Source organism: Hyperolius riggenbachi, chromosome 7 (genome assembly GCF_040937935.1).
Source record: "Hyperolius riggenbachi isolate aHypRig1 chromosome 7, aHypRig1.pri, whole genome shotgun sequence".
Lineage (NCBI taxonomy): Eukaryota > Metazoa > Chordata > Amphibia > Anura > Hyperoliidae > Hyperolius > Hyperolius riggenbachi.
Window position 1 is genome coordinate 53,371,120 of NC_090652.1, and position 1,031,641 is coordinate 54,402,760.

Sequence of the window (1,031,641 nt, forward strand, 5' to 3'; positions counted from 1 at the left end):
AGTGGTAACAAAGAAATGTTTTTCTTTAAAGGTTACTCTGCTGTTTCATATCTTTTAGAGCAGAGAGGAAGTTCTGAGTTCAGGCCCACTTTAAGTGCACTTCCTCTAACACTGAAGACCAGGGTTTGAATCCTGATGAAAGACAGTACTAATTCAGTAAAGAGTCCTTGAGCAAGACTCCCTAACACTGGCAGGACTTGTGGAATCAAAAGAGACGACAGACACTGGGAACTCAGTCTGGCGTAATAGAGCCAGATCGTGTGTTACGTTATAGTAGCTGATCATAAGAGCATATGGGGAAGTAACATCCCCCCCTCAGCTTTTGGATAGGATGTGGTGGTCACTGCTCCAAAAAAAAGTTTCACTCCACAATAAACTTGAGGGTGAGTTCCCTCTACAGGGTCTATGGCACCCAGGCACCCCAAACCATTGACCACTGTCACGTATATTGACCTTATTGACCTTAATGAAGCAGTTTTAATTGGAAAACATATTGTCTTAGGTGCTAATAAACATAAAAGTTTTATACCTGTATCCTGAGAACCTCCTGATTCCAGGTAGGGTCTGTTTACTATTATGAGATGAAAAAGGGGTAGGAGGCGATGAATGAAGAAAAAGGTGGCAAGGTTTAATAATTTGAAGGATAAAAAAGTGACTCACAGGGAGAAAAAAAAAGGTTCCAATTTATTAAATTACATCAAGCAGAGTGACAACACGTTTCTTGGTGTAAGCCACTTCCTCAGGTCAAATACGTGCCGAAAGTGTATAGTTCCGGTCTGGAGCGCCTCTGCTTCATGTAATTTAATAAATTAGAACCTTTGTTTTTCTTAAACTCCCTGTGAGTCACTTTTTTATCCTTCACATTATTAAACCTTGCCACTTTTTTCTTCATTTGGGCACCTTCTACACTTTTTGCAGCTCACTCTTTATGTACCCTATGGCTGTAAGTAGTGTTGGGCGAACACCTAGATGTTCGGGTTCGAGAACGTTCGCCGAACATCGCCGCGATGTTCGGGTGTTCGCGCCGAACTCCGAACATAATGGAAGTCAATGGGGACCCGAACTTTCGTGCTTTGTAAAGCCTCCTTACATGCTACATACCCCAAATTTACAGGGTATGTGTACCTTGGGAGTGGGTACAAGAGGAAAAAAAAATTTAGCAAAAAGAGCTTATAGTTTTTGAGAAAATTGATTGTAAAGTTTCAAAGGAAAAACTGTCTTTTAAATGCTGAAAATGTCATGTTTCTTTGCACAGGTAACATGGTTTTTACCGCCAGGCAGTCATAAATGTAATAAAGAGAAGAGGTTCCATAAACAGGGACCGGTAACGCTAACCCAGCAGCAGCAGCAGAACACGTGATGGAACAGGAGGAGGCGCAGGAGGAGAAGGCCACGCTTTTTGAGACACAACAACCCAGGCCTTGCATGAGGACAAGAAGCGTGCGGATAGCATGCTTTTTACCGCCATGCAGTCATAAATGTAATAAAGATAAGAGGTTCAATAAACAGGGACCGGTAACGCTAACCCAGCAGCAGCAGCAGCACACGTGATGGAACAGGAGGAGGCGCAGGAGGAGAAGGCCACGCTTTTTGAGACACAACAACCCAGGCCTTGCATGAGGACAAGAAGCGTGCGGATATAGCAGCAATGCTTTTTGCCGCCATGCAGTCATAAATGTAATAAAGAGAAGAGGTTCCATAAACAGGGACCGGTAACGCTAACCCAGCAGCAGCAGTAGCACAGAGCACACGTGATGGAACAGGAGGAGGCGCAGGAGGAGAAGGCCACGCTTTGAGACACAACAACCCAGGCCTTGCATGAGGACAAAAAGCGTGCGGATATAGCAATGCTTTTTGCCGCCATGCAGTCATAAGTGTAATACAGATGAGAGGTTCCATAAACAGGGACCGGCAGGCGGCAACGCTAACCCAGCAGCAGCAGCACACGTGATGGAACAGGAGCAGGCGCAGGAGGAGAAGGCCATGCTTTTTGAGACACAACAACCCAGGCCTTGCATGAGGACAAAAAGCGTGCGGATATAGCAGCAATGCTTTTTGCCGCCATGCAGTCATAAATGTAATACAGAGGAGAGGTTCAATAAACAAAGACCGGAAACGCTAAACCATTTCACTTATCCTTACAGTACACGCTGACTGGCAGCAGTACAGTGGCAGTACAGAAATGCTATACAGTGGTGGGTGAGCGGTGTACCACTATTGCCAGCAGTGACACAGAGCACAATGCTATACAGTGGCGGGTGAGCGGTGTACTACTGTTCCCAGCAGACACAGAGTGGCAGTAAACACAATGCTATATAGTGTGGCTGAGCTGTGTACACAGAGTGGCAGTAAACACAATGCTATATAGTCTGCTATATAGTCACCCCGAACGGGGTGATGTTCTGCAGCACCCGAACAGTGGCGAACACTGTTCGCCCAACACTACTGGGAACGCAGATTTTAGTACCTAAACACACGATACAACATGTTTTCCGGGGTCGGACTCTGAGGCACATACAGATGGTCCCGATCATCATCCTCATCATACAACTCTTCTCCTGAGTCTGACCCACCCACCACCTCTGCCACCCCAACATCCTCAGACACAGTCACAGACCCCTCATCGTCCTCAACATTAACTTGGGATGCTGGCCTGAGCCCGACCTCCTCCTCCACATCAGGCCCCATCATCTCCTCAATGGCAGCCCTCATTAATCGCTCTGGCGCCGGACCGATGGACACAACGTTCTCCTCCGGGGAGGGCTGCTGCTGACCACTGGCTGCTGGGGTGGATGTTATAGCTTGCGTGGGGCGTTGGCTGTTGCTGTTGTTGGGAGTGCTGCTCACAGCGGAGGTCTCTAAAGGAACTCATGGTGAGCTCATATAGTGGTTGACGGTGAGTGGAGTATTACTGATCCCAGCAATATACACACTGACTGGCAGAGTACGCAATGCTATATAGTCTGGCTGAGCCGTGTACACAGAGTGGCAGTGAACAATGCTATATAGTCTGGCTGAGCGGTGTACACAGAGTGGCAGTACACACAATGCTATATAGTCTGGCTGAGCCATGTACACAGAGTGGCAGTAAACAATGCTATATAGTCTGGCTGAGCCGTGTACACAGAGTGGCAGTGAACAATGCTATATAGTCTGGCTGAGCGTGTACACACAGTGGCAGTAAACAATGCTATATAGTCTGGCTGAGCGGTGTACACACAGTGGCAGTACACAATGCTATATAGTCTGGCTGAGCGGTGTACACAGAGTGGCAGTACACACAATGCTATATAGTCTGGCTGAGCGGTGTACACACAGTGGCAGTAAACAATGCTATATAGTCTGGCTGAGCGGTGTACACACAGTGGCATTACACACAATGCTATATAGTCTGGCTGAGCGGTGTACACAGAGTGGCAGTACACACAATGCTATATAGTCTGGCTGAGCGGTGTACACACAGTGGCAGTAAACAATGCTATATAGTCTGGCTGAGCGGTGTACACAGAGTGACAGTACACACAATGCTATATAGTCTGGCTGAGCGGTGTACACACAGTGGCAGTACACAATGCTATATAGTCTGGCTGAGCCGTGTACACACAGTGGCAGTAAACAATGTTATATATAGCGTGGCTGAGCGAGGTACACAGTGGCAGTACACACAATGCTATATAGTCTGGCTGAGTGAGCGGTGTACTACTGTTCCCAGCAGCGACACACAATGACTGGGGGGACCCTGGCTAGCGTGGCTGGAGCGCGAACTACCCTGCCTGCCTACCCAAAGCTAAACCCACAGACAAATGGCGGAGATATGACGTGGTTCGGGTATTTATTTACCCGAACCACGTGACCGTTCGGCCAATCAGAGCGCGTTCGGGCCGAACCACGTGACCCGTTCGGCCAATCAGAGCGCGTTCGGGGTCCGAACCACGTGACCCGTTCGGCCAATCACAGCGCTAGCCGAACGTTCGGGGAACGTTCGGCCATGCGCTCTTAGTTCGGCCATGTGGCCGAACGGTTTGGCCGAGCACCATCAGGTGTTCGGCCGAACTCGAACATCACCCGAACAGGGTGATGTTCTGCAGAACCCGAACAGTGGCGAACACTGTTCGCCCAACACTAGCTGTAAGGCATTCACCTCGCAGGGTCTGTGGGTTGAATATTTTTTGGAGCAGCAACCAAAACCTTTTCTAAAAGTGGGGATGGTTTTTCCCTGCATGCACATATGAGTGGTTTCCTCACGGAGCAACCCATCTTTGTAAGTACATTTTTACATTTGCTTTATATCTGCTATATCAGGCGATATTACACCAGAACAGGCTCCCAGTGTTCATGTGTCCTCTTTTGTCTCACCAGTACTGGACTGTTTACTATTACACTGTTTTTAAAAGATTATTTTGGAAGATCCTTTTGGGCACCTCCAGCTATTTAACCTCCTGGGCGATACAATAATATCGCCAGGGGGCGGTGCAGCACATTTTTTTTTAATTTTTTTTAATCATGTAGCTAGCCTAGCGCTAGCTACATGATAGCCGCTGTGCAGCGGAATCCCCCCACCCCCTCCGAACGCCTCCGGCAATCAAAGCAAACAGGAAATCCCGTGCAGAACGGGATTTCCTGTTTGGCTTCCCCCGTCGCCATGGCGACGATCGGGATGACGTCATCGACGTCAACGACATTGTGACGTCAGAGGGAGTCCCGATCCACCCCTCAGCGCTGCCTGGCACTGATTGGCCAGGCTGTGCACAGGGTCTTGGGGGGGGAGCGGCGCGGCACGGCGGGTAGCGGCGAATCAGCGTGGAGCGGCGGCGATCGGTATATACACGCAGCTAGCAAAGTGCTAGCTGCGTGCAACAAAAAAAATTATGCGAATCGGCCCACCAGGGCCTGAGAAATCCTCTGTGGCGGCTTACCCCGATCTCAGCTCGGGATTATCCCCCAGAGGGTTAACTCCCTAATACTGCACTCCCTAAACTGGATTCCTGTCTTTGTCAAGCTAGGAATCCTGACTTGACAAAAACACACTGGTGTGTTGAAATGCATGGTCATTATCACATGGCATACAGAGCTCTTCTGGACTCCAGACCAACCCTTGTTGATGTCTCCTGCTGGCCGCGATTGACATCTGAGGAGTGAAACATGGGACATGTGAGATAGGCTTGCAAATGTTTGCTACTTTGATTTCTGTTGCGGTATGCAGACTGAATTAAAGGTATTACAAAATAGAAGCATTATCTCCTTTTTTTTAAGTATACACACAAAATTATATCAGCATGCCTGAGAATAATAATCTGAACATTTGTATAGTGCTTTTCTCCTATCGGACTCCGCTCAAGAGCTGCAGCCACTAGGGGCACACTCAAGAGGCCACCCTGCAGTGTTAGGGAGTCTTGTCTGGAACTCCTTACTGAATAGGTACTGACCTTTGCCATGATTCAAACCCTACACTATCCAGGTAGAGAAGAGATCAAGGCCAGGCATGGGGTATAAAAAAAAACACTTTTTCAAGAAATAATAAATCAGGTGAAAATTCACAGTGCAGTTTGAGAAAATCACTATTTTGACTCGTAAAAATGTAATTCTCAAAATTGTACATTAAAAATTATATTATGGAGTGGTGGTAAACAGGAAAACTTACTAAAGCCATGCCTCCCTAGTGACTGGTAGCCAATGTAGAGTCTGTCAATCAGTAGCGAGGCCTGGCTATTCCGAGGATCATAGTTCCTCCTACACGATGTCCCACATGTGACAGCCAGCTACAGGTGAGCTGACAGACTCCAGCGAGTTAGGAAAGGAGGCAGACATTGTAAATGTGCAGCAGGCTGTTGCTAGCAGATGCTACTACTGCTGACAGCTTTCAGCCTAAGCTGTAGATTTGTGCACATGGCATCATGGCACCTGGGGTTTTCAGTGCGGGGTGAACCAAATGATTGCTTAGAGTGGTGCCGCACAAATTCAGGGAGGTTTAAATACTATTCCCCCTCCGAGTCATAGCAACTTAGAGGAAGATGTAACTCGGTGTCTGGCAACTGCCGAAAAACCTTGCTTCAATAGATTTGGCATAAACTATCCTTAAAGAGACCCAGAGATGAACTAACTAACAGTTTTATACATACCTGGGGCTTCCTCCAGCCCCATAAGCCTGAATCGCTCCCACACCACCGTCCTCCGCTGCCTCTGTCCACCAGTACAGGGTCCCATCATTTCGGCCAGTCGACGCAAGCACAGTGCGCTCCCTCCGTACTGCGCAGGTGCATGCATACAGAGCCGGAGGGAGCCCCTGCGCATGCGGAAGACTGGTCGCATCCGGTGGAAGTGACGGGACCCGGTACTGGCGATAGAGGCAGCGGAGGACGGCGGCGTGGGAGCAATCCAGGCTTATGGGGCTGGAGGAAGCCCCAGGTATGTATAAAATCTTTTCCTATTTTTTCGGTAGCTCGTCTCTGGTTCCCTTTAAAGACCCCTAACTCCTGAGCAGGATCGTTTGGGCAGCCTCTGTGCAGACATACGATTGTTAGCTGAAACAGCCTTTTCTGCTGACAGTTATTGCATGGGTGTATGTAGCTTTATCTTTGGGCAAACAAGGTTTAAACATAACATCTGCAATTTATAACAGGATCACAGAGGTTAGTATCGTATGTGATACTGATGGGGACTGACAACTGGGACTCCAGCGCTGCATGGTAAGACTGCCAACCAGTCAGACATTACACCATTCATGATCCCAAGCTTACACTGCCATCAAACAGCAGACCACTGAGTTCAGGCCACATATTACCTATTTAGCTATGCTCTAAATGTGAGTAAAATATTTAGAAAAATGCCATTAACTACATTTCAGAATGCAACCCCCCCCCCCCCCAAAAAAAAAAACACTATAAACACTATACAAACAAAACTCTGGACTAAGACCAAAGTTTTGTCAGTATAGCAACTCTTTTAGAAACTATAAGTACTATATAGCTAAGGATATTATTGCACAGCCAGACAGAAAAAATGAAGCATGTAGCAAAGGTCAGTGTCAGATAGTCGAGGGAGAAGAGTAACTGAACAAGGAAAAGATTTTCAGAAAATGATTGTAAATTATAGTGATAAACCAAAGTACAGCCAAGTCCCGGCTACACTGAGTGCATTACGAGAAGCAGGAAGAGAAGAGATAAACCTGTCTGTGCATTACCTGTAAGGACAGAGCAGACAAACCCACCCTGGACTGCTCAGACACAAAGAAGAACTATTTTACTTACCATCACAGACATCAATAAGAGAGAAACCTCACCTGCTGTAAGACAGTAAGTGCTCATTTCTGGGAGGGCGGAGGTATCCCTGCTGCAGAACACATAGATATGTTGGGTCTTGATTAAAGTGTTTTCTCTAAGGAGGGATTCTTGCACATGTTTATCTTATTAGTGTATTATTGTTGTTGATTTTCTCCACCCAATACATGAAGTGAACACAATTGGAATGATTACAAAGGGTAAACCAGTAAACCTGGCCTGGAAATTTTACAAAAGTATTTTCTCTTAAACAATTCTGAAGCCAGATAAAAAAATAATGAAAAACAAAAAACAAACAAACAGTCAGATACTTACCTATGGAGAGGGAAAGTTCTGGATCTTATAGAGCCTTCCCCATCCTATGTCTTCATTCCAAAGCTGCCCCCATACAAATTAGCCGCCTCTGGAAGCCTTTGGAAGGCTTGGGAAGCACTAGTGTCCCTGTGTGCTTCCGAACATGAGTGGCTCCATGCACATGCATGTGTGTATGTAAGTGCATGTGAGTGTGCGCACATGCATGTGCTGTAAGGGTCCGCCTGTCTTCTGAAGCACTCAGGGACTCAAGTACTTCCAAAGCTTTCTTGGGATCTCTAAAGGTGTATTTGACCATTTGGTTGAATAGCAACAACCAGGGTCACAGCACTGAAACGAAGACACAGAGAGAGGAAGGCTCTATAGGATTCACAGCCTTCACTCTCCAAGTGTGAGTATCTGACTTTTTATAGTCACTTCAGTATCACTTTAAGTAGCAACCATTTGTAACTTTTATCTGTGTTATATCAGAATATAATTCCATATGATGCACATGACTAAATGTCATTTGTCATCTGCATAAGTACGTCAGGCACAACGGCAAAACTAAAAATCCCCGGGCCCCCCTGCAAAAACAGCCCACCACCCCCCGCCCTACTCAGGGCCTTTTTGGGGGGCAGGAGGGGTTGCAACATGAGGGGAGAGCTTTGTTCATCAGTGGGGTGCTCGGGCTCTCCCCTCTGCAATCCCCTCCTGCAATTATTAGCAGCAGCGGGCGGCGGCGGCAGGCTGAACACATACCTCTATCGCGCCGGAGGTCTCCGATCTCTAAGAGCTTCATGCTACTTCCTGTTTACACAGGAAGTAACATGAAGCACTTACAGAATGGAACCTCTAAAACGATGGAGGTATGTGTTCAGCCTGCCACCGCTGCCCGCTGCCACTAATAATTGCAGGAGGGGAGTGCAGAGAGGAGAGCTCGAGGTGAGGGAGGGGGGGCGCCCCCCCCTCCCCTCTGATGTGCAAAACTCTCCCCTTATGTTGCGACCCCTCCTGCCCCCTAAAAAGGTCCTGAGCTGGCCCTAGGGGGGACTACTATCTTTCTTCACAAAAATTAGTATGGTCGCCTACCCATATTCTCCGCACTCTAGATGCCGACCTTACTATGTGTATGCAACAACCATTTATGTGATGCCTCCTGTTATTCCATAGTCTGTCTTAGTCTATTTGCTCTGATCTTCTCATTACAATTTTAATGGATGAACAGGACCATAAGGGCAGTAGTTTTACCCAATTTCCTGAACAAAATACTCTCTATATAAACACCATCCAAGTATTTGTACCAAGGACTTTTCTTTGCTATATTATTATTACCTTCGCTATGAGCAACTCATATTTTCAAATAGAGGTCTTGACTGTGTTGTTAAAGTCAGTTTCGAATATTGATGCTTTACCTGTGTACTAATGTCCATAATATCTTTGTTATGAGAAACTTTATTCTTTAATAAACAATAGTAAAACAAAAAAAAATATAATCTATATACAATTGCACTATTTCTGTGAGATCTGATGCGCACTATTGTGCTATGAGAGAACTGTTCTCTCAGTTTTTATGTGAGTATGAGGTGCTGATAGGCCTGACATAAAGTTTCTGGACCTGCCTATTGGCTGGGGGACTTTTGCCCTTCCCCTCCCCCTTCTTTTGTGATGTGGTTGACCTTCTCTCACCGAAACAGCTCTTAACACATGGCACTGTTAAGACTTCAATGGTTCAATGGTCTCTATGGTTCAAATCTCTCTTTGACATGTAATTTATTTTGCAACTTTGTTTGGCTCTAAGCATGCATGTTAGCAGCTACCCTTGTTATCCTTAATATCCCTTGCCTTCCTCCCCACCCCCTTTCTTTTTCTTCTCCCTCCCCTCCCCACCACACAATCCCCTCTCCTCTTTTTTACCCAGCCTTCTCTCCCTCCCTCTCTTCCCCTCCATTCTGCTCCCCCCTCCTTTCTCTCCCTATTGCACATTCACTGCTCATATGGAGGTGCCAGTGTGCTCCCTCTAGTCCTGCCGAGGTGTACTTCGGGCCATAGCTATTCACTTTCCCCCAAAATGATGGTAGCAGCCATTGATGGACAGTTAAGGCTGCTGTTATGCTATGTTATGGCAGGGATGCTAGGCATGATTGATGTTCCCTTGCCATGGTTCTGGTTTATTTCTGTTTTCCTGTTCTTCCTGTCTCTCTCCCTCTCTTTCTATTATTTTACTATTCTTTGGCTCTACCCCAGTCAATGGCAGTTGCTGACATTAATAGGTCTGACATGGGCTCCTGGATTTGCTGTTTTTTTCTGCTTGTTGTATAGATAGTAACTAAGATCTGCTTGTTAATTGTCAATAGCTTCAACAAGCTAGGAAACACACACACACACACACACACACACACAAATATATATATATATATATATATATATATATATATATATATATATATATATATATATATATATATATACACACACACACACACATCATCTGTAATTATAATTGGGGAAGGCATTGGTTTTATTCTTGATCCTGTTGTAGATAGCCCCCATATCTCCTATAAGGCCCTTTAAAAAAAAAAAAAAAAAAAAATATATATATATATATATATATATATATATATATATATATATATATATATATAATACTTTTTGACATTCAGCTAATTGATGTAGGGAGGACGCTACACCATGGTGACAAAGACTACAGCTTTTTCTTAGTGCCACATCAAAGGTACAGTAAGGTCGATCTATCAGTTTTCTCTCACGCCATCCAATCCTGGGCTCCCAAATCTGAAATACGGATACAGACGAGGTCGGATCACTCTCCTGTTTATATGCAGATTTGTGAATACACAGCACATATTAAACCTCTAAACCTCACAAGGACTCATCTCATTGTGACAATGTTCTCCCACTCCTGCTCCTCAACGCTGACCAAAAATTTTAGCCAATAGACTGATTTTACTCCTACCAGTTATTTCAGTTGAGCTGGTTTTGTGCCAGAATGGGAACATAAAACACTATAAAAACTCTTCTCTTGACACAATGTATGAAGAGAAACAAGGCCCCTCCCCTTTTGCTGGCGTTCAACATCAAGAAGTCCTTTGACCGTTTGTCTTGGTATTTTCTGTTTCATTTGCTGGCAGGTAGACTCATGCCAGGCACCAGCTTCTTTGAGAAGGTTTACCTGTTGTATAAGAATCCTTAAGCTAGGTTCAAAATTAATGGCACTCTCTCTGAGGGCCCGTTTCCACTAAAGCGAATCTGCATGCGTTTCCTGCATGCAGATTCCCATAGACAATACAAGTGGATGGGCCTGTTTCCACTTGTCAGAATTTCTAAGCGTTTTTCTGTGCATAAAAAATCTGCACGGCAGAGCCCTCAGAATTCGCATACCGCACACCACTATGCGATTCGTATACAATGTAATTAATTGGAAAAACGCATGCGGTTTTGGCATGTGAATTTTACCGCAATTGTGCATGCAATTTTGCATGAAAACAATGTCAAAATCACACAGGCACTGACATGGTTAAAATCGCATATACACTAACCTATGCAAAATCGCATCCAAAATCGCGGTAAAATTCGCATGCGATTCCGCTCCCGCATGTGATTTCGTCAGCGGGGAATCTGCGGCGATTCCGCACCGCACAACTGGAAACAGGCCCTTAGCGATTGCCATTAAAACGTGCACATGGCAGGGTTGTTCCTTGTCACTCCTTCCTTACATACATAACTATTGAGCACCTAGTGTTAGCTAATAGCTATTCGAAGCTACAGTGATATTCAAGGCTTCCTGGTTCAAGGTAAACATTACAAGGCAGCCCTGTTTGCTGAAAATGTATTACTCTTTGTTACCAATCCCCTAATCTCCTGATATTCTGTAGGTTACTGATAAATGTGGACAGGTTAGTTAGCAACATTGTTAATCTATTATTTTCCCCTCACACTATAGGCTTGATTCACAAAGCAGTGCTAACAGCTACCACCCTGGTGAAAAGCCCCTTATCACGCCTAAACTCAGTTTAGGCATGATAAGTTTAGGCTTGATAAGTTTAGGTGTGATAAGGTTAGGTGTGATAAGGTTAGGTGTGATAAGGTTAGGTGTGATAAGTTTAGGTGTGATAAGTTTAGGCATGATAACTATAGCACCAACTGGGTTAGCACCGCAGTGCACAGCTGATCAAAAGTTTTGCGCTAGCAAAGTCTGGTGCACTTCGCATACAGTTTAATGGCGCTGCTTTGCGCGCGATCAAAACTTATCTAAACTTATCACTCCTAAACTTATCACGCCTAAACTTATCACACCTAAACTGGCTTTTCACCAGCGTGGTGCAATGGTTATCACGCCTAAAGTATTTTACTGGGTTAGCACCGCTTTGTGAATCGAGCCCAATGTCTGTAGTTAGGCAATCCTTCCCCTTCATTTGTTGTGGTGATACTATAGTTTACCTGGGAATTAAAATAACTAAAAACCCATACCTTTTGTTCAGAGAGAATTTTCTCATTTTGCTTACTCAGTTTGAGGCTGATATAGAGAGATGCGTTGCCTTGGCTCATTCTTGAATGGGCTGCATCAATGTGTTGAAAATGAATAGGATTCCAAGGCTTCCCTATCCACTTTGAACATTGCCCATTTCTATCTACTAAGGCCCCTTTTACACTTAGTCAGTGTGATGATTTGCTCAGCTGCCTGTGCAGGCAGGCAGCCTTTTGACCATTGTGTAGGTTTGCATGCTGCAGGACTCTGGAAAGAAGAGCTTCTGTCAGTTTTTCAGCTTGTGCTTGCTGAGGAATTTGCATACGTTGTCATGCAAATTGCCTGGCCACATTCATTGGAGGCGTGTACTATAAGTACTATGTGTGCCCCACAATGCTTTGCTGTTCATAAGGATTTTGTCCTGTGTAACACTCCTGCCGGGAGTGTCAGCCATGCTCTTTGTTTGAAGTTCAGCTTAGAGTAATTCCTGAATCTGCGCTAGGCAGGTTTTCCCTAGTGCAGTTAGGATTGTTTATCTGTTTGTTTGTTCTGTTGCTGTTGTCCTGTCCCAATGGTGGTCGACAGGAAATGGTTCTGATCTCTGTTCTTGGAGTATAGCTGGTGCAGCGGTTGCTACCAGCTATCTCTTCTGTTCTGTCTCCTGGGATCGCGCTAGCCACTTTTCGCTAGCGCTGGGGATCCTTCTGTTCTGTCTTCTGGGATCGCGCTAGCCACTTTTCGCTAGCGCTGGGGATCCTTCTGTTCTGTCTCCTGGGATCGCGCTAGCCACTTTTCGCTAGCGCTGGGGATCCTTCTGTTCTGTCTTCTGGGATCGCGCGAGCCACTTTTTGCTAGCGCTGGGGATCCTTCTGTTCTGTCTCCTGGGATCGCGCTAGCCACTTTTCGCTAGTGCTGTGGATCCTTCTGTTCTGCTACTCTGTACCTGGATCGCACTCGCTTCTCGCTAGTGCTGTGGATCCTATCTCTCGCTTGTCCCTGTTTTCGTGTGTCTGTCTTGTCTGCAACGGACGCTTGCTGGAGGCTCGGTGAGGTAACCGTTAAGCAAGTGTACGCGTCCTCTGTTTCATGTTTGTCTGTCAATGGTTAGTTAGGCGTGCTTGTCTCTATTGTGCTTATCACGTGGAGACCGCGCATAACCGCGTGCACTGTTGCGAATGAGTGCGGTGTCCGCGGTTAGCTAGCGTTTGTTATTTTCCTTGTTATTCTCATTGTATTATTTGCTGTGCCTTTGCTAACCTCGTATTCTGTTCTGATCTGCCTTGTGTCACGTCTGGCGATCGCACCTCTCACGATCGCGTTCCTATTTCATATCTGCTGTTGTGTGTGCGCGGTCGCGGGGTGGTGACTAGATTGGCGCACACACATACAATCTGTCCCTTTGCTCGTTCTCATTCGCAATCGCCTCGATTGCGTTCTGCGCTTCGTACAATTCCTGTCTGGCATTTGTGGAGGTACAGAGGATTGGTTCCTCTGCACTCCCCAGCGCCATCTGCCGACAGGAATTTTCCCTCTACGGGTGCGTAGCACCTTTTGCTGGGTGCCTGCAAATATACGTTTGTGGAGGATTTCCGCCGTATCAGCGCACGCGTTGTGCGCTGATCACGGAGAAAGTTCCACAATCGTTACAATCAGTTGGTGTGCGTTGGTACGAGTTTTTTCCATAGCAGTGCATTGGGAAGAAGATTTCAGTTAGAACGCGTTAAGTGTAAAAGAGGCCATAGGAAAACATGGGGATTACTTTGAAAATCAGTTTTCTTTCAGTTATAACCGAGAGCAACTGATTAAGTGTAAAAGGGCCCTACTCCTGTAGAAATGGTTTTGTTCCCTTTGAATGTCTTTTGTATAGGGGAATAAGAAATCATGGCTTGTGGTAACCACTCTTTACAAAAGACAAGGAAGATAGTAGCCTTGTCTTCCCCAATTCAAAAATATATCAACTAGCCACCCATGTGTCTAGAATTAAAGACTGGGTATCCATTCCTCCCTCAAAGCAGTGGCCCTCCTTGGAGAGAGCTCTCAATTCAAAATCTCTTAGCGCATTGCCGTGGATTTCTTCCTGCATACAACTATCCCTACTCCTTCCACACAGCCACTACTTTGAACCTATGGGACAAGCTGATTACTCATCATAGAGTGGCAATGTATTACAGTACCCTTACACTATGTGGGATAACACAGCTATTCCTCGTGGATTGAACAAAACTTTTAAGATAAGACAAGCCACGAGAGAGAACTTACAGCTGGGTGATCTTGCTGGCCCCTCAGGCTGTTTATCCCAAGAGGCTCTGGAGCAAAACCTGGGTGGCATCTCCATATCTTCCCTTCAAATTTCTACAGCTGTAGTACTTTATTAAAAGCACTTTTCCATATAGAGACACTGAAAGAGATCTGACAGATATGGAGGTAAACTGCTTTAAAGAGAATCTGTATTGTTAAAATTGCACAAAAGTAAACATACCAGTGCGTTAGGGGACATCTCCTATTACCCTCTGTCACAATTTCGCCGCTCCTCGACGCATTAAAAGTGGTTAAAAACAGTTTTAAAAAGTTTGTTTATAAACAAACAAAATGGCCACCACAACAGGAAGTAGGTTGATGTACAGTATGTCCACACATAGAAAATACATCCATATACAAGCAGGCTGTATACAGCCTTCCTTTTGAATCTCAAGAGATCATTTGTGTGTTTCTTTCCCCCTGCAGCTATCTTCCACTGAAGTGTCAGGCTGTTTCTTCCTGCAGAGTGCAGACAGCTCTGCCTGTATGTAATTCATTAGTATGTGAAAGCCCAGCCAGCTCAGATAAGGATTTATCCAGCTTGTAAAACATAAGAGAGACGCTGCACTAATCTAAATAATACACAGGCAGTGTGCAGAGAGGGGCCTGGAGGGGGAGATGCATCACAGAACCACAACACTGAAGAACTTGGCAGCCTTCCAGACACAGGCCTGACAAGTCTGACAAGAGAGAGATAAGTTGATTTATTACAGAGATGGTGATAGTAGAACATTCTGCAGTTAGCCAAAACACATTAGAATAGCTTTTGGAACTTGTAGGATGATAAAAAACAGGATGCAATTTTTGTTACGGAGTCTCTTTAAATCCCCCCCTGATAAAAGATCCATCTCTGTTTGTGATATGTTGGCACACTGGGCTGGGTACATAACTATTGCAAGAACAATGGTGGAATCTTTGCCACTAAATCTTCTCTGTCTGGTAAAGGAAATTCATACAAAATTCTATCCAGGTAGTATAGGACCCCCTAGGCCCTCCACAAAATCTTTCCAGATTGTTTGATTCTCTGTTGGAGATATAAGCAGCAGACCAGCACAATGGAGCTTATATGGGTCTGAAACTAACAACATTTTGGGATTTTTTTTATCTCATTGTGTTGAAATGCCTCTCATCCAGGAATCCCACAATAGACTCAATAATCACCAACATTCCTAGATCCTGTGGCATATTTTCTCTGAAGAGGGCTAACACATCTTGGGTCTGACTGAGTGGATTTTGTATGTCTACAGTCTACAGAGCAAACAACATGCACTTCCTGTTATTGGACTGTTGGATGACATAGCAGGTTATTTTATGATCCTCTAAGGGCCTGTTTCCACTACATGCTGTGCGATGTGCCTACATAGGCTGCCCACCTCCACGTCCCGTCTTCTCCATTCACGTCCGCATTGGGAGATGGGGAAGTGACGCAAATGCAAGCAGAGGTGATGCAATGTGGTGAGGTAGTCACATTTGCATCACTTTGCCAATGGAAAAGGGCCCTTACCCTTGTAGCGACTGGAGCCCAGCCTGTCCATGTATGACTTGTCATCTGCTGCCGATTGGGACCTCTCCCCCTAATGTAGCCCCTTCTCCCATTTTCCTCTTCTTTCCTGTTGTTTCTTCTTTATCCTTTCTTCTAATTAGTTCAAAGAGAACTAGATAAGATATATTGCAACATACTGTGATTTTTATAGTGTGCCCTTTTGTGCTGCACTGTAGAGGCCTGACCAATCCTGGGGTCAATGGCTGTTTACTATAAGCTTTACATGCCAAGATCAGCATGCTGGAGAGTAACCTGTTATTTTTATACTGCTGCTCATCTTATTGATCTTGATGATTCTCATGGAAATAGCATATTGTATTGACGCTAGCATATTTTTCTATGTTTACTTGTTGTTCTCTTTTCTTAATACAAATTTAGTAACTATTTAAACATGGCAAAAATATATATTAACCTATTTTGGTTCCTGGACATAGAAACTACGTCCAGGAACCATGCGCATTACCGCGCACTCCCGCGGCCGATCGCGCGCGTGCAAGCGCGCTCCCGGCCCGTGGTTCGTTAGCCAGGCAATCAGTGAATCGGGCTATGGTGCCCGATCACTGATTCCTCTCCCCCGCTGAAAAAGCGACAGCTTCTCTCGGAAGCTGTGCTTTTTCTGGCTGTTCCCTCCCCGATGCGTCACTCTAAGCGTGTGTTACGCTTAAGAGTGACATCATGTAAACAAACTCATGGCCGCCATCTTGTGGCCAAAAAGTAATACTACAACTGAAAATAAAAAAAAATGAAAATCAACACACATTTACATTACAAACCTATTGTTTACCTCCCACCCTCCCAAAACTACCCAAATAAAATGTTTACTATAAAAAAAAAAAAAACATTACAATAAAAAAAACAAAACATGTAAATATTTACCTAAGAGTCTAAACTTTTTAAATATCAATGTAAAGATGAAATATTTCTATATTTTTTTTATTTTAAACTTGTAAATAGTGATAGATGCAAAATGGAAAGAATGCACCTTTATTTCCAAATAAAATATTGTCGCCATACATTGTGATAGGGACATAATTTTAACGGTGTAATAACCGGGACATATGGGCAAATACAATACATGAGTTTTAATTATGGAGGCATGTATTATTTTAAAACTATAATGGCTGAAAACTGAGAAATAATGAATTTTTCCATTTTTTTCTTATTCTTCCTGTTAAAATGCATTTACAGTAAAGTGGCTCTTAGCAAAATGTACCCCCCAAAGAAAGCCTAATTGGTGGCGGAAAAAACAAGATATAGATCAGTTCATTGTGATAAGTAGTGATAAAGTTATAGGCTAATGAATGGGAGGTGAACATTTCTCACGTGAAAACGACGGAACCTGAATGGGTTAAGCAGTACTATGTTATCGGTTTTCCAAAGAGTTTGAAGCAGTTATGCTGGGCATACACGGCTCATTTGTGCGCCGGAATCGAGCTGCTGGCTTGATACCGGCGCGTCCCAGCTCGTCCCCGCGTGCGTGCGGATCGATTCCCGCTCGTCCCCGCAGGCACTTCCTTATCTGCGCTTCATTTCTTCCATTGTCTGCCTGCGGGGATCGAGCGCGGTATCGATCCGGCACGGTGATCGGACACGTCAGATATTATCAATCGAGCCATCAGCAGCTCGATTGATAATATAAAACGAGCCGTGTAGGCCCAGCATTAGACTCCAGCCTCAGTGGACTCAAAAGAGCAGGGCACACAAGCTGGAAAGTCCAACACAATACAAAAACATGGTGCTAATAAACAGTGTTAATACCGCCTCAGAATAACGATGCTCTCATCTTTGTTTGCTATGCCTTCTTTATTACACTGATGCAATGAGGAGGTGCCAAAAAATAAATAAATTAATAAATAAGAGGTGTGCTCAATGAGGATAATAGGTAAATGTTATTGTTTCAAATCACAAGGCCTTATTCAATTTACGTTTTCTCTGAGATGATATGTTCTCACATTATCAATAAAAAGCCTTTTTAAGCTATTTAAGCCAGAATAATTTTGACAGTACTTTTTCACCTAGTTTGTGGTACTTTTCCAGTTGCAGAGGGCTCCTAGGAGAACACTTAGGAGAAAAGTGTGTTTCTCAGGTACTAACCGAAGTATTTAGGTAAAATATAAGCCTACTAGCCGACCCGCGGTGTAGCATACGCCGCATAAGGGGGTAGAGGGCAGGAAGGGGGTATTGGGCACAGTGGCGGGGAGGGGGGTCGGACTCCCCCTCAACTGGATCCCCCATGTGTGCTCCCCCTCCAGCTTAAGCTCAGCAGGAACCCCCCCTCACCTGGGTCCCCCATGTGCACTCCCCCTCCAGCTTAAGCTCAGCAGGAACCCCCTCCCTCACCTGGGTCCCCCATGTGCGCTCCCCCTCCTCCTTAAGCTCAGCAGGAACCCCACCTCCCTCACCTGGGTCCCCCATGTGTGCTCCCCCTCCTGCTTAAGCTCAGCAGGAACCCCTCTCCCTCACCTGGGTCCCCCATGTGCACTCCCCCTCCCTCACCCGGGTCCTCCATGTGCGCTCCCCCTCCTGTTTAAGCACAGTAGCAGCCGCCAGTATTAGTAAGAGGCAGCGGGCGGGGATGCCTCACCTCTTCCGTGTTCCAGTGTGCGTTCCACTGTTGTCACTTCCTGCAATGCCCCCCACTGTATTGGTGTACTTTGCCTTTTTAAAACAGAAGGAAATCTGCAATAATTCAGCTATAAGTGAACATTTGTGGTTACCCATAATGCACTGCTACTAAATATGTCAATTACCTCTTTTTGCCCTTGGTAAGCCAAGCAAGCATCCAGAACCACTGGTGTATAGCAAGCCTATAGCTTTAAATTTTACACAGCCATATCAAAGCCACAGGTGACAGCCTGTTTCAGACTTTTGGTCCTCATCTGTTCATGGCAAGTATTGATGTGGCTGTATGAGATAGGGCTTGGACCAGTACAACAGAGTAACCAAGCAGCTCAGGGCAACCCAAACCACTCGGAATGTATAGGGGGATAGAAGGGACCAAAAATACCTTCTACTGAAAAAAATCAAAGCTTGGTGTAATTTGGCTTCTTAAAACAGAAGAAAATCTGCAATAATTCAGCTGTAAGTGAACATTTGTGGTTACCCACAATGCACCGCTACTAAATATGCAAATTATTCCTTTTCACCCTTGGTAAGTCAAGCAAGCCTTGATTCACAAAGCCTGATTCACAATGCAGTGCAAACTGTTTAGCACGGTGGTGCTAAACAGTTAGCACGTGAAGTGTCGTTCGCGGACTTTTGCGCGCGCAAAGTGCCGCTATTTGCCGCGTATTGAGGCACTTTGCGCACACAAAAATCTGCGATCGCGAGGATGACGGCAAACTGCGCGCGCAAAAGACCGGGATTGCGCGAATCACAGCACTTAGCGCGCGCAAAAGTCCGCGAATGGCACTTCACATGCTAAACAGTTTGCACTGCATTGTGAATCATGGCCTTATAGCTTTCAATTTTACACAGTCTTATCAAACCCATATGTGCCAGCCTATTTCAGACTTTTGATCCTCATCAGTACATAGCAGGAATTGATATGGCTGTATGAGATAGGGCTTGGACCAGTACAACAGAGTAACCAAGCAGCTCAGGGTGACCCAAACTACTAAGAATGTATAGGGGGATAAAAGGGACCAAAAAGCCCTCCTACTAAAAAAAAGCAAAGCTTGGTGTAATTTGCCTTCTTAAAACAGAAGCAAATCTGCAATAATTCAGCTATAAGTGAACATTTGTGGTTACCCACAATGCACTGCTACTGAATATGAAAATTATTCCTCTTTGCCCTTGGTTTGATATGACACTACTTCTTCTTCTTGCTTGGACCAGCCCATTCTTCTTGCTTGGATCGGCCCTGGGTAGTGTTGGGCGAACAGTGTTCGCCACTGTTCGGGTTCTGCAGAACATCACCCTGTTCGGGTGATGTTCGCGTTCGGCCGAACACCTGATGGTGTTCGGCCTTTTAAGTTCGGGTTCGCCCCGAACTTCTAATGGCCGCCGAACAGGGCCCTGTTTGGCCGAACAGGGCCCTGTTCGGCCGAATACTGCCCCCCTATGGGGTCGCAGGCATAAGGGGGGAGCATGCCCCGATCGCGGGGGGGGGGGGGTCGGAAATTCCCCCCACCCCCTCCGCTAGCGCTCCCCCCTCTGCCCGCTTCCCCATACAAAAGTTTAAGCAAAGTACCTGTAGTGGATGGCCTGGCAGTGGGCGGCACTGTGGAGTGAGGAGGAGGAGTCCGGAGAGTGACGAGTTGAGGGAGGCCGGGCAGCGGGCGTGAGGTCAGAGAAAGGGCGGAAGTACCACAAGGGTACTTCCGCTGAACCGCCCGCTGCCCGGCCTCCCTCAACTCGTCACTCTCCGGACTCCTCCTCCTCACTCCACAGTGCCGCCCACTGCCAGGCCATCCACTACAGGTACTTTGCTTAAACTTTTGTATGGGGAAGCGGGCAGAGGGGGGAGCGCTAGCGGAGGGGGGGGGGGGAATTTCCGACCCCCCCCCCCGCGATCGGGGCATGCTCCCCCCTTATGCCTGCGACCCCATATGGCCCCCAAAAGCTGGATGTTCGGAAAGTTCGGGGTTCGGCCCGAACATGCCGAACATCTCGGCCATGTTTGGCGAACTTTCCCGAACCCGAACATCCAGGTGTTCGCCCATCACTAGCCCTGGGGGCAGGGCACTACTTCTTCTTCTTGCTTGAAGGTTGAGGCACTTACTCTATTATATATATAGATAAATAAATAAATAAATACTAGTATAATCTCTAAGCTTGCCATTGGGGATGAACAAAATCATTGCTAGCAGTTTTGCAAAACTAGCATATCTGATTGGAAAATGATCGAAAATAGAAGTAAAAATGATTCTAATTACCTTAATTTGCGTCCATCACTATTTACAAGCTTATAATTTAAAAAAGTATATTAATATACTCTCTTCACATGCATATTCAAAAAGTTCAGACCATTTCAGAACATGTATGTTGTTGTTGTTTTTTTATTATTATTGTAATTCTTTAAAAACATTTTTTTTTATTAAAAATGTTATTTGGGTAATTTTTGGAGTGGGAGGTAAACAGCTAATTTTAAATGTAATATAATGTATTTATTTAATAGAAAAAATGTATGTGGGTGTAGTTTTACTATTTGGCCACAAGATGGTCACAGTCAAAAAGTCCTGGAAGCAAGCAATCTCTCTTCCAGGAAGCATTAAAAGGACAGGAAACTTTTTTTTCTGCATAAAGACCGCCGCGGCCTCTGATAAGAGGCCGTCGTTTTTTCTGCGGGGGACTTAGATCAATGAATCGTAACTATATACCCATTGATTGATCTCAGGGCTAACGGCAGTCGGCGGTGGCAGTGGCAGTCTATCTGGACGGATATATCCGTCCAGATAGACTTAAGTAGTTAAGTGGTGCAGACATCCTCCGTAGAGCTCTGCCCTCTCCAGTCCTAAGTTGCACACTTGATAGGGTATTCTCCCTGTGATAAAACAAGGTGATGTCTCTGTTTATTTTAGAATAATGATTGTCTCAAGCTTTATAAAATACTGAAATAGGTATTAAATCTGGAAAACTTAACATCTCAATAAAACCCTGTCTAAGTGTGTTATTGTTATGTCATTTCTAATATATTATGCACACAGTGACTCTGGGTTTGGGTCCAATGGGAGGAATGCACTTAATAAATGATCTGTTGTTATATGTATACTATATATATATATATATATATATATATATATATATATATATATACAGTGTATATATATATATATATATACAGTGTATATATATATATATATATATATATATATATATATATATATATATATATATATATATATAGTGTATATATATATATATATATATATATATATATATATATATATATATATATATACATATTTGTAGAATCTAAAGTTATGCTGTATATGTATATATATATATATATATATATATATATATATATATATATATATATATATATATACAGTACAGACCAAAAGTTTGGACACACCTTCTTATTCAAAGAGTTTTCTTTATTTTCATGACTATGAACATTGTAGATGCACACTGAAGGCATCCATACTATGAATTAACACATGTGGAAGTATAGTACATAACCAAAAAGTGTGAAACAAATGAAAATATGTCATATTCTATGTTCTTCAAAGTAGCCACCTTTTGCTTTGATTACTGCTTTGCACACTCTTGGCATTCTCTTGATGAGCTTCAAGAGGTAGTCACCTGAAATGGTTTTCATTTCAGTGCCCTGTCATGTATAATAAGTGGGATTTCTTGCCTTATAAATGGGGTTGGGACCATCAGTTGCATTGTGGAGAAGTCGTTTGATGATCGTTTGACTATGACAATGTTTACAGTCATGAGAATAAAGAAAACTCTTTGAATGAGAAGGTGTGTCCAAACTTTTGGTCTGTACTGTATATATATATATATACAGGATCGTCTCAAAAAATTAGCATATTGTGATAAAGTTCATTATTTTCTGTAATGTACTGATAAACATTAGACTTTCATATATTTTAGATTCATTACACACAACTGAAGTAGTTCAAGCCTTTTATTGTTTTAATATTGATGATTTTGGCATACAGCTCCTGAAAACACAAATTTCCTATCTCAAAAAATTAGCATATTTCATCCGACCAATAAAAGAAAAGTGTTTTTAAAACAAAAAAAGGTCAACCTTCAAATAATTATGTTCAGCTATGCACTCAATAAGTCGGAAATCCTTTTGCTGAAATGACTGCTTCAATGCGGCGTGGCATGGAGGCTAGAGATGTCGCGAACGGTTCGCCTGCGAACGGTTCCAGGCGAACTTTGGGGGTTCACTTTTGCGGAAGTTCGATTCGCCCCATAATGCTCTATTGAGCAAAACTTTGACCCTCCATATCACTGTCAGCAGACACATTATTGCCAAACACACTGGTCTCACTGCTGTAAGCCCGCCCACCCTCCCTCCTTCAAGCAAGGTCCTTATACCATTTGACTCAGTTGTCTGCCTACACTAATTAGTTATGGGACAGCTGGTACGGAGATTTTAATTAGTCTCTTGTGGGTCTCCTTCCTCCTCTCTTTTACCCTTTTACCTATTCCCTCCTCCCTCATCTGCCAGGGAATTATCCTATTTCAAAAACCAGTATACATCATACCATGGCTGGGAATCGAACCCAGATCTCACTGTGTGGTGGGCAAGCACACTAACCACTGTACCACTACAGTAGTAACTGAAGCTGGCCTAAAATTTACCATTTATGCTCAATGCAATAGAAACATTAGGTTGCTTAAAGGGAACCTTAAATGAGAGTGATATGGATGTTTCCTGTAAACAATACCAGTTGCCTGGCAGTCCAGCTGATCTTTGTGACTGCAATAGTGGCTGAATCACACCCTGAAACAAGCATGCAGCTAATCCATTCTGACTTCAGTCAGAGCACCTGATCTGCATGCTTGTTCAGGGACTGTGGCTAAAAGTATTATAGACACAGGATCAGCAGGCGATTCAGGCAACTGGTATTATTTTAAAAGGAAAAATCCATATCCGTCTCCGTTTAGGTTCCCTTTAAGGATTTTTAGCATAAAAGCCAACTCACATTGGCTGGGATTTGAACCTGGGTCTCACTGTGTGGTGGGCAAGCACACTAACCACTGTACCACTACAGTAGTAACTGAAGCTGGCCTAAAATTTCGAATCTCAGCTCTGTCTGTTCAGTAAGCTAGCACCTATTCAGTAGGAGACCTTAGTCTTCCTAACACTGCTACTGCCTATAGAGCATGCCCTAGTGGCTGCAGCTCTGGTGCTTTGAGTCCGTCAGGAGAAAAGTGTGATATAAATGTTATTTGTCTTGTCTACTTTTTCTCTTGTATTGAGCATAAATGGTAAATTTTAGGCCAGCTTCAGTTACTACTGTAGTGGTACCGTGGTTAGTGTGCTTGCCCACCACACAGTGAGATCTGGGTTCCATTCCCAGCCATGGTATGATGTATACTGGTTTTCGAAATAGGATAATTCCCTGGCAGATGAGACCCTCCTCCATCCGGTAGGAGCGAGGAGGGAATAGGTAGAAGGGGAGGAGGGAGGTGGGAGGAGACACACAAGAGGCTAATTAAAAACTCCCTAGCAGAGTGTGTAGCAGCTGTCCCATAACTTATTAGTGTAGGCAGACAACTGAGTCAAATGGTATAAGGACCTTGCTTGGAGGAGGGAGGGCGGGTCCTCCAGCAGTGATGTGTATTTCACTCAATCAGGTGTGCCTCCAGGTATTAGAGCTCTTGAAACATACTTTCTATCATTTTTCCAGCCGGTAGAATTTTTTAAAATTGTCAAAGTTCGCCTCCCCATTGAAGTCTATTGCGGTTCGCGAACTTTTTCGCGAACCGAACCTTTCGCGGAGGTTCAAATCGGAGGTTCGCAACATCTCTAATGGAGGCAATCAGCCTGTGGCACTGCTCAGGTGTTATGGAGGCCCAGGATGCTTCGATAGCGGCCTTAAGCTCATCCAGAGTGTTGGGTCTTGCGTCTCTCAACTTTCTCTTCACATCACATATCCCACAGATTCTCTATGGGGTTCAGGTCAGGAAAGTTGGCAGGCCAATTGAGCACAGTAATACCATGGTCAGTAAACCATTTTCCAGTGGTTTTGGCACTGTGAGCAGGTGCCAGGTCGTGCTGAAAAATGAAATCTTCATCTTCATAAAGCTTTTCAGCAGATGGAAGCATGAAGTGCTCCAAAATCTCCTGATAGCTAGCTGCATTGACCCTGCCCTTGACAAAACACAGTGGACAAACACCAGCAGCTGACATGGCACCCTAGACCATCACTGACTGTGGGTACTTGACACTGGACTTCAGGCATTTTGGCATTTCCCTCTCCCCAGTCTTCCTCCAGACTCTGGCACCTTGATTTCCGAATGACATGTAAAAGTTACGTTCATCCGAAAAAAGTACTTTGGACCACTGAGCAACAGTCCAGTGCTGCTTCTCTGTAGCCAAGGTCTGGCGCTTCTGCCGCTGATTCTGGTTCAAAAATGGGTTCATGCTTCCATCTGCTGAAAAGCTTTATGGAGATGAAGATTTCATTTTTCAGCACGACCTGGCACCTGCTCACAGTGCCAAAACTGGTAAATGGTTTACTGACCATGGTATTACTGTGCTCAATTGGCCTGCCAACTCTCCTGACCTGAACCCCATAGAGAATCTGTGGGATATTGTGAAGAGAAAGTTGAGAGACGCAAGACTCAACACTCTGGATGAGCTTAAGGCCGCTATCGAAGCATCCTGGGCCTCCATAACACCTGAGCAGTGCCACAGGCTGATTTCCTCCATGCCACGCCGCATTGAAGCAGTCATTTCTGCAAAAGGATTCCCGACTTATTGAGTGCATAACTGAACATAATTATTTGAAGGTTGACCTTTTTTTGTTTTAAAAACACTCTTCTTTTATTGGTCGGATGAAATATGCTAATTTTTTGAGATAGGAAATTTGGGTTTTCATGAGCTGTATGCCAAAATCATCAATATTAAAACAGTAAAAGGCTTGAACTACTTCAGTTGTGTGTAATGAATCTAAAATATATGAAAGTCTAATGTTTATCAGTACATTACAGAAAATAATGAACTTTATCACAATATGCTTATTTTTTGAGAAGATCCTGTATATATATATATATATATATATATATATATATATATATATGTATATATAATATATATATATATATATATCTATATATATATATATATATATATATATATATATATATATATATATATATATATATATTATAGAGAGAGAGAGAGAGAGAGAGAGAGGGGGAGAGAGAGAGAGAGAGAGAGAGAGAGAGAGAGAGAGAGAGAGAGAGAGAGAGAGAGAGGAAAATAGCCTATTTGTATAAGGATGAGTAAGAGGAAATATCTTCTTTTTTTCTTTCACTATATCGTTTAATTGCTGTGAACTCTTTACTCCTTACTGCTCATCCATAAAATGTGCTGTTAGTAGATTTTTTTAATCATCCAATTTACATGTTGGCTGAAGATCATATCCTTATAGAGGATATCTGTACATTATCTTCTCTGCAACTTTATCAGCAAATATTTACACTACATGGACTTACATTTGAGAGCACTGAAGATAACATAGACACACACACACCACCACCATAATAAAAAGGTGACTGAAACAGACAGTGTAAAAACTATGCATGGGCAAAAAATGTTAAACTTTACTGGAAAGTCTCTTTTAAAACTGCTTTTATTTTTGATAGGCAAAATTAAATGAACGTAATAGGGAAGCACAATAGGCAGTACAGTCATGTAGTGGATGGTACCAGGGGCGTTTCTAGGGTCCTTGGAGATCAGTGGCACCTGTGGGCACCAGGTGGGGAGGTGGCAAAAAATGGGCGTGGCCATGAGGTGAGTGGGCGTGGCCATGGGTGGGGCCAAATGTACATGAACTTAGCAGCGGTGTAAGCTACGGATAACGGGCCTGCCCATCGAAATATTGGACGGAGCCCCCTGTCCTTTATTTCCATCATTTACAATCAGTATAGGCATAGATCAAAGATGTATACGCACATACAATTTTGATTGGTCAATCACTGACCCCCAATTTTCCCACCCCCGTGCAGTAAGTGGGCCAACAGACAATGAATTTTATGAACAGAGCTAAAATTGGCTAATCAAAATTGTATGTGTGTACCAGGCTTTACAGCTAATACTGTACATACTGAAAGTAGCAGGGATCAGCATACAATACAGCTGGTTTACAATCAATAAAGGCACAGAGTAACACCTTACACTGTACACACTGGAGGTAAATCAGCACACAGTGCAAGCACTAGAGAACAGCGTATACTGTACATACTGTAGGCAGCAGAATTCAGCACACTGCAGCTAGCGTGCCAAAAATATGACGATCACGTTGTGCGGCGTGCTTATCGCGCCGCACCAAAAAATGTGTGGGCCATGGACCAGAATATAGGTGTGGTAACGGGTGGAGACAAATTTACATGAACCTAGCAATGGTGGGACATCAGATTAGGACAGTGGTGGCGAACCTTTTGGAGGCCGAGTGCCCAAACTGCAACCCAAAAGTCACTTATCTATCGCAAAGTGGCAACAGCAATTTAAACTAAATACTGTACAAACGTTTTAACTCATACATGAACATTATGGAAAATCCAAGTTGAAAATAAACTGTGAAGATAAACAATTTCATCCATCCTACTCCTGAAAAATGTATTCAATTTTTTAGAACCTCCCAGTTTTATTTTCTGTTTTAAAACGCTTAAAAAGTAGGTTTAATGCTATTGTCTCATATGATAAGGATTCAGCTTTTCCCATAGTCTCGCAGTTAGCAATCATGTGACCCCCAACAAGACATATTCAGCAATCATGAGGCCCCCAACAAATCATGAGGCCCCCAACAAGACAAATTTAGCAATCATGAGGCCTCCAACAAATCATGTGGCCCCCAACAAGACAAATTCAGCAATCATGAGGCCCCCAACAAATCATGAGGCCCCCAACAAGACAAATTAAGCAATCATGAGGCCCCCAACAAATCATGAGGCCCCCAACAAGACACATTCAGCAGTCATGAGGCACATAAATAGACAGCATTTCACATAAATAGGCAGAATGCCCCCTTAATATGGTAGCCCCCCAAGTTAGGTAGTGAGTGACAGGGACCCCCAGGTTAGCTAGTGAGTGACAGGCGCCTCCAGTTAGGTAGTGAGTGACAGGGACCCCGATAGTGAGTGACAGGGAGCACCTTTAGGTAGTGAGTGAGTGCCAGGGAGCCCCTTTAGGCAGTGAGTGAGTGACAGGAAGCCCCTTTAGGCAGTGAGTGAGTGCCAGGGAGCCCCTTTAGGCAGTGAGTGAGTGACAGGAAGCCCCTTTAGGCAGTGAGTGAGTGACAGGAAGCCCCTTTAGTGAGTGAGTGCGTGCCAGGGAGCCCCTTTAGGGAGTGAGTGAGTGACAGGGAGGCCCTTTAGGGAGTGAGTGCGTGCCAGGGAGGCCCTTTAGGGAGTGAGTGAGTGCCAGGGAGCCCCTTTAGGCAGTGAGTGAGTGCCAGGGAGCCCCTTTAGGGAGTGAGTGAGTGAGTGACAGGGGAGCCCCTTTAGGTAGTGATTGAGTGACAGGGAGCCCCATTAGGGAGTGAGTGCCAGGGAGCCCCTTTAGGGAGTGAGTGAGTGCCAGGGGAGCCCCTTTAGGGAGTGAGTGCGTGCCAGGGAGCCCCTTTAGGGAGTGAGTGCGTGCCAGGGAGCCCCTTTAGGGAGTGAGTGCGTGCCAGGGAGCCCCTTTAGGGAGTGAGTGAGTGACAGGGAGCCCCTTTAGGGAGTGAGTGAGTGACAGGGAGCCCCTTTAGGCAGTGAGTGAGTGACAGGGAGCCCCTTTAGGGAGTGAGTGACAGGGGAGCCCCTTTAGGTAGTGAGTGAGTGACAGGGAGCCCCATTAGGGAGTGAGTGCCAGGGAGCCCCTTTAGGGAGTGAGTGAGTGCCAGGGGAGCCCCTTTAGGGAGTGAGTGAGTGCCAGGGGAGCCCCTTTAGGGAGTGAGTGAGTGCCAGGGGAGCCCCTTTAGGGAGTGAGTGAGTGACAGGGAGCCCCTTTAGGGAGTGAGTGAGTGACAGGGAGCCCCTTTAGGGAGTGAGTGAGTGACAGGGGAGCCCCTTTAGGCAGTGAGTGAGTGACAGGGAGCCCCTTTAGGCAGTGAGTGAGTGACGGGGAGCCCCATTAGGGAGTGAGTGCCAGGGAGCCCCTTTAGGGAGTGAGTGAGTGCCAGGGGAGCCCCTTTAGGGAGTGAGTGCGTGCCAGGGGAGCCCCTTTAGGGAGTGAGTGCGTGCCAGGGAGCCCCTTTAGGGAGTGAGTGCGTGCCAGGGAGCCCCTTTAGGGAGTGAGTGAGTGACAGGGAGCCCCTTTAGGGAGTGAGTGAGTGACAGGGAGCCCCTTTAGGGAGTGAGTGACAGGGAGCCCCTTTAGGGAGTGAGTGAGTGACAGGGAGCCCCTTTAGGCAGTGAGTGAGTGACAGGGAGCCCCTTTAGGGAGTGAGTGACAGGGGAGCCCCTTTAGGTAGTGAGTGAGTGACAGGGAGCCCCATTAGGGAGTGAGTGCCAGGGAGCCCCTTTAGGGAGTGAGTGAGTGCCAGGGGAGCCCCTTTAGGGAGTGAGTGAGTGCCAGGGGAGCCCCTTTAGGGAGTGAGTGAGTGCCAGGGGAGCCCCTTTAGGGAGTGAGTGAGTGCCAGGGGAGCCCCTTTAGGGAGTGAGTGAGTGACAGGGAGCCCCTTTAGGGAGTGAGTGAGTGACAGGGAGCCCCTTTAGGGAGTGAGTGAGTGACAGGGGAGCCCCTTTAGGCAGTGAGTGAGTGACAGGGAGCCCCTTTAGGGAGTGAGTGAGTGACAGGGAGCCCCTTTAGGGAGTGAGTGAGTGACAGGGGAGCCCCTTTAGGCAGTGAGTGAGTGACAGGGAGCCCCTTTAGTGAGTGAGTGAGTGAGTGAGTGAGTGAGTGAGTGACAGGGAGGCCCCCCCTCTAGCCGCCGCTCCCCCCTACCTCTCAGCAGACCTCAGGATCAGCGGCGACCCGACCAGATGTACGAGCGGGCGCTGGACGCACCCGCTCGATATGCGGAAGTGATGTCACTTCCGCATATCAGTGCGGGCGCTGGGTCCTAGCGCCCGCACGATTGGTCGCCGGCTCGCCGCCTGATCCTGAGGTCTGAGACTGTCAGTGACGCGGCGGCTGTGGGGAGCCGCTGAGTCTTGACAGAGGGGGCGGCCGGGCGGAGATCCGTGGCACCCCAGGACAGATTGGGGGCACGTGCCCCCCTAAAACATTATTGATACAGCTCAAATGAATTGATGGGTCTGAATCAGGAAAGGTGTGGTCCATCAGATAGAACACATTCCTCTCTTTCTCAGTCCATCCTAAACACTGGCATGGATCTGGCCCTCCAGGCCTGGAGTTCGACATATGTGGGCTAAACTCTCTAAATACTTGCAGAGTGCATTTCTCTATGTTTTCCTTCTGTTCTGTGCAAGATAGCAGCAAGAGAACAGAGGCGCCAGCAGGATAAAAATGGATAAACTTTTAAAATTTGCTTGGTGGACTTACCTCCGGAAAGCAGACATGAAAGACTGTCTGTATAGTAATAAATACATTTATTGCAAAGTACCCCAAAAGTGCAACGCGTTTCACAGGTCAAACCTGCTTCATCAGGCAATATGGTGGGGACAAACTGTAGACAAGAGACAATAAACAATGCTAAAATGATTTCTGCAGTGAATATCATACAACATATATGCCACAATTAGTTTAAGTTTAAATACATAGAACAACGTGTCGTGCATGATGATGTCAGGATTATATGGTGACGCTATGGTGAATGAGCTAGTGCGCTACACATAGGTATGAGAGTAAAAAGAGACTAAAGTACTAATGCATTGTTGATGCATATATAAGCAAACCTGGTTATAGGGGGAGGTGAGTCAATTATAAGAGTGAGTAGATAGTGTACTATTTTCCAAGCCTTTCATTCAAACAAAGATGACATTCCCTTAAACAAGACCATCAGAAAAATTAGTTCATAGAGGGGCAAAACGTAGCATGCATCTAGAGTAGCCTATGAGCTGCACTAGAAGTAAAAAGTAGAGGAGCAGTGATTAAATCAATAGGGATCACAAAAAAACAACATACCAGAAATTCTGTGGTAGCAAGTATAGCGCCTCTGTAACCATATGAGGATGCTAAGTTCTTTACATTTAGTTGGCAGAAGTGAGAAGGGCCAATCAGGAGCGTAGGTGAGCGTGGGTGGGCTGGGTTGGGAGTCATGGTCAATAGGAGTCAATAGGCTGCCGCCAGCGGTTTTCCTAAGGTTGGTGTGCTGTTTTCGGCGCACTCTGTGGGATAATAATGGCGCATGCGCCGGAGGTACGTCAAGGTAGCATGGGGCTGGCGGCCAATGAGCCGCCGGTGGGCATGTCGCAAGGACTGGAGCACCGAAAAATGGCGCACCGCGGTAGGCCGGAAAGTGGGCGTGCGCCGATATAATCGCACCACGTGGGTAAACATGATGTGGGTAAACATGACGCTGCAGTATGAGGTCTGACCGCCCCGTCAGCATAGAGAACATGCGCAAGCGCAGTGGGATTATAGGGCTGACAAGCGCCCATGTTTCTTATGGGCAAACACTAATGTGGGAGACAGTGGTTTATTAGATAAAGCGGCCAGATGACAGGCGATAGGTAGAAGGAAATATAAAGGGGATAAAGAAGAGAGGGCGTCATTATCCCTTGTTTAATGGGAAAAATACGTGTGTTCGACCAGTGAACATGTGACACCGCTTTCCCGTTCCATTGTACTTCTGCTGTTACAGGGAATGCAACGCAACTCCCAGGCCCATAAGTATAGTACCCACATCCCTTGCAGTTGTGGGTAGCCCGGGAACTGGGGTGGTGGATCTGTTCAGTTTGCAAGTGTTGTGCAGCTGGCCAATCACCATTTGGCTTTAGGCTCCAGTCAATGGTTCATGGGGCTGTGGAAAACATGGGTGGCAAAGTATGTCCCCAAAGACCTTCTCCATACCATGTACAAGAAGCTCATCACTACCTCCATTTCCCAGGAAAAGGTAGATTACCTACCCCTACACCTGTGAGTGTAGGCCTGGGGTGATGGCATCTTGGATCCCCCTTTAAGAGATGGCCCCCAGATGCCTGCCCCACAGATGAAATGTGTATAGGGGTACTAATGCAAACTTTACCCATTTCCACAAAGAGTCAATGTGAAAAAAGAAAAACACAACACAGAAAAAAAAGTAGTTTAATATTTTTAATTAAGAGTAAATACCTTTAATGAATGATCCCATGCCAATATCCACTGGAGTTAGACTGAACAAATTAATTGTCTGCATCTGTAGGGTTTTAGACTAACCAGCAAGCTCATGGTGACCCAGAACTCATTGGAGTGTGTAAAGTCTGTAGGGTTTTGGGAGCCTTTGCCCATATATGGGCAGTGAAAACATCCAGATGGCTGGTAAGGACCTCCCCACTTGAATATGGACCAATCATGATCAACAGAAAGTTATTTTGATTGGTCCAGTTTCAAACTGCATACAATTTGTCAGAATTATTTGTATGTCATTGACTATCTAACAACTGGCTTGGAAACGCCAAGAAAACCGCACGTGAGATTTTTAAGCATTTAAATATGTACATGTTAATGAAGTCTAAAACTTCATATGAAATAAAATAAATAAAAGTTGAACTACATAAAATGCTCTGTTAATTAAGTCAGCGATTTCCTTCTCCACTGATTGTTAGTTAGTGGAATGATCTCCCATTGGTCAAGCATTGGACAAACTTTGCCTTTTTTTAACCATTTAAGGTACACATTAAAGATACAAAATGACATAGACCATCTTTTAGACGTCTTTATAACTAGGGATATTACTATTAGGCTTTTATTCATGGGCGTAACAATAGGGGATGCAGCCTCTGTGCCCGCGCCCCCCCCCCCTGGGGCCCGCTCAGGGCCGTTTTGGGGGGCTGGTGGGGTCGCAGCATGATGGGAAAGCTATGCTGCAGTTCAGTGGGGAGGGGGGATGGTCCCCCTCCCTCACCTTGGGTTTTCCCCTCTGCACTCCCCTCCAGCATCAATAGCTATATATGTGCAGCGGAGCGGCAGGCAGCGGCAGACAAACATACCTTCCATGCGTTCCAGCGTGGACGCTTCTCGATCTAGTGACTGATGCGACTTCCTGTATAAACAGGAAGTAGCGTCAGTCACTAGAGCGAGAAGCGTCCGGACGCATGGAAGGTATGTTTGTGGGGGGACCTGGTGGCTCTTAGTTACTCCCCTGCTTTTATTAATGGTTAATGTGAGCCTTTCTGAAGGGTAAGCATAATGTTAATTCAAGTCTACAATCTAGCGTTAGGCAAAGTTCACTGGAATCCAGTTAAAGCAATAAATTATATAATTAATTATATTTGTAGTACAGCTAAGAATGATAACATTAAAAGCAAAAAGATAAGTCTCATTTTCCAGTGCAGGAAGAGTTAAAAAACTTCAGTTGTTATCTATGCAAAAGAGCATCTCTGAGCTCTTCAATCCACTAGGTCGAATACAGTCCTGTTTTCTGAAGCACTTAAATAGCAAATAAATGACATAAACAGAGATGGACCCACTACTACCAACCACACAAATGTCAAAGGGAGTCAGGAATCCAGAGAACTCATGTAGACTGCAAAAGAAAGAGGGATTCCGCTACACCGATGGCTGGCTGAAAAAAAGTCTCCATTTATTGTAACATCAGTGGATACACAATGTTAAAAAAGCTCACGCGTATCGGAGCTCATGGCCCTTAATCATAGCTTACAAACTGTTGCTGAGCATCGGTTAAAATGGTATAGCATAGCCATGAGCTCCGATACGCGTGAGCTTTTTTAACATTGTGTATCCACTGATGTTACAATAAATGGAGACTTTTTTTCACCCAGCCATCGGTGTAGCGGAATCCCTCTTTCTTTTGCAGCAAATAAATGGTTAGAAACAGCTTGAGATAAGGTTTTAGACTTTGGTGAAATTATAAATTTCCAGCGCTATCGCAAGCACTTTTCTAAGCACTTTTGTTAGGCGATTAATTTACACACTTCCAGACTTCAGTCAGGAAGTGATCTCTTTGATCCGGAAATTAATAAATACAATGTATTTATTCATAAAAGTGCTGAGGAAATTGCAATACAAAGCACTTTTTCAAGCGCTTTGCAATTTCCCTATACCTTCCATTGAACCAAAATGCTCAGAAAATGGTAGGGGCTTGATTCTCAAAAGAGTGCTAAGTGTTAGCAGGCCAGTGAAAGCCCTTTGCACGTGCTAATATGCGCGCAATAGTTTGCACGTGCAATGTTTATTGCTGCGCGGTGTGCGTGAAACATCGCACCAGTGCGCACAAAACGTTCCACGTGCAAAATAGCCTGATAAGCATACTTTTCACGTGGACGGTGCGACGTTTCGCACGCACTGGTTCGACTTTTCCCGCGCACCAAATAGCGCGCGATCAATAACAGCTTTGCCCATGCAAACTACTTAGCAACCTAGTTTGCACATGCAAAGCTTTTAGGCGTGCTAACTGTGTTAGCACTCTTTAGTGAATCAAGCCCTACATGTAGCGCATTTGTGATTTTAATAAAATAGGAACACTCACATGTGAACACTCTCATAGAAAATCATTGCACAAGGGCCCTTTTCCACTAGAGGCGATTGTGATTGCTGAATCGCAAAATCGCAAATCGCTAATGATTTTAAAATCGCTAGGGTTTGTTAAATAACATAGGAATCGTGGTAGGTAATTTCCACTACCGCGATTTGATTTTTAGAGAAGTGAGATCGCGCCGCAGGGCATTCTTTGCCCCGATTTTGCTATGCTATGCAGTGCATAGCAAAATTGCAATCGCCAAGAAAAATTTGGACTATGCTGAATCGCAATCGCTAGCGTTTAGAGCAAACGCTAGCAATTGCTAGTGGAAAAGGGCCCTTAGGGAGATTTCTAAAATCGCCAGCACTATAGATCTGCAAACGCTCATAGGGCTTGATTCACTAAACCATGATAAGACAAATATCACGTTATCAAAGTTAACACATGCTAAAAAAGTTATCACACGCTATTAAAGTTATCACAAAGTTATCACACACTATCAAAGTTATCACAAAGTTATCGCACGCTATCAAAGTTATCACACACTATCAAACTTATCACATGTTATCAAAGTTATCACAAAGTTATCACACGCTATCAAAGTTATCACACGCTATCAAAGTTATCACAAAGTTATCACACGCTATCAAACTTATCACCCAGTTATCACACATTATCAAAGTTATCACACGCTATCAAAGTTATCACAAGGTTATCACACGCTATCAAACTTATCACACATTATCAAAGTTATCACAAAGTTATCACACACTATCAACGTTGTCACAAAGTTATCACACGCTATTAAAGTTCACACGCCTTATCAGAGTAGCATAGTGAGCGCTACGAACCCGCAGGGGCTCAAGGCATGACGATTAGCAGGCATAAGTTTGTAGCACTTGCTTTGCTACTCTGATAAGGGGCTTCATTCACTAAACCGTGATAACTGATATCACAGTCGCGGTAGCGTTTTGCGTCCGTTAAAACACATTTTTGCACAAAAATGTGCATCTGCGCGCGAAAATCCGCATTAGCACGCAAAGGGCTTGATTCATTAAACCATGCTAATTTACATCACGGATGTTTTCACAAATTTTTGCGCGAAAAGGGTTGCGTTTTGCATGAAAATTCGCAATTGCGTGCAAAAATGCATGTTTTTGCACAAAATTTGCAATCACGTGAAAACGCATGCAAAAACAGCCGTGATATGAGTTATCACGGTTCGGTGAATCAAGCCCTAAAAAGTTACACGCATTTTAATGCACACAAAATGCTAGTGCGACTGTGATATCAGTAATCACGTTTTAGTGAATCAAGCTCAAGGCCTGTTAACTTTGATAGCGTGTGATAACTTTGTGATAACTTTGATAACGTGTGATAACTTTGATAGCGTGTGATAACTTTGTGATAACTTTGATAGTGTGGGATAACTTTGTGATAACTTTGCTAGTGTGTGATAACTTTGTGATAACTTTGATAGTGTGTGATAACTTTGTGATAACTTTGATAACGTGTGATAACTTTGTGATAACTTTGATAGTGTGTAATAACATTGTGATAACTTTAATAGTGTGTGATAACTTTGTGATAACTTTGATAACGTGTGATAACTTTGATAGCGTGTGATAACTTTGTGATAACTAATAACGTGTAATAACTTTGATAGCGTGTGATAACTTTGTGATAACTTTGAAAGAGTGTGATAACTTTGTGATAACTTTGATAGAGTGTGATAACTTTGTGATAACTTTGATAGCATGTGATAACTTTGATAGCGTGTGATAACTTTGTGATAACTTTGATAGAGTGTGATAACTTTGTGATAACTTTGATAGCATGTGATAACTTTGATAGCGTGTGATAACTTTGTGATAACTTTGATAGCGTGTGATAACTTTGTAATAACTTTGATAGCATGTGATAACTTTGATAACCCGATCACATTAGGGGCATTTTCCGCCTTTTTTCAAGCGCGGGCGATTTTCAAAATCTCTCACAAAACGCTTGTGCAATAATTCTTTATGAGAGAGTTCACAGCTGAGCGGTTCATTTCCAATCCGCTCAGCAAAGCGGTGCCTGCACCATTTTTGAGGTGTTTTTGCTATAATAGAAGGTATAGGAAAAACGCAGCTTGCAGTGGGGCGCCGGGAGGGGGAAAAAAAGCAGTGCACAAACATTCAAAACGCTTGCGTTTGCGTTTTTAGGTGTGAATGAGGCCTCATAGTTTAAAAAACAAAGAGTGATTTTAAAACTTTAACTGTGACAGAATGATGTAATGTTTTATTCCTCATCCGTACTACACATACAATTCATTATATAGAGTTGTTTTCACTTCAGGTTTGCTTTAAACATCTTATATTATTTGTCCATATAACATTTTGCTTTTAAAATATGCAGATGTTCACATTCACAGCAATATTTTATTTTTATACACAAAACATACATTCAGTCATACAAAATCAGCATGAAAAGAGTGGAGCCAAGAGGACTTACATGATAATAAATGTAACAATTATATTTCTTGTTAATGCAAAATTCTGAGCAACAATACACTAAACTGATGAAAAAAAAAAAAAAAAACTACTGACAAAGACAACAATAATAATAATATACTTGGTAGAGGATCAATCAACTCCTTATTTTACTAAAAAACAAAAAGTTTGTGTTTGAAAATCAGGTGAATAGTTTTCCTAAATTCACTCTCTGTTTTTCTGTGATGTAGCTGTTGAAGGAGAAGCCCAGGGAAATCTGACAGAAAGGCTGAATCACTTTTTGTACAAACAACCGTCAGTAACATGATGGATGAGCTAGAGATTATAGCGAGGAAAGTGTTTGAAAAAATAACCAGGATTCAAAAATTCTTACAAGAAACACAAGGTGAGTACGGCAAGTATTAAAAACTGTAATAAGATACACATTACATTTACCTTCTTTTTTGTCATGTGCATGGATATGTTTAACCACTAACCAGTAGATTATATATATCAGTGGATCGGCTTGATTCACAAAGCCGTGATAAAACAAAAATCACACCTTATCAGACATATCACACCTTATCAAAGATATCACACCATATTGAAGATATCACGCCTTATCAGAGTAGCATAGCAAGCACTACAAACTTATGCCTGCTAATTGGCAATGGCACTCATCCTGCCCTGAGCCCCTGCATGTTCGTAGCGCTTGCTATGCTACTCTGATAAGGTATGTTAACTTTGATAAAGTGTGATATCTTTGATAAGGTGTAATATTTGTTTTTTCACAGCTTTGTGAATCAAGCCCAACATATTTAATAGGTGAATTCCCTAGTGATGAGCACAAATTTCGTGTAAACATAATTTTGCATCATAATTCACAATTATGGTGCAAAATTGTAATGTTAAATTTTGGGAAAAAACGTTATTAATTTTGCATGTAAATGTAATCCTTCCATAATTTTGCATATTTTGTGCCGATTTTGGCGGTTAATAGCAAAGCCCCCATAAATGCAATCATCACCAATATTGCTGCATATGGTAAAGGACATCCAAGGTGAAAATAAACTGATGAAATAACCTATTGCAACAATGGGGTAAGAAACACCCCATCTTCTGTCACTTTGGTGTTCATTTTCCTATACTTCATTTTGGTGATTGCTTTCTTTCTTGTTTTCACTTTTCAGCACTGCACATCACTATTTTTTCGTTGCATCACCTTTGCTGTGTTAATTTTAACTGTATATTTGTAATGATCTGCTCAGCTGTCTGCACGGGCAGACAGCTGTTTGTCCATTCCTTAGCTCTGAATGCTGCAGGTCTCTGGAAAAGAGACCTGTCTTCATCTTGCAACTTTCAGAGTTGCTTTGCTGAGGAATTTGCATACACTTGTCATGCAAATTGCCTAGCTGCCTCCTTTGATGGCTGGCAGTATAAAAGCCTTCTGCTCCCAGAATGCTTTGCTGGTCATGATGGTTTGTTACTGCTAAACACTCCTAGAGTGTCAGCCTTGCCTGTTTGTTAAAGATTATCAGTCGGATTGTATTATCTGTTTTGCCTTGTTCTGTCTCTCTGTCTCGATTGTCTTGTCGCCAGTGGTGGTCGACGGAAATCGTTCTGTCTGTCTGGGAGTGTAGGCCAGAGCTGCGGTTGCTACTGACTGCTCCATCTGTCTGGATCGCACTCGCCCTAGTGGTAGTGGCAGTGCCTCCTTCTGTGTTCTGTCTGGGAGTGTAGGCCAGAGCTGCAGTTGCTACTGGCTGCTCCATCTGTCTGGATCACACTCGCCCTAGTGGTAGTGGCAGTGCCTCCTTCTGTGTTCTGTCTGGGAGTGTAGACCAGAGCTGCAGTTGCTACTGGCTGCTCCATCTGTCTGGATCGCACTCGCCCTAGTGGTAGTGGCAGTGCCTCCTTCTGTGTTTTGTCTGGGAATTAGGCCAGAGCTGCAGTTGCCACTGGCTGCTCCATCTGTCTGGATCGCACTCGCTCTAGCGCTAGCAGCGGTGGTTCCTTCTGAACTCTGTCTGGGAGTGTAGGCCAGAGCTGCAGTTGCTGCTGGCAGCTCCACCTCTCTGCCTTGTCTTGTACGGACGCTTGCTGTAGGCTCGGTGAGGTAACCGTTAGCAAGCGTCCGCATTCTCTACTTTGTGTGTCATCGGTTAGTTAGGGTGGCACGCTTATCACTGGGCGCCTAACGTGCGGTGATCGTGCTTAAACGCGTTCACTGTTGCGAATGAGTGCGGTGTTCGCGTTTAGTTAGCGTTTGTTATTTTCTTTATTGTTCTGATTCTTGTTTGCTGTGCCTTTGCTACTCTCGTGCTCTGTTCTCCTCAGTCTGGTGTCTGTTGGTTCTCCAAATTACATGTTTGTGGAGGATTTCCGCAGTGTCAGCGCTGACCACGGAAACTATTCCGCAAACGTTACAATATTGTAATAGCATAGATTGGAGGTATTTTGCACCTTATATTGATTTTTACAGAGCGGTTTTGTATTCATTGTACTGTGGGTGCACTATGCACTTTAGGTGATTGGCACCTTTTCCCTCTTAAAGGGACCCCTTCCAGATATAGTTATTTGATGTAATTTGATATATAGCCCTACATTCTGTACAGTGGCGCTGCTACACTGGGGCTTGCCGGGGCTCAATCCCCAGATGACAAATGGTTAGCCCCCCCAAAAGCCCCTCAATCCTACTTAGTGCAGTCAAGGGGGACAGCGGCGGGGAAGGGGGGCTGCCCCCCCCTTCCCTCACCTTGGGGCAACCCCTTCCTTGCTCCCCCCTCCAGAATTGAGCAGCTAGCAGCGGGCAAAAAGTGGAACACTTCCTCTCTTCCCGGGAGATCTGTGACGTCACTGACTAGACCAGCGGCAGACAGATCTCCGTCCCGCGCTTGGAAGAGAAGAAGTAAGTTCCTGCCCGCTGCCAGCCACCCACAATTCTAAATTCCAGAGCAGGGAGCAAGGAAAGGGGAGTCCCAAGGTGAGGGAAGGGGGGAAGATGTCCCTCCTTCTCCGCCGCTGTGCCTGCTGCTCCCCCTTCACTGTGCTGCCACCCCTCCTGCTGCTAAGAACACCTATAGACCTGGCTATGACTACCTATTCTGGGGACACCTATAGACCTTGCTACCTAAAATAGGACGCCTATATACCTGGCTACCTTTTCTGGGGACCTGGCTACCTATTCTGGAGACACCTATAGACCTAGCTACTTATTCTGGGGACACCTATAGACCTGGCTACCTATTCTGGGGACCTGGCTACATATTCTTGGGACACCAATAGACCTAGCTACTTGTACTGGGGACACTTATAGACCTGGCTACCTCTTCTAGGAACCTGGCTACATATTCTTGGGACACCAATAGACCTGGCTACTTGTACTGGGGACACTTATAGACCTGGCTACCTATTCTGGGGACCTGGCTACTGATTCTGGGGACACCTATAGACCTAGCTACTTATATTGGGGACACCTATAGACCTTGCTACCTATTCTAGGGACACCTATAGACATAGCTACTTGTACTGGGGACACTTATAGACCTGGCTACCTATTCTGGGGACACCTATAGACCTGGCTACCTATACTGGGAAAACCTATAGACCTGGTTACGTCCACTGGGTATACCTATAGACCTGGTTACCTATACTGGGGGCAACAATTTTGGGGGAACTGCTGCCAGATTAACTGTATTTTTGGGGAACAGCTGCCAGATTATGTGTATGTTTGGGGAACCGCTGCTGCCAGATTATGTCTATTTTGGGGAACCACTGCCATATCATCTGTATTTTGGAGGAACCTCTGCCAAATTACATGTATTTTTGGTGAAATGCTGTCAGATTACATGTATCTTGCGAGGGAAACACTATGGCAAAGCTCAAACTTCCCTGGCAGACCTTTTACACTGCTGCTAAGGTCATGTATATTTGGCCCCACCTATGACCACACCCACATTATGTTGCATGGTCATGCCCTTTTTTTGCGTGAGCCCGGCCTGCCAGCCAGCCATTGAGCCCCTTCTGAGCCTCCCAAAAATCTGAAGTTGGAGCCACCACTGCTTCTGTATTGTGGATTTTAAGCGTTTTTAATTAGATGTTTCAATAAAGGATATATTGTGTTTTGCCTATAATGGTCTGGTGCAGATTTATTGAGGTGTTTCTTTCCCCATTGTTGCAGTTTTTTACACCATTCTGCACATTCTGATTAATTTAATAGGTCAGTTTATTATTATTACTATTATTATTATTATTATTATTATTATTATTATTATTATTATTATTATCTTGGTTCCCTATATATTGATTCTTATGGATGGTGCTTACCTATTCAATTGTTAGATAAACCATTGCATCTATCTACCTTCTCCTAAAAATGACTTTTTAAGATATCCCACAGTTTTATTTTATATTTAAATCTACTTTTTAAGTTTTCACTGTTGCTTTGTCGTTGCTCAATGACACCTGCATTGAAATATGCCAGAGCTCAATCAATTTTAAACTCAATTTTAAATATGCAAAAGAAACATGTTTTTTAAACTGTCATTTTTCTGAGTTTAAAAAACTTTTTTTTTGCATTTTTTTAAAATCGATTTTCTCAAAAACGACAAGGTCTTTTTTAAAAATTGACTTGCACCCACTATTCTCCTAAACATATGTGGACATTTTAGTGTCAATGGCATGTATGGCTTTTCTGTTCACAGCTAAAGTCGGCACAAAATTACGCAAATATTTATGTGAAATTACAAATGATTATACAAAATCAATTGAATGTCCAAATTGTAATTATGTATAGTTATAATTGCAAAAGTGTATGCAAAGTTTTGTGTCATTGTAATTAGCCGATTATGATCATCACTAGAATTCTCTAGCAATATGATAAAAACTGCAATTATGCTTGTTAATACATCATGTGCTGTTTATAAACTGGCCAAAATAATAATTGCAGAAGCACTTCTTTGTTTTATTTTTGTTTTTTTGTTTATTTTATTTTTCTCCGTTTTGGTCTTAATGATTGTCATGATTAGTCATGTTCAATTTAGCTACAATTCAAATTTAATTTCAAAAATTAAAAAAAAAGTCTTGATCAGTTAGAGACACATCTCTTGTTAGAACAAATAAGTGTAATGCCTGGCATATCTCCTGTTTTCCTTCAGCCACTATACCCCAATCTAGTGCTGTGGCTCTGAGCTCGGCCCATGGTCTTCACCTAAAGACAAGCCCCCACTTGAACAGGACACTGAATATGTCTCCTGACTTAAGTTGCCCCCAGGTCTTAATGTGCAAGGTATAGCGGCTGAGGCAGAGAAAACCAGAGTACCACCAGAGCATGCAAGACTATGCAGCTGGGTGATATTAGGTAATAGAGCAGAATGCTCTTGTGGAAGAGATTACACAGATCACACCAGGAGCTATGAACAAGGGAGTAAGATTGCTCAGAGCGACCAAAGCTCTGAGCTTCTGATAACCGCCAAAATAAACAAGACACAATGGTTGCTTAGTGTGACCGTAGCACTGAGCATTTGATGTCCACCACACTGAGTAATACGGACAGACAACAAACAGACAGATGGAATGCTTGCAGCTTTCGACAACCGCCACAATAAACAAGACACAATGGTTGCTCAGTGCGACCGCAGCACTGAGAATCGGATGTCCACCACACTGAGTAACAAGGACAGACAACAGACAGACAGACGGAATGCTTGCCAATCTAATCACTGCCCCAGCAATAGAAAACATCCACACTGGCACGGACAAGACAATCAAGTAGGAGCATAACTAGTAGCAACCGCAGCCTATAGTTACGTCCACAGGAACAGGACCGGCAGGAACAGACAGACAGAAGGATTGTTTGCCAATCTAATTGCTGTCTCAGCAATAGCAAACATTCACACAGGTTCAGACAAGACAAACAGGAAGGAACGTAACAAATAGCATCCACAGCTATAGTTATGTCCACAGGAACAGAACTAGCAAGAATACTACCAGTCACCAACGTGGTGAAGGCATTCTCCAAGCTATCAGGATAGCGAAAGACTTCACTGTACCCACGCGGGTCCAGTGAATGTCCAAACAGGCAGGGCAAGGTAATGCAATACAATTCACTGCAAACTTTACACTAGGAACCCAGAAGTCAACTAAGGCAAGCTGAGCGATAAGAAGGCACAAGGTGTGAGAGGAGAAGCAGGCTTTTCTATGGACATCAGCCAATGAGAGCAGACATGCAAATTCCCACACAGCTAAATGGTAATCACGCAATCCTGTGTTAGGCTGATTGAAGGCTGCATTACAAATGTATGCCAAATTATGCAACAACATGCATGTAATAAATCCATAGCTGCCTGGCTGCAGTTCAACTGCAGCAAGGCATAGGTGGATTCATGTCAACATCCTGAACTACTCTGAACTGCAGAGTGATTGCAGATGGCAATGACACTTATTGCGAATGCAATCAAAACTAAGCAACCAAATGCAAGCAGAAAAATCAAAACTGCTCGGTTGCAGGACATGCTAGATGAGGGATCCTTACAATAAGTCTAAATTCATTATCATTATTAAATTTTTGTAAAGCATTGACCAGTATGCTAGAAACCAAAAAATCTGAAGTAACTTGACGGTTATTTGCAAAAAACGTTTTTCAATAATTTAGGGTGCCACCAGATGATGCATTATCTTGGGTCCTGCAATGTAAACATGCTGCTTTATGTATCTAGGTGAGAGTTGTGTATCCCATTGCTCCAGGCACAGAGTGAGACAGAGAGGCACAGAGGGGACAATGGAGGCAAAGATGGGCACACAGGAGGTACAGGGGATAGAGGTGGAACAGTGTCCCAACTTAAGAACAGATTCAGGTTAAGAATGAACCTCCAGTCCCTATCTCGTTCGTTGACTGGGGACTACCTGTATATTATTTTCAGATTACATACCAGACCAGCTTTTATTTATTATACAGTACATAAACACATGCTCTTTCATAATTCTATCCTTATTGTTGTTTATACAAACAATAAATAAATGTTGCCATGTAATGAATAGTTACATACAATTTATTCAGGTTGAATACAATTTGACAATCTATCACTTAACTTACAGTTTTTGTTAACGTTTTTCTGAATTTTTCAATATGTTCAATCCTCAAAAATCAAGAAAAAGAAGAAATTTGATACAATTTCATTTTCATTAAATTGCAGAGAAATTGAACTCAAAGGGCCATATCCTATTCAAGGTGATAAGTAGCTTGCAGATGCGAGCTACTCATCACCTTGCCATCGCATGAGGATTACCGGCAAATCCTATTACCCATATCCTTCGCGCGATGGCCGATCGTTAGGGAGCATTACTCAGGCGAAAGCCTGAGCGATGCTCCCTTTTACCGAGCGATGGGGAGTGAGGTTTACGCTGTGGTGCTGTCCATCAGCACCACGGCCTCACTCCCCACACATGCGCATTCGCCCGCCGAACATCGCCGACATCTTCTGCCGCAGCATCTGGGGGTCTCCTTTAATAAGGAGACCCCCAGAGCTCCCCATCGGGTCGCCGCACAGTTTAGAAGCCCCCGCGCAGCTCTGCAAAGTCTCCCCTGTCATACATACCGCCGCCGATCACCCGCCGCTTCTCGCCGCAAAATCCGTCACGTAATTACAGTGTATCTGACACTGTAATTACTGTCCATATAGAAGGAGCCCGGGCAAAGCATCTTTAAATCTGCAGCCTGGGGTCCCCATTGGTCCGCTGTCTGAGCCATTTTATTGGTTCAGGCAGAGGACCAATGGGGAGCCCGGCTGCAGATTCAAAGATGCTTTGCCCGGGCTCCTTCTATGCGGACAGTAATTACAGTGTTAGATACACTGTAATTACGTGACGGATTTTGCGGCGAGAGGCGGCGGGTGATCGGCGGCGGTACGTATGACAGGGGAGCCTTTGCAGAGGGGGCTTCTAAACTGTGCGGCGACCCGACGGGGAGCTCTGGGGGTCTCCTTATTAAAGGAGACCCCCAGATGCTGCGGCGACGACGTGCGTTAGCTAGTTTAGACCTGCTTTTTGCAGGTCTAAGCTAACGCTCATGTCTGCGGGAAGCATCGCTTTCCGGAGACATGATAAGGGTAATTGGTGTCGGGCGTTTTGTCAATGTTTGTATAAATCGTTAAAAATAAATAAATATAAAATCAAAAATGTAATGCTCCTGAAAAAAATGGGAGGAGCTAAAAATACAAACATACGCCTAACTGTGTGAGCTCGTTTTTCGAGGTTTTTCCAAGTACTGGTTTGAACATGTAAACGTAGACCAATTTGTAAAAATATTAATTTAATATCAAATAAATATTACAATATCTCAAAACAATATGAAATTGCACTTTTGATTTAAAACAAAACTCGTAAGGTTATTCCTATAATGAGCAATGAGCTGGATAATGCAGTTTCAGTAAAACATCAAAATGTTATTATACTCATTTACCAATAACGAAAGGCTTAAACCATTTATCAGTTAACCTCCTTGGCGGTAATCCCGAGCTGAGCTCGGGGTATGCCGCCGGAGGTCGCCGCTCAGGCCCTGCTGGGCCGATTTCCGATCTGAAAAAAGCAGCACACGCAGCCGGCACTTTGCCAGCCGCGTGTGCTGCCCGATCGCCGCCGCTCCGCGGCGATCCGCCGTGTGCAGCGGCGAAAGAGGGTCCCCCCAGCCGCCCGAGCCCAGCGCAGCCGGAACAAACAGTTCCGACCGACGCTAGGGGCTGGATCGGGCGGCTCTGACGTCAGGACGTCGACTGACGTCCATGACGTCACTCCGCTCGTCGCCATGGCGACGAGGAAAGCGAAACAAGATAGGCCGCTCATTGCGGCCTATCTTGTTACTTTCGATTGCCGGAGGCGATCGAAAGTACGCTTCCGGAGCGCCCTCTAGTGGGCTTTCATGCAGCCAACTTTCAGTTGGCTGCATGAAATATTTTTTTTTTAATTTAAAAAAAACCCCATTTCAGCCTCCCTGGCAAAATAAATAGACCGCCAGGGAGGTTAATTCCAATATAGTACAGAGCTATGACTCATCAAATATGGCCACCGGCCATGTCAATCAATTTATCACAGGATTCCTGGAGACAAGATGGCTGAATCGATCAAAAACAAAATGGTGGCTACTAAAAACAAGATGGCGGCTATCAAAAACAAAATGGCGGCTATCAAAAACAAAATGGCTGCTATTAAAATCAAAATGGTGCTATCAAAAATCAAAATTGCGCAGTCAAAATCAAAAGTGCGCTATCCAAAATAAAATGGCTGATGTCAGCTATACCATTCAATATGACCAATTTAGGATGACTCAGTGGATATAACGACTGGGCATTGCCCCACAATTGATATGCAATCTACTATAAATGACAGGAATTTTACTTCTGTCTACACTTTAACCTCCGCTGGCCTGTGTTACTACACAGAGCGAGCGGGTAACATATATATATATATAATTTTGGTATGAAATATCTTATTGAGTCATCCTAAACTTTGCTAGGTGTGGCTTGCACCTGCTGCGGCAAAATATCAAAATATCAATACTTAGAGGAGGTAGCTTGAAATCTAGCTTTTATCCAAAACTGAGTTAAACAGCCAGTTATCAATGAACATATGGTAAATCCTATGGGAGTTGTTTCCAATTTGCAACTTTGGAAAAGCTCACCCCTTTCGGATAGTTATTTCTATCAAACAATGAAATTCAATCAATACCTCATATGTTCAGATATTCTGCGCTGTAATAAGCCATCTAACTAAAAAGAAAACAGAACTGGATTCAAGTATAGTCACCAAGATGGCCTCCGGGGCGTATTCCTTTAGGCGTGGCCGCTTGTGATCATTCAGATGGCATGGATTCCCTTGTGAGCCCTCTTCTGCTGGTGATCTGATGATCCCTCTCTCTTCTTATTCCCCTCACTACCTAATGTCCTGCCCAGGAGATTAAATCTTCCAGCCTATCACAAGGCAGTGGGAGTGATCAATGGGAGTCCTCTGTAACTAATCTTTAACCCAAGTGTAATACTGGCTTTCACCCTTTGTAGGTGCTGTTGGATAACTAATCGCACTCTTAATGGGATATTTGGCAAAACTAAAACATTTTGATTGTGTTCTATTAATTATAATTCACAGTGGATAACTCAATGCTATAAAAATTCATATCTATGGATAGCTGATCCGGATGGGATCACTGGTTATTATTCAAGATACAGTGACCTTTTCTACCATATTCCAGATAGATTGGATTTGATCCAAAATCATAGTGACATATTTAAAATCACCATGGATCTCTCCTTATATGAAACATTGTGCTTGTTAGCAGAGTTTTATACCATTAACATTATTGTCTAACATGCAACACGGGTAAACATATAGCATTTCCATACCATTTTGGATATTCATCCAAAGAATTTAGATATTAATACATATACATTTTCATATTATGACTGGTTCGTCCAGCTATAAGAAAAATAAAGGTAACATTCTCACTTGATATGTCACAATACATATATGTGCTGTCTACATTCTGAATCGATGGGGAATTATAAGATAGCTTTACGCTTCTTTAATATGAAAATTGCTGGCAGCAATCCAGTATATTTTTCCTAAGTCTTGTTTTTGTTTTAGGACTCAGTAACCTCTGGCAGCACAAACATTGTGAAAAAACCCCACTCAAGGCTTCTTATGCATTCAATACAGCCAGGTTTGAGCAATTGTACACAAATGCTAGTCCATCCCTAAACAATCTATTGTCACTCAGACTCCTCTGTTTGCTATCTTGCCAAGTGTTTTGGTCTAAAGCAATGGTTAAATTCTAAAATCTACAAGCCTTAAAGATTGTATTCAGCTTATGTTTGGGCAACTGTTGGTTTTTACACAAGGAATGGCCTAAATTCATTGTTCACACAAGTTAAATTGGATTATTCATTGCAAACATCACAGCAGCTGGCTGCCTGTTACTCATAGCTAACCTCACTTTAGAGACACAGACTGTGCAATTCAGCATTACAGGTTATATTAAAATATGCTCTGCATTTCTCAATCAATGCACCTATATAACTAGAATCACTATACATTAAAAAGTCTTTGTCTTCTGTTACCTAAGGGAAGGAAATATTAGATTTATTTCTATTTGATCATACACAGTTCAGTTTATCGGAAAAACGATATTCCGTCATATGGAAATCTCGACACATCCCCCTTTTTTCCAGAATGTTTCACAAAGTGTGAACTTTCTGGAAAGAACAACAAGGATTATTAAACGTTTTTCGTTGCTTCATTCCTGTGGGAACGCGTTGCGAACAAAACTTCATGTTATGTTTTTGTAATCCAAGTATGAAAGGGAAAAAATGGACTTTAAAACATTGTCTTCATCATATTGAAGTTCATGTTGATTCGAAAAGTTCCATCTTTATGTAGATACGACGCAAATTAATTATCACGGATCTTAATCTCGTGCTCTGACGCTTAAAGAAAGATAAATTTGGCAAATGATACTCCGGCTGTAAACAAACAGGTTTCCTCTTGCTGCAAAGGTGGCAAACAGCAACTGTAACAGCGATGAACTGCTTTGGCCTTTGGCTTAAACAAAAGGATTTTCCGGATTTTGCTCCAAGAGTTGAATAACTCACTCCTGTGAGTATCGGTGTGCAACAGGTATCAGACTTGCATCTCCATCAAATGGACCTCAGATACATCAGCTCGTCATTTAACGACACATTGCGGGTTTAGGCTCATCTGGACCCTCTGGGATAGGAACATCTATCTGGTCATGATGAACTCCGCTGTATCCGGTAACCTCAGGAATGCTAGACCTGGCACCACACTTGGCTCGGCACTCTTCCCCAAGATTAGGACTGCGTAAAGGATGGCAATCGTCAGGTGGGGCATCTTTGCGCCGGATTGGAATCTTTGTGTCTAGTGGAGATTAAATATATCATTAGGTATACCTGTCAGGAGAAAAATAATTTGTTAGCACACATTTCCAGATTGCTCAATTTTCCGTAGCTGTGAGCTAGGGTGACATATACGCAGTTGATTAATATGTACCCATCTTTCAACAAAATCATCCCCCTTAGGGATTTTAACCTTGTAAACCACAGGAGACAATTTATCGGTGATTGGATATGGACCTTTCCATGAAGGGAGGAACTTCTTTTCCTTTACCTGGTCTCTGGCAAAATTATACAGATAAACCTTATCGTCAACCTGGTACTCCTTTTGTGTAGTTTTGAGGTCATAGTATGTTTTCGTACTGACTGCGGCTTTCTCAATGTTTCTTTGAGCAAATGCAAAGGCATGCTGGAGGTGCTTTCGTAAGTTCTCCACATATTGATGTGCAGTAGTTGCATTCATCAAGTTATGATCTGTGGTTTTGTAAAGCAAATGCTGGGGTAACACCATCTTTCTACCTGTGAGCATCTCAAATGGAGAAAGTTTGGTTGCTGCGCTTGGAGTAGCTCTAATAGCCATAAGAACTAGTGGCAGCTTGACATCCCAGTCTTTACCTGATTCGCTAACAAATTTTTTCAGGATATTTACAATGGATTGATTGTAACGCTCCACTCCACCACTAGAGGCTGGTCGGTAAGCTATGTGTAGCTTCCGTTTTACCCCTAGGATTTCCCACATTTTGGTCATTACTTCACTGGTGAAGTGACTTCCGCGATCGGATTCGATACGCTGGGGAAGACCAAATCGGGAGAAAATGTGGTTAATGAGCAGTGATGCGCACACACTAGAACTGCATGTTTTACTCGGTAGACATTCTACCCATTTAGTGAACAGGCATGTTACGGTTAACATATACCGGTTTCCTTTTGAAGATATTGTTACTGGTCCTATGAAATCGATCTGGATGTCTGACCATGGCATAGCTATGCCTCTTTTCATCAGCGGTGCCCTGTGAGTGGGACCTTGTGGCTGGAATTGAGGGCATATCAAACACCCTTGGCAATATGTCCTGACATCCTGTAACATGTGTGGCCAGTAAGCGTAGTCTCTTAATAACTCATACGTTATTTTCTCTCCTCGATGACCAGCTGTCGGGGCATCATGAGCATGTTGCAACATTAGACCCCGATATGCTGTGGGTACTACCCATTGCGTAATACCATTTTTCGAGGTTCATATTAGCAATCCATCCTGTAATGAAAATTGTGACACACCTTTCATCAGAATTCGTAATTCCTCATTGTCACTGCAGTCTTCCACGGTGATGGGATAATCCTGTGGACTTTCAATATGTTTATAAAACAAACCAATAATGGGATCCCCCTTTTGGCTTTCAATGAGATCCTCACTAGGAGAATCTTGACACCACATTGCCACACTGGGTTGAGATTCCTTTTGGGCCTGCCCCCTAGTGGTGACATTTACTTCGATAGTTCCCATGAGGTCATTGATATCGAAGATTTCACCATCAATGGCTGCTTTCTTAGCAAGGGAATCTACTAAATCGTTCCCCTCTTTATCAGCGCCAGGGTGTTTTGAATGACCCCTTACCTTTTTCCAATAAATGGTAAGACCGTGGGTATTAACAAGCTCATCGATTTTACAGAACAATTTACCATGTTTGACTGGCTTTTTGTTACTCCTTGTCATGCTAGTTCTTTTCCAACTGGGAAAATATTCCACAAAACTGTTTCGAACATATTCAGAATCCGTTATCAAAACAAACTCCTTAAGGTCATGTTCGATAGCCATTTGTATAGCTTTTTACACGGCAGCAAGTTCTGCGACCTGGCTACTTTTGGGACCAATTTTGTATCCCGCAGATATCTCTGGAAATATGTTATTCCATACGATACCGATACCTGCAACCAGCATCTTTTCATCTCCTTCTGTGTGAAAAGAACAGCCATCAACATACGCACATGGTAGTGATTTGCAGTATTCTTCTTCATAGGATTTATATGGAGATAAAGATTGCTCTTCCAGAAAATCGTTTTCTGGTGGCTCATCTTTACGTTCCACATGGGTGCAATCATGGAGTTCAGCTAATCCTTGAGCAACTGGGTTTTTATTATCCTGTTTATATTTGATTTCCAATGGCCATCCCATTAGGGACATTGTCCATGCAGTGATCCTACTGTTTGACAGGTTACCTTCTTTTATTTGGTCACTTTGTAAATATTGTAGTGATTGGTGTGCAGTTTCTACAATGATCTTTTCCCCTTGAATAAAACTTCTGAAATATTGCAAAGCCCACACAGTTGCTAATAATGCCTTCTCGCAATTATTAAATTTGATTTCAACTGGTGATAATGATTTACTGGCATAAGCAATTATTTTATTCAGTCTTTCTTGCTTTTGGAAAAGAACTGCACTTACACTCTTGTCAGTAAAACCTGTTTCAACATAGAAGGGTTTACCACCTTCTGGATAAGCAAGGCATGGGGCCTGTATGAGTTTTGTTTTAAGCTCAGATACAGCTTGTTCATGGCACTCATTCCATTCCCATTGTACTCCTTTCTTTAGTAACTGCAATAGCGGTTTTGTAATCTCAGCATAGTTATCTATGAACTTGCGAGAATAATTCATCATCCCCAGGAATGATCTCAGTTCCTTGAGATTTGTGGGGGACCTCGTATTTTTGATTGCTTCCACTTTCTTTTTCTGTGGATTAATTCCTTCTGCAGTAATTTCATGTCCTAGAAAATTTACCTTAGATCGGCACCATTGAGCTTTCTGTAGGGAAAGTTTAACACCTGCTTCTCTTAGTTGATTTAATACATATCTCAACTCTGAAATATGTTCCTCAAAGATTGTACTTTTTATAAGGATATCATCGACGTAAGTTAGGGTACCTCGTTCTGCTGCATCAGGCATTGCTTTGTGCATGAACACAGCAAATTCGTGGCCTGCGTTTATGTATCCGAAAGGCGTACGGGTCCACGCAAATTGTCTGTTACCGAAGGTAAACGCCAGTTTGTATTGATCCCTTTCATCCACTTTAATTGTCCAATATCCTTGTGCGCAGTCAAGGGCTGTGAATATTTTAGACCCTTGGATTTGCGCCAAGCATTGGTCAATGTATGGTACAGGCCAACCAGACATGTAGACACGTTTGTTTAACTGTCTCAAGTCTGAGCATAAACGGAACTGACCATTCGGTTTGAGGACTCCGAGTACTGGATGATTGAAGGAACTGTGTACTGGTCGGATAATACCTTTCTTTTCCAGGTTCTTAACTATTTCCGATAGTGACTCGTAGGCTGCTAGCGGAAGTCGATATTGTTTGATAAACACAGGAGGTGCATCTGGATCAGTCAGGATCCTTGTAACATGCAGGTTAGTCTCCCCACAGTCATAAGAGTCCTTGGCAAACATATCCTGGAAATCCCAGAATATTTGCCTTAGCTGCTGTCGTTCTGATTCATTAGAACATCCATCAGCTATAGAGAGCTGTTCTTCCACCCGTTCCTGAAATTCTGGGAAAATCTCAGGTTGACCTACCTCATAAGCTTCTTCAAGCCTATTAGTTAAGTCATTTGGGGTGTAACATGCTTGACCCTTACCCTGCTGGAGTGATTGATACTCGCTTTCATTGATCTCATGGTTAAAAATCAATGATGTTCCCTCGACATGACATGTACCTTCCTCAGGACTGAAAGGATAAACAGAGTGTATGCTGAACAATCCTTCAGGTGATGAGAAATATTGTTGCTCCACTATCTGTTCTTCTGTCAAATATTCATCAGGTATTAATCCAATGACTTCATTTTGGAATCCAAAAGTATAATATTCTGAGTCAATGGCTAAGCCAATCATTGTATCCTCCTGTAACGTGATACTATGAGGGCTCACGTTTTGCGTGACCATGTATAATGGTTCCTGATGAATATTTATTAGGGGAATTGGTTTTACCTTCAACCCCAATTGTTGCATCCGATTGAATAAACAAATCAATGCATCTGCATTTCTCATCTTTTGCCCCTTCTTTACTCGAATGGGTAAAAGAAATGATTTACAACCTTCAGGGATTTTTACTTTTTCAGCGACAGTGATATCCACTGCATATGGTATTCGCTGTCCCCATCTCAGGGCTTGTTCTCTATCTTGGAATTCCTCTGGGTTTCCGGATAATCTGGACCACAGAACATTATTGACCAAATCAACCTGTATGGCGAATCGATGAATAATGTCGTTTCCTAAGTACATCTGGTACTGTGGCTCCTTTAACACACTGAAGACATGTTTTGCAGATTTGTTTCCTAGAGACACAGATAAAATGCATTTTGCAATCACATTATGACTCTGGTTATCATTATCCAGATCGTGGATCCATTCCTGTGTGGAAATGAATTTGATTACTTGAGGGTCTGTAACCTGCTTCAGCAGTCCTAGGCTTATGTAGCTGGCCTCAGATTTAAGGTCCAACTTGGCATATTTTAGCCGAGCAATATTATTTACCTGCACGGGAATCAGCACATTGTCATTGGTTTTCTCGATTTTAACCAATGCTTGTGTATGGCTGGTTATGCCTGCCACTTCCTGACTTCCCCCTTTAAGGGAAATAGTTAACACATCATCCTCCAGAATTATTTTATCAATTTTATCCTTTTGGATATTTATGATATGGAAAGATGTATCAATATTTTGTTCGGGTTTACCGTTTTCAGGATAGTGACTTCTGGTACCTGACTGTTCCGGAAGTGGATTTCAACAGAGTTAGGCCTTTCCTCAATCGTATGGCAGCTGCGTTGCGACTGTGCATTGCTGGAGCGCTCAAAATCAATTGGAGTATTGACTTGAGCCCATATTGCTTCATTTATGAAGTCAATTATGGAATTTAGTCGTTTGAGCAGATCAATTCCAATGATCAATCTATCATATGGAAGATCAACAATCAAAGTTGGATGTTTGATGACCTTTTTACCAATCTTGTATGTCAGCCAGGATGTGCCTTTTACTTGTAAACTATTACCACCAACGCTTATCAGCGCACCGTCAAAGGCTTTTAATCTTGGCTTCCTTTGTGATGAATCCAAGATCTGCTGGTAATAGTTAAAAGAGAGAATAGTGACCTGGGAACCGGTATCCAGTAAACCTGGGATCGGTCCGATACATCCATCTTGTAAATGGGTATCGATAAAATACCGGCCATCTACCTGTTCAAGATTGCAAAGAAAATTGGAATGTTTTTCCATTCGTTGCTTCAGAAAACGATTTCTCTGCAGTGTCAGGGTATTAGGAACTTGTTCCTCCTGATTCTGCCTGCAAGGCATTTGGGTTCCCATGGATTCTACCAATGGGACAATCTGAACAGAGGGTACTTCACGCTCTGGCTCAAATGACACAGTATCACACATTTGTGGTGAAATATCAAGAACATTAGACTTCCCTTCCTCGACCTGGGGTAGGTCGGTACATTGCAAATCATTTTCATTAATCGTATTTAGTACTGCCATATCCATTTCCGTACAGTGATCTATCTCAGGTTCCCTTAGTTGGCAGAGGTGGGCCCTGCCTCCCCAGCTAAAAAATTCTCAGGCTGTCTTCCTGCAGATCCCTGAGCCAACTTACCCATCATGTCACTTAGTTTGTTCACTTGATCGACAAGCTGATCAAACCTATTAGGTCGGCGAGGGTTCTGGTTCCGGGGATCATTTCTGTTCCCTGCGGGTGATTCACTCCTAGGTGAGTTAGGTGGTGATCTACCCCTAGGTGAATTAGGTGGGCCCTGTCTCCTTTCCCACTGCTGCCTGGGTCAGTTATCCCACCGTCTATATCCTTGGGGACGCCTGTACCCCTGGGGTTCTCTATATCCCTGGTAACCTCTGTACCCATGGTTACCCTGGTTTCCTTGGTAACCCTGGTATCCTTGATACCTGCGATTAAACCGAGGACGGTAGTCCTGGTTTCCAGAGCCTGAGCTATCCCTATCTGACCCTTTAGGATTTTGGGGCCTATTTTGATTAGGATTTTGTCGCTGTCTTTGGCCCTGCTGGATAGGTACTTTTGCAGGAGGTATTTTCATCTGCTGGGATTCAAGGTTTAGGTCCGCTTTCACTTTGGTTTCTTCTACTCTGCGTTCTGGGTACTTTCTGTTGTTTCTTCCACTTACGTTGGAACTCCCACTGATATTGAACAGCAGGGTTGCTGAGGTAACCATTTTCTCTAGGGGGTTTCCGAAGTCTAATTCATTGGCCATGCTTAACTTTATTTGGGTAGGCAATGCATCGTAATATGCCTGTTTAAAATCAAGAGACTCCCAGTTAGGATTCCGATATGCTAAACTGTAGGAGTTTTTCAGCACGGAAAGGAATTCTCGGGGGCTCTGATCGGGTCGACAAGTAAGTCGATACACATCTCGTTTAGCTTCTGAGTTAGTGCGATACGGCCCAAACTCAAGCTTCACTTCGTGTGAAACTGCTTGCCATCTAATGATACCCCGCTCCTTAAATGAGGTGAAATAGTGGCGGTATCTGTCATCAAAAACCCATGGGAGAAATCTGATCTTGTCTGCTTCAGACAGATTTAAAGAGTCCATAGTGGATTCATACAACTCTAGATGGGATGCTATTTGCGCTGAACCCTTTTTAGTGAACTTTGGCACAGCGGTGTTTAAGAATTTTATGATGCTGGCCGAGCTCTGTTTTTCTTGAGGGTATTGATTATTTCCCGTTTGAATCCCCTTTATACATACCTTTCCCCCTTCTTGGGATAGGGCTGGATTCACGCTTTCTCTCATCAGCCTCAAATTCATCTGAATCAATATCAGCAAGGGAGTCGTGACCTTTATGGGAATCGTCATACCTAGGGGCCCTCATTTGCATATCTCTCTCTGGAGAGGAATCCAAATGTCGATCTTTAGGGACCCTTGTACTGTCATCTATCATGGTATTCATAGTTTTACATACCGCCTCCATACGATCCAACATGCCTTGCCATTTTGGGTCATATGGAGTGAGTATTGGCGGGCAAGGGCTGGATGATCTATCGAGTCTACCTGCCTGTTTGATTTTGAAGTACTGCTGTTGTAGTTCTTCAAAATCCTGTTTAAGTCTGTGATGCGCTTCACGATTTCGTTCAGCGTCTTTTTCCAGACTTTTGATCACTGCTTCCCTGTCTGACATATCAATCATTAATTGGTCTCTATCAGCCCTCATAACCTGAATACTTGATTCCATATCATGTAACTGAGAGGTCAACGATTGGACGTTTTCCTCCGTTTCTTGCAATTGGGATCTCAACTGTACAATCTCTTTTTTTCTAGATTGTGAAAGTATATTTACTTCTAATAACCCATATAACACAGAAGGTAGGGCACCTAACAACCTTTTCTTCAGTTCGGAGTCTGAAGTTATTGTGGTCATACATGATAGATAATGATCAAACGTACCTTTAGATTGAAATATACAATCAACTTCCTGTTTTATACATTTTCTTATTCTGCCTATCCAGTCATCTACTTCCTCATTGTATTTTAGCTGTTTAAATACGAATTCAACAATCTTCCGGAACATCTGTTCCAAACGAAGTTCTGAATCACTACTTGCATCACTCATGATTCAATAGCCAATGCAATAAAACCAGCTCAATAAAACGTTTTTACACTGTTTAAACCAGTAAGGGAAAGTAAACGAATCTCGCTGGGGCCTCCAATCTTATGTCGGGCGTTTTGTCAATGTTTGTATAAATCGTTAAAAATAAATAAATATAAAATCAAAAATGTAATGCTCCTGAAAAAAAATGGGAGGAGCTAAAAATAAAAACATACACCTAACTGTGTGAGCTCGTTTTTCGAGGTTTTTCCAAGTACTGGTTTAACCTATTTTGGTTCCTGGACGTAGTTTCTACGTCCAGGAACCATGCGCGCTACCGCGCGCTCCCGCGGCCGATCGTGCGCGTGCACGCGCACTCCCGGCCATGGATTCGGTAGCCAAGGAATCAATGTATCGGGCTATGGAGCCCGATCACTGATTCCTCTCCCCCGCTGAAAAAGCGACAGCTTCTCTCGGAAGCTGGGCTTTTTCTGGCAGTCTCCTTCCCGATGCGCCACTCTACGCGCGTGCTACGCTTAGAGTGACGTCATGTAAACAAACTCATGGCCGCCATCTTGTGGCCAAAAAGTAATACTACACCTGAAAAAAAAAAAAAAGAAAGAATTAACACACATTTACGTTATAAATCTATGGTTTACCTCCCACCCTCCCAAAAGTACCCAAATAAAATGTTTAGTATAAAAAAAAAAAACCATTACAATTAAAAAAAAAAAACATGTAAATATTTACCTAAGGGTCTAAACTTTTTAAATATCAATGTAAAGATGAAATATTTCTATATTTTTTTTATTTTAAACTTGTTAATAGTGATAGATGCAAAATGGAAAAAATGCACCTTTATTTCCAAATAAAATATTGTCGCCATACATTGTGATAGGGACATAATTTTAACGGTGTAATAACCGGGACATATGGGCATATACAATACGTGAGTTTTAATTATGGAGGCATGTATTATTTTAAAACTATAATGGCTGAAAACTGAGAAATAATGAATTTTTCCATTTTTTTCTTATTCTTCCTGTTAAAATGCGTTTACAGTAAAGTGGCTCTTAGCAAAATGCACCCCCCAAAGAAAGCCTAATTGGTGGCGGAAAAAACAAGATATAGATCAGTGCATTGTGATAAGTAGTGATAAAGTTATAGGCTAATGAATGGGAGGTGAACATTTCTCTCGTGAAAACCACGGAACCTGAATGGGTTAAACATGTAAACGTAGACCAATTTGTAAAAATATTAATTTAATATCAAATAAATATTACAATATCTCAAAACAATATGAAATTGCACTTTTGATTTAAAACAAAACTCGTAAGGTTATTCCTATAATGAGCAATGAGCTGGATAATGCAGTTTCAGTAAAACATCAAAATGTTATTATACTCATTTACCAATAACGAAAGGCTTAAACCATTTATCAGTTAATTCCAATATAGTACAGAGCTATGACTCATCAAATATGGCCACCGGCCATGTCAATCAATTTATCACAGGATTCCTGGAGACAAGATGGCTGAATCGATCAAAAACAAAATGGTGGCTACTAAAAACAAGATGGCGGCTATCAAAAACAAAATGGCGGCTATCAAAAACAAAATGGCTGCTATTAAAATCAAAATGGTGCTATCAAAAATCAAAATTGCGCAGTCAAAATCAAAAGTGCGCTATCCAAAATAAAATGGCTGATGTCAGCTATACCATTCAATATGACCAATTTAGGATGACTCAGTGGATATAACGACTGGGCGTTGCCCCACAATTGATATGCAATCAACTATAAATGACAGGAATTTTACTTCTGTCTACACTTTAACCTCCGCTGGCCTGTGTTACTACACAGAGCGAGCGGGTAACATATATATATATATATATATAATTTTGGTATGAAATATCTTATTGAGTCATCCTAAACTTTGCTAGGTGTGGCTTGCACCTGCTGCGGCAAAATATCAAAATATCAATACTTAGAGGAGGTAGCTTGAAATCTAGCTTTTATCCAAAACTGAGTTAAACAGCCAGTTATCAATGAACATATGGTAAATCCTATGGGAGTTGTTTCCAATTTGCAACTTTGGAAAAGCTCACCCCTTTCGGATAGTTATTTCTATCAAACAATGAAATTCAATCAATACCTCATATGTTCAGATATTCTGCGCTGTAATAAGCCATCTAACTAAAAAGAAAACAGAACTGGATTCAAGTATAGTCACCAAGATGGCCTCCGGGGCGTATTCCTTTAGGCGTGGCCGCTTGTGATCATTCAGATGGCATGGATTCCCTTGTGAGCCCTCTTCTGCTGGTGATCTGATGATCCCTCTCTCTTCTTATTCCCCTCACTACCTAATGTCCTGCCCAGGAGATTAAATCTTCCAGCCTATCACAAGGCAGTGGGAGTGATCAATGGGAGTCCTCTGTAACTAATCTTTAACCCAAGTGTAATACTGGCTTTCACCCTTTGTAGGTGCTGTTGGATAACTAATCGCACTCTTAATGGGATATTTGGCAAAACTAAAACATTTTGATTGTGTTCTATTAATTATAATTCACAGTGGATAACTCAATGCTATAAAAATTCATATATATGGATAGCTGATCCGGATGGGATCACTGGTTATTATTCAGGATACAGTGACCTTTTCTACCATATTCCAGATAGATTGGATTTGATCCAAAATCATAGTGACATATTTAAAATCACCATGGATCTCTCCTTATATGAAACATTGTGCTTGTTAGCAGAGTTTTATACCATTAACATTATTGTCTAACATGCAACACGGGTAAACATATAGCATTTCCATACCATTTTGGATATTCATCCAAAGAATTTAGATATTAATACATATACATTTTCATATTATGACTGGTTCGTCCAGCTATAAGAAAAATAAAGGTAACATTCTCACTTGATATGTCACAATACATATATGTGCTGTCTGCATTCTGAATCGATGGGGAATTATAAGATAGCTTTACGCTTCTTTAATATGAAAATTGCTGGCAGCAATCCAATATATTTTTCCTAAGTCTTGTTTTTGTTTTAGGACTCAGTAACCTCTGGCAGCACAAACATTGTGAAAAACCCCCACTCAAGGCTTCTTATGCATTCAATACAGCCAGGTTTGAGCAATTGTACACAAATGCTAGTCCATCCCTAAACAATCTATTGTCACTCAGACTCCTCTGTTTGCTATCTTGCCAAGTGTTTTGGTCTAAAGCAATGGTTAAATTCTAAAATCTACAAGCCTTAAAGATTGTATTCAGCTTATGTTTGGGCAACTGTTGGTTTTTACACAAGGAATGGCCTAAATTCATTGTTCACACAAGTTAAATTGGATTATTCATTGCAAACATCACAGCAGCTGGCTGCCTGTTACTCATAGCTAACCTCACTTTAGAGACACAGACTGTGCAATTCAGCATTACAGGTTATATTAAAATATGCTCTGCATTTCTCAATCAATGCACCTATATAACTAGAATCACTATACATTAAAAAGTCTTTGTCTTCTGTAACCTAAGGGAAGGAAATATTAGATTTATTTCTATTTGATCATACACAGTTCAGTTTATCGGAAAAACGATATTCCGTCATATGGAAATCTCGACATTGGATTCGGTGTTAAGAACTCGCTGGGCGATTATATCGCCCAAGCGAGTTTTTTTCCACCTGGGGGGGTCTAAAGTTTAATTAGATTAGGCGATGTCCCCATCGCCTAAGTTAAGAACTCGCCAGTGCTTAGCGCTGGCAAGTTCAGCAATAGAATATGGCCCAAAAAGTCTAATGTGTGTGGCTATAACTATAGGCAGAAGTGTCTATGAAATTGCTTAAGGAACCCTAAAAGCATGTGAGAGTCACCTGGCTGCTATGCAACACTTAGAGCTTGAGTCATTAAGACAAATAGCATGCCTTATCAGAGATAACACGCCTTATCAAAGTTAACATATCATAATAATATAGAAAATGGCATACACACAAAATTACATTGGTACATAATACAGAATAGGTAGACATATTAATTACAGTGAAAAATGTAACATGATGATGTAATATGTAGCTGTATAGCAAATTCCAAGACACAAAAGGGTAAGAGAGCCCTGCCCTTGCCAGTTTACAAAGAGCACAACTTAACTAAAAGTTGAAGGGAATGACCTACGTCAGAGCAGATGCTTGTCTGAAAAAGTGAGTTTTGAAGGAACATTTTAAGATTTCAAAGGTTGGAAAGTGACACGTGTTGTGAAAAGGAATTCCAGAGCAGGAGTGAAGCTCTTAAAAAATCTTGTACATGTGAATGCGAAGAAGTGATTTTAGAGATGAACAGAAGATGGTCATGTACAGAGTGGAGATGGCAGCTAGGTTGGTATCTAGAAATTAGTTATATGTATGGGGGGAGAAAGATTATGCAGAGTGTTGCATGTAAGTGTAACAATTTGTGTCAGCAAGAAACAGAGTTCTGATTATTAGGTGATCTGCAGTATCACCTATAATACAGATATTTACCTGATTATATGGTGATCTGCAGAATCACCAATAATACAAGTATACCAGACAGCTGATGTGATAGCTATTAGCAAAGTGCAGTGCTTGGTGCAACAGTAGTACTGATAGGTTTAGCAATACGTCACCAGAGAAGCTGGTGGGTCCTAACAGTAAAGAGCCCTTCACCAGAGTCAGGGCCCTCTGGTGAGAGTAGAGTGGTCAGACTAATCGGGTTGGCAACAGACAGACAGATACAGTACAAAATCAGAAGCAAAGACAAGAAGGTTTAACAGGCAGAGTCGGCAGCAAGATCAGATGGGCAGAAGTACAGAATCAGAGGCAAAAGGATAATCAGAGTTCAGGCAAGGTTCATACACGTAGAGACAATAATATCAATTATAATTATAGCTATTAAACAATTCCTATCTTGTGTGAAATCCCTGGTTTCCTCCCAGGTCAAAGCACACCGGAACTATCTAAAGTCTGAGCGCTAACACGAAGTATTCGCAACAGCAGACAAGTTGCAAGTGATTCAGCTTGGCTTATGAAGCAGAGGAGACCCCTCCGGCATGCCTACTCCTCTCAGCCAATGAGGAGCGGCGAGTGTCTCCTCTGACATCAGCCGACCGGCCGGTCAGCTGACGCGCCTCCTCCCCACATAAAGGTCCTGTCTGTGCACGCGCACACACACGACAAGGCAACCTTATGTGCATCTGACAAACCCGTCCTCGGCGTGCTAGACGCCCAAGATGTGGGTAGACTACTAGGCAGGGAGACGGAGGCAGCTGCGGTGGTAGCGCTGTTCACCACAGCTGCCTCTCCAGTGTTCATTACAGTAAGTTAGTTTTAAGAGTTTGAAATTGACCAGGGTCAATTGGCATTTAATGAAGGACTTGACATAGAGGCTCAACAAATGAGAAGAAAGATGATGAATGCGTTGAGCAGTCAAGCTCAGTTTAGATTGGAGGTGTGCCAGTCTCTTAGTTGGTAGTCCACAAAGTAGAATACTACAATAATCCAAACAAAATACACCTGGGAGAAGGTCAACTCCCAGTATTTAATGATCACATCTGTTGTGGAATGTTGAGCTATGACTACTTGCCTGACGTGCATCAGCTTTTAATGTGATGTCTGGATTTTGAATAAAAATAGTAAGTGAATTTACCCTGGCTGGTTTGAGCTGTATGTCTACTGTATACATTGGAGTTTTGGCTTTTCCCTCAGCAGTGGGATGGTGGAGGGGTGAATCTCCTTGGATGTATCAGTCCAGGCAAGATATTATGAGAGTATGCACTAACATTTTAGCGGTGTCCTGGGTGAGAAAAGGTCAGATTTGAGACATGCCTAGAGAGTTAATTTACCTATTAACTAGGATTTTGGAGAATGTGTCTAATGGAGTCTGCTAGTATTGCAGGCACTGACAACTACATAACAAGTTTCGTCCTTTTCATCAAAAGCAAGGTTGTGCATTTTAATCACAAACAATATATGTAATCCTGTTAGGGGAGAAAAACTGCAGGTACAAAATCTGGAAGTCTTATGTAAGATTCACTAAATATGTCTCCTGAATTTAATCAGAGGAAATTATTCACACACTTTAGAAATAAAATATCTCATCAGTCCCAAGCAAGAAAAAGTACTTAAAAGTTATTGGTCGCCAATTTCCTTAAATTTTATGTTAAACTGCTTACCAACTTTTTTGTCTTTTTCTATCTTGCAACATGCTGAACAGATATTTTGTAGATGAGATAAGAAAGCATCTCAGAAAACTAACTTGGCAGAAAAGTTTATTGAATCAAGGCTATGATATTTATACTGGAACATCTTCCGATTTTTAGATGTAAAAACAATGGCATACCCGAAAACAATAAAATACCCTTTTTAATGAAATAAAATGTTTTTTTTTTGTTTTTTTGTTTTTTTGTTTAAAGAAACAGTAAGGGCTGGTTCACACTGCAAGACCTTTTTTAAAGACTAGTGATTGGAAAAGCTTTTGCTAATGCAATGCTATGGCAGATTTTTTTTTTACAAAATCATCTCGCTCCAGTGAGAACACACACATAGGATTACATTAGCAAGAGCTTTTAAAATCACAAAGCACATAGAAAAGCTCTTGTAGTGTGAACTAGCTCTAAAAGTCAAAACTTGAATACCTCCTTGCATGATAAAATAGATTAATTCAAAACTAATATTGTGAAAATGCACAGTTGTTATTTTTTTTATTTAATTTTAATGAACAACAGCATAATATTTTCTCTTTATTTCCCAGTTGTTTTCACTTATTAGTTTTTGTATTTGTATTTTGTATTTAATTTTAACAATTGTCTTCTATATCTCAGATCTCAAGAAGAAAAAAGGAAACAGAGACAAGGTAACAACTTTTTAGAAATGTTAGATGTTTTGCAAGTGTTAGAGGGGGGGGCAGCTTTAAAGTGTACCTTTAGCCATGAAAAAAGTTGCATCATTATCTCATTAGGGGGAAACATCTGAATAGTCCAAAGGCTTCTCCAGTCCTCTTCAATCTCTCCGTTCCTCAGCTGGGATCCACTTAATAATATTCAACAGTAATGTTGAATATTGCTTGTGGCCGCATTCCATTCCGTGTATGAGCATGGCCGCAATGGCACAAGCGTGAAGTAAAGCAGGGGAACAGTTGTACAAGGCTTTATCCTCCATGCACTACCAGCTCCATGATGCTACTGCAGAGACATGAACTCTAAAACTGCCTGCAAAGTGCAGCCATTCTCATAGAGCGAAGCATGGCCTCAAAGAGGAAGAGGGTCCCAGCCAGGAGAAGAGGGGTTGTAGAGGATCTGAGAAACATCTGGCACACCCAGTGGCTTCCTTCAATTGCCGCTCGGAGACTGAAGGCGGGGCGGAGCTCTGGCCCCCAAGCAGGAGATGCACGCGCAGCCTGCGCGCGATCTCCTGCTAGCCCCATAGATTACCGTTCACGCCAATGGGTGTGGAGAGGTCCTGGGGCTGCTGCACTGCTCACGCCAATTGCCGTGAAGCAGTCGGCAACTAGTTAAAGTGAAATTCCAACTTTGTTAAAGGTTGCTATGAAATGTATTACTGGTGAAAAGTGATTGTTTAGTTTAATGTTATTAAAAATAGTTATTCCAGTTTACAGCTCACTGCGCAGGTTACTCAAATAGCATTTTTTTCCAGGGAAAAATAATCAATGCTTTTTAGTGTTTAATGACTGGCTGAGCAGTGGCGCTGGGCGGATTATGTGGGTGGGGTCTTAGCATAACAACACTGAATCTTTATGGCTGTGGTTTTAGTTCTGATAACTAGGTGAAAAATGTATAGAATCACAATAGCTTGTGCACATTGACAACCCAACACAGAAAGTGGAGCCATATTGATTTTTTCCATCGGTATCAGCATTAAGAGGTGAGAGATACCTAAGCAAAGGAACAACAATACCTATTTAACATTTTATGGATTAAACTATATAAAAAAATGATTACTAAGGTCTGTAGAATTAACAATGTACCTCTTTTGCTGAACAATACACTCATGGGAAAATTAGAATAACAACTGTCTTTAATGTTTCCCCTTGTGATTTGTGATTTTTTTTTCCCTCTCTGTACAATGGCTGAGTTTTTTTTTTTTAAATGACAAACAAATTTGGAAGATAGTGGACAATAGAGGAAAAAGATCTGGGCCCCAGATATGTTGCAAATTCCACTGTTTATTTTATCCCAAGCTGACAGATACACAACTGAGCAGAGCCAATAGAAACAGCCCCTGTTCTCCTGCAAGTCCTGCTGATCAGATGTTGATAGGTTAAGCAGGCTTCTCAGGAGGAACATGCTTTTCTACTCCCCAGTCAGCGAGCAGAGGGAATAAAATAAAACAGGTTTCCCCTGCCTCCCTTCGGCCATTTAACCCCTAAGGTTCCTGTTTGAAGATGCAGAAGAGCTAATGGGGAAATCACCTAAGCCTGGCATGTGTAATGTCTCTTGGAGTTCATCTAAGCTGTGACAATTAAATAAAATGTTAAGAAAGATGAATAGACAGATTTAGAACAAGCAGAGACAGTATAACAAACATGTACATTCTAAAGGGATGTCGGGATGCCTCTTACTATTGTAATACCGTCACTGAATTGAACAGCATGTTTCAACAGAGACAAATACACACTCTTTCACTGTTACCAAACAGGTTTTTGTTTATTGGCTTTCAATGTGTAAATTACCTCACCTGTGAATGTATTGATGAATTAGCAAAAACAGTCTAAAATACTGAATGCAGTATTTTCCTTACTTGTTTATTTTTTTTTTTGTAATCAAACAGCCTTTGGTGAATTGACGCCAAAGTCCTGAATTGCAAAGCTTTCAAACTAAAAAGAGAGTATACTTTCTTTTTCTAATGACTGTACCTATTAACCATAATATTTTTGCAATGTGTGTGTTACCTAGAAAGTGATTTGAACCCTCTTATGCAGAAACAAAAGAGCCTTGGTGTGAAGGTTGGGATCTTCTACCTGGAGGGAACCGATGTTGAATGGTTACAAGAAGAGTTAAAATTTGAGCTTTGTAAGGATCTAGTGAAAAAAATCAAATCTGCTCATGCTGAAGAACAAAAGAAAATAAAGAAAGTCATGTCTAAGTGTGACTGCTGCATTTACCTCTCTAATCACTCCAACTGGAGAAACATTTTATTATATTACAAGAAACAGCAAGTGATAACAAAACTGGGTAAGAACCAATTATGTAATGGAGTATGCATTTCATTATAACAAAGTGATCAAAAATAACTTTGTTAAATTTCCATATAAGCTGCGTACAGTAACATCAGAAGGTCCAGAATATTGTGCTACATTCAGATATAAAAAAAGAAAAAAAATATTGAAATAGGAAGTTAAAGCATAACTGTCGGGCATAAAATCAAAAATCAATTCTTTATTTTTATCTGGTAAACAAGTAATATGAATGCTAACCAGGCAATCCAAAAGTTAAAAATCATTCTTGCTTTTCTTCTCCAAAAAATATCATTCCCCAGTTTCCCTGGCTCTTATTTGGTACATCTGCACCACAAAGGAAGTTGCAGAGCATGCTGGTTTTTTTTTTTCTTCACTTTCATCTCGGACATAGCTAATGCAGCCTGATTGGCTGAAGCCTCTTTTCCTTCCGTTTTCCCCTCCCACACCTCTGTTCCTCTCTGATTGGCCAATCTTTCTCATGCTGAAAAGCTGAAACCAGCTTTGCGGTCACACAATGACAATGCACTTTCTATTGCAGAGCTGAGTGGGAGTGTCAGGAGACTGGGAGGAGGACGGGCAAGGCATAGACAGAGTAAGGGAGGAATTATGTCAGGATTGGCTTCAAGAAAGACAGTCAAAATGGAAAATCCTAAGTAAGATTTTCTCTTTTTTTACCATAGACAAATCACTAAAATCAAAATGTGGACAGTGCAATACATATGTTATGTAAGTAGAGTAAGTATTTACCTACTTATATATGTGGGTTTTTTCCTGAGATAGTATGGCTGACAGCTCCTCTTTAACAGAGAACTACTTCATAATTTGCAGTATAAAGCTACACACATAATGGTCAATTATGGTGAATGTCTAATGTGCAAACAAATTTAGGTAGTAGTGATTGATCCTATCCTATCATGTTATTCCCCAGATCACAGTTATTTTCAGCAGAAATCTGATTGATAATTGGTCAATCCAAAAGAGTAGTATAGAGTAGTATTTTTAATGTAGTACAAAACTAGGTGGCCATCCATCTCCTTGTTCTGACATAATACAGTCATCAGATCTCCAGCAGGGGAATAAAAAACTGAGAGATTCCCATTAGTATAGCCAGCATTAGAACTTTAAGCAGAATACTTAAATATACATATTGATATCTGGTAACCCTTGTGTGCAGGGAGGGGTGGAAGGTCACCCTTGCTCAGCACAAAGGTGTTATTTGCTTCAAAGTATTACAAGTTGTGTGTTGGTGGATCTGGGATAATCCAGTTATAACCTAAGATAGTGATCTTAGGTTATCTCCTTGTAGGTGATGCATTTAAATTTATTTTAAAGATCCGGACAAGAAGTGCCACTAAAATGCTTCCCACACTGATGTGCAGCAAGCTATGTTGTGGACTTTTCCCCTATTCCCAATCAGCAATGACTTCCCATAAAAAACACACTTTATTGCATTTTACTCTTGCTTAGTGTTGTATAAGCACACACTACCGAATGAAAGGCGTACCAGGGAAATCTAAATACACACTAAGGCCTAGTGCACACCGGAGCGTTTCCGCTGCGGTTTGCGATCTGCTTGTGGGTGCGGATCCGCTAGGGTAATGTATTTCAATGGACTGGTGCACACCAGAGCGGGAGGCATTTTGCAGAAACGCATACTCCCGGGTTGCTGCAGATTTTGGATTGCGGATGCGTTTCTGCCTCAATGTTATAGGAAAACCGCAAACCGCTCTGAAAAACGGCACTTCAGAGCGGTTTGCCAGGCGTTTTTTGTTACAGTAGCTGTTCAGTAACAGTTTTACTGTAACAATACATGAAATCTACTACACCAAAAACGCTTCACAAAACCACAAAATGCTAGGTGAAACGCTACAGAAAAAGAACAAAAAGCGTTTCAAAATCTGCTAGCATTTTGCGGATCTGCTAGCGGTTTTTGGTGTGCACCAGGCCTAAGGCCTGGTGCACACCAGAGGAGTTTTTCTGAGCGTTTTGAGTTTTTAAATCTGCTGCTAATGTTATCCTATGTGTCTGTGCACACTGGAGCAATGAGGTTTTGTAAAAAAAACCCATAGCATTACATTGGGAAGAGCTTTTGAAACCTCTAAAAGCTCTTCCCAATGTAATGCTATGGTTTTTTTTTACAAAACCTCATTGCTCCAGTGTGCACAGACACATAGGATAACATTAGCAGCAGATTTAAAAACTCAAAACGCTCAGAAAAACTCCTCTGGTGTGCCCCAGGCCTAAGGCCTGGGGCACACCAGAGGAGTTTTTCTGAGTGTTTTGAGTTTTTAAATCTGCTGCTAATGTTATCCTATGTGTCTGTGCACACTGGAGCAATGAGGTTTTGTAAAAAAAAAACCATAGCATTACATTGGGAAGAGCTTTTAGAGGTTTCAAAAGCTCTTCCCAATGTAATGCTATGGGGTTTTTTACAAAACCTCATTGCTCCAGTGTGCACAGACACATAGGATAACATTAGCAGCAGATTTAAAAACTCAAAACGCTCAGAAAAACTCCTCTGGTGTGCCCCAGGCCTAAGTGTCCAGAAGGACATTACCCTATAGGTACATAGATAAAACGTGTTGTATAAAAAAGCAGTACTTTCAGTGCCAGCTGGGAACAGTTGTACCCATAAAAAAAACACTTTATTGCATTTTACAGTTGCTTATTGTTGCCAAAAAAGCAGTACTTTTAGTGCCAGCTGGGAACAGTTGTGCCCATAAAAAACACACTTTATTGCATTTTATGGTTGCTTATTGTTGAAAAAAAAGCAGTACTTTCAGTGCCAGCTGGGAACAGTTGTGCCCATAAAAAAACACACTTTATTGCATTTTACCCTTGCTTATTGTTGTATAAAAAAGCAGTACTTTCAGGGCTAGCTGGGAAAACTTGTACCCATAAAAAAAAATTGATTTAATTGTTCTTTGTGACGACAAGTAACGACTACTATGAAGAAATCCAGTGAAAGAGGGAGGGGCAGGGGAAGTGGTATCTCCCCCGACGGTTCACGTAGAGGCCGTGTTCGCTCACCAAAGAAAACCCACTCAATACTGCCCATCTTGTACGGGCAAAAAACAACCCTCAATAACCCACAAGAACGGGACCAGGTAAGTAATTGGTTGACCTCTAAAGCATCCAGCAGTGGGTTAAGCACCAGCCCATCCTTGTCAGGCATGAGGTCCTCTGCCAGTTGCAAGGAGCCAGTGGGCACAAACGTGACACAACCGGCAGCTACACCATGCACACAACGGCCACATACCGAGTCCGACCAATTCTTCCACGACACAATGGGATATTCACAGGACCTATTCTCCCCCCTTCCCCAGATGTGTAACCTTGCATCTGTGAAAGGTCAATGGAACAGCCACAAATGTGCCTTGATTCACATGCAGTGGATGCTGAAAATGCACCAATTACTGAAAGGCAAAGCGAGGACGAAGACACCCAAATCTCGCAATGTGCACAGGAATTGGAATCGCAGGAGGCCTGCCAAGATGAGGAAGAGATGGGATTGCAGTGCGCAGAGGTTGTTTTGAGGAGCTCTACTCCAGTGCACACACATGAGATGGAAGAGGAGGTTACGGACGATGAGTTCACAGACCCAACATGGGAAACAGGCCATCGCCGTCGGGATAGCACTACAGATGAGTCATCTGAAGAACCCACTGCTGCAAGAGTTCGCATTGTGCCACAAAGTATTCAGGGAATATCGACCACAACAAGCGCACAAGTGAGATGCTAAAGAGATATGTGCCAAACTCCCCAGCAAAGCAGTAGGTCTTCAAAAGTCTGGTCTTTTTTTGAAGACAGCAGGGAGGATGTAACCAGGGTGGTTTGCAAGGTGTGCAGGACCACAATGAGCAGGGGGAAAAATGTCAACAACCTCACCACCACCAGAATGCGCCGGCACATGGAAGCCAAACATCGCAATCTGTGGGCAGACACACAAGGCCAGGGTACCGGCTGGCTTCCAGCCCCCAGCAACACTGCCTCCATTTTGGACACCAGACCCTCCTCAGCAGCCCAGCCATTACGTGTTGGCCAACCATCAGTACACAATGTCAGTCGCAGCAGTAGTGCTCTTGACTGTTCCCAGCCATCGACGACAACAACCAACTGCCCTTCAGTGTGCGAGAATACTGTTCAGTTGTCTGTCCCGGAGATGTTGGAGTGCAAGAGAAAATTGCCAGCAAAGACCCCCGGGCCATGGCACTAACAGCCAGCATTGCCAAATTCTTGGCCTGCGAAATGCTGCCATATAGAGTGGTGGAGACAGAGAGCTTCAAATCCATGATGTCGATGGCCATACCATGTTACGTGGTTTCCAGCCGCCACTACTTTGCGCGCTGTGCCATGCCAGCATTACAGGAGCACGTGGTCGCAAACATCACCCGAAGCCTGAAAAATGCAGTTGCCTGCAAGGCTCATCTCACCATTGACACGTGGACGAGTGCGTTTGGCCAGGGTCGGTACATCTCCCTTACGGCGCACTGGGTGAACCTTGTGGAGCCTGGGAGCGACTCCTCACCTGCTATGGCACAGGTTTTGCAAACACCTCAAATAGCCGGACCTGCAGCCTTACGAGTTGCTGACAGCACCTACCTCTCTGGCTCCTTCTCCTCCACCTCCTCTCCAAATTCTACCTCATCTGGCAGCGCTAACTCAGCAATAGGTGCGTGGAAGCGGTGCAGTACAGCTGTTGCCATGCATCAGCAGGCCTTATTAAAGCTGATCTGCGTTGGAGATAAGCAGCACACAGGTGCTGAAATTTGGAAGGGAATACAGGAACAGACCCAGTTGTGGCTGGCACCGTTGGACCTTGAACCAGGCCTGGTTGTGTGTGATAATGGGAGCAATCTCATAAGCGCGTTACAGTTGGCAAAGCTGAGACACATCCCTTGCCTGGCCCACGTTCTGAACCTAGTGGTTCAGCGGTTCCTGAGGGCATACCCAAACGTGGCGGATCTTCTGCAGAAGGTGCGACGAGTGGCAAAGCATTTTTACAAATCCAGTACCGCTTCGGCCGCACTTACCAAGTTGCAGCAGCGATTCAGTCTACCCAATAATCGCTTGCTGTGTGATGTCCCCACGTGCTGGAATTTGACACTGCACATGCGTGAGTGCAGTAGTCCAGTACCTGATGGAGCAGTACCGAGGCTTATCCAGTCAGCTGCCAAACTTCTGTGGTTCAGAATGGGCCACCATGTTAGACCTCTGCCAAGTCCTCCACAATTTTGAGCAATCCACGTTGCTTGTAAGCGGTGATAACTCATTAGTCAGCATTACAATACCACTGCTGTGTTTACTGAAGAAATCAGTTTTGAAGATCAAGGAAGACGCAATCAGGATGGAAGAGGAGGAATTCAGAGAGGACACAGCACAGCGTGCTTTCCACATCAGGCAATCTGCCTCAGGAACTGCTGGTCCCTTGTATGATGAAGAGGACGAGGAACAGCTGGAGTTGGAGCAGGACATGGATGCCTCCACTGTCGAGGGACATGGCCGTGCATGTTTGACTTCCACAATTCAGTGGGAATGGGCAGGAGAAGACGAGGAAGAAGGTGGGCATGATGCTGGTGATGGTGCATCACAAGCAAGCACAGAACATGATGATGATGGTGAGCAACCTGTTGGGACTCTGGCACACGTGGCTCAGTTCATGTTAGGCTGCATTGAACGCGACCCGCGCATTGTCCGAATTCTGGTGGTGGATTACTGAGTTTATACCCTTCTGGATCCACGGTACAAAGAAAATTTCCCAACATTGATTGAAGAAAGTGTCAGACAGGTAAAAATGCAAGAATACCAGAAGGCCCTTGTGGAGAAATTGGTGAGGAGATTTGCATCCTCCTCCAGCCACGCCGACAGACTGACTTCCGCTAACCCAGGACTAGGAGGGGAGCAAAGAACAGCACAAGCTGCAGGTATCCCCATAAGGGAATGGTATCGGGAATGGTATTGGCTTATCCACCTCTCCACAGCAAATGAAGACCATCTGACACAAATAAAAATGAATAAATCGTGGATTGGAACCGACTTCACAACACCCCCCGACCAAGCACCATCAACATCTGTGCTGGGTTAGCGTTGCCGGTCCCAGATAGGAATAGGACTGCTTTTCATGAATATCTCCTTTGTATAATATTTATCAATGCATGGCGGCAAAATGCATTGGTTTAAAGTGAACCTGAGGTGAGAATGAGATGGAGGTTTCCATATTTATTTCCTTTTAAACTATACCAGATACCTGGCAGCCATAATGATCTATTTGGACGTAGTGGTGTGTGAATTAAACCAGAAAGAAGTATGCAGGTAATCTTGCCAGGTTGGACATCATTGTTAGAAACACCTGATCTGCTGCATGCTTGTTCAGGGTCTATGCCTGAATGTATTAGAGGCAGAGAATCTGCAGGACAACAAGGCAACTGGTGTTGCTTTAAAGGAAATAAATATGGCAGCCTCCATGTCACTCTCACCTCGGGTTCACTTTAAGCATGCATTTTGTCCTCATGCAAGGTCTGGGTTGTGTCACAAAGCATGGCCTTGTTCTCCTGTACCTCCTCTTCCATCCTGTGTGCTGGGTTAGCGTTGCCGGTCCCATTGGTAGGACTGATTTTCAGGAATATCTCATTTCTATTATATTTATCAATGCATGGCGACAAAATGCATTGCTTTACGCATCCATTTTGTCATCATGCAAGGCCTGGATTGTGTCACAAATCGTGGCCTTGTTCTCCTGTACCTCCTCTTCCATCATGGGTGCTGGGTTAGCGTTGCCAGTCCCATTGGTACTAGGACAGCTTTTCAGGATCTAATTTGTATAAAATTTATAAATGCATGGCGATAAACTGCATTGGCCTTAAGCGTGCAGTTTTTCCCCATACATGTATGCCTTTTTGGGGAGTTTTATTTGTTTTATTGGCAGTCAAGTATAATTGGTGCACTGCTCTGCAAACATGAGTACCTGCTTTTATTCTGACGGCAAAGGTGATCTAAGAAAGATGCATAGAGCGCTCCATAGTGTAAAACCATAAAAAAAAAATATTTGCGCAAGTATATATTATACTTACAGAATAAAAGAAACAATGTCGCATGTAGAAAGCCTGCAGACACTTCTATCCCTTCTATTGTGTGGGCACCACCAGGCTGTGGCCAGCAGCTCCGGGAAAGTCCTCTCACTGGTGGGGGCGTGTCTGCTTTCACAACATGCCTCTAGCGTGATGACGCGTTTCAGCATCCCTGCCTTCGTCAGATCATACTAGGGCACCAGGCACGGGAAGTTAAAAATGCAGGGGTCCGCCCTCAATTCTGTGATGTATGGTTGAGGGTGGGATGCGGAGTTGCGCCTACGTAGGGCGGAGTTCCGCCTGCATAATGGGGTGGGTTATGCACGTCAAAAGGAAAGACGCATCAGAGTAAGAGCTGTTTTGTCCCACCTCTGGTTACCATGGCAGCGGCCGGGACGCTACTATGCGGCTACGCCGCCAAGTACATATGCAGTTGTATGTGTGTATGCAAATATATGTTATGCCGGCGTTCTGCCTACAATGTCTAGCGCATGGCTAAGGAATTGGAATACTGTGCGCTTTCTCCAATGATCTGTGTGCTGTATAGCAAAAGGTTTTTCATAAAGGGAGGTGGACGCACTGTCCAGTGTGGAAACAATAAAAAGTAGAATGTAAAAAATATATATTAACTGACAATAAAAATCGAATGGAATTTATGGCATGAAATAAATGAATGGATGGATGAGATAGACAAAGGGGGGAGGGGGGAAGGGGAGGATAGGGGGAACATTGGGCAGTGTAGATGTGAAATCTGATGGTGACAAGCACAATGGGTGGGATCACTAGCTATACCTGATTTGTCCTTATGAATATATATATATGGGACATGTGATATATATATACACATGTCCCGGGGGACATGTGATATATATATATATACACATGTCGGGGGGTGACACACCAAAGATAATAAGGTCATTGCTTCATTGTGGACAGACCAAATTTGATCAGCTGGACAGTCACTGTTGTTCTATCATTGAGCTACCACAGCCCGGCGACCATATGGCCTTGAAAACCGCCACGGCCTGCACTCTGGCCATGGTGTGCACCAGTCCATCACGGCTGTCACTACGCAAACAGCAGTTTGCGGTGCGTTACACAGTGCGTTTGGTGTGTCAGTGTGAAGCAGTACTCTAATTTCACCTCCTGATTGATGTGTACCCATGCAAGATGTTTTAAAGCAAGTTTAGGCCTGCAATTTAGCATTCAATGTGATTTCTGCTCTTCAAACGCTGCCTTGCGTCAAATCCAGATTTTTCCCGGGGACTTTTGGCATGTATCCCAAACCGCCATGCCCCCTCCAGGTTTTAGACCCCTTTAAACATCTTTTCCATCACTTTTGTGGCCAGCATAATTTTTTTAGTTTTCAAAGTTCGCCTTCCCATTGAAGTCTACTGCGGTTCACAAAAGTTTACGCGAACCGAACCTTTCGCGGAAGTTTGCGAACTGAGTTCGCAAACCGAAAATCGGAGGTTCGGGCCATCTCTAATTTTAACACAGAATAAATCCTATATAGATTAGCAAACATTTCACTGAAAAGATGTCTGGAAGACATGACAATAGTGTTAGTCTGTAGATGGGTGAACAGTGAGTATGGTGTAATTTCCTAGTGGTGTGGACTGTGGGGAAAATGGGAGTCATTGGGGTAGATTCATAAAGCATTACTGCATTTAGTAATGCAGGAAACAGCTGACTTTACCGAGCACTTAGGAAAATGTCAATTCATAAAAGCTATTACCGCATGAAAAGCTGAATTTACCCTGCAATGAGGTAAATTACCGACTTGTGCGGTAAACTCCTCAACACATGTCAGTAAATGTCGGGAGACGGGAAGATGGCTAACGAGAACAGGTAGCTATATGCACACTTCACAACACTCTGCATTACATACACTCTGCTGAACATACATAAACTCATGTACTGCATCATCACATACATACACTCTGCTGAACATACATACACTTTGTCATGGCATACATACACTCTGCCTTCCATGCACCACACTTTGCACCACATAGAGGGGGAGGCACTATGCCCCACATACATGGGGACATTAGGGGGAGACACTGGGTTGGCTTATCTGTGAGTCACATTATTATTTTTTCAGGGGCAAAAGTTGGGGGGTTGCGTATACATGAGGTGGCTTATACATGAATATAAACGGTATATATATAATATATATAAATGTTTTTCTACTTTCCCTGGGATAGACTTGTGGGGTTTATACCATGTATGGAGGCTTTGCAATTTACTGCAGAAATAAGCCCCATGGACTTCAAGACAAATTTGCAAAATACTGAATTTTGGCATGCAATTTACAGATGAGCAAATAACTTTTTGAATTTAACTTGCTCATCCTTTTTGAGGTTTCCCATTGCTCAGTACATAGACCAATTGTAAACCCTGGTAGTGATTAAGAAATGCTTTCGCTGATGCTTCCTAAATTTTGGTCTTGGTACCTCTTCATCTTCAAATAAGATCCTTTTATGTTTTTTAACTGCCCTGACTACACATATGGATGTAGTATCGGCCTTACCAGGATAAGACAAGCCCTATGGGAAATTATAAACTGGTTGTGGAGTCTTTCAACAGCAATGGACACAGAAAAAAACATTTTTTTTCTCTAACTAGCCCCTGGCAAAACCCTTCATAATTTGTTAGCTGTCGGAATCTTTAAAGGGACTAACTTTAAATCAATGGCTACAAAACGAGCAGATCAGATGCTTTGACTCTGTTGTGACCCCATTGGCTGCATGCTTGTAGCAGGTGTGTGACTCAAAAACAAGTAAAACTAAAGACAAAAGCACAGCTAGGCATACAGTAAATTATAAACAGACAGAGAATAGTAAGCGCTCCCCTACACCTTCTGCTATCTAAACCCCAAGCATAATATGTTGGGCCTGCTGCACCTCACAAGTGTTACGTGTACACCTTCTAGTATTGTTGGTGGGCAATGATAGCTCCCAGGATGTTTATTTACTTTTTGCAAATATTTGTTTTAGCATTTTTTAAATAAATAGCCCTATTTTTTTTATTTTTATAATTCCTCCACCAGCCAATCAGTGCGATCGGCTGTCATAGGCTTCAGCCTATGACAGCGGATCGCCTTTGTGCCTGGAGGGGACAGCTGAGTGACACGGCTGTCCCCAGTACAGCCCTGCCTTAGATTGCAGCACTGTAGAATCTTATTGGACGGTCATTTCGCCGTCTAACAGTCTCAGAACTGTGATCGGCACTGGAAGGCTGATGGCGGAGCTCAGTCATTTTAGAGGGGATGTGCACACATCGGTGCGAGCGATCCCCTGCAATCTCCGCCCAGGGCCATTCACGCCAATCGGCGTGGAGTGGTCCTGGGGCTGCCAGTCGCGTGGAGCAGTCGCCGAGTGGTTACGGAAATTCCACTAGTGGTAGCGTTGTCCCACCCAGGTGTGGGCAGGAAGTGATAACTAAAGGGTTTCCAATGATTTCTCGCTAGAGATTATCAATGAGATGCTAATAATACCAGCTTGCATGCAAACGTAATGCAAATTGTGTGTGGCTGAGAGCCTCACCAATCAAATTGGCCAAGTTCTAAGCTACAAACAATTGGCTTTCAAGACAAGTTATTAGCATCACATTGACCATTTTCTACAGCTTAGCAATCTGCATACTCTTGTTGCTGCGGTTGTTCCCAAGCAAGTAGTTTCTATATACAAGAGGTCAACAAGCAACAAAGGATCTTCAGTGAGGATGAATCTTGTTGACACAGCTTCTGGAAGGATGAAAGATCTTCTGTAGGCTTCTTAACCCAGGGAAACAGGGAAAAGGTCTAAAGGCCTCATACTTTTTATGACTGGTGCAGCCAGGTGAGGGTGGATGTGCTGCGTGTGGAACACAAATATATTTCCAAGAGATGGTTACAGGCAATGGAAGTAGGGATAAGCACAAGAACTTGGCTGAATGAAATGGAGTATACAAGGAAGGATGGACTCTTGGGTGGGAGGCTGGATGTGTGAGGTGAATGGTAAGTAGGCCATATGGTCTTTGGCCCTAAATTTCTTGCCCCTCTGCTCTCCTGACCTAGCTGGGGTGGGCTTTATTGCCTGTTAGTCAATAAGCTTCCCTCTGTATTGAGGGACAGAATTTTCTGCAGCCCTATTAGAGCAACTCATATCCACTCTCCCCACCTTGCCACTTTTTTTAGCCACCTTTATGTTATTGCCGTATTTCTTAAATGGATGGATTAGATAGTAGTTTTTTTTGTTTTTTGTTTTTTATTACACTTAGTGCCTCAATAACTAAAGTAGCCATCCTGTGGCATATTTATGTTGTAAGAGTTTTCATCTATGTATGTTTTGTACAGGTGAGAAGCCCCTTTTAATGGTAATTGAGAATGATACAAAGGACAGCAGTGATGGAAAGAGGATACACATTTTTGAAGAGCTGGGAATTAATAAGACGAATGTCAAAGATGTCCTCCTCTTCAATAAAGAGGAGAAAAGATGTGACTACTGGCGGATCTTATACCCTAAATTGAATGACACAGGTGGGAGATCGCCCTGTTCAAATGGTTAGTTTTGCAATGCAAACTTACATGTTAGTAGTCATTAGAGGTGGTAATTGGAATGTTTATAATTCTGGCTTGCATTCAGATATAATGTAGAGTGTATGCATATCCAAGGACAATCAGATTCACTTCCTGCTGATTTTGAATGGGTTAGTTCAAAGTTTTGCTTTCATTTGTGAAAAACAAAAATTTGCTGTGTTCACGCATCTGCTCCATTGTAGTGTTTTGTGATTTATAAAGCTACTAGCCGACCCGCGGCGTACCATACGCCACATAAGAGGGTAGAGGGCAGGAAGGAGGTATTGGGCACAGCGACAGGGAGGGGGGTTGGACCCCCCCCTCAACTGGGTCCCCCATGTGTGCTCTACCTCCAGCCTAAGCTCACCTGGGTCCCCCATGTGCACTCCTCCTCCAGCTTAAGCTCAGCAGGAACCCCCCCTCACCTGGGTCCCCCATGTGTGCTCCTCCTCCTGCTTAAGCACAGTAGCAGCCGCCACTATTAGTAAGAGGCAGCGGGTGGGGATGACTCACCTCTTCCGTGTTCCATCGTGCGTTCCACTGTCGTCACTTCCTGCAATGCCGCACACTGTATTGGTGTAATTTGCCTTTTTAAAACAGAAGGAAATCTGCAATAATTCAGCTATAAGTGAACATTTGTGGTTACCCACAATGCACTGCAGCTGCTACTAAATATGCAAATTACCCCTTTTCCCCCTTGGTAAGCCAAGCAAGTATCCAGAGCCACTGGTGTATAGCAAGCATATAGCTTTAAATTTTACACAGTCATATCAAACCCACATGTAGACAGCCTGTTTCACACTTTTGGTCCTTATCAGTACATGGCAGGGATTGATACGGCTGTATGAGGTAGGGCTTGGACCAGTACAACAGAGTAACCAAGCAGCTCAGGGTGACCCAAACCACTCGGAATGTATAGGGGGATAAAAGGGACCAAAAAGACCTCCTACTAAAAAAAGCAAAGCTTGATGTAATTTGCCTTCCTAAAACAGAAGGAAATGTGCAATAATTCAGCTAAAAGCGAACATTGGTGATTACCCACAATGCACTGCTACTAAATATGCAAATAATTTCTTTTCACCCTTGATAAGTCAAGCAAGCCTATAGCTTTAAGTTTTACACAGTCATATCAAACCCACATGTGACAGCCTGTTTCAGACTTTTGGTCCTCATCAGTACATTGCTTGGTAAGCCAAGCAAGTATATAGCTTTTAATTTTACACAGTCATATCAATCCCACATGTAGACAGCCTGTTTCAGACTTTTGGTCCTCATCAGTACATGGCAGGGATTGATACGGCTGTATGAGATAGGGCTTGGACCAGTACAACAGAGTAACCAAGCAGCTCAGGGTGACCCAAACTACTAAGAATGTATAGGATGATAAAAGAGACCAAAAAGCCCTCCTACTAAAAAAAGCAAAGCTTGGTGTAATTTTCCTTCTTAAAACAGAAGCAAATCTGCAATAATTCAGCTATAAGTGAACATTTGTGGTTACCCACAATGCACTGCTACTGAATATGCAAATTATCCCTCTTTGCCCTTGGTTTGATATGACACTACTTCTTTCTTGGACCAGCCCCTTCTTCTTGCTTGGACCGGCCCTGGGGGCAGGGCACTACTTCTTCTTCTTGTTTGAAGGTTGAGGCACTTACTTTATTATATATATAGATGATCTGCTTTATAAAAGAGGTAATGACCACTTATTGCTGACATGTCTCCCGGGAAAGACCCTTATGAAAGCGAACTCCAAAAAAAAGTAAAAAAACAAAACAAAACAAAAAGCAAAACAAGGCTTTTTCTAGACATCAGCTGATTGCTATATTATTATACTTCTTAATAAGCCCAGGGGAAGGAGAAACAGCTTGTCTTTATCAGTATTACCTTATTTGCAGGAGTTGATAATACTTTGACTTGTCCTGTTTAACTAACATTTCCTTACCTAACTGAGTGTTCAGGAGTAAAGCCAAGTCAGGGGGAAGTCTGTGCACAAAAGAGTTCTTATTGAACTTTTTTATATAAAGTTACCTTCTGGTACCTATTATAATTTATTGGGCTGATATAGGGACACAGTGTTGGTGGTTCTATTGGGGTAACCTGAGCAATTGCCCTAGTGCTCTCAAGGTAGCCCCCAAGGTCTCTCTTCAACTTTATTTTTGCACCTGGGGCCCCTTCAGAGTTTTTGGCAGCATAGTGACTCACCTGTCCTGTCTGGAGTGAAGTGTGGTACGTTGTTAGTCGACGACCAGAAATGCATACACAACAAACCAACAAATGGTGGTTCCATTGATATCTTTAATGTCCTGTCTTGTGTGGTTCTCCATTACTCCAGACCAGGCTTGCTCAAATCCGAATCCGGGAGATACCCGGATAGTTCTATCCGGATATCTCCCAGTAAACCTGTGCGGGGGGGGGGGGGGGGGGGGGAGTTGAGCAAGCCTGCTCCAGACCATGATCCCCATCTCTTTCTTCACATCTTCATCTTGACTGCTGACAGGCGTTTTTATACGATACGGTCATATAAACTATAACCTGATGTGTAAAATCAAAAGCTAAGGCCTCCTACAAAAATAATGGAAGGAGTCTTACTATATTAAACGCCCAACCTTAAGTACTTATAGATAATTTCTCAAGATACTGGTACAAAGAGTGAAAAATCAGGACAACTATTTACTTTTAAAATAATTAATTTATTAAATACACAAGTTGTCAGAATAATTACAAATCAAATCATAGGAATCAAACAATAACCATCAGATATTAATAACCACAAGGTACTTCTCGGTATAAGCTGACTATACACTTCAGAGCAAAGTTGACCACAGATATTAACCGATAAAATCAAACAATCACAATAGGCTGTGTAACCGTAAGATGGCATACATTTTATCTTACTTGCAAGGCTTGATTGTAATGCACAATCTAACAAGGGAACAATATGGAAGCAGATCTAGCTGGTCTAAAAACCTCAATATATATAAAAGCAAGTTTAAATTTTACTGGGTTGTAAACCCTTAATTTATAAAGTAAGATCTAATTTTACAGTTTTTTACAATTACTTAAGCACAATTTTCAAACACTTCACACAATATTCACAACACCACACACAAGTAGCACAACACCTCAGATTATGTGCAAAATGGACCACATTATTCAAAACTTTATGTGCATATTTTACAGCAGTTTGATATACCTTTATTGTAAAAATTCATGAGCATAGACAGGCCCTTACTGTAATTTTTACAATGTATTTTATTTCCTTTTTTCATCATTTTTTACTGTAGATCCAAGTTTCTTTGCAGATTGCCTCCCCCCCCCCCTCCTTTCTCCTTCTACTGCTGACCCAAACATGTATATTACAGTAGAGAGAAGCCAGAGGACTAAAGCTAGATACACACATCAGAAAAAAGTCTTTGGAAAATGAAAGATCACAGACCAATCTTACCACCCTTCATGTAGTATGAGAGCATATCTACACAGTCTATTCTATGGAGCTGAACTCCCCATCAGATAGAAATCTTTGCAAGATGCTGTACACAAAGATCTACACATGCAAAAGATCAGTATCTGCAAAAGTTCAGTTCCTGCAAATTGCATTCATCATCTATGATATCTGCAGATCTCATACACACCTTGTTTACTGTAACTGACATTCATCTGCAGATCAGATGCACCAGGATGGATTTTCAGATCTGCAGAAGATTGTCTGATCTGCAGATGAATGTCTGTGTGTATGGGATTTGCAGATATCATAGAGTATGAATGCAATTTGCAGGAACTGATCTTTTGCAGGAACTGAGCTTTTGCATGTGTACAGCATCTTTGCGTACAACATCTTGCAAAGATTTCTATCTGATGGGGAGTTCAGCTCAATAGAATAGACTGTGTAGATATGGCTCTCATACTACATGGTAGGGAGTAAAATTGGTATGTGATGTTTAATTTTCCACAGACTTTTATCTGATGTGTGTACCCACCTTTACAGTAAAGACCTGGGTGGCGATGGGTTTCTTCAAAATCTAAAAATCCACTTGCAATTGGACAACCACCCAGTGTGAGTAGTATCGATTTATGTGAAGTGTTCACAAAAGGTTCAAACACACACTACTACACTGCTGACAGAAGATAGGTTCCTCACCTTTTCTCTTGACGAAATGCGTGAACTACTGATGCCACTGTGTACCTGCTTAGGTTAGGCTGAACTCTTAACACAGCCTCCCTCATTGTAAGTCCATGGTTTACTACATGGTCCACAAGCGTAGCAGGAATTTCATTCGAAAGATTTTGTTGCCTTCTTTGTCCACGTCTTATGCCTCCTCCGGGTCTTCCTTTCCCTCTCCCTCTTCCTCTTCCTCCACCTGCACCTTTTTCTGTCTGGATGCTTCCTCCCATCCGCACTCTCCCTCTTGCTCTGACACCATCCATTTTTGTTGAAGATTGGCATCTTGTTGCCTTTTTATAGTGTTTAAAAACCTGATTGGTGTGTGCATAATTATGCACTTGTGTGTGTGCACACACCTGGTGACTGTGTTTAACCAATTGGCTCATGTGAGTGTTTATTTGTGAACCTTTGCTTTGATATTGCAAGGAAGTGTCTATATGAATGATTTTTGAGTCAAATGTACACAAATTGTGTTAGTGTAAATAGTGTTTTGAAAATCACTGTGTAGAGTTTTGCAAAAAAGTGTGAAGCTGACAATGTGTTTATAGTTGTGCCTATTTGAGAATGTATTTTGCTCTTTGGGTGCTCTGTAAATTGTGGGAAAGTTGTAATTTTAGTGTGTAAGCATTCAAAAAAAACTGTAAAGACAAAAGGAAAAGATATGAAATTATGACCTGATCTGTAAATGAAACTTTTATATCAACCAATCTTTGATCTCCTTATAAGCTTGGAAATAAAATACATTAAAAAAAAATGTAGACAAAAATGAGCCCAAATCAAACACGGATATTCCTAGTTGCAATTCCAGGAAGGTTACATGTTCAGGGTATTCTATAGAAGGTATAGAATCATTAAAAAATCCAAGCCCCTAACTTAGTTGGCTTTGATATAATTAAAATTTATAATTACCAATAATATGACTTCTTAGGTGGGAGTGGCCTCAAGGCTGGTAGGGCGTGAGAGTCTGGGATCCCTTCTTTCCGTGCAGAGGATGAGAGTGTTCTTTAAAGAGTGTGTCCTTTCTTTCCAGAGTGTGTCTCTCGAGTGTCCCATGCACTCTTAATTTATGTTCCCTCTTATCAATAATCCAACCTCCACGGATTAACTAAGATCCAATTGGAGTTGGTGGGTGTATTCTTTCAAACTTCTAATTAACTAGCCCATTTAATATCAACTTAATATTAATCATGTGATTTCATTTCTGGATGTGTAATTTTCCAGCAGGGGGCACACTCATACTGCATTCTGAGCGTATATAAAAACCTTTAAACTTTGAACCCCTCCTAATCTGACAAGCATATTATTTGTTTTACAATTCATTTCTTTTAATTTTTTCCAATACTTGTAAATACACAGACTAGATGAAACTGACCATCTTCTAAGCATTTACAAATTTAGCTGGAATTTCCCAAGGTTTGGTCAACTCATGGTTTGTCAACTCAGTAAATTATGGTTCTTGGGTGTCTGGCCTAGGAGTTAAACGTTAAGATTAAAACATTGCAGCTCTGACCGTTTCTTGTGAAAAACAGTGGGAATTGAGCATAAACTGATATACAGTGGGTTGCAAACGTATTCGGCCCCCTTGAAGTTTTCCACATTTTGTCACATTACTGCCACAAACATGCATCAATTTTATTGGAATTCCACATGAAAGACCAATACAAAGTTGTGTACACAGGAGAAGTGGAACGAAAACCGTATATGATTCCAAACATTTTTTTACAAATCAATAACTGCAAAGTGGGGTGTGCGTAATTATTCAGCCCCCTGAGTCAATACTTTGTAGAACCACCTTTTGCTGCAATTACAGCTGCCAGTCTTTTAGGGTATATCTCTACCAGCTTTGTACATCTAGAGTGTAATGGATTGCGGAGACACCGCTGTGCGGTCTGGCAGCAGGGTGGCTGTCTCCGCGTTCAGACCGGCGGTTTCCGCACAGCAGCATGCGTCTGGTTTGTCTGAGCCTAGTAGTGCACACAGATGGAGAGTTACGCGCGCACGCGCTAGGAGGCAGGACCTTTATGCCAATAGGAGAGGGATCAGCTGATCAGGACAATCAGCTGATTCCCAGCGCAGTGGGTGATTAGCTGAGTGGGGCTGGGCAGCGCTGAGGAGCGCTGCTCTATATATACTTCTTGCCTGTCAGTTGCTGGTTGTCTGCCGTTGCGAATACTAACGTGTGAGCACTCAGACCAGTCAGATCCCACAGTGTGTTAGAACCAGGAGGACCTGGGAATTCACACTTAGCCAGATTACGTTTGTGTCATTGATGTGTTATACTTTAGACCAGTTCCAGGGTGTTGTGACCAAGGACCTCACACCCAAGCTTAGGGATACTGTGTCATTGCTGTGTTATACTTTAGACCAGTTCCAGGGTGTTGTGACCAAGGACCTCACACCCAAGCTTAGGGATACGGTGTCATTGCTGTGTTATCATTTAGACCAGTTCCAGGGTGTTGTGACCAAGGACCTCACACCCAAGCTTAGGAACACTGTACCAATACTGTGTTATACTCTAGACTAGTTCCAGGGTGTCGAGACCAAGGAACTCACACCTCAGTCTAGGATTTTGTTATACTGATATGTTATGACCATTTGCTCTGTCGACCTTGCTCTTGTCTTCTGATTCGGTATCTCTGCATATCTGCCTACCTGTTGCCAGACCCTGCCTGTACCTGGTTACCGAATCAGTCTCTCTCTCTGCACCTAATCTGCTCGTGTGTTGCCGACCTGGCCTGCCCGACCACTCAAGCTGTCACTCTCCCAGAGTGCTCAGTCTATCTGTACTAGCAGTAACACCATTCCACCAGGTGTTAGCTGCATACAGGACTCTCGCTCCTCAGAGAGTCCGGCCTGTTAGCAGCCAGTGGTCTCTTCCTCTGGCTGCAGTACAGTTTACCATCTGATCCCTGGTTACCAGGCCCTTGCTATCTAGGAGATAGTTTCTGCACTGCCCAGGGCCACCTGCCCCTCAGGTGGCTCTTGGCCGAGCCATTTATATCTCCCACTCCTCGGGAGCTAGCCTTCAGTTCATCTAGTACTTTATTTATTTGGTGTCCAGAGGTTAGTCATACTTGTATTATTGGTGATCCTGCAGATCATCCATAATCAAGTATACATCTGTATTGTTGATGATTCTGCAGATCATCAACAATCAGATTCTCTCTGTGTGCTGACACCAATCATTACATAGAGACTGATATCCTTGCCCATTCTTCTTTGCAAAACAGCTCCAGCTCAGTTCGATTAGATGGACAGAGTTTGTGAACAGCAGTTTTCAAATCTTGACACAGATTCTCGATTGGATTTAGATCTGGACTTTGACTGGGCCATTCTAACACATAGATATGTTTTGTTTTAAACCATTCCATTGTTGCCCTGGCTTTATGTTTAGGGTCAAGGTGAACCTCCGCCCCAGTCTCAAGTCTTTTGCAGTCTCCAAGAGGATTTCTTCCAAGTTTGCCCTGTATTTGGCTTCATCCATCTTCCCATCAACTCTGACCAGCTTCCCTGTCTCTGCTGAAGAGATGCACCCCCCGTGCATGATGCTGCCACCACCATATTTGACAGTGGGGATGGTGTGTTCAGAGTGATGTGCAGTGTTAGTTTTCTGCCACACATAGCGTTTTGCATTTTGGCCAAAAAGTTCCATTTTGGTCTCATCTGACCAGAGCACCTTCTTCCACATGGTTGCTGTGTCCCCCACATGGCTTGTGGCAAACTGCAAACGGGACTTCTTATGCTTTCTGTTAACAATGCCTTTCTTCTTGCCACTCTTCCATAAAGGCCAACTTTGTACAGTGCATGACTAATAGTTGTCCTATGGACAGAGTCTCCCACCTGAGTTGTAGATCTCTGCAGCTCGTCCAGAGTCACCATGGGCCTCTTGACTGCATTTCTGATCAGCGCTCTCCTTGTTCGGCCTGTGAGTTTAGGTGGATAGCCTTGTCTTGGTAGGTTTACAGTTGTGCCATACTCCTTCCATTTCTGAATGATCACTTGAACAGTGCTCCATGGGATGTTCAAGGCTTTGGAAATCTTTTTGTAGACTAAGCCTGCTTTAAATTTCTCAATAACTTGATCCCTGACCTGTCTTGTGTGTTCTTTGAACTTCACGGTGTTGTTGCTCCCAATATTCTCTTAGACAACCTCTGAGGCCCTCACAGAGCAGCTGTATTTGTACTGACATTAGATTACACACAGGTGCACTCTATTTAGTCATTAGCACTCATCAGGCAATGTCTATAGGAAATTGACTGCATTCAGACCAAAGGGGGCCGAATAATTATGCACACACCACTTTACAGTTATTTATTTGTAAAAAATGTTTGGAATGATGTATGATTTTCGTTCCACTTCTCATGTGTATACCACTTTATATTGGTCTTTCATGTGGAATTCCAATAAAATTGATTCATGCTTGTCGCAGTAATATGACAAAATGTGGAAAACTTCAAGGGGGCCGAATACTTTTGCAACCCACTGTATATGTCTTTATTCTAACTTGAAGCTGTCTTCACTTCTAACCTTTGGATCACAATTAGAGACACTGGGACTTCAATATTGTCCAAGGCAGAGTAAACTTTTAAGATTTGCCTAAAGATTAAGAATAGTCATGTATACCTGGATCAGCATTTTGTCAGTTAATCTAAACTTAGAGGAAAATAAACTCTTTGTCTTTCTTCTTGAGTCAGCATTACATTTGATATAAAACAGTATAAAGAAATCTATTTCTTGTAATCCATATGATATATCAAACATGCATGCATATATAATATAAATCAGGATATACTTGCTAATATCTATAATAAACCATACAATCCTATAAGGTTATATTTTTAAAGGACATTAATTATGTTTTTATTCAATCAATAAATCTCGATTAATTTTTTGATATCTGGAAACCTGACACTGCATCTTCTCAGTTATTATGTACTAACAATTGCCATTCTTCATCTTCACTGACTGCATCTTGTCAGTTACTTGGTACATGTTATTATATACAAACATGTGCCAGGTCACTAAAAAGTGGCCCCCCTGCTGGGCTGAAGATTGGTGTGCACAAAGTAGTGGAGGAGCGCAACAACTTTGACAAGTGAGTCACTACACTGCTGAAAACTCTGCAGGGGGGGGGGGGGCATGGCTAGCGGCGTGCGTGGATGGCAGCCTAATCCCACTGCTCCGTTCCCCAGCAGCAAAAAGCGGCACAAAACAGCCCTAATATGGCCTCACCGGCTTGCACATCAGACGAGGTAGAGCCCATGGACTCAGAGATGTCCCGAAAGCGGAAAAAGAGCAGCGGGCGACCACAGAAGCTGACTGATTTGTTCACGGAGAGCCGGGCGCGCTCTGTGAAACAGAATGAAAATGGCGCCGATCCGGCCCCTGCACTCGCAGCTCACAGCGGGGAAAGGCAGGAACCAAACAGCACAGGCTGCGACACGGAGAACACCACCGCAGAGGCTCCTGCGATCTCAGAAGAGGAATCCTCCTCCACCGGCAGCTCTCCCTCGGTGCGCAGCCTTGTGAAATCAAAGCAGCGACTGACAGGCAACCCTGCAACCACCACCCAGGTAGGCCTGAACCCTCTTCTTCACACATATGAAGCGACCCCCTGCCCGCTTGCGGACTATCCAATTTCTGACCAGCCAGTCACACAAGCTTTCATTAAGACCATGATGCTGACACTGCACCAGTCACTGGCATCAGAAATGCTTTCATTCTCCAGATCAGTACACTCAGCCATCTCAGACATGGAAGACAGAGTCGCAGCCACGGAAGATAGAGTCAATGCCCTCTCTTTAGAATATAATAAGATGGTGGATACTGTCGACACCAACACTGATGACATTTCCCTGATGAAACTAAAACTGATTGACATGGAAGACAGAAACAGGCGACAGAATTTAAAAGTCAGGGGCATTTCAGAAACAGTAACAGGAGAAGAATTAAAACCCTTCCTGACAAAACTTTTTAAAACTCTTGCACCCCAGTTACCTGACAGTTTTCAGACCCAATTGACAATCAGGGATGACCTAGAAATAATGCTCTGTGATTTCTGGCCGGTACCAGCGTTTGAACCTGAATCAACTACAATGAAGTCACAAAGGCAGGTTTGCAGTTGATAATCAGATTGATGTGTATTAAGGCAGGGTTTCTTTTATACACAAATTACATCGGTTGCGCAGACTCAATAGATAAGGAACCTTTCACCCAGTTACATATTTGTCCAAAAAGGACAGGAAAATCCTCACATAAACATGTGACATATCTTACAGGTGTCATGACAGTTAGGGCGAACGCCCAGAGTTATTCTCGGTTTCACGAAGCCAATGTAGTTAAGAATTTCCTTTATGCCCAGAGAGAGGCAGAAAAGCAGAAGTACATGTGAAGTGGTGCATGAAAGATACATTATTTAATCTGTAGCTAGAGACTTAGAAAGATTAGAAGCTCAGTATATTATACATGGATCTTAAGATGGCTACAGGAGACAAGATGGCTGACAGTGTATATACTTATGCTTAAAATTCCTTACAGGATCTACTAATGGACAGAGCACATAGGGTTCCTAAACCCAAACAGCTACCCAGCAATACACCCCGTGATGTGGTCCTTAAGCTCACCTTCTTCCATGCAAAGGAAGCAATCCTACAAGCAATGCGGAAAGCTCCAAGCTTACCAACAACAACAACAACAACAAATAACATTTGTAAAGCGCTTTTCTCCCGTGGGACTCAAAGCGCATAAGCATGGCTCCGACCATCGTGGTACAGGGGAAGAATTTTATAAATCTGGAAATGCCAGGCTAAACAGGTGGCTTTTCAGTCTGGATTTACATAGCTCCAGGGATGGTGCTGTCTTTACTGGGTGTGGTAGGGAGTTCCAAAGAGTAGGGGCAGCATGACAGAAGGCTCTGTCTCCAGATTTTTTGAGGTGCACTCTGGGAGTGACCAAGTTTATAGAACTTGCTGATCTGAGGTTGTGAGAGGTGTGGTGCAGCTTCAGCAAGTCCTTCATGTATCCAGGGCCCAGATTGTGCAGGGATTTGAATGTCAGCAGTCCAATCTTGAAGAGTATTCTCCATTCTACTGGTAGCCAGTGCAGTGAGCGAAGGATCGGTGTAATGTGACAGTGGCGAGGCTGGTTTGTTAGCAATCTGGCAGCAGCATTTTGCACTAATTGCAGGCGACGCAGGTCTTTTTTGGGGAGGCCAGCATAAAGGGCATTGCAGTAGTCCAGCCGTGATGTGATGAAGGCGTGGACTAGGGTTTGAAGATCCTCTGGGGGAATCAGATGTTTAATCTTTGCAATGTTCTTCAGATGAAAGAAGGAAGATTTAACTACAGATGAAATTTGGTTTCTGAAACTCAATTCCCCATCGATTAGTACGCCAAGGCTGCGCACAAGGTTGGAGCTGTTTATGTCTGAATTCCCAATCCTGATTGGTGTTGCTTTAGGATAGAGCTGTTTTGATGGCGAGCACTGGCTTTGGACAAACAGGACCTCAGTTTTGTCAGCATTCAGTTTCAACCAGTTATCATTCATCCATGCCTGAAGCTCAGCTAAGCAAGAGTTTATTTTTGGGGTAGGGTCTGTTCCACCAGGTTTGAAGGACAGGTATAGCTGTGTGTCATCGGCGTAGCAGTGGTACGTCAGGCCATGTCGTTGGATAAGTGTACCGAGTGGCAACATGTAGATTGCAAACAGCAGAGGGGATAGGATTGATCCTTGTGGCACTCCGAATTGTAGAGGTGCAGGTTTGGACATTATAGGTCCTAGGGATACTCTCTGTGTTCTGTCAGTCAGGAATGATCTGAACCACTGGAGGGCTGATCCACTGATGCCACAGTACTCCTGCAGTCTGTTAAGCAGGATTTCATGGTCAACTGTATCAAAAGCAGCTGAGAGATCCAACAGGATTAGGATGGAGCATTCCCCTCTGTCCCTTGCCATGAGCAGATCGTTGCAGACTTGGATGAGGGCTGTTTCACAGCTGTGGTGTTTCTTAAAGCCAGATTGTAGAGGGTCCAGGATGTTGTTTACTGACAGCCTGGTTTCAAGTTGCAGATAGACAGCCTTTTCAATAACTTTACCTAAGAAGGGGAGGTTGGAGACAGGTCTGTAGCTGCTCATAGCATCTGGATCCATGGAAGGTTTTTTGAGAAGGGGCTTGATGATTCCTTCTTTTAGAGAGGTAGGAAACCTCCCTGCTTGCAGAGAGCAATTTACTATTTTGTGAAATGCTGGACCAAGCAGGTCAGGGCATTTCAGCATATGTTTAGTTGGTCCAGGGTCCAGGTCGCAGGTTGTCTGGCGGAGACGACAGAGGATGTCTGAGATCTCTTCCTCACTAATACTTTTGAAATCAGTCCAGGGTGTTAGGTTGTTTTTGCAGCTATTTCCATTAGTTGCATGAGTCTTGGGTGCTGTGGACTGAATGAGAGACCGAATAGAAGATACTTTGTCAGCAAAGTAGCAGGCAAATTTCTCACATAGCTCCTTTGAGGGAGTTATAGTGGGTTTTAGACAGGATGGATTACATAGTCTATCAACTGTGCGGAATAGTTGGGCTGGTCTGTTGGCGGCCTTTGCGATCTCCTGTGATAGGTAGGAGGATTTTTTCTTGGTGATCGCATTTTGGTAGCTTTCCCGGTGAGAGACAAGGGTGTGTTTATCTTTTGAATTCTGAGATTTTCGCCACTTCCTTTCTAGTCTGCGCACTTCTTTCTTTAGGTCCTTTAGTGAGCTGTCAAACCACCGTGCATGGTGAAGTGGTGTAGATCGTTTGATGCGAACTGGAGCGAGGGCGTCATAGGCAGATGACACTGCATGGTTGTATATCAGGACCATGGAGTCTGGGTCTGCGCAATGATTGGTTAATGCGTCGAAGTTGAGGATATTCTGAACGTGCTGGGGTGAGACATCTTTCAGTGAACGGTATTTTATGAGTTCTTTCCCTCTGTGTTTTATCGCTGGTGCTGTCAGAGAGAAGTGGATGGTGTGGTGGTCTGACCATACCACTGGGTTTATATCCATGTGTGATATGAAAAGTCCGGAATGAAATATAAGATCCAGGGTGTGCCCTTTCGTATGGGTGGGGAGGTTGATAGCCTGAGAGAAACCCAGTTCATTCATTATGAGAAGTAGTTCACTTCCTAGCTGGGAGTCGTGATCATCCACCCATGCATTGAAGTCTCCCAGGATGATCCATCTAGGGTGTTCCACTGTTACGCAGGATAAGAGTTCAGATATTTCCTTAAGAAAGGCTGGACCATTTTTTGGGGGGCGGTATATGAGCAATATGTTGATGTTTACTTCTGCTGACAGTTGAGCTGCAATACATTCAAAGGTTTCAGTGGGGCCTATGGGCAGGGGCCTTATGTTCAAGGAGGATCTGAAGCATATGGCAACCCCCCCACCCTTGCCGACTTGTCTCTCACAGTGCAAGATTGAATAATTGGCCGGCACGGTTGCTTCAAGAGTTGGGCCTGCATGCTTCCCAAGCCAGGTCTCTGTCAAAAAGGTCAAATCAGAGAGCTCTATTAGGTCATGTATAGTTGCAGTCTTATTATTTATCGATCTGGCATTGCAGAGTGTAGCTGTGATTAAGCTTTTCTGAGGGCAAATATGTTTTTTATACTTGGATCCACTACCTCTCCGCCCCCTTCTGCATTTCCTGAGTATCCCAAAGGATTTTAGGAGGAGAGCCAGAGAGGTGTTAATTTGTAATTGATTCTTGGGAGGGCATGCAGAGAAAAGGTCCTTTGATGAGTATTTGTATGTTGACATTAGGGACAATAGACTTGTTCAGATAGCTTGTACTTCTGGAGTCCTGCTGGGATCAAAGGGGGTCTGTGCAAAATCCTTTCATTCCTACACAGAGTTGGATCATAGATTTATTTTAAGTAAAGTTCCTTGTTTTAGAAGATAAATGATAACATAAATGTGGAAAATAGTCACTTGGTGCATATGCCTTGGATAATGTATAAAGGATTACTCACAGGGTGGAGTGAGGGCAATCACAGGCAATCAAGTTTCCAGAGAGGTTGAAGGTCTTGTTTCAGGTCAGCTGTTAGAAGGCTTGGTGTGTTCAGCAGTGGTAAGCCTCATGGAGGATTTCAATCCAGTTTAAATCTCTGCCATCCAAAGTAATCCGATTGTTCTGGTTGGTTGTAGTTGTAGCCTTGGTCGTGGTGGGTGGAATTCCTCTGTATTTTGAGTCCAGTTTCAGCACAAATAGGTTTAAAGGTGTAGAAATCTGAGACAAGGTCTGGAGCAGCTTAACCACCCTGGCGTTCTGATTAAATCGCCAGGGTGGCTGCGGGAGGGTTTTTTTTAAATAAAAAAAAAACTATTTCATGCAGCCAACTGAAAGTTGGCTGCATGAAAGCCCACTAGAGGGCGCTCCGGAGGCGATCTTCCGATCGCCTCCGGCGCCCAGAATAAACAAGGAAGGCCGCAATGAGCGGCCTTCCTTGTTTTGCTTATATCGTCGCCATAGCGACGATCGGAGTGACGTCATCGACGTCAGCCGACGTCGTGACGTCAGCCGCCTCCGATCCAGCCCTTAGCGCTGGCCGGAACTTTTTGTTCCGGCTACGCTGGGCTCAGGCGGCTGGGGGGACCCTCTTTCGCCGCTGCTCGCGGCGAATCGCCGCAGAGCGGCGGCGATCAGGCAGCACACGCGGCTGGCAAAGTGCCGGCTGCGTGTGCTGCTTTTTATTTGGTGAAAATCGGCCCAGCAGGGCCTGAGCGGCAGCCGCTGGCGGTGTTGGACGAGCTGAGCTCGTCCAGACCGCTCAGCTGGTTAAGAGAGCTGCAGCCCGGCTGGGCGATCTTTATAAACACATCTTAATCTTCCCTGACCTATCGCAAGCAACCCTGCACTTCAGAAGAGATTTAAAAATAATAACTGCCACTCTATCTAACCACCAGATCAAATATAAATGGGGATTTCCCCTTAAGTTACTGATCCTTAAAGCCGGAACAACACATGTAATCACCACTGTAGAAGAGGGCCTACGCCTCTTTAGAAGCTGGAAGATCAAAGCTGACAAACCAACTTTCCCTGACAAAAAAGCGCCTCACAAAACCCAAAACCCATTTGACTGGCATAACAAAGGAAAAGACTAGCTGCATGGGAAACCTCTTTCCCTCCATTCGGAACTTTCACCTTCCTCCATCCATTTGACTCCACTTCGCCCAAAACGGGCTGATCCTTTCCCTGTGGGGCTCTCCCACATTTTCTCCCCGCAAAAATAGTGCCTCCAACATCATGAGCGACTACACTAATGACACTACTGTCAACATGTTTCACTGTCGTTATTCTGTTACTGTTATTAGCTCTTTCTATAAGCTATGCTTAAATGTCCTTTGGTATGTATTATTTCTGTCTAATGAGAAGTCTATTCGTATGCTACCGCTGATTATCATTCCGTATTGTATTAAATATGGCCACATATATGCTATCTCTAAACAGCTTTACTGGTACCCACCATGACTCTCACAATTACCTGTTTAAATCTCAATGGCATCAATTCCCCACAAAAACGATTTGCTTTAAGCAAGGAATTAGCACGTCTGAAAACAGACATATTACTGGCTGAAGAAACCCATCTGCTTAACTACACACAGCACTACTTTAAAATTAAAGAATTCCCAAACATTTCTTTTGCAAATTTCCACACAAAAAAGAGAGGTTTACTGATCGCCTTTCGCAACAACCTAGATACTGACATTAAAGACATAATCAGAGACCCATATGGTCGCTACCTGATCATAATATGCGAAATAAATAAGAAATTACTCACTTTAGTAAATGCCTACACCCCAAATTCTGGGCAGCTAAAATTTGTAAACTCCCTTACATGCAAATTTAAACACCTCATGAAGGGGACACTGGTGGTGGCGGGAGACTTCAACATATGTATTGACCTCAAAATAGACTCTACCCACCCACACAGAGTCAAAATACCATCCCTACAAAAAACTCTTCACCTGGAAGGCTTGTATGACCCTTGGAGAGTAATGCACGCCAGCGAGAGAGATTACATTACTCCAATGTTCATAAATCTTGGTCACGTATTGATTTCTTTTTGGTGGATAGCTCAACCCTTCAACTTGTAAGAGATACTCAAATTCATCAGATTACATGGTCAAATCATGCCCCCATCTCCTTAGTATTACAGCTTGATGACCAAAAACCCAGGTTTAACGCATGGAAACTAAACAACTCTTTGATCTCTACCCCTAACGATCAGCAACAACTAAAAGACACACTGAGGGAATTTTTTCAAATTAATAATAATGGTCTGGTAGGTCCCTCTACTTTCTGGGCTACCCATAAAGATTATACAAGGGGGATCCTTATCAGGCAGGGCACAATTAGAAAAAGAAACAGAAATGAAAAACTAACCTATCTATTGGGTGAAATAAAAAACTACGAACAACTTTCCAAATCCTCGCCTAACACTGAACACGATAAAAAGCTGTTTGAACTTAGGCATAAATTTAGGCTCTTACTACAAGACAATTACCAATACCTCCTCAACAAAGCTAAATTAAACTCATACTCACAAAGCAACAAGGCAGGAAAGAAATTAGCTAATATTATAAAAGCTCACCAAGCAAAAACTAGGATAAAGCAACTTATACATCCCTTTACTAAAGAAGAACTACAAAACCCCAAGCACATCATAGATGCATTTAGTGACTATTGTGGTGGCCTATATAACCTAGCTGATGACCCTAACACCCCACAACCCACTCCCCATACTATCAATAACTTTCTAGAATCCATAAAATTACCGGCAATAAATAAAGAACAATTGGACCTACTTAATTCCCCAATCACAATTACTGAGGTTCACTCAGCAATTAAAAGTCTAAAAAATAATAAAGCTCCAGGCCCGGACGGCTTCAGTAATTATTATTACAGAACCTTCTCAACTCTTCTAGCACCCCATCTATGCTTAATGTTTAATGAGATTATGCAAAAAGGATCTCCTCCAAAGGAATTTCTCGAAGCACAGATCTCCATAATCCCAAAGCAAGGGAAGGATGAGAGCAGCCCCGCAAATTACCGACCAATTTCGCTCCTTAATGGAGATACTAAATTATATGCAAAAATCATTGCTTCCAGACTTCTCCCAATCCTGCCTACCATTAAAGGCTTAGACCAAGTAGGCTTTACTAAAGGAAGGCAAGCCAGTGATGGCACAAGAAGATTCATTAATATTTTAAGGTTTATTGAGCTCAGAAAAATGCCTTCTCTGCTTCTTTCACTAGATGCAGAGAAGGCATTTGATAGGGTTCATTGGGGGTTTCTCTCTTGCACCCTAACCCATTTTGGCATAACGGGTCTAATACACAGAAGCATTATGGCCTTATACTCGGGTCCTACAGCAAAAGTAGTCTCCTCAGGTTTTACATCAAAGGCTTTCCAAATTACAAATGGAACACGGCAAGGATGCCCACTATCCCCCCTAATCTTCACACTAATAATGGAAACACATTTGCGGCGGCCATCCGACAAAACCCCAAAATCAAAGGTATACAAATACATGATTACCAGCACAAAATTGGATTATTTGCGGATGATACGATTTTAGCAATAACTGACCTTCTCAAATCACTTCCACCACTCATCGACAAGCTAACCAATTTCTCTAACACCTCTTACTACAAAATTAACCAATCTAAATCATTCATTCTAGGTACTATTATTCCCCATACCACCGCCCAATATATCAAACAACATTACCCCTTCCCCTGGGCAACAGAATCAATTCCCTATCTGGGTATTAAATTAACTACAAATTCCGCAGACCTCTATAAAACAAATTTCCTACCCCTTCTACGTAATATCAAAACTGAATTAAAAAACCTAGCTGCCCACCAGCTATGCTGGGCTGGGAGAATAGCAGCATTTAAAATGCAAACTCTGCCCAAAATCATATACATGCTGAGAACGATCAATATTCCAATCAAACGTAATTTCTTTACGGGAATGAACAAACTGATTACACACTACGTATGGCAAGGTAAAAGACATAGAACAGCCCTCAAAACCATTACAATTCCTAAAAATCTAGGGGGATTGGGGGTCCCCTGCATTTTGTCCTTATATCATGCTTGCAACGTGGACATTTCTAAATTCTGGTGGCAAAAGACTAATGAAGTACCCCTGTGGGCAGTAATAGAACAAAATATTGTACAAGGAGACCTGAGCGAATTCCTAGTGGCAAATCTAATTCATAACCGAAATATCCAACACCTGTACCCAACAATATCAATCACCATAGACTCCTGGAAATATCTTTTGAAAAAAAAAAAACACTGAATGATAACCTCACTCCTCCCATCCATTTGACAATAACAACCTTTTTAATAGAAAATATCAATCTCAGCAACTGGAATAAATATAAAAAAATAGACTATTCCTCCCTTCTACAAGAAGGCCAATTTAAACCCTTCTCTCAACTCCAAAAAGACCTCAAAACTCTGCCTACGGAATTCTTTACTTATCTCCAGCTAAAACACACCTGTGCGTCCATAAAAGGAACTCTTCCCAGTATACCTAAGACAATTCTCAACTTTGTCAGAGCTCCAATTCCGCTCAAAAAGGCATATCATTAAGCTACTCAGAATTACTCATGTCTTTTGAATATCGACTAATGAAATGTATTACATACTGGTCCCTTGAGCTCAACATTCACCTCACATTGGACCAAATCCAACAAGCCTCTGCTTCACTTCTCAGATACTCCCATTGCACCACACATTGGGAAACATTACAAAAAATCCTGCTACACTGGTATATCACCCCCCCCCGTCCGTCTAGCAAAATATAAAAAAGACCAAACCCCTGAGTGCTGGAGGAAATGTGGGGCTTTAGGATTCATATATTGTGGTACTGTAAACCTATCCTGTCATTATGGAAGGAAATCAACCTACATATTGCAGCCCATATCTGGGCGCCCTTTAAACTAACACCACAACTTGCTTTACTCCATGTGGGCTTGGAACAAATACCTTCACCAAACCGACTAGAAATATCACAGATTATATGTGCAACTCGACATCAAATTGTATCCAACTGGAATTCAATTGACCCTCCTCCTCTAGCCCATGTCCTTGCCTTAGCAAATGCTAACATCAGTCTAGAAGAGAAAATACGTCACACACCCGGTAACCATAGTGGGCCTATCTGATGCTATGATACACATGTTCTACCTGACTTCTCTCCCCTCAATACTAAAAAGTTTACATGCTTAACCAGCCGGGCGGTATAGACGAGCTCAGCTCATCCATCACTGCCGGAGGCTGCCGCTCAGGCCCTGCTGGGCCGATTTTCATCAAATAAAAAGCAGCACACACAGCCGGCACTTTGCCAGCCGCGTGTGCTGCCTGATCGCCACTGCAGCGCGGCGATCCGCCACGTGCAGCGGCGAAAGAGGGTCCCCCCAGCCGCCTGAGCCCAGCGTAGCCGGAACAAAAAGTTCCGGCCAGTGCTAAGGGCTGGATCGGAGGCGGCTGACGTCAGGACGTCGGCTGACGTCCATGACGTCACTCCGCTCGTCGCCATGGCGACGAGGTAAGCGAAACACGGAAGGCCGCTCATTGCGGCCTTCCGTGTTACTTCTGGCCGCCGGAGGCGATCAGAAGAACGCATCCGGAGCACCCTCTAGTGGGCTTTCATATGAAATAGTTTTTTTTTTTATTAAAAAAAAAACCTCCCGCAGCCGCCCTGGCGATCTTAATAGAATGCCAGGGTGGTTAATAAGTAAGTAGTTTATAGATGTTTTCACACACTCTTTGTGCTCAGTTCATGTTATACCTCTTATACCTGCACTTCCACAGGATTATTTTGATCTGTTTGGACTTGTTGTTAAAAATATATATGCCAACTGAATGCATACAAATTGTATCTACTGTAATGCTCTTTATGCTTTGGCAATAAAAAAACCCAAATGTTTAAAAAAAGAAAACTCTGCAGGGGCGCCATGGATAACACTATAGTTGTGGATAGAGATGTCACGATCATCAGATTTTGGATTCGCAAATTTTGAACGCAAATTTCCTAAAAATTTTTTGTAAATCGGCTGTTTGCAGGCGAATGGCCGCCGACTTTAATGTTTAATAACAAAGCCCCTTTGTATGCTAGAAATACCAAATTTGCAGGGTATATGGAGGGGGACAGTGGGTACAAGAGGAACATTTTTCAAAAAGACCCTATAGTTTTTGAGAAAGACAATTTTAAAGTTTCATACGAAAAAAGTATACATTTAAATGTGGTAAATGACAGATAATGTAGCAAACCTAACAGTAGTGTAAATTTACATATATCAAAAGAAAGAGCAATGAATTACATGACAGGGTTTCCAGGTGGTCCGTACACTTTGGCCAGGGATCGCTATACAGCCACAATATGGCTGCATAAAGATCCCTGGTCAGCCTTACCTATTTTTGGAAACTTTTTTTTTTACTGTCCAGAGTGTTGGAATTTTTTTTTAAATGACGTGAGGTTCCCCCCTCCCGAGCCTCTTTAACCCATTGTCCCCCATGCTGACTGGAATAGCCAGAATGTGGAACTCCGGCCATGTGAGGCTTCGCACCCTGAGCTATACCAGCCCACATGGTCCATGGTATGGGCAGCCAAGCCTTCCCCCCCCCCCCTTGGAAGCCTTGCCCAATCCCTGGACAAGGGGCTCTTCCCCTCCTCCAGTGCCAGAGGAGGAGGTGGGGGTTATGGTGGCATCTGGGAGTCCCCTTTAAAAAGGGGACCCCTAGATTCCCACACCTCTCCCAGGAGAAATGAGTATAGTGGTACAAAGTACCCCTTATCCATTTTCACAAAGATTTAAGTGAAATAAAAACACAACGAGAACAGTCTTTTATTTTTCTTAATTAACCAGAAATATTTACCTGTACCTTTAAAAAAATGTCCCCACACCAATATCCTCGGAAATGTCCCACGACAATATCCTCTATCTTGCAATCTTCAATTATATATTGATTGAAGATCTCTGCCGGCCACCGCCGCTCCCGCTGCCAGCTCTCAGCTATACTAAGTGTAGCTGAGAGCACATCCTATGCGGACGCTTTACCACCTGCTCCCGCTGCCCTCCCTGTCTTCCACGCCTGACCTGGGTGATAGGTGTGGGCAAGTGGGGAGGACAGCGGGAGCTGGTGGTAAAGCATCGCATAGGACGCGCTCTCAGCTACACTTGGTATAGCTGAGAGCAAAAGCATCTTTAAATTTCCCTCCAAGGTCCCCCCTTGGTTCCTCAACCAACCAATGGGGAGCCTCCTGATCCCCATTGTTCTGTTAAGGAACCAATGGGGAGCCTTGGAGGAAAATGTAACAATACTTTTGCTCTCAGCTATAGTATAGCTGAGAGCAGTGCGCGGGGGAGTGGCATGTGTGGTGGCGGTGCGCGAAGATCATCAATCAAGATGTAATTGAAGATCACAAGATTGTGGATAGTGGTGTGGGTTATTTCCGAGGATATTGGCATGGGAACTTTTTTAAAGGTACAGGTAAGTATTTCTGGATAATTAAGAAAAATAAAAAACTTTTAGACAAGGGCTCCAGGGGGGAAAAAGGCTTGGCCGCCCCTCCCACCTGACCCCCCCCCCCCATACCATGGACCATGCAGGCTGGTACAGCTCAGGGTGTGAAACCCCACTCGGCCGGGACTTTGCATTCTGGCTATCCCAGCCTGCATGGGGACAAGGGGTTAAAGAGGCTCAGGAGGGGGATCCCTTTTTTTATTTTCCACATTCTGAACCTTTAAAGAAAAAGTTTCCAAAAATAGAATAAAATTGCCAGGGGTCATTATACAGCCATATTGTGGCTGTATAACAATCCCTGGCAAAAGCGTTGTGACTCTGGAAGGGTTTTCAGGGGGTCCGTACGCATTGGTGTTTCTAGCATATAAGGGGGCTTTGCTATTAACTGTTAAAGTCGGTGGCTGTTCACCTTCCATTAAAGTGTATGGGAAAACTGCGAATGTGATTTTTTTTGACAAAAATTGTGTTCAACGTAAACGGTGAACAGCCCAATGTTCGCTGAATACTGCCCACCGGCGAACTGTTCGGGCCATCTCTAATTGGGGGGAGACCTGGAGTGGCCTGGCAGCTGCCTTGGGGGCCATGGAGAGCAATTTGCCAGAAACAAAGGGAGCCATAATGCAGCTTATGGTGAAACAGGTCACATTGGTGCAGGGGCACAGCCATATAGCACCAGATATCAGTGCAGCTATAGCTGCAATGCTGAAATCTGTGCCTGTAATGCGATTGCCAGCGATAGTGAAGAGAAATTTCCTTTTTTTAGAGAGGGAATCGTTTTTTATGCCACTGGAAATATCAGCAGCAGCAGGGTGAGCCATTATTCAGCTCATCCTGCTCCAAGCTGATCACTGACTAATGGCGTACTAACACATACGTGGCTATGGGGGGAACTGGCGCCATGGGGCAGGGGTGTATCTTGCACCTATGGCAAACACTGAAACTGCACCCCATATGCATTTGTGCACCATATCCAATTGTGCCCCATGTGCATACTGAAGGTGTCCCTCCAGTATTGATATCCAGAGGTGTCCACCCTAGTATTGATAGCCAGAGGTGCCCCCCAGTATAGGAAGTGAGAATTAGCTGCCCCCAGGATTTTTAATCAGAGGTTGCCCCCAGTGTAGGTCCCCAGAGTTAGCCCTCCATTATAAGTAGCCAGGTAGCCAGAGGTCACCCCTAGGATAAATAGCCAGATCCTTCCTGTATAGGTAGTCAATCAGTTTAGGTTGCCCTCCCAGCATAAGTAATTAGATGAGTGCCCCCCCTATAGGTAGGCTCCTCCAGAGGGGTCATAGCAAGACTTTGTTGGAAGTCGTTTGGTTTAAAGGCATGCCCATGAGAGGTGCTCGGAGTCCCTTTAAGAAACTACAAGTCCCACAATGCATTGCAGGAGTCTGACCGCCGCAGTCATTATTCATTAAGGCAAATGCATTGTAGGACTTGTAGTTTCTTAACAGCTAGAGAGCCAAGTTTGCAGATCACTGTCATTGACCATCGCTATTCGTCAGAATGAGTGTGTGTTTGTGTCATCAAACCAACAAACTTTGAATCGAGTAATACAAATATTGACAAACTGTACGTGGTTTATAACAAGCTTTTGAAATGTTACGTTTTTTTTCTGATCCAGTTCTGCATAATGCCTAAAGAGGAAACTTAATATTTCCAAATCTTGCAATAAACAATGTACAGTCAGCCATTAAAGATATTACTGGAATTAACATTTGTTGTTGATTTGATGTCAGCAGCATACCTGCTCCACCACTCATACCAGACCATATTTCATTTGTTTGTGTCTGTGTCTTTGTTTACCTGTCTACATGCATGTATGCAAACTCACCAGAGATGTCTGTGTGCCTATGTCTCTCCATGCGTGTGTCCATTTTTCTCTACATTTAACTTGGTGTGTCATTTTGTCTCTGGCTTGGCTTCTATTCACAAATCATTAGTGCTTGCTGTTAAACAGAAAACAACTGATTTTACTGAACATTTTGTTAAATGTCTATTCACTAAGGCTGTTGTTGAATAAAAACTGAAATTACTGACTACTGATGTAAATTACCTACTTGCAAGGTAAATAACGCAAAAATGCCAACAATTCACAAAGAATAGATGATGCAGTAAAACAAGTGAAGCCTTGTTCACATTGTGTTCCGTTCCCGTGTCTGTCCACATTCGCCCTTTTTTGAGGTGATCTTTCTTTATGATTTCCGGCGATTAACTGCTTTTCTAAGTGGTTTTGCCAAGCGATTGTGTTTTTGCACTTCTTGATGTCAGTCAGGAAGTGAAATCTTTGATACGGAAAAGAACAAATACAATTTATTTATATTTAAAAACGCAAACTCCTTCTCTGCACAAAGCAATTTTGTGAGCGTTTGCGTTTTCCCTATACCTTCCATTGAGGTAAAATCGCCTCAAAAATGGTCCATGCACCACTTATCTGAGCAGATCGGAAATGAATTGTCTCATAGAAAATAATGGTGTAAGCACTTTCAGGGCATTTTTGAAAAAACGTCCGTGCTTAAATTTGGACAAAAACACCTTTAGTGTGAATGAGCCCTCAGATGTTCGGTATTTTATCACGTGCTGTTGGTAACTAACAAACAGCCATTCGGAAGGTTGTAGAAGGGAGGAAACAGAGCAGAGAAAAATACAGATGAATTAAATTATTGAGGTAAAAAAAGAAGGGTCATAATAAAAACACATGGTAATAAGAAGCTAATGATTTTGAGCTGATCCAAATTCTTTGTTAAGTTTATGCACCTTGGACTTGCACTTTATTTGTAGTATAAAAAATAAAAATGTTAATTGTACCACGTTTAATTCATTTTCCATGCACTGCAAAAAATACCAAAAATAGGTCTTAGTGAATTGAAGCCATAGTGTGTTTCTGAAAACGTGATGCACAAGTGCTTTGCGCTTATTATGTAGTCTACATACTGATCCTACATTGCAGGTATTCCAATATAAATATAAATATGTCTGCTGTAATCAATCTTATCTTAGTCAGCCTGGCTCTTTTCTTGTAAAATGTCGGGGAGAGGAAAGCTTGTTATCTTCCCTTCTTCTCCTCCCACATTCCTCCTGCTTACTGATTGGCTGAGTGTAGTTCAGTGTGACAAGAGGCTAAGTAGCGAAACAAGATAAATCACCTCACCTCTCTGCAGAAGCAGCTAAAACATGATCTATGTTCTGCTCACATGTGTTTACAAGGCAAATGCAATTCGGCATACACCATTTCAGGCAGAGGAGAAAAAAAAAGAGTGGGGGCTCAGCCACACTATACGCACTTTTCTGAGCACTTTGTGATTGATTAGCACTTTTTTAAAAATCACTCCCATTTACTTTCATTAAAATTGCACAATTGCTGCGATTTTTACACAATTTTTATTGCGATCTTAATGAAAGTGAAGGGGAGCAATTTTTAAAAAGCATTTAGAAAGTGCATATCAATCGCAAAGCGCTCAGAAAAGTGCTTATAGTGTGGCTGAGCCCTAAGTGAGGAAATTACATCAGGATTGGTTCAGTCAGAAGCAGTAAAGATGGAACAGTCTTCTCTTTCTCTTTTACGTAAGTAAAACAACTTTTTGTCTACTTATATATGTGGGGGGTTTTTTTTAGGTTTTTTTTGTTTTTTTACTGGTATAGTATGGCTGACCCTCATGCTTTATGGAGAATAGTGGGAATAAGTGAAAAAAAACGTGTAAAAGAAACCCTGTAGTTTTTGAGAAAATCAGTTGAAAAAATTCAAAGGAAAAATGTGTTTTTGCACAGCAAAATGTAATTTTACTGTTTAAAACATATTTTTCTTAGAATTTTTTATTTTCTCAAAAACTACAAGGTCTTTTTGAAAAAAAATTTTTTCTTGTTCCCACTGTTCTCTTTAACTTATATAGTGATTTTGATGACAATAGCATGCTATTAACTACTAAAATCAGCACAAAATCATGCATAATTGTGAAATTATTGTTCCTTATTATGATTACAACTTAAATTAATTACATTTTTTTTCCAAAATTTTGCATTACGAATTTGCTAGCTATGATGCAAAACTATGATTATGTGAAATTTGTGCTCATAAGTGGAAATCATTTTTAATAAAAATATTGAGTACAGTTGATTGAGGCATTTTCTAATAATATTTTCCATTTATTCTAACTTCATTTGTCTATTTATTGTGTATTTGTTGGTATTTCAGAAGGCAATGCTGCAGCAGGATCACCAATCTCAGAAAAGACAAAGAAACGCAAAAAGAAGTCCTGGTCCTTGTCCTGGAGAAAAAAGACTCCTAAACAAGGTGTTTATTCTAAAAATATATTTCTGTACTCTAATAGTAAACTTTTTATACTTCTATGCTCTGAGATCATCAATCCTAAGGGCGTGTTTCCACTATGCAGTGCAGTGCGTTAGCATGGCTCTATGTTGCACATGACTCCCCCAAGGGCAGCAGTTGCAATCCCATTCATTATAATGAATGGGTTCGTGAGTGCAATCAACCCAAAATGCAGGAAACCATGTGCTTGCGATTCAGTGGTGAATCTGTATACTCTCTGATGTCCCTGCGATAGTGTTTCCATATGCGCGGCTAAAAGCTCACATATGGAAAACGAGCCCTTATACATATACATGCTTGCATGATTACCAACAAAATTATTTTATTAATCCTTTGGTCTGGTTGTTCTGTAGATTTATAGTACACTAGCAAATATATGCCTATTGGGTAATTGCGTAGGCTGTGGGATAGGTGTGACATTGAGTAGCATGTTCAGATGTTTTAAGTGTAAACATTAACACTTGAATAGAATTTTTACTCTATGGGACTCAAAGTGCTTGAGTTGCAACTTCTAAATGGACCCTCAGTAGTAGTATCTTAAAGTGAACCTCCAGACTAAAAATCTACTCAGCAGCACTGAAAAGGCTTGGTGTTTCTTTAACAGTTTCACAGAATCAGAACTTTGTTTTTCTTACCCAGCCCTCATTTTTAGCTGCACAGAAGAAAACTGCCCAGGCATTTTCCCCTGATGCTGTGCAAAGCATGATAGGATTTCTGATGTTGTTGTTCTCCTCCTGCTGTTTTGGTGCAAACATTTTTTCTAAATTTTGAATTTGAGATTTGAAGCCTAGCACGCGCAGCTGGGAGGGGTGATCAGGACATGGGACAGTTGGAACTGTGTCTCATGCTCCCTGTCACCTCCTTTCTACCAAAAAGATGGCTGCTCCCATGAAAAAGATGGCTGACCCCATGAAATCACAAACATTTGCCTGTTCTTTTAAACCAGGGTGGGTAAGAGATTACATTACCCATCTATTTTAATTAATACAACTAATGTAACTTAATGACAGTATGTTTATTTATTTAGACTGAAGTTCCCCTTTAAAGCTGAGTGGGGGTTAGCATGTGGCAGTGCAAAGGTTGCCAGGGTTGTCAAAGCAGGGTTTTTTGGGTGCCCTGGGTATACTCCCTTGTTAAAGAAGACCTTCAGATGCCACCATGAACTCCCCCTTCCCCGGGGGCCTACACCTACAGCAATGGGGATAGTTACCCCAACCCTCCTCCTGGGCACCAGAGGAGGGGATAAGCCCCTTTTCCATTGTATGGACAAGGGTTTTGGGGGGGAGAAGGGAGAGACTTTGCCACCCCTCTCTTCCAGAGCCCCCATATCATGGACCATGCAGGCTGGTATAGCTCATATATAATCTGTCTATACCAGCCTGCATGGGTGACAAGGGGTTAAAAAGGTTTTGGAGTGTGGAACTTCACATCATTAAGATATGCTTCCATTATTTCCACTGTTCTCCATAACATACCTAGAAAATGGGCTGATTCTAGCATGTATAGGCTTTTCTATTAACCGTTTAAGTTGCAATATTCTTAATGTATTTCCACCTCAAAAATTGACAGTGGATTTGCAGAAATGTGTCATGAGAAAAATGTACGTGAATGTACGCCATTATCATGAAAATCTGCGGCAAGGGAGAAAAGCCCAATTCACCACAAATCGAGCAGAAAAAATGTGATCATGTATCCCTAGTGAGGAGTACAAAGACAATTGTGTCTTGCTAAGAGCAAAGCATGATGGTGGGAGAGTCCTGGTTTGGGGCTGCATAAGTGCTGCTGGCACTGAGGAGCTACAGTTCATTGAGGGAACAATGCATACAGGCATGTACTGTGACATACTGAAGCAGAGAATTATTACCTCTCTTCAGAAACTGGGCCACAGGCTGGGCAGTATTACAACACAATAACGACTGCAAACACACCTCCAAGATGATAACTGCCTTGTCCAGAGTGCATATCTGTGGGGCATCCACAACTGAGATGGATGGAGGAGCACAAGGTCACTAACCTCCACCAGCTTCATCATGGAGGAGTAGAAGAGGATTCCAGTGGCAACCTGTGTGACGCGCTAATAAATTTAAAGCCCATGCCCCAGTCTTCTCTTTCTCTATAACAGCCATTTTCTCCCCATATAAAGTCAGTCACTCACTCGTTTCAGATCCACTAACAGCTAAGGAAGTTCCTTTTTATACCAGAGTGATTGGTTCCTAGATTTGCTGTTAGTGGGAAGAGACCATTGTGATTTGCCTGAATGCGATGCACAATGATTTTTTTTCCTTTATGCATAGAAAACCTAGTTTACATGGTCAATTTTTGATTAATTCTGGCAACTAATGTGGCATCATTTTATCTGCTGCTCATCTCTATGTTATTAGCTAAAACCTCTGAAGGAGTGACTAACCTGTGAAGGCACAGATAGAATTGTAAAGAGGCGCTTAATTTGAATCCTTGTGCAGATTGTTTGATACTCCTCCCTATATCGCCTGATGAAGCGGGGTTGAACCTGCGAAACGCGTTGCATTTCTTTTTGGAGTTCCTAATAAATGTGTTTGACTGTCTGAATCGCAGTCGTTGTCGTGTCTGCTTGAGGGAGGTAAGACCACTACTTCCTCCTTCAATTTTGCCATTTAAGTTGGTTTTTAAGCTCATTTAATCTAATCTTATACTTTTGGCGCCTCTGTTCATTGTATACAGATAGAATTGTGTGGATTTTTTGTATAACTTCAGATGTTTTATTATTTTTTTTTTTTTTAGGAAAAGAAAATCCTTAAGTATGAGGAATAGAGGCTGCCATTTCCATTCTATAATAGTCAATGTCTGTACTTCTGTGCTGGTGCTCTGCACTTTATTACTTGAAATCGCTGGCCCATATTGACCATGCAGATCAAATGCTTTGATGCCATTGTCTGCATGCTTGTTGCAGGCATGTTACTAAAAAACAATTAAAGTCCAAAACTTAACATGGCAGCCAGGCAACTGCAATGATGTGTAGGGGAATGATGATGGTTGCCTCTGTATACCAAGTTTATGAGTTTATGGGGTCTTTGGCATCAATAATTTGTATTTCCCATTAAAATGAAACAAACCTGATTGGCTGTTTGTGGCTCCACTCCCTTTTCTGAATATGAACCCCAGTCATTCAATGGCCAACTATACCAGGTTTGAGGCTTCAGCCATTAACAATGCAAGAATGGCAGCAATTTAAATATTCCCCTTGAAAAGCAATTGGTGACTTTTGATTGGCTTTTTCAGTCTTCACCCACTTTACTGAACATAAATCTCATTCACCCAGTGACCAACTGTGCAAAGTTTGAGAACCCTTCTATAAACAGTCTAAGAATGACTGTAGTTTACATTTCCCCATTGGAAATTAATAGCTGAAATTTGATTGGCTATTTAATGCTCTGTCCACTTTTCCTGGATTTGTAATCTCGGTCACCAAGTGACCAACTGTGCCAAGTGTGGGGACTTTCGCTTGATTACTGTGAGAATGGCAGCCTTTTAAATGTTTTCCTTTGACATGATTAGGTGAAATCTGATTGGCTATTGTAAGAATGGCTGCAGGTTACATTTTCCCAGCAATATTTGTATTTGCCTCTACCCACTTTGTGTAACCTTGACACACAGTCACTCAATGACCAAGTTTGTAAGCCTTCAGGTTGCTGGCATCAACATTGTGTGAATGGAAGCAGTTTATCCAGCAAAAAAATCTGATTGGCTGTTTGTGGCTCCACCCCCTTTAGTAAATTTGAACCCCAGTCACCCAATGACAGATTCACCTCTACCATTAACAGTGTAAGAATGTCAGCAGTTTAAATATTCCCCTTGAAAATCAATAGGTGAATTTTGATTGGCTGTTGTAGGCTTCACCCACTTATCTGAATATTAATCCCAGTCTCCCAGTGTCCAATGGTGTCAAGTTTGAGAACCCTGGCTTTAACAGTGTAAGAATTGCTGCAATTTATATTTTCCCATGTAAAAAGTAAATTGTTTTTGGTTCCGCCCACTGTTTCTAACCTTGACGTACAGTCCCTCAAGGACCAAGTTTATGAGCTTTGGGGTCCTTGGCATCAATAATTTGTATTTTCCCATTGAAATTTAACAAATCTGGCTGTTTGAGGTTCTGCCCCTTTTCAGAGCTTGAACCCAAGTCACCCAATAAAAAACAGTACCAGATTTGAGGCCTCTTCCATTAATAGTGTGAGAATGGCAGCAAAGTACATATTCCTCTTGAAAATAAATAGGTTAATTTTGATTGGCTCCACCCACCTTCCTTAATATTAATTCCAGTCACCCAGTGTATGAGTACCCTGCCATTAACAATGTAAAAATGGCTGCAGTTTATATTTTCCCATGAGAAAAATCTAGTTGTTTGTTTCGCCCACTTTTTTCTAACCTTGACATACAGCCACTCAATAACCAAGTGTGTAAGCATTGTGGTCCTTGGCATCAATAATTTAAATTTTCCCACTGAAATTAAACAAATCTGATTGGCTTGGCTGTTTGTGGCTCCCCCCCCCCCTTCCCCATCAGAATATGAACCCCAGTCACCCAATGACCGACTGAAACAGGTTTGAGGCCTCTGCCATTAATAGTGTAAGAATGGCAGCAGTTTAAATATTTTCCTTGAAAATCAATAGGTGCATTTTGATTGGCTGTTGTAGGCTCCACCCACTGTTCTGAATATTAATCCCTGTCACCCAGTGGCTAACTGTGCCAAGTTTGAAAACCCTGACATTAACAGTGTAAAAATGGCTGCAATTTTTATTTTCCCATATAAAAAGTTAGTTGCTTTAGGCTGCACCCACTGTTTCTAACCTTGACATTCAGTCAAAGTCCAAGTTTATGATCTTTGAGGTCCTTGTTTTGGTATCAATAATGTTTATATTCCCATAGAAATTAAACAAATCAGATTGGCTGTTTGTGACTTCAGCCGCTTCACCCCCTTTCCAGAATTTGATCCCCAGTAATCCAGTGACTGATTGTAGCAGGTATGAGGCATCTGCTATTAACAGTAGTGTAAAAAATGGCAGCAATTTAAATATTCCCCTTGAAAATCAACAGGTGAATTTTCATTGTCTATTGTAGGCTTCACCCCCTTCCCTGAATATTAATGTCAGGCCCTCAGTGACCAAGCATGCAAAGTTTGAGAACCCTGGCATTAACAGTGTAAGAATGGCTGCAGTTTATATTTTCCCAATGGAATTTGTTTTGGTTCTGCCCACTTTTTGTAACCTTGACACAGTCACTTAATGACCACATTTGTGAGCTTTTGGGTTCCTGGCATTGAAACTTTGTGAGTAGAAGCAATTTATCCAGCCAAAAAATCTGATTGGCTGTTTGTGGCTCCGCCTTTTAGTGAATTTAAACCCCAGTCACCCAATGACTGACTGAAACAGGTTTGAGGCCTCTGCCATTAAGAGTGTAAGCAGTTTAAATTTTCCCCTTGAAATCAATAGGAGAATTTTGATTAGCTTTTGTAGGCTCCACCCACTTTCCTGAATCTTAATCTCATTCACCCAGTGACCAAGTGTGCCAAGTTTGAGAACCCTGCGATTAACAGTCTAACAATGGCTGTTGTTTACATTTTCGAGTTTAATGCTCCACCCACTTTTCTGTATTTGTAACCTTGGTCGCCAAGTGACCAACTGTGCTAAGTTTGTAGACTCTGGCTTGATTTCTGTGAGAATGGCAGCCTTTTACATGTTTTACCTTGACATTAATGGGTGAAATCTGATTTGCTGTTTCTAGCTCCACCCAGATGTGCAAAGGGGGGGGGGCGCGAGACCCCCAGAATATATCATCCCAGGTAGTAAGGAATCTGTATACCAAGTTTTGTTCAAAACGGTCAAGGCATTTTCGAGTGATCGTGGCACATACATACCGTGTTTCCCCGAAAATAAAACAGTCTTATATTAATTTTTGCTCCAAAACATTTGCTAGGGCTTATTTTCAGGGGATGTCTTATTTTGGGAGAAACACACTAAGGAAGAACACATGGCTATTGGGAAAACTTAAACAGCAGTATTTGTGCACAATATGTGAGTTTTATACAACATCTGAATCTCACTTCACATTTGCTGATAAAAGACAAATGATAGAGTACAATGGCAAAGTCACTGTACTGTTTGCTGAGGTTCTGAATTCTACTCCCAGACTAAGGCCTGGAACCCACTGAAATCAGCAAACGCAAAACGCAACCGCTAGTGTTTTGTCTGAGCGGTTTGCAAGAGGATTCATGCGCGTTTTTGGTCGTGTTTTGCAACATTGTATTTTTTTCCCCAGCGGGTGCCTAGCGTTTTGCGTTTTGCGTTTTTATCCTGATTGGTCCTGTGAATTATTTTTAATTTTGTTACAGTGTGCTGAACCACAAAACGCTAGCAAAACCGCTCAGTTTAGGTTTTGCTGAGCGTTTCTGCTAGCGTTTCAATACTTTACATTGAAGCTCTAACGCTCCCAAAATGCTGCAGGTCCTGCGTTTGCGTTTCTGGGAAACGCAAACGCTCCTGTGGAAGTTGCCCCATCCATTAACATTAGCCCAGCGTTTTGGCAAACTGCTAGCATATCGCAGTGCTGCCAAAACGCTGCCAAAAGCACTCCTGTGGGTTCCAGCCCTCACACTCTTATCTAACTCAGATCTATGGCAAGGAGAGGACATGCACATGCTTGAGATTCCTGCCACTGCTGTCTCCTCCGAGGCACAAGCTGAGCAGAAGAGAGAGGACAACTAGCATATGTAGGTAAAGAAAGAGCACAATCACACATCTTTCTCCATACTAACGCTGCTGAGCCTATAATGGCAAAGTGGTGCTGGCAGAAACTCCCTCTCCATACAGTCCAAATTCAAACCCAGTCTCCTTCTTTCTCACACACCGCAGCTCTTTCTCACCCCCTCCCACTGTCCAGGAGCCAATAAAAGAGATGACAGTAGCCAGCACATCTCGCTCACCAGGGGGGCTTGCAGAGGGGAGGGGAGAGAGTTAAAACAACACTGGTGGATGGGAAGGGACAGAGACAGCCAAGGCTGACATTGTCCAGGGATCAGTCCATCCACACACTGCTTCCCAGGCTTCCTCTTCCTATTGCACAGCTGTGTCCCCTCCTCTCTGCCACTAGGGCTTATTTTCAGGGTAGGGCTCACATTTCCAGCCTGCTTGAAATCTGAGCTCGGTTTTACTTTGAGGGAGGTTTTACTTTCAGGGAAACACGGTACATACATACACATACACACATACATACATCCAATTTTATATATATAGATATTCATTTTTTTACATTATATTGGTACATTTTTGCTTGTTGATTGAATCAATTGTTTGAGATGGGTAAGATGAAAACCAGATAAGGGCCATGATTTACAAAAAAAAAAAAAAAAAAAAAAAAAAAGTTTTTCTCCCGGGATTTTTCCCAAGATATTTTTCCCACCATGTCATTACAAAATACCTCTTCACCCACCAACAAGCAAAACATTCTCAAATAAGGTTTACCAATTTTAATTAAGTATTTTTTTAACTACTTTTAATACTTTCTCACTTGCTATGAGTACAAAATGTATTTTAAAGTAGACCTGAAATCTTAAAATAATAAAAAAAATCCCAGAAAATTACCTCTGGAGAGGGAAGCCTCTGCATCCTAATGAGGCTTCCCTCATCCTCCTCTGCAGCCCCGTTCCAGTGCTTGCACCCTCCGAACAATCCTAAACAATAAGATTTATATTCGCATCTGTGCACATGCACACTAGCGGCTTTCAGCTCGAGCTCTGGCAGAAATTGCCAAGCCCAATCGTGTCAATTGTGTCCCCGCTACTGCACAGGCAGGGATGGCTTGTGCCTGCACAGCAGAGCAGACTCGATTGGGGTCAGCTAATTCCACCAGAGCCCGAGCGGAAAGACACTAGTGTGTAGCAGTGACACTGACAAGCACCAACAAAGGGATTTTGAGGGGAGCCAGCACAGGCTCTCCTCTGCTGGAAGACTCTATAGGATCCAGGGGATTCCCCTCCCAAGGAAAGTACCTCCCGGGGCAGTTTTTTCCCTATAGGTTTACTTTAAAGATAAGTTGGGAAAGTGCAGAAGGAAAGTTAATGGAATTATTTTTGTGAGACAACCCCAAATGTTACCCCTGTTAAAATGTACTTGTAAGGAATCGCTCCTCTCGGCCGCAGTATGGTCTGAGACGGCAACAGAGATAGAGTTAGCTGTCACTTAGGCAGAGGTTTATGTAATAAGTATGAACTGATGGATGCTGGCATTGAACCCTGGCCTTTCACGTCACTGGCAATGCTCTTGACCACTGTGCTGTGGCTGACACACAGTTAGGAGGTTTTGCTGGTTGGTGGTGGTTGCTCTGCTGACATGTATTGCCACCCGTGTCAGCTGATCTCGCTCTCAACTGATACTTAACCGAGGTTAATGCCTGCATGTGATTGGCTGTTGTGTGCTTGTGGCCGGCCACTGATTGGATGCTGTCAGTATTTAAACCTTGCTGTGACACTTGCATCTTGACCATGATGGCTTCTAGCTTGCTGGTTGTGCTGTTACCTGCTGTTTATATTGGATTATGTGGCCTTTGACCTTGGCTTTGATTACTGGACCTCCCTTGTCTGCTGCCTGACCTGACTTCTTGCCTGGATTACTGTTACAACTGTTTGCTGCTTGCCCTGATCTCGGCCTGTCTGACCACACATCAGTATTGACATTCAGCACCTTGATTACCTCAGCTCTATAGGTCTCAGGTGACTATTGCAAGTATACTGTATTGCATCCATGGTTGCCTTGGTGTGTTGCTATCTGGCCAGGTTATATGTGACATCTACCTGCAGGGATTTAGCTTGTTGTTAGGTAGGAGCTTTGCGCAGGTGTTAGGGCTGGATTAGGTGCCAGTCATATGGGCATATGGTCTGACCTATATCTAGTATCTGGCAAGCCTGACAGTACTTTGATTTCTGAAAGAATGTTTACAATAGATAACTATTATAGAATTGTTAGGTATTACTGCAGCCCTCTTTCATTCATCAATGAAAGTGTTTTACATGTTTTATTATCTGACCTTTTATTCTGTTCTGTATGATTGTGTTTCACGGACAGATGCACGGCTGCTGACAGGCTCAGGCAAGTTACCCCAGAGCAGACCACCACTCCCGTGGCCAACAACTTCTGACCAAGGTAAACATTCTATAAATGTCCCATGTAATTAGTAATAACATAGCTCCACCTTTCCATAAGGCAAGTACATCTAAGAATACATTGACAATATTTTCTGTCCTCCACAGAACATAAGCCTAGAATTTCTGCAGAGGTAAGAACTTTAACACTGTTCTGGTGTGATTCCAACATTTTTATTTCTGAGTGTAATATTAGGCTCCCTGCACACTGCAAATCCGTTTTCCGATTCCGATTCCGATTCCGTTTCCGATTCCGATTCCGTTTCCGATTTTCCCTGAATACATTCAACAGAAAAACGGATCAAAAAACGCAGCATGCAGTTAAGATTAAAAATCTGAATCGGAATCGGATGTAAAAACAGATTAAAAAGCGGAATCGGAATCTGAAATGCATGCAGTGTGCAAGGGGCCTTACTTTGATGTGCATTATTTACTATTTAAGGTATATAGCTTATCTTTTAATTAAAAAGTAAAATGTCACTTTGTATTTTAAGAAAACCATTAAAACTGTTGCACTTCTTTTTATGTTATGATAAGTTACAGCTAAGGTCGCTCTGCACCTTTAAGAATAACTTCCCCACCTTTTATGTGGCAAACCCTGCTCATGTGTATGGGCCACAAAAAAATTGTGTCATTGCTAGAAAGCCCAAGCCCCTCCTACTTAGGAGGGTGAACCCTATTTAAGCCTGCTGCACCTGCCCATTAATCACAGATATTTTGTTTACAGAGGAGGCATTGTCATGCAGAAAACTATATTGTCCTTTCACTGATGTGCCAGTGCCAAGTCACATGACTTTAGCAGCATGTAACCAGTTCTGACCAGTCATTTGACAGCAGCCAGCACAGCAGCATTGCTACTCATTGCCTCTACGCTTTCCTCCATGTATGGGGCTAGGTGAACCTCTACTAAAAAAAAAAAAAATATCTTAAATTATACTTTAAAAGGCCACTATTGTGAAAAATTGCAACATTGAAAATGCCTGTAAATACATACATATAAGATGTGTTTCTGTCATCGCAAAATGCACTAAGAATTATGTTTTCCTATGTCAATGTAACTTACAGTACAATAATATGTAGTAAAAATCTAAATGAAGCAGAGAGATGACTGGTACTGTTCAGCTATTTCTTCCAAATTATATTATTGATCACAAAGTCGTGTATAAGCATACATTTTGTTGGAAAAATATTTTATTGGCACAATAATTATTCAAATACTACATTCGATCATATAAATGTAATTAATAAAAAATATCACATCAGATTATTAATGTTTGAATTTAATCAGATTAACAAAAAGAAAAGCAAAAAAATAAATAAAAAAAAAGATAATAAACGAAAATAATTAGGTTGTTCCTTTCCATAGTGTGTGTGTGTGTGTGTGTGTGTGTGTGTATACAGGATCTTCTCAAAAAATTAGCATATTGTGATAAAGTTCATTATTTTCTGTAATGTACTGATAAACATTAGACTTTCATATATTTTAGATTCAAATACACACAACTGAAGTATTTCAAGCCTTTTATTGTTTTAATATTGATGATTTTGGCATATAGCTCATGAAAACCCAAAATTCCTATCTCAAAAAATTAGCATATTTCATCCGACCAATAAAAGAAAAGTGTTTTTAAAACAAAAAAAGTCAACCTTCAAATAATTATGTTCAGTTATGCACTCAATACTTGATTGGGAATCCTTTTGCAGAAATGACTGCTTCAATGGCATGGAGGCAATCAGCCTGTGGCACTGCTCAGGTGTTACGGAGGCCCAGGATGCTTCGATAGCAGCCTTAAGCTCATTCAGAGTGTTGGGTCTTGCGTCTCTCAACTTTCTCTTCACAATATCCCACAGATTCTCTATGGGGTTCAGGTCAGGAGAGTTGGCAGGCCAATTGAGCACAGTAATACCATGGTCAGTAAACCATTTATCAGTGGTTTTGGCACTGTTAGCAGGTGCCAGGTCGTGCTGAAAAATGAAATCTTCATCTCCATAAAGCTTTTCAGCAGATGGAAGCATGAACCCACTTTTGAACCAGAAACAGCGGCAGAAGCGCCTGACCTGGGCTACAGAGAAGCAGCACTGGACTGTTGCTCAGTGGTCCAAAGTACTTTCAGATGAAAGCAACTTTTACATGTCATTATGAAATCAAGGTGCCAGAGTCTGGAGGAAGACTGGGGAGAGGGAAATGTCAAAATGCCTGAAGTCCAGTGTCAAATACCCACAGTCAGTGATGGTCTGGGGTGCCATGTCAGCTGCTGTATTGGTCCACTGTGTTTTATCAAGGGCAGGGTCAATGCAGCTAGCTATGAGGAGATTTTGGAGCACTTCATGCTTCCATCTGCTGAAAAGCTTTATGGAGATGAAGATCTCATTTTTCAGCACGACCTGGCACCTGCTAACAGTGCCAAAACCACTGGTAAATGGTTTACTGACCATGGTATTACTGTGCTCAGTTGGCCTGCCAACTCTCCTGACCTGAACCCCATAGAGAATCTGTGGGATATTGTGAAGAGAAAGTTGAGAGACGCAAGACCCAACACTCTGGATGAGCTTAAGGCTGCAATCGAAGAATCCTGGGCCTTCCTAACACCTGAGAAGTGCCACAGGCTGATTGCCTCCATGCCATGCCGCATTGAAGCAGTCATTTCTGCAAAAGGATTCCCAACCAAGTATTGAGTGCATAACTGAACATAATTATTTGAAGGTTGACTTTTTTTGTTTTAAAAACACTTTTCTTTTATTGTCCGGATGAAATATGCTAATTTTTTGAGATAGGAATGTTGGGTTTTCATGAGCTGTATGCCAAAATCATCAATATTAAAACAATAAAAGGCTTGAACTACTTCAGTTGTGTGTATTTGAATCTAAAATATATGAAAGTCTAATGTTTATCAGTACATTACAGAAAATAATGAACGTTATCACAATATGCTAATTTTTTGAGAAGATCCTGTATATACACTGTATATGTATATAGGCATGGTGTCACAACAAGCTTAATGATGTATAATGAATAAATTATAATTACAAAGTCCACCTGATCCACAATAAACAACAATTATGCAAGTAGTAAAAAATGATTGTATGTGTAGTCATGTATAAGAAAGAATATTGGTGCTAGCAGCATAAATGAAAAAAGTGGCCAAATGGAGCAATGGAATCAAACAACTAATTAGAAAGACAACCAAAAATAATCAATCTATATTGCTCCCATATAGACCATAAGTGCAGATTGCTAGCAGCAATGGTAGGAGGGCGATCAGGTGCTAACATGCTAGAAGAAAGGACCAAGGAACAGGGATGACCAGGGGCCGCCAGCCGTCAGAAAGCCTTAACGCATCACACGGGCTAACTTCTGCTTCAGAAGAGTCTGGATTTATATTGTGCAGAGAGCCCTTATGTAATGGGGAACACCAAGAAAGCCGGAAGAGGAGCGCCACCCTTGAAGATCTGACGTGGACGCGTCATGACGCAATCGGCGTCGGTTACCATAGGAACCACATTTTGTTACCCTTAACACACCCTGTACCCCCCATATTTGTTCTGTTTATTCAGTTATTATGGCATGGTGATTGTCCGCTTCCCCTTTTTTGTGACATTTCCATAGAGCTACATTTCTTATAATACAGGTCCTTCTAAAAAAATTAGCATATTGTGATAAAGTTCATTATTTTCTGTAATGTACTGATAAACATTAGAATTTCATATAATTTAGATTCATTACACACAACTGAAGTAGTTCAAGCCTTTTATTGTTTTAATATTGATGATTTTGGCATACAGCTCATGAACACCCAAAATTCCTATCTCAAAAAATTAGCATATCACAAAAAGGTTCTCTAAACGAGCTATTAACCTAATCATCTGAATCAACTAATTAACTCTAAACACCTGCAAAAGATTCTTGTGGTTTTAAAAACTCACTTCATTACTCAAAACTGCAATCATGGGTAAGACTGCTGACCTGACTGCTGTCCAGAAGGCCATCATTGACACCCTCAAGCAAGAGGGTAAGACACAGAAAGAAATTTCTGAATGAATAGGCTGTTCCCAGAGTGCTGTATCAAGGCACCTCAGTGGGAAGTCTGTGGGAAGGAAAAAGTGTGGCATAAAACGCTGCACAACGAGAAGAGTTGACCAGACCCTGAGGAAGATTGTGGAGAAGGACCGATTCCAGACCTTGGGGGACCTGCAGAAGCAGTGAACTGAGTCTGGAGTAGAAACATCTAGAGCCACTGTGTACAGGCGTGTGCAGGAAATGGGCTACCGGTGCCGCATTCCCCAGGTCAATCCACTTTTGAACCAGAAACAGCGGCAGAAGCGCCTGACCTGGGCTACAGAGAAGCAGCACTAGACAGTTGCTCGGATGAAAGCAACTTTTGCATGTCATTCGGAAATCAAGGTGCCAGAGTCTGGAGGAAGACTGGGGAGAGAGGAATGCCAAAATGCCTGAAGTCCAGTGGCAAGCACCCACAGTCAGTGATGGTCTGGGGTGCCATGTTAGCTGCTGGTGTTGGTCCACTGTGTTTTATCAAGAGCAGGGTCAATGCAGCTAGCTATCAGGAGATTTTGGAGCACTTCATGCTTCCATCTGCTGAAAAGCTTTATGGAGCTGAAGATTTCATTTTTCAGCACGGCCTGGCCCCTGCTCACAGTGCCAAAACCACTGGTAAATGGTTTACTGACCATGGTATTACTGTGCTCAATTGGCCTGCCAACTCTCCTGACCTGAACCCCATAGAGAATCTGTGGGATATTGTGAAGAGAAAGTTGAGAGATGCAAGACCCAACACTCTGGATGAGCTTAAGGCCACTATTGAAGCATCCTGGGCCTCCATAACACCTGAGTAGTGCCACAGGCTGATTGCCTCCATGCCACGCCGCATTGAAGCAGTCATTTCTGCAAAAGGATTCCCGACCAAGTATTGAGTGCATAACTGAACATAATTATTTGAAGGTTGACTTTTTCTGTTTTAAAAACACTTTTTTCTTTTATTGGTCGGATGAAATATGCTAATTTTTTGAGATAGGAATTTGGGGTTTTCATGAGCTGTATGCCAAAATCATCAAAATCAGAATCAAATTTATTTTGCCAAGTACAACATGAGTTGTACCCGGAATTGGTTTTGGCACAACAGGGTCGGTGGTGGTACATACAGTGATAGGTACATACAGCATATGCAGGTACATACAGTAGATACATATAGTAAGAACAGTGCAAATCAGGCATAGAAAATAAAGCATGGACAGAAGCATACATTAAAGAGAATCTGTATTGTTAAAATCGCACAAAAGTAAACATACCAGTGCGTTAGGGGACATCTCCTATTACCCTCTGTCACAATTTCGCCGCTCCTCGCCGCATTAAAAGTGGTTAAAAACAGTTTTAAAAAGTTTGTTTATAAACAAACAAAATGGCCACCAAAACAGGAAGTAGGTTGATGTACAGTATGTCCACACATAGAAAATACATTCATACACAAGCAGGCTGTATACACCCTTCCTTTTGAATCTCAAGAGATCATTTGTGTGTTTCTTTCCCTCTGCAGCTATCTTCCACTGAAGTGTCAGGCTGTTTCTTCCTGCAGAGTGCAGACAGCTCTGACTGTATGTAATTCCTCAGTATGTGAAAGCCCAGCCAGCTCAGAGGATTTATCCAGCTTATAAAAGATAAGAGAGAAGCTGCTCTAATCTAAATAATACACAGGCAGTGTGCAGAGAGTGGCCTGGAGGGGGGAGATGCATCACAGAACCACAACACTGAAGAACTTGGCAGCCTTCCAGACACAGGCTGACAAGTCTGACAAGAGAGAGATAAGTTGATTTATTACAGAGATGGTGATAGTAGAACGTGCTGCAGTAAGCCAGAACACCTTAGAATAGCTTTTGGAACTTGTAGGATGATAAAAAACAGGATGCAATTTTTGTTACGGAGTCTCTTTAAAGACGAACCCAGAAGAAGGACCAGGGGGGTAATCCGCTGCCGTCGGAGGCACTCAAAACGCTTCTGCAGCGATACTTTGAATCAGATACCCCTTGGTCTAACCCTAGGAGAGAGACTGAGAGAGGAGAGGAAAGAAGAGGAAGAAAGAGAGAGAAGTTGAAAGGACAGTGATAAAAGAGAGTCCCTTTAGGATTGCTGCATAACCTGATCGATTAGTGACCGGTTAGTGTCCCTTTAGCTGGCTTTGTCTGGATTACACCTGCTGCTGAGTTTGGTGCCCGAAGTTAGGTAGTGTGCTGTCCGAAAAGTGACTGAGGTCGATGCATGGCTCCTGTGGTGCGCCTCCATGCGGGGCTGGGCCTGCGTTAGACCTGCAGCTAGGACTAGTCCTGTGCTGGATCTGTAGATGGCGGAGAGCATCTTAATGGAGTGCAGTGAGGCAGATGGTGGCAGCCGGGTCCTTGGCATGGGTAGCCTAGCCCAGAGGAAGGTGGTGGTTCCAGGCAGAGGGGGCCAGGGTGGTTAGCTGGGGAGGTGTGCAGGCAGCCGCATCTGATGGCCTGGGAGTGTGCAGGCAGCTGCCGTAGCATCAGATCTTCTGTAGCGGTCGAGCGGCCTCTGTTCCTTTAAATGCGGCGTCCTCCAGTTCCCTTGGCAGCAGCAGTGTGGCTGCCCACGTGGTTCATCCACATGGATGCAGGAGCCAGGAAGATCTGGAGTCCTTACTCCTGTTCTGCAGCCAACAGTGGAGCAAGTCGGCTTCGTCTCCCGGCAGCGACAGTGACTACCTGGCCGGTGGTGTCCTGTTCTCTGAGTCCTCCACGGAGCGGCGGCATTAGCGACAGACCCGCCGCATCTGTGGAGCGGCCCGGCCCCTGTGTGTGGTCCCTGGGCCGGCCGCGTGAGAGATGGCTGCAGCTCAGCGTCAGGCACCAGGAACCGTAGCCCAGCGTGCTCAGGCTCCCCAGGACAAGAAGAGCAAGGGGAGTCCCTCCTAATGTAGGTGAGCCATGAGGGTAAGGGGGGAGAGAGGAAAAAAGGGCCGGAGCCCTGTGTGCCGTGGCGACCTACACCAGCGCCATCTTTTCAACCACAGATATTAAAACAATAAAAGGCTTGAACTACTTCAGTTGTGTTTAATGCATCTAAAATATATGAAAGTCTAATGTTTATCAGTACATTACAGAAAATAATGAACTTTATCACAATATGCAAATTTTTTTGAGAAGGACCTGTATATTCTTAATATCCTGTTTAAAGTGAGATAGTTTACAACACTTATTTATACTTGGGGCTTCCTCCTGGCCCATGAGCACCGTGGTCCTCCTTGGCCACTCAGTTATGCTACTATGACTCCCGGTAATCCGGGCAGGCGTGGCCTTCTGCACATGCGCAGCACGGTTGCGTATGCCCCCCTCATCGTGTTTCCATCCCCTGGAGTATTCTGCACCTATGCAGTAGTTCTGCGCATACGCAGAAGCCCTATAACTGGTGGCGACTGACCGGATTACCGGGAGTCATAGCGCCAGAATGGAGGGGCTGAAGAGGACGGCGAAGGAAGCCATGATGCTCATGGGGCTGGAGGAAGCCCCAAATAAGTATAAATAAATGCCAGTGTACCATCTCTGGTAAACTTTCCTGTTCCTATGTTCCACGAAGTAGTGTACCATGAAACAGATGATCTATCTGTGAAGTGCAGTCAAAGTACCAAACAGTCGTTGAAGGAATTGGTGATGGTGCACACCGGCCTTGGAAGCAGCAAGTCACTGAAAATGGCTGTCAGTTCATGCACCCACTGCCACCTACCAAGCCTCATCCATCCCTTCAAGGACTGTTAATTACTTTGACTACACTTTATGGTTTGAGACAAATAACTCAAAATTGCAAGACCTCTCTCTGCTTCATTTCTGTCCTATCCACTGGTCTAGAGCCCGTAGAGCTATTACAGGTAGTAAGTGGCTTCACCTTGCTAATGCTAATTACACAAACTCTTATCTACTAAGTGCCTGCTTATTCCCTTTACACATGTTCTAAATCTGATAGATCTGACAGAACTGACCTATCTCCTCATGGGGATTCTCTTTATTTCCTTTATTCTCTCAAAGACTGCCCCTAGGAAGGATTTATAAAAACATGTCTGCCGACCTCCCTACTGGCTTGCCCATTTTTTGGCAGTTAGACTATGCCACTGCCACCCATGGGGTGCTTTTCAAAGTAAAGAAAACCTACAGAATACCTCATGAGGAGATGGACTAATGGACTAATCCAAAATCTGTCAGATCTGTAAGTAGGTAATAACTTCAAATTGTAACGATCGGTGAAGCACAGAGAGGATCTGATTACCGGTGATCTGCAGTATCACTGGGAATACAGATGTATACCAGATTATAAGTGATCTGCAGTATCACCGATAATCCGATATACCAGCTAACCTCTGTTCACCTGAGTAGAGTGTAGTGTTTTGGTGTAACAGTAACACTTTGAGGACCAGGCCTCAGTGCAGTCAGGAGTACTGCACGGATTCCTTCCGCAGACCTGGACTCTCCAAGACGGGAGGAGTCGGGCTGACAGCAGGAAGGATTGTCTGAAAGTAACCCTCTGGAGGAAGGGTCACTAACAGACCGAGGAACCGCCTCTAACAGTAAGGTTGGTTCTTGAGGTCGGACAAGCCAGGTCGTACACACACGGACAGATAAAGTACAAGATCAGGAGGCAAAGGCGGAGTCTAAGTACAGGCAGGGTTCGGCAACGGGGTATCAGATATATCGAGGTACAAAATCAGGAGGCAGAAGCAGAGTCTAGGAATGAGCCGGGGTTCGGCAACAGAGTATCAGAAATATCGAGGTGCAAGATCAGAGTTCAGGAGGATAGTCAGGCAGGCAAAGGGTTATAACAGATAATCACAATCAAACTAGTACTTTAGCTATCAACAGAATCTAGCTAAGTGTAGGATTACAGCTCCAGCTGGTCCTGGCACACTTGCGGATCTGACTACGGATCTGGGTGCTCCCACGTATGTGATCGCAACGCCAGACAAGGAACAAGTGAAAAGCCAACAAGGACCTTTCCAGGACCTCCCTAATTGCTGGACCAATGAGATTGGTGAAACATGTCAGCTGACCCGCCTGGTCAGCTGACTCCCTTCTGGCTGTTATTTAAGCTCTGCCTCTGTGCGCGCGTGCGTGTCACTCTGAATCCAGGTGGACTAGCAGTCCCAGCCACACCAGTACTGCCTTGCAATGTATCGAGTGTGGATTCCGCCGTTACCAACGCGGATTCCGCCGCTCTGCCTATGCGGCATGCAGTGTTTTTTCCGTGTTGTGACGCCATGCTGGACGCGGAAACAGCCGCCTCACCCTGAGAGGCAGCGGCTTTTCCGCGTTTCATCACACAAATGAAGCAAATTTATAATGAATTGTATTCTGGAACAAATGGACATCACTGGTTGCAGGTAAAATGGAGAATCCATTTTAGGATCTGCCTGCTGACATTCAAGGCTCTAAACCACATGGAACTCACTTCCACAATCAGTACGAGAGGCACCTTCTCTGGACAGCTTTTTTCCGCGTTGTGACGCCATGCTGGGCGCGGAAACAGCCGCCTCACCCTGAGAGGCAGCGGCTTTTCCGCGTTTCATCACAGTACCCCTCCCCCGAGGAGTGGACTCTGGACAACTCCTACCAGGTTTCTCTGGATGTAAAGCGTGAAATTCCCTTCTTAACTCATCCGCATGCATGCGAGTCCCCGGTACCCATTGTCTCTCCTCAATGCCATACCCCTTCCAATGCACTAGATATTGTACCGAGTTCTGAACAATGCGTGAGTCCAATATTTTTTCCACCTCGTACTCAGGTTGGTCCTCCACCATCACCGGAGGAGGAGGAGTAGGACCCACATGAACCGCAGGTTTGAGTAGGGACACATGAAATGACCTTACGCCCCGCATGCTGGCAGGAAGATCAATGGCGTAAGTGACGTTATTAATTCTTTTGGTCACGGAAAATGGACCCACAAACCTGGGACCCAGTTTGGCAGAAGGCTGCTTCAGGGTCAAGTGACGTGTGGACACCCAGACTAAATCCCCTGGCTGAAACTTCCATTCCACGGACCGTCTCTTGTCTGCTTGACCCTTCTGACTCTGGAACGCCTTCTGCAAGTTCCCCTTAACAATTCCCCAATTGTCCCTGAGTGACCTCTGCCAATCCTCTAGTGCTGGAAATGGAGAAGAGACAACTGGAAAAGGGGAGAATTTGGGTGACCTCCCTGTCACAATTTGGAATGGAGAGAACCCAGATGAGGAACTCTTCAAATTATTTTGTGCGAATTCCGCAAAGGGCAAAAATTTTACCCAGTCAGTCTGTGCCTCCGCAACGTAACATCTTAGGAATTGCTCCAAAGACTGGTTGATACGTTCCGTCTGCCCATTTGTCTGTGGGTGGTAGCCTGACGAGAAAGACAATTTCATGCCCATTTGGTGGCAAAATGCCCTCCAGAATCCAGACACAAATTGGACTCCCCTATCTGACACAATGTCTTCCGGAATGCCATGCAGCCGGAAGACGTGAATGATGAACAACTCGGCCAGTTCCTGAGCCGAGGGGAGTCCTTTCAGGGGCACAAAATGGGCCATTTTGCTAAAACGGTCGACTACCACCCAAATGACCGACATGCCTTCAGACCTGGGCAATTCTCCCACAAAATCCATGGACAAGTGGGTCCATGGCTCACTCGGGGTGGGCAAAGGCTGCAGCCTACCTACAGATGCCAGCCGGGAGGGTTTACTCTTGGCACAGACCACACACTCCCTGACATACTCCTTGCAATCTGTTGCCAAAGAAGGCCACCAAGCACACCTGGCAATCAGATCCTGCGTTCTGGCAGCTCCAGGATGACCAGCATTCTTATGGGCGTGAAAGAGATGCAGGACTTGTAAACGAAAAGGCAGTGGGATAAACATGACCCCTTCGGGTTTTCCCTCAGGAACATCCTGCTGAAAGGGGCCCAAAACCTCCGTCCAATCCTCCCAAGTCTCCGTGGCGGCTAACACTAGTTTCCGCGGGATGATGGACTCAGGAGCGGGAGGCTGTGCTGTCTCTGGTTCAAAACACCTGGAGAGGGCATCTGCCTTGACGTTTTTGCTGCCTGGAGTGTACGTGATTATAAACCTAAACCTCGTAAAAAATAAAGACCATCGGGCCTGACGGGGACTTAGCCTCTTCGCCCCCTCGATGTATTCCAAGTTCTTGTGGTCGGTGTAAACTGTGATTGTGTGTTCTGCCCCCTCTAACCAGTGGCGCCATTCCTCAAACGCCAACTTAATGGCCAGAAGTTCCCGGTTGCCTATATCGTAATTTTTTCTCTGCAGGTGAAAACCTACGGGAGAAGTAAGCGCACGGGTGTAATCTGCCCTGCAAGCCAGACCGTTGAGACAGCACCGCCCCCACCCCAACTTCTGAGGCATCAACCTCCACGATAAAGGGAAAGGACGTGTCCACATGCCTCAAAATTGGTGCTAAGCAAAATAATTTCTTCAAATGAGAAAATGCTGCCACGGCTTCAGGGGACCAGTGGTTGGTATCCGCCCCTTTTTTCGTGAGACTGGTAAGGGGGGCAACTAATGTAGAGTACCCCTTAATGAACCTCCTGTAATAGTTCGCAAAACCTAAAAATATTTGTAGGGCCTTTAACCCCACTGGCTGTGGCCACTCCAACACAGCTGTAACCTTGGCAGGATCCATTGAAAGGCCCGAGGTGGAAATTACGTACCCTAGGAACGTGACAGTGGTCACCTCGAAAATACACTTTTCCACCTTAGCATAGAGCCTATTTTGTCTTAATTTGTTCAAGACAAACTTCACGTGGACCCTGTGCTCGGAGAGGTTATTGGAATAGATTAGTATATCATCAAGGTATACCAGCACGAATCTACCCAATACCTCCCGGAATACCTCATTGATTAATTCTTGGAAGACGGCTGGCGCATTGCACAACCCGAAGGGCATCACTAAGTACTCGTAATGCCCGTCGGGTGTGTTGAAGGCCGTCTTCCACTCATCGCCCTTTCTAATGCGGATTAGGTTGTATGCCCCCCTCAGATCCAACTTAGAGAAGATTTTTGCGGCTGTGACCTGCGTGAATAAATCGTCTATCAAGGGTAACGGATAGCGATTTTTCACCGTGATTTTATTGAGGCCCCGATAATCAATTCAAGGTCGAAGACCACCGTCTTTTTCTTCTTAACAAAAAAGAAACAGGCCCCAGCAGGCGACCGGGAGGGCCGGATGAACCCCTTGGCCAAGTTATCAGGAATGTATTCCTGCATAGCCATCTTCTCTGGACCGGACAAGTTATACAGGTGTCCCCTAGGGGGCATACAACCAGCACGGAGATCAATGGGGCAATCGAACGGGCGATGAGGAGGTAATTGATCAGCAGCCTTGGGACAAAATGCATCAGAGAACTCAGAATACTCCTCGGGAACACCCTCCACACAAATCTTGGTCTGACCCAATGTCACCTTCCCTAAACACTGTTGGTGACAATGATCGGACCATCTGGTTACCTGACCAGTAGCCCAGTCTATTTGTGGAGAATGGACTTGTAACCACGGCATGCCTAGGATGATAGTGGAGGTTGACATATGCAATACAAAAAACTGTAGTTGTTCCCCATGCAGTACCCCTAACGTGACCTTCACCTGCGGGGTCTGTGACAGGGGACGATTCCGTTGCAGAGGGGAATCGTCTACTGCCGTGACCTGAATGGGGGGACTCACTGGAGTGAGAGGAATACCCAACTCCTGAGCAAATTCAACGTTCATAAAATTAGCCGCTGAGCCAGAATCAATAAAAGCCTCAGTGGCTACAGACTTATTATCCCATGTAATCGTACAGGGGAGAATCAATTTTTTTCTCTTTTTGGGGTGAGATTGGTGTGCCTAGGGTGTCACCCCCCACTACTCCTAGGCAGACTCATTTCCCGGCTTGTTAGGGCAGTTTCGCACTCTATGCCCCGCTTCTGCACAGTACAGGCACAATTGTTCAGTTATTCTCCGCCTTCGTTCCACCTTGGTCAGTTTTGATCGACCAATCTGCATTGGCTCGGGTGGAGGCAGGGCCGGAGAGGGAGAGACAGGCGGAGATGTCGTTACTAAGGGTGCAGCGGAAGGTGCCGCATAAGATGTCACCCTGACACGGTGACTGCCCCTAGTCTGCCTCTGATGGCGTAGCCTACGGTCGACTCGAATGGCTGATGAGATGGCCTCATCGACTGTCTTGGGCTCGGGTAAGGTTAACATTAGGTCGAAGACCTCCTCCGACAACCCAGACAGGAAGTAATCCATCAGGGCATAGGTGTCAAATCTGGCGGTAACTGACCACCTACGAAATTCTGCCGCGTAATCCTCGACCGAGCCTCTGCCTTGCTGCAAAAGTTTGAGCTTCCGCTCAGAGGTCGCAGCAAGGTCAGGGTCGTCGTATATCACTGCCATGGCCTTAAAAAATTCCTCTACCGAGGTCAGAGCTGTATCTGTGGGAGGCAGGTTGTATGCCCAGGACTGGGAGTCACCAGTTAACAAAGTTTTAATAAAAATGACCCGTTGGGTCTCAGTCCCCGAGGATCGGGGTCTCAACTCGAAATACGATAACACTCTACTCTTAAAATTCCGGAAGTCAGACTTGTGGCCGGAAAATTTATCAGGTACAGGCATACGTATGTCATCACTAGGAGGGGATCGCACTGAATCAACTGACGTCTGGAGGGTTCGCACAGAGCCTGATAGGGCATCAATTAAGGCTTTGTGCTGGCCCAGTGCTTGATGGATGCTATCCACCGAAGTGGCAAGCACAGTCAGAGGATCAGCGCGTGTTTCCATCTGTTTTTTGGTCTGGCGTTCTGTAACAATCGGTGAAGCACAGAGAGGATCTGATTACCGGTGATCTGCAGTATCACTGGGAATACAGATGTATACCAGATTATAAGTGATCTGCAGTATCACCGATAATCCGATATACCAGCTAACCTCTGTTCACCTGAGTAGAGTGTAGTGTTTTGGTGTAACAGTAACACTTTGAGGACCAGGCCTCAGTGCAGTCAGGAGTACTTCACGGATTCCTTCCGCAAACCCGGACTCTCCAAGACGGGAGGAGTCGGGCTGACAGCAGGAAGGATTGTCTGAAAGTAACCCTCTGGAGGAAGGGTCACTAACAGACCGAGGAACCGCCTCTAACAGTAAGGTCGGTTCTCAAGGTCGGACAAGCCAGGTCGTACACACACGGACAGATAAAGTACAAGATCAGGAGGCAAAGGTGGAGTCTAAGTACAGGCAGGGTTCGGCAACGGGGTATCAGATATATCGAGGTACAAAATCAGGAGGCAGAAGCAGAGTCTAGGAATGAGCCGGGTTTCGGCAACAGAGTATCAGAAATATCGAGGTGCAAGATCAGAGTTCAGGAGGATAGTCAGGCAGGAAAAGGGTCATAACAGTTAATCACAATCAAACTAGTACTTTAGCTATCAACAGAATCTAGCTAAGTGTAGGATTACAGCTCCAGCTGGTCCCGGCACACTTGCGGATCTGACTACGGATCTGGGTGCTCCCACGTATGTGATCGCAACGCCAGACAAGGAACAAGTGAACAGCCAGCAGTATATATACACAAGGACCTTTCCAGGACCTCCCTAATTGCTGGACCAATGAGATTGGTGAAACATGTCAGCTGACCCGCCTGGTCAGCCTTCTGGCTGTTATTTAAGCTCTGCCTCTGTGCGCGCGCGCGTGTCACTCTGAGTCCAGGTGGACTAGCAGTCCCAGCCACACCAGTACTGCCTTGCAATGTATCGAGTGCGGATTCCACCATTACCAATGCGGATTCCGCTGTTACCAACGCGGATTCTGCCACTCTGCCTATGCGGCATGCGGCGTTTTTTCCGTGTTGTGACGCCATGCTGGACACGGAAACAGCCGCCTAACCCTGAGAGGCAGCGGCTTTTCCGCGTTTCATCACACAAATGAAGCAAATTTATAATGAATTCTATTCTGGAACAAATGGACATCACTGGTTGCAGGTAAAATGGAGAATCCATTTTAGGATCTGCCTGCTGACATTCAAGGCTCTAAACCACATGGAACTCACTTCCACAATCAGTACGAGAGGCACCTTCTCTGGACAGAAAAGGCTAAAAACCCACATCTTTTCCCGAGCCTTTGAGACTGCATAATGCAGGGTCACAGCGCTTTGAGTCCCCAGGAAGAAAAGCACTATAAAAAGGTTATTGTTATATCTATGCATACATATCTTACCTAATAAAGTCCAAGAGTATCTGCGTCCACTGTCTGCATCCGTGTCAACCATACCACGCATGTGTAGGGCTGTGGCCATGACTGCATGACTGCACGCATGCATGACACTACAGCTTACACACATGCACTGTTTAGCTGGCCATACACTGACCCGATTTGCAGCCGTTTCGACAGCAGATTCGATCACTGGGATCAAATCTGCTGCGAATCGCTCGCGCTACACGCCGAATTTCGATCCATTTCGTCCGATCCTGTCGATCGCTCCGTGCAGAAAATTACCGTTGATCGTCCGCGGGTAGGGAGCGCGTCGCTAGCGGCGATCGAGTGCCCGACGACCGACGCAATAGAGCGGCAATACATTACCTGCTCCGCCGGCACGACTGCCCCCGGTCACCGCTGCTCAGTCTCCGCTCTGGTCTCCGGCATGCTTCAGTTCCTCCTGCCCGGCAGGAAGTTTAAACAGTAGAGTGCGCTCTACTGTTTAAACTTCCTGTCGGGCAGGAAGAAGTAAAGCATGCTGGAGACCAGAGCGGAGACGGAGCAGCGGTGACCGGGGGCAGTCCTGCTGGCGGAGCAGGTAATGTAGGCGGGCGGGAGTGGCGGCGGCAGCAGCAGCAGCACCACCACAACAGATTGTAAACAAATTGTTTCAGGCTGAAATCGGTTCACAATCTGTTTGCTGTAAAGGTAGCCATACGATCCCTCTCTGATCAGATTCGATCAGAGAGGGATCTATCTGTTGGTCGAATCTGATGGCAAATCGACCAGTGTATGGCTACCTTTTGGCTGAGTGGGCCGCATGTACCCCATTTTTTCTGCTTTGGGAGGATGATTGCTTTGCCTAAAATAAAAATGTATTGCCAGCCAAGCAAATATGAAAGGTACTGTGTGCCTTTTTTATCAGCTAGGGTAACAATAATGTAATAAAGGACACACATACACATATAGCATTAATGTAAATTAACTTTTAAATTAACTGTAAATACATTTATTTGCATAGATTTCAGCATGAATTCTTTTAAAAACCTAAGCTACATACCACCGCTACCTCCATGCCCTCTTTATTGCCCCCAGAAAGTATTGTCACTCGCGGCCCTAGAGAAGGCTAATGGGTCCCCCAGGCCTCTCCCCCCCCCCCCCATTAATGGTGGTCCACTGAGGGCTCTGCAGAGTACTCACTGCAGCAGAGCAAGCTTTGTCCTGAAATTGCTTAAGATTATGATCGGGCAATCCTAGAGTCAGAAGAAGATCCATCTGTTGAAAACGTACTCTTTAAAATTTTTAAAGTTAGCCAGAAAATGCTATCTGTAACGATCGGTGAAGCACAGAGAGGATCTGATTACCGGTGATCTGCAGTATCACTGGGAATACAGATGTATACCAGATTATAAGTGATCTGCAGTATCACCGATAATCCGATATACCAGCTAACCTCTGTTCACCTGAGTAGAGTGTAGTGTTTTGGTGTAACAGTAACACTTTGAGGACAAGCCTCAGCGCAGTCAGGAGTACTGCACGGATTCCTTCCGCAGACCTGGACTCTCCAAGATGGGAGGAGTCAGGCACACAGTAGGAAGGATTGTCTGAAAGTAACCCTCTGGAGGAAGTGTCACTAACAGAACGGGGAACCGCCTCTAACAGTAAGGTCGGTTCTCGAGGTTGGACAAGCCAGGTCGTACACACACGGACAGATAAAGTACAAAATCAGGAGGCAAAGGCGGAGTCTAAGTACAGGCAGGGTTCGGCAACAGGGTATCAGAAATATCGAGGTACAAGATCAGGAGGCAGAAGCAGGGTCTTAGAACGAGCCGGGGTTCGGCAACAGAGTATCAGAAATATCGAGGTACAAGATCAGAGTTCAGGAGGATAGTCAGGCAGGCAAAGGGTCATAACAAATAATCATAATCAAACTAGTACTTTAAGCTATCAACAGAATCTAGCTAAGTGTAGGATTACAGCTCCAGCTGGTCCCGGCACACCTGCGGATCTGACTACGGATCTGGGTGCTCCCACATATGTGATCACAACGCCAGACACCAGAGAAATGACCAGCTAGCAGTATATATACACAACCATCTTCTCAGCACCTCCCTAAGTGCTGGACCAATGAGGAGTGTAGCCAGAGTCAGCTGACCAGCCTGGTCAGCTGACTCACTTCTGGCTGCAATATATATCCTGCCTTTCCGCGCGCACGCGCGTCCTTCTGAACCTGAAGGGACTACGAGTCCCAGCCACAGCAGCCCCGCTCTGCAGTTATTCCGCACTCCGCCATGCCCTGCACGGGGACAGCCGCCTCAGACTGAGTGGAGGCGGCTGCCTCCCCGTGCTTAGCCCCATCGTGCGCAGAAAAAGCCGCCTGCCGCTGACTCCTGGCGGCGGCTCTTCCGCGAATTCTGACAGTACCCCCCCCCCCCCCCCCCCCCCGAGGAGTGGACTCCGGACAGCTCCTTCCAGGCTTTTCTGGATGTAAGGCATGAAACTCTTCCCTTAATTTGTTCGCATGCATGCGACTCCTAGGTACCCATTGTCTCTCCTCAATGCCATACCCTTTCCAATGCACTAAATATTGTACCGAGTTCTGTACAATGCGTGAATCTAATATTTTCTCCCCCTCGTACTCAGGTTGGTCCTCCACCATCACAGGAGGAGGAGGAGTAGGACCCACTTGAACCGCAGGTTTGAGTAGGGACACGTGAAACGACCTTACACCCCGCATGCTGGCAGGAAGATCAATGGCGTAAGTGACGTTGTTGATTCTTTTAGTAACGGAAAATGGAACCACAAACCTGGGGCCCAGTTTGGCAGATGGCTGCTTCAAGGTCAAGTGACGTGTGGACACCCAGACTAAATCCCCTGGCTGAAACTTTCATTCCACGGACCGTCTCTTGTCCGCTTGACCCTTCTGACTCTGGAACGCCTTCTGCAAGTTCCCCTTAACAATTCCCCAATTGTCCCTGAGTGACCTCTGCCAATCCTCCAGTGCTGGAAATGGAGAAGAGACAACTGGAAAAGGGGAGAATTTGGGTGACCTCCCTGTCACAATCTGGAATGGAGAGAAACCAGAAGAAGAATTCTTCAAATTATTTTGTGCGAATTCTGCGAAGGGCAGAAATTTTACCCAGTCGCTCTAACATCTTAGGAATTGCTCCAAAGACTGATCAATCCGTTCAGTCTGCCCATTTGTCTGTGGGTGGTAGCCTGACGAGAAAGACAATTTCATGCCCATTTGGTGGCAAAATGCCCTCCAGAATCCAGACACAAATTGGACTCCCCTATCTGACACAATGTCTTCCGGAATGCCATGCAGCCGGAAGACGTGAATGATGAACAATTCGGCCAGTTCCTGAGCCGAGGGGAGTCCTTTCAGGGGCACAAAATGGGCCATTTTGCTAAAACGGTCGACTACCACCCAAATGACCGACATGCCTTCAGACCTGGGCAATTCCCCCACAAAATCCATGGACAGGTGGGTCCATGGCTCACTCGGGGTGGGCAAAGGCTGCAACCTTCTTACAGATGCCAGCCGGGAGGGTTTACTCTTGGCACATACCACACACTCCCTGACACACTCCTTGCAATCTGTTGCCAAAGAAGGCCACCAAGCACACCTGGCAATCAGATCCTGCGTTCTGGCAGCTCCAGGATGACCAGCATTCTTATGGGCGTGAAAGAGTTGCAGAACTTGTAAACGAAATGGCAGTGGAATAAACATGACCCCTTCAGGTTTTCCCTCAGGAACAACCTGCTGAAAAGGACCCAAAACCTCTGTCCAGTCCTCCCAGGTCTCCGTGGCTGCTAACACCAGCCTCTGCGGGATGATGGACTCAGGAGTGGGGGACTATGCTGTCTCTGGTTCGAAACATCTGGAGAGGGCATCTGCCTTGATGTTTTTGCTGCCTGGAGTGTACGTAATTATAAACCTGAACCTCGTAAAGAATAAAGACCAACGGGCCTGACGGGGACTTAGTCTCTTAGCCCCCTCGATGTATTCCAAGTTCTTGTGGTCAGTGTAAACTGTGATCGTGTGTTCTGCCCCCTCTAACCAATGACGCCATTCCTCAAATGCCAATTTAATGGCCAGAAGTTCCCGGTTGCCTATATCAGATTTTTTTCTGCGGGTGAAAACCTGCGGGAAAAGTAAGCGCACGGATGTAATCTGCCCTGCAACCCAGACTGTTGAGACAGCTCCGCCCCCACCCCAACCTCCGAGGCGTCAACCTCCACAATAAAGGGAAAGGACGTGTCCACATGCCTCAAAATAGGCGCTGAGCAAAATAATTTCTTCAAATGAGAAAAGGCTGCCACGGCCTCAGGGGACCAGTGGTTGGCATCTGCCCCCTTTTTCGTGAGACTGGTAAGGGGGGCAACTATCGTGGAGTACCCCTTAATGAACCTCCTGTAGTAGTTCGTAAAACCTAAGAATCTCTGTAGGGCCTTCAACCCCACTGGCTGTGGCCATTCCAACACAGCTGTGACCTTGGCAGGATCCATTGACAGGCCCGAGGTGGAAATTACATACCCTAGGAACGTGACAGTGGTCACCTCGAAAATACATTTTTCCACTTTAGCATAGAGCATATTTTGTCCTAATTTGTTCAACACAAACTTAACATGGACCCTGTGCTCGGAGAGGTTATTGGAATAGATTAGTATATCATCAAGGTATACCAGCACGAATCTACCCAATACCTCCCTGAATACCTCATTGATTAATTTCTGGAAGACGGCTGGCGCATTGCACAACCCGAAGGGCATCACTAAGTACTCGTAATGCCCGTCGGGTGTGTTGAAGGCCGTCTTCCATTCATCGCCCTTTCTAATGCGGATCAGGTTGTATGCACCCCTCAGATCCAATTTAGAGAAGATCTTTGCGTTTGTGACCTGCGTGAATAAGTCGTCTATCAATGGTAACGGATAGCGATTTTTCACCGTGATTTTATTGAGACCCCGGTAATCGATACAAGGTCGAAGACCTCCGTCTTTTTTCTTAACAAAAAAGAAACCGGCCCCAGCAGGCGACCGGGAGGGCCAAATGAACCCCTTGGCCAAGTTGTCACGAATGTACTCCTGCATAGCCATCTTCTCTGGTCCGGACAAGTTATACAGGTGACCCCTAGGGGGCATACAACCAGCACAGAGATCAATGGGGCAATCGAAAGGGCGATGAGGAGGTAACTGATCAGCAGCCTTGGGACAAAATACATCTGAAAATTCAGAATATTCCTCGGGAACACCCTCCACGTGAATCTTGGTCTGACCTAATGTCACTTTCCCTAGACACTGCTGGGAACAAAAGTCCGACCAACTGGTTAATTGTCCTGTAGCCCAATTAATCTGTGGCGAATGGAGCTGCAGCCAGGGCATACCTAGGACAATTGTGGAGGTAGACATGTGTAACACAAAAAAACTTAAACCCTCCTTGTGCAGGACCCCAATACTGACCTCCACCTCTGGTGTCTGAGATAGTGGACGGTCCCTTTGTAGTGGGGAGTCGTCCACAGCAGTAACCTGGATAGGTGGTTTTACTGGGGTGAGTGGAATGCCCAACTTCTCTGCAAACTCTAAGCTCATAAAATTAGCCGCGGAGCCTGAGTCAACAAAGGCCTCCGTGGCTTCAGATTTGTCCCCCCATGTAATCGTACAAGGAAGGAGCAAACGTTTTTCTTTTAGGGGTGTGAGTTGGGTGCCCAGGGTGTCACCCCTTACAACTCCTAGGCGGTAGCGTTTCCCGGCTTATTCTTATCCGGCTTAATGGGGCAGTCTCGTGCCCTATGCCCCCCTTCACCACAGTACATACATAACTGTTCCGTCATTCTCCGTCGTCTTTCCACCTGGGTCAGCTTAGACCGACCGATCTGCATCGGTTCAGGTGGAGGCATGACTGGAGATGATGAGACCGAAGGAGATGGAGATACCAGGGGTGCTGCGGGAGGTGCTGCGTAAGATGTTACCCTGACCCGATGACTGCCCCTAGTCTGTCTTTGATGACGTAGCCTGCGGTCGATACGAATGGCCGATGAGATGGCCTCGTCGACTGTTTTGGGCTCGGGTTGGCTTAACATTAGGTCAGACACCTCATCCGACAGCCCAGACAGGAAATAATCCAACAAAGCATAGGTATCAAACCTGGCCGTAACTGACCACCGACAAAATTCTGCCGCGTAATCTTCGACCGAGCCTCTGCCTTACCGCAAAAGTTTGAGCTTCCGCTCAGAGGTCGCAGCAAGGTTTGGGTCGTCGTATATTACTGCCATGGCTTTAAAGAATTCCTCTACCGAGGTCAGAGCTGTATCTGTGGGGGGCAGGTTGTATGCCCAGGACTGGGAGTCACCAGTTAACAAAGTTTTAATAAATATGACCCGTTGGGTCTCAGTTCCCGAGGATCGGGGTCTCAACTCGAAATATGATAGCACTCTACTCTTAAAATTCCGAAAGTCAGACTTGTGGCCGGAAAATGTATCAGGTACTGGCATACGTATGTCATCACTAGGAGGGGATCGCACCGAATCAACTGACGTCTGGAGGGTTCGCACAGAGCCTGATAGGGCATCAATTAAAGCTTGGTGCTGGCCCAGTGCTTGATGAATGCTATCCACCGAAGTGGCAAGCACAGTCAGAGGGTCAGTGCGTGCATCCATCTGTTTTTTGGTCTGGCGTTCTGTAACGATCGGTGAAGCACAGAGAGGATCTGATTACCGGTGATCTGCAGTATCACTGGGAATACAGATGTATACCAGATTATAAGTGATCTGCAGTATCACCGATAATCCGATATACCAGCTAACCTCTGTTCACCTGAGTGTAGTGTTTTGGTGTAACAGTAACACTTTAAGGACAAGCCTCAGCGCAGTCAGGAGTACTGCACGGATTACTTCCGCAGACCTGGACTCTCCAAGACGGGAGGAGTCAGGCACACAGTAGGAAGGATTGTCTGAAAGTAACCCTCTGGAGGAAGTGTCACTAACAGAACGGGGAACCGCCTCTAACAGTAAGGTCGGTTCTCGAGGTCGGACAAGCCAGGTCGTACACACACGGACAGATAAAGTACAAAATCAGGAGGCAAAGGCGGAGTCTAAGTACAGGCAGGGTTCGGCAACAGGGTATCAGAAATATCGAGGTACAAGATCAGGAGGCAGAAGCAGGGTCTTAGAACGAGCCGGGGTTCGGCAACAGAGTATCAGAAATATCGAGGTACAAGATCAGAGTTCAGGAGGATAGTCAGGCAGGCAAAGGGTCATAACAAATAATCATAATCAAACTAGTACTTTAAGATATCAACAGAATCTAGCTAAGTGTAGGATTACAGCTCCAGCTGGTCCCGGCACACTTGCGGATCTGACTACGGATCTGGGTGCTCCCACATATGTGATCGCAACGCCAGACACCAGAGAAATGACCAGCTAGCAGTATATATACACAACCATCTTCTCAGCACCTCCCTAAGTGCTGGACCAATGAGGAGTGTAGCCAGAGTCAGCTGACCAGCCTGGTCAGCTGACTCACTTCTGGCTGCAATATATATCCTGCCTTTCCGCGCGCACACGCGTCCTTCTGAACCTGAAGGGACTACGAGTCCCAGCCACAGCAGCCCCGCTCTGCGGAGTCTCCGCAGCGGGGACATGCGCGCTAACCGCGGTTATTCTGCGCTCCGCCATGCCCTGCACGGGGACAGCCTCCTCAGACTGAGTGGAGGCGGCTGCCTCCCCGTGCTTAGCCCCATCGTGCGCGGAAAGAGCCGCCTGCCGCTGACTCCTGGCGGCGGCTCTTCCGCGAATTCTGACACTATCATGCTGAGTCAAAACTTGTGGCTGAATAGTGTACTGGTTAGGCGCTCTGCCCATGACCTACAAGAGGGTGAGACTCCATAACACTGCTGGATGACCTATTGAGTGTGCTTTAGGTGGCTACAGCTTTCAAGTGTTTTCAGTCCAACAGGAGGAAAGCACTGCTACTGTATGAATGTTGGCATATGGTACAATATAATACTGATAAATTAACCACTTTGCATCCTGGCCTGTTTATCCCTTTACTACCTGATCAGTTTTGATGTTTTAGCTATGCCCCTATTTACCTAAATAACTTTTTATATTACTGATGATGACACCTTAGTGATATATCGTTGTTTTTTTAAAACAACCCAGACTTACTTTTGGGTGCTTCTGAAGTTTCCTGTGTGTGCTCCCCAAGCCCCCCACCCCAATCGTGTGTGCTGCATGTCATCACGCTGGTGGTGTAAGAGTCCTGCGCATGTATTGTTCAGTCTTAGAAAACGGCGCATGCGCAGGACTCTTACACCGGCCGGCATGATGATGCGCAGTGTGGAGGGCAGCGGAGAGCATGGGCAACTTCAGCCAAAGTTGCCAGATTACTGGAGCCGGGACCAGGACCAGGGAAGGGACCAGGAGGATGCCGGGGAACCTTGTGGGCTGCAGAGCTCAGGGTCTCTTAAAGGACCACAATCGCAAAAAAAAGTAGGCATTTAAAATCTGACAGAACCGACAGGTTTTGGGACAATCCATCTCCTCATAGGTTATTTCAAGGGTTTGCTTTGTTTTCAACAGCATTTCCTGAACAGCAGTTTAACTGCCAAAATAGCAAGATACCAGCCGGCCTCCCTAATCACTTGCACACTATTATGTCAGTTAGATTTTGCAACTGTTGTTCAGGAAATGCTGTTGAAAACAAAGAAAGCCCTGAGAATCCCCCTTAAAAAGATGGACTGGCCCAAAACCTGTCATCTGTCAAATTTTAACTGCCTACTTTTTTCGCGATAGTGGTCCTTTAAGTATTTTCTTGTTTACTGCTGGTTTAAAAAGCATGTTCGTGACAAAGTGCAAACATATCATCTAGGAGAAAACTCAAGTGAAAGAGTTAATTGCATATAGGCCACAGTGTCTTCAACATACAGTAAATCAGACAGTGAATAGTTGAAGGATACCAATTTGTAAGGTCTGAATACTTTGTTGGAGGCGCCCAAAATAACTCTTTACAACTATATATATCTATAAGTATATATATATATATCTTACCTCCTTAAGAACAAACCTCAAAGGTAAGTATACTTTTTAATCATGCACATAAGGCTAATGTGGGCCACTTTATACTATTGGTCCGGAGATAGTTTAGTATCTGGTAAAACCTCCCAGTGTCAGTGTTGTTTGATGGAGGTTAGGTCAGTTGCATTTTGTCAAAGATGATTATCCCTTTAAAGAGAACCCGAGGTGGGTTCACACAATACCAAAAAACTAGGCTACCTGATCTGCGGGGCTGTGCAGATCAAGTGGCCGCAAAAAACGCAGCTCCCCGATGCTTCCTTGGGCTGCAGTAGCCCACTTTCACTTTTGTGACCCCTGGGTCATGTAGCTGCGCTGAGAGACTGTGTTGTCTCTCAACGCGTGCAGGGAGGTTGGGAAGCAGCAGGAGGCGCAGCCAGGGGAGACAGCTGCCCAATGGCAGCACAGGAAGCCCAGTAGTTCCTACTTTCCGCCCCTGGAAAGCGTTTTAAACAGGGAATTCCTCTCCCTTCTATTTACCTCCGAGTTAGCGACACATCTTGTCACTAAACTTGGGGGGCTATAGCATGGCGGTGAGGGGGGCAGAGAACAGCATTTGGGGGACACAGAGCCATGTCATTAGACAGAGGACATGGCTCTGTGTCCCATTTGCCCCCCATATCCCCACCTCGGGTTCTCTTCAAACAGGATTTTCTGAGAATGTAAATAGATATCTGTTTCCTTGGAAAGGTTAATACATGATGTGTTATGCTGATCTACGTAGAATACAGTAAGGTTGTGTGGTATAAATGTCATGATTAATTTAAATTCAGTTTTTCTTGAGCAGTGTTAATTGGTGCTAGTCCTTTGTCAAAAAATAGGTCTGTTATCCAAACAATACCACTTTTCTCTAATATGGTAATTCATTTTAATACTGTCATGATTAGTAAGTATGAAATAGATATTTATAATTTTCAAAGTTACTTGTTGAGGATGGAATATTCTTATATTCTAGATTCATGCTGCCACTCAGGAAATACTGTAAAAGGGGTGCCAGATTGAGGGCACAACTCTAACCATAGTGAACCATTGATAGGGTAAAGACCAAATTGTTATCCAGGGACTGATCTTGAGGTCAGTACACCACATTTTCCGCATATACCCATTATGTATGGAGATTGTGATTTGAATAGTGTATTAGAGGGTAGGTGCAGATACTGCATGTCAGCAGGATAGCCCCCATCTTGGACGATATTCTGTCCTTGAACCTGTATAACGAAATAGATACTGCATGTCAGCAGGATAGCCCCCATCTTGGACGATATTCTGTCCTTGAACCTGTATAATGAAATAGATACTGCATGTCAGCAGGATAGCCCCCATCTTGGGCGATATTCTGTCCTTGAACCTGTATAACGAAATAGATACTGCATGTCTGCAGGATAGCCCCCATCTTGGGCGATATTCTGTCCTTGAACCTGTATAACGAAATAGATACTGCATGTCAGCAGAATAGCCCCCATCTTGGGCGATATTCTGTCCTTGAACCTGTATAACGAAATAGATACTGCATGTCAGCAGGATAGCCCCCATCTTGAGCGATATTCTGTCCTTGAACCTGTATAACGAAATACAAGATGGCTGCCTGGTTGAAGTATTCTGATTGAGGTATTCTGGTTCATTCATTAAGCTGTATGCTAATTTGAACAGTATTGGTATCATTAATTTAATTAATTGTAACTTGTGCTTCCGAAAACAATATGAGCATTGCACAATATAAAACTGAATTGTTGAGAACTATTATGGAACAGTTAATTGGTCTTACAGTGACACCCCCAATGTCACTAAGCATTTTACAGTTGTCATGATGAAAACATGACCCATTTTACTTCCCAGGTTATAGAAATAGCCAGATTGAATTGTCAGGGAGATCATTACAAAGGAAACCCTTGGAAGGTGAAATACACTGGAGTCTGGAGAAGTATTTTGGGCACTAAGGAACAGAGTCTTTAATCATAGATGGGATTTTTTTTGTTAACCTGTATTCACTATCATGTGCTGTGATATGTAAATTTTTTGTTTATCATGCACTTTTTGACTAGTGACATGAATCTGTGTTTTTGCCCAAACCATTGCAGTGCCATTGTGAACATTGTTGCTGTTTTTATTTATTCAACTACAAAGTAGAAGGGACAGCACTTCAAGTGATGCAGATCCCGAAAGCGTGCAACAGATTCACCCGTGTACCACCGGGGCTTGCAATCCAACTTTTCCAAAGGAATCCAGCACAGCTCTTTTACAAAGTTGCTTTATTTAGATCTTCATAGGTACATACATAAAAGCTGCATGGTGGTCTAAATAAAGCAACTTGGTAAAAGAGCTGTGCTGAATTCCTTTGGAGAAGATGTTTTTATTTACCGTATATTCCGGCGTATAAAACGACTGGGCGTATAAGACGACCCCCCAACTTTTCCAGTTAAAATATAGAGTTTGGGATATACTCGCCGTATAAGACTACCCCTCTTCCAACGCACACCAAATAACAATAAAATAAAACATCATATACTGGTGCTATGTATGAACAGATACTGGGGCTGTACTGTATGTGGTACCCAGTATATAACAGTATATAGGAGATTGACTGGTTGGATTGGTGAACTCTCCCTCTGCCTAAGTGGATTGGTCAGCTCTCCTTGTCTACCTATTTATCAGAGCGGTATGGAAGAATAGTGTCCATAAAACACGCCCCTTTTACCCATCTGGCCCGCCCTTGTATCCTATTTATCTCCTTCTCTGCATATCAGGTCTCGCACATGTGCGCCTGCGCCGCTTCACTACAGTCCACAGCAGCGAGATCTGAGAGGCAATAACAGGATAGGGCGTATCACCCGGCATCAATGACAACCCCTGACTTTGCAGAAGATTTTCAAGGGCTAGAAAGCAGTCTTATACACTAGAATATACAGGATATATAACTGTATATTCCCCTCCCATTCTATAACTACTGTATATGCTATATGTAGTGTCCCTTTAAAAATCACTTATTAAATTGTGGGTGTAAAGGGAAGTGGGTATAGTTACAGCTATTATGTGTTACATATCCTGTGTTGGAATGGCTATGGCTTACAACCTAGAAGTCAAAAACGCGCCTGATGCATTTAGATTTTATGGGTGAGTGGGGACATTGTTTTTAAATATATGCAACAATTATTATGCTGAAATGTAAAAAAAAGATCACACAAAACAATTTTGTTGGGCTTTTAATTGTATTCCAGGAAAAAACTAAGAAAAAACACATTGTGGGGATCTTCTCCAGACAAGATGCAGCAGATTATTCCTGGTTGACTGCCCGTCTCAGATCAGAAGATTTCAGAGATTACATCCAGGAAGTCAGACCATATTACATCTCCAACAGAGATTGTCAGGAATTAGTAAAACATATGTGCAATTGCACATTTGGAATCCTCTATCACACCAAGAACCGAGGAAGAGTCAATATCACTGATGTCACTGACTCCCTTTATGACCAAGAGCTGCATGATCTCTGTAGGGTGCTTGGTAAGAGATACAGTATGGCTGAAGAGCTAACTTCTCATTTGTCAAGACAAAAATTATTAAAATGTTCCCTTCTATTAAAATGGACATATATAGGCAGGTCAGACCAATTATATTACTGTGAGAAGTCTTGTATACTGTCTTTTCTACATGCAAGCTATGCTGAGGCACCCACGAGGTAAACAATCCTTCAAACTCTGTCTATTATTACTAGTATTGATTTATAAAGTGACACCATATTCCATGGCACTGTACAAAGTAAGAAACAAACGTAGGGTACATAATAATACAGACAATGATATACACCAATTTACAAAATACAGAGTTGTTACAAAATACAGAAACAGTACAAAGTACAGAATAACAGTTATAGAATTAACATGAATAAATGTGTAACAAAATCCAGAACACAAAAGGGTGAGAGAGCCCTGCTCTTGCAAGCTTACACTGTAAAGGAATGGGGGGGGGGGGGTGACAAGAGGTGGGGTAGTATACAATATTCATACCTAGAGGTAATGTGTTTTAGGCAAGGCCGGTTCTAATAACAATGGGGCCCCCGGGCAAGATTAACCCTGGGGCCCCCAATAGACACCCCCCAATCAAAAATCGGCAGTAAGGACCCTTTGTTGCAGACAAATTTCCACCTAAGGACCCTGAGGCAGGGGCTGACACCATTTGGCCCAGCTGAAGACTCTGCAGGGACACTCGGGAACAACAGTTAAGTTGGGGAGAGACACCTTAGGGGCCCCTACAGGCTCTGAGGCCCTAGGGCAATTGCCCCCTTTCCCTCTATGGTAGCACCAGCCCTGGTTTTAGGCTATCTGGTAGGAAGTACAGCTTGGCCAGAGGTCTAAAAGTGAAGTGGCCTAAGGTAGCATGTATGCTTAACAAAACATATACCTAAATAAACAGACTGGGAAACCAACCAATTAATTTTAAATGTTCCATCTTTTGCCTTTCAGTCATGCCTATGAATACTTGATGACAATGACATGACTCAACATTCCAGCCAGGGCCATAACTATAACTGGGGGCCCACTCAGGGCCATTTTGGAGGGTAGGAGGGGTCAAAGCATGAGAGGAAAGCGTGGCCACGGTATTGACTTCCATTTCCACCAATGCAGATAAGAGCAATATAAATATAGGTGAATTACTTTAACAATGACTTTCCTCTATGTACTCAGGGAAGGCCAATGTGCTTGTGATGATAGATGATCTTCAGAATAGCAGTGATGAGGAGAAGAAAAGGATCCTGTGGAGTCAGTTCAGTATTGGAAAACAAGCCGAAGAGCTGCTCCTCATCTCAGAAGCAGAAAAAGCTGATAAGTTTGAACTTATGAAAAAGATGAGGATCATCAAGGAATTCCTCCACCCTCCAGGTAATTACTATCATGTGTGTCACAACATGTCGCTGAACAACTCAGAATAATTCTGTCCCTAAAACAGGAAATTTAGAACTGAGCAATAGAACTAACACTAAGTCAGGTCAGAGGGAGCACCATTTATAGATGTCTCTGTCCCCCATCTGACCTGCTTTTATAGTGATGAGCACAAATTTCGCATAATCGTAATTTTGCATCGTAATTCGCAATCATGATGGGAAATTGTAATGCAAATTTTCAGTAAAAAACGTAAATAATTTTGTTTGCAACTGCAATCTGAAACCATAATTTCCCAATTACGTATAATTTTGCATAATCTCATTTACCATACATGCTATAATCACTAAAATTGCTATGTATGTTAAAGAGAGTCTGAAGCGAGAATAAATCTCGCTTCAGACCTCATAAATAGCAGGGGCATGTGTGCCCCTGCTAAACCGCCGCTATCCCGCGGCTTAACGGGGGTCCCTGATCCTACTAATCCCCTCGGTACAGCCGGGGAGCGCTTCCTGGTTGGGGCAGGGCTAACCGCCACAGCCCTGTCCCACGCGCGTCTGTCAGCGCGTATCTCCGCCTCTCCCCCGCCCCTCTCAGTCTTCCTTCACTGAGAGGGGCGGGGGAGAGGCGGCGATGCGCCGCTGATAGACGCGACTGGAGGCAGGGCTGCGGCGGTTAGCCCTGCCTCCAGGAGCGACAAAATGTACGACCAAGTCGTGCGGGGGGGATTTGGGGGTGAAGGGACCCCCGTTGTGCGGCGTGATAGCGGCGGTTTAGCAGGGGCACACGTGCCCCTGCTAACTTTGAGCTCTGAAGTGAGATTTATTCTCGCTTCAGAGTCTCTTTAAGGGGAATAGTGGGAATAAGAAAAAAAAAAAAAAAACTTCATAGAAAAAAAATGTTTTTAAACTTGGCAAGATATCAATTTACCGAGTTTAAAGAGACTCTGAAGTCTCCAAAAAATGAGGTCTTTACTTTAAAGACCTCATTAACATTATTGCCCCTCTTAAATCGCCGCATCACCCCTAACTCGCCCAGCTAAATCCTCAACTTTCTTTGTCGTGGATTTTGCTGCCGCCTCTATGCGCGTCAATCAGCGCGTATCTCCGCCTCTCCCCCGCCCCTCTCAGTGAAGGAAGACTGAAAGGGGCAGGTGAGAGGCGGCGGCAATCCACGCTGATTGATGCGCATAGAGGCAGAGCTGCAACCAAATGCTCTGTGTAATGATTGGTTTCAGCACACAGTATTTCTGATTATTGGTGATCTGCAGTATCACCAATAATACAGATGCTATACCCGATTATGTGTGATCTGCAGAATCACCAATAATACCAGTATAGCTTGACACAGGACACCTGGGGCCTGATTCACAAAGCGGTGATAACTCAGTTATCACACCTAAAAGACTTTAGGCATGATAACCTTTGCACCACACTGGTGAAAAGCCAGTTTAGGTGTGATAAGTTTAGGTGTGATAAGTTTAGGTGTGATAAGTTTAGGCATGCTAAGTTTAGATAAGTGTAGATAGCGTGCAAAGTGCCGCACACAAAGCAGCGCCATTAAACTCTATGCGAAGTGCACCAGACTTTGCTTGCGCAAAACTTTTGATCAGCTGTGCACTGCGGTGCTAACGCAGTTGGTGCTTAAACTTATCATGCCTAAACTTATCACACCTAAACTTAACATGCCTAAACTTATCACACCTAAACTTATCAAGCCTAAACTGAGTTTAGGCGTGATAAAGGGCTTTTCACCAGGGTGCTAACTGTTAGCACCGCTTTGTGAATCAGGCCCCTAATGTGGTGAAGTGTTTGGTGCAACAGTAAGAAAGGTTATCTCCCGAGGAGCGGGAGATGCAGACTCTACTGCAGCCAGTGAACCCCTGAGGTGCAGGTGGTCACTGCCTGTACTCAAGCTGACCTCCTCAAGCGGAGGAGAGTCAGATTGTACTGCAGCCAAGGATTTCCTGATAGATTGGGAATCCTACTGTACTGCAGCCAAGGATTCCCTGATGAATTGGGAATCAGACTGTACTGCAGCCAGTGGACTCCTATGGGGTAGAGCCCCCTGACTGCACTGCAAGAAGGACTTCCGGAGGAGCCGGTAGCCCTTGCAGCTAATTGACACCTGGAGGGTTAGTGTCACGAGTGGTGCAGTAAGACTGATCACTCAAGGGATGAGTGACAGCCAGAAGGGTCAGACAGGCCAGGTCAGCAACACACGAGTAGGTAAGGTACAGAGACAGAAGGCTGATTCGATAACCGGGTACAGGCAAGGTTGGCAACTGGAAGAGAGATGGGCAGAGGTACCGAATCAGAAAGCAAGAGAGTGGTCAAATAGAGCCAGGGATCATAACAGATATCAATATACACAATCCTAGTCTGAGGTCTGAGGTCCTTGGTCTCGACACCCGGGAACTAGTCTAAGGAATAACACAGTATCCTATACTAAGGTGTGAGGTCCTTGGTCTCGACACCCTGGAACTGGTCTAAAGTATAACACAGTAAACTTCAAGAGTGGAATCTGGCTAAGTGTGAATTCCCAGTTCCAACTGGTTCTAACACACTGTAGGATCTGACTGAGGTCTTAGTGCTCACACGTAAGTATTCGCAACGGCAGACAACTAGCAACTGCCAAACAAGAACTATATATACTTGCGGCGCTCCGCAGCGCCGCCCCAGCCACTCATCCAATCATAAGTCCAGCTGGGATCAGCTGATCGGCCTGATCAGCTGATACCCCTCCTGCTGGCATAAAGGTCCTGTCTTCTGGCGCGCGCGCGCGCAAGCTCTCCATCTATGTGCACCAGAAGACCCAGGCAAACTATACACATGTTGCTGCGCCGAAACCGCCGGCCTGAACGCGGAGACAGCCGCCCTGCCGCTTGACCGTGCGGTGGCATCTCCGCCGTTCATTACACTCTGCCCTATGCGGAAGGAGCCCGCAATGTACCCCAGAGAGTTTGGGATGATTTAGGGTGTTAAAACGCGGGGATGCTGCGTTTTAAGGGGGCAATAATGTTAATGAGGTTTTTAAAGTAAAAACCTCATTTTTTGGAGACTTCAGAGTTTCTTTAAAAACATTTTTACTTTGAATTTTTAAAACTGATTTTTCTCAAAAACTACAAGGTCTTTTGAATAATTGTTGACTTGTTCCCACTATTCCTCTCAACATATGTAGCAATTTTTGTTACTATAGCATGTATAGGGGAGTTGCTATTAGCTGATAAAATTTGTGTAATCTTAATTAGCATATTACAATCATCATTAGTCTTCAAGGATCGATAAGAACTCTTTTGGTCATCAAGGCAGGAAATAAGTAACAGCAATAAAGTCTTGATGGAGGTCATAACTCTGCAAATAATAAAAAAAAAAAAAACTCCTACCCAGGGAGATATAAATCTAAAAATTAAAAATAAGGTATTTCTACACTGTCTGAAATTAAAATATAATTGAATAAATTATAATGAATATAAATATTACCATAAACCTCCTTATACTTTAACTGCTTGTAAAGGTTTCCATTCATGGAGAGAGTCAAGAATAGAGATGTCGCGAACCTTCGATTTTCGGTTCGCGGAAGGTTCGGTTCTCGCGAACTTTTGCGAACCGCAATAGACTTCAATGGGGAGGCGAACTTAAAGATTTAGAAAAATTTCTGCTGGCTAGAAAAATTATAGAAAAGATGTTTCAAAGGGTCTTATACCTGGAGGAATACATGGTTGAATGAAATACACATCAAAAGTCCCAGAAAAAAATCTGCATTTGACACAAAGCAGTGTTTTAAGGTCAGAAATCTCATTGAATGTTCAATTGCAGGCCTACACTGCTTTACAACATCAGGCAGTGTATCCCCCCCCCCTCCCTCCCTCCCAGAGGGAGGAGGGTCTTGTCTTCCAGGGAATTGTAGGATTTCAAACGCAAGCTTACATACCTTGGCCTGGAATTGAACCCAGGTCTGAGTGCTTGGTAGGCTGCTATCCTAACCATTATACCACCACCAACACTACATGCTAAAGCCAGACTAGCATGTACCATTATGACATATCTAAGAGAAAAATGAGCTTGCTTAAGGATTTGTAGTATGTCAAAAGCCAACTCACATTGGCCAGGAATAGAACCCAATGAGCTCTCTCTCTCTCTCTCTCTCTCTCTCTCTCTCTCTCTCTCTCTCTCTCTCTCTCTCTCTCGCTCTCTCTCTCATTGAAGTGAATTTCCAGCTTAAAACCATCAACGAATACCAAGAGCCTAACTAAGCTTTCCCTAGCAGAGTCTGTCAGCAGTTGTCCCTTAACTAATTACTGTAGGCAGACGCGTGAGTAAAATGACAGGAGAAGAAAATAATTCAGAATCAAAAGATGTGGTTTTATCATTCAAACCACACTGGTTCTCTCTATCATCAGTAGTTTTCCTTAACTTAAGGCTGCTTACACACCAAGACGTTACAGGCGCACGTCAGTGCGCCTGTAACGCTCCCCCAACGCACAGCAATGTAACACAAGTGGGCTGTTCACACAGCCCACGTTGCGTTACATGTAACGCTGCACGTTCTCGGCAAAGTGCAGCATGCTACGGCGTTGGAGCGGCTATAGCCGCGTTAGACTGTTTGCACATGCGCAGTGGGGGGTGGAGAGGAGGCGGGGAGAGCCAGCTACAGTAGCCGCGCACATGGCTACTTAATATTCACTGCACTGGCGGGCGCTGATTGGCCGGCGGGACCACGTGATGCGGAGTGTCTCACTCCGCATCACGTGGTCCCGCTGGCCAATCAGCGCCACTCTGGGAGACATTATAGGAATCGAGCCGCCTAACGCGGCTCACTCTACCGTCGGCTCTTGCAGCACCATACGTTGTGTTAGGTGCACGTTATGCGACCTTAACGTGGCATCTAACGCAACGTCTTGGTGTGCAAGAAGCCTTAACATTTGAAAATAAGAAATATATAAATTTAATTAACCGGATTAACATTTACGGACACACACACATTTAATCCTCTGTGAAAAAAAGACAGCTGTGAGGCTTGCACAATGCTAAACAACTCTCAATAAAAATTTTTCCCCTAAAGGCTCATACACACCTACCAAGCCCCATTCACACGCTCAACAGCGGTCTTTTATGCAGCACAATTGTCAAACAGCTTTTGTTGAGAAACAAGTTGAAACAACTAAAAAAAGTATTTTGCTATTGTTCAAAAAGCTAATAAGACTGATAAGAAGTCAATCCAACAGTTGGATTGACTTATCAGTCTTATCAACTGTTTGAACAGTAGAAAAATACTTTTTTTCAGTTGTTTCAACTTGTTTCACAGCAAAGGTTGTATGAGACTTAACAGACAAGTTTGGTAGATAGTTGGACAGATAGTTGGTAGGTGTGTATGAACCTTAAAAAGACTCTTTAACAAAATGTTCAGCCTTATTTCTTTTATCCTTTAAGTTCCTATACCTGTTCTAATGTGGTCTGTCTTACTGCAGCCTTTCCTAGTTGCACAGTGGCTGTATTATCTCTGTAATATAATCTAAGCTTCTTTCCTTTGTCAGCTTTGTTGGGCTCAGGCACTCAGGCAGGAATGTGCTGCTCCACTTGTGATAGGATAGAAGTTATACACACCCTCTCCACGCCCCCTGCAGGTTCTGTGTGAGTCATAAGCTGAGCTTGTAACAAACGTACCTGGTCTGGTCTCTGCAGGCTGCTCTGATAGTTTGGAGCAGCTGGAGGACGCTTTCTCTTCCTCTTCGATCAAAGGCATACCTGGCTTCCCTGTAGGAGTGAGTCAGAAAGTTGGCGTCCCCGGCTCCCATACAGATGTGGGTCAGCGTGTTGTTTCTGGCAGCACGTGCGCAGCTCAGAGCTTTCTTTATAGGCTTAGAAGGAGGGTCTAGCTGACATCAACAGTGATGTCACTAGGTGACATCACTAGGGGAGTGGTTCTTGGGAATTTTTGATTTCTTATATAAGGCCAGAGTTCTCAGTCTATTGTTGACTTGATACTAATCAGTTCGCTGGTTCCTGGCCTAGCTAGCTACTCTGAGCTACATTAATATATTGTGTAGACGCACAATATACATGTACTCCAGTTAGTAAGTTGTTTGTTATTTTTGTATTGATTATTATTATTGTAATTCATTCGTAATATCCTCCTGATATTATTGAAGTAACACCTTATTGCATATATTTACCTGTGTACTGACCTCTTGCTTGTTTCCTGACCTCACTCTAGTCTAGTCCTTCTGTACCACTGCCATCTGATTTACATTACTGACTCGGCCTGTCCCTGACTCTGTTACTGTCTGATCCTTGCAATACGACTGACATCTGATACACGTGTATGACCCTGCTCGAATTGACTACGATTTAGTTTATGACTTTGTACCTCGATATCACTAAACTTGTGCAAGTTCTGACCGGTCTAGACTACACATTGTACTATTATTGTGTATCTATCTGTACGTTATCCCGTCACGCACCAGCGTGATATTATCAAGGCCCAAAAAAGATGGACGAGCTGCGAAATCAGATCGCCTCGTTAGCGGGAGCTGTTAATCAATTCGCTGAGCAAGTGGCCACTCAGCAGACTCAGCTGCCTCAGTTAACTAACTCTTTTGCTCAGTTAAGTGCCTCCGTTAACGCTAATAACTCGCAGCCCAATGTTCCTATACAACCCATTATTGAACCTAAAATGCCGTTGCCAGAGAAATTTGCAGGGGTATGTTCTTATTTCAGTAACTTCCGTAATAGATGTATGTCTTATTTTGTGGTCAGGGCCAGCTCTTTGGAAACTGAGTCCCAGAAGATTACATTGGTTAAGACCTTATTGCAGGGTGATGCTCAGACCTGGGCCTATGGGTTGGGGGCAGATCATGAAGCTTTATCCTCAGTGGAAAAATTCTTTGAGGCCATGGCCATTATATATGAAGATCCTGATGTTTCAGTCACAGCTGCACGCAAATTACAGGGTTTACGGCAGGGTAAACATACCGTTGTGGATTATGTGGCTGAATTTAGGAAGTGGTCTGTATCAGTCAAATGGGGTGGGGCAGCACTCCTAGACCAATTCCTTTTCGGTTTAGCTGATTCAGTTAATGATGCATTGATCAGCCATCCTGAGCCCAAGAATCTAGAGGAGGCATTCTCTCTAGCCATAAAGGTTGACTGGCGGATTAGATACCAACATCAGGGTAGGGTCTATTCTGCCTCAGGGGACCTTAAGTCAGATAAAACAACTACAGATGATGGACCAATGCAACTAGGTTTCTCCTAACTGTCACCAGCGGAGAAACTTAGGAGGAGGCAGGAGGGATTGTGTATGTACTGTTCACACTTGCACTGCAAAGAAGGCTTTGGAAAAACTCCAGCGCCTAGATGAAGTTGGGAAACTTCATCTAGGCGAGTCGGTCTTTCCCCTTAAAACTAAGAACATTTTGGTTCCAGTTACCATACACTGGGGTGATAAGTCGCTTCAGTCTGAGGCCTTTATAGATTCTGGTGCGGCAGGAATTTTATTGATACTACCTTAGCCTCCGATCTGGGAATTCCTGCCATACCTCTGCAGAGCAAGTTATTTGTCACGGCTATTGATGATACGCCTTTACAGGCTAAAACATCTATCACTTTTACACCTGAAATTTCAGTCCAAGTGGGAGCGTTGCACTATGAAAGAATGCAATTATATATGCTTAAAATGCTGTCTAGTCCTATTGTATTAGGATTACCTTGGCTGCAACTACATAACCCTCACATAAACTGGTCCACAGGACAACTACTCACAAACTGGTCACTTCGCTAACAAGATGAGTGTTTGAGGGGTGTTCCTCTTTTCAGTCTTGAACTTAAACAGAATTTAATTCCACAACCCTACACAGATTTATCCAATGCATTTTCCACTCAGTCTGCTGACAAATTACCACCTCACAGACCCCATGATTGTCCCATTGAGCTTTTACCAGGAACTATGCCTCGTCAAGGTCATTTGTATAATCTCACAGGGCCTGAAAAGTAAGTTATGAAAGAGCATCCGGGAAAATCTGGAAAAGGGGTTCATTAGGCCATCCACATCGCCAGCCGGCACCAGCTTTTTCTTCGTGGAAAAAAAGATGGTGGGATTCGGCCATGTATAGATTACAGAGGGTTGAACAAAATTACGGTAAAGAACCAATATTCTCTGCCATTAATTGATGATTTATTTGCTCAGGTGTCAGGTGCTAGGATCTTCTCCAAGCTTGATTTATGGGGAGCATACAATTTAATCAGAATACAACAAGGGGATGAGTGGAAGACGGCTTTTAATACTCAAGACGGCCATTATGAGTATTTAGTTATGCCGTTTGTGCTCTGTAACGCACCTGCCGTCTTCCAAGATTTTGTAAACAATATTTTTAAAGATATTGTGAAGGATTGCGGAATAGCTGCCGCGTGCTACTGCCGCGTCTAGCCCAGTGGTCTACGTGTGGCGACATGTGTCTGATGTTGTACAGCCGTCCTGTGCACATAGGCTGAGGCATACACTCGCGCGCGCAGAAATACAGAAGCTTTATGGGAAGCAGAGAGGGATCAGCTGACTCCCCTGGTCAGCTGATCCCAAGGTGGATGCGGATTGGCTGGAAGGGACTGGGCGGCGCTGATCAGCGCTGCACTATATAACCTGTTGTCCCTCAGTCTCACGTTGTCTGCCATTGCGGATACTTAATGTGTTAGCACACAGACCTTAGTCAGATCCTACAGTGTGTTAGAACCAGGAAGGACCTGGGAATTCACACTGAGCCAGATTACTGTCTTTAGGCTATGTTATGCTTTAGACTAGTTCCAGGGTGTTGTGACTACGGACCTCACACCCAAGCCTAGGATACTGTCTCAATGCTATGTTATGCTTTAGACTAGTTCCAGGGTGTTGTGACTATGGACCTCACACCCAAGCCTAGGATACTGTCTTATGCTATGTTATGCTTTAGACTAGTTCCAGGGTGTTGTGACTACGGACCTCACACCCAAGCCTAGGACACTGTGTCAATGATATGTTATGCTTTAGACTAGTTCCAGGGTGTTGTGACTATGGACCTCACACCCTAGCCTAGGTTACTGTATCAATCTATGTTATGAGATATACTACTTCCAGGGTATTGTGAATACTTATCTCACACCCCAGGCAAGCACTGTGTACTTGCATTTCCTTAGCCCGCCACTAGGGTGTAGAGAGATAGGATCTCACATCTAGTGAAGGCGAGTTTGTTCATATTAGCAGCAGGGCATCCTGCAACCAGGCATAGGCCCCTCTCCTAGGGAGCCTTTAGCCTACAGGGATTCTCCCACAGTCTGGGGTGGAATCCCTTCTTCTTCTTACCTCCAGCTCCGCTGGTGGTTTTCGCTCAAAGTACTACTGTTACATCAAACACTCATATCTCAGGTGTCCAGAGGTTAGACATACCTGGATTATTGGTGATACTGCAGATCATCCATAATCTGGTGTATATCTGTATTACTGGTGATTCTGCAGATCACTAATAATCAGATTATCTCTGCGTGTTGACACCAATCGTTACAGATATGTTGGGAAAATTTGTTGTCGTTTACCTTGACAACATTCTAATCATTTCCAATTCTTTGCCCGAACACCGGGGTCATGTGAGAATTGTACTGCAGAAATTAAGAGAAAATTCTTTATTTGCTAAACTGGAGAGATGCCTGTTTCAAGTTACATGTGTTCCCTTCCGGGGGTATGTCATTTCCAATACCGGTTTGTCTATGGATGAGAAAAAATTGTCAGCTGTTCTAGATTGGTCTCCTCCAAAGGGACTTAAAGCTATTCAACGGTTCATTGGTTTTGCCAACTACTACTGCATATTTAATAAGAATTTATCTTCCTTGGTTGCCCCTCTAACTGATCTGACTAAAAAAGATGTGGATCCAGAAGGCTTTTTCTGATCTTAAAACAGCTTTTTGTTCTGCTCCCATCCTCACTCACCCAGATGTTACTTTACGTTTTATTGCTGAGGTTGATGCTTCAGAACTAGGGGTGGGAGCCATTCTTTCTCAGTATTCCAGCCGGCCAGAACGCCTACACCCCTGTGCCTTCTTTTCTAGGAAATTTACCTCAGCAGAGCGTAAATGTAGCCAGCTACAAAAAGAAAAAAGTTTTTTTTTTATCCTTTATATTAGCCAAGCCAGCGCTGCTGCTAAGGGCAGTGCTGGTGTTAGACTGCTAGGAAATAGAGTGAGTGGCCAGTAGTTAATATAGCCACTCTGCTCTCTAGAGAGGACTGTGATACAGGTGTGAGATGTACACGCCCCTCTCAACCGACAGGGAGCCACACAGCTTTTCTAGAAATTTCTCCTGTGTGCAGGTGGGGGAGTGGTTAGAGATAAACCAGTGATGACTGGTTTTCCTGTCAGAGAGCCACGGGCAGCAGAGAGGAAGGCCGAGGTAGAGATTTTTGCCCAGAGGTGACTGTGATATACTTTGGGGGACATGGAGAGCTGACAGGACCGAGTAGAGGCAAGAAGTGCTACATAACAGAGAGAAAGAAGATGTGTGAGAGAGGCTATGAAGATAAGTGACTTTGTTGCCGGGGAAACCAGAGAGCATTCTGTCAGAGCTTGTACAGACTGAGTAATCCAGTGAGTGATGTGGTAAAAGATATCTCAGATACACATTTAAAAGGAGAAATCAGAGCACACAAAGAGAGAAAGAGAACATTTTAAGTCAGTATCTGGAAAAGAAGCACATAGGAAAAAGTCAGATGATGAAATAACATAAGCAAAACTACAGTCAGCAAATGTGTTATTTAAAGAATAGTGTCCAGATAAGACTGAAAGTTGCTGTACAAAATTCCTGTCAAAACTGAGATGTGGAGCCGCTATAGGGCATTCTGCCCTATGATTGGTGTTTGTTTTCTACTGCTGTGCCTGAAATGATATGTACCTAGCAGATGTGTGTATTCTCTTGTAGTGGTTCTGGACTGATTAACTAGAAAAGTTAAGCTGATACTTACCTCAGTTATTGGTTCTTTGTTGCTGAAAAAGAAGCATAGAAGTGGTTATAAATACGTTCTTATCAGTTCAAAATGAGATAATTGAAAAATTACCTTTAGCTTTACTGATGATATTCAAACAGAAAGTCTTTAAAGAAAAGAGAACCCTGTTATCCTGGATGTACACCTTTGTTTCTGCAAATATAGTACATAAACTTTCCTTCTGAGTGTTAGTGAGAGAGAGAGAGTTTTCGTTTTCTTGACCTTAAGACATCTGAATGAAATATATTTGCATGTGTGCTTTTAAATTCTACAGCCCAGCACAAGAAGATAAGTTTCAGGACTAGTGGTAACCTGTGCTGGAGATTGATAAAACGAACCGGTACTCTACCGTGTCTTACTACTGCCACTGATCTAGCCACCATTACATCTTCAGCATTTCAGACAGGTTCCACCAACACAGTAAGCCCATTCAAAGGTCGATGGGTTCCGATGGGTAATGCCATGATGGTTTATGTTCTGGCTTGGATAGTAATCTTTGATCTAAATGAGGTTTTGATCACCCCCAAGCATCCTTGACATTCTTCAGCGGCCTTTAGCACTTGACAGGTTTTTATCAATCTTTGGAAAATCTGTTGTTCCACAGGATGTCTAGAGAGTTTCTTCCAATAACTCTTCCCGTATAAACTAAACCACTTCCCGTCAAATTATCTCAAAACATTCTAAATTTCCCACCCCTTCCTCATTAATGTCTACTGAATCCTCCTCAGTTAAAGCAGTGTTTACCTCCTCTTGTTCAAAATTTGGAATTCTCTCAGGAGAATCATAAGCAGTATCGGAACAGGAGGCGAAGCCACAGTTGACAGGCCCACCCTCTGGGGTGGAACACTCAGCACTCTTTGGGGGAATCCACCATGCTTCTAACATTTCCTCTGCTCGAGGTTCCTCAACTGTACATGAAGCAGTCTTATCATTTTCCTGTACTGCTCCATTTAACTGTATAGTAGATGGTATATGTTTTTTTTAATAGGCAACTCTATTGCTTAGTTTGTTTACTGATAAAAATAAAATTTTACTTTTATTTGATTAACAGAAAGACATTGTTTCCTCTATTTAATTAAATCTGAATGTTTTCAGACAAACCATTATAGTTCTTTGTAGTCCTCAACAGAATAATATCAATTAAACTGGTTACATTTTTGGCGTAGTCGGCAGGATCAACCTTCACGTGCCAATAAAATATGGAGTCAGATTCCAGCACTTCTAATCAATCTCCAATGGCGCAACAAGCAGAAACACGACCATCAATGGCTACTTCAGCCTTAACAATGACTCCAATAGGGATGCTGGCAGCATATCTTCCTAAATTTAATGGTCATAATATGATGTTGAGAGACTGGACTGATAGAATTCAGAGTGCCATCAAAGCCTATCAAGTGCCGATTGAAATGCATATGGAAATAGCTGTGATAGCTTTGGAAGGAGATGCAAGACGCACAGTGATTAACGCTAAACTGAAATCTCCAGTGTCAGTGGATCAGATAATCGAAACTCTGGAAGAGATTTATGGGGATCCAGCGGATCTGCATGTGATGAGAAAAAGATTTTTAGATAGAGTTCAAAAAGAAAATGAGAAGATCCCACAGTATGCCAATGCACTGCAAGAAATCCTTAGCGGATTGCTTAAGAAGGAAGAAAATGAAAGAGGCCATATGACTATCGAATCTCCAGTATGGCTAAGGGATCAATTTATCCTTGGACTCAAGAGCAATTTTATTAAAAGGTCATTAAAGATGAAATTGGAACACGAGCCGGATATTCAATTAAACTGGTTACATAATTACGATATTGGTAATCGTGAACTGCTGGCTGTTAAAATGGCATTTGAGGAATGGAGGCACTGGTTAGAAGGAGCAAATCATCCCATCACAGTTTATACAGACCACAAGAATCTGGAATATATTGAGGGGGCTAAAACACTTAACCCCAAGCAGGCACAATGAGCACTATTCTTTTCTCATTTCAACTTTGTAATCACATACAAACCTGAGTCCAATTATGTAAAAGCAGACACATTATCTAGAACCTTTGAATCTGAAACGTCTCAGGACGTTCCTCCTAAAAGTATTGTGCCCACACAATGTGTGTTGGCTGCCACCCACACACAACAATTTTCAGATTTGTAAGAGACATTACAACCCTTTCAACAGGATAGTCCTCCTGAGAAACCCCCTGGTGTTGAGTTTGTTCCATTGCATTTATGACTTCAAATACTTCAAGTGTTCCATGAGTCAAAATTGGCCGGACACCCGGGAGAGGTTAAAACTGTCGATCTTTTGTCCCGTCATGTATGGTGGCCTTCTATCAGCAAGGATTGTAAGGCTTTTGTAGCAGATTGTCCTACCTGTGCCAGAAGTAAGGTATCCCAGGCTGCCCCCCGGGGTCATCTTATGCCACTACCCATTCCATCGAAACCTTGGTCCCATTTCTCGATGGATTTTGGGGTAGATTTGCCCTCCTCTGGAGGAAAAACAGTTATTTGGGTCATAGTCGACCATTTCAGTAAAATGGCACATTTTGTGCCACTCTCTGGATTGCCCTCTGCGCAGGAATTAGCCAAACTCTTCATTATACACGTGTTTCAATTGCATGGCATTCCTGAAAACGTGGTATCAGACAGAGGGGTCGAGTTTGTTTCTCGTTTCTGGCGTGCATTCTGTGACCTTTTGGGAATTAAACTGTCCTTCTCTTCTGGTTTTCACCCAGAGACTAATGGACAGACAGAGAGAACTAACCAGTCCTTAGAGCAATATCTCCGCTGTTTCGTCTCTGACTATCAAGAGTCGTGGATAGAGTATTTACCATTTGCAGAGTTTGCATTTAACAAATTATCACCATTTTTGATAGTGACAGGTCAGAATCCCAAGTTTACTTTCTTCTACTTCTCCGTTTCCAGTGTTTAGAGGAGTGGAGCACACACATTCAGCGGATTTGGCCTCAGGTTCAGCAGAATTTGCAGAATGCCGTTTCTCACCAGAAATTCTATGCCGATGCCTGACGTTCACATGAGTTTAAATTTTCCTTCGAGACCTTGTGTGGGTTTCTACCCGTAATATTCCCCTACGCCAACCATCTGTGAAGTTGGGTCCCAGGTTTATTGGTCCATACCCCATTCAAGAGAAAATTAATGATGTGGTGTATAGGGTGACACTACCCCAGTCTATCAAGGGAGTTAATTCTTTTCATGTCTCTCTTTTGAAACCAGCTGCCAACACCATTTCACCTTCGGCTCCTCCTCCTCCTGTTGAGGTGGATGGTGAACCCGAAAATGAAATTGAGAGAATTCTGGACTCAAGAAAAGTTCATGGTTATTTACAGTATTTGGTGGATTGGAAGGGATATGGCCCTGAGGAAAGATGCTGGGTGCCTGTACGGCAAGTTCATGTCAATGAATTAATTCAGGAATTCCATTGTCAACATCCTGGTAAGCCAGGTGGGGAGTGTTCGGAGTCCACCACTCGAGGGGGGGTAGTGTAACAAACGTACCTGGTGTGGTCTCTGCACTGCAGGCTGCTCTGATAGTTTGGAGCAGCTGGAGGTAGCTTCCTCTTCCTTTTCGATCAAAGGCATCCCCGGCTTCCCTGTAGACGTGAGTCAGAAAGTTGGCATCCCCAGTTTCAATATAGATGTGGGTCAGCGTGTTGTTTCTGGCAGGACACGCGCAGCTCAGAGCTGTCTTTTATAGGTTTAGAAGGAGGGTCTAACTGACATCATCAGTGATGTCACTAGGTGACATCACTAGGGGAGTGGTTCTGGGGAATTGGGATTTTGTATATAAGGCCAGAGCTCTCAGTCTATCGTTGGCCTTGATACTAATCAGTTTGCTGGTTCTTAGCCTAGCTAGCTACTCTGAGCTACATTAATACAGTGGGTTGCAAAAGTATTCGCCCCCTTTGAAGTTTTCCACATTTTGTCACATTACTGCCACAAACATGAATCAATTTTATTGGAATTCCACATGAAAGACCAACACAAAGTGGTGTACACATGAGAAGTGGAACGAAAATCATACATGATTCCAAACAATTTTTACAAATAAATAACTGCAAAGCTGTGTGTGCATAATTATTCGGCCCCCTTTGATCTGGGTGCAGTCGGTTGCCTATAGACATTGCCTGATGAGTGCTAATGACTAAATAGAGTGCACCTGTGTGTAATCTAATGTCAGTACAAATACAGCTGCTCTGTGAGGGCCTCAGAGGTTGTCTAAGAGAATATTGGGAGCAACAACGCCGTGAAGTCCAAAGAACACACAAGACAGGTCAGGGATCAAGTTATTGAGAAATTTAAAGCAGGCTTAGGCTACAAAAAGATTTCCAAAGCCTTGAACACCCCAAGGAGCACTGTTCAAGCTATCATTCAGAAATGGAAGGAGTATGGCACAACTGTAAACTTACCAAGACAAGGCCATCCACCTAAACTCACAGGCCGAACAAGGAGAGCGCTGATCAGAAATTCAGTCAAGAGGCCCATGGTGACTCTGGACGAGCTGCAGAGATCTACAGCTCACGTGGGAGACTCTGTCCATAGGGCAACTATTAGTCATGCACTGTACGAAGTTGGCCTTTATGGAAGAGTGGCAAGAAGAAAGGCATTGTTAACAGAAAGCATAAGAAGTCCCGTTTGCAGTTTGCCACAAGCCATGTGTGGGACACAGCAACCATGGGGAAGAAGGTGCTCTGGTCAGATGAGACCAAAGTGGAACTTTTTGGCCAAAATGCAAAACGCTTTGTGCGGCAGAAAACGAACACTGCACATCACTCTGAACACACCACCCCCACTGTCAAATATGGTGGTGGCAGCAACTAGTGTTGGGCGAACAGTGTTCGCCACTGTTCGGGTTCTGCAGAACATCACCCTGTTCGGGTGATGTTCGAGTTCGGCCGAACACCTGGTGGTGTTCGGCCAAACTGTTCGGGGTTCGCCCGAACTGCAGAATGCATGGCCGAACATGGCCGAACAGGGCCCCTGTTCGGCCGAACAGGGCCCTGTTCGGCCGAATACTGCCCCCCTATGCCCCCTATGGGGTCGCAGGCATAAGGGGGGAGCATGCCCCGATCGCGGGGGGGGGTCGGAAATTCCCCCCACCCCCTCCGCTAGCGCTCCCCCCTCTGCCCGCTTCCCCATACAAAAAGTTTGAAACAAGTTCAATAGTACCTGGCTGGTGGCACTGGCTGGCAGTGGAGTGAGGAGGAGTCCGAGTAGCAGAGTGACGTTGAGGCCGGGCAGCGGGCGGTTCAGCGCTAGTACCCTTGTGGTACTTCCGCCCTTTCTCTGACCTCACGTCCTCTGCATACGAGGGTACGCATCACGCGTACCCTCGTATGCGTCATCACGCAGAGGACGTGAGGTCAGAGAAAGGGCGGAAGTACCACAAGGGTACTAGCGCTGAACCGCCCGCTGCCCGGCCTCAACGTCACTCTGCTACTCGGACTCCTCCTCCTCCTCACTCCACTGCCAGCCAGTGCCACCAGCCAGGTACTATTGAACTTGTTTCAAACTTTTTGTATGGAGAAGCGGGCAGAGGGGGGAGCGCTAGCGGAGGGGGTGGGGGGAATTTCCGACCCCCCCCGCGACCGGGGCATGCTCCCCCCTTATGCCTGCGACCCCATAGGGCCCCCAAAATGGGCATGTTCGGGGGTCCCATTGACTCCCATTGAGTTCGGCGTTCGGGCCGAACATGCCGAACATCTGGCCCATGTTCGGCCTGTTCGGCCCGAACCCGAACATCCAGGTGTTCGCCCAACACTAGCAGCAACATGCTCGGGGGGTGCATCTCTTCAGCAGGGACAGGGAAGCTGGTCAGAGTTGATGGGAAGATGGGTGGAGCCAAATACAGGGCAAACTTGGAAGAAAACCTCTTGGAGACTGCAAAAGCCAGGACAACAATGGAATGGTTTAAAACAAAACCTATCTATGTGTTAGAATGGCCCAGTCAAAGTCCAGATCTAAATCCAATCGAGAATCTGTGGCAAGATCTGAAAACTGCTGTTCACAAACGCTGTCCATCTAATCTGACTGAGCTGGAGCTGTTTTGCAAAGAAGAATGGGCAAGGATTTCAGTCTCTAGATGTGCAAAGCTGGTATAGACATACCCTAAAAGACTGGCAGCTGTAATTGCAGCAAAAGGTGGTTCTACAAAGTATTGACTCAGGGGGCCGAAAAATTACGCACACCCCACTTTGCAGTTATTTATTTGTAAAAAATGTTTGGAATGATGTATGATTTTCGATCTACTTCAGTTCTCACATGTACACCACTTTGTATTGGTCTTTCACATGGAATTCCAATAAAATTGATGCATGTTTGTGGCAGTAATGTGACAAAATGTGGAAAACTTCAAGGGGACAGAATACTTTTGCAACCCACTGTATATTGTGTAGACGCACAATATATATGTACTCCAGTTAGTCAGTCGTTTGTTATTTTCGTATTGATTATTATTATTGTAATTCATTCGTAATATCCTCCTGATATTATTGAAGTGACATCTTATTGCATATATTTACCTGTGTACTGACCTCTTGCTTGTTTCCTGACCTTGCTCTAGTCTAGTCCTTCTGTACCGCTGCCATCTGATTTACATTACTGACTCGGCCTGTCCCTGACTCTGTTACTATCTGATCCTTGCAATACGACTGACATCTGATACACGTGTATGGCCCTGCTCGAATTGACTACGATTTAGCTTATGACTTTGTACCTCAATATCACTAAACTTGTGCACAAGTTCTGACCGGTCTAGACTACACATTGTACTATTATTGTGTATCTATCTGTACGTTATCCCGTCACGCACCAGCATGATAGAGCTCCTCTCAGCCTATCACAGGCTGGTTAGCAGCCATGTCTTTTGTTTGTAAACACTGCCTAAAACTGGCAATTACAAGCCAGGATTGCAGCAGGGAGTGGCAGAAACAGCAGAGGGGCCCAGGAGAACATAATGAATAGAATGGTATGCTTTTTATTGTAAGAATTTTAGAGTACAGATTCTCTTTAACCCTTTACACTCGTATGTCCCGCATAGCAGGACATCGCGAATTTCGCGTTGCACTCGTATGTCCCGCTATGCGGGACATCCCTGCAGCGGTGGTTTGCAGCGCATCGCGACCGCCGCAAACCGCCGATCACCATGCGACCGTTCGTGGGAATGTGTTACTACATGCCCACACTGTCAGTGCCCCCCATCCCCATACCTGATGACCCCCATCAGCGGAATAAGGAAGTGACATTTAGATTTAAATGTCACTTCTGTTTCTTTCTTGTTTTTTTTTATAAAAAATAGCTGCTGACTCGTTTTTGCAGATTCCATTCTGCAAAACAAAAACGAAACAAAAAAAAATTGCAGATTAAATTTTATTTTTCATGCAGATTGCCTGCAAAGTTATAAAGATAATGAATGGCCTCCTATGGGATGGACTGGGGGAAGGTGTAAATAGTAGCCAGTATTTTATTGCTAATCTGCCCAATCGAAATACCAATGATTGCATTGTGTGTAGGGCACAGCCGTCTCAGCCACCAGGCAGCTATACATTTTTGCCTAGGGCGGCAGGAGGAGGGAAGAGCGCTGTTGCACTGAGTAGTGAGAGAAGAAATGCCTCTCAGCTCACCCAGGGGTCAGATTACAACAGCAGCTAAAAGCAGCGCCTGACTCCACTCATAGCTGATTCATTCAGTTCCTTCAGCTCAATGATTCAAAGAACCACAGCAATGAATGAGTCAGTGAGAGAAGGCACTTGTCCCTGCTCACTCAGTTCCAGCTCACTCAGTCAGGGATCCATCGGAGTACAGCATCAGCTCCTGAGTCCTGACTCTTCACTGATTAACTCAGTTCCTCTCTCTCTCTCTCTCTCTCTCTCTCTCTCTCTCTCTCTCTCTCTCTCTCTGCTACTGGTAACTACATGGATGTAGAGAGACTGAGTGTAGCAGCCAGGCATGGACTTCCCCCCCAGGCCGCCTTTCATTCAGTGATTTAGGGCTGGTCCAGTGCCTGGTTTATTCAGGTTTGTTGTTGTAAGGCAATGTCAAACACTGAGCTAGCAGATAAAAGTGCAATTAGAGGGCAGGCAAGCTGGTAAATATACACAGCACAATGCAGAGCTTGCCTGGAGGGTCTGTGGGAAAACATCTGTCTGGTCTCTCCCCATTGTTAAAATGACTGCATGTGCAGATAAGGTGTTAAACAAGTGGAAAAATGTTGACAGTCCCTAGACTCCAGGAGGGCTGCTTTCTGACTTGTGTTAGAGACCGGCAGGAACAGGAATCCTATTACAGGTAAGTAGTCTCTGTATAATGTAGGACTGCAATACAGATAAGCTCTCTGCTCCATCTCAGGCTATTCTCAATTTCTCCACTCCGCCTCTCTCTGGGCTAGTGCACGACAAAATCGTAATAGCAATCGCTAGCAGTTTGCGAATGCGACTTTGTGAAGTGATTTTTGAAATAATCGCTCCAAAAAATTTGAAAAAATCCCAACGCTGCTGTGGGAACACCGTCATAGGGTAACAATAGCCCAGCGCTTTTCAAATCGCTGTCGATTTGAAAAGCGCTCAGAAGCACTTTTGGTGTGCACCAGCCTCCTTCATTCACCTTTGTTTCCCTCTTTCCCTAGTGCTGGCTGGCTGTGTCTTCTTGACATACAGGAAAGCTAAATAAAAGTGCAATCCTGGTGAGGCAAATATCTTCTTCCCTCTCTTTCAGCTTTTCTCTCCTCATTATTTCTCTGCATAAGGGCTCAGACACACTATAAGGTAGCAAAAGCAGGGATTAGTAGAGATGGTGGTGAAGGGGAGGACATAGGTAGGTGTATGTGTGTGTGTGTATAGTGTAGTGTGCGTGCATGTGTATAGTGTGTGTGTACTGTGCGTGTGTATAGTGTGTGTGTATATAGTGTGTACTGTGTGTGTAAGTGTGTATAGTGTGTATGTGTGTATATAGTGTGTGTGTGTATAGTGTGTGTGTGTGTGTGTGTGTGTGTGTGTGTGTATAGTGTGTATAGTGTGTGTGTGAGTGTGTGTGTGTGTGTGGTGTGTGTGTGTGTGTGGTGTGTGTGTGTGTGTGTGTGTGTGTATAGTGTGTGTGTGTGGTGTGTGTGTGTGTGTGTGTGTGTGTATAGTGTGTGTGTGTGGTGTGTGTGTGTGTGTGTGTGTGTGTGTGTGTGTGTGTGTGTGTGTATAGTGTGTGTGTGAGTGCATGCCGCAATAAGGATATTTTATGGTGAAACACTCTGCTGCATTACAACTATTTTCTGGTGAACCCATGCCGCAATAAGTGTATTTTCTGATTTTCTGGTGAAACGCTGCTGCATTATGATTATTTTCAGGGGTTTTGGGGGTGGTGTTCACCACGGGGGTGGGGGGTATGGGGCTGGGGGGCAATCACGGGGGGGGGGAAGCCACAGGATTTCTCGACTGGAGTGACAAAATTGCTAGAGGCACCGCTGGTGTAGGGACAGTAAGACCCCGGGTGGCGGGCATAAAACCACCTATTATTGTGAAACTTTCTCACGCAGGCCCGGATTACACCCAGGAAACTGTTTTTCAATTTACCATAACTTGGCTTTCTCCTCTGCTACCAGCCAATAGAAGATGCCAAACTGTCCAAATAAGGTATCAAATTAAACGTTATAATGCGTTCTTTAAAATATGATATACCATGTTATGGTGTTATGTTCCATGTTAAAATGAGAGAGAGAGTAAGAGAGAGAGCGCATTTCTTTAAAAAAACAACAACTCTGAGCAGAAACGACTTCCTTTAGGAAAGAACTCCAAGTAGAAAGAGTTAAGGTGTCCATCTCCTCCTCTAGCCACACATTCATCAGATAAAGATTGCATCATACTTCACCAAAAAAATTACCTCAGCATGCAACAGTTCCAACAGGCAGCCGAGTCCACCAGTTTACCCTCACAATCTCCTCCTGTCTGCCCACTCACTCATCCATTCTAAACCTGTCCTTGTTATATGTCCAGTTAACTTCTTCCTTTCTAACAGGCTTCAATCAAATTTGTGAGTAGAAAACATGTTGGAGTTAGGCTACTCAGCGAGTCGATGGCCACTGTACATGCAACAACAAGCATATGAGTCATTTCTGGTGTCAGGGAGAAGTTTGTAAAGTATTATTTTTTCAGTATGTTTTCTAGAGCTTCCCATAAGAGTCTTATGAGATGGCATTCCTAAAGCATATTATTATTTAGTATTTTATATAGCACTGACATCTTCCACATCATTGTACAGAGTATAATGTCTTGCCACTAAACTGTCCCTCAGAGGGACTCACAATATAATCCCTACCATAGTCAAATATCTATGTATCATGTAGTGCAGGGGTGCCCTAGACTTTTCGACTCACAAGCTACTTTAAAATCTGCAGAGTCCAGGAGATCTACCAACTTTTAAAGTATAGGTAGCTAGGTATAGGTGCCTTCAGTATTGGTAGTTAGGTATAGGTGCCTTCACTATAGGTAGCCCGGTATAGGTAGTTAGGTATAGGTGCCTTCAGTATAGGTAGCCAGGTATAGGTGCCTTCAGTATAGGTAGCTAGATATAGGTGCCTTCAGTATAGGTAGCTAGGTATAGGTGCCTTCAGTAGGTAGCCAGGTATAGGTGATTTCAGTATAGGTAGCCAGGTATATGTGCCTTCAGTATAGGTAGCCAGGTAAAGGTAGTTAGGTATAGGTGCCTTCAGTATAGATATCTAGGTATAGGTGCCTTGAGTATAAATAGCTAGGTATAGTGGCTTTCAGTATAGGTAGCCAGGTATAGTATAGTTAGGTATAGGTGCCTTCAGTATAGATAGCTAGGTGTAGGTGCCTGGGTGCCACTTAAAGGGAAGGTCCAAGCAAAAAAAAAAAATGAGTTTCACTTACCTGGGGCTTCTACCAGCCCCATGCAGCCATCCTGTGCCCTCGTAGTCACTCACTGCTGCTCCAGTCTCCCGCTGGCAGCTTTCTGACCTCGGAGGTCAGGGCCGAATTGCGTACATTTTTACACATTCCCGCTAGTGCAGGAACATTAACACATACATTTTTACGCGTTAGTGGTGCAACGCATACATTTTTGTTCCTGCACTAGCTGGAATGCGTAAAAATGTATGCAATGCGGCCCTGACCTCCGAGGTCAGAAAGCTGCCAGCGGGGGACTGGAGCAGCAGTGAGTGACTACGAGGGCACAGGATGGCTACATGGGGCTGGTAGAAGCCCCAGGTAAGTGAAACTCATTTTTTTTTTTTGCTTGGACCTTCCCTTTAACTCCCTCCAGCTCCGGCGGCGCTGTCTGGGGCTTGTCCTGGTTTCCCCTTCTTCAGCCGTGGCTAACTGGAGGGCAAATTAGCAGTGGCGGCTGAGGGAATGCTCCGACAGGCGAAGGTGTGGCAGGGAACATGTGTAGATGCATTGTGCCTGGCGCCGCCCCCAGCCATGACGTTGCAGCTGCTCCTCTTCAGCGGCGTCGCCTCTCGACCTCCCCTGCCTTCCGATTGGTCAGCGGCCATATGGCAAAATTTAATGTGACGCGGCCATATGGCCGCGATCTACCGGTAGATCATGATCGACCTATTGAGCACCCTGGCTGTAGTGTATTAATTGTAGTGTAGGGCCAATTTTAGGATAAGCAAATTCACTTATCTGTATGTTTTTGGGATGTGGGAGGAGACCGGAGTTCCCAGAGGAAACCCTTGCAGGCACTGGGAGACAAAACAAACTCCATGCAGATAGCACCATGGCTGGGTTTCTAACCTGGGACCCAGCAGTGCAGGGCGAGGGTGCTAACCACTACTCCACTGTGCTGACCACTTATGCTTGAGTGCACCAATATTTTTGTTACATTTCCAACAGATATAGAAATGGTTGGATGAAAAAGAGGCAATTTTTCTGAGAGTTACATACTTCCAAATAAGAAGTTTCTGATTTTTTTTTTCCAGTGTTAGAAGGAATGGGAGTATTATTTATTAATCTATTAGCTGTTAGAATTTGGTGGGTGAAACTTCTATGTCAAGGTCATATAACCATATTTTGATGTATTTTAGCAAAGGTTTTGTTTGGTCTGGGAATAATTCAGAGTACTATGTGGAGATTCTACCCTTATACAGGCATTTGTAATTAAGCATCATTAGAAATTTCTGATACTAGATGGTTAATTCTGTGGTAAGGTAATTGATATTGCATAAGCTGGGGAATGATTTGAATTTGTTCCAGCAAGTCATTTAGAGATGGCTCTGTTGCCATCTGTTGGGTGTCTCGGTTGGGGTTCATTTGTTGAAGAACCTGGATAGGGACAGTCAAGGAAGTAAGGGTGGGATGCTTGTGAGCATATTTTATGTAGTTCTCCCGGGCCATAAGTATGGTGTTAATTGTGGGATAAGGGGATTTGGGGTGTTTATCCCCTACTAAGATGGTACAAATTATCTGATTATATACACCTGTTATGACAGTTTTCCTGATTTTGTTTCATCCAGCGAGAATGCTAAGCTTGAAATGTTTGATATGCATCTGATTTTGTTGTTATTGTCATATTCTATGCTTCTTTCTTTTTTGGCAAAACAACAAAAAATGAGACAAATGTGATTTTGCAAAACACATGCAAATTCAAATAAACTTTTAAGCGAACCTGAACTCAGAACTTCCTCTCTGCTGTAAAAGATAAGCAACAACATAATAACATTTAAAGAAAAACATTTCTTCATTACAACTAACAAAGATTCCACAGAGATGATGCAGTGTATGTACTCCCTGGTTTGTTGGGAGCACGGAAAGGGTTAACCTCCTGTAGTGATGGACGAACTTCACAGAAATCGGTTTGCGAACGGTCCAGTAATAATTCCATGTCCCTTTGAAAATTGGCAAACACGGCGGACCGCCATAGGCTTCAATGGGCAGGCGAACGCTAACACTTATAGGGACTATTTCTGACCACAAAACTTATTTTAAAGTTGTTTAAAGGGTCCTAACACCTGGACAGTAGCATGCCAAAGTGGAATACATGGCTAAATTTCCACTAAAACTATGTATTTTACTCAGAGTTGTGTTTTAACCTTATAAGGACAGAAATCACATTTCATTTTTAAATTTGTGGAATAAAGTGTGTTAAAATGTCCAGCGTGTACACGCTGATCAGGTAGCGTAAGGTTGTATTCACAGTGGGACGTTGCATTTTAAGTAGTGAGTTACCACAATGCAACATTTTTCAACGCAACTTTAACGTCGCACTGTGAATGTCCTATAGGATTATAATTGCAGTGCGGTAAGCTGTGTTTTAAGACTTTATAACGCAGCACCGCAACGTGGCTGTAACGATCGGTGTCAGCACGCAGAGAGAATCTGATTATTGGTGATCTGCAGTATCACCAAGAATGCAGATATATACCTGATTATTGATGATCTGCAGAATCACCAATAATACAGATATATTGCTAACCTCTGGACACCTAGGTAATGTGAGTGTTTGGTGTAACAGTAGTACTTTGAGTATAGCACAGGAAGTTTAGAGACAGTATGGGCAATACTGCTCTTGAGATAAGGAAACCTTCCAGTAGCCTGAGACTCCCCAAGGGGCGGAGTCAGGCTGGAAGAGGGAAGGTCCAGAGAGTGAGTGACACCAAAGGTAAATGTCACTGACTGATCTGGAGACTTAACCTCCTTGGCGGTAATCCCGAGCTGAGCTCGGGGTATGCCGCCGGAGGTCGCCGCTCAGGCCCTGCTGGGCCGATTTGAGTTCTGAAAAAAGCAGCACACGCAGCCGGCACTTTGCCAGCCGCGTGTGCTGCCCGATCGCCACCGCTCCGCGGCGATCCGCCGCGTGCAGCGGCGAAAGAGGGTCCCCCCAGCCGCCCGAGCCCAGCGCAGCCGGAACAAACAGTTCCGGCCGGCGCTAGGGGCTGGATCGGGCGGCTCTGACGTCAGGACGTCGACTGACGTCCATGACGTCACTCCGCTCGTCGCCATGGCGACGAGGAAAGCGAAACAAGATAGGCCGCTCATTGCGGCCTATCTTGTTACTTTCGATTGCCGGAGGCGATCGAAAGTACGCTTCCGGAGCGCCCTCTAGTGGGCTTTCATGCAGCCAACTTTCAGTTGGCTGCATGAAATATTTTTTTTTTAATTTAAAAAAAACCCTCCCGCAGCCTCCCTGGCAAAATAATTAAACCGCCAGGGAGGTTAATAGGAGAGATAGCTCTTGAGGTCGGGCAAGCCAGGTCGGCAACACACGGTCAGATAAGGTACATAGACAGAAGGCTGATTCGGTATCCAAGGCTAGCAGGGTTTGGCAACAGAGTATCAGATATGCGAGGTACCGAATCAGAGATCAGAGGAGTAGTCAGGAAAGCAATAGATCATAACAGATATTAAACAATGCCTAGACTTGGGCATGAGGTCCTTGGTCTCTACACTCTGGAACTAGTCTGACGTATAACAGATGATAACACAAGGTCCTTAGTCTGGGTGTGAGGTCCGTGGTCTCTACACCCTGGAACTAGTCTGAAGTATAAACAGATGATAACACAAGTTCCCTAGTCTGGGTGTGAGGTCCGTGGTCTCTACACCCTGGAACTAGTCTCAAGTATAAATACAATAGCAAGACAAGAATTCTGGCTCAGTGTGAATTCCCAGGTCCTCCTGGTTCTAACACACTGTAGGTTCTGACTAAGGTCTGAGTGCTTCCACGTAGTGTTTGCAACGGCAGACAACTTGTGACTAGCCAGCAGTAACTAAATATAGTGTAGCGCTCTCTGGCGCCACACCTAAGTGATGGACCAATAGAAACTTGTTCTAGCGTCAGCTGACCAGCCTGGTCAGCTGGTCCCCTCTTGGCCGTCATAAAAGTTCTGCCTCTCAGCGCGCGTGCGTGTATTCCTAAACCTGTGTGAACTAACAGACTCAGCCACACCAGACGCACGCTGCTGCATGCAAACTGCCGCACTGGACGCGGAACCAGCCGCCTCGCTGTCAGAACATGTGGCGGCTTTTCCGCGTTCTGCAGACGCATGCCTCCGTGTGCAAACCGCCACGTTGGATGCGGAATCAGCCGCCTTGCTGTCAGTACGCGCGGCGGCTTTTCCGCGTTTTCTCACAGTACAAACCCCCCCCGAGGGGTGGACTCCGGACAACTCCTACCCGGCTTTCCAGGATGTAAGTTATGGAGTTCCCTTTTTAACTCTTCTGCGTGCATACGACAGTCTGGCACCCAAGTTCTTTCCTCTATGCCATACCCCCAGTGGACTAAATACTGCACGGAGTTCTGCACAAGTCGTGAGTCTAAGATCTTCTCAACTTCATACTCAGGTTGGTCATCTACCAACACAGGGGGGGGGGAGCGGAATCCACACGCACTGCCGGCTTGAGCAAGGACACATGGAATGATCTCAAACCTCGCATGCTGGCAGGGAGATGAATGGCATAAGTGACATTATTGAGACTCAACAGACTCAGCCACACCAGACGCACGCTACTGCGAACAAACCGCCGCATTGGATTCGGAATCAGCCGCCTTGCTGTCAGTACGCGCGGCGGCTTTTCCGCATTTTCTCACAGTGGCACTGTGATTGCGACCTAAGGGTTAGGCCCGCTTCACACTGACAGATGAAATTCCACGTTCACCAAACCGCAAACAACCGCAAAGAGCTTTAGTGATAATGTCAGGTGAGCGAATAATTGTTTTTACTAGTTGACACCTCCGTAAATGTTAGTCATCTTGGTGTCAATATTTGTGTAGTGGTGAAGGTCAGTGCTGCTCGGATACCCTTTTTCAAAATCCGATATCCGATCCGGGTCATATATATGATTTCAACATTTTCTGATCCGAATCGGATAGCCAACCTCAGTATCTGGGGTATCCGGACAGATTCAGATATCTGGATAGAAAAACCGGAAGTGCCCTTTAATTTGCTTAAAAACTTTTTTTTAGGGTAAATGAGGCTTGTAGCATCATTGTTTTTTAATGGGGAACAATAATTGAAGATGTCAGGACTTAAAATCACAAAAAAAACAAACAAAAAAATGGCTGTCAATTAACATCAGGCCTAGGTTCCAGACAGTGGTCATGCAGCCCACATTGTGTCCAAAGTCCAACCGCAAAACTGGGATATGGCAGCTTTCAGCCAAGACACCTCCAAAAAATTACACAGCAATTGTGTTTTGGGTTAAATATAGGTGGTATCAGTGGCCTGTGGCACCCTGGCCTGGTGGTGGGAGCTGCACAGGCAGCAGGAGCAGGGCAATGCAGAAGCAGCAGGTGTAACTAGAGATGTCCAGAACGGTTCGCAGGCGAACGGTTCCAGGCGAACTTCGGGTGGTTCACCTTCGCTGGCGAAGGCGAACTTTCCCGGGAGTTCGATTCGCCCCCATAATGCTCCATTGAGCAGAACTTTGACCCTCTACATCACAGTCAGCAGGCACATTGTCACTAGTGTTGGGCGAACAGTGTTCGCCACTGTTCGGGTTCTGCAGAACATCACCCTGTTCGGGTGATGTTCGCGTTCGGCCGAACACCTGGTGGTGTTCGGCCAAACTGTTCGGGTTCGCCCGAACGGCTCATTGCCTGGCCGAACAGGGCCCCTGTTCGGCACGAACAGGGCCCTGTTCGCCCGAATACTGGCCCCCTATGGGGTCGCAGGCATAAGGGGGGAGCATGCCCCGATCGCGGGGGGGGTCGGAAATTCCCCCCACCCCCTCCGCTAGCGCTCCCCCCTCTGCCCGCTTCCCCATTCAAAAGTTAGGAAGTGAAACTGTACCTGTGCGGCCGGTAGTGGGTGACTGGCAGTGGGCGGCACTATGGAGAGACTGAGGAGGAGGAGGAGTCCGGAGAGTGACGCGTTGAGGGAGGCCGGGCAGTGGGCGGATCAGCAGTAGTACGGTACTACTGCTGATCCGCCCGCTGCCCGGCCTCCCTCAACGCGTCACTCTCCGGACTCCTCCTCCTCCTCAGTCTCTCCATAGTGCCGCCCACTGCCAGTCACCCACTACCGGCCGCACAGGTACAGTTTCACTTCCTAACTTTTGAATGGGGAAGCGGGCAGAGAGGGGAGCGCTAGCGGAGGGGGTGGGGGGAATTTCCGACCCCCCCGCTATCGGGGCATGCTCCCCCCTTATGCCTGCGACCCCATAGGGCCCCCAAAAGCGGGATGTTCGGGGAGTTCGGGGTTCGGCCCGAACATGCCGAACATTGCGGCCATGTTCGGCGAACTTTCCCGAACATCCAGGTGTTCGCCCAACACTAATTGTCACCAATCAAACTACACTCACTCCTAGAGCCCCACCCCCCTTATAAAAGGCAAGGTTCTCCTGTCGTTTTACTCACTCGTCTGCGTCTGAGTGCGTGGTAGGTAGCTCACTTCACCACTATACCACCACCAACACTACTTGCTGAAGCCAGCCTAGCATGTACCATTATGATATATCCAAGAGAAAAATGAGCTTGCTTAAGGATTTGTAGTATGTCAAAAGCCAGCTTACATACCTTGGCCAGGAGTTTAACCCAGGTCTGAGTGCGTGGTAGGTAGCTCACTTCACCACTATACCACCACCAACACTACATGCTGAAGCCAGCCTAGCATGTACCGTTATGATATATCCAAGAGAAAAATGAGCCTGCTTAAGGATTTGTAGTATGTCAAAAGCCAGCTTACATACCTTGGCCAGGAGTTGAACCCAGGTCTGAGTGCGTGGTAGGTAGCTCACTTGCCATTGTTGTGTTGGTGGTATAATGGTTAGGATAGCAGCCTACAGAGTGGTAGGCCTGGGTTCTATTCCTGGCTAATGTGAGTTGGCTTTTGACATACCACAAATCCTTAAGCAAGCTCATTTTTCTCTTAGATATATCATCATGGTACATGCTAGGCTGGCTTCAGCATGTAGTGTTGGTGGTGGTATAGTGGTGAAGTGAGCTACCTACCACGCACTCAGACCTGAGTTCAATTCCCAGCCAAGGTATGTAAGCTGGCTCTTGACATACTACAAATCCTTAAGCAAGTTCATTTTTCTCTTGGATATATCATAATGGTACATGCTAGGCTAGCTTCAGCATGTAGTGTTGGTGGTGGTATAGTGGTGAAGTGAGCTACCTACCACGCACTCAGACCTGGGTTCAATTCCCGGCCAAGGTATGTAAGCTGGCTTTTTAAATACTACAATTCCCTGGAAGACTAGACCCTCCTCCCTCTGGGAGGAGGGATTACACTTCCTGATGTTGTAAAGCAGTGTAGGCCTGCAATTGAACACTCAATGAGATTTCTGACCTTAAAGCACTGCTTTGTGTTAAATCCAGATTTTTTTCTGTGATTTTTGATGTGTATTTCACTCAACCATGTCTTCCTCCTGGTATTAGACCCCTTAAAACATCTTTTCTATCATTTTTCTAGTCAGCAGAAATGTTTCAAAATTTTTAAATTCGTCTCCCCATTGAAGTCTATTGCGGTTCGCGAAAGTTTGCGTGAACTGAACCTTCCGCGAAAGATCACGAACAGGGTTCGCGAACCGAAAATCGGAGGTTCACGACATCTCTAGGTGTAACGTGTGCCAGGAGCATGCCGGACATGGCACATGGCAATTGGCACGTGTCACTTGGCATGTGTCACGTGGCACTTGCCAAGTGTCACGTGGCACTTGGCACGTGTCAGGTGGCACTTGCCAAGTGTCATGTGGCATGTGTCATGTGGCACTTGCCACATGACACGTGCCAAGTGCGATGTGGCAAGTGCCATGTGACACATGCCAAGTGCCACGTGACACTTGGCAAGTGCCATGTGGCAAGTGACACGTGGCAAGTGACACGTGACACATGCCAAGTGCCATGTGACACGTGCCAAGTGCCACGTGACACAGCAGTTCTGTAGAGAGCTAACACGGTAGTACTACTACTCTAACAACTACTAGCAGTGCACTGACTGCAGTACTACACAATGACACAGTAATACTTCCTATCCCCTAAGGCTAAAAACACAGACACAGACACATAGCATCTGCCTGCAGCCCTGCAGCACAGCACACACTCTGACTGTCATACAATGACATCAATCAAGCTAATTAATGATTTAACAATAGTGTAGTGATAGTGAAGGGGATAATCACTGAACAACTTTATGTTTATACTGTGTACAGCCCTTGCAGTTGCAGCAGCACTAGAGCATGTCACTCAGTGTGCCTTCAGCAAGCCGGGACGATATGTCTCATCATGGCAGCCCTCCTTATTATGCAAGGGGGCTGGCCAGTGTTCCTTTCTGTGATTGAGTGCCAGGGCTTAGGCTGGGAGGCCTCTGATTGGCTCAATGAGGTCAGGTGGGGCTGGCCAGGGTTCCCCTCTGTGATTGGTTGCTATGGCTTCTGCTGGGAGCCCTCAGGACGTCATCTCCTTAGTTACAGTATTTCGTATCTGGATATCCACGGGTATCCGTGTTATGTGTCAAAATATCCACAGATAGCTATCCGGATTTTGGCCCAGGTATCCGGAATCCGAATCCGGTTGGATAGCTGAAAAATGGTCGGATATCCGGGTTACCCGGATATCTGGAATCTGGATGAACAGCACTGGTAATGGTCGCCGTGCTTCTGTGCACATTTGTGGGAGTGCAGCGATCGCAGTTTTCCAGCCCCAGGCATTTACATGTTTAAAAAAAAATAGTTTTGTTGCAGCCACTGTAGCAGAGGCCAGAATAATTTTGCATATACATTTTTGAAAAATTAATTTTTGTTGTACCAGCTGTTGCTGTGGCCAGAAGAATTTGGCATATACATAAAAAAAAATGTGTAGCAGCTGCTGTAGCAGAGGCCAGATGAATTTGGCATATACATTTTTGAAAATTTTTGTTGTATCTAGTGTTGGGCGAACATCTAGATGTTCGGGTTCGGGCCGAACAGGCCGAACATGGCCGCGATGTTCGGGTGTTCGACCCGAACTCCGAACATAATGGAAGTCAATGGGGACCCGAACTTTTGTGGTTTGTAAAGCCTCCTTACATGCTACATACCCCAAATTTACAGGGTATGTGCACCTTGGGAGTGGGTACAAGAGGAAAAAAAAATTTAGCAAAAAGAGCTTATAGTTTTTGAGAAAATCGATTTTAAAGTTTCAAAGGGAAAACTGTCTTTTAAATGCGGGAAATGTCTGTTTTCTTTGCACAGGTAACATGCTTTTTGTCGGCATGCAGTCATAAATGTAATACATATAAGAGGTTCCAGGAAAAGGGACCGGTAATGCTAACCCAGCAGCAGCACACGTGATGGAACAGGAGGAGGGTGGCGCAGGAGGAGAAGGCCACGCTTTGAGACACAACAACCCAGGCCTTGCATGAGGACAAGAAGCGTGCGGATAGCATGCTTTGTACCACCATGCAGTCATAAATGTAATAAAGATAAGTGGTTCAATAAACAGGGACCACGCGGCAACGCTAACCCAGCAGCAGCACACGTGATGGAACAGGAGGAGGCGCAGGAGGAGAAGGCCACGCTTTGTGAGACACAACAACCCAGGCCTTGCATGAGGACAAAAAGCGTGCGGATAGCATGCTTTGTACCGCCATGTAGTCATAAATGTAATAAAGATAAGAGGTTCAATAAACAGGGACCACGCGGCAACGCTAACCCAGCAGCAGCAGCAGCAGCAGCACACGTGATGGAACAGGAGGAGGCGCAGGAGGAGAAGGCCACGCTTTGTGAGACACAACAACCCAGGCCTTGCATGAGGACAAAAAGCGTGCGGATAGCATGCTTTGTACCGCCATGTAGTCATAAATGTAATAAAGATAAGAGGTTCAATAAACAGGGACCACGCGGCAACGGTAACCCAGCAGCAGCAGCAGCAGCAGCAGCACACGTGATGGAACAGGAGGAGGCGCAGGAGGAGAAGGCCACGCTTTGTGAGACACAACAACCCAGGCCTTGCATGAGGACAAAAAGCGTGCGGATAGCATGCTTTGTACCGCCATGTAGTCATAAATGTAATAAAGATAAGAGGTTCCATAAACAGGGACCGGCAACGGTAACCCAGCAGCAGCAGCAGCAGCAGCAGCACACGTGATGGAACAGGAGGAGGCGCAGGAGGAGAAGGCCACGCTTTGTGAGACACAACAACCCAGGCCTTGCATGAGGACAAAAAGCGTGCGGATATAGCAGCAATGCTTTTTGCCGCCATGCAGTCATAAATGTAATACAGATGAGAGGTTCAATAAACAGGGACCGGAAACGCTAAACCATCCCAGATGTTCATCGGTCAGGTTACTTGGTTGGGGTCCAGGAGTGTTGCGTAGTCGTTTCCAATCCAGGATTGATTCATTTTAATTTGAGTCAGACGGTCTGCATTTTCTGTGGAGAGGCGGATACGCCGATCTGTGATGATGCCTCCGGCAGCACTGAAACAGCGTTCCGACATAACGCTGGCTGCCGGGCAAGCCAGCACCTCTATTGCGTACATTGCCAGTTCGTGCCAGGTGTCTAGCTTCATGCCCGGTTTCAGGTCCAGCGGTGCCAGCCACAAATCCGTCTGTTCCTTTATTCCCCTCCAAATTTCCTCCCCTGTGTGCTGCTTATCCCCAAGGCAGATCAGCTTCAGCAACGCTTGCTGACGCATGCCAACAGCTGTGCTGCACTGCTTCCACGATCCTACTGCTGCTGGTGCTGGGTTAGCATTTCCGGATGAGGTACAGCTTTGAGATGCGTTGGAGGAGAAGGAGTCAGAGAGGTAGGTGCTGCTGTTGTTATCCAGCTGTTTGCGGCGTGGGCAACACCCGCGCCGTAGCAGGTGAGGAATCGCTGCCAGGCTCCACAAGGTTCACCCAGTGCGCGGTAAGGGAGATGTATCGACCCTGGCCGAACGAACTCGTCCAGGTGTCAGTGGTGAGGTGAACCTTGCAGGCAACGGCATTCTTCAAGCTTCGGGTTATTTAGCTGACCACGTGCTCATGCAACTCAGGCACTGCAGAGCGCGCAAAGTGGTAGCGGCTGGGAACAACGTAACGTGGGATGGCCACTGACATCATGCCCTTGAAGCTGTTTGTCTCCACCACTCGATATGGCAGCATTTCGCAGGCCAGAAGCTTGGCTATGCTGGCTGGCTGTTACTGCCACGGCCCGGGGGTCATTTGCTGGCAATTTCCTCTTGTGCTCAAACATCTCAGAGACAGACAACTCAACCGTAGCGCTGCACACCGAAGGGCTGTTGGTTGTTGTGTTTGATGAACACTGGGAGACCTCAAGAGCACTAGTCCGGAAAGTGACAGTGTCAGCATCGTCTGATGTTTGTGAATGTTGTGAACCACGCAATGGCTGGGCTACTGCTGCTGCTGAGGCGGGTCTGGTGGTGAGTCTGGTGAACCCAAGGGAGGCAGTGTTGCTGGTGGTACCCTGTCCTGCCGCGTTTGCCCACAGAGTGGGATGTTTGGATAGAATGTGGCGGCTCATGCTGGTGGTGGAGAGGTTGTTAATACTTTTCCCCCTGCTCAGGCGGGTCTTGCACACCTTGCAAATCGCCATGGTAACATCCTCAGTGCAGTCTTCAAAGAAAGCCCAGACTTTAACTGGCTGAGGACTCGGACCTCGTGCGTGATGTGCTGGTGCTGCTTAACCCACTGCTGGACGCTTGAGAGGTCATCCAAGTAATTATCTGGTCCTGTTCTTTTGGATCTGTGAGGGTTGTTGTCCTGGACAACATGGGCAGTATTGAGTGGGTTTTCTTGGGTGCTCCCCTGTGGCCTGTACGTGAACCGTCAGGGGAAACACCTCTTCCCTTGCCCCTCCCTCTTTCAACGGATTTCTTCCTCATTTCACTTATCCTTAAAGTACACGCTGACTGGCAGCAGTACAGTGGCAGTACAGAAATGCTATACAGTGGTGGGTGAGCGGTGTACCACTATTGTCAGCAGTGACACAGAGCACAATGCTATACAGTGGCGGGTGAGCGGTGTACTACTGTTCCCAGCAGACACAGAGTGGAAGTAAACACAATGCTATATAGTGTGGCTGAGCCGTGTACACAGAGTGGCATTAAACACAATGCTATATAGTCTGCTATATAGTCACCCCGAACAGGGTGATGTTCTGCAGAACCCGAACAGTGGCAAACACTGTTCGCCCAACACTACTGGGAGGGAACGCAGATTTTAGTACCTAAACACACGATACAACATGTTTTCCGGGGTCGGACTCTGAGGCACATACAGATGGTCCCGATCATCATCCTCATCATACAACTCTTCTCCTGAGTCTGACCCACCCACCACCTCTGCCACCCCAACATCCCCAGACACAGACCCCTCATCGTCCTCAACATTAACTTGGGATGCTGGCCTGAGCCAGACCTCCTCCTCCACATCAGGCCCCATCATCTCCTCAATGGCAGCCCTCATTAATCGCTCTGGCGACGGACTGATGGACACAACGTTCTCCTCCGGGGAGGGCTGCTGCTGACCACTGGCTGCTGGGGTGGATGTTATAGCTTGCGTGGGGCGTTGGCTGTTGCTGTTGTTGGGAGTGCTGCTCACAGCGGAGGTCTCTGGGGAACTCATGTTGAGCTCATATAGTGGTTGACGGTGAGTGGAGTATTACTGATCCCAGCAATATACACACTGACTGGCAGAGTACGCAATGCTATATAGTGTGGCTGAGCGGTGTACACAGAGTGGCAGTAAACACAATGCTATATAGTCTGGCTGAGCGAGCGGTGTACTACTGTTCCCAGCAGAATCAGAGTGGCAGTAAACAATGGTATATAGTCTGGCTGAGCGGTGTACACAGAGTGTCAGTAAACAATGGTATATAGTCTGGCTGAGCGAGCGGTGTACTACTGTTCCCAGCAGAATCAGAGTGGCAGTAAACAATGGTATATAGTCTGGCTGAGCGGTGTACACAGAGTGTCAGTAAACAATGGTATATAGTCTGGCTGAGCGGTGTACACAGAGTGTCAGTAAACAATGGTATATAGTCTGGCTGAGCGGTGTACACAGAGTGGCAGTAAACACAATGCTATATACTCTGGCTGAGCGAGCGGTGTACTACTGTTCCCAGCAGACACAGAACAGTGAACAGAATGCTATATAGTGTGGCTGAGCGAGCGGTGTACCACTATTCCCAGCAGACACAGAACAGTGAACAGAATGCTATATAGTGTGGCTGAGCGGGCGGTGTACCACTATTCCCAGCAGACACAGAACAGTGAACAGAATGCTATATAGTGTGGATGAGCGAGCGGTGTACCACTATTCCCAGCAGACACAGAACAGTAAACAGAATGCTATATAGTGTGGCTGAGCGAGCGGTGTACCACTATTCCCAGCAGACACAGAACAGTGAACAGAATGCTATATAGTGTGGCTGAGCGAGCGGTGTACCACTATTCCCAGCAGACACAGAACAGTGCACAGAATGCTATATAGTGTGGCTGAGCGAGCGGTGTACCACTATTCCCAGCAGACACAGAACAGTAAACAGAATGCTATATAGTGTGGCTGAGCGAGCGGTGTACCACTATTCCCAGCAGACACAGAACAGTAAACAGAATGCTATATAGTGTGGCTGAGCGAGCGGTGTACCACTATTCCAAGCAGACACAGAACAGTGAACAGAATGCTATATAGTGTGGCTGAGCGAGCGGTGTACCACTATTCCCAGCAGACACAGAGTGGCAGTAAACAGAATGCTATATAGTGTGGCTGAGCGAGGTACACAGAGTGGCAGTAAACAGAATGCTATATAGTGTGGCTGAGCAAGCGGTGTACTACTATTCCCAGCAGACACAGAGTGGCAGTAAACAGAATGCTATATAGTGTGGCTGAGCGAGGTACACAGAGTGGCAGTAAACAGAATGCTATATAGTGTGGCTGAGCAAGCGGTGTACTACTGTTCCCAGCAGTGACACAATGACAGGGGGGACCCTGGCTAGCGTGGCTGGAGCGCGAACTACCCTGCCTGCCTACCCAAAGCTAAACCCACAGACAAATGGCGGAGATATGACGTGGTTCGGGTATTTATTTACCCGAACCACGTGACCGTTCGGCCAATCAGAGCGCGTTCGGGTCCGAACCACGTGACCCGTTCGGCCAATCACAGCGCTAGCCGAACGTTCGGGGAACGTTCGGCCATGCGCTCTTAGTTCGGCCATATGGCCGAACGGTTTGGCCGAGCACCGTCAGGTGTTCGGCCGAACTCGAACATCACCCGAACAGGGTGATGTTCTGCAGAACCCGAACAGTGGCGAACACTGTTCGCCCAACACTAGTTGTATCCAGTGTAGAAGAGGCCAGAAGAATTTGGCACATCAATTGAAGGGTCTTTGGTGGTGGAGGAAGTGGTACGTGGGTTGCCCATATCAGAGGAGGATGAGGATGGTGCGGCAAGGTTCCTAATAGAAGTGGTAGAAGATGGGGTGTGCTGTGTAAACCAGTCAACTACGTCTTCAGCATTTTGTGAGTTCAAGATACATTCCTTCTGAACAGTGGGCAATATGCTACAGCCACAGGATGTCACAGCAGTGTGACCCCTACCACCTCTGCACTGCTGCCTGCCTCTGCCAGTCATGTTTTCTAAAACAATATTAATATAATAATGCACAATACTGGAAAGGTAACAGTAGGTCTGGACACACTGCTTTTTTTCAACTGAATATCACTTAACTCAGGTGACAGTTAGGTTTATGCAATGTGCAAAAATCAGCAAAATAAAGGCCCTGCCAGTGAGGTTTTATACAGGAAAGTGTTGGAAAGATAACAGTAGTGATGGACCCTAGAGGTACCTCATTGGCTGCCATGCATCTCCTAAATCTTGGGTGAGTGGTTAATTTTTGGTTTCATGTAAATGAATGGGGTGGATCAAACTGCAATCTGTTCCACAAAGAGTGAATGGGCGGACGGTCGATAATCGCTGGGAACAGTTTGTTGGAAAATGGTTTGTTCTGTCACTAGCCTCCAGTGTTTACATATTAGCTTTCAACTCGACAGAGTTGGCAGACAGTTGAAAGCTCAAATGGCACTGGCTCATTACTTGCTGAGAATGGAGAGTTAGACAGGTTGTTCTCTATAAACACACACAGGGTGGAATTCTCTGTGTTTTCCATCTCTCCTGTGTAAGAGTTTAGGTCCGCTTTAACAGCCACTAACAGTTACGTTTGTTAAAATAATAAAGGCTCTGAAAAACAAGAACAATGCTCTCTCATAGTGATCCCCTTTACCTGTACTGCTCTGCTCCTAGACCCGTTAATCTCTTTCTCTATCACAGCAACTTTTTCTCCCTATAAAAAGACATTGCTCCTTTCAGCTCCACTAACAGCTGACCCACACTGTGAGATAGGAAGTACCCTTTTATACCAGAGTGATTGGTTCCTAAATTTGTAATTAGTGAGAAGAGGCCCGTTGTGACTTCACTGCATGCTGAAAATACAGGAATTTTATTGCATGGAGAAACCATAATTTCAAGTGGTCAATAGTGGCTTTCAACATTTTAGATCATAAAATTGAATTGGCAATAAATTTATTGTATTTGCCAAACAAATCTCTTACAACTTTCTGAGCTTCTGAGGAAAAGACAAGCTTACATCATTGTGGTTTAGGCCAAATTTTGAAGGAATGTTTACTAACAAATTTATTCTTTGACTAAAATGTTGTAGGTTGTTCTTGTTTAACAGTGAAATGTTTTTACATGTTCTTCTGTTATGTAACTTCTATCTTTATAGTTTATGATTGTATTTTCTCAGAAAGGACAGAGGAACCCAAACCAAGATCTAGTACCCATCCAAAAATCAAGGGAATAAAGAATCTTGAAAAAGGTGACAATTCTAAAAACATTTTTTTGTTACAACGGGTTTGAGTCATAAAATGTAACTGAGATTTTTTACGAGATATTTTTCACACCTTGCAATTATAAAATACTTCTTCACTCATCAGCAAGCAAAATGTTCTCACGTTCTCAAGCGAGGTTTCCCAACTGTACTTAACCAGTTTACTACCCAACTACTAAATACAGTTGTGTTCAAAATAATAGCAATGTGTTTAATGTTTAAAAAGCGAATAAAGCTCAGAATCCTCGTTATAGCTTTTATAGCACAAATGCACTGGGAACACTACACATTCTCTTCCAAATCAAAACGTAAAGAAAAATATATCAAATTTGTGTTGTTCCTCTAAAGTAATTAAAGAAAAGTGAATATTAGACTATTCAAAAAATAAATGACACTTTGCATTCTTGTTTACAAACTCAAACATTCACTATATAAACTAAAGGTGTCCATACATGGTACAATTGTTTTTATTTTTTTTTCGATTAGATAATTTAGTTCGATTATTCTGTTAGATTGAATATAAAGATTTTTCCAGCATGTACGATCAGATTTTTCTCGAAAAAACAGGATAATCGTTTGAATTTCTTGATCGAAAAAAAAATATTTTCAGTTTCATTTGATTCGATCATTTAGATCGAATAAACAGGAAAATCAAATGTTTTTATTGTATCATGTATGGGCACCATAAAACATGGGCAGCACGGTGGCGTAGTGGTTAGCACTCTCGCCTTGCAGTGTTGGGTCCCCGGTTCGAATCCCAGCCAGATCAACATCTGCAAGGAGTTTGTATATTCTCCCCGTATCTGTGTGGGTTTCCTCCCACATCTCAAAAAAACATACAGATAAGTTAATTGGCTTCCCCAAAAATTGGCCCTAGACAATGATACATACACTACACAATATAGACATAAAACTATGGTAGGGAATAGATTGTGATCCCCTCTGAGGGACAGTTAGTGACAAGACTATATTCTCTGTACAGCACTGCATAAGATGTTGGTGCTATATAAATACTAAATAATAATAGTAATAATAATAAGATTCTGCTTTCCTTTGAATCAACAAACTGATATTTAGTTGTATAGCCACTGTTTCTGAGAACTGTTGTACATCTGTGTTGCATGGAGTCAACCAACTTCTGGCACCTGTGAACAGGTATTCCAGCCCAGGATGATTGGACTACAGTCCCCAGTTCTTCTATAATTCTTGGTTTTACCTCAGAAACTGCATTTTTGATGTCACCCCACAAATGTTCTATTGAAAAAAGGTCCATAGATTGGGCTTGTCACTCCATAATGTTAATCTTGTTAGTCTCGAACCAAGATGTTGCACATTTACTGGTGTGTTTCGGGTCATGGTCTTGATGAAACATCCATTTCAAGGGCATTTCCTCTTCAGCATAAAGCAGCTTGGCCTCTTCAATATTCTGATAAATTTACACTGATCCATGATCCCTGGTATGCAATAAATAGGAAACACCATAGTATGAGAAACATCCCCATATCATAATGCTTGCGCCACCATGCTTCACTGTCATTGCAGTGTACTGTGGTTTGAATTTACTGTTTGGGGGGGGGGGGGGGAGCAGTGACATCTGAAAAAATTGTCTCTGCCCACTAGACCCAAAAACATACTTCCGTCAGTCCACAAAACGTTTCCCCATTTTGCTTTAGGCCAGTCAATCTGCTTTTTTGGCAAATTGTAACCACTTCAGTACATGTTTTTTTTTTTTTTCAACAGTGGAATTTTGTGTGGGCTTCTTGCATAGCTTGGCTTCACATAGGTGTCTTTTAATTTTAACGGTACTCACAGGTAATTTTAGACCTTCTTTGATCTTCCTGGAGCTGATTGTTGGCTGCTGAGTCCTTGCCATTTTGGCTATTCTTCTATCCATACGAATGGTATTTTTTTGCTTTCTTCCATGTTTTTCAGTGTTTTTTTGCCATTTTAAAGCATTTGTGATCATTATAGCTGCGCTGACTATCATTTTTCCCCTCTCGCCAATCAACTTTTTACTCAAGGTGCGCTGTTACAATGTCTGTAACACATTTTCCTCAGAATTGCAGAGATTGCACTATAACTAACCAGCATGTACATTATTTGCTGCCTTCTTTCCTTAAATGAGGGAAATAATTGCCACCTGTTTCTCAAAGAATGAATGACCTCACTAATTGAACTCCTCACACTGCTATTATTTTTAACATGCCCATTTCAATCATTGATTCAATTACACAGAACCAGCTGCATGCATATCAGACTGTTGGGTCTGTTGGATTTTTATTACTTTACTACACCAGCTAGTAAATTACTTTGCCATGTAGAAATAACATTTCTATCAAAAATAGTGATTGATTAGGTTAGTGATTAATTTCGGTGTCATATGTAGGAATAAAGCTATTGCTAATTAAACAGGTTAAAGCAGTGCTGGTCGTAATGGAAAAATCTACGCTGACGGATCATTACGCGTAATTTTACGCTATTACGTATTACGGAATTACGCTTACGGCGTAGACATTTATCTACGGTTCATGTCTGTAATTACGCATGGCCTTTATGCAATTACGCGTAAGAATACCGTAATGCAGGTTGTTACGTTATTGCCTTACGCATAATTTCCTACTAGCAATTAATGCATAAGGCAATGCTCCCAAGCGGAAAAGTTGACGCATGGATCAATGTTAGGTAGCCGCCGACTTTAAGGGTTAATAGCAAAGCCCCCTTAATTGCTGAGAGCCTCAAATTTGGAGAATATATTAAGGAGATCAGAAGGAATAAGAGGAAATTTTTTTTTTCAAAAAGACCTTATAGTTTTTGAGAAAATCGATGTTAAAGTTTCAAAGGAAAAATATATACATTTAAAAACCCGCCGACTTTAACGGTTAATAGCAAAGCCTGCTTAAAATTTAGGAACACCAAATTCCCAGGGTATATTAAGGGGATCAGTGGGAATAAGAGGAAAAAAATTTTTCAAAAAGACCTTATAGTTTTTGAGAAAATCGATTTTTAAGTTTCAAGGGCAAAAATGTCTTTTAAATGCGGAAAATGTCAGGTTTTTTTGCACAGGTAACAATCTATATATATAATAGAGTAAGTGCCTCAACCTTCAAACAAGAAGAAGAAGTAGCGCCCTGCCCCCAGGGCCGGTCCAAGCAAGAAGAAGGGGCTGGTCCAAGCAAGAAGAAGAAGTAGTGCCATATCAAACCAAGGGCAAAGAGGGAGAATTTGCATATTCAGTAGCAGTGCATTGTGGGTACCCACAAATGTTCACTTATAGCTGAATTATTGCAGATTTGCTTCTGTTTTAAGAAGGAAAATTACACCAAGCTTTGCTTTTTGTTTTAGTAGGAGGGCTTTTTGGTCTCTTTTATCCTCCTATACATCCCCCTTAGTAGTTTGGGTCACCCTGAGCTGCTTGGTTACTATGTTGTACTGGTCCAAGCCCTATCTCATACAGCCTTATCAATCCCTGCTATGTACTGATGAGGACCAAACGTCTGAAACAGGCTGTCACATGTGGGTTTGATATGGCTGTGTAAAATGTAAAGCTATAGGCTTGCTATACACCAATGGTTCTGGATGCTTGCTTGGCTTATTAAGGGTGAAAAGGAATTATTTGCATAATTAGTAGCAGTGCGTTGTGGGTAGTGTTGGGCGAACAGTGTTCGCCACTGTTCGGGTTCTGCAGAACATCACCCTGTTCGGGTGATGTTCGAGTTCGGCCGAACACCTGATGGTGTTCGGCCAAACCGTTCGGCCACATGGCCGAACTAAGAGCGCATGGCCGAACGTTCCCCGAACGTTCGGCTAGCGCTGTGATTGGCCGAACGGGTCACGTGGTTCGGACCCGAACGCGCTCTGATTGGCCGAACTGTCACGTGGTTCGGGTAAATAAATACCCGAACCACGTCATATCTCCGCCATTTGTCTGTGGGTTTAGCTTTGGGTAGGCAGGCAGGGTAGTTCGCGCTCCAGCCACGCTAGCCAGGGTCCCCCCTGTCATTGTGTCGCTGCTGGGAACAGTAGTACACCGCTTGCTCAGCCACACTATATAGCATTCTGTTTACTGCCACTCTGTGTACCTCGCTCAGCCACATTATATAGCATTCTGTTCACTGTTCTGTGTCTGCTGGGAATAGTGGTACACCGCTCGCTCAGCCACACTATATAGCATTCTGTTTACTGTTCTGTGTCTGCTGGGAATAGTGGTACACCGCTCGCTCAGCCACACTATATAGCATTCTGTTCACTGTTCTGTGTCTGCTGGGAATAGTGGTACACCGCTCGCTCAGCCACACTATATAGCATTCTGTTTACTGTTCTGTGTCTGCTGGGAATAGTGGTACACCGCTCGCTCAGCCACACTATATAGCATTCTGTTTACTGTTCTGTGTCTGCTGGGAATAGTGGTACACCGCTCGCTCAGCCACACTATATAGCATTCTGTTTACTGTTCTGTGTCTGCTGGGAATAGTGGTACACCGCTCGCTCAGCCACACTATATAGCATTCTGTTCACTGTTCTGTGTCTGCTGGGAATAGTGGTACACCGCTCGCTCAGCCACACTATATAGCATTCTGTTTACTGTTCTGTGTCTGCTGGGAACAGTAGTACACCGCTCGCTCAGCCAGACTATATAGCATTGTGTTTACTGCCACTCTGTGTACACCGCTCAGCCAGACTATATACCATTGTTTACTGACACTCTGTGTACACTGCTCAGCCAGACTATATACCATTGTTTACTGACACTCTGTGTACACCGCTCAGCCAGACTATATACCATTGTTTACTGCCACTCTGATTCTGCTGGGAACAGTAGTACACCGCTCGCTCAGCCAGACTATATAGCATTGTGTTTACTGCCACTCTGTGTACACCGCTCAGCCAGACTATATACCATTGTTTACTGCCACGCTGTGTACACCGCTCAGCCAGACTATATACCATTGTTTACTGACACTCTGTGTACACCGCTCAGCCAGACTATATACCATTGTTTACTGCCACTCTGATTCTGCTGGGAACAGTAGTACACCGCTCGCTCAGCCAGACTATATAGCATTGTGTTTACTGCCACTCTGTGTACACCGCTCAGCCAGACTATATACCATTGTTTACTGACACTCTGTGTACACCGCTCAGCCAGACTATATACCATTGTTTACTGACACTCTGTGTACACCGCTCAGCCAGACTATATACCATTGTTTACTGCCACTCTGATTCTGCTGGGAACAGTAGTACACCGCTCGCTCAGCCAGACTATATACCATTGTTTACTGACACTCTGTGTACACCGCTCAGCCAGACTATATACCATTGTTTACTGCCACTCTGATTCTGCTGGGAACAGTAGTACACCGCTCGCTCAGCCAGACTATATAGCATTGTGTTTACTGCCACTCTGTGTACACCGCTCAGCCACACTATATAGCATTGCGTACTCTGCCAGTCAGTGTGTATATTGCTGGGATCAGTAATACTCCACTCACCGTCAACCACTATATGAGCTCAACATGAGTTCCCCAGAGACCTCCGCTGTGAGCAGCACTCCCAACAACAGCAACAGCCAACGCCCCACGCAAGCTATAACATCCACCCCAGCAGCCAGTGGTCAGCAGTAGCCCTCCCCGGAGGAGAACGTTGTGTCCATCAGTCCGTCGCCAGAGCGATTAATGAGGGCTGCCATTGAGGAGATGATGGGGCCTGATGTGGAGGAGGAGGTCTGGCTCAGGCCAGCATCCCAAGTTAATGTTGAGGACGATGAGGGGTCTGTGTCTGGGGATGTTGGGGTGGCAGAGGTGGTGGGTGGGTCAGACTCAGGAGAAGAGTTGTATGATGAGGATGATGATCGGGACCATCTGTATGTGCCTCAGAGTCCGACCCCGGAAAACATGTTGTATCGTGTGTTTAGGTACTAAAATCTGCGTTCCCTCCCAGTAGTGTTGGGCGAACAGTGTTTGCCACTGTTCGGGTTCTGCAGAACATCACCCTGTTCGGGGTGACTATATAGCAGACTATATAGCATTGTGTTTAATGCCACTCTGTGTACACGGCTCAGCCACACTATATAGCATTGTGTTTACTTCCACTCTGTGTCTGCTGGGAACAGTAGTACACCGCTCACCCGCCACTGTATAGCATTGTGCTCTGTGTCGCTGCTGACAATAGTGGTACACCGCTCACCCACCACTGTATAGCATTTCTGTACTGCCACTGTACTGCTGCCAGTCAGCGTGTACTTTAAGGATAAGTGAAATGAGGAAGAAATCCGGTGAAAGAGGGAGGGGCAAGGGAAGAGGTGTTTCCCCTGACGGTTCACGTACAGGCCACAGGGGAGCACCCAAGAAAACCCACTCAATACCGCCCATGTTGTCCAGGACAACAACCCTCACAGATCCAAAAGAACAGGACCAGATAATTACTTGGATGACCTCTCAAGCGTCCAGCAGTGGGTTAAGCAGCACCAGCACATCACGCACGAGGTCCGAGTCCTCAGCCAGTTAAAGTCTGGGCTTTCTTTGAAGACTGCACTGAGGATGTTACCATGGCGATTTGCAAGGTGTGCAAGACCCGCCTGAGCAGGGGGAAAAGTATTAACAACCTCTCCACCACCAGCATGAGCCGCCACATTCTATCCAAACATCCCACTCTGTGGGCAAACGCGGCAGGACAGGGTACCACCAGCAACACTGCCTCCCTTGGGTTCACCAGACTCACCACCAGACCCGCCTCAGCAGCAGCAGTAGCCCAGCCATTGCGTGGTTCACAACATTCACAAACATCAGACGATGCTGACACTGTCACTTTCCGGACTAGTGCTCTTGAGGTCTCCCAGTGTTCATCAAACACAACAACCAACAGCCCTTCGGTGTGCAGTGCTACGGTTGAGTTGTCTGTCTCTGAGATGTTTGAGCGCAAGAGGAAATTGCCAGCAAATGACCCCCGGGCCGTGGCAGTAACAGCCAGCCAGCATAGCCAAGCTTCTGGCCTGCGAAATGCTGCCATATCGAGTGGTGGAGACAAACAGCTTCAAGGGCATGATGTCAGTGGCCATCCCACGTTACGTGGTTCCCAGCCGCTACCACTTTGCGCGCTCTGCAGTGCCTGAGTTGCATGAGCACGTGGTCAGCTAAATAACCCGAAGCTTGAAGAATGCCGTTGCCTGCAAGGTTCACCTCACCACTGACACCTGGACGAGTGCGTTCGGCCAGGGTCGATACATCTCCCTTACCGCGCACTGGGTGAACCTTGTGGAGCCTGGCAGCGATTCCTCACCTGCTACGGCGCGGGTGTTGCCCATGCCGCAAACAGCTGGATAACAACAGCAGCACCTACCTCTCTGACTCCTTCTCCTCCAACGCATCTCAAAGCTGTACCTCATCCGGAAATGCTAACCCAGCACCAGCAGCAGTAGGATCGTGGAAGCAGTGCAGCACAGCTGTTGGCATGCGTCAGCAAGCGTTGCTGAAGCTGATCTGCCTTGGGGATAAGCAGCACACAGGGGAGGAAATTTGGAGGGGAATAAAGGAACAGACGGATTTGTGGCTGGCACCGCTGGACCTGAAACCGGGCATGAAGCTAGACACCTGGCACGAACTGGCAATGTACGCAATAGAGGTGCCGGCTTGCCCGGCAGCCAGCGTTATGTCGGAACGCTGTTTCAGTGCTGCCGGAGGCATCATCACAGATCGGCGTATCCGCCTCTCCACAGAAAATGCAGACCGTCTGACTCAAATTAAAATGAATCAATCCTGGATTGGAAACGACTACGCAACACTCCAGGACCCCAACCAAGTAACATGACCGATGAACATCTGGGATGGTTTAGCGTTTCCGGTCCCTGTTTATTGAACCTCTCATCTGTATTACATTTATGACTGCATGGCGGCAAAAAGCATTGCTGCTATATCCGCACGCTTTTTGTCCTCATGCAAGGCCTGGGTTGTTGTGTCTCACAAAGCGTGGCCTTCTCCTCCTGCGCCTCCTCCTGTTCCATCACGTGTGCTGCTGCTGCTGCTGCTGCTGGGTTACCGTTGCCGGTCCCTGTTTATGGAACCTCTTATCTTTATTACATTTATGACTACATGGCGGTACAAAGCATGCTATCCGCACGCTTTTTGTCCTCATGCAAGGCCTGGGTTGTTGTGTCTCACAAAGCATGGCCTTCTCCTCCTGCACCTCCTCCTGTTCCATCACGTGTGCTGCGGCTGCTGCTGCTGCTGGGTTAGCGTTGCCGGTCCCTGTTTATGGAACCTCTTATCTTTATTACATTTATGACTGCATGGCGGTACAAAGCATGCTATCCGCACGCTTTTTGTCCTCATGCAAGGCCTGGGTTGTTGTGTCTCACAAAGCGTGGCCTTCTCCTCCTGCGCCTCCTCCTGTTCCATCACGTGTGCTGCTGCTGGGTTAGCGTTGCCGTGTGGTCCCTGTTTATTGAACCACTTATCTTTATTACATTTATGACTGCATGGTGGTACAAAGCATGCTATCCGCACGCTTCTTGTCCTCATGCAAGGCCTGGGTTGTTGTGTCTCAAAGCGTGGCCTTCTCCTCCTGCGCCACCCTCCTCCTGTTCCATCACGTGTGCTGCTGCTGGGTTAGCATTACCGGTCCCTTTTCCTGGAACCTCTTATATGTATTACATTTATGACTGCATGCCGACAAAAAGCATGTTACCTGTGCAAAGAAAACAGACATTTCCCGCATTTAAAAGACAGTTTTCCCTTTGAAACTTTAAAATCGATTTTCTCAAAAACTATAAGCTCTTTTTGCTAATTTTTTTTTTCCTCTTGTACCCACTCCCAAGGTGCACATACCCTGTAAATTTGGGGTATGTAGCATGTAAGGAGGCTTTACAAACCACAAAAGTTCGGGTCCCCATTGACTTCCATTATGTTCGGAGTTCGGGTCGAACACCCGAACATCGCGGCCATGTTCGGCCTGTTCGGCCCGAACCCGAACATCTAGATGTTCGCCCAACACTAGTTGTGGGTAACCACAAATGTTCACTTATAGCTGAATTATTGCATATTTCATTCTGTTTTATGAAGGCAAATTACACCAAGCTTTGCTTTTTTTAGTAGGAGGTCTTTTTGGTCCCTTTTATCCCCCTATACATTCTGAGTGGTTTGGGTCACCCTGAGCTGCTTGGTTACTCTGTTGTACTGGTCCAAGCCCTATCTCATACAGCCATATCAAGCCTTGCCATGTACTGATGAGAACCAAAAGTCTGAAACAGGTTGTCTACATGTAGGATTGCTATGACTGTGTAAAATGTAAAGCTATATGCTTGCTATACACCAGCAGCTCTGAATGCTTGCTTGGCTTACCAAGGGGGAAAAGGAGTAATTTGCATATTTAGTAGCAGTGCATTGTGGGTAACCACAAATGTTCACTTAGGCCTGGTGCACACCAAAAACCGCTAGCAGATCTGCAAAATGCTAGCAGATTTTGAAACGCTTTTTCTTATTTTTCTGTAGCGTTTCACCTACCATTTTGCAATTTTGTGAAGCGTATTTGGTGTAGTAGATTTCATGTATTGTTACAGTAAAGTTGTTACTGAACAGCTACTGTAACAAAAAACGCCTGGCAAACCACTCTGAAGTGCCATTTTTCAGAGCGGTTTGCGTTTTTCCTATACTTAACATTGAGGCAGAAACGCCTCCATAATCCAAAATCTGCAGCAGCCCGGGAGTATGCGTTTCTGCAAAACGCCTCCCGCTCTGGTGTGCACCAGCCCATTGAAATACATTACCCAAGCGGATCCGCACCCGCAAGCGGATCGCAAACCGCAGCCGAACCGCTCTGGTGTGCACTAGGCCATATAGCTGAATTATTGCAGATTTCCTTCTGTTTTAAAAAGGCAAAATACACCAATACAGTGTGCGGCATTGCAGGAAGTGACGACAGTGGAATGCACGATGGAACACGGAAGAGGTGAGTCATCCCCGCCCGCTTCCTCTTACTAATAGTGGTGGCTGCTACTGTGCTTAAGCAGGAGGGGGAGCGCACATGGGGACCCAGGTGAGGGGGGGGGGTCCTGCTGAGCTTAAGCTGGAGGGGGAGTGCACATGGGGGACCCAGGTGAGGGGGGGTCCTGCTGAGCTTAAGCTGGAGGGGGAGTGCACATGGGGGACCCAGGTGAGGGGGGGGGGGGGTTCCTGCTGAGCTTAAGCTGGAGGGGGAGTGCACATGGGGGACCCAGGTGAGGGGGGGGTTCCTGCTGAGCTTAAGCTGGAGGGGGAGTGCACATGGGGGACCCAGGTGAGGGGGGGTTTCCTGCTGAGCTTAAGCTGGTGGTAGAGCACACATGGGGGACCCAGCTGAGGGGGTGTCCAACCCCCCTCCCCGCCTCTGTGCCCAATACCCCCTTCCTGCCCTCTACCCTCTTATGCGGCGTATGCTACGCCGCGGGTCAGCTAGTAGTGTATTATTTTCATAGATTCCCCCAAGTGGGAAGAGTTTTACTTACTTCGTTCTGAGTGTGGGAAATATAAAAAAAAAACGACGTGGGGTCCCCCCTCCGAGACCTCTTTAACCCCTTGTCCCCCATGCAGGCTGGGATAGCCAGAATGCGGAGCACTGGCCGCGTGGGGCTTCGCACCCTGACTATACCAGCCCGCATGGTCCATGGATTGGGGGGTCTCGGAAGGGGAGGGGCAGCCAAGCTTTCCCCTCCCCCTCCGAGCCCTTGTCCAATCCAAGGACAAGGGGCTCTTCTCCACCTCCGATGGGCGGTGGAGGTGGAGGCCGCGATTTCCTGGGGGGGGGGTTCATGGTGGCATCTGGGAGTCCCCTTTAAAAAGGGGTCCCCCAGATGCCCACCCCCCCTCCCAGGAGAAATGAGTATAGGGGTACTTGTACCTCTTACCCATTTCCTTTAAGAGTTAAAAGTAAATAAACACACAAACACTTAGAAAAAGTATTTTAATTGAACAAAAAACATAACCACAAAAAAAGTCCTTTAATATTCTTAATTAACCATTAATACTTACCTGTCCCTTTAAATAAATGACCCCTCGCAATAGCCTCGGAAATGTTCTATCAGTTACAATGTAACAAAGTTATTACAATGTAACAACTTTGTTACATTGTAACTACGCCGCACCCGACGTCACTCGCCGCTCAGCCGCCGCATACACTTACGCGTCCTTGCAGGACGCTAAGTCCCCGCCGGCTCCCGCTGTCCACCACGCCCACATCTGTCACCCACATGTCACCCACATGTGGGTGACATGTGGGTGACATGTGGGAGAGGCGGCGAGGGCAGCGGGAGCCGGCGGGGACTTAGCGTCCTGCACGGACCCGACAGAGCTCTGAGCTATATAGCTCAGAGCTCTCTAAGCATCTTTGAATTTGGGCTCCAAGGAGCCCCATTGGTCCTTAGCAGACCAATGGGGTTCCTTCTGATTTGATGCCACCATGAACCCCCCCCAGGAAATCGCGGCCTCCACCTCCACCGCCCATCGGAGGTGGAGAAGAGCCCCTTGTCCTTGGATTGGACAAGGGCTCGGAGGGGGAGGGGAAAGCTTGGCTGCCCCTCCCCTTCCAAGACCCCCCAATCCATGGACCATGCGGGCTGGTATAGTCAGGGTGCGGAGCCCCACGCGGCCGGTGATCCGCATTCTGGCTATCCCAGCCTGCATGGGGGACAAGGGGTTAAAGAGGTCTGGGAGGGGGGACCCCACGTTGTTTTTTTTTTATATTTCCCACACTCAGAACGAAGTAAGTAAAACTCTTCCCACTTGGGGGAATCTATGAAAATAATACACTATTGTTACCTGTGCAAAAAAAACTGACATTTTCCGCATTTAAAAGACATTTTTGCCCTTGAAACTTAAAATCGATTTTCTCAAAAACTATAAGGTCTTTTTGAAAAAAAATGTCCCTCTTATTCCCACTGATCCCCTTAATATACCCTGGGAATTTGGTGTTCCTAAATTTTAAGCAGGCTTTGCTATTAACCGTTAAAGTCGGCGGGTTTTTAAATGTATATATTTTTCCTTTGAAACTTTAACATCGATTTTCTCAAAAACTATAAGGTCTTTTTGAAAAACATTTTTTCCTCTTATTCCTTCTGATCTCCTTAATATATTCTCCAAATTTGAGGCCCTTAGCACTTAAGGGGGCTTTGCTATTAACCCTTAAAGTCGGCGGCTTTTTTATATTATGCGGGAGCATAATATTACGCGATTACGGCAGACTGTGTAATTTCAATAGGAGTTTACTGTCTTATGCATTATTTGTTACGTGTAATAACATAACCTACGGTCTACGCGTAATTAATTACGTGTAATACCGTAACCTTACACGTAATGCTTACGGTGCATTTGTAGTGAATTACGATGCGTAATTACGCTAATGCGTAATTTCGGCCCAGCACTGGGTTAAAGAGACTCTGTAACAAAATTTTCAGCCTTACTTCTTCTATCGTATAAGTTCCTATATGTGTTTTAATGTGGTCTGGATACTGCAGCCTTTTCTAGTTGCACTGTCTCTGTAATAAATCTAATCTTCTTTTCTTTGTCAAGCTTTGTCGACCCATGGAGGAATGGGCTGCCTCTGCTGTAATGAATACAAGCTATGCTACCCCCTCCAGGCTCTGTGTGCTTTGTTTATTCGTCACAGACAGCGTCTCTGCTCTCGGTTTCAGCTTGTCTGTGATGCAGTTTGTAAGGGGGGAGGGACCTGCCCGTCACATGCTGAGAAAGTAATAAAAACTGTTAGTATACTGTATCATGATTATATATATAATCTATCACTTCCTGGTTAGCGGCCATTTTTTGATTGTAAACACTGCCTAAAACTGGTGATTAAAAGCCAGGATCAGTCAGTTTAATGACTGCCGCCAGTAGTGATTGGATGGAATCACTAGGGCGAAAGTTTCAGCCCCAAAGCTCTACACATGTAACGGTCTGCCATTGCCTAGTGATGCATTTGTACAACACTCTGGCCCCCTTAACTGTCGCCCTAGGGAACGCATTTGATCGCCACAGACGCATAGACTGGAAATAACGGTCCGCAATATGCTCAGCTAGAAGTAAAATGTGGCATATGGGGTCTCATTTTAATCAGGAAGGGCCAAATCATTTATTTGTAAATGTCTTATAACTGTGGGATGCGTTATGTGAAAATTAGGACGGTGAAAATTGAAAAAAGTTTTGTTTTTTGCATTTACACCTAATTTTTCCCCATAAATGGAATATAAAACAAAATAGTTTTGGGGGAACAATATTATCCAAAGAAAGCCTAGATAGTACTTAAAAAACAAAATATGTATCACTAAGATGGCATAGATAATTAAAACGTTACTGCTGTATCAAAATGACACAGCTAAAGTGTAAAAAATGTCAGGACCCAGTTAAAGAGACACTGAAGCGAAAAAAAATATATGATATAATGAATTGGTTGTGTACTATGAATAATTACTAGAAGATTAGCAGCAAAGAAAATATTCTCATATTTTTATTTTCAGGTATATAGTGTTTTTTCTAACATTGCATCACTCTATAATATGTGCAGATTACACAACACTCAGCATTCAAAATGAGTCTTTCAGAGCAGTCCGTGAAGTAATGACATCTCCTCTAGCAGAGAAAAAGTAAACAGTTAAATTACAGTTGAGATAATAAAAGTCAGATAACAGCCCTCTCCACGACTAAGTTAGTCGGAGAGCTTAATAGCTTTTTTGCATAGAGATAACAACTGGAGTTTCTCAACTCTTCCTGTACTGGAAACAATTAAGGCAGCCATACACTGGTCGATGTGCCATCAGATCGACCAGCTGACAGATCCCTATCTGATCGAATCTGATCAGATAGGGATCGTATGGCTGCCTTTACTGCAAACAGATTGTGAATCGGTTTCAGCCTGAAACCGTTCACAATCTGTGGAGCCGCCGCTGCCGCCTGTCCCCCCCCCCGCGCATACATTACCTGATGCGGGCTCCCGGGCGTCTTCTCCGCATCTTCTCAGAGCTGCACCCGCTCCATCCCGGCGCTTCCTGTGTCACTCCGTGACCAGGAAGTTCAAATAGAGCGCCCTCTATTTGAACTTCCTGGGTCACTGCAGTGACCCAGGAAGCGCCGGGATGGAGCGGGTGCAGCGCTGAGAAGATGCGGAGAAGACGCCCGGGAGCCCGCATCAGATAATGTATTTTTCATCGGATCGGCCGCCGCTAGCGACGCGCACTTTACCCGTGGGCGATCGAGGGTAATTTCCCGCACGGCGCGATCGACGGACCGATCCGATTTCGGGAGGAAACCGGATCGTCGGCGGTGTTTACCGCGAACGATTGGCAGCAGATTCGATCCCAGGATCGAATCTGCTGTCGAAACGGCCGGGAATCGGGCCAGTGTATGGCCACCTTTAGACTGATGTATCTGATCTTAATGTTTTTTTTCTTAGCTGTACTACACATGCAAATCATAATATCATCATTTTTTTTTCGCTTCAGTGTCTCTTTAAGGAGAAAAAAATACACAGGCAAAAAAAAATACCTTTACTTCAGAATAAAATCTTTGTCATACGCCAGCAACATAATAAATAGATTCATAATATATGGAGTTTTTTTTCTACAATGGTGTTGTTTATTTTGAAACTGTATTAATGAAAACAGAGAAATACCTATTTTTTTCCCTTTAAAACGTATAGGAAAAAAAATAATTATTACTGAGGAAAAAAGCACCCAAAGTAAGTCTAGTTTGTCCCAAACAAAACAATGTATATGTCACTACGGTGTCATAAGTTGTAAAAATGTTATTGCTGATTAAATAAGGTATTGCTAAAATGTAAAAACTGCTTTGGTAGTTAAGGAAAAAACAGGCGTAGATGTGAAGTGGTTACAAATATGTTAGTACTGTACTCTTTTTAACTCATTTTTAGTACTTTCTCACAGACAATGGCCTCCATTCACTAACCGGTGCTAACTCAGCACGTCTTAAGGCTTTGGACGAGCAAACTAGGGTGCTAAGTAGTTTGCATGTCTAAAGCTGTTAGTGTTCGCGCGCAAACGTCGCACCGGTTCACGCAAAACGTTGCATGTGGTGCGCCCAAAACTATGTCGCACCTGTGCAACGTTTTGGGTGCACTAGTGCGATGTTTCGGGGGGACCATATGCAACGTTTTGGGCGCACCACATGCGACGTTTTGCACGCACCGCTAAACTTTGTGCGCGCAAATGTTTGCGCACACATTAGTGCGCAAAGTGCCCGTTTTCACATCCTAAGTGCCTTTTCACTAGCGTGCTAACACTTACCACCCTTTAGTGAATCGAGGCCAATGTGGTTTCAAGATAAATTGGGAAAACATATCCTGGAAGAAAAGGTAATCAGTAGTCAGGCTCTAGGTGAGATAACACAAAGGGATATTTTTTGTGAGTCAACCCAATATGGCTCCTGTTACATTATACTTTAATATTAGAAACAGGGTTTACAATACAAAACAATTATAGAATTGTTGGGTATTATTATTGTTCTCTCTCATTCATCAATGTAAGTGTTCTCATTCTTTTGCTATCTGATCTTTACCTCCACTGTGTATGATCGTATTTCAGGGACATCTACAGCAATGCCAGCCTTACACAAGATACCCAAGAGCAGACCAACACACCCGTGGCCAACAACTTCTGACCAAGGTAAACATTCTATAAATGCCCCATATAATTTGTAATAACATAGTTCTTCCTTTCCATTGTAAAGGCAACTACATCTAAGAATATTGTAGATTGACATTAATATTATTTTTTGTCCTCCACAGAACTCCAGCCTACAATTTCTCCAGAGGTAGGACATTTCACACTGTGTACTGGTCTAATCCCCAAACGTTCATTTTTAATATTACTTTGATGTGCATTATTTACTATTTGAATGTGTATTTATAGCTTATTTTTTAATTAGTTTGAAAAGGAAAAATGGCACTTTGCATTTTAAATAAATAACTGCACTGTTTATGTGGTCACGGTAAAACAGCTAGGGCATGTCTACATCTACAAAAGCAACTTCACCACCTTGCTATGTGGTAAATACTATTCATGTCTATGCAAAGATGGTTTTAGGCAAAATGGGGCCCTCAGGAAAAATTAATGTTGGGCCCCTTACATTTTTTTTTATAATATACTCCACCACGGCAGATCCCCTCCTAGAATCCCTCCACTGGCTTCCTATCCAGTCCAGAATCAGATTCAAGATACTGTCTGACCTACAAATCTGTCCACAAAACCTGTCCAACCTACATTTCCGATCTTACTCAGAGGTACACACCTAGCCACTCACTCTGCTCTTCCAATGAACTTCGCCTAACCGCCCCCACATCACCCAGTCCCATGCACGCCTCTAGGACTTCTCAAGAGCTGCTCCAACACTATGGAACTCCCTACCTCCACCCATTAGGGCAGCCCCCTCCTTCAACATCTTCAAGAAAGCCCTCAAAACTCACCTTTTCACTCTGGCCTACTACCCCTTACAAGTGCTCTAAACCTACAGCTGAACTCTGGTCCCCTACCATTTGTGTCCTTACCTCTCCCTCTAGATTGTAAGCCTTTGGGCAGGGTCCTCCTCCTTTTGTGTCCTACCTGATCATGCACCTCCATTACTGTGAACCCATGCTATGCATCTGAGTGAACCTAACTTGCCTAATCTCCATGCTCCATCCAGTGACTGACTAAGCATTACCTGGTACTTATACTATGGTGTGTGATCTGGTTTTCTTGTATCCTGTATTGTCATATTGTTGTATCTCACCCCTAAATATTGTCTGTAACCTAAATTAATGTTCAGCGCTGCGTAATATGTTGGCGCTTTATAAATACAATAAATAAATAAATAATACTGATATTCAACTTGTGTAAACTGCATCCATAGCATGCATAGTTAAATTACGCTGGGCTCAGAGAGTTTAAAGAGTTACACTTAACGAGCACTCCACTGAACCCACCCGGAGCACTGCAGGTCCAGTAGCTTCAAAGTACAATATTCCTGCACTTTGATTGGTCCAATTGCTTGATTGGTCCATGCACGCCTCCAGGACTTCTCAAGAGCTGCTCCAACACTATGGAACTCCCTACCTCCACCCATTAGGGCAGCCCCCTCCTTCAACATCTTCAAGAAAGCCCTCAAAACTCACCTTTTCACTCTGGCCTACTACCCCCCACAAGTGCTCTAAACCTACAGCTGAACTCTGGTCCCCTACCATTTGTGTCCTTACCTCTCCCTCTAGATTGTAAGCCTTTGGGCAGGGTCCTCCTCCTTTTGTGTCCTACCTGATCATGCACCTCCATTACTGTGAACCCATGCTATGCATCTGAGTGAACCTAACTTGCCTAATCTCCATGCTCCATCCAGTGACTGACTAAGCATTACCTGGTACTCATACTATGGTGTGTGATCTGGTTTTCTTGTATCCTGTATTGTCATATTGTTGTATCTCACCCCTAAATATTGTCTGTAACCTAAATTAATGTTCAGCGCTGCGTAATATGTTGGCGCTTTATAAATACAATAAATAAATAAATAAATAAATAATACTGATATTCAACTTGTGTAAACTGCATCCATAGCATGCATAGTTAAATTACGCTGGGCTCAGAGAGTTTAAAGAGTTACACTTAAAGGGGCACTATGGCGAAAAATTGTAAAATTGAAAATATGTGCTAACACATACAAATAAGAAGTACATTTCCTCCAGAGTAAAATGAGCCATAAATTACTTCTCACCTATGTTGCTGTCACTTACAGTAAGTAGTAGAAATCTGAAATTACTGACAGATTTTGGGCTAGCCCATCTTCTCATAGGGGGGTTCTCAGGGTTTTCTTTATTTTTAAAAGCACTTAGTGAATGGCAGTTGCTCCGTCCAACTGCCAACATAGTGTGCAGTGAGCAGGGAGACTGGCCAGTATCTTTGTATAAAGATTTTTCAGGGAATGTCTTTATAAAGAATAAAGGCCATGCTGAGAATCCCCTAAAGAGAGATGGACTAGCCCAAAATCTGTCGGTAATATCAGATTTCTACTACCTACTGTAAGTGACAGCAACATAGGAGAAAAGTAATTTATGGCTCATTTTACTCTGGAAGAAATGTACTTCTTATTTGTCTATGTTTGCACATATTTTAATTTTTACAATTTTTCGCCATAGTGCCCCTTTAACGAGCACTCCACTGAACCCACCCGGAGCACTGCAGGTCCAGTAGCTTCAAAGTACAATATTCCTGTTGGTCCAATTGCTTGACTGTAAAGTGACAGGCAGCCTACGGGGCCAATAAAAGTGCAGAAATCTCAGGTCCAGTGGAGTGCTCATTAAGTGTAACGATGCGCCCTTTACACTATCTGAGCACAGCGTAATTTTATGGCTGCGTAATGTGCACAGGGGATTATAACACTCGCTACTGTCATTAAGCTGCAGCTTAGTGAATCAACCCCATTGTCCCCACTAACTACTGTACACTAAGCTACACTCTCCCTACAAACTACACTAAGCTATACTGTGCCCCAAACTACACTACAGTACATTTACCGGCAGTTGCAAGGCTGAAGTGAGCTGGTCCAGAAAGATAGGGGAGCTGCCCTCAGGGAGATGGGTCTGAATCTCCCATCAGCAGTGGGTCTTATTAGCGGTAACTGCGGTGGTGGAGCTGAAGCCACTGCAGAATGGCCCACGTGGTGTGACCAGGAGAGAGGGAGACAGCTCATCTGTTTCAGTGTCAGCGACGGCAGAGGGGAAAGTTTACTCAGCCGTGCCAGTGGTGGAGCTGAAGCCGCGGCAGGATGGCCCATGTGGAGCGCCTGGCTGAGAGGGAGGCAGATCATCCATCCAGGAAAAACCTCATTGTTTTGGATAAAAATGATTTTAATCGCTTCCGGACCAGCACGGTTGAAATCTACGTCCTACTTGTGACTGCACAGCTCTGAAAGGATGTAGATTTCAAACATCGCCTCTGCACGCTCCCACCACTCCCGCTGAATGCGCTACTCTGCCCAGCAGCAACCCACTTGCAGCTCTGTTAGCCTGTCAGGAGCAGCTTTAATTGGCTCCTGACCTCGTCATCACTGTAAACTAATCCCTTTGGGTTACATTGATGTACAGGGTCAGCAGCCAATGAAAGCGGCTCATGACCGACTGACAGCGCTCTGCCTTCATAGAGACGGCAGAGAGAGGGGCGTGCAGTGATGTGAGAATGGCGTGACCGGCGAGAGCGATGGGTCTGTGTTGCGAATTGTCGGAAAACGCCTTTTTAAAGGGGACTCCCAGATTCCACCATGAACCTCCCCCCCAGGAAATCGCGGCCTCCACCTCCACCGCCCATCGGAGGTGGAGAAGAGCCCCTTGTCCTTGGATTGGACAAGGGCTCGGAGGGGGAGGGGAAAGCTTGGCTGCCCCTCCCCTTCCGAGACCCCCAAATCCATGGACCATGCGGGCTGGTATAGTCAGGGTGCGGAGCCCCACGCGGCCGGTGCTCCGCATTCTGGCTATCCCAGCCTGCATGGGGGACAAGGGGTTAAAGAGGTCTGGGACGGGGGACCCCACGTCGTTTTTTTTTAATATTTCCCACACTCAGAACGAAGTAAGTAAAACTCTTCCCACTTGGGGGAATCTATGAAAATAATACACTATTGTTACCTGTGCAAAAAAACCTGACATTTTCTGCATTTAAAAGACATTTTCGCCCTTGAAACTTAAAAATCGATTTTCTCAAAAACTATAAGGTCTTTTTGAAAAAAAAAATTTTCCTCTTATTCCCACTGATCCCCTTAATATACCCTGGGAATTTGGTGTTCCTAAACTTTAAGCAGGCTTTGCTATTAACCGTTAAAGTCGGCGGGTTTTTAAATGTTTACATTTTTCCTTTGAAACTTTAACATCGATTTTCTCAAAAACTATAAGGTCTTTTTGAAAAAAAAAATTTCCTCTTATTCCTCCTGATCTCCTTAATATATTCTCCAAATTTGAGGCTCTTAGCATTTAAGGGGGCTTTGCTATTAACCCTTAAAGTTGGCGGCTTTTTTATATTATACGGAGCGTTACGGTTTAACGCGAAATTACGGTAGCGTTTAATGCGAAATTACGGCATGAACGAACGCGAAATTACGCGTTGAAAATTACACTTACGGTATTTTCAATTACGATTTTAATGGCAATTACGCTACTGTAATTTCGCATCGTAATCGCAAATTTCGCATGCGTAATTTTAGTAATGCGAAATTTCGAAAATTTCAGCTCATCTCTAATATTGTTCTGATTTTATGTGTGTGTGACACTGATGCTGCATAGTTACAGCCCTGTCTGTTGCAGCTGGCCCTTACTGTACTACTGTGCCAGGCCCAGCACACTGTATTACCAGTGCATATCTTTTCACTGTATTTGTGATTTAACTTACTAAAGCATAGCACTCTTTGTGGGTAACACTGCATAGATACAGCCCACAGATAGTTCCTAGCTGGCTTTTGTAGTCCCACCACTGTCTGCTGGCACACTTTATTATACCAGTATATTTCTACTGTATCTGTGTGACAGCACACTGTATTACACCAGTGCATACCTTTCCACTGCATTTGTGATTTAACTTACTATACCATAGCTCTCTTTGTTGGGGGCACACCCAAGATAATAAGGTTGTTGCTTCATTGTGGACAGACCAAATTTGATCAACTGGACAGTCACTGTTCTGTCATTGAGGTACCTCAGCACGACCATATGAGCTGGAAAACCACCATTGCTTGCACTCTCGCCAATGTGCGCACCAGCACAGCCATCACTACACAAACAACTGTTTGCAGCTGTGCGTTAAACAGTGAGTTTGGTCTGTCAGTGTGAAGCAGTACACTCAGGGCCGGATTACCGACCAGGCAACAAAAGCAGTCGCTTGGGGCCCCATTCAGAGTCAAAGGGGCCCCATCAGCACATAAACCAGCCCTTGCCATCCTCTCAGCGGTGGCTGGATGGTATAATGGTTAAAGGGACTCTGAGCAGTGCAGTAACTATGGAAAGATGCATATCATTTTAAAGCTCTCTTTCTCCTCTTTCCAATGATATATAAACGGCTGCTCTATGCCTTTTAGTTTTCGATATTTTCGCAATCGAAATCGCGGCCACAGGACGACTTTTCTCCAAAGTCAGCGGTGGCTGGATGGTATAATGGTTAAAGGGACTCTGAGCAGTGCAGTAACTATGGAAAGATTCATATCATTTTAAAGCTCTCTTTCTCCTCTTTCCAATGATATATAAACAGCTGCTCTATGCCTTTTAGTTTTCGATATTTTCGCGATCGAAATTGCGGCCACAGGACGACTTTTCTCCAAAGTCAGCGGTGGCTGGATGGTATAATGGTTAAAGGGACTCTGAGCAGTGCAGTAACTATGGAAAGATGCATATCATTTTAAAGCTCTCTTTCTCCTCTTTCCAATGATATATAAACGGCTGCTCTATGCCTTTTAGTTTTCTATATTTTCGCGATCGAAATTGCGGCCACAGGACGACTTTTCTCTAAAGTCAGCGGTGGCTGGATGGTATAATGGTTAAAGGGACTCTGAGCAGTGCAGTAACTATGGAAAGATGCATATCATTTTAAAGCTCTCTTTTTCCTCTTTCCAATGATATATAAACGGCTGCTCTATGCCTTTTAGTTTTTGATATTTTCGCGATCGAAATTGCGGCCACAGGACGACTTTTCTCCAAAATCAGCGGTGGCTGGATGGTATAATGGTTAAAGGGACTCTGAGCAGTGCAGTAACTATGGAAAGATGCATATCATTTTAAAGCTCTTTTTCTCCTCTTTCCAATGATATATAAACGGCTGCTCTATGCCTTTTAGTTTTCGATATTTTCGTGATCGAAATCACGGCCACAGGACGACTTTTCTCCAAAGTTGGCAGCTAGATTCAGCACAATGCAATGAAATATAAGGAACCCAGGGGGATATAATTACAAACATCATGCTGGTAGGTGTGAGGATGTAATGAATTAGTTGTGGGTATGCTTAAAGGCATATCCACAGGCACTGCTTGGAGTCCCTTTAAGGGCTCTGCCGCTGACACAGGAGACCAGGGTTCGAATCTCAGCTCTGCCTGTGTGTTAGACCATAGAGACCGTAGGCAAGTCTCTCTAACACTGCTACTGCCTATAGGGTGCGTCCTAGTGGCTGCAGCTCTGGCGCTTTGAGTCCACCAGGAGAAAAGCGCAATATAAATGTTATTTGTCTTGTCTTGTCAAATGATGCCGTGCGCTGCTGATTGTCTTCAGAGCCAGGCTCTCCTCCTAGGTCCCCCTCCTGCTACTGTGCGCTCTGCCGCTGCCCACTCTACCCTCCCTTCCCACAGAGAACCACAGCTGCAGCAAGAATGATAGCAGCAGATGGCAAACGCTCACTCACCTATCCATGATCCAAGCGATAGAGATCCCGTCATCTGAAACCCATCTGTCTCTTCTACAGTGCAGCCGCTCGCTCTGAACTTCCTGATTCTCAGATCAGACAGGAAGTAGGAAGTAGTAATAGTAGTAGTAACAGAGCGGCAGCACTCTAGAGGAGACAGATGGGCTCCGGATGACGGGACCTCTATTGCTTGGATCGCAATAGGTGAATGTGATTCATCTGGTGCTGTCATTCTCCCTCACTACGGCTGCCTTCTCTGCTGGACTATCGTATTCACTGGGATGGAGGCTGCATGGTGGCTGTCTAGTTTGGGAGGAAATTGGTTGTTCGGTGGTGGGAGTGGTTATGTAATTCTGTCTGGGGAACGGCTTCCGGTTTGGCGGTGTCCAGAGCTTTCTGCTATTGCCAGGCTGGAGATGCAGGGGGAAAGTGCTGCTGCTGTGATATCTGGCGCCCTCTTCACAGGGGTGCCCCAGCCCCTGAGTGCAAATGTCCCAGCCATTCATCTCTCACTCTGCATTTTGCCGCTGCTATTCCCTGCATTGTGCCCCCACAGAGGAAAGCGTGCTTTTGCCCATAGCAACCAGTAGCTCGGCTGCCCGGTGTGTGCGGCATATTGCTGTGCAGCTGCATCTTCTGATTCTATTACGACATGATGGGGGGGCCCAAATCAGTTACTTTGCTTAGGGCCCCATTTAGCCTTAATCCGGCTCTGAGTACACTACTTACACTACCTGATCCATGTATACACATGCAAGATGTTTTAAAGCATTTTATGCCTCCAGTTTAGGAATGCAATGTAATTTCTGCCCTGTGACAAATGCTTTGGACGCGGAGCAGCACAGATTGGTGCTGATCCGTTTCCGTACTACGATGACAATTATGCGAGGGAAATCAATTTCAAAAGTACCAAAGCAGGTCTGTAACTGAGGGATCTCATAATTCTGAACTGTGCTGAGCTGTCCATCTGACACCCCCTGATCTCGGTACACCACAATCTTCTCTGGCAGTGCATGATTTACCTTGTGGAACTAGTGTGGAGAGAGATGCCACAAGGTGCAGCTTCCATCCAATCATACTATCCCTATGTAGAAGCTGAAATGCTCCCAAGTAGAAGCGGGTCAGAATAAATTTATGCTGGCCACAAAGCCTGTCACTGTCTGAACAGGAAAAGCACATGATGGACTTGAGGAACTAGTGGAGAAAGATGCCATGGTACAGCTTCCATCCATCCATAACATCCTGATGTAGAAGCTGAAATACTACTAAGTAGCAGCGGGTCAGAATTAATTTATGCTGGCCATAAAGCCTGTCACTGTCTGAACGGGAACAGTGTATGATTGACCTTGTGGCACTAGTAGAGAGAGACGCCACGGTACAGCTTCCATCCATCCATACTATCCTGATGTGGAAGCTGATGAAAGACTACACAGAAGTAGTAGCGGAACAGAATAAATTTGTTGGCCCCACACAACAAAGCCTGTCACTGAACGGGAACACCGCATGATTTACCTTGTAGTACTTCTGGACGGCCGTAACTACACAAATATTGCCACCGAGAGGACTGACATTTTATGTACTGAGAGTGTCAACTAATGACAACCCTTTGTGGCTGTTTGCGGCAGTGTGTTAAACAGTAAGTTTGGTGTGTCAGTGTGAAGCAGTACACTACTTACACTACCTGATCCATGTATACACAGGCAAGATGTTTTAAAGAACTTTATGCCTCCAATTTAGGAATGCAATGTGATTTCTTCCCTTTAGGGATTATATTCCTACTCTGCATCACCTATGTAATTTTCACAGGGACTTTTGGCACGTATCCCACTCCGGCATGCCCCCCTCCAGGTGTTAGACCCCTTGAAACAAGTTTTCCATCACTTGTTGTGGCCAGAAATAGTCCCTGTAGGTTTTAAAATTCACCTGCTTATTGAAGTGTATGGTGGTTCGCCTGTTCGCAAACTTTTATGGACGTTTATGTCCGCGGACTCAAAATCTGAGGTTCGAACCATCTCTATACTTTATGTATAAAGATGGCCCCTGAATAGCATCCAGGTCACTGCCATTCCTTCTGCACGGCCCACACACATCATAGCACGTCATCCTACTCCTTTGCCAATATGTTTATGGAGCTTAAAGTGAACCGAGCACCTTTTTTATCACTCAGCACATTTCTATAGCACATGAAAAATGCATGCCGACAATCTGTTTCATTATTAAAATAAACTTTGATTTTACCTTGTATTTTACATTCAAAGTAGTTTTAGTAGCCTGTTTCAGCAGGCCTGCCCGACCACCCCAACCGCAGAGACTTCAGGAACCTAATTGTTTTATTGAGCTAATTACCAAGAGGTAAACAATGCCTTTTCATCAGCATAGGAGGTGAGTAATTAGGACTGTTTCTTCAAAGCCATTGTGTGTGTCAATGTGTCAAGATAGCATCTCTGACTTCTGTAAATAAGGAATGTGGGGGGAACATGGCAGCTTCTATGCCAGGAGAGATTCCAGTGAAAGAGAATGTGCTCAGTTCCCTTTAAGGGCACACTAGGGTGTCCGCCCATGTGCATTGTCACTGTGCACTCTGCTGCTGCGAGACTGAGTATCAATGTGGCTAGTCTTACAGCCTTGGGAGTGTGCATGAGAGGCAGCATAATTAAAAGGGGGTGGAGATAGGCGGCCATTGACAATTGAAGAGGCAGAGCTAAGGTAAACAGCTCTACCTCTTTTGGGTAACATTTTCTGCAACCTACTGGGTCATGGAAGGTAAATAGGACATTTCTGGGGACAGGATTGCTCGTTTTGCCTTAGACAGGTGGCAGAACACAATGCAAGATATTGCTGAAGAGGACTGCAGTATAAAAATAGAAAAAAAGAAATGTGTCCCTTTAAAGTGTCCAACTTTCTTGCATTAGAAACATGCTTTATTCTCTTTTCTCCATGTGCTTTTGTGTCTGTAGCTTTGAGGCTGAGTGCAGTTTCAAAATTACTTTCTGCAGTTTTCTGTTCTTTTCTGTGTCTGTATTTGTCTATGAGTCTGATTTTAACAAATTCTAGTTTCAGTTCTTCTTTGGTCTTGTGTCCAGAGCATTAATCAGTGCATTGTATGATTCTGGCAAGCTACACAGCAATATGGCTGCCACGTGGCTGTCTTTTACATCCTCCCTGATTGCTCTGAGTTGTGCCACTACTTCTAGCATTGAATTGATATGCTCCTGCATGTCTGTCTCTTTGCTAATTCTCATTTGATACAGTTTTCTTAATAGGAATAGTTGTGGTTTGAACTGAATCTTTCATGCAGCTTTTTCCATGCATCCCACCTGTCGCCAGCTGTTTCCTGATTCCTTATGTGGATACACTGATCATATCCCACTAGAGAAGTTATGGTTGCCCTGGCCAGTCTGTTTTTCTTATCCCATTCCTGATGATTTTTATCTGGTCTATCTGTGATAATTAAATCCCACAGATTATCTCTAGATAGCAGCATTTTCACTTCAAAACTTTCATAACTGGTAGTTCCTGTTATTCAATATAGCCACTGCTAGTCTAAGTTCTGGGCTGCTAGCCATGTCTGCTTCTGCTATTTGCTTGTTATTGTAGATCAAAGTACCTTTGGGAGCTTCATTAGACAAGACAAGACAAATAACATTTATATCGCGCTTTTCTCCTGGCGGACTCAAAGCGCCAGAGCAGCAGCCACTAGGACGCGCTCTATAGGCAGTAGCAGTATTAGGGAGACTTGCCAAAGGTCTCCTACTGAATAGGTGCTGGCTTACTGAACAGGCAGAGCCGGGATTCGAACCCTGGTCTCCTGTGTCAGAGGCAGAGCCCTTAACCATTACACCATCCATTCATTAGATCACTGTTGGGTGTTCTTCTGGGCTGTCAGGCATTTTGCGATCTGTGTGTCCTGGTCTGGGCATCCGGTGACTGGACCTATAACCTGATGGAGCAGAGTGCGCTGTACATGCAGATATGCAGCCAGTATAACAAGTTAGAACTCTTTACTGGATTAAAACATGCAGAGATAAAACACACACAACCATCTGGTAATACAGCTTAATTGGCTCCCCCCAGGGGTGTAGCTAGAAATGACTGGGCCCCATAAAAAAAATTATGGGCCCCCCATCCCCCCACCGACCTTCCAACCCCATGGACCTCGGACCTCCCACCCAAACATTTTGTGGGGAAATCTGATTTCCCCACAAAATGCAACCAGATTGTCGGCAGATTTCCCTACAATATGCAACCAGATTGTCGGCAGATTTCCCAACAAAATGCAACCAGATTGTCGGCAGATTTCCCAACAAAATGCAACCAGATTGTCGGCAGATTTCCACACAATATGCAACCAGATTGTCGGCAGATTTCCACACAATATGCAACCAGATTGTCGGCAGATTTCCACACAATATGCAACCAGATTGTCGGCAGATTTCCACACAATATGCAACCAGATTGTCGGCAGATTTCCACACAATATGCAACCAGATTGTCGGCAGAATTCCACACAATATGCAACCAGATTGTCGGCAGATTTCCCCACAAGATGCAACCAGATCATTGGCAGATTTCCCCACAAAATGCAACCAGATTGTCAGCAGATTTCCCTACAATATGCAACCAGATAGTCGGCAGATTTCCACACAATATGCAACCAGATTGTCGGCTGATTTCCCAACAAAATGCAACCAGATTGGCGGCAGATTTCCCCACAAAATGCAACCAGATTGTTGGCAGATTTCCCCACAAATAGAAATCAGATTGTTGCCAAATTTCCCCACAAAATGCAATCAGATTGTCGCCAAATTTCCCCACAAAATACAGTATATGTAGTTAGGTCTATAGTGTGCTAACATTAATTACCCTGGAGGGAGGGTGGTTGGGCAGGCTGGTACACTATTTGCGGTGCAGGCGGCACTGCACTGGGTAGGCAGTTAGGTAGCTGGGTGGGAGGGTAGGCAGATAGGTAGATGGGTGGGCAGTTAGGTAGCCGGGTGGCAAGTTAGGTAGAAGGGTGGGCAGTTAGGTAGCCGGGTGGGGAGTTAGGTAGCTGGGTGGCAGGGTGGGCAGGTAGGTAGCTGGGTGGGCAGTTAGGTAGCCAGGTGGGAGGGTGGGCAGTTAGGTAGTGGGCAGCTAGGTAGCCGAGTGGGAGAGTGGGCAGTTAGGTAGACGGGTGGGAGGGCGAGCAATTAGGTAAACGGGTGGGAGGGTGGCCAATTAGGTAGCCGGGTGGTAGGGTGGCCAGTTAGGTAGTGGGCAGTTAGGTAGCCGGGTGGGAGAGTGGGCAGTTAGGTAGCCGGGTGGGAGGGTGGCCAGTTAGGTAGTGAGCAGTTAGGTAGCCGGGTGGGAGGGTGGGCAGTTAGGTAGTGGGCAGTTAGGTAGCCGGGTGGGAGGGTGGTCAGTTAGGTAGCTGGGTGGGAGGGTAGTGGGCAGTTAGGTAGCCGGGTGGGAGGGTGGGCAGTTAGGTAGCCGGGTGGGCAGTTAGGTAAACGGGTGGGAGGGTGGGCAATTAGGTAGTGGGCAGTTAGGTAGCCTGGTGGGAGGGTGGCCAGTTAGGTAGTGGGCAGTTAGGTAGCCGGGTGGGAGGGTGGCCAGTTAGGTAGCCGGGTGGGAGGGTGGGCAGTTAGGTAGCCGGGTGGGAGAGTGGGCAGTTAGGTTAGGTAGCCGGGTGGGAGAGTGGGCAGTTAGGTAGCCGGGTGGGAGGGTGGGCAGTTAGGTAGCCGGGTGGGAGGGTGGGCAGTTAGGTAGCCTGGTGGGAGGGTGGCCAGTTAGGTAGTGGGCAGTTAGGTAGCCGGGTGGGAGGGTGGCCAGTTAGGTAGCCGGGTGGGAGGGTGGCCAGTTAGGTAGCCGGGTGGGAGGGGAGGTAGCCGTGTAGTAAGTGGGATAGGAGCCCAACTTCTATCCCCCCAGCCTCACCTGGGGTCCCCCCTCCTTCCATTAGCGGCGAGAGAGCGGCATATACAGGAAGCTCCGGCGCCAGTGGGGTAATCAGCCGCTAGAGGCTCAGCTGCTTCCCGGGCTACGGTGTCTTCTCTGTATTGCTGCTCGCAATAAACCAGGAAGTGGTGCGAGCAGCAATACAGAGGAGACAGCGTAGCCCGGTGGCAGCTGAACCTCTAGCGGCTGATTACCCCCGCTGGAGCTTTCTGTATATGCCGCACTCTCGACGCTGATTAAAGGAGGGGGGACCCCAGGTGAGGCATGAGGGTGGGGGGGTGGGGGGGGGCGCCAAGGTGAGGGAGGGGGGGGGGGCGCCAAGGTGAGGGAGGGAGGGGGGCCCCGCCCGACCGGACAGCCGGCAAAAAAAAAAAAAAAGCAAAAACAAAAAAAAAGTCCTCTCAGGCAGCTGCGGGCCCCCTGTGACATAGCGCTGCCGTGGGGCCCCGTAGCAATGCTATGGCTGCTATCCCCAATGCTACGCCACTGGCTCCCCCTAAAATTGGCCCTAGACTACAGTACTTACACTACATAATATAGATATATGGCAATGGTAGGGATTAGATTGTGAGCTCCTTTGAGGGACAGTTAGTTACAAGATATATATATACACTGTACAGCGCTGCGTAATATGTCGGTGCTATATAAATACTAAAATAATAATAATAATAATAATGTTTGTGGCAGTAATGTGACAAAATGTGGAAAACTTCAAGGGGGCCGAATACTTTTGCAACCCACTGTATCTGGACAAGTATACTCGTCCAGATTGGCTGAAGAGGTTAAGGTGGCCATACATCAGGCAACTTGGCTGCCGATCAAACATTTGATTTGATTATTATAAGCGCATAGGATGAAAATCGGTGCTGCCAAGTGCATGCCTGAGCGACAATGCAACCAATTTCAAGCCAAAATTAGTTGTGAGAATCAGTTGGGCATACTGCAAGATGTAGGACCGACTTGTTCAATCAGGTGTGTGGCAATATCGCCGAGCGATAGAAGACAATTGCCAAACGTGTTGAAACCCCCGCCTCTGTTCTCACAGTGTGTTAATGTGGATGTATGTGTGCATTTATACATTACCTGTCCTGTATCGCGGTGCCCCTCAGTCTTCCGAATCCACCGCTGTTCCATTAGCCCCATATACATGCTGCCCGCACTAAGCACCCCAGCTCACGTATGATGTCACACATGCACCATGCCGGCAGCGTATACAGGGCTAATGATGGGTGGATTCGGAAGATGGATGGGAACCATGACACAGGACTGGTAATGTATAACCCCACACATACATGCACATTTTACACACTAGGGCAAAGAGGTGAGGCAGCTGTGAAGAAACGCGGAAGAGCCGCCGCTGAAAGCCAGCGGGAGGCGGCTCTTTCCGCGCATGGCATGGCGGAACGCGCAAAAACCGCCGCGTCTGACGCGGCGGTTAGCGCGCATGGGCCTGTTGCGAACAGTCTGACCCAGCGCGGGGAGGCCGCCGCCGGTGCTGATGGCGGTGCGACCAACCCTGCGCACAGGTCAGCGAGCACATTACAAGACAGTACTGGTGTGGCTGGGACTGATAGTCCACCAAAGTTCAGAATGACGCGCGTGCGCGCAGAACGGCAGAACTTATATGGCAGTCAGAAAAGAGTCAGCTGACCAAGCCGGTCAGCTGACAACCCTGCTTCATTTCATTGGTCCAGCACTTAGGGAGGGGCTGAAGAGTGTTTTAGTATATATACTGCTGGCTGTTCAGTTGCTGGTTGTCTGGCGTTGCGATCACTATGTGGTAGCACTCAGATCTGAGTCAGATCCTAAAGTGTGCCGGGACCAGCTGGGGCTGTAATCCTACACTTAGCTAGATTCTGTTGATAGTTTAAAGTACTAGTTTGATTGTGATTATCTGTTATGACCTTTTGCTTGCCTGACTATTCTTCTGAACTCTGATCCTGTACCTCGCTATCTGATACTCTGTTGCCGAACCCCGGCTCGCCCTAAGACTCCGCATCGGCCTCCTGATTCTGTACCTCGATATTTCTGATACCCTGTTGCCGAACCCTGCTTGTTTATTAGACTCCGCATCTGTCTTCTGAATCTGTACTGTATCTGTCTGTGTGATTACGACCTGGTTTGTCCGACCTCGAGAACCGACCTTACTGTTAGAGGCGGTTCCCAGTCCTGGTAGTGACACTCCCTCCTGAGTGTCGCTCTCGGTTTGTCCTTCCTACCCTCTGCCTGTCTCCTCCCCTCGGGAGAGTGCAGGTCTTTGGAAGGAATTTGTGCAGTACTCCTTACTGCTCTGAGGCCTAGTCCTCTAAGTATTACGGTTGCACCCAAACACTTCTACTCTACTCAGGTGTCCAGAGGTTAGCTTATATATCTGATTATCGGTGATACTGCAGATCATCAATAATCTGGTATATATCTGTATTCCCAGTGATACTGCAGATCACCGGTAATCAGATCCTCTCTGTGTTAAACCGATCTTTACAGCAGCCCATGCGACCGACATGGCAGACTCAGCCGATCCCCAAGAGATTTCATGCTGAAATTGATCGGGAAATGGCCTGTGGTGTATGGGCAGCTGACAGACAGGTGCATACACACGTCAGATTTTTGCAAACGACCGGTCGATTGGACGTCAAATCGGGCGTGTGTACATTCGGTCATTGACCTGATTGGCGGATCTTTAAAATGCAATCTTATCAGGTGAATGACCGACTGTACACACGCCCAATTTGACGTCAAAACGACTGGTCATTCAAACGTCCAAACGACTGGTCGTTTGCAAAAATCCGACGTGTGTATGCACCTTAAGAGAGAGATTTGTCTCGTGGTGGAATCTGCACCTTTGGGTCTGTCTGCACCTTGGAACAATTACAGGCTGCCCCCCACTGCTCTTAAAGGTGCATACACACGCCAGATTTTTGCAAACGACCGGTCGTTTGGAGGTTTGAACGTCTGGTCGTTTGGACGTCAAATCGGGCATGTGTACAGTCGGTTGTTCACCTGATAAGACTGGATTTGAACTATCCACCAAGCGGATCGTTCAAATCCAGTCTTATCAGTAGAGTTGGGCCGAACCTCCGATTTTAGGTTCGCGAACTGGGTTCGCGAACTTTCGCGGAACGTTCGGTTCGCGTTAAAGTTCGCGAACCGCAATAGACTTCAATGGGGAGGCGAACTTTGGAGAAAAAAAATTATGCTGGCCACAAAAGTGATGGAAAAGATGTTTCAAGGGGTCTAACACCTGGAGGGGGGCATGGCGGAGTGGGATAGATGCCAAAAGTCCCCGGGAAAAATCTGGATTTGACGCAAAGCAGCGTTTTAAGGGCAGAAATCACATTGAATGCTAAATGACAGGCCTAAAGTGCTTTAAAACATCTTGCATGTGTATACATCAATCAGGTAGTGTAATTAAGGAACTGCTTCACACTGACACACCAAACTCACCGTGTAACGCACCGCAAACAGCTGTTTGTGTAGTGACGGCCGTGCTGGACTGGTGCGCACCATGGCGAGAGTGCAGGTTTTGGTGGCTTTACAGCCCATATGGTCGGCCTGGCTGATGTAGCTGAATGACAGAACAGTGACTGTCCAGCTGATCAAATTTGGTCTGACCACAATGAAGCAACGACCTTATTATCTTTTGTGTGCCCCCCGAGACACTCATCTAGGCGCCGGTCATTGCTTCATTGTGATACGCAAGCCCCTTCACCACGGCAAGGTAATGATCACGAAGGGGAATGGGCGCATGTACATGCCTTTTCTTTTGTTGTTGCAGCTGCCCGCAGTGCAGCCAGAAAAATTAGGCAGTCATGTACACGCACCCGAAAAATTATTGCAGCGGCCGCTGCTAGCAGCGGCCTAAAAAATTCAGCAATCCGCCTGGAGTCCCGGACCCTGTTGGTGGTGGCGGAGAAGGTAGTGAAGCGGCCTGCAGGCAGACATGCTGTGTGGAGGGACTGGGAGCGACTTAGTCTTCTTGGGGCAGGCCAGGCAGCCAGTCACACGGCGTGCAGGCAGAGATGCTGTGTGTGCGGGGACTGACTTAGTCTTGGGGCGGGCAGCAGCCCTCCGGGATCCATGCCTCATTCATTTTGATAAAGGTGAGGTACTTAACACTTTTGTGACTTAGGCGACTTCTCTTCTCTGTGACAATGCCTCCAGCTGCGCTGAAGGTCCTTTCTGACAGGACGCTTGCGGCAGGGCAGGAGAGAAGTTGGATGGCAAATTGGGACAGCTCTGGCCACAGGTCAAGCCTGCGCACCCAGTAGTTCAAGGGTTCCTCATCGCTGTTCACAGCAGTGTCTACATCCACACTTAAAGCCAGGTAGTCGGCTACCTGCCGTTCCAGGTGTTGGTGGAGGGTGGATCCGGAAGGGCTACGACGAGGCGTTGGACTAAAGAACGTCCGCATGTCCGACATCACCATGAGATCGCTGGAGCGTCCTGTCTTTGACAGCGTGGACACGGGAGGAGGATTAGTGGCAGTGGTACCTTGCTGGCGTTGTGCTGTCACATCACCCTTAAAGGCATTGTAAAGCATAGTTGACAGCTGGTTCTGCATGTGCTGCATCCTTTCCACCTTCAGGTGAGTTGGTAACAGGTCCGCCACTTTGTGCCTGTACCGAGGGTCTAGTAGTGTGGCCACCCAGTACAGCTCATTCCCCTTGAGGTTTTTTATACAAGAGTCCCTCAACAGGCAGGACAGCATAAAAGACGACATCTGCACAAAGTCGGATCCAGTACCCTCCATCTCCTCTTGCTCTTCCTCAGTGACGTCACGTAAGTCAACCTCCTCCCCCCAGCCGCGAACAATACCACGGGAAGGTTGAGCAGCACAAGCCCCCTGCGACGCCTGCTGCGGTTGTTCTCCTGCCGCTGTCCCCTCCTCCTCCTCCCCCAAAGAAACACCTTGCTCATCATCCTCTGAGTCTGACTCGTCTTCTGCACACGACCTCTCTTCTTCCTCTTCCTCCCCCCTCTGTGCTGCCGCAGGTGTTGAGGAAACAGCTGGGTCTGATGAAAATTGGTCCCATGCCTGTTCCTGCCGTAACGGTTCCTGGTCACGCTCATTCGCAGCTTCATCCGCCACTCTACGCACAGCACGCTCCAAGAAGTAAGCATAGGGAATTAAGTCGCTGATGGTGCCCTCACTGCGGCTCACCAGGTTGGTCACCTCCTCAAACGGCCGCATGAGCCTGCATGCATTTTTCATCAGTGTCCAGTTGTCGGGCCAGAACATCCCCATCTTCCCAGACTGTTTCGTTCTACTCCAGTTGTAGAGGTACTGGGTGACGGCTTTCTTCTGTTCTAGCAGGCGGGAGAACATGAGCAGGGTCGAATTCCAGCGAGTCGGGCTATCGCAAATGAGGCGTCTCACCGGCATGTTGTTTTTCCGCTGAATTTCTGCAAATCGTGCCATGGCTGTGTAAGACCGCCTCAAATGCCCACATAACTTCCTGGCCTGCTTCAGGACATCCGCTAAGCCAGGGTACTTTGACACAAATCTTTGAACAACTAGATTCATGACATGTGCCATGCAGGGTATGTGTGTCAGCTTCCCCATATGCAAAGCGGCAAGCAGATTGCTGTCGTTGTCGCACACCACGTTGCCTATCTCCAGGTGGTGCGGGGTCAGCCACTCATCCACCTGTTTCTTAAGAGCAGCCAGGAGAGCTGCTCCAGTGTGACTCTCCACTTTGAGACAAGCCATGTCTAAGATGGCGTGACACCGTCGTACCTGGCATGCAGCATAGGCCCTGCGGAGCTGGGGCTGTGTAGCTGGAGAGGAGAACTGCCACTCAGCCAAGGAGGAGGAGGACAGCGAAGAGCATGTAGCAGGAGGAGAGGAGGTGGCAGGAGGCCTGCCTGCAAGCCGTGGAGGTGTCACAATTTGCTCCGCTGCGCCCTGCTTGCCATCGTTCACCACCAGGTTCACCCAATGGGCTGTGTACGTAATGTAGCGGCCCTGCCCGTGCTTGGCAGACCAGGCATCCGTGGTCAGGTGTACCCTTGACCCAACGCTCTTCGCAAGAGATGACACCACTTGCCTCTCAACTTCACGGTGCAGTTGGGGTATGGCCTTTCTCGAAAAATAAGTGCGGCCTGGCATCTTCCACTGCGGTGTTCCGATGGCCACAAATTTACGGAAGGCCTCAGAGTCCACCAACCGGTATGGTAACAGCTGGCGAGCTAACAGTTCCGCCACGCCAGCTGTCAGACGCCAGGCAAGGGGGTGACTGGCCAAAAGTGGCTTCTTCCGCTTAAACATTTCCTTCACGGACACCTGACTGCTGCTGTGGGCAGAGGAGCAGGAACCGCTCAAGGGCAGAGGCGGAGTGGAGGAGGGTGCCTGTGAAGGTGCAAGGGAGAAAGCGGCATAAGCAGATGATGCACCTGAAGGAGGAAGAGGAGAAGGAGGGTGACTTTTCTTTTGTGTGCTGCTGCTGCTTTTGCTCAGGTGGCCATCCCATTGCTGTTTGTGCCTTTTCTGCAGGTGCCTTCGTAAGGCACTTGTCCCTACGTGAGTGTTGACCTTTCCACGGCTCAATTTTTGTTGGCAGAGCGAACAGATGGCTTTGGTCCGATCTGAGGCACACACATAAAAAAATTTCCACACCGCTGAGCCACCCTGGGATGTGGGACCTCAGCAGCTGATGCTGAAGGGCAAGTTGGCTGGCTGTACATAGGTGGCGATACATGGTGCCGGACACTGCTACCAGCTGTTTCTGATGAAGAGCTGCCCCAGCTTCTTTCAGCAACTTCTCTCCTCCTACTACTCTCTTACTCCCCCTCTGAACTGTCCCCCTCTTCATCTCTTCTATTGGGAACATACAGAGGATCCCTATCATCGTCATCATCGTAATCATCCTGCCCAGCTTCGCTTGCCTCAGAAAAATCCAAACGTGTAGGTCCTTAATCCTCCTTACACGTTACATCCATAGTGTTGCCGCGTAACGCAGACATATGAGCTGGTGAAAATTCATCTGGCTGTAACAACAATGGCTGTGCATCAGTGATTTCACCACCACTAAATAATTCTTGCGAAGTGTCAAATGCAGCGGAAGTGGTGCTAGTAGTAGCACTGGTGGCTGAGCAAGATGAGTTGTTCTGTGTCGCTAAATACTCAACCACGTCCTGACAATCTTGGTAGGTGATGGGACGTGCCTTCTTCCGAGCACTGTACTGTGGGCCAGGTCCACACGAAATTACATTTACACGACCTCGCGCAGACCTGCCGGGTGGCCTTCCTCTGCCTCTGGCACTACCTCTTCCTCTACCTGTTTTGTCCATATCGGGTATGCACGGAGTGGTATATCACACTGCGTGCACTCACGTAGGTAGGTGGGTTCACTTAACTGCACAGGTATGCGCACTGATGCGGTGGGTTCACTGAACAGTACAGGTATACAGTGGCGGGTTCAATCACTGAACACAACAGGTATGCAGTGGCGGGTTCACTGAACAGGTATGCAGTGGCGGGTTCACTGAACAGGTATACAGTGGCGGGTCCACTGAACAGAACAGGTATACAGTGGCGGGTTCACAGAACAGGTATACAGTGGCGGGTCCACTGAACAGAACAGGTATACAGTGGCGGGTTCACAGAACAGGTATGCAGTGGCAGGTTCACTGAACACAACAGGTATGCAGTGGCGTGATCACTAAACAGGTATACAGTGGCGGGTCCACTGAACAGAACAGGTATACAGTGGCGGGTTCACAGAACAGGTATACAGTGGCGGGTCCACTGAACAGAACAGGTATACAGTGGCGGGTTCACAGAACAGGTATGCAGTGGCAGGTTCACTGAACACAACAGGTATGCAGTGGCGTGTTCACTAAACAGGTATACAGTGGCGGGTCCACTGAACAGAACAGGTATACAGTGGCGGGTTCACAGAACAGGTATACAGTGGTGGGTCCACTGAACAGAACAGGTATACAGTGGCGGGTTCACAGAACAGGTATGCAGTGGCAGGTTCACTGAACACAACAGGTATGCAGTGGCGTGTTCACTAAACAGGTATACAGTGGCGGGTCCACTGAACAGAACAGGTATACAGTGGCGGGTTCACAGAACAGGTATGCAGTGGCAGGTTCACTGAACACAACAGGTATGCAGTGGCGTGTTCACTAAACAGGTATACAGTGGCGGGTCCACTGAACAGAACAGGTACACAGTGGCGGGTTCACAGAACAGGTATACAGTGGCGGGTCCACTGAACAGAACAGGTATACAGTGGCGGGTTCACAGAACAGGTATGCAGTGGCAGGTTCACTGAACACAACAGGTATGCAGTGGCGTGTTCACTAAACAGGTATACAGTGGCGGGTCCACTGAACAGAACAGGTATACAGTGGCGGGTTCACAGAACAGGTATACAGTGGCGGGTCCACTGAACAGAACAGGTATACAGTGGCGGGTTCACAGAACAGGTATGCAGTGGCAGGTTCACTGAACAGGTATACAGTGGCGGGTCCACTGAACAGAACAGGTATACAGTGGCGGGTTCACAGAACAGGTATGCAGTGGCAGGATCACTGAACAGGTATGCAGTGGCAGGATCACTGAACAGGTATGCAGTGGCAGGATCACTGAACAGGTATGCAGTGGCAGGATCACTGAACAGGTATGCAGTGGCAGGATCACTGAACAGGTATGCAGTGGGCTCACTGAACAGAACAGGTATGCAGTGGCAGGATCACAGAACAGGTATGCAGTGGCAGGATCACTGAACAGGTATGCAGTGGCAGGATCACTGAACAGGTATGCAGTGGCAGGATCACTGAACAGGTATGCACTGGCAAGATCACTGAACAGGTATGCAGTGGCAGGATCACTGAACAGGTATGCAGTGGCAGGATCACTGAACAGGTATGCACTGGCAGGATCACTGAACAGGTATGCAGTGGCAGGATCACTGAACAGGTATGCAGTGGCAGGATCACAGAACAGGTATGCAGTGGCAGGATCACAGTACAGGTATGCAGTGGGCTGAGGGCTCACTGAACAGAACAGGTATGCAGCCAGGAAAAGCAAAACCTAACTAATCTTTCACAGTGGCTGGATAGTGTACTGGTTAAGGCCTCTGCCTTTGACATGGGAGACCAGGGTTCGAATCCTGGCTAGGTCAAGTACCTATTCAGTAAGGAGTTCAAGGCAAGACTCCCTAACACTGCAGGGTGGCCTCTTGAGCGTGTCCCTGTGGCTGCAGCTCTTGAGCGCTTTGAGTCCGACAGGAGAAAATGTTTGGATTATTATTATTATAGAGACAGACAGCAGCTCGCCCTACTCTCTCTAATGCAGGCACACGAGTGGCCGTAATGGCCGCCGCTGCCTGCCTTATATAAGGGGGGGGGGGTGGGGCTCCAGGGGCTAGTGTAGCCTAATTGGCTACACTGGGCCTGCTGACTGTGATGTAGAGGGTCAAAGTTGACCCTCAGGTGCATTATGGGGCGAACCGAACTTCCGCAAAATGTTCGCGTGCGGCACCCGCACGCGAACCACCTAAGTTCGCGCAAACCACGTTCGCCGGCGAACCGTTTGGCCCAACTCTACTTATCAGATGAATTACCCGCTTTGACGTCCAAACGACCAGACGTTTGTAAAAATCTGGCATGTGTATGCACATTAAGAATCACAGATTGCATAGCATGGACTGATTTGATTATTTTAGTGTTTGAACAGTGGACATATGGGGCTTGATTCACAAAACGGTGCTAACTGTTAGCACGGCTGTTAGCACTGCTTTTCGTGTTAAAACACATGTTTTCGCATGGAAAACGTGTTTCGTGCAAATTTTTCACGTGAAAACGGATTGTTAGTGTGCAAAAAATTTGCATTAACGCTCAAACGCAAATTTGTGCGCGTGATAACCATTATCACACAAAGTTTCGTGTGAAGCACTTTTCACAGCGTGCTAACAGTTAGCACCATTTTGTGAATCAAGCCCATGGTGTATGAGTGCCCCCTTCTATTGTATTTAAAAGATGCCTGTTTCACATGGTTGTCAGAAAGCAACAGCAGCCGTGGCTTATTTAGCTAATGTTAAATCCTTTTTACGCTGCAGAGCAGAAAAGCATTTGGCAGCCTTCTGCGGTGGTTCCAGTCATTTGTTCATAATATACGCTTTTGATTCCAGCAAGGGGATGAAGAACCGTCAAACATAGCCAATCCTGGACACTGCAGGTAGCATCCAGCAAAAGACAAGATGATAGATCCACTGCACTATATACGGGAATAATGGGAAACACCAGTACCATCTTTAGAAACAACTGCTTCCATTCATGTGAATGGAAGCGGTTGTTGATCCCTTTAAGTGTCGCTTTCATCACCTGACAGAAAAAACATATTTAGATATTGAAAGGGTATAGGCGCTCCTCCACTGTATGTATGTTATTTACAGAACTGTTAGGGGATCCTTATACAGAATGGGGTATCTTCTCCCCTAGAAATATGTGCGATTGTCTGTACAGCGCTCAGACCCCACAGTCACAGGAAAAAAAGTTCAATTAATAACAGTTCCACTGCCTGCAGCAATACACTCCACTGTCTGATTATAATATACACTCTCACCAGCGTTTAGTGGCTGATTTTATCATAGATCAACAGTATTCACTTTATGAGATAGATGTTCCCTCTTGTCGTCTTCCTTTGTCCTTTGTTGGCACTTGGGGAAAGCACAAACAACCAAACATAGCGTAATCAAGTTTTTAAAAGTTACATCTCCAATACCAGTCACCAGCTGTGTGCTCAGTGCTTTGAATAGATAAAATACAGGCTCACCAGATAGAGTGGCTGATTCCACCACAGATCAGCATATCAGGCTTAGAAAGAGTCTTAATACTCTGCTGAACACCCGTCTAGCTTCCACTTGTTCCTCAGGGTAGAAAATAGTAATGCAACATAGAGTAAACCTGTATAGATCTTATATTTCTTATTTCTTATACATGTGCAAACGTGTGTGCACCCCTGCACCTGACACTGTGCATATCATGCAGCCAGCTTGCAAAAACCAACTGTGCCTCCACACCACCAGGTGTTTCACAATTCCTTCACCATGCTCTTCACCAAGTAAAATAGAAACAATGCAGGCTCACCAGATTAATATACTGACCATTCAGGGACCAGCAAACAGCGCTTGCCGCTTAGGTAAGACTGATAGACTTCTATCAGCAGGCTGATGGATACCTACACAAACTGACAGTCGGCTTCCATAGCGTAATTCCGCATTTATTGAAATAAAACAACTTAAAATTGCACTCACATATTATAAAATCAGATGTGCATATAAAACTCCCATAGGACATCCTCACCGCCGCTTTACCAGCGTCTCCTTGTCTGCCGCCTTAGGCCACGCCCTATCGGTTTCGTCACTATGACCCATCAGGAGCTCGTTGGCCGGCGGTAGACTGAGACGCTATGAGCTGCGCTGTATGCAAATTACTTCCAGAAGCGGCTCCAAGTCTTGCGGTGTCCCCCTTAGACAGGAAATAGAAAGAGTTAAGCAGAAAGACAGAGATCTTCTTATTAGGGATAATCAGAAAATGCAAGAAAGTGGTCAATATGAATTTGCAATATGTCTGGATTATAACACACAACACAAGGAGGTAGAGAATGTCATCAGAAGGTATTGGGGATTACTATGCAAGGACCCCGTTCTGAAAACTAAGATCAGCAAAGTCTTAACAAAAAACAATTTCCACTTCTCATGCGGATGCAAATTTTGCATGCGGTTGTATGAGAATTTTCATGCGAATTTGCATATGATTTGCATGGATGACTATATATGCAAATTTAACCATGGCAGTGCCTGAATGCTTTTCCATTGTTTCTATGCAAAATTGTATGCGAATTTGAATGAAAATTCACATACAAAAAAAGCATGCAAATTTCCTATTAAATACATTGTATGCGAATCGCATAGCGGTATGCGGTATGCAAATACTGAGGGCTCTGCCGTGCAGATTTTTTCTGCACAGAAAAGCGCTCAGAAATCCTGACAAGTGGAAACAGGCCCATCCACTTGTATTGTCTATGGGAATCTGCATGCAGGAAACGCATGCAGATTAGCTCTAGTGGAAACGGGCCCTCAATCCTATGTTAGCAACCAGCTTCCTAGCTATCTCACCTATTCCAACCATTTTGTATAGGTCCCATTGTCAGGAACCGGCCCGCGGCACGCCTGCATATACGGTTCCCGACTGCGGGTTTGACCAGATCAAGCGGGGAGCAGCCTTATTTAAGCTACAAACAATGCTGTGACCCCCCCCCCCAGAACACTTCTCACCGCCACCACTAGCGGTTCGCTAGACACTTCCACTCTGCTGTCGAGTCCTCAGCGCGCAATCCGCGTTTTCGTATTCGGGTCAGCTTTGCGCTTAGGCCGAATACGGGAACGCCACGCACGCACACACACACACAGTTGCAATCTTACACTGTAGTGAAGCAAAACCACTAACAGTCGTTCCGAACGATACTGTTAGCCACTGTGCTGTCGCTACTCGCACTGGCGTTTTTGTACGTTGGGTCAGCTGCGCGCTTTAACGCCCCACACACAATGCAATTACAATTTCATATGGTAGTGTTGCTCAAGCATACAATTAGGCATGGATTTATACACACTTCAATCTCTTCTAGGCTATGAGTGTTAGTTTAGCACAGCAGAAGTCAAGCTTATTAAATAACGATTTAATATTCCATAAAAAAAAAATGGAACAATGCAGAACTTGATATATGCAAAAGATGTACAAAAACAAAGTAAAAAAGTTACAAAGATAAAAGTTACAAAAATACACACACGGATATTTGCGTAAAAATAAACGGGGGAAAAAGACCGTTACCAGCTTAGGTTAGAACGTTGTTTGACGGAAGGACGCCGTTTCGACCAGGAGTCGCGATCATCCCTAGCTAAAGCGCTACCTCCAAGAGAAGATTCTTTCTAGGCATCTGGCTCTGCTTTTTATACTGTGAGATACGCCTGGAGGCTGCAACTTCCTTGGGGAGGGGAGGAACTAGTTTTTAATTAAATCTCAGACATAATTCCATTTCCAGGTAAAAGTCTATACATCAAACGATTGTGAAGTAAGGCTTTCCAACTCCAGGTGAAAACTTGATTAAGGCTTCCTCCCATTCTTTCCTAGCATCAAAGCTTTCCTGTCTCAGCCCTTAAAGTCTGCAGAGTTTTCCAACCCCCTTCCAATAGATGTAATTTACATGGTATAAATGCACCTCCACCAATAATTCAATTTCCACAGGTAGAAAATGGTATCAAAAGGACATCACCCCTTCACCCATTTCCAGTAGGCTGTCAAGTACATTTCAAACATTCCTGTGTTAGTCTCCAGTCTCTGGTAGTCTTGCTTTGTGTATTGAGACAATGGGCCATCTCCTGAGTTCAAAAAGCCAGGCAGATAATCCCATTAGCAGGGAACCACTCTCAGAGGAACTGCATACAGAAACTCAAAGTACTTTAAATGGCCAAGACAATCACCCATTTCCTTGCCCCAAGCAACTCAAGGCAACAGCTCCCTTTTAGAAGACCTACACGGAACACAGGCAGAAAAATGAAAGAATATGTTCCTGTATTCCTAACATCATCAGCACCCCAATATATCACCACACCTCCCCTCTTTAGAATGGGGCAAGGCAGATGATCTTCCCAGATTATCCTGCCAGCGCCTACATTGTTGGTTCTGCTTGACGGGACAGCCCATCAGCATTCCCATGATTGCTCCCTTTCCTGTGTTGAATAGTGAAGCTACAGTGGTGTGAAAAACTATTTGCCCCTTCCTGATTTCTTATTCTTTTGCATGTTTGTCACACTTAAATGTTTATGCTCATCAAAAACCGTTAACTATTAGTCAAAGATAACATAATGGAACACAAAATGCAATTTTAAATGATGATTTTTATTATTTAGTGAGAAAAAAAACTCCAAATCTACATGGCCCTGTGTGAAAAAGTGATTGCCCCCCTTGTTAAAAAATAACTTAACTGTGGTTTATCACACCTGAGTTCAATTTCTGTAGTCACCCCCAGGCCTGATTAGTGCCACACCTGTTTCAATCAAGAAATCACTTAAATAGGAGCTATCTGACACAGAGAAGTAGACCAAAAGCACCTCAAAAGCTAGACATCATACCAAGATCCAAAGAAATTCAGGAACAAATGAGAACAAAAGTAATTGAGCTCTATCAGTCTGGTAAAGGTTATCAAGCCATTTCTAAAGCTTTGGGACTCCAGCGAACCACAGCGAGCCATTATCCACAAATGGCAAAAACATGGAACAGTGATGAACCTTCCCAGGAGTGGCCGGCCGACCAAAATTACCCCAAGAGCGCAGAGAAAACTCATCCGAGAGGCCACAAAAGACCCCAGGACAACATCTAAAGAACTGCAGGCTTCACTTGCCTCAATTAAGGTCAGTGTTCATGACTCCACCATAAGAGAGAGACTGGGCAAAAACGGCCTGCATGGCAGATATCCAAGGCGCAAACCAATTTTAAGCAAAAAGAACATTAAGACTTGTCTCAATTTTGCTAAAAAACATCTCAATGATTGCCAAGACTTTGGGAAAAATACCTTGTGGACCGACGAGACAAAAGTTGAACTTTTTGGAAGGTGCGTGTCCCGTTACATCTGGCATAGAAGTAACACAGCATTTCAGCAAAAGAACATCATACCAACAGTAAAATATGGTGGTGGTAGTGTGATGGGCTGGGGTTGTTTTGCTGCTTCAGGACCTGGAAGGCTTGCTGTGATAGATGGAACCATGAATTCTACTGTCTACCTAAATATCCTGAAGGAGAATGTCTGGCCATCTGTTCATCAACTCAAGCTGAAGCGATCTTGGGTGCTGCAGCAGGACAATGACCCAAAACACACCAGCAAATCCACCTCTGAATGGCTGAAGAAAAACAAAATGGAGACTTTGGAGTGGCCTAGTCAAAGTCCTGACCTGAATCCTATTGAGATGTTGTGGCATGACCCTAAAAAGGTGGTTCATGCTAGAAAACCCTCAAATAAAGCTGAATTACAACAATTCTGCAAAGATGAGTGGGCCAAAATTCCTCCAGAGCGCTGTAAAATACTCGTTGCAAGTTATCGCAAACGCTTGATTGCAGTTATTGCTGCTAAGGGTGGCCCAACCAGTTATTAGGTTCAGGGGGCAATTTCTTTTTCACACAGGGCCATGTAGGTTTTGAGTTTTTTTTTCTCACTAAATAATAAAAACCATCATTTAAAACTGCATTTTGTGTTAAATGTATGTTATCTTTGACTAATAGTTAACGGTTTTTGATGAGCAGAAACATTTAAGTGTGACAAACATGCAAAAGAATATGAAATCAGGAAGGGGGCAAATAGTTTTTCACACCACGGTATATTGTTGGAGAACTAAGCTCCATCTCAGCAATTTGCCATTGTCACCAGAAACCTGATGTAACCAACTAAGAGGGTTTTGGTCGGTTACGACTGTGAATACGCGACCGTAGATATAGTGCTGCAGCTTTTGTAGGGCCCATACAATTGCCAAGCACTCCTTCTCTATGGTGGCGTAAGCTACCTCCCAGGGGTAGCAGCTTCCGACTTAAATACAGAATCGGATGTTCTTCCCCAGTTTGGTTTACCTGGCTTAACACAGCACCTAGGCCAAAGGCTGAGGCGTCCGTCTGGACTACAAACCGTCGGCTGAAGTCTGGTGCTTGCAACACGGGAGGGCTGGCTAGGGCCCTCTTCAGAGCTGTGAATGACTGTTCGCATTTTGGCGTCCAGAGAATCTGCTTGGGCAGCTTCTTTTTGGTGAGATCTGTCAATGGCTTGGCGAGGGCACTGTAGTTGGGGACAAACTTTCTATAGTACCCAGCAGTCTGGACTGAATCTGCTTCTTCGTGTGGGGGGTGGGCCAGGACACAATGGCATCTACCTTCCCAGTATCTGGACGAAGCCCCCCCCCCCCACCACATGTCCCAGGTACTGTACCTGTTTCATGCCTATCTGACACTTGCTAGGCTTGACTGTTAGTCCTGCTGCAGTGATGGGCCCCAAAACCTGTGTCAGCTGCGCTAAGTGGTCGTTCAAGTTGGCGCTAAACATGGCGATGACATCTAGGTAGGCGACAGCGCAGTGTTCCAAACCTTCCAGGAGACCATTTACAACCCTTTGGAAGGTGGCCGGGGCGTTTTTCATTCCGAAAGGCATTACATTAAATTCAAACAGACCTGAGGGGGTGATAAAGGCAGACCTCTCCCGTGCCTCGGCTGTTAGAGGGACCTGCCAGTATCCCCGACTCAAATCCACGATTGTTAGATATTGCGCGCCAGCTAGCTTATCTAACAATTCATCGACCCTCGGCATTGGTTAAGCCTCTGACGCAGTTATCAAATTTAGTTTTCGATAATCTACACAGAACCGAGTGCTCTGGTCCCGTTTGGGTACTAGCACTACAGGTGATGCCCATGCGCTGTGCGACAGTTGGATCACCCCTAGTGACAGCATTACCTCAATCTCCTTGCTGATGTGGGCCTGAACCTCAGGGGAGACTCTATATGCTGACTGTCTAACCGGCTTGTTATTTCCGGTGTCAACATGGTGTACAGCCAGGCTGGTCAGACCAGGGCGGGCTGTAAAGGTACCACGGTAAAGGGTCAGCACATCAGATAGCCCAGCCTGCTGCTCTGCTGTCAACTCCGGATTGATCTGCACCTCGGTAACAGAGTCGGTTTCCTGGGTGGAGGCCAGGATGTCAACCAGGGCCTCTGCTTCACCGTCCGGTAGCAAACTGCAGACAGGGAGAGCGCCAGCGGTTCTATCATGATGTTCCTTTAACATATTGACATGGTACGTTTTCAGCTGCTTACCTCGGTCATCCAGCGTGACCACATAGGTCACATCACTAATCTTCCTATGTATGGTATAGGGCCCATCCCAAGCGGCCTGCAGCTTATTCTGTCGCATCGGGTTTAGGACCCATACCTTGCGACCTACCTCATAAACTCTCTTCCTAGCCCCGTGGTCATACCACTGCTTCTGGGTGGCCTGGGCTTGAGTAAGATTCTCTCGCACTAACTCCACCAGGGTGTCCATCTTTTCCCGGAACTTTAGAACGTACTCCACTATGGAGACCCCGAGACCCATATCCTGCCCCTCCCAGACCTCTCAAATGAGATTGAGGGGTCCACGTACCCTCCTCCCATATAAGAGCTCAAAGGGCGAGAACCCGGTGGATGCCTGGGGCACCTCACGATAAGCAAACAGTAAGTGGGGCAGGTATCGCTCCCAGTCTCTAGCTTGCGATTCAACAAACACCCTTAGCATCTGTTTCAGAGTACCATTGAATCGCTCACATAACCCATTTGTCTGGGGGTGGTAAGGGCTGGCCATGATGTGTTCTACCTGCACGGGGCTTGGAGTAGGCTCATACCGGGCCACTAACCGTCCCAGGTCAGTACCCAACAAAACGTTTGTGGGGATGGCATCCATTACCCCCACTTCTTTCATTCCGCTGCCGGCCCCCCAATCCAGGTGGACCAAGGAGGTGGGTATGGCGGGGGTGACACCCCCAACTCCTTTGACAGCCATAGTCTTGCCAGGAATGTACTCCTCGGGGTTCACAAGCTGGGGGTGCACTCGAGTCACCTCTGCTCCAGTGTCTCTCAGACCGGTGGTAACTGTATCCCCAACCGTGACAGGTTGCAGATTCTCTGCATAGCTACCTGCATTCCTGGTGGCACACAATGCATTCCAGGCCCCGCCAGAGTTTGGGGCTTCCTTCTTCTTTTCTGGGCACGTAGCACTGATGTGACCAGGTTTGTTACAGGCAAAACATCTCCGAGTGTCAACGGTGGCGGTTCTACCTCCAGGCGGCTACGGGACTTGGCTTCGCTGGGTGCTCAGAGGAGAAGGTCTCGTAGTCTTTTCTCCCTTCCAGCTGGGCGCCGTAGTCCTCCGAAAGTCAGATGCTCGATTGGACGTGTAGGCATCAGCAACTTTTGCGGCCTCATCCACGGTCTTCGGCTCTCGGTCCCGTACAAACTGCCGGACCTCAACAGGACAAGTGTGGAGGAACTGGTCTTTTATTATCAGTTCCTGCAGGGCATCAAAGGTTTCAACAGCCAGTCCTTTTACCCACTGCTGGAAGGCAGTGCGCAGGTTGCACGCATGATCCAGGTAATTGTCATTAGGACCTCGCTGCACTGTCCTGAAACGTTTTCGATACACCTCTGGCGTGAGGTGGTATCGCACAATGATGGCTTTCTTAATCGCCTCAAAGTCTGTTTCATCCTCCTGGGGGAGACTCTCAAAGGCCTTCAGGGCCTTGCCTTTCAGCCCTGGTGTGAGGTATCTTGCCCACTGCTCACGGGTAGAGTTGGGCCGAACGGTTCGCCGGCGAACGTGGTTCGCGCGAACTTAGGTGGTTCGCGTGCGGGTGCCGCACGCGAACGTTTTGCGGAAGAAGTTCGGTTCGCCCCATAATGCACCTGAGGGTCAACTTTGACCCTCTACATCACAGTCAGCAGGCCCAGTGTAGCCAATTAGGCTACACTAGCCCCTGGAGCCCCACCCCCCCTTATATAAGGCAGGCAGCGGCGGCCGTTATGGCCACTCGTGTGCCTGCATTAGTGAGAGTAGGGCGAGCTGCTGCAGTCTCTCATAGGGAAAGATTAGTTAGGCTTAACTTCTTCCTGGCTGCATACCTGTTCTGTTCAGTGAGCCCTCAGCCCACTGCATACCTGTACTGTGATCCTGCCACTGCATACCTGTTCAGTTATCCTGCCAGTGCATACCTGTTCATTGATCCTGCCACTGCATACCTGTTCAGTGATCCTGCCAGTGCATACCTGTTCATTGATCCAGCCACTGCATACCTGTTCAGTGATCCTGCCAGTGCATACCTGTTCATTGATCCTGCCACTGCATACCTGTTCATTGATCCTGCCACTGCATACCTGTTCAGTGATCCTGCCAGTGCATACCTGTTCATTGATCCTGCCACTGCATACCTGTTCAGTGATCCTGCCAGTGCATACCTGTTCATTGATCCTGCCACTGCATACCTGTTCAGTGATCCTGCCAGTGCATACCTGTTCAGTGATCCTGCCACTGCATACCTGTTCATTGATCCTGCCACTGCATACCTGTTCAGTGATCCTGCCACTGCATACCTGTTCAGTGATCCTGCCACTGCATACCTGTTCATTGATCCTGCCACTGCATACCTGTTCATTGATCCTGCCACTGCATACCTGTTCAGTGATCCTGCCACTGCATACCTGTTCAGTGATCCTGCCAGTGCATACCTGTTCATTGATCCTGCCACTGCATACCTGTTCAGTGATCCTGCCAGTGCATACCTGTTCAGTGATCCTGCCACTGCATACCTGTTCAGTGAACCTGCCACTGCATACCTGTTCTGTGAACCCGCCACTGCATACCTGTTCTGTTCAGTGAACAGTTTGGTGTGTCAGTGTGAAGCAGTACCTTAATTACACTACCTGATTGATGTATACACATGCAAGATGTTTTAAAGCACTTTAGGCCTGTCATTTAGCATTCAATGTGATTTCTGCCCTTATTACGCTGCTTTGCGTCAAATCCAGATTTTTCCCGGGGACTTTTGGCATCTATCCCACTCCGCCATGCCCCCCTCCAGGTGTTAGACCCCTTGAAACATCTTTTCCATCACTTTTGTGGCCAGCATAAATTTTTTTTTTTCAAAGTTCGCATCCCCATTGAAGTCTATTGCGGTTCGCGAACTTTAACGCGAACCGAACGTTCCGCGAAAGTTCGCGAACCCGGTTCGCGAACCTAAAATCGGAGGTTCGGCCCAACTCTACTCACGGGGCACCCCATACTGCCGACAAGTCCTTTCAAACCCCTGTAGGAAAGTGTCTATGTCAGAGTCCTTGTCCATAGCGGGGAACTTATCCAGGGGGATTATGTGGACTCGCTCACCTTCGCGTTCTGCGGGTCCAGCAGATTGGTAGTAGATCAGTGTGTAGCAAGCACCCACGGTGGGAAGTAGATGTGCTGTGACTTGTAGTGCCTCTGCACACTTCGACACCTCAACGTCTTCTCCACAGTCAAGTCAGCACCATCAAGATTATTCAAGCTCTTTTATTGATAAAAGGTAGCATAACAAGCATAACAGCGACAGCAGCGCTGTTTCGGTCAGAGACCTTTCTCAAGCTGTATCAAGCAGTGTTATACTTAATTGTACCCACAATGTGTTTAAATAAATTTATTTAAACACATTGTGGGTACAATTAAGTATAACACTGCTTGATACAGCTTGAGAAAGGTCTCTGACCGAAACAGCGCTGCTGTCGCTGTTATGCTTGTTATGCTACCTTTTATCAATAAAAGAGCTTGACTAATCTTGATGGTGCTGACTTGACTGTGGTCTGTGGAGAAGGTCCAGCAGATCGGTTCTGCTGCTGAAGTTTAGCCAGCTCCAGCTGGCTTCGCTGTGCAACTTGTTCCCTATGGGCTTGTCGTATTTCCCTCTCTGCTTGCCGATGTTCCATAATCAGCTTTAGGCGCAGTTCGGGCTCAGCCGAACCTAGTAGCTGTAAGTCGGCTTCCAGAGATGTCATCTCCGTGTTCGGTGGATCATCCAGGACATCATCTCCACTCGCATCCTGTGGCGGAAGCGATTCCTCCTCTGGCGTGTCGTGAGCTGCATCCGCTGACGTTGAAGCACGGGCTTGCTCTGCCTCATCATACTCCTCGAGGGCACGAACCAACTGCTCCTTCGTCTCGCCGCTCACCGTCTCGATGCCTCTGTGCTCACACAAGTTGAGTAGCATCTCTTTGTTTTGCCTTGCATAGCTGGATGCTTTCTGAGCCATCGTATTGCAAAATAAAAAGAAAAAAGGGGGGAAGGGAAAGCAAAATACCAAGTGTGTATCCTTGAACAAAAAAAAAACATATATAGATTCTGCACTGAGTAGACTTCTGTAGGCTAGTTGCTTCTAGCAAGCTTCCAGCCTTTAGTACTCAGAATAGCGAGCTAAACTGCGTACTAATGTACTAAACGATCCCACCACTGCCAGCCAATTATGACAGGAACCGGCCCGCGGCACGCCTGCGTATACGGTTCCCGACTGCGGGTTTGACCAGATCGCTTAGGCCGAATACGGGAACGCCACGCACCCACACACACATACACACAGTTGCAATCTTACACTGTAGTGAAGCAAACCCACTAACAGTCGTTCCGAACGATACTGTTAGCCACTCTGCTGTCGCTACTCGCACTGGCGTTTTCGTACGTTGGGTCAGCTGCGCGCTTTAGGCCAACGTATGACAAACGCCCCACACACAATGCAATTACAATTTCATATGGTAGTGTTGCTCAAGCATACAATTAGGCATGGACTTATACACACTTCAATCTCTTCTAGGCTATGAGTAAAAAAGTTACAAAGATAAAAGTTACAAAAATACACACACGGATATTCGCGTAAAAATAAACGGGGGAAAAAAGAACGTTACCAGCTTAGGTTAGAACGTTGTCTGACGGGAGGACGCCGTTTCGACCAGGAGTCGCGATCATCCCTAGCTAAAGCGCTACCTCCAAGAGAAGATTCTTTCTAGGCATCTGGCTCTGCTTTTTATACTGTGAGATACGCCTGGAGGCTGCAACTTCCTTGGGGAGGGGAGGAACTAGTTTTTAATTAAATCTCAGACATAATTCCATTTCCAGGTAAAAGTCTATACATCAAAAGATTGTGAAGTAAGGCTTTCCAACTCCAGGTGAAAACTTGATTAAGGCTTCCTCCCATTCTTTCCTAGCATCAAAGCTTTCCTGTCTCAGCCCTTAAAGTCTGCAGAGTTTTCCAACCCCCTTCCAATAGATGTAATTTACAGGGTATAGTTTGCACCTCCACCAATAATTCAATTTCCACAGGTAGAAAATGGTATCAAAAGGACTTCACCCCTTCACCCATTTCCAGTAGGCTGTCAAGTACATTTCAAACATTCCTGTGTTAGTCTCCAGTCTCTGGTAGTCTTGCTTTGTGTATTGAGACAATGGGCTGTCTCCTGAGTTCAAAAAGCCAGGCAGATAATCCCATTAGCAGGGAACCACTCTCAGAGGAACTGCATACAGAAACTCAAAGTACTTCATATGGCCAAGACAATCACCCATTTCCTTGCCCCAAGCAACTCAAGGCAACAGCTCCCTTCTAGCAGACCTACACGGAACACAGGCAGAAAAATGAAAGAATATGTTCCTGTATTCCTAACATCATCAGCACCCCAATATATCACCACACCCATAGCCTACACAACACCTCTGCGGCGCCAAAACCACCGCCATGGAACCACCCGCCAGGTCCCAAAGCTTACGCGACACCTCCTGCGGTGCCAAAACCACCGCCTTGGGACCACCCGCCAGGTCCCAAAGCTTACGCGACACCTCCTGCATCACCAAAACCATCACCCTGGAATCACCGCCAGGTCCAATAGCTTACGCTACACCTCCTGCGGTGCAAAACCACCGCCATGGAACCACCGCTAGGTCCCATAGCTTAAGTGACACCACTTGCGGCACCAAAATGACCATCATGGGACCACCGCTAGGTCCCATGGCTTAAGTGACACCTCCTGCGGCGCCAAAATGACCGCCATGGGACAACCGCTAGGTTCCATGGCGTAAGCAACACCTCCTGCCGCAAAAAAAAAAATTAAATTTTTTTAAAAATGACCGGGGGAACAGCCACTAGGTCCCATGGGCTACCATTTAGCATAAACAAGGTTTCATTTGCAATTACTTTAATTTTTCTGCTGAAATTAAATCCGCAAAATTCCGCGGAAATGTAATGGCGATGGAATTTAGTGCTGGTGGAATTCCGGAATTCCGGCGGAACGGAATTAGCTCTTTCCTGTCATCCCTAGGGAACATCTATTTCATAAAGTGAATACTGTTGATCTGTGATAAAATCAGCCACTAAACGCTGGTGAGAGTGTATATTATAATCAGACAGTGGAGTGTATTGCTGCAGACAGTGGAACTGTTATCAATTGAACTTTTTTCCTGTGATTGTGGGGTCTGAGCACTGTACGGACAATCGCACAGAAAAACACATTTACTGATCCGAAGCCCCATGTGTGAAAAATGTCACAGTTCTTATTCTATTGTTTACAGATACTGTATACTTTAAATGTTTGCAGAACGCACAACTGTTGTTGAGGATGGTATTATTTTCCTGAAGGAAATGTAAACACTTAAACCCATTTAGTAATTGGGATGCTTTATTTATTTTTTTTTCTTATTCATAAACATGCCAGCTCACTCCACCCCCCCCCCCCCCATCTTATTGTTTGTTTTGTCTTTCTTTGTGGCAGAAGAAAGGAAGCAACAAACATGTGGTTGGGATCTTCTCCAGATCAGACAGATCAGATTACTCCTGGCTGCAGAGGCTGCTCTCATCAGAACATTTCAGAGACCACATCCAGGATGTCAGAGGGTGTTACATCTCCAACAAAGGAGGCCAACAGTTCATAAATGATGTGTCTCAGTGCACTCTCGGCATCCTCTATCACACTAAGACCAGAGGGACTATCAATGTCACTGATGTCACCAACTCCCTATATGATGAAGAGCTGGACACTCTGAAAAACATGCTGGGTAAGACAGCACACAACAAAGATGGAAAGCTGAAACATTATTTATACTGTATACACAAAATATTTGACAAATGTCTTCACCAAAGCTGACTATACTTGGCATATTAAATTAGTGGGTTTTGTCAGATAAGATAAGGTTAATGTGTCAGCACAATTAGAAACAGAGTCAGAACAGCAGGACCGTGCACTCACATGGACACACACACTTTTCAGGCCAGGTGCACACATGGCAGAAATGCTGGCGGAGCGTAAAATGGAACTCTGTGAGCTGCAGGAAAAAATGCATGTAAAAAATATGTATGCGTTTTCCATGCATATTTACAGTAAGCATTCTGCAAATGATTGCAGTGTTGTTGTATAATATGCACGCTGGCTGCCAAAACTAACACAATGAAAGTCTATGGGAATGCATATGTGTTGCGTTTTTTATGCATTTTCTGCTGCGTTTTTAATTATAAACTAAAGACCTTTTTCTGCTTCCTGTTATCTTCCTAATGATATGCATATATTTTAAAGTAAAAACGCATACAAAACGCATATGCATTTTCAATTAGCCAACTGCAAATGAGTAAAAATGCACGCAATATGCATGAAAAACACACCAAAAACACAATATAAAAACACAAATGCACCTGCGGAAAGTGCCAGAACAAAAAAACACTATGTCATATATGAACCAAGCCTAAGACTATTAGGGTGATGTCTATTTTTTGGGATTTAGTCAACAGCACCAGGTTGTCTTTTGATGTTCAGCAAACCAGCATTGTAAAATGTACTATGAATGACTGTCCTCAAGCAGAAGTTTAACACAGCAGCATAGCGGAAAATCATTCTGCACCACTATTCAACTTATATAGTACAAAAGAAAGAAGTACTGTGCACAGGTAAGGCTAATCCACTGAGGGAGTGCAACTTGCCAATAGTAAGGTAGTAGATCCAACTGTTAGCTAAGAGCGGCCATGCACATCCCTTTAAAATATCACTTTTATTCAAAAAGTATTAAAAGGCATACATCACGTTTTCAGCAAATAATGGAGAGAGGTACAGGCAGCATAGGGAGGTCAAAAGAAGTTTTGCGCCGTTAAGTGTAGTTGCACATCATTCTGCACCACTATTCAACTTATATGCTGTTTGCCCATCTTTCTCCCCATTCCCTTACCATGCTCAGGTGTCAAAACCAGTGCTGTTCATCAGGATTCTAGATATCCGGGTAACCCGGATATCCAAACTTTTTTCAGCTATCCGACCGGATTCGGATTCTGGATATCTGGGCCAAAATCCAGATAGCAACCCGCGGATATTTGGTCGGATACCCGGATATCCGTGGATATTTGGCAGATATCCGGATCCTAATACTGTAACTAAGGAGATGACATCATTGAGCCAATCAGAGGGCTCCCAGCAGAAGCCCTAGCAACCAATCACAGAAGGGAACCCTGCCCAGTCCCACCTGACCTCATCAAGCCAATCAGAGGGGTATTTTAAGTCCCCACAGCATCAATTAGTGTTCCCCTTTAAAAAATAATGATGCTACATGCCTCATTTGTTTTAGAAGCAATTTAAAGGCCACTTCCGGTTTTCTATGCGGATTATCGAATCCGGCCAGATACCGGATTATCCAATTCGGATCGGAAAATTTGGAACTCGTATATCCGAAGCGCATCGGATATCTAGGTAAAAGGAGTATCCAAGCAGCACTGGTCAAAACAGCTAATATTGCTGTTGTGCCTTTTGCCCATGAACACAAAGCAAGATTGTAGGAGGACATTCAAGACTTTTTAAGCATGCATGTGAAGAAATAAAAGGAAAATGACTTTTATTCTTATCTGTGTCTGCAGGGCAGGACAAGGTGATTGTGGTGATTGATGATCTAGAGGACAGCAGTGATTGGGAGAAGGATAGGATCCTAAAGAATCAGCCCAGCATTGAACAGCTGGCCAGTGATCTTCTACTCTTCACATACAAAGAGAAAGCTGACAATGTACACCTTATCAGAAAACTAAGAAATATGAAACATTTTCAATATCACTCAGGTAAATTACCGTATTTTTCGGACCATAAGACGCACTTTTTCTCCCCCCAAAATGGGTGGAAAAAGTCACTGCGTCTTATGGTCCGGATACAGCAATTTTGGCCAAGTTTCTGTCCCCTGTTCTGAGTCCCCCATCCGCTACGTCATGCCCCGTGTGCTGTCCTGTGTCCCCTGCTATTTCCATGTGTCTCTAGGGGCCCCCGGGGTAATATGATGCTAAGGAGTTAGGGACAGGTTGTACCTGGGTGGAGAGAGAAGCGATCGTAGCCGCGCCGATCACAGCCCGCACCGATGAGAGAGGGCGGCAGAGCATCCCAGCTGACCTGCAGACCGGCGGCTTACAGCATAACGGGGCCACAGCGGCGAAATGAGTAGCGGTAACCGTCCATAGGAAAGCCGCTGGCTGGTCCGTGCACGCTGCTGAAGCCTATCTCTCGTCACTTCCGCTATGTCACTAATGCGGAAGTGACGAGAGATAGGCTTCAGCTGCGTGCACGGACCAGCTAGCGGCTTTCCTATGGACGATTACCGCTACTCATTTCCCCACTGTGTCCTCGTTATGCTGTAAGCCGCCGGTCTGCAGGTCAGCTGGGATGCTCTGCCGCCCTCTACCCTTTCACGGTGCGGGCTGTAATGGTGCGGGCTGCGATCGCTGAAGCAGTCGGATCCGGATGACTTCTACCTCCGCCGAGGTAAGCTGGGATGCTCTGCCACTCTCTCCCCTTTCTCAGTCCGGGCAGTAATGGTGCGGGCTGCGATCGCTGCAGCAGTCAGATCCGGATTACTTCTACCTCCGCCGAGGTCAGCTGGGATGCTCTGCCACTCTCTCCCCTTTCTCAGTCCGGGCAGTAATGGTGCGGGCTGCGATCGCTGCAGCAGTCAGATCCGGATTACTTCTACCTCCGCCGAGGTCAGCTGGGATGCTCTGCCACTCTCTCCCCTCTCTCGGTGCGGGCTTTGATGGTCCGGGCTGTAATCGCTACAGCTGTGGGATCGGGATGGCTTCTCCCTCTGCTCAGGTACAAACTGTCCCTCACTCCGGAGCTGCACATTACCCCGGGGGCCATGGGTGCTACATGCTTCTCCCAAGGATGACAACTTGCTGGGGGGAACTGGGGAGGGGTGTGCTGCTGGTTGGCAGAGTGTCATGTGGTGAGGGGATGAGGGACAGTCTGGGCAGGGGAGTCATTTGCTGTAGAGGGATGGGTGTCATGTGCTGGGGGGGATAAGTGCTGTTTTACAGAGGAAGGAATCTCTGACTGGTGGGGGTGGGGACAGGCACCATTTCAGTGTTTGCCATAAGTACCATATTTCCACATCACTGCACACAAAAATCAGGCCAGGGGACACTCAGGATAGGAAACACAGAGGACAAGGGGACACACAGTACTCAAGACAGAGGAGGACAGAAGACAAAGAGGGACACATATGAGGACACAGGGGGCACATATGAGGACACAGGGGGCACATATAAGGACACAGGGACATAATTGGGGGGGGGGGGAGAAGATACTGAAGATGCACTGCACCATGGACGCACCAGGTTCAGTATATTTTTTTTCCCCTGGTTTTTGTCCTCTAAACCTAGGTGCGTCTTATGGTCCGGAGCGTCTTATAGTCCGAAAAATACGGTATTACTGTTAAATGTATTTCTCCATTGTGCCTCCAGTTACGCATTTTTAACTTCTAACATGTAAGGATGAGCAGGTAAAATTCCTGAACTTGATTTTGCAGTAAATTAGGCTAATTTTGCTTAGTGAAAATTTTCCAAAATTACAGCCAAAATTTGTCATATTTTTCACATTTGCAATGAAGTCCAAGGAGCCCATTTTTGCATTCCATTATACAGCCCCCATACAATTTTTAAAAAGTACTTTACATTGTTTTGAGAAAATCTATTTTAAAATTTAAAGGAGAAAATGGATATAAAACTTGTGCAATGTTTGATTGCAGTACATTTGGCTGCATTCATTTCGCTATGATTTAAAGTGTAAAGACCTGCACACAAGATTTCTTCTGTCTGCTTTTCAGCAATCATCAATACTTTTTGCTGAAAGTGGATAAAAGTGGATGGGATTGCATTAGTGTGTTCTAGCCATAAGGCTGCCTTTACACTTATCCATGCAAATTCCACATGTGATTTTTTTTTTTTTTTGCATTTTTTCACATGCATGAATCTGCATATTGTGACTTTTCTGACCTTTGTTTTATCCTTTGTGGTTTTGTGATTGTTGTGCCTTTCTATATGCAAATTTTCAGATTGCATTTTTCCATGCATGCCAATGAGGTTCATTTAAGTGTATCTAAGGCCCAGTGCACACCAAAACCGCTAGCAGATCCTCAAAACGCTAGAGGTTTGTGAAGCAGATTTAAGAGCGATTCTAGGGATGTTTAGAGAGGTTTTCTAAACATGCCTAGCGTTTTTTGGAGCGTTTTTGTGTAGCAGATATCAGATATTGTTACAGTAAAGCTGTTACTGAACAGCTACCGTAACAAAAACGCCTGCTCTGATCTAGCGCTTTTCAGAGCGTTTTGCGTTTTTCCTATACTTAACATTGAAGGCAGAAACGCCTCAGGAATCCAAAAAATGCTGCAGCCCGGGAGTTTGCGTTTCTGGAAAAAACGAGCCTCTCTGGTGTGCACCATCCCATTCACTTTCATTAGCCAAGCGGTTTTCCCCCTGCAAGTGGATTAAAAAACGCTTCAGAACCGCTCTGGTGTGCACCAGCCCTAAAAGTGTAAATGGGGCCTAAAAGACTCCCCCCTGTCTCACTTGGTGAAAGCTTGGAAATTTGAAGTGACAGTACACATTTTTTCATTTTTTTAGGCTTGGAACACTGCCTCCGATGTATTTTTGTGGACTACACAAATCGCTGCAATTGTTCCCTTTTTTTGTTTCAGAAAACGTGAACAACTATTTAGAAAAATTTGCTCAATATTTGCTGGATCTCTTATGTTTTTTACTTTTCTTATTGAGCTTTGTAGTGTGTATTGTGAGGTAGAGGAAGAGTTAAAGAATAAGAGAGCAATAAGTGGAGGGACTGCTAGCAGAAAATAGTCAACATAGAGAAAGCGTAGGCGAACTAAGGGAAGGGTGTGAAGATGGAGGAAGAGAGGAGGTCTCATCTGTCAGCCAAGGGATTGCAAATAATAAATTATTGGCCTCATGGCTGCAATCACAATCTGGACATAAACATAATCATTCATCACATCCTATGTATGTACCAGGGAAAGGCTGCAATGTTCAGTAACTGTAGACTTCTATGGGAATGTGTACTCCAGGGGGCATTCCTGGCTCCATTGAAATGTACTGGGAGGGAAAAAAAGGATATTTTAGCAGACATTATACCCATTTACTGTAAACTCAACAAATCTTATTGGTGTACTAATATTTTATTTTCATCTTAATGTTTCAATGTTCCTAAAAGTTTTTTTTATTTTCTATTCTTTTCTTTTTTCGAGGTTTAGAACTCACATCTTGATCCATTATAGTTTCACCTTAATAGAAGACTTCTTGATTGAAGTGACTTGTCATATTGGTTATTTTTTTTCCATCAACCCCACGTTTACAGTATTTGTAGAATTGGCCATATGTCACAGGGGGATGCTTCTGAACCGTGTTAGTGGCTGCAGGAAATTATGAAAGCTCCTTGTTTTTATTTTTAATGTCCTACATCATCCATCAAAGACTATAAATGATGGAGTCAGCATTACATCAGTTGAGTGAAAGAGCTCAAAGAAAACAGACTTTGCTAGTAACATCTGTGCAGTCCAGACTTCGGGTACTTCAAATATCCAGGAAAAGACCTCAACACTCCTTGTCGTAACATTCAGAAATATTAAAATGCAACACCCTTGTGGTTTAATGAGTTCTTAGTAAAGAGGAACTGAAAGGTGTAAATGTGAAGCTGTTGCAAGTTTATCAGGGAAAACCCAGTTCTCAGAGGGGAAAAAAGCTCCTGCTGTCAATGGAAATACAGCTGAAAAAGTGAAACCCCTCCCACTCAGTGTAGGCCTAATTAAAAATCAGCCTTTTTTATGCACTTCCTTGTGGGTAGTAACATCTCTTATCTAATTTGCATAAGCTGATATTAAAAGCTCAATAGCCCAGCACTCATAGCTTCTACACACTACAGCATTCCCTCCACCCATGCTGCATGAGGCACTTTTCCTGCAAAATACTGACAGGGTAAGAGGATTTATTTTCTCTTTTGCTTGTCTCTTCTTATTCTCCTCATAACACACTCTTTTTCTTATGTTAAAGAAAAAAAATCTCTTTAATGCCTGATATAAATATGTAAGGTATCTATTTACCTGAATGGGCATGGCCATTTGGTCATTCTCCTCATAGGATAACACCAATAACAGTATAGGCTCCCTCACTGTGTTGCCCAACCTCCTTTCCTGACACACAGTGGGGGTATTCATAATACTCAGTCAAACATGTTGTCCAAGAAGGAAAAGATTCCTTTTGAGCAAGGTACCTTTCCTATTTTAAAGTTCCAGGACTGTGTTGGCTGGGTGTCAAACCTACCATCCTCCATGCCATTGGCCTGCTCATGCATGGCTTTGCGTGTTTTTACAGTATTATGCCCTATGCACATCTGTTGTGCCAGCGCCCAAAGTTTCCCACCAACCCACTCTGTCCTTCCCCAATGCCCATATGTAATAGATGGTGGAGATACCGCCGCAGAGGCAAGCGGCATGGCGGCTATCTCCGCGTATAAGCCGGCGGCCCCTGCCGCACAGTTACATGCTGCTGCTTTGCCTGATCCTTCTATTGCACATAGATTGAGGGTTACGCATGCGTGCCAGGCGACAGGACCTTTATGCAAGTAGAAGGGGAGTCAGCTGATCAGCCGGTCAGCTGACTCCAGTAGTGCTCCGGATTGGCTGAGTGACTGGGGCGGCGCTGTGGATCGCTCTGAGTATATATAGTTCCTGCCTGTCAGTTGCTCTTTGTCTGCTGTTGCAAATGCTAACGTGTTAGCGCTCAGACCCTAGTCAGATCCCAAAGTGTGCTAGAACCAGCAGGAGCTGGGGATCCACACTTTAGCCAGATTCTGTTGATAGCTTAAAGTACTAATTGCATTGTATTATCTGTTATGACCTTCTGCTTCCTTGACCACTCTCCTGCTTGCTGATTCTGTACCTCTGCCTATCTGATTACTGTTGCCGACTCTGCCTGAACCTTACACTGAATCAGCCTCCTGTCTTTGTACTTTGTCTGTCCGTACGTTGCCTACTCTGCTTGTCTGACCTTCCTGTCCTCACCAGTGGGCGTCGCCATTGGTGAGGAATCTGTAGTAGCTTTCACCTACTCCTTAAGTGAAGCTCATCTGCAGCACTGTCTGTAACACTTGCTCCTCAAGTGTCCGCTAACTGCAGTATAGTCTTAATCACCTGCTCCTCAGGTGATCAGCCTTTGCAGCACTGTCTGTAACACCTGCTCCTCAGGTGTCCACTGGCTGCAGTATAGTCTTAATCACCTGCTCCTCAGGTGATCATCCTTTGCAGCTCAGTCAGTGGTCCCTGCTCCTCAGGTGTCCACTGGCTGCAGTATAGTCTTAATCACCTGTTCCTCAGGTGATCATCCTTTGCAGCACAGTCAGTGGTCCCTGCTCCTCAGGTGTCCACTGGCTGCAGTATAGTCTTAATCATCTGTTCCTCAGGTGATCATCCTTTGCAGCACAGTCAGTGGTCCCTGCTCCACAGGTGTCCACTGGCTGCAGTATAGTCTTAATCACCTGCTCCTCAGGTGATCATCCTTTGCAGCACAGTCAGTGGTCCCTGCTTCTCAGGTGTCCACTGGCTGCAGTATAGTCTTAATCACCTGCTCCTCAGGTGATCATCCTTTGCAGCACAGTCAGTGGTCCCTGCTCCTCAGGTGTCAACTGGTTGCAGTACAGTCTGAATCCCCAGCTCCTCAGGGGATCCTTGGCTGCAGTACTGTCTAAATCTCCCGCTCCTCGGGAGATCTCCTCTTCTCATTACTGTTGCACCAAACACTATCTCACATGGTTGTCCTGTGTCTGGCTATACTAGTATTATTGGTGATTCTGCAGATCACCACATAATCAGGTATAGCATCTGTATTATTGGTGATACTGCAGATCATCAATAATCAGAAAATCTGTTTTGCTGACACCAATGGTTACACCATACAAAACTTCACTCAGCACTCAGTGCTGATTGTTCTGTCAGCTTTGATTAGCTTGACTTAATACCCTAGTGTCTCTGCCTATATTTATTTAAGCCTTGATTTGACCCTGGCTTGTGACCTTGTTTATACCTTATCTCCCCCTACCATTGACCTTGGCTTTTGATCCACCTACATTTGTCATTCACCTGACAGTGACTTTGGTACTGTTGTACTCCTTGGTGATCTTTTGACCTCCCAGAGGGGACAGGAAAAAAACAAAGAGACAACGGGAGCCTCTTATGGTGTGGTATGTTGGAAATGATACGTCAGTAATAAATGTAGCAATTGAATGATACTCACAAAAGAGTTGCAAGACCAGCAACCACGGTATAAAAGCATGTGAGGAAGTCCCCTCCTCACTTGGGGTTACAGATCACAGGTAGGCTGGGTTGTGATCCAGAAAAGAGGTAGTAGTCAACAAAGTTCAAAAGAATTTAGACTAAAAAACAACCCCGCTTCCCCACACATGGGACTCCAGTGTAATGTGGCAGCTATAACTGGAGGGGAGGAGACACTTCAAAAATAATGACAATGATATTGGCCACCAGTAATAAATAGTATACATACCTTAGGATAAAGCCTGCGTAATGTAATATTGTACTATTTATTAGAAATCAGACACAAGTGGGATAACACATTTCATGGAGTGTTCCTTGCTCCTACACCCATTTTTTAAGACAGTGTTGTCATTGATCTGATGAAGTGAACTGTGCTCCATAAAAACATGTTATCCGACTAGTGTCTGATTTCTAATAAATACTATTACCTTACGCAAGCTTTGTCCTCTTTAGGGGTAAGGTTTTTTTATACTATGTATTGCTGGCCAATACCAGTAAAAAGGGCACCTCCTCCCCTCCATTTATTGCCCCTGACCTTTTTTCACCTGACTATGCCTTCACATCAAAGCATCACCCAGGATTTTCAAGGGGGGGGGGGGGGGTTCCTGAAAGGTCTCCCTAGGCCACACACAATACAGTACAATGATATGGTAGGACATCATGCTGGGTACGCATAGTGCAATTTCCCATCCGACCGACCGACCACCAACTGGATTGATCAGGAGCAGTTTAGATGCAGATAATGAGGATAGCCGACATTAGTAATGAAGGGGGAAGTGAAGCATTCACACAGCAGGGGCACAGGGCTGTGCTTATACCTGGCTCTGTACTCTGTTAAGTTCCCCAGAGCTGCTCCATGCTCTGTATACACACACTTCTGCTCTATGCTCTGTACACACACTGCTGCTCCATGCTCTGTACACACACTGCTGCTCTATGCTCTGTACACACGCTGCTGCTATATCCAAAGTCAGCTGTAGCAGGGAAAGAAAGGGAGAGGTGCTGTGAGCTGAGCTGCAGGATGCCTGCTGATATTCTGGTGTCTCAACTTGTGCCTGTCCCCAGACACTGCACCTGCCCCAGTCTGAGGGGGGATTCTGGGCAGCTGTAGCCCCCCCCCCCCCCCCCTGCATTTGCCTATGCTGTTCTTTCTGGCTACAGACGGGTGGGGAAATCCCAGGGATTATCACCAAAGTAACCTATTACCTGCTAAGGTGTAGTGTCCATCATTCCTTGTGGGGTGCTCTGATGTAAACTAATAGCCACTTAGACTCTACACACCTGAAGAGCCCATACCTACCATTAATTGTGGGGTCAACAGACTCTGCTGTCCAGTTCATAACATTGAGAGATGGGGCATCACCTTAACCTGCATGGTAAATGAAAGGTTTCAGTAGACTTGGAATGGAGGGCAGTGGTCTCTATTTCATTTTGTTTTATTAATTTTTAAGAATAGCAATGAAAATATTTGTAGAACATCCCTGCATGTTTGTGACAATTTGAAAAGGCTGCATTGCTAACCACTAGTGATCATCATTACCAGGAGTATGGCAACAACTGGGAAAACACAGCAAATTCCTGATGTTAAAAAATAAAAATATACACAAGAACACTTATGCAGTATACACACAAACACAGCACATTCACAAGCAGCCGGTACAGACACAGTGCACACACTACAAAGACACATTCATACACACACTACATACACACGCATACACACACAGGGCTGCCATCAGAAATGTCGGGCCCCTCACACATCATCAAGCCTGGGCCCCTCCCTACCTGGGCGCACCCATTGGTTGCTGTGCCCGCCCACTAGTCACCCCACCCCCGTGTCCGTGCGGGAAGTGCGCTGCGGCGAAAAATGCGCATGGCTCTAACACTGAAGAAAGCGGCATGCACAGCGTAAGGCAGCAAAAAGTGGGCGTGGCAATGGCATGTTGTGGGTGGAGCTAAATACTAGCAAAATACAGGTAGTCTCTGGTTAACAAATGAGAGAGGGACTTGTAGGTCCGTTCTTAACCTTTATCCATTCTCTTTTCTTCTTCCTGTGCCTCTTTTGTCCCCCTCTGTCTCACCTCAGTTTGTGCCTCTTTTGTGTCCCTCTGTGTGACCTCATGTTCCCTTATCCTCTCTTTTCTCCCTGTGCCTCTTGTGTCTGCCTCTGTTCCCCCTGTGCCTCTTTTATCGCCCTATGTTGCCTCTTGTCCCATTCTGTCTCAGCTCATCCCCCTGCCCTAGCCACATATAGGTGCCTCCAGTATAGGTATCCAGGCATAAGTGCCCCCAGTATAGGTAGCTAGGTAGGTATAGGTTCCCCTATTATAAGCAGCCAGCTATAGGTGGTGCCCCACTATAGGTAGCCTGGTGTAGATGCCCCCAGTATAGGTGGCCTGGAATAGCTGGTGCCCCAGTATAGGCCAGCAAGATACAGGTGCCCCAGTATAGGTATTCAACTATAGGTAGTGCCCCAGTATAGGTAGCCTGGTATAGTTGCCCCCAGTATAGGTAGCATGTTATGGGTGGTGCACCAGTATAGGTAGCAAGCTATAGGCGCCCAAGTATAAGTAGCCAAGTATAGGTGGTACCCCAGTATAGGTAGCCAGGTACAGGCGGTGCCCTCAGTATAGGTAGCAAGGTATAGGTGGTTCCAGCCCCAGTATAGGTAGCCAGGTATAGGTGGTGGCCCAGTATAGGTAGCCTGTAGCCAGATATAGGTGGTGCCCCAGTATAGAAAGTCCACTGTAGCGGGCTCACTCATCTGCTCCCCATGTTCAAGCGCTGATGTCACTCTTCTCTCAGTGCTGGAACGCAGTGTGCTGGTTAGTGAGCCACAGGCCCGCAGCCAGCACATGCGGCCCTTCCAGCGCTTTGGGGTGGGGCCCAGGGCCCCCAGAAGCCCTGGGCCCCTCATTGCAATGTCAGTTGTCCCCCCCCCCCCTGATGGCTGCCCTGTACACACACACAGTACGTGCACACATGGCTCTTTGTCTTTGTGCAGTTTGACATGCTATTTAGTGGGCAGATCAGATTCTCTTGATCTCTTCATGCAGAATAGGCAGATGAGTACAGCCAGGCAGTTGTCGCTGTTCTCTTAACTCGCCATGTCTGAACTTCAAATTGTTTGCTGTAGTAACCGTTTTATATACTCAGTATATTAAATGGTAGAAAAGAATAAATATACGAAGGAAAAAATGTTTTTGTGCTTGCTGGACATTTCATGCCTTGAGTGAAATCTCTGTCACTATTGGATCACAGCATCATCTGCTGTTTCATTTATATGATATGATGCTGTTTCAGGAAAAGATAAACCAAAGCCAACATCCCCTGTCTTCTATCAGGACAGAACCAACTCTGACCTAGCACACTCCCAGGGAAAGCCTTTCCACCCAAGTGAGTATTTTATCAATTATTTTATATAGAGGCAAAAACCCAAATTGTGGGATACATTAAAGCTGTCATGTCATTCCAAGTCCAGGGGACACCTGAACATGAACAACAATCCCCTTTCGTTAGATTACACCATTCAAAAAGAGATAGCCATCTTGGGCAAAGTATAATTTATCAATAATATCTGCTGGATCGATTCTATTATGAAAAAACTTTTATTCTTTATTACAACAAGCTGGATACATTAAAAACAATTAAAAAACAATGTAGAAACTCCCAGAGGCTGCCATTTATAATGGAAATTAACCCCCACTGATGATGATTAATAATAATAATTATATCGTTTAATACTGTAATAATCAAGTCCCCACAGGCGCCACACGTGGCCAGAACAACCAATCAAAGTGCTGAAAGTGCTAATAATGAAAAAAGTGACAATGCCTAACACTAATAATTACATGTATAAAGTGCAAAGTGCCTGTGTGCATATCCACGCCCCCACCAAAAAATGCGGGCGTGCGCATACACACATATGTGCCGTACAATAATGAACAATGCCACAGAATTCCAGTCCACATATAACTACCAATAAATACTACTCAACTGTGTCCGGTAAGCAGGCGCTCCTAATCTTTGATAACACACTTGTGTTTTGTATGCTGGAAATTGATAGGACAATCAGTCCTCATTGCACTGTCAGCAATTGGTTTGCACCTATGTGTTTTCTATGCACTAATTTTTGAACTATGTATGTTCTTATGAATTTTGTTTGATTATGTACAGATTCAATTGATTTTTGGTTGTTTGCACTTGGGGTTCTGGGCACATGCGCGCACCCAGCTTTGTTTTTGGGCGGGGGTGGGCATGTGCGCACATACCCCATTTTTATGTGACACAGTTGAGTAGTATTTATTGGTAGTTATATGTGGACTGGAATTCTGTGGCATTGTTCATTATTGTACGGCACATATGTGTGTATGCGCACGCCCGCATTTTTTGGTGGGGGCGTGGATATGCACACAGGCACTTTGCACTTTATACATGTAATTATTAGTGTTAGGCATTGTCACTTTTTTCATTATTAACACTTTCAGCACTTTGATTGGTTGTTCTGGCCACGTGTGGCGCCTGTGGGGACTTGATTATTACAGTATTAAACGATATAATTATTATTATTAATCATCATCAGTGGGGGTTAATTTCCATTATAAATGGCAGCCTCTGGGAGTTTCTACATTGTTTTTTAATTGTTTTTAATGTATCCAGCTTGTTGAAATAAAGAATAAAAGTTTTTTCATAATAGAATCGATCCAGCAGATATTATTGATCAATTATACTTTGCCCAAGATGGCTATCTCTTTTTGAATGGTGTAATTAGCTTTAGATTGCTACGGGGCACAACAGTGGTGCATAGAGATGCACAATGATGATAGTGCTCATTTGTTTGTGTATACTTTCGTTAGATTACAACGCTATCTGCTTTTTCACCTATATGATATGATACTGTTTCAGGAGAAGTTCAACCAATGTCAACACCCTGTGACTTCTACCAGGACAGAACCAGCTCTGATCCAGCACACTCCCAGGGAAAGTCTTTCAATCTTAGTGAGTATTTTAATAATGAGGTATTTTTATTCTCAGGTAGAACCACAAGTTGTAAGATACATAAAAACTGACATAAGGCAATATAAAGCAGTAGGATGCAGTGCTGCTCGGATACCCCTTCTCAAATCTGAATTGAATTCGGATCCAGATACCCAGATATCCAGATCCGAATCAGATATCTGAATTCGAACTTTTTGGTATCCGAGTAGAATGGGATATCTGAACCCAATATCCGGGTTATCCGGTCAGATTTGGATATCCGGATAGAAAACCGGAAGTGGGCGTTAAATAGCTTAAAATGCTTCCAAATCTCTCTCTCTCTCTCTCTCTCTCTCTCTCTCTCTCTCTCTCTCTCTCTCTCTCTCTCTCTCTCTCTCTCTCTCTCTCTCTCTCTCTCTCTCTCGAACTGAATGCCTCCAAAGGGAATTTTGCCATTGAAAGCTCTATTCGGATATCCAACCTTATGAACCGGCCAGATTCCGGATTTTACATAGAAATCCGATGCAATCGGATTTAGACAGGTATCCGGAATCTGATTCAAAGATCGGATAGTGGAAAAAGTTTGGATTATCTGGGTAGTTCGGATACCCGAATATTGGATGAGCAGCACTGGTAGGATGTTGCAGCTGATTTATGTCAGCAGAACATCTTATTTGGGCACAATTTGCATTTCAAAATTGGGTGCCACCATAGGCATCAATGTTTATTTCTAGGACTTCTGGCTATAGTTGGTTATTTGGGTGCTGGAGGTACTAGAGAACTCTGGTTAGCAGTGGTAGCACCACTGCTGCAAAGGATAGCTGGAGTGATTGCACCAGAAGAGTTATAGTGCAGTGGATGGTTAGTGTCAGTAAAACCAGAGACCAGCTGAACTCCAGGTAGCGTTGGAATCTACAGTGCTGGATAGTGGCAGTGTTATTGTTAGGCATGGGTAGAGGGCAGTGGTGGGCAGATAATTTCCTTGATCACGGCATAGCCGTGGTTCACAAGATTTTTTTCACTATTCGGCTTCGGTATTTGATGCTGTGAAAAGATTTTGGACCACGGAAATTGCCCATGGCATGCCGTGATTAAAAATACTTGCAACGCATTCATGGTCATGATTGCGGTGGGTAAAGCCATGTAGGTCATGATTATCGGAAAAGGGGCGGAAATGACATCCTTTGGCCAATCAGAGGCCCCCAGCCAGGTTCTAGCAACCAATCATAGGAGGGGTGGCTCTGCCCTCCACTCCTGTATATAAAGCGGCGGCCATAGTGAAAAGCTCTGTCCTTGCTAGACTGTGGCACTGAGAGCATCATCTCCAGGCCATGTGTTGCTTCAGCAGGCATGTTTTTTTGTGAAAAACATAGCGTTTTTACTCTTAACATTGCTTTTATACTGTATTTGATACTTGTATTCAGCTAGCTAGTCAGTGAGTGATTACTTAAGTCAGTTGTAGTCAGTGTAGTCAGTGAGAAAGGGTACTGATTGCTGTGCTTAGTGCAGGCAGATTCACTGATTCTACTGCTCTATTAGTGATTGTATATCCTTGTATTTAGCTAGCAAGTGAGTGATTAACTTCCGTTAGCTGTAGTCAGTGTAGTCAGTGACAGTGTACTGATTTGCTATGCTTAGTGCAGGTAGGCAGGTTCACACTGATTGTTCTGCTCTATTACTGTATACTTTTTAGCTAGCTAAACCAGCCAGCCAGTGATCAACTTCAGTTAGCTGCAGTCACTGCCACTGGTCCATCACTAAGTTTAATCAGTGACATTGTACTGTGCTAGTAGCGTGCAGCTGCTTATTTTGCTGTGTGTGTGCATAGTGCAGGCAGAGCGCTGTCCACTAATTTTTGTGCTCTTTATAATTTTACTGAATCACTTGCATTCAGCTCATTAGCCAGTGATCAACTTCAATTAGTACTTGCAGTCACTGCCACTGGTCCATCACTTAGTTTAGTCAGTGACATTGTACTGTGCTAGTACCATGCAGCCGCTTATTTTGCTGTGCGTAGTGAAGGCAGACCGCTGTCCACTATTTTTTTTTCAGCTCTTTAGCCAGTGATCAACTTCAGTTAGTACTTGCAGTCACTGCCACTGTTGTTCAGTCACTAGGATTAGTCAGTGACCTTGTATTGTGCTACTAGCATACAGCCGGTTAGTTTGCTGTGCGCATAGTGCAGGCAGACCGCTGTCCACTACTTTTTGTGCTCTTTATTATTTTACTGTATCACTTGTATTCAGCTCATTAGCCAATGATTAACTTCAGTTAGTTGCAGTCACTGCCAGGGGTGCTCGGATACCCCTTTTTAAAATCCGAATTGATCCGGATCCGGATACCCAGATATCCGGATCTGAATTGGATATCCGAATCCAAACTTTGTGGTATCCGCGTACACGCAGATATCCGAACGCATTATCCGGGTGGATTCGGATATCCGGATAGAAAACCGGAAGTGGCCTTTAAATTGCTTTCAAAAGTTTTTTAGGGTAAATGAGGCATGTAACATCATGTTTTTTTTTAAAAAAGGGAAACACTAATTGATTATGTGTGGACTTAAAATGCAAAAAAAAAAATGGCTGTAAATTAACACCAGGACTAGGTTCCACATTGCAGCCCAAATTGTGTCCAAAGTCCAACTGCAGAACTGGGACATGACAGTTTTCAGCCCAGACACCTCCAAAAAAATTACGCAGCAATTGTGTTTTAGGTTCAATATAGGTGGTATCAGCACAGCAGCAGTGGCCTGTGGCACCCTGGTGGTGGAAGCAGCACAGGCAGCAGGAGCAGGGCAATGCAGCAGCAGATGTAACGTGTGCCAGGAGGAGCATTCCGGATGTGGCACGTGGCACATGTACGTGGCACATGTACATGCCACGTAGCGTTGGTACCATGGCTGTAAAAAAATTGTGAACCAGGTGGCTTAGTTAGTAATAGTTAACAATCAGGAGGAGCCAGGAGGTTGTGGTGGTGGTAAAGGGTGATAAGGCAGACATAGTGATTCCCAGCCACTTCATGTCCCCCCGTCCCCCTCTTGACAACAACAGGGAAAGACTCGCCCAACAGGGTCTGGCGGTGGTTTTTCCTTGCACAGCAAGTGGTTTAGGGAGCAGAGGAGGCCACTGAGGTCTGGCTGCCTGAACAGGTCTCAGTGTCGGCAGGGATGGCAGATACAGCACTTGCTAGGCCAGGCAGCAGCACTGGAGCATGTCTCTCAGTGAGTAGCCACACAAGCAAGGACGAGATTTCTCATCATGGCACCCGTTCTTATATATGGGGGGGATGGCCAGGGTTCCGTTCTGTTATTGGGTGCTAGGACTTAGGCTGGGAGCCCTCTGATTGGCTTAATGAGGTCAGGAGGGCTGGCCAGGGTTCCCCTCTGTGATTGGTTGCTAGGGCTTCTGCTGGGAGCCCTCTGATTGGCTCAATGATGTCATCTCCATGTTTACAGTATTCAGATTCGGATATATCCGCTGGATATCCGACCAGATATCCGGATTGCGTATAAATATCTGCGTTACCCGGATAGCGCTATTCGAATTTGCGATGAAATCCGGAATCCGAATCCGAAGTCGGAGAGCTGAAAAAGTTCGGATTATCTGGGTAGTTTGGATATCCGAAATCCGGATGAGCACCACTGGTCACTGCCACTGTTGTTTAGTCACTAAATTTAGTCAGTGACATTGTACTGTGCTACTAGCATGCAGCCGGTTAGTTTGCTGTGTGCATAGTGCAGGCAGACCGCTGTCCACTACTTTTTGTGTTCTTTATTATTTTACTGTATCACTTGTATTCAGCTCATTAGCCAGTGATCAACTTCAGTTAGTACTTGCAGTCACTGCCACTGGTCTGTCACTAAGTTTAGTCAGTGACCTTGTACTGTGCTAGTAGCGTGCAGCCGGATTGTTTGCTGTGTGCATAGTCAAGGCAGACCGCTGTCCACTACTTGTTGTGCTCTTTATTATTTTACTGTATGACTTATATTCAGCTTATTAGCCAGTGATCAACTTCAGTTAGTACTTGCAGTCACTGCCACTGTACTGTTGTTCAGTCACTAAGTTTAGTCAGTGACATTGTGCTGGGACACCCATTTTCAGACCTTTGGGTCCCCGTGTGGTGGTCATTAAGGAGAGTAACTTACAGGCATTAATGGACATGATGATAGAGGAGTGGCCCATTAGCTCTTCCCAGACCTCCTCTGTGAGAAGCACTCCCAGTAGCAGCCAACGCCCCACGCTTGATGTGACATCCACTCCAGCAGCCAGTGGTCATCAGCCCTCCCCAGATGAGAGCGTTCTGCCCCTCAGTTCGGCATCTGGAAACGTGTTGATGGATGAAGTTAAGGACATAATGGGGCCTGATGTGGAGGAGGTTGTGCTCGGGCCAGCATCACAAGTCTTTTTTGAGGATGAGGAAGGGTCTGCGTCTGGGAATGTTGGTGTGGAAAAGGAGGTGGGGGGTCAGAAGAAGAGATTTTTCTGATGAAAGGGATGATGATGATTATCTGGACCGTCCGTATGTGCCTGAGTCCCCGGAAGAAAGCTTGGAGGAGGATGAGTCACCTAGGCAATTGCATCGCCATATGTCAGGCAGGGGCAGGACCAGCAGTGGCCATGGAAGACAGGCCGCTGCTTCAGCCGGCACCACCACCAGTGGCAGCATCACCACCACCACGCCATAGAGGCTGGGCACCAGGTTCTTTACAACCCCAATATGGATTTTTTTGGAGGTGTCAAGCCAGAACAAAACCTGTGTGTAACTCATACAGAAAACTTTTGAGCCCTGGATGCAACCTGTCCAAGATGGGTACCTCATCCCTGGCCAGGATTGCAGAGGCGGTCCAGTTCCAGTTCAAAGGAGGACTTACAGATAGTGGAGGAGGAGGAGGAGTTGGAGGTCCCTAACCTGAATGCTGAGGAGAAGGAGGAGCAGAGCACCGCTGCCATTGTATGTGGATGGCGGCTTCAGGAGGAGGACACGGTGCAGGAAGAGCACAGGCATGTCCTATCGGATTATGACAAAGAGGTGGTTGCCAATGCTTGCCTGTTCCCCATGGCTGCACACATGTTGTGCTGCCTTCGCAGGGACCCCCGGGTGATCCAGATGCATGAAAGGGAGGACATCTGGATCACCTTGATGCTGGACCCGCGTCTGAAGGGGAAGCTGAGAAAGTTTATGTCGCCATCCACCACCAAGCAACGCACAAGGAAATTGCAGGAGGCCCTTGTGCGCAGACTCTTGGAAGCATTTCCCCAGCCTTCCACCCCCACTGTTGCTGTTCTGCCAACCCAGCAAAAGGTGCCTGTGACAGCACCAGCACCAGCAGCCTGCGCCCTGGAGACCTGCTAAGCCTAAGCAAGTGCCTATATGCAGTGCAGCTGCCCAGAGCAGAGGAGCCAGCAGACACAGTATCCTCCTCCATCCAGCAGCAGCAACTGACCAGCATGGTGTCTGACTACATGGGGTCATTCAGCGGGCTTGACACCGACAGCCCCATGGACCCCATGAAGTACTGGGTCAACAGACTGGACATCTGGAGGGAGCTTGCCCAGGATGCCCTGGAAGTCCTGTCCTGCCCCCCTTTCAGTGTCCTCTCCGAGAGATGCTTCAGTGTGGCCGGTGGCATGGTCACTGAGAAGCTCTCGGCTGTCCCACGCTTCTGTGGACAAACTCACCTTCCTGAAAATTAACCAGGTTTGGGTGGAAGGTGAGTTCCTGGCCCCTGCTGTCGGACACGGGGAAATGAAGTGGCTGCTGCTATTTTTCTTACAATGCCTGCCTTTCCAGCGCAAGTTAGAAGCTAGTACTCCTGGTTCATTTCATTTTTTGTTGTGGTGATACCCGTCCTGTCCCATGGCCTCCTAGGCTGCTGCTGCTGCTGACACACGCTGATCCTCCTGCTGCAGCATTTCACTACTAAAGTCTGCATTCTCACTGCCAGGGTTCACAAATGCATGTAATTTCTTGGCCAGCATTATCATGGGCGTTCTGTGTTGCCGCACTGCCCGATTTAGTCCTCCTCCTGCTGCCGCTGAGTTTCACCGCCAGGGTCCACAGATGCATGTAATTTTTGGGGGCAGCATTATCATGCTGTGGTACCACCAGTGAGGTGCCTTGGTCGTTCTGTGCTGCCGCACTGACCGCTTTAGTCCTCCCCCTGCTGTTGCTGAGGTTCTATTTCACTACTAAAGTCTGCGTTCCCACCACCTGGGTCCATGGACAACTCTGCTGCCATGGCATTGCTATCGCTGCAAGGAGGAAAAAAAAATTACAAAAACCTCTCTAGATGTTTTTGTGGCGTCGGACACTCATCCTCCTCCAGTGGTACCACTACCGCCAGGTGCCATTGGGACTCACCATTACCTCTGCGATTGCTTAAAGGGTATTTCCCTGTTTAAAACCAATTATTACTAATTAATATAAAAACAGGGAACACCAAGAACCCCAATAGTGTAATTCGTACTGGACAAGGTGGCAATAAGTTTGTATTGCTAAATACTCACAAGTCAGGGTCACCAGCAGGCAACCACTGTAAAGGCAGGTGGGGAGATTGTCCTGACCCCACTCAGGATTAAGAAGTCGCTCTCTGTAGACAGGAAGAAAGGGTAGCAACCCTCCACCAAGGGTGGAGTCAAAATTGTATACAATGAACAGAGGCACCAAAAGTATAAGATTAGATTAAATGAGCTTAAAAACCAACTTAAATGCAAAATTGAAGGAGGAAGTGGTGGTCTTACCTCTCTCAAGCAGACAAGACAACGACTACGATTCAGACAGTCAAACACATTTATTAGGAACTCCAAAAAGAAATACAACGCGTTTCGCAGGTTCAACCCCGCTTCATCAGGCAATATAGGGAGGAGTATCAAACAATCTGCACAAGGATTCAAATTAAGCGCCTCATTAGCCGCATTTAAAGTGTTGATTTAAAATTAAAATCCATTTTCTCAAAAACTAAAAGTTCTTTTTGATTTTTTTTTAAATTGTAGCCCCCTATCACCTTTATTATCTATGCAATTTTGGGGATTGTAGCATGTATGGGGGCATTGCTATTAACGTTAAAAGAAAATCTGGATCACGGCCATGATTGTCCATGATTGCCTCATTCACGGAAAAAATGTGGGTCAAATTTGTGAATCATTTTCAAATCCAGAAATTAATTAATTTTTTTTTTCAACCACGGACGAATAAGTTGAATCCGTGAATTGATGTATCTGCACACCACTGGGGGTAGATTAGCATTAGCATTAGGCATAGGATGAGAGTAGGTTTGTTTTTAGGTTAGAATTTGGTTCCAAGGCTTCCCATTGGTCTGCTAATAGACCAATGGGGAGCCTTGGAGCCAAAATCAAAGTTGCTTTAGCTCTGCTATACTAAGTATAGCAAAAGCTGCGTCTCTGCCCTCCATGGCTCCCGACTCTGCTTTCCTCCCTGCCCACCCACCGCACCTATAGAGCCCACCTATGCTTTCACCCTGGAGCACCCATAGCACATCAGGGTGCTATGGGTGCTTCAGGGTGACAGCATAGGTTGGCGCTATAGGTGCGGTATGTGGTTGGGGAGGAGAACAGAGCCAGGAGCTGTGAAGGACAGAGATGAAGCTCTGCTATACCTAATCTAGCAGAGCTGCCGGCGGAGATCTTCAATCAACATCTATCAGAAGGTTGCAAGATAGGGGATATTGGCGTGAGATCTTTTCCAAGGCGTTTGGCGTGGGAACCCATAGGTGCACTGGGTGCCAGCATGGGTGAGGTAGAGAGGACAGCAGGAGCTGGCGGCAAAGCGTCCACATAGGATGCACTTTCAGCTATACTTAGTATAGCTGAGAGCAAAGCATCTTTAAATTTCCCTCCAAGGCTCTCCATTGGTTCCTTAGCCGACCAATGGGGATCCTCCTGGATATTGGCGTGGGACCTTTACCTTGTACCTCTATACTCATTTCTCCTGGGAGGGGGGCAGGCATCTGCGGTCCCCTTCTTAAAAGGGACTCCCAGATGCCACCATGAACCCCCACCCATAGAGTAGTCGCCCCCACCTCCTTCTGGGGCACCGGAGGTGGGGTAGAGCCCTTTGTACATGGATTGGACAAGGGCTCAGGGAGGAAGAGAAGGCTTGGCCGCCACTCTCCCCCGGAGCCCCCCCGCCCACCATGGACCATGCGGGCTGGTATAGCTCAGGGTGTGAAGCCCTATTCGGCCAGGGATCCGCATTCTGGCTATTCAAGCCTGCATGGGAGACAAAGGGTCAAAGATGCTCCAAAGGGGAGACCCCACATAATTTTTTTTTTAATTCCCACCCTCTGAACATAAAAAAAGATTTAAAAAATAGGAAAAGATGCCAGGGATCTTTATACAGCCATATTGCGGCTGTATAACGATCCCTGGCTAAAGCGTTGCTCCTCTGGAGAGGTTTCCAGGGGGCCTGTATGCACTGCGTACGGACCCCCTGGAAACCCCTTCAGGAAATTCATTGCTCTTTCTTTTGATCTATGTACATTTACACTAGCGTTTGCTACATTAACTGTCATTTACCGCATTTAAATTTATACTTTTTTCCCTTTGAAACTTTAAAACTGATTTTCTCAAAAACTATAAGGTCATTTTGAAACTACTCCCCGACCGATCCCATTTTTCTTCTTAACATATCCTGCAAATTTGCTGTTTCTAGCACGTAACGGGGCTTTGCTATTAACCGCTAATTTGTGGGTGCAAGTCGGTGGATTTTTAATCACGAATACCGACTCGTGATTCATGATTACATGCGGTTATTCGACTTGAAACTGCACTTGAGTCAGGTATCCCTTTCTACTCGTGATCGCGATCACGAGTCAATTCGGAAGTGGGTGGAGTCATGCTCGAAATCACTCGTATTCGTGATCAGGGCTATCGAGCAACTCTGGATGCAGGGAATTATAAAATGCTCCTTATTTTGAATGTCCCATAATCCATCAGAGTCTGTAAATGTAGGAGAAATTAGCAGCATTACTGTGATGATCCGCTCAGCTGGCTGCACAGGCAGACAGCTGTTTGACCATTCCTCTAGTCTGAAGGTTACAGGTCTCTGGAAGAGAGACCTGTCTTTCCTTTGCAAGTTTCTGGTCTATTCTGCTGTTGAGGAATTTGCATACATTCATTATGCAAATCCCCTACCTGCCTCCTGTGATGACTGGCACTATAAAAAGCTATGTTTCCCAGAGTCCTTTGCTGGTAATTCCTTCAGGGTTTGTTGAAACACTCCTAGAGTGTCAGCCATGCTATTTCTTGTTAAAGTTATCTTAGAGTAATTCGTGGAACTGTACTAGGCAGTTTCCTAGTGCAGTTAGATTGCATATCTGTTTTGTCTGTCTGTTGCGATTGTCCTGTCCCAGCGGTGGTCGACAGGAAATCGTTCTGTTTGTCTGGGTGCTAACTGGGGCAGCAGTTGCTACCGGTAGCCCCTTCTGTTCTGTTTTCCTGGATCGCACTAGCCTCTAGCGGTAGTGCTGTGGATCCTTCTGATCTGTCTTGCCTGGATCGCACTAGCCTTGCGCTAGTGCTGTGGATCCTTCTGTTCTGTTTTCCTGGATTGCACTAGCCTCTAGCAGTAGTGCTGTGGATCCTTCTGATCTGTCTTGCCTGGATCACACTAGCCTCTAGCGGTAGTGCTGTGGATCCTTCTGATCTGTCTTGCCTGGATCGCACTAGCCTTGCGCTAGTGCTGTGGATCCTTCTGTTCTGTTTTCTTGGAGTTTAGCTGGAGCAGCGGTTGCTACCAGCTATCTCATCTGCCTGTTTTGCTTGGATTGCACTAGCCCCTAGCGGTAGCGGCTGTGGATCCTTCCTAGCTTATTCCTGTTTTCCGTTTGTCTGTCTTTTCTGATACGAATGCTTGCTGTAGGCTCGGTGAGGTAACCGTTAAGCAAGCGCTCGCGTTCTCTGTTTCGTGTTTGTCTGTCGGTGGTTAGTTAGGCGTGCTTGTCTCTGTTGTGCTTAACACGCGGAGACTGCGCTGTAAACGCGTTCGCTGTTGCGAATGAGTGCGGTGTTCGCGTTTAGTTAGCGTTTGTTATTTTCGTTACTTCTCATTGTCATTTTCTGTGCCTTTGCTCCTCTCGTGTTCTGTTCTGATCTGTCTTGTGTCACTTCTGGCGATCGCCCTTCTCGCGATCGCGTTCCTACTTTTTGTTTCTGCTGATGTGTGTTCACCATCGCAGGGTCGCGACTAGATTGGTGAACACACATTCATCCTGTTCCTGTGCTCTTTCTCTTTAAGGGCTGTTCAGCCCCGCATTGTCTTAATCTGTACAATCCCCATCTGGCATCTGTGGCCGTGCAGCGGTTGTACTCGTCTGCACTCCACAGCGCCATCTGCCGGTGGGAATTGCCCTCTACTGGTGCTTTCACCAAAGTTGGGTTCCCCCCTTCATACGCTTGTGGAGGATCTCCGCCGTGTCAGCGCATGCCTTGTGCGCTGAACACGGAGATATCCCACAATCGTTACAATTACACTAGTGGAAGAGTTCAAAGGAAACAGACTTTGCTGGTAGCATCTGTGCAGTCCAGACAGTCCAGTTGTCACTGTTCTCTTAGCGCACTGTTTCTCAACTTGAAATTGTGCAATGTAGTAACTGGGGGCATGCCTTGAATGGAAGTCAAATGGTGACCACTACTGGCCCAATTTTTTTCATTCAATGTTACCAAATCTATGCAATATGAGGGTTAATTGAATGAATATACCGAATGGATACTTTAGGACAGTGTTCCCTTCTATTTTATAAAAATGGTAAGATTGAATGAAAAAGATTGGATCATTGGTGGCCACCATCAGTTACTATTGGAACACAATGTTATCTGCTTTTTCATCTTTATGAGATGATGCCATTGCAGGAGATCAACCAAAGCAAATATCTCGTGCCTCCTCCCAGGACAGAACTCGCTCTGATTCAACACAACCCCAGGGAAAGTCATTAAACCAAAGTGAGTATTTTGATAATTAAGAATTTTTATACAGAGGCAGAACCACAAATCATGGGATACATATTAATTGTCATATGATCACGGGTCCAGGGGACATCTGAACTCCAATCCTCTCCTTCCATCTTTCTCTGCAGATACCGCATAAGGGTTTCTCTTCATTTAAATTAAAGATGCAATACTTTTTGAAATTCATCTTATTAAAAAAATGTATTATGTAATAGCTTTTATTTTCTCTAAAAGGGCCATATGCTATTCAGTTTTTAATCTAAATTTTCTCCTATGAGAAAATTTAATACGTTTTCAACACTCTGCAATTTAAAAAAAAAAATAATAAAAGTAGATGAAAAAGCACTGAAAAAAATTATTCTCGGTACCTCCTTGTTTGCTGGTGGCCTAGTATGGCTTAAACAGCATTTTATTTATAATAAGTGAAAATATTACCCAGGAGAAAACTAAAAATAAAGTTCACTGCATATTGGTCAAGATCTCCATTAATGGTGTGATTTTTAACAAATGATTGTATTTTTTTAAGATCATTCAGACTGAAATAAAATATTGTCTTTAATAATTTATCCACAGAATAAGGGCTGTGTCACACAGGCACTGATCTGGTGTTAAATGATGGCTGTAGTGCATGTTGCTCAGTCGCTGTCCACTCACATGAATGGACATGCTTGGTACCATTGTCTACCATTGCTCATGCAAACACCATGCTTGATCCCGTTGTTTCCAGTTGTCTCGTTTTCTCAGGATTGCTTTAATATGGCTCTTCTGTGTGTCCCTGCAGGGGGACTAAACACAGTGCATTTGCTAAGCAACAGGAAGCACCATCAAAGGTTGCCAAATGCTTTTCTGCTTTCTAGCAGAAAAGCATTTGAGAAAGATGCAACGCTGGTGGTTCAGCTCTTGAAGCATCCAAACTATTTCCAATTCTGAAAACATCTGTGGATGTATCAGTGAAAAAAATTGATCACACCTATTGAACAGTTTATAACCACTTTGCATTCCTGGGTTTTCACCCCTTAACCATTTAAAGATTGCTCCGTGCCAGTTGGCACCCCTTAACCATTTAAATACTGCTCCACGCCAGTTGGCATGGACGTGGCGGCAGCTCCAGGACCGCCTAACTCCGATCGGCATGCAATCCTGGGGGCAGAGTTTGCAGGTGATTGTGCGCGCCGCTGCACGCGCATCCCCGCTTGAATGACGGATCTCTGCTCCACTATCAGTCTTACAACGGTAATCGCCACTAGGAGACTGTTAGACAGCGAAACCGCCATCTAATAACCCTGTACAGCACTGCAATCTAAGCAGTGCTGTACTGGGGACAGCCGTGTGACACTAAAGCCTATGATAGCTAATCACGCTGATTGGCTGGCGAGGGGAGGGAGAGCGGGCTTGAAAAAAAATATAGACAGAAAGCTAAGATTTATTTAAAAAAATAATCATATAAATGTTTATATAAAGAAAATAAACATTGGAGGAGCAATCATTGCTCGCCAGTCGCCAACAGAGAGCTGTGTTGGTGGGCAGAAAAGGGCGGGGGGGAAATCACTTATGTGCGGACATGTACTGCCCTGCAGTGAGGCCTTAAAGCTGCAGTGGCCAATTTAGGGAAAAATGGCCTGGTCTTTAGGGGGGTTTAACACTGCGGCTGTGGTTAAGATTTCTAACAAGTTTGACTTTTCGGCTGTGTCACTATTAATACAGCAATAGCTTTTTATTACTTATGCCACTAAAGTAATACAAAAAAAAATAGTGTTTTGTTTTTTGTTTGTTTTTTTCAGGACAATCTAGGCTTTCTTTTGGGTAGTATTTTTTTCCAGGAATTGTTTTATTTTATGAATATTTTATTGGGGAAAATTAAATTCAAAGTAATCCACCACTGCTCCTTTACCAAACTGCTTTATTTTCAAAGTGCAAAAGTAGTTGGAAATAGCCCCCCCGTTCTTGTTCACACCACAGCTGTGTGGCATGAACAAGAGCCAAGGAGGCTCGAAACAGCTGGCTGTTGTTAGTTTACAGCATTTTTAATGTGACTTCTTTTGCATTTTGAAAATAAAGCAAATTGGTAAAATTTGTGTTGGATAACTTTGGATTTTGTTTGCTTAAGTCCCGTTGGTACCTGGGTTAAACCCTGCATGCACCTACACCCAGTCATTTGAGTGCTCCCCCCCCCCCCCGCCTCCCAAGGCAGGGCAGGTCAGATTGTCTTCATCTCTTCACCCAGAATAGGTAGATGAGCATGGCCAAGCAGTTGTCACTGTTCTCCTAATTCGCTATTTCTGAACTTGAATTACATGGAAAAGAATAAATATACAAAATAAAAATGTTTGTACATTAATGGACATTTTATGTCTTGAGGGAAGTCTTTGTCACTATTGGATCACAGCATCATCTGCTGTTTCATTTATATGATATGATGCTGTTTCAGGAGACCATCAACCAAAGCCAACATCCCCTGCCTTCTATCAGGACAGAACCAACTCTGACCTAGCACACTCCCAGGGAAAGCCTTTCCACCCAAGTGAGTATTTTATTAATCAATTATTTTTATATAGAGGAAGATCCCCAAATCATGGTATACATTAAAGCCATCATGTGATTCCAAGTCCAGGGACACCTGAACAACAATCTCCTTTTGTTATATTCCAACGTTTTCTGTGTTTTCATCTATATGATCTGATACTGTTTCAGGAGAAGTTCAAACAATGTCAACGCCCTGTGACTTCTACCAGGACAGAACCAACTCTGATCCAGCACACCCACAGGGAAAGTCTTTCAATAAAAGTGAGTATTTTAATAATGAAGTATTTTTATACTCAGGTAGAAACACAAATTATAAGACAAATAAAAACTGACATAAGGCAAGATAAGGCAGAACAGCTTATTTGGGCGCAATTTTCATGTCAAAAATTGGTGCCACTATAGGCATCAATGTTTATTTTTAGGATTTCTAGCTATAGTCAGTTATTTGAGTGCTGGAAGTATGAGAGAACTCTGGTTAGCAGTGGGAGCACCCCTGCTGCAATAGAGTTCTGGCACTGGTAGTTAGTGCGGGTAGAACCGGATATCAGCTGAACTCCAGGTAGTGGTGGAAACTACAGCATTGGTCATTTTTGCTGTGTTGGGTAGTGGCAGTGTTATTGTTAGGCATGGGTAGAGGGTGCATAGGATGAGAGTAGGTTAGCTTTTAGTGTTAGGTGTAAATGGGGGAAGATTTGTGTTAGGTAGGGGGTTAGTGTTAGGCATAGATTGGGTAAGGGTAGTGTTAGGCATAGGTAGGAGGGAGGTTAGTGTTAGGTGTAATTAGTGGAGTGTTAGTTGTAGGCCAGTGGTAGGTTAGTGTTAGACCTGGTAGGGAGTAGTTATTAATATGTGTAGGTAGAGAAGAGGTTAGCATTATGCATAGGTGTGTGTGTGTGTGTGTGTGTGTGTGTGTGTGTGTGTGTGTGTGTGTGTGTGTGTGTGTGTGTGTGTGTGTGTGTGTGTGTGTGTGTGTGTGTGTGTGTGTGTGTGTGTGTGTGTGTGTGTGTGTGTGTGTGGTGGTGGTGGTGGGGGGGGGGGGGTAGTGTTAGGCAAATATATGGTGGGAGATTAGTGTAAGAATTGGTAATATTATTTCTTTTGGGTTGACACTTTAAAGAAACCTGAAGCAAAAGAAAACAAAAAAAAAAAACAAATAAAAAAAAATAAAAATCCTTATGATATAATGAATTGTAAGTGTAGTATGGATGAGTTTTAGAACATTAGTAGAAAAGAGTCTCATATTTGTATTTTCAGTTATACAGCTTTTCTTTATAACATTGCATCATACTTGTCACACGCCCCCTAGTGGCCAGACCACACAATGCCTTCCAATCGGTTTCAGCACACAGATCACCCAATCTCTTGGACACAATCAATGCGCTGAAACCGTTGGAATTTTGGCAGCAGACAGACCAAAAGGAGGCGTGCAAAACTATAAAACCAAAATACTAGGCTGCCACCATCTTGTTTAAGTGGGACAGAGAAGCCCTTTCTGGCTGACTCTAAGACCTGCAGATAAATGCTTAAAGCAGAGGTCCAAGGTAAATTAAAAATCAAAATCCACTTACCTGGGGCTTCCTCCAGCCCCTGGCAGCCGTCCTGTGCCCTCGCCGCAGCTCCTCTCACTGCCGGTGTCCTGAGCTGAAGAAGCCAACCTCGCCAGGTCGGCTTCATGTGCGCTTCAAGGGCGCAGGTCACGTGGTGTCGTGGTAGCCGACGTCATCGGGTCTCTACTGCGCAGGCTACTTTTAGAAGTCTTATATTAGTAAATGCAATATATATAATTAATATATACAGAAAATCATTAAAATCAACAATTATAGAGACAATAGTGGCGCAGTATAAAAATAAAAAGGGAAGAGGTAAAAGAATACTTAAAGAGAATCTGTATTGTTAAAATCGCACAAAAGTAAACATACCAGTGCGTTAGGGGACATCTCCTATTACCCTCTGTCACAATTTCGCCGCTCCTCGCCGCATTAAAAGTGGTTAAAAACAGTTTTAAAAATTTTGTTTATAAACAAACAAAATGGCCACCAAAACAGGAAGTAGGTTGATGTACAGTATGTCCACACATAGAAAATACATTCATACACAAGCAGGCTGTATACACCCTTCCTTTTAAATCTCAAGAGATCATTTGTGTGTTTCTTTCCCCCTGCAGCTATCTTCCACTGAAGTGTCAGGCTGTTTCTTCCTGCCGAGTGCAGACAGCTCTGCCTGTATGTAATTCCTCAGTATGTGAAAGCCCAGCCAGCTCAGAGGAGGATTTATCCAGCTTGTAAAAGATAAGAGAGAAGAGAGAAGCTGCCCTAATCTAAATAATACACAGGCAGTGTGCAGAGAGGGGCCTGGAGGGGGGAGATGCATCACAGAACCACAACACTGAAGAACTTGGCAGCCTTCCAGACACAGGCTGACAAGTCTGACAAGAGAGAGATAAGTTGATTTATTACAGAGATGGTGATAGTAGAACGTGCTGCAGTAAGCCAGAACACATTAGAATAGCTTTTGGAACTTGTAGGATGATAAAAAACAGGATGCAATTTTTGTTACGGAGTCTCTTTAAGTTCAGGTGAAAATGTCAGTTTTTTGAAGAAGCAAGTTAATTTTCTTTGTTTCTGTTCCGGAAAATGGCCGCCAACCACATGGTCCCCTGGCTGGCCTGAGCAGGTGATGTTACACCGGGGGGACTGGGGAGGAGTCCCTGTCGAGTTCTTTTGAATGACCCACATTTTTGGGTGGGGTCTCAGGTTCAGCCCAGGGGCTGGACAGGGTGCGGTTATCCTTCTGAGTGGGACATTTGTGTCCACCAAATATGACATTTTTCATATTTCAGCTCATGCTTCCTGCACACACATAACAACCACAGATTCATATTCCTCAGAATATGACAGCTCATATATGACATCAAACTCTGTTGGTTTTACATGTTCTGGCACAAAGTAACTGAATACCTAGGGTTCTGGGGATGTCCGTGCCACCAATTTAATATTAAAATATTCACTAGACCCGGACTAGCAGAATGATATAATTTTCATACCTCGCATATAAACGGTATTCTTTAAACAAGCTAAAATCATATACTCCATGTATTTATAAGGGTGGTTGCACGGCTCCGTCGTGTCTACCGGAGACCATTCTCTATAGGCTCCCTGCTGTGGGCTTCCTGCGTTCTAAAGTAATTTAAGCCAAATTGTACTGAGTCACACTTTGCTGAGAGATAAGTTTCTTTGAACCAGGTAATTGAATGCAAACCCTGGTTTATCAGAGAGCAAATTAATCTCATGAAAAGAAGCTCTGCCAGCAGCTATGAAAGGGCAGAGACCCCAGGCTCGGCAGTCTGCTATCCCTAAACATAACATTTTGATTTGGGTTGGTAACAACAATCGGTGCAGATAACCGATTGCGATTGCATTTTCTAATGGCTCTTCTCTGACAATACTGTCACCATTGCAGTTTTAAAAGCACACTCTGTCATTTTTTAAAACATATTTTATTTCAAGATTTTGAAAAACAGATAAAACTCCCTGGAGCATAGAATGTAAGTCCATCATACAACAATATTTGACAGCATGTTATTAAAATGTTCAGGCCATCTAACCCTTCCCTATGCACCCTCCCCATCACCATCTCCACTCTGCCTTTTAAACTATAAAACAATGCAGAAATAATGAACCTTTGAACTTCTCTGCAGTAAAACTTTATCTCAAGCTGTCTCTCACTGTTTCTTTGTTGTTTAAGTGCTTCATAAAACAGGACTGTATTCGACCCAATGGGTGGAAAAGCTCAGAGAAGCTCTTTTGCATTAATAACAAGATAACAAGTGAAGTTTTTTACTCGTCCTGTACTTTAAAACAGTATGAGACTCTTTTGTATTTGCTACCAGGGATGAGCAGAAACTACGCCAGTGCGAATTCACGCATCATAGTTCACATCTACGCATCGTAGTTTGTAGGTGAAGTTTCAAAACTACGCTTACGAATTTACGCATAGCGAAGTACCGCTACGCATAGCTTACGCCCACTTTGTGTAGTTAACATGTGTATGGCGTAGTGAACTACGAATGCATTACTCGTGGCTAATTTTCCGCGTGCAATTGTATGCTTACAAATTTAAGCATTGGAAAGGGGAAAGTACGCATAGAAGAGTTCCCGGTTTAAGCATTTAACAGAGGAATTAATACGTAAAATTTTCCGCATACACTACGTTTCACACTACGCATATATGCATATTTTAACGCGTAGTCTACGAAATGCATACAAAGCGAATATTTGATTTCGAAGCCGTAGTTTGGTGAAGCGTAATTTCATAAAACGAATCATAGTTCCAGCGTACCGAAGTTGGCTGACTACGACCATCCCTGATAGGCAGCCAACAGATCACTCACTAATCAGATTTGATTAGAGAGAGATTTGTCTCTTTGTCAAATCTGCCCATCATTGCTATATGTATGGCTAGCTTTAGCTGTACCACACATACAATTCATTATCTCAGAAGATTTTTTTTTTTTAACTTCATGCTTGCTTTAAAAGATTTTAGAGGGGGTGGTATCAATAAAGTCTGAGAACCTGCCAAAGGAGACAAAGAAAGAGACAGGGACACCAGATCCCCTGATAGTGTAGCATGTTGAGGGTATGGGACACACAACAATGCTATGTGCAGAATACTCACAAGAATAGGTTGCAAGACTGGCAACCACAATATAACAGCTGGTGAGGAAAGTCTATCCTCACTCGGGTTCTTTAGTCTTCGACAATGTAGGTCGCTCTCCAGGTAAACAAAAAGGGGTGTAAGGATTCCAAGTAACCAACATACACTGTTAACACCCCAAGCTGAGGGGGTTGGTGTTAGATATTACTGGTAATCAGAGATGGCCCGAACCTCCAATTTTCGGTTCGCAAACTTCCGCAAAAGTTCGGTTTGTGCAAACTTTCGTGAACCACAATAGACTTCAATGGGGAGGCGAACTTGGAAAACCAGAAAAACTTATGCTGGCCAGAAAAGTGACGGAAAAGATGTTTCAAGGGGTCTAACACCTGAAGGGAGACATGGTTGAGTGGGATAGACGTCAAAAGTCCTGGAAATAAATTTGGTTTTGACGCAAAGCAGTGTTTTAAGGGCAGAAATCACATTCAATGCTAAATTGCAGGCCTAAACTTCCACCCCCCTCCTCCTCGTCGTCCTCCTCGTCCTCCTCCTCTCTTGTCTTGTCTTCCAGGGATGTGTAGGATGTCAAAAGCCAGCTTACAGACATTGGCCGGGAATCAAACCCAGGTCAACTGCTTTGAAGGCAGCTATGCTCACCACTATACCACCAACACTACATGCAGAAGCCAGCCTAGCATGTACCATTGTGATATATCCAAGAGAAAAATGAGCTTAAGCAGAGTGGTTCAGCGGTTGCTTTTGACATCCTACAAATCCCTAAGCAAGCTCATTTTTCTCTTAGGAATATCACAATGGTACATTCTAGGCTGGCTTCCTGGCCAATGTATGTGAGGTTGCTTTTGACATCCTACAAAACCCTAAGCAAGCTCATTTTTCTCTTGGGTATATCACAATGGTACATGCTAGGCTGGCTTCAGCATGTAGTGTTGGTGGTATAGTGGTGAGCATAGCTGCCTTCAAAGCAGTTGACCTGGGTTCAATTCCTGGCCAATGTATGTGAGGTTGCTTCTGACATCCTAGAAATCCCTAAGCAAGTTCATTTTTCTCTTGGGTATATCACAATGGTACATGCTAGGCTGGCTTCAGCATGTAGTGTTGGTGGTATAGTGGTGAGCATACCTGCCTTCAAAGCAGTTGACCTGGTTTTGATTCCTGACCACCTACAAATCCCTAAGCAAGCTCATTTTTCTCTTGGGTATATCACAATGGTACATGCTAGGCTGGCTTCAGAATGTAGTGTTGGTGGTATAGTGGTGAGCATAGCTGCCTTCAAATCAGTTGACCTGCGTTCGATTTCTGGCCAATGTATGTGAGGTTGCTTTTGACATCCTACAAATCCCTGGAAGACAAGACAAGAGAGGAGGAGGAGGAGGAGGAGGAGGAGGAGGAGAAGGTGGAGGTGGAAGGTAAAAAAAAACAAACACAAGAACAAGATTAGCTCTCAAAAGAGCTGTTGTGGGGTGCTATTTTAGGAATAACAATCAGCCAGGAGCATGCTAACAAGCTTACAAGAGCCTAACTAATCTTTCCCTATGAGAGATTGCCAGCAGCTTTCCCTTCATTAATTACTACAGGGACACGAACGACTATAATGGCAGGCGCTGGCTGCCTTATATAAGGGGTGGGGTGGCTGCAGGAGATAGTGTAGCCTGATTGGCTACAACGGGCCTGCTGACTGTGATATAGAGGGTCAAAGTTGACCCTAATGGTGCACTATGGGGGCGAACCGAACTTCCGGGAAAGTTCTCGTTCGCATGCGAACGCGAACCACCCAAAGTTCGCCTGGAACCGTTTGCCAGCAAACCGTTTGGGCCATCTCTACTGGTAATGCCATACAATGTCATAGAGGTGTTCCCTGCTTGCAAAACACAAATTTTAAGACACTTTTTGTTATTAGATCTAAGGAAGTGGACTGCGATCCGCGAAACGCATTATCATTCAAGTGTCTGGGTTCTATCAAAAATGTTATTAATTTATTTAGGCTACCTCCTTCTTTTAGAGATGCTGCAAACATAGAATTTTCTATTCGCGAACAGGAACATCCAAAAATGTTCGCGAACAGGTGAATCTGGCGAACCGCCATAGACTTCACTTGCCAGTCAAATTTTAAAACCTACAAAGACTGTTTCTGGCCACAAAAGTGATGAAAAAGTTATTTAAAGGGATCTAAAACCTGGAGTGTGGCATGCCGGAGGGGGATCCATGCCAAAAGTCTCGAAATTACTGAGTTGACACAAAGTCAGGTTTTAATCCCTAAAGTGCAGAAGTCACATTATGCCCAGCTCTGGGTGTCAGTGGGCTGTGGAGTGTCACACAAAAAAAAAACCACAGGACCGATGTGCTAGCCCTCAATAGGGCTGTTTGAAGTGCTTTCACAGCAAGTGAGGAACAAGAACACAGGTCTAGCTAATGTTTTCTCTACTTATCTGCAGCAAGTCTGACCCTGCTCTCACTAACAGTCAGCAGCCAGCAGATAATTAATCCAATATGGTCACTGCAAATGCTTTTTGATAAGGGGGTAGGGTCCAGAAAGGGGTGCTAGCTGATTGGCTGCCATGTGTCTGCTGACTGTGAGGGGTCAAAGTTTAGCTGAATGATGATGTATAGGGGCAAATCGATCATGCCAAATGTTCACTGTTCGCCGCGAATGCAAACAGCCGATGTTCGCAGAATACTGCTTGCCAGTGAACTGTTCGGGCCATCTCTTTTATTTATATTTTATTTAGCTGGCTTACATTTACAAATCACATCCTGGGGTGCGTCCTTCCTCCCAGTAATCACTTTAAAAGGATTACCTTTCTGTAACGATTGCGGAATAATCTCCGTGATCAGCGCACAAGGCGAGCGCCGACACGGCGGAAATCCTCCACAAGCGTATGAAGGGGGGAACCCAGCTTTTGGTGCAAGCACCAGTAGAGGGCAATTCCCACCGGCAGATGGTGCTGTGGAGTGCAGACGAGTACAACCGCTGCACGGCCACAGATGCCAGATGGGGATTGTACGGATCAAGACAATGCGGGGCTGAACAGCCCTTAAAGAGAAAGAGCACAGGTACAGTATGAATGTGTGTTCACCAAACTAGTCGCGACCCAGCGACGGTGAACACACATCAGCAGAAACAAAGTAGGAACGCAATCGCGAGAGAGGCGATTGCCAGAGGGGACACAAAGCTTAAAGGGACACTTAAGTCAAAAAATATAGCATATATCATATACCATATAGCAGCATAGAGGGTGCTAATGTGTCTGGGAACGCGAAGAATCACTCGCATCCCCAGCCTGTCAGCTCCTGTCAATGAAACAGGAAGTGGCTGCTGGCGGGGCCAGGAGGATCGGAGGGAGACGGCGAGGGCACCGGACAGCTGCAGGGGGCTATTGGAAGCCATAGGTGAGTAAAACTCATTTTTTGTTTGAATTAAGTGTCCCTTTAAGCAAGACAGGGGACGAGAGTAGCAAAGGCACAGCAAATCATACAATGAGAAGATAAGGAAAATAACTAACTAAACGCGAACACCGCACTCATTCGCAACAGCGAACGCGTTTACAGCGCGGTCTCTGCGTGTTAAGCACAACAGAGACAAGCATGCCACCCTAACTAACCACCGACAGACAAACACGAAACAGAGAACGCGTGCGCTTGCTTAACGGTTACCTCACCAAGCCTACAGCAAGCGTTCGTATCAGACAAGACAAACAAACGGAAAACAGGAATAAGCTAGGAAGGATCCACAGCAGCTACCGCTAGGGGCTAGTGCGATCCAAGCAAGACAGGCAGATGAGATAGCTGATAGCAACCGCTGCTCCCGCTATACTCCAAGAAAACAGAACAGAAGGATCCACAGCACTAGCGCAAGGCTAGTGCGATCCAGGCAAGACAGATCAGAAGGATCCACAGCACTACCGCTAGAGGCTAGTGCGATCCAGGAAAACAGAACAGAAGGATCCACAGCACTAGCGCAAGGCTAGTGCGATCCAGGCAAGACAGATCAGAAGGATCCACAGCACTACCGCTAGAGGCTAATGCGATCCAGGAAAACAGAACAGAGGGATCCACAGCGCTAGCGCAAGACTAGTGCAATCCAAGCAAGACGGATCAGAAGGGGCTACCGGTAGCAACCGCTGCCCCGGTTAGCACCCAAACAAACAGAACGATTTCCTGTCGACCACTGCTGGGACAGGACAATCGCAACAGACAGACAAAACAGATATGCAATTTAACTGCACTAGGAAACTGCCTAGTACAGTTCCATGAATTACTCTAAGATAACTTTAACAAGAAATAGCATGGCTGACACTCTAGGAGTGTTTCAACAAACCCTGAAGGAATGACCAGCAAAGGATTGTGGGTGATCCCAACCTTTATACTGCCAGCAGCTAGATGATTTGCATAACCAATGTATGCAAATCCCTCAGCAACAGAGCAGGTCTGGAACTTGCAAGACAAAGCCAGGTCTCTTATCCAGAGACCTGCATCCCTCAGACACAAGGAATGGTCAAGCAGCTGTCTGCCTGTGCAGCCAGCCGAGCGGATCATTACACTTTCCTTGCAAGATATTCTATTATTGGGAATAAATTGCGGCCAACCCCTTTTGTCAGTAGCTTTGTCAGTAGCTGCAGGAAATTATAAAATACTCCTTATATTGAATGTCCCATAATCCATCAGAGTCTATAAATGTAAGTGAAGTTAGCAGCATTACACCAGTGGAAGATATCAAAGGAAACAGACTATGCTGGTAGCATCTGAACTTGAAATTGTGCAGTGTAGTAACTGGCATCATGCCTTAAGTGTAAAGGTAGCCACACACCATACAATAAAATGATCCAATTTTACGAAACAATTGGTTGTCCTGAAATATTGAAAGTTTTTTTTTTCTTTTTTCCATTTGTTCGAGAAATCTGGTTGAACTTGCAGTTTTTAATCGACAATAGAAGATCAGGAGTGTTGGATTTTATTATAATTTTTTATAAAAATTGAAGAGTGTGTGGTAGATTGTCAATTATTTGATATACAGACCCAAGCATTTTTTTCTAAACTTTCAACCATTTTTTTTTTTTTAATTGGGGAAAAATTGAACATATGTGTGTGGTACATTGGTCAGATTTATGAAATGTTACAGTCAGAAAAATGTATTGCATTCTTGAATTGAAAAGATGTTAAAACAAAAAATTGTATGGTGTGTGGCCACCAGCAGTCTTAAAGGGACTCCGAGCTGTAAATATAATCAAAATCAGAACTTACCTGGGGCTTTCTACAGCTCACCGTAGGTCAGGAGGTCCCTCGGCGTCCTTCTAGCTCTTCTCCCAGGCCTTAGCTCAGAAATGGCTCCCGCCTCCCGGCTGCTCCCGGCGACACTGGGCCTGAGTGTCGGGCTCCTTCTTCTGAAAGCTGACGTCAGTCGTCACCACGCCAGCCGCCTCGCGTCATCAGTAATTGCGCATGCACCGTACTGTCACACCGGCCGTTGTGATGACGCGAGGCAGCCGGCGTGGTGACGACTGACGTCATCTTTCGGGAAGAAGGAGCCCGACACTCGGGCCCATTAGTTACTATTGGAACACAATGTTATCTGCTTTTTCATCTTTATGAGATGATGCCATTGCAGGAGATCAACCAAAGCAAATATCTCGTGCCTCCTCCCGGGACGGAACCCGCTCTGATTCAGCACAACCCCAGGGAAAGTCATTAAACCAAAGTGAGTATTTTATTTATCATCAATTATTTTTATACAGAGCCAGAACCACAAATCATGAAATACATGAAAACTGTCATGTGGTCCGGGTCCAGGGGACACCTGAACAGCAATATCCTTCTTCCGCCTTTCCCTGCAGATACCGCTTAACGGGGATATTCATTTTCTCTTTGTTTAAATTACAGATACAATACTTTTTGAAATTCATCTTATTACAAAAATGTATTATGTAATAGTTTTCTTTACACTAAAGGGTCCATTTGCTATTCACTGTTTCATCTAATATTTCTCCTAGGAGACAATTTACCGTAATAACTTTTCAACACAATTGAAAAAATCCCCCACAGTAGGTAAAAAAAAAAAAATCACTGACAAAATTATTCTAAGTACTTTCTTGTTTGTTGGTGGCTTGAAATAGCTTAAAAGGCATTTTATTGATAATATGTGAAAATATAACCTAGGAAAAAACTAAGGCGAAAAAGTTAATTGCATATTGGCCAAGGTCTTTTTTAATAGTGTGATCATTAACAAATGATTTTATTTTTTTAAGATCATTCAGATTGAAATAAGATTGTCTTTAATTATGAATCGATCCAACGAATAAGGGCCATGCCACACAGGCACTGATCTGATCAGGGCTGGTTTTAGACTTTTTGCATGAGGCAAACTTGTCAGGATGCTGCCCCCCCCCCCCTTCCCGATTTCCATATGCAGCAACTTGAGACGTGCTGCTGCAGCTCAACACACTAACACACTGGCAAACTGGCTGGCTACAAGTCTGTGACAAACAAACTGCTCACCCTCAGCCAGTCCGCCATCTTCTATTCCTCCTTAGTCAGGACAGCAGTGCCACTTCCTCCCTTCTGCTGTGCAAATGAAACACTGCTGCTCTCCTGCCTCCCCCTCCTCACTCACTGTCAGACTCCTCAAACAGCACAACAAGCTGCTTTTCCCCAATGATGATCTCTTTACCTCGCTCGCTCTCCTCTCACTTCTCCACTTACTCTGATTACATGTTGTTCAATGTTTCACCCTTCTTAATGATCATATGACAGATGCCACAGTTGTAAAACATCTCAAAATACATTATTTAGCTCATTCCAAATGATACCACACTTGCCTTATTTCATCACTAGTTGAGCATATAGCATACCATTATTGCGCGTCTGTTCGTCTGAAGCGACTGGTTTTAATCACTATGGCACATAGTTTGGGGACCCCAATGCTGTACAGACATTATTAGGCAGCAGCATAGTGATGTATTTACACAGCATTGGGTCACACTAAACCAATGCCTCAGTGATCACATCTGATCACTATGCACTGCAGCAATTACAGATTACAGGTGTTCATGAATTTTAAGGCCATGTATAGGTGAAACAAGTGGTTAATTAGTTAGGCAAGGGTTAAACATTAACTACGGGGGTAGGACACACTTTATAATTTTAGTAATAGACTTTAAACATTTTAGGACATGAATTGCGCACCCTAACTGGCCTTCCTGTACTTTCCAGGACATGAAAATGATGTCATGCATTAAAAGATGCTGAGGCACGCTTGTGCACTCTCGCACCTGCATGCACATGCCCCTTTCTACGCAACTCACCTACATGCGTGTACACATATTTGCATGTTGGAAATAGCAACAGGAAACAGGATTACCTAAACTGCAGTATAGTAAAGCAACCACAAGATGTCATTGTTTGTAAAATGATGTGTTATCTCTCTGGTATTGGGATTTCCTCTATTCATTTTGTGTTCCTCCCTGTTCTAAGTTAAGTTGACCATACACTTATGAATTTCCACTCAAGGGGCTTGATTCACAGAGTGCTAACTGTTAGCACGGCCGTTTCCGTGCAAATTTTCACCATGCGTGCGATCGTGAATTTTCATGTGAAACGATAACGTTTTCGCGCGCAAACGTAATTTTTCACTTGAAAACGATATCGATTTTGCGTGAAAATTTGCGCTTGCGCACGAAAACGTTATCATTTCGCGTGAAAATTCGCGATCGTGCACAATGCGAAAATTCGTGCGAAAACGGCTAACAGTTAGCACTCTTTTGTGAATCAAGCCTAATGTTTCAAAACAATCAATTCCTTTTTGAAAAGAATTGATTCAGAAAAAACACCACATCAATTTTCAATAGAATGTAGCAGGGAATCTATTGAAAATTGATCAAACTGCAGAGTTGGACTGTTCAATGCAGTGCAAAGCTACGGGCCATTGATCTGCCAATGCTCTTGCCCATGCCCCACAAATGCAGGGGGGGGAGCAGGCATATACCTACACCTGTCCTTATGCCTACTGCTCCCCCAGTTATCCTCTATGCCCTCTGTAGCACACCTAAAAGCCCCCGGGATCCTCTTACGGTCGGCCGGGCCGGGACTTACTTTGCAGTTGCTGTCCGGGCTCCGCGCGTCCTTTTTTTTTTTAAACTTTAAAATTTTTATTAGCAGAAAATAATTATACAACAATAAATTGAGCAACATTGACATCTGCTAAATTTATAAATAACATACGCAAATTTTAACATTCAAACTCCTGTGAACTATGCACAATAGAAATAACATGTTAAGGTAAACTAACACAATATGAAAATACAACAGTATTAACATAAAAGTAAAAACAATCAAAGTAGGTTCTAGTCCCTCAATCTTATTTACTAGCGGGTCAGAATAAAGCTATTAAATTTATTATAATAAGAAGCATTATATTATGGATTAGCATAGATGACTCTCTTAAAATTATGACATATATGAAAATGATTTATTATGCGTTACTTCTTAATCTATTCTCCATGGATATATTTAAATTATATAAGGAAATAACTTGGGAAAGGGATGGGGATTCACTTGATTTCCACTCACAAACTATTTGATGTCTGGTGGCACAGATCACCTGAGAAATTTCAAGCCTGTAATTCAGTGGAATTTCATCTATGCCTATATGTAACAGAGCCAACTGAGGAGTTAGTTGAAAATCTTCCCAAATGTTTTCAAAAATAAAATGTACTATTTCTTGCCATAAAGTACTAATAAAGGGACATTGCCACAAAATATGATAAAGAGTACCTATCTTCCCACAATTCCTCCAACAATTAGGCAAATTATTTGGTGCAAATTTGGATATAATTAAAGGAGTTACATACCATCTTAATAAAATTTTGTGAAATGTTTCCCAATGTGTTATACACTTAGAAAAACGAGAAATATGTAAAGAGGCTTGCTTAATATGAAGGATTGTTATTTTAGTTTACATTTCTATTGACCACTGGTTAGTGTAACATTGGAGTTGATGTTCATTCCCCTTAATGAGTTCCTCATAACAAAGTGAGATGCCTTTTTTTAAGGGAAGAGTAGCACAAATATATTGTAATAATCTTTTAGGAAGCAGGGGTAATTTGTGTTTTACCTTAGACCAGCAGTGCTTTAATTGAAGAAATGTATAGAATTCAGTGATTGGTAAAGAATACTTCTTAACAATCTCTGAAAACAATAAAAAATTACCATTTTGGACTAATAAATTAATACTAGTTATGCCAGATTTAATCCATCTATTTAGATTAATAGTGTTAATTAAATAAGAAAAGGTTGTTAAAGGGATAGAAGGTATCATGACTTCTTCACTTTTGATGGATTTAATCAGGTATCTCCAAGCTGAAATAGTGGATTGAATTGTGGGAAAAGAAGGAATTTTGATAGTTTTCTGCATCATATTAGCTAAAAGATAACTCTTTAGATCACCTTTAACGAGGGATTGTTCTATTTGCACCCACAATGGAAGATCAGTACGTTGATGCCACCAAGCGTTTGATATTTCTATGTGGCATGCATAGTACATAGCCCTACTGCAAGGAACACCCATCCCCCCTAACAGTTTAGGAATCATTAGTACTGTAAGCTTTGTTCTATGTCGTTTGCAATTCCATATATACTCAGTTATGATCTTATTTATTTCCTTAAAGAATTTCGGTTTAATCGGAATATGAACTGTACAAAGTATATAAGTTATCTTAGGAAGGGTTTGCATTTTGTAAGCTGCTAGCCTGCCAGCCCAAGAAAGGCTATTTAATGAAATGTTTTTAAGTTCTTTTTTAATTTTTTGTAGAAGAGGGGAATAATTTAATTTATAGAGATCATTAACTTTTTTGGAGAGTGTAATGCCAAGATATTTTATTGAGTTTGAAACCCACGGAAAAGGATATTTACTTTGTAATTCTTTAATAATTTGTTTAGAAATATGTACACCCAAGATTAATGATTTAGAATGATTAATTTTATAATATGAAGCCTTAGAGAAGCTCCCAAGAACCTCAACCAGAATTGGTAAAGATATTTTGGGACTAGTAATAGCAAGGATGGTATCATCTGCAAATAACCCAATTTTATGATGATATTCAGCTATTTGGATGCCCTGTATTTCGGGGTTATCTCTAATGGCAGTTGCTAAAGTCTCCATTATTAGAGTAAATATCAATGGGGAAAGAGGGCATCCCTGTCGTGTCTCATTAGTTATAAGAAATTCTTTAGATATGAATCCATTAGATGACACTACAGCCGTAGGACATGTGTATAATGCCATTATCCCTTGATGAATATTTCCCACTATCCCAAATTTTTTAAGTGTTGCTGAACGAAATCCCCAATGAACCCTATCAAATGCCTTCTCTACATCTAGTGAAAGATACAGAGAAGGCACCTTATTTAAATCTGGATAACGTAATAGGTTTATGAACCGTCTTGTTCTATCACTGGATTGCTGACCCCTTATAAAGCCCACTTGATCAAGACCAATTACAGTAGGTAGAATCTTTAGAAGTCACGTAGCAATAATTTTTGAATATAATTTGGTATATCCATTTAGAAGAGATATAGGCCTATAGCTAAAAGTAAGACTATCATCTTTATCTTGTTTGGGTATAATAGAAATTCTAGCTAAGAGGTATTCTTTAGGCAATGCACCTTTCTGAATTAATGAATTAAACAAATTACATAGTCTGTGAGCCAGAAGGACCTGAAAAGTCTGAAAATAATTGTTTGTAAACCCATCTGGGCCAGGAGCCTTATTAGGTTTCATACTTTTTATGGCAGCAATTACCTCAGAAATCGAAATGTCAGAGTTTAAAGGGACTCCGAGCTCATCTAAAAAATAAAAGTTGTACTCACCAGGGGCTTTCTCCAGCCCAGTGCTGGTCGGGAGGTCCCACGCCGGCGTCCTGGCTCCTCTTCTTCACCCCGCTCCGGAATGGCTGACAGGCCGCAGCCCGGGTGACACTCTCCCGAGTGTCGGGCTGCTCCTTCCGCATATGACGCGGATTACGTCACACGCCGGCCGCCTCGCGTCATCACGGCGGCCGGCGTGAAAGTACTGCGCATGCGCGATTAAAGCGCGCATGCTCAGTACTTTCACGCCGGCCGCCGTGATGACGCGAGGCGGCCGGCGTGTGACGTAATCCGCGTCATATGCGGAAGGAGCAGCCGACACTCGGGAGAGTGTCGCCCGGGCTGCGGCCTGTCAGCCATTCCGGAGCGGGGTGAAGAAGAGGAGCCAGGACGCCGGCGTGGGATCTCCCGACCAGCACTGGGCTGGAGAAAGCCCCTGGTGAGTACAACTTTTATTTTTTAGTTGAGCTCGGAGTCACTTTAAGGTGTTCAAATGATCTATAGAAATAGTTGGTAATTTTAAAGAGCTCAGAAAACTAGAAATAATATTTTCGGTGGGTTGAGGAATACTTTGATCCAATTTCAGATTATATAAATCACTATAATAATCACTAAAAGCATCCACTATGAACTTTGGATTATATAATCTTTCGTTTGTATGAGGATGGATTATACTCTTAATTCTAGCTCTAGCTTGTCTATGTTTCAATATATTCGCTAATTTTTTATTAGCTTTATTACTCTGTGAATATTGGGAGAGTTTAACCTTTGATAGCATATATTGATAATCATCTTATAGTAAAATCCTCAATTCCTGTCTGAGTTTAACCACTTGCCGACTGCCCCCAGCCAATGGGTGGCGGCAAAGACTGGGCCTAAACGACCGCAATACGCCCATCAGCGGAGGCGGCGGCGGCAGGCGTGGTTATGCAGCGATCGCGTCATTCGTGCCGCGATCAGCCGCCGGCGACTGGCTCCGCCCCCCTAGCGCTGTAACCCGCCGGCCGTTCTCAAGTGCCGGCGGGTTACTAGCACCCGGATCGCCGCTGAAACAATGTATAATAGGCTTTGTAATGTATACAAAGCCTATTATACAGGCTGCCTCCTGCCCTGGTGGTCCCAGTGTCCGAGGGACCACCAGGGCAGGCTGCAGCTACCCTAGTCTGCACCCAAGCACACTGATTCCCCCCCCTGCCCCCTGATCACCCACAGCACCCCTCAGACCCCCCCCCCTGCCCACCCCCCAGACCACTGTTTGCACCCAATCACCCCCCTATTCACCCATCAATCACTCCCTGTCACTTTCTGTCAACGCTATTTTTTTAACCCTAAACTGCCCCCTGCTCCCTCCTGATCAACCCTCCACCCCTCAAATTCTCCCCAGACCCCCCCCCCCCAGACCCCCCCTGTGTACTGTATGCCTCTATCCCCCCTGTAATAACTCACTGATCACCTGTCAATCACCTGTCAATCACCCATCAATCACCCCCTGTCACTGCCACCCATCAATCAGCCCCTAACCTGCCCCTTGCGGGCAATCTGATCACCCACCCACACCAATAGATCGCCCACAGATCCGACATCAGATCACCTCCCAAGTGCAGTGTTTACATCTGTTCTCTACTCTAAACACCCACTAATTACCCATCAATCACCCCCTATCACCACCTGTCACTGTTACCCATCAGATTAGACCCTAATCTGCCCCTTGTGGGCACCCAATCACCCACCCACATGCTCAGATTGCCCTCAGACCCCCCTTATCAATTCGCCAGTGTATTATTTACATCTGTTCTTCCCTGGAATAACCCACTGATCACCTGTCAATCACCTGTCAATCACCTATCAATCACCCATCAATCACCCCCTGTCACTGCCACCCATCAATCACCCCCTGTCACTGCCACCCATTAATCAGCCCCTAACCTGCCCCTTGCTGGCAATCTGATCACCCACCCACACCAATAGATCGCCCGCAGATCCAAAGTCAGATCACCTCCCAAGTGCAGTGTTTACATCTGTTCTCTACCCTAAACACCCACTAATTACCCATCAATCACCCCCTGTCACTGCTACCTATCAGATTAGACGCCTATCTGCCCCTAGGGCACTCAATCACCCGCCCACACCCTCAGAACGCCCTCAGACCCCAGCCCTGATCACCTCGCCAGTGCATTGCTTGCATCTATTCCCCCCTCTAATCACACCTTAAGACACCCATCAATCACCTCCTGTCACCCCCTAGCACACCTACCCATCAGATCAGGCCCTAATTTGCCCCGTGTGGGCTCCTGATCACTCGGCCAAACCCTCAGATCCCCCTCAGACCCCCTTCCAATCCCACCCGCACCAATAGATCGCCCGCAGATCCAACATAAGATCACCTCCCCAGTGCATTGATTGCATCTATTTTCCCCTCTAACCACCCCCTGAGACACCCATCAATCACCTCCTGTCACCCACCTAGCACTCCTATCCATCAGATCAGGCCCAATACAACCTGTCATCTAAGAGGCCACCCTGCTTATGACCGGTTCCACAAAATTTGCCCCCTCGTAGACCACCTGTCATCAAAATTTGCAGATGCTTATACCCCTGAACAGTCATTTTGAGAAATTTGGTTTCCAGACTACTCACGGTTTTGCGCCCGTAAAATGCCAGGGCAGTATAGGAACCCCACAAGTGACCCCATTTTAGAAAAAGAACACCCCAAGGTATTCTGTTAGGTGTATGACAGGAGAAGTAGTATAATGTGTTTTGTGTTGTATTTTTACACATACCCATGCTGGGTGGGAGTAATCTCTCTGTAAATGGACAATTGTGTTTAAAAAAAATCAAAAATGTGTCATTTACAGAGATATTTCTACCACCCAGCATGGTTATATGTAAAAATACACCACAAAACACATTGTACTACTTCTCCTGAGTACGGCGATACCACATGTGTGACACTTTTTTGCACCCTAACTGCGCTAAGGGGCCCAAAGTCCAATGAGTAGAGATGTCGCGAACCTCAGATTTTAGGTTCGCGAACATTCGCGAAAGGTTCGGTTCGCGAAAAAGTTTGCGAACCGCAATAGACTTCAATGGGGAGGCGAACTTTGAAAATTTTAAAAAATTCTACCAGCTGGAAAAATGATATAAACATGTTTCAAGAGCTCTAATACCTGGAGGCACACCTGATTGAGTGAAATACACATCACTGCTGGAGGACCTGCCCTCCCTCCTCCTCCTCCAAGCAAGGTCCTTATACCATTTGACTCAGTTGTCTGCCTACACTAATTAGTTATGGGACAGCTGCTACAGAGATTTTAATTAGGCTCTTGTGGGTCTCCTCCTCCCCCCCTCCTTTCCTCCTCTTCCTCCTCCTCTCTCCTACCGGAGGGAGGAGGGTCTCATCTGCCAGGGAATTATGCTATTTCAAAAACCAGTTTACATCATACCATGGCTGGGAATCGAAACCAGATCTCACTGTGTGGTGGGCAAGTCACCCTAACCACTGTACCACCACACCAGTACTAACTGAAGCTGGCCTAAAATTTACCATTTATGCTCAATGCAATAGAAGCATTAGGTTGCTTAAAGGGAACCTTAACTGTGAGTGATATGGATGTTTCCTGTAAACAATACCAGTTGCCTGGCAGTCCAGCTGATCTTTGTGACTGCAATAGTGGCTGAATCACACCCTGAAACAAGCATGCAGCTAATCCAGTCTGACTTCAGTCAGAGCACCTGATTTGCATGCTTGTTCAGGGGCTGTGGCTAAAAGTATTAGAGACACAGGATCAGCAGGCAATTCAGGCAACTGGTATTATTTTAAAAGGAAAAATCCATATCCTTCTCCATTTAGGTTCCCTTTAAGGATTTGTAGCATAAAAGCCAACTCACATTGGCTGGGATTTGAACCTGGGTCTCACTGTGTGGTGGGCAAGCACGCTAACTACTGTACCACAACACCAGTAGTAACTGAAGCTGGCCTAAAATTTACCATTTATGCTCAATACAAGAGAAAAAGTAGAAAGGTTCAACAGTTGTCAAGAGAAAAATTAGAGAAAAATTAGACAAGACAAATAACATTTATATCACACTTTTCTCCTGGTGGACTCAAAGAACCAGTGCTGCAGCCACTAGGGCACGCTCTATAGGCCGTAGCAGTGCTAGGAAGACTTGCCTAAGGTCTCCTACTGAATAGGTGCTGGCTTACTGAACAGACAGAGCTGAGATTTGAACTCTGGTGTCCTGTGTCAGAGGCAGAGCCCTTAACCATTAGACCATCCAGCCACTGCTTACGGATATGTAGCCAGACAGTGTAGGAACCCCACAAATGACCCCATTCTAGAAAGAAGACACCCAAAGGTATTCCGTTAGGAGTATGGTGAGTTCATAGAAGATTTTATTTTTTGTCACAAGATAGCGGAAAATGACACTTTGTGAAAAAACACAATTAAAATCAATTTCCGCTAACTTGTGACAAAAAAAAAAAAAATCTTCTATGAACTCACCATACTCCTAACGGAATACCTTGGGGTGTCTTCTTTCTAAAATGGGGTCATTTGTGGGGTTCCTATACTGCCCTGGCATTGTAGGGGCCCTAAACAGTAAGGAGTAGTCTTGAAACCAAATGTCGCAAAATGACCTGTGAAATCCTAAAGGTACTCATTGGACTTTGGGCCCCTTAGCGCAGTTAGGGTGCAAAAAAGTGCCACACATGTGGTATCGCCGTACTCAGGGGAAGTAGTATAATGTGTTTTGGGGTGTATTTTTACACATACCCATGCTGAGTGGGAAAAATATCTCTGTAAATAGACAATTGTGTGTAAAAAAAATAAAAAATTGTCATTTACGGAGATATTTCTCCCACCCAGCATGGATATGTGTAAAAATAAACCCCAAAACACATTATACTACTTCTCCTGAGTACGGCAATACCACATGTGTGGCATTTTTTTGCAGCCTAACTGCGCTAAGGGGCCCAAAGTCCAATGAGCATCTTTAGGCTTTACAGGGGTGCTTACAATTAGGCACCCCCCAAAATGCCAGGACAGTGAACACACCCCACAAATGACCCCATTTTGGAAAGTAGACACTTCAAGGTATTCAGAGAAGAGCATAGTGAGTCCGTGGCAGATTTCATTTTTTTATGTCGCAAGTTAGAAGAAATGGAAACTTTTTTTTTTTTTGTCACAAAGTGTCATTTTCCGCTAACTTGTGACAAAAAATAAAATCTTCTATGAACTCAGCATGCCTCTCACTGAATACTTTGGGATGTCTTCTTTCCAAAATGGGGTCATTTGGGGGGTATTTATACTATCCTGGAATTTTAGCACCTCATGAAACATGACAGGTGGTTAGAAAAGGCAGAGATGCTTCAAAATGGGAAAATTCACTTTTGGCGCCATAGTTTGTAAACGCTATAACTTTTACCCAATCCAATAAATATACACTGAATGTTTTTTTTTTTATCAAAGACATGTAGCAGAATAACTTTCGTGCTCAAATGTATAGGAAATTTTACTTTATTTGAAAAATGTCAGCACAGAAAGTTAAAAAAGTCATTTTTTTGACAAAATTCATGTCTTTTTTGATGAATATAATAAAAAGTAAAACTCACAGCAGCAATCAAATAGCACCAAAAGAAAGCTGTATTAGTGACAAAAAAAGGAGGGAAAATTCATTTAGGTGGTAGGTTGTATGACCGAGCAATAAACTGTTAAAGCTGCAGTGGTCTAAATGGAAAAAAAGGCTCTGGTCCTTAAGGGGCGAAAAGACTGTGGTCCTCAAGTGGTTAAAGGGAACCTAAACTGAGAAGGATATGGATTTTTCCTTTTAAAATAATACCAGTTGCCTGAATCGCCTGCTGATCCTGTGTCTCTAATACTTTTAGCCACAGCCCCTGAACAAGCATGCAGATCAGGTGCTCTGACTGAAGTCAGACTGGATTAGCTGCATGCTTGTTTCAGGGTGTGATTCAGCCACTATTGCAGTCACAGAGATCAGCTGGACTGCCAGGCAACTGATATTGTTTAACAGGAAACATCCATATCACTCACAGTTAAGGTTCCCTTTAAAGAGATCCTCATGCAATACACTATTAAATTGGTCTTTTAACTTTCCAAAGATTTTATTTGAGTTAGGATGTTATTAACTTTTTCTAATTTATTTCTCTTCCTAGTGGCTCCCAGCCTAATCAATATACCTCTCAGAAAAGCTTTATGAGCAGCCCATACTGTAGAAGTATCCATCTGTTCACTTTCATTAATAGAAAAAAATTCTCTAAGTTGGTCACTTATATATTGTCGACTATCTTGTGTGGCAAATAGTGAGCTATTAATCTTCCAAGATCCTGTTGAAGGTTGATGTTTGTTGGATCGTAGGGAAAGTGTAATAGGGGCATGATCAGACCATGTGATCGGATGAATTTGTACATCCTTTACAGACTGTAGCGATATTCTATCTACTAAGAAAAAATCTATACGGGACCAGGATTTATGAACATGGGAATAATATGAATAATCTTTTTCATTAGCATGGAGAGCCCTCCAGGGATCAAAGAGGTTCTCTATATGGAGGGTTTTATTTAATGAAGGGACCTTTATTCTATTGGGATATGTAGAATCTAGTTTTGGGTCAATACAAATATTGAAGTCCCCTGCAATAATAAGTGAACCTTGTGCTTTAAGTTTGGCTTTATGAATGACTGACTTAATAAATGTTAATTGTCTCGTATTAGGAGCATATACGTTTACAATTGTTATGGGTTCATACAATAATGATATATCTACTTTGAGAATCTTTAATGATCTCCTTAATATCTACAGAAAGTCGTTGATGAAAAGCCAATAACAGTCCTCTTTTCTTCTTATGAAAATTGTTAAAAATAATAGTTGGATATTTGTAACGATCGGTGAAGCACAGAGAGGGTCTGATTACCGGTGATCTGCAGTATCACAGGGAATACAGACGTATACCAGATTATAAGTGATCTGCAGTCTCACCGATAATCCGATATACAAACTAACCTCTGTTCACCTGAGTAGAGTGTAGTGTTTTGGTGTAACGGTAACACTTTGAGGCCAAAGCCTCAGCGCAGTCGGGATTACTGCGCGGATTCCTTCCGCAGGCCTGAACTCTCCAAGACGGGAGGAGTTAGGCTGACAGTAGGAAGGATAGTCCGAGAGTAACACTCTGGAGGAAGTGTCACTAACAGGACGGGGAACCGCCTCCAATCGTGAGGTCGGTTCTCGAGGTCGGACAAGCCAGGTCGTAACACACGGACAGATAAGGTACAGATACAGTAGGCAAAGGCAGAGTCAAAGTACAGGCAGGGTTCGGCAACGGGGTATCAGATATAATCGGGGTACAGAATCAGGAGGCAGAAGCGGAGTCTAGGTACGAGCCGGGGTTCGGCAACAGAGTATCAGAAATATCGAGGTACAAGATCAGAGTTCAGGAGGATGGTCGAGCAGGCAATAGGTCATAACAGATAATCACAATCAAACTAGTACTTTAGCTATCAAAAATCTAGCTAAGTGTAGGATTACAGCTCCAGCTGGTCCCGGCACACTTATGGATCTGACTACGGATCTGGGTGCTCCCACATATGTGATCGCAACGCCAGACAAGGAATAAGAGACCAGCCAGCAGTATTTATACCCATAGGTGTCCCCCAGCACCTCCCTGATTGCTGGACCAATGGGGAGTGGAGCTAGAGTCAGCTGACCTGCCTGGTCAGCTGACTGCCTTCTGGGTGTCATAAATCTTGTCTGAGTGCGCGCGCGCGCGTCACTCTGAACCTTGAGGGACTACGAGTCCCAGCCACAGCAGCCCCGCTCTGCGGTGTCTCCGCAGCGGGGACCTGCGCGCTAACCGCCGATTCCAACGCGGCGGTTTCGCCGCGCTCCCCAACATGCTGCACGGAGACAGCCGCCTCATGATGCGAGGAGGCGGCTGCCTCTCCGTGCGAGTGGCCCCTGTGTGCGGAAAGAGCCGCCCGCCGCTGGCTCATGGCGGCGGCTCTTCCGCGATTTCTCACAGTACCCCCCCCCCCCCCGAGGAGTGGACTCTGGACAGCTCCTTCCAGGTTTTTCTGGATGTACAGCATGAAATTCTCTCACTAACTCGTCCGCATGCATGCGGTTCCCAGGTACCCATTGCCTTTCCTCAATGCCGTACCCCTTCCAATGTACGAGATACTGCACCGAGTTTTGTACAGTACGTGAATCTATGATCTTCTCCACCTCATACTCGGGTTGGGCATCGACTAAGACAGGAGGAGGAGGAGTGGGACCCACCTGGACTGCGGGTTTGAGAAGTGATACGTGGAAGGACCTCACTCCACGCATGCTGGTGGGCAGATCAATGGTATATGTGACATCGTTGATCTTCCTAGTAACTGGGAATGGACCCACGAACCTGGGACCAAGTTTGTCAGAGGGTTGTTTCAGGGTCAGGTGACGGGTTGACACCCAAACCAAATCTCCTGGCTGGAATTTCCACTCTAACGAGCGTCTCTTGTCAGCCTGACCTTTCTGACTCTGGAATGCTTTTACAAGATTATTCTTGATGGTCCACCACATGTCCTTAAATGACCTTTGCCACGCCTCCAAGGCTGGGAACGGAGTGGACGCAACTGGCAATGGAGAGAATTTAGGCAGTTTACCTGTCACAATCTGAAATGGACAAAAACCTGAGGAAGAACTCTTTAAGTTATTGTGGGCAAATTCTGCATAAGGTAAATATTTAACCCAATCACTCTGTGCCTCAGCAACGTAACATCTCAAAAATTGCTCTAACGATTGGTTGACCCTCTCCGTCTGGCCATTTGTCTGTGGGTGGTACCCCAAGGAAAATGACAATTTCATGCCCATTTGGTGACAGAATGCCCTCCAAAATTTCGAAACAAACTGGACTCCCCGGTCGGATACTATGTTTTCTGGAATGCCATGCAGTCTGAAGACATGGGTGATAAATAAATCGGCCAGTTCCTGGGCCGAGGGGAGTCCTTTCAAAGGCACGAAGTGGGCCATCTTACTAAAACGGTCGACCACCACCCAGATAACTGACATGCCTTCAGATCTCGGAAGCTCTCCCACGAAATCCATGGACAAGTGGGTCCATGGTTCACTCGGGGTGGGCAAAGGCTGCAAAGTACCTACAGATGCCAGCCGGGAGGGCTTGCTTTTCGCGCACACCGCACATTCCCTGACAAACTCTTTGCAGTCAGCGGCTAGCGAAGGCCACCATGCACATCTAGCCACGAGATCTTGCGTTCTAGAGGCTCCAGGATGTCCCGCATTCTTATGAGAGTGGACCATCTCCAAGACCTGGAGACGGAATGGTAACGGAACAAACAACACCCCGTCTGGTTTCCCTTCCGGGATATCCTGCTGAAAAGGACTCAAAGTCTCTTTCCAGTCCTCCCAAGTCTCGGTGGCGGCTAACACCACTCTTCGTGGGACAATGGTCTCGGGAACAGAGGGCTGTGCAGTCTCTGGCTCAAAACACCTAGAGAGTGCGTCTGCCTTGGTATTCTTACTACCTGGCATATACGTGATCAAAAATGTAAATCTCGAGAAAAATAGCGACCATCGAGCCTGCCTTGGGCTTAATCTTTTAGCCCCCTCGATGTATTCCAGGTTTTTGTGGTCGGTATAAACCGTGATAGTGTGCTCAGCTCCCTCTAGCCAATGACGCCACTCTTCGAAGGCCAATTTGATGGCTAGGAGCTCCCTGTTGCCTATATCGTAGTTTCTCTCTGCCGGAGAGAACCTTCGGGAAAAATAGGCACACGGGTGTAATCTACCCTGGAGACCAGAACGCTGGGACAGCACAGCCCCCACCCCGACCTCTGAGGCGTCTACCTCAACAATAAATGGGAAAGAAGTGTCCACGTGTCTGAGTATGGGTGCTGAGCAGAACAACCCCTTTAACTTAGAAAAAGCCTGTAAGGCCTCGGGAGGCCAATGAGTGGTGTCTGCCCCTTTTTTAGTAAGGCTAGTGAGAGGGGCGACTACTGTGGAGTACCCCTTTATAAACCTTCTATAATAGTTCGCAAACCCCAAGAACCGTTGTAACGATTTTAACCCCACCGGCTGCGGCCACTCCAGGACCGCAGAGACCTTGGCAGGGTCCATAGACAGACCTGAGGTGGAGATTATATACCCCAGAAAGGCAACCGACGTGACCTCAAAAATACATTTCTCGAGTTTGGCGTATAACAAATTCTGCCTCAGTTTGTCTAATACAATCCTGACATGGGTTCTGTGTTCCGAGAGGTTGTTAGAAAAAATGAGGATGTCGTCTAAATAGACTAAAACGAACTTTCCTAATACCTCCCGAAAAACCTCATTGATGAGTTCCTGGAAGACGGCCGGGGCATTACATAACCCGAAGGGCATCACCCTGTACTCGTAATGTCCATCAGGGGTATTGAAGGCCGTCTTCCATTCGTCGCCCTTTCTTATACGCACCAGATTGTATGCCCCCTGTAAATCCAGTTTTGAAAATATCCTAGCCTCAGTGACCTGTGTGAACAAATCGTCTATAAGTGGTAACGGGTAGCGATTCTTCACTGTGATTTTGTTGAGGCCACGATAATCGATGCAAGGCCGTAAACCCCCGTCTTTTTTCTTAACAAAAAAGAAGCCTGCCCCAGCGGGTGACCGGGACGGCCGAATGAAGCCTTTGGCCAAGTTCTCACGGATATACTCCTGCATGGCTAGTTTTTCGGGGCCAGATAAATTATACAGATGGCCTCGAGGAGGCATACAACCAGAACGAAGGTCAATGGGACAATCAAACGGGCGATGCGGGGGCAATTTATCCGCAGCCTTGGGACAAAACACATCGGCATAATCTGAGTACTGTTCCGGTACACCTTCCACCTGCACCTTAGTTTGACCCAATGTCAGCCTCCCCAAACACTGCTGGAAACAATGAGGTGACCATGCTGTCAACTGCCCTGTGGCCCAGTCTATCTGCGGAGAATGAACCTGCAACCATGGCATGCCTAGGATAATAGTGGAGGTTGACATGTGTAAAACAAAAAATTGTAACTGCTCCCCGTGCAATACCCCTATGGTGAGCTGCACAAGCGGAGTCTGTGACAGGGCATGATTCCGCTGCAAAGGGGAGTCGTCTACTGCCGTGACCTGAATGGGGGGTCTCACGGGAGTGAGTGGTAGACCCAACTCCTGAGCAAACTCAAAGTTCATAAAATTAGCCGCTGAGCCGGAGTCAATGAAAGCTTCAGTGGCTACAGACTTATCATCCCATGTGACAGTACAAGGGAGAAGTAATTTTCTTTCTTTAAGGGGTGAGGTTTGTGTGCCTAGGGTGTCACCCCCCACTACTCCTAGGCAGACCCGTTTCCCGACTTGTTAGGGCAGTTTCGCACCCTATGCCCTGCCTCTGCACAGTATAGACACAGTTGTTCCGTCATTCTCCGCCTTCGCTCCACCTGGGTCAATTTTGATCGACCAATTTGCATTGGCTCTGGTGGAGGCAAGGCCGGAGAGGGTGAGACAGGTGGAGATGCTGTTACTGAGGATGCAGCAGCCGGTGCCGCGTACAAAGTCACCCTGACACGGTGACTGCCCCTGGCCTGCCTCTGATGGCGTAGCCTGCGATCTACTCGAATGGCTGATGATATGGCCTCATCAACTGTCTTGGGCTCGGGAACGGTTAACATTAGGTCGGAGACCTCCTCCGACAACCCAGACAAGAAGTAATCCATCAAGGCAAAATTGTCAAATCTAGAGGTGACTGACCACCTACGGAACTCTGCCGCATAATCCTCGACCGACCCTCTGCCTTGCCGCAAAAGTTTGAGCTTCCGCTCCGAGGACGCAGCAAGGTCAGGGTCGTCGTAAATTATGGCCATGGCCTTAAAGAATTCCTCTACCGAGGTCAGAGCAGTATCGGTAGGGGGCAGGTTGTATGCCCAAGACTGGGAGTCCCCAGTCAGCAACGTTTTAATAAAGATGACCCGTTGGGTCTCAGTCCCCGAGGATCGGGGTCTCAACTCAAAATACGACAACACTCTACTCCTGAAATTCCGGAAGTCAGACTTGTGGCCGGAAAACTTATCAGGTACAGGCATACGTATGTCAGTACTAGGAGAGGATCGCACTGAATCAACTGACGTCTGGAGGGTTTGCACAGAGCCTGACAGGACATCAATCATAGTCTTGTGGCTACCCAGCACTTGGTTGATGTTTTCCACCAAAGTGGCAAGTGCGCCCAGACGGGCAGTGTGCGCGTCCATTTGCATTTTTTGGTCTGGCGTTCTGTAACGATCGGTGAAGCACAGAGAGGGTCTGATTACCGGTGATCTGCAGTATCACAGGGAATACAGACGTATACCAGATTATAAGTGATCTGCAGTCTCACCGATAATCCGATATACAAACTAACCTCTGTTCACCTGAGTAGAGTGTAGTGTTTTGGTGTAACGGTAACACTTTGAGGCCAAAGCCTCAGCGCAGTCGGGATTACTGCGCGGATTCCTTCCGCAGGCCTGAACTCTCCAAGACGGGAGGAGTTAGGCTGACAGTAGGAAGGATAGTCCGAGAGTAACACTCTGGAGGAAGTGTCACTAACAGGACGGGGAACCGCCTCCAATCGTGAGGTCGGTTCTCGAGGTCGGACAAGCCAGGTCGTAACACACGGACAGATAAGGTACAGATACAGTAGGCAAAGGCAGAGTCAAAGTACAGGCAGGGTTCGGCAACGGGGTATCAGATATAATCGGGGTACAGAATCAGGAGGCAGAAGCGGAGTCTAGGTACGAGCCGGGGTTCGGCAACAGAGTATCAGAAATATCGAGGTACAAGATCAGAGTTCAGGAGGACAGTCAGGCAGGCAAAGGGTCATAACAGATAATCACAATCAAACTAGTACTTTAGCTATCAAAAATCTAGCTAAGTGTAGGATTACAGCTCCAGCTGGTCCCGGCACACTTATGGATCTGACTACGGATCTGGGTGCTCCCACATATGTGATCGCAACGCCAGACAAGGAATAAGTGACCAGCCAGCAGTATTTATACCCATAGGTGTCCCCCAGCACCTCCCTGATTGCTGGACCAATGGGGAGTGGAGCTAGAGTCAGCTGACCTGCCTGGTCAGCTGACTGCCTTCTGGGTGTCATAAATCTTGTCTGAGTGCGCGCGCGCGTCACTCTGAACCTTGAGGGACTACGAGTCCCAGCCACAGCAGCCCCGCTCTGCGGTGTCTCCGCAGCGGGGACCTGCGCGCTAACCGCCGCTTCCAACGCGGCGGTTTCGCCGCGCTCCGCAACATGCTGCACGGAGACAGCCGCCTCATGCTGAGAGGAGGCGGCTGCCTCTCCGTGCGAGTGGCCCCTGTGTGCGGAAAGAGCCGCCCGCCGCTGGCTCATGGCGGCGGCTCTTCCGCGATTTCTCACAATATTCTTTTAGCTTGCAATAACTTTGTGTACTATAAGTTAAATGTGTTTCTTGTGCTAGCAAGATATCTGGTTTTAAAAGCAATAAATCTTTATTTAAAGCAAACCGTTTGAACGGTGAATTTAAACCACTAACATTTATAGAACTAAACTTCAGCTCCATGTTAGGTTGATGTAATGCTTGGAAGTTATAAAAGAGAGGAAAATAATGTTGTTATTTCTGACAACCATGTTGACTGTTGGCTTATGATCTAGAAAAGATATGCTATTGTATCTAATAAAAAGAATTCGGGCAGAACCTAAATAAACTAAACAAAACAAAAACTGTAACAAGTATGTAAAAAAACATATAACCACTTTGATGTTTAGAGTGGCTATTAAGTAGAGGGCCAAGGAGGACCTAATAATATGATCTCTCCATATATAGCACATGCAAATGGCAACCAAAGTCACAGATACCAAAAGATGTCACCTAACCACCATGTGAAACTTTACTTTTTAGTACGCCAGTCAAAGGGATTAACACTTCCTTGAAAAGGTGTCTTGCTTGTCATAATAGTTGCGGAGGTGTCTAGTTTAATTTTCCAGCTTTTAAAAAGGCAGAGCCCTTCTTTAACATCACTTATGACATGCGTTGATCCTGCTTTGGAGATTAAAAGGGAACTTCAGCCTAAACAAACATACTGTCATTAAGTTACATTAGTTATGTTAATTAGAATAGATAGGTAATATAATCTCTTACCCAGGGGCGTAGGGCCTGTGGTCGCAACGGTCGCCTCGGCGACCGGGCCCGGCTCCTGAAGAGGCGGGGGAGGGGCCCGGGGGGCCCATGTCCGTTTGGACTCGGAGATGGGATCCCTGCGTGCGTTATTGGGAGGGGGGAGCTGCAGCCGTGGGGAGGGCAGTCCGACCTCTCCCCGGGCCCCCCCCTCCCCCTCAGATGCAGAGTGCGCAGCGCACGGAAGCGCTGTAGGCAGAACTCACCTGCCTGCGTTCCAAGCGCCGCTGGTCTCCTCCCGCTCTGCATAGATCTGCTGTTACACACTGCTTCCGGCTAAACAGGAAGCAGTGTGTAACAACATCTATACAGAGCGGGAGGAGACCAGCGGCACAGGGACGGAGGTGAGTTCCGCCTACAGCGCTTCCGTGCGCTGCGCACTCTGCATCTGAGGAGGAAGGGAGGGAGAGGGCAGCTAGCGACCTACCTACCTACCTAACCTATCCTGGGGGGCCAGCTACCTACCTAACCTATCCTGGGGGGCCAGCTACCTACCTAACCTATCCTGGGGGGCCAGCTACCTACCTAACCTATCCTGGGGGGCCAGCTACCTACCTAACCTATCCTGGGGGGCCAGCTACCTACCTAACCTATCCTGGGGGGCCAGCTACCTACCTAACCTATCCTGGGGGGCCAGCTACCTACCTAACCTATCCTGGGGGGCCAGCTACCTACCTAACCTATCCTGGGGGGCCAGCTACCTACCTAACCTATCCTGGGGGGCCAGCTACCTACCTAACCTATCCTGGGGGGCCAGCTACCTACCTAACCTATCCTGGGGGGGCAGCTACCTACCTAACCTATCCTGGGGGGCCAGCTACCTACCTAACCTATCCTGGGGGGCCAGCTACCTACCTAACCTATCCTGGGGGGCAGCTACCTACTCTAACCTATCCGGGGGGGGGCAGCTACCTACTCTAACCTATCCTGGGGGCCAGCTACCTACCTAACCTATCCTGGGGGGCCAGCTACCTACCTAACCTATCCTGGGGGGCCAGCTACCTAACCTATCCTGGGGGGCACCTACCTCATCTAACCTATACTGGGGGGCAGCTACCTAATCTAACCTATACTGGGGGGCACCTACCTATTTAACCTGGGGGCACTTAATTGTCTAACCTGTATTCGGGGCACCTAGCTAGCCTATACAGGTGGCAACTATACTGGCTACCTATATTGGAGGCACCTACCTAACTAACCTATACTGGGGGCACCTACCTATCTAACCTATGCTGGGAGCAACTATTCTGGCTACCTATATTAGAGGCACCCACCTAGCTAACCTGTACTGGCGGCGCCTGCCTATCTAACCTATACTGGGGGCAACTATACTGGCTACCTATGCTGGAGGCACCTACCTGGCTAACCTATACTGGGGGCAACTATACTGGCGTACCTATGCCTGGCTACCTATACTGGGGGGACCTATAGCTGGCTATAGGGATTCGGATATGTGTGTGCGTCGGGTGTTGCCGGGGGAGGGGGGCTGTTGTTGCCGTGGGGGGGGGGGGGGGCCCACATCCAGATTCCGCATCGGGGCCCAGAGGTTTGTAGCTACGCCACTGCTCTTACCCACCCCGTTTTACAGGCACATGTTTGTGATTCATGGGGGCTGCCATCTTTATCATGGGGGCAGCCATCTTTTTGGTTAAAAGGAGGTGACAGGAAGCAGGAGACACAGTTCCAACTGTCCTGTGTCCTGATCACCCCTCCCAGCTGCACACACTAGGCTTCAAATGTCAAATTCAAAATGTAAAAAAAAATTTTTGCAGCAGAACGAGAACAACAACATCAGAAATCCCATCATGCTTTGCACAGCATTAGGGGAAAAATGCCCGGGCAGTTTTTTTCTGTGCAGCTAAAAATGTGGCTTGTATAAGAGAAAAAAAGTTCTGATGCTGTGAAACAGTTAAAGAAACACCAGGCCTTTCCAGTGCTGCTGAGTAAATTTTTAGTCTGGAGGTTCACTTTAACAGTTTAAGGGGAAACCCCCATTTGTATTTAATCTGATGATTGTTTAAAGTGGATGTGATGACTCGCATCTCTCTTCTGAATTTCAATGTAGCTTGTGACAAATCAGGATATATTTGTATATGCTTGTACTGCTCCGGTAGTGCGCAGGACTTGAACATGGCTTGGAGTATATTATCTTTGACGTGGTAGAACGCTAATCTGAGTACTACATCTCTTGGAATATTATCAGGTAAATGCTTGGGTTTTGGAACCCTGTGTGCTCTATCAATTATGATTTCTTTCTCAGGTGTTTCAGGACTCACAATCTTGAACATTTTAATCAGGTATGGCTTTAATTGATCACTAGACATCAATTCTGGTATCCCTCTAACTTTAAGGTTCTGACGCCGGTTTCTGTCTTCCAAATCGATAATTGTACGCTTCATCTGGTCAAATTCTTCAGCATTATGTTCTAGTGTGTCCGCTATCTTATTATGCTCAAGAGAGAGTGCATTAACCCTATCTTCAGTAGTTGATATTCTATCCTCCATGTCAGTAATAGATGCATTAACAGAGCGTGACAAATGAAGAAATGTCAGCAGCCAGAGATTGTTTCAGCAAAAGTAACATATTCTTCATTAAATCTTGTGTTAAAGGCTGATCATTAGTTTGTAACTCCTCTAGTAAACAGTGAGATGTTACAGCAGCTGTTTCCTGTGAGGGATTTATGGCAGTAGACCTACAGCATGCACCCATGGCCGGGAGCGCACTGCACATGCGTATGACATCACTGCATCATGGGCAGTGCACTTCTACCACGGGTGTGCACTGTAGGACATGCGCAGCCCGACCAGTGACTGCACAGTAAGTCCCAACATGGCCGACAGGATGAGGATTTCAGCGGGCTTTTGGGTGAGCTACAGAGGGAAGAGAGGAGAACTGGGGGAGCGGTGGGCATAAGGACAGGTAGTAGTTTATGCCTGCTCCCCTCATTTTTACAAAGTTTTTGAGCTCTGGTATCCTTTAAGCTGCATTTCCTGATGTTTGTGTATGATTTTTCTCTGCATGTTTTCTTTAGTAAAGAGTTCTAACTTGTTATACTGAGTGCCTATCTGCATGTATAGCACACTCTGCTCCATCAGGTTATGGGCTCAGTTACCAGATGCCAAGACCCGGAGACACAGATCGCAAAACTCCGGACAGCTCAGACGAACACCCAACAGTGATCCAGTGAAGCTCAGCAAACAGCTACAGGGAATCTCTCAAAAGTACTGTGAACTACAGATAGCAAAAAGAAGAAGCAGATATGACTAGCAGCCCAGAACCTAGAGTAGCAGTGACCCTGACCAAATTGAAAAATGCAAACTATTAATTAAAGTTTAAAATGGAAATGCTGCTATCTAGAGATGATCTGTGTGCTGTAATTATCACAGATAGACCAGATGAAAACCATCAGGAATAGGATAAGAAAAACGGACAAGTCAGGGCAACCATAAGCCTGTTAGTGGAAGATGATCAGCTCATTCAAGTTATCAGGACACAGCTAGAGGCATGTGGGATGCGTTGAAAATGCTGCATGAAAGATACAGTTTAAACAGCAAATCTGTGCACACCTTCTTGTGTGGCTCAGATGCCTAGGTCATAGACACCCTGGCAGCATACAGGGACTAAATAGATGAAATCTGACAAAAGACCTATTGTTGTCAACCTGTTCAAAAACTTTGAAATGTAAGTGTTGTATTAAATCCAAAACGACTAGGGCAACTCTTCCTAAGGCAAGCTAACATACACCACTTAATCTTATAAACAGTGATGTGTGTGGCCCCATGAGAGTCCCTTCTAGGGACGGTTGGAAATGCCAATTTCCAATCCCGCAAAAATTCCAATTTCCCCCAAAGCCGATTACTGATTCCATGAATTTCTGATTTCCAATTCCAAAAGCCTAGATTATTAAAAAAAAAAAATGAATGTATCACGGTGCATTAGTATTAAAACAATTATTATGAGGTATATCAATAGCTCTACAGCTCAAATGCCAAAATTGTCAGGAATCTTACAGGGTAAAAACCCAAGAATGTAAAGTGGTTAATCAAATTGAGACTTGCGGTCAATCCTCATCCTCAATGGGCAAACAAAGTTGCAGGTGTCTTAAAAACATAGGAAAGCCAACACCATAAATACTTAATGTAATCTATATATATAAAATCGGATGTATGTATGTGTGTGTGTGTGTGTGTGTGTGTGTATGTATGTGCCGCGATCACTCGAAAACGGCTTGACCGATTTGAACGAAACTTGGTATGCAAATCCCTTACTACCTGGGATGATACGTTCTGGGGGTCTCGCGCCCCCCTGCACATGTGGGTGGAGCTACAAACAGCAAATCAGATTTCACCCATTCAAGTCAATGGAAAAAATGTAAAAGGCTGCCATTCTCACAGTAATCAAGCCAGAGTCCCCACACTTGGCACAATTGGTCACTTGGTGACTGAGGTTACAAATCCAGGAAAAGTGGGCGGAGCATAAAACAGCCAATCAAATTTCAGCCATTCATTTTAAATGGGAAAATGTAAACTGCAGCCATTCTTACACTGTTAATCGCAGGGCTCTCAAACTTTGCACAGTTGGTCACTGGGTGAATGAAATTAAGATTCAAGAGAGTGGGTGGAACCTACAACAGCCAATCAAAATTCACCTAATGATTTTCAAGGGGAATATTTAAACTGCTGCCATTCTTACACTGTTAATGGCAGAGGCTTCAAACTTGCTACAGTCAGTTATTGGGTGACTGGGGTTCAAATTCACTAAAGGGGCGGGGCCACGAACAGCCAATCAGATTTCCTTGGTGGATAAACTGCTTCCATTCACACATTTTTGATGCCAGGAACCTGAAAGCTCACAAACTTGGTCAGTGAGTGACTGTGTGTGTCAAGGTTACAAACTGTGGGTGGAGCCAAAAACAAATTTCACTGGTCAAATATAAACTGCAGCCATTCTTACACCGTTAATGGCAGGGTTCTCAAACTTTGCACAGTTGGTCACTGGGTGAATGAGATTAAGATTTTGGAAGGTGGGTGGAGCCTACAACAGCCAATAAAAATGCACCTTTTGATTTTCAAAAGGAACATTTAAGCTGCTACCATTCTTATACTGTTAATAGCAGATGCCTTAAACCTGGTACAATTGGTCACTGGGTGACTGGGGTTCAAATTCTTAAAGGGGGCGGAGCCACAAATAACCAGATTTATTTCTTTTTCAATGGGAAAATACAAAGTATTCATAACAAGGGCCCCAAAGCTGATAAACTTGATAATTGAGTGACTGTATGTCAAGGTTAGAAAAAGTGGGCGGTACCAACAACTACATTTTTAACATGGCAGGGTTCCCAAACTTTACACAATTGGCCACTGGGTGACTGGGATGAATATTCAGAAATGTGGGTGGAGCCTACAACAGCTAATCAAAATTTACCCATTGATTTTCAAGGGGAATATTCACATTGCTACCATTCTTACATTGTTAATGGCAGAGGCCTCAAACTTGATACAGTCAGTCATTGGGTGACTGGGATGGAGCAACAAACAGCCAATCAGATTTGTTTCAGCCATCCTGTTATTGGCAGGGTTCTCAGACTGAGTGGGTAGGTGACACAGTTGGTCACTGGATGACTGGGACTAATATTCAGGAAAGTGGGTGGAGCCTACAGCAGCCAATCAAAATTCACCTTTTGATTTTCAAGGGGAATATTTACATTGCTGCCATTCTTACACTCTTAATGGCAGGAGCCTAAAATCTGCTACAGTCAGTCACAGGAAGACTGGGGTTTAAATTCTGAAGGGAGCGGGCCAAAAACAGCCAATCAGATTTGTTTAATTTCAATGGTAAAATGCAACTTATTGATGCCAAGGATCCCAAAGCTCATAAAATTGGTCATTGAGTGACTATATCAAGATTGCAAATAGTGGGCGGAGCCAAAAACAACTAACTTTTTTCATAGGAAAATGTAAACTACTGCTATTCTTACACTGTTATTGGCAGGGTTCTCAAACTTTGCACAGTTGGTCACTGGGTGACTAGGATTAATATTCGGAAAAGTAGGTGGAGCCTACAAGAGCCAATCAAAATTCACCTATTGATTTTCAAGGGGAATATTGAAACTGCAGTAATTCTTACACTGTTAATGGCCGAGGCCTCAAACCTGCTACAGTCTATCTTTTAGTGTCTGGGGTTCAAATTCAGTAAAGGGGTGGAGCCACAAACAGCCAGATTTCTTTGCTGGATAAACTGCTTCCAGTCACACAATTTTGATGCCAGGAACCCAAAAGCTCACAAACTTGGTCATTGAGTGACTGTGTGTCAAGGTTACAAAAACTGGGTGGAGTCAAAAACAGATTTTTCTGGGAAATTGTAAACTGCAGCCTTTCTTCACTGTTAATGGCAGGGTTCTCAAACTTTGCACAGCTGGTTACTGGGTGACAGGGATTAATATTCAGAAAAATGGGTGCAGCCTAAAAATGCCAATAAAAAATCACATGTCGCTTTTCAAGGAGAATATTAAAATTGCTGCCATTCTTGCACTGTTAATGGCACAAGCCTCAAACCTGGTACAGTTGGTAATTGGGTCACTGGGGTTCAAATTCAGAAAAGGAGACAGAGCCACAAACAGTGAATCAGATTTGTTTCATTTCATGGAAAAATACAAATTATTGATGCCAAGGACCCGAAAGCTCACAAACTGGGTTTATATGAAAAGGGCGCCTGTAAAAAAGGGCACCTGGTGGAGCCCATATATACCAACTTTGGCTACAAAAAAGGAGCCTGGTGTAGCCCATATAAAAACCTCGGCTACAAAAAAAGGCGCCTGGTGTAGCCCATATAAAAACCTCGGCTACAAAAAAAGGCGCCTGGTGTAGTCCATATAAAAACTTCGGCTACAAAAAAGGCGCCTGGTGTAGCCCATATAAAAACTTCGGCTATAAAAAAAGGCGCCTGGTGTAGCCCATATAAAAACTTCGGCTACAAAAAAACTCCGGGATGTGTTAATTACTATTCCCCCTCCAGGCCACCATGGATAGTGGAGGAATGAAATAATTCGGCTTCCAGCACTTGTAGCCCATATAAAAACTTCGGCTAGAAAAAAAACTCCGGGATGTGTTAATTACTATTCCCCCTCCAGGCCGCCATGGATAGTGGGGGAATGAAATAATTCGGCTTCCAGCGCTTGTAGCCCATATATACCAACTTCGGCTATAAAAAAGGCGCCTGGTGTAGCCCATATAAAAACTTCGGCTAAAAAAAAAAGGCGCCTGGTGTAGCCCATATAAAAACTTCGGCTACAAAAAAAGGCGCCTGGTGTAGCCCATATAAAAACTTTGGCTACAAAAAAAAAAGGTGCCTGGTGTAGCCCATATAAAAACTTCGGCTACAAAAAAAGGCAATAATATGGGCTACAAAGGTGCACCCTACTGTAGCCGAAAACCTTGTAGCCGAAAAAAATATGGGCTACAAAGGGGCGCCCTACTGTAGCCGCAAACCTTGTAGCCGAAAAAATATGGGCTACAAAGGGGAGCCCGCTTGTAGCCTATATCAAAACTCGAGCGCCCTTTTCTACACCTTGTAGCCCATATTTCCAGAAATAACATTGATGTCTATGGCGGCGCCCTTTTCATACAGGCAGCTCAGGCGCCCTTTTCAACCGATACCCACAAACTTGGTCATTGAGTGACTGCGTGGCCAGGTTTCAAACAGTGGGCAGAGCCTAAAACAAATTTCACTGGGAAAATGTAAACTGCAGCCATTCTTACACGGTTTATGGCTGTTTATTCCCAAACTTTGCCCAGACTAATATTCAGGGAAGTGGGTGGAGCCTAAAATAGCCAATCAAAATTCACCTGTAGATTTTCAAGTGGAATATTTAAATTGCTGCCATTTTTACACTGTTAATAGCAGAGGCCTCAAACCTGCTACAGTTGGTCATTGAGTGACTGGGGTTCAAATGCTGGAGAGAGGGTGAAGCCGCAAACAGCCAATCTGATTTGTTTAATTTCTATTGGAATATACAAATTATTGATGCCAAGGACCCCAAAGCTCACAAACTTGGTCATTGAGTGTTTGTGCATTAGGGTTAGAAAGTGGGCGGAGCCAACACCAGTGAAATACATACCCGGGCAATGCTGGGTCATCAGTGGGTGGAGACAAATACAAATTTCACTGGGAAAATGTAAACTGCAGCCATTCTTACACTGTTAATGGCAGGGTTCTTAAACTTTGCACAGTTGGTCACTGGGTGACTGGGATTAATATTCAGAAAAGTGGGTGGAGCCTACAAAAGTGAATCAAGCTTCACCTATTGCTTTTCAAGGGGAATATGTAATTGCTGCCATTCTTGCACTGTTAGGCTCCCTGCACACTGCAAATCCGTTTTACGATTCTGATTCCGATTCCGATTCCGTTTCCATTTCCGATTTTCAATTCCGATTTTCCCTGAATACATTCAACAGAAAAACAGATCAAAAAACAAAGCATGCAGTAAAGATTAAAAATCTGAATCGGAATCGGATGTAAAAACCGATTAAAAAGCGGAATCTGAATCGGAAATGCATGCAGTGTGCAAGAGGCCTTAATGGCACAGGCCTCAAACCTGGTACAGTTGGTTATTGGGTGACTGGGGTTCAAATTCAGAAAAGGGGGTGGAGCTAAAAACAGCCAATCAGATTTTTTAAATTTCAATGCAAATTATTGATACCAAAGACCGCAAAGCTCACAAACTTGGTCATTGCGTAATTGTGTGTTAGGCCGGTTACACATTAAAAGCGTGCAGGAGAACGGCTCCTGCACGCATTGCGGCGTGTCGTCGGGAATCTGTGGTGCAACGATGAGTAGCGGTGGTAGTAGTTAATTAACCTGAAGGGGAAATGCCGATTCCCGATGATAAAATGCGCCCGGGTGCATCTTACCGCAACGCATTGAAACGCAGTGTTGGGTGTGTAAAATGAAAGTCTATGGACTTTCCTTTTACCTTGGTTAACGCAAAGTATAGACTTTGCATTAAAATGCTGAAAAAGGGCTCTGGTGTGAAAGAGCCCTTAGGGTTACGAAAAGTATGCGGAGCCAACACCAGCCAAATACATACCCGAGCAACGCCGGGCAATCAGCTAGTTGTCAATAAAAGTGTTGTATGAAAAAAAGGTTGTAATTAGGCTTCAGTATAACAGTATAACACAAAAACAAACGACAAAAAAAAATATTGAACACAACATCAAGATCACCTAGACTATAAAGTGTAGAAACTAAGAAACACACTTTTGACCATTTAGTGGATCTATAAAAGCTCAATCAATTTTATTTGTAATTGTGTACATAAAAATTAACCTGACAGGTAGCCCAAATTACAATTTAGTCCTTCACAATCAGTAAAAACAGCAAGAAAAAATAGTGAACTGCAAGGAGCAGAACACTTATTGAAGCAGCTACACAATACTGGATAACACTTCTATATATCTGTCCTTCAATCAGCACAGCATAGCTCTCCCTACACTGACTCCAGGCAGACTGTAAAATGGCTGCCAGGTTTGTTTATTTTATGGAGGGGGGTGACCTGTGTGATAAAAATAATTCATTAGTTGTTCTGTCCCACCTGACTTAAGAATGAAGGGTTAAAATATGGCTCCATGATAAAGTATAGGATAAACATGAACATTGCATAAAGTTTGCTCTAACCTTCATAGTGAATGTTCGCCATGAACATGTCCATCCATCACTATTTCCCAGTGCTCAAGCAAAGAAACCTTTCCACAACAGCAGAATAAAGGGAACCTGAAGTGAGAGGGATATGGAGACCGCCATAAGTATTTACTTTTAAGCAATACTAGTTGCCTGGCAGCCCTGTTGATGTTAGGATCAATTGCAAAATCCTGTGCTTGGCCTACAAATCAGTGCACAAAACCTGCCCGACCTACATCTCTGATCTTGTCCCCACCCAGGCACATACCAGCTTGGCCCCTCCCATCCTGCAATGACCTGCGCCTAGTCGCGCCACGCATATCTCACTCCCATGCACAATTGCAGGACTTCACCAGGGCTGCCCCCACTCTCTGGAACTCGCTCCCATCAGCCATCAGACTCGCCCCACCTTTAATACCTTCAAACAAGCCCTCAAGACTCACCTTTTCATGCTCGCATACCCCCTATACCAGCATCATAATACTTTCTGTTGGACACCCTCTTAGCAGATGCACCTATTGTCTCCACCACCACCCTTTAGATTGTAAGCCTCTGGCAGGGCCATCCTCCCTAGTGTTTCCAGCTTGATTATGCAATCTTACGGTTTATAACCCCCTCTTGTGGACTAGAACAGTCTGTTTTTGACTTCTGACACTGTACTGTTATCAAATCATTTGCATAATCTTGTTTTGTTGTGAGTTCCTCGTATGTCCTACCTTGTATGTTAACCCATTTATCCATTGTGCAGTGCTGCGTAATATGTTGGTGCTTTATAAATACAATTAATAATAATAAAAGAACATTGGTTTCTGTAAGTCACCTCAATTTTGCCTTAGGTTATAATTTTACACTTGAGAAATAAATGCATTTCAAGCCACAGCAAGGAAGAAAATACTCAGAATAAGTTTAATAGTAAACATTGTGGTACTTTTTCAGTTGAGGAATGCTGAAAAGTTCTAAAACCAGCCTCCTAATGCCCAGTTCAGGTTCACTTTAAGAGCCCTCCCCCCCACGCACGCACGCACGCACACACGCAGACACTCATAGTGAATCGAAATCAATACTAAATCTAAATTGTACTAAAACATTTATCTGCTTCAGTACCCAGGGGGATTTGACATCACCACTCAGTGCATTCCGAAATCCTGTAGGTTCCGAAAGGAACATTAAGTGCATGTGCTGTAAGCCCTTCAGAACTCTGCATGATAATTACTTTTTTTTTTTGACCAAACCTATTAATTATCACATTGTGGAGTTATATTGGGTTTTCCTTTAACAGGGGAATTATATTACACTAGCCGACCCGCAGCGTAGCATACACCGCATAAGGGGGTAGAGGGCAGGAAGGGGGTATTAGGCACAGCGGTGGGGAGGGGGGTCGGACCCCCCCTCACCTGGGTCCCCCATGTGCATTCTCCCTGAAGCTTAAGCTCAGCAGGACCCCCCTCCCTCACCTGGGTCCCCCATGTGCGCTCCCCCTGCAGCTTAAGCTCAGCAGGACCCCCCCTCCCTCACCTGGGTCCCCCATGTGCGCTCCCCCTGCAGCTTAAGCTCAGCAGGACCCCCCTCCCTCACCTGGGTCCCCCATGTGCGCTCCCCCTCCAGCTTAAGCTCAGCAGGACCCCCCTCCCTCACCTGGATCCCCCATGTGCACTCCCCCTCATGCTTAAGCTCAGCAGCAGCCGCCACTATTAGTAAGAGGCAGTGGGTGGGGATGACTCCCCTCTTCCCCATTCCAGCGTGCATTCCACTGTCATCACTTCCTGCAAAGCCGGTCACTGTATTGGAGTAATTTGCCTTCTTAAAACAGAAGGAAATCTGCAATACTCAGCTATAAGTGAACATTTGTAGTTACCCACAACATACTGCTATGGTACTAAATATGCAAATTATCCCTTTTCACCCTTGGTCTTACAGTCATATCAAACACACATATAGACAGCCTGTTTCAGACTTTTGGTCCTCATCAGCACTTGCCAGAGATTGATATGGCTGTATGAGATAGGGCTTGGACCAGTACAACAGAGTAACCAAGCAGCTCAGGGTGACTCAAACCTCTTGGAATGTATAGGGGGATAAAAAGGACCAAAAAGACTTCCTACTAAAAAAAACAAAGCTTGGTGTAATTTGCCTTCTTATAACAGAAGGAAATCTGCAATAATTCAGCTATAAGTGAACATTTGTGGTTACCCACAATGCACTGCTAATAAATATGCAAATTATCCCTTTTCACCCTTGGTAAGTCAAGCAAGCATCTAGAACCGCTGGTGTATCAGTGTTGTCCGGATCATGAACGATTCGGATCCGAATCCTCTTTGTGAGTTGAATCATCGGGATCATCACAGTGAACGATTCGGATCACAGTGGAATAAACAAGAAGCGCAGAGAAGAGTTAGGGATGGAGTGAGAGAGGCAACTCCTCCCAGCTAAGCTCACTGAGGGATCAGGTTACAGGCACCACAGGCAGCAGCTCTTGGTTACAAAGTTAACTCCTTGTCTCACATGCCAAATATCACTGCTGGCAATGTGTACTACTACTCACACACCAAATATCACTGCTGGCAATGTGTACTACTACTCACACACCAAATATCATTGCTGGCAATGTGTACTACTACTCACACACCCACTATCAGGCCCAGTGCACACCAAAAATGCTAGCAGATCTGCAAAATGCTAGCGTTTTTTGGAACAGATTTTCACAGCAATTCTAGGCATGTTTAGAGACGTTTTCTAAACATGCCTAGCAGTTTTAGGAGCATTTTTGGGTAGCAGATTACACATATTGTTACAGGCCCGTTCACACCTATAATCGCAAACCGTGCGGGAGTGATTTTCCCATGATTAACGCGGAAAAATCAGTGGACACTGCGGCGGTTTTGGAGCAATTGCGATTAGCGTGCTTTGCACGCTAATCACAATCGCTAAACGCAAATCGCCGGCAAACTGCTGCATGAAACGTGTTTGCGGTTATCGCTAACTGCAAACGTGGCAGTGAGAACACTGCCATTTGCAACAATGTGTAGCGGTTTTTACTAAACCGCTAGCGGTTTGCCATGAGTGGGAATCGTGCAATTCCCGCTCAGGTGTGAATGGGCCCTAAAAGCTGTTACTGAACAGCTTCTGTAACAAAAATGCCTGGCAAACCGTTCTGATGTATCGTTTTCCAGAGTGGTTTGCGTTTTTCCTATACTTTACTTTGAGGCAGAAATGCTTCTGCAAACCGCAAACGTGCTGCAGGACCCACGTTTGTGGTTTGCTAAAAACCGCTGGTGTGCACCATCCCATTGAAATACATTAGCCAAGCGGTTTCACTGGCGGATCGCTCCTAAAAATAAATAAAGCTCTGATTTACAGAATACCCAGCATGCTCAGGGAGAATCACATGGGCAGGCCATAAAATGTCGACTTAAAGGACTTCCGAGGCCAAAATGACGAAAATGACACTTTACCTTTTTATCTGCAGAATCCACTGCTCCATACCGCCGTCAATCTAGACCTTTTAGTTCCCCCAGGGCTTGTCCCGACCCCACCAAACGGGTCGCATCCATTCCACCCCTAAGATGGCTGCCACCTTGATCCGCGGCTGCGCGGTACGCTTTGCCGTGAGTGCGACTGCGCAGCCTTTAGCCCGCCTCCAGCCGTGCCTGGCGTACACTTCAGGAGGATGCCAGGAACCACTACGCGGCTGGAGGCGGGCTAAAGGCTGCACAGTCACACTCGCGGCAAACCGTACTGCGCAGCCGCGGATGAAGGCAGCGGCCATTTTAGGGGTGGAATGGATGCGGGCCGTGCGGTGGGGTCGGGAAAAGCCCTGGGGGAACTAAAAGGTCTAGATTTAACTAAAAGGTCTAGATTGACAGTGGTACGGAGCGGAGGATAAGGAGGGCGTCCTCCGTGGATTCTGCAGATAAAAAGGTAAAGTGTCATTTTCGTTATTTTGGCCTCGGAAGTCCTTTAACTCTGGGGGGGGGGGGGGGGATAAGGCCCCTTGCTTGCTAAACCTCTCTCTTTAGCTGGGGAAAGGTTATCTTATCATTCTGCACAAGTCTACATATCATGTCTTTAAACAGAACTAAAAGTAAAATATATCAAAGAAGTTGACACATAGCTTGCTATACTGGTTTGCTATAATAGCAGCCAGCATTGAACTGAATGTACAGTGCAGGGAAATTTTTTTATTAAATGAAAAAACTCAGAGTAGCATACAGTAAAATAAATAAAGTAAAAGTATGCCAACATATCTGACAAAACTCATACAGCATACAACATAATAAATAAAATTAAAAGTATGCAATGCCAAGAAAACAAATCACCAAGGAACAACATTCGTTCCAATACTTACTGTGGCAATAAATGCCCTACATACAAAATACAATCTACATATGCAAATAGCATATAAAAGAAGGAAACGAAAAAATGCAGCCACAGGCACGAGAAATCTTGGGAACTATCTATTCCATACACACAGCATAGAGTACAACCAGTAAGCTGATGAGAAGACTTCACTCGCACACATCCATACCGACTAGACCCTAGGTTCTCAACGTGTGGTACGCGTACCCCAGGGGGTACTTCTGATGGTCCCAGGGGGTACTCGGGCTTGATATACTTAACCATGAATATCAAATTTACAGTTTTAGAAAAAGATAAATCTTTTTTAAACAACACCAAGTTAGTATTTTAGCTAATTAAAAGCAATAGTAAATGCTTGGAAATTGTTTAGAACCAATTATCATGTACTATGATTAAATATATATTTTGTAAGGGGTACTTGTGATGATGTTTACTATGCTAGGGGGTACTCGGTGAGTACAGGGTTTTAAAAGGGGTACATACCAATAAAATGTTGAGAAACACTGGACTAGACAACCAGACAAAAGGAAAAATAAACACACATAACACCAACCACCACCCAAAGACATAAGTCAACACCTACAACACAACAATCAAACAACGAGACAAATAGGAAAGGAAAGAAAGGAAAAACACATAACATACACCACCCCAAAAGTGAAACAACAACACCCATATCACACCATACACACCCCATTCACACCCATAAGGGGCTGCGGGACTTTTACGCCCGAGGATATAGTACCTAAACACAAGACTGAAGACAAAACACAAGACTAGACAAGAAAAAAGAAAAAAAAAATAGAACCCAGAGACAAAACAAAACCTCACCAACAAGTAAGAAGGAAGCACAAAGGGATACTCCCCTTTGTGCCTGCAGCCAGACTTCAAAAAAATAATGCAAAAAAGACAAAATCTACGGTGAGAGAAAAAGGAGATAGACAAAGCTCACACCCAGGAGAGGAGTCCGCTAGTTCAAGGAGGCTTGATGTTCTGCCACGCCAGAATCCAAGCCCCTCTCCCCAACTTCTTCCCCTCCAAGTACCGAATAGTCCCCACCTCACCCAGAATGCTGTTCACCACCACCTGGACGGGAAAGTCTTTTTTCCTAATAGCTAAGTCACAACGTGCCAACCACAAGTGTCTCCTAACCACTAGACTGACTATATATAATGTGCACAAATCATAACCCAGGCGATGATTGAAAGCTCCATAGGCCCACTCGGCATAACTAAGATGCGTCAAGAATGGGATATTCAGAGCCCTCCCCACCTGTTTGTATACCTCTACGTTGAAGGGGCACGACATCAGGAAATGGTCCATGTCCTCCTCAACAGTGCACCCCTGTCGAGGACAGACACGCTCTACCACATCCCGACATTTCATGTTCCCCCCAACGTAAAGCTTGCCCTGGAAGGTAAGCCAGGCGATGTCCCACAATTTGTTCGGAACCCGCGGCGAATTCAGCAAACGCAAGCCCTCCTCCAAAATTGTGCCTGGCCAATCCCTCAAGGCCAGTGAGTCAGGAAAGTAGGAGTCCACCAACCTAGCCAACAGGACCTTCCTGTCGACCGATCTGATGTCCTCCACCGTCAATCCCCACTGCAGCAGTTTCTTCATACAAGGTAAGACATAGGCCGGAAGATAGCCATGACGTGCTCTCAGATTTTTCACCGGGCCACCGCTCTTCCATTCTCTAAGGAAAGGCTCGCACCAGGTCTGGAAGATACCTACCCAACTAGGCGGGTTCTCCATCAACACACTACCAAGATTGTACTTAATAAAAATTAAGGAGAAGAAAACAATCGGGTTGACCATACCTAGGCCACCCTCCCGCCTACTTTTGTAGGTAATGCTTCTGCGCACATGGTTTAGCCTGTTTCCCCACAACATCAGGAAAAACAGGCCATTGACCCTGGTGTACAGAGATGCTGGCAAGATAGCAACATAGCTGACATACAACATCATTGGCACCAGATAGGTCTTGATCAAGTAAATCCTTTCCCTGAAGGTCAAACTCCAACCTTTCCAGCGAGCTACTTTTGTGCTGACATCATTTAGTTTGCATTCCCAATTTCGCAGGCCGTAATCGCCTGGGCCGAATCTGATGCCAAGGATCTTAATTTCCTCTTGAGGCACGGGAAAGGATCCGGGAAGACTGAAGGACTCTTCAACTTTACCCATCCAGAGAAGTTTCGCACTTATCCGGATTGATCTTTGAACCAGATGCCAATGAGTACCCAGTGATCTCTTCGGCCACCACCAACGCCTCCTCCGCCTTCGAGATCACCACAGTAACGTCATCAGCATACGCCACCACCTTCAGCGATGAGCCACCAGGGATGCCCACCGGAACCCCACCGAGCGTGCTGCCCTCTAGCCTTCTCACGAAGGGGTCGATGGCGAACACGTACAGCAGAGAACTCAGCGGACAACCCTGGCGCACCCCCGAGCTCACCTCAAAAGGCTGGCCGACCCATCCGTTGATAAGCATAAAACTCTCAGCCTCCTTGTATAAAACCTGCAGCCAATGTACAAACCTCCCCTGCAAACCATACACAGTAAGTAGCCGCCACAGGTACTTGTGGTTGACTCGATCAAAGGCTTTGGACTGGTCCAACGTCAGCAAGAACTTTCCCCAGCCTTCAGCCCTGCACCGTTCCAGGATCTCCCGGACAGCTAACAATGCTGAGAGCGTGCTCCTACCCACAACAGAGCAGTGCTGATGGCGGGAAAGCACATCTGTTACCTGGGACAAGCGCCAGAACAAGATTTTCGCCAGGATCTTCCTGTCGACATTGAGAAGGCTGATGGGATGCCAATTCTCAATCATCTCAGGGTCACGCCCCTTTGACAGCAGGATCACTGCAGATTGCCTCATGGAGGGCGGTAACTGGCCCCCAGCAAGGCAATCATTAAACACTCCAGCCAATTGAGGGGCTAAGATGGACGTGAAGGCCTTGTAGAACTCAGCCGTCAGTCCATCCGGGCCCGGGGTCTTTTTAGGCGCAAGGCCACCAATGGCTCTCGCTACTTCCTCTGCAGTGATCTCCGTTGTCAAATCTATGGCAGAAACATCAACATTACCCAGACCTGGTACGGAAGCCAAGAAGTCTTCCATCCTCGTCTGGTCAAGTGGCTTCTCCCCAAGCAAGTCAGCATAAAACTCTCTAGCGATGGCCAAGATCTCCAACCTGGACTTTGCCAGAGACCCCAAACTATCCCTGAGACCATGGACCGTCTTCAGTGCCGAGCTTTGTTTGAAACTCTGGTAAGGATCAGGTGAGTGGTATTTACCGTGATCCCTTTCCAGAGTCAAAGAAGCCAGCCGGTCATATTGCTGTTGCTTAACCACCCTGGCGTTCTGATAAGATCGCCAGGGAGGCTGCGGGAGGGTTTTTTTTAAATTAAAAAAAAACTATTTCATGCAGCCAACTGAAAGTTGGCTGCATGAAAGCCCACTAGAGGGCGCTCCGGAGGCATTCTTCCGATCGCCTCCGGCGCCCAGAATAAACAAGGAAGGCCGCAATGAGCGGCCTTCCTTGTTTTGCTTACACCGTCGCCATAGCGACGAGCGAAGTGACGTCATGGACGTCAGCCGACGTCCTGACGTCAGACGCCTCCGATCCAGCCCTTAGCGCTGGCCGGAACTTTTTGTTCCGGCTGCGCAGGGCTCAGGCGGCTGGGGGGACCCTCTTTCGCCGCTGCTCGCGGCGAATCGCCGCAGAGCGGCGGCGATCGGGCAGCACACGCGGCTGGCAAAGTGCCGGCTGCATGTGCTGCTCTTTATTTGGAGCAAATCGGCCCAGCAGGGCCTGAGCGGCAGCCTCCGGCGGTGATGGACGAGCTGAGCTCGTCCATACCGCCCAGGTGGTTAAGGCGAAGTTTGACCTCAGAGATCTCCCCCGGATCTCCGCCCTCAGAGACGAGAACAGTCAACCTCTCCCTTAGATGCCGGTAAGCGAGATTTCTACCAACACTCCTACGGATCGCTAGACCCTTGAAAAATCTGGCAACACGTTTTTTGACCTCTTCCCACCACTCAGACCTATTGTCAAAGCAGTCCAGGATAGAGACCTGTGCATGAAAAAACTCCTCAAAGGATTGTCTCACCTCATCTTCCAGCAGCAGGGACGAATTCATCCTCCAAATACCCCTACCCCTGGGAGGAGCATCCGAAGCATTCAAGCCCACCGACAGAATAAGGTGATCAGAGAACTCCACCGCCAACAACTTGGGAGTTGAAGTGATGAGGCTCTCCGAAACAAAAAACCTATCTATCCTAGACCTACTACTACCTCTGTAAAAGGTGAACCCTGTGAGATCCGGTGAATGGCGAACGTGCACGTCCACCAGATCAGCCTCAACAACTAATCTGGCTAAAAACCTACTGTCAACACCTATCCGGACCTGGGCTCTTGCCCTGTCCATGGCCCTAGTGATGGTGTTAAAATCACCACCCAGGATCACAGGATAGGCTGAAAAAAGGAATGGCCTGACCTGCGTAAAGAGGCGCTTTCTCTCCCCCTTAGACTTGGGGTCGGCATAGATGTTAATTAGCCTGAGATCCTGCCCCCTCACGCAGACGTCCAAGACCCGACACCTACCCATCTCCACCTCAATAATTCGCCGGCAAGTTACCATGTCGGCCCTAAAGAGGACCGCCACACCACTACCAGGCTCTCCCGCAAGAGACCAAAAACTCGGACCAGACACCCAGTCCCTCTCAGCCAACCAGAGGTCAGTCATAGAGGTGAGCCTGGTCTCCTGCAGGAAGAAAACATCAGCCTCGAGGGCAGCCAAAATCGAAAAAGCCAATTTTTGAGCTCTGGTCATTTTAATGCTAGCAACGTTGATCGTTGCTAACATGAGTGGTGGGGGAACTGCCATCAGAATGATTAAGATTTCCCTTTATACTTCCTTAAACAAAGACAAAAAACAAAAGGAAAAGAGACAACATCAACAAAAAGAAAATCCCATAAACACAAACTACAAAATCTCCTCAACAGCACCAGAACTCTCAGTTACCGTCTCATCCTCCTCTGACGCAAGGGGAGAGGTAGCCAAGACTTCAAACCTATTTGATAGGCTCAACTCCTTTTTGTCTTTCTCCCGCCTCTGGGAGATTGCCAGCCTTTTGGCTTCCCTTTTTTCCTCGGGGGCCGGTTTTGGAAAGAGCCTTGGGCCCACCACCTTTTTTCTTTTTAATCTTGAACCGCTGCTCTAAGTATTGCCTCTCCTCAATAGATAAATGCTCCCGCTTCCATGGGGCAAGAGCAGCTCCAGTTGGAGTGGGAGCCGTAAAGGAGAAAGCCGTAGCAACCGGGCCAGCAAAGAAAGGGGCAGCTTCACTGCCAGAGGGAGAAGGGGAAGGGAAGTCAGGGGGAGCGGAAGAGGCCACTGGAGGGGCCAGGAGGGCAGGAGGGGGAGGGGGCACAACAGAAGCAGGGGGGCCAGGAGGGGAAGGGACCACAACAGGAGCAGGGGGGCCAGGAGGGGAAGGGACCACAACAGGAGCAGGGGGGCCAGGAGGGGAAGGGGCCACAGGAGGGGCCGGAAGGGCAGGAGGGGGAGGGGGCACAACAGAAGCAGGGGGGCCAGGAGGGGAGGGGACCACAACAGGAGCAGGGGGGCCAGGAGGGGAAGGGACCACAACAGGAGCAGGGGGTCCAGGAGGGGAAGGAGCCACAGGAGGGGCCGGGAGGGCAGGAGGGGAAGTGGAAGGGACGGTGGCAGAGGGAACGGGTGTAGGAAGATTTCTCCTCCTAGGCAAAGGGATGGGAGGATTTGTTGTGGGAACAGGGGGGAGAGGTCTGAGACCCCCACCCCTCCTATTCCTCTCCGGTCTAGGCCGCTGCTCCTTAGGAGGAGAGTCTCCCCCACCATGAGCAGCATCCTGGACGAAAGCCGATGACCTGGGCCCAGTCTGCTTTACAAGGGCCATGCTGGCTGGAGGAGAAACAGAGGAAGGGGCTACAGAGGACGGGTTGACAACAGACATTGAAACATCAGGGACTGGAACGGGCTGGACAGGAACACTTGGGGCTTACTCTGAGACATCCTGACTCTCCTCCATACGGGCCAACATGGCCCTCTTCAGATCCAAGGGCATCGTGGTCCAGGAGATCGGGCACTCTGTGTAGGGGTGGCCGAATTCAAAACAAAAATTGCACTTTATACGCTTACAGGAGGAGGTAGAGTGCCCGAACTCCTGGCACCGACCGCACCTCGGATCTAAATTATTTTGTAGCAGGATAACAGAGGCGCCAGGTAGAGTAAAATTTATTAAAATCGTTAAAAAGGGCGAAGTGGGTGGACTCACCTCCCTTCTGGAAGAAATGGCCGGACAACGGGCAAGTTACTTGCAGTTTAAAGTAACATTTAATAATAACTCCAAAAGTGCAACGCGTTTCACGGGTAACAGTCCCGCTTCTTCAGGCAAACGATTTTTGGAGGGTACACTGTCTGGTCAAGAGCTGGCTATAGCACCTCCTGACTCTCCTCCATACGGGCCAACATGGCCCTCTTCAGATCCAAGGGCATCGTGGTCCAGGAGATCGGGCACTCTGTGTAGGGGTGGCCGAATTCAAAACAAAAATTGCACTTTATACGCTTACAGGAGGAGGTAGAGTGCCCGAACTCCTGGCACCGACCGCACCTCGGATCTGGGCAACCACTGGCAAGATGTCCTCGCTTGCCACATCTATTGCAGGTCCTGGGTTGGCCCGGGTAAAAGGTGATTACTTTGTCCCGCCCTATAAGGGCGGAATGGGGAATATGGGTGACGATCCCCTCCTTAACATGGAGCTTGATCGCCACCTCATACTCCCCCCACCAAATCCCGAGCTCGTCCAGGACCTTGTGGGGCGGGGACATGATGTCTGCGTAATGCTGGACCCAGGTCATCAGGTCCCGCACCGAAATACTTTCATTTTGCACAATGATGTGTGCCTTCCTCTCCAGCGACTGCCTCGAGAGAGGAATGACTTTAAAGCCATGCCATTCTCCCCCAACTGACTCCTTCAGCCTCTCCTCTAAAAAAATCTCCATACCATGCTGGAAGAGGAAGGACACATCAAAGTACTGTGGGGGGTCCCCTGGAGCCAGAATCGCAAAAAGATCCGTGGGCCTAACCCCCAGGCCGAGTAAATACTGAACGAATACCTTCTTGGAAGGAATCGCCGTTGTGTGCTCCCACTTTAGACTCACAACATTCCTTCGGCCTGGCGTGTAGGCCTCCGATTCTGTCTCCAGGGGAGCCAAGACTCTCCTCCCTGGAGCAGGACCTCTTGCAACCCTAGAATAAGACAGCGGTTTAGCTGAAGTGGCACCCTGAACCGTAGCAGCCAAAGGAGCGAGTGCCCCCGGGTTCGCAGCAGGACCCAGGGCTGGAAAGCCCACTCTAGTCACACTCTCAAGCTCCGGCAGCCCCGGCTCAGCAATGCCACCCCCAGCCATCAAGCCAGCATCAACACCACCTTCAGCAGCACCATCAGCACCTTGAGCAATTTCCCCGGTGGAAACGGGGGGAGGAGGGGGCTTATATCTGGGGGCATTCGGCCCAAGCCCGAATATAGTCTCGCTCCACTCAATCTTGCCATCGAAAGAAAACCTCTTAACAACATCATTTTCAATTATAAACTTCTTGCCTTCTGCCCGAAACTCAATCTGTCGACCACAATTGGGGTCACCCATGCCTACCAGATATAAGCCCCCATAATCTCCCCCCGGTTCCACCTTCAGGATGATCGCCTCGTTAGAGTGATCATCTATGACAACCAGCCTGTCCCTTTCCAGTCTGTAAGTGACATTCGCTGTCTTGAACTCTGTAAGCAAGTTCTCGACAGCCACTGGAGGGGGCTCTAGTTGTTTTGTTTTCTTCTTCTTCTTCCCTTTCTTTTTCCCTTTCTCACTGTCACTGTCATCAGAATAAAAATCTGAAAAAAGATTCCTATCAAACATATTTGCAAGATTTTTGGATACAATATTTCTGCGAACTTTCCCAGTTTCCACATAAATATCTCCACCTTCTGATTCCTGGTGGAAGACAGGAGGCTTCTTGCTACCCTTACCTCCCTTACTCTTCACCCCACCATCCCTACCTCCATCCTCCACAGAGGAAAGGTCTGTCTCTTCGACCTCAGAGGGAGAAGCAGAGTTACTGCACTCTCTTCTCCTACCCCCAAACTCTAATTCCAGTCTCACAGCTTTACTGTACCGATTCCTGCCTTTTTTTGCCCTCTTAGACGATAAGGAACAATCTGGTTTCTCACCATCTGAGGAATCACGTTCCTCAGTTCCATCATGATCCACAAGAGGGCCCCAGTTCGCTCCACCAGGTTCCCCAAGGAGATCCTGGGCCAGTAACTCAAAGTCAGCATCCTCCTTTAAGCTTGTTGCAGGGCTAAAAGGTCCAGGAACCACTGACCTGTTATCATCAAGAGAGGTTGCTTCAAAAAGGTCTTCCCTAGAGAGACCTGCCTCTGGTCCCAGCTGCTTGGCCAGTTGCTCGTCTTCTTCTGTGAAAACATCCTCCTTAGCAAGCTCTGAAAGTCCCAGGACAGTTGCCTCACTGTCCTCTATGTCTTTTGAGTCCGCTGGCAGCCCCTCCTCCTCATCTGCATGGGAATCCGCCTCCCTGCTTTCCATTTCCGCCTCCGCTCGCGGATTCCCGCCTTCCTCCATGCTGATAGCCTCCGGAACTCCGTCTGGTGACTGCGCCTGCACCTCAGCCCTTAATTCCGCCTCCCTTCCAGGAATTCCGCCTCCAAGCATAACACAGGCCGCATTGGCGTCATTGGAAGGTACACCTGGCTGGGGGCCGCGCATGCGTCTCCTCAGCCGCTTTCGTCACTTCTGGCTGGTGTACCGGAAGTGACCGCGGCGTCTTCACCACACCACTCCGGCTCCTGGCGCCATCTAGGCCAGCATCCCCAACAACAGGTAAGCTTTCTGCCGAGCCCTGGGCGCACTCATCCTCCCCCAGCTTCACCCCAGACCCCACAGGAGCCACCGATTGTGACCCCAATGCAGGCCCTGAGGTTCCACCAGGGGGGGAATCCGTGCGGACACCCGGGGGGGGGGGGGGGGCGCTACAGCCCCAGCCACACCACCACCTCCAGGTAACTTAGAGGGGGGGACAGCCACCACTGTTTGGGCACTAGAGGCACCCACACCACCACTCCCCACCTCACCCAAGGCCCCAGTAGCACATGTGCCACCCAGACCCTCGGCAGCAGGAGCAGCAGCACGGGCACCCCCAGCACCCTCCCGGGCATCCACCACAGGGCTGGGTACTTGCATGCTCTCACCATCTTGTTCTTCCATGTCACTCCTCACCTCCTCCGCACCTCCGGTTGCTTCACCTTGGCCAGGTGGGATCAGGGATTGGGACTCCTCTGTTTTCACCCACGGGGGCGCCTCACGAGGGGTACACCTATCCACCACTATGACACACTCATCTTCAGTTTCAGTATCACTGTCGATGTCTGTCTCAGGTCTTAGAATCTTTTTGAACCTCCTGGCGTGCCCCAGCTGCTCCGCAAAGGGCCCCCCAATTTTTCACAGCTCCGCCATCTTCGCTTTCTGGGTCCGGATAGCCAGCCTGAGCCCAGAATGCTCCTCATCAGACCGCAGGAACTCCGGCTTCCAGCTCAGACCATACCTGTGCCTTGCCTTAGCGAAGCTCCATTTTGTTTGTTTTAATGTCTCCTCACAGGCTTTCCATGCCCTGAGCCAAGTGACCGCGTTGTCCGCGATGGATCCATCCGAGGAGGACCCCCCATCCTCCTCTAGGTAAGCACCAGAGCCAGGGGGGGTATGAGCTGGCCTCTCCATTCCTGGAGTGGCCAGTTAGAGCAGGAGAGCCCCTGCCCAGCACAGGCCCGGAGCAGGGACTTCAAGTCCAGACCGTGCCCAGAGAAAGTGCCTCAAAGCTGGATAGCAGATGAACGCCGAGGGACCCCTCCTGGAAGTCCAGCACAGTGCAGGGAAAGTCCCATCCTGCTAGTCATTCCACCCCATCTGCTTCACTAGTACAATGATTCGAAAACTCAATTAAAAAATCTGGATCTGTTCAACGACCCGATTCAAATCATCCGGATTATTAAAAAGATCTGAACTTCCCATCTCTGCGGTGTACAGCAAGTCTATAACTTTAAATTTTACACAGTCACATCAAACCCATATGTAACAGCCTATTTCAGACTTTTGGTCCTCATCAGTACATAGCAGGGATTGATATAGCTGTATGAGATAGGGCTTGGATCAATACAACAGAGTAACCAAGCTGCTCGGGGTGACCCAAACTACTAAGAATGTATAGGGGATAAAAGGGACCAAAAAGCCCTCCTACTAAAAAAAAGCACAGCTTGGTGTAATTTGCCTTCTTAAAACAGAACCAAATCTGCAATAATTCAGCTATAAGTGAACATTTGTGGTTACCCACAATGCAATGCTACTAAATATGCAAATTATCCCTTTTCACCCTTGGTTTGATATGGCACTACTTCTTCTTCTTGCTTGGACCAGCCCCTTCTTGCTTGGACCGGCCCTGGGGGCTGGGCGGCGCGCTACTTCTTCTTCTTGCTTGAAGGTTGAGGCACTTACTCTATTATATATATAGATTTTCTTTTTTTTTTCTCCATAGAAAAGAACATTTCAAAGACAGATGCCATGACAGGCCCATCCAAGCCACATCAGCAGCACCATTCCCATCCAGTACACCAGAGAAAAAAAGGTGAGCATTCTAAAAAGTTGCATTTCTTTTTTAAGAATAAGGTTCTTTCAGTAGAGTTAGGATTTGATAATGATGTTTACTGAACACAATTATTAAATAGTTTATCAACTGAAATATTCTACATTTTTCTGTGATCTGATCTTTTTTTAATTATTTATTTAATGATATGTTTCAGTCACACAAACGTTCCCCTCCCTTCCTTCGCGCTCAAAAAAACAAATGTATTACGAAGGTAAGCATTCTAAAACGCATGTTATTTAATTCCTAGGTCAACCTCTCATTTTTGAATGATGCATGTACTGGCAAGTTTGTATCAATTACGGTATCTGTTGAGGACTGTGATTTTTTTTTTCTTGAGAGGTAACTATCACAGCTCCCCCAGTCATCCTATTAACACCCACCTTTCACAACAAGTCAAAACATGTTTTTTAAACAGCTTGTAGTTTTTGATCGAATATAAAAATGCAAAGAGTAAATGTTGTGCAAAATGACATTTTTTTACCTAAAAAAAAAAAAAAACGTTTTTCTTTGCATGTTTAACTAGCCCTGCATGCATTATATGTAGTTAGATAATGCGTGTCAGCGCATCTTCTAATGGCATATATCATTATGAGTTGTGCAGGGAGCTTCTGCAATGCAGACATCCTCTTCTGAGTTCTGATCACATATCACATGTGATCGTAACCCAGAGGGCAATGTCAGTGTTGCAGTGCTGCTCGGTAGTAGAAGGGACTCTTCCATCACCCCTCTTCCACCACCGGCCAGCACTGCACCGATGACATCGTCCTCTGGGTTATGATCACATGTCATATCATGTGATCGAAACTCAGAAGAGGATGTCGGCATTGCAGCCCTGCAGGTGAAGGAGAAGAGAAGCAGATCCAGCCACCTGGAACAAGTAAATACGGAAGCTCCCTGTGCAGCTCTGCATGGCTGCCAGGCTGGGGAACGCATACTTCCCGGCAGCAGAAAAAAATTGGCCCTTCAGTGCATGTATAGTTTTACTATACGTGGCTGCTAAAGGGTTAAAATGTATTTTCTAAAAAAAAAACAAAAAAAACTACAAGGTTTTTTTTTTTTTTAAATGTACCGCTAAAGTTGGCATGTAATTATGCACATTTACAAATGGATTACACAAAATCAATTACATTTTCAATTTGTAATTATGTGTGGTCTTAATTGCAGAAATCTCCCATGAAATTTTGCGTAATCGTCATAAGCAGATTATAATCATCACTATAACCTAAACTTGCTATATTCTTGTTAGGTGTTTAATAACTTGATCACTGTTTGTTGCTTGAATGATAGGATACAGACAGACTCTGTCACGTGGATTTCAATGTAGAATGTACAAAATCTGGCTTCTACTAAATGGTTTATTGTAGCCCTGCACATACAGAAAGAAAACCTGAAGTCACTGTGAGAGGAACATGGAGGCTGCCATATTTATTTCCTTTTTAACACCACCAGTTGTCTGGCTGTCCTGCTGATCTTTAAAGTGTACATGAGGCAAATGCTATTCTACAAATAGACACAAAGGCATGTTCCTTGCTCAGTGTCATGCCTCTGTGTCCTCTCTGCATTGCTCTCTGCTCCCCCTTCCCTCTGCTGTGCCGCCCTTAAGTAGCCGACAAGCATCTTGTTGCATCCAAATAGGAGAAGGGACATCCTTTGCAGGAAAGGCACTCCTGCAAAATGCCCAATCTGACGTTAGTAACACCCATTACCTGCCTTTCTCTACCCTTTCTATTCTTTTTTTCACACGTTGCCCTTGCCTCTCTCCTCGCCTTCCCCAGCCCGCTGTTTCACAGCTCTCAGCTCTCTGTGAGAGCTGAGATTCTGCAGCACTGTGTTTTTAGGGTCGTGGCCATTTTTAAAAAGAAGAGAACTTTCCTGCAATGTGGGGAATAACCGGAGTGACCTGGGACCACAAGGAGCGGAATGTTGCACTCAGTGAGAAGACCTGGTTCAGGTAGTATGTTTATTTGTTTTTTGCCTCTGTGTTTTCTTTAATGCACCATTAGTGCCTGAATCACACACTTTAAAGGGATACTTAAGTCTGAATAAAAACTGAGTTGAACTTACTTTCTTCTTCCAACCCCCTTGAGTCGTCCTGTGCCCACAACGCCGGTCCAAGTCCCTCTGGCCTGCAGTTGCCACCCCTGCAAACCAGTCAGTGGCTGATGCACATGCACGGCTCGAGCTGTGCACACCCTGATCATGCTCCCACGACCAGGATCTCTCTGCTCAGTGAGGTGGGGAGACACGTTGCCAGCCAGTTAAGCTGTCACCACTGCAGGCTGGAAGGCCTTGGACTGGCGTTGTGGGCACAGGAGAACTCCAGGAGGCTGCAAGAAGCCCCAGGTAAGTTCAACTCATTTTTTAAAATTAAACTTTAGATTTTCTTTAAACAAGCATGCAATACATGAAGTTAAACATCTGCTCTGCATGCTGAGATGGAGGACCAGCAAGGCAGCCAAGCAATTTGCATTGCTTAAAATAAAATAAATATGGCAGCCCCATGTCCCTCTCACTTCAGATGTTTTTTTTTTTTAAATGAACCCTTTGGAAAATAAAGCAGTTATTTATAAATATTGAAACTTGTTTTTGCACTCCACAGGACATATTCTGGAATTAACTGAGGTCTGACCAAGGAGATAAAGAACAAATGTAAGTTAGGCCCAGTTTACATTAGCTTTTGCCGGCGGATCCGGCCATACGTTTCCATTGTCTGTTCCGCCGAACGGACAAAAAAATGCTGCAGGACCCAATTTCCTGGCCAGTTTCACTCAGCGGAATGGAAATGGAAGGTTTTGCAGCACAATAGGAACCTATGGAAAATGGACGTTTTACAGCACACTGACTGTAAAAACGGACCGTTTTCCAGGATCCAGATGGCCGGATCCGTACGTCCGGATCTGCAAAAAAATGCAGATGTGAACCGGGTCTTATACAATAGAACCGATATACAAGAAAATTAATGATGCTTTTAAAATTGTGTTTTCATTTGAATCATTGTTTTGGCTACTTGAATCTAGACAGCTGAACTGATCTGAACTGAACTGATCACTGATCTGCTGAGGATCAAGCATCATCCAGCTGCTATGTAATGTAACTGATTGTCAGCTTGTAACTAGTAGAGCTCTTAAGGACTCCGTAATTATGGATTTCAGTAATTACAAGTCCAAAACTGGCATCATAATTGTACATTCGTAATCGAATTACAGGTACTGATTATGAGTGTACTCGAACTTGCATTCATCATTTTGATTACAACTCATAATTTTGAGTGCTTCAAGTAACTACGGAAACGTAATTGCGGACCAATCACAGTGTTCCTTGCATGTCCCTGTCAACCAACAGGAATGACCTGAGCCTGGGCCCACCCCTCCCTGTATACGATGGGTGCCATTTTGGATTAACTCCTTTGATGTGTTGCTTAGTGCTGTGAGAGGCTGATCCAGTGCTGTGTATACCTTGCAAGTGGGATTCCATTGTTCCACTTGAGCTTATTGGCACTCATTGTACCTTTTGATTGCTTTGCTGTAAAGGTGCATGCACACGTCCAACTTTACACCTGATTGTCATTTGAACTGGTCGTTTGGACAACTTGAAGTGCAAACAACAAGTCGTTCAAACGTCATGTACACACTGAACAACACAGCGGCTGATGTGCTAATTTACATGTCATTTAACCAACTCAATAATGGACAATGGACTGTATAGAACCTGCTGTCATGATGGTTGAAAACTGTTGTACGAGTTGTGGGTGCCAAGGCCCCAACTGCGGCTTCATGACCACTGCCTGGAATCTGATGCTGCTGTCATATTTTTATTATTGCTGTGGTCTCACCGCCAGGTTTCACAGCCTACTCTGCTGCTACCAATTCCCCCTCCTGTTGCCTTTATAATTTTGTTCAATTATTGCTGTGGTACCACCACCAGGTTCCAAAGCATACTCTACTGCCACCTATTCCTCCAGCTGTTGTCATTATTTTATTTAATTAATGATGGGGGTGTCTGGGTGTGTTAAATTGTATTGTTCGTGGTGGGGGCTTAACTTCGGCTTCACAAACTGCTGCCTGGAACCGCCTGCTGTCATAATTCTGTGTTGTTAATACTGTGGTTCCACTGTCAGGTTTTGCAGCCTACTCTGCTACCACCAATTTCTACTCCTGCTGCTATGTTTTTGTTAATTATTTATTGCTGTGGTCTCACTGCCAGGTTCCACAGCCTACTCTGCCACCACCAAATTCTCCTCCTGTGCTGTTATATTTTTGTTTAATTATTGCTGTGGACCCACTGCCAGGTTCCACAGCCTACTCTGCTGCTGCTTATTCCTCCTGCTGCTGCCATAATTTTATTTAATTAATAATGGGGTGTCCAGGTTGAAAACTGTGTTGTCTGGGTTGTGGCGAGCACCCAACTGGGACTTCACAATGGCTGCCTGGAACCTCCTGTTGTCATAATTTTATGTTTTTATAGCTGTGGTCCCACCATCAGATTCCGCAGCCTACTCTGCTGCCACTTATTCCTCCTGCTGCTACATTTAAACTTTGAGTTAATTTGTACTGTGGTCCCAATGCCAGGTTCCACTGCTTACTCTACTGCCACCTAATCATCCTCCTGCTGCAATTATACTTTTGCTTAAATATTGCTGTGGTCCCACCAACAGATTCCACAGCCTACTCTGCTAACAACAACTCCTGCTGCTGGTGCTTACATAATTTTCTTTAACTATTGCTGTGGTACCACTGCCAGGTTCCACAACCTAGATTACTGCCACCAATTCCTGCTGCTGCTAATGCCATTACTTGCCAAAGAGAAGAATACAAACAAATGACTAGTTGGCGTGGTTTTGAAATGGGTGTGCTCATGCCAAATGATACATGCCAAAGAAAAGAAAGAAAAGAAGGAGAAGAAGAAAAGGTTGTTATTTTCAAGAAACGGGTTCCCTCACACCAACATTACATGCCAAAGAGGAGAAAAAGAAGAGGTCATCATGTTCAAGAAACAGGTGTGCTTGCTCATACCAATATCACATGCCAAAGAGAAGAAGAAAAAGATGTTGCCACGTTAAAGGGAGTCCGAGGAGTGCCCAAATGTAAAAGAATACACTTACCTGGGGCTTCTTCCAGTTCAGGGTAGGTGGTGAGGTCCCGTGGTTTCCTCCTGGCTTGTCTCCTTCAGCCTCCGCCGGCCCCCCGTTTTCGGCGTCACCTGGCGACACCCCGGCCTGGTGTCGGCCGGCTCTTCCTGATTAATGAAGCAATGCGTCATCACGCTGGCCGCTCCACATCATCATGGTGGCCAGCGTGACAGGTCTGCGCATGCGCGGAACACCCGCGCATGCGCAGACCTGTCACGCCGGCCGCCATGACGACACAGAGTGGCCGGAGTGATGACGCATTGCGTCATTAATCAGGAAGAGCCAGCCGACACCAGGCCCGAGTGTCGCCGGGTGACGCCGAAAACGGCGGAGGCTGAAGGAGACAAGCCATTAGGACGCCGCAGGATCTCGCTGAGCTGGAAGAAGCCCCAGGTAAGTGTATTCTTTTACATTTGGGCACTCCTCGGAGTCCCTTTAAAGAAATGGGGGCACTCATGCCAATTTTACATTCCAAAGAGAAGAAAAAAAAAGAATAAGAGGTTGGTGTGTTCAAGAAACGGGTGTGCTCATGTCAATGTTACATGCCAAAGAGAAGAAGAAAAAAAGGAAGAAGAGGTTGTCATGTTCAATAACTGGGTGCCCTCTTACCTACATTACATGCCAAAGAGAAGAAGAAGAAAAAGAAGAGAAAGAAGTCATCATGTTCAAAAAGCACTTCTTATGTTCTAAATGCGTGTGCGCTCCTGCCAACGTTACATGTCAATGAGAAGCAGGTGTGTGCACAAAAACCTATGTAGATGAATATATATATATATATATATATATATATATATATATATATATTATATATATATATATATACTAGCTGATTGCACGGCGTTGCCCGAGAATGTATTTGGCTTCTGTTGGCTCCGCCCACTTTTCTAATCCTAACACACAATGACTCAATGACCTAGTTTGTGAGCTTTGCATTGTTTGGCATCAATAATTTTCATTGAAATGAAACAAATCTGATTGGCTGTGGCTCCACCCTCTTTTCTGATTTTGAACCCCAGTCACCCAATGAACAACTGTACCATGTTTTAAGCTTGTGTCCTTAACAGTGCAAGAATGGCAGCAATTAAATATTCCCCTTGAAAAGCAATAAATTAATTTGGATTGGCTTTTGTAGGCTCCACCCTCTTTTATGAATATTAATCCCAGTCACCCAGTGACCAACTGTGCAAAGTTTGAGAACCCTACCGTTAACAGTGTAAGAATGGCAGCAGTTTACATTTTCCTAGTGAAATGTGTATATGTCTCCACCCACTGATGACCCAGCATTGCCAGGGTATGTATTTGGCTGGTGTTGGCTATGCCCACTTTTTGTAACAGTAACAGACAATTACTTAATTACTCAATGACCACATTTGTGAGCTTTGCAGTCTTTGGCATCAATAATTTGCATTGAAATAAAACAAATCTGATGGGCTGTTTGTGTCTCCACCCCTTTTCAGAATTTAAACCCCAGTCACCCAATAAATAACTGTACCCAGTTTGGGGCTTGTGCAATTAACAGTGCAAACATGGCAGTAATTAAATATTTCCCTTGAAAATCAATAGATGAATTTTGATTGGCTTTTGTAGGCTCCATCCACTTTTATGAATAATAGCTGATGAATCGGCATTGCCCGGGTATGTATTTGGCTGGTGTTAGCTCTGGCCACTTTTTCTAACCCTAGCACACAAATACTCAATGACCAAGTTTGTGAGCTTTGGGGTCATTGTCATAAATAATTTGTATATTCCTATAGAAATTAAACAAATCAGATTGGCTGTTTGTGGCTCTGCCCCTCTCCGGCATTTGATCCCCAGTCACCCAATGACCAACTGTAGCAGGTTTGAGGTATCTGTTATTAACAGAGCAAAAATGGAAGCAATTTAAATATTCCCCTTGAAAATCAACAGGTGAATTTTGATTGGCTATTATAGGCTCCACCCACTTCCCATAATATTAATCTCAGTCACCCAGTGACCATCTGGGTAAAGTTTGAGAACCCTTGCCATTAACAGTGTAAGAATGGCTGCAGTTTATATTTTCCTAGTGAAATTTGTTTTTGGCTCCACCCACTTTTTGTAACCTTGACACACAGTCACTGAATGACCAAGTCTGTGAGCTCTGGGGTCCTTGGCATCAATAATTTGTAATTTACCAGTGAGATGAAACAAATCTGATGGCTGTTTGTAGCTCCACCCCTTTTCTGAATTTGAACCCCAGTGACCCAATGACCAACTGTACCAGGTTTGAGGCTTGTGCCATTAACAGTACAAGAATAGCAGCAATTTAAATTATCCCCTTGAAAATCAACAGGTGAATTTTGATTTTCTTTTTAGGCTCCACCCACTTTTCTGAATATTAATCCCAGTCACCCAGTGACCAAGTTTTAAGATTTTGGGCTTCTGCCATCAAAACTGTGTGAAATGTAGCAGTTTATCCAGTAAAGTAATCTGATTGGCTGTTTGTGGCTCCACCCCTTTAGTGGATATGAACCCCAGTCACTTCATGATCAACTGTAGCTGGTTTGAGGCTTCTGCCATTATTAGTGTAAGAGTGGCAGCTGTTTCAATATTTCCCTTAAAAACCAATAGGTAAATTTTGATTGGCTGTTGTAGGTTCCACCCACTTTCCTGAATATTAATCCCAGTCATCCATTGACCAACTGTGTCACATTTGAGAACCCTGCCAATAACAGAATGGCTGTAATCAATCTAACAAATCTGATTAGCTGTTTGTGGCTCCGCCCCTTTAGTGAATTTGGACCCCAGTCACCTATCAGGTAAGAGGCCTCTGCCATTAACAGTGTAAGAATGGTAGCATTGTAAATATTCCCCTTGAAAATCAATAGGTGAAATTTGATTGGCTGTTGTTGGCGCCACCCACATTTCTGAATATTAAGTCACCCAGGGGCCCACTGTGTCAAGTTTGGGAACCCTGCCATTAACAGTGTAAGAATGGCTGCAGTTTATATTTTCCCCTGGAATAAAATGTAGTTGTTGGCTCTGCCCACTTTTTCTAACCTTAACATACAGTCACTCAATGACCAAATTTATGAGCTTTGGGCTTTTGGTATAAATAATTTGTATATTCCCATTGAAATTAAACAAATCTGATTGGCTGTTTGTGGCTCCGCCCCCTTTCTGAATTTGAACCCCAGTCACCCAGTGACTAACAGTACCAGGTTTGAAGCATCTGCTATTAACAGTGTAAGAATGGCAGAAATATAAATATTCCTTTTGAAAATCAACAGGTGAATTTTAATTGGCTGTTGTAGGCTCCACCCACTCTCTTGAATATTCATCCCATTCACCCAGTGACCAACTGTGCAAAGTTTGAGAACCCTGCCAGTAACAGTGTAAGAATGGCTGCAGTTTATATTGTCCTAGTGAACTTTATTTTTGGCTCCGCCCACTTTTTGTAACCTTGACCCACGGTCACTCAATGACCAAGTTTGTGAGCTTTCAGATTCCTGGCATCAAAAATGTGTGAATGGAAGCAGTTTATCCACCAAGAAAGTCTGATTGGCTGTTTGTGGCCCCGCCCCTTTAGTGAATTTGGACCCCAGTCACCCAATGACCGACTGTAGCAAGTTTGAAGCCTCTGCCATTAACAGTGTAAGAATGGCTGCAGTTTTAATATTACCCTTGAAAATCAATAGGTGACTTTTGATTGGATGTTGTAGGCTCCACCCACTTTCCTGCATATTAATCTCATTCACCCAGTGACCAAGTTTGCCAAGTTTGAAAATCCTGCGATTAACAGTGTAAGAATGGCTGCAGTTTACATTTTTCCATTTAAAATGAATGTCTGAAATTTCATTGGCTGTTTTATGCTCCGCCCACTTTTCCTAGATTTGTAACCTCGGTTACCAAGTGACCAACTGTGCCATGTGTGGGGACTCTAGCTTGATTACTGTGAGAATTGCAACCTTTTCCATTTTTTCCATTGACTTGAATGGGTGGAATCTGATTGGCTGTTTGTGGGACCCGAGACCCACAGAACATATCATCCCAGGTAGTAAGGTATCTGTATACCAAGTTTCGTTCAAATCAGTCAAGGCGTTTTCGCGTGATCGCGGCACATACATACACAAATACATACATACATACATACAGTACATACATACATACATACATACATACGATTTTATATATATATATATATATACACACAGTGGGTTGCAAAAGTATTCAGCCCCCTTGAAGTTTTCCACATTTTGTCATATTACTACCACAAGCATGAATCAATTTTATTGGAATTCCACATGAAAGACCAACACAAAGTGGTGTACACATGAGAAGGGGAACGAAAATCATACATGATTCCAAAAATTTTTTACAAATAAATAACTGCAAAGTGGTGTGTGCATAATTAATCAGCCCCCTTTGATCTGTGTGCAGTCAGTTGCCTATAGACATTGCCTGATGAGTGCTAATGACTAGAGTGCACCTGTGTTTAATCTAATGTCAGTACAAATACAGCTGCTCTGTAAGGGCCTCAGAGGTTGTCTAAGAGAATATTGGGAGCAACAACACTGTGAAGTCCAAAGAACACACAAGACAGGTCCAAGACAGGTCAGGGATCAAGTTATTGAGAAATTTAAAGCAGGCTTAGGCTACAACAAGATTTCCAAAGCCTTGAACATCCCAAGGAGCACTGTTCAAGCGATCATTCAGAAATGGAAGGAGCATGGCACAACTGTAAACTTACCAAGACAAGGCCATCCACCTAAACTCACAGGCCGAACAAGGAGAGCGCTGATCAGAAATGCAGTCAAGAGGCCCATGGTGACTCTGGACGAGCTGCAGCGATATACAGCTCAGGTGGGAGACTCTGTCCATAGGACAACTATTAGTCATGCACTGTATAAAGTTGGCCTTCATGTAGGAGTTGCAAGAAGAAAGGCATTGTTAACAGAAAGCATAAGAAGTCCCGTTTGCAGTTTGCCACAAGCCATGTGGGGGACACAGCAACCATGTGGAAGAAGGTGCTCTGGTCAGATGAGACCAAAATTGAACTTTTTGGCCAAAATGCAAAACGCTATGTGTGGCAGAAAACTAACACTGCACATCACTCTGAACACACCATCCCCACTGTCAAATATGGGTGGCAGCATCATGCTCGGGGGGTGCATCTCTTCAGCAGGGACAGGGAAGCTGGTCAGAGTTGATGGGAAGATGGATGGAGCCAAATACAGGGCAAACTTGGAAGAAAACCTCTTGGAGACTGCAAAAGACTTGAGACTGGGGCGGAGGTTCACCTTCCAGCAGGACAATGACCCCTAAACATAAAGCCAGGGCAACAATGGAATGGTTTAAAACAAAACATATCTATTTGTTAGAATGGCCCAGCCCAGTCAAAGTCCAGATCTAAATCCAGTTGAGAATCTGTGGCAAGATCTGAAAACTGCTGTTCACAAACTCTGTCCATCTAATCTGACTGAGCTGGAGCTGTTTTGCAAAGAATGGGCAAGGATTTCAGTCTCTAGATGTGCAAAGCTGGTAGAGACATACCTTAAAAGACTGGCAGCTGTAATTGCAGCAAAAGGTGGTTCTACAAAGTATTGACTCAGGGGGCCGAATAATTACGCACACCCCACTTTGCAGTTATTTATTTGTAAAAAATGTTTGGAATGATGTATGATTTGCGATCCACTTTTCACATGTACAACCACTTTGTATTGGTCTTTCATGTGGAATTCCAATAAAATTGATGCATGTTTGTGGCAGTAATGTGACAAAATGTGGAACAACTTCAAGGGGGCCGAATACTTTTGCAACCCACTGTATATATATATATATAATATATATATTATATATATATATATATATATATATATATATATATATATATATATATATCTATATATATATATATATATATATATATATATATATCTATATATATATATATATATATATATATATAGTGGGCAGCTAATGCTATATATATATATATATATATATATATATATATATACATATATATATATATATATATATATATATATATATATATATATATATATATAGCATTAGCTGCCCACTACATATAAATGCGTGTGTGTGTATGTATGTACGCAGGTGTGAAAAAAATGCTGGTAACAAAGAATGCTTAAAAAAATGGAAGTGTAAATCATTTATTTTCATATCAACAAAATGCAGTGAATGAACAAAAGAGGAATCTGAATCAAATCAATATTTGGTGTGACCAGCCTTCAAAACAGCATCAATTTTTTTTAGGTACACTTGCACACAGTTTGCAAAGGAACTGGCTGGTATGTTGTTCCAAACATATTGGAGAATTAACCACTGATCTTCTGTGGCTGTAGCCTTCCTCACATCCTTCTGTCTCTTCGTGTAATACCAGACACACTTGATGATGTTGAGATCATCTTTCAGTGGGGGCCATTCCATCACTTCCAGGACCCCTTCTTCTAATTTATGCTGAAGATACTTCTTAATGACTTTGACAGTATGTTTGGGGTCATTGTCTTGATGCAGAATAAATTTGGGGCCAATCATATGCCTCCCTGATGGTGTTGCATGACCTGATAAGTTGAGAATGCAAGTTGTGTAATCTGCCTGTGTATTGGGCTCTGTACATCTATGCAGCTGGTCAATTCGGGTGCAGCCTGCATTTAGCAGCACTGACATTTCCTCCTGTTGTAAAAAATATAAGTCTACTTGTGGCTAGCTGCAGTCATGTATATCGGTTTGCACTCAATTTATCTAGTTTAGGGTTTAGTGCATAGTTTGCATCTGCTTTGTATTCAAGGGGTTTATTTAAGTGTCTGAGGGGTGTTGCACACCTATGTTGGTTTAATTTCAGTTGCAGCTGGATTAGGAGAGCTGCCAATTTTTTGCTGTTCTCTAGGACATGATGGATAAGTATCTGCCTGTATTTCTCAACATTGAGAACACCGTTAATCCTGACCAAATCTCCAACTCCATTTGTAGAAATGCAACCCCAAACATTCAAAGAACTTCCACCATACTTCACTGTTGTCTGCAGACACTCATTGTACCACTCTAGGGATGCTCATTCGGATTCCGCGTAAATGCAATTTCCGAAATTCCAATTGGAAATTGCATTTCCGCATCGGAATGCGGAAATCGGTATTGCAAGTGCGTTAGGCGGACTTCCGCCGGAAATCGTGGAAATTTCCGCCGGAAATCGCTGAAATTCCACCCGACTTTAACATTGATTTTCTAAAAAACTATAAGGTCTTTTTGAAAACTTTTTTTGCATCTTGTTCACAAGATTCAGTTTAATAACCCCTGAAATTTTGGTGTTTCTAGGACTTACTGGGGCTTTGCTATTAACCACTAAAGTCGGCAGATTTTTACTGTAATGTAAAATGCAGAAAATCTGCTTCTGCCTATTTTCTGCATTTACATTACAGGAAAAATCTGCCGACTTTAACGGTTAATAGAAAAGCCGCCGTACGTCCTAGAAACACCAAATTATCAGGGTTTATTAAACAGAATCTTCTGAACAATATGCAAAAAAAAGTTTTCAAAAAGACCTTATAGTTTTTGAGAAAATCGATGTTAAAGTCGGGCGGAATTTCCGCGATTTCCGGCAGAAATTCCTCATTGGAATGCGGAAATTGGTAGCGGAAAGCGGAATCGGTATTTGGCAATGGCGGAATGCGGAATTACCGCGGAATCGGAAATTGGCATTTCCGACCATCCCTATACCACTCTCCAACATTTCAACAAACAAACTGCTTTCTGCCACAGACAAATATCTCAGATTTTGACTCATAAGTCCAGAGCACATGCTGCCATTTTTCTGCACCTCGGTTCCCATGTTTTTGTGCATACTTGAGTCTCTTGGCCTTGTTTCCACATCTGAGGTATGGCTTTTTGGCTGCAACTCTTTCATGGAGACCACTTCTGGCCAGACTTCTCCAAACAGTAGATGGCTGTACCAGAGTCCAACTGGTTTCTGACATTTCAGAGCTGATGGCACTGCTGGACACCTTCCTATTTTGAAGTGTCTTGATGTGTCTTTCATCTGCTGCATTAAATTCCCTTCGCTGACCACTGTGTCTACGATCTTCAATGTTGCCTGTTCCCTTGTGCTTCCACAAAAGTGCTTGAACAGAGCATCTTGAAACCACAGTCTGCTTTGAAATCTTTCTCTGGTAGAGACCTTGCTGATAGTGATGATCGTAATCAGCTAATTACATTACATTTTGTGTACATTTTCGCAATTACGCTTATACGTAATTAGGATTTGTAAATTCAATTGATTTCATATAGTCATTCGTAATGTCAGGTAATATTTCATGTAATTTTCACGTAATTTTATACTGACTTTGGCAGTGAATACCAAACAGTGATGCTCATCTAGATCCCGGATATCCGAGTAACCCGGATATCCGAGCATTTTTTACGCTATCCGGGTCAGACTCCGGATCCCGGATAGCTATAGATATCCGGATAGCTATCTGCAGATAGTTTGACGCATGACCCGGATATCTGCGGATATCCGCGGATATCCGGATCCGAAATACTGTAACTAAGGTGATGATGTCCTGGAGCCAATCAGAGGGCTCCCAGCAGACGCCCCAGCAACCAATCACAGAGGGGAATCCTGGCCAGCCCCACCTGACCTCATTGAGCCAATCAGAGGTCTCCTAGCCTAAGCCCTGGCACCCAATCATAGAAAGGAACACTGGCCAGCCCCCCTTGTATAATAAGGAGGGCTGCCATGATGAGACAGATCGTCCTGGCTTGCTGAATGCTTCCTACGAGACATGCTGCAGTGCTGGTGGCCTAGCAAGGGCTGCCTGTACACAGTTATAAACCTAAAGCTGTTCATTGATTAACCCCTTCACTACTCTATAGTAATCGTTAATTAGCTTGACTGATGTCTCATAGTGTGACAGTTAGAGTGTGTGCTGTACAGCTGCAGTGCTGCTGCTGGGCCAAGGGCTTTACACAGTGATAAGCTCAGTGATTAACCCCTTCACTATCACTCCACTATTGTTAATTCATTAATGTGTTAGTGTGCACCAGTTAGTGTCTTCTCCTCTGCTGTCTGTCACTCTGCACTTGTCACGTGACACTTGGCAAGTGCCACGTACCACGTCCGTCATGCTCCTGGCTGGCACACGTTACACCTGCTGCTGCTGCATTGCCCTGCTCCTGCTGCCTGTGCAGCTCCCACCGCCAGGACAGGGTGCCACAGGCCACTGATACCACCTATATTTAACCCAAAACAAAATTGCAGCATCAATTTTTGGAGGTGTCTTGACTGAAAACTGTCATGTCCCAGTTGTGCGGTTGGACTTTGGACACAATGTGGGCTGCACGACCGCTGTCTGGAATCTAGGCCTAATGTTAATTGACAGTCATTTTTTTTGGGGGGGGGGGGATTCGAAGTCCCCACATCATCAATTAGTGTTTCCCTTTGCAAAATAATGATGATACATGCCTCATTTACCCTCAAAACCCCTTTTAAAGCTATTTAAAGGGCACTTCCGGTTTTTCTATCCAGATATCCGAATAGGCCAGATATCCGCGGATAATGCGACCGGATATCCGCGTTCACGCGGATATCTAAAAGGCCGGATTCGGATATCCGAGCCGGATCCGGATATCTAGGTATCCGGATTGGGGTCAATTCGCATTTTAAAAAGTACTATCCGAGCATCACTAATACCAAAGCCCCCATACATGCCATTTACACTAAAATTGCTACATATGTTAAGGAGAAGAGTGGGTATAAGTCAGACTTTTCTAAAAAGAGTAATTTTTGAGAAAACTGATTTTAAAAATGCATAGAAAAAAAATGTTTTTTTTTAACAATGACAATTTGAAGAAAAAATTTCTTTGCATCTGTAAAATCTATTTTCTCAAAAACTACAAAGTATTTTTGAAAAATTTCTTTTTTTCACTTGCACTCACTATTTGACTTAACATATGTAGCAATTTTGGTAGCAATAACATGTATGACGCCTTGCTAGTAACCTCCAAAATTAGAACAAAATTACACAAAATTTTGCAAAAATTATGCGAACATTTAAACTAACTTATAAAATATTACTATTACATACAAAATTAATTATAATTCTCTCTGAAATTTTGCATTACAATTACAATGCATAATTGCAAATGTTAATGCGAAATTTCGCATATGCGAAATGTTGGCCAATCACTGCTTGCTGATGCAGTATAATTTTCTTACGTCTTTTTGCTGTGCTCAATCTTGCCATGACATGGAACTGTCTGCCACAACCTCACCTTGATAGCAGAGTTTGGCTGTTCCTGCCCCACTTTTATGCCTCCTCTTTGGTATAATCGGTTTGTCATACACCTAACTGGTGATGGTCAAGTAGTTGCAAATAACTTTGAGTTGATGCAAATTTTTGCACATTTTTATGCAACTGTGTGCAGCTTGAAAATGAACCAAACTAATTTTTACCCCAACAGGATGTGATTGGTCCATTATCAAACTGCATACATTTGCATACAAGTTTGCATATATTTGCATCAACTCGAAGTTATTTGAATCTACTTGACTATCACTACACCTAACTATAATACTACAAAACCATACAAACATACAGTCAACCTACAGTATGCGTGGCATTGATGATCACTAGCACCTGTTTGGTATAATTGGTTTGTCATACACCTAATTATAATACTCCAAAACCCTCATTGTGCAAGTGTACCTATAAATGTTGATGTTGGTTTGAAGGCAAAAGGTAGTAACAGCAAATATTAACTTGATTCAGAATTTACTTTTGTTCACTCACTTTGCATTTTGTGAATTAATAACAATAAACAAAATTTGATGAGCTGTGTACTGCTCCACTTTCCTGTTTGTATATGTCCCACCCACTGATATGTCCAAATGTGGCAGGAGGTTTCAATTAACCTTGAGCCAAACTTGGGAATACAGCTGGGAGGTTAAGCTAAAAACACATGCTAGATGATATCTGGCCAATGTGGCCATTCAGGATCATCTCAGAATCTACTGTGTGCAAAGGTGTTCCAGCAACACTGGATATTTAATGGCAGGGATACTCCACCAACACCCGATCTCATTGTTCCCCTCCTCACTCCACCTGCTAGAACTCACTGAGTCAAGCTCACCCCATCTTCCTTCCTCCCCCCTTCATAGCAGAAAGAGTGTTGCTAGTCTGCACTTGTACAGCACTTAGCCCTGAGCTGTCGACCTAGAGATTGCGTCCAGATTCAAGCACCATGTTTACTTTTGCATTTAATAAATACTAATTTATTTTAATTAGGTTTATAAAGCTTTGTAGAAAAAAAATTGCAAGCTTTGCAATGTTGTGACACTTTTTTTATATGTTACAGGGAAGAGGAACTAATATGATGGAAGATGTAAATAAGCAGAGATTCAACTAAAGCCTGGTTAATGGACAGAGATAATGATTTTAGAGAATTGTCCTAAAGAAAACGTTCCCATCAATGGAATGGAAAAAAATATTTTTTCAAAACTTTCTCGACATTAAAAATACAACTATCAATTTGAAAATGATCTGAAGGCATTATAAGAGAGATGTTCCGATGCTGTGATGTGTCTTCAAATATTTTGCTGCATAGAACCAATCAGCCCAACAAGCACAAGCTGAAAGGCTATAGATGTTTGGCAGCAGATCTTTGTCTAAGAGAGCAGACAGCGCCCCACACCAGTGATTAATGTAAAAAGAATATTGTTATGTTTGTTCATTTTCATGAAAATTACAGTATGTTAAATTAGATTTTTGAGCGAAAATGCCAAAGAAAATAAGTCTTGTTACTCTTCATTTTCATGCTTTTTGTGAATTTTCAGGATAAAAATATTTTTTTCCCATTTTCACAGTAAAAATTGCAGTGGTAAAAAAAATTGTTTTTCCACATTGTTGTGCTTTTTGTGGTAAAATATAATTTTTTTTTTGTATTTTTGTTAAAAAAACAAAATTGCAAAAATACAGGCTATATTTGCAAAATTTTTCTCAACAACCAAAATAGCATTTTCATGCTAGCGACACTGCCCCACACTCTCTGTAGTGCAAGTCATTGTTCCCTTCTACTCAGAACTACTCTTATCTGTTTCACAAATATAGTTAACAAGGCAGCAATTCCATCTTCAGCCATAACTATCACACAGCAAGGCTACATGTAAAAAAATTTCATTTCTATTTTCACAACCCATAAAAGAGGAATGTTTATTTTTAGGTAACTAACATGTGACATAAAATTCTACATTTTCCTTTTTTTTCTTTACTTGGTAATACCCTGAATGTTACAATGTTGCTTTTTGCTGCAATGCATGAAAACGCTCTTTAAAAGTTAATTGCAAACTACCACTTAAGCATAGGTTAAAAAAATGTAGAACACACAATGGGCTTGATTCTCTTAACAGCGGTAACTGTTAGCATGGGCGTGCTAAGCAGTTACCACGCAAAGTTCCGCTCACGGACTTTTGTGCGCGCAAAGTCCCACAATCGTGCGATCACGGAGATTTGCGTGCGATAATGCAATATGTGCGCACATCCTTGAGCTGAGCGGCACTTTGCGTGGAAACTGCTTAGCATGCCCGTGCTAATCGCTACCGCTGTTTAGAGAATCAAGCCCAATGGGGTTGATACACTAACCACTGGTAATATTACTGTAACTACCACCGGCAGAATGCCACAATTAGTGCAATCTGCAGTATAAGAGTAATGCGATTGTTACTACGGTAATGTGTGTTACCTTAGTAACGTCCACATTACTCATATACAGCGGGTCGGGCTTATTGCATAACATGTCGTACACTGCTGTTGGTAGGCACAGTACTATTGTGGTGCGATGTCTATACATGGTAATTTTACTGGCGGTTAGTAAATCAGGGCCCATTGACCTTATCTATTAAACTTTTCTCCAGAGTTTTCTCTCCATAGCCCTTATAATTAACTTTTCTCCAACTTGATAAGTTATTCTCCTTTCTATAAATTGTGTGTGTACTGCTCATGCTAACTTTTAATTACATATTTCAAAATAAATTACCCTGTATCCAATAAAACCTACTGAACTCTGCTTCCTCTGAACTGCTATTGTACTATAAAATATTGTGTTTGCAGAAACATATATTCTGTCAGGAGCACAGTAGTGAGTGTTGCAGACATTGCTTTAAACATTACACTGCTGATCTGGTGTGTGCCCTGTGCTTCCACTTAAAAACACTTTTTTTTTTAACGTATCCCTTTACCAAAAGTACTCTATCCCCTTCGGGTACTTCCAATTCATGTTCTCCTGTGGGTCCTTGATAACTTGATAAAGAGAAAAGTTTGAAATGTGTATAAGGTTTCAACCAGGGGCGTAGCAATAGGGGGTGCAGAGGTTGCGACCGCATCAGGGCCCTTGGGCCAGAGGGGCCCCGAAGGGCCCTCCCTCAAATGCAGTATACGCTTTCTATTGGTCCTGTGCTGGTAATAATCACTTCTATAGATACTTTGAATATTGGTAATCATTAACAAGCTGTTCCCCATCCCCTTCTTGCACCTCTAACACTGTAGTTGCCATTGGCAGGTTTTGGTGCAACGTATCAATTGTTATGTATAGAGTGCTTGGGGGGCCCCAATGTAAAACATGCATCGGGGCCCACAGCTCCTTAGCTACGCCACTGGTTTCAACAAACTTAGATTTGCCAAATCAATATTGTATCAACATCACTCAGATGGAGGTCTAGGACTTACCAACATAAAGATTACAATTGTGCAGCTTGGATCAAAGAGGCAGAAGTACAGTATGTAATGAATAAAGCCACCTGCCAGTCTGATTGGAAATAGAATGTTCAGATAATCTTCCTATTTTGTCATCAACTATCTAATTCGGTTGCATCCAACCCAGTGGAATGGGTTTACTAATCTAATAGTTAGGGATTATTTAATGGTTTAGGTTTAGGATATTTAGGGTTTAGGATAGCTGTAAACTCCCAAGTCAGTTAATATCTCCACATAGTTAGCCTTCTCCCACTACAGAAGTGATATCCCTGATCTGTTTGTAAATAAATGAAAAGCTGAGCCCTAAAACACCTAGTTACATTCAGAAATGAGAAGCAGATTTACCACGTCACTTAGTAGATGAGCTTAGCAAGCCTTCACTAATCACTATATGTTCCCTGGATCCCTGATAATAGTAAAAATCTACAGTAACTTTAACACTGGTAATGTGCTTGTACTTGATCCCACAGAGGCTAGAAAAGTCTGCTGGTGCACAGGCTGCCGGATTGAAAACAAGGACACACGCAATTACAAATGCTCAGTTCTGCTTACACACACACATGAAGTATTTACTGCATGAAAACAAGTGAATAAAGTATTCTCCATCTCCGTTGCAGTAATAAAAAAACAAGGTAGGCCAACTACTTTTTTTTGAGAAATTAAGAGCAAAGATAACTAAAACGGTCCACCATTCGGAAAATGGTGCGTACTACTTCCATTTATTTATAGTTGTGTGCATTCCCATTTTCATCCTCACAGGGGGACCTCTCCTATGTGTCCAGGTGCATGCCATATGCAATAACATGCACCAGGTTACAGGAAAGAGGAACCATGGGATAAAAACAGGAGTGAACAGGGTCGTAGACATATGGAGGAGTGCGTGCCTGCAGTGGCCCTTCGGACCAAAATAAAGTTGGGGTGAGATCTGGGGTCCATGTCAGGGGGTCATGTGAATTTGGCAACCCCTAATGCCGCTTAGGGGGGATTCTGTCAGCGGGGCCCAAAGGTTAATTCTACTTGGGGGCCCAATTGTACCTAGAAGCAACACTGTTAGGCTCACACAGTGTAAAACTTTACACTTTACAATTACTGCATGACAAAAAGTTGTATTTAATTAAGCATACCAAACGAAAAAAAAGCATCACAGGTGGAGTACTTGATCTTGTGTAACTGAAAGTATACCCACCACATACTCTCATAACTACCACCTCTATACACCTCTCTCCCTATAATTATTTCTGACTAGATTTCGTACTTGATCCTACACTGAGATCTTTATTTTTATCCATTCCCTAGTGTAAATACTACATAAGCACAATGTCTCCACATTCTGAAAGTCTTTTTGATTCCATTTTAAAAGGTTGGGCAATTAAAATATGTTCCCTGCAGTAAGTCGGCTGCAGTCATTGTGTATTAGATTTTATTGTACTTGATGGGTTCGGGTCCTTCATTACATTGGACAATTGTCATTATACAAAATAACCTGTTATGTTAATGTTAGTCTTATTTGGTTTCTTCCTCGAATTGTAACTATTCATTGTAAACATTGTTATCATTATACAATGGATTAAAACAAATGATGGAAATGAAAAAAAAAATGGTTGAAAATATCTGTGGGCATGGTCAAGTCAATTTGAGGGTACACTTCTAAACATGTAAGGAAATTCACAATTGTTTTAAAGTTGTATGCAAATTAAAAATATATTTTTGCTCCAAAACATTAAACACAGCAGAGACAAAACAACAACAACAACAAAAACAAACAGAAAACATGGAAAGCCTGATATTATATCACTGAAAGGCATAATTACACTTCACTAAATCTAATTGATAAGATCACAGATTGTAGGATAATTTATCAAATTGTTTTGTAATTAAACAATTGCTGTGCACACAAAGGTTGTTGTTGTTATTCAAAAGCTCTTCCCATTCATTCGGTAATAACTTTATCACTTATTATCACCCTGAAATGATCTATACATTATTTTTTTGCGGGAAAAACTAGGCTTTCTTTGGGCAGTACTTTATGCTAAGAGTTATATTATTTTATATGCATTTGACAGGGAAGAAGAAGAAAAAAATGAAAAAAATCACAATTTCTCAGCTTTCAGCCATTGTAGTTTAAAAATAAAATGTGCTATTGTAGATAAAACAGACACCTTTTGTTTGCCCATTTGTCCCAGTAATTACAATGTTTAAATTGTGTCCCTAGTACAAAGTATGGCAATAATATTTTATTTTGGGTTAGGGGCGAAGGAGTTTCAAAAATAATGAAAATGTATTTAATTTTTCTATGGTAAGTGAATAATGGTGTATTTGAAAGTAGTTTTACTTTTTGGCCACAAGATGGTGCTATACGTACTCAGTTTTCTAAAAATAGAAAACAGAACTAAATATTTAGATGTGTTTATAGGTGATTATAAACAAGGACGTAGAAAAGCGTGGCAGAAGTTGCTAAGTGGTTAATATTATTATTATTATTTATTTATTTTAATCAAGCACTACAACATTAAATGACACTGTATAGAGAACAAACAGTCCTGGGGTACAAAATAGTACAGATAATGGTATACATAAAATATCCACATGGGATAGAAACTTTAAAGCGACTTTTAAAACAGCTTTTTACCTTATATTCTACATGGGCATGTTTGCCCCTGCTAAAACGCCGCTATCCCACGGCAGAACAAGGGGTCTTTACCCCCCAAATCCCCCCCTGCAAAATCCACGACCAACTTGGTTGTGGATTTTGCTGCTCATGGAGGCAGTGCTATGAGCTGGAGCTCTGCCTCCATGCGCGTCTATCAGCGGCGGATCTCCGCCTCTCCCCCACCCCTCTCAGTGAAGGAAGACTGAGAGGGGCTGTAAAGGATAGCGGAGATACCGCCGCATGACCAAGTGGCATGGCGGCTGTCTCCGTGTATCAGCCGGCGGCCTCTGCCGCGCAGCTACATGCTGCTGCTTTGCCTGGTCCTTCTAGTGCACATAGATTGAGAGCTACGCGTGCGCGTGCCAGCCGACAGGACCGAGCCGGTCAGCTGACTCCAGTAGTGCTCCGGATTGGCTGAGTGACTGGGGCGGCACTGTGGAGCGCTCTGAGTATATATAGGACCTGTCTGTCAGTTGCTGGTTGTCTGCTGTTGCAAATGCTAACGTGTGAGCGCTCAGACCCTAGTCAGATCCTACAGTGTGCTAGAACCAGCTGGAGCTGGGGATCCACACTTAGCCAGTTTCCGTTGATAGTACTAATTGCATTGTGTTATCTGTGTACTATACCTTAGTCTAGATCCCAGGTGTTGAAAACCAAGGACTTCACACTTAGACTAGGATATTGCTACATTGCTATTGTTTATCTGTTATGACCTTCTACTTCCCTGACTACTCTCCTGTTTGCTGATTCGGTACTTCTGCCTATCTGATTACTGTTGCCGACACTGCCTGTACCTTAACACTGAATCAGCCTTCCGTCTTTGTACTTTATCTGTCCGTACGTTGCTGACCCTGCTTGTCTGACTTTCCTGTACCTACTCCCTAGGTGATCAATCTTTGCAGCACTGTCTGTAACACTTGCTCCTCAAGTGTCTGCTAGCTGCAGTAGAGTCTTAATCACCTGCTCCTCGGGTGATTATCCTTGCAGCTCAGTCAGTGGTCCCTGCTCCTCAGGTGTCCACTGGCTGCAGTACAGCCTGAATCCCCTGCTCCTCAGGGGATCCTTGGCTGTAGTATAGTCTTAATCACCTGCTCCCCAGGTGATAATCCTTGCAGTACAGTCAGTGGTTCCTGCTCCTCTGGTGTCCACTGGCTGCAGTGCAGTCTGAATTCCCTGCCCCTCAGGGGATTCTTGGCTGCAGTATTGTCTGAATCTCCCGCTCCTCGGGAGATCTCCTCTCCTCATTACTGTCGCACCAAAACACAATTCCACATTGGTTGTCCTGTGTCTAGCTATACTAGTATTATTGGTGATTCTGCAGATCACCACATAATCAGGTATAGCATCTGTATTATTGGTGAATGGTGATACTGCAGGTCACCAATAATCAGAAAAATCCGTGTTGCTGACACCAATCGTTACAGGGTCGGGGAAGAGGCGGCGATCAGCGCTGACAGACGCGCTGAGAGGCAGGGCTGCTGCCATTAGCCCTACCTCAACAGGAAGCAATCCCCGGGGAGCACATAGGGGATTTGGGGGGTAAAGACCACTCGTTCTGCCGCGGGATAGCGGCGTTTTAGCAGGGGCAAACATGCCCATGTAGAATATAAGGTAAAAAGCTGTTTTTAAAGTCGCTTCAGACTTTCCTTAAAGCATGTTTGTCAAATGTATAATTTTTTTTTATAAAGTTATTATATTTATTTATAAAAACAACACAAATACAAAATTATTTTTTTGAAAACAACAAATTACATGTTATTTATTTAATTTTTTTTAAAGAAAATTACAAAATAACAGCACAGTAGCAATAAAATGCAGACTACCTGACACACCACCAGGTATCCTTGGATCACGTGCCTGTGTTCACACTGCTACTCTTCAGGTTTTTAAAAAAAAAATATTCATAAATTCAGCACAAATTCAAAGTTATTTTTTTACAAAACAACACATTTCAATGTTATTTAAAATTGAAAACTATTTTTTAATTAACAAACAAAATTGCAGCAGGCCTGCCATCCTAGGTGGTGGTTTCACCAATTCCAATGCAGAGCCACGCTGTGGAGGCTTGTCAGTTGCCATTGGTGTTCAGCAGGTGGCAGGCTGGCAGCAGACATGCCTGCCATCCGTGGTGGTGGTGTCACCAACTCCACTGCAGAGCCACGCAGTGGAGGCTTGCCACAGAGGTCAGCAGGTTACCCAATGTGCAGTATAGGGTAATATACATGCCCTGACCATGCTTTGCAGGCCAGGTTTTAGTGAATAGATGGACCCTTGCCCCCACACTGTGTGCCAGATATTCAGTGACTTGGCTCTGCACACGATGGCGCAGGATTACACATACACATTTAAGTTGAGAACAAAAATTATGAAAAAATGTAATCGTTATTTAGAAAAAAATGCTATTAGTGCACAGGGATGTATGATGTGCAATAGGCCCTGGGGAGTTGATGGTGATTTACCTGCCCTGACCGTGCTGCTTTTAAATGTCCATAATGGTAATGTAAGGGTTATGACCCGCCACTTCACACGCATCACACAGACCGAACTCTGACAGACCAAACTCGGCATTTAATGCACCACAAAGACTTGTTAATAGTTGAGACTCTCAGGACTTAAATGTTTGTCCTCTCGGTCGCAATCTTTGTGTAGCAGTTGCCGCGGTAATGTGTGCACGGAGAGAAAGCAGGCCATGGCGGTTTTTCTGCCCCTATGGTCGGGCTGAGGTAGCTCAATTACAGTAAATTGACCCAGAAAACAGTGGTTCTGCAGTGTGTGCCCAGTGTTGCTCTAGTAGGCTTTATTGAATGATCACCTGAGGTGACCAAAGGTTTTGCCAAAGGTTATCGAGCTGATCGATCAAATTTGGTATGTCCACAATGAAGCAACGGCCTTATTCTCTTGGGTGTGCCCTCTAAACACTCATATAGGTCCTTTCTTCATTGTAATGAATGATTCAATCTGACATGTCCGATTCATGATTCGATTCAAATTGAATCGAATCATGAATCGGACATGTCAGATTGAATCAAATAAAATCAATGAATCAAATCGAATTGAATCGAATCAGACAAAGAATCATATGGTGTAGATGGGACTGATTCTCCCACCTGCTTATGACTCTTTTTACAAACCAGTCTCTGCTCCGGGGTCTGGTTGCCTAGCAACAATGTAAACACATCTTGAGCAGCTCAGCAGAGCTCAGCTATTAGGCCTCTTGCACACTGCACGCAATTCTGATTCAGATTCCGCTTTTTAATCAGTTTTTACATCCGATTCAGATTCAGATTTGCAGTGTGCAGGGAGCAAACTGCAAATCAGAATCTGAATCGGATGTAAAAACTGATTAAAAAGCGGAATCTGAATCGGAATCGCTTGCAGTGTGCAAGAGGCCTTAGGGTTATAACGGTGATTCCTGCTAGAAGTAGGTTATACCAATGAAAACTATGTAGGCAGCAGTTATGGTAGTAAAAGAAAGTAAAAAAAAAACCACCCCTAACAAATGGATTAGCCTCCCAGTCCTTCATAGGTCACTGTTTACAATACATGTTGTATTGATGAAACCAATCATTCTTTAAAAAAAACATTTTACACTATTTTAGAAGGATGTTTAATAGTTTATGCATAAACCACTTTTTATTTTTTTCCTCATTTGCGAAAGAACCCCTTTAAGGGAAGTGTGTCAACTGCTCTGTGCCAAAGGGTGAAAGTAGGCTGACATATCCACTGTTGTTTGTATCCATGGCAACCAGATGGTCCAAGAACCCAGCCTAGTCTCAAAGAACCTCCAGCTACAATAGGGTAACCAAAGTGGGAGTAAAAGGGCACATTTTCTGTAAACAACATGATAATACCATGTGCCACAACTATGGTTCTCAATAAACCTGACCCCCTACACCCTGTATCAGCCCAGCTGCACTGGGATTTAGGACACAGGAATAGAACAATAACAAAAATAAATGAAGAAAATCAAATTATAAGTAAATAATAAATACATTTTATCATAAATCAACAAATGATAAACCAGGGTGTGGTGGCAATTTCTATGTTTTGGCGGAATATGTCATTTAAATAATTGTAATTAACAATAACAACAAAAAACAATTCTATAGCGTTTTTCTCCCATGGGACTCAAAGCGCTTAGACTCTCAGATTTAGCAAATGGTAGTAGGATGAAGAATTTCTGCAAATAGCAAACTGAACAGGTGAGTTTTCAGTCCGGATTTAAACACGTCCAGAGATGGAGCTGTCCTAATCTGCTGAGGGAAGGAGTTCCATAACGTAGGAGCAGCATGACAGAAGGCTCTGGGACCAAAAGTTTCCAAGTGGACTCTGGGTATGACTAGATTATTAGAACCTGTGGCTCTGAGATTACAGGGATTGCTACACAGCTGCAACATTTCTTTCATGTATCCAGGGCACGGATTATGTAGTGATTTAAATGCCAGTAGGCTGATCTTGATGAATTGAACTCACGCTTGGATGACACATACCATTCAGGTGAAACATCTACTGGAATTAGCTTCGCTATTAGACTATGTCATAATCATCTCTCTTGCATCTTTGTGTGCACACTCAGCACAAGAGAAACACATTTGTGTAGATTATATCAGTATAGGACACAGTGGCGGACACAGCCAGCAGTGGGCCCCTGTGCAAAATATCAATTGTGGGACCCCCTGACCTGCGTTGCAAAAAATGGGCGCGGCTATAACCTGCGGCGCGCAAAGCGCGCCACGTCAAAAAACGGGTGTGGATAGAACCTGCAGCGCGTAGCGCCGCGGGAAAAAATGGGCGTGGCAATGACCGGATAAGGGCGGAGCTAACTGTAATTTAAAGTGATCCCGGGGTGAGAGTGATATGGAGGCTGCCATATTTATTTCCTTTTAAACAATACTAGTTGCCTGGCGGCCCTGCTGATCTATTTGGCTGCAGTAATAAACACCAGCAACAAGCATGCAGCTTAATCTTCTCAGTTCTGACAATATTGTCAGAAACCCCTGACCTGCTGCATGCTTGTTCAGGGTCTATGGTTGAAAGAATAAGAGGCAGAGGACCAGAACGGCAACCAGGCAACTGGTATTGCTTAAAAGGAGAGAAATATGGCAGCCTCAATATTATTCTCACCTCAGGTTCCCTTGAAAAGTGCAAGCAAAGACAGTGGGCCCAAGTTTTGGTGACCCTTTCCCCAGAAAATTCACATAATTGTGCAGGTTTTCTCAAGAAAATACACATAATGTGAGCAGATTTGCCCAGAAAATACATTCAATCATGTCGGCAGATTTGCCCAGAAAATACATTCAATCATGTCGGCAGATATGCCCAGAAAATACGTGCAATGATGTCGGCAGATATGCCCAGAAAATACATTCAATCATGTCGGCAGATATGCCCAGAAAATACGTGCAATGATGTCGGCAGATATGCCCAGAAAATACGTGCAATGATGTCGGCAGATATGCCCAGAAAATACGTGCAATGATGTCGGCAGATATGCCCAGAAAATACGTGCAATGATGTCGGCAGATATGCCCAGAAAATACGTGCAATCATGTAGGCAGATATGCCCAGAAAATACGTGCAATCATGTCAGCAGATATGCCCAGAAAATACGTGCAATCATGTCGGCAGATATGCCCAGAAAATACGTGCAATCATGTCAGCAGATTTGCCCAGAAAATACGTGCAATCATGTCAGCAGATTTGCCCAGAAAACACATGCAATCATGTAGCAAATTTGCCCAGAACATACATGCAATCATGTGGCAGACCTGCCCAGAACATACACGCAATCATGTGGCAGACCTCCCCAGAACATACACGCAATCATGTGGTAGACCTGCCCAGAACATGCACCTGCTAAAATAAATAATAAAAAAAAAACATTTACTCACCTGCAGCAGCAGACCTCCTGTCCCAGCCTCCATCCGGCGCGCAGCTCCCATGGGTGGTTGGGTGGATAGGTAGCCTGGTGGGTGAGTGGGTAGGTAGCCTGGTGGGTAGGTAGGTAGGCAGCCGGGTGGGTAGGTAGGTAGCCCTTAGCCGGGTGGGTAGGTAGCCTGGTGGGTGGCTGGGTAGCTGGGTGGGTGGGTAGCCTGGTGGGTGGCTGGGTAGGCGGGTGGGTAGGTAGCCTGGTGGGGGGGTAGGTGGGTGGGTAGGTAGCTGGGTGGGTGGGTAGGTAGGTAGCCTGGTGGGTCTTTAGGTAGGTAGCCTGGTGGGTTGGTAGGTAGCCGGGTGGGTAGGTAGCCGGGTGGGTGGGTAGGTAGGTAGCCTGGTGGGTGGGTAGGTAGCCAGGTGGGTGTGTAGGTAGCTGGGTGGGTGTGTAGGTAGCTGGGTAGGTGGTTAGGTAGCCGGGTAGGTAGCCAGGTGGGTGGTTAGGTAGCCGGGTAGGTAGCCGGGTGGGTGGTTAGGTAGCCGGGTGGGTGGTTGGGTAGCCGAGTGGGTGAGTGGGTAGCCGGGTGGGTAGGTAGCCGGGTGGGTGGTTAGGTAGCCGGGTGGGTAGGTAGCCGAGTGGGTGGTTAGGTAGCCGGGTAGGTAGCCGGGTGGGTAGGTAGCCGGCAGGGTGGGTAGGTAGCCGGGTGGGAGGTTAGGTAGCCGGCTGGGTAGGTAGCCGGGTGGGTGGTTAGGTAGCCGGGTGGGTGGTTAGGTAGCCGGGTGGGTGGGTAGCCGGGTGGGTGGTTAGGTAGCCGGGTAGGTAGCCGGGTGGGTGGGTAGCCGGGTGGGTGGTTAGGTAGTCGGGTGGGTGGTTAGGTAGCCGGGTGGGTGTGTAGCCGGGTGGGTGGTTAGGTAGCCGGGTAGGTAGCCAGGTGGGTGGGTAGCCGGGTGGGTGGTTAGGTAGCCGGGTGGGTGGGTAGCCGGCTGGGTGGTTAGGTAGCCGGGTAGGTAGCCAGGTGGGTGGGTAGCCGGGTGGGTGGTTAGGTAGCCGGGTAGGTAGCCGGGTGGGTACGTAGCCGGGTGGGTGTGTAGGTATCCGGGTGGGTAGGTAGCCGGGTGGGTGGTTAGGTAGCCGGGTAGGTAGCCGGGTGGGTGTGTAGGTATCCGGGTGGGTAGGTAGCCGGGTAGGTAGGTAGCCGGGTGGGTGGTTAGGTAGCCGGGTAGGTAGCCGGGTGGGTAGGTAGCCGGCAGGGTGGGTAGGTAGCCGGGTGGGTGGTTAGGTAGCCGGGTGGGTAGGTAGCCGGGTGGGTGGTTAGGTAGCCGGGTGGGTGGGTAGCCGGGTGGGTGGTTAGGTAGCCGGGTAGGTAGCCGGGTGGGTGGTTAGGTAGCCGGGTGGGTGGTTAGGTAGCCGGGTGGGTGGGTAGCCGGGTGGGTGGTTAGGTAGCCGGGTAGGTAGCCAGGTGGGTGAGTAGCCGGGTGGGTGGTTAGGTAGCCGGGTAGGTAGCCAGGTGGGTGGGTAGCCAGGTGGGTGGTTAGGTAGCTGGGTGGGTGGTTAGGTAGCCGGGTAGGTAGCCGGGTGGGTAGGTAGCCGGGTGGGTGTGTAGGTATCCGGGTGGGTAGGTAGCCGGGTGGGTGGTTAGGTAGCCGGGTAGGTAGCCGGGTGGGTAGGTAGCCGGGTGGGTGGTTAGGTAGCGAGGTAGGTAGCCGGGTGGGTAAGGTAGCCGGGTGGGTAAGGTAGCCTTTAGCTATCCGGGAGGGGTCCCTCACCTCGGGGGCCCCCCTCCCGGTATGCGCGGCGGCCGGCGGGAGAGCAGAAAATACAGGAAGTCTCCGGGGCTGCAGCAGACGCTAGAGGCAGCTGCCGCTTGGTCTCCGATATGTCTCCAACTTTGTACACTGCTCGCTACTTCCTGGTTTAGTAGCGAGCAGTATACAGAGTTGAAGACAGGGGAGACCAAGCGGCAGCTGCCTCTAGCGTCTGCTGCAGCCCCGGAGACTTCCTGTATTTTCTGCTCTCCCGCCGCATGAGGGGGGGGGGGGGGGGGCGAGGTGAGGGGGGAGGACAGGAGTCGGGGCCCCCCAGGTTAAAAAAAAATTAAAATTAAAAAAAAAAAAACAGCAATACTTAATGGGCCCCTGAAGCAGCGGAACTTCAGGGGCCCTCGTGGGGTGGCACGGCCTGCACGGCCGTATGTCCGCCACTGATAGGACACAACATATTGCCCCACAAGTGTACACAAATGTAGGCTCATGTGCAGATTTTCTGACATGACAACACATAAACCATTCCTTCTGTTGTATTATAGGGTGACTGGGCCAGTGATAAGGAATTGTTTGGTTACTCTGTTTTCCTCTAAAATAACCCCCATCCATCTGTGTTATCTATGTGCTGTGTATGAATTTAATGCTGTTATTCTAGGTGGCCTTATCCTATAGTCACCAAGTGTGCAATATTCATCTACTAGTGGAATGGCGCGCGCTATGCGGGTCATCAGGCATACTGTATGTGTAAAGGGTGCAGGAAATAGCGGTAGTACAATATCGGTTAATTTACTGATATTCTACTACATGATTCATATAGTGTAATAATAGCAATATTTGCTGATAATTCTCTATGACCTAATGTCTCCTTACTCTTACACAGAACCCTCTCCTGGTGCCTAACCTTAAACCGAACCTGAACTCAGAACTTCCTCTCTGCTCTAAAAGATATGCAACAGCATAATAACCTTTAAAGAAAAAAAATTATTTGCTACAGCTGATATGAAATCCTGCAATAAATATTCAATTTGTCTACTTCCTGCTTTCATGGAAGTAGACATATTGTTAAAAATACACTGAAGCGAAAAAAAAAATGATATAATGAATTGGTTGTGTAGTACAGCTAAGAAATAAAACATTAGGAGCAGAGACATAAGTCTAATATTGTTTCCAGTACAGGAAGAGTTAAAGAGACACTAAAGCCAAAAAAAAAATGATATAATGAACTGGTTGTGTAGTACGGATGATTATTAAAACATTAGTAGCAAAGAAAATATTTTCATATTTTTATTTTCAGTTATATAGTTTTTTCTATAACATTGCATCATTCTCTAATATTTTCAGTTTACACTTTACTTAGCATTCTAAATGATTTTACAGAGCAAGCTTGTGAATTTTTGACCTGTCTTCTGCAGGAAAAAAAAAACAATACAATGACTGACACTTGAGACAATAAGCTTCAGAAGACAGAGCTCTCTGCAACTTTGAAAGTCATGGAGCTCAATGGCTCTTCTGCATAGATAACAACTGGAGTTTCTTAACTCTTTCTGTACTGGAAACAATATTAGACTTATGTCTCTGCTCCTAATGTTTTATTTTTTAGCTGTACTACACATACAAATCATATCATATTTTTTTTCCGCTTCAGTGTCCCTTTAAGAAACTCAAGTTATCTATGCAAAAGAGCCATTGATCTCCACAGCTTTCAAAGTTGCAGAGAGCTCTGTCTTCTGAAGCTTGTTATCTCAACTGTCTGTAACTGTATTTTATTTTTCTCTGCAGAGGATGGTTCAAAAGTTTCCTAGCCTTCTCTGTAAAATCATTTAGAATGCTGAGTAGCGTGTAAACTGCAAATATTAGAGAATGATGCAATGTTATAAAAAACTATATAACTAAAAATAAAAATATCAGAATATTTAATGATTTTTTTTTTTTGCTTCAGTGTCTCTTTGACTCTTCCTGTACTGGGTACTGTGAGGAGTGTGACAGCGAGTGAGGAGGGTGGCTCTGTACAGCAGAATAGGAATGGTGTGGCTGAGGGAGAGCAGTTTGTTTGTCACAGACTCACAGCCAGCAAGTGTGCTATATGCAGCATGTCATGTGAGAACATTGAATGCAGCAGAGTAAATTGTCGGGTGTTGTGCGATCATTACAAATCGGGGGAGGGCGCATTCTCAGCAGTTTGCTTCAGGCAGCAAGAAGTCTAGAACTGGCCCTGGTCTAAAGTTATATACAGAGCACTTGAAGGTGCCCAATCGCACTGGGGCCCATCACATCTTAGCTATGCCACCATTTTTGCACATGATGTGCCCTTATATAATGAATACATGTCTAGGGTATGCTATTTTTTTTTCTTTATTCTTTACTGTGAGCTGCCACTTTAAATCACAAAGACTTTTTTATGATGCAAGAAACATAATTAGAAACAACACCAGTCAACCTGACTAAAGCACATCACCACTGACTTGGAAGCAGATTAGCAGTGAAAGAACACTGAGGGCACTTTTCCACTAGCAATCCGTAACGTTTGCACTAAAGGCTAGCTATTGCGATTCAGTCCTAAATTTTCCCAGCGTTTGCGATCGCAATGCACTGCATAGCAAAATTGATGCAAAAATCGCTCAGCGGCGTGATCGCGTTTTAGTAAAAAACAAATTGCGGTAGAGGGAATTACCTACTGCGATTCCTATGTTAATATGCAAACCGTAGAGATTCAAAAGTCACTAGCGATTTGCGATTTTTTGCGATTTTTTGCGATTCAGCTAGTGGAATAGGGCCCTGAGGGCTAGTTTCCAAATAACGCGCTTTCAGGCGGGTTTATGGAAATGCGATGGCAGGGACAGCAGACAGTGCATAGACCACACTCTCTGATGTTTCCATACATGTGCTGCGATTCAGCTGTAATTGTCTGCATTTCAGGGCGATTGCACCCGCAATACCATTCAGTATAATGAATGGGATAGCAAGCTCCACCCCCCCGGGAGTGACACGCAACGCAAAGTCGTGTGGCTCTGTATTGTAATGGAAACGAGCCCTCAGTAAAATAAGACAGGGAAATGACACACAAAGGAGGTGTAAATATATATCTTCCAAAGTAAAAAAATGAAACAATAGAAATTATACACCATACTGAACTTTTTTATTAAAACTGTGAAAGTGGAACTACAGCCCACACCTCCATCACCCTTCCCCTTCTCCCCTTCCCCAGACTGTAAGGCTACATATAAGTAGTCTTACTGTCCCTCCCCACTGCACACTGCCAGGTTAGTCTTCTCATGAGACCCTTATTGGCTCCTTCCCTTCATTGCATGCCACCCATAGTGTGCCGTTGTGTAGTTGGTTGTGGTGAGCAGTGATGCAGCCAGTATGTAGGCCTATCTGCCCCAACATACATACAATTTTTTTTTTCAGGTAAATATGGAGTTGTTTTTCTTCAGCTGGTTTTATGTGCTTGTTATGATAAGAGTGAAAGGGAGCAATACAACAAAATCACATTTAGAACTGTGTGCTTTCAGTTAGTTTGCTAGTTTCTTCATTGTTTCTTCGCTTTTGTTTAGTTTCATCATGTTCTGTACTTTGTTTCCCCCTCTCTGGGTCTTTCTGATGTGTTTCTTTGGTCATCATGACTATTTTCTTTTTGCTTGTAATCATACTAAATTGATTCCACATGTATCCATCTTTCCTCTCTTTACCTTTCCATTTGTATGTGTTCTTCTTTTCCTTGCTGCTCTCTGTGCTTTTTTGTGGTTCTCTATGTTCTTCGTTTCCTGTTGTATTTGCTTTTAGTTCCTTTTTCATTTTATCTTGTTCTCCCTTTTGGTTTTCTACTTTATTTTCTTCACTCTCTTGTTTTACTTTGTTCTCTTGCTTTTCTTCTTTCCAAGTAGTACCTTCTTTTATTTCCCCTAAATTGTTAAGGAAATCAAGTTACTTTTTAGTTAAGAAGCATTAAAAATAGTTGTTACTGAGTCATGTTACAAGATAAAAGCTACTAAGAACTTGATTCAGTAAACGGTGTTAACCTACTTAGCACACCTTAAGACTTTAGGCGTGTTAATCAGGGTGCTAAGTAGGTTAGCACCGTTTTTTCAAATCAAGTCGTTAGTTGACACTCTCAGGACATAAACTCTCTCTGTCAGTCCTCTCAGTGGCAATGTTTGTGTAGTGATGGCCATCCAGAAGTACTAAAAGTTAAACCATGCACTGCCAGAGAAGAGTGTTGTGTACCAAGATGTGGAGTGGACGTTATTTTTTCATCCCAGAAAAAAGTGATGGTGATCGGAATGGATCTACCATGATGCCGGCTGGAGTTCTCGTTCAGTGACAGGCTTTGTTGTGTGGGGGCCAACATAAATTCATTCTGGCCCGCTGCTAGCCTTTCAGCTTCCACATAAAGATATTATGGATGGCTTGAAGCTGTACCTTGTGGCATGTCTCTAACTAGTTCCACAAGGTAATTCATGCGCTGCCAGAGAAGGTTGTGGTGACCGGCTGGTGTGTCCAACATAAATTCATTCTGACCCGCTGCTACTTTGTAGCGTTTTAGCTTCCACATCAGGATATTATGGATGGCGTGAAGCTGTACCTTGTGGCATCTCTCTCCACTAGTTCCACAAGGTAAATCAAGCACTGCTAGAGAAGGTTGTGGTGTACCAAGATCATGGAGTGTCAGATGGACAGCTCAGCACAGTTCAGAATTATGAGATCCCGCAGTTACAGACCTGCTTGGTACTTTTGAAAATTATTCCCGTTGCATAATTGTCATCGTAGTGCAGAAAAGGATCAGCACCAATCTGTACTGCTCCATGTTTGGAGCATTTGTCATAGGGCAGAAATGACATTGCATTCCTAAACTGGAGGCATAAAGTGTTTTATACATGGATCAGGTTGGGTAGTGTAAGTAGTGTACTGCTGTTTGTGTAGTGATGGCCAGGCTGGTGCGCATGTTCGTGAGAATGCAGGCAACAGGGACGTTTTTTCCACCGTGCGGGCCAGGCGACCGCACTGAGCGCTGACTGGCAGGACTGGAAAGGGGGCGCCGGCAAGAAGACACTGACTGGAGCCGCTGAGTATGCATGACAGGTGATGCACGCCGCGATACAGGTGAATGAAAGTACGCCAGCGCGATCATTACCTTCCGTCCCAGTTCCCACACTCCTCCTGGGCGTCCTGCGGCGCCTTCCACTCTGACATCACCTGCTGATGCTGTGATCTGACTTTGCCTCTGTGCTCTGTCCTCCGATGCAGGACTGCTCTGACCTAATCTAACCTATACTGGGGGGCAGCGACCTAATCTAACCTATACTGGGGGGCAGCTACCTAATCTAACCTATACTGGGGGGGGGGGCACCTACCTAATCTAACCTATACTGGGGGGCAGCTACCTATCTAACCTGGGGGCAGCTACCTAATCTAACCTATACTGAGGGGGCAGCTACCTAATCTAACCTATACTGGGGGGCACCTACCTATCTAACCTATACTGGGGTGCACCTACCTATCTAACCTATAGTGGGGGGCAGCTAACTATCTAACCTATAGTGGGAGCATTAACTTATCTAACCTGTATTGGGGGCACCTACCTACCTACCTAGCTAGCCTATATAGGTGACTACTATACTGGCTACCTATATTGGAGGCACCTACCTAACTAACCTATACTGGGGGGCACCTACCTATCTAACCTATACTGGGGTGCACCTACCTATCTAACCTATACTGGGGGGCAGCTACCTATATAACCTATAGTGGGAGCATTAACTTATCTAACCTGTATTGGGGGCACCTACCTACCTACCTAGCTAGCCTATATAGGTGACTACTATACTGGCTACCTATATTGGAGGCACCTACCTAACTAACCTATACTGGGGGCATCTACCTATCTAACCTATGCTGGGGGCAACTATTCTGGCTACCTATATTAGAGGCACCCACCTAGCTTACCTGTACTACCGGGGGTGCCTGCCTATCTAACCTATACTGGGGGCAACTATACTGGCTACCTATACTGGAGGCACCTACCTGGCTAACCTATACCGGAGGCAACTATACTGGCTCACCTATGCCTGGCTACCTATACTGGGGGGACCTATAGCTGGCTACCTATACTGGGGTACCTATTCTGGGCTACCTATACTGGGGGAATCTATACTGAGTGCAACTAGACCTGGCTAACCTATACTGCGGGCACCCATACCTTGCTTTGGGGGGAGGGGGGGGCGCAATTTTTACACCCTCGCCCTGGGTGCATTTTATCCTAGAAACTGCACTAGCAGGCAATGGCGATTTTTCAGCCCATATGGTCAGGCTGAGGTAGCTCAATGACAGAACAACAGTGACTGTCCAGCTGATCGAATTTGGTCTGATATTTGGTCTAATACAGTGTGCTGTCACACAAATACAGTGGAAAGATATGCACTGCTCTAATACAGTGTGCTGTCACACAAATACAGTGGAAATATATACACTAGTCTAAAACTATGTGCTGTCACACAAATACACTGGATATGCACTGGTCTAATACAGTGTGCTGTCACACAAATACAGTGGAAAGATATGCACTGGTCTAATACAGTGTGCTGTCACACAAATACAGTGGATATGCACTGATCTAATACAGTGTGCTGTCACACAAATACAGTGGAAAGATATGCACTAGTAATACAGTGTGCTGGTGGGGAGACTACAAATGCCAGCTGGAACTGTGGGCTGTATCTATGCAGTGTCACCCACAAAGAGAGCTATGGTATAGTATGTTCAATCACACAAATACAGTGGAAAGATATGCACTGGTGGTAATACAGTGTGCTGGCAGTCTACAGCAAGGGCCAGCTGGCAACTGTGGGCTGTATCTATGCAGTGTCACCCACACAGAGAGCTATGGTATAGTATATTAAATCACACAAATACAGTGGAAAGATATGCACTGGTAGTAATTAGTGTTGGGCGAACATCTAGATGTTCGGGTTCGGGCCGAACAGGCCGAACATGGCCGCGATGTTCGGGTGTTCGACCCGAACTACGAACATAATGGAAGTCAATGGGGACCCGAACTTTCGTGCTTTGTAAAGCCTCCTTACATGCTACATACCCCAAATTTACAGGGTATGTGCACCTTGGGAGTGGGTACAAGAGGAAAAAAAAATTAGCAAAAAGAGCTTATAGTTTTTGAGAAAATCGATTTTAAAGTTTCAAAGGGAAAACTGTCTTTTAAATGCGGGAAATGTCTGTTTTCTTTGCACAGGTAACATGCTTTTTGTCGGCATGCAGTCATAAATGTAATACATATAAGAGGCTCCAGGAAAAGGGACCGGTAACGCTAACCCAGCAGCAGCACACGTGATGGAACAGGAGGAGGGTGGCGCAGGAGGAGAAGGCCACGCTTTGAGACACAACAACCCAGGCCTTGCATGAGGACAAGAAGCGTGCGGATAGCAATTTGCATTTTGTCGCCATGCAGTCATAAATGTAATACAGATGAGAGGTTCAATAAACAGGGACCGGAAACGCTAACCCATCACAGATGTTCATTGTTCATGTTACTTGGTTGGGGTCCGGGAGTGTTGCGTAGTCGTTTCCAATCCAGGATTGATTCATTTTAATTTGAGTCAGACGGTCTGCATTTTCTGTGGAGAGGCGGATACGCCGCCGATCTGTGACGATGCCTCCGGCAGCACTGAAACAGCGTTCCGACATAACGCTGGCTGCCGGGCAAGCCAGCACCTCTATTGCGTACATTGCCAGTTTGTGCCAGGTGTCTAGCTTCGATACCCAATAGTTGAAGGGTGCAGATGGATTGTTCAACACAGCTACGCCATCTGACATGTAGTCCTTGACCATCTTCTCCAGGCGATCGGTGTTGGAGGTGGATCTGCACGCTTGCTGTTCTGTGTGCTGCTGCATGGGTGTCAGAAAATTTTCCCACTCCAAGGACACTGCCGATACCATTCCCTTTTGGGCACTAGCTGCGGCTTGTGTTGTTTGCTGCCCTCCTGGTCGTCCTGGGTTTGCGGAAGTCAGTCTGTCGGCGTACAACTGGCTAGAGGAGGGGGAGGATGTCAATCTCCTCTCTAAAGTCTCCACAAGGGCCTGCTGGTATTCTTCCATTTTGACCTGTCTGGCTCTTTCTTCAAGCAGTTTTGGAACATTGTGTTTGTACCGTGGATCCAGAAGGGTATAAACCCAGTAATTGGTGTTGTCCAGAATGCGCACAATGCATGGGTCGCGTTCAATGCAGTCCTAGGCCGAAGAGCTCATAGCCTAGGGTCACAAAAACCTGTTTATTTGGGCAATTCCAATGGTGGCGAGTCTGACGTACATAAATCGCAGCAATGGCCGTTAGCAACGTCTGAATCTCATGAAATGTCTCATGCAGGTAGAAGACATATTGTTAGACTTGGGCTCCAAAGATGGGTTCCCTACATCTCTGCAAACCAGAGTTACAGGGCTCCAAATTTGGTAAAATCCCCCATAGGCTTTCATTGGGCCTCCTATTTACAGTTCCAAAATCTCACATCTTTTCAAAGGGCAATTACTCAGCAGTACCAAATTTTCTAGCATTGTAGGGACCCTTAGGGGGAACATGACTGGTGAGTTTCGGGCCCCTAGGCCAAAGAGGTCATAGCCTAGGGTCACAAAAACCTGTTTATTTGGGCTATTTCAATGGTAGTGATGGTGACGTACATAAATCGCAGCAATGGCCGTTAGCAAAGTCTGAATCTCACGAAATGTCTCATGCAGGTAGAAGACATATTGTTACACTTGGATTCCAAAGATGGGGTCCCTACATCTCTGCAAACCAGAGTTACAGGGGTCCAAAATTGGTAAAATCCCCCATTGGATTTCATTGCCTCCCTATTTCACTTTCCAAAATCTCACATCTTTTCAAAGGGCAATGGCTCAGCAGTACCAAATTTTCTAGCATTGTAGGGACCCTTAGGGGGAACATGACTGGTGAGTTTCGGGCCCCTAGGCCGAAGAGGTCATAGCCTAGGGTCACAAAAACCTGTTTATTTGGGCTATTTCAATGGTAGTGATGGTGGCGTACATAAATCTCAGCAATGGCCGTTAGCAAAGTCTGAATCTCACGAAATGTCTCATGCAGGTAGAAGACATATTGTTAGACTTGGATTCCAAAGATGGGGTCCCTACATCTCTGCAAACCAGAGTTACAGGGGTCCAAAATTGGTAAAATCCCCCATAGGATTTCATTGCCTCCCTATTTCACTTTCCAAAATCTCACATCTTTTCAAAGGGCAATGGCTCAGCAGTACCACATTTTCTAGCATTGTAGGGACCCTTAGGGGGAACATGACTGGTGAGTTTCGGGCCCCTAGGCCGAAGAGGTCATAGCCTAGGGTCACAAAAACCTGTTTATTTGGGCTATTTCAATGGTAGTGATGGTGGCGTACATAAATCGCAGCCATGGCCGTTAGCAACGTCTGAATCTCACGAAATGTCTCATGCAGGTAGAAGACATATTGTTAGACTTGGATTCCAAAGATGGGGTCCCTACATCTCTGCAAACCAGAGTTACAGGGCTCCAAAATTGGTAAAATCCCCCATAGGATTTCATTGCCTCCCTATTTCACTTTCCAAAATCTCACATCTTTTCAAAGGGCAATGGCTCAGCAGTACCAAATTTTCTAGCATTGTAGGGACCCTTAGGGGGAACATGACTGGTGAGTTTCGGGCCCCTAGGCCGAAGAGGTCATAGCCTAGGGTCACAAAAACCTGTTTATTTGGGCTATTTCAATGGTAGTGATGGTGGCGTACATAAATCTCAGCAATGGCCGTTAGCAAAGTCTGAATCTCACGAAATGTCTCATGCAGGTAGAAGACATATTGTTAGACTTGGATTCCAAAGATGGGGTCCCTACATCTCTGCAAACCAGAGTTACAGGGGTCCAAAATTGGTAAAATCCCCCATAGGATTTCATTGCCTCCCTATTTCACTTTCCAAAACCTCACATCTTTTCAAAGGGCAATGGCTCAGCAGTACCAAATTTTCTAGCATTGTAGGGACCCTTAGGGGGAACATGACTGGTGAGTTTCGGGCCCCTAGGCCGAAGAGGTCATAGCCTAGGGTCACAAAAACCTGTTTATTTGGGCTATTTCAATGGTAGTGATGGTGGCGTACATAAATCTCAGCCATGGCCGTTAGCAACGTCTGAATCTCACGAAATGTCTCATGCAGGTAGAAGACATATTGTTAGACTTGGATTCCAAAGATGGGGTCCCTACATCTCTGCAAACCAGAGTTACAGGGGTCCAAAATTGGTAAAATCCCCCATAGGATTTCATTGCCTCCCTATTTCACTTTCCAAAATCTCACATCTTTTCAAAGGGCAATGGCTCAGCAGTACCAAATTTTCTAGCATTGTAGGGACCCTTAGGGGGATCATGACTGGTGAGTTTTGCCACTGCTGAGCCATTGCCCTTTGAAATGGTGTGAGATTTTGGAACGGTAAATAGGAGGCCCAATGAAATCCTATGGGGGATTTTACCAATTTTGGACCCCTGTAACTCTGGTTTGCAGAGATGTAGGGACCCCATCTTTGGAATCCAAGTCTAACAATATGTCTTCTACCTGCATGAGACATTTCGTGAGATTCAGACGTTGCTAACGGCCATGGCTGAGATTTATGTACGCCACCATCACTACCATTGAAATAGCCCAAATAAACAGGTTTTTGTTACCCTAGGCTATGACCTCTTCGGCCTAGGGGCCCGAAACTCACCAGTCATGTTCCCCCTAAGGGTCCCTACAATGCTAGAAAATTTGGTACTGCTGAGCCATTGCCCTTTGAAAAGATGTGAGATTTTGGAAAGTGAAATAGGGAGGCAATGAAATCCTATGGGGGATTTTACCAATTTTGGACCCCTGTAACTCTGGTTTGCAGAGATGTAGGGACCCCATCTTTGGAATCCAAGTCTAACAATATGTCTTCTACCTGCATGAGACATTTCGTGAGATTCAGACGTTGCTAACGGCCATGGCTGCGATTTATGTACGCCACCATCACTACCATTGAAATAGCCCAAATAAACAGGTTTTTGTGACCCTAGGCTATGACCTCTTCGGCCTAGGGGCCCGAAACTCACCAGTCATGTTCCCCCTAAGGGTCCCTACAATGCTAGAAAATTTGGTACTGCTGAGCCATTGCCCTTTGAAAAGATGTGAGATTTTGGAAAGTGAAATAGGGAGGCAATGAAATCCAATGGGGGATTTTACCAATTTTGGACCCCTGTAACTCTGGTTTGCAGAGATGTAGGGACCCCATCTTTGGAATCCAAGTCTAACAATATGTCTTCTACCTGCATGAGACATTTCGTGAGATTCAGACTTTGCTAACGGCCATTGCTGCGATTTATGTACGTCACCATCACTACCATTGAAATAGCCCAAATAAACAGGTTTTTGTGACCCTAGGCTATGACCTCTTCGGCCTAGGGGCCCGAAACTCACCAGTCATGTTCCCCCTAAGGGTCCCTACAATGCTAGAAAATTTGCCAGTGCTGAGTAATTGCCCTTTGAAAAGATGTGAGATTTTGGAACTGTAAATAGGAGGCCCAATGAAAGCCTATGGGGGATTTTACCAAATTTGGAGCCCTGTAACTCTGGTTTGCAGAGATGTAGGGAACCCATCTTTGGAGCCCAAGTCTAACAATATGTCTTCTACCTGCATGAGACATTTCGTGAGATTCAGACGTTGCTAACGGCCATTGCTGCGATTTATGTACGTCAGACTCGCCACCATTGAAATTGCCCAAATAAACAGGTTTTGTGACCCTAGGCTATGACCTCTTCGGCCTAGGACTGCATTGAACGCGACCCACGCATTGTGCGCATTCTGGACAACACCAATTACCGGGTTTATCCCCTTCTGGATCCACGGTACAAACACAATGTTCCAAAACTGCTTGAAGAAAGAGCCAGACAGGTCAAAATGGAAGAATACCAGCAGGCCCTTGTGGAGACTTTAGAGAGGAGATTGACATCCTCCCCCTCCTCTAGCCAGTTGTACGCCGACAGACTGACTTCCGCAAACCCAGGACGACCAGGAGGGCAGCAAACAACACAAGCCGCAGCTAGTGCCCAAAAGGGAATGGTATCGGCAGTGTCCTTGGAGTGGGAAAATTTTCTGACACCCATGCAGCAGCACACAGAACAGCAAGCGTGCAGATCCACCTCCAACACCGATCGCCTGGAGAAGATGGTCAAGGACTACATGTCAGATGGCGTAGTTGTGTTGAATAATCCATCTGCACCCTTCAACTATTGGGTATCGAAGCTAGACACCTGGCACAAACTGGCAATGTACGCAGTAGAGGTGCTGGCTTGCTCGGCAGCCAGCGTTATGTCGGAACGATGTTTCAGTGCTGCCGGAGGCATCGTCACAGATCGGCGGCGTATCCGCCTCTCCACAGAAAATGCAGACCGTCTGACTCAAATTAAAATGAATCAATCCTGGATTGGAAACGACTACGCAACACTCCCGGACCCCAACCAAGTAACATGAACAATGAACATCTGTGATGGGTTAGCGTTTCCGGTCCCTGTTTATTGAACCTCTCATCTGTATTACATTTATGACTGCATGGCGACAAAATGCAAATTGCTATCCGCACGCTTCTTGTCCTCATGCAAGGCCTGGGTTGTTGTGTCTCAAAGCGTGGCCTTCTCCTCCTGCGCCACCCTCCTCCTGTTCCATCACGTGTGCTGCTGCTGGGTTAGCGTTACCGGTCCCTTTTCCTGGAACCTCTTATATGTATTACATTTATGACTGCATGCCGACAAAAAGCATGTTACCTGTGCAAAGAAAACAGACATTTCCCGCATTTAAAAGACAGTTTTCCCTTTGAAACTTTAAAATCAATTTTCTCAAAAACTATAAGCTCTTTTTGCTAAATTTTTTTTCCTTTTGTACCCACTCCCAAGGTGCACATACCCTGTAAATTTGGGGTATGTAGCATATAAGGAGGCTTTACAAAGCACGAAAGTTCGGGTCCCCATTGACTTCCATTATGTTCGGAGTTCGGCCATGTTCGGCCCGAACCCGAACATCTAGATGTTCGCCCAACACTACACGTGACCCGTTCGGCCAATCACAGTGCTAGCCGAACGTTCGGGTAACGTTCGGCCATGCGCTCTTAGTTCGGCCATATGGCCGAACAGTTTGGCCGAACACCATCAGGTGTTCGGCCGAACCCGAACATCACCCGAACAGGGTGATGTTCTGCAGAACCCGAACAGTGGCGAACACTGTTCGCCCAACACTAGTAGTAATACAGTGTGCTTGCAGACAATGGTGGGACTTCAACTGCAAGTAGGGAACTGTCTGTGGGCTGTACCTATACAGTGTCACCCACAAGGAGAACTATGGTATAGTAAGTTAAATCACACAAATACAGTGGAAAGATATGCACTGGTATAATACAGACAGTGTACTGGCAGACAGTGGTGGGACTACAAAGCCAGCAGAAAACTGTCTGTGGGCTGTATTTATGCCATGTCAACCACAAAGAGAGCTATGGTATAGTATGTTCAATCATAAATACAGTGGAAAGATATGCACTGGTGGTAATACAGTGTGCTTCAGCCTATCAGACTGCGGCGATCCCCGGCCAATCAGAGGCCGGGGATCGCTGATATCCTTTACGGCGCTGCTGCGCAGCAGTGCCGTATGATGTAAACAGCGGGGATTTCTTCCCCGCGTGTTTACAATTAGCCTGCCAGCTGCGATCGGAGGCCCGCAGGCTGTTCACGGAGACACCCTCCGTGAACTGACATGGAAAGGCTGCTCGAATGAGCGGCCATTTCCATGTAAAACCACTAACAACCTGCCGCCGCCTATTGGCGTTAGGCAGTCGTTAAGTGGTTAAAGAAAACCTGTAGGGGAAAAAAGTGCCCCTGGGGGTACCCGGGGAGAGGGAAGCCTCTGCACTCTAATGAGGCTTCCCTTATCGTCCTCTGCAGCCCTGATACAGTGCTGGCTCTGCTGAAGCCCAAGCGGAAGCTGATACTGCGTCTGTGCGAGGCTCAAAAAGAGTTGATCTTTAGGGGGCCCAATGCTGGATCCCCTCTGGCACCGAGGATTGTGGCCGTGCACATGTTGCGGGGGGATCACGGCCAAGGCCTAGTACCCCTTTTTTAATGAACGGGCCTTTTACCTAGTATTTCTATAAATTGATAAGGAATTGGAGGGTCCATATATGAGACCTTATTGACTACAGCAAATTCCTGTGCTCAAAAACCGTTGTGGAAATAAGGTTGTGCCTTAGAGGTCTCAGTTAAATTCATTTTTTTTTGTATTTTTTTAAGTTACCTGAAGGATTTTGGCATTGCTCTATATTCCTCCATTCTTTTCCCAATAATTTTCTTTTTTTAGTTTTATTCATGTGTGAAACGAGTAGGAGATCGCTGGCCCACCTCCCGATGCTAGGCTGACTATGCAGGATCCTCATCTTCTCGTGATCACTGCTATCCTCCAGATCATCAATCACCACAATCACCCTATTCCTCCCTGCAGAACAAGAAAAGCAAATGATTAACAGCTGCACCTGATGCACCACATATGAAACCGGACTAGACGTGTGAGTTGCCAAAATAATGGGTGTGATTTGGCACTTTTCAAGTGCTCTTCTATATTTCTGAATGGCTCTCAATTAGCTTACAATTTGTGAGTCTAGTGTTTCATGTGTTCTATGGTGCAATTGATGCATAGCATACATTCCTTTGCCTCTGAAGAAGCCACTTCTATGCTTCAAAACACATAGGCTGAAAAGTGAAAGTTATATAAAAATGCATATTGGAGCAAAAATCACGGTTGTTTAAAAATGTAAAGGACTGTAATTGTTATTGGAACTATATTTTCTTAACTAATCTTAACTAGATTAAGAAGAAGTCAGATTTTAATTCAGTGATGTTAATTGCATTATACTGTAATACATATGCATTATAATTTTTTGAAGAAGATTAGTGAAACTATTTCAAATTTATTTGTAAATAATTAAATTAAAACATACATGCTTTATATTATAATCTAATTTTGTCTTTTTTTTTGTCTTTTTTTAGCCACTTCAGGACCACAGTGCCAAACCCCCCTAAAGACCAGGCTATTTCTGGCAAAATAGGCCACTGCATCTTTAAGGCCAAGCTGCAGGGCCGCACACCAAAGCACACTAGTGTTCCCCCCTTCCTTTTCTCCCCACCAACAGAGCTCTCTGTTGGTGGGGTCCGATCGGTCCCCTTGTGTTTATTTTTTTTCCAAATATTTATCTTATTTAATTTTTATTACATTTCTTTCTTTCTTTCTTTCTTTCTTTCTTACTTTCTTTCTTTCTTTCTTTCTTTCTTTCTTTCTTTCTTTCTTTCTTTCTTTCTTTCTTTCTTTCTTTCTTTCCCTTCCCTCCCTCCCCCCAGGCGGCCAATCATGGCAATCGGCTGTCATAGGCCTCATCCTATGATCGCTCTCTTGTTCCCCAGGGGGTGTCACACAGCTGTCCCCAGTACAGCGCTGCTGCAGATCGCAGCACTGTACTTAGTCAAAAGACGGAGGTTTCGCCGTCTAACAGTCTCCCGAGCGGTGATTGCCGCACAGAGACTGAAGGCGGGGCGGAGCAGGAGATGCCTGTGCGCGATCTCCTGCAGTAGCTGGCCCCAGGACTTGATGCCAGTTGGCGTTAGGCGGTCCTGGGGCTGCCTCCTCGGCCACGCCCGTTGGTGTGGGGCGGTCTTTAAGTAGTTAAACCAGAGAACTCGTTCAAAGGCACTTTGCCTATTAACTAAACTACTCACCAGCTTCTGAAAGAACACATACTATTTTCCCTAAAAGTTAACACTTATTTGGATTTGACATGGCTTGTTCTGATACTATGGCCCAGTACTCATATAGGCCTCGATTCATAAAGCATTACCACATTTGATAACGTAGAAAACAGCTGACTTTACCCAGCACTTAGGAAAGTGTCAATTCATAAAAGCCGTTACCGCATGAAAAGCTCAAATTACCAAGCAGTGAGGTAAATTACTGACTTCAGTGGTGAACTCTTCCAGCACATGTCAGGAAAAGTCAATTCATAAAAGATTAGAAAAGCGCGGTATTGACATGGAGAATACCGCCTGCTGTGAGGAGGTGATAACACTGATAACAGTGTGATAAGAGAGCAGGACTGTGTAAAAAGCCAGCAGTCACTGGCGTACCAATAGGGGATGTGACCCCTGTCGTCGCGGGGTGGCCCGGGGCCCCCTGGGGCCCCTCTCAAGGACTTTTGGGGGCAGGAGGGGTCGCAGCATAAGAGGAGAGTGTGGCAGATCGGTGGGGAGGGGGGGAATCCCCCCCCCCCCCCTCACCTCGGGCTCTCCTCTCAGCGCTCCCTCTCCTGCAAACATTGGTGGCAGTGGGCAGGCAGCAGCAGCAGCGGCGGTGGCGGCAGGATGAATACATTACCTCCTTCTCGCTGGAGGACTTCCGTACTCTAAGAGCAACTTCCTATTTACACAGGAAGTTGCAAGAAGCTCTCTTAGAGAACGGAAGTCCTCCAGCGAGAAGGAGGTAATGTATCATCCTGTCGCCACTGCCGCTGCTGCTGTTGCCTGCCCGCTGCCACCAATGTTTGCAGGAGGGGGAGCGTTGAGAGGAGTGCCCAAGGTGAGGGAGGGGGGAATTTCCCCCCTCCCCACCGATTTGCCACACTCTCCTCTTATGCTGCGACCCCTCCTGCCCCTGAATGGGGGGGGGGGGATTTTAAGGTACGCCCCTGCCAGCAGCAGAGTGATCTGAACAAACAAGGCTAACTGAATACCCCAGGATGTGTTTTTAACCTCTTGGGTACCTGTTTCAGACGTTATTTTACACCAGAAAGCCTGCATGTGCAAAGTTTCTTGAAGTTCTTCTAAGCTGTGGCAATTAAATATATTGTTTAGAAAGACTAGTAGACAGATTCAGAGCAGATTGAGGGCAAGGAGAGGCAGTTTAACCATGCATGCACATCTATACGGAAGTTGGGGATGCCACTTTTATTGTAATGCTGTCTCTGCACAGAGAACAGCCAAATGCAACAAATCAGCCAGCTCACTAATGTAACAACTCAGCCAGCTTACATTCCTCATGCCGACAGCTCAGTTCGGAAAATCCCCGCATTTCTACTGCACCTGTGAAATTGTTTATGAATTAGCACACAGAAGTCTAAAATACTGAATACGGTATTTTCCCTCCCAGAATTTTTTACTGCAAAGCCTTTTATGAATCAAGCCATTATGTAAACATTTGCATCACATGACTGCCATGTCACTATAGCAGGGAAGGGAATCCTATGGATTCCCCATACCATCTGACCTGTGTAACTACATTAATTTAGTAGAATTGCTAGTTGCTAGGAAACTAGTAAAATAAATGTCTGCCTATGGGAAAATTCAGGATAAGAATAATGTGCATAAAACATAATAAATAATTAAATAATTAATTATACATATTAGTTAGGTAATATCTATAGAAAAAAATAAAAATATTTTATGGCTAGTAATTAACTAATATTTATTATCAATTAATTGCTTATTTATTATATTTTATGAACATTATTCTTATGAATTTTCCCATAGAATGTCTCTTACAGCAGAAAACATTCAGGACCACTCCAATCTTTTTTTTTTACCATGATTTACATTGATAAATATATTATGCATCATTCATGTATTTATTTACATGGTATTCTTTTTTTGTTTGTTTGTTTTGTCTGTGTTTATCAGATTTTTTTTTTCTTGTGCTTTGTCCTCAGACACTGTAATTGACCTGAGGAAGCAACTTGTCACCTGTAGAATGCATTGTCGAATGTGTTTTGTTTCAAACACTTTTTTGCTTTCATATGTGTCATCAGTAAGGTGTTTAGATTGATTTTAAAGTGGATCCGAGGGGAACTTTTACTCATTGCATAATTGTGTCCTTTTTCTATTGTTTATAGGGCATTCCTCAAGCCAAATACTTTTTTGTTGTTTTTTTAATACTCAAATTACCTATAAACTAAACAAGCCACACCCACAGGTTTTCAGAGAGCCTTGGCAGTAGCAAGGACTCATGGGAGCTCAGTCTGGGCAGGAGGATGGGGAGGTGTTACTAGCCATTGATTTCAGAGCAGAGGGGAGGAGGGAGAGGGAGCAGGGATTAGGTTTTTTTCACAGGCTGAGTGCTCAAGATGCAGATAAGAATGCCTCTGTGTAGTGTTTACAAACAACATGGCGGCTGTCATTGTATCACAGGAAGAAATAATCATATTCTATTAAATCTGTTTGCAGCTAGATTTCCTGTGTAAACTATCTAAACTTTAGATAAGATATATAGACAAGTTACTTGTTATAGTTACAAGGTACATTTTCCTGTGGTTCCACCAATCTGGTGTATCTGATCATGTGTGCTAAATGCCCCAATGTTATGTACGTGGGAGAAACTGGACAAACTCTGCGCAAACGTATGAATGGACACAGGCACACTATTAAAGATACCAAATCTGGGCTCCCAGTTGCTACAAACTTTCGGTCCAACGGACACAGCATGGATGATCTTCGTGTCACTGCCCTGAAGGGTGGCTTCAAAACGTCAAATGATCGATTAATAGCAGAAACAAAATTTATAAATTGGTCAAGGCTGTGCAGAACGGTTTGAATAAGGACAACAACTTTCTATATTGGTATGAGACTGATGACATTTGAACTTTTCTCAGCCATTATAGCTGAACTTGTGAACTAAGAATTTACGATACCTCTGTGTCAGTCCAACTCCCAGGTATGTGAGCAGGGAGTAAACAAGGATTCTTATCTTGGCTTACAACCTCTAACCCCAGGTCGATGGTCTGTGTGAATTAAGGCTTCTTAATGACATGTATTTATGCTTGGAAAAAAATATCTGTTTTCCCTTTTGATGTTGCATGTATATAAGCTGTCTGTACCACCAGTTTGCAAACTAACAGGATATAAGCCAGACGAAGGCTGCAAGGCCGAAAGCTTGCTTATTTTATTCATTTTTAGTTAGCCAATAAATGGTATCATCCTGATTTAAAACTTCTTGTTATAGTTAGTTTTTCATCTCGGATCCGTATATATATATATATATATATATATATATATATATATATATATATATATTTTTTTTTTGGGGGGGGGGGGGTGCCTATCCCAACCTCATCTTACTGGCTGGGTACTGGTTTCAGCCTTTGGCCCTTATTCATTTCATTTTTTCTCCATAGTTATCTCCTGGGAGTTCATTTTTCATCTTCTGTTTATAATTTTTCAGCATTCTGCACCTGAACAAAAACTTACCAAAAAGTAGGTGACAAATACTGCTACAGTTATTCTGAGTACCTTCTTGCTTGCTGGTGGCATTTTATTGATTAGGTGTGAAAGTGTAACCTAGGACAGTGTTTCTCATCTCGGTCCTCAAGGATCCCATACAGTGCATGTTTTACAGAAAACCACTAAGGTAGTTAATAAGCTCTACTGAGACACCAATTACATAGCAAGGGATTGTCTGTGGTTTTCTGTAAAACATATACTTTTGGGGGTCCTTGAGGACCGAGTTGAGAAACATTGATCTAGGAGAGAACTTAGGCGAAAAAGTGAGTTGAATAAGGGCTTTGGTTTCTTACTTCAAATTATCACGCTGGTGCGTGATGAGATAGCGTGTCAGTATCACATTAGGTACGTGAGATAGCGTACAGGTATAAATACAACAATGGAACAAACGTAGTTTAAATCAGGCCGAGGTCATCAACAGGTCAGAGATATCGAGGTACAGAGTCGTTAGGCTAAATCGTAGTCAATAGTCGAGCAGAATCTTATACGTAAATCAGATGTCAGTCGTATGAACGGATCAGGCAGTTACAAATTCAGGGACAGGCCGAGTCGGTAACGTAAATCAGATAGTAGCGGTACAGAAGGACTAGACAGGAGCGAGGTCAAGAAGCAGGCAAAAGTCGGTACACAGATAATATACGATGAGATGTTACAAAAATAATATACGAGAATATATACGAAAATAACAGGCTGACTAACTGGAGTACATATATATTGTGCGTCTACACAATATATTAAAGGGACACCGAGCTCAAAAATAATTAAGAAATTAGTACTCACCTGGGGCTTTCTGCAGCCCAGTGTAGGTTGGGACGTCCCACAGTGGCGTCCTGGCTCCTCTCCCAAGGCCTGTCCAAAAATGGCTGGTCGGCAGCTCCCCGGCGACACTGGGCCTGAGTGTCGGGCTCCTTCTTCCTTATACGTCACTGCTGACTTCACACGCCAGCCGCCTCGTGTCATCACGGCGGCCGGCGTGACAGTACTGCGCATGGGCGGTCAGCCATTTTTGGACAGGCCTTGGGAGAGGAGCCAGGACGCCGCCGTGGGACATCCCGACCTACACTGGGCTGCAGAAAGCCCTAGGTGAGTACTAATTTCTTATTTATTTTGAGCTCGGTGTCCCTATAATGTAGCTCAAAGTAGCTAGCTAGACCTAGAACCAGCGAACTGATTAGTATCAAGGTCAGCGAGCTCTGAATGCTCTGGCCTTAAATACAAAAACTACTCAACCATTAGCCACTCCCATTTTGTGATGTCACTTATGACATCACCTGCTGTCATCCTAATTCCTCCTCCTGAGCCTATAAGGCTAACTTGAGCTTGCGCGCGACCCAAAGGTCGTATGACGCACGCGCGAGTCAGCAGACACCGCCGGAGGGATGCCGGGGATGCTGGCAAAAGACTCCAGCGCAGAAGTCCCGCCGCTCGCCCCCGGACCACGCCGGGGATGCCGCAGTACCTGCCGCTGGAAGGTAAGTGCATTACACAAGTACTTAAAAGATGGTGCTCTGAACCAGCTCACTGTCCAACTACCGGTACTCAGTTCATTTTCTCAATAACATAAACTTTCGCTTTTCAGTCTACATAATTTGCTTGGCGAACACAGTACAGAAATATTTTTAGCTTTTCAGTCTAGTAAGCTAAAGTAAATTCACTAGAATTAAATGAAGTGATTTACCCAGCACTGTGTGAAGATATTCCAGCTCTTCATCGTAGAGAGATCCAATGACATCTGTGATGTTGATTGTCCCTCTGTTCTTAGTATGATAGAGGATCCCAAACTCACATTGAGATACATTGTCTATAAACTGTTGAAATCCACTGGTAGAGATGAAACAAGGTCTGACCTCTCTGATCTGGCCTCTGAAATCTTCTGATGAGAGCAGTGTCATCAGCCAGGAGTAATCTGATCTGTCTGATCTGGAGAAGATCCCCACAGTGCATTTTTCATCTTCCCATCTCTGATGAGGTAAAAAATAATATCAATAAAAACAAACAGGAGGTAGTTTTTCAGTGTATGTCTACATGCATGGCCAACATTTTAGAAACTAGGAAAAGGACACTTCCAGCACAGAACAGCTTTGGGGAATAACAGTGAATAGTGGGCAGTAATGTTTGTATCCGTGAGAATTCAGTTTGGCCATGTGAATTGGTAATTCTTTGATTTGCCGGTCACAATTGTGTTCTAAACAGAGAAAGGAGCTCAGCAAACCAGAAACTTACAGATCTATCACGTTACTCCGTCAGTTCTCAGAAAAATGAGCAGGTCCAGTGCTTGCATAGGGGTAAACTTTACTATCGTTCAGGTTCCAGAGGTCCTTAGTAGTTATAATCGAACAGTGCTCGACACTGTTCGTTATTCCCTGAACATTAGGGTGTCAGGGTAGAGCACAGCCGAGCACCGCATGGTGCTCGGCCACGCTGTTTGGTCTCCTCCCCTCACTTATTGGAGCCTTCAGGCAGGCAATAAGCAGCGACAATGCTTTTTTGCACAGCTATGGTCACACAGCCTAGCTGGCTGTGACCATAGCTGTGATTGGCCGAGCAGGTCACGTGATCGGGTATATAAATACTCAAATGTGCGGCTGGATCCACCATTCGCACTTGGGTTTAGCTTGGGGTAGATAGGGATGGAGAGAGCAGTTAGGTGCCAGCTAGGCCAGCCACAGTGCCCCAGCCTCACCACCACTGCCAACAGCAGCCACAGTGCCCAAGCCTCACCACTGCCAGTGGCCAGCAGCAGTCACAGAGCCCCTGCCTCACCACTGCCAGGAGCAGCCACAGAGCCCCTGCCTCACCACTGGCCGCAGCCACAGTGCCCCTGCCTCACCACTGCCAGCAGGCATTGCATTTTACTCTTGCTTAGTGCCAGCAGCCACTGTGCTCTCAGTACTTTCAGTGCCAGCTGGGAAAACTTGTGCCCATAAAAAACACAGTTTATTGCATTTTACTCTTGCTTAGTGCCAGCAGCCACTGTGCTCTCAGTCCTTTCAGTGCCAGCTGGGAAAGCTTGTGCCCATAAAAAACACAGTTTTTGGATTTTACTCTTGCTTAGTGCCAGCAGCCACTGTGCTCTCAGTATTTTCAGTGCCAGCTGGGAAAACTTGTGCCCCAAAAAAACAGTTTATTGCATTTTACTCTTGCTTAGTGCCAGCAGCCACTGTGCTCTCAGTAATTTCAGTGCCAACTGGGAAAGCTTGTGCCCATAAAAAAACACAGTTCATTGCATTTTACTCTTGCTTAGTGCCAGCAGCCACTGTGCTCTCAGTATTTTCAGTGCCAGCTGGGAAAACTTGTGCCCATAAAAAACACAGTTTATTGCATTTTACTCTTGCTTAGTGCCAGCAGCCACTGTGCTCTCAGTAATTTCAGTGCCAGCTGGAAAAACATGTGCCCATAAAAAAACTGTTTATTGCATTTTACTCTTGCTTAGTGATGAAAAAAACAGTACTTTTCAGTGCCAGCTGGGAAAATTTGTGCCAATAAAAAAACACAGTTTATTGCATTTTACTCTTGCTTAGTGCCAGCAGCCACTAGGCTCTCAGTACTTTCAGTGCCAGCTGGGAACACTTGTGCCCATAAAAAAAACACAGTTTATTGCATTTTACTCTTGCTTAGTGCCAGCAGCCACTGTGCTCTCAGTACTTTCAGTGCCAGCTGGGAGAAGTTGTGCCCATAAAAAACACAGTTTATTGCATTTTACTCTTGCTTAGTGCCAGCAGCCACTGTACTCTCAGTACTTTCAGTGCCAGCTGGGAGAACTTGTGCCCATAAAAACACAGTTCAGTGCATTTTACTCTTGCTTAGTGCCAGCAGCCACTGTGCTCTCAGTAATTTCAGTGCCAGCTGGGAAAACATGTGCCCATAAAAAACTGTTTATTGCATTTTACTCTTGCTTAGTGATGAAAAAATACAGTACTTTTCAGTGCCAGCTGGGAAAATGTGTGCCAATAAAAAAACACAGTTTATTGCATTTTACTCTTGCTTAGTGCCAGCAGCCACTGTGCTCTCAGTGCTTTCAGTGCCAGCTGGGAGAACTTGTGCCCATAAAAAAACTGTTTATTGCATTTTACTCTTGCTTAGTGATGAAAAAAAAACAGTACTTTTCAGTGCCAGCTGGGAAAATTTGTACCAATAAAAAAACACAGTTTATTGCATTTTACTCTTGCTTAGTGCCAACAGCCACTGTGCTCTCAGTAATTTCAGTGCCAGCTGGGAAAACATGTGCCCATAAAAAAACTGTTTATTGCATTTTACTCTTGCTTAGTGATGAAAAAAACAGTACTTTTCAGTGCCAGCTGGGAAAATTTGTGCCAATAAAAAAACACAGTTTATTGCATTTTACTCTTGCTTAGTGCCAGCAGCCACTGTGCTCTCAGTACTTTCAGTGCCAGCTGGGAGAACTTGTGCCCATAAAAAAACACAGTTTATTGCATTTTACTCTTGCTTAGTGCCAGCAGCCACTGTGCTCTCAGTACTTTCAGTGCCAGCTGGGAGAACTTGTGCCCATAAAAACACAGTTTAGTGCATTTTACTCTTGCTTAGTGCCAGCAGCCACTGTGCTCTCAGTAATTTCAGTGCCAGTTGGGAAAACATGTGCCCATAAAAAAAACTGTTTATTGCATTTTACTCTTGCTTAGTGATGAAAAAAACAGTACTTTTTAGTGCCAGCTGGGAAAATTTGTGCCAATAAAAAAACACAGTTTATTGCATTTTACTCTTGCTTAGTGCCAGCAGCCACTGTGCTCTCAGTGCTTTCAGTGCCAGCTGGGAACACTTGTGCCCATAAAAAAAACACAGTTTATTGCATTTTACTCTTGCTTAGTGCCAGCAGCCACTGTGCTCTCAGTACTTTCAGTGCCAGCTGGGAGAAGTTGTGCCCATAAAAAACACAGTTTATTGCATTTTACTCTTGCTTAGTGCCAGCAGCCACTGTACTCTCAGTACTTTCAGTGCCAGCTGGGAGAACTTGTGCCCATAAAAACACAGTTCAGTGCATTTTACTCTTGCTTAGTGCCAGCAGCCACTGTGCTCTCAGTAATTTCAGTGCCAGCTGGGAAAACATGTGCCCATAAAAAACTGTTTATTGCATTTTACTCTTGCTTAGTGATGAAAAAATACAGTACTTTTCAGTGCCAGCTGGGAAAATGTGTGCCAATAAAAAAACACAGTTTATTGCATTTTACTCTTGCTTAGTGCCAGCAGCCACTGTGCTCTCAGTGCTTTCAGTGCCAGCTGGGAGAACTTGTGCCCATAAAAAAACTGTTTATTGCATTTTACTCTTGCTTAGTGATGAAAAAAAAACAGTACTTTTCAGTGCCAGCTGGGAAAATTTGTACCAATAAAAAAAACACAGTTTATTGCATTTTACTCTTGCTTAGTGCCAACAGCCACTGTGCTCTCAGTAATTTCAGTGCCAGCTGGGAAAACATGTGCCCATAAAAAAACTGTTTATTGCATTTTACTCTTGCTTAGTGATGAAAAAAACAGTACTTTTCAGTGCCAGCTGGGAAAATTTGTGCCAATAAAAAAAACACAGTTTATTGCATTTTACTCTTGCTTAGTGCCAGCAGCCACTGTGCTCTCAGTACTTTCAGTGCCAGCTGGGAGAACTTGTGCCCATAAAAAAACACAGTTTATTGCATTTTACTCTTGCTTAGTGCCAGCAGCCACTGTGCTCTCAGTACTTTCAGTGCCAGCTGGGAGAACTTGTGCCCATAAAAACACAGTTTAGTGCATTTTACTCTTGCTTAGTGCCAGCAGCCACTGTGCTCTCAGTAATTTCAGTGCCAGTTGGGAAAACATGTGCCCATAAAAAAAACTGTTTATTGCATTTTACTCTTGCTTAGTGATGAAAAAAACAGTACTTTTTAGTGCCAGCTGGGAAAATTTGTGCCAATAAAAAAACACAGTTTATTGCATTTTACTCTTGCTTAGTGCCAGCAGCCACTGTGCTCTCAGTGCTTTCAGTGCCAGCTGGGAGAACTTGTGCCCATAAAAAAACAGAGTTTATTGCATTTTACTCTTGCTTAGTGATGAAAAAAAAAACAGTACTTTTCAGTGCCAGCTGGGAAAACTTGTTCCAATAAAAAAAAACAGTTTATTGCATTTTACACTTGCTTAGTGTTGTATAATAATGTACTGGGAACAGTACAAGACAAGACAAATAACATTTATATTGCGCTTTTCTCCTTGCGGACTCAAAGCGCCAGAGCAGAGCAGCAGCCACTAGGGCGTGCTCTATTGGCAGTAGCAGTGTAAGGGAGACTTGCCAAAGGTCTCCTACTGAATTAGTGCTGGCTTACTGAACAGGCAGAGCCGAGATTCGAACCCTGGTCTCCTGTGTCAGAGGCAGAGCCCTTAGCCCTTAACCATTACACCATCAGCCAACTGCCAGTACTGTGAGTGCCAGCTGGGATCAGTTGTGCCCATTAAATAAACACACTTTATTGCATTTTACTGATACTTATTGTTGAAAAAAAACTACTTTCAGTGCCAGCTGGGATCAGTTGTGCCCATAAAAACAGTTTATTGCATTTACTGTTGCTTATTGTTGAAAAAAAAAAACAGTACTGTGAGTGCCAGCTGGGATCAGTTGTTCCCATAAAATAAACACACTTTATTGCATTTTACTGTTGCTTATTGTTGAAAAAAAAACAGTACTTTCAGTGCCAGCTGGGAACAGTTGTTCCCATAAAAAAACAGTTTATTGAATTTTACTGTTGCTTATTGTTGCCAAAAAAGCAGTACTTTCAGTGCCAGCTGGGAACAGTTGTGCCCATAAAAAACACACTTTATTGCATTTAACTCTTGCTTAGTGTTGTATAAAAAAGCAGAGTGCTCACTTGTATTCAGCTAGCCAGTCATACACTTCAGCTACTACTTACAGACAATCACACTGCCACTGCCAGTGCTGGTCCTTCATTAAGTTTTGTGAGTGACATTGTGTACCGTGCTCACTGCTCGCTGGTATTATTCATCTCATTTGGCAGTGATACCCTTCTGTTAGGTTGTACTCTGCTCACTGGTATTAATCATCTCATTACCCAGTGATACCCTTCAGGTATGTTGTACTGCTCACTGCTCACTTGTATTATTCAGCTCGTTAGCCAGTGATTCGCTTCAGTAACTATTTACAGACAGTCAGACTGCCACTGCAGTTTGTTCACCACGTTTCATGAGCCCATCATGAGTTTCTCACAGAACTCTGCTGTGAGCAGCACTCCCAACAGCAGCAACAGCCAATGCCCCACGCAAGTTATAACATCCACCCCAGCAGCCAGTGGTCAGCAGCAGCCCTCCCCGAACGAGAGCGTTGTGTCCCTCGTAGTGTTGGGCGAACACCTGGATGTTCGGGTTCGGGCCGAACAGGCCGAACATGGGCCAGATGTTCGGCATGTTCGGCCCGAACCCCGAACTCAATGGAAGTCAATGGGACCCCCGAACATGCCGCTTTTGGGGGCCCTATGGGGTCGCAGGCATAAGGGGGGAGCATGCCCTGATCGCGGGGGGGGGACGGAAATTCCCCCACCCCCTCTGCTAGCGCTCCCCCCTCTGCCCGCTTCCCCATAAAAAAAGTTTGCGGAAAGTTAATAGTACCTGCTGTGGCTGGCTGGCTGGCAGTGACTGACTACTAGGAGACGCGTTGAACTTGAGGCCGAGCAGCGGGCGGTTCAGCGGTAGTACCCTTGTGGTACTTCCGCCCTTTCTCTGACCTCACGTCCTCTACGTGATGACGCATACGAGGGTACGCGTGACGCGTACCCTCGTATGCGTCATCACGTAGAGGACGTGAGGTCAGAGAAAGGGCGGAAGTACCACAGGGTACTACCGCTGAACCGCCCGCTGCCCGGCCTCAAGTTCAACGCGTCTCCTAGTAGTCAGTCACTGCCAGCCAGCCACAGCAGGTACTATTAACTTTCCGCAAACTTTTTTTATGGGGAAGCGGGCAGAGGGGGAGCGCTAGCGGAGGGGGTGGGGGGAATTTCCGACCCCCCCCCCCCCGCGATCGGGGCATGCTCCCCCCTTATGCCTGCGACCCCATAGGGGGGCCGTATTCGGGCGAACAGGGCCCTGTTCGGGCCCTGTTCGGGGGTCATTGAGTAGTTCGGGCGAACCTGAACTAAAAGGCCGAACACCATCAGGTGTTCGGCCGAACTCGAACATCACCCGAACAGGGTGATGTTCTGCAGAACCCGAACAGTGGCGAACACTGTTCGCCCAACACTAGTCCCTCGGTCCGGCGTCTGGGCAATTGAGGGCTGCTGTTGGGGAGATGATGGGGCCTGATTTGGAGGAGGAGGTTGGGCTCGGGCCAGCATCCCAAGTTAATGTTGAGGATGATGAGGGGTCTGTGTCTGGGGATGTTGGGGTGGCAGAGATGATGGGGGGTAAGGAGAAGAGTTCTATGATGATGATGATGATCGGGACCATCTGTATGTGCCTCAGACCCCGGAAAACATGTTGTATCATGTGTTTAGGTACTAAAATCTGCGTTCCCACTGCCCGGGTCCACGGATGCATATAATTTTTTGGGTAGCACTATCAAACTGTGGTACTATCAGTGAGTTGCCATGGTCCTTCTGTGCTGCCGCACTGACCGTCCGCTTTGTCCTCCTGACTCAGTCGCTGCTAAAATCTGCCTTCACAGACGGTCAGTTCGTGCAGTTTCACCTCCAACACCGCTCGCCTGCAGAGGATGGGACTACATGTCAGATGGCGTAGCGTGTTCAACGATCCATCAGACCCCTTTAATTATTGGGTCTCTAAGCTAGACACCTGGCACGAACTGGCACTGTACGCAATAGAGGTGCTGGCTTGCCCTGCCGCCAGCGTTATGACCGAACGTTGTTTCAGTGCTGCCGGAGGCACCATTACAGATAGACGTATCCTGCCTCTCCACAGCAAATGCAGACCATCTGACACAAATAAAAATAAATAAATCGTGGATTGGAACTGACTTCACAAAACCCCCCGACCAACCACCATGAACATCTGTGCTGGGTTAGCGTTACCGGCAGGGGCGTAACTAGACATTACTGGGCCCCCGCAAAACTTTGGATGGGGCCCCCCGCTAAACTTTGGATGGGGCCCCCCCATGAAACTTTGGATGCCCCCCCCCCTCGCTTTCTGCACAGGAAAACTGAGGACCAATGTGTTTTCCCCATGCAGATAAAAACACTTAGACTTAAAGGAAACGTCAGGCAATCTATGCTACCCCTAGATCTTCTTACCCGGGGCTTCCTCCAGCCACTTGCAGCCGACAAGTCCTTCATTGCAGCTCTGTTCCCAGTACATACATACATACACAGCCTTATTATTTTACTACATGAGAGCACATGCTATATGGAGGAACAACAATGACATGCTGAACGTAAGATATAGTATCAATGTAACTTTGGCAAAACATTCAGAATGTCACTGATTGATACTGTTATTACAGGATCTTGGTCTCCATGTGAGACAACAAGCTTTCAATGAAGCAGCAACAGTAAGACATCAATCTCCACTCCATTGCTTTGTAAAAGTATTCAGAGGCCATAAAGTCATTAGCCCCTGTGATAAGAATCTAGGAATCCTTTTGCTGAAAAGGGAAAGTCTACAACTTTTTTTCAAAATGTGACTCCTTTGTTTGTAAGGTTGTACATCAAGTCTTTAGAAATTTGCAGCAGTGAGAGACCAATGTTTTTTACGAACCCTAGGGAGCAGGGACAGTGCACAAATTCTAAAGTGTGTGTGATTCCTTATCTGTGTGGTGGACACATGCAGTCAATATAACATGTGAGAGCAGAATATGTTTTTTTCTCCATGCCCTTAGCTGTCAGTCTCTTAAACTTTTCCCCCCACGGGCCCCCTGTGGCGTCTGGGCCCCCCTGCAGAGGCATCCCTTGCAGGGTCTATTGTTACGCCCCTGGTTGCTGGTCCCAGATAGGAATAGGACTGCTTTTCAGGAATATCTCCTTTGTATAGTATTTATCAATGCATGGCGGCAAAATGCATTGGTTTAAAGTGAACCTGAGGTGAGAATGAGATGGAGGTTGCCATATTTATTTCCTTTTAAACTATACCAGTTACCTGGCAACCATAATGATCTATTTGGATGCAGTAGTGTGTGAATTCAACCAGAAAGAAGTAGATAATCTTGCCAGGTCAGACATTATTGTCAGAAACACCTGATCTGCTGCATGCTTGTTCAGGGTCTATGCCTGAACACGTATTAGAGGCAGAGGATCTGCAGGACAACCAGGCAACTGGTGTTGCTTAAAAGGAAATAAATATGGCAGCCTTTATGTCACTCTCACCTCGGGTTCACTTTCAGCATGCATTTTGTCCTCATGCAAAGCCTGGGTTGTGTCAGAAAGCGTGGCCTTGTTCTCCTGTACATTCTCTTCCATCATGTGTGCTGGGTTAGCGTTGCCGGTCCCATTGGTACTACGACAGCTTTTCAGGATCTCATTTGTATAAAATGTATAAATGCATGGCGATAAACTGCATTGGCCTTAAGCGTGTAGTTTTTTCCCATACACGTATGCCTTTTTTTTGGGAGTTTTATTTGTTTTATTGGCATTCAAGTATAATTGGCGCATTGCTCTGCAAACATGAGTCCCTGCTTTTATTCTGAGCCTAAGATCTATGCAAAGCAGGCATGCTCGGGTCCCCATTGACTTCCATTAGGCTCGGACTCGATTGTATTGTGGAGGTCACAAATACTATATAAAGTCAGTACAGTAGTAGTATAGCATGTCTCCATGTTCATTTCATCTAAAGTAAACCCTGGACATGAGCATCCTTAATAAAGGCTCTTACCTCTTGAGGAATACTTTTCTGTAGCTCTGTGGAAGAGACACAGAAAACAAGGAGATGTAATGTATGCATTACAATGAAGTTCCATATACAAGTCATACAGTATTATAACTGTTATTTTATTTGTTAGTAATGCATATAGTGCTGCAAAGAGTAAGAAACAGCATGGGTGCATAAACATAGAGATATCAATACCTAATACAGAGTGTGTAGACATTATAAATGTCCCAGTAACTAATAAATTCAGACTAACAAAATGTATAGCAACTTATAAGAAACAAAAGGGATAGAGTCTTGCCCCTAAAGGTTTACTACTTAAAAGAATAGTGACAAAACACTGCAGATCAGCATGGCATGTCTGTGTCACATGCCGAGAGAAACAGAGCAGAATTATTGGAGGACTGCAGAAAAGAGAGGACTCCCACATTGGAATCAGGTTAGTTGTGCCACAGGGCTGATCTGCAGATCTGCAATGTAACTGAAGAGTGACAGCACAACTTCGGGGGTGGGGGAAGCATAAATGGGATGAGCTGAGGATTTGCTTTACTATCACAGCTAGGGCCCATGTGGAAGAACTACTGTTTGGGCCCCAGAACCAGCGCAGGCCCCATATTGGCTGTACTGCCCTGACGGCGGCCCTGCTCACAGTAAGATGCATGAAAGCGTTCTTCTCAATGCATTTACCGTTACTTGCGCTTGGTAGCACTGAGGTTATTCAAATCTTCTGAGATGTTGCGTGTAACTTCTAGCGGCATTCACAATTCCATATTTCCCTAGAGGGTCAAAATGTGACAAAATAACTTATCAAAAAGAAGTTATACCAAACACTTCTTGTGCCTGGTAGCAGAAAACATTTGTGCATGCCAAAATTAGCGGCCAACAGTTACCCACACAGTGGCTCTCGGCAGCTCATTTCGACATGCCCAAATGTTTTCTGCTACCGAGCACAAAAAATGTTTGGCATCATCTCTTATTGTTGGCCTTTTTACTTCCTGTATACACATTTCTGTGTTTGGACAGCTGCAGTTAAAGCAGTGTGAAACTGAATTTGTTTTTTCTAAAACATTAAGGACAACCGAGGTGACATATGACATGATGAGATAGACATGGGTATGTACAGTGCCAAGCACACAAATAACTAGACTGTGTTCCTTTTTTCTTTCTCTGCCTGAAAAAGTTAAACATCAGGTATGCAAATGGTGGTTTCTGTCCAGGTCGGGACCGGGTCAGACTATGGCATAACCCTCACTGATAAGGAATTAGAGTCCTAAAACACTTTCCTGTCAGTAAATGGCTTCTGAGAGCAGGAAAGAGATACAAATGGTTAATAGTTCATAGATTTTAGCTCAGGCATACTTCTATAAAGGTGTCAATGAGCAGAGACAATGAAACAGTAAAAACTTAAAAACTAGATTTAAATATATAATACATCTGTGGGCTAGCTAAAGAAGTAATATTTAGGAGAAGGAGGATATATACAATTGTTTATCTCATTTGTTTATTTTCACCTCGGATGTCCTTTCAATACAGAAAAAAAACAACAGAAAAAAGTAAAATAGGTGCGGATAGGCTTACCCAGTGGTGGCAGCATCTGGGGGGCTTGATTGCGCATCGCCCCCCCCCCCCCCTCACCCACCATCGGTGTGTTTGCCCCCAGGCCATGCAATTGGCACCACAGGTAAGTACATTTGCAAAAGTAGGGTATCTATCCTTTGGGAGGGCAGAATGGATAGTGCCCCCTTGGGCACCGGCCATGTCGGAGGGGTGTGCTGGCCATGTTCTCTTGCTCCCCCCTCCCTGAGGGGCAGTTGCGGTGCTCCTGGGCAGTGGATGCCTTTTGGGGGTGTCTGCACTGCCTTCATTTCTTGGGGGTACAAGGAGGCCTACATGCGGCACCCCTGTTGAGATGCAAAATTTTGCATGGGCCAACTTCTATAGGAAGAGCAGGTGGATAGTTTAGATCCTGCATATTCTGGTGGGCGAATGCAATTTGCAAACGCTTTGCCATTTTAATTAGTCAGATGACTTGAGGCAGGAGTTGCCTAGTCAGAGCAGACATCCCTTCTTCTCTTGTGCAGCAGAGAACAGTAAAATGCTGTATAATGTCACCAGAAAGCTTAGGGTGCATACTAGTGTTGGGCGAACAGTGTTCGCCACTGTTCGGGTTCTGCAGAACATCACCCTGTTCGGGTGATGTTCGAGTTCGGCCGAACACCTGATGGTGTTCGGCCTTTTAAGTTCGGGTTCGCCCCGAACTACTAATTGGCCGCCGAACAGGGCCGAACAGGGCCCCTGTTCGGCCGAACAGGGCCCTGTTCGGCCGAATACTGCCCCCCTATGGGGTCGCAGGCATAAGGGGGGAGCATGCCCCGATCGCGGGGGGGGGGGGTCGGAAGTACGGTACTACTGCTGAACCGCCCGCTGCCCGGCCTCCCTCAACGCGTCACTCTCCGGACTCCTCCTCCTCAGTCACTCACTTCACAGTGCCGCCCACTGCCAGCCACCCACTACCACCGGACCGGTACTTCCTGAAACTTTTGTATGGGGAAGCGGGCAGAGGGGGGAGCGCTAGCGGAGGGGGTGGGGGGAATTTCCGACCCCCCCCGCGATCGGGGCATGCTCCCCCCTTATGCCTGCGACCCCATAGGGCCCCCAAAAGCGGGATGTTCGGGGAGTTCGGGGTTCGGCCCGAACATGCCGAACATTGCGGCCATGTTCGGCGAACTTTCCCGAACCCGAACATCCAGGTGTTCGCCCAACACTAGTGCATACACACATCCAATTTTGAGTAGCCAATGATTGGACAATTTTACAATCTCCACGTAGTATGCGCACTTTCCTACACCATCTGTTCATAGTATTCAAAATGCATTGGTTCTCCTTCTACACAGAGGTAGTAAAATTGGTCAATTATTGGCCAATGAAAATTGGAAGCGTTTTATGCACCCTTAAGGTGCCCATACATGATGCAATTTTTTTCATTTTCTTTTTATTAGATAATTTTTTTGATCATTCCATTACATCGAATATAAAGATTTTTTCCAACATGTCTTTTATCAAAGAAACTAGATAATCGCTCGTTTTTTGTTTGTTTTTTTTGACAAAAAAAAAGATTCTTTTTTTACTTTAATTCAATTTGATCATTATGGTTAGATAAATGAGAAAATTAATCGTTACCGTGTATGGGCACCCGTAGTAACACTTTACTGAAGGTACTTGATAGCATTGCTGGTGGTATGACAAATAATGAAATTGCTGGATATAACAGAAGCTTTCTGTAAGCTCAGTACAGTTAAACACACTCTGATAATTTGGGAATTTCAATTAAGTCTTATCAAAAAGCTTTGGCGTGAAGTGTAGGTTTAGATTATTAACCCGTCTGTTATATTGGAAACCAAGAACATCCTTTTTTCCTATTACAGTTTTATGCTGTATTTATCTATTTAGGAAATAGATACAATTTGAGTTCCATACCCCTTTAAAAGTTCCAAAATATATACTTATGTGCCATGAGAAATGTGTTTATTACAAAGAAAAAGGTTACTCACTCATTGAATCATTCAGGACTCTTATCAAATTCTCCAGCTTATCACACATTTGCTTTTCAAACCCATCCATTATGGTGATTTCTATGCAAGTCATCCAGTTTGTTCAAACTGTATATATCACTTGAAGTCTAAAAGTCAGCTCTACAAACAAACAAAATAATAAGTATAACATTTTCAAGCAGGAGATTATTTCTTTAACCTTAGGGGACATTATCTATGTTTGTTCTTATATCACATTCTCTTTGTCCGCTAAACAATCGCCAAGTCAAATCCCTTGCCAACTTATATATTTCTATAAACATCCAAATAGCAAAAAAATATTTATTTTAAGCCACCAGCAAGAAATAAAATAATTGTCTTTGTCACCTAAGTTTTTGTACTTTTTTTTTTCATTGGAAAATGGAGAAAAGTTGTTTTAACCACTTGAGGACCATAGTGCTAAACCCCCCTAAAGACCAGGCTATTTCTTTTAAAACAGGCCACTGCAGCTTTAAGGCCAAGCTGCAGGGCCGTATATGTCAGCACATAAGTTATCCCCCCCTTTTTCCCCACCAGCAGAGGGGCAGCCACCGTGGCCACACCCATTGGGGTGGGGTGGTCGCCAGGTAGTTAAAGAGAAGATGAAAATAAAAAGTGAATTGAATAAGGGCTATTATGTTTGTAGTGATCATCGACAAAGCAAACCTTGGCAGTTGCCCAGGTCAGGAGAGAGTCTAGGGGCCTGATGGGTGCTAGCATCCAGCAAATCTTACTAAAAAAGCTAGATAACCATCAGCAGTCGGCAAAAACTGCTAACTTGCCTATGGCCCCATTTTTACATAATCCTTTTCTGGCTCCCAGTGTGGGAATTTGATGACCTGCTGCCAAAGGAGGTAACTCAGGGTTTAATCAGAGGACAGCCCAGGTAAACAAAAAAAAAATGTCATGAGAAGAATAGGTAAAAAACTATTCTCTGTAGTCCCCTGTAAAACATTCTCGAGACTTTTTTTGTTGTAAGAAAAATTTTCCATGACTTTTATAAAGTAAGACACAAAACAATTAACATAACACAACATAAAAGTCCTCTAGCAGATCAAAGCCACCATCAAAGACATCCAGCATCAACAACAAGGACAATATCACACCGCGTAGAAGAGTCAAAAAAGATAACAGGGTACAGCGCAAGCATGTGCGTACTGATGTGACGTCACATGCCTGCATCGGGGAGAGCACACTGTGGCTGGCCAGGAAGCAGGAAGGGGTACCATGATAACCATGAGGCTGCAACGGCACCCGGTGGAAACAGGTAAAGTATGTCCGTGGCTGGCTGCGTTTCTCCCCTATCTGCTTCTACCACCTCATCTCCGCAGGCAGATAAATATACACACTGCATGCCACAATGGCCACTGCAGCTAAACATTTTAAAAGGGGCAATTGGAAACACTTGTGGGACCCTATGACCTCTAGGGCCCGGGGGAAATTGCCCCATTACCTTAATTGTAGCGCCAGCCCTGGTAGCAGTAGGATCTCTAAGGGTGGGAAGGCTAGAAACATGTTTGTCAATCAAATTTGGGCATGCATAGCATGGCTTAGTTGAAAATATCTGAACAGGAAATGGCTCGGCAGATTATATTCCTGTCTCAGAGTGGCAAAGTCCTTGAAAGACCTCTTGTAATACAATTGATTGACATACTTAATATTATGCTTGCACCAGAAGGGAATATCCGGTATAGTTTGTAACTCCGGAAGGGAATTATTAAGGGAACTAGTAGACCCAAGCCCATTTAAAAACGGGCTCTAGGTCTTTTTTTAAGGACTTCCGAGCCCAAATAAAAAAAAAAGACGTAAAATACCTGCATCATATTTTAAAGGGAACCAGAGATGAACAATAATGAAAAAAATGAAAGAGCTTTTATACATACCTGGGGCTTCCTCCAGCCCCATAAGCCTGGATCGCTCCCAATAAAAATAAAGTTTTTTTTTTTTTGTTTTTTTTTCTTTCCTGTAGTTACTTGTTAACAGAGCCTAACTTGTGTCATCTATAATTGGCATTAAAGGGAACCCGAGGTGAGAGGAATATGAAGGCTGACATGTTTATTTCCTTTCTAATAATGCACATTGCCTGGCTGTCCTGTTCATCCTCTGCCTCTAATACTATAAGCCATAGACCCTGAACAAGCATACAGATCAGGTACTCTGACTGGAACCTGACTGGATTAGCTACATGCTTGTTTCAGGTGTGAGATTTAGACTTTACTGACAAGAAAGATCAGTAGGACTGCCAGGCAACTGGTATTGTTTAAAAGAGAATAAATATGGCAGCTTCTATAGGTCTCACACCTCGGGTTGCTTTTAAGATTCATGGACACCTGTAATGTCTGTTGTTTCGCCCTGTCAAAAACCCTGAGCGGTTCTTGCCTTTTTCATGATTGCTAACTCAGTAAAGGACCAGCCCTTAAAGCGTTGCTATCATATAAATCCGGCATAGTGGGGTCTGAACCCTCTATAACAGTAATTATAGATTGACGGTATACCTTGAAATGAATCAGAGCACTCAGTATAAGATGTTATATAAAAAATTGTATTTGCTTATCATACAGCATATATACAAAATATGAACAGTACCAAGTAGTGTTTCCTTCTAACAGTATTCCATCTCATCAAGGCTTTATAGCCAAGCAATCATCAATCTTCTAAGTACATTCAAAAAAGAATATAACAGATGTGTTATGTAGAATAAGATCAAAAGTAGTCTCATCTGTATCAATAGCTGTGTATATAATAGCTGTGTAAAACTTGTAGTAATCTTCTTAAAGAAATAGCATAAAAAATAGCTTCTAAAAAAACTTCTTGCTAACATCTTAACAAAACTTAATGTTGAAAAATTAATAAAGTAAATCACCAGAATATTAAGCATATTACCCCTTCTCTGTCATCTCTTCAGCATCTAGAACCACTTGTGGGAAGGTAGCTTCTGTCTCATGTGTCTTCTCAGGAGATTGTTGGGCTTCTGCAAACTATGAGCTTACAGTTCCTACCTTTATAGGGGTTGGAGGCAATATGGCTGCCTAATCTGGACTTTCCCTGAATCCCAGGTTCTGATTGGCTAAAGCTTTGTGCGTCAACTCGCTCTCTTTGATCTTTGAACTTTGATTTAAAATACCCATAACACTTTTTTGTTTTGAATACCTTAATTACAATATTATTGTTTATAAATTCTTAATTACCTTATCTTGTGGGAATTAACATCATGTGATATTTTGACATTTGATTAAAAGGTCATATTTGACGCAGTTAATTAAAAATGGACGTCACCAGCCATCTTGTCTGCTGAGATGACTTATTTGACCCAGACATGGACTTCCAAAAACATTAAACAATGTCATTTATGACGCATTTCTGATAATATCCTCTTCTGCTAATTATTTTTTGGAATGTGTCTGTACTTTCCCAGGTCAGGTTGACACTATAACACTGTACACAGATCTGTAAGAGCCTTCAGCAATTTAAGGCTTGTTGAAATATACAGGGCTTCTAATATACTCATTTAAATATAAAGCTTATTATATAATTCTTCTTATAACAATTAAACATATAAGAAATAATTGCATATTACATCTTAATAATATAAAATCATTTTCCATATATTTGTCTTTCTGATGAAGAAATATCTAATTTCAACCGGCAGAGGTTAGCATTTCATAACAAATAACAAACAGTATTAATAATGTTAATTTTATAAGACTATGAAACCGCCAGGTGGCAGCATTGAATCATCTTTAACTAATTGGGAAAACCCCTTGTTTTATATTTTATATCTTTCATATTTTGACTTCTCTAGCTGGGAAATTTTTATCTTTTCTTGCTGGCTGTATCGTCCTTGTACAAGAACACGTCAACAACCCTCTAAAACTAAAACAATCTCACAAGAAAGTTTCACAGACCTAAATCATCACTAGCTTGTAAATATATTTCAAAGTATTAAATTATATTATATAGGGTTTAACAGTAACAATAACTATGTCTTTCTATGGAAGGATGGTATTGATTATTAATATTTATATATACATACACATATGACACTTTTCCTTCATAAATTAAACTGCTAGAATTCTGACAGCCCCTGCTTACATAACTACATTTTAATTAGAGCTCTTGCACTGTAAGGGCTATATTTTCCAATTGGTGTATCAAGAATTCTATTCTGCTTGCTTGATAGTGTTTTTTTTATATTATTTAGAGACACTTGAGGAGGAACTTTACTGAGTATATCTTATTTTAAAAAATAAGCATTTTTTTTATTGTTACTTAATAAATCATTTAGTCAGTGTTTGCCCATTGTCAAATCATTCCTCTTTCTAAATTACATGTTTTACAGATGACAACATATTTACTGCTCTGTAACGAATGTGGAATTATCTCCGTGGTCAGTGCACAAGATGTGCTCTGACACTGCGGAAACCCTCCACAAGCGTTTGAATAACAGAACCCAGCTTTGGTGCAATGCACCTGTAGAGAGGAATTCCCACCGGCATATGGAGCTGTGGAGCGCAGAGGAACAAACCCTCTGCACTGCCACAGATGCCAGATAGGAATTGCACGAGGTGAAGCAATACAGGGCAAGATAGCCCCTCAAGAGAGAGAGAGTGAGCACAGAGACAGAATGTATGTATGTCCACCAATCTAGTTGCCACCTAGTGACGGTGAACACACAACAGCGAAGACCAAGTGGGAGCACAATCGCAAGAACATAAGTGTAGTAAGAAAGACAGCAACCAATACAATTAGAACGCCAAGGAAAATAACAAATGCACTAGCTAAACGCGGTCGCCGCACGAGAAGCGCAACAGCGACAAAACACGTTAATGGCGCAGTCTCTGCACGATAAGCGCAACAGAAACAAAACGCGCCCACCCTGACTAACAAAATGAACACAGAAAACACAAACAAACAAATAACAGAAATGCTTGCTAATCGGTTGCCTTACCTCAGGCAACAGCAAACGTTTGCTCCAGACCGACAGACAACAGGAACAGGTCAGATAGGATCCACTACTCTTCCGCAAGAGTGAGTGTGATCCGTACAACAAGACAGACAGAAGGAGTAACCAGTAGCAACCTCAGCTCTGGCTACACTCCTAGACAGAATACAGAGAGATCCACTGCCTCTAACACTAGGGTGAATGCGAACCAAACAGACAGAGCGATTTCCTGTCAGCTGCCGCTGGTGACAGAACAATCGCAACAGACAAGACAGAACAAGGCAATACAGATAAATAACAACCTCACTATGCTAGAAGGAATGCTAGTGCACTCCCAAGGATAACTACTCTAAGATAATATAAGCAAACAATTAGCAGAAGGCTGAGACTCCACGTAAGTCTAGCAGGACCAAACCTTTATGACCAGCAGGGAATTCTGGGAGGAAATGGTATTTATACTGCAAGCCTTCAAAGGTAGCAGCTAAGCAATTTGCAGGACAAGTGGGTGCAAATCCCTCACCAGCACAGCAAGTCTGAAACTTGCAGAGAGAAGACAGGTCTCTTTTCCAGGGACCTGTGGCAATCAGACCTAAAAAATGGTCAAAAAGCTGCCTGCCTGTGCAGACAGCAGAGCAGATCATTGCAGTACCCCCCCCCCCCCGGCTTCCAGACGTCCCTCAAAACTGATATTTCCAACAAAACAGTCTGGCTGAACACTCATGAAGGTCGGGGCAGCCCGACAAGGCCCAATTCTAGAATCAATCCTTCTGAAACAAACTCATCGGAAGCAGGACCCACCGAAACATGCCCATCAGTACTACAAGCCTCAGCGTAACACCCATCAGAACTGTGAGTGCCAGAGAAGAACCCATCGAAACTCTCCGAGCAATACCCACCACCTTCCAGGGACCGTCCAAAAATACCAAACCTCCCACAATACCTATTCGAAGTGTCCCTATCAACACAAAAGTCACTGTTGATCCCATCCAGGGTACCAAGAAAAATTTCTCCCAGAATCTTCCAGATCACTTTGAAGCTCCGCAGAGATCCCAAGAGGCCAGAATGCTCATTAGGTTCACATGGAGAACTATCAAGAACCCCTATGGAACCCATGACAATTCCGGATTCAGGATTACCAGGACAACCATCAAGATCAGGGCTTTCAGGGACCACTTCTGGGCATGCAGGCAGGCAGGCAATATCAGAACATGTCTCCACCGAGGAAGCATCTGAGCATGATGGTAACCGTGACACACTTGGGCATTCTGGCTCACAGAGCGCATCGGTGTACACTAGTACAAGAGAAACTTCAGGACATGTCGAGGAACTGCAAACCTCAGAGTCAGTCACGACAAGACCAAAACCAGTACCGGGCAGAGAATCATCACAAGTAGTGGTCACAAATACTGGTCTTTCAAAAGAAGACTTGGACTCAGACTTAGAAGTCTCTGTGACTGTAATTGTATCTAACCAAAACTCATCATTGACTGCGCATGACTAAAGCTCCACAAGAGCTGCAAAAGTAGTCAGCATAACAGCAATGCCTACTGAAGTGGGCAAAACCTCAGAAGGACTTGGGGGGCAGGGGGCATCTCCTAAAAGTTCTGCACCCTTTGGGAGGAACTCAGAGACCTCCAGAACATCAAACAAAACCTCAGGAGCATCATTTCCCAAGTTTTCTGACAAAGTAATCAAGGATTCTGAACTATCCATGTTACAGGGCAAAACATCAAATACATTTTGTGTACAGGGCAAATGTCCCAGGGATGGTTTTACCATACGCTGAGACTGAATTTCCTCTTCATGAACAGGATGCACAGGAATATCTAGTGGAACAAAAACTTATTCCTTGACTCTAGTTGCACTGCACGCAGAATCCTGCATAGCAGTCAAACCAGACTGCAATTCGGAAATGGCAGAAAAACAGATGAGATTAGTTGCAATACCTAGACAAGCCTCTGGGCTCCCTGCAGGAGATTTTATGCAAGGTAATATTGACTCATCCAGAGTATATTGTGGAAAGTCAGTACTTTCTTCAGAGCAAGAAAGGGACTCACAAATAGTGATGGGCCGAACCTCTGATTTTAGGTTCGCGAACCTAGTTCGCGAACTTCCGCGGAAGGTTCGGTTCGCGGAAAAGTTCGCGAACCGCAATAGACTTCAATGGGGAGGCGAACTTTGAAAAATAGAAAAAATTATGCTGGCCACAAAAGTGATGGAAAAGATGTTTCAAGGTGTCTAACACCTGGAGGGGGCATGGCGGAGTGGAATACATGCCAAAAGTCCCGGGGAAAAATCTGGATGTGACGCAAAGCAGCGTTTTAAGGACAGAAATCACATTGAATGCTAAATTGCAGGCCTAACGTGCTTTAAAACATCTTGCATGTGTATACATCAATCAGGAAGTGTAATTAGAGTACTGCTTCACACTGACACACCAAACTCACTGTGTAACGCACCGCAAATAGCTGTTTGTTGTGTGTTGTGTGACGGCCGTGCTGGACTACTGCGCAACATGGCGAGATTGCTCTTCCTCACTCAGTGATGTCAGGTAATGTATGACTTCCTTCTCAACTTTCCATGGCACTGTTAAAAAGCTTACGTTTTGTTTTTAAATTACATTTTCCACTTGCTGTGTACTTGTTCAGTACCGCTACAATGAGAATCCTATGGAGGCGGGCAAGTCTGACATTGTGACCCCGGTTAAAGGCCGGGGAATGAGGGATGGAATCCGGTGTGGAGCCTGGGCAACGCTACACATCCAAGGAGGGCAGCAGGCAGGCAGGCATGCACGCCCGCCCCGAGGTAGTGACCAAAAATAACAATACAGGAGGAAGACTTTCGAGGCCCTGTTGTGTATTTGAAATGAATGTACTTTAAATCCTTTAACGAGAACCAGTTATGGTGGGCAAAGATGACACCACATTCCTTTCACGAGATTCATATGGAGAATCAGAATCAGAATCTTTATTTCGCCAAGCACGACTGGGTCGTGCCCGGAATTGGGCTTGGCACGTACAGGGTACTGATACACAATATAGTTACAGATACAGGACAGGACATGCAGTAGGAACAGAACTTACAGAATACAGAACATTATATAACCTTTATGCAGAGGGAGACAATGTGGCATAAGTTACAATACAAAAAAAACAACCGAATGGTATGCTTGAGCTGGAGCGCCGTCTATGTGCAGTGTGCTACAGTGCGTCATGGTATTGTGGGGTGGGGATGGGCATTCCCATGGAGAGAGTTCAGGAGGTTGACAGCCGAGGGAAAGAAGCTGTTCTTGTGTCTTGTGGTCCTGGTGTAGATGGATCGGAACCGAAGCTTCCGGCTCGAGGGGAGCTGATTAAAGAAGCGGTAGCCTGGGTGCGAGTGGTCGTTTGCGATCTTTAATGCTCTGGTGTTCAGCCTGGAGTGGTAGAGGAGGTCCAGAGTGGGAAGTGATCTCCCGATGATCCTCTCCGCAGATCTGATGACCCTCTGCAGTTTGAGCCTGTCGCTGGCGGAGGAGCTGGCGTACCAGACCAGGATGGACGAGCATAGGACGGATTCGATTGTGGCTGAGTAGAAGTTTGTCAGAAGTTTTTGGGCCACACCGAACTTTTTCAGTTGCCGGAGAAAGAAAAGTCTCTGTTGGGCTTTCCTCTGTGTTGAGGCAGTGTTGGCGTTCCACCTCAGGTTGTTGGAGATAGTTGTGCCCAGTAGGCGGACACTGGGGACTCTTTCTACTTCCTTGCCGTCAATGTGGATTGGAGGTGGGGCAGAGGCGCGCCTCCTGAAATCAACGATCATCTCCACCGTTTTCGCTGTGTTTAGGACCAAACCGTTCTCTCTGCACCAGCGGCATATGTTATCGACCTGGTGGCGGTACGCCTTCTCATCGTTTTTGGTGATGAGACCTACAATGGTCGTGTCGTCTGCAAATTTGATTACTTTTACTGAGTCTGACGTGGACTTGCAATTGTTCGTATACAGAGAGAACAAAAACGGCGACAGGACGCAGCCTTGTGGGGCCCCTGTGTTTGTGATTCTGGGTTGTGAGGAGATGGTGCCTAACCTGACGACCTGGGACCTGTTGGTGAGGAAGTCCGTGATCCACAGGCGTAGGGTGGGGTGGACTCCTAGCGCAGCGAGATTGTCTTGAAGTATCTTAGGGCTGATGGTATTGAATGCTGAGCTGAAGTCCAGTAGGAGGATCCTGGCGTAGGAGTCTGGTCTATCCAGGTGATCATAGACGAGCTCCAAGCAGATGTTGATGGCATCATCGGTGGACCTGTTCGATCTGTACGCGAACTGGTGCTGATCCAGCAGTCCCTCTGTGGAGTGCTTGAGGAGGGGTAGCACCATGCTTTCAAAAGCTTTCATGATCACAGATGTAAGTGCCACGGGCCTGAAGTTGTTGAGGTCGAGGATGCCCTGCTTTTTGGGGACAGGGATAATGGCAGACCTCTTGAAGCATGCGGGAACTTTGCCTTCCTGGAGGGACCTCGTGAAGATGGAAGAGAGGGTGGAAGCGAGCTGACGAGCACAGGTTTTCAGGCAGGCTGGTGACACTCCGTCCGGACCCGAGGCTTTCCTAGCATTTAACCTTAGCAAGTGTTTCAGTACATCCGCCTCCCTCACTGTCGGTGGGGGTGAGTGCGGGCCCAGGGCTGCAGTGGCAGATTGTGGTGGTGGTTGTGGGAGTCCTGCAGGTGCTGGCTGGTTCTCGAATCTGCAGTAGAAGTCACTGAGACTCTCTGCAAGCTCAGTGCTCGGTGTGGCATGCTGAGGGGGGGGCTTGTAGTTGGTGGCAGCCTTCAGCCCTTTCCACACGGCTCGTGAGTCATTTGAGGAGAGGTTCTGTTCCATCTTTTCCGCGTAGCCCTTCTTTGCGGACCTCAGCTCCCTGTTTAGGTCGTTTCTTGCCTTCCTGTATTCATCCTGGTTACCAGACTTATGTGCGACTTCCTTGCTGCGCCGTAGTTGTCGTAGTTTTTTTGAGAACCACGGTTTATCGTTTGGATACAGTTTGAAGGTTTTTGTTGTAATACAGGAGTTCTCGCAGAAGCTGATGTACGAGGATACATTTTCTGCCCACTCGTCCAGGTTAGGCGATTCCAGAGCCTCCCAGTCTGTGCAGTCAAAGCAGGCCTGAAGTTGTAGTTTAGCCTCACTTGACCACACTTTGGAGGACTTAGTGACCGGTTTTGAGGTTTCCAGGCGCCTTTTATAAGTAGGTACCAGGTGGATGATGCAGTGGTCAGATGAGCCTAGGGCTGCCCACGGTGTCGCTTTGTATGCGTCTTTCAGGGCCGTGTAGCAGTGGTCGAGGGTGTTGGCACTCCTGGTGGGGCAGGTGATGTGCTGATGGAAACGAGGCAGCTCTTTGCGGAGGTTGGCCTTGTTGAAATCCCCCAAGATGATGAACATTGAGTCCGGGAGGGCCGTCTCCCACTGCGTGATGATGTCACTGAGGTCACGCAGGGCAGCATTTACCTCTGCATCAGGAGGGATATACACACCCACGAGGACGTAGGAGGAGAACTCCCTGGGCGAGTAGATTGGCCTGCAGTTGATGAGGAGGAGTTCCAGTTCTGGTGTGCATTTCTTGGCCAGTACAGAGGTGTTTGAGCACCAGGCGGAGCTGATGTAGAAGCAGATGCCGCCCCCTTTCTTTTTCCCAGAGAGGGTGCTGTCTCTGTCTGCTCGGATGAGGCTGAAACCTGGGAGCTGGAGGGCACTCTCAGGGATGTCGTCATGGAGCCACGTTTCAGTAAAGCAAAAGACTGGGGTGTTGTGACCGAGTTCCCTCTTGTCGCTGAGGAGTCTTAATTCATCTAGCTTGTTAGGGAGGGAGCGGACGTTTGCTAGGAGGACCGCAGGGATGGCTGACCGCAGGCCCCTCCTCTTCAGCCTCGCCCGGACGCCTGATCGACAGCCCCTGCGGCGCTGGCTAAAGGGAGGCCAGGGCGCAGAAGCAGTGATTGCCTGGACATGGCTCCAAACGGAGTTGTACAGGAGCCCATCCTCTGGGTGTATGGCTGTTATATGTTCCCATTTGAGGAGCTGTGCTCTGGAGTAGGTGGTACGAGGGGGGAGGGGTAGCATTGACGGCCTGTATGATAAGCCGGCCCAGTGCAACCTGGAATGTACCACAATACTGCCGTCAGCAGAGTGGCACCGATGTAAACAGTCCATCAGCAGTGTGACACAGATGTAAGAGGCGAGTCCACTAACAGTCCATCAGCAGCAGTGTGACACAGATGTAAGGGGCGAGTGCAATAACAGTCCATCAGCCGTGTGACACAGATGTAGAGGCGAGTGCATAACAGTCCATCAGCAGTGTGACACAGATGCAAGAGCATGTGCAATAACAGTCCATCAGCAGTGTGACACAGATGTAGGGGGCATGTGCAGTAACAGTCCATCAGCCGTGTGACACAGATGTAAGAGGCGAGTGCATAACAGTCGGGTGAGTGCAATAACAGTCCGTCGGCAGTGTGACACAGATGTAAGGGGCATGTGCAATAACAGTCCATCAGCAGTGCGACACAGATGTGGAGGCGAATGACAGATGTGGAGGCGAATGGAGGCGGGCAAGTCTGCCATTTGTGACCCCGGGTAATGGCCGGGGAATGAGGTATGGAATCCGGTGTGGAGCCTGAGCAATGGCTACCACTGCACATCCAAGGAGGGCAGTAGGCAGGCATGCAATATAGGACTTTGAGGTCCTAATTGTAATGAATCAACTTTAAATCCTTTAACGGGAATCCGTTATGGAGGGCAAGTCTGCCATTGTCACCGCGGGGAATGAAGGTTGGATTCCGGCCCGAAGTGGGAGCCTGCTGAGACCCATGCTGTAGCTGCCCTGACCGTGCTTTGCAGACCAGGCATCTGTGGTCAGATGGACCCTTGAGCCAGCGGAAGACAAACCAAGTCGAAAGCATTTGCCAAGAATGTTTTACGGAGGGCAATTTTTGTTGGCATTTTTGAAAATTGTTTGAAAATGTAGATGGTTGTATTTTTAAATTGTTTGAAACTTTAGATGGTTGTATTTTTAAATTGTTTGAAACTTTAGATGGTTGTATTTTTAAATTGTTTGAAACTGTATCCATTCAAGTGCAAGTTATGCACTGACTGCCAGGTATAATGTGCAGTCACAGATGCAGTGAAAGGTATGCATTGACTGCAAACAGCCGTTTGTGTAGTGACGGCCATGCTGGACTGGTGCGCACCATGACGAGAGTGCAGGTGATGGTGGCTTTTCAGCCCATATGCTCGCCCGGCTGATGTAGCTGAATGACAGAACAGTGACTGTCCAGCTGATCAAATTTGGTCTGACCACAATGAAACAATGACCTTATTATCTTTGGTGTGCCACCCCCACACGAGACACTCATATAGCTGGCAGTCATTGCTTCATTGTGATACGCAAGCCCCTTCACCGCGGCAAGGTAATGATCACGAAGGGGGATGGGCACATGTACATGCCTTTTGTTTATTGTTGCAGCTGCCTGCAGTTCAGCCATAAAAATTAGGCAGGCATGTGCATGCCCAAGAAAAATTAGTATAGCGGCCGCTGCTAGCAGCGGCCTTAAAAATTCTGGAATCTGCCTAGAGTCCTGGACCCTGGTGGTGGTGGCGGCGGAGAAGGCAGTCAAACGGCCTGCAGGCAGAGATGCTGTCTGTGGGGACTGACTTAGTCTTCGGTCGTGCAATAGCCCTCAGGGATCCATGCCTCGTTAATTTTGATAAAGGTCAGGTACTGAACACTGTCATGACTTAGGCGACTTCTCTTCTCAGTGACAATGCCTCCAGCTGCACTGAAGGTCCTTTCTGACAGGACGCTTGCGGCAGGGCAAGAGAGAAGTTGTATGGCAAATTGGGACAGCTCTGGCCACAGGTCAAGCATGCGCAACCAGTAGAGCAAGGGTTCATCCTCGCTGCTCGCAGTCGCAGTGTGTACATCCACACTTAAGGCCAGGTAGTCGGCTACCTGCCGGTCCAGGCGTTGGTGGAGGGTGGATCCCGAAGGGCTACTGCGAGGCGTTGGACTAAAGAATGTCCGCATGTCCGACATCACCCCGAGATCGCTGGAGCGGCCTGTCCTTGCCTGCGTGGACTGGTGAGGAGGAGGAGGAATACTGCCAGTGGTACCTTTATTGCGTTGTACTGTCACATCACCCTTAAATGCATTGTAAAGAATCATTGACAGCTTGTTCTGCAAGTGCAGCATCCTTTCCGCCTTGTGTGGAGTTGGTAACAGGTCTGCCACTTTGTGCCTGTACTGAGGGTCTAGTAGTGTGGCCACCCAGTACAGGTCATTCCCCTTGAGTTTTTTGATACGGGGGTCCCTCAACAGGCTGGACAACATGAAAGAGGCCATCTGCATAAAGTCGGATCCAGACGTACTCTCCATCTCCTTTTGCTCTTCCACAGTGACGTCACGCAACTCCTCTTCCTCCCCCCAGCCACGGACAATACCACGGGAACGTGGAGCAGCAGAACCCCCCTGTGACGGCTGCTGCGGTTGTTCTTCTGCCGCCTCTTCCTCCTCCACAGAAAAACCTTCCTCATAATCATCCGAGTCTGACTCCTCTCCTTCCCCACACGACTCCTCTTCTTCCTCCTCCTCCCCCCTCTGTGGTGCCGCAGGTGTTGAGGAAACCTGTGGTTCGGCTGAAAATTGGTCCCACGACTCCTCCTGCCATAGCTGTTCCTGTTCCCGCTCCTCCACAGCTTCATCCACCACTCTACGCACGACACGCTCCAGGAAGTAAGCGTAGGGGATCAAGTCACTGATGGTGCCTTCAGCGCGACTCACCAGGTTGGTCACCTCCTCAAACGGCCGCATGGTCCTGCATGCATTTCGCATCAGTGTCCTGCTGCTGGGCCACAACATCCCCATCTTCCCAGATTGTGTCCTTCTACTGTAGCTGTACAGGTACTGGGTGACGGCTTTCTCCTGGTCTAGCAGGCGAGAGAACATGAGCAGGGTGGAATTCCAGCGAGTCGGGCTATCGCATATCAAGCGTCTCACCGGCAAGTTGTTTTTCCACTGAATGTTCGCAAGCCGTGCCATGGCCGTATAAGACCGCCTGAAATGCCCACACAACTTCCTGGTCTGCTTCAGGACGTCCTCTAAGCCTGGGTACTTTGAGACAAATCTTTGCACGACCAGATTCAGCACATGTGCCATGCAGGGTACATGTGTCAGCTTTCCCAAATTCAAAGCGGAAAGGAGATTGCTGCCGTTGTCACACACCACGTTGCCGATCTCCAGCTGGTGCGGGGTCAGCCATTGCTCCACCTGTTTGTTAAGAGCAGCCAGGAGAGCTGCTCCAGTGTGACTCTCCGCTTTGAGTTCAACTGCCACTCAGCCAAGGAGGAGGAGGAGGTTGACAGTGAAGAGGATGTAGCTGGAGGAGAAGGAGAGGAGGTGGCAGGAGGCCTGCCTGCAAGCCGTGGAGGTGTGACAAGTCGGTCCGCTGCGCAGCCACGTACTCCCTGCTTGCTGCCATCAGTCACCAGGTTGACCCAATGGGCTGTGTACGTAATGTGCTTGGACAGAGCGATTTCCTGTCAGCCGCCACTGGTGACAGAACAATCGCAACAGACAAGACAGAACAAGGCAATACAGATAAATAACGACCTCACTATGCTAGAAGGAATGCTAGTGCACTCCCAAGGATAACTACTCTAAGATAATATAAGCAAACAATTAGCAGAAGGCTGAGCCTCCAGGTAAGTCTAGCAGGACCAAACCTTTATGACCAGCAGGGAATTCTGGGAGGAAATGGTATTTATACTGCAAGCCTTCTAAGGAAGCAGCTAAGCAATTTGCATGACAAGTGGATGCAAATCCCTCACCAGCACAGCAACTCTGAAACTTGCAGAGAGAAGACAGGTCTCTTTTCCAGGGACCTGCAGCAATCAGACCTAAAAAATGGTCAAAAAGCTGTCTGCCTGTGCAGACAGCAGAGCAGATCATTACATGCTCACAATTAAAAATTGAATCTTGGGTAATAACTGACTCCTCCCTCTGTGTTGCCGCAGGTACGCAGGTGTAGACAACAAGCTTGGTTGTGGTGGTGGTGATGGTGCCCACAGCTCTTCCGCTTCCTGGTCATGCTCCTCTATAGCCTGATCCAGCACTCTTTGCAGGGCACGCTCCAGGAATATGTACGGTAGTATGAAAGGCCGTGGGGATGTGGAGCCTCATGCATAATGCCTGCAAGCTTATGCGTCCATTTGAGGAGGTGAAAAACCTGATGAGTCACAGTGAAGGCGCCATCAGCGACCTGATCCCATAAGCTCTGTCCCTTCCTCTCACTATTCCAACCGAAGACAGGCTGGAACATGACGGGCACTTCAGCATTTTTATAGGGGCATTTGTATCTTATTGAGTTCAGTATGTACAGTAACTGCATAAACTGACTAAATCACACATATTTTCTGAACCCAGGTTCTTCTATACCTGGCTACCTATAATGGGAGAACCTATACTAGGATTAAAGATGGCCCGATCGCTTCGCCGGCAGAAAGTCCCAGCAAATATCAGCTGTTTGCGTCTGCGGCGGGTAGCAAACACATAGCACTTTCAACCTGTCCCCTATACCTCGTCATTGGGCTAAACTTTGACCCTCTACATCACTGTCAGCAGACACATGGCAGCCAATCAGGCTGCACTCCCCCACGGACCCCCGCCCTCCCTATAAAACGCAGCAGTGCCGGCCATGTTCTCTTTCTCTGTCTGCTGCTGTAGTGAGAGGAAGGAAGAGACATTGTTGGAGGGAAAGTGTTAGTTACGCTGTTGTTAGCTTGCTCCTCACTGAAATTTGTTGCTGAAAGCAACCCAAAGCCTTTTTGAGGGCTAATATTCTTGTGATGTTTTTTTTTTTTGAGTGACATTGCATACAGCCCTGTTGCAGCTGGCCCTTGCTGTGTCAGCACACTCTATTACTCTATTACCAGTGCATAGCGCTCCACTGTATTTGGGATTGAACTTACTATAGCATAGCTCTCTGTGTGGGTGACATTGCATAACTACAGCCCACAGTCCCAGATGGCCTTTGTAGTCCGCCAGCACACTCTATTACCAGTGCATATCTTTCCACTGTATTTGTGATTAAACTTACTATAGCATAGCTCTCTGTGTGGGTGACACACTGTAGAGATACAGTCCACAGTCCCAGATGGCCCTTGCTGTACCCCTGTCAGCACACTGTATTACCAGTGCATATCTTTCCATTGCATTTGTGTTTGAACTTACTATAACATAGCTCTCTGTGTGGGTGACACTGCATAGATACAGCCCACAGTCCCAGCTGGCCCTTGCTGTACTCCACCAGCACACTGTATTACCACCAGTGCATATCTTCCCACTGTATTTGTGATTGAACTTACTATAGCATAGCTCTCTGTGTGGGTGACACACTGCATACAGCCCACAGAGAGACAGAGACAGTTAGCAAGGCTGTTCTTTATTGCTGAAAGCACCCCAAAACAAAAGCCCTTTTGAGAGATCATATTGTTCTATTCTGGTCTTTTTTGTTTTTTTGTGTGTGTGTGAGACACTGCATACAAGCCAGGCCAGGCTACAGTCATTTAGTGATGGGCGAACAGTGTTCGCCACTGTTCGGGTTCTGCAGAACATCACCCTGTTCGGGTGATGTTCGAGTTCGGCCGAACACCTGACGGTGCTCGGCCAAACCGTTCGGCCACATGGCCGAACTAAGAGCGCATGGCCGAACGTTCCCCGAACGTTCGGCTAGCGCTGTGATTGGCCGAACGGGTCACGTGGTTCGGGCCCGAACGCGCTCTGATTGGCCGAACGGTCACGTGGTTCGGGTAAATAAATACCCGAACCACGTCATATCTCCGCCATTTCTCTGTGGGTTTAGCTTTGGGTAGGCAGGCAGGGTAGTTCGCTCTCCAGCCACGCTAGCCAGGGTCCCCCCCAGTCATTGTGTGTCGCTGCTGGGAACAGTAGTACACCGCTCGCTCAGCCACACTATATAGCATTCTGTTTACTGCCACTCTGTGTACCTCGCTCAGCCACACTATATAGCATTCTGTTTACTGTTCTGTGTCTGCTGGGAATAGTAGTACACCGCTCGCTCAGCCACACTATATAGCATTCTGTTCACTGTTCTGTGTCTGCTGGGAATAGTGGTACACCGCTCGCTCAGCCACACTATATAGCATTCTGTTTACTGTTCTGTGTCTGCTGGGAATAGTGGTACACCGCTCGCTCAGCCACACTATATAGCATTCTGTTTACTGTTCTGTGTCTGCTGGGAATAGTGGTACACCGCTCGCTCAGCCACACTATATAGCATTCTGTTTACTGTTCTGTGTCTGCTGGGAATAGTGGTACACCGCTCGCTCAGCCACACTATATAGCATTCTGTTTACTGTTCTGTGTCTGCTGGGAATAGTGGTACACCGCTCGCTCAGCCACACTATATAGCATTCTGTTTACTGTTCTGTGTCTGCTGGGAATAGTGGTACACCGCTCGCTCAGCCACACTATATAGCATTCTGTTTACTGTTCTGTGTCTGCTGGGAATAGTGGTACACCGCTCGCTCAGCCACACTATATAGCATTCTGTTTACTGTTCTGTGTCTGCTGGGAATAGTGGTACACCGCTCGCTCACCCACACTATATAGCATTCTGTTTACTGTTCTGTGTCTGCTGGGAATAGTGGTACACCGCTCGCTCAGCCACACTATATAGCATTCTGTTTACTGTTCTGTGTCTGCTGGGAATAGTGGTACACCGCTCGCTCACCCACACTATATAGCATTGTGTTTACTGTTCTGTGTCTGCTGGGAATAGTAGTACACCGCTCGCTCAGCCACACTATATAGCATTGTGTGTACTGCCACTCTGTGTACACGGCTCAGCCTGACTATATAGCATTGTGTGTACTGCCACTGTGCACCTCGCTCAGCCACGCTATATATAGCATTGTGTTTACTGCCACTCTGTGTACACCGCTCAGCCAGACTACATAGCATTGTGTGTACTGCCACTCTGTGTACACCGCTCAGCCAGACTCTATAGCATTGTGTGTACTGCCACTCTGTGTACACCGCTCAGCCAGACTATATAGCATTGTGTGTACTGCCACTCTGTGTACACCGCTCAGCCAGACTATATACCATTGTTTACTGACACTCTGTGTACACCGCTCAGCCAGACTATATACCATTGTTTACTGACACTCTGTGTACACCGCTCAGCCAGACTATATACCATTGTTTACTGACACTCTGTGTACACCGCTCAGCCAGACTATATACCATTGTTTACTGACACTCTGTGTACACCGCTCAGCCAGACTATATACCATTGTTTACTGACACTCTGTGTACACCGCTCAGCCAGACTATATACCATTGTTTACTGACACTCTGTGTACACCGCTCAGCCAGACTATATACCATTGTTTACTGACACTCTGTGTACACCGCTCAGCCAGACTATATACCATTGTTTACTGACACTCTGTGTACACCGCTCAGCCAGACTATATACCATTGTTTACTGACACTCTGTGTACACCGCTCAGCCAGACTATATACCATTGTTTACTGACACTCTGTGTACACCGCTCAGCCAGACTATATACCATTGTTTACTGACACTCTGTGTACACCGCTCAGCCAGACTATATACCATTGTTTACTGACACTCTGTGTACATGGCTCAGCCAGACTATATAGCATTGTGTGTACTGCCACTCTGTGTACACCGCTCAGCCAGACTATATACCAATGTTTACTGACACTCTGTGTACACCGCTCAGCCAGACTATATACCATTGTTTACTGACACTCTGTGTACACCGCTCAGCCAGACTATATACCATTGTTTACTGACACTCTGTGTACACCGCTCAGCCAGACTATATACCATTGTTTACTGCCACTCTGTGTACATGGCTCAGCCAGACTATATAGCATTGTGTGTACTGCCACTCTGTGTACACCGCTCAGCCAGACTATATAGCATTGTTCACTGCCACTCTGTGTACACGGCTCAGCCAGACTATATAGCATTGCGTACTCTGCCAGTCAGTGTGTATATTGCTGGGATCAGTAATACTCCACTCACCGTCAACCACTATATGAGCTCACCATGAGTTCCTCAGAGACCTCCGCTGTGAGCAGCACTCCCAACAACAGCAACAGCCAACGCCCCACGCAAGCTATAACATCCACCCCAGCAGCCAGTGGTCAGCAGCAGCCCTCCCCGGAGGAGAACGTTGTGTCCATCGGTCCGGCGCCAGAGCGATTAATGAGGGCTGCCATTGAGGAGATGATGGGGCCTGATGTGGAGGAGGAGGTCGGGCTCAGGCCAGCATCCCAAGTTAATGTTGAGGACGATGAGGGGTCTGTGACTGTGTCTGGGGATGTTGGGGTGGCAGAGGTGGTGGGTGGGTCAGACTCAGGAGAAGAGTTGTATGATGAGGATGATGATCGGGACCATCTGTATGTGCCTCAGAGTCCGACCCCGGAAAACATGTTGTATCGTGTGTTTAGGTACTAAAATCTGCGTTCCCAGTAGTGTTGGGCGAACAGTGTTCGCCACTGTTCGGGTGCTGCAGAACATCACCCCGTTCGGGGTGACTATATAGCAGACTATATAGCATTGTGTTTACTGCCACTCTGTGTACACGGCTCAGCCACACTATATAGCATTGTGTTTACTGCCACTCTTTGTCTGCTGGGAACAGTAGTACACCGCTCACCCGCCACTGTATAGCATTGTGCTCTGTGTCGCTGCTGGCAATAGTGGTACACCGCTCACCCACCACTGTATAGCATTTCTGTACTGCCACTGTACTGCTGCCAGTCAGCGTGTACTGTAAGGATAAGTGAAATGAGGAAGAAATCCGGTGAAAGAGGGAGGGGCAAGGGAAGAGGTGTTTCCCATGACGGTTGTGCTGGGGAGCTGTACTCCACGGCGGCGGCCCCCCACAATGACATATGACGAGTTTGAGGAGATGGAAGAGGAGGGTATGGACAATGTGGACATAGACCCAGATTTTGTTTGTGAACGAGAACATCGCCGTCGTAGCAGCAGCACAGATGAGTCTGTTGAAGAACCCACTGCTGCACGAGTTCGCCTTGTGCCACAAGGTAGGCGGCGCGCAATTTCAGGCACCACAAGCGTGGAAGTTCAAGTGAGAGGCAAAAGAGGCGCAAACAGAAATCGCCAGCAAGGCAGGTGCTCCAAAGTCTGGGCTTTCTTTGAAGACTGCACTGAGGATGTTACCATGGCGATTTGCAAGGTGTGCAAGACCCGCCTGAGCAGGAGGAAAAGTATTAACAACCTCTCCACCACCAGCATGAGCCGCCACATGCTATCCAAACATCCCACTCTGTGGGCAAACGCGGCAGGACAGGGTACCACCAGCAACACTGCCTCCCTTGGGTTCACCAGACTCACCACCAGACCCGCCTCAGCAGCAGCAGTAGCCCAGCCATTGCGTGGTTCAAAACATTCCAAAAAATCAGATGACGCTGACACTGTCACTTTCCGGAGTAGTGCTCTTGAGGTCTCCCAGTGTTCATCAAACACAACAACCAACAGCCCTTCGTTGTGCAGCCCTACGGTTCAGTTGTCTGTCTCGGAGATGTTTGAGCGCAAGAGGAAATTGCCAGCAAATGACCCCCGGGCCGTGGCAGTAAGAGCCAGCATAGCCAAGCTTCTGGCCTGCGAAATGCTGCCATATCGAGTGGTGGAGACAAACAGCTTCAAGGGCATGATGTCAGTGGCCATCCCACGTTACGTGGTTCCCAGCCGCTACCACTTTGCGCGCTCTGCAGTGCCTGAGTTGCATGAGCACGTGGTCAGCAAAATAACCCGAAGCTTGAAGAATGCCGTTGCCTGCAAGGTTCACGTATCCGCCTCTCCACAGAAAATGCAGACCGTCTGACTCAAATTAAAATGAATCAATCCTGGATTGGAAATGACTACGCAACACTCCAGGACCCCAACCAAGTAACATGACCAATGAACATCTGGGATGGTTTAGCGTTTCCGGTCCCTGTTTATTGAACCTCTCATCTGTATTACATTTATGACTGCATGGCGGCAAAAAGCATTGCTGCTATATCCGCACGCTTTTTGTCCTCATGCAAGGCCTGGGTTGTTGTGTCTCAAAAAGCATGGCCTTCTCCTCCTGCGCCTGCTCCTGTTCCATCACGTGTGCTGCTGCTGCTGGGTTAGCGTTTCCGGTCCCTGTTTATGGAACCTCTCATCTGTATTACATTTATGACTGCATGGCGGCAAAAAGCATTGCTATATCCGCACGCTTTTTGTCCTCATGCAAGGCCTGGGTTGCGTCTCAAAAAGCGTGGCCTTCTCCTCCTGCGCCTCCTCCTGTTCCATCACGTGTGCTCTGTGCTGCTGCTGCTGCTGCTGGGTTAGCGTTACCGGTCCCTGTTTATTGAACCTCTCATCTGTATTACATTTATGACTGCATGGCGGCAAAAAGCATTGCTATATCCGCACGCTTCTTGTCCTCATGCAAGGCCTGGGTTGTTGTGTCTCAAAGCGTAGCCTTCTCCTCCTGCGCCTCCTCCTGTTCCATCATGTGTGCTCTGTGCTGCTGCTGCTGCTGCTGGGTTAGCGTTACCGGTCCCTGTTTATTGAACCTCTTATCTTTATTACATTTATGACTGCATGGCGGTAAAAAGCATGCTATCCGCACGCTTCTTGTCCTCATGCAAGGCCTGGGTTGTTGTGTCTCAAAGCGTGGCCTTCTCCTCCTGCGCCTCCTCCTGTTCCGTCACGTGTGCTCTGTGCTGCTGCTGCTGCTGGGTTAGCGTTACCGGTCCCTGTTTATTGAGCCTCTTCTCTTTATTACATTTATGACTGCATGGCGGCAAAAAGCATTGCTGCTATATCCGCACGCTTCTTGTCCTCATGCAAGGCCTGGGTTGTTGTGTCTCAAAAAGCGTGGCCTTCTCCTCCTGCGCCTCCTCCTGTTCCATCACGTGTGCTGCTGCTGCTGCTGGGTTAGCGTTACCGGTCCCTGTTTATTGAACCTCTTATCTTTATTACATTTATGACTGCATGGCGGTAAAAAGCATGCTATCCGCACGCTTCTTGTCCTCATGCAAGGCCTGGGTTGTTGTGTCTCAAAAAGCGTGGCCTTCTCCTCCTGCGCCTCCTCCTGTTCCATCACGTGTGCTCTGTGCTGCTGCTGGGTTAGCGTTACCGGTCCCTGTTTATGGAACCTCTTCTCTTTATTACATTTATGACTGCCTGGCGGTAAAAACCATGTTACCTGTGCAAAGAAACATGACATTTTCAGCATTTAAAAGACAATTTTTCCTTTGAAACTTTACAATCAATTTTCTCAAAAACTATAAGCTCTTTTTGCTAAATTTTTTTTCCCTCTTGTACCCACTCCCAAGGTGCACATACCCTGTAAATTTGGGGTATGTAGCATGTAAGGAGGCTTTACAAAGCACAAAAGTTCGGGTCCCCATTGACTTCCATTATGTTCGGAGTTCGGGTCGAACACCCGAACATCGCGGCCATGTTCGGCCTGTTCGGCCCGAACCCGAACATCTAGATGTTCGCCCAACACTACAGTCATTGCTGGCCCTGGCAGTTGCACACTGTGTATCATAAACAGTGCTTAGTTTGCAACTGTATTTGTGATTGAACATATTATAGGATATCTGTCTGTGTGGGTTACACACTGCATACAGGCCAGGCCACAGTCATTGCTGGGCCTTGCAGTTCTATTATTCTCTTCTATCTATTACAAGCCAGCACACTGTGTATCATTAGCAGTGCTTAGCTTGCAACTGTATTTGTGATTGAACATACTATAGGATATCTGTCTGTGTGGGTTACACACTGCATACAGGCCACAGTCATTTGTAGTTCAAAAGTATCCTATATTATATATTACAAGCCAGCACACTGTGTATCATAAGCAGTGCTTAGATTGTAACTGTATATTTGATTAAACGTACTATAGGATAGCTCTCTGTGTGTGACAGCCCTGTGATACACACACACAGCTGCTGTGCATTTGACACTGATTGTGTGCCTCTTTGTGATTACACACTCTGTCTATCATTATTGAATATTGTTAGTATTACTGCTTTTATGTGTGTCTGCCTCAGATTACAGCAATGCCATCTGTAGTATCTGCCACCCAAAACTGAGTCGTGGAGAAAACAACACCCAGCTAGGGGCAACTCCCTTATGAAGGCACTGAATCTCCTTTCACAAACACCAATGGGAGGAGTACATAAGGAAAAGCAGCACACAAATGCAAAGACACCCTCCGCCTCCTCTTCCTCCTCCAGGTGCAGCATCTCCAGCCGCGTTATCCTCTGCTGCCCTTTGCACCTTTACAGCCACCCTCCTTCACTCCGCTTCTCATCTTGAGCAGTTCCTGCTCCTCTGCCCACAGCCATGTGTTCAATAAGGAAATATTTGAGTGGAAGAAGCAAATGTCTGCCAGTCACTCCCTTGCCCGGCATCTGACAGCTGGCTTGGCGGAACTTCTAGCCCGCCAGCTGTTGCCATACAAGCTGGTGGATTCTGAGGCCTTCCGAAAATTTGTGGTGATTGGGACACAGCAGTGGAAGAAACCAAGCCATAATTATTTTTCCAAAAAGGCGATACCCAAACTGTATCATGATGTTGAATGGCAAGTGGTGTCATCTCTGGCACACAGCGTTAGGTCAAGGGTCCATCTGACCACAGATGCCTGGTCTGCAAAGCACGGTCAGGGCAGGTATATTACTTACTGTATATGGCACATTGGGTAAGCCTTGTGACCGCTGGCAAGCATGGAGCATGTGGCTGTGCAGCAGACTCACTGGTGACACCTCCACGGCTTGCAGGCAGGCCTGCTGCCACCTCCTCTTCTTCTCCTCCTACTCTTCCTTCTACATTCTCTTTGCTGTCATCGTCCTCCTCGGCTGAGTGCTACTCTACTGCTGCGCTCTCCTCTCCAACTGCACATCCCCAGCTCCCCAGGGCCTATTCCGCATGCCAGGTACAACAGTGTCACGCCATCTTGGACATGTCTTACCTCAAAGCCGAAAGTCACACCGGACCAGCACTCCGGGCTGCTCTGAACAAACAGGTGGTTCAGTGGCTGACCCCACACCAAATGGAGATCGGCAATGTGGTGTGTGACAATGAAAGCAATCTCTTGTCGGCTTTGAGTTTGGGCAGGTTGACACATGTGTCCTGCATGGGACATATACTGAATATTATAATCCAACAATTTGTGTGTAACTTCCCAGGCTTACAGGATGTCCTGAAGTAGTCCAGGAAGGTGTGTGGGCATTTCAGGCATTCCTACATGGCCATGGCGCACTTCTCCAATATTCAGCAGAAAAAAAACCTTGCCAGTGATGCATTTGATTTGCGATAGCCCGACTCGCTGAAATTCAACACTCCTCATGTTTGACCACCTGCTACAACAGGAGAAAGCCGTCAATGAGTATCTGTACAGCTACTGTGCTAGAGCAGGCTCTGGGGAGCTAGGGATTTTCTTGCTGAGGTACTGGACACTCATGTGTAATGCCTGCAGGCTCATGCATCCGATTGAGGAGGTGACAAACCTGGTGAATCGCAGTGAAGGTGCTATCAGCGACCTGATCCCATACGCTTTCTTCCTGGAGAGTGCCTTGCTTAGAGTGGTGGATCAAGCTGTAGAGGAGCGTGAACGGGAAGAGGAAGAGTTGTGGGAACCAGAACAAGATTTGTCGTCAACACCTGTGGCAGCACAGAGGAGGAAGGAGGAGGAGGAGTCTGGGGAAGAGGAGTCAGAGGAGGAAGGTGGCTTTGAGGAGGAGGTGGAAGAACAACCGCAGTAGGCATCGCAGGGGGCTTGTGCTGCTCACCTTTCGGGTACCCGTAGCATTGTTCGTGGCTGGGGGAGGAGAAGAACTTACCTGACATCAGTGAGGAAGAGGGAGAGGAAGAGGAGATGACTAGTAGGTTGGCATCCAACCTTGTGCAGATGGGGTCTTTCATGCTGTCCAGCCTGTTGAGGCACCCCCATATAAAAAAACTCAAGGAGAAAGACCTGTACTGGGTGGCAACGCTATTAGACACTCAGTAAAAGCACAAGGTGGTGGAGATGTTACCAAATTACAAGAAGGCAGAAAGGATGCAGCACTTGCACAACAATCTGGCAAGTATGTTTTACACTGTGTTTAAAGGGAATGTCCAAGCAAAATTAAAAAAATGAGTTTCACTTACCTGGGGCTTCTACCAGCTCCATGCAGCCATCCTGTGCCCTCATAGTCACTCACTGCTGCTCCAGTCCCCCGCTGGCAGCTTGCTGACCTCGGAGGTCGGCAGGACGCATTGCGTACATTTTTACGCATTCCTGCTAGTGCGGGAACATTAACACATACATTTTTACGCATTACTGGTTCAATGCATAAAAATTTACGCATTGAACCAGTAACTCGTAAAAATGTATGTGTTAATGTTCCTGGACTAACGGGAATGCGTAAAAATGTACGCAATGCGTCCTGCCGACCTCCGAGGTCGGCAAGCTGCCAGCGGGGGACTGGAGCAGCAGTGAGTGACTACGAGGGCACCGGATGGCTGCATGGGGCTGGTAGAAGCCACAGGTAAGTGAAACTCATTTTTTTATTTTGCTTGAACCTTCCCTTTAAGGGTGATGTCACAGCACAATGGGAAAGAGGTGCCAGTAATCCTCCTTCTCCTCCCATGTCCACCCAGGCAGAGACAGGATGTTCTAGCAATCTGATGGTGATGTCGGACATGCAGACTTTCTTTGGTCCAGCGCCTTGCCTTAGCCCTTCATGATTCACCCTCCGACAACGCATTGACCGGTAGATAGCCGACTACCTAGCCTTAAGTGCGGATATAGACACTCTCTGAGCAGCGACGAACCCCTGGACTACTGGGTACACAGCTTGACCTTTGGCCAGAGCTGTCACAGTTTGCCATCCAACTTCTAGCTTGTCCCCCCTCAAGCGTCCTGTCAGAAAGGACCTTCAGGGCAGGAGGAGGCAGTGTCACTGACAAGAGAAGTCGCCTAGGTCAAAAAAACACAAAAGGTGGATCAGCGCATCACCAGGCCGCCTCCGAATGGCCTCCAATCAGAGGTGCGCTGAGCCCCCCCAGAAACTGCAAACGCATCTTGAACCCAAACAGAAGCTCTGCATATACACCAAAAGCAAAGCTGTTAAGTGGTAGCAGCTAACCAAAAATGAACTAAATTAGTACATGGCAAAGAAATGAGCAGCGCTACTTAAAAACAGATAAGTGCCTACCTGCAAGAGAGTGCAAGCCCCACTTGTGGGGTAAAATACACACCTAGCATACACATGACCTGCCTACCACTGGAGGATGTTGTTTTCCTGTAACAGCTTGCATGGAACTTGTTAAGTACTCGTCCCTCTCACTGCGGAGAAGTCATCCCCCATGGGAGGGGACCTAAAACTAACTAAATCCTAACCTATGCATATGCATAGCCTGGGTGCACCACCAAGTAAAATTGAAAATGAAAATTGCGCAAAAGGTGGATCGGCGCATCACCAGGCCGCCTCCGAATGGCCTCCAATCAGAGGTGCGCTGAGCCCCCCCAGAAACTGCAAACGCACCTTGAACCCAAACAGAAGCTCTGCATATACACCAAAAGCAAAGCTGTTAAGTGGGAGCAGCTGACCAAAAATGAATTAAATTAGTACATGGCAAAGAAATGAGCAGCACTACTTAAAGAGACTCTGTAACAAAATTTTCAGCCTTAGTTCTTCTATCCTATAAGTTCCTTTGCCTGTTCTAATGTGCTCTGGCTTACTGCAGCCTTTCCTAATTGCACAGTGGCTGTGTTATCTCTGTTATATGATCTAATCTGTTTTCTTCTGTCGGCTCTGTCGGGTTAAGGCTGGAATGTGTGGAATGTGCAGGGCTGCTTGTGATTGGATAGAAGCGATACACACCCTCTGCAGGCCCCCTGCAGGCTCTGTATGACTCACACACTCTGCTTATGTGAGCCTATCACAAGCTGGTTAGTTTGTTTGTAAACATTGCCTAAAACTGTTAATTACAAGCCAGGATTGCAGCAGAGAGTGGCAGAAACAGCACAGAGGGGCCAAGGAGAACATAATGAATAGAATGGTATGCTTTTTGCTGTAAACATATTAGAGTACAGATTCTCTTTAAAAACAGATAAGTGCCTACCTGCAAGAGAGTGCAAGTCCCACTTGTGGGGTGAAATACACACCTAGCATACACATGACCTGCCTACCACTGGAGGATGTTGTTTTCCTGTAACAGCTTGCATGCAACTTGTTAAGTACTCGTCCCTCCCACTGCGGAGAAGTCATCCCCCATGGGAGGGGACCTAACACTAACTAAATCCTAACATATGCATATGAATAGCCTGGGTGTAGTGTTGGGCGAACAGTGTTCGCCACTGTTCGGGTTCTGCAGAACATCACCCTGTTCGGGTGATGTTCGAGTTCGGCCGAACACCTGACGGTGCTCGGCCAAACCGTTCGGCCACATGGCCGAACTAAGAGCGCATGGCCGAACGTTCCCCGAACGTTCGGCTAGCGCTGTGATTGGCCGAACGGGTCACGTGGTTCGGACCCGAACGCGCTCTGATTGGCCGAACGGTCACGTGGTTCGGGTAAATAAATACCCGAACCACGTCATATCTCCGCCATTTGTCTGTGGGTTTAGCTTTGGGTAGGCAGGCAGGGTAGTTCGCGCTCCAGCCACGCTAGCCAGGGTCCCCCCCAGTCATTGTGTGTCACTGCTGGGAACAGTAGTACACCGCTCGTTCAGCCACACTATATAGCATTCTGTGTACTGTTCTGTGTCTGCTGGGAATAGTGGTACACCGCTCGTTCAGCCACACTATATAGCATTCTGTGTACTGTTCTGTGTCTGCTGGGAATAGTGGTACAACGCTCGTTCAGCCACACTATATAGCATTCTGTGTACTGTTCTGTGTCTGCTGGGAATAGTGGTACACCGCTCGTTCAGCCACACTATATAGCATTCTGTGTACTGTTCTGTGTCTGCTGGGAACAGTAGTACACCGCTCGTTCAGCCACACTATATAGCATTCTGTGTACTGTTCTGTGTCTGCTGGGAACAGTAGTACACCGCTCGTTCAGCCACACTATATAGCATTCTGTGTACTGTTCTGTGTCTGCTGGGAACAGTAGTACACCGCTCGTTCAGCCACACTATATAGCATTCTGTGTACTGTTCTGTGTCTGCTGGGAATAGTGGTACACCGCTCGTTCAGCCACACTATATAGCATTCTGTGTACTGTTCTGTGTCTGCTGGGAACAGTAGTACACCGCTCGTTCAGCCACACTATATAGCATTCTCTGTACTGTTCTGTGTCTGCTGGGAACAGTAGTACACCGCTCGTTCAGCCACACTATATAGCATTCTGTGTACTGTTCTGTGTCTGCTGGGAATAGTGGTACACCGCTCGTTCAGCCACACTATATAGCATTCTGTGTACTGTTCTGTGTCTGCTGGGAACAGTAGTACACCGCTCGTTCAGCCACACTATATAGCATTCTCTGTACTGTTCTGTGTCTGCTGGGAACAGTAGTACACCGCTCGTTCAGCCACACTATATAGCATTCTGTGTACTGTTCTGTGTCTGCTGGGAATAGTGGTACACCGCTCGTTCAGCCACACTATATAGCATTCTGTGTACTGTTCTGTGTCTGCTGGGAACAGTAGTACACCGCTCGTTCAGCCACACTATATAGCATTCTGTGTACTGTTCTGTGTCTGCTGGGAATAGTGGTACACCGCTCGTTCAGCCACACTATATAGCATTCTGTGTACTGTTCTGTGTCTGCTGGGAATAGTGGTACACCGCTCACCCGCCACTGTATAGCATTGTGCTATGTGTCGCTGCTGGGAATAGTGGTACACCGCTCACCCGTCACTGTATAGCATTGTGCTCTGTGTCGCTGCTGGGAATAGTGGTACTGTATAGCATTTCTGTACTGCCACTGTACTGCTGCCAGTCAGCGTGTACTGTAAGGATAAGTGAAATGAGGAAGAAATCCGGTGAAAGAGGGAGGGGCAAGGGAAGAGGTGTTTCCCCTGACGGTTCACGTACAGGCCACAGGGGAGCACCTAAGAAAACCCACTCAATACCGCCCATGTTGTCCAGGACAACAACCCTCACAAATCCAAAAGAACAGGACCAGATAATTACTTGGATGACCTCTCAAGCGTCCAGCAGTGGGTTAAGCAGCACCAGCACATCACGCACGAGGTCCGAGTCCTCAGCCAGTTACAAGGAGCCAGTGGGCACAAAGCTGACACAACCGGCAGCGACACCACGCACACAACTGCCAGATAACCAGTCCGATGAATTACCTCAGGACACAATGGGGTATTCGCAGGAGCTATTCCCAGCCCAACAAACTTCCACCTTTCAAAGGTCAATGGAGGAACAGCCAGAAATGTTGTGCCTGGATTCACAACCGTTAACTGTGGGAAATGCACCGCGCACTGAAATACAAGGCGAGTCCGAAGAGGACTCGGAAACCCAAATCCCAGAGCAATTTGGGCAGGAGGGGTTGCAATTGCAGGAGGTCGGCCGACAAGATCTGGAAGACGACGTTGGAGTGTGCTGCGCAGAGGTTGTTGTGGGGAGCTCTACTCCACGGCGGCGGCCCACAATGACATATGACGAGTTTGAGGAGATGGAAGAGGAGGGTATGGACAATGTGGACAGAGACCCAGATTTTGTTTGTGAACGAGAACATCGCCGTCGTAGCAGCAGCACAGATGAGTCTGTTGAAGAACCCACTGCTGCACGAGCTCGCCTTGTGCCACAAGGTAGGCGGCGCGCAATTTCAGGCACCACAAGCGTGGAAGTTCAAGTGAGAGGCAAAAGAGGAGCAAACAGAAATCGCCAGCAAGGAGGCAGGTGCTCCAAAGTCTGGGCTTTCTTTGAAGACTGCACTGAGGATGTTACCATGGCGATTTGCAAGGTGTGCAAGACCCGCCTGAGCAGGGGGAAAAGTATTAACAACCTCTCCACCACCAGCATGAGCCGTCACATGCTATCCAAACATCCCACTCTTTGGGCAAACGCGTCAGGACAGGGTACCAGAAACAACACTGCCTCCCTTGGGTTCACCAGACCCGCCTCAGCAGCAGCAGTAGCCCAGCCATTGCGTGGTTCACAACATTCACAAACATCAGACGACGCTGACACTGTCACTTTCCGGAGTAGTGCTCTTGAGGTCTCCCAGTGTTCTTCAAACACAACAACCAACAGCCCTTCCGTGTGCAGCGCTACGGTTCAGTTGTCTGTGTCGGAGATGTTTGAGCGCAAGAGGAAATTGCCAGCAAATGACCCCCGGGCCGTGGCAGTAACAGCCAGCATAGCCAAGCTTCTGGCCTGCGAAATGCTGCCATATCGATTGGTGGAGACAAACAGCTTCAAGGGCATGATGTCAGTGGCCATCCCACGTTACGTGGTTCCCAGCCGCTACCACTTTGCACGCTCTGCAGTGCCTGAGTTGCATGAGCACGTGGTCAGCAAAATAACCCGAAGCTTGAAGAATGCCGTTGCCTGCAGGGTTCACCTCACCACTGACACCTGGACGAGTGCGTTCGGCCAGGGTCGATACATCTCCCTTACCGCGCACTGGATGAACCTTGTGGAGCCTGGCAGCGATTCCTCACCTGCTACGGCACGGGTGTTGCCCACGCCACAAACAGCTGCACCGCCGTCCCTCCCACTGGATAACAACAGCAGCACCTACCTCTCTGACTCCTTCTCCTCCAACGCATCTCAAAGCTGTACCTCATCCGGAAACGCTAACCCAGCAGCAGTAGGATCGTGGAAGCAGTGCAGCACAGCTGTTGGCATGCGTCAGCAAGCGTTGCTGAAGCTAATCTGCCTTGGGGATAAGCAGCACACAGGGGAGGAAATTTGGAAGGGAATAAAGGAACAGACGGATTTGTGGCTGGCACCGCTGGACCTGAAACCGGGCATGGTTGTGTGTGATAATGGGAGTAATCTCATTCGCGCTTTAAGGTTGGCTAAGCTGACACACATCCCTTGCCTGGCGCACGTGATGAACCTAGTAGTTCAGCGGTTCCTGAGGACATACCCAGGCGTGGCCGATCTTCTGTTGAAGGTGCGTCGAGTGGCCAAACATTGTAGAACTTCCAGTACTGCTTCGGGGGCACTCACCAAGATGCAGGAGCGCTTCAATCTCCCCCACCATCGCTTGCTGTGTGATGTCCCTACGCGCTGGAATTCTACGCTGCACATGCTAGCCCGCTTTTGCGAGCAGAAGAGTGCAGTGGTCCAGTACATGACGGCGCAGTACCGAGGCGCATCCGGCCAGCTGCCAAGCTTCTGTGGATCCGATTGGGCCAACATGTTGGACCTCTGCCAAGTCCTCCAAAATTTTGAGCAATCCACGTTGCTTGTGAGCAGTGACAACTCTTCAGTCAGCATTACCATACCACTGCTGTGTTTACTGAAGAGGTCGATGTTAAAAATCAAGGAAACAGCTGTCATGATGCAACTGGGGGAATCTGAAGGAGAAAACGATCAGCGTGATGGTACCAACATCAGGCCATCCGCCTCAGGGAACGCTGGCCCCAGCAGCTATGACGAAGAAGAGGAGGAGGAACAGCTGGAGTTGGAGCAGGAATTTCATGCCACCACTGACGAGGGCCAGAGCGGTGCACGTTGGACTTCCACAATTCAACGCGAATGGTCAGCAGAAGCAGACCAGGAGGAAGGTGACGACTATGATGCATCACAACAACTATCACAACGCTCACAAGAGGATGATGAGGATTCTGGTAGGACTCTGGCACACATGGCTCAATTCATGCTAGACTGCATTGAACGTGACCCACGCATTGTGCGCATTCTGGACAACACCAATTACTGGGTTTATACCCTTCTGGATCCACGGTACAAACACAATGTTCCAAAACTGCTTGAAGAAAGAGTCAGACAGGTCAAAATGGAAGAATACCAGCAGGCCCTTGTGGAGACTTTAGAGAGGAGATTGACATCCTCCCCCTCCTCTAGCCAGTTGTACGCAGACAGACTGACTTCCGCAAACCCAGGACGACCAGGAGGGCAGCAAACAACGCAAGCCGCAGCTAGTACCCAAAAGGGAATGGTATCGGCAGTGTCCTTGGAGTGGGAAAATTTTCTGACACCCATGCAGCAGCAGCCCACTGAACAGCAAGCGTGCAGATCCACCTCCAACACCGATCGCCTGGAGAAGATGGTCAAGGACTACATGTCAGATGACGTAGCTGTGTCTAACAATCCATCTGCACCCTTCAACTATTGGGTATCGAAGCTAGACACCTGGCACGAACTGGCAATGTACGCAATAGAGGTGCTGGCTTGCCCGGCAGCCAGCGTTATGTCGGAACGCTGTTTCAGTGCTGCCGGAGGCATCGTCACAGATCGGCGTATCCGCCTCTCCACAGAAAATGCAGACCGTCTGACTCAAATTAAAATGAATCAATCCTGGATTGGAAACGACTACGCAACACTCCAGGACCCCAACCAAGTAACATGACCAATGAACATCTGGGATGGTTTAGCGTTTCCGGTCCCTGTTTATTGAACCTCTCATCTGTATTACACTTATGACTGCATGGCGGCAAAAAGCATTGCTATATCCGCACGCTTTTTGTCCTCATGCAAGGCCTGTGTTGTTGTGTCTCAAAAAGCTTGGCCTTCTCCTCCTGCGCCTGCTCCTGTTCCATCACGTCTGCTGCTGCTGCTGCTGCTGGGTTAGCGTTGCCGCTCCCTGTTTATGGAACCTCTTATCTTTATTACATTTATGACTGCATGGCGGTACAAAGCATGCTATCCGAACGCTTCTTGCCCTCATGCAAGGCCTGGGTTGTTGTGTCTCACAAAGCGTGGCCTTCTCCTCCTGCGCCTGCTCCTGTTCCATCACGTCTGCTGCTGCTGCTGCTGCTGGGTTAGCGTTGCCGGTCCCTGTTTATGGAACCTCTTATCTTTATTACATTTATGACTGCATGGCGGTACAAAGCATGCTATCCGCACGCTTCTTGCCCTCATGCAAGGCCGGGGTTGTTGTGTCTCACAAAGCGTGGCCTTCTCCTCCTGCGCCTCCTCCTGTTCCATCACGTGTGCTGCTGCTGGGTTAGCGTTACCGGTCCCTTTTCCTGGAACCTCTTATATGTATTACATTTATGACTGCATGCCGACAAAAAACATGTTACCTGTGCAAAGAAAACAGACATTTCCCGCATTTAAAAGACAGTTTTCCCTTTGAAACTTTAAAATCGATTTTCTCAAAAACTATAAGCTCTATTTGCTAATTTTTTTTTCCTCTTGTACCCACTCCCAAGGTGCACATACCCTGTAAATTTGGGGTATGTAGCATGTAAGGAGGCTTTACAAACCACAAAAGTTCGGGTCCCCATTGACTTCCATTATGTTCGGAGTTCGGGTCGAACACCCGAACATCGCGGCCATGTTCGGCCTGTTCGGCCCGAACCCGAACATCTAGATGTTCGCCCAACACTACCTGGGTGCACCACCAAGTAAAATTGAAAATGAAAATTGCGCAAAAGGTGGATCAGCGCATCACCAGGCTGCCGCCGAATGGCCTCCAATCAGAGGTGCGCTGAGCCCCCCCCCCTCTGATTGGAGGCCATTTGGAGGCGGCCTGGTGATGCACTGATCCACCTTTTGCGCAATTATCATTTATCTGTTTATCTTATCTGTTTTTAAGTAGCGCTGCTCATTTCTTTGCCATGTACTAGGTCAAAAGAGCGTTCAGCATCTCACCTTTCTTAAAATAAATGGGGCATGGATCCCGGAGGGCCACTGCCTGCCCGAAGACTAAGTCAGTACCCACAAGGCATCTCTACCTGTCAGAATTCTAGCAGTTTTATTTATGCAGGAAAAGCTGTCATATGTATAAATTTTAAGTTTTAATGTTCTATGCAAAATTTCATTGTAAACTGTAAAGTTAGAGTACTTTATATTGCTCTATGACATCTCAGCATTTTCCAGGCTGTGAGGCCTATAAGATAATTCTAGCTACAAGAAGCCAGAACATTCTTGTATATGTTAGTGCGTAGCCTTGACATGTAAAGAGGCTTCTGTGTAAAGACTGGGAACAAGTTAAACTCACATTACTGCAGCAATCTTATTTGCTCATTAATTACACCTAAATATGATCAATTTAAATATTAATAATCAGTACAGTCCTTCTAAAGAAAGAAATAATTATTGTTAAACCCTACATTATATAATTTAATACTTTTAAATATATTTTGAAATGCTGGATTCTTCAGTGATGATTTGAGACAGTAAAACATTCTCGTGGGATTGTTTTGGTTCTGGAGAATTGTTGACGTGTTCTGGGTACAAGGCTGTCTCAGTTAGCTAAACACTGAAAGCTGATAACACATGATGTTTTGGGGACAGGCTTTATAAAATAAAACAAAAGAAGGTGTTTTCCCAATTAGTTAAAGAGGACAAATGATGCCACCTGGCGGTTTAATAGTCTTATAAAATTCATATTATTTGTTATGAAATGATGACCCCTGCCGGTGGAAAAATATTACATTTATTTATTTATAAGAAAGGCAAATATAAAGAAAATGATTTTATATTATTAAGATTTAATTTGCAATTATTTCTTATATGAGTAAATGTTTAAGAAGAATTATATAATAAGCTTTATATTTAAATGAGTATATTAGAAGCCCTGTATGCTTCAATAAGCCTTAAATTACTGAAGGCTCTTACAGGTCCGTATACAGTGTTTTAGTGTCAACCTGACCTGGGAAAGTACAGACACATTCCAAAAACTAATTAGCAGAAGGGGATATTATCAGAAATGCATTATGAATGACATTGTTTAGTCTCAATGTCTGGGGCAGCCAGCAGACAAGATGGCTGGTGATGTCCATTTTTAATTAATTGCGTCAGAAATGACCTGATTAGAATGTGTAAACATTGTAGATTCTCACAGTTAAGATAATTAAGGTATTCAAAACAAAAAAGTGTTATGGGTATTTTAAATGTCAAACATAGTGAATTGACGCATGGAAGCTTTAGCCAATCAGAACCTGGGATTCAGGGAAAGTCCAGATTAGGCAGCCATATTGCGTCCAACCCCTATAAAAGTAGGGGCTGAAAGCTCATAGTTTGCAGAAGCCCAACAATCTCCTGAGAAGACACATGAGGCAGAAGCTACCTTCCCACAAGTGGTTCTAGATCAGGCATGGGCAAACTTGGCCCTCCAGCTGTTAAGGAACTACAAGTCCCAAAATGCATTACAGGAGTCTGACAGCCACAGTCATGACTCATAAAGGCAAATGCATTGTGGGACTTGTAGTTCCATAACAGCTGGAGGGCCGAGTTTGCCCATGCCTGTTCTAGATGCTGAAGAGATGACAAAGAAGGGGTAATATACTTAATATTCTGGTGATTTACTTTATTAATTTTTCAGCATTAAGTTCTGTTAAGATATTAGCAAGAAGTTTTTTTAGAAGCTATTTTTTATGCTATTTCTTTTAGAAGATGACTACAAGTTTTACACAGCTATTATATACACAGCTATTGATACAGATGAGACTACTTTTGATCTTATTCTACATAACACAACTGTTATATTCTTTTTTGAATGTGCTTAGAAGATTGATGATCGTTTGGGTGTAAAGCCTTGATGAGATGGAATACTGTTAAAAGGAAACATTACTTGTAACTGTTCATATTTTGTATATATGCTGTATGATAAGCAAATACGATTTTTTATATAAAATCATATACTGAGTGCTTTGATTCAGTTCAAGGTATACCGTCAATCTATAATTACTGTTATAGAGGGTTCAGACCCCACTATGGTGGATTTATATGATAGTTGCTATCATATAAATCTGTTGCGCTTTAAAGGCTGGTCCTTTACTGGTCCTTTACTGAGTTAGCAATCATGAAAAAGGCAAGAACCGCCTGCCGTGTGACTGCCTGCCCAAAGACTAAGTCAGTCCCCACACAGCATCTTCTGCGTCAAATACTTAATTTTCCGAGATACTTTTGGCATGTATACTGCTCCGCCATGCCTCCCTCCAAGTGTTAGACCCCTTGAAACAGCTTTTCCACCACTTTTGTGGCCAGAAATAGTCCCTGTAAGTTTTAAAATTTGCCTGCCCATTGAAGTCTATAGTGGTTTGCCCGGTTCGCATAAACTCGAACTTTTGCGGAAGTTCGCTTTCGCCGTTCGCAAACACAAAATCTGATTTTCGGGCCTTCTCTAACTAGGATACCTATAATAGGGGAACTTATACCAGGATACCTATACTGGGGGCACCAAACCAGGCTACCTATACTGGGGGCACCAAACCAGGCTACTTATACTGGGGGCACCTATACCTGGCTACCTATAATGGGTCACCTATATCTAGCTAGCTATACTGGAGGCACCTATACCATGCTACCTGTACTGGGATACCTGGCTACCTATAGAGATGGCCCGAACGGTTCGACGGCGGACAGTATCCGGCAAACTTCCGCTGTTCGCTTTCTCCATGAACTGCGGACATATGACATGTTCGACCCACCCCTATACATCATCATGGAGCCAAACTTTGACCTCTTACCTTACAGTCAGCAGACACATGGCAGCCAATCAGCTATAAACCCCTCCTGGACCCCCCACCCCCCTATCAAAAAGCAGTTGCAGTGGCCCCCCATTCTCTGCTGGCTGCTGGCTGTTAGTGAGAACTGGGTCAGTCTTGCTGCAGATAGGAAGGGAAAGCAATAGCTAGGCCTGTGTTCTTGTTACCTACTTGCTGTGAAAGCACCCCAAACAGCTCTTTTGATGGCTATTGAAATACGATAACAGAGACGCTCTACCTGGTTCATAGAGTTGGGCCGAACCTCCGATTTTCGGTTCGCGAACCGGGTTCGCGAACTTTCGCAAAAGGTTCGGTTCGCGTTAAAGTTCGCGAACCGCAATAGACTTCAATGGGGATGCGAACTTTGAAAAAAAAAATAATTATGCTGGCCACAAAAGTGATGGAAAAGATATTTCAAGGGGTCTAACACCTGGAGGGGGGGATGGCGGAGTGGGATACATGCCAAAAGTCCCCGGGAAAAATCTGGATTTGACGCAAAGCAGCGTTTTAAGGGCAGAAATCACATTGAATGCTAAATGACAGGCCTAAAGTGCTTTCAAACATCTTGCATGTGTATACATCAATCAGGTAGTGTAATTAAGGCCTAATTGGCTACACTGGGCCTGCTGACTGTGATGTAGAGGGTCAAAGTTGACCCTCCATGTGCATTATGGGGCGAACCGAACTTCCGCAAAGGTTCGCCTGCGGGACGCGAACGCGAACCACTGAAGTTCGCATGGAACCGTTCGCAGGCGAACCGTTCGGCCCAACTCTACTGGTTCATGACCTGATTTTGCACCCTCCAAAAATCGTTTGCCTGAAGAAGCGGGACTGTTACCCGTGAAACCCGTTACACTTTTGGAGTAACTAATAAATGTTACTTTAAACTGTAAGTAACCTGTCCATTGTCCGGACTTTTTTTCAGAAGGGAGGTGGGTCCACCCACTTCCTCCTTTTTAACAATTTTAATTAATTTTAATTAATTTTATTCTACTTGGCGCCTCTGTTATCGTATTTCAATATTATCTAGTCCACCCTTGGTGGAGGGGTGTATCCCCATTTTCTCCTATCTACAGTACAGAGAGTGACTTTTTAAACCTGAGCGGGGTCAGGTTACAATTCTCCCTGCCGGCCTGTCCAGTGGTTGCCTTTGTGGCGACCCACCCTTGTGAGTATAATCACTACATTTATTCACAACAGATCTCTCCATATTAACATACTGCACCATATTGGGCTCTCGGTTTCCCCCCCATTTTTCAAGCTCTTTTGATGGCTAGCACATCAGTCTCCTGGTTTTTTTGGGGTTTTTTTTTTTTGTGTGTGGCACTCCACAGCCCACTGATACCCAGAGCTGTGTGCACAATACTGCTATTGTTGTTGCCTCATTAAGTTGCATGCACAGAGCCACTCCAGTGCATTATTATTTCACTATATTCTGATAGTACTATTGCATTTCTCTGTGTGTGACACACTCCACAGCCCACTGACACCCAGAGCTGTGTGCATAATACTGCTATTGTTGTTGCCTCATTAAGTTGTAGGCACAGAACCACTCCTGTGTATTATTATTTCACTAAATTCTGATAGTACTATTGCATTTCTTTGTGCGTGACACTCCACAGACCACTGACACCCAGAGCTGTGCATAATGTGATTTCTACCCTTTAGGTATTAAAACCTGACTTTGCGTCAACTCTGTAATTTTTGGCAGGATCCCTCTCTGGCATGCCACAGTCCAGGTGTTAGACCCCTTGAAACAACTTTTCCCTCACTTTTAAGCCAGTAACAATCTTTATAGGTTTTAAAATTCGCCTGCCTACTGAAGTTTATGGCGGTTCGCCTGTTCGTGAACATCTGTGGAAGTTTGCGTTCGCAAATGGAAAATTATATGTATGTGACATCTATAGCTACCTATACTGGAGGCACCTATAGCAGGCTATCTGTACTGGGGCACCTATACCAAGCTACCTATACTGGAGGCACCTATACCGGGCTACCTCTACTGGGGGCACCTATACCAGGTTATCTACTGTATACTGGGGGCACCTACTGTATACCTGGCTACCTATACTGGGGCACCTATACCTGGCTACCTATAATAAGTGTACCTATACCTAGCTGTCTGTGAATTACACAACTGCTAATTTTATTTGGCCATGTCCATGATCCATCATTACAATGACCACTTTCCAGTGCATGGACATGCTCATTATTGGTTGACAGCTACCCCAGCAATGGATTCATCACCTGCATAGCGCCCTAAATAAAAAAGTCCTGTAGCGACACAGAGAAGTTCTCAAACCATCAATTTAATACTGCTAATGGGGGTGCCAGGGATGGAACTAGGGGACCATGAGAGGAACAGAAAGGCTTGATAGGACCCAGAGCCTCCCCTCTCCCTAGGTAAGTATCTGAGTTTTTTTTTTTAATTCACTTAAGTATTGCTTTAAATGATCCCTGTAACTGGGCATAGTGCTGAAACCACCAGGAACATGTTGGCACCCAGGAAATGTAAGGCATAAATTAGCTTTTGGAAAACAAAGTCACAGTGTTTGTACACTATGATCATCATGTCTGTTACTTTAAGGTACTTTATTTGAAGAACTTCATAAGTAAGAAGAAAAGCTGTGTCAGGAACCGGACCCACGGCAGGCCTGCAGAGATAGTTCCCGATGGGAGTTTTCGACCTGATCGAGAAGGGAAGCAGCCTTATTTAAAGAGACTCTGTAACAAATTTTTCAGCCATAGTTCTTCTAAGTTCCTTTGCCTGTTCTAATGTGCTCTGGCTTACTGCAGCCTTTCCTAATTGCACTGTCTCTGTAATAAATCTTATCTCCTTTCCTCTGTCGTGTCTGTTGGGCTAAGGCTTGAATGTGTGGAATGTGCAGCACTGCTTGTGATTGGATAGAAGTTATACACACCCTCTTCAGGCCCCCTGCAGGCTCTGTTTGACTCACACACTCTGTTTATGTGAGCCTATCACAAGCTGGTTAGTTTGTTTGTAAACACTGCCTAAAACTGTTAATTACAAGCCAGGATTGCAACAGAGAGTGGCAGAAACAGCACAGAGGGGCACAGGACAAAATAAGGAATAGAATGGTATGCTTTTTAGTGTAAGAATATTAGAGTACAGATTCTCTTTTCAAGCAAACACAAGGCTGTCGCCCCTCAACAACACTCTGTCACCACTAGCAGCTGCTAGACACTTTGACAATTCCCACTCTGCTGTCAAGCAGCCTGCACTCAGACTGGCATTTACGTACTTTGGGTCAGCTTCGAGTTTTAGGGCAGAGTACAAGAACACCACACACACAATGCAATCACACACAGTAGCGATGCACAATCCGAGCATACAATCAGGCACTGAACTTGTAACACAATTACATTGCAGTCTCTCTCTAGGACAGGGGTCACCAAACGTTTTGGGTTGAGAGCCGGGTCAACATACTTCAGACTGTTGGGGGGCCAGAGTATACATAAAATGATATAGAAGTTTTTGCAGGCCAGACAGTGAAGCATACCCAGGTGACAACCTGCAGTCCAATTGGACAGCACTGTCACCTGATGTGGAATTTGATTGGAAACCAGCAAATGACTGCTTTCTTGCTTCCATGTGGATGGGAGGTGCCAGCACTGCTATTCTATATGTGGACCACCAATATTTAAAGATGTAGGTGACCGCATCTATAAGTAATACATTTTGTGTGTGAGGGCCGGTAAAAAAGTCTCAGGGGGCCACATTCGGCCCGCGGGCCTTCGTTTGAGGACCACTGCTCTAGGAGATGTGAAGCTCTGCTTAGTACCCAGAAGACTAGCTTATTAAATAAAGATTTAATATTCCAAAAAGGTGGAACAGAGCAGAAAGAAATATATACAAAGATATTTACAAAAAGCAAAGTAAAAGTACAAAGAGACACACAAGCATATTTGTTTAGCAAAATAAAACGGGAATAAAACAGAAGAATCAAACTTTACCAGCATGAAGGTCTAAACTTGGTTTTGCAGGAGGACACAGCTGGTCAGAAACCAGGGCAGTCCGAGCTTCTTGCTATCTCCTGGGGAAGTTCTGAATCTTCCATGCTGATTTTTTATCGCAAGAAGCTTAACCTGAGGCTACAAATCCAGAAATAATCTAATTTCCTCAGATGGTGACATCACAGTTTTCAAAGACCTCTGTACTATCCCAGCTTGCTGTTATTTGCAAATTTCACAGGTTCCTGTATTGCTTTCGACCCTCCCAACCACAGACTCTAGACAGTACACAGTGTGTATTTCAACAATAGGCTAGCTGTCCTGCAAACATCCTCCAAGCACATCAGACTATTCATGACAAATGGTTGGGTTATTGTCTAATTAACCATTTCCTTGCTGGAGGCCATATTGTCTCAGTGTCTGTGGGCTATTGAACATAGCTGATCTATTCAAATGAGATTCACAGCCCTTTACAGAAAGATGCAGACTTAACTTTTACAGGGGACAGAGACAAACACATCTAAAATGGTACAGCAGACAGAAAATGAACAATATGGCTTCCACAAGATGCAAGTTAAAAAATGTCTATTATATCATATACAGCATCACAAGCTACATTTAATAACATGAACTCACAACAATCTACAGTAGAGTTGGCACCATCAATTTGTATTAAAGCTCTTTTATTCCATCAAAAAAGTATAAAAAGTAATCTTGGCCCCCCCAGATTGGAGATGTAATGCTGAACGGCTTGAGAAAGGTCGCATAGACCGAAACAGCAGGGCTGTCACTGCTACGGATTACTTTTTACACTTTTTTGATGGAATAAAATACCTTTAATACATATTGATTGACTCTACTGTGGATTTTTTGCTGGAGTATTGGAGTTGAAATACTGAGAGTCTGGGCACATCAACCTTTCCTCTCCTGGGTGCTTGCTTCACACTGGAGAACATGAACTCACAACATAAATGGTCACCTGGGGATAAAATGCAGATAAGCAGTGGAGGCAGCAGCCTATTGACCCATAAATTCCCAGCATAGCTCAAGTAAAGGGAAGAAGGAGTGGGGTGAATGAAAAATGTGAATATGTTTTGTCTGCTTTATCATCATTTGTTTGAATTATGGAGCAGGCCTCTGTCACCCCCACCGCTCACCTGATGTGTGGTCACCGATGAGTAAAGGTACCCTATTGCATCTACAGTGCCTCATTTCTTTTTTCTTCTGCTCCATATACAAGAAGTGTTTATAGGAGAGCACGCAGTTGCTGGGTAAACTCCGGTAGTTTGCCAGTCCATTTCTCTGTTCACATTTAGTGCCAATTTCTTTTCTCCACTTTTTGCATTTGTTTGAATTAATTTCAAAGTCTCTCATAAACTGCAACTCCAGCTTAGATTTGTATAAGATTATTTATTTTTGTTGTATCCCGGAGAAGCTACACCTATCACTTCCTGGTACTGAAAGTGCAGGAAGACGTGATCAAGAGGAACACAGATCACAGATAAGAAAGTGGAGATAGTTTAAAGTAAGCATGAAAGATTCTTAAGGGAAGACTATAGATATTTACCTCAGGAGAGAGAAGCCTCTGGCACAGGTGCAGATGGCTCACACCAGCTCAGTAGCATAGGGCTGCCACTCTGGCTTGGCAGAGAAGGCTGTGACTGAGCCATGCTAGTGTACAGATGAACGCCATCTGTGCTTGCACAGTGTGGGTGAGCTCTGTTGACAAGCTCTTGTTGACAGGCTTTTGGGGGTCTCAGCACTGGAATGGCGATGAAGGGGAGTTACGGGGTAAGCCTCTGGGGGACTCAAGTTTGGCGCTTTCTTCCCTTCTGGTATACTTTAACTTTCTATCAAAGACGGAAAAGTATGCCACAGATATGAAGTACTGAGCAGCATTAATACCTTTCTTCAGACCTTCAGAACTTCTCCCAGTGAAAAGGCATATGGTGTTTCAGGAAATGTCATCTTCTAGATTCACACTAGAGATCTCTGTGGTCATCTATCCATGCCATCTGGAAGTTGCTGTTTCTTGTATCCAAGAAGCAGGTTGCTGTATCTCTGCTCTTACCGCTGCTCAGAAAGAATATTCTTGCATTCCCTTGTAAAGCTTAGGAAGTAAGTGACTGGACTTTGCAACAGGTTTGTCATGTTTAGCTCATTATCTGAATTATTTTTCCTGGTTCCATACATTTGCTATAAAAGGTGATCTTTGTTCTTTATTTATTTTCCTGTAACATGTATCTGTTTAAAGTCCATCCTCAGTCACAATGTCTACCTCCTGCTATTTTGCACGTTAACCCAACTAGTCAGTTGTGTTCTTCCTCTTCGCTGGGGTTGCTGGCCCAGAGTCTGCTTGTGACGCTGGGTGTTTGGCGTGCACCAGTGATTAGAGTTGAGCCGAAATTTTCGTAATTTCGCATTACTATAATTACGAATGCGAAATTTGCGATTACGATGCGAAATTACGGTAGCGTAATTGCCATTAAAATCGTAATTGAAAATACCGTAAGCATAATTTTCAATGCGTATTTTCGCGTTTCGTTCATGCCGTAATTTGGTATTATACGCTATCGTAATTTCACGTTAACCCGTAACGCTCCCGTATAATATAAAAAGGCCGCCGACTTTAAAGGTTAATAGCAAAGCCCCCTTAAATGCTAAGAGCCTCAAATTTGGAGAATATATTAAGGAGATCAGAAGGAATAAGAGGAATTTTTTTTTTTCAAAAAGACCTTATAGTTTTTGAGAAAATCGATGTTAAAGTTTCAAAGGAAAAATGTAAACATTTAAAAACCCGCCGACTTTAACGGTTAATAGCAAAGCCTGCTTAAAGTTTAGGAACACCAAATTCCCAGGGTATATTAAGGGGATCAGTGGGAATAAGAGGAAAACATTTTTTTTTCAAAAAGACCTTATAGTTTTTGAGAAAATCGATTTTTAATTTTCAAGGGCGAAAATGTCTTTTAAATGCGGAAAATGTCAGTTTTTTTTGCACAGGTAACAATAGTCTATTATTTTCATAGATTCCCCCAAGTGGGAAGAGTTTTACTTACTTCGTTCTGAGTGTGGGAAATATAAAAAAAAACGACGTGGGGTCCCCCCTTCCAGACCTCTTTAACCCCTTGTCCCCCATGCAGGCTGGGATAGCCAGAATGCGGAGCACCGGCCGCGTGGGGCTCCGCACCCTGACTATACCAGCCCGCATGGTCCATGGATTGGGGGGTCTCGGAAGGGGAGGGGCAGCCAAGCTTTCCCCTACCCCTCCGAGCCCTTGTCCAATCCAAGGACAAGGGGCTCTTCTCCACCTCCGATGGGCGGTGGAGGTGGAGGCCGCGATTTCCTGGGGGGGGGGGTTCATGGTGGAATCTGGGAGTCCCCTTTAAAAAGGGGTCCCCCAGATGCCCACCCCCCCTCCCAGGAGAAATGAGTATAGAGGTACTTGTACCCCTTACCCATTTTCTTTAAGAGTTAAAAGTAAATAAACACACAAACACTTAGAAAAAGTATTTTAATTGAACAAAAAACATAACCACGAAAAAAGTCCTTTAATATTCTTAATTAACCATTAATACTTACCTGTCCCTTTAAATAAATGATCCCTCGCAATAGCCTCGGAAATGTTCTATCAGTTACAATGTAACAAAGTTATTACAATGTAACAACTTTGTTACATTGTAACTACGCCGCACCCAACGTCACTCGCCGCTCAGCCGCCGCATACGCGTCTGTGCTGCACGGACCCGACAGAGCTCTGAGCTATATAGCTCAGAGCTCTCTAAGCATCTTTGAATTTGGGCTCCAAGGAGCCCCATTGATCCTTAGCAGACCAATGGGGTTCCTTCTGATTTGAAGGAACCCCATTGGTCTGCTAAGGACCAATGTGGCTCCTTGGAGCCCAAATTCAAAGATGCTTAGAGAGCTCTGAGCTATATAGCTCAGAGCTCTGTCGGGTCCGTGCAGCACAGACGCGTATGCCGCGGCTGAGCGGCGAGTGACGTCGGGTGCGGCGTAGTTACAAATAACTTTGTTACATTGTAACTGATAGAACATTTCCGAGGCTATTGCGAGGGATCATTTATTTAAAGGGACAGGTAAGTATTAATGGTTAATTAAGAATATTAAAGGACTTTTTTCGTGGTTATGTTTTTTGTTCAATTAAAATACTTTTTCTAAGTGTTTGTGTGTTTATTTACTTTTAACTCTTAAAGGAAATGGGTAAGGGGTACAAGTACCTCTATACTCATTTCTCCTGGGAGGGGGGGTGGGCATCTGGGGGACCCCTTTTTAAAGGGGACTCCCAGATTCCACCATGAACCCCCCCCAGGAAATCGCGGCCTCCACCTCCACCGCCCATCGGAGGTGGAGAAGAGCCCCTTGTCCTTGGATTGGACAAGGGCTCGGAGGGGGAGGGGAAAGCTTGGCTGCCCCTCCCCTTCCGAGACCCCCCAATCCATGGACCATGCGGGCTGGTATAGTCAGGGTGCGGAGCCACACACGGCCGGTGCTCCACAATCTGGCTATCCCAGCCTGCATGGGGGACAAGGGGTTAAAGAGGTCTGGGAGGGGGGACCCCACGTCGGTTTTTTTTTTTATATTTCCCACACTCAGAACGAAGTAAGTAAAACTCTTCCCACTTGGGGGAATCTATGAAAATAATACACTATTGTTACCTGTGCAAAAAAAACTGACATTTTCCGCATTTAAAAGACATTTTTGCCCTTGAAACTTAAACATCGATTTTCTCAAAAACTATAAGGTCTTTTTGAAAAAAATGTTTTCCTCTTATTCCCACTGATCCCCTTAATATACCCTGGGAATTTGGTGTACCTAAACTTTAAGCAGGCTTTGCTATTAACCGTTAAAGTCGGCGGGTTTTTAAATGTTTACATTTTTCCTTTGAAACTTTAACATCGATTTTCTCAAAAACTATAAGGTCTTTTTGAAAAAAAAAATTCCCTCTTATTCCTTCTGATCTCCTTAATATATTCTCTAAATTTGAGGCTCTTAGCATTTAAGGGGGCTTTGCTATTAATCACTTGGAAAAAAGGAAGAAAAATATCTTATAAAATATATAACATTTATTTATCACCAATTATAAAAATATAGTAGCTTAATTCTTTATAAAAACCAGAGCACTAGCTCCAATGACCTGGGGGACATAATCATCAACCTGAGGGCCCAACATATGATTATAAACATCACAAATAGGTCAAATACTTTAGAAGCTGGAGCTCACAGCAAAAAAATATATATAGGCCTAAATAATGTGGACCACAAAAAAACAGTTCCGGTTCAAGAAAAAGGTAATATCTGAGTGCACAAAGATGAAAAAGTCCTGAGCAATCCAAGATAATATCATAGATTCAAACAAGACACCTTCCTAGTGTTGTAGTACACATAGGTAGCAGTAGGTATTCCTCATCATCAAGGTAGCAATGTAGTAATGTTCCTGAGTAGACAATATATTCAGTGCAAACACCCACTCTGGTGCCCCTTCTTTGTTCTTCAATCAGAACACATGAACGAATTTCATCAAGGCATCAAAACATCCATCAAACATACTGTTTACGTGACCATTAACCTCAAAATCAGTTGTGGTGTAGGATATATTTTTATAGAACACTGTATTTGTTAATCAACAGGTAAGTAGATATGCAGTGTGAAAGTCCGCCAGGGATTAATCCCTTATGCAGTTCTCCATTGATCGCAAGATCAGTTGTTTTATAAGATGTAGTATAGGAGATCACTGTGTTGTTGATCAACAGATAGCTAGGTAGGTATACAGTGTAAAAGTCCGCCAGGGGTTATTCCCTTATGCAGCTCTCCAATCCATATAGGGTCACGTGATGGTAGATATAGCGTAAAGGTAATGTAGACTCACAGTGTAGGGGTCCCGTGGTGGGCTAGATTACTGCCTTTGTACATTTGCCCACAATTGAGTTGGTAAAAGGGAGGAAATGTCCATCCATGTGCATAACGTCACAGAAAAATGCATAAAGTGCAAGAAGATACTCATCCGCTCTGTTCAGATCGGTGTTAGTGGTCCCCCAGGTGGAGCGATGCTACTGGTGGGCGATGAGCCCTGGTTTGCCGACCGGTTTCCCTGGCAAAGTCGCCAGCATCATCAGGGCAGGCTCATCCAACAATCCCGTCTGCACGGATGCTGGCCTAATAATGGCGCCCGGCGGCCCAAGGACGCCACGCCGTACGCGGGTCCGCCCCACGTCCGCGCGTCATATGGTTGCGCGCGCAGGCAGGAGGATACAAGCCGCGTCGGCATAGAAGAGCAGCGTGCCTCCACACCCCGCCGAGGGTGCCATCTAGTGGCCAGATTGGAATTGGCCAGAGATGAGCTAATCCAGCTCAATGGCAACCCACAAGGCGGAAGGAGGGGAGAGCACACAGCTCTGGGCGGAAAATCGCCCTTAGTGACGCCCTGGGGCCGCCTTGGCCCATACCACTGAGATCCCCGCACCTCCCAAGTCCGCCACACAGGTCCCAGAACAGCCAGGCCGGGGGGACGCCGCCAGGGGGGCCGGTGCGCCACGGAGACATCAGCCCATCACTGTTCATAAGGACACTGATAAGCGAAAAATATATATAAAATAAGGTCAATCAACTATACCCTGGAGCACATGCTCCCATATCAGGGGCATAGGTTAAACATCTCCGGGCACACCGCACCCCCAGGGGGGCATCCCCACAGCCCGGCCGCACCGGCCCCACACGGCAAACCGGGGAAAAACAGGGAGAAATACCCAGGGGGCCATAGCATCAGCACACAAAAGGATTCACCTAAAGTCTAATCTGTTCAACAAATAAACATGCAAGTAACTATATTCTGAATACACATCTCTATTCAAATTGAAATATACACAAGTCACATAATCACCCAGTATATCAATAAACAAGAGGGTCCCAAAAAAAAAAGGAAATTAATGGGACACAGTTGTTATCCAAAATCAATTATCATAAAAACAAGGGTCCCGTTAAGACTGAGTCCAGCAGGTCGAGGGGGGAGCATCCCCCACATGAAGTGGGGCATCAATGGCCCATCCCCCCATAGGTCCAATTGGTCAGGGATGGCACAACAAAGCAACCCAAGAAATTAAGTTAGATTAATTAAGGGTAAATCTATGGGTGGAATAGGGGGCAAATCATCACGGACCGGTGACCCCCCCAAAAAGAACTGATGACCGTGGCCTGAAATAGAGATTTATAAAAATGGGGCATAATCGATGCCTTCATTCAAACCTGGAGACCGAAAGGCCTTCAGTTTGTATATCCAAAAGGCCTCGCATTGGAGGAGCCTCCCGTCCCAATCGCCCCCCCTTGGGTCCAGATGCACCCTATCAAGCCCAAAGAAACGTACCTTGGCTGGGTTGGCATTCTGACATCCAGCAAAATGTCGTGCAACTGGTGTGTCATGGGATTCTCTGATCCCATATGTGTGTTCATAAATGCGTCTCTTGAATGCTCTACCAGTCTTGCCCACGTAGAAGGCTCCACATCGGCAAAGGAGCAAATATATGACCCCCTCAGTTTCACAGTTTGTATAATGTCTAGTGGTAAGTGTTTTGTCTCGAGCCTTTAGGGTACATTGTTTGCCCACAAGGATATAGCGACATTGATTACATGAATGACAGGGATATGTGCCTAAGGCAGTGCATTTCATAACTTGCCCGTTCCACTTTGGCCTGAATAGTGACTGCGTGTCAATTTGTCCCCTATAGTGGGGGCCCGTTTGAAAGTCAACATAGGTTTTTCTGGGACATGGGCGGCAACTTTGGGGTCCACCATCAACAAAGGCCAATGCTTGTGTAATAAGGATCTAATCTGTTGATGTTCACTACAAAACTTGGTAATGAAAGACAAGTCCCTAACACTAGGATCCCGCGGGTCAGTTGATCTACATAGTAGCTCTGACCTCCGTGTGCTACTAGCTCTGTGGTAAGCCCTCTTAAGATATTTTTTAGGGTAACCCCTTGCTTGAAAGCGTTGTTGCAAGTCATCAGCCGAGGATTGAAAGTCAAGATCATCTGAGCAGTTGCGCCGCACCCGAAGGTATTGGCCTGTTGGGATGCCGCGTATCTGATGGGTAGGGTGAAAACTGCTGGCATGCAGCAAAGAGTTAGCTGCTGTCGGTTTTCTATACAATCTTGTCTGTAGCATGCCCTTCTCATCTATGTAGATTGTCACATCCAAAAATGGGATGCTCTGCAAGTCCTTGGATATGGTAAATTTAAGATTGAATAGATTATCACCGAGCAGTCCCACCAATTTGGTTAGGTCTTGCTCGGTGCCAGTCCATATCATAAAGATATCGTCTATAAAACGATGCCAAGTGATTACATGTTGTAGCAGTTCACTCAAACCCTCATCAGAGAAAATGCATCTCTCCCACTCCCCCAGGTACAGGCACGCATAGGACGGGGCACATGTTGTCCCCATCGCTGTGCCCTGCACCTGGAGATAGTGGGCGGAGTCAAAAGTAAAAAAATTGTTGGTCAAAATGAATCGCAACAGCTTTAGCAAGAAGATATTGTGCGGAATACTGTCAATGGGTAGACTAGTTAATACTGATCTGATAGTTTCCAGACCCTCTTCATGTGGTATGCTGGAATAGAGGGCCTCGACATCGAGGGTGACCAGCCAGGCCCCGGGTGGCACCCCCATTCCATCTAAGATGGTCAACAGATGGGCTGTATCCCTTACGTATGAGGGGAGTGCTCTCACATGGGGTTGAAGATGCGTATCCACATATATGCTTGCATTGGCCGTTAGGGAGCCACACCCAGATATGATGGGTCTCCCACTAGGATTAGTGGTTGATTTATGCGTCAAGTTTGAATGAAATCCACTTCCAGAAGGAAGTGTTTCAAGGTCTCGCATTACAGATAAAGCAAAAATTTGCAATGAGGGACATTTTATGCGCTACCGAAGACGCATAAATCAACCACTAATCCTAGTGGGAGACCCATCATATCTGGGTGTGGCTCCCTAACGGCCAATGCAAGCATATATGTGGATACGCATCTTCAACCCCATGTGAGAGCACTCCCCTCATACGTAAGGGATACAGCCCATCTGTTGACCATCTTAGATGGAATGGGGGTGCCACCCGGGGCCTGGCTGGTCACCCTCGATGTCGAGGCCCTCTATTCCAGCATACCACATGAAGAGGGTCTGGAAACTATCAGATCAGTATTAACTAGTCTACCCATTGACAGTATTCCGCACAATATCTTCTTGCTAAAGCTGTTGCGATTCATTTTGACCAACAATTTTTTTACTTTTGACTCCGCCCACTATCTCCAGGTGCAGGGCACAGCGATGGGGACAACATGTGCCCCGTCCTATGCGTGCCTGTACCTGGGGGAGTGGGAGAGATGCATTTTCTCTGATGAGGGTTTGAGTGAACTGCTACAACATGTAATCACTTGGCATCGTTTTATAGACGATATCTTTATGATATGGACTGGCACCGAGCAAGACCTAACCAAATTGGTGGGACTGCTCGGTGATAATCTATTCAATCTTAAATTTACCATGTCCAAGGACTTGCAGAGCATCCCATTTTTGGATGTGACAATCTACATAGATGAGAAGGGCATGCTACAGACAAGATTGTATAGAAAACCGACAGCAGCTAACTCTTTGCTGCATGCCAGCAGTTTTCACCCTACCCATCAGATACGCGGCATCCCAACAGGCCAATACCTTCGGGTGCGGCGCAACTGCTCAGATGATCTTGACTTTCAATCCTCGGCTGATGACTTGCAACAACGCTTTCAAGCAAGGGGTTACCCTAAAAAATATCTTAAGAGGGCTTACCACAGAGCTAGTAGCACACGGAGGTCAGAGCTACTATATAGATCAACTGACCCGCGGGATCCTAGTGTTAGGGACTTGTCTTTCATTACCAAGTTTTGTAGTGAACATCAACAGATTAGATCCTTATTACACAAGCATTGGCCTTTGTTGATGGTGGACCCCAAAGTTGCCGCCCATGTCCCAGAAAAACCTATGTTGACTTTCAAACGGGCCCCCACTATAGGGGACAAATTGACACGCAGTCACTATTCAGGCCAAAGTGGAACGGGCAGGGGCGTTGCTAGCCCTGTTTTAGGGGGGCACGTGCCCCCAATCTGTCCTGGGGTGCCACGGATCTCCGCCCGGCCGCCCCCTCTGTCAAGACTCAGCGGCTCCCTCCAGCCGCCGCATCACTGACAGTCTCAGACCTCAGGATCAGGCGGCGAGCCGGCGACCAATCGTGCGGGCGCTAGGACCCAGCGCCCGCACTGATATGCGGAAGTGACATCACTTCCGCATATCGAGCGGGTGCGTCCAGCGCCCGCTCGTACATCTGGTCGGGTCGCCGCTGATCCAGAGGTCTGCTGAGAGGTAGGGGGGGAGCGGCGGCGGCTAGAGGGGGGACCTCCCTGTCACTCACTCACTCCCTCCCTAAAGGGGCTCCCTGGCACGCACTCACTCCCTAAAGGGGTTCTCTGGCACGCACTCACTCCCTAAAGGGGCTCCCTGTCACTCACTCACTGCCTAAAGGGGCTCCCTGTCACTCACTCACTCCCTAAAGGGGCTCCCTGTCACTCACTCACTCCCTAAAGGGCTCCCCTGGCACTCACTAACTCCCTAAAGGGGCTCCCCTGGCACTCACTCACTCACTCCCTAAAGGGGCTCCCTGGCACTCACTCACTGCCTAAAGGGGCTTCCTGTCACTCACTCACTGCCTAAAGGGGCTCCCTGGCACTCACTCACTACCTAAAGGTGCTCCCTGTCACTCACTATCGGGGTCCCTGTCACTCACTACCTAACTGGAGGCGCCTGTCACTCACTAGCTAACCTGGGGGTCCCTGTCACTCACTACCTAACTTGGGGGGCTACCATATTAAGGGGGCATTCTGCCTATTTATGTGAAATGCTGTCTATTTATGTGCCTCATGACTGCTGAATTTGTCTTGTTGGGGGCCTCATGATTTGTTGGGGGCCTCATGATTGCTGAATTTGTCTTGTTGGGGGCCTCATGATTTGTTGGGGGCCTCATGATTGCTGAATTTGTCTTGTTGGGGGCCTCATGATTTGTTGGGGGCCTCATGATTGCTGAATTTGTCTTGTTGGGGGCCTCATGATTTGTTGGAGGCCTCATGATTGCTGAATTTGTCTTGTTGGGGGCCCTAATGATTTGTTGGGGGCCTCATGATTGCTGAATATGTCTTGTTGGGGGTCACATGATTGCTAACGGCGAGACTATGGGAAAAGCTGAATCCTTATCATATAAGACAATAGCATTAAACCTACTTTTTTAGCGTTTTAAAACAGAAAATAAAACTGGGAGGTTCTAAAAAATTGAATACATTTTTCAGGAGTAGAATGGATGAAATTGTTTATCTTCACAGTTTATTTTCAACTTGGATTTTCCATAATGTTCATGTATGAGTTAAAACGTTTGTACAGTATTTAGTTTAAATTGCTGTTGCCACTTTGCGATAGATAAGTGACTTTTGGGTAGTGTTGGGCGAACATCTAGATGTTCGGGTTCGGGCCGAACAGGCCGAACATGGCCGCGATGTTCGGGTGTTCGACCCGAACTCCGAACATAATGGAAGTCAATGGGGACCCGAACTTTTGTGCTTTGTAAAGCCTCCTTACATGCTACATACCCCAAATTTACAGGGTATGTGCACCTTGGGAGTGGGTACAAGAGGGAAAAAAATTAGCAAAAAGAGCTTATAGTTTTTGAGAAAATCGATTTTAAAGTTTCAAAGGGAAAACTGTCTTTTAAAGAGGAACTGTAACGACAAAACGGCCCCTGGGGGGTACTCACCTCGGGTGGGGGAAGCCTCAGGATCCTAATGAGGCTTCCCACGCCGTCCTGCGTCCCTCGGGGGTCTCGCTGTAGCCCTCCGTACAGCGGTGACGCAATATTTACCTTCCTGGCTCCTGCGCAGGCGCTCTGATGGCTGTCGGCGCCGAAGTAGGCAGAAATACCCGATCGCCGTCGGATCTGCTCTACTGCGCAGGCGCAAGTTTCCAGCACCTGCGCAGTAGAGCGGACCCGACGGAGATTGGGTATTTCCGTCTATTTCCGTGCCGAAAGTCGCCACAGCGCCCCCGCTGGAGCCAGCAAAGGTAAATATTGAACTGACAGTCGGCACAGCCGCCGGCTGTTCGGAGGGCTGCGGTGAGACCCCCGTGGGACAGAGGACGGCGTGGGAAGCCTCATTAGGATCCCGAGGCTTCCCCCACCCGAGGTAAGTACCCCCCAGGGGATGTTTTTCATGTTACAGAGTCTCTTTAAATGCGGGAAATGTCTGTTTTCTTTGCACAGGTAACATACTTTTTGTCGGCATGCAGTCATAAATGTAATACATATAAGAGGTTCCAGGAAAAGGGACCGGTAACGCTAACCCAGCAGCAGCACACGTGATGGAACAGGAGGAGGGTGGCGCAGGAGGAGAAGGCCACGCTTTGTGAGACACAACAACCCAGGCCTTGCATGAGGACAAGAAGCGTGCGGATAGCATGCTTTGTACCGCCATGCAGTCATAAATGTAATAAAGATAAGTGGTTCAATAAACAGGGACCACGCGGCAACGCTAACCCAGCAGCAGCAGACGTGATGGAACAGGAGGAGGCGCAGGAGGAGAAGGCCACGCTTTGTGAGACACAACAACCCAGGCCTTGCATGAGGACAAGAAGCGTGCGGATAGCATGCTTTGTACCGCCATGCAGTCATAAATGTAATAAAGATAAGTGGTTCAATAAACAGGGACCACGCGGCAACGCTAACCCAGCAGCAGCAGATGTGATGGAACAGGAGGAGGCGCAGGAGGAGAAGGCCACGCTTTGTGAGACACAACAACCCAGGCCTTGCATGAGGACAAGAAGCGTGCGGATAGCATGCTTTGTACCGCCATGCAGTCATAAATGTAATAAAGATAAGTGGTTCAATAAACAGGGACCACGCGGCAACGCTAACCCAGCAGCAGCAGACGTGATGGAACAGGAGGAGGCGCAGGAGGAGAAGGCCACACTTTGTGAGACACAACAACCCAGGCCTTGCATGAGGTACCGCCATGCAGTCATAAATGTAATAAAGATAAGTGGTTCAATAAACAGGGACCACGCGGCAACGCTAACCCAGCAGCAGCAGACGTGATGGAACAGGAGGAGGCGCAGGAGGAGAAGGCCACGCTTTGTGAGACACAACAACCCAGGCCTTGCATGAGGTACCGCCATGCAGTCATAAATGTAATAAAGATAAGTGGTTCAATAAACAGGGACCACGCGGCAACGCTAACCCAGCAGCAGCAGACGTGATGGAACAGGAGGAGGCGCAGGAGGAGAAGGCCACGCTTTGTGAGACACAACAACCCAGGCCTTGCATGAGGACAAGAAGCGTGCGGATAGCATGCTTTGTACCGCCATGCAGTCATAAATGTAATAAAGATAAGTGGTTCAATAAACAGGGACCACGCGGCAACGCTAACCCAGCAGCAGCAGACGTGATGGAACAGGAGGAGGCGCAGGAGGAGAAGGCCACGCTTTGTGAGACACAACAACCCAGGCCTTGCATGAGGACAAGAAGCGTGCGGATAGCATGCTTTGTACCGCCATGCAGTCATAAATGTAATAAAGATAAGTGGTTTAATAAACAGGGACCACGCGGCAACGCTAACCCAGCAGCAGCAGACGTGATGGAACAGGAGGAGGCGCAGGAGGAGAAGGCCACGCTTTGTGAGACACAACAACCCAGGCCTTGCATGAGGACAAGAAGCGTGCGGATAGCATGCTTTGTACCGCCATGCAGTCATAAATGTAATAAAGATAAGAGGTTCCATAAACAGGGACCGGCAACGCTAACCCAGCAGCAGCAGCAGCACACGTGATGGAACAGGAGCAGGCGCAGGAGGAGAAGGCCATGCTTTTTGAGACACAACAACCCAGGCCTTGCATGAGGACAAAAAGCGTGTGGATAGCATGCTTTGTACCGCCATGCAGTCATAAATGTAATAAAGATAAGTGGTTCAATAAACAGGGACCACGCGGCAACGCTAACCCAGCAGCAGCAGACGTGATGGAACAGGAGGAGGCGCAGGAGGAGAAGGCCATGCTTTTTGAGACACAACAACCCAGGCCTTGCATGAGGACAAAAAGCGTGCGGATATAGCAGCAATGCTTTTTGCCGCCATGCAGTCATAAATGTAATACAGATGAGAGGTTCAATAAACAGGGACCGGAAACGCTACACCATCCCAGATGTTCATTGGTCATGTTACTTGGTTGGGGTCCTGGAGTGTTGCGTAGTCATTTCCAATCCAGGATTGACTCATTTTAATTTGAGTCAGACGGTCTGCATTTTCTGTGGAGAGGCGGATACGCCGATCTGTGACGATGCCTCCGGCAGCACTGAAACAGCGTTCCGACATAACGCTGGCTGCCGGGCAAGCCAGCACCTCTATTGCGTACATTGCCAGTTCGTGCCAGGTGTCTAGCTTCGATACCCAATAGTTGAAGGGTGCAGAATCAGAATCAGAATCAGAATAGATTTTATTCGCCAAGTACAGGATCGTACAAGGAATTGTTGTTGGCACTACAGAGCAGCAAACCTTCATGGACAGGAACATAACTATGATTGACAGCATACATATAATTACACATAGACTACAGGATTTTAGGAGTACAAAAATACAGTACAAAATACACTGGGCGAATGCCCAAAACAAGCAGTTTTACTGGAGAGGGTCAGTTTGGACAGCTGTGGAGGCTTTCACGTGTGACAGGACCAGTCTTTCAAAGAGCTTCATGATGTTTGAGGTTAGGGCAATGGGTCTGAAGTCATTGAGGTCAGCAGCACCTGCTTTCTTCGGAACAGGGATTATGGTAGACTTCTTCAAGCATGAGGGGACTTTGCATTCTTTCAGGGATTGTGAGAGCAGGGTTGAGAGGATAGGGGCCAGCTGGGCAGCACAGGTTTTTAGGCACTGAGTTGTCACGCCGTCCGGGCCTGGAGCTTTTCTAGGGTTCAGTTTACTCAGAAGTTTCTGGACCACTCCCTCATCTACCGTTAGAGGGACGGAGGGGGCCCCATTAGCCAGTAGTGGGACTGGGGGGGCAGAGGCAGTGTTGAGGGGTGGGGCCAGAGCACTGTGGGCTGAGGCGGAGTCTGGTTGTCTTTCCTCAAACCTGCAGTAGAACCTATTTAAGGCTTCAGCCAGCTCGAGGCTGGGGGTCACGCGTTGGGGAGGAGATTTGTAGTTGGTGGCCGCTTTGAGGCCTTTCCAGACCTCCCGCGAGTTGTTTGAGCAGAGGCTCAATCTCAGTTTGTCAGAATAGGACCTTTTGGCAGCTCTCACTTCCCTGTTTAGGGAGTTCCTGGCTTTCTTGAACTCCTCTGGGGTGCCAGACCTGTGGGCCTCTTCCTTGGCTCGCCGAAGCAGGCGCAGCTTGTTGTTAAACCAAGATTTATTGTTTGGGAACACCTTGTAGGTTTTGGAGGGGATGCACGTCTCCTCGCAGAAACTGATGTAAGAGGTGACGTTATCTGCCCATTCGTCCAGGTTCCGTTTGGAGGGACGAGGACCGACCAGTCGGTGCAGTCGAAATAGCCCTGCAGTTGTTGTTTGGCCTCACTTGTCCACTTTTTGGCTGACTTAATGGTTGGTTTGGAGGACTCAAGACGTCTCCTGTAAGTGGGAATCAGTTGAATAAGGCAGTGGTCGGAGTTGCCGAGGGCGGCCTGGGGGGCGGCTTTGTAGGCATCCTTGAGAGTGGTGTAGCAGTGATCCAGGGTGCTGCTGTTCCTGGTAGGGCATGAGATGTGCTGAAAGTAGCGTGGCATCTCCGAGCGGAGATTGGCTTTGTTGAAATCTCCCATGATGATGAAGAGGGAGTCTGGCAGGGCGGTTTCCCATTGTGAGATGGTGTCGCTTAGGCGGTGCAGGGCTTCCTTGACATTTGCATCGGGAGGGATGTAGACGCCTGCAAGCACGTAAGAGGAGAACTCTCTTGGAGAGTATGTGGGTCTGCAGTTGAGGAGAAGGAGTTCAACGTTAGGGGAGCAGCACTTGGTCAAGATGGTTGTGTCTGGACACCACGTAGAGTTGATGTAGAAGCAGACACCACCTCCCCGTTTTTTTCCCGATGTGACGGGGTCTCTGTCGGCCCGGAAGAGGCTGAAATTGGGGAGATTTAAGGAGTTGTCAGGAATGTTATCGTTGAGCCACGTCTCGGTGAAGCAGAGGATGGGGGAGAGGTTGATCTGGGGCCTGGGGCTGAGGAGAAGGAGCTCGTCAAGCTTGTTGGGGAGGGATCGGACATTAGCAAGGAGGATGGATGGAATGTCCGAGCGCAGCCCTTTCCTTTTTAGTCTAACAAGGGCACCCGCACGTCTCCCTCTGTAACCATTGTTTTTGGTTGGCCGAGGGGCTCTGGTGTTGAGGAGGGAGATGTGGTCCCAGATTGACTTCCTTAGTGCCCTGGGATCAGGAAGCACCCCTGAGCAGAATTCCCAGCGGGCAAGTTCATCCCTGCTATAGGAAGTGTGGTGAGACGGGGGGCTCAGGTGAAGGAGTTGTTTGATGGGGGGTTGACTTCCCTCCATGTGTGGGGAGTACATGGGGGAACGGACAGCGGTGGGATTTGTCATCTGTGCATCGAGAGGACAGTGGGATGTAAGCTAGGCAGCTCAAAACCATACAGTTTTACAGTTAGCACTAACAGAATGTCGGACAATGAAACAAATACCCAGACAAGGAGGCACATAAATAGCCCCTGAATGTTTCTGAACATGAGGCAATGGATTGTTCGACACAGCTACGTCATCTGACATGTAGTCCTTGACCATCTTCTCCAGGCGATCGGTGTTGGAGGTGGATCTGCACGCTTGCTGTTCAGTGGGCTGCTGCTGCATGGGTGTCAGAAAATTTTCCCACTCCAAGGACACTGCCGATACCATTCCCTTTTGGGCACTAGCTGCGGCTTGCGTTGTTTGCTGCCCTCCTGGTCGTCCTGGGTTTGCGGAAGTCAGTCTGTCGGCGTACAACTGGCTAGAGGAGGGGGAGGATGTCAATCTCCTCTCTAAAGTCTCCACAAGGGCCTGCTGGTATTCTTCCATTTTGACCTGTCTGACTCTTTCTTCAAGCAGTTTTGGAACATTGTGTTTGTACCGTGGATCCAGAAGGGTATAAACCCAGTAATTGGTGTTGTCCAGAATGCGCACAATGCGTGGGTCGCGTTCAATGCAGTCTAGCATGAATTGAGCCATGTGTGCCAGAGTCCTACCAGAATCCTCATCATCCTCTTGTGAGCGTTGTGATAGTTGTTGTGATGCATCATAGTCGTCACCTTCCTCCTGGTCTGCTTCTGCTGACCATTCGCGCTGAATTGTGGAAGTCCAACGTGCACCGCTCTGGCCCTCGTCAGTGGTGGCATGAAATTCCTGCTCCAACTCCAGCTGTTCCTCCTCCTCTTCTTCGTCATAGCTGCTGGGGCCAGCGTTCCCTGAGGCGGATGGCCTGATGTTGGTACCATCACGCTGATCGTTTTCTCCTTCAGATTCCCCCAGTTGCATCATGACAGCTGTTTCCTTGATTTTCAACATTGACCTCTTCAGTAAACACAGCAGTGGTATGGTAATGCTGACTGAAGAGTTGTCACTGCTCACAAGCAACGTGGATTGCTCAAAATTTTGGAGGACTTGGCAGAGGTCCAACATGTTGGCCCAATCGGATCCACAGAAGCTTGGCAGCTGTCCGGATGCGCCTCGGTACTGCGCCGTCATGTACTGGACCACTGCACTCTTCTGCTCACAAAAGCGTGCTAGCATGTGCAGCGTAGAATTCCAGCGCGTAGGGACATCACACAGCAAGCGATGGTGGGGGAGATTGAAGCGCTCCTGCATCTTGGCGAGTGCCCCCTAAGCAGTACTGGAATTTCTACAATGTTTGGCCACTCGACGCACCTTCAACAGAAGATCGGCCACGCCTGGGTATGTCCTCAGGAACCGCTGAACTACTAGGTTCATCACGTGCGCCAGGCAAGGGATGTGTGTCAGCTTAGCCAACCTTAAAGCGCGAATGAGATTACTCCCATTATCACACACAACCATGCCCGGTTTCAGGTCCAGCGGTGCCAGCCACAAATCCGTCTGTTCCTTTATTCCCTTCCAAATTTCCTCCCCTGTGTGCTGCTTATCCCCAAGGCAGATCAGTTTCAGCAACGCTTGCTGACGCATGCCAACAGCTGTGCTGCACTGCTTCCATGATCCTACTGCTGCTGGGTTAGCGTTTCCGGATGAGGTACAGCTTTGAGATGCGTTGGAGGAGAAGGAGTCAGAGAGGTAGGTGCTGCTGTTGTTATCCAGTGGGAGGGACGGTGGTGCAGCTGTTTGCGGCGTGGGCAACACCCGCGCCGTAGCAGGTGAGGAATCGCTGCCAGGCTCCACAAGGTTCACCCAGTGCGCGGTAAGGGAGATGTATCGACCCTGTCCGAACGCACTCGTCCAAGTGTCAGTGGTGAGGTGAACCTTGCAGGCAACGGCATTCTTCAAGCTTCGGGTTATTTTGCTGACCACGTGCTCATGCAACTCAGGCACTGCAGAGCGCGCAAAGTGGTAGCGGCTGGGAACCACGTAACGTGGGATGGCCACTGACATCATGCCCTTGAAGCTGTTTGTCTCCACCACTCGATATGGCAGCATTTCGCAGGCCAGAAGCTTGGCTATGCTGGCTGTTACTGCCACGGCCCGGGGGTCATTTGCTGGCAATTTCCTCTTGCGCTCAAACATCTCCGACACAGACAACTGAACCGTAGCGCTGCACACGGAAGGGCTGTTGGTTGTTGTGTTTGATGAACACTGGGAGACCTCAAGAGCACTACTCCGGAAAGTGACAGTGTCAGCGTCGTCTGATGTTTGTGAATGTTGTGAACCACGCAATGGCTGGGCTACTGCTGCTGCTGAGGCGGGTCTGGTGGTGAGTCTGGTGAACCCAAGGGAGGCAGTGTTGCTGGTACCCTGTCCTGCCGCGTTTGCCCACAGAGTGGGATGTTTGGATAGCATGTGGCGGCTCATGCTGGTGGTGGAGGGGTTGTTAATACTTTTCCCCCTGCTCAGGCGGGTCTTGCACACCTTGCAAATCGCCATGGTAACATCCTCAGTGCAGTCTTCAAAGAAAGCCCAGACTTTGGAGCACCTGCCTCCTTGCTGGCAATTTCTGTTTGCTCCTCTTTTGCCTCTCACTTGAACTTCCACGCTTGTGGTGCCTGAAATTGCGCGCCGCCTACCTTGTGGCACAAGGCGAACTCGTGCAGCAGTGGGTTCTTCAACAGACTCATCTGTGCTGCTGCTACGACGGCGATGTTCTCGTTCACAAACAAAATCTGGGTCTCTGTCCACATTGTCCATACCCTCCTCTTCCATCTCCTCATACTCGTCATATGTCATTGTGGGGGGCCGCCGCCGTGGAGTAGAGCTCCCCAGAACAACCTCTGCGCAGCTCACTCCAACGTCGTCTTCCAGATCTTGTCGGCCGACCTTCTGCAATTGCAACCCCTCCTGCCCAACTTGCTCTGGGATTTGGGTTTCCGAGTCCTCCTCGGACTCGCCTTGTATTTCAGTGCGCGGTGCATTTCCCACAGTTAATGGTTGTGAATCCGGGCACAACATTTCTGGCTGTTCCTCCATTGACCTTTGAAAGGTGGAAGTTTGTTGGGCTGGGAATAGCTCCTGCGAATACCCCATTGTGTCCTGAGGTAATTCATCGGACTGGTTATCTGGCAGTTGTGTGCGTGGTGTCGCTGCCGGTTGTGTCAGCTTTGTGCCCACTGGCTCCTTGTAAATGGCTGAGGACTCGGACCTCGTGCGTGATGTGCTGGTGCTGCTTAACCCACTGCTGGACGCTTGAGAGGTCATCCAAGTAATTATCTGGTCCTGTTCTTTTGGATCTGTGAGGGTTGTTGTCCTGGACAACATGGGTTGAGTGGGTTTTCTTGGGTGCTCCCCTGTGGCCTGTACGTGAACCGTCAGGGGAAACACCTCTTCCGTTGCCCCTTCCTCTTTCACCGGATTTCTTCCTCATTTCACTTATCCTTACAGTACACGCTGACTGGCAGCAGTACAGTGGCAGTACAGAAATGCTATACAGTACCACTATTCCCAGCAGCGACACAGAGCACAATGCTATACAGTGGCGGGTGAGCGGTGTACCACTATTCCCAGCAGCGACACAGAGCACAATGCTATACAGTGGCAGGTGAGCGGTGTACTACTGTTCCCAGGCCCAGCAGACACAGAGTGGAAGTAAACACAATGCTATATAGTCTGGCTGAGCGGTGTACACAGAGTGGCAGTACACAATGCTATATAGTCTGGCTGAGCCGTGTACACAGAGTGTCAGTAAACAATGCTATATATAGCGTGGCTGAGCGAGGTACACAGTGGCAGTACACACAATGCTATATAGTCTGGCTGAGCGGTGTACACAGAGTGGCAGTACACACAATAATATATAGTCTGGCTGAGCCGTGTACACAGAGTGGCAGTACACACAATGCTATATAGTCTGGCTGAGCGTTGTACACAGAGTGTCAGTAAACAATGCTATATATAGCGTGGCTGAGCGAGGTACACAGTGGCAGTACACACAATGCTATATAGTCAGGCTGAGCCGTGTACACAGAGTGTCAGTAAACAATGGTATATAGTCTGGCTGAGCGGTGTACACAGAGTGTCAGTAAACAATGGTATATAGTCTGGCTGAGCGGTGTACACAGAGTGGCAGTAAACACAATGCTATATATAGCGTGGCTGAGCGAGGTGCACAGTGGCAGTACACACAATGCTATATAGTCTGGCTGAGCGGTGTACACAGAGTGTCAGTAAACAATGCTATATATAGTGTGGCTGAGCGAGGTACACAGTGGCAGTACACACAATGCTATATAGTCAGGCTGAGCCGTGTACACAGAGTGTCAGTAAACAATGGTATATAGTCTGGCTGAGCGGTGTACACAGAGTGTCAGTAAACAATGGTATATAGTCTGGCTGAGCGGTGTACACAGAGTGGCAGTAAACACAATGCTATATATAGCGTGGCTGAGCGAGGTGCACAGTGGCAGTACACACAATGCTATATAGTCAGGCTAAGCCGTGTACACAGAGTGGCAGTAAACACAATGCTATATATAGCGTGGCTGAGCGAGGTGCACAGTGGCAGTACACACAATGCTATATAGTCAGGCTGAGCCGTGTACACAGAGTGTCAGAAAACACAATGCTATATATAGCGTGGCTGAGCGAGGTGCACAGTGGCAGTACACACAATGCTATATAGTCTGGCTGAGCGGTGTACACAGAGTGTCAGTAAACAATGCTATATATAGCGTGGCTGAGCGAGGTACACAGTGGCAGTACACACAATGCTATATAGTCAGGCTGAGACGTGTACACAGAGTGTCAGTAAACAATGGTATATAGTCTGGCTGAGCGGTGTACACAGAGTGTCAGTAAACAATGGTATATAGTCTGGCTGAGCGGTGTACACAGAGTGGCAGTAAACACAATGCTATATATAGCGTGGCTGAGCGAGGTGCACAGTGGCAGTACACACAATGCTATATAGTCAGGCTAAGCCGTGTACACAGAGTGGCAGTAAACACAATGCTATATATAGCGTGGCTCAGCGAGGTGCACAGTGGCAGTACACACAATGCTATATAGTCAGGCTGAGCCGTGTACACAGAGTGTCAGTAAACAATGGTATATAGTCTGGCTGAGCGCTGTACACAGAGTGTCAGTAAACAATGGTATATAGTCTGGCTGAGCGGTGTACACAGAGTGGCAGTAAACACAATGCTATATATAGCGTGGCTGAGCGAGGTGCACAGTGGCAGTACACACAATGCTATATAGTCAGGCTAAGCCGTGTACACAGAGTGTCAGAAAACACAATGCTATATATAGCGTGGCTGAGCGAGGTGCACAGCGGCAGTACACACAATGCTATATAGTCAGGCTAAGCCGTGTACACAGAGTGTCAGAAAACACAATGCTATATATAGCGTGGCTGAGCGAGGTACACAGTGGCAGTAAACAATGCTATATATATAGTGTGGCTGAGCGAGCGGTGTACTACTGTTCCCAGCAGCGACACACAATGACTGGGGGGGACCCTGGCTAGCGTGGCTGGAGAGCGAACTACCCTGCCTGCCTACCCAAAGCTAAACCCACAGAGAAATGGCGGAGATATGACGTGGTTCGGGTATTTATTTACCCGAACCACGTGACCGTTCGGCCAATCAGAGCGCGTTCGGGCCCGAACCACGTGACCCGTTCGGCCAATCACAGCGCTAGCCGAACGTTCGGGGAACGTTCGGCCATGCGCTCTTAGTTCGGCCATGTGGCCGAATGGTTTGGCCGAGCACCGTCAGGTGTTCGGCCGAACTCGAACATCACCCGAACAGGGTGATGTTCTGCAGAACCCGAACAGTGGCGAACACTGTTCACCCAACACTACTTTTGGGTTGCAGTTTGGGCACTCGGCCTCCAAAAGGTTCGCCACCACTGTCCTAATCTGATGTCCCACCATTGCTAGGTTCATGTAAATTTGTCTCCACCCGTTACCACACCTATATTCTGGTCCATGGCCCACCAATTTTTTGGTGCGGCGCGATAAGCACGCCGCACAACATGATCGTAATATTTTTGGCACGCTAGCTGCAGTGTGCTGAATTCTGCTGCCTACAGTATGTACAGTATACGCTGTTCTCTAGTGCTTGCACTGTGTGCTGATTTACTTCCAGTGTGTACAGTGTAAGGTGTTACTCTGTGCCTTTATTGATTGTAAACCAGCTGTATTGTATGCTGATCCCTGCTACTTTCAGTATGTACAGTATTAGCTGTAAAGCCTGGTACACACATACAATTTTGATTAGCCAATTTTAGATCTGTTCATAAAATTCATTGTCTGTTTGCCCACTTACTGCACGGGGGTGGGAAAATTGGGGGTCAGTGATTGACCAATCAAAATTGTATGTGCGTATACATCTTTGATCTATGCCTATACTGATTGTAAATGATCTAAATAAAGGACAGGGGGCTCCGTCCAATATTTCGATGGGCAGGCCCGTTATCCGTAGCTTACACCGCTGCTAAGTTCATGTACATTTGGCCCCACCCATGGCCACGCCCACTCACCTCATGGTCACGCCCATTTTGCGGCGCGCGCACCTCCCCGCCTGGTGCCCACAGGTGCCACTGATCTCCAAGGACCCTAGAAACGCCCCTGGGAACGGGCAAGTTATGTAAATGCACTGCCTTAGGCACATATCCCTGTCATTCATGTAATCAATGTCGCTATATCCTTGTGGGCAAACAATGTACCCTAAAGGCTCGAGACAAAACACTTACCACTAGACATTATACAAACTGTGAAACTGAGGGGGTCATATATTTGCTCCTTTGCCCATGTGGAGCCTTCTACGTGGGCAAGACTGGTAGAGCATTCAAGAGACGCATTTATGAACACACATATGGGATCAGTGAATCCCATGACACACCAGTTGCACGACATTTTGCTGGATGTCAGAATGCCAACCCAGCCAAGGTACGTTTCTTTGGGCTTGATAGGGTGCATCTGGACCCAAGGGGGGGCGATTGGGACGGGAGGCTCCTCCAATGCGAGGCCTTTTGGATATACAGTCTATAGTGCTGTGACAGCGCTCCTCTTCTTTTCTACAATTTAAACATAAAAAAAAACAATCGCACATAGTGCATTACTGTGAATCGCAAAGTACAGTTCCCCACACGTGCATAAGTGCTCAATTGTGCATCACTCATGGTCTCTACAGCCCCTCCACACTAGCAGCTCACCAGATTGACACCACCTCACAGTCCAGGTGGGTCTAGCGCTTAGCCTATAGAGCGGCCAACTCCAATGACACTTCCACGATAGTTTAGTTCACAATTGGATGATCCGTATTTAATGACAAGTTCCACATGAAAAACATATAAGAACACACATAGCATAAAACCGTTGGGCTAAAAGTTATGGCCTGCGCAATATCAGCGCACTCACTTGTGTAGGAAGATAACAGGCATTTCAGGCATTGCAGCCTAGCAATAAAGCTTCTCTGCTGGCGGTGTCGGCGTCCCGAACTTCGCCGCTCCTCGTGGCAGCCTGTCTCCTGACCTTCCAAATCCCAGTGACGTCAACGCTCCTGGTCACGCCCTGAGCACTTATGCACGTGTGGGGAACTGTACTTTGCGATTCACAGTAATGCACTATGTGCGATTGTTTTTTTTTATGTTTAAATTGTAGAAAAGAAGAGGAGCGCTGTCACAGCACTATAGACTGATATTCAAGGACTTGTGATAGCGAACACTCGATTGAAGCATATGCTATTGCACCCGTTTGTACTCTGGCAGGCGCAGTTTGTGTTTATTATAACTTTTGGATATACAAACTGAAGGCCTTTCGGTCTCCAGGTTTGAATGAAGGCATCGATTATGCCCCATTTTTATAAATCTCTATTTCAGGCCACGGTCATCAGTTCTTTTTGGGGGGGTCACCGGTCCGTGATGATTTGCCCCCTATTCCACCCATAGATTTACCCTTAATTAATCTAACTTAATTTCTTGGGTTGCTTTGTTGTGCCATCCCTGACCTATTGGACCTATGGGGGGATGGGCCATTGATGCCCCACTTCATGTGGGGGATGCTCCCCCCTCGACCTGCTGGACTCAGTCTTAACGGGACCCTTGTTTTTATGATAATTGATTTTGGATAACAACTGTGTCCCATTAATTTCCTTTCTTTTTTTTTTTTTTTTTTTTTTTTTTTTGGGACCCTCTTGTTTATTGATATACTGGGTGATTATGTGACTTGTGTATATTTCAATTTGAATAGAGATGTGTATTCAGAATATAGTTACTTGCATGTTTATTTGTTGAACAGATTAGACTTTAGGTGAATCCTTTTGTGTGCTGATGCTATGGCCCCCTGGGTATTTCTCCCTGTTTTTCCCCGGTTTGCCGTGTGAGGCCGGTGCGGCCGGGCTGTGGGGATGCCCCCCTGGGGGTGCGGTGTGCCCGGAGATGTTTAACCTATGCCCCTGATATGGGAGCATGTGCTCCAGGGTATAGTTGATTGACCTTATTTTATATATATTTTTCGCTTATCAGTGTCCTTATGAACAGTGATGGGCTGATGTCTCCGTGGCGCACCGGCCCCCCTGGCGGCGTCCCCCCGGCCTGGCTGTTCTGGGACCTGTGTGGCGGACTTGGGAGGTGCAGGGATCCCAGTGGTATGGGCCAAGGCGGCCCCAGGGCGTCACTAAGGGCGATTTTCCGCCCAGAGCTGTGTGCTCTCCCCTCCTTCCGCCTTGTGGATTGCCATTGAGCTGGATTAGCTCATCTCTGGCCAATTCCAATCTGGCCACTAGATGGCACCCTCGGCGGGGTGTGGAGGCACGCTGCTCTTCTATGCCGACGCGGCTTGTATCCTCCTGCCTGCGCGCGCAACCATATGACGCGCGGACGTGGGGCGGACCCGCGTACGGCGTGGCGTCCTTGGGCCGCCGGGCGCCATTATTAGGCCGGCATCCGTGCAGACGGGATTGTTGGATGAGCCTGCCCTGATGATGCTGGCGACTTTGCCAGGGAAACCGGTCGGCAAACCAGGGCTCATCGCCCACCAGTAGCATCGCTCCACCTGGGGGACCACTAACACCGATCTGAACAGAGCGGATGAGTATCTTCTTGCACTTTATGCATTTTTCTGTGACGTTATGCACATGGATGGACATTTCCTCCCTTTTACCAACTCAATTGTGGGCAAATGTACAAAGGCAGTAATCTAGCCCACCACGGGACCCCTACACTGTGAGTCTACATTACCTTTACGCTATATCTACCATCACGTGACCCTATATGGGTTGGAGAGCTGCATAAGGGAATAACCCCTGGTGGACTTTTACACTGTATACCTACCTAGCTATCTGTTGATCAACAACACAGTGATCTCCTATACTACATCTTATAAAACAACTGATCTTGCGATCAATGGAGAACTGCATAAGGGATTAATCCCTGGCGGACTTTCACACTGCATATCTACTTACCTGTTGATTAACAAATACAGTGTTCTCCTATAAAAATATATCCTACACCACAACTGATTTTGAGGTTAATGGTCACGTAAACAGTATGTTTGATGGATGTTTTGATGCCTTGATGAAATTCGTTCATGTGTTCTGATTGAAGAACAAAGAAGGGGCACCAGAGTGGGTGTTTGCACTGAATATATTGTATACTCAGGAACATTACTACATTGCTACCTTGATGATGAGGAATACCTACTGCTACCTATGTGTACTACAACACTAGGAAGGTGTCTTGTTTGAATCTATGATATTATCTTGGATTGCTCAGGACTTTTTCATCTTTGTGCACTCAGATATTACCTTTTTCTTGAACCGGAACTGTTTTTTTGTGGTCCACATTATTTAGGCCTATATATATTTTTTTGCTGTGAGCTCCAGCTTCTAAAGTATTTGACCTATTTGTGATGTTTATAATCATATGTTGGGCCCTCAGGTTGATGATTATGTCCCCCAGGTCATTGGAGCTAGTGCTCTGGTTTTTATAAAGAATTAAGCTACTATATTTTTATAATTGGTGATAAATAAATGTTATATATTTTATAAGATATTTTTCTTCCTTTTTTCCAAGTGATTAGTCTACAATTTATGAGTCTTAGACTCAAAGGAAGCACTCCATTTGTAAATTTGAGACCCACAGTGTGAATAGGCTTTGCTATTAACCCTTAAAGTCGGCGGCTACCTAACATTGATCCATGCGTCAACTTTTCCGCTTCGGGAGCATGGCCATACGCATTAATTTCGTAATACCTGTTGTAATGCGAAAATTACGCGAAAATTACGCTTACGAGAAATTTCGTGAAATCCTTCTTCATTACGATTATGTACTTACGGCCATAATCGTAATTACACTAATTACGCGAAATTTTGCGAAATCGTAATTACGCCATTACGCTCATCTCTACCAGTGATGCTCGGATGGAGGTGATCATGACTTGCCATGATTCCACAACCATTTTTCAGCTATCTGCCACAGACATTCGTCGCCGTGGATCAATTTTAATTCACTAAAATCCGCTTTGGCAGACGGTGAACGCGTACATCCGACCGCATTCACGCTCGTGAAAACGGCGCAGAACTCGTGGTTAAGTTGTGAATAGCGGAAATAGGCAGAAGTTACTTCCCTGGGCCAATCAGAGGCCCCCAGCCAGGCCCTAGCAACCAATCACAGGAGGGGAGGCCATGCTCTCCCCTCCTGCATATAAAGTGGCGGCCTTGATGGAAAAGCTCCGTCTTTGCTAGACTCTGGTACTGAGAGGATCATCTCCAGGCCATTGTTGCTTCAGCAAGTGTGTTTTCTGTGTCAAAACCCAGCGTTTTTACTGCTCTTATAGTGTAGTTGTCAGTTGTATTTAGTTAGCTAGCCAGTGAGTCATTGCTGTAGTCAGTGTAATCAGAGTGTACTGGTGATTAGTGTGTTTAGTGCTGGCAGGCAGGTTCAGAGTGCTCACTTGTATTCAGCTAGCCAGTCATACACTTCAGCTACTACTTACAGACAGTCACACTGCCACTGCTGGTCATTCAGTAAGTTTCGTGAGTGACATTGTGTACTGTGTTTACTGCTCACTGGTATTCAGTGTTGCTCGGATACCTCATTATCCTATTCGAGTTTGGTCGAATTCGGATAGTAAATGTGAGGAAACACAGAAAGACAGCCGCCTCTGCTCAGCATGAGGCGGCTGCTTCCGTGGAGGACATGGCGGAGAGCGGGGAAACCGCCGCGTCTGACGCGGCGCAGAGCGGTGCTGGCTTGGCTGGGACTCATAGTCCCCCCAGGTTCAGAATGACGCGCGTGCGCGCGGAGAGGCAGAACCTATATGGCAGCCAGAAAAAGGTCAGCTGACCTGGTCGGTCAGCTGACAACCCTGCTTCTTCTCATTGGTCCAGCACTCAGGGAAGTGCTGGAGAGTGTCTGTGTATATATATTGCCGGCTGTTCAGTTGCTGGTTGTCTGGCGTTGCGATCACAACGTGGTAGCACGCAGACCTGAGTCAGATCCGAAAGTGTGCCGGGACCAGCTGGAGCTGTAATCCTACACTTAGCTAGTTTCTATTTGATAGTCTAAAGTACAAGTTTGATTGTTATTATCTGTTATGACCCTTTGCTTGCCTGACTACTCTTCTGAACTCTGATTCTGTACCTTGCTATTCTGATACTCTGTTGCCGAACCCCGGCTCGTCCTTAGACCCTGCATCTGCCTCCTGATTCTATACCTCGATATTTCTGATACCCTGTTGCCGAACCCTGCCTGTACTTTAGACTCCGCCTCTGCCTTCTGAATCTGTACCTTGTCTGTCCGTGTGTTTTCGACCTGGCTTGTCCGACCTTGAGAACCGACCTTACTGTTAGAGGCGGTTCCCAGTTCTGGTAGTGGCACTCCCACTTGAGTGTCACTCTCGTTCTGTCATTCCTTCTCTCAACCTGACTCCCCCTCCCGGGAGAGTCCAGAAGGAATTGTGCAGTACTCCTTACTGCACTGAGGCCTAGTCCTCTGAATATTACTGTTTGCACCAAACACTCTTTCTATCCTCAGGTGTCCAGAGGTTAGCTTATATATCTGATTATCGGTGATACTGCAGATCGCCTATAATCTGGTATATATCTGTATTCCCTGTAATACTGCAGATCATCGGTAATCAGATCCTCTCTTTGTTACACCGATTGTTACAGAATGCCAGACCAAAAAACAATATGAACGCACGCACTGACCGTCTGGGCGCACTTGCCACTTCGGTGGATAACATCAGCCAAGTGCTGGGTAATCACCAAGCATTAATTGATGCCCTATCAGGGTCTGTTCAAGCCCTCCAGACATCAGTGGATGAGGTGCGATCCCCTCCTAGCGTTGATATACGTATGCCCGTACCTGAACGATTTTCTGGTCACAGATCCGACTTTCGTAATTTTAGGAGTAGAGTGTTATCCTATTTCGAATTGAGACCCTGATCTTCAGGAACTGAGGCCCAAAAGGTCACATTTATAAAAACCTTGTTATCGGGCGACTCTCAGACATGGGCATACAGTTTGCCCACCGGAGACCTAGCCCTTACCTCCGTAGAGGAATTTTTCAAGGCTATGGCAGTAATTAACGATGACCCGGATCTTGCCTCGACCTCTGAGCGGAAGCTCAAGCTGTTGCATCAAGGCAAAGGTCCGGTCGAAGATTACGCAGCTGAATATAGGAGATGGTCAGTTACAGCCAGGTGGGACACTTATGCCCTGTTAGATTCTTTCTTGTCAGGGCTGTCTGATGAGGTCTCTGATCTGATGCTTAGTCAGCCCGAGCCCAGAACAGTCGATGAGGCCATCTCAGCGGCCATCCGTATCGACCGCAGGCTGCGTTACCAAAAACAGACCAGAGGTAGTTCCCGGGTCAGAGTGGTGTCTTACGCTCCAGCCCCAGTGACCCCACCTCCTACTGTCTCATCTCCTCCGGTTTTGCCTCCAACCGAACCGATGCAGATTGGTCGGTCAAAGTTAACCCAGGTGGAGCGGAGACGGAGAATGACCGAACAGCTATGTTTGTATTGTACTGAAGGGGGGCATAGAGTACGAAACTGTCCTAATAAGCCGGGAAACTCTACCGCCTAGGAGTTGTAGGGGGTATCCCCCTAGGCGCTCAACTCATACCCCTAGAAGAAAAACGGTTGCTTTTTCCCTGTACTGTTACATGGGAAGATAAGACCGAGGCCACGGAAGCCTTTATTGATTCAGGCTCCGTGGCTAATTTTATGAACTTTGAGTTTGCTAAAAAATTGGGTATTCCACTCACTACGGTGGAACCACCCATTCAGGTTACGGCAGTGGATGATTCTCCTCTGCAGAGGAATCATCCGCTGTCTCAGACACCAGAGGTAGGAATTACGGTGGGGGTTTTGCATTGGGAAACATTACAGTTTTTTGTGTTACATATGTCTACGTCCACTATTATACTTGGTATGCCATGGCTACGCCTCCATTCTCCGCATATTGATTGGGCCACCGGCCAATTAATTTCCTGGTCAGATCATTGTTTCCAACAATGTTTAGGGAAGGTGAATTTGGGCCAAACCAGGATTCAGGTGGAGGGGGTTCCTGAGCAGTATTCAGAGTATTCTGACGTATTTTGTCCCAAGGCTGCAGACAAGCTTCGCCCTTTCGACTGTCCCATCGATCTCCGTTCAGGTTGTATGCCCCCCCGGGGCCATTTGTACAATTTATCTGGGCCTGAAAAAATGGCCATGCAGGAATACATCCGTGAAAATTTGGCGAAGGGTTTCATTCGCCCGTCCCGGTCGCCCGCTGGGGCAGGTTTCTTTTTTGTTAAGAAAAAAGATGGAGGCCTACGGCCCTGCATTGATTACCGGGGCCTAAATAAGATTACGGTGAAGAATCGCTATCCGCTGCCACTGATAGACGACTTATTCACACAGGTCACCAACGCCAAGGTCTTTTCGAAACTAGACTTACGGGGTGTGTACAACCTGATACGGATAAGAAAGGGCGATGAGTGGAAGACGGCCTTTAATACACCCGACGGGCATTACGAATACCTGGTGATGCCCTTCGGGTTATGTAATGCCCCAGCCGTTTTCCAAGAACTCATCAATGAGGTCTTCAGGGAGGTGTTGGGGAAGTTCGTTCTAGTATATCTAGATGATATACTTATATTTTCCAACAACCTCTCTGAGCATAGGTGTCATGCAAAATTTGTATTGGAAAAACTGAGGTGGAACTCATTGTACGCCAAGCTGGAGAAATGTATCTTCGAAGTAACCTCTGTCACCTTTCTGGGATACATTATATCCACCACAGGCCTGTCCATGGACCCTGCCAAGGTTTCCGCAGTTTTGGAATGGCCTCAGCCGGTTGGGTTGAAGTCACTTTAGTGATTTTTAGGCTTCGCAAATTACTACAGAAGGTCCATTAAAGGGTACTCCACTGTTATTGCACCCCTCACCAGCCTCACCAAAAAAGGGGCAGATACCACTCATTGGTCTCCAGAAGCTTTTCAGGCATTCTCCACTCTAAAGGATCTCTTTTGTTCTGCACCGATCCTTAGACACGTGGACACCTCATTTCCTTTCATTGTGGAGGTAGACGCCTCAGAGGTCGGGGTGGGGGCTGTGCTGTCCCAATGGTCAGGTTTGCAGGGTCGTATGCACCCATGTGCCTACTTCTCTCGTAGGTTCTCCCCAACCGAGAGAAACTACGATATAGGCAACAGGGAGCTCCTGGCCATTAAGTTGGCTTTTGAAGAATGGCGACATTGGTTAGAGGGAGCAGAACATATGATTACAGTTTACACTGATCACAAGAACCTGGAATACATCGAGGGGGCTAAGAGGTTGAGCCCCCGTCAGGCTCGATGGTCTTTATTTTTTTCTCGATTCAGGTTTATTATTACGTATACTCCAGGGAGCAAGAACGTTAAGGCAGATGCTTTGTCCAGGTGCTTTGAGCCAGAGACAGCACAGCCCTCCGTCCCTGAGACTATTGTTCCGCAGAAATTGGTGCTGGCGGCAACTGATACTTGGGAAGACTGGAAGGAGACTTTAAGTCCCTTTCAGCAGGACATCCCGGAAGGGAAGCCTGAAGTGGTCATATTTTTTCCTCTGCCCTTCCGTCTCCAGATCTTGGAGATGTTCCATGCGCACAAGAACGCTGGACATCCCGGAGCAGGCAGAACACAAGATCTTGTGGCCAGGTGTGCCTCGTGGCCTTCCCTGTCAGCAGATTGCAAGGATTTTGTTAGGGAGTGTGCAATTTGTGCAAAAAGTAAACCCTCCCGGCTGGCACCTGTCGGTACCTTGCAGCCTTTGCCCGCACCGAGTGAGCCGTGGACCCACTTGTCCATGGATTTTGTGGGCGAGCTCCCCAGGTCTGAAGGCATGTCGGTCATTTGGGTGGTAGTCGACCGCTTCAGCAAGATGGCCCATTTCGTGCCCTTGAAAGGACTCCCCTCGGCCCAGGAATTGGCCGACCTATTCATCGTCCACATTTTCCGGCTACATGGCATTCCGGAAAACATAGTGTCAGATCGGGGAGTCCAATTCGTCTCTAGATTCTGGAGGGCATTTTGCCACCAAATGGGCATGAACCTGTCTTTCTCATCAGGCTACCACCCACAGACCAATGGGCAGACTGAACGTATTAATCAGTCTTTGGAGCAGTTCTTAAGATGTTACGTTGCGGAGGCACAGAATGACTGGGTAAAATTTCTGCCCTTCGCAGAATTCACACAAAATAATTTGAAGCGTTCTTCTTCTGGTTATTCTCCATTCCAGATTGTGACGGGGAGATCACCCAAATTCTCCCCTTTGCCAGTAGCCTCTACTCCGTTTCCTACTCTGGAGGCTTGGCAGAGGGCATTTAAAGATATTTGGTGGACGGTGAAGAGTAATTTAGAAAAAGCATTTCAGAGGCAAAAGGGTCAAGCTGACAAGAGATGTTCGTTAGAGTGGAGGTTCCAGCCAGGAGACTTGGTTTGGGTGTCCACACATCACTTGACCCTGAGACAACCCTCAGACAAGCTTGGTCCCAGGTTTGTGGGTCCATTCCCGGTAACCAAAAGGATCAATAACGTTACTTATGCCATTGATCTTCCCGCCAGCATGCGTGGTGTAAGGTCTTTCCACGTGTCCCTACTCAAACCTGCAGTCCATGTGGGTCCTTCTCCTCCTCCCCCTGTGATGGTGGATAGTCAACCGGAGTATGAAGTAGAGAAAATTTTGGACTCACGTATAGTGCAGAACTCAGTACAATATCTAGTGCACTGGAAGGGGTATGGTATTGAGGAAAGAATGTGGGTACCTGAGGGCCGCATGCATGCTGATAAGTTGAAAAGGGAATTCCACACTTTACATCCAGAAAAGCCTGGAAGGAGCTGTCCGGAGGCCACTCCTCGAGGGGGGAGTACTGTGAGGAAACACGGAAAGACAGCCGCCTCTGCTCAGCGTGAGGCGGCTGCTTCCGTGGAGGACATGGCGGAGAGCGGGGAAACTGCCGCGTCTGACGCGGCGCAGAGCGGTGCTGGCTTGGCTGGGACTCATAGTCCCTCCAGGTTCAGAATGACGCGCGTGCGCGCGGAGAGGCAGAACCTATATGGCAGCCAGAAAAAGGTCAGCTGACCTGGTCGGTCAGCTGACAACCCTGCTTCTTCTCATTGGTCCAGCACTCAGGGAGGTGCTGGAGAGTGTCTGTGTATATATATTGCTGGCTGTTCAGTTGCTGGTTGTCTGGCGTTGCGATCACAACGTGGTAGCACGCAGACCTGAGTCAGATCCGAAAGTGTGCCGGGACCAGCTGGAGCTGTAATCCTACACTTAGCTAGTTTCTATTTGATAGTCTAAAGTACTAGTTTGATTGTTATTATCTGTTATGACCCTTTGCTTGCCTGACTACTCTTCTGAACTCTGATTCTGTACCTTGCTATTCTGATACTCTGTTACCGAACCCCGGCTCGTCCTTAGACCCTGCATCTGCCTCCTGATTCTGTACCTCGATATTTCTGATACCCTGTTGCCGAACCCTGCCTGTACTTTAGACTCCGCCTCTGCCTTCTGAATCTGTACCTTGTCTGTCCGTGTGTTTTCGACCTGGCTTGTCCGACCTTGAGAACCGACCTTACTGTTAGAGGCGGTTCCCAGTTCTGGTAGTGGCACTCCCACTTGAGTGTCACTCTCGTTCTGTCGTTCCTTCTCTCAACCTGACTCCTCCTCCCGGGAGAGTCCAGAAGGAATTGTGCAGTACTCCTTACTGCACTGAGGCCTAGTCCTCTGAATATTACTGTTTGCACCAAACACTCTTTCTATCCTCAGGTGTCCAGAGGTTAGCTTATATATCTGATTATCGGTGATACTGCAGATCGCCTATAATCTGGTATATATCTGTATTCCCTGTGATACTGCAGATCACTGGTAATCAGATCCTCTCTCTGTTACACCGATCGTTACAGTAAACTATCCGAATTCACTCGAAGTTCGATATTCGAGTTAATCGAATATCTGATTCGACCTCGGATATCCGACGTCACTATCCGAGTCTGTATTCGAGTAAAATATTCGAGCTGGCCTTAAATAGCTTTTAAAACTTGTATTGGAGGTCAATGATGCATGAAACCACCTTTTTTATGAAGAAAAACGTCAAGTGATTATGTGGTGATGTAGTAGTTATAAAAATGGTATCAACAATTGTAAATTAACTTCATGAAAAGTGTTTGCATGAGAAGGTGTGTCCAAAATGGTTGTAAATTGTAAGTCTTCCTTCATCTTCTTCTTCTATATCTTCTTCTTCTTCTTCTTCTTCTTCTTCTATATCTTCTTCTTTTTCTTCTTCTTCTATATCTTCTTCTACTCGAATCTTCTTCATCTTCTACTTCTTGTATCTTCTTCAATTATCTTTTTCTTCTTCTATATCTTCTTCTTCTTCCTCTTCTTCTATATCTTCTTCATCTTCTATATCTTCTTCTATATCTTCTTCTTCTATTTCTTCTTCGTCTTCTTCTTCTATATCTTCTTCTTCTATATCTTCTTCATCTTCTTCTTCTATATCTTCTTCTTCTGTATCTTCTTCTTCTATATCTTCTTTTTCTTCTTCCTCTTCTTCTCTATCATTATATTATGTGTCTTGGTTTTCCTTTCTTTTGTAATATTTTTTTTTTTACTTCATTTGTGGAAATATTTTATTTTAATAACAACACCATAGTTATATTTGTGTTGATGGCATAATAGGTAGTGGCACATTGCAAGCCACAGCGCCTTTTTCAGTGTACCCTGGCGGTGGTAAATCACAGACATCAGCAGGAGGAGGAAGTAGTTGCAAGTTGTAGTGTGGTAAATGTAATAGCTGGCCTAGAAGAAGAGTGGGTGGCAGCAGAAAAAATAGTTCTTCTTCTGTTCTCCCTGGCAGTGGTAGCAGCACACAGACAGCAGAAGCTCAATGCAGCTACAGGAGGAGGAGTAGTGTGTGTCAGGCAGTGTGATGTGACTGACATAATAGGCCCTGGTTCCGAGCGGTGGTACCAGGGCCGTAAATAAACAGCATGAGGTTCCAGACAGCGGTCGTGAAGCCTACATTGTGTCCAATGCACAATTGGGACAGCACAGTTTTCAACCCGGACACCTCTAAATTAATTACATTTTTTTTTTTCAAATTGATGCAGCTATTTTTTAGCGTAATAGCTGGTGGCGCATGAGCAGCAGCACCTTGTAATGTATTCCCTGGCAGTGGAGACACAGACAGCAGGAGGAAATACAACAGCAGGCAGTGTGAGGAGGATGAGTGTGTGGCAGACTGGCAGCAGGCAGCAGGAGGGCAAGCAGCGAGACATAATAGGCCCTGGTTCCTAGCGGTGGTACCAGGGCCGTAAATAAACAGCATGAGGTTCCAGACAGCGGTCATGAAGCCCACATTGTGTCCAATACACAATTGGGACAGCACAGCTTTCAACCCGGACACCTCTAAAATAATGAAAAAAAATTTTTTCAAAATAATGCAGGCAGCTATTTTTGAGCGTAATAGCTGGTGGCGCATGGGCAGCAGCACCTTGTAATGTGTTCCCTGGCAGTGGAGACACAGACAGCAGGAGGAAATACAACAGCAGGCAGCGTGAGGAGGTTAAGTGTGTGGCAGACTGGCAGCAGGCAGGAGGGCAGGCAGCGAGACATAATAGGCCCTGGTTCCTAGCGGTGGTACCAGGGCCGTAAATAAACAGCATGAGGTTCCAGACAGTGGTCGTGAAGCCCACATTGTGTCCAATGCACAATTGGGACAGCACAGTTTTCAACCCGGACACCTGTAAATTAATTACAATTTTTTTTTTCAAATTAATGCAGCTATTTTTGAGCATAATAGCTGGTGGCGCATAGGCAGCAGCACCTTGTAATGTGTTCCCTGGCAGTGGAGACACAGACAGCAGGAGGAAATACAACAGCAGGCAGTGTGAGGAGGATGAGTGTGTGGCAGACTGGCAGCAGGCAGCAGGAGGGCAAGCAGCGAGACATAATAGGCCCTGGTTCCTAGCGGTGGTACCAGGGCCGTAAATAAACAGCATGAGGTTCCAGACAGCGGTCATGAAGCCCACATTGTGTCCAATACACAATTGGGACAGCACAGCTTTCAACCCGGACACCTCTAAAATAATGAAAAAAATTTTTTTCAAAATAATGCAGGCAGCTATTTTTGAGCGTAATAGCTGGTGGCGCATGGGCAGCAGCACCTTGTAATGTGTTCCCTGGCAGTGGAGACACAGACAGCAGGAGGAAATACAACAGCAGGCAGCGTGAGGAGGTTAAGTGTGTGGCAGACTGGCAGCAGGCAGGAGGGCAGGCAGCGAGACATAATACGCCCTGGTTCCTAGCGGTGGTTCCAGCAGGCCATAAATAAACACCATGAGGTTCCAGACAGCGGTCGTGAAGCCCACATTGTGTCCAATACACAATTGGGACAGCACAGTTTTCAACCCGGACACCTCTAAAATAATTTAATTTTTTTTTCAAAATAAATAATGCAGGGCAGGCAGCTATTTTTGAGCGTAATAGCTGGTGGCGCATGGGCAGCAGCACCTTGTAATGTGTTCTCTGGCAGTGGAGACACAGACAGCAGGAAGAAATACAGCAGCAGCAGCAGGTGTATGTGTGTGCGCCACTTCATGTCCCCCTCTCGCCGGCAACAGGGGCCAGGAATTCGCCTTCCACCCAAGCCTGGTTCATTTTGAGAAACGTCAGTCTGTCCACAGACTTGTGAGAGACGAGATCGCTTCTCAGTAACGTCTCCACCGGCTGCACTGAAGCAACGCTCTGACAATACGCTGGAAGGGGGGCAGGAGAGCACTTCCAGGGCGTACTGTGCAAGCTCGCTCCAGATCGGCAGGTGCTTGACCCAATACTCCATGGGATCAACAGGGGCCACGCTGTCAAGCCCGCTGAAAGACCCCATGTAGTCAGCCACCATGCGGGTCAAGCGCTGCCTGTGACTGGAGAAGGATGCTGCTGCAGGCACCTCCTCTCTAGTCCTTGGCAGCTCTACACTCATGTAAAGCTCTTGGGTCAGAGACAGCAGGTCTGTGGTGCGTGTGCGCTTGCTGCTGGTGGATGCAGGCACCTGCTGCTGCCTCTGTGCTGGCTGGACAGTGGGGGTGGATGGCTGAGGGAAGGCTTCCTCCAAGCGCTCAACAAGGAACAGCTGCAAATCCCTCATTTGTTGCGCACGGTCTCCTCCTGCAGGCAGGAACTGGCTGAGCTTCCCCTTCAGACGTGGGTCCAGCATCATGCAGATCCAGATGTCCTCCCTCTGCTTCATCTGGATCACCCTTGGGTCCTTGCGCAGGCACCTCAGCAGGTGCGCTGCCATTGGGAAGAGTCTGGCCACGTCTGTTGGCACATCATCGGCAGCCCCAGAGCCGACAGTGCTGTCCTCCTCTTCCTCTGCCTCCTCCACCTCATCCTCTCTCCACCCTTGCACCAGTCCAGCTGCGCTCTGCTGCTCCCCCTCATCAGCAGCAAGGTCAGGGACCTCCACCAACTCCAAGCCCTCCTCCTCAGAGGTGGCCTGTGATGCTGCCTGCAGCTCCTGCTGGTCCAAGGCTGCCGCTCCCTCTTCCAGCAGTGCATACAGGGCCCTGTCCAGCACACACACCAAGGGGACCCACTCGCACACCATTGCATGGTCCCTGATTACCATGTTGGTGGCCTGCAGGAAGGGTGCCAGGACTGAGCACACCTGCTGCATGTGCCCCCAGACCTCTGTGGAGATGATGGACGGGAGGTTGGTGGCGGCACGCCCAGTTGCAGTGATGGAGGCAACTGTAGCTCGTGCAAGGTACTGGCTGACAGCCTGCCTCTGTTCAACCAGACGCTCACACATTGCCAGCGTGGAGTTCCAGCGAGTTGGAACATCGATCATGAGCCGGTGCTGTGGCAGGTGCAGCTCCTTCTGCACCTCTTCCAGGCTCGCTACGGCTGCAGGCGAGTGCCGGAAATGTCGCACAACCTTCCTTGCCACCTCAAGGAGTCGGTCCATCCCCTGGTAGGTCCGCAGGAACTTTTGGACTACCAGGTTCAGGACGTGCGCCAGGCAGGGGATGTGGGTCAGGTCTCCCCTGCTGATTGCAGCAACCAGGTTTGCCCCATTGTCGGAGACCACCTCTCCGACTCTGAGGCCTCTGGGGGTCAGCCAATTCCTCTCCTGCTCTCGGAGTTTGGCCAGGACATGGTTCGCCGTCAGTTTGGTCTTCCCCAGGCTGACCAATTCCAGCAGCGCTTGGCAGTGGCGGGGCTTCACGCTGCTGCTGAGGCGGGGGGTTTGGGCTGGTGTGTCGGAGGATGGAAGCGGATCAGAAGAACCTGCTGCAATTCTGCTGACCCTGCATGGTGGCACCACCCACTGCGTTGTTGCTGCTGCTGCTCTGACAGTGCCCGATGCTGCTCCCCCCTCCTCACCCCCTTCCACCAAGCTGGCCCAATGCGCGGTGAAGGACAGATAGCAGCCTGTCCCAAACGGCTGCTTCACGAGTCCATGGTGACGTTGACCCGTTGACCCACCACGTGCTCCAGCCCTCTCCCGACATTGGCCATCACAGAGCGGTGAAGTGCAGGGATGGCCGTGCGTGCGAAAAAATGTCAGCTAGGGATTGGGCAATCGGGGCCTGCACACATCGGGAGCGCACGCATGTCGCTCCCCTCCTGCACAAGGGAATAAGGCAGGAGTTGGGAGCACATGGCCCGTGCCAGCAAGCCGTTCAGCTGACGCACGCGACGGCGGCTGGGAGGCAGAACCCTGACCACCCCCTGGAATGTGTCGCTGAGCAGGGTCTGGCGACGCCTTTTGCTGGCGCGGGGATCAGTGGAGGGAGCAGAGGAGGCCACTGAGGACTGGCTGCCAGAACAGGCCTCAGTGTCGGCGGCAGGAGTTGCAGAGGGAGGAGGAGCAGTGCGTTTCTGACGCACTCCTGCTGGTGCTGCTGGAGGAGGTGGAGGAGGGGGGGTGGCTGCTGCCGACGGCTTCGCAGTGGTGGCGGGTCTGCCACTGCCAGCTTCCTTCAACTTCATGAACTCCTCATGCTCATGAAAGTGTTTCCCTGCAAGATGGCTGACCAGAGAGGTGGTGCCAAACGCAGAGGGCTCCCTCCCTCTGCTGAGCTGCTGGCGGCACTGGTTGGAGGTGGCATACTTGCACTCCACATATGGCAGGGTGAAAAAATTCCATATTGGGGAGGTGAAGTTGCCCCTTCGGCTGGAAGGTGCTGCTGCCGCTGGTCTCCCTGTGGTGGTTGGGGGGGGGGGGGGGGGGGGGGTTCTTGGTGCGGCTGGTTGTGGCACTGGCAGAGCTCATCTCCAGATCAGCATGCTGTGTGGCCTGCATACCACGCCCACTTGTGATCCTGCCCATGCCTGCAATGCTAATCCTTCTAGCAAGGCTCACAGACGCATCCTCCTCCTCCTCCTCAGAGCTGATGACATCCCCACTCCCAGGACCTGGCACCCAGTCTCTGTCCTTCACCCTGTCATCATCATCCTCCCCCTCCGCAAACATGTCCTGCTGGGATGACCCCACAAACTCCCCTTCTGCATGCATGGGCTGAGGGACAGTCACCACTGTCTGACTGTCCAAAGTATCATTCCCCAAAGTGCCCATCAGCATTTCTTCACCCTCCAATTCTGCCGCAACAGCACTCCATACCTTCTCTGTGCTTGGGGTCCATAAGAAGGTGCTGAGTGACAGGGTGCTGGTGTCGCCCACTGGGGCTGGAGAACTGCACTCCTCCTCCTCCCCAGGCAGTGCTGGGTGGCTGCTGCTGATCTTGCGAACAGGAGTGGTGACGGGGGTGGAGGACTCGGTTCCAGAGCTAATGGTGGCCTGCTCATCCACCATCAGTTCCACCACAGAGTCTGCGTCCTTCTCCTCAATAGGACGGCTACGACCTGGCGGTGGGAGGAACATCTGGGCCACACGCTGCTGCTGCTGCTGCGTCTCTGCAGCGTGACTCCCAGCTGTTGGGTGGCCAAGGCGTCCACGGCCAGTGGCTAATGGCGGAATAGCCACTGGTGCAGACGCAGAACTGTGCATGGTGGTGGTGGCTAGTGTTGGGCGAACAGTGTTCGCCACTGTTCGGGTTCTGCAGAACATCACCCTGTTCGGGTGATGTTCGAGTTCGGCCGAACACCTGATGGTGTTCGGCCAAACTGTTCGGGTTCGCACGAACTGCTCAATGCCCGAATACGGCCCCCCTATGGGGTCGCAGGCATAAGGGGGGAGCATGCCTCGATCACAGGGGGGGGGTCGGAAATTCCCCCCACCCCCTCCGCTAGCGCTCCCCCCTCTGCCCGCTTCCCCATAAAAAAGTTTGCGTAAAGTTACATAGTACCGGTGGTGGCTGCTGCAGTGGCTGGCTGGCAGTGGTGTGAGTGAGGAGGAGGAGTCCGAGTAGGACGCGTTGAGGCCGGGCAGCGGGCGGTTCAGCGGTAATACCCTTGTGGTACTTCCGCCCTTTCTCTGACCTCACGTCCTCTACGTGATGACGCAAGCGTCATCACGTAGAGGACGTGAGGTCAGAGAAAGGGCGGAAGTACCACAAGGGTACTACCGCTGAACCGCCCGCTGCCCGGCCTCAACGCGTCCTACTCGGACTCCTCCTCCTAGTCCTTACTCACACCACTGCCAGCCAGCCACTGCAGCAGCCACCACCGGTACTATTTAACTTTACGCAAACTTTTTTATGGGGAAGCGGGCAGAGGGGGGAGCGCTAGCGGAGGGGGTGGGGGGAATTTCCGACCCCCCCCCCCCCGCGATCGGGGCATGCTCCCCCCTTATGCCTGCGACCCCATAGGGGGCCGTATTGCGGCATGTTCGGGTCCCCATTGACTTGCATTGAGTTCGGGGTTCGGGCCGAACATGCCGAACATCTGGCCCATGTTCGGCCTGTTCGGCCCGAACCCGAACATCCAGGTGTTCGCCCAACACTAGTGGTGGCGCGGCTGCCACGCCCACGGCCTCCTCTCTTGGCGATGCCCTTGCTGCCCTTGCTGCCCCTGCCCAAACCGCGGCTGCCAGTGCCAGACATCGTATATTTTTAATATTATACAAATGAAAAATAAAACTTATGTACTGTATGTAAAGGTGGGTGGGACAAGTGGGGTACTTTAATGGAGTGAGACTGGTGGTGGTGGGTGTGTGAGGTGACGGTCAGGTGTACTCTACAGCAGAGATCGGTGCAGCGCTAACGAGAGAGTGCGCAGTGCACACACAAAGACTCTAGCTGACGCTGACTGACGGTGTCCCTATACACAGACTACAGTACAAGTCAGCAAATACACAATAGAAGTAATAGAAAAAAAAATAGGACGGGTGTAGCACTAACAAGAGGGTGCGGACAGCGCAGACGTGCACTGCGCACACAAAGACCCTAGCTGACGCTGACTGACAGTGTCCCTATACACAGACTACAGTACAAGTCAGCAAATACACAATAGAAGTAATAGAAAAAAAATAGGATGGGTGTAGCACTAACGAGAGGGTGTGGACAGCGCAGACGTGCACTGCGCACACAAAGACCCTAGCTGACACTGACTGACGGTGTCCCTATACACAGACTACAGTACAAGTCAGCAAATACACAATAGAAGTAGTAGAAAAAAAAATAGGACGGGTGTAGCACTAATGAGAGGGTGTGGACAGCGCAGACGTGCACTGCGCACACAAAGACCCTAGCTGACGCTGACTGACGGTGTCCCTATACACAGACTACAGTAAAAGTCAGAAAATACACAACAGAAGTCATAGAAAAAAAAAATAGGACGGGTGTAGCACTAACGAGAGGGTGCGATCAGCGCAGACGTGCACTGCGCACACAAAGACCCTAGCTGACTCTGACTGACGGTGTCCCTATACACAGACTACAGTACAAGTCAGCAAATACACAATAGAAGTAATAGAAAAAAAAATAGGGCGGGTGTAGCACTAACGAGAAAGTGCGGACAGCGCAGACGTGCACTGCGCACACAAAGACCCTAGCTGACGCTGACTGACGGTGTCCCTATACACAGACTACAGTACAAGTCAGCAAATACAAAATAGAAGTAATAGAAAAAAAAATAGGACGGGTGTAGCACTAGCGAGACGGTGCGGACAGCGCAGACGTGCACTGCGCACACAAAGACCCTAGATGACGCTGACTGACGGTGTCCCTATACACAGACTACAGTACAATTCAGCGAATACACAATACAAGTAATATAAACAATAGGACGGGTGTATAGCACTAACGAGAGGGTGCCGACAGCGCAGACGTGCACTGCGCACACAAAGACCCTAGGTAACGTGGTGACGGACGGTCCCTATACACAGACTACAGTACACTACAGTACTACTAACTAAACAATAGAAGAATCTAGCTAAATAATAGAACAGGTGTGACTAGATTACAGAGAGCAGATACAGGACAGGTATAGCAGTAAAGCTGGATGGGCCTTGCTAACTACAAAATAGTACAAATCTATCTAACACAGAAGTAGTAGTACAGTAGAGTAGGACAGGTGAGAGCACAGGTAACTAGAGACTAGAGCACAGAGCAGGGCAGGCTGCCTTGCCTAGGCACAGGGCCTAGCTGCTGGCTGCAGCTGCAGGCTGAAGCAGTGACAGTCTCCCCCCCTAGTCCCTAATCACACAAACTAAACTGCCTAAAATACAATCTATCTACAATACAAAGCAATACAGTTGAATATCAAGTGTTGGAGTGTAAAAACGCTAGGTTTAGAACAATATAAATGCACTTGCACACAGACAAAAAGCACTGGAGCAGTCTCTCAGTACAGTTAGTCAGTAAGTCGCAAGCAGGACGAGTGAGGCAAGATGGCACCCGCTATTTATAGAGGGGGGCTTGGCCAGGCTCCCCCTCTGTGATTGGCTGCAGTCAGAGGGCTGGGAGCCCTCTGATTCGCTTGTGAGGACTCGAGGTGACGTCAGATGTGACGCTATCCGAGCTGGTGACGCTATCTGAGCTCGGATAGCTAGGATATCTCCGGATATCTGCTTGCTATCCGAGTGCCCTCGGATAGCACAGCCCGGTTAGCTAATACTATTCGAGCTCGGTATTCGAGCTCGAATAGTGAAAAAAGAGCTAGGATATCCGAGTATCTCGGATATCCTAGCTCAGATGAGCACCACGGCAACCAGCTCCCTAGCTACCTATCAGTAGTGTTGGGCGAACAGTGTTCGCCACTGTTCGGGTTCTGCAGAACATCACCCTGTTCGGGTGATGTTCGGGTTCGGCCGAACACCTAATGGTGTTCGGCCAAACTGTTCGGCCATATGGCCGAACTAAGAGCGCATGGCCGAACGTTACCCGAACGTTCGGCTAGCGCTGTGATTGGCCGAACGGGTCACGTGTAGTGTTGGGCGAACATCTAGATGTTCGGGTTCGGGCCGAACATGGCCGAACTCCGAACATAATGGAAGTCAATGGGGACCCGAACTTTCGTGCTTTGTAAAGCCTCCTTATATGCTACATACCCCAAATTTACAGGGTATGTGCACCTTGGGAGTGGGTACAAGAGGAAAAATTTTTTTAGCAAAAAGAGCTTATAGTTTTTGAGAAAATCGATTTTAAAGTTTCAAAGGGAAAACTGTCTTTTAAATGCGGGAAATGTCTGTTTTCTTTGCACAGGTAACATGCTTTTTGTCGGCATGCAGTCATAAATGTAATACATATAAGAGGTTCCAGGAAAAGGGACCGGTAACGCTAACCCAGCAGCAGCACATGTGATGGAACAGGAGGAGGGTGGCGCAGGAGGAGAAGGCCACGCTTTGAGACACAACAACCCAGGCCTTGCATGAGGACAAGAAGCGTGCGGATAGCAATTTGCATTTTGTCGCCATGCAGTCATAAATGTAATACAGATGAGAGGTTCAATAAACAGGGACCGGAAACGCTAACCCATCACAGATGTTTATTGTTCATGTTCATGTTACTTGGTTGGGGTCCGGGAGTGTTGCGTAGTCGTTTCCAATCCAGGATTGATTCATTTTAATTTGAGTCAGACGGTCTGCATTTTCTGTGGAGAGGCGGATACGCCGCCGATCTGTGACGATGCCTCCGGCAGCACTGAAACAGCGTTCCGACATAACGCTGGCTGCCGGGCAAGCCAGCACCTCTATTGCGTACATTGCCAGTTTGTGCCAGGTGTCTAGCTTCGATACCCAATAGTTGAAGGGTGCAGATGGATTGTTCAACACAGCTACGCCATCTGACATGTAGTCCTTGACCATCTTCTCCAGGCGATCGGTGTTGGAGGTGGATCTGCACGCTTGCTGTTCTGTGTGCTGCTGCATGGGTGTCAGAAAATTTTCCCACTCCAAGGACACTGCCGATACCATTCCCTTTTGGGCACTAGCTGCGGCTTGTGTTGTTTGCTGCCCTCCTGGTCGTCCTGGGTTTGCGGAAGTCAGTCTGTCGGCGTACAACTGGCTAGAGGAGGGGGAGGATGTCAATCTCCTCTCTAAAGTCTCCACAAGGGCCTGCTGGTATTCTTCCATTTTGACCTGTCTGGCTCTTTCTTCAAGCAGTTTTGGAACATTGTGTTTGTACCGTGGATCCAGAAGGGTATAAACCCAGTAATTGGTGTTGTCCAGAATGCGCACAATGCGTGGGTCGCGTTCAATGCAGTCCTAGGCCGAAGAGGTCATAGCCTAGGGTCACAAAACCTGTTTATTTGGGCAATTTCAATGGTGGCGAGTCTGACGTACATAAATCGCAGCAATGGCCGTTAGCAACGTCTGAATCTCACGAAATGTCTCATGCAGGTAGAAGACATATTGTTAGACTTGGGCTCCAAAGATGGGTTCCCTACATCTCTGCAAACCAGAGTTACAGGGCTCCAAATTTGGTAAAATCCCCCATAGGCTTTCATTGGGCCTCCTATTTACAGTTCCAAAATCTCACATCTTTTCAAAGGGCAATTACTCAGCAGTGGCAAATTTTCTAGCATTGTAGGGACCCTTAGGGGGAACATTACTGGTGAGTTTCGGGCCCCTAGGCCAAAGAGGTCATAGCCTAGGGTCACAAAAACCTGTTTATTTGGGCTATTTCAATGGTAGTGATGGTGACGTACATAAATCGCAGCAATGGCCGTTAGCAAAGTCTGAATCTCACGAAATGTCTCATGCAGGTAGAAGACATATTGTTAGACTTGGATTCCAAAGATGGGGTCCCTACATCTCTGCAAACCAGAGTTACAGGGGTCCAAAATTGGTAAAATCCCCCATAGGATTGCATTGCCTCCCTATTTCACTTTCCAAAATCTCACATCTTTTCAAAGGGCAATGGCTCAGCAGTACCAAATTTTCTAGCATTGTAGGGACCCTTAGGGGGAACATGACTGGTGAGTTTCGGGCCCTTAGGCCGAAGAGGTCATAGCCTAGGGTCACAAAAACCTGTTTATTTGGGCTATTTCAATGGTAGTGATGGTGACGTACATAAATCGCAGCAATGGCCGTTAGCAAAGTCTGAATCTCACGAAATGTCTCATGCAGGTAGAAGACATATTGTTAGACTTGGATTCCAAAGATGGGGTCCCTACATCTCTGCAAACCAGAGTTACAGGGGTCCAAAATTGGTAAAATCCCCCATAGGATTGCATTGCCTCCCTATTTCACTTTCCAAAATCTCACATCTTTTCAAAGGGCAATGGCTCAGCAGTACCACATTTTCTAGCATTGTAGGGACCCTTAGGGGGAACATGACTGGTGAGTTTCGGGCCCCTAGGCCGAAGAGGTCATAGCCTAGGGTCACAAAAACCTGTTTATTTGGGCTATTTCAATGGTAGTGATGGTGACGTACATAAATCGCAGCAATGGCCGTTAGCAAAGTCTGAATCTCACGAAATGTCTCATACAGGTAGAAGACATATTGTTAGACTTGGATTCCAAAGATGGGGTCCCTACATCTCTGCAAACCAGAGTTACAGGGGTCCAAAATTGGTAAAATCCCCCATAGGATTTCATTGGGCCTCCTATTTACCGTTCCAAAATCTCACACCATTTCAAAGGGCAATGGCTCAGCAGTGGCAAAACTCACCAGTCATAATCCCCCTAAGGGTCCCTACAATGCTAGAAAATTTGGTACTGCTGAGCCATTGCCCTTTGAAAAGATGTGAGATTTTGGAAAGTGAAATAGGGAGGCAATGAAATCCTATGGGGGATTTTACCAATTTTGGACCCCTGTAACTCTGGTTTGCAGAGATTTAGGGACCCCATCTTTGGAATCCAAGTCTAACAATATGTCTTCTACCTGCATGAGACATTTCGTGAGATTCAGACTTTGCTAACGGCCATTGCTGAGATTTATGTACGCCACCATCACTACCATTGAAATAGCCCAAATAAACAGGTTTTTGTGACCCTAGGCTATGACCTCTTCGGCCTAGGGGCCCGAAACTCACCAGTCATGTTCCCCCTAAGGGTCCCTACAATGCTAGAAAATTTGCCACTGCTGAGTAATTGCCCTTTGAAAAGATGTGAGATTTTGGAAAGTGAAATAGGGAGGCAATGCAATCCTATGGGGGATTTTACCAATTTTGGACCCCTGTAACTCTGGATTGCAGAGATGTAGGGACCCCATCTTTGGAATCCAAGTCTAACAATATGTCTTCTACCTGCATGAGACATTTCGTGAGATTCAGACTTTGCTAACGGCCATTGCTGCGATTTATGTACGTCACCATCACTACCATTGAAATAGCCTAAATAAACAGGTTTTTGTGACCCTAGGCTATGACCTCTTTGGCCTAGGGGCCCGAAACTCACCAGTAATGTTCCCCCTAAGGGTCCCTACAATTCTAGAAAATTTGCCACTGCTGAGTAATTGCCCTTTGAAAAGATGTGAGATTTTGGAAAGTGAAATAGGGAGGCAATGCAATCCTATGGGGGATTTTACCAATTTTGGACCCCTGTAACTCTGGTTTGCAGAGATGTAGGGACCCCATCTTTGGAATCCAAGTCTAACAATATGTCTTCTACCTGCATGAGACATTTCGTGAGATTCAGACTTTGCTAACGGCCATTGCTGCGATTTATGTACGTCACCATCACTACCATTGAAATAGCCCAAATAAACAGGTTTTTGTGACCCTAGGCTATGACCTCTTTGGCCTAGGGGCCCGAAACTCACCAGTAATGTTCCCCCTAAGGGTCCCTACAATTCTAGAAAATTTGCCACTGCTGAGTAATTGCCCTTTGAAAAGATGTGAGATTTTGGAAAGTGAAATAGGGAGGCAATGCAATCCTATGGGGGATTTTACCAATTTTGGACCCCTGTAACTCTGGTTTGCAGAGATGTAGGGACCCCATCTTTGGAATCCAAGTCTAACAAAATGTCTTCTACCTGCATGAGACATTTCGTGAGATTCAGACTTTGCTAACGGCCATTGCTGCGATTTATGTACGTCACCATCACTACCATTGAAATAGCCTAAATAAACAGGTTTTTGTGACCCTAGGCTATGACCTCTTCGGCCTAAGGGCCCGAAACTCACCAGTCATGTTCCCCCTAAGGGTCCCTACAATGCTAGAAAATTTGGTACTGCTGAGCCATTGCCCTTTGAAAAGATGTGAGATTTTGGAAAGTGAAATAGGGAGGCAATGCAATCCTATGGGGGATTTTACCAATTTTGGACCCCTGTAACTCTGGTTTGCAGAGATGTAGGGACCCCATCTTTGGAATCCAAGTCTAACAATATGTCTTCTACCTGCATGAGACATTTCGTGAGATTCAGACTTTGCTAACGGCCATTGCTGCGATTTATGTACGTCATCATCACTACCATTGAAATAGCCCAAATAAACAGGTTTTTGTGACCCTAGGCTATGACCTCTCTGGCCTAGGGGCCCGAAACTCACCAGTAATGTTCCCCCTAAGGGTCCCTACAATGCTAGAAAATTTGCCACTGCTGAGTAATTGCCCTTTGAAAAGATGTGAGATTTTGGAAAGTGAAATAGGGAGGCAATGCAATCCTATGGGTGATTTTACCAATTTTGGACCCCTGTAACTCTGGTTTGCAGAGATGTAGGGACCCCATCTTTGGAATCCAAGTCTAACAATATGTCTTCTACCTGCATGAGACATTTCGTGAGATTCAGACTTTGCTAACGGCCATTGCTGCGATTTATGTACGTCACCATCACTACCATTGAAATAGCCCAAATAAACAGGTTTTTGTGACCCTAGGCTATGACCTCTTTGGCCTAGGGGCCCGAAACTCACCAGTAATGTTCCCCCTAAGGGTCCCTACAATGCTAGAAAATTTGCCACTGCTGAGTAATTGCCCTTTGAAAAGATGTGAGATTTTGGAAAGCGAAATAGGGAGGCAATGCAATCCTATGGGGGATTTTACCAATTTTGGACCCCTGTAACTCTGGTTTGCAGAGATGTAGGGACCCCATCTTTGGAATCCAAGTCTAACAATATGTCTTCTACCTGCATGAGACATTTCGTGAGATTCAGACTTTGCTAACGGCCATTGCTGCGATTTATGTACGTCACCATCACTACCATTGAAATAGCCCAAATAAACAGGTTTTTGTGACCCTAGGCTATGACCTCTTCGGCCTAGGGGCCCGAAACTCACCAGTCATGTTCCCCCTAAGGGTCCCTACAATGCTAGAAAATTTGGTACTGCTGAGCCATTGCCCTTTGAAAAGATGTGAGATTTTGGAAAGTGAAATAGGGAGGCAATGCAATCCTATGGGGGATTTTACCAATTTTGGACCCCTGTAACTCTGGTTTGCAAAGATGTAGGGGCCCCATCTTTGGAATCCAAGTCTAACAATATGTCTTCTACCTGCATGAGACATTTCGTGAGATTCAGACTTTGCTAACGGCCATTGCTGCGATTTATGTACGTCACCATCACTACCATTGAAATAGCCCAAATAAACAGGTTTTTGTGGCCCTAGGCTATGACCTCTTTGGCCTAGGGGCCCGAAACTCACCAGTCATGTTCCCCCTAAGGGTCCCTACAATGCTAGAAAATTTGCCACTGCTGAGTAATTGCCCTTTGAAAAGATGTGAGATTTTGGAACTGTAAATAGGAGGCCCAATGAAAGCCTATGGGGGATTATACCAAATTTGGAGCCCTGTAACTCTGGTTTGCAGAGATGTAGGGAACCCATCTTTGGAGCCCAAGTCTAACAATATGTCTTCTACCTGCATGAGACATTTCGTGAGATTCAGACGTTGCTAACGGCCATTGCTGCGATTTATGTACGTCAGACTCGCCACCATTGAAATTGCCCAAATAAACAGGTTTTGTGACCCTAGGCTATGACATCTTCGGCCTAGGACTGCATTGAACGCGACCCACGCATTGTGCGCATTCTGGACAACACCAATTACTGGGTTTATACCCTTCTGGATCCACGGTACAAACACAATGTTCCAAAACTGCTTGAAGAAAGAGCCAGACAGGTCAAAATGGAAGAATACCAGCAGGCCCTTGTGGAGACTTTAGAGAGGAGATTGACATCCTCCCCCTCCTCTAGCCAGTTGTACGCCGACAGACTGACTTCCGCAAACCCAGGACGACCAGGAGGGCAGCAAACAACACAAGCCGCAGCTAGTGCCCAAAAGGGAATGGTATCGGCAGTGTCCTTGGAGTGGGAAAATTTTCTGACACCCATGCAGCAGCACACAGAACAGCAAGCGTGCAGATCCACCTCCAACACCGATCGCCTGGAGAAGATGGTCAAGGACTACATGTCAGATGGCGTAGCTGTGTTGAACAATCCATCTGCACCCTTCAACTATTGGGTATCGAAGCTAGACACCTGGCACAAACTGGCAATGTACGCAATAGAGGTGCTGGCTTGCCCGGCAGCCAGCGTTATGTCGGAACGCTGTTTCAGTGCTGCCGGAGGCATCGTCACAGATCGGCGGTGTATCCGCCTCTCCACAGAAAATGCAGACCGTCTGACTCAAATTAAAATGAATAAATCCTGGATTGGAAACGACTACGCAACACTCCCGGACCCCAACCAAGTAACATGAACAATGAACATCTGTGATGGGTTAGCGTTTCCGGTCCCTGTTTATTGAACCTCTCATCTGTATTACATTTATGACTGCATGGCGACAAAATGCAAATTGCTATCCGCACGCTTCTTGTCCTCATGCAAGGCCTGGGTTGTTGTGTCTCAAAGCGTGGCCTTCTCCTCCTGCGCCACCCTCCTCCTGTTCCATCACGTGTGCTGCTGCTGGGTTAGCGTTACCGGTCCCTTTTCCTGGAACCTCTTATATGTATTACATTTATGACTGCATGCCGACAAAAAGCATGTTACCTGTGCAAAGAAAACAGACATGTCCCGCATTTAAAAGACAGTTTTCCCTTTGAAACTTTAAAATCGATTTTCTCAAAAACTATAAGCTCTTTTTGCTAAAAAAAATTTTCCTCTTGTACCCACTCCCAAGGTGCACATACCCTGTAAATTTGGGGTATGTAGCATGTAAGGAGGCTTTACAAAGCACAAAAGTTCGGGTCCCCATTGACTTCCATTATGTTCGGAGTTCGGGTCGAACACCCGAACATCGCGGCCATGTTCGGCCTGTTCGGCCCGAACCCGAACATCTAGATGTTCGCCCAACACTACCTATCAGCACCTATCCCACCCATTTAGTATATAAGAGAGGTGTGCAGACGCGAAGCTTGTGGGTTTCAGTCTGGTGTTGGAGACAGAGGAGAGACAGACCCATACTAATTGTTTTAGCATAAAACAAAAGTCTTTTTCAAGACTATATATAAACCAAAAGTCTTTTTAAAGACTCTGTGAGAGAGAGTTAGAGTGTGAGCTGTAGTAGTAGTAAGCTAGCTGTATTTGTGGGAGAGTTAAAGTAGATTGTAGTTTGAGTGATAGATTGCAGTGTAGTGTGCTAGTACTGCAGAGCCAGTCAGGCCGCAGGCTTAGTGTTCGACAAAGTGAGAGTGAGTTAGTTGATTGATTGATTGATTGATTGATTGATTGATTAGTGATTGATTAGTTGAGTGAGTGTAGGGCAAGTTTTTTTTTTTTTCAAATATTTTTTTTCTTTCTTTTTTTTATTTTCTTTATCTATATATATAACGGAAAATTGTATACTCACCTTCGGTAATTTTCCTTTCCTTTCAGGTCCATGTCAGCATACTATGGGGGTTAATCCCGCCCCCTAACCCCTCCAGGACTTGTTAGTATAAATTTTAGACCCTCCCCCTACAGAGTGCTTTTTTTTACTAATCCCGATAAAAGGCTGTACTACCGGGTGGGTGCTCCGTATGCTGACATGGACCTGAAAGGAAAGGAAAATTACCGAAGGTGAGTATACAATTTTCCGTTTTCCTTCCAAGTCATGTCAGCATACTATGGGGATCTAAGTATAATTGCACAAAGGGAGGGAGATCTATAATGCTTAATCATAATTTTATTGGTGATACACACCAGCATAGAGAAACAAACAAACAAACAAAAAAAAAACAAACAGAAGCCGTAACCATAGGTACAGATTACTGCGTGTCTATCTTTACAGCAGACAACACTTCTCTCCCGAACTGCACCGTGGACAGTGCACCCGGGTCCACTTTATAATGATTCACGAATGCGTTGAGCGAGGACCAGTTCGCAGCCCTACAAATGATATCTGGCGAAACTTTAACTAATGCCGCCCACGAAGCTGAGACTGATCTCGTGGAGTGAGCTGTTATCTCTTCTGGTGGCGTACTGCCCATTATAGTATAAGCCAGTTTGATTGTCTTCACCAACCATGTAGCTAGAGTCTTGGATGTAGCTGCTTCCCCTCTCCTGTATCCTTCTGGAATTACGAACAATCTTCTTGTTTTCCGAAATGATTGCGTTGAATCTATGTATCTCCTTAATATCTCCGGCAAACTCAGAGAATCAGCTACCTCCAATGTGGGATCTTGGAAACTTGGTAAACTCCACTCCTGATTGAAGTGGTAAGCCTTCGCCACCTTAGGCACAAACTGGTCTATTGGTCTTAATGCCACTCTGTCCTGAAAAAATTGCGTGTGTGGAGGATCACAGCTGAGTGCCTGTAACTCTGAAACTCTTCTTGCTGACGTAATGACTGTTAAAAAGACAGTCTTTAGGGTGAGGTTAGTTATGGTGCATTCCTCGAGAGGCAGGAATGGTTGTCTCGATATACCCTTTAGGACAGTGGGTAGATCCCACTGTGGGTACCAGTTCCTTCTTGGAGGGTTTATTTTCGAAACCGCCTGGATGAATTGAATTATTAGTGGCTCCATTGCCCACCTCCTGTGCGTAAGTGCTGAGATTGCTGAAATTTGGGTTTTTATTGTACTAAGGCTTAATCCTAAATTGACCCCCTTTTGCAGAAACTCTAGTATTGTAGTGACCTGTACTGTATCCAGCTGTATAGATTTGGTCTTCAGGAAGTCAATGAACTTTCCCCATGTCCTATGGTAAGATATATTTGTTGTCTTTTTCCTTGCTTTGAGTAAGGTATCCATGACCTCTTTAGAACAACCTAGTCCCTCCAGCCTGCTCCTCTCAGTCTCCATGCCGTTAGGTTGAGAAGTTCCGGATGTGGATGCAGCACCTTGTTCTGTGAGAGGAGGTCTGGAAGCTTCGGTAGAATCATAGGCGGATCCGAGGCTAGTGTCTGCAACAGTGGAAACCATGGCCTGCGAGGCCAATATGGTAGCACTACTAATACTGTCTTCCCTTCTTGCTGTATCTTCTTCAGCACCCTGTAAATCATTGGCGTCGGTGGGTAGATATATGCTAGGCTGAAATCCCATTGAATTGACAGGGCATCCCAGCCCGCCGCTTGCTGGTACTTGTACCTCGAAAATAATTGATTGCACTTCAAATTCATAGGTGTCGCCATGAGGTCTATCTGGGGTTCTCCCCACCTCTCGCATATCATTTTGAAAATTTCCGTCTTGAGACTCCACTCGTTGTGGTTCAACCACTGTCTGCTGAGAGAGTCCGCCACATAATTCCTCACGCCTTGAATGTGAGTTGCATGAAGGCTGAGCAGATTGTCCTGTGCCCAAGACATGATTGGTTCCACCTCCGTTAATAAGGTTCGACTCTGTGTGCCTCCCTGATTGTTTAGATAAGCTACTGTTGTAGTATTGTCCACCTTTAGTAACACCTCTTTGTTTTTGATGAGAGGGGCAAACTGTTGCAACGCTTTGAGTACTGCTCTTATCTCCAGTATATTTGCTGGGGTGTCCACTGATTCCGTCTTCCATCTGCCCTGAGCATCGTTGCGTTCCAGGTGCGCACCCCAACCCCACTGACTTGCGTCTGTTGTTATGACGATGGGTTGGGAAGAAACCAGACTGTGATGCTTGAGGAGATTTTCGTCTTTCATCCACCATGTCAGTTCTTCTCTCATTCTGGGAAGGATCCTGATGGCTTGATTGTAATTCTGACCTTTCCACTGGTCTAAGAACCCCTTCTGGAAGGCTCGTAAGTTCCATCTTGCCCACTTGACCATAGGAATAGTGGCTGTAAGGGTTCCCAATAATCTCAGACACTCTCTTGCCGTCAGAGAGATGTTCCTCCGTGCTGTTCTGACTCTTTCCTTGACAGTGTCCAACTTGGCTAATGGTAACCCTACTGAATTCTGTCTTGTGTCCACCTCTGCCCCGAGAAACACTATTCTCTGCGTTGGCTCTATATTGCTTTTTTCCCAGTTTATGAGCCATCCGAACCTCTGTAATGTCCGTATTAGTACTCCTCTGTGCTGTAACAAGAGAGGTCTGGATGGTGCTACTAGCAGAATGTCGTCCAGATAATGGTGGACATGAAGACCCTGCGTTCTGAGTAATGCAATAACTGTGATCAGTATCTTTGAAAAAGTTCTTGGGGCAGTGCATATGCCAAATGGCAATACCCTGAATTGGTAATGCGCATCTCCCACAGAGAATCTGAGGTATCTCTGAAATGACGGTCTTATCGGAACATGAAGATAGGCATCGGCCAGGTCGATAGAAAGCATCCAGTTGTTCCGTTGGATTATCGGGAGGATGGTTTGTAAGGACTCCATCTTGAAAGTTTCTTGTTGTATATGCAGGTTTAAGAAGCGTAGATCTAGTACTGGCCTGAGCTGGCCTGACTTTTTCGCCACAAAAAACAGGGGGGAGTACAGGCCTGTAAATCTCTCTGTTGGAGTCACCTCTGTAATGGCTCTCTTCTGAAGTAACTCCTGAACGTACTGCTGCAAGATGTCCATCTTTCGTGCTGATGCTGGTATGGATGTGGCCTTGAAGTGTGGTACTGGAGGTCTCTCCTTGAAGCCCCAAGAATGCCCGATTGTTAGAGTATTTGTGACCCAATCGTCCTTTATTTCCATCGCCCATTGTTGTGCAAATTCCTGAAGCCGTCCCCCTACCGGCCCCAGGTGGGCGAGCGTACCTTCAGAAGGACTTGGCGGGCTGAGCGTTAGAGTTAGCGGTCTTCTGCTTGCCGTATCTTGACAGGTTGGCTTGGTTACTCTGCCAGTTCCTCCGAAAGGACTGACGTCCCCTGGTCTGTCTGTAGTCTCTACCTCTGTTTTGAAAAGGTTTTCGCTCGCTAGACACTGTACCTCTTCGTTTCCTGTCCTGGGGTAACAACCCCGACTTCCCACCTGTCACTCGAGATATGGCCGTGTCCATCTTTTGACCAAACAGGTTCTTCCCGTCATATGGAATTCTGCACCATGCGGTCTTGGAGTTGGTATCCGCTGCCCATGGTCTGAGCCACATGGCTCGTTTGGCTGTCACGGTATGGATAATAGCACGTGTAGCACATCTAATTATATCGATCGCTGCCTCGCTTATGTAGTCTGATGCTAATTTAAAATCTTCCAGAGATTTAATCAGGGTCTTGCGATCCACGTTTGCCTGAATGGCACCCTCTAAGTTGTCTGTCCATGCCCGTAAGGCCCTAGAGATAGATGTAAGGGCAATGGCCGGTTTACAGACCGCCCCTATCGAGGTATATGCCCTCTTCAGATCCGTATCAACTTTTCTTTCTAACGGCTCCCGGAATGACACTACATCTTCAAGTGGTAACGTCACATGTTTGGCCAGTCTTATAACAGACGCGTCCACCACAGGGGGGTTCTCAAGCTGCTTTACAATTTCACCTTCCAACGGATATAGCTTTGAGAAGCGATTGGTTAATGAAACCTTCCTCTCCGGCTTTGCCCACTCCTCTTGAATGAGCTCCGAAATCTCTTCCATCAAAGGAAAGGTGAGTGGCTTTTTCTTTAAATGAGGGAAGAATCTTCTCCTTCTTCATCCTCCCAGTCTAACGCTTGTCTTACGGCTTTAACACATGGGGTAACTAAAGCGAAGTCAAAGCCCACGGCTATTGTCTCTTCGTCCTCAGGCTGCTCAAAACCCTCTGTATCTACCTCCCCTGTCTGTGGTGCTGTGTGGGATACATTATGCTTTGCCAATGTTTGTTGAACCATCTCTCTGACCATAGATTCTAGGCCTTCTCCAGGTTCCTCATCCGTGGGCATGGTATAAAAGCAATCAGAGCATACAAGTTTGCCTGGCATACAACTATGACCACAAGCCCAGCATTTTTTTCTCCCACTTTGTGATTTCTCTTCCTTCTGCCTTGTCTTGCTAGAGGGGGCTTTACTTGACCCTGAAGAGGATCTCCTTCTGGAGGTGGAAGCACCTTCTTCAGGTTGGGATAGACTGCAGGGGGATAGAGAAAACAGAAATATTTATTTCTGTATGAACTCTTCACCTCTAAAAATATTTGTAGTACAATTCAAAAGATAGCTAACCGTGCCCTACCTATCAAGATCTGGCTGGTCTGTTTCGTGGGCAGTTAGGGCATTATCCATGACTCCAGTCTAAATAAACAAATATATGTATAATGAGTAATTCCAAAATAGAACTAAATAGTTCTATATTTGCATAACATGCACACACCTTTCAGAAAAGTAATATCAACTTTGAATCCAGTAGCTAGTTCTCCTGTTCTTGCTGTGCAAATCTATGGCAGACAAAACATGTTTTCATCAGTCATGTATGCAGAGTATGAAGATTCACATACCTCTTCCATGCTAGCTATAACTAGCACCCACCTCAGGCCTACAGCGCGCCGATTTGTCTTGCAGAGGGTCTGAGCCGAACAGAAGACGATACCGGCTGCCGCCTCTACCACCGCTCCGGAAATGTCAGCGCGGCGAGAGGACGCCGCACTCCTTTAATTGTATCCACGCGCCGACCGGAAGTCTAGTGACGTCAGTTCCTCCCAGAAGCCTTGCCAACCAGGCTGGAACGCTCCGCTGTCGCAACTGCCCACTCACAGTGACGCTGGTTTACAGCGCCGTAAGCCCTGGACACAAAAAATTCCCCCAGAAAGACCAGCAGAATGATGGGGACCCCTAACCTACGCCTATTTAAGGCGAAACAGCGGGGCTTCACGCAGCGAGGTACTGCATGGCCAGGTTACCAGGAAGGCAGCAGGTAGGGCAAAAAGAAAAAAATAAAAATAAGCCGAAAAAGATTAAAACAATAAACCTATAGCTCTCCCTAACAGTCCTGGAGGAGGACGAGAAAAAAAAGCACTCTGTAGGGGGAGGGTCTAAAATTTATACTAACAAGTCCTGGAGGGGTTAGGGGGCGGGATTAACCCCCATAGTATGCTGACATGACATCTATCTTCTATATATATAATAGAGTAAGTGCCTCAACCTTTAAACAAGAAGAAGAAGTAGCGCCCTGCCCCCAGGGCCGGTCCAAGCAAGAAGAAGGGTCTGGTCCAAGCAAGAAGAAGAAGTAGTGCCATATCAAAGCAAGGGCGAAGAGGGATAATTTGCATATTCAGTAGCAGTGCATTGTGGGTAACCACAAATGTTCACTTATAGCTGAATTATTGCAGATTTGCTTCTGTTTTAAGAAGGAAAATTACACCAAGCTTTGCTTTCTTTAGTAGGAGGGCTTTTTGGTCTCTTTTATCCTCCTATATACATTCTTAGTGGTTTGGGTCACCCTGAGCTGCTTGGTTACTCTGTTGTACTGGTCCAAGCCCTATCTCATACAGCCATATCAATCCCTGCTATGTACTGATGAGGACCAAAAGTCTGAAATAGACTACCACATGTGGGTTTGATATGACTGTGTAAAATTTAAAGCTATAAGGCCTGATTCACAAAGCAGTGCAAACTGTTTAGCACGTGTAGTGCCTAGAGATGGGAAGTTCGGATCTTTTTAATGATCCGGATGTTTTAAATCGGATCATTGAAAAGATCCGGATCTTTGATCCGAATCTCGGATCATTTTACAATGGAAGCATTCTGGGGTGAAATGACTAGCAGGTCAGGAGAAGGGGAGAAGATGGACAGAGGGCAGGGAGTGGACAGAGAAGGGAGGAGGGACAAGCAGAGAGCAGAAATGTTTGTCTGCACACAATACCAACATGCTGCAATCATATGCTTTACATATATTTCACCTATATGTTCATCTGTATACTTTGAATGCAAACGTCGCACAGTGAAAGAAAGCATTCCCCAAAGCATTCTCAGAAGTGAAGTGCAGCAGTGCCTGCAAAGTTACTGAGCTGTGCTGAGCTGTGCCAAAAGTTTCCCATTTGTTCACTGTGCACAACTACGAACAGACAGCCTATAATGGGCAGCACATTGCAGCCAGTATGTGTGCTCTACACATATCTGGCAGTGGCACCCATGTCCCCTCTCTCTCATCTACCTGTGGCTGTGCAAGGCTGCTTCCCCTCCAACAGAGCGATCCATCTCTGCTCTGCTTCCAGGACCCCGCTGCCCGCTGAGAGGGGGGCGTGTCGCTCCTGGCCCCGCCCCTTTTGCGATCCGAATCACTCATTTTGATGATTCGGATGATTCGACTCACAAAAGAGATTCGGATCAAAGATCCGAATCATTCATGATCCAGACAACACTAGTAGTGCCACGATAAGCGGGATCGTGGTCTTTTGCGCGTGCAAAGTGCCGCGATCGCGCAAATAGCGGCACTTTGCGCGCGCAAAAGTCCGCGAACGGCACTTCACGTGCTAACTGTTTAGCACACCCGTGCTAAACAGTTTGCGCCGCTTTGTGAATCAGGCCCATAGGCTTGCTTGACTTACCAAGGGTGAAAAGGAATAATTTGCATATTCACTTATAACTAAATTATTACAGATTTTCTTCTGTTTTAAGAAGCCAAATTACACCAAGCTTTGATTTTTTTAGTAGAAGGTCTTTTTGGTCCCTTTTATTCCCCTATACATTCCAAGTGGTTTGGGTCGCCCTGAGCTGCTTGGTTACTCTGTTGTACTGGTCCAAGCCCTATCTCATATAACCAGATCAATCCTTGCCATGTACAGATGAAGACCAAAAGTTTGAAACAGGCTGTGTAAAATTTAAAGCTATAGGCTTGCTATACACCAGTGGTTCTGGATGCTTGCTTGGGTTACTAAGGGTGAAAAAGAATAATGGGCATATTTAGTAGCAGTGCATTGTGGGTAACCACAAATGTTCACTTATAGCTGAATTATTGCAGATTTTTTCTGTTTTAAAAAGGCAAATTACACCAATACAGTGGGTGGCATTGCAGGAAGTGACAACAGTGGAACGCACGCTGGAATACGGAAGAGGTGAGGCATCCCCGCCCACTGCCATTTACTAATAGTGGCGGCTGCTACTGTGCTTAAGCAGGAGGGGGAGCGCACATGGGGGACCTAGGTGAGGGGGGGGGTCCGACCCCCCTCCCCGCCGCTGTGCCCAATACCCCCTTCCTGCCCTCTACCCCCTTATGCGGCGTATGCTACGCCGTGGGTCGGCTAGTGGAAGGAAAATAGAGTAAGTGCCTCAACCTTCAAACAAGAAGAAGAAGTAGCGCCCTGCCCCCAGGGCCGGTCCAAGCAAGAAGAAGGGGCTGGTCCAAGCAAGAAGAAGAAATAGTGTCATATCAAACCAAGGGCAAAGAGGGATAATTTGCATATTCAGTAGCAGTGCATTGTGGGTAACCACAAATGTTCACTTATAGCTGAATTATTGCAGATTTGCTTCTGTTTTAAGAAGGAAAATTACACCAAGCTTTGCTTTTTTTAGTAGGAGGGCTATTTGGTCTCTTTTATCCTCCTACACACATTCCGAGTGGTTTGGGTCACCCTGAGCTGCTTGGTTACTCTGTTGTACTGGTCCAAGCCCTATCTCATACAGCCATATCAATCCCTGCTATGTACTGATGAGGACCAAAAGTCTGAAACAGGCTGTCGCAAACCCTCTACCCAGTCTGAGGAACTTCAAGCTAGTGGCAGCAGCACCAGTAGTGGCCGCCAGGTTCCTCCTGGCCAGAACCCGATCGCAGCTGCTTCTTTTGACGAGGTTGTTTCCTCCCAGTACTCCGCTCCAGAAGTTCAGCACACCTACATCGCTAAGAGAGATGTGGAGAACGTTTGGGAGGAGGCATTGGAGGAGACCATGGGACCAAGCTCCCAAGAAGTGTTGGGTTCTGTGGTGACAGAAATGACCACTGTGATTGCTTCATCCAGTGTTACCACTAGTCAACATCAGTCCACTACAGAGGTGTTTGGTGACCAGGAGAGTCCAGAAGAAGAGTCAGTCATTGAACTGGCTGATATTTTTGATGATGAGGCGACTGATCCAACGTGGTCGCCATCTGGGTTGGGCACTGGCAGGCGTGAGCAGCTTGTAGAAACAGAGCAGCCGGTTGACCAACAGCAGCCTGCAAGTGCTTTTCCATCTGTCAGTAACCGCCAGCAGTCCAATGCTGAGGATCGAGGTGCTAAAACCATTCGCACCACTGCTGGACGTGCACGCACGTCCCCTTCCTGGAAATATTTTACTGTTCTGGAAGAGGATGAATCCAGGGCAGTCTGTTCTGTGTGCCGTAAATCGGTAAGCAGAGGCAAATCGGGCAGCAGGTTCGGCAGGGCTGATAAGCCATCTGCGCATCCACCACAGATGGGAGTTTGAACATGTAAAAAATTCCAATAAGATGGGTGGAGGAAAAGCAACAGCAACAGGCCCCTCCTCTTTTTTTTCTACTTTTCTACTCGTCCTGTGACTCCTGTCCCTATCCAACCTGCTCAGTCCTATTGTTCAACTCCCTCTGTAAGCCAGAGTGGTAGAGGACTCCACACCTCAGCAAGCACCTCATCATCACCCTTGGTGTCCTCTGAATTGCCAGTGTTCCAGCGTCAGGCCTCTGTGCCAGAAATGTTGAAGAGGAAGCGGATGCTCCCTGCAGCTGATCCGTTCGTTGTTAAAAGTTCGTTGTTAAAAATAACGCTCTCCTGGCAAGGCTGTTAGGCCAACAGCTGCTGCCTTACCAGTTTGTGGACTGTGCCCCCTTGCGCAGACTGATGAACAGTGTTGTTCCACAATGGCGGATCCCCAGCCACCATTATTTTGCTAGGAATGCTATCCTTCACCAGCACATTGTGGAGTGTGTCGAACTGTCTTTGGATCATGCTGTCGGTGGAAAGGTGCACTTCACCATGGATGGCTGGAGCAGCAGGCATGGACAGGGAAAGTATCTGACTTTTACCGCCGATTGGGTCACCCTCCATGGTTCTGCTGAGGAGGGTGCAAGCTCTGGGGCATCTCAGCTGGTAGTGCCGCCACGTGGGTTGAAGGGGAGGCCTGTTCCACTTCTCTCTGCTCTCTGCTACCCATTCTGTTCAGGACCAGTCTGCCATTGCTGACCCTCCCAGCAAGTGGCCCCGCTCCTACACTGGTCTGCAGCACCATCAATGCCAAGCAGTGCTGAAAATGGAATCCATGGAGGAGAACAGGCAAACCGGATCTGTAATCCTTGCAGCCTTACAGGATCAGATTTGGCAGTGGCTGACCCCCCGAAAACTGGACACAGGTGTAGTGGTGTCTGATAATGGTGCCAACATGCTGGCCGCCATTTCGGAAGGTGGCTATACCCACTTACCTTGCTTGGCCCACGACTTCAACCTTGTAGTCCAGAAATTTTTAAACACTTTTGACGGGTTGAAGGATGCTGTGGCCTCAGCACGAAAGGTATCAGCCCACATCCATTGCTCTGCAACTGCCACCGCGGCCATGAAACTGCTGCAGTGCCTCCATAGCCTGCCGCAGCACAGGCTTATTTCAGATTGCCCGACGTGGTGGAACTCCACCCTCCACATTGTGGAGAGGCTGTGGGAGCAGCGCATGGCGACGGAATTTGGTTATGGCGGAATTCCGGCGGAACGGAAATTACACTTTCCGATCATCCCTAATTGCATTACTACTGTGCATGAACTTAATGCAGTTTGTTTATGTATGCTGATTGCCTGGTTATTTGCATGTATTTCTGCATGAGCTTAATGCACATCATTGATGCCGTTTATTTCATTCATGTGAACGTTTGCAATAAATCTCCATATTAATTCCTTTAATTCCAGTCTGAGTCTCAGTGTTTCTTGCATAGTGACAAAACTACTTCCTTTGTGAGTGCCTGGACCTACAGTACATGGCAATAATCATAGCCCTTGATAAAAGTTGATTTGTATGTTTTCCTTGGTGGAAGGAGGGTTGGCGCAATATATACATATATATATATATATATATATGTATATATTGTGTCATTGGTCAAAATTATTCAGTCAAAAAATGATTCTATTTCTGAATATTTAGCACAGGCTTATTTCAGATTGCCCGACGTGGTGGAGCTCCACCCTCCACATTCTGGAGAGGCTGTGGGAGCAGCGCATGGCGGTCAGGCTATACCTGTCTGAGGCATCTTCCACCAGAACAGGGCCACTGGACTACATCACTGGGGACCAGTGGCAGCTGATTGGACAGGTGTGCAAAGTGTTGGAGCCGTTTGAGCAGGCAACAAAAGTGGTTAGTGAGGAGGCACTGCAGCATATCGGAGGTGCTCCCTCTTGTCCCACTGTGGTCCCACTCCCAACAGCAGCAACATTACCCAATCTGTGAACCTGCTGAGTATGCTGAAGGAATTTTACCAGCCAATGCAAGATAATCCAAGCAGCAGCACCACCAGCGGACAAAGTGGTCACCGCCAGCGGCTGGCCCGTATGGTGAATGATTACTTGGGGTCGGCCAGTGCTCCAGACTATATGGAGAGTAACTATGACCCCATGGAGTATTGGACCAAACAACTGGATGTCTGGCCTGAACTCGCTCAGTATGCACTGGAGGTCCTTGTATGCCCCGCCGCAAGTGTTCTTTCTGAGCGAGTATTTAGTGCTGCAGGTGGGGTGGTCACTGACCAACGGACCCGTCTGTCCACAGACAATGTGGACAAGCTAAACTTCATAAAAATGAACGAGTCATGGATCAGTGACAAATGCAAGGCTCTTCTCACTGATTTATAAGATGACTATTATACTGACTACAATAATTGGCCTACGACAACTCCTGCTACTCACAATTTTTTGTATGGCTGCCGTGGAACCAGTAGGTCCCATGGCCTATGACAACTCCTGCTACTCACAATTTTTTATGGCTGCTGTGGAACCAGTAGGTCCCATGGCCTACCACAACTCCTGCAGCTCCAAACCAAACTTATAATGACTGCCGTGGAACCACCGCTAGGTCCCCTGGCTTACGCGAGTTGCGTCAACTCCTGCGGCTCCAAACCAAACTTATAATGACCACCGTGGAACCACCGCTAGGTCCCCTGGCTTACCCGAGTTACAACAACTCCTGTGGCTCCAAACCGAACTTATAATGACCGCCGTGGAACCACCGCTAGGTCCCATAGCCTAGACGAGTCGCGACAACTCCTGCGGCGCAAAAAAAAAAAAATTTCGGTGGAACAGCCAGTAAGTAGGTCCCATGGCCTATGCTTGGCAAAAGCGAGTTTTCCATTGCAATTCCATTTAATTTTACCGGCGGAACGCGGAATTCCACGGAATTATGCTTAATACCACCGGAATGCAATGGCGACGGAATTTGGTTATGGCGGAATTCCGGAATTTCGGCGGAACGGAAATTACACTTTCCGATCATCCCTAATTGCATTACTACTGTGCATGAACTTAATGCCGTTTGTTTATGTATGCTGATTGCCTGGTTATTTGCATTTATTTCTGCATGAGCTTAATGCACATCATTGATGCTGTTTATTTCATTCATGTGAACGTTTGCAATAAATCTCCATATTAATTCCTTTAATTCCAGTCTGAGTCTCAGTGTTTCTTGCATAGTGACAAAACTACTTCCTTTGCGATTCCTTTGCATTGCAAGCCTTTGCATAGGAATCCTGACAGTATGTATGCATCTATCTCCTGAGGCATAATGACCAAAATGAGATGATAAAGATATGACAGGTGGAAAGAGAGAAGGGTTGTGACTTGTAAATATAAAACACATTTTTGCACCTCTGCATTGTTCTGCAATGGAGGAAATAAACTCTGGAATTTTAAACTTGATTTTATAATGATCATTTTGACTCCCATGTATAAACTGGCACCTTCCCTCCCTCTTGGGTAAAAATTACTCAACTTTTGTTTTGAATACATGGAGCAATGTCATAGACATTGTTATTCCTATGCAGGATCACATATGAAAATAGTAGTTGCTTGTCAACATTTGTTAAATGATGGAATAAGTGCCTGGACCTACAGTACATGGCAATAATCATAGCCCTTGATAAAAGTTGATATGTATGTTTTCCTTGGTGGAAGGAGGGTTGGCACAATATATACATCTGTTGTGTCATTGGTCAAAATGATTCAGTCAAAAAATGATTCTATTTCTGAATACTTTTTTAATTCTTTAATTTAGATGTTGCCTTTATTTTAAAAAAATCAATAAAAAATCACAATCAGTTTGAAAAAAAATGTGTTTTACGATGATGGGATTACCAAGTGGATTGTACATCACACGTTTTTGTTAAATCATTCTATTTTTATTTATTTATTTACAAAAATGTAGTTTCCCCATCAGTATTCTGTAAACATTTGCCAACCAATATAATGATATTAACTATTGAGCATACAGTAGATACATCACATCATTTTTCCTTAGTCACCTTAACAGGCTACATTTTCTTTGCACATTGAACCATCGTGGAATGTGTACAGTATGTGCTACAGAAATCTTTTCTTTTTTTTTTTTTTTAAATCTTTTTATTGATTTTTTAGACATTTGAACAGATAAAACAAAACAAAACAAGACAAAACAGTATCCCCAATCTTTGACAGTGACTAAAAAGTACAGTTGAACATGCTATATAGCCGTAATCATATATTGCAAGAAACAAGCACATATTTATGACAGTTCTGTATAGTACAAGTGAGAGGCCGTAGGTTGAGTTATAGTGCTTTTAGTAAGTGAGTACACACTGAAGTCATACATATGATGGTTTTTAATGAAGTAGGCCAAACCCCCTTATCATAAATTTACAAGGTGTCTAAGACATGTGGGTTTATATCTAAGTGATCAATCGCTGATTCTGAAGCATCTATCCATTTTTTCCATACTTTGTCAAATTTAGCTGAGGACCCCCTGGCCATCCAGGTTAGCTTATATAGAGGGAGGGCGTTATTAATTAATTTCTTCCATAAGTTGATAGAGGGAGCTGAGGAGTTTTTCCATTCAAGAGCGATGGCTTTTTTGGCATAGAATAATAGCAGTCTAACCAAAGTTGTTTTATGCTTACTTAAAGGCCAGTTGTCTATCATACCAAGTAGATAAGCCTTATATGAGGACATTGTGGATATTTCCAGTACATTATTCATAAAGAGTGATATCTCCTGCCAAAATACTTGTATTATAGTACAGTCCCATACCATGTGTTGAAAGGTACCCGGGCTATGTCCACACCTCCAACAGACATCGCTGGCTCCACTAGCAAATTTCACAATTTTAACTGGGGTATAATATACCTGGTGAAACCAGCGTAGCTGAATAAGTTTATCCCTAGAGCATACAACTGACTTCATGTATGTATCAGCGAAATCTGCCCATTCTTCCCGCGTTATTTCTTCTCCCCAGTTTTCCCACAATGCCCTGGACTTACTTAGACGTGGCGAGTATTTGTAGGTGACAAGGTTGGAGTAAAATTTGGAGATTAGTCCTATATCATGTTTGGCTAATAGCCAGCTTTCTACGACCCCTGCAGTTAGTTGTACTTGTAGGGATTTAAATTGGGACATAGCAGCATGTCTGATTTGAAAATATCTAAATTTAGAGTATCTGGGTAACTGGAACTCAGCTACCATTTGAGACCATGTTTTAAAGATACCATTTTGATAGAGTTGATGTATGTATTTTACACCCCTTTGGATCCAAAAATCTGCCCCTTCCATAGTTAAGAATTCTGGTAAGCGCTGGTTACACCATAATGGGGAACTAGGAGAGCATTTATCAATTTTTTCACCTACAACCTTCATGGATTTATAAAAAATCTTAAGGGAGACCTTCAAAATTGTATTTTCTCCTGGTATAACTGTGCTACCCCTATATATCACATTGCATAATGACTCATATGAAGTAGCTATATCAGCTTCGGTATCAAGAGAGGCATCATCTCTAATGCAGTGCAGCCAGCGTCTAACGTAGGTAAGCTGAGCCGTCAAATAATACAGTTGGAAATGCGGCAAGGCTAGGCCTCCCAAGTTAGTTGGCATTCGTAAAGTGTCTAGAGATAATCTAGGTGTTTTACCTGCCCAAAGGAAGCGCTGTATTAAAGTATTGATGTTGCGGAAGTGGGATTCATGGATCCAGCAGGGTGCCATTAGTAAAATATATAGAAGCTTGGGGGCAATAATCATTTTGATTATATTTACTCTTCCTAGTAAGTCCAAGGGCAGTGCGGACCAACTTTTTAGCTTCCCTTCAATGTTATGTAATACTGGGGTGAGATTATATTTTATATAGTCTTCATTACGTCTTGAAATATTGATGCCAAGATATTTAAATGAGGGAACGATTTGTAGAGGCTGATTGGGCAGCAATAGCTCAGGGGGCACTGGGTCCACATGGAATAATATTGATTTTGTCCAGTTGACCTTTAAGCCAGATATACCACCAAACATTCTGTAGACCTCCAGTACCCTCCGCAACGAGGAACCCGGGTTATCAAGATATAATAGGACATCGTCCGCATATAGGGAAATTTTCTCATGTACTTTACTAATTTTCCACCCACCAATACCCCGATCCTCCCGTATATATGCAGCCAGGGGTTCCATTGCTAGTGCAAAAAGCAATGGCGACAGGGGGCAACCCTGCCGTGTACCTCTATTTATGGGGAACTGGTCCGAGAGATGATTATTTACAATAACGCGAGCCAGAGGGTCAGTATATAAAAGTTGTACCCACTTCTTGAAGGTGGCACCAATCTGAAAGGCATCCAACACTGTCCATAGGTATTGCCAGGAGACAGTGTCAAAAGCCTTATTTGTATCTAGTGCTAAAAGGGTTCTGGATCCCGAGTTACTATGTGAGTGCTGGAGGTTGACAAATAATCTTCTGAGGTTTAGTTTAGTGGATCTTGCAGGAATAAAACCTGTTTGATCTTGAAATACCAATTTCCCAATTATTAATTTCAGGCGATTTGCTAGAACCTTAGCGAGTATTTTCACATCCGAATTTAATAAGGATATGGGTCTATAGGAGTCGCAGGTGTCCGGATCCTTACCTGGCTTCAGGAGGAGAGTGATATGCGCTTCCCTCATGGAGGCAGGCAAGCAACCAGAGTCGAACGCTCCATTAAAGGTTTTAAGTAATGCCGGGGCAGATATCATTTTACTCTTCAAATACCACTCTGCCGGTATCCCATCAGGTCCCGGGGTCTTGTTGGGTTTAAGATTGTTGATGGCCAGATAAATTTCTTCAAGGGTGAGTGGGGCATCTAACAGTAACTTGTCTGCATCTTCTACCACTGGTAGTTGGCAGTTGCTTAAGAATTGAGATATACAGACTTGGTCTGGGGCTGGGGGGCTCCTGTACAGGTTACTATAGAATTCTTTAAATTCTTTCAAAATTTCTGTGGTAGTGGATAGTTCACATCCGTTAGCAGAGAGAATTCTGGGGATTGCAATAGAGGGTGACTGAGTTTTAATTAAATTAGCCAGGATTTTGCTAGATTTATTGCCCCATTCAAACAGCTTTTGATGTCCTATGAATTCTTTACGTTTAGCTCTATTCAGTAGTTTCAGCTCATGAGCTCGTCTAGCCCCGATCCAAGCCCGATAGTTATCTTTTGAACGAAACAGCTCAAAAGTTTCCCTTGCCGCTAGCATTGATGCCTCAGTAGCATTTATATAAGCTTCATCATTTTTAAGTATAATCCCTTTTATGTGTCCGAAGTGACCCCGCAGAGTGGCCTTCGAAGCATCCCATACTATATCCATGGAGGCAGACCCCTGATTCAGATGCCAATACTCAGCCATTTGGTTTTTACAGTGATCTATTACTGTTTGGTCTTGCAGCCAGTTAACTCCCAATCTCATACCCCTAATCCCAGATCCTGAGCCTGCTAGTAATGTACCAATCATAGGAGAGTGATCCGAGATTCCATGAGGCAAATAGTTAATGCTGTTAATTTTAGAGAGTAGATCATATGTGCCTAGCATCATATCTATTCGTGACATGGATCTGGAGGGATCAGAGAAGCAGGAGAAGGTGGTTTTATTTGGGTTACTCCAACGCCACAGATCATGGAGGCAGTGCTTCTGGACCCAATCTTTAAAGGTACAGTAACCCCTCTGTTCACCCGAGCTGGATTTATCCAAGGTAGAATCTAGGATATTATTAAAGTCCCCACAGAGAAGAATGGGGGCAGGGGGCATATCGTAAATATGCGAGAACATTTTTTCCAGGACAGAGACATGAAATGGTGGGGGAACATACACAGATGCAATTATCAGCATACGACCTTCCATAGAAAATTGTATAATAACAAATCTGCCCAAATGGTCAGAGTGCACAGACACAACTTTAATTGGTGCTTTTTTTGCAATTAAGATGACAGTACCTCTGGAATAGTTGGAGTGCTTTGCGGCATATACATTCGCTATCCAGGTTTTTTTAAGGCAGGTTAGCTTTGCTCCGACCAAATGTGTCTCCTGAAGACACATAACATAGGGATTATATTTTTTCATGTAATCAAATACCAAGCGACGTTTGATGGGATGATTCATGCCTCTTACGTTCCAGGACAGTATTTTAAAATCAGCCATTGTCAAGGAACAGTGGGAAATTAAATGAGCTCGCATATTCACCAGCTAATAGATACATTAACACATATACTTGCACTGTCATTGAAATGGGGAGAAACATATCCCAACTAACCCCAACCCACCCCGCAAGCTGTCTAAAACTACAACCCGCCTTAAACCCAAACCCTCGCAGCATATAGAGACGTTAGCTAGAGAAATCAACTCCAGAGTCCTGAGAGATATACATTTCACAGACAAGTATTAAGTACAGCTTCGCAATATTGACTCCTTATAGCACACACCGCTGCTATCATCTGTAATATTCAGATAACATATCTCAAAGTCATAAGTATTGTAACCAGAGCTGAGATAATACATCTGCCCTTTGACCGAATCTGTATGTACTGCATATCCGTTAGGTAGTTCCAGATATACGTGCTTTTAAAGGTACCGCTGTTCCCAAAAGTATGGTGCACATAGCAAGATCAAGTCTATTAGCATTAACCTCATTACTATATGGTCTTCTTGCAACACGCAGTACTTGATAAGCACAGAAATATCAGCAAGTTTATATCAGAGATCATACAAGGAACCAAGGTATTATGCGGCTGTATATAGCATAAGTATGATCTTTTAGGTTATTGAGCCCTGCGCCGCGCTGGCGGGGCAACTCTGGGCCTGTCTATGCCGATCGATTCCAACCACTTAACTGCATCATGCGGATCAGTAAAAAACAGAACACGTTCTTCATGCACAACACGCAGCTTAGCTGGGAACATCATGCTGTAACTTATGTTTTTATCCCTGAGAATTTTCTTAACATCCAGAAATGCAAGTCTTTGTTTTTGTACATCCACTGAAAAATCTTGGTATATATGGACATCTGCCCCATTAAATTGAATCGGTGCTTTCGCTATTCTTGCTGCTCTCAGAATGTCAGTTTTGTCTCTATAATTCAGCATCTTAGCGATCAAGGGTCTTGGAGCTGCGCCTGGTTTAGGGGGGCCACTAGGAATTCTGTGGGCTCTTTCAATGGAGAAAAGCTTAGAGGGCTTAAATTCAGAAAGAGAGGAGGTGATCCATTCCTCCAGAAACTCCTCAGCAGAAGTACCTTCAGCTTTTTCTGGGAAACCCACGAAGCGCAGGTTGTTCCGCCTGGATCTATTCTCGAGATCAGAAAGCTTGAAAGAGTGCGCATCTGTAATTCTGTTGTGGTAGTGCATATCTGACTGTAGTGGCCTTATATCATCTTCTAGGTTACTTATGCGTTTTTCTGCCTCGCTGGTGCGGTCTCTGAGTTTGTGCATGTCTGCTTTCACAAATGTTAGCTCGGATTGTATGGAGTCCAGTTTGCCTGATAGGGAGGATTTTAGCTCCAGGATGGCCTCTAGAAGCTGCATTCTGGAAGGCTCCGCATCTACATTTGGGCCTAGTGCTGTATCTGCAGCCATCTTGTCCCCAGGCTCAGCCCCTATGTTCGCAGTGCTCTGCGTGTACTCACTGCGGGTGGTTGCCGGTAGTATAGGTGACCTGCTGGCTTCTTCCTCTACCCCTTCCAGCGGTATTGTATCGTCCAGAGGGTCCTGTGCTGCGGATTCTGCGGAGGGGGAGGAAGCGCCGCCGCCATCTTTGGGGCCATGTGCGTACTTTGCCAGGCGTGCTGCGGCCGAACCGGACTTGGGGGATGCCATGTTTGTGCCTCCGAGGGTGCCAGGGGTGTTTAGCAGCAGTCGTCCGCCACAGGAGCAGGAGAAAGGGCTGTCTGGAGCGGGCAGGATTGTGCAGGATAATCGGATTCTGTGGAGCTCAGGAGCCGCGCGTCCTCACTACTCCACAGCCAGACCACGCCCCCTACAGAAATCTTTTCAATACTCCTTTTAATTTTACAGGAAAGCAACAGACCTTTTACACTTTCTAGTTTTTTTTCTATACACTAAACTCTTACTCTAGTTTATACTTTCAATGATTTTGTGTTCTTTGAAGAAGAAAAATTGTTCTAACTGAAAGGCATTTAGGTTAACGTAAAATAGTTCATAATATCTAAAATTAATTGAAGAAAAATTAAATGTCAGTTACCATATAACATGATTTGTTGAATACATGTATTAATAGTAATTAAACTTGGTATTGCTGGACCAGCTAAACACAAATATGTTACTTATAATCTGCTAATACCATTCAAAATAATGTATTTGGATTACATAAACACATCTGCAGTGTATAATGTAATGTGATGCCTGAATATGTCTGTGAGTGGAGGGATTAAATTGAGATAATAATTGAGTAAGGTCACATGAACACATTTGCTTCCCCTAATATGGCATTGTTTCCTAAGCATATGTCCAAGAAGTTATGTAGGTGCATCTTAAAGGATACCTTAGTCCTTACTTGATTCGGAAATTGATGCCCTGTGTGTGTGGGGAGGTGCTCATAGGCTTACCACACCTCATCTGGCATCTGCCTCCTTGATCTGTAACCGGCCCCGCTCTAAACACCAGGTCCACGCAAAATGTTAGCATGAGTACCTGTGCACTGCCATGGGAAGATGTAGCTGGCGTACATGGTCACTAGATGCCATAGCGGACATACTGCGCATGTGCGCATATTATGTCCGGATCAGGTGACCACGCACTGGCTACATCTTCCCGCGGGAGTGCGTGCATTCTCCTGCAGACATACTACGTGGACCAGAGCTTTGGACCGGTGCTAGCTACAGAGTAATGGAGATAGAAGCTGGGCCACACAGGAGCGGGAAGCCTAAGTGCACCTCCCCACACACACAGGGCATCGATTTCTGAACCGGGTAAGGACTAAGGTATCCTTTAAAGGCAGTACGTTTCAATGGATTTTATTATCAAGTCAATTAGTACATGGATGCATTGTACTAAAACAGTTGTTAGTAATTTTTGAGCACAAAGGTTCATTTATAAGCATCACCCTGTAGCAATCAGTAGGCAGGCTGTTAAAAGGCAGGCAGATAGGAGATTAGTAGGTAAATGTTGCATTTTTTATTACAATTATTTAGTATTTTTTATTATAATTATTATTTAGTACCCACATAGAAACAGAGATAACATGCAAAATCCTTGGAGATGGTGATTGGTGACCTGGCTGGCAGGGGCGTCGCTAGCCCTGTATTAGGGGGGCACGTGCCCCCAATCTGTCCTGGGGTGCCACGGATCTCCGCCCGGCCGCCCCCTCTGTCAAGACTCAGCGGCTCCCTCCAGCCGCCGCGTCACTGACAGTCTCAGACCTCAGGATCAGGCGGCGAGCCGGCGACCAATCGTGCGGGCGCTAGGACCCAGCGCCCGCACTGATATGCGGAAGTGACATCACTTCCGCATATCGAGCGGGTGCGTCCAGCGCCCGCTCGTACATCTGGTCGGGTCGCCGCTGATCCTGAGGTCTGCTGAGAGGTAGGGGGGGAGCGGCGGCGGCTAGAGGGGGGGCCTTCCTGTCACTCACTCACTCACTCCCTAAAGGGGCTCCCTGGCACGCACTCACTCCCTAAAGGGGCTCCCTGGCACGCACTCACTCCCTAAAGGGGCTCCCTGTCACTCACTCACTGCCTAAAGGGGCTCCCTGTCACTCACTCACTCCCTAAAGGGGCTCCCTGTCACTCACTCACTCACTCCCTAAAGGGGCTCCCCTGGCACTCACTCACTCCCTAAAGGGGCTCCCTGGCACTCACTCACTCCCTAAAGGGGCTCCCTGGCACGCACTCACTCCCTAAAGGGGCTCCCTGGCACTCACTCACTCCCTAAAGGGGCTCCCTGGCACTCACTCACTCCCTAAAGGGGCTCCCTGTCACTCACTCACTCCCTAAAGGGGCTCCCTGGCACGCACCCACTCCCTAAAGGGGCTCCCTGGCACGCACCCACTCCCTAAAGGGGCTCCCTGGCACGCACCCACTCCCTAAAGGGGCTCCCTGGCACGCACCCACTCCCTAAAGGGGCTCCCTGTCACTCACTCACTCACTCCCTAAAGGGGCTCCCTGTCACTCACTCACTCCCTAAAGGGGCTCCCTGGCACGCACTCACTCCCTAAAGGGGCTCCCTGGCACGCACTCACTCCCTAAAGGGGCTCCCTGTCACTCACTCACTGCCTAAAGGGGCTCCCTGTCACTCACTCACTCCCTAAAGGGGCTCCCTGTCACTCACTCACTCCCTAAAGGGGCTCCCTGGCACGCACTCACTCCCTAAAGGGGCTCCCTGGCACGCACTCACTCCCTAAAGGGGCTCCCTGGCACGCACTCACTCCCTAAAGGGGCTCCCTGTCACTCACTCACTGCCTAAAGGGGCTCCCTGTCACTCACTCACTCCCTAAAGGGGCTCCCTGTCACTCACTCACTCCCTAAAGGGGCTCCCCTGGCACTCACTCAATCCCTAAAGGGGCTCCCTGGCACTCACTCACTGCCTAAAGGGGCTTCCTGTCACTCACTCACTGCCTAAAGGGGCTCCCTGGCACTCACTCACTACCTAAAGGTGCTCCCTGTCACTCACTATCGGGGTCCCTGTCACTCACTACCTAACTGGAGGTGCCTGTCACTCACTAGCTAACCTGGGGGTCCCTGTCACTCACTACCTAACTTGGGGGGCTACCATATTAAGGGGGCATTCTGCCTATTTATGTGAAATGCTGTCTATTTATGTGCCTCATGACTGCTGAATTTGTCTTGTTGGGAGCCTTATGATTTGTTGGGGGCCTCATGATTGCTGAATTTGTCTTGTTGGGGGCCTCATGATTTGTTGGGGGCCTCATGATTGCTGAATTTGTCTTGTTGGGGGCCTCATGATTTGTTGGGGGCCTCATGATTGCTGAATTTGTCTTGTTGGGGGCCTCATGATTTGTTGGGGGCCTCATGATTGCTGAATTTGTCTTGTTGGGGGCCTCATGATTTGTTGGAGGCCTCATGATTGCTGAATTTGTCTTGTTGGGGGCCTCATGATTTGTTGGGGGCCTCATGATTGCTGAATATGTCTTGTTGGGGGTCACATGATTGCTAACTGCGAGACTATGGGAAAAGCTGAATCCTTATCATATAAGACAATAGCATTAAACCTACTTTTTTAGCGTTTTAAAACAGAAAATAAAACTGGGAGGTTCTAAAAAATTGAATACATTTTTCAGGAGTAGAATGGATGAAATTGTTTATCTTCACAGTTTATTTTCAACTTGGATTTTCCATAATGTTCATGTATGAGTTAAAACGTTTGTACAGTATTTAGTTTAAATTGCTGTTGCCACTTTGCGATAGATAAGTGACTTTTGGGTTGCAGTTCGGGCACTCGGCCTCCAAAAGGTTCGCCACCACTGTCCTAATCTGATGTCCCACCATTGCTAGGTTCATGTAAATTTGTCTCCACCCGTTACCACACCTATATTCTGGTCCATGGCCCACCAATTTTTTGGTGCAGCGCGATAAGCACGCCGCACAACGTGATCGTCATATTTTTGGCACGCTAGCTGCAGTGTGCTGAATTCTGCTGCCTACAGTATGTACAGTATACGCTGTTCTCTAGTGCTTGCACTGTGTGCTGATTTACCTCCAGTGTGTACAGTGTAAGGTGTTACTCTGTGCCTTTATTGATTGTAAACCAGCTGTATTGTATGCTGATCCCTGCTACTTTCAGTATGTACAGTATTAGCTGTAAAGCCTGGTACACACATACAATTTTGATTAGCCAATTTTAGCTCTGTTCATAAAATTAATTGTCTGTTGGCCCACTTACTGCACGGGGGTGGGAAAATTGGGGGTCAGTGATTGACCAATCAAAATTGTATGTGCGTATACATCTTTGATCTATGCCTATACTGATTGTAAATGATCTAAATAAAGGACAGGGGGCTCCGTCCAATATTTCGATGGGCAGGCCCGTTATCCGTAGCTTACACCGCTGCTAAGTTCATGTACATTTGGCCCCACCCATGGCCACGCCCACTCACCTCATGGCCACGCCCATTTTTTTGCCCATTTTGTGACCTCCCCGCCTGGTGCCCACAGGTGCCACTGATCTCCAAGGACCCTAGAAACGCCCCTGCTGGCTGGTAATCAAACTGGGGACCCAGCGCTGCACAGCAACAGTGCTAACCACTACACCACCATGCTGACCACTTTTGCAGACCATGTGGTTATGTTGCCCAGAATGTGTGCTGCTTATCACCTTAGATTCTCAGGAAATACAAACACAACATTCAGCTCCATAGAGCAAAGCAAATGGTGCAAAGGTGTATGCACAGGTCAGTAACATGTGAAACAGGGTGTAAACCAAGTAAATGGATCGAGAAGCTACATATACTGGATATAGTCACATGAATTATTAGCTTATTAAAATTGTGAGAGACAGTACAGTCTTTTGTTTCTCAATGACAATGAATGCAGCAGCTCACACAGGGGATAGTAAGTAATCCAAGACAGGAGCATGTCAGTGTGTTATGATACCATCTCAGGGTGGCCAATGGGATGCATATAATAAGCTGATGTAGGAGTACGTATACAGTATGTCATTTGCAACTTTATGCAGCTTAAAAATACCACCTTGGTGAAATATGATTAGTCCCTTTTCAAGCTGCATACACCGGCATACAAATATGTATTTTCCTCAAAATGCATCTCACTGACAATCCTCCTGATTTTGTTAGATTTCCTATCTTAATCAAGGCCAGCATGCTATAATGGTATACACATAGGCACTTGTATGTATCTCTAATGGTGGCCACTAATGAGCCAAACGTTTTTCATCCAATCTTACCGTTTATATATAATATAAGAGAATCCATTCAATAAATTCACTAGATTTTCCCTTATACTACATAGATCCGGTAAGATTGGATAAAAAAATAAAAAATGAATCATTAGTGGCCACCTTAAGGGAAGTGTGTCAACTGGTCTGTGCCAAAGGGTGAAAGTAGGCTGGCATCACCACTGTTGTTGGTATCCATGGCAACCAGATGGTCCAATAATCCAGGCTAGTCTCAAAGAACCCCCAGCTACAATAGAGGAACCAAAGTGGGAGTAGAAGGACACATTTGCTGTAAACTTGATAATATCATGTGCCACAACTATGGTTCTCAATAAACCTGACCCCCTACACCCTGTATCAGCCCAGCTCCACTAGGATTTAGGACACAGGAATAGAGCAATAACACAAATACATTAGGAAAATCAAATTATAAGTAAATAATACATACATTTTATCACAAATCAACAAATGATAAACCAGGGTGTGGTGGCAATTTCTATGTTTTTGGGGAATATGTAATTTGAAATAATTGTAATTAAAGGGACACTGTAGGGGAGTCGGGGGAAAATGAGCTGAAGTTACCCGGGGCTTCAAATGGTCCCCCGCAGACATCCTGTGCCTGCGCAGCCGCTCCCCAATGCTCCGGCTCCGCCTCCAGTTCACTTCTGGAATTTCTGACTTTAAAGTCAGAAAACCACTGCGCCTGCGTTGCCGTGTCCTCGCTCCCGCTGATGTCACCAGGAGTGTACTGCGCAGACACAGACCATACTGAGCCTGCGCTGTGCGCTCTTGATGACATCAGCGGGATCGAGGACACTGCAATGCAGGCTCAGTGGTTTTCTGACTTTAAAGTCAGAAATTCCAGAAGTGAACCGGAGGCGGGGCCGGAGCATTGGGGAGCGGCTGCGCGGGCACAGGATGTCTGTGGGGGACCATTAGAAGCCCCGGGTAAGTTCAGCTCATTTTCCCCCGACCCCCCTACAGTATCCATTTAACAATAATAAAAAAAAAAATAATAAAATTCTAGAGCGTTTTTTTTGTCCCATGGGACTCAAAGCGCTTAGACTCTCAGATTTAGCAAATGGTAGTAGGATGAAGAATTTCTGCAAATGCCAAACTGAACAGGGGGATTTTCAGTCTGGATTTAAACACGTACAGAGATGGAGCTGTCCTAATCTGCTGAGGGAAGGAGTTCCATAACGTAGGAGCAGCATGACAAAAGGCTCTGGAACAAAAAGTTTTCAGGTGGACTCTGGATGTGACTAGATTATTAGAACACGTGGATCTGAGATTACAGGGATTGCTACACAGCTACAACATTTCTTTCATGTATCCAGGGCCCAGATTATGTAGTGATTTAAATGCCAGTAGGCTGATCTTAATGAAATGAAATCATTATTCACAGCTGGATGTCATGTAGCATTCAGGTTAAGCATCTACTGGAATTGGCTTCGCTATTAGACTATGTCATAATCATCTCTCTTGCATCTTTGTGTGCACACTCAGCACAAGAGAAACACATTTGTGCGGATTACATCAGTATAGGACACAACATATTGCCCCATAAGTGTGCAAAAATGTAGGCTCATGTGCAGATTTTCTGACGTGACATGACACTTTTTTGCAGCCACTTGTTTTAAAAATTCCCTCCTACCTCAGAGACTCTAAACACCTTATTGATATTTTGAACAATTTTGAATATACAGCACCGTATTTTTTGGTGACTGCAAATGTATCATCCTTATATACTGTGATTGATCAGCAGGCAGCACTTAAAGCAGTGGAATACTATTTAAGGGAAACTCCGGACTTAAATAACAGTATGGTGGGGTTCCTCATAGAGGCATTAGATTTTGCTATGAGTCATAACTATTTTGCTTTTAATGGTGCTTTTTACAAACAGGTAAAGGGCGTGGCAATGGGGGCGAGGTATGCTCCCAGTCTAGCTAATTTGTTTCTGTCCAGATGGGAGGACATTTTTATCCATGGTGCACAACATGAAAACCTCTGTCTATGGAAAAGATTTATAGATGATGTGTTTTTTATTTGGAAAGAGGATGAAGCATCATTGAAGGAATTTATTGTTTTTATTAATCTTAATACTGATAACTTGATTTTTAACTGTGAATATAGCATGGAAAAAGTAAATTTCTTGGATTAGTCATTGACGAAGTGGAAAAATGCAGTACATCAACCTTTTTCAAAACTACAGACCGTAATAGCTATATTCCATTGGAAAGTTGCCATCACCCTAGCTGGCTTAAGGCGATACCATCTAGCCAGTTTTTAAGGGTTTTTAGAAATTGTACGCATAATGAAGATTTTTTTACTCAATTGAATGTTTTAATTGAACGATTTGTAGAAAAAGGATATGATTTTGATTGTTTAATGAAATTGCGAGATGAAATTGGCACACGGAATAGATTGGACATGATCCAAAACCATGGCACATGAACAAGACAGAATGTGGAAAATCAGTTCAAATGTGCTTTTATTACTGATTTTAATACACAATATAGGGACATTAAAAGGCTTGTAGGGAAACATTGGCCTATTTTGAGACTAGATCCTGATCTAACTGCAATTATTACTGAAAAACCACAAGTTATATTCAGGAAGGCCCCAAATCTTCAGAGCCGGATTACAAGCAGTACCATATATAAGCAGCCAACTAACAGTAACACCTTTCTGGAGTTAGAAGGTTTTTTCAAGTGCAAAAGATGTTTTGGCTGTCGCACATGTACCAACCAACCAAGGAAGATCACCTCTTTTGCTAGTAATTATACAGGAGAAACATTTCAGATTAAACGTTTTTACAATTGCAATAGTATGTATGTGGTATACCTTTTGGAGTGTCCATGCGGGCTGCAATATGTAGGGAAAACAGAGAGAGAGTTCAGGAGGCGACTATACGAACATGTCTATAATATTGGAAAAGCTGAAAAAGACCACTCTGTCCCCAATCATTTCAAAACTGTCCAAAGCAAAGATCCTTCAGTTTTAAAATTTTGTATCATCGACCAAGTAAAAACAGACTGGAGAGGATCAAATAAAGATAGAGAATTATACAAACTTGAAACTAAGTGGATTTTTACATTAACGACTATGCAACCAAGATGTTTGAACATTGATTTTATTATAAACTGCTTTATAGACAATTCCTGAGTGCAATAATCCATTTATTCTCAAGATGGCAGCAACCAAGGGAACTCTATGGGAGACAGCGTTATAAGTGTATTTATAGGGTGTGCAATATACTACTTAATTTATATGTGTCTTTTAGTAATATGTGCCTTTTAATGTATGTATTTATTTATTTTATGTATTTAAGTATTGCTGAGATTCGAACCTGGGACCCAGCGTTGCAAGGCGGGAGCGCTGGCCACTGCGCCACCGTGCTGCTGTGTTATTTTTATGTAATTAAGTTGCTGAGCGTGGAGAGACTGGAAATTACACTTCCCAACATCCTTAGCTTCTCTTTCAGCCAATTACGCGCGAGCATGCTGGCTCATGTGACCAGCCCGACCAATCGCGTTATTGCCCCAGCTCTGTAGTGATGTCACACCATCCCAGAGCCACTTGCACCTAACCACCTGACCGGAATGAGCCTATCAGCTATGCGCATTACCGGCAAGTGGAAAACTTTCTGCTGAGAGCCTGCAATGGCCCCGATCGAGTGATTACAAGGTAATCTTTATATATTTTGCCCACAGTTCAGTCTCCAGTGTTCCCTGATGACGGCGCAAGGCAGAAACCGGTAGGAACTGGAGACTGGGCAACTTATATGAGATCGTTTTTTGGATTTTAAATGTGTACTGGGTTACACTATAAGCTTTTAACTACTAAGGGTCCCTGTCAAAAGGACCCTGGAAGTAAGTCATTGTATATGTGATGTAGATTCAGCTTCTAATAAATGTTTATGTGCTTCTTGGATGGAGAAATGACCTTTCTCAATTTATTTCTGGTGATGGTCACTGTGGAAATATGCTTTTGAGCACTGTGGGGTTACTGCAGATGCCGATTTGAGTACCAAGCGCTGTGGATTTGTATGCATGACAACACATAAACCATCCCTTCTGTTGTATTATAGGGTGAATGGGCCAGTGATAAGGATTTGTTTGGTTACTCTGTTTTCCTCTAAAATAACCCCCATCCATCTGTGTTATCTACATGTTGTGTATGAATTTAATGCTGTTATTCTAGGTGGCCTTATCCTATAGTCACCAAGTGTGCAATATTCATCTACTAGTGGAATGGCGCGTGCTATGCGGGTCATCAGGCATACTGTATGTGTAAAGGGTGCAGGAAATAGTGGTAGTAGAATATCGGTTCATTTACTGATATTCTACTACATGATTCATATAGTGTAATATTAGCAATATTTGCTGGTATTTCTCTATGACCTAACGTCTCCCGACTCTCACACAGAACCCTCCCCTGGTGCCTAACCTTAAACCGAACCTGAACTCAGAACTTCCTCTCTGCTCTAAAAGATATGCAACAGCATAATAACCTTTAAAGAAAAAAAAATATTTGCTACAGCTGATATGAAATCCTGCAATAAATCTGCAATTTGTCTACTTTCTGCTTTCATGGAAGTAGACTTATTGTTAAAGAGACATTGAAGCGGAAAAAATACATGATATAATGATTTGTATGTGTAGTACAGCTAAGAAATAAAACATTAGGAGCAGAGACATAAGTCTAATATTGTTTCCAGTACAGAAAGAGTTAAAGAGACACTAAAGCGAAAAAAAATGATATAATGAACTTGTTGTGTAGTACGGATGATTACTAGAACATTAGTAGCAAAGAAAATATTCTCATATTTTTATTTTCAGTTATATAGTTTTTTCTAACACATTGCATCATTCTCTAATATTTTCAGTTTACACTTTACTCAGCTTTCTAAATGATTTTACAGAGCAGTGACAATACAGTGACTGACACTTGAGACAATAAGCTTCAGAAGACAGAGCTTTCTGCGACTTTGAAAGTCGTGGAGCTCAATGGCTCTTCTGCATAGATAACAACTGGAGTTTCTTAACTCTTTCTGTACTGGAAACAATATTAGACTTATGTCTCTGCTCCTAATGTTTTATTTCTTAGCTGTACTACACATACAAATCATTATATCATATTTTTTTTTCGCTTCAGTGTCCCTTTAAGAAGCTCCAGTTGTTACCAATGCAAAAGAGCCATTGAGCTCCACAACTTTCTAAGTTGCAGAGAGCTCTGTCTTCTGAAGCTTATTATCTCAACTGTCTGTAACTGTATTTTCTTTTTCTCTGCAGAGGACAGTTCAAAAGTTCCCTAGCCTGCTCTGTAAAATAATTAAGAATGCTGAGTAGTATGTAAACTGCAAATATTAGAGAATGATGCAATGTTACAAAAAAACAAACAAACTATAAAACAAAAAATAAAAATATGAGAATATTTAATGACTTTTTTTTTTTTTGCTTCAGTGTCTCTTTGACTCTTCCTGTACTGGGTACTGTGAGGAGTGTGACAGCGAGTGAGGAGGGTGGCTCTGTACAGCAGAATAGGAATGGTGTGGCTGAGGGAGAGCAGTTTGTTTGTCTCAGACTCACAGCCAGCAAGTGTGCTATATGCAGCACGTCATGTGAGAACATTGAATGCAGCAGAGTAAATTGTTGGGGTGTTGTGCGATCATTACAAATCGGGGGAGGGCGCATTCTCAGCAGTTTGCTTCAGGCAGCAAAAAGTCTAGAACTGGCCCTGGTCTAATGTTATATACAGAGCACCTGAAGGTGCCCAATGTAACACATTCACACTGGGGCCCATCACTTCTTAGCTATGCTACCATTTTTGCACATGTGCCCTTATATAATGAATACATTTCTAGGGTATGCTATTTGTTGTTTATTCTTGATTATACTGTGAGCTGCCACTTTAAATCACAAAGACTTTTTTTTATGATGCAAGAAACATAATTAGAAACAACACCAGTCAACCTGACTAAAGCACATCACCACTGACTTGGTAGCAGATTAGCAGTGAAAGAACACTGAGGGCTAGTTTCCATGTAGAGCGCTTTCAGGCGGGTTTATGGAAAGGCGATGGCAGGGACAGCAGACAGTGCATAGACCACACTCTCTGATGTTTCCATACATGTGCTGCGATTCAGCTGTAATTGTCTCCATTTTGGGGCGATTGCACCCACAATACCATTCAGTATAATGAATGGGATAGCAAGCTCCTTACCCAGGAGTGACATGCAACGCAAAGTCGTGTGGCTCTGTATTGTAATGGAAACGAGCCCTCAGTAAAATAAGAAAGGGAAATAACACACAAAGGAGGTGTAAATATATATCTTTCAAAGGAAAAAAAATGAAACAATAGAAATTATACACCATACTGAACTTTTTTATTAAAACTGTGAAAGTGGAACTACAGATCGCACCCCCATCACCCTTCCCCCTTCTCCAGACTGTAGGGCTACATATAAGTAGTCTTACTGTCCCTCCCCACTGCACACTGCCAGGTTAGTCTTCTCCTGAGGCCCTCATTGGCTCCTTCCCTTCATTGCATGCCACCCATAGTATGATGTAGTTATGTAGTTGGTTGTGGTGAGCAGTGATGCAGCCAGTATGTAGGCCTATCTGCCCCAACATACATACAGTTTTTTTTTTTCAGGTAAATATGGAGTTGTTTTTCTTCAGCTAGTTTTATGTGCTTGACTTGTTATGATAAAAGTGAAAGGGAGCAATACAACAAAATCACAATTAGAACTGTGTGCTTCCACTTAGTGTGCTAGTTTCTTCCTTGCTTCTTCCCTCTTGTTTAGTTTCATCATATTCTGTACTTTGTTTTCCCTTCTTTGGGTCTTTCTGATGTTTTTTTTTGTTTATGTCTATTTTGTTTTTTCTTGTAAGCATTCTAAATGGATTCCTCATGTGTCCACCTTTCATTTCTTTGCCTTTCCATTTGTATTTGTTCTTCTTTTCCTTGCTGTTCTCTGTGCTTTTTTGTTGTTTTCTATGTTCTTTATTTCCTGTTTTCTTTGCTCTCAGTTCCTTTTTCATTTTATCTCGTTCTCCCTTTTGGTTTTCTACTTCATTTTCTTCACTCTCTTCTTTTACTTCTCTCCCTTGCTTTTCTTTTTTCTCTGTAGTGCCTTCCATTATTCCACCTAAATTGTTAAGTAAAAATACAGTTGTTACTGAGACATGTTGCAAGACAAAAGGCACTATACATATACAGTGCTCTTCTAAGTAGTTTTATGCAAGTTTAGAGACTGATTCATTATAGCAAACTAAACACTGGCCGCTGCTACTGCTTTGGTAATGGGGACAGAGCAGCTTCCTTAGTGGGGACTAGTGCTGCTCGGATACCCCTTTTCAAAATCCGGATGGTCCCGGATCCGGATACCCAGATATCCGGATCCAGATCGGATATCCGGATTTGACCATTTTGGTATCTGACCCGGATCGGATATCCGTCCCCAGTATCCGGGATATCCGGGCAAATTCGGATATCTGGATAGAAAAATTGGAAGTGGCCGTTAAATAGCTTTAAAAAAACGTTTTTTAGGGTAAATGAGAAATGTAGCATCATTATTTTTTTAAAGGGGAACACTAATTGATGATGTGGGGACTTAACCCCCCCCCCCCCAAATAAAAATGGCTGTCAATTAACATCAGGACTAGGTTCCGGACAGCGGTCGTGCAGCCCACATTGTGTCCAAAATCGAACCGCACAACTGTAACATGGCAGTTTGCAGCCCAGACGTTTTAAAAAAATTATGCAGCAATTGTGTTTTGGGTTAAATATAGGTGGTATCAGCACAGCAGCAGTGGCCTGTGGCACCCTGGCGGTGGGAGCAGCAAAGGCAGCAGGGCAATGCAGCAGCAGCAGGTGTAACGTCTGACAGGAGCATGCCGGACGTGGCGCTTGGCAGTGGCACATGGCACTTAGCATGTGGCACTTGGCACATGGCACTTTGCACTTGGCACGTGGAACGTTTGCAAAGTGCCACGTGCAAAGTGCACTGAACAGCTTTAGGTTTATCACTGTGTACAGCACTTGCTAGGCCAGCAGCACTGGAGCACACACTCTGACTGTCACTCACTGAAGGAAATCAAGCTAGCTGGTCTAATTAACATATAACAATAGTGTAGTGACAGGGAAGGGGTTAATCACTGAACAGCTTTAGGTTTATCACTGTGTAAGCACTTGCTAGGCCAGCAGCACTGGAGCATGTCTCTCAGTGAGCATTCACAAGTAAGGACGATATGTCTCATCATGGCAGCCCTCCTTATTAGGGATGATTGGAAAGAGCTAATTCCGTTCCGCTGGAATTCGCGTATTCCACCAGCGCTTAATTCCGTCACTATGAAAATTCCACAGGATTTTTGTGAAATTCCGCGGAATTCCGGATTTTGGCGGAAAATTAAAATAATCGCTAATGGAACCTTGTTTATGCTAAATGGTAGCCCATAGAACCTATTGACTGTTCCTTTAGACCTTTTTCTCCCTCCTCCCTTGCTCCCCCCTCATCCCAGAGGGAGGAGGAGGGTCTTGTCTTCCAGGGAATTGTAGGATTTCAAAAGCCAGCTTACATACATTGGCCGGGACGCGAACCCAGGTCTAGTGCTTGGTAGGCAGCTCTCCTCACCACTATACCACCACCAACACTACATGCTGAAGCAAGCCTAGCATGTACCATTATTATATATCCAAGAGAAAAATGAGCTTGCTTAGGGATTTGTAGGATGTCAAAAGCCAACTCACATACATTGGCCAGGAATCAAACCCAGGCCTACCACTTTGTAGGCTGCTATCCTAACCATTATACCACCAACAAAGCACACTACAATGCTACATGCTGAAGCCAGCCTAGTATGTACCATTGTGATATATCCAAGAGAAAAATGAGCTTGCTTAGGGATTTGTAGGACGTCAAAAGCCAACTCACATACATTGGCTAGGAATCGAACCCAGGCCTACCGCTCTGTAGGCTGCTATCCTAACCATTATACCACCAACACACTACAATGCTACATGCTGAAGCCAGCCTAGCATGTACCATTGTGATATATCCAAGAGAAAAATTAGCTTGCTTAGGGATTTGTAGGATGTCAAAAGCCAACTCACATCCTCCTTCAGTCCTCACTTCCTCCCTCCTCCATTCCGTAAAATTCCGCGGAATTTTATATTTTCCGCGGAAATTCCGCCATAGTGATATAGCAATTCCGTTCCGTCACAACGGAACGGAATCACCAAATTCCGTCCGGAATCACTGAATTTTTAGTTCCGCAGAATCCAGCGACCATCCCTACTCCTTATCATACAGGGAGGCTGGCCAGTGTTCCTTTCTGTGATTGGGTGCCAGGGCTTAGGCTGGGAGCCCTCTGATTGGCTCAATGAGGTCAGGTGGTGCTGGCCAGGGTTCCCCTTTGTGATTGGTTGCTTGGGCTTCTGCTGGGAGCCCTCTGATTGGCTCAATGACGTCCTGCACATCATACAGTATCTCAATAGTCGGCTTTCTGCGGATATCCATGGATATCCGCCGGATAACCGCATTGCCAACCAACAATCCGCAGATAGCTATCCGGATTTCCACAGACATCCGGAATCTTGAAACAGAATCGGATAGCTGAAAAATGGTCAGATATCTGGGTTACCCGGATATCCAGAATCCGGATGAGCACCACTGGTGGGGACAGACCCGTTACTTCTATAATGGGAACAGAGCCGCTGCCATTGCTTCTGTAATGGGGACAGAGCCACAGTCACAGAGAAGTTGGGTGAGTGATCCTTTCTGCGACCATGATTTGGGAGGGGTCATAGAGTCAGTTGACAGATGCTGTCCTCTGATCCTTTCTGCAATGCCTTGATTGGGGGGGGGGAGGGTTAGGGGGGGTTTGGTGGCCAACAGACTACTGTTATATTGTGATGTTAAGCACACAGCTTAGGGGTAAAGGTCCTTAACCTCCTTGCCGGTTATCCTGAGCTTAGCTTGGGGTAACCTGCGCAGGAGGATTGCTCAGGCCCCGCTGGGCCGATTTTTCAAATTTTTTTTTTTATTACAATGGCTCCCCTGCATAGATAACAACTGGAGTTTCTTAACTCTTTCTGTACTGGACACAATATTAGACTTATGTCTCTGCTCCTAATGTTTTATTTATTAGCTGTTCCACACATAAAAATCATTATATCATATTTTTTTTTTTGCTTCAGTGTCCCTTTAAGAAACCCCAGTTATCTATGCAAAAGAGCCAATGATCTCCGCAACTTTCAAAGTTGCAGAGAGCTCTGTCTTCTGAAGCTTGTTATCTCAACTGTCTGTAACTGTATTTTATTTTTCTCTGCAAAGGACGGTTCAAAAGTTCCCTAGCCTGCTCTGTAAAATCATTTAGAATGCTGAGTAGTGTCTAAACTGCAAATATTAGAAAATGATGCAATGTTATAACAGTGGCGTTTCTTCCATTGGGCGCAAGGGGGCGGGGCGCACCGGGTGATTGACAGGGAGGGGGTGTCACAAAGCAGGGTTGCCAACTGTCCATTTAAATGAATCACCTGAAATGAATCATGTCTGTATTTGTTTTGTGAGCATTGCACAGCTCCCACTATTATCATTATTCTCAGATTCATTATTATTATTATTATTATTATTGTTCAGCAAGCCTTAAAAGTTACTACCGAGATATCAGGCTGCTGCCTCCTTCTCCTCCCTCCCTCCAATCAGAAGCTTTCTTTACCGGCTGTCAGATCTCTCTAGCCAATAGAAGGGAGAGAGACAGCCAAGCAAACCCGCCCCCAATGCCCCGAAGTCCTAGTCTCGGTCAGCATGGAGAGAAGGTAACTTTCTGTCACTGAAGTGTGTTCATCATTGTCGTCCTCAACTCCTCATGTCCTGCTGCAATCCCCTTCTTATCCCTGCCAGTCACACAGCCTGTCAGTATCAGCACGAGGAAGCTGATCAGTGTGCATACAGCGGCACTTCAGCTACAGGAGTCCTCTGTGCTCTGGACTGTTATCTGCTGGGCAGCATTCCTTAGAAGCTTGGATGGGGCTACAGGAGGGATGGGAGCAGGGAAGCCTTTCTATAGGCAGGGCATGGGGGTTGTTTATGTTGATAAGAGATGTAGGGTGATTCACAGATGAAACCAGACGGAGCTTGGTAAAGAAATCACCTTTACATAGAATCTTGCTCTGAAAGGGGAATTTGCATCGTTTTGTTTTATAAATGATTTGTTGTGAGCTGTTCTGATGATCAGGCAGGCAGCTTTCCCCCTGTATTTGCTATAGAAGCTGGTGTCTATAGATTGTCAGCTAGTCTGAGAACAGTTAAAGTGTATCAGAGCTGACTAATAAGTTTTATACATACCTGGGGCTTCCTCTAGCCCCATCTGCATGGATTGCTCCCACTCCGCTGTCCTCAGCCATCTCCTGCATCGGTACTAGGTCCCGTCACTTCTGCCAGTTGTGCTCTGTCTGACACAAGAGAAGTTCACTCTTTACGCAGCCGCTGGAGAGATATAGAGAGCGCACTTCTCTTGCACAGACTGGCCATGGCTGGTTGAAGTTAGGGGACCCGGTACCGGAGAAGGCTGAGGACGGCGGCGTCGGAGCGTTCCGTGTGGATGGGGCTGGAGGAAGCCCCAGGTATGTATAAAACTTAATGTCATTCAGCTCTGGTTTCCTTAAAGTGTTGCAGAAGGTGTCAGTGATCCATAATACATAATAATAATAATATGGTAGGACATTAGGCTATGGTAGGATTAGATGGTGAGCTCCTCTGAGGCCAGTCAGTGACATGACTATGTACTCTGTAAAGTGCTGCAGGTGATGTCAGGGCTATATAAATACATAATATGGTAGGCCATACAACTATGGTAGGATTAGATTGTGAGCTCCTCTAAGGACAGTCAGTGACATGTCTATGTACTCTGTAATGTGCTGCAGAAGATGTCTGCTATATAAATGCATAATTATAATATGGTAGGACATTACATTACACTCTGACTATGGCAGGGATTAGACTATGAGCTCCTCTGAGGACAGTGGCATGGCTATGTACTCTGTATAGTGCTGCAGAAGTTATCAGTGCTATATACATAATAATAATAATACAGCAGACATTGCATTATGACTGTGGTAGGGTGGGATTCGATTGTGAGCTTCCCTGAGGACAGTGAATAACCTGACTATGTAAAGTGCTGTGGAAGATCATGTCAATGCTATATAAATTCCAAAACAAAATAATTATGTGCAGAGCTTAGCCCCACCCACAACTCTACTTAAAAGTACGCTTCTGACTCTGCCCCCTCTCCATCCAAAATTTTGCGCTTTTTTGGGGCCTTTTGTCCTTCAAAAATAGAAATAAGGTTGGCAAACCTGTCGCAAAGACCTCCCACAGAGGCCATGAGCAGGAGGAAAGCAGCACAAAAAAGAGGGACAGAGGGGGGGTGGCCACATACCCTCCTCACCTGGGTCCCCTCCTTGCACGGTCTTCCCCTCTAGATATGAGACGGGCATGCAGGGAATACTTCACCTGACTCCTACGTTCCAAGCGCTGGAGCGCTGCGTCACCATCACGTGCCACAGGTCTCCACCTTCACTGTTGCTCACTGTGCTGATGCACATCTGGAGGGGGGAGAGCGTGTAAGGACGAAACTCAGGTGGGGGGGGGGGGGGGGGGGGTCTGTCATTACCCACCATGGCGCGCTTAGTATGCCGCACTCTCTCCTTTGCTTTTTTTTTTGGGGGGGGGGGGTCTTTTAATACCCAGCACCGGGTGTCAAATACCCTAGGTACGCCACTGTGTTATAAAAAAAACACTATGACTGAAAAGAAAAATATGAGAATATTTAATGATTTTTTTTTGTTTTTTGCTTCAGTGTCTCTTTGACTCTTCCTGTACTGGGTACTGTGAGGAGTGTGACAGTGAGTGAGGAGGGTGGCTCTGTACAGCAGAATAGGAATGGAGTGGCTGAGGGAGAACAGTTTGTTTGTCACAGACTCACAGCCAGCCAGTGTGCTATATGCAGCACGTCATGTGAGAACATTGAATGCAGCAGAGTAAATTGTCGGGGTGTTGTGTGATCATTCCAAATCGGGGGAGGGCGCATTCTCAGCAGTTTGCTTCAGGCAGCAAGAAGTCTAGAACTGGCCCTGGTCTAAAGTTATATACAGAGCACTTGAAGGTGCCGAATGTAACACATTCACACTGGGGCCCATAACTTCTTACTAGCTATGCTTCCATTTTTGCACATGTGCCCTTATATAATGAATACATTTCTAGGGTATGCTATTCTGTTGTTTATTCTTTACTGTGAGCTGCCACTTTAGAACTGTGTGCTTTCACTTAGTTTGCTAGTTTCTTCATTGTTTCTTCCCTCTTGTTTAGTTTCATCATATTCTGTACTTTGTTTTCCCTTCTTTGGGTCTTTCTGATGTTTTTTTTTTGTTTATGACTATTTTTTTGCTTTTAAACATACTAAATGGATTCTTCATGTGTCCACCTTTCATTTCTTTGCCTTTCCATTTGTATTTGTTCTTCTTTGCCTTGCTGTTCTCTGTGCTTTTTTGTTGTTTTCTATGTTCTTCATTTCCTGTTTTATTTGCTCCCAGTTCCTTTTTCATTTTATCCCGTTCTCCCTTTTGGTTTTCTACTTCATTTTCTTCACTCTCTTCTTTTACTTCTCTCCCTTGCTTTTCTTTTTTGTCTGTAGTGCCTTCCATTATTCCACCTAAATTGTTAAGTAAAAATACAGTTGTTACTGAGACATGTTGCAAGACAAAAGGCACTATACATATACAGTGCTCTTCTAAGTAGTTTTATGCAAGTTTAGAGACTGATTCATTATAGCAAACTAAACACTGGCCGCTGCTACTGCTTTGGTAATGGGGACAGAGCAGCTTCCTTAGTGGGGACTAGTGCTGCTCGGATACCCCTTTTCAAGGATGGTCCCGGATCCGGATACCCGGATATCCGGATATCCGGATCCAGATCGGATATCCGGATTTGACCATTTGGGCATCCGACCCCAGTATCCGGAATATCCGGGCAAATTCGGATATCTGGATAGAAAAATTGGAAGTGGCCTTTAAATTGCTTTAACCTCCTTGCCGGTTTTCCTGACCTTAGCTCGGGGTAGAAAAAAGAAGCTGTTAGCGGTGATCCCGAGCTCAGGTCGGGGTAGGGAGTGCAGCGCTTTACCTTAAGTTGTGGAGTCCCGCGCGCGATCGCGCTGCGCAGCGGGACTCCAGTCTCTCTCCCCGGCAGTGTGGGGTCTTTTCCTGGCCACCGGGATCCCCATGTCCCCGCTATTCTTCTGGGGACCCGGCGGCCAATCGGAGCGGCGGTGGTGGCGTGACGTCATCGGGGGCGGGGCTAATATTTAAAACAAACCTCTCTATATTAGAGAAATCTAGAGAAGTTCGTTTATATGTATATTAGCGCCATCTTGTGGTCAAACAGAAAACTGCAGCGCAGGAGCCCAGGAAGGTACATTTTTTATTCTGCTGCAGATCTCCCTGCCAGAATGATTTTTTTCAGGTTTTAGGGTCTGAAAGAATGGAAAAAAATTGCACCTCTTTTAGACCCTAAAATCTGGAAAGAATCAGAACGGCAAGGGGGTTAAAAACGTTTTTAAGGGTATTTTTTTTAAAGGGGAACACTAATTGATGATGTGGGGACTTAAAATCTTTCCCCCCACCCCCCAAAAAATGGCTGTCAATTACCATCAGGAATAGGTTCCAGACAGCGGTCGTGCAGCCCACATTGTGTCCAAAGTCCAACCGCACAACAGTTTTCAGCCCAGACGCTTCCAAAAAATGATGTAGCAATTGTGTTTTGGGTTAAATATAGGCGGTATCAGCACAGCAGCAGTGGCCTGTGGCACCCTGGCGGTGGGAGCAGCAAAGGCAGCAGGAGAAGGGAAATGCAGCAGCAGCAGGTGTAATGTCTGCCAGGAGCATGCCGGACGTGGCACTTGGCAGTGGCACATGGCACTTGGCACGTGACACTTTGCACTTGGCACTTTTGCAAAGTGCCACGTGCAAAGTTCGAAGTGCCACGTGCAAAGGGCCACGTGCAAAGGGCCACGTGCCATGTTCAAGGTCCCACGTGCAAAGTGCCATGTGCCACGTGAAAAGTGCAACGTGCCACATAACACTTGCCAAGTGCCAAGTGACAGTCAGACAGCAGAGAAAAGGACACTAACTGTCACACTGGCACTGCTCAGCAGCACAGCAGTTCTGTAGTAATCTAACACAGTAGTACTACTACTCTAACAACTACTAGCACTGACTGCAGTACTACAGTACTAACTACACAATAACACAGTAATCCTATCCCCCTAATCCCTAACCTAACCTATACTGTAGCTAGCTAAGGCCAATTGCTGTCCAGCAGTCAGCAGCTGGCCTGGTCTGTGCACAACACACACACACAGACACATAGCAGCTGCAGCAGCCCTGCAGCACACACTCTGACTGTCACACAATGAAATCAAGCTAATTAACAATACAACAATAGTGTAGTGATGGTGAAGGGGTTAATCACTGAACAGATTTAGGTTTAACACTGTGTACAGCACTTGCTAGGCCAGCAGCACTGGAGCACACACTCTGTCACTCACTGAATGAAATCAAGCTAGCTAGTCTAATTAACATATAACAATAGTGTAGTGATAGGGAAGGGGTTAATCAATGAACAGCTTTAGGTTTATCACTGTGTAAGCACTTGCTAGGCCAGCAGCACTGGAGCATGTCTCTCAGTGAGCATTCATAAGCAAGGACGATATGTCTCATCATGGCAGCCCTCCTTATCATACAGGGGGGCTGGCCAGTGTTCCTTTCTGTTATTGGGTGCCAGGGCTTAGGCTGGGAGCCCTCTGATTGGCTCAATGAGGTCAGGTGGGGCTGGCCAGGGTTCCCCTCTGTGATTGGTTGCTAGGGCTTCTGCTGGGAGCCCTCTGATTGGATCAATGACATATTGGACGTCATACAGCATCTCAAAAGTCAGCTTTGTGCGGATATCCGTGGAATTCCGCATTGCCAACCAACTATCCGCAGATAGCTATCCGGATTTCCACAGAAATCCGGAATATTGAAACAGAATTGGATAGCTGAAAAATGGTCAGATATCCGGAATCCAGATGAGCACCACTGGTGGGGACAGACCCGCTACTTCTATAATGGGAAAAGAGCCGCTGCCATTGCTTCTGTAATGGGGACAGAGCCACAGTCACAGAGAAGTTGGGTGAGTGATCCTTTCGGCGAAAATGATTTGGGAGAGGTCACAGAGTCAGTTGACAGATGCTGTCCTCTGATCCTTTCTGCAACGCCATTGTTGGGGGGGGGGGGGGGGGGGGGGGGGTTGGTGGCCAACAGACCATTGTTATATTGTGATGTTAAGCACACAGCTTAGGGGGAAAGGTCCTTAACCTATTTTAGTTCCTGCGGTTCGTTAGCCAGGCAATCAGTGAATCGGGCTATGGTGATGGTATCACTGATTCCTCTCCCCCGCTGAAAAAGCGACAGCTTCTCTCGGAAGCTGCGCTTTTTCTGGCTGTTGCCTCCCCCATGCGTCCCTCTAAGCGTATGTTACGCTTAGAGTGACGTCATGTAAACAAACTCATGGCCGCCATCTTGTGGCCAAAAAGTAAAACTACAACTAAAAGTAAAAAAAATAAAACTCAAGACACATCTATATATATAATAGAGTAAGTGCCTCAACCTTCAAGCAAGAAGAAGAAGAAGTAGCGCCCTGCCCCCAGGGCTGGTCCAAGCAAGAAGAAGGGGCTGGTCCAAGCAAGAAGAAGAAGTAGTGCCATATCAAACCAAGGGTGAAAAGGGATAATTTGCATATTTAGTAGCAGTGCATTGTGGGTAACCACAAATGTTCACTTATAGCTGAATTATTGAAGATTTGGTTCTGTTTTAAGAAGGTAAATTACACCAAGCTGAGTTTTTTTTTTAGTAGAAGGTCTTTTTGGTCTCTTTTATCCTCCTATATACATTCTTAGTAGTTTGGGTCACCCCGAGCTGCTTGGTTACTCTGTTGTATTGGTCCAAGCCCTATCTCATACAGCCATATCAATCTCTGGTGTGTACTGATGAGGAGCAAAAGTCTGAAATAGGCTGTTACATGTGGGTATGATATGACTGTAAAATTTAAAGCAATGGACTTGCTACACACCACAGAGATGGGAAGTTCAGATCTTTTCAATGATCTGGATGATTTGAATCGGGTCGTTGCAATGATCCAGATCTTTGATTTGAATCTTCGGATCATTTTACTGGTGAAGCACATTGGGTGAAATGACTAGCAGGACGGGACTTTCCCTGCACTGTACATTCAGTTCAAGGCTGGCTGCTATTATAGCAAACCAGTATAGCAAGCTATGTGTCAACTTCTTTGATATATTTTACTTTTAGTTCTGTTTAAAGACATGATATGTAGACTTGTGCAGAATGATAAGATAACCTTTCCCCACCTAAAGAGAGAGGTTTAGCAAGCAAGGGGCCTTATCCCCCCCCCCCCCCCCCCCCCCGCAGAGTTAAAGGACTTCCGAGGCCAAAATAACGAAAATAACACTTTACCTTTTTATCTGCAGAATCCACGGAGGACGTGTACCGCCGTCAATCTAGACCTTTTAGTTCCCCCAGGGCTTGTCCCGACCCCACCGAACGGGCCGCATCCATTCCACCCCTAAGATGGCCGCCGCCTTGATCCGCGGCTGCTCAGTACGCTTTGCCGTGAGTGCGACTGCGCAGCCTTTAGCCCACCTCCCGCCGCGTTGTGGTTCCCGGCATCCTCCTGAAGTGTACGTCAGGCGCGGCTGGAGGAGGGCTAAAGGGTGCGCAGTCGCACTCGCGGCAAAGCATACTGCGCAGCCACGGATCAAGGCGGTGGCCATCTTAGAGGTGGAATGGATGCGACCCGTTCGGTGGGGTCAGGACAAGCCCTGGTGGAACTAAAAGGTCTAGATTGATGGCGGTACGGAGCGGAGGATGCGGAGGGCGTCCTCCGTGGATTCTGCAGATAAAAAGGTAAAGTGTCATTTTCGTCATTTTGGCCTCGGAAGTCCTTTAAGTCAACATTTTATGGCCTGCCCATGTTATTCTCCCTGAGCATGCTGGGTATTCTGTAAATCAGAGCTTTATTTATTTTTAGGAGCGATCCGCCGACCGCATCCGCCAGTGAAACCGCTTGGCTAATGTATCTCAATGGGATGGTGCACACCAGCGGCTTGAGGTTTTTAGCAAACTGCAAACGTGGGTCCTGCAGCACGTTTGCGGTTTGCAGACGCGTTTCTGCCTCAAAGTAAAGTATAGGAAAACCGCAAACCGCTCTGGAAAACGCTACATCAGAACGGTTTGCCAGGCGTTTTTGTTACAGAAGCTGTTCAGTAACAGCTTTTTAGGGTCCATTCACACCTGAGCGGGAATCACGCAATTCCCACTCATGGAAAACCGCTAGCAGTTTAGTAAAAACCACTACACATTGTTGCAAATGGCAGCGTTCTCACTGCCGCGTTTGCGGTTAGCGATAACCGCAAACGCGTTTCATGCAGCAGTTTGCCGGCGATTTGCATTTAGCGATTGTGATTAGCATGCAAAGCATGCTAATCATGATCGCTCCAAAACCGCCGCAGTGTCCAGTGATTTTTCTGCGTTAATCGCGGGAAAATCACTCCTGCAAGGGTTTGCTTTTTTTTTGTAACTCTGTTTTTATTAAGAATTAATCAGCAAGGTATAACATAGAATACGTTGTAGTTCTGCAGGTTATAACATTTGCATATATCAAACATATATGTTACAACCTCTTCAGTCTGGGTTTGTCAGACTCCAACATGTTTTTTCTAGAATAGATATTCAAATGAGATAAAAGTCCAAGTGGTTAATCAGGAAAAAAGCTGTGTGGACGTCCTTTGAGGGAAGTAGTCACATCCTGGAAGTTTCGATAGGCTAAAGTTGATGAATTCTTTTTTATTGTCGACACAGGATTCATATGTCGGACAGGGAAAGAGGTGGACTTAAATATGTCTTGGGGGATTTTTCAGTAGTGAGGATGGACTAGAGAGGTTGATAACTGGAAAGGGGTGAGATAAGGAAAGGGAGGAGGATAAGGATATGGAGTCGGGAAAGGGGGAAGAAGGGGGGGAGTGGATGGGGATACAGTGTTCAGCCGCCTCGGCTTAAAGTAGTGTATAAAGGAAGATGGATCGGAGAAGGTAGTGGTACAAACGGTCAAATACCCATAGGTTGTGAGAGAGAGTGGTGTGGCCCAGGGGAGTTAAGGAGGCATATAATCTGGTGTATGAAGTATCCAGGGGCCCCATATTTTGTGGAAGAGATCTTCTGTGTCTCTTAACGTGGCGGTCATTTGTTCCATGGATTTGATCCAATTTATTTTAATTTTGACTTCTGAGATGGTGGGGGGAGCAATGTTTTTCCAGGCCGAAACAATCGAAAGTCTAGTTGCGGTTAATATGTGATTGATCAGTCGATTGGAGCATTTGCTCACACCTGGGGTGGGTTTTCCCAGGAGCATAGTGATAGGTTCTAATGGGATTGAAGTCTCTAACACTGAGAGAATCAGCTGTTGTACTTCTTTCCAGAGTGGGACAATTATTGGGCAAGACCAATAAATGTGTTCCAGCGAGCCTATAAGAGGGCAACCTCTCCAGCATGTATCAGGAGTGTTGGGGTAAATTTTGGAAAGGACTTCAGGGGTTAGGTACCATCTAAACAGTATTTTGTATATATTTTCTTTGATTTGTGTGCACATAGAGGAGTGCTTGGCGTTCTCCCAGATATGCTCCCATTCTGTGTTGTCTATGGTAGATGAGAAAACCTTTTTCCATTTTTCCATGTATGGGTGAGAGGCCTCTAGAGAGCCTGACTTTGATTGCAGTAAGGAGTATATTTGGGAGATTAACCCTTTTTGATGTCCCCTATGCATACAGAGCTTTTCAAAAGCCGTGTAGGAAGAGAAGGATGGAAATCCCTTGGTGAGTTTTTGCAAGAAATGAAGGGTTTGATTTAGTTCTAAGAGTGTTAGAGGAGGGAGGTTGTGTTTTTCTTGTATTGAGGCTGGAGTAAGTAGTTTGTTGGAGGCAGGGTCTGTCCAGTTTTTAAGATTGAAGTAACCTAGTTGATACCATCTGGCGATGAATATGGGGGCAGTACCTGGAGGAAACATAAGATTTCCCAGTATGGGATATAGAGGGGATATGTGGGATCTTAGGGCAGCTGTTCGTTCTGTGGCTTTCCAGATTTTAAGGGTAAAGGTTATGGTTGGGATAATGTCTTTGTGAGGTAGTTTAGGCAGTTTCTCAACCCATGTAAAGGAGGCCAAAGATAAGGGAGAGACTTCCATGGCCTCTATCATTGCCCATTTGGAGAAAACTCTATAGTCGGACCATTCAGTTAGCTGTCTTAGGTGTGTTGCCTGATAGTAGTGTTTTAAGTGGGGTAGGCCTATACCTCCCTGTTCTCTGGAGGAAAGGAGGACCTTTTTAGAGACTCTTGGACGTTTGTGATTCCAGACAAATTTTAGAAAAGCAGATTGAAGACTAGATAATTGAGCTGAGGGGACTTGGACTGGTAGGGTCTCAAATAGGTAGAGTATACGTGGTAGTATATTCATTTTCAGTGAGTAAATTCTCCCTATCCACGAAATTTTGTAGGCTGTCCACTTATGCAGATCCTGGAGAATTTTCTGAATGAGGGATGGAAAATTATGTTTATATATAGAAGAGTATGAGGTGGTTAAATTAATTCCTAAGTATTTTAAGGTTTGGGTTCTCCAGTTGTAGGGGTAGTGGGATTTTAGGGCAAGTAGTAATTCTAGGGGGATTTTAATTGGCAGAGCTTTCGTTTTATCTTTGTTCAATTTGAATCCAGATAGGTTTTCATAGGAGGATAGTGTGGAGTGGAGAGCAGGGAGAGAGGTCGTTGGATTGGAGAGCATGAGCAGAATGTCATCCGCAAATAATGAAATTTTGTGCTCATAACCAGCATGTTTTATTCCTAATATGTCTTTATTAAGTCTAATGGCACTAGCCAGGGGTTCAATACTAATGGCGAATAGTAGGGGGGATAGGGGACAGCCCTGTCTAGTGCCATTGTTAATGCTAATTGGGAGGGGAGAGACATTGGGCAGCTTAACTGTGAAGGTGGGGGAAGAGTATAGGAATTTTAAGAGGGTGATAAAGGGGCCAGAGAAGCCCTGATGCTGGAGCACCTTGAAGAGAAAAGGCCAGGAGAGCCTGTCAAAGGCTTTTTCCGCATCTAGGCTCAAAAGGAGCGAAGGTTTACCCTCTCTGTTCATTATTGAGATGAGGTCTATTGCTTTCCTGGTGTTGTCTCCAGCTTGGCGCCCCAGTATGAAGCCTACCTGGTCATTGTTTATTAAGGTTGAAAGAATTAAGTTTAAACGATTGGCGAGAGCTTTGGTTATTATCTTTAAGTCGGAATTTAGAAGGGATATTGGTCTGTAGCTTTGGGGTAATTGAGGATCTTTTCCATCTTTTGGGATTACTGTAAGAAGGGAGGCTAACATGGAGGATGGGGGGATATGGCCTTCCATTATTTTAGAAGCTAGGGAGGCTAAGTGAGGGAGTAAAATGTGTTGAAATTTCTTGTAGTAAGAATAGGGTAGTCCATCCGGTCCAGGGCATTTTGAGGAGGGGAATGATTTTAGGACCTCGGTCAATTCTATTGTTGTTATGGGAGAATTAAGCACAGCTCGTTGGGGTTCAGTGAGTAGGGGTAGATTTAGGGGGGTCAAGAATGAGTCAACCTTGGAAGAGAAGTTAGAGTCATTATTATGATCAGGCAGGTTATATAATTGTTCGTAGTAGCTCGAGAATATTTGAGCAATTTTACAGGGATTATATTGTATATGGCCTGCCGAATCTTTCATAGAGTAAATTAGGTGTTGAGAGTTTTTTGGGTTAAGCTTTCTGGCCAATATTGTATGGGGTTTGTTCCCTCTTTCATAGAACAGCTGTTTGGTCCAACGAAGGGATTTTTCGATCTGTGCAGTTTGTAAGGAGCGAATGTTTTGTTTAAGTTGTTGTAGTTGCAAGAAGTGCTGTTGGGTTGGATTTGATTTATATAGATTTTGAGCTTTGGATAAGGCTGTATGAAGAGATATTAACTTTTGAGAGGATAGTTTTTTTCCTCTTGGACCCTTCTGATATAAAGAGGCCCCTGATAAAGGCTTTATGCGATTCCCATAAGACACCGTAAGATGAGACTGAGTCAGTATTGGTTTGAAAAAATGATTGCAACTCTTTAGCAAATTCAGAGATAAGTAATTTATCCTGTAGGAGTGTTTCGTTTAGTCTCCAGTAAAGACGTTTATGTGATGTGTGTAGCCACTCCAGTTCAAGAAATACGCTTTGGTGGTCAGACCAGGCTACTGGGTGAATTTCGGATTTCTTTATCAAAGGGATCAGAGTAGCTTCAGAAAAAAAGTAGTCTAGTCTTGAATGTGAGGCGTGGGGGGGAGAGTAGAAAGTATATTCCGTTAAAGTGGGATTATTGATCCTCCAGATGTCAAGCAGTCTATACTTCCTCATTAACATTCTGAATTTGCGAGAGTTGCGATCATGTGTGGTGGCTGAGGATGCTGAGGTGGGGGAGCTACGATCCATAGAGGAGGAGAATGCTAGGTAGAAGTCGCCTCCTAAAAGGAGAGTGCCCGTGGAGATTTTATGGAGTTTTGTTAGGAAAGATGATAGTAAAGATACCTGTTGTTGGTTAGGGACGTAAACATTGGCCAATGTGATTGCTTTCCCAGCTAGCGTGCCTGTTAGGATTAGGTAGTGCCCTTTAGGGTCTTTTATGATTTTATTGATCTGCAGGGGGAGGGTTTTTTTATGTAAAATTGCGACACCCGCCTTTTTATTTGGTCCTGAAGCTAGATATGCCCCAGAGTAGAGTCTGTCCCCTAATCGTATTGAATCGTGAGTACGAAGGCGAGTCTCTTGGAGCATAGCTATGTCTATGTCCATTCTTTTCAGATCTCGAAGAAGTGAGAGCCTCTTCTGGGGTATATTTAGACCCTTTGTATTTAAGGTGAGAAGCTTAACCATATTCCTTTGGGTCAAGGTGACTGTTTGGAAGGAGGAGGGCTGAACACTGTATCCAGGGTAGGGGGGAAAAAAGTGTATACATCATATTCATAAAACAGTACAAGTATAACGAACAGGAACATAAAAATAACAATAACATATTATCAAACTTTGAGGATTGAGAGCCTCTGCAAAAGGTGAGGCTACAGTTTGCAACAACCAAAATCGGCTGTCTAGATGAGATCATCCCAGAGAGGACCAGGCTTTCAAGAAGCCGGGGCTGTCTGGGCACGATTCTCCGGAGGCGGATGCTGGAGCACCAAGACCAGCGCCCAGGGGGCCGGAGCCAGCATACTAAACATTTTTTGAGCCGGGATCCAGACTATGTACGAGAATTGTGTGTGTTTTAACTAAGCTATCTACTATAACATTTAGCAATAAAGATGGAGGAGGTGAGAGGGGAACATAGTTAGAAAGAAGCTTTTAGAGCCACAGTTGGCTATTAACAAGCGAGTCCAGTAAAGCAGTGATCAAAATCTCCTTGCAAGTAGCAGGAGTGGACAGATCCTGGTGGGGAATGTTCAAATTATTCAGGTCGGATGAGCTTCCATTTCCTCCATCCCCTGAGGGTAAGTAAGACTTCTGACTGGAGTTTTAGCCCATTCTGCAATGTGGCGCATTTTCCTCGGAGGAGAAGACATAATAGGTGATCGGAGGTTTGGGTTTGGTAGAGGTGGGGGCATCTTGAGACCCAGTTGCCTAAGAAACATAGGGGCATTATCCAAGTCTGAGACGGTAAAGGTCATTCCATTTCTAATCACTATTAAGCGGAAGGGAAATCCCCATTTGTATGAGATATGAGAGTCTCTGAGGAGCTGTGTAATAGGCTTGAAGGCCCTTCTTTTTGCTAGTGTTATTAAAGATAGGTCATTGTAGACGTGGAGCTCGTCCCCTTTAAAGGTGATTGAAGGAGATTTCCTAAGGGCTTGAAGTACAGCCTCTTTAGCTTCATAATAATGGAGCCTTGTGATGATATCTTTAGGTCTCTGAGCAGAAGGTGAGCGTTCACCCAGGGATCTGTGAGCTCTGTCTAGTCTCCACAGTTCATCAGGGATATCTGGAGCCACTGATTTGAAGAATTCAGTGAGGTGCGAGACTATTTGATCAGGCTTTATGGACATTGAGACCCCCTTGATTCTCAGGTTTTGCCGTCTTTCTCTATTTTCAGAGTCTTCCTGAGCTGTGCGGAGCGATTTAAGGTCTGATAGCATAATTTGTTGTTCTTCCTCAAGATCTGCTTGCTTTTGTGAAATAGAGTCTACTTTCCCCTCTAGGGCATTGGTGCGCTCCCCTAGCCCTGCCAGGTCTGATTGTATATCTTGCAGCGCTGTGATCATGAGCTGCTGCAGTGATTCGTGCATGGAACGATAATGTCTCTCCAGGGCTGATTCCAGCACTGAGGCTGTAATAGGAGTGTTTTCTGCGGTGGTACTGGCCTGGGATGTTAGGGTGGGGGGAGGATCTGTGTGACTCACGGTTTCAGCGCCATCTTGGGTGCCTGAGGAGCGGACGAATCGATCCATTGCGCCGCTTTGTGGGGTGGATTTGAGCGGCGCTTTTGGTGGCATCTGCTGCGGGGGATGTTCCGGCAGTTATCCCGGTAAGAGCCGCGTGCTGGGAGCGGAAAAGATGCGGACGGCGGCTCGGGCCGTGGCAGCGTGGGCTGGAGCTCCTCTCCTAAGCGGCCATCTTGGTCGCGCCACGCATGCGCCTCCGCAAGGGTTTGCTTTTATAGGTGTGAACGGGCCCGTAACAATATGTGTAATCTTCTACCCGAAAACGCTCCTAAAACCGCTAGACATGTTTAGAAAACATCTCTAAACATCTCTAAACATGCCTAGAATTGCTCTGAAAATCTGCTCCAAAAAACGCTAGCATTTTGCAGATCTGCTAGCGTTTTTGGTGTGCACTGGGCCTGATAGTGGATGTGTGAGTAGTAGTACACATTGCCAGCAATGATATTTGGTGTGTGAGTAGTAGTACATATTGCCAGCAGTGATATTTGGTGTGTGAGTAGTAGTACACATTGCCAGCAGTGATATTTGGTGTGTGAGTAGTAGTACACATTGCCAGCAGTGATATTTGTGTGAGACAAGGAGTTAACTTTGTAACCAAGAGCAGCTGCCTGTGGTGCCTGTAACCTGATCCCTCATTGAGCTCAGCTGGGAGGAGTTGCCTTTCTCACTCCATCCCTAACTCTTCACTGCGCTTCCTGTTTCTTCCACTGTGATCCGAATCGTTCACTGTTATGATCCGGATGATTTGACTCACAAAAAGGATTCGGATCAAAGATCCAAATCGTTCATGATCCAGAAAACACTGATACACCAGCGGTTCTAGATGCTTGCTTGACTTACCAAAGGTGAAAAGGGATCATTTGCATATTTAGAGGCAGTGCATTGTGGGTAACCACAAATGTTCACTTATAGCTGAATTATTGCAGATTTCCTTCTCCTACTAAAAACAAAGCTTGGTGTAATTTGCCTTCTTAAAACAGAAGGAAATCTGCAATAATTCAGCTATAAGTGAACATTTGTGGTTACTCACAACACATTGCTATTAAATATGCAAATTATCCCATTTCACCCTTGGTAAGCCAAGCAAGCATCCAGAACTGCTGGTGTATAGCAAGCATATAACTTTAATTTTTACAGTCATATCAAATCCACATGTAGACAGACTGTTTCAGACTTTTGGTCCTCATCAGTACTTGACAGGGATTGATCTGGCTGTATGAGATAGGGCTTGGACCAGTACAACAGAGTAACCAAGCAGCTCGGGGTGACCCAAACCTTTTGGAATGTATAGGGGGATAAAAGGGACCAAAAAGACCTCCTACTAAAAACAAAGCTTGGTGTAATTTGCCTTCTTAAAACAGGTCTTTTTGGTCCCTTTTATCCCCCTATACATTCCAAAAGGTTTGGGTCACCCCGAGCTGCTTGGTTACTCTGTTGTACTGGTCCAAGCCCTATCTCATACAGCCAGATCAATCCCTGTCAAGTACTGATGAGGACCAAAAGTCTGAAACAGTCTGTCTACATGTGGATTTGATATGACTGTAAAAATTAAAGTTATATGCTTGCTATACACCAGCAGTTCTGGATGCTTGCTTGGCTTACCAAGGGTGAAATGGGATAATTTGCATATTTAATAGCAATGTGTTGTGAGTAACCACAAATGTTCACTTATAGCTGAATTATTGCAGATTTCCTTCTGTTTTAAGAAGGCAAATTACTCCAATACAGTGGGTAGCATTGCGGGAAGTGACGGCAGTGGAACGCACGCTGGAACGTGGAAGAGGTGAGTCATCCCCGCCCGCTGCCTCTTACTAATAGTGGCGGGAGCCAGGTGAGGGAGATGGTCCTACTGAGCTTAAGCTGGAGGGGGAGCACACATGGGGGACCCAGATGAGCTTAAGCTGCAGGGAGAATGCACATGGTGACCCAGGTGAGGGGGGGTCCTGCTGAGCTTAAGCTGGAGGGGGAGCGCACATGGGGGACCCAGGTGAGGGGGGTCCAACTCCCCGCCGCTGTGCCCAATACCCCCTTCCTGCCCTCTATCCCCTTATGCGGTGTATGCTACGCCGCGGGTCGGCTAGTTTACATTATAAAACCATTGTTTACATCCCACCCTCCCAAAAATACCCAAATAAAATGTTTAATATAAAAAAAAAACATGTAAATATTTACCTAAGGGCCTAAACTTTTTAAATATCAATGTAAAGATGAAATATTTCTATATTTTTTTTAAATTTAAACTTGTAAATAGTGATAGATGGAAAACGGAAAAAATGCACCTTTATTTCCAAATAAAATATTGTCACCATACATTGTGATAGGGACATAATTTTAATGGTGTAATAACCGTGACATATGGGCAAATACAATACGTGAGTTTTAATTATGGAGGCATGTATTATTTTAAAACTATAATGGCTGAAAACTGAGAAATAATGAATTTTTTCAGTTTTTTTCTTATTCTTCCTGTTAAAATGCATTTACAGTAAAGTGGCTCTTAGCAAAATGTACCCCCCAAAGAAAGCCTAATTGGTGGCGGAAAAAACAAGATATAGATCAGTTCATTGTGATAAGTAGTGATAAAGTTATAGGCTAATCAATGGGAGGTGAACATTGCTCAAGTGAAAACGACGAACGCGAATGGGTTAAAGTGAACCTCCAGACTAAAAATCTACTCAGCAGCACTGAAAAGGCTTGGTGCTTCTTTAACAGTTTCACAGCATCAGAACTTTGTTTTTCTTACATAAGCCTTATTTTTAGCTGCACAAAAGCTAGGCTCTGCCCCATCAAAGGAAACTGCCCGGGCATTTTCCCCTGATGCTGTGCAAAGTATGATGGGATTTCCTATGTTGTTATTCACGTTGCCTAGCAACTGGGAGGGGTGATCAGCATACAGGACAGTTGGAACTGTGTCTCATGCTCCCTGTCACCTCCTTTCAACCAAAAAGATGGCTGCCCTCATAAAGTCAAACATTTGCCTGTTCTATTAAAACAGGGTGGGTAAGAGATTATATTACCTATCTATTTTAATTAACATAACTAATGTAACATAATGACAGTATGTTTGTTTAGGCTGAAGTTCTTCTTTAACCACATAAGGACCACAGTCTTTTCGTCCCTTAAGGAACAGAGCCTTTTTTTCCATTCAGATCACTGCAGCTTTCATGGTTTATTGCTTGGTCATACAACCTACCACCTAAATGAATTTTCCCCCCTTTTCTTGTCACTAATACAGCTTTCTTTTGGTGCTATTTGATTGCTGCTGCTATTTTTAGTTTTTATTATATTCATCAAAAAAGACATGAATTTTGTCAAAAAAATGATTTTTTTTTTTACTTTCTGTGATAAAATTTGTCAAATAAAGTAAAATTTCTTTATACATTTTTGTCCAAATTTATTGTGCTACATGTCTTTGATAAAAAAAAAATTCATTCAGTGTATATTTATTGGTTTGGGTAAAAGTTATAGCGTTTAAAAACTATGGTGCCAAAAGTGCATTTTCCCATTTTGAAGCATCTCTGACTTTTCTGAGCACCTGCCATGTTTCATGAGGTGCTAGAATTCCAGGATAGTATAAATACCCCCAAATGACCCCATTTTGGAAAGAAGACATCCCAAAGTATTCACTGAGAGGCATGGGGAGTTCATAGAAGATTTTATTTTTTTGTCACAAGTTAGTGGAAAATGACACTTTGTGACAAAAAAAAAAAGTTTCCATTTCTGCTAACTTGCGACAAAAAAAAAATGAAATCTGCCACGGACTCACCATGCTCTTCTCTGAATACCTAGAAGTGTCTACTTTCCAAAATGGGGTCATTTGTGTGGTGTGTTTACTGTCCTGGCATTTTGGAGGGTGCCTAATTGTAAGCACCCCTGTAAAGCCTAAAGGTGCTCATTGGACTTTGGGCCCCTTAGCGCACCTAGGCTGCAAAAAAGTGCCACACATGTGGTATCACCGTACTCAGGAGAAGTAGTATAATGTGTTGTGGGGTGTATTTTTACACATACCCATGCTGGGTGGGAAAAATATCTCTATAAATGACAATTTTTTGATTTTTTTTTTATACATAATTGTCCATTTACAGAGATATTTTTCCCACCCAGCATGGGTATGTGTAAAAATACACCCCAAAACACATTATACTACTTCTCCTGAGTACGGAGATACCACATGTGTGGCACTTTTTTGCTCCCTAACTGCGCTAAGGGGCCCGAAGTCCAATGAGCACCTTCAGGCTTTACAGGGGTGCTTACAATTTAGCACCCCCCCCCCCCACACTTGCCAGGACAGTTAACAAACCCCACAAATGACCCCATTTTGGAAAGAATACATGCTAAGGTATTCCATGAGGGCCATGGTGAGTTCATAGAAAATTTAATTTTTTGTCACAAGTTAGCGGAATATGACATTTTGTGAAAAAAAACAAAACAACAATTTCTGCTAACTTGTGACAAAAAATAAAATCTTCTATGAACTCACCATGCACCTTACGCAATACTTTGGGGTGTCCTCTTTCCAAAATGGCATCATGTGTGGGGTCTGTCCTGGCATTTTAGGGTCTCTGCAATCATTACATATATGGCCAGTATTAGGAGTTTCTGCTATACTCCTTATATTGGGCATACGGGTTATGTACTCTGGACTGAAAGGAAAAATGACCGTCAAACAATCAATAAATCAATGTGGATGAAAAAATATCTGCCAAAAAATGTGGAAAAACAAAAGAGGGGAATGCGTCTGCCAGGACATAGGAGCTGCCACCCAAAAACATCCACCCACTCAGCTCGTATGCCCTGGCAAACCCGATTTTATCCATTCACACCAATCGATGTGGATGAACAAATCATTGCCAGATTGTGCTTGGAAGAACAAAGAGAAATCGAGAGCCCAATATGGTGTAGTATTGTTGAGTTGGTTGTGGTTTAAAGCAAAATATTTAGATATACTCACAAACATGGGTTACCCATAGGCAACCACTTCAAGTGCAGGTGGGGAGTATTAGAACCTGACCCCACCCAGGTTTTTAAGATGTCGCTCTCTGTAGATAGGAAACGGGGTAGCAACCCTCCACCGAGGCGCTCACTTCTGCATTTAGCCCCGTTGAGTTATACTCCTGTTTGCCTGAAGAAGCAGGACCATACCTGCAAAATGCGTTGCACTAAGTAGAGTTAAATTAAAAAAAATAATTGTATTGATATATTGTGACTCAATTGAGTTTTATATTTTTGAGGGAGGTAAGTCCACCTGAACATCCCACTCTTTTAGACGTTTTTTAAACGTTTTGATCCTACTCTGGTGCCTCTGTACACTAAGCCTTGCTGAAATCATTGCCAGAGTTCTTTTTTGATACAAAGTGCTTGCCAAAGCATAGGAACTCTAACACCGCCCCTCAGCTCATATGCCTCGGCAAACGTATCTTTTTTACTGCGGAGGAGAAATCTCGTCCTGCAGCGCTGCATGCACCAATTTAGTGTAACCTGACAGACGTGCAATGCTTCTGTCAGGATGCAGCATCAGTGCTGCAGCTGGTTGGTCGGTCGCTCAGTCCACCTGGAAGGGTAATGGATGGGAAAAAAAAGAAAACAAAAAAAAAGAAAACAAAAAAACAAGTGTAAGAGAACGCGGAAAAGCCACAGCGTGTACTGGCGGCAAGGCGGCTGATTCCGCGTCCAGTGCGGCAGTTTGTCCGCAGCAGCGTGCATCTGGTGTGGCTGGGTATGTTAGTTCACACAGGCTGAGGAATACGCACGCGCGCGCTGAGAGGCAGAACCTTTATGACAAACGAAGAGGGATCAGCTGACCAGCTTGGTCAGCTGACCTCAAGGCAGATGGCTATTGGTTGATCGCATAGGGGTGGCGCCAGAGAGCGCTGCTCTATATATAGTCACTGCTGGTCACTTTCAGGTTGTCTGCCATTGCGAACACTTATGTGGAAGCACTCAGACCTTAGTCAGATCCAACAGTGTGTTAGAACCAGGAGGACCTGGGAATTCACACTGAGCCTGATTACTCTGTTTATTATTGTATTATCATCCTGTTATTCCTCAGACTAGTTCCAGGGTGTTGAGACCACAGACCTCACACCCAGACTAAGGACTCTGTATTGTCATTCTGTTATACCTCAGGCTAGTTTCAGGGTGTCGAGACCACGGACCTCACACCCAGACTAGGGATTCTGTATTATCAGTCTGTTAGACCTCAGACTAGTTCCAGGGTGTCGAGACCACGGACCTCACACCCAAGTCTAGGAATACGCTGTACCATCTTATTATTCTCCAGACTAGTTCCAGGGTGTAGAGACCATGGACCTCACACCCAAGACTAGGCATTGTTTATCTCTGTTATGATCTTTTGCATTCCTGACAACCCCTCTGCTTTCTGATTTGGTACCTACATATATCTGATTAACTGTTGCCAAACCCTACCTGCCTTGGATACCGAATCAGTCTTCTGCCTTTGTACTTTATCTGTCTGTGTGTTGCCGACCTGGCTTGCCCAACCTAGAGAGCTATCTCCCTCTTTAAGAGATAAGTCTCCAGACCTGCTAGTGACATCCACCTTCAGGTGTCACTCACTCACAGGTCCCTCCTACCTTCACCCTGGGACTCCACCCCTTGGGAGGTCTCAGGTTGTTGGAAGGTTTTTGTAAATCACAGAAGGCGGTATTGCCCGTACTGCCAGAGACCACCTGCTCCTCGGGTGGTCTTACTCAAAGTCATTACTGTTGCACCAAACACTCACACTATAAAGGTGTCCAGAGGTTAGTTATACATAGATTATCGATGATTCTGCAGATCATCAATAATCAGGTATAATCTGTATTTTTGGTGATAATGCAGATAACCAATAATCAGATTCTCTCTGTGTGCTGACACCGATCGTTACAACAAGCCAGCAGCAAAGCAATAACTTCATTAACATTTATAAACTTCTTCAATCAAAACCTTTATATTGTGAACCAAACATTAGCTTTTTTGCTCACCTATTTTTTTTTTTTTTTACTTACCTTCCGAGGACAAACCTCTCCTCCCCATGGGACAATGTGCGAAGTGCAAATCGCACAGAGTTGTGGCCAGGGATGCTCGGATGTGCCTCATCCACGAATTCGGAAATTCACGTGGTTGCAAAAAAAAATCCGCATTCGGCCCCGCCGCATGCGGATTTTCGTCCGCGTCCACGCAACCACGCGGATTTTTTCCCGTGAATGGCGTAATCACGCGCGGATTCACGCCCGGAGGCGGATTTTCTTTTAACGTTAATAACAAAGCCCCCATACATGCTACAGTCCCCCAAATAGCATGGATTATCGAGGTGATAAGGGGCAACATAACTTCAACATAAAAAATTCCCCCCAAAAAATTTTTTCTAGAGAAAATGGATTTTAAAGTGAAATCAACACTTTAAATGGGGCTATTAATTGGTAATAAGTGGTTTTAAAAAGGGATATACGCGTTAAGCAGTCAAAGAGGTGAAGTTCCAATGGCACTTGGCGGCGAAGGTACCGCTGGAGGAGGATGAGTGGCTGACGGCAAAAAGGCTCCAGAGAGGTTTTTGTAATTTTTTTTTTTTTTTTTTGCAGCAATTAGCAATGACATCGCAGCAGAGTTGTCAGTGGACACGGGCAGTGTGAACGCAGAGTGCAGTGGTGGTAGCGACTGAGTCAGGAGAAGGACTATGCGGGCGGTCAGTTCAGCAGCACAGAAGGACCACGGCAACATACTGGTGGTAGTAGTAGCAGCACAGCGTCATAGTGCTGGCCAAAAAATTAAATGCACCCGGTGACCCGGGCAGTGTGAACGCAGAGTGTAGTAGCGACTGAGTCAGGAGGACAAAGCGGGCGGTCAGTTCAGCAGCAGCAGCACAGTAGTAGTAGCACAGCGTAATAGTGCTGGCCAAAAAATTAAATGCACCCGGCGACCCGGGCAGTGTGAACGCTGAGTGTAGTAGCGAATGAGTCAGGAGGACAAAGCGGGCGGTCAGTTCAGCAGCAGCAGCACAGTAGTAGTAGCACAGCGTCATAGTGCTGGCCAAAAAATTAAATGCACCCGGTGTCCCGGGCAGTGTGAACGCAGAGTGTAGTAGCGACTGAGTCAGGAGGACAAAGCGGGCGGTCAGTTTAGCAGCAGCAGCACAGTAGTAGTAGCACAGCGTCATAGTGCTGGCCAAAAAATTAAATGCACCCGGTGACCCGGGCAGTGTGAACGCAGAGTGTAGTAGCGACTGAGTCAGGAGGACAAAGCGGGTGGTCAGTTCAGCAGCAGCAGCACAGTAGTAGTAGCACAGCGTCATAGTGCTGGCCAAAAAATTAAATGCACCCGGCGACCCGGGCAGTGTGAACGCAGAGTGTAGTAGCGACTGAGTCAGGAGGACAAAGCGGGCGGTCAGTTCAGCAGCTCAGAAGGAGGACCATGGCAACTTACTGGTAGTAGTACCATAACACCAAAAAATTAACCAAGGTAGGCACTAGGCAGGTAGTAAATGTCTTTATAAAGGCAGGCATAGTTAACAACAGCACATGCAGCAGCCACTTCATGTCCCCCTGTGTCCGACAATAGGGGCCAGGAACTCACCTTCCACCCAAGCCTGGTTGATTTTCAGGAAGGTGAGTTTGTCCACAGAGGCGTGGGAGAGCCGAGAGCGCTTCTCTGTGACCACGCCACCGGCCGCACTAAAGCATCTCTCTGAGAGGACACTGGAAGGAGGGCAGGATAGGAGTTCCAGGGCGTACTGGGAAAACTCGCTCCAGATGTCCAGTCTCTTGACCCAGTACTCCAAGGGGTCCACGGGGCTGTCGGTGTCATTGAGCCCGCTGGATGACCCCATATAGTCAGACACCATGGTGGTCAGTCGTTGCTTGTGCTGGTTGGTGGTGGATGCTGTGGCGGGCACCTCTGTTCTGGGCTGCTGCACTGCATACAGGCTCTTGCTTAGGCTCTTCAGGTCTCCGGGGCGCCAGTTGCTGCTGCTGCTGCTGGTGGTTGTTGTTGTGCTGCTAGTGGCAATGGCAGGCACCTCTTGCTGGCTTGGCAGAGCAGTTACAGTGGGGGTGGAAGGCTGGGGGAATGCTTCCAGTAGTCTGCGCACAAGGGCCTCCTTCAACTCCCTTGTGCGTTGCTCGGTGGTGGATGGCGTCATTAAGTCTCCCAGCTTCCCCTTCAGACGGGGATCAAGCATCAAGGTAATCCAGATGTCCTCCCTTGAACGCATCTGGATCACCCGGGGGTCCCTGCGAAGGCAGCGCAACATGTGCACAGCCATGGGAAACAAGTGGGCCCTGCCAGCAAGATCTTCCTCGTCCTCGCCATTGTCCCATAACGCATGCCTGTCCTCTTCCTGTGCCATGTCGTTGTCCTCCTCAAACCGCCATCCACGTACAACGCCTGCTGCACTCTGCTCCTCCTCCTCCTCCTCATTCAGGTTAGGGACCTCCAACTCTTCCACTACCTGCTGTGAGCCCTCCTCTGAGCTGGACTGTGCTGCCATCTGCTCCTGTTCTTCCAACTGCCTCAGGGCTTCATCCCCACGCTCAATTAAATTGTCCATTGCCTGCTCCAGTAGACAAACCAAGGGCACCCACTGGCACACAGAGGCCCGCTCCTCACTGACCATCTTGGTTGCCTCCAGGAAGGGACTCAGCACCAGGCATACTTGCTGCATCAGTGTCCACTGAGTGGCAGTAATCATGGGGACTTGCTGGTTGCTGGGGACACTTGGGTCTAGCATGTAGGCCCTAAGAGCCAGCCTGTGCTGACACAGCCGCTCCAACATGGCCAGAGTCGAATTCCAGCGAACTGGCATGTCGATGATCATCCGGTGTTGTGGCCTTCCATACTGCTGCTGTAAGGTGGACAAGAGTGCAGAGGCAGTGGCTGACAGGCGGAAAAAGCGTACCACCGCCCGGGCATCCTGCAGCAGCTCGCTCATCCCCTGGTAGGTGCGCAAGAAGCGCTGCACCACAAGATTGAGCACGTGGGCCAAGCAGGGGATGTGCTGGAGGTTTCCCTGCTGCACTGCTGCCACCAGGTTGGCCCCGTTATCGGCTGCCACATACCCCACTTCCAGGCCTCTGGGGGTCAGCCACCTCCGCTCCTGCTTCCTGAGGGCGGCCAGGACGTTGGTGGCCGTAAGCCTCTCCTTCCCCAGGGTCACCAATTTTAAAAGAGCTTGGCAGTGCCGAGGCTTGGCGCTGCTGCTGCCGAGGCGGGCTTGCTTTCCGGGTGCTGAGGGAGTGTCGTGACAGGACCCTTCTGCATCCCCCCTGATCCCGCGTGGTGGCACCACTAGCTGGGCTGATGCGCTCTTGTCCTCCCTCCCTTCCATCAGTGTCACCCAGTGGGCCGTAAAGGACAGGTAGCGACCTGTCCCAAATCTGCTACTCCACGAGTCCATGGTCACGTGGACCCGCTTGCCCACAGAGTAGTCCAGGGAACGGGCCACGTTTTCCACCGCAAACTTGTGGAGTGCTGGGATCGCGCTCCTGCTGAAATAGTGGCGACTGGGGACTTGCCACTCGGGGATGCCAAATTGGAGCAGCGTCCGCATGGCGCTCCCCTCCTGCACCAGGGAGTAGGGAAGCAGCTGTGATGCCATGGCCCGGGCCAGCAAGCCATTTAGTTTGCGGATCCGCCTGTGGCTTGGAGGCAGAGGCTTGGTCAGACCCTGAAAGGTGTCGCTCAGCAGGGTCTGACGACGCTGGGATGCAGGGGAGACAGAGGAGAGAGACGAACACTGGCTGCCAGCCTCAATGTCTGTGTCCTGAGCAGCCGAGGTGGAAGAGCGCTTGCGTGCTACTACTGCTGCTGCTGCTGTGGGGGATTCACGACCCTGAGGGAGGGATGATGCTGCTGCGCTGGTGGGCCTTCTGCTCTCAGGAACCCCTGCCAGCAGTGCCTGCTTCCTCTTAAAGTCCGCATACTCGCGGCAGTGGCGGCTTCTCAGGTGGCCCTGGAGGGATGAGGTACCCATCTTGCTCAGACTTTTCCCACGGCTCAATCTTTTGCTGCATAACCTGCACACCGCATACCTTTTGTCATTAGTACATTCCTCAAAGCAATCCCACACTGGTGACTTTAATTTACTGCGGCCCCCACTAGCAGAGGGTGCAGCGGAGCAATGTGTGGTAGTAGTTGCCGGGGGTTGCATGGTGGTGGTGCCGGCTGAAGCAGTGTCCTGTCTACTTCCTCCATGCCCACTGCTGCCGATGCCCCTGCCCCTGCCTGACATATGGCGATATCCTTGCCTAGGCCGAGGTGACTCGTCATCCTGCTCTGACCATTCTTCGACGGACTCAGCAGGCTGCACATAGTTAGGGTCCACAACGTCCTCATCAGCAGCATCATCATAATCCAGCTCTTCCTCTGACTCCCCCGCCTCCTCTTCTGTCCCTACATCCCCAGACACAGACCCCTCTTCTTCATCACCAGAACTCAACAACGCTTGTGATTGTGGCCCGATCTCAATCTCTGCCACATCAGTCCCCAGTAAGTCCTGTGCTTCTTGCATCAGCAGGTTCCCAGATGCCGGACTGAGGGACAGAACGCTGTCATCCTGGGAGGGCTGCTGACCAGTGGGTGCTGGGGTGGATGTCACAACAAGCGTGGGATGTTGGCTGCTGCTGCTACTGCTTGGAGTGGTGCTCACAGTAGAGGTCTGGGAGGAAGTCATGATGTCCATGAGTACGTCAGGTTCCATTTGCTCAACCACCACACGGGGACCAGAAACTTTAAAATATTTGGACAATGGCGTCCGCTGACTTGGCCCAGGCTTTGCTGCCCCCTTTTCTGCTGCATCACGACCACGTACAGCTGGGCGTCCTCTCCCTGGACGTGGAGCAGTCCCAGAAGTGGCTGAGGCAATTGAACTCCCTTTCCTCTCGCCCCGCGAAACCCTGCCAGACATGTTGCTAGTAATGAATCACTGGATGCAGTGGGCACAGTACAAGGTCACTGAAGGATGCAGTGGGCACAGCACAAGGTCACTGAAGGATGCAGTGGCCACAGTACAAGGTCACTGAAGGATGCAGTGGGCACAGCACAAGGTCACTGAAGGATGCAGTGGCCACAGTACAAGGTCACTGAAGGATGCAGTGGGCACAGCAGTGGGCACTGGATATACAACTAGGTCACTGAAGGATGCAGTGGCCACAGTACAAGGTCACTGAAGGATGCAGTGGGCACAGCAGTGGGCACTGGATATACAACTAGGTCACTGAAGGATGCAGTGGGCACAGTACAAGGTCACTGAAGGATGCAGTGGGCACAGTACAAGGTCACTGAAGGATGCAGTGGCCACAGTACAAGGTCACTGAAGGATGCAGTGGGCACAGCAGTGGGCACTGGATATACAACTAGGTCACTGAAGGATGCAGTGGCCACAGTACAAGGTCACTGAAGGATGCAGTGGGCACAGCAGTGGGCACTGGATATACAACTAGGTCACTGAAGGATGCAGTGGGCACAGTACAAGGTCACTGAAGGATGCAGTGGGCACAGCACAAGGTCACTGAAGGATGCAGTGGCCACAGTACAAGGTCACTGAAGGATGCAGTGGGCACAGCAGTGGGCACTGGATATACAACTAGGTCACTGAAGGATGCAGTGGCCACAGTACAAGGTCACTGAAGGATGCAGTGGGCACAGCAGTGGGCACTGGATATACAACTAGGTCACTGAAGGATGCAGTGGGCACAGTACAAGGTCACTGAAGGATGCAGTGGGCACAGTACAAGGTCACTGAAGGATGCAGTGGCCACAGTACAAGGTCACTGAAGGATGCAGTGGGCACAGCAGTGGGCACTGGATATACAACTAGGTCACTGAAGGATGCAGTGGCCACAGTACAAGGTCACTGAAGGATGCAGTGGGCACAGCAGTGGGCACTGGATATACAACTAGGTCACTGAAGGATGCAGTGGGCACAGTACAAGGTCACTGAAGGATGCAGTGGGCACAGTACAAGGTCACTGAAGGATGCAGTGGCCACAGTACAAGGTCACTGAAGGATGCAGTAGGCACAGCAGTGGGCACTGGATATACAACTAGGTCACTGAAGGATGCAGTGGGCACACAAGGATGTCACACTGTGTAATGAGATGCTCATATGCCAGCGAGCGAGCGAGCAGTGGGCACTGGGCACGGCACAAGGTCACTGACAGAATGAATGAACAGCGCTGGCAGAGAGTGGCGGCGCCGGTGGTGTGACTGGCTGCCTGCAAATAGTAGTGTATAACTGTCACTGGAATATACAAGTGAACACTGCAGCTGCACTAACCTGCCTGCCTGCACTCTACACACAGATAATCCCCACTCCCACTACACTGCAGCACTGAACCTGCCTGCACAGCACTACACACAGTTAAATAATCACTAGACTCCCACACTCACACTACACTGACTACAACTAACTACAGCAATCACTCACTGACTAGCTAACTGTGTACAGTATAAGAACAGTGTTAGCAAAAAAAACGCTTTGTTTTTAACACAATAAATGCACTTGCTCAAACAACAATGGCCTGGAGATAATCCTCTCAGCACCACAGTCTAACAAGGACAGAGCTTTTCCATCATGGCCGCCGCTTTATATTCAGGAGGGGAGGGCATAGCTCCCCTCCTGTGATTGGTTGCTAGGGCCTGGCTGGGGTACTCTGATTGGCCTGCAATGTGTCACTTCCGCATAGTTTGACGCATTTCTGCAAACCACGACTTCAGCCCCGGGTTTCACGAGCGTGAATGCGGATTTCTGTCCGCATTCACGCGAAGCCGAAGTAGATTTTCGTGGTTGAAAATCTATTCACGGATTTTCATGTCCGAGGCGGAATGCGTCAAAATGGTCGTGAATCCACGCGTAAGCGTGATCACGACCTGGCGGTGAGCACCACTGGTTGTGGCGAAGTACATTACGCATTTTGTCCCAAGTGAAAGGAGAGGTTTCTGGCAGCCCTGTGTATTAGGGTCTCTCAAAACCAGATGTTTGGTTTCACACTGCATATTGGCATATCCGGTGGGTCGAACCCGCCGCACTGTATCGCCCAAAACAGACCTTCAGGGAATACCACAAGAGTAGCATTCAGCCTAGTAATGAACTGCGTCACCATAGACTAACATGACTTCCGGGCCGACCTAAATTGCCGCAGAAGCCACGTAGTAATGTAAGCATGCACTAGCGTTAAGTCAAGCACTTCCGGTGTAGGGGGGACCGCAAAGTGTGACTTTTGCTAGGCAATTTGCCCTAACACATCGCAGCAGTGTGAAATAGCACTGAGAGACCCTTGTGTGCCTACTGCTGTGTCTGGAGTTCCCTATGCTCTAATAGTGTACCTGCTTGTGGTACCTCTCAAAACACTCCCCTAGGCATAGGCCAGGCTGGTCAGGACAGGTGGGACAATAAACAGTGGTGTCACGCCTTATTCCAGCCCTGCTGCAGACACGACAACGTTTTCTTCGGATTCGGTGACCTGGGGTACTCGGAATCGGATAGGCGTAATGCCTTCCATGCAACCGGCTAGTTGCATCTTGGGGTTGGGCCACGGCACCTCCTGGATACAGGAGTTCCATCATGATCTGTTTCTGAAATTGAAGAAACAACCCAACAAAGCTGTTGTAAATTGCCAATTGAATGAGGTAAAAAGACACTTTTATACCAGCGTCTTGTTTTCCGGGAAATTAAATAGGGTGCTAACCTCTGGTCATTGAAGTCCATCCCTCCCATGTTAGTATTATACTCGTGGACGGCAAAGGGTTTTTCAATGACCTCAGTTCGCCGTTGAATTTCGACTGTCATGTCTGCGTGAATGGTGGACAGAAAGTAAACGTCCCTCTTGTCCTTCCATTTCACCGCGAGCAGGTCGTCAGCACACAAGGTGGCCCTCTGCCCCCGTTCAAGTATGGTGGTAATGAGCCATTGGGAGAAGCCCCGGCGACTAGACCGCACGGTGCCACAGCATCGGATTTGTTCTATTTTTAAGTGCTGAAAGAAGGCCACACTTGTGTAATAATTGTCCACAAAAAGATGGTACCCCTTCTGGAACAAGGGTGACACCAAGTCCCACACAACCTTTCCACTTCTCCCCAGGTAGTCAGGGCATCCGAACGGCTCCAATTTTGAGTCTTTTCCCTCATAGACCCTGAAATAAGATGTATAGCCTGTGGCCCTTTCACAGAGCTTTTACAGTTTTACCCCATACCAGGGGCGCTTGCTTGGGATGTACTGTTTGATGCGAAGGCGCCCGGTAAATGCAGATGTCCTGTTCAGGGGTATAAGCATCTGCAAATGTGGATGACAGGTGGTCTATGAGGGGCCGAATTTTGTGGATCCGGTCATAAGCAGGGTGGTCACTTCGATGACAGGTTTTGTTGTTATTGAAGTGCAGGAAGGCAGCGCAGGATGTTCTCAAATCGTGTCCTGGACATGGCAGCAGAGTACAAGGGAACGTGATATGCTGGGTCCATAGATCAAGAAGTCTGCAACACATTCTGTTTTACTAGTCCCATGTGAAGGTCAAGGCCCAAAAAATTTTTAATTTCTGATACTTGGACTGGTTTCCACTGAAAAGGCTGGGCAAGGTAGTTATTCGTATTGACGGTTATACAGTGGGTTGCAAAAGTATTCGGCCCCCTTGAAGTTTTCCACATTTTGTCATATTACTGCCACAAACATTAATCAATTTTATTGGAATTCCACATGAAAGACCAACACAAAGTGGTGTACACATGAGAAGTGGAAATAAAATCATACATGATTACAAACATTTTTTACAAATAACTGCAAAGTGGTGTGTGCATAATTATTCGGCCCCCTTTGATCTGAGTGCAGTCAGTTGCCTATAGACATTGCCTGATGAGTGCTAATGACTAAACAGAGTGCACCTGTGTGTAATATAATGTCAGTACAAATACAGCTGCTCTGTGAGGGCCTCAGAGGTTGTCTAAGAGAATATTGGGAGCAACAACACCGTGAAGTCCAAAGAACACACAAGATAGGTCAGGGATCAAGTTATTGAGAAATTTAAAGCAGGCTTAGGCTACAAAAAGATTTCCAAAGCATTGAACATCCCACAGAGCACTGTTCAAGAGATCATTCAGAATTGGAAGGAGTATGGCCCAACTGTAAACCTACCAAGACAAGGCCGTCCATCTAAACTCACATGCCGAACAAGGAGAGTGCTGATCAGAAATGCAGTCAAGAGGCCCATGGTGACTCTGGACGAGCTGCAGAGATCTACAGCATAGGTGTGAGACTCTGTCCATAGGGCAACTATTAGTCATGCACTGTACAAAGTTGGCCTTTATGGAAGAGTGGCAAGAAGAAAGGCATGTTAACAGAAAGCATAAGAAGTCCCGTTTGCAGTTTGCCACAAGCCATGTGGGGGACACAGCAACCATGTGGAAGAAGGTGCTCTGGTCAGATGAGACCAAAATGGAACTTTCTGGCTAAAATGCAAAACGCTATGTGTGGCGGAAAACTAACACTGCACATCACTCTGAACACACCATCCCCACTGTCAAATATGGTGGTGGCAGCATCATGCTCGGGGGTTGCATCTCTTCAGCAGGGACAGGGAAGCTGGTCAGAGTTGATAGGAAGATGGATGGAGCCAAATACAGGGTAAACTTGGAAGAAAACCTCTTGGAGACTGCAAAAGAATTGAGACTGGGTCAGAGGTTCACCTTCCAGCTGGACAATGACCCTAAACATAAAGCCAGGGCAACAATAGAATGGTTTAAAACAAAACATATCCATGTGTTAGAATGGCCCAGTCAAAGTCCAGACCTAAATCCAATCGAAAATCTGACTCAGGGGACGAATAATTACGCACACCCCGCTTTGCAGTTATTTATTTGTAAAAAATGTTTGGAATGATGTATGATTTTAGATCCACTTCTCACATGTACACCACTTTGTATTGGTCTTCCACGTGGAATTCCAATAAAATTGATCCAGGTTTGTGGCAGTAATATGACAAAATGTGGAAAAATTCATATACTTGTGTGGCCTTAAGGTTGGTCTCTGCCACGACTAAGTCTAAGAGATCCTGGGTGATGAACAGATAAAAAAAGTCTAGGACTGATTTTAGATTATCTGTCTCCACCTGGACTCTAGTGTTGGGCGAACACCTAGATGTTCGGGTTCGAGAACGTTCGCCGAACATCGCCGCGATGTTCGGGTGTTCGCGCCGAACTCCGAACATAATGGAAGTCAATGGGGACCCGAACTTTCGTGCTTTGTAAAGCTTCCTTACATGCTACATACCCCAAATTAGCAGGGTATGTGCACCTTGGGAGTGGGTACAAGAGGAAAAAAAAAATTTGAAAAAGAGCTTATAGTTTTTGAGAAAATTGATTGTAAAGTTTCAAAGGAAAAACTGTCTTTTAAATGCTGAAAATGTCATGTTTCTTTGCACAGGTAACATGCTTTTTACCGCCAGGCAGTCATAAATGTAATAAAAAGAAGAGGTTCCATAAACAGGGACTGGTAACGCTAACCCAGCAGCAGCAGCAGCAGCACACGTGATGGAAGAGGAGGAGGCGCAGGAGGAGAAGGCCACGCTTTTTGAGACACAACAACCCAGGCCTTGCATGAGGACAAGAAGCATGCGGATAGCATGCTTTTTACCGCCATGCAGTCCTAAATGTAATAAAGAGAAGAGGTTCCATAAACAGGGACCGGTAACGCTAACCCAGCAGCAGCAGCAGCACACGTGATGGAAGAGGAGGAGGCGCAGGAGGAGAAGGCCACGCTTTTTGAGACGCAACCCAGGCCTTGCATGAGGACAAGAAGCGTGCGGATAGCATGCTTTTTACCGCCATGCAGTCATAAATGTAATAAAGATAAGAGGTTCAATAAACAGGGACCACGCGGCAACGCTAACCCAGCAGCAGCAGACGTGATGGAACAGGAGCAGGCGCAGGAGGAGAAGGCCACGCTTTTTGAGACACAACAACACAGGCCTTGCATGAGGACAAAAAGCGTGCGGATATAGCAATGCTTTTTGCCGCCATGCAGTCATAAATGTAATACAGATGAGAGGTTCAATAAACAGGGACCAGAAACGCTAAACCATCCCAGATGTTCATTGGTCATGTTACTTGGTTGGGGTCCTGGAGTGTTGCGTAGTCGTTTCCAATCCAGGATTGATTCATTTTAATTTGAGTCAGACGGTCTGCATTTTCTGTGGAGAGGCGGATACGCCGATCTGTGACGATGCCTCCGGCAGCACTGAAACAGCGTTCCAACATAACGCTGGCTGCCGGGCAAGCCAGCACCTCTATTGCGTACATTGCCAGTTCGTGCCAGGTGTCTAGCTTCGATACCCAATAGTTGAAGGGTGCAGATGGATTGTTAGACACAGCTACGCCATCTGACATGTAGTCCTTGACCATCTTCTCCAGGCGATCGGTGTTGGAGGTGGATCTGCACGCTTGCTGTTCTGTGGGCTGCTGCTGCATGGGTGTCAGAAAATGTTGCCACTCCAAGGACACTGCCGATATCATTCCCTTTTGGGCACTAGCTGCGGCTTGTGTTGTTTGCTGCCCTCCTGGTCGTCCTGGGTTTGCGGAAGTCAGTCTGTCGGTGTACAACTGGCTAGAGGAGGGGGAGGATGTCAATCTCCTCTCTAAAGTCTCCACAAGGGCCTGCTGGTATTCTTCCATTTTGACCTGTCTGACTCTTTCTTCAAGCAGTTTTGGAACATTGTGTTTGTACCGTGGATCCAGAAGGGTATAAACCCAGTAATTGGTGTTGTCCAGAATGCGCACAATGCGTGGGTCGCGTTCAATGCAGTCTAGCATGAATTGAGCCATGTGTGCCAGAGTCCTGCCAGAATCCTCATCATCCTCTTGTGAGCGTTGTGATAGTTGTTGTGATGCATCATAGTCGTCACCTTCTTCCTGGTCTGCTTCTGCTGACCATTCGCGCTGAATTGTGGAAGTCCAACGTGCACCGCTCTGGCCCTCGTCAGTGGTGGCAGGAAATTCCTGCTCCAACTCCAGCTGTTCCTCCTCCTCTTCTTCGTCATAGCTGCTGGGGCCAGCGTTTCCTGAGGCGGATGGCCTGATGTTGGTACCATCACGCTGATCGTTTTCTCCTTCAGATTCCCCCAGTTGCATCATCATGATGCAACTTGATTTTCAATCCTTGATTTTCAACATTGACCTCTTCAGTAAACACAGCAGTGGTATGGTAATGCTGACTGAAGAGTTGTCACTGCTCACAAGCAACGTGGATTGCTCAAAATTTTGGAGGACTTGGCAGAGGTCCAACATGTTGGCCCAATCGGATCCACAGAAGCTTGGCAGCTGGCCGGATGCGCCTCGGTACTGCGCCGTCATGTACTGGACCACTGCACTCTTCTGCTCGCAAAAGCGGGCTAGCATGTGCAGCGTAGAATTCCAGCGCGTAGGGACATCACACAGCAAGCGATGGTGGGGGAGATTGAAGCGCTCCTGCATCTTGGCGAGTGCCCCCGAAGCAGTACTGGAAGTTCTACAATGTTTGGCCACTCGTCGCACCTTAAACAGAAGATCGGCCACGCCTGGGTATGTCTTCAGGAACCGCTGAACTACTAGGTTCATCACGTGCGCCAGGCAAGGGATGTGTGTCAGCTTAGCCAACCTTAAAGCGCGAATGAGATTACTCCCATTATCACACACAACCATGCCCGGTTTCAGGTCCAGCGGTGCCAGCCACAAATCTGTCTGTTCCTTTATTCCCCTCCAAATTTCCTCCCCTGTGTGCTGCTTATCCCCAAGGCAGATCAGCTTCAGCAACGCTTGCTGATGCATGCCAACAGCTGTGCTGCACTGCTTCCACGATCCTACTGCTGCTGGTGCTGGGTTAGCTTTTCCGGATGAGGTACAGGTTTGAGATGCGTTGGAGGAGAAGGAGTCAGAGAGGTAGGTGCTGCTGTTGTTATCCAGTGGGAGGGACGGCGGTGCAGCTGTTTGCGGCGTGGGCAACACCCGCGCCGTAGCAGGTGAGGAATCGCTGCCAGGCTCCACAAGGTTCACCCGGTGCGCGGTAAGGGAGATGTATCGACCCTGGCCGAACGCACTCGTCCAGGTGTCAGTGGTGAGGTGAACCTTGCAGGCAACGGCATTCTTCAAGCTTCGGGTTATTTTGCTGACCACGTGCTCATGCAACTCAGGCACTGCAGAGCGCGCAAAGTGGTAGCGGCTGGGAACCACGTAACGTGGGATGGCCACTGACATCAAGCCCTTGAAGCTGTTTGTCTCCACCACTCGATATGGCAGCATTTCGCAGGCCAGAAGCTTGGCTATGCTGGCTGTTACTGCCACGGCCCGGGGGTCATTTGCTGGCAATTTCCTCTTGCGCTCAAACATCTCCGACACAGACAACTGAACCGTAGGGCTGCACACTGAAGGGCTGTTGGTTGTTGTGTTTGATGAAGACTGGGAGACCTCAAGAGCACTACTCCGGAAAGTGACAGTGTCAGCGTCGTCTGATGTTTGCGAATGTTGTGAACCACGCAATGGCTGGGCTGCTGCTGCTGAAGCATGTCTGGTTTTGAGTCTGGTGAACCCAAGGGAGGCAGTGTTGCTGGTACCCTGTCCTGTCGAGTTTGCCCACAGAGTGGGATGTTTGGATAGCATGTGGCGGCTCATGCTGGTGGTGGAGAGGTTGTTAATACTTTTCCCCCTGCTCAGGCGGGTCTTGCACACCTTGCAAATCGCCATGGTAACATCCTCAGTGCAGTCTTCAAAGAAAGCCCAGACTTTGGAGCACCTGCCTTGCTGGCAATTTCTGTTTGCGCCTCTTTTGCCTCTCACTTGAACTTCCACGCTTGTGGTGCCTGAAATTGCGCGCCGCCTACCTTGTGGCACAAGGCGAACTCGTGCAGCAGTGGGTTCTTCAACAGACTCATCTGTGCTGCTGCTACGACGGCGATGTTCTCGTTCACAAACAAAATCTGGGTCTATGTCCACATTGTCCATACCCTCCTCTTCCATCTCCTCAAACTCGTCATATGTCATTGTGGGGGGCCGCCGCCATGGAGTAGAGCTCCCCAGAACAACCTCTGCGCAACTCACTCCAACGTCGTCTTCCAGAGCTTCTCGGCCGACCTCCTGCAATTGCAACCCCTCCTGCCCAACTTGCTCTGGGATTTGGGTTTCAAAGTCCTCGGACTCGCCTTGTTGTATTTCAGTGCCCGGTGCATTTCCCACAGTTAATGGTTGTGAATCCGGGCACAACATTTCTGGCTGTTCCTCCATTGACCTTTCAAAGGTAGAAGTTTGTTGGCCTGGGAATAGCTCCTGCGAATACCCCATTGTGTCCTGAGGTAATTCATCGGACTGGTTATCTGGCAGTTGTGTGCGTGGTGTCGCTGCCGGTTGTGTCAGCTTTGTGCCCACTGGCTCCTTGTAACTGGCTGAGGACTCGGACCTCGTGCGTGATGTGCTGGTGCTGCTTAACCCACTGCTGGACGCTTGAGAGGTCATCCAAGTAATTATCTGGTCCTGTTCTTTTGGATCTGTGAGGGTGGTTGTCCTGGACAACATGGGCGGTATTGAGTGGGTTTTCTTGGGTGCTCCCCTGTGGCCTGTACGTGAACCGTCAGGGGAAACACCTCTTCCCTTGCCCCTCCCTCTTTCACCGGATTTCTTCCTCATTTCACTTATCCTTAACCACTTCCCGACCGCCTAACGCACAGAGGCGGCCGGGAAGTGGAGCCCTGAAGGACCGGCTCACCCACAGAGGCGGCGGTCCTTCTAAGGGCATGGGCGGAGCGATCGCGTCATCCGTAACGCGATCCTCCGCCGGCGCCTGTCACCGCTCGCCGCAACATCCCGCCGGCTATACGGAAGCGCCGGCGGGATGTTAACCCCGCGATCGCCGCATACAAAGTGTATAATACACTTTGTAATGTTTACAAAGTGTATTATACAGGCTGCCTCCTGCCCTGGTGGTCCCAGTGTCCGAGGGACCACCAGGGCAGGCTGCAGCCACCCTAGTCTGCACCCAAGCACACTGATTTCTCCCCCCCCCCTGCCCCAGATCGCCCACAGCACCCATCAGACCCCCCCCTGCCCACCCCCCAGACCCCTGTTTGCACCCAATCACCCCCCTAATCACCCATCAATCACTCCCTGTCACTATCTGTCAACGCTATTTTTTTTTTATCCCCCCCCTGCTCCCTGCCCCCTCCTGATCACCCCCCACCCCTCAGATTCTCCCCAGACCCCCCCCCCCCCCCAGACCACCACCCCCCTGTTTACTGTATGCATCTATCCCCCTGATCACCTGTCAATCACCCGTCAATCACCCCCTGTCACTGCCACCCATCAATCAGCCCCTAACCTGCCCCTTGCGGGCAATCTGATCACCCCCCCACACCAATAGATCGCCCACAGATCCGACATCAGATCACCTCCCAAATCCATTGTTTACATCTATTCTCTCCTCTAAACACCCACTAATTACCCATCAATCACCCATCAATCACCCCCTATCACCACCTGTCACTTTTACCTATCAGATCAGACCCTAATCTGCCCCTTGCAGGCACCCAATCACCCGCCTACACGCTCAGATTGCCCTCAGACCCCCCTTTATCAATTCGCCAGTGCAATATTTACATCTGTCCTTCCCTGTAATAACCCACTGATCACCTGTCAATCACCTGCCAATCACCTATCACCCATCAATCACCCCCTGTCACTGCCACCCAACAATCAGCCCCTAACCTGCCCCTTGCGGGCAAACTGATCACCCACCCACACCAATAGATCGCCCGCAGATCCGACATCAGATCACCACCCAAGCGCAGTGTGCCATCTATTCTCTACCCTAAACACCCACTAATTACCCATCAATCACCCCCTGTCACTGCTACCTATCAGATTAGACCCCTATCTGCCCCTAGGGCACTCAATCACCCGCCCACACCCTCAGAATGCCCTCAGACCCCAGCCCTGAACACCTCGCCAGTGCATTGCTTGCATCTATTCCCCCCTCTAATCACACCTTGAGACACCCATCAATCACCTCCTGTCACCCCCTAGCACACCTACCCATCAGATCAGGCCCCAATTTGCCCCGTGTGGGCTCCTGATCACTCGGCCAAACCCTCAGACCCCCTTCCGATCACCTCCCCAGTGCATTGATTGCATCTATTTTCCCCTCTAACTACCCCCTGAGACACCCATCAATCACCTCCTGTCACCCCCCCCTAGCACTCCTATCCATCAGATCAGGCCCAATACAACCTGTCATCTAAAAGGCCACCCTGCTTATGACCGGTTCCACAAAATTCGCCCCCTCATAGACCACCTGTCATCAAAATTTGCAGATGCTTATACCCCTGAACAGTCATTTTGAGACATTTGGTTTCCAGACTACTCACGGTTTTGGGCCTGTAAAATGCCAGGGCGGTATAGGAACCCCACAAGTGACCCCATTTTAGAAAAAAAAGACACCCCAAGGTATTCTGTTAGGTGTATGACGAGTTCATAGAAGATTTTATTTTTTGTCAAAAGTTAGCGGAAATTAATTTTTATTGGTTTTTTTTCACAAAGTGTCATTTTTCACTAACTTGTGACAAAAAATAAAATCTTCTATGAACTCGCCATACACCTAACGGAATACCTTGGGGTGTCTTCTTTCTAAAATGGGGTCACTTGTGGGGTTCCTATACTGCCCTGGCATTTTAGGGGCCCTAAACCGCGAGGAGTAGTCTAGAAAACAAATGCTTCAAAATGACCTGTGAATAGGACGTTGGGCCCCTTAGCGCACCTAGGCTGCAAAAAAGTGTCACACATGTGGTACCGCCGTACTCAGGAAAAGTAGTATAATGTGTTTTGGGGTGTATTTTTACACATACCCATGCTGGGTGGGAGAAATTTCTATGTAAATGGACAATTGTGTGTAAAAAAATCAAACAATTGTCATTTACAGAGATATTTCTCCCACTTAGCATGGGTATGTGTAAAAATACACCCCAAAACGCATTATACTACTTCTCCTGAGTACAGCGGTACCACATGTGTGGCACTTTTTTACACCCTAAGTACGCTAAGGGGCCCAAAGTCCAATGAGTACCTTTAGGATTTCACAGGTCATTTTGCGACATTTGGTTTCAAGACTACTCCTCACGGTTTAGGGCCCCTAAAATGCCAGGGCAGTATAGGAACCCCACAAATGACCCCATTCTAAAAAGAAGACACCCAAAGGTATTCCGTACGGAGTATGGTGAGTTCATAGAAGATTTTATTTTTTGTCACAAGTTAGCGGAAAATGACACTTTGTGAAAAAAAACTATTAAAATCAATTTCCGCTAACTTGTGACAAAAAAATAAAAACTTCTATGAACTCACCATACTCCTAACAGAATACCTTGGGGTGTCTTCTTTCTAAAATGGGGTCATTAGTGGGGTTCCTATACTGCCCTGGCATTTTAGGGGCCCTAAACCGTGAGGAGTAGTCTTGGAACAAAAATGACCTGTGAAATCCTAAAGGTACTCATTGGACTTTGGGCCCCTTAGTGCAGTTAGGGTGCAAAAAAGTGCCACACATGTGGTATCGTCGTACTCGGGAGAAGTAGTACAATGTGTTTTGGGGTGTATTTTTACACATACCCATGCTGGGTGGGAGAAATACCTCTGTAAATGACAATCTTTTGATTTTTTACACACAATTGTCCATTTACAGAGGTATTTCTCCCACCCAGCATGGGTATGTGTAAAAATACACCCCAAAACACATTGTACTACTTCTCCCGAGTATGGCGATACCACATGTGTGGCACTTTTTTGCACCCTAACTGCGCTAAAGGGCCCCATTTTAGAAAGAAGACACCCCAAGGTATTCCGTACGGAGTATGGTGAGTTCATAGAAGATTTTATTTTTTGTCAAAAGTTAGCGGAAATTGATTTTAATTGTGTTTTTTCACAAAGTGTCATTTTCCGCTAACTTTTGACAAAAAATAAAATCTTCTATGAACTCACCATACTCCTAACGGAATACCTTGGGGTGTCTTCTTTCTAAAATGGGGTCATTTGTGGGGTTCCTATACTGCCCTGGCATTTTAGGGGCCCTAAACCGTGAGGAGTAGTCTTGAAACGAAATTTCTCAAAATGACCTGTGAAATCCTAAAGGTACTCATTGGACTTTGGGCCCCTTAGCGCAGTTAGGGTGCAAAAAAGTGCCACACATGTGGTATCGCCGTACTCAGGAGAAGTAGTATAATGTGTTTTGTGGTGTATTTTTACACATACCCATGCTGAGTAGGAGAAATATCTCTGTAAATGGACAATTGTGTGTAAAAAAAATTAACAAATTGTCATTCACAGAGATATTTCTCCCACCCAGCATGGGTATGTGTAAAAATACACCCCAAAACACATTATACTACTTCTCCTGAGTACGGCAATACCACATGTGTGGCACTTTTTTGCAGCCTAACTGCGCTAAGGGGTCCAAAGTCCAATGAGCACCTTTAGGCTTTACAGGGGTGCTTACAATTTAGCACCCCCCAAAATGTCAGGACAGTAAACACACCCCACAAATGACCCCATTTTGGAAAGTAGACCCTTCAAGGTATTCAGAGAGGGGCATGGTGAGTCCGTGACAGATTTCATTTTTTTTTGTCGCAAGTTAGAAGAAATGGAAACTTTTTTTTTTTTTTCTCACAAAGTGTCATTTTCCGCTTACTTGTGACAAAAAATAATATCTTCTATGAACTCACTATGCCTCTCAGTGAATACTTTGGGATGTCTTCTTTCCAAAATGGGGTCATTTGGGGGGTATTTATACTATCCTGGAATTCTAGCCCCTCATGAAACATGACAGGGGGTCCGAAAAGTCAGAGATGCTTGAAAATGGGAAAATTCACTTTTTGCACCATAGTTTGTAAACGCTATAACTTTTACCCAAACCAATAAATATACACTGAATGGGTTTTTTTTTTTAATCAAAAACATGTTTGTCCACATTTTTCGCGCTGCATGTATACAGAAATTTTACTTTATTTGAAAAATGTCAGCACAGAAAGTTAAAAAAATCATTTTTTTGCCAAAATTCATGTCTTTTTTGATGAATATAATAAAAAGTAAAAATCGCAGGAGCAATCAAATAGCACCAAAAGAAAGCTTTATTAGTGACAAGAAAAGGAGCCAAAATTCATTTAGGTGGTAGGTTGTATAAACCGTGAAAGCTGCAGTGGTCTGAATGGAAAAAAAGTGGCCGGTCCTTAAGGGGTAGAAAGCCCTAGGTCCTCAAGTGGTTTAAGTACACGCTGACTGGCAGCAGTACAGTGGCAGTACAGAAATGCTATACAGTGGTGGGTGAGCGGTGTACCACTATTGCCAGCAGCGACACAGAGCACAATGCTATACAGTGGCGGGTGAGCGGTGTACTACTGTTCCCAGCAGACACAGAGTGGCAGTAAACACAATGCTATATAGTGTGGCTGAGCCGTGTACACACAGTGGCAGTAAACAATGCTATATAGTCTGGCTGAGCGGTGTACACACAGTGGCAGTAAACACAATGCTATATAGTCTGGCTGAGCCGTGTACACACAGTGGCAGTACACACAATGCTATATAGTCTGGCTGAGCGGTGTACACACAGTGGCAGTAAACAATGCTATATAGTCTGGCTGAGCGGTGTACACACAGTGGCAGTACACACAATGCTATATAGTCTGGCTGAGCGGTGTACACACAGTGGCAGTACACACAATGCTATATAGTCTGGCTGAGCGGTGTACACAGAGTGGCAATACACACAATGCTATATAGTCTGGCTGAGCGGTGTACACACAGTGGCAGTACACACAATGCTATATAGTCTGGCTGAGCGGTGTACACACAGTGGCAGTAAACAATGCTATATAGTCTGGCTGAGCGGTGTACACACAGTGGCAGTACACACAATGCTATATAGTCTGGCTGAGCGGTGTACACAGAGTGGCAGTACACACAATGCTATATAGTCTGGCTGAGCCGTGTACACACAGTGGCAGTACACACAATGCTATATAGTCTGGCTGAGCGGTGTACACACAGTGGCAGTACACACAATGCTATATAGTCTGGCTGAGCGGTGTACACAGAGTGGCAGTACACACAATGCTATATAGTCTGGCTGAGCGGTGTATACAGAGTGGCAGTAAACAATGCTATATAGTCTGGCTGAGCGGTGTACACACAGTGGCAGTACACACAATGCTATATAGTCTGGCTGAGCGGTGTACACACAGTGGCAGTACACACAATGCTATATAGTCTGGCTGAGCGGTGTACACACAGTGGCAGTATACACAATGCTATATAGTCTGGCTGAGCGGTGTACACAGAGTGGCAGTAAACAATGCTATATAGTCTGGCTGAGCGGTGTACACACAGTGGCAGTACACACAATGCTATATAGTCTGGCTGAGCGGTGTACACAGAGTGGCAGTAAACAATGCTGTATAGTCTGGCTGAGCGGTGTACACAGAGTGGCAGTACACACAATGCTATATAGTCTGGCTGAACGGTGTACACACAGTGGCAGTACACACAATGCTATATAGTCTGGCTGAGCGGTGTACACACAGTGCCAGTAAACAATGCTATATAGTCTGGCTGAGCGGTGTACACTCAGTGGCAGTACACACAATGCTATATAGTCTGGCTGAGCCGTGTACACACAGTGGCAGTACACACAATGCTATATAGTCTGGCTGAGCCGTGTACACACAGTGGCAGTACACACAATGCTATATAGTCTGGCTGAGCGGTGTACACACAGTGGCAGTAAACAATGCTATATAGTCTGGCTGAGCGGTGTACACACAGTGGCAGTACACACAATGCTATATAGTCTGGCTGAGCGGTGTACACACAGTGGCAGTACACACAATGCTATATAGTCTGGCTGAGCGGTGTACACAGAGTGGCAGTACACACAATGCTATATAGTCTGGCTGAGCGGTGTACACACAGTGGCAGTAAACAATGCTATATAGTCTGGCTGAGTGGTGTACACACAGTGGCAGTACACACAATGCTATATAGTCTGGCTGAGCGGTGTACACACAGTGGCAGTAAACAATGCTATATAGTCTGGCTGAGTGGTGTACACACAGTGGCAGTACACACAATGCTATATAGTCTGGCTGAGCGGTGTACACAGAGTGGCAGTACACACAATGTTATATAGTCTGTCTGAGCCGTGTACACACAGTGGCAGTAAACAATGCTATATATAGCGTGGCTGAGCGAGGTACACAGTGGCAGTACACACAATGCTATATAGTGTGGCTGAGCGAGCGGTGTACTACTGTTCCCAGCAGCGACACACAATGACTGGGGGGACCCTGGCTAGCGTGGCTGGAGCGCGAACTACCCTGCCTGCCTACCCAAAGCTAAACCCACAGACAAATGGCGGAGATATGACGTGGTTCGGGTATTTATTTACCCGAACCACGTGACCGTTCGGCCAATCAGAGCGCGTTCGGGCCGAACCACGTGACCCGTTTGGCCAATTACAGCGCGTTCGGGGTCCGAACCACGTGACCCGTTCGGCCAATCACAGCGCTAGCCGAACGTTCGGGGAACGTTCGGCCATGCGCTCTTAGTTCGGCCATGTGGCCGAACTGTTTGGCCGAGCACCATCAGGTGTTCGGCCGAACTCTAACATCACCCGAACAGGGTGATGTTCTGCAGAACCCGAACAGTGGCGAACACTGTTCGCCCAACACTACTGGACTCCAGACTGGGTGGTGAAAGGGGGCAGTACGGGTGCGGCGGAATCAGGGGAATGCCAATCAGGATTTGCCAGCACCTCTGGTAAACTAGGAGTAGTACGGGCCCGTCTTGTTGGTGGCTGTGACTGGGATCTTACTGCACGTGCCACCGAACCAGTTTCAACTTCCATGCTGGTGCTCGCCACTTCACCAGGGTATAAGGAAGCACTGGTGCTAAGTCCAGGAGATGCTGTGCTGCTGGTGCCTGCCCCACCATGAAATCTCAGACCAGCACTAGCACCACTCTGCTGCCCTTGAGGCTGATCCTGTGGTCCAACGACATGGGGTGTGGTACACCTGGCTCTAGCCGGGACCTCAACCTCGTCATCGCTATCGGTCAGTGAGCCATTGCTCTCTACAGGTTCAAACTCTAACCCAGAAGATTCGTCGAATGAGGCGTCCCAATCGTCCTCATCCGACTGGGCCATGTACCTAAACACCTCATCATCGGAATACCCCTTTCTTGCCATGGTGGACTGCTAAATTTAGGGGGTATTCCTCTGAGACTACCCAGAAAAAAGAGCACCTACCTAGCAAAAGGGATTACTTGAGGAGCAGAAAGCTGTGGTCACTGAGTTTTGATTAAAAAAAAATCAAAACTGATCATTACAGTGCCACAGCTATTGTACAGTGTTTTTTGCAGTGATCAGAAAAAAAATTCTGTCACTGCGGAGGGGCGGGCTGAACGCAAGTGCAGGCGAACGATCAAGCCTGATCGGGCAAACACTGCGTTTTTTAGTGGATCTCAGTGACCCTAATAGATCTGACTGCGTTCAGTAATGATCATGTGAGAAAACGCGGAAAAGCCGCCGCGTGTACTGATTGCAAGGCGGCTGGCTCCGCGTCCAGCACGGTGGTTTGTACGCAGCAGCATGCGTCTAATACTGTGATAGATCGCGGGAAAACCTGCGCATGTACTGGCAGCAAACAAAGCTGTTTCCGCGTCCAACGCGGCGGTTTGCACGCAGCGGCGTGCGTCTGGTGTGGCTGGGTCTGTTAGTGCACCTGGATGGAGAACTACGTGCGCGAGCCAGAAGTCAGGACCTTTATGCCAGCAGGAGATGGATCAGCTGATCAGGACGATCAGCTGATTCCTGCTGGACTCCTGATTGGCTGAGTGGCTCGGGCGGGGCGGCAGAGTCCTGCAACTATTTATACAGCTTGCTTGCCAGTTGCTGGTTGTCTGCCATTGCGAACACTTACGTGGAAGCATTCAGACCATAGTCAGATCCTACAGTGTGTTTGAACCAGGAGGACCTGGGAATTCACACTGAGCCAGATTACTTTTGTTTATCATTGTATTATTATCCAGACTAGTTCCAGGGTGCTGAGACCACGGACCTCGCACCCAAGACTAGGGAACTGTATTGTCATTTGTGTTATACTCCAGACTAGTTCCAGGGTGCTGAGACCACGGACCTCGCACCCAAGACTAGGGAATCGTATTATCATTTGTGTTATACTCCAGACTAGTTCCAGGGTGCTGAGGCCACGGACATCGCACCCAAGACTAGGGAATCGTATTATCATTTGTGTTATACTCCAGACTAGTTCCAGGGTGCTGAGACCACGGACCTCGCACCCAAGACTAGGGAATTGCATTATCATTTGTGTTAGTCTCCAGACCTGCTTGTGACGCCCATCTTCCAGGGGTCACTAGCCACCGGGTCTGCTTGCTATTCAGCCTGACTCCGCCCCTTGGGGAGTCTCAGGCTGCTGGAGGGTTCCTGTACTCTCAACAGCAGTATTGCTCATACTGCCTGCAATCACCTGTTCACAGGTGCATTACTCAAAGTATTACTGTTACACCAAACACTCACATACCCTAGGTGTCCAGAGGTTAGCAATATATCTGTATTATCAGTGATTCTGCAGATCATCAATAATCGGGTATATATCTGCATTCTTGGTGATACTGCAGATCACCAATAATCAGATTCTCTCTGAGTGCTGACACCAATCGTTACAGATCACTTACAGATACTATATAGTACCAATGTTGATTAGCGACAGTGATGATGCTAATTAGTGACTGTGGTGCAGTGGGCTGAGCACTGACACTAACAAAGGGGCCTAGCTAACTGGCCTAACCGCTAACACTAGTGATACTAAAAAAGTGACAGTTTTCACTGATCACTGTTTTTAGATCAGTAGGATAGTGACAGGGGGGTGATCTGGTGTGTGTGTGTGTGGGGGGGGGGGGGGGTGGCGAGTGGGGAATCAGAGGCAATCAGAAACAATCACAGGACAATCAAAGCCTATCACGGGACAATCAAAGCCAATCACAGGCCAATCAAAGCCAATCACAGGCCAATCACAGGGCAATCACAGAGCAATCTAATGAAGTGACGTCAGCCGCTAGAGCGAGAAGTCTGCGATGGAACGCACGGAAGAAGGTATGTATCTGCACGCCGCTGCCTGCTGCCCACACACTGTAGCTAGCTGGAGGGAAGCGCAGAGGGGAGAGCCCCGAGGTGAGGGGGGGAACTTCCCCTCTCCCCGCCGACTGTGGCCAAGGCTTTCCCCTCATGCTGCCACCCCTCCAGCCCTCACAAAACGGCCCCGAGCGGGCCCCCAGGGGGCCCGGGAAGGGGGGGGGGGGGGCCCGCCCGCGGGCGCAGGGGCTGCAGAGCCTATTGTTACGCCACTGTCAGGCAGAGTGATTTATTATAATGGATCCCAAGTATGCACAGAGGTTAGTAGAGGAAGGAAGTTGACTTTGTACAATCTATTAGTTTTGTTCGGAAGATTGTTGCCTAAATAAGGAATAGGTTTCTTAGCCCAATGGAACGGGAATGCAATAGATATTTGTTGTTTAATGCACTGTGATAAGTTTATTCCTAGCATTAGTGATTTTTTGCTGATTAGTTGTTTAGAGTGTCTGTTATATGTTGAAGGGAGTTGAGAGGATCAGTTGCAGTGATAAAGATCATCATAAGTGAATAGTCCTATTTTGTGAGAATTACCTTATATACTCGCGTATAAGCCTTATTTTTCAGCAGAAGAAAAATTGGCTGAAAAGTTACCCCTTGGCTTATTTACCAAGTCAGTTGAGCAAAATGGATGGTAAAGCTGGTTTGTTAATGGCAGAGGAGCATAAGGATCATGCACTAGTGATCCTGCTCTTGCCAGCTGGCTCCCTGCTGTGTCCGTGCCCCAATACCCTGCAACATGGTGTGCAGAGTGCGCTGTTTAAGACTACCTGTAAGCAACACACCAGTGGTGCAATGATCAGGGATTCTTCCTGTGTCGTAATTACTGTGTCTCATATCTGACGCCATCTAGTGGCATCTTGAGACACAGCTGTATCCTCCTTGGCACACATCTGGCTATGGGTAGAGGGGATGACGTGTACTGGGGGCACATCTGGATACTGTGGAGGGGGCTCATACATAAGTCAATCACTTTTTCCTGGTTTCTGAGAGAAAAACGGGTACCTCGGCTTATACGCGTGTCGTCTTATATGTGAGTATATATGGTACCTTAAATCTCTATGACCTCAATTCACTAAGCTTATCTCCTGTCTTTAATAACTCTTCTAGAGTTGTCACCATGGTGATAAGGCATGTAGTATTCAGGAAACATTTTACCTCAGGCAAACCTAAAGTTAACTCTTCTGTCCTCAAGTTAACTCTCCAATCCTTAAAATAACTCCAGAGTTAAAGACAGGCTGTTTATTATCTGCATGTGAAAATAACTACAAAGGAGGTAAATTAACTACAGAGGAGGTAAAATAACTACAGAGGTGGTAACTTAACTACAGAGGAGGTAATTTAAGGAATGAAGAGATAAGATAACTCTCTCTTATGTGGAGGTAAGTTTTCTCTTGCTTTTTTATCTCCAGCATGATCTTAGTGAATTGAGGCCTATGCCTTGAATTTTGTTGTAGGTTCTAATTGATTCAGCCAGGGTTTTGTAAGAGTGAAAATGAGTGGTGATATGGGGAAATCGTTGGAGATTTGTAGCCCCGGCAGTACGTATAAAGCAGCTTACTAAGTGCCAACAGCAGGGGTAACATGTGCATCAAGTGCGCAAAGATCTTCAATCAGATTCCTGCAGGATATTGGCATGGGACTCTGAGAATATTAGCGTGGGGTCATTAAAGGTAAGGATTTACTACTGTAATAAAGACAAATATTTTTGTAGTTTTATTTTACTTTTTAATTCTTTGTAGAAAGGGACAGGGGTACATAAATACCCATATACTTATTTCACCTGTGGGTGAGTATCTGCAGGTCCTTCACTTCCATTCCTTTTGATAACACATCACCTGTACTGTAGTCCCTGAGTCAGTAATGCAAGAAAAGAGAATTGCAGGGAGCTACACTTACATTAAAATTAGCAAAAGTTACGTGTGGCCACTGATACTTTTAGCACATGACAGACCAGGATGTGCCACAGACTGTGAGTGGCAGTGTATGAATCTCTGTACTGTGGAGCCTTGGGTTTTCAGTGTGTAGAAGCAAGTAAGCACTTAGCAGACTCATAGGAGGGTCACGAGTGGCGGAGAGGGTAAGCCAAGACTTGTGTTTTTACATTGAGTACCTTATGCTCCTGTCCTGTTTTGGCTGCTTGGTGTAAATTGTCTAACAGGTCAGCATTCTTCCCCACCGCACCAGAGAGGGTGGTAGGACAAAAATTCTTTAGTGTTTCAGTCAATCTAGGGTGGAACGAGTTGCTTTTAAGAAATGTGTTGTTTCAAGACTTTGATGCTCAGGATTTTGCCCGGAGCACAGCGTTTGTGGAACATTGTTGCAGTGTTATTGACCACTTCAGGACACAGTATCTCTGCCCCTTAAAAACTTAGGGAGACTTTTTTGTAAATTAAGGAAAAAAAAAAAAGGAGCTGTGAGTGATCACTGTGATTGGCTCACAGTGATCACAAGGTTAGGAGCCAGACAGAGATATGGAGCTCTGCTGTCATGGTGACAGCAGAGCATGTGGCCTACAGTATTAAAGCAGACAAGAAGTTGAAATTTAGGGTATGCCCTGGCAGAAACAAGCAACGACAAACAAAATGTGGGTATTACTGGCAGCTATAGACTTTTACAGCCAGAAGCCTTTTCTAGTGGCAGGGGAACGTTCCTGTCAAGCCAAGCCATTTACTTTGCACGTTTGGGTGACTTTTTGAAGTAAGAAGTTTTTATAGCGGTGGGAGAGCTGATACAATAACTGGTTCAATATGTATTTTGTTTTTCAAATTGCTATGGGAGTGTACAGACCCCAAGTCTTTTACAGTGGATAGGGACACTAAATTAATTGCCTTTGAGAATAGAGTGACTATTACTGATTACTGGAGCTTTGTGATCACAAGCTGGGATCCCTGACTGCAGACCCATTCAACAAACTCTTGTTCAGTGATGAACCCACAGCCATTCCAGGCCTAATGGTCTTCTCCTTCAGGGCCTGTTTCCCCTTGTGTGGTGTGAATTAGTTGCGGAAAACGCGAAAATGAATTTGCATGCAGATGCAAATTCGTACACAAATTTTAACGCAAATTTGCTTATGTTTTCGCGTTTGTTAGTAAGTATGCAAATTTAACCATGTCAGTGCCTGTGTGCTTTTACATTGATTTTATGCGAAAACGTATGTGAATTTGCATGGAAAATTCGCATAGCGAAAACGCATGAAAATTCCCTATTTATTACATTGTATGCGAATCGCACACCGCCTTACGGTGTGCGAATTCTGATGGCTCTGCTGTGCAGATGTTTCCTGCACAGAAAAACACTCGGTTTTCCTGACAAGTGGAAACGGGCTAATTAAGTTGTATTAGTTATGCAAATCTGCGTGCAGAAAACGCATGCATATTTGCGATAGTAGAAACGGGCCCTCAGTAGAGATGTAGCGAACGGTTCGCCGGCGAACGGTTCCAGGCGAACTTTGGGGGTTCGCGTTCGCCTGCACCAGGCGAACCTTTGCGGAAGTTCAATTCGCCCCATAATGCACTATGAGGGTCAACTTTGACCCTCTGCATCACAGTCAGCAGGCACATTGTAGCCATTCAGGCTACAGTAAGCCCTGGAGCCCCAACCCCCCTTATATAAGGCAGGCTGCGGCGGCCATTAGCCTCACTCGTGTGCCTGCTAGAGACAGAGTAGGGACAGCTGCTGCAGACTTGTTCTTCTAGGGACAGATTAGTTAGGTTCTTGACTGCTTAGCTTGCTCCAAGCTGATTATTATTGCTTTTATAGCACCCCTGACCCCTCAACAGTTCTTTTCAGAGCTCATCCTGTACTTCCTGTACTTTTTTTTTTTTTTACACTGTGTCAAACTGACACTTTTGTTGCATGCACAGCCTTGCTAATTCATAGTGTGTGTGCCACTGCCAGCAGCCCAGCACATTCAGTGACTACCTGTGTGTGTGACAGGGAGCTGCACATTGTACTACCCAGTACTGCATATACCCAGTACTTGTTGTGTTTACTTAACCCACCTCATCACTGCATATACCTAGCTTTGTGTTCAGTGAACCCAGCTCACTGCATCTAACTACCTGTTGTTTTGAGTGAACCCACCTCACTGCATCTAAGTACCTTTACTGTTCAGTGAACCCAGCTCACTGCATCTAACTACCTGTTGTGTTGAGTGAACATACCTCACTGCATCTAAGAACCTTTACTGTTCAGTGAACCCAGCTCACTGCATCTAACTACCTGTTGTGTTGAGTGAACCTAGCTCACTGCATCTAACTACCTGTTGTGTTGCGTGAACCCACCTCACTGCATCTAAGTACCTTTACTGTTCAGTGAACCCAGCTCACTGCATCTAACTACCTGTTGTGTTGCGTGAACTCACCTCACTGCATCTAAGTACCTTTACTGTTCAGTGAACCCAGCTCACTGCATCTTACTACCTGTTGTGTTCAGTGAACCCAGCTCACTGCATCTAACTACCAGTTGTGTTGCGTGAACCCACCTCACTGCATCTAAGTACCTTTACTGTTCAGTGAACCCAGCTCACTGCATCTAACTACCTGTTGTGTTGAGTGAACCCAGCTCACTGCATCTAACTACCTGTTGTGTTCAGTGAACCCAGTTCACTGCATCTGAGTGAACCCAGCTCACTGCATATACCTGATGGACAAAATGGACAAACCAGGTAGAGGAAGAGGTAGAGGCAGACCCAGAGAAAGGCCACCAGGCACCAGCAGGTCTGTGCGAGGTGGTGTTGCTGTGATTTCGTGCGGACCTGGCCCAAAATACAGTGCTCAGAAGAAGGCACGTGCCATCACTTCCCAAGATCAGGACGTGCTTGACTATTTAACACAAAACACCTCATCTCCCGCAGCCACCAGCGCTACAACAAGCACCACATCCGCTGCATTTGACACTTTGCAGGAGTTATTTGGTGGTGGTGGTGAAATCACTGATTCACAGCCACTACTGCAACAACAAGAAGAAGGCGCAGGTACACCACCTCATACGTCTGAGTTAGATGGCGATAGTATGGACGTAACGTGTAATGAGGGGGATGATGAGCCACCTGAAGTTGGTGCAGTTGAGGAAGTGTCTGAGGAAAGCAAAGCTGGGCAGGAGGATTATGATGACGATTACACGGATACCACATATGTTCCCGGTAAAGGAGATGACAGTTCAGAGGGGGAGTCAGAGAGGAGTAGGAGGAGACGACTCCATGATAGAGGCAGAGGGAGCTTGTCCCCAGAAACAGCTGGGGGCAGTGTCCGGCACCATGTATCGCCAGCTATGGCCAGCCAGCCAACATGCCCTTCAACGTCAGCTGCTGATGCCACCGTAGCGCCATCACCCCAGGGGGGCTCAGCGGTTTGGAAATTTTTTAATGTGTGTGTCTCAGATCGGAGCAAAGCCATCTGTTGTCTCTGCCAGGAAAAATTGAGCCGTGGAAAGGCCAACTCTCATGTAGGGACAAGTGCCTTACGAAGGCACCTGGAGAGAAGGCACAAACAGCTATGGCAAGAACACCTGAGGAAAAGCAGCACCCAGAAGACAAGCCACCCTCCTTCTCCTCTTCCTCCTTCAGGTGCATCGTCTTCATCCACTTTCTCCCTTGCACCTTCACAGCCACCCTCCTCCACACCGCCTCTTCCCTTGAGCGATTCCTTCTCCTCTGCCCACAGCAGTACCCAGCTGTCCGTAAAGGAAGTATTTGAGCGTAAGAAGCAAATGTCTGCCAGTCACCCTTTTGCCCGGCGTCTGACAGCTGACGTGGCGGAACTATTAGCTCGCCAGCTATTACCGTACAAGCTGGTGGAGTCGGAGGCTTTCCGTAAGTTTGTGGCCATTGGTACACCACAGTGGAAGATACCAGGCCGCAATTATTTTTCACAAAAGGCCATACCCAAACTGTACCGTGCAGTTGAGAGTCATCATGGTGTCGTCATCTCTGGCACACAGCGTTGGGTCAAGGGTCCATCTGACCACGGATGCCTGGTCTGCCAAGCACGGGCAGGGCCACTACATTACATACACAGCCCATTGGGTCAACCTGGTGACCGATGGCAGCAAGCAGGGAGTACGTGGCTGCGCAGTGGACCGACTTGTCACACCTCCATGGCTTGCAGGCAGGCCTCCAGCCACCTCCTCTCCACCTGCTACCACCTCTTCGCTGTCGTCATCCTCCTCCTCCTCCTTGGCTGGTGCCGCAATCTCCTCTCCAGCTACACAGCCCCAGCACCCCAGGGCCTATGCTGCATGCCAGGTACGACGGTGTCACGCAGTGTTAGACATGTCTTGCCTGAAAGCGGAGAGTCACACTGGAGCAGCTCTCCTGGCTTCTCTTAACAAACAGGTGGAGCAATGGCTGACCCCGCACAAGCTTGAGATCGGCAACGTGGTGTGTGACAACGGCAGCAATCTCATTGCTGCATTGAATTTGGGAAAGCTGACACACATACCCTGCATGGCACATGTGCTGAATCTGGTCGTGCAAAGATTTGTGTCCAAGTACCCAGGCTTAGAGGACGTCCTGAAGCAGGCCAGGAAGTTGTGTGGGCATTTCAGGGGCTCTTACAAGGCCATGGCACGCTTTGCGGACATTCAGCGTAGAAACAACTTGCCGGTGAGACGCCTGATTTGCGATAGCCCGACTCGCTGGAATTCCACCCTGCTGATGTTCTCTCGCCTGCTAGACCAGGAGAAAGCCGTCACCCAGTACCTGTATCATTACAGTACAAGGACACAATCTGGGAGGATGGGGATGTTGTGGCCCAACAACTGGACACTGATGCGAAATGCATGCAGGGTCATGGAGCCCTTTGAGGAGGTGACCAAACTGGTGAGTCGCGATGAGGGCACCATCAGCGACTTGATCCCCTACGCCTACTTCCTGGAGCATGCCGTGCGTAGAGTGGTGGATACAGCTGTGGAGGAGCGTGAACAAGAACAGTTACGGCAGCAGGAGTCGTGGGAGCGACTTACATCCGAACCCGATGTTTCCACAACACCTGCGGCAGCACAGAGGGGGAGGAGGAGGAGGAGGAAGAAGAGGAGTCGTGTGGGGAAGGAGAGGAGGCAGACTCTGATGATGGTGATGATGAGGAAGGTGTTTCTGTGGAGGAGGAAGAGGCGGCGGAAGGAGAACAACCGCGGCAGCAGTCACAGGGGGCTTCTGCTGCTCCACGTTCCCGTGGTATTGTTCGTGGCTGGGGGGAGGAAGAAGAGTTGCGTCCCATCACTGAGGAAGAGCAAGAGGAGTTGGAGAGTACGTCTGCATCCAGCTTTGTGCAGATGTCCTCTTTCATGTTGTCCAGCCTGTTGAGGGACCCCCGTATCAAAAAACTCAAGGCGAATGACCTGTACTGGGTGGCCACGCTACTAGACAAAGTGGCGGACCTGTTACCAACTCAACATAAGGCAGAAAGGATGCAGCACTTGCAGAACAAGCTGTCGATGATGCTTTACAATGCGTTTAAGGGTGATGTGGCTGCACAACGCAATCAAGATACCACTGGCAGTAACCCTCCTCCGCCCAAGTCCATGCAGGCAAGTACAGGACGCTCCAGCGATCTCAGGGTGATGTCGGACATGCGGCCGTTCTTTAGTCCAACTCCTCGCCATAGTCCTTCCGGATCCACCCTCCACCAACGCCTGGACCGGCAGGTGGCCGACTACCTGGCCTTGAGTGTGGATGTAGACACTACGAAAAGCGACGATGAACCCTTGGACTACTGGTTGCGCAGGCTTGACCTGTGGCCAGAGCTGTCCCAATTTGCGATACAACTTCTCTCTTGCCCTGCCGCAAGCGTCCTGTCAGAAAGGACCTTCAGTGCAGCTGGAGGCATAGTTACTGAGAAGAGAAGTCGCCTAAGTCACGACAGTGTTCAGTACCTGACCTTTATCAAAATGAATGAGGAATGGATCACGGAGGGCTACTGCACGACAGAAGACTAAGTCAGTCCCCACACACAGCATCTCTGCCTGCAGGCCGCTTGACTGCCTTCTCCGCCACCACCAACAGGGTCCAGGACTCTAGGCGGATTCCTGAATTTTTAAGGCCGCTGCTAGCAGCGGCCGCTACACTAATTTTTCTGGTGCGTGTACATGCCTGCCTAATTTTTCTGGCTGCACTGCGGGCGGCTGCAACAAAAAAACAAAAGGCATGTACATGTGCCCATCCCCCTTTGTGATCATTACCTTGCCGCGGTGAAGGGGCTTGCGTATCACAATGAAGCAATGACCGCCGGCTATTTGAGTGTCTTGGGTGGGGGTGGCACACAAAAGATAATAAGGTCGTTGCTTCATTGTGGTCAGACCAAATTTGATCAGCTGAACAGTCACTGTTGTTCTATCATTGAGCTACCACAGCCCGGCGACCATATGGGCTTGAAAAACGCCACGGCCTACACTCTGGCCACGGTGTGCACCAGTCCAGCACGGCCGTCACTACGCAAACAGCTGTTTGCGGTGCGTTACACAGTGAGTTTGGTGTGTCAGTGTGAAGCAGAACTCTAATTACACTCCCTGATTGATGTATACCCATGCAAGATGTTTGAAAGCACTTTAGGCCTGCAATTTAGCATTCAATGTGATTTCTGCCCTTAAAACGCTACTTTGCGTCAAATCCAGATTTTTCCCTGGGACTTTGGGCATGTATCCCACTCCGCCATGCCCCCCTCCAGGTGTTAGACCCCTTGAAACATCTTTTCCATCACTTTTGTGGCCAGCATATTTTTTTCTATTTTTCAAAGTTCGCCTCCCCATTGAAGTCTATTGTGGTTTCGCAAACTTTTCCGCGAACCGAACCTTCCGCGAAGGTTCGCGAACCCGGTTCGCAAACCAAAAATCGGAGGTTCGCGACATCTCTAGCCCTCAGAGTTAAAATCTAGTATTTACCCTTCGCACACTCACATGCAAATGTTCAAACAATTGCATTCACAGATTCACTCATCCAGGCACAACTGTTATCCCTACAGCTAAATTAAAAGCCAGGGTTTTAGTTCACAGAAGAATGCATTCTTATGCTTAATCACCTATACTGCGCAGAAGTACCCAGGTAAACATAGGTGTCCTAACTCTGGCCCTGTAACATGCATAGTGCAGACATGCAAACACATTCATTGCATCAAACCTATCAATGGATTAGGAGCACACATCCTAACTTCCTCTCCTGGGAAAGATAGTGCATCTTACCAATCGCACAAGGGAGCTAATGTTATGTGTCCATGTGCACAATGCGCATACACCAGCATAAGCTGTCTGCATGCTGACAAACATACAGGGGAAGGGGGGAGTGCACCGAATTGGACCCTAGCCACAGGGGTCAATGATAAGAATAAACATACATATATCCAGGCACATCGCCTCTAGTTAGGACATTAAATAAATTATTAGGGAAAGGGAGGTGCTGAAGGGGGTGTGGCTAGAAAACAGCAAAAATCTATTAACCCTTCGCACACTCACATGCAAATGTTCAAACAATTGCATTCACAGATTCACTCATCCAGGCACAACTGTTATCCCTACAGCTAAATTAAAAGCCAGGGTTTTAGTTCACAGAAGAATGCATTCTTATGCTTAATCACCTATACTGCGCAGAAGTACCCAGGTAAACATAGGTGTCCTAACTCTGGCCCTGTAACATGCATAGTGCAGACATGCAAACACATTCATTGCATCAAACCTATCAATGGATTAGGAGCACACATCCTAACTTCCTCCCTTTCCCTAATAATTTATTTAATGTCCTAACTAGAGGCGATGTGCCTGGATATATGTATGTTTATTCTTATCATTGACCCCTGTGGCTAGGGTCCAATTCGGTGCACTCCCCCCTTCCCCTGTATGTTTGTCAGCATGCAGACAGCTTATGCTGGTGTATGCGCATTGTGCACATGGACACATAACATTAGCTCCCTTGTGCGATTGGTAAGATGCACTATCTTTCCCAGGAGAGGAAGTTAGGATGTGTGCTCCTAATCCATTGATAGGTTTGATGCAATGAATGTGTTTGCATGTCTGCACTATGCATGTTACAGGGCCAGAGTTAGGACACCTATGTTTACCTGGGTACTTCTGCGCAGTATAGGTGATTAAGCATAAGAATGCATTCTTCTGTGAACTAAAACCCTGGCTTTTAATTTAGCTGTAGGGATAACAGTTGTGCCTGGATGAGTGAATCTGTGAATGCAATTGTTTGAACATTTGCATGTGAGTGTGCGAAGGGTTAATAGATTTTTGCTGTTTTCTAGCCACACCCCCTTCAGCACCTCCCTTTCCCTAATAATTTATTTAATGTCCTAACTAGAGGCGATGTGCCTGGATATATGTATGTTTATTCTTATCATTGACCCCTGTGGCTAGGGTCCAATTCGGTGTACTCCCCCCTTCCCCTGTATGTTTGTCAGCATGCAGACAGCTTATGCTGGTGTATGCGCATTGTGCACATGGACACATAACATTAGCTCCCTTGTGCGATTGGTAAGATGCACTATCTTTCCCAGGAGAGGAAGTTAGGATGTGTGCTCCTAATCCATTGATAGGTTTGATGCAATGAATGTGTTTGCATGTCTGCACTATGCATGTTACAGGGCCAGAGTTAGGACACCTATGTTTACCTGGGTACTTCTGCGCAGTATAGGTGATTAAGCATAAGAATGCATTCTTCTGTGAACTAAAACCCTGGCTTTTAATTTAGCTGTAGGGATAACAGTTGTGCCTGGATGAGTGAATCTGTGAATGCAATTGTTTGAACATTTGCATGTGAGTGTGCGAAGGGTTAATAGATTCTTGCTGTTTTCTAGCCACACCCCCTTCAGCACCTCCCTTTCCCTAATAATTTATTTAATGTCCTAACTAGAGGCGATGTGCCTGGATATATGTATGTTTAGCCCTCAGAGTTGACTGCCTAGACCACATTCACATGCACAACAAATATTTGAAAGTAATATACGGTAAGCACCATAACTTTAAAGTGATGTTAAATATGGTAACGGGTAGAAAGAGGCACCCGCTGTCTACCTGCTTGCTCTACTTACTCTTTGGTGTGACTGGGCGTTGCTCCTGTGGGTTTTGGTCCGATGCAGTGGGCTGGTTGGGAGGGGCAGGAGGTGTATCTTTTCCTAATGGAAAAAAAGACAATAAATAAATAAGTGTACGAAATGAAATTAAGGTCCCCATACTACTTCTCTTTCTTTGAGGTGGTCAATGGCATGCTAATATTTCAGGCTTGCATGCACTTTTTTTTTTAAATCTTTTTGTTTTTGCAAAAAATAAACAGGAGCAACACAACCCAGCGGACAGTGCAGGGTAAATGATAGTGACAGCTAAAACTATACAGAGGTGAATGCAATGAAGGTATATCTGAGATTCATCCATAAAAATACAAATTGCAAACATTGCAGTGAGAATGTATCCATAGGGATACATTAATAGCAGCAGCGCTTTGCTGATTGCCAGCAATTAGGGCAGGACCGGGAAGAGGCGAGAGAGGCGCCAGCCTCAGAGCGCAGTGTAGGAGGGGCACACAACTCACTCAGCTATTATTCCCCCAGTGGCGGACATACGGCCGTGCAGGCCGTGCCGCCGCACGAGGGCCCCTGAAGTTCCGCTGCTTCAGAAGCCCATTAAGTATTGCAGGTTTTTTTTTTTTTTTTTTTTTTTTATCTTTTATTTTTTTAACCTGGGGGGCCCCCGTCTCCTGTCCTCCCCCCTCACCTCGGGCCCCCCTCCCCCCTCACCTCGTACCCCCCCCCTCATGCGGCGGGAGAGCGGAAAATACAGGAAGTCTTCGGCCGGGGCTGCAGCAGACGCTAGAGGGCGGCAGCTGCCGCTTGGTCTCCAACTTGGAGACATATCGGAAACTAAGCAGCAGCTGCCTCTAGCGTCTGCTGCAGCCCTGGCCGGAGGCTTCCTGTATTTTCTGCTCTCCCGCCGGCCGCCGCGCATACCGGGAGGGGGGCCCCGAGGTGAGTGAGGGAGGATAGGAGTCGGGCCCCCCACCCGGATAGCTACCCACCCACCCGGCTACCTACCCCGCTACCTAACCACCCACCCGGCTACCTAACCACCCACCCGGCTACCTAACCACCCTGCCGGCTACCTACCCACCCACCCGGCTACCTACCCACCCGGCTACCTAGCTACCCACCCGGCTACCTAACCACCCTGCCGGCTACCTACCCGGCTACCTAGCTACCCACCCGGCTACCTAACCACCCTGCCGGCTACCTACCTACCCGGCTACCTACCCACCCACCCGGCTACCTACCCACCCGCCTACCCAGCCACCCACCAGGCTACCCACCCGGCTACCCAGCCACCCACCAGGCTACTTACCCACCCGGCTAAGGGCTACCTACCTACCCACCCGGCTGCCTACCTACCTACCCACCAGGCTACCTATCCACCCAACCACCCATGGGAGCTGCGCGCCGGATGGAGGCTGGGACAGGAGGTCTGCTGCTGCAGGTGAGTAAATGTTTTTTATTATTATTTATTTTAGCAGGTGTATGTTCTGGGCAGGTCTGCCACATGATTGCGTGTATGTTCTGGGCAGGTCTGCCACATGATTGCATGTATGTTCTGGGCAAATTTGCTACATGATTGCATGTGTTTTCTGGGCAAATCTGCCGACATGATTGCAGGTATTTTCTGGGCATATCTGCCAACATGATTGCAGGTATTTTCTGGGCATATCTGCCGACATGATTGCAGGTATTTTCTGGGCATATCTGCCGACATGATTGCACGTATTTTCTGGGCATATCTGCCGACATGATTGCACGTATTTTCTGGGCATATCTGCCGACATGATTGCACGTATTTTCTGGGCATATCTGCCGACATCATTGCACGTATTTTCTGGGCATATCTGCCGACATCATTGCACGTATTTTCTGGGCATATCTGCCGACATCATTGCACGTATTTTCTGGGCATATCTGCCGACATCATTGCACGTATTTTCTGGGCATATCTGCCGACATGATTGAATGTATTTTCTGGGCATATCTGCCGACATGATTGAATGTATTTTCTGGGCATATCTGCCGACATGATTGAATGTATTTTCTGGGCAAATCTGCTCACATTATGTGTATTTTCTTGAGAAAACCTGCACAATTATGTGAATTTTCTGGGGAAAGGGTCACCAAAACTTGGGCCCACTGTCTTTGCGTTGCACTTTTCAAGGGAACCTGAGGTGAGAATAATATTGAGGCTGCCATATTTCTCTCCTTTTAAGCAATACCAGTTGCCTGGTTGCCGTTCTGGTCCTCTGCCTCTTATTCTTTCAACCATAGACCCTGAACAAGCATGCAGCAGGTCAGGGGTTTCTGACAATATTGTCAGAACTGAGAAGATTAAGCTGCATGCTTGTTGCTGGTGTAATTCAGTTTATTACTGCAGCCAAATAGATCAGCAGGGCCGCCAGGCAACTAGTATTGTTTAAAAGGAAATAAATATGGCAGCCTCCATATCACTCTCTTTAAATTACAGTTAGCTCCGCCCTTATCCGGTCATTGCCACGCCCATTTTTTGCCGCGTCACTACGCGCCGCAGGTTCTATCCACACCCATTGTTTGTCGCTTCGCGCGCCGCAGGTTATAGCCGCACCCATTTTTTGCCGTCAGGGGGCCCACAATTGATATTTTGCACAGGGGCCCACTGCTGCCTGTGTCCGCCACTGTATTCCCCTATTGTTTTTGAAGCAGAGAGAAATAAGGAAAGGAGATACATGGCTGTGACTGCAAGCCAGATAACTAGATATTAAGGTGTTGGGGGGATAGGGGCCCTGGGGCGCCTCCTAGTGAGAGCAGGGGGAGAGCTGCTGGAAATAGAGAAAGTGTTAGCTAGGCCTTTGTTCTTGGTCCTCACTGACTTACTTGCTGTGAAAGCACCCCAAATAGCCCCTTTGAGTGCTGGTACACTGGTCTCCTGTTTGTTTGTTTGTTTGTTTGTTTTTATTGCATTTCTGTATGTGACAGTCCAGCCCACTGACATCCACAGCTGTGCACACTCCTGCTATTGTTGCCACATTAACATGCCAGCACAGTACCACTCCAGTGCATTATTTTTCACTGTATTCTGATAGTACAATTGCTTCATTTCTCTGTGTGTGACAGTCCAGCCCACTGACATCCAGAGACAAATACAAATACAAAAAACAAAACAGGCAAACGCAGAGGCAGCACCGCTCCCCCCCCCCCCCCCGCATAGGTCGTCGGGGTTGTGCTGCTGTGATTTCCTGTAGCCCTAGAATAATGCCCAGTGTTTTACAGGGTGCAATCCATCTGCTACAGCTTCCACACAGAACCTCCTTTACGCACTGCCCTCCTCCTGCTCTGATTCGGGCACTCCATTACTTACCACTCGCCCAGCGGCCACCACCACTAGCGCCACAGTCGCTTCACTTGATGTGTTAGAGGAGATATTTACCCATCAGTGTGAGGAAATGAGTAATACACAAGCATTATTGCAAGAGGATGGAGATAACAATGTTACACCTGATATGTCTCCATCAGGCGACATTACACACATGGATGTAAGGGATGATGATGATGATGTACCCACTGCTGCTTCCTTTTGTGAGGTGTCTGATACAAGTGAAGCAGTTGATGAAGACGATATGTCATGGATGTCATATGGGTTGCCCGGAAGAGGACATGAAGAAGAACAGGGGGACAGTTCAGATGGGGAGACAGAGAGAAGGAAGAGATGAGTTGGAAGCAGGGGTAGCTCATCACAAAGGAGCTAGTGGCACTCACTGTCAGACAGCATGGATCAGCACCTGGGGTCAGCCAGCCAACACGCCCTTCAACGCCTGCTGTTGCCACTACCAGAAAGCCGTTATCCCAAAGCTCACCAGTGTGGCATTTTTGTGTGTCTGCCTCTGATAACAGTGATGTCATTTACAACCTCTGCCAAAAGAAATGTAGTTGTGGGAAGTCCAACACCCACCTAAGTATAACTACTTTGCAAACACACATGATCTCCCATCGCAAACGCCTATGGGATCAACACATGAGAACAAGCAGCACACAAATTCAAAGCCACCCTCCTCCTCCTGGTCCAGCTTCTTCAGCCAAGTCAACCTCTGCTGTCTTTGTGTCCTTCGCCCCTCTCAACCACCCTCCACTCCGCCTCACACCATGAGCAGTTCCTGCTCATCAGCCCACAGTCAGGTTTATGTCAAGAAATTTTTTGAGCGTAAGAAGCCAATGTTTCAGAGTCACCCCCTTGCCCGGCATCTGACAGCTGGCTTGTCAGAGCTGTTAGTCCGCCAGCTTTTACCATACAAGGAGGTGGAGTCTAAGACCTTTAAAAAATGTGTTGCAAATGGGACACAGCAGTGGAAGGTAGAAACTTTTTCTCCAAAAGGGCAATCCCTAAGCTATACTGTAATGTGGAAAGTCAGGTCATGGCATCTCTGGAAGCACACAGTGTTGGTGCAAGAGTCCCTCTGACCACTGATACCTGGTCTGCAAAGCACCATCAGGGCAGGTATATCACTTACACTGCGCATTGGGTAAACCTGCTGATGGCTGCCAAGAATGGAATACGTGGCTCTGCAGCGGAGTTAGTGACACCACCACAATTTGCAGGCAAGCCTGCTGTCAGCTCCTCTTATCCTCCTACTCCTCCCCTATCCTCTTCACTATCCTCCTCGTCTGAGTCCTCTTCTGCCGCTGCAGCTTTCTCTACAACAACTGAACCCCTATCTCCCCAAGGCCTATTCCACATTCCAGGTAGGACGGTGTCACGCCGACTTGGGGTTGACTTCACAGTTGAAGTCACACCGGACCAGCACTCCTGGCTGCTCTGAATGCACAGGTGGATCAGTGTCTGACCCTGCGCCAACTGGAGATTGGTAAAGTGGTGTGTGACAACGGAAGCAATCTGTTGGTGGCATTGAATTTGGGCAAGTTGACACATGTGCCCTGCATGGCACATGTTTTGAATCTTATTGTACAGCGCTTAATGTGCAAGTACCCAGGCTCACAGGAGGTTCTCAAGCAGTCCAGGAAGGTGTATGAACATTTCAGGCGTTCCTACATGGCCATGGCACACTTTGCAGATATTCAGTGGCAAAACAACATGCCAGCAGTGAGGCAACTGTTTCGCAACAGCCTGACTCACTGGAATTCAAAACTCCTGATGTTTGACCGCCTGCTCCAACAACAAAAAGTCATTAACGAGTATTTGTATGACCAGTGTACTAGGACAGCCTCTTCGGAGCTGGGGATTCTGGGGGATTCTTGTGCCACGTTACTGGACACTCAGGCGCAGTGCCTGCAGGCTCATGCATCCTTTTGAGGAGGTGACAAACCTGGTCAGTCGCACCAAAGGCACCATCAGTGACCTCATCCCAAATTCTTTCTTACTGGAGCGTACCCTGCGAATGTGAGTGCTGGATCAGGCCATAGATGAGCGTGACCAGGAAGAGGAAAAGTTGTGGTCGCCATCACTATCACCAAATGCAGCCTTGTCATCACCTGTCGTACCTGTGGCAACACATATAGTGGAGCCTGAGGAGGAGTCAGAGGAGGAAAGTGGAGGTGGAAGACCAACCTGAGCAAGAATCCCAGGGGGCTTGTCCTCAACTTTTGAGGACCTTTGGTATTGTACATGGCTGGGGGAGGAGCAAACCTTCAATGACATCTATGAGGACAAGGAACGGGAGATGGCTAGCTCGGCATCCAACCTTGTGCAAATGGGATCTTTCCCAGAACGTCATTGGACAGCACCCCTGGATGAGACTTGTCTCCCTCCAAACTGTGGACAGGAACTGCAAAAGAAGATTTGCATAACAAATTGGCAGCCATATATAAGCTACAAGCTTACCCTCAGTACTTCAGTTCAGTTTCCTGTCCCGGACGGAATGCAGAGGAGAGGTCTCCAGAGTGCTATCCTTGACAGGTGTTCAGGGGCAACGTTTTTTCAGGGCTCCAGGTAGGCTGATTCAGGTGACAGTGGGAGCCCTGCAGCGTGGAGGAGGCTTCTCCGTACAAGGCAGTGGAGATATAGCGCAGGCGCGCTTTGGAGACAAGGTACTTCCGGGTCAACCCGGAAGTTGTCACGCGCAGCGTCCAGTGTGACTCCGATCAGGCGGCAGGGGGCCGCGGCGGTGATTGCGGATCAGCATCAGCTGATCCGCTAAGGTAACAATTTATATGCCGGCAAGTGCCTTAGAAGGGTAATTATGCTAAATATGCATGAGTAATTAAGCGGCAGGTGCCGCGATTGGCCTAACCTCTGAAGGGCTTATGCAAATAAGAATCATGCTAATGAGCTGAGGATTCAAGCGGCTGTTTTTCACTAAGGTGTCATGTGATGATTATTTAAATCTGTTTCCTGACTCACTCTGTTTGTCAAAAGTGAGCATGGAGGACGCTTCTGGGTCAGCTCCTGCGCAGTCTGCCAGGCCAGCCCAAGATACCTCTCTGGCAAGTACTTATGTACAGGTTGTACAGTGTATATATATATGTGTGTTTATTATATACTAGAGAGGGTGCTAATGCTTGGCTTGTTATTATGTTTTTTAGCCAGAAAAACATGAAAAGTCTGAAAAACCTGATAAATCTTCTACACAGTCTAGTAAATCTGGGAAGAAATGTGCCATTTGCTCCTCTCGTTTGTCTTCTTCTTCCTCAAAGAAGCTATGCCAAGATTGTACAAGCAAGCTAGTTAAGGATGAATCCCCAGTAATCTTTAAGGATCTGATGGGATGGATGCGGTCAGAAATGTCTTCCGCCATCAAAGAAATTAAGGATTCTGCCATTTCTGCTCAGACTGTACCTCCCAGCCCTGCTGAGATGCCTGGTCCTAGCAATGAGGCTCCAGTTATTCCTAATGTCAGTGGGTTATCTCCAATTCCTTTATCTCGTACTCCTGTGCAGGCTAGGGAAAGCAGACAGAGTGAGGTAGAAGGTTCTCAATTTTCTGATGGAGAAATTTCTGCATTAGATGAAATATCTGAGGGGGAGGAGATGGATAAAGCTGAAAAACCACAAAAGTTTGCTTTTTCCACAGAATCAATGAAGGATCTTTTAACATCCATGCATGAGACTATGGGTATTAAATCAGAACAAAAGCCCTTGTCACCCCTGGACCAGATGTATGAGGGTCTGGCGGACCCCCAATCTAGGTTCATTCCGGTCCATTCCACTCTTAAAACTATGATTAGGAAAGAGTGGCAAAATCCTGAGAAAAGGGCCTTTTGGCCAAAATCTTTATCTAAGCGTTATCCTTTTGCTCCAGATGACCAGGCCTGTTGGGGCCCTCCGCCTAAGCTAGACCCTTCCTTTTCCAGGGTTTCAAGAAAATCAGACCTTATGTTTGAGGATTTCGGAAACCTAAGGGACCCAATAGACAAAAAAATGGATAATGTTTTACGAAGGGCTTGGGAGTCTGCTTCATTAACCTTCAAGCCGGCTGTAGCATCGACAGCAGTTAGTCGATCTCTGAAGACTTGGTTGGCAGACTTACAGTATAAAATAGCTAATGGGGTTTCTAGGGAGGAGATCCTTAACGACTTTCCTAAAATTACCAATGCCTCAGATTTTATGGTTGATGCAGCAGACGATACGGTTAAATTAACAGCCCGTACCACCGCACTAGTCAATTCAGCCAGAAGAGGAGTATGGGTTAAGACATGGAATGGGGATAACGCATCAAAATCTAAACTTTGTGGTATCCCCTGTGAGGGAAATCTGCTGTTTGGGTCTAAGCTGGACGATACACTAGATCGTACGGCAGATAATAAGAAAAATTTCCCAAGAAAGCGCCCTTTTCAAAATAAACGGCCATTTCGGGCCCCCGCTAAAAATGAAACGGATAGTAAATCCTCCAAGGGTAGAAGATGGGCCCCTTACAGACAACAAGGACCCCACAATACCTTTGCTAATACTAAAAAGACAAATAAACAATGACGCCATCATTCCGGTGGGGAGGAGAATCACCAACTTTTACGAAATATGGCAACAACTATTCACCAATCAATGGTTACTAAACATAATATTGGAGGGTTACAGAATAGAGTTTGAACATCTTCCCCCTCAAAACTTTGTCTTAACACCTTGTCCAAAGAACCCAGCCTTATTAATAGCCCTCCAGTCAGAAGTAAAGTCTCTTCTTCAGAAAGGAGTAATTCGACAGGTCCCAGCATGTCAAAAAGAACAGGGATTCTACTCCCCAATCTTCCTGGTAAAAAAGCCTCAAGGAGCCTATCGACTGATTCTAAACCTAAAGAAATTGAATTTAAAAGTCAAATACAGAAAATTCAGGATGGACAATATCCGATCTGTAGTTCATCTTTTACAGAAGGACGATTTTTTGGCATCCCTAGACCTGAAGGATGCGTATCTACATCTACCAATCCATTTATCCTGCCAACAATACCTGAGGTTTGCCGTCTGGATGGAAGGAGAGGTAAGACATTTTCAATTTAATGCCTTGCCTTTCGGTCTATCGTCAGCCCCATGGCTATTTACTAAGGTTATGTCTGAAGTTTTAGCTCTTCTCAGGCTAAGACATGTTAATATTGTCGGATACCTTGATGATTTTTTATTATGGGGTTCTTCTGAAAAATCAGTTAATGATCAGCTTTTTATAACTTTGGGCGTTCTCCAGGAATTAGGTTGGTTAATTAATTGGGAAAAGTCTGCTTTGATCCCTTCCCAATGTCTAGAATTTTTGGGCTTCAATATTTCTACCAGAGAAGAGAAACTGTTGTTACCTAATAGGAAGATCATTGCTATTTTTAATAATATTTTCTCATTTCAGAAATTAAGAAGCATATCGCTAAGAAAAGCCATGGCTCTTCTAGGCCTTCTAACCTCTGCCTTTCCGGCAATCCAGTTGGGACAGTTCCATGCGAGATTTTTAAAAATATGGATTTTGAAATCTTGGAACAGGTCGCTAATGAGTCTAGACAGGAAGATCATCATTCCACAAAGTGTAAAAGCTTCCCTTATCTGGTGGCTACAGCTGAATCATCTATCTCCAGGTCATCTGTGGAATTATCCACAACAGAATACTATCACAACCGATGCCAGCCTGTGGGGTTGGGGAGCCCACTTCAATTCTCTGCCGGCTCAAGGCTCATGGAGTACGACAATAAGGTCTCAGTCATCGAACAACAGAGAGTTACAAGCGGTATGGCAAGCCTTACTACATTTCGGGCCCCTAATAGAAAATTCTCATGTCAAGATAAGAACAGACAACAGGAGCGTTGTAGCTTTCCTAAACAGGCAAGGGGGCACGAGGAGTCAATCCTTATGGGAAAAGACGTCAAAGATCCTATTCTGGTCGGAAAGAAATCTGTTATCATTAACAGCGATACACCTAAAAGGAACCTCAAACCACTTGGCGGACTACCTCAGCAGGAGGAAGTTGGACTCGAATGAGTGGTCACTAGATCTGGAAGTTTTTCAGCAGGTGACGTTACAATGGGGTTACCCAGAAGTAGACCTGTTTGCAAGAAGAGCGAATGCGAAATGTCAGCAATTCTGTGCCCTGTTTCCGGAGGACCTACCTTGGAAAGTAGACGCCTTCTCGATCAATTGGGGAGAGTTACTGATGTATGCATTTCCTCCAATTCCATTGTTACCACGAGTAATAAAGAAGATTATTCAAGACAAAGCTCGAGTAATCCTGATAGCTCCACTATGGCCGAAAAGACCATGGTTCACGTTATTAAAAACACTAGCAGTTACAGATCCGATAGTCTTTCCTCCCATACCTCACTTGCTGTCCCAGGGTCCAGTGTGGCATCCGAGTTTAAACAACCTTCACCTTTCAGCCTGGAAGCTGAGTGGGGCATCCTGAAGTCCAAAGGCTTTTCAGATGATCTATCAGAAACTTTGATACAGAGTAGGAAGAAGGTGACTCGGGTAATATACCAAAAGGCCTGGAGAGTGTTTAACGAATGGTGTTCGGAAAGATCTTGTGACAATACTTCACTTAAATCCGTATTGGAATTTCTTCAGTGTGGATACAAGAAGGGGCTTAGTATAAGCACTCTGAAGGTACAAGTATCTGCTCTAAGCGTATTTTTAGAAAGACGGCTGGCAGAAGAAAATCTAATTTTAAGATTCTTCCAAGCTTTAAAGAGACTGAAACCACCAATCAGGTCCAAAATACCCTCATGGGATTTAAATACTGTCTTACAGGGATTATGCGAGGATCCATTTGAACCATTATCACAAATTTCGGATAAATTTCTTACTCTGAAAACCATTTTCTTACTAGCCATTACTTCAGCTAGGAGAATAGGTGAATTGCAATCATTATCTATTAGAGAGCCGTACTGCATCATCTCGGAAGATAGAATTACGTTACGAACGGATGCAGCGTTTCTACCTAAGGTTGTTTCCTCATTTCACAGGAATCAAGAAATCTTCCTTCCTTCCTTTTGTGAGAATCCTAACAATGACAAAGAAAAGAAACTTCATTGCCTGGACGTAAGGAGATGTCTTATACAATATATGGGGAGAACAGGTCCTTGGAGAAAGACTGACGCAATGTTCATTCTATTTGCTGGGAAACAAAGAGGCAACAAGGCGTCCAAAACCACTCTAGCACGATGGATCAGACAGGCTATTGCATTGGCATATCAAGCTCAAGGGAAGCAGTTAGGGTCTTCAATTAGAGCTCATTCTACAAGAGGAATATCAACTTCCTGGGCAGAGAGGTCAGGGGCATCAATAGAACAGATCTGCAGAGCTGCTACCTGGTCAAGTCACAATACCTTTGTGAGGCATTATCGCCTAAACATCTCAGCCGCAGCAGACTTATCATTTGGAAGAAAAGTGCTACAGGCAGTGGTCCCGCCCTAAATCTCATATCTGGTACATCGTCTCTCTCATCCAGGGGTGCTGTCCAATGACGTTCTGGGAAAGACAACTTTACTTACGGTAACGTCTTTTCCAGTAGTCAGAAGGACAGCACCCCTGCAACCCGCCCTATCTTTGGGTGGAATAATAATTATGTAAGTAGGCATTTATACTGGTCCGTGTCATCTTTTGTATTAACTGAAGTACTGAGGGTAAGCTTGTAGCTTATATATGGCTGCCAATTTGTTATGCAAATCTTCTTTTGCAGTTCCTGTCCACAGTTTGGAGGGAGACAAGTCTCATCCAGGGGTGCTGTCCTTCTGACTACTGGAAAAGACGTTACCGTAAGTAAAGTTGTCTTTCGTGCTGTCCTACCTACTGAGAGACCCTTGTATAAAAATGGCTCAAAGGCAAGGTCCTGTACAGGGTGGCAATGCTACTAGACCCTCGGTATAAAAGTCAGAAAGGATGCAGCATTTCCAAAAAAGAGACTGCAAAATATGCTGTACAATGCATTTAAGGGTGATGTCACAGGCACAGCATTACGGGAATCTAATTGGGGAAAAGGTGCAAGTAGTCCTCCTCTTCCCATGGCCATTCCGGCAAGGACGGGATGCTTTACAGATGTATTGGGGACGGCGGACATGCTCAGTTTTAGTCCAACGCATCGCCACAGCCCTACGGGATCCAACCTCAGAGAATGCCTTGACCGACAAGTAGTGGACTACCTGGCCTTGACTGTGAATATTGACACTGAGGAGCGATAAACCCCTGGACTACTGGGTGTGCAGGCTTGACCTGTGGTCTGAGCTGTCACAATTTGTCATCAAACTTCTGGTTTGACCCGCCTCAAGTGTCCTGTCAGAAAGGACTTTCAGCACAGCAGGAGGGATTGTCACTGACAAGAAAAGTTGCCTAGGTCACCAGGCGCGGAGCTAGGGGGGGTCGGGGTAGGACAAGTGCCCCGGGGCGCCTGGTCCCTGAGGGCGCCCTCAGCCTGGCTGAGCTACGGGGTTTTTTTTTTTGCGGCGGAGGGGAAGGGGGCCAGCGCAGAGAAGAGGGAGAGCTGTGCGGACGGTGGGGAAGGGGGGCCATATCCCCCCTCCTTCCCTCACCTTAGGTGCTCTCCCTCCCTCGCTGTCCCCTCCAATGTCCGGGTGGCTCAGGCTGGCAGCGGCGGGCGGAACTCACCTCCGTCTCGCTCCAGCGCCGGCCGGAAGTTCGAGTGCGCAGCCGCTGCTCTGGTCTGGACCAGACCAGAGTAGTGGCAGATCCATCCGGCACTGCGACGAGACGGAGGTAAGTTCCGCCCGCCGCTGCCAGCCTGAGCCACCCGGACATTGGAGGGGACAGCGAGGAAGGGAGAGCAGCTCTTCTCTGCGCTGCTCCCCTCCTGCTGGGGAGGGGGACACCTGACCTGGCTACCTACTCTGGGCACATATACCCCTGGCTACATATACTGGACATATATCCCTGGCTACCTACTCTGGGCACATATACCCCTGGCTACCTACTCTGGGCACATATACCCCTGCCTACATATACTAGGCATATACCCCTGGCTACCTACTCTGGGCACATATACCCCTGGCTACCTACTCTGGGCACATATACCCCTGGCTACCTACTCTGGGCATATATACCCCTGCCTACATATACTGGGCATATACCCCTGGCTACCTACTCTGGGCACATATACCCCTGGCTACCTACTCTGGGCACATATACCCCTGCCTACATATACTGGGCATATACCCCTGGCTACCTACTCTGGGCACATATACCCCTGGCTACCTACTCTGGGCACATATACCCCTGGCTATCTACTCTGGGCACATATACCCCTGGCTACCTACTCTGGGCACATATACCCCTGCCTACATATACTGGGCATATACCCCTGGCTACCTACTCTGGGCACATATACCCCTGGCTACCTACTCTGGGCACATATACCCCTGGCTACCTACTCTGGGCACATATACCCCTGGCTACCTACTCTGGGCACATATACCCCTGGCTACCTACTCTTGGCACATATACCCCTGCCTACATATACTGGGCATATACCCCTGGCTACCTACTCTGGGCACATATACCCCTGGCTACCTACTCTGGGCACATATACCCCTGGCTACCTACTCTGGGCACATATACCCCTGGCTACCTACTCTGGGCACATATACCCCTGGCTACCTACTCTGGGCACATACCCCTGGCTACCTACTCTGGGCACATATACCCCTGGCTACCTACTCTGGGCACATATACCCCTGGCTACCTACTCTGGGCACATATACCCCTGGCTACCTACTCTGGGCACATATACCCCTGGCTACCTACTCTGGGCACATATACCCCTGCCTACATATACTGGGCACATATACCCCTAACTACATATACTGGGTACATATACCCCTGGCTACATATACTGGGCATTTATACCCCTGGCTACATATACTGGGCACATATACCTCTGGCTACATATACTGGGGACACATACCCCTGCCTACATATACTGGGCACATATACCCCTGGCTACCTGTTCTGTGGACATCTCTACCGCTGGCTACCTGTTCTGGGGACATCTATACTGCTGGCCACCTATTCTGGGGACACCTATAGACCTGGGGCTACCTATTTTTGGGCAAGCATTGCTGTCAGATTGAGTGTATTTTGGGGAACTGCTGCCAGGTGAGAGGTGTCTACCATATTAAGGGGACATTCTGCCTATTTATGTGAAATGCTGTCTATTTATGTGCCTCATGACTGCTGAATTTGTCTTGTTGGGGGCCTCATGGTTACTGAATTTGTCTTGTTGGGGGCCTCATGATTTGTTGGGGGCCTCAAGATCGCTGAATTTGTCTTGTTAGGGGCCTCATGATTGCTGAATTTGTCTTGTTAGGGGCCTCATGATTGCTGAATTTGTCTTGTTGGGGGCCTCAGGATTGCTAAATTTGTCTTGTTGGGGGCCTCATGTTTGCTCATGATTGCGGAATTTGTCTTGATGGGGGTGGGGGGCTCATGATTGCTGAATTTGTCTTGGAACATGCTGGAAGGTACATACTGAGGGAGGGTGGGTGAGCGTGAGCCTGCTAACCTCCATGTACATTTGAAGGGGCGTGACCAAATGTGGAGTACCCATAACCACGCCCACATTTGGTCACGACCCTTCACCTTAGGGGGCGCATTAATAGTCTTTGTCCCCGGGCGCTGAAAACCCTAGCTACGCCTCTGTAGGTCACCAAAATGTTGATTACCTGACCCTTATTAAGATGAATGAGGCATGGATCCTGGAGGGTTCCTGCCTGCTGGAAGACTTGTGACTCAGTCCCCACACAGCTGTCTTTCCCCTCTGCATGCTGCATGACTTGCATGACTTCACCACCACCAACAACTAGGATCCAAGCCGCAATGTTTTTGAACATTTTCTCAAGGTAAATCCTGAATTTTATAGGCTGCTGCTACAGCAGCAGCTGCTACAATACCTAATTTTTCAGGCTTGTTTGCATGCCTAATTTTTCTGGCCTGTAGCTGCAACAACAACAAAAAAAAGGCATGTACATGTGTCAATTCCCCTTACTGATCATTACCTTATCGTGGTGAAGGTGTATGGATTAAGAAAACAAAGGATCTTATCTATTGGTCATAAATACCTCACAATCCTCACAAGAACCCTTTTGATATCCCGTTGTAATCAATGTACCTGTACCCCTTTCTGATATTCAAGCATACATATTATAAGATGTGTGTTCTAATATTGCCAGTCAACAGGAATACAGTCTGAAGAAAGCTTATTGGATGAGCGCTTACTCTTTTACTTTTCTGTTAGCCAATGGTATCGTTCTGATTCAAAAATTCCTGTGCATTTCAAAACACAGATGACTAATCATAATTACTTGAGATCTGTGAAGTTTCCTTCCTTCAATAAGCACAAATAAAAAGGTCATATTTGGTGAATGCTACATTTGCTGCGGCATGTGCGCAGTCAGGTCACACAGTAACGGGAACAGTAGCCAGGAAGTGCCGGGGTTGGACCACGTAAGGAAGGCAGTGGCTCGTGAACAGTGGAAGGGTGTGCGGCGCCTGCAGCCTACAGAGAGAGAGACTGTGGGGAACAGGCACAAGATGGCTGCCGGGGTCCTGATGTGCTTCATCCTGAAGGACGGCACCCTTAGATGACCAGAGCAAGACGGAGAGGATAGTGGCAGCAGGATCAGGTTACACTCAAGGTGTAGTGCAGTGTACTGTCTGTAGCTGGTGGGCATCAAGGGTTAGTGTAGTGTAGTTTAGCAGGTGCTAGTGTAGCTGTGCAGTGTAGCTTAGATAGAGACAGTTGGGGGGGGGGGGGGGTCCATAAGACGCCCCTGTATCATAGATGCGCATAGTTTTTTGTTTTTTTTTTTCCCTGATTTTTCCCTGATTTTTGCTCTCTAAACCTAGGTGCATCTAAATCTAGGTGGTCTGGAGCATGGAGCATCTTATATGTTGAAAAATACAGTATTTTTCCTGTAGGTGGCAATATCACACAGCCCCCCTTACAACAGTACCTGAACAGGAAACTGGCATACTTGAGTAATGCTCATTTATGCTGCAAAAATCATTAATTGCTGTCAGTATCAGTAGCACTTGTGAAACTTGGTTCCATTGTTTGCATCCGGCCTCTAGGCAGTGCACAGACCTCTGCCCAGCAGCCTCCTGTACTGACTGACTGCCACAGAAAACCAGGAGAAAACAACTCTAGAGGAGCGTGACTTGACTTTACCAACCCGTACAATGTATTCTGGAAGATTGGAAGAAGGGTTATTGAGGTGATTTTCCAGAAGGTGGAGACAAATGAATACATGTGTAACCCCCCAAAAGAGGGTTACAAAGTGTTAATGCATTTCTATGCGTGTGGCGCCTTTAAGGCTTAGACGCCAGGTTCATGGAACTAAAATGGCGCATAGAGAGGAGCCAAAGCGTTGATATGGTCACATAGACTGTTGCTAGGCGACCAGAGTATACAAAGCAGTGGAACTTGCTGGGACTTTCCAGAAGCCCCACGAGAAGGATGTAGCCGGAGGGAAGTGGCTGGAACCAGAAAGACTGCGCCTGAGTGAGAGAGAGAGCAGAAAAGTACTTGGAGCCAGGAGCTAGCGGCGAGGAGCTGGAAGGAGACAGAGCACTTGAGAGTTCATAGCAGTCGCCTGGAGAGTAAGAGGGGACCTGGTGGCCATGCGCAGAGACCACAGCAGAGTCAGTGAGGACAGCGGCAGCAGGCCAGACAGTGACCGAAGGCCAGAGGCGGTAGGCCCAGACCAAATCCGTGATAGCCCGGAAAGAAAAGAGACCGGCAGACAGATGAGTATAGGCCTGAGAGCCAACTACAAGCCGCAGTGTATGTTCAGTTAGTAGCCAGTGTTCAGCGGAGACTTGCTGAAGATAGCAACCCAGAACCTGAAGAGGCCATGCTGTTCTAAAGTTGTGTTACTAGAGACTGTCTGTGTCAGAAAGCTTTACAGACACAGAGACATTGTACTGAGAATAAATTTGCTTATGCAAAAGAGAACTGTTCAGACAAGTTAAGAGGAGTACTACTGATTATAAAGAGAGCATTGAATGTGCAGGCCTAGCTGTTGCTAAGAACCATTAGTAGCCTCCCTGAAGTACCCGCAGAGCTGATACAGCCCCTCGCTTGCATTAAGTCCTGGATTGTATATATACTGTATAATGAGACATTGTTCCTGTCAAGTCCGTTTCAAGTCAGGAGTTAAAGTTATAAGTTCTTCAATTGATGTGTTCTGCAGAATTACCGGGAGTCTGATATTTAAAGAGAACCTGTCAGCATTAAAGAAGATAAGTGGAGGAGGAGTTACATTGCATCTTGTGATACTAAAGTGTGCTGCAGGAGAACCCAGGTGATACCTGATCAAAATACAGAGTCAACTAAGTTGAAGTACAAGTCTTGCAACAACTCTAAATTAGCGCTTCTTCAGCCTTAAAATCAAAGTGCACTTAAACAGAGTTATATTGTAGAAGGGTGATATTGGTGGTATAGAGGGGTGCATCTGTCACTTTATATCTTATTTTATTTACTTTTATTTTGCTCTAGCCCTTTTTGATTATTTGATGTATATTGGATGTTGTTTGTTATTTTGGGAGGCCCTATCCCAAGGGGAGGAGTTAGGGGTAAAGTGAATTGAGTGTTACCATACAAAGAGTAAAGAGCCTAACAGATCTGTGAACAAGGTGAACGTCCTATTTGGGACCAACCAGTGAACTGTTAATTGTTCAGTACCATCTCAAGAACTGTCATGAGTTCCCCCAAGGTTTTGCTGAGCAGTATTGCTTGGACTTGGTTAGAAGGGACTGATAACTTTTTAGGAACTGAACTGAATTGCTCAGTAGACCAGCCCCTTTTCCCCAGCCCACGCCCAACAACGGTACTGTGTATTGTATTTGCTGTAAAGCGGATTGTTGTACAATAAGACCTTTGTAGCTCAAACACTTTGTATGTAAATAACCTTTTTATTCCGCAGCTTTTACCAGTGCACTGGCTGTTAAGACCAGAAGATTGTGTTACTTTTGACCTTTGATGTGCATTTGATGTGCAAGGAAAGTGTGTTGTGACATTGAAGTGTTTTTGGTTGATCCATTTCTACAGTAACCACTGTTAGGTCACAAATCTTTGATAATTTCAGTCAGTGTCTGGTGGATTCCACTTAGCCGGGGCCTGGTGCTAACGGATAAATCGGGTTACACATGTGTCAGCTGACTTCTGGATGATTAAAAAATAGGGAGTTGAAAATGTTGTATATTTTGTCTAGTGAACTGTTGTAATCCTCTCAATGGCATTAGATGAGATAAGTCTCAATACGAGTCTATCCTTTACTGACAGCCATTGCCAAGAACAGTTTGATTAAAGATTTCAAAGGGTTAAAACACGTTTATGGTGGAATTAGCACTGCAAATGTGTTACAGTAGTTAGATGCTGCCTCTTTGTGCCACTTAGCAGTGATATCCAGCCTCCCGAGCACTCCAATCCCCTCCTGCAAGAGCAGTCATCCCACCAATGATCACCACTGCTCACCTGCCTGCTCTACTTACTGATTGGCGTGGTTGGAAGTTCCTCCTGTGGTTTGAGGTCCAGGGCAGTTTTCTGGGTAGGAGAAGCAAGAGGAAACAGACTAGGAAGTGTATTTGTTGCTGGTGGAAAAAAAAAAAGCAAGAAATAAATATGTTTTAAAAAGGAAATTAAAGTCCTCATGCGCTCTTTTTCTGTGATCTGGTCAATAAGATGCTAGTAATTCAGGCTTGCATGCAATGGTAGTACAAATAATATGCAGCTTTGCATTGAACCAATCAAAATCAGGTGGATGTGCATGATGGTACGAGGGTGCACAACACAGTATTCTTTAACTCAACTATCTATGAAATAAACAGATGACCAAATAGAAAGGTTGTGGCTTAATGCTTAGGGCTACAACACATTATACATTAGCAATAAACTTACACCAATTTATTGTAACTCTGGTAACTCTGAATCCGTAAGTACAATCAGCAATCTGCATGTCTAATTACATTCAATCTGCATGCTCACTGAGCACTTACCAAGCAAGCATCATTGAGCAGTTAACAAGCAGCAGTGATCTGTTACTAGGCAGCAGCAAGCAGTTGCCATGCAGCAGCAAGCAGTTACCAGGCAGCAGCAAGCAGTTGTGAGAGTCTGACAGTCTTTTCACTGTCTATCAACTGCTTGTGGAAAAGCGCCCACATGCTGACATCAGCTGCTAATGTTCTACAAGGTTGGGGAGGTGGAAAAGGGGTTAACAGCAGGTCCTGTAGTTACTAACATTTTTAAGGCCTCTTTTCCATGAGCAGTTGAACTGTGTGCTCAGCAGTTACCAGGCAGCAATGAGCAGTTACCAAGAAGCAGTGAGCAGTTACCAGGCAGCAGTAAGTAGTCTGTGGAAAAGAGGCCTTAATACATGGATCCCACAGACCCTCCCATGGCCATGTGTTCCTCTGCCAAATTGTTCTGTCACTTTCCTTTGATTGGTTCTGAGGTGCATGTGGTTTGCTGTAGATGTGCTTGACTGAGATTATAACCATCTCATTTACTATCTCTGCTCTCCATATACATACATGTATGCACATACGCATACTTGGCTTTCATGCATACACTATTAGCATACACAAATATACAGGAACTACAAAAAAAAAAAAACCAAACAAACACATTCACATGCACAACAAATATTTGAAAGTAAGGCCCGGTTCACACTTGCGTTCCAGGTCCGGTTTCCCCGGACCCGGAACGCACCGTATACTGTACAAACGGACCCGGATGTGAATGGATACATTGTTGTTCAATGCATCCATTCACACCCGTCCGTCTGTCAGGATCCGGTCTGCGGTCCGGGCTGCGTTCAGGATTTTTCCAACATGCAGCATTTTTCCGGAACGCAGCTCTGGCCGCCGCACCTGACCCGGAACCTGTCCATTTTTTCCGCACCATAGGAAGTGATGAGAAACGGAAGTTTCTCATCACACTGGCAATAGGAATGGGTGCTTACGGCACCCGCCCTTTGCCACAGGGGTCCAGGCATGGACAGATTGGGGGGGGGGGGGAGACGGCAGCGCTGACAGGACAAAAGCCCAGGTATGTTTATTATTGTATTGTGGGCTGTTGTCCTGTACTGTGTGCGCTGTGTTCCACCCCCCAACTCCCCCCATGCCTGTCTGTGCTGCCGCGCCTGTTTAAAGTACAGTATCGGCAATCCGGAAGTGTCACTTTCCGGATGCCAAACTGATACTTTTTTGTCCGCAACCTGACCGGATCCTGAGGGAGCCGTACGGCCCCAGTATGGGACCCGGACCCCCCGGACCCGGACGTACGGCCCGGTTTCACACAAAACGCAAGTGTGAACCGCGCCCAATATAAGCACCATAAGTTTAAAGTGATGTTAAATATGGTAACGGGTAGAGAGAGGCACCCGCTGTCTACCTGCTTGCTCTACTTACTCTTTGGTGTGACTGGGCGTTGCTCCTGTGGGTTTTGGTCCGATGCAGTGGGCTGGTTGGGAGGGGCAGGAGGTTTATCTTTTTCTAATGGAAAAAAAGACAATAAATAAATAAGTGTATCAAATGAAATGAAGGTCCTCATACTTCTCTTTCTTTGCGGTGGTCAATGAGGTGCTAATATGTCAGGCTTGCATGCACTCTTTTTTAATTTTTTTTTATTGTTTTTGCAAAAAATAAAACAGTTAAGAGCAACACAACCCAGCTGACTGTGCAGGATGCAATAAAGGCATATCTGAGGTTCATCCATAAAAAAAAATACAAATTGCAAACATTGCAGTGAGAATGTATCCATAGGGATACATTAATAGCAGCAGCGCTTCGCTGATTGCCAGCGATTAAGGTAGGACCGGGAAGAGGCGAGAGAGGCTCCAGCCTCAGGGCACAGTGTAGGAGAGGCACACAACTCACTCAGCTATCTTTCCCCTATTGTGTTTGAAGCAGAGAGAAATAAGGAAAGGAGATACATGGTAGTGACTGCAAGCCAGATAACTAGATATTAAGGTGTTGGGGGAGGTTGGGGGACCTGGGGCACCGCTTAGTCTAATAGCAATCAGTGTGTGATGGCTAGAGACGGCTCACTCTGTTCGCCGGCATCTGACAGTTGCCGGGGAATAATGTGTGTTCGCGTTGGCAGGCGAACACATGGCATGTTCGACCTTCCCCCTGTACCAGTGGCGTAGCTAAGGAGCTGTGGGCCCCGATGCAAGTTTTACAACGGGCCCCCCAAGCACTCTATACATAACAATTGATATGGCGCACCAAAACCTGCCAATGGCAACTACAGTGTCAGAGGTGCAAGAAGGGGATGGGGAACAGTTTGTTAATGATAGCCACTATTCAAAGTATCTGTATCTTACCAAGCAAGCATCATTGAGCAGTTAACAAGCAGCAGTGATCTGTTACTAGGCAGCAGCAAGCAGTTGCCAGGCTGCAGCAAGCAGTTGCCAGGCAGCAGCAAGCAGTTGTGAGAGTCTGACAGTCTTTTCACTGTCTATCAACTGCTTGTGGAAAAGCGCCCACATGCTGACATCAGCTGCTAATGTTCTACAAGGTTGGGGAGGTGGAAAAGGGGTTAAAAGCAGGTCCTGTAGTTACTAACATCATTAAGGCCTCTTTTCCATGAGCAGTTGAACTGTGTGCTCAGCAAGCAGTTACCAAGGAGCAGTGAGCAGTTACCAGGCAGCAGTAAGTAGTCTGTGGAAAAGAGGCCTTAATACATGGATCCCACAGACCCTCCCATGGCCATGTGTTCCTCTGCCAAATTGCTCTGTCACTTTCCTTTGATTGGTTCTGAGGTGCATGTGGTTTGCTGTAGATGTGCTTGACTGAGAGTATAACCATCTCATTTACTATCTCTGCTCTCCATATACATACATGTATGCACATACTCATACTTGGCTTTCATGCATACACTATTAGCATACACAAATATACAGGAACTACAAAAAAAAACACAAAAAAAACAAACACATTCACATGCACAACAAATATTTGAAAGTAATATACGGTAAGCACCATAACTTTAAAGTGATGTTAAATATGGTAACGGGTAGAAAGAGGCACCCACTGTCTACCTGCTTGCTCTACTTACTTGTTGGTGTGACTGGGCGTTGCTCCTGTGGGTTTTGGTCCGGAGCAGTGGGCTGGTTGAGAGAAGCAGGAGGTGTATCTTTTCCTAATGGAAAAAAAGACAATAAATAAATAAGTGTATCAAATGAAATGAAGGTCCTCATACTTCTCTTTCTTTGCGGTGGTCAATGAGGAGCTAATATTTCAGGCTTGCATGCACTTTTTTTTTAATCTTTTTATTGTTTTTGCAAAAAATGAAACAGTTAAGAGCAACACAACCCAGCGGACAGTGCAGGGTAAATGATAGTGACAGCTAACACTATACAGAGGTGAATGCAACAAGGGCATATCTGAGGTTCATCCATAAAAATACAAAAGAGCCTAGTTCATAGAAGTCAGGAAAAGCAACTTTAGGGCTAAGTCACACTGGGCGCTTTACCACGGTTCCCCGTGATTTGCACTTGCGATTCGCGTTTAATAGTACGAGAATCACAGTGTGATCATCATCAAAGCGCTTCATGCAGCAATCGCAATGGCAAAAGGTAATCGTGGTTGTGCTGCTGTGATTTCCTGTAGCCCTAGAATAATGCCCAGTGTTTTACAGGGTGCAATCCATCTGCTACAGCTTCCACACAGAACCTCCTTTACGCACTGCCCTCCTCCTGCTCTGATTCGGACACTCCACTACTTACCACTCGCCCAGCGGCCACCACCACTAGCACCACAGTCGCTTCACTTGATGTGTTAGAGGAGTTATTTACCCATCAGTGTGAGGAAATGAGTAATACACAAGCATTATTGCAAGAGGATGGAGATAACAATGTTACACCTGATATGTCTCCATCAGGCGACATTACACACATGGATGTAAGGGATGATGATGATGATGTACCCACTGCTGCTTCCTTTTGTGAGGTGTCTGATACAAGTGAAGCAGTTGATGAAGTGGGGGCGTGGCTTGCGATGACCGAGTGAGGCAGCTTAGCTTCAGAGCTCCGACTATCCCCCGCTAACTTCTCGGCTGTATAGGAGACCAGGTTCACTCACCACCTTCTATGCCCCCTAAAAAGAATAAGAAGAAGAAGCTCTCTCCCTCTAAGCACTTTCCAGCGGAAAAGAGGGGCAGGATCCATACCTATTTCTTGAAAGAAGGATCCAAGACCAGACCCGCTTCCATATCCAAGATGGCGTCTAACACGAGGGCTCGCAGTGAGGAACAAGCACAAGCTTCCTCCATTGCCTCACGCTCCGAGACTGACCTATCTGAACGGGCAGAGCGGCAATCAAGATCATCCTCTCGCAGATCCAACTATTCCAGCACTAAGGCCGCTTCGTCTGCCCGCAAGGCCTCCACCTCCAGCCGGCGTGATCGAGACCAGGACACTAGGCCGCATGGAACCCAGCGCTCTTCATCTAAGAAAACCCCGGCTAATCCCACTGCATCCGGGACCAGATCACACCACTCTTCCAGCAATAGACTTCGTGGTGAGGACTCACAAAGTAGATACGCGGATAAACACGCAGGTACGACCCCTAAGGCCCGGCGCCGCTTAAACTCACATCACTCTCCCAGCCCCTCCCCGGCCCGCTCGCTATCTCCACTGAAAAGGTCTTCCAGATCTAACAAATCCTATCATTATAGGAACGGATCACGATCGCCCTCTCCTCACCATATCTCTGAAATGAGAGACATTAAAGACTACTTACGTTCCATCCCCACTACCAAGGACATGGAAAAATATATCACGCGTTTGGAAAATACTTACAAATCCGAAATACAATCCCTAAAAGGAGACATCTCGCAGGTGGGGAACAGGGTACTGACTTTAGAGGAAACAGTGGATAAATTGAAATCACAACTGGATTCCCATCAAACAGCGATCAATGCCCAAGCACTGCAATCCCAGGACCATATTATGCAATCTGATGACATTGAGAACAGGAACAGACGGAACAATATTCGCATTAGAGGTGTTCCGGAATCCGTTGATGCTAAAGAGTGCGATGCAGTAGCCCAAAAAATATTCCAACAACTTCTTCAATCTGACACCCCAATTGAGCTAGACAGAGCTCATAGGGCACTAGGACCAGTGAATCCTGATCCAACACGTCCCCGAGACATAATATGCAGGGTTCACTTTTATAAAATCAAAGAGGAAATTATGCTAGCTGCACGCAACCAAGACGCTATCATGTTCAACGAAGCTCAAATCATTTTACTCCCTGATCTCTCCAGACGTACTTTAGCTCTACGCAGATCCCTTAAACCTCTTCTCACACTTCTGAAAGAGAAAGAAATACGATACAAATGGGGATACCCTTTTCACTTAATAGCTTCCAAAGATGGCTCGTCAGCAGTGTTTCGCACTCTTGGGGACTTACCTCGTTTCTTAGGAACATTTGAACTCCCTCAGGTGAAACTACCAGACTGGCCTTTTCATCCTCCTCTACCCCTCTCTCCTCCGAGGGAATCATGGTCTGAGGTTACCCCTAAACGCCGTCGAAACAACAACTTCAAGAAGAAAACTCAAGCCCCAGAAGCTACAGACACTTGAGTATCACCCTCTAGTTATGGTGTATTCTTACCTCTTTTACTGGTTCTGCACTGCTGCGGATAGTAATGTTTATTCTTCCCCTCGGGAATATGTTTTGTTTTACACAGATTTAGATAAGCTGTTCTCTCCTCTGATCCTTAAATATTAATCTGCCTTATATATATACATCAATGTCATTGCAAATATCTTTTATGCCTATAACATCATATTTTATGATAAGACATGCTAATGTACAGGATCCTGATGAGACCCCGGATTTGTTAAGATTATTCTGTTCATTAACCTATGTTCTTGCGCTTTCTCAAATTGTACTAATCATTATTTTAATAAGGTATGTTCACCACAAGACCTGGTCTCCTATGCATACCCTCAATACGTACTTTCATAATTAAGGGTATAGTACCGGAGCCACCTCTGTTCATGGCTTCTACTAACCCCCCAGTACCAATATGGTGCCTATCGTGTTTTCACGAAGGCCCCAATAACCTTTTGGTTTCTCAATTCCCCCATATTAAGGATCCTAACCCACATAGCTCATCATTAACATCACCTTTGTATTTATATATACTTCTGTTGCTCTTCACCTGCAATGGAGAAACTTAAATTCTGTTCCTTTAACGTCCAGGGATTTAATACCCCCTCCAAAAGGTCTAAGACACTCTACCGCCTACATAAACTTAAGGCCAAAATTGTATTATTACAGGAAACACACTTCAAATCATCTTCGACCCCCGAGATCAGAGACAGATATTATCAGAAATGGATTCACTCTACCAACCCTGAATCCAAAACAAAAGGGGTTTCAATTGGATTTCATAAATCTCTTCCGGCTCAAATCTTGGAAAAAGAAGTTGACCCGAAAGGAAGATTTATATTCCTTAAACTATCTATACATAATCAACCTTTTACCATTTGTAACTGTTATGTTCCTAACCAAGGTCAAATCCCTTATATTATTTCTCTTCTCAGACGTCTAGAGAAATTTGCTTCAGGGCCTATAATATTCGGAGGAGATCTCAATACCCCTCTGGACCCAGCAATGGATACTTCCTCAGGTAAGTCCTCACTTTCCTCAGCAGCCCTGCTTGCCCTTAAAAAACAGCTCAGACACCTGCACCTTTTTGACATATGGCGTCTTCTACACCCCACCTCCCAAGATTATAGCCATTACTCCTTTCCTAGAACATCTTATTCCAGGATTGACTACCTACTAGTTTCCCAGAAATTTTTAGACATGTCTCCAGAAGCTTCCATTGATCTCATCTTTGGCTCAGATCATGCACCAGTTACATTCTCATGCAACTTACCTAATACTTCTAAACCAGGTTGGACCTGGAGATTAAATGACAATCTCTTAAAAGATCCTTTATGCAAATCTGAAATATCTAGAGCCATTGATGAGTTCCTGGAAATCCATTCTTCAGACACAACCTCTCTCCCTATACAATGGGAAACTCTGAAGTGTGTACTCAGAGGAATATTCATTAAACATGGATCTCGGTTAAAGAAGGAGAGATCCCATATCATCAACAAGCTACTAACTCAGATCTCCTCCCTTGAAGCTTCCCATAAAGCCAATCCCTCTGCCACAATCTTCCTTGAGCTTTCTAAAAATAGACAAGAATTACTACACCTTATAGATCAAAAATACCTAATCTATAGGGACAAGATTACTAAAACTTATTATCAATATGAGAGTAAATGTGGTAGACTTCTTGCGAGGCAAATTCATCCTAGAACTGCTAGAACCCATATACATTCCATTACCCAACAAAAGGGACGTCAATCATCCCGCATTTCAGACATCTCTCAAGAATTTGTTCGATTTTATTCCAGACTATACAATATTAGGGAAAAAACTAACTCTCCCGCTGCGGAACATCTTTTAACTCGCATTAAAAAGTATATACAGGATACCCCCTTACCAACTATAGTGGAAGACGAAGCACAAACTCTTGAATCTCCCCTCACTGAGACTGAACTATCAACAGCCATTAAAAACTTACCTTCTGGCAAATGTCCAGGCCCAGATGGATATTCAGATAGATTCTTCAAAACCTTCTCCACACAATTAATACCCTTTTTGATTAAAACATACAATTCGATTTCCCCTACTTCTCCTTTTCCCAGACAAGCCCTAGAGGCACACATCTCTCTTATACATAAGAAAGGAAAAGACCCCACCCAATGTGGAAGTTATAGACCCATATCTCTTATTAACCTTGATCTTAAATTATACGCCAAGATGCTCTCTCATAGATTACAACCGCTTCTTCCTTTCCTAATCAATGGAGATCAAGTTGGGTTTATCCCAGGTAGGGAAGCCCGGATCAACACCATTAGAACAATTAATCTCATTGATGCGGCAAGGAGACGGGCCATTCCACTCTGTCTACTCTCGCTAGATGCTGAAAAAGCCTTTGACAGAGTGGGGTGGCCCTTCTTAAAAGCCTCTCTCCAACAAATTGGCCTGGGCCCCCTCTTTATTAATAAAATAATGGCTCTATATACAATTCCCTCTGCCCGTATAAGAATAAATAGCTGTCTTTCTGACTCATTTATGATCACCAATGGAACCCGACAGGGTTGTCCCCTGTCTCCTCTCCTCTATGCCATTGTGATGGAACACTTCGCCATTGCCTTACGCACAAACCCATCAATACATGGCATCACAATTAATAACATGACCCATAAACTAGCTCTATATGCGGATGACCTCCTTATATATGTTACTAACCCACACATCTCTCTCCCGAACATACTAACCGAATGCTCTAGATATAGCGAGGTTAGTAATTATAAAGTCAATGTCTCCAAATCAGAAGGCCTTAATATATCAATACCCAAACAGACCCTATCCACAATTAGAACTTCTTTCTCCTTTAAATGGCAACCTATTTCGATTTCCTATCTCGGCATACAAATACCCACAGACCTCTCTTTACTCCACTCACTTAATTATCAACCTATTCAAGAAAGGACTAAGAAAGACCTTCAGGACTGGTCCAGCCTCCCTTTGTCCTGGTTTGGCAAAATTAACATTTTAAAAATGGATATCTTACCAAAATTCCTTTATTTGTTTCAAACAATCCCAATCCAAATACCTCCCTCCTATTGGAAAACATTAAAATCCATGTTTACCCGCTTTATCTGGGGTTCAAAACAACCTAGACTATCATACTCCACATTAACTCGCCACAAAGATAAGGGAGGTTTGAGTCTTCCTGACCTGAACCTTTATCATAAAGCTTCCATTTTATCTCGGGTCATTGATTGGATGTACGTAGATAAAGAAAAGAGAGATTCATACTTTGAGGAATCCCTATCCCCCTTATCACTTAAAGCTCTCCCCTGGATCTCATCTGATCTCATCCCCTCATCATTTCACCTTCCATACCTAGTCATACAAACACTTACAGTCTGGAAGAAAATCAGATCTAAATTCAAACTATCGACCAGCCCTTCCCCTTTAACTCCAGTTTTTGACAACCCAGCATTCCCCCCTGGACTCAGGAAAACCTCCATTTTATCCCTTTTCAGGGTCTCTTGGCCCCAAATACGTCACATTAGATCCTCTTCACCAGCAGGCTTCTCCATTCCAGAGGAGGGTCTATCCCTAGGTAAGGACTGGTTAACTTGGAGACAATTCACTTCATTCTGGAAAAATCTAGGAGATCCATCTACATATTCTAGGGATCTCACACTCTTCGAGAAAACTTGTATCAACCAAACTAAACCCACACATATCATCATTTCCCTCCTATATGGGCTGCTGAGGGAAGAAGGACATGAGGAACTACCCACATACTGTAAGCACTGGGAAAAATTACTAGACAAGACCTTAACCTCTGAACAATGGTCTAAAGCATTCATACTCACGCATGCATCTTCAACCTCATCTCGTTTCCAAGAAAGAAATTTTAAGCTATTATCTAATTGGTATAGATGCCCTCAGAATCTCCATAAGATCTTTTCGAATGTACCTGATCTTTGTTGGCGTTGCCACTCAGAAGTTGGTTCTCAACTTCACATCTGGTGGTCCTGCCCACTACTCATTCCCTTCTGGGATTCAGTTTTTAAGATCTACAGTGATATCTGTGGGAAATCTATACCTCCATCCCCTGAAATTGCACTCTTATCTATGATTCCTGGACATTTAGCTTCTATTAAGAAAGGCCTTCTCAGACACATCCTCTCCGCTGCCAGAACAGCTATTGCCAGAGGATGGAAAAAATCCTCTCCCCCGTCTCTGATTTCTTGGGTTGGAATAATAGATGATATTATGTATATGGAAGATTTAATCTCATCTGATATGGACCTAAACCAATCATTCTTAGACACGTGGTCAATATGGATAGATCATAAATCTTCCGAATCTTTTAAAAAAATTATTTCCATGTAGGCTAGTCCTAGCACACCGAACTAATATTAAGTCATAGATCTTTACTTTATCACTTTATCACTTTATCATTTTAGACACGATGACTTGACCTCAAAAGGTAACATTTCTAACCACATGCCAATCCTTTTGTCGAAGGGGCAATAAAGCAATTCCAATCAAACTCTCCCCCCATGCATAATTATTCATTTTAGATAAGTGCCATACCAAAGATCAACATGTCTAATTTCTCCAAATCAGTAAACAGTATTTACTAGGTGATGCTTTCTCTTGTTTTCAACTTCATATTGCTTATTCAATGCTTAGGATCCTCCCTTCTCATTCTCCTACTCCCTCTATGAGCCTACCTCTCTATCTTTCCGATTCTCTCTTCTCTCTTCTTAACCTCTTTCTTATCTTCTACTCCCCTCATCCTGTCCCTCTACTATTCTCTTTCTATTCTTTTTTCATTCCTCTACCTCTTCTACCTAGGGTGGGGGGGCCGTGGTTTGGGGACTTCCAGCCCTTCACGCGATACCCCCCTTACCTCTTAGGTCTCTTTCTTTACTCACCTCCCTCGCTCTTCTCTCTATACCTACTAAATGAACATCCAGACTCTCAGTTACTAACTTGTGTCCTTAAAGGTTATCATATAGCGGTGTAATTCTCATGCTAGAAGTGATATCGTCTTTTGTATATCTGAATTTCACTCTGTAAAATTTTTTACATATTTTGATATACCTCAGTACCCTGGCTATTATGATGTAACTCCTTCATTATGTAACAAGTTTTTTGTACTTATACTTCATTTTTGCACTTGGTCATGTTTCACAAAATTTGAATAAAATCAGATTTAACAAGAAGCAGTTGATGAAGACGATATGTCATGGATGTCATATGGGTTGCCCGGAAGAGGACATGAAGAAGAACAGGGGGACAGTTCAGATGGGGAGACAGAGAGAAGGAAGAGATGAGTTGGAAGCAGGGGTAGCTCATCACAAAGGAGCTAGTGGCACTCACTGTCAGACAGCATGGATCAGCACCTGGGGTCAGCCAGCCAACACACCCTTCAACACCTGCTGTTGCTTGCCACTACCAGAAAGCCGTTATCCCAAAGCTCACCAGTGTGGCATTTTTTTGTGTGTCTGCCTCTGATAACAGTGATGTCATTTACAACCTCTGCCAAAAGAAATGTAGTTGTGGGAAGTCCAACACCCACCTAAGTATAACTACTTTGCGAACACACATGATCTCCCATCGCAAACGCCTATGGGATCAACACATGAGAACAAGCAGCACACAAATTCAAAGCCACCCTCCTCCTTCTGGTCCAGCTTCTTCAGCCAAGTCAACCTCTGCTGTGTTTGTGTCCTTGCCCCCTCTCAACCACCCTCCACTCCGCCTCTCACCTTGAGCAGTTCCTGCTCATCTGCCCACAGTCAGGTTTATGTCAAGGAATTTTTTGAGCGTAAGAAGCCAATGTTTGAGAGTCACCCCCTTGCCCGGCATCTGACAGCTGGCTTGTCAGAGCTGTTAGTCCGCCAGCTTTTACCATACAAGGAGGTGGAGTCTAAGACCTTCAAAAAATGTGTTGCAAATGGGACACAGCAGTGGAAGGTACCCGGCAGCAACTTTTTCTCCAAAAGGGCAATCCCTAAGCTATACTGTAATGTTGAAAGTCAGGTCATGGCATCTCTGGCAGCACACAGTGTTGGTGCAAGAGTCCCTCTGACCACTGATACCTGGTCTGCAAAGCACCCTCAGGGCAGGTAGATCACTTACACTGCGCATTGGGTAAACCTGCTGATGGCTGCCAAGAATGGAATACGTGGCTCTGCAGCGGAGTTGATGACACCACCACAATTTGCAGGCAAGCCTGCTGTCAGCTCCTCTTATCCTCCTACTCCTCCCCTATCCTCTTCACTATCCTCCTCGTCTGAGTTCTCTTCTGCCGCTGCAGCTTTCTCTACAACAACTGAACCCCTATCTCCCCAAGGCCTATTCCACATTCCAGGTAGGACGGTGTCACGCCGACTTGGGGTTGACTTCCCTGAAAGCCGAGTCACACCGGACCAGCACTCCTGGCTGCTCTGAATGCACAGGTGGATCAGTGTCTGACTCTTCACCAACTGGAGATTGGTAAAGTGGTGTGTGACAACGGAAGCAATCTGTTGGTGGCATTGAATTTGGGCAAGTTGACACATGTGCCCTGCATGGCACATCTTTTGAATCTTATTGTACAGCACTTTATGTGCAAGTACCCAGGCTCACAGGAGGTTCTCAAGCAGTCCAGGAAGGTGTATGAACATTTCAGGCGTTCCTACATGGCCATGGCACACTTTGCAGATATTCAGTGGCAAAACAACATGCCAGCAGTGAGGCGACTGATTCGCAACAGCCTGACTCGCTGGAATTCAACACTCCTGATGTTTGACCGCCAGCTCCAACAACAAAAAGTCATTAACGAGTATTTGTATGACCAGAGTACTAGGACAGCCTCTACCGAGCTGGGGATTCTGGGGGATTCTTGTGCAGAGTTACTGGACACTCAGGCGCAATGACTGCAGGCTCATGCATCCTTTTGAGGAGGTGACAAACCTGGTCAGTCGCACCGAAGGCACCATCAGTGACCTCATGCCAAATTCTTTCTTACTTGAGCGTGCCCTGCGAATGTGAGTACTGGATCAGGCCATAGATGAGCGTGACCAGGAAGAGGAAAAGTTGTGGTCGCCATCACCACCACCAAAGGCAGCCTTGTCGTCACCTGCTGTACCTGTGGCAACACATATAGTGGAGTCTGAGGAGGAGTCGGAGGAAAGTGGAGGTGGAAGACCAACCTGAGCAGGTGTCCCAGGGGGCTTGTCCTCAAATTTTGAGGACCTTTAGTATTGTACGTGGCTGGGGTAGGAGCAGACCTTCAATGACATCTATGAGGACCCTTCAATGACATCTATGAGGACAAGGAACAGGAGATGGCTAGCTCGGCATCCAACCTTGTGCAAATGGGGTCATTCATGCTGTCCTACTTAGTGATGCTCAAATACCCCTTTTCAAAATTCGAGTTAGGTCGAATTCGAATAGTAAATTATTCGAGATCAGTCGAATATTCGAGTCGAATAATTTTTACTATTCGATTCGACCTCGGAATTCGAGCTCACCATTCGAGTCGGTATTCGAGCTCATTATTCGAGCTGACTATTCGAAATGGCCTTAAATAGCTTCCAACACTTGTTTTGAGGGTGAATGATGCAAGAAACCTCTTTTTTTCCAAGTAACAACAGCAAGTGATTATGTGGGGATGTTCCTTTAAAAAAAAAAAGTTGAAAAGAGAAGTTGTGTTCAGAAATTTGTTCAGTACTGTATATACTTCTTCTTCTTCTTCTTTATCTTCTATATCTTCTTCTTCTTCTTCTATATCTTCTTCTTCTATATCTTCTTCTATATTGTCTTCTTCTTCTTCTTCTTCTTCATCTTCTTCATCTTCTTCATCTTCTTCATCTTCTTCATCTTCTTCTTCTTCATCTTCTTCATCTTCTTCATCTTCTTCATCTTCTTCTTCTTCTTCATCTTCTTCATCTTCTTCTTCTTCTTCATCTTCTTCATCTTCTTCATCTTCTTCATCTTCTTCATCTTCTTCATCTTCTTCATCTTCTTCTTCATCTTCATCTTCATCTTCATCTTCTTCTTCATCTTCATCTTCATCTTCTTCATCTTCATCTTCATCTTCTTCTATATCGTCTTCTTCTTCACTTATTTCTCTTTTCAAATTTTTTTTTTTAAAGAAATGCAGCTATTTTTGAGCGTAACAAATAGCTGGTGGCGCACGCATGTTGGAAGCGCCATTGTATGTGCTCCCTGGCAGTGGAAACACACAGACAGCAGGAGGTAAATTCAGCAGCAGGAGGAGGAGGATGAGTGTGTGGCAGCAGGCAGTCAATGAGGCAGGCAGCGTGACATAATAGCCCTGGTACCTAGCGGTGATACCAGGGCTGTAAATAAACACAGCTGGCAGGAGGTCCCAGACAGCGGTCGTGCAGCCCACATCGTGTCCAATACACAACTGGGACAACACAGTTTTCAACCCGGGCACCTCAGAAAAATTAACCTTTTTTTTTTTTTTTGGTTTTTTTTGTTTTGTTTTTACAACAAATTACACAGATATAGCTATTGTTTGACGTAATAGCTGGTGGCAGAGTGGCAGCAGAAGGTAAATCTGTGTACCCTGGCGTTGGGAAACACAGACAGACAGACAGCAGCAGCAGCAGCAGGAGGAATGGAGGAGTAATGTGAGCAGCTATTGTTTGACGTAATAGTTGGTGGCAGAGTGGCAGCAGAAGGTAAATCTGTGTACCCTGGCGTTGGGAAACACAGACAGACAGACAGCAGCAGCAGGAGGAATGGAGGAGTAGTGTGAGTGTGGCAGCAGGCAGGCAGCGTGACATAATAGCCCTGGTACCTAGCGGTGATACCAGGCCGTAAATGAACACAACAGGAGGTCCCAGACAGCGGTCGTGCAGCCCACATTGTGTCCAATACACAACTGGGACAACACAGTTTTCAACCCGGGCACCTCAGAAAAATTAAACCTTTTTTTTTTTTTTTATGGTTTTGTAGTTTTGGTTTTACAACCAATTACACAGACAGATATAGCTATTGTTTGACGTAATAGCTGGTGGCAGAGTGGCAGCAGAAGGTAAATCTGTGTACCCTGGCAGTGGGAAACACAGACAGACAGCAGAAGGGCAGTACACAGCAGCCCACTGCAGGTGTAAAATGTGTGGCTGCAGGCGACGTAATAGTCAAAGTGAACCAGGCTGGCTTAGTGAGCAGGAGCCAGGAGGTGGTAAAGGGTGGTAAGGCACATTAACGATGGTTCTTAGCCAGTTCATGTCCCCCTCTCGCCGACAACAGGGGCCAGGAACTCGCCTTCCACCCACGCCTGGTTCATCTTGAGAAATGTCAGTCTGTCCACAGACTTGTGAGACAGACGTGAGCGTTTCTCGGTGACCACACCACCAGCTGCACTGAAGCAGCGCTCGGACAGCACGCTGGAAGGGGGGCAGGACAGCACTTCCAGGGCGTACTGCGCCAGCTCGCTCCAGATCTCCAGGCGCTTGACCCAATACTCCATGGGATCAACAGGGGCATCGCTGTCAAGCCCGCTGTAGGACCCCATGTAGTCAGCCACCATGCGGGTCAGGCGCTGGCTGTGACCGGTGGAGGATGCTGCTGCATGCACTTCCTCTCTAGTCACTGCTGCCGGAGCCTCTACAGTCCTGTAGAGCTCGTGGCTGAGAGACAGCAGGTCTGTGGGGCGCTTGCTGCTGGATGCAGGCACCTGCTGCTGCCTCTGTGCTGGCTGCTGGACAGTGGGGGTGGAAGGCTGGGGGAAGGCTTCCTCCAAGCGCTCAACAAGGGCCTGCTGCAAGCTCCTTATTTGTTGCGCTGGGTCTCCTCCTGCAGGCGGCAGGAACTGGCTCAACTTCCCCTTGAGGCGTGGGTCCAACATCATGCTGATCCAGATGTCCTCCCTCTGCTTCATCTGGATCACCCTGGGGTCTCTGCGCAGGCACGTCAGCATGTGCGCTGCCATTGGGAAGAGGCGGGCCACGTCTGCTGGCACATCGACGGCAGTGCTGCTGTCCTCATCCTCCTCCTCTGCCTCGTCAGCCTCATCCTCTCTCCACCCCCGCACCAACTCAGCTGCACTGTGCTGCTCCCCCTCATCAGCAGCAAGGTCAGGGACCTCCACCAAGTCCTCCTCCTCCTCCCCCTCAGAGGTGAACTGTGCAGCTGCTTGCCGCTCCTGCTGGTCCAAGGCTGCCGCTCCCTGTTCCAGCAAAGCATCGAGGGCCCTGTTCAGCAGACAAACCAGGGGCACCCACTCGCAGACCATAGCATGGTCCCTGCTCACCATGTTAGTGGCCTGCAGAAAGGGAGCCAGCACTAAGCACACCTGCTGCATGTGCCTCCAGTCATCATCGGGGACGATGGACGGGATGTTGCTGGTCTTGTCCCTTCTCTGAGCGGCGGAAACAGTGGCCAGGGCAAGGTACTGTTTGACAGCGCGCTTCTGTTCAACCAGACGCTCCAACATCGCCAGGGTGGAGTTCCAGCGAGTCGGAACGTCAAGGATCAGCCGATGGCGTGGCAGATCCAGCTCCTTTTGCACGTCTTCCAGGCTCACACAGGCTGCAGCCGAGCGCCGGAAGTGACGCACAACGTTCCTTGCCGTTTCCAGCAGTTCGCCCATCCCCTGGTAGGTGCACAAAAACTTCTGCACCACCAGGTTCAGCACGTGGGCAAGACAGGGGATGTGGGTCAGGTTTCCCCTGTCTATTGCGGCAACCAGATTGGCCCCATTGTCGGCCACCACCTCTCCGACTCTGAGGCCTCTGGGGGTCAGCAAAATCCTCTCCTGCTCCTGGAGTTTGGCCAACACATGGGTTGCCGTCAGCTTGGTCTTCCCAAGGCTGACCAAGTGCAGCAGCGCTTGGCAGTGGCGGGCCTTCACGCTGCTGCTGAGGCGGGGGGTTTGGCCAGGTGTGCCGGAGGATGGCAGAGGATCGGAGGAACCTGCTGCAGTTCCCCTGACCCTGCGGGGTGTCACCACCCACTGTGTTGCTGCTGCTGCTGTGCCCGCTGCTGCTCTCCCATCCTCACCCCCTTCCACCAAGCTGACCCAGTGGACAGTGAAGGACAGGTAGCGGCCTGTCCCGAAGCGGCTGCTCCAGGAGTCCATGGTGACGTGGACCCTTTCACCAACCGCGTGCTCCAGCCCTCGCTCCACATTGGCCATCACAAAGCGGTGCAGTGCAGGAATGGCCTTGCGGGAGAAAAAGTGTCTGCTGGGGAGCTGCCAGTCTGGGGCTGCGCAAGCAAGCAGCGCACGAATGTCGCTCCCCTCCTGCACGAGCGTGTACGGCAGGAGTTGGGAGCACATGGCCCGTGCCAGCAAGCCGTTCAGCTGCCGCACGCGACGGCTGCTGGGAGGCAGAGCCCTAACCACCCCCTGGAAGGACTCGCTCAAAAGGCTCTGGCGTGGCCTTTTGCTGGCACGGGAATCAGCAGACACAGCGGAGGAGGCCACTGAGGACTGGCTGCCAGAACAGGCCTCAGTGTCGGCGGCAGGAGTTGCAGAGGGGGGAGGAGCAGTGCATTTCCGCACTCCTGCTGGTGCTGCTGGAGGAGCAGGAGGGCGGGTGGCTGCTGTTGCTGCTGCTGCTGCTGAAGGCTGTGCAGTGATGGGTGTGGTGCCACTGCCAGCACCAGATGCCTTCAGCCTCTGGAACTCCTCATGCTGGTGGAAATGTTTCGCAGCAAGGTGGTTGATGAGCGAGCTGGTGCAGAACTTTAAGGGGTCTGCACCTCTGCTCAACTTCCGCTGACAGTGGTTGCAAGTGGCGTACTTGCTGTACACAGTGGGCATGGTGAAATATCGCCAGATTGGTGACTTAAACATCCCCCTACGGCATGGAAGCGCTGCTGCCTGTCTCCCTGTGGTGGTTGGGGGGGGGGGCTTGGGGGGCTTGGGTGCGGCTGGTGGTGGTAATGGCAGATGCTGCTGCTGCTGAGCCTGAGACACCAGCAGGCTGTGGGACCTGCCTACTGCTGCTGCCAATGCTTGCAATGATGCGCCTCCTTGCAAGGCCCACAAGAGCATCCTCCTCCTCCTCAGAGCTGCTGAGGACGACATCCCCTGGAGGTGGTGGCACCCAGTCTCTGTCTGTCACCGGGTCATCAACATCCTCCCCCTCCTGAAACATGTCCTGCTGGGATGAGGACCCCCCAAACTCCTCTCCTGATGCATGGATGGGCTGCTTGACTGTCGCCACAGTCTTGCTGTCCAATCCCTCATCCCCCAAAGTGCCCATCAGCATCTCCTCCTCAAGATCGCCAACAACAGCAGACAATTTACTCATGATGCCTGGGGTCAAAAGACTGCTGAATGACAGGTCGGCGAGTGACGGTGAACTGGCCTCCTCCCCAGACCCTGCTGGGCGGCTGCTGCGAACAGGGGTGGTGGTGGTGGTGGTGAGGGTGGAGGCCTCAGATGCAGAGCTGATGGCGGGCTGCTCATCCTCCGTCATGAGTTGCACCACAGTGTCTGCATGCTTTTCCTCAATGGGACGTTTCCGACCCGGCTGGAGGAAAATCGGAGCAGGTGCTACACGCTGCTGCTGCTGTGTCTCTGCAGCGTGAGTTGCAGATGCTCCTGCTGGGCGGCGCCCAAGGCGTCCACGGCCAGTGGCTATGGGAGGAATGTTAGCCACTGACGCTGCTGCTGCTGCTGCGGAACTGTGCATGGTGGCGCGCCCGCGGCTTGCCACAATGCTGCTCCCTCTCCTCCTGATTCCCTTGCTGCCCTTCCCCTTGCCCAAACCGCGCTGGCTGCCACTTCCAGACATCTTCGATGTTTTGGGCGTATAGACAAAAGTTTTTTTAAAAGGGCGGTTGAAAAGTGGGGTACTTTAATGGAGTGGGTTGGTGGGTGAGGTGACTGAGTGAGTGTCCCTAGTACAGTAAGTAAGTAGTAACAGTCAGGAAGTACAACTAGCAGTTACAATAATCAGTAGTAATCACAAGTAAATTTAGTGTGTGTACACTACAGACAGTGAGTGCACGCACGCGCAAACACGCGCAGGAGCTAGCCTATGAACAGTGACTGAGTGTCCTAGACTCCTAGTACAGTAAGTAGTAACAGTAAGTACAACTAACTAATTACAATAATCAATCAGTTATCAGAAGGAAATAGAGTGTGTGTAGTGTGTACACAGACAGTGAGTGCACACACGCAGGAGCTAGTAGCCTATGAACAGTGACTGAGTGTCCTAGACTCCTAGTACAGTAAGTAGTAACAGTGAGTACAACTAACTAATTACAATATTCAATTACAATAATCAATCAGTTATCAGAACTTGGAAATAGAGTGTGTGTACACAGACAGTGAGTGCACACACGCAGGAGCAGCTAGTAGCCTATGAACAGTGACAGTGAGTGTCCTAGTACAGTTACAGTATATAACTACAATACTAATACAATCAGTAGTAAAGGACAGCAGAAATACTGGTATAGAATAGAGAGAAATAAACAGAGGACAGGAGGACAGCTGCCCACACAGGCAGGCCCTGAGGCCTAAAGCTGTAAGCCTGCAGCAGCTGGCCTGTCTCTTTGTAACACAAAAGCTACTAACTAAAATACAATGTCTAACTAACTAACAACAATATAGGTGTGTATAGGAGGTGTATGTGAGCAAAAACGCTAGGTAAATGACCACAATAAAGCTCTTGCTAAGCCAAAGCACAAAGGAGCAACTCTCTCTCTATGCAAGTCTCAGGCAAGGACGGAGAAACGTAACATGGCGGCCGCTATTTATAGGGTAGGGGCTGGCCAGGGTCCCCCTCTGTGATTGGCTGCCGTCAGAGGGCCTGGGAGCCCTCTGATTGGCTCTAAGGACATCAATCTGGGCTATGACGCTATTCGAGCTCGGTACCGAGCTCGAATAGCGCCGTTTTGCTCGAATAGCTCGAATAGTGATAGTGAATGGGCTATTCGAGTGTACGCGAATAGCCCATTCGAATAGCTACAGCTATTCGGAGCTCGAATACCGAGCTCGAATAGCTGGAAAAGAGCTCGAATATTCGAGCTACTCGAATATTCGAGCTCTGCTGAGCACCACTGGTCCTACTTACTGAGAGACCCTTGTATAAAAATGGCTCAAAGACAAGGACCTGTACTGGGTGGCAATGCTACTAGACCAGGCATGGGCAAACTTGGCCCTCCAGCTGTTAAGGAACTTCAAGTCCCACAATTCATTGCAGGAGTCTGACAGCCACAGTCATGACTCATAAAGGCAAATGCATTGTGGGACTTGTAGTTCCGTAACAGCTGGAGGGCCGAGTTTGCCCATGCCTGTACTAGACCCTCGGTATAAGTCGGAAAGGATGCAGCATTTCCAAAAGAGACTGCAAAATATGCTGTACAATGCCTTTAAGGGTGATGTCACAGCATGACGGGAATCTAACTGGGGAAGAGGTGCAAGTAATCCTCCTCTTCCCATGGCCATGTCGGCAAGGACGGGACACTTTACAGATGTATTGGGGACAGCGACATGCATAGTTTCTTTAGTCCAACGCATTGCCACAGCCCTACGGGATCCAACCTCAGAGAATGCCTCAACCGACAAATAGCGGACTACCTGGCCTTAACTGTGGATATCAACACTGAGGAGAGATGAACCCCTGGACTACTGGGTGTGCAGGCTTGACCTGCGGTCTGAGCTGTCACAATTTGTCATCGAACTTCTGGTTTGCCCCGCCTCAAGTGTCCTGTCAGAAAGGACTTTCAGCACAGCAGGAGGGATTGTCACTGACAAGATAAGTTGCCCAGGTCACCAAAGTGTTGATTACCTGACCTTTATTAAGATGAATGAGGCATAGATCCTGGAGGGTTACTGCCTGCTGGACTCAGTCCTCACACAGCTGTCTTTCCTCTCTGCATGCTGCATGACTTCTCCACCACCACCAACTAGGATCCAAGCCGCAATGTTTTTGAACATTTTCTCAAGGTAAATCCTGAATTTTATAGGCTGCTGCTACAGCAGCAGCTGCTACAATACCTAATTTTTCAGGCTTGTTTGCATGCCTAATTTTTCTGGCCTGTAGCTGCAAAAACAAAAAAACAAAAAGGCATGTACATGTGTCAATTCCCCTTACTGATCATTACCTTTTCGTGGTGAAGGTGTATGGATTAAGAAAACAAAGGATCTTATCTCTTTGTCATAAATACCTCACAATCCTCACAAGAACTCATTTGATATCCCGTTGTAATCAATGTACCTGTACCCCTTTCTGATATTCAAGCATACATATTATAAGATGTGTGTTCTAATATTGCCAGTCAACAGGAATACAGTCTGAAGAAAGCTTATTGGCTGAAAGCTTACTCTTTTACTTTTCTGTTAGCCAATGGTATCGTTCTGATTCAAAAATTCCTGTGCATTTCAAAACACAGATGACTAATCATAATTACTTGAGATCTGTAAAGTTGCCTTCCTTCAATAAGCACAAATAAAAATGTCATATTTGGTGAATGCTACATTTGCTGTGGCATGTGCGCAGTCAGGTCACACAGTAACGGGAACAGTAGCCAGGAAGTGCCGGGGTTGGACCACGTAAGGAAGGCAGTGGCTTGTGAACAGTGGAAGGGTGTGCGGCGGCTGCAGCCTACAGAGAGAGAGACTGTGGGGAACAGGCACAAGATGGCTGCCGGGGTCCTGATGTGCTTCATCCTGAAGGACGGCACCCTTAGATGACCAGAGCAAGATGGAGGATGAGAGGATAGTGGCAGCAGGATCAGGTGAGATGCTTCACTCAAGGTGTAGTGCAGTGTACTGTCTGTAGCTGGTGGGCATCAAGGGTTAGTGTAGTGTAGTTTAGCAGGGGCTAGTGTAGCTGTGCAGTGTTGCTTAGATAGACAGTTGGGGGGGGGGGGGGGGGTTTCCATAAGATGCCCCTGTATCATAGATGCTCATAGTTTTTTTTTTTGTTTTTTTTTTTTCCCTGATTTTTGCTCTCTAAACCTAGGTGCATCTAAATCTAGGTGGTCTGGAGCATGGAGCATCTTATATGTTGAAAAATACAGTATTTTTCCTGTAGGTGGCAATATCGCACAGCCCCCCTTACAACAGTACCTGAACAGGAAACTGGCATACTTGAGTAATGCCCATTTATGCTGCAAAAATCATTAATTGCTGTCAGTATCAGTAGCACTTGTGAAACTTGGTTCCATTGTTTGCATCCGGCCTCTAGGCAGTGCACAGACCTCTGCCCAGCAGCCTCCTGCTGCATCTGTACTGACTGACTGCCACAGAAAACCAGGAGAAAACAACTCTAGAGGAGCGTGACTTGACTTTACCAACCCGTACAATGTATTCTGGAAGATTGGAAGAAGGGTTATTGAGGTGATTTTCCAGAAGGTGGAGACAAATGAATACATGTGTAACCCCCCAAAAGAGGGTTACAAAGTGTTAATGCATTTCTATGTGTGTGGCGCCTTTAAGGCTTAGACGCCAGGTTCATGGAACTAAAATGGCGCATAGAGAGGAGCCAAAGCGTTGATATGGTCGCATAGACTGTTGCTAGGCGACCAGAGTATACAACGCAGTGGAACTTGCTGGAACGTTCCAGAAGCCCCACGAGAAGGATGTAGCCGGAGGGAAGTGGCTGGAACCAGAAAGACTGCGCCTGAGAGTGAGAGAGAGCAGAAAAGTACTTGGAGCCAGGAGCTAGCGGCGAGGAGCTGGAAGGAGACAGAGCACATGAGAGGCCATAGCAGTCGCCTGGAGAGTAAGAGGGGACCTGGTGGCCACGCGCAGAGACCACAGCAGAGTCAGTGAGGACAGCGGCAGCAGGCCAGACAGTGACCGAAGGCCAGAGGCGGTAGGCCCAGACCAAATCCGTGATAGCCCGGAAAGAAAAGAGACCGGCAGACAGATGAGTATAGGTCTGCGAGCCAACTACAAGCCGCAGTGTATGTTCAGTTAGTAGCCAGTGTTCAGCGGAGACTTGCTGAAGATAGCAACCCAGAACCTGAAGAGGCCATGCTGTTCTAAAGTTGTGTTACTAGAGACAGGCCTAGCTGTTGCTACATAGGGGGAATCCTTGCACGCAGCACATTCTCTGCCCCGCCAGCTGCACAGGGATTCCCCAGGGTGGCTGGATGCTTGTTCTGTATGCTGGGGGTAGCACAGATCGCTACCCACAGCGTGCAGTCAGGCATCCAGCCATCCTGGGGAATCCCTCTGATGAGGGAAAATTGCAGCGGGCGGTGCAGAGAAACAGGAAATCTCCCTGGCGGGATTGACGAGCTCAGCTCGTCCAAAACACTTTCAGCAAGTTTTTGCTGGACGAGCTGAGCTCGTCTAGAACGCTAGGGAGGTTAAACAGAGTTATATTGTAGAAGGGTGATATTGGTGGTAGGGATGAGCGTAATGACCTAATTACGAATTTCCGAAATTTCGCGAAATTACTACAATTACGATTTTAGCAGTAATCGAAATTTCGTAATTTTCGCTAATTACGCAAATTTTCGTAATTACGATTACGAAATTTAGTATTTTAAAGTTAGCAAAGGTTTCTATCCCTCTAGATGCCTAAAATGAATAACCAACCAATCCTCCTCCTCCTCCTCCTCCTCCTCTCTCTTTCTCTCTCTTTCTCTCCAGAGATCTGTAGTATTTCAAAACCATACTCACATTCATGACATGTCCAGGGATCAAACCCAGGCCAACCACATGGAAGACAGCTATGCTCACCACCATACCACCAAACACACACTAAATAGACTGCTAACCTAAATCTTACTTGTAGACAGTCATATGAGACACATGCTGGGTGCAGGGCTTTGTGATTGGACCATGCGATAGAGTGAGGTGCAAAAATGAAATCATGCCTAGCAGAGGATGGTTTCACAGTGCTAAATGCTAGGCTGGCTGTGGTGCAATTGGTTAGTGTGTCTGGCTGGTAACAGCAAGGTTACAGGTTCAATTCCATCCAGGCATGTCTTTTCCTTTTGCGTTCAACAGTTGTCCAAACAGAGCCAACAGAGCCCCAGATAGCCACGTAGAGTTAGGTCACAGCTAGCCTGGCTGTGGTGCAATTGGTTAGTGTGTCTGGCTGGTAACAGCAAGGTTACAGGTTCAATTCCATCCAGGCATGTCTTTTCCTTTTGCGTTCAACAGTTGTCCAAACAGAGCCAACAGAGCCCCAGATAGCCACGTAGAGTTAGGTCACAGCTAGCCTGGCTGTGGTGCAATTGGTTAGTGTGTCTGGCTGGTAACAGCAAGGTTACAGGTTCGATTCCATCCAGGCATGTCTTTTCCTTTTGCGTTCAACAGTTGTCCAAACAGAGCCAACAGAGCCCCAGATAGCCATGTAGAGTTAGGTCACAGCTAGCCTGGCTGTGGTGCAATTGGTTAGTGTGTCTGGCTGGTAACAGCAAGGTTACAGGTTTGATTCCATCCAGGCATGTCTTTTCCTTTTGCGTGCGCGCGCTGCGCCATTGAACCCCATGGGGTATTTTGCGTGCGTAAAACTTTACGCATGCAAAACTTTGTGCTCGGTGTTTGGACAACTGTTGAACGCAAAAGGAAAAGACATGCCTGGATGGAATCGAACCTGTAACCTTGCTGTTACCAGCCAGACACACTAACCAATTGCACCACAGCCAGGCTAGCTGTGACCTAACTCTACATGGCTATCTGGGGCTCTGTTGGCTCTGTTTGGACAACTGTTGAACGCAAAAGGAAAAGACATGCCTGGATGGAATCGAACCTGTAACCTTGCTGTTACCAGCCAGACGCACTAACCAATTGCACCACAGCCAGCCTAGCATTTAGCATTGTGAAACCATCCTCTGCTAGGCATGATTTCATTTTTGCACCTCACTCTATCGCATGGTCCATGGTCCAATCACAAAGCCCTGCACCCAGCATGTGTCTCATATGACTGTCTACAAGTAAGATTTAGGTTAGCAGTCTATTTAGTGTGTGTTTGGTGGTATGGTGGTGAGCATAGCTGTCTTCCATGTGGTTGGCCTGGGTTTGATCCCTGGACATGTCATGAATGTGAGTATGGTTTTGAAATACTACAGATCTCTGGAGAGAGAGAGAGAGAGAGAGAGAGAGAGAGAGAGAGAGAGAGAGAGAGAGAGAGAGAGAGAGAGAGAGAGAGAGAGAGAGAAAGGAGGAGGAGGAGGAGGAGGAGGAGGAGGAGGAGGACTGGCTGTGCTATTCATTTTAGGCATCTAGAGGGATAGAAACCCTTACAAACCTGAAAAAGTAAAATTTCGGTTGGAGACACGAAATTCGTCATTACGGGAGTGAAATTTCGATTTGAAAATTAATTACAAAATTACGAATTTGGGTCGTAATGTTAAATTTCGCATTCGTAATAAAAGCAGTTCGAAATTTCGAAAATTTCGGCTCATCTCTAATTGGTGGTATAGAGGGGTGCATCTGTCACTTTATATCTTATTTTATTTACTTTTATTTTGCTCTAGCCCTTTTTGATTATTTGATGTATATTGGATGTTGTTTGTTATTTTGGGAGGCCCTATCCCAAGGGGAGGAGTTAGGGGTAAAGTGAATTGAGTGTTACCATACAAAGAGTAAAGAGCCTAACAGATCTGTGAACAAGGTGAACATCCTATTTGGGACCAACCAGTGAACTGTTAATTGTTCAGTACCATCTCAAGAACTGTCATGAGTTCCCCCAAGGTTTTGCTGAGCAGTATTGCTTGGACTTGGTTAGAAGGGACTGATAACTTTTTAGGAACTGAACTGAATTGCTCAGTAGACCAGCCCCTTTTCCCCAGCCCACGCCCAACAACGGTACTGTGTATTGTATTTGCTGTAAAGCGGATTGTTGTACAATAAGACCTTTGTAGCTCAAATACTTTGTATGTAACTAACCTTTTTATTCCGCAGCTTTTACCGGTGCACTGGCTGTTAAGACCAGAAGATTGTGTTACTTTTGACCTTTGATGTGCAAGGAAAGTGTGTTGTGACATTGAAGTGTTTTTGGTTGATCCATTTCTACAGTGACCACTGTTAGGTCACAAATATTTGATAATTTCATCTGAGTCAGTGTCTGGTGGATTCCACTTAGCCGGGGCCTGGTGCTAATGGATAAATCGGGTTACACATGTGTCAGCTGACTTCTGGATGATTAAAAAATAGGGAGTTGAAAATGTTGTATATTTTGTCTAGTGAACTGCTGTAATCCTCTCAATGGCATTAGATGAGATAAGTCTCAATACGAGTCTATCCTTTACTGACAGCCATTGCCAAGAACAGTTTGATTAAAGATTTCAAAGGGTTAAAACACGTTTATGGTGGAATTAGCACTGCAAATGTGTTACAGTAGTTAGATGCTGCCTCTTTGTGCCACTTAGCAGTGATATCCAGCCTCCCGAGCACTCCAATCCCCTCCTGCAAGAGCAGTCATCCCACCAATGATCACCACTGCTCACCTGCCTGCTCTACTTACTGATTGGCGTGGTTGGAAGTTCCTCCTGTGGTTTGAGGTCCATGGCAGTTTTCTGGGTAGGAGAAGCAAGAGGAAACAGACTAGGAAGTGTATTTGTTGCTGGTGGAAAAAAAAAAAGCAAGAAATAAATAATGTTTTAAAAAGGAAATTAAAGTCCTCATGTGCTCTTTTTCTGTGATCTGGTCAATAAGATGCTAGTAATTCAGGCTTGCATGCAATGGTAGTACAAATAATATGCAGCTTTGCATTGAACCAATCAAAATCAGGTGGATGTGCATGATGGTACGAGGGTGCACAACACAGTATTCTTTAACTCAACTATCTATGAAATAAACAGATGACCAAATAGAAAGGCTGTGGCTTAATGCTTAGGGCTACAACACATTATAAATTAGCAATAAACTTACACTAATTTATTGTAACTCTGGTAACTCTGAATCCGTAAGTACAATCAGCAATCTGCATGTCTAATTACATTCAATCTGCATGCTCAGTGAGCACTTACCAAGCAAGCATCATTGAGCAGTTAACAAGCAGCAGTGATCTGTTACTAGGCAGCAGCAAGCAGTTGCCATGCAGCAGCAAGCAGTTACCAGGCAGCAGCAAGCAGTTGTGAGAGTCTGACAGTCTTTTCACTGTCTATCAACTGCTTGTGGAAAAGCGCCCACATGCTGACATCAGCTGCTAATGTTCTACATGGTTGGGGAGGTGGAAAAGTGGTTAACAGCAGGTCCTGTAGTTACTAACATTATTAAGGCCTCCTTTCCATGAGCAGTTGAACTGTGTGCTCAGCAGTTACCAGGCAGCAATGAGCAGTTACCAAGAAGCAGTGAGCAGTTACCAAGAAGCAGTGAGCAGTTACCAGGCAGCAGTAAGTAGTCTGTGGAAAAGAGGCCTTAATACATGGATCCCACAGACCCTCCCATGGCCATGTGTTCCTCTGCCAAATTGTTCTGTCACTTTCCTTTGATTGGTTCTGAGGTGCATGTGGTTTGCTGTAGATGTGCTTGACTGAGATTATAACCATCTCATTTACTATCTCTGCTCTCCATATACATACATGTATGCACATACGCATACTTGGCTTTCATGCATACACTATTAGCATACACAAATATACAGGAACTACAAAAAAAAAAAACACATTCACATGCACAACAAATATTTGAAAGTAAGGCCCGGTTCACACTTGCGTTCCAGGTCCGGTTTCCCCGGACCCGGAACGCACCGTATACTGTACAAACGGACCCGGATGTGAATGGATACATTGTTGTTCAATGCATCCATTCACACCCGTCCGTCTGTCAGGATCCGGTCTGCGGTCCGGGCTGCGTTCAGGATTTTTCCAACATGCAGCATTTTTCCGGAACGCAGCTCTGGCCGCCGCACCTGACCCGGAACCTGTCCATTTTTTCCGCACCATAGGAAGTGATGAGAAACGGAAGTTTCTCATCACACTGGCAATAGGAATGGGTGCTTACGGCACCCGCCCTTTGCCACAGGGGTCCAGGCATGGACAGATTGGGGGGGGGGGGAGACGGCAGCGCTGACAGGACAAAAGCCCAGGTATGTTTATTATTGTATTGTGGGCTGTTGTCCTGTACTGTGTGCGCTGTGTTCCACCCCCCAACTCCCCCCATGCCTGTCTGTGCTGCCGCGCCTGTTTAAAGTACAGTATCGGCAATCCGGAAGTGTTACTTTCCGGATGCCAAACTGATACTTTTTTGTCCGCAACCTGACCGGATCCTGAGGGAGCCGTACGGCCCCAGTATGGGACCCGGACCCCCCGGACCCGGACGTACGGCCCGGTTTCACACAAAACGCAAGTGTGAACCGCGCCCAATATAAGCACCATAAGTTTAAAGTGATGTTAAATATGGTAACGGGTAGAGAGAGGCACCCGCTGTCTACCTGCTTGCTCTACTTACTCTTTGGTGTGACTGGGCGTTGCTCCTGTGGGTTTTGGTCCGATGCAGTGGGCTGGTTGGGAGGGGCAGGAGGTTTATCTTTTTCTAATGGAAAAAAAGACAATAAATAAATAAGTGTATCAAATGAAATGAAGGTCCTCATACTTCTCTTTCTTTGCGGTGGTCAATGAGGTGCTAATATGTCAGGCTTGCATGCACTCTTTTTTAATTTTTTTTAATTGTTTTTGCAAAAAATAAAACAGTTAAGAGCAACACAACCCAGCTGACTGTGCAGGATGCAATAAAGGCATATCTGAGGTTCATCCATAAAAAAAAATACAAATTGCAAACATTGCAGTGAGAATGTATCCATAGGGATACGTTAATAGCAGCAGCGCTTCGCTGATTGCCAGCGATTAAGGTAGGACCAGGAAGAGGCGAGAGAGGCTGCAGCCTCAGGGCGCAGTGTAGGAGGGGCACACGACTCACTCAGCTATCTTTCCCCTATTGTGTTTTAAGCAGAGAGAAATAAGGAAAGGAGATACATGGTAGTGACTGCAAGCCAGATAACTAGATATTAAGGTGTTGGGGGAGGTTGGGGGACCTGGGGCACCGCTTAGTCTAATAGCAATCAGTGTGTGATGGCTAGAGACGGCTCACTCTGTTCGCCGGCATCTGACAGCTGGCGGGGAATAATGTGTGTTCGCGTTGGCAGGCGAACACATGGCATGTTCGACCTTCCCCCTGTACCAGTGGCGTAGCTAAGGAGCTGTGGGCCCCGATGCAAGTTTTACAACGGGCCCCCCAAGCACTCTATACATAACAATTGATATGGCGCACCAAAACCTGCCAATGGCAACTACAGTGTCAGAGGTGCAAGAAGGGGATGGGGAACAGTTTGTTAATGATAGCCACTATTCAAAGTATCTGTATCTTACCAAGCAAGCATCATTGAGCAGTTAACAAGCAGCAGTGATCTGTTACTAGGCAGCAGCAAGCAGTTGCCAGGCTGCAGCAAGCAGTTGTAAGAGTCTGACAGTCTTTTCACTGTCTATCAACTGCTTGTGGAAAAGCGCCCACATGCTGACATCAGCTGCTAATGTTCTACAAGGTTGGGGAGGTGGAAAAGGGGTTAAAAGCAGGTCCTGTAGTTACTAACATCATTAAGGCCTCTTTTCCATGAGCAGTTGAACTGTGTGCTCAGCAAGCAGTTACCAGGCAGCAGTGAACAGTTACCAAGGAGCAGTGAGCAGTTACCAGGCAGCAGTAAGTAGTCTGTGGAAAAGAGGCCTTAATACATGGATCCCACAGACCCTCCCATGGCCATGTGTTCCTCTGCCAAATTGTTCTGTCACTTTCCTTTGATTGGTTCTGAGGTGCATGTGGTTTGCTGTAGATGTGCTTGACTGAGATTATAACCATCTCATTTACTATCTCTGCTCTCCATATACATACATGTATGCACATACGCATACTTGGCTTTCATGCATACACTATTAGCATACACAAATATACAGGAACTACAAAAAAACAAAATAAAAACACATTCACATGCACAACAAATATTTGAAAGTGAAAGAGAGGATGGAACCGCTCACCCCAAAAGAGCAGTGCCAGACCATGATAGCTAGTCCCATGCAAACTTGAAACAACAAAAGGGTCCGCACCATGCTCCTAAGATCCTTTGTCTTTATTATTGGACGTATCCAAATAGGTCAACACACAAATCCAGCTGACATGTTTCGGACCCACTGGTCCTTAATATGATTAAGGACCAGTGGGTCCGAAACATGTCAGCTGGATTTGTGTGTTGACCTATTTGGATACGTCCAATAATAAAGACAAAGGATCTTAGGAGCATGGTGCGGACCCTTTTGTTGTTTCAAATATTTGAAAGTAATATACGGTAAGCACCATAACTTTAAAGTGATGTTAAATATGGTAACGGGTAGAGAGAGGCACCCGCTGTCTACCTGCTTGCTCTACTTACTTGTTGGTGTGGCTGAGCGTTGCTCCTGTGGGTTTAGGCCCGGAGCAGTGGGCTGGTTGGGAGAAGCAGGAGGTGTATCTTTTCCTAATGGAAAAAAAGACAATAAATAAATAAGTGTATCAAATGAAATGGCGTACATTTGAAATAGCTGCTACATGAAATGGGCGCGATTATCGTGTATTTAATATATCGGCTATAAATGTATTGTTACATTTATGTAGCGGTTATGTTTTACTTGTATTATTACGTGTGTTTTCAATAGCGGATGATGTGGTCTTATCGTGTGTTTAATATAGGTGCAAATTTTGGCAGACTAATTTTTCAATCAGATAAGCGGCTACAGGAGGGGAAATATACCAGCCGGAGCAGCAAAAGGCAGATCAAGCACCCGGCACCAAGCGCTTATTATTGTTATGCACTCTCAGGTACATCAATGTTTAAGAAGCGCTACATTACTATCACCTGCACAGAGTACATATCCTGTTTTTCAGCAGCTCCATTAGCTTTTCATTTTGAGAGCTGTTGTAGCCGCTATTAGTACTAAATCCATCGGCTATAATTTGGGTGCCTGTCTGTAAAGTAGAACCCAGATCAGATGCGTGGTGGAGGGGGGTGAAGGGAGCTTTAGCTCCCTGCTGTGGGGTGAAGGGTGCAGCAAACCCTGACATCTGGAGCAGAGCCCTGACATCTATACAGAGAGAACAGATGCTGGATCCCGGAGACCAAATAGCGGGGGAGCTGGGTGCCGCTGCAGAACACCAGCTATATAGTGTAAATCGGGTGAGCAGAGCACACAAACTGCAGAAGAAGCTGGGAGCTGAGAACTGTGGAAGGAGCTAAGAGTCTCTGCAGTGTTATGGGGGGAAGGAAACAGAAAGCTCGGAGCTCGCTGCTCCAGATGCCCGGGGGCTCTCTGCTTCCTTTGCCCCATAACACTGCAGTGACACTCAGCTAGCCTGTGTGTTCTGCAGTTCACATCTCACTTCAGGGGAAAAAATGCTGAGGAGAAACACATGTAGCCGATGCAACTGTAGCAAATGTTTATTTTAAAAGATACATTTTGATAATGTAACCAATACGGAATGTCAACATATGCAAGCAGAGAAAACGTAAAGTTAGATCGGCAGAGGCTATAAGCTGGCAGACAGCTGAGCAGAGAGTCACAGTGGCTATAAGCTGGCAAGCAAGTGCTGCACAAAGCCTCAGCAGGTATGTGGGCTGTGCCCGCTCATAGCCACACTTACTCCAGCACCTTACCCACTGAGTGCAAACTGTACATATAGTAGATTACCGCAGCTGTGCTCCACTCATAGCAACTCTTACTCAGGTACTCTACACATGCACAAATAAAGTTATTTAGCTGTGTCTCATTTCCTTGTGCTCATATAGTCCTTAGCCGACACTTGGAGCAGCCAGCCACTGTAGGTAATGAAAACTCTCTCCCCCCTTTCTCTTTCTCCTTCTCCACCCCTCCCTCTCCCTCTTTCTCCCTCCCCCCCCCTCTCTCTCCTCCCCCCCCCCTCTCTCTCCATCACGCCCCTCTCTCTTTCTCCATCCCCCCCCCCCTCTCTCCCTCTCCCCCCTCTCTCTTTCTCACTCCCTCGCTCTTTTTTTCCCTCTCTCCCTTTTCTTCTTCCTCTCCCCCTCTCCATGAAAATGTATCCCAAAAAGGAATACCCACAAGGAAGTACTAAAACTGTGATCAAAATAGCCACCGTGAAAGTATTCATAACAGCCATAGGTGTTACTGGAGGATCATTACAGTGACCAGGCATTACTAAAACCATGATCACATTAGCAATAAGGGATAACGGAGGATAATGTATACAAAACCGCAATCACTTTAGCTGCTATCAAAGTATTCATTATGGCAAAAATTACCGGAGGATATTGTATACAAAAACTCAATCAGGTTAGCCGCTATGAAAGTATTCATTTTGTCAGTAAGGAATTACCAGAGGATAATGTATACATAACTGCAATCATGTTAGCCGCTATGAAAGCATTCAATACAGCAAGGAATTACCGGAGGATAAAGGTATACCTGCAGCCAGGTAAGGAATAGCCGCATACTAGCCCAAATTACCTGCGCAGCGATAATGACTATAGTGGTAAAATTACATTGGAGTAGTAACCGCACCCATATTACCTTGCATTATTATTAATAGACACAGACACGGAGGAGAGCAATAGCCGTAAAAATTCACTTTACATACAGTATAGCCGTTACATGCGCCCATATCATACAGTCTGCGCTGTCACAGGCTTATTTAGCCGATAAATACATTGGCTGAATAGCCGCGCCTAATTCATCTTGCGCTTTAATTAACGGCTTCGATGAAAATGAAGGTCCTCATACTTCTCTTTCTTTGCGGTGGTCAATGAGGAGCTAATATTTCAGGCTTGCATGCACTTTTTATTTAATCTTTTTATTGTTTTTGCAAAAAATGAAACAGTTAAGAGCAACACAACCCAGCGGACAGTGCAGGGTAAATGATAGTGACAGCTAACACTATACAGAGGTGAATGCAACAAGGGCATATCTGAGGTTCATCCATAAAAATACAAAAGAGCCTAGTTCATAGAAGTCAGGAAAAGCAACTTTAGGGCTACGTCACACTGGGCGCTTTACCACGGTTCCCCGTGATTTGCGCTTGCGATTCGCGTTTAATAGTACGAGAATCACAGTGCGATCATCATCAAAGCGCTTCATGCAGCAATCGCAATGGCAAAAGGTAATCGTGGTTGTGCTGCTGTGATTTCCTGTAGCCCTAGAATAATGCCCAGTGTTTTACAGGGTGCACCCCATCTGCTACAGCTTCCACACAGAACCTCCTTTACGCACTGCCCTCCTCCTGCTCTGATTCGGGCACTCCATTACTTACCACTCGCCCAGCGGCCACCACCACTAGCACCACAGTCGCTTCACTTGATGTGTTAGAGGAGATATTTACACATCAGGGTGAGGAAATGAGTGATACACAAGCATTATTGCAAGAGGATGGAGATAACAATGTTACACCTGATATGTCTCCATCAGGCGACATTACACACATGGATGTAAGGGATGATGATGATGATGTACCCACTGCTGCTTCCTTTTGTGAGGTGTCTGATACAAGTGAAGCAGTTGATGAAGACGATATGTCATGGATGTCATGTGGGTTGCCCGGAAGAGGACATGAAGAACAGGGGGACAGTTCAGATGGGGAGACAGAGAGAAGGAAGAGATGAGTTGGAAGCAGGGGTAGCTCATCACAAAGGAGCTAGTGGCACTCACTGTCAGACAGCATGGATCAGCACCTGGGGTCAGCCAGCCAACACGCCCTTCAACGCCTGCTGTTGCCACTACCAGAATGCCGTTATCCCAAAGCTCACCAGTGTGGCATTTTTTGTGTGTGTCTGCCTCTGATAACAGTGATGTCATTTACAACCTCTGCCAAAAGAAATGTAGTTGTGGGAAGTCCAACACCCACCTAAGTATAACTACTTTGCAAACACACATGATCTCCCATCGCAAACGCCTATGGGATCAACACATGAGAACAAGCAGCACACAAATTCAAAGCCACCCTCCTCCTTCTGGTCCAGCTTCTTCAGCCAAGTAAACCTCTGCTGTGTTTGTGTCCTTGCCCCCTCTCAACCACCCTCCACTCCGCCTCTCACCTTGAGCAGTTCCTGCTCATCTGCCCACAGTCAGGTTTATGTCAAGGAATTTTTTGAGCGTAAGAAGCCAATGTTTGAGAGTCACCCCCTTGCCCGGCATCTGACAGCTGGCTTGTCAGAGCTGTTAGTCCGCCAGCTTTTACCATACAAGGAGGTGGAGTCTAAGACCTTTAAAAAATGTGTTGCAAATGGGACACAGCAGTGGAAGGTACCCGGCAGCAACTTTTTCTCCAAAAGGGCAATCCCTAAGCTATACTGTAATGTGGAAAGTCAGGTCATGGCATCTCTGGCAGCACACAGTGTTGGTGCAAGAGTCCCTCTGACCACTGATACCTGGTCTGCAAAGCACCCTCAGGGCAGGTATATCACTTACACTGCGCATTGGGTAAACCTGCTGATGGCTGCCAAGAATGGAATACGTGGCTCTGCAGCTGAGTTGATGACACCACCACAATTTGCAGGCAAGCCTGCTGTCAGCTCCTCTTATCCTCCTACTCCTCCCCTATCCTCTTCACTATCCTCCTCATCTGAGTCCTCTTCTGCCGCTGCAGCTTTCTCTACAACAACTGAACCCCTATCTCCCCAAGGCCTATTCCACATTCCAGGTAGGACGGTGTCACGCCGACTTGGGGTTGACTTCCCTGAAAGCCGAGAGTCACACCGGACCAGCACTCCTGGCTGCTCTGAATGCACAGGTGGATCAGTGTCTGACTCTTCACCAACTGGAGATTGGTAAAGTGGTGTGTGACAACGGAAGCAATCTGTTGGTGGCATTGAATTTGGGCAAGTTGACACATGTGCCCTGCATGGCACATCTTTTGAATCTTATTGTACAGCGCTTTATGTGCAAGTACCCAGGCTCACAGGAGGTTCTCAAGCAGTCCAGGAAGGTGTATGAACATTTCAGGCGTTTCTACATGGCCATGGCACACTTTGCAGATATTCAGTGGCAAAACAACATGCCAGCAGTGAGGCGACTGATTCGCAACAGCCTGACTCGCTGGAATTCAACACTCCTGATGTTTGACCGCCTGCTCCAACAACAAAAAGTCATTAATGAGTATTTGTATGACCAGAGTACTAGGACAGCCTCTACCGAGCTGGGGATTCTGGGGGATTCTTGTGCCGCGTTACTGGACACTCAGGCGCAATGACTGCAGGCTCATGCATCCTTTTGAGGAGGTGACAAACCTGGTCAGTCGCACCGAAGGCACCATCAGTGACCTCATGCCAAATTCTTTCTTACTGGAGCGTGCCCTGCGAATGTGAGTACTGGATCAGGCCATAGATGAGCGTGACCAGGAAGAGGAAAAGTTGTGGTCGCCATCACCACCACCAAAGGCAGCCTTGCCGTCACCTGCTGTACCTGTGGCAACACATATAGTGGAGTCTGAGGAGGAGTCGGAGGAAAGTGGAGGTGGAAGACCAACCTGAGCAGGTGTCCCAGGGGGCTTGTCCTCAAATTTTGAGGACCTTTAGTATTGTACGTGGCTGGGGTAGGAGCAGACCTTCAATGACATCTATGAGGACCCTTCAATGACATCTATGAGGACCCTTCAATGACATCTATGAGGACAAGGAACAGGAGATGGCTAGCTCGGCATCCAACCTTGTGCAAATGGGGTCATTCATGCTGTCCTACTTACTGAGAGACCCTTGTATAAAAATGGCTCAAAGACAAGGACCTGTACTGGGTGGCAATGCTACTAGACCAGGCATGGGCAAACTTGGCCCTCCAGCTGTTAAGGAATTTCAAGTCCCACAATGCATTGCAGGAGTCTGACAGCCACAGTCATGACTCATAAAGGCAAATGCATTGTGGGACTTGTAGTTCCGTAACAGCTGGAGGGCCGAGTTTGCCCATGCCTGTACTAGACCCTCGGTATAAGTCCGGAAAGGATGCAGCATTTCCAAAAGAGATTGCAAAATATGCTGTACAATGCCTTTAAGGGTGATGTCACAGCATGACGGGAATCTAACTGGGGAAGAGGTGCAAGTAATCCTCCTCTTCCCATGGCCATGTCGGCAAGGACGGGACACTTTACAGATGTATTGGGGACAGCGACATGCGTAGTTTCTTTAGTCCAACGCATCGCCACAGCCCTACGGGATCCAATCTCAGAGAATGCCTCAACCGACAAATAGCGGACTACCTGGCCTTAACTGTGGATATCGACACTGAGGAGCGATGAACCCCTGGACTACTGGGTGTGCAGGCTTGACCTGCGGTCTGAGCTGTCACAATTTGTCATCGAACTTCTGGTTTGCCCCGCCTCAAGTGTCCTGTCAGAAAGGACTTTCAGCACAGCAGGAGGGATTGTCACTGACAAGAGACACCAAAGTGTTGATTACCTGACCTTTATTAATATGAATGAGGCATAGATCCTGGAGGGTTACTGCCTGCTGGACTCAGTCCTCACACAGCTGTCTTTCCTCTCTGCATGCTGCATGACTTCTCCACCACCACCACCACCAACTAGGATCCAAGCCGCAATGTTTTTGAACATTTTCTCAAGGTAAATCCTGAATTTTATAGGCTGCTGCTACAGCAGCAGCTGCTACAATACCTAATTTTTCAGGCTTGTTTGCATGCCTAATTTTTCTGGCCTGTAGCTGCAAAAACAAAAAAACAAAAAGGCATGTACATGTGTCAATTCCCCTTACTGATCATTACCTTTTCGTGGTGAAGCTGAATGGATTAAGAAAACAAAGGATCTTATCTCTTTGTCATAAATACCTCACAATCCTCACAAGAACTCATTTGATATCCCGTTGTAATCAATGTACCTGTACCCCTTTCTGATATTCAAGCATACAGATTATAAGATGTGTGTTCTAATATTGCCAGTCAACAGGAATACAGTCTGAAGAAAGCTTATTGGATGAGCGCTTACTCTTTTACTTTTCTGTTAGCCAATGGTATCGTTCTGATTCAAAAATTCCTGTGCATTTCAAAACACAGATGACTAATCATAATTACTTGAGATCTATGAAGTTTCCTTCCTTCAATAAGCACAAATAAAAATGTCATATTTGGTGAATGCTACATTTGCTGCGGCATGTGCGCAGTCAGGTCACACAGTAACAGGGGAACAGTAGCCAGGAAGTGCCGGGGTTGGACCACGTATGGAAGGCAGTGGCTCGTGAACAGTGGAAGGGTGTGCGGCGGCTGCAGCCTACAGAGAGAGAGACTGTGGGGAACAGGCACAAGATGGCTGCCGGGGTCCTGATGTGCTTCATCCTGAAGGACGGCACCCTTAGATGACCAGAGCAAGATGGAGGATGAGAGGATAGCGGCAGCGGGATCAGGTGAGATGTTTCACTCAAGGTGTAGTGCAGTGTACTGTCTGTAGCTGGTGGGCATCAAGGGTTAGTGTAGTGTAGTTTAGCAGGGGCTAGTGTAGCTGTGCAGTGTTGCTTAGATAGAGACAGTTGGGGGGGGGGGGGGGGGGAGGGTTCCCATTAGATGCCCCTGTATCATAGATGCTCATAGTTTTTTTTTTTTTTTCCTCCTGATTTTTGCTCTCTAAACTTAGGTGCATCTAAATCTAGGTGGTCTGGAGCATGGAGCATCTTATATGTTGAAAAATACAGTATTTTTCCTGTAGATGGCAATATCACACAGCCCCCTTACAACAGTACCTGAACAGGAAACTGGCATACTTGAGTAATGCCCATTTATGCTGCAAAAATCATTAATTGCTGTCACGGACGGTTGCGGGGCCGCAGGCGCGTCCTGTAAACGCCCGTGAAGAAAAAGCGATCGCACTCGATTCCCTGCATCGATTGCGCTTCAAATCGATACAATCTGGGTTGAGTGTGTAGGGGGAGCTGAAGTCCTTTTCTTAGCAGAGAGAGCACCATCCTAAAGGCTGGATGGCTCTTTTGATATGCTAATGAGCCTGAGCCTAATCTGCCCCGGAGAGTCCCTGGCTTCAAGCTGTGCTGATGGCCCATCCATCAGGTGTAAGGTGACAAGCACCATGGCAGAAGCAATCTAGTTGGGCTAAAAGCCAGACCCACTGGCTCATTCCCAGCAGGGGAGGCGACACCTCGCTGGCTGCTCCAAACTTCAAAGAGCCTTTGCCTGGGAATAACCTGAGTCTCATAGCATATCCATAACTTCCCAGATCTGTCATATTTCTGGGGTTCCTGAGATGGCAGCTTCGCCAAACGTGGGGGAAGTGTAGCATGAGCCCCGGTGCTGGTTCTGAGGAAGTTTCAGAACATTCTGAGGTAAGGACTGCCAGTTAGGCAGTTTGAAATTGCCCTGCTGATACCACAAGGGTCTCACCCCTCATGTTTGGTATCAGGCTGCTGGGTACATCGAGGCAGACCTGAAAATATTAATAAATCTGCCCTGACCTGTACGGTTCTGTGAGATAGAGCCCATATATGGTTACGGCATGATTTCTGGCCCCCAGGACAAGGGGAGGACTCATCTCATGTTCTAAGGGGGGGTGTGGGCCCGCCCTCACTCCCTCCTACTGAATCAGGGGCATAAGAATGGCAAAGGAGCCAAACTCAGTGTCCTCCACACTGAAACATCTTGAACTCATCAGGTGCCAGCTTGAGGATATGCTGGCATCCACCTGGTCTGAACTCTGAACTCAGATTGAAACCCAGAACTCTGATTTTCCCACAAAAAGGACATCTTTCCAGGAACTAAGTATTTTTCTCCCTTCTTTTATTTTTTGATACTGGCTATTACTGTCTTAATAATTGTGATTTTAATAATTGTCTGTATATATTAATTATTTATATTGCGTGAATAAACGACTTTCTCCGAGTCATTCACTGTCCGCTACCCTGCTTATCAGCACACACAGAACTGATCCCGGGTCTCTGAAGATACGCTACTGTTTGTTTGTTGTTGGCTAGACAGAATACTGTGTGTTTAACCGTTTTATTCGCAGGACTAGTCAGTCAGTTAGTGGGCTCCACGGTCCCATGGTAACCGCGGTGGTGGCAGTTTACTCTGAACTAGTGGGTGACGTTGTAATTACCCGTGTCTCACAGGCTCCCTTCTGAGTTGTCTGCGGCTAATTCTTAACGGTTCCTGCGCATTGACTGCGACCAGAGTTCGCACGATCCGTGCGCTGGCACCGTTTAGAAGGCTAAGTGCGGTCAGCCACTAGGGCTCCTGTGACAGTGTTAGGCAGCGGTTGGGACCTGTGTTGTGCTGAAAGTATCTACGATAGCGCTAGCGCTATCAAGAAACGAACCAATTCGTTGGTGTAGCTGGAAGGCAATATATTTTTTTATATATACAGAGAGACTGTGTAGCCAGTACCCCTCCCCAAAAGTTTTATTTTATTTGGCGTGGAAATGTCCGGGAACTACAAGAAAATGTGCCTGGCGGACCTGCAAAATCTTTGCCAAGAGAGAGGCATTGATGTCGGCCGCAAGAAACAAGGGGACCTGGTAACGGAATTGTTTCAATGGGATACCCAGCAACTGCAGGAGCTGGATGTGTCTGCTGAGGTAGACGCTGACCTATCTGACTCAAGGCAAGGGGAACCAGAGACTGAGACTCCTGACCGTACAGAGGTTGTGCATCCTGAGGGCCCTGCATCAACAGTTACGCAGGAGAATGTCAGTGTGGACCCCAACCCCAAAGTTTCTGAAAATACTCGCCCGGAACTGGCCAGTACTGGACTGTCCAGGGGTGCTGACCCGGTAATGCAGCAGGCATTACAAAAGCTGATGGAGACTGACCTGGACAAGTACATGCAGTACATGGAAGCCCGCAAGGAGCGGGAACGCCAATCTGCAGAACGCAAGGCTGCTGCTGCTGCTGCAGAACGCCACGCGGAGAGGGATGCCGCAGAGGCGCGGGAGAGACGACAGCATGAGCTCAACATGGCAAAGGTTCAACAGGCCAGCCGGAGTTCACCGCCCAGCCTCCCTGCTGAAGGAGCTGCACCACCCGTAAGTGCAAAATTTAAATTTGCTAATATTGAGAAAGACACAGACATTGACTTGTTTTTGCGGTCTTTTGAAAAAGCATGCCGTCAGTATCGTCTGTCCCAAGACCAGTGGGCCAGACATCTGACACCTTTGCTGTGCTACAAAGTGCTTGATGCCTTCGCAGAATTGCCTGCAGAGAAGGATAATGATTATGCTGCTATAAAAGACGCTATCATTACTAAGTACCAGCTGACGCCAGAAGCCTATCGGAAAAAGTTCAGCGCCTGGCAGAAAAAGCCTTCGGATTCGTACCGAGATGTGGCCAGCAGCTTGCTCACCACACTCCGCCAGTGGACACTAGGCCTCACCAAAGGGTCTTATGATGTCCTGGAGGACTTGATAGTCCTGGAACAATTTCTGAACATTTGCCCTGCTGATGTACGCCAGTTTGTGCTAGAACGCAGGCCGGCTTCAGCAACTGTCGCTGCAGACCTTGCTGAGACTTTTGCAACTACCCGGGTGGCTGATACCCGCAGAACTGTCCCATCCAGCTGGAGAGGAGGTCAGCCCAATACCTCGGCAGACCCTCCTGCCCCTGTGAGCCGTCCGCCACAGAGGCCACCCAGCGCAGCTGCTGCACCCAGGCCTGCAGCGCCTGGAGAGGTCACCTGTCACTACTGCCGCCAGCCCGGACACATGAAATTCGACTGTCCGGAGCGGAGACAGACACCACCAGCACCTGGATCATCTGCATCACCTGCACCTCACCCACAGCAGAGGCAACCCGCCAGCGAACCACAGCCTGGATCATCAGATTTTGTCCTGTTTGCACGCGGACAGGAAATCCGCGACCGAACCGACCAGCAGCAACTTGTTAGAGTGAACGGCAAAGTTGTCACCGGATTTCGAGACACCGGAGCTGACATCACGTTAGTTCACTCACATCTTGTGCCAAAGGAGAGCATCAGCTCCAGCCGATCCCTTGCCCTTACTGGAGTAGAGGGCACCCTTTTTCACATAGCCCACGCGACAGTGAAGCTGGATTGGGGAGTGGGAGGAATCCAAGAAAGGGTTGTTGGGGTTATGAAGGATCTCCCAGTCCCTGTGTTGCTGGGGACTGATTTGGGCAAGCTTGTGTCCTACTATGAACCTGCCACGACCGCCTTGTCGCTCACGGAAGGAGACGGACTCTCCACCCACCACCAGGTACTTTATACACTTGGGGGAGCACCAGGGGGAGGTGGGTTGAATGTGCCCAGTTCAAGGGTACCAGGTTCAATAGTGCCTGCTTCAAAGGCACCTGAGTTTGATGTACAGACTGTCTGTTGTGATGATGCTGTAACTGTACCTGAGTTTACTGTACAACCTGTCTGTAATGAAAAAATGTCTATACCTGTCAATGTCATTACTGCATGCAATGATGATTTGAGTAATGTCCGTCTGTGCCATTCTGACAGTGTACCTGTGCTAGCAGTACCGCGCAGCTGCACTGCTCAGAACCCGAGCTCAGAACAGGTGGAGGGGGTTCCGGCCTCCTCCCCCTCCTCTGACCGCAGGGATGAGACCTTTCAGCCGCTGGCCTCGTGTGACATGAGCCAGTTGGCTGAAACTGACAGCGCCGTATTCTTAGCCGCACTACAACGTGACCCAAGCCTGGAGGTGCTCAGGCAGCAAGCCGCTGAGCCCCTCGCAGACGGGGCCGCTTTCAAGGTGTACTGGGAAGGTGGGAGACTGTACAGTGAGTCTGTACAGCCCCCTACAGGTAGATCCCACGCGAATACCAAATGGCTTGTGGTCCCGAGTGCGTTCAGGGGACATGTGCTGAAATCCGCACATGGTAATCCTCTCACAGGGCACTCAGGGGTCCGCAAGACACTTGCCGGTATTCGGAAACAGTTTTATTGGCCCCGGATGAACAGGGATGTAGCAAACTACTGCAGAGCATGTGCCGTCTGTCAGGAGCTGGGAAGGTCCAGGGATCCCCGCGGGGTTCCCTTAGGTCCACAGCCACTTAGCAGGGGAACCCTGCGTGGGCTGGCTGTTGACCTAACCAACCCACTGCCCGTTGTCAGCAGTCCCGGCAGACACCACGTCCGACTGCAGTGGCGCAAACGCCCTGTCCAGAATGGTCCATGTCGGGTCAACCCTGAGGGTAGCAGACCGCGCCCGGTCCAGGGGAACCGAGCCACAGGCTCCAATAGGTTTTCCCGCCGCACCGGCAACCCGAGACCCGTCAGCCAGGTTGGCCGACACGCAGCGGGCAGCCGACCCCAGAACGCCAACGGGGAACTAGATCAGATCTCGCAGGTTAGCGGCAACGACACACATCTTGCTGATGAATGTCTATCTGCCTTCTCCCCAGGGAGGGCTGTCATGGACGGTTGCGGGGCCGCAGGCGTGTCCTGTAACCGCCCGTGAAGAAAAAGCGATCGCACTCGATTCCCTGCATCGATTGCGCTTCAAATCGATACAATCTGGGTTGAGTGTGTAGGGGGAGCTGAAGTCCTTTTCTTAGCAGAGAGAGCACCATCCTAAAGGCTGGATGGCTCTTTTGATATGCTAATGAGCCTGAGCCTAATCTTCCCCGGAGAGTCCCTGGCTTCAAGCTGTGCTGATGGCCCATCCATCAGGTGTAAGGTGACAAGCACCATGGCAGAAGCAATCTAGTTGGGCTAAAAGCCAGACCCACTGGCTCATTCCCAGCAGGGGAGGCGACACCTCGCTGGCTGCTCCAAACTTCAAAGAGCCTTTGCCTGGGAATAACCTGAGTCTCATAGCATATCCATAACTTCCCAGATCTGTCATATTTCTGGGGTTCCTGAGATGGCAGCTTCGCCAAACGTGGGGGAAGTGTAGCATGAGCCCCGGTGCTGGTTCTGAGGAAGTTTCAGAACATTCTGAGGTAAGGACTGCCAGTTAGGCAGTTTGAAATTGCCCTGCTGATACCAAACATGAGGGGTGAGACCCTTGTGGTATCAGGCTGCTGGGTACATCGAGGCAGACCTGAAAATATTAATAAATCTGCCCTGACCTGTACGGTTCTGTGAGATAGAGCCCATATATGGTTACGGCATGATTTCTGGCCCCCAGGACAAGGGGAGGACTCATCTCATGTTCTAAGAGGGGGTGTGGGCCCGCCCCAGCAGCTGCTACAATACCTAATTTTTCAGGCTTGTTTGCATGCCTAATTTTTCTGGCCTGTAGCTGCAAAAACAAAAAAACAAAAAGGCATGTACATGTGTCAATTCCCCTTACTGATCATTACCTTTTCGTGGTGAAGCTGAATGGATTAAGAAAACAAAGGATCTTATCTCTTTGTCATAAATACCTCACAATCCTCACAAGAACTCATTTGATATCCCGTTGTAATCAATGTACCTGTACCCCTTTCTGATATTCAAGCATACAGATTATAAGATGTGTGTTCTAATATTGCCAGTCAACAGGAATACAGTCTGAAGAAAGCTTATTGGATGAGCGCTTACTCTTTTACTTTTCTGTTAGCCAATGGTATCGTTCTGATTCAAAAATTCCTGTGCATTTCAAAACACAGATGACTAATCATAATTACTTGAGATCTATGAAGTTTCCTTCCTTCAATAAGCACAAATAAAAATGTCATATTTGGTGAATGCTACATTTGCTGCGGCATGTGCGCAGTCAGGTCACACAGTAACAGGGGAAAAGTTGCCAGGAAGTGCCGGGGTTGGACCACGTATGGAAGGCAGTGGCTCGTGAACAGTGGAAGGGTGTGCGGCGGCTGCAGCCTACAGAGAGAGAGACTGTGGGGAACAGGCACAAGATGGCTGCCGGGGTCCTGATGTGCTTCATCCTGAAGGACGGCACCCTTAGATGACCAGAGCAAGATGGAGGATGAGAGGATAGCGGCAGCGGGATCAGGTGAGATGTTTCACTCAAGGTGTAGTGCAGTGTACTGTCTGTAGCTGGTGGGCATCAAGGGTTAGTGTAGTGTAGTTTAGCAGGGGCTAGTGTAGCTGTGCAGTGTTGCTTAGATAGAGACAGTTGGGGGGGGGGGGGGGGAGGGTTCCCATTAGATGCCCCTGTATCATAGATGCTCATAGTTTTTTTTTTTTTTTCCTCCTGATTTTTGCTCTCTAAACTTAGGTGCATCTAAATCTAGGTGGTCTGGAGCATGGAGCATCTTATATGTTGAAAAATACAGTATTTTTCCTGTAGATGGCAATATCACACAGCCCCCTTACAACAGTACCTGAACAGGAAACTGGCATACTTGAGTAATGCCCATTTATGCTGCAAAAATCATTAATTGCTGTCACGGACGGTTGCGGGGCCGCAGGCGCGTCCTGTAAACGCCCGTGAAGAAAAAGCGATCGCACTCGATTCCCTGCATCGATTGCGCTTCAAATCGATACAATCTGGGTTGAGTGTGTAGGGGGAGCTGAAGTCCTTTTCTTAGCAGAGAGAGCACCATCCTAAAGGCTGGATGGCTCTTTTGATATGCTAATGAGCCTGAGCCTAATCTGCCCCGGAGAGTCCCTGGCTTCAAGCTGTGCTGATGGCCCATCCATCAGGTGTAAGGTGACAAGCACCATGGCAGAAGCAATCTAGTTGGGCTAAAAGCCAGACCCACTGGCTCATTCCCAGCAGGGGAGGCGACACCTCGCTGGCTGCTCCAAACTTCAAAGAGCCTTTGCCTGGGAATAACCTGAGTCTCATAGCATATCCATAACTTCCCAGATCTGTCATATTTCTGGGGTTCCTGAGATGGCAGCTTCGCCAAACGTGGGGGAAGTGTAGCATGAGCCCCGGTGCTGGTTCTGAGGAAGTTTCAGAACATTCTGAGGTAAGGACTGCCAGTTAGGCAGTTTGAAATTGCCCTGCTGATACCACAAGGGTCTCACCCCTCATGTTTGGTATCAGGCTGCTGGGTACATCGAGGCAGACCTGAAAATATTAATAAATCTGCCCTGACCTGTACGGTTCTGTGAGATAGAGCCCATATATGGTTACGGCATGATTTCTGGCCCCCAGGACAAGGGGAGGACTCATCTCATGTTCTAAGGGGGGGTGTGGGCCCGCCCTCACTCCCTCCTACTGAATCAGGGGCATAAGAATGGCAAAGGAGCCAAACTCAGTGTCCTCCACACTGAAACATCTTGAACTCATCAGGTGCCAGCTTGAGGATATGCTGGCATCCACCTGGTCTGAACTCTGAACTCAGATTGAAACCCAGAACTCTGATTTTCCCACAAAAAAAAACCGCGGTGGTGGCAGTTTACTCTGAACTAGTGGGTGACGTTGTAATTACCCGTGTCCCACAGGCTCCCTTCTGAGTTGTCTGCGGCTAATTCTTAACGGTTCCTGCGCATTGACTGCGACCAGATACCCATCTTTCTATAGTTACATTGTATTACACAGGGCGACTTTTTCTGCTGAACGGAGCTGCTGACTTTGAGAAAAAGTCGCCCTGTGTAATACAATGTAACTATGGAAAGATGGATATCATTTTAAAGCTCTCTTTCTCCTCTTTCTGACGACACCTAAATCGTCATTCTACGCCTTTTAGTTTTCTCTATATACGCGATCGAAATCGTGTCAGCTGCAATTTCAATCGCGAAAATAGCGAAAACTAAAAGGCGTAGGGCGGCAGTTTATATATCATTGGAAAGAGGAGAAAGAGAGCTTTAAAATGATATGCATCTTTCCATAGTTTCTGCACTGCTCGGAGTCCCTTTCAACTGTTTTTTTTTTGTGGTACGGTACCTGAAGAAACTGAGACTTAGGCCTGCTTTAGGTAGATAGTTAGGAACTGTTTTTAGCAAGTGACACTGGATTGATACTGCAGTGCAGCAAGACTTGAGGCTCTGCTGTAAACTGCCCACGTCTAGGGTTGATCCTGCAGTTCAGCATGACTTGTTCGCTCTGCTGTGTCTGCTAATGGCTAAGAGTGATTCTGCAGTTCAGTATGACTTGGAGGCTCTACTGTAAACTGCCATCAGGTAGAGGTGTCCTGTTGGACAGAAGTGGGGACTCTGGGGTATAGGGTACCCCGTATATTGCAAATCTTGCTGTGTTTGTAACTGTTCCTGTTAATACTTTCCAGTAAAGAAAGCTTTGGTTGCACTAAGCTGGTGTCTGTGTCGCCTTCCTTGTTCCGTGACTTCGCTGTATCCTGGGGTACCCATCGGTACACGATCTTACACTTTCCTTTGATTGGTTCTGAGGTGCATGCGGTTTGCTGTAGATGGGCTTGACTGAGATTATAACCATCTCATTTACTATCTCTGCTCTCCATATACATACATGTATGCACATATGCATACTTGGCTTTCATAAATACACTATTAGCATACACAGAGATACAGGAACTACAAAAAAACAAAATAAAAAAAACAAACACATTCACATGCACAACAAATATTTGAAAGTAATATAAGCACCATAACTTTAAAGTGATGTTAAATATGGTAACGGGTAGAGAGAGGCACCCACTGTCTACCTGCTTGTTCTACTTACTTGTTGGTGTGGCTGAGCGTTTCTCCTGTGGGTTTAGGCCCGGAGCAGTGGGCTTGGTGGGAGAGGCAGGAGGTTTATCTTTTCCTAATGGAAAAAAAGACAAATAAATAAGTGTACAAAATGAAATAAAGGTCCTCATACTTCTCTTTCTTTGAGGTGGTCAATGAGGTGCTAATATTTCAGGCTTGCATGCATGTTTTTAAAAAAAATTTTTTATTGTTTTTGCAAAAAATAAAACAGTTAAGAGCAACACAACCCAGCTGACTGTGCAGGATGCAATAAAGGCATATCTGAGGTTCATCCATAAAAAAAATACAAATTGCAAACACTGCAGTGAGAATGTATCCATAGGGATACATTAATAGCAGCAGCGCTTTGCTGATTGCCAGCGATTAGGGCAGGACCGGGAAGAGGAGAGAGAGGCTCCAGCCTCAGGGCGCAGTGTAGGAGAGGCACACAACTCACTCAGCTATTATTCCCCTATTGTGGTTGAAGCAGAGAGAAATAAGAAAAGGAGATACATGTCAGTGACTGCAAGTCAGATAACTAGAGATTAAAGTGTTGGGGGAGGTTGGGGGACCTGGGGCACCGCTTAGTCTAATAGCAATCAGTGTGTGATGGCTAGAGACGGCTCACTCTGTTCGCCGGCAGACAGTTGCCGGGGAATAACGTGTGTTCGCGTTAGCAGGCGAACACATGGCATGTTCGACCTTCCCCCTGTACCAGTGGCGTAGCTAAGGAGCTGTGGGCCCCGATGCAAGTTTTACAACGGGCCCCCCAAGCACTCTATACATAACAATTGATACGGCGCACCAAAACCTGGCAATGGCAACTACAGTGTCAGAGGTGCAAGAAGAGGATGGGGAATAGAGTGGGGCCGAACCTCCGATTTTATGTTCGCGAACCGGGTTCGCGAACTTCCGCGTAAGGTTCGGTTCGCGTAAAAGTTCGCGAACCGCAATAGACTTCAATGGGGATGCGAACTTTGAAAAAAAAAATTATGCTGGCCACAAAAGTGATGGAAAAGATGTTTCAAGGGGTCTAACACCTGGGCCCCCAGGTGGAGGAGTGGGATACATGCCAAAAGTCCCCGGGAAAAATCTGGATTTGACGCAAAGCAGCGTTTTAAGGGCAGAAATCACATTGAATGCTAAATGACAGGCCTAAAGTGCTTTAAAACATCTTGCATGTGTGTACATCAATCAGGTAGTGTAATTAAGGTACTGCTTCACACTGGCACACCAAACTCACCGTGTAACGCACCGCAAACAGCTGCTTGTGTAGTGACGGCCGTGCTGGACTGGTGCGCACCATGGCGAGAACAGGTATGCAGTGGCGGGTTCACTGAACAGAACAGGTATGCAGTGGCGGGTTCACTGAACAGAACAGGTATACAGTGGCGGGTTCACAGAACAGGTATGCAGTGGCAGGTTCACTGAACAGGTATACAGTGGCGGGTTCACTGAACACAACAGGTATGCAGTGGCGGGTTCACTGAACAGGAATACAGTGGCGGGTTCACTGAACAGAACAGGTATGCAGTGGTGGGTTCACTAACAGGTATGCAGTGGTGGGTTCACTGAACAGGTATGCAGTGGTGGGTTCACTGAACAGGTATGCAGTGGTGGGTTCACAGTACAGGTATGCAGTGGTGGGTTCACAGAACAGGTATGCAGTGGTGGGTTCACAGAACAGGTATGCAGTGGTGGGTTCACAGAGCAGGTATGCAGTGGCGGGTTCACTGAACAGGTATGCAGTGGTGGGTTCACTGAACAGGTATGCAGTGGTGGGTTCACTGAACAGGTATGCAGTGGTGGGTTCACAGTACAGGTATGCAGTGGTGGGTTCACAGAACAGGTATGCAGTGGTGGGTTCACTGAACAGGTATGCAGTGGTGGGTTCACAGAACAGGTATACAGTGGTGGGTTCACTGAACAGGTATGCAGTGGCGGGTTCACTGAACAGGTATGCAGTGGCAGGTTCACTGAACAGGTATGCAGTGGCAGGTTCACTGAACAGGTATGCAGTGGCGGGTTCACTGAACAGGTATGCAGTGGTGGGTTCACTGAACAGGTATACAGTGGTGGGTTCACAGTACAGGTATGCAACAGAACAGGTATGCAGCCAGGAACAAGCTAAGCCTAACTAATCTTACCCTATGAGAGACCGTCTGCAGCAGCTCGCCCTACTCTCACTAACGCAGGCACACGAGTGAGCGTAATGGCCGCCGATGCCTGCCTTTTATTAGGGGGGAGTGGCTCCAGGGGCTAGTGTAGCCTAATTGGCTACACTGGGCCTGCTGACTGTGATGTAGAGGGTCAAAGTTGACCCTCATGGTGCATTATGGGGCGAACCGAACTTCTGCAAAAGTTCGCCTGCGGAACGCAAACCACTGAAGTTCGCATGGAACCGTTCGCAGGCGAACCGTTCGGCCCAACTCTAATGGGGAACAGTTTGTTAATGATAGCCACTATTCAAAGTATCTGTAGAAGTGATTATTATGTGCACAGGACCAATAGAGAGCTAATACTGTAGTTGAGGGAAGGCCCTCTGGCACAAGGGCCCCGATGCAGTCACAACCTCTGCAACCCCTATTGCTATGCCCCTGTCCTGTACATAATCATTATGAAGCCAAACTTAGACCCCTTACCTCAAAGTTAGCAGACACAAAGCAGCCAAACAGCATACCCTCCCACCTGGACACCCCCTCCCACTCCCCCTATAAAAAAGCTAGCACAGCAGCCATCTTAGGCTCATTCTGAGGCTGCTGTGTGAGTGAAAGCAGGAAGAGAGCTGCTGAGGATAGGGAAAGTGGTAGCTAACAGCTGAAGCTGTGTTCTTGGTTCTCACTGCCTTACTTGCTGTGAAAGCACCCCGAAGAGCATACATGTATGGCTTTCATGCATACACTATTAGTATACACAGATAAACAGGAATTACAAAAAAAAAAAAAAAATTCACATGCGCAAAAAACAAAAACAAGTAATAAAAGCACCATAAGTTTAAAGTGATATTAAATATGGTGACGGGGAGAAAGAGGCACCCACTGTCTACCTGCTTGCTCTACTTACTCGTTGGCGTGGCTGGGCGTTGCTGCTTTGAGTTGGGATCCGGAGCAGTGGGCTCGGTGGAAGAGGCAGGAGGTGTAACTTTTCAAAATGGAAAAAAAGACAATAAATAAATAAGTGTAGGAAATGAAATAAAGGTCCCCATACTTCTCTTTCTTTGAGGTGGTCAATGAGATGCTAATATTTCAGGCTTGCATGCACTTTTTTTTAATTTTTATTGTTTTTGCAAAAAATAAAACAGTTAAGAGCAACACAACCCAGCAGACAGTGCAGGGTAAATGATAGCGACAGCTAACACAGTACAGAGGTGGATGCAACAAGGGCATATCTGAGGTTCATCCATAAAAATACAAAAGAGCCTACTTCACAGAAGTCAGGAAAAGCAACTTTAGGGCTAAGTCACACTGGGCGCTTTACCACGGTTCCCCGTGATTTGCACTTGCGATTCACGTTTAATTGTACGAGAATCACAGCGCGATCATCATCAAAGCGCTTCATGCAGCGATCACAATCGGAAAAGCTGCAGTGAGATTGTATCCATAGGGATACATTAGCAGCAGTGTTTTGCTGATTGCCAGTGATTAGGGCAGGACCAGGCAGAGGGGAGAGAGGCTCCAGCCTTAGGGCGCAGAGTAGGAGGGGCACACAACTCATTATTGTGTTTGAAGCAGAGAGAAATAAGAAAAGGGGATACATGGCAGTGACTGCAAACCAGATAACTAGAGATTAGGGTGTTGTGGGGATAGGGGCCCTGGGGCGCCTCTTAGTCTAATAGCAATCAGTGTGTGACAGCTAGAGATGGCCCAAACTGTTCGCCAGCAGACAGTTACCGGCCAATACGGTGTGTTCTATACATCATCATCATGGAGCCAAACTTTGACCCCTTACCTCACAGTTAGACACAAAGCAGCCAATAGCATACCAGGATTACAGGGTGCACCCCATCTGCTACAGCTTCCACACAGAACCTCCTTTACGCACTGCCCTCCTCCTGCTCTGATTCGGGCACTCCATTACTTACCACTCGACCGGCGGCCACCACCACTAGCACCACAGTCGCTTCACTTGATGTGTTAGAGGAGTTATTTACACATCAGGGTGAGGAAATGAGTGATACACAAGCATTATTGCCAGAGAATGGAGATAACAATGTTACACCTGATATGTCTCCATCAGGCGACATTACACACATGGATGTAAGGGATGATGATGATGATGTACCCACTGCTGCTTCCTTTTGTGAGGTGTCTGATACAAGTGAAGCAGTTGATGAAGACGATATGTCATGGATGTCATGTGGGTTGCCCGGAAGAGGACATGAAGAACAGGGGGACAGTTCAGATGGGGAGACAGAGAGAAGGAAGAGATGAGTTGGAAGCAGGGGTAGCTCATCACAAAGGAGCTAGTGGCACTCACTGTCAGACAGCATGGATCAGCACCTGGGGTCAGCCAGCCAACACGCCCTTCAACGCCTGCTGTTGCTTGCCACTACCAGAATGCCGTTATCCCAAAGCTCACCAGTGTGGCATTTTTGTGTGTCTGCCTCTGATAACAGTGATGTCATTTACAACCTCTGCCAAAAGAAATGTAGTTGTGGGAAGTCCAACACCCACCTAAGTATAGCTGCTTTGCGAACACATAGGATCTCCCATCACAAACGCCTATGGGATCAACACATGAGAACAAGCAGCACACAAATTCAAAGCCACCCTCCTCCTCCTGGTCCAGCTTCTTCAGCCAAGTCCACCTCTGCTGTCCTTGTGTCCTTCGCCCCTCTCAACCACCCTCCACTCCGCCTCACACCTTAAGCAGTTCCTGCTCATCTGCCCACAGTCAGGTTTATGTCAAGGAATTTTTTGAGCGTAAGAAGCCAATGTTTCAGAGTCACCCCCTTGCCTGGCATCTGACAGCTGGCTTGTCAGAACTGTTAGTCCGCCAGCTTTTACCATACAAGGAGGTGGAGTCTAAGATCTTTAAAAAATGTGTTGCAAATGGGACACAGCAGTGGAAGGTACCTGGCAGAAACTTTTTCTCCAAAAGGGCAATCCCTAAGCTATAGTGTAATGTGGAAAGTCAGGTCATGGCATCTCTGGCAGCACACAGTGTTGGTGCAAGGGTCCCTCTGACCACTGATACCTGGTCTGCAAAGCACCATCAGGGCAGGTATATCACTTACACTGCACATTGGGTAAACCTGCTGATGGCTGCCAGGGCCGGATTTGTACTTTTTACCGCCCTAGGCCCACTGTCACCAGCTGCCCCCCCTTCCAACCATATCAATACACAAATGCAAAACACAACAACCCCCCTCTGATATCCCAGCATTTAGCACTGGGTCCCTCTCTGATCGAATAGGTTACTTTATTGTGCAAGCGTGGCTGAGGACAAGTATGTCCACACTGGGAATGCGTAAATGAGTTCGGTGCATGCCCAGTAGAACTAAGGCACGTAGCTGTTTTCCTCCATGCACAAGCATTTTACTGGGCATGTGCGGACCTTATTTGCACATGCCCAGTACAGATACGGTCACGCTTGCGTACTGAAGATACCTATTCGTCCAGAGAGGGTTACAGCACTAGAATAGTGGGGTATAGGGAGATATGGCTCTAGAGAATGTCCAGAGGCTCCCCACTACTAAGAGGAGTTTACAGTGAAGATGTCTGCCAGGGTAGGGTAAGAATAAATGGTCTAGCCAGGGTCAGTGTCTCCATAGGGGCAAACTGCAAACAGCCCCCAGCATGCCCCCCTCTATAGAGACACTTTAGCTTTCAGCATGTCCCCTCCTCTATAGAGGTACAACAACTCCCAGCATGCCCCTACCCCTCCATAAAAGCATTACAGTTCTCATCATATGCCTCCCCTCCACATAGGCACCACAGCTCCCAGCATGCTCCTCCCCTTCCAGAGGCACCACAGTTCCTAGCATGCCCCTCCGTCTTCCTATAGTATTGGGTTGTCCCCCAGGGCCCCAGAGTTGGCTGCCAGGCCTCCTCCAATATGAAAAGTGGTCTGCCGGGGGAGATCAGGGGGTTACGCCAGTCAGCCCTAGGGGACAACCCAATACTACATGGAGGAGGAGCTTGCTGGCAACTGCAGTACCTCTATTGGGGAGGAAGCACAGTGGTGCCTCTATGGAGTGGAGGGAAGCATGCTGGGAGCAGTGGTGCCTCTATGGAGTGTGGGGGGGGGGAAGCATGCTGAGAGCAGTGGTGCCTCTATGGAGTAAGGGAAGCATGCTGGGAGCAGTGGTGCCTCTATGGAGTAAGGGAAGCATGCTGGGAGCAGTGGTGCCTCTATGGAGTAAGGGAAGCATGCTGGGAGCTGTGGTGCCTCTGTGGAGTGGGGGGGGAAGCATGCTGGGAGCAGTGGTGCCTCATGGAGTGTGGGGGGGGGGGAAGCATGCTGAGAGCAGTGGTGCCTCTATGGAGTAAGGGAAGCATGCTGGGAGCTGTGGTGCCTCTGTGGAGTGGAGGGGGGGAGCATGCTGGGAGCAGTGGTGCCTCTATGGAGTGTGTGGGGGGGGGGAAGCATGCTGAGAGCAGTGGTGCCTCTATGGAGTAAGGGAAGCATGCTGGGAGCTGTGGTGCCTCTATGGAGTGTGTGTGTGGGGGGGGGAAGCATGCTGGGAGCAGTGGTGCCTCTATGGAGTGTGGGGGGGAAGCATGCTGAGAGCAGTGGTGCCTCTATGGAGTAAGGGAAGCATGCTGGGAGCTGTGGTGCCTCTGTGGAGTGGGGGGGGGGGAAACATGCTGGGAGCAGTGGTGCCTCTATGGAGTGTGGGGGGGAAGCATGCTGAGAGCAGTGGTGCCTCTATGGAGTAAGGGAAGCATGCTGGGAGCTGTGGTGCCTCTGTGGAGTGGGGGGGGGGAAACATGCTGGGAGCAGTGGTGCCTCTATGGAGTGTGGGGGGGAAGCATGCTGAGAGCAGTGGTGCCTCTATGGAGTAAGGGAAGCATGCTGGGAGCTGTGGTGCCTCTGTGGAGTGGGGGGGGGGAGCATGCTGGGAGCTGTGGTGCCTCATGGAGTGGGGGGAAGCATGCTGGGAGCAGTGGTGCCTCTATGGAGTGGGGGTAAGCATGCTGGAACCACTGGTGCCTCTATGGAGTGGGGGGCATGCTGGGAGCAGTGGTGCCTCTATGGAGTGGGAAGGCGGGCATGCTGCTAGCAGTGGTGCCTCTATGGAGTGGGGGGGGCATGCTGGGAGCAGTGGTGCCTCTATGGAGTGGGTAGGGTGGGCATGCTGGGAGCACTGGTGCCTCTGTGGAGTGGGGGGGGACATGCTGGGAGCAGTGGTGCCTCTATGGAGTGGGGAGGGTGGGCATGCTGGGAGCACTGGTGCCTCTGTGGAGTGGGGGGGGGCATGCTGGGAGCTGTGGTGCCTCTGTGGAGTGGGGAGGGTGGGCATGCTAGGAGCAGTGGTGCCTCTAAGGAGTGAGGGGGGGCATGCTGGGAGTAGTGGTGCCTCTGTGGAGTGGGGGGGGGGCATGCTGGGAGCATTCTTTAGAGGGGTATGGGACAAGCATGCAGTCACAGCAGCTGCATACAAGCTGAAACTCACAAGCTGGCAGCTGCTGCAGTCACAGGATGCAGAAGTGCGTACGTACAAAAAGGACGCCTGGACAAAAAGGGTGCGGGTGTAAACGCTAATTAATAATTAATCATTAATAGCGTTTATAAAAATAGTTATATTTCGTTTACAAATAATGTTTAACAAAATTATAAATCATTAAATAATGTTTATGAAATCGGCAATTGTGAAAACGTTAATCTTCCCTGTTTGAAAAGTTAAACTTATAATTACGTTTATTTAAAAAACAATAATATATGTTTAATTGTTATAATTGTACATTATTGTGAATAACCTTCATTTATGATTTGTTCTTATAATAAAATCTGAAAATATTCTTTATAACGATGATATAAATATAACTACGTTCGTAATAATTGTTGTAAAACATTAGTAAGTATTACTAAAATGTTACTAAAACTATACCTAAGCCTACTCTCACACAGAACCCTCCCTGTACCTATCCCTAACCCCTAGACCCCCCTGGTGGTGCCTAAACCTAAGACCCCCCTGGTGGTGCCTAAACCTAAGACCCCCCTGGTGGTGCCTTAACCTAAGACCCCCCTGGTGGTGCCTAAACCTAAGACCCCCCTGGTGGTGCCTTAACCTAAGACCCCCCTGGTGGTGCCTAAACCTAAGACCCCCCTGGTGGTGCCTAAACCTAAGACCCCCCTGGTGGTGCCTAAACCTAAGACCCCCCTGGTGGTGCCTAACCCTAAGACCCCCCTGGTGGTGCCTAACCCTAAGACCCCCCTGGTGGTGCCTAACCCTAAGACCCCCCTGGTGGTGCCTAACCCTAAGACCCTCCTGGTGGTGCCTAACCCTAAGACCCTCCTGGTGGTGCCTAAACCTAAGACCCCCCTGGTGGTGCCTAAACCTAAGACCCCCCTGATGGTGCCTAACCCTAAGACCCTCCTGGTGGTGCCTAAACCTAAGACCCCCCTGGTGGTGCCTAAACCTAAGACCCCCCTGGTGGTGCATAACCCTAACCATCCCCCTTACTGATCGCTTTATTATGTGGATAATAATGTTTTACTAATTGTGGCTGCAGAAAATATATTGCAATTTACGTTACGTACTGATCGCTTTATTTTGTGAATAATAATGTTTTACAAACAGTAAGGGATAAAACTTTAAATAATGTTTTAATTAGTTAAATAAGATAAATATGTTTAGTATTTTTATATAAACGTTATTCGGCACGGGTGCATTTTATAAACTTTAAATCACCACAAGCACAGTTATAAATCATTAAAAATCTCCGGGCGCTGTTTGTAAACTTTATTTAACTCCGGTGCCCTTTTTTCCTGCTCGGCGCCCATTAAACGTTATTTATTATGAGAGTGAATGGCGGCGCCCTTTTTGTCCACTAGCTGCCTGCGCCCTTTTTTCCCGCTTCCTGCAGAAGTATTCCCAGCCAGAAATCCGATCCTCCAGCTTCCTGCACTGAGGTGCCTCTTCTGTGCAGTGTATGTATGGGAAAGGTACACCCAGAGCCATGCTTCTCTGCCTCGGCTCTTCCCATGTGAGCTCCAGTCCCACTCACAACTTCCGAGCAGCTGATCACTCTCTTCCTCCCCACTGTTTTCCTGCCGGCATCGGAAGGGGAGGTGAGAAGGGACAAACAGCTGCTGTGGCTGGTCCTGCTGAATTGTGCTCGGAGATCTCTCTGCCTGAGCTCTGGGGGTTTCCGACTTGCTATCTGTGTAGCCCCAGCGGCGTGAGAGATCTCCGTGCAGGCGCAGCTGCTGTCCCTCCCTGCAGACTGGCCACTGTAATACCGCTGCCACTCCTCCCCAGACTCCTCTCTGTAGCCGCCCACTGACTGCAAACACACAAGGACAGGCAGCAGTGTGCAAAGCGGGCGGCTGAGGAGGGAACTGCCGAACAGTCTGTAGCAACGTGGGGATAGGAAATGGCACAGGCGGCTCCCCACCCGCCCTAAACATTCTGGCGCCCTAGGAACCAGCCTTGGGGGCCTTTACCTAAATCCAGCCCTGATGGCTGCCAAGAATGGAATACGTGGCGCTGCAGCAGAGTTGGTGACACCACCATAATTTGCAGGCAAGCCTGCTGTCACCTCTTCTTATCCTCCTACTCCTCCCCTATCCTCTTCACTATCCTCCTAATCTGGGCCCTCTTCTGTTGCTGCAGCTTTCTCTACAACAACTGCACCCCTATACCAGCACTCCTGGCTGCACAGGTTGATCAGTGTCTGACCCTGCGCCAAGTGGAGATTGGTAAAGTGGTGTGTGACAACGGAAGCAATCTGTTGGTGGCATTGAATTTGGGCAAGTTGACACATGTGCCCTGCATGGCACAGGTTTTAAATCTTATTGTACAGCGCTTTATGTGCAAGTACCCAGGCTCACAGGAGGTTCTCAAGCAGTCCAGGAAGTGATTCGCAACAGCCTGACTCGCTGGAATTCAACACTCCTGATGTTTGACCGCCTGCTCCAACAACAAAAAGTCATTAACGAGTATTTGTATGACCAGTGTACTAGGACAGCCTCTACGGAGCTGGGGATTCTGGGGGATTTTTGTGCCACGTTACTGGATACTCAGGCGCAATGCCCGCAGGCTCATACATCCTTTTGAGGAGGTGACAAACCTGGTCAGTCGCACCAAAGGCGCCATCAGTGACCTCCTCCCAAATTCTTTCTTACTGGAGCGTGGCCTGCGAATGTGAGTGCTGGATCAGGCCATAGATGAGCGTAATAGATAACATAGGAAGGAGGCGCCCAAGGGCTGTATGTGAGTCCTCAGTTATTAGATGATGTATATGATACTTTGATCGGGTAAGAAGAGAATACTCTTACCTGTAGTAAAGGTAGAAGACCACTGGTATAAAATTGAAATAATTGATTGGATAAGATAAGCTTAGTTGTGGTCGCCATCACTACCACCAAAGGCAGCCTTGTCGTCACCTGCTGTACCTGTGGCAACACATATAGTGGAGCCTGAGGAGGAGCCAGAGGAGGAAAGTGGAGGTGGAAGACCAACCTGAGCAGGCATCCCAGGGGGCTTGTCCTCAACTTTTGAGGACCTTTGGTATTGTACGTTGCTGGGGTAGGAGCAGACCTTCAATGACATCTATGAGGACAAGGAACAGGAGATGGCTAGCTCGGCATCCAACCTTGTGCAAATGGGGTCATTCATGCTGTCCTACCTACTGAGAGACCCTTGTATAAAAATGGCTCAAAGACAAGGACCTGTACTGGGTGGCAATGCTACTAGACCCTCGGTATAAGTTGGAAAGGATGCGTCATTTCCAAAAGAGACTGCAAAATATGCTGTACAATGCCTTTAAGGGTAATGTCACAGCATGACGGGAATCTAACTGGGGAAGAGGTGCAAGTAATCCTCCTCCCATGGCCATGCCGGCAAGGACGGACACTTTACAGATGTATTGGGGATGGGGGACATGCGCAGTTTCTTTAGTCCAATGCATCACCACAGCCCTACGGGATCCAACCTCAGAGAATGTCTCAACCGACAAGTAGCGGATTACCTGGCCTTAACTGTGGATATAGACACTGAGGAGCGATGAACCCTGGACTACTGGGTGTGCAGGCTTGACCTGTGGTCTGAGCTGTCACAATTTGCCATCAAACTTCTGGTTTGCCCCGCCTCAAGTGTCCTGTCAAAAAGGACTTTCAGCAAAGCAGGAGGGATGGTCACTGACAAGAGAAGTTGCCCAGGTCACCAAAGTGTTGATTACCTGACCTTTATTGAGATGAATGAGGCATAGATCCTGGAGGGTTACTGCCTGCTGGAAGACTTGTGACTCAGTCCTCACACAGCTGTCTTTCCTCTCTGCATGCTGCATGACTTCTCCACCATCACCAACTAGGATCCAAGCCGCAATGTTTTTGAACATTTTCTCAATGTAAATCCTGAATTTTATAGGCTGCTGCTACAGCAGCAGCTGCTACAATACCTACTTTTTCAGGCTTGTGTGCATGCCTAATTTTTCTGGCCTCTGGTGCTGCACTGTAGCTGCAACAACAACAACAACAAAAAAGGCATGTACATGAGTCAATTCCCCTTACTGATCATTACCTTTTCGTGGTGAAGCTGAATGGATTAAGAAAACAAAGGATCTTATCTATTGGTCATAAATACCTCACAATCCTCACAAGAACACTTTTGATATCCCGTTGTAATCAATGTACCTGTACCCCTTTCTGATATTCAAGCATACAGATTATAAGATGTGTGTTCTAACATTGCCAGTCAACAGGAATACAGTCTGAAGAAGGCTTATTGGCTAAAAGCTTACTCTTTTACTTTTATGTTAGCCAATGGTATCGTTCTGATTCAACAATTCCTGTGCATTTCAAAACACAGATGACTAATCATAATTACTTGAGATCTGTGAAGTTGCCTTCCTTCAATAAGCACAAATAAAAATGTCATTATATTTGGTTAATGCTACATTTGCTGCGGCATGTGCGCAGTCAGGTCACACAGTAACAGGGGAACAGTAGCCAGGAAGTGCCGGGGTTGGACCACGTATGGAAGGCAGTGGCTCGTGAACAGTGGAAGGGTGTGCGGCGCCTGCAGCCTACAGAGAGAGAGACTGTGGGGAACAGGCACAAGATGGCTGCCGGGGTCCTGATGTGCTTCATCCTGAAGGACGGCACCCTTAGATGACCAGAGCAAGACGGAGAGGATAGTGGCAGCAGGATCAGGTGAGATGTTTCACTCAAGGTGTAGTGCAGTGTACTGTCTGTAGCTGGTGGGCATCAAGGGTTAGTGTAGTGTAGTTTACCAGGGGCTAGTGTAGCTGTGCAGTGTAGCTTAGATAGAGACAGTTGGGGGGGGGGGGGGGGGTTCCATAAGACGCCCCTGTATCATAGATGCGCATAGTTTTTTGTTTTGTTTTTTCCCTGATTTTTGCTCTCTAAACTTAGGTGCATCTAAATCTAGGTGGTCTGGAGCATGGAGCATCTTATATGTTGAAAAATACAGTATTTTTCCTGTAGGTGGCAATATCACACAGCCCCCCTTACAACAGTACCTGAACAGGAAACTGGCATACTTGAGTAATGCTCATTTATGCTGCAAAAATCATTAATTGCTGTCAGTATCAGTAGCACTTGTGAAACTTGGTTCCATTGTTTGCATCCGGCCTCTAGGCAGTGCACAGACCTCTGCCCAGCAGCCTCCTGCTGCATCTGTACTGACTGACTGCCACAGAAAACCAGGAGAAAACAACTCTAGAGGAACGTGACTTGACTTTACCAACCCGTACAATGTATTCTGGAAGTTTGGAAGAAGGGTTATTGAGGTGATTTTCCAAAAGGTGGAGACAAATGAATACATGTGTAACCCCCCAAAAGAGGGTTACAAAGTGTTAATGCATTTCTATGTGTGTGGCGCCTTTAAGGCTTAGACGCCAGGTTAATGGAATTAAAATGGCGCATAGAGAGGAGCCAAAGTGTTGATATGGTCGCATAGACTGTTGCTAGGTGACCAGAGTATACAAAGCAGTGAAACTTGCTGGAACTTTCCAGAAGCCCCACGAGAAGGGTGTAGCCGGAGGGAAGTGGCTGGAACCAGAAAGACTGCGCCTGAGAGTGAGAGAGAGCAGAAAAGTACTTGGAGCCAGGAGCTAGCAGCGAGGAGCTGGAAGGAGACAGAGCACGTGAGAGGCCATAGCAGTCGCCTGGAGAGTAAGAGGGGACCTGGCGGCCACGCGCTGAGACCACAGCAGAGTCAGTGAGGACAGCGGCAGCAGGCCAGACAGTGACCGGAGGCCAGAGGCGGTAGGCCTAGACCAAATCCGTGATAGCCCGGAAAGAAAATAGACAGGCAGACACATTAGTATAGGCCTGAGAGCCAACTACAAGCCGCAGTGTATGTTCAGTTAGTAGCCAGTGTTCAGCAGAGACTTACAACCCAGAACCTGAAAAGGCCATGCTGTTCTAAAGTGGTGTTACTAGAGACTGTCTGTGTCAGAAAGCTTTAGAGACACAGAGACATTGTACTGAGAATAAAGTTGCTTATGCAAAAGAGAACTGTTCAGACAAGTTAAGAGGAGTACTGCTGATTATAAAGAGAGTATTGAATGTGCAGGCCTAGCTGTTGCTAAGAACCATTAGTAGCCTCCCTCAAGTACCCGCAGAGCTGATACAGCCCCTCGCTTGCATTAAGTCCTGGAGTGTATATACTGTATAATGAGACATTGTTCCTGTCAAGTCCGTTTCAAGTCAGGAGTTAAAGTTATAAGTTCTTCAATTGATGTGTTCTGCAGAATTACATGAAGTCTGATATTTAAAGAGAACCTGTCAGCATTAAGAAGATAAGTGGAGGAGGAGTTACATTGCATCTTGTGATACTAAAGTGTGCTGCAGGAGAACCCAGGTGATACCTGATCAAAATACAGTACAAGTCTTGCAACAACTCTAAATTAGAGCTTATTCAGGCTTAAAATCAATGTGCACTTAAACAGAGTTATATTGTAAAATGGTGATATTGGTGGTATAGAGGGGTGCATCGGTCACTTAATATTTTATTTACTTTTATTTTGCTCTAGCCCTTTTTGATTATTTAATTTATATTGGAAATTGTTTGTTATTTTGGGAGGCCCTGTCCCAAGGGGAGGAGTTAGGGGTAAAGTGAATTGAGTGTTACCATACAAAGAGTAAAGAGCCTAACAGATCTGTGAACAAGGTGAACATCCTATTTGGGACCAACCAGTGAACTGTTAATTGTTCAGTACCATCTCAAGAACTGTCATGAGTTCCCCCAAGGTTTTGCTGAGCAGTATTGCTTGGACTTGGTTAGAAGGGACTGAGAACTTTTTAGAAACTGAACTGAATTGCTCAGTAGACCAGCCCCTTTCCCCCAGCCCACGCCCAACAACAGTACTGTTTATTGTATATGCGGTAAAGCGGATTGTTGTACAATAAGACCTTTGTAGCTCAAATACTTTGTATGTAACTAACCTTTTTATTCCACAGCGTTTACCGGTGCACTGGCTGTGAAGACCAGAAGATTGTGTTATTTTTGACCTTTGATGTGCAAGGAAAGTGTGTTGTGACATTGAAGTGTTTTTGGTTGATCCATTTCTACAGTGACCACTGTTAGGTCACAAATAAATCTTTGATAATTTCATCTGAGTCAAGTGTCTGGTGGATTCCACTCAGCCGGGGCCTGGTGCTAACGGATAAATCGGGTTACACATGTGTCAGCTGACTTCTGGATGATTAAAAAATAGGGAGTTTAAAAAATTTTATATTTTGTCTAGTGAACTGCTGTCATCCTCTCAATGGCATTAGATGAGATAAGTCTCAATACGAGTCAATCCTTTACTGACAGCCATTGCCAAGAACAGTTTGATTAAAGATTTCAAAGGGTTAAAACACGCTTATGGTGGAATTAGCACTGCAAATGTGTTGCAGTAGTTAGATGCTGCCTCTTTGTGCCACTTAGCAGTGATATCCAGCCTCCCGAGCACTCCAATCCCCTCCTGCAAGAGCAGTCATCCCACCAATGATCACCACTGCCCACCTGCCTGCTCTACTTACTGATTGGCGTGGTTGGAAGTTCCTCCTGTGGTTTGAGGTCCAGGGCAGTTTTCTGGGTGGGAGAAGCAAGAGGAGACAGACTAGGAAGTGTATTTGTTGCTGGTGAAAGAAAAAAAAAGCAAGAAATAAATATGTTTTAAAAAGGAAATTAAAGTCCTCATGCGCTCTTTTTCTGTGATATGGTCAAAAAGATGCTAGTAATTCAGGCTTGCATGCAATGGTAGTACAAATAATATGCAGCTTTGCATTGAACCAATCAAAATCAGGTGGATGTGCATGATGGTACGAGGGTGCACAACACAGTATTCTTTAACTCAACTATCTATGAAATAAACAGATGACCAAATAGAAAGGCTGTGGTTTAATGCTTAGGGCTACAACACATTATAAATTAGCAATAAACTTACACCAATTTATTGTAACTCTGGTAACTCTGAATCCGTAAGTACAATCAGCAATCTGCATGTCTAATTACATTCAATCTGCATGCTCAGTGAGCACTTACCAAGCAAGCATCATTGAGTAGTTAACAAGCAGCAGTGATCTGTTACTAGGCAGCAGCAAGCAGTTGCCATGCAGCAGCAAGCAGTTACCAGGCAGCAGCAAGCAGTTGTGAGAGTCCGACAGTCTTTTCACTGTCTATCAACTGCTTGTGGAAAAGTGCCCACATGCTGACATCAGCTGCTAATGTTCTACAAGGTTGGGGAGGTGGAAAAGGGGTTAACAGCAGGTCCTGTAGTTACTAACATCATTAAGGCCTCTTTTCCATGAGCAGTTTAACTGTGTGCTCAGCAAGCAGTTATCAGGCAGCAGTGAGCAGTTACCAGGCAGCAGTAAGTAGTGGAAAAGAGGCCTTAATACATGGATCCCACAGACCCTCTTATGGCCATGTGTTCCCCTGCCAAATTGCTCTGTCACTTTTGTGAGATTGTCAAGAATGTTGCCTGAATTAAGTTCTGAAGTGACAGTTTGCATTTTGGCCACTAGATGCCGCCTGTATCAGAAAGTTATAATCTTATCCTGCTGAGGGATGAACAAGCATGAGGGGTGGGGCCTGGCAGCTCTTGAGAGACAAGGAAGAGAAGACAGAGACAGACATGGTTGTTTTTGTGGAGAGCTGTCTGTGAAAAGAACAATCTGGATCCATACAAGCTGCAGAGAGACTGATCGCTGTTTTCTCCTTGAATCCTGCTTGCTGGAGTGGAGATTGTTCCCAGTTAGCTGCCCTGGGCTTAGGATTCTACGCCAGCTACCCATCAAGGCTGCAAATGTGGTTGCAGGCCTGAGGCTGTCCTAAAGAGAGGCATCTGCTGATACCAAGTAGGAACAGGTCAGTGAACCCGGGTTCTTGTGTTTTCATTAAAGGGACTCCGAGCAGTGCAGAAACTATGGAAAGATGCATACCATTTTAAAGCTCTCTTTCTCCTCTTTCCAATGATATATAAACCACCGCCCTACGCCTTTTAGTTTTCGCTAATTTCGCGATTGAAATTGACATGGCCGCGATTTCAATCGCGTATATAGAGAAAACTAAAAGGCGTAGAACGAAGATTTAGGTGTCGTCAGAAAGAGGAGAAAGAGAGCTTTAAAATGATATCCATCTTTCCATAGTTACATTGTATTACACAGGGCGACTTTTTCTGCTGAACGGAGCTGCTGACTTTGAGAAAAAGTCGCCCTGTGTAATACAATGTAACTATGGAAAGATGGATATCATTTTAAAGCTCTCTTTCTCCTCTTTCTGACGACACCTAAATCGTCATTCTACGCCTTTTAGTTTTCTCTATATACGCGATCGAAATCGTGTCAGCTGCAATTTCAATCGCGAAAATAGCAAAAACTAAAAGGCGTAGGGCGGCAGTTTATATATCATTGGAAAGAGGAGAAAGAGAGCTTTAAAATGATATGCATCTTTCCATAGTTTCTGCACTGCTCGGAGTCCCTTTCAACTGTTTTTTTTTGTGGTACGGTACCTGAAGAAACTGAGACTTAGGCCTGCTTTAGGTAGATAGTTAGGAACTGTTTTTAGCAAGTGACACTGGATTGATACTGCAGTGCAGCAAGACTTGAGGCTCTGCTGTAAACTGCCCACGTCTAGGGTTGATCCTGCAGTTCAGCATGACTTGTTCGCTCTGCTGTGTCTGCTAATGGCTAAGAGTGATTCTGCAGTTCAGTATGACTTGGAGGCTCTACTGTAAACTGCCATCAGGTAGAGGTGTCCTGTTGGACAGAAGTGGGGACTCTGGGGTATAGGGTACCCTGTGTATTGCAAATCTTGTTGTGTTTGTAACTGTTCCTGTTAATACTTTCCAGTAAAGAAAGCTTTGGTTGCACTAAGCTGGTGTCTGTGTCGCCTTCCTTGTTCCGTGACTTCGCTGTATCCTGGGGTACCCATCGGTACACGATCTTACACTTTCCTTTGATTGGTTCTGAGGTGCATGCGGTTTGCTGTAGATGTGCTTGACTGAGATTATAACCATCTCATTTACTATCTCTGCTCTCCATATACATACATGTATGCACATATGCATACTTGGCTTTCATGCATACACTATTAGCATACACAAATATACAGGAACTACAAAAAAACAAAATAAAAAAACAAACACATTCACATGCACAACAAATATTTGAAAGTAATATAAGCACCATAACTTTAAAGTGATGTTAAATATGGTAACGGGTAGAAACAGGCACCTTCTGTCTACCTGTTTGCTTTACTTACTTGTTGGTGTGGCTGAGCGTTTCTCCTGTGGGTTTAGGTCCGGAGCAGTGGGCTTGGTGGGAGAGGCAGGAGGTTTATCTTTTCCTAATGGAAAAAAAGACAAATAAATAAGTGTACAAAATGAAATAAAGGTCCTCATACTTCTCTTTCTTTGAGGTGGTCAATGAGGTGCTAATATTTCAGGCTTGCATGCACGTTTTTAAAAAAAATTTTTTATTGTTTTTGCAAAAAATAAAACAGTTAAGAGCAACACAACCCAGCTGACTGTGCAGGATGCAATAAAGGTATATCTGAGGTTCATCCATAAAAAAAATACAAATTGCAAACACTGCAGTGAGAATGTATCCGTAGGGATACATTAATAGCAGCAGCGCTTTGCTGATTGGCAGCAATTAGGGTAGGACCGGGAAGAGGAGAGAGAGGCTCCAGCCTCAGGGCGCAGTGTAGGAGAGGCACACAACTCACTCAGCTATTATTCCCCTATTGTGGTTGAAGCAGAGAGAAATAAGAAAAGGAGATACAGGTCAGTGGCTGCAAGTCAGATAACTAGAGATTAAGGTGTTGGGGGAGGTTGATGGACCTGGGGCACCGCTTAGTCTAATAGCAATCAGTGTGTGATGGCTAGAGACGGCTCACTCTGTTAGCCGGCAGGCAGTTGCCGGGGAATAACGCGTGTTCGCGTTGGCAGGCGACCACATGGCATGTTTGACCTTCCCCCTGTACCAGTGGCTAGGCTTTCTCTCCAGGACTCCCGATTGCGAATTTACCAGAATTATTCGGGTAAATTTCAGCATTCCCGAAGTCAAAGCCGAATGCGCCGGACCCGAAGCCGAAGGCGGCCGAATGTGCGCATTTCAATTCGGCCGGATGACGCGTTGGGTTCGGCTTCGGGAGTGACACGGGCCAATCAGAAGCTTAGATAAAACACACAAAAAGAGATCGAGAGCCCGATATGGTGTAGTATGTCAGGAAATTAGGAGAAAAAGGTAATCGATAATGAATATACTCACAAAATTGGGTTACCGCACAGGCAACCACTGAAACGGCAGGTGGGGAGAATTATAACCTGACCCCACTCAGGTATTAAAATGTCGCTCTCTGTAGACAGGGAAAAAAGATGGGGATACACCCCTCCACCCAGGGTGGACTCAATCAATGTAATCGTCAAACAGCAGAGGCGCCAAAAAGTGTAAAAGAATTCCTTTTAAAAACGTTTAAAAGAAGGGAGGGATATGGGTGGATTCACCTCCCTTAAGTACAGACCAGCCAATGAGCCGTAAACAGACAACAGTATAATTTATTGGGGATTCTCCAGGCAATGCAACGCGTTTCACGGGCAAAGCTCCCGCTTCATCAGGCAATCAAAATGGAGAAAAACATTAGCAGGTTATGTCCAGGTTTGAGCGCCTCTATGAGGCGCTCAAACCTGGACATAACCTGCTAATGTTTTTCTCCATTTTGATTGCCTGATGAAGCGGGAGCTTTGCCCGTGAAACGCGTTGCATTGCCTGGAGAATCCCCAATAAATTATACTGTTGTCTGTTTACGGCTCATTGGCTGGTCTGTACTTAAGGGAGGTGAATCCACCCATATCCCTCCCTTCTTTTAAACGTTTTTAAAAGGAATTCTTTTACACTTTTTGGCGCCTCTGCTGTTTGACGATTACACGGGCCAATCAGAATTCCTCCAGCCGAGTCCCTGGCAACGCTATCAACCAATCAGAGGAGGGGAGCCTGGCCCTCCCCTCCTCTATATAAGGCGGCGGCCATTTTGCGGAGCTACGCACTTGTGTGACTGAGCTGGTACTGAGAGCATCTCCAGTGCTGTGCTGCGTGTCTGATCAAGTGTATTCTGTGCTAAACCTAGCGTTTTGCTTCTTAACACCTCCTAAACACATTCATTGTACTGTTATATAGATAGATAGTAATTTGATTGTTTGTAGTCAGCTAGTGTGTACTGTATACTGTGCTAGGCTAGTGTTAGTCTGTGTGCAGGCTAGGCCTGCTAGCCTAGGGCAGCCTTAGCCTACCACTAGCTTAGGTAGGTTAGGGATTCTAGTTAGTTGTGTACTATAGTAGTTTAGTTAAATTGTACTGCTGCTGTTTGCTGTAGTCTGTTAGTTTATAGCTTCAGTACTGTTAGTTAATACTAGTTAGTTACTGATTGACTTTGTACAGGCCAGCATCCCTTGTTGTCACTAGTGTTGGGCGAACACCTGGATGTTCGGGTTCGGGAAAGTTCGCCGAACATGGCCGCGATGTTCGGCATGTTCGGGCCGAACCCCGAACTCCCCGAACATCCCGCTTTTGGGGGCCCTATGGGGTCGCAGGCATAAGGGGGGAGCATGCCCCGATCGCGGGGGGGGGGGGTCGGAAATTCCCCCCACCCCCTCCGCTAGCGCTCCCCCCTCTGCCTGCTTCCCCATACAAAAGTTTCAGGAAGTACCGGTCCGGTGGTAGTGGGTGGCTGGCAGTGGGCGGCACTGCTGTACTACTGCTGAACCGCCCGCTGCCCGGCCTCCCTCAACGCGTCACTCTCCGGACTCCTCCTCCTCAGTCACTCACTTCATAGTGCCGCCCACTGCCAGCCACCCACTACCACCGGTACTGTTTTACTTCCTTAAACTTTTGTATGGGGAAGCGGGCAGAGGGGGGAGCGCTAGCGGAGGGGGTGGGGGGAATTTCCGACCCCCCCCCCCCGCGATCGGGGCATGCTCCCCCCTTATGCCTGCGACCCCATAAGGGGGCAGTATTCGGCCGAACAGGGCCTTGTTCGGCCGAACAGGGGCCCTGTTTGGCCCTGTTCGGCGGCCATTTAGTAGTTCGGGGCGAACCCGAACTTAAAAGGTCGAACACCATCAGGTGTTCGGCCGAACGCGAACATCACCCGAACAGGGTGATGTTCTGCAGAACCCGAACAGTGGCGAACACTGTTCGCCCAACACTAGTTGTCACCTGCTGTGTGACTGACATTTGCCGGCCCACCCTGTTGATTGCGTCTGACCGTGTGTGACCGACCGACTGTAATTTGTCATCCACTGTCTGGCAGTTAGTTATATTGATTACTGTTTAGTACAGCAGGGGTTTAATATTTACTACCTGCGCGTACAACCGTACTACTACTAGGTAGGTGGTAGTCTCTCTTCCACTACTACTACCACCCACCCCTTCATTTAATTTTTTTCATTTATTACTGTGTGATTTATTACCTTTCTGTAGTAAATTGTTACATTCGCAGGCCAGCATCCCTTGTTGTCACCTGCTGTGACTGTCATTTGCCGGCGCACCCTGTTGATTGCGTCTGACCGTGTGTGACCAACCGACTGTAATTGGTCACCCACTGTCTGGCAGTTAATTATATTGTTTACTGTTTAGTACAGCAGGCGTTTAATAGTTACTACCTGCGAGTACAACCGTACTACTACTAGGTAGGTGGTAGTCTTCCACTACTACTACCTCCCAGGCTCTCACCCCTTCATTTAATTTTTTTCATTTTTTACTGTGTGATTTATTACCTTTCTGTAGTAAATTGTTACATTCGCAGGCCAGCATCCCTTGTTGTCACCTGCTGTGTCTGTCATTTGCCGGCGCACCCTATTGATTGCGTCTGACCGCGTGTGACCGGCCGACTGTAATTGGTCACCCACTGTCTGGCAGTTAGTTATATTGTTTACTGTTTAGTACAGCAGGCGTTTCATAGTTACTACCTGTGCATACAACTGTACTACTACTAGGTAGGTGGTAGTCTTCCACTACTACTACCTCCCACCCCTTCATTTAATTTTTGTCATTAGTTACTGTGTGATTTTTTTACCTTTCTGTAGTAAATTGTTACATTCCCAGGCCAGCATCACTTGGATGCGCTCTCGTCTGTCCACAGAGGGAGTGGACAGACTGACATTTTTGAAGATCAACCAGGCCTGGATTGAAGGCACGTTCCTGGCACCTACTGTCGGCGAGAGGAGGACATAAGGTGCCTGGGAATCATTGTTTGACAACATAAACCTTCATTCCCGGGGTCCTGATAATTTGGCCTGGTGTCTCTTCACTTGCTGTGGTAGTAACGCTAGCTACCATGGCCCGTGACATGCCTGCTGCTGCCAAACGTCACTTTTCTTCCTGCTGCTGTTGCTAATGTATTTATATATTTATGAATTTATTGATTTATTTATGAATTTATTTATTTGTGTATTTATTTATTTTTTGTATTTATACAGCGCCAACATATTACGAAGCGCTGATTTTCATCCTCCTGCTGTTCTCCACACAATGCATGCCTGCTGCTGCCACATGTCACTCCTCTTCCTGCTGCTGTTGCTGATGTATTTATATATTTATGAATTTATTGATTTATTTATGAATTTATTTGTGTATTTATTTATTTATTTCTATTTATACAGCACCAACATATTACGAAGCACTGATTTTCATCCTCCTGCTGTTCACCACACAATGCATGCCTGCTGCTGCCACACGTCACTCCTCTTCCTGCTGCTGTAGTTATCCTGCTGTCTGTGTTACCACCACCAGGGTCCACAGAATTATGCACTGCTGCCATGCGCCACTAGCTATTATGCCACTACAATAGCTATACTGTTGTAAAAAAAAAATAATAATAAATACAATTCTGTGGTGTCTGGGTTGAAAACTGTGTTGTCCCAGTTGTGCATTGGGCACAATGTGGGCTGCACAACTGCTGTCCGGAACCTCCTCCTGCTCTTTGGTGTTTATTTTCAGCCATGGTACCAACGCTAGGTACCATTGGCCTGTGACATTGCTTGCTGCCATACGTCACTCCTCCTCCTGCTGCTGCTATAGTTATCCTCCTGCATGTCTGTGTTCCCACCGCCAGGGTCCACACATTGCCTGCTGCCATTCGCCACTCCTCCTCATGCTGAGTTTATCCTCCTGCCAGTCTGTGTTCCCACCGCCAGGGTCCACAGAATTATGCGCTGCTGCCATGCGCCACTAGCTATTACACCACTACAATAGCTATACTGTTGTAAAAAAAATTAAATTCTGAGGTGTCTGGGTTGAAAACTGTGCTGTCCCAGTTGTGCATTGGGCACAATGTGGGCTGCACAACTGCTGTGTAGAACCTCCTCCTGCTCTTTGGTGTTTATTTTCAGCCATGGTACAAACGCTAGGTACCATTGGCCTGTGACATTGCCTGCTGCCATACGTCACTCCTCCTCCTCCTCCTGCTGCTGCTATAGTTATCCTCCTGCCTGTCTGTGTTCCCACCGCCAGGGTCCACACATTGCCTGCTGCCATTCGCCACTCCTCGTGCTGAGTTTATCCTCCTGCCTGTTTGTGTTCCCAACGCCAGGGTCCACAGAATTATGCGCTGCTGCCATGCGCCAATAGCTATTACGCCACTACAATAGCTATGCTGGTGTTGAAGATAACATTTTACAACAGTAGAGTTCTGTAAGGGAAAAAACAAAGAATGTTGGTGGTGGATGGTGAAGAAGAAGAAGAACCATGTGAAGAAGAAGAAGAAGAACCAGATGGTGAAGAAGAAGAAGAACCAGGTGAAGAAGATGAAGAAGAACCAGGTGAAGAAGAAAAGAACCAGGTGAAGAAGAACCAGATGATGTTGAAGAAGAATAAGAAGATGAAGAAGAACCAGGTGAAGAAGAAGGAGAATAACCAGGTGAAGAAGAAGAAGAAGAAGAGAAGAACCAGGTGAAGATGAAGAAGAGAAGAACCAGGTGAAGAAGAAGAAGAGAAGAACCAGGTTAAGAAGAAGAAGAGAAGAACCAGGTGAAGAAGAACCAGAGGATGATGAAGAAGGAGAATAAGAAGACGAAGAAGAACCAGGTGAAGAAGAAGATGACAAAACAAATGAAGATGAACCAGGTGAAGAAGAAGAAGAACTTAAAGAACCAGATGCCAGTGGAGAAGAAGATGATGAATATGATAGTAATGAATGATTGATGACGAGAAACAAAAAGAGGGTAAAACATAAAAAGAAGATGGTGAAGAAAAAGGTGGAGAGAAAAAAATTAAGATGGTGACGATGAATAAACAAGAAATGCTGAAAAAAAAGTTTTCCATCACATTTTTTTTTTTTTATATATTACACATGTGATTTCCCTTAAAAAAAAAAAAAAAACATCCGAATTCGCGAACACGAATTTTTCCCGAATTTTTTTACGCAACCCGAACCGAATTCGAATCCGAACCGAATTCGGCGATCGCATCTGAATTTCGAATTTTCCGCGGGCCTGAATTCGAATGTACCCCAATCGAATTTTGGTACATTCGAGCAACCAAGAATCACTGTAGAAGTGGCCATCTTTAGTACAAAAAATTGAATTTCTTCCTTGTGGAGCACCCCCACATGACATGAAAGAACAGGCGTCTGAGAAAGAGACTGTCTACCCTGTAAAGGAGAGTCGTCAATTGCGGTAACAAAAATTTGTCTGTCCAATGGAAAATTAGGAATACCCCGTTTACGGGCAAAAGTAAGATAAATAAAATTAGCTGCCGAGCCAGAATCAATAAATGCTTGGGTAGATATAACTTGATCTCCCCAAGTTATGGAACAAGGCAGTAATAATCTTTCATCAGGTAGAGGTAAAACTGACTCGCCTTTTCCGCCTTTCTTGGACAATTTTGTTCCACATGACCTTTCTCTGCACAATACAGGCATAGACCCTCCTTTCTTCTCCTGTTCTTTTCTAATTCAGACAACCTGGAATGGCCGATCTGCATTGGTTTATCTTGGGACATAGGAGTGGACCCAGACAGGGAAACGGGTTTGATAGAAGCCCTGCACCTGCCCTGTTTTTGGTAACGAATACGGCGATCAATTTTACCGCTAATGATATAGCCTCATCCACAGTTTTGGGCTCAGGATGACTGATCATCACATCAGAAACTGAGTCTGACAGGCCTGTCAAAAAACAATCTAAAAGAGCAAATTGTCCCCATCTAGCTGAAACTGCCCACCTCCTAAACTCTGCCCCATAAGTTTCAACAGAATTATGTCCCTGACGGAGGGTTCTCAGCTTTCTTTCAGCTGTAACCGCCGTCATAAATTATGGCCATAGAATCAAAAAACTTCTGCACGGAAGATCGTGGTTCATGACCATCAGGTAGACTGTAAGCCCAAGTCTGGGAGTCCCCTGATAAAAGTGTTTTAATAAAGGTGACTCTCTGTTGTTCTGAACCAGAAGATGTGGGCCGCAACTCAAAATAAGACATACAATGATTTTTAAAGTTCCTGAAATCTGACCTGTGACCAAAGAATTTCTCTGGGAGAGGCATTCTCGGCTCCAAAACAGGAGGGGATGGCACTGGTACAGTAGGGTTCTGTAATGCACGCACCTCTTCAGACATTTGGTTGAGTTGTGTCTGTTGCGAATTGACCGTAACAGTCAGATTGTTTACTGCCTCAGTCAGAGCCTGGACCTGATTACACAGTGCATCTGTAACGATTGGTGTTAGCAAGAACAGTGTTCTGATTATCAGGTGATCTGCAGTATCACCTATAATCAGATATATACCTGATTATATGGTGATCTGCAGAATCACCAATAATACAGATATATAGATAACTGATGAGTTAGCTAACGATACTATAAAGACACCAAGAAGTAACGTGACAAAGTCACACTTTAATGCACTGAGTGATGTGATTGGTGCAACAGTAAGTACTGATAGTATTAGCAATACCTCACCAGAGGAGCTGGTGGGTACTACCAGTACTACACCTCTCACCAGAGACAAGGGCTCCCTGGTGAGAGTGGAGAGGTCAGACAGATCAGTTCGGCAACAGACAGACGGATCAGGTACAGAATCGACAAACAGAGGCAGAAAGTAATTCAGGCAGGGCTGGCAGCAAGATCAGATGGGCAGAGGTACAAAATCAGGAGACAGAGACAGAACGGTAATCAGGCTGAGTTGGCAACAAGATCAGATAGGCAAAGGTACAGAATCACTGAGAGTAAGATTGGTCAGAAGTAGCCAAAGTCATACACAGATAATAAACAATTTAGTACTATTAAGCTATCAAGCCGATCTAACTTAGTATGAATTCCCAGCTCCTGCTGGTTCTAACAAACTAGGGAACTGACTAAGGTCTGAGCGCTAACACGAAGTATTTGCAACAGCAGACAAGTTGTAAGTGAAGCCGAGAGGCTTAAGAAGCGGAGAGGACCCTCAAGGCACGCCCACCGCACTCAGCCAATCAGGAGCGGCGAGCGTGTCCTCTGACGTCAGCCAACCAGCCGGTCAGCTAACGCGCCTCCTCCTGGCCTAAAGATCCTGACGGTGAGCACGCGCACGCACTAATGTGCCCCTGAGATTAGTAGAGACACCCGTCCTCGGCGTGCTAGATGCCCGAGGCGCGGAGAAACTAGCAGGCAGAGACCCAGCACTGACCGCGGTGGACCCTCCATCCACCGCAGCTGACATGTGGCCATTCCCCACACCCGTCCTCGGCGCGCTAGACACCCGAGGTGCGGGGAGACTGGCAGGCAGAGAACCAGAAGCAGCTGCTGTGGTACTGCTATTCACCGCAGCTGACATGTCACTATTCATTACAGTACCTTGAGGCGTGGACTCCGGACACGTACTACACGGTTTCTCAGGATGTAGTTCATGAAAACTTTGCCTCAATTCCTCAGCATGCATGCGATAAGCTGGCACCCAGGATCTCTCCTCAGGCGCATACCCCTTCCAGTGCACCAGATACTGAATAGAATTGCGCACCCGACGAGAATCCAATATCTGCTCAATCTCCTACTCGGGCTCCCCATCAATCACCACAAGGGGGAGGGGGGGAGAGGAATTCACATGTACTGCAGGTTTCAAAAGAGACACATGAAAAGACTTTCCACATCTCATACTAAGAGGTAGAGTGATCACATAGGTCACATTGTTAATTTTCTTGGTTACAGGATATGGGCCTATAAACCTAGGGCCTAGCTTGGCTGAGGGCTGTTTCAACACCAGGTGCCGTGTAGAAACCCACACCATATCCCCAGGAACAAATTCCCATTCTGCAGACCGCTTCTTATCAGCATGTCTTTTCTGGGTCACAAAAGCCTTTTCCAAATTTCTTTTCACCGTAGCCCAGATGTCCCTCAAAGATCTCTGCCAATCTTCCATCGCAGGAAGAGAAGAGGACACCACTGGTAATGGAGAGAACTTAGGAGATCTCCCCGAGACCACCTGAAAAGGAGAGAATCCAGAAGAGGCACTTTTAAGATTATTATGTGCAAATTCCGCATATGGCAGGAATTTTGCCCATTCCAGCTGAGCATCAGCCACATAGCACCTGAGGAACTGCTCAAGTGACTGATTGACTCTCTCGGTTTGCCCGTTGGTCTGTGGGTGGTAGCCTGAGGAAAATGACAAGTTCATTTCCAGATGATGACAAAATGCTTTCCAAAACTTGGACACGAATTGGACTCCCCTATCTGACACCACATTTTCTGGTATCCCATGTAACCTAAAAATGTGATGGATGAAGAGATCCACCAATTCCTGGGCTGAGGGGAGTCCGTCCAGTGGAATAAAGTGAGCCATTTTGCTGAACCTGTCGACTACCACCCAGATGACAGTTTTACCCTGTGATCTAGGAAGTTCACCCACAAAATCCATGGACAGATGGGTCCATGGTTGCTCAGGCACTGGTAAAGACTGGAGCATGCCCACCGGAGCTTGTCTGAAAGGTTTGTTTCTGGCACAAACCCAACAATCTCTGACAAACTCCTTGCAATCTGTTAACAGGGACGGCCACCACACACATCTAGTAAGCAAATCCTGGGTTCTAGCCACTCCAGGATGCCTTGCATTTTTATGCGCATGAAACAACTTAAATTTAGAGGGACGAACAGTACCCCATCTGGTTTCCCTTCGGGAACATCCTGTTGATAAGGACCCAATGTACCCAACCAATCCTCCTACGTGTCGGTGACTGCTATGACAATTTTCTCGGGCAGGATGTTCTCCGGGGCTGGTGGCTGCACTGTCTCAGGCTCAAAACATCTAGACAGACTGTCTGCCTTGATGTTTTTACTTCCTGGCTTGTAAGTAATGACAAATCTGAACCTTGAGAAAAACAAGGACCAACGAGCTTGTCAGGGACGAAGTCTCTTGGCCCCCTCGATATATTCTAAATTATTATGGTCAGTATAGACCGTAATCTTATGCTCTGCTCCTTCGAGCCAATGGCGCAATTCCTCAAACGCGAGTTTGACCGCCAAGAGCTAGCGGTTCCCAATATCGTAATTTCTCTCGGCTGGAGAAAACTTCTGAGAGAAAAACGCACACAGATGCAATCTGCCTTGAAGACCAGAGTGTTGAGACAACACAGCCCCAACCCCTACTTCTGATGCATCTACCTCCACGATAAAGGAGAGAGTGATATCAACATGCCGCAAAATGGGAGTGTAACAAAACAACTTCTTCAATGTTGCAAAAGCAGCATGTGCTTCTGCTGACCAATTGTAAGTGTCTGCCCCTTACTTGGTAAGTACTATGAAAGGTGACACCACGGAAGAAAATCCTTTAATACATTTTCTATAGTAGTTGGCGAAACCTATGAACCTCTGGAGTGCCTTCAACCCCAAGGGCTGCGGCCATTCCAGCACAGCAGAAACTTTACTGGGGTCCATGGAGAGACCAGCGGTTGAAATGACATAACCCAAAAAGGGAACTTCAGAAACTTAAAAAAGGCATTTCTCTAGTTTTGCATATAAAGAGTTCTGTCTCAGTTTTCCTAACACATACTTCACATGTTCCCTGTGTTCAGCCAAACTAGGTGAGAAAATGAGTATGTCATCTAAATAAATGAGGACGAACCGCCCTAAAACCTCCCGAAAGACCTCATTGATCAACTCCTGGAAGACGGCTGGAGCGTTACATAACCCGAAGGGCATAACCAAATATTCGTAGTGCCCATCGGGCGTGTTGAACACCGTCTTCCATTCGTCACCATCCCTTATGCGTACCAGGTTGTATGCCCCTCTAAGATCGAGTTTAGAGAAGTTAATTGCATTAGTAATCTGGAAGAACAAGTCATCTATTAAAGGGAGTGGATAACTGTAACGATTGGTGTAGCAACATAGTCATCTGATTATGTGTGATCTGCAGAATCACCAATAATACAGACGCTATACCTGATTATGTGGTGATCTGCAGTATCACCAATAATGCAAGTATAGCTGGCAGAATACAAGGTATGTAGTGCTTGGTGCAACAGTAACAGAATAGTTTAGCTAGACCTCACCAGAGCAGCTGGTGGGCACTATTGGTACACAGCAACTGAATAGTTTGACTAAACCTCACCAGAGGAGCTAATGGGTACTATTAGAACACAGTAACTGAATAGCTAGGCTAAACCTCACCAGAGGAGCTGGTGGGTACTAGCAAAGAGCACCTCACCAGTGACAAGGGCTCACTGGTGAGTAGAAAGGTCAGACAGGCTAGGATCAGCAACAGGCGGGCAGGTACAGTACAGAATGGGCAGGTAAGAGAGTAGTAAGGTATCAGGCAGAGTTCAGCAACAGAGTCAGATGGGCAGAGGTACAGAATCAATAAGCAAGAGCAGGGTCAGAGGTTAGCCAGAGTCATACACAGAATATCAAATATACAATAATACAATAATCCTAGTCTTGTGTGAAATCCCTGGTTTCCTCCCGGATCAAAGCACACCGGATACTATCTAAGGTCTGAGTGCTAACACATGAGTATTCGCAACAGCAGACAAGTTGCGAGTGAACACTGAAGGCTTTTGAAGCAGAGGAGACCCCACGGCCGCGCCCACAACAATCAGCCAATCCAGAGCGCCGTGAGTCTCCTCTGACGTCAGCCGACCGGCCGGTCAGCTGACGCGCCTCCTTCCCGCATAAAGGTCCTGTCTCCGTGCCACCCGCGCGATACGGCAACCCTATGTGCAAATGACAACCCCGTCCTCGGCGTACTAGACGCCAGAGGAACGGGCAAAGTCCCTGAGCAGAAAGGCGAAGCGGCTGCGGAGGCACCCTGCGTGCCCGCAGCCACAGGTTCAGTGGATGTTACAATAACAATTCTTTACAATAACAAATCTTGTTTAACCCTCTGTAATCAATACATGGCCGAAGCCCACCATCCTTTTTTGCACAAAAAAGAAACCTGCTCCGGCCGGAGACTGTGAAGGACGGATGAACCCTTTAGCCAAATTTTCTTTAATGTATTCCTGCATAGCAAGTTTCTCAGGGCCAGATAGATTATATAAATGGCCTCTAGGGGGCATACAACCTGACCTCAACTCAATAGCACAGTCAAAACTTCTATGCGGAGGAAGTTTATCTGCTGCATTGGGACAAAAGACGTCGACAAAGTCAGTATAATGTGCAGGCAACCCTTCCATTTGAACCCTGGTAGCACAAACAGCAACTTTCTCCAAACAATGATGATGACAGTGGGATGACCAGCTTAATAGCTGACCGGAACTCCAGTCAATCTGAGGAGAATGTGTTTGCAGCCATGGCATACCAAGGATCACTGTGGAAGTGGCCATTTTGAGCACAAAGAATTGTATTTGTTCTTTATGAAGTACCCCCCACTTGGCATAACAATACAGGAGTCTGTGTTAGAGGTTGTTTCCCCTGAAGTGTAGAGTCATCCACTGCAGTTACAAAAATCTGTCTATTTGTGGAAACAATGGGAATTCCCAACTTCCAACTTCATAGCAAAATCAGAGTCTATGAAGTTGGCTGCGGAGCCCGAGTCTATGAATGCCTGGGTAGATGAGACTCGATTCTCCCAGGTAATAGAACACTAGAGGGGTAGGCGATTTTCTTTTAGAGGTAAGACATGCTCGCCTAGGGTAGTACCTCTAGCTACACCTAGGCGGCAGAGTTTTCCGCCTTCTTGCGGCAATTCTGTACCACATGGCCCTTCTCTGCACAATACAGACAAAGCCCCTCAGTTTGTCTCCGACTCCTATCCACCTCCGACAACTTAGAATGTCCGATCTGCATCGGCTCATCCCATGGAAGAGAAGAAGAAGGTGAAGAAGCGACAGCAGGAATGGATCTCCCCGAGAATCTACCCCGGGTTTATCTCTGATAACGGACCCGGCGATCTATCTTAACCGCCAATGAGATCGCGTCGTCAATGGTCTTAGTCTCAGGATGACCAAACATGAGATCCACCACCGCATCAGATAACCCTGTTAGAAAACAGTCCAGTAAGGCAAACTGTCCCCATCTAGCCGACACAGCCCACCTTCTAAACTCAGCAGTGTGAAAAAACGCGGAAAAGCCGCCGCGTGTACTCAAAACAAGGCGGCTGATTACGCGTCCAACGCGGCAGTTTGCACGCGTAGGCCTACATCCACTAGTATGGCTGAACGCGGAGAAACCGCCGCATGCTCTGATAGCAGTGCGGCCGGCTCCGCGTCCAGCGCTGCGGGTGCTTTGCAACACATGTCTGGTGTGGCTGGGACTGATAGTCCACACAGGTCCAGAAGGATGCGCGCGCGCTGAGAGGCAGAACTTTTATGACAGCCAGAAGGGAGTCAGCTGACCAAGCCGGTCAGCTGACGATTCAACCAGTTCCCATTGGTCCAGCACTTAGGGGAGGCGCTGGAGAGTGCTTTACTATATATACTGGGTGCTGGTCATTCTCTGGTTGTCTGCTGTTGCGATCACTACGTGGAAGCACTCAGACCTTTTGTTAGATTCTGTATTACCATTCTGTTATACTTCAGACTAGTTCCAGGGTGTTGATGATCACGGACCGCACACCTAAGCCTAGGGACTTGTATTACCATTCTGTTATACTTCAGACTAGTGCCAGGGTGTTGATGATCAAGGACCTCACACCCAAGTCTAGGAATCTGTATTACCATTCTGTTATTCTTCAGACTAGTTCCAGGGTGTTGATGATCACGGAGCTCACACCCAAGACTAGGCATTGTTTATTATCTGTTATGACTTTCTGCTTTCCTGACCACTCTTCTGATTACTGATTTGGTACCTCGCTATTTCTGATACTCTGTTGCCAAACACTGCGTGTCTTAGGACTACCGAATCAGTCTCCTGTCTTTGTACTTTGTCTGTCCGTGTGTTGCCGACCTGTCTTGCCCGACCTCGAGAACTATCTTCTCAGTTAAGAGATAGTTCACAGATCAGTCAGTGACATTCTGTCTTTGGTGTCACTCACATTCTGGTTCTTCCTACCCCTAGCCTGGCTCATCCCTTCGGGAGAGTCCCAGGTTACTGGAAGGTACTTTCTTCTCCAGGACAGTATTGCCTACTGTCCTGATACCTGTTCCCCAGGTATTCTCCTCAAAGTATTACTGTTGCACCAAACACTCATATTACTCAGGTATCCAGAGGTTAGTCATATTTGATTATTGGTGATACTGCAGATCCCCAATAATCAGGTATATCTGTATTCTTGGGGATACTGCAGATCGCCAAGAATCAGATTCTCTCTGTGTTACACCGATCGTTACACAAACCAATATTAATTTATAAGAGAAATCTAGGGTAACCTAAGGGGTTACTCCCCCCTTGCGGTCATATAGGCGGGACCATCAAGTACGGGCTAGGGAGGAGGGAGACTGGCGATTAGCCGAAATACTGACGGCAGAAGGTGCCCTGTGTGGGCATGATAATGGGGGAACCACCTAGACATCTATGTATATTTAAAGGATAAAGGACTAGAAATAGAAGATGACAACCGGAGAACCTATTACAAACTCCTCATTATTAGTGGGGATAAGTAAAATGGGAACGAGACACAATGGTACAAGGGACCACTGTGACTATGACCTAACATAACCTAGCCTACTTGGGGTATGAATGTGAAGTATGGTTGGACTATGAATATTGGGTGTATGGGGTTGTATGGGGAGAGGGGTAGTGGTATAAGGGGAGGTGCGGGTTAATCACTCACTAATTCTTAATGGTACTGTGTTATATCATTTTTTATTTTTTCTCAAACAATGATGCAAACAGTACCTGATATATAAGGCCTATGCCTTAAGACAATCAGGATATAACCCAGTGGGGATAGCTGAGTTTGAAAAAAAAAATATGTCTTTGCTTATCACCCTGATTTTGCTTTAACCACGGAGGAATATAGTTTAAACATGTTTTTCCTGTAGATAATATGACGTGTTCATTTTTGTAGATTTAATGCAGTTTTCTTTGTTAAATTTACTTTTGTTGTACTATATTAGTAGGAGGGGAGTGGGCTGTTGGGGAAACAGAATTTCTAAAAGTTGCTACACATGGGGACCATCTGTTGTGGCCCGGGGTGCAGTCCCACAACAGCTAGCTTGACTCTTTTACTCTTGATAGTTTTTTCAGAGTCAGGATATGTGGGGTGCACTTGGGGCCATCATGGGGTGGTGCTCTCTACACCTATTGAGGTTACTAAAATCATGGGGAAAAAAGGAAGTTCTTTGAGCGACATTACCCCACAACTTATAATTGCACTTAAAGGGAAGGTTCGCATAGACTATAAAAAACAAACTGCACTTACCTGGGGCTTCTTCCAGCTCTTGGCAGTTGATCAGTGCCCTCACCCTCCCAGCATCCAGCGGTGAAGAAGCCGACCTCGCCAGGTCGGCTTCCAGGTCGGCCTCTGTGCACTCCACGGCGGGGGGTCAAGTGGTGTAGGGACATCATCAGGACCCGATGACGTCACTTACACCACGTGACCCGCGCTGTGGAGCGCACAAGAAGCCGATCCGGAAGCCAACCTGGCGAGGTCGACTTCTTCACTGCTGGACGCCGGGAGAGCTGCGGCGAGGGCACCGATCGACTGCCAGGAGCTGGAAGAAGCCCCAGGTAAGTGCAGTTTGTTTTTTATAGTCTGCACGGATCTTCCCTTTAAGTTTTTCTATTTGTTACTCTGTTATATTTTAATGTTGGTTTTCAGGTGTTCTCCCATCACAGTCCACTCGTGTTTCTTGATTAGGTCTAGTTACATTTTGATAGGGGGGCGCTCAGCTGGGACGCCCTTTCCTGTCACAGTTACAACTACAGCATCATGTACAATTATGGATCTCTATGAACCTCCTTGATGTTAAGGATGTAACTTGGACCATAAAAGGGTTGAGAACTGGTGAAAAAAGGATAAAAGTATTACGTCACTTGCAAAAACTTAAAGCGGATGTGGTCGTGTTGCAGGAAACTCACCTTGCTGCAGAGGAACTAAAATTTCTTCAGAAGTTGTGGGTGGGAACAGTTATAGGAGCCCCCTCTGTCAAACAGAAAGCTGGTGTGGCTATTCTGATCCATAAATCTCTCCAATGCCAAATAGAGGAACAGCATTTTGACTCTGTGGAGGCAGGGTAGATGGGCTATGGTTCGTCTAAATATTAGAGGTTATAATCTATCAGTCCTTAATGTGTATTGTCCTATCAGCGAGCAGTTCGTTTCTTAACACGATTACATCCCTTATCGCTCAAGAAGAACAATCTTCTAATTTAATAGTCGCTGGTGATTTTAATGGGGTTGTGAACGCTATGGAAGATAGACGTTATGAAAGCTCAGCAAAGATAATGCACAGAATAAATAAAAATGACTGCTCACTGGCAGAGTTTGTTGAAGTCACGGGACTTGTAAATGCTTGGAGATTTCTCCATCCATTACAAAGGGATTTTTCTTTTTACTCGCCTTCTCATAAATCATTATCACACATTGATTTGTTTTTTGTTACTCCTAGCACCATGTGAACGTTTGACACCTCAGAAATTTTGAATATTGTGATCTCAGACCATGCCCTGGTGACCCTGACTTTACATTTACCGTCTGCTAGTGAGCAATCATTTGTTAGTTGGAGATTTCCCAGTCAGCTAGCACATGATGAAGATTTCTTAGCTCAATTGGAAATGTGGTGGCTAGATTATCTGAGAAATAATTATCGACATGCAGATAACGTTTTGCTTTTTTGGGAAGCTGCCAAGGCAGTAATTCGAGGAAAAGTAATTGCATATGTCAGTGCTAGGAAAAAAAAAATCATATGCAGCCTACTCAGATGCAGCCTCCAGGGCTAGACAAACATATTTGAAATATATATCTGATATGACAGAACAATCCAGACAAAATTGGTTGGATGCCAAAGCAGCTTTGGATCTCTGTTATGACAGATATTATTATTATTTAGTATTTTAGTATTTATATATAGCGCCGACATATTACGCAGCACTGTACAATGTATATATATTTATATATCTTGTCACTATCTGTTCCTCAAAGGAGCTCACAATCTAATCCCTACCATTGCCATATGTCTATATTATATAGTGTAAGTACTGTAGTCTAGGGCCAATTTTTAGGGGGAGCCAATTAACTTATCCGTATGTTTTTGGAATGTGGGAGGAAACCGGAGTGCCCGGAGGAAACCCACGCAGACACGGAGAGAACATACAAACTCTTTGCAGATAGTGCCCTGGCTGGGATTCAAACCAGGGACCCAGCGCTGCAAGGCGAGAGAGCTAACCTCTACGCCACCGTGCTGCCCAGATATGCTATGCTATGGAGAGCTCACTCTGACTGGACATTTTTTAAATTTGGGAACAAATCAGGAAAATTGCTTGCAAATATTGCTAAGGGGAAAAGACACACTCAGCACATTACTCACTTACGTGATGCAAAGGGGGTTGTTCACACTGATTCCCAAAAAAATATTAATATTTTTCAAGAATATTACCAAAACCTGTACGGTAGCCCCACTCATGATGCTACCAAAGGAATATAATTTTTGAGTAAAATATGATTGCCCAAATTATCAGAGGAGGATATTCAGTTTCTTAATGCCCCGTTACGGAAAGTGAGATTCTTGCTTTATTAAAGGTTGGTCCAAATGGCAAAGCTCCTGGCCCGAAAGGGTTTCCTTTGGAGTTCTACAAGAGCCTGAAAAAACATAAATCTCCATGCTTGGCAAAACTATATAATTTCATCTATGTTAAAAATATTTTTCCCCAGACAGGATATAAAGCTTTCATAAAATTACTCCCTAAAAAAGATAAAGACACACTCAATTCAGGGTCCTTTAGACATATTTCTTTACTAAACTGCAATATTAAATGAATGTCTAAAGTGTTAGCTGATCGTCTGGCAACTATATTACCAAATTTGATTGAATCTTCCCAGGTGGGCTTTGTTCAGGGCAGACCAGCAGTTTCTAATATAAGGAAGGTGATGACGGGATCCAGGGGCGATTTTGTCCCTGGATGCCAAGAAGGCTTTTGACAATGTGAACTGGCAATGGTTACATCAGGTCATGTCTGGTATGGACTTCGAGGGCTCCTTTCAGGAGTATATATCCTCTATGTACTTATGTCCCACAGCTAAACTTATAGTTGAAGGGGTAGCTTCCTCTCCTATTCTTCTACAAAAAGGTACACGCCAGGGATGTCCATTATCCCTACTACTTTTCAACTTGGCTATCGAACCCTTGGCGATATACCTCAGACAGGGGACTTTATTCCAGAGAATCACAGTACAAAGTACAACATTATTCTGTTCTTTATTTGCAGACGATATTTTAATTTATCTTAACAGCCCAGAGAGGGATCTTAATAATATATTCAATTTCTTTGAGCAGATTGGGGTATTCACTGGGTTTAAGATTAATAGAACAAAGTCAGAAATGTTGTTTCTGTCAAGCCATATTAGTGATACAAAAAAGGGAAGAGTAGTAGCTTTGGGGCTTGGGATCCAAATTCCAAAAGTCTCTTTAAAAAACCTTGGTATACACTTTTCACAAAATGCCACTCAAATGTATAGGTTAAATTATACCCCTATTATAAATAAAGTATTGTTCGAACTAGATACCTGGAATAATCTACCACTTTCTTTGTTGGGAAGATGTAATCTTATAAAAATGATTAGTTTTGGACGCTTGCTATACCCATTACAGACTTTACCTCTTTTGTTCAGGCATGGAGATGTTCAGGCCCTTGTTAGAGCTTTTAAAGTATTTTTGTGGCAGGGAAAGAGGTCTAGAATCCCTCTAAGGTTATTACAGAGGCCTATAAATGCCATTGGGGCCAATTTTCCTAATCTTAGGGCCTATAATGTCTTTGCTTTCCTGCGTCATTGCAGGGACTGGCTGGAGAACACAGACTTTTTTACCAATACCAATTTAGAGCAGCAATTGGTAGCTCCATGGTCGTTGGCAGGAGTTTTGCATGCGGGGATCTCCCAACTCCCAACTTACAATAAGCGTAATATCTTACTTAGAGATATGTGTATTGCCTTGAGGGAAACGAGAATTTTTTTGGCACTGCCTGGCCATCTCTCCCCCTTGATGCCTTTATGGTCTTCTCCATCCTTCCCTGGAGGTCAGGGAAGGGGGGGGGGGGCGATGGCAAGGTGTTGGATTCGCAAAGGAGTCACACTTCTTACACATGTCTTAACCCAAAGAGGGAGACTGTTTACTTTTTCAGAACTACGGTTTCGTTTCCGTCTCCCTGGTACCCATACCTTCCTTTATATGCAGCTTCAGCACTTTTTTAAATCTACATTTGGCCAATCTGGTTCATTACCAAATCATGACACTTTGCTAAAACTGCTAGGCAATTTGAAAAAAAAGAAATCTATCTCGGAGCTGTATATTGGAATAAAACACTTTAAACTAGACCAGAGCTCTCTGAAATACTTAATGTCATGATCGGTGTCAGCACGCAGAGAGAATCTGATTATTGGCGATCTGCAGTATCACCAAGAATGCAGATATATACCCGATTATTGATGATCTGCAGTATCACCGATAATCCGATATATCGCTAACCTCTGGACACCAGCAAAGGAACACAATAAAGACAGTATATTTCAGGTGATGTGGAAATGTCCACCACACGGTAATTCCTCAGAGGTGTGGTTACCTCCTAATGGGAACCCCGTGAGTGAGATCCTCTAACCAGGCTGAGTGAGGAATCTCGACCCCCAGCAGTAACCTTCTGCTTGGGGCAGGCGTCCCGGAGAGGCAAGCCTCAGAGAGAACCCTCCAGTGGGAGACGTTCCACTGAAGGGAGAAAAGTCAGACAGGCAAGGGTTCGGCAACAGAGATGGTGGCGGCCGTACAGGAGCAGAAGGCAGAAGAGTAAACGTTTAACAGGCAGAGGTCGGCAACAAGGATCAGATAGGCAAAGGTACAAGATAAGCAGGAGATAGAGTAGTCCGGGATAGCAAAGGTCAAAACACAGATCAATAAACAACAAAATTCCTAAGCTATGGTGTGAAATCCTTAGCATCAACACCAGGGCACTGCACTAAGGTCTGAGCGCTAACACAGAGTGTGTATTCACGACAGCAGACAAGGAGCAACTGAGCACTAGCTCCTTATATGCTGGGAGCGCATCTGCAGCGCCACCCAGCCGCCCAGCCAACCAGAATCCCTCCTAGAGTCAGCTGACCGGAGAGTCAGCTGACCCTCCTACGTAGGAGGTACAAATCCTGCCTCCTTGCGCGCACGTGTGTGGCCCTCTGCCTCTGTGCAGCAGAGAGGCCAGGTCAGGGGTCCACGCGCGAGCGCGCTCTGAAGTCCGCCGAGCGAACAGTAGGACCCGTCGTCATACTGCCAGCGGCGGCGGCCCCCCTGCTCTGTGCTGGCGGATCCGTACGCGTGACGGAACCCGCCGGCTGGGAAGCGGAGACCGCCGCCACGCTGCCCCGCGCGCCGGCGGCTTCGCTATTCCTCACACTTAAGCTATTGGGCTAAAGCACTTGGTTGTCAGGTGGAGGAAATAATTGTACACAAAAGATGCTGGTTTGCCCGGCACTCAGTAGGGGGAAGGTAATAGGGTCTGCTGCACCATATAAAGTAAAAAGTCCCGTCCTATTCCTTGCTGCACCTCGGATTTTGCGTGTAGAAGCGTGCAAACAGATAACTTTGAAACATGAATTCATATACAGCACACACCAGACAATCTGTGCACCGCTTCCTTAATCACTTGGTTTATTTTCCGTGTAAAACATCAGCAGGTATCAAGGCATTAGTCCCGTGACAACATTCTCATATACATTTGTATTGTGCCGGTCTGACCTGTGCCATGGACGGGTGCGGGAGGGTGACCAGGGAAAGAGGAGGACCGCGCGACAGCCGTTTCGCGCCGGTGTGGCGCTTGTTCACGTGCAGGTATCCTTGGGCGAATGGCGGCGTGTACGGGCTTCCGTGATGATACTCGGAAGCCCCGCCCATCACGCGCGCCATTGGCCACTGGGTGCTGGGAAGCGATTAGGTGCGGGGCTGGAGGGGAGGAGACCGGCCTGTGACGTGGCGTTGGGTAAGTGGTTGCTGTGTCACCATGGACACGCGTGTACATATAAATCGGATCGCCGCAACATGGCGAAATGGAACTGTGTAGATACTTAACATCATTCTGTGATTATATTCAAACTATACATTATTCGTGCCCTAACACATTCTTGTATAAACTTAAACACTCGTGCTTTGCTTGTGCCTTTATAAGAAGACCCGCTCGCACTTAACCATTGTGGTTGTCTAAATTATGCCTGGATCTCCGCCTGCTTCTTATCTAAAAGACTTTTTATTAGAAACTCGTTTAAAAACGCCCTATTGCCCCAAATAAAATCACTATAAGGTTAATGGGGGGAATCTACAATTAGGGAGACACAATTTTCTGGACCAATCACTTGCAACTATTGCTGCACACTCTCCACTTTCTTCTTGATTTGACCCCGCTCCCTTCTAACGCATACCAGAACCTTCCAAACAGCACCCTTTCACTCTCGGTGCTGGCATTGGGGAGTGGGAAGGAGAGGGAGGGACACTATGAAGGTGGAGGGACCCCCACCCCAACCCATTTGAAAGCAGGATTTACACACTGTACCACTCAAACCCCCGGAGAGACCTCCCGATGACAGCCCACCTCAGAGATTGTGTGGGCTCAGGAAGGAAGAGAAAGGTAGGAGGGAAGAGGGAAAAACCTCTGTTGATCCCCAGGGACAGAACTCCCCGAGGAGATGTGGGGATGCATTGGATACAGAGGCAGTGCACTTCCGGGACGGTACTGTCCAAGGAGGGGGGACGGGCGCCACCGGGACACAAGCACTATCCCCAAGAGGCGTCCACCCACCCCCACCAGGAACATGAACGGGGGCATGGCCTCCTCCGTTCCCTTGGCCACAGGCCACAATTCCATCCACAAAATGATAGCACCTGCCCCCCTCCACTGCATCTCCATCATTGGGGTATCCACTCCAGTGCGCCCCAGGGCCATGGTACAATACCTATTGCGCCCGGGGCGCACCATAAGGGAATCGCTCCCGGGAGGCACCATTAGCCACCCAAGATCCATCCCGAATAGCTTTATTTGCCACTCAAGATCTGCCCCTCTCAGGGAGGGAAAGTAAGGGAGAGGGAAACGAGGAATGAAAGAGGAGGGGGCACACAGGACTCCCACTCCAAACAAACGCTAGGGTTTGAAGCTGCCCATGTTTCTGTGTCCTGCTGGCACAGTCTGGCTGCTCATTCGTCTCTAAAAAGGAAGAGGAAAGGAAGGGAGGGCTACCCGGGGGAGCTAAGCCAGGGAGCACACTCATAGTGGGTATTAAGAAGGGAAAGGGACCACCGGTCCCAGAGTGGGATTTCTTAGGGGCTTTTCTTTGTTGTTTTTTTTGTGTTTTTTTTGGTTGTTTGTTTGGGAAGAAGTGCCAGGGGCACCAAGAGCGGGGGAATTTCCTCTCGTCCATCACCTAACCCCAGGAAGACGGTGAAACCTTAACCCTATGGGTCAAGAAAACAGGATAACTCCAATCTGTCATTGAGGCCCACAGGCCCCATCGCCCCCGTGCGCAAAATTACACGTGATTCACGTCGGGTTAGCTCTTGATCCCTGTTGCCCCCTCTTCTAGAGTTGGCAACATGTAGGAGTCCCGCAAATCTCAAACATTTAGATTTACCTCCATGGGATTCCCTCACGTGTTCAATAAGGCGTGGACACCCCTTCCCGGATTTGATGGACTTGAGGTGTTCCCCCACCCTTTCTTTCAGCGGCCTGGTTGTTTTGCCCACGTAGAAGAACTGACAGGGGCAAAAGATGACGTAGGAGACGAACTTGGTCTGGCAGGTGATGAAGGCCCTGACCTCCCGCTGTGTTCCCCCCAATCTAAGGTTCGTGCCCTCCACCATCTGTGGGCAGTACCTGCATCTGCCACATCTGTGATTGCCCTTCGGGCGTTCGTTGGTCAACCAATTTGTTGGTGCTACAGAGCGGTACTCACTTCGGGTCAGAATGTCCCCCAAAGTGGGGGCCCTTCTATACACCACTCGTGGGGGTTCGGGAAAGATCTTCTGCAATGCAGGGTCTCTAGTTATAAGTGACCAGTTCTTTTTGATAACCTGTGACACTTTCCTAGTCATGGGGGTAAAGTCAAAGGTACAGGTAATAGAGCCTGTCCCTTTCTCGGGTCTTGGCTGTCTGACCAATAGGGAAGACCTCTCCCTCCCTCTGGCCTTTGCCCTAGCTGCCTCCAGTGCAATCTCATCATAACTCCTTGCTCGTAGGCGCGAGGTTAGCTCCCCCGCCTGTATCTCAAATGCTTCTGGGTTGGTGTTATTGCGTCTAAGACGTAGGTACTGGCCGTATGGCAGGGATGATTTCACATGTTCAGGGTGGAAACTGCTCTTATGTAACAACGAATTCACGGCTGTGGGTTTCCTAAAACCTTCGCACACCAACTTTGTACCATCTGGTTTGATCAGGAGATCAAGGAAACATACCCCGCCATCACTAATCTCAGATGTAAAACGCATATTTAGCCTCTCCTTCCCACTCCCCAATGCCAGCACCGAGAGTGAAAGGGTGCTGTTTGGAAGGTTCTGGTATGCGTTAGAAGGGAGCGGGGTCAAATCAAGAAGAAAGTGGAGAGTGTGCAGCAATAGTTGCAAGTGATTGGTCCAGAAAATTGTGTCTCCCTAATTGTAGATTCCCCCCATTAACCTTATAGTGATTTTATTTGGGGCAATAGGGCGTTTTTAAACGAGTTTCTAATAAAAAGTCTTTTAGATAAGAAGCAGGCGGAGATCCAGGCATAATTTAGACAACCACAATGGTTAAGTGCGAGCGGGTCTTCTTATAAAGGCACAAGCAAAGCACGAGTGTTTAAGTTTATACAAGAATGTGTTAGGGCACGAATAATGTATAGTTTGAATATAATCACAGAATGATGTTAAGTATCTACACAGTTCCATTTCGCCATGTTGCGGCGATCCGATTTATATGTACACGCGTGTCCATGGTGACACAGCAACCACTTACCCAACGCCACGTCACAGGCCGGTCTCCTCCCCTCCAGCCCCGCACCTAATCGCTTCCCAGCACCCAGTGGCCAATGGCGCGCGTGATGGGCGGGGCTTCCGAGTATCATCACGGAAGCCCGTACACGCCGCCATTCGCCCAAGGATACCTGCACGTGAACAAGCGCCACACCGGCGCAAAACGGCTGTCGCGCGGTCCTCCTCTTTCCCTGGTCACCCTCCCGCACCCGTCCATGGCACAGGTCAGACCGGCACAATACAAATGTATATGAGAATGTTGTCACGGGACTAATGCCTTGATACCTGCTGATGTTTTACACGGAAAATAAACCAAGTGATTAAGGAAGCGGTGCACAGATTGTCTGGTGTGTGCTGTAGAGGAAATAATTGTGGTGATGGAACAGGGATGGCAGAATGTCAGACAGGTAAGGGATATTATGCATTTGACTTTAAAAAGGTGACTGAGTCTTCACATTATTTGACCTCATGCCCCAAGTGTGGGGAATCTTCCCCAGATCTATTTCATTTGCTTTGGACATGTATGAAGCTCAGACATTTCTGGGAGGGAGTTGGGAGACTCTTGCATAGAGTAACTAGAGTCACAAGACCTTTAGATCCAAAGCTATACATATTCCGTAGTGTCCCTGCACAGACTTCACCAAAACCGATTGCCCTGAAACCTTTAGAGCACTTGTTTTTTCTAGCGGCAAAAAAATGTATTTTGAACCTATGGATACACTCGGAAATTCCCTCACAGAAACACAGATTAGATATGATGCGCAAATTGTTATATATAGCCAAATTTAATGCAGAACAGGCTAAGAATCTTAATACAAAAAAACAAACTTAATACAAAAAAATTAAAATAAACCATTTATTCTACAATTTCCCCCTAAAGCAGAAATTAGACAAATTATGAGTCTATGTACCCATACTTTGTGGTATCTGAGGGGCAAGATAGCTGGCTCTTTAGGGCCCCTGGAAATTAGTGATGATGATGCATGATCTAAGTCTGGTACTGTCTCTTCCCATGCTACCCCAATGACAATTCTAACTACACCGATCTTCACCCTATGTTTGTTTACCTCTATCTAGACCCAGGGCCAGATTTGGACTTCCTAGTGCCCTAGGCCCGGTACCACCAACCGCCCCCCCCCCCTACACACACACACACACACACACACACACACACACACACACACACACACACACACACACACACACACACACACACACACACACACACACACACACACACACACACACACACTCACTCAGGGTGCATACACGCATCAGACCATAGTCTTTGGAAAATGAAAGATCACAGACCAATTTTACCCCCTTCCATGTAGTATGAGAGCCATACCTACACAGTCTATTCTATGGAGCTGAACTCCCCATCAGACAGAAATCTTTGCAAGATGCTGCACACAAAGATGCTGTGCACATTCATTATCTGCAAAAGATCTGTTCCTGCAAAAGATCCATTCCTGCAAAATGCATTCATAGTCTATGATATCTGCAGATCATCATACACACCTTGTTTAACAGACATTCATCTGCAGATCAGATCCACCAGGATGGATTTTCAGATCTGCAGATGATTGTCTGATCTGCAGATGAATGTCAGTTAAACAAGGTGTGTATGATGATCTGCAGATCTCATAGACTATGAATGCAATTTGCAGGAATGGATCTTTGGCAGGAACAGATCTTTTGCAGATACTGATCTTTTGTGTCTGTACAGCATCTGTGTGTGCAGCAACTTGCAAAGATTTTTTTTCTGATGGGGAGTTCAGCTCCATAGAATAGGCTGTGAAGGTATGGCTCTCATACTACATGAAGGGTGGTAAGATTGGTCTGTGATCTTTCATTTTCCAAAGACTATAGTCTGATGTGTGTATGAGCCTTAACGATCACTTGTTTGCAGGAGGAAATGCCTGTTATAGTGACTTGTGTATACCTATGAATGTTTTCTCTCTGAAAAATGATGAATGATTGTTTTTCCTGTTAGAGCAGTGAGTCCCTAATGCCTGGTACGCACCAGATAGATGGGTTGAATCTATTTTCCGATCACTTATACAAAGTCGATTAGAAAAATGATCAGAAATCAGATTAGACCTATCAGACATAATCAATTCGAGCCCATCTATCTGATGGCAAATTGCATGGTGTGTACCAGGCATGAAGTAGCAGAGCGGCGTTCATCTCCCTCTCTGCTCTTCTGTAATCACAGATCTGTTGCATTTATTTTATAGTATTTATTGTACTGATTCGTTCACAGGTGTTTTTTTACTGTTTGCCAACACGGTACAAATATATATATTTTTTTAATTTTTAGTGTATGTTATTACTTTTGGTATACAAAACAGAATGTAACAATACAAAGGTATACAACAGTACATTTGCAATTATAATTATAGAAAAGTTGTCTATCTCATACTACTGCAGACATTACTGCTGCCTTTAAAATGAGCCAGCAAGGGGTTAAGATTTAGCTTAGAAGGGGCTGTCATAAATCTCTCTAAGGAAAAAAAAAACTTATCTTTCTGTTTAAGATTTACAATCCAGGGGGAGAGAGGAGAAGGAATGGCTCAAGTCATTAACAGAGTCTGACTGACCAGCAATATATTGTTTAGCCCAGTTGTAAAGTTGTAAAGTGGAAATAATTCTGTTACAATGGTTACCTTACTGGATCAGAAATTGTGTCTACATTGTGATCCATGTTTCTCTCACCCCTGGCAATAAACTGAAGCTTGTATGTTCAGGAGATAGCACTGTCTCATCGCACACCACGAAGTAAGGAAAATACACGGAGCTCTGGAATTCTGACTGTGTGTGCAGCAAAGCCGGGGCGCTTCGGAGCAGGAGAAATGATTTATTTTGACATGCAGCCTCTTATCTCTCTCAGGTCCTGCCGCCCTTTTATCCTTCTGCTTTGTTTCCGCCCTATTCCGTGGCCTTTGTGGCCTTTGCAGAAATCCGGTCCTGGCTAGACCTATTCACATTGTCCTTATTATCTATGATAGCTCTCGATTGGCTGTGATGGGCGGCCTCGGACCTCCCTGATTCCGATATGACCGGAGTTATTTGGGTGGGTTTGAGGTCGGTTGTTATGGGGAAAGAGGAGGGGGGGTTAGGGGAGAGGGGCTATATTTTCATATATATTTTTTTTTCTTCAATGGACCTTTTCATCTATGTAAGGGGGTAAAAACCACGGGAAAGTCTGAGGTTTATCACTGATTTATATTATCTGGACATATTATCTAATTTTATATGTTGCTGCTGTACTTATATGTGATCTCATCTTTTTTGATACAAATGTCTGTAACTATATAAATACTCTGACTTTTTCGTGAAAATAAAGAGATTAAAAAAAAATCTGTCACACTTTAAACGCCTGTAAAATACTAATATATATTCACCCTTCACTGTCAAAGTGGCAGAAGATTCCAGCTCTCTAGTCTCACAAGTATACTTTCCATCATCTTCTTGTTGCAGGTTGTGGACCAGAAATTCTACCAAGTGGTCTTTTGCCTCCATACTGTGCTTGGTGCTATCCATCAGCTGCTTGCCATCTTTCTTCAATGACACCCCATCCTTCTCACAGAAGAGTGTTGCTGTTGTTCCTTTCTCTTCCTCTGCACTCTGCAGCACCTCTGAAATGGAAATAGAAACTTTTATGCTGGAATCAGGAGGGGAAATCAGGAAAAACATTGTATGTGCTGCTCATTTCACTCTGGTATAAATGTCCAAGAGGTAGCACTTGCGGCTGTATTTGTAATGATTGCGGAATAATCTCTGTGATCAGCACACAAGGCGTGCGCTGACACGGCAGAAATTCTCCACAAGCGTATGAAGGGGGAACCCAGCTTTGGTGCAAGCACCAGTAGAGGGAAATTCTCACCGGCAGGTGGAGCTGTGGAGCGCAGAGGAGCAAGGTCTCCACACTACCACAGAAGCCAGAGGAGAAGTGTCCGATTTGCAACCGGGTAGGGCAAGATAGCCCTTAAAGAGAAGGAGCACAGATATAGGATGAATGTGTATCCACCAATCTAGTCGCGACCCAGCGACGGTGAAAACACATCAGCAGAAACCAAAGCAAGAACGCAATCGCAGAGAATGGCGATTGCCAAGAGACACCAGACAGAAAAAGGACAGGGCACGAGAGGAGCAAAGGCACAGAAAACAACAATGAGAAAACAACGAAAACAACAAACGCTAACTAAACGCGAACACCGCACTCATTCGCAACAGCGAACGCGTTTACAGCGCGATCTCCGCACATTAAGCGCAACAGAGACAAGCACACCTAACTAACAGACAAACACGAAACAGAGGACGCGAGCGCTTGCTTAACGGTTACCTCACCGAGCCTACAGCAAGCGTTCGTATCAGACAAGACAGACAAACGAAAAACAGGAATACGAGAGGAAAGATCCACTGCTCTTTCCGTCAGAGTGAGTGCGATCCAAGCTCAGGAACAAGAAAGCAAATCAGACGGATCCACAGCCGCTACCGCTAGGGGCTAGTGCGATCCAAGCATGACATACAGATGAGATAGCAGGGAGCAACCGCTGCTCCAGCTACACTCCAAGAACAAAGATCAGAAGGATCCACAGCCGCTACCGCTAGAGGCTAGTGCGATCCAAACAAGACAGACAGATTAACAGAAGGGGCTACCAGTAGCGACCGCTGCTCTGGTTAGCACCCCAGACAGACAGAACGATTTCCTGACAACCACCATTGGTGACAGGACAATCGCAACACAGAGGCAATACAGACAAAACAGATAGCAAGCTAACTGCACTAGGGAAGCTGCCTAGTGCAGTCCCAAGAATTACTCTGAGATAACTTTAACAAGAAATAGCATGGCTGACACTCAAGGTGTGTTTCAACAAACCCTGAAAGGATGACCAGTAAAGGATTGTGTGAAGGCCCAGCCTTTATATTGCCAGCCTTCAAAGAAAGCAGCTAGATGATTTGCATAACAAATGTATGCAAATCCCTCAGCAGCAGAGCAGGTCTGAAACTTGCAAAGCAAAGCCAGGCCTCTTATCCAGAGACCTGCATCCTCAGACACAAGGAATGGTCAAACAGCTGTCTGCCTGTGCAGCCAGCTGAGCGGATCATTACAGTACCCCCCCCACCCCCCCTCTAGGGATGGATTCCAGATGTCTCTTAAAACTGGTATTTCCACAAAACTCTAACTGAGGACTCATGAAGGTCGGGACAGCCCGACAAGGCCCAATTCCAGAGTCAGTCCAGCCGAAACCGACCTCATCGGAAGCAAAAGCCACCGAAACATGCCCATCAGTACTACAAGTCTCAGTGTAACACCCATCAGGACTGTGAATGCCAGAGAAGAAGCCATCGACACCCTCCAGACAATACCCACCACCTTCCAGGGAGCGTCCAAAAATACCAAACCTGCCACAATACCTGTTCGAAGTGTCCCTTTAAAGGGAACCTTAACTGCTGCGGAAAAATAAATTCACTTACCTGGGGGCTTTCCCAAGCCTCCTGCAGCCGTCCTGTGCCCGCGCCGGTCCTTCGGTGCCCTCCGGTCTCCCTCCGCCGCTAAGTTTCGATTTCGGACGACTGCCAGTCGTCCTGGGGCCTCTTCCGCATTCCTTGTCGTAAACTGCAGTAAAGCGCGTCCGCATGACGCGTTTGGCGTCATGCGATGACGCGTTTGGCGTCATGCGGACGCGCTTTACTGCAGTTTATGACAAGGAATGCGGAAGAGGCCCCAGGACGACTGGCAGTCGTCCGAAATCGAAACTCAGCGGCGGAGGGAGACCGGAGGGCACCGAAGGACCGGCGCGGGCACAGGACGGCTGCAGGAGGCTTGGGAAAGCCCCCAGGTAAGTGAATTTATTTTTCCGCAGCAGTTAAGGTTCCCTTTAAGCACAAAAGCCACTGTTGATCTTATCCAGGGTACCAAGCAAAATTTCTCCCGGAATCTCCCAGAGCCCTTTGAAGCTCCACAGAGATCCCAAGACGCCAGAACGCTCACCAGGCTCACATGGAGAACTATCAAAAACCCCTATGGAACCTATGATTATTATGGATTCAGAATTACCAGGATACCCATCAAGATCAGGACTTTCAGGGACCACTTCTGGGCATGCAAGCAGGCAGGCAATATCAGAGCATGTCTCCACCGAGGAAGCATCTGAGCATGCTGATAACCGAGGCACACTTGGGCTTTCTGGGTCACAGAGCATATTGGGGTACACCAGCACAGGAGAAACCTCAGGACATGTCGGGGAACTGCCAACCTCAGAGTCCGACACGACAAGACCAAAACCAGTACCGGGCAGAAAATCATCATGAGTAGAGGTCACAGGTACTGGTCTTTCAAAAGAAGACTCGGACTTAAGTTCAGAATGTTCTGTGACTGTAATATCATCATTGACTACACATGAGTGAAGCTCCACAAGAGCTGCAAAGGTAGTCAGCACAAGAGCAATGCCTACCAAAGTGGGCAAAACCTCAGACGGATCTGGGGGGCAGGAGGTATCTCATAGAAGTTCTGCACCCTTTAGGAGTGACTTGAAAACCACCAAAACATCAACTAAGACCTCAGAAATGTCATTTTCCAAGTTTTCTATGAAGGATTCTGAACTATCCATGTTACAGGGCTGAACATTAAATACCTCCTGCAGGCAGGGCAGATGTCCCAGGAATGGTTCCACCATAAGCTGAGACTGAATTTCATCATCATGAGCGGGATGTACAGGAATATTTACTGGAACACACACTGACTCCCTAACTTCAATCTCACTGCACCCAGAATTCTGTGTAGCAGTCAAACTAGCTTGCAACTCCAAAACTGCAGAAAAACAGATGAGAATAGTAACAATACCTAGACGAGCCTCTAGGGTCACTGCAGGAGATTCTAAGCAAGGCCATATTGACTCATCCAGAGTACAGGGTGCAGAATCAGCACTTTCCTCAAAGCAAGAAAGGGACTCACAAATGTCAGTGCGAGTGGAAATCATGTTTTCATTCATGGTACAGGGCAGGTTCAGAGAAAGCTTCTCTGGACAAGGCAAAGAAGCTGCAGCATCAGATTCGCAAAACCGAAGTGCTGTCTCACTCTTAGATTCGGCTAACAATGTCGAATCCGAGGAGTCAGAACGCAAAACTTGCGAATCCAAGACCGCTTTAGGTTGTGAAACTGACGCTTCCACAGCGCAAACCTCCGCGATCTGCGGAGCAGACCGCAAGGTGTTCAGGACAGAAACACTGGAGAAACTGTTATCAGGCAACGGGCCCTTACAGGTGAGAACAGGATGAGACAAAGATCCATTTGCAGAAGAAGGAGCGACAACAACAGTAGAAACTTTATTAGACATATTAATTTTACTTTTGACGGTGCATAGTTTAGGACTTTTCCCCATAGCAGGAGGAGAGATGGAAGATCTTAAAGATCTGTTTTTAGATGACAAAGGATCCCGCATATCTTTGAGAGAAATGACACATTCATGTTGATCACACTTTGCAGGAACATCTGAGAAACAGGCATTAGATTGCATAGATTTAAACTGCACACAGTCAGGAGAGAATCTTTCAGGATTCGCACAGGAATCAACCACAAAGATACACCCATTCATCTCAGATCGCACGGTGTCTAAACTCACATGCTTTACCCCAGGAAGGCAGGAACAATCATCCGATAACGATGTCTCTTTATTGGAATCAATTGACTGGTGTGTGTGCAACTCATCCAAGATCATCTGCCAGACACACATCACTGGATCCACAAAACATTTGTCACACTCATCCGAATCTATCAAAGTGTACACAGAATTTATACAAGCGTTTAGCACCTCTGCGCTTTCTGCGATGTAGAAATCACAAAACGCCTTCCAATCAATCTCAAACTCATCAATTAACGCTCCAATATCCCACAGAGCAAATGGGGGCTCAAACAACCCGGTATCTAAGTAGCACTCATAAAGGTTGGGGTCTGGAACATGCATAGACTTTCTTACTCCTTTAATATACAGTAGAAAATTATTTTGCCTATTAAAGGATCCACAAATGCTTCAGATTGGGGCAAAAAATCCCGACACTGAGCACCATCATTGTCAACATCAATAGGAAACGTTTTATTCAGATGTTTGTGTTTTTTAGATTTTTTATTTTTAGCAACTTTGGATGGCTGCTGTTTAAACGCAAGAGAGGAATCAAAGCATTCCTCTTGCATCAGCTTAAAACCTCAAGTGGCAACAGAAACATTGAACTGATTGTCATACTGCATGGTGGTAAGCAAGGCAGCTTAAAGGGAACCTGTACTGAGTAAAGTTATTTAAAATAAACACAAGAGGTAACTTCAAATGAACATTAAATAGTTACCTTGCCATCAGTTCCTCTCATAAGCTCACCATTTTCTTCTGACAATGATCCCTTCCAGTTCTGACAACATTTTGTCAGAACTGAAATATATAACTTGCTGTCAGTAATATATCAGTTGCTGTCAGTTATAGCTGATTGGACAACTGATGTGCCCGGTAATGTCCATGTTTCCCTATGGCTCAAGTGGGCGATGTTACAGTTTAACAATGTGCTGACCAGAAAGCTGTTATGGGGTAATGGCTATTTTCAAAATGGAGGACGGAGAATTCCCTTGATCACAGTGGACAAACAGGATGCGGGAGAGGAGAAAGAGATTGAGGAGTAGACTACACAGGAGGTAAGTATGACTTGTGTATGTTTATTTTGACTTTTAATTTTCAGTTTAGGTTTTCTTTAAACCAGTGAGAGAAGATCAATGTAAGAAATTGATACAGATTATTATTCCAAGGATTGTCTTTTAATACATTATAAGCCCAGGAGAACAGATCCCCTTGCAAGAGCACATAGGCTAACTGGAGAGCTGACGTGGACGGATAAGTAATCTGAAAGGTAGGATTCAGGCAAAATCTCACACATTCAGAGAGGAATTCCATCTTGGTCTCTGAATTTAGCCTTTTAAAGCGCTTAAAGACATAGGACCCATACTCGACAAAAGTGTACAAATCGGAAATTCCCTCTACACTGGGAATTTTGGTTTGGCTGGTCATTCTGTAACGATTGCGGAATAATCTCCGTGATCAGCGCACAAGGCGTGCGCTGACACGGCGGAAATCCTCCACAAGCGTATGAAGGGGGGAACCCAGCTTTGGTGCAAGCACCAGTAGAGGGAAATTCTCACCGGCAGGTGGAGCTGTGGAGCGCAGAGGAGCAAGGTCTCCACGCTACCACAGAAGCCAGATGAGAAGTGTCCGATTTGCAACCGGGTAGGGCAAGATAGCCCTTAAAGAGAAGGAGCACAGATATAGGATGAATGTGTATCCACCAATCTAGTCGCGACCCAGCGACGGTGAACACACATCAGCAGAAACCAAAGCAAGAACGCAATCGCAGTGAATGGTGATTGCCAAGAGACACCAGACAGAAAAAGGACAGGGCACGAGAGGAGCAAAGGCACAGCAAACAACAATGAGAAAACAACAAAAACAACAAACGCTAACTAAACGCGAACACCGCACTCATTCGCAACAGCGAACGCGTTTACAGCGCGATCTCCGCACGTTAAGCGCAACAGAGACAAGCACGCTTAACTAACCACTGATAGACAAACACGAAACAGAGGACGCGAGCACTTTCTTAACGGTTACCTCACCGAGCCTACAGCAAGCGTTCGTATCAGACAAGACAGACAAACGAAACACAGGAATATGAGAGGAAAGATCCACTGCTCTTTCCGTCAGAGCGAGTGCGATCCGAGCTCAGGAACAAGAAAGCAGATCAGAAGGATCCACAGCCGCTACCGCTAGGGGCTAGTGCGATCCACGCATGACAGACAGATGAGATAGCAGCGAGCAACCGCTGCTCCAGCTATTCTCCAAGAACAAAGATCAGAAGGATCCACAGCCGCTACCGCTAGAGGCTAATGTGATCCAAACACGACAGACAGATGAGGTAGCTGGTAACAACCGCTGCTCCAGCTACACTCCAAGAACAAAGATCAGAAGGATCCACAGCCGCTACCACTAGAGGCTAGTGCGATCCAAACAAGACAGACAGATTAACAGAAGGGGCTACCAGTAGCGACCGCTGCTCTGGTTAGCACCCCAGACAGACAGAACGATTTCCTGACAACCACCATTGGTGACAGGACAATCGCAACACAGAGGCAATACAGACAAAACAGATAGCAAGCTAACTGCACTAGGGAAGCTGCCTAGTGCAGTCCCAAGAATTACTCTGAGATAACTTTAACAAGAAATAGCATGGCTGACACTCAAGGAGTGTTTCAACAAACCCTGCAAGGATGACCAGCAAAGGATTGTGTGAAGGCCCAGCCTTTATACTGCCAGCCTTCAAAGAAAGCAGCTAGATGATTTGCATAACAAATGTATGCAAATCCCTCAGCAGCAGAGCAGGTCTGAAACTTGCAAAGCAAAGCCAGGTCTCTTATCCAGAGACCTGCATCCTTCAGACACAAGGAATGGTCAAACAGCTGTCTGCCTGTGCAGCCAGCTGAGCGGATCATTACAGTATTCTATAAAATATCTGCTCTTATAAACCTCAGTACACAACACCATTTGTATGCCACCCTGTTATGGTTACAGTAAAAGGTAATTCCACGCAGTTCAGATTTTATCCACAGTCCACAGTAGCGTTACACTTCTCCTGTTCTGGGCCTATGCTGTTGGCCAGTTCTTTACATCAGACAGGCAAGCCACCACCACACCCTAGGTGAGCCACCCAGAGGGACGGAGACTGATGCGGAAGTGAAGGCAGCATGGACAAGACTTGGCGGAGGTGACGGCCCCAGAAGCCAGAGACAGCAACCGACCATACACGCAAGTGGCTGAGCTAAGAGCGCATACCTCTTTTTGAAAATCATTATCATTTCACTCTGGATTTAGGCTGGTTGAAGGAAAATTAGGGGGACTTTCTTTAGAACGCTTCCCATGTTTGTGTTTATGTAAGAGACATTTTTGAATATGTGTTGATTGGCCTTATTTATTTTACAGCTCAAATTCATTGCTATTGTTCATCTCATATGTGTCACATAATTAAGCCTTTACATGTGTTTCCTATGGCCATGTGTTCATGTTCAAACAGTACTTTATAGAGTGCGCTACCCCTTCCCAATGTTCAATAGCTACACACAAGTCCTCTTTGGCACGTCCTCCGCAGTTTAACGTCCAGTATTCAGGTGCTCCAAACGTATTCACCCGTTATTTGTAAATTCACATATGTAAAAAGAGAAACAGACAAAAAATCATAGTGCGATCCGTTTGTATAAAAACCATGTGGGGACCTTCACCCTATAGGGTCCAGTAGTGCAATTATTATAGTGGGATCACCTCTCTATCTGTGACCATATAGCCAACAATTAGCACGCTCACCTTGCTGCCGGGCTGCCCAGCCCTACAGACAGCATCAGCGCTTATGGGTTGACCGGTTTCCTTCAGGCAATCAGTGACTCATCCAATCTCAAACAAAGCAGTGAGATAATATCATAGTGCAATCTTGTTTACACCACAACAGCAATAGCCCCTGATGAGTCGTATGACGTAACGCGTAGGGCGGAGCCTGGAAGGGAAGCGACCAGCAGCAGGAGGAGACGTCCCCTGAGTGTTTTAAATTTACATGCGCTTTTTTATCTTGTGTTTGTGAGTATAACTCTTAAACTTTTATACAAATAAATCGTGGATTTTACACTATTGGAAGCTTTTTAGTCTATAGATATATGCCTAAAGTTCCTGCCATCAGATTGTGGAGGTGGATTTACTTGTAACCATTGAGGTTGAGAATGCACACCCATAAGCGTGGACAGCTGTCTGTGAGTGTGGGCAGCAGGATTAAAGGGTGAGCAGGAGAACAATAGATGTTAAAGGGAAGGTTCAAGCAAAATAAAAAAATGAGTTTCACTTACCTGAGACTTCTACCAGCCCAATGCAGCCATCCTGTGCCCTCGTAGTCACTCACTGCTGCTCCAGTCCCCCGCTGGCAGCTTTCTGACCTCGGAGGTCGGCGGGTCGAATTGCGTACATTTTTACGCATTCCCGCCAGTGCAGGAACATTAACAAATACATTTTTACGCGTTACTGGTTCAATGCGTAAAAATGTATTTGTTAATGTTCCTGCACTAGCGGGAATGCGTAAAAATGTACGCAATGCGGCCCGCAGACCTCCGAGGTCAGCAAGCTGCCAGCGGGGGACTGGAGCAGCAGTGAGTGATTACAAGGGCACAGGATGGCTGCATCGGGCTGGTAGAAGTCTCAGGTAAGTGAAACTCATTTTTTTATTTTGCTTGGACATTCCCTTTAATGGTTGTTAAGATTCCAGTTGTGGTGTAAACAAGATTGCACTATGATATTATCTCACTGCTTTGTTTGAGATTGGATGAGTCACTGATTGCCTGAAGGAAACCGGTCAACCCATAAGCGCTGATGCTGTCTGTAGAGCTGGGCAGCCCGGCAGCAAGGTGAGCGTGCTAATTGTTGGCTATATGGTCACGGATAGAGAGGTGATCCCACTATAATAATTGCATTACTGGACCCTATAGGGTGAAGGTCCCCACATGGTTTTTATACAAACGGATCGCACTATGATTTTTTGTCTGTTTCTCTTTTTACATATGTGAATTTACAAATAATGGGTGAATACGTTTGGAGCACCTGAATACTGGACGTTAAACTGCGGAGGACGTGCCAAAGAGGACTTGTGTGTAGCTATTGAACATTGGGAAGGGGTAGCGCACTCTATAAAGTACTGTTTGAATATATGAGATGTACATGTAGCATCTGTCTCGAGTTGCGGCAGGCCTTGATATAGAGGGGGGTGACAATAGGGGAGCGCAATCGAAAGACTATACATGTGTTCATGTTACTTTCATAAGAGCCAGCGTTTTAAGTGTTTTTTTTATTCCAACTAAAGGCAAATTATGGAAGCAGTCATGCTCATTACTGTAATTTAAAAGTATTCTGTTCCCAACTTAACTTTTGAAATCTATACATCCTTTCTGTACAGACGCGGACTGGCCCGGGGGGATGGGGGGAGATTTCTTCCCAGGCCACCTCCTCCTCCTGCTCTATGAGCCACCGACCCGCTAGTGTAGGCTATCTCGCTGGAGCACCAGGCTTATTATCAGAAAAGGAGGGGAGCCCATCTTCATTCCTCCCTCGCTCTCTTAGGACCCCGATTCGGTGTCCTGTGTCGGCATAATAATTAGCAGAGGCGAGTCAGTCTCAACAGGTCCAGGCTGTAATGCCCAGCTCCTCTGTTCTTCTTGGTGGCCGCGCATTCTCCACTTCTTGCTTCTTCTGCACATGATGTGATTGCACGAGAGGTGCAGAAGACTGAGGCGGATAGAAAATGAGCGGCCGAACAGAGGATGAAGAAACTGATAATTGAAGCCTGGACCCGGTGTGACTGATTTTCCACTACTGCATCCTATTCTGCATGGGAAGGGAGGGGGCTGGAGCTTGGTGTTTGAGCACAGCATGCAGCACTATCAGGGTAGTGAGGGGGGGTTTGAGTCAGGCACAGCACTGGGGAGGGGAGTGTTGAGCCCAGCACAGCATGCAGCACTGTAAGGGTAGTGAGCGGGGGTTTGAACCAGGCACGGCATGCAGCACTGGGGAGGGGGGGGGGGTTTGAGCCAGGCACACCACGCAGCACTGGAGAGGGTAGTGAGGGGGGTTTGAGCCAGGTACAGCACGCAGCACTGCGGGGGGGGGGGGGGGGGGGAGGGTGTTGAGCACGGCACGCAGCACTGTCAGGAGGGTCAGGGGGGTTTGAGCCCAGCATGCAGCACTGTGGGGGGGGGGGGGGGGAGCCCGGGCTAGCACGCAGCACTTTGGGGGCGGGGGTTTGGGCCCAGCACAGTGCGCAGCACTGTCAGAGGGGGTTTGAGTTCACCACAGCACCACCTGGGGGAGGGGGGATTTGAGCCCAGGATACAGCACCCACTGTCAGGGGAGGGGGGTGGTATTAAGCCCAGCAAACAGCACCCACTGTTGGGAGGGCATTGAGCCCAGTACACAGCACCCACTGTCGGGAAGAAGGGGTTGAGCGAACCTTTTTACAGACCCCACTGTGGGAAGAGAAGGGGTTGGAAGTACCTACTGGGGAGGAAAGCACCTCTGTACCAGCACCCACAGTTTTGTGGGTTTTAGAAGCACCTCTGTGCCAGCACCCACTGGGGGAGGAGCACCTCTGTGACCAGTACCCACCACTGTCATCCACCCAGTGTAACCCTCCTCAACTAGTGTTACCCTCCCCACCCAGTATCACCCTCCTCCCCACCCAGTGTCACCCTCCTCACCACCCAGTGTCACCCTCCTCACCCAGTGTCACCCTGTTAGAAGCACCCAGTGTCACCCTCCCACCCCACCAGCACCCAGTGGGGGCAACATTTATGTCTGAGGTAACATTAGCTGTATTTCATATATGTGGCGTAATGTATGTGACCTTCACTTTATTCAGAAGTACCGTTTGCTGCATTTCACATGTTTGCTGCATATCATGGGCTTGATTCAGTAAACCGTGATAGCTGATATCACGGTGACGCTAGCGTTTTGCGCATGTTATAACGTGCATAACGGTTTTCGCACGCTATAGTGAATTTTCGTGTGAAAACATTTTCGCGTAAATAATTTGCAATTGTGCACGAAAGTTTGCGATTGCACGTGAAAACCGTTACTCGTGTTATAACACGCGCAAAACACTAGCGTGACTGTGATATGAGTTATCACGGTTTAGTGAATCAAGCCCCATGGGGCTTGATTCACTAAACCGTGATAACTCATATCACGGCCGTTTTCACATGCATTTTCGCGTTTGCGCGCAATCGCGAATTTGCACAAGCAATCGCGAGTTTTAGCACACAAACACAAATTTCTTATTTACGCAAAAATTCACATTTGGGTGCGAAAACTCACAATTGAGCGTGCAAATTTGTGATTGTGCGCAGAAACGGCCATGATATGAGTTATCACAGTTTAGTGAATCAAGCCCAATGTGTGGGAGGTAACGTTTACTGAATTTTAACATGTATGGGTGATAATGTTTGCTGCCTTTCCTGTTTGGTTACTTCCAATTTTGGAAGTAACGTTTGCCTTATTACATGTGTCGGCTGTAACGTTTTTTACATTTAAGGTGTCGGAGGTAACAGTTGTTCATTTCATGTGTCAGAGGTAATGGCTATATTATTTCATGTGTCGGAGGTTACGGTTGTAGCATATCATGTATCTATGCAACTTAAAGGACAACTGAAGAGAGAGGCATATGGAGGCTGCCATGTTTATTTCCTTTTAAGAAATACCAGTTGCCTGGCAGCCCTGCTGATCCTCTGCCGCTAATACTATTAGCCATAGCCCCTGAACAAGCATGCAGCAGATCAGGTGTTTCTGACATTGTCAGATCTTACAAGACTAGCTGCATGCTTGTTTCTGGTGTTATTCAGATACTACTGCAGAGAAATAGACCAGCAGGGCTGCCAGGCAACTGGTATTGATTAAAAGGAAATAAATATGGCAGCCTCCGTATACCTCTTACTTCAGTTCCCCTTTAATGTAACGGCAAAATGTATTGCTACTTTACACTGCCATTGATACGGGGCCAGATTTACAACTCAGGAGCCTGTAGGCACAGACGTTCTGGTGCCCTAAACCCCACCCCTCAAGGCCACAATCCTAAGTAAAATATTCTGAATGCTAATCCCTGCATCATGTCACTTTTCTTAGGACCTTACACTCTAATCATTGTCTTATGTCACCTCAGGACAACATGAGGGTTTGAGTCACTAAACCAGGGCTCTCAAACTCAATTTACCTGGGGGCCACAGGAGGCAAATTCAGGATGAGGCTGGGCCGCATAAGGGATTTCACAATCAGCAGCTCCCGAATCCCGCAGAGCTTTCAGCTTCAGCTCTGCCCCTCCTGACGTCAGTCGCGGCGAATCGCCGCCTCTGCCTGCCCCTCTCACTCTTCCTTTACAGAGCGGGGCGATCTGTGCGGCGATTGACATCAGGAGGGGCAGAGCTGAAGCTGAAAGCTCTGCCCCTTCCAGGAAATGCCGGCAGATTGCCCCCTGGGCAATTTGGGGGCTCTGCAGCCCTCGTTTAGCAGCGGGGGTACAGCGGATTACTTGGGAGCACTGAAGCGTACGATAAGGAAGCTTTTGCCGGCGAGGGCCACAAAATATTGTATCGAGGGCCGCAAATGGCCCGCGGGCCGCGAGTTTGAGACCCCTGCACTAAACCATGTTAACTCGTATCATGGCCGTTTTGCGATTGCGCGCTCAAACACGAAAACGCGTGCAAAAACGGCTGTGATATGAGTTATCACGGTTTAGTGAATCAAGCCTGAGATGGGAATGATTAAAGTGTAAGATCCTAAAGACAGTGACATGACGCAGAGGGATTAGAGTTCAGAATATTTTTTAGGAACAAATTTTATGGCAGTTTCAGGCTGCACTTTTTTCATACCACAGTATGGGTTTCCCAAAATCAGAACACTAGCAGGAAATGGAGAGGTCCAATCTTGACTTTATGGCCCAGTGCACACCAAAAACTTCTAGCAGATCTGCAAAATGCTAGAGGTTTTTGAAGCAGATTTCAGAGCCATTCTAGGCATGTTTAGAGAGGTTTCCTAAATATGCCTAGCGTTTTTTGGAGTGTTTTTGTGTAGCAGATTACAAATATTGTTACAGTAAAGCTGTTGCTGAACAGCCACTGTAACAAAAACGCCTGGAAAACTGCTCTGATGTAGCGTTTTTCAGAGCAGTTTGAGCTTTTCCTATACTTTAACATTGAGGCTACTTACACACTAAGACGTTGCGTTAGGTGCTACGTTTCGGTCGCATAACGTGCACCTAAAGCAACGCATGGTGGTGGTGGCAGAGGACGTTAGCAAAGAGCCGCGTTAAGCGGCTTTTTGATGCGTCCGTGATGCGTACTATAGTACGCATGCGCTGGTGGAGACCACGTGAGCGGAACACTCCGCATCACGTGGTCCCACCAGTGACGTTAGCACAGTGCAGTGAATATTAATTAGCCATGTGGCTAATCACTGCACCTGTGAAAGCAGGCTAACGCGGCAAAGCCGCTCTAACGCTATAGCATGCTGCACTCTAAGATTGACGTGCAGCGTTACAATGTAACGCAACGTGGGCACTGTGAACAGCCCATTGCAGTTACATTGCTGTGCGTTGGGGAGCGCTGCAGGCTGCACTAATGTGCGCCTGTAACGTCTTACTGTGAAAGCAGCCTGAAGGCAGAAATGTCTCAGAAATCTATAAAATGCTGCAGCCCGGGAGTTTGAGTTTGTGGAAAGAACGACGAGCTCTGGTGTGCACCATCTCATTGAAATACATTACCCAAGCGTTTCTCTAGCCCCAAGCGTTTTTAAAAACACTGCAGAACCGCTCTGGTGTGCACTGGGCCAAATTGAGAACTTCAGGGCTGACAAACCCACATAAATAAATAAATAAATCCATAAATTCACATAAATGAATGCAGCAGAGTAACTTTGCTCACAACTACAGTGATCAGATTTTTTTGGCTCAACCTGGGATGGAGGGGGTTAGGCGCTAGCGCACTGCGCCAACAAATGGGCGTGCCCATGACATGGTGTGGGCGGACTGAACTGTAATGTAACTGAGGCAGTGGGTTAGAGTTTCCTCCCAAAACACAGATAGGCAGTGTTCTCTAAGCACAGAAAAAGCAGTGTTCCCACAATGATGTGGCGAAATGGGAGATTTGCATCATGGATGTCAGTCCATGACATGACTATGTACTCTGTAAAGTGCTGCAGAAGATGCAAGTGCTACATAAATACGTTATAATGATATGGCGGGACATTAGACTTTGATTATGGCCGGGATTACATTGTGAGCTCCGCCAAGGACATGACTACATTGTCTGTAAAGTGCTGACTTAAGATGCCAGTGCTATATAAATACATAATAATATCGTAGGACATTAGACTATGACTAGGGTGGGATTAGATTGTGCGAGAAATCTGCAGAAGCCGCTGATGCTACAGTATTAGCATTCCATTTAATAATCATGAGCCCCCAAAATGCCAAATGCTATAACAATAACCCCAAAGTAGCAAATGCAGTCTCTATGGCCATCAAATAATAACTGTAGCAACCATTACCTCTGACACATGAAATGCAACTACCGTTACCTCTGAGACATGAAATGCAGCAAAAAATAATTACTACGACTCCGCAAATGGTAAATGAAGCGAACATTACCTCATACAGCCATAGAGTCCCACGGCTCGGACACCCGGCGGCCAAAAGTGGGACATAACCTGGAACACATTGCAGCCTGGTACAGGAGACCCTGAACCTGGGATATGTCCCAGGTAAAATGAGACTTCTGGTCAGGGTATCACAGCACACAAACCCGTGCAGTATGCACTCAAACTAAGAACTAAGGCCTCTTGCACACTATGACTAAGGGCAGATTGTAGGCCCGACACGCGTTAGTTGATCCTGTGATTTTATTGCACCACTTTTGTCATGTGGAATTTTCTAATAAAGAACAGACATTTTTTCACCAAGTCAAGTCTGGTCTGCGGATCCTTTTTCTATGGTCTTGCACACTACATGCGATTCTAATTTTTTTATGCGTCCGGTTTTAGATTCCGATTAAAAATCTTAGCAGCATGCAGTACGTTTTTTAATCAGAATCCAAAATTGGATCAGATTAAAAAAAATCAGAATTGCATGTAGTGTAAAAGAGGCCTTAATGTGATTTGGGAAAAGAAACCTTCACAATCCTTGTTATTACAGATTACACTTTTTGCTTACACCACTCAATCCTAAATACACATACTCTTAGTAACACACGGTCTGCTGAACCACACTATTCTGCACTACTTGTAGATGATCTGTCCTCCAATGCATGCATCCCTGCACTAGAACCAGTACAAACTATCAATGGCATCCCGCACAATGGCATCAGGACGCATAGTTCACCATCTCAATAAGGGCAATTTTCACTGCTCAGAACAGAAGTGCATCTGCCACCTTCATTGCCCTCTTGCAGAAAAAGCTAGTGCTTGTTAATTCTGTAACAGCACCTTTTCCCCATACATCCTTATAACACTTCCATCTCCACTCAGTAATATTGTATACCAATTCAAATCCATTCCAGTTCATGTTCACTTATCAAGAGTTCCATGTGCCACTGCACTTGTTCCCAGGAGCTACTCTGCCACTGACAATGAATTTGTGGTCCCAGGTCAGGTGTCGATGTGCCCTGCTTATCAGCCAGTGCTGATGTACCTGTTGTCCCCAGGTGCTACTCTGCTCTCCTTCCTTCCTCCGATCATGATGCTTTCAGCAGATGTATGGTGAGTTGGCAGGCACTCACCCTCCAGCAGTGTTCTTCTGTTTTGTAAAGGTCCTTTTTTGATGACCTCACCAAGCAAGGACCCAAGCATCAGTATCAAATCCACAAGAAACCTTATGCTCTTAAAGTTAATCTGAAGTGAAAATAAACTTATCATGACTTGTATGTGTAGTACAGCGGTGTTGCTTGCAAATTTTCACCAAAGTGCGTTTTTGCACGAAAACGTGAAAAAAAGCCAATATTTTAACCTCGACTATTTTTCTGAGAAAACATTATTTTTTACAGTGAAAATCCGTGAAAAATAGCAAAACTTATTTTCCATGGAATTTTTGCTTGAAAATAGAATATTACATTATTTTCAGGAAAATTAATGCGAGAAGAATGTTAGAACATTAGTAGCAAGGGAACAAGTCATATATTGTTTCCAGTACAGGAAGGGTTAGGGTAGCCATGCATCTAGTGATGATTGACAGATTCAACCAAGAGACAGATCTTTCTCTGATCAAATCTGAATAGAGAGAGATCTGCTGGCTGTCAATTCCCGATCAATTTCAGCACAAAATCTCTTGGGAATCGGCCGAGTCCGCTGCGTCTGCCGCTGTGTGTGTATGTATGTATGTATGTAATGTATATGCACTGTAATGTGAATCTATACATTACCTGCACGTTGCGGTGCCCATCCATCTCCACCTCTCTTCAATTAGCTGCATACACGCTGCTGGCATGGCGCATGTGTGATGTCATGCACCGGTGCGCTATGTGCCAGCAGCGTGTATGTGGGTAATAGGAGAGAAGCAGAGAGAAGCGGAAGACAAACAAACACCATGACACAGGACAGGTAATGCATGAATGCACATTACAGCACATACCATATACATTATAAACAGTACATACATACACACGTTGCGAGAACAGCGCCGTGGGTTTTGTCACTCATCCTGATATTGCTGGCGGTTACCACCGTGCCTTATCCAGCATGTCAGTTCTACACCTTGCAACATGTCCAATCGATTAATGTGACCAATTTCGAGTCACGTTGACTGATGTATGGCCACCTTCTAGAAACTTCAGATGTTATCTATGCAAAAGAGCTTCTCTGGGCTTTTAGACCCGGTACAATGCTGTTTTCTGGAGCCCTTATACATGAAAGATACCGTGAGACACAGCTTCAGAGATGATTTTTACTGCAGGAAGTTCAAAGGGTCAAGCACTGCAAACCACATTATTGTATTTAAAATGATAAAACAGCAAACTGCAATATGATGCAATGCTATAAAAAAGCTACATAACTGAAAATATGAGATTCTATTCTTCTTTGCTACTAATGTTCAATTTCTTATATGTACTACACATACAATTTATTATATCATTATTTATTATAGCATAAGTTGTTGTTTTTTTTTTCACTTCAGTGTCACTTTAAACAGTGTCACTGTGGGCTAAGGCCAAAGACTATGTAAGGGCAGAAGTAAATTATTCAGAAATTAGGAGTGTGCCACAGGTGCTGTGCTTCCTCACATCATTTTGCTTAAAGGACCTTTCACAAAAATCTTTAAATTTTAAATACATGTAAACACATACAAATAAGAAGTACATTTCTTCCAAAGTAAAATGAGCCAAAGATTACTTTCCTCCTACGTTGCTGTCACTTACAGTAAGTAGTAGAAATCTGACATTACCAACAGATTTTGGACTAGCCCATTTTCTTATGGGGGGTTCTCAGGGGTTTTCTTTATTTTTAAAAGTTGCTCTGTCCAACTGCCAAAAGAAGTGTGCAGCGAACAGGGAGGCTGGCCAGCAACTTTGTATAAATCTTTTTCAGGGAATGTCTTTATAAAGAATAAAGGCCATGCTGAGAATCCCCTATGGAGAGATGGACTTGCCCAAAATCTGTCGGTAATGTCAGATTTCTGCAGAAAGTATCGTCAAACCTGTGTGTTGGAAGTTGTTGCGGTGAAGGAGGGAGAGGTGACCAGGGGAAGATTGGACGGCACTACAGCCGTTTCACGCCGCTCGGGCGCTTGCTCACATGAGTGTCTGTGAAGAGCTGGCGCCGCAGGGCTTCCTGTATAGGACCTTCAAGTCACGCCTCCGGCGCCGTCTCATTGGTGTGGAGTGACAATGGGGAAAGGTCGGGGGTGAAGGGGCGGAGCTTCGCCGTCCATCGGCGAAGGACCTGCATCAGTATAAGGGATCAGATGACGCTGTGGAATAAGCCTAAGAAGGACTTTAAATGCCTATTACATAAACGTGTACATTGTACTGTGAACTCTGTGAAAAAACTCGTAAGTGCAATTCAACATTATTTGTGTAATACAAAACACATAGGAAAAAACATTAAAGTGAACCTAACAAAATGCATTATTGCCATGCTCTGTGCAAACTAGCATATATCCACAACCGTTTACCTGGGGCCATTACGTTTTGCTCGCTTGTCCTATCTCTAAAATGTATAAAATGTTTATTTTATTAATACATTTATTTCATAAGAACGCTCCATATGGTAACCCCCACATATGTAAAAACCCCATTTAAAAGACCAGGAGCGGCTATGTAAATCCTAGAGACCTTATGGGTTATATTAACCCCTTGGACTACCATCCTATTCTTAACCTATCTTTCTGAACCGAAAAGGACTACAAAATGTTTTTTTACTGCATGTGATGCAAGCGCCCTGTGAGCACGGCCGTTTAACCCTCAGGTGCAAGGATTTGAGTGCCAGACTATAATTCCTTTTGCTACAATGTCAGATTTCTACTACTTACTGTAAGTGACAGCAACATAAGAGAAAGGTAATTTATGGCTCATTTTACTCTGGAAGGAAATAACTTCTTAATCGTATGTGTTTTAAATTTTAAGATTTTCATGACTTGCTCTTTAACCACTTTACCCCCGCGCGTACGTATTTCTCCGCCCCTTTTTCCATCCTTTAAAAACCAGGGACGGAGAAACACGTACTTTCCGCGTTCCCGACGCTGCCCGCGCTCCCGCTCGTAAACACGCCGCCCGCCGCTAGTAAACACGCCGCCGCCCGCTCGCCCAGAGATCAATGAACGGGAAAATCCATTCCCGTTCGTTGATCTAAGCCCCACAATGATCAGCTGCTCTCCTATGGGCAGCGCGATCATTGTGAGAAAAAACTCACGTGTCCAGCCTCATTATACTTCCTCCAAGCTTCCGGAAGGAAGCTTGGAGGTCGCATTAAAACAAAAAGTTACTGTGGCCATCTTGTGGCCAAATAGTAAACTACACCCTACACATTTTTCACATACAAATAAATGACTTTTACACATAAAATTAACTCATTACCTCCCACACTCCCCATTTTTTTTTTTTTTTTTTGTAATTAAAAAAAATTAAAAAATTTACAATTAAAAAAAATACATAAATAGTTACCTTAGGGACTGAACTTTTTAAATATTTATGTCAAGAGGGTATAACACTGTTACTTTATAAACTATGGGCTTGTAATTAGGGATGGACGCAAAACTGAAAAAAATGCACCTTTATTTCCAAATAAAATATTGGCGCCAAACATTGTGATAGGGACATAATTTAAATGGTTTTATAACCGGGACAAAAGGGCAAATACGTTTCATGGGGTTTAATTACAGTAGCATGCATTATTTAAAAACTATAATGGCCGAAAACTGAAAAATTATTTTTTCCCCACATTTTTCCTATTTTCCCATTAAAACACATTTAGAAAAAAATAATTCTTGGCATAATGTCCCACCTAAAGAAAGCCTAATTGGTGGCGAAAAAAACAAGATATAGTTCATTTCATTGCGATAAGTAATAATAAAGTTATAGACGAATGAATGGAAGAAGCGCTGAAAGGTGAAAATTGCTCTGGTGCTCAGGGGGTAAAACCCCTCAGTGGGGAAGTGGTTAAGACTGTCATGTTGTTGTCAGATGCAGAGAATGTAATAGTGACAAACACATTACAGCAATGCATCCTCCCACAACTCCAGACAATTCAAAGCTTCCTCCTGCAGCCTGCCCTGACTCAAATCACAGTGGGGAGCAACAAATCCACATTCCAAATGCTGAGATCTTAGCCAGTTCGGCCTATCTGGACGAGCTTCCTCGTCCAGATAGGCACTGCTGCTGCCCCTGGCTGGTGTGCACGATCGGGCGCGCCCCCGCGCGTGCTCCCGCCGCCCGCCGCCAGCCTCCCGATCAGTGAATGGGAATATAATTCCCATTCACCGATCTAACTTCCCCGCAGAAATACCGACGCTTTCTATCCAGAGAGCGCGGTATTTCTGCCCCCAGGAAACTTCTGCTCAGAATTTTAGTTCCTGAATGTGAGATTATTCGCATCCAGGACTTTTTTCACTGTGGCCAACTTGTGGCCAAATAGTAAACTGCACCCACATACATTTTTAATAAAAAAAAAATACTATTTTACATTTAAAATTAGCAGTTTCCCTCCCACACCAAAAATTACCCACATACATTTTTTTATTTAAAAAAAAAAAAAAACAACAACATAAATAGTTACCCAAGGGTCTGAACTTTTTAAATATGCATGTCAAGAGAATATGTTATTATATTATTTAAAATGATACGCTTATAAATAGTGATGGACGCAAATTGAAAAAATGCACCTTTATTTCTAAATGAAATATCGGCACCATAAATTGTGATAGGGACATTGTTTGAACGGTGTAATAACCGGGACAGATGGGCAAATAAAATACATGAGTTTTAATTATGGTAGCGTATATTAATTTCAAACTATAATGGCCAAAAACTGAGAAATAATGAATTTTTTTCATTTCTTTCTTAATCTTCCTGTTTAAAATGGATTTAGAAAAAAATAATTCTTAGCAAAATGTACTACCCAAAGAAAGCCTAATTAGTGGCGGAAAAAACAAGATATAGATCAATTCATTGTGATAAGTAGCAATAAAGTTATAGGCGAATTAATGGGAGGTGAACGTTGCTCGGATGCATGAGATTTTCGGCACTGCGGCGCTGAACCGGTTAGTATTACTAGGGAGAGACATTGGTAGCATTGCAATAGTCTTCACAATACCCCATGAGCACAGACTTGATCTAAGATGAGTAATAGTAAGCAATGTTTATCTAGACAGGATGCACAATCCATGTGAGGTCACCTCCTTTAAAGCGGAATATAACCCTTTATAGTTCCGTGGAGAGAAAAGCTGCAGTAGCCGAAGTTTAGATAGATACATTTAAGTAAACACAATGTAACAAGTGAGAAATGTGACTCACTCTCTCTCTGTGTCCGGGAGCTCCTGCACAGTCAGAGTGTGAGTCACATTCCACAATTGTTACATTGTGTTTACTTAAATGTATCTATCTAAACTTCGGATGCGGCAGCATTTCTCTCCACAGAACTTTAAAGCTCTGTGTGTAACCCTTCCAATGCTGGTCTAGTAAAAAAAAAAATGCTGGTTGCATATAATATGCTGTAAATAATTAAATAATGTTTTAGAGCATAGTTGAAATGCAGGATTATATTCCGCTTTAAAGGGAACTAAGCATCCTTTCTTTCACTGGAATTTCTCCTGGCATAGAAGCTGCCATGTCCACCCCTCCCCTTCTCACAGTACTTATTTACATCAAATCAAAGATTGGCATGATCAAGCTTCAATACAGGCATTGCTAAACTGGGGGGGGGGGGGGGGGGGCATGGAATAGGGTGGGGTAGGGTTACAGTGGGCTAGCAGTTCATAGACGTTTTTGGGATTACAGTTCCTTTATGCTCCTCTCAGTCTGTGGCATGCTGTGACGTAGTGTGCAGCAGTTGTCACTCAGAATTTCTCTTAGTAGAATGTAAAGTTTTCTCTCATCCTCTTATGTGTGAAAGTCTAAAAAAAACAGTTCCATCAATTTCTTAAAGAAGGTTTCCATGGTTGCAGTATATTTGGGACAGTGCAGCAGGAAGTGATTTTCGTCTTCGAGGGCCTATACTCACAGTGTTGGCATAGGCTCTCCTCCCTGGGTTTTTACGTCTGTCTGTGTCTCCCAGACTCGATTTCGAGGTTGTAGGTACTAAGTCTGTAGACACTCAGGATTTTCTTCTCTTGAGAGTTTTGGAGCTTTCCCAGGTATGGGGCCATTTTATATTCTCTTTGTAGAGACTGGTATATACAGTGGGTTGCAAAAATATTCGGCCCCCTTGAAGTTTTCCACATTTTGTCATATTACTGCCACAAACATGAATCAATTTTATTGGAATTCCACATGAAAGACCAATACAAAGTGGTGTACATGTGAGAAGTGGAACGAAAATCATACATGATTCCAAACATTTTTTACAAATAAATAACTGCAAAGTGGTGTGTGCATAATTATTCGGCCCCCTTTGATCTGAGTTCAGTCAGTTGCCTATAGACATTGCCTGATGAGTGCTAATGACTAAATAGAGTGCACCTGTGTGTAATCTAATGTCAGTACAAATACAGCTGCTCTGTGAGGGCCTCAGAGGTTGTCTAAGAGAATCTTGGGAGCAACAACACCGTGAAGTCCAAAGAACACACAAGACAGGTCAGGAATCAAGTTATTGAGAAATTTAAAGCAGGCTTAGGCTACAAAATGTACAACTTCCACAACAAAAACCATGCTCCAACTGAGCATAGGATCCTGGAGATATTACTCCCACAGATGATACCAATTAGCAAGCTCCAATGATCATGGGAAAGATGAGAATTGCAAAACAAGATAAAACAGGAGCGCTCTATGGTGCATTAACGTTTTATTGCTGTTAATTAAAAAAGGATTAAAATTGCACTTACAAGATGTAAATGCTATAAAAGCATATCGCCCAACATCCGGGCTGTGAGGATTCCCTTTCTCCCTCTCCTTCCTCCAATTCCCAGTTGGTGTGGCCAGTAGCAGGGATGTCGAGTTGGATATCAGACCAGGGGGTGGGTTGGGATCATCATGACCTCAAATGTAGTGCCTGTAGCATCATGACGCGTTTCGGCGTGCCTACGCCTTCATCAGAATTCCAGCAATAGCAGGTGTAGCGAGAACTGCGTGGATTTTAGGAGGACTGAGGCGCTACACCTGCTATTGCTGGAATTCTGGTCTATTTAAGCAGTGCACCAGCTTGTAGCATCGTCTGATGAAGGTGTAGGCACACCGAAATGCGTCATGATGATACAGGCACTACATTTGAGGTCCTGATGATTCCATCCCACCCCCTGGTCTGATATCCAACTCGACATCCCTGCTACTGGCCACAGCAACTGGGAATTGGAGGAAGGAGAGGGAGAAAGGGAATCCTCACAGCCTGGATGTTGGGCGATATGCTTTTATAGCATTTACATCTTGTAAGTGCAATTGTAATCCTTTTTTAACAGCAATAAAACGTTAATGCACCATAGAGCGCACCTGGTTTATCTTGTTAGGCTACAAAAAGATTTCCAAAGCCTTGAACATCCCATGGAGCACTGTTCAAGCGATCATTCAGAAATGGAAGGAGTATGGCACAACTGTAAACCTACCAAGACAAGGCCATCCACCTAAACTCACAGGCCGAACAAGGAGAGCGCTGATCAGAAATGCAGTCAAGAGGCCCTTGGTGACTCTGGACGAGCTGCAGAGATCTACAGCTCAGGTGGGAGACTCTGTCCATAGGACAATTATTAGTCATGCACTGTACAAAGTTGGCCTTTATGGAAGAGTGGCAAGAAGAAATCCATTGTTAACAGAAAGTATAAGAAGTCCCGTTTGCAGTTTGCCACAAGCCATGTGGGGGACACAGCAACCATGTGGAAGAAGGTGCACTGGTCAGATGAGACCAAAATGGAACTTTTTGGCCAAAATGCAAAACGCTATGTGTGGCGGAAAGCTAACACTGCACATCTCTCTGAACACACCATCCCCACTGTCAAATATAGTGGTGGCAGCATCATGCTCGGGGGGTGCATCTCTTCAGCAGGGACAGGGAAGCTGGTCAGAGTTGATGGGAAGATGGATGGAGCCAAATACCAGGCAAACTTGGAAGAAAACCTCTTGGAGACTGCAAAAGACTTGAGACTGGGCAGGGGTTTACCTTCCTGCAGGACAATGGCCCTAAACATAAAGCCAGGGCAACAATGGAACGGTTTAAAACAAAACATATCTATGTGTTAGAATGGCCCAGTCAAAGTCCAGATCTAAATCCAATCGAGAATCTGTGGCAAGATCTGAAAACTGCTGTACACAAACGCTGTCCATCTAATCTGACTGAGCTGGAGCTGTTTTGCAAAGAAAAATGGGCAAGGATTTCAGTCTCTAGATGTGCAAAGCTGGTAGAGACATACCATAAAAGACTGGCAGCTGTTATTGCAGCAAAAGGTGGTTCTACAAAGTATTGACTCAGGGGGCCGAATAATTACGCACACCCCACTTTGCAGTTATTTATTTGTAAAAAAATGTTTGGAATGATGTATGATTTTCGATCCACTTCTCACATGTACACCACTTTGTATTGGTCTTTCATATGGAATTCCAATAAAATTGATGCATGTTTGTGGCAGTAATGTGACAAAATGTGAAAAACTTTAAGGGGGCCGAATACTTTTGCAACCCACTGTAGTTAGCTTTTGTGACTGTTTTATTTCATGCCTCCATTTTTCCACATAGTTCTCTTTGCTCTTGGCTGTACTGTGTTTTATCTGGGCCCTTGTTATGACTTGTGGATCTAGGGTTGGAGGGAGCATAGAGTTGACTACTTCTTTCAGGGCACATGGTTTTTCTTGGTCTTCATTGTGCAGCATGGCTTTGTAGTGGGCCTGCTGCTCTGTAAGTGGGCCCAGTAGGACAACACTCTCTTCTGTATCTCAAGCAATAGTGGGAATCTACCCAGCTCAGCTCGGCAGGCATTGCTTGAGGTACTTCGATGGACATGGAGGAGGTGTTTGCAGAATTCCAGGTGGAATATTTCTGAGGTGATGTGTATGTGTATGGGTGTGCCCCACGTTACAGGAGGGGTTTTTGAGATACATGCATTTTTAATGGGTTTGACAAATGCTTCACCTTCTCACAGCCATGTGTGTTTTTTGATAAGCAATAAAGATAAATCTTGAACATTTAACTCTTTGAAAGCCATCCATGTTTTTCTATATATACAGGCATTGTTAATTTTTGGATTTGTGCTCCTTGTATTTACAAGTTAAGAGTTGTTCTGGATTTAAGTTTGGTGCGGCACCTTTGATAATTATGTGCCAAATATTTCTGAGGGGCTAGATTCCCATTTTGATTGATCTGGGTAGGTGATGGGGCCCCATATTTCACTTCCACAGAGTAGGACTGGGGTGTGTAATGAGCATTGGAGAGGCAGCTGCGGTGAACAGCGCTACCACCGCAACTGCCTCTATCTCCCTGCCTAGCAATCTACCCGTGCCTCGGGCACGCCGAGGACGGGTCTGTCAGCTGCACATAAGGTCGCATTGTCACGTGCGCACGCGCACAGACAGGACCTTTATGCGGAGAGGAGGCACGTCAGCTGACCGGCCGGTCGGCTGACGTCAGAGGTGACGCTCGCCGCTCCTCATTGGATGATAGGGGTAGGCGTGCCGAAGGGGTCTCCTCTGCTTCTTAAGCCTAGCAGAGTCACTCGCAACTTGTATGCTGTTGTGAATACTTCGTGTTAGCGCTCAGACCTTTGAATGGACTCGCGACTCATAGCCTATCAAGGCACTTCGACCAGGTTCATAATAGAAGTGTGACCGAAGTTTTGTTTATAGCATTGGAATCCATAAATCCTATGAGTCCAAATGCAATTCAAATGTTAAGTCCATTATGAAATGGGATCTCATTTTATTTTTCAAGCAGCCTGCAATTTAATTGGGTCAAACTGCCCATATGCTATAGTGATGAGAAAGCCGGGACCACCTCACCCCTTATTATGGATCTTCTGACAATTTGCTATTTACAAATACGGCTTTGAGCCAACATGCCCTGAACTAACATACGTCAGGTCCAAGCATATGCTAACGAGCAGAGTGCCCTTAATAAAGATGGCGGTCGGGCCATAAGTCCTTACCTGACGCACTTCCGCTCTGCTCAATACCTAACCAGCGGAATGCGCAGTACGCCCTTAACAAAGATGGTGGTCGGACCATATGCCCTTACCTGACGCACTTCTGCTGTGCTTAATACCCAATCAGCGGAGCGTGCAGTACGCTATTTCCGGCTGGCAATACCCCGCTGCCTATCAGGACGTCACTCCACTCAAACGAACGGCGGATACTTTAGAGACGGGAGTGGCGCCAACTTGCAGCAGAGGCGCTACTCTCATTTACACAGGGACACTGGTAAGTCCTAATACTATTACTATTACTCCATATCTCTCTCCCCGCATTTTCTCAAATGCCACATCTAACCCGCCCGCATCACGTTTTTCCCCCCTTGCCCCCCCCCCCTCTCCATTCCCTTTTTATATTATGTACTACATACCCCTCTCCCTTGAGCCTAAGTATTATATACCTTTCAGTTTCTTATGATGTAAAAATATTTTGGAAACACAAGCCCAATACTAGGATTCCCCCAAAACGTTTATGTTTAAGATACTGATGTATCTAGGTGCATGGGCTCAGATTGTGGGTCTGAACATTCTAATGTAGCATTTGCCATTTGTGTGTATGTATATATATATATATATATATGTAAGCATGTATGTATATATGTGTATATACGTAGTCATATGCACGGGTCGAATAGCTATATGTGTAAAGAGGAGTTTTAGTTATGGTGATTACCTATGGATGTGCTATGATCTCTCGATGTATACACAGATGCACGTGCCTATATACTACAATAACCTTAGGGGCCCTATGGAACCTAGAGATATTATTACATAATGTAATACAATTTACTTGAATCAGAATTTTTTATTTATATCATTTATGATGATCTATTTTTGTTGGTTATTACATGGGTTTTTGTTTCTTTGTTTTTATGTTTCAGTTGCTCCTGCCTGTATGTTTTTTGCCTGAGGAAGCGGGCTTGAGACCCGTGAAACGTGATGCAAACTGTTTTTATTAGGAGTACTAATTATATTTGTAAGTTTTTACACTGAAATCAGTGCTTGTGTTTTTGTTGGGTGGGCAAGTCCACCATTGCCACCCACAATTTTATTGTTTTTAATTGGTACTGTTTTTACCCTATTGGCGCCTCTGTATACTATAGTACATATTGGTCCACCTGGTGGATGGGTGTTGACACCCTCTTTTTTTCCTTCTACGGAGAGAGACTTTTTAACCTGAGAGAGGACAGGTCTAATCTCCTCGTCTGTGATTGAAGTGGTTGCCCTATCTCGGCAATCCAGACTTGTGAGTATAACTTGAATTGTCCTTCGATCTATGCTTATCATATAAACGATAATACACGATTGGGGGCTCTCGATTGTCTCTCTCTCTTCTTGTTACAATTTAACCATAACGGTCAATACCCAACAGACACAGATCACCCAGCTGTCTGAGGTTATTCGGACCCTCCAGACTGTAACCACACCAGTGCAGTCCTCTCAAGTTATAGAGCCTAGAATGCCTCTCCCTAAACATTTTTCAGGGCGCAACTCTGATTTTCAGAATTTCAGAAACCGCTGTCTTTCATATTTTGAGATGAGATTATCTGGGGACTCACAGATAGAGGTGTAGCGAACGGTTCGCCTGCGAACGGTTCCAGGCGAACTTTGGGGGTTCGCGTTTGCCTGCGCCAGGCGAACTTTTCCGGAAGTTCGATTCGCCCCATAATGCACTATGAGGGTCAATTTTGACCCTCTGCATCACAGTCAGCAGGCACATTGTAGCCATTCAGGCTACACTAAGCCCTGGAGCCCCACCCCCCCCCCTTATATAAGGCAGGCTTGCCGGCCATTACACTCGCTCGTGTGCCTGCTGAGACAGACTAGGGACAGCTGCTGCAGACTTGTTCTTCTAGGGACAGATTAGTTAGGTTCTTGGCTGCTTAGCTTGCTCCTGGCTTATTATTATTGCTTTTAAAGCACCCCTCAATAGCTCTTTTCAGAGCTCCTCCTGTATTTATTTATTTTTTTACTGTGTGTCAAACTGAAACTTTTGTTGCATGCACAGCCTTGCTAATTGATAGTGTGTGTGCCACTGCCAGCAGCCCAGCACATTCCGTGACTGACTACCTGTGTGTGTGACAGGGAACTGCACATTGTACTACCCAGTACTGCATATACCCCAGTACCTGTTGTGTTTACTTAACCCACCTCGTCATCACTGCATATACCTAGCTTTGTGTTGAGTGAACCCACCTCACTGCATCTAAGTACCTTTACTGTTCAGTGAACCCAGCTCACTGCATCCTACTACCTGTTGTGTTGAGTGAACCCACCTCACTGCATCTAAGTACCTGTTGTGTTGAGTGAACCCAGCTCACTGCATCCTACTACCTGTTGTGTTGAGTGAACCCAGCTCACTGCATCCTACTACCTTTACTGTTCAGTGAACCCAGCTCACTGCATCCTACTACCTGTTGTGTTGAGTGAACCCACCTCACTCCATCCTAGTACCTTTACTGTTCAGTGAACCCAGCTCACTGCATCCTACTACCTGTTGTGTTGAGTGAACCCACCTCACTGCATCCTAGTACCTTTACTGTTCAGTGAACCCAGCTCACTGCATCCTACTACCTGTTGTGTTGAGTGAACCCACCTCACTGCATCCTAGTACCTTTACTGTTCAGTGAACCCAGCTCACTGCATCCTACTACCTGTTGTGTTGAGTGAACCCACCTCACTGCATCCTACTACCTGTTGTGTTGAGTGAACCCACCTCACTGCATCCTACTACCTGTTGTGTTGAGTGAACCCACCTCACTGCATCCTACTACCTGCTGAGTTGAGTGAACCCAGCTCACTGCATCCCACTACCTGTTGTGTTGAGTGAACCCACCTCACTGCATCCAAGTACCTTTACTGTTCAGTGAACCCAGCTCACTGCATCCTACTACCTGTTGTGTTGAGTGAACACACCTCACTGCATTCTAGTACCTTTACTGTTCAGTGAACCCAGCTCACTGCATCCTACTACCTGTTGTGTTGAGTGAACTCACCTCACTGCATCCTACTACCTGTTGTGTTGAGTGAACCCAGCTCACTGCATCCTACTACCTGTTGTGTTGAGTGAACCCACCTCACTGCATCCAAGTACCTTTACTGTTCAGTGAACCCAGCTCACTGCATCCTACTACCTGTTGTGTTGAGTGAACCCACCTCACTGCATCCTACTACCTGTTGTGTTGAGTGAACCCACCTCACTGTATCCTACTACCTGTTGTGTTGAGTGAACCCAGCTCACTGCATCCTACTACCTGTTGTGTTGAGTGAACCCACCTCACTGCATCATACTACCTGTTGTGTTGAGTGAACCCAGCTCACTGCATCCTACTACCTGTTGTGTTGAGTGAACCCACCTCACTGCATCCTAGTACCTTTACTGTTCAGTGAACCCAGCTCACTGCATCCTACTACCTGTTGTGTTGAGTGAACCCACCTCACTGCATTCTACTACCTGTTGTGTTGAGTGAACCCAGCTCACTGCATCCTACTACCTGTTGTGTTGAGTGAGCCCACCTCACTGCATCCAAGTACCTTTACTGTTCAGTGAACCCAGCTCACTGCATCCTACTACCTGTTGTGTTGAGTGAACCCACCTCACTGCATCCTACTACCTGTTGTGTTGAGTGAACCCAGCTCACTGCATCCTACTACCTGTTGTGTTGAGTGAACCCACCTCACTGCATCCAAGTAGCTTTACTGTTCAGTGAACCCAGCTCACTGCATCCTACTACCTGTTGTGTTGAGTGAACCCACCTCACTGCATCCTAGTACCTTTACTGTTAAGTGAACCCAGCTCACTGCATCTTACTACCTGTTGTGTTGAGTGAACCCACCTCACTGCATATACCTAGCATCCCCCCGAGATGGACAAAATGGACAAACCAGGTAGAGGAAGAGGTAGAGGCAGACCCAGAGGAAGGCCACCAGGCACCGGCAGGTCTGTGCGAGGTGGTGTTGCTGTGATTTCGTGCGGACCTGCCCCAAAATACAGTGCTCAGAAGAAGGCACGTGCCATCACTTCCCAAAATCGTGAGGAGGTGATTGAGTTTTTAACACAGAACACCTCATCTCCCGCAGCCACCAGCGCTACAACAAGCACCACATCCGCTGCATTTGACACTTCGCAGGAGGTATTTGGTGGTGGTGATGAAATCACTGATTCCCAGCCACTACTGCAACAACAAGAAGAAGGCGCAGGTACACCACCTCCTACGTCTGAGTTAGGTGGCGATAGTATGGACGTAACGTGTGAGGAGGGGGCTGATGAAACACCTGAAGTTGGTGCAGTTGAGGAGGTGTCTGACGAAAGTGCAGCTGGCCAGGAGGATTATGATGACGATTATACGGATACCACATATGTTCCCGGTAGAGGAGATGACCAGAGGGACACTTTAGAGGAGGAGTCAGAGAGGAGTAGGAGGAGACGACTCCATGATAGAAGCAGAGGGAGCTTGTCCTCAGAAACAGCTGGGGGCAGTGTCCGGCGCCATGTATCGCCAGCTATGGCCAGACAGCCAACATGCCCTTCAACGTCAGCTGCTGATGCCACCGTAGCGCCATCAGCCCAGGGGGGCTCAGCGGTTTGGAAATTTTTTCACGTGTGTGTCTCAGATCGGAGCAAAGCCATCTGTTGTCTCTGCCAGCAAAAATTGAGCCGTGGAAAAGCCAACACTCACGTAGGGACAAGTGCCTTACGAAGGCACCTGGAGAAAAGGCACAAACAGCTATGGCAAGAACACCTGAGGAAAAGCAGCACCCCTCAAAAGACAAGCCACCCTCCTTCTCCTCTTCCTCCTTCAGGTGCATCGTCTTCATCCACTTTCTCCCTTGCACCTTCACAGCCACCCTCCTCCACACCGCCTCTTCCCTTGAGCGGTTCCTTCTCCTCTGCCCACAGCAGTACCCAGCTGTCCGTGAAGGAAGTATTTGAGAGGAAGAAGCAAATGTCAGCCAGTCAACCTCTTGCCCGGCGTCTGACAGCTGGCTTGGCGGAACTATTAGCTCGCCAGCTATTACCATACAAGCTGGTGGAGTCAGAGGCTTTCCGTAAGTTTGTGGCCATTGGTAGACCGCAGTGGAAGATACCAGGCCGCAATTATTTTTCACAAAAGGCCATACCCAAACTCTACCGTGCAGTTGAGAGGCAAGTGGTGTCATCTCTGGCACACAGCGTTGGGTCAAGGGTCCACCTGACCACGGATGCCTGGTCTGCCAAGCACGGGCAGGGCCACTACATTACATACACAGCCCATTGGGTCAACCTGGTGACCGATGGCAACAAGCAGGGAGTACGTGGCTGCGCAGCGGACCGACTTGTCACACCTCCACGGCTTGCAGGCAGGCCTCCAGCCACCTCCTCTCCACCTGCTACCACCGCTTCGCTGTCGTCATCCTCCTCCTCCTCCTTGGCTGGTGCCACGATCTCCTCTCCAGCTACACAGCCCCAGCACCCCAGGGCCTATGCTGCATGCCAGGTACGACGGTGTCACGCAGTGTTAGACATGTCTTGCATGAAAGCGGAGAGTCACACTGGAACAGCTCTCCTGGCTGCTCTTAACAAACAGGTGGAGCAATGGCTGACCCCGCACAAGCTTGAGATCGGCAACGTGGTGTGTGACAACGGCAGCAATCTCATCGCTGCGTTGAATTTGGGAAAGCTGACACACATACCCTGCATAGCACATGTGCTTAATCTGGTCGTGCAAAGATTTGTGTCCAAGTACCCAGGCTTAGAGGACGTCCTGAAGCAGGCCAGGAAGTTGTGTGGGCATTTCAGGCGCTCTTACAAGGCCATGGCACGCTTTGCGGACATTCAGCGTAGAAACAACTTGCCGGTGAGACGCCTGATTTGCGATAGCCCCATTTGCTGGAATTCCACCCTGCTGATGTTCTCTCGCCTGCTAGACCAGGAGAAAGCCGTCACCCAGTACCTGTATCATTACAGTACAAGGACACAATCTGGGAGGATGGGGATGTTGTGGCCCAACAACTGGACACTGATGCGAAATGCATGCAGGGTCATGGAGCCCTTTGAGAAGGGGTGACCAAACTGGTGAGTCGCGATGAGGGCACCATCAGCGACTTGATCCCCTACACCTACCTCCTGGAGCGTGCCGTGCGTAGAGTGGTGGATACAGCTGTGGAGGAGCGTGAACGAGAACAGTTACAGCAGCAGGAGTCGTGGGAGTGATTTACATCCGAACCCGATGTTTCCACAACACCTGCGGCAGCACAGAGGGGGGAGGAGGAGGAGGAGGAAGAAGAGGAGTCGTGTGGGGAAGGAGAGGAGTCAGACTCTGATGATGGTGATGATGAGCAAGGTGTTTCTGTGGAGGAGGAAGAGGCGGCGGAAGAAGAACAACCGCGGCAGCCGTCACAGGGGGCTTCTGCTGTTCCACGTTCCCGTGGTATTGTTTGTGGCTGGGGGGAGGAAGAGGAGTTGCGTCCCATCACTGAGGAAGAGCAAGAGGAGATGAGTAAGTCAGCATCCAGCTTTGTGCAGATGTCCTCTTTCATGTTGTCCAGCCTGTTGAGGGACACCCGTATCAAAAAACTCAAGACGAATGACCTGTACTGGGTGGCCACGCTACTAGACCCTCGGTACAGGCACAAAGTGGCGGACCTGTTAACAACTCAACAAAAGGCGGAAAGGATGCAGCACTTGCAGAACAAGCTGTCGATGATGCTTTACAATGCGTTTAAGGGTGATGTGGCTGCACAACGCAATCAAGGTACCACTGGCAGTAACCCTCCTCCTCCCAAGTCCACGCAGGCAAGGACAGGACGCTCCAGCGATCTCAGGGTGATGTCGGACATGCGGACGTTCTTTAGTCCAACTCCTCGCCATAGTCCTTCCGGATCCATCCTCCACCAACGCCTGGACCGGCAGGTAGCCGACTACCTGGCCTTGAGTGTGGATGTAGACTCTGCGAAAAGCGACGATGAACCCTTGGACTACTGGTTGCGCAGGCTTGACCTGTGGCCAGAGCTGTCCCAATTTGCCATACAACTTCTCTCTTGCCCTGCCGCAAGCGTCCTGTCAGAAAGGACCTTCAGTGCAGCTGGAGGCATAGTCACTGAAAAGAGAAGTCGCCTAAGTCACGACAGTGTTCAGTACCTGACCTTTATCAAAATGAATGAGGAATGGATCACGGAGGGCTACTGCACGACCGAAGACTAAGTCAGTCCCCACACACAGCATCTCTGCCTGCAGGCCGCTTGACTGCCTTTTCCGCCACCACCAACAGGGTCCAGGAGTCTAGGCGGATTCCTGAATTTTTAAGGCCGCTGCTAGCAGCGGCCGCTACACAAATTTTTCTAGTGCGTGTACATGCCTGCCTAATTTTTCTGGCTGCACTGCGGGCGGCTGCAACAAAAAAACAAAAGGCATACATGTGCCCATCCCCCTTCGTGATCATTACCTTGCTGCGGTGAAGGGGCTTGCGCATCACAATGAAGCAATGACCGCCGGCTATTTGAGTGTCTCGGGTGGGGGTGGCACACAAAACATAATAAGGTCATTGCTTCATTGTGGTCAGACCAAATTTTAACAGCTGGACAGTCACAGTTGTTCTATCATGGAGCTACCACAGCCCGGCGACCATACGGGCTTGAACACCGCCACGGCCTGCACTCTGGCCATGTTGCGCACCAGTCCAGCATGGCCGTCACTATACAAACAGCTGTTTGCGGTGCGTTACACAGTGAGTTTGGTGTGTCAGTGTGAAGCAGAACTCTAATTACACTCCCTGATTGATGTATACCCATGCAAGATGTTTGAAAGCACTTTAGGCCTGCAATTTAGCATTCAATGTGATTTCTGCCCTTAAAATGCTGCTTTGCGAGAAATCCAGATTTTTCCCCGGGACTTTGGGCATGTATCCCACTCCGCCATGCCCCCCTCCAGGTGTTAGACCCCTTGAAACATCTTTTCCATCACTTTTGTGGCCAGCATAATTTTTTCTATTTTTCAAAGTTCGCATCCCCATTGAAGTCTATTGCGGTTCGCGAACTTTTACGCGAACCAAACCTTCTGCGGAAGTTCACAAACCCGGTTCGCGAAACCGAAAATCGGAGGTTCGCGACATCTCTACTCACAGACATGGGCTTACAGTCTTCCTAGTAGTCATGAGGCACTGGCATCAGTTCAGGAGGTTTTTAACTCTATGGTTATCAAATACGACGATCCAGATATCGCAGTTACTGCTGAGAAGAAACGTAAAGCTCTCAGGCAGGGACATAATACCGCTGAGACTTATGCCGCAGAATTCAGACGGTGGGGAGTGTCGGCTAGATCGGGACAGTTTGCCTTATTAGACTGTTTTTTAACAGGGTTATCCGACCCCATTGCGAATACAATGTTAAGTCATCCTGAACCCAAGACTGTTGACGATGCGATCTCATTTGCAGTAAAGATAGATCACTGCATTCGTTATCAAAAGCAAACTCGTGGTAGACACTCTGTGAGATCTGTTCCCATCACCTCTCCTACACCTTCTCCTCCTCAGGATGAGCCGATGCAGATCGGACATTCAAAATGATCAGAGGTGGAGAAAAATCGGAGACGGACGGAGGGGCTCTGTCTATACTTGGCCATTTAGTACAGAACTGTCCTAAGAAGGCTAAAAACTCTGCCGCCTAGGTGTAGCTAGAGGTACTACCCTAGGCGAGCCAGTGTTACCTCTAAATGATAAACGCTTACTTCTCCCTTGTTCTATTACCTGGGGAGATCAAGTTCGGTCTACCCAGGCGTTTATAGACTCGGGTTCAGCAGCCAATTTTATTGATTATGATTTTGTTGTGAAGTTGGAAATCCCCCTTGTTCCTTTAAATAGACAGATTTTTGTCACAGCAGTAGACGATTCTCCACTTCAGGGGAGTCGGCCTCTGTCTCAGACTCCGGTTTTGTTATGTCAGGTGGGGGTATTGCATAAGGAACAAATACAGATTTTTGTGCTTAAAATGGCCACTTCCACTGTAATCCTTGGGATGCTGTGGCTGCAAAAGCACTCTCCTCAGATAGATTGGAGCTCCGGCCAGTTGTTAAGCTGGTCCTCCTTTTGCCATCATCATTGTATGGAGAGAATTGCTTTTTGTGTCACCAAGGTTCAGATGGAAGGGTTGCCCACACAGTATGCAGAATTCGCTGATGTATTTTGTCCCAAGTCGGTGGACAAACTTCCCCCGCACAGAAGTTTTGACTGCCCCATTGAGTTAAGACCAGGTTGTATGCCCCCTAGAGGTCATTTGTATAACCTTTCTGGTCCTGAAAAACTTGCCATGCAGGACTACATTAAAGAAAACCTAGCCAAAGGTTTTATCCGTCCTTCAAAGTCTCCGGCCGGAGCAGGATTCTTTTTTGTCCAGAAAAAGGATGATGGGCTTCGGCCCTGTATAGATTATCGGGAATTGAATAAAATGACCGTGAAAAATCGTTACCCATTCCCTCTAATTGACGATTTGTTCTCTCAGGTTACTGATGCATGTATCTTCTCTAAGCTTGATCTAAGAGGGGCATACAACCTGGTACGCATAAGGGAGGGTGACGAATGGAAGACGGCATTCAACACATCCGACGGGCACTTTGAGTACCTTGTTATGCCCTTCAGGTTGTGTAACGCTCCTGCCGTCTTCCAGGAGTTGGTCAATTAGATTTTCAGAAAGGTCCTGGGGCGGTTAGTCCTGGTATACCTGGACGATATACTGATTTTCTCACCTAATTTGACAAAACCCAGGGAGCATGTGAAGTTTGTCTTAAAAAAACTGAGACAGAATTCTTTATATGCAAAACTTGAGAAATGTCTTTTTGAAGTGTCTGAAGTTCCTTTTTTGGGGTATATCATTTCAACCTCCAGACTCTCCATGGACCCCAAAAAGGTAACTGCCATTCTGGAGTGGCCACAGCCCATGGGGCTGAAGGCACTCCAGAGATTTCTTGGCTTTGCCAACTATTATAGAAAATTTATCAAGGGATTTTCTTCTGTGGTGTCACCCCTCACTGATCTCACCAAAAAGGAGGTAGATACTTCTAACTGGTCAGCTGAGGCACATGCTGCTTTCTCATCTTTAAAGAAATTGTTTTGCTCCGCCCCTATCTTGCGGCATGTGGATGTCACCTGTCCCTTTATAGTGGAGGTGGATGCATCAGAAATTGGGGTTGGGGCTGTACTGTCTCTACACTCTGGTCTCCAGGGCAGATTGCATCTGTGTGCGTTTTTCTCACATAAGTTCTCTCCCGCCGAGAGAAATTACGATATCGGTAACCAAGAGCTGTTGGCCATTAAGCTCGTGTTTGAGGAGGAATGGCGTCATTGGCTCGAGGGGGCAGAACATATGATTACGGTCTATACTGACCACAAAAATGGGGAATACATTGAGGGGGCCAAGAGACTTAGCCCTCGTTCCTTGAAAGGTTTGACACCCCAACACCTTCAGAACAGCCTCAATCTAGGTGGACTGACAGATCACAACTTAGGCCTTGAATCCATGGTCCTTAAATATAACCACAATGTCTCAGCCGCTTTTGACGCCATAGCTTCCTTAAAGATTAAACGTTCCGCACCATTACATCACGCTCGCTGGTTTGACAACTCTATAAAGGAACTAAAGAAACAGGGACGCAGACTGGTACGAAGGTGGCACAAACATCAGTCTCCTGATGACAAACTTTCCCTAATTGCTCACCTGAAAAAATATCAAACGATGATTAACAAAAAGAAGTCCTTATTCCTGTCTCACGAAATTGCAAATGCAGCCAACAGACCTGCGCAACTCTTCCGCACGGTTGACAGTCTCTGCAATCCATCTTGCAGGAAATCCAGCATCAGACCTTCACAGGTACTGTGCGAGAAATTTGCCCACTTCTTCTCAGACAAAGTCTCCTCCATACGATCTGCCATTCAATTCACAGCCCCAAAAACCCATGCAGAGCCATATAACAGGTGCAAAAATAGCCTACCACCATGGTCTGATTTTAAGGTAATAATTGAAAAAGACATCTTGGATATCCTCTCAAACCTTCGCCAGACTACCTGCGATCTGGACCATGGCCCCACTAAGTTCATGTTGAAATGCCCTGAACTATTTACACCGGCATTCCACAAAATAGTCAACGGCTCCTTACAAGAAGGGTGGTTTCCCTATACTCTGAAAGAAGCAATCGTCAGGCCTCTACTCAAGAAACCATCCTTAGACCCAGATGCTCTAAACAGCTACAGACCTGTCTCAAACCTCCCCTTTCTGGGAAAAGTTATTGAAAAGGCTGTCTACCTCCAACTTGAAGCCAGGCTCTCCAGAAACAACATCCTTGACCCTCTTCAATCTGGCTTCAGGAAATATCACAGCTGTGAAACAGCCCTCACCCAGATTTGCAATGATCTGCTCATTGCAAGAGACAAGGGTCAATGTTCCATCCTGATTTTGCTCGACCTCTCAGTGACTTTTGACACAGTCGATCATGAAATCTTGCTCAACAGGCTACAAGAGTACTGTGGCATAGATGGCATTGTTCTCCGGTGGTTCAACTCCTTCCTGGCTGGCAGAACACAAAGGGTAGCCTTAGGGCCCTTCCTCTCCAACCCTGTACCACTAAAATACGGTGTACCTCAGGGCGCAATATTATCCCCTTTACTGTTCACCATATACATGCTGCCACTTGGAGAAATCATACAAAAACATGGCCTGACATATCATTGCTATGCTGATGACACCCAGCTATATTTGTCATTCAAACCTGACGTCACAGACCCTACTCCACAAATAAACGCATGCTTAGCTGAGCTTCAGGAGTGGATGAATAATAATTGGCTAAAACTTAATGCTGACAAAACTGAGGTTCTTGTTATCGAGGGCCAGGGCTCAACAGCAAAGCAGCCCCAGTCTCAACCAACACCGCTAAGGATAGGGAGCTCAGACCTGAACAACTCAGACTGTGTGCGCAGCCTGGGAGTACTGATTGATGGGAAATTAAGCTTCAGGAATCACATCTCAGCTGTTGTGAAACATTCCTTCTTTCACCTAAGGAATATTGCAAGGATTAAACACCTAATTCCTTCAGAGGATCTTCCAACCCTAGTTCATGCCTTAGTCACATCCAGGTTAGACTACTGCAACGTCCTCTACATAGGCCTGCATAAGAAAGTCTTACGCCGCCTGCAACTAGTACAGAATGCCGACGCAAGGCTGTTAACGAGCCAACCCCGCCATTGCCACATAACACCAACCCTGAGCTCACTCCACTGGCTACCGATAAAATGGAGAATTCTGTTTAAGATTGGCTTACTGACATTCAAATCCTTGCACAATCTGGGCCCTGGATACCTGAAGGACTTGTTGCAACTACATCACACCACCCACAATCTTAGATCAAAAGGACGTAACACCTTGGTCACCCCCAGAGTCCACCTCAAAACCTTTGGAGACAGAGCCTTTTGTCATGCTGCCCCTACACTTTGGAACTCCCTGCCACACCCAATCAGGACAGCTCCATCCCTGGAAGCATTTAAGTCTAAACTGAAAACCTACCTCTTCAGTCTGGCATTCATGAACATCTGACTATCTCCTCTGTAACACAACCCAGACTGCAACCCTGTATTAATCTGAGACACAGCTATGCGCTTTGAGTCCTATGGGAGAAAAGCGCTTTACAAATGTTATTGTATTGTATTATTGTATTGTATTCTTTTCGAGATTCAGATTTATCATTACTTATAAGCCAGGGAATAAAAATGTCAAGGCAGATGCTCTGTCTAGATGTTTTGAGCCTGAGACAGTACAGCCACCAACTCCCAAAAACATTCTTCCCGAGAAAGTTGTTTTGGCTGCCACCGAGACATGGGAAGATTGGTCATTTGCTTTGGGTCCCTATCAACAGGACGTTCCTGATAGGAAACCTGATGGAGTTCTATTTGTGCCACTTCACTTCCATCTGCAAATTTTACAGTTGTTCCATGCACATAAAAATGCAGGGCATCCGGGGGTTGCTAGAACACAGGAGCTACTTTGTAGGTGTGTTTGGTGGCCATCCCTAGTCCTGGATTGTAGGGAGTTTGTCAGAGATTGTTCAGTCTGTGCCAGGAACAAGCCGTCCAGACAGGCTCCTGTAGGCACCCTCCAGTCATTGCCAGTGCCTAGGGAACCATGTACTCACTTATCCATGGGCTTTGTGGGCAAACTTCCCAGGTCCGAGGGTAAAACGGTTATCTGGGTGGTAGTTGACAGGTTCAGCAAAATGGCTCATTTTATTCCTTTGGACGGACTCCCCTTGGCCCAGGAATTGGCGGATCTCTTCATTCAACACATTTTCCGTTTACATGGAATACCAGAAAATGTGGTGTCAGATAGGGGAGTCCAATTCGTGTTCAAATTCTGGAGAGCCTTTTGTCATCATCTGGGAATGAACCTGTCATTTTCATCCGGCTACCATCCACAAACCAATGGGCAAACTGAAAGGGTTAATCAGTCACTAGAACAGTTCCTTAGATGCTATGTGGCTGATGCCCAGTTGGAATGGGCGAAATTCTTGCCATTCGCAGAATTTGCGCATAACAACTTGAAAAGTACCTCATCAGGCTTTTCTCCTTTTCAGGTGGTAATGGGGAGATCTCCCAAATTCTCCCCATTGCCAGTAGTATCTTCTCCTTTCCCTGCTCTGGAAGATTGGCAGGAATCTTTTAAGGGGATTTGGACTATGGTCGAAAGAAATCTGGAAAAGGCCTTTCAGAGCCAGAAGAAGCAAGCTGATAGAAAGCGGTCAGTGGAATGGGAGTTTGTACTTGGGGACATGTTGTGGGTTTCTACCCGGCATCTTGCGCTGAAACAGCCCTCAGCTAAATTGGGCCCCAGATTTATAGGCCAATACCCTGTTTCCAAAAAGATTAATAATGTTACTTATGTCATTTCACTGCCATCCAGTATGAGAGGTGTGAAGTCGTTCCATGTGTCTCTGTTGAAGCCGGCTGTGCATGTGAGTTCCTCTTCACCCCCCCCCCCCTGTGGTGATTGATGGTGAACCTGAGTATGAGATCGAGGTGATTTTGGATTCTCGTTGGGTGCGTAACTCGGTACAGTACCTTGTCCATTGGAAGGGGTATGAGCCTGAGGAGAGATCTTGGGTGCCGGGTCATCGCATGCATGTGGAGTAACTCAAGCAAGAATTCCATGAGTTGCATCCTGAGAAGCCATGCAGGACGTGTCCGGAGTATACGCCTCAGGGGGGGGTACTGTAATAAGCATTAGAGAGGCAGCTGCGGTGAACAGCGCTACCACCGCAACTGCCTCCATCTCCCTGCCTAGCAATCTACTCAGGCGTCTAGCACGCCAAGGACGGGTCTGTCAGCCGCACATAAGGTCGCATTGTCGCGTGCGCGTGCACAGACAGGACCTTTATGCGGGGAGGAGGCGCGTCAGCTGACCGGGCGGTCGGCTGATGTCAGAGGTGATGCTCGCCGCTCCTCATTGGATGACAGAGGTAGGCATGCCGGAGGGGTCTCCTCTGCTTCATAAGCCTAGCAGAGTCACTCGCAACTTGTCTGCTGTTGCGAATACTTCGTGTTAGCGCTCAGACCTTTGATAGCTATAATTATAAATCATTGAAAACTGTATTATTATCTGTGCATGACTCTGGCCCGTTCTGACTACTCTTTCGCTTAACGCTTCTGTACTTTAGCCCATCTGATCTTGCTGCTGACTTTGCCTGTTTACCTTCTTGCCTCTGCCTTCTGATTTTGTACCTCATCTGCCTGCCTCAGCCTGTTGCCAACCCGATTAGTCTGACCACTCTACTCTCACCAGTGAGCCCTTGTCACTGGTGAGGAGCCGCTGTACTGTTAATACTCCTCTGGTGAGGTATCTCCAAACCTATCTGTACATACTGTTGCACCAAGCACCTATCTTTGTATTTTGCTATCACATCTGTTGCTTGCTATACTTGTATTATTGGTGATTCTGCAGATAACCACATAATCAGGTATAGTGTCTGGATTATTGGAGATACTGCAGATCACCCAATAATCAGACATCTGTTATTGCTGACACCAATCGTTACAGGGTGATAACACTGTCAAAGACATCTATCTTCTCACATTTTCTCTAGATAATTTCTTTGAAGAAGCTGTCCTAATTACCCACCCCCCTCTGTTGATGAAATTGTATTGTTTACTTCTTGGAAATGACTACAATAAAACAATTAGCTTCCTGAAATCTCTGTGGCCGGGGATGGACAGGCAGGCCTGCTGATGTAGACTAATAAAACTTAATTGCTAAACTTTGAATGTAAAATAAAAGTTAAAATGGAAGTTGTTGTAGCCATCATTATGAAGTAAAGGAAAGACTTTCTGTTATACTTTGGAAATGTATCATCACTCCATTCTACTATGATGATAACCTAGGCAACAAAGTGTTTTGCAAAACAATTTTAAAAGAATGTGTGATGATCCGCTCAGCTGGCTGCACTGCAGACAGCTGTTTGACCATTCCTCTAGTCTGTGGGCTGCAGGTCTCTGGAAGAGAGACCTGTCTTTCCATTGCAAGTTTCTGGTCTGTTCTGCTGCCAAAGAATTTGCATACATTCGTTATGCAAATCCCCTACCTGCCTCCTTTGATGACTGGCAGTATAAAGGTTGGGATTACCCACAGTCCTTTGCTGGTCATTCCTTCAGGGTTTGTAGTAAACACTCCTAGAGTGTCAGCCAAGCTACTTCTTGTTAAAGTTATCTTAGAGTAATTATTGGGACTGCACTAGGCAGATTCCCTAGTGCAGTTAGGATTGCATATCTGATCGTTTGTCTGTTGCGATTGTCCTGTCCCAGCGGTGGTCGACAGGAAATCGTTCTGTTTGTCTGGGGTGCTAACCGGCGCTGCGGTAGTTACTGGTAGCCCCTTCTGATCTGTCTTGTCTGGATCGCAATAGCCTCTAGCGGTAGTGGCTGTGGATCCTTCTAGTTTCTGGAGTGTAAGCTGGAGCTGTGGTCGCTTCTGGCTACCTCGTCTAATCTGTCTTGCCTGGATCGCAATAGTCTCTAGCGTTAGTGGCTATGGATCCTTCTGATCTAGTTTCTGGAGTGTAAGCTGGAGCTCCGGTTGCTTCCGGCTACCTCATCTGATCTGTCTTGTTTAGATCGCACTAGCCGCTAGCGTTAGCGGCTGTGGATCTTTCTGATCTGTGTTCCTGCTTGGATCACACTTGCTCTGGCGGAAGAGCGGTGGATCCTTTCTGCCTAGTTCCTGTTCCTTGTTTGTCTGTCTTGTCTGATACAGGCGCTTGCTGTAGGCTCTGTGAGGTAACCGCTAAGCAAGCGTTCACGTTCTTTGTTTCGTATTTGTCTGTCGGTGGTTAGTTAGGCGTGCTTGTCTCTGTTGTGCTTAACACGCGGAGACCACGCATAAACGCGTGCACTGTTGCGAATGAGTGCGGTGTTCGCGTTTAGTTAGCGTTTGTTATTTTCTTTATCATTCTCATTGTATTATTTGCTGTGGCTTTGCTCCTCTTGTGTTCTGTTCTAGTGTGTCTTGTGTCACTTCTGGCGATCGCCTTTCTCGCAATCGCGTTCCTACTTTTGTTTCTGCTGATGTGTGTTCACCGTCGCAGGGTCGCGACTAGATTGGTGAACACACATTCGTCCTGTCCCTGTGCTCTTTCTCTTTATGGGCTGTTCAGCCCCGCATTGTCTTGATCTGTACAACCCCCATCTGGCATCTGTGGCCATGCAGCGATTGTACTCGTCTGCACTCCACAGCGCCATCTGCCGGTGGGAATTGCCCTCTGCTGGTGCATTGCACCTAGCCTGGGTTCACCCAATTATACGCTTGTGGAAGGTTTTCGCTGTGTCAGTGCACATCTCGTGCGCTGACCACGAAAACGATTCCGCAAACGTTACAGAATGGCTCTGACAGCTGGGTTGCACCTTTACCCTTTGGTACCACTAAAATCAAGATCGAAAACAATCATGGCCAAGCTATGTCCAGACTTCTCTTGCTGCAGCAAACAATAAACAAGCCTGTAGACAATTGTGTTGCCTTCATAAAAAGGATAGTTGACAATGATCATGCTGAGCCAGCTTAGCCTTTACAAGAACATGATGAGTGCTGTTATCTCCCTTCCTTTTGAGTGTTTAACCCATATGACTAAAATAAAATTAGGGCAGTGTTTGACTCCAGCGCAAATAATAAAGTTGAATATCCCTGAATGGCATTCTCCTTATGAGTCCCCATCATAGTGGCTGGATAGTGTACTGGTAAAGGGCACTGCCTTTGACATGGAAGACCAGGATTTGAATAATGGCTGGGGGCAGTACCTATTCAGTAAGGAGTTCAAGGCAAGACTCCCTAACACTGCAGGGTGGCCTCTTGAGCGCATCCCAGTTGCTGCAGCTCTTGAGTGCTTTGAGACTGTCAGGAAAATAGCGCTATACAAATGTTAGTAGTATTATTTATCTAACTAACAACATTGTAGGAGTGCTTATGACAGAAGTGCTTAGGACATGGTGAATGGCTTCCGCTGCGGCTCGCTCTGCACTGCATTTACACATGGGGGGTTCTGAAATTTTCTACGGTCCCAGGAATGTTTAATTACATCCCTGTGTGGTACTTCTGGGTATTAGTAACATCTTCAGGGGCATAAATATAAGTCAATAAATATTTTTTAGCTTTCATAAAGACATCAGGTCATCAGGGATGAAGCCTGGATAAGGAACAATGCCAGCTTCAGCTGCCTGTTAAAAAGACAAACTTTATTTGTCTGTGTAAATCCTCTATATGCAGGTCATCCTTTGATTATTGGTATTCACTTGATTTCTTATTATGTGCAACAATTTTTAATACATATTTAAAATGTGAAAAAAAATGAAACTTATAAATAATAATAATTTTTTAAAAAAGTGTATTCACCCTTTACTTTCAAAGTGGCAGAAGATTTCAGCTTGCCAATCTCACAGGTATATGTTCCAGCATCTTCTTGTTGCAAGTGGTGGACCAGTAATTCCACCCTACAATCTTTTGCCTGTATCTCATGCTTAGTGCCGGCCATCAGCTGCTTGCCATCTTTCTTCCATGACACTGCATCCCTCTCACTGGACAGCTCACAGAAGAATGTTGCCGTTGTACCTTCATTTTCCTCTGCACTCTGCAGTTTCTGTCTGAAGTAAAGTGGCACCTCTGAAATGGGAGAAGAAACTGTTATATTGGAATTAGGATCGAGAATCAGGAAAAGTGTTGCATGTGCTGCTCATTTCACTCTAGATTCAGGCTGGGTGAAGGAACATTAGGGGTGATATTTTAGGATATGTGTTGATTGGCCTTGTGTATATTACAGCTCAAATATAGCACTACTGTTTATCTCATACGTGTCACATAACCAGCCTTAACATTTGTTTCTTATTGTCATGTGTTCATGACACTTTTATAAGAGATGTCATTTTAACTGTTTAGTATTCCAACTATATGCAAATTATGAATGCAGTTATGCACATCAGTGATGAGTGAAAACGATAATATTCTTTTTGGCCTTATTTTTGACAAAATAAGTATGAATTTTGCTTTGAAAAGTGAACATTCGCCCGGATATTTAGCTTTTTTTTCCCCTAACAGCTGCAGACTTTTGCGGTTAATAGCACAGCCCTCTTACCAGCTAGAATCACCAAATTTGCAGGATATGTTAGGGAGAACAGTAGGTACAAGAGGAAAAAAAGATTTCAAAAATACTTTTTCGTTTTGGAGAAAATGCATTTTTAAGTTGCTATAGGAAAAAAGTATACATTTAAATGCGGTAAATCACAGATAATGTAGCAACTAGCAACATAACGGTAGTGTAAATTTACATATATCAAATGAAAGAGCAGTGAATTTCATGTTGGGGTTTCCAGGGGGTCTGCACTAGTGATGTTGCGAACTTATAATTTTTGGTTTGCGAACGAGAATTTGTGCAAACATGTGCGAACTGCCATAGACTTCAACGAGCAAGAAAATTCTAAAACCTGGAGGGACTGTTTCTGGCCACAAAAGTGATGGAAAAGTTCTTTGTTTCAAGGGGCCTAATACTTGGACTGTGGCATGCCAGAGGGGGATCCATGTCAAAAGTCCCACCAAAAATAACGTACATGACCCAGAGTCATGTTTTAATCTCTATTGGGCAGAAATCACATTGCATTCCTAAATTTGTGGAATAAAGTGCTTTAAAATGTCCGGCGTGTGTACACTCTGATCAGGTAGTGTAAGGGTCAGGCCCGGTTCAAATTGACAGATGAAACGCCACATTTACTGCAACGCAAACAACCGCTAAGAGCTTTAGTGATAACTGCGTATGGACCTCCTGGAAATGCCATGGAAGTGGAAGCTTTGGCCAGGGAGCACTATACAGCCACAATATGGCTCTATAAAGATCCCTGGCAATGCTAGACATTTTAAAGCACTTTATTCCACAAATTTAGAAATGTAATGTGATTTCTGCTCTTTAGATATTAAAACGTGACTTTGGGTCAACTATGTAATTTTTCGTGAAACTTTTCCATGGAACCCCCTCCTGCATGCAACAGTAAAGGTGTTAGGCCACTTTAAACAACTTTTTCATCACTTTTGTGACCAGAAAAAGTCCCTCTAGGTTTCAGAATTCTTTTGCCCATTAAAGTCTATGGCGGTTCATGTGGTTCACAAACGTTTGTGGCAAATTTGTGTTTATGAACCGAAAATTTCTAGTACGGACCCCATCATGAAATTCATTGTTTTCTTTTGATATATGTAAATTTACACTACCATTACGTTGATACCAGGCATGCTCGAATGTACCAAAATTCGAATTCGGGTCCGGGGAAAATTTGGATTCGGATTCGGGTATGATCGCCGAAATTCGGTTTGGATTCGAATTCGGTTCGAGGTCGGTAACAAAATTCAGAAAAAAATTTGTGTTCGCGAATTCGGATGCTTTTTTTTTTTAAAGGGAAATCACATTTAAATAAGTGTAATTAAAAAAAACCAAAAAGAAATGTGATGGAAAACTTTTTTTCTGCATTTCTTGTTTATTTTTCTTCATGGTCTTCACCTTCTTTTTGTTCTCTCCATCTTTTTTTCACCATCTTCTTTTTCTTCTCTTTTACCATCTTCTTTCTTGTCATCAATCATTACTATCATCTTCATCATCTTCTTCTTCACTGGCATCTGGTTCTTTAAGTTTTTCTTCTTCTTCACCTGGTTCATCTTAAATTGTTTTTTCATCTTCTTCTTCACCTGGTTCTTCTTCGTCTTCTTATTCTCCTTCTTCATCATCATCTGGTTCTTCTTCTTCGTCAATCATTTGGTTCTTCTTCTTCTTCTTCTTCATCATCATCATCTAGTTCTTCTTCACCTGGTTCTTCTTCTTCTTCACCTGGTTCTTCATCTTCTTCTTCTTCACCTGGTTCCTCTTCTTCACTTGGTCCTTCTTCTTCTTCTTTACCTGGTTCTTCTTCTTCTTCTTCACCTGGTACTTCTTCTTCACCTGGTTCTTCTTCTTCACCTGGTTCTTCTTCTTCACCTGGTTCTTCTTCTTCACCTGGTTCTTCTTCTTCACCTGGTTCTTCTTCTTCACCTGGTTCTTCTTCTTCTCTTTCACCTGGTTCTTCATCTTCTTCTTTTTCACCTGGTTCTTCATCTTCTTCTTCTTCACCTAGTTCTTCTTCTTCTTATTATTCACCCGGTTCTTCTTCTTCTTCACCTGGTTCTTCTTATTCACCCGGTTCTTCTTCTTCTTCACCTGGTTCTTCTTCTTCACCTGGGTCTTCTTCTTCTTCTTCTTCTTCTTCCTCTTCTTCTTCTTCTTCACCACCGCCTGCTTCTTCTTCTTCACCTGGTTATTCTTCTTCTTCTTCACCTGGTTATTCTTCTTCTTCTTCTCCACCACCTCTTGTTTTGTGTTCATATTCTTCCTCTTGAACCCAACTTAATGTTTTTTTCCCCTTACTGAACTCCACTGTTGCAAATGTCAAATTTTATCTTCAACACCAGCATAGCTAAATTTGTGGCGTAATAGCTAGTGGTGCATGGCAGCAGGCAATGTATTCTGTGGACCCTGTCGTAGGGAACACAGACAGCAGGAGGATAAATACAGCACCAGCAGGAGGAGGAGTGACGTGTGGCAGCAGGCAATGTAACGGGGCCATGGTACTTAGCATTGGTACCACGGCTGTAAATAAACAGCAAGATCAGGAGGAGGTTTCGGACAGCAGTCGTGAAGCCCACATTGTGTCCAATGCACAACTGGGACAGCACAGTTTTCAACCCAGACACCTCAGAATTTTTTTTTTTTCAACAACAGTATACAGCTATTGTAGTGGTGTAATAGCTGGTGGCGCATGGCAGCAGGCAATGTATTCTGTGGACCCTGGCTGTGGGAACACAGACAGCAGGAAGATAAATACAGCAGGAGGAGGAGGAGTGACGTATGGCAGCAGGCAATGTATTCTGTGGACCCTGGTGGTGGGAACACAGACAGCAGGAGGATAAATACAGCAGCAGCAGCAGGAGGAGGAGTGACGTGTGGCAGCAGGCAATGTAATGGGGCCATGGTACTTAGCGTTGGTACCACGGCTGTAAATAAACAGCAAGATCAGGACGTTCCGGACAGCAGTCGTGAAGCCCACATTGTGTCCAATGCACAACTGGGACAGCATAGTTTTCAACCCAGACACCTCATAATTTATTTTAAACAACAGTATACAGCTATTGTAGTGGCGTAATAGCTAGTGGTGCATGGCAGCAGCGCATAATTCTGTGGACCCTGGCGGTGGGAACACAGACAGCAAGAGGATAAATACAGCAGGAGGAGGAGGAGAGTGGCATATGGCAGCAGGCAATGTATTCTGTGGACCCTGGCGGTGGGAACACAGACAGCAGGAGGATAAATACAGCAGCAGGAGGAGGAGTAATGTGTGGCAGCAGGCAATGTAACAGGGCCATGGTACTTAGCGTTGGTACTACGGCTGAAAATAAACAGCAAGATCAGGAGGTTCCGGACAGCAGCCGTGAAGCCCACATTGTGTCCAATGCACAACTGTGACAGCAAAGTTTTCAACCCAGACACCTTAGAATTATTTTTTTTTAACAACAGTATACAGCTATTGTAGTGGCGTAATAGCTAGTGGCGCATGGCAGCAGTGCATAATTCTGTGGACCCTGGCGGTGGGAACACAGACAGCAGGAGAATAAATACAGCAGGAGGAGGAGGAGTGACGTATGGCAGCAGGCAATGTATTCTGTGGACCCTGGCAGTGGGAACACAGACAGCAGGAGGATAAATACAGCAGCAGCAGCAGCAGCAGGAGGAGTGACGTGTGGTAGCAGGCAATGTAACAGGGCCATGGTACTTAGCGTTGGTACCACGCCTGTAAATAAACAGTAAGATCAGGAGGTTCCAGACAGCAGTCGTGAAGCCCACATTGTGTCCAATGCACAACTGGGACAGCACAGTTTTTATTATTATTATTATTATTTTTTATTTATATAGCGCCAACATCTTCCGTAGCGCTATACATAGTACAAACAAATAGTGGGGACAAATATACATAAGAAATACAAGACACTGTGCAGTCATGACATTGAATAGAATAAATACAGATACATACATAGTTGATATGTAGTTGGTACATGTACATATGTTAAAATAACAGCAGTATGAGAAACACTAGGAGGAGGTCCCTGCCCTTGCGGGCTTACAATCTAGAGGGTAGTGGGGGGGAAACAAAAGGGAAGGAAACACAAGGATTAGTGGGTGAGCCAGTGTGCCTTCAGTGCTGCCTATAGCAAATTATAGGCTTGTCTGAACAGGTGTGTTTTCAGAGTACATTTGAAGGTTTCCAGACTCGTGGCGTGACGAACCGGCTGAGGGAGAGAGTTACAAAGGAGAGGGACAGCCCGTGAGAAGTCTTGGATGCGAGAGTGAGATCAGGTGACTAGGCTGGAGGACAAAAGGGTCTCCTGTGAGGAACGGAGGGTCCGGGCGGGGAGGTATCTGGAGATTAAAGAGGAAATGTATGGAGGCGATAGCTTGTGTAGGGCTTTGTATGCAAGTGTGAGAAGTTTTAACTGGATCCTTTGGGCAACTGGTAGCCAATGGAGGGATTGGCAGAGAGGGGCTGCCTCAGAGGATCTAGAAGAGAGGTGGATGAGACGGGCCGTAGAGTTTAGTAGGGATTGGAGAGGTGCCAGTCTACTTTTTGGTAGACCGCAGAGTAGTGTGTTGCAGTAGTCAAGACGGGAGATGATTAGGGCATGCACAAGCATTTTAGTTGCTTCTTGTGAAAGGAAGGGACGGATTCTGGAAATGTTTTTGAGATGGAAGTAGCAGGAGGTAGTTAAAGTGTTAATATGTGGTTTAAAGGAGAGCTCAGAGTCCAGAGTTACCCCTAGGCAACGAGCTTTGGGGGTTGATGCTATTGGGGTGTTATCTACATTGATTGTGACAATGGGAGGTGGACACCTCAGATTTTTTTTTTTAAACAACAGTATACAGCTATTGTAGTGGCGTAATAGCTAGTGGCGCATGGCAGCAGGCAATGTATTCTGTGGACCCTGGCGGTGGGAACACAGACAGCAGGAGGATAAATACAGCAGCAGCAGGAGGAAGAGAAGTGACGTGTGGCAGCAGGCAATGTAACGGGGCCATGGTACTTAGAGTTGGTACCACAGCTGTAAATAAACAGCAAGATCAGGAGGTTCCGGACAGCAGTCGTGAAGCCCACATTGTGTCCAATGCACAACTGGGACAGCACAGTTTTTAACCCAGACACCCCAGAATTATTTTTTTTCAACAACAGTATACAGCTATTGTAGTGGCGTAATAGCTAGTGGCGCATGGCAGCAGGCAATGTATTCTGTGGACGCTGGCTTTGGGAACACAGACAGCAGGAGGATGAAAATCAGCGCTGTGTAATATGTTGGCGCTTTATAAATACAATAAATTAATAAATACATACATTAATAAATAAAATCATAAATAAAATCATAAATAAATAAATACAGCAGCAGCAGGAGGAGGAGTGACATGTGGCAGCAGCAGGCATGTCACGAGCCATGGTACCTAGCGTTAGTACCACAGCAATTAAAGAAAAACCAGGCCAAATTATCAGGACCCAGGGACTGAAGGTTGATGTCAAACAATAATTCCCAGGCACCTCATGTCCTCCTCTTGCCGACAACAGGTGCCAGGAACGTGCCTTCAATCCAGGCCTGGTAAATCTTCAAAAATGTCAGTCTGTCCACGCTCTCTGGGGACAGATGAGAGCGCGTCTCGGTGACCACACCACCGGCCGCACTGAAGCACCTCTCAGACAGCACGCTGGAAGGGGGGCAAGCCAATACTTCCAGGGCATACTGCACCAGCTCACTCCAAATGTGCAAGCGCTCCACCCAGTACTCCATGGGGTTCACAGGCTCCGTGCTGCCAGTGTCAAGCCAACTGAAGGACCCCATGTAGTCGGCCACCATCCGGGTCATGAGCTGGCTGTGACTTTGAGAGTAGGTGGCTGCTGCACGCACCTCCTCTCTCGGCTTCTCTACCGTCATGTAGAGCACCTGTGTCAATGACAGCAGGTCTCCTGGGCACCTGACGCTGCTGCTGGCCACAGGCACCGGCTGCTGTGCTAGCTGGACAGGGACAGAGGAAGTGGAAGGCTGGGGGAAGGCTTCCTCCAGTCGCCAAACAAGGATCATCTGCAACGCCCTTGTTCGCTGCTCACGGTCTCTAGCAGGCAGAAACTGATCCCACCTCCCCCTCAGACGTGGGTCCAGGATCATGCTGATGCAGGCGCTTGCATCTGCTTGACCTTGGGGTCTGTGCGCAGGCAGCGCAGCATGTGCGCTGCCATGGGGAGCAGGGTGGCCCATCCAACAGAGACATCAGGGTCAGCATCCTCCTCCTCCTCTGGCCCCTGAGCCTCTTCCTCCTCTCTACACCCTCGCACCACTGCTGCTGCGCTCCGCTGTTCCCCCTCAGCAGCAACGTCCAGCACCTCCAACTCATCCTCCTCCAGGGACTCAAATACCTGCGCGGCTGCTGTTCCAGCTGGTTCAGGGCCTCCTCTCCCAAATCCACCAAATCGCCAAGTGCCCTGTCCAGCAGACAAACAAAAGGCACCCACTGGCAGAGGGATGCCCGTTGTTCGCTCACTAGGTTGGTTCCCTGCAGGAAGGGAGCCAACACCAATCAGACCTGCTGCATCTGCCCCCACTGTGCGTTGGTGAGGAGCTGGAGTTTGGTGGTGCCGGTGAGAGTGCCATCCACGATGTACCGGTTGACAGCCTACCTCTGCTCAACCAGCCGCTCCAACATTGCCAGGGTGGAGTTCCAGCCAGTTGGCACATCGATGACGAGGCGGTGTGGTGGCAGGCCCTCATGCTGCTGAAGGTCTGCCAGTTTTGCTGCGGCAGCAGATGAGCGGCGGAAAGTGCGTACAATTTTCCGCGCCGCTTCTAACAGCTCCTCCATCCCCTGGTAGGTGCGAATGAACTTTTCCACCACCAGATTGAGGACGTGGGCCAAGCAGGGGACATGGACCGAGTCTCCCCTGCTGATGACAGCCAGCAGGTTGGCGGCATTGTCGGACACCACCATTCCAACTGTGAGGCTTCTGGGGTCAGCCAAGTCTTCTCCTGCTCCCTGAGGTACCGGAGCACGTTGGCTGCTTTCAAGCTGTTTTTACCCAGGCTTCTCATCTCCAGCAGTGCTTGGCAGTGGTGGGCCTTCACGCTGCTGTTCAGATGGGTTCGCTTGGTGGCGGGAGGTGCTGCTTCTCCCCTGACCCCGCGCGGTGGCACCACATAGTGGGCGACTGGTGCCGCTGCTGCCGCTGATGCGCCTGAGGGTGGACCTGCTGCTTCCTCTCTCGGGCATTCCACCAGGCTGTCCCAGTGACCCAGGCCAACACTCACGTAGGGACAAGTGCCTTACGAAGGCACCTGGAGAAAAGGCACAAACAGCTATGGGAAGAACACCTGAGGAAAAGCAGCACCCCTCAAAAGACAAGCCACCCTCCTTCTCCTCTTCCTCCTTCAGGTGCATTGTCTTCATCCGCTTTCTCCCTTGAACATTCACAGCCACCCTCCTTCACACCGCCTCTGCCCTTGAGCGGTTCCTGCTCCTCTGCCCACAGCAGTACCCAGCTGTCCGTGAAGGAAGTCTTTGAGCGGAAGAAGCCAATTTCGGCCAGTCACCCTCTTGCCCGGCGTCTGACAGCTGGTGTGGTGGAACTATTAGCTCACCAGCTATTACCATACAAGCTGGTGGAGTCAGAGGCTTTCCGTAAATTTGTGGCCATTGGGACACCGCAGTGGAAGATACCAGGCCACACTTATTTTTCACGAAAGGCCATACCCAAACTGTACCGTGCAGTTCAGAGGCAAGTGGTGTCATCTATTGCGAAGAGCGTTGGGTCAAGGGTCCACCTGACCATGGATGCCTGGTCTGCCAAGCACGGGCAGGGCCGCTACATTACGTACACAGCCCATTGGGTCAACCTGGTGACCAATGGCAGCAAGCAGGGAGTACGTGGCTGTTCAGCGGACCGACTTGTCACACCTCCACAGCTTGCAGGCAGGCCTCCTGCCACCTCCTCTCCTTCTCCTCCAGCTACATCCTCTTCGCTGTCAACCTCCTCCTCCTCAGCTGAGTGTCAGTTGAACTCTAGCGGTGCTGCCATCTCCTCTTCCTCTCCAGCTACACAGCCCCATCTCCCCAGAGCCTACGCTGCATGCCAGGTACAACGGTGTCACGCAATTTTAGACATGTCTTGCCTCAAAGCGGAGAGTCACACTAGAGCAGCTCTCCTGGCTGCTCTTAACAAACAGGTGGAGCAATGGGTGACCCCGCACCAGCTGGAGATTGGCAACGTGGTGTGTGACAACGGCAGCAATCTCCTTTCCGCTTTGAATTTGGGAAAGCTGACACATGTACCCTGCATGGCACATGTGCTGAATCTGGTTGTGCAAAGATTTGTCTCAAAGTACCCAGGCTTAGAGGACGTCCTGAAGCAGACCAGGAAGTTGTGTGGGCATTTCAGGCGGTCTTATACGGCCATGGCACGCTTTGCGGACATTCAGCGGAAAAACAACTTGCCGGTGAGACGCTTGATATGCGATAGCCCGACTCGCTGGAATTCCACCCTGCTGATGTTCTTTCACCTGCTAGACCAGGAGAAAGCCGTCACCCAGTACCTGTACAACTACAGTAGAAGGACACAATCTGGGAAGATGGGGATGTTGTGGCCCAATAGCTGGACACTGATGCGAAATGCATGCAGGACCATGCGGCCGTTTGAGGAGGTGACCAACCTGGTGAGTCGCGCTGAAGGCACCATCAGCGACTTGATCCCCTACGCTTACTTCCTGGAGCGTGCCTTGCGTAGAGTGGTGGATGAAGCTGTGGAGGAGCGGGAACAGGAGCAGCTACAGCAGGAGGAGTCGTGGGACCAATTTTCAGCCGAACCACAGGTTTCCCCAACACCTGCGGCACCACAGAGGGGGGAGGAGGAGGAAGAAGAGGAGTCGTGTGGGGAAGGAAAGGAGTCAGGCTCGGATGATTATGAGGAAGGTGTTTCTGTGGAGGAGGAAGAGGCAGCAGCGGCAGAAGAACAACCGCAGCAGCCGGCACAGGGGGAGGAGTTGCGTGACGTCACTGTGGAAGAGCAAGAGGAGATGGAGAGTACGTCTGGATCCGACTTTGTGCAGATGGCCTCTTTCATGTTGTCCAGCCTGTGGAGGGACCCCCGTATCAAAAAACTCAAGGGGAATGACCAGTACTGGGTGGCCACGCTACTAGACCCTCGGTACAGGTACAAAGTGGCAGACCTGTTACCAACTCAACCAGTGGCGGACATACGGCCGTGCAGGCCGTGCCGCCGCACGAGGGCCCCTGAAGTTCCGTTTTCTTCAGGGGCCCATTAAGTTTTTTTTGTTTTTTTTTATATATATATATTTTTTTTTCCCCGGGGGGCCCCGACTCCTATCCTCCCTCCCTCCCTCCCTCACCTCGGGGGGCCCCCCTCCCGGTATGCGCGGCGAGCGGCAAATCCAGGTCTCCAGGCAGACGCTAGAGGGCTCCGCCGGCAGCCGCTTGGTCTCCAATATGTCGACAGAGTTGGCGACATATTGGAGTCTAAGCGGCTGGGCCTCTAGCGTCTGCCTGGAGCCCTGAAGACTTCCTGCATTTGCCGCTCACTCGCTCTCCCGCCGCGCATATCGGGAAGTGGGCCCTCCAAGGTGAGGAAGGAAGGGAGGATGGGAGTCGGGCCCCCCACCCGGATACTCAAAGGGCTACCTGCCTACCCACCCGGCTTCCTTCCTACCTACCCACCCGGTTACCTAACCACCCACCAGGCTTCCTACCCACCCACCTGGCTTCCTACCTACCCACCCACCCGGCTACCTAACCACCTACCCACCCGGCTACCTACCCACCCACCAGGCTTCCTACCTACCCACCCACCCGGCTACCTACCCACCCACCAGGCTTTCTACCTACCTACCCACCCGGCTACCTAACCACCCACCAGGCTTCCTACCTACCTACCCACCCGGCTACCTACCTAACCACCCACCTGGCTACCTAACCACCCACCAGGCTTCCTACCTACCTACCCACCCGGCTACCTACCTAACCACCCACCTGGCTACCTACCTACCCACCCGGCTACCTACCTACCCACCCACCCGGCTACCTACCCACCCACCCGGCTACCTACCCACCCGGCTACCTACCCACCCGGCTACCTAACCACCTACCCACCTGGCCCACCTACCCACCAGGCTTCCTACCTACCCACTCGGCTACCTACCCACCCACCAGGCTTCCTACCTACCTACCCACCCACCTGGCTACCTAACCACCCATCAGGCTTCCTACCTACCTACCCACCCAGCTACCTACCTAACCACCCACCTGGCTACCTACCTACCCACCCGGCTACCTACCTAACCACCCACCCGGCTACCTACCCACCCGGCTACCTACCCACCCGGCTACCTAACCACCCACCAGGCTTCCTACCTACCCACCCGGCTACCTACCCACCCACCAGGCTTCCTACCTACCTACCCACCCGGCTACCTACTTAACCACCCACCTGGCTACCTACCTACCCACCCGGCTACCTACCTAATCACCCACCAGGCTACCTACCCACCGGCTACCTACCCACCCGGCTACCTACCTACCCGGCTACCTATATACCCACCAAACGTGGTTGGGGTGTCTTGGCACCCTATAGGAAAAAAAGGGATACAGGAGACAAAAAAGGGAGCCCGATAGTGCAGTATGTCAATAGTAGGTGTGTGGAGAAATCAATTGATTAAAAGGGCTACTCACAAAGGAGGGTTGCAAGGGGCAACCGACCACAGGAAGCAGGTGGAGACCATAAACCCGACTCCACTCGGGGTAGTCCGGGACGGACCTGGTTGCGGTCGCTCTCTTAGATGAAAAAGGATGGACAAAACATTAACCGTGGTAAAACAACGGGTGTTCTGTCACCACCCCTCGGACAAGCATGTACGGGGGTATAACTATGCACAATAAGGGAAAGAGGCGCCCTGATTTAAATAAAAGCTTTTAAAACCAGTTTAAAAACGAAAAAGAAAAATGAGGTATCTTACCTCAATGACGAAATCTCTGTAAACTTACAAAAGATTTTTATTTGAGCACAGGCAACGCGTTTCGCGGGTCTGAGCCCGCTTCCTCAGGCCAATACAGTGCCAAATGACAGAAATCATGTAGCATAGGGAGCTCGAGAGGCTCCCTATGCTACATGATTTCTGTCATTTGGCACTGTATTGGCCTGAGGAAGCGGGCTCAGACCCGCGAAACGCGTTGCCTGTGCTCAAATAAAAATCTTTTGTAAGTTTACAGAGATTTCGTCATTGAGGTAAGATACCTCATTTTTCTTTTTCGTTTTTAAACTGGTTTTAAAAGCTTTTATTCAAATCAGGGCGCCTCTTTCCCTTATTGTGTATCTACCCACCAGGCTTCCTACCTACCCACTCGGCTACCTACCCACCCACCAGGCTTCCTACCTACCTACCCACCCGGCTACCTAACCACCCACCAGGCTTCCTACCTACCCACCCACCCACCCGGCTACCTACCCACCCGGCTACCTACCTACCTACCCACCCGGCTACCTAACCACCTACCCACCTGGCTACCTACCCACCCACCAGGCTTCCTACCTACCCACCCGGCTACCTACCCACCCACCAGGCTTCCTACCTACCTACCCACCCACCCGGCTACCTAACCACCCATCAGGCTTCCTACCTACCTACCCACCCGGCTACCTACCTAACCACCCACCCGGCTACCTACCTACCCACCCACCCAGCTACCTACCTAACCACCCACCCGGCTACCTACCTAACCACCCACCCGGCTACCTACCGGGCTAGTTACCAACCCACCCACCAGGCTACCTACCCACCCACCCACTCACCCACCCACCAGGCTACCTATCCACCCAAACACCCATGGGAGCTGCGCGCCGGATGGAGGCTGGGACAGGAGGTCTGCTGCTGCAGGTGAGTAAATGGTTTTTGTTTTTTTATTTATATTAGCAGGTGTATGTTCTGGGCAGGTCTGCCACATGATTGCATGTATTTTTTGCGCAAATCTGCCGACATGATTGCATGTATTTTCTGGGAATATCTGCTGACATGATTGCACGTATTTTCTGGGCATATCTGCCGACTTGATTGCACGTATTTTCTGGGCATATCTGCCGACTTGATTGCACGTATTTTCTGGGCATATCTGCCGACTTGATTGCACGTATTTTCTGGGCATATCTGCCGACTTGATTGCACGTATTTTCTGGGCATATCTGCCGACTTGATTGCACGTATTTTCTGGGCATATCTGCCGACTTGATTGCACGTATTTTCTGGGCATATCTGCCGACTTGATTGCACGTATTTTCTGGGCATATCTGCCGACATGATTGCACGTATTTTCTGGGCATATCTGCCGACATGATTGCACGTATTTTCTGGGCATATCTGCCGACATGATTGCACGTATTTTCTGGGCATATCTGCCGACTTGATTGCACGTATTTTCTGGGCATATCTGCCGACTTGATTGCACGTATTTTCTGGGCATATCTGCCGACATGATGTGTATTTTCTTGAGAAAACCTGCACAATTATGTGAATTTTCTGGGGAAAGGGTCACCAAAACTTGGGCCCACTGTCTTTGCGTTGCACTTTTCAAGGGAACCTGAGGTGAGAATAATCTTGAGGCTGCCATATTTCTCTCCTTTTAAGCAATACCAGTTGCCTGGCTGCCGTGCTGGTCCTCTGCCTCTTATTCTTTCAACCATAGACCCTGAACAAGCATGCAGCAGGTCAGGGGTTTCTGACAATATTGTCAGAACTGAGAAGATTAGCTGCATGCTTGTTGCTGGTGTAATTCAGTTTATTACTGCAGCCAAATAGATCAGCAGGGCCAGCAGACAACGAGTATTGTTTAAAAGGAAATAAACCCTCACCCCGGGTTCGCTTTAAGTTAGTTAGCTCCGCCCTCATCCAGTCATTGCCACGCCCATTTTTTTGCCGCGCCGCTGAGCGCCGCAGGTTCTATCCACACCTATTTTTTGGCGCGCCGCGCTTCGCGCGCCGCAGGTTGTAGCCACACCCATATTTTGCCGCGGCGCGCGTAGGGGGCCCACAATTACAATTTTGCACAGGGGCCCACTGCTGGCTGTGTCCGCCACTGAACTCAACACAAGGCGGAAAGGATGCAGCACTTACAGAACAAGCTGTCAATGATGCTTTACAATGCATTTAAGGGGGATGTGACAGTACAACGCAATAAAGGTACCACTGGCAGTATTCCTCCTCCTCCTCACCAGTCCACGCAGGCAAGGACAGGACGCTCCAGCGATCTTGATGTCGGACATGCGGACATTCTTTAGTCCAACGCCTCGCAGTAGCCCTTCGGGATCCACCCTCCACCAACGCCTGGACCGGCAGGTAGCCGACTACCTGGCCTTAAGTGTGGATGTACACACTGCGACTGCGAGCAGCGACGATGAACCCTTGCTCTACTGGTTGCGCATGCTTGACCTGTGGCCAGAGCTGTCCCAATTTGCCATACATCTTCTCTCTTGCCCTGCCGCAAGCGTCCTGTCAGAAAGGACCTTCAGTGCAGCTGGAGGCATTGTCACTGAGAAGAGAAGTGGCCTAAGTCATGACAGTGTTCAGTACCTGACCTTTATCAAAATGAATGAGGCATGGATCACGGAGGGCTATTGCACGACCGAAGACTAACTCAGTCCCCACACACAGCATCTCTGCCTGCAGGCCGCTTGACTGCCTTCTCCGCCACCACCACCAGGGTCCAGGACTCTAGGTGGATTCCAGAATTTTTAAGGCCGCTGCTAGGCTATACTAATTTTTCTGGTGCGTGCACATGCCTGCCTAATTTTTCTGGCTGAACTGCAGGCGGCTGCAACAAAAAAACAAAAGGCATGTACATGCGCCCATCCCCCTTCGTGATCATTACCTTGCCGCGGTGAAGGGGCTTGCGTATCACAATGAAGCAATGACCGCCGGCTATATGAGTGTCTTGGGTGGGGGTGGCACACCACACCAAAGATAATAAGGTCGTTGTTTCATTGTGGTCAGACCAAATTTGATCAGCTGGACAGTCACTGTTCTGTCATTCAGCTACATCAGCCGGGCGACCATATGGGCTGAAAAGCCACCATCACCTGCACTCTTGTCATGGTGTGCACCAGTCCAGCACACCCGTCACTACACAAACGGCTGTTTGCAGTCACTGCATACCTTTCACTGCATCTGTGACATTATACCTGGCAGTCAGTGCATAACTTGCACTTGAATGGATACAGTTTTAAACAATTTAAAAATACAACCATCTACATTTTAAAACAATTTAAAAAAACAACCATCTACATTTTCAAACAATTTAAAAATACAACCATCTACATTTTCAAACAATTTAAAAATACAACCATCTACAGTTTCAAACAATTGAAAAAAAAGGCAAAAAACTTCCCCTCCGTAAAACATTCTTGGCAAATGCTTTCGACTTGATTTGTCTTCCGCTGGGTCAAGGGTCCATCTGATCACAGATGCCTGATCTGCAAAGCACGGTCAGGGCAGCTACAGCATGGGTCTCAGCAGGCTCCCACTTCGGGGCAGAATCCAACCTTCATTCCCCGCCCATTACCCGTGGTGACAATGTCAGACTTGCCCGCCTCCATATGATTCTCGTAAAAGGAATGTGGTGTCATCTTTGCCCACCATAACTGGTTCTCGTTAAAGGATTTAAAGGGACTCCGAGCTCATCTAAAAAATAAAAGTTGTACTCACCAGGGGCTTTCTCCAGCCCAGTGCTGGTCGGGAGGTCCCACGCCGGCGTCCTGGCTCCTCTCCATGTCCCCGCTCCGGAATGGCTGACAGGCCGCAGCCCGGGCGACACTCTCCCGAGTGTCGGGCTGCTTCTTCCGCATATGACGCGGATTACGTCACACGCTGGCCGCCTCGCATCATCACGGCGGCCGGCGTGAAAGTACTGCGCATGCGCGATTAAAGCGCACATGCGCAGTACTTTCACGCCGGCCGCCATGATGATGCGAGGCGGCCGGCGTGTGACGTAATCCGCGTCATATGCGGAAGAAGCAGCCCGACACTCGGGAGAGTGTCGCCCGGGCTGTGGCCTGTCAGCCATTCCAGAGCGGGGACATGGAGAGGAGCCAGGACGCCGGCGTGGGACCTCCCGACCAGCACTGGGCTGGAGAAAGCCCCAGGTGAGTACAACTTTCATTTTTTTGATGAGCTCGGAGTCACTTTAATGTACAGTCATTTCAAATACAGCAAGCCCTCGATAGTCCTCCTGTATTGTTATTTTTGGTCACTACCTCGGGGTGGGCATGCCTGCCTGCTGCCCTCCTTGCCTGGATGTGTGGTGGGAGCCATTTGTTAGGCTACAACTCCGGACCGGAATCACACCAGGAAGGGTTTCCCCGCCATTAGCCATGGTCAGTGGTCACGATGGCAGACTTGACCTCCATAACAGATTCTCGCCGGAGACCAACCTGGTGAATCGCAGTGAAGGCACCATCAGACTTGTCCTCCATAACGGATTCCCGTTAAAGGATTTAAAGTTGATTCATTAAAATTAGGGCCTCAAAAGGTCCTCCTGAGTCCTGTATTGTTATTTTTGGTCACTACCTCGGGGCGGGCGTGCATGCCTGCCTGCTGCCCTCCTTGCCTGGATGTGTGGTGGTAGCCGTTTCTCAGGCTCCAACTCCGGAACGCAATACAACCATCTACATTTTAAAACAATTTAAAAATACAACCATCTACATTTTAAAACAATTTAAAAATACAACCATCTACATTTTCAAACAATTTAAAAATACAACCATCTACATTTTCAAACAATTTAAAAATACAACCATCTACATTTTCAAACAATTTAAAAATACAACCATCTACAGTTTCAAAAAATTGAAAAAAAAAGGCAAAAAACTTGCCCTCCGTAAAACATTCTTGGCAAATGCTTTTGACTTTGTTTGTCTTCCGCTGGGTCAAGGGTCCATCTGATCACAGATGCCTGGTCTGCAAAGCACGGTCAGGGCAGCTACAGCATGGGTCTCAGCAGGCTCCCACTTCGGGGCGGAATCCAACCTTCATTCCCCGCCCATTACCCATGGTGACAATGTCAGACTTGCCCGCCTCTATATGATTCTCGTGAAAGGAATGTGGTGTCATCTTTGCCCGCCATAACTGGTTCTCGTTAAAGGATTTAAAGTACATTCATTTCAAATACAGCAAGCCCTCGATAGTCCTCCTATATTGTTATTTTTGGTCACTACCTCGGGGCGGGCGGGCATGCCTGCCTGCTGCCCTCCTTGCCGGTGTAGTGGTAGCCGTTGCTCAGGCTCAACACCGGATTCCATCCCTCATTCCCCGGCCATTACCCGGGGTCACAAATGGCAGACTTGCCCGCCTCCATATGATTCTCGTGAAAGGAATGTGGTGTCATCTTTGCCCACCATAACTGGTTCTCGTTAAAGGATTTAAAGTACATTCATTTCAAATACAGCAAGCCCTCAATAGTCCTCCTGTATTGTTATTTTTGGTCACTACCTCGGGGCGGGCGTGCATGCCTGACTGCTGCCCTCCTTGGATGTGTAGTGGTAGCCGTTGCTCAGGCTCCACACCGGATTCCATACTGAACAAGTACCGCTACAAGTAGAAAATGTAATTTAAAAACAAAACGTAAGATTTTTAACAATGCCATGAAAAGTTGAGAAGGCAGTCACACATTACCTGACATCACTGAGTGAGGAAGAGCAATCTCGCCATGTTGCGCAGTAGTCCAGCATGGCTGTCACTATACAAACAGCTGGTACCTTGCGGTGCGTTACACAGTGAGTTTGGTGCATCAGTGTGAAGCAGTACTCTAATTACAGTACCTGATTGATGTATACACATGCAAGATGTTTTAAAGCACGTTAGGCCTGCAATTTAGCATTTAATGTGATTTCTGCCCTTAAAACGCTGCTTTGCGTCACATCCAGATTTTCCCCCGGGACTTTTGGCGTGTATCCCACTCCGCCATGCCCCCCTCCAGGTGTTAGACCCCTTGAAACATCTTTTCCATCACTTTTGGGGCCAGCATAATTTTTTCTATTTTTCAAAGTTCGCCTCCCCATTGAAGTCTATTGCGGTTCGCAAACTTTTCCGCGAACCGAACCTTCCGCGGAAGTTCGTGAACCGGGTTCGCGAACCTAAAATCGGAGGTTAGGCCCATCACTAGTTGTTAATACAGCAGAAGCCATTATCGGCACTGAACTACCATCACTGGAACTTTTGTATAATACTCGCAGCGTGAGAAGGGCCAAAAACATTATCAAGGACAACACTCACCCTGGAAATGCCTTGTTTGAGCTCCTTCCATCAGGTAAACGTTTTAGATCAATCCGCATACACACAAACAGACTGAGAGATAGCTTTTTCCCATCCGCCATAAACTTTATGAACTCTGAATCCTCTCTGAAATAATTAACACTGTGTACAAATTGTTTAAACATCTGTAATACCTGGCTTACTTGTATACTTTCTTCTCTTCCTTGTTACTATCACTATATTCCTTATATGCACCGTGGGGTTGTCATGAAAAGTAATTTTGTTGTGTTACACAATGACAATAAAGTGAATTGAATTGAATTGTCAGTCTCTTCACTGGCTGCCAAGTGCCAATTACACCTAATCTACCTCTCCTCTCACTTCTCCAGTACTTTCCCCCTCTGCCAGTCTCTTTACTGGCTGCCAATTACACCTAATCTACCTCTCCTCCCACTTCTCCAGTGCCATCCCTCTCTGCCAGTCTCTTCACTGGCTGCCAATTACACCTAATCTACCTCTCCTCCCACTTCTCCAGTACTATCCCTCTCTGCCAGTCTCTTCACTGGCTGCCAATTACACCTAATCTACCTCTTCTCCCACTTCTCCAGTACTATCCCTCTCTGCCAGTCTCTTCACTGGCTGCCAATTACACCTAATCTACCTCTTCTCCCACTTCTCCAGTACTATCCCTCTCTGCCAGTCGCTTCACTGGCTGCCAATCACACCTAATCTACCTCTCCTCCCACTTCTCCAGTGCCATCCCTCTCTGCCAGTCTCTTCACTGGCTGCCATTTACACCTAATCTACCTCTCCTCCCACTTCTCCAGTACTATCCCTCTCTGCCAGTCTCTTCACTGGCTGCCAATTACACCTAATCTTCCTCTTCTCCCACTTCTCCAGTACTATCCCTCTTGGCCAGTCGCTTCACTGGCTGCCAATTACACCTAATCTACCTCTTCTCCCACTTCTTCAGTACTATCCCTCTCTGCCAATCTCTTCACTGGCTGCCAATTACACCTAATCTACCTTTCCTCCCACTTCTCCAGGCCTATCCCCCTCTGCCAGTCTCTTCACTGGCTGCTAGTTACACAAAGGACGCCATTAAAAATCGTGACTCTCACTTACAAAGCACTTAGCAAACTAGCTCCTTATTGAAATACACTTATTTCTAGATACCATCCTACCTGCAATCTCTGCTCTACTAACAATATTCTCCTGTCTTCCTCTCTTGTCACCTTTTCTCGCTCCCAGTTACAAGACTTCTCTTAAAACTCTTCCCTCCTATTGACCTCCCTGTTTCAATACATTTGCTACCAGAGCTGGGACAAGGTCCCTCAGCACCCAAGGCTGAGACACCAAAGTGCGCCCCTCCATCCTTCCACCCCAGCCGTCACACACTGATTGCTCTTCGACTAAGAGGCACCCCAGGGCCCCCAACATCTTAATCTCTAGTTATCTGTCTTGTAATCACTTCCATGTATCCCCTTTTCTTATTTATTTCTGCTTCAAACACAATTGGGAATGACAGCTGAATGAATTGTGCGCCCCCTCCTACACTGTGCCCTGAGGCTGTAGCCTCTCCAGCCTATGCCTCGGCCCAGCCCTGTTTGCTACTCTCCCACACGTTACCTTTTTAAGCGCAACATAGAAACTCACCTCTTCAGCATACCCTCTCTCTCTCTTAGGACACTTTGGCCACTGACCACCATTTTACCATCTCATACACAGCTTTCCTTCACCTTTTGTCCTATCCCTTAACCCTCTAGAATGTAAGACCAGTTTGCCAGGGCTCTCTTCCCCCTTCTGTCTCTCAGTGTTGTGTAATGTATGTACATATCTTCCACCCCATGTACAAATCTGTTTTTTCACTAGATCAGCTGTAATCCCCCATTGGTTCGCATTGTTTACTGTTATATTGCTTATATTCTATTGTTATAACTTGTAGTCTGTTGCACAGCTGCATGAATTATGCTGTCCCTACTCCCTACATCCTACTAATATAATAAATGGGAAAGTTCGGATGTTTGGATGTTTGTTACTCGATCACGCAAAAACGGCTGAATAGATTTGAATGAAATTTGGCACACACCTAGTGCATTACCTGGAATAAAGTATAGGATACTTTTTATTCCCATAACCAAAAAGAGACAAATACTGGAAAATGTAAACTGCAGCCATTCTTACACTGTTACACTGGAGGTGTGTTTAGCTGCTAAGGGCAAGAATGGTTAATTTGCATATATTCAGCGGTGATGCACTGGGAGACATCTCAAGCTCACTCCAACCTGAATTATCGCAAATTATTTCTGTTTTAAGAAAGCAAACTTTTGTTTTTCTTAACATCTTAGTAAGGGGGCTTTTAAGACCATTGTAGTCTTTTACACACTCCAATGAGTTCTGGGTCACTATGAGCTTGCTGGTTAGTCTGTACCTCTCTGTGTTACAAGCCCTACTGCATAGAGCCAAATTAATCTATGCCATGCAGAACGGCAGTGGAGGAAAAGCACCAATGCAGATAACTTCGCCCACTATAAAAACACGCTGCTCCAGCTCAGGGACGCTCTCTCACTTGCAAAGCAGTCATACTTCTCCACACTTATTTCTTCACAATCCCATAACCCTAAACAACTTTTCAACACCTTCAGCTCTCTTCTCCACCCCCCGCCTCCCCCTACAACCACAAGCTTGTCTGCAGAAGACTTTGCAGCATATTTTGTGAGCAAAATTGAAACACTACAGAACAGCTTTCTAAAGCAACCCTCTTCACCGGTCCAATCACCTCTTCCTTTTTCCTCTCTGTCCGGCAGCTCCCCTACTATCAACTATCCCTCTCCACATAACCACTCACGCACTTATACCTCCTCCCCGCTAACAATCTTCTCAGCCTTAACTGAACAGCGTCTTTCTTTACTAATCTCTAAAGCTCATCTTACTACATGCGCCTCAGACCCTATTCCCTCTCATCTTATCCCCCAGGTCTCCTCCCCCCTCATTCCTGCTTTAACAACACTGTTTAACCTTTCCATCTCAACTGGCACTTTCCCTTCTTCATTTAAACAAGCTATCATAACACCACTAATCAAAAAACCCTCTTTAGACTCTACGGCCCTTTCTAATTACCGCCCAGTCTCTCTCCTTCCCTTTGCCTCCAAACTGCTGGAACGCCACATTTACTCAGAGTTGTCTAACTTTCTCTCTGCTAATTCCCTGTTGGACCCCTTCCAGTCTGGCTTCCGCCCTCAACACTCTACGGAAACCGTTCTCACTAAGGTTGCCAATGACCTCCTAGCTGCTAAAGCCAAAGGCAGATTTTCAGTACTAATACTCCTAGATCTGTCCTCTGCCTTCGACACTGTTGATCATACCCTACTTCTCCAGACCCTCTCAACACTGGGAATCAAGGGCCTAGCACACTCCTGGCTCAACTCCTACCTGTCTGGACGTTCTTTCATGGTCTCCTATGCCAATACCAACTCCTCTCCACGCCCACTGTCTGTGGGAGTACCACAAGGGTCCGTCCTCGGACCCCTCTTTTCCATTTACACCCATGGCCTGGGACATATAATAAGCTCTTTTGGGTTTCAATATCACCTCTATGCTGATGACACCCAAATTTATTGTTCTGCCCCAGACCTCTCCACACTACTATCAAAAGTTCCCGAATGTCTATCCGCTGTATCTACATTTATGTCATCCCGCTTCCTTAAACTCAATATGAGCAAAACGGAGATTGTGATATTTCCACCTTTGCTCTCTGTTCCACCTCCCATTGTCACAATCAATGTAGATAACACCCCAATAGCATCAACCCCCAAAGCTCGTTGCCTAGGGTAGTGATGCTCAAATACCCCTTTTTAAAATTCGAGTTTGGTCGAATTCGAATAGTAAATTATTCGAGGTCAGTCGAATATTCGAGTCGAATAATTTTTACTATTCGATTCGACCTCGGACTTCGAGCTCACTATTCGAGTCGGTATTCGAGCTCACTATTCGAGCTGACTATTCGAATTGGCCTTAAATAGCTTCCAACACTTGTTTTGAGGGTGAATGATGCAAGAAACATCTTTTTTTCCAAGTAACAACAGCAAGTGATTATGTGGGGATGTTCCTTTAAAAAAAAATGTGGAAAGAGAAGTTGTGTCCTTAATTTTGTTCAGTAGTGTTACTGTATATACTTGTTCTTCTTCTTCTTTATCTTTCTTCTTCTTCTTCTCGATCTTCTTCTTCTATATCTTCTTCTTCTTCTTCTATATTGTCTTCTTCATCATCTTCTTCTTCTTCATCTTCTTCATCTTCTTCTTCTTCTTCATCTTCATCTTCTTCTTCTTCTTCATCTTCATCTTCTTCATCTTCTTCTTCTTCATCTTCTTCTTCTTCATCTTCATCTTCATCTTCTTCTTCTTCTTCTTCTTCATCTTCTTCTTCTTCATCTTCTTCTTCTTCTTCTTCTTCTTCTTCTTCTTCATCTTCTTATTCATCTTCTTCATCTTCTTCATCATCTTCTTCATCTTCTTCTTCTTCATCTTCTTCTTCTTCTTCATCTTCTTCTTCTTCATCTTCTTCATCTTCTTCTTCTTTTTCATCTTCTTCTTCATCATCTTCTTCATCTTCTTCTTCATCTTCTTCTTCATCTTCATCTTCTCCTTCTCCTTCTTTTTCAATATCGTCTTCTTCTTCTTCACGTATTTCTCTTTTCAATTTTTTTTTTAAAGAAATGCAGCTATTTTTGAGCGTAACAAATAGCTGGTGGGCGCACGCATGTTGGAAGCGCCATTGTATGTGCTCCCTGGCAGTGGAAACACAAAGACAGCAGGAGGTAAATTCAGCAGCAGGAGGAGGAGGATGAGTGTGTGGCAGCAGGCAGTCAATGAGGCAGGCAGCTCGCCGTGACATAATAGCCCTGGTACCTAGCGGTGATACCAGGGCTGTAAATAAACACAACAGGAGGTCCCAGACAGCGGTCGTGCAGCCCACATTGTGTCCAATACACAACTGGGACAACACAGTTTTCAACCCGGGCACCTCAGAAAAATTAAACCTTTTTTTTTTTTTTTAATGGTTTGTTTGGTTTTGGTTTTGCAACCAATATAGCTATTGTTTGACGTAATAGCTGGTGGCAGAGTGGCAGCAGAAGGTAATTCTGTGTACCCTGGCAGTGGGAAACACAGACAGACAGCAGCAGCAGGAGGAGGAATGGAGGAGTAGGCGAGCAGCTATTGTTTGACGTAATAGCTGGTGGCAGAGTGGCAGCAGAAGGTAAATCATCTGTGTACCCTGGCAGTGGGAAACACAGACAGACAGCAGCAGCAGCAGCAGGAGGAGGTATGGAGGAGCAGTGTGAGTGTGGCAGCAGGTAGGCAGCGTGACATAATAGCCCTGGTACCTAGCGGTGATACCAGGGCTGTAAATAAACACAACAGGAGGTCCCAGACAGCGGTCGTGCAGCCCACATTGTGTCCAATACACAACTGGGACAACACAGTTTTCAACCCGGGCACCTCAGAAAAATTAAACCTTTTTTTTTTTTTTAATGGTTTGTTTGGTTTTGGTTTTGCAACCAATATAGCTATTGTTTGACATAATAGCTGGTGGCAGAGTGGCAGCAGAAGAAGGTAATTCTGTGTACCCTGGCAGTGGGAAACACAGACAGACAGCAGCAGCAGGAGGAGGAATGGAGGAGTAGGCGAGCAGCTATTGTTTGACGTAATAGCTGGTGGCAGAGTGGCAGCAGAAGGTAAATCATCTGTGTACCCTGGCAGTGGGAAACACAGACAGACAGCAGCAGCAGCAGCAGGAGGAGGTATGGAGGAGTAGTGTGAGTGTGGCAGCAGGTAGGCAGCGTGACATAATAGCCCTGGTACCTAGCGGTGATACCAGGGCTGTAAATAAACACAACAGGAGGTCCCAGACAGCGGTCGTGCAGCCCACATTGTGTCCAATACACAACTGGGACAACACAGTTTTCAACCCGGGCACCTCAGAAAAATTAAACCTTTTTTTTTTTTTATGGTTTTTTGGTTTTTGGTTTTGCAACCAATATAGCTATTGTTTGACGTAATAGCTGGTGGCAGAGTGGCAGCAGAAGAAGGTAATTCTGTGTACCCTGGCAGTGGGAAACACAGACAGACAGCAGAAGGGCAGTACACAGCAGCCCACTGTAGGTGTAAAATGTGTGGCTGCAGGCGACGTAATAGTCAAAGTGAACCAGGCTGGCTTAGTGAGCAGGAGCCAGGAGGTGGTAAAGGGTGGTAAGGCACATTAACGATGGTTCCGGCAGCCAGTTCATGTCCCCCTCTCGCCGACAACAGGGGCCAGGAACTCGCCTTCCACCCACGCCTGGTTCATCTTGAGAAACGTCAGTCTGTCCACAGACTTGTGAGACAGACGTGAGCGTTTCTCGGTGACCACGCCACCAGCTGCACTGAAGCAGCGCTCGGACAGCACGCTGGAAGGGGGGCAGGACAGCACTTCCAGGGCGTACTGCACCAGCTCGCTCCAGATCTCCATGCGCTTGACCCAATACTCCATGGGATCAACAGGGGCATCGCTGTCAAGCCCGCTGTACGACCCCATGTAGTCAGCCACCATGCGGGTCAGGCGCTGGCTGTGACCGGAGGAGGATGCTGCTGCATGCATCTCCTCTCTAGTCACTGCTGCCGGAGCCTCTACAGTCCTGTAGAGCTCGTGGCTGAGAGACAGCAGGTCTGTGGGGCGCTTGCTGCTGCTGGATGCAGGCACCTGCTGCTGCCTCTGTGCTCGCTGCTGGACAGTGGGGGTGGAAGGCTGGGGGAAGGCTTCCTCCAAGCGCTCAACAAGGGCCTGCTGCAAGCTCCTTATTTGTTGCGCTGGGTCTCCTCCTGCAGGCGGCAGGAACTGGCTCAACTTCCCCTTGAGGCGTGGGTCCAACATCATGCTGATCCAGATGTCCTCCCTCTGCTTCATCTGGATCACCCTGGGGTCCCTGCGCAGGCACGTCAGCATGTGCGCTGCCATTGGGAAGAGGCGGGCCACGTCTGCTGGCACATCGACGTCAGTGCTGTCCTCATCCTCCTCCTCTGCCGCCTCATCCTCTCTCCACCCCCGCACCAACTCAGCTGCGCTGTGCTGATCCCCCTCATCAGCAGCCAGGTCAGGGACCTCCACCAAGTCCTCCTCCTCCTCCCCCTCAGAGGTGGACTGCGCAGCTGGTTGCCGCTCCTGCTGGTCCAAGGCTGCCGCTCCCTGTTCCAGCAAAGCATCGAGGGCCCTGTTCAGCAGAGAAACCAGGGGCACCCACTCGCAGACCATAGCATGGTCCCTGCTCACCATGTTTGTGGCCTGCAGGAAGGGAGCCAGCACAAAGCACACCTGCTGCATGTGCCTCCAGTCATCATCGGGGACGATGGACGGGATGTTGCTGGTCTTGTCCCTTCTCTGAGCTGCGGAAACAGTGGCCAGGGCAAGGTACTGTTTGACAGCGTGCCTCTGTTCAACCAGACGCTCCAACATCGCCAGGGTGGAGTTCCAGCGAGTCGGAACGTCAAGGATCAGCCGATGGCGTGGCAGATCCAGCTCCTTTTGCACGTCTTCCAGGCTCGCACAGGCTGCAGCCGAGCGCCGGAAGTGACGCACAACATTCCTTGCCGTTTCCAGCAGTTCGCCCATCCCCTGGTAGGTGCGCAGGAACTTCTGCACCACCAGGTTCAGCACGTGGGCAAGACAGGGGATGTGGGTCAGGTTTCCCCTGTCTATTGCGGCAACCAGATTGGCCCCATTGTCGGCCACCACCTCTCCGACTCTGAGGCCTCTGGGGGTCAGCCAAATCCTCTCCTGCTCCTGGAGTTTGGCCAACACATGGGTTGCCGTCAGCTTGGTCTTCCCAAGGCTGACCAAGTGCAGCAGCGCTTGGCAGTGGCGGGCCTTCACGCTGCTGCTGAGGCGGGGGGTTTGGCCAGGTGTGCCGGAGGATGGCAGAGGATCGGAGGAACCTGCTGCAGTTCCCCTGACCCTGCGGGGTGGCACCACCCACTGTGTTGCTGCTGCTGCTGTGCCCGCTGCTGCTCTCCCATCCTCACCCCCTTCCACCAAGCTGACCCAGTGGACAGTGAAGGACAGGTAGCGGCCTGTCCCGAAGCGGCTGCTCCAGGAGTCCATGGTGACGTGGACCCTTTCACCAACCGCGTGCTCCAGCCCTCGCTCCACATTGGCCATCACAAAGCGGTGCAGTGCAGGAATGGCCTTGCGGGCAAAGAAGTGTCTGCTGGGGAGCTGCCAGTCTGGGGCTGCGCAAGCAAGCAGCGCACGAATGTCGCTCCCCTCCTGCACGAGCGTGTACGGCAGGAGTTGGGAGCACATGGCCCGTGCCAGCAAGCCGTTCAGCCTCCGCACGCGACGGCTGCTGGGAGGCAGAGCCCTAACCACCCCACTGGAAGGACTCGCTCAAAAGGCTCTGGCGTGGCCTTTTGCTGACACGGGAATCAGCAGACACAGCAGAGGAGGCCACTGAGGACTGGCTGCCAGAACAGGCCTCAGTGTCGGCGGCAGGAGTTGCAGAGGGGGGAGGAGCAGTGCGTTTCCGCACTCCTGCTGGTGCTGCTGGAGGAGCAGGAGGGCGGGTGGCTGCTGTTGCTGCTGCTGCTGCTGAAGGCTGTGCAGTGATGGGTGTGGTGCCACTGCCAGCACCAGATGCCTTCAGCCTCTGGAACTCCTCATGCTGGTGGAAATGTTTAGCCGCAAGGTGGTTGATGAGCGAGCTGGTGCAGAACTTTAAGGGGTCTGCACCTCTGCTCAACTTCCGCTGACAGTGGTTGCAAGTGGCGTACTTGCTGTACACAGTGGGCATGGTGAAATATCGCCAGATTGGTGACTTAAACATCCCCCTACGGCATGGAAGCGCTGCTGCCTGTCTCCCTGTGGTGGTTGGGGGGGGGGCTTGGGTGCGGCTGGTGGTGGTACTGGCAGATGCTGCTGCTGCTGCTGCTGAGCCTGAGACACCAGCAGGCTGTGGGACCTGCCTACTGCTGCTGCCAATGCTTGCAATGATGCACCTCCTTGCAAGGCCCACAAGAGCATCCTCCTCCTCCTCCTCAGAGCTGCTGAGGACGACATCCCCTGGAGGTGGTGGCACCCAGTCTCTGTCTGTCACCGGGTCATCATCATCCTCCCCCTCCTGAAACATGTCCTGCTGGGATGAGGACCCCCCAAACTCCTCTCCTGATGCATGGATGGGCTGCTTGACTGTCGCCACAGTCTTGCTGTCCAATCCCTCATCCCCCAAAGTGCCCATCAGCATCTCCTCCTCAAAATCGCCAACAACAGCAGACAATTGACTCATGATGCCTGGGGTCAAAAGACTGCTGAATGACAGGTCGCCAACTGACGGTGAACTGGCCTCCTCCCCAGGCCCTGCTGGGCGGCTGCTGCGAACAGGGGTGGTGGTGGTGGTGGTGGTGGTGAGGGTGGAGGCCTCGGATGCAGAGCTGATGGCGGGCTGCTCATCCTCCGTCATGAGTTGCACCACAGTGTCTGCATCCTTTTCCTCAATGGGACGTTTCCGACCCGGCTGGAGGAAAATGGGAGCAGGTGCTACACGCTGCTGCTGCTGTGTCTCTGCAGCGTGAGTTGCAGATGCTCCTGCTGGGCGGCGCCCAAGGCGTCCACGGCCAGTGGCTATGGGAGGAATGTTAGCCACTGACGCTGCTGCTGCTGCTGCGGAACTGTGCATGGTGGCGCGCCCGCAGCCGCGGCTTGCCACAATGCTGCTCCCTCTCCTCCTGATTCCCTTGCTGCCCTTCCCCTTGCCCAAACCGCGCTGGCTGCCACTTCCAGACATCTTAAATGTTTTGGGCGTATAGACAAAAGTTTTGTAAAAGGGCGGGTGAAAAGTGGGGTACTTTAATGGAGTGGGTTGGTTGGTGAGGTGACTGAGTGAGTGTCCCCTAGTACAGTAAGTAAGTAGTAACAGTCAGGAAGTACAACTAGCAGTTACAATAATCAGTAGTAATCACAAGTAAATTTAGTGTGTGTACACTCAGACAGTGAGTGCACGCACGCAGGAGCTAGTAGCCTATGAACACAGTGACTGAGTGTCCTAGACTCCTAGTACAGTAAGAGTAAGTAGTAACAGTAAGTAGAACTAACTAATTACAATAATCAATCAGCGATCAGAAGGAAATGGAGTGTGGGTGTGTGTACACTCAGACAGTGAGTGCACGCACGCAGGAGCTAGTAGCCTATGAACACAGTGACTGAGTGTCCTAGACTCCTAGTACAGTAAGAGTAAGTAGTAACAGTAAGTAGAACTAACTAATTACAATAATCAATCAGCGATCAGAAGGAAATAGAGTGTGGGTGGTGTGTGTACACTCAGACAGTGAGTGACCGCACGCAGGAGCTAGTAGCCTATGGACAGTGACTGAGTGTCCTAGACTCCTAGTACAGTAAGAGTAAGTAGTAACAGTAAGTACAACTAACTAATTACGATAATCAATCAGCGATCAGAAGGAAATGGAGTGTGGGTGTGTGTACACTCAGACAGTGAGTGCACGCACGCAGGAGCTAGTAGCCTATGGACAGTGACTGAGTGTCCTAGACTCCTAGTACAGTAAGAGTAAGTAGTAACAGTAAGTAGAACTAACTAATTACGATAATCAATCAGCGATCAGAAGGAAATAGAGTGTGTGTTGTGTGTGTACACTCAGACAGTGAGTGCAGTGCGCACACGCAGGAGCTAGTAGCCTATATGAACAGTGACAGTGAGTGTCCCTACGGGTACAGTAAGAGTAAGTAGTAAGTAAGTACAACTAACTAACAATAATCTATCAGTAATCAGAAGGAAATAGAGTGTGTGTACACACAGACAGTGAGTGAGTGCACACACGCAGGAGCTAGCTAGTAGCCTATAAACAGTGACAGTCAGTGAGTGTCCTACTCCTAGTACAGTATAACTACAATACTATTAGTAAAGGACAGCAGAAATACTGGTATAGATGAGAGAAATAAACAGAGGACAGCTGCCCACAGAGGCAAGGCCCCCCTGAGGCCTAAACCTGTAAGCTTGCAGCAGCTGCCTGTCTCTAATGTAACACACAAGCTACTAACTAAAATACAATGTCTATCTAACTAACAACAATATAGGTGTATATGGCAGGTGTAGGTGAGCAAAAACGCTAGGTAAATGATCACAATAGAGCACTTGCTAAGCCAAAGTACAAAGGAGCAACTCTCTCTCTGTACAAGTCTCAGGCAAGCATGGAGAAACAGAACATGGCGGCCGCTATTTATAGGGTAGGGGCTGGCCAGGGTCCCCCTCTGTGATTGGCTGCCGTCAGAGGGCCTGGGAGCCCTCTGATTGGCTCTAAGGACATCAATCTGGGCTATGACGCTATTCGAGCTCGGTACCCAGCTCGAATAGCGCCGGGTTGCTCGAATAGCTCGAATAGTGAATGGGCTATTCGAGTGTACTCGGATAGCCCATTCGAATAGCTCCAGCTATTCGGAGTTCGAATACCGAGCTCGAATAGCTGAAAAAGAGCTCGAATATTCGAGCTACTCGAATATTCGAGCTCTGCTGAGCACCACTGGCCTAGGGGTAACTCTGAACTCTGAGCTCTCCTTTAAACCACATATTAACACTTTAACTACCTCCTGCTACTTCCATCTCAAAAACATTTCCAGAATCCGTCCCTTCCTTTCACAAAAAGCAACTAAAATGCTTGTACATGCCCTAATCATCTCGCGCCTTGACTACTGCAACACCCTACTCTGTGGTCTACCAAAAAGCAGACTGGCACCTCTCCAATCCCTACTAAACTCTGCGGCCCGTCTCATCCACCTCTCTTCTAGATCCTCTGAGGCAGCCCCTCTCTGCCAATCCCTCCATTGGCTACCAGTTGCCCAAAGGATCCAGTTTAAACTTCTCACACTTGCATACAAAGCTCTATACAAGCTATTGCCTCCATACATTTCCTCTTTAATCTCCAGATACCTCCCCGCCCGGACCCTCCGTTCCTCACAGGAGACCCTTTTGTCCTCCAGCCTAGTCACCTCGTCTCACTCTCGCATCCAAGACTTCTCACGGGCTGTCCCTCTCCTTTGGAACTCTCTCCCTCAGCCGGTTCGTCATGCCTCAAGTCTGGAAACCTTCAAACGTACTCTGAAAACACACCTGTTCAGACAAGCCTATAATTTGCTATAGGCAGCACTGAAGGCACACTGGTTCACCCACTAAACCTTGTGTTTCCTTCCCTTTTGTTTCCTCCCCACTACCCTCTAGATTGTAAGCCCGCAAGGGCAGGGTCCTCCTCCTAGTGTTTCTCATACTGCTGTTATTTTAACATATGTATATGTACCAACTACATATCAACTATGTATGTATCTGTATTTATTCTATTCAATGTCATGACTGTACAGTGTCTTGTATTTCTTATGTATATTTGTTCCCCATTATTTGTTTGTACTATGTACAGTGCTACGGAAGATGTTGGCGCTATATAAATAAAAAAATAATAATAATAATAATTAATAAATGCACTGATGAGAATCAAACAATCCAAACAGTCTGTATGCATGTTGGATTATTATTGCTCTGTACAAATTAGCAAGCTGACACATGATTGCATTCCAGTGCTTCTGGAGGTGTGTTTAGCTTCTAAGAGTAACAATGGTTAATTTGCATATATTCAACAGTGATGCCCTAGGAGACATCTCAAGCTCACTACAACCTGAATTATTGCAAATGCTTTCTGTGTTAAGAAAGCAAACTTTTGTTTTGCTTACACTGTTAATGGTGGGGTTCTCAAACTTTGCATAGTTGGTTGATTTTCAAGGGGAATATTTCTGCCATTCTTGCACTGTTAATGGCACAAGCCTCAAACCTGGTATAGTTGATCATTGGGTGACTGGGGTTCATTTTCAGAAAGGGGGTGGAGCCACAAATAGACAATCAGATTTGTTTCATTCCAATGCAAATTATTGTTGCCAAACACCGCAAAGCTCACAAACTTGGTAATTGAGTAATTGATTATTTGTGTGTTAGGGTTAGGAAAGTGGGCACAGCCAACACCAGCCAAATACATAAGCGGGCAACGCAGGGTCATAAGTGGGCGGAGACAAATACAAATTTTACTGGGAAAATGTAAACAGCAGCCATTCTTACACTGTTAATGGTAGGGTTCTCAAACTTTGCACAGTTGGTTACTGGGTGACTGCGATTAATATTCAGAAAAGTGGGTGGAGCCTACAAAAAAACAATCAAAAATTACCAATTGATTTTTCAGGGGAATATTTCATTGCTGCCATTCTTGCACTGTTAATGGCACAAGCCTCAAACCTGGTACAGTTGATCATTGTGTGACTGGGGTTTAAATTTATATAAGAGGGTGGAGCCCCAAACAGCCAATCTGATTTGTTTCATTTTAATGCAGGTTATTGATGCCAAAGACCGCAAAGCTCACAAACTTGGTCATTGAGTAATTGAGTAATTGTGTGTTAGGGTTAGGAAAAGTGGGCGCAGCCAGCACCAGCCAAATACATAATCGGGCAATGCCGGGTCATCAGTAGGCGGAGACAAATACAAATTTCACTGAGAAAATGAAAACTGCAGCAATTCTTACACTATTAATGGTAGGGTTCTCAAACTTTGCACAGTTGGTCACTGGGTGACTAAGATTAATATTCAGAAAAGTGGGTGGAGCCTACAAAAGCCAATCAAAATCCACCTATTAATCTGTAAGGGGAATATTTAATTGATGCCACTCTTGCACTGTTAATGGCACAAGCCTCTTGCACTGTTAATCACCTGTACCTGGTACAGTTGACCATTGGGTGATTAGGGTTTAAATTCAAAAAAGGGGTGGAGCCACAGCCAATCAGATTTATTTTATTTCAATGCAAATTATTGCTGCCAAAGACCGCAAAGCTCACAAACTAGGTCATTAAGTAATTTTGTGTTAGGGTTAGGAAAAGTGGGCGGAGCCAACACCAGCCAAATACATACCTGGGCAATGCCAAGTCATCAGTGGACGGAGACAAACACAAATTTCACAGGGAAAATGTAAAATGCAGCCATTCTTACACTATTAATTGTAGGGTTTTTAAAACTTTGCACAGTTGGACCACAAATCTCACAAACTTGGTCATTGACTATTGACAATTGTGTGTTAGGGTTAGAATAAGTGGCCACAGCCAACAGCAGCCAAATACATACCTGGGAAACATTAGGACATCAGTGTGAGGAGAAAAATACTTTTTACTCCCATAACCAAAAAGGGGGCAGAGACAAATACAAATTTCACTGGAAAATGTAAACTGCAGCCATTCTTACACTGTTACACTGGAGGTGTTTAGCTTCTAATGGCAGAATGGTTAATTTGCATATATTCAGCAGTGATACACTGGGAGACATCTCAAGCTCACTCCAACCTGAATTATCGCAAATTATTTCTGTTTTAAGAAAGCAAACTTTTGTTTTTCCTAACATCTTAGTAAGGGGGCTTTTAGGACCATTGTAGTCCCTTACACACTCCAATGAGTTCTGGGTCACCATGAGCTTGCTAGTAAGTCTGTACCTCTCGGTGTTACAAGCCCTACTGCATAGAGCCAAATTAATCCATGCCATGCACTGATGAGGATCAAACAATCCAAACAGTCTCTATGCATGTTGGATTATTATGGCTCTGTACAAATTAACAAGATAACACATCATTGCATTCCAGCAGTTATGGAGGTGTGTTTAGCTTTAAAGGGTAACAATGGTTAATTTGCATATATTCAACAGTGATGCACTGGGTGACGTTTTTAGCTCACTCCAACCTGAATTATCACAAATTCTTTCTGTTTTAAGAAAGCAAACTTTTGTTTTTCTTACACTGTTAATGGTAGGGTTCTTAAACTTTGCACAGTTGGTCACTGGGTGACTGGGATTAATATTCAGAAAAATGGGTGGAGCCTACAAAAGCTAATCAAAATTCACCTATTGATTTTCAAAGGAGTGGAGTCGCAGCCAATTAGATTTATTTCATTTCAATGCCAATTATTGATGCCAAAGACCACAAAGCTCACAAACTAGGTCATCCTTGAGTAATTGTGTGTTAGGATTAGAAAAAGTGGGCAGAGCTGACACTAGCCAATTACATACCCGGGCAACGCCGGGCGACCAGCTAGTTAATAATAATAGTAAAAAAAAGAAATAATAAAAAAAAACAACAGAAAGTGACTAACCGATTAAATGACTAAATTGCTCTCCCAATTGCTTTCAAGGCCAATTAAAATTTTCTTAAACTACTACCTGTGGCCGGAATTGCAGGAGAAGAAAGGATGTCTTGCAGCCTAGTCATTAGCTTCTCTTTCTCTTCATCCTTCTTCTCCTCTTCAGTAACTAGCAGCAGATTGCGGGCATGTTTACGGATACTGGGCTGTGTTACTAGAATGCGCATCTTTTCCTGCAAGCTGTTATTCTGCAGGTCATCAGCTATCACCAGAACGTTGCACCTGCCTGTACCAAACACAAAAAGTTTAAGATAGTATTATACATTTATATAGTGTTGACAAATTTCTCACAAAATAAAACAAACAATTCTTATCAACTGTCCCTCAGAGGGGCTCACAATCTAATTTCAGTCATAGAACCTGATCTGCATGCTTTTCATGGTCTATGGCTAACTTTCATTGTTTAAAAGGAAATGCTGTAATTAATTTGAACCAGAAAAAAAAAACTGTTTAAAAACTGGCATATCTAATGAAGGGAGGATATCCTCTGTAAAATGATCTGGAACATCGCATGATCTCTCAGAGTGCTTTGGGAAGAAGAATGTATGACATCATAGTCTGGGCTAAACATCACTGGGAGGGTGGGGCTACACAGCACATGATTCCCTATGTCCTCACAGTAATGTAGAAAAGTTCCACAAGGTTTGCTGCACACAAAATGCTCTTTATTGAGCCAAAAAGAAATATAAATACATTACATACAAAGTTTGGGCAACCTTGTTAATCGTCATGATTTTCCTCTATAAATCGTTGGTTGTTACGATAAAAAATGTCAGTTAAATATATCATATAGATGACACACAGAGTGATATTTGAGAAGTGAGATTAAGTTTATTTATTTTACTTTTTTTACAGAAAGTATGCAATAATCGTTTAAACAAAATTAGGCAGGTGCATACATTTGGACACCACAAAAAAGAAATGAAATCAATATTTAGTACATCCTCCTTTTGCACAAATGACAGCCTCTAAACACTTCCTGTAGATTCCAATGAGAATCTGGATTCTAGGTGAAGGTATTTTGGACCATTCCTCTTTACAAAACATCTCTAGTTCATTCAGGTTTGATGGCTACCGAGCATGGACAGCTCTCTTTGACTCACACCACAGATTTTCAATTATATTCAGGTCTGGGGACTGAGATGGCCATTCCAGAACGTTGTACTTGTTCCTCTGCATGAATGCCTTAGTGGATTTTGAGCAGTATTTAGGGTCGTTGTGTTGCTTGAAAGATCCAGCCCTGGCGCAGCTTCTGCTTTGTCACCGATTCCTAAATTGGTCTCCAGAATCTGTTGATACTGAGGGGAATCCATGCATCCCTCAACTTTGACAAGATTCCCAGTCCCTACACTGGCCACACAGCCCCACAGCATGATGGAACCACCACCACCATATTTTACTGTAGGTAGCAGGTGTTTTTCTTGAAATGCTGTGTTTTTTTCCCTCCATGCATAGCACCCCTTGTTATGCCCAAATAACTCAATTTTAGTTTCAGCAGTCCACAGCACCTTATTCCAAAATGAATCTGACTTGTCCAAATGTACTTTAGCATACCTCAAGCAGCTCTGTTTGTGCTGTGGGCGGAGAAAAGACTTCCTCTGCATACAGCGTCTCCTTGTGTAAAGTGCGCCGAATGGTTGAACGATGCACAGTGACTCCATCTGCAGCAAGATGATGTTGTAGGACGTCTTTGGTGCTGATCTGTGGGTTACACTGACTGTACTCACCATTCGTTGCTTCTGTTTATCCAAGATTTTTCTTGGTCTGCCACGCCGAGCCTTAAATTGAACTGAGCCTGTTGTCTTCCATTTCCTCAATATGTTCCTAACTGTGGAAAGTGGAAACAGACAGCAGAAATCCCTGAGACAGCTTTCTGTATCCTTCCCCTAAACCATGATGGTGAACAATCTTTGTGTAAGGGATTGCTCCTCTTGGCTGCAGTATGGTCTGTGGTTGAGACAGAGGTAGAATCAGCTGACAAATAGGCAGGAGTTTATGTAATAAATAATAATATGTGGATGCTAACGCTGCCTGGGATTGAACCCTGGTCTTGGAGGCAGTGCTCTTGCCACTGTGCTATAGCTGAAAGGCCCCGTTCCCACTTGCGGTTTTGTCAAAACCGCACCGGATGTCCGGACCGCACCGTATCCGGACCGGACCTGATCCGTACGGTTCCTATCCGGATCCAATCTGGATCCGGTCCGTTTGCATCCGGTTTCCGTGCGGTGTGAACACGGTTGCGGTCCGGATCCGGTTTCTTAACCAGCTGAGCGGTCTGGACGAGCTCAGCTCGTCCAACACCGCCAGCGGCTGCCGCTCAGGCCCTGCTGGGCCGATTTTAATGAAATAAAAAGCAGCACACGCAGCCGGCACTTTGCCAGCCGCGTGTGCTGCCTGATCGCCGCTGCAGCGCGGCGATCCGCCGCGTGCAGCGGCGAAAGAGGGTCCCCCCAGCCGCCCGAGCCCAGCGTAGCCGGAACAAACAGTTCCGGCCAGCGCTAAGGGCTGGATCGGAGGCGGCTGACGTCAGGACGTCGGCTGACGTCCATGACGTCACTCCGCTCGTCGCTATGGCGACGATATAAGCAAAACAAGGAAGGCCGCTCATTGCGGCCTTCCTTGTTTTTTTTATGGGCGCCGGAGGCGATTGGAAGAACGCCTCCGGAGCGCCCTCTAGTGGGCTTTCATGCAGCCAACTTTCAGTTGGCTGCATGAAATAGTTTTTTTTTAATTTAAAAAAAACCCTCCTGCAGCCACCCTGGCGATTTAATCAGAACGCCAGGGTGGTTAAGGAGATAACAACCTGTAAATACCTGGGGTCTGGGAGGTCAGCAGAAGGGTCTGGGGTCATTGTTGGAGACAGGTGGACGTGTGGAGACCATCCGTGGATACAGAGACTGCTGTTGGGACCATGGATCCAGGCATTTTTCGTATACCTGGGAATTCTCTGTTGTTCGCCTCCTCGTTATCAGACTTATATCAGACATGTTGCTGCCTAGAGCTCCAGCATGAAATCGCTGCTGCCCCACTCTGTGAACTCCATGTGGTCCCCATCCAAAATGCATAGGAAGTGGGGTAGAACGTCCGGTTTTTGTAGCCAGTGTGTTGTGCGCTCTCCGGTTCTCATTACTTTGTATTGGCCGGATGGTGCAGTCCGGCTCCGCCCCGGATACGGCTGCCGGAGGAGCCGGACCAAAAAATAGCGCATGTTGGAACGGACGCCGGAGTCCGGATCCGGTCCGGATCCGGTCCGGCTCCGGTCCGGCAGAACGGACGCATGTGAACGGACGCATAGGCTTTCATTGCTATTGCCGTGCGTCCGTTCCGTCCGTTCTGCAAGCGGTCCGGCTCCGGCACGGCGATTCCGGACGGCCACCGCTAATGTGAACCGGGCCTAAGACTGTCAGGATGTTTTGTTGGTTAGTACTGGTTATCAATTGACATGTATTACCACCCGTGTCAGCTGACCTCTCTCTCAGCTGATATTTAAACAAAATTAATGCCTGCGTGTGATTGTCTGTTGTGTGCATGTGGCCGGCCACTGAATGGTTGCCCAATATATTTAATGTTACTAAGTGCATTTTGACTTTGTCCGTGTTAGCGTATGCTTCTGCTTACTGCTGGGTGCTCTTTGAAAATTTGTGGATTGCTTTTCTGGACTTTGACTTACTGCTTGTTACTGGACTCTGCCTGTTTACTGCCTGCCCTGACCAACTGCCTGTTATTCGATTCTGTCTGAACTGATCTATTGCTTGGTACTGGACTCTGTCTGTTTGCTACCTGCCCTGACCATTGGAATGCCTGACCTTGATTTCTGACTAACCTTTCTGTACCATGACATTTATATATTACTCCTGTGTTCTGGACTTTATTTCATCCTGCCCTGGAATCTGCATTCCCATAAGCACATCATTATAGGACTAACAACCTCCTGGTCTATTCTCCTGGTCTTGGATCCTGCATACCAATAAGCTATTGTTTCTGGACTTCCGTGTTACCAACATCTCCTGCTATCTTCAGGATTGCTGTTGCCACTAAGATTCAGGTGACTATTACCAGTCAATCAAAATTCTCCTGTTGATTTTCATGGGAAATATTTAACCACTTGAGGACCGCAGTGTTAAACCCCCCTAAAGACCAGGCCATTTTTCATTAAATTGACCACTGCAGCTTTAAGGCCAAGCTGCAGGGCCACACGACACAGCACACAAGTGATTCCCCCCCCCCCCCCTTTTTCTCCCCACCAACAGAGCTCTCTGTTGGTGGGGTCTGATTGCCCCCCAGATGTTTGTTTGTTTATTTTTATTTGTTTATTTTTTATAAAAAGTGTATTTTTTAAACTATTCTATGCCCCCCCCTCCCCCCACCAGCCAATCCCCGTGATCAGCTGTCATAGGCTTCAGCCTATGACAGGCAATCACCTCTGTGCCTCTGGAGGGGACAGCCGTGTCACACGGCTGTACCCAGTACAGCGCTGCTGTAGATCGCAGCGCTGTACTGGTAAAAAACCATCGGTTTCACCTTCTAACAGTCTCCGAGCGGCGATCGCCGCTCAGAGACTGAAGGTGGAGCCCCGCTCCACCCACCAAGCAGGAGGTGCATGCGCAGAACTTAAAGCCAATTGGCGATCGCCGCTCAGAGACTGAAGGTGGAGCCCCGCTCCACCCACCAAGCAGGAGGTGCATGCGCAGAACTTAAAGCCAATTGGCGTTAGGCGGTCCTGGGGCTGCCGCTGTGGCCACGCTGATCGGAGCGAGGCAGGCGGGAGGTACTAGGTAGTTAAATTGCTGCCATTCTTACACTGTTAATAGCAGATGCCTCAAAACTGGTACAGTTGGTCACTGGGTGACTGGGGTTCAAATTCAGAAAGGGGGCAGAGCCACAAACAGCCAATCAGATTTGTTTAATTTCATTGGGGATTTACAAATTATCAATACCAAGGACCCCAAAGGTCATCAACTTGGTAATTGAGTGACTGTATGTCAAGGTTAGAAAAAGAGGGCGGTACAAACAACTACATATTTTACATGGGAAAATATAAACTTCAACTATTCTTACACTGTTAATGGCAGGGTTCCCAAACTTGACACAGTTGGCCATTTGGTGATTGGGATTAATATTTAGAAAGCAGGAGGAGCCTACAACAGCCAATCAAAATTCACCTATTGATTTTTCAAAGGGATTATTTACTTTGCTACCATTTGTAGACTGGTAATGGCAGAGGCCCAATGCTGACTGATACAGTCAGTCATTGGGTGACTGGGGTCCAAATTCACTAAAGGGGTGGAGCTACAAACAGCCAATCAGATTTTTTAGATTGATTTCAGGCATTCTGTCATTGGCAGGGTTCTCAAACTTGACAAAGTTGGTCACTGGATGACTGGGATTATTATTCAGGAAAGTAGGTGGAGCCTACAACAGCCACTCAAAATTCACCTATTGATTTTCAAGGGGAATATTTACATTGCTGCCATTCTTACACTCTTAATGGCAGATGCCTCAAATCTGGCACAGTCGGTCACTGGGAGGCTGGGATTTACATTCTGTAAAGGGGGCGGGCCACAAACAGCCAATCAGATTTGTTTAATTTCAATGGAAAAATGCAACTTATTGATGCCAAGGACTCCAAAGCTCATAAACTTGGTCATTGAGTGACTGTATGTCAAGGTTACAAACAGTGGGCAGAGCCAAAAACAACTAACTTTTTACATGGGAAAATATAAACTGCAGCCATTCTTACACTGTTATTGGCAGAGTTTTCAAACTTGACACAGTTGGTCACTGGGTGACTGGGATTTATACTCAGAAAAGCATGTGGAGCTTACAACAGCCAATCAAAATTCACCTATTAATTTTCAAAGGGAATATTGAAACTGCTGCCATTCTTACACTGTGAATGGCAGAGGCCTCAAAAATGCTACAGTCAGTCATTAAGTGACTGGGGTTCAAATTCACTAAAGGGGTGGAGCCACAAACAGCCAATCAGATTTCTTTGCTGGATAAACTGCTTCCATTCACACGATTTTGATGCCAGGAACCCGAAAGCTCACAAACTTGGTCATTGAGTTACTATGTGTTAACCACTTGAGGACCTAGGGCTTTCTACCCCTTAAGGACCGGCCACTTTTTTTCCATTCAGACCACTGCAGCTTTCACGGTTTATTGCTCGCTCATACAACCTACCACCTAAATGAATTTTGGCTCCTTTTCTTGTCACTAATAAAGCTTTCTTTTGGTGCTATTTGATTGCTCCTGCGATTTTTACTTTTTATTATATTCATCAAAAAAGACATGAATTTTGGCAAAAAAATGATTTTTTTAACTTTCTGTGCTGATATTTTTCAAATAAAGTAAAATTTCTGTATACATGCAGCGTGAAAAATGTGGACAAACATGTTTTGGATAAAAAAAAAAACCATTCAGTGTATATTTATTGGTTTGGGTAAAAGTTATAGCGTTTACAAACTATGGTGCAAAAAGTGAATTTTCGCATTTTCAAGCATCTATGACTTTTCTGACCCCCTGTCATGTTTCATGAGGGGCTAGAATTCCAGGATAGTATAAATACCCCCCAAATGACCCCATTTTGGAAAGAAGACATCCCAAAGTATTCACTGAGAGGCATAGTGAGTTCATAGAAGATATTATTTTTTGTCACAAGTAAGCGGAAAATGACACTTTGTGAGAAAAAAAAAAAAAAAGTTTCCATTTCTTCTAACTTGCAACAAAAAAAAAATGAAATCTGCCACGGACTCACCATGCCCCTCTCTGAATACCTTGAAGGGTCTACTTTCCAAAATGGGGTCATTTGTGGGGTGTGTTTACTGTCCTGACATTTTGGGGGGTGCTAAATTGTAAGCACCCCTGTAAAGCCTAAAGGTGCTCATTGGACTTTGGACCCCTTAGCGCAGTTAGGCTGCAAAAAAGTGCCACACATGTGGTATTGCCGTACTCAGGAGAAGTAGTATAATGTGTTTTAGGGTGTATTTTTACACATACCCATGCTGGGTGGGAGAAATATCTCTGTAAATGACAATTTGTTAATTTTTTTTTACACACAATTGTCCATTTACAGAGATCTTTCTCCCACTCAGCATGGGTATGTGTAAAAATACACCCCAAAACACATTATACTATTTCTCCTGAGTACGGCGATACCACATGTGTGGCACTTTTTTGCACCCTAACTGCGCTAAAGGGCCCAAAGTCCAATGAGTACCTTTAGGATTTCACAGGTTATTTTGAGAAATTTCGTTTCAAGACTACTCCTCACGGTTTAGGGCCCCTAAAATGCCAGGGCAGTATAGGAACCCCACAAATGACCCCATTTTAGAAAGAAGACACCCCAAGGTATTCCGTTAGGAGTATGGTGAGTTCATAGAAGATTTTATTTTTTGTCAAAAGTTAGCGGAAAATGACACTTTGTGAAAAAACACAATTAAAATCAATTTCCGCTAACTTGTGACAAAAAATAAAATCTTCTATGAACTCGCCATACTCCTAACGGAATACCTTGGGGTGTCTGCTTTCTAAAATGGGGTCATTTGTGGGGTTCCTATACTGCCCTGGCATTTTAGGGGCCCTAAACCGTGAGGAGTAGTCTTGAAACGAAATTTCTCAAAATGACCTGTGAAATCCTAAAGGTACTCATTGGACTTTGGGCCCTTTAGCGCAGTTAGGATGCAAAAAAGTGCCACACATGTGGTATCGCCATACTCGGGAGAAGTAGTACAACGTGTTTTGGGGTGTATTTTTACACATACCCATGCTGGGTGGGAGAAATACCTCTGTAAATGACAATCTTTTGATTTTTTTACACACAATTGTCCATTTACAGCGGTATTTCTCCCACCCAGCATGGGTATGTGTAAAAATACACCCCAAAACACATTGTACTACTTCTCCTGAGTACGGCGATACCACATGTGTGGCACTTTTTTGCACCCTAACTGCGCTAAGGGGCCCAAAGTCCAATGAGTACCTTTAGGATTTCACAGGTCATTTTTGTTTCAAGACTACTCCTCACGGTTTAGGGCCCCTAAAATGCCAGGGCAGTATAGGAACCCCACTAATGACCCCATTTTAGAAAGAAGACACCCCAAGGTATTCCGTTAGGAGTATGGTGAGTTCATAGAAGTTTTTATTTTTTTGTCACAAGTTAGCGGAAATTGATATTAATTGTTTTTTTTCACAAAGTGTCATTTTCCGCTAACTTGGGACAAAAAATAAAATCTGCCCTGGCATTTTAGGGGCTCTAAACCGTGAGGAGTAGTCTTGAAATCAAATGTTGCAAAATGACCTGTGAAATCCTAAAGGTACTCATTGGACTTTGGGCCCCTTAGCGTACTTAGGGTGTAAAAAAGTGCCACACATGTGGTACCGCCGTACTCAGGAGAAGTAGTATAATGTGTTTTGGGGTGTATTTTTACACATACCCATGCTTAGTGGGAGAAATATCTCTGTAAATGACAATTGTTTGATGTTTTTTACACACAATTGTCCATTTACATAGAAATTTCTCCCACCCAGCATGGGTATGTGTAAAAATACACCCCAAAACACATTATACTACTTTTCCTGAGTACGGCGGTACCACATGTGTGACACTTTTTTGCAGCGTAGGTGCGCTAAGGGGCCCAACGTCCTATTCACAGGTCATTTTAAGGCATTTGTTTTCTAGACTACTCCTCGCGGTTTAGGGCCCCTAAAATGCCAGGGCAGTATAGGAACCCCACAAGTGACCCCATTTTAGAAAGAAGACACCCCAAGGTATTCCGTTAGGTGTATGGCGAGTTCATAGAAGATTTTATTTTTTGTCACAAGTTAGTGAAAAATGACACTTTGTGAAAAAAAAACCAATAAAAATCAATTTCCGCTAACTTTTGACAAAAAATAAAATCTTCTATGAACTCGTCATACACCTAACAGAATACCTTGGGGTGTCTTTTTTTCTAAAATGGGGTCACTTGTGGGGTTCCTATACCGCCCTGGCATTTTACGGGCCCAAAACCGTGAGTAGTCTGTAAACCAAATGTCTCAAAATGACTGTTCAGGGGTATAAGCATCTGCAAATTTTGATGACAGGTGGTCTATGAGGGGGCGAATTTTGTGGAACCGGTCATAAGCAGGGTGGCCTTTTAGATGACAGGTTGTATTGGGCCTGATTTGATGGATAGGAGTGCTAGGGGGGTGACAGGAGGTGATTGATGGGTGTCTCAGGGGGTGGTTAGAGGGGAAAATAGATGCAATCAATGCACTGGGGAGGTGATCGGAAGGGGGTCTGAGGGGGATCTGAGGGTTTGGCCGAGTGATCAGGAGCCCACACGGGGCAAATTAGGGCCTGATCTGATGGGTAGGTGTGTTAGGGGGTGACAGGAGGTGATTGATGGGTGTCTCAAGGTGTGATTAGAGGGGGGAATAGATGCAAGCAATGCACTGGCGAGGTGATCAGGGCTGGGGTCTGAGAGCATTCTGAGGGTATGGGCGGGTGATTGAGTGCCCTAGGGGCAGATAGGGGTCTAATCTGATAGGTAGCAGTGACAGGGGGTGATTGATAGGTAATTAGTGGGTGTTTAGGGTAGAGAACAGATGTAAACACTGCACTTGGGAGGTGATCGGACGTCGGATCTGCGGGCGATCTATTGGTGTGGGTGGGTGATCAGATTGCCCGCAAGGGGCAGGTTAGGGGCTGATTGATGGGTGGCAGTGACAGCGGGTGATTGATGGGTGGCAGTGACAGGGGGTGATTGATGGGTGGCAGTGACAGGGGGTGATTGATGGGTGGCAGTGACAGGGGGTGATTGATGGGTGATTGATGGGTGATTGATAGGTGATTGACAGGTGATTGACAGGTAATTAGTTAGTTATTACAGGGGAGAACAGATGTAAATATTGCACTGGCGAATTGATAAGGGGGGCTCTGAGGGCAATCTGAGCGTGTAGGCGGGTGATTGGGTGCCCGCAAGGGGCAGATTAGGGTCTGATCTGATGGGTAACAGTGACAGGTGGTGATAGGGGGTGATTGATGGGTGATTGATGGGTAATTAGTGGGTGTTTAGAGGAGAGAATAGATGTAAACGCTGCGCTTGGGTGGTGATCTGATGTCGGATCTGCGGGCGATCTATTGGTGTGGATGGGTGATCAGATTGCCCGCAAGGGGCAGGTTAGGGGCTGATTGATGGGTGGCAGTGACAGGGGGTGATTGATGGGAGGCAGTGACAGGGGGTGATTGATGGGTGGCAGTGACAGGTGATCAGTGGGTTATTACAGGGAAGGACAGATGTAAATAATGCCCTGGCGAATTGATAAGGGGGGGTCTGAGGGCAATCTGAGCGTGTAGGCGGGTGATTGGGTGCCCGCAAGGGGCAGATTAGGGTCTGATCTGATGGGTAACAGTGACAGGTGGTGATAGGGGGTGATTGATGGGTGATTGATGGGTAATTAGTGGGTGTTTAGAGGAGAGAATAGATGTAAACGCTGCGCTTGGGTGGTGATCTGATGTCGGATCTGCGGGCGATCTATTGGTGTGGGTGGGTGATCAGATTGCCCGCAAGGGGCAGGTTAGGGGCTGATTGATGGGTGGCAGTGACAGGGGGTGATTGATGGGTGATTGACAGGTGATTGACAGGTGATTGATAGGTGATTGACAGGTGATCAGGGGGGATAGATGCATACAGTACATGGGGTGGGGGGGTCTGGGGGGGGGTCTGGGGAGAATCTGAGGGGTGGGGGGTGATCAGGAGGGAGCAGGGGGCAGGGGGGGGATAAAAAAAAATAGCGTTTTTAGATAGTGACAGGGAGTGATTGATGGGTGATTAGGAGGGTGATTGGGTGCAAACAGGGGTCTGGGGGGTGGGCAGGGGGGGGTCTGAGGGGTGCTGTGGGCGATCTGGAGCAGGGGGGGGAGAAATCAGTGTGCTTGGGTGCAGACTAGGGTGGCTGCAGCCTGCCCTGGTGGTCCCTCGGACACTGGGACCACCAGGGCAGGAGGCAGCCTGTATAATACACTTTGTAAACATTACAAAGTGTATTATACACTTTGTATGCGGCGATCGTCGGGTTAACATTCCGCCGGCGCTTCCGTATGGCCGGCAAGATGTTGCGGCGGGTGAGCGGCGCCAGGCGGAGGCGGAGGATCGCGTCACTGATGACGCGATCGCTCCGCCCATGCCCCTACAAGGACCGCCGCCAATTGTCAATACGGCGGTCCTTGCGGGGTCCACTTCCCGGCCGCCAATTGTATATACGGCGGTCGGGAAGTGGTTAAAGAGAGTCTGAAGTGAGAATAAATCTCGCTTCAGACCTCATAGTTAGCAGGGGCATGTGTGCCCCTGCTAAAACGCCGCTATCCCGCGGCTTAACGGGGGTCCCTGATCCTCCAAATCCCCTCGGTGCAGCAGGGGAGCGCTTCCTGGTTGGAGCAGGGCTAACCGCCGCAGCCCTGCCCCACGCGCGTCTGTCAGACGCGTATATCCGCCTCTCCCCGCCCCTCTCAGTCTTCCTTCCCTTAGAGGGGCGGGGGAGAGGCGGCGAAGCGCGTCTGATAGATGCGACTGGAGGCAGGGCTGCAGCCGTTAGCCCTGCCTCCAGGAAGAAGATAATTTATGACCAACTTGCGACCAAGTCTTGCGGGGGTGGGTTTGGGGGTGAAGGGACCCCCATTTAGCCGCGGGATAGCGGCGTTTTAGCAGGGGCACACGTGCCCCTGCTAACTATGAGCTCTGAAGCGAGATTTATTCTCGCTTCAGAGTCTCTTTAAGGTTACAAAAATTGAATGGAATCAAAACAGATTTGCCTGGGAAAATGTAAACTGCAGCCCTTCTACACTGTTAATAGCAGGGTTCTCAAAGTTTGCACAGTTGGTCACTGGGTGTCTGGGATTAATATTCAGAAAAGTGGGTGGGGCCTAAAAAGCCAATCAGAATTTGCCTGTTGATTTTAATGGGGAATATTTAATTTGCTGCCATTGTTGCACTGTTAATGGCACAAGCCTCAAACCTGGTACAGTTGGTCATTGGGTGACTGGGGTTCAAATTCAGAAAATTGGGTGGAGCCACAAACAGCCAGTGACTGTGTGTCCAGGTTACAAAAAGTGGGCAGTGCCAAAAACAAATTTCACTGGGAAAATATAAACTGCAGCCATTCTTACACTGTTAACCAGTTCACATCCTAACTACAGTATAATCACGTCGTTGTAAATGGCTCACGAAAGCCACACGACGTGATTATAAGTCACTTCACTTTAATGAGCACAGAGTGCGTGCTGGCACGCGCCTGGGCTCATTTACCCCCCTCCCTCTAACTACACTAACTAAGGATTCCCTCCCGGGGGTCCGATCCTCCCACTCCCCGCACGATCCCTTTTATTTGGGCATCCCCCTCCCCCTCTCCTTCCCCCATGCTGCAATGCAGGATTAGAATGAAAACAACATACCTCACCTCAGGGGCGTTTCTAGGGTCCTTGGAGATCAGTGGCACCTGTGGGCACCAGGTGGGGAGGTACATCGCGCCGTGGCAAAAAATGGGCGTGGCCATGCGGTGAGTGGGCGTGGCCATGGGTGGGGCCAATGTACATGAACTTAGCAGCGGTGTAAGCTACGGATAACGGGCCTGCCCATCGAAATATTGGACGGAGCCCCCTGTCCTTTATTTCGATCATTTACAATCAGTATAGGCATAGATCAAAGATGTATACGCACATACAATTTTGATTGGTCAATCACTGACCCCCAATTTCCCACCCCCGTGCAGTAAGTGGGCCAACAGACAATGAATTTTATGAACAGAGCTAAAATTGGCTAATCAAAATTGTATGTGTGTACCAGGCTTTACAGCTAATACTGTACATACTGAAAGTAGCAGGGATCAGCATACAATACAGCTGGTTTACAATCAATAAAGGCACAGAGTAACACCTTACACTGTACACACTGGAGGTAAATCAGCACACAGTGCAAGCACTAGAGAACAGCGTATACTGTACATACTGTAGGCAGCAGAATTCAGCACACTGCAGCTAGCGTGCCAAAAATATGACGATCACGTTGTGCGGCGTGCTTATCGCGCCGCACCAAAAAATGGGTGGGCCATGGACCAGAATATAGGTGTGGTAACGGGTGGAGACAAATTTACATGAACCTAGCAATGGTGGGACATCAGATTAGGACAGTGGTGGCGAACCTTTTGGAGGCCGAGTGCCCAAACTGCAACCCAAAAGTCACTTAACGGTATCTATCGCAAAGTGGCAACAGCAATTTAAACTAAATACTGTACAAACGTTTTAACTCATACATGAACATTATGGAAAATCCAAGTTGAAAATAAACTGTGAAGATAAACAATTTCATCCATCCTACTCCTGAAAAATGTATTCAATTTTTTAGAACCTCCCAGTTTTACTTTCTGTTTTAAAACGCTAAAAAAGTAGGTTTAATGCTTTTGTCTCATATGATAAGGATTCAGCTTTTCCCATAGTCTCGCAGTTAGCAATCATGTGACCCCCAACAAGACATATTCAGCAATCATGAGGCCCCCAACAAATCAGGAGACCCCAAACAAGACAAATTCAGCAATCATGAGGCCTCCAACAAATCATGAGGCCCCCAACAAGACAAATTCAGCAATCATGAGGCCCCCAACAAGACAAATTCAGCAATCATGAGGGCCCCCAACAAATCATGAGGCCCCCAACAAGACAAATTCAGCAATCATGAGGCCCCCAACAAATCATAAGGCTCCCAACAAGACACATTCAGCAGTCATGAGGCACATAAATAGACAGCATTTCACATAAATAGGCAGAATGCCCCCTTAATATGGTAGCCCCCCAAGTTAGGTAGTGAGTGACAGGGACCCCCAGGTTAGCTAGTGAGTGACAGGCGCCTCCAGTTAGGTAGTGAGTGACAGGGACCCCGATAGTGAGTGACAGGGAGCACCTTTAGGTAGTGAGTGAGTGCCAGGGAGCCCCTTTAGGCAGTGAGTGAGTGACAGGAAGCCCCTTTAGGCAGTGAGTGAGTGACAGGGAGCCCCTTTAGGGAGTGAGTGCGTGCCAGGGAGCCCCTTTAGGGAGTGGGTGCGTGCCAGGGAGCCCCTTTAGGGAGTGGGTGCGTGCCAGGGAGCCCCTTTAGGGAGTGAGTGAGTGACAAGGAGCCCCTTTAGGGAGTGAGTGAGTGACAGGGAGCCCCTTTAGGGAGTGAGTGAGTGACAGGGAGCCCCTTTAGGGAGTGAGTGCGTGCCAGGGAGCCCCTTTAGGGAGTGGGTGCGTGCCAGGGAGCCCCTTTAGGGAGTGAGTGAGTGACAGGGAGCCCCTTTAGGGAGTGAGTGAGTGACAGGGAGCCCCTTTAGGGAGTGAGTGACAGGGAGCTCCTTTAGGGAGTGAGTGCGTGCCAGGGAGCCCCTTTAGGGAGTGGGTGCGTGCCAGGGAGCCCCTTTAGGGAGTGAGTGACAGGGAGCCCCTTTAGGGAGTGAGTGAGTGACAGGGAGCCCCTTTAGGGAGTGAGTGCGTGCCAGGGAGCCCCTTTAGGGAGTGAGTGAGTGCCAGGGGAGCCCCTTTAGGGAGTGAGTGAGTGAGTGACAGGGAGCCCCTTTAGGGAGTGAGTGAGTGACAGGGAGCCCCTTTAGGGAGTGAGTGAGTGACAGGGAGCCCCTTTAGGGAGTGAGTGAGTGACAGGGAGCCCCTTTAGGGAGTGGGTGCGTGCCAGGGAGCCCCTTTAGGGAGTGAGTGAGTGACAGGGAGCCCCTTTAGGGAGTGAGTGAGTGACAGGGAGCCCCTTTAGGCAGTGAGTGAGTGACAGGGAGCCCCTTTAGGGAGTGAGTGAGTGACAGGGAGCCCCTTTAGGCAGTGAGTGAGTGACAGGGAGCCCCTTTAGGGAGTGAGTGAGTGACAGGGAGCCCCTTTAGGCAGTGAGTGAGTGACAGGGAGCCCTTTAGGGAGTAAGTGCGTGCCAGGGAGCCCCTTTAGGGAGTGAGTGCGTGCCAGGGAGCCCCTTGAGTGAGTGAGTGACAGGGAGGCCCCCCCTCTAGCCGCCGCCGCTCCCCCCCTACCTCTCAGCAGACCTCAGGATCAGCGGCGACCCGACCAGATGTACGAGCGGGCACTGGACGCACCCGCTCGATATGCGGAAGTGATGTCACTTCCGCATATCAGTGCGGGCGCTGGGTCCTAGCGCCCGCACGATTGGTCGCCGGCTCGCCGCCTGATCCTGAGGTCTGAGACTGTCAGTGACGCGGCGGCTGGAGGGAGCCGCTGAGTCTTGACAGAGGGGGCGGCCGGGCGGAGATCCGTGGCACCCCAGGAAAGATTGGGGGCACGTGCCCCCCTAAAACAGGGCTAGCGACGCCCCTGCCTCACCTCGTTCCAGCGTGCGATCAGCCTCCCCTCCGTGCATCACCGCTGCCTGTGTCATTATGCCGAATGGATCGGGTGCCGGCTTGATGACGGCATCAAGCCGGGACCCGATCCGTTCGGCATAATGACACAGGCAGCGGTGATGCACGGAGGGGAGGCTGATCGCGCAGGAACGAGGTGAGGTATGTTGTTTACATGCTAATCCAGCATTGCAGCATGGGGAAAGAAGGGGGGAGGGCTGGGGGGGGGGGTCAGCATTTCGCCACACATGGCTATCTGGGGAGGGGAAGGGGGGGTTGGGGTGACATGGCTATCTATAGGGCAGGGGGGCAGAGGCACACTTTGCTATCTATCTATGGGGGGGGGGTGCAAATGGTCTGGCTATCTATGGGGAGGGGGGAATAATGCAGCACATCTGGCAATTTTTTGTGGGGGGTGGGGGTCAAAAGGACACTTAGCATTTTATATGGGGATGGGGGCTAATACAGGCACATTCGGCTATACTGGGGGGGGGGTTAAAGGGGCACACCTGGCTATCCATAGGGGGTGGGGGGAATAGATGGGTACATCTGGCTGTTTATTGGAGGGGGGAGAACAAAGGGGACACCTAGCTGAAAATGGGGGTGCGGTATAAAGAAGCATATCTGGCTTACAGCGGGGCACATCTGGCCTTTTTGTATAGGGGAGGGGCTAATAAGGGGTACATCTGGCTATCTATACTGGGGAAGATAAAAGGGGCACACTTGGCTATCTATGGGGGGATGGGGGAGTAAAGGGGCACACCTGGCTATCTGGAGGGGGGAGGGGCACATCTGGCTAACTACGGGGGTGGGAGCTAATAAATGGGCTTAGTTTTTTTCAATATATGTATGCCTTCAGCATATATTAGCTATTTCAGCAAATACAGCTTGTGATTACTGATAAAGTGCAATGCAAAAAAATTTAAAAAAATACACCTTTATTTACAAGTAATATATTGTTGCCATACATTGTACTAGGAACATAAATTAATTGTTGAAATAAACAGGACACATGGGCAAATAAAATGTGTGGGTTTGATCTACAGTAAAACTTTTTATTTTTAAACTGTAAGTGTTGAAAACTGAGAAATAATGACTTTTTCAGTTTTTATTCTCCTTTTTCCTTTTAAAATGCATGCAAAATAAAATAATTCTTAGCAAAATGTACCACCCAAAGAAAGCCTCATTGGTGGGAAAAAAAACAAGGTATAGATCATTTATGTGTGATAAGGGCTGATAAAGTTATTGGCTAATGAATGGGAAGCGTGTGAAATGTTGAAAATTGCTTGGGATTTTCAGGTGGAAAAGCCCAGGGACGCGAAGTGGTTAATGGCAGGGTTCTCAAACATTGCCCAGATGGTCACTGGGTGACTGAGATTAATATTCAGGGAAGTGGGTGGAGCCTATAATAGCCAATCAAAATTCACCTGTTGATTTTCAAGTTGAATATTTAAATTGCTGCCATTTTTACACTTTTTTTTTTCTTTTCTTTCAATGATTTTTATTGAACAATTTCTTTATAAACATACAAAATCAGGCAGTTTCTGATAATAACGTAACAGTGGGTAGCTGAGTAAACATAAAGTACTTAGTACGTCAGGTCCCTGTTGCACTGTATAACATTATCATCAATAAACCTATAGGTGGGTAAGTTAGTACAAGTTAGTACAAGGGAGTACAGTCCTAAACCAATTTGTAAACATACAACATATGTAGCAATAAAAATGTCTTGTTAACAAGTTAGTGGCACAAGGTAAATTTGCCACATTTCAACTAGTCAGAGTTTAAAGAAGAAGAAGAAGAAGAGCAGCACCATACCGAATCCTTGGAATTGTCTATCAAAACTAGAGGGGGGGGGGGGGGGGGGGGGGATGGGAAGGAGGCCAGAGTTTTCAATCAACACCTAAGTTTTGGAGTCTAAGAATTACCAATCATTAGAGGCTTAGAGGCTGTCTCCCTTGGGAGATTGGAGGGGGGGGGGGGGTAGTTTGATAGAATGGGGAAGTTTTAGGGGATTTTATTGAGGGTGGGGGGCTATCTCTCCCCATGATACCTGGGAAGGATCATTTGAGAAATAGCGATTCCATGTTTAAATTATGGTCTACAAGGTTATGGAGTTGAGTCAGAGTTGGTACTGTATTGTTTCTCCAATTGGAGAGTATACGTTGGCGTGCCGCACAGATAATGTGGGTGATACGTGTCTTGTGTGGGTTTTAGATTGCTTCTAGTCCAACTAGTAATAGTGCCAGTAATGGGTTAGGGGTAATTACTTTACCTGTTATTAGAGAAATGATCTTAAAAATTAGGGTCCAGAAGGGTTTTATAATGGGGCATTCCCACAGGATATGGAGCATGGATCCTTGGGAGTTGCATGATCTCCAACATAAAGGGGAGTATTGGGATGAGATCTTGGAAAGTGGTAGTGGAGTGAGATACTAGTTAGATATTATTATTTTTTTTGTAGTTTCTAGGTGTGTGATGCATTTCAAATTTGTTTTATGTCAGACAGTGCTTTTTGGAGGTGTTCTGCTGTGATTGGTGCTTGAGGATCTAGATCCCATGACGGGATTGAATGTAGAAGGGGTTTTTCTGCAGTGGATGATAGAAATGTGTACCATATGGAAATTTGACCTGTAGGTTTGGTAGGGGGGGGTTTGAGGAAGAATTAGTTCAAGAGTTTTTTTCGGAAGACATTTGAATTTTATGGGGGTTGTTCTATGTAAGTGGGATATTTGGAGATATGTGTATATTTCACGTTCCTCAAGCTTGTATTTCCATTTTAGATGAGAGAAAGGGACTAGAGAAGATTGGGAGAAAAGGTCATTAAGTAAAAGGATTCCTGAGTTTATCCATGGTTGTAGGTTAATTTGGGGGATAATAGAGTTCAGAGTCTGTAGGGAGATGGTGGCTGGAATTGTTTCCATATCTTTAGGGTGTATTTTTGTTTCTTTCCATGCCAAAGTTGTTGCTAGGATAGTTGGGTGAGTAATTTTGGGCAGGGGCGCCTCTGGCCATTTTGTCACTCCAGGCAAGGAAACCTGTAGTGCCCCCCCCCCCCTCTCCATGAAAATATTCGCAATGCGGCAATATTCGCAATACTACGGGCCGCCGATCTACTGCCGCTGTGTCCAATTGTAAAAATATACTGCTTGATTGTACTTTTCGTACATTTTTGACATGGATTGATTGAAATTCTGATCGATGTGGTGGTTAATAATCACCATATTCGATCATTTTGAAAGAATCTGTCTGTAAAAATGAATGCATGTATTGACAGCTATAGGCTAGGGTTACTAATAATAAGATTGGGTGATTCAATTGTAAGGGTAAGATTGGGGGGGGGCAAAGTAGAGAGTAACGAGGAACATTTATAATTACTTTTCTCCTGGCAGACTCAGTGTTGACTTGCTCAGTAGGCAGTAGCAGTGTTAGGGAGTCTTGCCCAAGGTCTCCTACTGAATAGGTGCTAGCTTACTGAGTAGGAAGAAGTAGAGATTTGAACCCAGGTTGCCTGTGCCAGAGGCAGAGCCCTTAACCATTACACTTCCAGAGAGAGGCAGATGAAGCACACCACAGCCAAGAGCAAAGAGGACTATGTGGAAAAATGGAGGCGTGAAATAAAACAGTCACAAAAGCTAGCCATATACCATTCTCTACAAAGAGAATATAAAATGGCCCCATACCTGGAAAAGCTCCAAAACTCTCAAGAGAGGAAAATCCTGAGTGTCTACACACTGAGTGCTCACAACCTCTAAATAGAGTCTGGGAGACACAGACAGACGTACAAACCCAGGGAGGAGAGACTATGCCAACACTGTGAGCAGAAGACCCTTGAGGATGAAAGCCACTTCCTGCTGCACTGCCCCAAATATACTGCAACCAGGGACACTTACTTTAAGAAATTGTTGGAACTACTCCCAGACTTTCTCACATTAGAAGATGAGAGAAAAACATATATCCTACTGGGAGAAGATGAATCCACAGTGACAACCGCTGCACACTATGTCACAGCATGCCACAGACTGAGAGGAGCATGACGGAACTGTAAACCTAAAAAATGTGCACATACTGCTTAGCCATTGTCCCCCTACCCCACTCCCCTTCCATGTCCCGCTTTTCTCCTTGCTTTGGCAATACCTGTAATTAATCTTGGTCATGCCAATAAAGCTATCTTTGATTTGATTTGATTTGAGAGGAGGAAAAGACAGCCAGCACTAGGGGAAGGGGGGAAACAAAGGTGAATGAGGGAGAGAGGAGGAGTGGAGAGAGACTGAGAATAGCCTGACATGGAGCAGAGAACTTATCTGTATTGCAGCCACATAACACAGAGGCGACTTGCCTGTAATGTGACTCCTGCCCTGCCTGTCTCTCACACAAGGCTGCAGCAGCCACATGGAGTCTAGGGACTGTCGAAAACTTTTCAACCTGTGTAATCCCTTATCTAGCTGACCACATGCAGTCTTTACAATGATGAGAAAGCAGAAAGAGTTTTTTTCTAAGGACACTGTAGGAAGCAAGCCTCTCTTCTGCATCATGCTGTGTACATTTACCAGCTTGCCATCAAATTGTACATTTATTTCCCTCAACCAGCCTAGTGCTTCACATTGCCTTATATATTGTGCACATGATTTTAGGTGCTGTGGTGGTGGGCTGAACAGGGAGTAAGCACATAATTGTAGGTGCTGGGGGGAAGTGATGTGCTGGGAGGGAGTGAACACATGATTGAGGCCTGGAACTCACGACAAAACGCTATGGCTAATCGCAATCGCTAGCGCTTTGTATGAGCGGTTTTAAGCGATTTCATGAGCGTTTTCGGTAGCGATTTTAAAAAGTGTAATCAATATGCCAGCGGTTGTGTAGCGATTAACTTCAAAACGCTAGCAAAACCGCTCTGTGTAGGATTTGATGAGCGATTATGCCAGCGTTTATATACTTTACATTGCAAAAATGCTAACCGCTAAAAAATGCATGTCCTGAGTTTTGCGATTTGGTAATCGCAGTCACTCCAATGGAATTTGGCCCATCCACTAACATTAGATGAGCATTTAGGGAAATCGCTAGCGGTTTGAATTGCTCCCTAAACGCTCCGAAAATCGCTCTAGTGGGTTCCAGCCCTCAGGGTGCTAAGGACCAGGAAAATTAATTAGGGCCCATTTCCACCAGCAACCACAAACACACTGCATTGCGATCGCACAAGCTGCCTTTTCCACTTGCCGCATTCGCGCCATATTAGCATCGGGAATGGAGCACAATGAGGTTTGCGCAAGCCGGCAATCTGCGTTCTGGGAAAAAATGCCACGCACTACTGGGAAAAGAGCACACCGCAATAGACATGTAAAGTGCAATGTAAATCAGAAAAATGGCTGTAATTCACTATTTGAAGCAGATTGCAAGTGGGAAAGGGCCCCAGCGTGTGCGTGTGTGTGCGCGCGCGTGTGTGTGTGTGTGTGTGTGTGTGTGTGTGTATGTGTGTGTGTATGTGTGTGTGGAGGGGGGGGGGATGTAGGGAGCTTATAATTGAGGACGCTGATAGGCTGGGGAGTGAGTATGCAAATAACTGGTGGTGCAGAGAGAGGAAGGGCAAACTGTATGCTACCTGGTGTAAAGTGAATGCTGGAGGGTGGTTACAGCTAAGTGAAGGAGCTGGGTGGAGGGGATTTGTGACTAGGCTGTGTGTTTATGCAGGGAGATGGAGCAGCAGGCACAGCATGTGAGCAGATGGGAGATAGCACACTGACTCTGTAGATCATAGCCATTTGGAGGATGTTATAGTCATGGGCGTCCGCAGAAAATTTTCCAGGGGGGGGCAAAAAGTGGGGAGTTAAAAATTTGGGCTGGTGTTTACGCGCGCCAAAAAATGGAGCTACGTCATGCCGAAAAATGGGTGTGGTCATGAACCAGAATGTGGGTGTGGTCGTGGGTGGAGACAAGTTTACATGAACTAAGCAATGGTGGGACATTAGATTAGGACAGTGGTGGCGAACCTTTTGGAGGTCGAGTGTCCAAACTGCAAAGTCACTTTACTATCACAAAGTGCCAACAGCAATTTAAACTAAATACAAACGTTTTAACTCATACATGAACATTATGGAAAATTAAGTTGAAAATAAACTGTGAAGATAAACAATTTCATCCATCGTACTCCTGAAAAAAATTATTCATTTTTTTTAGAACCTCCCAGTTTCATTTTCTGTTTTAAAAAGCAGAAAAAGTAGGTTTAATGCTATTGTCTCATATGATGATGATTCAGCTTTTTCCATAGTCTCGCAGTTAGCAATCATGTGACCCCCAACAAGACAAATTCAGCAATCATGAGGCCCCCCCCCCATCAAGACAAATTCAGCAATCATGAGGCCCCCAACATGACCAACTCAGCAATCATGAGGCCCCCAACAAGACAAATTCAGCAATCATGAGGCCCCCAACAAGACAAATTCAGCAATCATGAGGCCCCCAACAAGACAAATTCAGCAATCTTGAGGCCCCCAATAAATCATGAGGCCCCCAACAAGACAAAGTCAGTAACCATGAGGCCCGCAACAAGACAAATTCAGCAGTCATGAGGCACATAAATAGACAGCTTTTCACATAAATAGGCAGAATGCCCCCTTAATATGTAGACACCTCTCACCTGGCAGCAGTTCCCCAAAATACACTCAATCTGACAGCAGTGGTTCCCCAAAAATAGGTAGCCCCAGGTCTATAGGTGTCCCCAGAATAGGTGGCCAGCGGTATAGATGTCCCCAGAACTGGTAGCCAGGGGTAGAGATGTCCCCAGAACAGGTAGCCAGGGGTATATGTGCCCAGTATATGTAGGCAAGGGTATATGTCCCAGTATATGTAGGCAGGGGGTATATGTCCCAGTATATGTAGCCAGGGGGATATGTCCCAGTATATGTAGGCGGGGGTATATGTCCCAGTATATGTAGCCAGGGGTATATGTCCCAGTATATGTAGGCGGGGGTATATGTCCCAGTATATGTAGGCAGGGGTATATGTCCCAGTATATGTAGGCAAGGGGTATATGTCCCAGTATATGTAGGCAGGTGTATATGTCCCAGTATATGTAGGCAGGGGTATATGTCCCAGTATATGTAGGCAGGGGTATATGTCCCAGTATATGTAGGCAGGGGTATATGTCCCAGACAGTATATGTAGGCAGGGGTATATGTAGGCAGGGGTATATGTCCCAGACAGTATATGTAGGCAGGGGTATATGTCCCAGACAGTATATGTAGGCAGGGGTATATGTCCCAGACAGTATATGTAGGCAGGGGTATATGTCCCAGACAGTATATGTAGGCAGGGGTATATGTCCCAGTATATGTAGGCAGGGGTATATGTCCCAGTATATGTAGGCAGGGGTATATGTCCCAGACAGTATATGTAGGCAGGGGTATATGTCCCAGACAGTATATGTAGGCAGGGGTATATGTAGGCAGGGGTATATGTCCCAGTATATGTAGGCAGGGGTATATGTCCCAGACAGTATATGTAGGCAGGGGTATATGTCCCAGACAGTATATGTAGGCAGGGGTATATGTCCCAGACAGTATATGTAGGCAGGGGTATATGTCCCAGACAGTATATGTAGGCAGGGGTATATGTCCCAGACAGTATATGTAGGCAGGGGTATATGTCCCAGACAGTATATGTAGGCAGGGGTATATGTCCCAGTATATGTAGGCAGGGGTATATGTCCCAGTATATGTAGGCAGGGGTATATGTCCCAGACAGTATATGTAGGCAGGGGTATATGTCCCAGACAGTATATGTAGGCAGGGGTATATGTAGGCAGGGGTATATGTCCCAGTATATGTAGGCAGGGGTATATGTCCCAGACAGTATATGTAGGCAGGGGTATATGTCCCAGACAGTATATGTAGGCAGGGGTGTATGTCCCAGACAGTATATGTAGGCAGGGGTATATGTCCCAGTATATGTAGGCAGGGGTATATGTCCCAGTATATGTAGGCAGGGGTATATGTCCCGGTATATGTAGCCAGGGGGATATGTCCCCAGAAAAAGTGGCCATGTGTGCAGGAGGAGGGGAGCAGCGGAGAGAAGAGGGAGAGCTATGGGCACTCACCTTAGGGGGCTCTCCCTCCCTCTCTCGCTCTCCCCTCCGGAGTCCGGAATGAAGTGTGCAGCGGCTGGCAGCGGTGGGCGGAACTTACCTCCTCTCGTCGCACGCGCCGGATGGATTAGCCAGATGCCCGGTTTTGCCATATGTGCGGACGCCCATGGTTATAGTGTACCTGGCAGCCTTCTATCCAAAGTCCATGCTGGCTAGAGAATGCAGCATTTAAAACTCCCGGGTAATCCTCTCTCAGCTCTGACATGGACAGCGCTGCTAGTAACAAGCAGCTAATTACAAGCTGATCCTCTCTCCTCTCCACTCTCCAGTGTTGTTAAGGGGGGGGCTGGGCGAATGAGTCACTGGCTGCTAGCACTAGCAGGCTTCTGGGAAGAAGCCTGGAAGTGTAACTGAAAAAAAACCTCTTCTTCTGCAAATGCAGGAAAAAAAGTGTCCTTGTGCCACTCACATTTGCCTGGCTCTTCTTCGCCCTCCCCCTCCCAGCGCCCCCCCCTGCCCCCCTCCCAGCGCCCCCCCCCCACCGGCAATGGCATGCCCTGCAAGGCCATAAAAACAGCCCTGATAAGGAGGGAGGGCAGGACAGGAGTCACACAGACACACTCTAGATCTGGAGATAACACTAACATTAGGGAATGCCATACAAAGTGTTGTAGACAAAAGGTTTGTAGATTCCTTATTTGAGGCTGAGCAGTAGAGGCTTTCATTAGAACTTTTTATCCCCGTTCCCTAAGTTTTCAGTCTCTAAGGACAGGAAAAATAAACTTTTTTTCCCTCAAAGCGCCTGCCAAATCTGGCGCTCTAGGCAATTAGCTGGTCAGCTGGTCTCTAGAAGCGCCTCTGATTTTGGGACTAGGTTGTGACGTCCAAATGAGATTTAGGTGGGCTAGCAAAGGGACACTACATTGCTCTTTTTCCAGGGTAACCCATGTTTTTTCAGGGGAATTTGGACACCAAAATTTAGACATGTCTAGAATGGACGCTAAGTGATAGTGGTATGGGTCAGGAAGACCAAACCCTCCTTTATGGGATTAATGTCTGGTAATGGTAAGATATTCTGTGTTTTTTTGTTTTTCCGTGAATACTGGAGAACTATTTTACGTAAATTTTGAAAAAAAAAATAATTAATTGGGATGGGGAGAGTTCTGAAGTAGTAGAGGATTTTGGGGAATATTGACATTTTGTATGCTGCAATTTTACCTAATAGGGAAAATTCAAAGGATGCTAGGTGGGTTAGATCGGATTTGATTGAATCTAGGAGTGGGGGATAGTTACAGGAATACAGATCTTTGGTATTAGAGGGGATATTAGGGACTTATTCTCGTTGACTTTGTATAATTAATGATGCTTCTGAGAATTCCTTAAGCATTTTGGTTATTTGGGGGATAGATATTATAGGATCTGTGATTGTGAGCAGGACGTCATCTGCAAAGAGACTGATTTTTTGTTCCGACTTTGAGAAAGGGATGCCCTGTATGCTAGGGTTAGATCTTATATGTTCCGCTAAAGATTCCATCACTAGGACAAAGATTAAGGGGGCATCCCTGTCTAGTGCCATTGGTGATTGTGAATGGTTTCAATATGAAACCTGAGACATTCACTTGTGCAGATCGGTCCTGATACAATGCTAAAATTGCTTTTAAAGATGAATCAGTAAAACCAAATTTGGTTAGTATATGTTTTAGAAAACCACAGAGGACCCGATCAAAGGCCTTCTCCGTATCTAAAGCAAGGAGGGCAGAAGGCCCTCGGTCGGGCCCCATGGCATGTAAAATATTGATGACCTTGCGGGTGCCATCAGCTGCTTGCCTACCCTTTGTAAACCTTACTTGGTCTAGGTGTAGTAGGTTAGGTAGAATACCATATAATTGGTTAGCTAGAATTTTGGAACATAGCTTTAGATCACTGTTTAATAAAGAAATCGGGCGGTAGTTTGAGGGAGCAGAGGCATCTTTTCCTGGTTTAGGGATCACGGTGATTATAGCTTTGGTGAATTCCTTGGGGATTTGGCCTAGTAAGATGAAATCGTTATATATGGAGGTAAGTTTCGGGGCTAAAGTGGTGGCAGAGGTCTTGTAATATTCATTGGAAAATCCATCCGGGCCTGGGGCCTTTTGGGTTTTTAATTTATTGATAGTATTTCAGGACTTCTGAAATAGAGATTGGGAAATTAAGGTTATTTTTTTGCTGTTCTGCAATGGTAGGCAGGGCCGGATTTCTGCAAAGGCCACAAAGGTCACAGCCTAGGGCGGAAAAAAATCATAAGGATAAAAGGGCGGCAGGACCGGAGAGAGATAAGAGGCTGCATGTCAAAATAAATCATTTCTCCTGCTCCAAAGCGCCCAGGCTTTGCTGCACACACAGTCAGAATTCCAGAGCTCCGTGTATTTTCCTTACTTCGTGGTGTGCGATGAGATAGTGCTATCTACTGAACATACAAGCTTCAGTTTATTGCCAGGGGTGAGAGAAACATGGATCACAATGTAGACAATTTCTGATCCAGTAAAAGTAAACATTTTTAACAGAATTATTTCCACTTTACAACTCAAGCTGGGCTAAACAATGTATTGCTGGTCAGATTCTGTTAATGACTTGAGCCATTCCTTCTCCTCTCTCCCCCTGGATTGTAAATCTTAAACAGATAAGGGTTTTTTTTTCCTTAGAGAGATTTATGGCAGCCCCTTCTAAGCTAAATCTTAACCCCTTGCTGGCTCATTTTAAAGGCAGCAGTAGTCTAGTATGAGATAGACAACTTCTCTATAATTATAATTACAAATGTACTGTTGTATACTTTTGTATTGTTACATTCTGTTTTGTATACCAAAAGTAATAACATACACTAAAAATTAAAAAAATATATATATTTGTACCGTGTTGGCAAACAGTAAAAAAACACCTGTGAAAGAATAAGTACAATAAATACTATAAAATAAATGCAACAGATCTGTGATTACAGAAGAGCAGAGAGGGAGATGAATGCCGCTCTGCTACTTCATGCCTGGTACACACCATGCAATTTGCCATCAGATAGATGGGTTCAAATTGATTATTTCTGACAGGTCTAATCTGATTTCTGATCATTTTTCTAATCGACTTTGTATAAGTGATCAGAAAATCGATTCAACCCATCTATCTGGTGCGTACCAGGCATTAGGGACTCACTGCTCTAACAGGAAAAACAATCATTCATCATTTTTCAGAGAGAAAACATTCATAGGTATCCTGCAAACAAGTGATCGTTAAGGCTCATACACATATCAGACTATAGTCTTTGGAAAAAGAAAGATCACAGTCCAATCTTACCACCCTTCATGTAGTATGAGAGCCATACCTTCACAGTCTTTTCTATGGAGCTGAACTCCCCATCAGAAAAAAAATCTTTGCAAGATGCTGCACACACAGATGCTGTACAGACACAAAAGATCAGTATCTGCAAAAGATCTGTTCCTGCCACAGATCCGTTCCTGCAAATTGCATTCATAGTCTATGAGATCTGCAGATCATCATACACACCTTGTTTAACTGACATTCATCTGCAGATCAGACAATCATCTGCAGATCTGAAAACCCATCCTGGTGGATCGGATCTGCAGATGAATGTCTGTTAAACAAGGTGTGTATGATGATCTGCAGATATCATAGACTATAAATGCATTTTGCAGGAACAGATCTTTTGCAGATACTGATCTTTTGAATGTGTACAGCATCTTTGTGTGCAGCATCTTGCAAAGATTTCTGTCTGATGGGGAGTTCAGCTCCATAGAATAGACTGTGTAGGTATGGCTCTCATACTACATGGAAGGGGGTAAAATTGGTCTGTGATCTTTCATTTTCCTAAAGGCTCATACACACATCAGACCACAGTCTTTGGAAAATGAAAGATCACAGACCAATTTTACCCCCTTCCATGGAGTCCGAGAGCCATACCTACACAGTCTATTCTATGGAGCTGAACTCCCCATCAGATAAAAATCTTTGCAAGATGCTGAACACGTTCAAAAGATCAATATCTGCAAAAGATCTGTTCCTGCAAAAGATCCGTTCCTGCAAAATGCATTCATAGTCTATGATATCTGCAGATCCTCATACACACCTTGTTTAACAGACAATTATCTGCAGATCGGACAATCATCTGCAGATCTGAAGATCCATCCTGGTGGATCTGATCTGTAGATGAATGTTTGTAAAACAAGGTGTATATGAGGATCTGCAGATATCATAGACTATGAATGCATTTTGCAGAAACGGATCTTTTGCAGGAACAGATCTTTTGCAGATACTGATCTGTTGCATGTGTACAGCATCTTTGTGTGCAGCATCTTGCAAAGATTTCTATCTGATGGGGAGTTCAGCTCAATAGAATAGACTTTGTAGGTATGGCCCTCATACTACATGGAAGGGGGTAAAATTGGTCTGTGATCCTTCATTTTCCAAAGACTATGGTCTGATGTGTGTATGCACCCTGAGTGTGTGTGTGTGTGTGTGTGTGTGTGTGTGTGGGGGGGGGGGGGGGGGGGGCGGTTGGTGGTACCGGGCCTAGGGCACTGGGAAGTCCAAATCCGGCCCTGATGGTAGGAAGATTAATTCGGTCAAGAATTTTTTCTATGATTGAGGTAGTTGGTTGAGGGGTTGAAGGGTCTTCTTTTAGGTTATATAAGGAGCTATAGAAATCGCTAAATGCGTTAGCAATGTCTTGGGGATTAGTTAAAACTCTTTTGGGTAAAAGGATGTACTATTTTATGTATCTTTGCTTTAGCTTGTCTGTTTTTGATTAATTTAGCAAGTAGGGGACTAGCTTTGTTGTGTTGGTGGTAGTATTTAAATTTTAATCTAGATAAGTGGAATTCATATTCAGATAGAGCTATTCTTAGTTGGTGATGTAAGGAGAAAAGCTCTTTGGTAAGTGAATGAGAGGGGTTCTGTTTGTTCTCAGATTCTTTTGGTTTTCATCAGGAGGTCTGATATTTTTTCTGTTTTCTCTTGCCAACTGTTGAACACAAAAGACAAGGCCATGCCTGGCTACATATCCTTAAGCAGTGGCTGGATGGTGTAATGGTTAAGGGCTCTGCCTCTGACACAGGAGACCAGGGTTCGAATCTCGGCTCTGTCTGTTCAGTAAGCCAGCACCTATTCAGTAGGAGACCTTAGGCAAGTATTCCTAACACTGCTACTGCCTATAGGGTGTGCCCTAGTGGCTGCAGCTCTGGTGCTTTGAGTCTGCAAGGAGAAAAGTGTGATATAAATTTTATTTGTCTTGTCTTGTCTAAACAAATCAGTGCAGAGGGCCTGCATGCCCGCGAACAGCTCTGGGAGTTTTTGTAACTTTGTCCTCCCCATCTTGCGTTTGTTGCTTGTGTCCATAACCATCGGGGTTTCCTCCATCTCTGAGGTCGATTTGGTGTGGTTTCTGGCTGCGGGTGAAGTTGCTTTGGAGGCTTGAATATGGAGCCCTGGAATTACGTGTCTTGCATGGACGAGCTGCAGACACGTCCCTCCATTTTTACACTGTTAATAGCAGATGCCTCAAACCTGCTATAGTTGGTCATTGGGTAACTAAGGTTTAAATGCTGGAGAGAGGCGGAGCCACAAACAGCCAATCTGATTTGTTTAATTTATGTGGGAATATACAAATTATTGACGCCAAAGCTCACAAACTTGGTCATTGAGTAATTGTGTGCTAGGGTTAGAAAAAGTGGGTGGAGCCAACACCAGCCAAATACATACCCGGGCAACGCCGGGTCATCAGCTAGTGATCAATAGAAAAGCCTTTATTTTCTAGTACAGCAATCCTATAATTGCAGACCAGCTTTTTGCAGGTCTTCACAGATATTTTTGCCCATTCATCTTTAGCAATGAGCTCCACATCTTTCAGGTGGAGGGGTCTTCTTGCCATCACCCTTATCTTTAGCTCCCTCCACAGATTCTCAATTAGATTCAAGTCAGGACTCTGGCTGGGCCACTCCAAAACATTAATGTTGTTGTCTGCTAACCATTTCTCCACCACTTTTGCTGTGTGTTTTGGGTCATTGTCATGCTGAAAAGTCCACTGGCGCCCAAGGCCAAGTTTCTCTGCAGACCGCCTGATGTTGTTGCTGAGAATCCTCATGTATTGCTCTTTTTTCATGGTGCCATTTACTGTGATTATGTTCCCTGGTCGACATGTTATGTCCCTTGGTCCCAATAACACAGAAGTCCGTTGGTCCAGATGAGCATTTGCAAAGGGCAAGCAAGCTATTGTGTGCCTCATCTGGAGAAGTGGTGTCCTCCTTAGTCTGCAACCGTGAAACCCAAAAGTGTGCAGTGTCCATTGGATTGTCTGCATTGAGATATTGCCACCAGGAGAACCCGGATTCACCAGTATGGCCTTGGTGGTGCTCCTTGGACTCTTTTTCACCTCTCTCACTATCCTCCTGGCTAGTAGAGATGGCCCGAATGGTTCGTCGGCAAACTGTTCCCGGCGAACTTCCGGTGGTTCGCGATCGCGGAGAACCGCAAACTTTCCCGGAAGTTCGGTTCGCCCCCATAATGCTCGATTGGGGTCAACTTTGACCCTCTACATCACAGTCAGCAGGCACATTGTAGCCAATCAGGCTACACTCACTCCTGGAGCCACCCCCCACCCCCCTTATATAAGGCAGGGAGCACCGGCCATTACACTCACTCGTGTGCCTGCAGTAGTGAGAGAAGGGACAGCTGCTGGCAGACTTTCATTATCTCATAGGTTTATTAATAATAAATGATATTATTAATACACAATAATAATAATAATAATAGTAATAAACGATATTAATGTTTAAGACATTAACAGAAGGTGTAAATTGTGGAACGGGATTCATGACTCCTTATGTAACATGATTGACTTGGCTTCATGATCTTCAGAAACCTGCTAGTTTTCATGTTTGCTTTCATGAGCTCACTGGCTCTAGCCTGCTGATCACCTGACATCTAAACAGTAACCAGCACAACTGCCATCTACGTGTTTACTATTCACCTGCATCAGTGTTTTACTTCAGCTTACATCTGGAAATATGCCTGAAGAAGGGGACTAGATCCCAGAAAGCTTGCATTATTTAACTTTATCAGTTAGCCATTAAAAGGTTTTACTTTTACAAGACTTTTTTTTTCTACCTACATTTTTACTACTATTATCTCATAGGGAAAGATTAGTTAGGCTCTTGTAGGCTTGTTAGCTTGCTCCTAGCTGATTCTTATTGCTAAAAAGCACCCCACAACAGCTCTTTTGAGAGCTAATCTTTTCCTATGATCTACTTTTTTTTCTGTGTCCCACTGACACTTGTGTTGCATTATAGACAACCTTGATAATTCATACTGTGTGTGTGCCACTGCCAGGCCCAGCACATTCAGTGACTACCTGTGTGACAGGTGCACATTGTAATACCTAGTACTACATATACCTACCTGTTGTGTTTAGTGAGCCCACCTCATCATTGCATATACCTACCTGTTGTGTTCAGTGAACCCACCTCATCACTGCATATACCTACCTGTTGTGTTTAGTGAACCCACCTCATCACTGCATATACCTACCTGTTGTGTTCAGTGAACCCACCTCATCACTGCATATACCTACCTGTTATGTTTAGTGAACCCACCTCATCACTGCATATACCTACCTGTTGTGTTTAGTGAACCCACCTCATCACTGCATATACCTACCTGTTGTGTTCAGTGAACCCACCTCATCACTGCATATACCTACCTGTTATGTTTAGTGAACCCACCTCATCACTGCATATACCTACTTGTTATGTTTAGTGAACCCTCCTCATCACTGCATATACCTAGCTGTCGTGTTCTGGTCTGCAAAGCACGGTCAGGGCAGGTACATTACTTATAAAGCAAGGGTCCCAGGCTCCCACTCCAGACCGGAATCGAACCCTGATTCCCCAGCCATTACTCTTGGTTACAATGGCAGACTTGCCCTCCATAATAGATTCTCGTTGCAGGTACTGAACAGCAAGTAGAAAATGTAATTTAAAAAAATAGATGTAAGCTTTAACAATGGTAGAGAAAGAACCATCAAAAGTTGATAAGGCAGTCAGACATTACCTGATATCACTGAGGAAGAGCAATCTCGCCATGTTGCGCACCAGTCCAGCACAGCCGCCACTACACAATCAGCTGTTTGCGTTACACAGTGAGTTTGATCTGTCAATTTAGCATTCAATGTGATTTCTGCCCATAAAACCCTGATTTGCGTCAAATCCAGATTTTTCCCCAGGACTTTTGGCGTGTATCCCACTCCGCCATGCCCCCCTCCAGGTGTTATACCCCTTGAAAGATCTTTTCTATCACTTTTCTGGCCAGCATAAGTGTTTCTAGTTTTCCAAGTTCGCCTCCCCATTGAAGTCTATTGCGGTTCGTGAAAGTTCGTGCGAACCGAAACTTTCGTGGAAGTTTGAGAACCAAAAATCGGAGCTTTGGGCCATCTCTACTGGCTGGCGCAGGTGTCACTTTTGGCTTCTGACCACATCCTCTTAAATTTTCCACAGTACAGAACATTCTGTATTTTTTCAGAATATTTTGCACTGTAGCCACTGGAACTTGAAAACAATTAGAAATGGCCTTGTAGCCCTTTCCTGACTTGTAAGCAGCCACAATGCGCAGCTGCAGGTCCCCGACTCCACACTGAGCTTCCTTTTGTCTTAGTCATGACTATCCACAAAACAATTGCAGAGAGCTGCTGTTTTTCACCTGTTGAGTTGATTAAAACAGCTATTCCCAATTAATCAGGATAATTAGGATGCTTTAGAACAGCTTGGACTATTTTGGAATTGTATAGAACTTTGGATTTTCCCACAGACTGTGACAGTTTGTGAAGGGTATGAATAATTTTGGACTGGACACTTTTTGCTCAAATGGTAAATAAAAGCTGATTTTTTTTTCACACAATAATGCCTCTTGTACTTCGTCTTATTATCTTTTGGGAGACACCTATGTCATTTCCCATCAAAAAATTATTTGCTGGTTGAATAAAAGTAACTTTAAGTCAGAATTTGCCAGGAGTATGAATAATTATGGGCAGTATTGTATATATCAACCCCTCACTACCCTCCAGCTACCGCCCTATTTCCCTCCTCCCCTTTGCCTCAAATCTCCTTGAGCATTTGGTTCACAAACGCCTGACCCAGCACAACCAGTACCCAGTATTCCATTTTAACTCCCCACTATACCCACTGCAATCTGGATTTCAGCCTGCCCCCTCAACTGAAACAGCTCTCACCAAACTGGCCAATGACCTCGCCTTAGCTAAAGACAAATACTCTATTCTCTTCCTCCTTGACCTTATAGCAGCTTTTTACACAGTGGACCATACCCAACTCCTCCAGTCCCTCCAGTCCATGGGCATTAATGTCTCACCCTGGCCTGGCTCTCATGTTACCTCTCCAACGCTCCTTCAATGAGTCTTTATCTATCCCCAACCACCTCTCGATGGGAGTCCCCCAAGGCTCAGTCCTTGGCCCACTAATGTTCTTCCAATACACATCCTCCATTGTCAAGGTTATCTCCTCCATGGGCTTTTGTCACAGGAGCCCTAGTGGCTGACCGCACTTAGCCTTCTAAACGGTGCCAGCGCACAGATCGTGCGAACTCTGGTCGCAGGCAATGCGCAGGAACCGTTAAGAATTAGCCGCAGACAACTCAGAAGGGAGCCTGTGAGACACGGGTGATTACAACTTCACCCACTGGTTCAGAGTAAACTGCCACCACTACGGTTACCATGGGACCGTGGAGCCCACTAACTGACTAGTCCTGCAAATAAAACGGTTAAACACACGATATTCTGTCTAGCCAACAACAAACAAACGGTAGCGTATCTTCAGAGACCCGGGATCAGTTCTGTGTGTGCTGATAAGCAGGGTAGCGGACAGTGAATGACTTGGAGAAAGTCGTTTATTCACGCAATATAAATAATTAATATATACAGACAATTATTAAAATCACAATTATTAAGACAGTAATAGCCAGTATAAAAATAAAAGAAGGGAGAAAAATACTTAGTTCCTGGAAAGATGTCCTTTTTGTGGGAAAAATCTGAGTTCTGGGTTTCAATCAAAATTCAGAGTTCAGACCAGGTGGATGCCAGCATATCCTCAAGCTGGCACCGATGAGTTCAAGATGTTTTCAGGGTGGAGGACCCTGAGTTTGGGTCCTCTGCCATTCTTATGCCCCTGATTCAGTAGGAGGGAGTGAGGGCGGGGAGCCACACACCCCCTTAGAAGATGAGATGAGCCCTCCCCTTGTCCTGGGGACTAGAAATCATATCTACCCATATATGGGCTTCATCTCACAGAACCGTACAGGTCAGGGCAGATTTATTAACATTTTCAGGTCTGTCTCGATTTACCCAGCGCCCTGATACCAGACATGAGGGGTGGGACCCCTGTGGTATCATCAGGGCACTTTCAAACTGCCTAACTGGCAGTCCTTACCTCAGAATGTTCTGAAACTTCCTCAGAACCAGCATCGGGGCTCATGCTACACTTCCCCCACGTTTGGCGAAGCTGCCATCTCAGGAACCCCAGAAATATGACAGATCTGGGAAGTTATGGATATGCTATGAGACTCAGGTTATTCCCAGGCAAAGGCTCTTTGAAGTTTGGGGAAGCCAGCTAGGTGTCACCTCCCCTGCTGGGAGGGAGCCAGCGGGTCTGGCTTTTCCCCCAACTAGATTGCTTCTGCCATGGTGCTTGTCACCTTATACCTGATGGATAGGCCATCAGCACAGCTTGAAGCCAGGGACTCTCCGGGGCAGATTAGGCTCAGGCTCATTAGCATATCAAAAGAGCCATCCAGCATTTAGGCTGGTGCTCTCTCTCTGCTGAGAAAAGACTGCAGCTGCCCCTACACACTCAACCCAGATCTGAAGCGCAATCGATGCAGGGAATCGAGTGCGATCGCTTTTTCTTCACGGGCGGTTACAGGACGCGCCTGCGGCCCCGCAACCGTCCGTGACAGCCCCCCCTGGGGAGAAGGCAGATAGACATGCATCAGCAAGATGTGTGTCGTTGCCGCTAACTTGCGAGATCTGATCTAGTTCCCCGTTGCAACGGGATAGCCCGTCGGCGTTCTGGTGTCGGCTGCCCGCTGCGTGTCGGCCAACCTGGCTGACGGGTCTCGGATTGTCGGTGCGGCGGGAAAAACCTATTGGAGCCTGTGGCTCGGTTCCCCTGGACCGGTCGCGGTCTGCTACCCTCAGGTTTGACCCGACATGGACCGTTCTGGGCAGGGCGTTGGCACCACTGCAGCCGGACGTGGTGTCTGCCGGGACTGCTGCCAACGGGCAGTGGGTTGGTTACGTCAACAGCCAGCTTACGCAGGGTTCCCCTGCCAAGTGGCTGTGGACCTAAGGGAACCCCGCGGGGATCCCTGGACCTTCCCAGCTCCTGACAGACGGCACATGCTCTGCAGTAGTTCGCTACATCCCTGTTCATCCGGGGCCAATAAAACTGGTTCCGAATACCGGCAAGTGTCTTGCGGACCCCTGAGTGCCCTGTCAGAGGATTACCATGTGCGGATTTCAGCACATGTCCCCTGAACGCACTCGGGACCACAAGCCATTTGGTATTCGCGTGGGATCTACTTGTAGGGGGCTGTACAGACTCACTGTACAGTCTCCCACCTTCCCAGTACACCTTGAAAGCGGCCCCGTCTGCGAGGGGCTCAGCGGCTTGCTGCCTGAGCACCTCCAGGCTTGGGTCACTTTGTAGTGCGGCTGAGAATACGGCGCTGTCAGTTTCAGCCAACTGGCTCATGTCACACGAGGCCAGCGGCTGAAAGGTCTCATCCCTGCGGTCAGAGGAGGGGGAGGAGGCCGGAACCCCCTCCACCTGTTCTGAGCTCGGGTTCTGAGCAGTGCAGCTGCGCGGTACTGCTAGCACAGGTACACTGTCAGAATGGCACAGACGGACATTACTCAAATCATCATTGCATGCAGTAATGACATTGACAGGTATAGACATTTTTTCATTACAGACAGGTTGTACAGGAAACTCAGGTACAGTTACAGCATCATCACAACAGACAGTCTGTACCTCAAACTCAGGTGCCTTTGAAGCAGGCACTATTGAACCTGGTACCCTTGAACTGGGCACATTCAACCCACCTCCCCCTGGTGCTCCCCCAAGTGTATAAAGTACCTGGTGGTGGGTGGAGAGTCCGTCTCCTTCCGTGAGCGACACGGCGGTCATGGCAGGTTCATAGTAGGACACAAGCTTGCCCAAATCAGTCCCAAGCAACACAGGGACTGGGAGATCCTTCATAACCCCAACAACCCTTTCTTGGATCCCTAATCCCCAATCCAGCTTCACTGTCGCGTGGGCTATGTGAAAAAGGGTGCCCTCTACTCCAGTAAGGGCAAGGGATCGGCTGGAGCTGATGCTCTCCTTTGGCACAAGGTGTGAGTGAACTAACGTGATGTCAGCTCCGGTGTCTCGGAATCCGGTGACAACTTTGCCGTTCACTCTAACAAGTTGCTGCTGGTCGGTTCGGTCGCGGATTTCTTTTCCGCGGGCAAACAGGACAAAATCTGATGATCCAGGCTGTGGTTCGCTGGCGGGTTGCCTCTGCTGTGGGTGAGGTGCAGGTGATGCAGATGATCCAGGTGCTGGTGGTGTCTGTCTCCGCTCCGGACAGTCGAATTTCATGTGTCCGGGCTGGCGGCAGTAGTGACAGGTGACCTCTCCAGGGGCTGCAGACCTGGGTGCAGAAGCTGTGCTGGGTGGCCTCTGTGGCGGACGGCTCACAGGGGCAGGAGAGTCTGCCGAGGTATTGGACTGACCTCCTCTCCAGCTGGATGGTGCGGTTCTGCGTGCATCAGACACCCGGGTAGTTGCAAAGGTCTCCGCGAGGTCTGCAGCGACAGTTGCTGACGCAGGCTTGCGCTCCAACACAAACTGCCGTACATCAGCAGGGCAAATGTTAAGAAATTGTTCCAGGACTATCAAGTCCTCCAGGACATCATAAGACCCTTTGGTGAGGCCTAGAGTCCACTGGCGGAGTGTGGTGAGCAAGCTGCTGACCACATCTCGGTACGAATCAGAAGACTTTTTCTGCCAGGCCCTGAACTTTTTGCGATAGGCTTCTGGCGTCAGCTGGTACTTAGTAATGATAGCGTCTTTTATAGCAGCATAATCATTATCCTTCTCCGCAGGCAATTCTGCGAAGGCATCAAGCGCTTTGTAGCGCAGCAAAGGTGTCAGATGTCTGGCCCACTGGTCTTGGGACAGACGATACTGACGGCATGCTTTTTCAAAAGACCGCAAAAACAAGTCAATGTCTGTGTCTTTCTCAATATTAGCAAATTTAAATTTTGCACTTACGGGTGCTGCAGCTCCTTCAGCAGGGAGGCTGGGCGGCGAACTCCGGCTGGCCTGTTGAACCTTTGCCATGTTGAGCTCATGCTGTCGTCTCTCCCGCGCCTCTGTGGCATCCCTCTCCGCGTGGCGTTCATCAGCAGCAGCAGCTTTGCGTTCTGCAGATTGGCGCTCCCGTTCCTCTCGTGCTTCCATGTACTGCATGTACTTTTCCAGGTCAGTCTCCATCAGCTTTTGTAATGCCTGCTGCATTACCGGGTCAGCACCCATGGACAGTCCAGTACTGGCCAGTTCCGGGCGAGTACTGTCAGAAACTCTGGGATTGGGGTCCACACTGACATTCTCCGGCGTAACTGTTGCAGCAGGGCCCTCAGGATGCACAACCTCTGTACGGTCAGGAGTCTCAGTCTCTGGTTCCCCTCGATTGTCAGATGGGCTGGTATCCACTTCAGCGGACACTCCCGGCTCCCGCAGTTGCTGGGTATCCCACTGAAACAATTCCGTTACCAGGTCCCCTTGTTTCTTGCGGCCGACATCAATGCCTCTCTCTTGGCAAAGATTTTGCAGGTCCGCCAGGCACATTTTCTTGTAGTTCCCGGACATTTCCACGCCAAATAAAATAAAACTTTTGGGGAGGGGTACTGGCTACACAGTCTCTCTGTATATATAAAAAATATATTGCCTTCCAGCTACACCAACGAATTAGTTCGTTTCTTGATAGCGCTAGCGCTATCTTAGATACTTTCAGCACAACACAGGTCCCAACCGCTGCCTAACACTGTCACAGGAGCCCTAGTGGCTGACCGCACTTAGCCTTCTAAACGGTGCCAGCGCACAGATCGTGCGAACTCTGGTCGCAGTCAATGCGCAGGAACCGTTAAGAATTAGCCGCAGACAACTCAGAAGGGAGCCTGTGAGACACGGGTGATTACAACTTCACCCACTGTTTCAGAGTAAACTGCCACCACCGCGGTTACCATGGGACCGTGGAGCCCACTAACTGACTAGTCCTGCGAATAAAACGGTTAAACACACAATATTCTGTCTAGCCAACAACAAACAAACGGTAGCGTATCTTCAGAGACCCGGGATCAGTTCTGTGTGTGCTGATAAGCAGGGTAGCGGACAGTGAATGACTTGGAGAAAGTCGTTTATTCACGCAATATAAATAATTAATATATACAGACAATTATTAAAATCACAATTATTAAGACAGTAATAGCCAGTATAAAAAATAAAAGAAGGGAGAAAAATACTTAGTTCCTGGAAAGATGTCCTTTTTGTGGGAAAAATCTGAGTTCTGGGTTTCAATCAAAATTCAGAGTTCAGACCAGGTGGATGCCAGCATATCCTCAAGCTGGCACCGATGAGTTCAAGATGTTTTCAGGGTGGAGGACCCTGAGTTTGGGTCCTCTGCCATTCTTATGCCCCTGATTCAGTAGGAGGGAGTGAGGGCGGGGAGCCACACACCCCCTTAGAAGATGAGATGAGCCCTCCCCTTGTCCTGGGGACTAGAAATCATATCTACCCATATATGGGCTCTATCTCACAGAACCGTACAGGTCAGGGCAGATTTATTAACATTTTCAGGTCTGTCTCGATTAGAGTTGGGCCGAACCTCCGATTTTAGGTTCGCGAACCGGGTTCGCGAACTTTCGCGGAACGTTCGGTTCGCGTTAAAGTTCGCGAACCGCAATAGACTTCAATGGGGATGCGAACTTTGAAAAAAAAAATAATTATGCTGGCCACAAAAGTGATGGAAAAGATGTTTCAAGGGGTCTAACACCTGGAGGGGGGCATGGCGGAGTGGGATACACGCCAAAAGTCCCCGGGAAAAATCTGGATTTGACGCAAAGCAGCGTTTTAAGGGCAGAAATCACATTGAATGCTAAATGACAGGCCTAAAGTGCTTTAAAACATCTTGCATGTGTATACATCAATCAGGTAGTGTAATTAAGGTACTGCTTCACACTGACACACCAAACTCACCGTGTAACGCACCGCAAACAGCTGTTTGTACTAGTGACGGCCGTGCTGGACTGGTGCGCACCATGGCGAGAGTGCAGGTTTTGGTGGCTTTACAGCCCATATGGTCGGCCTGGCTGATGTAGCTGAATGACAGACCAGTGACTGTCCAGCTGATCAAATTTGGTCTGACCACAATGAAGCAACGACCTTATTATCTTTTGTGTGCCCCCCGAGACACTCATCTAGGCGCCGGTCATTGCTTCATTGTGATACGCAAGCCCCTTCACCACGGCAAGGTAATGATCACGAAGGGGAATGGGCGCATGTACATGCCTTTTCTTTTGTTGTTGCAGCTGCCCTCAGTGCAGCCAGAAAAATTAGGCAGTCATGTACACGCACCATAAAAATTATTACAGCGGCCGCTGCTAGCAGCGGCCTAAAAAATTCAGCAATCCGCCTGGAGTCCCGGACCCTGTTGGTGGTGGCGGAGAAGGTAGTCAAGCGGCCTGCAGGCAGACATGCTGTGTGGAGGGACTGGGAGCGACTTAGTCTTTTTGGGGCAGGCCAGGCAGCCAGTCACACGGCGTGCAGGCAGAGATGCTGTGTGTGCGGGGACTGACTTAGTCTTGGGGCGGGCAGCAGCCCTCCGGGATCCATGCCTCATTCATTTTGATAAAGGTGAGGTACTTAACACTTTTGTGACTTAGGCGACTTCTCTTCTCTGTGACAATGCCTCCAGCTGCGCTGAAGGTCCTTTCTGAGAGGACGCTTGCGGCAGGGCAGGAGAGAAGTTGGATGGCAAATTGGGACAGCTCTGGCCACAGGTCAAGCCTGCGCACCCAGTAGTTCAAGGGTTCCTCATCGCTGTTCACAGCAGTGTCTACATCCACACTTAAGGCCAGGTAGTCGGCTACCTGCCGGTCGAGGCGTTGGTGGAGGGTGGATCCGGAAGGGCTACGGCGAGGCGTTGGACTAAAGAACGTCCGCATGTCCGACATCACCATGAGATCGCTGGAGCGTCCTGTCTTTGACTGCGTGGACACGGGAGGAGGATTAGTGGCAGTGGTACCTTGCTGGCGTTGTGCCGTCACATCACCCTTAAAGGCATCGTAAAGCATAGTTGACAGCTGGTTCTGCATGTGCTGCATCCTTTCCACCTTCCGGTGAGTTGGTAACAGGTCCGCCACTTTGTGCCTGTACCGAGGGTCTAGTAGTGTGGCCACCCAGTACAGGTCATTCCCCTTGAGGTTTTTTATACGGGGGTCCCTCAACAGGCAGGACAGCATAAAAGACGACATCTGCACAAAGTCGGATCCAGTACCCTCCATCTCCTCTTGCTCTTCCTCAGTGACGTCAGGTAAGTCAACCTCCTCCCCCCAGCCGCGAACAATACCACGGGAAGGTTGAGCAGCACAAGCCCCCTGCGACGCCTGCTGCGGTTGTTCTCCTGCCGCTGTCCCCTCCTCCTCCTCCTCCTCCTCCCCCAAAGAAACACCTTGCTCATCATCCGCTGAGTCTGACTCGTCTTCTGCACACGACCTCACTTCTTCCTCCTCCTCCCCCCTCTGTGCTGCCGCAGGTGTTGAGGAAACAGCTGGGTCTGATGAAAATTGGTCCCATGCCTGTTCCTGCCGTAACGGTTCCTGGTCACGCTCATTTGCAGCTTCATCCGCCACTCTACGCACAGCACGCTCCAAGAAGTACGCGTAGGGAATTAAGTCGCTGATGGTGCCCTCGCTGCGGCTCACCAGGTTGGTCACCTCCTCAAACGGCCGCATGAGCCTGCATGCATTTTTCATCAGTGTCCAGTTGTCGGGCCAGAACATCCCCATCTTTCCAGACTGTTTCGTTCTACTCCAGTTGTTGAGGTACTGGGTGACGGCTTTCTTCTGTTCTAGCAGGCGGGTGAACATGAGCAGGGTCGAGTTCCAGCGAGTGGGGCTATCGCAAATGAGGCGTCTCACCGGCATGTTGTTTTTACGCTGAATTTCTGCAAATCGTGCCATGGCTGTGTAAGAGCGCCTCAAATGCCCACAGAACTTCCTGGCCTGCTTCAGGACATCCGCTAAGCCAGGGTACTTTGCCACAAATCTTTGAACCACTAGATTCATGACATGTGCCATGCAGGGTATGTGTGTCAGCTTCCCCATATGCAAAGCGGCAAGCAGATTGCTGCCGTTGTCGCACACCACGTTGCCTATCTCCAGGTGGTGCGGGGTCAGCCACTCATCCACCTGTTTCTTAAGAGCAGCCAGGAGAGCTGCTCCAGTGTGACTCTCCGCTTTGAGACAAGCCATGTCTAAGATGGCGTGACACCGTCGTACCTGGCATGCAGCATAGGCCCTGCGGAGCTGGGGCTGTGTAGCTGGAGAGGAGAACTGCCACTCAGCCAAGGAGGAGGAGGAGGAGGACAGCGAAGAGCATGTAGCAGGAGGAGAGGAGGTGGCAGGAGGCCTGCCTGCAAGCCATGGAGGTGTCACAATTTGGTCCGCCGCTTTCTGCTTGCCATCGTTCACCACCAGGTTCACCCAATGGGCTGTGTAGGTAATGTAGCGGCCCTGCCCGTGCTTGGCAGACCAGCCATCCGTGGTCAGGTGTACCCTTGACCCAACGCTCTTCGCAAGAGATGACACCACTTGCCTCTCAACTTCACGGTGCAGTTGGGGTATGGCCTTTCTCGAAAAATAAGTGCGGCCTGGCATCTTCCACTGCGGTGTTCCGATGGCCACAAATTTACGGAAGGCCTCAGAGTCCACCAGCCGGTATGGTAACAGCTGGCGAGCTAACAGTTCCGCCACGCCAGCTGTCAGACGCCGGGCAAGGGGGTGACTGGCCAAAAGTGGCTTCTTCCGCTCAAACATTTCCTTCACGGACACCTGACTGCTGCTGTGGGCAGAGGAGCAGGAACCGCTCAAGGGCAGAGGCGGAGTGGAGGAGGGTGCCTGTGAAGGTGCAAGGGAGAAAGCGGCAGAAGCAGATGATGCACCTGAAGGAGGAAGAGGAGAAGGAGGGTGACTTTTCTTTTGTGTGCTGCTGCTGCTTTTGCTCAGGTGGCCATCCCATTGCTGTTTGTGCCTTTTCTCCAGGTGCCTTCGTAAGGCACTTGTCCCTACGTGAGTGTTGGCCTTTCCACGGCTCAATTTTTGTTGGCAGAGCGAACAGATGGCTTTGGTCCGATCTGAGGCACACACATTAAAAAATTTCCACACCGCTGAGCCACCCTGGGATGTGGGCACTATGGGGACCTCAGCAGCTGATGCTGAAGGGCAAGTTGGCTGGCTGTACATAGGTGGCGATACATGGTGCCGGACTCTGCCACCAGCTGTTTCTGACGAAGAGCTGCCCCAGCTTCTTTCAGCAACTTCTCTCCTCCTACTACTCTCTGACTCCCCCTCTGAACTGTCCCCCTCTTCATCTCCTCTATTGGGAACATACAGAGGATCCCTATTACCGTCATCATCGTAGTCATCCTGCCCAGCTTTGCTTGCCTCAGACAAATCCAAACTTGCACCATCAGTAGGTCCTTCATCCTCCTGACACGTTACATCCATAGTGTTGCCGCGTAACTCAGACATATTAGCTGGTGAAAATTCATCTGGCTGTAACAACAATGGCTGTGCATCAGTGATTTCAACACTAAATAATTCTTGCGAAGTGTCAAATGCAGCGGAAGTGGTGCTAGTAGTAGCGCTGGTGGCTGAGCAAGATGAGGTGTTCTGTGTCGCTAAATACTCAACCACGTCCTGACAATCTTGGGAGGTGATGGGACGTGCCTTCTTCCGAGCACTGTACTGTGGGCCAGGTCCACACGAAATTACATTTACACGACCTCGCGCAGACCTGCCGGGTGGCCTTCCTCTGCCTCTGCCACTACCTCTTCCTCTTCCTCTACCTGTTTTGTCCATATTGGGTATGCACGGAGTGGTATATCACACTGCGTGCACTCACGTAGGTAGGTGGGTTCACTTAACTGCACAGGTATGCGCACTGATGCGGTGGGTTCACTGAACAGAACAGGTATACAGTGGCGGATTCACAGAACAGGTATGCAGTGGCAGGATCACTGAACACAATAGGTATGCAGTGGCGTGTTCACTAAACAGGTATACAGTGGCGGGTCCACTGAACAGAACAGGTATACAGTGGCGGGTTCACAGAACAGGTATACAGTGGCGGGTCCACTGAACAGAACAGGTATACAGTGGCGGGTTCACAGAACAGGTATGCAGTGGCAGGATCACTGAATAGGTATGCAGTGGCAGGATCACTGAACAGGTATGGAGTGGCAGGATCACAGTACAGGTATGCAGTGGGCTGAGGGCTCACTGAACAGAACAGGTATGCAGTGGCAGGATCACTGAACAGGTATGGAGTGGCAGGATCACAGTACAGGTATGCAGTGGGCTGAGGGCTCACTGAACAGAACAGGTATGCAGTGGCAGGATCACTGAACAGGTATGCAGTGGCAGGATCACTGAACAGGTATGCAGTGGCAGGATCACAGTACAGGTATGCAGTGGGCTGAGGGCTCACTGAACAGAACAGGTATGCAGTGGCAGGATCACTAAACAGGTATGGAGTGGCAGGATCACAGTACAGGTATGCAGTGGGCTGAGGGCTCACTGAACAGAACAGGTATGCAGTGGCAGGATCACTGAACAGGTATGCAGTGGCAGGATCACTGAACAGGTATGCAGTGGCAGGATCACAGTACAGGTATGCAGTGGGCTGAGGGCTCACTGAACAGAACAGGTATGCAGCCAGGAAGAAGTTAAGCCTAACTAATCTTTCCCTATATGAGAGACTGCAGCAGCTCGCCCTACTCTCACTAATGCAGGCACACGAGTGGCCGTAATGGCCGCCGCTGCCTGCCTTATATAAGGGGGGGTGGGGCTCCAGGGGCTAGTGTAGCCTAATTGGCTACACTGGGCCTGCTGACTGTGATGTAGAGGGTCAAAGTTGACCCTCAGTGCATTATGGGGCGAACCGAACTTCTTCCGCAAAAGGTTCGCGTGCGGTACCTGCACGCGAACCACCTACGTTCGCGCGAACCACGTTCGCCGGCGAACCGTTCGGCCCAACTCTAGTCTCGATTTACCCAGCGCCCTGATACCAGACATGAGGGGTGGGACCCCTGTGGTATCATCAGGGCACTTTCAAACTGCCTAACTGGCAGTCCTTACCTCAGAATGTTCTGAAACTTCCTCAGAACCAGCACCTAGGCTCATGCTACACTTCCCCCACGTTTGGCAAAGCTGCCATCTCAGGAACCCCAGAAATATGACAGATCTGGGAAGTTATGGATATGCTATGAGACTCAGGTTATTCCCAGGAAAAGGCTCTTTGAAGTTTGGGGCAGCCAGCTAGGTGTCACCTCCCCTGCTGGGAGGGAGCCAGCGGGTCTGGCTTTTCCCCCAACTAGATTGCTTCTGCCATGGTGCTTGTCACCATATACCTGATGGATGGGCCATCAGCACAGCTTGAAGCCAGGGACTCTCCGGGGCAGATTAGGCTCAGGCTCATTAGCATATCAAAAGAGCCATCCAGCATTTAGGCTGGTGCTCTCTCTCTGCTGAGAAAAGACTGCAGCTGCCCCTACACACTCAACCCAGATTCTATCGATCTGAAGCGCAATCGATGCAGGGAATCGAGTGCGATCGCTGTTTCTTCACGGGCGGTTACAGGACGCGCCTGCGGCCCCGCAACCATCCGTGACAGCTTTAACTATCATCGGTATGCAGATGACACCCAGATCTACCTCCACACCCCTGACCTATCCATCACTGCCATGGACAAGGTCTCCTCTTGCCTATCAGCCAGGATGTCTGCTAGGTTCCTGAAACTAAACCTGGGCAAAACGGAATAGATGATCTTCCCATCCCGACCATCCCTGACCGTCCCAGATGTGCATGTCACTGTGTCACGGGCAGTTACCTGTCCAGACGTGGCGGCTGGTACACACGAATGCCGGCAGACATCCTGGCGGGGGTCGTCGGGGTCCCAGGAATGGGGGTCTGGCGTTCAGTGCCTATGTGCGTTGCGTGGCGCGGCGCAAGCGTTGGCGGCGAAGGCTGTCGACGTAGCGCGGCACGCGCGCGCGCATTAGGGGTCTGTTATGTGCATTTCCGGGTTGCGGGCGCGTTGCGCATGCGCGCGGGCACGCTTGCGTGTGCGCGTGCGTGCGTGACGCGTCATGCCATTCGCGCCAAACGGCCTATTTCAGTCTGGAGAGTGCAAGCGACCAGTGCTGTAGTATTGCAGCTTGTTGTATGTACTCCTGTGTGTGAACTTTGTTCTGCCCGTTAACCTCTTGGATGCTGATCCTGGCTTGTCTGACTGCCCGCTCCGTTGCCGACTATTGCTCCGTATGACTACCCGCTCTGTTGCCGACCACTGCTTGTCTGAGAACCTGTCCTGTTGCCGACTCTCTGCCTGTCCCAAGACCTGTCTTGTTGCCGACCTTCGCCGGTGGAACTAACCTCTCTGCTTGCCTCACTTACAGGTTCCTCGGATCACCAAGTCATTGCACCACCCGACTTGGTCCGCGGGAGTGCCACGTCGCTAACTTGGTCACGCGTTTCGGCGCCACGCCATCAGTGTCGCGAGCACTCCTGCCCCTTGTCTACTGGGAATCCCTGTTTCAACTCCAGGGTGAACAGTTGACTAGTTGCAAGGGTTGCTGCTCTCAGCTCAACGGTATCCTACTCTGGAGATACGTCACAGAATACTACAGCCACAAAATGGATACCACTGAGGCAGCAAACGTCCTGACTACCCTATGCAACCAGATGTCCACATTAACCGATGCTATTAAGGAGCTTCAAGCGGGACACCAACGACTTCAGGGACAACTCGACGCTATGACCAATGCGAATCCTGCTCCTATTCAGCAATTACCTGCCCCTGCTGTGGCTCAACCCGTCCCTGCATCAGCACCGGTCAATGTAACTCCAGCACCTCTGACTTATGCCCCGGAACCACGAGTGCCGATTCCGGAACGTTTTTCTGGAAATCGTGGCAAGTTCCGCGCTTTTCAACACTCTTGTCAATTATATTTTTCATTGCAACCTCGCACGTTTGCTTCAGAAGAAACTCAAGTGGGATTTATTGTCTCCCTGTTATCTGGAGAACCTCAGTCATGGGCTCATCAGCTAATTGATAAGAAGCATCCTTGTTTGAATTCTACTGCGGAACTCTTTGCGGCCATGGCCCTTCTCTATGATGACCCACAACGCAGTGTAACGGCAGAAACAGCCTTGAGTAATCTACGACAGGGTAGACGTACGGTAGAGGAGTACACGTCAGAATTCCGCTGTTTGGCATCGGATACGGAGTGGAATGAGTCTGCATTACGTCACCAATATCGTTTGGGATTATCGGAAAGTCTTAAGGATGAACTGGCACGGGTTGGAGCACCTGCAACATTGGATGCGCTGATCATATCGGCCTTACAGATTGACCGGAGATTTCGGGAGAGACAGTTGAAAAGATCTACAGCAGGATCCTCACGGTCTTTCTTTGTTCCTACTTCAGCACCCCCTGTGACGTCCGCTTCACCTACTGTTGCTGCCTCTGCAGATCAGCCGGAACCCATGCAGTTAGGAGTCATCCGGTCAGCCTTAACCACCGAAGAAAGAGCACGAAGAAGACAAAATAACCTTTGTTTCTATTGCGGAGCCACGGGACACTTTATCCAGTCATGTCCAGTCCGACCATTGGGTAAGGAATCTACTTATAAAACATCATATTCTACCTCGGTTACTTTCGAGAATAACCATTTTTCTATTCCCATCTTGTTACAGCTTCCAGGAAGAAACCTTAATAGTACCGCTATAATCGATTCAGGAGCTTGCAGCTGCTTCATGGACATTTCATTTGCCACTCAACATCAAATCCCAATTCAATCCCGTAAGGAACCACTCCATATCCATTTGGCAGATGGATCATCAATCAGTTCTGGGCCTGTTATCTTGGAAACCACATTGATCAACACCTTCAGTCTGATGAATCATCGGGAGTTACTCAAGTTTGACCTAGTGGCCTCTCCTCTGTACCCTATTATTTGGGGTTTACCGTGGTTAAAAGCACATAACCCATTGATCAATTGGATTACTGGGGAAGTTAGCTTCTCTTCTCCTTACTGTAAAAATCATTGTATTAAGACAATCTGCAATTCCACTGGACCTCTACTGTGTATCTCACCTTTGCAGCAACTTATTCCAGAACAATATCACGATTTTTTGGATGTGTTTGACGAAAAAGGGGCTGATCTGCTACCTCCTCATCGTCCCTATGACTGTCCAATTGACTTGATTCCTGGGGCAGCTGTCCCGTTTGGCAAGATGTTTCCATTATCAGAACCTGAACAGAAAGTGTTAAAACAGTATATTGAAGAAAACTTAAGAAAAGGATTTATCCAGCCATCGACCTCACCAGCAGGGGCAGGCATCTTCTTTGTGGAGAAAAAAGATAAAACACTTCGTCCGTGCATTGATTATAGAGAGCTTAATAAAGTCACCATTAAGAATCGCTACCCGTTGCCATTGATTCCAGAGCTATTTCAAAAGCTACGTGAAGCCAAGATTTTTACAAAACTCGATCTGAGAGGGGCGTATAATTTGATAAGAATAAGAACAGGAGATGAATGGAAGACGGCTTTCAGGTCCCGATACGGACATTTTGAGTATCTAGTTATGCCCTTCGGCCTGTGCAACGCTCCGGCAACCTTCCAATATTTCATTAATGACGTGTTAAAGGATTTTCTGGATCGATTCATCATCGTTTATTTGGATGACATCCTAATCTTCTCTTCTTCCTTAGAAATACATCGTCACCAAGTTTCACAGGTCCTAGCACGACTTAGGATTCATCAACTTTATGTAAAAGCAGAAAAATGTCAGTTTGAACAGGAGTCGATTCAGTTTCTGGGGCTCATCATCTCTGCCAATGGCTTCATCATGGATCCTCAAAAGATTCAAGCTATTTTAGATTGGCCAGCTCCTACGAATAGAAAAGCGGTTCAAAGATTTATAGGATTCGCAAACTTTTACCGTAGATTTATCAGAAACTTCTCAGCCATAGTCCTACCAATTACACAACTCACTCAGCAACAGAAACCTTTCAAATGGACTGGAGAAGCTCAGGAAGCCTTTGATAAATTGAAACTTTACTTTACCTCTGCCCCGATACTCAAACATCCAGATCCAGCTTTACCTTTTGTCTTGGAAGTGGACGCATCCGAAACCGCAGTAGGGGCAGTACTTTCACAAAGGAGGGGTCCAAAAGTGTTGCTCCACCCAGTGGCATTTTATTCCCGGAAGTTGTCCTTGTCTGAGAAGAACTATGATGTGGGAGACAGGGAACTATTGGCCATTAAGGATGCTCTAGAAGAGTGGAGATACCTACTAGAGGGAGCATCTCACCCAATACTGATTTATACCGACCATCGGAATCTGGAGTACCTCAAGACCGCCAGACGTCTAAATCCTAGGCAAGCCAGATGGGCTCTTTTCTTTACTCGATTTACATTTCATATTACTTATCGACCCGGATCGAAGAACACTAAACCTGACGCTTTGTCACGAATGTTCCCTGATGATGAGGTCCAACCAGTTATGGATACAGTGTTGTCTAGCCAAAATTTTTTGATGCTACAGCCAGAACTAGTTAACCAGATCCGTCAGGCCGTACCTGTTCATCCTGAAGAGATTAAAATACCACTATCACAGAAGGATGGTCTCTGGATATGGGAGGGAAAATTTTTTGTCCCTAGGGAATTACGATCAGCTGTGCTTAAGTTATGCCACGATCACGAGTTGGCAGGCCACTTCGGGGTAAGCAAGACGCAGGAACTGCTTAGGCGGAATTTCTGGTGGCCAGAATTACGGAAAGACTGTAAAGCTTATGTAACGTCTTGCCGGGTCTGTAACCGTTGCAAAGGAACTAGACTTAGACCTTGGGGGCTTCTAAACCCTCTTCCAGTACCATTGAGGCCATGGCTCTCCATATCTATGGACTTTATTGTCGAACTACCTGAGTCCGACAGCTACAATACAATTTTTGTAGTGGTGGATCGTTTATCGAAGATGGCACATTTTGTGCCTATGCAGAACACTCCGTCAGCTCAGACAACTGCCCGTACCTTTATTAAAGAAATTGTTCGGCTACACGGAATTCCTGGAGACATCATTTCAGACAGGGGTACACAATTCACCTCACAGTTTTGGAGAGCCCTGTGTAAGTTACTGAACATCCAACTGCACTTTTCTTCTGCATATCACCCACAATCTAATGGGCAAACCGAGCGTACCAACCAGACTCTTGAACAGTACCTTAGATGTTTTTCTACCTGCTCTCAAGATAACTGGGTTCATCTTCTTCCACTGGCTGAATTCTCATACAATAACTCGGTTCATTCATCTACTCAACAGACGCCATTCTTTGCCAATTATGGCTATCATCCGTCTTTCTTGCCAAATCTCATATCAGAATCATCCGTACCTGCTGCTACTGAATTAATTGAATTTTTCTCTGATAACAATAAGTTATTGCAACAAACCATGACAGCCGCCCAGGAAGCATTCAAGAAGAAAGCGGATCGTCACAGGAGGGGTAATCTGGATTTCAAGATAGGAGATCTAGTCTGGTTATCTACGACAAACCTGAAATTGTCATGTCCTTCCAAAAAATTGGGGCCTAAGTTCGTTGGACCATTTCCTGTAAAAAAGAAGATCAGTCAAGTGGCCTATGAACTGGAGTTACCCCAGAATCTAAAAATTCATCCTGTTTTTCATGTAGCCTTACTGAAACCTGTGGAGGAAGATCCCTTTCCTGACCGAATCTTTCCACCCCCACCTCCTGTGCTGGTGGATGGTGAAGAGGAGTTTGAGGTGGAACAAGTCTTGGATTCAAGGAAGAGGGGTAGTCGGTTGCAGTTCTTGGTAAAATGGAAGGGCTATGGCCCAGAAGAGAATACCTGGGAACCAGCTTCCAATATGCATGCACCTGAACTGTTGAAGGAATTTTATGCCAAGTTCCCGGGTAAACCAATTACGGTTGGCATCCGGAGGATGCTCCTTGGGGGGGGGCATTGTCACGGTCAGTTACCTGTCCAGACGTGGCGGCTGGTACACACGAATGCCGGCAGACATCCTGGCGGGGGTCGTCGGGGTCCCAGGAATGGGGGTCTGGCGTTCAGTGCCTATGTGTGTTGCATGGCGCGGCGCAAGCGTTGGCGGCGAAGGCTGTCGACGTAGCGCGGCACGCGCGCGCGCATTAGGGGTCTGTTATGTGCATTTCCGGGTTGCGGGCGCGTTGCGTGTGCGCGTGCGTGCGTGACGCGTCATGCCATTCGCGCCAAACGGCCTATTTCAGTCTGGAGAGTGCAAGCGACCAGTGCTGTAGTATTGCAGCTTGTTGTATGTACTCCTGTGTGTGAACTTTGTTCTGCCCGTTAACCTCTTGGATGCTGATCCTGGCTTGTCTGACTGCCCGCTCCGTTGCCGACTATTGCTCCGTACGACTACCCGCTCTGTTGCCGACCACTGCTTGTCTGAGAACCTGTCCTGTTGCCGACTCTCTGCCTGTCCCAAGACCTGTCTTGTTGCCGACCTTCGCCGGTGGAACTAACCTCTCTGCTTGCCTCACTTACAGGTTCCTCGGATCACCAAGTCATTGCACCACCCGACTTGGTCCGCGGGAGTGCCACGTCGCTAACTTGGTCACGCGTTTCGGCGCCACGCCATCAGTGTCGCGAGCAATCCTGCCTCTTGTCTACTGGGAATCCCTGTTTCAACTCCAGGGTGAACAGTTGACTAGTTGCAAGGGTTGCTGCTCTCAGCTCAACGGTATCCTACTCTGGAGGTACGTCACACACTGTTAACCACATTACCATTCACCCTACCTTTCAAGCCCGCTGTCTGGGTGTCACCCTTGACTCCGGACTCTCCTTCACTCCCCACATACAAAACCTCAAAGTCCTGCAACTTCCACCTCCATAACATCTGCAAGATCCACCCTTTCCTGACCTCTGCCACCACCAAACTCCTCATCTATTCCCTCATAATTTCCCACCTTGACTACTGCAACACCCTCTTGTCTGGTCTCCCTATGAGCCGAATTGCCCCGCTGTAGTCTATCATGAATGCAGCAGCCAGAATTATCCATTCCACCCATCACTCCACCTCTATGAATTCATCCACTGGCTTCCTATCCAGTCCGGAATCAGATTCAAGATACTGTTTCTGGCCTACAAATCTGTCCACAAAACTTGCCAGACCTAAAATCTTACTCAGAAGTACACACCTAGCTGCTCACTCCACTCCTCCAATGAACTTTGCATGGCTGCCCCCAGCAACACCCAGTCCTATGCAAGCCTCCAGGACTTGTCAAGAGCTGCTCAAAGACTATGGAACTCTCTACCTCCCCCTATTAGAGTTGCCCCCTCCTTAAACATCTTCAGGAAAGCCCTCAAAATGCGCCTTTTCACCCCCCCCCCCACCCCACACACACACACACACTGATGCTGTAAATTCGCAGTTGAACTCTGGCCCCCTATCTTTTGCGTCCCTACGTCTCCCTCTAGATTGTACATTTGTACAAAGGCACCAGAAGTGTAAAAGGGAGATAAAAACTTTAAAAATGGGGGTTAGTGGTAGACTTACCTCCCCAAGGTAGACACAAGATGCTGTTGTTGTTTTTTCATTGGGAGTATAGCTTGGATCTGCAGGGAAACCACCCGAACCACTATCCATGATTCAGTAGCACCTTGACACCAAGATCTAAGCATAAGTGTTATCCTTCCCATCTATGACAAAAGGGTGTGTGCAGAAATTTGGGCACCGGGTTTAACTGCAAGTAGATTATTATCAATACTGCCAATATTCCACTAATTGGAGCTGACTAATTAAGATTATAACAAAAGCACCCAGATACAGCGCTCATATATAATGGATAAATTAATTTTAGCATAAAAATGCTCTTATAAAATGAATCAATGAATTGATTAAGCCATGCACTAAATCCCCTTACCAACTCCTAACGCTGACCTACTGCTGTTTAAGCCTAACGCTAATCTACCCCTACCTACTCCTTACAATAATTAATACTTACGCAGTCAAATATGTTAACTTACCCAGTTACTGCTATCTCCACCACAATTTCTGTTGCTCCAGTGCTTTGTCTATAGCACGCACCTCAGGAGCCAAAATTCTCTACTGGGTGCCACTATAGCCCCAATTTGTACTGAGGTCTATGGAGCGCCCAGGTTTTCAGTGCACCACGTGGCCCACATTTCCTGGACCACCAACCTTCACCCTTTGCTTGAGTAATCTTTAAAAGAAACCTGAGATGGGGTTAAGTATAATATTTATACTTATCTGGGGGCGTGCTGCATGCATGACCCCTCCCCCCCGCAGCCAAGAGCGTTATGTGTATGAATAGCACAACTGATGTGACTACCAACTACCATAGGTGATGATAGGACAATGGATTGACCAGGGAGGACGGCAATGGAGCCCCTGGACCACATGGGGCTGCAGGAAGCTGCATGTAAGTAAAAATACTGAACTTTACCCCATCTCAGGTACACTTTATTGCTATTATATCAACTTACGTATTATAAGCTGTAAAATAAACTGATACTGCCGGCTCTTGATGATAATGACACTCAATCCACCAAGGACTAGAATGTACTGATTCACCTTGATCTCACATTATTAGGCTTTAAGAGCCAAACAGAAGTGTCTAACAAGACTTTCACAACTTTTACAAAGATTTGAAGCTACACAGAGGGTAGGCAGGAGGCAAAGTGGACAGAAATCACTATTTATGGTACAAACAAATATAAATTAATCTCAGGCTTCTCAGTTGCCTTGCTATTTCACTTAAAGTGGACCCAAATTAAAAATACAAGATTTCAGAAATAAAATCTATTTTCTACATTATAATAATAAATAGCAGCCTTTTTTCAGCTGCATGATGACAAATATAAAATATTCTACATTTATTGGAGGAACCCCTCCCCTTCCTTTCATATTGCCAGGACAGAATCCGGCAGACTGGTGGAGTAGGTGGTGTCCGGCAAAGGAGGAATTGCTAATGGCTGCCACCTGTATAACTCTAGTAATGAAAAGAGAAGGGTGAAAAGCATGCACTGAAATGCTCATAGGCTTGCAGGAGTGTTTATTTATCTTTGTATGTGTCAGAGTGATGCAACTAAAAAATTTGAACTAAAAAAAAAAAGTTTGGTTTGGGTCCGCTTTAAAGTGGACCTGAACTTAGACCTCCTCTCTTCTCTAAAAGGTGCACAATAGCATAATAGCCTTTAAAGAAAAAGAAACAAAAAACATGTCTTTGTTACAGATGATACAAATCGTAAAATAAATCTGCACAGTTTCTACTTCCTGGTTCATGGAAGCAGACATATTGTTTACTGCCTGTGCTTTCAAATGGGCTTATCTGCTTATCTGCCATAGGCAGTCATGTGACACAGGGGAGAGATCAGATTACAACTTGAGATTAGACACAAATGAGGGGGAATTAGACAGCCTAAACTCTCTGAATGCATACAGGGCGCATTTCTCTATGTTTTCCTTATGTCCTGTGAAATAGTTTAGGCCCACTTTAAACACACATACACCACACACAAGTAAATAAATAACAATTTTACAGGAAAAGGCCTTAGCATTAATTAGAATATATTACCAAGTGTGGTGGACAGAAATTCTAGTTCATGGTCATACAAGGAGTCGGTGACATCAGAGATATTGACTCTTCCTCTGTTTTTGGTATGATAGAGGATCCCAAAGTCACAGCGTGGTACTTCTTCATAAAATTCCTTGATTCCATTGTTAGAGATATAGAAGGACCGGGTTTTATCCACAGATATCTGAAACTTATCGGATCTTAGCATAGGCTCCAACCAAGCGTAATCAATTTGTGCAGATCTGGAGAAAATCCCAACAATCCCGAGTTTCTGCAACAAATCAGAAATACAACATTTAGCATATCCAACACAGTTGTTATACAATCTGCTCAAGGTCATCCTTCAGTGAAAATGAGTAGACCTCTGCTTTTGCTATGTAAAATAGAACTCCCACCACAACAGAGTCCAAAAAAGTTGCCCATTTTTGAAATGGAGTCCTATGACTGCCAGCAGAGTCAATGGGGATCTAAAAAGGAGAAGCTGCAATGTCTCTAACACACACACACACACACACACACACACACACACACACACACACACACACACACACACACACACACACACACACACACACACACACACACACACACACACACACACACACACACACACACACACACACACACACACACACACACACACACACACACACACACACGCACATTCCAAGACTTTTATCACCATCTCTGGTGGGCACAGGGGCTCTGCAAACAAATGCTAATGCCTGATGGGGTGCTTGCTCATAGGAACAAGGGTATATGGTCTGCACACTTCTTTCACAGATACCACCTGAAGTTTCAATTTACATTATATTAAATAAACTTTAGTACTCATACATTTTCCAAAGCTCATACCATTGCTTATTGGTGTCTTTTAATAAAAGGGGTTCTTTCGCGAAAAAAGTAGGCAGTTAAAAAATGTGACAGATGACAGGTTTTGGGCCAGTCCATCTTTTTAAAGGGGATTCTCAGGGCTTTCTTTGTTTTCAACAGCATTTCCTGAACAGCAGTTGCAAAATTTAACTGACATAATAGTGTGCAAGTGATTAGGGAGGCCGGCTGGTATCTTGCTATTTTGGCAGTTAAACTGCTGTTCTGGAAATGCTATTGAAAACAAAGAAAGCCCTGAGAATCCCCCTTAAAAAGATGGACTGGCCCAAAACCTGTCATCTGTCACATTTTTTAACTGCCTACTTTTTTCGCGAAAGAACCCCTTTAAGCAGTTGTGGCTGCTGCTGTCCACTTGTCAACCAGGGTTGCTCATCCAGATCCCGGGTACCCGGGTATCCGACCATTGCTATCCGGTCAGATCCGGATTCCGGATACCTGGGCCCGGATCCGGATAGCTCTATGCGGATATCTGGCTGCATAATCCTGATACCCGTGGATATCCGTCGGATATCCAGATCCGGGTAGTGTAACTAAGGAGATGATGTCATTCAGCCAATCAGAGGGCTCCCAGCAGAAGCCCTAGCAACCAATCACAGAGGGGAACCTTGGCCAGTCCCTCTTGTGTATAAGGAGGGGGCCATGATGAGAATCTCATCCTTGCTGAGACTGCCACTGAGATAGTTTGTCCAGTGTGTTTGGCTGAAGAAAGTGCATTATCCCAGTGATAAACACAGCGTTTTTACACACCAACACCTGTATATAACACTGTTGTATTGTAGTTTAGCTAGTAGTGTTTTATATTGTTGTAGTTAGTGTGTGTCAGTCAGTCTGTGCTGTATGTGAGCTGTGCCTGTGACAGTCTCTGCTGCAGCCTGCAGCCAGCAGCTCTGCTAGGTAGGTGTCTGTGTCTTTGTGTGCTGCTTGTGCACATAGGCAAGGCCTGTGCTATTGCCTTAGCTACACAGTTAGGAAAATTACTGCATATTGTGTAGTTATTCAGTACTGCAGTGCTAGTTGTTAGACTAGTACTGTCTGTGTGACTACTGCATTTTTGCTGTGCTGATCACTCTTGAGTGTCAGTGTGACAGACCGTCCGTTAGTGTGCACACTGTGTTTTACTGTGCTCTGTGTCACCCCCCAATTTGAATAAAGTACCCCACATCCATCTGGTGACATCATCAAACGTGCACTATGTCTGCTGGCACTGGCAGCTGGGGAAAGGCCATCAAAGGCAAGAAGAGAGGGAACATTGCTGGCACCGACACCGCCAGCAGTTCTGCCACACTGCCCATTCAGCTGGTAGCCACTAGCCGTGGACGCACTGGGCGCCAAGCTGATAGGGGGAGTCACGCTGCAGAGGCTCAGCAGCGTGTAGCGTCAATTTTTCAACAGAGTAGGCGGCTCAAATTGGAGGAGAAAGACGCCGAGCCTGTAAGGCAGCTAATGTTGGATGAGCAGGGCACCAGCAGCAGCTCTACAACAGAGAGCTCCACCCCCACCACCTCTCCTGTTCACAGGAGCAGCAGCAGCCGCCCAGCAGCAGTGCATGGGGACTCGTCGGTCATGTCGACCCCAGCGGGCAGCCTACCCTCAGTGAGTGCTGAGTCTCCAGTCCCCGCGAGCACAATCAGGCCTGTTACCACCACTGAGTTTGAGGGGGATATTCTGGCCAAAATTGGCTATGTGGATGAGTCACAGATGGTGACGGTGGTTGTTGGGGAGGGGTCCTACTCCTTGCCTGATGTGTCAGCAGAAGAGGAGTTGGGGTCCGCAACATCCCAGCAGTTGTTTGAGGAGGGGGAGTCTGATGCTTATAATTATGATGATGAGGTGAAGGACCAAGACTACAATCCACAGGAGGGGCATGTTAGCTCTGAGTCTGAGGAGGAGGATATGTCGGTGGGTCTGTCACAGAGGATCATGATCTCTGACATTGGCAGGAGCAGCAGTGACCCACAGCCTGCTGCATCATCTTCTGCCGCTACCACCAGCCGCACCACTCAACCCCAGGCCCCAACCCCCGCAGGAACAAAAGTAACAGCAGCAGGGCGTAAGTGGAAATTTTCATCCCCCATCTGGCATTTCTTTCATCTGCCATCACTTGACAGCAAGTTTGTCACCTGTAAGGTGTGCCAGGTGAAGCTGAGCAGAGGTAGCAGCCCCGCCAACTATGGCACCTCCAGCTTCATAAAACACCTTTCCAGTAAACATCACTTTGAACATGAGGAGTTCAAGAGGCTGAAGGAAGCTGGCGCTGGCAGTGTTCCACCCAAAACCACCCCCGAAACCTCCTTTGCCACTCCTACCAACACTGAGGCCGGTTCAGGCAGCCAGTCCTCATTGGTCTCCTCTGCTCCCTCCTCGGCTTCCCGTGCAAGCCAGAAGCGACACCAGACCCAGCGGACCGAGTCGTTTGCTATCAGGGCCTGTCCCCAGCCGGCACTATTTTTCACGAACGGCCATGCCAGCACTACACCGCTTCGCGAAGGCCAACGTCGAACGTGGGCTTGATCATGCGGTGGGTGAGTGGGTCCATGTGACTATGGACTCGTGGAGCAGCCGGTTTGGGACAGACCGCTATCTGTCCTTCACCGCACACTGGGTCAGTTCGGTGGAAGGGGGTGAGGAGGAGACAGCAGCATCGTCAAGCCAGTGGGTGGTGCCACCCCGCAGTAGGGTCAGGGGAAGTGCAGCAAGTTCCTCTTTCCCCCGGTTCCATCCTCCGGCACACCCACCACCGCCAAACGCCCCCGCCTCAGCAGCAGTGTGAAGGACCACCACTGCCAAGCGCTGCTGGAGATGGTCAGCCTGGGCAAGCAAAGCCTGACCGCAGAGCACATCCTGGACAAACTCCAGGAGCAGGAGAGGCATTGGCTGACCCCCAGAGGCCTCAGAGTCGGAGAGGTGGTGTCCGACAATGGGGCCAACCTTGTTGCTGCCATCCGCTGGGGAGGTCGCCGCCTCACCCACATTCCTTGTCTGGCCCACGTCCTGAACCTGGTGGTGCAGAAATTCCTGGGCACCTACCAGGGGATGGAGCAACTTTTGAAAGGGGCGTGGAAAACGGTGGGTTATTTCCGATGCTCGGGCGGTGCCTCATCGGCCCTGGAAGCTGTGCAGCTGGAACTGAACCTGCCATGGCACCGTCTGATCATCGACGTTCCAACACGGTGGAATTCCACCCTGGCCATGTTGGAACATCTGGTTGAGCAGAGGCAGGCTGTCAACCATTACTTGACCAAAGCCACCGCCGATGCCACCGTGTACAGGACCAGCAGCAGCAGCCACCTCCCGGAGATCATACGCAGTGCTGAATGGAGTAAAATGCAGCTGGTGTGCATGGTCCTGGCACCCTTCCTGGAGGCCACTGGTATGGTCAGCCGGGACCGTGCATCAGTTTGTCAGTGGGTGACCATGGTGTGCATGCTGCACAAGGCCCTGGATGGTCTGATTCAAGTGGGAGAGAGAGACTTGATCCAGCAGGAGCAGCAGGCACCTGCACAGACCGCCTCTGTGCAGCAGGAGGAGGTTGAGGACTTGGAGTTGGAGGAGTTGGAGGTCCCTGACCTTGAGGATGAGGAGGAAAAGAAGGATGGCTGGGTCTCAACCTGGATTTAAGCAAATTGCAGTATTTATTGTACCATAGCACAAAACGAACACACAACGTTTCGGCCTGCGGCCTTTATCAAGTGTTACAAAAAACTGAGCTGATACTCACACATAAATCACATATCACATCATAAAACACACCCCACAGGGCGGGTACATACTTAGCTAGAGGGCTTTAAAGTGACATTGTAACAATATATTCAAGTCATAGGAAACACCTCAAATTACATTCCTCATTAAGTCTTTTGGGAACAAGCGTTTCCAACTTGTTAATCCACCTACTCTCCCTTCTTAGGAGGGCTGTCTCGTTGTCCATCCCTTCTCCTGTTGTGACTTTCTCCAATACACACCTGTAATGAATAGCGGAGATGCCGCCGCATGGGCAAGCGGCATGGCGGCTATCTCCGCGTTCCAGCCGGCGGCTTCTGCCGCGCAGCAACATGCTGCTGGTTCGCCTGGTCCTTCTAGTGCACACAGATTGAGAGCTACGCGTGCGCGCGCCAGGCGGCAGGACCTTTATGCTAGCAGAAGGGGAGTCAGCTGATCATGCCGATCAGCTGACCCCAGCTATGCTCCGGATTGGCTAAGTGACTGGGGTGGCGCTGTGGAGCACTCTGGGTATATATAGGACTTGCCTGTCAGTTGCAAGTTGTCTGCTGTTGCAAATGCTTACGTGTGAGCACTCAGACCCCAGTCAGATCTTACAGTGTGTTAGAACCAGCCGGAGCTGGGAATTCACACTTAGTCAGATTCCGTTGATAGCCTTAAAAGTATTATTGTATTGTGAGACTTGCTTACCATTCTGTAGACTAGCTGTTGAAACCAAGGACTTCACACCTAAGACTAGGAGATTGCTACATTGCTATTGTTTATGTGTTAGACTAGTTCCCAGGTGTTGAAACCAAGGACTTCACACCTAGATTAGGATTGTTATATATACTGTTACCTGTTATGATCTGTATTTCCTCCACATCAGGAGATCATCTTGCAGCACAGTCAGTGGAAACCTGCCCCTCAGGGGTCCACTGGCTGCAGTGCAGTCTGATTCCCTGCTCTTCAGGGAATCCTTGGCTGCAGTAGTGTCTGTATCTCCCGCTTCTCGGGAGATAACTTCTCTGATTACTGTTGCACCAAACACAATATCACATTGGGTGTCCTGTGTCTAGCTATACTAGTATTATTGGTGATTCTACAGATCACCATATAATCAGGTATAGCATCTGTAATATTGGTGATACTGCAGATCGCCAATAATCATAAAAAACTCTGTGTTGCTGACACCAATCGTTACAACACCACCGTAAATCATTTACCATATGGTTGCATTCGAAATAGTGTCTTCCTATAGGGGAATCAAAACATTTTTCAGGATCGTTGTAATATTTTCTGTACAATCTTATATCACAGAAAATATTACAACGATCCTGAAAAAAATATTTGATTCCCCTATAGGGGAAGGGATGGACAACGAGACAGCCCTCCTAAGAAGGGAGAGTAGGTGGATTAACAAGTTGGAAACGCTTGTTCCCAAAGGACTTAATGAGGAATGTAATTTGAGGTGTGGAGTGTGTTTTACGATGTGATATGTGATTTATGTGTGAGTATCAGCTCAGTTTTTTGTAACACTTGATAAAGGTCGCAGGCCGAAACGTTGTGTGTTCGTTTTGTGCTATGGTACAATAAATACAGCAATTTGCTTAAATCCAGGTTGAGACCCAGCCATCCTTCTTTTCTTGTGGCTTATACACACACCTAATGAGGATCCAGGTGTGAGGTTGTTGACTCCCTGGTGGTTGTGATTCAGGCGGTTGAGCTGATGATAAACCTTTCCTATGTGTGCTTGAGGATGAGGAGGCACTGCTGAGTGCAGCTGCAGTGGTGCGGGGGTGGAGAGACCAGGAGGAGTTTGAGGAAGAAGAGGAGGAGGACCACACTTCTTAAAAATCATCATGTGCCAGCAGATATGGCAGCCCTCTTCCCCATGGCAGCGCACATGTTGCAGTGTCTGCTCAGGGACCCAAGGGTCAAAGAGATGCGTGGTCGGGAGGACATGTGGATCACCCTGATGCTGGACCCACGGCTGGATCGGCGCTTGAAGGAAGTCCTACCCCAGACTCCCCCCCCCCCACTGTCACAGTCCAGCCAGCACAGCAGCAGGTGCCTGCGTCCATTAGCAGCAGGCGCCCATCAAACCTGCTGTCTCTCACAAAGGCGCTGTATGCCACGCCGGTACAGCTGCCGACTGAGGAGGTGCCTGCAGCAGCAGCATTTGGCTCTCAAAGCCAGAAACAGTGCCTGACCCGGATGGTGGCAGACTATATGGGGTCCTACAGCGGCCTTGACAGCGACAACACTGTGGACCCCTTGGATTATTGGGTCAAGCACCTTAATATTTGGAGTGAGCTGGCACAGTACGCCCTGGAAGTCCTTGCTTGCCCCCCTTCCAGCGTGCTGTCCGACCGAAAGGTGCTTCAGTGCAGCCGGTGGTGTGGTAACAGAGAAGCGCTCTCGTCTCTCCACCCAGTCTGTGGACAGACTGACGTTTCTGAAAATAAACCAGGCTTGGGTGGTCGGCGAAATTCCTGGCCCCTGTTGTTGGCAAGAGGGGGAAATGAAGCAGCTCGAAATCACACTATGCCTGCCTTACCACCATTTACCACCACAACCTCCAGGCTCCGCATAAGCCTTGTTCAAAATTTTTGGACAGCCGTGGTTCCAACACACTAGGTGCCATGGTAAACACAACTGATATGTAATTTTTTGGGAAGTGTCTGTGCTGTCCGAGTTGTGGGGACTGAGGCCCCAACTGCGGCAGTATGACCACTTCCTGGAACCTCTCCTAATTTTTGAACTTGCTGTGGTACCTACAAGTGCCATGGTGAACTATCTAAACACAATAGCTGTGTCATTTTTTGGGGATATGTCTGTGCTGTCCAAGTTGTGGGGAGGCCCCAACTGCGGCAGTACGACCGCTTCCTGGAAACTCTTCTAATTTTTGAACTGTGCCGTGGTACCAACAAACTAGGTGCCATGGTGAACTATCTATGCTGCCTGCCAGACGTTACACTTCTTCTCCTCCTCCTGTCTCCTGCTGCCTGTGCTGCTCCCACCGCCAGGGTGCATCGACCTACTCATCCTGCTCCTGAAGCTCCTGTCTGTGGTACCCACCCAACACCAGGGTCCACACTAAACTACATCGCCTGCTGCCACCAGCTATTATGCCACTCCAATAGCTGCATCGACCTACTCATCCTGCTCCTGCTGCTCCTGTCTGTGGTACCCGCCACCAACACCAGGGTCCACACTAAACTACATCGTCTGCTGCCACCAGCTATTACGCCACTTAAATAGCTGCATCGACCTACTCATCCTGCTCCTGCTGCTCCTGTCTGTGGTACCCGCCACCAACACCAGGGTCCACACTAAACTACATTGCCTGCTCCCACCAGCTATTATGCCACTTCAATAGCTGTATCGATCTACTCATCCTGCTCCTGATGCTCCTGTCTGTGGTACCCACCAACACCAGGGTCCACACTAAACTGCATCATCTGCTGCCACCAGCTAGGATGTCACTACAAATACAATAGCCTACCACCAGCTATCACGCCACTACAATAGCTTTAATTTTTTGGAGATGTCAGAGCTGAAAACTTCGATGTCCCACTTGTGCGGTTGGACACAATGTGGGCTGCACGACCGTCGACCGCTGTCTGGAACCTATCCTGATGTTAATAATTTACAGGCCTTTTTTTTTCATTTTATGTTAACCAAATAATAAATTAGTGTTTCCCTTTAAAAAACATGATGCTACATGCATCATTTACCCTAAAAACCCCTTTTAAAGCTATTTAAAGGGCATTTCCGTTTTTTCTATCCGGATACCCGAATAGATCAGGTACCCGCGGGTAATTTGGTCGGATATCCGAATTTACTCGGATATCAGCAAGGTCGGATCCGGATATCCGAATCAGATCCGGATATCTGGGTACCCGGATCCGGGCGGGTTTTAAAAAGTACTACCCGAGCAACCCTGTTGTCAACATCTATAACATTGATGTGTTGCTGAGAAGTGGACACAACTGTGCAGCATGTGCAAAGGAAAGCAGATGTGCAAGAGCACTTCCTTTTACTTGGCAGGGGACGTTTGTGAGATCAAATATGCCCAGTTGAAATTCCTGCATTTATGGCCCAGGGAAATTTCCAACATATAAAACATGAAAGGATTGGGATTGGAGGGACTCAGTAGACAAAGTACACCAGTAAGAGTTTTGCGAAAGCCCCATATTTTTTTACATTTTTATCTTGTGTATACAGGGGACATCTGAGACCCCATGCACATTGGCCCAGTGTGAATATGGTCAAAATCAATAAAAACTGATGGGGATTGAGGGACCCTAATCTTCCCAAACACTGGTTCGCATGACAGCCGGGGGCCCCAGCCTCTCTCACTTGCTGGGGCCCCCAATGCGATACCCAGAGGGAAATGTGGGTGAGCCCTGGCTCTCTCACCTCCAGGAACTTCACCCCCATCACCTCCAAACTGAATGCAAACTGCAACACACACAATTGTGTGTGTTGAGGACCCTAATCTTCATCAACAGCTTTGATTATATTATGGCTCATGTACGGTACTTTTGATAGAATACTTTTCTGCTCTGCTGTGTTCATTCAATTTTCAGCATACTTTAATTCCAATTTCCGCTAATGTTGATTACTGATTCCACAGATTTCCGATTTCTGTTTTACTTTTTCCGAGGAGTCTTATTTTTTTGGTCATTTTTTTTATTCTCTGACTGGCCAAATACTTCCAAGTTGTATCTGCATTCCCTGATTGGTACAATGCTTCTGAGTCCTGTGATTGAGCTAAAATTACCAAGTAGGGGTAATGCAATATTCCTGCAGAAATTTAATTTCCGTTTTCTGATTTCCAATTAGATGTAGACATTTTATTTCTGTGGAATCCAATTAAGCATCCCTACCTACTGTATGAGTGACAACCCCAAAGCAGAAAGATTTGTCTGCACTGCCAGTGTGCCCAACTAGAATAAAATCGGGTGGGGAAGATAAGGCGTTCCTCCATTACTAGTGCCATGTACCCTCTGCAGTGGACAAAAAACATGCTATTGAGGTGAGGAAGGGCCACACACTTTGCTGACATCATTTCAAAACACATTTAGCACCATAAAATGCTTCTTGAACTGTGTTGTAGCTTATCAAGAACATTCTCTTATCTGCAGTGAAGAATGGATAGGACTAAGTCATATTGCACAAGCTCACATAGAAGCAAAGGCTCATGTTACCATTGTGAATTTTGCCTCATTGCAGGCTTCAGTAAGGTATGATAGCCAATGGTAATTTATATATTGGTTATTGCAACCTGACTAATGACTTCTTTTAATATAGCATTAGCTTTTAAACTTTTTCTCACTCCTTGTTGGCAGATGGGATTTTAAATGTCATGACCCCTTAGGCTACAGTCATATAAATACATGGCACTCCTTTTCCCAGCATTTCTCCCATTATCAATTAAATGTTCTTGGTCAATGGAAAAATTAGAACAAATAAGAATCTATAGGATTCGAGCACGGAGCATGCAGAGTAAATTTGAGTGCCACCATAAGAGCCCAAGTAAAATGCTAATTACAGTGGCTATGACAGTAAATGTTAAAATAGAAAACATCCAATAAAATAACAGGTGTTGAGACTGCCCAGTGCCCACTATAGAAAGGAAAATTACCAATATTTTATTACCATTGTTTGGCACCCATTCTCTCTTACAGCGCTTTTAAATGTATGCAGTACACATGGGTAGTCATTAGTAAGGTTCATTCTGCATCATCGTTATGGAGGGCTAGTGAATCATCACAAGCAGGTCGAGTAAGGGCAAGTAGGGTGAGTAGGGCGTGTAACCTACCAGTGTAGGATGTAGAGAATAGACTGGAAGCGAATGCAGGAGGCGCCCAAAAAGTCAAACAATAGTTATCAGTATGTCAGGGATGCCTGATCTGGACTATCATCAGACCGGCACATACTTGACCTGAGGAAGCAGCTTACGCCGTGGAACTAGTGTTGGGCGAACAGTGTTCGCCACTGTTCGGGTTCAGCAGAACATCACCCTGTTCGGGTGATGTTCGAGTTCGGCTGAACACCTGGTGGTGTTCGGCCAAACTGTTCGCGTTCGCCCGAACGGCTCAATTCCTGGCCGAACCTGGCCGAACAGGGCCCCTGTTCGGCCGAACAGGGCCCTGTTCGGCCGAATACGGCCCCCCTATGGGGTCGCAGGCATAAGGGGGGAGCATGCCCCGATCACGGGGGGGGGGGGTCGGAAATTCCCCCCACCCCCTCCGCTAGCGCTCCCCCCTCTGCCCGCTTCCCCATACAAAAGTTTAAGGAAAGTACCGGTGGTAGTGGATGGCCTGGCAGTGGCACTGTGGAGTGAGGAGGAGGAGTCCGGAGAGTGACGCGTTGAGGGAGGCCGGGCAGCGGGCGTGAGGTCAGAGAAAGGGCGGAAGTACCACAAGGGTACTACCGCTGAACCGCCTGCTGCCCGGCCTCCCTCAACGCGTCACTCTCCGGACTCCTCCTCCTCACTCCACAGTGCCACTGCCAGGCCATCCACTACCACCGGTACTTTCCTTAAACTTTTGTATGGGGAAGCGGGCAGAGGGGGGAGCGCTAGCGGAGGGGGTGGGGGGAATTTCCGACCCCCCCCCCCGCGATCGGGGCATGCTCCCCCCTTATGCCTGCGACCCCATAGGGCCCCCAAAAGCGGGATGTTCGGGGAGTTCGGGGTTCGGCCCGAACATGCCGAACATCGTGGTCATGTTCGGCGAACTTTCCCGAACCCGAACATCCAGGTGTTCGCCCAACACTACGTGGAACACATTGTTCTTGTGCTTAAATACAAATTCTGAAATCTTTTTACTAAACTCATGGTGAGCCTCCTTTTTAAGGTAGGATCAGGATTTCCTTACCTTATACTGATAACTCGTTTTATTTTTTGTGCGCCTCCTGCACTTGTTTCCTAACTATATCTATATCATAACCATGTACATTTTTGCCTCATTTTCATATCACAATTTGCATGTTTGTCTTACTCTTATATTTCAGGAAAATATAATAGCATTTTTTTTCAAACATAAGAACTTAATTGCAACTGTGTTTTCTCATTCTGCTTGATTTCAATGTATTTGGAAAAAATGTGTTTTTGCCCAAATGGCCATACATTTTCGCATATATTTTAATTTGTGCGGAGATGTATTTTTGTCATACCCATAGACTTCAAAGCATTTAGGGAAAATGAGTTTTCTCATGCACACATATTTTTTTAAATATTCTCATTTGCAGAAAAATTTTAAAAATGGCAAAATAAAAATTGCCATATTCATTTCATGTCTGTTCATGAGTTCCTTATTTTTCCAACTGTGTAAAGGACCCAAGGGCAACATTATGTCTTGTAGCACTATTTTTAACAAGGCATTGTAAGGAAAGTTTGATTCTGATATAGTCTAGCTGATAATCATGATAAAAAAAATACCCCTCATAAATCTTTACTATATAGTGCTATTTTGTATTTGTCCAGCTGTATGCTCAAAACCAGTGCTATACATCACAGGAATATTCAAAGCACATAAATACTTATGGTATTACATTTTGCATGCAACTGTTTTTGGATGGTCATTCGGATTTTGCGGAATTGAAATTTCCAAATTTTTGATCGGAACTTGGAAATCGGAAAATGGAACTCAGAAATCGGATTTCTGCAGAAATACTGCATTACTGCAATTCGGTAATTTTAGCCCAATTACAGAACTCAAAATCAATGGACCAATCAGAGAATGCAAAAACAACTCAGAAGTATTTGGCCAATCAGAGGATGCAAAAAATGATCCCCCCCCCCCCAAAAAAAAAAAAAAACTCGGAAATCTGAACTTGGAAATTGGAAACCAATCGGAAATCCGTGAAATCGGTAATTGCCAATGGCGGAAATCAGAATTTCTGCAGAATCGGAAATTGACATTTCCGACCATTCCTATTCATCATATTTAGCACAAAATACACATATTATTTGAAAAAAATAACTTAAGCAATCTTACTTGGCAAGGCGGATCATCATGTTTAACTGGAGGAATGCAAACAGAATAGAAGCTGAATTAATAAACAAACATCCCATTTGAAGACAATATTTGTGAAAATTTATGAAATGAATTAAAAAATGTAAAAATATTTTCATGCACAAATCCATCTGTTAAAGTGAGAGATGACATACATGCAAATAACTGCACATGGAATGTTTTACATGTAATAGCCAAAGATGGTTTGAGTCAAATGAGGCCCTTGGCAAACATGAATATGGGCCTCCTTAGGGCTGGTGCACACCAGAAGAGTTTTTCTAAGCACTTTGTGATTTTAAAAGCTCTTGGTAATTTTATCCTATGTGTGTGTTCTTTCTCACTGGAGTGATGTGATTTTGTAAAAAAAAACAAAAACATAGCATTGCATTAGCAAGAGCTTTTCAAAATCAGTAGCGCATTAAAAGCTCTTGTAGTGTGAACAAGCCCTTATAGTCTAATATTATAATGACTATAAAGTTGTTGGAACCCCCAAAAAGCTTTTTACACATGCTAGATGGTTCCCATCTGAGGCGGCCATTTATGGCCCACATCTGCCAACAAACTAGAGTGTGTTCAGCAGCCTCTGTGCCCCCTTCCCCGAAGTGTCAATGACAGACTCCCCAACCATAGTCATACTATGAGTACATGTCAGAGATGCTGTAGTTACCTCTGCTGCAGGAAGCGGCTCCGCCGCTTCCGTGTCTGACGTAACCTTGCCTGCAGTCGCATCCTCGCAAGCTCCTTCCCGCAGGCCGGGCATCTCTCCTTTACTTCAGCATAGTTTGACACGCGTGTGCAACAGGCGGCGTGATCTTTATGCTTTGAGGAAACGAGTCAGCTGACACACCAGTCAGCTGACCACTACCGCCGCCTCTACTGTGCTGATTGGTCGGCTTGCTTTGGGCGGACCCTTTGGAGTAGCTGCATGTATTTAAACTCAGAGATTTCAGTAGCTCATTGTCTGTTGTTGCTGATACTTCGCAGTGAAAGCTCTCAGACCTTAGTCAGATCCGTGTGTGTTTGATCCGGCAGGACCCCGGGGATTCACACTTAGCTTAGGATTATTATTATTATCAGTAACATTATTATATATTGATTTATTGTGTATGATCTCTTGCCTGAACCTCTGATTACTCTCTGCCTTCTGATTCTGTACCTTTGCCAATCTGATCTGTTGCTGACCTCGGCCCGACCTCTGACTCTGATTAAGCCTTCTGATTCTGTACCTTTGCCCATCTGATCTGTTGCCGACCTCGGCCTCTTTATTGACTACGATTTGCCTGACGATTCTGTACTGCTGCTGACCAACCCGTTACCGACCCTGCTTGCACAACATCTCTCTGTCTAGTGATAGCCCCAGCCACCAAGGGCTATCAATTAAAGGAGTACTCCTGATATCATTGTGCACAAAACACGTGTGATCACATCCTGAAGAAGGGAAGGAGCCCGGGTGAGACTCAAGAGGAAGGGCCTACGCTCTGCCATCCCTACCATCCTGCTAGGAAACGTCTGCTCACTCCCAAACAAGGTCGACAAACTACTCCTACTAATTGGCAGTAAGCTCTCGATCGGCAGCTGCACCCCTGTTCTCTGCTTCACCGAGACCTGGCTAAATGACGGCATTCCTGACAACTCCATTGTGGTGCCAGGCTACGACCTCCTCCGCGCAGACCGTGACCAAGCACTGTCTGGGAAGAAAAGAGGTGGCGGTATATGCTTCTACGTTAACACCACCTGGTGCTCCAGCACCACCACCCTAAGTATAATCTGCACCCCTGACGTGGAGTTTATAGTCATAAACTGCAGGCCTCAATATTCCCCCAGGGATTTCACGTCCATTGTTCTCTTTGGGGTCTATATTCCCCCTGACGCAAATACAAAGAACGCCCTGAGTGTACTCAGCGACAGCATCACCAAGTGGGAAACTGCCTTCCCAGAGGCCCTCTTCATCATTCTGGGAGACTTTAACAGCACAAACCTGCGTCAGGAGATGCCCCGCTTCAAGCAACACATCTCCTGCCCCACCAGGAACCGCAACACCCTGGACCATTGTTACACGACCCTTAAGAACGCGTACAAGGCTACTCAAGGTGCAGCACTGGGAAATCCGACAACAGCCTAATCCACCTGATCCCCAGCTACAGAAGGCACCTGGAAACGACAAAGCCCGCCACAAAGACGGTAAAAAGGTGGACAGCCGAGGCTAAGATGGAGCTACAGGCCTGCTTCGAATGCACTGACTGGTCGGCACTAGAAGCACCCTCCCTGGAGGAATGGGCAGAGAACATCACCTCCTACATCAGCTTTTGCGAGGAAATGTGTGTCCCTTCAAAGACCTTCAAGATCTTCCCGAATAACAAGCCGTGGTTCAACAGCAAGCTGCGCCGCCTCCGGAAAGTCAAGGAGTTGGCGCACAAGCACGGCACCCTGGATGAGTTCAGGGATGCAAAGAACGCCCTAAATCGTGAACTGCGTGCTGCAAATAGGGCCTACTCTGACAAGCTGGGTCACTATCTCCAGTCAAACAATCCACGGGAGGTGTGGAAAGGCCTCAGAGCAGCTACGAACTTCAAACCGCCCCCCCAGCATGCGACCCCCAGCACCTCACTAGCCGAGGAACTAAATAAGTTTTACGGTGGGTTTGAAAACAGTCCCAAGCAGCTTGCTAACCCTGCACCCTTGGAAACGCCCCCCCCCCCCCCCCCGAAGGTCCAGGTTGACCTAGCGCTAGGTCCATCACCTCCGAAGACTCAATGCCAGGAATGCTGCCGGCCCAGACGGCATATCTCCAACTTGCCTGAGGACTTGCGCAGACCAGCTGGCCCCCACGCTCACCTCCCTTTTTAACAGGTCCCTGGTGGAAGGTAGTGTCCCCTCCTGTCTTAAGAGGGCCACAATCATACCGGTCCCAAAAAAGCCAGGCAACACAGAATACAACAACTTCAGACCTGTGGCCCTCACCCCCATAGTCATGAAGATCCTAGAACATCTGGTTCTGGCCCACCTGAAACGCCTTGCCAGCCCCCTCCTTAATCCACATCAGTTTGCATACAGGGCAAATAGGTCCATGGATGATGCCATCAACATCAGCCTGGCGTACATCACGGAACATCTTGAAAGACTAAACTCCTACGCCAGGATCCTGTTTTTGGACTTCAGCTCTGCATTCAATACAATCTGCCCAAACATACTGATCGACAACCTGGCTTATCTTGGAGTGGACACCACACTCTGCGCATGGGTTTAAGACTTCCTCTCAAATAGGACGCAACAGGTGAAGCTTGGCAACTGCTAGTTGGTGTTAGCACTACCAACACTGGGGCTCCACAGGGGTGTGTTCTGTCCCCTCTGCTGTTCTCATTGTACACCAACAACTGTACCTCCTCCGCCGACTCTGTAAAGGTCATTAAATTTGCGGATGATACCACTATCATTGGGCTCATTGGAGAGGCGGGGGAACATGATTATCGCAGCGAGATAGAGAGAATCTGCAGATGGTGCGAGGTCAACAAGCTCGTCCTTAATGCAGCCAAAACAGTGGAACTGATCTTGGACTTTAGGAGACACCCCCCCACACAACAATCAATCTCTATCAACGAGATTGATGTGTCCAGGGTTTCCAGCGTTAGGTTCCTGGGAACTACCCTAACGAGCGACCTAAGGTGGGCGCAGAACACCACCAAAATCCAGAAGAAGGCTCAGCAGAGACTATTCTTCCTGCGCCAATTGAAAAAATTAGGTATGCCTCAGGAGCTGCTGTCCAGCTTCTACACTGCCACTTTTGAAGCTACCCTCTGCTCCGCCATTATCGTGTGGTATGCAAGAGCAACCGCCAGTGATAAGTATAAGCTCCAAAGAGTTATCAGCTCAGCGGAAAGGACCATTGGCTCTTCCCTGCCACCTCTAGACCTCCTCTACACCACCAGAATGAAAACAAGGGCTAACAGGATCTCCCAGGACCCATCCCACCCAGGCTGCCGCTTCTTTAAGCTCCTTCCATCGGGCCGTCGTTACAGGACCATCCGCCCGAGGACTAACAGGCGTAGGGACACCTTTTTTCCCCAAGCAGCCCTCCTGCTGAATTCCGGCCTCTCTTCGGTACGCTAGCCGCATTTCAGGTCATATTAGCCTGCACTCCTTGGTAGAACTCTACTCAAGGTGTGGTATGAAGTTACTTATCTCTGAGCAGCACAATATCCAAACCCGGAGGTTTCCGTGAAAGAGCAAAACACATATTGTACTGCAACATCGACCGACTAAAACTGTGTGTTACTGCATGTCTTGCTTATCTTGCTTGTATTATATGTTTTTGTCTTATGCCTGTCTTGCTTGCACTATGGCTATTGTCTTATGCCAATCTCTGTCCTTGCTATTGTTGCCACTGCCATGTGAACCACAACCAATTCCGGGTACGAACTTGGTCGCACTTGGTGAAATAAAGATTCTGATTCTGATTTTAAATAAAGTACTGACTACTGTTATGATAGAGCATGTTATGATCATCAGATACACCACTGATCATTACAGTACAATTGTAATAGTGCACTGATAAAATTTATGGAATCTAAAGGGACTTCTTCATACAGCCCACACATTTTTTCTCCCCCCCCTCTCCTTGACTGTCCTCTAAGACAGCGGTACCCAACATTTTTCAAGGTTGAGGTCTACTGTCAAAGGATCTCTTCAGCATCAGGCAATTTTCCAAGGACCGGTGGGTGCGTGCAAGTGACCCGGGGGGGGGGGGGGGGGTGCAGTGTCATTAAATAGAGTAGTGCCAGCCCTTCCCAACCACCATGTTCATCACCCTCAGCGCTTTGAAAAAAAGATGTGTACTGGGGCTGCTGCATAACCCACCAGCACAAGGTACATTTGGTGTTACAGGTGGTAAAGGAGAGGGGGTTACTGCCTGGGCTTCACTATCAACTGGCACAGTCACCTCCAGACTTCCCTCCTCCCCAGAGCCCCTTTAACCTTCCTTTCTCCACCATACTCACTTCACACTTTCCTCCTCCCCACACTCACTTCTCTCTTGCCTTCTTCCCACTTTCACTTAAATCTTCCTTCCCTCATTCCCACTCTCACCTCACTCCTCCCCACACTCACTTCACCATGGGCGTCTGCACATATGGCAAAACCGGGCATTTGCCCGAGCCTGGCCGCCCGCTGCCCCCCCCCTGGCCGCGTGCCCGTGCAGCCAGCAGGAGGGGAACACGCAGAGAAGAGAGAGAGCTATGGGCACAGTGGGGAAGGGCGGACGTCTCCTCCCCCTTCCCTCACCTTAGGGGTCCCTCTCTCCCTCGCTGTCCCCTCCGGAATGAAGTGTGCAGCGGCTGGCAGCGGGCGGAACTTACTTCCTCTCGCTCCTGCGCCGCAAGTTCTGGTGCCGCACTCTGGTCTGGATCAGGCCAGAGTAGCGGCAAATCCATCCGGCGCGTGCGACGAGAGGAGGTAAGTTCCGCCCGCTGCCAGCCGCTGCACACTTCATTCCGGACTCCGGAGGGGAGAGCGAGAGAGGGAGGGAGAGCCCCCTAAGGTGAGTGCCCATAGCTCTCCCTCTTCTCTCCGTTGCTCCCCTCCTCCTGCACACATGGCCACTTTTTCTGGGGACATATCCCCCTGCCTACATATACTGGGACATATACCCCTGCCTACATATACTGGGACATATACCCCTGCCTACATATACTGGGACGTATACCCCTGCCTACATATACTGGGACATATACCCCTGCCTACATATACTGGTACATATACCCCTGCCTACATATACTGGGACATATACCCCTGCCTACATATACTGGGACATATACCCCTTGCCTACATATACTGGGACATATACCCCTTGCCTACATATACTGGGACATATACCCCTTGCCTACATATACTGGGACATATACCCCTGCCTACATATACTGGGACATATACCCCTGCCTACATATACTGGGACATATACCCCTGCCTACATATACTGGGACATATACCCCTGCCTACATATACTGGGACATATACCCCTGCCTACATATACTGGGACATATACCCCTGCCTACATATACTGGGACATATACCCCTGCCTACATATACTGGGACATATACCCCTGCCTACATATACTGGGACATATACCCCTGCCTACATATACTGGGACATATACACCTGCCTACATATACTGGGACATATACCCCGTGCCTACATATACTGGGACATATACCCCTGGCTACATATACTGGGACATATACCCCCTGCCTACATATACTGAGACATATACCCCCTGCCTACATATACTGGGACATATCCCCCTGGCTACATATACTGGGACATATCCCCCTGGCTACATATACTGGGACATATACCCCCTGCCTACATATACTGGGACATATACCCCTGCCTACATATACTGGAACATATACCCCTGCCTACATATACTGGGACATATACCCCTGCCTACATATACTGGGACATATACCCCCTGCCTACATATACTGGGACATATACCCTCTGCCTACATATACTGGGACATATACCCCCTGCCTACATATACTGGGACATATCCCCCTGGCTACATATACTGGGACATATCCCCCTGCCTACATATACTGGGACATATACCCCTGTGTACATATACTGGGACATATACCCCTGGCTACTTTTTCTGGGGACATATACCCCTGCCTACATATACTGGGACATATCCCCCTGGCTACATATACTGGGACATATACCCCCTGCCTACATATACTGGGACATATACCCCTGCCTACATATACTGGGCACATATACCCCTGGCTACCTGTTCTGGGGACATCTCTACCCCTGGCTACCAGTTCTGGGGACATCTATACCGCTGGCCACCTATTCTGGGGACACCTATAGACCTGGGGCTACCTATTTTTGGGGAACTACTTCTGTCAGATTAAGTGTATTTTGGGGAACTGCTGCCAGGTGAGAGGTGTCTACATATTAAGGGGGCATTCTGCCTATTTATGTGAAAAGCTGTCTATTTTTGTGCTTTATGACTGCTGAATTTGTCTTGTTGCGGGCCTCATGGTTACTGAATTTGTCTTGTTTGGGGCCTCATGATTGCTGAATTTGTCTTGTTGGGGGCCTCATGATTGCTGAGTTGGTCATGTTGGGGGCCTCATGATTGCTGAATTTGTCTTGATGGGGGGGGGGGGGGGCTCATGATTGCTGAATTTGTCTTGTTGGGGGTCACATGATTGCTAACTGCGAGACTATGGAAAAAGCTGAATCATCATCATATGAGACATAAGCATTAAACCTACTTTTTCCGCTGTTTAAAACAGAAAATGAAACTGGGAGGTTCTAAAAAAATGAATAATTTTTTTCAGGAGTACGATGGATGAAATTGTTTATCTTCACAGTTTATTTTCAACTTAATTTTCCATAATGTTCATGTATGAGTTAAAACGTTTGTATTTATTTTAAATTGCTGTTGGCACTTTGTGATAGTAAAGTGACTTTGCAGTTTGGACACTCGACCTCCAAAAGGTTCGCCACCACTGTCCTAATCTAATGTCTCACCATTGCTTAGTTCATGTAATCTTGTCTCCACCCACGACCACACCCACATTCTGGTTCATGACAACACCCATTTTTCGGCAGCTCCATTTTTTGGCGCGCTACGCGTGCCACACGGCAGCAGCCCAAATTTGCCGCCCCGCTTTTAACTCCCCACTTTTTGCCCCCCCCTGGAAAATTTTCTGCGGACGCCCATGCACTTCACTCCTCCCCACACTCACTTTAATCTTCCCTCCTCCCCACACTCACTTCAATCTTCCCTCCTCCCCATACTCACTTCACCATTCCCTCCTCCCCACACTCACTTCACTATTCCCTCCTCCCAAACTCACCTTACTGCTCCCCACACTCACTTCACTCCTCCCCACACTCACTTCACTCTTCCCTCCTCCCCACACTCACCCTTCACTCTTTCATTCCTCGTGGACTAGTTTTTAGCACCAGCTGCTCACCTCCGTGCACATGGAACTCTGTGACTGGCAAGAGACCAGAACATCCCAGTCATCCTCCCTGCTGCCACCTAGTGTCCATACACATAGAAAGCATGCTGCATTACAAATTACAGACACCAGGTGGGAGCAGTAACAATGGCTGCAGACGGCTCTGCTTCTAGCATCCTTTTGAGTTCAGTGATGCCACTCGCAGCTTCCATACCCCCCCTGTGAAGTCAAACTTGCATGGCCCAGCTCAGCACAGCCTGTGGCCTGGAAGTGAGCTGTGGACCGGGGGTTGGGGCTCCTGCTCTAAGAGCTTTCAACCACTTTTCGGAACTGACTCTTTCATTTGATCTTCAAATCTCATCTTAGTGTCTGTGCTTTTGATCATACTTTCTCCGACCCCATTCCCCAGCTTTCTTTACCCTTTATTCCTGCACTAACATCTAAGCTACTTCTTTCTACTGACAGCCTACTTCAAGAAGTTATAACACCAATACTCCCAAAACCATCAACTCAGATTAGCTACTTGGGGCTTGATTCACAAAGTGGTGCTAACTGATAGCACGCCTGTGAAAACCCCCTTAGCACGTCTAAACAAGCTTTTCGCGCGCAAAACTTTACGCGTGCAAAACTTTACGCGCGTAAAACTTTACGCGCGCACCTGCACAGAGTGCAGGGCGCTCCGCACGAAGTGCCCATTAAAGCCTATGGGACTTACCGTGCTCATAGGACTTTGCGCGTGCAAAACTTTGCGTGCGGTACTTAGCACGCGATCTGATTCAGAAATTCGGTACTAACCTACTTAGCACCCTGGTTAGCACATCTAAAGACTTTAGACGTGCTAAGTAGGTTAGCACCGCTTTGTGAATAAAGCCCTTGGTGTCTAAGCCATGTTTGTCTTACTTCATAACATCATGCACTTACCTGAAGAAGCAGGTTTGGCCTGCAAAACATGCGGTTAGTTTTTGTGTCTTAATAAACTACTTACTTAGTTTTTAATCATTTTATTTTTGGGGGGTGCTTCCTTCCAGTGTGTTAGTTTGCATTCCCCCTTTAGCAAATAACTTTTTCAAGTTTATTATTGTTTTAATTACCTACAAGTGTATTTTTTGGAGAGCGAAGAGAGCCATCCACAGGGTGATCATTCCAGGCCTGTATAAGAATTATGTGATTTTGACACTTGCGTTTTTTAGTGGTTGTTGTTGTTGCAACCAAGTTTTGTGAGTACCCTTTTTGAAATTCATGCCCCTTTGACCAAAAACACTATGCTAAGTGGGGCTCAGGGTTTCTCTCTGTTTACCTTCCCATGGAAGACCTATAGGTTAGCCAGACCGCTACCTTAACATCTGTACATAGGTTGTTGAAATTTGACTAGAAACAACAGTAAATACATTTTTAAACACCTACTTCTTTCCCCTATCATATGTTGGAATTTCTTCCATTTTTCATCTTTTTCTGTGGCGTATTCCGTGTCTTGTATGATATGTGCTAGATAGTCCGTGTCTTTCTCCTCCTTCCTGAACATGAAAAAATCTGTGGATGGACTCTGAATACTGGAATTTTTATAGAGATCTCTAACTTTGTTCTCAGAATTTTCACCATCCAGATTATCGACGACCACAATTTTCCTCTTTTCTGCAAGAGACATAAGTTGTGATAACATGAATTGAAAATTAAAATGTTTAGATAAACAATTGTTTATTTTTAATCAATCCTAAACAGGGTTTTCCAGTAACCCCATAGTCTTTTTTTTTATTTTAACCACTTCACCACTGAGGGGTTTTACCCCCTGACCACCAGAGCAATTTTCACCTTTCAGCGCTCCTTCCATTCATTCGTCTATAACTTTATCATTACTTATCGCAATGAAATGAACTATATCTTGTTTTTTCCGCCACCAATTAGGCTTTCTTTAGGTGGGACATTATGCCAAGAATTATTTTTTTCTAAATGTGTTTTAATGGGAAAATAGGAAAAATGTGGGGAAAAAAAAAATTATTTTTCAGTTTTCGGCCATTATAGTTTTTAAATAATGCATGCTACTGTAATTAAAACCCATGAAATTTATGTGCCCTTTTGTCCCGGTTATAAAACCGTTTAAATTATGTCCCTATCACAATGTTTGGCGCCAATATTTCATTTGGAAATAAAGGTGCATTTTTTTCAGTTTTGCGTCCATCCCTAATTACAAGCCCATAGTTTATAAAGTAACAGTGTTATACCCTCTTGACTTAAATATTTAAAAAGTTCAGTCCCTAAGGTAACTAATTATGTATTTTTTTTAATTGTAAATTTTTGAATTTTTTTTTAATTACAAAAAAAAAAAAAAATGGGGAGTGTGGGAGGTAATGAGTTAATTTTTTGTGTAAAAGTCATTTATTTGTATGTGAAAAATGTGTAGGGTGTAGTTTACTATTTGGCCACAAGATGGCCACAGTAACTTTTTGCTTTATTGCGACCTCCAAGCCTCCTTCCGGAAGCTTGGAGGAAGAATAAGGAGGCTGGACACGTGAGTTTCTTCTCACAATGATCGCGCTGCCCATAGGAGAGCAGTGGGTCATTGTGGGGCTTAGATCAACGAACGGGAATGGATTTTCCCGTTCATTGATCTCCGGGCGAGCGGGCGGCGGCGGTTTTACTAGCGGCGGGCGGCGTGTTTACGAGCGGGAGCGCGGACAGCGTCGGGAACGCGGAAAGTACGTGTTTCTCCGTCCCTGGTTTTTAAAGGATGGAAAAAGGGGCGGAGAAATACGTACGCGCGGGGGTAAAGTGGTTAAAGGTTAAAACTGTTTGCTAAAACATTCATCTGATTCATTGACATTCACTGCTGCTTCTTAGGTTTATTCAGCTTTCACACAAAGTTATGATAATGTGTTCTACTTTTTTTTAACCAGTTCCAGACTAATGCAGTTGAAATCTATGTCCTGCTTATGGCTGTGTGGCTCTTTTGGGTTTGCGAACCGCGGACGCACACTTCTGCAAAAGTTGTTGAACCAGAAAATTTGGCGAACTGCAATAGACTTCAATGGGCAGGCGAACTTGAAAAACTACAAACACTGTTTCTGGCAACAAAAGTGATGGGAAAGATGTTTCAAGGAGTCTAACAACTGGAGGGGGGCATGGATGAGTGGGATACACGCCAAAAGTCCCAGAGAACATTATGGATTTGACGCACAGCAGGGTTATAATCCCTAAAAAGCAGAAATCGCATTGCATTCCTAAATTGGAGGCATAAAGTGCTTGAAAACATCTTGCGTGTGTATACATCAATTAGGTAGTGTAATTAGTGTACTGCTTCACACTGACAGTCCAAACTCACTGTGTAACGCACTGCAAACAGCTGTTTGTGTAGTGATGGCCATGCTGGACTGGTTCGCACGATGGCGAGAGTGCAGGCAATGGCGGTTTTCAAGCCAATATGGTCACCGGGCTGAGGTAGCTCAATGACAGAACAACAGTGACTATCCAGCTGATCGAATTTGGTCTGTCCATAATGAAGCAACAACCTTAAAATCTTGGTTGTGCCCCCCAACACACTCATATAGGTCATTGTTTCATTGTGATATGCAAGTCCCTTCACCGCGGCAAGGTAACGGTCACGAAGGGGAATTGACACATGTACATGCCTTTTGTTTTGTTGTTGCAGCTGCAGAGCAGCCAGAAAAATTAGGCAGGCATGTACACGCACCAGAAAAATTATTATTCTTTTTGGTAGCAGCCACTGCTAGCAGCGGCCTTCAAAATTCCGGAATCCACCTGGAGTCCTGAACCCTGTTGGTGGTGGCGGAGAAGGCAGTCAAGCGGCTTGCAGGCAGAGATGCTGTGTGGGGACTGACTTAGTCTTGGGGCAGTCAGCAGCGGCCGGCAGGCAGGCAGAGATACTGTGTGTGGGGATTGACTTAGTCATGGGGCAGGCAGTCACATGGCGTACAGGCAGAGATGCTGTGTGTGGGGACTGACTTAGTCTTCGGGCAGGCAGTAGCCCTCCGAAATCCATGCCTCATTCATTTTGATAAAGTTGAGGTACTGAACACTTTTTTGATAATGCCTCCAGCTGCTCTGAAGGTCCTTTCTGACAGGACGCTTGAGGCAGGGCAAGCCAGAAGCTGGATGGCAAATTGTGACAGCTCTGGCCACAGGTCAAGCCTGTGCACCCAATAGTCCAGGGGTTAATCGCTGCTCAGAGTGCCTATATCCACACTTAAGACCAGGTAGACGGCTACCTGCCGGTCGAGGCATTGGTGGAGGGTGTATCCGGAAGGGCTAAGGCGAGACATTGGACTAAAGAATGTCCGCATGTCCAACATCACCATGAGATCGCTAGAGCATCCTGTCCTTGCCTGCATGGACATGAGAGAAGGAGGAGGATTACTGGCAGTGGCACCGTTATTCCGTTGTGCTGTGACATAACCCTTAAACGCACTGTAAAGCATATTTGCCAGCTTGTTGTGCAAGTGCTGTATCCTTTCTGCCTACTGGTAATTTGGTAACATCTCCACCACTTTGTGCTTATACCAAGGGTCTAGTAGCGTTGCCACCCAGTACAGGTCATTCCCCTTTGTTTTGTTTTTTTATATGGGGGTCCCTTAACAGGCTGGACTGCATGAAAGACCCCATATGCACAAAGTCGGAAGCCGACGTATTAGCCATCCCCTCTTGCTCTTCCTCAGTGATGTCAGGTAAGTTCTCCTCCTCCTCCCAGCCACAAACAATACCACGGGAAAGGTGAGCAGCACAAGCCCCCTGTGATGCCTGCTGCAGTTGTTCTTCCGCCTCCTTCTAAAAAAAAAAAAAACACCTTCCTCATCTGACTCCTCTTCCCCAGAGGACTCCTCCTCCTCCTCCTCTCCCCTCCTCTGTGCTGCTGCAGGTGTTGACGAAAAATCTGGTTTTGGTCGTGATGATTCCCACAACTCTTCCTCCTCTTAATGCTCCTCTACAGCTTGATCCACCACTCTATGCACGGCACGCTCCAGGAAGAAAGCATATGGGATCAAGTCGCTGATGGCGCCTTCACTGCGACTCACCAGGTTCGTCACCTCCTCAGACGCATGAGCCTGCAGGCATTACGCATGAGTGTCAAGTACTTCAGCCAGAAAATGCCCAGCTGCCCACAGCCTGACCTTTGACCATAGCTGTACAGATATGCATTGAAGGCTTTCTCCTGTTGTAGCAGGCGGTCAAACATGAGGAGTGTTGAATTCCAGCGAGTCGTCTATTGCAAATCAAGCGTCTCACCAGCAAGTTGTTTCTCTGCTGAATATCAGCCAAGCGCGCCATGGCCGTGTAGGAATGCCTGAAATGCCCACACACTTCCTGGACTGCTTTAGGACCTCCTGCAAGCCTGGGTACTTACACACAAATCTTTGGATTATAAGATTAAGCACATGTGCCGCGCAGGGTACATGTGTCAAGCTGCCCAAACTCAAAGCCGACAAGAGATTGCTGCCGTTGTCACACACCAAATATACAGAATTCTATATATTTGGTCTCCACAGGGGGGACTGTAGAAAGCGATCTTACAGATCAGGTTCTTGCAGTAGAGCCCTATTATTGAACCATGGTTTAGTCAGAGACTTTATATACAGAGTTTCTCATTAATTAACCAGCCGGGCGGTATGGACGAGCTCAGCTCGTCCATCACCGCCGGAGGCTGCCGCTCAGGCCCTGCTGGGCCGATTTTCATCAAATAAAGAGCAGCACACGCAGCCGGCACTTTGCCAGCCACGTGTGCTGCCCGATCGCCGCCGCTCTGCGGCGATCCGCCGCGAGCAGCGGCGAAAGAGGGTCCCCCCAGCCGCCTGAGCCCAGCGTAGCCGGAACAAAAAGTTCCGGCCAGCGCTAAGGGCTGGATCAAGGCGGCTGACGTCAGGACGTCGGCTGACGTCCATGACGTCACTCCGCTCGTCGCTATGGCGACGATGTAAGCAAAACAAGGAAGGCCGCTCATTGCGGCCTTCCTTGTTTATTCTGGGCGCCGGAGGCGATCGGAAGAACGCCTCCGGAGCGCCCTCTAGTGGGCTTTCATGCAGCCAACTTTCAGTTGGCTGCATGAAATAGTTTTTTTTTAATTTAAAAAAAACCCTCCCGCAGCCGCCCTGGCGATCTTAATAGAATGCCAGGGTGGTTAAGAGACATAGAGATGTATCTAGAAGCACAATACTGAAAGTTTAGAGTATTATTTATTTATTTAGGTATTTATATAGCGCAAACATATTACGCAGCGCTATACAGAGTATATTGTCTTGTCACTAACTGTCCCACAGTGGGGCTCACAATCTAATCCCACAGAATGTTTATATTTTATGAAGGGCATAGAACAATTTATCAGTCCTGGACCCAGACTTTTAGTCTGGGGAGGTATTAACATTCATAGGCGAACAGAAAACATTGTCAGCGAGAACTGAAAACATATTTAGCTAGGACATACCAGAACATATTACCTCATATTTGGATTTATTGGTCCTCATCAGGCAGGCCTCATCTGCACCTGTGCAGGGTCTCATCAGTCACATGGACATAGGAGCCAATACCAAACCCCTGTGATCTTATACAGGTGATTGACAGATACAACACAATAATGGCACACCCCTTGGGTGATGTCACAATTAACTCTTTAGAGGCCAGTATATAACGGCCATGCGTGGGCTCCAGAGCTCACTTCTAGTCACTTCTAATGTCTCATAACTTCCTTATACTTCCTGTATCTGTATTCTGTACATAGGCTTATATGCAGTAGCATCTGTCACAGTGCAATGCAACAGAGACTGTTCTAAAGAGATACCTGAGTTATTCACAAGGACTAGCTCAAGTGCCAGGAAACGCTTAAAATGACCTATTACAGATCGATTGCTTCCGAGGGAAGGAAGATAAGATTGCTGATGCACACACTTGTATGACTTTATTTGCCAAATAAATTCCATAATGCTTGAGGTGTCTGGAGTCCACTTTAGATAAGATATCTGCCGGCTGTGAGAGTGTCAAAGCCGCTAATTGCAGCCAATCAGACTGCTGGTGCAGAGAAAGAAGAACCAACAAATTACAGTGCCATTACATCCAAGATGGCGCTGAGTCAGCAGCCACGGCCACAGGGCTCCGGCACCTAGCTTCTCTTTTCTCCCCTTAATTGCCGGTATGCCTTGCCAAAACCATCTGTGTGGTCCGCAATCAGCCCCGCTCTCCAGCGGGCGAATGACCGGAGGTCGGGCTCCCCCCCCCGCACCCCACATTCGATTGGTGCTCGGCAGCTCTCCATAAGTCCGCTCAGCTGATCCTAGCCACGTGACACGGGTATCCAACTCCAGCAGCAGCTTCGTCTCAGAGCGGGCCAGCACGATCAGCCACAACACCGGCGGCCAGGCGTAAAGAGAACCCCGTCCTCAGTGCTCATGCAGTGGCTCTGGCACAAAGAGGGATCCAACACACACCACCTCTGTTCCTGCCTCGTCAGCCTGGACAAACTGTGTCCCTTCACCGCTGCCTCCCGACACTCTTTCCACTGCCACACCAGGATGCCACAGCAGGACCAATGCAGCCCCAGCCCACACATGGAGGGTCCCAGTGCAGCACAGAGCAATCCAGGACTGCACTCACAAGAGCCACCATCACAGCATCAGGTCAGACTCCGCCATATAGGCTCAGGCCTGTACCACAGCCCAGCAGCCACTGCATGGCATCCAAGCACTTTTTTCAACCACGTGCGGAAGACGGTCACAACTAGACCAGCCTAAATGCTGCAGCTCTCCCACCTCTTTTGATGCCAATTCCATCTGATGGCAACCCTGTGCACCGCTAGTATCCACAGTAGCCATGGAGCAAAATCGACCCGACCAGCCAAACAGGACTCCTAAATGGCCAGGTCATGTCGCAATCCTTAGGGGACTCTTGTATGTGTACTGTATCTACTGTATGTATCTAATGTATATCTGCTGTAACTACTCTCTATCTTTCTCCTATCGCTCCTTCTTTTTTCTCAGTCTCTCTCACTACCTGCATTTTTCCAAGACATGTGGTGGGGAGTCTGTTATTGCTGCAGAGCAATTGAGCGCCGCACAGAGTGTAGCAGGCAGCTCCGCTCAACATAGTACTCAGACGAACCCATCTAGCTGAATGTTTTGTGTATTGTGCAATGTGTAATATACTGCTTGTATATCTCTCTTGTATATCTCTGAAACTACTTTGTGTATTTCTATGATTTTGCTGTTACCGTGCCATCACCAACCCTGTATGTGCCAAAAATAATTCCGGGTACAACCCCCGTTGTACTTGGCGAAATAAATTATTCTGATTCTGAAGAAACGGACCATTCTATCCAGCAAAATTGTCGTTCTGAAGTTTGCATCAGCTCTAGATTACCACCACACCGCTGAAATACCTGTATAATTACAAGAGGCCGTCATGATTTGCTCCATGTTGTCCTGTTGGCATGCTCTGTGGCTCAGATGAAGCTGCCAGAGATCCATGTAGGTGAGTGGCAGCGACATGCAAGGAGGCAACTGATCTTGGGACCTCTAATATCAACCTGTCAGAAGTGCCATCTCCACAGGCCCAGCGTGTAAACAGAGATTGCTGCAGGTCGTGTCAGTTACAGCGACCTTTGTGTCTTCCTGGAAAATCACATTCTCCTGGGCTCAGGAAGTCCTCCCAGCATCCCTGGCAGTGCCACACTTAGCTGATGGAGTTTGGGGGGAAGGGGGAGGGGGATATGGGGAAACAGAATGGAAGCAGCTGAAGGCAAAAGGAGTGAAAACAGATCCGGCAGTCCACTGCACTTGCGCAGCCCTTGCCACGCGTATCCTGTAATTAATTCAAGTCATTGAACGCACCCTGTGCAGCCGCAGTAAGAGGTTCTCTCTCTCTCTGGTCGCAGTAAGGCCTTGTTCACATCTACGTACGCAGATGGCCGTGCGATCCGAACGCAGTGCATCCGATCGCATGTCATCTGCGCCGCTGCCCGCTGCGCTGCTGTTCCCATCCATGACAGTGATGGGATCAGCTCTGCGCTTCCGGGCAAAATGCAGATAGCAGTATGCAAACACTTCCCAGTGCATCATACTGCTGTTCGGCGCAATAGATGTGAACGGTAGAAGGGCAGTCTATGCCCTTCTGCCGTTCCTGCGTTTCAGCATATTATACGTGCTTCCATATCCGCACGGAAGCGCGTATGATGGGAATGAGGCCTAAGAGGTTCTCTCTCTCTGGTCGCAGTAAGAGGTTCTCTCTTACTGCGCTTGCACAGGATGCTTTCGATGATGTGAATGGGTTCTAAGTTACGCGTGGCAAGGACCGCACAAGCGCAGTTGACTGCCAACTGATCAGTCAGCAAAACCTAAACTTAGCTGTGGTTGGAGAATGGAGAATCGGTTATTCACAGCACAGGACGGCTGCGGCGGGCTGATCGAAGACCCAGATAAGTGAAACTCTTTTATTGTTTTGCATTTTAGCAGCATGGAATAGCGTACACTTCACTGTTCAACTACTGCTTGTTTCATTTGGCAATTAGCCACAGAGCAAACCACTTCAAAGCATGTGCACTTTATCGAGGTGCAAACACACCATAGGTGCAGAAGTTTATCTTCTAATCATGACTAGTAGCAAGGGGCTGATGAACTTATGACTCTGAGGATTATTTTTTGCCTAATTTTTGTACAAATCCTCAGGACTATGCCTACCGATTATCATGTTATTCACTAATTAGTTACAATTGACTTTCATTGTTTTTTAAAAGTTCAATTTTTATTTTTTTTCTTCATGCAAACATTATATTTTGGGGGGCTGCAGCAAGTGAAGAGAGAGAGGGGAGAGAAGGTGTGCACTACAGACTGCATATTATGTATTATTTGTTGAATTTAGTGCAGTAATTTATGAAATCTGAAACCCTCACTCTCCATTTGTGCCTGGTAGTTTTTTCTCTACCCCAGCAACAATAAACTCCTGCCATTATGGTACACAGGAAAGTGAGGTTTATGGAGCATTGTAAGACACCTCATTTATGTGACTTGGAGGGAGAAGCTCCACAAGACGCCCCTGCACCATGAACGCACCAGGTTTAGTATATATTTTTCCCCCAGTTTTTTTTTTCTCTAAACCTAGTTGGGTTTTTTGGTCTGGAGTGTTTTATGGTCCAAAAAATATGGTATTACAAAAAGATTCTGATGACCATGCTGTCACATAAATTTACTAAACAAAATGACACTTACCATCATTAGAGAAAGACTTCTCATAAATGTTTGGTTGAGATGAAAAAGTTGATAAACTTTCCTTGGTGAAGTAGAACATGAGTGAAGTAGTTTTGGATATCTTTTCTATGATTGTCTCATGGTCATTGGCATTGATGTGTTGAACATCTCCCACCACATCCTGAAAAAATGAAGACTGTAGGAGTTCTCTCAGCCATTTACTTTCCACCTCTGCTGACCAGGAGAGAAGACCCATAACCTGTCGAGTATCATCATGGCTCTTTACTTCATTCTCTTCTGCTTTGCCTGTTTTATCTTGTTTTTGGTTTTTTTTGTTGGGGTCCTTTTTATGACCCTGTTTGCCATTTTTAAGATTTTCTTTTTGTTTCTTTGACTTTTAGAGATTAAAAAAATGCTGATTATTGAAATGTTACTTAATGCTAATGATACAAATGTTACTACTGTATATACACATATATAAACCCACATATTTTTTATCTTAAAATGACCCCCAGAACAAAAACTCAATTTATAGTTGGTCACTATGGGAGGTGTATAGTGCTCCCTCACCCCCACCCTCTCTATACAACAATACAATTCACCATTTTCCCTCCTCTTCGTTTCCCATAGCTAGCAAGCTCAGTTGTCCTCCTGACTCCTTCTAGTGTCTCTTCACGTGGGACTAATCCTCTAGTGCTTGCTCACTAAACACAAGAGTCCCCTAGTGTTTAGAAAGCAAGCACAGAGGGTGAACCCTACCAGGAAGACCAGGAGAAGTCCCGTACAGCATGTCCAGCCTAGAGCTGGTAAGATACTTTTCCTTTGCTTCAACTGCTGATACAGTCTGCAAGGGGACACAGGGAAGGAGGCAGCCACTATACACCATGGAAACAGTGTAAGGGGACAGGGGGAGAAGCTTAGTTTGTTAGCTATGGGAGATGGAGGGGAAACTGAGGGGACAAAAGAGGATGCTGTATGGGAAAAAAGGGGACCACTAGACACCTGGTTTTGCTGTATGCGGGAAGGAAAGGGACCACTGTACACTGGTTACATTGTATGTATGAGGGAGGGGGGCTGCGGGACACCAAGTATGCAATGGGGGGCATTAATCACCAGAGAATGCATTGTGGGGAGGAAGGGACCATTAGACAACACGGAATGCTATATGGGGAAAAGGCTACTAGCTCACAAGAGAAACAATATGGGGATAGAGATGATAAAAGTAATGGCCTGGGTTTCTACCCTAGGTTTATACTCAAGTCAAAAAATTGTTTTGGTACCTGAATGGAAAATGAAGTAATTCAGTTCATATTAAGATCAGTTTACATTCGGTACCCTGTTTCCCTGAAAATAAGACATACCCCGAAAATAAGCAACTGCATGATTTTTCAGGTTTTTTTGAGGGTGCTCGAAATATACTCCCTGTTCCAAAAATAATCCGTAGTTACTGCCCATAACAAAAGCCAATTTAAAATAGTATCCAGGCAGCTACGATATACTTTTAAAAAAGTACAATCGGTTGGCATTAGAATGCCAAAAACAGGACAGGTAGACCTTCCACCAAGAAAAGCAGACACCCTCAAAAGAATCTCACTCAAAATACCCCACAAGAATTAAAACAGCAAGGGTTGGCAAGTGCTGGCTCTTTGCAAATATAAATTGTTGTGTGTGGAAAACGGAAATAGAATCACAAGATATTCATGATGGAATTCAGGGTGTTGAGAGTTAATTTTATTTTTTTATTATTATTATTTATTTATTTATATAGCACCAACATCTTCTGCAGAGCTGAACTTAGTACAAAACCAATATTGGGGAACATATATAAAAGAAGTTCAAGACACTGTACAGTCATTACATTCTTTAGTAGAAATACAAACACATACATAATGTGTAGTTAGATATATCTCTAAAGTTGGGACATGTTCATATGGTAAATTACAGCAATATTAGAAACACTAGAAGGAGGTCCCTGCCCTTGCAAGCTTACAATCTACAGTAGAGGGGAAGCTTACAATCTAGAGGGCAAATTACGATAATATTTCTGAATGTGGAGACATGACTATATTTTATTTTTATTATTTTTTTAGATTAAATGTAGATTGTTGTTTATGGAAAAATAAAGACATTGGGCTTGATTCACAAAGCCGTGCTAACCTACTTAGCACCTTTGGGCATGTTAAGCAGGGTGCTAAGTAGGTTAGCACCTTTTTGACAATAAGATCACATGCAAAGTCCCGCGCGCAAACGTTTGCGCGTGCTCAGCGTGGTGCGCGCAAAACGTTGCACCGCGATGTGACTTTAACATCGCATCTGATGCGCCTATAAGGCGATGTGACATTAAAGTTGCACCCCATGCGACCTTATAGGCGCATTGGATGCGACGTTAAAGTCGCATTGCGGTGCGACGTTTCGCGTGGGATTTTGCGTGCGAGTTGATTTTATCATGCCTAAACTGAGTTTAGGCGTGAAGGGGGGCTTTTCACAAGCATGCTAACAGTTAGCACAGCTTTTTGAATCAAGCCCATTGCCTGAAAAGAAGCTCTAATGCAACGTTTGAAGCAAAAAATTAAAAACCTGTTTTATTTTCAGTAACACATGATAACACTAACAACAATGCCTTCCTAAATTCGCCATACCTCCTTTAGGTGTGGGCCATAACTAGTGATGGGCCGAACATCAAATTTTAGGTTTGAAAACTTTGAACGCAAATTTCTGCAAAAGATCACTAATCTGGCAAATCTGCGAACCGCCGTAGACTTCAATGGGCAGGCAAATTTTAAAACATACAGGGACTATTTATGGCCACAAAAGTGATGGAAAAGTTGTTTCAAGGGGTCTAACACCTGGACAGGGGCATGCCGGAGGGGAAGCCATGGCAAAATTCCCACCAAAAATAATGTAGGTAACGCAGAGTCGTGTTTTAACCTCTAAAGGGCAGAAATCACAGCACATTCCTAAATTGGCGGAATTAAGTGCTTTAAAACATCCGGTATGTGCATACACGGTGATAAGGTAGTGTAAGGGTTATGCCTGGTTCACACTGGCAGATGAGACACAGCATTTAACACACTGCAAACAACCGCAAACAGCTTTAGTGATAACATCTGGTGAGCAAATCATTGTTTTTACCAGTTGACACCTCCTGGACATAAATGTTAGTCCCCTCTGTGGCAATCTCTGTGTAGTGGTGAATAGTGGAGCCGTGCTTGTACGCACCTTCGTGAGAGTGCAGGTGATTGCGGTTTTCCAGCCTCTATAGTCAGGCTGAGGTAGTTCATTGACAGTTAAAGTGGACCCAAATTAAAAAATACAAGATTTCAGGAATAAAATCTATTTTCTAACTTATAATAATAAATAACAGCCTTTTTTCAGCTGTATGATGACAAATATAACATATTTTACATTTATTGGAGGAAGCCCTCCCTTCCTTTCATATTGCCGGGACAGAATCCGGCAAAATGCTGGAGTAGATGGTGTCCAGCAAAGGAGGAATTGCTAATGGCTGCCACCTGTATAACTCTAGTTATGAAAAGAGAAGGGTGAAAAGCATGCACTGAAATGCTCATAGGCTTGAAGGAGTGTTTATTTATCTTTGTATGTGTCAGAGTGGTGCAACTAAATATTTTGAATTAAAAAAATGTTTGGTTTGGGTCCACTTTAAGTGACCGATTAAACACTGATTCTGCACTGAGGCCTTATACAAGGGGCAGTGGGGGATACTAGATGCAAGAAGTAGTGGTAGTGAAGAATTATTGGATTATGGTCAGTGCACTACTAGGACCAGCAGACCTGTCTCCAACAACTAACTTGTGCACTAGACACAGAACATCAATACAAAAGCAAGAAAAACAATGTGCCAGACCTAAGAAGGACTTAGCTGTTCAGGACAATGTGGTAGCAGCAAGAATCTGCACTGAGAACACAGGCCTAACTAACGCTCTCCCTGTCAGCAGCACATTTTCCCTAATCTGTTTAGCACAGTAGCCACAGTCAGAGTATAAAATGGCTGCTGTGCTGGCTTCCTGATAGGTGGGGGGGGGGGGGGGGGGGGGCGTCCAAGTGGGAGGAATAGCTGACTGGCTGCCATGTGTCTGCTGACTCTGGAGTGAGGAGTCAAAGTTTAGCTCCATTATAACATATAGGGGGTGACTCGAACACGCCATGTGTTCGCTTGAGGTGATGAACATGAACACCCCTTGTTCGCCGCAAACTATTCGCTGGCAGAACAGTTCGGCCCATCTCTAAGTCATAACCTTGTGCTCAGCCTTACTTATTTATATCTTAGTCACTTCACAACAACTTCACTGCCTATCTTAGCTCTTATATTTAATGGTTAAAACACCATGATTATTTGCCTCATGGGGGGTTTAGAATGCAAATTCCCACCTTATACTAATGTGTTGTGTTCACAGGGAAAACACATCTCTGCAGTTCACCTCCTCATTCATACTGATAGCCCTATATTAATCCTAAATGGACCTTAACACTCATGTAAAACCTAACACTAACCACATTTGGAAATTAGCCATTCCAAAGTTATATATAGGCAGAATAATATAAAATAGGGATGGTCAGAAAATGCAGATTTCCACTTTTAATGCAATTCCACTCTCCATGAAGTGTCTTTCTGATTTCCGCAGAATTCCCTATACATTGGAATATCCGATTTTCACTGAATGTTTTTTTTTTTTCCTGTTGTTTTTGTCAATAAAGTTAGTTAATATTAAAAAGGGAAAAAAAGTTTATGCGATACGCGATTTTTTGCATATGTGCACTATTAGCATTGGCAAACTTGGTACACTTCTGCATTCTCTGATTGGCCTAATACTTCTGGTACTTGTGATTGGCCTAAAAATTCAGTGACTTTGATGAACAGAGGTGCCAGCAGAATAAAAACAATAATTAAAAGTTTTAATATATGCTGGGGAGGCAGTGGTGGACTTACCTCCGAAAGCAGACTAGACTACTTGTCTGACATAAACAAACACTTTATTAGTACCCCAATTGATCTATAAGTGTTTATTTATGTCAGACAAGTAGTCTAGTCTGCTTTCGGAGGTAAGTCCACCACTGCCTCCCCAGCATATATTAAAACTTTTAATTATTGTTTTTATTCTGCTGGCACCTCTGTTCATCAAAGTCATTATAGTGTCCTCCCTTGGTGGAAGGGGGACCCACCCCTACCTTTCTTCTGTCTACAGAGAGCGACATCTTAGTCCTGAGTGAGGACAGGTCTAATCTCCTCACCTGCATTCACAGTGGTTGCCTCAGCGGTAACCCTTGTTTGTGAGTATAACCTTTTCATATGACATTATTCACTATTGTTCCGAGCATACTACACCATATTGGGCTCACGGTGTCTTTTTCTTAAACATTCTGTGGTATTCCGATTTCCGTGGTAAAATACTTTAGGTGTGATAAGTTTAGGCATGATAAGTTTAAGCACCAACTGGGTTAGCACCGCAGTGCACAGCTGATCAAAAGTTTTGCGCTAGCAAAGTCTGGTGCACTTCGCATAGAGTTTAATGGCGCTACTTTGCGTGCGGGACTTTGCAAGTGAGCTAAAGTTATCTAAACTTATCCTGCCTAAACTTATCATGCCTAAACTTATCACACCTAAACTTATCATGCCTAAACTGAGTTTAGGCGTGATAAAGGGCTTTTCACTAGCGTGCTAACTGTTAGCACCACTTTGTGAATCAGGCCCAATGTCTCTTGTATTACATTAAGAACTACACTGCAACAGCCTTTGGCCAAATAATCACAGAGGATGAAGGGTGCAGATAGAGGATAGGCTGCCGACATTGGAAATCACCGGTACTCACTCCAAAATATCAAGTGCATGTACATAGGGTAACTCCCACCCTCATAATTGCTGTGCCCTAATCCAGGTGAACAGTAAATGCTGTACAATTAACTAATTTGCCTGTAAAGACGGCAGATTAATTGTCAACTGTGAAAGGGACTTAATAAAAAGATGAATCTCCCATAATTCCCCACATCCCCATTGATGGCTAGGGATGATCATGGTGAATGATATGGAAATTAAAGACTGGATCAAATCCAATTCCACCTTGGCTTTATTTGATTGGTTTCAGTTTCATTTGCATTACAAATTTGCATAATTTTGAATCAACCCTGAATTATTTTGTATTATTATTGCCCATCAATATTGGTCACTTATAGATCACCCTTACTGCATGGAGAGTGGACCATTGGTCTAGCGAGTGAACTATTAAAGAGACACTGAAGCGAAAAAAAAAAATGATATAATGAATTGGTTGTGTACTATGAATAATTACTAGAAGATTAGCAGCAAAGAAAATATTCTCATATTTTTATTTTCAGGTATATAGGGTTTTTTCTAACATTGCATTATCCTATAATATGTGCAGATTACACAACACTCAGCATTCAAAATGAGTCTTTCAGAGCAGTCTGTGAAGTAATGAACTCTCCTCTGCAAGAGGAAAAGTAAACAGTTCAATTACAGTTGAGATAATAAAAGTCAGATAACAGCTCTCTCCACGACTAAGTTAGTCGGAGAGCTTAATAGCTTTTTTGCATAGAGATAACAACTGGAGTTTCTCAACTCTCCCTGTACTGGAAACAATTAGACTGATGTATCTGATCTTAATGTTTTATTTCTTAGCTGTACTACACATACAAATCATAATATCATCATTTTTTTTTCGCTTCAGTGTCTCTTTAAGTGGTTAAAATCATTAATCATGCATGTACAATGTCCAGATTTGTGTAGCTAGATTATACATTTTTTTATAAACCATAACTTGATTTTATTAAAGCATTTCTTACCTTTCTTCCATAAGACTTCTCTTGAGGACTCGTAGAAGAGGAGGACTGTGTATCTGTTCACATAAAAGGACAGATCATTACAGTTTTGCTAAGCATTCATTCTGTTAATTCACAAGCGTATTGTCTGTTTTTTTAAATCTGTTCAACTGTTTTCATTTACACTCATTTTCATCTATGTTATTGAAAAGATTCTTCAATTCACAACTAGCAGAGCAAGTATTTTGTATGTAACACTTTTAAACCATGGACCATTTTTAATATGCCAATTATCTTCAGGTAGTGCTGAGCCTGAGAAGGCAACATGGGTCATTGCTATAGTCAAAATGTTAATGTGGTCACCCACAATAAGCCATAAATAGCATATTATTATTTATTTACTGTATTTATAAAGCACCAACATATTACGCAGCACTGGACATTAGTTTAGGTTACACACAATATTTAGGTGTGAAACACAGCAATATGACCATACAGGAAAACAAGAAAAAATAGATCACGCAGCCCAGTACATGGTAATGCTTAGTCAGTCACTGGATTGAGCATGGAGATTAGGCAATTTGAGTTCACTCAAATGCATAGCATGGGTTCACAGTAATGGAGGTGCATGATCAGGTAGGACACAAAAGGAGGAAGACCCTGCCCAAAGGCTTACAATCTAGAGGGAGAGGTAGGGACACGAACGGTAGGGGACCAGAATTAAGCTGCGGGTTTAAAGCACTTGCGAGGGGGGTAGGCCAGAGTGAAAAGGTGAGTTTTGAGGGCCTTCTTGAAGATGTTGAAGGAGGGGACTGCCCTAATGGGTGGAGGTATGGAGTTCCATAGTGTTGGAGCAGCTCTTGAGAAGTCCTGGAGGTGTGCATGGGACTGGGTGATGCGGGGAGAGGTCAGGCGAAGTTCATTGGAGGAGCGGAGTAAGCGGCTAGGTGTGTACCTCTGAGTAAGACCGGAAATATAAGTTGGACAAGTTTTGTGGACAGATTTGTAGGTCAGACACAGTATCTTGAATCAGATTCTGGACTGGATAGGAAGCCAGTGGAGGGATTCACAAAGGGGAGCTGCCATGGTGGAGCGATGGGAGCAGTGGATAATTCTGGCTGCCGCATTCATGATGGATTGCATATTTGGGTCGTAGGGAGACCAGACAGAAGGGCATTGCAGTAGTCAAGGTGGGAAATTATGAGGGCATGGATGAGGAGTTTGGTGGTGGCAGAGGTCAGGAAAGGGCGGATCTTGCAGATTGTACGAAGGTGGTTGTTGCAGGACTTTGTGAGGTTTTGGATGTGAGGAGTGAAGAAGAGTGCGGAGTCCAGGGTAGTGGTGCTCATCCAGATTCCGGATATCTGGAATACCCAGATTATCCAAATTTTTTTCTTCTATCTGGACTCAGAATACATTCCGGATAGCTGGCTAAATCCGGGAATGCACTATCCGAGCGAATCCGGATACGCATTAGGTATCCGGATAGTGTAACCACGGAGATGACGTCCATTGACATCATTGAACCAATCAGAGGGCTCCCAGCCGAAGCCCTAGCAGCCAATCACAGAGGGGAACCCTGGCCAGCCCCTCCTGTATATAAAGTTCAAGGTTGGTTTGCACACCAGTAAATTTTAAAAATGCGTCTTTATTCCTTAGTGCATTGATCAGCACAATGTATTTTGACAATTGTTTCATCAGAAAGTGCAGACATACAAACATCACATCCAAATATCCCAACATATATATAGACATATATTATATCTATAGACATAGTGATCTAAACTATGAAAATCGCGCCTCCGCGCATCTATCAGCCATTAGGCTGACATTACCGATGTACCGGCGTGCATTGCCATGGTAGTGCCTCTGGTGTGCAAACCAACCTTGGACTTTGTATTGTGTTGGATGTGGCTTGACATCCTGGTTATGCACCCAGAACATCAACGGTAAGGTGTGCCATCCTTGCAACTGACTTCCTCCTGTATATAAGGCGGGCGCCATGATGAGAATCTTGTCCTTGCTTGTGACTGCTCACTGAAAGACATATCCAGTGGTGTTGGCTAAGCAAGTGCTGTATTACTGTGTTAAACCTAGCGTTTTTGCTCCTAAACACCTGTACTACACCATTATGTTATAGTTCTTTTAGTTAGCTAGCTTGTATTTTGATTTTAGTCAGTATGACAGTCAGACTCAGTGCTGCAGCTGCTAGGCTAGGTTAGGGCCTGCTGTGTGCACAGGATAGGCCTGCTGCCAGCCTTAGCTACAGTATAGCTTGTATTGTAAGTTATTAGGGATTAGATTACTATACTACTACTAGTCTTATTGTGTAGTTAGTTGTTAGAGAGAGTACTACTACTGTGTTAGCTTCATTTACTACAGATAGTTACTGCAGTGCTGCTGTTAGAGTCAGTCAGTGTGTGACAGAGAGACAGTCAGTGTGTGCTACTCTGCTGCCCGTCACTCCATTAGGTGAAGTTCTACTACTACTAATACTACTACTATCTACTACTAGTAGTAGTAGTGTGTACTACTGCCAGTTATATACAGTAAATTTGTATTGAGTTAGCTTACTTTAATTGCAGTGCTGTTACAGTGTGACAGATAGACAGACAGTTAGTGTGTGCTCCTGTCACTCCATCAGTTGAAGTTCTACTAGTATTACTAATACTACTACTACTAGTGTGTACTATTACTAGTTATATACAGTACATTTGTATTGAGTTAGCTTAATTCAATTGCAGTGCTGTTACAGTGTGTGGGAGATAGACAGACAGTTAGTGTGTCAGTGTCTGCTACTCTGCTGTTACTCCGTTAGTTGAAGTTCTACTACTGCTACTATCTACTACTACTACTAATATGAATAAAGTACAAGTACCCCACTTCATTTGGATACATATAAAGTTGTACTATGTCTGTTGGCACTGGCAGCCGGGGGAGGGGCAGCATGAAAAGAAAGGGCAAGATGAGAGTGAGCAGCATTGCCGCCACCATCGGCAGTTTTTCCGCGTCAGTGTCCATTCTGCTGCTAGCCACTGGCCGTGGACGCACTGGACACCCAACTGTTAGGGGGAGTCACGCTGCAGAGGTGCAGCAGCGTGACTCCCCCATTTTCCAGCAGGGTCGTCGCACACATTGGAGGAGAAAGACGCCAAGCCTGTGATGGAGCTGATGGTGTATGAGCAGGCCACCACCAGCTGTACAACAGAGATCTTTACCCCCACCAGCACTCCTGTTCACAGGAGCAGCAGCAGCCGCCCAGCAGTTCCTGAGGACTCGGTCATCACGTCGACCCCAGTGGGCAGCCTACCTTCAGTGAGCATGCTTTTCACTCCAAACACCGCGATCGCAATCAGGGCTGTTACCAGCAGCGAGTTTGAGGAGGATATTCTGGGCGCATTGGGCTATGTGGAGGAGTCACAGATGCAGACAGTGGTTGTTGGAGGGGGGGGGGGGGTCCTTGCATGTGGCAGCAGAAGAGGAGTTTGGGGGGGGTCATCATCCCAGCAGCAGTTGTTTGAGGAGGGGGAGTATGATGTTGATGATGAGATGAAGGACCGTTACTACCATCCACAGGAGGGGGATGTCAGCTCTGACTCTGAGGAGGAAGATGTGTCGGTGGGTTCGGCATGGAGGATCAGCATTGCAGACAGGGGCAGGAGCAGCAGTGGGCGTGGAATGCCGGACCCACAGCCTGCTGCTTCATCTTCTGCCACTAGTACCACCAGCCGCACCACTCAACCCCCAACCGCCACAGGGAGAAAAGCAGCAGCATCCCATTCAGGCCGCAGGGGAATCTTCACGTCCCCATTCTGGCAGTTCTTCACTCTGCCCACAGTGGACAGCAAGTTTTCCACATGCAATGTGTGCAAACTAAAGCTGAGCAGAGGTTGTGACCCCTCTAAGTATGGCACCTCCAGTTTCATTACGCATCTAAACAAAACATTTTGTTGCGCATGAGGCGTTCAAGAGGCTGAAGGAAGCTGGTGCTGGCAGTGGTCAGACATAGAGCACCAGAACCCCCTCTGCCACTCCTGCCAACAATGAGGCCTGTTCAGGCAGCCAGTCTTCAGTGGCCTCCTCTGCTCCCTCCTTCACTTCCCGTGCAAGGAAAAAACACAGCCAGACCCTGTTGGGCGAGTCTTTCCCTGTTGTTGGCAAGAGGAGGACATGCAGTGGCTGGGAATCACTATGCCTGCCTTACCACCCTTTACCACCACAACCTCCTGGCTCCTTCCTGAATAATAAGCCTGGTTGACAATTTTTTTTACAGCCGTGGTACCAACGCTACGTGCCATGGTACAATCTTCTGCATGCTCCTGGCACATGTTACACCTGCTGCTGCATTGCCCGGCTCCTGCTGCCTGTGCTGCTCCCACCGCCAGGGTGCCACAGGCCACTGCTGCTGCTACCTATTATGCCCAAAACACAATTGCTGTGTAATTTTTGTGGAGGTTTCTTGGATGAAAACTGTGCTGTCCGAGTTGTGGGGAGGCCCCAACTGCGGCAGTACGACCGCTTCCTGGAGCTCACTGTTGTTAGGGTTTAACTGTGCCGTGGTACCAACACAAGGTGCCTGCCCAGCCTATGTTTCCAACCGTCAGGGTCCACACAGAACTATATCTTCTGCTGCCAGTCTGCCACTGCTACCAGCCATTGCACCACTACAATAGCTGCATCTACCTCCTCCTCCTGCTGTCTCAGCCTGTGTTTCCCACCGCCAAGGTCCACACAGAACAAATCTTCTGCTGCCACTACCAGTCTGCCAGCTATTACGCCACTATCAATAGCTGCATCTACCTCCTCCTCTTGCTGCTGCTGTCTGTGTTACCCACTGCCAGGGTCCACACAGAACTATATCTTCTGCTGCCAGTCTGCCACCAGCTATTATGCCACTACAATAGCTGCATCTACCCCCTCCTCCTGCTGTCTCAGCCTGTATTTCCCACCGCCAGGGTCCACACAGAACTATATCTTTTGCTGCCAGTTTGCCACTGCCACCAGCTATTACGCCACTACAATAGCTGCATCTACCTCCTCCTCCTGCTGTCTCAGCCTGTGTTTCCCACCGCCAGGGTCCACACAGAACTATATCTTCTGCTGCCAGTCTGCCACTGCCACCAGCTATTACGCCACTACAATAGCTGCATCTACCTCCTCCTCCTGCTGTCTCAGCCTGTGTTTCCCACCGCCATCGCTTCTGTCTATCCGAGATTTTTTTTGGTCTGCCACTTCGAGCCTTAACTTGAACTGAGCCTGTGGTCTTCCATTTCCTCAATATGTTCCTAACTGTGGAAACAGACAGCTGAAATCTCTGAGACAACTTTTTTTATCCTTCCCCTAAACCATGATGGTGAACAATCTTTGTTTTCAGGGCATTTGAGAGTTGTTTTGAGACCCCCATGCTGCTACTCTATAGAGAAAATTAAAAAAGGAGGGAAACTTACAATTGACCCCCTTAAATACTCTTTCTCATAATTGGATTTACCTGTGTATGTAGGTAAGGGGGTCACTGAGCTTTCCAAGCCAATTTGAGTTCCAATAATTAGATCTAAAGGTTTTATCATCAATAAAATGACAACAGTGCCCACATTTATGCACCTGCCTAATTTTATTTAAAAATTATTGTGCACTTTCTGTAAATCCAATAAACTTCATTTCACTTCTCAAATATCACTGTATGTCTCCTATATGATATATTTGATTGACATATTTTACCATAACAACCAACAATTTCTACAGGAAAATCATGACGATTAACAAGGTTACCCAAACTTTTGCATCCCACTGTATGTATGTATGTGCCGCGATCACTCAAATGCCTTGACCGATTTGAATGAAACTTGGTATACAGATCCTTTACTACCTGGGATGATATGTTCTGGGGGTCTCGCGTCCCCCTTGCACACCTGGGCGGAGCTATACACAGCCAATCAGATTTCAACCATTCATGTCAATGGGAAAATTGTAAAAGGCTGCCATTCTCACAGAAATTAATCCAGAGTCCCCACACTTGGCACAGTTTGTCACTTGGTGACTGAGGCTACAAATTCAGAAAAAGTAGCATAAAACAGCCAGTGAAATTTCAGCCATTCATTTTAAAAGAGAAAACGCAAACTGCAGCCATTCTTAGACTGTAAATTGCAGGGTTTTCAAACTTGGCACACTTGGTCACTGGGTGAATTAATATTCAGGAAAGTGGCTGGAGCCTACAACAGCTAATCAAAATTCACCTATTGGTTTTCAAGGGGAATATTTCAACTGCTGCCATTCTTACACTGTTAATGGCAGATGCTTCAAACTTGTCTGTGTTGCAAATGAGTTATCGAGCTCTCCACACCAATACAACTAGCTGCCAGAGGTAAATTCCAATCCACAATGGAACCGTAAAAACTGTAATCTGTAATCCTCAGCGCTGAGATGTCACCCTCTTCTGTTGCTACAGCCTGTAGTCACCCAGTGCTTATTGGATACACAGTGTCCACCACCAAGGGACAAACAACAAGCCAGGCTCAATAGTTTTCAGCAACAGGGGGTTACAAGCTTTATTCCACAATCATGACGGCATAACGCCGAAACCTGGTAGGGAAGGAGAGATGGGCTATCTCAGACATCGACCATTGAATGGTGTGATAAGGTGCACTTTGATACCAGTCAGTGCAAAAACCTTATATGCGTTTTTATGCATTATGGGTCCAGTTTGCATGGACCCACAATGTAAGTAATGTGTTTTTATTTGATGATGATTGTGGAATAAAGCTTGTAACCCCCCCGTTGCTGAAAACCATTGAGCCTGGCTTGTTGTTTGTCCCTTGGTGGTGGACACTGTGTATCTAATAAGCACTGTGTGACTACAGGCTGTAGCAACAGAAGAGGGTGACATCTCAGCGCTGAGGATTACAAATTACAGATGCTTCAAACTTGCTACAGTTGGTCATTGGGTGACTGGGATCCAAATTCACTAAAGGGGCAGGGCCACAAACAGCCAATCAGATATCCTTGGTGGATAAACTGCTTCCATTTACACATTTTTGATGCCAGGAATCTGAAAGCTCACAAACTTCGTCATTGAGTGACTGTGTGTGTCAAGGTTACAAAAAGTGGACGGAGCCAAAACCAAATTTCACTGGGAGAATATAAACTGCAGCCATTCTCACACTGTTAATGGCACTGTTCTCAAACTTTGCACAGTTGGTCACTGGGATTAATATTCATGAAAATGGGTGGAGCCTACAACAGCCAATCAAAATTCACCTATTGATTTTCAAATGGAATACATACATTGCTACCATTCTTACAGTGTTAATGGCAGAGGCCTCAAATCTATTACACTCAGTCACTGGGAGACTGGGGTTTAAATTCTGAAAAAGGGGCGGGCCACAAACAGCCAATCAGCTTTTTTTTAATTTCAATGGGAAAATGCAACTTATTGATGCTAAGACCCCAAAGCTCATAAACTTGGTCATTGAGTGACTGTATGTCAAGGTTAGAAATAGTGGACGGAGCCAAAAACAATTAACTTTTTACATGGGAAAATATAAAGGGCAGCTATTCTTACACTGTTAATGGCAGGGTTCTCAAACTTGACACAGTTGGTCACTGGGTGACTGGGATTAATATTCAGAAAAGTTGGTGGAGCCTAGTGTTGGGCGAACAGTGTTCGCCACTGTTCGGGTTCTGCAGAACATCACCCTGTTCGGGTGATGTTCGAGTTCGGCCGAACACCTGACGGTGCTCGGCCAAACCGTTCGGCCACATGGCCGAACTAAGAGCGCATGGCCGAACGTTCCCCGAACGTTCGGCTAGCGCTGTGATTGGCCGAACGGGTCACGTGGTTCGGACCCGAACGCGCTCTGATTGGCCGAACTGTCACGTGGTTTGGGTAAATAAATACCCGAACCACGTCATATCTCCGCCATTTGTCTGTGGGTTTAGCTTTGGGTAGGCAGGCAGGGTAGTTCGCGCTCCAGCCACGCTAGCCAGGGTCCCCCCTGTCATTGTGTCGCTGCTGGGAACAGTAGTACACCGCTCGCTCAGCCACACTATATAGCATTTTGTTTACTGCCACTCTGTGTACCTCGCTCAGCCACATTATATAGCATTCTGTTCACTGTTCTGTGTCTGCTGGGAATAGTGGTACACCGCTCGCTCAGCCACACTATATAGCATTCTGTTTACTGTTCTGTGTCTGCTGGGAATAGTGGTACACCGCTCGCTCAGCCACACTATATAGCATTCTGTTTACTGTTCTGTGTCTGCTGGGAATAGTGGTACACCGCTCGCTCAGCCACACTATATAGCATTCTGTTTACTGTTCTGTGTCTGCTGGGAATAGTGGTACACCGCTCGCTCAGCCACACTATATAGCATTCTGTTCACTGTTCTGTGTCTGCTGGGAATAGTGGTACACCGCTCGCTCAGCCACACTATATAGCATTCTGTTTACTGTTCTGTGTCTGCTGGGAATAGTGGTACACCGCTCGCTCAGCCACACTATATAGCATTCTGTTTACTGTTCTGTGTCTGCTGGGAATAGTGGTACACCGCTCGCTCAGCCACACTATATAGCATTCTGTTTACTGTTCTGTGTCTGCTGGGAATAGTGGTACACCGCTCGCTCAGCCACACTATATAGCATTCTGTTTACTGCCACTCTGTGTACCTCGCTCAGCCACATTATATAGCATTCTGTTCACTGTTCTGTGTCTGCTGGGAATAGTGGTACACCGCTCGCTCAGCCACACTATATAGCATTCTGTTTACTGTTCTGTGTCTGCTGGGAATAGTGGTACACCACTCGCTCAGCCTCACTATATAGCATTCTGTTTACTGCCACTCTGTGTACCTCGCTCAGCCACATTATATAGCATTCTGTTCACTGTTCTGTGTCTGCTGGGAATAGTGGTACACCGCTCGCTCAGCCACACTATATAGCATTCTGTTTACTGTTCTGTGTCTGCTGGGAATAGTGGTACACCGCTCGCTCAGCCACACTATATAGCATTCTGTTTACTGTTCTGTGTCTGCTGGGAATAGTGGTACACCGCTCGCTCAGCCACACTATATAGCATTCTGTTTACTGTTCTGTGTCTGCTGGGAATAGTGGTGCTCAAATACCCCTTTTCAAAATTCGAGTTAGGTCGAATTCGAATAGTAAATTATTCGAGATCAGTTGAATAATCGAGTCGAATAATTTTTACTATTCGATTCGACCTCGGAATTCGAGCTCACTATTCGAGTCGGTATTCGAGCTCATTATTCGAGCTGACTATTCGAAATGGCCTTAAATAGCTTCCAACACTTGTTTTGAGGGTGAATGATGCAAGAAACCTCTTTTTTTCCAAGTAACAACAGCAAGTGATTATGTGGGGATGTTCAGAAGTTGTGTCCAGAAATTTGTTCAGTACTGTATATACTTCTTCTTCTTCTTCTTTATCTTCTATATCTTCTTCTTCTTCTTCTTCTTCTTCTTCTTCTTCTTCTTCTTCTATATCTTCTTCTTCTATATCTTCTTCTTCTATATCTTCTTCTATATCTTCTTCTTCTTTTATATTGTCTTCTTCTTCTTCATCTTCTTCATCATCATCTTCTTCTTCTTCATCTTCTTTTTCTTCATCTTCTTCATCTTCTTCTTCATCTTCTTCTTCATCATCTTCTTCATCTTCTTCTTCATCTTCTTCATCTTCTTCATCTTCTTCTTCATCATCTTCTTCATCTTCTTCTTCATCTTCTTCTTCATCTTCTTCTTCATCTTCTTCTTCTTCATCATCTTCATCTTCTTCTTCTTCATCTTCTTCATCATCTTCATCTTCTTCTTCTTCATCTTCTTCATCATCTTCATCTTCTTCTTCTTCTTCTTCATCTTCTTCATCTTCTTCTTCTTCTTCATCATCTTCTTCTTCTTCATCTTCTTCATCTTCTTCATCTTCATCTTCTTCATCTTCTTCATCATCTTCATCTTCTTCTTCATCTTCTTCTTCTTCATCATCTTCATCTTCTTCTTCTTCATCTTCTTCTTCTTCATCTTCTTCTTCTTCATCTTCTTCATCTTCTTCATCTTCTTCATCTTCTTCATCTTCTTCATCTTCTTCTTCTTCATCTTCATCTTCTTCTCCTTCTTCTTCTTCTTCTTCATCTTCTTCTTCTTCTTCTTCATCTTCTTCTTCTTCATCTTCTTCTATATCGCCTTCTTCTTCACTTATTTCTCTTTTCAAATTTTTTTTTTAAAGAAATGCAGCTATTTTTGATAAATAGCTGGTGGCGCACGCATGTTGGAAGCGCCATTGTATGTGCTCCCTGGCAGTGGAAACACACAGACAGCAGGAGGTAAATTCAGCAGCAGGAGGAGGAGGATGAGTGTGTGGCAGCAGGCAGTCAATGAGGCAGGCAGCGTGACATAATAGCCCTGGTACCTAGCGGTGATACCAGGGCTGTAAATAAACACAGCAGGCAGGAGGTCCCAGACAGCGGTCGTGCAGCCCACATTGTGTCCAATACACAACTGGGACAACACAGTTTTCAACCCGGGCACCTCAGAAAAATTAAACCTTTTTTTTTTTTTTATGGTTTTGTAGTTTTGTTTTTACAACAAATTACACAGACAGATATAGCTATTTTTTGACGTAATAGCTGGTGGCAGAGTGGCAGCAGAAGGTAAATCTGTGTACCCTGGCGTTGGGAAACACAGACAGACAGACAGCAGCAGCAGCAGCAGCAGGAGGAATGGAGGAGTAATGTGAGCAGCTATTGTTTGACGTAATAGCTGGTGGCAGAGTGGCAGCAGAAGGTAAATCTGTGTACCCTGGTGTTGGGAAACACAGACAGACAGCAGCATCAGCAGGAGGAATGGAGGAGTAGTGTGAGTGTGGCAGCAGGCAGGCAGCGTGACATAATAGCCCTGGTACCTAGCGGTGATACCAGGGCTGTAAATAAACACAGCAGGCAGGAGGTCCCAGACAGCGGTCGTGTAGCCCACATTGTGTCCAATACACAACTGGGACAACACAGTTTTCAACCCGGGCACCTCAGAAAAATTAAACCTTTTTTTTTTTTTTATGGTTTTGTAGTTTTGTTTTTACAACAAATTACACAGACAGATATAGCTATTTTTTGACGTAATAGCTGGTGGCAGAGTGGCAGCAGAAGGTAAATCTGTGTACCCTGGCGTTGGGAAACACAGACAGACAGACAGCAGCAGCAGCAGCAGGAGGAATGGAGGAGTAATGTGAGCAGCTATTGTTTGACGTAATAGCTGGTGGCAGAGTGGCAGCAGAAGGTAAATCTGTGTACCCTGGCATTGGGAAACACAGACAGACAGCAGCATCAGCAGGAGGAATGGAGGAGTAGTGTGAGTGTGGCAGCAGGCAGGCAGCGTGACATAATAGCCCTGGTACCTAGCGGTGATACCAGGGCTGTAAATAAACACAGCAGGCAGGAGGTCCCAGACAGCGGTCGTGTAGCCCACATTGTGTCCAATACACAACTGGGACAACACAGTTTTCAACCCGGGCACCTCAGAAAAATTAAACCTTTTTTTTTTTTATGGTTTTGTAGTTTTGTTTTTACAACAAATTACACAGACAGATATAGCTATTTTTTGACGTAATAGCTGGTGGCAGAGTGGCAGCAGAAGGTAAATCTGTGTACCCTGGCGTTGGGAAACACAGACAGACAGCAGCATCAGCAGGAGGAATGGAGGAGTAGTGTGAGTGTGGCAGCAGGCAGGCAGCGTGACATAATAGCCCTGGTACCTAGCGTTGATACCAGGGCTGTAAATAAACACAGCAGGCAGGAGGTCCCAGACAGCGGTCGTGTAGCCCGCATTGTGTCCAATACACAACTGGGACAACACAGTTTTCAACCCGGGCACCTCAGAAAAATTAAACCTTTTTTTTTTTTTTATGGTTTTGTAGTTTTGGTTTTACAACCAATTACACAGATATAGCTATTTTTTGACGTAATAGCTGGTGGCAGAGTGGCAGCAGAAGGTAAATCTGTGTACCCTGGCGTTGGGAAACACAGACAGACAGCAGCATCAGCAGGAGGAATGGAGGAGTAGTGTGAGTGTGGCAGCAGGCAGGCAGCGTGACATAATAGCCCTGGTACCTAGCGGTGATACCAGGCCGTAAATGAACACAACAGGAGGTCCCAGACAGCGGTCGTGCAGCCCACATCGTGTCCAATACACAACTGGGACAACACAGTTTTCAACCCGGGCACCTCAGAAAAATTAAACCTTTTTTTTTTTTTTTATGGTTTTTTGGTTTTGTTTGTAAAACAAATTACACAGATATATAGCTATTGTTTGACGTAATAGCTGGTGGCAGAGTGGCAGCAGAAGGTAAATCTGTGTACCCTGGCAGTGGGAAACACAGACAGACAGCAGAAGGGCAGTACACAGCAGCCCACTGTAGGTGTAAAATGTGTGGCTGCAGGCGACGTAATAGTCAAAGTGAACCAGGCTGGCTTAGTGAGCAGGAGCCAGGAGGTGGTAAAGGGTGGTAAGGCACATTAACGATGGTTCTTAGCCAGTTCATGTCCCCCTCTCGCCGACAACAGGGGCCAGGAACTCGCCTTCCACCCACGCCTGGTTCATCTTGAGAAACGTCAGTCTGTCCACAGACTTGTGAGACAGACGTGAGCGTTTCTCGGTGACCACACCACCAGCTGCACTGAAGCAGCGCTCGGACAGCACGCTGGAAGGGGGGCAGGACAGCACTTCCAGGGCGTACTGCGCCAGCTCGCTCCAGATCTCCAGGCGCTTGACCCAATACTCCATGGGATCAACAGGGGCATCGCTGTCAAGCCCGCTGTAGGACCCCATGTAGTCAGCCACCATGCGGGTCAGGCGCTGGCTGTGACCGGTGGAGGATGCTGCTGCATGCACCTCCTCTCTAGTCACTGCTGCCGGAGCCTCTACAGTCCTGTAGAGCTCGTGGCTGAGAGACAGCAGGTCTGTGGGGCGCTTGCTGCTGGATGCAGGCACCTGCTGCTGCCTCTGTGCTGGCTGCTGGACAGTGGGGGTGGAAGGCTGGGGGAAGGCTTCCTCCAAGCGCTCAACAAGGGCCTGCTGCAAGCTCCTTATTTGTTGCGCTGGGTCTCCTCCTGCAGGCGGCAAGAACTGGCTCAACTTCCCCTTGAGGCGTGGGTCCAACATCATGCTGATCCAGATGTCCTCCCTCTGCTTCATCTGGATCACCCTGGGGTCTCTGCGCAGGCACGTCAGCATGTGCGCTGCCATTGGGAAGAGGCGGGCCACGTCTGCTGGCACATCGACGGCAGTGCTGCTGTCCTCATCCTCCTCCTCTGCCTCGTCAGCCTCATCCTCTCTCCACCCCCGCACCAACTCAGCTGCACTGTGCTGCTCCCCCTCATCAGCAGCAAGGTCAGGGACCTCCACCAAGTCCTCCTCCTCCCCCTCAGAGGTGGACTGTGCAGCTGCTTGCCACTCCTGCTGGTCCAAGGCTGCCGCTCCCTGTTCCAGCAAAGCATCGAGGGCCCTGTTCAGCAGACAAACCAGGGGCACCCACTCGCAGACCATAGCATGGTCCCTGCTCACCATGTTAGTGGCCTGCAGAAAGGGAGCCAGCACTAAGCACACCTGCTGCATGTGCCTCCAGTCATCATCGGGGACGATGGACGGGATGTTGCTGGTCTTGTCCCTTCTCTGAGCGGCGGAAACAGTGGCCAGGGCAAGGTACTGGTTGACAGCGTGCTTCTGTTCAACCAGACGCTCCAACATCGCCAGGGTGGAGTTCCAGCGAGTCGGAACGTCAAGGATCAGCCGATGGCGTGGCAGATCCAGCTCCTTTTGCACGTCTTCCAGGCTCGCACAGCTGCAGCCGAGCGCCGGAAGTGACGCACAACGTTCCTTGCCGTTTCCAGCAGTTCGCCCATCCCCTGGTAGGTGCGCAAGAACTTCTGCACTACCAGGTTCAGCACGTGGGCAAGACAGGGGATGTGGGTCAGGTTTCCCCTGTCTATTGCGGCAACCAGATTGGCCCCATTGTCGGCCACCACCTCTCCGACTCTGAGGCCTCTGGGGGTCAGCCAAATCCTCTCCTGCTCCTGGAGTTTGGCCAACACATGGGTTGCCGTCAGCTTGGTCTTCCCAAGGCTGACCAAGTGCAGCAGCGCTTGGCAGTGGCGGGCCTTCACGCTGCTGCTGAGGCGGGGGGTTTGGCCAGGTGTGCCGGAGGATGGCAGAGGATCGGAGGAACCTGCTGCAGTTCCCCTGACCCTGCGGGGTGGCACCACCCACTGTGTTGCTGCTGCTGCTGTGCCCGCTGCTGCTCTCCCATCCTCACCCCCTTCCACCAAGCTGACCCAGTGGACAGTGAAGGACAGGTAGCAGCCTGTCCCGAAGCGGCTGCTCCAGGAGTCCATGGTGACGTGGACCCTTTCACCAACTGCGTGCTCCAGCCCTCGCTCCACATTGGCCATCACAAAGCGGTGCAGTGCAGGAATGGCCTTGCGGGAGAAAAAGTGTCTGCTGGGGAGCTGCCAGTCTGGGGCTGCGCAAGCAAGCAGCGCACGAATGTCGCTCCCCTCCTGCACGAGCGTGTACGGCAGGAGTTGGGAGCACATGGCCCGTGCCAGCAAGCCGTTCAGCTGCCGCACGCGACGGCTGCTGGGAGGCAGAGCCCTAACCACCCCCTGGAAGGACTCGCTCAAAAGGCTCTGGCGTGGCCTTTTGCTGGCACGGGAATCAGCAGACACAGCGGAGGAGGCCACTGAGGACTGGCTGCCAGAACAGGCCTCAGTGTCGGCGGCAGGAGTTGCAGAGGGGGGAGGAGCAGTGCGTTTCCGCACTCCTGCTGGTGCTGCTGGAGGAGCAGGAGGGCGGGTGGCTGCTGTTGCTGCTGCTGCTGAAGGCTGTGCAGTGATGGGTGTGGTGCCACTGCCAGCACCAGATGCCTTCAGCCTCTGGAACTCCTGATGCTGGTGGAAATGTTTCGCAGCAAGGTGGTTGATGAGCGAGCTGGTGCAGAACTTTAAGGGGTCTGCACCTCTGCTCAACTTCCGCTGACAGTGGTTGCAAGTGGCGTACTTGCTGTACACTGTGGGCATGGTGAAAAAGCGCCAGATTGGTGACAGAAACATCCCCCTACGGCATGGAAGCGCTGCTGCCTGTCTCCCTGTGGTGGTTGGGGGTGGGGCTTGGGAAGCTTGGGTGCGGCTGGTGGTGGTACTGGCAGATGCTGCTGCTGCTGCTGCTGCTGCTGAGCCTGAGACACCAGCAGGCTGTGGGACCTGCCTACTGCTGCTGCCAATGCTTGCAATGATGCGCCTCCTTGCAAGGCCCACAAGAGCATCCTCCTCCTCAGAGCTGCTGAGGACGACATCCCCTGGAGGTGGTGGCACCCAGTCTCTGTCTGTCACCGGGTCATCAACATCCTCCCCCTCCTGAAACATGTCCTGCTGGGATGAGGACCCCCCAAACTCCTCTCCTGATGCATGGATGGGCTGCTTGACTGTCGCCACAGTCTTGCTGTCCAATCCCTCATCCCCTAAAGTGCCCATCAGCATCTCCTCCTCAAGATCGCCAACAACAGCAGACAATTTACTCATGATGCCTGGGGTCAAAAGACTGCTGAATGACAGGTCGGCGAGTGACGGTGGACTGGCCTCCTCCCCAGACCCTGCTGGGCGGCTGCTGCGAACAGGGGTGGTGGTGGTGGTGGTGAGGGTGGAGGCCTCAGATGCAGAGCTGATGGCGGGCTGCTCATCCTCCGTCATGAGTTGCACCACAGTGTCTGCATGCTTTTCCTCAATGGGACGTTTCCGACCCGGCTGGAGGAAAATCGGAGCAGGTGCTACACGCTGCTGCTGCTGTGTCTCTGCAGCGTGAGTTGCAGATGCTCCTGCTGGGCGGCGCCCAAGGCGTCCATGGCCAGTGGCTATGGGAGGAATGTTAGCCACTGACGCTGCTGCTGCTGCTGCGGAACTGTGCATGGTGGCGCGCCCGCGCCCGCGGCTTGCCACAATGCTGCTCCCTCTCCTCCTGATTCCCTTGCTGCCCTTCCCCTTGCCCAAACCGCGCTGGCTGCCACTTCCAGACATCTTCGATGTTTTGGGCGTATAGACAAAAGTTTTTTAAAAGGGCGGGTGAAAAGTGGGGTACTTTAATGGAGTGGGTTGGTGGGTGAGGTGACTGAGTGAGTGTCCCTAGTACAGTAAGTAAGTAGTAACAGTCAGGAAGTACAACTAGCAGTTACAATAATCAGTAGTAATCACAAGTAAATTTAGTGTGTGTACACTACAGACAGTGAGTGCACGCACGCGCAAACACGCGCAGGAGCTAGCCTATGAACAGTGACTGAGTGAGTGTCCCTAGTACAGTAAGTAAGTAAGTAGTAACAGTCAGTAAGTACAACTAACTAATTACAATAATCAATCAGTTATCAGAAGGAAATAGAGTGTGTGTAGTGTGTGTACACAGACAGTGAGTGCACACACGCAGGAGCTAGTAGCCTATGAACAGTGACTGAGTGTCCTAGACTCCTAGTACAGTAAGAGTAAGTAGTAACAGTAAGTACAACTAACTAATTACAATAAGCAATCAGTTATCAGAAGGAAATAGAGTGTGTGTAGTGTGTGTACACAGACAGTGAGTGCACACACGCAGGAGCTAGTAGCCTATGAACAGTGACTGAGTGTCCTAGACTCCTAGTACAGTAAGTAGTAACAGTAAGTACAACTAACTAATTACAATAATCAATCAGTTATCAGAAGGAAATAGAGTGTGTGTAGTGTGTACACAGACAGTGAGTGCACACACGCAGGAGCTAGTAGCCTATGAACAGTGACTGAGTGTCCTAGACTCCTAGTACAGTAAGTAGTAACAGTAAGTACAACTAACTAATTACAATAATCAATCAGTTATCAGAAGGAAATAGAGTGTGTGTAGTGTGTACACAGACAGTGAGTGCACACACGCAGGAGCTAGTAGCCTATGAACAGTGACTGAGTGTCCTAGACTCCTAGTACAGTAAGTAGTAACAGTAAGTACAACTAACTAATTACAATAATCAATCAGTTATCAGAAGGAAATAGAGTGTGTGTAGTGTGTACACAGACAGTGAGTGCACACACGCAGGAGCTAGTAGCCTATGAACAGTGACTGAGTGTCCTAGACTCCTAGTACAGTAAGTAGTAACAGTGAGTACAACTAACTAATTACAATATTCAATTACAATAATCAATCAGTTATCAGAACTTGGAAATAGAGTGTGTGTAGTGTGTACACAGACAGTGAGTGCACACACGCAGGAGCAGCTAGTAGCCTATGAACAGTGACAGTGAGTGTCCTAGTACAGTTACAGTATATAACTACAATACTAATACAATCAGTAGTAAAGGACAGCAGAAATACTGGTATAGAATAGAGAGAAATAAACAGAGGACAGGAGGACAGCTGCCCACACAGGCAGGCCCTGAGGCCTAAAGCTGTAAGCCTGCAGCAGCTGGCCTGTCTCTATGTAACACAAAAGCTACTAACTAAAATACAATGTCTAACTAACTAACAACAATATAGGTGTGTATAGGAGGTGTATGTGAGCAAAAACGCTAGGTAAATGACCACAATAAAGCTCTTGCTAAGCCAAAGCACAAAGGAGCAACTCTCTCTCTATGCAAGTCTCAGGCAAGGACGGAGAAACGTAACATGGCGGCCGCTATTTATAGGGTAGGGGCTGGCCAGGGTCCCCCTCTGTGATTGGCTGCCGTCAGAGGGCCTGGGAGCCCTCTGATTGGCTCTAAGGACATCAATCTGTGCTATGACGCTATTCGAGCTCGGTACCGAGCTCGAATAGCGCCGTTTGCTCGAATAGCTCGAATAGTGAATGGGCTATTCGAGTGTACGCGAATAGCCCATTCGAATAGCTACAGCTATTCGGAGCTCGAATACCGAGCTCGAATAGCTGGAAAAGAGCTTGAATATTCGAGCTACTCGAATATTCGAGCTCTGCTGAGCACCACTGGCTGGGAATAGTAGTACACCGCTCGCTCAGCCACACTATATAGCATTCTGTTTACTGCCACTCTGTGTACCTCGCTCAGCCACATTATATAGCATTCTGTTCACTGTTCTGTGTCTGCTGGGAATAGTGGTACACCGCTCGCTCAGCCACACTATATAGCATTCTGTTTACTGTTCTGTGTCTGCTGGGAATAGTGGTACACCACTCGCTCAGCCACACTATATAGCATTCTGTTTACTGTTCTGTGTCTGCTGGGAATAGTGGTACACCGCTCGCTCAGCCACACTATATAGCATTCTGTTTACTGTTCTGTGTCTGCTGGGAATAGTGGTACACCGCTCGCTCAGCCACACTATATAGCATTCTGTTTACTGTTCTGTGTCTGCTGGGAATAGTAGTACACCGCTCACCCGCCACTGTATAGCATTGTGCTCTGTGTCGCTGCTGGGAATAGTGGTACACCGCTCACCCGTCACTGTATAGCATTGTGCTCTGTGTCGCTGCTGGGAATAGTGGTACTGTATAGCATTTCTGTACTGCCACTGTACTGCTGCCAGTCAGCATGTACTGTAAGGATAAGTGAAATGAGGAAGAAATCCGGTGAAAGAGGGAGGGGCAAGGGAAGAGGTGTTTCCCCTGACGGTTCACGTACAGGCCACAGGGGAGCACCCAGGAAAACCCACTCAATACCGCCCATGTTGTCCAGGACAACAACCCTCACAAATCCAAAAGAACAGGACCAGATAATTACTTGGATGACCTCTCAAGCGTCCAGCAGTGGGTTAAGCAGCACCAGCACATCACGCACGAGGTCCGAGTCCTCAGCCAGTTACAAGGAGCCAGTGGGCACAAAGCTGACACAACCGGCAGCGACACCACGCACACAACTGCCAGATAACCAGTCCGATGAATTACCTCAGGACACAATGGGGTATTCGCAGGAGCTATTCCCAGCCCAACAAACTTCCACCTTTCAAAGGTCAATGGAGGAACAGCCAGAAATGTTGTGCCTGGATTCACAACCATTAACTGTGGGAAATGCACCGCGCACTGAAATACAAGGCGAGTCCGAGGAGGACTCGGAAACCCAAATCCCAGAGCAATTTGGGCAGGAGGGGTTGCAATTGCAGGAGGTCGGCCGACAAGATCTGGAAGACGACGTTGGAGTGTGCTGCGCAGAGGTTGTTGTGGGGAGCTCTACTCCACGGCGGCGGCCCACAATGACATATGACGAGTTTGAGGAGATGGAAGAGGAGGGTATGGACAATGTGGACAGAGACCCAGATTTTGTTTGTGAACGAGAACATCGCCGTCGTAGCAGCAGCACAGATGAGTCTGTTGAAGAACCCACTGCTGCACGAGTTTGCCTTGTGCCACAAGGTAGGCGGCGCGCAATTTCAGGCACCACAAGCGTGGAAGTTCAAGTGAGAGGCAAAAGAGGAGCAAACAGAAATCGCCAGCAAGGAGGCAGGTGCTCCAAAGTCTGGGCTTTCTTTGAAGACTGCACTGAGGATGTTACCATGGCGATTTGCAAGGTGTGCAAGACCCGCCTGAGCAGGGGGAAAAGTATTAACAACCTCTCCACCACCAGCATGAGCCGTCACATGCTATCCAAACATCCCACTCTGTGGGCAAACGCGTCAGGACAGGGTACCAGCAACAACACTGCCTCCCTTGGGTTCACCAGACTCACCACCAGACCCGCCTCAGCAGCAGCAGTAGCCCAGCCATTGCGTGGTTCACAACATTCACAAACATCAGACGACGCTGACACTGTCACTTTCCGGAGTAGTGCTCTTGAGGTCTCCCAGTGTTCATCAAACACAACAACCAACAGCCCTTCCGTGTGCAGCGCTACGGTTCAGTTGTCTGTGTCGGAGATGTTTGAGCGCAAGAGGAAATTGCCAGCAAATGACCCCCGGGCCGTGGCAGTAACAGCCAGCATAGCCAAGCTTCTGGCCTGCGAAATGCTGCCATATCGAGTGGTGGAGACAAACAGCTTCAAGGGCATGATGTCAGTGGCCATCCCACGTTACGTGGTTCCCAGCCGCTACCACTTTGCGCGCTCTGCAGTGCCTGAGTTGCATGAGCACGTGGTCAGCAAAATAACCCGAAGCTTGAAGAATGCCGTTGCCTGCAAGGTTCACCTCACCACTGACACCTGGACGAGTGCGTTCGGCCAGGGTCGATACATCTCCCTTACCGCGCACTGGGTGAACCTTGTGGAGCCTGGCAGCGATTCTTCACCTGCTACGGCACGGGTGTTGCCCACGCCACAAACAGCTGCACCGCCGTCCCTCCCACTGGATAACAACAGCAGCACCTACCTCTCTGACTCCTTCTCCTCCAACGCATCTCAAAGCTGTACCTCATCCGGAAACGCTAACCCAGCAGCAGTAGGATCGTGGAAGCAGTGCAGCACAGCTGTTGGCATGCGTCAGCAAGCGTTGCTGAAGCTAATCTGCCTTGGGGATAAGCAGCACACAGGGGAGGAAATTTGGAGGGGAATAAAGGAACAGACGGATTTGTGGCTGGCACCGCTGGACCTGAAACCGGGCATGGTTGTGTGTGATAATGGGAGTAATCTCATTCGCGCTTTAAGGTTGGCTAAGCTGACACACATCCCTTGCCTGGCGCACGTGATGAACCTAGTAGTTCAGCGGTTCCTGAGGACATACCCAGGCGTGGCCGATCTTCTGTTGAAGGTGCGTCGAGTGGCCAAACATTGTAGAAATTCCAGTACTGCTTCGGGGGCACTCGCCAAGATGCAGGAGCGCTTCAATCTCCCCCACCATCGCTTGCTGTGTGATGTCCCTACGCGCTGGAATTCTACGCTGCACATGCTAGCCCGCTTTTGCGAGCAGAAGAGTGCAGTGGTCCAGTACATGACGGCGCAGTACCGAGGCGCATCCGGCCAGCTGCCAAGCTTCTGTGGATCCGATTGGGCCAACATGTTGGACCTCTGCCAAGTCCTCCAAAATTTTGAGCAATCCACGTTGCTTGTGAGCAGTGACAACTCTTCAGTCAGCATTACCATACCACTGCTGTGTTTACTGAAGAGGTCGATGTTAAAAATCAAGGAAACAGCTGTCATGATGCAACTGGGGGAATCTGAAGGAGAAAACGATCAGCGTGATGGTACCAACATCAGGCCATCCGCCTCAGGGAACGCTGGCCCCAGCAGCTATGACGAAGAAGAGGAGGAGGAACAGCTGGAGTTGGAGCAGGAATTTCATGCCACCACTGACGAGGGCCAGAGCGGTGCACGTTGGACTTCCACAATTCAACACGAATGGTCAGCAGAAGCAGACCAGGAGGAAGGTGACGACTATGATGCATCACAACAACTATCACAACGCTCACAAGAGGATGATGAGGATTCTGGTAGGACTCTGGCACACATGGCTCAATTCATGCTAGACTGCATTGAACGTGACCCACGCATTGTGCGCATTCTGGACAACACCAATTACTGGGTTTATACCCTTCTGGATCCACGGTACAAACACAATGTTCCAAAACTGCTTGAAGAAAGAGTCAGACAGGTCAAAATGGAAGAATACCAGCAGGCCCTTGTGGAGACTTTAGAGAGGAGATTGACATCCTCCCCCTCCTCTAGACAGTTGTACGCAGACAGACTGACTTCCGCAAACCCAGGACGACCAGGAGGGCAGCAAACAACGCAAGCCGCAGCTAGTACCCAAAAGGGAATGGTATTGGCAGTGTCCTTGGAGTGGGAAAATTTTCTGACACCCATGCAGCAGCAGCCCACTGAACAGCAAGCGTGCAGATCCACCTCCAACACCGATCGCCTGGAGAAGATGGTCAAGGACTACATGTCAGATGACGTAGCTGTGTCGAACAATCCATCTGCACCCTTCAACTATTGGGTATCGAAGCTAGACACCTGGCACGAACTGGCAATGTATGCAATAGAGGTGCTGGCTTGCCCGGCAGCCAGCGTTATGTCGGAACGCTGTTTCAGTGCTGCCGGAGGCATCGTCACAGATCGGCGTATCCGCCTCTCTACAGAAAATGCAGACCGTCAGACTCAAATTAAAATGAATCAATCCTGGATTGGAAATGACTACGCAACACTCCAGGACCCCAACCAAGTAACATGACCAATGAACATCTGGGATGGTGTAGCGTTTCCGGTCCCTGTTTATTGAACCTCTCATCTGTATTACATTTATGACTGCATGGCGGCAAAAAGCATTGCTGCTATATCCGCACGCTTTTTGTCCTCATGCAAGGCCTGGGTTGTTGTGTCTCAAAAACCGTGGCCTTCTCCTCCTGCGCCTGCTCCTGTTCCATCACGTCTGCTGCTGCTGGGTTAGCGTTGCCGCGTGGTCCCTGTTTATTGAACCACTTATCTTTATTACATTTATGACTGCATGGCGGTACAAAGCATGCTATCCGCATGCTTCTTGCCCTCATGCAAGGCCTGGGTTGTTGTGTCTCACAAAGCGTGGCCTTCTCCTCCTGCGCCTCCTCCTGTTCCATCACGTCTGCTGCTGCTGGGTTAGCGTTGCCGCGTGGTCCCTGTTTATTGAACCACTTATCTTTATTACATTTATGACTGCATGGCGGTACAAAGCATGCTATCCGCATGCTTCTTGCCCTCATGCAAGGCCTGGGTTGTTGTGTCTCACAAAGCGTGGCCTTCTCCTCCTGCGCCTCCTCCTGTTCCATCACGTCTGCTGCTGCTGGGTTAGCGTTGCCGCGTGGTCCCTGTTTATTGAACCACTTATCTTTATTACATTTATGACTGCATGGTGGTACAAAGCATGCTATCCGCACGCTTCTTGCCCTCATGCAAGGCCTGGGTTGTTGTGTCTCACAAAGCGTGGCCTTCTCCTCCTGCGCCTCCTCCTGTTCCATCACGTCTGCTGCTGCTGGGTTAGCGTTGCCGCGTGGTCCCTGTTTATTGAACCACTTATCTTTATTACATTTATGACTGCATGGCGGTACAAAGCATGCTATCCGCATGCTTCTTGCCCTCATGCAAGGCCTGGGTTGTTGTGTCTCACAAAGCGTGGCCTTCTCCTCCTGCGCCTCCTCCTGTTCCATCACGTCTGCTGCTGCTGGGTTAGCGTTGCCGCGTGGTCCCTGTTTATTGAACCACTTATCTTTATTACATTTATGACTGCATGGCGGTAAAAAGCATGCTATCCGCACGCTTTTTGTCCTCATGCAAGGCCTGGGTTGTTGTGTCTCACAAAGCGTGGCCTTCTCCTCCTGCGCCTCCTCCTGTTCCATCACGTGTGCTGCTGCTGCTGCTGCTGCTGGGTTAGCGTTGCCGGTCCCTGTTTATGGAACCTCTTATCTTTATTACATTTATGACTGCATGGCGGTACAAAGCATGCTATCCGCACGCTTCTTGCCCTCATGCAAGGCCGGGGTTGTTGTGTCTCACAAAGCGTGGCCTTCTCCTCCTGCGCCTCCTCCTGTTCCATCACGTGTGCTGCTGCTGGGTTAGCGTTACCGGTCCCTTTTCCTGTAACCTCTTATATGTATTACATTTATGACTGCATGCCGACAAAAAACATGTTACCTGTGCAAAGAAAACAGACATTTCCCGCATTTAAAAGACAGTTTTCCCTTTGAAACTTTAAAATCGATTTTCTCAAAAACTATAAGCTCTTTTTGCTAATTTTTTTTTCCTCTTGTACCCACTCCCAAGGTGCACATACCCTGTAAATTTGGGGTATGTAGCATGTAAGGAGGCTTTACAAACCACAAAAGTTCGGGTCCCCATTGACTTCCATTATGTTCGGAGTTCGGGTCGAACACCCGAACATCGCGGCCATGTTCGGCCTGTTCGGCCCGAACCCGAACATCTAGATGTTCGCCCAACACTAGTGGAGCCTACAACAACCAATCAAAATTCACCTATTGATTTTCAAGGGGAATATTGAAACTGCTGCCATTTTTACACTGTTAATGGCAGAGGCCTCAAACCTGCTACAGCCAGTCACTCAGTGACTGGGGTTCAAATCCACTAAAGGGGTTGGTGCCACAAACAGCCAATTAGATTTATTTGCTGGATAAACTGCTTCCATTAAACCAAACAACAAATGTGGAGCACCATCCACAAATAATTAATAGAATTGAACTTAATATAAATTAACAAGTACCCTGAAATGTGCAGACTGCAGAATGGCCAAAGGAAGTCAATGTCAATCGAAAAGAAGTAGCTATGACCTCAAAAAAACGCACCAAATCAGTACCATAATAGTAATGCAAAAATCCATCCTTTATTGAAATGTAATACAGACAACTAAAAACAATTAAAACCAGGTGGGGGAAAACATATAAACCCCAAATATCGGAGAACCGGAGGGATAATAAAGTGCTAATAGTGATACAGACACACCACTGGGGGTGTGAATCAAAAATCAAGGTGTATGATATATACTGCTGTCTCATACAGAATCAAGGTGCAATAATAGATGTGCCATATACATCAATAAATAACAATGTGCAAAGGATAAAAATGTTGTTGTAGTAAAAAACACACAAAATTGTCAATAGTATAAAGTGACAACAATAGGTGCAAAGATGTAAAACCAATGTGAAGGTGAAAAAGTGGTTAAAAAAAGAGAGTTCAGTAGAAAGGCTGAATAAGCACTGTGAAAATGAATGAAAGCAGAAAGTGCAAGATGAAGAATAAAATAAAGAACAATACACCAAGCTTGAGAAAGCCACAGTGTAGTGGCGAATCGTGATAGCAGCGTTGGAGACCCGTGGAGATATCTCTTACCGGTAGGACTTCTTTTCACCACTTTGGTGTATTGTTCTTTATTTTATTCTTCATCTTGCACTTTCTGCTTGCATTCATTTGCACAGTGCTTATTCAGCTTCTCTACTGAACTCTCTTTTTTTTAACCACTTTTTCACCTTCACATTGGTTTTACATCTTTGCACCTATTGTTGTCACTTTATACCAGCCTTTCTCAACCTTTCTACCCTGGAGGAACCCTGCAAATAACTTTTGGATCTCAAGGAACCCCTGCAAACAATGTTTTGATCTCGAGGAACCCCTGCATTTATTTTGCAGGAGGCATGGTCTTTAAAAGTATGTGTGGCTGTTTATTTCACTACCCCCATTACACTGCCACTCATTATACCGTCTCCTGATGCCCCAATTTAGTGCTTCTTGTTACAGTACCACCTATTATAGTGTGCTCTATATACTTCCACCACAGTGGGGGAAAATGCCAAGGAACCCCTGCAGAGTCCTCAAGGAACCCTGGTTGAGAAAGCCTGCTTTATACTATTGACAATTTTGTGTGTTTTTTACTACAACAACATTTTTAACCTTTGCACATTGTTATTTATTGATGTATATGGCACATCTATTATTGCACCTTGATTCTGTATGAGACAGCAGTATATATCATACACCTTTATTTTTGATTCACACCCCCAGTGGTGTGTCTGTAATCACTATTAGCACTTTATTATCCCTCCGGTTCTCCGATATTTGGGGTTTATATGTATTCCCCCACCTGGTTTTAATTGTTTTAGTTGTCTGTATTACATTTCAATAAAGGATGGATTTTTGCATTACTATTATGAAACTGTTTCCATTCACACAATTTTGATGCCAGGAACCTGAAAGCTCACAAGCTTGGTAATGGAGTGACTGTGTGTCAAGGTTACAAAAAGTAGGTGGAGTCAAAAACAGATTTCCCTGGGAAAATGTAAACTCCAGCCCTTCTTCACTGTTAATGGCAGGTTTCTCAAACTTTGCACAGTTGGTTACTTGGTGACTGGGATTATTATTCTGAAAAGTGGGTGTTGCCTAAAAAAGCCAATCAAAGTTCACCTGTTGATTTTCAAGGGGAATATTAAAATTGCTGCTATTCTTGCACTGTTAATGGCACAAGCCTCAAACCTGGTACAGTTGGTCACTGGGTCCCTGGGGTTCAAAATCAGAAAAGCGGGAGCCACAAGCAGCCAATCAGATTTGTTTCATTTCCCTCTGAAAATACAAATTATTGGTGCCAAGGAACCCAAAGATCACAAATTTGGTCATTGAGTGACTGTGTGTTTAGGTTACAAAAAGTGGGCAGAGCCAAAAATATAAACTGCAACCATTCTTATCCTGTTAATGGCAGGGTTCTCAAACTTCGCCCAGATGGTCACTGGGTGACTGAGATTAATATTCAGGGAAGTGGGTGGAGCCTATAATAGCCAATCAATATTCACCTGTTGATTTTCAAGAGGAATATTTAAATTGCTGCCATTTTAACACTGTTAATAGCAGATGCCTCAAACCTGCTACAGTTGGTCATTGGGTGACTGGAGTTCAAATGCTGGAGAGGGGTGGAGCCACAAACATCTGATTTGTTTAATTTCTATGGGAATATAAAAATGATTGATGCCAAAGACCCCATAGCTCACAAACTTATTGAGTGTTTGTGTGTTGAGGTTAGAAAAAGTGGTAGGAGCCAACAGCAGCCAAATACATACCCGGGCAACGCCAGGTCATCAGTTAGTTAGGAATAAACTCTGCTTCAGAGAGAAGCTTTTCTAGTTTCTAAAATCAGTACATTGGGCCCATTAGGCATGAATTATATAATTTTTATTTTTCATACTTCTTTTGTTCTTTGATTTTTCTTTATTTTATTAATTTTTTTAAGGTTCAAATAGTTCAATTCTTTGATATAGGAATGGTAGTGGGCACTTTAAACAAATCCATGAGCAGAGACACCAAAGCATATAGGCAACTTCTTCATACACACAATACTGTATATGTTTGGGACAATCTCGTTAATGAAATGAATAATATTTGGTACATTCTTTGTCACACCTTTATCCCCCTCAAAGTTATTTGGTATTGCAGTCCCCAATCCATGTTTATGCTATAAATTAGAGCTACCCAACCCTGTCCTCAAGTGCCACCAACAGTACATGTTTTGTAGGAAACCACAAACATGCACAGGTGAGGTAATTAGTGTCTCAGCAGAGCTGATAAACTACCTGTGCAGATTTCCACAAAACATGCACTTTTAGTGGGCCTTGAGGACAGGGTTGAGGAACTCTGCAATGCTTAATTGTAACTGAAGTGGTTTGGGCTTTGGTTTGTGTGGCCACTGGCCAGCTTTAAACAGACATAAACAGTATGATAACTGCAAAAACACTACTGTATAGATATTTACCTTTATGGATGGTGAGGCATTTCTTAATCTCTTTCACTTTGTTTACCATAGCCTGTAGTATCTCCTTTCTAGTTACCCAGTCCAGCTCAGCCCTTGAAATCCGGACCTCCTTAACAGATTGGTAAAAAGGACTTTGTTCCCACTTGGTCATCCAATCCTGCTCCAAATTATCTGTGTCACCGAATAACACAATCACCTTCTCTGAACCTAAGAAAAGCAGAAAATAGAATTATATTTACTGATCACTTCCTACAGACAGTTATCAATTGTACAACAACCAATATTGATACTGTGCTCTAGGGGACTGACCACCAGAGACCAAGCTGGCTATGTGATCTTGCAGCTCCGTGCACCGATTGCCTAAACTGGTTCAAAGCTACATTCCAGCCATTCACAACCTACTTAGTCTATCATGGAGGACACCACAATGGATACCGATACCTCCAGGAAGAGATACTCTGCTCCAAACAAGCAGCAATGCGTTTATAAAGTTGCACCAGATGCCACTACATCTCTAACATATTTTATAATATTAATAACAGAGTCTTTTGGGAAATTATGTAACTGGAAAAAATATGTCACCAAGTATCTTCCCCAATAATTTTCTTAGTGCAAAAACTTGACCCTCCACCTAATATGCAATAACTTATCAATAGATGTACCTATATGAACAGCAGTTCCAATTTTGACACATAGCTCCCACAATCCTTAGGTTTAATCTATGCAGTTGGTTGCAGAGATTATAAGACATTTTGCAGAGTGGTAGAGAGCAGATTGACAGCTTAAAGCACACCTGGAAAAAGTGGGATATTGAGGCAGCCATATGCATTTTCTTTTAATCAAAACCAGTTGCCTGAGTTGCCTGTGCTTCTGTAGTGTCTGAATCACACACTTGAAACAAGCATAAAGCAAATTCCGGACACACTTCAGTCAAACATCTGATGATGCTTGATCAGGGTATTTGGCTAATAATATTAGAGGTTGTGTAATGAAACGCGGAAAAGCCGCGACCTCTCAAGGTGAGGCGGCTGTTTCCGCGTCCAGCAGGACGCCACAACGCGGAAAAAACGCTGCATGCCGCTCAGGGACAGCGGCGGAATCCGCATTGGGAACGGCGGAATCCGCATTGGAGGCGGCTCCCGCACTTGGTTCACTAGATACATTGCAAGACAGTACTGGTGTGGCTGGGACTGATAGTCCACCAAGATTCAGACTTACACGCGCGCGAGCACAGAGGCAGAGTTTAAATAGCAGTTAGAAGGGAGTCGGCTGATCAGCTGGGTCAGCTGACAAATTCCACTGCTCCCATTGGACCAGCAATTAGGGAGGTCCTGGAAAGGTCCTAGAGTATAAATACTGCTGGTTGTTCACTTGCTCTTTGTCTGGCGTGCGATCACATATGTGGGAGCACCCAGATCCGTAGTCAGATCCGCAAGTGTGCCGGGACCAGCTGGAGCTGTAATCCTACACTTAGCTAGATTCTGTTGATAGCTAAAGTACTAGTTTGATTGTGATTATCTGTTATGACTTTTGCCTGCCTTGACTATCCTCCTGAACTCTGATCTTGTACCTCGATATTTCTGATACTCTGTTGCCGAACCCCGGCTCGTTCCTTGACTCTGCTTCTGCCTCCTGATTTTGTACCCCGATATATCTGATACCCTGTTGCTGAACCCTGCCTGTACTTTGACTCCGCCTTTGCCTCCTGATCTTGTACTTTATCTGTCCGTGTGTGTACGACCTGGCTTGTCCGACCTCGAGAACCGACCTTACCGTTAGAGGCGGTTCCTCGCTCTGTTAGCGATCCTTCCTCCTGAGGGTCACTTTCAGATATATCTTCCTACTGTCAGTCTGACTCCTCCCGTCTTGGAGAGCTCAGGTCTGCGGAAGGAATCTGTGCAGTACTCCTTGCTGCATTGAGGCCTTGTCCTCTAAGTGTTACTGTTGCACCAAACACTACTCTCTACTCAGGCGAACAGAGGTTAGTTTGTATATCGGATTATCGGTGAGACTGCAGATCACTTATAATCTGGTATATATCTGTATTTCCGGTGATACTGCAGATCACCGGTAATCAGATACTCTCTGCGCCCACCGATCGTTACAGAACGCCAGACCAAAAAATGCAGATGGACGCACACACTGACCGTCTGGGCGCACTTGCCACTTCGGTGGAAAACATCAACCAAGTGCTGGGTAGCCACAAGACTATGATTGATGTCCTTTCAGGCTCTGTGCGAACCCTCCAGACGTCAGTTGATTCAGTGCGATCCCCTCCTAGTGATGACATACGTATGCCCGTACCAGACAAATTTTCCGGCCACAAGTCTGACTTCCGGAATTTTAAGAGTAGAGTGTTATCTTATTTCGAGTTGAGACCCCGATCCTCGGGGACTGAGACCCAACGGGTCATCTTTATTAAAACTTTGTTAACTGGCGACTCCCAGTCCTGGGCGTACAACCTGCCCCCCACAGATACAGCTCTGACCTCGGTAGGGGAATTCTTTAAGGCCATGGCGGTAATTTACGACGACCCTGACCTTGCTGCGACCTCTGAGCGGAAGCTTAAGCTTTTACGGCAAGGCAGGGGTGCAGTCGAAGATTACGCGGCCGAATTTCGTAGGTGGTCAGTTACGGCCAGGTTTGACACCTATGCCCTCTTAGATTACTTCCTATCTGGGTTGTCGGATGAGGTCTCCGACCTAATGTTAAGTCAACCCGAGCCCAGAACAGTCGATGAGGCCATCTCAGCGGCCATTCGAATCGACCGCAGGTTGCGCTATCAAAGACAAACCAGGGGTAGTCACCATGTCAGAATGGTGTCTTGCGCCACAACCCCAGTGACCCCACCTTCTCTCGAGTCAATACAGATTGGTCGGTCGGAGCGGTCACTAGAGGATAAACGGTTGCTCCTCCCGTGTACGATTACATGGGAAGGTAAGACCGAGCTCACGGAAGCCTTTGTTGATTCTGGCGCTGCAGCTAATTTTATGGACTTTGAGTTTGCTAAAAGGTTGGGTATTCCACTCACCCCAGTAAAACCACCCGTCCAGGTTACTGCAGTGGATGATTCCCCTCTGCAGAGGAATCATCCGTTATCACAGACATCAGAAGTGGGAGTCACTATAGGGGTGCTGCACAAAGAGAAACTACAGTTCATTGTATTACATATGTCCACCTCCACAATCATCCTAGGCATGCCGTGGTTACAAATCCATTCACCACAGATAGATTGGGCCACGGGGCAGTTAACAGCATGGTCACCTCGTTGTCTCCAGCAGTGTTTAGGGAGGCTGACGATAGGTCAAACCAGGGTACAAGTGGAAGGTGTACCTGAACAGTACTCGGATTATGCTGACGTGTTCTGTCCCAAGGCTGCGGATAAATTGCCCCCGCATCGCCCTTTCGACTGCCCCATTGACCTGCGTTCTGGTTGTATGCCCCCTCGAGGCCATTTGTATAATCTGTCTGGACCTGAAAAACTAGCCATGCAGGAGTATATCAGTGAAAACTTGGCCAAGGGCTTCATTCGCCCGTCCCGGTCGCCGGCCGGGGCAGGCTTCTTTTTTGTTAAGAAAAAAGACGGGGGTTTACGACCATGTATCGATTACCGGGGCCTAAATAAAATCACAGTGAAGAATCGCTACCCGTTGCCGTTAATAGACGATTTGTTCACACAGGTCACTGATGCGAGGATTTTTTCGAAACTGGATTTACGGGGGGCATACAATCTGGTGCGCATAAGAAAGGGCGATGAATGGAAAACGGCCTTCAATACACCTAACGGGCACTACGAGTACCTAGTGATGCCCTTCGGGTTATGTAATGCCCCGGCCGTTTTCCAGGAACTCATTAATGAGGTATTTAGGGAGGTGTTGGGAAAGTTTGTGTTAATCTACCTGGATGACATTCTTATCTTTTCTAACAATCTCCCTGATCACAGAACCCATGTCAGATTTGTACTGGACAAGCTGAGGCAGAATTTGTTGTACGCAAAACTTGAGAAGTGTATTTTCGAGGTTACGTCTGTCGCCTTTCTGGGATATATAATCTCCACCTCGGGCCTGTCTATGGACCCTGCCAAAGTCTCCGCGGTACTGGAGTGGCCGCAGCCGGTGGGGTTGAAGTCTTTGCAACGGTTCTTGGGGTTTGCAAACTATTATAGGAGGTTCATAAAGGGGTACTCCACAGTAGTCGCACCCCTCACCAGTCTTACAAAGAAAGGGGCAGACACCACTCACTGGCCTCCTAAGGCTTTACAGGCATTCTCTACGTTAAAGGAACTGTTCTGCTCAGCACCCATACTGAGACACGTGGACACTTCTTTTCCTTTCGTTGTTGAGGTAGACGCCTCAGAGGTTGGAGTGGGAGCTGTGCTGTCTCAACGTTCAGGCTTACAGGGTAGATTACACCCGTGTGCCTATTTTTCTCGGAGGTTTTCTCCTGCGGAGAGAAACTACGATATAGGCAACAGGGAGCTTCTAGCCATTAAGTTAGCCTTCGAGGAATGGCGTCATTGGCTAGAAGGAGCGGAGCACACGATCACGGTTTATACCGACCACAAGAATCTGGAATACATCGAGGGGGCTAAGAGATTAAGCCCTCGGCAGGCCCGATGGTCTCTGTTTTTCTCGAGGTTCACATTCCTGATTACGTATACTCCAGGTAGTAAGAATACCAAGGCGGATGCCCTCTCCAGGTGTTTTGAACCAGAGACAGCACAGTCCCCCGCTCCTGAGTCCATCATCCCACAGAAACTAGTATTAGCTGCCACGGAAACCTGGGAGGATTGGACAGAGGTGTTGGGTCCCTTTCAGCAGGATGTTCCTGAGGGAAAACCTGAAGGGGTCATGTTTATCCCTCTACCATTTCGCTTACAAATCCTGCAACTCTTTCATGACCATAAGAATGCTGGTCATCCTGGAGCTGCCAGAACGCAGGATCTGATTGCCAGGTGCGCTTGGTGGCCTTCTTTGGCAACAGATTGCAAGGAGTATGTCAGGGAGTGTGCGGTATGTGCCAAGAGTAAACCCTCCCGGCTTGCATCTGTAGGAAGGTTGCAGCCTTTGCCCACCCCGAGTGAGCCATGGACCCACCTGTCCATGGATTTTGTGGGGGAATTGCCCAGGTCCGAAGGCATGTCGGTCATCTGGGTGGTAGTCGACCGTTTTAGCAAAATGGCCCATTTTGTGCCTCTGAAAGGACTCCCCTCGGCCCAAGAACTGGCCGAATTGTTCATCATTCACGTCTTCCGGCTGCATGGCATTCCGGAAGACATTGTGTCAGATAGGGGAGTCCAATTCGTGTCTGGATTCTGGAGGGCATTTTGCAACCAGATGGGCATGAAATTGTCTTTTTCGTCAGGCTACCACCCCCAGACAAACGGGCAGACTGAACGAATTAATCAGTCTTTGGAGCAATTCCTGAGATGTTACGTTGCGGAAGCTCAGAGTGACTGGGTAAAATTTTTACCCTTTGCGGAATTCGCACAAAATAATTTAAAGAATTCTTCGTCTGGTTTCTCTCCATTCCAGATTGTGACAGGGAGGTCACCCAAATTCTCCCCTTTTCCAATTGTCTCTTCTCCTTTTCCAGCACTGGAGGATTGGCAGAGGTCACTGAGGGACAATTGGGGAATCGTTAAGGGGAACTTGCAGAAGGCATTCCAGAATCAGAAGGGTCAAGCGGACAAGAGACGGTCCGTGGAATGGAAATTTCAGCCAGGGGATTTAGTCTGGGTGTCCACACGTCACTTGACCTTGAAGCAGCCTTCTGCCAAACTGGGCCCCAGGTTTGTGGGTCCATTTTCCGTGACTAGGAGAATTAACAACGTCACTTACGTTATTGATCTTCCTGCCAGCATGCGGGGCGTAAGGTCGTTTCACGTGTCTCTGCTCAAACCCGCAGTCCATGTGGGCCCTACTCCGCCTCCTCCGGTTCTGGTGGACAGCCAACCCGAGTTCGAAATAGAGAAAATTTTGGACTCACGCATTGTCCAGAACTCGGTACAGTACCTGGTACACTGGAAGGGGTATGGCATTGAGGAGAGACAATGGGTCCCAGGGACTCGCATGCATGCAGATGAGTTGAGGGAAGAATTTCATACCTTACACCCCGAGAAGCCTGGTAGGAGTTGTCCGGAGTCCACTCCTCGGGGGGGGGGTACTGTAATGAAACGCGGAAAAGCCGCGACCTCTCAAGGTGAGGCGGCTGTTTCCGCGTCCAGCAGGACGCCACAACGCGGAAAAAACGCTGCATGCCGCTCAGGGACAGCGGCGGAATCCACATTGGGAACGGCGGAATCCGCATTGGAGGCGGCTCCCGCACTTGGTTCACTAGATACATTGCAAGACAGTGCTGGTGTGGCTGGGACTGATAGTCCACCAAGATTCAGACTTACACGCGCGCGAGCACAGAGGCAGAGTTTAAATAGCAGTTAGAAGGGAGTCGGCTGATCAGCTGGGTCAGCTGACAAATTCCACTGCTCCCATTGGACCAGCAATTAGGGAGGTCCTGGAAAGGTCCTAGAGTATAAATACTGCTGGTTGTTCACTTGCTCTTTGTCTGGCGTGCGATCACATATGTGGGAGCACCCAGATCCGTAGTCAGATCCGCAAGTGTGCCGGGACCAGCTGGAGCTGTAATCCTACACTTAGCTAGATTCTGTTGATAGCTAAAGTACTAGTTTGATTGTGATTATCTGTTATGACTTTTGCCTGCCTTGACTATCCTCCTGAACTCTGATCTTGTACCTCGATATTTCTGATACTCTGTTGCCGAACCCCGGCTCGTTCCTTGACTCTGCTTCTGCCTCCTGATTTTGTACCCCGATATATCTGATACCCTGTTGCTGAACCCTGCCTGTACTTTGACTCCGCCTTTGCCTCCTGATCTTGTACTTTATCTGTCCGTGTGTGTACGACCTGGCTTGTCCGACCTCGAGAACCGACCTTACCGTTAGAGGCGGTTCCTCGCTCTGTTAGCGATCCTTCCTCCTGAGGGTCACTTTCAGATATACCTTCCTACTGTCAGTCTGACTCCTCCCGTCTTGGAGAGCTCAGGTCTGCGGAAGGAATCTGTGCAGTACTCCTTGCTGCATTGAGGCCTTGTCCTCTAAGTGTTACTGTTGCACCAAACACTACTCTCTACTCAGGCGAACAGAGGTTAGTTTGTATATCGGATTATCGGTGAGACTGCAGATCACTTATAATCTGGTATATATCTGTATTTCCGGTGATACTGCAGATCACCGGTAATCAGATACTCTCTGCGCCCACCGATCGTTACAGGTTGAGGATTAGCAGGGAAGCCAGGCAATTTACATTGTTTAAAAGGAAATAAATATGGCAGCCACCATATCTCTCTCACTGCAGTTGTCCTTTAAATGAATAAGAGTGCTTATATGGTAACATAACATAGATTAATAAAATGGAGGCGGCGCAGTACGGGGACAAGCTGCTCAGAATTTTCAGGGCCAGTCCAAAATGCCCCTTAAGGTAGACAGTCAGTACAATGGAGATCCCCTGTTGAAGGCGTGAGCCGAAATCCGGATTGGGAATTTGTATTGCTTTACACGTTATTAAATCAAGTTTCCAAGTAAGTTCATAAGTGTGTGCGTATGTTGGTCAACATTAGGCGCAGTTGTCTGCACTATTGGTTTGTTTTTGTCTTGCCCCCACATCCAGGAAGTTTCAGCTGACAGAACCTGGAACACACTGTGGAGCGCAAGACGCTTGATGTAATTTTCGATTGCGGCACTTTGGACGATACTAGACAGCAGCAGCTTGCTTGCATGCGCGTGGAAACTCTGCAACAGCTCTTTGAGATGAGATAAGCTACATACTTGTTTAGTAATTCCTTGCTGGCTGTGAGTAATTGGCTATAACTTCTTTTTATCACGGAACAGGTACTTTTATACAGTGTTTACTGGATGAACAGTTTTTACAGGTTTAGCGCTTGGTTTTTTTCTCCATTTTACTGACTACATATTAGACATGCATTTCTTCCAGAGTTCAATCCACTATAATTCCCCTTTTTCCTGTGTTGCAGTCATTTGCAGTAGGTAGCACAAATCTGAAAGATCTGACTGGTTTTTTTTGGGGAAATGCTCAGTATGTCCTTCATTCTTTACAAAAGTATTCTCTAGAAAGGATAAGCAATTGAGCCTCCCTACACTGTGGATACTTGTATTGTTCTTTGTCTGTGTCCGTTAAGCAACTGCCAAGTCAAATTCCTTGTAAGTGAACTTACATGGCCAAATAAAATTGATTCTGATTCTGATTCTCTGTGCTTGCGCAATATTTTAGCAGTTGGAGTGAACAACTGCCTTTTATTAAAAAACCATTTACCGCCATCCTAACGTATTAAAACGTCATGCTTACCTTTATTAACGGCAACATGACGTTTTAATACGTCTCGCTTTCCCGCCGCTGCTACCGCCGTGTGCGCGCCGCTACCGCCGCTGTTTCCGTCGGGATCCCGTGCTGAGTGATTGGGGAAGAGGACCGAACAGTCCTCTACCCAATCGCAGTGCCTGGAGTGAATGGACGTGACCGCGAACAGCGGCTACGTCCATTCACATAAACAGGAAATGTAACAATTAAATAAAGTGTGTAAAAAAAAAAAAGTGAACACTTCCTATAACGAGTGTTCACTAGCGCCATCTTGTGGCCAAAAAGTATATTACATCTACAAAATACATACATTTTCAAGTACATACACTTCATTAATAAAATTACACTTCCAACCCTCCCCCCCCCCAAAAAAAAAAACACTTGTAAAAAAAAAAATCAGCTTAAAAAAAAAAAATACTTACCTTAGGGACTCAGCTTTTTTAATCTATATTTTATGGGGGAAAATTAATTTTAATTTATTACATAGGGGCTTGTAATTATGGCCAGAACAAAAAAAAACAGAACAGAAAAATAACACTTATATTTCAAAATAATATACTGTCGCCATACATTGTGATAGGGACATAATTTAAACGGTTTAATAATCGGGAAAACTGGGCAAATAAAACGTGTTTGTTTTATCCACAGGAAAATGTTTAATTTTAAAACTATAATGGCTTAAAACTGAGAAATAATGATTTTTTTTTCTGTTTTTCGCATTAAAACTCATTTAGAATAAAAAAATTCTTAGCAAAATGTACTATCCACAGAATGCCTAATTGGTGGCAAAAAAAACGAGGTATAGATCATTTTCTTGTGATAAGTAGTAATAAAGTTATTAGGGAATAAAAGGGAGGAGCACTGACAGCTAAAAATTGCTCTGGTCCGTTAGGATAAAAACCCTTGGGGGTAAACTGGTTAAACACTTTTGAAGATGAATAAAAAAAATAATCCGAATTCCCATGAGGAGTTGAACTACGAAGGGAGGGTCATCATAAATGGAGTGTTAGATGGGACGATGATAGGGGTGGCAGGCATTGCTTTCTTTTGGGGGCTACTCTCTTGCCCTCCGTCTTCATGCTGGCTAGAGATGGCCCGAACGGTTCGCCCCCACAATGCACCATTAGGGTCAACTTTGACCCTCTACATTACAGTCAGCAGGCACATTGTAGCCAATCAGGCTACACTCCCTCCTGGAGCCACTCCCCCTTTATAAAAGGCAGGCATCGCCGGCCATTTTACTCACTTGTGTGCCTGCAGTAAATAGAGAAGTGACAGCTGCTGCTGCTGCTGCTGCTGCTGCTGCTGCAGACTCTCATAGGGAAAGACTAGTTAGGCTCTTGTAGGCTTGTTAGCTTGCTCCTTGCTGATTCTTGTGTGTGTGACAGGTGCACATTGTAATTCCCATTACTGCATATACCTACCTACCTGTTCACAGTGCACCCACCTACCTACGTGAGCTGAGTGCACGCAGTGTCACTGTACCTATCCGCTACCTGTCTGTGTGTGGCAGGTGCACATTGTAATACCCATTACTGCATATACCTACCTACCTGTTGTTCACAGTGCACCCACCTACCTACGTGAGCTGAGCGCACGCAGTGTCACTGTGCCTGTCTGCTACCTGTCTGTGTGTGACAAGTGCACATTGTAATACCCATCACTGCATATACCTACCTGCTGTTGTTCACTTCAGTGCACCCACCTACCGTCGTGAGTGCACTCAGTGTCACTGTGCCTGTCCGGTACTGTCTGTGTGTCCAGCACGGCCATCACTACACAAACAGCTGTTTGCAGTCACTGCATACCTTTCACTGCATCTTTGACTGCACATTGTATTATACCTGGCAGTCCGTGCATACCTTTCACTTGAATGGATGGCAGACTTGCCCTCCATAACAGATTCTCGTTACAGGTAGTACAGTCTATCAGTGTCATCTACAGCAGGGCCTCGAAAGTCCTCCTTTTGGTCACTACCTCAAGACGTGCATGCCATGCCTGCTCCCTGCCTTGGATGTGTGGTAGCCGTTCCTGCTCCTTTGCCCACAGAGTGCCTGCTGTCTTCCTTGGATGTGCGGTAGTGGTAGCCAGTTCTCAGGCTCCCACTCCGGATCGGAATTGAACCAGGATTACCCCCCGGCCATTAGCGTGGTCACTCACAATGGCAGACTTGCCCTCCATAAAAGATTCTCGTTGCAGGTACTGAACAACAAGCAGAACAAGTATTTAAAAAATAGATGTAAGCTTTAACAATGGTAGAGAAAGAGCCATTGAAAGTTGATAAGGCAGTTAGACATTACCTGACATCACTGAGTGAGGAAGAGCAATCTCGCCATGGTCTGCATCAGTCCAGCACGGCCGTCACTACACAAACAGCTGTTTGCGGTGCGTTACAAAGTGAGTTTGGTGTGTCAGTGTGAAGCAGTACTCTAATTACACTCCCTGATTGATGTATACACATGCAAGATGTTTTAAAGCACTTTAGGACTGCAATTTAGCATTCAATGTGATTTCTGCCCTTAAAACACTGCTTTGCGTCCAATCCGGATTTTTCCCGGGGACTTTTGGCGTGTATCCCACTCCGCCATGCCCCCCTCCAGGTGTTAGACCCCTTGAAACATCTTTTCCATCACTTTTGTGGCCAGCATAAGTGTTTCTAGTTTTCAAAGTTCGCCTCTCCCCATTGAAGTCTATTGCGGTTCGCGAAAGTTCGTGCGAACCGAACTTTCGCGGTAGGTTCGCGAACCTAAAATTGGAGGTTCGGGCCATCTCTAATGCTGGCATCTGTCTTCTTCTGGGAGACTGCAAGTTTGAAGCTCCTGCAGTGCTATTGTGCCCTCCTGACTGGTACAATGCATGTTAGGAGATGTAGTGCTTCAATGTCAGTACATTTCCCGGTCACCCGCTGCTTAGAAAGGGGTTATTTCCAGTAAAGGCTGGTTTAGATGTGGAATATTTTAGGAAGTAGTTATGGTAAATTGTGTGCTTGCATTTAAAAAGGACGTTTATGCTTTCCTTGCATTGAAGGGCATTCAGAGCCAGTGGCATAGCTAAGGAGCTTGGGGCCCCAATGGGAGATTTTAATGGGGCCCCAAGCACTCTATTGTCTCAAATCCTATCAAGGACAGCTTCAGTGTCAGAGAGATGTAATCAGAATAAAGAAACAGTTTATCAAGGATTACTATTATGCAATGCACATAGAGGGGATCATTACCAACACAGCACCAATGCAAAGCTAATAAGATGGATGAAGGAGGGCCCCGGTGTGGTCGAAACTAGAGATGGGCCGAACGGTTCGCCGGCGAACAGTTCCAGGCGAACTTTGGTGGTTCGCGTTCGCCTGCACCAGGCGAACTTTTGCGGAAGTTCGATTCGCCCCATAATGCTCTATTGAGCAAAACTTTGACCCTTTACATCACAGTCAGCAGGCACATTGTTGCCAATCAGACTGCTCTCACTGCTGGAGCCCCCCCCCCCCCCCCCCTCATACAAGGCAAGGTCCTTGAGCCATTTGACTCACTCGTCTGCCTATACTAATTGGTTAAGGGACAGCTGCTACACACACTCTGCTAGGGAGAGTGTGTGTAGCAGCTTCTCATCCACCCTCCTCCCTCCTCCCAGAGGGAGGAGGATCTCATCTGCCTGGGAATTTCAGTATTTCAAAAGCCAGCTTACATACTGTGGCTGGGGATTGAACCCAGTTCTCAGTGTATGGTGGGCAAGTACCTTAACCGCTGTACCACCAACACAACTAACTGAAGCTAGCCTAGCATGTACCATTTCTGCTCAATCCAAGAGAAAAATTAGACAAGACAAATAACATTTATATCACACTTTTCTCCTGGCAGACTCAAAGCACCAGAGCTGCAGCCACTAGGGCACACTCTATAGGCAGTAGCAGTGTTAGGAAGACTTGCCTAAGGTCTCCTACTGAATAGGTGCTGGCTTACTGAGCAGACAGAGCCAAGATACGAACCCTGGTCTCCTGTGTCAGAGGCAAAGCCCTTAACCATTACACCATCCAGCCACTATTTAAAGAGACTCCGTAACAAAAATTTCATCCTGTTTTTTATCATCCTACAAGTTCCAAAAGCTATTCTAATGTGTTCTGGCTTACTGCAGCACGTTCTACTATCACCATCTCTGTAATAAATCAACGTATCTCTCTCTTGTCAGACTTGTCAGCCTGTGTCTGGAAGGCTGCCAAGTTCTTCAGTGTTGTGGTTCTGTGATGCATCTCCCCCCTCCAGGCCCCTCTCTGCACACTGCCTGTGTGTTATTTAAATTAGGGCAGCTTCTCTCTGCTGTCTTATCTTTTACAAGCTGGATAAATCCTCCTCTGAGCTGGCTGGGCTTTCACATACTGAAGAATTACATACAGGTAGAGCTGTCTGCACTCTTCAGGAAGAAACAGCCTGACACTTCAGTGGAAGATAGCTGCAGGGGGAAAGGAGCACACAAATGATCTCTTGAGATTAAAAAGGAAGGCTGTATACAGCCTGCTTGTGTATGGATGTATTTTCTATGTGTGGACATACTGTACATCAACCTACTTCCTGTTTTGGTGGCTATTTTGTTTGTTTATAAACAAACTTTTTAAAACCATTTTTAACCACTTTTAATGCGGCGAGGAGCGGCGAAATTGTGTCAGAGGGTAATAGGAGATGTCCCCTAACGCACTGGTATGTTTACTTTTGTGCGATTTTAACAATACAGATTCTCTTTAAGGATATGTCGCCAGGCAGTTGTCCAAAGAGAACCCCAGATAGCCATTATTATTCCGCGGAAAGCGGTGACCATCCCTACTAGAGAGATGGTCTCTCTCTAGAGAGATGGTCTCTACTAGAGAGATGGTCTCTCTCTCTCTCTAGTAGGGATGGTCACCGCTTTCCGCGGAATTGTATTTTTGCGCATACATGGATTGAGCATAAATGGTACATGCTAGGCTGGCTTCATGGCCAGCCTAGCATGTACCATTTATGCTCAATCCATTTATGCTCAAAATCCCTACTAAAGAGAGAGAGATGAATCTACCTGGCTATCTGGGGTTCTCTTTGGACAACTGCCTGGCGACATATCCTTAAGTAGTGGCTGGATGGTGTAATGGTTAAGGGCTCTGCCTCTGACACAGGAGACCAGGGTTCATATCTTGGCCTTGTCTGCTCAGTAAGCCAGCACCTATTCAGTAGGAGACCTTAGGCAAGTCTTCCTAACACTGCTACTGCCTATAGAGCGTGTCCTAGTGGCTGCAGCTCTGGTGCTTTGAGTCCGCCAGGAGAAAAGTGTGATATAAATGTTATTTGTCTTGTCTAATCTTTCTCTTGACAACTGTTGAACACAAAAGGCAAGGCTGCAGCTCTGGCGCTTTGAGTCTGCCAGGAGAAAAGTGTGATATAAATGTTATTTGTCTTGTCTAATTTTTCTCTTGGATTGAGCATAAATGGTACATGCTAGGCTAGCTTCAGCTAGTAGTGTTGGTGGTATAATGGATATGTTAGTTACCTACCTTACACTGAGACCTGGGTTCAATTCCCAGCCATGGTATGTAAGCTGGCTTTTGAAATACTATAATTGCCTGGCAGATGAGACCCTCCTCCCTCCGGTAGGAGGAGGGAGGAGCTTTTTCTAAATTTTGAACTTCGCCTCCCCATTGAAGTCTATTGCGGTTCGCGAACTTTTTCGTGAACCGAACTTTCCGTGGAGGTTCGCGACATCACTAGTCGCAAGCTCTGCATGGAAGCAGGAAATTTGGGCGTATGAGGCAAGTGGACAAAAAAGGGCATCACCATTCATTTGACGGACTCCGAAAAGGAAAAAAGGGCGCCCGGAGATTATTAAAGTTTTCAAACGGCGCCATGAGATTATTAACATTTTTAAACTGTGCTTGTGATGATTTAAGTTTACAACATGTGCCCATAATGAATCACATTTACAAACAAACTAAACATATCTATCGTATTTAAATAAACCGTTATTTAAAATGTTATTACTTACTGTTTGTAAAATATTATTATCTACATTATTATTATTTTTGATTTATATAGCGCCAGCATCTTTCGTAGTGCTATACAATAGCATTCAAGGTATAACAATACAGAGTATACAATACAACACTTGATACAAGACAAGAGGGTATAACAATAGCAACTATTATATATATATTTTTATCTTGGTTTTTATGATGATTTGTATTGGGCTCAGCTGTGTATATTTATTCCCTTTTTTGTTTTTACATATGCTGTTATTGCTAATTACGCTGATTACGAGCCATCTAATCTTTTATGATATTTATATTTGTATATTGTCCAATACTATATACCTTTGATCTCATTGTATCATCCTTGTTACATTCAGCTTTTATATTTATGATATAACTTTTATGCTTTATTTTTAATCTTATTATTTATTATTATCCCCACGGCCTTTATGCAACCTCACCAAATAGGATATCATTTCTACTGAAGATTAACCACTCACTATAGAACAGTATATACCATGTGCTGTAAAAAGAGAAGTATAATGGTCATACAAAATATCCACCATTAGATGGCAGCATAATACCATTCCCAAACAGACGACCGTGTCCAGCTTTTTATACATAGTTTGAATTTATAATCATCACATTGTTTCTATTTTCAGTATACTACAATCCATCACTACCAGCGATTACTGTATTTCAATGGCTGTCAAAATCCTTCTCTCCACTATTTACGAGTTAGGAGGGCAACTCGCCCTCTTTACAAATGGCTACACCACCTGCACATTAAATTCTTACACACGTGCGCATTGCACGCCCTGTGCGTACTGCGTCAGGTTGGACGCATGCGCATCACTACTACAGGCCCCCAGTGCGCTTTACTCGATCAGCGTACTGCGTCATATCGGACGCATGCGCAGTATACACACAGTCCCCGGCGCTCACATCAGTACGTCATCCTTCGGTGACGTTCACGAGCCGGTATTGCACCCTCCCCAAACACGCCCACTCTCAGCGCAATTGCGCACATCCCATTCACACTTAGAAGCAGTTTTACATAGAGAGGGTAGAGGGGGCGTACCCTCTCCACAAACCACCATATTAGATAGGATCAGCCTCCAATACGCCCAGCCCCTAGCCAGGACCCTAACCCCACCCACCCCCACTCGTCCACGCCCCCTAATTATGTTTCCCTCCGTCTCCACACATTCAAAAGCACATCAGTGTCAATAGCATGACACTGAGGCGCTATTCCTGACACTGCAGACCTTCTGGTAAGTCCTGCCTTTGCTACATCCATCTACTAGTATTGCCTTTGCATACCACGTTGAGCCTATTGTTCTTACCCCTCCTCCCTCTATTATTGCTAATATCTACCAATATAATATACAAATATATTTTACCCTGCTCACTTCTAACACCACTCCAGCTTTTTCCCATTCATTGCCCCCCACTACCTCCAACCATTTCCCTCTCCTCTCTTTATCACCCACCACCATTCCTCATGAATAATTTTACTGTTTTACTCTTTAAATTATGTATACAGATTATTTGTATAACCCATGTTATCCTAATGTATATATTACGTGTAAATTTATAATACATATCAACAATACTGTCCGTAGTTTTCCATAACTTGTAGTATTTGCATAGCCTTCAGTATAGCCATGATCTGTTTATTGTTATGATTCTTGTTTTTACCAACAGTTAACCCCCTGTTTGCCTGATGAAGCAGGCTTGACCTGCGAAACGCGTTGCATTTCCTTCTTGGGGTATCGTATAATAAATGTGTTCGTCTATATAATAACAGGACGTCTGTTTGTTTTCGGAGGCAAGCCCACCACTTCCTCCAGACAATTTTAAAATTTTTATGAATTTTTATCCTGCTGGCGCCTCTGTACTACATACAAATCTATTGCGTCCACTCCTGGTGGATGGGAGTGCTACCTCCTTTTCTCAAAATCTACAGAGAGCGACTTCTTAGCCCTGAGTGAGGACAGGCTTATCTCCTCACCTGCCTTTATAGTGGTTACCTGGAGGGTAACCCATGTTTGTGAGTATAATCTTTCTCACTTTACCATTTCATCAAACAATTTTTGACATACTACACTATATTGGGCTCTCGGTTTTCCTTTTTTTTTCCTCTCACAAGCACAGCTTGGCCAGTTCTGCGAACAGGCGAACATCAACACCGATAGCAGCCCCATCATGAATTTTATCGAAAATAGATCTATACACAGAGACGACTTGCTATCCCAGTTCAAAAGAACCCCGCTCACTGCCGAGGATGTAAACCCCAGCATCACCGACATCACTTCGCCGATCCCACCCGTGGACCTCAAACCCACATTTCTGAAACTAGAAAACGCACTCAAGGATGAGTTTTTTCATGCAGCAGACATTGCTATGCAACAAACCTACATAGATGAAAAGATCTCACCCGACGGCATTCGAATAAAAACACTTACAGCCTTTCCCAAAGATCTTGTCTTCAGTACAGACTGGTACATTTACCTAGAAGTCTGTACTGCGGGCATGATGGAGAGAATAATTGCTAAAAGAAAGACACTGATTGAGGAACTACAACCAATTATTAAAGATTGTAGAGATCTTCTACTTTCACATACACACAATAATCAATATCAACCGTTGATGGCTAATTTGACCACGCGGGTAAAACGTTTTGAAATAGACACCACAGAAGCAAAATTGAAGAAACTCAATCGTGACCGTTTGGCATATGCTGAGCATCGGGAGAGGGAACGTAAGCAACGCCCCGCCCCCTTTGCCCAGCCAATAGGACCAAATGCACCACTACCACCCGGCCCAAACACACTACCACCAATAGTCCCACTTATGAGTCTGAATCTTCCCCCACCACCGTTCAGATATCCGCCTTTTCCACCACCACCCCTCCCACCCACACCAATAGCCAAATCCCAACCTCCACTTGCCACTACCCCCCAGGCTCATCACCCCCTTCCTACAATTCACACATCCAACACAGGCTCCGCACTACCCACACCGACACCCCAATCCACTATCCCCATTCCTCCACCACGGAAAAACATTCCGTTTAAACCCACAGGCTTTCAGGGCAAGCCTCCTCCCCCAAAAAGCTTTGACATCACCAAAGTTTCCTCCACAACACCAAAGACTCAACGCACAAAATTAGATAAAAAAAGATTCACGGTCTCATCCCCACATGCTGGAACAAGCAATAAAACTATTACTAAATATCAGTCCACTCTCAAATTCAATTTCATTCCAAATGGCCCCCCGACCACTCTATCCGAACCCCAAAGCACCAAAGAGAACGACACCCTAGAGTCCGTCAGACCACCTCCAGATATCCCAAACGCACCAATTTCCCTCTCACAAATCAGTCTCTGTGACTCTGATTTAGAAACACTCAATTACACACTACATCCCGTAACACAGTCCCAAAACACTGAATCCCCTACTAACCACAAACAAGGGTTCACAACACAAAGCAACACCAATACTCAATCGCCATCCAATACAGACAACCACCACCTTCCAGATTCAAACTCGGCCAATCAAACGTTGTCCCCCTCTTTTTTAGACCTTCCCTCAGCTCTATCCCAGAATATCTTAGCAACCCAACTTCCGAGTCCCAGATCAGAAAAGGTATTTCTCCAGCCCACCAACAAAGCCAAACGACAGTTATCAGATACAGAAAAAGAGGAAGTAGAGGGAAAGGGAAAAGGAAAAAGAAACAAATTCTAACCCCACTGGCCCCTTCCCCACCCACTACCAAATGTATCTTTAATCTATCTAACCACATCCTTACCACTCATGAAACCACTTTACTTGAAAAAGGCCTTTCTTTTTGTCCCACCAACCAAATTAATAACTTCGAACTCTTTACAGACTTGAACACTTACATCCGTAAATTAACCTTGAAGAGAGACACTTCGCCATGAAAAACCTCAAACCCTCTGACAACACAGACAGTACCTCCCTCATTATTACAGCCAATGATAATATACCCACCACTTCTGTTTCCCTACATGACCTCAGTTTAGAAAAATATATCACAACACAACTAAAAGGAAGATCTAGATTCTACCCAGTAGCCTCCAAGGGTTGCTACATAGAAACCTTTTACTCCCTCATTCTAAAAGATATACAGAATATACCAGACATCCAATCCACACCCAAATCCAACCTCACACACCAAGAAGCCTCCGCCCTCAAAAAACTTCAATCCAATCCCAATTTAGTCATCAAACCGGCAGATAAAGGCGGAGGTATAGTGATCCTCAATCGCACTGACTATTTGGAGGAAGCGGCTAGGCTCCTCGACAACCCAAAACACTATGAGACATTAACCACCGACCCTCTCCTGGACCTCAATAATACCCTCAAATCCTTCATCAATACAGCATTCATATCAAATATAGTCACTAAAAACGAAAGGAATTTTATCATCAACACACACCCAACTACCCCCATCTTCTATTACTTACCAAAAATACACAAGAACCTACAAAAACCACCAGGAAGACCTATAATCTCTGGCATGAATTCCGTTACTTGCAACTTATCAAAATACATTGACCAACATCTGCAACCACTTGTGCGATCCCTCCCATCTTATCTCAAAGATTCCCAAGAGCTCATCTATCTTTTACATGACATCACCTGGCAGACAGATTACATTTGGCTTACATGCGACGTTACAGCTCTATATACAAATATTCCTCACGCTTACGGCCTCCAAGCCCTACAATATGCCTTAGCCACCAACCCACTAATGCCCCCCGCACAACAAACATTTCTTCTCCAATGCGCAGAATTCATACTTCATAACAACATTTTCACGTTCAATGACAAAATCTATCATCAGACCAGCGGTACGGCCATGGGGAGTTCATTCGCGCCCTCCTACGCCAACCTCACCATGGGCCTCCTGGAATCACTAAAATTTTCTACACATAACCCATTTGCCAACAATATAATATTTTACAAACGTTACATAGATGACCTCATTTTCATTTGGAAGGGCGATGTCCTGCTTATCCCAAAATTTGTCAGTTATCTCAATTCGAACCCAGCAGAACTCCAGTTCACATTTCACCATCACCCCCAGTCCATAGAATTTTTAGACCTCACACTATACATTGAATCCAATTGCATTAAAACCAAAACATTCTTCAAACCGGTCGACGCCAACAATTACATACATTTCAACAGTTTCCACCATCACCCCTGGATCACCAATACCCCTTATAGCCAGTACAGAAGGATCCACAGGAATTGCACCGACCCCATGCAGTTCAAATTACAATCCGAGGTTCTCACTACAAAGTTCATAGACAGACAGTACCCAAGGAAGCTTATCAGAGACGCAAAACACAGAGCCGAACACCCTCACCCACGTTCAGAAGTACCCCCACAGACCAATAAGAATGACCCACCAAGATTCATCACCCGTTATAATGCTCAACACACTACCATACGCAATATACTGAAGAATAGATGGGACATACTCATGCAGGACCCCTATCTGCGACCTCTGTTACCCAAAACACCTTCAATCACCTTCAGAAGAGCCCCAAATCTTCGCAACCTCATAGCTCCCAGTAAATTACGCGCAATAAACAACCAACCTTCTCCAAATATCTCACTACCACAGGATCCCGGCTGCTCCCCATGCAAGAAAAACCGGTGTTCAGCATGTCAATTCATACAATCAGGCGCCTCATTCACTTCAACCACTACAGGCATCAAATACCCCATCAAGACACACCGCTCATGTGAATCCAAATATGTCATCTATCTTATTTCATGTCCCTGCAATATCCAGTATGTGGGGAGAACCACTCAACTCGCACGTTGTAGAATTGGACAACATAAACGTAACATCATCAACAGTTTCCCCCTCCACAGCGTCTCACGACACTTCAGCACCCATCACGAGCACAACCCAACCTTTTTCAACATCATACTTATTGATTCAGTGGATGTCAAAATACCAAATGCCTTCGAAATTTTAAAAAAATATGAGATGTTTTGGATCCAAACTCTCAAAACCCTCACTCCAGAAGGGTTAAATGAAGTACTAGAAAAAATCTACTAAAAACACCCTCGCTCCGTTAGTCTTTTATCAGTCGCTCTCTCTTATCTTGGTTTTTACTGTTTTAATATAATTTTTATCTTGGTTTTTATGATGATTTGTATTGGGCTCAGCTGTGTATATTTATTCCCTTTTTTGTTTTTACATATGCTGTTATTGCTAATTACGCTGATTACGAGCCATCTAATCTTTTATGATATTTATATTTGTATATTGTCCAATACTATATACCTTTGATCTCATTGTATCATCCTTGTTACATTCAGCTTTTATATTTATGATATAACTTTTATGCTTTATTTTTAATCTTATTATTTATTATTATCCCCACGGCCTTTATGCAACCTCACCAAATAGGATATCATTTCTACTGAAGATTAACCACTCACTATAGAACAGTATATACCATGTGCTGTAAAAAGAGAAGTATAATGGTCATACAAAATATCCACCATTAGATGGCAGCATAATACCATTCCCAAACAGACGACCGTGTCCAGCTTTTTATACATAGTTTGAATTTATAATCATCACATTGTTTCTATTTTCAGTATACTACAATCCATCACTACCAGCGATTACTGTATTTCAATGGCTGTCAAAATCCTTCTCTCCACTATTTACGAGTTAGGAGGGCAACTCGCCCTCTTTACAAATGGCTACACCACCTGCACATTAAATTCTTACACACGTGCGCATTGCACGCCCTGTGCGTACTGCGTCAGGTTGGACGCATGCGCATCACTACTACAGGCCCCCAGTGCGCTTTACTCGATCAGCGTACTGCGTCATATCGGACGCATGCGCAGTATACACACAGTCCCCGGCGCTCACATCAGTACGTCATCCTTCGGTGACGTTCACGAGCCGGTATTGCACCCTCCCCAAACACGCCCACTCTCAGCGCAATTGCGCACATCCCATTCACACTTAGAAGCAGTTTTACATAGAGAGGGTAGAGGGGGCGTACCCTCTCCACAAACCACCATATTAGATAGGATCAGCCTCCAATACGCCCAGCCCCTAGCCAGGACCCTAACCCCACCCACCCCCACTCGTCCACGCCCCCTAATTATGTTTCCCTCCGTCTCCACACATTCAAAAGCACATCAGTGTCAATAGCATGACACTGAGGCGCTATTCCTGACACTGCAGACCTTCTGGTAAGTCCTGCCTTTGCTACATCCATCTACTAGTATTGCCTTTGCATACCACGTTGAGCCTATTGTTCTTACCCCTCCTCCCTCTATTATTGCTAATATCTACCAATATAATATACAAATATATTTTACCCTGCTCACTTCTAACACCACTCCAGCTTTTTCCCATTCATTGCCCCCCACTACCTCCAACCATTTCCCTATCCTCTCTTTATCACCCACCACCATTCCTCATGAATAATTTTACTGTTTTACTCTTTAAATTATGTATACAGATTATTTGTATAACCCATGTTATCCTAATGTATATATTACGTGTAAATTTATAATACATATCAACAATACTGTCCGTAGTTTTCCATAACTTGTAGTATTTGCATAGCCTTCAGTATAGCCATGATCTGTTTATTGTTATGATTCTTGTTTTTACCAACAGTTAACCCCCTGTTTGCCTGATGAAGCAGGCTTGACCTGCGAAACGCGTTGCATTTCCTTCTTGGGGTATCGTATAATAAATGTGTTCGTCTATATAATAACAGGACGTCTGTTTGTTTTCGGAGGCAAGCCCACCACTTCCTCCAGACAATTTTAAAATTTTTATGAATTTTTATCCTGCTGGCGCCTCTGTACTACATACAAATCTATTGCGTCCACTCCTGGTGGATGGGAGTGCTACCTCCTTTTCTCAAAATCTACAGAGAGCGACTTCTTAGCCCTGAGTGAGGACAGGCTTATCTCCTCACCTGCCTTTATAGTGGTTACCTGGAGGGTAACCCATGTTTGTGAGTATAATCTTTCTCACTTTACCATTTCATCAAACAATTTTTGACATACTACACTCTCGGTTTTCCATTTTTTTTTATATAAATGTTATTTGTCTTGTCTAATTTTTCTCTTGGATTGAGCATAAATGGTACATGCTAGGCTAGCTTCAGCTAGTAGTGTTGGTGGTATAATGGATATGTTAGTTACCTACCTTACACTGAGACCTGGGTTCAATTCCCAGCCATGGTATGTAAGCTGGCTTTTGAAATACTATAATTGCCTGGCAGATGAGACCCTCCTCCCTCCGGTAGGAGGAGGGAGGAGCTTTTTCTAAATTTTGAACTTCGCCTCCCCATTGAAGTCTATTGCGGTTCACGAACTTTTTCGTGAACCGAACTTTCCGTGGAGGTTTGCGACATCACTAGTCGCAAGCTCTGCATGGAAGCAGGAAATTTGGGCGTATGAGGCAAGTGGACAAAAAAGGGCATCACCATTCATTTGACGGACTCCGAAAAGGAAAAAAGGGCGCCCGGAGATTATTAAAGTTTTCAAACGGCGCCATGAGATTATTAACATTTTTAAACTGTGCTTGTGATGATTTAAGTTTACAACATGTGCCCATAATGAATCACATTTACAAACAAACTAAACATATCTATCGTATTTAAATAAACCGTTATTTAAAATGTTATTACTTACTGTTTGTAAAATATTATTATCTACATTATTATTATTTTTGATTTATATAGCGCCAGCATCTTTCGTAGTGCTATACAATAGCATTCAAGGTATAACAATACAGAGTATACAATACAACACTTGATACAAGACAAGAGGGTATAACAATAGCAACTAATACAGTGAACAAATTAACTACATGTTTTTACAAAAGGTGGGGGGTATGTACACCCATTACACAGCATTGTGAGTCAAAAGGGGAAGAGAGCCCTGACCAGAAGGCCTTACAGTCTAAACATTTAAGGTATAAGACAGTAGGTAAAGGGAAGCTGTGTATGGGGTGGTAGAAATGGTGGCTAGTGGGCAGGGGCCTAGGTAGGACAGTATGCTTGCCTGAAGAGGTGAGGCTTGTCTGAAGAGATAAAAAAGCGTAAGTAAATTGTAATATATTTTTTACAGTCACTATTTGTAAATCATTATTATCCACACAATAAAGTGATCACTAAGGTGGGGGGATCTTAGGGTTAGGCACCACCATGGTGGATTTAGGGTTAGGCACCACCACGGGGGTCTTAGGGTTAGGCACCACCAGGTGGGATTTAGGGTTAGGCTCCACCGGGGGGGCGGGGGGGGGGGGTGTCTTAGGGTTAGGCACCACCAGGGGAGATTTAGGGTTACGCGCCACCAGGGGGGTCTTAGGGTTAGGCACCCCTAGGGGGGTCTTAGGGTTAGGCACCCCTAGGGGGGTCTTAGGGTTAGGCACCACAAGGGGAGATTTAGGGTAAGCACCACCAGCGGGGGTCTTAGTGTTAGGCACCACCAGGGGGGTCTTAGGTTTAGGCACCACCAGGGGAGATTTAGGGTTAGGCACCACCAGGGGAGATTTAGGGTAAGCACCACCAGGGGGGTCTTAGGGTTAGGCACCACCAGGGGGGTCTTAGGGTTAGGCACCACCAGGAGGGTCTTGGGGTTAGGCACCACAAGGGGAGATTTAGGGTTAGGCACCACCAAGGGAGATTTAGGGTTAGGCACCACCAGGGGGGTCTTAGGGTTAGGCACCACCAGGGGGGTCTTAGGGTTAGGCACTACCAGGGGGGTTTTAGGGTTAGGCACCACCAGGGGGGTCTTAGGGTTAGGCACCACCAGGGGGATTTTAGGGTTAGGCACCACCAGGGGAGATTTAGGGTTAGGCACCACCAGGGGGGTCTTAGGGTTAGGCACCACCAAGGGAGATTTAGGGTTAGGCACCACCAGGAGGGTCTTAGGGTTAGGCACCACCAGGGGGGTCTTAGGGTTGGGGGTCTTAGGGTTAGGCACCACCAGGGGAGATTTAGGGTTAGGCACCACCAGGGGGGGGGGGTCTTAGGGTTTGGCACAGTAGTGTAGTGGTTAGCACTCTTGCCTTGCAGCGCTGGGTCCCCGATTCAAATCCCAGCCAGGGAACTATCTGCACGGAGTTTGTATGTTATACCTGTGTCTGTGTGGGTTTCCTCTGGGCACTCTGGTTTCCTCCCACAACCCAAAAACATACAGATAAGTTAATTGCCTCCCCCCTAAAATTGGCCCTAGACTACAATACATACATAATATATACATAGACATATGACAATGGTAGGGACTATATTGTGAGCTCCTTTGAGGGACAGTTAGTGACAAGACAATATATATACACTGTACACCGCTGCGTAATATGTCAGCGCTATATAAATACTAAATAATAATAATAATAATAATAGGCACCACCAGGGGAGATTTAGGGTTAGGTGGGGGGGGGGATTTAGGGTTAGGCACCACCAGGGGGGTCTTAGGGTTAGGCACTACCAGGGGGGGTCTAATGGTTAGGGATAGGTAGAGGGAGGGTTCTGTGTGAGAGTAGGGTTAGGTTTAGTTATAGTAAAATGTTAGTAATATTTACTAATGTTTTACTACAGTTATTAGGAACATACTTATTATTTTTTTCATTGCTATAAACAATATTTTCAGATTGTATTACATGAAGAGACAATAAATGAAGGTTGTACACAATATTATACAATTATAATGATTATACATATATTATCATTTTTTAGCAAACATAATTATAAGTTTTACTTTCAAAGCAGGAAAGATTATTGTATTCACAATTTGCGATTTCATAGAGATTATTAAATGTTTTTTTTATTTGTAAAACATTATTGTGAATGAAATACAACACAATATTTGTATAAACGCTATTACCGCTTATCTTCATTTACACCACACGCCCTTTTTTCCTGATGCCCTTTTTGCATGGATGCCCTCTGCATACCCTATTGCTATGCCACTCTTCAGAGTTATGGCTGGTAAAGGTGGAAAGATTATACTTTGTTCCAGTCATGTAGATACTTTCTACCCTTGTGACTTTTTTCAATTTAGGTAACTCATTCTAAGCAGTCTGCCATATTTCTTGGTGTAGATCAGATAAGGGGATAATGACCCACATCACACGCATAGTAGTGATCTCCAGAGGAAACTGTGAAGATTCTCAGCAAGGCTTTTATTCTTTATAAAGATATTCCATAAAAAGGATTTAAACAATGATGCTGGCCAGCTTCCCTGCTCGCTGCACAGTTTTTTGGCAGGTGGGACAGAGCAACCGCCATTCACTAAGTGCTTTTGAAAATAAATATATCACTGAGAATCCCCTATAAAGGGATGGACTAGTCCAAAACCTGTCACTTCTGTCAGATGTCTACTACCTACTGTAAGTGACAGCAACATAGGAGAAAAGTAATTTATGGCTCATTTTACTCTAGAAAAAATGTACTTCTTATTTGTATATGTTTGCACATATTTAAAATTTTACAGTTTTTCGCTGTAGTGCCTCTTTAAAACAGGTGTGGAGGTGCCCGATTCATAAAAGAGAGCCTAATAAAATCTGTTGAAACAAAGAGGTAATCTTACCTCTCTTGAATAATTTGGACCAGTCTATTGAAAAAAAAGTCTGTTATTTGAGCAAATAAAATTTATGTGCTCAAATGAAATACCTTTTTTCAATAAATTGGTCCAAATTTCTCAAGAAAGTTAAGATTACCTCTATGTCTTTAACCACTTCCCCTCCCCCAGGACGAGTAACTACTTGAAAAAACAATAAAGATTTAATATTATGAGGTGTAGCCTTATGTGCAGGTACCAGCACTGGTAACGAGAAACTATGAAAACAAACAAAGGACAAAAACCAGTATATGCTGCTCAAAAACTGCACTTTATTATGGATTATTTAAAAAGGCACACACATATGTACTCAAGAGATGTCAGGGGATAACCTGTCATACAAATTGATGTATTGATGAATGCAATACTATGTGCTGCAACGGTCGAGGACAGTAGGAAAAAGTCCCTTAATGAATAGCAATATTCCTAATTGTGGATCAGGTCACATCTGACTATCAATAACTAATTGCACCCAATCTGATCAAAAAGAACCACGACATTGGTACCAAAATGTATAAACCCAATCTGTGGAAAAAACATTAGACCATATGGTTAGACATGCCTGTAAGGCCCAAGGCGGACGGTCGTTAAACCTTGGTAACGCCAATATTGTGTTCTTGTGAGGAGACCCAGATATTTGTACATAATATGGTCATAACCACTCACAGAGGGAAAAAATTGGCGTAACCAATATGGTCAATGTGTAGAGCTGCCAGCATCACAACCAAGAAAATTAAAGTAACACCATGATCAATCTAATCGTGATGGAATTATTGGGAACACCCTTAGCCAGTCACTGTGAGGAAACCAAGAGGTAAGAGTAAATATGGTTATAACCACTCACAGAGTATAGAAAGGTGTGACCAATATGATCAAAATATGCTATTCATAGAATATAGGGAGACCGGGAGACTGATATCAACAACCATAAGCCACTTCGTGTACATAAAGCCAGAGCCACATGGATTTGTTATGCAGAAGATTCACCAATTGGAGCCATAGAAATTCATATAACTGCAGCTGCAAGAGCAAATTTCTGAAATGACATTAAACATCAAGCCACAGACTTGGGTCTTGCCACAGTCTAGTTATTGAGACAATGCTGCCTCCATTGTAACACCAGCAAGCCGTGGTGTCATTTCATACAGATCAAATTTCTTAATCCAGTATGGTTATAATAAGCAATTTGCAGATACTTAGGATTGTATGTGAAATAGAGCTATCCGGAGCAAGACATATTCCATTCAAGGGTCCCATTTGTTAGAGTATGCAAAGGAATCTGTATTAGACGTCCATCATATTCCACATAGGTAGCACATACATGTTGGACTGCCAGCCAGATATGCATTGATTTGCAAATATTGCTGTCGACTGTTAATAGCTGTATAGCATGTTGTAGTGACTAAGCCAAGCAATTTTTTGAAATGGCTAATGAAGTCCCAGTCACATTAAACCACCTGAACTGTGGCGCAGTGTAGTCAGTACCGCGGGTGGACAACTGGATACAAAGTCACTCTATTGCGATCAATGTCCCATGCATACTGAAAATGTACACTTATCTGATCCGGTAGTATCTCTTAGTACGGCAAGCTGCATGAACTGAAGGACGGCTCGTAGTGGCTCCAATATGCCGCCCAGCCGCGGCTCTCACATGCGGTAATGGCGGCGGCCTGTATCAGTCAAACCACGGCTCCCAATAGCGTATTGCGTAGCATGATGTCTACGCGTTTCACCCCGCCCACCGGAGCTTCGTCAGGACGTGCTACGTCATCACGTAAGCTGTCCCGGTCTCCCTGAATTTATATCACACGGTCTAATTGGCATTGTTCCAAAAAGACTCCATCTAGTGGTGGAGATCAGGTAACAGCTACAGATGTATAATGGGGACATCTTGTGGTCAAAATCAAATGCAGCAGCCTCAATAAAACACACACGACTTCGTATCAAAGCCCTAGAAGTAATTGGCCAAAGCATTGCGAATCATGTCCCAGAAATGACACCACATTAATTAAATAGATAATCTATCATATAAAATCCTATTTCAAGAACACTTTCAAATTTAGATCAACATTTAACCCCAGAGGAACCAGGGTTTTTAACTGGTATATCCAGAAACTTTCTTTTTTAATTAGTTGAGCTCTCATGTTACAGTATCTCATGCCTGGGTCCAAATGATAAATAGCCTTAAATTTTAGTCCGGTTGGATCTGAGTTGTGGAATTCAGCAAAGTGTGAAGCTATTGGAGTTGTATCTCTTTTTTCCTCCTTCGCTGAATCCACTATAGACCTTACATGTTCCTGTATTCTGGTGCGCAATTCCCTTTCTGTTTTGCCCACATAATGCTTATTGCAAGGGCAGGTCATCTGATATACAACATATGTACTCAAACAATCAACGGGACTCCTAATATTATATGTCCTATCTCCTGTAGAATTAGTAAAAGTATCAGTTTTGTCCACATATTGACATACTGAACATCTCTTACAGGGTATCATCCCATTACGTTTTAAAAAAAAGACTTTTTTTGCTTTTATATTCTGATTGAGTGAGGATATCCGCAAGATTTTTATTTCGTCTTGCAGTAAGTAGGGGTCGCGGGCCAATTATTCCAGCTATTTTCACATCGTTTAGTAAAATAGGCCAAAACCGCTGTAGAGTATCCCTGAATTTGTTCCAATGGGGACCGTATGTGGCAACAAGCCTGGGACAAAATTGTACATTTGCACGTGATTTCTTAATTAGAAGGTCATCTCGGTTTGTTTTAAGGGCCCTATAATAAGCAGACTTTAAAAGTTTGTTCGGATAGCCTATGGCTTTTAATCTCAATTTTAATTCTAACTCCTTCTTTTTAAAAGTATCAGTATCACTACAATTTCTTCTGAGGTGCAGGAATTGTCCTGTGGGGACCGCAGACTTCTGTGAAGCTAAATGGGCACTCTGATAGTGCAAAAGTGTATTGCCTGCAGTACTTTTTCTGAATGTAGAGGTTGAGATGCCCTCACCCTCCCGCCTGATTCGAACGCCCAAAAATTCTAGTTCTGTGTCACTTGACTTACAAGTCAAAAAAATATTATAAGTGTTATTGTTCAAGCGAGATACAAAACAGTTAAGATCCTCAAGAGACCCTGTCCAAAGTAAGAATACATCATCCACATAGCGCAGCCAGAGGGCGGCATGCTCCCGATACACCCAGTCCACATAGACCACCTCCTCCTCCCATGCGCCCAGGTGGAGACAGGCGTATGAAGGGAAGCAGGCCGCCCCCATGGCCACGCCCCGCCGCTGGCAATAATACCGATGATTGAACGTAAAAAAATTATTGTTCAAAATAAACTGGAGCATAGTATCAACAAAATCATTGTGGGCATCCTGATCAGGATAAAACCGAGCTATGAATTTGTTTACCGCTCGTCTCCCCACATCGTTTGGGATGGATGTGGAAAGAGATTCAACATCCAATCCTACCAATATCGCCTGTTCGGGTACGATTACTGATTTGAGCTTATGTAATAATTGCATAGTGTCAAGGACAAAGGATGGCAGCATCTCAACCATGGGTTGTAATTTTTTGTCTATATATTGCCCTATTTTTTCTGTTGGAGAATTTATGGCAGCAATGATTGGACGACCCGGAGGACAAACAGGATCTTTATGAATCTTCGGCTGAATGTAGATAGTCGGGACAACATATTGATCAACTCTCAAAGCCCTAAATTCTTTTTCAGTAAGAACGTTGTCCAGATATCCCCACTCCAGCCGAGTATTCAATTCGTCCTTTAGCTTAATAAAAGGGTTAATCATAATAGATTCATAACAGTTGGCATCTGCCAATTGTCGGTTAATCTCTTTTAAATACATTTCTCTTGGCATCAAGACTATGTTTCCACCCTTGTCACTTTTTTTATGATTATATTCTCAAGATTCCTTAGTTTTTTCAATGATTGTCGTTCTCTTGGTGACAGATTATCTGGCACAAGATCTTGCATTTGCCAGGTCTCAATCTCTTTCATGACGCATTCATTGAACAGTGTAAAGTATTTATTTTTTGACAAAGATGGCATATACTCAGAAACAGGTCTCATATCTGTGTGTAGGGGGAAATTTTGTTCGAAACCCATCTCCTCTTCCTCCAACCCCTCAATTAGTTCGAAATCATCAACATCAGTGTATCCCATATGTTCACCAACTAGCCCCTGAGTTGTGACATCTCCATATTCGACCCTTAATAGAATCTTACGTAAATACAATTGTATATCCTTGTAAATTTCAAAGCCTTGTACGGACTCCGCCGGGCAGAACAAGAGTCCCTTATTCAATACGGAGATGTCACTTGGGGTCAGGTTTAGATCAGTAAGGTTGACAATATTACTGTCAACCATCTGGGGAACATTAGTGTTGGCCAAACTCAATCCTGGTGGCCTTGTTTGCTTCTTCCACCTCTTTTTTGATTTCTTTCTAAAAAAGTGGACTGTCTTGTAGACATCCCTTCTGATCTTTTAAGGATCCCTCTTTGATCCTGCTTGCGGACATTTGAACGATTAGGGGTACCTGGCGTTGAGGTTGCAGCGTCATCCTGGGAATCACCCGAGGAGGACGCCCAACTGATCTTTCTTCTTCTGGATCTACTTCGCCCCCCTGGTTTCTGAGTATATTCCATAAATACTTTTTGTGTAGCAAAATCGTCTACATCACGCTGAAACTTTTTTTGTTTTACTGCTCTCAATTTATCGTTCTCACTGTCCAATGCTTTTTTCATTCTATGATTAAAAGGGCCAAAAGACTCATTATTTTCATGCTTGTCCAATTCAACTGCTTATTTACATAATTGTTTTTCCATTTCAATTAGTTGTATAGTCTCTTCTTCTACCATCATGGTCATAATATATATACCATTGGCTATACTATGTTCTTTCCATTGAGGCATGAATCTGTCATTTCTCAAATGTTCTGCAGGAATTATTCTTTCTCGTAGCTCATGAGGTATAATCTGGGCTTTAATATATTTTTTTAAAGATATAATGTTCCATTTGCGCCTAACAATTTTTAATGCCAGATCCTCATGTGCTCGAAACAATCCCTCCAAAGGATCTGGCAACACCTCACCAGAAGTGTGCACAGCACCCACCACCAGACCTGAGGCATTTTCATAGGATTTAAATGCATTTTCCACTTCATCAACTATATCTAGCTTCGGTATATAAGACATATTTAAATAGACCACAAGATGTCACCACAGGGACAATATCCAATCCGTCAATCAAGACTGTATGCAGCACTAGAAAACCCCAAAAATGAGGTATCAAGTTGAAAAAACAATAAGGATTGAATATTATGAGGTGTAGCCTTATGTGCAGGTACCAGCACTGGTAACGAGAAACTATGAAAACAAACAAAGGACAAAAACCAGTATATGCTGGTCACGTAAGCTGTCCCGGTCACCCTGAATTTATATCACACGGTCTAATTGGCATTGTTCCAAAAAGACTCCATCTAGTGGTGGAGATCTTGTGGTCAAAATCAAATTCAGCAGCCTCAATAAAACACACACGACTTCGTATCAAAGCCCTAGAAGTAATTGGCCAAAGCATTGCGAATCATGTCCCAGAAATGACACCACATTCATTAAATAGATAATCTATCATATAAAATCCTATTTCAAGAACACTTTCACTTTCCTCGACACTTTCCTCGACCGTTGCAGCACATAGTATTGCATTCATCAATACATCAATTTGTATGACAGGTTATCCCCTGACATCTCTTGAGTACATATGTGTGTGCCTTTTTAAATAATCCATAATAAAGTGCAGTTTTTGAGCAGCATATACTGGTTTTTGTCCTTTGTTTGTTTTCCGAGTAACTACTTCCCTGCATTTCTCCATATCTTCTTGCAGGCACGTAACTACTACGTCCCTTGCTGCCGCACGCTCCCACTTGCCCCCTGCGCTCATTACCGCCACCAATTGTTAACCGGGAGATCAATTAATTTATCTAACTCCCCATGTAAATGACCGTGGCCATCTATGAGACGGCGCTGTCTTGGCTGTCTATGAGATGGCGCTGTCATTCACAAAAAAATGATACTTACACGTCCACTCATTGCTTCCTATATGCGTAGTAATACTACAATTAAGCAAGTTATGCGTATGCATGAGGACATCTTGTGGCCAAGTAGTAAAATTACATCTAAAAACATTTTTAGACTAACAGACTTTTTTTTTTCATTTAAAATTAACACCTTACCTTCCACACTCCCCAATAGTTACTCATTTTTTATTTTTTTTTTGTAAAATAAATAAATAAATAAAAATATACAATTTAAAACAAATACATAAATAGTTACCTTAGGGAGTCAGGGACTAAACTGTTTAATATGTATGTCAAGACAGTATATTACTGTTACTTTTGAAACTATGCGTTTGTAATAAGTGATGGATGTAAAACTGAAAAAATGCACCTTTATTTCCAAATAAAATATTGGTGCCATACATTGTACTAGGGAAAATTTTTAAATGTTGCAATAACTGGGACACATGGGCAAATAAAATGTGTAGGTTTTAATTATGGCAGCATGTATTATTTTCTACTGGGAATACAGCTGTCTCTTTAAAGGGATACTGTAGGGGGGTCGGGGGAAAATGAGCTGAACTTACCCGGGGCTTCTAATGGTCCCCCGCAGACATCCTGTGTCTGTGCAGCCAGTCACCAATGCTCCGGCCCCGCCTCCAGTTCACTTCTGGAATTTCTGACTTTAAAGTCAGAAAACCACTGCGCCTGCGTTGCCGTGTCCTCGCTCCCGCTGATGCCACCAGGAGTGTACTGCGCAGACACAGACCATACTGGGCCTGCGCTGTGCGCTCTTGATGACATCAGTGGGATCGAGGACACGGCAACGCAGGCGCAGTGGTTTTCTGACTTTAAAGTCAGAAATTCCAGAAGTGAACCGGAGGCGGGGCCAGAGCATCGGTGAGTGGCTGCGCGGGCACAGGATGTCTGCGGGCGACCATTAGAAGCCCCGGGTAAGTTCAGCTCATTTTCCCCCGACCCCCCTACAGTATCCCTTTAAGTAATGGTAGCTCTTTTGGAATAAAACAATACATTAACTGTGGGACTAAAGGTGTGGTATACTTTATTAATTGCAGTCTATGTCAGAAACAGTGTGTTGGCTGTACTACAAAACCTCTAAGGGTCAGAATTGCTCAACACTATTGTGGTGCTGCTAATGTTAATTGCTTGAACCTTTCCAATGTAGCTAAACATTTCCGTTCCTGGAATGGTGGCAATTTTAGCCACTTTTCATTTCAGGGCCTTGAACGGGTTTGTTTGGATAGTAGGGGTGGGCATTTGGAAAATAAACTCCTTGAACATGAGCTGCGTTGGATTTTTAATATGGGTACTAAGGATTAGAAACCCAGGGGAATTAACCACTAGAGATGGCTCGAACCTCAGATTTTGGGTTTGCAGACCGGGGACTTCTGCAAAAGTCCTAGGACCGGCGAACTCTGGCGAACCTCCATAGACTTTAATGGCAGGCAAATGGCTGCCGACTTTAGCAGTTAATAGCAAAGCCCCTTACATGCCAGAAACACCAAATTTGCAGTTTTATATTTTGTGTTTGCGAACGGCGAACACGAACATTCTGCAAAAGTTTGCAAACACAGGCGAACGCCATAGACTTCAATGGGCAGGCAAATTTTAAAAAAAAGTTGTTTTTAAGGAGTCTAACAGCTGGAGGGGGGCATGGCGGAGTGGGATACATGCCAAAAGTCCCTGGGAAAATTACGTATTTGACGCAGAGTAGGGTTATAATCCCTAAAGGGCATAAATCACATTGCATTCTTAAATTAGAGGCATAAAGTGCTTTAAAACATCTTGCGTGTGTATTCATGGATCAGGTAGTGTAAGTAGTGTACTGCTTCACACTGACAGACCAAACTCACTGTTTAACGCACCACCGCAAACAGCTGTTTGTGTAGTGATGGCCGTGCTGGTGTGCACGTTGGCGAGAATGCAGGTATAATACAGTGTGCTGGCTGTGGCAGACTACAAATGCTGCCAGCTGGGACAGTGGACTGTATCTATGCAGTGTCACCCACAAAAAGAGCTATGAAATAGTAAGTTCTATCATTAATACAGTGGAAAGATATGCACTGGTATAATACAGTGTGCTGGAAGTGGCAGACTACAAATGCCAGCTGGGACTGTGGGCTGTATCTATGCAGTGTCACCCACAAAGAGAGCTATGGTATAGTAAGTTCAATCACAAATACAGTGGAAAGATATGCAATGGTATAATACAGTGTGCAAGCACAATTCAGCAAGTGCCAGCTGTGACAGGGCTGTATCTACGCAGTGTCAGTGTCACACACACACAAAAAAACACATCAGAAGAATATTATTATTATTTTGTGGGGTGCTTTCAGCAACAAATTTCAGAGAGGAGCAAGCTAACAAGAGCCTAACTAACTCTTTCCCTATCTCTAGCAATGTCTCTCCCTTCCTCTCACTACAGCAGCAGCCTGAGACTGAGAACATACCCGGCGCTACTGTGTTTTTATGGGAGGGGGGGGGGGGGTCTGTTGGGGAGTGCAGCCTGATTGGCTGCCATGTGTCTGCTGACTGTGATGTAGAGAGTCAAAGTCAAAGTTTAGCCCAATGACGAGGTATAGTCGAACACGCTATATGTTGGCGTCCCGCCATGGACGCGAACAGCTGAAATTTGCGTTAACTATCCACCAGGCAAACAGTTCGGGCCATCTCTAGTCCTTGGGATAGTCTCTCTGGTACTTGATCTGTAGATATAATGAATTACAAATTTCCTCTTCTCCATACTCTGTATCATCTCCATGATGTTTTATTTCTATACTTGTGTACTTTGTCTATGGAAAGCTATTGTTTGGGGCAGATATATCACAGCCTGGCTTTGTCCCTTTTCTTTCCCTTGTAGGCTTTGACAGTTAGGAATGATATTAACTTCAGGATTTCCCTCCCTTTTTTTCTTTTTATGCACCTTTTATTTTTTTTTTATATGTGTATTTATGTGAGATAATGTGCAATATACACTGGAGCCTGCTCTCTTCTCACCATGGGTGATTGGCCTTTAAAGGATACCACACTTGACATGTGGCATAATGAGATAGACATGGGTATGTACAGTGCCTAGCACACAAATAACTATGCTGTGTTCCTTTTTTTCTTTCTCTGCCTGAAAGAGGTAAATATCAGGTATGTAAGTGGCTGACTCAGTCCTGACTCAGACAGGAAGTGACTACAGTGTGACCCTCACTGATAAGAATTTCCCCCTTTTTTTATCTCTTTCTTGCTCTCAGAAGCCATTTTCTTCTAGGAAAGTGTTTTATAGTTGAAATTTCTTATCAGTGAAGGTCACACTGTAGTCACTTCCTGTCTGAGTCAGGACTGAGTCAGCCACTTACATACCTGGTATTTACCTCTTTCAGGCAGAGAAAGAAAAAAAGGAACACAGCATAGTTATTTGTGTGCTAGGCACTGTACATACCCATGTCTATCTCATTATGCCACATGTCAGTTGTGGTATCCTTTAAGAGAATTTCATTATCTGCTTAGGTGTGGTGAGAAGGGGGGGGGGGGGGGGGTTAGAGGGAACTTCTGCCATTACATTGGACTCTATGGACATGGAGCATATAAGTGAGGATGAGGACATGGGGAGTGCAGAGTACTCTTTGAGGGCACTCAAGATCGTTTGAGCAAGTTTGCGTCTGTTTTTTCACAATTTAATGTGGCTAAGCAGGTCTCAGAAGAAGTTGACCTTAAATTGTTATTTAAACAACTCGAAATGAAAATGCAGGAGGAGACAAGCCTTTGGTGGGATCTGATTAGCCTTAAACAATATGTTAATGAGGGAAGGGTTCCGAGGGGATTACATATTAAGAAGATTTCCAACACAGTCTTCTCTCATAAATTTGTAATAGAGTGGAATGAGATACTCATAGAATGTTCAATCAGTCTTATGAGGCTTATTATAAGCTATGAGGAACAGAAGTTGATGGACATTGAAGTGAGAATCTCGGAAATTAAGACCAGTATCCAGAAATTCAATTCCTCACAGTTATATGATGAATTGAATGAATGCATGGATGATGGATAGCATAGCCAAATTGGAACAGACCATCATGGAGACCAAGAAAATCAAGTACCAGAGAGACCTGAAGGATTATAGGACTGAGACTGTCTATGAGTGGTGGAGGTAGACTACAAGGTCCAGGAGCACTCCTAGGTCCATTCTTAAACGTAAACATTCATGCCACCCTGTGGGGGGCAAAGCAGGTATCCTTTAGTTCTCCTGAGACGTCAGATGCTGCTTCAGATGCCTCTGGTAATTCAGGCGATCGGCAATCGGCAGCCGCGTCTGACTTCTCGGGAGATGAAACCTCAGGCCAGAGTGATGCCGTGGTTGCCCCTTCAGGGGTGGATGGGGACAGGAATTCTTATTATCAATTACCGAAGGTGAAGTCGCACAAAAAGAAAAAGAAACAGTCAGGGTTGTCCGACGAAGGATTAGAAGGGCGGGGAGGAGATCATGTAAGTGGGACTCAGAAACAATACCCACAGAGGGACAGAAAGAAGAAGTAAATAATGTTATTAATGTGTCTACAATCTAAGTGAATGTAAAAAATCCGTCCTGTCGCATGGTTTATCCTTTGCTCCCACTATCCTATTTGAACAACAATAGTATTAACCTTCATTTTACCTCTTTCATACATACCACTTCTATGGTTTTCCTGGATCTGCAGTTGGAGGGGTCTTTCAGTATGGGCCTGGTTACCAGGTTCGCTTAAAGGCAAAGGCACTCCAGGCAGTCACTTGGAGTGCTGTTTGTGGTCAGGGCGCAAACGCTGGATATTGTAGTGCACCTGACACACACCATTTTCCCCCCATGGTGGCCTCTGCATCTAGCAGTTTCATATCATCTCCATAGCGGCGCCTTCGTGCACTCCCCGCCTCTTGGACCAATAGAAGCACAGAGCAAATGGGCTCTGTCCCTCCTGGCCAATAAAAAACGATATAGTGGTGCTCTGCCCCTTCTCTGCTTTTAACTCCACACTCCGCCGCATGGAAGATCAAGTTAGCAAGCCTGGGCAGGGCATCTGACCTTTGACACTAATTGCCTGCTCAGCATGCCTGCTGAGTGTGACAGCAGGAAGAAGAGAGTGACTGGGACATGGAGGGAGCCACCAGAAAGAAGAGGAGAGCGAGTGCCGGGAGTGCGGTGGTGACATGGTGGGTCAGTGTGTGTGACATCACTGACAGCAGGAACTAGCAGCAGCTCCTGTGCATCACCTGCAGCTGCTGCTGCTGATTGCCAAATTTGACTGAGGTCTGATGATGTCTGGTGGAGAACTGGCAGTGCTCTCACTCTCTCTCTCTCTCTCTCTCTCTCTCTCTCTCTCTCTCTCTCTCTCTCTCTCTCTATATATATATATATATATACACACACACTCTCTCTCTCCCTCTCTTTCTATATCTTATATCTCTCATATATATATATATATATATATATATATATATATATATATATATATTTATATATATATATATATATAGCTAAGTTTAGGGGGTTGCAGCCAGCACGCAGTACACAGTTGTATAAAACAAAAGTCAGTTTATTTGCAGCAGTGACATAAACAGCATGCTCCAGCACAAATTGTAAACTTAATGATGGCAAGCTTACTTCAGCTTTGTAGTCCATATAGCAGTAGTAATAGTCCAGCTTATTCAGATACAGTTCATTTAAGCCAAAGCCATGCAAGCAGCCATCCAAAGTATGGTTTGGCTTCCGGGAGTCAGATACTGGAAAAAAACAACAAAGACAGCAAACTGGCTTGCTGCCAACAATACCCGGACTCACCTTCCAGGTACACATCTCGTTTTACAGTGGACTCTGGAAAGGGCATCAGCGTTCTGGTGCACTTTACCAGGCCTGTGTTCCACCACATAGTTGAGTTCCTGGAGAGCGAGAAACCAACGGGACACTCTGGCATTCGTTCCTTTGTTCCTTTTCATCCAAGTTAGAGGAGCATGGTCAGAGACAGGGATGCTCATCCGGATTCCGGATATCCGGGTAACCCGGATATCCGACCATTTTTCAATTATCTGACCAGATTCGGATTCCGGATACCTGGGCCCAAACCTGGATAGCTATCTGCGAATAGTTGGCTGGCAATGCGGATATCCGCGGACATCCACGGATATCAGCAGAAATCTGACTATTGAGATACTGTAGGACGTCCAGGACATCATTGAGCCAATCAGAGGGCTCCCAGCAGAAGCCCTAGCAACCAATCACAGAGGGGAACCTTGGCCAGCCCCGCCTGACCTCATTGAGCCAATCAGAGGGCTCCCAGCCTAAGCCCTAGCACCCAATCACAGAAGGGAACCCTGGCCAGGCCCCCTGTGGGTGCCATGATGAGAAATCTCGTCCTGTGTGACTGCTCAGTCAATGAGAGACATTCTGCAGTGCTGCTGGCCTAGCAGTGCTGTATACAGTGATAAACCTAAAGCTGTTCAGTGATTAGCCTCTTCACTATCACTACACTGTTGTTGTAATGTTAATTAGCTTGATTTCATTGTGTGACAGTCAGAGTGTGTGCAGGAGGGCTGCTGCAGCTGCTATGTGTCTGTGTGTGCTGTGCACAGACCAGGCCAGCTGCTGCCTGCTGGCCAGCTATTAGCCTTAGGTATAGGTTAGGGATTAGGGAATAGGATTACTGTGTTATTGTGTAGTTAGTACTGTAGTACCGCAGTCAGTGCTAGTAGTTGTTAGAGTAGTAGTACTACTGTGTTAGCTTACTACAGAACTGCTGTGCTGCTCAGCAGTGCCAGTGTGACAGTTAGTATCTTCTTAAAGTGCAAAGTGCCACGTGCCAAGTGCAAAGTGCCACATGCCAAGCGCAAAGTGCCACGTGCCAAGTGCAAAGTGCCACATGCCATGTGCCACATACCAAGTGCCACGTACCACTGCCAAGTGCCACGTCCGACATGCTGCTGGCAGATGTTACCCCTGCTGCTGCATTGCCCTGCTCCTGCTGCCTTTGCTGCTCCCACCGCCAGGGTGCCACAGGCCACTGCTGCTGTGCTGATACCACCTATATTTAACCCAAAACACAATTGCTACGTAATTTTTTGGAGGTGTCTGGGCTGAAAACTGCCATGTCCCAATTGTGCGATTGGACTGTGGACACAATGCGGGCTGCACGACCGCTGCCTGGAACCTAGTCCTGATGTTAATTGACAGCCATATATTTTTTTTGGGGGGGGGGGGATTTTAAGTCCCCACATCATCAATTAGTGTTTCCCTTTAAAAAATAATGATGCTACATGGCTCATTTACCCTAATAAATATTTTTAAAGGCCACTTCCGGGTTTTCTATCCAGAATTTGCCCGGATACCCCGGATACTGGGGTCGGATATCCGATTCAGATTGGAAAATTTTGAACTCGGATATCCGACCTGGATCGGATATCTGGGTATCCAGATCCGGATCCAGATCCGGATTTTGAAAAGTGGTATCCGAGCACCACTGGTCAGAGAACAACCTGAACTTCCTACTCAATAAATATTAGTGCAAGGAATCCAGGGCCCATTTTATGGCCAGGCATTTCCTCTCCACCACCGCATAGTTTTTCTCAGCGGCCATTAGTTTTGAACTGAGAAAAACTATGGGATGTTCCTCTCTGTCAATCACCCGTGACAGAACCGCCCCAACCCAACATCTGAGGCATCTGTCTGCACTACAAATTCTCAGGTGAAATCTGGGGCTACCAGGACAGGGTGACAACACAATGCAGATTTCAGCTCCACAAACGCTTTTTGCACTTTGCACGTGGTACTTTGCACTTTGCACATGGCACGTGGCACTTTGCACTTTGCACGTGGCAATTTGCACTTTGCACTTTGCACGTTGCACTTTGCACGTGGCACTTTGCACTTTTCAGATGGCAGGTGGCACTTGGCACGTGCAAAGTGCCACGTGCAAAGCGCAAAGTACAAAGTGTCACATGTGAAGTGCAAAGTGCCACGTGCAAAGTGCAAAGTGCCACATGCAAAGTGCAAAGTGCCACGTGCAAAGTGCAAAGTACCACGTGCAAAGTGCAAAGTGCCACGTGCAAAGTGCAAAGTGCCACGTGCAAAGTGCCACGTGGCACTTGCACTTTGCACATGACACTTTGCACTTTGCACGAGGCACTTTGCACTTTGCTTGGCACGTGGCACATGGCAGGTGGCAGGTGGCACATGGCACGTGCCAAGTGCCAAATGCCAAGTGCAAAGTGCCACGTGCCAAGTGCAAAGTGTCATGTGCCAAGTGCCATGTGTCAATTGCCAAGTGCAAAGTGCCACATGCCAAGTGCAAAGTGCCATGTGCCAAGTGCAAAGTGTCACATGCCAAGTGCCAAGTGCCAAGCGCCAAATTCCAAGTGCAAAGTGCCACGTGCAAAGTGCAAAGTGCCATGTGCAAAGTGGAACATGGCACTTTGCACATGGCACTTTGCAAGTGGCACTTTGTACGTCGCACTTTGCACATGGCACTTTGCACGTGGCTCTTGGCAAAGTGCCACATCCCAAGTGCAAAGTGCCACGTGCCAAGTGCATAGTGCAACGTGCCAAGTGCAAAGTGCCACATGCCAAGTGCAAAGTGCCACGTGTCAAGTGCAAAGTGCCATGTGCCAAGTGCCATGTGCCAAGTGCAAAGTGCCATATGCCAAGTGCAAAGTGCCACGTGCCAAGTGCAAAGTGCCATGTGCAATGTGCCAAATGCAAAGTGCAAAGTGCCACATGCAAAGGGCAAAGTGCCACGTGCCAAGTGCAAAGTGCCACATGCCAAGTGCCACGTGCAAAGTGCCACGTGCCAAGTGCAAAGTGCCATGTGCCAAGTGCAAAGTGTCACATGCCAAGTGCCACTTGCCAAGTGCAAAGTGCCATGTGCCAAGTGCCACATGCCAAGTTCCACGCCAGGGTGCCACAGGCCACTGTTGCTGTGTTGATATCACCTATATTTAACCCAAAACACAATTGCTGTGTAATTTTTTGGAGGTGTCTGGGCTGAAAACTGCCATGTCCCAGTTGTGCAGTTGGACTTTGGACACAATGTGGGCTGCACTACTGCTGTCTGGAACCTAGTCCTGATGTTAATTGACAGCCATTTTTTTTGGGGGGGGGGATTTTAAGTCCCCACATCATCAATTAGTGTTTCTCTTTAAAAAATAATGATGCTACATGCCTCATTTACCCCTCAAAAACATTTTTAAAGCAATTTAAAGTCATTTCCGGGTTTTCTATCCAGATATTTGAATTTGCCTGGATACCCCGGATACTGGGGTCGGATATCTGATTCGGATTGGAAAATTTTGAACTCGGATATCCGACCTGGATCGGATATCTGGGTATCCGGATCCAGATTCAATCCGGATTTTGAAAATTGGTATCCGAGCACCACTGGTCAGAGATCAATCTAAACTTCCTACTCAATAAATAATAGCGCAAGGAGTCCAGGGCCCATTTTATGGCCAGGCATTTCCTCTCTACCACCGCATAGTTTTTCTCAGCGGCCATTAGTTTCCGACTGAGAAAAACGATGGGATGTTCCTCTCCGTTAATCTGCTGTGACAGAACCGCCCCAATCCAACATCTGAGGCATCTGTCTGCACTACAAATTCTCGGGTGAAATCTGGGGCTACCAGGACAGGGTGACAACACAATGCAGATTTCAGCTCCACAAACGCTTTTTCTGTCTCTGCAGTCCACTGTATCATCACTGACTTCTGTCCCTTGGTCAAGTCAGTTAATGGAGCTGCCAGAGTAGACAAATTGGGTAGCCCACTATCCCCAAGAAAGCCCAAACCCATTTCTTACTGAGAGGGCGGGGCCATTCCTGGATTGCCTCAATTTTATTAATTTGGGGTTTCACCAACTGCCTTTCGACAATGTACCTCAAGTATTTTGCTTCCTCCATACTTAGGGCACATTTCTCTGGGTTCACTGTGAAACCCCCTTTCCTCATCCAGGACTGCTTGAACCTTTGGAAGATGAGACTCCCAGTCTGAACTAAAGATCACAATATCATCTAAATAGACTAATGCATATTTTTGGTGTGAACGCAACAACCTGTCCATGACTCTTTGAAACATGGCAGGGGCCGTCTGTAATCCAAACGGCATTCTGTTGTACTGAAAATGTCCCTCAGGTGTGGAGAATGCCGTTTTCTCTCTGGCTTCTTTGGCCAAGGGTATTTGCCAATACCTTTTTGTCAGGTCTAAAGTGGTTATGTAGCAGGCTGGGCCTAACCTCTCTATCAGTTCATCCACACGTGGCATGGGATAGCCATCAAATTTTGTAAATTTCATACAATTTCTGGAAGTCCTTACAGAATCGCAAAGTTCCATTTGGCTTGGGTACCAACACAATCGGGCTTGACCATTCACTTTGCGACTCGTCAATGACGTCCAATTCCAACATCCGTTTTACTTCTTCCTAAACAGCCTTTCTGTGGGCCTCCAGAATGCGATAGGGCCTGACAAACACTTTATCCCTGGGCTCAGTAATAATGTTGTGTTCAATCATATTAGTGAGTCCAGGCAAATCAGAAAATATTCCCTTGTTTCTCTGGAGAAACTCCTTTACCTGTTGGACCTATGATTTGGAAAGAGTGGGGGCTATTTTTACATCCTCAATGCTGACTTGTGGTACAACACTCACACCCACCATAACCGAAGCAGTCTCTCTCTCTTTCCAGGGCTTCAACAAATTTACATGATAAAGTTGATAGGGTTTCCGTCTTCCTTGCTGATGGACCTTGTAGTTCACTTCCCCCACTTTTTCAATGAGGGTTTTGAAAATGGGACACTGGCGCGGTTAACTGACAGGTGGGGCAAGAAGCGCAATAATTCTTTACTTCGGCCTTTAGCCCAAACCTGTCAGTTATCCGCGCCTCCGTTTTCTCGGCACCCAGGTGACCTTCCAATGCTTAATTGTGCGCCAAGTCTAGTACCAACCTCAGAAATGATTGAGGCACTAGCAGCTGCTCAACAACCTCATCTCTGACCTTTGCAACCCGATATAACAGATCCCCATTAACTGCAAAATGAGGGAATCTCTCCTCCACCCCAGGTTCCTGGTAAACCCCATTCACAACAGATATTTGTTCTCTAGCGTGGGATAACGTTGGATTCCGCATCTGCGCAGTAATGAAGGTACCTTTTGACACATCTAGGTCGGGGACCATATCGTGGGGGGAAGATTCCTCATCGTCCTCGCCCAGCATAACTTGCAATGGGGAATCATACCCCCCCCCCCCCCTCCCCTCAGAAAACAGCTCAGGGTACCGACATGGATGGTAAGCAACATTTTCCCAATTTTGCAATAATACATTTTCTAGGACTATTTCATCCAGTTTTTGTACATCAGTCTCTACTGGAGGGTGAGTAGGGGCTAAGTTATTCTCAGCAACCTTAAATAACTTCCCTTTCACATTCTCCCATAGTTCCCAAAATAATGGAAAGTCTCGTCCCAGTATCACCTGACACATCAGGTTTCTTACCACTCTGACGGCGTGAGTAATTGTTCCACAGTCAGTTGCAATTGACACAGGTACCACAGGATATGTCTTTGTATCTCCATGGATGCAAACGACCTTGAGTGGTTTAAGTACAATGTCAATTTCTCCAATCAATTCAGCGTGCACCATGGTTACCATACTGCCTTAGTCCAGCAAGGCTTTAGCAGGTACCTGGTTCGCACTAACGGTGCATACAAAACTTTACTGGCACTCGGCCAGGCACACTTCCTGGGCAAAGAAGGAAACCCTCCGTAGCACATCACTCTGCATGGGATCCTCCTGTAGCGGACACTGAGCTCTGGTGTGACCCCAGGTAGAACATCGCCAACAGTGTATAGCACCTCCCTTCTGAGGTGCCGCGTTAGCAGGTGGCAACCTCTGAGGAGTTGCGGGTGATACTTCACTGTTGCTGTTGATGCTGGTTCCAGGGTTCTGTAAAGTACCCTTTCCAGTGTAAAAGAACCTTGTAACACGGGACAAAGTTGGGCTGGCCTGGCGCACTGGAGAGAGCAGATCCTCCACTGCGGTGTACCTCTCCATCACTGTAGTTCCACTGGCAAGGCACGCAAAAACCGGTCTAGCACAAACCGCTCCACCATCTGGGAACCAGTGAGTACCTCTGGTTGCAGCCAGTTGGATGAGATCATGCATTTGCGACCTCGCTGGACGATCCATCAGGTACCTCCAGCTGTACACCCGCTGTGCCCGGACCGCTGTGGTAACACCTAGTCAGGCCAGGATCTCTGCTTTTAGCCGATTATAGTTGAGGACGTCTGCGGGGGTGAGGTCGTAATAGGCCTTCTGGGGTTCTCCCATCAGGAACGGTGCAAGAATACCAGCCCATTTGTCTTTCGGCCATCCTTCCCACTCTGCTGTCCTTTCAAAAGTTTTTAGAAAGGGTTCCACATCAACTTTGGGTGTCAGTTTCTGCAGAAAGTGACTGGCTCTCACCATCGCTTGGTTGCTAGGGGCAACTACTGCTGCCTCTCTCCCTTGGGCTAGCTGTTGCACTGCCTCAACCAGCATTTTAGACTGTGCCTCTGTGGCCTTTTGCAGGGCTTCCGTGGCTCACTGCTGAGTCACCATGCTCGCCTGCTGAGTCACCATGCTCTGCTGCAGCTGCACAGTTGCTAAGGCCAACTGCTTCACCAACTCCTCCATCATGCAAACAAAGAGGCTGGCCCGTTAAATGTCACTTTTTAAACTGAACTTTTCCTGCAGTGCTGTGCTGCCCGCATCCGAGCACCAGTTGTAAAGTTTAGGGGGTTGCAGCCAGCACGCAGTACACAGTTGTATAAAACAAAAGTCTGTTTATTTGCAGCAGTAACATAAACAGCTTACTCCAGCACAAATTGGAAAATAAATGTCAAGGTTACTTCAGCTTTTGTAGTCCATATAGCAGCAGTAATAGTCCAGCTTATTCAGATACAGTTCATTTAAGCCAAAGCCATACAAGCAGCAGTGCAAAGTATGGTTTGGCTTCCAGCAATGCATACCTCCCAACTTTTTGAAGTGAGAAAGAGGGACACTTAAGCCACGCCCCTGCCACAACCCTGGCCATGCCCCTGTCACACCCCTAGTCACGCAAACCATAAAGATTTCATAAGGAAAATATTTTGTTTTATAATTCAAACCACACTGGTCCTTTTTATCCTGGTTCATTTTCCTTCATATTAACATTTTCAAATTAGTAATATATCAGTTTAAAGGATGTAAATGAAGTTTTGAGTCAATCAAACACATTTTTTAGCAGAGAAATATATATATTTACATAGAAAGAGAGACAAAGTCCTGAAAGAGGGACAAATGAGGAGGAAAGAGGGACAGAGGGACAGGGCTCCCAAAGAGGGACAGTCCCTCCGAAAGAGAGACAGTTGGGAGCTATGGCAATGTCTCCAATCAGAATTGTCAGGAGCTCAGAGCACACACGCTCCTCCACATCAACTCCACCCAATTGCATGTGAGCTGCTTCCTCATATGCAAATGTGTTAGAGCTTCCCTTCAGCTCTACAGAAAACCAGGTGTGCATCTGGGTGGAATGGGAAGGCACGCCATTCCTTTCCTCTCATTCCGGGAGTCCGGCCCTGGAAAAAAAACAACAAAGGCAGCAAACTGGCTTGCTGCCAACAATATCCGGACTCCCCTTCCAGGTATAAATCTCGTTTTAAAGGGAGCACAGTCCAAATAACGTAAGGTGACCAGATGGGGTCGGCTAAAAAGGAGGACAGAGACCGTTAGAAAGGAGAACAAATACTGTATGACCAAATAACTCCAACTCCACGGTTACCATCAGAGCAGGCATCTCACCAGGCAACCTAGGCAAGTGCCGGGGGTCTAAAGGGTGTCAAGAGGCCCACCTGCTTCCTTCTTTGACCTCTCTCCACTTCAGCTTACCAAAGGCACCACAAAGGGGTGGCAAATCTAACCAACTTGCCTAGAGTCCTATTACATCTTAATCCATCTCTGGTTAGTACCAATGCCATACGTGACAGTTTATTTTCGTCCTGCCTCAAAACATGGACATTTTGTCTTGTGACAATCAGAAAACTTCTCTGTTTTAGACATTTCTGTTCTGATGGAACTAGAATATAAACAGTGTTGCCACGCTCCCACTTCTTAAGGTTATAAATATTGATAACCTGGTAACGGAAGCCGAAGTGTGCTCAATCTCAGTATATCTCATATGTATCTCATATCTCATTTGTATATCACATATGTCATAAGTAAAATGCAGTCAACTCTGTTTCTGATTCTGTGAAAGGAGGACATTTTAACCACTTGCCGACCGCACACTCATACCGTGCGGCGGCAAAGTGGTAGCTGGAGGACCAGCGACGCACATCTGCGTCGCCAGGTGCCTCCTTAATTAATCAGGAAAGGCCACTCGCGCGAGCGGCCATTTCCTGTTAGATCACGGAGCGGGTCTCCGTGAATAGCCTGCGAGCCACTGATCGCAGCTCGCAGACTAAATGTAAACGCAGGAGACATTTGTCTCCTTTGTTTACATTGAACGGCGCTGCTGCTACAGCAGCGCCGTATGGCAGATCGGCGATCCCCGGCCAATCAGCGGCCGGGGATCGCCGCCATGTGACAGAGGACAGCCTGTCACAGGCTGCACAGGATGGATAGCGTCCTGTGCAGCCCCGATCGCCAGGGCTGAGAGGGAGGAGAGGGGAATTTTGCCGCAGAGGGGGGCTTTGAGGTGCCCCCCGTAACACCCAGGCAGGCAGGAGCGATCAGACCACCCCTGCACATCATCCCCATAGGGGGGAAAAAAGGGGGGCGATCTGATCATTCTGCCTGCAACCTGATCTGTGCTGGGGGCTGCAGAGCCCACCCAGCACAAATCATAAAAAAACCGTGGGTCCTTAAGGGGGGGGGGGTAAAGGCTGAGTCCTCAAGTGGTTAATGAACTTTTGGAGTGCCTGGAGGACAGAGGAAACCATGCTACCATGCTAAAAAAGAGGACATGTTGTCTGGTCACCCTAAAATAATGGGGAAATGTACCAGCACCCAGCCCCAATGACCCCTACAATATATACAGTGGCTTGCAAAAGTATTCGGCCCCCTTGAAGTTTTCCACATTTTGTCACAGTACTGCCACAAACATGCATCAATTTTATTGGAATTCCACGTGAAAGACCAATACAAAGTGGTGTACATGTGAGAAGTGGAATGAAAATCATACATGATTCCAAACATTTTTTACAAATAAATAACTGCAAAGTGGAGTGTGCGTAATTATTCAGCCCCCCTGAGTCAATACTTTGTAGAACCACCTTTTGCTGCAATTACAGCTGCCAGTCTTTTAGGGTATGTCTATACCAGCTTTGCACATCTAGAGACTGAAATCCTTGTTCATTCTTCTTTGCAAAACCGCTCGAGCTCAGTCAGATTAGATGGACAGCGTTTGTGAAGAGCAGTTTTCAGATCTTGCCACAGATTTTCGATTGGATTTAGATCTGGACTTTGACTGGGCCATTCTAAACACATGGATATGTTTTGTTTTTAAACCATTCCATTGTTGCCCTGGCTTTATGTTTAGGGTCGTTGTCCTGCTGGAAGGTGAACCTCCGCCCAAGTCTCAAGTCTTTTGCAGACTCCAAGAGGTTTTCTTCCAAGATTGCCCTGTATTTGGCTCAATCCATCTTCCCATCAACTCTGACTAGCTTCCCTGTCCCCGCTGAAGAGAAGCACCCCCAGAGCATGATACTGCCACCACCATATTTGACAGTGGGGATGGTGTGTTCAGAGCGATGTGCAGTGTTAGTTTTCCGCCACACATAGCGTTTTGCATTTTGCCCAAAAAGTTCAGTTTTGGTCTCATCTGACCAGAGCACCTTCTTCCACATGTTTTCTGTGTCCCCCACATGGCTTGTGGCAAACTGCAAACAGGACTTCTTATGCTTTTCTGTTAACAATGGCTTTCTTCTTGACACTCTTCCATAAAGGCCAATTTTGTGCAGTGCATGACTAATAGTTGTCCTATGGACAGATTCCTCCACCTGAGCTGTAGATCTCTGCAGCTTGTCCAGAGTCACCATGGGCCTCTCGACTGCATTTCTTAGCAGCGCTCTCCTTGTTCGGCCTGTGAGTTTAGGTGGATGGCCTTGTCTTGGTAGGTTTACAGTTGTGCCATACTCCTTCCATTTCTGAATGATCGCTTGAACAGTACTCCGTGGGATGTTCAAGGCTTTGGGAATCTTTTTGTAGCCTAAGCCTGCTTTAAATTTCTCAATAACTTTATCCCTGACCTGTCTGGTGTGTTCTTTGGACTTCATGCTGTTGTTGCTCCCAATATTCTCTTAGACAACCTCTGAGGCCATCACAGAACAGCTGTATTTGTACTGACATTAGATTACACACAGGTGCACTATATTTAGTCATTAGCACTCATCAGGCAATGGCTACGGGCAACTGACTGCACTCAGACCAAAGGGGGCTGAATAATTACGCACACCCACTTTGCAGTTATTGATTTGAAAAAAAATGTTTGGAATCATGTATGAGTTTCGTTCCACTCCTCACGTGTACACCACTTTGTATTGGTCTTTCATGTGGAATTCCAATAAAATTGATTCATGTTTGTGGCAGTAATGTGACAAAATGTGGAAAACTTCAAGGGGGCTGAATACTTTTGCAAGCCACTGTATATATATATATATATATATATATATATATATATATAATGTATGCAGAATGTTATCTGCATGTGATTTATAGGGGGCACATCTGATCTGTGGGGTAAATCATCTGCATTTGATCTGTGGGGGACGTTATCTGCATGTGATTTATGGGGGCCTATCTGATCTGTGGGGGCATATCATCTGCATTTTATCTATGGGGGACATTATCTGCATGTGATGTATGGGGGGCATATCTGATCTTAGGGAGCATATCATCTGCATTTGATCGGTGGGGTATGTTATCTGCATGTGATTTATTGGGGGGGGGGGATTTTTGATCTGTGGGGGCACATCATCTGCATTTGATCTGTGAGGGAACTTTATTTGCATGTGATTTATGGGGGGGGGGGGGGCATATCTGATTTGTGGGGGCATATCATCTGCATTTGATCTGTGGGGGACATTACTGCATTTGATTTACGGGGTGCATATTATCTGCATTTGATCTGTGGGGGATGTTATCTGCATGTGATTTATGGGGAGCATATCATCTGCATTTGATCTATGGGGGTGTTATCTGCATGTGATTTATGGGGAGCATATCATCTGCATTTGATCTATGGGGGTGTTATCTGCATGTGATTTATGGAGGCGTGATATCTAATCTGTGGGGGCACATCATCTGCATTTGATCTGTTGGCGACGTTATTTGCATTTGATTTATGGGGTGCATATTATGTGCATTTGATCTGTGGAGGGCGTTATCTGAATTTGACGTCTGTGTGCAATCGAAAGGATCGCACACCTAGAGAAAGTCCGCACACAGGCTTTTTGTGTGTGTGTTTGTGGGGGGGGGGGGGGTGACGGAAAGGCTAAAGGCAGCCCTGCAGGTCACCACCACCACCTACTGGAAATCTTGTAGTGGGAACTCTACCTTATGGGCCAGAAGTTGCCATCCTAACCACACTATCCGTGGCATCCCCACTGGGAAAATCATAAGAATAGTGAGAAATTGTTCCAATCCTGACCATTTGTCTGATAAAATCAGCAAAATGGAGAATAGACTGTTTCAACTGGGTAATTCCCAGCAATGTGTTGAAAGGTCTAAAAATTGGCTAAGGGGAGATTTGTTCATTTGGCCGACAGGAGGCCCACATTGGGGGGTGAGGGTGGTGACTTCATCACTTCATTACGTTTTCTACAGTCTTTAGTGTTGAATTTTCATCTGTGATGAATATTATAAAAACTCATCTCCCTGTCCTGTTTGCAGATCCAGAGATAGCACCTTTGGTTGAAGGGAAGTGTAGATTTATTAACAAACAAGTATCCACATTGGGAGACATTTTGTCTCCCACTTTATATGAGGATCGAAGGATTGAAAAAGGAGTGATGTGGTTGAGATATCAGGGCTCGTAAAAGTGTGGCCTGAAGACATGTACATATTGCAAGGTCCATTCTACTGGGAATATAGCTGTCTCCTTTAGTAATGGTAGCTCTTTTGGAATTAAAGAGATACTGAAGCGAAAAAAAAATGATATAATGATTGGTATGTGTAATACAGCTAAGATATAAAACAATAGCAGCAGTTATATGAGTCTAATATTGTTTCCAGTATAGGAAGAGTTAAGAAACTTCAGTTGTTATCTATGCAAAAAAAACATTGAGCTCCACGACTTTCAAAGTCGCAGAGAGCTCTGTCTTCTGAAGCTTGTTACCTCAACTGTCAGTCATTGTATTGTTTTTTCTTCCCCAGAGGACAGGTCAATAGTTCACTGGGCTGCTCTGTAAAATCTTTTATAATGCTGAGTACTGTGTAAAGTGCAAATATTAGAGAATGATGCAATGTTATAAAAAAAAAACTATATAACTGAAAATAAAATTATGAGAATATTTTCTTTGCTTCTAATGTTCTAGTAACCAGGGGCATAGCAATAGAGGGTGCAGAGGTTGTGACCGCATCAGGGCCCCAAAGGGCCTTCCCTCAACTACAGTATTAGCTCTCTATTGGTCCTGTGCTCATAATAATCACTTCTATAGATATGTTGAATAGTGTTAATCATTAACAAACTGTTCCCCATCCCATTCTTGCACCTCTGACACTCTAGTTGCCATTGGCAGGTTTTTGTGCGCCAAATCAATTGTTATGCATAGAGTGCTTGGGGGGTAGAGATGGGCCGAACCTCCGATTTTAGGTTCGCAAACCCTGTTCACGAACTGCCGCGGAAGGTTCGGTTTGCAGGAACTTCCGCGAACCGCAATAGACTTCAATGGGGAGGCGAACTTTGAAAACTAGAAACATTTCTGCTGGCCAGAAAAGTGATGGAAAAGATGTTCCAAGGTGTCTAACACCTGAGATCTTTCAGTGACTACAAGAGGGGAAATTTTTTTTTTACAAAAATACCTTATATTTTTTGAGAAAATCATTTTAAAGGGAAGGTTCAAGCAAAATAAAAAATGAGTTTCACTTACCTGGGGCTTCTACCAGCCCCATGCAGCCACCCTGTGCCCTCGTAGTCACTCACTGCTGCTCCAGTCCCCCGCTGGCAGCTTGCCGACCTCAGAGGTCGGCGGGCCGCATTGCGTACATTTTTATGCATTCCCGCTAGCAGGGCCGGATTTGTACTTCTTACCGCCCAAGGCCGACTATTACCAGCCGCCCCAACCGAAACCGTATCCTACCATCTCTCTCCACACACACACACCCAAAAAACTTTGTGCCGATGGTGTCCACTATTGCGGCTAATGCCGAGGTCTCCATGGCAACGTGAAGTGAATCAATCACGTCACATGGGGGAACTGGTCAATCAAGCGATCTACAGGTGATGGGCGTGGTGGGAGCCATCCACCACACACACATAGTCAAAAGTGGATCACAATTGGACATTGGGTGGAGTCAGCAACACGTAAAAGTGAGTCCTGTACCCACTGCTGTCTCCAGGGTAAGAGCGCTGGCCAATCAATAATTAAGAAATGGGTACTGTGCTTTCTGTATTCTGTACTATTTGCTGGTGCTGCCCCTGGTCCTTTCATCCCCCACACCAAGTGCGTGGGACCCGGCCTTCTGTAACTGCCTGCAGCTGCTAGTCATTGGACAAGGTCTGGCTTTTTGCTAGTCACACACTGTTCACAAAAGTTTGGTTAACGGACTGCAGCTGCCTGTAGCACAGCACAGGCAAATGCCAGTTGGTACTAATAGTGCAGTTATCCTGATCACTTTCATTTGTTTGGACACTTGCAAATAATGCCCTGCAAATAATGCCCACTGTCTGCAGGCCGCCCCTTGTTTATCTGGTGCCCTAGGCCATGGCCTATGCGGCCTTGCCAGAAATCCGGCCATGCCTGCTAGTGCAGGAACATTAACACATACATTTTTATGCATTACTGGTTCAATGTGTAAAAATTTACGTGTTGAACCGGTAATGCATAAAAATGTATGTGTTAATATTCCTGCACTAGCGGGAATGCATAAAAATGTACGCAATGCGGCCTGCCGACCTCCGAGGTCGGCAAGCTGCCAGCGGGGGACTGGAGCAGCAGTGAGTGACTACGAGGGCACAGGATGGCTGCATGGGGCTGGTAGAAGCCCCAGGTAAGTGAAACTCATTTTTTTTATTTTGCTTGAACCTTCCCTTTAAAGTAACTCCTTCTGACGGTGGGAAAATTAAACAGCCACAGACTTTAGCAGTTAATAGCAAAGCCCCTTTAAAAGCTAGAAACACCAACATTACTGGGAATGTTAAGAAGAACAGTGGGAACAAGAAGAAAAAACATTTTTCAAAAAGACCTTATAGTTTTTGAGAAAATCAATTTTAAAGTTTCAAATCTAAATTCTCCTTCTGACCGTGGGAAAATATACCCCCACCGACTTTAATGGTTAATAGCAAAGCCCCTTTAATAGCTAGCAACACCAAAATTACTGGGAATGTTAAAAAGAACAGTAGGAACAAGAGGATTTTTTTTTCAAAAAAACCTTATACTTTTTGAGAAAATCGATTTTAAAGTTAAAAAAAAAAAAGAGTAAATTCATAAAAAAAAGAACTGATTCATTAAAAAGATCCGGCTCTTTAAAACTTAGTATTGCAGAGAATGCATCCTTGGCAGGACGTGAAGCTGCTGGCTCTCGCTGCTGTCTCTCCCCACCTGCCTGCCTGCACCTGTCAACCCCCACCTAGGCTGGCGCCCAGTGCACCCATGGGTGCACTTGGTGCCAGCCTAGGTGGGGGTTGACAGGTGCAGGCAGGCAGAAGGGGAGAGACAGCGAGAGCTAGCAGCTATGCGTCCTATGCATCCAAAAGGACGCATTCTCTGCTATGTAGGTGGGGGGCTTTGGAGATCTTCAATCGACTTAATAGAAGATCGCAACATAAGAGGATACTGGCGTGGGAACATTTACCGTGGATATTGGCGTGGGAACACTTTTTTAAAGGTACAGGTAAGTATTTATGGTTAATTTAGAATAATAAAATACTTTTCTCGTGGTTGTGTTTTTATTTCATTTAACCCTTTGTGGAAATGGGTAAGGGTTATACTCATTTCTCCTGGGAGGGGGGTGGGCATCTGGGGTCCCCTTCTTTAAGGGGACTCCCAGATGCCACCATTAACCCCCCCCCCCCCCCCCCCCCCCCAGGGAGTCATGATCCCACTAAGAGTCCCTACAGTGCTAGAAAATTTGGTACTGCTGAGCCATTGCCCTTTGAAAAGATTTGAGATTTTGGAAAGTGAAATAGGGAGCCAATGAAAGCCTATGTAACTCTGGTTTGCAGAGATGTAGGAAACCCATCTTTGGATTCCAAGTATAACAATATGCCTTCTACCTGCATGAGACATGTCGTGAGATTCAAACGTTGCTAACGGCCATGGCTGCGATTTATGTTCGTCAGAATTTCCACCATTGACATTGCCCAAATAAACAGGTTTTTGTGACCCAAGGCTATGACCTCTTTGGCCTAGGGGCCCGAAACTCACCAGTCATGATCCCCCTAAGAGTCCCTACAATGCTAGAAAATTTGGTACTGCTGAGCCATTGCCCTTTGAAATGGTGTGAGATTTTGGAACGGTAAATTTGAGGCCCAATGAAAGCCTATGGGGGATTTTACCACTTTTGCACCCCTGTCGGCCGCTAGCCAATCGGAAGAGGCAGAGAGGAGAGGGGTGGCGCAGCGGGAATGGAGGACGCCGCGACGTCATAGCGGGGGGCGGTGCTGGGCACAATGCGTCAGCGCACGCTGCCCGCCGCCCCCTTCGCTCGCCGGAGTCTTCTTCTATGCCACGCATCTGCACTGACTCTAGCCAGCGCAGCCGAAGGAGGGGAGACCAGACACCGCCGCTGGAACTGGAGGGAGGTGAGTGGCACCTACACCTACAGTAACTACTCTATACCTTGCTAACTATACTGAAGCCACCTACACCTAACTACTCTATACCTGGCTAACTATACTGAAGGCACCCACACCTAACTACATAATACCTGGCTAACTATACTGAAGGCCCCTATACCTAACTACACTATACCTGGCTAACTATACTGAAGCCACCTACACCTAACTACACTATACCTGGCTAACTATACTGAAGGCACCCACACCTAACTACACTATACCTGGCTAACTATACTGAAGGCTCTTACACCTAACTACACTATACCTGGCTACCTATACTGAAGGCCCCTATACCTATCTACCTATATACTGAAGGCATGTATACCTAGCTACCTAAATGTTGGTAGATCTCCTGGGCTTGGCAAATTTTAAAGTAACTCGCAAGCCGAAAAAATGTCGGCACCCCTGCCATAGGCTATGACCTCTTCGGCCTAGGGGCCCGAAACTCACCAGTCATGTTCCCCCTAAGGGTCCCTACAATGCTAGAAAATTTGGTACTGCTGAGCCATTGCCCTTTGAAAAGATGTGAGATTTTGGAAAGTGAAATAGGGAGCCTAATGGAAGCCTATGGCAGAATTCAGCACTTTTGCACCCCTATAATTCTGGTTGGTTATCATCATCACCCGCCGACTTTAGCAGTTAATAGCAAAGGCCCCTTACATCCTAGCAACACCAAATTTGCAGGATATGTTAAAAAGATAGCGGGAAACAATATTTAATGGACTTCCTAGGCCACAAATGTGAAAAAAGTTAAATACCTTTTCATAATCCAGATCCATGGAGGACGCCATCCGTGCCCTCCCGTTCATTCCCCCATGGATCCCGCAGTAATACCGGCCCCGGTCGGGCCCCAACCTCTCCAAACGGGTCAGGTTCTCATTCCCCCCTCAATATGGCCGCCACAGATTGCCGCTGCTGTGCAGTCTGCATAGGCGCGATTGCGGCTGCGCAGCTCTAGGCCCTCCTTCCGCCGCGTCATCAATATGCGTGCATACATCGGATGCATCGGGAGGAGGTCCTAGAGCTGCGCAGCCGCAATCGCGTATATGCGGACTGCGCAGCCGCGGCAATCTGTGGCGGCCATATTGAGGGGGGAATGAGTTGAGAACCCGACCCGTTCAGAGGGGTCGGGACTCGACCGGGGCTGTTATTAGTGCGGGAGCCATGGGGGAATGAACGGGAGGGTGCGGATGGCGTCCTCAATGGATCTGGATTATGAAAAGGTATTTAACTTTTTTTCACATTTGTGGCCTCGGAAGTCCTTTAAAAAATGTTTTTATTTTTTTTTAATTATTTTTATGTGCTGTGTGTGTAAAATCTGAAAAAAAAAATGGCGTGGGGTCCCCCCTCCCGAGCCTCTGTAACCCCTTGTCCCCCATGCAGGCTGGGATAGCCAGAATGCGGAGCCCCGGCCGACTGGGGCTTCGCACCCTGAGCTATACCAGCCCGCATAGTCCATGGTATGGGGGGGGCTCCGGGGAGGAGGGGCGGCCAAGCCTTCCCGTCCTCCCCCCCCCCTCCCCCGGAGCCCTTGTCCAATCCATGGACAAGGGGCTCTTCCCCACCTCTGGTGCCCCAGGAGGAGGTGGGGACGACGACTCCCGGGGGGGGGGGGGTTCATGGTGGCATCTGGGAGTCCCCTTTAAGAAGGGGACCCCAAATGCCCACCCCCCTCCCAGGAGAAATTAATATAGGGGTACGAAGTACCCCTTACCCATTTCCACAAAGGGTTAAATGAAATAAAAACACAACCACGAGAAAAGTATTTTATTATTCTAAATTAACCATAAATACTTACCTGTAGTTTTCCCATGCCAATATCCACGGTAAATGATCCAACGAACTGTATCCTCTTATGTTGCGATCTTCAATTAAGTTGATTGAAGATCTCCGACGCCTCCCACATAGCAGAGAATGCGTCCTTTCGGACGCATAGCTGCCGGCTCCTGCTGTCTCTTCCCACCCCCTTACCTGTCACCCTCACCTAGCCTGGCACCCATGGGTGCACCAGGTGCCAGGCTAGGTGAGGGTGACAGGTGCAGGCAGGTGGGGAGAGACAGCAGTGGAGCCGGTAGCTTCACGTCCTGCTCAGGACGCATTCTCTGCTATACTAAAGGTTCATGAATCATCTGATTCTTTTTAATAAATCTGTTCTTTTTTTTTATGAATCGGCTCATTTTACTTTGAAACTTTAAAATTGATTTTCTCAAAAAGTATAAGGTCTTTTTGAAAAAATAAATGTCCTCTTGTTCCCACTATTCCACTTAACATTCCCAACAATTTTGGTGTTTTTACTATGTAAGGGGGCTTTGCTATTAACCGGTAAAGTCGGCGCCATTAAAGTCTATGGGCGAACCGAACTTTTTGGAAAAAAGGTTCCCGATTCTCTGCAAAGGCGAAGCACCTGAAGTTCACCTGGAACCGTTTGCCTGTGAACCGTTCGGCCCATCTGTATTGGGGGCCACATTGTAAAACTTGCATTGGGGTCCATAGCTCCTTAGTAGTGTTGGGCGAACATCTAGATGTTCGGGTTCGGGCCAAACAGGCCGAACATGGCCGCGATGTTCGGGTGTTCGACCCGAACTCCGAACATAATGGAAGTCAATGGGGACCCGAACTTTTGTGCTTTGTAAAGCCTCCTTACATGCTATATACCCCAAATTTACAGGGTATGTGCACCTTGGGAGTGGGTACAAGAGGAAATTTTTTTTTAGCAAAAAGAGCTTATAGTTTTTGAGAAAATCGATTTTAAAGTTTCAAAGGGAAAACTGTCTTTTAAATGCGGGAAATGTCTGTTTTCTTTGCACAGGTAACATGCTTTTTGTCGGCATGCAGTCATAAATGTAATACATATAAGAGGTTCCAGGAAAAGGGACCGGTAACGCTAACCCAGCAGCAGCAGACGTGATGGAACAGGAGGAGGGTGGCGCAGGAGGAGAAGGCCACGCTTTGAGACACAACAACCCAGGCCTTGCATGAGGACAAGAAGTGTGCGGATAGCATGCTTTGTACCGCCATGCAGTCATAAATGTAATAAAGATAAGTGGTTCAATAAACAGGGACCACGTGGCAACGCTAACCCAGCAGCAGCAGACGTGATGGAACAGGAGGAGGCGCAGGAGGAGAAGGCCACGCTTTGTGAGACACAACAACCCAGGCCTTGCATGAGGACAGTTCCATAAACAGGGACCGGCAACACTAACCCAGCAGCAGCAGCAGCAGCACACGTGATGGAGCCGGAGGAGGCGCAGGAGGAGAAGGCCACGCTTTGTGAGACACAACAACCCAGGCCTTGCATGAGGACAAGAAGCGTGCGGATAGCATGCTTTGTACCGCCATGCAGTCATAAATGTAATAAAGATAAGTGGCTCAATAAACAGGGACCGGCAACGCTAACCCAGCAGCAGCAGCAGCAGCACACGTGATGGAACAGGAGGAGGCGCAGGAGGAGAAGGCCATGCTTTGTGAGACACAACAACCCAGGCCTTGCATGAGGACAAAAAGCGTGCGGATAGCATGCTTTGTACCGCCATGCAGTCATAAATGTAATAAAGATAAGAGGTTCCATAAACAGGGACCGGCAACGCTAACCCAGCAGCAGCAGCACACGTGATGGAACAGGAGGAGGCGCAGGAGGAGAAGGCCACGCTTTGTGAGACACAACAACCCAGGCCTTGCATGAGGACAAAAAGCGTGCGGATAGCATGCTTTTTACCGCCATGCATGCAGTCATAAATGTAATAAAAATAAGAGGTTCAATAAACAGGGACCGGGCGGCAACGCTAACCCAGCAGCAGCAGCACACGTGATGGAACAGGAGCAGGCGAAGGAGGAGAAGAAGGCCATGCTTTTTGAGACACAACAACCCAGGCCTTGCATGAGGACAAAAAGCGTGCGGATATAGCAGCAATGCTTTTTGCCGCCATGCAGTCATAAATGTAATACAGATGAGAGGTTCAATAAACAGGGACCGGAAACGCTAAACCATCCCAGATGTTCATTGGTCATGTTACTTGGTTGGGGTCCTGGAGTGTTGCGTAGTCGTTTCCAATCCAGGATTGATTCATTTTAATTTGAGTCAGACGGTCTGCATTTTCTGTGGAGAGGCGGATACGCCGATCTGTGACGATGCCTCCGGCAGCACTGAAACAGCGTTCCGACATAACGCTGGCTGCCGGGAAAGCCAGCACCTCTATTGCGTACATTGCCAGTTCGTGCCAGGTGTCTAGCTTCGATACCCAATAGTTGAAGGGTGCAGATGGATTGTTCGACACAGCTACGTCATCTGACATGTAGTCCTTGACCATCTTCTCCAGGCGATCGGTGTTGGAGGTGCTGCACGCTTGCTGTTCAGTGGGCTGCTGCTGCATGGGTGTCAGCAAATTTTCCCACTCCAAGGACACTGCCGATACCATTCCCTTTTGGGCACTAGCTGCGGCTTGCGTTGTTTGCTGCCCTCCTGGTCGTCCTGGGTTTGCGGAAGTCAGTCTGTCGGCGTACAACTGGCTAGAGGAGGGGGAGGATGTCAATCTCCTCTCTAAAGTCTCCACAAGGGCCTGCTGGTATTCTTCCATTTTGACCTGTCTGACTCTTTCTTCAAGCAGTTTTGGAACATTGTGTTTGTACCGTGGATCCAGAAGGGTATAAACCCAGTAATTGGTGTTGTCCAGAATGCGCACAATGCGTGGGTCGCGTTCAATGCAGTCTAGCATGAATTGAGCCATGTGTGCCAGAGTCCTACCAGAATCCTCATCATCCTCTTGTGAGCGTTGTGATAGTTGTTGTGATGCATCATAGTCGTCACCTTCCTCCTGGTCTGCTTCTGCTGACCATTCGCGCTGAATTGTGGAAGTCCAACGTGCACCGCTCTGGCCCTCGTCAGTGGTGGCATGAAATTCCTGCTCCAACTCCAGCTGTTCCTCCTCCTCTTCTTCGTCATAGCTGCTGGGGCCAGCGTTCCCTGAGGCGGATGGCCTGATGTTGGTACCATCACGCTGATCGTTTTCTCCTTCAGATTCCCCCAGTTGCATCATGACAGCTGTTTCCTTGATTTTCAACATTGACCTCATCAGTAAACACAGCAGTGGTATGGTAATGCTGACTGAAGAGTTGTCACTGCTCACAAGCAACGTGGATTGCTCAAAATTTTGGAGGACTTGGCAGAGGTCCAACATGTTGGCCCAATCGAATCCACAGAAGCTTGGCAGCTGTCCGGATGCGCCTCGGTACTGCGCCGTCATGTACTGGACCACTGCACTCTTCTGCTCACAAAAGCGTGCTAGCATGTGCAGCGTAGAATTCCAGCGCGTAGGGACATCACACAGCAAGCGATGGTGGGGGAGATTGAAGTGCTCCTGCATCTTGGCGAGTGCCCCCGAAGCAGTACTGGAATTTCTACAATGTTTGGCCACTCGACGCACCTTCAACAGAAGATCGGCCACGCCTGGGTATGTCCTCAGGAACCGCTGAACTACTAGGTTCATCACGTGCGCCAGGCAAGGGATGTGTGTCAGCTTAGCCAACCTTAAAGCGCGAATGAGATTACTCCCATTATCACACACAACCATGCCCGGTTTCAGGTCCAGCGGTGCCAGCCACAAATCCGTCTGTTTGTCCTTTATTCCCTTCCAAATTTCCTCCCCTGTGTGCTGCTTATCCCCAAGGCAGATCAGCTTCAGCAACGCTTGCTGACGTATGCCAACAGCTGTGCTGCACTGCTTCCACGATCCTACTGCTGCTGGGTTAGCGTTTCCGGATGAGGTACAGCTTTGAGATGCGTTGGAGGAGAAGGAGTCAGAGAGGTAGGTGCTGCTGTTGTTATCCAGTGGGAGGGACGGCGGTGCAGCTGTTTGCGGCGTGGGCAACACCCGCGCCGTAGCAGGTGAGGAATCGCTGCCAGGCTCCACAAGGTTCACCCAGTGCGCGGTAAGGGAGATGTATCGACCCTGTCCGAATGCACTCGTCCAGGTGTCAGTGGTGAGGTGAACCTTGCAGGCAACGGCATTCTTCAAGCTTCGGGTTATTTTGCTGACCACGTGCTCATGCAACTCAGGCACTGCAGAGCGTGCAAAGTGGTAGCGGCTGGGAACCACGTAACGTGGGATGGCCACTGACATCATGCCCTTGAAGCTGTTTGTCTCCACCACTCGATATGGCAGCATTTCGCAGGCCAGAAGCTTGGCTATGCTGGCTGTTACTGCCACGGCCCGGGGGTCATTTGCTGGCAATTTCCTCTTGCGCTCAAACATCTCTGACACAGACAACTGAACCGTAGCGCTGCACACGGAAGGGCTGTTGGTTGTTGTGTTTGATGAACACTGGGAGACCTCAAGAGCACTACTCCGGAAAGTGACAGTGTCAGCGTCGTCTGATGTTTGTAAATGTTGTGAACCACGCAATGGCTGGGCTACTGCTGCTGCTGAGGCGGGTCTGGTGGTGAGTCTGGTGAACCCAAGGGAGGCAGTGTTGCTGGTACCCTGTCCTGCCGCGTTTGCCCACAGAGTGGGATGTTTGGATAGCATGTGGTGGCTCATGCTGGTGGTGGAGAGGTTGTTAATACTTTTCCCCCTGCTCAGGCGGGTCTTGCACACCTTGCAAATCGCCATGGTAACATCCTCAGTGCAGTCTTCAAAGAAAGCCCAGACTTTGGAGCACCTGCCTCCTTGCTGGCGATTTCTGTTTGCTCCTCTTTTGCCTCTCACTTGAACTTCCACGCTTGTGGTGCCTGAAATTGCGCGCCGCCTACCTTGTGGCACAAGGCGAACTCGTGCAGCAGTGGGTTCTTCAACAGACTCATCTGTGCTGCTGCTACGACGGCGATGTTCTCGTTCACAAACAAAATCTGGGTCTCTGTCCACATTGTCCATACCCTCCTCTTCCATCTCCTCAAACTCGTCATATGTCATTGTGGGGGGCCGCCGCCGTGGAGTAGAGCTCCCCAGAACAACCTCTGCGCAGCTCACTCCAACGTCGTCTTCCAGATCTTGTCGGCCGACCTCCTGCAATTGCAACCCCTCCTGCCCAACTTGCTCTGGGATTTGGGTTTCCGAGTCCTCCTCGGACTTGCCTTGTATTTCAGTGCGCGGTGCATTTCCCACAGTTAATGGTTGTGAATCCAGGCACAACATTTCTGGCTGTTCCTCCATTGACCTTTGAAAGGTGGAAGTTTGTTGGGCTGGGAATAGCTCCTGCGAATACCCCATTGTGTCCTGAGGTAATTCATCGGACTGGTTATCTGGCAGTTGTGTGCGTGGTGTCGCTGCCGGTTGTGTCAGCTTTGTGCCCACTGGCTCCTTGTAACTGGCTGAGGACTCGGACCTCGTGCGTGATGTGCTGGTGCTGCTTAACCCACTGCTGGACGCTTGAGAGGTCATCCAAGTAATTATCTGGTCCTGTTCTTTTGGATTGAGGGTTGTTGTCCTGGACAACATGGGCGGTATTGAGTGGGTTTTCTTGGGTGCTCCCCTGTGGCCTGTACGTGAACCGTCAGGGGAAACACCTCTTCCCTTGCCCCTTCCTCTTTCACCGGATTTCTTCCTCATTTCACTTATCCTTACAGTACACGCTGACTGGCAGCAGTACAGTGGCAGTACAGAAATGCTATACAGTACCACTATTCCCAGCAGCGACACAGAGCACAATGCTATACAGTGGCGGGTGAGCGGTGTACCACTATTCCCAGCAGCGACACAGAGCACAATGCTATACAGTGGCGGGTGAGCGGTGTACTACTGTTCCCAGGCCCAGCAGACACAGAGTGGAAGTAAACACAATGCTATATAGTCTGGCTGAGCCGTGTACACAGAGTGGCAGTACACACAATGCTATATAGTCTGGCTGAGCGGTGTACACAGAGTGGCAGTACACACAATGCTATATAGTCTGGCTGAGCGGTGTACACAGAGTGGCAGTACACACAATGCTATATAGTCTGGCTGAGCGGTGTACACAGAATGGCAGTACACACAATGCTATATAGTCAGGCTGAGCCGTGTACACAGAGTGTCAGTAAACAATGGTATATAGTCTGGCTGAGCGGTGTACACAGAGTGGCAGTAAACACAATGCTATATATATAGCGTGGCTGAGCGAGGTGCACAGTGGCAGTACACACAATGCTATATAGTCTTGCTGAGCCGTGTACACAGAGTGGCAGTAAACACAATGCTATATATAGCGTGGCTGAGCGAGGTACACAGTGGCAGTACACACAATGCTATATAGTCTGGCTGAGCCGTGTACACAGAGTGGCAGTAAACACAATGCTATATATAGCGTGGCTGAGCGAGGTGCACAGTGGCAGTACACACAATGCTATATAGTCAGGCTAAGCCGTGTACACAGAGTGTCAGAAAACACAATGCTATATATAGCGTGGCTGAGCGAGGTACACAGTGGCAGTACACACAATGCTATATAGTCTGGCTGAGCCGTGTACACAGAGTGGCAGTAAACACAATGCTATATATAGCGTGGCTGAGCGAGGTGCACAGTGGCAGTACACACAATGCTATATAGTCAGGCTAAGCCGTGTACACAGAGTGTCAGAAAACACAATGCTATATATAGCGTGGCTGAGCGAGGTACACAGTGGCAGTAAACAATGCTATATATAGTGTGGCTGAGCGAGCGGTGTACTACTGTTCCCAGCAGCGACACACAATGACTGGGAGGGACCCTGGCTAGCGTGGCTGGAGAGCAAACTACCCTGCCTGCCTACCCAAAGCTAAACCCACAGACAAATGGCGGAGATATGACGTGGTTCGGGTATTTATTTACCCGAACCACGTGACCGTTCGGCCAATCAGAGCGCGTTCGGGCCCGAACCACGTGACCCGTTCGGCCAATCACAGCGCTAGCCGAACGTTCGGGGAACGTTCGGCCATGCGCTCTTAGTTCGGCCATGTGGCCGAACGGTTTGGCCAAGCACCGTCAGGTGTTCGGTCGAACTCGAACATCACCCGAACAGGGTGATGTTCTGCAGAACCCGAACAGTGGCGAACACTGTTCGCCCAACACTACTCCTTAGCTACGCTACTGCTAGTAACTATCCATACTACACAACCTATTCATTATATCATTTTTTTTTCGCTTCAGTGTCTCTTTAAACAATTAACTGTGTAAACTGTGTAAATACATTAGCTGTAAAACATTTTTACTGCTGGCAGTGTAAGGAGAAGCTGCTTGCTTTTTTGGCAGTTGGAAACAGCTGTAAACAGCTGTTATTTCCCACAATGCAACAAGGCTCCACAGTGTGATGTCAGGACCTTGGTCCTGACATCACATTGTGGGAGGGGTTTTACCACAATATCAGCCATACAGAGCCCCTTGATAATCCGTTTGAGAAAAGGAATAGATTTCTCATGGAAAAGGGGGTATCAGCTACTGATTGGGATGAAGTTCAATTCTTGGTTACGGTTTCTCTTTAACCACTTGATGACCCACCCTTTACCCCCCCTTAAGGACCAGCGCTGTTTTTACTGATCTGTGCTGGGTGGGCTCTGCAGCCCCCAGCACAGATCAGGTAGCAGGCAGAGAGATCAGATTGCCCCCCTTTTTTCCCCCCTATGGGGATAATGTGCTGGGGGGGTCTGATCTCTTCTGCCTGCTGGGTGTTGCGGGGGGGCACCTCAAAGCCCCCCTCCGCGGCGAAATTCCCCCCTCCCTCTCCTACCTGCTGCCCCCACCCCCCCCCCCCCCCCCCGGCGATCGAGGCTGCACAGGACGCTATCCGTCCTGTGCAGCCAGTGACAGGACGTCCCCTGTCACATGGAGGCGATCCCCGGCCGCTGATTGGCCGGGGATCGCCGATCTGCCTTATGGCGCTGCTGCGCAGCAGCGCCGTACAAATGTAAACAAAGCGGATTATTTCCGCTTGTGTTTACATTTAGCCTGCGAGCCGCCATCGGCGGCCCGCAGGCTATTCACGGAGCCCCCCGCAGTGAATTGACAGGAAGCAGCCGCTCGCGCGAGCGGCTGCTTCCTGATTAATTAGCCTGCAGCTGGCGACGCAGTACTGCGTCGCTGGTCCTGCAGCTGCCACTTTGCCGACGCACGGTATAAGCGTGCGGTCGGCAAGTGGTTAACTATAGGTGGGATGTTAACCTATTTGTTTGATCTATCTTTAAAGATCTGCTTATGGGTCCTAGGAAGGGTCTCTCTGGTACTTGATCTGTAGATGTAATGAATTACGGATTTCCTCTTCTCCATACTCTGTATCATTTCCATGATGTTTTATATCTATAATTGTGTACTTTGTCTATGGAAAGCTAGTGTTTGGGGAAGATTTGTATATCATAGCCTGGCTTTGTCCCTTTTCTTTCCCTTGTAGGCTTTGACAGTTAGGAATGATATTAACTTCAGGATTTCCCTCCCTTTTTGTCTTTTTATGCACCTTTTATTTTTTATGTATGTGTATTTATGTGAGAAAATGTGCCCACCGGCAGCCACTTCCGGTTTCGGAGACAGGAGCCGACAGGCCGGGAACGCGAGTGATTCTTCGCGTTCCTGGCCACAATGGCGCCCTCTATGCTGCTAGAGCGTATAGCATATAGCAGCATAGAGGGCACAATTGTGGCCAGGAACGCGAAGAATCATTCGCGTTCCCGGCTTGTCAGCTCCTGTCGCCGAAACCGGAAGTGGCTGCCGGCGGGCCAGGAGCATCTAATGGAGTCTGCGTGGGCACAATACAGCTGCAGGGGGCTACTGGAAGCCCCAGGTGAGTAAAACTCATTTTTTTACAGAGACTTAAGTGTCCCTTTAAGTGTCTTGTCATAGCTCTCAAGAGTTGATATTTTTAGTTGTCCTAAAGAACAGATAGATTGTGACCGACCAGTTCCTGTTTTTGCAGAATTTGCAACACACCTTTGCGAGTATATACATCCTTAGCAATTTGCTTTTTTGAATCTTACACCATTCTGCACCATTGGGCTCCTGGTCTCCTTTAGTCTTTTAGATGAGCCTAGGGTTGTTACAATCACAGGAATTGACATAAGCTAGCTGTCCCACTATTGTTAATCTCGAGTAATCTGTGTGGTAGGAAATAAAACAAGCTAAATGCTGTTAAATAGGAGGTTCCTAACTGTTCTAATGCTACACAGATGTAATAAGATAGCACAAATAATGTTTCATTAGTTTGTCAAGTGCATGATAACCATATATGTCAATGATCACCATCTAAGAGCAGACAACTGAAGCCATGTATGCAGGATCACACTCATTCTTCTGCATTCTCCAGCCTAGTGGGTCCAATGAGTACAGTCTTACCTTTTTTACCAATGCAATAGTCCAAGTAGCGCTCCATCTTATACAGGGGATTCTCTGACTTGGGACAACAGTAAAAGAGGACAATGGAGGATTTGTCCACTGCAGATTTCCACTCTGAGTCTTCGATGGGACGTGAAAGGACAACATATGAGCCATCCTTGACTGTAGATCTGTTTAAATAGGCTGCCATATTGGCTGGGGTAAGGTCTTCTTCCCAAGACAGTATCAACATCCTGTAAGAGAGGGAAAAAAGGTTTAAAGTGGACCCAAATTAAAAATACAAGATTTTCAAAAATAAAATCTATTTTCTAAATTATAATAATAAATAGCAGCCTTTTTTCAGCTGCATGATGACAAATATAAAATATTTTACATTTATTGGAGGAACCCCTCCCTTCCTTTCATATTGCCAGGACAGAATCCGGCAGACTGGTGGAGTAGATGGTGTCCGGCAAAGGAGGAATTGCTAATGGCTGCCACCTGTATAACCCTAGTTCTGCAAAGAGATGGGTGAAAAGCATGCACTGAAATGCTCATAGGCTTGAAGAAGTTTTTTTTTATCTTTGTATGTCTCAGAGTGGTGTAACTAAATATTCTGAATTAAAAAATTGTTTGGTTTTGGTCCGCTTTAAGTGCATATCACAGCAGAATGATAGGAATGACCCAAATCTAGTTTTTAACATTTGACAAAGAGATAAGCAAGTTTTTTTTTTTTTGTTTTTTTTTTGAGACACAGTTAGAGCCAGTCCTACACTATAGACAGAAGAAACAAGACACCTGAAAGGAGCTGGACAGTGGACGTGATAGCTTTTGCAACTGGTGCAATGTATGTATGCAATAGATTCTGACAGCATTGTGGATGCTTAATTAGGTTAATGTGCTGGAGATTTTGGGAGTTTTGAGAGGCTTGGGAGTTTTGAGTTGTGAGAGGCTTGAGACTGTTCCCTGGCCCCATCCCAGAGGGCCAGGAGGTTTCTCTCTTATTCAAGAGCTCCCAACTCTGATTGTGTAGCCCTAAATGCATGAGGTATCATCTGGGAAGGTGCACTTGGATCTTTCAGAGTAGGGGTAATTGGAATAAATGATCAAGAGTAAGAGGTGACCAAAATTTAAACAAGTAGGATCTAAAAAATAAAAAAAATTGGGCCCAATTCTGGTAGCGTTTAGTAGATAATTACCTCATGGAATTTGGTTTACGTCATGAGGAAAATCAACTTTTGAATTCTGGTAGTTAAAGTAAAATTTTACCTCATGTAATTTCATGAAGTAATTCTTGTGGTAATTTTCGACTAAAAATGTGCGGTATTTAGTAGTAAAATACCTCACACTTGAATTCTGAAGTGAACTAAGGGGCATGCTTGCATGTCTTTTACCTCACATAATTAGACCTACCTCTACCACACAGTAAATGCAGTTCTGTGACAGATATAATTGTATCCAGTATAGCTAAAAAAAGGTATAAGCCAGTGCTGGGCGTAATGGAAAAAAACTACGCTTACGGATCATTACGCGTAATTTTACGCTATTACGCATTACGGAATTACGCTTACGACGTAGACATTCATTTACGGTACATGTCTGTAATTACGCATAGCCCTTACGCAATTACGCGTAAGAATACCGTAAGGCAGGTTGTTACGTTACTGCCTTACGCGTAAATTCCTACTAGCAATTAATGCGTAAGGTTATGCTGCCAAGCGGAAAAGTTGACGCATGGATCAATGTTAGGTAGCCACCGACTTTACAGGTTAATAGCAAAGCCCACTTAAGTGCTAAGAGCCTCAAATTTGGAGAATATATTAAGGAGATCAGAAGGAATAAGAGGAAAAAATTTTTTTTCAAAAAGACCTTATAGTTTTTGAGAAAATCGATGTTAAAGTTTCAAAGGAAAAATATATACATTTAAAAACCCGCCGACTTTAACGGTTAATAGCAAAGCCTGCTTAAAATTTAGGAACACCAAATTCACAGGGTATATTAAGGGGATCAGTGGGAATAAGAGGAGAAATTTTTTTTTCAAAAAGACCTTATAGTTTTTGAGAAAATCGATTTGTAAGTTTCAAGGGCAAAAATGTCTTTTAAATGCGGAAAATGTCAGTTTTTTTTGCACAGGTAACAATAGTGTTTTGTTTTCATAGATTCCCCCAAGTGGGAAGAGTTTTACTTACTTCGTTCTGAGTGTGGGAAATATAAAAAAAAACGACGTGGGGTCCCCCCTCCCAGACCTCTTTAACCCCTTGTCCCCAATGCAGACTGGGATAGCCAGAATGCGGAGCACCGGCCGCGTGGGGCTCCGCACCCTGACTATACCAGCCCGCATGGTCCATGGATTGGGGGGTCTCAAAAGGGGAGGGGCAGCCAAGCTTTCCCCTCCCCCTCCGAGCCCTTGTCCAATCCAAGGAAAAGGGGCTCTTCTCCACCTCCGATGGGCGGTGGAGGTGGAGGCCGCGATTTCCTGGGGGGGGGGTTCATGGTGGCATCTGCAAGTCCCCTTTAAAAAGGGGTCCCCCAGACGCCCACCCCCCCCCTCCCAGGAGAAATGAGTATATGGGTACTTGTACCTCTTACCCATTTCCTTTAGGAGTTAAAAGTAAATAAACACACAAACACTTAGAAAAAGTATTTTAATTGAACAAAAAAACATAACCACGAAAAAAGTCCTTTAATATTCTTAATTAACCATTAATACTTACCTGTCCCTTTAAAAGCCAGTTCCCACGCAATATCCTCGGAAATATACTAATCAGTTACAATGTAACAAAGTTGTTACAATGTATCAACTTTGTTACTTTGTAACTCCACCGCACCCGACGTCACTCGCCGCTCACCCGCCGGCCGCTGCATACACTAACGCTGTCCCCGCCGGCTCCCGCCGTCCACTCCGCCCACACCTGTCACCCATATACATGCTGGAACCCATGGGTGCCAGCATGTATATAGGTGACATGTGGGAGAGGCGGGGAGGGCTGCGAGAGCCGGCGGGACTTAGCGTCCTGGACACCCGACAGAGCTCTGAGCTATATAGCTCAGAGCTCTCTAAAGCATCTTTGTATTTGGGCTCCAAGGAGCCCCATTGGTCCTTAGCAGACCAATGGGGTTCCTTCAAATCAGAAGGAACCCCATTGGTCTGCTAAGGACCAATGGGGCTCCTTGGAGCCCAAATACAAAGATGCTTTAGAGAGCTCTGAGCTATATAGCTCAGAGCTCTGTAGGGTGTCCAGGACGCTAAGTCCCGCCGGCTCTCGCTGCCCTCCCCGCCTCTCCCACATGTCACCTATATACATGCTGGCACCCATGGGTTCCAGCATGTATATGGGTGACAGGTGTGGGCGGAGTGGACAGCGGGAGCCGGCGGGGACTTAGCGTTAGTGTATGCGGCGGCCGGCGGGTGAGCGGCGAGTGACGTCGGGTGCGGTGGAGTTACAAAGTAACAAAGTTGTTACATTGTAACAACTTTGTTACATTGTAACTGATTAGTATATTTCCGAGGATATTGCGTGGGAACTGGCTTTTAAAGGGACAGGTAAGTATTAATGGTTAATTAAGAATATTAAAGGACTTTTTTCGTGGTTATGTTTTTTGTTCAATTAAAATACTTTTTCTAAGTGTTTGTGTGTTTATTTACTTTTAACTCTTAAAGGAAATGGGTAAGGGGTACAAGTACCTCTATACTTATTTCTCCTGGGAGGGGGGGTGGGCATCTGGGGGACCCCTTTTTAAAGGGGACTCCCAGATGCCACCATGAACCCCCCCCCCAGGAAATCGCGGCCTCCACCTCCACCGCCCATCGGAGGTGGAGAAGAGCCCCTTGTCCTTGGATTGGACAAGGGCTCGGAGGGGGAGGGGAAAGCTTGGCTGCCCCTCCCCTTCTGAGACCCCCCAATCCATGGACCATGCGGGCTGGTATAGTCAGGGTGCGGAGCCCCACGCGGCTGGTGCTCCGCATTCTGGCTATCCCAGTCTGCATGGGGGACAAGGGGTTAAAGAGGTCTGGGAGGGGGGACCCCACGTCGTTTTTTTTTTATATTTCCCACACTCAGAACGAAGTAAGTAAAACTCTTCCCACTTGGGGGAATCTATGAAAATAAAACACTATTGTTACCTGTGCAAAAAAAACTGACATTTTCCGCATTTAAAAGACATTTTTGCCCTTGAAACTTAAAAATCGATTTTCTCAAAAACTATAAGGTGTTTTTGAAAAAAAAAAATTTCCTCTTATTCCCACTGATCCCCTTAATATACCCTGTGAATTTGGTGTTCCTAAATTTTAAGCAGGCTTTGCTATTAACCGTTAAAGTCGGCGGGTTTTTAAATGTATATATTTTTCCTTTGAAACTTTAAAATCGATTTTCTCAAAAACTATAAGGTCTTTTTGAAAAAAAATTTTTTCCTCTTATTCCTTCTGATCTCCTTAATATATTCTCCAAATTTGAGGCTCTTAGCACTAAGGGCCCTTTTCCACCTGCAGTCGCTAGCGTTCACGCTGAACGCTAGCGATTGCTGAATCGCAAAACCGGCGATTCCCCGACGTTTGCGGCCGCAATTTTGCTATGCTATGCACTGCATAGCAAAATCGCGGCAAATATCGCTCCGCCGCGTGTTCGCATTCGGGTAAAAAACGAATCGCAGTAGTGGAAATGACCTACCGCGATTCCTATGTTAAAAAGCAAACCGTAGCGATTGTAAAATCGCTAGCGGTTTGCGACTTTACGATTCAGCCAGCGCAAACGCTGGTGGAAAAGGGCCCTTAAGGGGGCTTTGCTATTAACCCTTAAAGTCGGCGGCTTTTTTATATTATACGGGAGCGTAATATTACGCGATTACGGCAGACTGTGTAATTTCAATAGGAGTTTACTGTCTTACGCGTAATTTGTTACGCGTAATAACGTAACCTACGGTCTACGCGTAATTAATTACGCGTAATACCGTAACCTTACACGTAACGCTTACGGTGCATTTGTAGTGAATTACGATGCGTAATTACGCTAATGCGTAATTTCGGCCCAGCACTGGTATAAGCATCCCCAGTATAGCTACGACAGGTATAAGTGTCCTCAGTATAGCTAATACAGGGATGTGTCCCCAATATAACTAAGAAAGGTACAAGTGTCCACAATAAAGCTAAGACAGGTATAAGTGTCCTCCGATATGTACCAGGCAGGCGTAAGTGTCACCGATATGGACCAGGCAGACATTAGGGTGGCCATACGTCCGGATTTCGGCCGGACAGTCCGGTTTTTGGACTGCTGGTCCTCCATCTGGCGCAAGGCCAGGACGGACGGCCAGAAGTCCTCCTTTTTGGACCGCTTGGCCGGCGGACGCCGTCCCGATCTCCATCTCCCCAACACAGTGACATCACACGTCGGCGCAACACCGCGCAGCGGGAAACAGGCAGCCCCACCTCACGCTTGGCCCGGGTGATGGGGGGAGGAGCCGACGACACGAGCCAGGCAGCCGCAGACGCTCCGCTCATCTGCTGTGCATAAAAGTGCAACAACATGCCCTGTGCATGCTTTTCAGGAGTGTGCCTGGCAGAGAGACTAGAGGATGGCGTTGGTAGAAGTCATGGAGGAAGGGAGGTGAGCATATGTACTTTAAACAAAGATATGCTGTACATGTACCTATCCACTGTACGTTTACCCACACTCTGCTCACAAGTACTTTGTACATGTACCCATGCATGCCTGCACACGACAGCACTCCCACACTCCTGTGAACCTGCGACCTCCGTCCCGCCCCCTTCCTCCTCCCTTCCGATCACGGCTCAGATCAATCAGCCATCACCCCTGTGTGCCAATCTCATAGCATTTGTGGGGAAATCTGCTGCCAATCTCATTGCATTTGTGGGGAAATCTGCTGCCAATCTCATTGCATATGTGGGGAAATCTGCTGCCAATCTCATCCCCGACCCCCCCCCCCCTGTCCAGCTACCTCCGGTTGCCCCCTCTATATCCCCCGCTGCGACATATGAGTGCAGCCTCCTCCGTTCCCCAACCTTCCCGCTACCTCCCGCTTCCGCCTGTTGCCCCCTCTGAAAGCCCGGCACCTCTGTACAAATGAGCAGGACTAGTATTACCCACCGTGGCGATCTCTCTCTCCAGCGATGATCGCGGAACCCCATCTCCTCCTCTGCTGATCAGCTCCGGGCTGCCGTTCACAATACCGGGGGACGCGGCTTGATGATGTCATTAAGCCGCGTCCCCCGGTATTGTGAACGGCAGCCTGGAGCTGATCAGCAGCGGAGGAGATGGGGTTCCGCGATCATCGCTGGAGAGAGAGATCGCCACGGTGGGTAATACTAGTCCTGCTCATTTGTACAGAGGTGCCGGGGCTTTCAGAGGGGGCAACGGGCGGAAGCGGGAGGTAGCGGGAAGGTTGGGGAATGGAGGGGGGTGCACTCATATGTCTCAGCGGGGGATATAGAGGGGGCAACCGGAGGTAGCTGGACAGAGCGGGACAGAAGGGGGGGTCGGGTCGGGGATGCACTGCTATATGTAACAGAGCTGCAGGGGAATGAGAGTGGGCATCGGGAGGTAGCGGGGAAAGAGCAGGGTGATTTAACAATAATAACAATAAAAAAAAACTTACACATGTTTGAAAAGCCCATAGATTATTGCCTTCCTCCTTCCACCTTGCTGCATCTTCACATAACAGTCGGGAAAATACCGATTTGATTTACCCGATTTCTGAATGGTTACCTCACAATTACAGCACACTTTCTCCCTCTGTCGGTAATTTAACAAATTTCACTCCCATGCGGAAAAATGTACCGGAATTTAAAAATAAATTAATAAATAACGAATGCTGTATTTTCCCGACTGTTATGTATTTAACGTAAACCCCTACCAGAATTGAGCCCATTGGAGGCTGAGCTTACCTCCTTAGAGACAAGGATCTTTATGAAATAAGACTTTATTCAACAGAGAGCAGGTCCTTTTGCAGCTTTGTATGATCCTGCCTGACATGGATGCAAATTACATTTACTTACTTTCACATTCTGTGCCTTTTGCACATAGCTGTTCATGTTTAAAACAAAGCAAGGCAGCCTGAGAACCCTACATTAGGTTTTAGATAATTATACAGGAAAATCACATTCAGTTATGAATGCTGTTCTTTCCCAGAATCCCCTCTTTCATAGTAATCCTCTATGGTAAAACTGACAAGGAGAAAGAAACCCTTGTTGGGGCTATAAAAGAAGGCATCTGGGACTTAGAAGCTTCATGGAAATTCCTTTGTGTCATAAAAAATCAATCATTACTAGTCTGGCATTTGTACTTTACTCTTTCCCTATAACTATGTATAGTTAGCTTTTCTGTTTTTATTGGTAAAACAATTGGTATATAGGGGTTCTTCTCCATTTTCCAGTTTGATTGTCAGTGCAGTGAATGCTAAAATGTATACATATCATTGTACACTGTGTGTTTTTAATCTATTGAACTGTTAGCTGATTGAATGGTTTTGCACTACTGGAAGCATTTTGCCTGTGCTCTTGATTGGTTACTTACCAATTTACAAAGTGGATGTGTGTAATGTAAGCTTTTGCAGACATAGGTAAGCTTCGTACACACCTTCAATTTTCATTGGCCAATTTTAATACCTTCATGTAGTATGAGGGTCAACAGATTTTGAATATTACATGGGGCACGGCATGCATATGAGAGGGTTACCTGCATGTGGTGCCCCCTGCTGGTTAAGTAATCTAAGATTGTGTGTGACCAAACTCTCTCTTCTGTCTATGGCCAAATGATAAATCATTTCAGTTTCTGCTAGATTAAATACTGCAGACACAGGTGTAAATTGTGCACCTTTATTGGCTGACAGGCTATCTGCAGACCAATTTAAATTGCAGAGCATTGTCTGGGAGTGAGCATTTGCTTTTCTTGTAGGAAAAGAGAAAAGATCACTAACATGAGCTTCACCACTCAGAAATATCTCTAACATAGACAATACATTTTATCATATTAATTATGTCAAAAATATTTATCGCATGGATTTAAAAACAATAAAAGGCATTACCCCTGTCCATGATCCAAAGATTATACATGTAATATTTGTCAATATGTATCAGTACCTCAATTACTGCTATCAACCAAATTATTACATCTGCATAGGCTCAGATAAGAGAGTGCACTGGTGTCTGAACTCGGGTCCAGAGTGTACAAACAATACGTGCATATACCAATTCAATTACAAAGTGCAAGTGTTAAAATGATATAACCAATGAAGAGAACAACTCAATTATATAGTGCAACAACAACCACAAACAATATTACCAGTATATCCAGCTATTAAAAATAGAAAAGTACCCTTGCTCTCTTTTGAAGCTGGTAGGTGCCCACATAGTGCATAATAAAAGTGGATACTTAGCCCAAGTTGGTGAAAGCAACCAGGGAGGATCACAGAGAGGGAGGTATCTGTGTAAAGTTAGGGTGGACAAGTCCACCGGTATCATGGGCGTCACCCCACTTCTTCAAGACTGTGACCCTGCAGCAGGTAGTTGGTCAGGGAGTTGCTCTAAACCTAAATCAATACTATACACTGGCAACAATTCAAACATTCATTATGACATTGACATTGGTTAGATCAGTTAACTAGCTGCTCAGTTTGCTAGTAAATCACTGGATTATGTATCTTGAGCTAAGGAAGTCCTAGAATCAAAGGTGTAGACCAGGGGTGGGTAAACTTCAGCCCACGGGCCACATCTGGCCTGCGTGGCTATTTTATCCGGCAGGGCCGGCTAATGTCCCCCCCCCCCAGGAAGTGAAATGGTTTGCGGCATCTAAAAGACGCCACGCCAGTTCACCAGCCGCAGCCCGGAGCTTACCTACAGCCTGTGGGGTCTGGGAGTTCCGGCAGGTAGAGCAGGGCTATGGGAAAATGGTGTCCGAAGCCCTGCATTGGAGACTATTTTTGTCTCCAGTGCAGGGCTTCAGAAGCCATTTACCTGTAGCTGTGCTCTTCCTGGCAGTGTGGGAGTTTTGCAGTTGGACTTGCTACACTGAAGGTCAACGGGGGAGCTGCATACCGGAGGCCTGAAAAGGAGTCTTCTGCTAGATGATGGTTTTCTTTACAGGTGCACCAGGGCTATTAGAGGACACTAATGGGGGAGGATTTTACGTGATGCCCGCATTACGTGTATTTTCTGGTGAAAGCTGCCCGAATTACATGTATTTTCTGGTGAATCGCTGCTGGCCACGTTATGTGTATTTTACGGTGAAACGCTGCCATATTACATGCATTTTCTGGGGAAAGGCTACGCCATTATTTGAACTTTCTGGGGAAATACTGCACCATTATGTGTATTTTCTGGTGAAAGGCTGCACCATTATGTGAATTGTCTGTGAAATACTGTGCCATTATGTGTATTTTCTGAAGAAATGCTGCCGCATTATCTGTATTTTCTGGGGAAAGGGTGTGCCATTATTTGTATTTTCTGGTGAAACACTGCTGCATTACTTGTCTTGCTGTCTGAGGGGGTCTGCTGTCCCTGGGCCTTTGTTGTTTGTAGGTGAGGGTAACGTTGTCTAATTACCTTTAGGGTCACTTTGCCTGTGTTTTGAGAGAAAATTTGGGCCCACTGTCTTTGCGTTGCACTGTTAAATAACATTTAGCTCCACCCACATCATGTCATGGCCACACCCATTTCTTTTTTTGCTGTGGCATGCTTTGCGCACCACACCCATGTTCTTTTCTGCTCCTCTGGTCAAACTTGAGAACCCAATGTGGCTCTCGGGCTAAAAAGTTTGTCCACTCCTGGTGTAGAAGGCATTTTCAACAAAAAATAACTAATTTTTTCAACATGCATAGTCCCCACTTTAAAGTGAACCCAAGGTGAAAATAAACTGATGAGATAAACGATTATATTTATGCTCCTACTCCTAAAAATAACTTTTTAAAGGGCCTCCGAGCTCAGAGTAAAAATAAAATTTGAACTTACCCGGGGCTTTCTCCATCCCAGCCCTGGTCGGGACGTCCCACGCCGGCCTTCTGGCTCTTCTCCCGGTGGCTGTCCGCATAGCGCGGACAGGCCGGTCCCCCGGGCGACACTGGCAAGTGTCGGGCCTTCTCCTTCCGTATATGTCACGAATGACGTGACACGCCAGCCGCCGCGCGTCATGATGGCGGCCGGCGTGACAGCACGGCGCATGTGCGATTAAACCGCGCATGCGCCGTGCTGTCACGCCGGGCGCTGTCATGACACGCGGCGGCCGGCGTGTGACGTCATTCGTGACGTATACGGAAGGAGAAGGCCCGACACTCGCCAGTGTCGCCCGGGGGACCGGCCTGTCCGTGCTATGAGACAGCCGCCGGGAGAAGAGCCAGGAGGCCGGCGTGGGACGTCCCGACCAGGGCTGGGATGGAGAAAGCCCCGGGTAAGTTCAAATTTTACTTTTACTCTGAGCTCGGAGTCACTTTAAATTACCTCGGAGTTTTCTGCTATATTTAACCAGTTCACCCCCAAGGGTTTTTACCCTAACGGACCAAAGCAATGTTCACCTGTCAGTGCTCCTCCTTTTTATTCCCTAATAACTTTATTACTACTTATCACAAGAAAATAATCTATACCTCGTTTTTTTTTGCCACCAATTAGGCTTTCTGTGGGTAGTACATTTTGCTAAGAATTTTTTTATTCTAAATGCGTTTTAATGGGAAAAATACAAAAATAATGGAAAAAAAATCATTATTTCTCAGTTTTCAGCCATTATAGTTTTAAAATTAAACATTCTCCTTTAAATAAAACCAACAAATTTTATTTGCCCAGCTGTCCCGATTATTAAACCGTTTAAATGATGTCCCTATCACAATGTATGGTGACAATATATTATTTTTCTGTTTGTTTGTTTTTTTTGTTCTGGCCATAATTACAAGCCCCTATGTAATAAATTAAAATTAATTTTTCCCTTATAAAATATAGATTAAAAAAGAGGAGTCCCTAAGGCAGCTATTTATTTATTTATTTTAAGCTGATTTTTTTTTTTTTACAAGTTTTTTTGGGGGGGAGGGGGAGGGTTGGAAGTGTAATTTTATTAATAATGTGTATGTACTTGTATATGTATGTGTTTGTATGTGTAATACACTTCGTTATAGGAAGTGTTAATTTTTTAAATTTTTTTACACTTTAACTGTAACAATTTCCTGTTTTTGTGAATGGACGTAGCTGCTGTTCGCGGTCACATCCATTCACTCCAGGCACTGCGATTGGGTAGAAGACCACTCGGTCATCTTCCCCAATCACTCAGCACGGGATCCCGACGAAAATGGTGGCGGTAGCGGCGCGCACACGGCGGTAGCAGCGGCGGGAACACGCGACGTAGTAAAACGTCATGTTGCCGTTAATAGGGTAAAGCATGACGTTTTAATACGTTAGTGTGTCATTAAATGGTTAAACATTTACAAAGTAGGTTGAATGTTTTGCTTTCTCTAATCTCTAATCTAATAAGTGTCCCAGAGTTAGAAAAAGGTCAATAGTTCGTGTATCTTATCTCTCCCTGCCCTCAGAAGTTGTATTTTGCCAAAAAAACTTTTATGGCTGTAATTTGTTTATCAGTGATGTTTACTATATTCCCGAAAAGGTACCAACAAGACAGAAGCTGTCACTTCCATTTCTAGAAATTAACGCTTTCAGTCAGCAAAATAAAAACAAGTTAAACAGCATAGTTATTAATGTGTTTTCCAGTGTACATACACATGTTTATCTCAACATGTCAAATGTCACCTCGGGTATAGAGATGGCCTAGTAGACAGTTCCTAGCAAACTTGCACTATTCGACATTCACGTGTAATGCAATTTGATGTTTAAAAAAATTTGTGCTCACATTTTGCATTTTACATTGAAGTCAGTGGCCGCCGAATTTAGTTATGTTAATAGCAAAGATCCCTTACAGGATATGTGAAGGAGGACAGTGAGTACAAGAGAAAAAAAATTCAAAAAGACCTTATAGTGTAATGCAATGTTTTAACAGCCGCCAACTTTGGTGGTTAATAGTAGTGTTGGGCGAACAGTGTTCGCCACTGTTCGGGTTCTGCAGAACATCACCCTGTTTGGGTGATGTTCGAGTTCGGCCGAACACCTGATGGTGTTCGGCCTTTTAGTTCGGGTTCGCCCGAACTACTCAATGCCCCCCGAACAGGGCCCCTGTTCGGCCGAACAGGGCCCTGTTCGCCCGAATACGCGTGACCCGTACCCTCGTATGCGTCATCACGTAGAGGACGTGAGGTCAGAGAAAGAGCGGAAGTACCACAAGGGTACTACCGCTGAACCGCCTGCTGCCCGGCCTCAGCGCGTCTCGTAGTCAGTCACTGCCAGCCAGCCAGCCAGGTACTATGAACTTTCCGCCAACTTTTTTTATGGGGAAGCGGGCAGAGGGGGGAGCGCTAGCGGAGGGGGTGGGGGGAATTTCCGACCCCCCCCCCCCGCGATCGGGGCATGCTCCCCCCTTATGCCTGTGACCCCATAGGGCCCCCAAAAGCGGCATGTTCGGGGGTCCTATTGACTCCCATTGAGTTCGGGAGGAACATGCCGAACATCTGGCCCATGTTCGGCGAACGTTCGCGAACCCGAACATCCAGGTGTTCGCCCAACACTAGTGTTGGGCGAACATCTAGATGTTCGGGTTCGGGCCGAACAGGCCGAACATGGCCGCGATGTTCGGGTGTTCGACCCGAACTCCGAACATAATGGAAGTCAATGGGGACCCGAACTTTTGTGGTTTGTAAAGCCTCCTTACATGCTACATACCCCAAATTTACAGGGTATGTGCACCTTGGGAGTGGGTACAAGAGGAAAAAAAAAATTTGCAAAAAGAGCTTATAGTTTTTGAGAAAATCGATTTTAAAGTTTCAAAGGGAAAACTGTCTTTTAAATGCGGGAAATGTCTGTTTTCTTTGCACAGGTAACATGTTTTTTGTCGGCATGCAGTCATAAATGTAATACATATAAGAGGTTCCAGGAAAAGGGACCGGTAACGCTAACCCAGCAGCAGCACACGTGATGGAACAGGAGGAGGCGCAGGAGGAGAAGGCCACGCTTTGTGAGACACAACAACCCCGGCCTTGCATGAGGGCAAGAAGCGTGCGGATAGCATGCTTTGTACCGCCATGCAGTCATAAATGTAATAAAGATAAGAGGTTCCATAAACAGGGACCGGCAACGCTAACCCAGCAGCAGCAGCAGCAGCAGCAGACGTGATGGAACAGGAGCAGGTGCAGGAGGAGAAGGCCACGCTTTGTGAGACACAACAACCCAGGCCTTGCATGAGGGCAAGAAGCGTGCGGATAGCATGCTTTGTACCGCCATGCAGTCATAAATGTAATAAAGATAAGAGGTTCCATAAACAGGGAGCGGCAACGCTAACCCAGCAGCAGCAGCAGACGTGATGGAACAGGAGCAGGCGCAGGAGGAGAAGGCCACGCTTTTTGAGACGCAACCCAGGCCTTGCATGAGGACAAAAAGCGTGCGGATATAGCAATGCTTTTTGCCGCCATGCAGTCATAAATGTAATACAGATGAGAGGTTCAATAAACAGGGACTGGAAATGCTAACCCAGCAGCAGCAGACGTGATGGAACAGGACTAGGAGCAGGCGCAGGAGGAGAAGGCCAAGCTTTTTGAGACACAACAACACAGGCCTTGCATGAGGACAAAAAGCGTGCGGATATAGCAATGCTTTTTGCCGCCATGCAGTCATAAGTGTAATACAGATGAGAGGTTCAATAAACAGGGACCGGAAACGCTAAACCATCCCAGATGTTCATTGGTCATGTTACTTGGTTGGGGTCCTGGAGTGTTGCGTAGTCGTTTCCAATCCAGGATTGATTCATTTTAATTTGAGTCAGACGGTCTGCATTTTCTGTGGAGAGGCGGATACGCCGATCTGTGACGATGCCTCCGGCAGCACTGAAACAGCGTTCCGACATAACGCTGGCTGCCGGGCAAGCCAGCACCTCTATTGCGTACATTGCCAGTTCGTGCCAGGTGTCTAGCTTCGATACCCAATAGTTGAAGGGTGCAGATGGATTGTTAGACACAGCTACGTCATCTGACATGTAGTCCTTGACCATCTTCTCCAGGCGATCGGTGTTGGAGGTGGATCTGCACGCTTGCTGTTCTGTGGGCTGCTGCTGCATGGGTGTCAGAAAATTTTCCCACTCCAAGGACACTGCCGATACCATTCCCTTTTGGGTACTAGCTGCGGCTTGCGTTGTTTGCTGCCCTCCTGGTCGTCCTGGGTTTGCGGAAGTCAGTCTGTCTGCGTACAACTGGCTAGAGGAGGGGGAGGATGTCAATCTCCTCTCTAAAGTCTCCACAAGGGCCTGCTGGTATTCTTCCATTTTGACCTGTCTGACTCTTTCTTCAAGCAGTTTTGGAACATTGTGTTTGTACCGTGGATCCAGAAGGGTATAAACCCAGTAATTGGTGTTGTCCAGAATGCGCACAATGCGTGGGTCACGTTCAATGCAGTCTAGCATGAATTGAGCCATGTGTGCCAGAGTCCTACCAGAATCCTCATCATCCTCTTGTGAGCGTTGTGATAGTTGTTGTGATGCATCATAGTCGTCACCTTCCTCCTGGTCTGCTTCTGCTGACCATTCGCGTTGAATTGTGGAAGTCCAACGTGCACCGCTCTGGCCCTCGTCAGTGGTGGCATGAAATTCCTGCTCCAACTCCAGCTGTTCCTCCTCCTCTTCTTCGTCATAGCTGCTGGGGCCAGCGTTCCCTGAGGCGGATGGCCTGATGTTGGTACCATCACGCTGATCGTTTTCTCCTTCAGATTCCCCCAGTTGCATCATGACAGCTGTTTCCTTGATTTTTAACATCGACCTCTTCAGTAAACACAGCAGTGGTATGGTAATGCTGACTGAAGAGTTGTCACTGCTCACAAGCAACGTGGATTGCTCAAAATTTTGGAGGACTTGGCAGAGGTCCAACATGTTGGCCCAATCGGATCCACAGAAGCTTGGCAGCTGGCCGGATGCGCCTCGGTACTGCGCCGTCATGTACTGGACCACTGCACTCTTCTGCTCGCAAAAGCGGGCTAGCATGTGCAGCGTAGAATTCCAGCGCGTAGGGACATCACACAGCAAGCGATGGTGGGGGAGATTGAAGCGCTCCTGCATCTTGGCGAGTGCCCCCGAAGCAGTACTGGAAGTTCTACAATGTTTGGCCACTCGACGCACCTTCAACAGAAGATCGGCCACGCCTGGGTATGTCCTCAGGAACCGCTGAACTACTAGGTTCATCACGTGCGCCAGGCAAGGGATGTGTGTCAGCTTAGCCAACCTTAAAGCGCGAATGAGATTACTCCCATTATCACACACAACCATGCCCGGTTTCAGGTCCAGCGGTGCCAGCCACAAATCCGTCTGTTCCTTTATTCCCTTCCAAATTTCCTCCCCTGTGTGCTGCTTATCCCCAAGGCAGATTAGCTTCAGCAACGCTTGCTGACGCATGCCAACAGCTGTGCTGCACTGCTTCCACGATCCTACTGCTGCTGGGTTAGCGTTTCCGGATGAGGTACAGCTTTGAGATGCGTTGGAGGAGAAGGAGTCAGAGAGGTAGGTGCTGCTGTTATCCAGTGGGAGGGACGGCGGTGCAGCTGTTTGTGGCGTGGGCAACACCCGTGCCGTAGCAGGTGAGGAATCGCTGCCAGGCTCCACAAGGTTCACCCAGTGCGCGGTAAGGGAGATGTATCGACCCTGGCCGAACGCACTCGTCCAGGTGTCAGTGGTGAGGTGAACCTTGCAGGCAACGGCATTCTTCAAGCTTCGGGTTATTTTGCTGACCACGTGCTCATGCAACTCAGGCACTGCAGAGCGTGCAAAGTGGTAGCGGCTGGGAACCACGTAACGTGGGATGGCCACTGACATCATGCCCTTGAAGCTGTTTGTCTCCACCAATCGATATGGCAGCATTTCGCAGGCCAGAAGCTTGGCTATGCTGGCTGTTACTGCCACGGCCCGGGGGTCATTTGCTGGCAATTTCCTCTTGCGCTCAAACATCTCCGACACAGACAACTGAACCGTAGCGCTGCACACGGAAGGGCTGTTGGTTGTTGTGTTTGAAGAACACTGGGAGACCTCAAGAGCACTACTCCGGAAAGTGACAGTGTCAGCGTCGTCTGATGTTTGTGAATGTTGTGAACCACGCAATGGCTGGGCTACTGCTGCTGCTGAGGCGGGTCTGGTGAACCCAAGGGAGGCAGTGTTGTTTCTGGTACCCTGTCCTGACGCGTTTGCCCAAAGAGTGGGATGTTTGGATAGCATGTGACGGCTCATGCTGGTGGTGGAGAGGTTGTTAATACTTTTCCCCCTGCTCAGGCGGGTCTTGCACACCTTGCAAATCGCCATGGTAACATCCTCAGTGCAGTCTTCAAAGAAAGCCCAGACTTTGGAGCACCTGCCTCCTTGCTGGCGATTTCTGTTTGCTCCTCTTTTGCCTCTCACTTGAACTTCCACGCTTGTGGTGCCTGAAATTGCGCGCCGCCTACCTTGTGGCACAAGGCGAGCTCGTGCAGCAGTGGGTTCTTCAACAGACTCATCTGTGCTGCTGCTACGACGGCGATGTTCTCGTTCACAAACAAAATCTGGGTCTCTGTCCACATTGTCCATACCCTCCTCTTCCATCTCCTCAAACTCGTCATATGTCATTGTGGGCCGCCGCCGTGGAGTAGAGCTCCCCACAACAACCTCTGCGCAGCACACTCCAACGTCGTCTTCCAGATCTTGTCGGCCGACCTCCTGCAATTGCAACCCCTCCTGCCCAAATTGCTCTGGGATTTGGGTTTCCGAGTCCTCTTCGGACTCGCCTTGTATTTCAGTGCGCGGTGCATTTCCCACAGTTAACGGTTGTGAATCCAGGCACAACATTTCTGGCTGTTCCTCCATTGACCTTTGAAAGGTGGAAGTTTGTTGGGCTGGGAATAGCTCCTGCGAATACCCCATTGTGTCCTGAGGTAATTCATCGGACTGGTTATCTGGCAGTTGTGTGCGTGGTGTCGCTGCCGGTTGTGTCAGCTTTGTGCCCACTGGCTCCTTGTAACTGGCTGAGGACTCGGACCTCGTGCGTGATGTGCTGGTGCTGCTTAACCCACTGCTGGACGCTTGAGAGGTCATCCAAGTAATTATCTGGTCCTGTTCTTTTGGATTTGTGAGGGTTGTTGTCCTGGACAACATGGGCGGTATTGAGTGGGTTTTCTTGGGTGCTCCCCTGTGGCCTGTACGTGAACCGTCAGGGGAAACACCTCTTCCCTTGCCCCTCCCTCTTTCACCGGATTTCTTCCTCATTTCACTTATCCTTACAGTACACGCTGACTGGCAGCAGTACAGTGGCAGTACAGAAATGCTATACAGTACCACTATTCCCAGCAGCGACACAGAGCACAATGCTATACAGTGACGGGTGAGCGGTGTACCACTATTCCCAGCAGCGACACAGAGCACAATGCTATACAGTGGCGGGTGAGCGGTGTACCACTATTCCCAGCAGACACAGAACAGTACACAGAATGCTATATAGTGTGGCTGAACGAGCGGTGTACCACTATTCCCAGCAGACACAGAACAGTACACAGAATGCTATATAGTGTGGCTGAACGAGCGGTGTACTACTGTTCCCAGCAGACACAGAACAGTACACAGAATGCTATATAGTGTGGCTGAACGAGCGGTGTACTACTGTTCCCAGCAGACACAGAACAGTACACAGAATGCTATATAGTGTGGCTGAGCGAGCGGTGTACCACTATTCCCAGCAGACACAGAACAGTACACAGAATGCTATATAGTGTGGCTGAACGAGCGTTGTACCACTATTCCCAGCAGACACAGAACAGTACACAGAATGCTATATAGTGTGGCTGAACGAGCGGTGTACCACTATTCCCAGCAGACACAGAACAGTACACAGAATGCTATATAGTGTGGCTGAACGAGCGGTGTACTACTGTTCCCAGCAGACACAGAACAGTACACAGAATGCTATATAGTGTGGCTGAACGAGCGGTGTACTACTGTTCCCAGCAGACACAGAACAGTACACAGAATGCTATATAGTGTGGCTGAACGAGCGGTGTACTACTGTTCCCAGCAGACACAGAACAGTACACAGAATGCTATATAGTGTGGCTGAAAGAGCGGTGTACTACTGTTCCCAGCAGACACAGAACAGTACACAGAATGCTATATAGTGTGGCTGAACGAGCGGTGTACCACTATCCCCAGCAGACACAGAACAGTACACAGAATGCTATATAGTGTGGCTGAACGAGCGGTGTACTACTGTTCCCAGCAGACACAGAACAGTACACAGAATGCTATATAGTGTGGCTAAACGAGCGGTGTACTACTGTTCCCAGCAGACACAGAACAGTACACAGAATGCTATATAGTGTGGCTGAACGAGCGGTGTACTACTGTTCCCAGCAGACACAGAACAGTACACAGAATGCTATATAGTGTGGCTGAACGAGCGGTGTACCACTATTCCCAGCAGACACAGAACAGTACACAGAATGCTATATAGTGTGGCTGAACGAGCGGTGTACTACTGTTCCCAGCAGTGACACACAATGACTGGGGGGGACCCTGGCTAGCGTGGCTGGAGCGCGAACTACCCTGCCTGCCTACCCAAAGCTAAACCCACAGACAAATGGCGGAGATATGACGTGGTTCGGGTATTTATTTACCCGAACCACGTGACCGTTCGGCCAATCAGAGCGCGTTCGGGTCCGAACCACGTGACCCGTTCGGCCAATCACAGCGCTAGCCGAACGTTCGGGGAACGTTCGGCCATGTGCTCTTAGTTCGGCCATGTGGCCGAACGGTTTGGCCGAGCACCGTCAGGTGTTCGGCCGAACTCGAACATCACCCGAACAGGGTGATGTTCTGCAGAACCCGAACAGTGGCGAACACTGTTCGCCCAACACTACCCAACACTAGTTAATTGCAAAGCCCCCTTACATGCTAGAAACACCAAATTTGCCAGATATGTTGAGGAGGGCATCAGGAACAAGACCTTATAGTTTTTGAGAAAATTGATGTTAAAGTTAGAGGGAAAAAGTAGCAAAGTTACTGCGCTAAAATGTCAGATAATGTATTTACATGTATATAAATGTGATGTAATGCACAAAGTCATCCTCCAGTTCCTATTCCTTTTGCCATAGTTTACCATTCAGCATCAGACTCTGAGGCAATCCTGAAGGCATTCAGCACTGCAGGCAAAGTAACTTTTTGGATTGGTATATGTTAAGAGTGTTAGAAATTGAAAAAAATTACGTGGGGTTCCCCTACCTGAGCCTATTCAACCATTTGTCAACAAGGTCAAAAAGTCCTTTATTAATCTTTACCACTTGAGGACCGTAGGCTTATACCCCCTAGTGACCAGGCTATTTTTTACAATTCAGGCCACTAGGAGCTTGTTGCAGGGACGTACGAATTAGCACACAAATGAATCCCGCCCCCTTTTTTCTGCCCACCAACAGAGCTTTTTGTTGGTGGGCTCTAATCACTGCTTTAATGTTTATTTATTTATATATATATGTGTGTGTATATATATATATATATATATTTTTTTTTTTTTTTAAATACATTTTGCTATTTTTTTTTTATTTTTTTTTACTACCCCCTCCCTCCCTTCCTCCCCCTGGCAGCCAATCACAGTGATCAGCTCTCTTAGGCAGGGGCATTCCTAGGGTCCTTGGAGATCGGGGGCACCTGTGGGCACTAGGCAGGGGTTGTAAAAATGGGTGTGGCCATACAGTGAGTGGGCATGGCCATGGGTGGGGCCACATGTACATGAACTTAGCAGCAATGTAAGCTACAGATAACAGGCCTGCCCTTCAAAATATTGAATGGAGCCCCCTGTCCTTTATTTAGATAATTTACAATCAGTATAGGCATAGATCAAAGATGTATATGCACATACAATTTTGATTGGTCAATCACTGACTAATTTTACCACCCCCATGCAGTAAGTGGGCCAACAGACAATGCATTTGATGAACAGAACTAAAATTGGCTAATTAAAATTGTATGTGTGTGCCAGGCTTTACAGCTAATACTGTACATACTGAAAGTAGCAGGGATCAGCATACAATACAGCTGGTTTAAAATCAGTAAAGGCACAGAGTAACACCTTATACTGTACACACTGGAGGTAGATCAGCACACAGTGCAGGCACTAGAGAACAGCTTATACTGTACATACTGTAGGCAGCAGAGATCAGCACACTGCAGCTAGTTTACTATCAGGACAGGCACAGAGTAAGAGCTTATACTGTACATACTGGAGGTAGCAGAGATCAGCACACACTGCAGCTAGTTTACTATCAGTCCAGGCACAGAGTAACATCTTATACTGTACATACTGGGGGCAGCAGAGATCAGCACACAGTGCAGGCACTAGAGAACAGCTTATACTGTACATACTGTAGGCAGCAGAGATCAGCACACTGCAGCTAGCGCGCCCAAAAATATGAGGGTTACGTTGTGCAGTGCACTATGCGTGCCCGACGAAAAATTTATGTGGCCCTGGACCAGAATGTGGGTTTGGTCACGGGTGGAGACAAATTTATATGAACTTAGCAATGGTGGAACATTAGATTAGGACAGTGGTGGCGAACCTTTTGGAGGCCGAGTGCCCAAACTGCAACCCAAAAGTCCTTTATCTATTGCAAAGTGGAAACAGCAATTTTAACTAAATACTGTACAAACGTTTTAACTCATACATGAACATTATGGAAAATCCAAGTTGAAAATAAACTGTGAAGATAAACAATTTCACCCATCCTACTCCTGAAAAATGCATTCATTTTTTAGAACCTCCCTGTTTTATTTTCTGTTTTAAAAAGCTAAAAAAAATAGGTTTAATGCTATTGTCTTATATGATGATGATTCAGCTTTTCCCATAGTCTCACAGTTAGCAATCATGTGACACTCAACAAGACAAATTCAACAATCATGAGGCCCCTATCAAGACAAATTCAGCAATCATGAGGCCCCCAACAAGACAAATTCATCAATCGTGTGGCCCTCAACAAGACAAATTCAGCAATCATAAGGCCCCCAACAAGACAAATTCAGCAATCTTGAGGGCCCCAACAAATCATGAGGCCCCCAACAAGACAAATTCAGCAATCATGAGGCCCCCAACAAGACAAATTCAGCAGTCATGAGGCACATAAATAGACAGCATTTCACATAAATAGGCAGAATGCCCCCTTAATATGGTAGACACCTCTCACCGGGCTTCTGAATTCTCCTCTACTGGCTGCTGTGCCTGGCAATACTGTTTTTGGCTGGATTGGGGATGATGCGTGGGCTGAAAAGCCTGGCAGTGATGCTGTGGCCTGGCTGGCGGTGATGCTGTGGCCGGATCGGCTGGCGGTGATGCTGTGGCCGATGCTGTGGCTGGGTTGGCTGGCGGTGATGCTGTGACCTGGCTGGCGGTAATGCTGGGCTGTGCTTGGCTGGTTGAAGTAAATGCTGGCCTGACTGGTGGTGATGCTGTGGCCTTTTTGACAGTGATTCTGGGCTGGTTGGTTGGTGGTGATGCTGGGCTGGCTGGCCTGGATAGTTTAGGTAGTGACAGGTGACCCCTAGTTAAGGTAGCGCCAGGAGTCCCCCAGTTTAGGTAGTGACAGGAGCACCCCAGTTCAGGTAGTGACAGGAGCCCCCCAGCTCATTTAGTGACAGGAGCCCTCCAGTGTATGTAGTGACAGGTGCCCCCCCCCCAGTTCAGGTAGTGATGGGGACCCCCCAGTGTATATAGTGACAGAAGCCCTCAGTTTAGGTAGAGACAGGAGCACCCCCGTTTACGTAGTGAGTGACAGGGACCTCCAGGTTAGGTGGTGAGTGACAGGGACCCCCAGGTTAGGTAGTGAGTGAGAGGGACCCCCCAGGTTAGGTAGTGAGTGACAGGGACCCCCCAGGTTAGGAAGTGAGTGACAGGGACCGCCAGGTTAGGTAGTGAGTGACAGGTGCCCCCCCAGGTTAGGTAGTGAGTGACAGGCGCCCCCCAGGTTAGGTAGTGAAAGGTGCCCCCTAGTTAAGGTAGCGCCAGGAGTCCCCCAGTTTAGGTAGTGAGTGACAGGGACCCCCAGGTTAGGTAGTGAGTGACAGGGACCCCCCAGGTTAGGTAGTGAGTGACAGGGACCCCCAGGTTAGGTAGTGAGTGACAGGGACCCCCCAGGTTAGGTAGTGAGTGACAGGGACCCCCAGTTTAGGTAGTGAGTGACAGGGACCCCCAGGTTAGGTAGTGAGTGACAGGCACCCCCCAGGTTAGGTAGTGAGTGACAGGAACTCCCAGGTTAGGTAGTGAGTGACAGACGCACCCCAGGTTAGGTAGTGAGTGACAGGGACCCCCAGGTTAGATAGTGAGTGACAGGCGCACCCCAGGTTAGGTAGTGAGTGACAGGCACACCCCAAGTTAGGTAGTGAGTGACAGGGACCCCCAGGTTAGATAGTGAGTGACAGGCACACCCCAGGTTAGGTAGTGAGTGACAGGGACCCCCAGTTAGGTAGTGAGTGACAGGGACCCCCGGTTAGGTAGTGAGTGACAGTCGGCACCCCCCCCCCCCAGGTTAGGCCAACCCCCTTTAGAAATTCTGAGCGGGCCCTCCCACCCCCTCAGGCTCCGGGCCGTTTTGGGGGGAACCCCCTTTAGAAATTCTGAGCGGGCCCTCCCACCCCCTCAGGCTCCGGGCCGTTTTGGGGGGCTGGAGGGGTAACAGCATGAGGGGAGAGCTTGGTAGCACGTCGGTGGGGAGGAAGGATGGTCCCCCCCTCCCTCACCTCGGGCTCTCCTCTCTGCGCTCCCCTCCAGCACTGAATAGCGTGGGTATGCAGGCGGCGGGCAGCGGCAGATACATACCTTCCGTGTGCTCCATGGATGCTCCTCTCTCTAGCTTCTGACGTGACTTCCTGTATAAACAGGAAGTCGCGTCAGACACTAGAGGGAGAACCATTCGCATTGGAACGCACGAAAGGTATGTATCTGCCGCTGCCCGCCGCCTGCATACCCGCACAATTCAATGCTGGAGGGGAGCACAGAGGGGAGAGCCCAAGGTGAGGGAGGGAGGGGGAAGTCCCCCTCCCCACCGACGTGCCACCAAGCTCTCCCCTCATGCTGCGACCCCTCCAGAACCTAGCGGCGGCCGCGAGGCACCCCTAGAAATAGATTGGGGGCAACCCAGGACATGTTGGGGACACAGGCCCCCCTAAAATAGGGCTAGCGATGCCCATGATGTCAGGGAATTTCTCTTCCTCCCCTCAGCCACGCACAATACCACGGGTACCCGAAAGGTGAGAAGCACAAAAAACCTGTCACGCCTGTTATAGTTGTTCTTCCATCTGCTCCTCAAAGCCTCCTTCCTCCTCTGACTTCGCTTCCCCAGACTCCTCTTCCCCCCTCCTCTGTGCTGCCGCAGGTGTTGACAACAAATCTGGTTCTGCTTCTTACAGCTCTTCCTACTCTTCCTGTTCACGCTTCTCTACAGCTTGATCCACCACTCTAGGCATGGCACTCTCCAGGAAGAAAGCGTATGGGATCAGGTTGCTGATGGCACCTTCACTGTTACTCACCAGGTTTGCCACCTCCTCAAACAGACAAATGAGTCTGCAGGCATTACATATGAGTGTCCAGTACCTCACCAAAAAATCCCCAGCTCCCCAGAGCCTGCCCTAGCACCGTAGCGGTACAGATACTCGTTGAAGGCTTTCTACTGTTGTAGCAGGCAGTCAAAGATGAGAAGCATTGGATTCCAGTGAGTCGGGTTATTGCAAAACAAGCTCCTCACTGGCAAGTTCTTTTTCCGCTGAATATCGGCCAAGTGCGCCATGGCCGTGTAGGAACACCTGAAATGCCCACACACCTTCCTGGACTGCTTCAGGACCTCCTGTAAGCCTGGGAACTTACACATAAATCATTGGATTTTAATATTTAGCACATGTGCTATGCAGGGCACATGTGTCAACTTGCTCAAAGTCAAAGAGATTGCCTCCGTTGTCACACACCACATTGCCGATCTCCAGTTGGTGCGGTGTCAGGAGTGTTGGTCCAGTGTGACTCTCAGCTTTGAGGCAAGACATGTCCAAGATGGTGTGACACCATCGTACCTGGCCTGTGGAATAGGCCCTGGGGAGCTGGGGGTGTGCAGTTGGAGAGGAGAGTGCAGCAGTAGAGTAGCACTCAGCCGAGGAGGAGAATGACAGCGAAGAGGATGAGTAGAAGGAGAAGAAGAGGAGGTGGCAGCAGGCCTGCCTACAAGCCGTGGAGGTGTCACCACCAAGTCCGCTGCACAGCCATGTACTCCATGCTTGCCAGCGGTCACCAGGTTTACCCAATGTGTCATATAAGTAATGTACCTGCCCTGACCGTGCTTTGCAGACCAGGCATCTGTTTTCAGATGGACCCTTGACCCAACGCTCTGTACCAGAGATGACACCACTTGCCTTTCAACATCATGGTACAGTTTGGGTATCACCTTTTTTGAAAAATAATTGCTGCCTGGTATCTTCCGCTGTGGTGTCCCAATTGCCACAAATTTTCGGAAGGCCTCAGAGTTTACTAGCTTGTACGGTAACAGCTGGTGGGCTAACAGTTCCGCTAAGCCAGCTGTCACACACCAGGCAAGGGTTGACTGGCAGACATTGGCTTCTTCCACTCAAATATTTCCTTAACGGACACCTGGCTGTGGGAAGAGGAGCAGGAACTTCTCAAGGCGAGAGGCGGAGTGGAGGAAGGTGGCTGTGAAAGTACAAGGGCAGCAGAGGATAAAGTGGCTGAAGATGCTGCAGCTGGAGGGGGAAGAGGGGGCAGAGGGTGGCTTTGCGTTTGCATGCTGCTTTTCCTCATGTGCTCATCCCATTGGTGTTTGTGCTTTTTGATCAAGTGCCTTCCCAAGGCTGTTGTCCCTAAGTGGGTGTTGCTTTTTCCACGACTCAATTTTTGGTGGCAGATATATAACAGATGGCATCGCGGTAATCTGAGGCAAAGATACAAATAAACTTTCCACACTGGTGAGCTTTGGGATGATGGCATGATGGTTGATGGTGGCGGCAACAGCTGGTGTTGAAGGGCGTGTTGGCTGGTTGTCCCAAGGTGGCGATACATGTCGTCGGACACTGCCACAAGCTGTTTCCGACAAGCTCCCCCTGCTTCTTACATCAACTGGTCTCCTCCTCTATGACTCCCCCTATGAATTGTCCCCCTGTTCATCTTCTGGGATCCCACATGACATCCATGCCATGATCATTATCATCATCATCATCATCATCCACGGCTTTGCTTGTATCAGACACCTCCAAAACTGCACCAACAGGTATTTCATCATCCTCACACATAGTGATGCCTAACTGAGACATATGAGGTGGTGTCTCCCTTCCTCTCACTACTGCAGCAGCCAGAGACTGAGAACACGGCCGTGGGGGGAGTGCAACCTGATTGGCTGTCATGTGTCTGCTGACTATTATGTAGAGGGTCAAAGTTTAGCACAATGATGAGGTATAGGGGACAGGTCGAACATGCTATGTGTTTGCGTCCCACCGCAGATGCGAACCGCTGAAATTTGCGCGAAATACCCGCTGGGCAAACTGTTCCGGTCATCTCTATATACTGGAGGAACATCTCAAGGGCTCAGCAAGGAAGATGAAGCCTGGTTACACATAGGTCTTCAAAATATTCAATAACTGCAAGCAAACCTCCACAATTGTGGCAAATGGTCTAAGGATAGCAAGATCAGGGTATCGTGGTGGCCCTCACAAAGACCTGACTTCAGTCCAGTTTAATATTTTGGGCAGAAATAAAAAAAATCCTGTGCAAGCAAGGAGGTGTACAAAGCTGTCCAAGTTACACCAGTTCTGTCAAGTTAAACAATTTAAGGGGTATGCTACCAAATATTAACAAAAGGTGTGTAAACATGTGACCCACCGGAAGTGGGATATCATCAATAAAAACGAAAATGATCTGTCTCTGAACTTTGTTGAAAAATTACTTTTGCCCTGTACAGAGAAAATGTCTTACATGATATGTCAAATTAATAGTACGGTAGAATAAAGTCTGTCGATGGTGTTACTGTTGTCGCTGATTTATATTATATAATGCTGACATTTTCCACAGAGTCTAACAAAGTGCATATATTAAATTAATAAGTAAGGAAGTCTTGGTTTTAAGGCTGCTACTGAACTCCAGGGAATTAAGGCAGCCAATGCACTAAGAAAACAGTGTGAGTGGAGAGCAAAGTAGAGTAGTAATGAACTAGTCCTTCTGTGAACTTTTGAATTAATGTATTTATGGGCCTTAAAGAGGAACTCCAGTGAAAATAATGTAATCACATGTATCACGTGGTGACATTTTTACTGCTGGCAGGTGACTTCACTGGATGTAGCTGCTGCTTGCTTTTTTGGGCAGTTGGAAACAGCTGTAAACAGCTATTTCCAACAATACAACGAGGTTCACAGACTTGGAACTGCCAGGACCATGGTCCTCACAATTTCCTGTGGGGGGGTTCACCACAATATCAGCCATATGGAGCCCCCTGATGATCCGTTTGTGAAAAGGAATAGATTTCTCATGGGAAGGGGGTATCAGCTACTGATTGGGATAAAGTTCCATTCTTGGTAACGGTTACTCTTTAAAGTGATCTTGAGCCAAAACTCAGAATCAAAATGAGATACTTACAGTACTTGAAACGAGGGCAGCCTCAGGATCCTACTGAAGCTTCCTTCGGTATTCTGATGTGACATCCACCGTCGCTGAGAGCGGCTCCCCTCCAGATCAGGGCCGCACTTCTCTTCTGTTACTAGCACGGCTGTGCAATAGCCTAGTTTACTGTGCATGCAGAGTGGGCTCAGCGCTGCCACTGCACGGCCACACTGCAGGAAGAGGAGCTACGCGGCCCTGATATGATTATCGACAGTGCCTTGTCGGTAATCTTCTGAGGGTCAGCACTCAGCAATGGGTACATCAGAATACCAAGGGAAGTCTCAATAGGATCCTGAGGCTTCCCTCTCTTTAGGTAAGTATCTCATTTTGTACCTGAGCTTCGGCTTGGGTACACTTTAAGTTATGTACAGGGGCTATAACACTTATATTTTGAGTCATTGGGCCTGATTCACAAAGCGGTGCTAACAGTTAGCACGCTAGTGAAAAGCCCTTTATCATGCCTAAACTTTGTTTAGGCATGATAAGTTTAGGCATGATAAGTTTAGGTGTGATACATTTTTAGGCATGATAAGTTTAAGCACCAACTGGGTTAGCACTGCAGTGCACAGCTGATCAAAAGTTTTGCACTAGCAAAGTCTGGTGCACTTTGCATAGAGTTTAATGGCGCTGCTTTGCGTGCGGGACTTTGCGCGCGATCTAAACTTATCTAAACTTATCATGCCTAAACTTATCATGCCTAAACTTATCATGCCTAAACTGAGTTTAGGCATGATAAAAATGGTTATCACGCCTAAAGTCTTTAACTGGGTTATCACTGCTTTGTGAATCGAGCCCATTGGGCTCGATTCACAAAGCGGTGATAACCCAGTTAAAGACTTTAGGCGTGATAACCATTTTTATCATGCCTAAACTCAGTTTAGGCATGATAAGTTTAGGCATGATAAGTTTAGGCATGCTAAGTTTAGATAAGTTTAGATCGCACGCAAAGTCCCGCACGCAAAGCAGCGCCATTAAACTCTATGCAAAGTGCACCAGACTTTGCTAGCGCAAAACTTTTGATCAGCTGTGCACTGCAGTGCTAGCCCAGTTGGTACTTAAACTTATCACACCTAAAAACTTATCACACCTAAACTTATCACACCTAAACTTATCATGCCTAAACAGAGTTTAGGCGTGATAAAGGGCTTTTCACCACGGTGCTAACTGTTAGCACCGTTTTGTGAATCAGGCCCATTGAGTCAAGAACAGCGTTGGAAATGTCATATAAAATAACAGGCAATTTTTTTAACCTATTATACTTGCACTCATGGCCGGGCTGAGGTAGAGGTGAGAGAGGCTCCAGGCTCAGGGCACAGTGTAGAAGGGGGGCACAACTCACTTAGCTATTGTGTTTGAAGCAGAGATAAATAATAAAAGGGGATACATGGCAGTGACTGCAAGACAGATAACTAGAGATTAAGGTGTTGGGGGTGTTGGGGGCCCTGTGGCCCTCTTAGTCTAATAGCAATCAGTGTGTGACAGCTGGGGTGGGAGGGATGGAGGGGCGCACTTTGGTGTCTCAGCCTTGGGTGCTGGAGGATCTTGTCTCGGCTCTGCTTGCACTTTTATGTAAAGCTCAAAGTTTATTACAGGAAGCAATAAACATGTTATTCCATTTTCTTGCCTTTAGGTTAAGAACAAGGACAGCATGATACAACTTGAGAGTTCTAACTCTTCTGTAGAGGTGGACAATGAGAAAAAAATCAAGTGTGGACAAATTGAATTCCTCTGAGGTGGCATTAGATAGGTCCATTTTCTTTTTTAAACTACAAAATATTACTGTAAATGTTTCAAGTTTTACAAACAGTTGGGTACTGTGTATAACATATAGGTATTCATTAAACTCAATTTAGATGATGTAAAGCTGGTCCAAAGAAATACTGATGCCAGGAAAAACATACACAATAATAAGCACAACGCATAATAGTTATATGAATAAGAATAATAAAAATAAAAATAAAGGAAACTTAAATTATCTAATCAAACAGCAGGCTCCTATCTCTGAGACAATATAGGAAATACAGTACATTTTCCCCATAGCTTTATAATTCAGTGTTAAAATACATCCGTGTGTAAATATATGGTAAAGAAATGAATAAAGATCAGTGGAGTTTGAATTCCCCTTCAATAATAATGCCTTGAAGTCTGTGTTCCATATTAAGGTTGAGGAGGGCTTGTCTTTTAATGACCTCTGTAGAAGATGGCATAGGGTCCTTCCAGTTATGTACTAGGGTGTGTCTAGTAGCGCATATTAAGTGGGTGGTTATTAGTCTAAAATTGGGAGCAATGACTTGTAAGTCAATGTGGAGGAGAGCTAACTGCGGGGAGGGATGGAGTGTCCACCCTATATGCCTGGAAATTTCTGCAAAGATGTGGGACTAAACAGGTGCTATTTTGGGGCATTGTCACAATATGTGGCATAATGAGCCTGTTTCTGCACAGTTTCTCCAACACTGATTAGAATCACCTCTATGGAATTTAAAGAGTTTAACAGGTGTGTAATACCAGTCCAAAAATATCTTTTGAAGAGTTTCCCAATGCGAGGAGCAGGGGCGTAGCAATAGGGGGTGCAGAGGTGGCCACTGCATCGGGGCCCTTGGGCCAGAAGGGCCCCAAGGGGCCCTCCATCAACTGTAGTATTAGCTCTCTATTGGTCCAGTGCTCATAATAATCACTTCTATAGATACTTTAAATAGTGGTAATCATTAACACACTGCTCCCCATCCCTTCTTGCACCTCTGACACTGTAGTTGTCCTTGGCAGGTTTTGGTGCGCCGTATCAATTGTTATGTATAGAGTGCTTGGGGGGGCCCCAATGTAAAACTTGCATCAGGGCCCACAGCTCCATAGCTACGCCACTGGCGAGGAGCATTTAGAAAGTTTGGTTATATGCAGTGTGGCTTTTTGCCATTGATCAATGCTAAGATTAGTGTTCATTTCTCTTGCCCAGAAATCAATATATTTAAATAGACTTTATGGAAGTGATGAGTTAAGTGGTCATAACATAATGCGATCCCTTTTTGTGATAGATGACCTTTTTCGAATAACGAAAGTAATGATTTTGGCCAGTGCGGTAACTGAAAGTGTGTATTGTTTACAAGGTGTCTTAGTTGTAAGAAGGTGTGGAATTCTGAGTTTGGGATATTGAATTTATCTTTGATCTGTTGGAAACTAAGCATTCCTGAAGTATAAATTAGTTGTTGGATGTCATCAATCCCCGCATTTGCCCATTCTTTGATGTTAATATTCTCAATTATGGAGGAGGTGATTTGGAGTGGTATGTGGGGAATTGAAACAGAGGAACTTTGAGATTGGATGAAGAGCGCATAGTTCCAGGCTTTGATTGTAGCTTGTATAGAAGGGTAGAGGGGGATATTGATTGTAGTATTTATACTCCATGCCAACAAGAAAGTGCTGCGTTTATTTTTTAGGATTTTGGCTTCAAAGTTTGCCCATAGTGGTATATTTGTATCATTCCACCAAGATTTGGATATTTTTAGTAGACTAGCATAGTATAGAGACTTGAAACAGGGGACATCTATACCTCCTTTTCTCTTTGGGGTGTACAGGGTTGATAATGCCACTCTATGTTTTTTGTTTTCCCATAAGTAGGAGGATAGTAATTTCTAAAGGTCTGCAAAATATTTATTACTAATGGGGAATGGGATATTAACTGTCCTAAATAAGTATGTTGTCTTTGGCAAGGAGAACATTTTGAAGGCAGCTAGTCTGCCTGCCCATTACAAGTGATGTTTGGAAAGGTCCCGTAGTTCTTTTTTAATGTTGTAAAGTAGAGGAATAAAATTTAGTTTAAATAGGTTGTTGGCTTTATTCGATAACTTAATACCAAGGTATTGAATATAGTTGGCCCATGGGAATGGAAATTTTTCTTTTAATATTTGTTGTAAGCAGGGCGAAATATTGGAACCCAGAACATACGATTTAGTGTGGTTTATTTTGTAGTATGAAACTTTGGAGAAGGCTTCAAGGTCTTTAATTATGTGAGATAGAGAGTTTAGAGGATCTGATACTGCTAAGATTGTGTCATCAGCAAAAAGGCCAATTTTGTGAGAGGAGTCGGGGCATGGTATTCCTTTTATTTCTGGATTTGATTTGATTTTGATAGGTCCATTTTCAAGCTGCACACAATTGCATACTCCGGAATCAATGTGGAATTACTTGCATCTTATTGGGCATCCCTTCTTTTCAGTAAAAAGCCACTGCTCAGGAGACAAAGGGTGGCAATGATATGAACTGACAGTATTCCGAATTCAAGCTGCCTATTTCTGTGCAGAACAGGTAGCAATGGGGTTGACTTAAAGCAATGTTGTGCTGTAATGCATGGAATTATGCATGATATTATAGCGCACCATGCATGCAAACATTTTAGTCTTACAGATCAAAGCACACACACACATGTACACACACACACACGTACACAAACACACATACACACCATCTAAACCAAAGTTCATCAGGTACAAAGTTTGCTTGCTCTCATGTGTTATCTCCTTGCACATCCTTGACTTTATGTTGTATGTATGGGCTTGATTCAATTCCCATTTTCTCCAAGTTTTCTCATAGGTGATATTTTCACATCTCATCAATAAAACACCTTTTAACCTCCTTGCCGGTTTTCCCGACCTGAGCTCGGGGTAGAAAAAAGAAGCTATTAGCGGTGATCCCGAGCTCAGGTCGGGGTAGGCATTGCAGAGCTTTACCTTTAGTTGTGGAGTCCCGCACGCGATCTCGCTGTGCAGCGGGACTCCAGCCTCTCTCCCCGGCAGTGTGGGGTCTTTCCCTGGCCGCCGGGATCCCCCATGTCCCCGCTATTCTTCCGGGGACCCGGCAGCCAGTTGGAGCAGCGCAGCCGTGGTGGTGGCAGCAGAGCGGTGGTGGCAGCGTGACTTCATCGGGGGCGGGGCTAATATTGAAAACGAACTTCTCTATATTAGAGAAATATAGAGAAGTTCGTTTATATGTATATTAGCACCATCTTGTGGGCAAAGAGAAAACTGCAGCACAGGAGCCCAGAATGGTAAAAAAAAAATTATTTTGCTGCAGATCTACCTGCCAGAATGATTTTTTTCAGGTTTTAGGGTCTGAAAGAGTGGAAAAAAATTGCACCGCTTTTAGACCCTAAAATCTGGAAAGAATCAGAACGGCAAGGAGGTTAAGCCATCAGCAAGCAAGAAAATACTCGAAATAATGTTGAATGTACTTTTACACCTACTTTTCTATCCTTTTTCAATTACAGAGTGCTGAAAAGTTATTTTAAACCAGGGTGTTGTAACGATTGGTGTCAGCAAGAACAGGTTTTCTGATTATTGCTGATCTGCAGTATCACCAATAATACAGATACTATACCTGAATATGTGGTAATCTGCAGAATCACCAATAATGCGAGTATAGCGAGACACAGGACAACCAGGTGTAAAGATAGGTGTTTGGTGCAACAGTAATACAGATAGAGATACCCACTATCCCAGAGGAGCTAGTAGCGGGGGATATCTCTATGGAACACAGGAATCAGTACTCCAGCAAGCTGAAGATGCAGATGAACTAGTGATCAATTCACCTGAGGAGATGGTGGTGAGCAGTAAGACAAAGGGTCCTGATCAACTGTGGAGCGGGTGATTCAGACTGTACTGCAGCAAGAGATCACCTGAGGGGCAGGTGAATAAGACGGTGCTGCAGCTACTATTAACCTGGAGAGCAGGTGGTGATATCAGTCCTGTAGTACTAGTCACCTGAGGAGCGGGTGATTAAGACTGTACTGTAGCTAGCAATAACCTGAGGAGCAGGTGATTAACTGTCCTGAGAATCCCTCACCAGGAGCTAGGCCCACTGGTGAGGGCAGGAGAGTCAGGCTAGCAGATTCAGCAACACACAGACAGATACGGTAAAAAGACAGAAGGCTAAATCAGAGTAGAGTTCAAGCCGAGTCGGCAACTGGATCAGATAGGCAGAGGCACAGAATCAGTAGGCAGAAGAGTAGTCGAGGCTAGCAGAAGGTCATAACAAATAATACAATTCAATAGTACTTTAAGCTATCAACAGAATCTGACTAAGTGTGGATCCCCAGCTCCTGCTGGTTCTAGCACACTTTGGGATCTGACTAAGGTCTGAGTGCTAACACGTAGCATTTGCAAAAGCAGACGAGGAGCAACTGACAGGCAGGTCCTATATATACTGAGAGCGCTCTACAGCGCCACCTCAGTCACTCAGCCAATCAGAAGCACTGCTGGAGTCAGCTGACCAGTCGATCAGCTGACTCCCTTTCTATTCGCATAAAGGTCCTGTTGCCTGGCGCGTGCGTGCGTAGCCCTCAGTCTATGTGCAACTGAGAGACCAGGCAAAACTCCAACATGTAACTGTGCGGTGGAGGCCGCCGGCTGAGACGTGGATACAGCCGCCATGCCGCTCACCGCTGCGGCGGCATCTCCACTATCCATTACAGTACAACCCCCCCCCCCGAGGAGTGGACCCCGGACACTTCTTACACGGCTTCTCAGGGTGTAACTCATGAAACTCTTTCTTTAGATCCTCGGCATGCATGCGGCAATCCGGCACCCAAGTTCTCTCCTCCAGGCCATACCCCTTCCAATGGACCAGGTACTGTACAGAATTCTGCACCAATCGAGAATCTAAAATTTTCTCGATCTCATACTCAGGTTGGTCGTCAATCATCACAGGGGGGGGGGAGAGGAATCCACATGCACAGCAGGCTTCAACAAAGAAACATGGAATGATCTCACACCTCTCATGCTGGCTGGGAGATCAATCACATATGTCACGTCATTAATCTTTCTGGAGACAGGGTATGGGCATACAAATCTGGGTCCTAACTTGATTGCTTTAACGCCAGATGCCGAGAAGACACCCACACCATGTCTCCTGGGGAAAACTTCCACTCAACAGACCGCCTTTTATCCGCTTGTTTTCCTGAGTCTGGAGGCTTTTCCGAGATTCCTTTTTACAAGCACCCAAATCTCCTTCAATGCCCTTTGCCTATACTCTAGAGCCGGAAAAGGAGAAGATGCCACTGGTATTGGAGAGAATTTAGGAGATCTCCCTGAAACCACCTGGAAAGGAGAAAAACCTGAAGAGGAACTCTTCAGATTATTATGCGCAAATTCCGCAAAGGGCAGGAACTTTACCCAATCTGACTGCGCATCTGCCACATAACACCTGAGAAATTGCTCCAGAGACTGGTTAACCCTTTCAGTCTGTCCATTGGTCTGTGGGTGGTAGCCTGATGAAAATGACAGGTCCATACTGAGCTGGCGGCAAAAGGCTCTCCAGAATTTAGACACAAACTGGACTCCCCTATCTGACACCACATTCTCCGGAATGCCATGCAGCCGGAAAATGTGCTGAATGAAGTGATCAGCCAATTCCTGGGCCGAGGGGAGTCCTTTCAGAGGAACAAAATGAGCCATTTTACTGAACCTATCAACTACCACCCAGATGACCGTCTTGCCTTCAGACCTGGGGAGTTCTCCTACAAAGTCCATAGACAAGTGAGTACATCGTTCATTTGGCACCGGTAAAGGTTGTAGTGTACCTACTGGTGCCTGACGAGAGGGCTTACTTCTGGCACACACAGAGCACTCTCTCACAAACTTCTTGCAATCAAGTTCCAATGAAGGCCACCATACACATCTGGCCAGTAGGTCCTGAGTTTGAGCAGACCCGGGATGCCCTGCATTTTTATGAGCATGGAACAATTGTAGGAGTTCTAGGCGAAAAGGAAGTGGCACAAACAAAACCCCCTCGGGCTTCCCTTCTGGGATATCTTGCTGGTAACCGCCCAATCTTCCCAGGTTTCCGTGGCTGCCACCACCAGTCTTTGAGGTAGGATGGTCTCATCGATTGATGGCTGCACCGTCTCGGGCTCAAAACACCTAGATAATGCATCTGCTTTGACATTCTTACTTCCCGGTGTATACGTAATGACAAATCTGAATCTTAAAAAGAACAAAGACCAGCGAGCCTGTCAGGGGCTAAGTCTTTTGGCCCCTTCGATGTACTCCAAATTTTTATGATCAGTATAGACCGTGATTGTATGTTCTGCCCCTTCAAGCCAATGACGCCATTCTTCAAAAGCTAACTTAATGGCCAAGAGCTCCCTATTGCCAATATCGTAGTTCCTCTCAGCTGGAGAGAACCTACGAGAAAAGAAGGCACAGGTATGTAGTTTGCCTTGAAGGCCAGAGCGTTTAGACAGCACAGCCCCAACCCCAATCTCCGATGCATCCACCTCAACAATGAAGGGGAAGGTGACATTCACGTGTCTCAAAATAGGAGCAGAACAAAATAACTTTTTCAACGTCGCAAAGGCAGACTGTACCTCTACTGTCCAATGGTAAGTGTCAGCCCCTTTCTTGGTAAGGTTGGTGAGGGGTGACACTACAGAAGAAAACCCTTTGATAAACTTCCTGTAGTAATTGGCGAAGCCAAGAAATATTTGGAGTGCCTTCAATTATACAGGTTGAGGCCACTCCAATACAGCAGAGACTTTTTCAGGATCCATGGAGAGACCTGAAGTGGAAATGATATATCCCAAGAAAGGGACCTTAGTGACTTCAAAGAGGCATTTCTCTAACTTCGCATACAACGAGTTCTGCCTCAATTTTCTTAACACGAACTTCACATGTTTCTGATGTTCTGTTAGATTGGGTGAGAAAATCAGTATATCGTCCAGATATACTAGCACAAATTTTCCCAGAACTTCCCTAAAGACTTCATTGATCAACTCCTGGAAGACGGCAGGGGCATTACACAACCCGAAGGGCATGACCAGATACTCGTAGTGCCCATCAGGTGTGTTGAATGCCGTCTTCCATTCATCACCGTCCCTAATGCGTACCAAGTTGTATGCCCCTCGTAAGTCTAGCTTAGAGAAGATACTGGCATTGGTCACCTGAGCAAATAAATCGTCAATGAAAGGCAGTGGATAGCGATTTTTTACTGTGATCTTATTTAACCCTCGATAGTCAAAACAAGGTCGAAGCCCACCGTCCTTTTTCTGTGCAAAAAAGAACCCAGCCCCTGCTGGTGACCGGGAAGGACGGATAAAGCTTTTGGCCAAATTTTCCTTAATGTATTCCTGCATAGCCAGCTTCTCTGGCCCCGACAGATTACAGAGATGGCCTCTAGGGGGCATACAACCTGATCTTAACTCTATGGGACAGTCAAAGCTCCGGTGTGGCGGGAGTTTCTTTGCTGATTTTGGACAAAACACGTCTGAAAATTCTGCATACTGCACTGGCACCCCTTTCACCTGAATCTTGGTGGCGCAAACAGCAACTTTCTCCAAACAATGATGATGACAATGGGCTGACCAGCTCTGTAGCTGACCTGAAGCCCAGTCGATCTGAGGGGAGTGTAGTTGCAACCAGGGCATACCGAGGATTATGGTAGAGGTTGCCATTTGCAGAACAAAGAACTGTAGTTTCTCCTTATGTAGAACCCCTATATTACACAACAACAAGGGAGTCTGGGAAAGAGGCTGTCTACACTAAACGGAGAATCATCTACTGCTGTGATCAAAATCTGACGGTCTAAAGGAAGTAAGGGAATCACCAATTTTTTTACAAAGTCATAATCTATAAAATTGGCCACAGAGCCTGAGTCCATTAATGCCTCTGTGGGCGTGGCCTGACCCTACCAGGTAATGGAGCAAGGGAGGAGCAAGCGGCCATCATTCAGAGGCAAAAACGGCTCGCCTAGGGTATTACCTCTGACTACACCTAGACGGCAGCGTTTCCCGACTTCTTTAGGGCTACTCTGGACAATGTGACCCTCCTCAGCGCAGTATAGACAGAGTCCTTCTGAACTTCTGCGATTGTTTTCCACTTGCGTTAACCTAGAGTGACCGATCTGCATCGGTTCGTCCTGAGGCAACGAGGGTGGAGAAGAGTCGTAGGAAACAGATCTCACAGCGTTTTCCCCACGGGTTTGTCTTTGATAGCGAAGACGGCGATCAACCCGCACCGCCAATGAAATTGCTTCATCTAAGGATTTAGGTTTAGGATGACCCAGCATCAAATCAGCAACTGCATCGGATAATCCTGACAGGAAACAGTCTAATAACGCATACGTTCCCCATCTAGCTGATACAGCCCAACTCCTAAACTCTGCAGCATAAACCTCCACTGGATTTCGACCCTGTTTGAGAGTCTTTAGTTTCCTCTCAGCCGTGATAGCAATATCCGGATCATCGTATATAACGGCCATGGCCTTAAAAAACTCCTGAACTGAGGATAATGCCTCATGCCTGGTGTGAAGACTATATGCCCATGTTTGTGAATCTCCTGACAAGAGGGTCTTTATAAATGGTTCTCAGACCCTGACAGATTGGGCCTCAACTCAAAATAGAACAGCACACGATTTCTGAAATTCTGAATGTCAGATCTATGCCCAGAAAACTTCTCGGGTACGGACATACGAAGGTCCGTGACTGAAGGGGATCGCACTGTATCAATAGTCGTTTGAAGTACCTGAACTGTCCCAGACAGTTGAGTGATCTGAGTCTGTTGGGTAATGATAGAGTGACCAGACGTCCCGGATTGCCCGGGACACGTCCCGGATTCGGGGTCCGCTGTCCCAGGCTTAATGAGGTCCCGGGAAACGTCCCGCTTTCAGCAGCGGGACGTCCCGGCCTCGGGACTCTGGCCACTCTCTCCTCAATGAACTGGCAGCGGCGTCTATAGACGCCGTGCCAGTTCATTGCCCGCAGCCCCGCTCCAGCCTCCTCTTCCGGTGTCTGTTTCCGACACCGGCAGGTGAGCAGGGCTACAGCAAGATGGCTGCCGAAGCCCTGTACTGGAGACCTATTTGTGTCACTAGTACAGGGCTTCGGGCGCCATCTTGCCGTAGCCCTGTTAGCGCGGGAGAGAAGAGCAGGAGGAGGAAGACGGTCCCGGGACGGAGCAGCGCGCCAGAGGCCGGACACTTCTGCCAGGTGAGTAAATGCTTTCTTTTCCAGGTGAAATGTTTGCCCGCATTGTTTCTTTTCCAGGTGAAATGTTTGCCCGCATTGTTTCTTTTCCAGGTGAAATGTTTGCCCGCATTGTTTCTTTTTCAGGTGAAATGTTTGCCCGCATTGTTTCTTTTCCAGGTGAAATGTTTGCCCGCATTGTTTCTTTTCCAGGTGAAATGTTTGCCCGCATTGTTTCTTTTCCAGGTGAAATGTTTGCCCGCATTGTTTCTTTTCCAGGTGAAATGTTTGCCCGCATTGTTTCTTTTCTGGTGAAATGTTTGCCCGCATTGTTTCTTTTCCAGGTGAAATGTTTGCCCGCATTGTTTCTTTTCTGGTGAAATGTTTGCCCGCATTGTTTCTTTTCCAGGTGAAATGTTTGCCCGCATTGTTTCTTTTCTGGTGAAATGTTTGCCCGCATTGTTTCTTTTCCAGGTGAAATGTTTGCCCGCATTGTTTCTTTTCTGGTGAAATGTTTGCCCGCATTGTTTCTTTTCTGGTGAAATGTTTGCCCGCATTGTTTCTTTTCTAGTGAAATGTTATTGTTTGCCCGCATTGTTTCTTTTCTGGCGAAATGTTTGCCTGCAGTGCGTTTCTTTTCTGGCGAAATGTTTGCCCGCAGTGCGTTTCTTTTCTGGCGAAATGTTTGCCGCATTGCGTTTCTTTTCTGGTGAAATGTTTGGCCGCAGTGCGTTTCTTTTCTGGTGAAATGTTTGCCCGCAGTGCGTTTCTTTTCTGGCGAAATGTTTGCCCGCATTGCGTTTCTTTTCTGGCGAAATGTTTGCCCGCAGTGCGTTTCTTTTCTGGCGAAATGTTTGCCCGCATTGCGTTTCTTTTCTGGTGAAATGTTTGGCCGCAGTGCGTTTCTTTTCTGGTGAAATGTTTGCTCGCAGTGCGTTTCTTTTCTGGTGAAATGTTTGGCCGCAGTGCGTTTCTTTTCTGGTGAAATGTTTGCCCGCAGTGCGTTTATTTTGTACTGACATGTTTGCCCGCATTGCATTTATTTTATACTGACATGTTGCCTATTGCGTTTATTTTCTGGTGTCCGGGGTAACTGTTACTGCATTTATTATTTAATGGTCATAGATGGCTATGTTTGCTGCTTTGTGGTTACGGTATACTATTAGCATCACACAGTTTCTGCACACCCATGATACAAAGTCTCGTTTGTCCACATCATGGCGTAAACACTGCTTTCTTATGCCTCGCTGTTACATCATTACGTTAGCTCCGCCCATACAATGTCATGGCCACGCCCATTTTTTCGGCGCGGCGCAGCCCCCCTCCCCCGGTCTTCGCCGCTGCGTGCTCCTCACTCCTTCCCACTTTTCGCCGCCCCCCCCCCCACGCCCCCCCCCCCCCCCCCCCGTCCCAGGTTGGACCCACAAAAATATGGTCACTCTAGTAATGATCACCCCGGCAAGATAGTTTACGGCGGTGGTCAGGACTTCAACGTGACTATGCAGTGCATCCATAATGTTTGGTCTGCTGTTCTGTAACGATTGGTGTCAGCAAGAACAGGTTTTCTGATTATTGCTGATCTGCAGTATCACCAATAATACAGATACTATACCTGATTATGTGGTGATCTGCAGAATCACCAATAATGCGAGTATAGCGAGACACAGGACAACCAGATGTAAAGATAGGTGTTTGGTGCAACAGTAATACAGATAGAGATACCCACTTCTCAGAGGAGCTGGTAGCGGGGGAAATCTCTATGGAACACAGGAATCAGTACCCCAGCAAGCTGAAGATGCAGATGGACTAGTGATCAATTCACCCAAGGAGCTGGTGGTGAGCTGTAAGACAAAGGGTCCTGATCAACCGTGGAGCGGGTGATTCAGACTGTACTGCAGCAAGAGATCACCTGAGGGGCAGGTGAATAAGACAGTGCTGCAGCTACTATTAACCTGGAGAGCAGGTGGTGATATCAGTCCTGTAGTACTAGTCACCTGAGGAGCGGGTGATTAAGACTGCACTGCAGCTAGCAATAACCTGAGGAGCAGGTGATTAACTGTACTGAGAATCCCTCACCAGGAGCTAGGCCCACTGGTGAGGGCAGGAGAGTCAGGCAAGCAGATTCAGCAACACACAGACAGATACGGTACAAAGACAGAAGGCTAAATCAGAGTAGAGTTCAAGCCGAGTCGGCAACATGATCAGATAGGCAGAGGCACAGAATCAATAGGCAGAAGAATAGTCGAGGCTAGCAGAAGGTCATAACAAATAATACAATTCAATAGTACTTTAAGCTATCAACAGAATCTGACTAAGTGTGGATCCCCAGCTCCTGCTGGTTCTAGCACACTTTGGGATCTGACTAAGGTCTGAGTGCTAACACGTAGCATTTGCAACAGCAGACGAGGAGCAACTGACAGGCAGGTCCTATATATACTGAGAGCGCTCTACAGCGCGTCCCCAGTCACTCAGTCAATCAGAAGCACTGCTGGAGTCAGCTGACCGATCGATCAGCTGACTCCCCTTCTATTCGCATAAAGGTCCTGTCGCCTGGCGCGCGCGCGCGTAGCCCTCAGTCTATGTGCAACTGAGAGACCAGGCAAAACTCCAACATATAACTGCACGGTGGAGGCTGCCGGCTGAGACGTGGAGACAGCCGCCATGCCGCTCACCGCTGCGGCGGCATCTCCTCTATCCATTACAGGTGTCAAACAAAAACAAAGTGGGTCACAATTAAATACTAGGGCCAAGTTGTGGGCCAACCTCAATGTCTAATGGCCCTTATAAGGCTGTGGGTGTCTAATGCCCCCCTCCCTCCCCTATACAGTTCATTGGTATCTAGTACCCCCCTGTCAGGAACCAGGCCCCGCGGTACTCCTGCAGATATGGTTCCCGACTGTGGGTTTGCCTGTAAACATGTGTGCCTGTAAACATGGTAGACACACAGATGGACAGGGCATAGACATGCACATAATGAGGGAGGCATAGTAAACAAAACTGGAAATAGCATGATTCTGATGAGATAATGCTGCCTCTGTCACATTTGTTGGCACCATGTTTTGAATTTGTTTTGCTCCTCCCAATAGTGCCATGCTGTTTCTCCACCATGCCTCCTTTATTATATAATCTTTTGAAGCCAGACATGTCTATGTCTACCACATGCCACAATACAGCCCAATGCATGTTTTCTGCACTGCATGAGGCGTATTGCTCCACTCTTGGTGCCAACTCTAATCACATAGTTGGTGAATATGGCCAAACACAAAACATTGCACTAATAATGTGGTGCTAAAATTCTGATTACTTAATACTGCCTGAACCAAGTTTTAAAGGTAATGGGTAGGATGCCCAATGTGTGTTCTATTTTAGTATTTTTAAATACAATTAACAAAAATATATATAAAAAAGAGAGGTAATTGCTTATCTCTCCAAAATATACAGACACCAGTTCAACTGGAAAAGGATTTTTATTCAAAAAGCAATCTGACAACGCGCTTCACAGGTCATGGCCCGCTTCCTCAGGTCGATACAAAATGCCTTGATAGCATAGGGGATAGAGTGTAGGAGCCTCACTTACAAGATTCTCCAAAGAAAAAAAAACAAGTTTTAAAGGGCCATCATTTGACACGTAGTGGTGTTAACTAGTGGGAAAAAAAAACATGACTTGTTGCATCTGACCACGGCAATGCTCAAATGTGACTCTGTTGGGGGGGGGGGGGGGGTTTCCAATGCCATACCGAGTGCTAGCAAGCAGCTGACAGGGTGAATAAACTGCCTTCAGCATCCTGTGGAAAAGGGTCCTAACTGCAGCAATGCTCCCAAGCATATCATTTTCAACCACAATGCATCAAAATGACCCCAAAAACTCAGTAACGGTTTTTGCTCATATTTTTGCAACAGGCATCAGTGTAAAATGTGTAATTGTCCCAGCGATCCTTATATGCATGCATGCTTCTCTTCAGAAAGCAGCCGATCACCTGGGCGGCTGAGCCATGAGTTTTCCTCTGTCCCTCCCTCCTCCTGAGCTCCCTCCAATCATTGACAGCCTTTTTGGCACTGGTACCTCTCCTGCCAATAACAAAAGAGAGGGAGCTGAGCCAGCCCACCCCCACATGCTCGTCAGTGAGCATTTGGCTTGTGGTTAGTACTGAGCCAGGAGAAGCACAGTGAGGTAGTGCATGAACCTGATGCCCTGGCCCCTGAGCACCGGTCCCTGTGTGGGTGCAGAGACTACTCCAGACTCCAGTGAGACTGTATTGCAGGGGGAGCGATGTCGCTGGGTCACCCAGTGTATTTCTCCCTCCAGGAAGGCAGCCAGACACTCTCCACATCCAGGCCAGGGCCCTGCCAGCACCATGCCACCACTGCAGCAGCCACACAGCCAGCTGAGCTAACCAGGTTAGGTAACATGTGTAACTGTGTGTCTGGCTCCGAGCAAGGCCTCCTGCCCTCCTCAGCCTGTGCTCGCTCACCTCTCAGGCTCCATCCCTCACAGCGGCGCTGGCGCCACTGTTGCTGCGCGCACAGTCAGTCAGTCTGTGAGTCTGAACTGAAGAATGTGGAGTGCGGCTGAACTGGTGATGAATGCTTGAAGGGTTCGGGGAGTCCGTTTGGACAGGGTGGGTCCGTTAGTCAGGGACAGGGGATGTGTGCCGCTTCCTCCATCTTTCTTATTCTCCATTCTCCCCCAGGCAGCAAGTAACCATTGGTATAATGTAACATTTTCAGACTCTCTGGGACATCCAGCTGGGGGGAGAAACAGACAGGGTAGGAGAGGTGTGTTGCAATGCACTGTCACTGCAGTGCAGCCTGTCACTGAGGCAGTGTGCTTTGCACTGCTTGTCTGCTCTGCTGCTGACAGCCTGTCACTGAGTCAATGTGCTGTGCACTGCTCATCTGATCTGCTGCTGACAGCCTGTCACTGAGGCAGTGTACTGTGCACTACTCGTCTGATCTGCTGCTGACAGCCTGTCACTGAGGCAGTGTGCTGTGCACTACTCGTCTGATCTGCTGCTGACAGCCTGTCACTGAGGCAGTGTACTGTGCACTACTCGTCTGATCTGCTGCTGACAGCCTGTCACTGAGGCAGTATGCTGTGCACTACTCGTCTGATCTGCTGCTGACAGCCTGTCACTGAGGCAGTGTGCTGTGCACTGCTCGTCTGCTCTGCTGCTGACAGCCTGTCACTGAGGCAGTGTGCTGTGCACTACTCGTCTGATCTGCTGCTGACAGCCTGTCAATGAGGCAGTGTACTGTGCACTACTCGTCTGATCTGCTGCTGACAGCCTGTCACTGAGGCAGTATGCTGTGCACTACTCGTCTGATCTGCTGCTGACAGCCTGTCACTGAGGCAGTGTACTGTGCACTACTCGTCTGATCTGCTGCTGACAGCCTGTCACTGAGGCAGTATGCTGTGCACTACTCGTCTGATCTGCTGCTGACAGCCTGTCACTGAGGCAGTGTGCTGTGCACTGCTCGTCTGATCTGCCGCTGACAGCCTGTCACTGAGGCAGTGTACTGTGCACTACTCGTCTGATCTGCCACTGACAGCCTGTCACTGAGGCAGTGTTCTGTGCACTGCTTGTCTGCTCTGCTGCTGACAGCCTGTCACTGAGGCAGTGTGCTGTGCACTGCTTGTCTGCTCTGCTGCTGACAGCCTGTCCCTGAGGCAGTGTGCTGTGCACTGCTCATCTGCTGTGCTGCTGACAGCCTGTCACTGAGGCAGTGTGCTGTGCACTGCTTGTCTGCTCTGCTGCTGACAGCCTGTCCCTGAGGCAGTGTGCTGTGCTCTGCTCATCTGCTGTGCTGCTGACAGCCTGTCACTGAGGCAGTGTGCTGTGCACTGCTCGTCTGCTCTGCTGCTGACAGCCTGTCACTGAGGCAGTGTGCTGTGCACTGCTTGTCTGCTCTGCTGCTGACAGCCTGTCCCTGAGGCAGTGTGCTGTGCACTGCTCATCTGCTGTGCTGCTGACAGCCTGTCACTGAGGCAGTGTGCTGTGCACTGCTTGTCTGCTCTGCTGCTGACAGCCTGTCCCTGAGGCAGTGTGCTGTGCACTGCTCATCTGCTGTGCTGCTGACAGCCTGTCACTGAGGCAGTGTGCTGTGCACTGCTCGTCTGCTCTGCTGCTGACAGCCTGTCACTGAGGCAGTGTGATGTGCACTGCTTGTCCTCTCTGCTGCTGACAGCCTGTCACTGAGGCAGTGTGCTGTGCACTGCTCGTCTTCTTTCTGCTGCTGAACTGAAGGTAAAAAAAGAGTGCATTGCTCACAGCAAATAACCTCTCCTACTATTGTCTCCTGTTTCTCCCCCCAATAGATAAGGCAGGCAGCTTGTTTTCTTTTCTATGTACTGTACAAGCTGGGGGTACTTGTCACTGAGCTTCCTGGAATCCGATCCTTCAGTGACAGTGTAGTGCTCTCCCTCCTTACTTCTACAAACACAGGCATACTGCTGGAACTTCAAGGGACCTGAGCACCATAATTTGAAACAAACCCTTCCCTAAGGTAGATAGATCATTTGTTTTGAGGGGGGGCAGGTGTGAGCTTTCACTTGTATACAGGGGGGTGATCTCTAGCTAACCCCCCCCCGAGTCTGCACAGGTACCTCCAATTTACTTCTTTGTGCACCACAGTACCGGAGTTCAAGCACAGCTGCAGTGATATTATGTACCCCCAACAACCACAGCAATGGTGCATACTGGGAGATGTAGTCCATATATGTGACTACATGTCCCCACTGGGAGATGTAATCGCATTACTGGATTATATCTCAAGGCATGAATTGCAGCAGATTGGCACATGCAATATCACTGCAGCTGTTTTGAACCACATTTCTCTGGCACTTGAAGAAGGAGGTTTCTAGATTGTGAGCTCCTCTGAGGACAGTAAAAGGCGGAAGAAGATGTCAGAGCTATATAACTATATAATAATATGGTAGGCCATTAGACTCTTATTATGCAAGGATTAGACTGTGAGCTCCTCCGAGGACAGTCAGTGTGACATGACTATGTACTCTGTGATGTGCTGCAGAATATGTCAGTGCTATACAAATACTAAAAACATAATAAAAATAATATTATAGCCTAGAGCTTAGCCCCGCCCACAGCTCTACTTAACAGTGCACTTCTGCCCCCTGTCCGTAAAAAAAATTTGGTTTCCTGTTTTTTTTTTAAACCTTTTGTTCATCAAAAATTAGAAATTAGGTTGGCAACACTCAACCAGGACAAGATGGGTGAGAAAAGCCTATTATTATTTGCAATACAATGTAATGGTGGAGGCCTTACCTTTTATTAGAGATGGTGGGGACATTAGGTTGGCCCGTCTTATCAACAGAGTCTGTGGCAGATACAGTATTACTCACAGCTGCTTGTGCATTACTCACACTTGAGTCTGTTGGTTGTTGAGGTTGTTTAGATGGCCGTGGTGGCCGTGTTGGTGGTAGTTTGGAAGAATCTGGTTTGCCTGAGGGCTGTTGGAATGCTCCTTGAGGTTCAGACAAATTTGTAGCATTTTTCCCACTTTTAGGTTCAGCTAATTTATTATTTGTTTTTGGCTCATTTGCAAGAATGTTTTCTGTGCTATAACTCTTGCCATTTGATAATGCATTAGTTGTTGTTGTGTCATTTTCAAGAAGGTCGTTGGTGCTTTTACTCTTGTCCTTTCCAAATTTGCCTAAAGGATTCCCCATTTCTGGATCATTCACATTTGCTGCAGAGTTTAGCCCTGCAGAACTTGCTCCTGGGCTGCTCACACCCACTGAGAAGGAGTTTCTCTGATATGTTCCTGTTGGGTTTAGAGGTTTAACTGACAATGTCTCAGCTGGCTCTGGTGCCCTTACTGCTGTTGGGTCAAGTGAAACACTTTTGTATTTTATATGAGCTAATTACCAGATGGTCTCTTTTGTAGACTTCCAGCTAAGCCTTTTCTCTTCTCTTGCAGGGACTGGTATATCTGTGGATGAAGTCCAACTAGCTTTATTGTCTGAAGAAGACCTCATGATCTGCTGACATTTGGAGGATTCTGTCCTGATGGTGGCTCATATCTCTTTTCATAGCTTTGAATCTTTGTGAATCACAGATAGTTAATTTTCTGTGTGTTTATCCACTCAGATCCTGTAGCAAGGTCTATGCCTCTGATTAATGTTGATGCAGTAGTTCCATTACACATAGCATTACTCCAGAGATCCAGTGAATTTCATAAGATCCTTGTTTAAGGGTCTTAATGTCTCTCCTTCTGAAGTTTGCCAGATAAATGTAAGCAGTGTCTTATGGAATCTGTCACATACACACTGTCATTACATTTACTGCCTGTTCAAGGTCCAAGGAAGGTGTAGCCTGGATACAAAGGTGACACTAAATTACGCTGTTTCCTTATTGCTCTGGAATTTTTCTTTTATCTACTCAGGATGAAGAATTTTGAAGTAGATAAGTGATTTGACATGGCCAGGACTGTTAAAATAAATCCACATATTAGTGTAACGATCGGTGAAGCACAGAGAGGGTCTGATTACCGGTGATCTGCAGTATCACAGGAAATACAGATGTATACCAGATTATACGTGATTTGCAGTATCACCGATAATCCGATATACTAACTAACCTCTGTTCACCTGAGTAGAGTGTAGTGTTTGGTGTAACAGTAACACTTGGAGGCCTAGGCCTCAGTGCAGCAAGGAAAACTGCACGGATCCCTTCCGCAGACCTGAGCTCTCCAAGACGGGAGGAGTCAGACTGACAGTAGGAAGGATAGTCCGAGAGTGACACACAGGAGGAAGTGTCACTAACAGGACGGGGAACCGCCTCCAATAGTGAGGTCGGTTCTCGAGGTCGGACAAGCCAGGTCGTAACACACGGACAGATAAAGTACAGATACAGTAGGCAAAGGCGGGGTCTAAGTACAGGCAGGGTTCAGCAACGGGTATCAGAAATATCGAGGTACAAAATCAGGAGGCAGAAACAGAGTCTAAGGACGAGCCGGGGTTCGGCAACAGGTATCAGAAATATCGGGGTACAAGATCAGAGTTCAGGAGGATAGTCAAGGCAGGCAAAAGTCATAACAAATAAATGCAATCAAACTAGTACTTTAGCTATCAACAGAATCTAGCTAAGTGTAGGATTACAGCTCCTGCTGGTCCCGGCACACTTGCGGATCTGACTACGGATCTGGGTGCTCCCACATATGTGATCGCAACGCCAGACAAAGAGCAAGTGAACAGCCAGCAGTATTTATACTCAAGGACCTTTCCAGGGCCCCCCTAATTGCTGGACCAATGAGAGTTGTGGAAAATGTCAGCTGACCAGCCTGGTCAGCTGACTCACTTCTGGCTGTTATTTAAACTCAGCCTCTGTGCTCGCGCGCGTGTAAGTCTGAATCTTGGTGGACTATCAGTCCCAGCCACACCAGTACTGTTTTGCAATGTATCTAGTGAACCAAGTGCGGGAGCCGCCTCCAATGCGGATTCCGCCGTTACCGATGCGGATTCCGCCGTTCCCAATGCGGATTCCACCGCTCTGCCTGAGCGGCATGCGGCGCTTTTTCCGCGTTGTGGCGTCCTGCTGGACGCGGAAACAGCCGCCTCACCTTGAGAGGCCGCGGCTTTTCCGCGTTTCATTACAGTACCCCCCCCCCCCCCCTCCGAGGAGTGGACTCCGGACAACTCTTACCAGGCTTCTCGGGTGTAAGGTATGAAATTCTTCCCTCAACTCATCCGCATGCATGCGAGTCCCCGGGACCCATTGTCTCTCCTCAATGCCATACCCCTTCCAGTGTACCAGGTACTGTACCGAGTTCTGGACAACGCGTGAGTCAAAAATTCTCTCTATTTCGAACTCGGGTTGGCTATCTACCAGGACCGGAGGAGGCGGAGTAGGGCCCACATGGACTGCAGGTTTGAGCAGAGACACGTGAAACGACCTTACGCCCCGCATGCTGGCAGGAAGATCAATGACGTAAGTGACGTTGTTAATTCTCCTAGTCACGGAAAATGGACCCACAAACCTGGGGCCCAGTTTGGCAGAAGGCTGCTTCAAGGTCAAGTGACGTGTGGACACCCAGACCAAATCCCCTGGCTGAAATTCCCATTCCACGGACCGTCTCTTGTCCGCTTGACCCTTCTGATTCTGGAATGCCTTCTGCAAGTTCCCCTTAACGATTCCCCAATTGTCCCTCAGTGACCTCTGCCAATCTTCCAGTGCTGGAAAAGGAGAAGAGACAATTGGAAAAGGGGAGAATTTGGGTGACCTCCCTGTCACAATCTGGAATGGAGAGAAACCAGACGAAGAATTCTTTAAATTATTTTGTGCGAATTCCGCAAAGGGTAAAAATTTTACCCAGTCACTCTGAGCCTCCGCAACATAACATCTCAGGAATTGCTCCAAAGACTGATTAATTCGTTCAGTCTGCCCGTTTGTCTGTGGGTGGTAGCCTGACGAAAAAGACAATTTCATGCCCATTTGGTTGCAAAATGCCCTCCAGAATCCAGACACGAATTGGACTCCCCTATCTGACACAATGTCTTCCGGAATGCCATGCAACCGGAAGACGTGAATGATGAACAATTCGGCCAGTTCTTGAGCCGAGGGGAGTCCTTTCAGAGGCACAAAATGGGCCATTTTGCTAAAACGGTCGACTACCACCCAGATGACCGACATGCCTTCAGACCTGGGCAATTCCCCCACAAAATCCATGGACAAGTGGGTCCATGGCTCACTCGGGGTGGGCAAAGGCTGCAACCTTCCTACAGATGCCAGCCGGGAGGGTTTACTCTTGGCACATACCGCACACTCCCTGACATACTCCTTGCAATCTGTTGCCAAAGAAGGCCACCAAGCACACCTGGCAATCAGATCCTGCGTTCTGGCAGCTCCAGGATGACCAGCATTCTTATGGGCATGAAAGAGTTGCAGGATTTGTAAGCGAAATGGTAGTGGGATAAACATGACCCCTTCAGGTTTTCCCTCAGGAACATCCTGCTGAAAGGGACCCAAAACCTCTGTCCAATCCTCCCAGGTCTCTGTGGCAGCTAACACTAGTTTCTGCGGGATGATGGACTCAGGAGCGGGGGACTGTGCTGTCTCTGGTTCAAAACACCTGGAGAGGGCATCCGCCTTGGTATTCTTACTACCTGGAGTATACGTAATCAGGAATGTGAACCTCGAGAAAAACAGGGACCATCGGGCCTGCCGAGGGCTCAATCTCTTAGCCCCCTCAATGTATTCCAGATTCTTGTGGTCGGTATAAACCGTGATCGTGTGCTCTGCTCCTTCTAGCCAATGACGCCATTCCTCGAAGGCTAACTTAATGGCTAGAAGCTCCCTGTTGCCTATATCGTAGTTTCTCTCCGCAGGAGAAAACCTCTGAGAAAAATAGGCACACGGGTGTAATCTACCCTGTAAGCCTGAACGTTGAGACAGCACAGCTCCCACTCCAACCTCTGAGGCGTCTACCTCAACAATGAAAGGAAAAGAAGTGTCCACGTGTCTCAGTATGGGTGCTGAGCAGAACAGTTCCTTTAAAGTAGAGAATGCCTGTACAGCCTCAGGAGGCCAGTGAGTGGTGTCTGCCCCTTTCTTAGTAAGACCGGTGAGGGGTGCGACTACTGTGGAGTACCCCTTTATGAACCTCCTATAATAGTTTGCAAAACCCAAGAACCGTTGCAAAGACTTCAACCCCACCGGCTGCGGCCACTCCAGTACCGCGGAGACCTTGGCAGGGTCCATAGACAGGCCCGAGGTGGAGATTATATATCCCAGAAATGCGACAGACGTAACCTCGAAAATACACTTCTCAAGTTTTGCGTACAACAAATTCTGCCTCAGCTTGTCCAGTACAAATCTGACATGGGTTCTGTGATCAGGGAGATTGTTAGAAAAGATAAGAATGTCGTCCAGGTAGATTAACACAAACTTCCCTAACACCTCCCTAAAGACCTCATTAATGAGTTCCTGGAAAACGGCCGGAGCATTACATAACCCGAAAGGCATCACCAGGTACTCGTAGTGCCCGTTAGGTGTATTGAAGGCCGTTTTCCATTCATCGCCCTTTCTTATGCGCACCAGATTGTATGCCCCCCGTAAATCTAGTTTCGAAAAAATCCTCGCATCAGTGACCTGTGTGAATAAATCGTCTATTAATGGCAACGGGTAGCGATTCTTCACTGTGATTTTATTTAGGCCCCGGTAATCGATACATGGTCGCAAACCCCCATCCTTTTTCTTAACAAAAAAGAAGCCTGCCCCGGCCGGCGACCGGGACGGCCGAATGAAGCCCTTGGCCAAGTTTTCACGGATATACTCCTGCATGGCTAGTTTTTCAGGTCCAGACAGATTATACAAATGGCCTCGAGGGGGCATACAACCAGAACGGAGGTCAATGGGGCAGTCGAAAGGGCGATGCGGAGGCAACTTATTCGCAGCCTTCGGACAGAACACGTCAGCATAATCTGAGTACTGCTCAGGTACTCCTTCCACCTGTACACTGGTTTGACCTAACGTCAGCCTCCCTAAACACTGCTGGAAACAATGGGGTGACCATGCTGTTAACTGCCCCGTGGCCCAATCTATCTGTGGTGAATGGATTTGTAACCACGGCATGCCTAGGATGATTGTGGAGGTGGACATATGTAATACAATGAACTGCAGTCTCTCTCTGTGCAGCACCCCTATAGTGACTCCCACTTCTGATGTCTGTGATAACGGATGATTCCTCTGCAGAGGGGAATCATCCACTGCTGCAACCTGGACGGGTGGTTTTACCGGGTTGAGTGGAATATCCAACCTTTTAGCAAACTCAAAGTCCATAAAATTAGCCAGAATCAACAAAGGCTTTCTTGAGCTCGGTCTTACCTTCCCATGTAATCGTACATGGGAGGAGCAACCGTTTATCCTCCAGGGACAGCTCCGACCGACCAATCTGCATTGACTCGGGAGAAGGTGGTGTCACTGGGGTTGTGGCGCAAGACACCATTCTGACACGGTGACTACCCCTGGTTTGTCTTTGATAGCGCAACCTGCGGTCGATTCGAATGGCCGCGGAGATGGCCTCATCGACTGTTCTGGGCTCGGGTTGACTTAACATTAGGTCGGAGACCTCATCCGATAACCCAGACAGGAAGTAATCTAAGAGGGCATAGATGTCAAACCAGGCCGTAACTGACCACCTACGAAATTCGGCCGCGTAATCTTCGACTGAACCCCTGCCTTGCCGTAAAAGCTTAAGCTTCCGCTCAGAGGTCGCAGCAAGGTCAGGGTCGTCGTAAATTACCGCCATGGCCTTAAAGAATTCCTCTACCGAGGTCAGAGCTGTATCTGTGGGGGGCAGGTTGTACGCCCAGGACTGGGGGTTACCAGTTAACAAAGTTTTAATAAAGATGACCCGTTGGGTCTCAGTCCCCGAGGATCGGGGTCTCAACTTGAAATATGATAACACTCTACTCTTAAAATTCCGGAAGTCAGACTTGTGGCCGGAAAATTTATCAGGTACGGGCATACGTATATCATTAGTCGGAGAGGATCGCACCGAATCAACTGACGTCTGAAGAGTTCGCACAGAGCCTGATAGGCCATCAATTAAGGCTTTGTGCTGGCCCAGTGCTTGATGGATGCTATCCACCGAGGTGGCAAGCACAGTCAGAGGGTCAGTGCGTGCGTCCATCTGTTTTTTGGTCTGGCGTTCTATAACGATCGGTGAAGCACAGAGAGGGTCTGATTACCGGTGATCTGCAGTATCACAGGAAATATAGATGTATACCAGATTATACGTGATCTGCAGTATCACCGATAATCCGATATACTAACTAACCTCTGTTCACCTGAGTAGAGTGTAGTGTTTGGTGTAACAGTAACACTTGGAGGCCTAGGCCTCAGTGCAGCAAGGAAAACTGCACGGATCCCTTCCGCAGACCTGAGCTCTCCAAGACGGGAGGAGTCAGACTGACAGTAGGAAGGATAGTCCGAGAGTGACACACAGGAGGAAGTGTCACTAACAGGACGGGGAACCGCCTCCAATAGTGAGGTCGGTTCTCGAGGTCGGACAAGCCAGGTCGTAACACACGGACAGATAAAGTACAGATACAGTAGGCAAAGGCGGGGTCTAAGTACAGGCAGGGTTCAGCAACGGGTATCAGAAATATCGAGGTACAAAATCAGGAGGCAGAAACAGAGTCTAAGGACGAGCCGGGGTTCGGCAACAGGTATCAGAAATATCGGGGTACAAGATCAGAGTTCAGGAGGATAGTCAAGGCAGGCAAAAGTCATAACAAATAAATACAATCAAACTAGTACTTTAGCTATCAACAGAATCTAGCTAAGTGTAGGATTACAGCTCCAGCTGGTCCCGGCACACTTGCGGATCCGACTACGGATCTGGGTGCTCCCACATATGTGATCGCAACGCCAGACAAAGAGCAAGTGAACAGCCAGCAGTATTTATACTCAAGGACCTTTCCAGGACCTCCCTAATTGCTGGACCAATGAGAGTTGTGGAAAATGTCAGCTGACCAGCCTGGTCAGCTGACTCACTTCTGGCTGTTAATTAAACTCAGCCTCTGTGCTCGTGTGTACGTCTGAATCTTGGTGGACTATCAGTCCCAGCCACACCAGTACTGTTTTGCAATGTATCTAGTGAACCAAGTGCGGGAGCCGCCTCCAATGCGGATTCCGCCGTTACCGATGCGGATTCCGCCGTTCCCAATGCGGATTCCACCGCTCTGCCTGAGCGGCATGCGGCGTTTTTCCCGCGTTGTGGCGTCCTGCTGGACGCGGAAACAGCCGCCTCACCTTGAGAGGCCGCGGCTTTTCCGCGTTTCATTACAATTAGGTGTTGTTTAGGATCCTTTTGTCATTGCCCCCAATGTAGTGTCTCAGCATCCGCTTTCGTTGCGCTGGGCTCCACTGTCTGGAAAAAATCGCTGAAGCACCTAACTTGCGTTCCGCTCAGCAGAGCATGTTCAACGGATCCATTCAAATGGACCAATGTGAACTGATCAGTTGGTTAACATTGGATATATTCGTATCTGTGACCATCTGTTCAGTTACGATCCAAGACCGGACCATTTTTTTTTAATTGCGAGTGTGACCCGGGACATATTAGCAGAAATTGCAGGCAGCTCCAATATTAGTCCTTGCTGTGCATGCTGCTTAAAGGGAACCAGAGAGGAAGCTAAGTTAAAAATAGAGAAAGCTTTTATACATACCTGGGGCTTTCTCCAGCCCCATAAACCTGGATCACTCCCACGCCGCTGTCCTCCGCTTCCTCTATCGGCGGTACCGGGTCCCGTCACTTCCGGCGGACGCGGCCAATTTTCCGCATGAACAGGGGCTCCCTCCATAGCCTTACGCATGGCACGCGTAAGGCTAAGGAGGGAGCCCCTGTTCATGCGGAATATTGGTCACGTCTGCTCGCCGACTGGCCGACTGGCGGAAGTAACGGGACCCAGTACCGGCGGACAGAGGAAGAGGAGGACGGCGGCGTGGGAGCGATCCAGTCTTATGGGGCTGGAGGAAGCCCCAGGTATGTATAAAACCTTTCCTCCCAACCTCTCTGGTTCCCTTTAACTATACAAGTCACTATTGTCCTCACAACTGTCTGATACGTCCCAGGCAATTCTGAAAACTTTTGGCACCTGATAGTAAAAATCAACAAAATTGTTGTACAGCCATTTTTACCAACACTATGGGAGGAAAATCAATTTCTCAATTGCTGGTGGATTATTTGTATGGGATAATCATTATAATAATAATTTTATGAAGTCAGATGTTAGACAAATGTGTCAGGTCTGGTACACACTTTCATTTATAATTCTCCAGACACTGACTAATGTTATCACCTCCATTTAGTACGAGGGGGAAACAGCTATTGATTGTGCAGGTAAGCTCTCATATTATGTGGAAGGGGTAAAATTGGTCAGTAACTGGCCAGTTATTAGGGGTGGGATGACGAATCCCTCAAATCTTGTAAAATAATCAAGATTCGTGGATTATGAAATGTTCGAACCCGATGAATCCCGAACCTGCATCTCCGTGCATCTGCCGCTCCCCCCATTCTCCTCCACTCCCCTCCTCTCGCACCGAGCACAAGCAGCAGCTTACTGAGTACATGCGTTCCACCATGGAGCGCAGACCTCTCTCCTTCCCCCTCGCTGTGTACAGCTTCTGCTGATAACACACCAGCACATCGTGTCATCAGCAGAAATTGGTCACAGAGAGCAGGAGGGAACAGAAGTATTAGGTAAGCCGCTACTTGTGGGGGTGAGCGGAGTAGACACGGGGGGATCGGAGCAGGACCAACACTGGTGGCACCTATAGCTAACTACCTACACTGAAGGCACCTATAGCTAGATGCCTACACTGGCGGCACCTATAGCTAACTACCTACACTGAAAGCACCTATAGCTAGCTACCAACAGTGGCGACACCTATAACTAAGCTACCTACACTGAAGGCACCTATGGCTAACTACCTACACTGAAAGCACCTATAGCTAGCTACCAACAGTGGCGACACCTATAACTAAGCTACCTACACCGAAGGTACCTATAGCTAGCTACCTATACTGAAGGCACCTTTACCTAGCCACCTATAGGGGGGGGCAACAATACCTGGCTACCTATTCCTGGCTTTCTATACTGGGGGCAACTATACCTGGCTACCTATTCTGGAGGTTACTATACCACAGATCACACAATTCTTTTGTACAGAATTTGTGAGATTCGAAATTTGAAAGGTTTGAAATATTCAAGAAGCTTTTTAGATTCAGATTCAAAGAAATAGTGGATTCATCCCACCTCTACCAATTATAATTGAAGGTGTATATTACCAGGCTAGTGTGAGAATTGCAGCCATTTTACCTGACGCCTCTTTTAGATGTACACCTGACAAACGTTCCTCTCAATCCCATTATGCACAACAGCAATTATCACAATTACATTCTCTGTATCAGCACACCAGCCCTGCAAAGTACCTTTACAAGTAACCCTTTACTTGTCTCTAAGCAATGTCCATGTCAGCGTGCCTACCGTGCTGCTGTCGGATGACACAGAGGTGCAAACATAATATTTCTTTTTTTTGTCAATAGTTTTTATTGGCATTTATTAGAGTACAAACGTTTCAACTAGTATGTCAATATTAATGTAAGAATATACATTTCACGGAGTAATCATTACTTTCGCAAAATATAGAGCATTATAAAGGCAAAATAATGAAATCTTATAAACAGGTAAGAAGGATGAACAGTAATATCAACAGGTACAGTTTTTCAACTAATTATCGATATAGGTAACTTATCTTGAGCGAGTCTTAAGGTCCGTACACACGCCGGACTTTAGGCAACGACGGGTCCGTCGTTGCCTCCCGCTGGGTGGGCGTGCCAGCGACAGTCCGGCGTGTGTACGCTCTGTCGTCAGACTGATACGGCTGTTTCTGAGCGATCCGCCCCGGCGGATCGCTCAGGCGATCCGCCCCGGCGGATCGCTCAGAAACAGCCGTATCAGTCTGACGACAGAGCGTACACACGCCGGACTGTCGCTGGCACGCCCACCCAGCGGGAGGCAACGACGGACCCGTCGTTGCCTAAAGTCCGGCGTGTGTACGGACCTTTAATGTGCTACTACTTAACCTTATAGATATAATCAAATTAAAGTAAATATACAAAAATGAGCCAGGGAAAACCATTAGTGTTCCATGGTTGGGTGATATACTATTTTATAGCAGAGAGCCAAGTTTATCAGGTAGACTTGGGTGTGCTAATCTGAGAGATCTGCTTGAACCAGAGGGGGAATATGGGTGGGGGATAGGGCATAGAAGAGGTGGGTATTCTTTCTCTACAGCAAATAAATTTGGAGCTTAATGGGCTGAGTTGCGTCTACCTAGATGATGGTTGATTAATTTCTAGTAAATAGTTTATTCCAGTCAAACGACCAGTGGTCTAACCAGATGTTCTGATTATTCCTGAGCTTTATCAAGTGTTCCATTTTGAGGTTGAAGTCTACTAAATGGGTTAATTGTGCCATAGATGGTATGTCCGTGGTGTTCCAGTTGGATAGAAGCAGTTGTCTAGCTGCACATATTATTTGGGTGATGACTAATTTATAATGTATGGGGAAATGATCTCAGCCAATTAGAAATAACGCTAAGAGGGGTGATGGAAGAATTTGATTTTGAGCTTCATTCACAAAAGAGTGCTAACTGATAGCACGGTCGTTTTCGCGCAAATGTTTACGTTTCGTGCGATTGTGAATTTTCGCATGAAACGATAGCGTTTTTTTGTGCGCAAACTTGAATTTTCACGGAAAACCTATATCGTTTGCATGCAAAACCATTATCGATTCACGCGAAAATTCGCGATCGCATGAACCGAGAAGATTTGTGCGAAAACTGCCGTGCTTTCAGTTAGCACTTTTTTGTGAATCAAGTCCTTTTTGTTAAATTGGAGATTAGTTTGAATCAAACATAATTTTTCAAGGATACTGCACACTTCAGGTTCGGTACTATAAGTATTCAAATTATGGAGAGAGCCCAAAGGAATTTATATCAATTATTTAGGGAAAAAATATGCACATTGACATTTACAGAAAAAAAAATAATATAAACTAATAAACCATAAAGGACATGCTAATGTACAAAGGAACACATGGCAAAAAAACAGTAATTATGTTTCTGAAACTTAAAGTTAGAGGGTATTATGAAGGCTTCCATATGTATTTCTTTTTAAACAATTGCCTGGTAGTACTACTGATCCTGTTTCTCTAATACAGTGGTCCTCAAACTAAGGCCCGCGGGCCGAATGTGGCCCTCTCAGGCTTTTTTACCGTCCCTACAGACACAAAATGTATGATAGATGCGGTCAGCTACATCTTTAAATATTGGTGGTCCACATATAGAATGAAGCCAGAAAGCAGTAATTTGCTGGTTTCCAATCAAATTCCACATCAGGTGACACTGTTGTCAAATTGCACTGCAGTTTGTCACCTGGGTATGCTTCACAGTCTGGCCCGCAAAGACTTCTACATCATTTTATGTATACTCCGGCCCCCCAGCAGTCTGAAGTATGTTGATCCGGCCCGCAACCCAAAACGTTTGGGGACCCCTGCTCTAATACTTTTAGTTCATGCATGGGCAGCACGGTGGCGTAAGTGGTTAGCTCTCTTACCTTGCAGCGCTGGTTCCCTGGTTTGAATCCCAGCCAGGGCACTATCTGCAAAGAGTTTGTATGTTCTCTCCGTGTTTGCGTGGGTTTCCTCCGGGCACTCCGGTCTCCTCCCACATTCCAAAAACATACGGATAAGTTAATTGGCTCCCCCTAAGATTGGCCCTAGACTACAGTAGTTACACTACATAATATAGACATATGGCAATGGTAGGGATTAGATTGTGAGCTCCTTTGAGGGACAGTTAGTGACAAGATATATATATATATATATATATATATATATATATATATATATATATACACTGTACAGCTCTGCGTAATATGTCGGCGCTATATAAATACTAAATAATAATAATTTTAACACCTGGCCATTGCATTGTGTTGTGATGCTCCGCCCCCATCGCATTACAATGCAAAAAAATGAATTCATATGATCCTGTGGCAGAGTGCATAGTGCTGCCCCCCTGCACGCCCTTTGCCACCCTTCGCTCAGCGAACTACTTCCTGCCTGACAGGAAGTACATCACTGGTATTCCCAAGTTTCTCATCGAATTCACATCATTCCACACATGCGCACAACATCACCGACAACATATTTAAAGTCCCTGCGTCGTCCATTGACTCACATGACTTCTGCTGCCACTGAGCAGCCGCAAAAGCCCAACGGTAACACAATGTTGAGTTTGTGGCAGGTTGGTGGCCAATTGGGAGCTTCCAACTCAACATGACGCGGCACATGTGCTAGGCCCCATTACCTTGCATTATGTGGTGTTATGTGTTATGTGGTGGTAAAACAGAGTAAGGAAACGCACACAAGTGTAAATGAGGCCTTAGACGTTGACTCTGAACAAGCATGCAGATCAGATGTTTGACTGAGGTCTGACATTTGCCATACGCTTGTTTCAGGTGTGTGATTCAAACACTGATGATGCCAAAAAAATCTGCAGTACATCAGGGAACTGTATTGGTTAAAAGGAAATAAATATGGCAGCATCCGTATCGCTCTCTTTTCAGGTTTTCTTTAAGGCTCCTGCTAAGAAACGTGCAACAGCTCATCATTGCATGGAAGTATATAAACAACTAGCTGATGGCCCAGCGTTGCCCGGGTATGTATTTGGTTGGTGTTGGCTCCACCCACTTTTTCTAACCCTAACACACACAATTACTCAATTACCAAGTTTGCAAGATTTGCAGTTTTTGGCATCAATAATTTGCATTGAAATGAAACAAATCTGATTGGTTGTTTGTGGCTCCACCCCCTTTTCTGAATTTGAATCCCAGTCACCCAATGACCAACGGTATCAGGTAGAAAAGCTTGCGCCATTAACAGTGCAAGAATGGCAGCAATTAAATATTCCCCTTGAAAATCAATAGGTGAATTTTGATTGGCTGTTGTAGGCTCCACCCACTTTTCTTAATATTAATCACAGTCACCCAGTGACCAACTGTACAAAGTTTGAGAACCCTGCCATGAACAGTGTAAGAATGGCTGCAGTTTACATTTTCCCAATTAAATTTGTATTTGTCTCCACCCAATTTTTGGTTATGGGGATAAAAAGTATCCTATATGTTATTCCAGTTAATGTACTATGTGTGTGCCAAATTTCATTCAAATCCGCTCAGCCATTGTTGCGTGATTGAGTAACAAACATCCAAACTTTCACATTTATATTAGTGAGATTATAGTTTACAAATAATTGTATAGGCTCAAAATGAAAAAGCTGGACAGACAGACCCGCAGTGGAAACTTTTTTTCTTATTACACCCTATGGTCATTTCTTAGTTCTTGTCATATTTCTTTGGGTGAATCTGGTATCAACATGGGAATGGACTGACTAAACACTAACAGTTCTATTTCTTTTGAATACAAAAACTATTTGTGATCTGTACATCATGTATATCCACCTAAACTAACTGTGTAATCAAAACCCCTATCTTCTGAAATTGTGACAAATAAGCATTTTCTAATATAGCACCAAATCTAGAGTCTTTCCTGGTGCCTAATCTTAACTTTACTGCTTAAAATATAGTCCTTCTAGATGCCTAACCCCAATAGCCCCTCCAAGTCTACCTGATGAATGATATTTTGTTTCCTCTATTTCTGTCTGTAAAGGGTTAGATCAAGCAAGACTCTCTTTCAACTGGCAGAGTCCCAGTGGATTGGCGTACTGCCCACATTTTCCCATTATTTAAGAAGGGCAAAAAATCAGATCCAGGAAATTATAGACCTGTAAGCTTAACATCAGTTGTATGCAAACTATTTGAGGGGTTACTGAGAGATACTAGTGGTGCTCATCTGAGCTAGGATATCCGAAGTACTCGGATATCCTAGCTCTTTTTTCACTATTCGAGCTCGAATACCGAGCTCGAATAGTATTAGCTATCCGGGCTGTGCTATCCGAGCGCACTCGGATAGCAGGCAGCTATCCGGAGATATCCTAGCTATCTGAGCTCGGATAGCGTCACAAGCTCGGATAGCGTCACGACAAACGTCACCTTGAGTCCTCACAAGCGAATCAGAGGGCTCCCAGCCCTCTGACTGCAGCCAATCACAGAGGGGGAGCCTGGCCAAGCCCCCCCCCTCTATAAAAAGCGGACGCCATCTTGCCTCACTCGTCCTGCTTGCGACTTACTGACTAACTGTACTGAGAGACTGCTCCAGTGCTTTTTGTCTGTGTGCAAGTGCATTGCTATTGTTCTAAACCAAGCGTTTTTACACTCCAACACTTGATATTCAACTGTATTGCTTTGTATTGTAGATAGATTGTATTTTAGGCAGTTTAGTTTGTGTGATTAGGGACTAGGGAGGGAGACTGTCACTAGTGCTGCTGCAGGCCTGCAGCCAGCAGCTAGGCCCTGTGCCTAGGCAAGGCAACCTGCCCTGCTCTGTGCTCTAGTCTCTAGTTACCTTACCTGTGCTCTCACCTGTCCTACTCCTGTACTACTACTACTTCTGTGTTAGATAGATTTGTACTATTTTGTAGTTAGCAAGGCCCAGCTTTACTGCTATACCTGCCCTGTATCTGCTCTCTGTAATCTAGTCACACCTGTTCTATTATTTAGCTAGATTATTCTATTGTTTAGTTAGTAGTACTGTAGTGTACTGTACTCTAGTCTGTGTATAGGGACCGTCCGTCACCGCGTTACCTAGGGTCTTTGTGTGCGCACTGCGCAGTGCACATCTGCGCTGTCCGCACCCTCTCGTTAGTGCTACACCCGTCCTATTGTTTATATATTACTTCTATTGTGTATTCGCTGACTTGTACTGTAGTCTGTGTATAGGGACACCGTCAGTCAGCGTCAGCTAGGGTCTTTGTGTGCGCAGTGCACGTCTGCGCAATCCGCATCCTCTCGTTAGTGCTACACCCATCCTATTTTTTTCTATTACTTCTATTGTGTATTTGCTGACTTGTACTGTACTGTAGTCTGTGTATAGGAACACCGTCAGTCAGCGTTAGCTAGGGTCTTTGTGTGCGCAGTGCACGTCTGCGCAGTCCGCACCCTCTCGTTAGTGCTACAACCATCCTATTTTTTTCTATTACTTCTATTGTGTATTTGCTGAATTTGTACTGTACTGTAGTCTGTCTATAGGGACACCGTCAGTCAGCGTCAGCTAGGGTCTTTGTGTGCGCAGTGCGCACTCTCTCGTTAGCGCTACACCGATCTCTGCTGTAGAGTACACCTGTCCGTCACCTCACACACCCACCACCACCAGTCCCACCCCATTAAAGTATGCCACTTGTCCCACCCGCCTTTACATACATAAGTTATTTTTTTCATTTGTATAATATTAAAAATATACAATGTCTGGCACTGGCAGCCGCGGTTTGGGCAGGGGCAGCAAGGGCAGCAAGGGCATCGCCAAGAGAGGAGGTCATGGGCGTGGCAGCCACGCCACCACCACCATGCACAGTTCTGCGTCTGCACCAGTGGCTATTCCGCCATTAGCCACTGGCCATGGACGCCTTGGCCGCCCAACAGCTGGGAGTCACGCTGCAGAGACACAGCAGCCACAGCATCAGCGTGTGGCCCAGATGTTCCTCTCACCACCAGGTCGTAGCCGTCCTATTGAGGAGAAGGACGCAGACGCTGTGGTGGAACTGATGGTGGATGAGCAGGCCACCATTAGCTCTGGAACCGAGTCCTCCACCCCCGCCACCACTCCTGTTCGCAAGAGCAGCAGCAGCCGACCAGCACTGCCTGGGGGGGAGGAGGAGAAGTGCAGTTCTCCAGCCCCAGCGGGTGACACCAGCACCCTGTCACTCAGCACCTTCTTATCCCCAAGCACAGCGGGGTTATGGAGTGCTGTTGTGGCAGAATTGGAGGAGGAAGGAATGCTGATGGGCACTTTGGGGGATTATGCTTTGGACAGTCAGACAGTGGTGACTGTCCATCCGCCCATGCATGCAGAAGGGAAGTTTGGGGGATCCCAGCAGGACAAGTTTGCGGAGGGGGAGGATGATGATGACAGGGTGAAGGACAGAGACTGGGTGCCATGTCCTGGGAGTGGGGATGTCATCAGCTCTGAGGAGGAGGAGGAGGATGCGTCTGTGGGCCTTGCTAGAAGGATCAGCATCGCAGGCATGGGCAGGATCACAAGTGGGCGTGGTATGCAGGCCACACAGCGTGCTGATCAGGAGACGAGTTCTGCCAGTGCCACCACCTGCCGCACCAAGAACCCCCCCCCCCCCCCCCCCAACCACCACAGGGAGACCAGCGGCAGCAGCACCCTCCAGCCGAAGGGTCAACTTCATCTCCCAATATGGAATTTTTTCACCCTGCCATATTTGGAGTGCAAGTATGCCACCTGCAACCAGTGCCGCAAGCAGCTCAGCAGAGGGAAGGAGCCCTCTGCATTTGGCACAACCTCTCTGGTCAACCATCTTGCAGGGAAACACTTTCACGAGCATGAGAAGTTCGTGAAGTTGAAGAAAGCTGGCAGTGGCAGACCCGCCACCACTGCGAAGCCGTCGGCAGCAGCATCCTCCACCTCCTCCAGCAGCACCAGCAGGAGTGCGTCAGCAACGCACTGCTCCTCCTCCCTCTGCAACTCCTGCCACCGACACTGAGGCCTGTTCTGGCAGCCAGTCCTCAGTGGCCTCCTCTGCTCCCTCCACTGATTCCCGTGCCAGCAAAAGGCCTCGCCAGACCCTGCTCAGCATCACCTTCCAGGGGGTGGTTAGGGTTCTGCCTCCCAGCAGCCGTCGCGTGCGTCAGCTGAACGGCTTGCTGGCACGGGCCATGTGCTCCCAACTCCTGCCTTATTCCCTTGTGCAGGAGGGGAGCGACATGCGTGCGCTCCTGACGTGTGCACCCCCCGATTGGCCAATCCCCAGCCGACATTATTTTGCACGCACGGCCATCCCTGCACTTCACCGCTCTGTGATGGCCAATGTCGGGAGAGGGCTGGAGCATGCGGTGGGTCAACAGGTCCACGTCACCATGGACTCGTGGAGCAGCCGGTTTGGGACAGGCTGCTATCTGTCCTTCACGGCGCATTGGGTCAGCTTGGTGGAAGGGGGTGAGGAGGGGGGAGCAGCATGGGGCACTGTCAGAGCAGCAGCAGCAGCAACAACGCAGTGGGTGGTGCCACCATGCAGGGTCAGCGGAACAGCAGCAGGTTCCTCTGATCCGCTTCCATCCTCCGGCACACTAGCCCAAACCCCCCGCCTCAGCAGCAGCGTGAAGCCCCGCCACTGCCAAGCGCTGCTGGAATTGGTCAGCCTGGGGAAGACCAAACTGACGGCGAACCACGTCCTGGCCAAACTCCGAGAGCAGGAGAGGAATTGGCTGACCCCCAGAGGCCTCAGAGTCAGAGAGGTGGTGTCCGACAATGGGGCAAACCTGGTTGCTGCCATCAGCAGGGGAGACCGGACCCACATCCCCTGCCTGGTGCACGTCCTGAACCTGGTAGTCCAAAAGTTCCTGCGGACCTACCAGGGGATGGACCGACTCCTTGAGGCAGCAAGGAAGGTTGTGCGTCATTTCCGGCTCTTGCCTGCAGCCGTAGCGAGCCTGGAAGAGGTGCAGAAGGAGCTGCACCTGCCACAGCACCGGCTCATGATCGATGTTCCTACTCGCTGGAACTCCACCCTGGCGATGTTGGAGCGTCTGGTTGAACAGAGGCAGGCTGTCAGCCAGTACCTTGCACGTGCAACAGTTGCCTCCATCACTGCAACTGGGCGTGCCGCCAGCAACCTCCCGTCCATCATCTCCACAGAGGACTGGGGGCACATGCAGCAGGTGTGCTCAGTCCTGGCACCCTCCCTGCAGGCCACCAACATGGTCAGCAGGGACCATGCAATGGTGTGCGAGTGGGTCCCCTTGGTGTGTGTGCTGGACAGGGCCCTGTATGCACTTCTGGAAGAGGTAGCGGCAGCCTTGGACCAGCAGGAGCTGCAGGCATCTTCACAGGCCACCTCTGAGGAGGAGGGCTTGGAGTTGGTGGAGGTCCCTGACCTTGCTGCTGATGAGGGGGAGCAGCAGAGCGCAGCTGGACTGGTGCGGGGGTGGAGAGAGGATGAGGTGGAGGAGGCAGAGGAAGAGGAGGACAGCACTGTCAGCTCTGGGGCTGCCGATGATGTGCCAACAGACATGGCCAGACTCTTCCCAATGGCAGCGCACATGCTGAGGTGCCTGTGCAAGGACCCAAGGGTGATCCAGATGAAGCACAGGGAGGACATCTGGATCTGCATGATGCTGGACCCACGTCTGAAGGGGAAGCTCAGCCAGTTCCTGCCTGCAGGAGGAGACCGTGCGCAACAAATGAGGGATTTGCAGCTGTCCCTTGTTGAGCGCTTGGAGGAAGCCTTCCCTGAGCCATCCACCCCCACTGTCCAGCCAGCACAGAGGCAGCAGCAGGTGCCTGCATCCACCAGCAGCAAGCACACGCACACCACAGACCTGCTGTCTCTGACCCAAGAGCTCTACATGAGTGTAGAGCTGCCAAGGACTAGAGAGGAGGTGCCTGCAGCAGCATCCTTCTCCAGTCACAGGAAGCGCTTGACCCGCATGGTGGCTGACTACATGGGGTCCTTCAGCGGGCTTGACAGCATGGCCCCTGTTGATCCCATGGAGTATTGGGTCAAGCACCTGCCGATCTGGAGCGAGCTTGCGCAGTACGCCCTGGAAGTGCTCTCCTGCCCCCCTTCCAGCGTACTGTCAGAGCGTTGCTTCAGTGCAGCCGGTGGAGTCGTCACTGAGAAGCGATCTCGTCTATCTCACAAGTCTGTGGACAGACTGACATTTCTCAAAATGAACCAGGCTTGGGTGGAAGGCGAATTCCTGGCCCTTGTTGTCGGCGAGAGGGGGACATGAAGTGGCGCACACACATTAGTATTACACCTGCTGCTGCTGCTGCTGTATTTCCTCCTGCTATCTGTGTGTTTCCACTGCCAGGGAACACATTACAAGGTGTATTGGACGCAATGTGGGCTTCACGACCGCTGTCTGGAACCTCATGCTGTGTATTTACGGCCCTGGAACCACCGCTAGGACCCAGGGCCTACTATGTCTCGCTGCCTGCCCTCCTGCCTGCTGCCAAATGAAAGTCTGCCACACACACTCATCCTCCTCACGCTGCCTGCTGCTGTATTTCCTCCTGCTGTCTGTGTGTTTCCACTGCCAGGGAACACATTACAAGGTGCTGCTGCCCATGCGCCAACAGCTATTACGCTCAACAATAGCTGCATCATTTTGAAAAAACAAAAAAAACAAATTGTAATGATTTAAGAGGTGTCCGGGTTGAAAACTGTGCTGTCCCAATTGTGTATTGGACACAATGTGGGCTTCACGACCGCTGTCTGGAACTTCATGCTGTGTATTTACGGCCCTGGAACCACCGCTAGGACCCAGGGCCTACTATGTCTCGCTGCCTGCCTTCCTGCCTGCTGCCAAATGAAAGTCTGCCACACACACTCATCCGCCTCACGCTGCCTGCTGCTGTATTTCCTCCTGCTGTCTGTGTGTTTCCACTGCCAGGGAACACATTACAAGGTGCTGCTGCCCATGCGCCAACAGCTATTACGCTCAACAATAGCTGCATTATTTTGAAAAAAAAAAATTGTAATTATTTTAGAGGTGTCCGGGTTGAAAACTGTGCTGTCCCAATTGTGTATTGGACACAATGTGGGGTTCACGACCGCTGTCTGGAACCTCATTCTGTTTATTTACAGCCCTGGAACCACCGCTAGGACCCAGGGCCTACTATGTCTCGCTGCCTGCCCTCCTGCCTGCTGCCAAATGAAAGTCTGCCACACACACTCATCCTCCTCACGCTGCCTGCTGCTGTATTTCCTCCTGCTGTCTGTGTGTTTCCACTGCCAGGGAACACATTACAAGGTACTGCTGCCCATGCGCTAACAGCTATCACGCTCAATAATAGCTGCATTATTTTGAAAAATTTTTTTTAATTATTTTAGAGGTGTCCGGGTTGAAAACTGTGCTGTCCTAATTGTGTATTGGACACAATGTGGGCTTCACGACCGCTGTCTGGAACCTCATGCTGTGTATTTATGGCCCTGGAACCACCGCTAGGACCCAGGGCCTACTATGTCTCGCTGCCTGCCCTCCTGCCTGCTGCCAAATGCCAGTCTGCCACACACTTATCCTCCTCACGCTGCCTGCTGTTATATTTCTTCCTGCTGTCTGTGTGTCTCCACTGCCAGGGAACACATTACAAGGTGTTGCTGCCCATGCGCCAACAGCTATTACGCTCAACAATAGCTGCATTAATTTGAAAAAAAAAATTGTAATTATTTTAGAGGTGTCCGGGTTGAAAACTGTACTGTCCCAATTGTGTATTGGACACAATGTGGGCTTCACGACCGCTGTCTGGAACCTCATGCTGTGTATTTACGGCCCTGGAACCACCGCTAGGACCCAGGGCCTACTATGTCTCGCTGCCTGCCCTCCTGCCTGCTGCCAAATGAAAGTCTGCCACACACACTCATCCTCCTCACGCTGCCTGCTGCTGTATTTCCTCCTGCTGTCTGTGTGTTTCCACTGCCAGGGAACACATTACAAGGTGCTGCTGCCCATGCGCCAACAGCTATTACGCTCAACAATAGCTGCATTATTTTGAAAAAAAAAATTGTAATTATTTTAGAGGTGTCCGGGTTGAAAACTGTGCTGTCTTAATTGTGTATTGGACACAATGTGGGGTTCACGACCGCTGTCTGGAACCTCATGCTGTTTATTTACGGCCCTGGAACCACCGCTAGGACCCAGGGCATACTATGTCTCGCTGCCTGCCCTCCTGCCTGCTGCCAAATGAAAGTCTGCCACACACACTCATCCTCCTCACGCTGCCTGCTGCTGTATTTCCTCCTGCTGTCTGTGTGTTTCCACTGCCAGGGAACACATTACAATGTGCTGCTGCCCATGCGCCAACAGCTATTACGCTCAACAATAGCTGCATTATTTTGAAAAAAAAATTGTAATTATTTTAGAGGTGTCCGGGTTGAAAACTGTGCTGTCCCAATTGTGTTTTGGACACAATGTGGGGTTCACGACCGCTTTCTGGAACCTCATGCTGTTTATTTACGGCCCTGGAACCACCGCTAGGACCCAGGGCCTACTATGTCTCGCTGCCTGCCCTCCTGCCTGCTGCCAAATGAAAGTCTGCCACACACAATCATCTTCCTCACGCTGCCTGCTGCTGTATTTCCTCCTGCTGTCTGTGTTTCCACTGCCAGGGAACACATTACAAGGTGCTGCTGCCCATGCGTCAACAGCTATTACGCTCAACAATAGCTGCATTATTTTGAAAAAAAAATTGTAATTATTTTAGAGGTGTCCGGGTTGAAAACTGTGCTGTCCCAATTGTGTATTGGACACAATGTGGGCTTCACGACTGCTGTCTGGAACCTCATGCTGTGTATTTACGGCCCTGGAACAACCGCTAGGACCCAGGGCCTACTATGTCTCGCTGCCTGCCCTCCTGCCTGCTGCCAAATGCCAGTCTGCCACACACTTATCCTCCTCACGCTGCCTGCTGTTATATTTCTTCCTGCTGCCTGTGTGTCTCCACTGCCAGGGAACACATTACAAGGTGCTACTGCCCATGCGCCAACAGCTATTACGCTCAACAATAGCTGCATTCATTTGAAGAAAAAAAAAATTGTAATTATTTTAGAGGTGTCCAGGTTGAAAACTGTGCTGTCCCAATTGTGTATTGGACGCAATGTGGGCTTCACGACCGCTGTCTGGAACCTCATGCTGTGTATTTATGGCCCTGGAACCACCGCTAGGACCCAGGGCCTACTATGTCTCGCTGCCTGCCCTCCTGCCTGCTGCCAAATGAAAGTCTGCCACACACACTCATCCTCCTCACGCTGCCTGCTGCTGTATTTCCTCCTGCTGTCTGTGTGTTTCCACTGCCAGGGAACACATTACAAGGTGCTGCTGCCCATGCGCCAACAGCTATTCCGCTCAACAATAGCTGCATTATTTTGAAAAAAAAAATTGGAATTATTTTAGAGGTGTCCGGGTTGAAAACTGTGCTGTCCCAATTGTGTATTGGACACAATGTGGGCTTCACGACCGCTGTTTGGAACCTCATGCTTTTTATTTATGGCCCTGGAACCACCGCTAGGACCCAGGGCCTACTATGTCTCGCTGTCTGCCCTCCTGCCTGCTGCCAAATGAAAGTCTGCCACACACACTCATCCTCCTCACGCTGCCTGCTGCTGTATTTCCTCCTGCTGTCTGTGTGTCTCCACTGCCAGGGAACACATTACAAGGTGCTGCTGACCATGCGCTAACAGCTATCACGCTCAACAATAGCTGCATTATTTTGAAAAAAAAAAATTGTAAATATTTTAGAGGTGTCCGGGTTGAAAACTGTGCTGTCCCAATTGTGTATTGGACACAATGTGGGCTTCACGACCGCTGTCTGGAACCTCATGCTGTGTATTTACGGCCCTGGAACCACCGCTAGGACCCAGGGCCTACTATGTCTCGCTGCCTGCCCTCCTGCCTGCTGCCAAATGCCAGTCTGCCACACACTTATCCTCCTCACGCTGCCTGCTGTTATATTTCTTCCTGCTGTCTGTGTGTCTCCACTGCCAGGGAACACATTACAAGGTGTTGCTGCCCATGCGCCAACAGCTATTACGCTCAACAATAGCTGCATTAATTTGAAAAAAAAAATTGTAATTATTTTAGAGGTGTCCGGGTTGAAAACTGTACTGTCCCAATTGTGTATTGGACACAATGTGGGCTTCACGACCGCTGTCTGGAACCTCATGCTGTGTATTTACGGCCCTGGAACCACCGCTAGGACCCAGGGCCTACTATGTCTCGCTGCCTGCCCTCCTGCCTGCTGCCAAATGAAAGTCTGCCACACACACTCATCCTCCTCACGCTGCCTGCTGCTGTATTTCCTCCTGCTGTCTGTGTGTTTCCACTGCCAGGGAACACATTACAAGGTGCTGCTGCCCATGCGCCAACAGCTATTACGCTCAACAATAGCTGCATTATTTTGAAAAAAAAAATTGTAATTATTTTAGAGGTGTCCGGGTTGAAAACTGTGCTGTCTTAATTGTGTATTGGACACAATGTGGGGTTCACGACCGCTGTCTGGAACCTCATGCTGTTTATTTACGGCCCTGGAACCACCGCTAGGACCCAGGGCATACTATGTCTCGCTGCCTGCCCTCTTGCCTGCTGCCAAATGAAAGTCTGCCACACACACTCATCCTCCTCACGCTGCCTGCTGCTGTATTTCCTCCTGCTGTCTGTGTGTTTCCACTGCCAGGGAACACATTACAATGTGCTGCTGCCCATGCGCCAACAGCTATTACGCTCAACAATAGCTGCATTATTTTGAAAAAAAAATTGTAATTATTTTAGAGGTGTCCGGGTTGAAAACTGTGCTGTCCCAATTGTGTTTTGGACACAATGTGGGGTTCACGACCGCTTTCTGGAACCTCATGCTGTTTATTTACGGCCCTGGAACCACCGCTAGGACCCAGGGCCTACTATGTCTCGCTGCCTGCCCTCCTGCCTGCTGCCAAATGAAAGTCTGCCACACACAATCATCTTCCTCACGCTGCCTGCTGCTGTATTTCCTCCTGCTGTCTGTGTTTCCACTGCCAGGGAACACATTACAAGGTGCTGCTGCCCAAGCGTCAACAGCTATTACGCTCAACAATAGCTGCATTATTTTGAAAAAAAAATTGTAATTATTTTAGAGGTGTCCGGGTTGAAAACTGTGCTGTCCCAATTGTGTATTGGACACAATGTGGGCTTCACGACTGCTGTCTGGAACCTCATGCTGTGTATTTACGGCCCTGGAACAACCGCTAGGACCCAGGGCCTACTATGTCTCGCTGCCTGCCCTCCTGCCTGCTGCCAAATGCCAGTCTGCCACACACTTATCCTCCTCACGCTGCCTGCTGTTATATTTCTTCCTGCTGCCTGTGTGTCTCCACTGCCAGGGAACACATTACAAGGTGCTACTGCCCATGCGCCAACAGCTATTACGCTCAACAATAGCTGCATTCATTTGAAGAAAAAAAAAATTGTAATTATTTTAGAGGTGTCCAGGTTGAAAACTGTGCTGTCCCAATTGTGTATTGGACGCAATGTGGGCTTCACGACCGCTGTCTGGAACCTCATGCTGTGTATTTATGGCCCTGGAACCACCGCTAGGACCCAGGGCCTACTATGTCTCGCTGCCTGCCCTCCTGCCTGCTGCCAAATGAAAGTCTGCCACACACACTCATCCTCCTCACGCTGCCTGCTGCTGTATTTCCTCCTGCTGTCTGTGTGTTTCCACTGCCAGGGAACACATTACAAGGTGCTGCTGCCCATGCGCCAACAGCTATTCCGCTCAACAATAGCTGCATTATTTTGAAAAAAAAAATTGGAATTATTTTAGAGGTGTCCGGGTTGAAAACTGTGCTGTCCCAATTGTGTATTGGACACAATGTGGGCTTCACGACCGCTGTTTGGAACCTCATGCTTTTTATTTATGGCCCTGGAACCACCGCTAGGACCCAGGGCCTACTATGTCTCGCTGTCTGCCCTCCTGCCTGCTGCCAAATGAAAGTCTGCCACACACACTCATCCTCCTCACGCTGCCTGCTGCTGTATTTCCTCCTGCTGTCTGTGTGTCTCCACTGCCAGGGAACACATTACAAGGTGCTGCTGACCATGCGCTAACAGCTATCACGCTCAACAATAGCTGCATTATTTTGAAAAAAAAAAATTGTAAATATTTTAGAGGTGTCCGGGTTGAAAACTGTGCTGTCCCAATTGTGTATTGGACACAATGTGGGCTTCACGACCGCTGTCTGGAACCTCATGCTGTGTATTTACGGCCCTGGAACCACCGCTAGGACCCAGGGCCTACTATGTCTCGCTGCCTGCCCTCCTGCCTGCTGCCAAATGAAAGTCTGCCACACACACTCATCCTCCTCACGCTGCCTGCTGCTGTATTTCCTCCTGCAGTCTGTGTGTTTCCACTGCCAGGGAACACATTACAAGGTGCTGCTGCCCATGCGCCACCAGCTATTACGCTCAACAATAGCTGCATCATTTTGAAAAAACAAAAAAAACAAATTGTAATGATTTAAGAGGTGTCCGGGTTGAAAACTGTGCTGTCCCAATTGTGTATTGGACACAATGTGGGCATCACGACCGCTGTCTGGAACCTCATGCTGTGTATTTACGGCCCTGGAACCACCGCTAGGACCCAGGGCCTACTATGTCTCGCTGCCTGCCCTCCTGCCTGCTGCCAAATGAAAGTCTGCCACACACACTCATCCGCCTCACGCTGCCTGCTGCTGTATTTCCTCCTGCTGTCTGTGTGTTTCCACTGCCAGGGAACACATTACAAGGTGCTGCTGCCCATGCGCCAACAGCTATTACGCTCAACAATAGCTGCATTATTTTGAAAAAAAAAATTGTAATTATTTTAGAGGTATCCGGGTTGAAAACTGTGCTGTCCCAATTGTGTATTGGACACAATGTGGGCTTCACGACCGCTGTCTGGAACCTCATGCTGTTTATTTACAGCCCTGGAACCACCGCTAGGACCCAGGGCCTACTATGTCTCGCTGCCTGCCCTCCTGCCTGCTGCCAAATGAAAGTCTGCCACACACACTCATCCTCCTCACGCTGCCTGCTGCTGTATTTCCTCCTGCTGTCTGTGTGTTTCCACTGCCAGGGAACACATTACAAGGTACTGCTGCCCATGCGCTAACAGCTATCACGCTCAACAATAGCTGCATTATTTTGAAAAAAAAAATTGTAATTATTTTAGAGGTGTCCGGGTTGAAAACTGTGCTGTCCCAATTGTGTATTGGACACAATGTGGGCTTCACGACCGCTGTCTGGAACCTCATGCTGTGTATTTACGGCCCTGAAACCACCGCTAGGACCCAGGGCCTACTATGTCTCGCTGCCTGCCCTCCTGCCTGCTGCCAAATGCCAGTCTGCCACACACTTATCCTCCTCACGCTGCCTGCTGTTATATTTCTTCCTGCTGTCTGTGTATCTCCACTGCCAGGGAACACATTACAAGGTGTTGCTGCCCATGCGCCAACAGCTATTACGCTCAACAATAGCTGCATTAATTTGTAAAAAAAAAAATTGTAATTATTTTAGAGGTGTCCGGGTTGAAAACTGTGCTGTCCCAATTGTGTATTGGACACAATGTGGGCTTCACGACCGCTGTCTAGAACCTCATGCTGTGTATTTACGGCCCTGGAACCACCGCTAGGACCCAGGGCCTACTATGTCTCGCTGCCTGCCCTCCTGCCTGCTGCCAAATGAAAGTCTGCCACACACACTCATCCTCCTCACGCTGCCTGCTGCTGTATTTCCTCCTGCTGTCTGTGTGTTTCCACTGCCAGGGAACACATTACAATGTGCTGCTGCCCATGCGCCAACAGCTATTACGCTCAACAATAGCTGCATTATTTTGAAAAAAAAATTGTAATTATTTTAGAGGTGTCCGGGTTGAAAACTGTGCTGTCCCAATTGTGTTTTGGACACAATGTGGGGTTCACGACCGCTGTCTGGAACCTCATGCTGTTTATTTACGGCCCTGGAACCACCGCTAGGACCCAGGGCCTACTATGTCTCGCTGCCTGCCCTCCTGCCTGCTGCCAAATGAAAGTCTGCCACACACAATCATCTTCCTCACGCTGCCTGCTGCTGTATTTCCTCCTGCTGTCTGTGTTTCCACTGCCAGGGAACACATTACAAGGTGCTGCTGCCCATGCGTCAACAGCTATTACGCTCAACAATAGCTGTATTATTTTGATTAAAAAAAATTGTAATTATTTTAGAGGTGTCCGGGTTGAAAACTGTGCTGTCCCAATTGTGTATTGGACATAATGTGGGGTTCACGACCGCTGTCTGGAACCTCATGCTGTTTATTTACGGCCCTGGGACCACCGCTAGGACCCAGGGCCTACTATGTCTCGCTGCCTGCCCTCCTGCCTGCTGCCAAATGAAAGTCTGCCACACACACTCATCCTCCTCACGCTGCCTGCTGCTGTATTTCCTCCTGCAGTCTGTGTGTTTCCACTGCCAGGGAACACATTACAAGGTGCTGCTGCCCATGCGCCAACAGCTATTACACTCAACAATAGCTGCATTATTTTGAAAAAAAAAATTGTAATTATTTTAGAGGTGTCCGGGTTGAAAACTGTGCTGTCCCAATTGTGTATTGGACACAATGTGGGCTTCACGACCGCTGTTTGGAACCTCATGCTGTTTATTTACGGCCCTGGAACCACCGCTAGGACCCAGGGCCTACTATGTCTCGCTGCCTGCCCTCCTGCCTGCTGCCAAATGAAAGTCTGCCACACACACTCATCCTCCTCACGCTGCCTGCTGCTGTATTTCCTCCTGCTGTCTGTGGGTTTGGACTGCCAGGGAACACATTACAAGGTGCTGCTGCCCATGCGCTAACAGCTATCACGCTCAACAATAGCTGCATTATTTTGAAAAAAAAAATTGTAATTATTTTAGAGGTGTCCGGGTTGAAAACTATGCTGTCCCAATTGTGTATTGGACACAATGTGGGCTTCACGACCGCTGTCTGGAACCTCATGCTGTGTATTTACGGCCCTGGAACCACCGCTAGGACCCAGGGCCTACGATGTCTCGCTGCCTGCCCTCCTGCCTGCTGCCAAATGCCAGTCTGCCACACACTTATCCTCCTCACGCTGCCTGCTGTTATATTTCTTCCTGCTGTCTGTGTGTCTCCACTGCCAGGGAACACATTACAAGGTGCTGCTGCCCATGCGCCAACAGCTATTACGCTCAACAATAGCTGCATTAATTTGAAAAAAAAAATTGTAATTATTTTAGTGGTGTCCGGGTTGAAAACTGTGCTGTCCCAATTGTGTATTGGACACAATGTGGGCTTCACGACCGCTGTCTGGAACCTCATGCTGTGTATTTACGGCCCTGGAACCACCGCTAGGACCCAGGGCCTACTATGTCTCGCTGCCTGCCCTCCTGCCTGCTGCCAAATGAAAGTCTGCCACACACACTCATCCTCCTCACGCTGCCTGCTGCTGTATTTCCTCCTGCTGTCTGTGTGTTTCCACTGCCAGGGAACACATTACAAGGTGCTGCTGCCCATGCGCCAACAGCTATTACGCTCAACAATAGCTGCATTATTTTGAAAAAAAAATTGTAATTATTTTAGAGGTGTCCGGGTTGAAAACTGTGCTGTCCCAATTGTGTATTGGACACAATGTGGGGTTCACGACCGCTGTCTGGAACCTCATGCTGTTTATTTACGGCCCTAGAACCACCGCTAGGACCCAGGGCATACTATGTCTCGCTGCCTGCCCTCCTGCCTGCTGCCAAATGAAAGTCTGCCACACACACTCATCCTCCTCACGCTGCCTGCTGCTGTATTTCCTCCTGCTGTCTGTGTGTTTCCACTGCCAGGGAACACATTACAAGGTGCTGCTGCCCATGCGCTAACAGCTATCACGCTCAACAATAGCTGCATTATTTTGAAAAAAAAATTGTAATTATTTTAGAGGTGTCCGGGTTGAAAACTGTGCTGTCCCAATTGTGTATTGGACACAATGTGGGCTTCACGACTGCTGTCTGGAACCTCATGCTGTGTATTTACGGCCCTGGAACCACCACTAGGACCCAGGGCCTACTATGTCTCGCTGCCTGCCCTCCTGCCTGCTGCCAAATGAAAGTCTGCCACACACACTCATCCTCCTCATGCTGCCTGCTGTTATATTTCTTCCTGCTGTCTGTGTGTCTCCACTGCCAGGGAAAACATTACAAGGTGCTACTGCCCATGCGCCAACAGCTATTACGCTCAACAATAGCTGCATTATTTTGAAAAAAAAATTGTAATTATTTTAGAGGTGTCCGGGTTGAAAACTGTGCTGTCCCAATTGTGTATTGGACACAATGTGGGGTTCACAACCGCTGTCTGGAACCTCATGCTGTTTATTTACGGCCCTGGAACCACCGCTAGGACCCAGGGCCTACTATGTCTCGCTGCCTGCCCTCCTGCCTGCTGCCAAATGAAAGTCTGCCACACACAATCATCTTCCTCACGCTGCCTGCTGCTGTATTTCCTCCTGCTGTCTGTGTGTTTCCACTGCCAGGGAACACATTACAATGTGCTGCTGCCCATGTGCCAACAGCTATTACGCTCAACAATAGCTGCATTATTTTGAAAAAAAAATTGTAATTATTTTAGAGGTGTCCGGGTTGAAAACTGTGCTGTCCCAATTGTGTATTGGACACAATGTGGGGTTCACGACCGCTGTCTGGAACCTCATGCTATTTATTTACGGCCCTGGAACCACCGCTAGGACCCAGGGCCTACTATGTCTCGCTGCCTGCCCTCCTGCCTGCTGCCAAATGAAAGTCTGCCACACACAATCATCTTCCTCACGGTGCCTGCTGCTGTATTTCCTCCTGCTGTCTGTGTTTCCACTGCCAGGGAACACATTACAAGGTGCTGCTGTCCATGCGTCAACAGCTATTACGCTCAACAATAGCTGTATTATTTTGATTAAAAAAAAATTGTAATTATTTTAGAGGTGTCCGGGTTGAAAACTGTGCTGTCCCAATTGTGTATTGGACACAATGTGGGGTTCACGACCGCTGTCTGGAACCTCATGCTGTTTATTTACGGCCCTGGGACCACCGCTAGGACCCAGGGCCTACTATGTCTCGCTGCCTGCCCTCCTGCCTGCTGCCAAATGAAAGTCTGCCACACAAACTCATCCTCCTCACGCTGCCTGCTGCTGTATTTCCTCCTGCTGTCTGTGTGTTTCCACTGCCAGGGAACACATTACAAGGTGCTGCTGCCCATGCGCCAACAGCTATTCCGCTCAACAATAGCTGCATTATTTTGAAAAAAAAAATTGTAATTATTTTAGAGGTGTCCGGGTTGAAAACTGTGCTGTCCCAATTGTGTATTGGACACAATGTGGGCTTCACGACCGCTGTTTGGAACCTCATGCTGTTTATTTATGGCCCTGGAACCACCGCTAGGACCCAGGGCCTACTATGTCTCGCTGCCTGCCCTCCTGCCTGCTGCCAAATGAAAGTCTGCCACACACACTCATCCTCCTCACGCTGCCTGCTGCTGTATTTCCTCCTGCTGTCTGTGTGTTTCCACTGCCAGGGAACACATTACAATGTGCTGCTGCCCATGCGCCAACAGCTATTACGCTCAACAATAGCTGCATTATTTTGAAAAAAAAATTGTAATTATTTTAGAGGTGTCCGGGTTGAAAACTGTGCTGTCCCAATTGTGTTTTGGACACAATGTGGGGTTCACGACCGCTGTCTGGAACCTCATGCTGTTTATTTACGGCCCTGGAACCACCGCTAGGACCCAGGGCCTACTATGTCTCGCTGCCTGCCCTCCTGCCTGCTGCCAAATGAAAGTCTGCCACACACAATCATCTTCCTCACGCTGCCTGCTGCTGTATTTCCTCCTGCTGTCTGTGTTTCCACTGCCAGGGAACACATTACAAGGTGCTGCTGCCCATGCGTCAACAGCTATTACGCTCAACAATAGCTGTATTATTTTGATTAAAAAAAATTGTAATTATTTTAGAGGTGTCCGGGTTGAAAACTGTGCTGTCCCAATTGTGTATTGGACATAATGTGGGGTTCACGACCGCTGTCTGGAACCTCATGCTGTTTATTTACGGCCCTGGGACCACCGCTAGGACCCAGGGCCTACTATGTCTCGCTGCCTGCCCTCCTGCCTGCTGCCAAATGAAAGTCTGCCACACACACTCATCCTCCTCACGCTGCCTGCTGCTGTATTTCCTCCTGCAGTCTGTGTGTTTCCACTGCCAGGGAACACATTACAAGGTGCTGCTGCCCATGCGCCAACAGCTATTACACTCAACAATAGCTGCATTATTTTGAAAAAAAAAAATTGTAATTATTTTAGAGGTGTCCGGGTTGAAAACTGTGCTGTCCCAATTGTGTATTGGACACAATGTGGGCTTCACGACCGCTGTTTGGAACCTCATGCTGTTTATTTACGGCCCTGGAACCACCGCTAGGACCCAGGGCCTACTATGTCTCGCTGCCTGCCCTCCTGCCTGCTGCCAAATGAAAGTCTGCCACACACACTCATCCTCCTCACGCTGCCTGCTGCTGTATTTCCTCCTGCTGTCTGTGGGTTTGGACTGCCAGGGAACACATTACAAGGTGCTGCTGCCCATGCGCTAACAGCTATCACGCTCAACAATAGCTGCATTATTTTGAAAAAAAAAATTGTAATTATTTTAGAGGTGTCCGGGTTGAAAACTATGCTGTCCCAATTGTGTATTGGACACAATGTGGGCTTCACGACCGCTGTCTGGAACCTCATGCTGTGTATTTACGGCCCTGGAACCACCGCTAGGACCCAGGGCCTACGATGTCTCGCTGCCTGCCCTCCTGCCTGCTGCCAAATGCCAGTCTGCCACACACTTATCCTCCTCACGCTGCCTGCTGTTATATTTCTTCCTGCTGTCTGTGTGTCTCCACTGCCAGGGAACACATTACAAGGTGCTGCTGCCCATGCGCCAACAGCTATTACGCTCAACAATAGCTGCATTAATTTGAAAAAAAAAATTGTAATTATTTTAGTGGTGTCCGGGTTGAAAACTGTGCTGTCCCAATTGTGTATTGGACACAATGTGGGCTTCACGACCGCTGTCTGGAACCTCATGCTGTGTATTTACGGCCCTGGAACCACCGCTAGGACCCAGGGCCTACTATGTCTCGCTGCCTGCCCTCCTGCCTGCTGCCAAATGAAAGTCTGCCACACACACTCATCCTCCTCACGCTGCCTGCTGCTGTATTTCCTCCTGCTGTCTGTGTGTTTCCACTGCCAGGGAACACATTACAAGGTGCTGCTGCCCATGCGCCAACAGCTATTACGCTCAACAATAGCTGCATTATTTTGAAAAAAAAATTGTAATTATTTTAGAGGTGTCCGGGTTGAAAACTGTGCTGTCCCAATTGTGTATTGGACACAATGTGGGGTTCACGACCGCTGTCTGGAACCTCATGCTGTTTATTTACGGCCCTAGAACCACCGCTAGGACCCAGGGCCTACTATGTCTCGCTGCCTGCCCTCCTGCCTGCTGCCAAATGAAAGTCTGCCACACACACTCATCCTCCTCACGCTGCCTGCTGCTGTATTTCCTCCTGCTGTCTGTGTGTTTCCACTGCCAGGGAACACATTACAAGGTGCTGCTGCCCATGCGCTAACAGCTATCACGCTCAACAATAGCTGCATTATTTTGAAAAAAAAATTGTAATTATTTTAGAGGTGTCCGGGTTGAAAACTGTGCTGTCCCAATTGTGTATTGGACACAATGTGGGCTTCACGACTGCTGTCTGGAACCTCATGCTGTGTATTTACGGCCCTGGAACCACCACTAGGACCCAGGGCCTACTATGTCTCGCTGCCTGCCCTCCTGCCTGCTGCCAAATGAAAGTCTGCCACACACACTCATCCTCCTCATGCTGCCTGCTGTTATATTTCTTCCTGCTGTCTGTGTGTCTCCACTGCCAGGGAAAACATTACAAGGTGCTACTGCCCATGCGCCAACAGCTATTACGCTCAACAATAGCTGCATTATTTTGAAAAAAAAATTGTAATTATTTTAGAGGTGTCCGGGTTGAAAACTGTGCTGTCCCAATTGTGTATTGGACACAATGTGGGGTTCACAACCGCTGTCTGGAACCTCATGCTGTTTATTTACGGCCCTGGAACCACCGCTAGGACCCAGGGCCTACTATGTCTCGCTGCCTGCCCTCCTGCCTGCTGCCAAATGAAAGTCTGCCACACACAATCATCTTCCTCACGCTGCCTGCTGCTGTATTTCCTCCTGCTGTCTGTGTGTTTCCACTGCCAGGGAACACATTACAATGTGCTGCTGCCCATGTGCCAACAGCTATTACGCTCAACAATAGCTGCATTATTTTGAAAAAAAAATTGTAATTATTTTAGAGGTGTCCGGGTTGAAAACTGTGCTGTCCCAATTGTGTATTGGACACAATGTGGGGTTCACGACCGCTGTCTGGAACCTCATGCTATTTATTTACGGCCCTGGAACCACCGCTAGGACCCAGGGCCTACTATGTCTCGCTGCCTGCCCTCCTGCCTGCTGCCAAATGAAAGTCTGCCACACACAATCATCTTCCTCACGGTGCCTGCTGCTGTATTTCCTCCTGCTGTCTGTGTTTCCACTGCCAGGGAACACATTACAAGGTGCTGCTGTCCATGCGTCAACAGCTATTACGCTCAACAATAGCTGTATTATTTTGATTAAAAAAAAATTGTAATTATTTTAGAGGTGTCCGGGTTGAAAACTGTGCTGTCCCAATTGTGTATTGGACACAATGTGGGGTTCACGACCGCTGTCTGGAACCTCATGCTGTTTATTTACGGCCCTGGGACCACCGCTAGGACCCAGGGCCTACTATGTCTCGCTGCCTGCCCTCCTGCCTGCTGCCAAATGAAAGTCTGCCACACAAACTCATCCTCCTCACGCTGCCTGCTGCTGTATTTCCTCCTGCTGTCTGTGTGTTTCCACTGCCAGGGAACACATTACAAGGTGCTGCTGCCCATGCGCCAACAGCTATTCCGCTCAACAATAGCTGCATTATTTTGAAAAAAAAAATTGTAATTATTTTAGAGGTGTCTGGGTTGAAAACTGTGCTGTCCCAATTGTGTATTGGACACAATGTGGGCTTCACGACCGCTGTTTGGAACCTCATGCTGTTTATTTATGGCCCTGGAACCACCGCTAGGACCCAGGGCCTACTATGTCTCGCTGTCTGCCCTCCTGCCTGCTGCCAAATGAAAGTCTGCCACACACACTCATCCTCCTCACGCTGCCTGCTGCTGTATTTCCTCCTGCTGTCTGTGTGTTTCCACTGCCAGGGAACACATTACAAGGTGCTGCTGCCCATGCGCTAACAGCTATCACGCTCAACAATAGCTGCATTATTTTGAAAAAAAAAATTGTAATTATTTTAGAGGTGTCCGGGTTGAAAACTGTGCTGTCCCAATTGTGTATTGGACACAATGTGGGCTTCACGACCGCTGTCTGGAACCTCATGCTGTGTATTTACGGCCCTGGAACCACCGCTAGGACCCAGGGCCTACTATGTCTCGCTGCCTGCCCTCCTGCCTGCTGCCAAATGAAAGTCTGCCACACACACTCATCCTCCTCACGCTGCCTGCTGCTGTATTTCCTCCTGCTGTCTGTGTGTTTCCACTGCCAGGGAACACATTACAAGGTGCTGATGCCCATGCGCTAACAGCTATTACGCTCAACAATAGCTGCATTATTTTGAAAAAAAAAATTGTAATTATTTTAGAGGTGTCCGGGTTGAAAACTGTGCTGTCCTAATTGTGTATTGGACACAATGTGGGGTTCACGACTGCTGTCTGGAACCTCATGCTGTTTATTTACGGCCCTGGAACCACCGCTAGGACCCAGGGCATACTATGTCTCGCTGCCTGCCCTCCTGCCTGCTGCCAAATGAAAGTCTGCCACACACACTCATCCTCCTCACGCTGCCTGCTGCTGTATTTCCTCCTGCTGTCTGTGTGTTTCCACTGCCAGGGAACACATTACAAGGTGCTGCTGCCCATGCGCTAACAGCTATCACGCTCAACAATAGCTGCATTATTTTGAAAAAAAAAATTGTAATTATTTTAGAGGTGTCCAGGTTGAAAACTGTGCTGTCCCAATTGTGTATTGGACATATGTGCATGGATAGGGAACTGGCTAATGGACAGAAAACAAAGAGTTGTGGTCAATGGATCATACTCAAAATGGGAGACTGTTAGTGGGAGACTGTTAGCAGTGGGGTCCCACAGGGGTCTGTACTGGGTCCAGTGCACTTGAATTTATTTATTAATGACCTAGTAGATGCAGTAGTGAGCAATGTTGCTATTTTTGCAGATGATACAAAATTGTGCAGAATCATCAACTCTCAGGAAGATAGTGTCATATTGCAACAGGATCTGGATAGGATGGCTATATGGGCACATACATGGCAGATGAAATTCAATGTTGAAAAATGTAAAGTCATGCATTTTGGTCGTACCAATGGTCTAGTACCATACAAAATAAATGGGATACAGTTGGGGACATCAAACTTGGAGAAGGACTTAGGAGTACTCATCGACAACAAGTTAAATAATCGTATCAATGCCAAGCCGCTGCAGCTAAAGCTAACAAAATTTTGGGATGCATTAAAAGGGAAATAAAAACTCGAGATGCTAGTATAATATTGCCCCTGTTTAACTATCTAGTAAGGCCACATCTGGAATTTGGAATTCAGTTCTGGGCACCACATTACAAAAAAGATATTGCAGTATTAGAGCAGGTGCAGAGACGAGCAACAAAATTGATATGTGGGATGGAAGGTCTCGCTTACCAAGAAAGGTTAGATAAACTGGGTTTATTTAGTCTAGAGAAGAGACGCCTTAGAGGGGATCTAATTAACATGTATAAATACATCAGAGGGCAATATAACAGCTTGGCGGGTGAGCTTTTTGTCCCTAAGCCTTCTCAAAGGACTAGAGGACATGATCTGCGCATGGAGGAAAAACGTTTTAACCATTTATTTCGGAAAGGGTTCTTTACAGTAAGAGTGATTACGATGTGGAATGCATTGCCACAGGAAGTCGTTATGGCAAACTCTATACCTGCATTTAAAGGGGGCTTAGATGCTTTCCTTGCGTTGAAAGACATCCATGACTACAATTACTAGGTAATGCCTAATGATGTTGATCCAGGGATTTTATCTGATTGCTATCTGGAGTCGGGAAGGATTTTTTTTTCTCTTTTGGGGCTAACTGGACCATGCCTTGTAAGGGTTTTTTCGCCTTCCTCTGGATCAACAGGGATATTTCAGGGAGCAGGCTGGTGTTGTACTTTGTTCTCTGGTTAAACTCGATGGACATATGTCTTTTTTCAACCAAAATAACTATGTAACTATGTGACTATGTAAGAATCAGGGAATGGTTGTAAAACTTAATAGGCTATTTACTTTTACACAGGACTTTGAGTAATGTTTAGCTGCACTTTTATTTTACACCTTATTTGAAAATCTTGCTGAAATTTTGCTGGAATCAGCCTTGTGACGCCACTTTGCCACCCCCGGCCGATGTCCCCCTAAAGTTTTATGTCCCCCATGGGTCCTGTGCAGTTGTACTTTACCTGCCGCTGTCCACGTTGGGTGTCCTCATTCTTCTGCATTTGCACCCCCACGTGTTTGCCCACGTTATAGCACATGTGGTGCGTGTGTGACTTTACACATGTGCCACACATGATATAACATGTGTAGTCTCATGGGGCCAGATTGCAGAAGTACAATGGACACAGTGGCATATGCTAGCGGGTGGCGTGACAGCTAAAGTATAACTGCATGGAGCAAACATTAGGGGGAACAAGGGCCAGGGATTTCCTTGGCATTCGTTGTTCACGATTATCACACGCTTTTATCGCCGTGTACCCAGCGAAGCAGCATACCCAGGTTTTCCAGCATGTCCGATCGCTACATAGGACTGATTTTGCCCCGAAATTGGTTGCAGCATCGATCGGACATACTCTTGCCAGCACCGATTTTCATCTGATTCGATTATAATTATTATCAAATAAGGATGGTCGATCGGCAACCAAGTCAAGTAATCTATGGGAATCTTAAAGGAATACTGTAGGGGGGGTCGGGGGAAAATGAGTTGAACTTACCTGGGGCTTCTAATGGCCCCCCGCAGACATCCTGTGCCTGCGCAGCCACTCACCGATGCTCCGGCCCCACCTCCGGTTCACTTCTGGAATTTCAGACTTTAAAGTGAACCAGAGACGAAGCACCCTCATGTATTTTACCATGGAAATCAGTGGGAACATTAGAGAAAACACTTACCATGCTCTCTGTTCCATCCTCACTGCTAAAAGTGTCTGTTATCTAGCTGAGATAAGAATCCCGGAGTGAGCATTGAGTCTGGCTTTGCTATAATGACTCAGCTATAATGATTCCTGAGCAAAGCCAGCAGGGGGCAGGCTTGGACTTGAAGACAGCAAAGAACACAGTCTCAGCTATAATTATTCTGTAGCAAAGCCAGACCGACTGCTTAGTCGGGATTCTTATCTTAGAGGTGATAACAGGCAAATTAAACAGAGAACAATGTAACAAAGAGCAGATTAGGTGTTTACTGTCATGTTCCCACTGATTTATAAGGTAAAATACATGAGGTTGCTTCATCTCTGGTTCTCTTTAAAGTCTGAAAACCACTGCGCCTGCGTTGCCGTGTCCTCGCTCTTGCTGATGTCACCAGGAGAGTACTGCGCAGGCGTAGACCATACTGGGCCTGCGCAGTACGCTCCTGGTGACGTCAGTGGGAGCGAGGACACAGCAACGCAGATGCAGTAGTTTTCAGACTTTAAAGTCTGAAAATCCAGAAGTGAACCGGAGACGGGGCCGGAGCATCGGTGAGTGGCTTTGCGGGCACAGGATGTCTGCGGGGGACCATTAGAAGCCCCGGGTAAGTTCAACTCATTTTCCCCCGACCCCCCTACAGTATTCCTTTAAGTTCTGCTGCTCTACATTCACAAAACATTACAGTTTTCTTGCAAAAAGCCACATAGAATAACTGCCATGTGTAGTGCTGAGTGATAAAACTAACTTTACCCATTTTTTCTTAGGCAATAAAAGTAGACAATTTCTTATGGGAGCTTAATTTCTAATAGCAACAGCGAGAACCCTATTTTAAGCTACTTAAACATTGCTGACTCCCAGACGGTTCACAAAATAACTGATGAGGTTTTATCTGAAGGTGGGGCTACCTCCTCCACAGCCCAACCTCCCACTCTGTAGCCAGCCCCCAGCTCTGTGTTTTCAGTGTAATCGCGCAAGATATCCTCTCACCTCAATGAGAAATATTGTGTGATGATTCTATGGATACAGAGGTGGGAGGCTGGACTGTGGAGGAGGTAGCCCCACCCTCAGAAAAATCTCCATGACATTATTACGGAACAGACGGGCTTTCTCCACATATGTCCCAGAGTGGGGAGGAGTAAAAAGTAAAGCCGCTGTCCAAATCCGTTATGATATATAGAGAGAGTGTCCCTGAAACTGCCTTTAAGTTACACTGGAGGTCCGCTTTAAAGATGAACTGTAACCAAGGATTGAACTTCTTCCCAATCAGTAGCTGATACCTCTTTTCCCATGACACATCTTTACCTTTTCTCAAATAGATCATCAAGGGGGTCTGCGTGGCTGATATTGTGGTGAAACCCCTCCCACAGTGTGATGTAATGACCATGGTCCTGACAGCTTGCTGTCTGTGAACCTCGTTGCATTGTTGAAAATAACAGCTTTTTCCAACTGTCAAGTAGAGATGGCTTGAACCTCAGATTTTGGGTTTGCGTACCGCAGATACGAACTTCCACAAAAGTCCACGAACCGGCTTACTAAGAGGGGCATAGAAATCCCTCCTTCAACAGGCAGGACAGCATGAAACACCCCATTTGAACAAGGATGGATGCAGAGATAGCCAGCTCCTCTTCCTCACTGAAATCACAAAAGGTCTCCTTCTCCCCCAGCCCCTCAGTGACAGTGTTGTGTCTGTGGAGTATCACACAGACACAGAGCTATGCAATAGTGCAAACACAAAACAGTGATAGCAGAGGTCCTGGAGCTCCACTATGGTAACTAGTTATGTGACCATGCAGCCGCGCGATATTGGGCAGTAACAGGTCTGTAAGGCCCTTAGCTCTGCATGTGCCCTCCCTCAACTGAATGGACCAGCTTGGGCATTGTTAATTTATGATGGTAGCAAGCAGACAGGCTCTCACAGTACAACCTATTATTTTCTTTGTTTTTCTTAAAGCATGTTTGTCAAATTTAACAAAAATTATTTTTAACGTTTTTTATATTTGTGTTCTGCTTTTATTAATGTGAGCATACCATTGGTGTTTGTGTTTTGCGATCAGTGCTTACACAAAGCAATTGTCCCTAGTTGGGTGTTGGGCTTCCCACGACTCAGTTTCTTTTGACAGAGGTTGCAAATGGCATTGCTGGTATCAGAGGCACACAAACAAAAAATGCCACACTGGTGAGCGTTGTTTCAATAACTTTTATTGGAATTTCCATAATACAAGGAAAGGAAGAACAATATTTCCTTATTTAGTACAATGCATATAGAAAAGATGAGAACATTAAGTAAACAGGAAATGGTAACTTGAATATAAACGTAGGTAGTCAGAAGTAAATTACCACAATAAACTGATCTCTTAAAGAGACACTGAAGCGAAAAAAAATATATGATATTATGATTTGTATGTGTAGCACAGCTAAGAAATAAAACATTAAGATCAGATACATCAGTGCAATTGTTTCCAGTACAGGAAGAGTTAAGAAACTCCAGTTGTTATCTCTATGCGAAAAAGCCATTAATCTCTACGACTTTCAAAGTCGTGGAGAGGCCTGTCTTCTGACTTTTATTATCTCAACTGTAAGTGAACAGTTTTATTTTCATCTGCCAGAGGAGAGGTCATTAGGTCACAGACTGCTCTGAAAGAATCATTTTGAATGCTGAGTGTTGTGTAATCTGCACATATTAGAGAATGATGCAATGTTAGAAAAAACACTATATACCTGAAAATAAAAATATGAGAATATTTTCTTTAAAATTACTTTTAATCTTCTAGTAATTATTCATAGTACACAACTAATTCATGATATCATATATTTTTTTCGCTTCAGTGTCTCTTTAACATAACATTATATACTAAACTGCAGTATACGAAATAAAGTAATGAAATCTAGTGTTTTAAACAAAGCTCAGAGCTAGGTTAAGTAGTAGATAGGGTGAAAATTAGATTAGCCCAGTCAAAAGACTATTTGTCTTGCCATAGGTTTTGGTTGTTTTGTGTCTTGGCTAGGTGTTCCACTTTTAAATTAAAATCGACTTGGCTAGTGATCTGTGATATGGAATGTATCTGTGCGGTATTCCAGTATGACAAGATTAGTTGTCTGGCTGTGCAAACTAAGTAGGTGAGTTATTCCCAATCTAAGCTGGAAATTTCTATTCCTATAAGGAATAGTGATAGTAATGGAGACATGGGAATTTCTGTTCCAACTATTTTTGAGTTCATTTTATATATTAGGGCCCAAAAGGGAAACATTTTGGGGAAATCCCATAGTACATGCAGAAGTGTGCCAGAAAGACAGCAATCTCTCCAGCAATCCGGGGAGTGCTGGCGAGATATCTTACACATTGCTCTAGGTGTGAGATACCATTTAAATAAGATTTTTTTTTGTGCTTTCCTTATGTGTGCCACATTTTGAGTGTTTTTTTTTTTTAGGGTCAGTTATGCTTTGTCTAACTCTGATATGGGAATTGGCAATTGGAGATGTTGTTCCCAGATTTTAAGATATTTGATGGTAGGAGGCGTTGGGGTATTATTTTTGTAATCATTCCAGAAGGCTATTCCACCTTTGTGGTTGGTCTTAAGGTGGCCATACACTCGTTAGATTAGCAGCAGGTAGATCATCAGATAGATTTCTGATCTATCTGATGTGTTTAGGAACATTTTTTACTAGGAACAGATTTCCAATAGATTTCAGTTTGAAATCTATTGAAAATCGATCTGATGGCATTTTTTTGCCATCAGATTTCCATTAGGGCCAATGCAAAATGATAAGCAATCTCAACAGATCGACCTAGATTTTCCACCCTGCCAGATCGATTGAAATCGATCGAAATCGACCACAAAGCGATTGATTTGGGAATTTGAAAGAATCGATTTCTGATCGATCGATCAATTCTATAGAATCGATCGATCAATTGATGGCTGAAATCAACCAGTGTATGGGCCAGTGTATGGGAGTAAACATAAAATCCCACATTTTTCGAGGTATATCTATTGAGTGTAAGGGGTGTGTATTCAGTAGATGATTAATCTGGTAGTAAGTATACAACTCTTCTGTGAGTTTATATTTCCATTTTAGGTAAGAAAATGATCTGAGGGTGTTGCGGGCAATTAGCTAATTTGTTTAACGTGTGTATGTTTCTACCTATTGTATAGAGCCTTTAGAGTGCATAGATCTAAGCTTTGATGAGATCATTTACAATTCAAAGACTATATGGGATCAGAAAAGATTGCAGGAGACTCTACAAAATCATATATAAGGCCATGTGACAGTATTTTGTATGGTTCTGATCCAGCTCTGAAACATGCCTGAAGAAGAAACTTAAAGTTTCAAAAGCTTGCAAAGGAATTTTGTACAGTTAGTCAGTAAAGGTATCACCTAAACAACTTCTGTTATGTCTTCGGTGATCCCAGATGTCATTCAAGTATTTGATTTGTGCTTTTAGCCAGGCATTTAGGCTTAGGTAGGGGATGGTTAGTGTTAGTGAGGATAATGGGAGGTTGATTGTAACGTTACTATGGTTACTTGGTTTAATTTTAATTTATAACATTCCATGTATTTAGAGTTGGAGTTATTAGTGGATGTTGCTGGATCAGGGGAGGAGCAAAAGATCAGATAGGGATCCTTTGATATGCGTTTCTTCAATTTTTACCCAGTATTACTCTGCAGCTCCTTTATTCCAAAATTGTGACATTTGTAGAATAGAGGCGCGGGAATAGTATAGGGGATTGGGAAGTCCAAATCCTTCTTTTTTGGGACTGGTTGTCAAGATTTGGGAGGAGATTCTGCGTTTTTTCTTTTTCCATAGAGACTGTGAGACCATTTTGTTTAGTTCTTTTTTAATTTTGAGGGGGTTTTAATAGGAAGAGTTTTGAAATTCTATAATATTTTTGGAAAAATTGACATTTTATAGGCCGCTATTTTCCCCGATATGGAAAATTCAAAAGGAAATAAATGCAATACGTCCTGTTGTATTTATCTTAGTGGGGGGAGGGGGGAGGGGGGGAGGATTAGCTTCATATAGTTCATCTGGCGTTTTTGGAATTTGAATTCCTAGGTAGGTAATGTACTTGTTGGCCCAAGGGAAGGGAAAATCTGTGGATATTTTGGTTTTAATAGCTTTAGGGATGTTGATGCCCAAAAGGGAAGATTTAGATTTGTTAACTTTATAAAGGGATAACTTTGAGAATTCTGATAATGTGTCTTTAATTTGTTGTAAGGATCATCTGCAAAGAGGCTTATTTTTAGTGAGAGGTTATCTATTGGAATACCTGATATTCGGGGGTTATTTTTAATAGTTTCTGCCAGCCACTGGTGAGCTTTGGAATGTCGGCATTTGGGTGGTGGCAACTGCAGGTGTTGAAGGGCGTGTTGGCTGGATGACCCCAAGTGTATCACTAAATGCATTATGTGTGAATAACTCCTCTGACACATCAAGTGGAGCAGCTGTGTTTCTGGTGGTACTTTTAAGTTTTTGTGGGAAACCAGAAGCAGAGCTGGAGGAGGACGGTGCATCACGGAGGTTCTGAGCAGAAGCTGTAGAAGATGTGGTGTGCTGTTTAAGCCAGTCACCCATGCCCTCAGAATTTTGGGGGTTGAGTGTATGTGACTTCTGAACACTGTACTTTGTTTGAGGGTCGCACCAAATCACGTCAGCACAACCTTGAAAATACCTGCGGGGTGGCCTGTCTCTGTCTGTTATTTTTCGACTATTGGGGGTATGCAGTACTACTAACAATATTCAATAGTGGTAGACAGTGTTCGTAATCACAAAGAGGCACACAATGGCCTCGATTCACAAAGCCGTGCTAACATAGTTAGCATGCCTAAAAGATTTGGATGTGCAAACTAGGGTGCTAAGTAGTTTGCATATCTAAAGCTGTTACTGATTGTGCTCAAAGTTTAGCGCTGCGCGGTGCGTGCAAAGAGTCGCAAGTGGTGCGCCTGAAACGTTGCATGTGGTGCGCCCGAAACATTGCACTGGTGTGACATTTCGGGTGCATCACATGCAATGTTTCAGGCACACCACATGCGACGCTTCACCCGCACCACACAGTGCTAAACTTTGAACATGCAAACTTTTGCACACGTATTGTGCACGTATTAGCGCATACAAAGTGCCTTTACAAATCCCAGCTGGCCTGGCAACTTTCTGTGGGCTCTATGTATGCAGTGCCACCCACAAAGACAGCTATACTTTAGTAAGTTAAATCACAAATACAGTGAAAAGATATACAATGGTAATACAGAGTGTGCTGGGCCTGGCACAGTACAGCAACTAGGTCCAGCTACGACAGGGCTGTATCTATGATCAGAAGAATATTAGCTCTCAAAAGAGCTTTGGCGGGGTGCTTTCAGCTTTCAGCAACAACATTCAGCGAAGAGCAAGCTAACAACAGCCTAACTAACGCTTTCCCTATCTCCAAATGTCTCTCCCTTTTTCTCACTATAGCAAGATCAGCAGACTAAGAACATGGCCAATACTGCAGCGTTTTTATGGGGGGGCGGAGGTCCGTGGGTGAGTGCAGCCTGATTGGCTGCCATGTGTCTGCTGACTGTGATGTAGAGGGTCAAAGTTTAGCCTAATGACGAGGTATAGGAGGCGGGGGTAGCTGATATCCGCGCGGACTACTCGCTGGGCGAATCGTTCGGGCCATCTCTACTGTCAAGCATGCAATAGCTCCCTCTGTGCATAGAACTCTCAGTAACCGAACATTCCGTACAGATCACCTGACAGAACTAAAGATGCCACCACCAGTGTTACATTTCCGAATGTAAATCAGGGAGAGGAAAGATATTACAATGAGCAAACAATGACTAAATAATCTATAAATAAACATAGTAAAAAATAAGCAATTTTATTGTTTATGTTAGCTTCACTACAGTTCCTCTTTAAATTACAGAGGTGAAAATATTTCTTGTATATTATATCTTACATAGAAGGTTGCAGGCTGCCTGCCTTAGTTAGTAGAGACTCTATTGTCATGCAGTTTCTTAGATGATTTACTCTTTTTCTTCAGAAGTTTAGGCATCCTGTATTTAAAAGAAAAAGGTAGACAAGTAAATTTGCATATGTCTAGCATGTCTAGAATGTATTCAAGTTTGATGTGAGCTAATCCAGATAGATAGATAGATAGATAGATAGATAGATAGATAGATAGATAGATAGATAGATAGATAGATAGATAGATAGATAGATAGATAGATAGATAGATAAATAGATAATTCATATCTAACTAAAGTAGACTACTGGTTAACCGGAACTCAGGGATCCGGTAGTCTACTCTCAACTAACCAGCATGCCTGGCAAGACAAATTAAAGAAAACCTGTAACCAAAAAAATCTCCTCTGGGGGGTACTCACCTCGGGTGGGGGAGGCCTCCGGATCCGAGGCTTTCCCCGTCCTCCTGTGTCCCACGGTGGTCTCCTTGTGCCCCTCCGAACAGCGGGGATGTAAATATTTACCTTCCTGGCTCCAGCGCAGACGCAGTATCGGCTCTCCGCTCGGAGATAGGCAGAAATAGCCGATCGCTGTTGGCCCACTCGACTGCGCAGGCGCAAGTCTCCTGAGCCTGCGTAGTGGAGCGGACCCAACAGAGATCGGCTATTTCCGCCTATCTCCGAGGCAGAGAGCCATAACAGCACCCCCGCTGGAGCCAGGGAAGGTAAATAAATCAGCACTTGTCGAGGGAGGATTGCCGGAGACTTCATGGGAGCCAGCGCTGGATTTCCTGCAGCTAAAGCGATGGGGGAAGCCTCATTGGGACCCTGAGGCTTCCCCCTCCTGAGGAGAGTACCCCCCAGGGGAACTTTTTTGTTACAGAGTCTCTTTAAAGGAACACTATCATGAAATTCATAAAAAATAAAACTAGAAAGATGTATACTGAAGATAATGCAAGTAGAAGGGATAGAAAAGTGTTAAGAACACTGTACTCTGGGCTGCGTGTATCTGCCTGGCTAAAATGATGAGACAGTTTTATTACTAGCTGAACTGCTGGACAGCTAGCAGCCCGCAGTTCAGTACCCCATATCCGTAGGTACGATCCTCTCACATTCGCGCTGTCATGAATGTGTAAACAGCAGGGGGATTTATTTTTTTAACTAATTCTTAAACCTTCACTATCTTTTCTACAAGCATTATCTGCAGTATATATCTTTGGTCGTTTTTTTTTTTTATAAACTTTATAAATAGTGGTACTTTAAGGGCATTCCTAACTGACTTTGCTCAGCAGTGTGCAGCAGAAACTACTTACAAATCCTCTGTGCGCCATACTTTTCACTTCTTGCAGCTTCCAGCTACTGTTCTATGTCCTCTTGTCACCTGACCTGCATTGGGTCACATGACACATCGGGCCATGCATAAAGGGCGCTGCACAGCAGCTGTACAGTTGGGGGGAGGTAAGTGTTATTTTTAATTTGACTTCTTAGGGGCCCTTCACACTGGAATGGTGCTCTATTTGTACCGCAACCCCACCACGGGGCAATGAAACTCTATGGGGACTTTCATACCGAAGCGGTACGGTGCAATGGAAGTTATGGAAGTTTATAGCAACGCCTGTATGCTAAAATGCCGGCCACAAGTTTTATGCATCGTGCATGCGTGGAAGCATATTTTTAGTAAGTGCTCCCACGCAGGTGATCCCTTTGGCTACAGGAAGTGAGCGTCACTTCCTATTTGGCCGGCTGCCAGAAGGGAATTACTGTGTACAGTACTATGGAGTTAGCACGCGAAGTGCCGTGTGCGCACTTTTGCATGCGTAAAGTTTTGCGCCCGCGCGATGACTAACGTTTGCGTGTGATAACGCAGATGTTTGCACGCGATCTGATGCGCGATCATGCGCAAAAGTCTGTGTTATTGCTCACAAACGTCAGTTACTGTGCGGGCGCAAAACTATACGCGCGCAAAAGTGTGCGCGCGGCACTTCACGTGTTAACTGCATAGCACACTCGTGCTATCAGTTAGCGCTCTTTTGTGAATCAACCCCATGGCATCAGGCAATTCCCGCCTGTGACGGATAAATAAGACTCAACTCTATCTATGGTATCTATCTATCCATCTGCAGTACTTACAGGCCTTTTTTGTCCTTTTTCTCATTCTTTGCGTTTCTCGAGTCGTTATGATTTATATTTCGATGTGAAGCTAAAATTGACAAATGAAAATCAAAACATTATTGTACGTATATATGCTACAGTGAGCAAAAAATACATAATCTGAACACTGCAGTTAGTTCACTTAAAAATAGACATTATTAACCACTTCAGCCCAATTTTCCCCTGTCAGCGCTCCTCCCATTCATTCCCCAATAACTTTCTCACTACTCATCACTCGTAAATGATCTATAGCTTGTTTTCTCACCCCAAATTAAGCTTTTTGAGGGTGATACTTGTTTTCAGTAATTACTTTATTTTCTATGCATTTTATAGGCAAATAGACACACACAAAAAAAGAAAAAATACACAAGTACTCCGACTCCACCTCCTATAGTTTTAAAATAAGCAGTGCTACTATAAATAAAACCCACCTGTAATGCAAGAAGCAGCTGCGGCGGGCAGCTCCGCCGCCGCAGCTGCCTCCACGCGGCCATCCGTCCGTTTGGCGTCTAGGACGCCGAGGACGGAGCCTTCCGTGCAGGGGGTCTCCGTAGTGCGCGGGCGCGCGCACAGACGGGACCTTTATGCGGGGAGGAGGCCCGTCAGCTGACCTGCTGGTCGGCTGACGTCAGAGGAGACCTTCGCCGCTTCTCATTGGGTCTGAGGAGTGGGCATGTCAGTGGGGTCTCCTCTGCTTCTTAAGCCTGCGGGCTTCATTTCATCTCTGTCTGTTGTCGTGAATACTAGCGTGTAAGCGCTCAGACCTTAGGCTAGTTCCCTGGTGTTGATGCTACGGATTTCACACCATAGACTAGGTTCTTGCTATCTCGCTTTTGTTTAGACTAGTTCCCGAATGTTGATGCTAAGGATTTCACACCCAGACTAGGATATTGCTTATGTATTGATCTCCTGTGTATGACTATTGGCTATCGATCTGACTCTGAATCTGCCTTCTGATCTTGTACCTTTGCCTATCTGCCTTGTCGTTGCTGAACCTCTGCCCGATTTCTGATTATTCTCCTGTCTCACGATTCTGTACTGATACTACCGTTCTGTTGCCGAAACTTGCCTGTCAGACTATTCTACTCATCACCAGTGGGCCCTCGCCATTGGTGAACTGCTAACTCCTCCAGTGCCTCTGGTGAAGTTATTAGTATGCAGTCCTGCTTGTCCGCCTAGGCTGCGGTATAGTCTGCATCACCTGCTCCACAGGTGATCATTAGTTCAGTACTGTTTGCATTATAGGTAATCACTAGCCTGCACTTGTGTCTGAATCACCCACTCCTTAGGAGATTCGCTCTCTTCTAGTTGCTATTACTTGAGTATTCGGTCAGGATAATCATAGTACCTCACCGGCCTCCCCTGGTGAGGTCTTGCCAAACTATTAAAGTTACGGTTGCACCTAATCACTACTCACTCAGCTCCATGTCTGCTATACTGCTATTATTGGTGATTCTGCAGATCACACATAATCACGTATAGCGTCTGTATTATTGGTGATTCTGCAGATCACCACTAATCAGACATCTGAGCTGCTACACAAGACCGTTACAGAAAAATAGACCAATAAAGTATACTGGAGGCACTCTGCCAACGGGTCGACGTGTTAACCACCACCGTTAACGAACTCATTAAAACGGTGAACCCTCAACAGACATCAACATTGAACAACTAGCTGAGTCAGTTAACCGTTTATTGGACCCTAATATTCGAGTGTCTCCCCCTTCTGTGATTGAGCCGAGGGTGCCCCCACCTGAGAAATTCTCGGGGCATCACTCAGACTTTAGTAATTTTAAGCATAGATGCTTATCTTATTTTGAATTGTGACCTGTTTCTTCAGGTACAGAGGGTCAGAGGGTCACGTTTATTAAGACCTTGTTGTCTGGAGATTCCCAGTCCTGGGCATATAGTCTCCCTACGGGGCATGAGGCCTTGACCTCAGTGGAGGAGTTCTTTAAGGCCATGGCCATAATTTATGACGACCCTGATTTGGCGGTCACTTCAGAAAGGAAGCTAAAGACCCTCAAACAGGGTCAAAATTCAGTCGAGGTTTATGCTGCCGAATTTAGGAGATGGGCAGTGTCAGCCAGGTGGGGGCAATAAGCGCTCTTGGACCGTTTTTTGACAGGTTTGTCTGACGCTGTGGCTAATCTTATGTTGGATCATCCAGAACCCAAGACTCTGGATGAGGCCATTTCCTTGGCCATTAAAATTGATAGGCGAGTTCGCTATCAGAAGCAAACTCGGACCAGGCCCTCAAGAAACTTTTCTTCTTGTACTTTCTCTGCTCCTTTGCCTTCCTCTCCACCCGCCGATGAACCAATGCAGATTGGACAGACCAAGCTCTCAGAGGTGGAGAAGAGCAGAAGGCGAGCAGAGAAGTTATGTTTGTATTGTGCCGATAAGGGGCATATGATTTCTGCTTGCCCTAAGAGGGCGGAAAACTTTATCGCCTAGGAGTAGCTGGAGGTACTACCCTAGGCGATCTTGATATACCTCTAAGTAATAAACGTGTGTTGCTTCCTTGCACTATCTCCTGGGAGGGTCAGGCTCACACTACTCAGGCATTTATAGATTCTGGGTCGGCAGTAAGCGTCATGTCTGCAAGGTTCGCTAACCAGTTTAGATTTCCTTTGATTCCTGTGGGGGAGCAGATTAAAATTACTGCCGTGGATGACTCTCCCTTGCCTCTCAACATCACGCAGACCCCTGTTGTGTCCTGCCAGATTGGGGCCTTGCACAGGGAGCAAATACAGTTTTTGGTCTTAGAGATGTCCACATCCACGGTCATTCTGGGCATGCCGTGGCTAAAAAAGCACTCCCCAGACATCGATTGGAGTACCAGACAACTAATAAGTTGGTCTCCATATTGTTACAACCATTGTCTTAAACAGATTCCTCTTGCAGTTAATGAAGTCCAAGTAGTGGAACCTAGTGAACAGGACCTAGAACCCTCTGGGGAGCAGGATGGGTTGGATTGGACAACAGAGCTAGGTCCTTTTCAACAGGAGATTCCTGAAGGCAAACCAGAGGGGGTTCTTTTTGTTCCCCTCCAGTTAAGATTTAAGGTCCTGGAGGCATTTCATGCCCATAAAAATGCTGGGCACCCGGGAGTGGCTCGCACTCAAGAATTATTAGGTCGATGTGTTTGGTGGCCCTCAATCACTTCTGATTGCAAGGAGTTCGTGGGAAGCTGTGCCATTTGTGCCAGGAGCAAGGCTTCTAGACGAGCACCTGCCGGCATCTTACAGCCCCTGCCTGTGCCCGAGGAACCTTGGACCCATGTGTCCATAGATTTCGTGGGCGAGTTACCTCACTCTGAGGGCAAAACGGTCATTTGGGTGGTAGTCGATAGGTTTAGTAAGATGGCACACTTCATCCCCTTGAATGGACTCCCCTCTGCACAGGAATTAGCAGAACTGTTTGTTCACCACATTTTCAGATTACATGGGATTCCCCAGGATGTGGTGTCAGATAGGGGAGTCCAATTCACTCGTTTCTGGAAAGCATTTTGTCATCAGATGGGGTTGAAGTTGTCATTTTCCTCCGGCTACCACCCACAGACCAACGGCCAAACTGAGCGAGTTAACTAGGCTCTCGAGCAGTTCCTCAGGTGCTATGTGGCCGATACTCAGACTGATTGGGTTAGATTTTTGCCGTATGATGAATTTGCCCACAATAACCTGAGGCAGAGCTGGGACAAGGTCCTCCAGCACCCAAGGCTGAGCCACCAAAGTGCGACCCTCCATCCCTCCCACCCCAGCTGTCACACACTGATTGCTATTAGACTAAGAGGGCCACAGGGCCCACAACCTCCCCAACACCTTAATATCTAGTTATCTGGCTTGCTGTCAGTGCTATGTATCCCCTTTTCTTATTTCTTTCTGCTTCAAACACAATTAGGAATGACAGCTGAATGAATTGTGCGCCCCCTCCTACTCTGCGCCCTGAGGCTGGAGCCTCTCCAGCCTATGCCTCGGCCCGGCCCTGACCTGAGGTCTGCTTCATCAGGGTTCTCCCCGTTTCAGATTGTTACGGGGAGATCACCCAAGTTCTCACCCTTGCCAGTTGTGGCCTCACCGTTCCCAGCCTTGGAACACTGGTCAGTAACCATGCGGGACATCTGGAATAAGGTGAACCAAAATTTGAAGAGAGCCTTTTTCATGCAAAAAAGACAAGCCGATAAAAGACGTTCAGTGGAGTGGAAATTCACACCGTGAGATTTGGTGTGGGTTTCCACTCGTCCCTTGTCCTTAAGGCAGCCCTCTATCAAGCTGGGTCCCAAATTCATAGGGCCCTATCCTATTTCTAAGAAAATAAATAATGTTACCTACATGGTGTCGCTTCCCCCCAGTTTCAGGGGTGGTAGGACGTTCCATGTTTCTCTTTTGAAACCTGCTGTGTATGTGGATGCTACTCCTCCCCCCCCCCTGTGGTGGTCAATGGAGAACCGGAATACGAGATAGAAAAAATTTTGGATTCCCGGCGAGTGCGTAGATCCTTACAGTATCTGGTCCATTGGCGAGGGCATGGTCCTGAAGAAAGATCCTGGGTACCACTCTCGCGCATGCATGCCGAGGAACTCAGGATGGAGTTCCATCGGTTGCACCCTGATAGACCGGGTGGGGCGTGTTCAGAGCCCACACCTAGGGGGGGGGGGGTACTGTAATGCAAGAAGCAGCTGCGGTGGGCAGCTCCGCCACCGCAGCTGCCTCTATGCGGCCATCCGTCCGTGTGGCATCAAGGACGCCGAGGACGGAGCCTTCCGTGCAGGGGGTCGCCGTAGTGCGCGGGCGCGCGCACAGACGGGACCTTTATGCTAGGATGAGGCTCGTCAGCTGACCTGCCGGTCGGCTGCCGTCAGAGGAGACCTTCGCCGCTCCTCATTGGGTCTGAGGAGTGGGCGTGCCAGTGGGGTTTTCTCTGCTTCTTAAGCCTGCGGGCTTCATTTCATCTCTGTCTGTTGTTGTGAATACTAGCGTGTAAGCGCTCAGACCTTAGGCTAGTTCCCTGGTGTTGATGCTACGGATTTCACACCATAGACTAGGTTCTTGCTATCTTGCTTTTGTTTAGACTAGTTCCTGGGTGTTGATGCTAAGGATTTCACACCCAGACTAGGATATTGCTTATGTATTGATCTCCTGTGTATGACTATTGGCTATCGATCTGACTCTGAATCTGCCTTCTGATCTTGTACCTTTGCCTATCTGCCTTGTCGTTGCTGAACTTCTGCCCGATTTCCGATTATTCTCCTGTCTCACGATTCTGTACCGATACTTACCTCTCTGTTGCTGAACCTCTGCCTGATTACCGACTATTCTCCTGTCTCACGATTCTGTACTGATACTACCGTTCTGTTGCCAAAACTTGCCTGTCAGACTATTCTACTCACCAGTGGGCCCTCGCCACTGGTGAAGTGCTAACTCCTCCAGTGCCTCTGGTGAAGTTATTAGTACGCAGTCCTGCTTGTCCGCCTAGGCTGCATTATAGTCTGCATCACCTGCTCCACAGGTGATCATTAGTTCAGTACTGTTTGCATTATAGGTAATCACTAGCCTGCACTTGTGTCTGAATCACCCACTCCTTGGGAGATTCGCTCTCTTCTAGTTACTATTATTTGAGTATTCAGTCAGGATCCTCATAGTACCTCACCGGCCTCCCCTGGTGAGGTCTTGCCAAACTATTAAAGTTACGGTTGCACCTAATCACTACTCACTCAGCTCCATTATATAAGACAGAACAGAGGCGCCAAAAGGATAAAAGGGGTTTTAAAGGAGCTTAAAAGCCAAAACTTGCTAATTAGAGGAGGCAGTGGTGGACTTACCACCTCCAAGCAGACACAACACGACTGTACATTCAGTCTATTTATTAACGAACTCCAGATAAAACAAAGCAACGCGTTTCACGGGTCAGCGCCCGCTTCCTCAGGCAATAGAAAAAGGGGTTACAGCTGCAAATGACAGAGATCAGAGGGTATATTGTTTCTGCTATAATACATCCTACATTTAAAACTTCAATCATTGAGTGACAAACATGTGCAACATAATATGGTACATTGGCAGTAAAAGTACAGTATTTTGTATTATAGAATTGTTATGTTGGTGGGCTGTGTTGGTGGTGGGGGGGTTAAAGAATTTGGTAGAGAGAGAGGGGGGGAGGGGGGGGGAGAACCACACAGGGGTGGGGGTTGGGGGAAACCTAGGGGGAGGGGGGGAGACCAAGGGAAGGGTGTGTGTCAGGAGGGGGGAGTGGGGGGGGGAAGAGGGGGAGAAAAAGAAAAGGAAGGGGTTTAACTGTTGTGGCCATGGGACGTGCAAGTTACAGAGCAAGTAGCATCAGAGGTGACTGTAGGTCAAAGATAGTAAAAAGAGTGTGAATAGCAGCAAAACAAGCGGAACAGTGGCAGCAAAACTGACATACCCAAGTATGGGGTTAAAAGATATGGATGGCAGCAGTAAATACAAGATGTAAGTGGATAAACCCACCAGGACTTACCATCTAGCAAAACAAACGACACTCAGCGCCTCTGCAATGGCAGAGAGGTCTGAGCATGCTAAATAGTGTGCAGGATGTGACATCAATTAGAGAGAGGAAGTGCATCATCAGTGGGAGGAGCCTACAAGGACTTACCCTTTTAAAGAGGAGTCAGGCCGCCATCTTGGAAGAGGCATGCCTGGTCCTCAGTACTGATGGGCCGCCATGTTGGAGGTGGCCCAGATACACAGCAGTAACTTCAACATTTGCCAAAAAGATATATAAAAAAGGGCATAATAAATAGCAGATATTAACCAGGTCTTGATAAAAAGCATACACATAAATATACATACAACATATAGCTTATAATAGTAAAAGTACAAAGTAAAAGGTCTATGTCACATTTGTATTAAAAGAAAAGTGGTCTGATGTTGGTTGAAAAATTCACTATTAAACTTATGGTAGATCCATGGTATGCTTAACATTTTTTGGGAACGTTGCCAGATGTGATTTGTATGGGGGGGGAGGGGTTGGGGGGAGGGGAGAAAGGGGTTGGGGGGGGGAGTTTTTCCTGTTGTCAACATAGATTAACATAGTCTTAATTTGATAGGTACAACAATCAGAGCAGCATATAGCCAACAGTATTAAAAAGTGTGGAATAAAACCTTTATGAAAAATAGGTATGATGTTTTGGTTAAAAAATCACTATTGTACTTATGGTAGATCAACGGTATGCTGAAGTGTCGTTAAAGTTGGCAGATATGATTTTCGGGGGGGGGGGAGGGAAAGAGAAAGGGAGAGGGTCAGGGGTTGGGGGGAGTTTTTTCTGTTTACAACATAGATTAGCAGGTGTGAAATAAAACGTTTATGAAAAATAGGTCTGACGTTTGGTTAAAAAAAACACACTATTGTACTTATGGTAGATCAACGGTAAGCTGAAGTATCATTAAAGTTGCCAGATATGATTTTCGGGGGGGAGGGATGAAAGGGGGGGGGTGAAAAAGGGGTTGATGGGTGTTTTTAACCAGAAATGTTTGTAACCAGTTGTTCGGACAAACATTTAAGAAATAACATTAACATAAACATAAAACTGGTACAACATAAAATTCTTATATTCAATCTGCATAAAAGTAAGGATAAAAAATCATAATACTATAAAATTATAAAAAGAGAGGACTAATTAAAAATCAACGGAACAAAAGGGATGCATCATATGGAATTAGAGAATTTAGTATATTTTTTCCAGGACCTCGTTCAGACCCCCTGGGACCAGTGTCCTCAGGGTCTGGATCCAGAACATTTCGAGCTTTTTTAATTTTTCGAATGCCGCTGGTTCGTTATCGCAGGTACTGTCGATAAGGGTGACGGAAAGTGTTTCGGGATTATTTTGGTGAGCTTGGTGAAAGTGCCGTGACACGCTGTGCATAGGGAATTTATTCAGGATGTTTCTTCTATGCTGGCCAATTCGGCTCCGGGCTTCCTGTGTGGTTCTACCCACATACTGAAGATGGCAGGGACATGAAATGACATAGATAACGAATCGGGACTGGCAGGACAGATGTTTTTTGATATTGTATTGGATGTTGGTAACGGTGGACGTAAAGGTGGTAACATTGGCTACAAAGGGGCAGGCTAGGCATCTGGAACGTTGGCAGGGTCGTGAACCAGGTGTCAAAGGAACTGAACTGTGTGTAAGTTCAGTCTTGGGGCAACGAAGTTTACTGGGGGCTAGTAAATTGCGGAGACTGGGGGCTCTGCGGTAGGTGATAAGTGGTTTGGTGGGGAGGAGGGGTCTCAAGAATGGGTCCTGGAGTAGAATTTCCCAACGCTTGTTCATTATTTTCCTGATAGTTTGGTTTTCTCTACAATATTGAGTGATGAATCTGGGGGGTGGGTTATTGCTTTCTGCGGTTGATGGTTTGGGGTTGTATGGTAGTTGTGCTTTATGACGTGCGTCCCGGATAAGTTTTTTTGGGGTATTTCCTCGCGGAAAATTTCTTAGTGAGTATATCAGATTGAACATGGTAATCTTGGTTGTCTGTGCAGTTTCTGTAGATCCGTCTAAACTGGCAATATGGTGTATTCTGTGTCCAAGGTCGATAGTGGAAACTATTAAAGTGTATAAAATTGTTAGAATCAACGGATTTAAAATATGTTTTTGTTTTGATGGAGCCCTGTTCAATGAAGACGGTAAGATCGAGGAAGTCTATGGAGATTGGGTGGTATTGAGATGTAAACTGAAGACCCGCTCTATTGGTATTAAGATATTGGATGAAGGATTGGATTAGTGAAATATCGCCTTTCCATATAAAAAATAAATCGTCAATATATCGTTTATACAGAATGATGTTGTTATGGAATGAGTGATTGATGTATAGTAATTGAAGTTCTATGAGGCCCATGTGAGGTTTGCATAAGAGGGTGCAAAGGAACTGCCCATTGCAGTTCCACTGGTCTGGTGATAGTAATTATTGTTGAATGCGAATATATTATTGTTCAGAAAGAATTCAGTACACTGTAGGATGAATTGTTGCTGTATGGAGGGCATGGATGGAAGAGTGGAGGCATGGATGGAGGATATGTCACTTTATACCCAATATCCCCTATCAATTTGGTTTAATCTGCAATAAAACACTTTCTAAACACTCTTCCAATCCATGCCCTCCATACAGCAACAATTCATCCTACAGTGTACTGATTCATTCTGAACAATAATATATTCGCATTCAACAATAATTACTATCACCAGACCAGTGGAACTGCAATGGCAGTTCCTTTGCGCCCTCTTATGCAAACCTCACCATGGGCTCATAGAACTTCAATTACTATACATCAATCACTCATTCCATAACAACATCATTCTGTATAAAACGATATATTGACGATTTTATTTTTTTATATGGAAAGGCGATATTTCACTAATCCCATCCTTCATCCAATATCTTAATACCAATAGAGCGGGTCTTCAGTTTACATCTCAATACCACCAATCTCCATAGACTTCCTCGATCTTACCGTCTTCATTGAACAGGGGCTCCATCAAAACAAAAACATATTTTAAATCCGTTGATTCTAACAATTTTATACACTTTAATAGTTTCCACTATCGACCTTGGACACAGAATACACCATATTGCCAGTTTGGACGGATCTACAGAAACTGCACAGACAACCAAGATTACCATGTTCAATCTGATATACTCACTAAGAAATTTTCCGCGAGGAAATACCCAAAAAACTTATCCGGGACGCACGTCATAAAGCACAACTACCATACAACCCCAAACCATCAACCGCAGAAAGCAATAACCCACCCCCCAGATTCATCACTCAATATTGTAGAGAAAACCAAACTATCAGGAAAATAATGAACAAGCGTTGGGAAATTCTACTCCAGGACCCATTCTTGAGACCCCTCCTCCCCACCAAACCACTTATCACCTACCGCAGAGCCCCCAGTCTCCGCAATTTACTAGCCCCCAGTAAACTTCGTTGCCCCAAGACTGAACTTACACACAGTTCAGTTCCTTTGACACCTGGTTCACGACCCTGCCAACGTTCCAGATGCCTAGCCTGCCCCTTTGTAGCAATGTTACCACCTTTACGTCCACCGTTACCAACATCCAATACAATATCAAAAAACATCTGTCCTGCCAGTCCCGATTCGTTATCTATGTCATTTCATGTCCCTGCCATCTTCAGTATGTGGGTAGAACCACACAGGAAGCCCGGAGCCGAATTGGCCAGCATAGAAGAAACATCCTGAATAAATTCCCTATGCACAGCGTGTCACGGCACTTTCACCAGCTCACCAAAATAATCCCGATACACTTTCCGTCACCTTATCGACAGTACTGCGATAACGAACCAGCGGCATTCGAAAAATTAAAAAAGCTCGAAATGTTCTGGATCCAGACCTTGAGGACACTGGTCCCAGGGGGTCTGAACGAGGTCCTGGAAAAAAATATACTAAATTCTCTAATTCCATATGATGCATCCCTTTTGTTCCGTTGATTTTTTAATTAGTCCTCTCTTTTTATAATTTTATAGTATTATGATTTTTTATCCTTACTTTTATGCAGATTAAATATAAGAATTTTATGTTGTACCAGTTTTATGTTTATGTTAATGTTATTTCTTAAATTTTGTCCGAACAACTGGTTACAAAATTTCTGGTTAAAAACACCCATCAACCCCTTTTTCACCCCCCCCCCTTTCATCCCTCCCCCCGAAAATCATATCTGGCAACTTTAATGATACTTCAGCTTACCGTTGATCTACCATAAGTACAATAGTGTGTTTTTTTAACCAAACGTCAGACCCATTTTCATAAACGTTTATTTCACACCTGCTAATCTATGTTGTAAACAGAAAAAACTCCCCCAACCCCTGACCCTCTCCCTTTCTCTTTCCCTCCCCCCCCCCCCCCCCCAAAAATCATATCTGCCAACTTAACGACACTTCAGCATACCGTTGATCTACCATAAGTACAATAGTGTTTTTTTAACCAAAACATCATACCTATTTTTTTATAAAGGTTTTTATTCCACACTTTTTAATACTGTTGGCTATATGCTGCTCTGATTGTTGTACCTATCAAATTAAGACTATGTTAATCTATGTTGACAACAGGAAAAACTCCCCCCCCCCCCCAACCCCTTTCCCCTCTCCCCCCCAACCCCTCCCCCCCCCCCATACAAATCACATCTGGCAACGTCCCAAAAAATGTTAAGCATACCATGGATCTACCATAAGTTTAATAGTGAATTTTTTCAACCAACATCAGACCACTTTTCTTTTAATACAAATGTGACATAGACCTTTTACTTTGTACTTTTACTATTATAAGCTATATGTTGTATGTATATTTATGTGTATGCTTTTTATCAAGACCTGGTTAATATCTGCTATTTATTATGCCCTTTTTTTATATATCTTTTTGGCAAATGTTGAAGTTACTGCTGTGTATCTGGGCCACCTCCAACATGGCGCCTATCAGTACTGAGGACCAGGCATGCCTCTTCCAAGATGGCGGCCTGACTCCTCTTTAAAAAGGGTAAGTCCTTGTAGGCTCCTCCCACTTGATGATGCACTTCCTCTCTCTAATTGATGTCACATCCTGCACACTATTTAGCATGCTCAGACCTCTCTGCCATTGCAGAGGCGCTGAGTGTCGTTTGTTTTGCTAGATGGTAAGTCCTGGTGGGTTTATCCACTTACATCTTGTATTTACTGCTGCCATCCATATCTTTTAACCCCATACTGGGGTATGTCAGTTTTGCTGCCACTGTTTTG

The 1,031,641-nt window shown here is 46.3% G+C and overlaps 2 protein-coding genes across 5 annotated transcripts; one reads left to right on the forward strand and one right to left on the reverse strand.

Annotated features, from left to right (window-relative positions):
* The first annotated feature begins 151,690 nt into the window (after positions 1–151,690).
* LOC137525520 (uncharacterized) lies at positions 151,691–329,293 on the forward strand. Its single transcript, XM_068246642.1, has 16 exons — positions 151,691–151,734; positions 179,006–179,077; positions 194,649–194,729; positions 194,852–194,877; positions 230,746–231,028; positions 232,866–233,060; positions 242,903–242,995; positions 244,505–244,597; positions 255,445–255,534; positions 257,969–258,061; positions 258,232–258,324; positions 268,337–268,426; positions 312,471–312,560; positions 312,736–312,792; positions 315,181–315,230; positions 329,047–329,293. Exons 3-15 carry the CDS (start codon positions 194,663–194,665, stop codon positions 315,207–315,209), a joined length of 1,299 nt encoding a protein of 432 aa, XP_068102743.1. The 5' UTR covers positions 151,691–151,734; positions 179,006–179,077; positions 194,649–194,662; the 3' UTR covers positions 315,210–315,230; positions 329,047–329,293.
* Positions 329,294–497,548: 168,255 nt separating this feature from the next.
* LOC137525521 (uncharacterized) lies at positions 497,549–974,369 on the reverse strand. 4 transcript variants are annotated; one of them, XM_068246645.1, is made up of 24 exons: positions 973,498–974,369; positions 928,573–928,805; positions 863,185–863,391; positions 836,058–836,110; positions 829,260–829,632; positions 820,468–820,695; positions 811,072–811,097; positions 798,473–798,743; positions 745,023–745,229; positions 711,758–712,024; positions 667,865–668,098; positions 640,195–640,278; positions 637,470–637,568; positions 625,371–625,448; positions 622,300–622,383; positions 606,226–606,309; positions 604,257–604,340; positions 602,329–602,427; positions 579,369–579,452; positions 577,718–577,801; positions 575,801–575,899; positions 557,915–557,998; positions 504,561–504,788; positions 497,549–498,223 (listed from the first exon to the last, which is right to left on the reverse strand). In XM_068246645.1, exons 1-24 carry the CDS (start codon positions 973,899–973,901, stop codon positions 497,817–497,819), a joined length of 4,101 nt encoding a protein of 1,366 aa, XP_068102746.1. In that variant the 5' UTR covers positions 973,902–974,369; the 3' UTR covers positions 497,549–497,816. The 4 variants fall into 4 exon arrangements, with proteins under 4 accessions (XP_068102746.1, XP_068102748.1, XP_068102744.1 ...); XM_068246647.1 differs by lacking the exon at positions 625,371–625,448; XM_068246643.1 differs by lacking the exons at positions 622,300–622,383; positions 625,371–625,448.
* Positions 974,370–1,031,641: the final 57,272 nt, after the last annotated feature.

Bases quoted from the DNA above. Each gene is read 5' to 3' on its own strand.
- LOC137525520 (XM_068246642.1), top strand. From the start codon at position 194,663: ATGCCAGCCTTACACAAGATACCCAAGAGCAGACCAACACACCCGTGG. The intron at 258,062-258,231 runs GTGAGTATTTTA...ATACTGTTTCAG, and splicing joins GGGAAAGCCTTTCCACCCAA to GAGAAGTTCAAACAATGTCA. The intron at 312,793-315,180 runs GTAAGCATTCTA...TGCACTCCACAG, and splicing joins AAAACAAATGTATTACGAAG to GACATATTCTGGAATTAACT.
- LOC137525521 (XM_068246645.1), bottom strand. From the start codon at position 973,901: ATGGGGAATCCTTTAGGCAAATTTGGAAAGGACAAGAGTAAAAGCACC. The intron at 637,569-640,194 runs GTAAGTAAAGCA...TTCTTTCACCAG, and splicing joins ACGCTCAGCCACACCAACAA to CAACAAATACACTTCCTAGT. The intron at 622,384-625,370 runs GTAAGTAGAGCA...TTTTTCCATTAG, and splicing joins ACGCCCAGCCACGCCAACGA to GAAAAGATAAACCTCCTGCC.